Raw genomic sequence first — 1,153,433 nt, 5'->3', positions numbered from 1 at the left:
CCTATTCAAATGGAACAGACTATATAGCTCAAGACAATACGAGGTGGGAGTGTGAAAATGTCATTAAGAGGGAAGTGACTTGAAGACTGAGGCAAGAGGCATTATGCTCCATTTCACACAAATTTGTGCTTTAAATTACACATTCAGCTTCCCACCCAAGAACATGTTTAAACAAAATATTTCAATGAGAAATTTAGACAAGTTCATAGACAATATAAACTCTTAGCTGTATTAGTTTGTGTATAAAGCAAGGAATGGGAGAGGATCTCTCCTTGAGCTCACAGCTCAGTGTGGGTAATTTGCTGGGGGATGACTTTTGGCACCTAATTCAGGTCTTTTGATTAGAGAGGCAGGGTCAGCAGAAGTTCATCATTTATATTCAGCACATACATCATGGGTTGTTCCCCCACTTGTAAGTCTATAGGGCAATGTCTGTGATCCACTGAATCATCATCTTGGTGTCAAAAGAATAGATCCTGATAGTCTTAAAAATGTAGTGTTCTTAAAAAATCACTTTTCTGTTTACATTGACTTTCCAATGAGAGGAACACAGGGCTGTGACCATGATGAGGTCTGGGAAAGAAACTGAGTGTTAAAGAGAAAGTGAAAATGTCTCAGTGAAAACTGAAGAAATGCCATTTCAGAGCTTTACGTGGCAGATACCATAGCAGAATGGAAGGAGGACAGGTTTTAGAGTAAGACCTATTCAAGTTCAAATGCTATGTGACCTTGGGTGTATTATTATACCTCTCAGAGTCAGTTTCCTCATCAATATGATAGGGTATTAACACCAACCTCAGAGAGACACACACAATGCCACATATGTATTTTCATAATGATGATAGATATTATTGTTGTTGTTGTTACTATCTCTACCAACTTGCTGAAAAGCTAGGAGCTATAGAAGTGTGATCCTTCTCTCAGTAGTTATTTCAGAAAATGGAACTGATCCAGTGCTCCTTAACCCTTTTGCCCTCAGGCTAACTTGTGGCTGAGTGCTTCCTGCAACAGAATGTCCATACCAAAATAGCTACCCTTGACAGAATGCTCCCTGAACCAAGTCTGAGCTTGGCCCTGGAGGATTGGAGAGGATTGAGACTCATGGGGCTCACAGTAACTCAGGGAGGGACAGGAAACAGGTCACTTACTGTAACATGTGGGTAAGGGTACCAAATACAGCCAGGGTGTACCCAGAGGGGATGCCTGAGGGGTAAGAGAGTGCTTTCTGGAAAAGCATCAGTCAGAAGAGCATGCCTGTCTAAAGCATAGCATCAGCTCCCTTGTGCCTCAGGGCCCCAGCAGAACCCTCTATGCAGCTCCTGCAGTCGAGTCACCTCCCCAGCCTCTTCCTCATTGTAGGAGGGTCTTCATCAGAAGACCCACGTCATCTAGAGCTCATCATGCCTTCAAGAGTCTTGCTCACAGAATATTTACAAATTAGGTGAAAACTTGGGATGATTGAAACCTAGGGTATCCTAGTAAAGAGGAGTAGTGCTGCAGACTTGGGTGACTTAGCACTGAGAGTCACTTGCCTTATAGGCTTTCTTGATCTGCCACACAGTGACTTGGGTACCTATCAATTGCTGTAGCAGATCATGAACTCGGTCCTCTAGCTCTGGGTCAGGAGGAGGCAATAGATTACCTTAAAGAGAAAGCCCCCCTACCTCCATGGAGCCCTTGACTTGGTGGGTTTTGCCTGGAAGAATATTTACAGTGACTAGGTCAGGCGCCACTTATGCAAATTCTACAGGGACTCCCTCAGAAATTCATTCCCTTCTCAGCTAGATCTTAGACATCTCCACATGCTGTTTCCAGAGAGGGGCCTCGCCTCCGTCCCTCCCTCCTCTTTATACCCCTACTACTGCTCCTCAGTTGGAGAGCAGGGCCTCAGAATAGCCAGGGCTTCTCCAATTCCAGGCCACTGCTGCCTGTTCATGGAAGGAGTGTCTTGATGCACCCACATTTCTTATGGTTCTTGGCCACCTCTTTGCCCAGAATCTTGCTCTTTGTATGTTTCCCATCTCTGGGATTCTGGCAGCCCTCATGGCGAGTGAGTGGTTTTATGCCACCCAGTGACTGGGAAATGAATCTTTGCCCTATCTTTGGGTGTGGGAAGAAGTGCACCAGGGCTGGGGATATAGCAGAAATTCCATTACTGAGTCCAGGGGCAAAAATTGCCCCCTCTGCACACCCTCAACATAGTCACATTGGTCACATATTATAAAATGATAGACTACAACATGGTTGAATACATCACTGATTTGCCAATAATTGGTATTGGTGTATAACTCTAACAGGCGGTGCAGTGGCCTGTGGTATTGATTTTACTGTCTAATAGTTGAAAGAGATGTTATCTTGATTAATTATAAGTCAAGAACAAATACATCTTCTATTAGATCTCTTGTGGCATTCACCTGAAAAAAATTCTATGTGTGTCTCAAAAATATTAGAAACCTAAAAGGATAGGGTGAGGAGGGAACAAACCACCCCCTCTGCCACCTGTCCTGAGTGAAGATAATGTCTGTGAGTACTGGGCAAGTTGATGTGAGTTTATAGACCAAAAGGGAAGGGAGGTGCCCATCTTTATCTTCTTTTCAACTGCGGCCTTAAATTCAGAAATTAAAAAGAGAAAGCACCACTGAATATAGAGATTTCCCTGGAGTTAAGTACTGCAGCCTTTGTGATCTCGGCTGGATGTAAACGTTCCACTTGCCTGCTATCCCAAAGACTGGTAAATGGTCGAGTATGGGATTTACTCAGCGAGGGGCATTTTGGAAGCACCCAGAGAATAATTTCCAGAAGCCATGGCTAGAGTGCTAAATAATGTTACGCTTAAAGATAAAAGACATAGGCATATCATCTGTGCAATTGCTAAATTTTGGTCAAAGTATACTTGTACAGAAAATTCAAAAGAGTTTAAGAAAGGGAAATACTACTTGGGTATTTAGTGAACTTGAAAAAAATTATTTACTGACATTAAAACATCAACCCATACAGTATGGTAAGCCATAATATACCACAAAGCTATAATGAGAGTTGATTTCCTTTTGGATTTATGAGCTGTGAAACATATGTACATTGGGTTGCTGTTTTTCTATATTTTTCTTTGTGATCTAGAACTTTCTCCTTTCTTCAACTTGAACACTACCTGTATCAATGAAGCTGAAGGTGCATTACCTGCCATTGCGGATGTAGCAAGAGGCTGAGTTATTAACATACATGGAAAACATTCTGAGCTGCCTGTGCTGAAATGTAACTATTCGGCCACTTATGAGCCATTTGACATTGGGAAAGGGATAGGGCATTTCTAAGCCTTAGTGTCCTATTTGCTGTCACTGATTTATTCAGCAACGATTTATTGAAATGAGGCGAATAGAGTGTAAAGAAAAGATGCCTGGTCCCTGCCCACATTGGAGCTTAAATTATGGTTGTGCCATTCTAAATGGGAGAATGTATGTAAGAGGACTTTGGAGTCTTGATCTGTTTACTAACTATGAGATACTATTGATATTTTTATTGCAATTGCTAGATGATTTCTGTCTTTATTAGGGCTAAGCATAAGCTATCCTACGTCGTGTTGTAAAATGTCTACTTAGAAATCTAAGCTACAGATTTGAAAGACTATTTGGCAAGTTCACTTAATTTTTTTAAGGACATTTTCCCAGCTAGGAGAGAAGGTTTTACCTGCAGAGTTAAGACTAGAGAACAGACACCACGGTCAAGGTCACCTTGCTGAGGGCCCCAGGAGGCAGCTGTCCCCTACAGCTTGACAGAGAGTCTATTTTTCTTTCCAAGTGCCAGCATGTTATTCTTTCCCTAAATGCTTCCCCAATTTCCTTGACATTCCTTAATTTCCACATTAGCCAGATCAAATCAAATCAGATCTTGGCTTGAATTTAATGTGTCCATTCAACTGACAGTTCCTGAGTTCCCACTTGGGCCAGGCTCTGCACTGTGAGTCAGTGGCAAGGTGGCAGACTCTTCCACCCTCGTGGGGCTCAATGAGTTAGCTGAAGGTCCTCAGAGAAGTCCTAATCTCCTCCTTTTCTGGCAATTTTGAGGGAGAAGCACAGCAATGAACCCTTGGCTGCCTGGGAAGGGGGTGAGGACTTGCGTAATAATCTTCCTCCTGATCCACCTATTTCAGCAGCTCTGCGCACTCAGTGAAAAGAATGGCCTAAGAAAGCTGCCCTCAGCACCACACAATTTATAGGTAGAGAGTTGTTTAAAGGAGCCAATTTTTAAAGCTTCATGTTAAATTTATGTGCGTTTTTCCAAGAAGTTTACGAGGAGAAAAAAATATCTATGGTGTAAAATGTCCACAGTTTAGCTATTCAATTATCCCCTTCCTCCTAGTGGGGAAGAGACTTCATAAAAGGAAACTCCTTTTCTCTGACCCACTGAAATCATTCACTGAAAATAAGAAGAACAAATTCCTCCTAAAGAGGTGCACACATGCATCAGACGTGCTCCTGGGCAGGCCTAATTGGCACCCCATCATCTGTTCAAGTCTTCACATCTACATCCATTTAATTAATGGGCAGTGACTATAGCAACCAGGGGAACCTACATTTTTCCTCCAATTCTTGTGGGATATTTGTGTGTGGCCATGGCTAAGAGCACATGGCTTTTGATACTTACGTGTTCATCTTCTTGGGCATATTCAATCATATACACATAATTCCCTCGTAAGAATCGTTCAGATGAACTCGTTTATCTCATGGGAGAAGAAATTGAGGCCTGGTGATGAAAAGAATTTTCCCAAGGTCAGTAAGGAGATAGAAGGGCCCATGATAGGCGTTATTTCTCTGTGTCCATTGGAACCTCACTTATTCTTCAACACCCGATTCAAATCCCACCTCTTCCAAGATACAATCTCTGAGCCCTGTTCTTTCCCTGTGTGGGCTGTGCTTTCTCCTACTTTTTATCCGGCTGGCTCCTTCTCCTCCTTCAGGACTCATCCTCAAATTCATCAGAGAACTTCTCTGATTATGCAACCAGAATTAGATCTTCCCCAGAATTTTCTCTGAGGGTACTCAATTATTTTCTCTCATAATACTCGTATTTTTTTTTGTTTGTTTGTGTTTTGATTCTCCCACAGATTGATCCTCCCCATGAGGTGGGAACAACTGTCCGATTTGTTCACCAAATTAAACCTGGCACTGAGCCCAGAGCTGCCCCAGAGCAGGTACTCTGCTGAGTGAATGAATACAAGAACCTCCTGCCCTCATGTTGTAGCTCCCTGTAGACTCTGTGGTACATGCTTTCATCATCACTTAATGCTCATTATTTCATCACAGGTGGAGTTTTTCTTATATTGTTTATATTCACATGATACTTTTTCTGATAATATTATTTGCTATTATTAGTAACTATATATTCAGTGTTTATTATTTTTCAAGAACTTCAGTAAGTGTCTTACATATATTACAACAATTTACCCTGGGACACACTGTTTTAGAGTTGAGGAACCAGACTTGGAGAGACCAAAAGCGTTATAATGCTGGGCTGGCTAACTCTTATGGCAAGAAAGTTGTCTTATACTTAGATTAATCAACCATCATCACAGTTTGCCCAGGACTGTGCTATGCCATGGATCAGTAACTTACGTTTATATAATATTAACCCTATGCATGAAAACAAGGTCCATTTTCTAGCTACACAAGTGTCTGGCGTTCTGGAGTCAAAATATCAGGTGGTGTCCAGATATTTGGGGTTATAAAGATAGACCTCAAATCTCACACAATTTTCCTTCTCTCATTTGCCTTACACTTACACGAAAATCAAATCTTGTGAGGCACATTGATGTCCATGTCTTTATGGACACAGTAGCTGATGCCATCTCTCCACATACTGAGGAATTCTTTACTGGAATCTTTCTCCTCTAGGGTTCCTGGTTCTTACACCAACTGGACAATGAGTAATCCTGAGGATATGTGTGTATATATATAATCCTGAGGATATGTGGAGAAAGATGTATATATTTTTTTATACTAGATATTTTATGCTGGTTCTAGGGCCTGAAATCCATAGCAGACAGCCAAGAAAGAAAGGCAGATGTGAAGTGGGTAAATCAAGGACAAGCTGGAACCTCCAAGGCTGAGCTCAAGAGGTCAGTCTGGAATTTGTGTTGATCTCTTACCTCCTATATGCCACAAGCTTTGATGAGGGAGTGGGCTGCAGGAGAAGCTGGCCCCATTTTTCAGGCTGGCACCTGTTCCAGGAGTTGGAAAAGCTGAAGCAGAAGACCCAGCAGGAGCTGGAGGAGCTGAGAGCCTCACTTTTGTCCCACACCAATCTGATGAGCCAGCAGATAAGTGGCAAGGCATGAGCTGCCTCCACTGACCTTCCAAGAGCAAAAAAATGTGGCCACATCTCCATCGCTCCTTTCCAAATCTCAAACAAAATGTCTCGTGTGGTCCACATTAACTAGGACCTATGCAAGGAAGGGAATTCTGGGAACTGTTACAATTTAGCTAAGCTAATACTGTACAAATCTACCACAGTCCAGCCCGTGTTGACTTGGCTTCCATAAACAGCCCTTCCAGCACTAAAGAAAGACCATGGCAAAATTACGTGAAGGATCCCAATACACCTAACACTGCACTAGTGACCCCACAGTCTCAAAGGCCTTCTAAGACCTTTCTCAAAAGAAGCCGTATCCAATGACTTTCCTGCTCCAAAGCCCATATTTCCCCATTGTTCTCATCACTATGCTTTGCAGCTATATTGCAGAGTTCTTCTTTATTCAGTGTTTTTATAATTTTCCCAAATTTATTCCTGCCAAACCTTGTCTGGGAGGCAAGCTGGGGTTATTCAATTCATGTTACAGTGCTTGGGTCATGCTCAAGGCCCAAGTGCAGGGACTTTAATTCTAGCCTCCTGACTTTCCTCCCAACTGAGTAACAATACACAGCTGAGCCTTTCTTTTCTGAAGTGTCTTTATCTTTTAAAAGATAATTCATTTGACAACTTATCTTAGAGAGCACAAAATAGAGCAAAAATACCCGTGGAAGAGAATAAACCAGGTGGTATTTTCAAAGGAGAGTTGCTTCTTTTTGTTACACTTTCCATCATTCCTGTAAATATGTGACTTTCGTGTGTATACCTAACGCTTTCAGAAAGGACTCTTCATGCCTATATGGGCATGTCTTGTCTTCCAAACTAGACTACAAGCTCCTAAAGCAAAAGAATCACATCATTTCTTCTCTTGTGCCTCCTTCCAGTGCTTCACATACAAGTGTGCCCACATTTCAAAGCAATGCCTGATGGAGAAGGTGCTGTGCCTCCAAAAATTGCATGCAAAATAAACCTTAAACACAAGAACAGTTTACACAATTAAATCACAAAGGGGCTTTTGGATAAAAAGTGGCCGGGGAAACTATCCACCTTGCCTCCCTTAAATGGTCCCCTGCAGTGAGCATCCCCAAAATGACCCCTATAGCATCTGCACAAAGCACAGGAGGCATTTCCACTACCTCCATATCATCACCTGAGTAGGACGCGGTTGACAGTTAAGAAGAGCTTGGCTAATTCAGTAGGCTTGGCTCTCTCTGCCCTGTTCTGACTGACAGGCCAGGCCCCTGCTCATCCCTGAAAACCAGCATCAGGGAATGACATACAGTTTGATAACATAAGATGCTTAGGTTTTTTTGCTCAAGTGAGATGTTCAGAGCTAATAGCCCTGTGAGCTGAGTTTTAGCTGTGATCTGCACCTTGAGATATCCGTTATGTCTGGCTCAGGAAAAAGGGAAAAGAATGAGAGCTTATTTCTAGAAAGGTTTCCGATGAGCAGCATTTGTCATTGAAGGGGAAGATGGGTATAATTAGCTTGTCAGTCTAGTTTGGGCTGAGCAGGCTGTCTCTGCTAAGAAAGATGGACTAACTGCCAGAGCCACTGACAGGCAGTCGATAGCGCAGCAATTAATGTCATAAATAATTCCAGAACCAATTACATCAAAATGGACTCAGAGCTTTAAAAAGGTACAGAATTCTCTTATTCTTCCTGCTAACAGCAAGAAACAGCTTTCATTTTTCTCAGTAATTACTTTTCATTGTATATAGCAATACAGCTGAGCTTTTCTGTCCATATTTAAGCCTTGTCTTTCTCCCAGCCTCTTCCCCCACTGCCAGCCTCCTTCCTTCACCCCACAGGACAAGGCTGTTAAAGTCGATCTTCCCTGCCAGAGCAGTGGGGTGAATGTATAATCTTTTAGCTTGGCTGTTTCTGGAGAACTCCTGCTATACCTAAATGATTAAGAGCCAAGTTTTTGAAAATGTCATGGACAATGACAGCAGAGTGCCCCAAACAATGGCATTTGGAAATGAAGACATTTGTGAAATAAATGGATTTGTCTTATTATTTTAAAGGTTGCTGTGACTTTGCTTACACTGAATTTATTGATTTTTTTCCCTTCTCCCTCTTCTTCTTCGTCTTCCCTCCTCCTTCTATACAGTTGCAAGCATAGAAGCCAGGCTAAACTATTCCCTCTACACTGCAAACACAATTCAATACTGCCTGTGTGTACGAATGGGCATTTTTTTTAGAAGGATGATCAGTCTTTTTAGCATAACATTTTACTTAAAAGCTAGTCTCTTGAGCTGTCTCAACTCTTCAGTTCTCTATGCATTATAGTACATATGTAGATAACACAAAGGCTATTATACCCATAATAGCAACGATATAGCAGATATCACTGGTGCTAATAGTTTTTTTTTTTTTTTTTTCGCTCTAGTCCCTCAGTGGCTTCTGTCGCTGGTTTAGAGAAAGGAAGGGATTGTGGGGGAAAGCAAATTATTGTAGTATTCATTCACAGCTTTGTTCTGGGCCTGACAAACATTACCAACTTTTCAACCATGGTGGCATTTACTCCAGAGGGACCAGGGAAAATGGCTTATGAAGCTCCCACTGCTTCAAAACCAGAAAGAGCTGCTGGTGTTGCTTGCCGTTTCCGGAGTGTGCTCTGCCTTTGAGCTCCTGCAGCTGATGGCTCTCCTTTTAGCAGTAGGTGTCACTGTGGTGAGTGGTAATTACAGCGGAAAATTTTAGAGGACACAGGATAATTAGGCCTGCCCGTGCAAGCATAAACACTGACATTTACCATATTGAAAACTGAAGATGTTGGCATTTTCCTCCCTTCCAAGACCACAGCAATAGCAACCTCACCAACACAGACAAGTTTTCAAGAGAGCAAAATGTCTTTGCATTTGGGTGCCTGGTGCTTGGCGGTTGGTCCTGAACGGGTTCTGCTGATCCCTTGGGAAAGGATCTGGTGAGGATACGTGGCTCGTGCTCTGTACTCATGCTCTTTACCCTTGGACCTGCAGAATGCCACATCCTGGGTTTGAATGGTAGAGGGGGTGGTAGAGTATGATAAATGATACCATGCAGAGAGCGCCACTCCTCTTCTACTTCAGGCTAGACACAGGTACTCTCTCAATACCCCCTTCACATGTACCTGGGTGATTCCATGGTAATAACACCAGGTATATTTTGTGTTTCTTTGGCAAGTGACAGTCAGGCAGTAGGAAGGTAGGTGACCTCAAACTCTAGTCCTATAAATCCAAACCACTCCTCTAAGAGCTGAAGCTGTGGAGATGTCCCTCAACTTCCGTCCCAAATAGAAATGGAACAAATGCCTGAAGAAAAGTTCAATAATACCTAGGCTACAGATGAATTCTCAGTAAGGGAACTCCTTCAGAAGGATACCAGCCTGTTTCAAGTGCAATGCTGTCGAACCAGATGCTTCTGGGTTTGAATCCCAGCTTGGTCACTTTCCTATTAAAGGGACTTAGATAACTCAGACTTGCAGTTTTCCCATCTACAAAATGAGAAAATAAAACTATGTAGCTCAGAGGTTATTGTAAGGATAAAATAAATACATACATTTAAAGCACTGAGCACATAGGAAGAGTCTGGTAAAATGATAGATAAAATGGTAGGAAGAGGGCCACCCGGTGGCGCAGGGGTTAAGTTTGCATGTTCCGCTTCGAGGGCCCCGGGGTTCCCCAGTTCGGATCCCGGGTGCGGACATGGCACCGCTGGGCAAGCCATGCTGTGGTACGTGTCCCACAGACAAAGTAGAGGAAGATGAGCATGGATGTTAGCTCAGGGCCGGTCTTCCTCAGCAACAAGAGGAGGATTGGCGGCAGATGTTAGCTCAAGGCTAATTTTCCTCAAAAAAAAAAAAAAATGATAGGAAGCTTTTGATAAAATAGTAATTTTGGTTTTTTTTTAAGGAAGATTAGCCCTGAGTTAACTGCTACCAATCCTTCTCTTTTTGCTGAGGAAGACTGGACCTGAGCTACCATCCGTGCCCATCTTCCTCTACCTTGTATGTGGGACGCCTACCACAGCATGGCTTGCCAAGCTGTGCCATGTCCGCACCCTAGATCAGAACCGGTGTACCCCCGGCCGCCGAAGCAGAATGTGCGCACTTAACCACTGCACTACGGCACTAGCCCCCTGAAATTCTTTATGATTGCAAAAGTTCATTTGCCTCAAATAGGGAACTGTGTTTGAAGTTGATTTCCCCAAAGAAGAAAGAAGGCTCAAGTCCAAGTTTTCTATGCTTGGGAGACATGGCAGTGATGAAGCAAGGAACCCTGGGTCCTCTCTGAATGCAATACCTGTGAGATATCTGTGCCAGAAAATGAAGTGGTGTGAATCGGTTTTCACATTTGCTCCCTCACGACTCTGCAGATGTAGGGAGGGCTTTATTTAGGCTGAGACTACAAGCTAGCCTTTTGGATAGGAACTTCTCAATATGGTCAGGGCTTAAAAACATACTCCTAAACCTGGAGGCCTTCAGAGTCTACCCAAATTTTACTTCTCTATATGAGAATGGAGGGCATGCATCCCTTGAAGTGGGTTGTGGGGGATGGGAGCATGGAGACTTGTGGTCTTAGAGAGAAAGGTTGTGTGGACCCATGGAAAGAGCTGAAAGCCTTGTTCTTGGTGACTATGTGCCAACCCTGGGAAAATTACTTCAACCATCTGAAATTGAATTTCCTCACTTACAAATGAAAGAAAATAATTCACCTCCACCCACAAGTGCTGTGAGATGAGTAAATGAGCCAGCTCAGGTAAAACACTTGCCTACCAGATACTAGATCCCTGCCCCTTCCTTTGTGTATTCCCTTTCTCATCTGTAAGACACCTGGTCTTCCTCACAAGGAGTTTGTGAGGATCTGATGTCAAATGGTATATAAATATAAGGTACTTCCTTGTTATTATTATTCATGGTACTCTGAGGAGCTTTCTGGATGTGACTACTCCCCTCTTCAGGTTGTTAGGCTCTGAGTTCCTTGTTCTGACTCAGGCAGCAATAAAACCTTTCTGCAGGGTCAGCTGCAACAGGTGCTAGCAAGCTGAACCGGAGATGGGTCTTCTTCTCTCAGCTATATTTTCCAAACTAAAAATAAGCCCAATAAATTTATTTCAACTATTTCTAGGCATAAGAGTCAATGTAAGAGTGTTATAGAGCATAACAATCAGAATTTCTAGAGTATTTCAGTGACTAGTAAAAGAGTAGGACCACATATTTTATATGGTAACTATCTTGGACAATTTGGTCCCACTAGGGATATGCATCCGCACAGCAGAACTGAGAGGATGGTCCACCAGTGATCTACACTAAGCAAAAGCTGGTTTGCACCAGGAAGGTCTAGACAAAATTATGAGCTGGCTTCAGGCCCGGGGTGGTCTTTTTGGATGGTTATCTGAGATGGTCCCGGAGACATGCTCCCTCTGGTCCTCCTTGCTCTGCTAAGACTTTTTTGTACTCTTTAGGATCTTAAGCAACCATTCTTCTCTCTCTCTTTTCCTTGGGTCTGAAGGAGCTAGATTCTTGCCCACCCTATAGGACTATGGATTATTGGACAAGCACATAGGCTTTGAAATCAAACAAACCTGGATTCAAATTCTAGTCCCACTACGTCTTGGCTAGACAACATTGGACAAACTATTTAGTAGATATTAGTTTTACTTTTTCTTTTTCTTTTTTCCTTTCTTGTGTGTTCCTGTTGGTATAATGGGTATAGTAATATCTATGTCATAAGGTTTTATGGTGAATTATATAACACCCAACAAGGTAATTGTGATAGTATTTATAGTGGTAGTAAAAGTAATAGTCGTAGAGTAGCAGTAATAGTAATACTAATAGAAGATCCTGTATTTTACCCTCTTACTCAAGTCACAGCTGAAAGTTATCATAGCTAGAATTTCAATCCATTTTCTGACTTTAAAGCCACTTTTGAAAACACTTTAGAACATGCTCAAAGCACCTGGCGCATGGTAATATACGATTCTTGGTTTCCTTATTATTTGAATTGGATAACAGTCCTAGGTCCTCTGATTGAATTTGGATTCATTTGAGACATTTGGATCATCTTTTGGACTCTTATTCCTCCTAGGGCCCTTCCATGGGGACAGATGACCTCTCAACACCACTGCCAACGTCAGGCTCTCTCTGCTTGGAGGATTAGGAAGTGGGTTTGGTGGAGAAGCTGGCTGTGATGTTCCTCAAGATGCATAGAGGTGGGTGGAAAATTCCAGGCCTGGGGTGAAAGATGCTATAGAGTGTTGGACATTTACGAAATCCTTCAATTTGTTTTATTTTCTGTGCAATTCAGAAAGTTACCAAAGCCTATTCCCACCCCCACCCCAACCAGGATCTCTCTCATTTTCTTCAACTTCCAGGTCTGTCCTCTCTTAATTTCCCTGCTAGTGGAGGTGGGTACCCCTTGGTATGTTCCAAAGTCACTTATTTCCACTTGATTGTAAGCCAGAGAAAAGTAGGAACTTCTACAAATTTTGTTTGTCACTGTATCTCTACCTCCTGGAATAGTAAATGGAACATGGAAACCACTCAGTGAACATTTGTTGAATGAATGATTGACTTTGATTTAATTACAGTCCTTTGAAATTTCCAATGCTCAAAGAACCTCTTTTCTCAGAATGAGGAAAACCAAATTTTCCAAGAGAAAACAAACCCCAACCTCTAAAATTTCAGGTTAAATTCTTTGAAATCACCAAGCTTTATTCTTATCAGAAGCAATTCAAGTGCTTCTACCAGTAAGGCCTGCTAGAAGCCCAGACTTCTGGTGGCTGACTTACAACTCCTTATTTGGGGGGATCAAAAGAAAGGGTAAGAAAAGGAGGAGCTTAATACTCCATTTCCTTTGTGTTATTTTGAAACTCATTTTCCTACATTGTATGTCATATGTATTCTGAATTTTGAGGACTAATGGAAAAAGCATTGTAGATCTCCCCTCAAATGTAGATTCCTTCATCCAAAGTTTGTGTCATCTACAGATTTGATGGGTATGTCTTCATTGTCATCATTCAAGTTTTCATACAAGAAAAATAATATCAACAAAAAAATTTTGAAAAGTTGTATTTTTCTATCATCCAAGATATAATATTTATACATATAATTATGTTAAATATAAATATTAACTACTACCTACATATATTTCCTGTGCTTCTTAACTGGGCAAAAATCCAATTCTGTGGGGTTATTATATTTTTTTAGTTGGTAACTTCCTTCTTCTCACCATTACCATCCATAAATAATCTCATAATAGTCAAGCATAAATAAATTTCTTTCTTTCTCTTCTAACAGAGTCAATTCTCTGAATGGATACCCTAGAGGGACACTTGAGTCTATTAACAAACGAAAATATCATCAGGAGCAGCACCCAAGAACAGGAGCTAGGATCTCAATGGGTGATGCATCTCATGAATGTATGCATGGTAAAGGAGGGACTCAATCCCTTTTGAGTCTATCATTTATAAACAGAATGCAGAGTTGAATTCTGGGCTTTCCAGCAATTTATTCACCAACTTCTTACTTGACTTGACTGTGCTACTGCTCTTGCATTTCAGCCTGATTTAGACATATATTTTCAAGACTTAAGAAGACATCTCAAAAATCAAATTTAGAAATTCTGTATTTCTTGCACTGAACAAACTGTGTCCAAGTTTGAAGAGTAATGAAGAAGCATTTATCTGGAAACTCTGTAAAAAGGAATATAGATGTAGGTAGATCAAACTCTGGTCTTGTAGTGGGCAGATATTTTAGATTCCTCATGACGTCATAAGAGCCCTTATCCCAGAAGTGTCACTTGTGAGCCAATAAATGGACTCTAACTGATTTCTGTCTCTTATAGGTGAAAAAGACCTAACACAGTATCAAATGGTTCCCTTTTCCATTTAACTCAGATCGTCTTTCCTACTTCTTTTCTCTTTCTTTTCTCAACTCAAGGAATATTGCACTCTTTTATACACTTAGGAAATTTGCTATCTCATTTATCACCATTTCATATTTTATAATATTGATTTTTTAATGTACATCCTTGATTTTTATCAATAAATTGCAAGTTCATGGAAAGTAACATTAAATACTTTGAATAACACCTAGTATAATTTCCTTGCACACAGTAGGTACTCAGTTAGCATTTGAAAATGAGGATTAATGGCAGATTCATGGAAAATTCCACATGCCAGAGGATTAATGAGGTCTTCATTCATTAGTTTGTTCATCAAATATTTACTAGATATTTACTATATGTTTGATATTGTGATAATGAAATTATCCCGACGATTCATGTGTTCTTCTTCAGAATTGTCACAGATTCTTGGCATGATTGAGGGAGCAAGTAGGAGAAGCAGACTTTGGAAGAACCACTTCTTGATATCATTTCACATTCAGATACAACATACAGCTCTGCCTATTGGAGAAAATTCAGATGAGAATTCCCTGTGTTTAACATCTGTTATTAAAATGACAGCAATAAAACCTAAAACTCAAAAAGGGAAAATAGCTGGGTCCTTATAGATTGTCACAGCCAAGAACAATAAAAACTAAATCCATCACAGATCATAGCAATAGATAATTTAGCTAGTTCTGGAAATTAAATGAAAGGACATTTCCAGTACTCAGCCCCCATTGCGAGAGGATGAACGTGCCCTCAGCATTCAGATGGGCTCATTGAACAGTCTAGGGTCAAGATAGGGGGAAAAAGGGAAAGTTATTTAAATGAGATTTAAATTGCTTTGTTTCCTTATTCCTCCAAAGGTTGCCTTTGTTATTACATTGCAATATTTAGCCATCAACATTTCTGATACACATGGGTTTCTTGGCATTCCCACCTTTGTTCAAGGGGAGGAAAGGTGGCTTTCCTGAGAATGGGCGTGTAGTCTGAGCAGCTAAATCCCAGTCATCAGCTTATTGCTAGGGCCAGTTTTGGAGAAAGGATTTTTGGAACAGAGGCAAATGTAGAGAGGGGCAAAGAGGAGCCAGAAGATCTCTGTTTCAGGCTTATTTCTGCCACTATCAATCACAGATTGACAAATCTGGGCTTCACAGTTCTCACTGGCAAAGGGGAAAGATCTCACTCAATGACCCCTCAGATCTTGTCTAGTGCTAGGGCTAGTGATGCTATTATGAATGATCAGTATGAAGAGCAGAGTCCTAGTATTATGGCCTTGACCTTGAGGAGTTTGGCTACTAGACTGAGTGAATGCCTTGAATGTAGAAATTCTTCCTCCCCACCCTCCAGCAAACATATCTAGAATTAATGGATAAATGAATGACCAACAGGCGGTCTTCCATTCTTTGTGGATTAGATCCAGTTCACTGTAGTGTTCCCAGTGAGGGACAATTTTTATTTCAAATACAATATTGCCTGTTCCTTTGGACTGATGTAAGGGGAATCTCTGGATCCATTTCCAATGTTTGCTTTCTCTGAAGAAAACTGCCTGTGTTTAATTTCAGGTTAGGGAATTTCCATTGGATGTTAAGCCACCTTTCCTGACCCCTGTCCGATATGGGCTATTTTCTTAGTATAACAACATGTGGGAAAGAGAGTTTATGCCACTTTCAGGAGAAGTGGATGGGGCTCAGGGGTATTACAACTACCCATATAGACACCAAAGGCAATATTTTAAGGAACAAAACACCTGCCCCCTCCCATTGGCATGAATAGTTAAATCTGGATGAATGAACTTAGATGTAATGTGTTACCTGTAAGGTGGGAAGTCCAGGTAGTAGTGGACTGTGCTAAGAATAAGGAAGGGAAAGGACAGATTAGAGGAGTGATTGGGAAGGCTCTTTGGAGCATATCAACTGATTGCTGAATTTTAAAACCATGTTCAAGGCAATTCTAAAGGCCTGAACATATTTCTTTGGATTTGAAAGTGAACGATATTTAGCGAACCATTTATAAAGGGACACTGATAGCCTCTTTGAAGCACTGTAGGGAAGGAGCGCAGATTGAGAATAGCAAACAAGTTATGCTCTCACACACTCTGATGTTCATTTCCAGCTCCAGGGTTGGGACATGTTTCTGGCACCCACAGGCTTTCTGTTCTTTCAGGACTCTTATTTTCTCCACCAAAGTACTTTATTTCTTTTTACCTTTTTGTGTGTGTGAGGAAGATTGTCCCTGAGTTAACATCTGTGTCAATCTTCCTCTATTTTTTGTATGTGGGATGACACCACAGCATGGCTTGACAAGCGGTGTGTAGGTCTAAGCCTGGGAGCCGAACCTGTGAACCCTGGGATGCTGAAGCAGAGCACACTAACTCAACCACTATGCCACCAGGCTGGCCTCACTCTTTTTCCTTTTTGACTCTCATGTCAAGTCCCTTCTCAGACATAAAGACTTGCCAGCTGTTGTCAGCAATCTCTTCACCATCTATTTATAGAACTTAGCATAACAGCAGACACTTGGTAAGTGCACCAGCCCCTGTGGTAGGCACAGTTCATGTATTACCTCAACTGGCCCTCTCAACATCACAAAGAGGAAGAAGGCCCACTTACTAAACTCATTTTAAAAACGATAAAGCTGAGGCTTTAAAGAAGTTAAGCCAACTTGCCTAGTGAGATGGGCCTCAAACTCATGCATCCTAAATCCGGGCCCATGCCTTGAACCCACTACACTGTACTACATTATCTCTACAGTAATAGTTAGGACTCGGCCCTTCAGAAATAATTATGCATTGTTTGCTTTTGACATAGTTTTTATTTCTGTGTCACTGTAATGCTATTTAGATCTCTTCTGCCAACCTGGCCCTGAGCTCTAAAGACTCAGGCTCATGTCTCTTCCTTCTTTGCTCCATCCCTCCTCTGCCACCTCCAGCCTGCAACCCCAGCACAATGATACCAGCATGGCGGATCCCTCCAAGCCCACTCTCCCCTTGGGACCCTGACTAATTGCTCATCTCAGACTAGTTTCCTTCCGAATTGTCCTGTTGTCCGCCTCCTTCTCTCTGCCAAGCTGCACGAAGCCCTGGGGGCAATGTGAAGTCCCCATGTGTACGTACAGCCACAGCACAGCTGGGCTGCACAGCCAGTTTATTATCTTAAGGAGAGGATCTAGTTTAGCCTGAGTTTACATCTCATCTGCGTTCCATCCATTAGGTGGGCTCTGGGGCTCAGTTTACATTGAGTGAACTCAGCTGGTATGTATACAATGCCAGCAACATGGAGGAGGCTAACGTGTTGAATACATCTACTGCATCTTAGGTCTCTGAAGGTCACTCACTAAAGTAATATATGGTGCTAGTCTTGGTGGCTGAAGGTCAAGTCATCTTGCTTTTCATAATGCATAAACCTGAAACTCACTCAGACACCAATCATATGACCTAAACCTTGGAACAAATATTTTACTAAGTAAATCAGTGAGCATGCTGGCATTTCTATTAACCTTCAATGCACTGCTGACAAAAAATGAATAATGATAAATAATAACTCAAGCCTGTAAATCATGCTTAACATCAGAAGCAAGAAAAAAATGCTCGTGTGTGCTACCATCTGTTAGGCGGAGAGCAGCAGGGACTTCAGGAGCGAGGTGGGAGAAGGGAGAACAGGCTGCTGTTGGGTGGGGTGAGCACCTTTTGGATTCAATAAACTGACTGAGAAAGGGTAAGCCACTTCTAAGCAGGATTGATGGAATAAGGAAAACCCCTTTTCCTCCTGTCTTCTGTTTGACGGGCATCAGTTTCTGACTTTGATCTGCTACCCTTGGGTGTTTCCTCTTTTCCCCACCTTTTGCCTCATTAAATCTGTTTCTGCTTTACTCACTGGGTTTTGGAGTCATTTATAAATGGGTCCTCTAACTCTAACTACCAAGCCCTCTTGGGGACATTCCTCTTCTTCCCTCAAATGTCTACTTGTAGCACTTGGTTCTCATTGTCCCATGGGCAGGGGTAGGAGTTAGATGGCTGCCCTGAAGTTGCTACCCTTCTTCATAAACGTCTCTGCAGAGGGAGGTCCCAGACAGAAGGGCCTCCACCCTTCCAACATAGAAAAATTCACTATGATTCCAAGCAGTTTCACACAGCTGAAACTGACCTCCAGATCTCCGAGGTGAGTGAGACAGTGAGGGCTCCATTGAAACATTCCCCTTAAAGGGAAACCCTTAGGTCACTTGGGTGGGGAGTTTCTAGAAGTTAATGCTTGACATCCAAGAGCATCTCTTCCTGGAGTTGTAGGGGTACATTTGGTCTTCTCTCCTTTCTCTCCTCTTTCTTTCAGTGGGGCAAACATTTGCCAAGTTGGCATTCACTTCAGATGCATTCTAGCCAAGAAACAGACAAAGGACGTTCTATGGTCAGATTTATTGGAATAAAAATCCATCTATACCATTTTTTTGCAGATTCTGTGAGCCCCCAAGTGCCATGGCAGCTCTGGCCCCAGATTCATGAGAAGTCTGACTCAAGGTCACACAGACCCTTCCTCCTTCCAGATGACCCCAGCCTACCCAGACAAGAGGTTTCTGGAAAAGAAGCCAGGACTGTCAACAGACTTTTCATCTCAGACCCCGTATCTGTTTCTCCACGAGAAATGGGGAGCAACCGTCCCTGCAAAGGTGCCAGATCATTGGGTTGAAAGGGATATTGCTGATTAGAATGTGGCCCCTGGAGCTCTATCCATGCTGGCTACTTTGTGAGTTAAATGTATTCTTCTCCTTGGGAATTATATAGTCAAAGGGACAATGCATTCCTTTTATTGTTTGAAACATGAGTCTTCTCTGAACGCCAGTAATTTAAAATCATTCTGTACCCCTTGAGATCAGAGTTATGCTAAGTGATGACAAACCAGATAGTGCAAATGGAAGAAAAGTAGTTCTAGCTGCCCACAGAAAATTTGGTTTTGGCCTTTCCTTTATTTGCTATTGGATCCATTTCCCCATTTAGATTTGGAGTCTCATCAAAGAATTGGCAGGGAAATCCAGCCAAAGAGCATTGAGTTTACAGTGGGAAACTTACTGTGACATCCCCAATAAACTGAGAACTGTGGACATCTCCCTCTGGGCCTCAGTTTCCCCTCCCATAAAACTGTCTAACATTGTGAATTCACATGGTAGGGTTTCTCCTCATCAGCTTTTCCCCTCCCTTTCTCCTTATTTCTCTATCTTTCCCATTTTTCTAATTAGAAGGGAAAACAGATGAAAGAAAAGGATAAAATGAAAAGCATGAAATTAGCATTTTCTCGGCTGCACATTTCAGTTATTAATATTGCAAGCTGAGGTAATGAAATTCACAAAATGCAAAAGGTTTAAGGCTTGCCTGGTGAGGTGGACCCCATCCCATGGTATATGGCTTGAATTTCAAGGTGAGGTTCATTATGCAGAATGCACAGTGTAGGCAAGCTAACAATGCCATAAACCCTTCACTTTTGCATTTCTTGACTTTAATGTTGCATTAGTGTAGGTTTGAGGTTTTAATATGCTGTAAAAATATGGAATACATATTTGTAAGTACAGGCACCATGAAAGGGAGGATTTTTCTGTTTTAAATCTCAGGCTTTAAAAGCCCAACTCTGTTTGCTCTCTGGTTGACTTTGTTAGAAAGCAGGTGGGAAGAAGTAAGGCAGGGTGAGTTACCTAGAAACAATCCTCTTTTATGCCCAAATCCATTATAAAAGGCAGAGTCTTGCTTTTTGTCCTCACTGCAATTTGCAGAGGATTTAGTAATGGAGACCGAAGGCCTCTGCGTCGGGAAGCATCAGGATAAAGGAAAGATTTTGCTTGGCTCGTCCCTGGCACCTGCCCAGGCCAGCCCTTCCTCTGGCTCTGCTGATGGTCAGTGCCAGCTCCCTCCCTTGTTATCTCTCCGATTAATCATGTTGCGCACACCGAGCAGTGAGGTGGAAGCTCTGAGCAACAGAAAAGACGAGAGTAGCTGCACAGTTTATCTCTAGGAGAGGACGTGGCAAATGCCCTGTACATAATATAGACAGTCAGTGAGCATGGGATGGATGCTCATAGTGGGTAATGTTGAGCCCTCACTGCCAAGGACTTTCCTGGCCCCCAGCCTGTAGGTGCTGTCTATTGTCAGAGGCAGCAAAGAGACCACTCTTTTCTCCCTTAGGAGGCATTGTTGTCAGCCTCAGCACTCATGGTTATCTGATGGGAGACCCCTTGTCCAATGGCTGGGCTCCCAAAAGTCTTCCCATTGGGTGTGGACTGAGATGGGAAAGGGCTTGATATTGCAGGAGAGACGAATATTGTTGAAGAAGCAGGTTTTAGGAAGAAAAACAAAAACCAACTTCTAGAACTGAAAGAGAAGATGCTTTATGCCCTAGGACTTCATTTGTGAGCCCTTATGCAGGTGTCCTCAGCACCATTCTGATCCATGCTGTGCCCCTTTGGTGACAGTATCTCTGCATCTCAGAATCACACATGCTTAGAGCCAAGGGAGGCCCTCAAGGTAACACAACTCTTCTCAGTTCTTTCCTTAACTAAACTGGTGTAACCTTTAAGACATGCACCTCTGCTAAGGGGCCTGGCACTTTCTACTTTGCCTTGAAACTACTGGTATAATCTTCTATCTCCTCTACTTTCCTAGATAAGGGAAATGTCATGTTTCCCATGTCATATTGAATCAACTCAGCATTTATTGAGGACCTACCATGTGCCAGGCCCTATGATATCTATGATATCCATTTAATAATACATAGGCAACGGTCCCTGTCCTCAAGGTGGTCACAGCATGGTGAGGTAGGATATTGCATGAATAAACAGTGCTCATTCATTGGGATGAGGACTAGATCCAGAGGCCCAGAGGATCTATTTCTGAAGAAAGTCTTCATAAGACCAAACTTGGGCCTTCTAGCATCTGGAACCAACCCAGGGCATCCATACTGCAGTCAGTAGCGTTATTTGGGTCCTCTGTGGTCTACATGCTGCATTTGGAAGAGTGCACAAAGTTTCCCCTTTCCTGAAATACTTTTCCATGAGTTTATCTTAAAATGCAACATTTCTGGGGTCTGGTCACATGGCTGAGTGTTTAAAGTTTCCTCACTCTGCTTTGGCAGGCTGGGTTCGCAGGTTTGGAATGCTGGGTGTGGACCTCCACTACTCATCAGCTATGCTGTGGAGCCATCCCACATACAAAAAATAGAGGAAGATTGGTTCAGATGTTAGCTCAGGGCAAATCTTCCTCACCAAAAACAAAACAAAATGCAACATTTCCACCATTAGTGTTATTCATGTGGGTTCAGGTATGGTGTCCTAAAGGTATATATTAAACTTTAAATATTTTACTTGGTAAAGAGAAGATGCTCTGATGTATTTGTCATGAAAAACTAGGACCTCATCTGGACAACTGCCACCACCACGAACCTACCAGATTACAAACAGGCATGTATCTCAGGGCATCTGGTGCAACTAGAAGATACTAAGTCCATGATAACATGGAGGAAGCCCTCTTGGAGGGGCAGAAAGGTGGTTCTAGAAGCAAAGATTGCTATCTGTCCTGGCCTAGAACATCCTAGGTTCTCTCAGAGATCTTCTTCCCCAAATCAGTACTGGAGACCTTCACTAAACCACCCTGGGGAATGTGTTTGTGTGTACGTGTGCTAATAGGAAGGGAATTACACACTCAATGCTGGGAAACAGAGGCAATAGCTGATACAGTAACATCCTGATCTGACATGGCTGTCTGAGAAATTATCAGTGACCCAGAAGGGGCCACACTAAAGGTGATTTATCCTCTTACTTGGCTTAGACTGAGCTCTCCCCATGGAAGGCCATACCAATTAAGTAAAGAATAAAACAAATGTGTGTGTTGTGGTGACTGGTGTTGACTGTTCCCTCAGAGAAACCTACAAATTAATTTTCTCATTGTATGCTTATTCTGTAACCAGTTCCAAAATGGAAACCTCAGCAGTTTATCTCCTCAATCTCTTAGTCCCTTCTTCATCCACTTTTTTCAAAACAAAATAACAAAATTAAATCATTTAGCCACAATTTTAATAAGCACTAAAAAGTGTAATGAACCAGATAATGAAGAAGAACACATATTATTCTCTTTATCTACTTTGTACTTAACTTATTTTGCATGTTTCCTTTGCATGGCTCTTCCCTGAGAGTGTTTTAAACAACATTAGGATTGTAGGTAAATGTTTCATTTAGTTCCACTGAAACCTGGTAAAGATCCTGATTTAAATGCTGTATATAATCCTGTCCAGACCACTCAGGAGAGGATCTCAAACTCATTCCCAGGACAAGGCAACTCCTTTTGGGACTTGATGTCACTCAGTCTCCAGTGAATTCCCTCCCAAGCCTCAAGCCAAATGGGTCCCACCTGGGTCTAAGGATGATGCCATGCTGGTTTCCACTTCGAGTGTAGAGTACATAATAGGAAGTATGGCCCATGCTAGACTGGACTTCTCCTTGTCTGTGGTTATGATACTTGGGTATTGGGGGCCCAGACTAGAGTGTGGCTGAAGCAACAGGATCCAAAGTCTCAAGTCCAGGCACTCATGCCTCCAGGAGTTCTTTCATGTGGCTGGGCACCATTCATCCATTCTCTGTAAGATACTCATAATTATTCCATGGCCTGTAAAGCATGTAGATTGGGTAGGAGGAGTTAGCCAGGTATTCCTTCATGAACTCCTTCAGTGGCTCCCCATAGCAATGGTCCAGTGCCAGGATGAGCAGAGTGAACAGATAACTGGAAGAGTACTGCTCTAGTAGACACTGTGTCCACATTCTTTACAGCTTATGGTGTGAGGTAGGCTAAACAGCCTGGGGAGTTTAGGCAGGGTGTATACTAGAGAGCAAGCGCAAAAGCCATTTTGCCTTTTCCCCCAAATACGTAGTATTTCTGCTTCAATAAAAGGAAAATACAAGTATGTATTTTAAACTCAGATCCCAGATTAAAAAAAAATTTGAAGGAAGGGAACAGGGAAAAAAGCAATAAGGGAGGGAGGAGGGGAGGGAGAGAGGAAGGAAGGAAGATTAGAGAGGAGGGAGGGAAGATAATTCACTTATTTAATTATTTATCAGGGCAAGGAAAAACACATTAAATGGCTGCAAATATGACCCTACTTGAATTATCCTTGAGGTTGGGATCAAGGGTGAGGTTCCCAGCTACTGCAGGATCATTGATGTCTTTGGAATAAGTGCAAAAGGAAAGGGGATGAAAGGTGGCAGAGATTTGCCTCCCAGATAAGCAATTTGGGGTATGTCTGAGAGGAGAAACCTAGAATCTGTACAATAGGAGGCACCCTAAGCTTCTGGAACCTAAAAACAAGTGCAGACTGAATTGTAGAGACACATTACTCAGCTCTCTCCAGGGTCCTCTGTGGAAGCCCTGGGTAGAGCAGAATGAGCTGTACAACCTGGCTGGAATTCTGGCTTGGACAATTCCTGGCTAGGAATCCTGGCTCTGCCTTTATTGCCATGCTAATTAATTTCTCAGGGCCTCAGTTTCCTCATCTGCACAACAGGCATGAAAAAATTACACCTATCACATGTGGTTGTTATGAGTATTACATGAGATTAAAACCGTAACCCAAGACCATCAATGCCGGTAGGTGTCTGGGTGCTTCCTATTGCTCTGAGGCTGTCCCTCTCCCCCAGTCCTCTTGCTTTTTGAAAGCTCCCTCCTTCCCCTGAAAACTTCTGATGTCCTCAGCTCTGTGCTAACGAGGGGTTTCGAGCAGAGATTGATTAAAATGTAGTGGCATACCCTCATTTTGCGTCACTGTGTGTGTGACTAATAGCCATGGAATTCGTGCCACAGATAAATAATTGGCCCTTCAGCCATCTTCCATGTCTTCAGAGACGCGCAACCATGATCTATCACAGCCGCAGACATCTCAATGAGCATCATCTCTAGATCATAATAGATCATGTTACATTTGTATATGCTCAGGAACATAATTTACTATTAAACGGGGCCAAGATCAGCACCAAAGAAATTATCTTTCTGCGGAGGCGGACTCTTCAATTGCATTATATGCACGCTGTGGTTTTTAAAATATTAATTATATTGTAAACTAAAGGTTTACTTTATGTACCATAAATCTGAGTGTCTCTTCTTTCTGTGTGCCCAATAAATATACTTCTCATCAACTTTTAATTATGCTGTTTGCATTATTCTGTCCTGAGGATGAGAGTGCATGCTAAATCATGGCCTTCTAATGTGGACTACAGCATAAGTTTACTTAATTAAACCATACATTTTATTAGTTCTTGCACCTCCATCTTGTAAAACCATGCGTTATTATGCTGAAGTCGGGGAGGGCATAAAATAACATAGCAAAGCTGTTTTATTATTATTGTTATTATTTATTCCGGAGATTCAGATAATTTAGGTAAAGTTGAATTGTTTTATCTCTGTGTGGTTCTGCTGCCCTCTGGACTCTGGGCACACTATCTCTCCAAAAGCAGGGAAGGGATGGACATGTTATCAATGGGCCAGGCCAGTTTTGAGACCAGTTCCAGAGCTGATGATGGAAACTCAAGCATGTGGCAGGTTCCAAGCTCTCTTCCAAGCAAAGAGCAGCAACCCAGGCAGACCCATAAAACCCAGTTCTTTTCCTCCTTTACTTGTGCCTTTGGACAAACGGCCTTTGGTCTTTATGACCATTTCTCTGCTCTTTATGTCAGGTGCAAAATAGCAGGGGCTTCGGGATATAATTCTTCTTCCAGGTTTTAAAGCAGTTGGGCATAGGTTCTAGAATGCTAGTCTGAGCCATCCCTGAAGACAGGCAGCTTGAGAAGGGGACGAATCAAGGGAGAGATTCGAAGCCTGATTGGGTGACATTGCAGGTCTGCCCCTGCATTGCAGGTCACATGGCCCCGACAAGTAGAAGCTTAGGAGCCAAAGGAAATTGAGTTGGAACCTTGTTTTGCCACTTACTAGCCATGTAACCAAGAAGAGATCTACAGTGGCGCCAGCCTTGCTTTCCTCATCTAAAAATCGGGTACATAAAACTACACCTTCAAACTAATGTGATGATTGAGATATAATGTAAGTCAAATGCTTGATACAGTGTTGATATACAATAAATGTGTAATAATTGGCGTACCTGTTGCTGCTACTCTTACTGTTTACATTCTCAGGATCTAGCAGGTCCCACAAGGGGATATACAGCACTGACCTGCAGGCCTGGGGGCCCAAATGTGTGGGGTCAGTCAATGGCTGTACCACAGGACAGCTTGACCCAAGCCACTCTTGAGTGAACCAGACTGTCACTAATAGCTAAAACTATTGTTTCTGGCAAGTTCCCTATGTTCTCTCTTGTCCTTGTTGACCACTGATTGCACTGTCCTGTAGGTCCCAACTGCTCCCTTAACCCACACCTTGGCATCATCTGTAGTCATTCCCTGGCTTTCCCATCTGGACAAGCATCCCTGGATGTACAATACCCCATGCCTCACAGCTCTTCTCCACACAGGCAGAGGGCAGCCTTGCACACAGTTGCTGGTGACTGCATCCCATTCAACAGCAAGAGGGTCCTTAAGACACACGGGACACTTTCAGTGCCTGCTCCTTTATAAAGGACTCCAAAGGAATGTGCTGGCTTTATCAGCTCCCTCATTCTCCTCCCCTTCCCCCCAACCAAAAAAATAAATAGAGAGCAGAGGCAAGATCTGTTTTGTTTCAACTTTTAAAGCCTTTGAAAGCACAGCTATTTGAGAACCAAAAAAAAAAAAGCATTTTGTTTCTTTGCTGCTCAGGTGGTGAAGCCCCTCTTGTCCTTCACAGGGAGAGGAGGGAGGGGCGGTTGTGTTTCATGGTTGGCTCAGGCCCTTCTCCTGCATCCTCTCAGCGAGCTCTCCAATTGCGCTGCCCTCAAGGACAGAGTCAGACGCAGAGTTTGCAATGAACAAAGACAATGAGTCCCAGAAACATGACCAGAGTTGACTGAAAGAGCCTTTGCTTGCAGTCTCCCCTGCGGGAATGTGGGCGGGGACCAGCGGGAAGGAACCCCCAGAGGAAATCTTCTTGCCTGTAATGGATCCCATATGCCAAGGGCTGAGTTCTGATATTCTCCAGTCCCGAAGCACCTAGGCTTTGATTTTTTATTTTATTTTGGATGAGTGGAGGAATAGAATCAGTATGCTTGGGCCTCAGATCTCAAGTTGACAGTTCAGCGTTAAATAGAGCATTAAACTCAAACATGAGGTTTTTTTTTTTTTCCCAGTGTGCCTGTGTGTGGTCTTACCTCCCCCTTCTGCCCTATGGCTCTCTACTTCCTTTCCTTAAGACTTTCTTTATCTACCAGTTTTAAAAATTACCAAGAGGTTTATCCTCTTACCTTTGAGAACATCATTTGTCTCCGCCTAATCTGAGGTACTGAAAGGAGGCCGAAACTTTTCATAATTATCTCCCGGCGGACGGAGTAAAGCTGGAAAACGTAGAGGGACGGAAGGGAAGGGACTTCAACAGAGGTCGCATACACAGGTGTCAACATTGCCAGTCCAATTGAGCAGTTGACAGCATGAAAATCTAATTTTGGAATTTTCTGTGCCTTGAACTAAACGGTACCTAGGCTCCTCCCTTTTCTGTTGCTAGTTTGTAGATAGAAAAGCAAAGAAAGTTTCGGCAAGATCTAGCCTGTTGACAAATAGGAATCCTCAACTATGTTCTAGAAGTCTGTAACTCCTACTCCAAGCAAGGGCTCTCCTGGCTCTATTTTCACACTCTAATTTCAAACTCACACCCCTTTGTAAGACTAAGGAATTTTATTAATCAACGGCTAAAGGCAGAGAACTTTTGAGAGAACGTAAGCTTGAACCACCGTAGGCAGATAAGCCCCCCACAATCCATGATGAATCCAAGAGGACCCGGATGGAGAAGAGACAGGAGCATTGCGCGTTTGATCTGATGGGCTCCGCGTCTCCTCCAGGACACTGGGGCTTTTCAGGACAGCAGAAAGCAAACTGAATTCCAGATGGAAAGGAAATCCACTGTCACCCTGGGATGCTGATGTTCTGGTTTAGTCATTATGAATGCCACAGCTAACAGAACGCTTCAATCTGAGCCGTTAAGAATTTACTAGTTTTGTCTCTCAACCCCTACTGCGGGAGACCCCTGAACCTTTATTTTCCTTCAAGGCTGTCCTGAGTTTTCTTCTTTAACAGTGTCCCTGATTTATGGTATGTCCACATTTCCCTGGATAGTACCATCTTTTGAGTTATACATCATCAGAGTGACTCATTCTGATGATGTATGGCCCCAATACATCATCAAAGCTCCTTGCTCTGCCGTTGCACTAATGATATGTTAGTGTAATACATCACTAGGCTGAGCTGCAGCCGTGATGGATGGTGCTGAATGTGATGGGAGCCCATGGAGAGGGAAGCTGAGGAGCAGGCTCTGAGTAGGAACAGGAGGAAAATCAGTCAATCCCAAGTCTACCTCCCTTTCTGGTACAAATGCCCAGGTTAAATTAGTACTGTGGCATGCATCTGGAAACCTTAAAGAAACACAGAAGCATGTATTATCCCCACAAAGGAGTGTGAGCTCAGAGCTCATGCACCTTAGAGGTACCTTAAAGGTTAGGTAGATACCTGAGATCATAGATTTCTTACAGGTTATATATATGACTATAATTAAGAGGTAGTAGGAGTCCACTGAATTGAACTGGGACAAAGAGGAGCAAAAAAAGAGGGTAGTCTCTGGACCAAAGACTTCTTTGGCAGGAAAGAAGTGAATGCTCACAGAAGAAGGCAGGGATCAGCTGTCTACTACCCATCCTCACAGCTCCCCACAGGGTTGGGAGGGGAGAGCTCCGTGGTTTCTCAGTGGCTTTTCTCTCAGACCACCCTTCTGTCAGTGCTTAGAGCTTCTGAACAGCTGTGAATGTTCACCTTAAGGGAACTTTAATCTATGGGTGTTTGTTGGTAGACAGATCCAAGTGCTAGACTGAACCCCTGTCGCCCATTAAGTAGCTGGGACTCAGTTTCCTTATCTGTAAATGGGGATAATAATGTAACCTACCTCACAGAGTTGCTATGAGGATTGTTGGAGTTAGCTATAATGTGCCTAGAACAGAATAAGAAGCAAACACTCATTAATATTAGCTGTTACCACAACAGCAGCTACTACTATACTACTACTAGCATCACGCGGCTCTCTTTAAAGTCGGACTTCCCAATACCACTCCCCTCCCCCCCAATACCACTCCTCTACCCCCAGCGTCCTGTGTGCTCTCTCTCACTTGGAAGGCAACAGTGTACATTGTATATTAAAACAGCTGAGGGATTCTGCAGTTAAACAAACAAAATGCTACTTCTAATTCCAGTGTATAATGGACTGGGTACACTGACGCATCTACCTGCTAAAATACACTGAGAACTGGTAAAATTACCATAAATAATTTTCTATTGAGCTGAAATTTACATTACATAAACTTAACCATTTTATAGTATAATTTAGTGGCATTTAGTATATTTCCAATGTTGTGCAACCACCACCTCTGTCTAGTTCCAGACTTTCATCATCCCAAAAGAAAACCATGCACTCATTAAACAGTCATTCTCCATTCTCCTCTACCCCATCTGCTGGCCACAACTAATCTTCTTTCTGTCCCTATGGGTTTAACTATTCCGGATGTTTCATATAAATGAAATCGTACAATGGGTGACCTTTTGTGTCTGGCTTCTTTCACTTAGCATAATATTTCGAGGTTCATCCATGTTGTAGCATATATCAGTTCTTTTTCCTTTTTATGGCTGAGTAATTATGTATATATCACGTTTTGTTTATCTGTTAGTCCACTGATGAACACTTAAGCTATTTCCACCTTTCGGCTATTGTGAATAGTGCTGCTATGAACATTCATGTTCAAGTATTTGTTTGAATACCTGTTCTCAATTCTTTGAGGTATATGCCTAGGAATAGAATTGCTGGTCATTTGATGTTTAACTTTTTCAGAGCCGTCAGTTCTTTGAGTGAACGTTTGTTGATGGAAGTTGTCTGGCAATCTCTCTCTTTCATTTTCATTCTGGAAAAGTGGTTTTTCTGGTTACACAACTAAGCACTTATATGTATTATCCATCATCTGTTGACTTTAATTATTGCTATAGCTTTAATCTCATATCATTTTTAAGTGTCTGATTTTTCTCTCTTGCTGTTTTTAGGATCTTTTGTCTTTGGTGTGATATAGATTTATTTTATTATTAACTATTTTTGCTATTGTTATGTGTTTGTGGATTTCCTACTATTTAATAGCATATGTGTTCCTATATCTGTGAATTCCATTAAAAATATTAAATATATAATTATTAGAGAGAAAATACTTGATTATGTCAATAGTTACAGAAAAATCTTTTGATAAAATTAAACAACTATTAACAAAGAGGAAACAAAACAAAATGAGAAAACAAAAAAATCTTAAGAATAGAAGTGTCTTTCCTTAATTTAAAAAAAGGTATTTAACAAAAAAAACCCTACAGCAAATAGTATTCTTAACAAAAAAATTTAGAGGGGAGTTATTCCCTAAAATGTCAGGGGCATAAAGGAGTCCCAAATTACCACTTCTATTAAATATTGCAGTGGAGAGCCTAGCTGATGCAGTAAGAAAAGGGTGAAAACTAAAAGGCATAAAGATGGAAATGAAGAAGTATTATCAACACAGAGAATATAATTGACTACATTGAAAACTCAAAAGACTCTAAAGATAAGTTATAAAAATTAAAGAGCACTTTCCAAGGTGGCTGGATATAAGATCTATGCAAAAAAAATCTATTGCATCTCCTATGGCAAAAATAAACATTAGAAGTTGTAATTTAAATAAAAGTACATCATTTATAATAAATAACAAAAAATAAGTACCTATGAATAAATTTAACAAAAGACCTGCAATTCCTTGATATAGAAACATTAAAAATATATATTGAAATACATTAAAGAAACTTAAATAAATGGAGAGTATTCCTTGTTTATGAATTGAAAGACTCAAAATCCTAAAGATGACATTTCTTCTAATTCTATGTGTAGATTCAATTCAATTCCAATAAAAATTCCAATTGAGTTTTTTTTAAGGAAGTTGGTAAGCTGTTTCTAAAATGTATAGGAGAGAGCCCCCAGATAGCTAAAGAAGATAAATAGTATGAGGGGACATTCCTTACCAGATATCGGGATTCGTTTCAAAGCCAAATAATTAAGGTGCTTTTGCTATTGTGTAGAGAAAGTTAATATGGAACAAAATAAAGAGCCCAGACAGAATTTCACGCATAAATAAACACTTGATATGTGCCAGAGGAAACATGTCATATGACTAAGGGACTAGTAAATAACAGATACAGAGACAGAAGTTTTTACTTATGAAAAAATGAAATAAAATTATATACTTACCTGATACCACACAATCAACTCCAGATGAATTACGTGCTTAAATAGAAATTAAACAATTAAAATTTGGAAGGATATTTAAGAGAACATCTTCATAAAATTGAGCTAGGAAATGATTTCTTAAATAAAACAGTAAAACTCAAAGAGTGCCAACCAAAAGAGCTAAATTCAACTACATTAAAATAAGGGGTTTTTTTCCCTCTAAGGACACCATAAGGAGAAAGAAAGACAAGCCATAATACTGGGAAAAGTATTTTTGTTGCATATCGCCAATAAAAGATTAGTATCTGAAAAGCATAATGAACTTCTCCAAATTAAAAAAAAAGACATTTTAAAAAAATGGTTAAAGGATATCCTACAGATTCTATGAAAAAAAGACTTAGAACTAAGAAACAAATTCAGTAAAGTTGCAAGATATGAAACCAACATGCAAAAGTAAGTTTCATTTCTATACACTGACAATGAACCATCTGAGAAGAAAGGAAGAAATAATTTCATTTAAAATAGCATCAAAAAGAATAAATACTTAGGAATAAACTTAACAAGGTGGCAAAAGACTTTTACAGTGAATACTACAAAGTGTTGCCGAAAGAAATTAAGACAAGACAAACAAATGGAAGGATATCTATGTTTATAGATTGGAAAGTTTAATATTTTATGTCAGTACTACCCAAGTGATTTACAGAATTGACACAATCCCTATCAAAATCGCACTGGCATTTTTTGCAGAAATAGAAAAATTTATCCTAAAATTCAGATGGAATCTCAAGGGACCCTGACTAACCAAAGCAATCTTGAAAAAGAATAAATTTGGGTCTCAGTCTTCATTATTTCAAAACTGATTAAAAAGCTACAGTAATCAACAAAGTGTGGTACTGGCATAAAGACAGACATATAGACCAATGGAATAGAATAGAGAGCCTAGAAGTAAAACCGTTTGGTCAAACAGTTTTCCACACGAGTGTCAAGATCATCAAAGGGGGAAGGGACGGTCTTTTTACACACTGGTTTTTAAGACAATTGTTTGTCTTTTCAACAAATCCACTTGAGAAAACTGGATATACACATGTGAAAGAATGAAGTTGGACCCTTATCTTACACTATATACAAAAATTAACTCAAAATTGATCAAAGAAAGACCTAAAACTATAAAACTCCTAGAAGACAACATAGAGTAAAAGCTTTATGACATTGGATTTGGGAATGATTTCTTGGCTATGACACCAAAAGCATAGGTAATAAAGTGAAAATAGATAAGTTTGACTACATCAAAATTAATCAATATTAAAAACTTCTGTGCATCAAAGGACACAAAAGGCAATCTACAAAATGGGAGAAAGTGTTTGCACATCATATATCTGGTGAGGGGTTAATATCCAGAACATGTGAAGAGGAACTTGTACAACTCAACAACAATAACAACAGTAAAAAAAACCATATTAAAAAATACGCAAAGGACTTGAATAGACATTCTTCAAAGAAGACATGCAAATGACCAACAAGCATATAAAAGACAGTCAACATCACTAATTGTTAGGGTAATGCAAAGCAAACCACAATGAGATACCACCTCACATCTATTAGGATGGCTATTATAAAATAAATAAGTTGGCAAGGATTTGGAGAAATAGGAACCCTGTGCACTGTTTGTGGGAATGTAAAATGCTGCAGCCACTATGGAAAATAGGATGATGGCTCCTCAAAAACTTAAAAGTGGATATGATCCAGAAAATCCACTTTTGGGTATATATCTAAAAGAATCAAAAGCAAGGTCTTGAAGAGATATTGCACACCCATATTTATAGAAGCTTTATTCACAATAGTCAAAAGGTGGAAGCAATTCAAATGTCATTTGACAGATGAATGGATAAACAGAATGTGATCTATACATACAATGGAATATTATTCATCCTTTAAAAGGAAGGAAGTTCTGACACATGTTACAACATGGATGAACCTTGAGGACACTGCTAACTGAAATAAGTTAGTCACAAAAAGACAATATTGTATGATTTCACTTATGTGAGATAGCTAAAGTAGTTTAATTCATTTTAGCAGAAAGCAGAATAGTAACTTATAGGGGCTAGGGGACGGGGAAAATGAGGAGTTGTTGTTTAATAGGTATAGAGTTTCAGTTTTGCAAGAGAAAAAGTTCTGGAGATTGGTTGTACAATGAAGTATATGAATATACTTGACAGTACTGAACTGTACACTTAAGAAATATTTAAGACAGTAAATATTATACTATGTGTATTTTACCACAATTTTAAAATAATAAAGGACCTGAGAAAGTATTTCACAGAAAAATTCTTGTAATGGCAAATAAAAATATGAAAAAATGATCAAATTAACTAGTAATCAGGGATAAGCAAATTACGACCACAATAAGATGCCATTTCACACCTGCTAGGTTGCAAAATTAAGAAGTTTGACAGTACTAAGTGGTGATGGGATTGTAGAATACTGAGAACTCTTCACATGACTCCTCCTAGAGTGTGTGGGCTTATAAGCAAATATATTTTTCAGGGGCCGTATCTATATAAACAATTAGAATCACCTCAAATCAGCTTGTCAGCACTATTCTGGCAGCCCAATCTCACACGACCCTGCGAAAGAAATACTGCCTCAGCCAGCAGAAGCCGTGTGCTAGCCAGGCCAATCCCTGGAACATAGAGCCCACCTCAAGGTCAGGACAGCCCCACAGATGGGAGCCTGGGAACTTCTCATTTGTGGATGGGGCAAGTGGGTTGGGTGGGAGTTTAGAAGGTCAGAGAGAACCCTAGAGAGGCTAAATAAGGCCTAGAATGCCCTACCCAGACACTGCTCCTGGTTCAAGCCAGTATTAGGCCTGGAGGGAATTTAGAAAATGTTCAGGAAGGCAGTCCAAAGTGCACAGTCCTCTGTGGTATAGGCCTGGGCAGAGACTTCTCACCTGGGTATAAAGGTTGTACTGTTCTTATGCACTGCTGGTAGGGACTGCATCAATATAATCACTTTGGAAAGCAATCTGCTTTTATCTTATTAAGTTAAACATGCACATTACTTATGACTCGGGAGTTCTACTCCTAGGTGTATATACTAGACAACTTCTTGCATATTTGTCATAGGAGTCATTTATAAGGCTATTCATTCCATCATTACTCACAATAGCTAAAAACTGGAAACAACGAAAATGTCCATCTACTATAGTACAGAAAAATAAACAGTAGGATTTTCACATCATAGAATGTTAACAGTTCCATAGTCTACAGTTGTGTACAACAACATGGTTGAATCTTAGACATATAACGATGAAAGACAAAACTCAAGTCATTTAAGACTATGTACAGTATGATTCAATTTTTATAAAATTACAAAAAAATAAAATTATATAATGTCTGATGTGTGTATATACGTATGTGTGTCAAGGGGCAGTTAAAGGAAGCAGGAAGGAATTCACAAGTAGATTCAGAGATATTGGCAATGTTTTCTTATTTAATTTGATTAGAGGCTCATGGATATTTATTTTACCATTAAGCGTCATAACTTATAAACACCATATATTCTTTTTACATATCAAATATCACATAATTATTTATATGATTTTTAAAAAGAAAATAAATAAAGTTAAAAAAACCTTTAACCAAGAATTTCCAAAACATGTTTGAGAGCAGGACATTCGTTCTACGGGACCTTCATTAATATGCAGAACTAGTGCCCTTGGAATGCTTTCAGTGCTAACTTGAGAGTAAACTGAGCTTTATTAATGTGGTTTCCCAAGAGAGCAGACTGGGATGAAGTGTGGTTTTGTGTCTCCTCATTTCAATAACAATGTCACCCAAGAGAGGACCATATTCAACCTGGTACTGATCCAAAAATGGGAGAAGAGATTACCTGGGACTATGACAAATAATCCCAGCCTGACTGGCCTTGGCACATGACTCCTTTGCTTTTCCTTCCTTGTGAGTATAAATTATTTTCTATTCAGAGAAGCGTTAGTTCACTCTGAAACAATAAGCATTTTTAGTGGCTGTCTGCCTAAATCTAATCCATCATGGCCTTGCCCACAGCCTATCTCTTCTCTCAAACCTAAACTGTGAGTGAGAAATTATGTGTCAGCTGCCCACCACACCTTCGTGGTGAGTAGTGCTGTTGTCTGAAGACCCAGAGATATGAACCTAGTCCTGGATAAGGAGGCATTTTAGCCCTTTGATCAAAATGTAACTTAAGAAACTGGTTATGCACAATCATACTTTTGCCCTACATGAGAGAAGACGACCCCCAGGGTATGTGGCACTCGTGACCTCTTGGCTGAACAGACTCAGAAATTTGGTTCTTAGCCATGTAACCAATGCTTACTCATTCCTAATTTAAGTAAACAAATATTTGTTGAGATTTATTGAGGGTTGGTTACAATTCCTGAACTGTGTGGAAGATGAAAAAGATGATTTTTAAATTATCCCCTGACCTCAAGGAGATCAAATGAGAGACAATGTTGAAAAGGAAAGAAGCCCTGATCCTCTTCTCAGCTCTGCTGTTAACTTGCTGGGTGGGACCAGATAACTCACTATATCTGTCTGGGGCTTTGTTATCTCTTTCATAAATTAAAGAGTTGGGACTGGATAATTTTGAAAGTTTCTTCCCAGGTTAAAAATTGATGTTTGTGTGAAAACTGGTTGAATAGAGAAGACTAATCAGAGAATTTTATGATTGCAAGCCATAAAGGTCATCTAGTGATCCAGTTCCTTAGGTTTGCAAATGTGGAAGTCCAGGCCTGGAAAGATAATGGGACTTACTCAAGGTCACCTAGCTACAATATAGGAAAGTACTGGGTGTCTGTGTGTGTGTGTGGTGGGGGGTGTAACTGGGTGTTCTGGGCGCACTGAAGTCTTTGTTTAGGTTGGAATAGAGTCTGTGGGCTGTGTCAGAAGGCAAGTGGACAACAGGAGATAGCTGACTTTCTTCCCTCAGGTATTTCTGCTATAGAAAGAGAGAGAAAATTAACTCTGTAGATAAAGGAGTTACATGACGAATTGTGTCTAAAGGACCATGTTGCCAGAGAGAGTTTGCTTTTAATACAATGAAAGATCCTAAGTAGAATTAAAACAGAGAATGGATAGATATCAAAGCACATACTTTCCCATCGACCGTAGCCAGTGTACCTGCCCCTCTTTTTGGTCTTAGTAACTCAAAAGCACTTATATACTATTATCATCTCACTTTCTTTCTGCTAATGTCCTCTCCTGATATTAACCTGAGTTAATAGAAGCCTTTCCTTCCCGTGAATCTTGCCTACAGTAATTTAAGAACAGTAATTGTTGGACATGGGGCAAAGCAGGTCAGGTGAACTCACCACAGGACACTTATAGGACAATTCTGGAAGAAGGATCTATGGAGTTATCCCCAAGATTTATGTGCAGGGGACAGATATAGAGAAAATTTCTCAGAGACTGGCGTTCAGGCCATGTCTGTATTGATAAGAATATCAGATCCCAAGGATCCTTGTGGAGATTTTAGAGCAGGCCAGCAATCTCTCCTTAAGTATCGGGAGCTGGAGCAGTTAACTATTGCTATGTAACAAACTATCCCAAATTCAGTGGTTTAAAACTACAATCATTTATTATTATAGGGTACATATCTGTGGGTCAGCTGGGTGTTCCTGATAAAGACTAACTTTAGTTTGTCTCAGTCTCAGTTGGGCTTGCTCGTGTGTGTGAGGGTTGTCTGGGGTCTTTCCTTTAAGCTGAGCTTAGCTGAGGCATGTGGGTTGTGGCAGCTCAGAATTCATCATCCTCTTCTTAGGATCTGCAGGTCGGTCCAGGCATGTCTTTCCTATGGTGATGGCAGTAGCCTAAGAAACCAAGCAGAAACACGCAAGGTCTCTTAAGGCCTTAACCTGGAAATGGCATACTAAATATCTTCCTCATTCTGTTGGAGAAAGCAAATCACAGGACTGAGCCCAGATTCAAGGAATAGGAATATAGCAAGAACTGCACAATCATGTGGTCAAAATGTGGGTGGAGGGAAAGGTGAAGGATTTGAGTCATTAACAGAATCTACCATAGGAGCCTGGAAAGAGTAATACTTTTAAAACATTTTTGAAAATCAATAGATCATTTTGAGAGTCAAATAAAAAAGAATGTAGCTTCTCCCAAGACAAATCCGTGGTATGTAAAATGTTCTTATATTAATGCATGAAGTCTACCTGTAAACGTCAAATTAAAATCCCTGGCCAAGAAGGTCAAGATGGCTGACTAAGGGGTGGCACCACATTTCTATTATAGAGAGAAGAATACCTGCCGGTAAGTGAGTCCAGGAGGATGTTCCGGTATGAGATGTGCTAATCTATTGAGAATAGGAATTTTTCTATCACAGGGTTAAAAGTCTTGAGATCAACAAGTATGAGACCCAGTGCCAAAGACTGTACAAAAGGAAGAAATCTGTATGGGTGGCTATTCTAGAATGCACCCCACTGAAATACCATCTTGGCAGTATTTTCATTAAATACAATACTTTATGAATTCCAACGTTATTGCTTCATTAGCATAGTGACAGGAAGTTATATTTCACTTTTTAAAATAAGATTATTTGTCTCCCATTAATGGCCTACTGCTTCTGGAGAGGACATATGCAGTGAAAGGCAGTTGAGGCTGCAAAAGAGGTGGCAGAGCTGGTTCTTCAGAAACAGGACTTCTGCAGGCAGAGGTCCCCTGGCTCCCTGACCCCTCTCCAGCCAAGAGAAGGTGGGCAGGCCCAGTGACCTGCCAATCATGCCGCTGTGTACAGTTGACAAAGGCAGCTTGAGCAATTCCAAATGAACTTGTAAGGATAACTGGTGAATGAATAGCTCTCCAATAAACGCACATTAGTTTGTTTATTTTCAGTGAATTGACCCTCTGGAAAAGTAAATAAAATAATATCCATTTGATTTATTCACCTTTTCTTGGTTAACTACGTCAGAACAGATGGATTATTCATGAAAATGCGATCTTAAAAAGCAGGGACCCTCTAAAAACCAACTGAGAAAAACAAAATAGGAAAGGCTAAGTGGCAATATTCCGTTGTTTACCATCTTATATTGGAATTGCTTTATCTACAAACCAGAACTCCAGGTAGGAATATTTGCTCCTTGCGGCACTTATCACGTTCACAATTCTTCTTTTACGGCTGCGTGCTTCCCTGAACCGTGAGCACCAGAGAGGGTTGAACCTGCACCTGCTTTTACTCCCTGTTGTATTTCTAGCACCTACCACAGTGTCTAGCACACAGTGGGTACTCAATAAACTTGTCAAATGAACAAAAAGAATACTACCAAAGCACTTGAAACAGTTCCTTCCACCACAGTAGGCACAATATTGACTATTAGCCATTTAAAACACGAATGAACCTGTATCTGTAACTAACTAAGATTATTCTCCTTGGGTTTTGCTGTATTTTCAGGATTCCTTGGGGAGGAATAAGAACATGAAAACTTTGGTATTATAATAGTATAATTTTGAGTCAAAAATCTTTTAATGAAGCTGAATTCGACCAAGGATTTGAAATGCAAAATTTAAAAGCTGTTTTCCCACACAGGTTTTATATGATGAAGACGTTTTTAAGGAAGTTTTTTCTTTTAACTCAGTGTTTACTCAGGAAATTTTAACATGTTCTATTTTACATGAAAAGTTGAGCATATTATTAAGAACAGGAATATTAATTGATAGTCACTGTGAACTATAATACTGTCTAGCCTTTGGGGTGAGCAATTAATTATCATCACTTTTTTGTTTTTATTTTAATTAAGCACTTATGTAACACTTTACATATTTGATGTATCTTATAACCATTAATTACCAAATTAATGCAAAAACATAAATTACACATGTTCAGAAGAAAGAATCATCTTTAAATTACAAATAAAGGAGCTGTTAAGTTTGCATAGTTTTTCTCTTTGGGGAGAAAATTCTGCCCATATATAATAGGAGTGTCAAAAAACATTTTCCTATAAAGAATGACAGGAATAGTAAATGTTAACTAATAGTTTATAAGATTGACTTGTAGCAGATATTTAAAAAATGGATATTGTTTAACTCTTAAAAAATACCTGCTGTTTTAAGGAACACACATTTTTAGGCGCCTATTAGTGGATACATGTGCCTGTTCCCCTTGTGCAGCTGGGTCCCTACAGGAGGAGGAGTTTTGTATTTTTCCTCCCTAACGGAGGATTTAAGGAAGGAGAATAAAGACATCCTTTCAGAGGAGGTGCCCTGTGCCTTCAGAAGCAGAGGAAAAGCATGAGTTTGGGATGCAGAGGCTTTGTGAGGGTTTTGAGTTTGAAACAGAGAGGCAGAGCTAAGGGTCTCTGAGTTGGGGTGTATCTGTCATGAGCCCATGCAGCCTGCTCCGTGGGCCCTGGAAGATCTCAGAAGGGACTGTGCTGAGGAGGGACTGGCTTTAGCTGGCTGGAACTAACTCTTCCTGAGCTAATAAAAACATTGTGAGAGGGAAAGTGAGGTCTCCAGAACAAGACTGTTGGGGTTTGGTTATCTGAACAACTTTGGGCAAGTTCCTCCACCCTCAAAACCTCAGTTTCCTCATTTATGAATTGGGGACAATAATTATATGTACCTCGTGGGGTTGGTGTGAAGATGAAATGAGTTAATTCATGTGAAGCACTTTAAACAGTAGCTGGTATACAGTAAATTCTCAATCAATGTTAGTCATTTTTATTTGTTAGTACTTGTAGCAAAACTAGGAAATGGCTTAGAAAAGAGGCCCCTGTCATTACAATGCTTCCTTGAGGAAGATGATGGTCCTACTCTAACAGGTATCAGAGCAGGTTCGAAATTGGTCTACTGCCTCCAGATATCTAAGGAAATAGAATTGGTGCACGACCCCAGGCAGCAGATCTGGAAGATCTGTGTATATGGAAACGCACAACCCAGTAATTGGATTGGATTTGATAAAGAACTAAATATACGTAGGTTGAATGGAGAAATGAATAAATTAGAAAATAAATTTGCATGAGAAGGAAATTTCTAACAGTATCACCGAAAGAAAGTGAGCCCCTGTCACTGGAGGCAGGCAAAAAAATAGTCTGGGAGAGAACAGTGAATAATACCTGGATTCTTTGGAGTCAGGTGGACCCGGCTAAAATTTGGGCACTGCCACTTAAAAGCTACATGACCCTGGGAATTTTACCTAACCCTTCTCAGCTACAGCTCCTGTATCTGTAAAATGTATACATTAACTGTACCAATCTCATAGGGTTTCAGTGGCGGTTAAATGAGATAATGCATGCACCATAAGAGTCCAATAAACCATAATCATAAATAGCAGTAAAAGTAGTTATTATCATCATCAGGATGGGTAAATACAGGTCAAAGACATTATAAGTGGGCCTGTGGGGTCAGTTCAGAGATGGGACTGAATGACTTCTCGGTTTCCTTTCAAATTTCTTGTCCTGTGCTTCTATTTTCAGCAATTCTATACTCTTTCTTAGAAACTTTTGAGAGTAGTAAGTGTGTATTATATATTAAAGAGAGAGGGAGAAATCTGCCTGGTAACAGTAAGGAGTGTAGTCTGTAGCCAGGGAAAGGAATAACAACAATAGGTGCATCTGAAGAGGGATTACTTCTGAGACCTTGATTTTATTGGCCTATATTCTAATCACCAAGTTAAGCAGCCACAGAACTAGCCATGAGAGACCAGAGGTAAAAAGAAGTGAACTAACTGTGGTCTCCGAGCAGTCATGAGCTCACCCGGCAAGCTCTGGGTCTCTCAGAGTATGGTCATTCTCCCTGGTCTCTCTATTTCTAGCACAGGATCAACAGGAAACTCTTTCATTCTTGTATTTATTTGCTCGCTCAGTTCTCTTTGGTATTAGTGTTAGACTTCAAGCTGAAGCTTCTACTTCTGGAAGGAATCCCTTGTAAGACAGATCCAACCTGTTCTAGGTGGTCCTAGATGGCAGAACCCAAGTCCAGGCTGTGACGACAAAGCAAGGTGGTGTCAGGAAAAACTTACTCATAGCCGTATCAGGGCCACCATGTTGCGTAATTCAAGGAAGTGCCATTAACATTGTGGTTATGTGCTGCAGCATTCTGGATCAGCACGGAGATCTCCAAAGTTACTAGATGCATTGTCATAAGAGATGGCCCAATGGAGACTGGGAGACCTGGAAGTTATGATGATTAGATGGAATGTTGGCTCTCATCAAACCAGAACTTTTGGATGCTAAAACATTTTAAGATATAGCTCTTTCCTGCCTTCTGTGAACTGACATTCTCTCTAGGGAAAGGATTGAGTTAAGACACAGTGTAGCTATTGGTTATCTATGTTTGAATGCCATCACAGTCGCACAGGGAGTGCATTATGTATTATCTCATTTGAAATAAAATGTTATTTTCCTAATCTGGCCAAGGCAGGAAAGAGAGAGTTTACCAATAATACTGAAGTTTGTTTGGAGAGAAAAATGCTTATTAACAAAATCCTATCCACGAAAAGAGAGAGAGAAAGAGAGTTTGTCTTTCCACATTTAAATATATGCCTTTTAAATACAGATTGATAAAACTTGAACAAGAACAATCTGGTACACACAACCTTCTGGTCAGAATCTAAGGTGTTGGGTAAAAGATAAGAGGAAAGATAAGATGAGTTTGTCTACTTTGGCATATGGTAGCCTGGAGAGCCAGATTTGGGAGCAGAGCCCCAGTATATAAGAGGGCTGTGACCTCTAACACAGTGGAGTTTATTTTAGAGACCCTTTGAGGATTTCAGTAAACTATGGATTTTTCTCCTCCCCCCAAAAAAGACATATATGTCTGTATTTCTGCACGTGTAAATATCTCACACACATGCATGCATGCACTATTACATACAGAATCCCATTTGTGGACCCTGGAATTCCTGGATTCCACATAAAGAACTCATGTGTAGAATAGCGTTTGTTGCTTGGCAGGTATGCTCCTGCTGTTTGTAGGGTGAAGATTTTGCTTCTACAGCCCTTCTGGAACCTCCCCAGGAGTAGGAACCTCGTTTTCCTTTCTACCACATCAGTGCCTAGTGCAATGCCAAATGTAAGGGTAAGCGTTTAATAACTTCGTCAAATGAATAAATGTTGAAAGGCTGATTCCCAAGTTAGAGCCAGAACTAGACTTTTCCCCAACCATCCCAAACTGAAAGAAAAATCATGTTTTGATATGCTTTTCTCCTCTCGCAGAAAGTACTCACTGGACAAGCAAGACTTTTCAACACCTCTTCTTGAAGGAGGACAGAAATTTCCTCATTCTAAAAAGAATCTAAAACCTGGGTCCAAAAAGGAATTTTCTAACCAGGGAGAAACAGCCAGAAACATGCAAACAAACATCATAAAACATTCAAATAAAATGGCATGAAAGGGTGAGTGACATGCGAGGAGTGCCAGGGAGCTTAACAAAGCAGCCTTGGGGAGGCCTTTAAGGAACACCTCCCACTGAGTTCCCTGCAGTGCCCTGGTCACTTGGGCTAGATTTTGGAAATGTGTCTGCCTCCTTGTTCTTGTCCAACCATCCCCTCAGCCAAAACCAACTAGGACACAAGGAATGTGTTCTGAGGGAGTGTGAATGCTACAACTGGCCCCTTTATGAGCCTTCCTGGAAGCCCCATGGTGCTCCAGCCCCACGGCTGGGATTCACAAGCTGGGATGAGCCTTTAACATGAACCTGGAGGCTCCTCCAGGCCATGGCTCAGCCCCTGGAAAATGCCATTGAGACAGTTGGGAGCAGTTCAGAGAGGACTGAGTAGGAGTGCTGCAGTGGGCCAGACCCCGTCTGAAGAAGGAAAGGCACGGGGTCACTCATTTGACATGAAATAAGAGAAAAGATGCCTACTGACTAGTTTTTCTGAACAACAACGGGCCTCTTGTGGTGGAGAGAAGTGAGGGGAATTCAGCTTCCTAGCTGCCAGATCTGCCCTTTTGGGTCTGAGCCCAGTAAGACTTAAGCCATCCTGGCCCGAGATGCTGACTTACTCATTGGCATTTCTGCCAACATTGGGCTCTTGATCAACCACTTATAAGGCATATTTGTGATTACTTGCGTTCTCAGAGTTTGGAAGACCAGGGTTTTGTGGCCCACGTTAAGCATGAGGCTTTGGGCAAAGAATCCACTTAGCAATATGGTTTATTTACCATTTGTGAATTCAATCATAATTTATTTAACATTGGCTTTGAACAAAAATGAATAAAACTCAATTATTTTCCTTTAGATATGCACAGTCTGAGAGAGGAGATGAATATGGATCTAAGCAATTGCAATGGCAGAAAATGATGATATACATACAAAGACCAATGGAGGACACAGAGGAAAGGGTTCAAATTTCAATTATAAAAATCAAGAAAGTTTCATGGAGGAAGAGGTGTTTGAACTGAGATGCAAATAGGATTATGTGAGACAGAAATAGATGGTACATGCTCCAGCCCACCTTCAGAGGCTCTAAGAATAAAGATACATGTGATTAAGTAGTTAAAGTGCTGAGATTTACTTGGAAGAAAACATTTGTACGCTTAAGACCTTGGTGGTTGATAATCATTTACTGTAATGGCCTCTCAATAATGTTGTGTTAGCCACTGGTAAGGTGCCGGCTGAAGCCTGACAAACACTGCATTGGCCCTAAAATGGGAGATATGAAGGTGAGAGTTAAGGTGGCGACACTGTCTTTCACACAGAAAGCTTCCACAGATTTGGGTCAAGTTCACATCTTCAATATCCTTAAAACAGAATGTTTTGCAGTGGGATAGTCAGTCTGACTTAAGTTGGAATCCTGGTTCTGCCAATGCTACATGTTTGACCTGGGGCAGGCTACTTAGATTCTCTGAACCTGAATTTTCTCAACTAGGAAATAGTAGCAAATTTACTCACCACACAGGGTTCTTCTTTTTCTTTTCTTTTAGTGAGCAAGACTGGCCCTGAGCTAACATCTGTGCCAATCTACCTCTATTTTGTGTGTGGGACCTCTCTACAGCATGGCTTGATGAGCAGTGTGTAGGTCTGCACCAGGGATCCAAACCCATGGACCCCAGGGCTGCAGAAGCAGAGTGTGTGAATTTAACCACTACACCACTGGGCTGGCCCCCCTTTATTTTTTTAGTGAGGAAGATTCACCCTGAGCTAACATCTGTGCCAGTCTTCTTCTAGTTCATATATGGGATGCCTCCACAGCATGGCTGATGAATGGAGTAGGTCCAAGTCCGGGATCTGAACCCACGAACCCAGGCCACCAAAGCGGAGTGCAGGGAACTTGTAACCACTCAGCCACAGGGCTGGCCCCCCAGGATTGTTCTTAAGAGTAAAAGCAATGATGCTTCTAAAACACCAGCACCTATCAGGTCCCCAGTAGAGGTTAGCACCCCTCCTAAGGTGTCATAGAATTATGACACTTGATAGGGCTAATTCAAACTATCTGTCATGATCCTCAATCTGTAGTGATATTTCTCTTACCTCTTACCCCAACTTCCACTTGTATTGAGTATAAATCAAACTTCCTGGACTTGTGTAAGTTTCAGGTAAGCCTTGGACTTAAAGCTAACTGAGTTACAAGTGACCACATAGAGGCTGCAACCACTAGGCCCATCATTAGCCCACCCCTTCATTCTCTCCCTTGGCAATTTCCCACTGAGTTCTCCTTAAGATATTCCCTCCAGAAAGGGCTTTAATTTGGTCAATATAATACATTTTTACTACCTCTAATAAGCCAAATTTGAGTGTAAAGAGAGCCAATGGGGGCCAAAGCTTTTGATTTTCATAGGCTTAAATCAAGCTATGAGAAAGACCAGAATTTTTTTGGTATTGGGATAGTCTACTCTCAGATAGTTGGCCCGATAGTGCCTGCATCTACCCACGTCACCCTGTGAATAAATTTTTTAGTGCAGACACTGCTGCCAAGAAACAGAGACGTGCTGGAGATGACCTGACAGAGGGGATCCTTGATTCTTGAAGTGTGGACTATGAACACCTTTTTATCAAGCATGAAGAATCACTTGTGCTACTTGATAAAAAGCAGATTCAAGGGACTCACTGCAGACTTAATGGATAGGATAGTGAATTGGCATGCTTGACATGTTCTCCTGTTGATTCTGATTCCCACTATAGTTTGGTATTTACCAAACTGATGGGTATAACAGGGGCCTTCCACCAGCATCAAAGGATGGCCATCAACAGGCTTCCAATCCATGGAAAGATGCTGTGGCTGGAACTGAGGTAAGCTAGAGGGGCTGGTGAGGTCATGGTTAGGGTGGAGCCAGAGTTCTGGAAGAGATGAGTAGTCTGGACTGTATTATGTTTGGTGTCATAGGAAGGCAGGTACCAAATGTCAAAACAAGATAAGAGGTCAGAATCAATGCTGAGGAGACACAGCTGAGGAAACAAAGGGCCAGAGTAAGCAGCAGTAAGATAGGTAGTCAGATAGGAGCAAGAAAACTATAATGTCATTTCCAGAGATGTCATGGGTCCTATGAGGATTCTCAAAGGTTCTTGTCCCAGCTTCTAAAGGAAAAGAAGGTAAGATATCAGATGCTTAATTAGAGAAGAATAAGATCATCTTTGTCATTTGTTTACAAAATTCTGCAAGCAATCCTGAATCCCAGTGTCCAGCTCCTGTCTGTCACTTAGCTCTGATCATGGGACATTAAACACCAGCCATGGGTCACATTGGTGTGAGGAGCAGAGCCATACATCAGACAGTGTCCTGCACATTTTGGATATTAATCCTGACAGGAAAATCTTTAGCATTGCGTGGATTAGTCAATGTAAATTCATTAACTACTTGTCATGACTGTAATATAATCTGGCCTGACCGTAAAGACTCAACAGCACAGCGGTAATCAAATCTATGCAGAAAACAACACATTTCTGTTTAGACTCAATGACTGCTACTTTTGCTAGATCAGAGGCTGGGGCTTTAAAGAGAATAAAAAGGTACTCTTATGCACATCCCTGGGAGGGGCCTTCCTGTCTGAAGGAGAGTAGCGCAAGCCACGGCAATTTGAAGTTACCTTCTGTTTCTGGCAAACCTCACACCCTCCACATAATAGAAATCTGTCAATCTCTAGACCCCATCAGCAAGAAGTTCACAGATGATAAAGCAGAATGTCTTCTGCAGAGTTGAACATTTCCTCCCAGGATGAGTCATTAACGGGTTTTAATCATGCTCATTAGCCAGCCATTAAAGTCATGTCCAGCTTTTCACCGCCAGAAAGGAGAGGAGACAATGATTGTGGTGGGGGGACACCTCACCATCTGTCCCCAGTTGGAACTCCTGGTATGAAGCGCCTTGATTTATGGCTCCAGCACTCTTAGATCACCAGCACTGACTCTACTTATTTCTCTACGTTGAGCCAGGCCCGAGCCCACCAGAACTGGAAACAGTACGAATTGAATATTCACTAAAATCAGAGGCAAGCCAGTGCCAACTGACCAATCATGAGGTCTCCATTTCGGTAAAACATGCATGTTAATTGCTGTAGCTTTGATGCATTAAAGAGCCAGTAAGAGTGTGGCTTTGGAACAAAAGAGTGCAACGGAAATTACTATGAATTTGTTTCTGTTCTTTTCTGGAAGCAACTGCTACTAAGTAAAGCAACATGGACCTTATAAATGCAGAAAGAGTGAATATTTAAGATTTTTAATATCTCGCTATTTACCTATCATTCTCTGTCTCTTCCAAATTTTTTTTTTAAAGATTTTATTTTTTTTTCCTTTTTCTCCCCAAAGCCCCCCGGTACATAGTTGTATATTCTTCATTGTGGGTTCTTCTAGTTGTGCCATGTGGGACGCTGCCTCAGCGTGGTTTGATGAGCAGTGCCATGTCCGCGCCCAGGATTCAATCCAACGAAACACAGGGCTGCCTGCAGTGGAGTGCGCGAACTTAACCACTCGGACACGGGGCCAGCCCCTGTCTCTTCCAAATTTTACTTGGTCTCTGAACTGTTCTGTGTTCTTTTATCTTTATACAAATCTGTACTATATTTGAACAGAGTAACTGATGAAGGGCTTCATAAACAGTAGGTGTTTTATAAAGTTTTTTTAAATGATGGAATAGCACATGTGTATTTTCTTAGCTAAGAATTATGAATACAAAGTGATTTCATTCATTTGCAGCATAAGAGTTTTTCTTTTTGTGCCTCTGTCTAGTGCCCCAAAACAATCTGCTTATAGTAACCTATTTCCCTGTCTGAGCCTTTTCATTTATAACCTGCTCATTTAGATGGTTTTTTTTAAAGATTTTATTTATTGCCTTTTTCTCTTCAAAGCCCCCCAGTACATAGTTGTATATTCTTCGTTGTGGGTCCTTCTAGTTGTGGTATGTGGGACACTGCCTCAGCATGGCTTGATGAGCAGTGCCATGTCCACGCCCAGGATTCGAACCAACGAAACACTGGGCCGCCTGCAGCAGAGCGCGTGAACTTAACCACTCGGCCATGGGGCCAGCCCCTCATTTAGATTTTTTTTGAGGAAGATTAGCCCTGAGCTAACATCTGTGCCTATTTTCTTCCACTGTATATGTGGGTCACCACCACAGCATGGCTCAGGAGTGGTATAGGTCCATGCCCGGGATCTGAACCTATGAACCTGGGCTGCCAAAGCAGAGCATGCTGAACTTCACCACTGCACATTGGGGCCCACCCCTCATTTAGAATTTTATCTCTACTGTAGAGCAGTTCAGTTTTTAAGTTAAGTTTTTTTTTTCCTTTCCCTCCTTGTTGCAGTAGCTATAAAATCTCTCCTTCGTCTCTTCCCTAGACTCAGATTCTAGTCCACATTAATTTCTGTGGTAAATTTTCCTGCCTTTCCTCCTTGCTCCTCACTTAATTGCCTGTAGTGCTCAAACGTGGTATGATGGGGCAACTAGGCAAGCCCTTGACCTCTAACTTCATGGCCTCACCTTCCAGTGCAGGAAGTCCAGGCAGGCGGTGAAACAGAGCGTCCTAAAGAGCATAGCATCCAGGATGGTCCAGGGAAGAGTTTGTATATTCCTGCGGGTGAACAGGTGGACTTTGCTAATGAGAAGTAAAGGAAGAGCCAAATAATGAACCAGCAAAGTAGACCCCCTGAGTGGAGAGCAGCCACAAGAAACAACGCTATACATGCAGCGCTGGGGGCATCCTAGCAAAACTAGAATATGGCCACAGTTCCAAAAGAACTTGATATTAAAGCAAGACCAGGTCCTTGAAACCAGACATTTGGCCTCAGGAATGAGCTAACTAGAACTTCAAACCTCATGCTCAGAGCCAGCGTACTCTCTGAGCATCAAGTTTGAACTCATAGTTACCTCCTACCTAGGACAGGAGTGAGTTGAGAGCTCAAGTAGATGGTGGACAAGTGGCCCCAGCAGTGGGAAGAAGCTTGCTGTAAAGATAAACAGAAGGTAGGTCAGGATGGTCCTGGACAGTTAAAATCCATTAACTGACTTACAACAAATTCACCTGAGAAGAGCTCGGTGATTTAGCAATCGTTCTATGCAAATGTGGGTGACTGGGCCCTTGTCCAACAATTCCCAAGAGAATCATGTTAGTGTTAAAATTAAAAATTAGACCACAACTAGCATTGAATTATGAGAGACGAGCAATAACCTGTTATAAATCAACATTTAACTGCTATCCTTAAGGAAGTGTCAATTATGAAGGACAATAAATCTGAATTACATGAAAACAAATGATGTTGGTACACTGTGGGTCCTATTTGATTTAAGCATTTCTCACCAAGCCCTTCACTCCTAATATAGGCATAGGATAGAAGGAAGATGATAGGAACTTCTGCTAGAGTTGCCCTGTTCTCCCTGTCTATCAGCACAATTATTCTGCCCAGTGCTACCTATCCCTACCTCCTCACCTCCAGGCAGGACTTTCAGTGGAATCTTGAATTATTTTGGAAGCTGTTAAGGGAGATGGGGAGAAGGCTGTGGAAGATCATCCAATTTAGGTGTTGGATTCTCTAATGATGTCTTAATCTATTTCTTTACTGATGTTTCATTCATATTAGTGACAGAATCATGATGTTATAGAATGCTGAGGCCCTTTCTTTTGCTCATAAGGAAACCAAGACACAAAGAAGGGAAGTATCTTTTTGCGACTGAATAGCCAGTGAGATACAGAGGTAAGACCAGAACCCAGGTTTTCTGGCTCCTGCTCTGAACCCTTTTCCCAGCTGTTTTTGTAAAGTGTGTAGGCCTCCGAGGACAGGCCCTGGGTGGTACTTTCTCTTCAGGGTTCAGCACAGCCCCAGGCTCACAGAGATGCTAGGTCAGACCTTGTCGTTCAATTAGATATTTGACTGGGCCTCTGCAATGATGTTTTCTCCATTTACCGCCCCCCCCCCCCATCCAACCGCCAGCCAGGCTGCTCAAGATAGGTCCTCATCTCAGCTGTGTGGCTTCCATTATAGCACAATCCTTGCCACCATTGCAGACCTGGTCTCCCTTTTTGTGACTTCTTTCCCACAAGCTTGTCTTGCTTCTAATGGTTGGGCAGTATCAGATGGTGGCTAAGAGCTTTAGAATCAAGCTCACCTGGATTCAAATCTCACAATTTAGCTCTGAGACCTCAGGTGCATTATCAACCTGCTCTCAGTCTTGGTTTCTTCATTTGTAAAAGGGAGGTAATCATAACTATGTGTTCATGGTGGGAGTGAGAATTACGTTAGATGAGGTATTACATTAGATTAAGTATGAGGAGTGCCTGGCTCGTGATAAGTGCCCAAAATCTGGTAGCTATTAATTATAACGTGCATCCACATTAGAGGTGGAGGCAGAAGCTGGTGGAATTCAGTGCCAGAAGGCTATGTTTGAAGATGCCCCACTCTTTTTCTAATTCTATTTCCTGATATCTAGTATTACATGTTTCCTATTGCATTTTCTCAAATCATGTTGAGCTCAGGAATGGAGATGTATCCTTCATTTATTCCACATTTGTCAAGCACCTGCTCTATCAGTCAAGCTGACAGACAGCAAACACCCTGCCCCCAGCCCTGCATTCCTTGCAAAGTTGGGTTTGCTAGATGGAGGGTAGCTTACAGATTCTATGACCTGAGGGTTCTAGGGGTGAGATGTGACATTTTTCAGTCATATGGGAGGTATAGCATTCAGAAATGGAGTGTATCTGGAGGCCTGCCCCCTGAGGACTCCCTGGGCTCCCTTTGTCTCCTGGAGGGAATCTCAACCCAGACAACAATGTCTTTACACCTCCTTAGATATAGAGACCCTCGTGCTTTTTAATGGCAAAAAGAAAAAAGCCCTCTTTTTGCTGACCCTGAATTGCCATCCCAACACTCCAGTCCTTCGATAGGTTATCTCCAGCTTGTCCAGTTGAGAGTCACTCCCATTCTCTAGTCAGGCCCTGGGGCTGGAGCCTCCACTAGCTGCAAAGCCCAGGTGATTGTGGCAGCCCTAATCAGAATAGTAAAGAAATATCAATTGGAAGACATCTCTACACCTATAAAATAAACCCATTCCAAAAAATAGTGACTTTTGCACTTCTGTGACTTTGCGTTTCCACTAGAATAATGTGAGCTCCATGAGAAAAAAGATCACCCTCATCTTCTATTGCATTTCCATCCACAGTGTCTCACACAGTGCCAGGTATAGTAGGTATTTGGTAAAAATTTGTTGAGTGAATGATCCCCAGTGTATAGAGATAATCTTCCAAAACTAAAGGGCTTATTATATGCCAGATGCTGTATGCACACACTGTACACACCTTACACCTTATTATATACTAGATACTGTTCACACACTGTACACACCTTACACGAAGTAACCTCTCTATGCCTCAGTTTCCTCATCTGTAAAATGGACATAGTATTAGGAATGATACTTACTATCACATGGTAAGTATGTGATAAGTATGAGTTTAAGTAACATGTGTGAGGTCACATGGCTGAGAAATGATGAAGCCAAGGCCGGAAATCAAGCAATCAGGATCTTGAGTCTAGGGTCTTGGCTAACAAGGCTGCAGAGCCATCTTAGTGGAGAAGTGGAGTCTGGGCCAACTGCCCTCATAAGTGCTCGTGTCTCCCAACACCCACACAATGTGTTCTGATAAAGTAACATTAAAATAACTGTTTCTACTAGCTTAATGGAGAAAGAGTGTGGACCAAATTGCAAGCTTGAAGGAGGAAGTTAGTACTACCCTCTGCCATGTGGTAGTCCTATGGAAAACTCTGGATTTGAAGTATTCCAGGGCTCCTCTCTTCTCCTAAGCACACTTCTCTTATCCCTGTCATATGTATAAGTCATGAGCTAGGCTGAGCTTGATGAGCACAGGGACCAAATCTACGCCATCATCCTATAGCTTTGTTGCCCAGCACAGTGCCTGACAATAGGAGGGTCCAAAAACAAATCTGTTGAATAAATGAAATGAGTGAATGAGGAGATTACCATGTGATGGGTGGGGATTTTTTAAAAAGAAAGAGTGTTGAGTGTAACTGTTCACGGTTCAGGGAGAAAAAGCCAATAGACATCATTTTCTTTTATTGGGACTCAAGTTTTGAATCAAATCCCAGAACCCAGATTTCAGAAGAGACAACAAAAATAATTATCTTTAAAATTCTCTTTGAGTAGTGTGACTTTTCTTTGGAAATTTTCAGTACATAATTTTGAGGATGCCAGTTGGGAGGGAGGATTTTTTTTTCCTGATAAAACTGTACAGACCACTTCAATTATCCCTGGGAAAAGGGACCTTTGTTTTCCCTCCTCCGGTCTTTCATTGAACCATGCCTGTCCCATGAGGAACTATGGGAAAGAAGATGATGTGTCTGCTTGTCTCTTTTTCTCTAATAAAGTTTGTCATTTACTGAAAACTAAAATGCTATCCTCTTCCCTGCATGATTAATGCCCAGACAGCCTCTCCAAGCTTTAGACTGCTGAGCCACAGTGAAGAATGGAGCCCCATTGCCTTCCCTTCCCCTGGAGCCTGCCGCACATGACACATGTGCAACCAGGCACACACAATGCACATGCATGCGAGAGCACACCACACACAAACACGCCAATCTGCTCCATGTTTGTATCAACCTGGGCCAACATGCTCAGCCAAGGGAGAAGAGTTTTGCTTTACTTCTTACAGGGACTCCAGGTTGTGTTCTTGCTCTCTGCAGGTGGCGAAAAATGAGATCAGAGTTGGCCTTTCTCTCCTTGGGGAATCTAGTGAAGTATAGAACACGTTAGAGCTAGGCGTCAGCCAGCCTGCCTGAAAGGACATGAGGAAGTGGCTGTCCAATCTTCTTGCTGAAACATGGACAGCATCCCTGGTAAGCTACCAGCACGTAAGCTCCACAAGGACAGGGCTCCTTGTCTGCTTTGTTTACTGATGTACCCTAAGTCCCTACAAGTGTGCCTGGTACCTAGTAGGTGCTCAATAAATAGATTTTGAATAGTGGTTGAAAGAATGAGTAACTGGATAGTTTTTAGAAAAATACATCATCTTTCCTGGAATATATCACCTGGAACATCCTTCCCTCTTCTACCCCTTCCCAAGGCAAAGTCCCTCTATATTTCAAGGGCAGCTCAATGTCACCTCCTCTCTGCTGTTTGTGTAGAGTCTCCACTCCAGATATAGGTATTACTCTATCTTCCTAGCCTTCACAGTACTTTACACACTTCACTTAGAAAAATGGGCATATTGAGTTGCAATTATGTAGTTACATGTTTTTGTCTTCCACTAGTAGATCAGTTTTCTAATTAGACACCCCAATTGTTCATTTCTGTGCCCCTGGAATCTACTAAGATTATTACAAGTCACTATAGCACAGTGACTAAAAGGCTGTCTCTAGAGCCAGACCATTTTGGTTTGAATCCCAGCTCTGTTATTTGCTAACCATGCAGATATGCTCAGTTTCTGACTTTGTGTCTTCCTTTCAATTTTTTGTATTCATTTTTTCTGACATTAACAGTATCTCATAATAGTTGTGAAGGCTTTAATGAATTAATGTATGGAAAGCACTTAGACTCTGCTTTGCTTTGTGCAAATTAAGCACTCAGTAAATATTCACTTTTATTTTTTATTTAGAGTGGTGCTTATAATTGACATTTCTTTTTAAAAATGTACTTGTCTTCTGGTGTTTTAGTATTCAAGCAAATCTTTTACCAATAGTAACCCCTGATTTTTGTTTGGGAACTCATCTCACCCTAACTGCTAAATCTCAGTCTCTGTGGTTTCCCAGAGCTCATTCTCCTCTCTCCAGTGCAGCAGGCTTCTGAATCAGGTCTAGCCAATCATTTCCCTGGTCCAATGATTGGGTCATAGATGGATACATGAGTCCATCACAGCCAGGAAGGTAGTGTGAAGTTTTTATCGGGATTCCTGGCACAAAGGAGAATGCCATTTCCACACTGGACTGAATGTGGAAAGATTTGAGTCACTTCCTCCAGCTGTCTTGCCTCCAGGAGGGCAGAACTTATCTGAGAAGAGTCAAGAAGGAGGAGATCTGGACCTAGAGATAGACAGGGAAAACTAGATCTCTCATGACAATGTTTGAGCCCCTGATCAATGTGCCAGGAGCCAGCAATGCTCCTGGACATTTCCTTTTATGAGCACTGTTCCCATGATGGGAACAATTACATAACAATTACTCTTCAATATAGTGGCTTTAGACAATGTCAAAATGTATTTTGCTCTCAAATCTATAAATTGGGCAGGGTTCAGCAGAGATAGCTCACATCTCCTCTATTATGTGTCAAAGGTGATGGCCCGAGGGCTGGAAGCTGGGATCTTTTGAAGGTTCGGTGGTTGATGCTGACTGTCAGCTAGGGGCACCAATTCCTCTCCACGTAGGTGTCTTTAGGTGGCCTTTCCTCATGGGCTAATTGGACTTCATCACATCATGGTGGCCACTTTTCCTTGAGTGAGCATCCCACTCCCACCCCTAGTAAAACAGAGAGCCAGGCAGAAATTGCACCCTTTTTAAGGAAAGTCACTCTGCACCAGTTCTTGACTAGTTGGAACACTCACAAATCAGCTTAGATTCAAGAGGAGGGGAAAGGTAATGCTCTGGAAGAGGATGTGGTACTGGAAATTGGACTGTGCCTCAAATCCTTTTCGACAAAGTCAGTCTGGGTTAGACTTTCTATCACTCATCACAGAAAGAATCCTAACTATACCAAGGTTGATAGACATTTGTTGAATAGATAACTTCATTGTTGAAAATCTGCCTTGCCTAACCTTATAGAGTTTGCTGTTTCCCCTTCAATCAAACCATAACTTTTATAATCTTTCATTCTGCTATACATTTTGTTCAGGAAAAAAAACTCTCACATTGTAGGAAAGCCTAACAAACAGTGGAAACTAAATAGATTTATTCAACTAATTAGTCTTGTCAATCAGGGCAAGCTCACTTCTGCAAGGCTTCAGCCTCATGGTACCTGGAGTATGTATTTGTGAAAACATTCTAAGCTTCTCAAAACAGTTTTATGCTCATATACACTGGGGAATGTCAGGGTAAACCAAAATGAAAGAAGATTTTTTAAAATTTTAGTCCAGGACTTTCAAAATTCTTAATGTGTCACTCACCAACAGGGTCTACAGAGCACAGACTATTCTGAGCAAATTGGACCACAGAACATTTTCTTCTAAGACCCTCTTGCTCAGCTCCGGTGTTCTGAGAAACACGGTTTGAGAAATAATGACATTCCTAAAATAGATCTCGGTGGCAACCATAAACTTTTTGCATTTTTTTCTCTACTTGCCTGTTTTTAAAGTTTTTAAAATTATTTTCTCTAGCCTATTAAATTTCATATTTATTGTATAAACATTCTACAAATGGTGTCCATATGAGTATGACCTTCTCTGATTCATTTGGGGGAGTAACTGCTATCTTCCTGGGTGGGATAATATCTTTCATCTACAGAATGTGAGCCTGTATGGTGTGTGGTAACATTGACACGCCATGGAGTAAGATAAGTCTTCCTGCCACCAAGAGACGTGCCTTTTCCCAATTTAGAGGGGCTCTAATTCTTTCTGACAGTCTCATGGGTGCACTATGTCTGGCATATATTTCCTAGCTCTGGAAACTGGATCCAATCCTTCAAACCAAGACTTCCTTTCAAAAGCAATGCCATGAACCAACAAACAAATGGAGGGTATTCACTTTCTTCACTAACCATGTTGCTTTGCTAATATTCATTTGTTATGTTTCTTTAGTTATAGTTTGCTTGGAACTTGGCCATTTTGGATCGGTTATTCTAAGCAGAAATGGGAGTGAAGCAGCTCTAGAAATGTTGGCTTCCTCTCAACTGTCTTAATTTCCCAATTAAGTGCTCTGGTACTTGCTGCCTGCTAAGCATTCTTTTCAGGAAACTCCTCTATGGTTTCACATGGTAGCTGGTACCTATTGTTGTTGAATATTTACCAGCTGCCAGAACTCAATAGTTGACACCGAACAGACCCACACTGGACTGAGCATCTACCCGGCAATTTACCATCCTTTTCTTGTGGGTTTCTGATGGAGAGAATATCACAAACAGCAGGAGGAAATTTTATCCACCAGAGAAATGACACACAAGGCTCACTCTCTTCCAAATATCTCTGTCTTTAAGAGAAAATTCAGCCCAATCATACAGAGGTCATTGGAAACAAGACTGTGACTCTTCTTTAGATCATGTAGGAAATGATAAGATAAAAGGGCCAGGACATAAACAGTGGGCTGAAAGGGCTCATGTTTGACTTGAACGTTGCTCAAAGTATTTTCCAATTAACATCTGTTATGCAGAATATTGACAGTTATTGAAAAAAGGGATAGATTATTTAGTCAGATAAATTTAGAAAACCTGTGGTTAAGAACTTTTTTATTACAGGACTTATCAGAGCCTTTAATACATTAATGTGTTTTGTACATCTCCAAAAGGGACATGTTCCAAAAGGAAAATTATCTGGACACTTCACATGAGTTAACTTATTTTAATCCTCATGATTCCATGAAGTAGATAGGATTCCTACCCTTGTTTTACAAATGGGAAAGTCAAGGCACAAAGACATGACATTTCTTGTCCAAAGTCACTCAGCAAATAGGTGGTGGAATCAGAAATTAAACCCAGGCTATCTGGTTCCAGGACTTTTGCTTTGATCCATGATAGTGTACTGACTTGATAAATATTGACAGAAGTGTAAATGTACCATGGGAATCATTACAGGGAAATGGAACGGCACTGCCCGTAAGTGGTTTTACAGTATGTTTAGAGTAGAGAATCTCTGATGGAAAGAATTTTGTGCTTTTTCATGTGAGAATCATATTCGTAACTCTTTCTAATGACACCAGTTTCTCCCATTGTATTATACCCTTAAGCATGCAATGCACAGCATATGGGAAGACACTGTGAATCATAGGGTTGTGTCTGGTGGCTCCTTCTTGAACTTGGAAAACTAATACTTTGGCTTTCTTGTTGCTTAAAATGTTCTTAAATTATATTCCAAAATTTCACGTGCTTTTTTAAAATTGAGACTATTTTTTAAAGCAGTTTTAGTTTTACAGAAAAGTTTAGCAGAAAGTACTGACAGTTCCTACATGCCCCCTTCCCACTCCCACAGTTTTCCTTTTTATTAATATCTTGCATTGTGATAATTTGTTACAATTGATGAAGAAATATTGAAAGGTTACTATTAACTAAAGTCCATAGTTTACATGAGGATTCACGTTTTGGTGTTGTACAGTTCTATAGGTTCGTACAAATGCATAATTTCATGTATCCACCAGTATAGTATCACACAGAATAGTTTCACCCTAAAAATCCCCTGTGCTCCAATTATTAACCCATCTATCACTAGCCCCAAACACTGGCAACTACCTTTTCCAGAATGTTATATAGTTGGAACCATAGAGTATGCAGCCTTTGCAGATTGACTTTTTTCACTTAGCAATATAAATTTAAGGTTCTTTCAAGTCTTTCACAGTGTGATAGTTCATTTCCTTTTACCACCAAATAATATTCCATTTTATGGACATACCATGGTTTGTTGATCCAATCACCTTTTGAAAAACATCTTGTTGCTTCCAAGTTTTGTCCATTATGAATATGGCTGCTATCAACATTCATGTGCAGGCTTTTCTGTGGAAGTAAATTTTCAACTAATCTGAGTAAACACCTAGGAGCACAATTGCTGAACCATACAGAAAGAGTATGTTTAGGTTTGTTAAGAAACTGCCGGACTGTCTTCCAAAGTGGCTGCTGTACTATTCTGCATTTCCAGCAGTAATGGTTAAGTGTTCCTATTGCTCCACATCCTCATCAGCATTTGAGGTTGTCAGTGTTTTAGATCTTAGCTATTCCAGTAGGTGGGTAGTGGTAGCTCATTGTTGTTTTCATATGCAATTTTCTAATGATTTATGATGTTGAGCATCTTTTCATATGCTAGTTTGTCATCTGTATATCTTCTTTTCTGAGGTCTGTTCAGCCTGTTTACCCATTTTTAAATTGGGCTATCTGCTTTCTTATTGAGTTTTAAAAGTTCTTTGTATATTTTGGATACAAGTCCTTTATCACATACGTGTTTTGAAAATATTCTCCCAGTCTGTGGCTTGCCTTTTTATTCTCTTAACAGTAGTCTTTCAAAGAGAAGACGTTTTTAAGTTTAATGAAGTCCAACTTAACCAATTTTTTCTTTCATGAATCATGCTTCTGGTGTTATATCTAAAAAGTCATTGACAAACCCAAGGCCACCTAGATTGTCTCCCGTATTATCTTATAGGAGTCTTATATGTTTGCATTTTACATTTAGGTCTATGATCCATTTTGAGTTAATTTTTGTGAAAGATATAGTGTCTGTGTACAGATTAATTTTTTTTAACGTGGAAGTTCCAGTTGTTCAAACACCATTTGTTGAAAAGACTGTACTTTTTACATTGAATTGCCTGTGCTCCTTTGTCAAAGGTCAATTGACTACAGTAGTCCCCCCTTATCTAAGGGGGATACATTCTAAGACCCCCAGTGGATGCCTGAAACCACAGATGGTACCAAACCCTACAAACATTATGTTTCTTCCTATACATACATACCTATGATAAAGTTTAATTTACAAATATTAGGCACAGTAAGAGATTAATGACAATAACTTCTCTTGTGCATATCCAAATTGCCAGCATCACTACTCCTAAGCTTTGCAGCCATTATTAAGTAAATTAAAGGTTACTTGAACACAAGCACTGCAACATTGCAACAGTCAATCTGATAACTAAGAAGGTGACTAATGGGTGGGTAGCATACACAGTGTGGATATGCTGGACAAAGGGATGATTCACATCTGGGGCAAGACAGAGAGGAACAGCTTGAAATTGCATCGTGATATTCAGAACAGCGCTCACTTTAAAACTTAAGAATTGTTTACTTCTGGAATTTTCCATTTAATATTCTCGGACCATGGTTGACTGGGATAACTGAAACCACAGAAAGTGAAACCACAGGTAAGGGGGGACTACTGTATATTTATAGGGTTCTACTTCTGGGCTCTCTACTCTGTTCCATTGATCTGTTTGTCTCTTCTTTTGCCAATATCACACTGTTTGATTACTGCAGCTTTACAGCAAGTCTTGAAATTGAGTAATGTGAGTCTTTCAAATTTGTTCTTCTTTGACAATATTGTGTAAACTATTCTGGTCTATAGCCTTTCCATGTAAATTTTATACTCAGTTTGTCAATTCCACAAAATAACTGTGGAGATTTTAATTGGGATGGCATTGAATCGAAGATCAAGTTGAGAAAAACTGCCAGCTCAACAGTATTAGGTCTTCTTGTCCTTGAACATGGAATGTCTCTCCATTTATTTAGATCTTCTGTTTTTCATCAGTATTTGGTAGTTTTCTTCATATATTTTTTGTATTATTTGTGTGAGTGTGTGTGTGTGTGTATACACAGATACATTATATATATTATATAATGTATATATCTTGTTAGATTTATACCTAGGTATTTCTCTCTTTTTTTGGTGCCAATGTAAATGATGCTGTGTTTATCAATTAAAATTCCGGTTGTTCATTGATGGTATATAGGAAAACAATTAACTTTTTTATGTTAACCTTGTATCTTGCAAACTTGCTATAATCATTTATTATTTCCAATTTTTTTTGATTCTTTGGATTTTCTACATATACATAATGTCAGCTACAAACAAAGACAGTTTTATTTCTTCCTTCCCAATTGTATACCTTTTATCCCCTTTCCTTGTCTCATTGTATTAACTAGGACTTCCAGTTCAGTGTTAAACAGGGCTGGTTGAGGGGACATCCTTGTCTTATTTCTGATATTATGGGGAAAGCTTTTAGTTTCTCCCCATTAAGTGTGATGTTAGCTATAGGTTTTCTGTAAATGTGCATCAAGTTGTGGAAGTTCCCCTCCAATCTTATTTTGCTGAGAGATTTTTATCATGAATGAATGTTGGATTTTGTCAAATACTTTTTCTGCATCTATTGATATGGTCATCTGATTTTATATTTTAGCCCGTTGATGTGATGGATTATGCTAATTGATTTTTGAATGTTGAACTAGCCTTGCATACCTGGGATAAATCTCACTTGGTTGTGCTGTGTAATTCTTTTTATATATTGTTGGATTCGATTTACTAATATTTTGTAGAGGTTTTCTGCATCTATGTTCATGAGAGATACTTGTCTCTAGTTTTTGTTTTTTTATAATGTCTTTGCCTAGTTCTGATATTAGGATAATGCTGACCTCAAGAAAAGTGATAGGAAATGTTCCCTCTAATTATATTTTTCTGGGCAAAATTGTGGATAAGTGTCATAATTTCTTCCTTAAATGTTTGGTAGAATTCATCAGTGAAACCGTTTGGGCCAGGTGTTTTCTGTTTTGGAAGGTTATTCATTTCTTTTGGAATGGTGACCACCATTATCATTTCATCCACCCACCGCCACTCCCCTGCTGTCTGGCAACCACCAATCTGTTCTCTGTATCTATGAGTGCAGTTTTGTTTTTGTTTTTTTAGAATCCATGTACAAGTGAGATCATACAATATTTGTCTGTCTCTGCCTGACTTTTTCAATTAGCCTAATGTCCTCAAGGTACATCCATGTTGTTGTAAATGGTAGGATTTCTTTCTTTTTATGGCTGAAAAATATTCCATTGTATATATATATATATACACCCTGTTTTCTTCATCAGCTCATCTGTCGATGGATACTTAGCTTGGGTATTATAAATAATACTGCAATAAATAAGGGGTGCAGATATCTTTTCGAGATAGTGATTTTGTTTCCTTCAGATAAATGGAAGTGGAATTACTGGATCTTCTGGTAGTTCTATTTTTAATTTTTTGAGGAATCTCCATACTGTTTTCCATAAAGGCACATCAATTTACATTTCCACCAACAGTGCACAGGGTTTCCTTTTCTCCACATCCTCACCTTTCCCTGCATGTCCCATTATTTGTTATTGATTCAATTTCTTTAATAGCCATAGGCCTACTCAGGTTAGCCATTCCTCCTTGTGTGAGTTTTGGCAAATTTGTGTCATTTGAGGAATTGGTCCATTTCATCTTGGTTATCAAATTTGTGGGTATAGAGTTTTTAATAACGTTCTCTTGCTATCTTCTTAATGTCCACGGGATCAGTAATGATGGCACCTTTCATTTCTGATGTTAGTTATTTGGGTCTTCTCTCTTTTTTTCTGGGTTAGCCTGACTAGATGGTTATCAATTCTATTGATATTTGAAAAAGAACTAGCTTTTGTTTTCATTGATTTTCTCTACTGATTTCCTTATTTCAATTTCATCTCTAACTTTTATTTTTTCTTCTTTTTTTCTTACTTTAGATCTAAGTTCCTCTTTTTTTCTAGTTTCCTAAGGTGGAAGCTATGGTTATTCACTTTGGTCTTTCATCTTTTTTCATATGTGCACTCAATGCTATAAATTTCCCTCCAAGCACTGTTTTGCTGCATCCCACATACTTTGATAAGTTGTATTTTCATTTTCATTTGGTTCAAGATATTTTAAAATTTCCCTTGGCAAATTTTTTTGACCCAGGTGCTATTTAAAAGTGTGTTGTTTAATTTCCAAGTACTTTGGATTTTCCAGCTGTCTTTCTGTTATTTCTAGTTTAATTCCATTGTGGTCTGAGAAACTACTTTCTATGATTTCTATTCTTTTAAATATGTGATGGTATGTTTTATGGCCAAGAATGTGGTTGATTTTGATAAATGTTCTATGTGTGCTATAGGAAAATATGTATTCAGCTGTTGTTGGGTGAAATGTTCTGTAAATATCATCTAGATTCAGTCAATTGATGGTGCTGTTCTGTTCAACTATCCTCATATATAGTTGACTGCTGGATCTGTCAATTACTGTTAGTGGGGTGTTGAAATCTCCAACTATAGTATTGAATTTGTCTCTTTCTCCTTGGAGGTTTGTCAGGTTTTGTCACATGTGTTTTAATGCTCTGTTGCTAGACACATACACATTAAGGTTTCTTATTTCTTCTTGGAGAATTGGCCCCTTTATAATTATTTATCTAAATAAATTATCTAGATAAATCTCTACTTATCCTGAACATTTTCCTTGCTCCAAAGTTTGCTTTGTCTTAGTTTTTGCATAGTAATTTTCTCCATCCCTCTACTTTTAAAATATCAGTATCTTCTTATTTAAAGAGAGCTTCTTGTAGACAACATAAGGTTGGTCGTTGTTTTTTTTAATCCAGTCTCCCAGTCTATCTTTTAATTGGTATATTTAGATCATTCCCATTTAAAGTGACTGTTGATATAGTTAGCTTGTATCCACCACATTTGTAACTATCTTCAATCCATTGATCTTGTTCTTTGTTTCTTTTCTTGTCTTCCACTCTTTTTCTGCCTTCTCTGGTTTTAATTGAACATTTTATATGATTTCATTTTCTTTCCACTCATCATATCAATTATAAAAGTTTTTAATGGTTTCACTAGCATTTTTAATATACATTTACAGTTAATCTAAGTCCACTTTCAAATAACACTTTAATGCTTCATGGCTAGTACAGGTACTTTGTAACAGAGTTTTCCCATTTTGTCCTCCCCATCCCTTATAACATTGTTGTCATTCATTTCACTTATCCATAAGTGACAATCACTGAATACATTGTTGCTATTGTTATTTTAAAGAAACTGCCATCCGTTGGATCAATTAGAAATAAGAAAAATTAAAAATTTAATTTTACTCTCATTTATTCCTTTTCTAGCACTCTTCCTTTGTATAGATCTGAGTTTCTCCCTTATGTCATTATTCTTTTCTCTAAAAAGCTTCTTTTAAAACTTCTTTCAAGGCAGGTCTACTGGAGATAAGTTTTCTTAATTTTTGTTTGAGAGTCTTTAGTTATCTCTCACTTTTGAAGAAAAATTTTGCAGGATATAGAATTCTAGGTTGAGGGGGGACTTTTTTTATCCTTTCAACACTTTAAATTTTCCACTCTGATGTTTTCTTTTTCTTTTCTTTTTTAGATTGGCCCTGAGCTAACATCTGTTGCCAATCTTCTTTTTTTCTCCCCCAAACCCCAGTAAATATTTGTATATCCTAATAGTAAGTCCTTCTAGTTCTTCTGTGTGTGATGCCACCACAGCATGGCTTGATGAGTAGTGTGTAGGTCTGTGCCCGGGATCTGAACCGATGAACCCTGGGCTGCCGAAGCAGAGCACGCAAACGTAACCACTATGCCACCCAGCTGGCCCCCTTCTCCACTGTTTTCTTGCTTGCATGGTTTCTGTAATTTTTAACCTCGTTTCTCTATATGTAAGGTGACCCCACCCTTCTCTTTCTTTCAAGATTATCAGTTTTTCTTTGATTTTTTGCAGTTTAAATATGATATGCCTATGTGTAGGTTTTCTAGTATTTATCCTTTTTGGTATTTTTTAAGCTTTCTGGATCTGAGGTTTTTGTCTGTCATTAATTTTGGAAATTTCTTGGCCATTATTACTCCAAATATTTCTTCTGCTCCTTTTTCACTCACTTCTCCTCTGGTATTCCCATTATGCACATGTTACATCTTCTTTAACTCTCTTGCAGTTCTTGGATATTCTGTTCCTTTTTACTTACATCCATTCCTTTTTCTCTTTATTTTCAGTTTGCGAAGTTTCTGTGGATATATTTTCAAGTTCACTTATTCTCTCCTCAGTTGTGTCCAGTCTACACATGAGCCCTTCAAAGGCATTCTTAATTTCTATTACAGTGTTTTTGAATTTTCACATTTCCTTTTGATTCTTTCTTAGAGTTTCTATCTCTCTGCTTACATTAGCCATCTTTTCTGTAGTTCACCTGTTCCATTAGAGCCTTAGCATATTAATCAAATTAATTTTTAAATTCCTGGTCTGATAATTCTAAATCTGTGCCATAGCTGAGTCTGGTTCCAATGCTTGCTTTCTCTCTTAAAACTGCATTTTTCCCTCTTAATATGCCTGTAACTTTTTGTTTAAAGTCAGATGTGATATATTGGGTTAAAGAGACTGAGGTAAACAGGCCCTTAGTGTGGGTTTTTATGTTTATCTGGCTAGGAGTTGGGCTGCATTTACTGTTTGCTGTTGCTGTAGGTATTGGAGACTAAAATTTCCTCTAGCATTTTTTATTTTGCCTGCCCTGTTGTCTTTGAGTTTCCCTAGAGATTTCTTAAATAGAGTCTGGCCCTTGATGTTCTTTTACCTTTTATGCACTGTTATTATGAAGGAGCCTGATTGACATGGTGGTAAATGTGGAAGGAGTGGAAGTGTTCCATAGTCCAGCAATTAGTTCTCACTGTTTTGGTGAGCTCATGACCTGGGCTGTAACCTTCAGAAGTGATACTCAGCTTTTTTACCACTTAGGTGAGACAGGAAGCCTAGAGGGGGCTGCACATTGGCATTTCCCATCTTTATGTTGAAGGCTAGAGGGGCCTGAAGTTGGGTATTTTCCTTCCTCCAGGCTAGTTAGTCTCTGGTAAAACCCAAGTTATTAGGCTCTGACAAAATAGTTTCCTTTTTTTTTTTTTACACAGTTATTTATTTATTTATTAAGGTATAATTGACACATAACATTATATTAGTTTCAGGTGTACAACACAATGATTCAATATATGTGTATACTGCAAAATGATCACCACAATGTCTAGTTAACATCTGTCACCGTACATAGCGATTTCTATGTACCACCATTCATAGGGGTACATAAAATGGTTTCTTTTGAGGGACATACTTTGTTAAGGAGAATGGACTATCTAGGAGTATTTCAAAATGATTACTTCCCCAATCCCCTTACCCGCCACCAGAAACACAAGGTGGTTTTTCTCCAGTGTACACCCTGAGAACCTAGTGGGTCTCCTGGAGGTAAAGCTCACAAAAGTGCATGGTCCCCCTAAGACTTTGTCTCTCAAACTAGTTCACACTGAGCCTCTAGAAAATTTCGGATTACAGTTTAATTGTTCCTACCAGAACAGGCTCCAGGGGCAGCCTCTGCTCCTGGGCTTCTGCTCTCAATAAACTATGATTCTTTGAATCCAGTTATTTCTCCAGCTTTCAAGACAGTGGCTTACCCTATGATCTCAATTCTCTGATGACCCAAGAAGAACTGTTGATTTTCACTTTGGTAGGTTTCTTATTGTTGTAAAGATGGGACTGACAACTTTCAAGTTCTTTACACGCCAGATCAGAAACTAGAAGTCAATTTCATATGCTTTTTTTTGACTGGTAAACTTTAATGTAATTCATTATTGATTAAATGATTCAGTAAATTCAATAATAACTAAAATAATAATTTCTGAGTTGGTTGGTATAATTAGGTTGACCAGTTCATGCATACTTTCCATTAAAGAATTGTCTTCTTGGAATACCAAATCATTATCATGCATAATGCCCAGAATACTGCTTGATTCATTCCTTTCCCTATTAAAAAGTGTACTTTGGAAACAAATAAAACCAGAAGATGTAGCCGTGAAGATTTCTATATTAGTTTTCTTTGCCGCCAAAACAAGTTACCACAGATTCAGCAGCTAAAAACAGTACCCATTTATTACCTCACAGAAGTCCAAGTACACCATAGTTCAGCTGAGTCCTTGGCTTAAGTCTCAGAGGGCTAAAATCAAAGTGTTGGTCAATGTGGGCTCTTATCTGGAGACTCTGGGGAAAACACTGCTTCCAAGCCCATTCAGGCCGGTGGCAGAATTCAGTTCCTTGAGGTTGGTTGGCTGATGTCTCTGATTCCTTGCTGGCTGTCAGCCAGGAGCCTCTTTCAGCTCTTCAAGGCTGCCTGCATTCCTCATCACATTGTCGCTATCTTCAAACCAGGAGTGACAAAAGTCGTTTTCATGCTTCAAACCTCTCTGGCTTCTTTTGCCAAATCACCTCTAACCCCAGCTGGAGAAAGTTCTCTGCTTTTAAAGGCTAATGTGATTAGATTGGGACCACCTGAATTGTCTAGGTAAATCTCTCTATATTTTTAAAATTCAGGTCATAATAGTTGACAGCATTGTAAAATTTCAGTTGTACATTATTGTTTGTCAGTCACCATATAAGTTCTCCCCTTCACCCTTTCTGCCCACCCTTCAGCCCCCTTCACCCTGGTAACCACTAATCTGTTCTCTTTGTGTGTTTGTTTATCTTCCACATATGAATAAAGTCCTATAGTGTTTGTCTTTCTCTGTTCAGCTTATTTCACTTAACAGGATACCCTCAAGATCTATCCATGTTCTTGCGAATGGCACAATTTTGTCTTTTTTTATTGCTAAGTAGTATTCCATGTATATATATACCACATCTTGTATACATATACCAATCATCGGTAGATGGGCACTTGGGATGCTTCGACATCTTGGCTATATGAACATAGAGGTGCATAAATCTCTTTGAACTGTTGATTTCAAGTTCTTTGGATAGATACCCAGTAGTGGGATGGCTAGGTCATATGGTATTTCTATTCTTAACTTTTTGAGAAATCTCCATACTGTTTTCCATAGTGACAGCACCAGTTTGCATTCCCACCCACAGTGTATAAGGGTTCCCTTTTCTCCACAGCCTCTCCAACATTTATTATTTTTTGTCTTAGTGATTATAGCCCTTCTAATTGGTGTAAGGTGATATCTTAGCGTGGTTTTGATTTGCATTTCCCTGATGATCAGTGATGATGAACATCTCTTTATGTGCCTATTGGCCATCTGTACATCTTCTTTGGAGAAATGTCTGTTCATCTCCTCTGCCCATTTTTTGACTGGGTTGTTTTATTGTTGTTGTTCAGTTGTGTGAGTTCCTTATATATTATGGAGATTAACCCCTTGTTGTATATATGATTTGCAAATGTTTTCTCCCAATAGTGGGTTGTCTTTTTGTTTTGATCCTGGTTCCCTTTGCCTTGCAGAAGCTCTTTAGTCTGATGAATTCCCACATGTTTATTTTTTCTTTTGTTTCCCTTTTCCAAGAAGACATGGGATTTGAAAATATCCTTTTAAGACCGATGCCAAAGAGACTACTATCTATATTTTCTTCTAGAAGTTTTATGGTTTCAGGTCTTACCTTTAAGTCTTTGATCCATTTTGAGTTTATTTTTGTGTATGGCAAAAGATAATGGTCTACTTTCATTGTTTTGCATGTGGCTGTCCAGTTTTGAAACACCATCTATTGAAGAGACTTTCCTTTCTCCACTGTATGTTCTTAGCAGCTTTGTTGAAGATTAGTTGTCCATAGAGATGTGGTTTTATTTCTGGGCTTTCAATTCTGTTCCATAGATCTGTGTGTCTGTTTTTGTGCCAATACCAAGCTGTTTTGATTACCATAGCTTTGTATACATTTTGAAGTTGGGGATTGTGACACCTCCAGCTTTGTTCTTCTATTCTCAGAATTGGTTCAGCTATTCGGGGTCTTTTGTTGTCCCATATGAATTTTAGGATTATTTGTTCTATATTCATGAAGAATGTCATTGGGATCCTGATTGGGATTGCATTGAATCTGTAGATTACTTTGGGTAGTATGGACATTTTAACCATGTTTATTCTTCTGATCCATATATATGCAGTATCTTTCCATTTCTTTATGTCATCATTGATTTCTTTCAGTAATGCCTTATAGTTTTCATTGTATAGGTCTTTCACATCCTTGGTTAAATTTATTCCTAGATATTTTATTCTTTTTGTTGCAATTGTAAATGGGATTATATTCTTGAGTTCCCTTCTGTTAGTTCATTAATAAAGCATAGAAATACAACTGATTTTTATAAGTTGATTTTGTACCCTGCCGTGTTACTGTAGTTGTTATTTCTAATAGTTTTCCGATGGATTGTTTAGGGTTTTCTATGTATAAAATCATGTTATCTGCAAACAGTAAGAGTTTCCCTTCTTCATTTCCTATTTGGATTCCTTTTTCTTGTCTAATTGCTCTGGTCAAAACCTCCAGTACTACACTGAATAAGAGTGGTGAGAGTGGGCACCCTTGTCTTATTCCTGTTCTCATAAGGACGGCATTCAGTTTTTCCCCATTAAGCATGATGTTGGCTGCGGGTTTGTCATATATGGCCTTTATTATGTTGAGGTACTTTCCTTCTACTCCCAGTTTGTTGAGTTTTTTTTTTATCGTAAATTGCCATTGGATGTTATCAAATGCTTTCTCTTCATCTATTGAGATGACGATGTGGTTTTTATTCCTCATTTTGTTAATGTGGTCTATCTCATTGATTGATTTGCTGATGTTGAACCATCCTTGTGTCCCTGGTATAAATCCCAGTTGGCCATGGTGTAAGATCTTTTTGATGTATTGCTGTATTCAGGTTGCCAATATTTTGTTGAGGATTTTTGCATCTATGTTCATCAGCAGTGTTGGCCTGTAGTTTTCCTTTTTGTGTTGTCCTTGTCAGGCTTTGGTATCAGGGTGATGTTGGCCTTGTATAATGTGTTAGGAAGTTTTCTGTCTTCCCTGATTTTTTGGAGTAGTTTGAGAAGGATAGGTATTAAATCTTTGAATCTTTGGTAGAATTCTCCAGGGAAGCCACCTGGTCCTGGACTTTTATTTTTCAGGGGGGGTTTTGATTACTGTTTCAATCTCTTTGCTTGTGATTTATCTATTCAGATTCTCTATTTCTTCTTGATTCATTTTGAGAGGTTGTAAGAGTCCAATAATTTATCCATTTCTTCTAGATTGTCCAATTTATTGGCCTATAATATTTCATAGTATTCTCTTATAATCTTTTGTATTTCTGTGGTATCTGTTGCAATTTCTCCTCTTTCAGTTCTAATTCTACTTATTTGAACTTTTGCTCTTTTTTTCTTTGTGAATCTAGCTAAGGGTTTGTCAGTTTTGTTTATCTTCTCAGTTAAACAGCTCTTTGTTTCATTGATCCTTTCTACTGTGTTTTTGTTTCAATTTCATTTATTTCTGCTCTGATTTTTATTATTTCCCTCCTTCTTCTGACTTTGGACTTTGTTCTTCTTTTTCTAATTCAATTAGGTGTAGTTTGAGATTGCTTATTTTGGATTTTTCTTGTTTCTTAAGGTGATCATGTATGGTGATGAATTTCCCTCTTTGGACTGCTTTTTCTGCATCCTATATGAGTTGGGATGGTATGTTTTCATTTTCATTTGTTTCCAGATATTTTTTGATTTCTCCTTTAATTTCTTCAATGATCCATTGGTTGGTTAGTAGCATGTTGTTTAGTCTCCACAAACTTGTCCCTTTCTTGGCTTTTTTCTTGTATTTAATTTCTAGTTTCATGGCATTATGATCAGAAAAGATACTTGTTGCTGTTTCAATCTTCTTAAATTTATTTAGGCTTGCCTTGTTTCCCAAAATATAGTCTATCTTTGAGAATGTTCCTTGTGCCCTTGAGAAGAATGCGTGTTCTGCTGTTTTTGGATAGAGTGTTCTCTAGATATCTATTAAGTACATCTGGTCTAGTTATTCATTTAATTTCAATGTTTCCTTGTTGAGTTTCTGTCTGGATGATCTATCCATTGATGTGAGTGGAGTGTTAAGATCACCTACTATTATTGTGTTGTTGTCAATATCTCCTTTCACGTTTGTCAATAGTTGCTTTACGTACTTTGCTGCTCCTGTGTTGGGTTCATAGATATTGATAGTGTTATGTCTGCTTGTAGAGTGTCCTTTTGATTATTATATACTGCCCCGCTTTGTCTCTCTTTGTCTTATCTTGACGTCTACTTTGTCTGATACAAGTATGGCAACACTTGCTTTATTTTGTTTTCCATTAGCTTGGAGTATCATCTTTGATCCTTTCACTCTAAGCCTGTGTTTGTTGTTAGAGCTGAGATGTGTTTCCTGGAGGCAGTACATTGTTAGGTCTTGTTTTTTAATCCATCCCACCACTCTGTGTCTTTTTTGGAGAATTCAGTCCATTTCCATTTAGAGTGATTATTGATATATGAGGGCTTAATGCTGCCATTTTATTGCGTGTTTTCCAGTTCTCCTGCATTTCCTTTGTTTCTCATCTTGTGTATTTCAGAATTCCAATTTGGTTAAGTAGGTTTCTGTGCAGGTTTTCTTAATATCCGCTTTATTTATTATTTGTATCTCTTCTTTACTTATTTGTTTAGTGGTTACCATGAGATTTGTATGAAAACTCTCTTAGAAGAGGTAGTTCATTTTCTGATAACCTCTTATTTCCTTAGACTAAGCCGATTGCATTCCTTTCCTCTTCCCCCTCTAAGTTGTTTTTGTCACATCTTATTCCATCTTGTGTTGTGAGTTTGTGGCAAGAATGACAAAATTATATTTATTTTTGGTGTTTTCCTTCCCTTTCTCTTTAATGTTGTATTTGAGTGTTTGATAACCAGTTCTGATGGATAGCTACAATTTTCTGATTTTGTCTACCTATTTAACTCCTTACTCAGGGCTTTGTAACCACTTTCTTCTTTATTTTTTTCAGGTATGAGGGTTTTCTTGAGGATTTCTTGTGTGTGGGAGGGTCTTTTGGCAATGAACTCCCTTAGCTTTGGTGTATCTGGCAAAGTTTTTATTTCTCCATCATATCTGAAGGATGTTTTTGCTGCATAGAGTATTCTTGGCTGACAGTTTTTGTCTTTCAGCTATTTGACTATGTCATTCGCCTTTCTCATAGCCTGTAAGGCATCTGCTGAGAAATCCGCTGTAAGCCTGATAAGGGTTCCTTTGTAAGTTATTTTCTTCTCCCTTGCTGCCCTTAGTATTTTTTTCTTCATCATTTACTTTTACCAGCTTCACTACTGTATGCCTTGGGGAAGATAATCAGCATTCACAGATTCTCTTGTTTTTGACTGCTCCTTGCAAGATCTCAGGAGACCCTCAGGTAGAAAGGAATGACATCAATTCCTATGTTGTTTTATCTCCTCCCAGGAACTAGGCAATCTACTGATATAATTAGGTGATCTATTGACTTCTTTCACTTCATTTCCAGCTCCTTCTGCAGGTTTGGGACGTTCTCCACAATTATTTCTTTAAACAAGCTTTCTGCTCCATTTTCCTTCTTTTCTCCCTCTGGAGTACCTATAGTTCTTACATTGCTTTTCCTAATTGACTTTGATATTTCTGGAGAATTTCTTCATTTATTTTCAGTCTTAGTTCTCTCTCCTCCTGCATCTGAAGCATTTCTATATTTCTGTCCTCAATATTGCTGATTCATTCCTCCATAATATCAGCTCTATTGTTCAGGGAATCCATATTCTTGTTTATCTCATCCAATGTGTTTGTCATTTCCAATATTTCTGACTGGTTCTTATTTAGTTTCAATCTCTTTGTGAAGTAGCCCTTGAATTCATTGAACTTTCTATCAGAATTGTCTTGTAATTCTTTGAGTATTTTATGATAGCTATTTTGAGTTCTCTGTCATTTATTTTATGTTTCTTTTTAGCTTTTGGACGTACATCATAATATATTTCCAACTCTGTGCAGATTACATCATATTCACCACCCAAAAACTAAGTATATCCCATCCCCTCACATGTAAGCCTAATCACCCCTTTTCCCCTACCTCCTTTTCCTATGGTAACCACCAATCCAATCTCCAATGCTATGTGTTTGTTTGTTGTTGTTTTTATCTTCTACTTATGAGTGAGATCATACGGTATTTGACTTTCTCTCTCTGACTTATTTCACTCAGCATAATACCCTCAAGGTCCATCCATGTTGTCACAAATGGCCAGACTTCATCATTTCTTATGGCTGAATAGTAGTCCATCATGTATAAATACTACATCTTCTTTATCCATTCGTCCCTTGATGGGCACCTAGGTTGCTCCCAAGTCTTGGCTATTGTCTATAATGCTGCACCGAATATAGGGGTACAAGTATCTTTATGCCTTTGCGTTTTCAAGTTCTTTGGATAAATACCCAGCTGTAGGATAGCTGGATCATATGGTAGATGTATCCTTAACTTTCTGAGGATACTCCATACTCCTTTCCATAGTGGTTGCATCAGTTTACACTCTCACCAGCAGTATACAAGTGTTCCCTTCTCTCCACATCCTCTCCAACATTTGTTGTTTCCTGTCTTGTTAATTATAGCCATTCTGACTGGAGTGAGGTGATACCTCATCGTAGTTTTGATTTGCATTTCCCTGATAGCTAATGATGTCGAGCATCTTTTCATATGCCTGTTGGCCATCTGTATATCTTCTTTGGAGAAATCTCTGTTCAGAACCTTTGCCCGTTTTTCAATTGGATTGTTGTTTTTCTCGTTGTTGAGCTGTATGAGTTCTTTGTATATTTTGGATATTAACCCCTTATCTGATATATGGTTTGCAAATATCTTCTCCCAATTGTTAGGTTGTCTTTTCATTTTGTTGATGGTTTCCTTTATTGTGAAAAAGCTTTTTAGTTTGATGTAGTCCCATTTGTTCATTTTTTCTTACATTTCCCTTGCCTGGTCAGACATGGTACTTGAAAATATGCTGCTCAGACTGATGTCAAAGAGCATACTGCCTGTGTTTTCTTCTAAAATTTTCATGGTTTTGGGTCTTACATTCGTCTTTAATCCATTTTGAGTTTATTTTTGTGCATGGTGTAAGGAAATGGTCTACTTTCATTCTTTTGCATGTGACTGTCCAGTTTTCCCAACACCGTTTATTGAAGAGACTCTCCTTTCTCCATCGTATGCTCTTGGCTGCCTTGTCAAATACTAGCTCTCCATAAATGTGTGGGTTTCCTTCTGGGCTCTCGATTCTGTTCCATTGTTGAGTGTGTCTGTTTTTCTGCCAGTACCATGCTGTTATGCTTAGTATGGCTTTGCAGTATACTTTGAAATCAGGGAATGTAATACCTCCAGCTTTGTTCTTTTTTCTCAGGAATCCTTTGGCTATTTGGGGTCTTTTGTTTTTCCGTATAAATTTTAGGATTCTTTGTTCTATTTCTGTGAAAAATGTTGGAACTTTGATAGGCATTGTGTTGAATCTACACATTACTTTAGGAAGTATGGACATTTTAATGTTAATTCTTCCAATCCAAGAGCACGGAATATCTTTCCATTTCTTTGTGCCTTCTTCGATTTCTCTCAACAATGTTTTATAGTTTTTGGCATACAGATATTTCACCTATTTGGTTAAATTTATTGCTAGGTATTTTATTATTTTTGTTGCAATTGTAAATGGGATTGTATTCTTAATTTCTATTTCTGCTACTTCATTGTTGGTGTATAGAAACACAATTGATTTTTGTACATTGATTTTGTATCCTGCAACTTGGCTATATTCCTTTATTGTTTCTAAAAGTTCTTTAGTGGATTCTTTAGGGTTTTCTATATAGAAAATCATGTCGTCTGCAAAGAGTGACAGTTTCACCTCTTCTTTTCCAATATGGATCCCATTTATTTCTTTTTCTTGCCTGTTTTCTCTGGTTAGGACTTCCAATACTATGTTAAATAAGAGTGGTGACAGTGGGCATCCTTGTCTGGTTCCTGTTCTTAGAGGGATAGCCTTCAGTTTTTCTCCATTGAGAATGATATTTGCTGTGGATTTGTCATATATGGCCTTTATTATGTTGAGGTATTTTCCTTCTACACCCATTTTATTTAGAGTTTTTATCATAAATGGATGCTGTATGTTGTCAAATGCTTTCTCTGCATCTATTGAGAGGATCATGTGATTTTTATTCTTCATTTTGTTAATGGGGTGTATCACGTTGATAGATTTACAGATGTTGAACCATCCCTGCATCCCTGGAGTGAAACCCACTTGATCATGATGTATGATCTTTTTAATGTATTATTGTACTCGATTTGCTAGCATTTTGTTGAGGATTTTTGCATCGATGTTCGTCAGTGATATTGGCCTGTAATTTTCTTTTTCTCTGTTATTCTTGTCTGGTTTTGGTATCAGGATAACGTTGGCTTCATAGAATGAGTTGGAAGCCTCCCCTCCTCTTCAATTCTTTTGGAAGAGTTTGAGAAGGATAATTATTAAGTATTCTTTGAATGTATGGTAGAATTCAGCAGGGAAGCCATCTGGTCCTGGACTTTTATTTTTTGGGAGTTTTTTGATTGCTGTTTGATCTTCTTACTGGTGATCGTCTACTTCTTCTTGGTCCAGTTTTGGAAGGTTGTATGTTTCTAAGAATTTATCCATTTCTTCTAGATTATCCAATTTGTTGGCCTATAGCTTTTCACAGTATTCTCTTATTATCTTTTGTATTTCTGAGGTGTCCATTGTAATCTCTCCTCTTTCATTTCTGATTTTCTTTATTTGAGCCTTCTTTCTTTTTTTCTTAGTGAGTCTAGCTAAGGGTTTGTCATTTTTGTTTATCTTTTCAAAGAATCAGCTCTTGGTTTCCTTATTTTTTTCTATTTTTTTAGACTCTATTTCATTTATTTCTGCTCTGATTTTTATTATTTCCTTCCATCTGCTGATTTTGAGCTTTGTTTGCTGTTCTTTTTCCAGTACCTTTAGATGGGCTTTTAGATTGTTTATTTGGGATTTTTCTTCTTTGTTGAGGTAGGCCTGAATTGCTATCAACTTCCCTCTTAGAATCGCTTTTGCTGTATCCCACAGATTTTGGCATGTCATGTTTTCATTTTCATTTTTCTCCGGGAATTTTTTATTTCTCCTTGGATTTCTTCATTGACCCAATCGTTGTGCAGTAGCATTTTGTTTAATCTCCACATTTTTGCGGCTTTTCTGGTTTACTTCCTGTAGTTGATTTCTAATTTCATACTTTTGTGGTCAGAAGTGCTGTATGGTATTATTTCGATCTTCTTAAATTTATTGAGACTTGTTTTTTGCCCTAATATGTGATCAATCCTGGAGAATGTTCCATGTGCATTTGAAAAGAATGTGTATTCTGTGGTTTTTGGATGGAATGTTCTGTATATATCTACTGAGTCCATCTGGTCTAATGTGTCCTTTAAGGCCAGTGTTTCCTTACTGATCTTCTGTTTGGATGATCTATTCACTGGTGTAAGTGGAGTGTTAAAATCCCCTACTATTATTGCATTACCGTCTATTACTCCTTTCATGTCCGTTAATAATTGCTTTATATATTTAGGTGCTCCTACGTTGGGTGCATAGATATTTACAAGTGTTATATTTTCTTGTTGGATTGTTCTCTTTATCATCATGTAGGGCCCTTCTTTGTCTCTTGTTACAGTTTTTGTTTTAAAGTCTATTTTGTCTGATATAAGTATTGCTACCCCTGCTTTCTTTTCTTTGCCATTTGCATGGAATATCTTTTCCCATCCTTTCACTTTCAGTTTGTGAGTGTCTTTAGGTCTGAAATGTGTTTCTTGTATGCAGCATATACATGGGTCTTGTTTTTTGTCCAATTGGCCACCCTATGGCATTTGATTGGAGCATTTAGTCCATTGACGTTTAAAGTATCTATTGATAAATTCCTATTTATTGCCATTTTGTTACTTTTTTTCTGGATGTTTTAGTAGTTCTTCTCAGTTCCTTTCTTTTTCTCTTGCTCTCTTCCCTTGCGGTTTGATAGCTATCTTTAGTAATCTGTTTGATTTCTTTTGTCTTATTTTTTTCTTGCTTATTATAGGTTTCTGATTTGTGATTACCATGAGTATCCTATATAATATTCTATGTATATAACAGTCTATATCGAGTTGATAGACTCTTTAGCTCAACCTCTTTTTAAAACTTCTACTTTTTCACTCCCCTCCTCCCACATTATATGTTTTTCATATCATATATAGTCTCTTGTTTAGTGTGTGTCTATCCATTACCCTCTTGTCATTGAAATAGGTGATTTTAGTACATTTGTCTTTTAACCTTCATATTATCTTCCCAGGTAGTTGATCAGCTACCTTTATTATATTTTCACCTTTACAAGTGATTTTATTGCCTGTTTTTTTGTTGCTGTTGTTTTTAATTTTTGATAATTTTTTTTATCTCTATTTGTGGTCATTGCTGTTCCACTTAAATAATTCTCTTCCACATTTCTTGTAGAACTGGTTTCTTGGTGATAAACTCCTTTAATTTTTGCTTGTCTAGGAAGCTGTTCGTCTCTCCTTCCATTCTGAATGACAACCTTGATGGATAGAGTATTCTTGGATGTATGGTTTTTCCTCTTAGCACTTTAAATATGTATTACCATTCTCTTCTCACCCGTAGGGTCTCAGCTGAGAAATCTGCTGATAGCCTGATGGGTTTCCCTTTGTATGTCACTTGTGGCCTTTCTCTTGCCATGTTTAGGATTCTCTCTTTATCTGTAATTTTGGACATTTAAATTATCATATGTCTTGGTGTGGGCCTCTTTGGGCTTATCTTGTTTGGAGCTCTCTGTGCTTCTTGAACTTGGATATCTATTTCCTTCCTCAGGTTAGGAAAATTTTCATCTATTATTTCTTCAAATAAGTGTTTCTGCCCCTTTGTCTCTCTCTTCTCCTTCTGGGACACCTGTAATCCGAATATTAGCACACTTGATATTGTCCCAGAGTTCCCTTAGACTGTTCTCATTCTGTTCTGCTTGGGTGATTTCCCCTAGTCTTTATCCTAGCTCTCTGATCCATTCTTCTGCATCCTCTACTTTGCTACTGAGTCCCTCTAGTGAATTTTTCACTTCCAGTATTGTATTCTTCATTTCTGATTTTTTTTTATATCTTCCAGTTCTCTGCTGATGAGTTCACTGTGTTCATTCAGTCTTCTCCCAATATCTGTGAGCATTCTCATGATATTTTGTTTGAACTCTTTGTCAAGTAGGTCACTTGTTTCAGTTTCATTTAGTCCTTTTTCTTTGGTTTTGTCCTGTCCCCTTGCTTGGAAAGTATTCTTTTGTCTCCTCATTATTCCTCTTTCTCTGTGCTTATTTCTATGTGTTAGGTGAGTTGGCTATGTCTCCTGATCTTGGAGAAGTGGGCTGCATATGAGATGCCTTATGAGGCCCAGCAGTGTGCTTCCCTCTTGTCACCAGTCCAGAAGATCCAGAAGTGACCCCTTTCTGGGCTAATTGTGTCCTTCTTCTATGGCAGGGTTGCTCCCACTGCAGGTACCCAGGGAGTCTAGTCTTTCCTTCACTGGCCAGCTGTTTGTAAATCCGGGCTTATGAAACTTGAATTCATATCTGTTACCATTTATTTTTATTTCTAGGATTTCCATATGGATTTTTCTTATAGTTTCTTTCTTTCTTCAAAAATTCCCCACCTGTTTATTGTTTATGATCATTGTCTACCAGTTTTACTGGAGCCTTTAACATGTTAATCATAGTTATGTTTAATTTCCTCTCTAATGTTTACAACATCTGGTTCACCTTTGCTTCTGATTCTGCTGATTACTTTGTCTTTTGCCAGTGGGTGCATTTTTGCTTTTTAACATCTTATCACTTTTGATTGAGTGGCAGACATTATGTATAAACCAGTAGCCACTGAGATAAATAGTATTTATACCTAGAAATGGGCAAATTTTTCTGCGGGGCCATTAGTGTGAGGATTTAGTCAGTGGAGTTAGGACTTGAGGTGGTTTGGGTTTTATTGTTTCTGATGTTACCTGCAATGTATTCTCACTTTAAATTTCCTAGCATTACCTTGTGTTTAAGTTGGGGGCTCTGGATGGGATAGGGCTTCTCAGTGCTCCTGTTCCACCTTCAACTGTCGCTTTCCCCAAGCTCCTGTGACACAGGATGATGCCTCTCCATGCTCTTACCCATTCTCTACTTACGCTGTTGTTCTCTTCCTTGCACTCTTCTAATTTATTTTCTTATAACCTCTCTCGCTCTCTCTTTCTTCTTTTTTTTTTTTTTTTTGCTGAGGAAGTTTGTCCCAAGCTAACATCTGTGCCAGTCTTCTTCTGCTTTGTGTATGGGACGCCACCACAGCATGTTTGATGAGTGGTGTAGGTCCACGCCTGAGATCTGAACCCACGAACCCAGGCTGCTGAAGTGGAGCATACCAAATTTAACCAATATGCCACAGGGCCGGCCTCTAACTTTTCCATATTTTTGTTGAGCTGAATATGTAATTTACTTACCCCCATTGTTTCATTTTTATTAAAGGAGTATTTATGGCTATGCAGTTTACTTAAATCATTGCTGTAAATATATTCATAGATTCTAATTATTGGTGATGCCATTATCATTAATTTTTACAAATTCTACATTTTCAATTTGTATTCTCCCTTTATATGAGATTGTTTTTCAATTAAGGTAGAAGTGCTTTTGGGTTTTTTAGTTTTCTTAATGGTATCTAGGTGCGTTTTTGTGTCTGCATAGTGATCAGACAGTATTATTTATATTTCTACTTCAAGAAACTTAACTGCCTATTTCTTTGTGACTTAATATAGAATTAATTATGTGATGATCCGTAAGTTTTTTAGAGGAAGGTATATTCTCTGTTATCAGTGTGTTGTGTGTGTGTTTGTCTACTTGAAGCCTCAGGATTTTTTCCTTTATCTTCAAAGTCCAATAGTTTTATATAATACGTTTCAGTGTTGATCATCCTGGGTTAATTTTCCAAGAATTTGACAGGCCCTTTCAATATATAGATTTAAGTTTTCTTTTATTTCTGGAAAATAGTATTGAATTAAAGTTTTAAATATTAGCTCTGTTCTATTATTTTACTTTTCTTGTTGTGGGCCTCCAATTATATGCATGTTATTTCTGCTTTGCCTGTCTTCCATTACCAACATTTTTTCTCTGACTTCTTCCTTTTTTCTTTACCTCTTTTACATTCTCTTGGCTATTTCCAAACTTTATTCAGTACCATTTATTAAATTTTCATTTGGATCTATTTTCTCCTCACTTTCTTGTAATTTAGTCTTCATTCCTAAAGTAATTTTGATTATTTTTTCTTTTCTTTCCTTGGTTCAGAGAACTATATTTTCATTTTTTCCTGATTTTTATTTATTTATGGTTTTGTTTTTGGAATTTCTGATTCAAGATGATTTTTCATGTTTCCAAATGTTTGCTTGTGTATATATTTAACTACGGTGTTGTCTTGCAGGTTTTTTCTGTTTCATGGTTATTTTTTTGAGAGAGAATTTTCATCAACTGAAATGTGTTTTCTTGTTTTCTGATGTTTTATAACTTTGAATAGACTTTTTTATCAGCTTCCATTGATTTTTTTTAAAAGATTTGTTGATATTTACAAGATGTCTAATTCAATGCCACCCTCTTCTGCCAGTGTGACAAAGTCCAGTTCTTTAGTGGATTTTGTGTCTGTGTGTGTGTGATGTGGGGGAGACTGTCCAAGGCCTCTATTTTGGGGGTAGTTTTTCGCTTGTTTTCTTGCAGAACCCTGAAATCTTCCATTTTGCTTCTTTTCTCTTTCACTATTCAATGGTAAAAGGAGTCCTCACTCTTCCCTCTTCCTGAAGCCATGATTTTCAGAAAATCCTCTTTCAAATCATGTATACTTTTAAGGCCTTTCAAGGACCTTTCTTGTCATTAATGATCTCATCTGTTAATAGACTTTTTTAGTATTTTCACACCTAAAGTAAACTTTGCCTTTCTGACTATTGTTTTAGAAAAATATTTTGTTTTTCATGTGGTTTCTGCAAGCTGCTTTTGTCCATATTAAATAGCTTTTGGTGGAAGCATGAGTGACAGCTCACTGGGATTTGGTAAATGTTATTTCTGCCGTTATTTTTAGGTTTGATACTTCTTTATTCTGGCTATGCTGAGAAAATGGGTTTTATGTAGTTTTATTTGTTCTTCTTGTTGTTCTCTATTATTTTTATAGGCTATATGGAAAGTGTAGACCTGGGTAGCTGCTATTATTTTCAACTACCCAGAAGTCTCCTATGTACCATTGTAGTACAACACTCCAATTTTATATTCAAAGGTAAAAATTTTGAGGTTGTATGGGTAGTATACTCAAAGTCATGCAGCTTGTCAGTGACAGAAGCTGAGAACAATAGAGTATAGTGCTAAAAGCCCAAACTATAGGGTAAGATAAATGTGGTTTTAAATACTGATTTTCTAGCTGTGTGATTATGCATGACATTTAACTACTCTAATCCCTCCATATCCTCGCCCAACAACGAGGGATTATAGTACTTACCTCATGGTTCTTTAGTGAAAATTAAATGAGATAAACTAAAAAGAACTCTATAGTACATCTCTAACATGATATGCCTCAATAGACATAAATGGAAGCCCCCTTCACTAAAAAAATGTTTTCTTCACAACTTTTTTTCAGAGCTCTACAATATCCTGCAGCCTATCTAGTCAGAAAGAGCTTCAACCAATCCAATCTTGGCTTACTGCAAGGAAGAGTTAAGTTCATCCTAACATGAGAGTATTAAATGTAGCCCAAATATTTTCAAAACATCATAAATAATATCTCAGAGTCAGAAGGGAACATGAGAGTCTAATCTATTAGATGTTTAAATCCCTCCACAAGATCTTCAGCAGTTGGTTATTCATGTCATCTTGTAGGTTTCCCGTCACAAACAAAAAATCACTATTTCCTAAGCAGCCTATTTTTTGTTTATATTTTTGGTATCTGTGGTTGTACAGATGCCTTTTCTTAGGCATGGGTTAACCTGACATCTCCTTCCCTTCTAGTTCCATCCACTGGATCCAGTGTAGCCAACTAAAAGTCACTATAATAATTCTACTTCCCAGCGCCCTGAGGGCCTCAGAAATACGTCTGGCTCACTGGAGTTGTTATTTGAAACCTAGTGCTCCAGTAAGCCTGTCTTCCTTGATTGTGGAGCTTTCCTTGTTTTGGTGGTTGATTCTGCTCTATTTGCAGAAATAACTAGGCTTCTGCATGATTGTCCCGAACATAGGTTGCAGGATATTTTTCCAAGTTTTCTAAGTATACCAGATCCCTCTCAGAAATGCTCGTTTTGGATCTTCTCTAGAATCCAGCCCTTCCATACAGCAGAGCATCTATGGCAGTGATTTCTTTTTCTGCATCTTAGAGGGCATTAGTTAGTTATAGGATATAGACATGTGCCCAGGAGGGCTCAGGACTAGTAACAAAAGCTATTGTTTCTGATTTTCTCTCACACTTTCTCTCATTCACATTGTTTTGAAATGGATTCTCTTATTCTCATTCTCACTCTTCCCATTCCTGGCAGTATTTTGTTCTATTTGATTGAGTAGATCAATAATATAAACTGATGAGTTGCATAGACACGTGATTCAAATACACAGGCAGCTTTCATCAAACAAGTTTGGAATGGCCCCAAGTTTTAAAAATAGTTACAAATAGATTTGTCATGGAACCCCATTTTAGCAGCAATCATGTCAACAAAATAGTCAGAACATCGTCTAGTAGACTTAGGTTACCTGTATAGCTACTGTACTCATCAGTCTGCTATAATGCCCCTGATTTCAAATATAATATTTTTCACCACTTCAAGCCAAATCATGAATTTTTCATTCAGTCAACACAATCACCAAACCCACAAAGCAAATGATATTCTTGTTTTCCCAAAGCAGTGATTATCGTCCACAAAGTTGTGGTATTGTTAATAGCCGTAGTAATAATAATAATGACAGATAGATAGCTTTTATTAAGTACTGTGTGCCCACTGGGCTAAATACTTTATGCTCGTTATTTAATTTAACCATCACAACAACCCTATACATAACCCATAGGCCATGCCTTTTCCTAAATTTACCACAAAATATCTCTTTCTCTTCACCAAACTTCTTGAAAGAGTCTCTACTTCATGACTTTCCCCAGCAACCCATTGGAATTTGGCTACTGCCCTCACCACTATTGAAACTGATCACCAACAATCATCTTATTGACCACTTCAAAGACTTCTCCTTATTTCTTATCCCACTGGACCTTTTCTGAAGCCTTCAACATTGTTGACCGTTCACTTGTTCATGCAATTTTCTAATGATTATTATTATCCCCATTTGACAGATGAAAACGTTGAGGATTCCAGGGGTTGAAGAACTTGCTCAAGCTTACACAGCTGTTAAGTGAAAGAACCAGGTTTGCCAAATTTAGAGTTCAAGCTCTTTACCCCACTAGGCAATCTCATATCCCCAAACTGAAACTTCATACTCCTTAACCAATTCTACTCCAAAGATATTCACTCTCACTCCATCTGGGAAAGCCATCCCTGTGGCTATACTGTGTGGACTTGAGGTTCCAAGATCATAAACTAAAATCATGACTTACTAATCACAACAGTCCCCATGTAACCATGCCTCCTTCTTGGATGATGTTAGTACAGTTCTCTCCAATTCCCTCAGTTGTCTTCTCCCTGGTCACATTGCTGCATTTTTCCCTGTCAACCCCAGAACCAGATAGAGACAGACCTAGTTACTCTATTTATGAATAATTCTCCTCTGTTGCAAAAGAGTATCATTTTAGCAACATCTTTAGTGTTCTTACATTTCATATTCCTGTCCATTCCATTTACCTCTTTCCGTAAGTTCAACACTCCACTTCTGCTTCTTCACTCTCAACAGATGATGGAGGCTTTTACTTCTTTAATAGAAGCCATGGGAGTATGAAATAAGTATATTTTCCTCCCTACTTATTTCTACTCATCCTCATCTTTCCACATCTACATCTCAAACGTAGCTACATTTAGAATCCCATCATAAAAATTATAAAATTCTCAATATCCAGGCAGAACTCTATACCAATTAAATTAGCATCTCTTGGGGGTGGGATCCAGGCATGGATATATTTTTAAACCTCCTCAGTTGTTTCCAATGAACAGTCATATTCATGGACCATTGCTCTAATTGCAAATATTTCTAGAGCAACTTCCTAAACTATCTGATTAAAAGAATCACCTGGGATGTTTACTAGACATTCAGATCCCCAGGTCCCTGAGGTGGAAACAGAGGGAAAGGCCTGTATTGGGGCCCAGGAATATATTTAACAAGTACCCACACGTAATTCTTCTTTACAGGTTAATGTAGGAAACACTATCCTAGACTTTTCTGTAGCTCCTCTCTAATATTTTCACACTCTATTGGCTTCTCTTCTGATCTCAAATATCTTTAAGTATTTCTCATTCTTAAATCATCTTCCCTCTCTATATACCTTCTAGAGTTACCAACATATCTCTCATCCCTTTTTATCATCAAAAGTCTTGATCGTGCCTCCCATTTAGTCCTCACCCTAACCTCACCAGGTTAATCTGGTTTCTATTCACATTACTCTTCTAACCCGGAATTGCCAACAATTAGCCCAAAGGCTTTTCTGTTCTGTTTGGTGCTTAACTAAATTCATTTCCCCATAGCACTTGTTGTTAACCATCCCTTCACTTCAGAACTGTTATTCTCCCTTGACTTTCCTCCAGCTTCTCTGAGTAATCCTTCTCTGTCTCTTACAGGGAGTCAGCTCTCTCTGTCCTCTCCATAAGAATCTTTCATAAGATTCTGTTTTTCTCCCAGTTTTCCTCAGACAACTGCTTTTTGGGTGTTCTCATCCATTCCCATGACTTCAGCCACAGCTACATATTGATCAGTCTCAAAGTGTTATGTCTAATTCTAAGCTCTACCTCATTACATTCAACAAGCCACCAGTTAACATGTAGGTGATTTCAATTCATCATGCCCCAAAGTAAACTCAGTATCACTGCCTACATCACCTTCTGTTTTCCCCACCTCTGTTAAAATCACCCTGCTTTGAATTGCCCAGCTAGAATTCTTGGAATAATTCCTGGTGTTATTGATTATATCTGAGTTTATATGAGCCCTTATATTAATAACCTCCTTACACTGGCACCACACCAAAGTGAGGAACCATCTCCTGCTCACCTGGCCTGAACGATTTGTCCAACTATGTATGCAGCCCTGCTTTCTGACCTCCACCAACACTGATGAGCTTCCCACCTCAGTAATCCAATACCTCACTCCTACCTTTGGACCTTCTTTCATGGTGATATTCTTGGCTACCCTCTTAGACTACGTGTCTCCCTTGACTGTGCTGCCTTAGTTAGCCCTGTGAAAATTCTTCTCAAGGTCATACACTCCTCCAAGACTAACTTTCTTGGAACAGTTGCCAAGGTAACCCTTCAGCCATGTTTGCCCTATCCCACAGAGTAGGCTCTTGATAGATCCTGTTTATAAACTGTTTCTCACATTTTTGTCCTTCTTTCTATTCCCTGATCGACCCTAATCCAGGATTTTATTCTTTTTTCCTGGGACTATTATAACAGGCTCTGCCTAGTCTTTCCTTATCTCCACACAGCCATGTGATTGCACTATTTCCTGCTTAAAGTCATTAATTGCTTTTTATTACCTTTAGTTGAATAAATCTGAATTCCTTAGCTTGTCATACAAATCCCTTTATCTGTTCCCCAAGTACCTCTCTAGTCTTTTCGGTAGCTAGTTTGTCTCCCAAAGTCTTCTTCCCTTTGCCTTGGCCCTCTTATTTCACTTGTCTGTTTCCGGATCTCCCTCTGTCCCTCCCTTCTCTCTCTCACCACACACACCCCCTCCTTTCTCTCTCTCATCATGCACACACACATGCACACACACACTATAAACCCTGACCACACTGAATCTGTAATGCCCTTATCCACTCAGAGTTTCTTGAATGTGTAGCCCCCAAATCTCCTGTTTTCAGTCATTGTCTCTGACCTCTTTTGCCCTAGGAAGAATCTATTACTTTCATGTGCGTGTGTGTGTTTTTAAACTACGGCACCTAATGTATTGTATTATAGTCATGCACACAAATAGCTGTCTTCTCCACACACTGCACGTTCTTCACATGCAGGGACTGGGCCTGTGCCATCTTTTTTCTCTAACAGCTAGTCCTATACCTGACAAATAGAAAGCACTCCATGAATGTTAGTTGGTTGAACAGAATTGATACAATCTTTTTGGTCAGGGGTCTGAAAACTGCAGTCAGCAGGCCAAACTCAGTCCACACCCTGTTATTGTAAATAAAGGTTTTCTTGGAATACAACCACTCCTACTCGTTTACGTATTGTCTGTGACTCTTTTCATGCTACAATGGTAGAGTTCGGTAGTTGCAACAGAGATGATAAGGTCCACAAATCCTAAAATATTTACTATCTTACTCTTTACAGAAAAAGATTTGATGACCCCTGCTTTTGGTCATTGAAGAGTATCCTTAGTAAATGTTAAGTGTAATTTTACATATAAAAGTAAAATTTTCATTCTTTTATTTTTCTTGAGGAAGATTAGCCCTGAGCTAACATCTACTGCCAATCCTCCTCTTTGGCCCTGAGCTATCATCTGTGTACATCTTCCTCTATTTTGTACGTGGGTTGTTGCCACAGCATGGCTTGATAAGTAGTGCATAAGTCGATGCCCAAGATCCAAAACACCAATGCCCGGCTGCAGAAGCTGAGTGCACGAACTTAACCACTATGCCACCTGGCTGGCCCCTAAGATTTTCATTCTTGATGTCATTGTTCTAATTTGTTCATGCCAGATCCCATACCTTTAATTGTGTCAAGGATAGAATGTTCCAGTAAGAGAGAAAAAAAATTTCTGTCCACGAATCTCTGAACTGCTCATTTTCTTCCTTGGGAATTTTGTTCTCCTGCCATGAGGCACTTCCCTTATTTTGCTGAACCATCGATGGTTTGGAAAACATTGCTGTGGAATCATGGGCTTAGAAGATTTAAAATAAGGTAAAATATTTCTCCAGGGAAATATATTAAAAACTCTGTGTATTTATGGCTTTCCTGAGCCCAGGTTCATAAGCCTACAATAATCAGCTAGAGCCACTGGGGAGAGTAGCCTTCCCAGCTGATATGGGGAGGGGCACGTTCAGTGAATGCCTTGTATCCTTACATGTTGCCTTGGCAGGGTGTTAATGGGATTACCCACGCTTCATTTGGAGAAGGCTTGGCCCAGAATATATATCTGGATTGTACCTGAATATGAAAGGAAAGCTTCCTCCATCATAAACATCCCTAACATAGATGTTAAAACCTTGGGTGCCTTTGTTATGGTCCTTAATTCTGTTAATCGCCCTGGGTAAAGATTAGCTGCTCTTGTCAATTTAATTCAGCTTCAAACAAAGCAACAAGGTCACTATTTTTTTCCCTGCTCTCTCTCTCTCTCCCTCTCTCTCTTTGCCAGTAAATAGGATTGAGTTGTCATGTAGCTCTAATAAGCAGCGCAGGGAATCGTTAGTCCACCTCAACGCCCTGACTGATGGGCACTTCACTTCAATCATCTGCCTGAGCAGTAGTGGCCCAGTACTATTGACACTGTGTCAGCTGCGAGCAAAGATGCCTTAATCGGCCTCGACACGCTCTGCATTGATTTGACAAGTTGCTGTAATGACCTTCTTGTTTTTCTGAAGGATTACTGTTTACTCGGGAGGTGCTGCTGACTAAATGTACTGCATTGTCATGGAAACGCTGATAGTGGAGGCTGCCTCCCCACTAGGCCTGGGTGGAGGGTGACATTGATAGGAGGCTCTGAATATTTCAATGAACTGGCTGGTCCCAATAGCGATAATTCCAGCCCATTAATCAGACCTACTCTGAAAAGCCAACTGGAATTAGGGCCCAGCCTTGTCAGGTCCCTTGTAAAAGACAGTTTGCTACAAAACTCATTAATTTCCCCAAAATTCATATTTAGGTTTCCATTGTAGTGAGAAAGTGCTGTTCATTGTGACCAACTCCTGAGTGCACTTGGAACTTAGTACCATTTACATGTCATTGAAGGAGGCTGTGTCTTCCCTCACAGACACCCCTTGCATTAGAAAAAGGGATCAGAACAGAAGGAAAGGAAACACCACTTTGAGCACCTACCACGTAACTGGCAATGTGTTAGCACTGTTACATTTATGAATTAAAGTAAGAATTGCTCTATAAATGTTAGCTTCCATTATTATCTTATTTCATTGATTCTAGGGTACACCATTTGCCCATCTTAACATTTCTGAAATCAGGTACATCTTATAAATCAATCCCAGTGTACGTTTGTTGTCAGCCAGATAGCAGTTGTGACATAGTTGAGAGAAAACGTTCTGTTGACATCTTCTAGTAAGAACAAAAAACAACAGCATCAGAGTCTTAGATTCAATATTGCAGATTTTTCCAATGAGTGCTTTATACAGATTACTTCTTGGATCCTTCAAAAATCTTGTACAATTACATATTGCATTTGGCTGCAAGTAACAGAGACCCAATTACAGAGGACTAGACACAAAAGGATTTATTGTTTTCTCAAATAACAGGAAGTCTAGATATAAGAGGCTGCTAGCATTATTTCAACAGCTCAAGGATGTCAGAGCCAGTGTCTCAGTAATTCTCTTTTGTCTTTTCCTCATGAACTCAAAATGGCTGCTGAAGCTGAAGACATCACATGCTAATTGCAGATAGAAAGAAGAAATAAAGGTAAAAGAGTATAGCTCTCAGCTGCATCAGCCCCCTTGAAGAGGATTTCTCTACATCACTCTTAAGAATTTCCACTAATAGCTCATGGACCACACATATCTGCAAGGAAAGCTGGGTATTTTTAAAATCATAGCATATTGCCACCCCTACCGAAGCTTGGATTATGTTACTAAGGAAGATGAGCAGAATGGATATTGAGCAGACAACTCTGACTAACCCTATGAGCAAGGTATTACTATACGCCCATTGTTCAGATGATAAAATTGAAGCTAAAAGAGGTTAAGAGGTTAAACTCTCACAACTGTCTCATGAAGTAAATATTCCTATTCCTATGTTAGAAATAAAGGATAAAGCAAGCTTACAGAGATTAGGTAACTTGCCCTCATTGTCATAAGTCTATCTTACTCTAGAATTTTAGCACCATGTACGACACCACAAGTCACTCTACAGAGGGCTTCTATTCGATGGCAAGATAATTTAGGGATGGAAAGAGGAACTGGGCTAGGAAACACAACTGAGAGTATGTTTTTCTTCTTCTTCCAGGGATCTAGCCAGTCATGAGAAGAACCCATTTTCATGGGTGCCTGTGATTTGTTTGATGTTTATTAAGTGTGCACAGAACATCTGGCTGTTTTTCCAAGACTTCTGAATGGAGACCATCTGCCCATCTTTCACTGCCTATTTTAAGGCTTATTGGCCATGCAAGTATTTTATCTCTTTGGCTCTTGTTGACTCATGACTTCCCTGGGAAAGTCCTGCATGACTTCAGCTGTGATTTAGAGAATGCTTAGGAAAAACAGTAGTTGAGGCCTAGCTGGAGGGTAAGGGATTGGAAAGTCTCAAGTGTGGTAAAATAGGGAGAGATGATTATGTCAGGTGATCTGAGTCAAGGTACTTGGGTAGCTAAGGTGGGGTGAGGGTTTCTACTTCCATTTCCCCTTTTCTATGGCAGTTGCCCTCCCCAATCTACCCCCAACAACACACATACCCTTCCATGTGGTTCTGATGGAAGTGTTAATCATGGAACCCCATTTAGTCCCTTGGCCCTAAGCTGAGCTCAAGTGACCAGGCTAGACCCAATGTGTAAGCAGGTGCAGTGATCAGTCCAGTGATCTGGGATGTGATCAAGTAGGGCCAGTTAGAAACCTCCCTGAGAGCCTACATTTTGGCACTGAAAGAATATTTCTCCTCCTTTTAGATCATGAGCCATTAGTATAAAGGCCTGGGGATGTTAACAACCATCTTTCTCACCACCTGGAAAGAGCTTATCTGAGAATGAGACATCATACGGTGGGAAGTGAATTCAGACATGGCAAGATAGCCAGAGCCTCAAAAATATTATTTGAGCAGCTGGATCTAGCAATGCCTAAAGCTACATATCCTATAACCCATTTCAAACTAGGTCAAACAAAGCAACAGCAACAAAACATAACAACAAAGGAAATCATTGTCTGGTGTAACTGGAAAGTCATTAGCACTTTTGATAAAAATGATCTGGACTAATACTCTAGGAATGAAGCACCATTGCTAAATAAAGCCAAGGCATAGCCAACTGAAAGGTTTGAAGGAACATAAACAGGGCAGTTATCCAAGACCGCCTGAAGGACAAGTAAGGAATGAGCTGAGAAGAATGATTCAGAACCGAGTTTGAGAACGTGGAAGATGAGATATAACTTTCCTTCACACAGTGACTATATATATGTACACACACACATATTTTATGTATATTCAAACATACACACATATATATTGTATAATCTCATGGATGTGTGTGTGCTTGTGCGTGTATGTGTATATATATATACACCGTTACTTTTTAGATCTATTTGTGTGCTGTTGTGATTGAATTAGTAGTGCTTGTACACAAATTTGAATTTTCTTATGGGTCTTTTTTTATCATTTTCTAAAGCAACACATAAGAAAAAAGTTCCCACCATAATCACAAAAAGGTCAATGAATTTTTTGGCTGTGGTCTGGTGGCTAACTGAAAACTCTCCCCATCTCTTCTCCCAGAAGAGAGCCTCAGAAACGTAAAACTCACGCAGAGTCTCCAGTTCTTAAACTTCCTTCTTTAGACTGTTTCTTGTAATGAGCTCACAAATTCAATAATAATATGCACATTGGAGTAGAATCAATTGTGTCATCCTTGTGTAAATTTTTCACTATTAACATCATATATTTATAAATATTCTCATGGGAGGACAAGTGCATATTTCATACACCATGCTAGATGTGCTTTCTACACAGGTTGTCAGAAGACAAAATACAGTCATATATGAAATGTCCAATTAGATCATAAGTGACTCAGTTAAATAAATACTAAGATGACAGACTCTAACAGTAATTCACTGTAAAGTTGCTAATGGACTGTATGTTGTCTGTTACACCCATATTGTGTTACTACTACTCAAATTAAAGGTTGAAGAAGTTAAATTTGTGTGTCCCTTTAAATTGAAGGATGGTTGAGCATAATAAAAGAATACCTATACACCAGTATATGGTGGCATGGTAATATATAAAGACAAGTTAAATGGGGTAGTCACCTGAATCAGCAACTAATGATGGCCAAATCTGTGGTTAACAAGACAGGATCCTGAAATGTATCAGGTTTAGAGAGACAGGGAGAAAACATTAACAGTCCTGCTGATCAACATCTGATGAGGATTAAAAAAAAGTTCATTGGATCTTGCTAACTCACACCTAAAAGGAAGTGTCACTTTTTTGTATTAGCAGTGGTTGCAATGTTTGGGAGAATTAGAACTCCTTATCCACATTCCTTATGCCACATCCCCACCTATGTCATCCCAGGATAACTGACAGATGCCCTTTTTTTTTTTTTTTTGAGGAAGATTAGCCCTGAGCTAACATCTGCTGCCAATCCTCCTCTTTTTGCTGAGGAGGACTGGCCCTGAGCTAACATCTGTGCCCATCTTCCTCTGCTTTAGATGTGGGACGCCTACCACAGCATGGCTTGCCAAGCAGTGCCATGTCCTTACCTGGGATCCGAACCCATTAACCCTGGGCCGTCAAAGCAGAATGTGTGCATTTAACTGCTGCGCCACTGGGCCAGCCCCTGCCAGATGCTTTAAGGTACTCTATAAAGCATACTTCCTGGCAGAAGGAGAGAAAACTGAAACTATAATTGACATTTCAGAGCTTAAATGATGGGTTGAGGGGTGTTTTTTGTTTCGGGGTTTTTCTTTTAGTTTCTATCTTGAAAGATTTGTGCTAGTCCACCATTCCAGTCCAGAATTGTATCTCATTTAGAGAGCAAGATAGTAATATCATGCCTCTGCTGAGCCTACAACCAACTCACTGACCTATGTAAATTCAGCCCACTCCTTCCCCAACAGAATCTTAAGCCACGAGCCTCATAGACCGGAGTTTTGCATTTGGTACCCAGGGCTGCCCCAACTATTCTCTTCTCTGTCCCTCTCTCTCCCAGTCCACTTTGAGTTTACTCCACTCCTCTCTTTCTCTTTATGCTGTATTTTTACACATTCCTAATGACCACCCACTTAGGTACCCACTGTCACCTTCTACCCCTAAGATATGGCTCCTAAAATTTTGATGTCTATTTGTTATTGGGGCAGTAAAACGGTTCTGGAGAGAATGTATGTGTCTACCTATATGAACCCTGAGGCAACCATCACATGGACTGAAATGAACTTGTCAATGAATATCAAATTGGATGTGTGTACAGATGCTCCTGGACACAGCTGTGTGTACATATGTCTGTCACAGTCTGGTGATTATAAATAGCAGTGACTTCTATGCAGGAGGAGACATCTATCAGGGAATAGACCCCAGGGTTGAGATAGACCCCTCTACTCCCCCTACCCCAGCCCAGGCCATGGATAACAAGTAGACATCCTGATAAACTCCTCTCTATGACTGTATTCAAGAGGATTATGACAGTAATAAATTACCTTTCCTGCATACATATTTGCATATTAATAGGAGCCACTTGGTGATCCAATAGATTAAAAGGAATGCCACAATAGTTGGATTTGGAACCTCTTGAGCAAACAGTGGGACCTTCCAGTTCATCTCAAAACCACCTGCAGAAGCAGTCACCTATGTGATCACCGTAAAGAGCTGGATTTTGTCACAGACAAAGCCACATCATTGACTTGTGCATGTTTACTATTCTCAGTAGCAACTGAAGCATGAGGTCTGTCCAGCCCAGGCAAATTCTCCAAGAGAAGATGGAGGAAGGACATGTAAGTGATTGGAAATCTGACTTGCCTTTCATATCAAAAGATGACTTCACTTTTTGGAAGCAACAAACCCTATGTGGTACCTCAGTGGGATTTTTAGTGAGGAGTAGACCCTCTCCCGGATTGGGTGAGAGCTCTGTGAAATTTACCCAGCCCCTGAGTTGCCTCTTCGGCACCATCTCCTTTCCCTCACTAGCAGTTACCATTCATTGTGTGGTCTCACCCATCAGACTAGTTGTCCTTCAGAGCAGAGAATGAGCCTGTTGTTGCTTATATCCTTTGTGCCCAGGATGTGTTATTGGGGAAGTTTCAAGCCTGATTGACTGATGCCTAGTAGGGGCTCAATAAATATCTATTGAATGACGGGGCCAGCCCCGTGGCCAGGTGGTTAAGTTCACACGCACCACTTCAGCGGCCCAGGGTTTTGCTAGTTTGGATCCTGGGTGCGCTCATGGCACCGCTCATTAGGCCATGTTGAGGTGGCGTCCCACATGGTACAACTAGAAGGACCCACAACTAAAATATACAACTGTGTACTGGGGGGTTTTGGGGAGAAGAAGAAGAAGAAGAAGAAAAAAAAAAAGATTGGCAACAGACATTAGTGCAGGTGCCAATCTTAATAAATAAATAAATATCTATTGAATGAATGAATGATTCAAATGTGATTGAGAGGCTGGGTTATAAGGTGGTCAAATGCCAAGACTCTGGAGCCAGACTGTACAGGATCAAATCCTGGCTATGTGGCCCTAGCTACTCAGTCTTTATGCTTCCTGGAAAAACAGGCATGGTAATGGCCCCAATTTCTTAGGCTTGGCAGGTGGATTCCATATGTTAACACTGGTAAAGTACTTTGAACAATCCACGGTATCTAGTAAACAGCCACTATTAAGCATAAAAAAGGACTTTAATTCTGACGTATTCGTGTTGACAGAAGGATTTCGTTAGACTTCCCCAAAGGATATGTGGAATTAGAATCTGGAATGTGTGTGCGTGTGTGTATATATGTGTATATATATATATATATATATATGTGTGTGTGTGTGTGTGTATATATATATATATATACAGACATATACAGATAATCTCCTGATTCTATTTCTTGGAACTTTTTAGCACAGTGTCTTGAGAAGAGCTTCTTTTGATGATGTTGTTTTCCACCTAATTAACAGTGTTTATGAATTTGGAGCAGAGTCGATGAGAGCAGGGATTTGCTGAACAGTCTCTCTCTCACCCTCCCCTTCTCACCTCTCCCTTCTTTCAGCCCCCTTCTTCTTTTCTCTCTCTTTTTCCTTTTATTTACTGTGTCCCTCTTTCCCCTCTTTTCTTTCTTACTGCCTTTTTATCCATCTCTGCCCACCATTCTGTCCACTCCCACACTAAGGACTTCCTCTTTCTCTTCCTATCTCTCCCCCAGAAGCTCTGGATCTATCACAACTGGTTTCTGGCAAAACTTTTAAATGCTACAAAGAATTTGAGATATACAAGATTTATAAATGACTCTTAACTGCCCACAGTTTTTAGCCCAAATTAACATGCTAGGAAAGTGTCAGGGGAAAAGAAAAATTAATGTAAACAAAGCCCTCAAAGTTATTTTCGTTCACCAAACCTGAAACCGAGCTTCTTTTCCATACTTTCAGCTGAGGGCATCTTGTTACAAAGCTGTCCACCAAGCAAAGGCAGGAGGGGCCGCCCGGGTGCCATCTTTGGTGTTCCCGGTGTCTGAAACCACCAGCAGAATGCCAATCTCACAGGGCACGCAAAGCAGACAGACTGCAGTTAGCTAAGCTGCTGTCTTGCATCACGTGTTTCAACCACCCAAGCAGCATAGTGGAGACCTATAATGGAAAGAGCTAGTGATTTCCCTGTGTCTGGAGACTAAGTCAGCCCCCCGCATGTACTGCAGAGATGATTCTGATGTTAGGTGGGAGATTAGACAAGATTCCTTCAACGTGGAATTTCTATGATTATGTTAATTCTTGACTCCAAACTCTTGTTGGAGGGAACTGAATTTCTGCTGTACTTTAGGTTAACCCACCTAACCCCTCTAACCACGGATGTCTTTCTTAATGGTCAGCATCCTCTCAGTCCTCTGGCAGACAAACACACTTCCTCTGGGTTCTACCTTAGCCTTGTACTCTTTCTCAAGCATAAACAATAAGCCAAATACCTCCCTCTAAAGAGGCCAAGAAGATTGCCCACCAAAGCCAGCTGATGGTGGCTTATAGGCTCAGATGGGAGTATGGCTCGACATAAGAAGGAAGTTATGGTGAAATGGACCATATCCTTCTTTCCTCCCCTCTCAGCAGAGAATCCCTCTGCTCCTCCCAGGGATGCATCCTCCTCCCCCCTTAAAAGCCAAACCAAATTTATGCCCCCCTCTATCTGCCAGCCAAACAGGTGACTCCTGCCAGGTCAGAAAGAGAAAAAGGGCATTGTGTGCTTCTACCTCTGGCTCCCCTTCATTTCATTGAGCTCACGCATTCCCTCTTCATGTCACTGAAAATGTTATTTATCGATCCTGCTGACAGCGGCAGTAAATAGAGCCCGGCTGTTTTACATCGCTGATGAGAAGGCAGGTTCCATAACTCATCAGGCCCAATCTTATTCCACATCACTCCTCTTCCCCTTTTTTCTCCTCTGTATCTCATTACAGAAACAGGAATTAATACACATGGACAGAAGAGAAATGAGTTCAGCTGCTCTTAGGGCTTTTGTGGGAAGGCAAACATCCTCAGTGGCTCCTTAAGAAAAATTGATGGATGGGTCAGCCTGGTTGCTGTCTGCAGGCATACCCTCATCGAAGCCCATTAGCTGTGCCTTGATGATAATAGACTGTGGGGTCATCACACCATTCAGGCTTAAGCTGAGATTTGGGGATTACTGTAGAGATAGAGAGCCCCGCAAACATTCTGCTGAATCTCGGTACAGCTGCGGGCCATGGGTTCCCTGAACCATAAGATAAAATGATACCTTTTCTTGGAATGCTTATTTTACTTCAAGATTTAAGGAGTAAATGTGTATTAAAATAAGCACATATATTTTAATGTGGAATTGACTCAACTGGATGTGAATTTTAATAGGGAACTTCAAAGAAATTTCACTCGTGATGAGCCTCTTGGAGCTACGCTTCCGACCCTTGGTGACAGGCAATCGTCTTACTCTGACTTTGGGGCCTTCTCAAATAAAATACTTTCAGAAGTGAGCCAACCTATTTATCCTACTCTTCTGAATACACCACCCTTAAATAGAGACCTCACTTTATGAGATTCACCCCACAAAAACAGACAGTGAGTCTACATTGAGAGACAGGGTACTGAGAGGAATCCTTGGGGATGTAGGAAGGGAAACCTGAGATTATTTTCCAGGCCCACCCCCTTGTTACTGGACTTCTGGCACATAGCTCCCTTTTCCCCAAAACTCATTCTGCCATTCTCTTAAATGGGAATGGTGGTATCTGCCTGCCTGTGTTCTTGTGAGCACTAACTGAGACAAAGAGGGGGATTTTGGTGTTAATGTTCTTGTAAATGGAATTTTTCTGCAGTATTAAAACACAGAATCAGCATGGATTTCTGATGGCAGGTACATCATCATCATAGGGACACATGGAAAAACTGCAGATTATAAGTTGTCCCACTGGTAAAACAAAATTTGTATCATTATTGAGCACCTGCTAATTGAATTAAGGCCTAGCACTGCGGGATACTAAATGAGACTAAAATATAACTCTGATCTAAGGAATTCCACGTCTAACTGAGAAAATTAGACAAATGTCACCAATGTGGGACAACTAGCAAGCTATAGAAAGAATGTCCAGGTGGGCTGTGTTCAAACTTCATTATAAAAACAAGACAATCACAGAGAACCTTTATGGAGGTCTACCATATGCCAGGCATTGTCGTACAGGCTTTACCTGTAGTTCGCTTCTAAACCTCCGAACGCACATCCAAAATTTATCTTCATTTTATAATTGAAGAATTTAGACTTAACAAGATGAACGGGCTTGCCCATGATCCTATAGTGTTGCACCCAGATCTGTTTGACTTCAAAGCCCCTGACTAAGATTTTTTCCCAGGGATCTGTGGTCACGTGGGAGGGGGTGCAGGAAAGTTGCTGAGAAAACCCAATTTTCTCCACTTCTCATCCCTTGGACACTAAGGATCCCAGCCCCCTCATTGTGCCTCAGTTTCTTCATTTGCAAAATAAAGGGATTGACTTATATGATCTCAATTTTGAGATTCCAGAAACACTTATGAAAAGGGAAACTAGGAAAATCCAACCTCAGTCTACAGAAGCTTCTGGTAGGTTTTAAAGTCTTTATTCTAAATAGAATGAAGAAGGTCACGATACAACCCTAAACCTGGGCTCATTTATCTCTCAAGAGATGATGTCTTTTATTTTGGGAAAATACAGGTGGGAAAAAATCCCCACGTCTCATCCATTCCTTTGAAATAAATTTTGCTTATATGTGTGTGTATATATACATATATATTCAAATATAAGGTACAGATATTCATATATATTATATATGGTATATACATATATAAGTCTATGTATCTGCATACAAACGTTTACCATTATTATCACTATAATTTTTATTAATCTACTGGAATTTTAAGCTGACTCTCCCTGTCCTATACTCAGAGTATACTCCTATACTTGAGCCCTGAATATTGAGACATCTGAAAATCCCAGCTCTTATTCCTGTCTTCACCATCCTTAGAAGTTGCTGCAGCTTGTTTTCCAGATATTTCATAGTTCCTAACTTTGCTTAAAAGCATTTCTAATTCCTCACATTGAAAAGCAGATTGCAAATGAAATTTAACATGGAATATTTTGTACCAAGAAAACTAATGCCCCATTCTCCCCCCCTAATGAATGCCCAAATCATCACAGACTCAAGACTCATGAATAATGTATATCGTCCAATTAAGTGCAAATGCTGTTCAGTTCTTGCAACTGGTATGTGATGCCAGTTCTGGCCTTAGAATGGGCACTGAGGTGGTTGGGGATGGGAGAAGGGGTTGGGGAGGATGTGTGGCTGTGAGCATGTGGGTGTGTGTCTGACAACTAAGCCCCCACAATTTGTAGCATGCTCATTATGTCCTGGAAGTTAAACTTCCCATGCTGGAGTCCACAGAGAGATGTTTTTTACAACCATAAATAGAACTCATCTTAAATTTCTAAAAACTCAATCCTTAATAGCTAGGAGCTTTTGCCTGGTCATGCTGTCCTCCGCCTGTAAAACCATCAACTCTAATTGGCCAGCAGACCTCTCTCCCCAAGCTGGACTGCTTCAGAAGGTCAGCCTCTGGAGGCCTCCTCTCCAAGGAAGCCACAGCCATGACTCTGTGGGTAGCTCATTTTATTCTTTTGGCTCCTGATCAAAATGTCCTTTATCACTAAGAGATCCTGGCAGCCCTTTGAGGCAGCTGAATTGGGTGTGTTCCTGATCTTCCTCCACCAAAAACAGATCCAGGAAGACATGATATCAAGTCACCACCCTCACACACCCAGTGAAGGTGGTCATTTCACATATCTGAGCCTCAGTTTCCTCATCAAAAATAGAAGATAGTAAACAACAACTGTTGTATCCCCAGGTGGGTGTAAAAGCAGTGTTATCTGTAAATCCTGAAGCCTCATGCAAAGGTTTGTAATTACCCTCTTTGCTTTGAGTGTATAGACATCCTCACTTACAGCTTCACCACTAGACATGACAAATCTCCAGGACTTGGGCTGGCCCAAGCCTGACTAATGTTATTCATAAAAATATTCATCCATCAGGGTTTCCATTTGTAGCATTTAGTTGTGCCAAATAACAGAGACAGCCAGTGGTTTCTTAGAATTACGTTGTCTAATAATGAATGCTGGAGACAGAATTTTTTTTCAGCCTGAAATCTCTTCTTATAACTCAGGGCTGATGAAGGCTGCCCTACATTTCTCGATGGATCCAATTTAACACCAGACGAAGCAGTGACTCAGACTAACTTAAATATCTCAAGACAAGTTTCACCTTTTCCTCTGAGGCCGTATCAGTTCAATTGCATAAGTGCAAATTTATTGAAAGTGGTTTGGTGCTTAGCTTTTCTCTATTGGCAGTAATGGAGTTTAAATTTATAGCAGCTGATGAATTTCAGATAAGAGAACCATTACCTTACAACAACATTAAGGAAAAATATATAACTCTGATTGCTGAACCTCAAATGCATATTGTTTGAATGAGGGGAGATGGATGAGGTAGGCTGACATTTGCAAATGCAATTCCTTTTCATCCTCATGGTGCTAGCCCAGGAGTTTGAAAGCATGGCAAATTCCAGAAAGGGCTTGCGATAGTAAAGCACTACAAGTGTATTATAACAAAATAGCAGAAGTAGGATGTAATGTAGAGGTTAGAGATTTTTCCTTCTGTTTAGTAATATAATTGGAGGTGTCTTTTGGCAATGCACCAGGGCTGGCACAGGACTTAGGTCGTTCATTGGGTCCTTCTAATGTGCCTCCCCCAGATGTTATGTTCCTTTTACTACAGGGTGGGACTGTGACACTGTGGAGACTGAAATGAAGGATGCACAGTACAAAAGTGCAAGGCCATGAGAGGTTGAAAGAGGCCTGGGCTTCTCCATTTTTTAAGGCTCTTGGTATATGAAAAAAAATGAAGAAACACTGAAACAGAGTTATAAAAATCATGTTATATTTTTAAACGGTTATGCCAAACAAATAAACTCTTTAAGTTAAAAAAATAAAATAAAATGTGGGGCCAGCCCAGTGGCATAGTGGTTAAGTTAGCATGTTCCGCTTTGGCAGCCTGGGGTTTGTGGATTCAGATCCCAGGTGCAGACCTACACACTGCCCATCAAGCCATGCTGTGACTGCATCCCACATACAAAATAGAGGAAGATTGACACAGATGTCAGCTCAGGGACAATCTTCGTCACCAAAAAAAAAACCAATATTGCTGTCCTACACCTAAGATAATCACAGAATTGATAAAAATAGGGGTTATGGACAATATTTTTCCATCATGGTACACAGCTTCTGGTTGCATGATGAACTTTATTTTTTCTCCAATTCTGTCAGACACCTTACCAACTGTGTGAATAACCTCATTTCAAGATAAAGTTAGAGTCTACACGTGAAATCCTTTGTGTGTTGTGTGTCAAATGGGCTTTCTCCTTTCCCATTTCCATCCCATTCTCCTATAGGGCATAGCTTTCCAAAAAGCTTCATTCTTGGGCAACTTACTTATTTTTTCTGGCTCTTGTTCTCCTCATCTATAAAGTGCATGTGTGTCTGGCAAGGATAGAGATGGGGTTTCTCAGTGCTGCAGTAGTCCAGGGTGAGACCTCAAACCCAAAGGTCTCTAGCCCCTTTCCTCAGGATGAAAGCCAGTCTATTGCTGCAGTTACAGAGAAGAGCATCTTCAGCCAGCCTCCAAGGAAACCACTTTCGGGGCGGTTTCTCTGTTAGGCCGCCCTCAGTCTGAGGCTTCTTCTCTGCGGTTTGTGCTGTGCAGGGCGAACCAGCCATGACTCTCCCTGAGGATGAGAAGAAATGGAGGAAAAGAATGCTTCATTTCTATGAATCCCTCTCACCTTCCTGAGAAGGGAGTGGCTGAGGGATGAAGCCAGGAAAACTACCTCTGTCACTTTAGACACCACACCTCTGGCCTTTGTCCCGGCCCTGCAGGCAGGGGATGGAAGCCTACTCGAACTGCACGTGTAGGTTCCTTCTGTCTGGCTCGCAGCCTCTGTCCTAGAACACCAGAGGCAGCCCAGCACTAAAAATGCAGGGAGGTCTACAAGAAAGACCTCAGTTTTCTGTAAATAATACAGAGGATTTGTGTGGAATGAGACATTCGTTTTGTAGTTGGACACACAGCAAATTTGAAAGAAAAAGGGCTGAATTTGGTTGACTAGTTGTTTATTTTGAAAAGAACTAGCTGTTCACTGGACTCAGCAAAGTTTGAATGAAATTAAATAGGCAAACAACTTGATGTTTTGCCAGCAGTTTTCTCAGCCAACAAACAGCTTTTGGTGTGGCCCAATCTTGGAAAGGTTGATACTGTCATTCTGGGCTGAAGCAATCAACTGTGGACTCTTGTTATAATAGCACAATAGAAAAGACCCAGACTAATGTGGCCTTTAGTGGAAAACAGTACTTCAAATGCAAATTGCAAAACAGCATCCAATGCTGCTCCAAGAACATCAACTATAATTTTAATCTGAAGTCTTTGAGGGTCTATCAATAACTACAAGTTGTTTGTTTGTTTGTTTGTTTTTTAATGGAAGGACGATGGCACATCAAAATAATAAAAATAAAAAGTAACAATAATAATCATATTGCATTTTGATTCACAGATAAACGTAATTTTGAGTTAGAGAAAAATGGGAAATGATTTACTTCAATTTTTTAATTTTATTGATGAAGAAGTTGAGGCCTATAGAAATGACCGCAGTGCCTTCCCTGAGGTAGCGAGGCCAGCACCATGCCCTCTTCTTAGCGTCTTGGTTTACAGAAATCGACATCATGGAGCTTCTGAATCAGGATGGATAGACTACTCTGTTGGTACCATTTTAATTTTTCTCAAAACTCATAAAATATCATTAGAGTGCTTTTTAATTTTTTCTGAAAAGCAGGAAATCGTAAGAGTGATAAATAGTTTAATGTGAACCTGATGGCTTGATTAATTAATCACCAAGCTAAGGAACCACTACAATTCATATGTCAATTCAGACTATTTTCGGGAAATGATTTGAATCAATTGCTAATGAAATTGAGGAATTTAGGAGCCGCTTTCTGACTTCCAAATGACAGGGCTCATATTTAACTCAAGAGACGTGACAGTTAATGACAACATAAAAAGTGCCATGAATTATTTTCCGGATCATGGGAAAATTACAGCATCTCCTCCATTGAAACAGCTCACAGCTCATCAGCATGAAAATAAACAGCCTTCATCACATGCTGAGAAATCTTTGATGCTGTTTAAAATCTAGGTTCTTTTTGAAATAAACAAAGACCATCCTCAGGAATAATTGTAATATTTCATAACCTCTTCCTTAATACAGAGTGATAGATGCACCTAGTAACCGATATTACAGCTGAAACCCTATGAATCGTCATTCATAGATCTAATTACTTTAAACTCTTAAAGTAGGTAGAGTTTAATTTTCCCTCTCTGCTTTAATTAACAGGCTAAGCTTTCCAATCCTGTTTATGTTTAAAAGGACTTGCTTTGTATATCTTTCCATAACTTTTCGTTTATTGTCAGACTCTTTAATTAATTTAAAGTTACATTCTAGATATAACAAGACGGTTATTGTGTGTTAATGAAATATCAACAGAAAGTGCACTGATCAATATTTAATCTAATTAAGGTGTATACAAAGCAATATTATTATGTAATTAACCTAAAACAGCATAAGTAATACATGCATGTTTAAATTTTTATTAATATATTTGTTAAGAATTTTTAGATCATGCTGTTTTATGAGCTTACTTGAGAGATATAAAATTAAAATGTTTGTCAAGATACTACTGGAGCAACTATTTAATGTGGCTCTTAATCATCTTAACAGTCCTTAAGGTTCTCGTGCAGTTCTAATAGTCTCACTAAGGATGAAAGATGATTTTGCCGCAAACAAGAGTCCACATGTAAAACCTTTCTGGAATGGTCTTTCAATTTCTTTTTTCAGTCCCCATGCTAATTTGAAAGAATGATGTATAACAGGGCTGGTACATGCAAGAAAGTTTGAAACATGTTCAATATTTTTAAGAACACTATTTAAAGAGCTATATGTTGCTGGAGAGAAAAATATATTGAACAGTAAATATCACTGGATTACTCTACATGTATCTTAAGGGATTTTAATACCACAGGTTCACAAATTCCTGTAGAAATTCAACATAGCAGATGAAATTTGGTGGGACAGTGATTATCTCATACAGAGACCGGAACTGATTGTTATGATTTCCGGAACTGATTGTTATGATTTTCAGAGCTCCAAATATACAAAGTTACAATATGGGAACACATTTAAATAAGAATCTTGAAGCCAAATCCAGGAACAGGCCATTGTGCATAGAATTAACATGGGTCATGTTGTAGAATGTACATTTTTGCTGAGTAAGGTGAAGAACAACTTCAAGGTTACAAAGTTGAAGCTCTTTTTTAGGGTTATTGCTCAGAAAGTTTGCAGTGTCTCATGGTTCCCTAAATCCCACAAACAAATCTAGTTCTCATATCAGAGAACTATCTACTTGAATCTGCCCATTCCAGGTACAAGTAGATGTGTTTAGAGACTCTGGTTCCTGTAGATGCTGGAATACCCAAAACACTGGGAGACTTTTTTCTTCCCCAAATAAGTATAAAAATTGAATTTGATGAAACAGTGATTTTATTCCAAAGGCTTCCATTGCTTCCCTTAATCCTACTATTTTTATTGTGGAAAGAATATAGGAGTCACTGGGACAATTTATTGTCCTCTGCCATTCCTAGTATGTATATCTTGCCTAAATGTTGAGACGGCATTTCTGTGTTTTTATCTCTGTGAATGAAGGAGTGAGGGATAACTCATACCTTATGATTCTCTCTCTCTCCTATGAGTGATGATAACAATAGGGTTGAGTCTTCATATATTATATACACAACATAATTTTCTTCCTCTCTCTTGAGAATGGCTGCAAATGCTGAAGATGACAGTTATGGGAGATGAAAAAGCTGTATAAGGTATGGGATAAAGATGTTCCAAGTAGAAGTAAACTTTTAAATACTTCTGTGTGACTGAGTTGGTAATGAAGCCATTGATAGGTGCATGGTAAGTTAACAAGAATGGCTGAAAATGATTACCATCACCTCTGGGTTTTTTTTGTTTGTTTGTTTACCATAGTCAGAAATATCTTGAGTCTACAATTCCTGTTGTGTTACAAATCTTTTATAGCGAGACAGTTCCTAGGCCTAAGCAGCTGTTAAGGCAAGTAAGGGAAAGATTCACAAAGCTCTTCATTCTGCAGGCTATGTCTGAACCCAGACTGATGGTCGGGGCTAATGGTTCTCCAATCAGTCTTGGAGCTGCAGGTAACATGTTCCCGGGTGTTTGTGGAGGGACAGGAGGTAGGGGCTGGTGGGGGGCTGGGGAGGACTTTACCAGCCCAACGACAAACTCTCCCTCTCCCGTTCTGTCTCTTCAGAAATGAGGAAATGAGAATACTGGCGTTTGTTTTCTCTTTTCATACCAAAACTGAAATTTTAAAGGTTCTTTGCCAATGAAGTAAAAATTAACCTTTAATCTCAAGAAAAAGGAAACAAAAGAAACTGGAAAGAAACGAGAACTTTGGTCTGGAGCAAAAAACACAGCTAGATTCTTTTGGAGAGTTTCCTCATGCTGTCACTTCTGATTTTGGTGAAATTAAAATATTCTAACTGGTCTGTTATAATACCCTCAGCTTTTTCTTCCAAAGAAAAATGGTTCTTTATTTCCTCTGTGATTTCTGAGACTTTCTTTTTTTGTTATCAGCTTTATTGAGGTAAACTTTACATACAAAGAAATCATCAATTTTAAATGTACAAGTCTATCAGTTTGGCAAGTATATATAGTCATGTAACAGCAACAACAATCAAGGTATAGAATAATTCCATCAGCCCCACAAGTTCCTTTCCGCCCCTTTGCAGTCAACTTCCTCCCATGCCAGCCATAGGTAATCACTGAATTGCTTGTTTTTGTTATGGTTTTGCCTTTTTTCGAATTTTATTCCAGTGGAATCATACAATATGCAGTCTCTTGTAACAGGCTTCTTTTAGTTAGCATAGCACTTTTGAGATTCATCGTGTCATTGATTATTTCAATAGTTTGTACTTTTGTACTGCTGAGTAGTGTGCCTTGAACGGATATGCCCAGTATATTTATTCATTCACCAATCACCAATTCACCAAAAACCTTTGGCTTTTTCCAGTTTTTAATTATCAAGAATAAAGCTGACATGAACATTTGAGTACAGATCTTTTGACAGATGTATGTTTTCATTTTCCTTGAATAAATACTCAGAAGTGGGATTGCTGCTTGAATGGTAAAGATGTTTAACTTTAATAGAAACTGTCGAGATTTTTTTAAAGTGGCTGTATAACTTTGTGTTCACACCAGCAATATATGAGAGGTCTAGCTGCTTCATATTCTCACCAAAACTTAGGTTGTTGGTCTTTTTGTTTTAGACATTCTGCTGGATGTGTAACAGTTTTTCATCTGGTTTTAACTTCCATTTCAATTTTTTACAGATGTTTAGCATCTTTGCATTTCTTATCTAGTTATATACACTCTTTGGTGAAGTATCTGTTCAAATCATTTGGCCCTTTTAAAATTTCATGGTAAGAGTTCTTTATTTATTATGAATACAAGTCCTTTATCAGATATGTTTGCAAATTTTCTCCCAGTGTGTAACTTGCTTTTTCATTTTCAAAACCATGTACTCCTTAATGTTGATGAAGTCACTTCATTTCTTTTTCTCCTTATGATTCATGTTTATTGTGTCCTATCAAGAAAGCTTTGCTTAACTCAAGGTCACAAAGATTTTCTCCATTAAATTTTTCTAGAAATTGTGTGGTTTTAGCTGTTCACTTCAGTTCTATGATCCATGATGAGTTATTTATTATATATAATGTGAGATAAGGGTTGAGGTTCATTTCTTCTATACGAGATCCATTTGTTTCAGCACTATTTGTTGAAAATAATTTTCTTTATCCCACTGAATTACCTTGGCAGATTTGTTGAAAATCAATTAACCATATAGGTTTGAGATATTTCTAGAGTGTCTACTCTATTCCATTAAACTATATGTTTATGACACTGTTTTAATTACTGTAGCTTAACAGTTAGTCTGGCTAACAGGTAACATGCTCCAATGATCTTCACTTTCAAAATAGTCTTGACTATTCTGGCCTTTGCATTTCCATAAATAGAATGAAATTGTCAATCTCTTTAAAAATCCTGCTGGAATTTTGATTGAGATTGAGATTACCTCGAATCTCAAGATTAATTTTGTAAAATCTGGCACTACAACATTATTCAGTCTCCAGATATATAAACACTGTATAACTTTTCTCAGTAATATTTTGCAGTTTTCAACATACAGCTCTTGTACAGATTGTATTATATTTATCTGTACATATTTCATGTTTATGATATTGCCAATATTATTATTTTTAATTGCAATTTCTAATTGTTGATTTTTAGTGTATAGAAACACAGTTATGTTTATTGACATCATATCCTGCCATCTTACTAAAATCATTTATTAGTTTCTAGAGCTTTTTATGTATTTCTTGGATTTTCTACTTAGAGGATCATGTTTTCTGCAAATAAGCATCGTCTTCCTTATTCTTTTTAAATGTTTTATGTCTATTCACTTTTACCTCTTTTTCTTGCCTTTTTTCACTAGTTAAGTTCTCTCACACAACGTTAAGTAGAGATGATGACAGCAGACATCCTTGTCTGTTCTCTATCGTAGGCATAAAGCATTCAGTCCTATATATAATCTCAGCTGTAGGTTTTTCACTAGGTTGATGAATCTTCCTTCCTACAGCTGAAAGAAATTTAAGAATACATAAGTAATTGGAGAGGTATATTATATTCATGGATCTGAAGATTCAGTATCATTTTGATATCAATTCTTCCCAAATTGAACTATAGACTCAATGCAATTCCAACCAAATTTGTGGAAGGCTTTTCAGTAGATATTGAAAAGCTATTTCTGAAATTCCTATGACGATGGAAAGGACCTAGGAATGATAAACAACTTTGAAAAATTTTTTTTGAAAAGTTGGAGGAATTAAACCATCTGACTTCAAGATTTATTATAAAGCTACAGTTATCAAAAAAGTGTGATATTTGATTCAAGATAGGTGAGCAACATAACAGAATAGAGAAATTAGAAGTAGACCTCACAGATATGTTTAGTTGACTTTCAACATAGAAGGAAAAGTTGTTTGGTAGAGAATAAAGTACCATCTCCATAAATGATACTGGAAAAAGTTGACATCAATATGCAAAAGAAAAGAACTTTAATTCATATCTTGCAATATTTACAAAAATTAACTCAAAGTGGATTATGGACCTAAATATAACACCTAAAACTATAAAATTTCTAGGAGAAAAGCTTTCTTAGATATAATATTAAAAGGAGAAATCATAAAAAATGATTTTCTCCAAATTAAGGACTTCTGCTCCTTGAATGATACTGTTAAGAGAATAAAGAGACAGACCACAGATTGGGAGAAAATATTTGCAAAGTGTATATCTGATAAAGGAGCTGTATACAGAATATATAAAGAACTTCAAATATTTCATTATAAGAAGCAAACAATCCAATTTTAAATAAAGATCTTCTATTCACAATGGAGTTACATCCCAATAAACACATCATAAGTTGAAAATGTATTTCATACATCTACCTACTGAACATCACAGCTTGGCCTAACCTACCTTAAACCGTGCTCAGAATACTTATATTAGCCTACAGTTGGGCAAAATCATATAACACAAATCCTATTTTACAATAAAATGTTTACAGTAAAATGTTGACTACCTCATGTAATTTATTGAGTACTGTACTGAACGTGAAAAAGAGAATGGTTGTATGGGTACCAGAATAGTAGTAAGTATACTGGTTGTTCACCCCTGTGATCTCATGGCTGACTGTGAGCTGTGGCTGGCGGTGCTGCCCAGAATCACAGGAGAATATCATAGGGCATATCGTTAACCAGGGAAAGGATCAAAATTCAAAATTTGAAGTACGATTTCTACTGAATGTGTTTCGCTTTTGCACCATTGTAAAGCCGAAAATTGTCAGTCAGGGCCCATCTGTATGTACACACTATTATCACAGGGATAGAACAGAGTCCCAATACATATGTAACAGATGTTTTGGAGGGAAGAATAGAGAGAATGAATGGAAAGCAATATTTCAAATAATAACTGATAATTTGTAAGAACAAAAAGACATACATTCTTAAATTGAAAGAGATGACAGAGCAGTACTAAAATGCACACAACAACAACAGCACTAATATTGATGTAAATACACTTCAGGGCATTAACAGCAAAGAGAAAATCTGCTTATTCTCATATCTTTGCCTCAGAACCTGCTTCAAGAATTGAGGTGACATTATATTTGTCATCAACAGTATTGGATACAAGAAGACAGGCAGCACTTGAAAGTGCTGAGAAAATACTTTGATTCTAGGAGTCCATACCCACACACACTGTGATTTAAGGGTATGTTTGGACACAGAAGATCTATGACTTATAAACCGTGTCTGAAAATAACTATTTAAAGGATGGACTACATCAGGAAAGAAAGTGAATCCAGAAAGAAGCAGGAGTACGTGTGAAGAAATAGTTCATGGAGAAGTGAGAACCACTTGTTATTAAATCTAATTAAGTATTTATTATGAGAAGAAAAGAATTTTAACAATAATATTAACTAAAATTCCTGGCGGTTTCCACAAGGGCATTGGTGGAGGCTAGGGGGAAAACTGAGGAAAATTAAAATTTCCTATGGTTTTTACATTGCTCTCGAGGAAACATAGTTACTAATTAACAGATTTTAAAAGAAATAAAAATAATAACTAATTACAGAATTACCTCACATATGGACTACTCAGTTAATGACGTTTTGCCATAACAGCTCTTGAAAAAGTATACCACTTTTTGAACACAGTTCCTTTTTTTTTCTTTTGGTATAATGACTTTTCACCTACAAACACACTAAGTAAATATATTCTAAGATGTAGTATTTCAACATTACATTTTCAAGCAAAGACATGTTCACCAATTTACTAGACACACTTTCTAGTCAGAAAATATCATATGGAACAAATTTAAACTGCAGGTCATGGTTCAATGAAGCAAAACATTTTTATTTGTGACTATTTGCCAAGTGAGAAAGATAAAGAGGAGCTGCTGCTTCATCTCTCCAGTCTATTGAGTATGTGTGATTTTCCCATATGTTTCAATGTGCTTTTGGATTTAGTCTTTATTTTTTTAGATGTTTTTCTGTTCTTTGATTTTATTTATAAGAGTTTGAGTGCAAGAACTCCAAAATGTTAAGAAATATGTGCAGAATCATGAAAAAAACAATAGGTTTTTAAATTATTGCTTATATCTTATATAAAGTAGTTTAATTGTCCAACCTACATATCTTTCCATTTGTGCGAATTGTGTGGGTCTCTAGGGTTGAAATGGAACACCTTTAATTTTTCCCATTAAAGTTAATAGACACGGGTTTATCCATCTCAGCTCTGACACGTAAGGAGCTTGCAAGTCATCGCTCCTGTCATTACAAGAAAAAGCCTGGCAAAGTGAAAATCAACAACTGTTCTTAAACCCAGCAGAGAATGGAGGTCACAAGGCAAAGTGCCACTCCAAAATCTGGGAAGGCTGGTGAATCCAGAGAGATATAGCTCTAGAGATCTGCTTACCAGGAGCTGAAGTCGCTGGAAGCCATAAGTTGTAAAACAACTTCCTTTACCAATTGCTATAGGCTGAGTGCTAACTAGTTTGATCATGACAAATTCCCAGAGACTGCGTTCAAAAGAGAGCCTCCACACTTTTCTGAGCTTTCCTTTCAGAAATCCCACAAGTTCTCACAGTAAGGATCCAAGAAAAATCTCCTGTGGCTCTGACAAGGTGAGGCGAAAAGCAGCAAGTATAACTGTCTCATTTACTTTTCTATAACAAAGGCTTGTTTAATCTCTAAGGATAAGTACTTTGCTATAGAGCAATACTGAAACCTTATCTCACCTGGGGAAAGAGATTTCCTTCTCCTTCAGTCCTTTCTAGCAGTGTATTTCACCTAAGAGGGGAAAGAAAAAGTTAATAGGGGACAGAGCTTAAAGAAAATATATTGGGAACTTAGTACAAGGAAGATGGGGGGAGCTATGTGCCTTGAGGAGGGACAGAAACGCTTGTGAAGGCCACACCCTGAGTTAGAGGTCCACTAAAAGACTGAGACTTCTTCCCTTCCCCCCACCCAGTCACCACACCAACAAACCTTCAGTTTATTTCACATCATAAAACAGAATTACAACTGAAGAAGCTATAAGACATAGAGTCCTTATGAGAAGTAGTACAAAAAGAAGACTGAAAGCCAAGAGAAGAAACAGAAACAATGACCCCTAGAAGAATTTGGAGTCTCTACTACCTATAGCTACATGAAACATTAAACACAGCCCAACATTTAATCACATAAACATAAATTCTCTCCTCCAAAAGTCTATCTACTTCAGTACCTACTATTGATCCAACATGGTGACTTTCAATAAAAAATTAAAAGGCACCACCAAAAGGCAAATAAAAACATAATTAGAAGAGAAAAACAATCATCATAACCACACTCAGATATGTGAATTAACAGAGGAAGAATTTAAAATAACTATGACTAATATGTTAAGAGTTCTAAAGAAAAAGAATAGACAACATGCAAGATCATTGAGCAATGTCAGAAGAATGGCAGAAACTATAAAAAAAAGGAAAGGAAATATTAGAAATCAAAAACAGGAAATAAAGAATATCTTCAGCAGACTTAAAAGAAGACCTGACACAGCCAAGGAAAGAATAAGTGAACTTGAAGATAGATCAATAGAAACTTCCCAAACTGAAGCACAAACAGAAAAATATAACAGGATAGAATACCCAAGAAGTATGGGGAGATTTTATATATATATGTATGCAATGTTTAAAGAACAGTTAAAAAGATGGTAGATTTTAATCCAACTATGTCAATAATCACTTTAAATGTAAATGGTCTAAACACAACAATTAAAAGTCAGAGATTGTCAGATTGGAGAAAGAAACATAATTAAGTGCCATCTAGAAGAAAGCCACTTTAAATACAAAGACGCTGGCTAAAATGAAGGATGGAAAAGGATATAACATGCTAACATTAATCAAAATAAAGCTGGAGTAACTATATTGATTTCAGGCAAAGCAAACTTCAGAACAAGAAAAGATTATTAGGTATAAAGAGGGATGTTACATAATGATTGAGGGAAGTCAATTCCTAAGAATACATTAAAAAATTATAAACATGTATGTACCTAACAAAAGAGCATCAAAATACATGAGGCAAAAACTAATGGAACAGAAAGAAAAATAGACAAGTCTACTATCATATTTGGAGACTTCAACAGATCCCTGTCAGTAATTGATAGATAGAGCAGGCCAAATATCAACAAAGATTTAAGTGACTTGAACAGTGCTATAAGTCAGTTTGACCAAGTTGACATATATAGAAGACTCCCTCAAAGAACAGCAGGATACTCATCCTTCTCAAGCGCAGGTGGAATGTTCACTGAGATGGAAGATAACTGGGCCATGAAATGCACCTTAAAAATCTTTAAAGAATAGAAGTCATACAAAGTATGTTATCAGATTACCACAGACTTAAACAGAAAGATAGCTGGAAAATGCCCAAATATTTGGAGACTAAACAACATACTTCTACATAACCACTAGGTCAAATAAAAAGTTTCAAAAAAAATTAAAAATACTTTAACTAAGTGAAAATATAACATCAAAATTTGCACAGTACAGAAAAAGCAGTGCTTAGAGGGAAATTTATAGCATTAAATACATATATTAGAAAAGTAGAAAGATTTAAAGTCAATAATCTAAACATCCATCTAAGAAAACTAGAGAAAGAAGGACAAATTAAAAGTCAAGCAAGCAGAGGAAAGGAAATTATAAAAACTAGAACAGAAATCAACAAAAGTTAAACCAAGAAAAGTACAGAAAATAAATGAAACATAAAAGTGGTTTTTTTTTTGAAAAGATTAATAAAAATTGATAAGCCTCTAAACAGGCTAAACCTGAAAAAAAGAAATCTACAAATTATAAACATCAGGAATAAGAGAGGGGTTGTTATTGCTACTCCCAAGTACATTGAAAGGATAACAAGGAAGTACTATGAACGACTCTATGCCCACAAATATGATAATTTAGAAGAAATACACCAATGTCTTGAATTACATAAACTACTGTAACTCACTTAAGGAAAAATAGATAATCTGAATAATACCACAACTATTAAAGAAATTAAGTTCATCATTTACAACCTTCCAAAAATGAAATCACCAAATCCAGGTGGTTTTACTAGTGAATTCTACCAAACATTTAAGGAAGAAATGATGCCAATTCTCCACAATCTCTTCAAGAAAATTTCTTCATGAAAGAAGAGGGAACACATCCGAACTCATTTTATGAGGCCAGCATTACCCTAATACAAAAACCAAGTAAAGACGTTACAAGAAAGGAAACTATAGGCCAATATATCTCATAAACATGGACAATATATTTTTAAAAAGATATGAGTAAATTGACTCCAGCAATATATAAAAAGATAATACAGCACTACTAAGTGGGGTTCATTTCAGAAAGTCAAGGATGGTTCAATATCATAAATCAATCAATGTAACTCACTATGTTAACAGACTGAATAAGAAAACCCATATGCTCATATTAATAAATGTGGAAATTTAACAAAATTCAACACCATTTAGAATTTTTAAAAACTAGAATAAAGAGAATTTCCTTAACCTAGTAAAGGATACATTAAAGAACCTCTACAGCTAACAGCAGGAGAAACTGAACTCTTTCTCCCTAAGTTTGGGGATAAAACAAAGATGTCTTCTCTCACTACATGTATTCAACATTATAATGGAAATCCTAGGAAGTGCAATAAGATAAGAAAAAAATAAAAGTTACGCAGATTGGAAATCTGTATAGACATCACAGATGACATGATATCTATGGAGAAAACCTCAACAATTCTACAAAAAACAAATAAGCAAGCAAACTCTTGGAACTAACAAGCAAGTATAGCAAGATCACAGGATACAGGGTCAATATGCAAAAGTCAATTACTTTCCTATATAAAAGCAAATAAACAATTGGAATTTAAAGTTTTAAAAATACCATTTACAATAGCACCAAAAAAAAGAAATACTTAGCTATAAATCAACAAAATATGTACAAAATCTGTATGTAGGACACTGCGAAACACTGATAAGAGAAATGAAAAAAGATCTAACTAAATCAAGAGATGTTCCATATCCATGCATTAGAAGTCTCATAATTGCTAAGATGTCAGTTCTTTCCCAACTTGATCTAAAGAGTCAATGCAATCCCAATCAAAGTGGCAGCAAGGTTTTTTTGGTAACCGATTCTAAAATTTACATAGAAAAGCAAAAAACTTAGAATAGCCACACAATACTGAATCAAGAAGAACAAAGTTGGAGGGCTCACATTACCCAATTTCAAGACATAGTATACTTTATACTTCCATTAGAGACACTGTTATTGGTGAAAGAATAAACACACAGATCAATGGAAGAAAATAAAGATAACACATAAATATAGTCAACATACTTTTGACAAAGGTGCAAAGGCAACTCGATGGATAAATATTGTCTTTCCAACATATAATGTTGGAACAAGTGGACATCCATATGATATATATGTATATATAGACGCAGGCCTCACAATTTCACAAAAATTAACTCAAAATGGATATATACCTAAATGCTAATTGCAAAACTATAAAACTCTAGAAGCAAACCAGTATGACATTGGGTTTGGTGACAGCCTTTAGATACAAAACCAAAAGCATGATCTATGAAAGAAACACAACAGGTTAGTTGGATGTTATTAAAATTAAAAACTTGTTCTGCAAAATACATTGTTAAGAGAATGAAAAGACAAGCCACAAACTGGGAGAAAATATTTGCAAATCCCATATCTGATAAAAGTCTTGTATTCAGACTGTACAAAGAACTCTTAAAACTCAGCATCAAGAAAACAAAAAACCCAATCAAAAAAGAAGCAAATTATCAAATACATCAGCAAAGGGGATCTCCAGATAGCAAATGAACATATGAAATGATACTCAACAACCATATGTAGTTAGGGAAATGCATATCAAAACAACAATGAGATATCACTACACACCTGTTAGGATAGGTAAAAACGAAAACGAGAAAACAAACTGACAACTAAATGCTGTTTAGGATGTGGAGCAACGGGAACTCTCATTTATCACTGGTGGGAATGCAAAAAGGTACAACCACTTTGGAAACAAGTTGGCAAGTTTTTTTCTTTTGATAAAATGTTTTTAAATTCCGGTAAAATATACATTACATAAAATTTACTATCTTAGTCATTTTTCAGTTTATAGTTTAGTGGCATTAAGTGCATTCACATTATTGTATAACCATCACTACTATCCATCTCCAGAACTTTTTTCATCTTCCAAAACTGAAACTCTTACCCACTAAAAAATAACTCCTTATTCCTCCCTCCCTTAAATACCATTCTCCAATAAAAGAAACGAGGGCTTCTGGAAGAACTGTTTCCAGGGCTGAGGCAAGGACATACAGGATGATCCTGGAGCATCTTGTAGTGTCAGAAAAAGTAACGAAGTGCTAAAAAAAACAAACAAACAATAGGGTTACATCAGAGGGACACAGGAGCCAACTGAAAGAGCACCCACTGGCCAAAGCTGGAACAATTGGAGCAAGAAAATAAATAATATGTATTGGAATATAACCCAATGTATAAATATAAATATCTATGAGTCTATACTGATATAAATAAAAGATTGAATTAATCAGTTAATAAAAATAGATGTATCCCCCATACATAAGAATTACAAGTAATATATGTAATTACTCTTCCCTCGAGGAGGCAGATAATAATTCCCCACTCCCTTAAGTGTGGGAGGGACTGACTTTCCTCTAAAGAGTATAATATGGAAAGTGAGGGTAGGAAGAGAGTAACTTTACAATGGAGAAACTTGACAAACACTACTTCAGCCATGTGATCAAGTTTAACATCATCAGTGATAAATCACATCAATAGAATGTACACTTAATATGCTGTAATAACAATGACACTTTAGAAACTCTGTGGTCTTCCAGGAGCCCCCAACTCTAGTTTAATTGTGAGAAGAAACATCAGACAAGCCCAAATTGAGAGACATGCTACTGAACACCTGTTAGTATTTTTCTAAAGTGTCAGAGTAATCAAAAGCAAGGAATATTTAAGAAATTTTCATAGTCTAGAAGGCTCTAAGGAGGATGATAGCCAAAGGTAATATTCTATTCTAGGTGGAATCCTGGAACAGAAATAAGACGTTAAGTAAAAACTAAGTAAATCTGTTTAAAGTTTGGACATTAGTTACCAATAATGACTCAATACTGGTTAATTAGTTTTCTCAAATATATCATACTAATGTAAGATCTCTGTTTATCTCTGCCACAGAACATGAATGATTTATTAAGGTCTATGAAAACATGATTTATTAACAATAAACCCCTATATTCCACTCCTCAGAAGTTTGATAAATGAACTATCAAAAAATATATGACCTCTTCTTTCTTTCAGAGTCCCATCTCTCATTTCTTCATGGTCCAATCCTCACAAGGCAAGACTATTCAAGAACACCTCAAACTCATAATAATTTGCATTGTGACCCAGTTAAGCTGAGCTATTGTTTCTCAGACAAGTTTTCTTTCTGTAGATCCATTGAAAATTTAAGCAACACCCTTTGTGAAATGTCTCTGGTCCTTCACTCTCTCTGTCCTTGCTCAAAGAAGGAGATTCAGTGCTGGAGCTGATTCTAAAATCCATTTCAAAAATAAGGGAAGAGAGAGAGAAAATGACTCCAAGCAAAATATCCCTGAGGTTTCTTCAGGGCACACTCCCTAAAGGGGGGAAGGGATACTCATTCCCAAGAGGATATTTTTATCATAAGAAGGAATCATAGATTATTGGAGTTGGAAAAAGCCATGGACACGATCCCTGGCCAAGATGTGGAGACCAAGCCCCAGAGAGATTAAATGACTTCCTCAAGGTCATAGTTTATTAGTCTCTGAGAAAAAATAATACATCTTTCTAAAATAGCATGCTTCTCACATTTTAGTCATTTACCTCTTCAGCAAATTTAACCTTTGTTATACAGCTGTTGAGATAACCTTCTGCCGTACAAGCTAAATCAACACAAAGGACATATCTCAGAAAATGCCCCAAACTGCCTCCCTTTTCATTATTGAAAACCCCAAGATGAAAGTCTTTAATAACTCACCGCACAAGAGGACCATTACTGTCAGCGTAACCACTCAGCCATATATTACAGCTTTTTACTTCTCTACACAAAATGGCTTTGAAATTTACATTTGCTAGAAAGGATTCAAGTTTATCACTAACAATTTTCTTCTACAAATTGTTTTTAATTATTGCCTCTTTCCACCTAGAAAGAAATCCCTCTTGTACCCCTGTCTCCACATAGCTCTCAAGAAGAGTTTCCTTGGCATGAATCTTTGATGGTGATTTCATCTCCCTTATTTGCCTTTCCTTGTCAAGCTCACACAACCTACTTAGAGATCTGGAAATGAACAGTTTGCCTGACTCCGCATTTCCTGCACACACATGAAATCTGGTCTCCCTAAGCAGGGAAAAAAAGGTAACATTTTTCAGCTTTAGCCTATGGACAATTAGGCTAGAAACATTCCATTTTAAGATTCAAAGCACCGAGAAGAGCCAAGATGGCGCCGTGAGTAGTCCTCTTTGTCTCTCGCCCTTCGAGTCTACAATTATTTGGACACTTATCGCTTGACAAAGGATATCCAGACAGCATCTCAGGACGTCTGAGACACCCACGCGACTATACATCGGAAGGCGGATGGACTTTCCTCTGGGAGGATGTGGAAATAGGTGAAAACTCTCCGACCCCGACGGGCAGCCTAGTACCCGCAAGCGGCTTTCTTCCAACGGACGCCCCCAGAGGATCCACACACATCTAGGGCAGGAGCGAGAACACAACAGAGGAGCGACGGTGGAAACAGGTGACCAGAACCCTACCTAAACCCCCTGCAATTACTCCTAAAGGCAGAGGGAAACTTTGGAGTTGCACACCTGAGCCCGCGGGGAGAGTCTCTCCCCGCCATTGGCGGGGAGACCCAGCCTGGTGCTCGGGGCGCCCGGAGGGTCCCAGAGAGAGACACAGAGGGCACGGAGATCTCCCAGCTGCCGTTGCCCGCCCCGTGGGACTAGGGATTGCCGGAGATCTCGGAGAGGACCGGGGCGGGGGGAACTTTCAAAGGCCGGTCCTGCGACCCGGAGGGGAAGCGCCGGAGCTCCGCCTGGGCAGCAGACAAAACTCTCTGTCTGCCGTTAGCAGAGGGGCCATGCTGAACATTCACGGCTCCGGCAGAGGCCCGGAGAGAAGCCCTGAGGGCGGGGCGACCCCCAGCTGCCGTTGCCCGCCCCGTGGGGCTAGGGATTGCCAGAGATCTCAGAGAGGACCGGGGCGGGGGAACTTTCAAAGGCCGGTTCTGCGACCCGGAGGGGAAGCGCCGGAGCTCCGCCCGGGCAGCAGACAAAACTCTCTGTCTGCCGTTAGCAGAGGAGCCACGCTGAGCATTCACGGCTCCGGGAGAGGCCCGGAGAGAATCCCAGAGGGCGGGGCGACCCCCAGCTGCCGTTGCCCACCCCGTGAGGCTAGGGATTGCCGGAGATCTCAGAGAGGACTGGGGCTGGAGAGAGTTCCAGAGACCCAGCTTAGTAGCCTAGGGGGAAACCCTACAGGCTCACAGCAGCCTTAGGGAAAGCCTCTGCACAGCACCAGTAGAAGGCACCCAGCCGCCAGCCACAAGGCTGGAAGACCCCAGGGCAAAAGCAGCATAGCTAGGTGTACTAACCACAGACTGTAGAAGATGCCAATAGCTCTCCTGCGACCCATAGAGGACAAGTGAGATTTGGTGGGTGCCGACAGCAACGGAGTGACAAATATAAGTGATCCCACCCCTGGCCGCTGGAAAAGCCCATAACACCGTTGCAGACCCCAAGGAGAGAGCACATCTAGGTGGGCTGCAACAGTAGGCACCTGCAGCCTGAAGCCCCCCTGTGACGGCCCCCATGGCAGAGGAGGGAATCCAAAGGGCCACTGTGGCTACGAAGAGGGGCCCAGGCCCAGTTAGCAACTACGGACAGGGTTCCTGGTTGGTGAAATATAAACAGCTGCTCCTCCCACTGCAGCAGCTGAAACAAGTGAAAGGAGCAACTAAACTCTATCACCATGCGGAGGCACAAATCAACAACATCAAGCAATATGAAAAAATACATTAAATCTCCAGAACAGAAAGAAAGCAACAAATACACAGAAAACAATCCCAAAGAAAATGAGATATATAACCTAAATGACGATGACTTCAAAACAGCCATCATTAAGATTCTCAATGAGTTAAGAGAGAATTCTGACTGACAACTCAACGAGTTCAGGAGCTATGTCACAAAAGAGTTTGATACAATAAAGAAGAACCAAACAGAAATATTGGAAATGAAGAACACAATAGAGGAGATTAAGAAAAATCTAGATGCTCTGAACAGTAGGGCCGATAATATGGAGGAAAGAATTAGCAATTTGGAAGATGGCAATATAGAATTGTTGCAGGCAGAGGAGGAGAGAGAAGCAAGATTTAAAAGAAATGAAGAAACTCTCCGAGAATTATCAGACACAATTAGGAGATGCAACGTAAGGATTATAGGTATACCAGAGGGAGAAGAGAAGGAGAAAGGGGCAGAAAACCTATTCAAAGAAATAATGGCTGAGAACTTCCCAAATCTGGTGAGGGAGATGGATCTTCAGGTGACAGAAACCAATAGATCTCCAAATTTTATCAATGCAAGAAGACCAACTCCACGGCATATAGTAGTGAAGCTAGCAAAATTCAACGACAAGGAGAAAATATTAAGGACAGCCAGGCAAAAGAAACTAACCTACAAAGGAACCCCCATCAGGCTATCAGCAGATTTCTCAGCAGAAACTTTACAGGCTAGAAGAGAGTGGAATGATATATTCAAAAATCTGAAGGACAAAAATCTACAGCCGAGAATTCTCTACCCAGCGAAAATATCCTTCAAATATGATGGAGAAATAAAAACTTTCCCAGATAAACAAAAATTAAGGGAGTTCATTGCCACAAAACCTCCTCTTCAGGAAATCCTCAGGAAAACCCTCATTCCTGAAAAATCCAAAAAAGGAAAGGGGCTACAAAACCAAGAGCAGAGGAGATAAGTAGAAGGACAACAACAGAGAGTAGCAGCTCTACATCAGAACAGATTAAACCATGGGACGAGAAACAAAGGAAACTGAAGAAAACCGGAAAACAAGACACAAAATGGGAGTGGTAGGCCCCCATGTCTCAATAATCACTCTAAATGTAAATGGATTGAACTCCCCAATCAAAAGACACAGAGTGGCAGGATGGATCAAAGAACAAGATCCAATAATATGCTGCCTCCAGGAAACACACCTCAGCCCCAAAGACAAACACAGACTCAGAGTGAAGGGATGGAGAACAATACTCCAAGCTAATAATGAACAAAAGAAAGCAGGTGTCGCTATACTAATATCAGACAAGGTAGATTTCAAAGCAAAACAGATAAAGAAAGATAAAGAGGGACAGTATATAATGATAAAAGGGACTCTCCACCAAGAAGACATAACACTTATAAATATATACGCACCCAACACAGGAGCACCAAAATTTGTAAAGCAACTCTTAATAGAACTAAAAGAAGACATCAACAACAATACAATAATAGTAGGGGACCTCAACACACCATTAACACCAATGGACAGAACATCCAGACAGAAAATCAACAAGGAAATAATAGAATTAAATGAAAAATTAGACCAGATGGACTTAATAGATATATATAGAACACTTCATCCAAAAACAGCAGGTTACACATTCTTCTCAAGTGCACATGGAACATTCTCAAGGATTGACCATATTTTGGGAACCAAAGCAAACATCAATAAATACAAGAGAGTTGAAATAATATCAAGCATCTTTTCTGATCATAACGCTATTAAACTAGAAATCAACTACAAGAAAAAAGCAGAGAAAGGTGCAAAAATGTGGAGACTAAACAACACGCTTCTCAACAAACAATGGATCATTGAAGAAATTAAAGAAGAAATCAAATATTATCTGGAGACAAATGAAAATGAGAACACGACATACCAAATCATTTGGGATGCAGCAAAAGCAGTCCTAAGAGGGAAATTCATCGCAATACAGGCTCACCTCACTAAACAAGAAAAAGCTCACGTAAGCAACCTCAAACGACACCTAACGGAACTAGAAAAAGAAGAACAAACAAAGCCCAGAGTCAGTAGAAGGAGGGAAATAATAAAAATAAGAGCAGAAATAAACGATATTGAAACAAAAAAGACAATAGAAAGGATCAATGAAACAAAGAGTTGGTTCTTCGAAAGAATTAACAAAATTGACAAACCCCTAGCCAGACTCACCAAGAAAAGAAGAGAGAAAGCTCAAATTAATAAAATCAGGAATGACAGAGGAGAAATCACAACAGATACCAATGAAATACAAGAGATCATAAGAGAATACTATGAAAAACTATATGCCAACAAATTGAACAACTTGGAAGAAATGGACAAATTCCTAGACTCCTACAATCTCTCCAAACTGAATCAGGAAGAAATGGAGAATCTGAATAGACCAATCACAAGTAAGGAAATAGAAACGGTAATCAAAAACCTCCCCAAAAACAAGAGTCCAGGACCAGACGGCTTCTCTGGAGAATTCTACCAAACATTCAAAGAAGACTTAATACCTATTCTCCTCAAACTGTTCCAGAAAATTGAGAAAGATGGAGAACTCCCTAACACATTCTATGAAGCCAACATCACTCTGATCCCCAAACCTGACAAGGACAACACAAAGAAGGAGAACTACAGGCCGATATCACTGATGAACATAGATGCAAAAATCCTCAACAAAATTTTGGCAAACCGATTACAGCAATACATCAAAAAGATTATACACCATGATCAAGTGGGATTTATACCAGGGACACAGGGATGGTTCAACATCCGCAAGTCAATCAACGTGATACACTACATCAACAAAATGAAAAACAAAAACCACATGATCATCTCAATAGACGCAGAGAAAGCATTCGACAAGATCCAACACCCATTTATGATAAAAACCCTCAGTAAAATGGGTATAGAAGGAAAGTACCTCAACATAATAAAGGCCATATATGATAGACCCACAGCCAACATCATACTCAATGGACAAAAGCTGAAAGCCATCCCTCTGAGGACAGGAACAAGACAAGGGTGCCCACTTTCACCACTCCTATTCAACATAGTACTGGAGGTGCTGGCCAGAGCAATTCGGCAGGAAAAAAAAATAAAAGGAATCCAAATAGGTAACGAAGAAGTAAAACTCGCGTTGTTTGCAGACGACATGATCTTATACATAGAAAACCCCAAAGAATCCACAGAAAAACTATTAGAAATAATCAACAACTACAGCAAAGTAGCAGGGTATAAAATTAACGTGCATAAATCAGTAGCATTTCTATACACTAACAATAAACTAACAGAAAAAGAACTCAAGAACTCTATCCCATTCACAATCGCAACGAAAAGAATAAAATACCTTGGGATAAACTTAACCAAGGAAGTGAAGGATCTATACAATGAAAACTACAAGACTTTCTTGAAAGAAATAGGCGATGACATAAAGAGATGGAAAAACATTCCTTGCACATGGATTGGAAGAATAAACATAGTTAAAATGTCCATACTACCTAAAGCAATATACAGATTCAATGCTATCCCAATCAGAATCCCAAGAACATTCTTCACAGAAATTGAACAAACAATCCTAAAATTCATATGGGGGAACAAAAGACCACGAATTGCTAAAGCAATCTTGAGCAAGAAAAACAAAGCCGGCGGAATCACAATCCCCGATTTCAAAACATACTACAAAGCTACAGTGATCAAAACAGCATGGTACTGGTACAAAAACAGGTCCACAGATCAATGGAACAGAATTGAAAGCCCAGAGATAAAACCACACATCTATGGACAGCTAATCTTCGACAAAGGAGCAGAGGGCCTACAATGGAGAAAAGAAAGTCTCTTCAACAAATGGTGCTGGGAAAACTGGACAGCCACATGCAAAAGATTGAAAATCGACCACTCTTTTTCACCACACACCAAAATAAACTCAAAATGGATCAAAGACCTAAAGATTAGGCCTGAGACAATAAGTCTTTTGGAAGAGAATATAGGCAGTACACTCTTTGACATCAGTTTCAAAAGAATCTTTTCGGACACTGTAACTCCTCAGTTGAGGGAAACAATAGAAAGAATAAACAAATGGGACTTCATCAGACTAAAGAGCTTCTTCAAGGCAAGGGAAAACAGGATTGAAACAAAAAAACAGCTCACTAATTGTGAAAAAATATTTACAAGCCACTTATCCGACACAGGGTTAATCTCCATAATATACAAAGAACTCACACGGCTTAACAACAAAAAAACAAACAACCCGATCAAAAAATGGGCAGAGGACATGAACAGACATTTCTCAAAAGAAGATATGAATATGGCCAATAGACACATGAAAAGATGTTCATCATCGCTAATCATCAGGGAAATGCAAATCAAAACTACACTAAGATATCACCTTACCCCCGTTAGATTGGCAAAAACATCCAAAACCAAGAACGACAAATGTTGGAGAGGTTGTGGAGAAAGAGGAACCCTCATACACTGTTGGTGGGAATGCAAACTGGTACAGCCACTATGGAAAACAGTATGGAGATTTCTCAAAAAGTTAAAAATAGAAATACCCTATGACCCAGCCATCCCATTACTGGGTATCTATCCTAAGAACCTGATATCAGATATCTCAAGAGTCCGTTGCACCCCTATGTTCATCGCAGCATTATTTACAATAGCCAAGACGTGGAACCAGCCTACATGCCCAGAAACTGATGATTGGATAAAGAAGATGTGGTATATATACACAATGGAATACTACTCAGCCATAAAAAAAGACGAAATTGGCCCATTCACAACAATGTGGATGGACCTCGAGGGCATTATGTTAAGCGAAATAAGTCAGTCAGAGAAAGACGAACTCTATATGACTCCACTCATAGGTGGAAATTAGTATATTGAGAAGGAGATCTGATCGGTGGTTACCAGGGAAAAGGGGGGGTGGGGGGAGGGTACGGAGGGGGAAGTGGTGTACCCACAACATGACTAACAAAAATGTACAACTGAAATTTCACAAGGTTGTAATCCATCATAACATTAATAAAAAAAAAAAAAAAAGATTCAAAGCACCTTTGAAAGTCCATCCATGATTGATTGCTTAAAAGTTCATACTCTACATATACTAAAGAAACTTCTTGGAGATTCAGCTATGTTTCCAATGCTCCAAGAATCATCTTTATTCTCTCACTCAATTTTAGATGAAATTAACTTTAAAAAAAAAAGAAAGAGAAATCCAAAAGTATATTTTGTTATTATATATTTAATTCCTATGCTTCCTTACTACATGATATCATATAAATAGCATGGCGTTTGGAGTGAGAAACATCAGCAGTCACACCATAACTCTATCAGAAACTTGGGCAACTTCAGGCAAATCACTGTCTCTGATATCCTGTTCTCTCAACCTTAAACATACAGCTATTTTAAGTTTAACTAAGATTAGCATGTGTTATGCTTGACAAATTCAAGGAATTCACATGTTCATTGTCTTCTCCTTCCATGTTCAATAAAGGAATAATTTGTCTAAAATCTTTTGTCTGCAACTGATCAAAACTCAACTCAAACTAGCTTAAGCAAAAACGGAATTTGCTAATTCACATAACTAGGAAGTCTTGGCATGTCTCTGGCCTTAGATATAGCTGGATTTCGCTCCCCAAACAATGTTGTCTTGGCTCTTGGCTCCTGGCTCTGTTTGTCCCTGCTTGGAGTTGTTTTGAACATAAGCCCTAATCAAATGCCTGGCAGAATAGCCAGTGTAAGTTATAGACCTTCAGCCCCTCTCTAAGCAGTCCCTCAGTCATGAAACCTGACTCCTACCACCTGTATATCAAGTTCAGGGAAGAGTCTAATTGCACTTGCTTAACTTTTGCACCTGCCTCTAATCCAATCACTGTGACCATGGAAAAGGGACTACTCAGTTTGGCCAATCTGGGTAAGGATCTACCATTGTGGTAGAAAGCAAAATACCATGATTTATATTCTTATGAGGATTATATAGAGTGAGAGATCCTGAAGAAATCAGAAGAGTGACTCTTGGAAATAATACTGAGTGGAAAAAATTAAAAATAAATAAAAACTCTAAGTGCCACTGTGAATTGTTGTCAATCAACAAATAAGTATTCAGCTTCATTTTTCATAACCTAGTTTTCTTTTTCTCCCTCTCAGTGGTCTTGTCTAGGAATCTGTAGTCTATGTCAAGGGTCAGCAAACTACAGCCTACAGACCAAATGTAGCCCACTGCCTATTTTGTAAGTAAAGTTTCATTGAAGCACAGCCACGCTCATTTCTTAATGTAGTGTCTATGGTTTTTTCACACTACGACATCAGGATTTAGTAGTTTCAATAAGGTTCACTTAGACAGCAAAGCCTGAAATATTTACTATCTGGCTCTTTTCAGAAAAAGTTTGCCAACCTCTGATCTATGTTACAACAAAGATAATGAGAGAGACAGAAAAAAATACTTACTTAGAATATTTACTTGAAATAAAATAGAAATGTTGATGACAATTAAATCTTTATGTAATTTGCATCCACGATCTGTTAGTAGTAAAAGTAATTTAGGAGTTAGAAAAGTATATCTTGCCAAAAAAGAGTCATCCACACTGTAGATGCTCAGTAAAATACAATGTTTAATGTATACTTAACAGCACCACCATCCACTAAACTCAGTCAAGCTTCCAAATTAGGAAGCATCCTTGATTTATCTGTTCCCCTCACACTCCACTTCATCCATACCTTCAAATTCTTTTAGCTCTACCTTCAAAGTATATCCTGAACACCTTTACTTCTCATCTTTCAGCTTCCTCCCTAGTACAAGCCACCATCATTTCTTGTCTAGACTGATGTAATAATTTTCTAACTGGTCTCCCCACTTCTATTTTTACTCATCTATGCTCCATGATGCCCTCAACAGCCAAGAGAGGACCTTTCAAACACAAATCAGGTAATATTGCCTCCTTCCCTAAAATCATCCAATGGCTTCCCACTTTGCTTAGACTGAAATCCAACTTCTTGTCCTTGGACTGCAAGTCACTACTTGAACTGGCCCCTGTCCAACTCTCAACCTCAATAATTGGCTCTAAACCCTTCACTCGACTCCAGCTGCGAAAGGCTTCTTTGGTTCCTAAAATATAACATGTTCATTCCCAATTTAGGACTTTTCCCCTCTCTCTCCCTGCCTAGAACTTTCTGCTCCTATCCCCACATGGCTGGCTGATTTTCCCTAGTAATTCAGGAATCAATTTAAAGGTCACTTCTTCATTAGATTAAAAGATATTTTCCATAATTTTTATAGACTATATAATATTATGGCATTAAAAGTGATATTCTATTTTCTATCTGGTTACCACATGCATTATGAGATTTACATTATACATAAGTACAAAGTAATTGACATCCATAATCTTATTGTTTGTGACTTACCATCTACTTGTTAATAGCCTGACTTCCTAACGTGGTCTAGTTGGTGACTGGAGTGATATGAACACAATGATATATGCTAGGTGAATGACTCTTTTAATGTTATGTACCAATAGAATATTCCTATATTTTTTATTTTAATTTTTAAATTTTTTTTAAAGATTGGCACCTGAGCTAACATCTATTGCCAATCTCCTTTTATTATTTGTTTTCTTCTCCTTCTCCCCAAAGCCCCCCAGTACATGGTTTACATAGTTGTATATTCTAGTTGTGAGTGCCTCTGGTTGTGCTATGTGGGATACCACCTCAGCACAGCCTGATGAGAGATGCCACGTCCACACCCAGGATCTGAAGCAGTGAAACCCTGGGCCACCAAAGAGGAGCATGTGAACTTAACCGCTCGGCCACCGGGCTGGTCCCCATATTTTTATCTTCACAGACTTTGACTAATTGTTTCATAATTATCTCCAACTCATCTACTTCCTTCAATTACTGAAGAGTTTTTTGGGCTTGTTGTTGAAGTTAACAATCATTGGCTGAAATAGATTTGACACTGATGTGTACTATGAAAATAAGAAACTCTACACACTGTTTACATAACTCAGTGAGGCTATATATTTCGACCCAGGAGCTGTTGACTTCAGGCAACTCAGACAAAAAATATCATTATCATTAAAACATCAGAGGTCTTGTCAAGATGGTGGCATAGGTGGACTCTGAATTCACCTCCTCCCAAAAGCGCAACCAGGTTACAACTATTCTTGGAAGAATCACACCTTAGAGAAAACTGAAAACTGGATAAAAAGAACCCCCACAACAAGAGACAGTCCGGACTGAGGCGGAAGAGACAGAAATTCCTTCTGGGAGAAAAAACCCACCTTCAAGAGCAGTGGAGCTTCACAGCTAGCTGAGTGGGAGCCATCCTAAGGTACGCAGCCTTCCCTGGAGAAGTGAGGACTTGATCCGGGGCACATTACTGCTATAAGCATCCTTCAGGCTCAGCACAAGTGAGATGAGTGTCCTACTATCTGGTTTCACTGGCTACTGACTACAACAGGGAATCTGCCAGAAAAGCTATGGACATAAGTAGAATAAAGCCAGCTCTTAAAGTGCCCATGCACAAATTCACTCATCTCAGAGAGCAACCTAAAATCACCGGAAAGAAAGGTGCACAGTACTTTGGAGAAAAGAGACTCACCTGGTAGGCTCTGGATGCATCTCAGTGAGAAGTGAGACATCTCCGGAGAATGAGACATTGGTGGCAGCCATTGTTATGACCTAGTACATGCATCCTGCCACAGACACTGGAAGACACCATTGGAGTTCTCCCCCTGGCCTGTTAACCCGGGGGTCTGCCACACCCATGAGAGTGCAGATTTAATACAGTTCAGCCAGGGCAGGCAGCCTACCCCAGGGACTTGCCCCACCCAATAGAAAGCCCTCAGGCTACTTGTTGGCCTTCATAGACTGTGTGCCTCAATCCACTACAGGCAGGTAAGTGTGTCCACCTCTGTGGAACATGGCCTGTGTGAGGACAAGGTGAGCTGTGGGGCACATTGGTAGGGAGGTGGGGGCCTCTACAGTGGGGGGACTGGGTGCACTCCAGGGGTTCAGGAAGTGTGCATGGGCCAGGACTGTGTTGATGGTGTGTGTGGACCTGTGGTAGGTGGGGCTTACTGGTAGTGGAAGACCTGTGCTTCACAAACAGCCACAAAGGGGATTGGCTCCACTTTCCAAAGCCTGAAACAATTGGGTGCTCCCATGCCTGGGGCCAGGCCCACTCAGCTGCAATCCTAAGAGAGCTGACAACAGCCTTGTAGGCCTGAGGCCTACAACAACTGCAAGCCCCTGAGTTTAGCAAACAGCTACACTCGGTGCCTACTTATGTAACAGGAAAACTGCAACAGGAGTGTGCTATTATACCTTGTAGTAAATGGTGCTGTGGCTTCCCAAACAAGATTTACAAATAGTCGGCTAGGGAAGGAAAGACTAGACTCACTGGGTGCCTGTAGTAAGAGCAACCTTGCCACAGCAGAAGGACTCAAGTAGTCCACACAGTGGTCACTCATGGAACATTTGGTCTGGTGACAAGAGGGAAGCATACTGCTGGGCCTCAAAGGGCATCTCTGATATAAGACCACATCTCCAAGATCAGGAGACATAGCTGAGTCACCTAATACACAGATATAAGCACAGAGAAAGAGCCATAGTGAGGAGGCAAAGGAATATATTCCAAGCAAGGGAACAAGACAAAACCCAGAAAAAGAACTAAGTGAAACAGAAATAAGCAATCTACCTGACAAAGAGTGCAAACAGAAACTCATAAGGATGGTCACAGATATTGGGAGAAGACGAGAGGAACACAGTGAGAATGACAACAAAGAATTGTAAAATATAAAAAGGAACCAATCAGAAATGAAGAATACAATACTGGAAATGAAGCATTCACTAGAGGGACTCAATAGCAGAGTAGAGGATAAAAAAGAACGAATCAGCAAGCTGGACTAAAGACTAGAAGAAATCACCCAAGCTGATCAGATAAAAGAAAAAAGAATTTGAAAGACTGAGAACAGTCTAAGGGCACTCTGGGACAATATCAAGTGTACTAACATTTGTATTATAGATGTCCCAGAAGGAGAAGAGAGAGACAGAAGGGCAGAGGCTCGATTTGAAGAAATAATAGCTGAAAACTTTCCTAACCTAAGGAAGTAAACAGACATACAAATACAGGAAGCACAGAGGACACCAAACAAGATAAGCCCAAAGAGGCCCACACCAAGACACATTATAATTAAAAGGTCCAAAATTAAAGATAGAGAGAATCCTAAGAGCAGCAAGAGAAAGGCAACAAGTGGCATACTTAGGAAAGCCCATAAGGCTATCAGTGGACTTCTTAGCCAAAATCCTACAGGCTAGAAGAGAGTGGCACAACTTATTTAAAGTGCTGAAAGGAAAAAACCTACAGCCAAGAATACTCTATCTGACAAGGTTATCATTCAGAATGGAAGGAGAGATAAAGAGTTTCCTAGACAAGCAAAAATTAAAGGAGTTTATCACCAAGAAATGAGTTCTACAAGAAATGCTGAGGGACTTATTTAAGTGGCAAAGAGAAGACCACAAATAGGCATAAGAAAATTATCAAAAAAACTACAACCAGGCAATAAAAACACTGGTAAAGGCAAAAATACAGTAAAGGTAGCAGATCAATTACCTATGAAGATAATATGAAGGTTAAAAGACAAAAGTACTAAAATTATCTATTTCAGTGATAAGAGGGTAATGGACAGACACACAAAAAACAAGAGATTAGGTATGATTTCAAAAACAGAAAAGGTGGGAGGAGAGGAGTAAAAGAGTACAGCTTTTAGAAAGAGTTCAAACTAAAGAGACTATCAACTCAATTTAGATTGCTATATATGCAGAATATTGTATTGAACCTCATGCTAATCTTAAACCAGAAACTTGTAATAAATAAACAAACAAGTAAGAGGAAAGAAATCAAACATATTACTAAGAAAAGCTATCAAGGGAAGAGCACAAGAAGAAAGGATCAGAGGAGAGTTACAAAAACACCCATAAGAAAAAAGTGACAAAATGGCAATAAATATAAATTTATCAATAGCTACTTTAATTGTCAATGGACTAAATGCTCCAATCAAAAAGCACAGGGTGGATAACTAGAAAAAAAAACCAGACCCATATATACACTGCATATAAGAGACACACTTCAGACCTAAAGACACTCACAAACTGAAAGTGAAAGGATGGAAAAAGATATTCCACACAAATGGCACAGAAAAGAAAGCAGGTCTAGAAATACTTATATCAGATAAAATAGACTTTAAAACAAAAACTGTAGCAAGAGGCAAAGAAGGGTCCTACATAATGATAATGGGAACAATACAACAAGAGGATACAACACTTGTAAATATCTATGTTCCCAACATAGGAACACCTAAATATGTAAAACAATTATTAATAGACAAAAAAGGAGAAATAGATAGTAACACAATAATAGTAGGGGATCTTAACACTCCATTTACACCAATAGATCATCCAAAAGGAAGATCAATAAGGAAGCATTGACCTTAAACAACACATTAGACCAGATGGTCTTAGTAGATGTATATAGAACATTCCACTCAAAAACTGCAGAATACACATTCTTTTCAAATGCACAGGCAATTCTCCAGGATTGATCACATATTAGGTCACAAAACAAGTCTCAATAAATTTAAGAATATCAAAATACTATCAAGCATCTTTTCTCTGCCTGCTGAAGTATGAAACTAGAAATCAACTACAGGAAGAAAATCATAAAAGCCACAAAAATGTGGAGATTAAACAAAATGCTAATGAATAACGATGGGGTCAACGAAGAAATCAAAGGAGAAATAAAAAAAATACTTGGAGACAAATGAAAATGAAAATACAACATGCCAAAATCAATGGGATACCGCAAAAGCAGTTCTAAGAGGAAAGCTTATAGCAATTCAGCTCTACTTTGACAAACAAGAAAAATCCCAAGTAAATAATTGAACGGTGCACCTAAAAGGACTGGAAAAAGAACAAACAAAGCCAAAAATCAGGAGAAGGAGGGAAATAATAAAAATCAGAGCAGAAATACATGAAATAGAGACTAAAAAAAAAAATTTAAAAATTGATGAAACCAAGAGCTGCTTCTTTGAAAAGATAATCAAAATCAACAAACCTTTAGCTAGACTCACCAAGAAAAAAGAGAGAAGGCTCAAATAAATAAAATCAGAAATCAAAGAGGAGAAATTACAATGGACACCTAAGAAATATGGAAGATTATAAAAGAATACTATGAAAAGCTATATGCCAACAAACTGGATAATCTAGAAGAAATGCATAAATTCTTAGAATCATATGACCTTCCAAAACTGAATCAAGAAGAAGTAGGGAATTTGAATAGACCAATCACCAGTAAGGAGATCAAAACAGTAATCAAAAACCTCCCAAAAAATAAAAGTCCAGGACCAGACAGCTTCCCTGGTGAATTCTACACAACATTCAAAGAAGACTTAATACCTATCCTTCTCAAACTATTCCAAAATTTGAAGAAGAGGAGAAGTTTCTTAAGTCATTCTACAAAGCTGACGTTATCCTGATACCAAAGCCACACAAGGACAACACAAAAAAAGAAAATTACAGACCAATATCACTGATGAACATCAATGCAAAAATCCTCAATAAAATACTAGCAAATCAAATACAACAATACATTAAAAGGTCATACACCATGCTCAAGGGGGATTTATTCCAGGGATGTAGGGATGGTTCAACATCTGCAAATCTATCAACGTGAAACACCACATTAACAAAATGAAGAATAAAAATCACAGGATCATCTCAATAGATGCTGAGAAAGCATTTGACAAGATAAAGCATCCATTTATGATAAAAGCTCTAAATAAAATGGGTATAGAAGGACAATACCTCAACATAATAAAGGCCATATATGACAAACCCACAGCTAATATCATTCTCAAAGGAGAAAATCTGAAAGCTATCCCTCTAAGAACAGGAACCAGTCAAGGATGCCCACTGTCACCACTCTTATTTAACATAGTATTGGAAGTCCTAGTCAGAACAATCAGGCAAGAAAAAGAAATAAAAGGGTTCCAAATTGGAAAAGAAGAAGTGAAACTGTCACTATTTGCATACAAGATGAGTTAATATATAGAAAACCCTAAAGAATCCATTAAAAAAGTTTTAACAATAATAAATAAATACAGACAAATTGCAGGATATGAAATCAACATACAAAAATCAGTTGCGGTTCTATACACTAACAACGAAGTAGCAGAAAGAGAAATTAACAATACAATCCCATTTCCAAGTGCAACAAAAACAATAAAATACCTAGGAATAAACTTAACCAAAGAGGTGAAAGATCTGTACACGGAAAACTATAAAACATATTGAAAGAAATCGAAGAAGACACAAAAAAATGGAAAGCTGTTCTTGCTCTTGGATTGGAAGAATTAACATAGTTAAAATGTCCATACTTCCTAAAGCAATCTATAAATTCAATGCAATCCCTATCAAAGTTCCAATTTTTCACAGAAATAGAAAAAAGAACCCTAAAATTTATGTGGAACAACAAAAGACCCCGAATAGCCAAAGGAATCCTGAGGAGAAAGAACAAAGCTGGAGGTATTATAGTCCCTGATTTCAAAATATACTACAAAGCTGTAGTGATCAAAACAGCATGGTACTACCACAAAAACAGACATACAGATCAATGGAACAGAATCGAGAGCCCAGAAATGAGCTCACACATATATGGACAGCTAATATTCGACAGGGGAGCCAAGAGCACATGACTGAGAAAGGAGAGTCTCTTCAATAAATGGTGTTGGGAAAACTGGACAGGCACATGCAAAACGATGAAAACAAACCATTATCTTACACCATGCACAAAAATCAACTGAAGTGGATTAAAGGCTTGAACCACTCCTGAAACCATGAAACGTCTAGAAGAAAACGTAGGCAGTATGCTCTTTGACATCAGTCTTAGCAGCATTTTTTCAAATACCATGACTGACCAGGCAAGAGAAACAATAGAAAAAATACACCTATGGGACTACATCAAAGTAAAAAGCTTCTGCACAGCAAAGGAATCAACAAAACTGAAAGACAACCTATCAACTCGGAGAAGATATTTGCAAACCATATATCAGATAAGGGATTAATATCCAAAATATATAAAGAATTCATACATCTCAACAACAAAAAACCAACAACCCAGTTAAAAAAAAATGGGCAAAAGATCTGTACAGAGATTTCCCCCAAAGAAAGTACATAGATGGCCAACAGGCACATCAAAAGATGTTTAATATCACTAGCTATCAGGGAAATGCAAATCAAAACTACAATGAGATATCACCTCACTCTGGTCAGAATGGCTATAATTAACAAGACAGGAATCAATAAGTGTTGGAGAGGATGTGGAGAGAAGGCAACTAGTGTACACTGCTGGTGGGAGTGCAAACTGGTACAGCCACTATGGGAAACAGTATGGAGTTTCCTCAGAAAATCAAGAATACATTTACCATATGATCCAGCTATTTCACTGTTGGGTATTTATCCAAAGAACTTGCAAACAGAAGTGCATAAAGACACATGCATCCTTATGTTCATCTCAGCATTATTCATAATAGCGAAGACTTGGAAGCCACCTAGGTGCCCATCAAGGGAAGAATGGATAAAGAAGATGTGGTATTTATACACAATGGTATACTTCTCAGCCATAAGAAATGATGAAATCCAGCCATTTAAGACAACATAGATGGATCTTGAGGGTATTATGCTAAGGGAAATAAGTCAGAGAGAGAAAGTGAAATTCCATGTGATCTCACTCATAAGTAGAAGATAAAAACAACAACAAACAAACACATAGCAACAGAGTTTAGATTAGTGCTTACCAGAGGGGAAGTGGGGAGGGAGGAGGGCAAAAAGGGTCATTAGCCACGTGTGTGTGGTGATGGACTATAATTAGTCTTTGGGTGGTGAACAGGATGTAATCTACACAGAATTTGAAATACATTATGATGTACATCTGAAAGCTATATAGTGTTATAATCCAATGTTGCTGCAATAAAATAATAAATAAAACATCAAATCTCATGATTTTTTAAAAGATTGTGAGACAGGAAGCATTTACTGATTTTCTGTTGCAAGACATACAGAGTTTTAACTGATTCTGAATACAATCTTGGTCCATCAGGGTCTTATATATAATGTAAGCTTTTATTGCACTATGACTGACCTTTGCTAGTTTATAGTTATTCTGATATCCGCAAGTTGAATTGAATATATTAATAGAGGTTGAAACTAATATATTAATCCATACCCTTTGGGTATAATCCTTCAGCCAAGTACTAGCCACCTTACTGAGTATGTCAACCCCATATTTGTCCACAAAGATATTTTGAGGACTTGGTCAAATGCTATAAAAAAAAAAAATTCCAAGTACAACGTATACAGATGCTTGATTTACAAACAACATCAAAAACAGGAAATGGGGCTTGTCATGATTTTTTCTGAATGACCCCAACTTAGGTCTTGATGGGAACTGCTTTTTCTCCTCAGCACTCATAAAGCAGCTTGTATTTTTTTATTAATGTTATGATAGATTACAACCTTGTGAGATTTCAGTTGTACATTTTTGTTAGTCATGTTGTGGGTACACCACATCCCCCTTTGTGCCCTCCCCCACCCCCCCTTTTCCCTGGTAACCACCGATCAGATCTCCTTGTCAATATACTAACTTCCACCTATGAGTGGAGTCATATAGAGTTCGTCTTTCTCTGACTGGCTTATTTCGCTTAACATAATACCCTCGAGGTCCATCCACGTTGCTGCGAATGGGCCAATTTTGTCTTTTTTTATGGCTGAGTAGATTCCATTGTGTATATATACCATATCTTCTTTATCCAATCATCAGTTTCTGGGCATGTAGGTTGGTTCCACGTCTTGGCTATTGTAAATAATGCTGCGATGAACATAGGGGTGCAAGGGACTCTTGGGATTTCTAATTTCAGGTTCTTAGGATAGATACCCAGTAATGGGATGGCTGGGTCATAGGGTATTTCTATTTTTAACTTTTTGAGAAATCTCCATACTGTTTTCCATAGTGGCTGTACCAGTTTGCATTCCCACCAACAATGTATGAGGGTTCCTTTTTCTCCACAACCTCTCCAACATTTGTCGTTCTTGGTTTTGGATGTTTTTGCCAATCTAACGGGGGTAAGGTGATATCTTAGCGTAGTTTTGATTTGCATTTCCCTGATGATTAGCGATGATGAACATCTTTTCATCAGTCTATTGGCCATATTCATATCTTCTTTTGAGAAATGTCTGTTCATGTCCTCTGCCCATTTTTTGATCGGGTTGTTTGTTTTTTTGTTGTTAAGCCGTGTGAGTTCTTTGTATATTATGGAGATTAACCCTTTGTCGGATAAGTGGCTTGTAAATATTTTTTCCCAATTAGTGAGCTGTTTTTCTGTTTCAATTCTGTTTTCCCTTGCCTTGAAGAAGCTCTTTAGTCTGATGAAGTCCCATTTGTTTATTCTTTCTATTGTTTCCCTCAACTGAGGAGGTATAGTGTCCAAAAAGATTCTTTTGAAACTGATGTCAAAGAGTGTACTGCCTATATTCTCTTCTAGAAGACTTATTGTCTCAGGCCTAATCTTTAGGTCTTTGATCCATTTTGAGTTTATTTTGGTGTGTGGTGAAAAAGAGTGGTCAATTTTCAATCTTTTGCATGTGGCTGTCCAGTTTTCCCAGCACCATTTGTTGAAGAGACTTTCTTTTCTCCATTGTAGGCCCTCTGCCCCTTTGTCGAAGATTAGCTGTCCATAGATGTGTGGTTTTATCTCTGGGCTTTCAATTCTGTTCCATTGATCTGTGGACCTGTTTTTGTACCAGTACCATGCTGTTTTGATCACTGTAGCTTTGTAGTATGTTTGAAATTGGGGATTTTGATTTCGCCGGCTTTGTTTGTCTTGCTCAGGATTGCTTTAGCAATTCACGGTCTTTTGTAAGCAGCTTGTATTTTTGATCAAAAATATCTCAGATGTATAGTTTGTCGTGCCTTTCCTTTTTGGAAAACCAAATGTTGTCTCTCTCTCTTGTTGTCTAGCACTTCTGTTAATGTTAGGGATCTTATCTTGAAGCTGTCTTCATACCTTGGGATAAAAGTCCAGCCATTAATGAGCTATGCACTCAGGTAGGACCACAACTCACTCTCTTACAATCTTCCTAACTATCTAGGGACTTAGTTACCATACACTCAGTACCACAGATTTCAGTACCAAAAAACATGTTCTGGGGGCTGGCCCTGTGGCCAAGTGGTTAAGTTCCTGGGCTCCCCTTTGGCAGCCCATGGTTTCGCCAGTTTGGATCCTGGACTCAGACTTGGCACCACTCATCAAGCCATGCTGAGGTGGTATCCCACATAGCAGAACTAGAAGGACCTACCACTAAAATATACAACTATGTACTGGGGCGTTTTGGGGAGAAGAAGAAGGAAAAAAAAAGATTGGTGACAGATATTAGCTCAGGGCCAATCTTCAGAAAAAAAGAAAAACTGGAAGACCAAAGGAAACATGACTTTATTTTGAATATTACATGCATTGTTATGATAAGGAAGAGTCAGTGAAAGAGCTCTAGATATTCCGAAAAAAACCTTAGCCTTGTCACTACATGGAATGTGTAGCATTTTCCCCATCTTGCAGTCTCATCAGGCAATTGTTACTCTGACATGAGCTGAGATCCATATGTGTCTCACTCACTGATTAACTGTAGAGACAGAGCTTTAACTGCAGGCTTTCCTGGAGCTTGAGTCATTTGTGTGTGTGTCTTAGAAACATGTGATCAGTTTTGGGCAGAGAAGAGGAGAATCCATCAACAGATATTGAATATGGTTTCCATAAATGGATCAAAAGCAAAATTGAGAAATCCTTGGCATTTTTTCCACATCACCTCTCCTTTATAAGTTTTAGCTCTTCTTTTTTCCCAAGGGCTGGATCATCTTGCCTCTTAATGGCTGCCCCAATTTCCCAAAGTGACATTTCCAAAACCTGTACTAAAACTTTGTGTTCCTGATTTTCTTTTTAAGATAGACTCTTAGAAATGAACTACTACAAAAAATTGTAAAAACGTTTTTAAGGACCTTAATATATATTGCCAAAATGGCTTTCCATTTATTTGTCTTAGAACTGAGACCTCCTGCAGCCACATAGCTTAACTCTCAGGAGGGAGAACTGAGGCCGGCTATATCAATATGATTTTACTTTTTCTTCCAGGGCACTGTTGCCAGTTAAGATAAGGTTGTAAAAAAATAACTCACTGTTAGCTTCATAAATTTTCTGAAAACTAAGCTATATGAATAATTAATTTTTTCATCTGGATAAACAGATTCCTTGTGAAAAGAAGAGATTGCTCAGGGGGGTGAACAGGCCACATATCAAATTATTATTATTTAGAAGACTTGTTTAAAGATCCTTATCTTACTGTATTCACCCATCTTAAACTATTATGTGATAAACTTTGGCCATTCCTATCAGATCTTTACACTAAAGACCTGCCTTAAACCACTTGCACCCAGATTCCCAAACCCCTATAAATTTGTACCCATGATCTCTTCTGAGACATGACTGAGACTCTGTCAAGGTAGATTTTCCCTTAGTGCAGTAGGTTTAATAAAGTTAGCTTTGCTTCAGCCTCAGTTTATTCTAGTGGTCTTTTGGAAATTCAGCAGTCAAAACATCCAATAAATATGTATCAACCCTCTTATTTTCTGGCACCTTGCTATACACTGGACATTCAATGGTGACTAAACGTTACACAGTCCATGTAATTCTGGGAGAGAGAAACATATTAATCAAAAAATTACAAATATATAAGTTCCAATTGTGATTAGTGTTATAAGGGAAAATTGCAAGGTGTTACCAGAACAAATCACCAGACAATGAGACACTTTTAGGGACAATAAGGAGTCTACATTGAGTAAGTAATGTTTGATCTGAAATTTCAAGGATGAGTAAGTCTTAACTAGAAGAAGGTGGAGAGGAAGGGGAAGAGGAAGAGAAAGAATGGAAAGGAAAATGGAGGAGGGGGCAGGGCCCCTGAGGAGGAGGGAAAGGGGGAAGAAGAGGGGAATGAAAAGGAAGAGGAGGAAGTGAGATGAGGGAAGAGAAGGGAAGTCTGAGAGCTTTCTAGGCATATGGAAAACCTGTGTGACAACAACTGGAAAGAAAATCTCCTTATCCTGGAATAGAGAGCAAAGGAGAAAGCAATATGAGATAAGACCAGAGAGGTCAGGAGGGACAACATACAGCCATGTAGACCGCAAAAGTTGGACAATTTAACCTTCATCCATAAGCATATGAGAGTGTCTTGTTTTATCAAATTATTGCTGACATTAAGTAGTATCATATTTTCATCTTTACTGACTTGATAAATGAAAAATAGCTCATTACTCAATTTTTAATACTTTGTTTACTGGCGAACTGACAAAGAAATGTAACGTAACACTTTTATTTTCTCCATTGTAATTTCTCTCTTCACCTCCTTGACCTCAGTGTATCCTTTAAGATTCCTGTTTTCTTATTTATATGAACAAGATTTTATATACTGTGATATTAGCCCTTCAGCATAATTTTTACAAGTATTTCTCCTAGTTTGTTGTTGACCTTTAATCTTTGCATTGTTTTGTAGATATACAGAAGTTTATTTTTGTGCATTAAATCCACCAATATTTTCATCTGTAATTTTTCCTTTGCTTTTTTGCTTAGAGAGGCTTTCATAATCTAAAGACTTAAATGACCACCTGAAGGTTTGAAGACTTGTGATTTGGATTTATGCATTTAAATATTGAAATGTTTGGCATTTATTTTGGAGCACAACACCTGTTAAGGATCTAAATATAATTTTTCCTCTTAATACTTTTATAATTTTTGCAGAGCCATTTGTTGACTAATCTTACCCATCCCCTCTCTACACGTTTTTGATACCTCTTTTATCATACTTCACTTTTTCAAATACTAGAGTCTGTTACAAAGCCACCTATTCTACTTTGTCTGTTCGTCCATCCCTGGGGCCACCCGATTCAATTATTGGAGCTTTACACTAAATTTTCATATCCGGTTGCAGCCTGTCCTAGCTCTCACCTGGTTATTCCTCCAGTAGCACTTTAGAATAACAGTATTCAGTTCTGAAGAAACAAATCCTTTTTGAAGTGTTAGCTTGGAGTTTGCTAACAGATTCACCACCTTAGATTGGAATGCCATTCCAGACACTTCATAGAGCACGTATATTGTTTAGCCTGCCAATTCAGACTTCCAGAGCTGTAACTAGAAATTCAAAAATCCGAAGACCTGCGTTTGAGGTCAGGTTTCACAACTTCCAGAATCTATTCAAGGATGTCTTTAATTTCTGCTTTCCCATGTATAAGATGGTGCTCCCTGTGCAGCCCATGAAGTTATGGCAAGGACAAGGTGATAGATGAAAACCTTTCATGGGCAAGAGGCCAAGATGGGTCCTAGAGTCTGGTGCAGGGCTAGGCCTTCCTGCTGGTGGCCATCACTGGGCCACAGTCACACCAGGCTGTCCCATTTTATCTTCATTGCCCTCCACACCTTAGATGGCCTCTTCAGCCTAAAACCTCGCAATTTTCAGGATCAAGTTTTGTAATCAATACTGTAAAAGCAAATACCTCAATGCTTAAAAGATACCACAATATAATCCTGCTATAAAGTGAAGAATATTAAAGACAAGCAAACTAATGGCCTTCCTCAATCCCAAAGAGCTTGGATTTGAGGATCCTGAGTTTTTGTCAAGAGCAGAGGGAGAAAAAATGATGGTTCCCTGTGTGTTCATCCTCTGTGGAGAAAGGAAGAGAGATCAGTCTGCCATGGGGTCGAGCAAATAGCTAACAGAAAAAAAATTAAAGAGAAACAGGAGTGCACCCTTTAAAATTCAGCTAGCTCCCTCACTAGAGTGGGGGAGATAAATTTCAATGAGGAGGAAAATCCCCACACTTTCCTAGATGAGACTCTTTTCCTCCAGCCAGAGTGCTTTTTGCCTAGGTCCAGCCTTATAGGAAAGGAAATCCCACAGAGGCCTCCCTGAAGGCACAGCCACCCTCCCTTCCTCTTAGGCTGGGCTCCAGGTAGTCACACATCCCAGCAAACTCCAACAAGTTAATTTGTAATCTTAGGGGGAAAATGATGGTCACACAGCATCTGTCACTGAGTGCTCTCCTTGCCAGTTTAAACAGCTGATTAGTTAGCACCACTGGAATCGATCCGCATCAGTTCCACCTACATGCACCCAGCAGGAACCACTTTATTGTAAATAAATCATTCTGAAAACATCTCACAAAGGGGCCAGGCTTTGCTAACAAGCCATCAATTCCCTGTGCATGTTGGCAGCACGCAGCAAATGAGGAGTGGAACCAACATTTATTCAAAAATTATCTCTTCAGGTTCTTTGGAGCCTGGGCAGGGGGTGGAGAAGCAGAGATGGATTGGGGCTTCCTAATGCATGCACAGGCACAAGGTTGCAGATTTGTCTCCTTGTAATGAGGGCTAAGGTTTGACAAGACCCTACCTTAAAAAAAAAAAAATGGGCAAAAGATTTGAATAGACATTGCACAAAAGAAGATATATGAATGGACATAAGCATGTGAAAAAGTGTTCAACATCATTAGTCATCTTGGAAATGTAACTTAACACCTCAGTGAGATACCTACATCACCACCACAATGACTAAAATTAAAAAGACTGACAACACTCAATGTTGGTGAGAAGATAGAGCAAACTGAACTTTCAAACATTGGCAAGAGTGTAAAATGAGATAACTACTTTGGAAAAAACATTTGCAATTTCTTGTAAAACTAAACATACACTTACCCTATCACCAGCAATTCTACTCTTACATATTTACCTGAAAATGAAAACGTACGTGTACACAAAGACTTGTACACGAATATTCACAGCAGCTTTATTCACAATAGCTAAAATCTGGAAACAGCCCAGGTGTTCAACAGCAGGTGATGGATAAACAAAGTATGATCTATCCATCCACAGGGAATACTACTCAGCAATAAAAAAGAATGAATTGCTAATACATGCAGCAACATGGTTGAACCTCAAAGACATTATGCTCAGCGAGGAAATTTACACAAAAGAGTACTTACTCTATGATTCCATATATACGACACTCTAGAGCAGACAAAACTAATCTATGGTGGGCAAAATAATCATAATAGTGGCTGCCTCTGGGGAGGTGAGTTGAGGATTGACTGAGATATGGCATGAGGGAACTTTCTGAAGCAATGGCCATATTTTATATCTCGGTAGGGGTTTGTATTACACAGGTGTATACATATGTCAAACTCAGCGGAGGGTCCACTTAAGTTTTCTACATTATATTGCATGCAAACTCTACTTCAAAACTCAAAAGTAAGAAGAAGTATAATTAAATATTAAAATTAATTAATGATATGTGTGCTGAAGTATTTGGGGTAAAGTGTATCAAAGTCTGTAACTTACATTAAAATGCACTTTTAATATAAGTTGGATTAATATGTGGATAAAGGAATGGACAGGTGGATAGTTTTGGCATAAAGCAAATATAATAAAACCTAGGTTGTGGAGGGAGGGTCAATGTAAAATCCTTTCAACTTTTCTGTATGTTGGAAATTTTTCATAACACAAAGTTGGGAGGAAAAAGAGAGTTGAGATGGAAGGTCTTCTTTACCTGGTCAGCATTAACAGAACACAGGGGCTTTGTATGCTCAGAATCCCATGAGTTTCTAAATCAATTTTTACCTTTGTCTATTGACTAGAGAAAATGATTGAATTTTGACTATCTGGGAGACAAACCCGCCCAATAACACGAGGAACACACTCCTTGGTGAAAAGGTATGTAGGAAATATTATAATTGATTTCCAAAAGCCTTCTATGAAATATATGCAATCTTTTTAGTTAAAGAGATGGGACAAAGGCAGCTTTTCTTAAGAGATTTTCCCCCTACCTTTGTAGTTTCTGTCTGAATCTCAGTTTGTGCCCAGGAAAGCCGAAGAAAACTGTGCTCCCATTCTGGGTAATGGAGAGCTCTACTGTTTGTGTTTGGTTAGAAGGCACGAAGGTAATAACCTGATTTTGCCAATTATGGTCCAGACAGCCTCATGCAGGAACCACTCAGCTCATTTGCTGACAGATGGTGGCATTGTCAGCGCTGCATGGTTGAGAGCAATTGTGTGATCATGACTTCCTTACAAACCTGGCATCAGGAGTCAAAACTGCAGCAGTAGTTTGAGCAGTGGGGAGGAATAGAATTGGACTGCAAGGGAGAGCAGCTGAATGCCTGTGGCCCACCGACTTCAATGGGGGTTTGTGGAGGCACAGATGGGAGAATCAGCTTAGAGTCACTGGGGAGACAGTTATGGTAATGAGACATCACAAGGTAATGGTTACAGGATAACCTGCTTAGAAGGAACCTTGGATTGATTAGGACTTAGCAACTGAGGTGGAGCAGGATTTAAGTAGGCAGCAAGTGTGTTGAAACTACTGGTACTGGTATAAGAGTTAAGCACCCAGCTGCTAAATTTAGCTTTGCTGGGTTCAAGTCCCAGCTGGTCACTTACTATCTCTGTGATCACAGGCAAATTGCTCCACCTCTCTAGACCTCTGTTTTACCATATCTGGAAAATGATTTAAATAATTGTGGCCCACATATGGTTGTTGTGAGGATTGTGAGCAAGGTGAAAAGCTGAGAATAACGCTGGGTGTGTGATGGCATCACACAAATATTCACTGTGACTTGAGGCAAATCGCCCTTCCTCTGGGCCTTGGGTGGGGGTCCTGAGCTACAGTAACACAGCGTTAGGCTGCAAATATTACTCTGTTGCTTCGCTACAATCTGCCCTCCATTCAGGGTGGATATTCTTGTTTTGGGCATAACCTGTTACAGGAAGTAGTATAAATGCAAGATACGAGCAAGGCTGTTCTAGGATGAGCAAGTACTTCTTGAGGATTCTTTCAGAGAATTAAGGCACAGGGTGCCTACCCTTCTAGGGGGTTATCTAACATTTCTAGGGCTTAGCTTCCTCTTCTTAGTAGGGATAATTATGCTAGCTTTTGCAGGGTTATTGTGATGCTGAAATCAATACATGTAAAGTGCCTGTCACCATACTTGGCACTTGGTAGTTGCTTAATAAATTATATATGTTATCATATATATGTATGTATATACACACATGTGTATATACATATGTGCATATATATACATATAGCTATAATAATAACCATATACATAGTTATAGTTATAGTAATAATTATAATTCTAAAAACTATAACCAGATGAATGAGGGTTTCAGGTGAATATTTATTTAGATATATGAGTACCCTTTTCTTTCAGCCCTAGGCAACTTGGAAAGCAAAGATCCATCCAGCTGTGTTTGGTGAATTCTATTTAATTCTACCTTACTCTTTTTAAAAACTATATATGTTAGAGTAATAAAACTTGTGAGATATTTAATACCCCCTGTAGAACAAAGATTAAAAGGAAAAATTTTCTATGAAGTACTTATTAATAGTGATAGATTGGTAGTGGTATTAGTGATGGTGATGGTAACACAAAACATGCAAAGTATTTTCCAGTTTAACAATTTATATTCATTCAAATCCTTCTCCTCCTGAACACTTGAAAACCACCAAGCAAGATAACATGTATCTTAACTCTCCATATGTTGGATGAGCAAATTGAAAACTCGAGAAAATGCATTACTTCACTCATTATTTCATTAAACAAGTTTGATAATCTATCGTATGCTCAGCATAGTGCTCTATGTTTTGGGAACAAAGAGGACTAAGACATTATAACTGTGTACAGGGGTTTCAAATCTAGGTAAAGGAGTGTTTTTCAAGGTCCCACCAGATTGCCCGAAAAATGAAAGTTTCTGGTTCAACAAAAACGTGTGCATTTTAACCTCCTTCTTATTCCCCTGGTGGAGATGTGCACTGCACCTGGGTATACTAAATGTTTTAGGAAGTCCTAGGAAAACCTCTCTATTTAATTCTGCACTTCAACAATTATTTGACCACAGAATCTTTTTGCCAGCAAAACATGTATTCGTATTATTTGAGAAATCTGTAGTAGGAGGGGATGACATGCAAACACATGCAATGGCCTGTAACAAAGTCTGGGACAGCTTGATGGCCTGAGCAGCCTGAGAACAGGGCGCACAGAGGGGTCAGATCTGCCTCTGCATTAGCCAAGGGGTCAAGAAGGGCTCCGCCATCTAAGCCAAGATTACATAGCCAAATGACGGAAATACTGGGATCATCCCAGAGCACCTTGAACTAGACCACAGTGCTTCCAGCAAGAAAATATTTTCCACATTTACTCTTCCCAACCAAGAGAGATGCTCCAAGAAGTATGATATCTTTAAGGTTTTTGCTCTCTTTTGGAAGTTCAGCATTGGTTTTTCAACATGTAAACCACGGAGATTGAACTTGGTCATTTACAGCTGCCTGCTGGGGTTTCATGATTCTGTGCTTTAAACAGGCAGTCAGCATGGTTTTATTAAGGGCCATTGGCCCACAGGCCAGCACAATAGGACATTTCTGTGGCAGTCACAACCCCAGTCCAGCTAAAACACAAAGCTCTTTACAAGGAGGTTTATCTAATTAATGGTGAAATGTATTGATTGAAGCTGGAGAGGGTTATAGACTGCATCATAACAGTTACCATGAGAAAGAAGCTTCCAGGTTAGATTTGACTGTAATATAGAAATTGGAATTCAGAAAGCCATAGGATAATCACTTTGAAACTTTTGTTTATCAAGGACATAATCATACCAATGGGCAACTCTAGGTTACTCTAGAACCCAGAGTTCTGTCCAATGGAAATACAAAGAAGAAGTGCACATATGAGTGACCACCTTATAGCTCCACCTCTGTAGGCAGTGCTCCCATGCAACAACCCTCTTATATAGTCTTCACAGAGACTATAAGCTCAAACTGGTGTCTCTAACTCCATGCATCTGAATACATATTCTCAGGAGTTCATACATTTAGAAGGTGATGAAAAAAAGATGACAGAGTCCAGGAATATTTTAGAGATATATTTGCTTAGTTAAAGGATGAGGAGAAAGAGATAGAAATCATAAATGAGCTCCCAATTTCTGACTTGAGCAACTTTGTGATTTAGAGAAAAATTTCATGCAGGTTTCACTAATAATGATGTTCACATTATCTTTAATCAAAATTGCTGTTCAGGACTGCCCACTAGTAAAGTATTGATAAAGAAGGAGGTCTGGTTGTCCTGACCTAGCGAACAAAGTCTTGATGGTACTTGTAGTATTCTGAAAAGCTTATTTTGCAGGCAGACTTCCTCTGCATTAATATTATTAAAGTCAAAATACAGGAAAAATTCACTGTATAGCTAGATCTTAGGCTAAATCTTTCTATAATTAATGACAACTTCTATGATTCAGTTTCAGCAAAAACAATATTATCTATCATAGTGAATTAACGTAAATTTGAATTTTATTGGTTTTATAGTTTGCTTGAACTTAATTTTCTATTCTTTTGCTTTATAGCTGATAGTTTCAAACTGCTCTATTTTATAGTTGAGTAACAGCTATATGCATAAAGATTTCATTCTTAGTTTTATATTTATAAAGCATTTTATTTAATACTTATATAACACCTATTAGATGACAGGCATCTGTTTTAAGTGCTTTTCAAATATTAACTCATTTAATTCTCATAATATTATAAATGTAGGTATTGTTATTACCCCCATTTTATAGTTGAAGAGACTGAGGCAAGGGAAAGTTTAGTGATTTGGCCAGCGTCACATAACCAGTAAATGCCAGATCTGAGATTCAAACCCAGGCAGTGTGGCTCCTGAATCTATGTTCTTAAATAATATTAATAATTTAAGCTAACATTAGGAAGATCTGTGATTTTTTCTTCCTTTGGACATATTACTCAAATTTGAGAAACACTGTCATAGTCCATTTGATTTCTTGAGCAGAACTTAGCAAAGATTCAGTGTAACATTCTTCTTTTTATGTAGGAAGACACTAGGTCAGAGGGAAAGAGGCAAGTATTTTCTGGAATCATTCATTTGTTGCTTTGTAATATTATTCCCATTATTTCAAATATATCTGATCTCCCTATTCAGACTGTGAGGGGACAGAGTTAGTCTTTTCTATCCTCCAGGGACCCTAGGACGGCACTGCATACAGAGTAAAGACCTACAAAATTCACCATGGCTCAAATGGGCTCAGATGAGATTTAGACCAGTTAGGGATCTAGTTGGCTAAGGACAGCTGGTCACATTTCTCTCCTCCAAGTATCACAGAAGGTCCTTAATATGAGACAGCACTGACCTGCATGGCCTGATGGTTTGACCCTGTTGACGAAAATAATCCATAACCAATCTACAAATGAAAATTTGGGTGAGTTTATTCTGAGTTTAAATCTTAGGATTATAACCCAGGAGAGTCTTTCCACAAAGGAACAGAGCACTCCAAAGAAGTGGGGGTACACAGGGTGGTTATATACCCTCAAAGAGGGTGTTTCACATATGATTGAAATGCCCCTCCCACAATAGTCACAAGATTGCCCTGTCAGCACAGCACTTGATGGACACAGCAGGTAGTGGGTCTGCTATCTTGGTCGGCGTAGCAGGAGGCAAGTCTATTGTCTCTAGCTGGGCGGTCACAGGTGAGCGCAGCAATCAGTTTCTAGCCTAAGGAAAGATACTTAATCCTTAAGGAGATGCCAACATTGGGAGGGGGAGGGAAGTTGCACCTTTATCTCAAGGACCTTTGCTCTTGCCATAGGGAATCTCTAAAGCAGATATACAATGCATGCTCAATGGCCTCGGTCAGGCACTTTTGGAAAGACAAGGTCAGGCCAAATTAGGTTTACACCAAATGGCTTCCTCATGTACTCCTATTGCTTGTCATTTTTATTTGTCAACCCTAAATACCTACCCTTATAAAATGTCTATACCTTTCCTCACCCTTCCTCGATGGCCTGGAGAGCACCTACTAAACCGCAGGACCCTGTATAGATACTGTCTCCTTCTGGAGATCTTCTGTGATCCAGTCAAGCAACTTGCTTACTTTTCCTCTGTGCCTTCACTGTACTCAGTATCTGCCTCTTTTGCTTCACTTCTTACACTGGGGTGTAACCAACTTTAGTTCTGTCTCAATGACTGGATCCTTGAGGGGCAGGGACAATGCTCCATTTATTTTTGTTGCAATAGTGCCTAGTGTTATGTCCTGAATTGTATCCCCCCACAAATTCTCATATTGAAGTCCCAACCCCTAGTGCCTCAGAATGTAACCATATTTGGAGATTAGGTCATTAAAGAGGTGATTAAGTTGAAATGAGGCAGTTATAAGAAGAGCAAGAGACACCAGGGATGAGTGCACACAGAGGAAAAGTCACATGAGAACACAGCCAGAAGGCAGCCATCTACAAGAAAAGGAGAGAGGCCTCAGGAGAAACCAAACCTGCCACACCTTGGTCTTGGACTTCTGCCCTCCTGAACTGTGAAAAAATTAATGTCTGTTAGTTAAGCCACCCAGTCTATGATATTTTGTTTTGGCAACTCTAGTGTGGGGGACTGGAATTGGCCATCCCAAGATAGTCTCTTTCGCATGAGGATTATTTTGGGCTGGTTACTTTTTAAAACTGCAGACATGGAGTAACTCTGAAAAGTAGAATTTAACCCTTTGTAAAGAGACATTTACATTTGTAAAGGAAATCTCCATCTGTAAAGGTGTCTCCCTCTCTGTACCAGGAAGAAGGGAGGAAAATCTTATCTCTAGAAACTCTTATCAATGCAGAAGACAAAGACTGAAATCTGCATAATAACCTTACTCTTGTTTACTGTGCTTTTCTGGTGATCTCCCATAACTGACTCTCCTCACCCCCAACATCCTCCTTTGTCTTTAGTTGAGGATGGTATTTAAGGTGAGAGGTTCCACCATTTTGGTGAGTTACTCAGTTTTTCTGGGAGTCTCTCCTATGTATACATGTTATAAATCTTTGCTTAATTTTCTTCTGTTATTCTGTCTCATGTGAATTTAATTTACTGTCTGGCCAGAGGGACCCAGAGCTGGTGGAGGAAATGTCTTCCTCCCCTACACTAGCAAACCAATACAACTAGTACAAAGAATTCACCTGTAGTTGGCGCTAAAGATATAGGTAGATAAATATTTGCATTTATAACTTTATTTACATTTATGCTTATATTTTAAAATAAAAATGACTTGTCCAAGGGCACAGAGCAAATTGGTGAGAAAGTATGATTAGAAAAACAGCTCTCTATTCATCTAGATCTCAACCCTATTTCAACCCGAATTTATGTGATTGTGTGATTCAATTTATATGATTTTCAGTTTATGTGAGGACCCTCCAAGAGGTACAACATGTTGGCTTTGACACCATAAACCACACAAACAAATTCTTACATTTTGAAAGAAGGTGCCTGATTGACTTGACTATATTAGGATCAATTAAAGTAAAGAATAAGGCAACAAATGTAAAGTGTGTGTGCGTGCTCATGTGCCCAAGCATGCACAAATGTGTGTGTTTGTGCATGTATACAATCACACACATGATTAAATTTGTCAGAATACTTATGGGCTTTTTTTGGAACCATGATCTCATTCATACTTTTAGAATTTTCCCAAATAAATGCCTGTGCTTTAAGCAGGAACTGCAGACAGGAGATGGGGAAGGATATGAATCCTATAAGAACAGGTAAGAGATGGAAAATCAGCAAAGGTACACATCCAGGTTCCTGTCTGAAGGCTAGGGCTAGAATAACTGAATGTCTGAGACTGGACTCATATGAAGCATCATGGAGAGAAAGGGGCAAAGAGAGAGATGGTGGGAGACATCAAAGCACATCAGGGATCTTCCCCACTAAGTGCCCCTGGCTAAGTTTTGTGCTGCCCTTTCTCGGACTGCAAATGCCTTCTAAGCTCTCCTCTGTGACTGTTGAGGCTCGATAAGTATGTGTTGAATGGATTAATGAATCAAAGGAGCTGATTTACCTGGGAGCACACTTTTTCTTGCTCATAGAAAAAGAAGGTGAGTTCCCAAACTAGTGCACAGTAGAGAAAGTGATTCAATTACCAGCACTAACGGACAATAAACTCAGGCTAAAACACAGCAATTTTATGAGATTCTCAGCTGAGGCAACCTCACTTTTCTTTTCCTAGTTTCTCCTTTACTTTCCCTCCCGCTGACTATTTATAAGCACCACAGCACAGAATCCCGGCTTTTTTATTTTTTCCTGAATCTCCTCATCACTGTGTGGGCTCCAGGAAGCCTAAGTTGGTTGATTAGTCATTTGTTTTTCTTTTTCCTTCCCATACAGTTGGATAACTCATATAGCCTACAGGCTGAGGAATTTGGCATGTGCAGACAGTGCACACACAATGAACGAGAATCTTTTTTGTTTAGAACTGGGATATAGATTCAGGCAGAGTTTTAAAACACTGAAAAGACCAGAATTTGTCCTGACTCCCTGATGGTTGAGTAGATCAGAGGATAATTGTAACCTTGAGATTTCTGGGTCTCCGCAAACAGGGCAAAGGTATTCAGACCAGGGGATTAGCTAGTCTGTTAGTTAACACATGAAAATGCCGTCACAGTTTTCCCTGTAGGAGTTTGGAGTAGGCATAGGGAAGAGGGATTAGTTGGGAGGAAAAAGAATCCTGAGGAAAGAAGGATGCTGATTTTTGGAAGCCGAGAGGACAAAGTCAGACGCCCATTGGAATCTGTCTTTGGATGACTGAGGGTAGGATAGGATTTGATCTATATTTAGTTCCTCAAGCTCAGAGCTTCACAGTCACCTTTGTTATGCCAGAGAGCCTCATGTTGGACCCCAGAACAAAGGCAAGAGAGGACTGCGGGAAAGAAGAATTACAGAAGAGGGATAAGGGCACACAAGGGGGGGTCACTGCAGTGGGGGAAAGGGAGCACTCTCTTCCCCTCCTTTGTGAATATCCAGACAGGTCCATCAAGCCCGTGGCAGGCTGCAGTGATGAGAAAGATACATAATATGATAAAGCTTGGTAGCAGGCATGTGTGATTGAACAGACCAATGAAGAGATAACATTTGAAAGCTTTACTGCTTGGAAAGCTGTTAGCAAGCTGGTGTCCCCTTCATCATGTTTAATTTTACTTTTACTACCCTTCATTTGCTTTGACGGGTTGATGTTGCCATGGTGCGGTTGGAATTCTCATAAAAGTGCTGTTACCCTTTCAAGATGGCCATTTTTTTCTAGGGTTTATACCACATTTTATAGTTATGTCAGAAGGTTTACTTGGTTTATGAATTCTCCAAGCTCTAAGATTGCTCTCGAAAAACTCTGGATTGCCTTCGGTTTTTGCTGTTTAATTTGTGATCTTTTAACAATAGTCACATCTTTGGGTGCTGTCCCTACATAATTAGAAATGCGTCTTTTGATTCATGCAAGTAAACAATGGACACAGAGAGAAACCAAGCCCACTTTTCATTGGTTATAAGCTCCTGAATATATGTAACTGTCTCTATGCTTCTGAATATTGCAGTTGATGCATAAAATGGTAATAAATAAAATAACTATGACCAACCACAAAATCTAATGATTAATATGTAACCATTTAACTTGATGACTCCTTTATTTCCTCTCTAACAATTCAAGTCTGGTAAACTGTGTAAAAGGAAAACACTCTTTATTTAATCCCTACTGAGAAGCCCGGGAGGTAGGTTATGAATAAGCCTTTGAGTAGGTCTTCAACTTCATCAATTTCTATAGCCTATTCTCTTATTCAAAGAGATTTAATTACTCACCAGATCTGTTCCAACAATTTTAAGAAAGCAGAGGAATTCAAGGCACTATGTACCACCCCATTTGAGAGGTAACCCAGACTGAGATAGCCAAAAGCAGTGTATAATTGCAAGACACTGTGCTAAGATCTGTCATATGATATAATTTCAATGAGTGGAAATGTGTTTTTATGGTAAGATTTGAGGTGAGACATCAGAAATATATTCCAAGTTTATTTTCCAGGTTTATCCTGGTCAATAAAATATGTAAGTCCATTCCTCCACCTTTAATCTGTTCCTCACTGCCTTGCAAGATCTGACAAGAGTGAGCTTCTCACTGTATTAGTTTCCAATAGTTGATCTAACCAATTACAACAAACTTGGTGGCTTAAACAATAGAAATTTATTAACTTAGCGTTCTGAAGGCATAGTCCCAAATGGGTCTGACAGGGCTAAAATCAGAGTCAGCAGGACAGTGTTTCTCTGAGAGCTTAAGGGAGAATCTGTTTCTTCACCTTTCCCAGCTTCTGTGGACTGCCTGTAATTCCTTGGCTTGTAACCCCTTTCCTTCATCTTCAAAGCCAACAGTGTCCCATGTCTCCGGCCATTCTTTCATAGTCACAACTCCCTTTGACTCTCTTCTTCTTTCTACTTTCACTTTTAAGGACCCTTAAAAGTGGTCCTTAATCCACTAGGCCCACCCAAATAATCCAGGAAAATCTCCCTATTTTAAGGTCAGCTAATTAGCAACTTCAATCCCGCCTGCAACCTTAATTCTCTTTGCCGTATAAAATAACATATTTACAGGTTCATTGGAATAAAGATGTAGACATCTTTGAGGGGTCTTCATTCTGCCTATCACAATATCTATTGGGGGAAGCAAGCACGTCAGAGGACCTCTTGGAGCAGTATATAGAAGACTCTCACTTAAATGAGAGTTGGACTAAATGACCAGAGGTCAATTTGCCAGCATAGAGATTATATGACACTTTAACATTGTACCAGGAGCTGAGTCTTTATAACTTTAGCTTCCCTACTGGTATAATGAGTGTGGTAACATTTTACTACCAACAAGCAAGAGTTTTAAAAGCCACAGAGAATTTAATTATATATACATAAAGTGCTTATTTAACCTTTCTCTGGCGATTTTACATTTTAATAGCTTTGAATTTTGCTATTAAAAATAACACTGCAATAAGCATCCCTATGTAGCTGTGATTATTTTCCTATGATAATTTCTAATACTGGATCCAATGGTGTGAACATCTCTAAGGATCTTGATACTTTCCCCAAAAAAGGCAGCATAGGTGCAAGTATATATCCTGGTGGGAGCACAAGACAGGACAAAACAAGCTACTCACGCTCAGTCCTTCTCGGTTCCTGAGGCCTGTCGTGAAATGTTTAATGATGGACATTTTTATACACTGTGGCCACTAAGTACAAAGGAATCACTTTTTATCTATCATGCTCAACAAAAAAAACTTCAGAAAGAAAAAAATTTATTGTAGTTATTATGTGGAAAAATGGTCTAGAATGTCAAAGTTCAGTGTGGCTTACAAAGTCCTCCATGATATTCATCATGTGATAATTTTTATGAGACACAGCTCTCCTTTACAAATTCACTTTGGAATCTAACCTCTGTGTGAGATATGGTTCACTTATACAAATGTACATTTGTGCCAACAATGTGCATTCAATCCAGTTACTTAACCACTATTTATTGAGGGTCAACTATGTGCCATGCCTTGTCCTAGGCACTTGTGATGCATCAGCAAACCAAAGATTCCTGTCCTCATGGAGTTTCCATTCTAATGGAATAGATGCGGCTACTGTTAAGTACTACTGATTGATGATGGCATTCTTAGAACAAAGCTAATTTGACTAACCTTGTTATTTTCTGTGGCCTAACTTGACCCATAAATAAGGCTGGAGAACCTAGGTAGATAACATATTCCTAAATTGTCTCCCACAAAGTCCATTGTCCCAGCCACCCTTTTGACTGAAAGTAGTGATGTCAATTGTTTTAATCTATTCAACATCACATCTTTTAGGGAAATACTCCTCCCTCATCATATGTGGCTCTGGTGAGATTGGCAATCATAAGACTCTTCCCCTTGACCACAGAGGTAAGATGATAATCCATGTGAAGATAAGCAGAATCTCTCTCCTATGGATTTAAATATTGGCCTAATCAGAGAGGACATACTGGGATGTAAGATATTTGGTGCCATACTGCAATATGGAGGGGCCCCAGAGAGATGGACCCATTGCTGCAAGCGCTGGGGGTGCTTTGCTTTCTTTCCTTCTCTGTGGCCCAGTTATTTTACTGCTCCTTTTGTTTGTGAGCCCCTATTATTCTTCCAATAAACTCCCTCCTCCCTCAAACCATTGTTTTGAGCTTGAGCTGGGCAGAGTCACTTCCTGTTGCTTAAAACAGAGAACGCTACAGATAGACATCAGATACAATCAGCTGGCTATATCTGCCATAAGAAATTCAGCAAGGTTTTGATTGCAGTTCTTTCAATGGACTCAAAATAAAACCATAAAATGACAAAGCTGTAGGGAGTTTAGTCACCATCTAATGCAAACTTCTTGCTTTTCGGGTAAGGAAATTAAGGCCCAAAGTGGGGAAAGGATGTATTGGTGCATTAGAACAGTTTTATATGCTTAGGTCACACTAGTATTAACAGCAACCAAACTAAAAGAGTTACTGTTGTGGATTCTAAGAGAAACAATACAACAGTGTAATTTTAACTACTATATACAAAAAGATTCTGTTTGTAAGTAGTAGCTATGAAGATTACACATGTGCAGGTAGTAGTGGAAATGAGGGGGCACCTATAACTGATGATTATATTCTTCCTAGAACAATAATTTTGCTGTAAATATTGGGAAAGAGGCTAATTGATTAGACCCAGCCTCTAATTATCATATGAGGATTGGTCAAGTCTTGGATCCCCATTTGTCCTTGTGGTCAGTGACTTTTAAGATGACTCCCAATGATTGTCAGGTCCTGGTATTCACACCCTTGTGTAATCTTCTTATCTTGAGCATCAAATGAGTGACTTAGCAACTTAGTTCTAATTAATAAGATATGTTAAGGTGATGTGATGTCAATTCTATGATTAATTTAGCAAAGATTGTGACTTTCTCTTGCTAGCAGACTCTCTGGCTGGCTAGCCGGGATAAAACAAGCTCCAATAATGGAGAGGCCATGTGGCAAATAACTGAGGGTGGCCTCCAGTCAATAGCCAGCAAGGAACTGAGGGCTTCAGTTCAACAGTCCTCAAGGCATTGAAGACTGACAGCAACCACTGAATGAATTAGAAAGCAGATGCCCCTTCAGTTAAATCTTGATTGCAGTCTAATGAGATACCCTCAGCTCAATGACCCAGCTAAGCTAGGCCCAAATTTCTGGCCCAAAAAACAGTGAGATAATAATTCTTTTTTTTTTATTTCCAGCCATGTACACAGCAATAGGTTACAAATACAGCCCTTGATGGGGTAGAGGGTTTTTTTTTTTTTTTGCCTTCTTGGGAGATTAAGGCTTTCTTCTCGTGGTTACATCAGAAAGTAAGTTGGGCTCTAAGTTTTGAACACTCTCTGGCTAATGGTCCCTGTACAAAGTGGCAGGAAGTGCATTATGTCCTTCAGGGCCAACCAGTTCTAGAGCACCTAAAGGTTGTGCAGTGGGGAATTGGGATTTGCAGCCTTTCTACTACCCCATGCAGAGTTTACTACAACTTAGAAGAAACTTCTGCAAGAAAGAAAAGTAAGAATCAAGCGGCAAAAGCAGGAGAGAGAGTTTTTTGAGATATTGTTGGTCTGACTGGTGTCCTTAATTGCACATTTTTAGTTAGTTTTAGCCAACTGGCAGTTAAACACCATTTTAATTATGTTAGCACTGGAAAAAGAAGAGTATTTAGGTTGAGTTTCTTGTTCCAACTTCCTTTCTTAATTGCCTTTTCATTCAAGCCAAAGACTTATGGTGGCAGCCACAGCCCAGTTGAAAAACAATTTATTGTATCAGTGAGTGAACCTCATAACAGAGCACCTTAATAAGACCAAGTTCTGTACTTCCTGACTCCCCAAGATGGATTATGTTCATAGTCCATTATTTGAACAAGGGGATCTGACTTATGGCAAATCTATCTCAAGCAGCATTGTAGAACTGTATTTTATCTTTAAGAAATGTATTTTATAAAAGTAAGATATTTACTTCTGTTGCAGGAAGGAATTTAAGCAGAAAAATTTCTCTCTAATGTTTGTTGAATCATACAAGAATGATGAGGGCGAACAAGGTAATACATCAACCAACTAACTTGAAAACCTCAGTTGTATTTTTATTTCGGGAACAAAGGCTGAACTAAGGGTGCCCTATAGTATTGCATGAAATACCTTTTTTCTTTTTCCAAATCATGCATATCACCCAGGAATTCACAAGGGTAGCATCTCTGTTCTCTATTACTTAAATTTGCACAAGTATGTGACCAATTCTTCTTTCCTTTCCTTCCTCTTAAGGGCTTGTGAAAGAAGCTGAAATTCATAGCCTTTGAGGGTGGCAATCTTTGCTATATAGACCATAAGAACTAGACGGTACCTCCGAGATTATCTGGTCCAACCCACTCATTTTACAAGTGAGATAACCAAGGCCGTGTAGTGAGAGAGCCTATCTGTGACTGATGCTATTAATGACACCTGGAGCCTTGAACCAAAGGATACCAGGGTGAGGTTTCACAGAGAGCAAGGAAATCATGCACACAGGTAAGGAAGTGTAATCTAATTTCATTTTATTTTCTTCTTATTTGAAGGAAGTTAGAGCAAGAATAGAGTGTCAAAGGTACACAGACTGTGGTGGCAGAGCCCTGGATTCTCAGCGTGGCTCACCAACTCCCTAACTCTGTGGCCTTGGAAAAGTCACTTAATATGTCAATTTATGCATTGCTAAACATGGAGAAAAACAACAGGACCAGCCACTTGGGTTGTGGTAAGGATGACATGAGCAATTGCATGTAAAGCTCTTAGTGCAGGGCCTGACTCTTAGCAAGAGCTCATGAATGTTTGTAGTCATTGTTATTGGCTCCTATAACATTATACCATCCTTACTCTGCTGATCCTTGCCAATAGCAAATCGTTACACCTTTCGGGCCTCAGTTTGAGCATATGTAAATTGAAGGAATTTTAGCACTAAGACTCTTTTGATTTTGGGTCCTACTATCCTACTGATCTCAATTTAGAAGCTGTCTCCTCTGCCTTGAATGTCGTCTTCCATCAGCTCCCACCCTGGCTGTCTCTCCACCACTAGACAAGAAGAGCCTTGAGGGTAAAGCTCACGGTTGATCCTTCCATGTTTTTCCCTAGAGCCTAACACAGTGTCTTCAGCTAATAGGTCCTCATATTAAATCACCCCTTTGCTATTGAATTTTTATTGCTTCTAGAGATGAGGCAAGCTTGTTGGGTTCATACAGAAGTAGAAGAGAAGCTCCTGAATTATATAACAGCTGAAGATATACCCTAAACGTCTCTGGAGAGCTCATGATCAGTGCCAATAGCTCAGGGAACAGTTGGCTAGCCATGCATAGGAGTCTGTGGGAAAGCTGGGAGGAGGAATATGAAACAAGAATTGGATTGAGACATCAACTAAGAGTTGGAGTTGAATAGAAAGATCAGTTTTAATGGAGGGGGAAGCAAAGTGATAGTGGGGGGTTAGGCTAGAGGAGGAGAGGATAGACAAATATTTATTAGTTATTTTTAGTCAGTTAACTTGAGGCAAAAGAAGAAATGGTGCCTCAGTTGATTTTTAAAAAGTGCTTGAGTTGTAGTTTTAAGCATGAAGCTCTGTAGTTCCCAGCACAGTGTGCTCTAGGGAGTGGCCCTGGAGTTATTTTTTGTCCTTCTTTTTGGCCTTCCGCAGAGCTTCTATGACAAGCAAAGGCTTGGGAGAAAACAAAGTGCGGTGCTTGGCTCACTCAAATGGACGGTCCCCTGTTGTCAGGGCTTACGTTTTAAATCATTCTGGCCACTCAGTGTGGAACCCAGCAAAGAATCTTTGTCAGGGAAAGGTCAGATGCAGTTATTAACACAGAGTGACAACTATACTTCAGAAAACAATTGCCCTCTCCGGTCCCTGCAACCTTCACAGAAGTCTTCGCTGACAGCCTCTTCATTCCTATACGGTGTCAGCCAAGATATTGCACAGCACCTGTCGTCCATCTTGGTTCTCTCAGAAGTGTGGGCTGATCGAGTGCAGTGTAACTAGGGAGAATAAAGGCTAGAAAGAACATTTTCATCTCTGGCCAAGTCAATTCAATGCCACAGCAGTGAACATTTAACTTTTTTTTTTTTGGCTAGCAGGATTGAGGCAACTCTGCATCACAACCATGGAGTTTTAGAGCTGGGAAGAGTTCTAACCACCTCCCAGGAACCCTAAAGAATCCCAGGATTCTTTGACCCTGTGGCCAATATTGTGCTCTATATGGGGTCTATTATCCATCATTCTATCTGCTTGAGGTCTTGAACACTAGAGGAAGCTGTTGGCTTCTAGTGACCTCAGGCCAAGTCAACCCACATGCTGCTGTGACTTCTCAATGCTTTGCATCCTGGCACTGCTTGACGTTCTCCATCATTATGAAGTTTAATCACACCTATACTAAATGGATAATTTAATGCATTTCTCTAGACTTTCAGGATCAGGTCAAAATGAGCAAAGCCAAGAGGATATTTTGTTTAATAGATGATGGGGAAGTGACAGGGTTAACCCTTTCTGAACAATCCAGGTGTAGGAGAAAGGCAGTAATGCACAATCTTGCAGCCTTTCATGATGATAAAAGTTATGCAACTTGACCTAGCTAAGAAGAAATTTTAAAAGCAGAGTGGCAAACTGTGTTGACAACCTGCCTTCTACATGTGTGTTCGTGTGTGTACGTTTATGCACATGTGCATATGAGCATGCTCATATTTCCAAAGCCCATCATAGCTATGCATGTGGAGGGATGAAGAAGACTGAAAGCAATGTAAGGAGGAATGACATGTGGGCTGTTGGCAGCCGATGTTGTTTCACTTAAGTACCCAAAACAAGTAATCACCATGAATTGCCAATTGCTGGTCTAAATGCTGGTATGAGTCAAGCTACTGGCCTCATGTCGGGGCAGGACCTCTGTATCTCTCTGTTTTCTCAGTATGCAACTACTTTAGATGCCTGAACCAGGCCAGCCCTATCCTAGGCAGATTTTACTAGAGGGCTCTTTCCCCAGAATGGGTTGTGCCTGTGGAGGAAAGGCAATCTGCTCTGGAGAATGTGTTGAGACTGAGAGAAGCTGTGACATGTGACAAAATGATGGGCTCCCCAGGGAAATCTCCACAGGCTTGGCACTGGCTCTGTGATTAGTCTTGTCCTCATTGGGGCATGCATGTTGCCTTTTTCCAGCCTCTTGGAAGGAATAGTATATGATCTGGATATTACTCTGCTATTGACATGCTGGCATCTATGCTTTAAGAATTTTTAAAGAAAGAAGTAGGAGTTTACAGTGCTGAGTACTTAATAATCCTGGAAGACAGCTGAGGCTGGTTGTATGAATGCATATTACATTTTTCCCAGTCTTCCTTAGGCCATTAAATATACCCTGAGCTCCACGTATAGGGATTGGCACCCTATCTACATTCAGAAAATAATTGTTGATGAGGTGGATTTTCAATAGGTGGGGTTAGAGATTTCAAATCAAAATCCCCCACCTCCTTTTTCCTCCTAACGTTTAGAACTTTTTTATTGCTCTAGTGTTATGTACACGGCTGATCTGTTTCATAGTGTTTCGGTGTCAGGGACTGTAATTGAGCTGTTTTTTTCCAGATCTGTACAATAACAAGTCTTGCCAAAAATGGGTTCACCTCTGTTCTATCCATTTGAGTGTAGGCAGACACCACGGGCAGAGCTCATAGTTTTTAAGCCACTTTTTGAAGATGTCATCAATCATTACCTCTAATAATGTTCTCATTGTCTAAATGAGTCTCCACCACTTCAGGTCAATGACATGAGTTTGTTTTCATTTCCATTGTGAAGGAGTGCTGAATGAAAAAAAAACAACCAAGTTGAGGTAGAATAGAAAAGTTTGCAGCTAGATTAAAGAGAGATTTTCTTGTTTACAGTAACGTTTTGGTATTGTGATAGGATCATTTTTAATTTGACTTTTTAAAAAAACAAACTTGTTCATGTTTATGAAGTTTAAAGTCTTACTTCTTACACACTAATGATTATTTGTTTGCTTTTGTTAGGCATAAATCCTGAGACCCAAAAAAAAAATCTTACAAGGAGATCCATATAGGATAGAAGATACAGAGCAAACCAGCACAATGATCCATTGGTCTCTACACTTTACATGTGGCATAGCTGTCTTTGTGGGGCTCGGTCTGAAGTGTTATAAGTTAATGTTTCAAAGGAAGGTCCTCAGATTCCTAAAGGGAACCCATTCATGGGCAGTCACATGGGTGGGAAAGGAATGGGATGCTCAAAGGAGATGCCTATGTGTATATGACTCGGCTTCCTAGAAGAAAGAGACAGGACAAGCTTAGCTGATGATTTACCTCAGGGCTAGGACCCTGAACAGGAGAGGAGAAGATGAGAGGATGGAAAAATATTGTGTGCACACAACTGTTGTGGGCCGAATTGTGTCAGTTCTAAATTCATATGTTGAAGTCCTAATCCCCTACCTCAGAATGTGACTACATTTAGAATTAGGGCCTTTAAGGAGGTAATTAAGGTTAAATACTGTGATTAGGGTGGGCTCTAATCCAATATTATCCAATATAATCCAATCCCTCGTTCCCTCATAAGAAGAGATTAGAGCACGGGCATTCTCAGAGGAAAGACTATTTGAAAATATAGGGAAACGATGGCCATCTACAAGCCAAGGAGAGAGGCCTCAGAAGAAAAAATTCTGCCAACAGCTTGATCTCTGACTTTTAGATTCCAGAACTATGTGAAAATAAATTTTTGTTGTTTAAGCTAGTAGCTTAAACAATAGTCTGTGGTGTTTGCAATGGCAACCTTAGCATATTTATACACACACATATGCATACACACAGAGTCACTTTTTTAAAATTTTAAAGAAAAGTGGATGAGTATAAAGTTTTGCAATTCACTTTCGTTTTTCATATTTTTTGTTATTATGAAGATTTCAAACATTCAGAAAAGTAGAAAGAATAATATAATGAACAATTATGTACCTACTATCAAGATTTAGCCAATCTTAACATTTTTCTATTTTTGCTTTGAATCATTTTGAAGGGAATAAAACATTACAGGTACAATTGAAATCCCTTTGGTACTCCACCCAAATCTTAGCCTTTCATTACCAACCTGGAGATTACACTATCAGGAAGGGTTGTTTTTTGTTTCTTTAATACTTTTTGGTGAGGAAGATTGGCCCTGAGCTAACATCTGTTGCCAGTCTTCCTCAAAGCCCCAGTACACAGTTGTATATCCCAGTTGCAAGTTATTCTAGTTCCTCTTTGTGAGATGGCGCCACAGCATGGCCTGATGAGCCATGTGTAGGTCCGCATCCAGGATCCGAACCTGCGAACCCCTGGCCACCAAAGTGGAGCATATGAACTTAACCACTTGGCCACGGGGCCGGCCCCTGTCAGGAAGTTTTATATGTCTGTCTCATGTATATTTTTGAAATTTTAATGCATATATATGTATCCATAAAATTCATGCTACTGTTTATGTGTTTTAAATCTTTATATTAACGGCGTCCCACTATATGGATAATTCTGTAACCTGTCTTTTAACTAGGCACCCACTTTTACAGTTTACTCATATTGACACATCTGGCTGTAGTTGGTTCATTCCATCTGCTGTATAATGTTCTGTTGCAGGAATATGCCAACTTTATTCCTATTTACCTATTAATGGACTTTTAGGAAATTTTTAATTTGTTCTTATTAAAAACAATGCTTCAACGATTATTCTTGACCATGTCACCTTGTGTATATATGTGAGTTTATCTGGTGAGTATACTTATAAGTGAAATTTCCAGATACTTTTCAAAATCATTAAACTAATCTGGCTCCCACAAGCTGTATACAAGAATTATTTTTCTTTTACTTCTTGCCAACACTTCATTTTTTCAGACTTCTAAGTGTGATGATTGTGAAATATCTCAATTTTAAAATTTACATTTTCTTCATTATTCATAAGATTCCTTTCTTTTCATAGGTACTGGTCACCCTGTTTCCTCCTCTGTAAGTTGCCTATTGTCACCTTGATAGGGTTGAGCAGCTTTTTCTTATTCATGTGTAGGGGTCCTTTGTCTATTCTGAATTCTAAAATTTTGTCGATTGTGTATGTTGCAAGTATCTTCTTCCTGTTTGTGGCTTGTCTTTTCACTTTTTTTTGAAGACTTTGGTTAAACACAAGAATTTAATGTGGTTAAATGTATCAGTCTTGTTCTTTATGATCTGTGCTTTGTGTGTCTTATTTGGGATATCCTTCCACAATCATGTAAAGATATTCTTCTATTCTTTCATCTAAAATTTTAAAGTTTTGATTTTCACGCATTTAATTTTCTGAAAAAAAATCTAACGTGCGAGGTGAGGACCTGATTTTATTTGTTTCCACGTGGCTAAACCGTTACCTCAACTTCATTTACTTAGTGAGTCCTTTCCCCACTCATCTGTATTGGCACACCTGTCAGACAAGAGATTCCTACATTTATTTATGGCTCTAATGCTGGCTGCTCTGACCTACCAGTTAATTTTTCTATCCATGCACAAATACGACAGTGTCTTAACAAGTATCGCTTTAATAAGACATTACTCAATAGGCAAGTTCCCCTCATTTTATTTTCAAAATTGGCCTTATTTTTGTTATATTTTTTACCTTTTCATATGAATTTTAGAAGCACCTTCCTAAGTTCCACAAAATGTCACTGCTGCTATTTTGCATTCTTTCAGATGGGTTATAGGTGGAGGGAGGAAGGGAGACCATACACAGGTGCTGTAAGTTCCTGATTTGTTTACACAAAAATAGAAACTCGACAGAAGTTAGACGGATGTCAGCATACATCAATGTGACTACCGCTAACCCAACGGCTCTGAGAAAGTGTGCAATTTTGGGTGCTGCCAAATCCAAAAACTGCTAAATCCTTGTTGCACTACTATTCCTTTATACTTGAAGATGTATGCTCCATGAAAACTCAATGCTTCCATCCAAGCAGTATTTGTTGACACTGGTCTGTCTTGGCACTTGAAAGCAAGTTCACAGCAAGCAATCTTGAACATTTTATTTGCCATCTGCTTTCTAGCATCCATAGAAGCTGTTTTCCCTCACATGTTTTGATTGAAATTGCCTGCAATTTATACGTAAATTTAGACAAAATGAAAAATTTGGGAATATTGAAACTTCTCAGAAATAAACACAGTATATCTCTCCTTTTATCTATGCATTTTTCATGTCTATCAATAAAATGTATTTCTTTTATCCTTGATGTTCTAAAAGATTTGTTGCTGTTGGGAATTATGTTTTTTAAATTATATCTTTCAATTGGCTATTATCAGCACATAGAAATATTACTAATTTTTTCATTTTGATCTTTTATTCAACAATCTTATTATTCCTAATACTTTCTACTAGATTCTCTTGGAGTTTTTACTGTAAATGATATTCTCGTGACAGAATTTGCCCCTTTCTTTCCAATACTTATACTTTTTGTTTCTTTTCCTTCTCCTATGTTGGTTAGGAACTCCAATAAAATGTTAAATAGAAGCAGTGATAGCAGGAATCCTAAATTTGTATCAACTTTAAAGGTTTCTAAAGTTGTGCCGCTAAGTAAGCTGTTTTCAGTAGGTTTATGAGAAATAATATTTTATCAGATTAAGGAAGGATTCCTTCATTTTGTGTTTTGATAAGATCTTTCCCTTTTTTAAAAGTGACAATAAGCATTGAATTTTATTAAATTCCTTTTCTGTTTATCAAAATGACCAGATTTCCTTCTCTTTACTCTTTTAATCTCATGATTTACAGGAGAGATTTCCTGATATGGAGCAATCCTTCCTTTGTCTAATACACATACAGATATAGATTTCTTAATATACGTATTGATTTTATTTAATAAGTATATCATCATATATTATATATTTAATACCCAAATATAATATTTATATACTTAATATATTTGATGGTAATATGATAGAATACGCAGAGTTTTCTTCATAATAAACTATGCTTGCATGGTTTTCATAAGTAAATAAGAAGTTAAACCATATACATTCATATACATGCATACAACCATATAGATCTGCCAATTTTCTATATAAATATATAGTCATACTACTGTATTTAATATAAATATTTGATATTATATATTTAATACAATGCTCACATACAATTAATAACTTTATATATAGAATTCTTGCATCTATGTTTATAGGTAAAACCAGTCTATCACTTTATTTTCTTGACCTATCCATGTCTGATTATACTATCCAAGTTATACTAACCTAAACCAATGAGCGGGACATTTTTCCCGCTTTTATCATCTAAAACAATTTATAAAATACACGTTTTTTGAAGGATAGCAAATTTCCTATAAAACTATTTTGTTGTTGCTGTTGTTTGGGGAAGAAAGGATTTTAAAAATTGATTTGATTTTTGATGGTTATTGATTTATCCAGGTCTTCAAGTTTTTTTAAGACAACTGTAGCAATCTGTAATGTCCTAGTCTGTTGTCCATTTTATCTACATTTGTCAAATTTATTGTCATAATTATTCATCATGCTTTTAAATGATTTTTTATTTCCAGAGTATCTAGATTCAGCCTTCTTTTTCTTTATTTTCTTTATATTGTTTGTTTTGTCTCCCTGATCTATATAACCTAGGATTTGTCTATGTTATCAATCTGTTTTTAAAAAAAGTTTTTCCGTTTATTGTGATTACTGGTACTTCTTTGTTCTTTATTTTATTTTCTGCTTTTAACTTTATTTTGTTCTTCATTTCATTCACTTTGATGTACACTCATAATTTGTTTTGTTTTGTTTTGTCCTTTCTTACATAGTTGCAAGTTTACCTCTTTTATTTTCAGTATCTTTTTCTTTCAGTTTGTCTTTATATATGGACATAAATTTACCTCTGAGTAATATTTCATCTGCATCTCACAAACTTTTACATACAATATTCCTATTGTGATTCTAAATGTGTCATAAACTTCTTTGTGGTTTCTTCTCTAATTTGAGTGTTAAAGACAGGAATGTTCATTTCAAACTTATGTTTGTTCTTTATTGTCTTTTATTTTTTGTTTCTAACTTTATTTTATTGTGATTATAAAAGGTGGTTTGCATAGTAGAGATCATTGTAAATGTGTCGAATTTTTCTGTGTGTAACTGTTCTATTGGATCAAACTGTGAGTTTGAGAGGAGATGGGGAGGTGAACATGTCAACCGATAGTTAAAGCATGATGATTCACTTCTATATTCAGGGGATAGTTCTAAAAATAATTCTTAAAATGTTAAAAACAAATATACATAATAATAATTTTTTAATAATCTGTAATTTTCAGTGAGGCAAGAAGGATGAACAGAAGGCAAGGAACAATGTAAACAAAATTCAAGAAAAAGAGATGGAAAAAAGAAAGACAAAATAGGATGGAAAACATGAGAGCAAATACTTCAGGAGTCAAGACAAAGAGAGACAGACTATACTCATTTAAAAAGACTGACTATCTGACTGAATTAAAAAAAACCACCCAATTATAAGCTAATGCCATAAAAAATGATGCAAAAAAGTTAGATACAACAATTTGGAAAAAAAGATAATCAAGAAAGCATCACCAAAAGGAAATTAGCGTGACTTTGCCAATAAAAACAACATACAATTTAACATAAAAAATATCATTAGAAATACAATGACTACAGATAGAAGTAGCAATTAATCAAGACATATATAAATCACCAACTCATGTATCCAACTACAACACACACAGACAATTATAGTGAAAGGTTTCACACAGTTTTCTCATAAATTATCAGATAAAGAAGACAAAAAATGTAAGATATCTTGAACATTTTCTTATGTCATTTGATCTTTAATTTCGTTCTTAATGCCTTTATAGTTTTTGTTGAATAGCTGCACCATAAAATTTAATGACCTCTTTTTGTCTGCCATTTAGGATATGTCCAATTTTTTGCTTTTGTAAAGAGCATTGCAATAGGTATACATCTTACACTGTCTTGTTTCAGAGTCCTTTAGATTTGAATTTCCATCTGGTATCATTTTCCTTCAGTCTGAAGAGCGTCCTTTAGCATCTCTTATAGCGCAGGTCTGCTGTTGACAAATTCTTTCAGGTTTTGTTTGTCCAACAATTTTATCCTCATTTTTGAAAGATATTTTCACTGCATTTGCATTTCTTGATTTCAGCACTTTAAAGATGACTTTCTATTGTTTTCTGGCCTTCATTGTTTCTAAGAAGTCAATGTTAACTCATGTTATTATTTCCCTGTATGTGAAGATATAAAGTGTGTTTTTCTCTTTATGTTTTCAAAATTTCGCTTGAAATTTTACTCAGCAATTTTACTATGTTGTGCTTAGGGGTGTGTGTGTATGTCTATATCTATCCTGCTTGAGGTTTTCTGAGTTTCTTGAATCTCAGAAAGATATATGTTTTTTAAATCATATTTGGGAAACATTGGCTATTATTCCTTCAAAATATTTTTCTGTCTCGTCTTCACTCTTTCCTCTTTCTGAGATTCCTATTACACATATTTTCTGCCATACAACATTATCCCACATGTCCTTGATGTACTGTTCACTTTTCCTCAACTCTTTTTTCCTGTTTTTAAGTTGGGATAATTTCTATTCATCTATCTTCTTTGCCTCTTTCTTCTGTCATCTGAAATTGGCTGTTAAGTACATTCATTTTTTTCCATTTCAGTATTTTGTTTCAGATCTAGAGTTTCCATTTGCTTTTCCTCTATAGTTTCCAGTTATCTGAAAGATTTCCTATCTATTCCTTTAAAAAGACAATATTTTCCTTTAATTCCTTGAACATATATTCCTTAGTTCTTTGAATATATTTGTAATAGCAGCTTCAAAGTTTCTGTCTTGCTAATTCTAACATCTGGGCCTACTTGGATCTGTTTCCTGACTATGGACCATATTTTTCTTATTTCCTTCCAGGTCTAGTAGATTTTTGTTTTTCACTAGATATTGTTGATGATACATTTTAGAGACTCTAGATTTTATTACATTCTTCTGCAGAAAGTTGATTTTTATTCAAGTGTATACTTCCATTATGAGTTGATCAAATTAAATTTGTGTAGGCTTGATTTTATGCTTTCTTAAGGAAGACCTGTGAAAATCCTAAAGTTTTCTTAATTAAAAAATTTTGTTTTACCATGGAAGGACTCACCTTCACTTGGAAGGACTCACCTTCACTTGGAAGGACTCTGCCCTCTCTATAGAATTTGTCAAGTATCGGTTTTAGGCTTTATTATGGAGGCTCTAAAGTAGGCTTTCTAGAGCAGGTCCCTATTCTGAAGGTTTGGCCTTTTGGGTATCTCAGTTGGATGCCTGAGATGTCAACAAGAAGTTAATGAAACCTCTCCACTCCAGCTAGGCTGGACTTCCATTCTTCCCTGGCACTGCTTGACCTCTCATTTCTCTGATATGCTCTCATCTCTGATGAACCTACCCTTTGGCAATCCTTAGCTTACCTTGTCCTGTGCATATATAGCCCAGCTCTTAGTCACAGCCTTCCAGAGAATTGTCACACGTACTTCTGGAGCCTCATCTCTGCACAGCTTTCTCCTTTCTCAAGTTCCATTCACAGATTCCAGACTCTTTAGCTGCCCTAAACTCTGATCTCTACCTTCTCAGTTTAGCAAGACCCTTGAACTCTGTTTGGACTCTAGCTTGCTGCATAATGATCTAAAATTTGTCCTCAGGCAGAAATCTAGGGCAATCATTCTGAAGTGGGGCCTATTTCTTCAGTTTCTCTTCTTCAGGGATTACAGTCCCATGCTCCTGATTGCCCAATGCTTTATAAACTTTTGTGGGGTTTGCATTTATTAATAGTAGGAGGGCTAGCTTAGTACGAGTTTCATCATCATAACTAGAAGCTAAATCCAGATATTGTGTTTTTTTAAATCTAGACATTTTATTTGATCTTTTTAATTTATTTGATCTCCCAGTCACTAGTCCCCTACAAGTAACCATTATTATGATTTTCCATCTCTACAAATCAGTTTTTATGCTTCATGTAAATGAAACAACGTTATATACTCTTTTGTGTCTAACATCCTTCACTTTACGATAGATTCATCCATGTTGTCCTGTGTATCCCGTAGTTTGTGCTTTTTCTCATTGTGTGTATTATTCCATTGTCTGAATTTACACACATTGTTTACTATTCTATTCTTGATAGACACAGAGGCTGCTTCCTGACGGGGGTATTTAAATATAGTTGCTATGAATACTCTTTTACATGACTTCTGATATATTTAGCTCTCATTTCTGTTGGGTACATATCAAAGGGTGGAGTTATTGGGTTATGGCTTACATAGATATTTAGCTTTAGAAGGTATTTCCAAATAACTTACCAGATACTTTGCTCTCATCTCCATAGAACCTGCTCTTTGGAAACCTTCAAATAATCTTGTCTTGAGCAAGTACAGCCCAACTCTTAGTCACAGTCCTTCTGGGAATCCCCAAACATAAGATATTCCAGTTGTTCTACATCCTCTCCAACACCTCATTTTAGCCATGATGGGTATATAATAGTATCTCATAATGGTTTTATTTTGCATCTCTCTGATGACTAATGGTAGTAAGCACCTTTTTATGAGTTCATGGGCTCTAACAATTTATTTATTTTATAAATATATTTTTAAAATGTAGAGATGTGAGCTGATACTTCTTCTGAAGAAAGGTTCCCCTTCACCAGGCAGTAGAGGGGAGTTTAAACTGACGATTTCTCTTGCAGGTGTTTTTTGGGCTCCTCTGACTGTAATCCTGTGATATGAGAAGTGTACATTCTCCAGGCTTTTCTCCAGCTTTAGTTTGTTGGAGAACTCCTCTTCCTAAACCTCTCTCTCTTAGAACCCTATCACTCCTCTAGGTGGTACTCAACAGTAAAATTCTTAAATTACCCCAGGCTCACTCTTTTCCCTGGTATGGCCTGCCTTTGGTCCATAGGAAACACTCAATGCCATGCTTCAGTGAGTGCACGGTTATTTTCAAATGCAGACATTTACTTTCTCTTAGCCCTGCTGTTCAGGTCAGCAGCCACAGCCCTTTTCTCTGAGATTCCTCAGACATGGCCTGACAGCAGTCAAACTCCAGGGGACAGGTATTTCCCAGGAGTCATAAAGTGAGGAAGTAGGTGCTTCCTTTCTTGTCCTTTTGAGAAGGACTTACAGCCCAGCTTTCACCAAAGAAATCCTCCTCTCATAATCCACTCTTGATAACGCTATGCCTGGCAAGTGGCTGAGGGGTTTTAAGAGTCATGAAACCAGCTCAGTTAATTGCCTTGAAATTTTGCATGTTGGTGTGTCAGCTCACTTTGGAATTTTATATCTGTAGTATTGTGGTAGGCTGAATAATGGGTCTGCAAATATGTCCACATCCTAATTTCCAGAATTTTTTAATATGTTACTTTACCCGGTAAAAAGGACTTTGCTAACGTGATTAAGTAAGGATCTCGAGATGAGGAGATTATCCTGGATTATCTGAGTAGGCCCAATAAAATCACTATGCTCCTTATAAGAGGAAGGCAGGAGGGTCAGAGTCAGCATTGGAGCTGTGATGACAGAAACAAGAGGTTGGAGTGATGTGAAGAAGGGGCCATGAGCCAAGGAATGCAGGTAGGCTCTAGAACCTGAAAAGAGCAAGGAAACAGATTCTCCCTTGGGGCCTCCAGAAGGAATCAGCCCTGCCAACACCTTGACTTTAGCACAGTGAGACTGATTGTAGACTTCTGATCTCCAGAACTATAAGATAATAAATTTGTGTTGTTTTAAACTACAAAGTTTGGGGTAAGTTGTTGCTGTAGCAATAGGAATCTAATACAGGTATCATGGTGCCTCAGGTAAAATTTCAAAATTTATATCTTGTTACCCAGGCACAAAATGCCCTTAGATAATTGCGTTATATGAATAGTTGCACATGTTGCTTGTCACAACAGGACAGATTTGAAGTACTTGGAGGGCTCCTAAATTCCAAGTCTTATTCCCCCGTGGGTGGTGCTGGAACACATTGTGTTAAGATTGATCACCACTTTTGTGTTATACCTGGATGCAGATACCAACTCTCCCATTTAGCCAAGTGACTTTGGGAAAATGACTCTACCTATTTTTATTTATCTATAAATATATGTATACATATTTTTATATACATATTTTTATCTATATAAAGGGATAACATTATCTTCCTTTCCAGATTTGTCTGAGGATGAATGAAATTATGTAAAATTTGGAAACTTTTAGTCAGTACCTGCCATGCTGCAACTAATTTTAAAAGTATAGCCATTAAACAGTTAATAGTTAAATAATTGATGACAAAATTGGTGACATTTAAATTCACACTGAAGTCAATTTGGAAGTGTTTATTGAGCATTTACTCAGTGCTCAGGACAATCTGAGGTGCTGTAGTGGGTTTAGAAATATGTACCCTTAAAGTAGTTACAGGGGAGCTACCTTGGAACTTCTGTAGATTAGTACTGGGCCAGTCAGTGCCAGCCCAGTGAGGTGAGATGTCTCCCTGATTCCAGAGACAGTGTCCCAGTGGAGGGTAGTTACCTTTGAAACATCAGTTTCCTTGTCTGGTAAATATAAGTGCTTGCAGCATACAAAATATATTTAGCAGTTCTATTGATGATGAATAAATCATAAAAGATGCACACTTAAAAGGTTAATATTGACATCCTGTAAGACATAACTTTATATGCAGCACAACTATTGATCTAGCTGTGGTGGTGGATTGGGAAGTTCCAGTGTGGATCTTTTACAGGAAGGGCAAGGTGAGTGCTCAGAGGGCTCAGGCATTTTGAGAATGGGAGACTTTCTCTAAATACACATTTTGGAATTTCCAGTCCAGCCCATGAGTGGATTAGTTTGCCCGGTGCAACAACGAGAACAATAACAACTCCTCATGTAGAAGAAGAATATTTGCTGACCGTATGCGTTTGGTTAACTATGACCCTCCCATGTGCCCAGATAAAGAGTCAACAGGAAGCTCCCAAGTGCCTGAATAAAACTTTTGAAGGGAACCATGTGTTTGCCTTGTTCAACCCACAAAAAACAAGTTTTTTGGCGATATCTTGAGCTCTTACTAATTTCTTTCTGGCTAGCAAACATCAATGAGATCACTATTAAAAGAAGATTCTCCATTTAAAAGTAATTTTAATTTCATTAATAAATGGGAGGGGGTGAATCGCTGAATGGCCAATAATTATCTTGGATAGAGGGTAAGACGAATATATTTAGTTTGGCAAGCTGAATGTCCAAAGGGTACTTTACATATTTCTTTCTAACTGCTGTATCAAGAGAACACTGAAGGAAGCAGTGGCTAAATCTCTCTGTTTCTTGCATAATTACATAAAGAAAAAGAAAAAAAATGCTGTTGTATACATCATTGAAGCATATGCCACTATACAAAAAAGGGAAATTTGATTATTAGAAGTTTGTTTCTTTAATTTTTCATTTCAAAATATTCTCAAATTTATAAAAGTGTTGCAAAAACAGTGCAAAGAATTCCTTTGTGAAATTCACCCAGATTTTTCAAATGTCAACAATACAATTACCCAAATCAGGAAATTAGTATTGATACAATAGTATTACCTAAACTATAAGCCTTATTAAAATTTCATCAATTGGCCCACTAATGTCCATTTCCTGGTCCAGGGTCCAATCCAGTATCACACGTTACATTTAATTATGTCTCCTTAGTAACCACTAATCGGAAACAGTTCCTCAGTCTTTGTCTTTCATGATTTGACCTGTTTAAAGAGCATTAGTCATTTTGTAGAATGTCCTTGATTTGGGGTTTGTCTCCATATATTTTTTGATTTCTTCTTTAATTTCTTCAATGATCCATTGCTTGTTCAATAGCATGTTGTTTAGTCTCCACATCTTTGTCCCTTTCTTAGCTTTTTTCTTGTAATTAATTTCTAGCTTCATAGCATTGTGATTCGAGAAGATGCTTGTTATTATTTCAATCTTCTTAAATTTATTGAGGCTTGCCTTCTTTCCCAACATATGGTCTATCCTTGAGAATGTTCTGTGTACACTTGGGAAGAACGTGTATTCTGCTGTTTTTGGATGGAGTGTTCTATATATGTCTACTAAGTTAAACTGTTTTAGCTTTTCATTTAATTCCACTGTTTCTTTGTTGATTTTCTGTCTGGATGTGAGTGGGGTGTTCAGGTCTCCTACTATTATTGTGTTATTTTTAATATCTTCTTTTAGGTTTGTTAATAGTTGCTTTATGAACTTTGGTGCTCCTGTGTTGGGTACATAGACATTTATAAGCATTATTTCTTCTTGATGGAGTGTCCCTTTGATCATTATATATTGGCCCTCTATGTTTCTCTTTACCTGCCTTATCTTGAAGTCTGTTTTGTCTGATATAAGTATTGCAACACCTGCTTTCTCTTGCTTGCCATTATCTTGGAGTATGGTCTTCCACCCCTTCACTCTGAGCCTGTGTTTGTCCTTGGGGCTGAGGTGTGTTTCCTGGAGGCAACAAATTGTTGGATCTTGTTCTTTAATCCATTTTGCCATTCTGTGTCTTTTTATTGGGGAGTTCACTCTGTTTACATTGAGGGTGAGTATTGATGTGTGAGGGCTTAATGCTGTCATTCTGTTGCTCGTTTTCCGGTTTTCCTGTGTTTGCTTTGTTTCTTGTCCTGTGTGTTTTAGCCTACCCATTGACTTCTGCAATTTCTTATGCTGGGTTTCTTAGATTTTTCCTTATTTATGTTTTGTGTCTCTGTTCTGTTTTTTAGTTTAGTGGCTACCCTGCAGTTTGTATTCAGAATCTCATGTATAACATAGGCCAGTTTCTAGTGGTCTCTTACTTCCTTAGCCTGGACTGTTTCAGTCCCTTTCTTCCGCCCTTCCTAAATTATTATTTTCATGTCTTATTCCAACTTGTGTTGTGAGTTTGTGGTTAGAGTGATAAGATTGTCTTTGCTTTGGTGATTTCCTTCCCTTTATCCTAATGCTATAGTTGAATATTTGCTATCCTATTCAGATTCTATTTGTCTCCCTGCTCTATGTTTTGTGACCCCTTACTCCCTTTTTTCTTTTTTCAGGTATGAGAGCCTTCTTGAGGATTTCTTGTAGTGGAGGTCTTGTGACTACAAAGTCCCTTAGCTTTTGTTTGTCTGGAAAAGATTTAATTTCTCCCTCATATCTGAAGGATATTTTTGCTGGATAAAGTATTCTTGGCGGAAGATTTTTATCCTTTAAAGTTTTGAATATGTCACTCCAATCTCTCCTAGCTCATAAGGTTTCTCTAGAGAAATCCACTGAAAGTCTGATGGGGGTTCCTTTGTAGGTTATTTTCCTCTGCCTTGCTGCCCTGAGTGTTCTTTCTTTGTCATTCATTTTTGCCATTTTTACTACTATATGCCTTGCAGTAGGTCTTTTTACATTGACAAATCTAGGAGATCTGAAAGCTTCCTCCACACACATTTCTCTCTCAAGCCCTAGATTTTGGCAGTTCTCTTCTATTATTTTGTTGAGCACACTTTCTGCTACATTTTCCTTTTCCACACCCTCAGGAATTCCAATGATTCTTAAGTTGCATTTTCTCATTGAGTCAGCTATTTCCTGAGATTTTCTTCAGTTTTTTAAATTCTTAGTTCTCTTTTTTCCTCTGTCTGGAGCCATTCAGCCTGTCTATCTTCGATTATGCTAATTTGCTCCTCCATGGTGTCTACACAGGCACTCAGGGAATCTGTATTCTGTTTTATCTGATCCATTGTATTTTTCATCGCTAGTATTTCTAATTGATTTTTCTTTATAATTTCAATCTCTTTTGTGAAGTAACTCCAGAACTTGTTGACTTGTTTCTGTATATTTTCCTTTCCCTCATTGAATATTTTGATGATAGCTATTTTGAAGTCATCTTCACTTAGTTTACCCATTTCCAAGCCCTCAGGACCTAGTTCTGTATTTTTATTGTTTTCCTTTTGGACTGGAGCTTTTATAAATTGCTGGATGGTAGAGAGCAGTTTTTGCGCATGATGCTATTATCCGGTTGCAGTTACAGCCTGTTGTCACTAGATGGGGGTCAACAGCCTTGCGTTCTGAGCCCTCTGTCTTCAGCCGAGATGGCAGCATGCAGCGTGGGTTGAGGGAGGAGGGGCACTTTCACTCACACTGACCTGGATTGGATCAGCTCTCGCTTTCTGGCCTCCCGGGCCTGGCTTGCTGGAGTTCCCCCACACAAAAGCTTTCCCCCGTTAGAGGGTTTCCGCTGTATGGCGTGGGAGTCCTGGATGATCCCTGGACACACAGCCCCTCCCCCGCTCCTTCCTGAACCCGTGGCAGCAATCTCCTTCTCTAGGGGAGGGAGAGAAGGTATCTCCTACCCCATTCCAGCTCCTCTGAGTGTGACTCCAGACTCTATGCCTTCTGTAGTTTGGCTGCTATGGGTCTCTGAAGATTTCTGTTATTAGGATTTTTTTTTTTTGGTTGGAAAGCAGTTGCTCTTTTTAGTCGTAATTTGGAGGGGAAAGAGTCCTGGGTGAGCTCACATGGCCATGTTGCTGACATCACCCCCCTTCCTTCATTCCTTCTTCCCTTCCTCCCTCCTTTATATTGTAAGATCTGAAATTTCAAGTACTGCCTTGACAGCTTTGAGCTTCACAGGACACCAAAGGCATAGTTGTGAGTTTCCCTGTTCTTGAAGATCTGCCCCCAACCCAGCAGGAAAGGCTCCTTCCTTGATAAGTTCCCCTATCAGTTGGAACAGCTGCACCCTACCAACTAATGGGTTTCGCCTCCATGTCAGATTGTGAAATTATTCAAACATGCCAATCACATCCTCCCATGTGGATTAAGGGTCATTTCATTCTCTTGTCACCACAAAGCCCCAGCTGGTCCACTCTGCCCCCAAGTGGAATCCTTGTGTGGTCCTGCATGGCCTGTGGTGTCCTCCTCCCCTGGGCTGTATTTATGGCTGATCAACTGCTGTCAGTTTCACTGTACGATGTCTGCTGTTGTGTGTTGGGCTATCTCAAATTTTTTAGGGGAGATGATCCTTTCCACACCAATGGGCTGCATAGTTGGTGATCAGAATACCCTTCAAACATCCTTCTTCTTTCTTCTTTCCTGCCTAACTGCTAACATGCCAGCCACTTCTCCAGGCACTGGCACTACAACAATGAACAAGGTTACACTCAGGCTTTGCCCTCAGGTGGTTACCATCTAGTCAGAAAGATATTTGATTGTATTGAGTGTCTGCTTCTCCAGGTACTGGGGTAGAGTGCTGTGGGAGCACATGACAGGAACAACAAATCCAACATGGAGTGTGTGTGTGTGTGTGTGTGTGTCTGTGTGTGTGCGTGCCTACATCAGAGAAATCTGGGGTGATAAGCAGTTACCTAGGCAGAGGGACTAAAAGAATGAGAGAGGGGATTTTAAGTTCAGTGTAGCTGAAGCTGAGAGTTTGAGGAGCTGAGAACTTTGTAGAGAGGGTTCAGTAGAAAAGAGCTGGCTGAAGGAGAGGCTAGAGAGGAACACAGAGGCCCAATCATAGAAGGCCTTCTCAGCAAAGTGAAAAAGTTCAGACTTTCCTGAGTGAGCACTGGAATGTTCCCTTCAGGAGGCATGTATGGATGAATGTTTGCTTTTAGAAAGACCTGTATGACTTCAGTGTGGAGGATGGGAGGCCACCACAAGCGAGAACAGAAGAAGATCAGGGAGGTTGTGGCAGTGGTCCAGGAAGATGAAGATCATGCTCTGTACCAGCAGTGTCAAAGCTATGGGGAGATGTGGACAGAGGGTCTATGAAGTCATGGACCAGTTGAGGGAGAGAAATCCATGGCCTCCAAGTGACTTTACACTCAAGGGTTTCAGTTTCTACCATCTGCATAAGGGGCAGGAAAGTAAAAGTTACATGCTCACTCAGGACAAGGGTTCAATCACCCATGGTATAGCTTTATACCAGAATTTTCTGCGAGTAAAAGAAAATACAACTCTAGTGGCTTATATAAATTTGGACCTATTCTTACAGAAAAGGGTGGTAGTCAAAAGACATCAGAACATGAAAAGACAACCTAACAATTGGGAGAAGATATTTGCAAACCATATATCAGATAAGGAGTTAATATCCAAAATATACAAAGAACTCATACAGCTCAACAACAACAAAAAAAACCAACAACCCAATTAAAAAATGGGCAAAAGACCTGAACAAAGATTTCTCCAAAGAAGATATATGGATGGCCGATAGACATATAAAAAGATGCTCAACATCATTAGCTATCAGGGAAATGCAAATCAAAACTACAATGAGATATCACCTCACTCCCATCAGAATGGCTGTAATTAACAAGACAGGAAACAAGTGTTGGAGAGGATGTGGAGAGAAGGGAACCTCATACACTGCTGGGGGGAGTGCAAAGTGGTGCAGCCACTATGGAAAACAGTATGGAGTATCCTCAGAAAATTAAGAATAGATCTACCATATGATCCAGCTATCCCATTGCTGGGTATTTATCCAAAGAACATGAAAACACAGATGCATAAAGATACATGCACCCCTATGTTCACTGCAGCATTATACACAATAGCCAAGATTTAGAAGCAACCCAGGTGCCCATTGAGGGATGAATGGATAAAGAAGAGGTGGTATATATACACAATGGAATATTGCTCAGCCATAAGAAATTATGAAATCCAGCCATTTGTGACAACATGGATGGTCCTTGAGGGTATTATGCTGAATGAAATAAGTCAGAGGGAGAAAGTCAAATACCATATGATCTCACTCATAAGTAGAAGAAAAAGCAATGACAAACAAACACATAGCAGTGGAGATTGGATTGGTGTCTATCATAGGGGAAGGGGGGAGGGCAAAAGGGGTGATTAGGGTCACATGTGAGGAGATGGACTATAATTAGTTTTTGGGTGGTGAACATGGTGTAATCTACACAGAATTTGAAATATATTATGATGTATATCTGAAAGCTATATATTGTTATAATCCAATATTACTGCAATTAAAAATAATAATAATAAAAAAAGAAAATGTGGGAAAAAAAGAACAGCTATCACTTTTAGAGTTTCCCTCATTGTCATAAGATGGCTGCTGCAGCTCCATCCACTATGCATTCAAGGCAGTAGAAAAAGTAATTGGGAAAGGCTTCGTCAGCTTCATGTGCCCTTATATCAGGAAAGATAAATATTTTACAAAAGACCTTTCCCAGAAGACTTCTGCTCAAGTAAACTGGCTGCCCTTAGCTGCACAGGAAGCTAGGATGGCAAGCACTGGTTTTAGGACTATATAGGAGGCAGAAAGAGAGAAGGGGGCTGAGAATGGCTGTTCAGCAACCAATCAACAGTGTTTTCCACAAGTACATTATAAGTTTGGGTTGTATTTGACAGGGAAGTGGGAGCTATAGAGGCAAGAATGTAGCAGAGGTCAGTCACAGTCATGAATTTTATGAAAGGTTTTCTGGGAAACTACATTTAAGAAAATATATATGGTGACTATGATTCCCCTGACAGCAAGACTGAGTGATTTGCAATGTATTTGCATTTCATGGCCCTCGTTCCAAGTACTGTCACTCGCTTTCACGTCAGGCACTTGAGTTGTTTCAAATTCACAAGGCTGAGCCACTATTAAATTACATACACGTGCACACTCATAGACTCTTTAGGAGTCCCCAGTGTATGGTGAGAAGTGTGGTTGCTCTTCTGATGGCTGTGGCATCAACGCTATTGATTTGTTTGGGAAAATAGGCTTCTTTGCAAGACTGGAACCCCAGGAAGATTAAAACTGCCCTCTGCCCCAGGTCTCTTGCCAAAGGTCTGGAGTCTAAATTCATTTAAATCAGTTTTACACTCATGGTATCATTTGATTCTCATGGCAATCCTGCAAAGCAGGCTTTGGTCACCATTTTAGAAGGAGAAACTGGCCCAAAGAAATGAAATGATTGTCTTAAGGTCATCTAGTAGAGTGTGGAGGTCAGCAGCCCTGCTCTGAAGGAAGTCTTCTTGGGTTCAAATCCCAGCTCCTTCTCATCTGGATGACTCAAAAGACATTCATGGAGCAGCAAAGCAGGGCCACTGGAAAATGAGTGATTTCACTGATGAACAGTAATTTTAGTTTAGGGCAATCAGAAAAGGAGCTGTTCTGTTTGTCTATGTGCTAACAAAGCACCCCAGAACTTAGTCTCATAAAACACCGACTGTTTTAATATACTTATGGATTCTGTGGTTCGAGAACTCAGACAGATGACAGTGGGGATGGTCTGTCTGCTCCATGATGTCTGGGGCTTCAGCTGGGAAGAGTTAAATGCCTGTGGTTTACTTCGTGGCTGGGAGCTGGAATCATCTGAAGACTTTCACTCACGTGTCTGGATCCTGGGCTAGGATGACTCTAAGGCTGGGGTCAGATGGGACTATTGCATTAAGCACCTTTGCATGGCCTGTCTATGTGGCTTTGACTTCCTCACAACAAAGCAATCTCAGGATAATTGGGCATTTTATATGGCAGCTCAAAGTTCTAGGAGATTGTGTTCCAGTGAAGAAAGCAAAAGCTGAGTGGCCCTTTATGGCCTAGCCTTGGAAGTCACATAATGACAATTTCACCATAATCTATTGGTTTAAGCAGTCTCAAAGCCACCTATATTCAAGATGAGGGGATTCCTCTTCATGGGAATTGTGTCAGAGTATTAGCAGCCATGTTTTAAAACCAGTACAGAAGCCAATCTGAATTCGTGACCTTTATTTGAATTGAAATTGGGTAGGAGAAATGTATTATATTTTCTTTTCAGAGCTTTTTAATCTCTAAATGTATTTATCTGGCCCTAATGCTATCACTTACTAGATGTATGACGAGAAGAATTTTGCCTGGTTTCTCTGAATCCCACTTCCCATGTCTTTAAAATGGAGATAATACTTATACCTACCTCACTGGACTTCCACGTGAAGGAAATGAGATAATGTATGTAAAGTGCTTTTCAAGAACCTATTCCATATTTATTCAATACACATATCTAGCTCATACCATGTGTCAAGCTCTACTCTAAGGGTTTCACAAAGATTATCTCATTTAATCCTAATTTACCCCTAGGACATAGACACTGTTATTATTCCTATTTTAAGGATGAGGAAAGAGAGGTGCAGAGAGGGTAGTGACTTGTTCATGGTCACAAAGCATGTAAGTGGCAGACCAGGACTTGAACCAAGCAATCTGGCCCCAGAGGCCATACTCTCCATCACTCTGCTGTGCTGCCTTTCAGTAAAGAGTATAGCTGTGAATACATTCATTCATGTATAATTTCTTGAGCATCCACAAGTAGCAGTGTGAGCCCAGGACTTTGGTTTATGCAAAGACTCTGTTCATCTAGAACAGGGGTCTGCAAACTATGACTGTAGCCCAAATCCAGCCACTCCCATTCTTTGTGTATTACCTATGGCTGCTTCCATGTTACAACAGCAGACTTGAATAGCTGTGACAGAGACAGTATGGCCTGCAAAGCTGAAAATATTTATTATTTCGCCCTGTATGGAGAGGCCAAGCCCTATTCTAGATCTTACTGGAAATAGTCTTTTAGCATGGATTTCTTGGAATTTCAAACATGTGGAACCTTGTCTTGATGAATTCCTTCATTTAACATGTGTTTAGTGAGTACCTAATATAAGCAGCCATTGTTCTAGATCTTGGAGCTACTTGGTGAATAAGGGAGACGTGCTCCTTGCCTTCAAGAAGTTTGTGTTCTGGCAGAGGGAAATTAAAAAAAAAACAGTTAGCGAAACCCAAATTGATGTAGGCTGTAATAACTGATATTAAAAAAAAGAAACAGGATAACAAATAACTGAGTTAGTAAGTGGATTTCTTATAAATAGAAGCCATTTTAGTTGGCAACTCTATTGCTGAAGCTAAAAACATCCTAATAAGAAAGTAAGTGGAGAGGATAAATTATGAAATTGTCAGCTCTGAGAGAAGAAGAGACTAGCAAGTATGGAAGGATGGCTTCTCAGTGCAGAGAACTTGCCACAGGATGTGAGAGTGAATTGAAAGTGAAGCTGGTAAGTCTGATTGTATGGTTTTTCTCTTCTGCAATCTGAAGCAACTTGGATACAAACATGGGGAAAGCAGATAGTAAGTTTAACAAAAGTTGAAGTCTGAGAGATCAGCAATCAATGGAAATAAGGTGGGAGGTGAATGGACAAATTTAGCCTGGAGGCAGATTTTGTTTGGCTTGCACATTGTATTAAAACTACACATTTGAATGCCATTAGATGGAGCACAGTTTGATACGCCACGTCCCTACATGCTCTTGCTGTGTTCTGTCTTGCCTGTTTCACTTGTTTGTCTCCTGCCTCACTTTGTAAGCTTTTGAGATTGCAAGCCCTGAATTATAGTGATAGATGATGGGCTCTTACCTGCGTGAGAAGGAATGAGAAGAGAGAGAAAACCAAAGGATGATGAGAGAGTGGTAGGATTAATGAATCAAAGACAAGTTTTGATGAGGTCAGATGAGAGCTAAAGAACTATTAAAGACAGAACTGTAAATATAGGAAGATCTCTTAAGAACAGAATATTAGAGATCAAGATTCTGAAGGTAGTAGATCAATGTTTACAAGTTAAAGAGTGTGACACTGAGAATGGTGGCTGAGGTAAGGAAATGTAAAATATTACATATATTTATATACATGCACACATATGTATATAGAATGTGGGCATATAGCATGCATATATACATATATGTAAATTCATACACACACATGCTTTGAAGTGATTTTAAGAGGCTACCTGGCATTGAGATCTAAGAACATATCTCCAAAGAAGATGTACTTTTTAAATGGTTTTTCTAGACATGTGATGAAAAGAGTCATTAGGAAACAGCCCAAATTCAATCAGCCAAGGGCAAGCCTAAGCCAGAATACAAGGAATCCTTTTTCTGACAAAACAACTTTTATTTTTCTACAGAAAAACCAGGACAATGGAATTATTAAAAACTACCTAGGAGGAGTGACATCAGCATCATGGAATAGTGAGCTTGCTGGGGACTCTCTCCCCTCCAACATACAACAAAAAGGAGTCACCGTAGTCCAACAGAAAATACCTTAATAGCACAGGAATCCTCGGAGAGTCATGGCAGCCAAAGGACGGAGGGCAGAGAGGCTGGAGACCCCCTCGGAGGAGCTGGAACAGGGTAAGAGAGATCTTCGGTTCCTCTCCTAAAGACTGGGACTGCTGCTGCCGGAGGCTCTGTGATGGAAGGAGCGGTGGAGGGGTTGTGCATCCGAGGGATTTCCCAGGACACCCTAGGGCCCTTGCAACCTAAAGGGAAGGCCTCCAACAAGGTGAAAGCTTTCACGCGGGGTGACCTCAGCAAGCCAAGACCCCAGGAGACCAGATAGCTAGAACTGATCGGGAAACCCGGGACTGCATGCAGGAGAAAGCACCCCCCGCCAGCACCACGCCATGCCACTCTGCACCACACCATCTCAGCTGAAGTTGGAGGGCTCAGAATAAGCGGCTTTCGACTCCCATCCAGTGGTGATAGTCTATAACTGCAACCGAATAATATCACAATGGGAAAACCCCGTTCTTCCAGCATCAGACAGTTCATCAAATCTCCAGAACAGAGAGAAAATAAATACCCAGAATTCAGTCCTGAGGACTCAGAAATAAGTAAACTAAGTGACAATGAATTCAAAATATCTATCGTCAAAAAACTCAATGAGGTAAAAGAGAATATAGAGAAACAATTCAACAAGTTCAGGAGCTACTTCACAAAAGAGATTGAAACTATAAAGAAGAATCAATCAGAAATACTAGAGATGAAAGACACAATGGAAGAGGTAAAACAAAATATGGATTCCCTGAATGCTCGTGTGGACACCATAGAGGAGCAAATCAGCATAATCAAAGATAGACATGTTGAATTGCTCCAGACAGAGGAGAAGAGAGAACTGAGACTAAAAAGAAATGAAAAAGTCTCCAAGAAATATCTGACTCTATGAGGAAATGCAAAATAAGAATTACAGGTATTCAAGAAGGTGAAGAGAAGAAGAATGGAGCAGAAAGTATACTCAAAGAAATAATAGCAGAGAACTTCCCAAATCTAGGGAATGAGAGGGAAATGTGTGTGGAGGAAGATTTCAGATCTCCTAGATTTTTCAACATAAAAAGACCTACTGCAAGGCATATAGTAGTAAAACTGGAAAAAATGAATGACAAAGAGAGAATACTCAGGGCAACAAGGCAGAAGAAAAAAACCTACAAAGGAACCTCTACCAGACTTTCATCAGATTTCTCCACAGAAACCTTACAAGCTAGGAAAGAATGGAATGACATACTTAAAACTTTAAAAGATAAAAATCTTCAGCCAAGAATACTCTATTCAGCAAAAATATCCTTCAGATATTAAGGAAAAATTAAATCTTTCCCAGACAAACAAAAGCTAAGGGACTTCATAGACATGAGACCTCTCCCTACAAGAAACCCTCAAGAAGGCCCTCATACCTGAAAATAGTAAAAAGGGAGAAAGGGGTCACAAAACACAGAGTAAGGTGATAAATAGGTAGACAGAATCAGAATAGGATAGCAAATATTCAACTATAGCATTAGGCTAAAGGGAAGGAAAACAGCCAAAACAAAGGCAATCTTGTCACTTTAACCACAAACTCACAACACAAGTTGGAATAACATATGAGAATAATAACTTAGCAGGGGAGGAGGAAAGGGACTGAAACAGTTTAGACTGAGGAAATAAGAGGCCACCAGGAAATGGACTATTTTATGCATGAAATTCTGAATACAAACTTCAGGGTAGCCACTAAACTAAAAAACAGAACAGAGACACAAAACATAAATAAGGAAAAACTAAGAAACAGAGCATAAAAACTGCATAACTCAATGGGTAGATCAAAACACACAGTACGAGAAACAAAGGAATGCAGGAAAACGAATGATATAATGACAGCATTAAGCCCTCATAAATCAATAATCACCCTCAATGTAAATGGATTGAGCTCTCCAATAAAAAGACACAGAGTGGCAAAATGGATTAAAGAACAAGATCCAACAATTTGTTGCCTCCAGGAAACACACCTCAGCTCCAAGGACAAACACAGGCTCAGAGTGAAGGGGTGGAAGACCATACTCCAAGATAATGGCAAGCAAGAGAAAGCAGGTGTTGCAATACTTATATCAGACAAAACAGACTTCAAGATAAGGCAGGTAAAGAGAGACATAGAGGGCCAATATATAACGATCAAAGGGATACTTCATCAAGAAGAAATAATGCTTATAAATATCTATGAACCCAACACAGGAGCACCAAAGTTCATAAAGCAACTATTAACAAACCTAAAAGAAGGTATCAAAAATAAGACAATAATAGTAGGGGACCTCAACACCCCACTCACATCGACGGACAGATCATCCAGACAGAAAATCAACAGAGAAACAGTGGAGCTAAACAAAAAGCTAAAATAGTTGGACTTAATAGACATATGTAGAACACTCCATCCAAAAACAGCAGAATACACATTCTTCTCAAGCATGCATGGGACATTCTCAAGGATAAACCATATGTTGGGAAACAAGGCAAGCCTCAATAAATTTAAGAAGATTGAAATAATAACAAGCATCTTCTCCGATCATAATGCTATAAAGCTAGAAATTATTACAGGAAAAAAGCTGAGAAAGGCACAAGGATATGGAGACTAAACAATATGATATTGAACAAGCAATGGATCATTGAAGAAATTAAAGAAGAAATCAAAAAAATACCTGGAGACAAATGAAAATGATAACATGCCATACCAACGCATATGGGATGCAGCAAAAGCTGTATTAAGAGGAAAATTCATCGCAATTCAGGCACATCTTAACAAACAAGAAAAAACCCAAATCAGCAATCTTAAACTACTCCTAACTGAATTAGAGAAAGAAGAACAAACAAAGCCCAAAGTCAGCAGAAGGAGAGAAATAATAAAAATCAGAGCAGAAATAAATACTATTGAAACAAAAAAGGCAGTAGAAAGGATCAATGAAACAAAGAGCTGGTTCTTTGAGAAGATAAATAAAATTGACAAACCCCTGCCAAAATTACAAAGAAAAAAGAGAGAAAGCTCAAATAAACAAAATCAGAAATGAAAGAGGAGTAATAACAACAGACTCCGCAGAAATATAACAGATTATAAGAGAATACTATGAAAAACTATATGCCAGCAAAATGGATAATCTAGAGGAAATGGATAAATTCTTGGACTCCTACAATCTCCCAAAGCTCACTCAAGAAGAAGCAGACAATTTGAACAGACCAATCACAAGGAAAGAGATTGAAATAGCCATCAAAAGCATCCCAAAGACTAAAACCCCAGGACCAGATGGCTTTCCTGGGGAATTCTACCAAACTTTCAGAGAGGCTTTAATACCTATCCTTTTCAAGCTATTCCAAAAAAATTAGGGAGGATGGAACACTTCCTAACACATTCTACGAGGTCAACATTACGCTGATACCAAAGCCTGACAAGGACAGCATGAAAAAAGAGAACTACAGGCCAATATCGCTGATGAACATTGATGCAAAAATTCTCCACAAAATTTTGGCAACCCGAGTACAGAAATTCATCAAAAGGATCATACATCATGATCCAGTTGGATTCATACCAGGGACACAGGGATGGTTCAACATCCACAAATCAATCAACGTGATACACCACATCAACAAACTGAGGAATAAAAACCACATGATCATCTCAATAGATGCAGAGAAAGCATTTGACAAGATCCAACAGCCATTTATGATAAAAACTCTGAACAAAATAGGGATAGAAGGGAACAACCTCAACATAATAAAGGCCATATATGACACACACACAGCCAACATCATACTCAATGGGCAAAAACTCAGTGACATCCCCCTGAGAACAGGAGCGAGACAAAGATGCCTTCTATCACCACTCTTATTTAACATAGTACTGGACGTCCTGGCCAGAGCAATCAGACAAGAAAAAGGAATAAAAGGAATCCAAATAGGGCGGGAAGAAGTGAAACTCTTGCTGTTTGCAGACGACATGATCTTATATATAGAAAACCCCAAGGAATCCGTTGGAAAACTTTTAGAAGTGATCAACAACTACAGCAAAGTTGCAGGGTATATAATCAATTTACATAAATCAGTAGCATTTCTATATTCTAACAACGAACTAACAGAAAAAGAACTCAAGAACACAATACCATTCACAATGGCAACAAGAAGAATAAAATACCTCAGGGTGAATTTAAGGAAGTGAAAGACCTATACAATGAAAATTACAAGGCTTTCTGAAAGAAATGGATGACGACATAAAGAGATGGAAAGACATTCCATGCACATGGATTGGAAGAATAACCATAGTTAAAATGTCCGTTCTACCTAAAGCAATCTACAGATTCAATGACATCCAAATCAGAATCCCAATGACATTCTTTACAGAATTAGAACAAAGAATCCTAAAATTCATATGGGGCTACAAAAGACCCCGAATTGCTAAAGAAATCCTGAGAAAAAAGAACACAGCTAGAGGCATCACAATCCCTGACTTCAAAACATACTACAAAGCTACAGTAATCAAAACAGCATGGTACTGGTACAAAAACAGGTGCACAGATCAATGGAACAGAATTGAACGCCCAGAAATAAAACCACACGTCTATGGACAGCTAATCTTTGACAAAGGAGCTGAGGGTGTACAATAGAGAAAAGAAAGTCTTTTCAACAAATGGTTTTGGGAAAACTGGAAAGTCACATATAAAAGAATGAAAATTGACCATGCTTTCTCACCATTCATCAAAATAAACTCAAAATGGATCAAAGACCTAAAGCTGAGACCTGACACCATAAGGCTTCTAGAAGAAAATGTAGGCAACACACTCTTTGACATCAGTATTAAAAGGATATTTTCAGACACCATGTCTTCTCAGACAGGGGAAACAATAGAAAGAATGAACAAATGGGACTTCATCAGACTAAAGAGCTTCTTCAAGGCAAGGGAAAACAGGATTGAAACAACAAAACAACCCACTAACTGGGAAAAAATATTTGCAAGTAACACATCCGACAAAGGCTTAATATCCATAATATATAAAGAACTCACGCAACTCAACAACAAAAAATTAAACAACCCGATCAAAACATGGGCAGGAGACATGAACAGACATTTCTCCAAAGAAGATATACAGATGACCAATAGGCACATGAAAAGATGTTCATCATCGATGATCATCAGGGAAATGCAAATTGAAACTACACTAAGATATCACCTTACACCCATTAGAATGATGAAAATAACTAAAACAAATAGTAAGAAATGTTGGCAAGGTTGTGGAGAAAAAGGAACCCTCATACACTTCTGGTGGGAATGCAAACTGGTGCAGCCACTATGGAAAACAGTATGGAGATGCCTCAAAAAATTAAAAATAGAACTACCATACGATTCAGCTATCCCACTACTGGGTGTCTATCCAAAGAGCTTGAAGTCAGCAATTCCAAAAGTCCCATGCGCCCCAATGTTCATTGCAGCATTATTTACAATAGCAAAGATGTGGAAGCAACCTAAGTGCCCATCAACAGATGTTTGGATAAAAACGATGTGGTATATATATATACAATGGAATACTGCTCAGCCATAAAAAAGAACAAAAGCGTCCCATTTGCAACAACATGGATGGACCTTGAGGGAATTATGTTAAGCGAAATAAGCCAGATAGAGAAGGACAATTTCTGTATGACTCCACTCATATGAGGAATTTAAACATGTGGACAAAGAGAACAGATTGGTGGCTACCAGGGGAAAGGAGGGGTGGGGGGTGGGCACAAAGGGTGAAGTGGTGCCCCTACAACACGGCTGACAGACAATAATGTACAACTGAAATTTCACAAGATTGTAACCTATCATTAACTCAATAAAAAATTTTTTTAAAAAAAGAAAGAAAGGAAGGAAGGAAGAAAATTTCTCTTTATATTCTGATCTTACTCAATTCAGTAGTTACTGTGATAGACTATTCCAAGCCCAGAACTTTTCATTTACCACCTGGGGCACTTATCAATTGACTGACTCAAACCCCATTCCCAAGCTTCTTTTCTTTATGTATTTTCCATCCAGGCCTTGTCATGTATCAAAGTGCTGGACAAAGGGATATAGATAGAATTGTGCCTTGGGATTTTGGGGAAAGCTTTTGCTTCTTGATTTAGGTAATATCCTTTTCTCCTTATTCCTCCTACCTGCTGGAATGTAGACTTGATGGTTAGTGCTGCAGCAGCCACCTTGTAACTGTCAGAAATAACCAGGAGAAACATAAAGATTTGCAATATCTCAAATAATTTGTTTTTTATTCATCACTTCTCATGAAGCTTTGTATAATTTGGTTTTACATTTTTTTCACTTAAGATTAAATCATAAATGTTTTTCATATGCCATTAAATATTATTCATTAGTATCAGTTAAATTGTCCACATACCATTACCTTGAATGAATATACCATAATATATTTAACCATTTTCCTATTGCTGTGAATATGTTTTTTTCAATTTCTGTATTATTTCCATTTGAGGAATTGAGAGCTATAGGCAGCTGTGTACTGTGATGGGCTGCCATTGTGGGTTGGTGTTGGGATGGGCTGATATGAATACCCTCTGGGTTTCAGAAGACATAATGAATGGATGTGGAGCTTGAAGGGCTTATATCTACACAGTGGTCATATTTCCTAATGCATGGTGGATATCCAAATCTGCCTATAGAGCTCAGGACTCAAGTGAGCCTGTGGACATTGTACCTGTATAATAGGAGTCGGGCCTGGAGAGGGCTGGGGCTGGACTGAATTGTAAAAAGCATTATCCAAGGAGATCTGGGGCAGCATAGCTGGCATGGAGAAACAGAATCACCCTTGAGAAAAATCATAGTAGTTACCAGAAACTACATAAATAAAATAATATTGACATAGAAAGAATGAAAACAGGAAATGAGAAATGGAGTCATCAGCTGGGAAATCAATGCAGCATATAGTCTATTGCACGATTGTGGTCCAGGACTGTAGCCTCAGACACTGAGTAGATGCCAGGCACCCTGTTATAAGAGGCAGGCCTGCAATGTGGAGGTGGATATAAAGCTAAAGGACTCACTTTAGCTAGATAATCCTACTCTTCATTTGTCTGATTATTCTTCCAACTTTTTATAGAGTGAAACTATTTCTATATGAAAAAACAAGTTAAAAAAGAATTGCTCTTACTGAAGTGGGGGAGGCGGAGGCTGACCCTATATTCTCTGTCCTTCTTTTCCTGCCCCTGGTGGCAGGCTTTGAAGAGTATTCAGTGGATGTCAAGGGAGTATACACTGTCCCATGTCATTCCTCCAAGCACAGCAGGGGAGGGGCAATTCACAGTCCTCTTTGAGAATCTGATGAAATCTACCGACCCTCTTCTTAGAGAAAAAAAAATGCTCACATATATACACTCATAAAACTTTGCTCACAATTTCAGAGTATTAAGAATCCCACTTTAAAATCAGTAACACTGAGCTTAAGGGACCATAACTGCCTCTTTCTCACCTCTCTGCTACTAATCAGTCCATTCTTTGGAATTATGATCCTGGATCCCAGCCCATGACTGGGCATCCAGATGTGCCAAGGAGCTCAGGAGGTGCAGAGGTAAAGTCACTTTGGGGCACTCTCTTCCTACCAATGAAACTAAAGTTGCTTATAACCAACAAGAGTTAAAGATTAGGGATGAAGAAATAGGGTAAACATGACTGTTGATGGCCCCTAACTATGTTGAGTGCCCCATAATTCATTTTGGAAATCTTCTATTTCCCCATCCAGGTTCTGTGAACCACTGTCCTCATACAACTTCCCCCACAGAATCCCTATGCTCTAGGGGACTCCTCACACTACAGAATATGCCCCACTCTCTCTGACATAGGCATCAGGCACTCATCTGTTCCTCTCCTTTCTGAGCCCTGTCCTGCTTTTCTGTTCATCCTATGAGCAGTCTATTCATTCTCCCTCCAGCCTTGCTCTGCCTCTATGAAGACGAGCTTTTTCCTGCACTGATCTTCATCTGGACTGAGTCCCCAGCACATAATTTACTCATAGCCTGGGCTGCTTTGAGATTGTGCTTCTCCATGAGCAAAGCCAAAGAAAGAGACTCAGGAAATAGGCCAAGGAGGAAATACTACCAAATGAATTAAAAAGTCAAGAGCTAAACTTGATAGAACAGACAGCAAATATTAGTTGAGTTCAGAGGAAGATAAAATTAACAAGGGCTTTGAAAGGCAGGGTAGGGGTCACAGTGATGCTGGATGCAAGTGGGGCCTTAAAGCCACTACATTTATGGAGTTACCATGTGTTAAGCTCTGTTCTAAATACCTCACTGTACAAGCTCTTTTAATCCTCATGATAACCCAAGGGAGGTATTATTATTATGTTCATCTTGTGGATGAGGAAACTGAAGCTCAGAGACATTAAGGAACTTACTCAAATCACAGAGCCAGGATTTGAACCCAGATCCATCTGATGCCAAAGCTTTTACCAGATTCCAAAACATGTGATTAACAGTGCCCAGCACATGGTAACTGCTCTATCAACATTTGTTAAATGAATATTTATCATAAATGAACAAACGAATGAATGAATAAATGAATGAATGAAGCAGTGATGAGAGAATGAGGAGGTTCATATATCCTGTAATGTGGATGTTACATCCATGCTGGAGAGGCCAGGCTTAAATGGAGGAGGCGACTGTGCAGCTGCTGAATCACTGATATTTATTGAGCGCTTGCTATGTGCTAAGTGCTTTAACGCTTCAGCACTATCCTCTTAGAGTCAACAGAAATATACTGAGCACTAGACACTCTGGCTGGCTTTGTACTGGGCCCTCACAATGGCAAATTGTCCACAAGCTTTCACAGCCCAAATGCAGAAGAAAGACCTGTAAATGTACTCCACACCATGGATAGGGCTATCGGGGGTTTAATTTACCTGCTCTTGACTCACCCTCTACACCCATGAACAATTCATCGGGAGTTAGATTTCTTTGGCTCTGGGGATTTGAGAGTGATTGATGGGCTCTGAATATAGTAGGAATCCAGCCCCCTTTCCTAGTTCTCACAAACTCCTCCTAATAGACTCCCATAGAGTGCGAGCAATTTACAGTATAATGAATTTGCTTTATTCTGGTTCAGTCTGGGCACTGCAGCCCCCGCCTGCCTTCCTGTTGTTTTATTTACTCCTCAGCCATTCTCATTTTTGTAGCTATTCCCTTTAGCTCTCCTTTTCTGTAAGGTCATTCTAAGGACAGGATGTTGCAATAACCAAGATGAGTTGTGAACAAGTGCAAGCCAGGTGTGTCTTGGTGGTTCTCTCTCTTCTTTTGGACTCTCTGAAATCTTGCTCATAAAGAAAAATATCACATGCTCAAGATTTAGAACTCAAATTCTGATTTTGAGGTTAGTGTCATTCAGATGAATGCCCCTGAGCCGGGCACAACAGAGCAGTTACTGGAAGAGATAAGGTGATTCAGTGTCATACCTTAGTGAGCTGTAACTCTCGAGGGGTGGGGTGAGACTTTTTTGTAACCACTAAAATGTGTAAGGCCAGCCTAAGCCCTATATATTGCTGTTTTCCAGGATGGCTGTTTCCTGGAAAATCCATCTCTTTCACCACGGGGTGCTAGGGGCATTGAAAATTGGTCAGTTTGCTATACTAGCCTTGTTAATGCTTGTGGTAGGACATTAATGCAGGATAATAGTAATCACATTGGTGTTAAATATTTGCAGTGTTCAAGCAATACCTCTGAATCTCAACCCGCTGCTTTGATTAATAGCAACAGTGATGCTGGCATAAGGGAAGATGGACTCCCCAGCCTTCTTGTTTAGACAGTAGAAACACCCCAGTGATAAATGCTCTGTTTATTTATGAATGCAATTAAGATTAGCTTCTAATTATTTCTGGCACATGCTCTTTAATGCCAGAGCCTTAAATAACAGTGGCCAAAGGGTAATGCATTGTAATAGGCTACAACATCCCCAAGGATTTCTCGATTGACATAAAAATATCTTTTTCCTCCAACTGATTGGCTCTATGGCAAGTGTGAAGTGATGGTTAAGCTTCTAGCTGTCCATTAAAAGATCTTAAATCAAGGAGGACGTGGCTTCAATAATTAGCTTCTACATTTGGGTGTTGAGATCAGCTGGACTGTGGATAGTGTTCTTTTGGGGGCTAAGGTGCTTCAAGATGGATAATTTTTAAGTTGAGTCTCTCAGTGTAAATAACTTGAGAAATTGATTCCAAAATTTCTGGAATGTCTTTTGTTTTTTTCTGGGAGAACAAAAATGGAAACCAAAGATTTATAGTGAGGCAACAGGATGAACTCTAGCTAGAGTAGGAAATTTGCCAATGAGAAGAGTTTGTCTTTATCTTTGCAGAAACCTGTGCTAACAGGTGAAAAATGTGTTTACCTTCAAAAATTGGACCATGTATTTCAACTATTCATTGAGAGAAGGAGCAGATGTTGTGTCTCAAGAACTAGAATGCACCATTAACCAAATGAGTATGCTGGAGATGGGTTGCAGAATGGGCATCCCACTGTGTTCTAAAGCTCTGTGTGCCAGGAGAACAAGACTGACTTGATCTGCCCCAACTGATCTCTCATACTCCTGCTGCTTGCTCTATATCACTGCTTTGGTTTGGACAGAGTGTCTTCAAATGCATGTTTGTTCACTGGAGTGTTAGAAGTTTCGGAGGCAAGAAAACCATGGATTTGTAATGTGCTGTCCACTCAGGAGCTCCTGGGGAACAAGGACCTGGATTTTCCTTCTGTCTGAGTGAACCAATAGGTGGAAGGAAGTATTATTAGGTAAAGGTGCGTCTAACGTCCTGGATAGGCAAACTGTCATGTTTTCGCTTAAAAACAATAAAACCCAAGCATACTGTTCAATGTGTTTGGTTGGGTTAACAGCTCTTAATCTTCTTGCCTTCAAGTTCTCCACCCAGCTAAACTAAATGAAAACTCAGAGTGTCTGTTGTGCAAGTTGATGGTAGAATCAAAAGAAGAAAACAAGCTTTTCAAGAAACTCACTTTGTAGGGTGAGAATAAGAGATAATACATATACTAAATAGTGAAATCCATAGTGCTGAAATACTTGGAAAAGGCAGTCACAAAGTGATGTGGAAAGACAAAGAAGGAAACAATTTCACTGGGAAGGGAGAAATAACCTACAGTGTCGACAAAGGCTTAACACAGCAGTTCATATTTAAGTTGAGCTTGAAAACAAGTATGATTGAGCCAAGCGGGAAACACAGTGGCTTGATTTGGAAAAGGGAATTCCCAGCAGCAGCGTCTAAGGGATTAGCATCATGTGCGCTCCACCCAGTAGGAGCAACCCAGCAAGGTGGAGAGGAGGGCAGCAGCAAAGCCTCCCAGGCGCATTCATTTAGTCAGGAACTGTGTGTTGATGGTCGACTGTGTTCCAAGCCCTAAATGATGTGATACGCACCATGATGATACAGATGGGGAACTAACATTTAGCTTTTTTTCCCCCTTTTTCTTTTTTTTTTTAATTCTGTTACAAATGTGACAGTATTGGGGCCAGCTGGTGGCACAGTGGTTAAGTTTGCACATTCCACTTCGGCGGCCCAGGGTTCGCTGGTTCGGATCCCAGGTGCAGACTTGCACACTGCTTGTCAAGCCATGCTGTGGCAGGGGTCTCACACATAAAGTAGAGGAAGATGGGCACAGATGTTAGCTCAGGGCCAGTCTTCCTCAGCAAAAAGAGGAGGATTGACAGTGGATGTTAGCTCAGGGCTAATCTTCCTGGGGGGGGGGGGGAAGGAAAAATAAATAAATTCAATATCATTATAGGAACTCATTACTCTATACATAATTTAAATACTATATATTATATAATACATGCTGTTACATAAACAAGAAAGTAACTTACAAGAAAATAAGTTAAAAGAATTCATATTTTCCAGTAATTTTTGTTGTTGCCAAGTAGAAAAAGTCTGCTGGAGCGAGGGAAGGAAAGAATCGAGGTCTTTTAAAAGCAATTATATATATGAATATTTATAATAAATAATAAGTTATATAAATATATAATTTATATATAATATGTATATTATATATAGTACAATATGTACCTTTTCAAACCTCTAATTTTTAAGTAGAGATAAAGTTCTTGTGTCACGTCACAGTTAGTCATCCCATCAAGTTTATTTTTCTGACACCAGCGCTGAGCATTGATTTGAGGTGTGGATGAAAGACAAAGGACGAGAAAAAGAAGAGAGGATTAAAAATCACCATGAAGATTGACACTGGGTGCAGTTCCAGGCAAGATGAGTGTGAGGTGTCTGTGGATTATAAAAAGTAGGACGTTCTGAGAGATAAACACATAGCAATTTAGGAGCCACTAGATTTTAAAGAAAAGATAGCGAAAGAATAGCCATTGAGGAAAAGACAGACGGCCAGAAGGGTAGGAGGAACTAAGAGAAGGGAACTAATATTTATCTAGTATCTGTTTTAAATCAGACGCTGTTATGAGATTAAGCTGTGTTAGTCCATTGAATCCTCATAATAGGCCTAAAAATAATCTCATCCCACTTTATACACGTGGTTGAGATGTTTTGAAATATTAACTGACATTTTTCCTGCAGTCTCTGTGTACCCATTAGCCTTTTCCCATGTGACACCCATTAATTCATAGAACGAATGTTACAAAAGAAAGTAGGAGAAAAAGTCTTTTGATTTTAAGGAGCCTAGGACTTAATTTTCAAAAATAAAAAGCTTTAGGCAATTTGAAAACGAAGAGATTCGTGTCTCTAATTCTCAGAGCCCTAGGAAGCAGAAAGGCCTGGGGCAGATATGGCACCCTGATGTGTCCTGCATTATGGGCCATAGGCAGCTTCACAGAGTTCCTGGTGTCCCAGCAAGGTGTAAGGGCAGCAGAAGGATTCAAGTTGAGAGTGGCATGGAAGTGGAGAAGGATCTTAAAGAGCCCCTCTGAGTCTCTTACAGCCCGACAAAGCCAGGGAGAAGACTGGCTCCCGTACACTCACATGAAGGGCATGAAACTAGCTCAGATTGGGGTGGGCCTGCCGAAGCCTTAGGTTCCCGAATGAGGCATGACTCAGGGGCAACCTGCATGGACTGACAACGAAAGACCGGGTGGGAGTGGGCATCTCAGCAGATGTCAGTGTGGATGGATCCTGACTAATCCAGGATCAGAAATCCTCAACCTAGACCTTAGAACTGTATGAGTCCTGGAGAACAAGGAAATCCTTGAAATGATTGAGTATTTGCTCCTCTAGCCAAATAGGAGCCTTAAACACTGGAGAAAAATAAAGGAAGTTATATTTCTTGCACTGCTAAATTTGTGGTCACAGAATCACATCTGCAATAGTCAGTAAAATTGCATCTAGGAGAAGAGGTTAAGGTGATTTCCAAAGGCCATGCAGGTAGGCCATGATGGAAGTTGTATATAGCGTTAGACCTGCCTGGCTCCAGAATTCTTGCTCTTGCTACTATGCTGTTTGTAAGGCATATTCCTATTTTGTAGAGTCAAGACAAAAAAGGCTGGCTGTGTCAGACTTTTAAGTCTGGCCAGGAGGAGGTCCCTAACCTTTCCTGCTTTTATTTCCCTGCAGTGCTCAGGGCAGATGATGGAGTAAGTCAGCCAAGGACCAGACCCGGGTCTTCATCTGTAAACCTCCCATTGTCCCATCTGCTTCAAGAAGCTAGCAACAAAGTCACACCTTCTTCCTTTGACACATGAAGGGAAAGGTTAGAGTTGGGTAAAAACATAAGTTTAGGGAGGCAAGAAAGTAAGTTAATAGAGTCTCTATTTTACAGTCATTCTTGTTGTTGCCAGGTAGAAGAAATCGGCTAAAGTAGGAAAAGGAAAGATTGAGCTCTTTTAAAGCAATTATATAATGGAAATTTACTATAGGCCAGGAACTGTATGTTAGTGCCACTGAAAGTGGAGCCCCTGTTCCAATATCATTAATGTCACCTCGAAGCTTGTTAGAGCTACAAGTTTTACTGCAGATCTTGAATCTATTGTAGATCTATTGAATCAGAATCTCTTGAAATGGGGCCCAGAAATATGTTTTTAAAATCCCCTTAATTGGCTATTATGCATGCTGAACTTTGTGAAGAGCTGCTTTAGAAATATGAAAAGCAAATTGCCCAGAGATGAGAAAATGGATTTGGAGAAATACAGGCCCAGGTGAGAATAGAAATTGTAAGCATGTGAAGTAGCTCGTCATCATGGTTATCAGCATCTCAGCGTGAACTCTGGGTAGTCGGCTGGGAGATAGATTCAAAGAGAAGGGAGGGATACGGTGATCCAGAATACATGAAATTTGAAGGATACATAAGGAAGATATCAAGAAGATGAAACCAACAAGTCTAAGAGAATGTAGTTGATTTGATTAAACCAAAGTAACCACACAGGTAGGGTGGAAATAATCCCAGGATGGAGACGACTGATGGGGAGGCTTATCCAAGGTTAAGGGATTTAAGGATGCCATGATGTCTAAATGTCACTTTTCTGCAGTGAATGACAGGAGTTGGTCAGAAAAAGGCGTGGTGGTACAAGTAGTTTGCTGAAGTTGAATGGAGGTAAAAGACAATGGAAGCCTTTGCCCTCTTATTCACAATTGATTTCAGGCTTTTTCTGATATCACAAGGAGTCCTGGTCACCAGCAATATGGGAACAAACTCCTGGGAAAATCAGAAAAATAATCTTCTTTCTCTCATCTCTATATCGGCTTTTTTCCTCCACGCCTCGTCTCCCCTTGCCTTCCTCAGAGTCTAGCATTTCCTGAGGGTAACTACATCTGCAATCCAGCTCCGTCTCCCCCACCTGTGAATTAAAATGAAGCACCTACCATGTGCACATACACGCCTTGCTTCTCCATCAGAGATTTTTTTCTTTTGCCTATCTAGAGAAATCACTTGACTTCTGTGTGTTGCGTTATACCACTGTCATTATCAACAATGGTGTCATTTTGATGCGCTCTGTGAGGCAATGGATGCTTTGAAGGTGAAAGAATAGACATGGATAAATAAAACTCTGAGTAGACTTCTATTGATCATCACTGCCAGCAATTACTTCACCAAGTGACACGTCTGATAAAACTTCAGCAACCTTCCTCCAGAAGCATCTCAGTAGCTGCAACTAGGAATTTCTGCCTGTTTTCTTTTTTTTCAAGTGGACAGAAGCTTGTTAATTCTCTGGCTGGAGACTTGTGCTTCCTCCCTGGTTGGTTCTGTCTCCGTTTCTGTGAATGGGGGTCAAGGTTTTAGATACTGACTTCATGGGAGCTAGCCCAGGTTCAAGGCTGTTTCCTGGGATGAGCTACATAGTGGCCTTTTGATTGGTTCTTTCCAGGTTTCCTTTTTTTGCCCAATTTCTCCTCAGCCTGTCATTATTCTTGACAGTTTTCCTTTTCTGGTCTTGGAAATACAGATATGGCTTCTTAGAAAGTGAGCAGCTATGTCTAAAGAAGACTTTTAGCATTTGATGGGTTGTTGTTTTAATCATCACATACAGCACTAACTGTGTGCATGGCGTTGTCTTAAGCACGGCTACCAACATTAACTCGCTCGTCTTCATAGTAATGATTGTAAGCACTGTTATTATCATCTCTGTTTTTTCAAACAGTGAAACTGAGGAACAGAGATGAAACAGAGGCCACACAGCTAATGGTTAGCAGAGTAGGATTCAAACCCAGGCAGTTTGACTGTAGAAGCCACCCACCTCCAGTCCTGGCTTGCTGTGCTATGTGGAGGATGTGCCTGGCATCAGTGTTGGGTTGGGGGTGATATCATGTACACAGTGCTAGGTTAGAGGGGATGGAGGTGAGCTTTCTGAGGTTTACACTAACATTTGTCCCTCTTTCTTGTTCTGGGAGGATAGTTGCAAGTACCTAACAAGGACACTGGTTGCTTGAATAGTGACTTCCAATAACGTAGGACCCCCTGTGTTTGGGGCCACTACAGCTAGAACTGGGAGAACTAGCTTCTGGCTAGAAAATTGTTCATGGGAAGGACTAGATGCACCCATTGATGGGGAGGTAGCTCCAATGCCAGTGATGGAGTAATGGCCCACATGTAAATGGGCCTGCGCAACTGAGAGATGCTCAGGAACATAGGAGATAGGAGGTAGGGCTTGGAGCGGTGGTGTCAGGGGTTGGGAAGACTGTTGCTGGCAGACATTCTTTGCAGTTGACTGCCTAATGGTTGGTCCTGTAGCTCTAATTTTAGTCTGGTTCAGTCAAAGGGGAAAGTTTTCTGAAATCTCTGCATCTCTGTATCCAAATTTGATGTCAGAGAACTTGTCTGGGCAGTCCATATGTGTGTGCATTTTCTTTTTTCCCCCACAAAACTTACTATTTAGGTAGATTTCCTGCTTTAAGCAAGGATATCAGGACCTAGAAGTCTTGCCCATGCCTGATTCCCTAGTGTGACTTAAAGACTGTGTGGTCGAATCAGACGCCACACTGATGACAATAACTAAGGCTGTTACCTAGAAGTGAGCAAGTGAGTAGGCAGCTTTTCACCGTAAATGTGGAAGAATATTGTTACCACTTCACCTTCGTCTTTCCTTTCCTCATTCCTACTCCTAGTTGGGAATTGGGCTTTGGTAAAACTGGATAAAGAGGCACATTACCATCCTAAGACGTTTTAATTATGTTGAAAATAGACAAGGCAAAGATTTATTTGTCTTGTAGGTGTTCCAAATGTCAGTTAGTTGTTGGTTTTATTCTTTGCCATAACTCCCACTAATTTCCAATGTGGACAGAAAAGGAAAAATCTAAAGAATTGAATTTTCAAAAGTGTTGTTGAGAAACCAAAGCAAAAAAGCCATTGAGTTACAAGGAGATGGCAAATGTGAATTCAAAGTTATGTACTGAAATCAAAACAGAGGCAATCCGAACACATGGTGCACTCAAAAGTGGACAGGCTAAATAGGAAGTTCAGAAGAACGTATTACAGCCAAGGAGCGAGGAGAGTCAGTTTATCTTCAGCCTTGGGATATGAGGCAGGGGTGGGAGTAAAGGTGAAATAGCTATTGGGTGAGCAAAAGCAGTGTCTGCCATCGAGTGTTTAGGGGACATCTGAATCCATTCTTCCTTCATGTGCAACAATCTTGTAATTTTACTACACTTTTGGGCCCTGTTTTCTAAGGAGGTATAATACCCACCCCCAGATCCAAGGGTTGACAGTTTATCCAAGCCAGGAAAAGAAATATATATCCTCAGACTTTTCCTGCAACAATCATGAATAGGAGGTTGCACAGCTGCTCAGTTATAAGCCTGGAGCTGCTGTTGGCCATCTTTACCACCACAATGAGAGAGCTTACCTGAGAATGATTTCAACACAGAGGAAAGCAGAGTAAAGGGACATGAAGACTAATTCTTATGATATCATTTGAGCACCTGGATCATGCTGCACCTGAAGCCATAATTCTGAATTTTTTAGACTCGTAAGCAAATAATTCACTCCTTTTGCTTAAGAGGGTTTTAGTTGTATTTCTATCCTTTGCAACTAATATAAAACTGCATCTACTCCCTTGAGGCCATAGGAAGTTTTATAACTAAAAGTGGGTTTTTTGCTTCTGAACCAGATCAGTAAGATACACCCAGAATTACTAGGAAACAAACATTTAAATTTCCAAAAGCCAGCAAACTTTTTCTCAGAGTGCCAGATAGTAAATATGTTAGGCTTTGTGGACTAAGAGGTAAAACTGAGTGTAGTATGTAGACACTTATATAACCATTTAATATGCAACCATTTAGAAAATGCAACAACCATCCTTAGCACTTGGGCTGAAAGAGGGTAAAGAAAATCAGCTGCCTCAATTTAGCCTGAAGACCTGACAAAAAAAGCGACAGATCTTACTTTGAACATTCATTGTATTTCTGCCTCTTAGAAGAAAGTGCTCATTTCCTTTTCGTCCTTCAAGACTCAGCACATGTGTCTCCTTCCATGGAGCTTCCTGCAAGTGCCCGGGTTGGCCCTATGTCCCCTCTTTTGTGCTCATACTTCGCCTCGCTCACAACTTTAATTTTATTCCTTCACACATTTTGACATTTTAAAATTGTGAAACTTCAGATATAAAAAATGAAATAAAATATTGAAACAAACACTTGTGTAACGTGTGTAAACTAAAGCATGACCGTTAAGGCATTATTTAATACATTGGAAGCCCATTTTGGACCCTTCCCAAAACACATTTCCTTCCTCCTCTGCAGGTTCCCATTACCTGGGATCCGGCACCTGTCATTCTTCTGCATTTCATTACAATTTTACACCATCTACCTTTATTCTTATAAATGTGAGTATAACATGGTTAAATATGTTTAAAACTTTACACAAAACATATAGAGTCTTCTAAAATTTGCTTTTTTCCTTTCCCTTTTTCTCATCTCCGGACTGTGTCTGTGAGAGTCATTGAAGATGATTTATATTGCTATAGTTCATTAACTTTTACTGCTCTATTGAAATACATTTGATGAATATACCACAATCTGTCTATTTTCCTGTTGATGGACAGCTAGGGTGCTTCTAATTTTTTTCACATGCAAAAATATGCTGCTCTGAAAATATTTTGCCTGCCTGCTTGTGCACATCTGTGAGAGTACCTCTACAGTTTATATGAGGGAGCAGAATTGGTTGGTTGTAGGTTATGCACATCTTCAAATATATTAGAGATTCCTATATTTCTACCCCAAAGTGAACCACTTTCCCCTCTTACCTGCAGTCTGTAAGAGTACTAGTTGCTTCAAATCCTTTCTAAAACTTAGTGTTGTCAAAAACTTTGAAGTTTTTTTATGGAGAATTTCAAACACATGAAAAATAGAATACTATAATAGATCCTATGTAGCCATCACCCACTTTCAAGAGTTATCATCTCACAGCCAATCTTGTTTCATTTGTGCTTCTACCCACTCCCTCCATCGTATGTTATTTTTAAACAAACCTCTGGCATATGTATCATCATTTAATCTGTAAATATTTTATTATGTCAAAACTATAAGAAGTCTCCCAAAAAATGACCATAATACCATTACCACACCTTAAAAATAATTTCCTAATAGCATATTTCCAATAGCGTCATCATCATAAAAATGTTTAATAGTTTTTTTAACTAGTATCAAATAAAATCCACATATCACAGTTGGTTTATGTGTCTCTTACATCTTTTAGTCTATAGATTCCCTTTCCATTTTACCCTTTATTTATTTGTTAAAGAATCAGATATTTTGTCCCACAGAGTGCCCCACAGACCAGATGCTGCTGACACACCTGGAAATAGCTAGTTTGTTCTACGCCTACCGGGTTGGTGGCCTATTTTTCCTTCATGATGTCTGGTTGTCTCATTTCCTTTGATTTTAGCAGTTGGATAAAGATGATTCATTCCATTTATTTATCAGTTCTTGAAAAAATAACTTGGTTTACAACCACCCTTCAATGACAAACAATAAATTTATTTTTTTATCTTGAATTCATAGTGATAAGAAAATTTATCAAAGCTCATGAATTCAGATATATTTAATGAGCTTCAATCCTCTCTAGTTCTTGTTCTTTCTGATGCACAGATTTCTCAACTTTGTCTTGAGAAACAAACTTTGTCTTGGAACTTCCTTGAATTGGATCCCGAGTCCCTTTGACAGTTTTGTTGTCTTCCTTGCTATCTACTTTGACAGGATAGGCCATGCTCATCCTGTATTTATCCTTTCCCAGAACTGGAATCAGCCACTTCCCCAAGGAGTCCTGGTTTCTTTTAGAGGGAAATGGCATTTTGGAGTGCACAATCTGGGCACTCAGGGTTGTTCACAAGGTATTTAAATTCTTGTTAATCTGATGAGTGTGTAATGGCATAAATGTATAAAATCCCACTGTGGTTTTCATTTGCGTTACCTAGATAATTACTTAGGTTGAGTGTTTGTATGAATATTTTGACCATTTGAGTTTCTGCTCCCATATATTGTTAATTCATTTTAATTGTTCATTTTCTTCCATTTGATTATGGTCTTTCTTATCACCTTTGAGGAGTTCTTTACATATTCTACATACCTATTCCTGGTTTTATACGTTTTATTTTTTCAGAAAACTTCTTCCAATATGTGACCTATCTTTTTACTGTTGCTGTACTCTCTTTTAATTAAGAGAATTTCTTAATTTTTTTTTTTTTGTGAGGAAGATTCTCCCTGAGCTAACATCTGTTGCCAATCTTCCTCTTTTTTTTGCTTGAGGAAGATTGGCCCTGAGCTAACCAACATCTGTGCCAATCTTCTTCTATGTTGTGTGTGGGTCACCACCACAGCATGGCTGATGAATGGTTTAGATCCACACCTGGGATCCAAACCCGTGAACCTAGGCCACTGAAGTGGAGGGTGCCAAACTAAACCACTATGCCATGGGGCTGGCCCTAGAATTTCTTAATTTTAATGCAGTTTAAGTATTTTTCTGTCTCTTGTGGTTTATATTACTTTATGTTTTGAAAAAGACCTTCCTGAAGAAGATAATGTCCAAAATGGTGGTGTGACCTATGCAGAACCTCTCCTGAGTAGAATAACTATAACTGGTAAAATTTATAAAAAGAACAGACATTTAAAGTCTCTGGAATTTGTCCTAGGGGTATACAGTAGATGAAGAAACATTTATTGAAGAAGATCGACTAGATCTCGGTAAGAACAGTGGGAGGCTGTTTTACTAGAGCCATGAGTCTCTCCCTCCCCTTTCCCAGCTCCGCATGATGGAAGCACTACTCTGAGTGAGTTTGATCCAAGAGATGAGGCTCCCTCTCCAACCAGCCCCCAGTCGTCAAGGAATACTGTATCTCTCTCTGAGAGGCAGGCCACCAGCATTTCTCATCCCCCTTCTAGCTCCATGTTGCAGAGGCTAAATTCCAGGTGGGTGTGACCAAGAGGTCAGGGGCTCCCTGACTCTAACCAGGCCTGACTTGTAGGGCAGAGGCTCTAGATCCTGTGTAGCAGACTAAGAATACTGGGGCCCTGATTGCCTTGCCTGAGCACAGTTGTAAGGCAAAAGTTCCATGTCTGGGGAGGTAATAAAATGCCAGAGACTGCTGTGCCTGTGGCATTCAACATGTGCTCATAAAGCAAGGGTGTCACTCAACAGAAGCATGCCACTGTCCCCACCCCTAGCTCCACAGCAGCTGCTAAAAAATTTTTCTCAGGAGAAGAAGTAGGGCATAAAGAATAGAGAGGTAGCTCCAAAGTTCTCCCCAAGGAAACTTACTTTATTTGGAACAGAGTATGGGAAAGTTCAAGCTTAAGAGCACTCTTGAAAATAATGGAGATTTTGATGGTAGGCAATTAAGAGGAGACTGGTATTTCCATGACCATATCAGCTGAACTGTAGACCAGCTAGTTTACTTTTCTAGGAACCAGGGAAAGAGGCAGCTAAGAAGAGCTCTCCTGGAGTCAAAACAAGCCTCAACAACTTGCTTCAAAAACTACTCCTTAGAAAGGGAGTAATTTAATTGGATCAAACTTGCAACAATTTATGCCCCAGGGTATTGTCAAAAAACAATAGAGCAATCAGCCTGCACTGCATGGAGCCTAAACAGCTGGGTGTGACACCAAGAGAGAGAGAGTTTAACAGAGAAGCAAAGCAAGAGATAGTCATAGAGCCCTGCCAAACCACTTAATCCCAGCATGACTATCCCCATGCCTTAGGTCAGACCCCTAAGGAGTGACATCAGAGGCTTCATGCTGTAGGGAGAAATAAAATTTACTAAAATAGTCCAGGTGAGTCAGTAAACAAATTAACAAGCAAACAGCAACAAAAACTGTCTAAGAAGAAGATGTACTGATAAGATTAGTATTAAAAAAAACCTCTTAACAAAGTAGGTATAGAAGGAACTTGCCTTAACACAATAAAGGCCATACATGAAAAATCCATACCTGGAGGCATCTTACTTCTTGAGTTCAAAATTTATTACAAAGCTAAAGTAATAAAAACTGTTTGATACTGGAATAAAAACAGACTTATAGACCAATAGAACAGAATAGGGAGCTCGCAAACAAATCCAGGCAATGTAGTCAACTGATCTTCAGCAAGGGTGCCAAGAATACATAATGGGGAGAGGATAGTCTCTTCAAGCAATGGTGCTGAGAAAGTGGATATTCACGTGCAAAAGAATGAAATTGGACCCTTAGCTCACACCATACACACAAAATCAAGTCAAAGTGGATTAAAAACTTAAATGTAAGACCTGAAATCCTAAGACTCCTAGAAGAAAACGTAAGGGAAAAGCTTTTTGACATTGACTTTGGCAATAATTTCCTGAATATGACACCAGAAGCACAGGTAACAAAGGAAAAATAGATAAGTGAGATTACGTCAAACTAAAAAACTTCTGCACAGCAAAGGAAACAATCAACAAAATGAAAAGGCAACCTACATAATGGGAGAAAATATTTGCAAACCATATATGTGATAAAGGGTTTGTATCCAAAATATGTAAGGTACTCCTACAACTCAATAGCGAAAAACCAAATAACCCAATTTTAAAATGGGTAAAAGACCTGAATAGACATTTCCCCAAAGAAGATATACAAATATCCAAAAGTTACATGAGAAGGTGCTCAGTATCACTAATCATCAGGGGAATCCAAATCAAAACCACAATGAGATATCATCTCACATCTGTTAGGCTGGCAATCAGCAAAAAAAGAAAAAATAACAAGTGTTGGTGAGGATATGAAGAAAAAAAGAACCCTTGTACACTACTGATGGCAATGTGAATTGGTGCAGCCACTATGGAAAACAGCATGGAAGCTCCTCAAAAAATTAAAAATAGAACTGCCATATGATCCAGTAATTCCACTTCTGGTTGTGTACCCAAAAGAATTGAAATCAGGATCTCAAAGAGATATCTGAACTCTCATGTTCATTGCAGCATTATTCACATAGCCAAGATATAAGAGCAGCTTAAATGCCTATCGCAGATGAACGGATAAAGAAAATACAGCATGCACATACAATGGAATGTTATTCAGCCTTTAAAAAGAAGGAAATCCTACCACTTGTGACAATATGGGTGAACCTGGAGAACGTTACACTAAGTGAAGTAAGCTAGACACAGAAGGACAAACACTGCATGATACCACTTATTTGAGGACTCTAAAATAGTCAAACTCATAGAAGCAGAGAGTAGAATGCTGGTTACCAATAGCTTGGCACAGGAGGAAATTAGGAGGTATCAGTCAAAGAGACAAAGTTTCAGTTATATAAGATGAAATAGTCCTAGAAATATGCTACACAGCATAGTGTCTATAGTTGATATTGTATTATATACTTAAAAATTAGCTAAGAGAGTAGATCTGATGTTAAGTATTTTTATCACAAAAATAATAAATAACTATATAGGGCAGGAGGAAAATTGTGGAGGTGATAGATATGTTTATGGCATAGCTTGTGGTAATGGTTTCATGCATGTATACTTATCTCCGAACTCATCAAGCTGTAAACAATAAATAGATACAGCTTTCTGTATGTCAATCATATCTCAATAAAGTGGTTAAAAGAGAAGTAGTCTCCAAGCACAAAAAACTTCATCGGTGAATTCTTCGAATAGTTAAGGTGGGGAAACCAACGAATTTCACACAAACTCTTCCAGAGAATAGAAAAAGTAGAAACACTTTCCAACTCATTTTTATCGGGCCAGGATAATCTTGACACCAACACCTGACAATGAATAGAAAACCTTTCCAAAGAGTGAAAAGTTACAGGATATTTCTCTCATGGACGTAGAAAAAATTCTTAACACTTAACAAATCAAATCAAGAGACAAAAAATAATATACCAGAGTTGACAATAGGAATACAAGGTGGTTATCATTCAAAAGCCAATGACTGTACTCTACTTAATGAGGTAAATAAAGGAGAAAAATCATAAGATCATCTCCAATGGCTTAAGGGGGAAAAAGATTTTATAAGATTCAATATTCATTTATGTGAGAATGCAAAATTCAATAAACTAAGAAGAGAAGAGGATTTCTTTAATCTGATAATGAGTAACTACAGCAAACATCATACTTAATGCTAAAATATTGAAAACTTACTCCCTGGTATCAGGAACAACACAAGTATGCTCACTACACCACTTCTATTAAACACTGTACTGGAGGTCTTAGCTGGAGCAATAAGCCAAAAAGGTAAATAGAAGTATTATGATTGAAAATGAAGAATAGCACTACCATTATTGGCATACGTAATTATGTATGCAGGATATACAAAGGAATAAAGCCAAGTTATTAGAATTGAGAGGTAAATTTGAGAAAGTCACTGTATTTATAGTCAACATACAAAAATCTATATGAATGTCTATGTGTGAGAAACATAAAAAATATGAAATTCTAAAAATTAATCCACTAAAGTTCATGAAAAAGCATTAAATATCTGGTAATAATTCTTGACCTTTTAACTCTTCATGCCTTTTTAGCTTGCCAATGCCTTTAGAAGACATTTTGTCTTTTAAAAAAATTTTATAGCTTTCCTGGTTGCTCTCAGTGGAACATTTAGAACAATTTACCAGCTTGTGATGATCAGAAATAGAAATATCATCTTTGTCCTTTTTGTTTCCTTTTTATTTTATTTTATTTCTTTATGTTGAGGAAGATTAGCCCTGAGCTAACATCTATGCCTATCTTCCTGTACTTTATATGTAGGATGCCTGCCACAGCATGGCCTGACAAATAGTGCATAGGTCCACACCCAGGATCCGAACAGTGAACCCTGGGCTGCCAAAGCAGAACATGCGAAGTTAACTGCTGTGCCACAGCGCCGGCTCCCCATCTTTGTCTTTTGACAAATGAATTTAGGATATTATATGTGATATTTAATTATTTTTTGATAAGAACACTTTAAAAATCATAGCTATTTACAGCAGTGTTTCACTTATGCCTTTTGAATGTTGTGTCATAGTTAGAATACTTTTCCCACTCTGAGATTTACTTTTTATATCTGGTATGTTTTCTTCTATTACTTTTTCTTTTTAATCCTTCATTTATTTATTTAGTTAGTTTTATCTTATTGTATTAAGAACACAACATGAGATCTACCCTTTTAATAGATTTTTAAGTGTGTAATACAATATTGTTAACGATAGGCACAATATTGTCCTGCAGATCTAGAACTTACTCATCTTGCAAGTAATTTATTTTGTGCATAAGGAGTTAGATAAGCCTTGTATCAGTTTCCTAGGTCCATAATAAAGTAACACTAACTGGATGACAAAACAGCAAAATTTATTCTCTCCCAGTTCTGAAGGCTAGAAGTCCTAAATCTTGGTATCAGCAGGTCCAGGCTCCCTCTGAGACTCTGAGTATAATCATTCCTTGACTCTTCCCAGCTTCCGGTGGTGCCCAACAATCCTTCATGTTTCTTGACTTATAGATTCTTCATTCCAACCTCTGCCTCCATCATCCCATGGCCTTCTTTCATCTGTGTCTCTGTCTCCTCTTATAAGGACACCAGTCATATTGGATTAAGGGCCCATCCTATTCAGGTGTGACCTCTTCTTAATTAATTGTTTGCAATGATACTATTTCTAAATGAAGTCACACTCTGAGGTATTAGGAATTAGAACTTCAATACATCTTTTTGGGGGACACAATTTAACTCATAGAAGGCATGAAATTTTATTTTCCCCTATGAGTGCTCTATTATCTCAATGTCATTTGAATTACCACATTTTCTCCACTGATAAGTATTGCCATCTTTATCATAATCTAAATTACCAGATATTTGGGAGACATTTCTGGTCTCTCTATTTCTTTAATCAGTCTGCCAAGTTATACATCAGTACTACAGTTTTGGTTATTGTCTCTTTATAATATGTCTCTTGTTTTTTAGTCAACTTTATCGAGGTACGGTTTACATGCCATAAAGTGGACTGATTTTAACTATGTATTTGATTAATTATGACAAATTTATACAACCACATAACCATCACTACAATTAAGACCTAGAAAATTTCCATCACTCCCAGATTTTCCTCATATCACATCTCAGTCAATCCTCTCCTCCTATACCTGTCCTCAGGCAACCACATATATGCTTTTTGTCACTATAGAAGTGTTTTTTTCTAGGGTTTCATGGAAGTGAAATCATATAGCATGTATCTTTTTCGTGTTTCTTCGTTGGTTCAGCATCATATTTTTGAAATTCACCCATTTTCTTGTATATATCACTAGTGCATTCTTTTTTGTTATTGTGTAGCAATTCATTGCATGAATATATTATGATTCTTTTATACACTCACCTGTTGATGGATTTAGTGTTGTTTCCAGTTTGAGGTTCTTATGAATAAAGCTGCTATGTATTTTATTTCTAGAAGTGGGATTGCTGGGTTTCACTGAAAGTGTGTGTATAACGTTACTAGGCACTGTCAAACTTTTTTCCAAAGTAGCATTCCCACCAGCAATGTATGCGAGTTCTAGCTGCTCCACATCCTCACAGCCCTTGGTATTATCAGTCTTTTAGACTTTAGGCGTCCTAGCGGATGTGAACTGGCATCTCATTCTGGTTTTAGTTTGCATTTCCCTGATAGTAATGGTATTGAGTGAGCATGTGTACATGGACCATTTCTTTTAAGCTTACTATTAATATTTTAAAATATTTTTTACATTATATTTTTACATTTATATGTTTTGTGATTGAATTTAGGAAAGCTATTGACTTCTGTGGTTCAATTTTTTACCCAGCCACCTTATTTAACTCTTTTGTAATTTGTCAATGTTTTCCAGTTGATTCTATTGGGTTTTTCATAGACATAATCATAATCTGAAAATTATAAAAACCGTACCTCCATTCCAAATTTGAAGACATTTTACTTATTCTTATTATCTGTTAAAATAAGCCAGGCATAATAAACAAAGTTAAATAATATTAGACTTTTTTTCTTGAATTGCTCCTTGAATGGGAAGACTTTTAGAGTATCTTCATCATGTGTAATGCTGGGTTTTAAATGTAATTTATCTTATTTATAATATTAAGAATATAATCATTGATATCTATTTTATTATAAGTTTTGATCAAGAATAGAAGTTGTGAGTGACATCAGCATCGTGGCAGAGTGAGCTCTTCCCTTAGTCTCTCCCCACTAAGGTACAATGCACAGGACACTCATAAACCAACAGAGGACATTCACACAGCACAATAGATGTTGGAGAGATCCACACAGCCATGTGTCTGAAGGTGAGGGTCCTGGACACATCCAGGAGGCAGTGGAAGGAGATACAGGGATCTCCTCTCCCTTCCAAGCAGCAGCAATCTAGGGTTAAGGACCTCACATGGTGGCCGACATGCAACTCTGAGAGGGGAATGGAGAAAGGCTATCCCTTTGGTGGAACACTCTTGCTCTCAGAGTTTTTCCATGGCTCATATAGTAGAGGATCCCCAACAGAGTGCCTGTGCTTATGTGTGTGGAGCAGTGGTGACCAGTGGGCAAGCACAGATGGGTCCTGTCAGCACAGCTTTCAAAGGACAGGCACATCTGCCAGGGTTCACAGTGGGTATAGAAAACAAATCTCCTACCCTCCCCAGAAGACAACAGGTGGAATCTGCAAAAAATTACCACCACTATGTGATGGCAAAAGTCAACCACATAAAACAGCATGAAGAGGTATATTAACACTCCAGACCAGAAGGAAAATGACAAGTACCCAGAAATCAATCCTGAAGTCACAGAATTTTACAATCTAAATGACAAAGAATTCAAAATAGTCATCATAAAGAAACTCAATGAGTTACAACAAAACTCATAAATACAGTTCAATGAACTCAGGAACAAAATTAATGAACAGAGGGAATTCTTCACAAAAGAGATTGAAACTATAAAAAAATTAGAAATGTTGGAGATAAGAAAACAATGAATGAGATAAAAGAAAATCTGAAATCTGTACAAAATAGAGCTGATATTATGGAGGACAGAATTAGCAGTGTAGAGGACAGAAATATAGAAATGTCAGATGGAGGAGGAGAGAGAACTAAAACTAAAAATAGATGAAGAAATTCTGCAAGAAATATCCGACTCAATTAGGAAATGCAAAACAAGGATGATAGGTATTCCAGTGGGGAAAAAGAAGGAGAAAGGAGCAGAGAGCTTGTTGAAAGTAATGGCTGAGAACTTCCCAAACCTGGGGAAGAAGCTGAAATTACATGTAAATGAAGACAATGGAACTCCTAATTACATCAATGTGAAAAGACCTTCTCCAAGGCATATATTAATAAAACTGGGAAAAGTCAATGACAAAGAAAAAATATTAAGACCAGTAAGTCAGAAGAAAATAACCTACAAAGGAACCCCTTATCAGCTTTTCAGCATATTTCACAGCAGAAAACTGACCGGCGAGGAGACAGTGGAATGATGTATTCAAAACTCTGAAAGACCAAAGCTTTAAGCTATAAATAGTCTATCCAGTGAAACTATTCTGCAGATTCAATGGAGAAATAAAAACTTTCCCAGATAAACAAAAGCTGATGTAGTTCACTGCCCCAAGGTCCCCCCTACAAGAAATGATCAAGAAGGCCCTCATACCTGAAAAAAAAAGCAAGGGTTTACAAAGCCCAGAGCAACGTGATACATAGACAAAACCAGAAAATTGCAGCTCTCTATCAGAACAGGTTAGCAAATGCTTAATTATAACATTAAAGATAAAGAGCAGGAAAGCATCAAAACAACTATAATCACTTTGTTTTAATCACAAACTCACAATACAAAATGGAATAAATTGTGACAACAAAAACTTAGATGGGGAAGAGGAAAGGGATAAAACCTGCTTAGACTAAGGAAATAAGAGGTAATCAGAAAATGGACTATCTTGTCAATGAGATCTTTTATACAAACTTCATGGTAACCACTAAACAAAATATCAGAACAGCGACACTAATGATAAATAAAGAGAAAACTGAGGAAACCATCATAGAGAATAACCAACATGAATGGGCACTCCGAAATACATGGAACAAGAAATAAGGGAAGTACATAACAACTAGAAAAAAAGTAATAAAATGGCAGCATTAAGCCTTCATATATCAATAATCACTCTAAATGGAAATGGATTGAATTCTCCAATAGAAAGACACTAAGGAGCTGGATGGATGAAAAAACAAGACCCAAGAATATGCTGCCTCCAGGAAACACATCTCAGCTCTAAAAACAAACACAGGCTCAAAGTGAAGGGATGGAAGATGATACTCCAAGCAAACAAAAGAAAGCAGATGTTACCAAACTTATATCAGACAAAGTAGACTTCAAGATAAAACTAGTAAAGAGAAACAGAGAGTGACAGTATATAATGATAAAAGGAACATTCCACCAGGAGTACATAATACTTGTAAATACATATGCCCCTAACACAGGAGCACCAAAGTATATAAAGCAACTGTTAACAGACCTAAAAGGGGAAATTAACAGTAATAATTGTATAAATTGCTACTATTGAGTAGCAGAGGACCTCAACACCCCACTTCCATCAATAGATAGATCAGAGAGACAAAAGTCAAAAAAGAAATAGTGGACCTAAGCGAAAGACTAGACCAGATGGACTTGGTAGATATATAAAAAATATTTCATCCAAAATCAGATGAATTCACATTCTTCTCAAGTGCAGGTGGAACATTCTCAAAGATAGACCATATATTGGGAAACAAGGCAAGCCTCGACAAATTTAAGAAGACTGAAATCATATCAAGCATCTTTTCTGACCATAACCCTATGAAACTGGAAATCAACTACAAGAAAAAAGCTGGCAAAGTGACAAATATATGGACACTAAACAGCATGCTACTGAGTAACTAATTGATCAGTGAAGAAGCTAGAGGAGAAATCAAAAAACATCTGGAGACAAATGAAAATACACCGTACAAATTTATATGGGATGCAGCAAAAGTAGCCCTAAAAGGGAAATTCGTAGCAATACAGGCCCACTTTAACAAAGAAGAGAAATCTCAAATAAGTAATCTTAACCTACACCTAAAAGAACTAGAAAAAGAACAGATTCCAAAGTCAGCAGAAGGAGGGAAATAATAAAAATCAGAGCAGAATTAAATGAAATAGAAAGCAAAAGAACAGTAGAAAGGATTGATGAAATTAAGAGCTGGTTCTCTAAGAAGATAAACTAAATTGACAAACCCTTAGCCAGACTCTCTAAGAAATAAAGAAAGAAGACTCAAATAAATAAAACAAGAAATGAAAGAGTAGAAATTACAATGAACACCACAGAAATACAAAGGATTATAAGAGAATATTATGAAAAACTATATACCAACAAATTGGATAACCCAGAAAAAACAAAGTCTTAGGCTCACACAACCTCCCAAAACTGAATCAATAAGAAATAGAGAATCTGAATAGACCAATCATAAGTAAAGAGATTGAAACACTAATTAAAAACCTCTCAAAAATAAAAGTCCAAGATTAGAATGGCTTCTCTGGAGAATTCTACTAAACAGTCAAAGAAGATTAATACCTATCCTTCTCAAACTATTCCAAAAAAATTGAAGAAGATGGAATGCTTCCTAACTCATTCTACAAGGTCAACATCACCCTGATCTCAAAGCCAGACAAGGACAACACAAAGAAGGAAAATTACAGGCCAACGTTGCCGATGAACATAGGTGCAAAAATCCTGAACAAAGCATTGGCAAACTGAATACAGCAATGCATTAAAAGGATCATACACTATGATCAAGTGGAATTTATACCAAGGACACAGTGATAGTTTACATCTGCAAATCAATCAATATGATGCACTACACTAACCAAATGAGGAATAAAAACTAGATGATCATCTCAATTGATGCAGAGAAAACATTTAACAAGATCCAACATTCATTTATGATAAACACTCTCAATAAAATGGGTATGGAAGGAAACTACCTCAACATAATAAAGGACATATATGACAAACCCACTGCCAACATCATTCTCAATGGTGAAAAACTGAAACCCATCCCTCTGAGAACAGGAACAAGACAAGGGTGCCCACTCCCACCACTTTTATTCAACATAGTATGGGGGGATTTGGCCAGAGCAATTAGGCAAGAAAAAGAAATAAAAGGTATCCAAATTGGCAAAGAAGAAGTGAAACTCTCACCGTTTGCAGACAACATGATTTTGTATATAGAAAACCTTAAAGAATCCATTGGAAAACTATTAGAAATGATCAACAACTACAGCAAAGTGGCAAAGTACAAAATCAACTTAAAAAAATGTTACATTTCTATGCTCTATTAATGAAACAACAGAAAGAGAACTCAAGAATACAATTCCATTTACAATTGCAACAAAAAGAAGAAAATATCTAGGAATAAATTTAACCAAGGAGGTGAAAGACCTACACAATGAAAACTCTAAGACATTATTGAAAGAAATCAATGATGACATAAAGAAATGGAAAGATATTCCATGCACATGGATTAGAAGAATAAACATAATTGAAATGTCCATACCATCCAAAGCAACCTACAGATTCAATGCATTTCCAATCAGAATCCCAAAGACATTCTTCACAGAAATAGAACAAAGAATCCTAAAATTCATTTGGGGCAACAAAAGACCCTGAAGAGCTAAAGTAATCCTGAGACAAAAAGAACAAAGCTGGAGGCATCACAATCCCTGATTTCAAAATATACTACCAGGCAATTGTAATCAAAACAGCTTGGTACTGGTACAAAAACAGACACACAGATCAATGGAACAGAATTGAAAGCCCAGAAATAAAACTACACATCTACACACAGCTGATCTTCGACTAAAGAGCCAAGAGCATACAAAGGAGAAAGGAAAGTCTCTTCAGTAAACGGTGTTGGGAAAACTGGACAACCACTTGCAAAACAATGAAAGAAGACCATTATCTTATACCATACACAAAAAATAACTCAAAGTGGATTAAAGGCTTGAATGTGAGACCTAAAACCATAAAAATCCTAGAATAAAATGTAGGCAGCAGCAGAGACCTTGGCAGAATGGTTAAAGATCCATGCGCTCTACTGCGGTGGCCCAGGTTTGCAGGTTCGGATCCCAGGTGTGGACATACTCCACCCATCAACCGTGCTGTGGATGCATCCCACATACAAAATAGAGGAAGACTGACACAGATCTTACCTCAGGGCTAATCTTCCTCAAGCCAAAAAAAAGAGCAATATTGGCAATAGATGTTAGCTTAGGGCGAAACTTCCTCAATAAAAAGAAAAGAAAAAAAAATGTAGGCAGTATGCTCTTTGATGTTGGTCTTAGAAGCATCTTTTTGAATACCATGTCTAGTTGGGCAATGGAAACAGAAGAAAAAATAAACAAATGGGACTACGTCAGACTGAAGAGCTTCTGCAAGACAAAGGAAACCAGGAACAAAATGAAAAGACAACCCACCAACTGTGAGAAAATATTTGCAAATCATATATCCCACGGAGGTTAATCTCCAAAATACATAAAGAACTCATACAACTCAACAGCAAAAAGCCAAATAACTCAACCAAAAAATGGGCAGAAGGTGTGAACGGACATTTTTCCAAAGAAGGTATGCAGATGCCAAACAGGCATATGAAACGATGTTCAACATCACTAATCATTAGGAAAATGCAAATCAAAATTACAGTGCGATATCGTGTTACACCCACTAGAATGGCTATAATTACCAAGACAAAAAATAACAAATGTTGGAGAGGATGGGGAGAAAAGGGAACTCTCACACACTGCTGGTGGGAATGCAAAGTTGTGTAGCTGCTATGGAAAAACAGTAAGGAGATTTCTCAAAAAATTAAAAATAGAAATACAGTACGACCCAGCTATCCCACTACTGAGTATTTATCCAAAGAACTTGAAATCAACAATTCAAAAAGACTTATGAACCCCTATGTTCATTGCAGCATTATTCACAATAGCCAAGACATGAAAGCAACCCAAGTGCCCATCAACTGAGGAATAGATAAAGAAGATGTGGTATACATATACAGTGGAATACTACTTAGCCATAAAAAGACAAAATTGTCCCATTTGCAACAACGTGAATGGATCTTGAGGGTATTATGTTAAGTGAAATAAGCCAGACAGAGAAAGACAAACACCACGTGATTTCACTCATATGTGAAAGATAAACAAATGCATGGACAAAGAGAACAGATTAGAGGTTACCAGGAGGGAGCACGGTTGGAGGTGGGCATAAGAGGTAAAGAGGCACATATATATGATGACTGAAAAACAATAATATGCAACTGGAATTTCATGTTATAAATTATTATAACCCTAATAAAATTTAAAAAAAGAATAGATGTTGGATTTTATCAAATCTCTTTCACTGTATATGGAAATGATATGATGATTTTTGCCTCAGATATAGTGGTATGAAGAATTATATTATTATAATTCCTAATATTGAAAGATTCATTTTGTATATATGCTCAGGGTTCATTTTATAATGTTTACTATATTTGAATCAATATTTATAAGTCAAATTGGTCTAAAATTTTTTATATAATTGGCAGGTTTTATAAGCAATGATTTGAACATTTCATAAAATAATTGGGAGCAATAATTCTTTTTCTATGCTCTGGAATAACATTGGAAATTTCTATTCTTCCAATTTTTGGTAGAATTTACCTGCAAAACTACATAGGCCTAACAAGTTTTGTATTACAGGTCATTGTACTTCAAAAATTTTGCTATTTTTTTATGGAAATTGGTTAATTTCTATTTATATCTCTTCTAGCACTAGTTTATATTTTCCTAAGATTTTTCTTTCATTCAAATTTTCAAATTTACTTTAACAGAATTGAACACACTTGAGATTTGTATTATTTGTATTTGTATTTTTCCATTCATATTTTTACTTTATGAACTTGTGCTTTCTCCTTTGTTCTTTCATTTTTTGTTCTCGTTATTTAATTCTCTTTCATATGCATTAGTTCAACAACTTTTTTGTTGTCTAATTCATTAACATCCACAGAAATCTTTTTATATTTAATTTCTTTTATTTCTTTAAAGTTGATTTAATTTATTTTCTTTCTAACTCCTTGTATTATACACTGAATTTATTTTATTTCTTGCATATAAATATATATATAAGATTATGAATTTTCCTTTGAGCAGTGTTTAGCAGCATTCCATAGATGTTGCATGTAGTATTTTTGTTATTGTCATTTTCTAGATAATCTCTCAATTTGGTTTTTGCTTTAAAAAATTATTTAATTTCTTCTTAGTAGGTTTATTTTTACTTTCTGGTATTGTTATTAGCTATTAATTTTCTTGCATTAAATAATGCATATAATTTCTATTTGTGGCATTCATCAGCTTTTTGTGTAGTAATACATGGTATATTTTTGAGAATGTTTCATGGGAATCTAAAAATGGCGTGTATTCTCTGTTTTTAGTATATATATGTGTGTGTACATAAATATGAATATCTGTACATGTATGTGAAACTTACAGAGTGTATACTTTATTGATAATGTCCATTAATTCTTTTATAAACTTGCTTTTTTGTCCACTTGATAATACATGGAATAAGAGAAATGAGCTAATTTCTCTTACTCCTAATTTGCCTCTAAAGATTTATACTTACATTTCATGTATTTTCACTTTATGAAATGTAATAATGTGACTTTCAACTCTGACAACTGTGATTGTTAGACCTTGGTCTAACATTGCATTGTCATTGTACCTTTATCATAAAAAAAACACAAGGATTTTTCTCATTTAATGATTTTTGTCCTGATGTTGCACATTGTCTAGTATTAAGAATCCGCTTAAAAAAAATGTTATTGCCCAAAATGCCTTTGCACATGCTTGAACTTTATTCTAAGTCCCTTTTTTGTTAATGTATTTTTTGTTTTTTGTGATTTTTTTGGTGAGGAAGATTAGCCCTGAGATAACATCTGTTGCCAATCTTCTTTTTGCTTGAGGAAGATTACTGCTGAGCTAACACCCGCGCCAATCCTACTGTATTTTGTATGTGGGATGCTGCCACAGCATAGCTTGATAAGCAGTATATAGGTCCACGCCTGGGATCTTGGCCCACAAATCCCAGGCCAAAGCAGAACAAGCAAACTTAACCACTATGCCACTGGGCTGGCCCCTGTTAATGTTTTTATACAGCATAATTTTAGGTTTTACTTTTCCATCATATGTCTTTTTAAAAAACAAAGTCATCTCATTTTTATTTTTTTTATATAATATGTCCAGTCTTAAATTTGCCATTGTATTTTCTATTTTTTGTCACCTCTTTTATCTTTCACAATATGCCTATGTTAGTTTTGCTTTGTGTAGTGTTTTAGTTCTGAAATTTCAGAATGTGTATATTCCACTTTTTGAGTATTACTATGCAAGAGCTGTTGGGGTTTTGGTGACCAAGGGGAAAACTCTAATCTACAGACCATGATCCTTAAGACTCTTCACTTCAGCTGCACCCTCAATTGCACCCACTTTTTCACCTATGTCTCTTCAGGAGAGCATCACCCCTGCTCTCTCAGAGACTAGGAAGCTCCAGAGGTGGGGAAAGAAAGGAAACAGCCTGAATGTCATAAAAAATAAGTGGCTTTTTCCAGCAAGAGAAAGATAATCTGTGTATGACTCCACTCATATGAGGAATTTAAAACTATGGACCAAGAACAGTTTAGTGGATACCAGGGGAAAGGTGGGGTGGGGGGTGGGCACAAAGGGTGAAGTGGTGCACCTACAACATGACTGACAAACATTAATGTACAACTGAAATTTCACAAGATTGTAGCCTATCAATAACTCAATAAAAAAAAACTGAAAAAAAAAATAAGTGGCTTTTTAACTTAGGTATATACATAATACAACATAGTAAATTTCAGTATCTTTTTATTGTTGCAATTTAATATGTAAAAGAATAAGCTAAATTTATATCTATTATTCTGGAGGGAATATATTTACATATTTTTAGTTAAGAAAAGCAAATTGCACGTTCATATTTACAGTATGAGCCTTTTTATTCAAAAAAATTGTTAAATATTTCTCCACATATTTTTACATATTTGCATGTCTTAACGTTGATTTCACAGTTGAGGGGCTTGAGAGAATAAAGTCAGTGTGGGGAGATTACTTCTTTATCATCTCATTGTTTGTGGTGAGCATGTGCTGCATTTGAAATTTTAAAGAGAAATTTAATGTACAAATTAAAGAAATGTATAATTTTAAAATAAGTTTAACAAGAAAAATTATAAAGGGAAAAATTGGCACTAAAAATATGAAAAAGCGCTTTGTTCACAATTTAAAAGTTTAAGTGACAATGAAAGTCCATTTTGCAACTCCCAGAATGGTCTGCTATTTGGTGGCTGCTCTGTGACCACTTCTTCTTTTTCTGTTTGCTTGGTCCCCAACCCACGTAACGGGAGAGGTGATCACACCTCCAAGACTAACATGGATGAAGCAGGAATGCTGAAAGTCTAAACCAAACACAATTATCAGATCCTTTTCTGGTTATTATTTTGAGTGTGGTCACAGGACCCCATCTGAGCCGATGGCACCTGAGGGAAGTGTTCTGGGTACCTCTAGAAAACTCTTTTTATTATAAATGAGTCTCATGAGAGAAAATATCCTCTACTTCACAGGACGTTGTTGTGTCTCGTGTGACTGCTGAAATAACTGAAGCCATCGTCTGTCTGTGAGCACAGACATTGTCAATATGCTGACGGCAACAGGGCACAAAAATGGAAAGTGCTGGGACTCTTGGTAAAGACGGTGCGTTCTTGCATCTACCAACCCTGTGACCAAGTCATCTCTGGACTTTTCACTTTATCAGACGATAAACATTTAATGTGTTAGCCACTTTTATCTTCCGTTACTTGCAGTCAAAAGCACCCTGGTTAATATAATATCCTACTTTGAAGAAGGTATGGAAAACCAGGGAGTCAGTGGTAGATGGACAAACCATGCTATAAGACACTCTCCTTTGGGGATAATTTGGCAATATCAAATACAATTAAAATGTTTTTTAAATGGCAGAGCAATCCCAGTTCTAGGAAGTTATCCTACTGTCATACTCACGTCTGTGCACAGAGATATATGCACAGGATGTTCATTGAAGCTGTGGGTGAAATAGAAACAGACTGAAAACAACCTAAATGTTAGTCAGTGGGAGAAATGCTAAATAAATTACTTTTTAAACAGAATACTATGTAGCCCTTTGAAAGATTGATGGATGGATTAAAAAACAACCTATATGTTATATTGTTTTTAAAAAGCTATATAGGGTGTAAATAAAGTGCATAACATGCCATGCTTGGATTATGCTTGTATATGCATAAACTATTTCTGGAAGGATAAAGAAGAAAGTACTAACCGTGATTGCCTGTAAGGAGGGAGCTGGGTGACTCAAAAATGAGAGGGAGGCTTTCACTGTTTACTTATTCTATACCTTTAAGATGTGTGCGACTAGTATGCACGATTATAATTAATTAATTAATTTTTCTTTTAATTAGTTAATGGATAAAAGATCCTTAAAAGGCATATCCTTTCTTGGGACTGTGCCTTGATAAAAAAGACTGTGCAAAACAGAATAAGGCCATAATCCAGACTGGTGTTGCCAAGTTGAGGCCTGTGCAAGAGTGCAGCCTTGGAGCTCGGAGTGAGGCAGCTCAGTCCTGCAGCCCACTCCTGCGGGTGTGTGGAGGGTGCTGTGTCCAGTGTGCAGAGGGTGCTGTGTTGGTGCTGAGTATGCAATTACAGGAAGAACAGTTTGTGGTGGAATAAGACACATGCTTGCTAGCCTGGCAGGACCAGAGCTCAGCAAGTGCAATATACTCACAATGGTAGGGAAAATGTCACAGTGTCTCAGGCTTGCTTGCTGTATATTGGACACTTGGAAATAGGAAACTATGGGATGCAGAGCCCTAGAATGGTCTATGGAGGGAGAAGAACTTCATTCCCATATTGGTAAAGCCACTTACATCCTTTGTGGCCTTAGGCCACAAATTTGTTTATTTTTCCTAAAAAGAAATATCTTAAAACTTCTCCTGGTGATTATTATGCATATTTAATCTATATAAGCCTAAATAAAACCAAAATGTATAAAATGAAAAACAAAATCCCTCATACATCGCTTAATTTTCTCCTCCACCTCCTGCCTTACCTTGACAATCACTGTTTATTTCCTTCCAATTTTAATGAATGTATAAATATACCTAATCATTTAGCATAAATGGAATTCTACTACACATTATATTTTCTCCCTGTATGAAATATAGGCTAGGAGTCAGCAAACTTTTTCTGTAAAAGGTAAGATAGTAAATATTCTAGGCTTCACATGCCATACAGTCTATGTTGCAATTACTCATCTCTGCTGTTACAGCAGGAAATCAGCCGTATATGATACACAATGAATGGATATAGCTGTGCTCCAATAAAACTTTATTTACAAAACAGGCAGCAGACCACATTTGGCCTATGAGACCAAGTTTCCCAACTAAGTTTGCCTGATACACGTAAATCTACCTCATCTTTTTCACTGGGTGCCTAGTACTCCATTGAACGAATAAAGAAATTCACTTAACTCATCCCTCGTTAATAGGTATCTACAATCACTTCCATTAGAAGCCGTCTTAACCAAACACTACTTATTGACTAGCTGGGTTAGGTGATGCTCTCTTTCCATCCCCTTGTGTACGTGCTCACTGCTTTCCATGGTGCACTGACGTTGCATGCCTCGCAGGCTGCTCTTCACTCCAGCTGTCTTCTTGTGCTTTCACCAGCAGTCCCAGGCTTGTTTAAACATTTGCACTTGTTATTGTAGTAGGAAATTTAATTAAATAGTACGTTGACCAAGAAAGCGATTGTTGCTTCTACAAAAACAAAGTTGGTTATTCTTGGAAAGACCTGATTAAGGTTAATTGCTTAAAAAGAAATCTGTCAAGTTAGATTTGGATGAGGTAACTACAACAGAGTGAAAACAAAAGAGCAGGAAGTGGGCAGTGGACGTGAAGGCCTCCACGTTAGCTCTTTGGAAACAGCAGGCCAAGCTGTGAGGGTGTGTCCGGGCCTAGACACTGCCCTCCTTCCTTGGCAGTTTTCATAGGCTGAACTGAGCAGGGGAATTGCCTTCTGCCTGAAGACACCCTAGGCTCCCACCTTGCCCAATCATCCTTTCCAGGTCTTGGGGGACGTCTTATCCCTGGTTTTTAGCCTACATTTTCAGAGTCTGAATATGAAAGGTTAGTAAGCAGGAGATTGTGTTTCTTCTCTCAAAGGCCTGGTCCATTACCATTTAAAATGGCAATAAGCCCGCATTTACATTTTGATGTTGTTCATGCTTTCTTTCCTTTGCACACTGTCTATTCTGTGGCCCCTAGTTTTTCTTGCAGGCAGAATCTATCTTATCTGACATCGCAAAGCAGTTAACATTGATTCTGGTGAATGGTCTACTTTGATTTTTGCTACAGGGAGATTTTAGTACAAATTCACATATATTGTTTCCTCAGCAAATAGAAAAATATGTCCCACATTCATTGTGTTGGGAATGCCGAGCCTGCTATTTTGTAACTCACCGTCTCATCTCTTTTATTTGCTTTCTCTGTCACTGTCGATCTTTTCCTAATATTTCATTCGTTATGCAGACTTCTTTCTCAGAGCCGAGTTTGGCAGTGGAGTTTGCCTAACTAATGGGGACCATATGCTCTGCAATTATATTCCCCAACAATGTTCAGAGTTGTTAGCAACCATTAAGAAGGCAAGTTGAGAAACTAGAGTGCAAAGATTGTCAGGAATTGGCACATTGTGATAGGTAAACCTGCTTTTTGCTGACTCCTATGTATGAGTTCTGGTTTGGGCTGGTATTGGTTTAGGAAGAACAGGGATTTGTTTTTGAAAGTATAAGCAATTGGTATATTTTTCTTCAAATGTGTTTTGTTGAGATTCTTCTCTCTCATGTGTTCCCAATGGCATACTGTACTTATTCCTATAGAATATTTTTTAACACATGACTATTACCTGTTTATTTGTTGGTTGCATCCCTCTCCAGACTGTAAGCTGAGATCATGAAGATACACCCTGTTGTATCCCTAGCTCCCAGTAGAGGAATGCAAACATAATAGCTATTTGGTCAATATTTGGCTGATGAACAAATGAGACAATCTCTAGAATACTTTTCTCCACAGTTTATCTCCCTCCCGTCCTCCAGGCTAGACCAGCCTTAACCTTGGGAGTCCAGCCTTCCCAAAAGAGTTCAAAGCACGAGTTCTGAAGATTTAAACCATGGCTCTGAAATCACAGCACTAATTTTTTGGAGGCCTTTTTTTTTTTGCCTTGAGTTAAAGTTTCACCTATCACCTTATTAGGGGAGAGTGTGGGGCAGGATGAGTCAAACCTTTAGAAAGTTGTCCTGAGTTTTGATCAGTTAAACGCAGGAGAAAAGAACATTGCTTCACTGTGCAGATGTCAAGAAAGGGTAACTAGCTTAGGAACAGGTGGCTGAGGAAAGAAACGTTCTAACTTTCCATGGCCAATCTGAGGACTGCTTGTTTCTTCAGAGGTCTGTATGCTGGGGCCTTCTGCAGGAGCATGTAGTCCTCTGGCCATGATGTGGCCCTGTGTGGATTCGCAGGTGCTGCATCTAATGACGGCAGCTCTCCCTCTCCTCCACTGTCCATTGCAGCCTTGGGCTGGCACCCAATGATGGTCTCCTTGGAGGTCTAGGGATCTGTTTGCACTTGAAGCTGGAAAGGCAAGCCCATGGCTTCTATAAGTCCACAACTTGGCTAAAGCAGCCTGACAGGAACTCAGGGACTTTGCCACCCACCCCCCTATGGCCATGTGGGCGCCACAGAGACACAGAGAACACTCGTTGTTTTAGAACACAAATACATAAATTTTTATTCTGAGAAAAATACAAAATGAAACCATGTACAAGTTATGTACAAACCCTTTTTACAAGACAAGAGAGTTATCACTGGTTGTTACAGATGACAGAGGTGGGTAGATCATTTCAGAGCACCAGCATTCCTTCTTTCCTCCACTTCCTGTTAGGTCATAGTAATTAATCATAACGTAATGCCAGCAATCAATGATTTGGAAGATAGATGAATAAGCCATGCTCTTTTCCTTAATGACCATGTAGGCTGACGTCTGTGTAAGTGTACTTTTTTTCTTCCTCTCCTGAAGAAATGTTGAGTGCAGGTTTTGGTGTTAAGTGGGGGAAGGGTTCTTTTCAGCATCTGGGTGGTAGGTTGTGGGCCAGAAGTTTTAGGCAGGATGTGATTGTGCCACCTGGGAATGGAACATTTTAATTAGTGTTTCTAAGCAGATCTTGGTTTATGTTTGAAATGTTGCAGTTCTGGTCAAACATGTCTCAGGCTGTCCTCAGTGGAAGGAAGGAAGAGGAGCAGGCCACTCTGGGGCGGCTGGGGCTTTGGTTTAGTGTGGAAGTGGGGCTCCCTCATCTGCTCACTGCTTTCTCACACTGACCTTGAATCCCCTTGTGAGGAAAGCTCTGGTTTGCTCTGGCAGGCATGTGTCAGTGCCGTTTGTACATTTCTGTCTAAGATTCTGAACAGTGGGCCCAGTAATGCTTCCTAACGCAGGCACACTGGAGAGCTTTCACGTCACTTTCATCCTTGTTCTGCTGAATAGCAAGGTGGAGGAGAAGAAACACAGAAGTCCTCAAGGGGATAAACAGACCAAAGGAAATCTTTTTAAATTTAAAATCAACCTAGAGATTAAGGTCGGTTTTCACTAGGCCAAAAAAACCTCTCTCCTCACGCTGCCTGTCCAGAAAAGCCACCAACGCAAGGTGATGATCAAATTTATTTTAGGAACCATAAAGTCAAAGCTGCCAATATGTGTGCTGTTTGGTGGAGGATGAGGTACAATGAGCAACATGAACAGGAAGGTGGAATAAGAGGCCACCTCAAGATCTCTCTCTTTTGAGTCCGTCTCCAGGAAGAATGCCAGTGACCTAGAAATCCTGTCCAAACTCCATTACCTATGGCATCCAAAGTAACACATAGTGGCCTACTGACTGCCCACCCTGAGCGAGACCTCATGACAAGCTCTGGAGAGAAAGACAAATAAGCACAGCCCCTGCCCTTGTCAAGTGAGTTCTTTTACTTCTGAGTCACTATCTCCAATGCCCTTTATCTCCGACCTCATAGACGACCCACCCTCTCTATCTTAAAGTCCCCCTCTCTTGTTTCCCACTTTCCTGCTTCTGGAGTACCCTCAATCTCCTATCTCAAGAATGTCTACTTATTTTGGTTTTTTGAGCCCCTAAAAATGTGGTTGTAGGGGCTGGTCCTGTGGCGTAGTGGTTAAGTTCAGCATTCTCCATTTTGGCAGCCATGGCCCATTAAGCTCCCCCTCCCTGGAAATCCATTATACTCCACATTTCTCTAGCCATCTATTTCCTATTGAAATACCTCCAAAGCCCATCAAGCATCATATTCCTCTGCACTCTTCCCAATGGATTATAGTTCAATGTAATCTCTTTCTCCTTTCAATACAAAGCACTAACTCTGAACACCACATACATGCTCCTGGTTGATGGTGTCTTAAAATACTTTTTATATCCTTTTGTTTTTGTTCTTTCTTCCCACCTTTTTGATATATGTCCTGAGTTTGGCCTGTCGTTAGATGCAGAAGTGTCAGGCCCGTTTTCACACCAGAAAATGAGGCAAAAAGGAAGTCTGGTACAGATAGTCTAACACACAACTCCTCCCCTAGTCTAATCCTGTGGGGCTGTGATATCATGGTGCCTCCAACCATTGGCTAAAGGGCTACTGCCTTTGGACACACGGGCTCCTTTCTCTTCGTACCTGTTCCAAACAAATTTACCATAGGAATGGCAAATTAGGTTCTGTAATTCCTTGGGAAATAAAATTAAAGATAAAAGTATTCTCTGAATTGTCTTATTTTACGGAAATCTTGAAAATATTAACAACTGGCATTATGTGGGCAACAACCAACCAGAACAGATTTCACTTAAACAGATTTCGCCAATAAGGCACCACTAGTACAAACTGGCTGGAAACGGTTTCTAATGACTACTCTCTCATAAATAAACCCAAAGGACCACATCATCTCCTCAAAAGATCATGGGATTTAAATGTCAAATCATCTCTACTGGATAGAAAAATAATGCCCTTTGGGGACATTGGGTGAGTAGAGGAGGGGCAGAAATGTAATTTATCAGGGAAGTTGTAAGTGAATTCTCAGTTCCTTCTGCTTTTTACAGAGGATGAGTCAAGCCCTAAATAGCAAAGGCCCTTTCAAGGGCCACAGTGATTGGTGATCTCACCACCATTCCAAAGCAGCAAAGAGGAACAGAATAGAAAATAGACGCTGGGGACAGAATGGAAAGTGGACAGATTCTGCTCTGGAACTTCTATCCACATTGAATGGATTTGCTTTGTTTCCTATGAGCAAGGCAGTTCATGTCGCAGTCAATTGATGTGATATTCTTTTTTTCTCTCTCTTCCTCCTTTTGTCCTTTCCTTCCTTTTTTCCTTCACTGAGATTCTCTTTGACAATAAAAAATGATTGATCAAAATTAGCCTTATGAATGTATGTAGCAAGGAGATAGTATACTAACGAGAAAAAGAAAATCAAATAAACAGAGGATAGGAAATGAAGTAAGATTGGTTACTCCCAAAGCCCAGATCCACATGCAGAAATAAAAATGAGGAAAATTGCAGGAATCTAGGGGTCATGAGGCTCTAACTACATTTTGGAAATTGTAGCTATGGGTTAGAGATGCAGGGACAGACTTACACTGTGCCTTAAACCAAGAACAAAGGCAGACAGGGATGAGATGGAGAAGAAAACCTTAGGAACATGCAGGAAACTCTGATCAACACGATTCAGGTGGATTCGAATTTTTAAATTTGTATTTTGACTCTAAAGAGACTTCAAAGTGTAAAGCAGAGGAATGAAGCTAACTCCTATATGTCCAGAGCAGAAAATATACATTACCCTCTGGAGTATTGCTTGGGTGATGCAGTAAGAAGGATCGTTATTCTAGGACAGGACAAGACTGTCTCCAAGGGCTTGGCTTGTTCGCATTCTCCCACTCCTAACTTAGGTCAGGTCCTCTCAGATCTGAAAGGGACCTTAGACTCATCTAGATGAACCACTTTCATTTACAAATGAGCTCACTGAGACTTGGAGAGTCTAAAGAACACTTTCGAAGTGCATAGCTAGTTATTTGTAGATGTAGCTGTTGAACCCTCACATGAAAACTTAAGTAGGAAAGTTGGACTCTCTTGCCTTTCGACATGAAAATATCCCCAATTTTCTTATGTATTCTCACTTTCCTCCTTCCCAACCCTAACCAAACAGTTCTAATTCCCTGTTTATTTAAATTCTTCAATTAAATTTTTACAAAGTGCATCATAAGATGCTCCAACCTTTGGAAGGATAGAGCTTCTAGGTGTCATCAACTTGCCTTAGTCACAATCATTTTTATCTAAGGTGTCCTATCTTGGTTCAAAGTGACATTTTAAAATGTAAAATTGCTCAGACAAAAGTTAAAGTTTTCTTAATGAGAAAGATGATGATGGTGATGATGTCTTTGTTAAGTAGGTGCTTTCTGCATTTTAAATAGCCTGTTTGTGAGTCTTTGATTCTCAAAGGATGCAAGAGTCATTAGTGAGGGAAAAATGGCTTTTCTGGAACCCTAAACTGGAATAGGAGATCAGAACCTTATAACACAGACTGTCCCAATGATGACCATCATTGGTCTATGCTGACTTTAGCCAGAAAGACGGCTCTTTTCACAGGGAGATGGGATGAGGTCTCCTTCAAAGCCAGAGAGTTCAACAAATAGAGACAAATCAGGGAAACTCTGGCATGCTTTTGAGCCCTTGAGTGGTCTTACAGTCTAGTTTCTGTTTTGATTTCACTTTCAACCTACCAGGCACCAGTTTTTGCCAAAGGAGTTACCAACCAGTCATTTTGCATGCTCCTTTAAAAAAAAATGCCTGATTTTATTTTCTGGCCCAGAACAATTCATTATTACAAAGGCAAAATAGCATGAGCTTGCTTCTCTACCTTAGAAGAAAGTGGATTCCTGCCAATTGGTTTTTGGGGTGAAGTCTTTTGCCATAGGAAATCATCTTAGCCATTTTGGTTAAAAAAAAAGTAAAGAAGTTTAGATTCAGATCTCTAGCCATGATGGACATGGAGTTTTCACTTCTGCTTCCAGACTGCCTTGGTATGGAGAGATGGGGAAGAGAGGGCATCAGGCATGGGACACTGTGGCTTAATGGAAGATCTTCCTCTAACGGAAGATCATTTAGGTGGCCACCGGTGCCTGCCAGAGGAGACCAAATAGTTACAACAAATTCAGAAATGGTTATCAGGTTATTAGGATTCATGAAGGGGGTTCATGAAGGAAAGAAGAGCGTGGACTGATGTGAATGTACTAAGGTGACCCAAATGCAAAATTGTCATATAGAAGAAGGCCTAGCTTTCAGGAAAGTTGTAAAATCCTAGCAAGAGATTTGCCCCAGAAACCTGTTTTACTTCTGTTGGAAACCAGAAAATGTTTATAAGCCTGAATGTAGACTGCTGAAGTCATTTTCGTCTTCTGAATAGACTAGTGATTGGTTATAAGTAGTTTTTAAACCATCCAATTAGACATACATTATATTCACAATACTTTTATAGAACTAATGCTACAAAATGTGACGACACGGTAGCCACAGTCTGACAAGTCACTTTAGGATGGCGCTTATAAGGTGGGAGCACAACTACACTGGTTCTGCAGGGAGTGGACAGAGGTGGAAGCTCATTTTGCCTACGTTGACAATTGGAGTACTTAGTGGACATATGTTTTCATGGTGATTTCATTGCTTGGCTCTGATCTGATTTGCACTAACATACTAGGTACCACAGGGTCATGGCATAAAGAATTAATGGACTAGATATCATGGGACTTTAGGGGATATTTTGGTTGGTTTTGTTTCTCCAAGTGTTCACAATTTACATTTTTAAGAAAATAAAAATCACTGTCACAGCCATGCTTCTCCAGAGACCCTGATGATTGCATCAAAGATTGATAATTTTGAAGTTGAAAGACTTGCTAAATTGTTTGGAACATAACAGTTGCCTGGACAACTGTACATGGAGCATGCAAGTGACCACAGAGCTCGGAGACATCATAATTTGTGACTGATGGCTAGAAAAATCTTTTGATCACAGTTTAAAGTGGCTGATAGATTTAATTTCATTACTGGTAATTTTCAAAGGCCTTTTCTAATAGTCTATACTAAGTGCATTCATTGCTTTCCTTTTGTTGTTATTGTTTTTTATGTAGTTGTACCAAGTTTGTATGTTTTATCCCAGCAACTAAAGGGAAGTCTGCAAAATTAAAATCTGGGCAAAAGTCATCTCCTTGAAAATTTTCTGGCTTTTACACAAAACCTCAGTGAAAAGAATGAATGTATTATCATATCCTATTGTTAAGTAAAACTATTCATTGGTGTTTACAAATTTTCAGGCTAAAAGCTCTGAGACCTAGGGAGTGGGGAGAAAGTCCGCCAGACTCTTGCAAAGTTGAGATTACTTGCTTGAGTGATTTGGAGACACAAAACAAAAAGCATAATAGCATGTAGGAGTCCCCATCATTAGAACAACAAATAGAGCAGTATCTTGTATGTGTCTGATCCTCAACACCCGCGTCTTAGGCATGCTCACAACCCTCCAGGTATCCATAGCTGGCCGGGTAAGTCTAATCTGGCAATTACAGAAAAGCTGCAAGAAGGTCTTCCCTTTAAACACATGAACAGAGGGATGAGAAATACAGAAGGAAAACTAAAACTACAAAAATATGACTTTCAACTGTGAAAATAAATGTGTCCATTTATTAAGAGCTGGTGTCAATGCAGCCAAAATATACACCCATCCAGGAAATTCACCTGCTCCCTTTTGTCTTCGTTTGTGAATTTACTAAAATATATGTTTACATCACTGGACCACTTTTAAATTGTTTTAAAAACCCATTTCCCTTAATTGCAATTAATTCTGGTGGTAACCATCATTCTCCTTGAAGAAAAAGAGATAAATAAGAGAAATTGCATTAAAGAGCCTGGCCACAGAGTAAGTCATTTTGATTTTGCATTGTTAGATGAAGGGAAGATATTTGACAATGAAAAAAAAAAGAAAAAATATATTTTCTTTCTAATAAATAAAAATAATTTAAAATGCTAGAGGCTATACATGACTATTTTAGTATGTTCATTTATAAATGAAATCATTTTCTTTTCCAAAATACATGGAAGCAATATTCAAGGCAGACAAAGAGAAAGATCTCTCTACTTTATTGTTCTTGCTATTCCTGCTTATCCTAACGTTTCCACCAGTGATTCAGCATGTAAGAGGAAGAAAAGTCACATCACCATTTATGAAGTTTGTCAGGCTTTAAAAAAATAGTTCTGGTCTCCTGGGAGTCAACATTCATCTTCAACTTCTCTGATTGGTGGAATCAAGCTGCTTGTGGATTTATATTGATTGATCTGGTTAGCCATGGGCTTGATTTGAATGTTTCTGGGATAGGCATTATCCGGTTCATCTGTAAACCATTTCTTTTCTGCTAAAGGACAAAATGGATAAAGAACAAAAAGGAGAAATGAGAAGCTTAATTAGTCCTAGGGTAAAGATGTTGGAAAGCTCATTGAAAACTGCAAAAAGGTAATTGATAGAAGCTTACGGTGAGTAATTGCTCAGAGACAGTGCAGTATAGGGAGAACCCCAGAACCTGAAACACACCTCTGCTGCCTGTAGCAAGTGATGAACCAATGGAACACTGGGACTTGGAGGCACCGTGGGTGGACTTCAGAGAATAAAGAGGGTTGGAAGATAAACTCTGGCAATGTTCCCTGGGGTTCCTCTAGTGGCCTGAAAAACTTTGGTGAGGAGGAGATGCTGAGGACATCAAATAATGGATATGGACATTGTGGCTGAGGAAAGAATTGTGCATCCACCAATTTGAGTGGAATAAGTTTCTAGATCTTATTCCATTGTCCCTGCCGCAGAGTGAGTGGCCTAGAATCTTATGCAGGATCTCCTCCTCCCAGCCTTTACTTGGCTTTGCTTGTAACAAGCATACTTAAAGGTATATCTCAATTAGACCTCTCTTCTGCTTCTTTTGCAGCCAGTTTTGGGGATCTTAAAGTAAGGCCACAGATTTTTCTGGCAAATGACAGCGAAAATCAGAATAGCACCCAATGTTTTAGAAGGATTTTGAGATGGCTTTTATTTCAAAAAGAAAACTCTGTGTTGGTGTAAAGTTATAAAAAGAATTCATAGTGGCAATATCTTAAACAACTATAATAACCCAAGCTGTCGACAGAAGAACTCCACACAGTCTTGGCATTTCATTTCCACCCTAAATACAGAGAGGGCTGAGAGAGAATGCTGAGTCAGGGCATCCGGGGCTGGGATGAGAACGGAAACAGCCTAACATCCTTGTAGCTGTTCAGTGCTCTTTCACAAGACTTGGTCCTCATCCCCACTGCCTTCCAGGATCAAAAATTTCTACAAAATCACCCAGGTGTGTAGATATGAAGAGATTGGGAGAATAGGACGTTCTAACTTGGGAATTACATGCCTCATTTTAGTTGCTTAGTAAAAGGAAAGAAAGAGGGAAAAAGCTTTCAAGCACACCCACTGCTATAGACAATGGCCTCTCTGGTCTCCTTTTCAGCCTATGAGAACAATTCCAAACTGCCTTGTTAGGGGTCCTGGATTGATAACGTTGACAGAAATTGCTCACCTGGCTTGACAGAGGATCACGTGTGTGTGTGTATGTGTTTCTCCCTGTTTGACTAATGATTCATAAATTCAGCATCGATGATGAGCTCACGATCACTCTGCTTCTATTCTCCTTGGTCCATACTTTCTCTTGCTGTGTCAAATGCCCTGAGCCCTCAATGTAAACACTGTCACTGGAGTGGGGTGTGCCCTGATGAAAGCCCACTCACTACCTTTTATTCAGCAGCTCAGTTTACCCCCAGGAAACTTACTGCCTCTTGGATCATTCTCCACTGCCCTTTCTCCTGTGCTGGCTCTCTCACCTATTATAATTAAGTTCACTTTGATTTGAACAGATTGGACGATAGGAATTCATAATGCTACATCCTCACAGTGAAGCTAACTGATTAAGTGCTTTAAATTATTCCCCCTGACAGAATGATAAAGTTACAATCTGTTCTGAGATGATCTACAGCTTGCCAGACTCCTACAGCTTCTTTCTACATTCATTTATCTTTTTGTCAAGCAGAGTTTTTTTTTTCCCCTAAGCTTCAATTCCATAGATCTTTTAAAGTCATCAGCACATCTGAATTATTAATGAGGCTTTAGAGGCAAGGTTCCTGATGGGCTGGTTAAAAAAGATTGTATAGAAATCCAGGACTGTGTACACATCAAAATAATTTCAGCTCCATTTAAAAAACCATTTAGTTCAAGTGTGACATAGATGAACCATTATGCATTTGTGGAAACCAATTTTTTGTGATCTACTATTAAACTAACCCTTCAGAGAGAAGTAAAGTGTGGTGGTTATCATGTTTTAAAAGCATTGCCAGGCTGCTGAAACAATTTCAAACCATGACTTTTTCCAACAGTTTATACGTAAAGATGATTTTCAGAAGAGCCCAGATCTGTGCTGTTTGTCTGAGCCGCCCTTGGTTTCGGCCAGCCATTATGTGGACTGATTTTGCAAAGGGATTTTGTACTAGGTTGGACATGCCAGGTTGGAAGGGAGAGTGAACTCTGCTGATGGAAACAAGTAGGTCTTCAGGGTGAAAGACCTAAGACAGCTGCAATTTGCTGAAATTTTGTAACTGCTGCAGAGAATAATTGTTCAGAATTTAGTCTTTACAGTTCAATTCAAAGTCGGCATTTTGACCTTTCACAGTAGAGAGAATATCAATTTCCTTCTGCTGTCTGTAAGAAAGAGAACATTATTTCCCCATTTAAGCTTCTTTCTCTCTTTCTTTTTAAATTTCTTGCCATAAAAAAAAATCTAACCAGAGTAACACTGTGTTTTGCTTAGTCAGCTTCAACACAACAAGGAGTTGTGTTAAAGCACACCCTGGTGATGAGGTGAGGTTTTCATTGTGCCTGAGAAATAGGCTTTTTAATTCAGCATCTTGTAAGTTATAAATATATGTGTTGTTGGAGACTTGGTTAGTTTAGATAAATGGCGAGGAAATAGAAATATATTAATGTTCTGAGATTGTACTAAAATGTCTTGGGGCGAAGGTGTTTTTATGAAGAAATTCTCCCAAAGGGCTTCAGAGGGACGCACACTTCATCGATCGGCAGCCACTCCACTGCAATGAAGAGTGCTTCGATACGACAAGGACATTTTGGTCCATCGATTCTTGCCTTCCAGAGAAGAAACTGCACCAATGAGTGACTCCAAAAGGAGCCAGCAGGAAGAGTACTCAGAGAAGGAATTCAAATGAGTGCTGAAGTGGTCCAGGATAAATCCAGTCCCTGAGTTTATCTCCTTTCCCTGCCTCATTCTACATGCTGGAAAGATTTCCGGGAGCTTTATTTTTATCCCTAAAATGAGAAGGGCAATGGATCTGGTTGTGACAGTCTCCTCACTGTGAGAGAAAAATAGCTCCATTTGTTAATAAGCTTCTTGAGGATGCAACACATGATGTCATCACTGTGAGTACAATGTGTGACCTCCCTGGAGGGAGGGAAGGAGAGGATTTCACAGCCTGTGGCAAGCGGACTAGTAGAATATAACTACAGAGAGACGCTGGTAAAAAAAAAAACAAAACAAAAAAACCCAAAAAAAACTGCTATTGGGAGATGTCACTTGTCAAGACCAGCCATCCTGTGAGCTGTCCACCATGAATAAACAATGAGGCATAGGCCAAGGAGGTGGCGTTAAGGCACTTGGTTAAGGTCCAATGGATCTGGCTCTCTCACAAATTTCTGAGCATGCAGAAGGCAACCTTCTCAATGTTGATGTTTCGATAAAAAGGGCTAGTGCCCATGAAGCACTTACCACAGGTCCAGATACATAGTACATACATGTGAGCTGTTAAGACTATCAGTATTATTAGTAGTATTAGCAGGCAATAGAGCAGAGTGGCAAAGTTCATAGACTTTAGTTTTAAATTCCACTCTGCCACTTCTTGGCTGGGTGACTTTGAACAAATCTGTTCCTCAGATCCCGCATCTTTCAAATGGAGATACTACCGGCATCTCCATCTGAGGTTGTCGTGAGGACTGGATGAGTTAAGATACGTAGAGAGCTTAGAAGAGTGTCTTGCCCATGGTAAGCACTAAGGTGTTAGCTTTTAGTATAAGGTTAGCATTAATATGAGTACTCTCAGTACTAAAGGACTACATAAGGATGGGTAGTACCTTTTGGTGTGATTGAAAATGGCTGGAGGTGGGGAACTGAGGTGTATAAATTGGGGTGCTAGTCTGAAGAATGGGGATTGTGGCAGTAGAGATGACAGGAGGCTTTGGTTGGGTAGTCTTCATTTGGAAGGTGAAGAGAGGAAGGGATGGCCCAATGCTCTGTCTGGGGAGTTCAGGGCTGCTACCCTCCTGTGGTACCTGTGTCTTTGAAATGTTGGCTTTCACTTGACAGGTGTTCTACCCCATCTTCAAACCATCTGTGTCTTCCATTTCTACGTTCATCACTGAACTGAAAGGGTCCAGAATAAGAGTCACGACTTCCTCCAAAGGAGTGGGCTATGGTGGGGAAGGGCCCCAGACCTGGGCTCATATAACTGCCTGGTTACTCAGCAGCAGAGAAACAGACTGCCCTGTGAAAACTGAGCCTCCTTGTTGGTTCCGTGGGTTGTAAGTGCTGAGGGATTTAGTTTTTTCACATAACTACTTCCCAGAGAAGAGTGCATTAAAGGGGAGATGATGATACAGCAAAGGCATTTAGAATAATTGGCCCCGTTCTCACCCAACACAAGCTGAGGTTTAAAGAGAAAGGACTAGAAAGGAAAAAGTTCCATTTGGATAGAGACAATAGTTGAGAACAGTAAGAGCCAACAAGGAGCTCATGCCTTCAAGAGTAATGCTGCGTGGTTTTGCATCTCACATTTCTGAGAGGCAGTCTGGTATTCATCCTCTGCTGGGCAGAACCCAATGTCCCCAGTGGATCTGACCCATCTACACTGCCACCTTTCCTCTCCATGGGCAAAGTATGGCTATTTCATAGAAATGAAAATCATAGTATCAGAACCAGAGTAGTTTCTGTTTATGAATCTGTCTCACTTCTTTGCAACATGTCCACCATGACTGAAAGTCAAATGCTGCCATTCACTGAGCAGAGCTAACTGTACCCTCCTGGCCTCTTTTGTGGCCCTTGGTCCAGCTGACACCTCAAGGGCAGACTTTTCACTCCTCACTTTCAGGTGGCAGGGGATAATCCCTCTCACCTCCCTATGCAATGAATGTGCAACCTCCTGGTGGGAGATAGTCAACCAATATGGTGACAGGTGCTCACAGCTACTTTTTTATCATGTTATGACAAAGGAAGGATGGGCTGAAAGAAGTGATTGAGACATTGATTTTTACCCTGTCTTGACTTTCACAAGCCCTGAAGTTTCTGCGCTCTCCTCTTTCTCCTTCAGCAGCCTGTTGCTATAGGAACCTGGCAGGTTGATTTAATTGTCTCTATTGGGACGCAGACACCTTTAGGCTTTTCCCATGTTGAGGAAGAGCCAGTCAAAAGGTTTTTCTGGTCATCTGGGATCTTGACAATGCTGGCAGGAAGCACAGTCAGTCTCTCCACTCACTGAACTTACAAGGCTGTCCTCCTTTTTCAGAAGCTGTGTACTTAGCTGGAGAAAGTGCCGACAGCACAGCAGCTTTCTGAAGCACCTAAAGGCGTCCGGTGTATTTTTTTAAACGATAAGCTGAGGAGGTAAAGATAATTTATAAGATGATGAAAGGTATAAAAGTGTTGAAGGTCAACTTATTTCAAAACAGTCATTGATTACCTATTGTGAGTAAGGTTCTGGGTCATAACCTTTAATATTTATCACAGAATTTAAAACTTCTCTCACTTGTGGTAAATTTAACTATATGTATAAGGGTCCAGCTTTTTCCTCCTCCATTTGAACTGGTTTCTAGAAGGACACTGGGTAGCAGTCATTAGGGATGTTGATTTCATGATCATCTGAGCGTTGGGGCTGAGAAGTCTTCACTGCGCCTTCTGGTCTACCCACTTACTTAAGGCTCAACCCCTCAAAGCCTAAAGCAAATTGGACTGAATGGTTGACAAATTGCTTCTCTTCTAGAATGGTGCAGATAATTGAGATTCTGGCAGTTGTTCTTTCTAAATGCACATACTTTCTCTTCAAATAACTCTTTCACTTTCTATCCTTATCTACTTGTTTCCTTTTTTTGGTGGGGAGGGGGAAGAGGAGAGACCTAATATAAGAGCCTTATATACTTTCTTCCAAAGAGAACCTGAAAGAGGAATGGGAAGTTTGGGGTCACATGGAAAACAATGGAGGAGACTCTTTGTTCTATTGAGGAAAGTATAATATAGTAGTTTTGGCTAATAAAATAGGAGTAATAATGACACTTTTTTCATCATTGAATATATCATTACCCAAGTACAGTCACCTCTTAGTTGTGTGGCCAAAGTCCGGGGAAAATCCCAAAATTTCACCTCATGTCACAGTCTGTTCCCACTCCATTCCCATCACAAATAATCTCATCAGAGTTGCTAACAGATTGTATATAAAATGCATTTCGGATTTACTTCTCTCTATCTGCCCAATCTCTGGTTGGGATTTAACAAATGTCTGAAAGACAGGTGGCAGGAGAGACCTGGGTAATAAAGAGACTGAATCGTCAGTGCCCCGATAACTGGGTGTGGGCTATTGAGTTGATAGATACAGCTAAACAGCTTTAATTCGAGGTCACACTGTTCAAACATAAAGGAGACCAGTGCTTTTGCCATTAATAACCCTCCTGGTTTAAACCAAAAGGAGGATAAAATATTAACTGAGAAGCAGGTTTGCCAAATGGAATTGCTCCAAATGTTTTCCAGGAAAGTTTATCACCTGGCATCATCACTTGATTTAGTAGGTCTTGCCAAGATAAACACAGAGATGTGGACAGACTGATGGGGGACTGGGTTGGGGTGGTGGTAATGGGGGGAAGTGGAGGAAGCTGGGTTTCTTGATGGGAAAATGCTTTTGGACTTGGAGCAAGGTACCAAGGTGGGCAGGGAGGCCACGTGCAGATTTAAAGGCAAGCCAGATGGAGAGAAGTTCCCCCCAAATTACCCAACCCCATACCCAGGAACACCAAAACAAACTCTAAGGGATCTAGCAGTAGCAGCAGCACAGCCTCATTGCGCTGAGCAATTTAGAAAGTGGAGGAAGGAGGAAGAGGAGAAGGAAGGGAAAAGGAGGGGAAATGGGGAGGAAGAAAGCAAAACAAAATAAATAAAACCACAAACAGAATAATATAAATAAAAATAAACAAACCAATAACAGAATAAAATTTTAACTCCTTTTTTTTTTTTAATTTCACAAAAGTTTTCACAAGGACAACGTTATAGAAGAAAACCCCCAGCAGTGGCTAGGTCATGCAGAACCATTAATTGTCATACCTTGGCCCATTCTATTCATCCTTGTTGCACTTTAGAGAGAGAAGTAAGCTATGTGAGTTTTACAATGCTTTTAAACTGTCATATTTCCTGTTGAGCACTTTAACTGGCACATTCTTATAGTTATAAATGTTCTGAGGGCATAAATTTATGAAAGCATAACATATAGAACTCCTTTGCAAAGAATGCATGAAGAGCTCTTCATGGTCCAAAACTAGGGGATATGTGTGTGTGTGTATATATATATATGTAGTTATTATATATAAAAAGATACATAATATATAAATCAATATATAGGGACAGAAATAATTTGAAAAGAATCTTGCACTCGTAGGGCGTTTTGATATCCACGTATACAATTATTCCCCACCCCATTACTGGTTTGAATACTGCACTGCCCTGTCTTTGGTGTGGGGGCGGAGGTTTTGACTGAGCCTCACCATTTTGTCAGTAAAAGTGCTTGTCAATCCACACAGCAAGCAAATCTCCAAAACTATCATGCTTGGGGGGACAAGGGATCCAAAATCTAAACCCAAAACATTCACCATAAAAACACCTTTTTAGAGAGGTACAGCTGTGACAGTTTTCTCCTCCCATAGACCCCTATTCTGTTTGGTGGAATTTTTTAAAGTAAACATTTCACATATGTGTATACCAGGCCAGGGCCAGTCCATTCATCCCAGAATTTGGTTACGGTGGAGTTGGTTGATTTTTAAGAACTACTGCACTGCATAAAGCATGATTTGTGTGCATAAAACATCTGACAACTGTATATGGAAAAAAGGTTATTTTTCTACCTTTCCAATCATGCTTACTGTTAAAGAAAGAAAACAAAAGAAAAAATAATTAAACCAAAATGTGTTTGGCTCACTGTTGTACTCATCTTCTTCTCCCCATCTCATAATGACAAGGAGCAGTTCTCCATTTGTCATTCACCTGCCTAAGTGAATTGGCTGTGTTAAAGAACTTGCCGAGGAGCAATGTCTCCCACCAGCTTTCTGCTTTGGGACAGCCTACACCATGCAGCTGTGCCAGCAGTTTAAGGTGGTAGCTGGCTTTTGTGTTTGTTGCGTGAACTGTGGCTTGATCCTCCTACATTCTGATTTATTTAGCATGTCGGCTCCTAGAAAAACATGATCTGCTGCTGGGTTTATCTTCCTCTCCCGGACCATGGCCCTCACCCTGGCTCCTGCCTGGTGTTGGGGCCCGAGCTAATCAAACAAAGGGGAGTAAAAAGGTCCCCTGAGAATGCGTGGAAAAATACTTGCTCTTTCCTGAGCGTTATTTATTCTGTACATAAGGTAAGTGATTCACCTTTTAAAGGATGTAAAAGTCCCAGGAAGGCAGTTTTTAATGACTCACATCTGATATTTATGATACATATGGCTTTTCATCCCAAATGTCAAAAGTGAAAGAAAAAAACAGCTATTCATATGGCAGCATAAGGAGACAAAATAACAATATGCAATCAAAGCTCTTTTCACTTAAATTAAATGACTAGAATTTGATACATCCACGAATGGATCTACTCTCACTCTATAGTAAGAGTAGAAATGTTCATAGGAACTCCTAAAGGAAGCTAGCTCTGGGACAAAAGGCCTTGGTAAGTAACTAAAAAATCTCTAATGTTCTCTTATAACAAGCAGATACTTACTAATCATCTACACAAATGGCAAAAGCCTCTCAAATGCTTCTCGATACTTCAGCCCAGAGAGCGGAAACAATTTATATGGTTTCATTGCTTTTTGGTTGCTTATTTCAGATAAACGTGTGTGTATATATTACTGTGTATGTATAAAAAAGAAAGAAAGGACGACAACAACAAAATCAAAACCCAAAGCACCCTGATAATCCTGATAAATCAGAATAAACTTTTCTTCTACATGAACTAAACTTGCTTTGCATAACTGACGTTGATCGCACATGCTCTCTTCTAATCTGTGAACTCGTTCCTGCAGTGAGCTATTTATGTCGGGAGCATGCCTTCGGGTTATTTCTCCCCTAGAATCATAAATAACTTTTGGTCCTTCTGCTTATTTGCTGTTGTGCTCAAGGGTTTTATGGTGGTGAAATAAAAATGACAATCACATGCACACTATCATACATATGCAAATATGTGTAAAAAAAAGGGGGGACTACAGGGGAAAATGGGGAAAGTTACTGTTGGGAACACCCACTGGGGAAATGAGTGGCAGATACAGTTTCACACACGGTGGCAGTGGATACACATATCAAAGCCGCTCTTCCTGCACGTACTTCTGTTTGTCTCGGGACTCCCGGGACTTGGGCCGGTTCTGTCGGTTTGCTGTGGATGGGATGGAGTGAACGGAGGAACTCTTCTTGCTGGAGGACTGCGATGAGTGGGAGGAATGGGAGAGGCTGGCTCGGGACTGGCCGGCGTTGTGGTCAAACTGCATTAAGCAGAAGATCAGGTCCGTCGGCACAAGTTCAAACTCATATGGGGGGTTGGTGATGACGTACCTGGACGGGAAAGCAAAGAGGTCACAGCCTGGGGATAACTGGGTAGAGAATTCACTCCTGTCTGAACCAGAAGGAACTGCCTGGTTCCTCAGGTCTGCCAGAGGATCTGGATGATGGACTTCTAGCTGATCCAAGGCCTTAAAAATTATCTTCCAATCTGAACTAAATCTTCCTCTGTTTAAGACAACAGAAGAGGCCAACCATGAGCCCTGGCAGGGATGCTTAATTAGTGCCAATAATGGGAGAACCAAGCTGTGCTTCCTATGGTCTGCGTGCCCTTTCAATACAATGTCAAGTTCACTGCTGAGCTTGAGTAGCCCAACTGCATGAAGGAGGTTTCATGAACTGCACTGTGACTTTCATTCTAGAATGTTCTGACAAGCCCAGACACATGTCACAGGATCTTTGTTTACCATGACTTAGCATCCTGTTAGTCCTTCCTCATTCTTTACGTTTTAAAATTTGGTGGGATTTTTATGAAATGAAAGACTATCAAGCACACCCCTGCCTATTTGTCAGTCCTACTTTAACTGTTCTCAATATGATCAGGCTTTCTCTGGTTAATATCAGACATGACTGAAAAATCACTATGTTTCATGTACAGTGGTGGATCTCAAAGTGCAGTCCTCAGGTCAGACATATCAGCATCACCTGGGAACTTCTTAAAAATGCAAATTCTTAACCAACCCCACCCCAGACCTACTGAATCAACCACTGTGGATGTGGAGCCCAGCAATTTGCATGTTAATAGGCTCTGCAGGTGATTCTCAAACTTACTAAACTTTGAGAACACACTGGTCTACAGTAGTTACTCTCAACTCTAGGTATACACTGTAATCTCTGGGCATTAAAAAATTATATATATTTTCATTCCAGAACAGTTAAGTCAGAGTAATCAGAGTATTTTTTAAAAAGCACCCCTGGTCATTCTAATATGCGAGCAGGACTGAGAAAACTCACTTCTATAGCATTGTTTCCCAGGGCATATTATGCACAGGCACTGATTTTGGTAATTCTAGCAGGTAGTTTCAATTCGGGGCTGCTATGAATTTATTTTAATGCACATTAGAAAAATATAACTAGCACACAAAAACTTATTTTTTCTTCTGCTTAAGATGATAATATATAATTTTCTTAAAATATATAAAAGTAAAAAAGTGAGTCAATTAAAAACTGTATTAAATAAAAATATAGGTGTCTAAGACATGGCAAAGGAACTATTTATCTTAAACACTAGCAATATGCAATATCTCTATATTAAGTACCAACAGAATTATCCCAGTAGCTAGAGTTTGAAGGAGATGCTTCTATTCAGACTTTTGTAATTAGATGATAAAATTATTCTATAAAACTTGGCTTCTTCGCATAATGCCGTTACATCTGCTATGAGTAATTAAAGAAAAAAAAGCTTCCCAAAGGGAAAAATCCTGCAAACTCAGTGTTGGCTGTAATCACGGCAGGGTAATTTGCACACTGAGAGCCTGTATTTAGACCTTTGCCTTCACAGTGGGGGACAGGAGAGGGCATTTGTGTCTCAGCTCTGGAATGAGAGAGCAGAGTGGAAACACACTCACCTTTTTGTGCATTGGCTAGGGGTGCTAAGGTGAGCATCTCTCAGCCGGTAAATTCCAAAACAAAGCATGTTATACGTTTTCAGAGCTTTGCAGAACAGATCACCATAACAACCACCATCCTGGGAGTCAACAAAAGAACAGAGAGAAACATCATCTTTATTTGCCTGAAAGCAGAGGTCCTGGGAGAAAAGGGCCTTTTCATGAAAGCTTGTTTTGGTATCTCCTGAGTTAGAGGGTCTGTACTGATGGATTGTGGCTGAAGAAGTCAATGTAGTTAACAGCCTACACCCAACACTGGTGATTTTTAGGGATCAGATAATAATGAGGTTTTCCTCTGGCTTTCTGCAGTTTACCATCTGTAGCAATAAGAGCTCTGAGGAAACTGTACCTCTCCCTCACAGTCAGGGCATAAAGCTTCAAAATCTCGGATGTATGCTCACTGAGGAGAAGAAACCAGCTCTGCAAAATGGTGATTGCGTTTAGCCCTAGCTCAGCTGTAATCACTGCGATCTGACTGTGTTGTCAAAACTGCTTGAGTGATAATTAATATCACTGCAAGGAGAAAAGACCCCACCAGGTACTATGGTGACAGACTCTTTCAGGGAAGGACTGTGCGAAAAGCACAATTTACAGACCTCAGAAATGGCAAGGGTGGAAGAGAATGTGTTTCCCCAGGAGCTGAAGGTCTGCAGGCTGAATAACTGGGATTCACAGTTCTAATCAGTTCACAATCACCTTCCAAGGGTCTGGGGCCTGATGTGGAAGGTGAAAGCAAATTCATTCACTTGGAAATGCTGGCTTCATGCAGCCAGGTGGCTTCAGGTAGGAGTTATTATAGGAAGGGCACTGAAGAATGACTTCAGTGGGAATAAAGTGACTGCATTTGTCCTTCCTGTCATTGGAATTTCCATGGGGCATCTTATTAGAGGACACAAACAGAACCAAATGTTACCATTATTTAAAGTTTTTGTCCTTTTAAAATGTATCATTAAGTAAATGACAGACGAAAAGAGCCACTAGCTATGGAAGCTGCCTTTCAAAAAAGCCCAGTCTAACATAGGTCCCTGCCTATAAGCAAATTATAATACGGTACAAGTCGGCATCAGGGTTTCAGAAGAAATGGAGAAAGCGATGCTTTCCTTGGGTGACACTATTGTTTGTACAATGGGTCTACTGGTTCCCACGGCTTGTGACTCCACCCCTTGAACACTTCCATGGAGTAGGCTTGGAATAAGGATCAAGGCTGCACACTTCTGCCAAAGTGCTTGAATCAGGCTGGTGCGTAGAACCCAAAGGGAGGCATTGGTCCCTCTGCGGCAGGGAGGGCATGGGAAAGAGCAACTGGGTCCAGCCCAGAAATCAGAAGATCTAGGTCTGGAAGTGGAGACATTAAAGGATCTGCATGAGATGCTGTTTGTCTGGCCAGTGGTTCTGGATGCACATGATTTCCAGTGGTGTTTTGAAAACCACCAGTGCCTGGGTCATACTCAGATACAAAAATTCAGAATCCTGGAGGCAGCGCACATCCATCAGTGGTTTTTAAACACTCCTCATGGCTATTAATGTGCAGTTGGGGTTAAGTAGCTCTGAGCTTTGCTAAACCCTATAGAAAGGGTCCCCAGAATTGGCTACCTGTTGGAATTACCTGCTGCCTCCTATCTCATGGTCCAAGATACCTGAGGTGAGTAAGTCCACTGGCTCTGAAGCCAGGGTTCCTGGTGCGAATTTCTGAGAGGGCTGGTCCTCAGTCTCTCTGAGCCTTAGTTTCCTTAGAGTGTCTGATAATAGAACCTACATCAAAGTGTCACCACGAGGATAAAAATGAATGACTGTGTAAAGTACAGTTCCGCAGACACAGTAAACCATCAACATCACCTCTTACTGTTATATACCATACAAGGTAGAAAAGACAGATGCCTAGCTTGTCACTGTCTGGCACCCAGTTCATTTGGACCAAGCTGTTCCCAAACAGCAGGCCTAGCTGACCTCTGTGCCATGAACTTACCCCCAAGTCTGCAAAGGGCCCATCCAGCAGTGCTAACTGGGCTACGCGGCAGCGGTCCCTGTTGGCCAGCGTCTGGGGGGTGCTATAGCCCCCTCGAAGTGCATTCTCCTCAGCAATCAGAGCCTCGAGCTCCGGTGTAGCTCCTCCGGTCACCAGGGTCCGGATCAGGGTAAGGATATTGTCATTGAAGTATGTCTGGGAAGAGAGAGGGAGATGGGGGAAGAGTCCTTTAAGCAAACACCCTAAAGTCACAACAACTGATGTCCAAATTACAACTTTTCTTCGTATCTTCTGTTTAAAGTTCTGGCCTGTCTCTTCAAATAATTTTATGTGGGAAGTGACAAGACAGCAGCCTCCAATTATTCTAATCTTTTCTCTCCTACTTGGTTCTGCCACAGGAGCCTGACTTTTAAAAAACAATTCATGGGAGATTTTTCTTTTTTCTTTCTTTCTTTCTTTCTTTCTTTTTTTTTTTGGTGAGGAAGATTGTTCCTGAGCTAACATCTGTGTCAATTTCCTCTATTTTGTTTGTTTTTGGGACACCATCACAGCATGGCTTGATGAGCGGTATGTAGGTTCATGCCCGGGATCCAAACCTGTGAACCCTGGGCTGCTGAAGAGGAGCACACAAAATTAACCACTACACTACCAGGCCAGCTCCTCATGGGATTTTTATTAAAGGGCTAAAGTCTAGATGGTTGGTGTTTACCATAATTGGTGTTAGTAGGGATATAAATACTGCTTCCCTTCTTCGAGTCCCATGTGTCTACAAGAGACTTTGGAGGTGTGTAATAAAATGCAGCCTGCCCAGGCTGTTAACCCAAGCAGGACTGCCTCTCAGGTCCTGTCACCCATCTGCTAGGAAGCCACCTCCCCTCAACAAAGGCAAAACTTCTGTCTGTGTTGGAATGAGATGCTAGAGCATCTTAAGTCCACACACTTAACAATTTATCACATGCTTTGATAACAGTCTAACCCAGAAGTCTCTATCAATTAAATACGATAGACAAATTTATGATGAGGTGAATGTCCTGGTGTGTGCACTTTTGGTTTTATTTCTTAAATAACCTCAATAGTGTGAGGCAAAAATAGCTTATTGGAGAAGTTTTCCTCTATGTATATTTTTGTCTCACATCTGAAACATAATAGGTCTGTTAGGAACAAAACAATGGGAGTTTAAAAAAATTAGTAAGATGTCAAATAAAAGAGCTCCAAAAGACATTTGTCACCCAGTCTAACTCGAGAAAATCTCGGTTAAGGGCTGCATTCCATTTTCCGGTGTATGAGGAAGTCCAACAGGCTAAATAAAATCAAACCAGATTTCACCTGTGGCTTCTGAGTACATATGGCCCTTTGGAAGAGGTTAGAAAAGACAGGTGCATTTTTACTTCAGCAGTCTCTTAGACAGTTTACCTGGAAAAACATAGTGGGGAAAGAGGCAGGTAAGGATGAGTTCTCGTGCTTTGCCATCACTCTGTCTGTGTCTTCGGGGAGGCTGCCTAATCATTCTGGGTTTCAATTTTCTCATCCATAAAATAAGCACAGCTATTAAGTTCAAGTTTATATGCAAAGAATTCCATGAGGACTTCTGAGTTAAGATGATAGCTGCTAGTGGGGGCTGGGTTCACTTTCCTCAGTGAAATGCTTGCAAAAACACCCAAAGTGATGCAAAATTCTAACAGCAAAGGAGACTGGGAATGTTATTCAAAACCTGCTGGAGGGTGAGGAGAGTGTATCGTCCACCAGAGCTCAGATGTGTCCAGGGCAGAGAAGCAGAACACGGACAAGTAGGATGAAATGTTGCTGGAGTGGTTAAGGATGAGAGTCAGGCTGGGGGTTAATGCTGACTTCACCGCTCAGAAGCTGCAGGACCTTGGAAAGTTACCTTACACTTTTGTGCCTCAGTTTCTTGATCTGTAAAATGTCATAATAGAGTGGTTATGAGGACTGTACAACCTAATACATGTAAAACACTTGGACAAGTGCTTGGCGCAAAGGAAGCACCAATCAACACGTTGGGCCTGATATGAGAGAGGTGGGGTCTTTGCTGACAAAAGGAACAGTCAGCTCATTCCCAACCTTCCCTTTAAAAAAAATTTTTTTTTTTCCAGGAGTGTGGGCAAACCAAGGCTGTTCATTTTACCCTTGAATCCACACTTCTCAGTCTGCTTCCATTCTAAGACCCCAGTGAGGGTCACAGGGGACCGCATCTTGGGATGGGACAGCAGCGGGACAGGCCACCAGAGGGGGACTCTAGTGGTTTGGGGCACACATACAAACATTTCCCAAAGTTTTCAGAAGTAACTCCTCTTCCCTACAGTCCAATAACCCACCCTTAGAAGCAGGAGGCCCCTCTGCAGCCCTGTAGCACACTAAATGAGTGAGTGCGAGACACAGAACTTTGACAAGGCCTTTGGGCTCTAATTACCCTTCTAGATCAAGACCGAGAAGAGTTCAGCAGCACCCAAGGTGGACAGCAAATCATTCAAGACCTCATATACTGAAAACCAGACCCCTCCTTGCTCAAAGGTAGTGAGACAAAAGAAAAGTCAATATAAGTATTTTTTAAAAAGGAATGACGGCGTTTAAGACAGAAAAGCACCCTTTTAACTGGCTAAATAGTTACTGGAAGAAGTAAAAGAAAAATTTAGGAAGCATGTGTTTTGGAATCAAAATGAAAACTTTAAAATAGAGTATAACAAGTAAAAGATCAGATAATAAGAAAATTGAATTCATACAACTATCCAATTATTTTTATGTTAGATATTGAAATTAAAAGGGATGTAATAAGAAACAGTTAAAAGAATCCAATACACTTTCTTGATAATCACACTCAACAAACTAGGAATAGAAAGAAATATCCTCAGCTTGATAAAGGGCATGTATCAAAAACCCACAGCTAACACCAGCCTTATTGGTGAAAGACTAGATGCTTCCCCTTTAAGACCAGGAACAAGACAAGGAAGTCAGATCTCACCACTTCTATTCAACATAGCACTGGAGGTTCTAGCCAGGGCTAGAAAGAAACAAAGGTATCCGTATCAGAAAGGAAGAAGTAAAATTGTCTCTATTCACAGAGAACATGATCTAATATATAGAAAATCATAAGGGATCCACTAAAATGCTATTATAGGTAACAAGTGAGTTCAGCAAGGTTTCCAGATACAAAGTCAACATGCCACTATCATTTGTGTATCTATGCACTTGCAATGAACAACACAAAAATGGAATTAAGAAAACAATTCCACTTACAACAGCATCATAAAGAATAAAATAGTTAGGAATAAATTTAACCAAGGAGGTGAAAGACTGGTACACTGAAAACTACAAAATATTGTTGCAAGAAATCAAAGAAAATCTAAATAAGTGGAAAGACATCCTATGTTCATGGACTGGAAGACTTGCTATTATTAAAATGGCAATAATCCCCGCACGATCTACAGATTCAATGCAATCTTTATCAAAATCCCCATGATCACTTTTACAGAAATGAAAAAGTTGATTCTAAAATTCATATGAAATTGCAAGCAATCCCAAATAACCAATCTTGAAAAAGAAAAAAAAAAGTTGGAGGGCTCACACTTGCTGATTTAAAAATGCACTGCAAAGCTACTGTAATCAAGACAGTGTGGAATGAACACCTAGGGAAATCTCATCAAGATGGCGGCATAAGCAGACTCTGAACTCATCTCCTCCCACAAACACAACCAGGTTACAACTATTTTTGGAAAAATTACCCTGGATAAAAAACTGAAAACAGGATAAAAAGAACCCCCACAACAAGGGACAGTCCTGACTAAGGCAGATGAGGCAGATATTCCTGCTGGAGAGAAAAAAGTCACCTTTGGGAGCAGTGGAGTTTCTCAGGTAGCCAGGTGGGAGCCACCATAAGGTACGCAGCCCTCCCTGGAGGAGTGAGGTCTGGAGCAGGGACCAATACTGCTATAAGCATCCTTCAGCCTCACCACAACTGAGACGAGGGTCTTACTATCTGGCTTCTCTGGCTATTAACTGCAGTGTGGAATACCCCCAGAAAAGCAACTGGATGAGAGCTGTAAAGACCCGGGTCTTAAAGTGCCCACACACAAACTCACCCGTCTCAGCAAGCTAAAATCATCAGAGAGAAGGCTGACAGTCCCTTGGTGAAAAGAGACTCACCTGCTGGGCTCTGGGGGCATCTCGGAGAGAGGAGGGACCTCTCCAGAGACTGAGACATTGGTGGGGGCCATTGTTCTAACCTGGTCCTGGTGTGCTGACACAGACCCCAGCAGATGCCATTGAGGTTCTTCCCCTGGCCTGTCAGCCCAGGGATCTGCCACACCCACTAGAGCTCAGATTTAATCCAGTTCAGCCAGGGCAGGCAGCCACCCTAGGGACCCATCCCACCCAACAGCAAGCCCTCAGGCTACTTGTTGGCCTGCATTGACTGGGTGTCTTGATCCTCTACAGGCAGGCAAGTGTGTCCACCTCTGTGGGGCAGGGCCTGTGTGAGGACCAGGTGAACTGTGGGGGGCATTAGTGGAGAGGTGGGGGCCTCTACAGTGGGATATCAGGGTACACTGCAGGGGGCTGGGCAGTGTGAATGGACCAGGACTGTTTGATGGTGTGTGTGGTCCTGTGGGGGGTGAGGCTTATCAGCAGCAGAAGACCTGTGCTTCACAAATAGCCATAAAAATGATCAACCTCACCTTCCAAAGCCCGAAACAATTGAGTCCTCCTATGCCTAGGGCCAGCCCCACTCAGCTGCACTCTTAAGAGAACTGACAACAGCCTTATAGGCCTCAGGCCTATAGCAACTGTATGCCACTGAGCCTAGCAACCAGCTACACTGGGTACCTACCCAATTAAAAGGAAAACTGCAACAGGAGTGTGCTGTTACACCTTGTAGCCAATGGTGCTGAGGCTCCCCAAACCAGATTTACAAACAGCTGGGCAGGGAAGGAAAGACTAGACTCCCTGGGTACCTGCATTAAGAGCAACCCTGCCACAGAAGAAGGACACAAAGAGCCCACAAAGGGGTCACTCCTGGATCTTTGGGACTGGTGATGAGAGGCAAGCATACTGCTGGGCCTCAAAAGGCATCTCTTACGTAAGGTGACTTCTCCAAGATCAGGAGACATAGCCATCTCACCTAATACATAGAAATAAGTACAGAAAAAGAGGCATAATGAGGAGACAAAGGAATACATTCCAAGCAAGGGAACAGGACAAAACCCCAGAAAAAGGACTAAATAAAGCATAAATAAGCGACCTACCTGAGAAAGAGTTCAAACAAAATCTCATAAGGATGCTCACAGATATTAGGAGAAGGATGGATGAACTCAGTGAGCTCATTAACAAAGAACTGGAAAAGATGAAAAAGAACCAATCAGAAATGAAGACTACCATACTGGAAATGAAAAATTCACTAGAGGGACTCAATAGTAGAGTAGAGGGTACAGAAGAACAGATCAGTGAGCTAGACGAGGACTAGAGGAAATAACCCAGGTTCAACAGATAAAAAGAAAAAAGAATTAGACAGAATGAGAAAAGTCTAAGGGAGTTCTGGGACAATAGCAAGTGCATTAACATTCATATAATAGGTGTCCCAGAAGGAGAAGAGAGAGCCAAAGGGGCAGAAAATTTATTTGAAGAAATAATAGATGAAAATTGTTCTAATCTAAGGAAGGAAACAGACATTCAAGTACAGGAAGCACAGAGAGCTCGAAACAAGATAAGCCCAAAGAGGCCCACACCAAGACACATTATAATTAAAATGTGCAAAATTAAATATAAAGAGAGAATCCTAAAAGCGGCAAGAGAAAGGCAACAAGTGACATACAAACCCATAAGGCTATCAGTGGACTTCTCAGCTGACACCCTACAGGCGAGAAGAGAATGGCATGACATACTTAAAGTGCTAAAAGGAAAAAACCTACAGCCAAGAATACACTATCCATCAAGGTTGTCATTCAGAATGGAAGGAGAGATAAAGAGCTTCCCAGACAAGCAAAAATTAAAGGAGTTTATCACCAAGAAATCAGTTCTACAAGAAATGTTGAAGGGATTTATTTAAGTGGGAACATGATGACCACAAATAGGGATAAAAAAACTATCAAAAAAAAAAAAAAACCTCAAAAAAACCCCACCAGGCAATAAAATCACTGATAAAGGTAAAAACACAGTAAAGCTAGCAGACCAACCACCTGTGAAGAAAAGATGAAGGTTAAAAGACTAAAGTACTAAAATTATCTATTTCAATGATAAGAGGGAAATGGATAGACACACACAAAACAAGAGATCATATATGATTTCAAAAACAGAAAATGTGGGAGGAGGGGAGTGAAAAACTGGAGCTTTTAGAAAGAGGTTAAGCTAAAGAGTCTGTCCACTTGATATAGACTGTTATATACATAGAATATTATATAGGTTCCTCATGGTAATCACAAATCAGAAACCTAAAATAAGTAAGCAAATAAGATAAAGAAATCAAACATATTACTAAAGAAAGCCAGAAACCGCAAGGGAAGAGACCAAGAGAAAAAGAAAGGAACAGAGAAGAACTACTAAAACAGTCAGAAAAGAAAAGTAACAAAATGGCAATAAATACATATTTATCAATAGCTACTTTAAGTGTCAATGGACTAAATGCTCCAATCCAAAGTCATAGGGTGGCCAAATGGATAAAAAAAACAAGACTTATATATATGCTGCATACATGAGACACACTTCAGACCTAAAGACACTCACAAACTGAAAGTGAAAGGATGGAAAAAGATATTCCACGCAAATCGCAAAGAAAAGAAAGCAGGGGTAGCAATACTTATATCAGACGAAATAGACTTTAAAACAAAAACTGTAACAAGAGACAAAGAAGGGCACTACATAATGATAAAGGGAACAATCCAACAAGAAGATGTAACACTTGTAAATATCTACGCACCCAACATAGGAGCACCTAAATATATAAAGCAATTATTACCAGACATAAAAGGAGAAATAGACAGTAACACAATAATAGTAGGGGACTTTAACACTCCACTTACACCAATGGATAGATCATCCAAACAGAAGATCAATAAGGAAACACTGGCCTTAAATGAGACATTTGAAGAGATTGACTTAGTGGATATATATAGAACAACCCATCCAAAAACCACAGAATACACATTCTTTTCAAATGTACATGGAACATTCTCCAGGATTGATCACATATTAGGCCACAAAATAAGTCTCAATAAATTTAAGAATATCGAAATAACACCATGCATCTTTTCTGACCACAAAAGTATGAAGACTAGAAATCAACTACAGGAAGAAAACTAGAAAAGCTGCAAAAATGTGGAGATTAAACAAAATGCTACTGAACAACGATTGGGTCAATGAAGAAATCAAAGGAGAAATGAAAAAATTCCTGGAGACAAATGAAAATGAAAATATTACATGTCAAAATCTATGGGATACAGCAAAAGCGGTTCTAAGAGGGAGGTTTATAGCAATTCAGGCCTACTTCAACAAAGAAGAAAAATCCCAAATAAACAATCTAACAGCATATCTAAGTGTCCTGGAAAAAGAAGAACAAACAAAGCCCCAAATCAGCAGAAGGAAGGAAATAATAAAAATCAGAGCAGAAATAAATGAAATAGAAACTAAAAAAACAATAGAAAAAATTGATGAAACGAAGAGCTGGTTCTTTGAAAAGAAAAACAAAATTGACAAACCCTTAGCTAGACTCACTAAGAAAAAAAGAAAGAAGGCTCAAATAAATAAAATCAGAAATGAAAGAGGAGAAATTACAAGGGACACCTCAGAAATACAAAAGATAATAAGAGAATACTATGAAAAGCTATAGGCCAACAAATTGGATAATCTAGAAGAAATGGATAAATTCTTAGAAACATACAACCTTCCAAAACTGGACCAAGAAGAAGTAGAGAATTTGAATAGATCACTCACCAGTAAGGAGATCGAAATGGCAATCAAAAACCTCCCAAAAAATAAAAGTCCAGGACCAGATGGCTTCCCTGGTGAATTCTATCAAACATTCAAAGAAGACTTAATCCCTATCCTTCTGAAACTCTTCCAAAAGAATTGAAGAGGAGGGGAGGCTTCCTAACTCATTCCATGAAGCCAACATTATCCTGATACCAAAGCCAGACAAGGACAACACACAAAAAAGAAAATTTCAGGCCAATATCACTGATGAACATTGATGCAAAAATCCTCAGCAAAATACTAGCAAGTCAAATACAACAATACATTAGAAAGATCATACATCATGATCAAGTGGGCTTCATTCCAGGGATGCAGGGATGGTTCAACATCCGCAAATCTATCAACGTGATACACCCCATTAACAAAATGAAGAATAAAAACCACATGATCATCTCAATAGATGCAGAGGAAGCATTTGACAACATACAGCACCCATTTATGATAAAAACTCTAAATAAAATGGGTATAGAAGGAAAATACCTCAAAATAATAAAGGGCATATGTGACAAACCCACAGCAAATATCATTCTCAATGGAGAAAAACTGAAAGCTATCCCTCTAAGAACAGGAACCAGTCAAGGATGTCCACTGTCACCACTCTTATTTAACAGAGTATTGAAAGTCCTAGCCAGAGCAATCAGGCAAGAAAAAGAAATAAAAGGGATCCAAATTGGAAAAGAAGAAGTGAAACTGTCACTCTTTGCAGATGACATGCTTTTATATATAGAAAACACTAAAGAATCCACTAATAAACTTTTAGAAATAATGAATGAATAGTCAAGTTGCAGGATAGAAAATCAACATACAAAAATTGGTTGCGTTTCTATACACTAACAATGAAGTAGCAGAAATAGAAATTAAGAATACAATCCCAATTACAAATGCAAGAAAAAGAACAAAATACTTAGGAATAAACTTAACCAAAGAGGTGAAAGATCTGTGCATGGAAAACTATAAAACATTGCTGAAAGAAATCGAAGACGACACAAAGAAATAGAAAGATATTCTGTGCTCTTGGATTGGAAGAATTAACATAGTTAAAATGTCCATACTTCCGAAAGCAATCTACAGATTCAAGGCAATCCCTATCAAAGTTCCAACAACATTTTTCACAGAAATAGAATAAAGAACCCTAAAATTTATGTGGAAGAACAAAAGACCCCAAATAGCCAAAGGATTCCTAAGAACAAAGAACAAAGCTGGAGGTATCACACTCCCTGATTTCAAAATATACTACAAAGCCATAGTAACCAAAACAGCATAGTACTGGCACAAAAACGGACACACAGATCAACGGAACAGAATCAAGAACCCAGAAATAAACCCACACATTTATGGACAGCTAATATTTGGTAAGGGAGCCAAGAGCATACAATGGAGAAAGGAGAGTCTCTTCAACAAATGGTGTTGGGAAAACTGGACAGCCACATGCAAAAGAATGAAAGTAGACTATTACCTTACACCATGCACAAAAATTGACTCAAAATGGATTAAAGACTTGAATGTAAGACCCGAAATCATGAAACCTCTAGAAGAAAACATAGGCAGTATGCTCTTTTACATCTGTCTGAGCAGCATATTTTCAAGTACCATGTCTGACCAGGCAAGGGAAACAAAAGAAAAAATGAACAAATGGGACTACATCAAACTAAAAAGCTTCTGCACAGCAAAGGAAACCAGCAACAAAACAAAAAGACAACCTAACAACTGAGAGAAGATATTTGCAAACCATATATCAGATAAGGGGTTAGTATCCAAAATATACAAAGAACTCATACAGCTCAACAACAAAAAAAACCAACAACCCAATTATAAAATGGGCAAAAGATCTGAACAGAGATTTCTCCAAAGAAGATGCACAGATGGCCAACAGGCATATGAAAAGATGCTCAACATCATTAGCTATCAGGGAAATGCAAATCAAAACCACAATGAAGTATCACCTCACTCTAGTCAGAGTGGCTATAATTAACATGGCAGGAAACAAGAAGTGTTGGAGAGGATGTGGAGAGAAAGGAAGCCTCCTACACTGCTGGTGGAGTGCAAACTGGTGCAGCCACTATGGAAAGCAGTATGGAGTATCCTCAGAAAATTAAGAATAGATGTACCATATGATCCAGTTATCCCACTGCTGGGTATTTATCCAAAGAACTTGAAAACACAAATGCATAAAGATACATGCACCCTTATGTTCATGGCAGCACTAATCAGAATAGCCACGACTTGGAAGCAACCTAGGTGCCCATCGAGGGATGAATAGATATAGAAGATGTGGTATATATACACAATGGAATACTACTCAGCCATAAGAAATGATGAAATCCGGCCATTTGTGACATCATGGATGGACCTCGAGGGTATTATGTGAAGGGAAATAAGTGAGAGGGAGAAAGTCAAATACTGTATGATCTCACTCATAAGCAGAAGATAAAAACAACAACAAACAAATACATAGCAACGGAGATTGGATTGCTGGTTACCATAGGGGAAGGAGGAAAGGGGGATGGCAAAAGTGGTAATTAGGCTCACATGTGAGGTGATGGACTATAATTAGTTTTTGGGTGGTGAACATGATGTAATCTACCCAGAATTTGACATATATTACGATGTACATCTGAACGCTAAAAAAAAAAAAGTGTGGTATTGACATAAGAAGAGACATGTGGACCATTGGAATCAAATTGAAGGACAGAAATAAACTCACACACTTTTGGTCAACTGATTTTCAACAAGACTGCCAAGACCATTCTATGGAGAAAGAATATAGTCTCTTAAACAACTGGTGTTACAACAACTAGGTGTCCACATTCAGAAGAATAAAGTTGGACCCCTCCCTCACACCATATACAAAAATTCATTCAAAATGGATCAAAGACCTAAATGTAAAAGCTAAAACTATAAAACACTTAGGGAGGGGCCAGCCCAGTGTCTCAGTGGTTAGGTGCGCTCGTTCCGCTTCGGCGGCCCGGGATTTGCTAGTTCGGATCCCGAGTGTGGACATGGCACCACTGGGAAAGCCATGCTGTGGCAGGCATCCCACATATAAACTAGAGGAAGATGGGCACAGATGTTAGCTCAGGGCCAGTCTTCCTCAGTAAAACGAGGAGGATTGGCAGCAGTTAGCGCAGGGCTAATCTTTCTCAAAAGAAAACAACAACAACAACAAAAAACACTTAGGAAAAAAACATAGGGGTAAATCATCAAGACTTTTGATTTGAAAATTGATTCTTAGATATAACACCCAAAACACAGGCAACATAAGAAAGAAATAGATAAGTTGAACTTCATCAAAATTAAGCAAATTTTGTGCATCAAAGAATACTATCTAAAAAGTGAAAAGAAAACCTACAGAATGAGAGAAAATGTTTGCAAATCATATATCCAACACAGGTCTAGTATCTATAATATATTAAAAAAATCTTATAGCTCTATAACGTAAATACAAATAACCCAATTTTTAAAATGGACAAAAAAATTTGACTAAAAATTTCTCCAAAAAAGATAACAAATGGTCAACAAACAAATGAAAAGATGCTCAACATCGCTAATAATAAGGGAATTGCAAATGAAAACCACAATGAGATACCTCTTCATACCCACCAGGGTAGTTATAATCAAAAACTTAGATCATAACAAGAGTTGGTGAGGATGTGGAGAAACTGAAACCCTAACACACTGCTGGTGGGAATATAAAATGATACAGCCACTTTGGGAAGCAGTTTGTCAGTTCCTCACATGGTTAAACATAGAGTTACCATATAACTCAGTGATTCTAATCCTATGTATACATTCAAAAGAAATGAAAAAAATATGTTCATATGAAAACTTGCACATAGATGTTTATAGCAGCACTATTCATAATAGCCAAAAAGTGGAAACAATCCAAATGTCCATCTCCTAATGAATGCATGTACAAAATGTGTTATATCCATGCATGAATAAATATTATTTCGCCATAAAAAGGTATAAAGTACTAATACACGCTCCAACATGGATGAAACTTGAGAACATTATGCTAAGTGAAAGAAAGCAGTCACAAAACACTACATATATGATTCAATTTAGATGAAATGTCCAGAAGAGGCAAATCTACAGAGATAGGTAATAGATTAGTGGTTCCTTAGGGCTGGGGTGGGAGAGGAAGAGGCAGTGGGCATAGTTAAAGTGTATGGAGTTTCTTTTTGAGGAATGAAAATGTTCTAAATTTGACTGTGGTGATGGGTGTACATATCTGTGATTATACTAAAAACCATGGACTTGTACACTTTAAATGGGGGAATTGCTTGATGTTAAATTATATCTCAACAAAGACGTTAAAAAAAATAAATAGCTAAAAGGTAGCTAAACTTCTGATAGTCAAGTTTTTATCTGTTATACTGTATTACATACTGAAAAATTTGTTAAGTGGGTGATCTCATGTTAACTATTCTTATTACAATAAAGAAAAGAAGCAGCAATAAGTTGTAAAACTAAAAATCACACACACACACACACAAATCAGTGATGTGGAAGTAAAACTAAGAAGTTTGCCTAAAGTACATAGAGAAATGTGTAGATTTTCTTTCTTCTTTTTTTTTCAATGAGAATGCTGGTAGATACTGATGAAAGACAACAGAGGTCAAATTGATAAATAGCAAGCGTCCACAAGTTAAAGCTGTAAACAAATTCAAGCAAGTAAAAATGAGCAAGCAAGGAAACAAATGAATACAACCTGTCCTGCGTTGAAGAATGAACTGAGGATGAGGACCAGAATGTTCACCAAGTAAACGTGGCCAACACTTAGACCTGTACTAGGTGAATGTTTGAATTTAAAATGTTAAATGAAGGAAAAAATGTGACCTAACACAATATTATGAGAAAAAAAAATACAAGATCAGGTTAGCCAGAGACTGCTCTAGAAAACTTAAGAGCAATGTCAACTGAGTTTTGAAAGGACACATTTATTCCAAGAATTCTACATGCAGCTAAATTGTCAATAGAAGTCAATAAAAGTATTTTTGAATCTCTGAGTACCTAAGCATTTATTGATTTATATTCATTAAAAAAATACTCAAAAACAAAAGTCATCTTCCTTCAAGAATATTTAAAACTTTTAAAAATTAAAAAATGAGCATATTTGACTTTAAAATACTAGTGAAGCATACTGAAACATGGAATACAAAAGCTGCTGTATACATTATTTCAAAAGTGAATGCAAATGTCAAAAGTAATTCTTGAAAGAAAAGAACAGGACAAATTAATACAGTAATATTAAATTATTTTTAAAAGTCAGAAAAATGAGGTAGGAGAAGGATGGACATAAAGGTATGTAAATTCCCTGATATAGAGGAAGGAATCAAGAGCTACCAAATTTTTCTAGATAATAATACTTAGAAAATATAGTTTCAAGTATATTTACAGAACATCTGGTAACCACTAACTACAGTTAAAAACAGAAGGAATAGCTACACACCACTAGAGAAAATAAGCATACAAAATATAGTTCATATACCCAAAGACAGAGACTAAAAGACACACTTATAGAAGCAAGTGCAAAGCATAATGCAAAATTATAGCATTATATGTCATCTAACTAAACATAAATGAGCTTAGTGATTTGATAAAATGGCAAAGATTCTCAGATTTGTTCAAAACCAAAATCAAAATCAAACTCTATCTTCAGAGACCAACAGGAAAAAAACAAAACAGTCAGAGAAAAGAATATTTAAAGGGAAAATTTTAAAGTAGTACACTGAGTTAACTTTATATTGATAGTTAAAATTTACAATAAAGATATAACTTATCTATTGACAAAATAACATAACTGAAATATAGAAAGCAAAACTAACAATTACAGTAAAATAAACATGGATTGAGAGCGACATGTGAAAGTGATATGTGATATATCGCTGTGTTTCTAACTTTCACAGCTCTAACAGACCAAAATATAAGAAAATTAAGGATATAATAAGAGTGATTTAGTAGATTTGTGCTAAACTTTGTAACATTTTTAGACAGCTTCCAAACAATAATTACAAAAAAAGATCAATGGCCCAAAATAGAAAACTTCAATATATATAATAAATTATAAGCTATACAATCTACACTTTAAAAATTAATATAATAGTGGAAACAAAAGTAAATATCTCAACACTTCCAAGTTTAAAAAAAAAGAATCCTCAATAACTGTAGGTCAAGATGGAAGTCAAACTTAGAACATAGAGTACTTCAAAATTAAAGACCATTTGAAAATGACATGTAAAAATTTTATGGATAAAGGCCAAAGCTACAGAGACAAATACAGAGCCTTAAATGCTTTTATTATTAAACAAGAAAGAATTACAATAAATAATGTTAAGCATTAAAATAATTGTCTTTTATTGTTCTTTTTTATCTAAGAAAAGCAGCAAGATGAAATAAAGCGTCAATTAATGAAATAGCAAGAGGATATTTATTTAGTGAATTGATAAATTCAAGAAATAATTCTTTGAGATGTGGTATTTATACACAATGGAATACTACTCAGCCATAAGAAATTATGAAATCCAGCCAATTGTGACAACATGGATGGTCCTTGAGGGTATTACACTGCGTGAAATTAGTCAGAGGGAGAAAGTCAAATACTGTATGATCTCACTCATAAGTAGAAGATAAAAACAATGACAAACACACCGCAATGGAGATTGGATTGGTGGTTACCATAGGGGAAGGAGGGAGGGCAAAAGGGGCGATTAGGCTCACATGTGAGGGGATGGATAGTTTTTTGGTGGTGAACATGATGTAATCTACACAGAATTCAAAATATATAATGATATACATATGAAAGCTACATAATGTTATAACCCTATGTTACTGCAATTAAAAAAATTTTAAAAAAGAAATAATTCTTTGAAAAAATAAAATAAACAAACATGACAAATATAATCAAAAAACCCCACAAAACCTTAGAAATAGGAAAGAGAACACAGTGTCGTACATGTTTGAAAATTAAGACTATTATTCTGGAAGCTCTCTTTAATACCACAGTCACTGGACATGAGCAAGAAGAAGAGCTATCATTTTTCAGCAGAAAGCAAAATAATGCTCATCTACAGAGAGAGAAGATTATTTTTTAAAAAAGAAATTCCATGTTCCTTAACACGTAAACTGGACATTATAATGTCATATTTTTCTAGTAAAATTTTTAAGGTTGATATATGCCTAATTATAGATTCACCTGGATGTTTTTTAAACTTGATACAATTATGCTAAATTTCCACTGAAAATAGTTTATGAAATTGTCCTCCCAGGTATTATAATAAATATTAAAGATTTCATAACTAAACATTTTGAACAATACTAAAAATTAGAAGATTAATCAACCAGAACAGATTAATGAGAACCATAGTCTAGTAGTTATAAGATTATAAGATCTTTGCCAACAGGAGTTGGCAAATCACGCCCTTGGGCCAAATCTGGCCTGACATTTGTTTTTGTAAATAAAGTTTTTTTGCGACCCAGACATGCCCATTTGTTTACGAATGGGCTTTTGTTCCATAGTGGCAGAGTTGAGTAGTTTCAACTCAAGTATGGCTCTCAAAAACCTAAAATCTTTACCATCAGGCCCTTTACAAAAACATGTTTGCTGATCCATTCCTTAATATGATAAGGAAAGGCTCACACACCATGGGGAAGGAATGTTTATTCATCAAATGATTTAAGGGAAACTGGCTATCTGGAAAAAAATTTCGAAAATATGGTAAAGATTCAATAAATAATGATACACTTACATGATTTGTATTGTACAGATACTAATATGCTTTCAGAGAATATTTAATAGCGTGCTAACAATAATATGATATAATATTACAACATTCAAAAAGGCAGGATCCCAAAACACCATCATCAAAAATTCACGTTAAAAGTACAGACCTGAATTGATAAATTTATATTTATTTAAAAATAACTATACTCAGGGCTGACCCAGTGACATAGTGGTTAACTTCACATGCTCTGCTTTGGCAGCCGAGGGTTCATGGGTTTGGATCCTGGGCATGGACCTAGCACTGCTTGTCGAGCCATATTGTGGCAGCATCCCACATAAAATAGAGGAAGATTGGCACAGATGTTAGCTCAGTGACGATCTTCCTCAAGAAAAAAGAAGAAGACTGGCAACAGATGTTAGGCCACGGACAATCTTCCCCACAAAAAACCAAACAAATAAATAACTATACTCAGTACCTTCAAATTTTATTTGGTGATTAATTCTTGTTGATAGAGTTCTGATTTTTATTTTTTCCTATAATTTTATTTATTTTATATATTTTCTACTGTGAAAATGTATTTATTTTAAACTTCTAAAAAAGGAAGTAAATGGAATTCATACAACTCAATAGCAAAAAAACAAAAATTCTAATTAAAAAATGGGCAAAAGAATTGAATAGACATTTTCCCAAAGAAGATATTTAAATCACCAATATGTACATGTAAAAGTGCTCACTCAACATCACTAATCATTAGAGAAATGCAAATCAAAATGTTAATGAGATATCACCTCACACCTGTTAGAACGACAAAAAGAAAAGAAATAAAAAGTGTTGGTGATGATATGGGGAAAAGGAAACCATTGTACATTGTTGGTGGAAATGTAAATTGGTGCATATGGAAACAGTACACTGGTTTCTCAAAAAATTACAAATAGATTACCATGTGATCCAGCAATTCCACTTCTGGGTATATATCCAAAGGAAAGGAAATCACTATCTCAAAGAGATATCTTCTGCCTCCCAGTCCATTGCAGCATTACTTACAATAGCCAAGACGTGGAAACAACCTAAGTGTCCACTGATGGACGAATGGGTAAAGAAAATGTGGCATATGTATATACAACGGAATATGATTTAGCCATAAAAAGAAGGAAATCCTGCCATTTGCAACAACATGGTTGAATCCTGAGAGCATTATGCTAAGTGAAATAAGTTAGACAGAGAAATACAAACACTGTATAATCTCACTTACGTGGAATCTAAAAAACAGCTGATCTCATAAAAACAGATAATAGATTGGTGGTTGTTGTGGGTGGGAGGTAGGAGGTGGGGGAAATGGGTGAAGGGGGTCAAAAGATGTAAACTTCCAGCTATCAGATGGATAAGGTCTGGGGATGTAATGTACAGCACAGTGACTACAGCTAATAATACCGTATCATATATGTGACAATTGCTAAGAGAGGAGATTTTAAAAATTCTCATACACAATAAAATTGTAATTCTGTGAGGTGATGAATGTATTAAATAACCTTACTGTGGTAATCATTTTGCAACATATACACATATCAAATCATTACATTGTACAACTTAAATTTACATCATGTTATAAGTAAATTATATCTCAATAAAGCTGAGGGAAAAAAAGGAAGTAAATATTATAAAATAGTTAAATACAAAAAATGTAGCCACAAACAACCTGATGAAAATAGAGCTGAATACTTAACTGATCTCAGGATACCTGATAGTCCTCTTGTTGGGCAAGAACTTTTTAAGCATAAAAATTATAGAATTCACAAAAGACAACATGATTTATATGACTCCACACAAATTTAAATTTTATATGCTTCAAAACTATCATAAACACAATTAAATGTATAAGATGGCATTTACACACCAGAGATGTAGTGCGAATTGGGAAAATTGTTTCTGAGAGATAATATGGCAACATATATAAAGAACTTTAAAAATGTTTATATTTGTTGAAAATCCAGTCCCATGAAGTCCTGTAGAGGCTTTGCAAATCATGATACCCAAGAATATGACATGTTTAAAATGCTCTGGATAAAACACTAACTGTGAAAAGAAGAACCAAGACATAAAACTGGATGATTCCATATTTATGTACACATCTGGAAGTAAATATACAAAAATATTAACCATGCTTATCTTTGGGTTTTGTGAATACGGTTAATTTAAATTTTCTTCTTTATATGTTTCTGTGCTTTCCAAATTTCCACACTGAGCATGAATAACTTTTCTAATGAAAACACAGTCAATGATTTTTAAACAAAGAACATTCTAAGTTCTGCTTTGCAATGATAATTTTAGAAGATCAACATGAAAGTTTATTGTTTTACAGGTCTTTAGGATTTGACCTTCTTATGTTTCCCCTTCGGTGCTGAAATCAGTTACACTGAAACAGCAGAATCTTTTTGATCAATGAATCGCTGACATTTATTGAGCACCTACTAATCTCTGGCTCTTGGTTTGGCCTGAAATTGTATGCTTTTTAAAGAGAGTGTCACTTTCAAAATTGCCCATCAAAGGGTATAATTTGAGGGTGGGTCACAGGCTGTCAAAGGTGCCTGAATAACTCTGGCATCAGTCACAACTCTGAACACAATTCTTTACCCTCTGAGCTGGCACTGTATCCCAGATGTCTTTCCTTGATTTGTCCATGCAGGCATCAAGGAGCAGCGCTGTGGGCAGCAGTATCTGCTGTGACAGACAAGGATGACGTCTTTCTGTCAGTAGAGCACTCTTGCTCACATTTTAATGTCTCAATATTCAGCCGCAGAGAAGTACCTTGAGCATTGCATATGGGTGTGCTCTGAGTTTGTATCAAGGTCTTTTTGTGATCTGAGTAGCTTGGTGAAAAGAAATGACTTTCCTTGAAAAGAGATATAGTCAGTCATATTAGAGGGCACAAATTTCTTTATGTCATCGGAGTACTGCTCACAGAGCATATGGCAGTCTGCAATTAAGTATCATATCCAGGGCTTTCTGCACAGGAAGTGGCTGTTTCAGTATCATGTGGCAAACCTGGTGTTAGGACTTCAAATGCCAAGGATCAGAGACCATTTCTGCAGATGATGTACCAGCTAGAACAAACCTCTCTACAACTGACCTGACCCAGAAGGCACAATTCTTTTCTGGATTAACAGAAACACCAAAAGCGAAGAAAGAAAATTCTGATGGAAGGATTGTAATAAGTAGGTGTGATCCTTTGCCTCCTAAGCTTTTGTACTGCTAGTCCTTTCTGTGCCTTACCACAGCCCATGTTCAGTACACCTGTGCTAGAAGTCTTGTGAAGAACTCTTCCATAGAACTTCTAACCCTGGCAGGACTCGTTTCAAGGGATGTTTTGGGCAGAGGCTTTTGCTATGGCTGTGTCTGTGTCACATGGGCATTGGGGAGGTTATGAGAACTGAGTTAGAGTCCTGCTCAGCCTGGAAACAGACCTGTGTAGTCTAAGGCATATGTCAGTCCCTCCTCCCACTGCCAAGGTCAGGGTTCCACACCTGGTCAGGGAAGCTTTTCCTCTAAGTAAGGCAACACAGCACCCCAGTTACATGTACAGACTTCAGAATACAGCTAGTATGGTTTTAAATCTCTCTTTTGTCATTCAACAATGGGAAAGTTGCCTAACTTTTCTATGCATCGGAATCCTCATCCATATAAGAGGGATTAAAAAAACAAAACAAAACAGCTCATAGGGTAGTGTTAAATGAGATACATCGTGAACTTCTAATGTACAACAAATACTCAATAAATAGTAGTTTATAAAAAGATCAACCAACTAGCCATGCAACCAAGTTAGAAAATTCCCTTCTCGCTGTGCCTCTGTGTTCTGAGCTCTAATATCAGAGAGCTGGCCCAGATCACATGGGTGAGCCCCCCTTGGCCTCTAAACTGATGATTCTCAGATCCTGTAAGTAGATAGAGTAACAGGCATGGAAGGAAACCAAGAAATGCTGGGGAAGGACCACTGATTGCAACAGGGAAATCTGAGCCCACAGCGCCATCTAGCCTGCTCTGTGGACGCCTTCTGAGTGTGTTTCCAACACGCTGGAGCGTCTTCCTCTTTTTATTTTTTTAAAGTATAATTACCAGAGCTTATGTTTCACAGTTAATGCTGTCAAGCCTTTTAAACTAATTGGTCTTTTATAGAAAATTTAACTGAAAATTAACACATCTTTTAATAACATTGCCTTAACTTTAATGGCACTCTGCCTTTCGTTTATAATTGCTCTAAAATTGTCATTTTCCATGTCATAGCTGCCATTTTTTATATTTGCTAGTTTTCATGGTGTAGATTTTTATTTTTAGTATTTTTCTTTCACGAGGGATGAAAACTATTTGAGATTTTTTTTCAATCCAGGCCTGCCTGGCCTGATGTGACAGCCAGTGGTACATTCTGAGTCCAACAGAACACACTATTGTTTGCCATGCTGACACTGGGCTAGCTCATCTGCCTCAAGACTGCCCATGAATGGTGTCTCTCCTGGTGAACACTAGAAATGGAGGCTCTGGAGTACAGTGTAAGGAACAGGGCCATGGAGGAGTAACTTGTTTATGTAACTTACTTCACACGGCACCGGGTTAGTTTGGGTTGACCAAGAACTTGGTCTTCTCCATAACACACTTCAGGGGTTTGGCCCTAGATGCAAGTACAGTTAGGAAAATAAATCAAGTGAGTTCATCTTCTAGATGGTCACCTTCTCCAGTCTTACCAACATTAAGTTCAGTTATTTCTGGCAAACAGAGGCCAACTCTCTGATATTAGAAAATAGAAAATAAAAATAGAACAGAGAAACATTATATGTATATATGTGTGTGTGTATATGAGTGTGAGAGTGTGAGTGCACACACATATACATATGCATACATATACATAGACACACACATGTATATAATAAACCTACTTCTTTGGAGTTACATTTGATCTTGAGAGATATTTGTCTGCTCTGTGAAAGATTTTCATATAACTTTGTCCTTACCTGATTACTTTACAGTGGGGAGGGGTTGTTAATATCATTCCTGTTAACAGTTGGACCCAACTGAGTCCCAGATAGTGGAAAAGACATGGGGCTGTTGGTGAGCTGGGACCAGAAATCTATAAGCCCTAACCTATGGCCCAGTGCCACATTGTTCCTCCTCCAAGTCATTGCCTTTGTTGTGAAATACTAATTTATTGGACAGGCTGTGCCGTAGTGGGCAAAGCAAAGACACACCTGACATAATGCTTATATTGAAGCTTCTCTTGGGTTCCTGGGAGATTTGGCAGCAAGGATCCCTCAAGGATGAAGTCCTCTATTGTGCCTATAATGTTTCCTAGAGTGCACTGGCAAAGGGGGCCTCTGGATTTTCTCTACCCTTTCTCTTTACACTGTTAGGGTATGTATTTTTCTTTATTTTTTCCAGATTAGGTAGACCCTACAAATCTGAAACTTCATGAAATCTTATTTTCTAAAAAAGTGACCACACGACCAAGCTGTGTGCACTGAAATTCATTAGCTCTTATAGTAGGTTGCTCCTTTTTCTCCCCAGAAGGGGTTGTCTTCTCACTGCTCCTTCAATACTGGTGGTTCAGTGTGGTTTACATCTGTTTGGGAAAGGTCAAGGGCTCAAGGAAAATGGACATCATGTGCTCAACCTTCTGACTCAGAGGACAGTGAATGGCCAGAAGATCGAGGATGCTGACTGATGACAGACATTGTAACATAGGCTCACAAAATTAGAAGCAGGAGGCTGGTAAGGCACATTCAGTGAAATGGACAAGGCCGGGACCAGTGGGATGAATGAAGCAGGCCTGGTGGTATGTAATAGGGCACAGTGTGGACTGTGGCTAAAGGGAGCACTGCTCAGCTCTAGCCAATTGTTTTGTGGGAATCTGGGAATCTACCTTATGACTACAATCAAAAGAAGCTGGAAATCCATATTTTATGTAAAATCTTGTAATTTAAAAATATTGTCAATAAATTCCATTTGAAAATTAAAACTTTGGGAAATGTAGAAGTCTATGGGATGGGTATCTCCTACAATGTGCTATTTTGAGAATTCTATGATAAATCATTTATTAGAAGCAAGATATCAAACCAGGTACTCACAGTAACATATTGTTCTGTTTCTCTTCCTTTCTTCTCCTAAAATAAGTGGACAAGGATGGGGTGTTGGATGGGAAAATAACCAGGGGTTACACTTCAGGAATCAACTCAGTGACGGGTTTGTCCTCCCAGTCAGTACACAGGGGAAACAGTGGCATTATGTGGATGCTGGTGGTATCCAAAAGAAAGTGCATCCTCTAACCAAGACTGAAGGGTCTAACCCCAGACCACGAACTGCACTGGATGTGGTCTTTTGTACTCAGAACACTCACAGTGTGGCTGATGGCCATGCCCGTCTGACTGCTTCTTGTATATTTCTCTCCCACATCTACCATATTCCAACCATGACGGGCTGCAACCATTGCCTCAGATGAACCAAACCCAGGACATCACCACTTCTCAGTCTTTGTTTTTACTTTCCCTTCTGCCTAGGAAAGCTAGTCACTTTCACCCCTAGGTGCCCTCTTCTTCTGATTTTTCAGTGTCAGCTTCAAAGCTGCCTCCTAAGACAGCTTGAATCTGACCACTATGGCTAAAACAGGTCTCCACACCCATTCCAACTATTTCGTGTTCTTCAAATCAGTTACCCATCTAACATTGTTCACTTACTCACTTACAAAGTTACGGCCCACTAGAGTGAAGGTTCAAACAACATGAGAGCAGGGTCTTCACCTTTCTTCTTCACTGTTGAATCCCCAGCTGGTAAATAGTGCTTGGCATTTAGCAAGTGCCCAATAAATATATTGATTAATAACAACAAATACATACAGAGCTTGTCATATGCTCAGCACTACACTAATCCCTTTATGACCTAAACTCATTGAATCATCTCAACAATCCTATAATATCTATGAGGTATTATCTCCATTTTAAATACGAGAAAACTGAGGCACAGAGAGGTTCAGGTCACACAGCCAGTAAATGATGGTGCTGGGATTCACATTCAAGCAGCCTGGCTCTCATGTCCATGACCTATCTTTTCTTTCTAGCGAGGGTCCAGGTGGAACCCCTAAGCGGGATGAGGGTAGGGGGAAGTGGTGGCTGTGTGGAAAAGAAATCTGAATACTCATGTACCAGTTTCAGCTCTAAATAGACAGGCTTCTTTTCATCTTTTGTGTGTGTGTATGTGAGCAGCAAGCTGGTATCAATCTGAAAAATACATTTCTTAGTTACGATCTTCTTCTTAGAGGCATATACCCATAAGAATAATTATTCCCTCTCATCATGTGCTTCAGCTGTTGATTTGCAGGAGAAAGCCATAAGGCCATGTCTGTAACATCCCTATCTGTTCTAGGAATGCCTGTGAAGAATCAAAACATTGTTCTTTTAACAAATGAAGCAGTAAGCAGCAGGAGTTGAGTTATGAAGGACAATATTCAGGGAATGTTTAGACACATGATTAAATGGCAATTTTTGGAGGAGTGCTAGAAAAAGAAGATCGTCGACATCTACAGAGATGTGTGTGTGGATGTCGTGATGTTGCATATAAAAGAATGCCTGAGATGGAAGCTGACCTCTGGCTCCTGCTGTTTGGAGGAACCTCACTTTCTCAATTTATATTCCTGCCAACCCTTTCAGTTCCTTCTAGTTATTGCCTCGGTACTTGACTGATCTCCTATTTTTTTTAATAAATTAGGGTTGGGTGGAATGCAAAGAAATCCCAGGTAACATTTTATCAGACAGTCTAGATCCAACTGAGTCTGTTGAACCAGATCCAATTCAAGACCTCATTGTGGAATTTGTTCATCCCAGACAATGAAAACAAGACCTGGAATAATTGGATAGGCATTTGATTAATGATTTGGAAAGTCACCATCAGTAGATCAGTGAAATATGTCTTGCTTCAACACTTAAACCAGGTTTATTCATATTATTGTACAAAAGATCAGATGCTGTGGCTGAAGTGCTTCACATAGTTCTGAGCCTCAATGCACGCTGCTGCTGCTGCTAATTACAATGACAGTTACTAGATTCCTGACGCCCTCTTTTCCCAGGCTGGAATTCAGAAGAAACGCTGCTCACAGACTATTGTATCTATACAATAATGCCTTAGTTACCCTCTCCCAAACATTTTCGTTTGCATTTCAAAGGAGATTAGAGGTAACTTTTTTTTTTTACTTAAAACCAATCTACTTTGATTTCTCATCTGAGTTTCTAAAAACTGACTCCCTAGTGATGCTGAGACAGACAGCTGTGCAATTCAAATTCAGATGTGTCCACCACCCCCACCCTATGGCCACCATGCACCCCTTTGGCTATATAAAGGTAAAGTTCTTTGGTGCTTAAAACCAGTTTTATTCCTTGGAACCAAGGTTGGCTTCATGGGTGTGTGGCCTGTGCAGTCACCCAGGGCCCATGATCAGAAGGTCTTTTACTTGGTTTAATGTTCTTCTGTCACCTATTTTGAAATTCTTAATAATATATGAAAAAGTAGCCTTGCAAATGATGTAGCAAGTCCTGCCTGGAATATACCAAATGGTCGATATGTAGAAACATAAATAATTTTATAAATTTGGATTTCAAAAAATTTTAATAAAGTATTTTGTAGTTCTGAAAAAAAACTATTGTAAAGAGTTTAATCATCTCTTAGTGAGAATAGTCTTCTGAAATCTCTCGAATTAGGATCAGAAGTAAAATGAAATTTCTAAACAGATGAATTATAGAAATCTGTTGAAACCGAATTTGGAGAATATGAGCACTATTACAGACAACATGGCCCTGTAAATGAGCACATCCTGTAGCTTCTCTCATTCCTTCCAGCCTGCTTTAGGCGTTTGCCCAATCTGAGCTCAACATCACTAGCAGGTAGAAGGGTTAAACTCAGTATCCTCAGGCCATCAGAAGATCCTGAGCCCTGGGAAACCAAGAAAGTCCTTCTCTAGGGACCATTTTCTCTCCTTCTTGGCTTGGAAAGCAATGGTATGGCATGCAGCCTAGTCAACCTTAATTCAGATGAATGTTGTTTCATAATTGTTTTTAAATCCATAATTCTGATTTTTAACCAAGATATGCTTGCAGTTGGACCACATTAAGGAATATAGAGTAAACTAAATTAGTCTTAAAATGCTTTATGTTTTCTTCTTTCTTCAAATAGAGGTCCTTCTGGGATTAGCTTTAATGAATAGATGAGAATAATGCATAATTAGCACATCAGTTGTTTAACACATTCAGGAGAATAGCCTTCTTAAGCACTTTAAGAAATGTATGTGTATGAAAACTCTCTGAGCTATGTTTATGGCTTTAATGTGTTCAATAAAACTTTTCTTCATGGATTCTCCAAAGGTCAATTTTTAGCCAGCCTATGTCTGTATTTTCACAAACCGTAAATTTGAGAATTCCAGAATAAAGAGGCTTTTCTATATAATAAATAAACACACTCAGTGGGAACACTTCACAATTCCCTGGTTATGACCCATTCTAATGTCTGCTTGCCTTTGCAGTTCAAGATGGTTCCGTTAAAGTGGGACCTACTTTTTACTGGTTATTTGTTTTCGGTCTCAAAAGTGAGAGAACAACCGGCTTGATTGTTTGATGCATATTGAGTTATAAAAGAAACCAAAGATGCTTTTGATCCCTCGTGCAGCCCACCCTTCTCTCTGCCACCACTCCATCCCTTCCCTGCAGCAGAGAACTGGCCAACCCTGGCCCTCATGCCTGGTGCTCTCCTAGGACTCTGTCTCAGTGACTGGCAGTGACCTAGGAGTCACCTCTGACACTTTGTCCTTCCCCCTTCTGCTCATATTCAATCTATTCCCAAGGCCTGTTGATTTTACTGACAAACTCCACTCAAATCCATCCACTGCCCTCCAGTTCTGCCAGCTCCAGCCTAGTCTAGGCTATGAGAGCCTCTCACTGAGACTTCCTGCGGCCATCTTGCCTCCTGAGCCTTTCTCCACACACTAGCTGAGGCAATCCTTTGAAAACATAAACCTGATCACATCACTTGCCAGCTTAAAACCCTTCAATACCTCCTCATTGCTCTTAAGAAAAAGACCAAAACTATGAAAATGGGTTCAAGGTCTTGGGGTCCACACTTGCCTCACCCTCCCCTTTCCCTCTCTCACTGTGGTCCAGCAACACTGGCTTCTTTGGCTTCCTTGAGATTGGTGTTCCCCCATGCTGAGGGAGGGTCTTGCCTTGATATTGATGGCTGCTGACTGATCAGGGAGGTGGTTGCTGAAGGCTGGGATGGCTGCAGCAATTTCTTAAAATAAGCCAACTATAAAGTTTACCACATCAATTGACTCTTCCTTTCATGAACGATTTCTCTGTAGCATAGGATGCTGTTTGATAGCATTTTACCCACAGTAGAACTTCTTTCAAAATTGGAATCAATCCTCTCAAAGACTGCTGATGCTTTATCAACTAAGTTTATAGAATATTCTAAATCTTTTGTTGCCATTTCAGCAATCTTCACAGCGTCTTCACCAGGTGTAGATTCCATCTCAAGAAACCACTTTCTTTGCTCATCCATAAGAAGCAACTCCTCATCTGTTAAAGTTTTATCATGAGGTTGCAGCAATTCAGTCCCATCTTCAGGCTCCACCTCTGATTCTAGTTCTCTTGCTGTTTGCATCACATCTGCAGTTACTTCCTCCACTAAAATCGTGAACCCCTCAAAATCATCCATGAGGGTTGGAATAAACTTCTACCAAACTCCTATTAATGTTGATATTTTGACCTCTTCCCATGAATCACAAATGTTCTTAATGGCATGTAGAATGGTGAATCCTTTCCAGAAGGTTTTCAACTTACTTTGCCCAGATCCATCAGAGGACTCATTGTCTAAGGCAGCTACAGCCTTATGAAATGTACTTCCTAAATAATAAGACTTGAAAGTCAAAATTACTCCTTGATCCATGGGCTGCAGTATGGATGTTAGCAGGCATGAAAACAACATTAATCTCATTGTACATCTCCATCAGAGCTCTTAAGTGACAAGGTGCTTTGTCAATGGGCAGTAATATTTTGAAAGGAATCTTTTTTCTGAGCATTGGGGCTCAGAAGTGGGCTTAAAATATTCAACAAACCACCTTGTAAACAGGTGTGCTGTCATCCAGGCTTTGTTGTTCCATTTATAGCACACAGGCAGAGTAGATTTAGCATAATTCTTAAGGGCCCTAGGATTTTCAGAATAGTAAATGAGCATTGGCTTCAACTGAAAGTCACCAGCTGCATTAGCCCCTAACAAGAGAATCAGCCAGGCACTGACTTCTCCTCTGTAGCTATGAAAGTCCTAGATGGCATCTTCTTTCAGTATAAGGCTATTTTGTCTACATTGAAAATTTGTCATTTAGTGTAGCCAAGTTCACTGATTATCTTAGCTAGATCTTCTAGATAACTTGCTGCAGCTTCTATATCACTTTGCAGTTTTATGTTACGGAGACGGCTTCTTTCCTTAAACCTCATGGACCAACCTCTGCTGGCTTTAAACTTTTCTTCTGCAGCTTCCTTATCTCTCTCAGCCTTCGTAGAATGGAAGAGAGTTAAGGCCTTGCTCCAGATTAGGCTTTGGCTTATGGGAATGTTGTGGCTGGTTTGATCTTTTGTCCAGACCACTAAAACTTTCTCCATATCAGCAATAAGGCTGTTTCACTTTCTTATCATTTGTGCGTTCACTGGAGTGGCACTTTTAATTTCGTTCAAGAACTTTTCCTTTGCATTCACAACTTGGCTATCTGGTGCAAGAGGGCTAGCTTTCAGCTTATCTTGGCTTTCACTAGATCCTGATATGCCTTCCTCACTAAACTTAATCATTTCTAGCTTTTGATTTAAAGTGAGAGACTTGCAACTCTTCCTTTCACTTGAACACTTAGAGGCCATTGTAGGGTTATTAATTGACCTAATTCCAATATTCTTGATTCTCAGGGAATAGGAAGGCCCAAGGAGAGGAAGACACATGAGAGGACAGCTGGTCGTTGGAGCAGTCAGAACACACACAACATTTATCAATTAAGTTTGCAGACTCATATGCGTCCATTTTGTGGTACCCCAGACAATTACAACAGTAACATCAAAGATCACTGATCATAGATCACCATAACAAATATAGTAATAATGAAAAAGTTTGAAATATTATGAGAATTTCCAAAACATGACACAGAGACTCGAAGTGAGCAAATGCTGTTGGAATAATGGTACCGATAGACTTGCTTGATGCAGGGTTGCCACACACCTGCCATTTGTAAAACAAGCAATACCTGTGGAGCGCAATAAAGTGAAGTGCAATGAAAGAGGTATGCCTGTAGTTTGATTAACCTTGGTAACCCCTTACAAACTGCAAGCTTTTTTGGTGGTTTTGATCTCCACTGTAGCTCAAGCTCCAGCCCAGAGCCTCTCATGTTGGAGGTTGGAGGTGTTCAACTCCCACACCCCCACCCACTCACCGCGCTCATGAGTGAGTCCAGGACGCTGACGGCAAATGCTGTCCCACATGCAAATGGCTGTGTGAGGTACAGTTCTGTGTCAGGGTCATCATCATCGTCTTGGTCCAAAAACTGAACATTAGTATCATTCACTAGAAAAAGCGTAAAATAAGAATTAACTCAAAAGTCACATACAGGCAGCTGAGCCAGAGAGAGAGCAGGCTAGTGGTTTAGAAACACTGAAGTCACTGAAAAGGAAAGAAAAGCATGGGAGAAGCCGGGGATGGATCTTAGGGTGGGGGTCAGTGGGACTCAATGGACTGCTCCTACTTGATTGTTCAAGTTTCCAGGGCCTAGAGAGCAATGAGTTCAAGCAGATTTGCTCCATGGCCAGCTGCTGGAGGACTAGTGACAGTAGTGGTCAATCCTTTGGTATAGTTTTAGAATCATGACTGAAAAACACCTTGAAGCGTTTTTTGGTAGCCAAGTCCTTTGAGAGATGGACATATTTCAATGATGAGTAGCCATGCTGGGATGGTAAGTTTAGCCACAAGGAAAAGAAAGCAACTTTTTGAGAGTGAAGAGCAATAGACTGAGAACACAGCAAAGGTAAACAGCAAGGAATTCACCAGCAGGCACAACCCACAGCCTGCCTGGGGATCTGCCTGAGTAGTGCCTGGTGTCCCTGGCCCTGAATACAGGCGCGCACCCAACAGGCCCTGTTTGGTACAAAGGTGATCCCAGGTGGGATAGATTCCTGGCTGTCTCCAGCTGCCTGCTGACAAGGACTTGCTCTGCATTCTGAGTTGCATGGAGATGCCCACGTGCTCCCTTTCCCCTTCTAAACAGCTGGATCTTTCATGTGCTCTAACTCAAGCAAATGCAGCATTTGATGCTGTATTTCATTTCCATCTGAGGATTCCTCAAGGACTCCTCCGGCATGCATGTGTAGACTGATTGGTTGTGTCACTGAGATGTCTTTAACTTATTAAAAATTAAATGACAAATTAATTTCCATTCCCATCTTGGCTTCAGAAATTATCAGTTTTGAAGAGCAAGTAATAGGAGAGAAAGTGTGTGGCTGGGGAAGAGATGAGCACTCATGATTTCTGGAATAATTATCGTGCTTTTAGGAAAAGAATAGATAGGTTTCCTTTTTCTGATTTCTTTCTAAAGGTATCAGCAGCTAATTCTCTTTCTCAGAGTTATTGTTGCAATTTTTTTCCAAAAGTAACTTTTTGGATAACTTTTCCCCTTTTTTAACATTTGTTTGTTTATTATATGAGGTAGAATAAATGATAATAGGATAAAGGCTAGACATGGAATTATTTTTAAATGACACCATTTTGTTTCCCTAGAGAAAGATCCTAATGGGGGAAATCTTTGCTCTGTTCTTCCACTTTATCACATCTGAGCCCCCCGCTGTCTCAGCAGCTCTTGAATCACAGACTAATGGGTGAAAATGCAAAATGCAGGATCTGACAACTAGGCTTTGAATCCAGGCTCTGCACTAACTCCATTGGGCAAAGTGTTTCGTCAGTTTACATCTTAATTTCTCTTTTTGTAAAATGGGAGACATAATAGCAGCTTTCATGAAGTTGTCAGGAGACTCCTATAAGATTGTGCTTGGTGAACCTGGCCTGGCTCCTTGATAAATGTTAGCTGCTCTCATGATCCATGTTCTGTCCACCCACTAAGTTGGTAAAATTCTCAGCTTCCCTGCCTCCCTTCAGAAGTATGTAATGACTTGCTCAGCGATCCTACCAGGGTCAAGTCATAGCCTTTCTTCCCCTTCCTCCATTTACCCAAAAGCATGTTGTGGGCCACAGTTTATTTAGTCTTCCTGCTTTGTGAATCAGAAAATGCGAACTCAGGACAACATACAGAGGAATGTGGTTTTAATTACTTGTGATAGGCAAGAGGGCATGTGCATCACACACCAAAAGAAGCAGTGTCTGTTACCCCTCCTCAGGATGATGGGGAAGTCTTGGGACTAGACTTGGAAGGGAAGTGGCCACAAGTAGGGAGAGATGACTCCAGATTTTCAGGGAGCTGGGGATTTGAGTCATTGGGAAAGAACTCCAAGGCATGAGCCAGGGTTCAGTGAAAATCCTCCGTATTGTTCTGGGTTACCCAGTCTGAGAGGGAGAGCCGCCAGTATTGCCTAAAGCCACTTTCACAGAACAGTAATTATATGGGTGCTAAGAGATGATTAAAACAATCATTGCCAAATGTATGTGGTCAAATACAGCTAGGAAACAGGTTAAACAGCTTTAAACAAATTTCCTCCTTGGGAACTCCTAGGAGCCTTTGACCCACTAAGATGAAATGAGACTCTCCAAGTGGCTGAAGACTGGAATATACTATAGAGCTCAAAAAACTTGCTTGACCTTGGCATCCTCTGTGTCTTGAAAAAGGCATTTTACTAGTTTGATGTAAGGCAGAACACATCTCAGAACATGCAGCTCAATAGTAAATATTTGTGGGGCTGCGGAGAGGTGAAGTGGTCAGACAATGACGGTATGATTGTCAAAGGTGGTATGACCACTAGAAAAACAGGGCTTAAGGCAGAAGGTAAGGGTGATGTGAACAAATGGAAGGTTCTCTGAGCTCATAGAAGAAATCTGGTGCCAGACAAAGGCTTCAGGAGATTCAGTTACACTATTCGAATGCCTGAACTGTTGCCTCAGTTTTGGCGCACCAGGCTTTCTCTTTTCTTTCTTCTTTTTTTTTCTGCTTTTTTCTCCCCAAAGACTCCTAGCACATAGTTGTATATTTTTAGTTGTCAGTCTGTCTAGTTGTGGACTGTGGGATGCTGCCTCAGCGTGGCCTGATGAGCGGTGCCATGTCCGTGCCCAGGATCTGAACCAGCGAAACCCTGGGCCGCCGCAGCGGAGCACGCGAACTTAACCACTCGGCCACGGGGCCAAGCCCTCTTTTCTTTTTCACTAATCACAAATCAAGATATTCTAATTAGTTGGCAGCACATGAATTCCAAATAGAAAAAGAAATTTCCAGCAGTGATGATTTTGAAACCCTCTTGAAGGTTTCTGAGATGGAGATGTTTGGATGAATTTTCCAACCAGAGGTCTGGGCCACACAAGCTCCCTGGGTCTCTCACAACCCTAAGGTTCTGAGAAGAGCAATCCAGAAACCCAGGCTTTTAGCCCACTTCTCTAAACATGACAAAGACACCTCTTCTACTGTTGGAAATAGAAAATAGTGTGATACTCCTTGACCTGAGAGAATCTGTCCTGATAAATAGCTGTGTCCACAATAATGCAGTGCTGAATGGTGAACAATTTAGTCCTTAGTTTCTAGACACTTCACAAGCAAGATTACTGTGTTAAAAGTCTGATCTCTTATTTTGAAACATATTTTGGGGCCAAGAAAATGGCATGTTAGTTTCATTTGTGAGTCATTTGAAGGCAGGAGCCCCCTACCTCTTTATCCACCCTCCACCAAGCAGCACTTTTGCTGTCTCTATTTAGATCAATCCCCAGTTCTGGGACCTTCTGCTGATGGGTGCCCTTCATAGAATCATTAACCAAGTCATGGGGAATCATGGAAGGGCTTGACAAATGCAGTCATGACCGAAGCCCTTCACCTTCCTGATAAGTCCTCTCTGAATCTCCCAGAGAGGGCTCTGGGCCAGTGGGGTGGGGGTCAGAGTGCTGGGCTGTGCCTCAGTGACTGCTAACCTCCTTCTTGGCATCCTTCTTGAAATCTGGCTTTAGTGAGAAAATGTCCCCTAGGAGCTGGCTGCTTTTATGGCTTCAGAACCCGAGCTTCTGAGAAGGGGTCTAGTAGGAGAAAAAAGGCAAATGAAGTCAGAATAAAGGAAAATAAACAGCTGGAGGGAAGGCATCGTCTCAGGTTTCTTATCTTAAAATTTTTATACTTCTCCTTTGACTTCCTCTGAGATCTGTGAAGACATGTCAGTCAAACTGACAGTGTGTTGGAAGAGGAATCTAAGGGAGAAGGCGAGAGAGCAGGGGGAACACGGAAAAGAAAAAAAGGCCCAGGCCAAAGAAAATGAATTAGAGCAAAGATGCTTTGGACACAACTGCCAGGTCAGATGGGTGTGATCAAAGGTTTAGTGATGCTGTGTGGGGAAAAAAATCATTAAGAAAGGCCAGAACAAGACAGTCGATTCCAACCAGAGCCACAAATAAAACACATTCAAAGCAGTGCCATGGGGTAGCCTTTCTGTTACAGCCGGTAAAATAAAAAACAAGCTGATGATAGTTGGAAACACCAACAACAGAACAAAAGGAGATACTGATGTGAAGAAAAACAGTGCTTCTTACCCAGTTCAGTTATCATTAGAATGTGCGTCCCACTGTTTTTTTCCTGATTGACTGATACCAAAGGCAACTTGCCAGGTTTAGCTAATTGGATACAGCATTTAAGGGTTGGGGAAAGGGAGTGGAGGAAAGTACAGAAAAAGAAAAGAGTGAGGGAATAACAGAGGAAACATTCTCAAGTAAAGGGACCCAGGACCATAGGTAGGTAGTATTTGTCTTGGGGGAAAAAGACCACTCAGCAGTTTTGCAAATTCACAAATGGCAGCAAGGAGTGTCACGCCCCATTTAAAAGTTGGATTCCACTGGCCAATGATCATGGCCCTCAAGACCCCATTATGTTTTGGACCAGAGTGGCATTCACTGAAAATGGCCTTTGGCTGAGAAATTCAACTAGGATAGATCAAATGTAGTTATTACACATTAGCCCAGTGCTTCCACCCAGTTCTCAAAATGGGTTTGGCTTAGACCTGAGGCTTTGCACCTCAGTGGATGGTTCAGATAGTAGAAGCTGTCTTGAGGTGCTTCCAATGAAAATCACCAGAAGAATCCATGGTCTCTGCCTTTCTTTTCTTCCTTCTCCCTCCCTAGTTTATGACCCAATCTCAAATCCGTCATCTCAGGCTCCTTTGAAAACAGGGACCAGCATGAAGGAAACTGTCTATTCATCTTAGAGGAAAGACAGATCAGTTTTCCCTTTGATAATCTGTCATACTGTCACCCATACCTCTTTCCAACCTCCCCCAAAACAAACCTCACTAGAGCCTACTACGCTAAAGGAGCTAAGAAACAGGCCAACCTCTTCATATCCTACATGGTTGGAAGAGAGGACAAAAAAATTCATCCAAAGCTGACATTCACCCCTACCTAGTTCAGTGATGATGGGGATATTGACCCCAGTCGTGATGGATGGCTGGCGTAACATCCCGTGCACTGGGCTGTTATCTGGAGAGGATCTGTCCATTCCTGGAGGTGTGAACCCTAGTGGGAAGGAAAGAGAGAAGGGAGAAAAATCAGAGACGTGGAAATTTGAAAATAATGAAAGTATAGTGTACATATACAATCCCCCCCGCAAAAAATGTAGCTTATGTATTATTTACAGGTCAAAAATTAGCACTCGCAGGACAAACTGTGATGCGTTGCTTTTTAGGAGAACAAAATAGGAGACCATTCTAAATAATTCCAACCCACTTTGATAGTTCTCTAAAAGCCAGTCTCCACACCAATTAGTGATCTTGCTCACAGATTTTTGTTCCCCTCTCCCTCCAGGTATAATCCACAAGGATTGTACCTCTGTGCCTCCTTGAAGTTAGATATGGCCATGTGACATGGGAAATGCTCTGGCCCATGAAAAGTGAGCAGAACAATGCACATCATCACTTCTGGTACAAGTATTTGACTCTCTGCCTCTCTCCCCTGGTCTCGTCAGCCATGGGAACACGGGTTACTATGGAAATGAAGGCCGGGCAGCAGCCCTGGACAGTAGCCCGGACCCACCAAGCATTCTGAGTGAAAAAGCAATCTGTGTTGTGCTTAAGCCACTGAGACTTATTTAGTTGTTGTTGTTACCACAGCATAACCTAACCTATCCTGACTTTTATCTTAAACGAATTGATTGCTTATTCTCTTGCAGTGAGTGACTTAAGCCTGGGTTTTTGACACAGTTCTAGTCAAGGAGAAGTGGGAGGAAATCTGCTTGGGGGCTTTTAGGAAGTGTTTCCTTGCTCTTAAAAAGAATCACATAGGAAGAGATTCTCTTTTAATCCACTGGGCATAGCTTTTTGGCCTGTAGTGCTTGGAACTGCGGCAGCCATCTTGCAACTAGGATGAGCACCAGCTGAGGACAAAGCCAGCTTAATGATACTGGCTAAACTGAATGATAGAAAGATTGAATGACAGAAAGAACTGCCCATGAGTTCCTGAATTAAACAGCCCCAGAACCAAACCAACTGACCTCAGGATTTCCTACTACAGGAGATTTTATATATATACACATATATACACACACACACACACATATATATAAAATGAGGTTATAATATACAATATGAAATTATATATATAATAATGATAGATACACACACATATGTACATAATTTCTTACAGTAAAAAATCCTAAGGTGGGATAATTTTATATATCTATAAATGTATATATATATATAGAGAGAGAGAGAGAGAGAGAGAGAGAGAGTGTGTGTGTGTGTGTGTTTGTATTTCCCTTTGTTTAAGTCAATTGTGGAGTTTTTACTCGCACCTGAAGTCACCCCAACTGCCATGTGCGCCATCTACCACAGTGGACCCTTGAACCTCCCAGTGTGTGCCTAACAAAGACCTCATGAGGCAGGTAAGAAGGCAACTTGGTTTTGATTTTTCCAGTTTGGGCTTCTTTGAGTCTCAGAACCAAATCCCAAGTACATATTAGAATGAGCTTGGTGCAACTACAACTTCAAGTTTACTGAGGGTGAGAAATCGTTTACTGAATGGCTGCCTCTTTAAGGATGTTCATAGAGACATGTAAACATGAGACATGTATTTACCTCATACATTCATTTGGTGAAAATTAATTTTACCAGGTGAGGCACATGACAAGGGGTACCACCAGCTCCACGCTGGCTGCAAGGCCCAGTGTGCCCCCACCTCAGAGGATGGGCAGACGGACATTCACACTCACTTGGGTTTCTCCTCTTTGCCCTCAGTGGATGGCTATGCGGGCTTATCGATAAATTAGGGAATTACAGATAAAAAATCACTTGCTAAGTTTTCAAGGACAAAATTCCAAATAGATTGTGTGACCAGATTTCTGACTTACTCTCCAGTAATGTGACAAGATTGGGTTGATTCTAGTATTATGATATGTGTGAAGCTTTATCTCTCAGAAATGAAATGACAGGCGTTCAATAATTGCCTGTTGTTTTGGAGGTACATAATGCATGAAATGCCAGAAAAATATAAAGGGTTTTCCTATTTTCTGCTCTCCCCTGTATAAATTTCATACTATTGAGTGCCATACTTTCAGAAAGAAAAAGAAGTTTTATTTACTATTCATTCCCTGATTGCACATAAGCTTTCTCTATATATTGAAATACTGTGCACAGGGTAAGCAATTGTGAATGACAGTGTAGTGTCCATCTTTCCAGACTTTGGAATGTGTGCTTTTCAGCCAATCACATAACCAAGAACATGCATTTTAAATGCTACCTGTTTTCTTCCCCTAGAATAGTAGAGGGGAAAATTAAACTGTTTTCATCAGAAGTTTCACTCAAAAGCATGAAAAACTGCAAGTGACAGCTGTGCAGATTCAGTGGATGTGACGTTTTTGAATTTCTTCAACTTGACAAGTAAACACCTTAAATCGGTAATGCTATATGCATAATACATGGCCTGTATTTTGACATCCATCATCAAATGCTGACTTGAGAAAATACGAGCTTGTACATCAAGGAATAGCACCCGTAAAACAGGGAGAAATGCAGGTCACACGGTATTAGGAAAACTATATTTCATTACAGAATCTGCAACAAGCCAAAGCATCATTTTATTTCATCTTATTTAAAGACTCCATTTTCAGCTGTGAAAAGACTCAATTCCTTTGCATGAAACCTTCATTTAGAAATGACATGCCTGCCTCATAGGCCTCTCATTTTCCTTTCATATTTCATTTTCTCCTTCAGTCACCAAGCCTGGTTCCATTAGCATCTGCAAATGACAAACTAAGGTGGGTGTCCAAAGACATCTCTCCATTAAAGGTCTTCCTCTCTCCTACACATGACCCCAAGAACAGGGCACTTTTGTTGGCAAGAAAACTTCAGCAATGATAATGTCTCTTTCTATTTGGCTACTTCTCTAGCCACACATCTTTAAAAACAAAAGGCAAAGAAAAGAAATAGGTTCAATTTTTTCCCCTTTGTGTAGAGTTGTGTTAAAGATGAAGAGAATTTATTAGCACTGTTTTTTTCTTCAGAGGTCCTAATATGGGAAAATTATGGTTTGGAATGGCAGCGCTAACCCAGATTCCCTAAGTGAGCTTGCAGAGAATAGAAATTCAGGCACCTTTCTTCTGAAAGGAGGAGGCAATCCAGCCTTTGATGCCATTTGATGCCACCTACCCCATTCATCAAAGCAGCCATTGATAGAGGGGCAGGTGTAATTGGGTCCAGGTCTCTGATTGTCTTGCTCCCCATCCCATTATTGTCTGCTGCACTGGATATATTTGTGGTTGAACTTTAAGTCTCTCTACATAAAACAGGGCTCTACTTCTGCATGTGAAAGTGCTGACACATGGAACATATCCCAGGGATCCTAATCTATAGCGAGAAAATAGTGAAACTGGGAAATACTCCCTTTAGTAGTTAAGCTAACACTTGGGAAATTAATTTTAGAAACAACCACTTTTTTGACAGAAGAGATGACTGAGAATGTTGTCTTTAGAGAGATGGAATGAGAAGGAAAAGATTCAAGTCATCTATACCCCAAGCTCTTACCGAGATGGCCTCCTGAATCTTCAGATGTGTCTGCATTGCTCTCTATTGAGCATGGATGTGGGGGGGAAGTTTGGGACTAAAAACGACTTCTAAAGACTACCGGACCTCCTTCCAATCCTCGGGGGCAGAGGTAATGGGTTTATGTTACCAGTTCTATTCCTTTGGCATCAGGCATAATTGGGCCCAACATTGCCCCATCAAGCATGCTCACTCCATATGCTGTATGAGAACTTTAGGCCAAAGACTGGGTTTTCTATTTCTCTAAACTCCTCAGATTGTCTGCAGAATGCCTGGCCCGTAGAGAAGAAACAGAGTGCAATAATTAAGAGCATGGACTTTGAAGTCAGTAGTCTTGGGTTCAAACTCTGGCTCACCAAATTATTAGCCATGTAACTGTGAGCATAGCACAAACTCTCTCCAAGTGTCTGATTCATTGTCTATAAACTGAAAGTATCTCCTACATAGGGCAGTTTTGAAGATAAAATTAAATAGTGTATTCAAAACGTTTAGTACAATGCCTCGTATGAAGCAAGTACTCAAAAATGTTGACTACTGATGTTAATATTTTACTAGGTACACAATAAATATTTGCAGACAGGCACAGCATCCATCACCACCCCTTCTCTATGGGTAAAGAACTGAAGTGGCTTTTGGTAGATTTTAAAAGGAATTTTCATATAGAGAAAATCCTGGAAAATTAATGGGAAGGCAATTAGAAGTGTGAATATATTTTGGTAGAAATAATCAGACTAACCCAGTGATAAAAATATAGCCCAAAATATTTAAGGAAGGAAGATTCAGGATATGGGGATAACTAGGATTTTCTTTAGGTACGTGAAAAACTGGTGACCAATCTTCATGTATGAAAGTTTCCTAATTCCTTCTAGCATCTGGAGAATCTCTCTGTAGTCTTTTGTTTTCTAGACTTGATCTCCCATTTCCCTTAATTATTTAGGGGCATAAACTTTCCTCTTTTGTTTCTCAGGTTCCTTTTAAAATGGTTTTCACTACTCTCTACTTTCTCTTCCAGCATTCGTGTTCTTGACCGCTACTGGGCTCAAGTGAACAAAACCAGCAGGGTCTGATATTCTCTTCATGATGAAGATGCCCTTGGCTAAGCAGCACTCCGTCTCTGCCACAGAAGTTACTGAAGGTTAAGTGACCTTTAGTTAAATTAGACAAGGATGTTTCAGTTAGGATGGATTGGAATTAAAGAATTTAATAAAAATCCTTGGCCTATTCCTAAGAAGTGCAAGGAGAAGAGACACTGAATAACAAGAAGACAACAGGAAGATTGCCAAGGTTTCATTTTTTTCAGTTAATTGTTTGGGGTACCTGCTGCACGTATGCATACATGCACAGGATCGAAGAGGCACCATGTAGTTACAAGAAGAAAGACTGTGGGACTCAGACAAGATCTACCAGAGGGAAAGGCTATAAAAGGGTTCCAGGGTAAAGAAGACATGAATGCATTAGAAAACGAGAAAGACTCAATGGGATGGTCCCTGTGGAACTTAAAGCAAAGGCAAGGATGTTCTCAATCTAGACTAATTAAGATAATTGAGAATGAAGAAGATAGGCATAAACAGAACCTCAAGAAAAAAAAATAGCCAATATTTATTGAGTGCTTACTATACACCAAACTCTGCTCATGTAATAAGGTTTAGTTCTAAAACCTTCCTATGTAGATTCTACCATCTTACAGATGAGGAAACTGAAGCACAGAGAAGGTGAGCAATTAGCCCCAGAGCATACATCTAGGAATTAGCAGACCTCAGATTTAAACCCAGGTACATTGGCTCCAGAGTCTCCTCTAAACCAGCACACCATATGGCTTCTTATCACGTGCCAAAGCTGTACTGAGGGGTTTTTCACAGGCCACCTCCTTTCCTCCTCATAACAACCCTATGAGTGTAGGGACTGTTGCTATTCCCATTTTGTAGATGAGGAAAATAAGATTCAGAGCAGCCAAATAACTCCCTCAAGCATACACAGTTGCTAAACAGATGTGAGAGCTGTAGCCAGGCACTCTGACTTCAGAGCCCAGGGACCACCGTGCCCTCTGCTGCCTCCCTCTGCAGGTGATGTTCTCTCCTCCTCATGTGCCGACCTCAGCAGGTAAGTCTGAGGCCCGAGCCAGTCTTACTCTTTTATTGTTTTCACTTTTAAACAATAGCAGATGACAACTGGGAGCCATTGTGGTTATGCTTAACTTGCTTTGGTATGGTAGCATGCACAGCTCAGTACCTATAACAAATGCTTTATTACAGCACTTTTCCATGGGGGAAAACACAAAGTACTTTCTAAATCTCCCCTAGTTAAATCCCTAAGCCTTTCCATGGAGAGAGGGAGACAGAAATTCTTATCAATCACCTCCCCTAGAATAGATGGAGAAATGAAGGTAAGTGCCTCCACCACCCCCATAGATTTAACATAAAGGAATTGGTTTGAATGGTGGGCCAAATTATCTTTTATTGTGTGCATATAAATGATAGTTAGAAATCCATATGCTACGTTAAACTAGGGAAATAAATTAGGCAGAGTCATCTCGGTTTGCTGAGACAGGTATTCAATATGAAGTTGTAAAAGGAAAAGATCACCATTAAAAATGATCTATAAAGACATGTTAAAATCAAGAGAAACATCTCATATTACATCATCTATGAGATGAATTAAATTTCCTGTTAATGCCAGGGAAAAAAATTCCCAAAGCCAAATGTCAAATGAAGTGAAGATCAATAAAAATATTTTGATAAGTAAACGCAACAATGCTATTTAACACATGATTGGCAACTGCTGAAACATAAATTATCCAAATTTCCCATTGCTGCTTATGGGAAAATTATGCAGATTAGAACTTGATTAGGCTTATATCATGAGACTCAATTTGGACTTTTAATCTATTAAGCTCCAATAAATGAGGCATCTGAATAGCTCCCCTGAGCAAATGCAGTAATAGCCACAGCAGTCATTTTTTTGCAGTATGTATTCCAACAAATTCTTTAGCAGCCGAAGTACAGAAAATTTCATGTATAGATGCACAATCGCTTTCTACCTTGTGGGGGGAAAATCCACATGAACAGGCTTGATTTGGGAAATAGGGGTTTGGAAAACTCTGTAAGAGAGATCTGTCAAAGACAAAACCTCAGTTTAACCTTGTAATATTTTTTACAGTAGTTTTCAGTGGCTTTCCACAAAGTTGGAGTCTTGAGTCCTGGAGGCCAGGCAGCTGACCAGTGTTGACTTAATGAAAAAGGATTATTTACCAAGGCAGTAGCTTCTCCTGACACTGCGCAAAGGCTACTCCAGCTGACCACTTTCCACTTAGGAGCCCAAGGGGGCACTGGCCCCAACAGGGTGCTGGAGGTCAATGTCGGGGAGGCATGGGGGGAAATGCCCCTGACAGTTTCCACTGTGTTGTTATCTGCTTTAGTCTACATAACGCGTGTGCTTGGAGCTGATAACTGCCCCTACCCAGAGGCTAAAAACAGAACTTAGAAACAGTATAAATAGAGAATTCTGAGAAACCTAAACCACACTATTGGGTCTCTTTTGCCTTTTTACCAATCACTCAATGTAAGAGATTCAAGGACTCTGGAAGCCCTCTAATCAATCCCTCTATTTTACAGATGAAAAAACTGAGGCTCAGAGCAGAGAAGTTATTATATCCAAGGTCACAGAACCAGTTGGTAGCAGAGCCAGGATAGTTGATATCTGCTGTCATCTGCTCCTCTTCAACTCCTTCTCCACCTAAGGAACCCATTCCACAGTGTTTAGTGGTAGTGGTGGGTAGGGGCAGCCCTGTCCCCACTGTGGCCACAGGAGAGGCAACATGAAGACAGGAAATCTGACTTCACAGAGTCAGCAACATGATTTCCCATCATCCTGGACACATGGATGGTTTAAGATTGCCTGTTCCCCAAGCTGGGACCAATCCCTGTTCTCCCTAGGACCTGACATAAAAGATGTTAAAGATGCTGTGGTTGCAAAGCCAGAAAGATGTAAGTATGGGACCACTGGTGACCATTTAGCCCATGATGGGGCAAATGTATCAAGAGGTGAAGAGAACGAGGCACAGCTCCGACAGCACCATTCAAGCTCCTGGGCCCAAATGTGCCTAAAGCCACAGGTACCCCAGTTACATGACTCCCTTTTTGTTTAAGCCTTTTTGAGTTGGATTTCTATCTCTTGCAACCAAAGTGCCCCAAATAGTACAGTAATTGAGAAAAATCTCTGTTCTTTACTTAGTGAAATGGTTCATGTATGTCTGAATTTCTATCAAAACAAGTGACTGTATCTTCATTCAAGGTTTCTTCTTCCTTTCTAGTGACCAGGGACGAGAACTGGGTCAATACTCACCTCTATTTCCTCTATTTGCAATAAGTACAAATGATATTTTTAACAGTACTTTTTCTAGAGACTGTATTTGATGAAGGCCTTAGGAAGTTGGTCCTAGCCACTGTGTAAAGTACCTCGTCTTTTTTAGAGTCTGTGTTTTGGGTCTGAACTAAACCAAAGCAAACTAAACCAACCAACCAACCAACCAACCAACCAACCAAAGTTCTCTATTGCTATTTGCTCATCAAGCTTCATAAGATCTATTCAGCACTTAGATAAGTCTTACACACATGAAGCAAATATATTTGCAAGAGTTGTCTCTCCAAGCAGACAGTCTCTTTCCTTAAAGTTAGCTTAAAGAGCTTACTGTTCCTAATATCCATCTCTCAGAAGGGCTGATAGAAAGGCGGAAGGGTGGGAGGGAGGGAGGGAGGGAAGAACCAAACTAGTCATAACTCAAACACAACTTTACCACAGATTTGGAAAGAAACCTAATTATTCACCTGGTCTAATGTCTGCATTTGCCCAAGCACTCACAGTGTCATAGTGAATTTTCCACTTTTCAATTGCTTTTTACCCACCTCTAATTCATCTTACAACTTAAAAGCAAGATATACTTTGGCGATATGAATCAACTGACTTAAAACTTCACTTATCCTTTAGCCTAATCATTTTCACTCCTAAAAATATGTATACAGCCATAATTTCCTTATATTAAAGATTTGGTTACAACGTTCTTCCTTTGTAGTTATTAAGCAATAATGTTAAATTGAAAACAATGTGAATGTTCAGTTTTAGGAAACTGATTATGTTAAGTATGCATCCACTAAAACTATGCAGAAAAACATTTAATGACATGGAAAAATGGCCATGATAGAATATGTGTGGGAAAATACAGGTCTATACTAATACATATGATCTATTTTTGAAGAGAAAGTATTTATATCTACAGAAATGACACTAACGTGTCCACTTTCTTATATCTGCATGGTAAACCTATAGGGAGTGCATAATGTCTTCCTTCTGCTTATACGTAGCTGCTAAATTTTCTAAAATTAATACGTTTTATTTGTGCAGGGAGAAAAAAATTGCCCAAATCATAAACTAATAAAAGAAAAGAACGTGACACTTTGAAACCTTGTGTGATTTTTACAGGCTGAGACTAGCTGGTTGACATAGTGGATGGACTCAACTTGTTGAGCTGTGAGGATCCTAAAGGGCATTTTGAGAACCCACTTGCTTTGGAAGTTTGGGAAACTGAGGCTCTAGGATGGAAGTGACCAGTTGAAGGTTACAGATTAAGGGGCTTTAGAAGAACAGGGCCAAGAAAGAGTTTTTAGGGTTCCTGGATCTCTTCCATTTCAACTTCCCACCATTTTATAATAGCCACTCAATCTTACAGCAAAGGATCCTGAGTGTTCATGTGGCTCTAAAGAGCCCATGGAAACCCACAGAGTTCCATGAACATGGCTGAGGGGAGGAGCAGTTACAGCTGGTTTCCAACACAGAAGAGTGGCACTTGCTGATTCTCATCCTTGCTCCCACCAAGGCTTACCCAGTTCAGAAATCCATCCCCTGGCATCTCCCAACCCAGCTCCTACCCCTCCTTCACCTCCTCCAGGAAGTCTGCCTTGACTAACTTCTCTCCCCCATTTACTTACTTCATGAAGACATTTTCTTCTGCACTTTTTTATTCCCTTTATTTACTATTTTAAACTGTGCTAATTACTACATGCTAATGTTTATATGTTTTGGGCATCTTTAATGTTCTCTTTGTTTTATCTTCATACCTGTTGAATTCTTCATTTCAATATGGCATAGACTATGCATGGACTCTTTGCTGCCACTGCAAGAGGACAAAGGCTGTTTTGCCACTAAGACAGGATCTCTGCTTTCATGCTGGATTGCATTTCCAATAAACTAAAGGCATACTGTGCCAGAGAAAAGGTAGATAGATACATTGCAAGCCAGTGATATAAAGTGGATACTAATAAACACACAGAAACCTCCTTGTGCTGCCAAGACTATATACCATTTTGTTTCCATTACATCAATTTTTTCTCCCCCTTTTATGAGCATTAATCAAAGAAATGCAAAGCGCTCATTAAAGTGATAGATTGACTGAAAATGTAGCCATCTTCACATTGTAAACAGTTTCTTTACATTCTCAGGGCTATGGGCTTTGTTTTTTCAGCATTTGTCATGTAGTTCAAATGTCCTTTTACATTTAAAACACCAAATGCCAAATGGGCCCAGTTGTTTGGTTTAGTGTGAACCAATAGCCAGCGTAGCAAAACCCAGAGCTACGAAATCACAAGCAAACTAAAACATCCGTATCTTCAGTGCACAGAAAATTAAGTAGCTGTAAAAGATAGATTGGCAAAGTGATCCAAAGTATCGCCATGCAATTCAGAAAAGGCAGAATGCCATCACAGAACCTTTCCGCCAGCTGTCTCTGACAGGTTCTGCAGACACGGCACCTGGCCTGAGATAGTGGCCAAGGGGCCAAACATTTGATAGTCCTTTAAAAGAAAGCACTGTAAATGTTTTCTTTTGAGTTTTAAAGGCTTTCCTGCATATATGTTTACGCTAGCAGATGAATATACAACCAGGATCTTGGATCTTTGGCGTCAGGCATTCCTACACACACACACACACACAAAACCTTCACTAAAGAAGAGATTGATTGGTGCTAGTCTGATTTTGAGCAACTCTTTTTACACCATGGTCAATATCCTTTGACCACAACCTGAAATGAGCCATAACGTTGTGGTTAAGAACTTGAATTGTGGAGTTAGACTGCCCGAGTTTGAGTACTGCCTCATTTGGGTTCTAGTTTTGTGATCTGGGGCAATTTACTTAAATTCTCTGTCTTAGTCTCCTCATCTGTAAAACGGAACAGTAATACGTCAAAAAGATTAAATGAGTTAAGTAATACAGATACACTACTTACAACAGTTCCTGGCATAGAGTAAGCACTTTATAAGTACTAACTTACTTATTATTACTATTATTAAATTATTTCAATATAATAATGGTAATGCTGACAGAGAAATGGACAGAATCCAAAGACATGGTTTTGGCCCCAGGTCCATTACCAACTCCTTGTGAGAACTGAGAGGGATTCAATGTCTTACCCAAACTCAAGGCAATGCCCCAACCCCTTCTGGCTCTCAAAAACCTATTATACTAGTTCTGGGGTATTGTATACAATATTGGAACCATGATAACTTTGGGTTTAATCACTCAATATTCAGGAATGACTGCAGGGTTGGTTTTTAAGGAAGTAGAAGATACAAGCCCTCTTTTCCAGCATCCTAGCACATAGTCTGTATCAACAAACACACCAATATATGCATACAAGAGACACAGACTAAATGCACTGTACCATGACAACCATGTGGCTTGCACATCCCAACTCTAGGCATGACATCATATCTTCTCTCAGGAGTAACCCAGAAGGCGTGATCTTCCTTCCAGGAGCCCTGCATCCACCCCACTCACTAACAGACAATACAGGTTCATCACCTGCTGTGTGATCATAGTCACGGCAACTGCTCTGGTCCTCAGTCTATTCATCTGTAAAATGGGGATGAGTCTGAGGTCCCTTTCAGCTCCAACGTTTCTGTCTCTTTCATCAGATCAAATTTAAAAAATAAGCTCACACAAAATAAACGAGCAAGAATCAAGAGACTCTTACAGAGGCTCTTCCCAGCTCTAGTGGTGATCCTGCCTTTCAATTCAATTTTATACCTTTGACCAAATAAAATTTCAGTGCCCAAACCAATGAGAAGGATGTACTTTCTCCAAAGTTGTTATAATGGCTGAAAAGCCCATAAATAACCATTTACTAAACAAACAGTATGGGCTAAAGGAAGAGAAATTGCTGCAATTAGGCTCCCAGAGTCCGCAGGCATGGTACATAACAGTGCGGCTTTCTCCTAATCCTCACAATATGCCACCAGTTTTTCCATTTTCTTGAAGTTATCTTCATATTCAAGATGCTATCCCCAGCCATTGTGGGCTTTAGAACTACTTTTAATTTTAATTTAAAGAGCAATTAAAGAAAGACAATGAATACTTTGGATAATAAAGTAAGTGATTAGCAGCATGCAAATGACAAAGGCTTAATGATAATACAGTTCTAGTCTCCAAAGGGCTTGTCTTCTTGAGAGAAAGCCCTTTCTACATGTGGTTGTTCAGCTAATGTGTCTCAACCCACAATTACAACATCGCTGACACCATTAACCAGTGAAACAACATCACTTCGCAAAATCCTTGTTGTCTCATTAAAATGGAAAGGGTCAGGTAATTCACCAGCATTGTATGTCTAGTTTTGTTGTTGGTAATTAGCAAACATTACCCAGCATGGACTCCTGCAAGGAGCTAGAGAAAACTTTGTGAAATATTAAAGAGGAAAGTCTTTATATTTCACTGGAAAATTGAAGAGGTGCAGTAATATTCTCCTAATATTCTCCCTGTCACTCCCTTCCATTTAGGAAAAGGAAGGAGCAAGCTGAGAGTCTAACTTGGGGAGAAATGTTAAGAATGCATTGGGAAGTCACTGTCCAAATCAATACCCTGAGTTGGGCTGTGTATGGGCAAAGAGAGTCTGTGTCTCTATTTGCAAAAGGCAATGTGGTGGGGAGGACAGGAAAACTGCAGACTATATCTTTATTACTCTTACTTAGGTCTTTTTGAATTAATCTCCTTGAAATAGAGGAAAGGAACTATAAAAAGTTTTCTCTTTGGAACACTTTATCATTTAAATAAGCACCAGAATTGTTTATTCAAAAAGTTATTTATATATATTTTTAAACGTAGAGATTGAGGAAATATATCCCAAGGCCCCGACTTCCTGCCTCCCTGCTTCCTAATGAAAACCTCTGTAGACACTGGAACTGAGACCCCGCCCAAAACACCAGCCAGCACTTGGTGTGTTGTCAGGAAGCAGAATGGTATCTTATTCTTTAAATGGAACTTTTGGAACATAAAATACATTCCAATAAATGTGAACAGAAAATTATGAATTCATTAAACTACTTTGGTATCTTGTGCTATATATAATATTTATATTCCAACTACTGTAAAATATGCTTTAATATCTTTAGGCAACTATAAGGACTTAAATATTTATAAAATAGCTAAAGATAAAGTATGGCCCTCTTATTCCTACATACAGATGATGTAAGACGTGCAATCAAAGACAATAACACTGTCTGCCCATTTGTCATCTTAAAAGAGCCGATCAATGCGCCGTCCCTCGTGTGCCATCTACTTAAGAGTTGTTGCCGACACAGGCAACTCCAGAGGAGTTTGTGCCTTAAAAACTACCTAGAGTGCTATACTTCACAGAAAACAGGGCTTTCTGAAAATGGAGACAAAACAATAAATTTGCAGGCAAAACAGCTCCAAGAGGGGCTTCAAAATACTGCTGTATTTATCTCTGGGACATCTGGGAATGGGAAGCATTTTGATTTAATATTTCATAACACAGAGGCAATTGCTTCCTTGCACGGTATATAATTAATGCTCATAAAAAGAGGGTTTTTAAAAAAAATTCCTCAGTATCCTAAAGGCAAATAAATAAATAAATAAATAAATCAGAAATAGACACACGTGGACTTCCTTTAGAAATGTAGAACGGCCTCATATAATCCAGTGAAAAGGAAGCGGCCATGAATTTATAATCACCTGGGGCCTATTAAAAGTAAGTTTATAGATTAAGTGTGGAACATCAACCCTGACATTCTCATTATTTACCATCCTTCCTTGTCGTTAGACCCAGGGTCTGATTGATTTTCAAAATTCTTCATTTCCTAACTGATTAGGCGTTCTGAGAACTACCTGCATCCACCGGCCTTGATCTCTCCCAGGCACACTTTCTGGGTTTATTTTCCCTGCTCTTTCTGGTTCAGGATGGTATAAGGCTGGGAACCACCTGGAAGTCCACGAGTCAGGGTCATTCCTCACATACCTTGCATTTTCATAATGTTCCTTATACCTTCCAAACTCTCGCAGTCACCCTTAGGAGGCTGCCAGTTCTATGGAGATGCAAGCTTGTTGAGTCAGCAGCCCTGGGGAGAGGATCACTGATGGTTACCTTGGGTAAAGAAGGGACTAGGCCTGTGCTTCTCAACTGGGGCAACACCATGGTTCTGCATCCTATGCTTGCAATCTGATGCCTGCATCCTATGCCTAGAGTCTGAGTTAATTGCTCTGGGATGTGCCCTGAGCACGGCATGGTTTAAAAGTTCCCTGGTTGATTATAATATGCCCCTAAGGTGGAAAAATCACCGGACTAAGTAAACTTCCTGAATTGGTATGCAAATGTTTCAGCATACATCTTTAGGGACAGAGAGAAGATCCATCATTCTATTAGATATTTAAAGAGATCCAAGACCCCTTCCCTAATTAAGAACTAATAATCCCCTAGGTCTCCAGGCTGAGGGCCAAAATTACTTTTTTAAGGGAAAAAGAGGGAAGCCAGGTGCCACTTACCATCTAGCTGAAGTAGCACGGGCCCTATTCTGCCAGTAGCAACTTCAGATTGGTGTCATTTCACCCAATCATTAGGACTCCTGCCACAACCAAATGCCATAGAGCGGATGTGAATGAGGTCTTCTGTCAGCGAAGCTGTCTGAGGCCTAGCCTCTCTGCCTCATAGAGAAGCTCCGTTGTGAGGTGCCACCCTAGCCTGTCTACAGAGGAAAATCCCAGTGGCTGCCCCAGTTCTTCCTCAACTCTTCTGTAGGCTTTTGTAAGCCTACCTTACCTGGACTGCTCACGTCCCACAGCTGTCTTGGTTTCCATGTGTATCTACTGAGAAGCAGAATCAACAGGAATTCTGCCTGCTGGGTGCAAAGAGATAACCCCACCTTGCTATATGTTATTTTGGTGGAACAAATAAAAGAAAATGATAAAAATATCAAATAATAATAATAACAAAAATAGCTAATGTTGCTTGATCTCTATGTACATCCCAGGCACTAAGTGCTTTACATCCATTCACTCAGGGCTGCCATGTATGGTTGTGAACGTCGGGCACGGGACAATAGCTCATCAAAGTGGCCGCTACTCATATCATGGACATGCTATATTTGCATTTATTAAATCTTTTTTCCTAGAACATGGTAGTAAAGTGTATTGTTCAAACATAATCAGTATATTATGAGAATTTTGCAACAGACGGAAGTAAAGCGTCTTGAGAAAGGAGTGACTTTTTCTGACTCATGTAAAGGTACCACATGGACTAGAGAAAGCCCCAATTCTCACTTATTTCTCACAGCAATTTGATGACTCAGGTGCAGTTAGTGTTCTCAGCAAGAAAATGAGGCACAGAGAGGTTAAATAGTTTGCCCAGATCTAGTAGATGGCAGAGCTGGCATTCAAACCCAAGCTGTCTGTTCCAGAGCCCACATATGCCATGGTTAAACTTGACTGCAAAGTGCTATTTCTATAGACCCTGATGTTTTGTAAAACCCTTCTGCAGCCATCACCTCTTTGGATTCACACATTATCCCTTAGGGTATTTAGATGGGGCCACTTTAACAAACTCCACTTTACAGATGAAGAAATAAAATCATGGAGTGTTTATACAAAGTCAAATAACACATGATTGACGTAACGGGGAATTAAAACCTGGTACCTTGACCCTACGTGATTGTGTCATCACTCCTACAGCCCTGTTTGTGATTCACCATCATAAACTACAGCAACAAAACCCATCTGCTGAATTCCTCCTGCCAAGGTGCTAGAACACCATTTGCCAGTCTGCTGCTGAGAGGAAGGTCCATCTCCATGTGGCCAGGAAAGCCCTCAGGAACCATTCAAAGCTCCCTGGAGCAGAAAGTAGAGACATTTTCTGCCCTTTATTGAACTTTAGAGGTCTTAATCCTACAGCTTCCTCAGGCCTTGGGCTGGTACTGTGTAACCGTACCTGCAATGAGGCCAGTAAAAAGTGGACGATCAGGAGCTACTAGCAAAAGTTAAAGAAATGGGATGATTTATACTAGAGCTTGGACAAGTCTGACCACAGCTCCTACCAACAAGTCCAACATCTTCCATCTTTGTAAGCCTTGCCTAGCGCCCGGCTGTCAAATGAATGAAGAGTGACTTAAGCCTGGAAGGAAAGGATGTGGTGTTTAATAAAGATATTGAGCTGTTTCATCTCATTGGAGAGCAAACTAAGACAGAGCATCCTGCAAACAACAGATATTGGGCTTAAATCATTTACCTGCTCACACAAACCTCTACTAAGTGACCACTTTGTATGAGGTGCCCCGTAAGCATTTAAATATATTTCTTACTGTTGGTGGGAGTGGGGAGGTCATTAAGATGATAGAACAGGCCATTCTTCTGAGGGCCTGTCCAAGTAAACAGTGACTCACCTACAATCATTTCCTTTGACACTGTGAAACCTTTAAGCCCCCTCAGTTACATCATTAGAAGACACACAGCCAAGTGCCCTTTCATGAACGCACTTGGCCTTTCCTGCTTATGTGCCTTCTCTCACTCAGCCTTGATCCCTTTTATCTTCCCAAAGTCCTTTCACTTATGATAATTATATCTATTTTCAAATTCAACTCCGCTTACTCTGGAGTCCCCTCTCTGATCATCGCACCCAAAGCAACTTCTGCATTCACATAACACATTGTATGGTACCATCCATGGACTTAGAATATCTGGTAGAAAATCTTTACAGGACATATCTAAGAGGATGCTCAATAACTACTACACTGCTCTTCTAGAATTTGGGGAATAATTTCCCCCCAAATCTTCCTTGAAGTATAATTGAAGTACTTAAGGACCATTCATATCCTTAAATATTCTATAAACCCAGAACTGAAGTCATTTATAAATCAGTTGGCTTCTTTGCAGGGCCTTTCTGAGCTAATGCCCATGCCGATCTTCCTCTACTTTTTAGTATGTGAGCTGCCAGCACAGTATGGCCACTAACAGAGTGGTGTAGGTCCACACCCAGAAACTAAACCCGGGCTGCCAAAGCAGAGTGCACTGAACTTAACCATTAGGGCACTGGGACTGGGTCAGCAGGGCCATTTTTTAAGAAAAGAAATAAACGTTTTAGGATTACACATAAGTTTTTTCCTATAAGAGAATGAGTAAAGACAAAAATGCATTGGATGGTTGGCTGGGGTCATTTGCTAGCTTGAGGCGTGCATGCTATCTTCACAGTATGTGGATTAAATTCATGCCCCAGAAAATTACAAATGACTCACACCATGCATTTTGCAAGGTACTCTGGAATATTCCAAATCCCATATTGTTAAATATGTGCATTAAAGTTGTTCCATACAACTTATTTTATATGTCTATGTCACTTCTGCCTATAGATCCCATTAGCATCACGAGAGCATCATGGAAAGAGCAAGGACACTAACCTCAGGCATAGGATATAAACCAAATTGATGCTCAGGAAAAGAACTATTGGTTGATCCATCTTTGTCCAGAGTCTCAACAGGGGCCTTAGAGAGTCCATGGGATGACAAGACTTCTTTTACCTTTCTCTGATTATACAACTGCACTTTCCTCCTACAGGACAATTTGTCTGGACCATTTTCTGAGCATAACATACCACCTGAAACCCTAGGCTTTGGGAGCTAGAGTGGTCTGTTCACTCTCATCTTCTCCCTTCTATGGAAACTTTTACCCAGAGACTGGGATGAGTAGATAAAACCTGGAATTATTTTGTAAGTTTCTGGACAAAAGAAAGCAATATTTGGGTCTCAAACTTTCCACCCTCTTTCTGACAGCTCCAAAATCAAATCTTTTTTCCTGTTTATACAGGAAAAAAAAAAAAGCTCCAACAATTATACTGTTTGAGGAGGTAGGCTAACCAGAACTCTTCATACTTCTCCCAACTCCATTCATTTGTCTGGTTGTTGTAGTGAGGCAGACTGGGAGCAAGAGAATCCTAGAGTCTCTGATTGTTGAGAGGGGGGTAGCCAGAGACCCACAAAATTGAGATACACAGAGACAGGAACATGCAAACAAACTCCAGCCCTTAGGTGCAAGGAGCAGTTTAGGAGAGGAGCTGGCACATGTCTTGAGTGCTTTCATTTTCCTGAATGTTTGTTCCCAGGGATGTTTCCATGGCCCTTAAAAGCAGATGTACAGATTCAGGCCTGTTCTCATCAGAATAACACTTGTTTTCTTTTATGGGGCAGATTGATGTGGTGAGAAAAGCCCAGGCTTTGGAATCAGACAGTTTGGGGATCAACTCCATCTGCTCTTGTCTAGCTAAGAGACTTGGACAAGTTGCTGAGTTTTCTTGAGCCTCAGTTTTCTCATCTGTAAAATGGAGATTATCAGGAAGATCAAGCAAGATATTGTATATGAATGTGCCTGGTGCATCACTCAGCTGAAAAATAAAGGAATTCTAATTTTTAACAAGGAGCATTAACTAGGCACACAAGTTTTGAGGAGTAAAGAAGCTTCTGAAAGCCCGATGCTAGGGCGATGAGTTCAACTCAAGCCCAACACCACCCCACATCTGTTTTCTGTCACTGAAGCTAAGATTTCCTTTCACTGCAATTGTCCCAGGCTGAGCACAGCCTGAGCAAGGAAGCGAATGTGCTCTGCATGCAGTTAGGAGGAAAAGGTCATTTTGTCTGTTGTTCCTTTTTCTTCCCCACATCCACTCCTCAAAGAAGACCTTCATTTATGAAGGGCCTAAAAACCTCCACAGGTTCAGAAAGTAGTCCAGCTTTCTCGATCTCTTGTTACAGCTACCGTTGTTTTCCTTGTTTCCTTCACTAGGAATTTATTATCGGAACAGTAAACAACAGTCTTAAGAGGATCTCTCATGTGGTGAAAAATGCTATGTAGGAAAAATTCTCCCAAGTTGAACTCATTTAGAAAACAGCTCCAATGGTTGCGTTGCTGAAATACATCTGCACCGCTGGGCTGAGATTCGTCTTGTGATGTCCACGGAAGAAATGCAACAGGGCAGGCCCCTTTCTGTACTGGAGACCTGCTCGGAGCCCTAAGCCAGATTTTCTTTATTGTTCAGTAAGCTCTTTTAATGAAATGTACTACTCTTATTATAGAGGACTCAAAATAAGATCTAAATCACAAACCAATAAAAGAAAATTATTGGGCTGGGTATCTAAAGTTACTACCTAGAGGCTACTCCAGTGTAGTATTTATAAATCTCTAAACAGTTAAGTATAATTGTCTTTCTGGTTTTTGGGAAGGAAGCCAACAGCAGTTTCAGTTACAACTGAAGAAAAATATTTTAGCACTGAGCTTTGTTCATTTGGTGGGTATAAAGAGAAATGGCTTCTCCCCCACAACCATTTCAGAACTGAGAGAGAACACTGTGGTCATGAAATGTTATATAGGAGCAGCTGAAAAAATGCTTCTCTGATTTCAGGGAGGGAGAATGTGTGTGAGGACATGTGTATAGGTATGTTTGCAAGTGAGAGGGGGCAACCTGTGTGCAGGGGCAAGGCTTGGAGGAATAGAAGAGGAGAAAAGTGGGAAGGGTGGGTGTTGAAGAGGGTGACATGGGAGTTGAAGATGGGAGTGGTGTGTTAGATTAATGGAAAAGCCAGATGTGCAGCTGTTCACCCCATTGCAGGCTGCTCCCCATCTTAGACACAAAGACAGTGCCATTCTGGAAGGCTGTGAAAGCTTCCACTAAAAGACCCTTTATGACCCCAATCCTGCCAAACAGCACAGCTCTCTCTCTGGAGTAAGAATGTAAATCATCTAAAACACAGATCTCTATGTCATAAAAATCAAGAAAATACCAGAGACCCTCAGTTATAAAGAACCACAGAACTCATCTCATCCAATTTCTCTCCCATCACAAAGACCACATCAGTAACTTTCCTTTGGCAAAGGGACATGCGAAGATAGGATGCTCACTACATTTTTAGGCAGCCCATTCTGTTCTGGCAATGTCTTCTTCTGTAGAGCTAAAATCTTATTCTCTTTAATCATTAGCCATTGGTCCTGGTTTTGTCCAACGGAGCAGAAGATAAAATGGCCTTCTCGGTCCACTAGCCCCATTCTCTTAACTGCTTGGCAAGAGACATGTCGTCCAAGCATTTCCCCATTCTGGTCATCCCCTTGGCAACATTCTCATGTTTGTCAATTCCTCCCTTCAAATCTTCATAGCTCTTGACACACTCACTCTCAGACTGACCAGGATGAAACTACCACTGTTCAAAATAAATTATGCTTCTATCAATGAGGTCTATCCAGGCTGTCTTTAGTGATTATTTGAAACAATACTCAATGGTCTTCATTACCTTCCATCCTATGGGTTTTGCCCCAAGGTTTCAGTTTAGGAAGATCATTTTGAATCCTGACTCCTCATATCCAATAATTTAGAGACCCTAATCCACATGGTCTTCCCCAAACATAAGATAGAAGTCACACTTTCTTCTCTGGAACAGTAAAATCTTTCTTAGACCTTAGGATTTTCCCTATGCCCCCAATTAATGCTGCCTTTTCAAGGACCACGGTCACACTTCCAAAAATAATGGCATTTCCAACTTGAGGCTCTTAACCTATGTTGAAATGCAGACAAAGAAAAGCATCCGCTTATATGTGGATATAACTTAGTGTAACTGTGGCTGAGGGCCATGGAAGGTTCCAGGAACCATGTGTGTGCGCATGCACATGCACATGAGTGCATTGTGAACATGCACACATACTTGTATGCCTGTTGGTGTGTTTGTGTAAGTCCACTATAATTTTTTTTAACTTGGTGGTTATAAAGAGGCATAGAATATGGAAAAATAATTTAGAGGAAGTGAGGAAAACCAGGCAGGGGACATTCGTCCTGGGTTTGGGACATATTCTCCTCCCCACTGGGGACATTGGGAGCCCAGCTCAGTTTGTGGTTTCGCTGCTTCTACCAATAGTTCTCTCTGCCCTTTCTAAGACATTCTTCAGACTTCTGTCTTTCACCTGTCTTTCCTCATCCTTTCCTCTGTTCCTAGAGCATGAGCAACGGGGCAGATCTCTAGCTGTGAACCTCTCCTGGATTCAGGACTTCATTTCCACCCATCTGCTTTTCATGCCCACCTGGATTTTCCACCAAGCCCACGTGGAAATGAACCATCACTAAAACACAATGTTACCAATACCACTTTCTCCTGCGGTCAGCCCCTTCTCTCCACAGGCCTCTTCGCAGGAGTGTGTCACCATCCTCCCTCACTGGAAGGGAAGACCACTTTCATGCAGTCTGTTTTACATCTACTATGTTTCACACTAGAACTTCCTGTTCTTCGTCCATTCAAGGTTCCTGCTCTCCTTCTGGATAAGCATAGTTCCTACCCACTGTCCCTGTATCCTCTTCTTTTCAACTCTAAACAATGCTTCCCAGGGCTGCCAGATCAATCTCCCTAAATCTCAGGTCCAATCCCATGAATCTCTTGCATTGAAACCTTCCATAGCTCCCGAGTGCCTACTGAATTATTTATAGCTTCCTAACTCATAAACTGATAAAAAAATTATTTACGGCTTCTTAACCAAAGAAAAAATCCTCAACGCCCAACCCACACTTCAGCCTCATGCCTCCCTGCTGTCTTATATACATCCTGTATTTCTGCCAAATTGTACTCATTGCTGTCCCCCAAACATGTCCCCATGTACCTCTGCCCTTTCACTTCTGTTCTTCTCTCTGATTGCAGCCAACTCTATCTGTTTCTACTTACTGAAATCCTATGCATTTTTTTCAGAATGTCTCTTAAACCCAGCCTCTTCCTCTTCCTGTCTCTAATATTAGCCTCCATGGATTGTAATTCTCTCACAGTGATAAACCAGCATTCTGAACAGTTATACTTTTGCATCAGTAGTTGCAAGAATCAGGAATGTGTTTTATGACCCTGTCTTCCCAGCAATACATGCCATGCACAGTCTGGGCACATGACAGGTGCTTAGTAAGTGTCTATAGAATTAGATTAACACCCTCAGGACAGGCAGCATGAACCGAATGAATGCAGAGCATATAACAGGAAAGGGAACAATAGAGGAACGTTAACACCAACATCCAAATTTAGCCCAGACATTGACATTCACATGCTCCATCTTCTTAAAGAGACCCAGGCTCTAAGGGGAGCCTGGCTGCTGGCTTTGGAGGTGAGCAACATTGCTCTTCAATAGCATTATATTGCTAGATCTCAGCTCTGCTGCTTTTACAAAGTTGTGGTAAGGAAGACAGCCTGTCTACTGAGCAACTAATATCCTTACTTATCACCTTGAGACATGCGGCAGAGACAAGACTGACAAACACAGCCAGTTAGGCAGAAAGCAGTTAGAGTCTAATGTCTCTACCACATGCCCTCATCCCTCTTTCTCCACTTAGGGCTTTTCCTTCTTGGGAGAGCTAATGACTATCAAAAAAATATGAAAGGTAGAAGGCAGACCAACAAGTTGAGCCAAGAATTGTCCTGAAGAAGCAAAATGGTTTAAAGTTTAGGATTCCCAGGAGGTCAGGAGACCCAGGTTTAAATCATTACTCAATCTCTGCATGCCTCAGTGTCTTACTCTTTACAATCAAAATAGTAACCTCCTTCCCTCACACACCTTTTCTGAGTGCCATCTAGAACAGTGGGTCTCAACCCTGGCTCTACAGGGGAATCACCTGAGAGCTTATGAAACTCCTGATGCCCAGGCTGTACCCTAGACCAGTTAAATCACAAGTGCTTAGGTGCAACCCAGGCATCCATATTTATTAAAGTTTCTCAGGTGATTAAATGTGTGGCCAAGGGTGAAAAACAGTGATCTAAGAAATGCACATTGTCTTGGTTGGCAAAATTCCTGCCACAAAATGGCAGCAAATGTTCACAAAGCATTAGCATTATTATCATGGTTGTTGTTGGTGGTGTTGGCTTTTCGTCATGGTTCATTTCCACATGGACTTAGTGGAAAATCCAGGTGGGCATGAAAAGCAGATGGGTGGAAATGAAGTCCTGAATCCAGGTGAGGGTGACAGCTAGAGATCTACTAGGAGCAGAGGAGAGCCTCAGGGGAGAAGATGAGGTGGTGGTAGCAGTGATGGCAGTATTCAGATGGGCTTTGATTTGGGTGTGGAATTCTCATGGAGAAAAATTGTTTTCAGTGTAATACCACCAAGTTCTGTTCTGGCTCTGCAAGGAATATTTCATTCTCTGAGGTCATCACATATTCCTCTCTCTGATCAAACTTCCCACCCTTTGGCTCTCCCACCCCTTACTTCACACCCCTGTTCTTTGACCTCATAGGGATTTATTTCTTGCTTGTTTTCTGGCCTCTTTGTCAATAAGTCTCAACTCTGATTTATCTCCACCTACCATCTTAGACCCGGCAGCTGCTCATTTTAATACTCTCTTAACAGCACCATGGAATCCTTTGCCTCCTCCAAATGTGCATCCCAACCTAAAGCCAATTTCCACTTTTTCTGCTCTTTCTGACAAGCACTGCAGAGAAAACTGCAGCACTGTGCTGACTGGGTTCATTACACCTTCTCAGTGCCAACCTCAGCTGGTTCTCACCAGTGCTCACTCATGCTTTCCCCTAACTCCAGTCATTTCCCTTACCTGTTTCTCATGATATCTGCTCTAAGCCTTTATCACCATCAGTTCCCTGTCTCAACTGTCCTGTTCCCTAAACTCCTCAAGGAAAGCAAAACTGGCTGCTTCCTGAAGAAAGTAGAAGCCATGGGACTGAGCTTCCTCCAGCTTCTCTTCCCATCCAGCCTTCTGCATCAGAGGAATGAGTATCAATCCTTCTGAGTTTTAAAGCCACATTACCTCCCGCTTCTCTCTATCATTTAACAACTCTCTCCTATAGCTTCAAACTTTCCCTCTCTTTGTGAGTCTACTCACCTTTGTCTACTGCAGCCAGCAAATATGCTGTATTTCTGCCCATTCTAAAAACAAAAAGGAAATCTTTTCTTTGATGAGATCCTCAAAACATCCTATTTCTCTCCCTATCGGCACTTAAAGAGTAATATATGGTCTCCAATTCTCATCTCCCCTTAAGGCTTCAGACCCCTGAATATGGGCTTCTACAGGCAACAAGCTACTCATCAACAACTTCCTGAGCATCAAATGCAGCGCTGCCTCTTTTCGGCCCTCATCTACTTGACTCTTTTGCAGTATCTGATAGCACTAATCATCGCTTCCTTTCAAATCAGTTCAGCTCAACAAATTTTTACGGCATACCAACTCTATGTCAGATCCTGTGATAGAGGCACTTGGGGACATGAAGATGAGCAAGACAAGGAATAGTCCTTGTCTCTCAAAGAGCTCACAGGCTACTCAAGAAAGACACATATCAACAACAATTAGGATATATTCTAAGTTGCTATCTGGAATTTATTCAGCTCTCTTCTCCTTTGTCTTTCACAGCACCCATTCCTACTTCCCTAAATCTTTGCCCTCAGCCCCTTTCACGGGATTCCTTTCTTCTGTCTGTCCCTTCAATATTGATGCTTCCCAAGGTTCCACGTTAAATTCTTTTCTCTTAGTTGCTCTGCCTGTCTCCCTGGGAAAAACCCACTTTCAAGGCCTATATACTGTCCATTACCGATGATTTCCAAGTCTATAGCTTCAAATCTAACTTCACCCCTACAGCTGTACGCTCTTATTTCTTGCTGGATGCTCTACAGATACTTCCAACTCAAATGGACCAGGACCAAATTCTTTACTTTCTGCCCCAAGCCTGTTTCTCCTCCTGGTTCCTCTGCTTACTTAATCACTTTTACATCTCCCCAGAAGCCAACCTCGAAACTCATTCCTCACTTCTCATTTTTGTTCACCCACACCTCTTTTCCATCCAACCAGCCTTCATTGGCTATCTTTTCTGTTTCAAATCCATCTGAATTTCTGTCTCACCTTTGTGACTGCCATCACTAAAGATGTACGTCAGCCGTCATCCCACCCCTTCTAGTCCATTGTAATAGTTTTCTTGCATAGCTCAGGCCATTTTCTCTTTTTTACCTCTAAACTGTGTTCATATTTTTGCCTGTTATCTTTTTAAAAGATGGATTTAATAATCATCTTCCTATAAACCCGAACCCTTAGCAAGGCAACAAGCCTATGCTCTAGACCTGGGCTGTCCAATATGGTACACATTAGCCACATGCCACTTTTTAAATTTAAATTTGTTAAAATCAAATAAAAGGAAAAATTCAGTTCCTCAGTCACACTAGCCACATTTCAGTGCTCAATAGCCATCTACAAATGTCACTTCTTCTTGGAAGCCTTCTCGACTCCTTGAAATATATAAAATAAGGAGCTCTCTGTGCTCCTGTACTTCTAGCCTGGTCCTGTCTCATTGCACTGTAATTATTTATGGAGGTGCCTCCTCCACTCACCTGAGGATGGTGAGTGGCTGAATCCTAGTCATCTTTGTGTCCTGGGCCTTTATAGCACCTGATGCACAGCAGGAACTCATTTATTCCTCTTTCTTTCCCTTAAGAGTTACCCTTACTGGGAGAATAAGCAGGAAGAAACTATAAGATGCTCATTTCACAACTCGACATAAAGTATAATGGGAAACTCAACCACAGACTCCCTCTTTCCAGGTACTTACTCAAGCGGCTCTGAGAATAGACTTTTCCTCCCTCTGCTCACACTCCCTTCCAAAATCAGACTCAGTTCTTGTCTTTTAGAACCATAGGGAAACAGTCTGGCAAGAGCAACTGTTGTACCAGCTGATTTAAATTGAAATGTTTTCCCCAGATAAATGCATGCTAAATAATACACCAGCTCTCCAGCCAAAGGGAAGTGACAGGCGTTCTGTAAATAAAGGCACTTAGTTGCTGGTAAAGAGCTCTGAAGTGGTTCTGAGCTGACGTTTGCTGACCAGCAAGAAGTGGCTTCACCTGCTTTAGATAATTGTCACAGCAGTCTTGCCTGCTGTATATTAAAACTGCATCTCATAGACCCAACTGTCACATCGGATACACCATCCAGCATGGGGTATGCACCTTTCTCTGTAATTGTTTTTGACAAGCAGCCATCACATCTCAGATCTTTTCAGAAACTGTCTGGTCCAGAATCCCTAGGCTTGGTCGGTTCTGACCACCATGTGGGCTAGAACAGTGACACCAGCAGAGAATGTAAAAAGAGAAGAGGGAAAAGAGGTTTTATTAGTCTAGGAGAGCAGGTAACACGCAGTGGCAAGTGTCCAAACACAAATCCCAATGAAGACTCTGCCTCCTCAATGTTAAGACACATTTTTGATGTTATATCTATTATGTTAGAAAAACTTTCCATAAGGATATAAGGATGTGTGAATACTCTGGTCCAAGAGCACACACATTTGTCCTGAGTCCACATTTCTATCCTGCTGTGTTCTGGAGAGGTGATAATGTAGCTCTCAGGACAAAGGATGGGGTTTCATAAGAACTCCAGAATAAATACCGATGAAAACCAGGCAGGAGCGGCCAAAAATCTATGTAGTTATCACTCAGGTTGGAAGTTAGATTTGTTTCCCAAAATGAAAAGAGTAACATAAAATCCACTTTGTACTCTGTAATTCCAATCCACTTGGAGCACGATCGTGCCAAATGTCCAGATGAAGGGTAACAAAAGTATCTGAAGCCAATGAGCATTTCAGTTGGTCAGAAGGGTCTCAAGAAGGGACAGTGGCAGGGAAATTTAGCTCGTCCATCTGGCTCCACAGGCCAGGATGAGTCTGAAGAGTGAGCTGCACAGGAGCAGCCAGAGATGAACATACAGCACCCGCCTGTCAGGGAGGAAGCTACTTCCCATGTTGATGGCCACCACTGGACTACTGCCTTTTGGAAGGTCACAGTGTCACCAGAGAAGAGCGTTAGAAACCAAGGACAAGAGAAAAGCAGATGGAGTAAGAAGACGTGGGGAATTATGGGCTTGGTGGGCTATAGCTTCGACAGTCTCTCACTGAGAGAAGAACAGACGGCTGGCTACTGTGGGGCATATATGCCACTCCACTGCTGACGAGGAGTCTACGAAAATTGCCACTGGCCAAAGGCACATCCTCTGTCTTCTTTTGGGGAGTGTGTGTGTGTGTGTGTGTGTGTGTGTACAAAATAAGGAGTGCCCTTCTCTTTTTTTGCAGGAGAAATGAGCTCCCTTTGCTTTTCTTCCCATCTCCCACCAAAACCTACTTTTCTTACTTATCCCTATGCTAAAAACAGTAAAGAAGGCTTTTGAAAATTGGGTGAATATCATGTGGTGGGGCGAGGAAGCATTTTTACCAGTTTTTCCATCATACAGGATCCGAGAGGCTGGGATAAAGTTTATGAGAGCTGGAAGGAACACCTATGTCAGATCCATACTAAATTATACATTGTATAATTGTGTAACTAAATTATACATTGATATTTTGATCTATGGACTGAAAAACATAATTAGTGGATTGGGAGGAGACAGGCACATTGGGGAAAGGGAGTGTTTTCCTGCCTCTCCTGCTTAGTTCCATCTCCTTCCGAAGGGAGCACTTCTCCAGCTTCCATTTCTTTCCATTCCCCTTACTAGTTCCAACCAGAAGAGGAGCGAGCATCTACTCGAGTTGGTCAGCTTGTTCACTGGACCTGGTTTTGTTAGTGTGAAGATTTATTGTGCCTTAAAGCAGTGCACTTGAGTCACCTGGGAACCCTGTTACAATGCAGATTCTGGCCCAGAAGGTCTGGGGTGGACTTGAGATTCTGCATTTCTAACAAAGTCCCCGGGTGATGTCCTTGTAGGAGTGGGGGAAGGAGGAACCACATTGGAGAACAAGTACTTAAAAGCAGGAACCAAATGCTAGCTTGCCTCTTGCAGTTCCCAGAAGGCCAGCTTACTGTCTTCTCACATCCTTTGTCACCTCTACTCCCTGAGTAGGCGTGCAGGAGGCAGGCCCTGCCTCCCCAGTATGCACCTGGGTAGATAAGAGTTCTCTCTTAGAGCCTTGACATGTTGCTCTGCCCTGTGGGTACGGCTGAGCAAGTGGATACCAAGAGCTAGATTTGGGGGAGAGGTGGAGGAGGATGGAAGGGAGAGGTCAAAACTAGGCTTCAGGCTGTATCAGGCAGAGTTACGTCAAGAATAGAAGCCACTCTATTCCAACTGTGGAGAAAATTACAATTGACACAACCATTGCAAGGACTGTAGCAGCACAAGTCAAAGAAGCCATCATTAGCCATTTCACCTGCAACACCAAGTGGAAGGTTCTCCTGAACTTCACCAGAAGGTGCTGTGAATCTCAAGACCCTCGAAGAAGCCCACAGCCCTTTTGTCAGTCCCTAGCAGCAAAGCCAGGGGTTCTCAGAAAGCTCCCCTGAGAGTTTCTCTGAAGCTTGCATCTGCTCAGTGTCTGCATGCAGCTGCCTCCAAAGAATCAAGACTTCTTTATCCCTTCTAATGTCCAGATCTTACCCCTGTGCTCCTCTCTCATTGGCAGACTCCAGCCTAGAACCATGCAAGGAAGAAGATTCTAGGGACTCTTCTTCCTGGCTTTGCTGCAATGTTGAGCAGATATTAGAAGGAGGTGTGGTGATGCTGAGTCAACAGAAGATAATCCAGCACACAGGTCCAGGCTGCATGATCAAGCTGAGCTTTATCATATCAATAAGATGGCACTTCACATCCTAGCAGCCATAGTTCTCATGGGCTGTGCTCTCTCTACCTTTGATACTGGAAAGATGGGATTCAGGCCCCCATCAGGAACCCAATGCCACCCATTCAGTAGCCTACACACAGTTCATGGCAAGCCTACACTGAGGCATTATTTGGAGGAAAATGCTTCACATCCTATCCTGCCAGGCCCTGATGAGTGAAGTTGTTTGTTGTGGGGTTTTTGCTGTGCTGCCTCTCTAAGACCCATAGATGACATCTTTACTTGTAATTAGCTTGCTCCGGATCCTGGAGAAAATGACAGGGAAGACCGGGGCAAAGCAGAGAAGGCAGAGGTGCATCATTTCACGCTGTTTTATCTCCTATAGAGAATGTGTGGACTGATGAGCATCACCACTTGCTAAATGACTTTTAACGTCCATATAGACATCACTCTCCAGAGATCACCATCCCTTGGTCAGCAGATCACAATGTAAAGCTTAACACCTCCATGCAGCTATAACAATAGCAAATCTTAATAGGTCAAACGGAAATATATATACTGGGGAGAAACATTGGGAATTGTTCAGCCAGCATCTTTTCTGTGCTCTGACCATTTAGCTGATGACTCTGATCATTAAGCCACAGTTTGGAATGGCTGGGTGGGTGGTGATTTAAAGGTTGATTTAATCTCTGGGAAGGCAGCCTATTCTGAATGCAGGAGTTCAGGTCTCAAGCCTGCTTCTCGGGACAGCAAGAAGAGGCAGCAGATGCCCTTTTGAAAACCATCACAGCGACCATAGGTTTCACTGCCAGGCAGGCTGATGTGAGCGTCTTTGAATTACTGAGTGAAGGATATCCCTTTTGCCAGCCCCTGTCCCCTGTAGGCACAGCAGAGAAGTATTACAGGCTGTCCTTACCTTGGGAATTAGCCTGCAAGACCCCGATGCTGTCATCAAACTGCATAGATTTGATGTTGAGTGACGCCAAGATGCATTCCTTGTCCTGCAGCGAAGTATCATCAATATTATTCTGATTGGCTGACAGGATAACGCACATGTCACAGAGGTTGATGTTGACGGCCCTTAAATCAGCCCGACTCAATGGCGTACCCTTCGGCATAGAAGAAAGAAGAAAAAGGAGAAGCAAAAGTGAGACTGAGGGACGAGAGGGAAAGAGGAAAAAATAATAACAAATTAAAGATTGAGCTGGAGCTTTGGGAAATTATTTAACAAGTATCTTTTTTATGCCTTGACATTAAGCTGGCCTAACTGCATTCACGGGACTAGGAGCCGTGTGCTAATCTAAAGGGTAGTCGGTGCTGATGGCAGCATTTTAGGCTTGTTCTCAAAACTCAATCAAGCCATTACTAACAAACAAGGGAGAGGAATAAGGCCAGGGCTCTACATCTTCTTCCTGCCTGGCAATCGTCTTGATTTCAGTAACTGTCCTGTGGCAACCTCTGGCTTTCAGAACATAACAAGGGGGTGGGTTTCAAATGCCTGTTTATTTAATAGCAGGTCACTTCTGCCTCAGGCAAAAGACAGCAGCTCCAACTAAAATTTCCAAGGCAGCCAAGGGGAAATAGACAGTGAGGAGAGTGTGTTGGGGGGCGCTGAAACTGCTGCTCAATTTGGAGGATATGGGAGGGAGTGGAATTAATGTGCCTCTTGCAAAGGGGAGACGAAAAGGAGTTAAGCTTCAGGTCATATAATTTTTTTCATATTTTCAGCAAGAAAAAACAAGGAAATTGGCTAATTGTCCAACAACATAGGAATGGTTAAACACACCACGGGACATATATACAACAGAAGTCTATGCAGCAGGTGAAGGGACTGACACAGCTGTCATGCAGGTGTCGCCTTGGAAGGATCTCTAAAATAGATAAGCGAAAAAAAGTTCTAAACAACTCAAAAGGATGATTTCATTTATGTAAAAAGAAACTCACAAAATAAAACTATTCATTTATGTAGCTATTAACTATGTATTTATAAGTGTATGTACATTCAGAGAGAAAGTTCAGGAAAAATTCACACTAAACTAATAACAGTAATTACCTCTGGGGAGGAGAATAAGATCAAGGGTGAAGGGAAAAGGTTTTTTTTGACTTTATATACTTCTGTACTGTTTGAATATTTTATAACAAGAATGTATTTGTATATTACTGGAGTAATTAAAAATAAATAAGCCAGTAAACAGATTTTTCAAACATCTCATAACAGCAAAAAACAGTGGGAAAAAACCCAGATCAAGGAGGTAATGACGAAGAGGCTGAGAATGCAAACACAGGTAAAAGAGAAGAGTGGCACGACCTCCACATGCTCTGTGTCCTCATGAGGGGTCACAGCAGAACTAATCAGGCCATCCCATATCAGAGCTCCCCAGGGCCATGTGGCATCGTTTTGGAGTTCACAGCCAGCCACCAGCCTTCTTAGTCCTCCAGCCTGAATCCAGCTTCTACATGGAGCCTCAAGTCACCTTCAACTCACTGACTGTGTAGAGGCCAGGTCTGCCAATTGCCATATATCTCTGGAGGCCTTCCTCTCGTTCTCCTTCCAGGAGAAGGGACTTTTGAGAAGATGGGAATTGGCTGCAGAGATCGAAACCATCAACTCCCTTTTATAACTCAGTGACAGTCATGACTCTATTCTCAGCCCCCAAAATATTGCTGCAAAGTGGAATTATCAAGGAAGAGGCATTTAGTGCTACGGGGCTTAGAAGCTACTAGTTCCAGGCTCCAGAGCAGTATCTTGTGAGGGAAGGAGAAGAATCCCCTCTTTTCCTGGGATCTCTTCATACAAAATAAGTCTGACCAACTTTCTGAAACATTTCACCAGTGCATAAGTCTCAATTGCCTACATCAATATTCTTTTCATTTTCACTTTGTATGGAATCCAGCAGTAATTGTGATATAAGACAATCCCTGCTTAGTCGTGTACACATGATTTTAAAACTCAAGGAATACAAATGACATACATAGAAACACCTTGTGTTTGTCTAGGCTGGCCCTAAATGTAGGGCACTGTTTAAACGATGAAATATGTGGAGACGTAGGTGAAGGCCCATTTTGTACAAATATGCTGTGCTTGAGTGTGCTGAATTTTGGAGGGTTTGAAAAGGACCCACAAATATGGCAGCTCATTTATATATATATGCAGGCAGGTGAGTGAATGTGTACAAGGGCACATAGAGGAAACATGCACACACACAACATGCACACATGCATACCAAACAAAATATACACACACCACCCAACAATACACACACACAAATGCATACCAAACATCACATACACACACCCAACACTACACACACACACATACACAAATACAAACCAAACATCATACACACACACCCAACACTCCACACATATACACACACACACATACACGCAGACTCACATAGCCCAGCAAAATAATAAGCTCTTTACAAGATACTTTTAGATCCTAGTCCATGTGTTCCCAGGGTACCATGTGGAAGCACACATGTAGGAAGATCACGCAAATATATAATCAAATCTATCATGTCTGAAATTACCAAGGTCTGTATCTGTTTATGCTCTTCTCTGTGTATGACAATTTGTTTTTCTGCAGGTGACTATTTTTACCTATATGCGTTTATTAAGTCAGTAAGTTTTTGGCCCAGCATTGAAAAGATATCTGTCTATATTTTTCTCACTTCTTTAAACATTTGTTGAGTACCTTGGTGCCAGGCATATGTAAGGTCAAATGGTGGCTTCTAATGAATATTACTTATGGGTAGATTCTTATGCATTCTTTATTGAACTATATTACTCGACTCTTTTTTTCCATTTCTGAGGTTCCAGCAGCTGATAATCGAAATAATGAATTTCAGCTCTGTAAGTGGGAAATAACCCAGATCTCTTGAAATGTAGCATCAAATTTGTGTTGCTCAATTTTAGGAATGTGAACTTCCAAGAAAAACGTGTTGAGAATAAGTGACATGTGCATGGATTTGTGACATGGAGAACTATATCAAATGTTGAAATGTAAAATACAATTTTTGGAAAGCTTATGGAAAATATATTGATTAGTGATTAACAAGTAGTTAGTTACATGACTCCCAGATCATGTATCCCATGTCCTTACACTAAATTGTGGTGTTCCAAACTGTTCTTTCAGATTTGGGTACTAGTGTTTTTTAGTCAAGAATCACAAGCACATATGTGCACGCACACACACAAACCCATGAAAACATTGCTGGGTTTCTAAACTAATGGGAGGTAGGGGTTGACCAGCAGAAGAAGTTGGCCTTCTGTACAGCAGAAATAAATAAAGAACTTTGTTAAATACATTTGGTTAAAAATAGAACATGGTACAATCAAGATTTGCCAAGCATTAATAACGTCATAAAATAAAATGATCTACATAGTTCCATAAGTAAATTGCGCTACAAGCATCATAATATCTCAAAGCATTAGGTTTGGATAGGCAAGAGAGAGAGTGTTTAGACACCAATATGGTTAATACATTTGAGACCAGAGAAACTTCATGCCTGATGAGCAGCTGAACTTGGCTGCAAATTCCTTTTAATAAGGTCTCCCAGGGTTTGGATATTCCTAGAGAGCACAGGGGAAGGGCTGAGTCCTCAGGCCCAAAACCAGATGAAGAAGCAGAGGCATGATCAAAGCTACAAGCATTATATTCACCTGGGATTTTCTTTCGCGAATGAAAAGAAAAAAACATCAATAACGTGACCTTGGACTTACAGGCAATATGGACACTTTGGGGAAGTTATGAAGTGTCTCCCATTCCCGCTTGAGGTACTCAATGGAGCCCACAAAGACGATGTGCTTGAGCTCATGGTAATGAAAATTGCTGGCACGGAGTGGCATCACCAGGTTCCGGAGGCCGATCAGGGCTGAGCTGACATCGCCAAAGATGCAGACCACGACATGGCCACTCAGGACAGTCATGGCGGCTTCACTTCGAGTCTGCAACAGGGAGAAGTGCACAAGGATTGGCGAAAAGACCTCACAGGGTTGCAGTAAAGACTAAAAGAACCATTTGTATAAAGGATCATGTAAACATTTGTTGAGTGTGTACTATGTGCTATTGTGTGCTATTATTTTTATTTCATTAATGTTATATATGTGCCATATATATTTATAATTTATAATTCATACTACACCATATGTGTATATATATTATATCGGTGTAATAAACATATGAAACATATATCCACACATATCACTACCTTTTTTGATAAAAGATTTAAGAAAGATAGGCATATGAGTAAGAGTCCTTTAATACTGATCTTCAGGTGGTAAAATAAGAAGAAATAGCAATATTTATGACATTTGGAAAGAGATGTCTTAGTTTCCATGAAATTGTTGATAAAATGAGCTGCCTTTTCCATGTCTCCTGCTGAGATGATGATAAAATGGTCAGATCCTATGTTGGTCTCAGCTTGAGAAATTTGAGTTTTGAGTTCTAGGCTCAGCAGTGGGATTTCACAGTACATCATTGCATCAGGGGATAGAACATGCTGTCCTAAGCCAGGTGCTGGCAAACTATGGCCCACGGGCAAAATCTCATCTACTACCTGCTTTTCTATGGCCATGGCCAGTGGGCTGAGATTGGTTTTCAAGTTTTAAAATGGTTGAAAAAATTTGAAAGGAGAATATTTCATAATATGTGAAAATTATGTGAAATTCGGATTTCAAAAAAATTTTACTGCAACATAGTCAACCTTATTCGTTTAGGTATTGCCTATGGCTGTTTTTACATTACGATGGCAGAGTTCATTAGCTGTGACAGAGACCGTATGGCCAGCAAAACTTAAACTATCTATTATATGACCCTTTACAGAAAGAGTTTGCTGACCGTTGTCCACTGCTGCCTTGGAGTTTCCAGGGGAATGTCTGGAGTGGCCCACCTGTGCAGACTGTGTAGAGGAAGATTCCCAAATAATAATTAAAAGGATCCAAAGATAGATCAGGAAGAGCAACAAGCCCACGTCTTCCCCCAACCCCAGGCCTGTATCCACAAAAAAAACAAATTAAAGAATAAAATCACCCCAGTTAAAGGAGGACCCCAGCTTCCCAGGAAATGAAAATGGTTAGCTGCTGCCGGCCCTTTTGCTTACTGCGTTAGTGAAGAGAACAACACAAGGAGGCCAGTTGTGGGCCTTTCTCTGCCTCTTCTAGTCCAATCCCTCTCATCTTGCCTTCCTCCCTCCCTGTCTACCCACGGCATGCCTGGATGGCCCCATGTGGCTTACAATGATTTGGGGGAGGCATATTAATGTCCACTGCACATATCAAACTCTGCTCGATTTAATCCCTAGAATTGAGCAGTGTATTGACTGTTTAAATGCCAATATTGCAATTCATGACAATGTCACGGTTATTATAGTAACCCCCAAGGAGAGGAAGAAGCTAGCTTTCACTCCCTAATCATTAGAATAAAGCAAGGGCTGTCACCGTTATTGGTTTCCCTCTGCAACAGTACAGGGACAAGTAAGACAGGGGCATTTATAAGAAATGTCTTATAAATGGTGACCAAGGAGGACACACTGGGGAGTCACATCCCACATCACCACTTCAGTGAAGAAGACCTGGAGTTAGTTATCTTGGCTGCATGGAAGTGTGAGTGCCTGGGTACCACCAGCATAGGGTCAACCAGTCTGTAATATGCTGTGATGGAGCTCCTAATTATTTTTAACTGTCCAGGTCACCTGGGAGGCTAGCTCTCTTTGGCAAGCCCAAGGAATACAAACTGGGTCTAGAGTGGAGGATAGAATTCTAGAATAGGGAGATAGGGAAGGCATGAGTTAGCAGAGTGGCCGAGGCACAGATGCTGACCCCATTAGCTTAGATCTGGGGACCAAGACACCAATCCTTAGACTGGCTACAGCAACAATACCAGGAGAACCTTGAAAAGGTCCCAATTCCTGGGCCTCAACACTGGAGAGTATGATTCTGCCAGGTTTAAGACTCACTAGAGAAACTACTCATGCGTGCATCTTGAGTTTCCTATGCAGCCTTCAAGGTCTAACCCAAGCTGGGCCTTAATGGCCTTAAATCCGTTGAAGCACAATCTGTTTGTGTCCAATAAGACTTTCTGGCCACTTAAATGCACACTAGTCTTCTCCCTTAAATTTGAACAGCACTTTGAGTCTCGTTAACACTTAGCTTCAAATATATTATATCATGGTTACATTTTATGACTTCTCTCTAATGAGATGATCATTTCCTCAAGATTGAGGCCATCTCCTATTTCCTCACACCCAAAGTAGTTAGCATCCTGAACCCAGTGGGTACTCACAATCCCAAAACTTCACATAGCTGGCTCTTACAAGCATTCTCCTTTTGTGCTCTGATGTTACGTTAGAGAAAGCTTTTTGGACCACACCAGCTAAACAGCACCTCCCAGTCCCTTTCTAGCCCAGGACCCTATTTTATTTTCCTCATAGCACTTTATCAATATCTGAAATGTTATTACATATTCATTTGTCTATTTGGAGGTCTTCTCTTTGCCCCTCTGGAATACAAACTTTATGAGAGAGGTCAATGTCAGGGGCTGTGCCCCCTGCAATGAGAATGGTGCCTAACACATAGAAGGCTTGTTATAAATGTTCATTAAATGATACTATTCTTCAGATGAGAGAAGTAGTAACTTGCCTCCTTAAACTCTTTCATGCCGAAAGGGAACTTTGATTGGACGTCAGTTAGCCATTTACTCCTCAGGAATATGTAGGCAAGCTGTTAAAACCCTTGATTCCAGAGAGGGCACCAAGCTTTGCACCTGCCACAGGTAGGTAACGCTAGGCTGAGTTTAGATCACCAGAGCAAAAGTGCAGTGGACACAACATCAGGATGTAAATATATGGAGCAGCTTTGTGATTAGAACCATTTGCACTCCTGGTAAGTTGGATAATAGCTGTTTCCTGACAAATGTGACTTTCTGTGCTTTTGTCTGTGACTTTCACACCTCCGAGACAACTTCCAGCACAATGCTGTATTGGCTTTGAATGCTCGATTATAATTAGAGAAAACACGCACACTCACATTCAGATAAAACACAGGGAAAAATCTAGTGGATTAGAATACAAAACCTTTCTGAGGAACTGGAACAGTCCTTTTTTAGGAAGGGAAGCCATGACATCAGAAATGATAGGATTTTCCTGGCTGATATAAAGGAGCAGGCCACAGCAATCCAGGGATTAGAAGGCACAAGGGAGAAAGAACTCTTCCATTTGACTTCCTGATTATTAATGCATTTTTCATGGATTAGCAAGACAAGACACTGTAGGAGAGTCCATGTAGGCATTAAAACCTAAAGCTGTTAAGACGCCAACTCTAAAGAGTAGAATGGACTGTTATCTATGCTGACATTCCTGGGACAGACCAGAAGAAGCCTGCTGCTGCTACTGAGATGAGCCAACCACAAAATAAAACTCTGAGCACCTACTCCCAGAGGTGGAACTGTGGCTCATCACTGTCATCATCAGCAAATGCATTCTGCCTGTCTACATTGTATGCTAAGAAGGATCACAAATACACAAGGCTCTTATCTAGAAGGAAACAAGACGTTGTTACAAACAAGTAACAATACAGACAGCATTCAGATTTCTTCATGGCATTTAATAATAACAAACAATACTAATAACATGTAAGTTTATTGAGTCGTATGTTGGGTTTTAATCTTCACTACAACCTACGAGTTAGGGTCATTCTCATCTCATCTTCTTACAGATAAGAGAACTGAAGTGTGAAAAGGTCACGTGACTTGTCCAAGGCTGTGCAGCTACTAAATGGCGCAGGCAGGCTCTGGCTCCAGAGCCACGTCCGCAGGAGTTATGATACATACTGCCTCCTATGATGCCTTTCATACAGCATGTGATCACTCCCTACTGTAATGAGTCAATAAATATTCAGAGTTTGAAAATACCACTCTCAGTTCATGTTCTGATGAGAATTCTAGCTTCTTCAATATGTGTCCCGAATTTCAATTATCAAAAATAATTAGGACCAGAGATTGAATCATCCCACCATCCAGTTAGGAAAACTTCACTCCAAGCAAATGTAGTTTGGGACAGTAGTGGATGGCATCGATTCCACCGTCCATCACTCACCAGGATGACTTTCTCTATCTCTTTAGGTGCGCACCAGTGAAACATCCCAGTGGAGTCATATTTCTTCACATTGGAGTCCATGTTGTCAATCTGATCATTGCCAGGAATTAACAAGGGGTCATGCCTGAGGAGAAAGGGACAGGAAAACCTAAGTAGAAAATGTGATAAATTATAAATGGAAAGCATCCCCTGAGTTACATCTCAGAGGAGATGACAGGTGCAGAGAAAGTGGTTGCTACTGAAGGCCATTCTTTTGCTTGCAGAACCCATTCATCCTTTAAAAGACAACTGTCCCAAACACCACCACCACCTGGAAGTACAGGTGACCTTTGTCAGCTAATAATTCTGTCTCTCTCTCCTGTTTCTCTTTTTCTAAAATGGCCTTCACATCATTTTGTGGATTTAGTCTCCCTTTTTATGGATCTCTAACTTCTCCTTCTCTCATTTTACCAGCTATCTAGCACACACACATACACACCACAAACACACACACACACACACACACACACACCCCCCCAAAGGGTTGTTATTAGCAGTGGCAATGAAGAGGAAGGAATAGGAACAGAGCCTCGTGCTGACTGACTGGCATGAGGATGGAAAGCCAATTACTCGCTCTTTCTGACTACAACTTCTGACATGATGCTCTTCGCAGTAAAAGCTTTAACAGGCTGCACTTTAAATATTTTAGCAATTTGCCCAATCAGATTTTGCTCTCCCCGGCTGAAGCCCTTTAAAGATTCAGCAGCATGTCACTTCAGAGCAGACTGACTACCAATTGGCCACATCTGGAATACATGATTTCAATATTAAACACCACCCTCTCTCCTTGCCTTGACAACTGTATCTGCACTAACTGTCCGATGATTGTCTCCCCCTCCCCCATCTTCATCTTGCAACTGCAGCACTCCTTGGATGAGAGCCTCGAGCTCAGATGCATCTTAATAACTTGTCTTGAATTCTCAGGGCTACATTTACCCTCTCTTGCCTTTTTTACTAGTGGAAAAGGAAGATGCTTCTACAGAGGCCTCCCTTCCAGGGGCCTGGCAGAGTCTCACATACAAACTTAAGAATTTCAATAGAATCAGGCAGGTCTGACAAGCTTACAGCATAAGAAATACACTCCTGCATCTTGGACCATATTCACTGTCCACATTTTCTCTCTGATAGTGATTCTCTACCTCAGTTTTGAGGGAGGTCACTTGAGTTTCTACAACAATGACCGCATATAATTAGGCAATGTCCCAGGAATAGCTAACTGCCTGTGCAGTCGAGTTATTTTCTCTGAATAACATTGTCAACTCAAGAGAGAAAATATAAAAAGCTTCAAATTCCAAATATTTACTATAAACTGATTTTATCTTTTAAAAGATCTATTCCAAGCATCAAAGGGTGAACTCGGTTTAGTTTTTAGCATTTCTCCCTCTGAAATTTATCTGATATTTCTCATTTATATATCCATAACACAGAGAGTGGGACAGCAATCCCACTACATGGTTCACAGACGTAGAATTAGGCTTTCGGGATATCGACCATGACCCTCCCAACACGTCTCCCACCCCGACTTAAGACAGGAAAACTCTCGCCACATTTATTTATTACTGAAAATTTGATTTAAGCCTACACCAAATGACAAATATCATATGAAGCAATCCTGCAAAGCTATCTTTAACGAACATGTTAGATTACTATATGAACTGTTACATATGATCTTAAAAGGAGAACAATCCACCTCTGAACTGCATCGCAGTAGCTGAGTTGTTGGGAAGTCTTGAGGGTGTTGTAAACCACCAGGCCACCTTTCAAATACTGAACTTGGTAAAAAATGCTAAAATTAAAAGGCAGTTACTGATAAGAACTGGTCACAGATCAGAACAAGAACAAATTTTGATTTTTTTTGTCCTTGACGAAACTTTAATAGTTCTATAGATATCCATCTGAGATAGGTGGGTGGACAGAAATGACTATAAAGAAGACATTTGAGAAAATGAACAGAATGAACTCTTCCAGCCCCAGAACATATTTTAGTTACAAGAGGATCTTAATAAATGTGCTCTGAAGATATACAGCTAGATTCAAATGTCCTTGCCCTGTTTATTGTTTGGAGAGGAAGATTATCTCAGGAAGGGCTAAGACCTGACTCTAATGCATTCAGGCTTTAAAAGACATCCAGGACTTCATTCGCATAACATCAGCAAGCAAGCAAATTATACAGCAAGCTGGACAAAATTCTTTTTAGAAAATACATCCCTCGGAAGAGAGAACATACATTTTGGTTCCCCACCTTTTTGGGGAGGAATCATTCCTTGGTAATAAGGGCCTCCAACCCTCACCTTAGAAAACTAAATAAACAAGCCTGATGATGAATCTCCCCTCAAAGAAAGGGAGAAAAGACAGCTTTTCAATGGGGTACAGGTTTGGGGAAACTAGACATAATTTGACACTAGGGATGCAGGCCATGATTTGCACTGGAATTCCAGAAGCATCTGAGAAGTCTCAGCGGTATGCCATGCTGCACTCTGTACTCCCCAAAAGTCTCTTGGCCTGCACTGGAGAATTTAAATATATGTCTTCCAAAATTTTCCTCAAAGGGTCTGATCTAAACACCATCAAAAATCTCCCACAAAAAAGAAATTTCCCTTTCTGACCAGTTATGGTACCTTGAATTTGAACTTTGGTTTCCTGAATCAGCAAAGCATCCAATAAACGTGAATCCACTTCGAAGCCAGGAACGGGGCACACCGTAATGATTAAGGTTAAGACACAGTCCCTAGTCAAAGAGAGCTTCATAACATAGCAAGAGAGAAAATGTCAATCAATGGTTGTGATACACTGTAGTAAGCGTTATAGCAAAGTCATGTACTAGGTGGTATGAGAATGTCAAGAAAGAAGCTGTTAATTGCCTGATATTTGAGTAACATCAAGGAAGGCTTCAACAGGAAGTGACATTTGATCTGAGCCCTGAAAGGTGAGGAGTAATCTCAGCATATTTCAGCATTGATCCACTAGTAGCCATTAGGACCCACTCAGACAATTGAGGCCCAGATAAAAAGAGCCAAAAAATGGCACCCAAAACTTTGGTTGGAAATGTCAGTTATGGTAGTGCCTAACCTAAGGTATACAAGACTCAGGCGAGGCACACTAGCTGTCCTTAAATATGCAGTGGCAGTCAAGTGGAAGATGGAGTCAACTGATTGAGTATGACTCATAGAGATCAAGTTAGTAATGATGTGTGGGATTTAGATGGAACAAAAATCAAGTTTCCAAAAAGAAAGAACGTTATAAAAATTGAAGGTTTTTCAAAAATGACATGAGTTGTTTCCCAAGGCAGTGGATTTCTCATCATTTGAAATGTTTCAGAAGAGCTAGGGATATGGAGAGGATTTCATTATAAATGTTTGGTGAGCCTAGAAGACCTTTAAGGTTTGAAGCAGTGTGCTGTCATTGAGGGAGAGATGGCTAAAAGAATTTGGGAAGTATTGGACCACTGTTGGGCATCAAAAGGCCAGAGGGTACCGAGTAAGTGAAGAAAAGTTGTTGTTGGAACAAAGATGGGAGACAAGAAGAACTGAAGACTGATTACTTTCTAGTTCCATTAAGGCTAAAACTGTTCCTCATTCACTGGATTCTACTGTCTGGGAGGAAGCTTGGAACATGATTCATTCTAGCAACACAGGAGTCTGTAACTACTTTGGGCCAGACAGGGTAAATTTCTTTACCCTGTCTCTTCCTACAGTAATTTCAAGTGCCTTAGGTTGGCTTAGGAGACATCTCTGACACAGGTGAAGAGTGAAGACTCAGTTTTCCATAGGAACTTATGTCTCTAAATTGAGGTTTTTGGAGTTTATATTAATAGAAGAAAGTCCAAGCATTTGCCACTGAGCACAACAACCAACATTGCTGTGTGTCAGGGGAGGCCTAGGAGAAGAATTAGGCAGTTTGTTGTCCATGGCAAGAAGGACCATCAGAAACCTCCCTGAACAAAGCATCCGACATTATCAGTTTCCAAATGATGGAGAACCACTTCCACAGGCTCTTAGACAACTCCTCAAAGACTACTTAGTTGGAACTGAAGAGCAATACTGGATATTGTCTTTCACATCTCAATTATTTTACGTATTCCCTCAACTCACAAAGTAATCCCAACCCCCCTAAAATGCACCCTAATTAATTCAGGGTTTGTTTGTCACTTAGCTCTTAGCCAATGTACAATGTACATAGAGTAATAGAAGCTCTATGAGATGAGGTGTATCTGCTGTATAGTTGATATAGGCCACATTTTGTCCCCCATGAAGTCTGTATGTTGAAGTCCTCATCCCCAGTACCTCGTAATGTGACTATATTTTGAGATTCATTCTTTAAAGAGGTAATTAAGTTAAAATGAGATCATTAGGGTGGGACCTAATCTAATATGACTGGTGTCCTTATAAGAAGAGGAAATTTGGACACAGATATGTACAGAGGGAAGAAAATGCAAAGACATAGCGATAAGACAGCCATCTATAAGTCAAGGAGAGAGGCCTGGAACAGATCCTTCTTTCACAGCCTCAGAAGGAACAAACCCGGCTGACACCTTGATCTCGGACTTCCAACTCCCAGAACTGTGAGAAAATAAATATCTGTTGCTTATTACACCTAGTGTATGGTACTTGGTTATGGAAACCCTAATAAACTAATATAATAGTCCACCTTGAATAAAAATGAACACATTATATCATATATCACTCCTCTGAAGACCCCTGCTGACCTTCTTGCACTTTAGTCTCACCTGTTCCTTTACAGGAGAAAAGCATCCTGCCACCAGTTTAGGAATACATGGAAATATACCTTATCTTCACAATACACAATATATTCTTTAAAGAGTTTGAGCCAATGTCCCTCCCTTCCCCAACACCATCCCCCATGCCCAACATACCTACACAATTAGACTTGCTCTGCCCCAGAAGGAACTTCTCTCTGGTCTTTAACTCTCACCTGCATTTGAGGATTAATACCTATGATGGCCCAACCCAAAGGAAAGAGGAAGCCTGGACACTGGCCAATTCATTTGTCCAAAAGTCTTTTTCCAAAGGGAGAGTTTTAGAGTGGATACTACTGAGGGCAGAAAACAACCTATTTCCTTAGTGACAATATAGCACAATGGCTCCTGAGCCAAAATGACTGTCTTCAAGTCCTGGCTCATCTATTCCTTGCTACGTTGTGCCTTGCCTCAGTTTCTTCATCTGTAAAAGGGGAGTGTTAATCATCATCATTATTTAATGGATTCAACTTGAGAATTACATGAGTAAAGTCCTGTTACACATTTAGCATAGAACCTGACACATAGCATGCCTTCAATAAGTGTTAATTACTATTATTATGATCATTCTTTATACTTTGCTTAGAACCCACTCATATAATTATAGCTCTTATAATGGTAAAAGGAGATAGCAAAGGTAGAGCAGTTCAAAAATAAACATGTGGGGTTACTATTACCACTACTGTTGCTGCTATGATGGATAGCTGCCATGAGTTGAACTGTTAAAAATGTTTCTGTGTTAAAACTTTTACATACATTTTACCCATCACAACAACAGCTGTAGCTAATTTCTGTTATTATTACCCATATGTATGGATGGGAAACAGAGTGGATAGGTGACAGGGCTAACGTGGCACAGCTAGTGAGAGGAGAGGGAAGGCTTTGAACAGAGAGGTCTTTTGACTAGAAGCCACTGCTGCTTGGCCCCCATCCCATGCTCTCCCACTTGCAAGAGGCAGCTGGATCTTGATTATTCTCCACTGCAGTGCCCCAAGCCACAGTGCCCTAAGCTGCACAGACAGGGAGACCAGCATGGCGGGCATTTATGAAATGCACCGCTGATGTGAATAATCAAGAGAATCCCCTTGAGCCCTTGTCAGGACAGCATGCTAAGGAGAGCCTCAACAATCAATCAAGCCTGGCTGAACTTCTGCCTTCTCCCAATATCTGAAGGCTCCATTTAGGAGCACCCACATTTCAATAACAACCGAGGAGCTCCAGTGAGTTAAATCTTTCATATCTATGCTCCTTGAATCTCAGCTCTCGCCTCCAGAGTCCACAGCTAGAAATCAAGCATGCCTGACTTCAAGTAAAGAATAAAAGATCATTGTTTTGAGGGTTTGCAAAATAAGGAATGCCACTTGCCATCAATTAATCTCAGGAAGTGAACTAAATGCCCTGCTACAGCAGAGACACAAAAAGCTTGCCTTGAAGACAACAGCCTCAAGCAAAACCACAAACCCCTTTTCCAGCAAACCTGCTCTTAGGAAGCCAGCATTATAGTTTAAAGAGCACAGTTCCCCTTACAGGCAAATACACCAAATCCCAGTTTTTCCTGTGGCAGTGGGTACAATGCTGGACTTCAGAAATTTCCATTAAAATACAAGGAAACAAACCTAAAAAAATGTTACAAAAGAGGGAAGTTACAAAATGGTGTTAAAACTGCATCCTTTTCCTTGCTCAATTTTCAAGACCTCATTTCTCATCACAGAAGGTCTCTCCCATCATTATTAGCCCCCTTTTAGGTTGAGGTGTACCCTGAATGGTTTCCCTGGGAAGCGGAGACTTGATAAAATGCAAACAAATTTCTATCCCTTTGCAGACTTTTCACCCAAGTGGTAAATACCAATTTTGTTGAGTACCTATGAGTTCAGGCCTCAACACAGGGGTACCAGGACATTTCTGAGGTCTCAAAGTTTGCTTCCAATGTCGCTCTCTAAGCTGTCCTCCTTGATGACACAGAGACAGAAGTCATTTTCCCTTCTTAGAAGCCCCTACAAAAGTCAGAGATGCTCTTTCAGAGATAATAATTTGCATGTCTGTGTCGTCCATTAGATGTGAGCTGCTTGAGGGGAGGGAAGTCCTATTTTACTCTTTGGTGTACTTCCAGAACCCAGCAGAGGACACAGTAGATACTCAATAAACCACTGACTAACAAGAGGAGCTGACCAATGATCTCTAGTCTCTGAACACTCTCAAACCAGTCAACAGAAACTCACCAGACCTTTTATGGAGGCCAGAAAATGTGCCGAGTGTGAGCCCATTATCTTTGCTACCTTGTGACAATTTGTTTGGGGAATAAGCAAGGCTCTTGCACTGTTTTTCACTTTATAGGGACTGTATTTGAAGTAGGGCATCATGATCTGAAGGGAGACTCTGAAATAAGTCTTTAACCAGTCAGGCTGCCTGAAATGTGCCTGGAGCCAGCTGCAGTAACTGATCAGCAGGGAGGACTCATGTTTGATGGCAACAGTGGACAGGACAGGTGTTCTTAATTAAGCAACTATTCAGTGCTCCAATGACAAGTCTGAACACTTCTGCGAGGAGGGCCCCTATCACGTCGAGCTTCCCTCACTGCTCTAATTTGTGTAAGAGTGATTCTCGAAGTGAGCCCCACACCGGCTGCAGCAGTATCATCTGGGAGTTTGACAGACACGCAGATTCTCCAGCCCATCCCAGACCTACTGAATCAGGCTCTGTTTTAACAGGTGCTCTAGATAATTCTGATGCATGTTAACATTTTAGAACTATTGTTATAAAGCTTTTCCCAGATAGAGAAACTGTGAGGTTTGAGTCAATTCTATTCAAGTTAGCAAGTGTTTTCAACATACTGACTGGAAGGCTGTGGTTCTACTCAGCAAGGCGAGGACTAGAGTGGGGCAAGCCAGGGGCCCACATACAAGATATAAGAAGGCACCTCACATGCCTTACCCTAATCCTGGCCATGCTATTCAAATGAGAAGCACAGAACTAGTGACAGGTCGCCTACCCTGACTCTCTCTGTGACTCTGGAACTTGAGGAGTTGTGTCAACACTTGATGGGGATTCCTAACCTAGATGCCACACTGACTCTCTCTTGCTGACCTCTATTTTCATAAGCTAGTCAGAAAATAAAGAAACATGAAAAACAAGTTAAATCTTAGTTCTTGTAAAGTGCAATACTTATAACTCAGTTTTTTTACCCTCCTTTCTCCCCACTGCTTCTTCCACTCCGTAGACGACAACATGGCAGTTAGTAACTAAGTCCCTAAATGCAACGTTCAAGAGTGTCAGGCCACACGAGTGAGTGCCTGGTGGTGCCGGTCACAGGATACCGGAGAGAGTCTCAGATGGTCTCCTCAAAAGGGCTCATATTCACCATAAATGGTTCCCACTGGATCTGCCTCATTCTAGGGGTCATTTTATGGCTAGGTGAATACTAGTTCCTGTTGTATGTTACAAGGAGCCTGACTTTTAGATTCTGTCTCCTGCCTCAGCTCATCTTTCAACACTGTCTCTAGCCTCCTGTGTAATGATCATCTCTCCTGAGACACAGCTGGCCCCTACCCCTGCCCCCATCTCCCACCAGATGGCCATCCCTAGATCCACCTTGACAAAACCTTCAGGCCTGGCCCTAGCTACTCTGGCAAAATTATCCTTTTCAACTTCTCTGTAACTATCTACTTACATTTTTTTTTCTGCCTAACAAGTAAACAGTCAGTAACTACTGCCACCTAATACATCATTTCTTGTTAGGCAGCCACCACTCTCAGAGGAAGAAAGAAATTACTGCCTTTATGTTTGGGAGACAACACAGGAGAACTGACATGTTCCAGTCCAAGAGAAGAGTGTACAAGATGCTCCTGAAACAAGAGGACAGGATAATGACCCTCTGCTGAGCATGCATCTTGTTCAGGGACATTGTATCAAGTCCACCCAAGCCTTGGTATGATGAGACCCACTATTTCTTTCCTCTCTGGTCCCATGGGGGCCTGCCATTTGCTATTTGTTTGTGCATTAAGAGGTGAATTTACTTAGCTAAGCTGTCCCTGCCTTCCTTCTTTCTTCTGCCCAGTGGAAGGAACAGTGAGAGTGGCATTCTGTCCCCGAGTCTGAGTGGGCTCAGGCCATTTTGCCATTTTCTATTACAAAACCTTTCAAGCTGACAGTCCTGACAAACACTCCATGAAAGGTATGAATCAAAAGAGAGGGAATGGGACTTAACAAGCAGATGAGTTTATTTCACTTAATGATCAGTTAATGCCCAAGAGGGTAATCTCTTTTCCTCAAATCATATTCAGGAAACCAACATCTAACATTTCCTGGGTCTCATGACACAAAGCTCCTTTTATAGTGTTCAATTGCTGCTTTTGGTGTCATCAGTTATCCTTGCTAGCCCGGCTGGGGGCTATCTCTTTGTGTAAATTGTCTACCTGATGTATCCTGCATCAATCCTCATGGCCCATGTTACTCTATCTTACTCCAAGGCCCCTAGATTCTGGACAAATAGGCGTAACATGGACTGATGTCAGGAATGCTGTGTGTCCTTCCTGGGAAGACTGTTTAGCCCACTTCTGGTCCACGGTTCTACAGTAGATCCTGAGTAGTCTGGGACCCAGAGGACTTGGCAGAGGCTGGGGCTGGGCTGGGCCTTCTCTTCCCACCTCTGTATTTACATTAGCTGTTTCTCTGGAAGGCTCTGAGAAAGGGTTCTACTTCCTTCTACTGCCATCAGTGATCTTCCTAAAACACCAGTTAGGGCACTGCCTCCTCAAAAACCTGAAAGGGTTCTCCAATGTCTCCAACAGGTCAAGGCCTTCAGGAGTGGATGCCAGAATACCTTCATATTTTCAACTCCGGTCATCCTACTCTAAGGATGCTCCACCTACGCCAAGTCACCTTCTGAGGCCTGAGCACTTTCCCTATTTCTTCCATTGAGCAGAATAGTGAAAGAGTTAATAACCCGGGCTTGGTAGCTAAATTATCTGGGTTCAGATCTTCTTAATTAAGTAAGACTTACTAGATTTACCAGATTTCACATCTCTGGGACTCAGCTTCCTCATCTGTAAATGGGGGAAAGAGTAATACATACTCATGGAGTTGTAGTTAGGATTCAATGAGTTCAGAGGCATAACACGCTTAGAATGATGCCTGGCACCCGGGTAACGATGAACAAGGGTAGGTAATATCACACATCATAGCTCATCCTACACAGCTAGGTTAAATGAAACCTCCTTCACAAACCAGGCTCAGCCTCCCAAACCAGAGGTAATGACAGCTCTCTTTGCTCTCACAGCCCATGCTAGTAGATCTCTAAGCTGTTCCTCTTCTATTTTGCTGTACATGCCTGCCTGTCTCCTACATCAAACTGTAAGCATTTTGAAGATAGGGACCAACTCTAGTACATCTTACTTTACACCCCTCAAAGACCTCCCCAAACACCATGAATACAGTGCCATGAATACAGTAGGCTCTCACTAAACATTTCCTGGATCGGAATTAGTCTGAGAAAAGAAATAGAAGCAAGCAGCTGACATGCACAGTCTTTTCGGATTGCATTTGAGAATAAAGTGTGAGAGCCCACGCACTTACTCCATATCATCTACCCACTGGAGAAATATTCTCGGCATCCAAAAAGCATTTGTGAATGCAACTACTTGAAGGGGACTGTGGAATGAATTGAGTGTGATTGTAACCAGGGCAGCAATTTAGGGAATTCATGAATCTGCTCCACCTGTAGTCAAAACTGTGTCCATTGTACTTTTTTTTCTAGAGAGCTTTCATTGAATATTCAATGCCGTCTGTGAGGCCCCCAAATTAAGAACGCCTGACTTAGTTATTTAGAGACAAAGTTCTTGCCCTCTAGGGCCTTTCAACTGAGGGAAGACACAGTTATCTTTACAAGGCAAAAACCCACCAAGTAGGGAGAATTACAAACAGGTGCTTGGTGATTTTAGAAGAAAACTAAGAAAAGCTCCTTGAATAATTCCATGTTAGGAGACCAACAAGGAAGGCAAATAACAGGGCCCTGGTAACCTCCATGGCTTGTCCTCCTCAGGGTGTGAAGCCAATGGTTATCTATCATGACACATGCATCCCTGGCTTCGAGCACAGACATTTGCCATTTGGCTCAGTATGGCTGTGAGGGTTGTCTTCTGTCAGGGTGACTGAAAAACATACTGCTTCAGCACCCAGACACACAAAACAAGGCTGTTCACCTAATGATCGTGCAGAGAGTTAAGTGACTCTTAAAAACCAGGGTAAGTCTGACAGAGACCATTAGTGCAGAGTCTCAGTAGCATTTCATGCTGGCAGATGGTTTGCAAGGGACCCTCACACAGGAACCTGTTTTATTTGCAGAAGCCACAGTGGTAAATTAAAGCCCATCCTAGCCCATTCTGGGCTCTCCAGTTTCTTTTGGAGCTATTCCTACCACTGCCCATAGGCTACTAAAACCTGCCCACATTCAGAGTGATTGATTCTGCTCAAACAGTAAGCCACAAACTCATGTCAAAACACCCACTTCAAATAAGTCATTAGTTTCTTTTATGGATGTTTCAGGTCATAAGGAATAGAACCTGGGAGTACTGGGAGAACCTGGGAACCTGGGAGAAGATATCTGTAAAGTATAAAGGGAGTGTCTGAAGATGTGAGGGGGACCTGGTGAAGCCACAAGGTCCAGAGGCATGAGCCCCTCTGTTTTCTGTCAATCAACAAGAGGGATCTAGTAAAATAGGTCCTGGCAACCGCATCGCCAGTGCCAAATATTCAAACCAAAGCAAGCTGCCCATGGGTTCTTCATTCATCCCCTGGAAATGAAGGCAAATAGAGAGAGGGCTCAGCACCCTGTCTTTGCTCCCACATCAGATAGAGCATGGAGAGCACCTGGAACACGGAAAGTCATGATAAAGGAGGAATGTCTAAGACTTTCTGACTTATCATGGGACAGCTCACCTATTCTGGCTGAGCTGCAACTGAGACCATTGTGGGCTGGTGGGATAAAATAGTAGCCACGCTGTAGCAGCCAAAGGCACCAATACCAGAAACCCAAGATCTGCAGCTTGGCAAGTTTCAGCTCACTGCCTGACCCACGTTTAGCAATTCTGATGTAGCACAGAGTAGACAGCTCCAGCCCAGGATGACTGCCTCCCTCAGCCCCTCTCCGACAGGCAGTGAAAGCAAGACCCACTTTGAAAATTCTCCCCCATCATGCAAACTGACAAAGGCATGCTTTTCAAAAACCCACAGCCAATCTGTTGATCATTACTTATTTACAAAGGCCTTCGGGCAGAAAGTCCTGTAAAAACCATACTTGATACGGTATACACTAGCTTTTTCTGCTTGTGGAAAAGAAGTCCCCCCAAGGCTACCTCAAACCATCACTTTCTATTGCACGTAAAATGTAGCATGTAACACTAAAGTATTTAATATATATGGTATAATATATCTACAGGAGAGGCATTTGTGTAGAAGTATGTTACCCTGGATTTGGTAATTTGATGTTTTGCTGAAGGCTACGACTTAAAAAAGCTTCCACCTCGTACAGAAGACCTGTCATCTTAGTACCCAAGAGCCAACAGAATAAAGAAGTACCCTTAAGCAGCAAAACTTTGACACAGCTTTGAAGCATATGAAAACAGTATAACTCCTCAGAATTATTATTACTCAAGATCAAAGAAATGAGCCATACTTTACATAGCAAACAGGGACAGGGAATTGCTCCAAAGGTTTCAGATTTTTCAGATTTCTCTTTATTTATTTATTTGCTTCTCTATTTAGGCAAAAGGAAGCACATGGGCTTTTCTCTACTTTAAATGGATAAAACTATTAGCATTAGATAAGACGATTACCTAAAGGTGAATAAATAGGAAATGGATGCTAGCATGACAACTGGAGTCATAAAAAGAAGCTTGGCAGTTGGCGCATTTTATTCCTCCTCATAAACTGTAAACAAGCATGTAAATCAGCAACAGTCAAGCAGGACTGAGCCAAGGAGCAGACAGAGAACTGTTAAGGAAACATTTAACAGGAAGAGATGCTCATAATGGAAAAGGCCATGAGTCTGGGTGAGTCTTCCACTGGAACCTGTGTCCTCAACTGCATGAAGAAGGGCTGCCCGCGTCTACATCCTAGAAAGGTGGTTGTGGAGGGCCAGGAAGATGCAAATGTGATGGAGAAGTGGGGAAGGAGGAGAAATCACCATTATTGAATTTCAATAATCATAGAGAGGAGAGTGGCCAATGGCAATGAAAAGAAGAAAGTAATGTCAAGATGGCAGGTGTTTCCATGGCAGTAACCATTTAGAGGAAGCAGTGCAAATCTGAAATCATTCTTGTTTCATTGAGGTGCTAGAGAGTTAGGATATTGGAAGAAATAAGCACTGAGCTTGGGAGATGGATTGAAGACAAAAAAGGGAGATGAAAGATGAAGAGGCTGAGAAGAGGGCCTTGCAGAGCTCTATTGAAATTTGCTTTCACTTGCCATTTCCTAGAGAAAGCCGTAGTCAAGACAGAAAGAAGGGAAGGAAAGAAGGAAGGAAGGAAGGGAGAAAAGGAGGAAGAAGAGAGAGAGAAAGAAAGAGTGCACACACACTGTATTTCATAATTAATATTCCTTTTAGCCTGAGCAGAACTGGATTACTTTTGAACTTTACTTTGGCAAGTCCACAGATTATTAGACTTTTTTATCAGTCAAAATCAATTAACAGAAATTTGATTTCAATCGACAGGATAAAAGGAAGGTAATCTTCAGGTTCATTTTTGATTGTGATGATACATCTCACATATGGCCTTAAGTACAGAAAACAGTCCTCGGAGGGACTCCAGCAGAAAGAGACTTGCCAGAGGCAAACTAACCACACGAGTGCCTCTGATTGGTTGCTGCCGTCATTAGTGCCACTGCTGTTTAGGAACTACACATAGACAGGACATGGTGACAGCTAAGACTTTAAAGCCTATGTATTTTTCAAACAGCTTTTCAAACTGTTTTTCATGACAGAATTTTTTCAGCTCTATCATTAACTGCTGACAAGCTGACAGAATAAATACTCCAGCCTTTAAGAAGCCATCTAATGATCCCGTCCCCTCCCCCACCTTATGCTGGCTGGGGAGGGGAGGCTCTGGGCCTGGGCAGGCTAGGGAGGAGCGAGGAGAGGAAGAGAAGGAGCTAGGGGGGACCCCCGCGGCTGAGGCCCCTCTCCTTACCTCATCAGCTTGGGCGAGGAGCTCGGTGAGTTCCGCATGCCTCCGTTGCGTTGCTTCTTTTTTGGTGACAGTGTTGACGGCTGCTCATCTTCAACTGGAAATACAGGCAGCTCATGAGATTATGAACAGTTTGAAGGCAGACTGAAATACAGGTAAGATATCAAAGGACACACACTCACGGCTCAGTCACTCACTAGGAATTCATGGCTGTCTTTTAGGACCCAACGACAAAGACCAAATGTGTTAGTTAAAGAGGCCGGCTTAGAAAAGGTGGGAGCATCGCCTCTTCACACGCCAGCATTTGAACGTGCACTTTATACAGACTAAAACAGTTTGTAAACGCCCTGCCATAAGAAAGAATAGAAAGCATGATTTATCTGTATACAAAATATATATGTATATGGGAAGACTCAATCATTATTCTTAGAGCTAATTTTGGTTACTTTGCTTTCCTGGGCAATCAAATGGGTTTCCTTGTAACCAAAATCAGATATAAAGTTGTATTTGAAATAGCCACATAATAGCTGCCAGCCTGCTGCTTCTGCAAATGAACCAACTTAACTGGTTCCTAATCCTTGCACATCAGAGGAAGCCTTGGAGAGGCAAGGATTTGAGGCCTCAGGAGCCAATGTTTCAGTCAGTCAGGACTAGGAGGATGGGTGCATGCTGGCTCAAGAATCCCCAGCCCAACCCAGCTCTTGTCCCTCCCTTCACCGCCCAAGAGGGAGGGCACGTGGGACCATGCACGTGGGATCCTTTCTTAACTCATTAAGACAGGAGGACCAGGCTGTGAGTTTGCAGAACTGGGCTGCAGAAGAGCATCAAATGAAGGAGGAGGTTGCCATTGAATGATTCTCTGATGCTGTGGTTGGGGGCAGGGAGGGAAGGCAGCACAGGGGGTTGGAAACCAAAGGCTGTTTTCCAAATGTCTAAACCAGGCAGATCGCTAAGCAATGTGAAGCTCTGCTCACAAACAACACAGCGCACTCTATTGCTTTTGCCCAAAGACACCCACTAATAAGCTCTAGTAGATGTATTAGCCTGCATCATGCTTCTTTTTAAGAAAGCCGCTTGATAATTAGCAGATGCATACCCAGCCTGTCACCCAAGGGCATCAGCGGCAAAATTCTAGTCCTCCTCTCCCCACCCCCACGATCATGCCAAAGCTGTAATGTCAAGAGGGAAAAATAGGATCCTTGGATTCTTATAGTTGACTGCAACACAGACTGGGAGGAAGCACCCCTGAAACCCAGAATGCACAGCAGTTACCTTAAAGCTAAGAAGAGAAATATTAGCAGTGACAACATTAAAAGAAGCTTGACATATGTTAATGGTATACAAGTCTTAGGAGGGGGAGAAAATGCCATCTCAGCTACTTGATCCTATCCAGGAAGACCCACATCAGGACATGCATTATATGGCATATCCATGAAAACTCTAAATAAATTTAGTATGTTATGATGCACGGTTCCAAAGGGATTATAATAATCAAACTAACCTCCAAACTTGCTGCAAAGTATCACACTTGGCACAAAGCCCCTGTTCTACGGGCAGTTAGGGATTGTCTAAATTCTGGCCAACACAGGGGAAGAGAACAAGCATGTGGTTCTAGGCGAGAGCAATACCAGAAGAAATGAAGGCCAGAAAGCACCTGCAAATGCCCACAGTCGACTCATTCTACCACCTGCTCCCCCCGTGCTGCCCACCAGAGGCCCGGGCTCAGGCTTCGACCATATCAGTCACTTAGGGCTCCAAGCAGAAATTGTAACTGGGAGGATATCGCATCTTATCAGAAATGAGTATCCACAGCAAATCACACAGAGACTAAACAGCACTTAAAAGATTAAAGGAAATAAATACAAGCCACATAAATGGTATTGAAAAAAATCACTTAGAGTTGATATGCATCTCTCAGCAAGCAAACAGGCACTCTGAGCTTGACCTGAATTCATCTTCCTTTCACAGGACAGAGGGCCAGGCATCCCAGGCAATAATGGGTAGAAACGCAGTTATATTAAGAGAGAGAGAGAGAGAATGTGTGTGTGTATAGGTATACTTTTGCACTTTCCCCATTTTAGGATGGGGGAGAAAGTCTTGCATTGACTCCACCCGTAATACAAGGTCATCCCTTTTAGTAGGGACCATTGTAATTGTATTGTGTTCAGGGTGGCCTAGATTAGTTGAGTAGCATGATGGACTAAATAACGTGTGCCTATCAGTGGGTCTCGTGAGGGTGAAACTACTTTTCTTCTCTATCACATAAGCCTTCTTATGATTAGAATGAAATATCCAAAAAGGTCTTTTACATAACCTAGTCTACTAGGGCTAGCTTTATTCAGGGCCACCCGACGTTGCCGCAGTTCTGTCCAATCACACAATGAGTCTATATTAGCTGAGATCTGCACAAGAGTCACCCGCACTGGCATTTCTGTTGGATTCTTTGCACTGTGCCTACAATAAATAACCCTCTTCAGGTAAGCGTCCATTATCCTTGCACCTTGTCACTGTTTGATTACGTGTGGCAATCTTCAAATGGAAGACTTGCAAGTTAATACCTGTTACCCAGCTCCAGGGAGACACCTTGTTCTGGTGCTAAATTATGCCTCCTTCTATGCAAGGAAACTATTTTCACTGCAACTCAGAAAGATCATCCAGCATAATCATACTGCACTTAAACTGGGATTTGTTCTTTTAAAGGAAACTCGTGTTCAAAGGTTTCATTCTGTACTCATAGCCTGGAAATGCAGATCTGTTCCCTGAAGAGATGGGGGAAAATGTCTCCAGCTTAAATATATGAACGTTGTGTAATGGAGACCATTACATACGGCTTAGATCCCACAAGAGAAGCTGTGATAACTTCTTTCTCATAAGTAGGATATAAACCACATTTAATTATTATCCTTTATATGGATTCTATCAATTTCTGCATAGTTAGAGAAAGTAGATCTAGGAAAACTTTTAGTAAAGCCATAAAATACAATTTTCATTTCATTGCTTCTGTGACTACATGAGAGGAATAAAAATTGAATTAAAAGGGAGACAAATTTACTTAATTTCACGAAAGACAAATGTATTGAAGTAACGGGCCACTATCTCATGTCGACGCACACTTAACAGGTTCATATTTAACCTGCTTTTTGGCTAATTACAAAACACTTCTGTCTCCAGCATTTTCACTTGTATCGTGCTGTGGAAGCTGCATGAAGATATGGTCTTTTAAAAGAAGCTGACTTACCAGCTTCTTTAAAACACAAACAAGTTCAGGAATCCACTGTGGAATTTTTATAGGAGCTGAATTCAATCCAGTCTCCAAGCACTCATAAAATGCAAGGGCTTGTTTCTGCATAGCCCTAAGCATAACACCTAATGTGCTGTGGTAACTTCCCGGTACTCGCTTGTCTAATAGGCACTGAAGCTAACACTTCTACAGTTTGGGAAGACAGTGCTAGAAAAATGTCAGGCAAGTCTAATGGGGCTCCAGATCCCTTGGTTTGCACTAGAGTTTAATTTAAAGTTACAATGATGTTTTAACATGTTTGCTTATACTTGACTAAAGAGGATTCATTATTTCAATGACATAACCTCCAGACAATGTTCTGGGAATTGATTTTAAGATGTGGTGGTAATTCCAACAGCCTTAATGCACAGCTGAACATCTGTAACAACATTTTACTCGACTTTTCATTGGCATTCTGTTTTCAAACGAAAGCAAGGCAACATCTTCCAGAAACACTGGCCAGAACTCTGGACTTACTTCAAGATGATCATCTATTTCACTGGATTTTTTTAAAAAAGAAATCTCTTTCTTTATTGGCCTAGCCAGCTTGAAAACACTGTGTCAGTGTTCACCAATGCCTCTTTGTGGGCCCTTCCAGTAAAATGGAGCAACAGAAAACTTTCAGCTTTCCCAACTAGTCTAAAGCTGACATGTGATAGATCTGATGCTCAATTCCAGCCTGGGGGCACAATCCTTCTTCCCTGTTTCCTCATTAGTGTTTAGAGGGATAAAGTCCTTTGAGACTTACAGGTGAATTTGTTGGCTGGAGTTAAAAAATAGTTCAAAGCAAATAAATTCGGAAACGTAATAAAAGACAAACAACCCATAAACATGAGTCGACTGGCTATCTCCATTACGTTATTAATCACCACATCTGGAGAAACCCACATCTGCACACACTTAGCAGGTCGTTAGTAACGTCATATTCACACTGGAGCCACTCTGAGTAAGAGGCATGCACAGTGGCTTGACTGCAAAGGCTTCTAGCTAAAAGGCTTCCGACTGGAGTCTTGAGCAAGCTACTAATTTGGGGGTAAGGTAGCTTTAATTATTAATTGTTTTTTATGGTTTTGCTGTTTGGTATTTTGCCATCCAACAAGCTAAATGCATGCTGACATCCACAGCAGTGCATCTTTCTCCTTAACTGAACTCAGCATGTTAAGGTAGAACATTGAGGGGTGCAGTTATTACAAATTGGGATGGGCTCCAGACAGAACTCCTTCACCTGGCTCAGTCACAAGCTGAAAATTGTGAGTTGTGTTCTTGAACACAAATGGATCTTTGGGATAGCGGGATCTAGCTTGAATCTTGACTGCCAAATAATAACGAGAGAAGAAAATGCGAATTAATCCTTTGTGCATTTTTTCGTTAGAAATGTTCCAAACCAGTCTTAACAATGAATAGAAATATAGTTTTAAATTAAAATGGAAGTTTCTCCCTCACAACTGAATTCAAGTGTTTTTTTTCTTTTCTTTTACCCTGATGACTTCTTGAAATTCTTTTTGCTGTGTTATTTTCATCGACATCAGATGGGATAATATGCAGAAGACAATCTTGTGTGTGCAATAATTTCCAAAAACATACAGGGTCCCCCTCTCCTCTACAATATACAATAGACACAGAAAACTCAGTTTAGCAGCAAGACCAGACCATTATCTCCTGAAACCTGCTAAAATGCATCCTACTGAATAAGCATTATATTCTAAGTCATCAACTCTCAATGTTAAACTATCATTTTCATCTCAAACTGCTGGCTTGGTCAGACCTCTTGGTTGTGATATTGCTGCCTAAATTGCATTTAATGCCATGGGTTTGCCACTCTTAAGAAAAGGGGATGTGTAGCATCTCCTTGTATCATGAGTGACGTCAGTAAAACTTGGGTGTACGCTTTCAGTCTTTCAGGATGCAAACATCATTTTACTAAAACTGAGGGTAAGGAGAGAGGGAAAATTGCTGGATTCGGGATCTAACAGTGTGCTTCCTATTTTCTGTGGGCTTACCAAACTTTCCTCCCAAGAAAAATCATGTAAGTCATAGTATTACAGTCATTTTGCAATATGTAATTCAAAATGAACAAAACTCCCAAGTTGACCCGACCTCTCTCTAATATGACTGCCTTAGAACTTCACTGTAAAATCTGGGCTAGTTAACTATCAAGGTCTTACAATGTGACCATGAAAGAGCAGTCCCTGGATTGGAGCACAGAATGGTGCCTGCTTTCCAGATCAACATTTCCTGTCTTGTAATCATAGACTACCAGAAATCTGGCTGCCTGTCACATAAACCAGACTAGTGGGAAGGTATGGACATTTCCATAAGCAATGAAGAAAAAACAACAACAAGATCAACAAATGCCAGATAAATAACCCATACTGTGAGTTTGGTCCTATAACTACCATAAAGGAGCACTGGACTGTTATTTTAGGATGAAGCCCGTGGTGGGGAAGGCCATGTGCCCATCAGTGAGGTTGAGCAGCTAAGCACAGCTAGGAAGGTAAGACAGCCGTTGGAGCCAAGTTCTATGCCTAGAGGGTGAGGGGCAGCTCAATATCAGAACATGGGGGAGTTAAAGTGGGTGATATCCTTGGAATGAGAGTTTCTGGTCTAACGACCTTGGGACAACATCTATCGCCAAAAAGTTTGGTGAACATTTTGCAGTATTATTGATAAGATCAATCCATAAAGCTATGTTTTTGAAAGATCTTGGTGAATATTAATACACAGATAATGAAAAGATGAAGGATGCTGCCTCTCAAAAGCAATGCCAACAATAATATCTCCGACATATATATAACTCTCTACAGTTGAACAATCACTTTATCACATACATTATCAGGCAGAATAATGTCACAACTTCTAGCTGAGAAATAGGAAATACATTTATTTGGGAAACCTAGATGATGTAGGTTGAAAACAACAACAACCTGTCATTTTGTAAAATGAGGACAGAAAGCATCTCCCAGTGGCCCGCCCTGCCCTGGCACAGGCACAGGGAGCACCCACCCCGAGGGAGGCTGAGGTGGCAGGGAACGGGAGGCTTGCTGGAGCTTTTTCATTTCTGGCTTTTGTGGTGCTAACAGGAGAATGGGCAGGGAGACTTTAAGGAATAATAGGTTATGTAGAAGTTAATCACAGGGTATATTTCTGGCTCTATTCACTGCCTAGGAAAGCTGAATTGTGTAAGTTTGAGTCCATCAACATGAGTAATGAAAGAATTCACCTCCTACATGGGAGACAGAAAAAATACTATATAAATATATTAATGGAATCCACATAACCTGAATTGCGATGTTCTCTACATATACACGGCGGGCCTAATGGATCCTCTAGAACCAAATTTGGTGGATTTTAGATGTATCTGCTGTACTTGCCCCCCATCTCAAACCATAAGCCTCAGGTTCCATATGTATCCTGGTAAGAGTCCCACATTCATCAGTGTCCCCTGTGCCTAGAGTCTCAGTTCACACATCTTCACTAAAATCTTGACTTGCTATAGTAACTTGCCCAGTGCTCTGCTCTCCTCAGGATTTGGTAAAAAAAATTCCTTCTAGAGATCTGGTTGCCTTTGGCTCTCCTCTTTCCTTTTTTCTTGGAACAGACTGCTTCTATCACCTCAAGGGCCAAGAAAAGACTCAGGCAAAGATCACTAGATATTAGCTTCTCAGAGATGAGACACAGAGATGAACAATGGAATTCTAGGACCAAATACACAACTGAAAGGAGAAATGTAAAAATTTCCTTGAATTATTGTAATGGAGTTTGGTGATTGGGAAGGTAGTAGAAGATAAAAGATAACTTTTACTTTGAATTAAACTGGAAAAAAAATGTACTGGAGTACAGCAAAAATAGCTTCTTCTTGGGCTGGCCCTGTGGTGTAGTGGTTAACCTTGGTGTGTTCCACTTCAGCAGCTCAGGTTCACGGGTTCACCTCTCAGGCACAGACCTACACTGCTCATCAGCCACACCCTAGCGGTCACCCACATATAAAGTAGAGGAAGACTGGCACAGGTGATAGCTCAGGGCTAATCTTCCTCAGGGGAAAAAAAAAAAAAAGCTTCTTCTCAACTTTCCTCCTTCTCTCTCTACTCCCTACTGTCACCACCAATGGTAAAGGCTTTGAGGCCAAAAAGAGTACGAGACTCCTTTACATAGCCCTGGCATGTGCAGTACATGTTTGTGGGGGACAAGTCTTTGAATAGGGATGAAACCTGCCAAGTCCCTGGCACAAACAACTACCTTCTTTCTTCTATTTCTCAAGTTGAGAGGCTAGCAAACTGTAGTCTGGAACACGCTTTTGTACGGCCCATGAGCTAAAAATGGTTTTTATATTTTTAAATGGTTGGGGGGGTAATATAAGAAGAAGAGTATTTCTTAAAACATTAAAATGATATGAAATTAAAATTGCAGTGACTATCATAAAGTTTTTTCGAAACATGGCCATGGTCATTTGTTTATCTACTGTCTATGGTTATTTTCGCTCCACAACAACAGAGCTAAGTAGTTGCAATAAAGAGGTATGGCCCAAAAAGCCTAAGATATTCACCAGCTGGCCCTTGCTGATCCCTGCTCTCATTTATCTTCTCACATTTTCCTAGCTTTCCAGTTTTCAAAAAGGACGCTATCAATCCCAAACTGCCAAGACAGCCAAACAACGAAAGAAACACATATGGAGCCCACTTCAAGTGCACAGATTTGGGGAAGTCAGGCTGGACAGAGGTAGTTTAGTGACTCTAGTGTCCCTGCCACCCAACCTGCTGCTAGTCCTGAGGGTCTCCTTGCATTTAGGGATATGAGTTAGGTGAAAGTCCCATTTTCCAACTCAAGCTAAGTTAGAGTCATCCTATCCGTACTCTGAGAATTAAGGCAAACCACGTGTACCGTGAGCAATTCCTCGCAGCTGTCAGTGTGCGCTGCAAGTCCGCCCTGCAAGAGCCTGCACGAGACAACAGATTAACCATTAGGCCAGATATGCTGCAAATATACAGCCTCAACCTTTCCCCAGCTAGCTCACAGCCATATATAGATGATTATTTCAACCGTCAGCTGCCGCATAGATTTAAAGCCCTGCACAATAACTCCTGGATTCATCTGCCCCTTGTCAAACTTGCACAGCTTTAGTTGGAGGATACATGGTGTGGCAGTTTCACTGTGAATTCAGGATGATCCAGACGGCTGCTGTCTCTTTGTTAACAGGAAGCCAAACTGATGAGTTTGTAATGCATTTCTTATCAAAGGTAGTTTCAGAAAAGAAAATGTGCCACATCAGTTTGGCTGGAATTTCACATATGCTAGATTATGGGCTTAATCAGAACATCTCTGCTATTTTCGTGAGGAAATAGATAATTCTGCAATCATTCCATTAAAATCACTTTATTCCAAGGAATTATGTATTTATGAATTTATAATTATCCTTGATTTTTTTCCCCTCCTGCAGTATATTTAATAAAATCATCAGCTAGAGCCTACAAAGCAATAATGCTTAACAGATACAACCATGCTAATATATTTTTTTAAGTTAATGCTGGTATTTTTGAGCTGAGTGTCTAAAATCATCATTGTGAATAAAGGGATCATAATCTGCAACTCATACATTTAACAAAGACAAAATGGACTGTAATGGGATTTGTGGAGCCTATAAAGGAACTCTTTTTCTAATACGGTTTATTACCAAATAGATTTGGATTTCCTGGAGGGAAATCTGGTCCCTCTGAAATACATCAAGAGAAAATGCCTGTAAGGTATTGCACACTGTTCCTGGCACACGGGAAGTGCGCACAGAAATGGACGCAGCTGTCAGTTTTCTGTTGTGCTTGTTGTTATAAGCCATACTGATTTGTGAAATTCAGTACTTAAATGCAGCATTAAAATGGCCATTTATTCTGTCTGTGTTTAAAATTCTGACCATTTCGTTCAGCATGGACTTTCTTTTTTGCATTTTGATTTTTCAAAAAATATTGCTTTAAACTATATTTATCTTGATTACTGAGGTTTTTGGTGCCCAAGGCAAATGCCCGCTCTCTTCACTCTACTCCTGGCCCTGCCCTGGCCCTTTCTCAAGGGGGTTCTAGGCGTTGGTTCTGCTGCCCTTCCTGTCATTACAAACAAGTTATCTTAGTTTGTATCTGCCTGTGTGTCTAACTGCTCCCTTGTTCAGCACTGGACAAAGCAAGGTTTTTCTGCTGATCACTTCACGCTGTTTGCATGAGATTGTTAAGGAAGAGCCTTGTGAGAAAGGCTTTCTTATGGATTTACAAATTGTCAGATACCCAAAGGAGTGGAGAAAAGATCATGCTGCCTCAGGAATCTGAGATTTGCCACCTGCCCAGGCTGAGAAGCAGAAAACAGAAAGGGTCCGGTCTCTCATGGACCCGATTTCACACAACACATCACATTCCCCCGGTTAACACACTGTTGATCTACATTTCCACTTTGGGGTAAAAGTTTTTATTTGCTTCTATGTTTTGACTCGGATATTGACTTCCTTCTCTTTTTGTTTTTCCTCCCCTAAGTAGCTTCAAGGAAACATGACTGGCAGAAAATGTCAATCATATTTTCACTTTTCTATTTACATTTTTAAAATTAATGCTTGCCCCAATGATTCTATTTGAAGCCCAGCCTAGAATCTAAGTGTATATGTGAAATTGTTTTCTAAACCATAAAACGCTATACAGATAAAGACTATTATTATTATTAATATCATTATTATTATTTGCTCATCCATAAACACCATATCTTCCATTGAGCCAGTTTTGTCAAGAGCCTCCTAGAATTCTAATATGTATTCTAGATGGTTGCACTTTCTCTGAAACTCAGATAAAGATAAAATGCATGGGTTTTTAGTGCAACCCAGGTGCAAAGCATGGCCTGATGAGGAATGTTCTGCCAGAATACTTTAGAAAGACTGTTTGCTTTTAACCTTGGGAGGTAAGGACCAATCTGTATTGTGATTTTACACTAAACACAGCATTTAGTATATTTCTTAAGGGCATAGTCACCTTCTAAAGATGTTCTTGAACTATAAAATCATTGTCTGTATTCTACTATAATTTATCCTCAGATATATCCCATGCAACATTTTAAAATGCTAGTGCATGGTGGGCCCTGTTCTGATCAACAGAGTTAGAGAACAAGGTATGGAATGCAGGAGCAGGGCTGGAAAGGGCATAGGGATGTTCTGGCCTCGCTTTCTTTTGGCTCAAGGCTACACTAAAATGCAGACCTAGAACCAGGACCAAGGTCTGCTGATTTCTAATCCAGATCATTGCTGTCAGAATTCTGCACATGAGAAGAGTCTGAGGATATGAGCTTCTAGAGTCAGGCCCCCTGCCCAAGTTCCAGCTCTGACCCTCGTCAGAGCTGTGATCTCAGACAAGTTACTCAACACCTCAGCGTCACAAGATCTCTTGTTATCCCCTCTGGACAGATGAAGACGCCAAGATTTGGAGACGCTGTGGGGTTAAATGAGATAACCAAAGGCCACATACACTGACAGCTTGAGGACCAAAATACTGTCTCGGTGTGCTCTGCTTTAAGTCTGAAGATTGTCCATAAAAATATGGATTTCTAACCTCTGCTTTAAAATCTTGCAGAGGACTGGGCTCCTATTCCGGGAAGATAACTGTCTCATGGTGCATGAGGTCACCAGCTGGTCAACTGCCCCAAGGCTGCCCGGTATCCCCACCCTATGGCGGCACCCCGCCGTTACATCTCTGGCCCTGGCGCCAGCCACACTCGTGTGCTATCCCTGAGAAAAGAACTGTAAGGCATAGAAGATCCCTCTACAAATGGCAACTCAAACTGAGCTTTAATATGAATAAGAAAGATAATGATTAATTAGGCACAAAGTCCTCAAAGCTACCCTGCTGGGTCCAAACCGGGGTATTTGACAAATTATCTAACTTCAATTTTCTCATCCATAAAATGGGAATAATCAGAGTACCTTCCTCATAAGGTTGTTGTGAGAATGGACTGAAGACATGAAAAGTGCTTAGAAGAGTTCCTGGTAAGCTCTTCATAAATGTTACCTATCACCATTATCTTGACTTTGAGAAATCAAAGCAATTAGAGCTCTCAAGCACAGGGTCCTTCACAATGCCCATGTGCTATCTTTCAACTCTCATCTACTTAAATGGGTTCACACTCTCTCTTCTGCCCCAAGCAATTGATCTGGTATTCAACCTCAAGAATGAGGTGAGATGTACCACCCCCACGCCCATCTTCTGCATCTTGTTCGACTGTCACCTTTGTCCCATATTTCTTGTGGCCCTAATGAACTGCTCAGGTCAACATAATTAGGTTATGCCAAGTGTCATAAAAACAAGAAAAGCCAGAAAATGTTTAAACAGGATTCAATTGGAGAAGTCTGGGGCCATTCAGAGCAATAACAAATGAAAATCAGATGGAGACATGGAGAAACCCCCACCATTCCCTCTAAATTAAAGGAAATCGTGCTGCTTGATTGTGAGGGGCTCCGTCCCTGGAATTTCTTTGGGAGGTCATGGGATTGGGCGTGCATGTGGGAGATGGTGGGAGCGGCAGGGGAAAGAAGGACTAGAGCCGCGACTCCTTCACTATTCCTTCCCACCAGGTCTTCTTTCACCTACCTACTCTACCCACTCTTCAAGAAACAGGTTAGCCTACATCCTCCAGGAAGCCTTCCCTGATGACTGTAACGAGGTAGAATCTCTCCTTTCTTTAAACACCCCTTGGCACTTCTCATCTCACACCCCTCTGACGTCTCCTTACTTTTTGCATTATAATTTGTTTTCCGTTTCAATGTGTCCTGCTCCCCAACTGGGACTTATAAGCACCCGTATGGTAGTTTACAAATCTCCGAATCTCTCGTAGTGCTGAGCCCCTAGTGAGGTTCCTAATAAATAGCTCCTAGTTGCCAGGGAGGCGGCATTGCAGAGAGGAGAAGCACAGACTAATGGTGAGGAGCCTGGGTTCTAGTCTCAGCTTGGATCAACTGCGTGTCTTTGGCAAAATACTTCCACTCCTGGAGGATCAGTATTAGGTATAAGGACCTTTACAGCTCTGACTTGTAATGGTTCTGGGCTTAATGCTCTCTTATGTCACTTGATGGATATCACAGGAGCCAGCCATGGACTGACAGCCTCATAACTCTCCTGCCACAAATAATTATCCAGCACTTCCTACCAGACTCAACCCAGAAGCACTACAGAATAGGACAAACAGGATTCCTGGTCCAAGGAAAGTGCGGTCTAGCTCAGTGGTTCCCAACCCTGCTTTTCAATACAATGAAATGAAGAACTTTACAGAACACTGATGCTTGAGTCCCATGTCAGACCAACTCAACAAAAATCTGAGGGTGGGGGCTGGGCTTTGCTTTTTCTTTTTTCCAAAAATCTTTTTAAAGATGCACAATAAGAGAGAATCACAAGTCTAGCTGGAGAAATGAGACAATTGCATTAAATACATATGCATATTTGCAACTTATATGAAATAACAGTACAAAAGATGCATGATAATGGCAGCTGAGGGCTAAATGAAATGCTTTAGACAATAATTGCTAGAAAGATCTGGGGTGGTCAGGGGAAAAAAGCAAAACTTGAAACAAGAGTGGGATGAATAGAGATGTCAGCCTTGCTCACCTGCATATCCCCAGAACCAAATACAGGCCTGGCACACTGGGGGCACTTAAGCCATGATGCTAAATAAACTAGGGGTTGGCAGCAAAGGGTGGGAAGGGCATGCTAGGCAGAGGGGACAGCTTGAACAAAGGCAAGGAGGTAGCAAAGTACTAAGCTAGGGAACCATGAGAAAATCAGCTTGGTTGGAGCAGAAGATTCATTTGAGGGCATAGTCGGGAATATAAGGGGCAGATAGTGTAGAGCTTTAAATTCCAAATGACAGAATTTTGATAATATTGGGTAATAATCTGAATCCTCTGAAAGTTATTTTTCCTTCAATTTAAATACTCAAATTCAAAGAGGGCAGTGGGTGATTTGCAGCTTGGCAAAGGCTATCAAAACTCCTTAACTCAGCCTATTTTCTTTCTGGCCACTTGAAAGTTATAAGGGTCCACGATAAGACACACACATACGTGCGTGAAACTAAAGACAAGGAGGCCCCTGGCAATGGTCCAGTTCCACTGGAGGTCTTGCTTTTATTCTGGAGAGTGTATTTGATAGGAAAATAAAGTTATTTAATGCCTTGGAAAGGGGTCCTGTGAAACTCACAAGGCTGTTTCCTCAGAGCCAGGCAGGTGAATCCAACCTGTACCCTGGGATGATTACTTCCTGTCTCCAACTACTCAGGTTGATCCGTCCCCTATAAAAGAGAACTAGAAGGAACGTTAAAGAGAAACTGGTTGCAATCAACATTCCAAAAACATCTTCAACAAAACCAGTGCTTTCGAGCAGATTCACTGAGAAGGAAACGTTTCCCCAATCCTCTCCTCCTTGGTTCCACCTAATCAACAATGCTTCAGGATTTTCCATGCCAAATGCACATGAGTGAACAAAATAAGAGCGTACCTTATGTTATCTGGATCCTTGACCTGGCCCCCCAATCTAGTATACCTAAAAAGCATTTAAAAATTCAAAAGAGAGAATTCCTATTGGAGTCTCAAAATGAATGGTTTCAAATTTTTAAATTACAAAAAGAGTAAAATACTTGCATTCAAAGTTCTTTATGATATGATAGGTAACACTTAAAAATGAAGAATATAAACAAATATATGAGTCATCCTGGGATGTATTTTAATTCTCCCCCTCCATAACCTCAATAAATCCATTGTCTCCTGTACAGGCCCCTGTTTACACCCAAATATCATGTATAAAAGGAATAGTATAGGTTTAAAAGAAAAATAAAGCTAGTAAAAAGACATAGCAGTGTCTTTAAAAAATTTTTTTGAGAAATAGGCTATGTGTAGACTAAACAACCAAAAGAAAATAAATGTTTTGCTTGTACATCTTTTTTTTTTTTTTTTTGCTTCCTTGAGGCCCACATGGACAAGCTGATCCGCCTCTGTATGTACGATCTTATTAAGAAAAAAAAAAATCTCTGATCCTGTTATCAGAAATTTAGTTCTGGCCAAGTAAGAAAAGCAACATTCTTTGGTTACTTGGATTTTGAAGTAATTCTCAGTGAAAGAGCATCACATTAAAATTATTTCTATACAGCACATTAATCTGGTACGTAGGCCACATTTATAAAAATGTTCCTCATTACCCTGGTCTGGAATGCAGCCTAGAGAATTTGTTTGTATAAATAATTATTAGATAAAAATGGAGACTTGCCCCATAACAATAATCAGATGGTGGAGGTAATCCGTTTTAGGGGTGAGAATCTGGCATTGTGTAGTTACCGTTTAAAAACATGGTAACTAGAACTTGTTCCAAACGAGCATTACATCGAACACGTTGGATTTAAAGAAATCTCAGCAATTGAGAGGTGTTGTCTGAGTGGTGGTATATCTCCTCAACAAACAAACAAGCAAACACAGTTTTAGAAATTCATTTGAGAGAAATAAAGGGGCATTTGGAAACGAAAAAGCAGAAAGTTAGGGGGTGGCGAGTACCTAGATACAGCCAGGTAGAGGGTTTCATTTATAGAAAAGCAGCGCCACCTGCTGGTAGATGTGTTTCAAGCCACTCTGCAGTTTGCCCGCCATCATCTGTCTTGCAATCTATGCATAAATATACAGCAGTATTTCTCAGCTGCCGTTATACATAAGAATTTTATTACTAGTCGGCAGATTTCTAACACACTGGTTGCAGTTTAATAATCCTCTATTACCTGAAGCATGGGTTATATAAAAACCTAGAATGTTAATTGTTGACAAACCAATTCTAATATGTAAAGCACTGTAAGTCACCCAGTAAATATGCAAATAAATCAAAAGGGATAGCTCTTTTTCCTCTAACAACGTGTTATTAAACACCACAACTTGATCACTTACATAAAAATAATGTCCATACATTTCGATGTACTAAGAAATCAGGAAAAGTGTATTATAATCTTACTGAGAGCTTTTCCCTCATTTACAATTTAGAGGAAAATGTTTTTGCAGAGAATATTTTCCCTTTCTTTAAAAAATGTACCTAAACCAAAATGTCACTTAGGAGATTTTCTCATCTAACAAAATCTGAGTTATAAATAATCTAAGATTACATCTATAAAATGTTATATTTTTTAAATGGCAATAGAGTAGTCATGGAGAATATAAGTCACAGATACAGGAAGCAGAGAAACACTACCTGTCATTTTTCAGAAAAAGATCACACAAACACGATAGCAAAGGAACATAATAAAAGGAAGAAACAGGAATGTGATAGCTGACTCTGATTATATCTGCAGAGGAAACTGTGAAATAAATTAACACCCAAGCACCCACGAAAGGCATATTGTAGCTTCTACAAGTGATCGTTATGCAACAGAGAAGGCTGGTGATTTTGTAAGAATAGCAATAAAGTGTAGGTTGAGAAATCTGATGGCGATAACTAATGACCACACTGCTTACCACTCTGATTTGATCTCTAACAGAAAAAACTAAGAGTCTTCTACAGGATAGATGTATGCAGGAGGGACTGTATTTTTCACTTGAAACAAATAAACCCCAAATGGGATCAAAGGGCCCCAGTAAATGAAAAATGACAGTTCCTATGGTGCCCTGATTTGATCTCAAGCAAGACCACTATGCTGCGAACATTCCAGAGCTTAGGAGGGAGGCAGCCTGCTCTTGGATTGTTCTGAGAGGAGGCTGAGTGCCACTGCCCATTCCGTTGGTGGGAAGCCCACTCTAATTTCAAAAAGTTATTGAGATTTAATCTTTAACAACTACAACAAAAAAGATTGCTTATGCAGCAACCAAAAGGGTACCCCTTAAAACACGTCCACAAACAATTTTGTTCCTTCCGCCGGGAGCTGTGGAACCCCTCGACATTCAGTTCTTCCATCTGTCTGAGTTGGGTAAAGCATACATGTAAAGAGAATCAAATGTCAAAGTGCTTCCTTTGAGCCCAAAGTATCTCCGGTTACCTATTACAGGGAACTTGAATAGAAGGGTCACAGGCGTAGGAGAGAGCATCTCATCTCCCACCTCCACTGGTTACCACTAGCTGTGGAGAGACGGGGTTGCCAGGAGCCATTTCACGCAGATGTGGAGCGTGCAGGGGAATCTGGTGGATATTAGGGCTGTCAGGATTTAAGCTGGGGGCTTACGCTGCCTGGACATAACTCCTAGTGTCTCAGCCAGTGTATCAGCAAAGCCAGAGAAGGTCCCCACAGCCAGCTGGAGCCTGAGTGATTTAAGGTACAAGCCCTGGCTTCAGAACACTTAGGGTAAATTCAAATCAATGGGGAATCATAGATGGATGAAAAGAGCTTATCTGAGTTAGAAACGTGTTGCAGACCTGAAGGGCAGAGTGAGGTCACTCAGGGAGTAGTGAAGCAATAGGTTTGCCATGCATTCCCGATGTGCACCTCTATCCATCCAGACTCAATACCCAGTGGCGTATGGAAGGGGAATACGTCAGCATCCTCAGATCCACTAGAGTCCAAACACTGTGCCTGTCAGCAAAGCAGTGGAAAAAATATCACCTTCAAAAGAAACAGTGATCAATTGTAGTTCAAGTTATTCAAGAGTGCTCCAGCACTCAAAGAAGCAGCTGTTCAGAAATATGTTTTGTTCAGGATGGTACAAGGTAACAAGAAGCAAGGCCTCTAAGTGCAAGGTCCTCCTTTCTCTTGAGAAAAGTGCCTAATAAACTATGGGAACATAGTCCCAACACAGTTTATAAGTTACTCAGCAAACACTTGTTGAATTTGTACTGTGTGCCTTGGCTGCTGCGTGCAATATGCTGAGAATGTGAAGACCAGTGAAAGTTGTTGTTTCTTGTTGTTGACTTCTAAAACACTCAACACAAAAACTACTCTAAATGGGGTTTATATGAAGTGTTACAGGATTACAGGAGAAAGATTCATTAATTCTGATCTGAGGTGGGGGGTAGGGCAGTCAGGAAGTTTTCAGAGATGCGGATATTTGAGCTGTGTGTTTAGAGCAAGAGTCAGCAAACTTTTTCTGTAAAGATCAGGTAGTAACTATTTTGGGCTTTGTGAACCATATGCTTTCTGTTGCAATTACTCAACTCTGTTGCTTTCACTTGAAAGGAGCCATGGACAATATGCAAATGAGTGACCATGGCTGTGTTACAATAAAACTTTATTTACTAAAACAGGTGATGGGCCAGATTTGGCCCATGGGCCATAATTTGCTGACCCTGCTTTAAAGGACGGGTAAGCTTCCATCAGCTAGAAAAGCAAGAGGAAAGAATCACAGGTACAGGAAAAAGTTATAAAAATATGTTAAGTAACAAAAATAAAAAATTTTTAGACAATGGTTAGACGAAGGATACTTACATGGAGGATAGAATTAGAAAAATAGGTTGAGGCCAAACTTTTTCCTCTTTAAAATGGGATGACAAGATCAAACCTTCGCTTTAACATAATAAAAGTGGTGGTGGTTTAGTGATAAAGGAGGCTAATTCATTGAAGGGCAGTGGTGGTAGGCCAGGTGAGAAAAAAAATGAGTGTCTAAACTTGGCAGTGCCACTGAGAATGAGGAGAGAAGATCTGAAATGTAATCCATAGATCAAATCACAGAACTCAGCCATCAGCAGGATGCAGGAGAGAGCAGGATAATGGAATCCTTAGGATTTCAAAATGTGTATTGATACTCACTCAACCAGCTTCTAGACCCATCCTCATATCAGGTCTGCTCAAAGAAAGGGGCAATGTCAAGGCATAGGGAAAGGACTTGGCCTCGGTCCTTGCATTAATCTCATCAATGAGAAAATCAACAACAAGCAGAGCCCAACTACTCATAAAGCAATTCAGGAAAGGTGATGCTGTCAAGTCTCAACACCAAACTCAAAGATGAGTTGAGATCAAGACCGTCATCAAGAAAAGAAATTTTAATAGAATTTGAAAGGAAAGAAATGTCATCTCTCTCCACCATCTGTTCCCCTCTTGTTTGCTCTCCAATCTTCCTTCCATCTTCCAAGAACACACTGAATTCGCTATCTCCCTGTCCATTTTAAAGACAGAAAAGTTATAAAGGCAGTTTCAGTAAAAGGAGGGATGATGAGAACCAAAGCCATAGTTGCTCCATGAGATAGGGCCCATTATTATGTCCATTTTACAGATGGGCAAATTAAGGAATAGAGAAGTTCTGAAATTTGCCCAAAGTCCCACAGTAGTAAGGGAGGATGCCTATTCTGAGTTTGCTGAGATGAAATGAGATGATGTTGGTGCCTTGAGAAGCATAAAGACTCATGGAAATGGAAAGCATTACTCTTACAGCAATCGGCAACCACTGAGCATTCATTTGGTGAACATATCAAAACATGATTGCACCAGGACTGATTTCCAAAGTCCCCAGAAAACACACAAATCTCACGCCTCATCTCCTTTTCCTGCTGTGAGGCTCCCTAGAATTTCAGGCTTTAATTGCCAAGGAAATGACTTAGCTCACCGCACATTGAGGAGAATGGCTTAGGAATCCCCTAATATACAGCAGAGAAAAGACAGCAGATGTCTGCTTAACAGATATCTATGTCGATCTTCATTGAAGAAATCTGTGGAGGAGTGGCTCTTCCAACAACAAGCCCCCTGCACATTTCACATCCACATCCCAAGACTTCCAGGCCACATGACCTGATGCCCTCCTCCTCCCCATCTACATTCCTAGCAAGTTTCATTCTGTCGTTTTCACCAGCGTCTCTCCTCTCTGCAGGTCATTGACTTCCTTTCTCAGTACCACCTGTTTAGGGCTTTGGCTTTGAAGCATCCCTGCTGGACATGTTCTCTCAGTTGGATATATTACAGGCCATATGTGGAAATTTACTCATCTGCGCTGAAGAAATGGCCACATCAACCTTGACAAAACGCAGAGAGCAATTCAAAGCCACTCAAAGGTAAGAGAAGCCTTGGTGCAGCCTGAGAGGGCTCTGCAAGCAATCAAAAAAGCCCCCTGCCCCCTCCTTGTCTAGAGCAGAATAAACAGAATAATGATACTTAACAGAAGAGATCCATGAGGTACTCAGCCTTTGGACACCTTGAGGTGGGAGGAATTATCACTTGGGTGCTGTTGGATTCAATCTGCCCAGCTCAAGTCCGAGGCAATGATCCTAATAGGTATGACTGGCCCTAAATGTTGCTTCACATTTGGACAGGCAGACGTGGCCATGTGCAGATGGTGACAGCTCTCTACAAATGGGCCCCTTTCCTCATGTTGCCCCTACTTGATGCATTAATATTTTTGTGTCACCCTCACTCACAGGAAAATGATCAGGTTCATCAAAATTAGTAAAACTGAATCATATGTCCTCTATTTTCTAGGACAAATGCTCTACATATACGTGTATCTTTTGTGGGGTAATATCCCTCTCTCTCCTCACTTGAAACATTGGTGGATTTTTGCCTACTGTGATTTTTTGTCTTTGTTTCTAGATCGTCTTTCTTTCCCAATAGTTAACCTTCAGAAAGAATGTGGATTGTACCTACTAGTTGATGATTTTCAAGACCGTTTAGTTATGTCCTTTTTTTCTTGCTAGATTTCCCTCTTAATCTTCTTGTATCCCAGTTCTTAGCTGCTTAGAAAGTTTTAGGAAACTTCATGGATCCAGGGATATCCTGCTTCTCGCGTACCCCTATTCCTTTAACTGACAATTGAGAATCGCTTAATTTATTCATTCTTTTACTCATCAAACATTTACTGAACTGGAATCCTTCAGGCCATTTCCTACTCAGGGATTCTTGCCAACATCTGAAGCCCAGTCAAGGATGCCAGCATGTTATATTTCTGACCTTGGAAGGAAGGAAGGCAGCCCCTAGGTCCTTTCTTGACTGAGTGCAATCCAAGAGGCTCCAGCCCCAAAAGCTGGCATCAGCCAAAATGGAAATCACTGTGACGCAAGCAGTCAGCTCCACTCCCAGAAGAGGGCCCCACTCTGTGGTCTACAAATGCCCCTCTATGCACTGTCTGTACATCCTGCATGGCTCCAGCTCCAGGGAGCAGTCTTGCTCACTGCATTTAAAGCTTTCTTAGTGCAGTTGATCACCCCTGATGCAAATCTTCTTCAAAAGCTTCCACTTTGAGTTTGCATAGGGTTTCTCTGTAGCTCAGGAATATTTGGTGCTACTCACCCTGCCATATTGAAAGGCATAGAATGAGGGCTTCCAGGTTTACCAGAAGAGGCCAGGGGAGTTTTTCTCTTGCTGTTTCCCTTCCTTGTGGGAGGACAGCTCCTCATGAGGATGACTGAATGAGATGGTCAGAGAAGAATGGTCACTTTGGAATCTGCAGACTGTTCACCCAGCTTGTGTGAGCTGGACATCAGAAGATTATCCCCTCAGAACAAGAATCTGTGAGCATGTCTAGAATCTCCCTCCAAACTAGGCACTATTTACAAAATGATTTTTAATGCCCTCTCAGATTTCAAATGTGTGGGCCTGACAAGGCTGGACTTTTAGAGTCCTCTTGGGAAAATCATTGTCTGGGTAAGCAAATCGTTGCTCTTGTAAGCAAATGTGGGGACGGAAGACTCGCTAATTATCTAATGATAATTCAACACGGTGGTTTGGGAGAAAGCCCCCAAGAGAAGAAAGACAACACATAGCCAATTGAGTGGGTACATTTTGCCTTATTCCACTTCCAGAAGTTGGCATTCTCAGCATTCACACTCTAACACTGTGAGAGAACCCAGGACTCAAGTGCTTTTCTGTGCTGTTTTAACAATCCTATAGGGTCGACGGTGTGTACAAATCCTACAGTCATGGATGCTGACATACAGATACAATGACTGCAGGCAAAGGCCTTGTACACAAAGAAATAAAAGGGAAAAGAAAATAGTGCCATGGTACTTAGATGCCACATGACTTCCTCGTATTTTGTGTGGCAGTACTTCACAGAAAATGTGTTTTGTATTTCCACTGCAGTAGGATAAGTGGTTGAAAACTACAGTGGATTTTCAGTGAATGGGATGTGAAGCACTTTATTATTTTTTTTCCTCCATAGATGTAAGGGGACGTGCTGTCTCCCTGAGAAAGATGGGAGGAGAAAAGTCTCATTGCCATACACAGGGATTTAAAAAATAATTCCCAGGAGCTCTAACCAAAGCTACTGCATGCAGCTTGAGCCAAGACCCTCAGGGCTGGTCTCATGTCCCACATAGTGGCTTTGATTTGCTTTCTTTCTGCCCCCCAGCCTGGGCCAATGCCATCATGCCAGCAACTGAGAGCTGCCTGCCCTGTTACCTTCAACACACACAAGATGTGAGTCTTACTGGAAATAGGGAGAAATGATGAGGGAAGAAGAAGAAATATTGGTCAGAAAAAGGAAAGAGAAAGAATAGACCCCCAAGACCAGGGGTAGTCGATGCAGCCCTGTAGGTCTCCAGTCCTGGTCAAGACTTTAGTAAATTCTCCTCCAGTAAGAAGAAAACACCAGTGAGCCTAAGTAGGAATTGCGATGGGTGCCGGGTCAGCTGGGGAGAATTGTGCTCAAGAAACTTAACTAATAGAAGTCAACTGCTTCAGCGCCATTAATTAAACTTTCTTTTCAAAAGATTTTAATTCTTTTGATTTGCATTTGGGTAATGTGCTTCAGCTGTGGAGTCCTGGAGGCTGGCGATCCCACCTTCCTTCCTAAGACTTCTCAGAACAGCTCTGTGCTGCTTTTGCCTTCCACAGCCTCCGCAGCTCCAGCCCCTTCTTCCACATGGCCAGAGACATCTTCCCAAAACAAAGCCTCTGTAGCCATTTCCCTGATCAAACACCTTGAATACTTTCTATTGTATTACAGATTAAGAACAGAATCCCATCACCTGGCCCCTACCAAGGGTGGCCCTATTTATCCTTCAGGGCTCTCTCCCCGCACTCCCCTGAACAGGTCTTAAGCTCCAGCCAAACTGGGTGACCAGCTGTTGAGCAGGAGGCTCCAGGCGTCTCCACTGCGACGCCTTTTCTTATGCTGTTAGGCAGAACACCCTTTCTCTCTCATTCTTCAAGGCACTTCCGAAATGCCACATCCCATGGGACCTTTCCTCACTGACCAACAGGAGGTGAAATTTGCATTGTGAAGCACTTCGAACCTCTCTCTTACGGCACTCCCCATGCTGTCTCGAGTTTTCATTACTAGAATCTTTATCTTTTCTCCTTCCTTGGAGACGGACTGACCTATTAATCTTCTTCAACTGTGTAAGTAACTGAGAACTCAACTGACTCCACAGACTGTGGAGCCACCCAGTTTGTTTTCCAATCCCAGCACTGTCACTGATTTGCTGTGCGACTCCTGGCAAGTCATTTAACCTCTTTGCACCTTCCTTGCCTCATCTGTAAATGGCACAGTTGACAGAGGCCTCAGTTTATAGTGCCTCAACTGTGAATAACAGTTACTACCTCATAATAAGGATTAAATTAATTAATACTCATAAAGGACATAGAACAGTGCCTGCAATGACGCAAATGCCATGTGAGTGTTAAATTTAACAACAACATACACACATGCATACACACACACACACACACACCCTTCACGTGTTGGCAGAGTACCTTGCATATAGTAAGATTAGAGACTGCACTAAGTTTAGTCTTAATGTGAATCCAAATTAAGCAATTGGCCATTTCCTAGAACCATCACATTAACAGCTATTAATGGGTAATGGAAGACACCTACAATGAGAGTAAATCTGTCTGGGGAGTGGGCTTATGCTCAGATAAGACAAAAACATCAACCTAGCCTCAAAAGGGGAAAGCAATTTTTCAGCAAATCTTGGTAGGCCTCACTCTCCTTGTCTCTCCACCACTGAGAATGATCTGTTTATAATCTCCACATCCACTCCACTCTGAAAATGGTTCCCATTACGCTGTTCTGTGCTCATTGCTTCTAGACTTAAACGCAAGTCAAAGATCACAAACACTAAGATCTTCCCCACAGGCATGCTGGCATATGTCCTAAGTTTGTTGGGCCAGATGACAAACGCCCATCTCAGATGAAGGAAGCATCCAACTGAAATGATGGGCACCATATGAGAAGGGAGGATCCTAAGGCATGATTGAGAGCAGAGGTGCTGAGATCAACTGCTCGTTTCCGTCTGGATGGGATTTGAAGGCAGAATGTAGTGGAGCCTGTGCTGTCCCACAGGCCTCTCTCCAGTGGCTTTACACCATTATTGGTCTGATACTAATTTGAGACAATGGCCAATCACAGTACAACAAATTAGCCACAGACACGTGATAGCAGTCAACTCAGGGGGCTATCCTGAACGCGGGCTGGGGGATTCCCTGTCTCCATGAGCCACACGTTCCCACAGATGTTTCTAAAAGCCTCTTCCCAGAGGCCCATTTAGAGAGAAATCAAATGCAACTTCGACTTAATTAACGTTTTAAATGATAATGAATACAATGTAGATTCATAGGAGGCATTTACATTGTGTTGTAAAATTGATAAAAATTTAATAACTCTTTGTTAATAAGTTATGTCTCTCCAGACCCATAAAGCCTAAGGCGATGCAAACTCCAGACTGGTGCAGGTGGAGGCGGGAGGCAGAGATGGACTTGACATTTGCTCCAAGCCTGCTCTAATTCAAACCTCTGCTTGTTCATCAGTACTTTATTTCATACAGTAAAGGTCAGGATTTGGGCTCAAGGCAGAGCCTTGACAAGAAAGCTCAAGTGAAAGGCGGGCTGGCCCTGACATCTGTCGCCCGAGATAGCAGAGAAGAGGGAGACGAAGAGCTAACTGGCCTCATCTGTCCTCCACCATGGAGGCAAGATGGAGAATGTGCTGCCTGGTGGTAGGAGCTGTCAGGGTGAGTATCGTGACAACTGGCACTGTCTTGAATAAAAATGCAAACATAATTTCCATGTCACCTTGCATAAGGACCTCTGCTCAGCTTACTTGTGGCACGCCAACGTCTTTTCTAGTTTGTCCTTGAAGAGCCCAGTCACCTATTAAAGCATCATATCCCTGGGAAGGGAGGTGTCCAAGCAATGGGGTAAACACAGGGACCCTTTCATCTTTCCTCATTCTGACCTTTCTACTGCTCGTCTCCCAACTCTGTTGCAAAAGATTTCTTTTGAAAAGTTGACTGCCTTTTGCCTACTGTTCTATTCTCTTTCATCTATATGTGGTGCCTCTTCATAGCGTATTTACCTTAAAGAATTTAACAATACTTTTTTGGGGACAAGAGGAGAGCAGAATGAAGATCCCAAATGAAAGCCAACTGCTTCCCCTGACACTAAACTGAAAAAAACCAGCTGTTTCCTACGTATGAAAACCTAGTTTGTTTGGAGCTCTTTAGAGATGGGTAATTTAAGGGATTTTTGTCAAAGGAAATTTTGCCCAGGCATGATTTTTGCCTTGCAATGCTGATTGAATGAGCTGACCACTGCGTAAGCACGTAGGAAGGCGTATTTCCAGTCAACCATTGCTAAATATGGCTACCACAAAATCAAGTGAGAAGCATTGGCTTCTGTAGCCTTGCCCATTACCAGAGCAAGTGCCATAAGAAGCCCACCCAGGGACATTATTAGTCTCAAGGAATGACTAAGTGGCTGCCTAGCCCTATTGTCCTCCTGTTTTCACTTCCTGCAATGAAGTGCAGATCACCGAATCAGCACTCATGGGCCAGGGATAGCGAAAGAGCTAGAATTCAACGGCAGCTTTAGTGTTTGGTGTCATGAATATTGAGAGAGGGAGAGAGGAGAGAACCATACCAACGTGCATGAGGAAATGAGAGAAACTGCAGACCCAGAATGAATGGGCTTAAAAAAATGCATGGAAAACTATGACGGAATTGATTTGGGCTGAGCTTCCTCTGGCTCTCATTTTTCGTATCTTTCTATCACTGATGGGTGATGGTAGGAAGGGAGAATCTTTGGTTTCAGGGCCCAGAAGTAAAATAAACAAATAAAATTTAGGATTGAGGAGCTTGAGGGAGTCACCCAAAACTATACATAAAAGGAATGAGATAATTCTAGGCTGTTGATTTGTAAATGAAGCTTATTAAATTGTCTCCCTTTAGCAGGCATTGGAGACTGTCGGCAGAGAGTGTGTCCTATTTTAGACATTTTCCTAGAGCTAGCTGCACCCCGCCTCGTATCTGATTTTACGTACTCCACAATGCCGTCAGTTCATGGAGTGACTTTAGTTCTATTGGCAATGTTAATTCTCTGCCTGTAGAAACTAAAGGCTACTCGGCATAAGGTGATTTTTGTTTATTATCTGAAAAGATTCAAGATTACACTAAACTGATTTTGGTATGGCTCCCTTCAACCTAATCGTATCGGACTTCTCTCAACTTAACCAATAGAGTCGAATGCCTCCCTGTATTATATTTCTGTTCAAAATAAAAGTCATGCACAATTTAAAATTAGCTCCAGTAGTTTGCAAAGGTTGCAACTGTACAGGTTTAAACTATCAGCAAATTGAAAGGTTGATGTGAGTGATCACGCATGTACTTTAGCTAGAACTATTTCCAAGTGCAAGTCTAAAGATCTGTCTCTCTTCCAGCACATGATTAATTTGTTCATGCCAGGGTTACTGACGGTTTGTGGCCAGCCTCATGTCAGGCAGCTCTCAGCAGGCGTGAATCAATAGGGTCCTATGTTGTCACTATATCATAATTTTAATTGTCCCTTTTTATTAGACTTAGCAATCAGATATCAAGCAAGACTGAAATAACAAGAATAGATGCTGAACAGAGAAAAAGGACCATTTTACAAAATTATATTGAGGGGAAATGAGATTGATATTTATCTGGGTGTGTATGTTGCTACACACACACATATGCTTTTTTATTGAAGTATAATTGACATACAATATCCTATTAGTTTCAGGTGTACATCATAGCAATTCAGGAGCCCTCGTACACTGTTGGTGGGAATGTAAATTGGTGCAGCCACTATGGAAAACAGTATGAAGGTTCTTCAAAAAATTAAAAGTAGACTACCATACAACCCAGCAATTCCACTTCTGGGTATTCATCTGAAAAAACAAAAACACTAATTCAAAGAGATGTATGCACCCCTATGTTCATTGCAGCATTATTCACAATAACCTAGACATATATTTCTTATATTTGATAGTACTAGAATACAGCTACTTCTGTAAAGTCTGGGGCTCATACCATCCTAGCGTCTTTTAAGAGAGCTAGTACCCCTGCCCAGGACCACACGAAGTGGAAACAAAATTGGGATGATCAGAAAATGGTGCTATGTACACGTATTCTAGCCTACCATATTGAACAATTCAATCTTGCCAAAAATAGAATTATCTTGTGATGCATCATCATAGGTCACTCATTGCTTTTACTTTTCTGACACTGTTCTTTAAATCTTTTGTAAATGAGCCCTTCTTCTCTGCAGATATTTTTGTCAGCACAGTCTGGCCTTACACCTCCTGAGTTCAACAGAAGGAGACAACTGTTAGAACAGCACGTGACTTCACAACCGCCAAAGCAAGGTGATAGGCCACGCCTCCAAGGAGAGGTGCTTGGAGCGGGCAGCGCCTGCTGTTAGAAGGCAGACTTCTAAAACTGTGTGAACACTTTTAATGTATTACCACTCCCCTGGGAATTGGCTACTTCTCTTCCCACTTCAGAAAATGCATAATGGGACTTTGTGTTTCAATTTAAAGCCCCTTGAAAACGGAAATCTTTCCCCTTACGAGAGAAAAAATAGTAAGAAGGCAAGAGAGAAATGAATTAGGCAGTCTCCAAAGCACACTGGCTCAACTGGGAAACTGCGACCAAAGCAAGCACCGTAATAATATAATGACCTTTAATGAGTGTCTTGGGAAACAATACAGCCCTTGCAGAAAAGACAAAGGGCAAAACCCATCATGGCTCTGCTGACACTAATTCAACATGATTTTCAGAACAACTAAAGAATGTATGAGAAGTAATCTGATCCACCCATCTGACCTCACTTTGATTCAAGGGCCCTTCTCCTGCCATTTCTAATTGACAAACCCTCTACATTTCACATCTGCTCATATTTAATGAAAAGCCCACTCTCACCACTGCTCTTTGAGTCAACTAGCTCTGTCAAATGGGCACCACCCAACCCCACCACCAGTGAGGGAAGCCCAGGGATTGCTCTTGGAGCTCTGCCAGTGGAATTCCACAGAAAGAGAGACATTTTTTAATTGGAGAAAAAGGGCTTATGTGGGCACACGAAGGGGCTCAAATTGAAATGGATTTTTCTAACTTATTATTAATGGTCAAAGGTGAGTGGTCTCACCCACAGATGGATGAAATCTGCTTTTGTTTGGTGGAGTGATGACAGCAGGGAGACTGATGAAACAGAGGAGGCGAACCCCCCTGAGCTGTCAGTACCAGTTAAGTCTTCAATATACAACCCAAAGCCCCATGTTTTCCACAGTAAGGCTGATTTCAGAAGGGTAGGAAGGAGAGCAACCTCATGCACAGGATGTTTCTGAGAGGACAGGACAATCCCACCTCAAGTTTTTCTTCTCCTGGCCTCTATCAATGCTTGGATTAATTTGCAGAGCTGAATAATCCCTCCAGTTATGGTTTCTCACGGATAAAATGGAAATTACACACACTGGGTATCATGGGCCTCCTGCAGAGGACACAGATTTTTCTGTGATTGGTATGGGTGACCAGTGCCAAGACATGACCGCAGGGCCCTAGTTTAGAGCCTGAGTGGCTCCTTCCTTTTCTCCACTGAATCTCTGGCCAAGGTTTTAGAGCCTAGTGATTATCTGAAAACAGAAGATGAGCCTTAGGGCAGAAGGATAACCCAGGTGACTGGTGGTTACATGTGCCACAATCAAAGAGATGTGGCCAAACTGTGCCACCAGAGCTCACCCCTTTGCCTTTCCTCTGCAGCTCCTAGTGCCTTTCCACACACTGTAGACAAATTCTTTGTGTGGTTGTGACCTCATCCACCTCGGTAGTGTCATATGGACTAGAGAGAACTCTTAGGGTAAGGATAAAAGGGTAAGGGTTCATACTGTGGCATTTGTAAGAAAGATGTTAAAGGAAACTTCCTTTCTAAAAAGTTTGTTTTTAAGCCAATGTGGTTGGGACAGTCCAAAATCCCTCTCAATACATCCTCCATAAGGTATCACTTTTACAAACAAATGTCTCTTGGCACTGTCTGGAGGGGCAGTGAGTCATGAATCAGAAGATGAGTCTCTGGTCCCAGATGGAACTTCTCCAAATGCCTCTAAGACAGCTCAATGCACAGATCATGCCTCAGACCTGAACTGCAGGCACAAACATCACACCTGGCATGGCACAACACTCTGCTGCACGCAGCGAAGTTAGGGCTCCCTCAACCCTGGAAGCCTCTATGGATCACCATCAAACAAGCACACCCCGCAGGGACCACCTTCAACACCAGTACATGTGAGTTGAGCAAGTAATACTCAAGAATTTAGTGCTCTTCTCCATCCTTGTTGCCAGTGTGAATTAACTCCTGTTGGTGAAAGTTTAGTTCAACCAGCTCTGGGCACTTAACGAGAGAGAATGGGTGTCAATACATGTGTTGGGTGCTTCAAGAGGAGGGATGAAGCACAGAAGGAAGAACTTTCTTCTATCTCCTGTGCTGCGAAAATGTGAAAATAAGGTTACAGCCACACTTTAAGGCATCCCTAGTCCTCCCGTGGAACCACAACCCCTTCGGCCCTTAGATGAGGACCCAGGTCCCAGCATCTCAGTGTATGAGCTGGAGCTTTCAGTAACATCACCTACAAACTATGTCAATAAAACACAAGCAAAGTCCACGGTGAATACCAGTGTGAGGGAGGTCTCAGGAATCTGGTGTATCTCAGCTTTGTCAGCTACCAGCTGCAAGATCTTGACAACTTCATTAACATCTCTGAGCGCGTGGGTGATAAAGACGACTGACCTCAAAGGCCTGTGCAATGTACTTAGGGAAATCATGGAGGTTCATGGCATACAGTTTTTGTTGTTATTTTGCTAAAATTGCTACAAGATATCTTAGTTAAACAGGGGGTTATATTTTTGGAAAAATAAAAGATATTAATGGAATGATCTTTTGAATTAGTCATCTTTCTGAGGGGAAGCTGTGGAATCCAGCAGTCTATATAGGTTGGCAGATTTAGAAGACTCTTTTTCAGAACAGAGGACACAATCTGGCGCTGGAGGAATGAGACACAGGGTTAGGGAGACACACTAAAAAATATCTATCTGCATCGAAACCTTGTTGTATTTTGGAAGCCATCTAAGCTCACTAAAAGCAACTTAATGCTGGAGTTGGCTTGCTGTCTCTACACCCTTTTCCTCCCTCCCTCTGACCCAATCCAATGTCTATCCTTTCCCCAAATATTAAGATATACATTTCCACACATCTCTCTATTAACGTAGTATTTGATTAGCTGTCACGTTAGTTTCCATCGATATTTACTTAAAGGAGAGAGGGAGAATATCACCAGACTGTACTATCACAGTCCTGCATGCTATTACAAGAAGCATGAGTTAACAGAGTGGGAAAGGAGGCCTTCCCCAGCATGTACACAGTGACACAGGCAACTGGGGAAACACATCACCACACACGAGGTCACACGGGGAAGAAAACATCAGTCCGACGGACTCACAGAACCCACAGGGCAGGACACAAGATGGGGATGATACCACAGACAGCACAGACATGGAAGTGCATGTGTTGGGGTTAAACTTACAGGCACGGAAACTGGTGGAGCAATCATTAACAGAGACAGAAGAAAGTGGGAAGGTTCTCTCAAGGGTGTCCATGTTACCACGCACACGGCCTGACATGCACGAGCAGTCACGCTCAGAACGTCCGCAATCAAAACAACATGCCCGTCGCATTCTCTTGTAGATGGACATCTTGGCTATAACCATGTGGTTGGATGAGAGGAGAGGAAGAGCGGTAGTTAATGGCAAGGTCACACACAGCGAGGCAGCCGGAAGGGAGCTAAAGGGATTTAACACAGGTCTTAGTTCACGTTAACAGTCTTGACCCAGAAAAAAATGCAGAGTGACTTTTGGGAACAGTTTGGTTGTACATCAAAAAAAGCAGCAAAAATATAAATTGCTTTTATAGTCTCCCAAAGCTATTGCATATTATTTTTCTCCCTTAGGTAAAGTGGGAGACCACAAGAAAAGAGCATAGCTGATTACAGTCAGGTTCTTGGATGAGAATAAGATCACATTATAGACAGCAAAAATGTAACCAACATTTTTCCCCTGGCACAATTAATACAGGAGGACAACATACACACACAGCCAATCCATCAATTGCTTATTTGGTACCATAAATGGTTTTTGCAGATGCAAAAACATCTAATATGTAGGCTTCCTAATTTCCATCCATTTCTGAGCATTAGGCAGAGGCTGGGACAAGCTTTCATCAAATTAGATGTAAAACGATTACATGTTAATATAGAATCTGAGGATGCCTCTGTTGAACTTCCCCAGAGTGAGTTTACATGATGCCTACAGGAATTTAAATTTACTCTTGACAGAACAAATATCCAAATCTGTCCATATAAGAAATGCAGCTACTCAAGGCTAATGCTGCGTATTTGACATTAAAGGCAGTTCACAAATAAGAAATCACCAAAAGCATAAGAGATGTTGGTCTATTGGAATGCATTTAGCTACTCATGGGTGTATTTTCAGCTTAAAGCTTAAGAGAATCTGAAAATCGCATCTGCTCTTCTCTTTCCACCCACCAAAAAGTCAGAAAGCAATTGGGCTATTGGTTAATCATAATTTTTTCTTATACAGAAAACATTGATTAAAATAGATTAAAAATTACAAAGCATGAAATAAGAGAATAGATCCCATTTAAAATATCTTATTGAGATTTGCATACAGCAATGATAGTTCTAAAGCTAGTATCAGAGGTTCTGTGCTGCCTGGGGATCCATTGCGGGTGCTAACCTACAAAAGTTGGTGGACATCACTGTAGCAGTTCTCAAGGCCCTTGACCTTTACCCTTCAGGTCAATTTATATTCCAGTACAACAAGAAGCTTTTTGTACCTCATTTTGATGCTACAACAGGCAAACATGTTTGCTTTCACTTAGCATGAACTGGCTTGCTTCTTTCACAGAATGGGAGAAGAATTCATATTTATTCCACGGATCACAGTCAAATTGCAACCTGAACTGGAGAGGTGTTATTCCCTGGGCCCCCACCTTCCATTTGGAAAGCCATTTTTCCCCCTCTTTCTTTTTCTTTGTGGAGAATGGTTGCACTTTTACTTTAAAATATGGCTTGTGGTTTTGCCCTCTTTGAGTGTTACAGTCACCACGAAGAAGGGTTTAAATCTCTCGAATGGGTCAAGTCCTGTTCTAAGACCTTTATGACTTGCCATACAGTATATTTGTCAAGCAAGGGTAACGTTATGATTGTGAAGAACAGGCACGGGGGGGATGAATGAGAGATCTCTTCAGCAGCAACTCCATTCCTGTAAACTTGGCTCACGTCTTAGTGGCACGTTCTTTCAGCATCCTAGCTAGTCAGTTGTTCAGATCATCATCATGCAGCCCTAGCCCCGTTCAATGCGTGGAACATCATTCCTGAGCTCAGCATTTACAAAAAAAAAAAAAGTTCCACTATAGCATTTGAATCAGAAGAATTGAGAAGGTATGGTGTGAATGCCCAGACACCCTAAACAGCAGCTGTTGAAGTCAAGAAACGGGAAAAAAGTCTTCAGTTGAAGACATGAAAATAAAGTTATTTTAAATGCATCCAGATCTGGTGTACGACTTGGGGAGAAATCGCTTGTTTTTTCTTTCTTAGTTCTTTTACTAGAAATATTGATTTGTTATTTACACAGAGGAGGGAAACGAAGATGATTTTTTTGTTTCACTGCAGATAAATTGTTTTGAAAAAAATTTTAATCAAATGCTGTAGTAGAAGAGAAGCCCATCAAACTCTGAAATGCTATGCTTCTCATTAGCAACAGTCCCTGGTTTTCATTTCCATACTGCCATTTTGTGTTCATATACAATAACAGAATCTGACACATTTATAGCAAAAGAAACTTCTTATATACTATTTTTAAGGACAAGGGGAGGGAGGTTGGAGTGAAATAACTTTTGAAATGATTTTGTGAGAGGTAAGCCTATCATAGTGGATGATTTAAACCTCCTACTTGATAAGAGTCCAGGAGGAAACACACTTCAAACCAGTGCCTCTCAGGGACTGTTTGCAACTGTTAATGTTGGCTGTTGTGGAGACCATGCATTGTTCTAAAATTTCATATTGTTAGCATGCAGGAACAGGCTGAAACTGGTAATCGAAGCAGCAAAAAACCATTTGCTATAAGAAGATTAAATGTTAATTATAAGCAGTCACATTCCAAAGCAGCTTGTGCATAAAAAGGAAAACATGCTATTACTCGTCATTCCTTCCCAGTCAGCATGTTTACACTCACACCAAATACAAAATAGAAATCTCAGAAGACAAACAAGCACCGCCACAAAAAGTCAGCAAGAATGATCAATGAGAGGCTCAAAGACAAGACAGAAACGGTGAAAAAATGATTGAGCCCCAAACATTCACAAACCTTCGTGAAAAACAATGCCTAGACCAAGGTGCCACCGACTGGGTGAGTGGCTCTTTTGCTCTACTTCTGGAATACTTTATTTTCATTGGCCCCCTGTCAGGTGTCTTCACCTATATACTTCCAGGTCGACTTTCTTAAAAGGTAAGGCCCATTCTGAGCTCCCATCTGGTGGAGTGATCCGTCAGACTTGAAGGATGTCTCCCAACCAGGAAAAGCCTTCCTCTGGGCTGTGATATGAGTCACAAACAAGCTCTTTAACTAAAAGCAGATGAGGATCTGTCCCCCTGGTGGTAGCTGTTCCAAAGGTGTGGACACTCTGTGTGTAACATTCTACTCTCAAGTTGTAAAATAAAATTATATCAAAATTAAGTTGTGGACCTCCTGATTTGGAAAATACCACCCCTCGTCTCCCTCAACTCTCCCTCTGGCTTCCTGATCCTTTGATTTTGCTTTAGGGAACCATGAATATTCAGAACCACTGGTATTTTACTTCCATTTCTCCGTCATTGTTTCCTTGTCTAGAGCTCACGTAGGTTAGCTGGTTAATTTCAGATAGCAGAGTACCACTTAAAACTCCCAAGGTTGGGTTTCAAAGAGCAACTTTGAAAGTTTCAGTATTTATTTAAAACAGAAGTAAATTTCATAGCTCTACTCCGTGGCCACATGAAGTGCTCTCTTTCCTTCGTTGTTTGCTGATCTTTTTTACATAGTCATCTGAGGCTCTCTTCCTAAATCCCAAACCTCAGGAAAGGCAGTTTTCCCCAGGGTTTCAATGGTAAAACAAAGTAGACCTATGAGGACATCTAGTGGATCTGTGTGGAAGAGCAGCTTTAACGGACCACCTGAACCAGCTAGCCTTTCTTTGAAAGGGAGTAGAAATAGGACGGTGTGTGTCTCTAGGAAGTGAAATGTGTGCAGTGTCATCTCAGTTCACTGGCTTCTCACAATCTACAGCAGATGTTTAGGGGGCAGCGGGACAAAGGGGTGAGAGGTTCAAGGAGGTGGTGCTAGAGTGTTCAAAAGTGGCAACTGGCGAGCACATGGGCTCTGTAGCCATGGCCAAAAGAGTAGGACTGCTTCAGTACCAGCTAGCTGGGTCTCCAAGCCCTACTGCAGCTTCCTGAGACGGGAGACAGACGGAAGCCAGCCTCCGGTAGGTGTGAATGCTGCAGCTACTTGTCATTCCCTCTTAGGGCTCTTGGGACGTTATGTTCAATCAATTGCCCCATAGGCTGGTGTAACTCCAGGAAAGCAGAAAAAAAAGCCTCCAGGGACTCAGTTTTCTCTTTGGCCCACACCATAAGGTTCTTTTTCTTGGACCAGTGCCACAGATTCAAAGAGGTTATGTGGTTGCCAAAAATTAGACCCTGGGTCTCTCCTCCCAAGATCTCTGTCCTAGCAGTTTTACGATTTGCCAAAAAGCTTTTACGTGCTTTCCTTCACCACAATGAAGTGGATATTCAACCAGCATTTCCATATGACTTCCTAGTGCTATTTCTAGAGACAAAAATAAAAGAATTTCCCTAATGGACATCATCAAAGATATCTGTTTACTTTTAAGTGTTTAAAACTGGAAGATTTCTCAGACATACCCTTGGACAACTTTTCCTATATTTTCAAAAGTGGTGATCACAAGAAAGGAAACCTGTGGAGAAATGGCTGCTGTCGATGTGGCTTAGTTACTGCTCTTTCCTTGCGTCAAACTGACAATCAGCTGTCAAACGCAGGTTCTCTGCTGGTTAGCCCTTCCCAGCCAAGCCTGCAATGGAAGAGGGAGTTGGATTCCATCCTGTTCTCAGCACCATCTGCCTCCCACATCAGCAACAAAATTTTCAGCCAATTTCCAATTGCAGAATCTTAATTTCCAGGGTGGATTGGAAGGGGCAGGAAAAGCAGCACTGGACTGTGAGGCTCAGGTGGAGTCTTCCAACAGCTGGGGAGAGTATTTTAGGTTTCAAATGGAGCAATTTAGGGGAAGACTGGTGTGGAAGAAAAAAAAAATCTGCCATTCAGTTCACAGACACCATCAGATCACAACCTCATGTTTAAAATCAGTCCAGTGAAGGGCTGATTATTTCAAAGCCAGAACCCTGGAGCTGCTCTTTACATGCCCAGCAGGAACTAAAATGATAAGTAAAAATATGCATGGGAGAGAAAGTCCACCAAGGTGTAAAGCTAAGGCATTTGTCTGATGTGACACTGGGAATCAGAGAGCACTCTTTCACGTCCTATAAATGAGGAATGATGTCTTCACTTTGCAAAATTCCTCCTATTAGCTTCTGGAGGGAGAAGAGAGATCTTCCAGGTGGTTTTCCAAGAACAGAAAGAACGGAAAGAAAACACTAGTTAATGTCAGCAGCAAGAGCACACAGAGCTAGTTGATCCTGCCCTCAACATCATATTGTGGCTGGGGTGGGCAGAAGAAGTTGGCACTAGAGTTGTTTGTTGATTGACATCACGTTTTCCCTCCAATTCTGAAGGACTGTTGGATACAGAAGGCAGCTCTGTAGGTATGAAAGTGGTTCATGCGCTCATGCCATCCTTAAAGGTGTTCTGCAGATAAAGGGAACCACGGAGTCAATTTTGGCAGAATTGTGCATCAAACTGAAGAAGGTCATTGTTTTGTGTTGTTTGTACATGGAACATTCTATACCCTCAAACTCTGAAGACTAGCCAAGATCAGACATCCAACTTGACTCTTCTGCTGCAAAGGAATATGAAAGGACTGAGTTGCTGGGACATCTTCTTCAAATTTGAGGGTCGTTGGACTGAACTGGTCTGCAGGTTGCTTCTAGTTCTCAGTGGAGTCTTTTGTACATGAGTAAAGACCTGATGCTCATTGCTGGTGCCACTGAAAGCAGCATTGCTCTAAGTCACACACAAAACTACTGGCCTTAAAATTGCCGCATCTTGTCGGCTGAGAGGGATCCTACCCTTGAATCAGTTAGAGGCTTGAAGACTTACATTTACTCGTCCAGACTTCTCCATAGCTCACTAATGAAATGGAACGTTCTCCTTGAGCCATATTTTCCACCTTAAACAAGTAAATGGATTTTCCAAGATGCCTATATTCCTAATACCCATAGAGATAGAGGAAGTGAGTATATCCTAGTGGGTACTGATTGAAAAAGAAACTTTATTTTAAAGCAAGGAAACTTCATAGACTGTAGGAAATAATTACCACTGTGGAAAGACTTGTCTCCAGTAACATGGTTTAAATACTCGCAGTCCCAAAACTGGGCAGCCAGTTAATCCTCTAGCAAGCACTTTCTCGTATAGAGAGGCACAGATATTGTGATAAATATGTCACTCTCTATGAAATATCTCTATGCTTATATATAAAAATATATACATTTTTACATATAAAGTATTGGTACATATCATATATATATCACAACACAGGAATATATATGTAGCATATATGTTTCCTTCAGGATAGGAACTCAAGCTCAATAGCAGAGGAGATCAAGTATAATTTATCAAAGGCAAGCATGACAATGACCCTCAATTGACGAGGCATCTAGAGCTAGAGTGGTAATTACCTCAGCCCACTCAGTGTCCCCTAAAGGTCACTGAGACAAGGCCTTCAAAAGGAACACTGTTGTCAAGGTCTTATTTTCAAATGGAAAAATAAGACAGCACCAGAAGCTGGCAAGAGGCTGGGAGTGGGTGGATGAACGGAGGCGTGCCCTGCTCTCAGGGTTCTCCGGCTCCAGGCTACTCTGCGGACGGCGCTGGATGAGGGAGCTGGGGCAGGATGTCACTGCTACATGCAACACAAATACCAAAAGAAAAGAGGAACTGAAACTGTACAGAAAATAAAAGAAGTATCTCTTCTAGAAAAAGACAGGGGAACTGGACTCTGGGCTTCTGGGAACCCGTTTTACTCACAATATATCACTACCAGTGTGCAGTTAAAATAGAGTAGGGCCCGTATTCCAAGGCAGCAAAGAGGAAAAAAAATAAATCAAAAATATGTCAATGATTAGAAGTTAAAGAAATTCCTTCAAACACATTAATTTAGGCATGACTTGTCCCCTAGGAGTCCACCCTTTGGCAAACTTTTAGAGGCTATGGAGGAGAAAATGTAAATCATTAGACCAGCTTTGTTACACAGAGAAAGAAAATCAGTGAGTAGTGGACTCTGAGAGCTTGCTCCTTGGCCAGAAAGCTGAATTTGACTCTCTTCCTTGATGGAGAGCTATGAAGAAATGGAAAGAAATGCACAAGTTAAACTATACTACCACAGAATTTTCAGAAATGGAATGCCCACATTCAGTAGTTCTCCAGATAGTATGACACGAAGCATTTAAGGTTACTGAATGAAAGCGAACAGGGAGGTGGGGGAAGGGTTAGAAGCGGAAGAGCTAGGTTGGGAAGGGAGGGTTAGGAAGTTGTAGATAAAGACCAGTGACTGTCAGCAGCTCGGCCCTCATGGAGGTGTATCATTCCAGAGTGAATTATTAATACCTGGCCTAACAGGTTTGGAGAAATGACTATGTGAGTCAACTGCCCTCTCCAACTCAGGGCACCAGGCAATGTGCATTCAAAGGCACAGGAACTCCCCCAAAGCACTATTAACAATTCTAGCTCCTTCTAATGAAAGTTTCTTTGCAACCAAAACCTATCTTCCCCAATTTCCTCACTTTCCTGGTATGCATGGGGAGATTCATGCTTAATAATTCATTTTATTCTAACCACCCCTTACACGTACACATCTGCATCCTGCCCTCTGTAACACAGGCTGCTATGGCCTTTTAATTAGGAAGAACCATGTCTGGACAATTTGATTGTTATGAAATATTAACCTCACAGCTGAGGGTGTCTATGAAATGAAGAGCCCAAGGCAGGCATGGGGTGCAGAGAGAAGGGAGCGAGACCCTTGTCACACCGGCTTGGCTTTGGGGAGGTGGTCCTTTTGTAGCATCTGTGCCGAGCATGATGGGGGATCATACGCTTCATTAGCTGAACCAACTTTAAGGGAAATGAAGAGAATAAAATTATTCCAAACACTTATGTGCCTCTCTCTCCAGGATGAAGTTAAAGTCAGCTTCTGTTTGCTTGCCTGGAACCATGATGGAAAATTATCCTAGAGGCCAAATCCTCATTTCTAGAGACTTAATAAACTGTGTGCTGGGTTCCACTACAGTGCCCTGTGAGGAACATTCCAGTACCAGAGTGGAAGTCAAAATGCTCTCTCTTCATCCTTCCACTTCCACTCTTGCCTCCCTAGAATCTGTTCTCTGTCCAGTCACCAGGAAGATTCTTTAAAATAGGAATTGATGATGTCATTTCCTTGCTTAAAATCTTCCAATGGATATATTTATTATAGGACTAAAACCCAAGTTTCTTACCACAGCCCCGCCTTCCTCTCTGATCTCTTCTTGTACCACGCTCTCCCCAATCCCACCAGCCCCACTCGCCTTCTTCCTTCCCTCAAACACTACAGACTTATTCCCACCTCTTGGCCTTTGCCCTTGCTCTTCTGCCTACCTGGACCGGGTCTCAGTGTCACCTCCCAAGGGAGGCCTTCCAGACCTTTCAGCTAAAGCAGCATCCCTACAAGGTTCTTCACTCTCTCGGGCGGTCTCCTCTCTCTTCATAGCACCTGTCTCCATCTGAATGGATTTAATGGTTTCTATGATCACTGTTTGTCTACATTCATTAGAGTGAAGACTTCAGGAGGGCAGGGACACTTGTTCCCTAGTACTAAAAATAGCACCTAGCACAAAGAAGGTACTCAAAAATATGTGAATGATTAATCAATAAGTGAATTTCACTGATACCCCCATGGACCTAGGTTCTCTGGCAAACATGCTGTCATGGGTTATTGGCCTCAACACTCTCCTGGGCTTCCCAACCACCTCCACTACAAGAGTGTCCTTACAAAGGAGTTCACCCTCTTGCATTTGTTCCTCTCTGTTTACTTCCACCTTGCTGTGTGCCTTCTGATGGAAATAATCTGGGACACGCCTGCTCAGCTGAGCTGTGCTTCTGTGTTCACAACCAGCCCCGAGCAGAGTGGGGTGCACTGCCTCGTGAGAAGGGCCTTTTGTGTGTCATGGAGTTGGGGGGATTGGTGGGGAGTGGGTTTGTTTTGTACCTTACATGCCCTTAGACGCTCTTCCTGGTAGGTTGTCAGAATCAGAGAATTCTTAGGCCCCAAGAAGTTCAAGGCTCTTGTTCTGAGACATCAATAAATACTCATCTTGGTGAGATGTCAGAATTGAGTGAAGGCTGTGTGTTGTCAGTGGAGAAAAGGGGAACAAAACTGTGGGCCTAAGCTGCCCCAAACTTGGGAATCAGCCTGAGAGAATTTCTCCAGAAACTGCTCTAGACCAGGAGTGGTCCCCATGGGTATTTTCCTAAGAGAATGTCTTCTCCATGCTCCAGCAGAGTGATACTTATATCTCATTGGTTGTGTGTTTACTGTACCCCCCTTTGGGAGGGCAGTGAAAAAAGCCCTTGCTTCAGTTGGTGTATTTCAGGAATGGTGCTCTTCTGTCTGGTTTCTACTTGTGAAAAGTATTTTACGGGATGATCTTTCACAACTGGGTTCTTACTAATCAGACCCAAGGTCACTCACTTGTTCTTCTCTCCTGCAAAAAAAGATGAGGGCATTGAGAGCACAGTACCAACGGGCCTGAACGCCAGCCTGTTGGGTCTGTGTGACTCTCAGCAATCTCACCCTCACACTAAACTTAAAGCCTTGGTGTCCTCTTTTTGTAAAACAGAATTAGTAACACCCCTGCTGCCAATTACACAGGGTTACGGTGAGGATCAAAGAAAATAATGATCCTAAGAAGCTTTGAAAAGACCAAATCACCATAGGAAGGAAGGCATCATTACTACTGTTGTCTTTAGGGCTGTGAACAATTTCTATTAGGCAATGCAACGTAATTAACTGCAAAAGGCACAGGCTTCTCAAGGAAACGCCCACTTTAAGCCCCGGTTTCTCAGGGGCTCACAATCCAACATTCCTGACTGACCATATCTTTTTTAAGAGGCCCCACTGGCAAGCTGCTTTGGAAGGGATTTGAGAGAGGATATGCAGGAGGCTGCTGAGCCCAATCTAGTCCACCCCAAAGGGCATGTGTTTGAGGCTGGTCACTGGGACAATGGCAAAGCCCATTGGTGATGGCCAAGTTCTTTTCTTAGGCTAGTCTAGGGGTATCACAATTGAAAACTCCAGTCTTTGGTACCAAAACCTGCAGCAATCCCAAATGGAAAGAGAGTGAGCTCCCATTTGGGAGACCAAGTCCTCAGACTCAGTTTCCCTCTCAGCCCTAGAACGGCCATCTTTACACTTAGTCCCCCATCTGCTGGAGATCTCTACGCAAAAATATTCCCTCCTTCACATCCTGAGCTGTCCTCCTTTTCACACACTGTACTTACTTCGTTGGACTGGATGCATCTACCTGGGCATCCCTTTAGAGTCAAGAAGTGGGGATTAGGTACTAGCTTCACTCCTGGGTGCTGATGGTGGTGATTTCTCATCCTCTGCTTTAATAAAGCGAGGACAGATATTTATTTCCTATCTCTTTAAACTGCTGGGTGAAACACAAACATATGCAAGAAATCTCTTGATGTTTAGTGTTTCTTTAATAGGAAAAGGAGAAGGGAAAGGACTTTGGGGAAAGGGAAGGAGAGAGGGAGGGAAGGGGGAAAGAAACACTACTTACGCCGTTTGCAGCCACATTTTTTTATTCTTTTGGGATCTGTGATGTCATCATGACAGGCCTTGCAGTAAAAAAATGCCCTGGAGAAAGAAAATGGAAAAACTGACACGTTTCATAATCCACCCAAATGAAACGAGTACCACATTTCCTCCACTGTGGTGCCAAATTAATGAAACACGCCAGCACTAATTTCCTTTAATCTTTTGAAACGTTTAGACATTTACAGACGGAAATGTTTGTTCCAAGACCATTTATTTCAAACACAGGACTCTGGAATTTGAGTTAGTGCTTCTTTTAATAAACTTTCATTTGAAAAGGAATGGGGGAAAGGTTGTTGATGTGACACAATGCGTCTGCTTGCTCATCTTTCATTTTTGAGAAGAGCATTCAATGCAGTTCATCAGGACATGTGGGCAACACCTGGATCCTAGGTGGGGAAGTTAAATATATGTCCGAAATTCTCACGATCTAGTCAAATACATTAAAGGGGAAGGATGATGTTCCTCAGTCAAATGAAAATATTAGCCTTGTCACTCTGAATGCACCATTTCTTTTCAAAGTGAGAGAGGTTGAGGAGAAGGTGGAGAGGAAAAAACAAAAGTGATGCATCAAGCGAGTCTTCTGTCAAAATCCTTCTGGGATTTCACAGCCATATTGACTCCCAAACCGGAAGGACCAATTCCCATACTCTCCAGCCCTGAAACATGTAATAAATGAAGGTTTTCTTCTCCCTATGGGGCACAGCGCAGTTGACCATTGGACTGGGGTGGGCAGGGGGTATTATAGGGTTGGGGTGGATAGAAGGGCACTCACAGAAAGTAATCAAAGAGAAAATCCCCTCCTCCACCTTAAGCATCAATCTGCGATTACAAAGTACATTGGCTGTGTCAAAGTATTCTCGGTGAGACAAAATAAGATCATTCAAGGACTGTTTAAAAGGCACAGGGGCCAGCCCCATGGCCGAGTGGTTAAGTTCATGTGCTCCGCTGTAGGCGGCCCAGTATTTTGTTGGTTCGAATCCTGGGCACAGACTTGGCACTGCTCATGAAACCACGCTGAGGCGGCATCCCACATGCCACAACTAGAAAGGCCCACAATGAAGAATATACAACTATGTACCAGGGGGCTTTGGGGAGAAAAAGAAAAAAAAAAATCTTTAAAAAATAAAATAAAATAAAATAAAATGCACAGGGCCTAGAAGAAGGGCACTGGAGGCCTACATCCTTTCAGTACTGGGGAGTACAGTGATAAAATTCATTGGAACAACCTTACAAACTTCTGGATATGGGGACTAACAAAATCCCTGGCTTAACACTTTGACTACTCCCCATGTGAAATTGGATGCCCAGGATAAACATGGTCTTTCCTTGACCAGGGCTATAAAGAAATAAACACAACTCTTAACCCTTTTCTTCCTGGATCCCTGTCCATGTTTTCACAGGACTTGCATTTGTGATGGGCACTGACTGGAAGTCAATGTTAAGACTTTTGGATCTGGAAGAGGTCTTGGAGATAAGCAGCCAAAGTCCCTGGGACTCAGTGTCCTCATCCGTAAATTGAGGAGGTCATCATGACCTGCCCACAGCCATCCGGTGCTGGAATCTGGCTGGCCGAAGGACTTCTAAATCCAAGCCCAACGCTCCTTCCAACCTAGCAGCTCATCCACTATTTCATTTTTTTTTTTTTTTTAAAGATTGGCACCTAGGCTAACAACTGTTGCTAATCTTCCTTTTTTTCTGAGGGGGGGGGGGGTGCTAACAACTGTTGCCAATCTTTTTTTTTTTTTTTCTGCTTTATTTCCCGAACCCCCCTGGTACATAGTTGTATATCTTAGTTGCAGGTCCTTCTAGTTGTGGGATGTGGGACGCCGCCTCAACGTGGCCTGACGAGCAGTGCCATATCCGAGCCCAGGATCCCAACCCTGGGCCGCTGTAGCAGAGCGCGTGAACTTAACCACTCGGCCATGGAGCTGGCCCCCACTATTTCTTTAAATGCCAGTTCTCATGCATGTTGCAAAAAAAGAAAAGGTAGCTGACTGTTTGCCTGGAGGGGCAATGTGGCTAAGAACCCAATCAGTGGTGACCTGCCTTGAAAGGGGAAGGACAGGAAAGGAGGAAGCAATTTTGCTTCCACTTCCTTTGGCCATTTTCTGTTCCATTTGATGCTCCTACACATAATAATAATGACAAGAAAAATAATAGCTAACATTTATAGAGCACAGACTATAGGCCAGGCACTAAGCATTTTATGTGTTAATGAATTTGATCCTCAAACAATCCTTTGAAGGAGGTATGATTGTTATCTCTGTTTCATGGATAAGAAAACTGAAGCACAGAGAGGTTAAGTGACCTGCCCAAGGTCACACAGCTAAAAGTGGCAGAGCCAGGATCCAAATCCACGTAGTCTAGTCCCAGAGCCCAAGGTCTTAAACACATCTCTACTAAAGAGGTGATGAAATGATGATGAGTCTGAATAGACTGTTGAAAACATGAAGTGTGATTTCTTCACGAATTAAAGCTAGATTCTGAAATGAAATAACCACAGGGGCCAGACAGGTAATGAGTGAAATGGAGCAGGGGTGAGGGTCTGTGGTGAGCTGGAGGGGGCAGAGTATCTAAGCTCCAGCTGACTTTTGCCGAGTGGCACTTCTTTGCAAGCACCATTCTCTGCCTCTCACCTGCTCACCTGGCAAAGCCCCCGCCTTACAGCACACCTGCACTGAGCAGCTGAGTGTTGCTGGGGAAAGGAAACACAACTGTCCTGACTGATCTCATTTGAAATCCATGGCTGTGGATTTCAGGGGCCTTCCCACACTCCTCAAGATCTGCTCTCTGCCTCCTCCTCCAGTCTCACTTCTCTCTGCTCTCCTTTCCACTTCCTCTCCTGCTCATGTCACCCTTTGCCCAGGCAGCCTTTAGCTGGTGATCTTGACACACGCATCATCAAGAAGACCAGATCCACATCCTAAGAGGCTGGTCTTTAGGGTCTCCTTGTCCTCTGGTTTCTGTTGTGTTTGGCCAGTGGGAGAAGCCAGCAGGAGACTGGAGGGTGAGAAGAGATGAGTTCCTCCCTGCCAGGTCATGAAATGGTAGTGACAACAATTCTCTCCTGAAGGACACAGCTCCTACCAGGCAGCCTTTCCCACACTCTGACCTCTCTCTCCAGGTTCTGACAGCCCTCCTGTCCCTTGACTCTGCACATCCAGGGTTGAGAGTGGCTCCCCTCTGCTGCTAGCTCTGGGGTGCTCTGCCATCCCTTGTTGACTTTCCTTAACTCTCTGCCCACAGCTTTATACAGACCCTTCATAAAACCCTCCTCCCTATTCGCATTTAAGTGTGTCATCTGTTTCTTCTCGGGACCCTTACTGATACAGCGCCCAAACTTACATCTCCATCCCTCACCTTTCCCTGGAACTCTAGAATCTTAGATCCAACTGCCTTTATGACATCTCCACGTGTATGTTTAGTAGATGTCTCTGAATTAATATAATCCAAATAGAATTCTTAATTTCCTACCACATAAACTTTCTCCTCCTCCAGTTTTCCCCATCTCAGTAAGATGGAGCCATCATCCACCCAACTGTATAAGTTCCAAACCTAGGCTCTATTCTAGAGTACTCTTTTTTCCCCTCACTTCTTACATCCACTTCATCAGTGAGTCCCACAGACTCTCTAACATCTTCTGAAGTGGTCTCATTTCTCTCCACCTCCACTTACCAGTCTAGCCCAAGCTATCCTCTATCACCTAAACTCTGCAGCCGTCTCCACGTCTCTCAGCCTCCTTTCCCGCTCCACTACCTCCCATTCTCCACAACGTAGGTAGAAAGGCCTTTTAATAATAATCAGACTACATCACTCCCAGCTTAAAACCATCAATGACTGCATTGTATAACATATCCAACCACTCTATAAAGACTTATGGGAACCATCCTTCCTTTTTTCTCCAGCCTCATCTCGCCACTCCACTCCCCAGACACACTTTCTTTCCCTCGGCTCCCTAAACACAAGAAAACTGTTCCCACCATGTCTCCTCTTCCCTTCTGATCTTGGTATGATGGATTCTTTCCTATCACCTCCATCTCTGCTCAGGTGTCACTCCCTCAGAGTAGCCTTCACTAATACCCAATCTCAATCAGTGACCCAGCTGCATTAATTCTTTGCACCATGAATAAACAAAACTACAACTCTCTCCTCCCTAGAGTGTGAGCCCATGGGAACAGGGACTTCCCGCCGTTGTTCACCACTATTTCCCCAGCACCTAGTATAGAATATTCTAGAAAGTGACTGACCTACAGAGATGAATGAATGAATGAGTGTGAGAGTGCTGCTCAGTAATGCTGGATCTGCAGTTTTTCAGGAAAAACCAGTAAGGATTTTTATATAAAGATATGACTTCTTCATCTTGGCAACTAATTTATTTTTTAAAATTGTGACTCACATGAATTATGTCTGTAAGCCAAGGTGAGTCAATGAGGCACCATTTTGTGACTCTTACATTAAAGAATATGTTCCAAGGTTATTTAAAAAGGAAACTATTTAGTGGCAAGAACTAAAGGACAAGTGCCCAAATGCTCATCCCAAAGTGAGCTTTCTAAGACTGGAAATGGATGGTTTCACTCCTCTTTTCCTAAAACACCGCATCTGAAACTTGCTACAAGGTAGAATCCATTCACTTCTTTGGTTGTTTTTTGCAGTGGAGGGTGCAAATTCAATACTAGATCATCATAATCTACTTTTCCATTTCTACAAAACTTGTTTAGTTTCATTCAAATCTCAAATGTCCAATCTGTGGTTTTTCTGCAGTCTTCATCTATTTGAAATCCCCTAACTGACAGCATTTGCTCTGACACATCACATACCATGGAAAATTACAGGCTGGTGTGGTAGCTGATTGTGTCAGCATGTATTTGTGAATACCATAAAGCAGTGAAATGAGACATACTGCACTCCCTAATATAGGAGGTAATTTGTTTTTTGGACTGCCTGGTATTTGTGACATTCATTAGTGAGAGATGCAATAGGAAATGGAATTACACAAATGGGAGCTTCATGTTATATTTGCTATCTGAGAGACACATGTGATCTGCGGTGCCGCTGTATTCCCCAGCCCCCGGACGTGGTGCTCAGATGCTGCTTTCAGCTTTTGTATCTCACAGTCTGGACGTGGGCACAACTTTCTCTTCCAGAGGTTGGGGGGGCTTCAGTCCCATTCACCCTCACTTTCTTCTCTCAGGTGAACACTGTTCTTGGGATACTCCATGAAATGGATAAGGAGGTTTTCCTCTCCCACATCTGAATAATGGCAATCCTTTCCCAATTTGCAGAAGTAAATTTAAGTGATCAGAGAGCTCACTTTTAAGGATTTTTTTTTTTGCTTCTCCATCCCATTTTTTTTTCCCTAAAAGCTTCTATACCTGGTATGGCTAGTTTGCATAGAGTGAAGAGGAAGAAAATAATAAGCATCAGTTGTCAAATATTATAGTTCTGTGCTCAGCATGCCAGGCTCACCTCTTGGAAAATAATTAAGAACACAAGCTCTGGAACTGAACCTCCTGGTTTTGAAACCAGGCTTTACTGCTCACTCACAGTGTGGCTTTGGGCAAGTTAACCATGAGTGCTTCAGCTTCCTCACATGTAAAACTGGAATAGTAATGCCCCAAGCTCCTAAGGTTGTTGAGAGGGTTAAATGAGGTCAGCAATACCTGGCACCTGCTATTTAGGACAGTACTGGCACACATTAAACTCTATGCAAGAATTTGCTAGTATTACTAAATTTGGTAGAATGTGTGGATTTTCGAAAAGGAAAGACCAATTCCAATCTGGGCTCTGCCACTTCCTTATCTGCTGCATGGCCTTGCACAATTCATTTATCTCAGTTTTACAGATGAGAAAACCAAAGCCCTGAGTGTTTTAGAAAACTTACCTTACAAGGTTATTTTGAGAAGCAGCAATAAAATATGTCGAACACCTAGCACAGGCCTGGCTTTGAGTAGGAACTCATTAAATGAAAACAATAGGCTTATATAAATAATTACAGACTTTTATAATTTATTTAATATTTATTTAAAATATTTTATGTGATATTATTGTTGAGCTGAGTGACCTGTCTGACCATGTGAGTCACATTTTCTGCTAATTTTTTTTCTAGTTCATAGGATAGAATCAAATATAACAATATTCCATGGTGTTCTGCAAAGAGCTCTGTGATTTCCTAAGCTGCTTAAACAGGTTCAAGGGTACTAATAAAAGTGTCATAAAACATTGAGGCCAGTGAAATCCTGGGCTGTACCTGCAGATACTTAAGAATTGAACCTGACAACTTCAGCCGCTTACCTAGAAGACCACAAATAGAAATATAGCCAGCTTAGTATTTCATCTGAAGTTAATACAAACTCTTTGAGATTCCATTCAGCATTCAAGGTAGAAAATCGATGATTCTCAAGTAAATTTGCATGCATGATATTAAATAAAGAGTATAGACAAGGAGCCAGTTGTCCTATGTTGTATTGTTCTGGTCATTAAGAATCAGGATGATTCTCTTTGGGACTCACTTTCCTCATCTGGGAAATGAAGGAGCAGGTAACTAGGCCCTCCTAGTTCTAAAATGCTATTATTCTAAGTCCAAGATGTGGAATTGATTATGTGAAGAGGAGTCCCTGGAAGCATTTGAAAGCACACTCTCTTTTTCCTAAGACTAGCACCTTTTGATGCCCATAGACATGTCAGGAAGTTTTGGGGTTAGGGCCTTGTGCATAGTGGAAGCATGCCCCAGCTCAGTGAATCAAGATGCCTATAGCTGGGCCAGAAAGAAAGGCAGGTGAAAATAAACTCTTACCTTTTAACTTCTTTGGCATCACTTGCGATGAAAAATCCTAAAGTACCTTCTTGGATCTTAAGATGGTTTCCAGGATTAATTAATATACTGCTCAACGAACAAAAACAAACAAAGAAGACACATTTGTGAGGTCACACTCTGAGTAAAACTTTGAAGGCACACTGTGCTGTTAATTTTATAGGGGGCCCACCATTCTTTCCCCAAAGATTTTTGTCTAGAGCCTGATGTCCACTGTCCCACACGTTTAGTTGAATAATGCCATCATAAAGCTCTACTGCTTAAGTTCCAGGCTGGCATTCTCCCAAATGCAGAAATCAAAGCAAATCTAGGTTTTAAGGCTGGGTTTGTATAATGAGGGTGCCATGATGGGCTTCTGACTTAAAGCAAAGTTCTAATAATGTTTCCCCTTGGAAACTGCTAATGGATGGTCAACATTGAGTGTTATTGGTCTAATAAAGCTACTGCCACACCAATTTCTCATTACATGACAGAGCATTAATGGGACCCCTATATGTATACAGACACATATATGTATACATACCACGTGTTACTGCAGGGAATGGTACAAGACACCTGTGACCAATGCAGAAGCAAACAGAACAGCTGCATGACACTGAGAAGAACATGGAAGTAGATTCCATGTGCAGCCTATGTAGAAAGAATTAGGTCTACCAGAAAAGTGAAAAATGAAAATGTCAGCAGTTGGAAATACCTAATGATTCCAGTCTGCTGTTTACAAACATGGATGGGAGTGCTTGAATGAGGTGCATGTGTTGTACATCCTGATTGGGGCAAACTGATTAGAAAACAAATGCAAATTACCCCTAAGAAAGCTTTCCCTGCAGGGAACTATGAACCTAGAATTACCCTGTCCTATTTCAGAGTGGTAGAAATAGATTAGCTGACAAAGTTGTGTTTGGACTGACAGAAGAGATAAATGTATACTAGTCTAATAAATGGGTGAAATAAACAAGTTTAATTTTATGCAGATCAAAAACAGAATACAGGAATGTTTTACACAGAGACTGAGATGAGGCTCTGGGCTGAATGGACAGGCAAGTTGGGTCACTAAATGCAGCAGTATATACAACAGAGAGATTCTTTGATCTGAAAAGCTGGTATTTCAGGTAATAAATGTTTGGAATCAGGCTAAAGGAAGTCCTCAACAGTCTAAAACAATCAAAATGGAGGAGGACAATTAACATGTAATCTTTTTCTGCTGGTAAAACCATTCCAGAAACGTGCTGTAGCCAATGCAGTGATGTAGCAACACAGGAAGGACTCAGGTGAACTTTTCTTCTGTTGGGACAACTCAGAGTAGATGATTGTCGCAAAATAATTGTCATCATAAGAATATCCACTCTTACCCATAACAAGAGCTAACAGAAGGTGACCAATCCCGTGTCATCGCTGTTTTTAACGCTAAATAACAGCAAGAGTCCATGAAGATTTGACTGTTCTGCCCGAGAACCACAGGCAACAACGAGAATCCTCACAAATCAGGAAGCAGCAGGCCACACTGACAGCACAGCTTGCAATGGGCAGCAGCATTGTACAGGCACCGACTAATTACCCTCCACCCACTCTTCACGCTGGTCTATTAGCCCTCTGACGTTTCAAGATCACGAGAAAAGATTCAGACCTTATACAGTTTAGATGGATTCTTTTTTCAAAGCCAATTAAATATGTTGTTTTAGAAGGCAGAATTCTGGATTTTACACATTTTCTTACCCTCTTTCCTGCAAGGCAGTTCTTATATGCCCTGGCTCTGTAATTAGAAATTGGCTCCAAATTCCAGCCTTGCTATTTAGTAGCTGTCTGATTTTGGTGGGTTACTAAACCTCCCTAAAACTCAATTTCCTCATCTACAAGTTAGGGATGATGATAATCACGGTCTTTCTTCAGAGAATTAAGGGAGATAATGCCCAGAAGGCTAAATGCATGTTGGTTCCTGTTACTTTTATTATTTATTATTGTAAAAAAAGCCAAAAGTATATTTCATTTCCAACGGAATTTTCAGATTTTCTTTAGCTGGCTCCATGGAACGGAACACAGGACTTCATATCAAAATATCCTGTCTACAATGAGATGAAGTTACAGGGTGAAGAACTGTACAGTCCAGAATATTGTACAAGGACACACAAAAAATTCCAGGTACTTCTGGGGTCTAAAGGAGTTAATTCCTAAAGTAGGAAAAGTCTACTTTCTAATATGTATTCATATAAGAGTATAAAAAAAAGCTTCTGAGTGAAAAAAACCCTATCATGATTTCAACAACACAATTCAAAAGGAGAAACTGGACACTCATCAGTGTCTGGGTGATACATATGTGTAAAACAAGCCTCGCACAGAACCATTTCCCATTTGTACATTATGTGCTTCAGCAGCTGCACTCCCATGATCCATCCCACTGTGTCATGGTGCGAATACAATGATGGCAAGGCTCCTATCAATGGAAAGTTTCTTTTCATTTCCTCTGTCCTTTATCAACAGTGAACAAGAAGTGGCCTCCAGTGAGCATTTGGGATTGGCATTCCAGAGACTGCAGGTTGAAAGAATTTATTATAGCCTTCAAGCTTGCTTTAGTCAAGAGGTGGAAAGGAACGATTTGGGGCACAGATGTAAGGCAGATTTTTTTCAAGTCCCAGGTTTTCTGCCAATGTTGGTTAAACAAGCAGGTGCAGTTGTCAGGCCTTACAAGTTCAGGTTCTGGCCCTGGGCATGTGGATGCAGCTAAGCCTCACTCTCCTCGTCTGTAAAACGGGGTGAATAATCACTAGCTTACAGTGTCACTAAGAGAATTAAAGTACATACTATGTGCTGAGTGACTGTCACATAGTAGATCCCTAATACATGGTCACTATTAATGGTAAGAAAGGTGATTACAGCAACTAAATGAGAAGTAAATAATCTCTCACAGCATCACAGCTCTCCATTTTGTTCTTGGGTGCTAATAAACTACCCAGGAGGTACCCATTGTCATTGAAAGACCTTTTTACTGACTGCAGTATCCAAAACATCTTATTGCTGCATAACATCTGGAGATGGGGTAATTTGGACCGGCTTTTGGCTGCACAGTGGAGTGTCTCTGTTCCTTAAACCTTATGGCTGATTGTGTAAGGCACCAAAGAACCTCCAAACGACATGACTGACCAAGCTACTCCAGGATGCCCTCTTGTTCTCTATGACGGGGTGAGAGGGCTTAAGTCATCTCTGCATGAGGTCTGAGGCTGTATCATTCACAGCTATCCGGATTAGGCTAAGGCAGACTTCTGGGTGGAAATCAAAAGGATGAGCCCAGCTCTTGAGAATAACGAAGGAGAGAAGTCTAGATACACAAAGATGCCCATTGTGCTGGATTCCACTCATATATTTAAGGGTTTGGCAAAGAATCATGTGTCCCTGATTCCAGGGGACCACTACTATAGTACTCCCTGTGTAAAGGTACAAAGTTTCAAAGACTTTGGGGAAATATATTAGCCTTTTCAATATTTTAGACATTAAGTCTTCTGTGCACATTCCAAATCTATAAAGTTTAAATAAAGTTTAATCTTTCTCTTTCAAAAATATAAAAAGATAAGGATCCTAGACGGAAGTAACTTTTTTTCCCGGCAAAGTGCCTACTACTCTTAGAATTTGTTATTGACCTTCTAATGGGAATACACAAATCTTTCCAAAGATCTTTGATCTCCTAAAAGAATATCCAATGTCAAGTTTGTTTTGTTCTTATGACTGCCAAAGGTCTCCCTCCCTGTGCATCACTTGAAATTAATCTCTGGCTCCAACTTTGTCTAATTCACTAGTTTATCAGAGATAAACTTTGAGATGTGTCATGTGGAGAATCAAGAAAATCTCTAAGAAAAATACCCACAGATCAATTAGCAGAATTCCATTAGGGACATCTTGGCAAGGGCAAGCTTTCTCTCATTTCAAGGAACCTATAAATGATCCCCATTCTTGTATGACCTTGTTCATTTCCAGTGAAAACATTCAGTGGCAGCTGGAGGCGAAAGGCTGGTGTGGTCTCTTCCCCAAGGATTCTTGATCTCTCTTTTTCTTTTGCTCTTAGGCTGGTTTTACAGATTTTATTTTTTTTCCTTTTTCTCCCCAAAGCCCCCCAGTACATAGTTGTATATTCTTCATTGTGGGTCCTTCTAGTTGTGGCATGTGGGACACTGCCTCAGTGTGGTTTGATGAACAGTGCCATGTCCGCACCCAGGTTTCGAAGCAACGAAACACTGAGCTGCCTGCAGCGGAGCGCGTGAACTTAACCACTCGGCCACGGGGCCAGCCCCCTTTAGGCTGGTTTTGAATCTAGACTTAGTCTCTGATTCCTCACCCACTGTATGGAGCAAATACATATTTTGTGTAAGGAACTCACAGTTGGGTAAAGGAGTGAAAGGTCTGATCACGTTTTATTTACTTTTGTAAATATGTTTCTCTTAGTATCAAGCTTTGAGCCCTGCATGCAATAGGCACTTTTCAACTGTTTACTGAATGAACGAAAAACATAAATCATTGGCCTCAGTTCCAAAAGCGTTCCTTTCCCTCTCTAGTAAGACCAAGCTACAATCTCATCGCTCATGCCAACCAAAGGAGGGATCACACTTCTTCTAGGAGGTGGGCAGATGAGCTAACAATCTCCTAGATGCAGAAAGTATAAATATGTAAATATAGAAACAGTTGGTAATTCAACTGAAACAGATATTTTTTAAAGGAAACTTTTATCCATTATGGATAAATATGACAGGTGTGTATTTCTCTCCTCCCCATTCCATTTTTGGTAGGTGTAATGTACCATTCCCCAAGCAAGTGCAAAAATATCACTCACGTGAGAATATAGTTTGTACTTGATACATGGTAATCATATGTGTCTAGCAAGCTAATGGGACTTCATTAACAAGAGCAAGAGAATTAGAACCATCAAGGCCTTCAGTTCATGCTGTGCCCAGATGAATCACGCCCCTGGGAAGTTGCCTCTCTGACCACACAAGGTCATAGACAATAGCTATTGGGTGGGGCTTTGAACCAATTGTTTCGCCTCTCAGGGAGCACAACTGCCCTCTGGTTGTGGGCTGTGTTAGGACACAGCCTACAGAAACCCCAAATCTCAAATCTTATTGCCTTTTTGGAACTTTTCATTTCTTCTGGGCTTTAAAATACATGCTGCTAGAGTCCCACACAACTAGACACACACACTTTTACTAATAAAATATATTTAGGAGACACAGTTGTGTATTCCATGCTTCAGTATACTTAAGCCCAGTTCACTTACACAGAGACAGCATAATAAAGATTGCTCCCAGTTGGTCAGACTTGAATGACCACCACTGCGGTCTGCCAATGATACAGGCAAAGACTTGCTTAGCATAAATCAATCTCAATAATTTTAGAAATGGTATTTTAAAATATACTTTGCACATAAGGAAAAAAAGCAGCCATATGAGATGGGGAAGAGGTAGTTCCTTTGGGAAGGACAATGCTGGATATTTGGTTCTGGGAGCAAGCCATGTCACTTTCTGGTACACTTTAGGACAAGTCATGCCTACATCACAACATGCCTTCACCACAAGATAAAAAGACTCAAAGGCCAAAAGCCAACAGTAGAGGTGCAACCACTGTGGACCTCTGAAGATGCAAAGTGTTGCAGTAACTTCTTGCAGTTGGATCATATCAATAATACCAAACTGACAGGAAGCCACCTCTATTTTCACACATCTACTCAAAAAATCATATAAGAATCTGACTTTGGAAAGAATTTCAGATACACACACGCACACACATGCACACACACAAGTACAAACATAAATATGACAGTGATGACAACTATGAAGAAAAACAACTCTTGAGAAGATGAACTAGTAGGCATCTCAATGGTATGTTTTCAACAATACTGTCTTAGAGAACACATTATTGAAAAACTACAGTAAAAATGTTAACCCCCAAATTAAAAAAAAACAGTCAATGAAGATTTAGTCATGCTTCATGCAACATAAAACAGCAGCAAAACAGGGTGAGGTCACATGGTGAAAGTTGAGATGCTTCATATTAAGAAATATGCCCAAACACATTAGGAAAAAGATAAAGCCATGAGTTCATCTCAATAAACAGTACTCATTTAGTAAATCAAAAGTGATAATCTAGCAATTTAGTAGCAGTGTTCTAAGTCTGTACTGAGTACTGCCTGAGAAATAAAAAATACAAAATATTATCATCAAAATAAGTGTAAGGAAAGAGAGTTAAGTGTAAGGGCTTGGTCTCTGTTTTGTGGATAAAAGAACACAAATTCTGCTCTACAAATTCGAACTAGACACAGGGAGGAGGAGGTCACTGGGAATGTGGATGTGGTATGCAGACAAATGGCACCACAGAGTCTGGCGGACACCAAGACACATCAGGACAGGACAGAAACAGACACCAAGGGCTGGAGAGAGACACCCTCCTTTTCAACTTTAATAACATTTGTTCCCATCATTGGTGCCAGGACTGAAAACGGGATCGTGCCTTTCATTTTTTTTAGATTTCCTGCAAAGAAGTTAGTGCGTCATCCAAAAGAATCAACAAATCCAACAAGAAAAGCAATATGCTACTTTCAATTTTTATGTACTCTAGTTGGAGAGGTGTTTATATAAAAATATACATATATATAAAAATATATATATATACTAGACAAGGGAATGAGATTATATATACATATACACATATATATAATCTCTATCTTCCTGAATTCTTGGCAAATGGTTAGTCCTGTGGTTAGAAGTGAAGACAGAGGGTGAACAGTGGAAGGAAAGTTAACGAAGAGTGCATACCGCTTTCGGCTTCTGCAAAACGACAAGAAAAGAGTTTAAAATCAAACAACTTGATAATAAATTGACTGACACCAGAAGGAAAGAAGGAATAAAACCTTTGTTTCGAATTATTTGAAGGATGTATGGGAAAAAAAGGTTTTTCAGCAAAGCATGGAAACAGTATCATGGGGTGAAACAACCACAAAGGAGGTAGTTAAACACAGGTTGGAGGCAGGGGCGGGCAGGAGAAGCGGGGTTGTCTGAATTTTAACATCTGGTCACTGAGAAAACGTGAGAGGAAAAAAAATGCGAAATCTTTAAATGAAGAAAAAACTCAAAATTATTATCTCAGGAAGGGTCAAATCTTGATCCATCTTAACATGGATACTGTGTTTGAGAAGTCCTGTGTTTTCTCAAAGACATGATCCACATTCCCTCAAACACACCTTTTTCCACAAGAACCAACGTGCTTCCACACTGAGACCAAGCCACTTTTGAGGATTAAAGCTAGTAACCGCACACAGAAAGCCAAAACAAAGCCAAACAAGTTCTTTCTGCCCTTTTCTGAAAAAAAAAAAAATCTAAAAAACTATCAACAAAGCTTTGTTGAAAACATCAGACTTGTGAATTAACTGGAGGGCCCATCAAAGAAAAGACTTTGTCTTCAGGGAGAGCTCTGAGTTATTTTCTTAGACTGGTGACAGCAGATTCACACTGAATCATTAACAGCCTTTCACCCTCCCTCCTTGTGACCAAATGGTGGCAGGTGGGAGATGACTGGTCAAGGTTCAGGGTGCAGTCTTCTGCCATGAAATTATTCTGGAATGGCCGAGAAACACTACTAAGCATCAGCATCACCCACATCATCACACTTTTTTGAGAGATGCACAAAAGTGATGAAGAGAGAACGCTGAATTACACAAAGATTTACTAACTTGGCAACATGAAGAATATCATTTACAAAAACCCAGGATACACATTTTCCCCAAGACAGGTACAAGTCAGTATTGGCAACAACATGGGCAAGCAGCAATCCCAGAGACATCCACCTTATCTGTTGAACAGCAAATATCCAGGGCTCTAAGGTTTTGCAAATAATGTTCTTCATTTTGCCAACAAAGAAAAGAAGAATGTATATCTGTATACATATTTGTTAACTGCTATGGCCATGTTCTACATGTGGCCACCAAATCTACCATTTTTTTTTTGAGGAAGTTTAGCCCTGAGCTAACTGCTGCCAATCCTCCTCTTTTTGCTGAGGAAGACCGGCCCTGAGCTAACATCCATGCCCATCTTCCTCTACTTTATACATGGGACGCCTACCACAGCATGGCTTGCCAAGCAGTGCCATGTCCACACCCTGGATCCGAACTAGCGGACCCCGGGCTGCTGAAGCGGAACGTGTGAACTTAACCACTGCACCACCGGGCTGGCCCCCCATTTTTTCTTTGTGCTGGTTGATTTGGATTTTCAAAATAGCTTAACATTTGATCAGATTGAGTTTGTGAGCAATCTGATCTGGAGATTAAGGTAACAGAGAACATTCGATCGACTTGCTTACAATCCAGTGTTTTTGTCATAGAGACACAGACTGCACATTTGGAAGGCTGGCTTTATTAAGTCATTCATCCAGATAATGAAAACTCCTTAAATGACGATAGTAGGAAACTTCTAGTCTTGCCCTGCACTCTGCTGAGTTATTAAGGCCTATGTTGGAGTGCATCTGTACTCCACACTTGGGCATGTACAGGATGACTAATTTTCTATAGGTGGGAGCAAACCATGAATGTCATTTCAGAGGACAAAAGCCCGGGCATCTCTCAATGAGCTCTCTTTCCCCCAAAACTATTGCTAAGAAGTGGGAAGCAAAAACCATCTGTATTTCATCTGTAATGCGTACAGTACTCCATCAACAAAACTCCTTGTTTATGTGAGGCTTCCTTCTTCCAGCATGAACTCATATATTGACTGGGGTGTTATCTATTCCAACCAGACCCAGGTCCTCATCAGTCTGATTTGCACATAATTAAGTGCAAAATAAATAAATAAAGAGGGCTCCTGCCTCTGAGCCCTGCCCTCCTGGCTAATTTACTTGAGGCTGATATTACGCCACCTGGATTTCAGTAGCACCGGGAGAAGCACATATGGTACACAACAGGCTGCTTGTAATTTGGCTATCAAGAGAGCTGGTATCTACCATCACAACTCTACCCCATGCTTGCTGTGAAGGAGACCAGAGTCCACCTGCTTTTTGCTCACAGCAGTAAAAAAAATGGGTTTAGGACAGGGTCTGTCCCCTTGTTTCATGCTGAGGGGTGAAAAGTACAAGTTGACATGATTGGGTGGAGACTGAGATGCCTCATCACTTTCCCCTGGAGAAACTCTCTGTGAATGCCCAGTGGGCTTGGGACGCCAGGCAGCTCTGAGATAGAAGCGGCAGTATTTAGTTGAGCATGCCTTGAAATGTGCCCTAGGGTCAGAGAGGTATTGCATCAGGGCTGCAAGCAAAGAAATAATGTGTAAAAAAGGAGAAGTGGACTGAGCGTTCTGTGCGCATTCTCACCATCATAATGTCAGCTGGCTGCTGGGTCATGCCAAACTTACCGGCTCTCTCGATTGGCGGACTTGTACTCAATGGCTATCATTAGGAGCTTGAGCTTCACAAAACACAGCCTGCAATGAAATGGAGAAACCTCCTAGTCAGTGCTTCTGAACAACCAGAGCCACATAACAAACACTGTTGCAACCTTTCCATCTCCTAATGCAGTCATTATGCAAGAGACCCTCATTCCACAGTCACTGTGCCAAAGGTAGGGGGGTGGGAGCGACACCTCCCCATCTTCCCCATTAAACCTGATTTCTTGCAAGTGATAAGGCGCTGAATGTTCCAAGTGCAAATTGCGCTCAGGTCTGGATGTCTAGACACAGACCCCAAGCAGGGATTTATGCCTGGGGATTCATGCCTGGCCAGATTCATTAGCTACTTAGTTGGGTAGTAAAATGTTAACTGCAGGGGGAGGGAGGTATTTGGAGCAGCTGGACCTGTTATTTGGATTCCATTTTGTCTTTTGTACAAATAGCTCATATTGTTGTTCCAAGCAGACCCCTGTGCGCTCGGAAGGATGGTAATAATCTTTAGCCTCCGTGTAACTGCCCAGCACATGTCTGCAGCACTCTCACTCCTGGCTTCATCCAAGCTGTCTTACCTCATCTGCCCAGTGCTCATGCCCGCAGCCCAGACAGCTTTGAGGCTAGCTCATTCCTGCCTCCAGGCCTTCACTGATGCTGTTCCTACCCCCCGGGAATGTCTTCTCCTTGCCTCTCCACCAGACCCATCCTTCCAGGCCCATGTCAAATCTAGCCTTCTGTGTAGGTCTTCTCCAGCTGCTGCCAGCCTCTGATTTTCTATTCTCAGAACTCCTCCAGCACCTTCTCTGCAGCCACATCATTTAGCCCTTCGTCAATTTTATACTGACTGTGGCTACTCCTGATGTTTCATGTGTCTGAACTTTCTCTCCTCAACCAGCATAACTTCTTTAAGAGTTTGGGGCTTGTTTAAAATTCCCCATAGTGCCATATATGGAACCACTGATATAGAGAAGCTCAACAAATGAATGATTTCGACTTAGTGGGGTTCAATTCTTAGAAAATAATAAAAGGTCCAGTAAAATATTTATACACAAAGATGTTCAAGGTAGTAATGTTTATACAGAGTAAAAAAAAATTGAAAGCAACCTAAATGTCCAATAATGAGGCAATGGTTAAGTAAAGTATGGTACAATATAGTAATAGCATTCAAAATAACTTTCTGAAGAATATTTCAAGGTAAAAGGTCAACAAATAATATTATATGGATATGAACATGTGAATAACATGATACAATTTGATGAAAATATATATTTATATGCTCATAGAAATAAAAGCTCACACCAACAAAAAAAGAATTATATATTATATTACAAGTTTCTACTATGAGCATTATCACTTACGTTTTATGGACATTTTGGATAATAAAACATTAGTTGACTGCTAGATTAAGAAATGAGCTGATGGTTATTTAGTTCCAGCATTCTAAGGGGGAGGAGAGGCTGGGGCACAGGTCAGGGCCTTTCTTGGTGGTCTCAATCCCCATGATATCCCAAAGAGGGAGATACTACCCTCGCTATTCACACTTCTATTTATATCTCTATTTTACGGGTAATGAAACTAAGGCTCAGAAAGCCATGTAACTTGTCCAAGGTCTCCAGCTAGTGCCTGGCAAGATATACAACATCTTCATCCTCAGTGAAGCCTATTTTGTCTTGGGAGAGATAGGCAATAGGCAAATATATAAGTGAATAAGGAATAAATTTCCAGATGAGGACAAGTACTATGCAGAAAATAAAACAACCTAACAGGATAAAGAGGAACTTGGAAGGTATGTTATTTGCAATGGTCCAGGAGGATCATTTTGAGGAAGTGAGCCTAGAGCACAGAGCACAGGAGCATGAGGAGAAGAGGCAGGCAATGAAAGGATCCAGAGAAAGAGCTTTCTGGGGAGTGGAAACAGCGAGTGCATGGGCCCTGAGGCAGGAAGAAACTCAGGGTTTTTGAGGATCAGCAATAAAGACAGAGAGACTCCAGCTGATTGAGAAAAGTCTAGAGTGATATGTCTAGGGGCTAGGCAGGAGCAAGATCATGAAGCCTTCGCTGACCACGGCAAGGAATCTGCAGCTTATTCTAAGTGGAATGGGAGGCTTTGTGTCAGTTTTAAATTGAAAAGCAACATAATCAGATGTGTTGGCCTTGTGGATGTGTCGCTTGCAGGTAAGGTACTGGTGAAGGCCCCATGCTCTCCACTGAGAATAAGAGCAACTGCTCATTCTTTCATGTGAAGTCACGGTCCCCGATATTGCTCTGAACAGACAGTCAGATTTCAAAGGACCACTTTCATCCAGGCATATTTGGGCCCTCCCAGTGATTTGCAGGTTTTCTGATTCCTGTCAGACTCTAATGACCTGGGCTTTGTGCTGATCATTCAGTTGGCTTAAGCACCAAGCCATGTATCCAACTACAGCTGGGAAAATGTTCTTCTTAATTTGTCCCATAGAGCACCGTCAACATGCACCATTGACGGGGCTGTTACTTCTGGAGCTTAAGTTGTTTTAAGTATCAGATGGCTTATGCAGTATTTGTTGAACCAAATTACCAGATTAAGTAATCACTTTCTAATGTAAATAGCACCTAAATGCCAAAAACTCAAAGAAAAGACTGGTCTTAACTTAGCATGGATTATGAAGAGGCCACTCAGCCGTTATTCTATGAGCAACGGCCACACCAGTTTGGGAGTCTGGCAGTTCATGGGATCAAGGATCTTAATTGCTGTAATGACCTGATCCTACTGGTGAGAAGGGAAGAAACAATTCATAGTAATGGTGAAGTATGTCTTCCTAGCTACTATGATACCATTTACCAACTAGATTTAAAAGAAAGGAGCTTTCTAATGCAGAAAAGTCAATAAAATCTATGTGGCCTTGTGCACATTCCTTAATCTAGCAAGGAGTGGGCCAGCAGATCTCTGAGTCCTCTTTCACAACTTTCAAATACATATCTTGGATGATTCTATATTGCCTTATGGAAGTCTCTTTTTAAGAAGCCCTCTGGCCCAAAACAAACCTTTGCTCACTAGCCGAAGACGCAAAGAGGAAAGGGACAGAGTGATATAAACCAGGTGATCATATGCAAATAGTGCCACAGCTGCAGATTTTCAGACTCAGGCTCCCAAGGTTGGCTGGGCCTGTCCTTCTTATACAGATGACCAACTGAGGTCAAAAGAGGGGAAAGAGACTTGCCCAAAGTCAAATGGCCTTTACGTAGAAAAACAAAAGTGGAAATCAAGCAACTTGTTCAAGGCTAAACAACTTTTATGTAGAAATGTCAAAGTAGAAATCAAGTCTCAGTGCAGTGTGCTACACAGACGCTTCTCATCAAAGCAGAGGAAATGAAGTGGGGGCCAGAAGCCCAAAAAGCAGACTTGCTCTATTTGCTCAGTGCAGTGTTTTTAAAAAACTGGAATTAGATACCAACAGGTGATTTCATATAAAAATTAGCTTTTCAGCTTTCCTTGATAAATCAGATATGGCCACCCTGGAGCCACATTTTGTATGGCTAAAAGGGACCAGAGCTTCGAAGCACTTAACCCTCTGAATGGGACATGTGCTCTCCAATGAGCCACAGTCCCCACCGCTCCCTGTGTCTCAGATCTCCTCTCTCTTCCACTCTTTGTTGCTAATGGCCTGCCCCCTACAGGCATCTAAGCTTTTAATCTCTGCTGTAATGAGTATCGTCTGGAAGTTTGCAAAATACAAATCTTGAGTAAGTTACAATTTACATTGGAAACACAACTATGTCTCCCCCTGTTAAAATGACAGTTTTTTGTTAGATTCTGCCACAAAGAGTTGCCAACGTCAGGGTCCTGGGCTTAAGGCTGCAGCAGAGGTGCAGCCTCTGTTGAGGTGCCAGTGGAGAAGAGCAGATCAAGGCAAGTAAACAGGAGACTGGGTGTTGGATTTGTGGTCATCACTTGTTTACTCATCTCTCTGCCCTCAAGACTGAGCTGCTTCAGTGCAAGACATGGCTTTGTCTCCCTGGTATTTTGCAAAGAGCAGAGAGTAAGCTTTGACTAAATGCTGATTAAATACATGTATGAAAGACTGGGGAGCAGAACGTCATGAGTTGCTGGAATGACACAGAGGAGATAAAGTGGTAAACTAGGAAAGGCTAGTTTAGGCAGAGAAGGCTTGGAAGTGGCTACAGAATCCTGAAACAAGATGCTTCTTAACTTGTCTTGCTCCTTAGAAGCAGACAGATTGGAAAAGAAGGCCGTAGAAGGAAGTAACAGTGACATGCTCTGGGGATCTAATTTTTGCCTTCAATCCACTATGCCATGATGTAAGTACAATTCTAAAATATAGACAGCAATTTCTCCTTGGGACTGTCTACAGATCCTGTTCCAAGGGGTTCATTCTCAGGAATGGGCCTTCAGACTACCTGGAACTGATGTCCTGAGATTACATATTTACTTGCATTATTCAATATCATTTTTTTGGTGAAGCAAAATGGGCTTTGCTCAACCAAGCTCTATAGTCATTCTATGGCTTTACTCAGTCTATGGTGTTTTAACACATACAGGACTAGGGTAGGTGAGAAAAAAGGCTTAGGGTGAGGTAGGGTATTAGAAAGAAGCAAGAAAGCTTTCACAATGTGATAAACAGGAAGAAATTAGCCTTAAGATAGCCAGAATTTATCTCTTGGTTTCTAAAATAAAATGTCTCAATATGTCCAATGCAGAAAGTTGTCACCGGTTGCAAAAATAATTACAGGGGAATAGAAATGCCTTCTTTAAAAAAAAAAAATGCCACGTCACAAAATGGTCTTAAACCAGCAATCTGCAATAAAACTGTTGTAATAAAAAGTTAGATTGCTTTCTTGATAATTATTAAGTAGAGGTCTACCAAATTTGACAACGACATTATACAAAGCCTTCTTTTTTTTACTGCCAACATCATCTGTTAACTACAGTAGTTTCAACCCAGATGTTCCTGAACAAAGGCTCTTAAGAATTAGAGTCCAACTGTTTCTACCTACCCGGAGGGAAATAAAATGTTCTTGCCATTAAATCAGTCCCCTTGACTAGAAAGATTGCTTGCTAGTGTGAATTAAGCATAGAAACTTGCGGTAAGGATTGCACCTTCTAATGTGCTCAGGAAGAGTACGCAAAGACGTGGTTTGGGGCTGCTGAAGATGGCTCCCCCAGGAGCGAGCTGGGCGAGGACAAAAGAGGCAGCTCTCACTGTGCCCTCCAAACCCAATTCCACCCAGAAGCACAGGCTCCTCTTCAGTTATCCAGAGGGACCCTGGGAATGTCAGGCTGACACATGCAATCAGAGTAGATGCAGATGGAAATCCTGGACATTGGGAAACCAGATCTTTAGGATCTAGGGGCTAGAATGAAAAAGACTTACATATAAAAGCTTTGATTTAAATGATAGGCTCTTGAAATGGAAACATCTAGCTAAAGAAAATTTGAAACGGTGTGATTTGTAAAACTCAGAACCAAGAAAACAGAAGTGATTTAAAATGATGTTTAGACTCCATTTCCAAATGACTTTGATAGAGGTGGAATGGGAAGCTTTGGAACACCCCCACCCTCAAACACACACACACACACACACACTCACCTTATCTCCACTAGCACACCTATGACACTTGAATTTAAAAATAATTACATTCTTTGATACAGACAATTAGAATTTTCCTAAAATGTGAATAAATGCACTTTTAGAAGGCTTTGCTATTATTATTAATCAGAAACATAACATGTAAACTGTGTGTTTGTTATGCATACCCAGCATCAAGTCAAGCCCCTAGCATTCATCCCATTTCCAATTGGACTGCATCCCTGACCCCTCCTGTAGAGACTTCTAGACCTGCCATTGCCTCTGTAGCCTTTGATAAAGGGTTTTAATGGATTAAAGGTGATAATAGATTTTGGTTTGTTCACTAGCATGTAGAAGGGTAATTGGTCCTTTTCTGGGTCCCTGCAGCAGAAATAATCATATATACTGTATTACTGTTTTCCTATATGCTCAGCCCTATGTATAAGACCCCCAAAATAATTGGATGAATAGGGCTAGTTTTTTGAGGAAAAATATTTTTTAAATATGAGACTTGAGCCTCTCCACAAATTCTCATAAAATGCTCATTTCTGCAGCCTGGCTAAATAAATCGATCATATAATATTCGGGTCTGCCAGTTTCTTTATGCTCCATGTTCAAATTCAAATGTCTTTCTCTAAAAACTAATGATTTCACAGAACTCAAGTTAAACTAGCTGTAGCTTTCATTGGGCAGGAGACCCAGCTTTCTCTAGGTAGCTAGTCTTAAGTTTTGCTTTCTCAAGTGGCTTCACTAGAAAGACCTGTCCATGAAAACAACAAAGGATGAGAGCATGATTTTCTGAATGTTTAGGGGCCCTGAATGCAGGTGGATGAGAGGATAGAGAACCGCCCTCCACCAGGCCCCACACTCTTAAGCCAGCACAAGAGCATCCACACTTCCATCTGGGCTTGAGGGCAGAACTCCTGCCCTTTAGCACAGCAAAGATCTGATCAGAGTTCCCCAAGTTACCCAGGCATTAAATACTCCACATCAAATCTGAATTTTAACTGCTCCATCATCTGCAGGGGACAAAGAGGGACACCTTATTTTAAATACATCCTTTGTCCTAATCCCCTCTGAGTTGTAAAACCTGATACAATTAAGATTTTATATTTTGCAGGTGATGACTGACTGGCTAATGCGCTCACTGTGAGATTCAGAACCTGGAACATAGTGTTCTTGCTCTTAGAGTAGCCCAACCTCTGAACCTGTGGTTTCCTTCAGTTCCTCCTTCCCTCGCTCCCTCCCTCCTCTCCCCTCTGCCTTCACTTTCTTACCTTGAGGCAGCGGGGTGCATCCTCACCTTTTCTAGCTCTCATCATAAAAACACTATCGCTGTTTCCCCCTGAAAACATCACATGTCAAAAGAAATCTGATTTTTCTTCTTCTCTCATCTAAAGGGGAAACCAATTGGCTGTTATTGGAAAATCTCAAAGAGACATGGGTGTTAAGATGGTTCTGTTTGGTACTGTGTACTCCCAGCCTCCTGATTCCCTACCACTTAGAATTCCCTTTTCCCTCTTTAGTTCCTCTCTGAATCCAACTGCCTTACAAGGCACAGCTCAAATGTCATTTCTTCCAAGAACCCTCTCCTGGTCACCTCCAGCCTACAGGGAGCTCTCTCTCCCTGTAACTCTTAGCATCCGTCCTCCAGTTGTATATATTCATCAAACACTTATCAATGGGTGTTTAGCTCTCCCTGAGGATGGGTATTATGTTCCTTGGCCAGACTGCAAACTCTCAGAAGGCAGCTGCTGTAGGGAAACAGATCCTTTACCTGGCATTCACAAGTACTGGTATTAATCTTTTAATGTGCATATATTTGACCAAATCTAATTGCAGGTTCCTCTAGGGATGGCACCATGCCTGGCATACTGGCACACATATACCAAGTTCATTAAATATCTAATTGATTGACTGGCTGGTAACTGATGGCAGAATTTTCTAAAAGGTAAGAGTAAATATAACCTGGAATGCCACAATGTATTTCTTTCTTTCTCAATGCTTACATTATATTCCATGGGACAAGATAGAGAGGGGGTGGGAGGAAGAGAGGTAGGAGAGTGGAAAAGGATATTAACTACTACTGAGAGATAAGTAACATCATTCTTGTTTCAGAAATGAGGAAACTGGAGGGCAGCTGGTACCTAGCAAAGGAAGGAGGTATGCAGAAATCAAATACCTTGTCCCAAATCACATATCCAGCAAGTGGCTGATCTAGGGGTTTGACCCCAGGCCTTTGTGACTCCATAGCTCATACTCCATGACATCACACAGCATCTTATTATTGGAACTGCTCATAGTGTCAAACATGGCCTCATACCCCAGCCCCTCACTTCTGCCAGGTGTGAGCTAGCCATCTGCACCCTCCACAGTTGCCTGCTGAGGAAGGAAAGGAGTGGGAGGAAAAAGGAAGCAGGTAGTTTTCTGGTGTTCAGAGAACAATGGGTGGCACTCTCTCCTTCATATCCCAAAGCTCCTTGCCTTGATCTTACAGCCACACAGACCCAGGGGTAAGCCAGCCATGCAAAACCCAGGGGAGATGCTCAGGAGTTGCTGGAGCTTAAAGGGGCATCCTGGGGAAGGTCCAGAACATGTCTACCATGATCTCCAACAAGGCCAAGAGGCATCTTTGAGGGTTGCATCCTGAACTGCCCTTGTTTCCTCTGTACTTCTTTGCATTTTAGCACTTATCAGTTCTCCCACCCTTAAAGTGTTGTTACTATCCTTAGTGAAAACCTGGTGGAGAGCATTAAGGGGCTCAGTGCCCCCAGATCCTTTCTCTATACTGAATTGGATGAGGTCTGGGGAGTAGGGAGAGCAGTCAGAGGTTTACTTGGCATGGTAGAGTGCAGATTTATTCCTGGAGATTGTAGAATAGCCTAAGTGAAGAAGGAATGATGGCGAGCAAGCTCACACAAAGGCTCCAATCGCAAAAACATTAGCTTGCAAGATGTGGCCCACCTACGATTCTATGACTTGGCTACAATCAAAGAAAAACATTCCAGTCACTGAGCCCAAAGTGGGGAATAAGAAGAGGTTATTCCAGCCTGTGGTGTGGAGAGATGGAGTCAGTTGGGGCTCCCAGTCATCAGACTTTGAATCAGAATCACCCGACTTGCATGTAAAAGATTCAGATTTTTTAGAACTTATCCCATACGTTAAAATCTGGAAATGGTGCCTAGAAACCTCTCCACTTAATAAGCTCCCTAGGAGTTTCTTAATTAGCCAGCCTCATCTAGCAGCTACTCCAAGCTGCTCCCAATTGCAAGAGGCCCCAGCATCGAAATCCTGGTTCTATAACTTGTCGGCTAGGTGGCTTTGGAAGGGGCACCAACGTCCTCTGAGTCACAGCGTCCTCATTTATAAACAGAGACAGTGATATTAATATAAACCTTACAGGATTGTTGTGAGGATTAAATGAGAAAACATAAATGAAATATTTAGAAATGATATTGCATTTTGCCTAAATTAGTTACTGTTTTTGGAACAAAGCTGCATCTTCTAGTGATATACATGGTGAAGCCAAAAGGCTGGTGCAGAGAAGTCAAAATGTATAACTGGCATGAGTCTCACCTGGACAGGAGAGCATCTCTCTGCTTGAAATTTTTAAAAAGCTTGCCTCAGGGTGTCTTTGGCCCCTCTTGCCTCTCTTCCTCCCCCATTCTGTTCTCTTTGGAAACAACTTCAAATTTCACCCCTTTCTCCTTCCCCTTTATCTTTTCATAGAATGACTCTCCCAGCTTCTGAGAAAACGCCAACCTCTCCCGTGTGATGACTCCACTCTTCAAGGGGGCTCTGCCAGCTCAGGGCAAGAGCAAATTTATTTCTTTTCATGCTTTAAGACGTTATTGGCTGCATATTGTTTTAATGCAGCACGTAATTACAGAAACTGCTCTGAAAATCTGTATATTTTATCTGTGCTTTATTATACCCAGAATAATCCCCAATTCTTTTTCTTCTACATGAACCAGCTTAAAATATATTTTGGCGTCCTTTATGTCATCTTGAAATTGAATAGCCAATTCTTACTGTAATGAAAATACTTCTGCACCAGCCTGGTGATATACAACACTACACTCTAATTACGGCTGTGCTTTAATTAACCTGAATTGAAGAGTGTTATCATTAAACTGCTGGTAACTTTGAGTTATGGCTTTTCTTTAATTTAAAGTAGAAAGCACAGATAATTAAGCCTCCAGATAATCAAATGCTTGAGGAGAGCTTCAATGTTTTGGGAGGTTCCTAAATCTCATTAAATGTCCTTTCTTTATTGATTATTTCTACCTCTGCTGTATCATTGTGTTAAACGAATAATAGCACTAAGTTGAACACATTCTCACTCACATCAGAAGTTTCTTTGTATTGCAGACGCTGTACTGAACAAATACTAAATTCTCTGACAAGAAGGTGTGTCTGAGGCATTTTCTCCTCCTTGGCGACTGTTCTAAACTTGGAAATCTATCAAGGGAAATATTTTCAGCAGCCACTAGTGTCCAGCACTTTAGCTGGCTCCAAAGGACAGTGAAGTTTCACACCACACAGTGGGTCAGAGTTGGCAAACTGACAGGTCTACAGGGCCAGGCCTGGGATGTAAATGCAAATTTGGTCTGGTTTAAGACATCAGGGAGGGGAAGGCCTACACTAAACCCTTTCTTACAGCAGACTGGAGCCAGTGAGCATTTGGCAGAAATGCAACTCCTGTGTTGGCTCCTCAGATTTTCAAGAGAGGCCAGAAATCCAGTTTTTATGTGAAATACAACTCTTTTGAAATATTGGCAACTAACTTTTAGGAAATTAAATACTGTATAGGGCAAAAACATGAGTCAAATTTACCCTGTAGGTATCACAGTTGCAGCCCCTAGGGGTAGCAGTCCTAATCCTCTAGGTTAACACTCTTAAGCTTGGTTCCAAGGAGCAGAGTAAGAGAAGCAGTGGGAGAGTCCCGAGGGAAAACTTATGTTAGACATAAACACCGGTCAAGCCAGGGAAAATCAACAGCCAAGGAAGGGGGCTTCGCATGCTCCCCTGCTAATGCCCCCAATGCCAGAGGACATCTCCAGGCCCCGGCAGCTCTGCTGTGTGCTCAGACTATCCCTGCCTTAGCTATAGGGGGCCTCGATTGCCTTTTTATAAAGCCAGCTTCTATTGTAAGTCCTGAATTCTCCTGGGCTTTCTATCCTAGGCAGGCCAAGCTCCAAGGTGGAAATGATCCCCTGGGACAGCTTCAGTGTTCCAGGACCCAATGTCTCTGAATGGTTAACTTCTTTGTGTGGCAGAAAGAGAAATAGCTCTCAAATAAAGGAACACGTGGGAGTTCCAACAGGGCATCCATTTTCAGAAAATAACTCCTTCCGAATCAATTACCTATTCACTTTTCCAGTGCATTGAGCATTTAGACTTTCCCTTAGAGACAGGGTGGGAAATGTCAGTAAACAGCCAAACCATTTTGGACTGCTTCAGGTCTGGGCCAGGGACGGAGAGAGTGCGCCTGCTGTGCTCACTGACAGGAGGCTCCAGGCAAACACCAGACTCCTAGGCACTCTGTCCCCTCTCCACTGCACACCGACAGGAATCCGTGAGACAGAGGAGCCCGAGAGCCCCCAGGACTAGCCTCTTCAGATCTCCCTTTCCAGAAGGCAGGTTTGGTGTGTAGACAGGCAGACAGCACAAGAGAGCAGCTTTGCTTCCTCAGCCCAATGGGTTCCCAGATTCCCATTTCTTCCTAGTTTTTATCAGTGAGACTGAGCTTATCAAATCCTTTGCTAAGGTGTTGGTAATCAGGCTTAATGTTTCAGCATTCCCAGGAAAATTGTGTTTTCACAGGGGACAGAGCCCCTGTTTGACTTAAACCCAACATCTGAGATTCTAAGTGGGGAATCGGAGGCAGTGTCATTAAGGAAGTTTCTTGGGGACCAAGACACCTGGAGCTTCTGAGATTATACCCCTTAGGTATTCCCTGTTCTACCTCGAGGGGCCATGACAGGCTGGGACTGGTCCTGCTTAGATCCATCCTGCTGAGCCAGTATAAGGACAAGTTAAGCCTTCTTCTTTTTTTTAGTGAAGAAGACTGGTCCTGAGCTAACATCAGTTGCCAATCTTCCTCTTTTTGCTTTAGGAAGATTGTTGCTGAGCTAACACCTGTGCCAATCTTCCTCTATTTTCTATGGGGGATGCTGCCCCAGCAAGGCTTGATGAGCGGTGTGTAGGTATGTGCCCAGGTTCTGAACCAGCAAACTCCAGGCCACCAAAGCGAAGTGGGCGAACTTAACCACTACGCCACTGGGCCAGCCTCAAGCCTTCTTGTTGTAACACGGTGGTTGTCCATGTTGGGCCAAATTGCTAAGGACTTTTCCAAGGCCTCCTTCTGTACATTTGGTTCCACATTTTCTCAGCAAATTGAGGACACACTTTGAACAGTGGCTTCTCTGATGTCTCTATGATCTGATTTAATTGAAAAAGAGATTAAAATCCCTTTCATCAAGGAGTTAGCAAGATTGGTTTGGCCTGGTAAAATCAGAAAGTCATGGGTTCATGCCACCCTTCACAAATGAGTCTCTGTCGCAGGAGAATAATTCAAGACAAGCAGGAAAACTGCAGTTCATAATTTCGTACAAATGATACGTCCAAGCCTGAGATTCTCAGGACTGGAGGGAAATGTAGGGCCAGCAGAAATCCCCAAGGCAGGGACCATGTAATGACCCACTTTCCCACTCATCGTACAAGGCTGAGCACACAGGATACCCTCAGTAACTGTTGAGTGCCCCAACTGTGCTGGGCAGAGGTGGGATGTCTGTCCTACAAGGGGCACATTAAATATCCCTGAGAGCCAAAGAGCGTATGGTTAATGGTCACTTACTCACAAACAGTAGGGAAGGACAGACCCACAAAGGCACTGGAGAGATATTCTGTGTACATTTCATTTGAGACTCCTTCCAAGTAGTACTTCTGCCACGTGTCTTCCTCAATCTAAAAGAGAACACAAGAGGAGGGTTTAAGATATGACAGTAGGATGGAAAAGGGAAACTTGAGTTATACCATTTAGTAAACAAATGAATGCACTGGTTATGTGATGGTGACCTTCTTTAGCAACCAGGCACACAATTACACAGCCCACATGAAGCTTTCCATGACCCTAAACTCATAGACTACAAGTATGTCCCCCCTAAGGCACCACCTCTTTTTAACCTGTGTGTTTCCCAAGGGTGTGGAGGCATGGGCGCTCACTCACAATGCTGGTGGGCAGGTAAATAGATACAATTTTTTGGAAAGAAATTTTACAATTGTTATCAAAATTTATAAAAGTACATAGTCTTTTACACAACAATTCCATTTTAAGCGTTCATAGCAAAGAAACAAGCAGACAAGTATAAAAGACATGTATAAGAATATCCCTTCTATTCATGCAAAATTGGAAATAACCACAAATGGTATGTTTATTCAATGGAATAGAGAAAAGCAATTAAAAATTATGATGAAAATGTGTACCTGTTCATATGGAAATTACGTAAAAAGGTACAGTACTAGTAGGTATAGTCTGATCCTATTCTTTTAAAACATACTATAATTACCTGAATGTTGGTAAAGCCATAGAAAAATCTAGAAAGCTTTATACCAAAATACTAATAGTCGTTATCTCTGAGATGTAAAATGACATTTTTTTCTCTATAGATTTCTTCATTGTTTGATATTACAGTGAAACAATACATCTATTTCTAGTTTGGAAAAAAAATAGTAGATTTTTCCAACTCCACCTTGAATATCACAAAAGGTAAAATATAGTTTCAGAGTTATCTTACCCCAAATATCATTAAAATGCTTTTTTTTTTCTAATCAATTAAGTTCAACTGGTTTTCCCAACACTCTTCTTCCTGGTAGTCATTTCTGGAAGGATTTTACATTAGAATCAATCTTTAAAAATTAAAAAGTGAGGGGGCCAGCCCGTGGTTGAGTGGTTAAGTTCACACACTCCACCTGGGCAGCCCAGGGTTTGCCAATTTGGATCCTGGGTGCCGACCTACACACTGCTCACTAAGCCATGATGTGGCAGCATCCCACATAGAAGAAATAAAATAACCTACAACTAGGATATACAACTACTGGGGCTTTGGGGAGAAAAAAAAAAGAAGAAGACTTGGCAACAGATGTTAGCTCAGGGCCAATCATCTTCACCAAAAAATAAAAAGAAAGAAAGAAAGAAAAAAGGAAGAAGAAGTTTCTTCTCCACAAAACAAGAAAAAAAAAGAATTCACCAATGACAGGAAATTTCAAATAACATTAGAAAAAAATTATAAAGTGAATAAGAACAAGAATGCTGATGATCTCAGGTATTCCCAAGACAGGCGGGCAGGCTGTGTGGTCCTGGGGTTTCTGCAAGCTGCTGCCTCCCACGTTCACCTCTACTGAGGTTAGCGAGAAGATGATAGGCAGTTTCCCAGCCAAGAGAAAGTGTCTCTTTACAATTTTTTGTGCTGATATTGAATTAAAAGTCATCTTGCCTGTGGCTCAATAGCCAATGAGGGGAAATGCAACGTGTGAAGTTGAGAGAGTTGGAAACACTGGGAAATGCACACCTACCATCTACTTGGTGACATTCTGCAATACAAAAGCCAGGAATAATTTAGAAATAAATTGAATGCTCCCTGCTTCTATGCTATTTGTCTGCTTTGTGCTCAGTCTGGGGGATTAGATTATGTGGGTTAACTTCGTTAGCTTGAGCTGCTTCTAACCTACTCCCACCCGTTAGACATTAGCTATGCACTGCTGCTGGGTATGGGTTGTTTATCTACAAATTGGTCTTCCCCAGAGTGCGGTATTTAAAAAAAAAGGCACTCAACCATTTCTATTGTTAAACTGTATGATTTTAAAAATTAACTGCAATGTGTTTAGCTAAGCACAAACTTCTTAATTTCCTTGAATCATAAGATGTCAACTTTTTTCAAATAAAAGATATTCTTGACTTTATAAGCAAAAGTCATTAATTCTAACTAATTTGAAAAAATCCTAGTCTACATTAGTAAATAACTGAAAATATTTGTTTTACCAGTGAATAGGATACTATATGAGCAACCGCCAATTATAAATCCTTATAGTAGATATTTATGGGCAAGTAGTATTCTTGAAGTGGAAGAATTTAGCCTATTCTTTTAGCAAAGACATTCTTTTTATAATGTGTTATTTAAATATTACACTTGATTTTCAAAAATAATGAAAATATGAACCTTTATCTCCATTATTATTGATTTTGGTGGTATTCCTCAATTAATATGGTTCTTTTAGTTATGGTCATATTTTCATGTCTCTATGTGCTAATGGAATTACTCTTTAGATCAAATTTTATTAATTACTAAAGTTAATCATTAAACTTTTTAAGTAGAAACAGATTTTTTGTAGGATAACAATATTATTCATGTTCATTTTGAATTAGCAAAAATTGTTTCATTCATTCATTCATTCATTCAGCAAATACTTATACTCATTCAGCAAATACTTCTGTATCTTAGGACCTGTTCTAATTACCAATTAAATCTTATTTAAACTGGTATTTATTTTCCCATATTTTTCTCTTTGCCAGAAAAAGCACCAGCCAGACATATCTGGCTAAGATATATCTGACTAGATATATGTGACTTTCACTGATTTTTCCCATATTTCTTTTTCTGCAAGTTTGCCTTTGAGGCTGATCTGAAATGCTTGAGGACTGAAAGTCAACAAACTGGAAAAAATATACAGAACTTTTCTAGAAAGCCAAATTCCTCTTCACATCCATATGCAGATTCCCAGTTGGTGTCTACAGTGCTAGATACAGTAGCACTGAATGCGCTGTATACATGCTGAGGAGTTTAAATTCAGCAGCAGAACCCTTTAAGATTTCCACATCTTTAACAGTATTTCTGAAGAAAACACTTAAAAATGGTTAAGATGTTAAATTTTATGTTACATGTATTTTACCACAATCAAAAAAAATCTTTAAACCCATATCTATAACAGAAGAATCAATAATCATAATTGCACTGAAACTCTTTAATCCGTAAGGTCAAGAATGACAAGTTGTAATAGAACAAGCATAGGAACAGGCCGTCACACCAGGAGAGTCAGGGAGCGGACAGCCAGCCTTCTGACACTGGAGGACGTCACAAACTTAGGCAACAGGCCGTCAACCTTCATCCCAAGGCGAGTGCTTAAATGATCACTTCCTGTCAAGGTTTACCCTTCTAAATTTCAACCTTGACAACTTTGACTGACTTTGGAAAAGCAAAAACAAAAGTGCACCTTTCTCACTTTTACCTTTGTCCGCAGTAATGAAATGCATTCTTAGGAAAGGAAAAATAAGTGTAAAATATGTTGAGTTTAAAACATTTGTGCCTTAACATGGAGAAAATGACAGTAAACAAAGAGATCTAGAGAGGGTGGAGCAAGTTGTTGTCATTATGACTGCTCTTTAACAGATGATAAAACAGAGGCACAGAGAGGTTAGGTAACCCACTGAAGGTCACAAAGCCACTTAGCGGTACAGACAGGATCCAGAGTTCACGTTCTTTACCACCCACCATAATACCTCTTGCTAGAGATGACAAGGTAAATATATAGGGTAGTGGTGTGCTAGGATTTTAGCGGGCAGCGAGGGTTTGCTGTATATAAGTACCTAAGGGGAAAATATCAGAACAGAAGCCCCTCAATGACTCAAAATCTTAAACCCTGGAGCCCATGACTTTGTAAGAGTTCACTGAGAAGTAATACGGATTTTGAGTAGAGCTGAAAGGAGAGTTCAGGCTCCCTCTCAGAGCATGACAGCATCATTCCTATCCTATGAAATGGAACCATCCAAGCCTACAACTTCTTTCCTAAAATAGTACATGCTGTTCTCCACATTTGTGTTGTCAACGTATTTTTAGCTGTAATGCAAATACACACATCCCAGCAGAAAAATGAAAGAATGGGACCAAAATGACTTAGGGAAAGGCGCCAAAATTAATTTGCCAGCCATTCAACAATCAGTCAAAGGCGAAGCATTTCCTGAGGCAGCAATTTCTCCCTTGGCTGTCAGATCAAACTCCGGCTGCTTTAGAAGAGCGTCCAGCAAAGATGTGCAGGTGGTGTGCTGTAAGTCCTTATTCATCAAATACTCACAGAACCTTCAGTGCGAAAAGAGAATTGAGCCATTGGGCTAGCTCGTTTACACTTCTCATGGTCTTATTTATCTACCTTTCATTATCTAATTTTTCAACCAGTCTAGTTCAACCCCCAAAGTAAATGGTTCATACCAATCCATCAAAGACTCCTTCCAACCAGAAACATCAGCTTTGGCTCCCAGGAAAGTAACACCTTCTTGATCCCAGATTCTGCATGTGTTACTAGTGGTAGGTTGATAACGACACCCTTTATTTTTTATGCTTTCTCTGATTAGAGTGAAACTGTGTTTCTCTAATGCTAACAGCCCTGTGAATGTAAAAAATCAACCATCTTGGCTGGGATATGTTACAACCACCATCTTCTGTTCCCAGCAAAGAGTCTGAATAACTGTATTGATTACAGCCAAATAATTTCGCAAAAGTCCATCCCTACCTCTGGAGTCATGTAAATAATTCCAAAGATTAGCATATAACAATCCTTATTCAATTGAAAACAAGCACACTGTTTTAATCAAAATATATGTCATATTATGCACATGAAAAATAATGAACTAAAAGGAAATTATAAAAACCAATAACCATTATGCTAATAGCTGCAATAAGAAAAGGTGAGTTGTGATATACACACTAACATTGTCCCAAACTGGTAGTAAGAGGCTACTGTATTATCAGGTATTTATTGCATTTACTAATTTTTAAAAACGTATCCAAATTCTCAGTTAACATGCTTCTTCTAAAGAACGCACGGTTTTATATCATAAAACTGCTTAATAAGAATTAATTGGCCACATCTGAATGAACATTTGTACATATAAATTACACAGTACATTGTCACTATCCTTTATAATGTGACAGTCTAAAACAGAATGCAGTGACATGAACTGATCAACATACCTCAGATCCCATAAAAACATTAAATATGTTCCTACAAAAAAGACAGAATACCCACAGGAAGTGTCGAGCCCTTGACTACAATAATAAACACGGAATCAGCATTTATGGGCTCTAGGTTGAAGAGCGTAGAGGCTGGTTACTAAAATGTATGGGGTCATTTATCCCCATTTCTCAATCGCATGGGGAAAATCTGATTTAATGTCGCATCTAATTGTTTCTTGCTGGAAAGAACAATGTTAAGGACAATTGAGTATAATTGGGCTTCCTGGACTCTCTCCCCCTTTATCTCCCTCTATGGTCCAGTGCTAACAAACTTGCCCAATGGCATGTGGCTATCTCTTCCTCCCTCCCTTTCTCACCTCAACATTATTCAGTTTAGTTACAAATCCTAAAATCAATTCACGGAATTCAAAAACGAAGCGCCTGCATCTTGTTTGTGTAAGTCCTCACAGGTGCCAGAACAGAGAATGTCTCACTGCACAGATTTCCAGGGGTGGAGCAAACTGGTGATAAAGTTAGTTGAAACCAAGGGAGGAGACAGAAAAGACGGGGAACAAATGGTGATTTGCACCTTTTCAGAATATATTTCTTCTCTGTGCCAAATTGCATATCAACACTGGACTTCTTGGATGTGGACTCAGGTCAGCTGCCCTTTCGGGAGCAGCAATGGATTTCAGGAGCTCCGTTACGATTTGGCATTCCACAATTATGGCCTATTTCAGATTGCATTTTCCAGAATGTGAGAATGGACGAAAGGATCTCAGACTTTTCCAAAGGCTTCAGGACAATGTCCATTAAAACAAATCAGTTGGGATTTGAGGGAATGCCAGATAACTGGTTGCTTCAGCTCTGAATGAATAAACAAACAACTCCAAAGATTAATTTTGGGTGGACTTGAGCCAAATCTCTTATTCCAGACTAGTGGGCTGCAGACTATCAAATGAGATTTCTTCCATCAGATTTCTTCCATTTCCATTATGAAAAAAAAAATTAGCCCACATGAGATGTACAAAGAGAGATTAACAGACCTGCAAAAGTGTTAGAATACGAGTCATTTTCCTCACTACTTTACCCCAAACCAGATTATTTCTGAAGAGACAGAGTGCCAGAGAAACCAAGGTTAAAGGAAGGATTAGCAGAAAGAGTGATAGGAGAACTTTTAAAAATAATTATTATTTAGAAATTATCTAAGAAAGTGTTGCCTATGTGGCAGGAAATTGGTATTTTTTTCAACACGTAGAAGGTTTTCTATCCTCTCCTTATTTTTCTCTCCAACATGGAAGAGGTATTTATGCTCAAGATGTCAGACCTTTCAAAAGATTGGCCTAGTCCCTACCTGTCCAAATAGGACTTCAGTTTTGCAATCTTGCTAATAGTTAAGAACATTCTCATTTGTGCTTCAAATAGTAAGGTCCTTAAAGTACCACTAAAAATAATTCTAATCTGGGCAGAGCAAGCAGGAAGTAAATGTCCTCAAGCAGACATCTGCCGAGCAATCCTCATGAGGACAATTCAGCCCCCAGCATGCAGAATTTTCTAGGACAGAGCTTCTCAGCCTATTGGAAGTGAAGGACCAGGGTTTCGTTTTTATTTCTAATATCCATTCTTTTGCAGGCTCAAACTTCTACAAAATCTAACAGAAATGAATTCCAAAAAGAGAAATAAAAAGACAAGACACACAAAGTATAAGTCTCAAATGTTTACCATCAGAGTCAACCAAGATAAAATTAATCTTTCAAATTGCTATAAAAGCGTCTAAGCACTTACTCTCATTGTCTGTACTTATCTCTTCATGGATAACTAACAAACAGTTCCTTGCAACTAACCACGGACTGAACTTGAAGTTGTGCTGGTCCCACTGTATTTTACAAACCTTACTTCCCACAATTAGCCCCAAGTTTCAGTAGATAAGAATTATCCTCAACTAAGATTTCCCAAAATAAGCTTGAGAGAACTTACTAACAGGTGTTATCTTGCACATAAGAGAGTAGAGAGGTGGTTTTATGGGTTATTTTGAAGGCAGAAAATTTTATCTGAATCTCTAGTGCCTGGAACAATGCACAGTACATAGTAGTGGCTCAATAATATTTATCGAAAGGAATAAGTAAATTTGGGAAGCACTGGATTTAACGAAGCCAAATTGGGGATTTTTTAGGGCGATGCTTAGAGCATTTAACATGTTAATATGAACTGTAAATTTCCAAGGGGGAAACATGGTACTTAGTCTCAGAATCCTGTATTTCCAGGAGCAGCTGCTCCAACATGGAGATGGACAATGTTAATCTAAAAACCTCCTCTCCCTTCCACTGCCTTATTCCCCTTGATTCTTCTGTAGAAACATATCTTTCTATGGCCATTTCCGGTTGTCAAAATCCAACTCTTCCTATAAAGTTCACATCATATGCCACTTCCTCGTGAGACCTTCCCTCATTTTCCCAACTTGATGTGTTCTGCCTTGCCTCACTGGGAACACTAATTGTGCCCACCTCCAGGAAGGTTGGGAGGGGTAAAGGAGATGATCAATATAGGATGCTGAGAACACAACCTGGCCCATAGTAAGCACCCAGTACATGTTAGTTATCGTTAGCTACCATCACAGCATCTGAGTCTTCTAGCCATCTGATGAGAACTACAATAAAGTGGAGTTTGGAACATGAGCCCCTCCCTTGATGTGCTCAACTTTGTATCTTCTAGAACAAGCAGGATATTACTTTATAAGGTAATTATAGTTATTAATAATTAATATTTGTTGAATTTAACTGAGCAAGACAAAACTGGAGAAGAGACACAAAGAAACAAACACAATTTCTCCAGGCATCTAATCGTAAGTGAGCATTGATAACTTCATAGCATTTAATGTCAGACCATGAAATGAACCAACTTCTGCCTGCAAATACTGAAAAACTCTGCTTTCTTGGGATCTAATAGGGAGCATATATAATTGGGTCATTTTTAAACTTCCCAGAAAACTTCTTATTATGAGCAATATTTTTCTGGAAGATGTTGTTATCACAGAACATCTTGGGCTACTTAGCAAGCAGCTTATGCTTTTCTAAATTCTAAATCCCATAACTTAGAAGCCTGCATTTGAAAGAAATAACTCTCAGAAACTAGTGTATCACCACCAATCTAACTGAAGTCCTTCCAACTACGAACTAGGAGTCCCATCACCAGCCCTGCGGAAAGGAGCCCCTTTTCTCCCTTGTTTCGTGACTCTCCTGTCTTCCCCATGAGACTTAGCCCTGTCTTCTGCTTATCTTCACTTTTTGGATTCCAATGTAGAGGTGAACAACAATTCAACAGGAAATAGACTGAGCACAGCAAAGGCTATATTTGGCAATTCCATCACTCCTAAATTCTAAAATTGAGGTCAGAAACAATGATTGGTTATCTATCTATCTATCTATCTACCTACCTATTTAGAACTGGCAGAAGAGGAAATGAGTTAGAAAGAAAAGTATTTGAATCAGCACAGGAATTATGAACTTGCTTTTGAGGAAATAAACCACTAGAAATTTGCCTATGCCTTTATAGAATCTTCAACATTTTAGACAGTTTAGTGAGAATCCCACCACATCCACTGATGTTAACACTCTGGATAATTTCTCACCAAGGGGTGTGTCTGAGGGCTTACTTAACAAACGTCCTTTCAAGCTCTGAGTCCAACATGTCCCAAACACTAATGTGCATGTGAATCACCCAATGGTCTTAGTAAAATGTGGTTTGTGATGCTGGTAGTCCTGGTGGGGAGCAGGGGCAAGGTGGGGTGTCTAAGATTCTGCATTTGTAACAAGCTCCCAGACAACACTGATGCTGCCCGAACATGGACCACTCTTTGAGTAGCAAAGAGCTATTCCAAAAGACAGAGAAGAACAAGAAACAAGTATTCTCCATCATGCCTTTGAGGACCCAAGATTAAAGGGAATCAATTGCAGTCCAAAGGATTTGAGTTAAAGATGAAAAAGAATGCTTTCCATGAGTATCCCTAAATATTGGAGCCACTTACAGAGAAAGCTTGGAGATAATTAAGCACAAGATGGGTATCAAAGTGTTTGGGTTGCTGTGGTAATTAGTCTAAATAATATTTCAGGGGTCCAGATTTATCTACTCAGTCTCTCTCCATTGATCAAGTGACCTCAATGATAGCTTAGTCTCCAGTTCAGCGTGGGCTTGTAAAGAGAGAACAAGAACGTGGCTATATTTAATTCGCCTAAAAATAAAGTTTCAGAAAATGGCCCTGATTTGTATCCCTAATTTCTATTCAACTTTCCCATTTTAGGACACAGTGTTGAGTGTGAGGATGAAAATGCTTGCCAACTCAGTTCTGTTTTAGTGACAGCAGATTCTGGATACTTATGTCTCCTATCGCTGTACAATACGGCCTAATAAAGTCGAGCCAAAGAGACTAGATTTCATTTCAGAGCAAAGGGTTCAGCCATAAACTTTTGCTTTCTGGCTGAACAGAACCATTCCAGCCATGAGCATAAATTCTGCTAGTTTTAGGTATCAGGGTGATTGGGAAGCCAAATGGGTTATTTGTGAGCCAGGTATCCAAGGCTGAGCCACCCACTTTATTGTGTATTCATTGTTATCTGGAAAATCTCTTGCCAGCTAGAGAATATTTTCACAGGAAGTTAGAAATGACTTCAGAAATTTCCCTCTGCGGCTTCCTAGAATGGATTTTAGGCCTCATCAAAAAGACATTTGGTTCAGAGATTGAAAGTGGGTAGCCTATAAATTGCTGAGGTGTTTAGCTAGGCTGAGCAGTTTCCTTTTAAGGGGTGCCATGATCCTGAGGTGCAGTAGCAGTGTAAGAAGTACTGAAGCACATGCAAGCTTGGGTTCAAATCTCAGCTTCACCGAGTGCCCCTGGGCCAAGTTGTATAACCTCTCCAAGGCCTCATTCCCATCACCTGCAAAATGACAACAACAATAGTACCTCCCTCCTAGGAAGGCAGTGAAATGAGATGATGTATATAAAGTGCTTAACATAGTGCCTGGCAAATAGCTAATGTTTGCTGTGTGCTTCCTATGTGTCAGGTGCCCTTGTGGTTTAATCATACTAAAAGATAGCATTTATTGAGCATGTACTGTGCAGATGTTCTATAAATGTTAGCTATCATTATAAGTAATGAGTGATGATCATGGTGACAGTGATGGTGATAATGGTGTTGGTGATGATAATGGTGATAATAATGATGATGGTGGTGATCATGGTGATGGTGATGATGAATGATGATGATGGTGATGACGGTGATGGTGACGATGAAGACATCTTTACTGCTAATACAAAGCAACATAGGCCAGTTAGATGTTGGGCCTGTAATTCATGGCTTCCTATTGCTTAGCTGCTGCTAGAAAAGCATGGAATATCACTGATCATCAAATGATCCTCTGTGCTGAAGCGAAAAACTAAGCAGCTTGAGTTTGTCCCCACAAGATAACAGTGTTCTCTGGAGGTTCTCCTTACTCACCTCCTTTCCCAGTGGCCAGCAAGTTCACTCTGAACAGATATGATGATAAGAGAAAAGTTAAGTATTTGGAAGAAATGATGGTCTCCCAAAATAGGAGAAGGGTCATGTGTGGACAGTACCTTTAAGTGAATATAGGAAGACCCAGCCTGGCCTTCTGAAGGGAGCCCTGAGGCAGCAACACCCTGATGAGTAGACAGGATTAGCATCTTCTGGTTCTTGGACTTGACTTTTGTCCACATTCCTCAGCTGGGGACTCCCTACACTTTACTCTTACCTCTCATCCTCCTTCCTAGCAAATGGCTTTCCTTCTTGTTTCCAGCCTTGCCTCCAAGACTGATTTTGAGCTGACACCTGGCACATCTTTGGTCCACAGGATAGATGTGCAAATAAACTGGTGCTTGTTCAAACATTATTTTTTTTTTTTAAAGATTTTATTTTTTCCTTTTTCTCCCCAAAGCCCCCCGGTACATAGTTGTATATTCTTCGTTGTGGGTTCTTCTAGTTGTGGCATGTGGGACGCTGCCTCAGCGTGGTCTGATGAGCAGTGCCATGTCCGCGCCCAGGATTCGAACTAACGAAACACTGGGCCGCCTGCAGCGGAGCGCGCGAACTTAACCACTCAGCCACGGGGCCAGCCCCTCAAACATTATTTTTAAAAATACTTCTTCATTTTGTATTTGGAGGAGAGGCTGAGCACTGGTTGGGGAGAAAAAAGAGAAGAATGACCACTGGTCAGAGCCCTCAGCCTCTCCTGCCCTCAGCAATTCAATCTGGCCCCAATTTTGAATACTCCCCTCAGTAAAAGCAAAGCCTTGCAGTTAAGTGGACTCACCCTCTTTAGAAGGCAAGTTATAAAACATCTGTTGTGGGGCCGGGACGGTGGTGCAGTGGTTAAGTGCGCATGTTCTGCTTTGGTGGCCCGGGGTTCACCGGTTCGGATCCCGGGTACGGACATGGCACCACTTGGCAAGCCATGCTATGGTAGGCGTCCCACATATAAAGTAGAGGAAGATGGGCATGGATGTTAGCTCAGGGCCAGGCTTCCTGAGCAAAAAGAGGAGGATTGGCAGCAGATGTTAGCTCAGAGCTAATCTTCCTCAAAAAAAAAAGAAAAGAAAAGAAAACATCTGTTGTTACTTGAACATACCTCTTGGGAAAAACTAACTCGTCCCTCCCACACCAAATAGTTTACCAAAGCATTCATTCCAACCATGGACTTTAAGGCCCCTGAGAAGAGCTCTAGGAGGCACATTTCTCTCCTTGTTGCACTTCTAGGAAGATTTTAGCACTCACTATAGTTCAATGTTCCCAGAAAACTGCCAGGCTGGCCCTCACCCTGCAGTTGGTCTGAGATGAGAAGAAGGAGAGGATTTGTGATGATCCTGTTTGGGTAGGGAGACATCTCTCTGTCCCTCTCCTCACTGGTCCCATGAGCAAGTTCAAGTCAATAGCACATTTCAATCCTGGGAAGGCCCCAGGAGTTTGCTACTGTCTTTGAGTCCTCCACAGGTGTTCACTCCAGCACACAGCCATTCATCCTTCCAGTCACTGCCACTGCAGGGCTCTGTCCTGGGCGCGGCTGCATTTGCTCATTGGGCTTTCATTACACATGAGAAAGAACAGTCATCCATTCACTGCAGAGGTCCAGGAAAAGCCAGACAGATGCACTCAGCTTTCACCTGTATGTGCAGATAAAATCTTCTAGCTCTGGGGGTAGGAGGTGGATTTTTGAGAGAAATTTTGAAGGGGCAGAGGGAACCAGTGTCATTTAGGCTGATGAACAATGCTGCTGCCCAAGAAAACACATCCAGGCCGAAAATTCTGCCAGCTCTGTATCTCACCACAAAGTATTCCAGGGACTTCCCCCAAAATCAGTTATTTACAAAGATGTTGGCAACACAAAATTGCAAGCAATATAGGGAGGGATGCATTTATGCCATCCTATAGGATGGTTTTATATTAAGCCCATCGCTCTACCTTCTCCCACCAGTGACGCAATCCTAACCCAGTCTCAAGTCTCATCAAAAATAGAAACTCAAACAGTACCACCCACTCCTGAGAGGGAAGAAGGGGTTAGGTGCTATCATACACTGGTAATCTTTCCAACGGCCCTCTAGGCTCTTCCAATTTTTACAGTGGGTGAACATGAAGCTCAGGAAAATTGAGTAGGCAGTCCAAGTTCTTACAACAAATCATGTCCTACATCAGAGTCTTAGAACTCGTCCCCTACCCTATCCTTCTGCCCGCTGCACAGCTACACAACTTCCTTCACATTTCACAAATGTGAAGAGTGAGGGCTGTGCTGACAAATTTGGATAACATAGTGGTCCGTGGATATATCTAGATAGGGAGACACCATCCAAGATCTTCCAACAATCAAGTCTAATACCTAATCCAATTCTGAAACAGGCACTACATATTCCCCTCTCACTAGTCTTTCCTCACTCATCTATTCACGGAGAAGAAAAAATACCCATCCACTGAAAGAAATGGCCTTCTCACTGCAAAACTTTAACTAAAACAAGAAACCAACAGAAACTCCGTAAAAAATGATGTTTATTTTGTCATAGTCTAGAAAAAGGAGAAACTGATTAAATCCATTGTCCTAAAAAGCAGCACCATAAATAGGGAGGCTAGGAATAAACACAGATTTCTCTTGGCAGACTGACAATAAAGTGTGCAACCTTGCACACCAAGGTCAGTGGGCACAGAGATGTATGTTACTTCTCAGTGGGCAGAGATCCCCTTCCTACTGACACGGTATGGGGAAAAGGGAAGAAGTGCTATCTCTCACTCATATAGGTCAATTAAGTCCATCCACTTCCCATCCTACTTCTCATCCCCTAGTGTACACAAAGCACAGCACTGAGGCAGGAAATCTGTATTTCTTTGAACTTGAAACCCTAACCAGTGGGCCTGCATCACTCTTCTTACTGTGAAATACATGTGGCAGTTAATGATAAAAACTACAAAAATTATACCCAGTTGACAGGTTTTGTCGCATGTCATTTTTCAGGATGGCAGATGGATGCCTAAATTGATCTCAGCATCATTTTACTGGTGTCCCAAAGTTTCTCTAAATCAGCCAAATGAGTGTGAAGTTGAAACAGCCACCTCACATTGTTCTACCAGGAGAGGCAAAGGATTCCACTGTAACCCGGCTTCCCATATTATGTTATTCATAGCCTCTGATGAAAAGGTGGATTATCTCAAACTCCCCCCAAAGAGAAATGATTATTGAATATGCTAAAAGGACACGATGATGATGACACTGCCTTGGAGGCAATATTCTCCCTAGTCCTGCTATAAAGGACAAACATAGAAAATGGCTTCTAAAATCGTATCTGGGTTTCTGGTTCTGGATAAGACAGCATAAGCACACTACCCCATATCTTTCGTCTATTAAACATGCATCTATTAAACATGGACAGAATGCATGGAGCAGCAATTTGAAGACTGAGAAGTAAATAGTAGCAGGCACACTGGGGAACATGACCAGAATTGGAAGCACCACCAAATCAGCAGTGAGCTTGCCATTGTTTTTCCTCTTGTATCCTCTAGCTTGACCTTAGGGCATCCCAGACCTGTAAATAAGGACCAGGGTGTAGACAGAGAAAGCTCCAAGAGAAGCTCTCGTTCTGGCTCAAAGACCGGTAGGGTGAATTCCTAGCACTTAAACAGAATGGGGGGAAATCATAGTTTTTCTCTTTTCTCTTTTATTCTCTATTCTTTTCTTGTACCCTCGCTCCTAAGGCATCCAGTGGTAGCAGTAGCAGCAGTGGCAAAGGGAGGTGGAAGGAGATCAAAGGAGGTGAAAGAACCTTCTCTGGCTAGAGAATCTGAGGCACCAAGAGAATGGGGCAAGGCCCTGCTGCTTTTTATCTCTCCTTGTCCTCCCACTGGTTTGCCCCAGGTAAAGGCACAGTATCAGGAAGTGTACAGCAAAGCAGGGTAACTAAAGCCCCAGCTTTCTGTTCAGAGGATAAAAAGGAAGGTCCCACGGAAACTGAAAGTTCCCTGAAGATCACAGAGAAAGAAGACTTGGGAAAGTAGCTCCTTACAATTGTCTGTGAATCCCTGGGCTCACCCTGAGTTGTCCATGGAGAGAAGTGACCCTACACAGCATATATAGATTTCAGAACTAAACTATAATATAGACTACCACCCAGTCTCGGGCTGATGTGGGACAGATCCAAACAGCACTGCCAATACTTTGAAAACTGAACTACCATTCGAATCACAATCCACAGAAGCTTTGTCAGAACTTGCAGCCTAAAATCAAACAGGCCAGTTACATGCCAAAATAAAATTATTAACATTTTTGTAAGATTTAAACAAGGTCCAGACTTTCGTAATAAAATAATCAAAATGTCAAGGATACAATAAAACATTACTTGACATATAAATAACAAGAAAAATCTCAACTTGTATCCAATGCCTAGATGGCACAAATATTAGAATTATCTAACAAGGGCCTAAATCAGCTATTATAAAATGTTCCAATAACTAAGGAATAGCACTTTTGTAAAGAATTGAAAGGCAGAAAGCCCTAGTGAAAAAAAACAAGATAAAAAAAAGACTGGGGCTGACCCAGTAGCATAGCGGTTAAGTTCTCGTGCTCTGCTTCAGCAGCCCGGGGTTCACAGGTTCGGATCTGGGGTGTGCACCTGGCACTGCTCATCAAGCCATGCTGTGGCAGCATCCCACATAAAATAGAGGAAGATTGGTACAGATGTTAGCTCAGCAACAATCTTCCTCAAGCAAAAAAAAGAAAAAAAGAGGAAGATTGACAACAAATGTTAGCTTAGGGCCAATCTTCCTCACAAAAAAAAAATAAATAAAAATAAAACTCATATGGAAATTCTAGAATTGAAAAATACACTAATTAACACACTCAGTGGATGGGCTCAATGCAGAATGGAGATGATAGAAGAAAGAGTTAATGAACTTGAAGTTAGATCAATATAAATTGTGCAATTTGAACAACAGAGAGGGAACAAAAAGATTGAAAAAACAACATAACTAGAGCCTTAGGGTCCTGTGGTGCATTAGACAAAGGCCCAACATTTGTGTCATAGGAATCCCAGAAAGAGAGCACAAAGTGTATGGTGCAGAAAAAATAATGAATGAAAACTTCCCAAATTCCATGAAAGAGAAACCTAGAGATTCAAGAATCTCAGTGATCCCTGGCAGAAAAAACAAAAGAAATAATGCTCAAACACATTGTAATCAAATGACAGAGAACTAAAGACAAAAAGAACAATCTTGAAAGCAACCAGAGAATAATGCCTCATTACTTACAGTTAACAACAATTCAAATGGCTATAGATTTCTCATCAGAAGCAATGGAGGCAAGAAGGAAGTGAAACATTTTTATAGTACCAAAAGAAAAGAATTGTCAACCTAGAATTCTATATCCACTAAAAATGTCCTTCAGGAATGAAGGTGAAATAAAAACATTGTCAGATGAGGAAAAATAATATTTGTTTCCAGGAGACTACTCTGAAGGAATTGCTAAGGGAAATTTTACAGTCAGAATGGAAAGGATGCCAAAGGGAAAATTAGAACATCAGAAATGAAGAAAAAACAATAGAAATGGGAAATAGGACAAATACAAAAAGACAATACTTCTATTGAGTTCTTTAAAAAAAATGTTTGATGGTTGAAACCAAAAACTTATAACATTGTCTGATGGAGTTTTCAATGTATAGATGTAATATATAACACAACTGTAACATAAAACATGGAAAATAAAGAAAGCTATAGGTTGGTAAGATTTCTACACTACACTTGAAGAGGTAAGTAGACTTGAAAAGTTAAGTATGTAGATTACAGTGCCAAGAGAAACCAGTTAAAAAACTATATAAAGAAACACTGTAAATAAAAGGGAATACTACAAACATTCAAATAACCCAAAATCATAAAGGAAAGAGGAGAACTAAAACAGAGGCAAGAAAATATTAGATCTAAATCCAAACATATCAATAATTACACTACAGACAAATAGTCTAGCACACCTTTTGACAAACAGAGATTCAGTGAATGGGTTTTTTAAAAATGACCCAACAACAAGCTGTCTACATGAAAATCACTTAAAATTTAAAGTTATAGTTTGGTTCAAACAAAAAATGATGAGAAACGATATAATTTTTCTATGAAAACACTAATCAAAAAGAAAGCTTGAGTGGGTCTATTAATATCAGATCTGGAGTCTACTAGACTTCAGGACAAAGAGAATTACCAAGGATATTAAAGACAATATATAACAATAAAAAGGTCAATTCACCAAGAAATACAACAATCCAAATGTATATATACTTAACAGAGTTTCAAAATACACAAGGCAAAACCTGACAGAAGTAAAATAGACAAATCCACAATTACAGTTGGAGACTTCAGCACTTTTCTCATTGTAATGGGTAGAACTAGTAGACATAAAATCAGCAAGGGTATAGGAGAAGTGAACACCATCATCAACCGACGGGCTCTAATTGACATTTATAGAACACTCTGCCCAACAACAGCACAACCCACATTCTTTCCAAGCTCACATAGAACATTCACCAACATAGATCACATACAACACACTTGAACAAATTTAAAAGAATTGAAGTCATACAAAGTAGGTTCCCTAACTAGAATGGAATCAGACCACAAATCAATAAAAGAAAGATGAAAGGAATATCTCCAAATACTTGGAAATTAAGCAACACACATTTAAATAATCCATGGGTCAAAGAAGAAGTCTCAAGTGAAATTATAAAATATTTTTAACTGAATGAAAATGAAAATACAACATATCAAAATTTGCAGAATGCAGCTAATGCAGTTAAAGCGTGCTTAGAAGGAAATATGCAGCATTAAATGCTTATGTTAAAAAAGAAGAGTCTCAAATAAATAACCTAAGCTTCATCTTAAGAAGCTAGAAGAGGAAACTAACCCCACCATATTAACAGTCTAAAGAAGAAAACCAACATGCTTATATCAACTGATGCACAAAAAGCATTTGGAAAAATTCAACATCCACTCATGAGAAAAACTCTCATCAAATTATTAACAGAAAAGAACTTCCTCAAGCTCAAAAGAAGGCCATCTACAGCTAACATTATACTTAATGGTGAAACACTGAATATCTTCCCCCAAGAGTGGGAACAAATTAAAGATGTCTTCTCTCACTACTCCTAGTCAATACCTTGCAAGAAGTGCTAGCCAGTGCAGTGTGGTTGCATGATAAAAGGTCAACATAGAAAAATAATGTGTATTTCTACGTACCACCAATGAACTGAACAATTGGTAACTGAATTTTTTTAAGATGCCATTTACAATAGCTCAAAAAAATGTAATATTTACATATAAATCTAACAGAAATATACTGAATCTGTTTGCTGAAAACTATGAAACACTGATGAAAGTTAAAGATTATCTAAATAAATAGAGAGTCAATGTTCATGGATTGGAATCCACGTTCATGAATGCCAATGCCCCCTAATTTGGTCTGTAGGTTTAACATAATTCCAACCAAAATATTAGTAGGATTTTTTGTAGATATAGACAAGCTGATCCTAAAATTTATATGGAAAGGCCAAAACATTAGAATAGCCGAAGCAATTCTAAAAAAGAATACATTTGGAGGAATCACATTATCTAATGCCAATTTGAAGCCACAGGAGATTATTCCCAGATCTTGAAACCTAAAGGAATTTTTTTGATTAGATTTTGAAGGTACTTGGGGGCGGTAGCTCTTTTCTTCCTTCTATTTTCCCCCCTTTGGATTGGGAATGCCTATAACTGTTATCCTATGGCTGCCCTACCACTGTATTTTGGAGGCGGAATACTTGTTTTCTAGTTTTTCAGATCTACAAATGGAAAGGAATTTTGCCCCAGTATGGATCATACCCAGAGTCTTACCCATAACTGATTTAGATAATTTAGATGATGAAATTTGGGACTTTTGAGTTCATGATATTTAGATGAAGCTTTGAACTTGAATTGGTACTTCAGGGTTGAGACTTCTAAGGATGTTAGGATGAGTGAATACATTTTGCATGTGGGATGAATGTGGATCTTTGAGGGCCAGAGAGCAGATTATGGTAGACTGAATAATGGCTCCCAAAGATATCCATGCCCTACATCTCTGGAACCTGTGAATGTTACCTTGTATGGCAAAAAGGACTTTGCAGATATAATTAAGTTAAAGATGTTGGGATGGGAGATTATTCTGTATTATCCAAGAGGGCCCTAATTGTAATCTCAAGTGTTCTTATAAGAAGGAGGCAGGTGAAGATTTGACTAAAAAGAGGAAATAGGAGATGTGACTTAGGAGGCAAAAGCTCAGAAGGATGTGAGGAAGGAGTCATGAGCCAAGGAATGCAGGCAGCCTCCATACACTAGAGAAGGCAAGGAAACCGATTCTCCCCGAGCACCTCCAGCAGGAACCAGCCCTGCCAACACCTTGACTTCAGGCCAGCGAGACTCATTTCAGACTTTTGGCCTCCAGAAAAGGAAGAGAAAAACTTGTGCTGTTTTAAGCAACTAAGTTTGTGGTAATGTATTATAGCAGCCATGGGAAATTAATACATATGGTATTAATACATCGGTATCTTGGGTAAATACCTAAGAGTGGAATTATTAGGTTACATGGAAACTCTATATTTAACATTTGAGACAACCTTCCAAATTTTAAAATTTAAAAAGTTTTATCCAGAAAAGGCAGTGTTAAGAAAATGAAAACACAAGCTACAAACTGGGAGAAAAAATTTCCAAATCCCATACCCAACAAGATATCCAGAATATATAAGGAAATTTTAAACTCAACAGTAAAAAACAAACAAGCCAATTTAAAAATAAGCCAAACACTGATTACATCAAATGCCAGCAAGGATTCCCACCACCAAATTGCTGGTGGGAATGCAAATAGTACAGTCACTTTGGAAGACAGTTTGGTGATTTCTTGAAAAACTAAACATACTCTTACCATATGATCTAGCAATTGCACATCTTGGTATTCAACCAAAGAAGCTGAAAACATATCCACACAAAAACCTGCACCAAATGTTTGCAGCAGCTTCATTCATAATTGCCAAAATTTGGAATCAACCAAGATGTCCTTCAGTAGGTGGATGGATAAATAAACTGTGGTACATCCAGACAATGGAATATTATTCAGTGCTAAAGAGAAATGAGCTACCAAGTCATGAAAAGACATGGAGGAAACTTAGAAGCATATTACTAAGTAAAAGAAGCTAATCCAAAAAGGCTGCAAACTGTATGACTTCAAGCACCTGACACTCTGGAAAAGGCGGAACTCTGGAGAGAGTAAAAAGATCAGCGTTTGCCAGAGACGAGAGTGGAGGAAGGTTTATCAACTGTAGCGAATGTACCACTCTGGTGAAAGATGTTGACGATGGGGAGGCTCCGCATGTGCAGGGGCAGGGAGTATATGGGAATTCTCTGTATCTTCACTCAATTTTCCTGTGAACCTAAAAGTGCTTTAAAAAACAAAGCCTATTAAAAATAATAGGCCAAACACTTCACCAAAAAGGAGATACAGATGACAAATTAGCATATGAAGATACGTTAAACATCATTAGCCATTAGGGAAATATATATTAAAACCACAATGAGATACCACTACATACCCATTAGAAAGGACAAAATAAAAAATACCAGTAATACCAAGTGCTAGCAAGGATACAGAGTAACGAGAACTCTCATACATTGCTGGTGGGAATAATAAATGGTACAGCCATTCTGGAAAACACTTTGGCAGTTTCTTTTAAACATACACTTACCCTATAATCCAGCAATCCTACTTCTAGGTATCTACCCTAGAGAAATTAAAACTTACGTCCACACAAACTTCTACACAAATGTTTCTATCAGTTCTATTCATAATCATCCCAAACTGGAAACAACCTAAATGCCACTGAGGGAAAGAATGGATAAACAAACCAGGCACATCCATAAAAGCCATACTATTCAGCAATAGAAAAGAATGAAATATTGATATACACAATAACCTGGATGGATCTCAAGGGACTTGTACTGAGTGAAAAAAGTTGGTCTCAAAAGGTTACACACTGTATGATTTCATTTACAAGACATTCTCAAAAAGACAAAACAATAGTGATGGAGAATAAATCAGTGGTTGCCGGGGGCTAGGGGGCTGGGGGTACAGGGATAACATGACTGCAAAGTGAGGGAATTTGGGGGGTATTGAAACTGTTCTGTAACCTGACTTTAGTGGTGACTGCACGACTCTACATATGTGTTAAAAGGCAAAGAGCTACAGACACACAGACACACAATCAATTTTACTGTAAATTGATTTAAAAACAATTAAAGGAGATATCCGGACAATAATTGAAATTACTTCTGACTCAGTGGGACCACATACTGTGAGCATGTTCCTATAACGGAAAACGGCCAGAAGTAAACACAACTAGGTTTCTCTACTAATCTACAGGACATCCCAATTCAAAGCTCTACCACGTGTGCCCAAGTTGTTTGAGTTACGTGAATGTTTTATTATGATCAGAGGGAGCCTGCCAGGATTAGGATCAGCCATTCTTCTTCCCCTTACACATGTTCATTCCTTCCTTCCTTTGATCAGCGCTGCCTAACCCTTCGGCATCACTCCCTGCTCATGTTGGAAATCCGCCATACTGTATTCTGACCCACTCAATCCTTCCTTAAGCTTTTTAGCTTTCTTACATCGCCCTGAGCAAGTGGGTCATCATCTCTCTGCCCTGTTCAACTGCAAGACGACGTGAGCAACAAATTCCTGCCCATGACAAGGCATTACGGTCTAGGAAGACAGCACTGCCTCGGTCTTTTTCAGACTAAGGCACCATGGAGGGAATGTGGCAGATATCTGTACTTCCTACCTTTGAAAAATATATTAATTTTTATATCACAGAGTTTGCTACAGCTGGGGAAACCTAGGATGCTACTTTTACAAATATTGCGAAGTGATTTCTATTCTTAGAAGCTATTGATTTGAATACAAAACCAAGCAGTGTTTACATTTGAGACATTTCTCTAGCAGAAGCAACGTTTAATGGTGGGGAAAGGATAGAGCTAAAAACTCAATGATCTAGTGGAGTTCTGGCCCTCACTCTCCCATTTCCCATCCAGCTGTGCAACCAGAAGCCAATCAGCTTCCTATTTCCCTTCCTCCTATTTCTTCCAACTCTACAAATGAGGAAGAGTGAGAGATGGCAGCTACTCTGAATTAGGCATGTTTCCCAAGTGATATTCAATAAAATGCTTGTGTATCTGGTCAAATAGAAAATAATATAGGTAAAAATTTATGTCTTATAAACTGTAAAGTACCATGCAAATTTAGGGTACTATTATAATTTTAAAGTCCCTGACAAAATATCCACTGTATTGAATCAATGGTGGCTCCCTGCTTTGCACCCCCTAGATATGCAGAATAGTCCCCTCAAAGTCCCAGGTTCCTCATCATTGCTCTGGGCATAGATTTACATTTGGTATCACTCTAGGGCAGTGACAACCAATAGGTTCAATAAGGGAGTCAGAGATTTTATTACTAATGGTTTAATAACATTTTCAGATTTTTGCTTGAAAAATCACCAATGGTGGGTGGCACCCATAAAACCTAAGTTTGAAAACTGGAAGGAGGGCTAGGCCAGGAGGACTCAGCCTGTGGATGCCCAGATGGACTCAGAAGTGCACACAATTAAAGGCCAATAATCTCTGAAATGGCTCATTTTTATGTTTGACCAGAGGCTCGGTCAAGAGGGCCTCATTTCACATTAGTGACAATGTCTTGCCAGCTGATAAGGACCAGGGTGAATGGCAGTTTATCCTGGTTTTCATATTGAGTCTTGGCCATTGCAGCTTCTGTGGCTCCATCCACACTGGGCACAGGGCTCTGTTTGTACGTTACATAATCTTTTTCTGTGCTGCCTTCTTCTTTGTTCAGTCCATGCCAAGAGCCAAATAAAAGAATCCATATGTGATTACAGCTATAAAACCAAAAGGAAAATATTAGAGAAAAATATAACATTTTGGGATTTCTAAGTTTGTTTTACCTTTAATGTTAGGCAGACAGTTTACACAAATCATTTTGCTGCAAAGTAAAGAATGAGTTAAATGTGTTCCCTGTCACCATCAATCATGTATGTTTGCCTTTGATTGAGCAAACATATAAGACACACGAAATGACTTTCTAATCATGCTATGGGAAGGGAGGGAGAAGAGGAGAAAATGGGGAGGTGGAGTTTCAATTTCTTTTATTTTATTCAGAAATTTCACTGACATTTTCTGGCAATCTTCTAACATGCTGTATGGGCTTCTCTCTGCTAATAATGTTTGCCTAGAGAATTTGTAAAGGTCTGAGAACTCCTTAATTCAATGTTCTAGAAATTACCAGGGCCAGAGGGGAATGGAATCCTTGTTAATACTTCATGGATTAATTCTCTCTCCATTTGAAATTGTTTTCAGGGAAGTTGCTCTACTTTCAGGTGGGAGTTGCTCATCTTGGGCAGGGTGAACAGCATTAGGAGAGGCAGGCAGAGCTGCTAGCTAATGAGATTTGAATAAGAAAAAAAAGGATGGACAATGACATTGACCCAAATGGCACACTGAGGTTTAGCAAATTCATTTCAATTCATGAGTATTTATTTTGATTTGTGAATTTAAACAACACATTGACTGGATTTTCTGGCAGTCCAAATGGTTTATAACCAAATCTAACCAGCCTCCACGCATCCTCGCCAAGGATTACAAAGCTTTGCATTTCAAGTTTCTACATGGAGTCAAAGCTCTTTAATTTGGCAAGGGAACCATGTACAGTAGCAAAGGAAGTTTTCAGCACCAAAATCACCCCAAATCATAAGTTCTTGCTGGTCCTGGCCCCACCGAGCTGTCTGTAACAGAGGCTGGCCAGGCTAGGCTGAGGCCAATTTATTAATTCATTTATTCAACACACATTTATCGAGGACCTGTTATGAGTCAGGTGCTATTCTAGGCACTGGGGATTCAGCAAGTAGACCTAAGCTTCACAGTGCTTACACTGTTTCAGGGAAAAGTGGCAAGAAACAACACCACGGAGAAAAACAAAGCCAGGAGGGTAGATAAGGACATAAGGATGTGGATGTACGGGGTGTGGAGGAGAGAGTGATGCAAATTTTTAAAATGCAATTCTGATGTTTTTTCACCTGGAAACTTTATTCACCCCATGAAGCCAAGGAGAACATCTAGATCGTTCCTAGAGAACATGGTCAAGTAGGACATCTACTCCCTGCAGGGACTTTCAGAAGCCCCAGAGAAATTTATGAGCTTACTCACTTTCTTCTTGACTTTCCTGCATTTGCCAGGAAAATTGCTGAATCATAAAGCATCCTTTCACGAGAGATATCTCATATTCATAGATTGGAGAAGTCAACATTGTGGAAATGTCAATACTCCCCAAGGGAACCCAGAAACACACCCACACATATGCTGTTACATGACATAAAAAAACAGGGGCTCCCGGGGTACAGACAATGTACTGTTTCTTAATCTGGGTCCTGGTTACATGGGGGTGTTAAGTTTGTGAATATTTAACAAGCTGTCCATTTACTGGATGCGCACTTTTACGTTTGTATATTACACTTCAACTAAAAGTTTGTTTCTAATCTCTTTTTAAAAATACAGTTCTAATGTTTTAGAGAAAGGTCTCACTGAGAAATTAACACTGAGCAAAGACATGAAGGATCTGATGGAGGGACTTCATGCAGCCAAAGGGAAGAGCACTTTGGCCAGAGGGAACAGTAAGCACAAAACCCCTATAGCTAAAAAGAGTGTGGCTGACATTAAGGAGCAGAGGAGCACTTACAAGATGAGGTAGTGAGGTCACAGGAACCTGATTGCTTGGGAGCTACAGACCTTTGTAAGAACTTTATTCTGATGAGACTGGACATCATGGAGAGATTTTTGCAGAGGGGTGACAGGGATCTGATTCATGCTTGAGAAGACTGTTCAGGATAGATGTTTTTGAGGATAGGTTAGAGTGGAAGAGGAAAAGAGCAGGGTGGCGACATCAGTTAGGAGGCTAGTGTAATACTCTAGGAGATAGATGATGGTGGTTTGGATCTGGTAGGAAGAATAGAAGTGATAAGAAGTGCTCTGATTCTGGGCGTATTTTGAAAATTGAACCAAGAGGAAGCTTCCTGCTGAATTGCACGTGGTACATGAGAAAAAGAAAGGAGCTGAGGTTGACTCCAAAGATTTTAGTCTGACCAGTGGGAAGGATGGCATTGCCAACAGTGCAATGGTGGAAGACGTGGTTTAAGAACATAGAATATATTCAATTCTGGAAACGTTAGGTCTCAGATGAGATGAGACATTCAAATAGAGATGCTGACTAGCAATTAAATAGATGATACTAGGTTCAGAGGAGAGATTCTGGATGGAGATACAAATCTGGGAGTCATCTGTGTATGCAGAAGTTATGAGAATAAATGAGATTACTGAGAAAGTGAATACACTTTCATTGGGAGGTGCTGTCCTCTGGTAAAGGGTATCTGCAGAAGTCCACTGTCACGACACCATATGTAATTAGGGTGACATTGCCCATGGGTATGGAATAAGCAATAGTTTGCATCTCACTACCTATACACTATGTGGGTTTACTTTGCCTGACAAACCCTCTACTTTGGCACAATTAGCATTCTCTCCTGGAAGTAGGAAAGCCACCTTGATCCCAGCCACATCAGTTGGAGCCCTGGCCCCATTTCAGAGACCTTGTCACCTACCTCTCTCGCACTCCACACAGGGTCAAGCCCCGCTTCTAGGCCTCCCTAGCCTGGAGGAACAGCCCCGTCTACAGAGCTTACACGCGTCAGCCAGTAAGGGTTGCTTGTTATCTCCCAGAAGCATCAACCTGAGCCAATTAGCTTTACCGCCCGAGAAAAGCAGTGTGTAATGTCATTTCCCTCTTGAAAGTCTAGTTCATTTCCTCACCCTGACTCATCCCAGCCTAGGCTAACCCCTCATCTGTCTTGATGTAGCAGCCTCTGCCCTTGCAGAGTTGGCCAGAGATAAAGGCCAAGAAGACCCACAGGATGGGGCTGTGCCTACCCATCCCAGTGAGAACAGAAGCTTCCTGAAGCTTATAAGTGCCTCTTAGCCTTTAGGATGACAGAGTGATTAGCACACTGCCTGGAATATGGTAAGTGCTCAGGGAATCTCTATTGAATCAATAGTTTCTATAAAATAAACTATAGAAAGCTAAGATGATGGCACTAGCTAAGGTTCCCTCTTGTCATCTCCCATATTTCCTCTTGGTATACTCAGGACAAACCTAGAACTAGTTTACCCAGTTTGACACGTGAGTTTGTCGATTCTAGGCTTTACGTCCTCACACAGATTGCTGAACTTCTCCTAACCCACAGTGTCTGCCACTGGAAAGTGGGGATAATAGTAGTGCCAAGTTTGGGTAGGGTCATTGTGGGAATTAAACACGATGATACCTATAAAGCACTTAGCATAGGGCTTCACACAGTTAGAACTCAGTATATCTTAGCTATTATTAAAGATCCTTGTTTATATTTCTAGCTCCCAAACCATAATGTTTTTATACATGCATATATAAAAACACACATATGCACATAAACATAACCCAACATAAAGGTATTAAAAATGATTCCCTTGGCTACAATTAGTGCTAGGACTATATATTGCTGAACGTTTATCTCAGTATGGTAAAAATAATAATGAACAAGTGATTTTCATGTCCAGCAAAGTCTACTCAGCCAAGATACAGTCTGAATAACATGGGCCTGATTTAACAATTCCTCATTCAGAAAATGTGATAGAGGAGACTGTGTTGTGATGAATATTAAGTAACATCTCACTCACAAATTCCAAATCTTGTAAAATAGGGGAAAAAATTACAAGAAGTGCATCACATTCTTTCTCCAATTTCATAATTGATTTATTCAACCAAGAACGCATGCCATGTTTCAGGCTGTGTGAATGTGAGTGTGTGTGTGTGTGTGTGTGTGTGTGTGTGTGTCAAATGGTAGATTAGCAGAGTTAAAATAGTTGGCAACCCTGTGAATGATTTCAATGTGCTAAATCTGAAGATTCAGAGTAGACTGAAAAGAAATGTTAAGATTTAATCACTCTCTAAACACACACACCCCGTCACATATACAATTTATCATGTCCAAGGACAGCTAATCCCAGTAAGAATAACAGCACAATTTGCAAAGATGGCAGGTCAAGCTCCAACTTGAAACCAGATACGTTGAAGAGAAAATTAAGTATTACATGGTAAAACTCTAAAACCAAACAAAAAAAGAATCAGTGGATCTTAAATTATATCCAAGTGAGGAAGCCAAGTAGAGGATAAGTGGCTACTTATTCAGGGAGGAGGTGACAGCAGATAGGCTAAGTCAGTTCATTGTCCTGGTCTTTACAGCAGACATTAGGAAGATTGTGACTTGAACCTGACAAGGGCATGATAGGAGATCAGATAGTGGTAAATGAGCAAGATGTTCCAGGCCTGGAAGATAATGTAGATGCTGATAAGGCACAGGAACCAGGACATTCACCTGCGCTCCTTAAAGGAACTCAAGGGCAAAAACTGGGTGTTGCTGTATAAAATGCTTAACCTATCATTAGCAGCATGCCAGAGGACTCCTGAGTGGCCAACCTGACCTCTTTCATAAAGGTATTGGCTACAAAGTTAGCATGGAATTGTTAAATAAATCTCAGCACAACAGAAACTGTAGAGAGCATGCCTTGAAGGTTAAGTGGAGCAAATCAGGGACAAATAGCCAGAAAAAAGTCTTTAATTGTAGTTAGCAAACTTAAGGAATTCATTACCCCTGGAGATGTGGGCTAAAAATAGAAATAGATTCCTAAAAAGTGTAGATCGATTTAGAGATAACACACTCAAAATGGAAACTAGGCTTTCAGGGCCAAAGACTTGGATCCTTGAAAGTGACATTGCTGAGGGCATAAACAAGTGACAAATAAAAATGGCAAGCAGTAGGATACGTTGGAGTATATGAGGAAGCCATTTGGTATAAACCTTGGCCTGACTTTGTTTTTCCCAAAAGGGCCTAACTGTGGCTATTGAGCACTCATTGTATATCTGCTTTAAAACACTTCCTATGGCAAGAACAAATGGCCTTAGGATAAAGGTGCAACTTCCCCCCACATTGGCATTTCCTTAGGGACAAGCATCTTTCCTTAGGCTAGGAACTGATTGCTGCACTCACCTTTGACCACCCAGCTCACCTGCCACCACCCAGTTCCACCCTGCTGTGTTCACCGAGACAGCAGACATACCTGCTGTTTCCATCAATCGCTGTGCCAACAGAGCAGTCTCGTGACTATTGTAAAAGGGACATTTCAGTCATATGTGAAACATCCTGTTTGGGGTATATAACCACTCTGTGCACCCCACTTCTTCAGTGCCCTTTCTTCCTTTGGGAAGAAAGGCCCTGGGCCATGGTCCTCAGATTTCAGCTCAGAATAAACTCTCCCAAATTTTCATTTATAGATTGGTTATGGATTATTTTCGTCAACACAAGTGCTCCCGTAACACTTCCTGGTACCTTTGGGCTGCGTCTCTTTTGTAACTCCTATATACCAACCATCTCTCTCTCTCTCTTTTGTTGAGCTGTATCACTCTCACTTTCAGTCTTGGTTTTTGGTCTCTTGGTCTCACACATACTAAAAGCCTGGTGGATAGTCACTGTGCTTCTGCCTGTGACATAGTATCACTGTTTTGGTCTTGTTTCTCTCTCTTCTTCTTTCAGCAGGAGCAGAGTACAACGCATTCTGCAGAACCAAGAAACAGACACTGTACCTGCCCGGGGCAAGGCAGCAGGTAGGCTCACATTCTACCTTTGGCTTCCAGAAACGCTAAGTGTTCTCAAGAGAGCAAACGCTGCTAAAACCTCATTCCATCTCCCTCCATCCTAATAGGCCCACCTGTCCCCAGGGAAGCGCTGATGAATTCTTTCTGGTAGGACATTAACGGACACTGAGGAAGGAAGCCATTCCTGTAAACAATAATCCATTTATAGATTCCCTTTTTTCCATCTGCCCCCAAACAAAAATCAGTGAAGCTTTTGTGACCCCTGGAATAGGAGATAATATATAAGACTTCTCAAGGGGAGCATCATTATGTTTTTATTATGACCTAAAAGAGACAAGGATCTGGGATTTGGAGAGTAAGTGCACAAAGAGGACACTACAGAATGGGGAGCACATACTGCCCCTATCCTAAATGAAAAAAATATATGAAGGGAGGCCTTGTTATTTCCAGGTCATGTGCCTTAGCAAATTCCAACACAAAGACCATCTCGATGTAAAAAGGCTGTATTCAGAGAGCTACCTCCAAATTCAGAGGAGTTGGCCTCCAACACAAATTACATAACCCAAGAGGGAAATGTGTTTTCAGTTATATCAGGACTGAACAGGCGTCTCCCACAGGATCTTTCTAAATAGGAACTTGGCAATGAGATTTAGTTAGGCCGGAGGGGATGTCTTTGGCTGCAGAGTTGAAGCCCTTCAGGGTCTTGAGGAAAGTTGGACAGAAGTTCTTTCTCCCTGCTGGTAACAACACTGAAGAATCAGCGTCACATTCATTTTATTAATTTTCTTGACAGGCAGCTCTAGTTTCCGTGCAGGCACCACAAAATCAAAACACACGCATGTCAAATGCCCCACGTGTGGTGAGGCTCTGCCAAGGCCATGTTACATCAACATGAGGAAGCAGAGCCCAGGTCCTCAGACTCTGTGCCTGGTCCTGTAGGCAATTCCTGCTGGAAGAAACCACCAGAACTTGGATCAACAAGCCAGAGGAACTCTCTTAGTGACAGTCCTTATCCTGGGTCTGGGCTCCTTGTGTTAAATATAAAAGCCCTGGGAGACACAAGGCTACATCTGGCTTTTGGGCTTGTTTCTAAGTCCAGCCACACAGACCTCCCTGTTATGCCCATTTTGCCTGCATTCAGCTTCATCCAGGGAGGGGAACAGCAGTCTGGATAAAAGAAGCCATTTAAAGGAATGCAATGCCCTTATTTGTGAGCTGGGTCTGAGCCAGGAGTTCTGTGGAGTTGAGGTCTTGGGGCACATAGTGAGTGGGAGGATTTTTAAATCAAAGCATCCATTGCTAATGTGATTGAAGGGACTCTCAAACAATTTGTTCTTTTACGTAAAGTAATACTAACTACAAATTGGCTAAATAATGTAAACTAGATGGGTATGGAGGGTAAAGAACCAGAAAAAAACCCTGTTCTAAGTCACACAACTTGTGGATGCCCGGGATGAACATTAACATAGAGTTATTCCATCACCTGCATCCGCATCCTTCCCACCCATCCCTCTCATTGCATCCAGGGCTATTTCCTCAACTCCTTCGAATAACTTATTGCCGGTGGTTACAGCACAATGGCAGCAAAAGGCTGGAGAGCTCACACCTTTGATTTCAGAGCTTCTAGCCTGCTTTGAGGGACCTCCTGGTGACTCACTAATTTCCTACCACAACCACTACTAATTCAGGGAAAGGAATGTAAATCAATGAATAACAGGGAGGGAAATCTAAGCCCAGATCCTGAGCGAATGGCCAAATCAGAAAGGCCCAAACTAGACAGGCTTTACTGCACTGGTTTGCCATCTTGACTGTCTAGCTGAAGAATAATCCAAGGATAAGGACTGGTGTTATCATTCTCCTGCACTCCTAAAGCCCTCTACTAGAGGCCAGGAACCTCAACGTAATGTCCTGGAAACACTCCTGGCCTGGCTATGAGGACAGAGTTGGGTCTTTCTTTGTCTGAGTTGATCCAGCAGGCAGGGGCCACTTTGGGAACTTCGGAGCGGCTGCCCAGTCAGCTCTGTGGGGTGAACCGGCTGACAAGGAGATGAGCGTAACCAGACTGCCTGTCTCATGGTGTAAAGGGCGCCGCCACTGAGGACTCAGTTCATCGTTTAACTCTTCATTCAAATAACCATGGCATGTCAGCCCTGCTGGCTTCCTTGATTGTGCAGAAATAAATAAATGAATTATGTTGTTGGGGTTTGGGCTTCAGCACAAACACATGGTCTGCATTTATCTGCACAGTGAGAGGTCCACCAGCCACTTGATGTAAGAGAGCAAAATGATAATTCTTTTCTTTAGGCGCTCTGGAGCCATATGGAATGGATATAAATCATATTTTTGTTTTAACAGCGGAGGCTTTGTTGATAGATAAACATGTGGTTTATCTAAAAAGAGAGAGGATTGTGCTTTGAACAATCATTTAATGGCCGTGGATGTGCCAAATAAAAATAAAAACATAATTTTGAAAGAAGTTGGCCTCATGCCCAAATCTGTAACAAGGAATTTCTCCTTAACCAAAGTGGTTAAAGCCTGTCGATCTGTTTTGAGTTTAAGCTGTGCTCTCTACTCAACCCCACGACAAACTGAATCCGGGGCTAATGTGCTCTAATAGGACAAGACGTTACCTTTATGAATGACCTCATGGAGAAGAGGTTGGCGAGCATGGTGGAGAGGCCTTGAGCCAGGCAGCTCTGGGCTATGAACCCCAGCTTCAGCTCTGCGAGGCAGATTGCATCATCACCCTCTTTCCAATTCCAGCTTGGGATGTTTAGCAGATGGGCCTGTAGAAACAAAAACAGGTACGAGACCTTACTGTGTTAAATGTTCAATTGTTTAAAATCTCCTCTGAGAAATGCAGCATTGCCCAATGTTCAGAGTCATCCAGACTCCTTTCTTTCTCTTCCTGTGTCTGGTGTTTGGTGTTTTATTCAACTTTTATATTGATCAGACTTCAGTCTCTCTGGAACATTGCTTCTGCACCTACCAAGACCAAGTCCTCCCCTAGGGTCTGTCATTCGGCCAGATAGAGTCCAGAGGGAATTTCATCTTGTAACAGACACATCAGCGCATGCTACTAAGGTGTCTGGCTGGCTAGGTTACTCTAAACTGGATCCTCAAACAGACTCTAAGACTGCCAAATGTTTGTGTATTTTAGATTTCTTTTTTATCTGCCTTCCCAATTCTCCAGATCAGTGGCTCCCAAAGTGGAGTGGGCATCAGAATCACCTGGAAGGTTTATGCAACAAATACATATTGCTGGCCCCTCTCCCACAGTTTCTGATTCAGTGGGCAGGGGGTAAGGCTGGAAAATTTGCATTTCTAACAAGTTCAAGGTGATGCTGAGCGCTGATCTGGGGACCAAACTTTGAGAAGCACTGCCCTAAATCATCAGGGACACACCCAGCATAGACATGCTACAATCTCTTGCTCTCTTGCAGACAGACTGATCTTATTCGACAGCTAGGTCAGACCCTAAGATAAGGACCAAAAGGCACACTTATCCAATTATTTTTAAGGGGCATGAAGCAGAGAGTCAGAGATGATACATTGGATAAAATAATCAAGATTCAAAAAGTTCTCCAGAGTTGAAAAAAATGGGCAAAAAACCAACCAGAAAAGATTTAAAAGATCTTACTGTGAAGTACAGCATTTAGATTAAAAAAAAAAAAAAGTCAATTATATCAATTCAAAATGAGAAGAATTAACTTGGCAGCAGACATGAGGGGAAAGAAAAGAAAAACTTGAGTGTATGGGTAACTAAAACCCCAAAGAGAGGCCAACTGTGTGACAGATTATAGAGAAAGCCAAGGCTCGCTTGTTAGAAATGGTCTCTGGATCAAGGGAAAGGACTGTTTCATTCTGCTGGGAACCGGTCAGGCTAGTTCCAGAGTGCTTGACCCAGTTGTAACAGTCAGATTTAAAAAGGGAAGCTGATAAATTGAATAACTTCCAGGGAAAAATGACAAACACAAGGAGAGGTATGGGTTCTGGAAACTATCTTTTGAGGAACAGTGAAGAGAGCCAGCAGCGCTTGGCTGAAGAAGGGCCGCGCCATCGTGGAGACAGGATGGTCACCTTGCAACACCCTGTGCTGCTGTGAGGAAGGGAGATTAGGCTTGTCTTGCTTTGTTCCAGGGCCCAGAAGTAGGACTGACAAGTGTATACAACAAGAAAGCAGTTGTTTGGCTTGTTTTATAAGAGACCTTTCTAAGGATGTAATTTGTCTAATAAATGTAGATGGCTGCCTCCAAAAGTACAAGGTCTTTGTCCTTAAAACTCGGTAACTGCTTCTCCAAGTTGCAGTGGAAGGACTTCTTGCTTTGCATGGGAGGTTGAATCCGAGAGCCCTTCTGGGTGCCTGCTAATGCCAAGACTCTATGGCCCTGAAATGACTATTTCTCTCCAAGTATCCACAAACTCAAAGAGCACCAAGGAGGCTTCCCTTCAGTTTCAGGACAACATACAATAGTTGTACTAGAAGGAGATGGAAGACTCCACTGTGGAAACAAAGAGCAAGTCCAATGGCTCTGTGCTCTGCTTTCGGAAATACCACTCTTGTGAAATTCCTTCTTGCAAAATTCAGTTCTATAACAATATCGTGAGTCCTAACTCAGCAGTGTTTATTCCTGGGAGAGATGATTTATCCTCCCTGACGAGAGCGCAGTTAAAATAGTCCCATGTGTGGGCCGTAGCAGATGGTAATTTCTATCAAGTTGAGTATGAGACCTTCCCACATCCTATACTCAATTCCAGCAAGTAGGCCTGCCCTTTACCCCATTTCTCTACCTACTCTTCACTAGCTTCAGAAGGCCACTTTTCCCCTTACTTCTCTGTCATCATAGAGAATAATACATTAGTCTAAGTGAAGAAATACGCATTTGCATTAACATCAACTGAGAAAAATGAGGAGAAATTAAATCTAAGTAATGAACAAATAAATCATCAAGTATGAAAGGAGATTTGGGTGGTCCAAGACCCAGTTAGACACCACATAACCTTCATGGCACCTCCAAACAAACCAAACCTTTTCATGTGCCATCCCCATATGCCATCCATGGGATGATGTCCAGGCTTTTAGGCTTTGGGTCCTTCATGTTCCCATCTGGTTTGTGTTCCTTAGACATATTTTACATGTTATTACACAAAGAAAGTCAAGTTTGTTTCATTTCTCAGACTTCCACAGCCTCCTTTTCTTGCCACCATATTTTCTCCAATTGTAGGGCAGGGAGCCATAACGGATGTGCCAAAGGCTGAGAGGGAAGTCTATGTGCATGAAACAAAAGAGAGATTGACCCAGGAATTCAAATTCTTTGCTTCTGGCAACATTATCCTTTTTCATTTGAAGGAAATTTTGGTCTGGTGAAAAGTGCCAGCATTACTGCACGGGAGTCTAGAGGCAAATCCTCTCTAATCTACAGAAATAGACCTGCTGAAGCAGGTCTAGCAAGACCAGGGCTTCCCTCTGTTTCTGCAACTGGACCACGCCTCATCTCAAGAAGAAGGAATGTAAAAGTAAGCTGTCCTGGGAAACCAGCAGAGATGAATTCCAGTCCCAGTTCCACCTCTCACTACACATGCAACTTTGGGGGAGCCACCCCGAAGAACAAAGAAGGTTATTTCAGTGAAAACACTTAACACTCCTGCCCAAGTATAAGGGTTTATACGGAGAAAGCTCAGAGAACTTGCCTGTCCACTGGGCCATTGGGACTTGGCTTCTAGGTCAGAGACAAAGACCTCTTTCTCTAGAGTCTGCTGGGACAATTAAAAAAATTCACTAAAAGCTAAATCACCAGGAGTGATACTTTTCCAAAATGTCATAAACCATTCTTTCCTTGAAGAGCTCCAAGCCATTTACACTCAAGCCAGAAAATGCCCTGCACCATCTTCTATTGGTGTCCAGAGATGGCTAGGCTGAGTGTTCTTCTTCAAGAATTCCAGCAATATTAAACAGATCCACTTGGAGAACATCAGCCCTTCTAGAAGGCCTACTCTGAGGAACCACAGTTTGGTTCATTGGGCTGTGGCCCTATTTAAAGAGCAGGTGGTATTTGGCAGTTCTGTCTGCCAAGTGACTGTGAGTTGTACCCATCAGAGCTGCTGTGTCTGAGACACAGCTTAGACCCCGCTCAGGAGTCACATTGGGATGCTAAAATGCACAGATGGTCAAATGAGGACTAAATGAGATAATGTATGTCAAAGCTCTTTTAAAACCATAAAATATGACACAAATGTCTGAGATTACTATGATGACAAACTCAGGACCAGTTTTACATGGAGAGAAAGTAGGCAGCTTCCCTAAATGCTACTAGGCCCTAGGATACCACCATCACTAGATCATAGGGGATTGAAATTCTTTGCATTTTAAATCAGGTATCAATTGTGAAATTAACTATCTCTTGGAACATGTCAACAGTGACATAAGCTTACACACATGTACCAGGTTCTTTCTGGAAAGCAAGTTTTAATGGTGGAGATCGCTGGACATCTAGTCACAGGTGAAGAGAAAGTGCCAATAGAGAAAGAAAAATAATATTGTAAGGGAATAGGAAAAAAACATATTGAAAGGGAAGGTGGAGCATCTTAGGAAACAGAGCAAAATTGTAAAGCAGCATGAAGAATGCACATGAAGGAATGATATGACAAACAATGACCAGCGGACTTTCTGTTCTTTCTCTAGAAGAGAGAAATGAAATGATAGAGAAAATCCCCTGTATCAAAGTCACTATGTCACTTGCACCCTTACTAATCTTATAGGGGCAAAGTCTCATAAGTGAGTTTGCCTAACTCTGAAACCCAAATAGATTGGCGTGGTTCTAAACAAAATGTGTTTTCTGCAAATAATCACGGATCGGTTGATGTCTTCGTCATTGTTTCTGAATAATTACATGGCAGAGGTTTGTAAAAGACATTCCGCATGCTATGATCATGTGAATACTGACCAGGTGCCATCTGGATCCTAGGTCTATTGAGATACTTTGAGTTTGGCAAGAACCACATAGCTGAAATCCTCCTTAATTTCTTGAAGACACTGCATCAGCACTCATTAGAAGGAGAAAAAAAGGAACTGCCCTCCCTTCCTAAACATACAACATTAATTTTCCTATTCAATCTAAATGCAGCCAAAAATCCAAACACCAGCTTAAAGCACACCCACACTAAATGAAATTTCAAATCACAAATGAAAGAAGGAGAGTTCGTTGCCTCAGGAGCTGTCACCAGCCGCAGCCTTGCTAATAAAATTCACCTCCACCTACAGAAGTTGCTGTCAAAAACTTCTCCAGACCGATGCATATGAGTTACCAATTATCCTCACTTTATTTCTTCAGTCCTTGGTTTTTCCAGAGACAGACAGGAAAATGTGACCTTGGGTGCCCACCACCAAACCAACTGGCTGGAGTGCAACATGTTCTGCAACAGAAGCACCTGCCGAGGGCTGGGCAATGGTTGGCACTGGGCAGCAGCCCCGGGTGACAGGCCAGTCACTGACAGCAGGCTCCACTCAACGACAGCCTCTGATGGGCCTCAACACAGCAAAATGGGGCAGCTCTTGCCAGCAATTAAGGAATAATGGCATGGCACTGGTGCATTTGGCAGAACAGGCTCTTCTCTGGGTCACCTGACTGCCTATTTCGTAGGGAATATGGCCTATAAGATGGGACACACGCTCACTCATAACCGAGCAGGGAGTTATTCTCTTCATACAGGACACCTGGTTCCAGGTGGTGAGCAGCCTCCAGTTTCTGAGCCTCATTAAGGGCATAACCGGTTCCATATCAGAGAGAAAGGTGCCACTTTCCCTCCCCGAAAGCTGTCTTCCTAGGAGTTTAATGACAGTCCAAGTGAAGAAGCCTTGCCTCTGAATGAGAGACTGGACTCTGGTTTACTGAGAAGTAATCACAAGTCTATATCACACCACAGACTCCAACATTTGTTTTCTTTCCAGTCCCCCTTATAAACTGCAAAACTAGGAAAATTCCACTATGTTTAATCTCTGGATAGCCAACTATCTTCCTGAATTCAACCATGCAAATTCTGATCTTGAATTTGGGAATTCCATGTTCCATATTCTCCACCCAGCGCGCGTTCCATTCCTCCTAGCTCACCTGGTCTCAGGTAGAAAAGTCCTACCACTTGTTTGGGACACTCTCTATGCCTTGACTGCTAAATTTCTGAGGGCACAAAAAGGGACTTCTCCTTCAGTTTTATCCCTGGAGGCTGAGAAGGGTCAAGTAGAGTGTTGACCACACAGGTATTCAATAAATGCTGACTGAAGAAATGAGAGCAGCACATAAAAATGGAAGCTGTTGCAATGGGATCTAAGAATGCATCAATATTTCTAAACCTAGGGGTTCAACAGAAGCTTCCTGAATGAATGATCAGTACATGAAGGAGCTTCCTTCTAGTCACCAACTGTAATCGAGGTGTTTGGACTGAAGAACTGTCCCATGGAGGTTTTTACCCATATCCCTCTTTATCCAGGTGTTTGCATTGCATCAGTGGGTTGCAGCTGTATGGTGAGGGAGAAGAGCCTGGACTCACACATGCATCTTTGAGCCCCGGACCGGCTCTCACTATCCTACCTTGTTGTGATACTGCAGCATCTGAGTGATGATTCTTATCTTCGGATGGTAGTTCTTTATAGAGATTACTCTGAAAAAGAAAGAGCCAAAGTGAGGGAGGGTCAAGTTTACAATTTGAATCTGATGAGTAGATTAATTTGATTACATCCTTTATGGAGTGAATCTGGGGCCAGCAGCCAGGGCCACCCAGAGGGGTTGCAGGCATTGGGCCAAGTTAAACCCTGTTTCCACCACTGTATCCTGTGGTAGTGTGAAAAAGAAATCACAAAATGGCCACAGACTGTGTCCTGGCCATAAAAGAAGAGAGAGGTCCTGTGGTGCCCTGGTGATGGTGTGCGAGGATGTGTGTACTGGGGCTGGGGGTTCCGGAGCAGGGGTCACGAGCTTACTGCCTATGCAGGCATCTAAATAAAGCAAGCTCAACTCCTGGGGCCAACAGAGGTTTGCAATCTTACATACCCTAGGGACCAGCCTAGAAACAATTTGTTCTGGGTCCAATTCAACAAGATAACAATTTGAGACAATAATGAGAAATCAAACAAGCAGCCTAACAAATGATTCTAATTATCAGACACACATGACCACTCTGACAAAAATGATTTCTAAGCAGGGCTCTTAGGATGGGTTCAATGCTAATAGCATCTAAACGATGACTTTAAGGCTACTTAGAGATAAGCATCAAGGCCTTGTGGGGGTTGTAACCAGGTAGAAAATTCCCTCCAAACTGCCCTCAGTCCATACTCAGGATTAACCACTGCCTGCCTCCACCAGAATCCTCATTTCTGCTCCCTGTGACAATCACTGAGCTCAATGGGGAGTGGCAGGGAGCAAAGGAACAGAAACACCTGGATTCCAGTCCCAGCTATTGTACTAAGGAACTGGGTGATCTTCAGGAAATTCCTGGCCTCTCTGTGACTGTTTCCTCATCAGGACATTGGGAGCAACAGCACCTGCTTTATTTATTTCACAGGCTTGGTATGAAGAGCAAATGAAAGACCAGATGTGAAAATACTTTGAAATCATTAAAAGCTCTCTCCACGCGTAAGTTATGGTTTTTGTCATTACCGACTCTGTCAGAGGTGACATTGTACATTTCCTTCTGTGACAAGGAAGTCTAAAGAATGGAATTCCACAGAAAGGCCCACCTCCTAAGCCTAATCAGAAATGCAAGTACATTTATTGTGACCACCAGGAAACACTCTACGCTTCGTCCCTTTTTGTGCAAAGATGGAAAGAAGGGAGCCAGGGAGCAGCTTTGCTTGAAAAGCCACAACTTGTGAATTTAGGAAATGGATCATGCATAAGCCTTTCCCTGCACAAATTCACCCTGGGCTTCTGCACTTGAAGGATTTCATTTTATTTTAAAAAATGTGTTGTGTTGGCCTGTGCTTATAACTCAAGGACTTTGAGGCTCTGTCAGCCCTCTGAATTCAGTTCACAGCATCAGCCAGTTTTCTGCATTAGCTCATTTCAAATGGATCTTTGACATTTTAATTTCAAAAGGGGCAGACTGGTTTCATTAGACTAAGGAGAAAGGAGGATTATACAAATAAGGGAAAGACAGAGCCCATTTTTTAACCCTGAACTTTCCCTTTTCCTTTGCTGCCTGGGCCTCAGTTCTGATTCTGGTTAACGCATGGCTTAATTACATTTCTGACACCACCTTTGCTGTTATTTTTATGCCTTGGCATCATGCCAATCACCCTGATAACCTATATGTCTTCATATTAACCCTATTGCAGTCAGGGTTAAGAAAATACTGTGTTTAAGAGAAATGCCCATTTCAAAGCTATTATTCATTTCAGTTATTCACTTTTGAAAAACAAAACAGGGCTAGCCCCAAACTTCTATGTGGGATCAAAATGTTAAACTTCATCCTCTTTTGGTTTTTTATTTGCAAATTTGAAGATACTGAAGCCTAGTTCCTTAAAGGCTACATTTTTATCATTTAAAATGACACAAAAACGTGGTGAAGGATGGAAATCCTTGTTCAAGGAAAGGGCCAACTGACCCTAAGCTGAAGCTGTTGCAGTCACTTTCCAGCTGTGACTAGTGAGAGGGTGGACTAGGTGTGGAAGCATGTCCCTGCACCACCATCTCCCTGCAGCCTGGCAAGCCCAATGCTTACAAGAGTTTACACATCAACTTCCTTAAAATGAGATCACTAAGCCTATTGCCAAAGAAAAGCAAGTGGAAAGAGAACATTGTGCCAGATGTCGCTTGCCAGACACAAGGACCAGATGCTGAGGGAAGGCCTTGCTCATCCAAAACGTGCCAGAGGAATTCCCCCACCCCGATGGGAAAGATCGTGTCACTTGAGGCCACTGATTAAAAGCAAAGAAACGGAGATGCGAGCATTATAATGATGTAAAGGCAACCTCGCAGCTCTCCACTTCAGGTAAACTCCCAGGACACAGTAAACCAAGCTGCAGAGAGAGGGGAATCTTTGTCTGGACTGAAAGGATGGCTGTTCACAATCAGGCAAGAGTTCCTGGGAATACAGTGGGAGTGAATTGTTTTCTCTTAGTTCATCTTTTCTCTAGAAGGTTCTCTTTATTATTCCCTCCCAGCTCTCTTAACTATTCTGCAATTTATGCTGAAGGAGAAATAATCCAAAAGGGCTTCAAGTATCTGGAGCAAAATATCTTAACTTTTTGGTCACGTCATAGTCACAAGATGTCTAGAATATGGGTCTATGAAAAGAACAAAAATGGCACGATTTTCTTCTGAAATGAGAAAAGAATGAGGAGTAGGAGTTGAGCGGAGAATGGCTGTAGATGGGTCAGGCATTTGCAGAAAAGGCATTGGGCAGTGTTTTCCAAAGCGTGCTCCCCCAGGAGATGTTCTGTAGAAATTGGGGGCATGGGTTGTGACCAAATAGGCTTGATAAATTCTCTGTAGAATATTATTGTAGAAATTCCTGTCAGTATTAAAAGCACTGAGAAGGCTTTCAGTGAACAAAACTATTTCATTTTGGGAAACTATTTCATAATCGGTCAACAAACTCCTCTTTGTGGGGAATATTCATCAATGTGCTATAGACACACTTGGAAAGTTCTAATGTGGGGCTCTCAACCTTGGCTCTAGTGACATTGTGGGCCACAGAATTCTCTGCTGTGAGGGATTCTCCCATGCATTGTAGGATGTTGAGCAGCATCCGTAATCTCTACCCACTAGACATGAGTTATCCCCTAGTTATGACACTATCCCCTAGTTATGACAACCAAGAACATCTCCAGATATTTCAAAATGTCCCCAGGGAGACAAAACTGGCCACAGTTAAGATATCTCAGGCCCACTCCTCCTTAGGAAACATAGTACCTTATTTCAGGCCTGCACTCATTTAAATCTGTCTCTCCTTTTCTAGTCCTGTCTGAAGTATCTCAAACCAAGACAGATGGTAAGCCCCAGAGCTCCCACCTGCTAAGGATGAGCTTTCTGTTGACGACGGCTTGCATCCTTGCCCCACAGCCACCATAGCCTTAATTTCCCCAAGACCTATGCTTGTGGCAAGTTGTGGGGTGGCCTATGGGGGAAAGAGGGTCCCACAGAGATGGTGCTCTGCAGAGGACACAAAAGGGCTGCAGAGTGCCAAGCCCAGAGCCTTCCCGGCCTCCCTACAGTTACCTCATGATGTTGGAGGCATCTTCCGCATCTGGGTCAGCACAGTACTTATTGGCAAGGATTAGGCACGCATCTGCTGACTCTATCTAAGACACCAAAAGGAAAATCACAGAACAGAAACATATAAATAGCCATGCTTGGTTGTAGTTTCTCTCTGTTGACAGCTCTTAGGGAACCCAGCACTTTGCAAGGAAAGAAAAAAATAATCCTGAGAGATTACAGTTTTTGTCAAAAGTGTAGGTTGCAAGTTCTTGTTACGGTATAAACATTTCATCTGGTTGCTGTTGGAGGGTCCAACATGTACCTTGGTAATTATACTTTTCATTTTGCATAGTCTCTTACATGTAAGCTTTCCAGATTTCTTTAAATAACAATTAATTAAGCCTCAGTCCCTTCCTTGCCTCCTTTCCCCACCATCTGCACCATCATCTTAATTTTTCCAGTCAGGAAATGAGGTTAGGTGGGCTAACCCCCTTCTCTCGGGTTACCAAGTCAACTGAGTAGTTGACGATTCAGAAATTTAGACTCCAAAGTCCTTCGTCTAACCTTTTTCACATCTTCATTAACTGCAGAAGAAGAGGAAATGAGAGCCCTAAATCAGATAACAGCCCAGGGCTGTTTAGTATTCAGTTAGCATTCAGATATTCAAAAGACAACAAATCTACGTGTATGAAATGATGTGTTACAGATGAGCTCAAAATACAACCTACTGACTCATCTAAACATGAGCCAAAAAAAATTTACTCCTTTGAGGGGATGATGAGTTGTGCTAATAATTGTTTGCATCTAAATTAGGTCCATGAACAATAAGTATTTTCTCCAAGTTCTATAAGAGTTCACATTAGCTACAACTTGGATCATGTCTGGATAATATTAAGATTAACTGGACTCTAGAAGCATAAGAATTCTCATGCTAGCTCAGATCTGCAATCTGTCCTACTTGGTATGTCGTACTTAACAGGCCATTCCTGCAGTTGGTGGGAGGGCATGGTTTCTTCCATGGTATGTTACAAATTGTCTCTACTTTTCTTTAATAATCCAAAGAATTTACCCAAATCCTCTTGGGCTTACTCATGTTTGCCAGTTATATCATTTACTGAATTATGTGGTGATCACAGTTAGCATTTAGAAATCAGTGGATTCACAATATTAATCTATACCCACTCACATGCAAATATTGGACATGCTTACAAAACCTGTATAAAATGAGTAAAGTAGCAGATGCCCCTTCCTGTATAAGGTGTGCTTTATAAGAAGATTCTAACTTAGCAGGTTCTGGAAAGAAAGATTAGCCCATTCTCAAGTGATATCAGATACCTGCATATTTAGTTTTGCACCTTTAGTCTTTGGCAGGGGAAAAGAAGAAATTCAAAATGTTTATGGCTTGGTAAATTTTTATTTTACACTTTATCCTTAATGTTCCTTTCTGATGCAAATAATAGATTTCAGAGCTACGATGAGTTCAATTTAAGTATTCAAGATGGGATTACTCGATTATTATGTTGTAGATGAGACTACTGAGTCCATACAACTGGTCTGCTTCCTTTGGCAATGCTGATATTGAGGGAACTAGCAAAGTAAATTTCACATTATAACTAGTCCAAGTGTGGAACACTTATAGGTGGTCTAGCATGTGCCAGCAGAATGAGGTCCCGGGACCAGTGCAAGCGTGATGTCAAGGCTGGTGGTATCTGACAACTCATTAGGGGTTTGGAAGTGACTCTTGGCCATCCTGGGAGGCATGTTCCCTTACCACAGAGTCAGACTATCCTCACAGATGGAGTAAAAGCAGAAGTCACCTCTTCCTTCTTACCTTGACTCTTGCAAGATCATGTGGATTGAGGACTGAACCCTGATAAAATTCCACCTGAGTAAAATGTCGTTTGAACAGAGCTTCAAGCTCCAGGTTAGGAGAAATGCTGTAGAGAAAGAAGAAACAGGCATTAATATAACAGACTCAGGCATTTCAGCCTCCATGGCCTCCCTTCTCTTGGATTTCCACAGAGGAAGACCTTGGAAAGGCTTTCACCTTCAAAGCAGCCCCCTTTCTTGCCATAAATAAAAGGCTCACACTCAAGAGAAGTAAAACTCCAGCCCGACAGAAAACCAAAACCAGCACCAAGCTCAAATAAAGAGGCTCCCAACCTTTACAAAGTCTGAGGTCTCTGGGGAGAAATGTCTTTGACTTCATTATGAATGGAATCCCTATTTTAGAATACAGAAACTGAGGTTGTGACATCAGGATTGGCAGAAGGGCCCCCTGGCAGAGCCTCCTGCCCCTCCCTCCATCAAAAGCCTCTTCTCTGCTTCTCTACCTCATGGACTTCTCCCAGGGCCTGATTCAAAAACATCACCCCAGAGCAGCCACATGTAGAGTTAATTTACTCTCAGTACTGCTCTTGAGTCACACATGTGAACTCCCACTGGAGGACAAGAAGTAAAACACTGATTGACCTATTCATTAATTTGCTAATTCTGCAGGGATGGAAAATATCTACTCTCTCTATAGGGTAAACTGCTAGGCCCAAGGAGACAATATTTAGTTAGAATCTACTAGGTGCCAAGGACTGTGTTAATCAACACTTGTCTAACATTTGTTAAGTACTTAGTAATAATAATAATTGGTAATGTTTTTGAGCATTTACTATGTGGCAGACACCATTCTAAGCACTTGACAAGTATTAACTCATTTAAACTTCAAAACAACCCTAGAGAAAGGCATGTTATCAACCCAAAGCTTTGAGAGCTTAATTAACTGGGCCATCTTCCACAATGCTGACACTGATAGATGCAGGGGACACAAAGATGAATCCTAACAATTGAAGCATCAGCAGCCAGCTTGTTGATCGAGACTAAAGCAGTAGGTAAGAGAAAAGCACCTGCCTGTGCAAATGCAACCCGTCTTCCAGGTCCATTACAAGTTAGGCCTCTTTTAGGAAGCCTGCCCTGGTAATGCAAGAATTGACGGTCTCTCCCTAATACATACGTCCCATGCAATTCTGCCTCTTGATTAAGCAGACTTCAGTCTGTTAATAAATGATCAATGTTGTGGTCTAATATCTTGAAATGTGTGACCACTACAAGGGCAGAACTCACACATTATACTTCTCTTGAACCTTCTAAACGCTCAGCAGAGGACGGGCTCTACAGCTGGTAATCAGTGGCTAAGCACTGTTGGATCTGTAGGTTCTGCTCCTATGCCTATGGCCTAGCTGGTCTTTTCAGAACTTAGAGAAGTCAGTGCTGAGAGGAAAAATGTTGGTGCTCAAACATGGTGGCCAGTTTGGTATTCTGTGAACAAATGCCAAAATGAAGGAGAAGCACAGAATGGAGCTTGTAGGGAAGTCAGCCTCAGTGAGCTCTCAGAGCAGGACTGAGTTCTGGTCAGTCAACCCCATATCAAACCAACACCAATATGTGAGCTTTTGTCCCCTGGCAACTTGGGGCTAGAGCTGGCTCCATGAGTGCCTTGTCCCCATAAAAAAAGATGGTGTCACCGTCAACATGCCTGAGCCCTCCAGCACATCCCTGTGGCACACTACCTTTTACCTAAAAGGCAAAGCTTAAAAATCTCAAAACATTCAGTGGATGGAAGCTATCTCGCTTTCCTCACCTGTAAAACAAACATGGTAAGAGCTACCTCCTAAGTTGACAATACAGCCTAATATATTTTATCTTTCACATAATAGCTAACATTCATTGAGCACTTACTGTGTGTCTGATTCTGCTCTGCATGCTTTATATAGATTACTTCTGTTCATGTCACAACAGCCCAAGGAGGTAGATAGAAACCGTTATGATCTCCCCACCTTATGGATGTGGAAACCGAGGCTCAGGGAAGCTAAGTAACTTGTTCAGCAAGTAATTGGTTGAGTCAGGATTCGGATAGAGGATGCTGAGTCCAGAGCATGTACTCTATTGATTAAAGGAAGACAGTGCGCATGGTGTCCAGCAGTGTCCCACACTGAAGGGCTCTAGGAACGGCAGTTGTTATTGTTATTATTACCTTATCCTCTGCTTCCTCTTGTATTTGCATCTTGCTTGGTCATTATGTCACTCCTGCAGTCATAAAGCGTCCACACCACATAGCTAATAATTCCACACCAGACCCTGTGGACACACCTGGATCGCACAGATCCAGACAGCTGAGGGGACAGTATGACGTGTTTGACCCATAATGAACTCTACTGTTATTTGCCAGAATTGCCTCCACACAGGCAGGTGCTGCTGTCATCACTGAACTAACGTGTTGCTTCCCTTTCCATTGGTTCCATATCGTCTTCTCCTATGAGGGCGGTAGAGATGGTGCTGATTCAACTCTGCCCTTTCCACAACGGTGCCCCACTCACCACCTACAGACACTCAGAGAGGCCCCTCAGGGTGCCTGGTTGGGTAGAGGGTCTCAAAACAGCAGGGGGTGGGCTGGCCCAGTGGCGCAGTGGTTAAGTGCGCACGTTTACTTCAGCAGCCTGGGATTCACAGGTTCAGATGCCAGGTGCAGACATGGCACTGCTCATCAAGCCATGCTGTGGCAGGCGTCCCACATATAAAGTGGAGGAAGATGGGCATGGATGTTAGCTCAGGGCCAGTCTTCCTCAGCCAAAGGAGGAGGATTGGCTGCAGATATTAGCTCAGGGCTGGTCTTCCTCAAAAAAAAAAAAAAAAAAAAAAACAGCAGGGGCAGCAGGGGCCTCTTACTTGTGAAGAAAGACAATCTCCACGTTGACATCATCCCGGTCCTTGTGTAGAAAGTCCTTCAGGAAGTTGGAAACACTCTCCAGAGTGATGTGTCCACAAACCACAATGTGCCTGAATGGGAGAGGCCAGTTAGTGGAGGCCAACCCAGTGACGACCAGGCACCCACACCCAGCAAGACAGAGGAAGCAAGCAGCTGCAGGGAAGCAGTCATCTCCCCCCAGGCCTCAATAAAAGCCCAGCTCCCATCCCCAGAGGGCTGTGAGGCAAAGCTGCGGTGCTGGCAGGTGCTCAGAGACTCCTCGACAGAAAAGGCATATGGCTTCTCACCTGATGCTGCACAAAATCCTATTAAAAGCCCAACCGTTTGGCCAAGTGGTTTTATGCATTTAACAATAAGTGACATAATGCTTGTGCTTAAATGCTGCATTATCAAGTCTCTTGAAGATTCATATCTCTCCCTTTCTGCCCACAAAGCGTCCTCCCGGGAGATTTACCGAATGAGTCTTGGTTTATGACATAGAGCTTATCAGGTAATGAGATAACAAATCTTGCTGAAACGATGATTTTGTGTGTAAGAAAGCGGACTTTTATCAGGGTGGCTAATGTGCGGCTTGACACATTATGGGCTTTGCTGGCCATAAGCAGTAAAAAGGAAACTTTGCATTTTTCTGCCATAACTCCTCCGACAATGGGGGCATGTAACACTTTACAGTAAGTGAGCATTACTCAGGGCTAAATGAAGATGGGATGCCTATGGAATGGGAGATCGTGCTGCAGGCTGCGTGTCCCCAGACAGCTGATTCCTTAGGGTGCCTAGGACTTCCACAAGAGCCAAAGGAATTCACCTCAAGATGAGGAGAAGCTAAGAAGGGAGGAGGCTGAAATTGTTTGCCCTGTTCCAGGGTGGTTTGGACTTCTGTTTCTGGAGATGGTAGCTCCCCTTGAGGAAATGAGCCTTTCTTCCAGAACTGCTGAAACAACAATCTCCCCAATATCTTTGCACTCCTGGACTGATTTGACTTTGACACCGGGCTGTACTGTGGCTGCTTATGTTCGATACACGATGCTCAATTGAGAGTAAGCACTTTGGTGCAAGAGTCAGCCCCATGACCAAAAGCTGGGGACTGACCTTGGAGATGAAACCCACTGGCTTCTAGTAAAGAGACTGTAGCAAAGGGCAACCCAGGTCCCTGCACCTCTCAGGCTGAGAGTGATATAGGCTGAATCCCTGGCTGGGCAAGTGGCAAACAGGAAGCACGTAATTTCGTGGGAAAAATTTAGAATGGCCAGGCCCCTTGCACTTCATAATTGCTCTGTACACATTCCAATAAGGCAGAAACTCATTGGCTGGAGACTGCTCATAATAGGAGGCAGTGATGATCACTTACGCAATGTTCCTTTAGATGCCATTACAAGAGCCTGCCCTTTCATTGTAATTTGGTGCTTGACTAAGTATGTGAAAATAAGGCAGCAAACTCATTGGTGAAAGGATAATGATGCAGAACAAAGAGTAAATCAATAATATGCACGATGCAGTTAATAATATCACCATTATGGACTGTTATTTTTACGGCGCTGCCTTAGCAAATGGGCAAGCAGAGGCCATCATGGGGAGGGAAGAATGTCAATGAGCTACCTCAGAAGAGAGGTTTTACCATGATAACTTTGCTCTCTAGCCAGTACCAGGTAGGTTGAGCAAGATCCCTTGGTCACCCATTCAAATTTTATGCCCAAAACCCATATGGCTAACTTCCTCCTGAAACACACAGTATGTCAGAATATACAACGTAAATTGAACACTTGGATTATATACATTTTTATCATGTCATATCTTATCATATCTTAAAATATTTCTTGTGGTATATGTGCATTTATATGGACAAAACAGGCTGAAAATGAATTTTCATGTTCTGAATAAGATTTCTGACGCTGCATTTGCCAAGTGTGTTCAGAAAGTGACCAAGAAACAGAATCTCTTGATTTGACCTCTCCACAAATGACGGTGAGGGTGCTGGGAGCAATTCTAACATTTTCCGCACTTTCTAACACTTTCTAAGTTTCTAACACAAACTTCCATGATTAGAACAAAGCCAGCATAAATCCAACTATGGGCCCCTCTACAGGACAGTTAAGTGGTTGGGGCTCTGCCCCTCACCTGGATGTGAAAGTAAGCCAGATTTGGTTCGTACTTTGCCACCAAGGGTGTGTGTGATCTTGGGCAAGCGACTTATGCCCATTCAGTAGATGAAGGAGCCGAGAGGTTAATACCACCCAGCCAGCCTCCTGCACCAGGCATTGCAAAACTCAAAGTTCTGTACCAGCATAAGCCTGGTTATTATTCAAAACTGGACTCAAATCAATGATAAGTCCAGGGAAATGCCTGAACATCCATCCTTTCTATTCTCTATGAAAAGAAGTGAATGAACATCTGCCAGCATTCCCTCTTCCTCTTCTGAGATCATTCATCTCTAGGCCAGAGGTGTGAGAAGTGAAAGGGAAGGAGATGAGCTCACCCTCCCACCCTTGAATCAAAGGCTCGGCCAGCTGATTTATTCAGCCTTAGAAAGAGTCAGGGTTCTCTTAGTTGAAAATGTGCTGGGTCCATATAAAATATATTCCACTGCAATCAATATTATCCCTTAAGCCTTTAATTAGCTTTCACTTCTCTTAAGAAGTAGACAAATGCTGGCAGGAGAGAGAAGAAAAAAAGGATTGACCTTTCTCATTTGGTGCTAGCTGTCCAATACCATTCTAGACAATTGAAAATATATATCTTTTAGCTACAGCATGATTTCTGGGGTGGAGAACAGTCTTTATCAAAAAGGGAGGAAAAAATCTTCCTTCAACATAATCGGTATTTTTGCTCAGAAAAAGCGAGATTGATTGAAAGCAGATTGCCTTCTTGCCCCAGGAGAGTTATTAGGTACATTATCACGGCACCCTTGGAGAACCCATATTGTTCCAATCTGTCCTATATCTGATTTGAAGATTTATGGCTTCCTCCTTTTGTGCCAATAATCATTTCCGTCCATTTTGTTTTCCATACAGTGAAAGTTATCAAGGAGCCCACATATTGAAAATGTTTGAATGCAGTTAGAGTTGATGGATGAGGAGAAGTCGCCTCTCTAACTCAGCATCTGCATTAGAAGATCTGCTCCTACCAGCCTGTGTCTGTGTCTAGGCATGCTGAGGGCCTACAGGGGCCTGAGGGATGGATGGTGAAAGGGGAAAATTTATTTTCCAGAAATATCCTCAGGACACTTGAACTTTCCAGGGGCAGAAGTTTTGGGAAGGATACTATTTCAGGGAGAAGAGAAATAGAATTTCTTGTATCTCCAATGACTGAAAATATTCTAAGACTGAGAGCAGGGTATGCCCACCTTGGAAACAGTCATGGTTGTTTGTGGTGCATGATTTGAAGAATGCCAAAAAGATCCTCATCCAGAATTATCTCTGTCGGGTTCCATGACACCTACAAATCTACTGTGTAAGATTCATACTTTGATAGCCCTGTGTTAGCTCAGGTCAGACACTAAATAACTAAATAGTCTTGGGCTAGGTACCAATTCTGCATCTTACAACTATAAAGTTAGAGTCTCTGAGGGGCTGGAGCTAGTAGCTGATTCATGAAGTTATCTTGAGGATTTATTTAAATAGATAATACACGTGAAGGGCATGGTGAAGGGTCTGGCTCATTGTAAGTATTATTAAATGGCAGGATTCATGAGATATCTGTAAATCAGTGTGTAACAGACATTAAGTGCTCTGTGACCTTTAGATTCTCACCTAATCCTCAAACAACCTTGTGTTCCTGCTATCTGCATCTTTTCAGATAACTTCTCTGAACTTCAATTTTCTTAAGTCACATGTTTGGCATCTCACAACAAGTAAAAGCCACTTGCCCAGGATGAGATCCAGGTTGCTGACTCTAATTCTCACTAAGACAAAGGTGATATAGAGAGAGCAAAGGCTTGAGTATTTCAGCTTCTGCTCTTTCATGACAGGCCAGGCTGGGTCAACAAGAGATTCTCTCGGACACGTGGTGGAGGGGCTGTTGAAGGGGTCCTCAGTGGGCCAGGAGAGAGGCTTAGCCTGCGGACTGAGGTGGACAGAGATGCACCTCACTTAAAGCATCACAGCACTGCGGCATCACTAGATTCTGACTACACCTAGTCAGCTGGACCAGTGGATTCAAGACAGCAAAGGCTGAGTGACAGTGGAAACTCTACACCAAGTTTTTAACTTAAGCCACACAATTTGGCAAGCCAAGGGGCTACAACATGATGCAAATGTCCATTTTAGATATTATATGCCATGTCCAGCTTAGGACTTCCTCATCAGCCCAAGGATCCAGAAGATAACAGAAAGCTAAATGATCCGTTTACAGTGGAGAATAATTAGGAAAGTTATGCCATGAAGGTAGCTAAAATTGTTTCCATCTGTGGCTCTGAATTTGAATTTTTTAGATTGCTAGCAATCTTAATGACTGATTTCTAGAGGGCCTGGCAACCTGGTTTGTGAAGATGGCCAACAAACCTAAATCAATAACTATTTCTGTTCTGACAGATCAAAGTTTGATTAAAATCAAAGTTTGATTAAAGTTTGTCTAGTTCTGTGAACACGTCTTTCTTGGGATAAAATAATATTAACGGCTTGCATTAAAAGATCCATCTCAGGGGCCGGCCCAGTGGCGCAGTGGTCAAGTTTGCATGTTCTGCTTCTCAGTGGCCCGGAGTTCGCCACTTTGGATCCCGGGTGCTGCCATGGCACCGCTTGGCACGCCATGCTGTGGTAGGCATCCCACATATAAAAGTAGAGGAAGATGGGCATGGATGTTAGCTCAGGGCCAGTCTTCCTCAGTGAAAAGAGGAGGACTGGCAGTAGTTAGCTCAGGGCTAAACTTCCTCAAAAAAAAGAAAAATCCATCTCAAACCCACAAGGAAGCATCTTAAATGTCAAAATTGTAGCAGATGGCATTTTACGGGAACAAGTAACTTTTCCAGTGTAAGCAAGCATGTCCGTTTTGGGGTAAGAGCTCCATAAACACAGGCTAGATTGAAGTAGGGATGGGTAACACTGGGTCATGGAACAAGCATAGCATCAAGTGGCTGAGTGTGACTTAATCAGAGTAAGAATAATGCTTAACGCTTATGAACTCTATCAGGGCTCACAAGAAAAGTGTCAATTGCTTATTTCACGGGTGCATCTTCACTGTATAATGGTGTACCTCTCCCATTAGGAAGCCTCTCCACCTCCAGAATGAAATCCTGGCCATCCTGCTCAATCACTCTGCTCCCTTCTTGGATATGGACCAGGAAAGCTGGAAGGCCCCACTTGAGTTGGAACCTCAGTTTTAGAGCTCAATTCCACTGATGCCTTTCAGAATGGAAAACTTAGGAGAACTGACTTATGGCAGGAAGCATAAGAGGAGGATAGAGAGGAGGCCACCAGATAAAGCTTTTCAAGACTCCAGGGAATGAGGCATCCAGAGATCCACTGAGGTTGAGTTTAGCTCAATGAAAAATAAAATCTACACACTTTTAAAAATACTCAGGTAGTGTTTCTTAGAGCCAGTAGCCCTTTAAAAAGGGAGCTGTGATAGTGATGTGCTCCCTTCCGTGCTCTCATGTTTATCAGAATGACCCTTGGGGAATGGTTAGTCTAGTGCCTGCATTATTTTGATGTGGAAACTGAGGTCCAGAGACTCAGTGCAAGGTGAATGCCAGAGCAAGGGCAGACCTACCCCCACAGTGTGATGCCTTCTAAATAGAGGAAGCAGCTGGTATGGCTGAAAGGAGCCTGGGCTGGGAATCAGGAGACTTGGATGCCAGTCCCGTGTGACCTGGGGCTGGTCACTATAAAACAAAGAGGCCTAGACTGAATGGGCTGCACCCACAGACACTGATGAATCTTCCCACACGGTTCCAGTTCTCTGCTCCCACCATACTTCGCGCCATCATCCTATCTTGTCTAGATGGCTGCAATAGCTTCCTAATTCAGTTGCCTGTTTACTCTCCTCACAACTCCCAACCCCTCCAAAAGCTAAAGAGTGAAGACTGAGCAAATGCAACTGCATCAGATCCCACAAGGACAGGGGGGTCTTAGCTCTCTCTTTAGCAGAGCCTCACTCTAGGAAGACAATATAAAATGCACAGCTCCGGGCTGTTTATTTTTAAAGATACTATATCCATTTTTACTGGAACAAATATAAATAACTTTAAAAACCCATAGCTATCCTGTCACAATAAATCATACAGAGTAAATTGAAAATCCTATACAGCTTTCCCTGAATACATCGTGCTCACTTTGTCAAAGAGGTAGAGGAAATGTGGCATATATTGATCTAGATGTCTCTGTAAAACTATAATATTTATATCAGATACACAGGCTAGAATCTCTTCTGTCTTTCTGCTAAGCCTTCTCATCATGCATTCCTCGTCCCAACTCCTCCCCAATGCCTCCAACCATTGGTAGCCACTGACTGGATGGGAATGAATTTTAAGAAGGACTTGTAAAGGGAACTCAGCAGCATTTTATCATATAGAAAGCAGTGGGGGGAGACAAGAGACCCCACCATCCAAATCACACAGTGGTCAGGACTCAAAGTATCGTCCAAAGGGAGAAGGCTAATCCAACTCCTGCCTTCCCACCTTCCCCTGTACTGAGAGCATGTCCCAAAGGCTTCCATGCCAGGGAGATCATCAGGCAAAAAAAATGCAAATCCAGGCTGTCTGGGCCCCATCCTTCCCCCTGCATCCCAAGGCCTAGCTCAGGACACCGAGACTTGCTGGGCTTATAAGAACTATCTGTTGACCACTGAACTGGTTGGCGAAGTGTGCTTGCCTTGGACACCCTATGCTATCGTAAGCGGAGAAGAAATCTAACAGTTAACAGCAAGCCTGTCTGATGATTGGCTGATTCTGCCTCATCAGATCTATTACCATATTTAAAGTTTCTGGGAGAACAGTACATGTGAGGGTCACAAAAAACAAAATAAAACAATTGCAAGCACATATGATGCCCCCAGTCTCAAACCCTGCCTTTAACTATTTCCTAAGAAAACACAAAAACAAGCAAACAAAAAAAAATCCAAGGAGGTTGGAGATAAGATAATTTCCTACTCAGGGCAACATCTAGTGCTTTGCTATCACAAAGCAAGGAAATACTTTCTCCCTCCCAGTGAGGAAGAAAATAAAGTAACCATCTTACCCAGCTGTCAATAGAGCTCTTCTGAGGGAGACAGGCTATTTTGCTCTTTCCCTAAATGGGGGCAGAAGGCTGAGAAAATCCCAACAGGGCAGCAAAAGCACCTCTGTAAGACAGAGCCCAAGGTCAGAGGACAGACTAATGGCCCCCCCGTAGAGAATACTGAGATGTCCTGACCAGATCAGAACTTTCTGCATGAAGGGGGTGCATCTTATCATATGCTAACGGTCAGGAGATCACCACCCTAGAGGGATGTGAGTCTGCACCTCCACCATCCCAAATCACAGTTACACCTCCATAATTACACCATGCCCATGAGGAATGATCACACATTTTTTATAGCTTGTTGCCTAAAGGGATTCTCAGTCTAAGACTTAAAACTAAATTCTGAGAACCTCAGTGTAGGAGACATTGGTTGTTTCTGCCTGTCCAGCACGTACCCTCCCTTCTGTCAATAGCACCTCATTTTTAATTTGGGGAACCACCCCTCCCTAATCACATACAGTCTTGGGACGTTTAATGAAGGTTCCCTGTCCAAGCTAAGCCAATTAGTGCTTCTCAGCCTCAAATGGAGAGACACTAGTTCAGGTTGGGAGCTGATTCATCCTGATGGCAAAACCCTGTAATGACTGCCCCTGAGTTTCTCTTGCTGGATCCAGAGCTGCTTCTCTGGCTCACCCCTATCCTTTCTGGAAACTTGCTTTTCAGCTTTCTTCTGAATTCCATAAGGTACTCTAACCTTCAAAAACAAAAAAAATTCCTTTTCTGCTTAAGTCAGCAAGACTCAGTTTCTGTTGCCTGTAATCAAAGAACTCTAACTGGTTGATTTGTTTACCTTAACTTTAGTTTCTCATTTAAGTCTCACAATAACCCAGTATGCAGATATTATCACCAGCATTTTGGTTTCTTTCTCTCTCTTCTTTCTTTCCTTCCTTCCTGGAAGAGGAGTTATATAGCCTTCTTAAGTAAGCAATTCCATAATTGCCCAACTCTCACAAATTGCACTGGTTCTTGCTTGTGTCTCTCCCCAACACCTTCGTTCCTCTGCATTTTATTCATCTCATTACTGCAAGCTTGGTGACTTTTGGCCATTTTTTTTTTTATTAAGATTTTATTTTTTCCTTTTTCTCCCCAACGCCCCCCGGTACATAGTTGTGTATTCTTCGTTGTGGGTTCTTCTAGTTGTGGCATGTGGGACGCTGCCTCAGCGTGGTCTGATGAGCAGTGCCATGTCTGTGCCCAGGATTCGAACCAACGAAACACTGGGCCGCCTGCAGTGGAGCGCGAGAACTTAACCACTCGGCCACGGGGCCAGCCCCGACTTTTGGCCATTTTTAAGTAAGCCACTCTTTCCTTGACCTGACTCTTCCAATCCTAGACGGTTCTTTCCTCTTACAGATTAATTAGGGCACCACCGAACAGCACTTTCCTCTATTCAGATCAAAGCAGAGTTGCCTATCTCCACATGGTAATTCTGCTTCTGAACAGGAGGGACCAAGAGAAGAGAAGATTAAGGCAGAGGTCAGCCACTCCCTTTGGGGATGAAAGTGGAATAGAGGGAGAATGAGTCCCAAGCAAAGAAATGGTTCTTAATTTTGCCATGGAGAGGGGAGGCATGTAGCTTTGACTTGCAAATTGAGCCCCACCTTCCTGCCTAAGACTTCTGGTAACTCATGCATCCTAGCCTTAGAGTACATGATGTTGGTATTGACCCTCCCATAATGACAATCAAATTGACACATCCTGGCCTTGTTCCCCAGCGAGACCCAAGGGTGTTGCCCCAGCTAGCATATGCTGCTAGCCACCACTCTGAGTAAACTCAACACATTTGCAAAGGCCTCATCAGGCCTCCAGGATCCGTTACGCACACAAGACCTGGAAGGAGTTCACAGGTTCCAGGGCTTGCTGAGGCATCATACACCACAGAGGGACAGGTGTACAGTATAGAAAGGAGCAGAACTCAAGATAGCATCAGCAGCTCCCCACCCTGCAACTATCTCTGCACCTCTCTTTTACTGGGTCCATCACGAGATCCATAGGTTTTCAGGTGTGCAAGTCACCCTGCTGTTACCTCTCCCCTAAACTACTCCAGTGGGTACATTTAACAACGTGAACTGTCAAATGCTTTTAGGAGCATTCCTTCTGAAATGCTTACAGCCTCCATGATTGTTTCATACCTTAAATGATTTTATTGAATGAAATTCCTGACAAAAGAGCATTTCACTGGGACAATGCTCCTATGTAATCAAGCTTCTGTTTAGCTGCCACTGGCTTCTTGCATGATTCTGATTGGTCAAAGTCTTGGATAAGCTCCAGGAGAGCAAGAAACACATTTCTTGGTTATTCCTTTAACCACAGCACCCGGTACAGTGCCTGGAACATGGCAGGGGCTCAAATAACTGTTGGTTGAGCAAATATGTTGGGACGGGAGCTTTCCCAAAGCTGTTCTATATACTAGCTGACATTTGCCTTTGGGGTCTGTGGCTAAAGGTCATAAAAACTCTCACAGAGATGAGCACGCATCTATCTCTGAACTGCCTCCATGTCCTCTTTTTGAGAAGGTATACGGAGGAGAGATAAGATTGCTTTTACTGACAATTGGTACCCACACTTGGAGCAGTCACTGTGGTTCTGGGAGTTAGAGCAGGCCATTATTATGCGACACCAGTACTAACTGTGGAGGCTCCAACTCTGAGAGCCAGAGAATCAGGGTTCCATGAGTCTCACGTTGCATCAGCCTCTACAGTTATTTTAGTAAAAAGAGACACTGGACTTGGCCACTTAGAAAGTTTCCTGGTGCATTTTCAATGTGCTATGGCAGCATCAGTGGTATGAACCTTAAATCTGCTAGGAACCACTTTGCACAGCTATGGAAAGACTTCTATCAGAACAAATGACATAGCAGGAAGAGAGAACACAGTGCAACTTAGTCTCGGATGGTTGGGTTTCTTCTATATTCAGAATCTACCCAGCAAGGATTCACCCAATCAAATGTGAAGTTGAGCAGAAAGAATCTTCAGGGGTTATAAATAGAAAAGTCATACTCAGAGGTATTTTAATGGAAGAAAGAATATTTGAAGGCAAAAGTCTAGGCTTGAATATGACTTTTTGTTTTTTTAGGTACACAGTTCATCTCCCACCTACATTTCTATTCTTGTTTTCAGAACAATAGCTGGAACATTTTGATAAGTGTGTGGAAGGGAAGAGAGACAGCAGTAAAGTGCTGAGGGGTGGGGAACAAGTCTTCATTCCATTAGGATTATCAGGAAACTGATTTACTATGCATCCAAGTCTCTTTAAATAGAGCTTCAAGTTTGAAAGGGACTGAAGACGTGGCTTGCAAGAATCCAAAGCAGAGGCAGAGAAAGAAGTGCCCACGTCCACACCCACCAAGACCTCTCTCACCGGAAAGGAATACCTGGCATACTACATTATACAATACGGCATCTAATGACACTTGCTTTTGGTATCTGCCCCTCAGTACTGAATTTCAGAAGTAGACAAGGGGTCATTTTTCCAAAGTATTAGGGCAATCTTATTTTTTTTCTTCCTCAAAAATTTAATGCTAATCAAAGCAGAATGCCTAATCCATCCAAGATGGCCTGTCAACTTGAATTATCTGTTTGTCTTCCTATTTACCGTATCTGTCTGTCTACAGTTCTTCATATCTTTGTGAAGATCAGTTATTGGGGCCTGTGTTTCCGTCTGACTAGAATGGCTACCAGATGATCCTTCCTGGTGATATGTTGATGATTTGCTAATTTGTGGCTTTTAAAATCTAGGAATCTGAAGACGTTGCTGGGGAGTTCAGGCTGGGGGTCACGTGGGCGACGCAACAAAAGGGCTGAATGGCTTACTTGTCAAGGGATCAAAGTTTGTATAAAATGCGGAGCTTCAGTCACATTTCAACCAGAGTGATGTCTGTGACACAGAAATTTTAAGTGCCTTCTTATAGGGAACATCCCTCACAGGGGCAGTCCCTCCTTGCAGGTTGTGATGAAGGGAGAGTGAGTGTCACCCAAGCCACATATAGACGGGAAAGGAAAGGATGCCCAAGACAATCAGCCCAAGACAACCCCAGGTAAATTAACACTGCATCCTATTCCCAAGCCCTGGGGTCAGGCCTCCTCAAAAATAATAGAGATGGAAATATTGTTTAGGAAGGCTGTCACCTCTGGGAGCCAACACGGGAGATTTAAATAAGCTCTGAGTTTGAACTCCCCAACCACTCTGGTGGCCAAATAATATAACGTGAAGTTCAAGAGAGATGTGGAGTATGTGGAGACTTTTACAAGTGTGTAGAAACACATCTATCCCCAGTGCTGGCATGTAGCAAGCACTCAATAAACACACGTGAAACAGATGAAGATGAAGGCATGACTCATGTTAGTTCTCTTGTAGGTGGGGGTGGAATATGGGGGGAAGATTAAATGAGTCTTTGCAAAGAAATAATCCATATTCTGGCATCTCAAATCATTTAAAACTCTAATTCTCTGAAGGAAAAAAAAAAAAAAAAAGACCTACAAGCATGGTGGGCAAAACCTGAGTGTGGCAGAGAAAATGGAGTGGAATTTCATGCTATACGAGACAGCCAGGCAGAAGGGACTAGAAAGTGGTCTCAGAAAGGAATCCTATTTTTAATAAGAGGAAAGACTCAGAGTAAAATAAGGACCCAATAAGAAGGAGCCAGGAAAGGTATGCAGGATGCCCTCTCCTGCTAGGTCATGGGGAGCACTGTTCAGGCAAACTAGAGCCAGAGAGAGAAATCAGGTTTTAAGACTTAGTCTCATGGAGGCAGAACTAAAGACTGATGATTGCGACAGGGGTTCAGGTAATCAGAATTTTAAAACCTAGAGTGTTAGCTCCCCTCAGCATATGAGGTGACAAAAGCTGGGTTAAGAAGTCATTGAACAGGCTGTAACTTCCGTTCCTCTGAGGTGTCACGTGTCAGGACCACTTTATCAAGGGTAAATAATCCCTGTTTTGCTCCATAACAGAAACTTAGTTGTTTTGCTTTCATTTTTGCTGCACGTATTAAAATTTGTATTTGGTATTTCCTTAGTTATATCCTTGCTCATTGCCTGTAACCTCCTGGAGACTGTATCTCCATGAGGACAGGTTCCATGGGTAGCTTGCTCACCACCAAATCCCTGGCACCAACACGACCCAGCACTGTGCCTGGCACAGAGGTACTCAGTGAACGCCCAAGGACTGAATGAATGAACCAACAGAGATGAGAAGAGGAATGGATAGTGAGGCAGGTAACTAACTGTGCCTAGAAACTCTTAGTTCTTGAAATTTTGTTCTAGATTACTGACTACTCTTTAAAATATGAGCATTCACATAAAAGAACAAATTAAAACACTCTATTTTCATTTTTAAGTGGAAAAACAAGATAAATTCTGCCCCCCTCTGTGGCTTTAAGGCTCCTTCTTACAACTCTGAGGATACGTCTGGGGTTGAAGGCAGACTCCCCAACTCCCTCCAGGAGGATGCAGCCCCATGAGGGCTAACAGTCCAACTCAAAGCTGGGAAATAAACCCAGAGAGTGCACCCTGCAGAGGATTTCCCAGGAGAGCTCAGCTACTCTGATTCTCACCAACAATTAAGAAGTCACCCTTGGAGCAGTCCTCTGAGCTGTGCTGCAGACCAACCAAGGAATGGAAGGGACAGTACGACAGGTCTGCCAGGGCACAGGACGCTCCTCCTAAGGTGGGATGCAGTGAGGCTCTGCCCAGGAACAAGAGTCCACCTCTGGCAGATCATGGCCCCAGAAGGGATGGAGCCGGGAAAGGGTTGAATGTGTTAAAACCCACAAATAAGTCACACATCTCATTTGGGGCGATGGTGTGTCTGCCCATCCCTGAGAGCCCTTCATTGCTACAAGTGTTCAGGAGGTAAATACATTTTTAGTCTAACCAAATGAGATAAATCATGGAAAAAAGGGTTTAGTCTCCTCCCCACCTTTCTGTCCTTGACCCCAGGGCCAAGATCCTTACAGGTAACAGGTGAGCAGAAGGAGGAGACACTGATACTCATGCCATTCTCTTCTTCCCCATCATGGGCACGGTGAAGGAAAACATACGATAGGATCGAGTTTAGGGCGGAAAGGGGTCTCAAGAGATGATCTAGAGTGGCCACATGGCCCAACGGAGCAGACTGCCCCTGGGTTCAAATCCAAAATCTACCCTTTACTAGCTGTGTGATGTCAGACAATTCACTTAACCTCTCTGTTCTTCAGTTTCCTCACCCATTCCAAATGAAGATGATGATAATACCTCCCTCACAAGGTTCCTGTGAGAATTAAGAAATACGCAAGTGTTTGTAGGTATTATTACCGTCATAGGCCTTTGGGCTGTATTGATCCACGTTCTCATTGCCAGAAGTGTGTGGCACTCTTCTGTCTATATGAAGAAGACTTCTAAAAGAAGCCATAGCACTTAAATTTCACAGATGAGTTGAAGCTAAAGCTAGGTTAGTCTGTGACAACTATTCCCCCAACCAGAAGTGGGGCCCAGCTGCCTCATCCAGCCAGGACCCTTCCTCCAGTTAATCACACTCACTCTCCTGTCCTTTTTTGCCTACTCGTTGTCGTCTGTTATTCATTCTTCTCTTTGTGTCCTCTCAGCATTTGGCTACCAAGAATCAGTACAATCATCCATACCCATCCCATTCTCCTGTCCCAAACATCTGGCCTAGGACTGCCTCAGTTTCAGGCCCCAGAAGCCCATCATGGGAAGTACAAGGTCTTGAGGGCTCCCCGGCCCAACCACCTCTAACAAGGAAGTTACAGCAGATGGATTCCTCTCTGTGGTCGACTATTTTCCATGGCCCTTAGCCATGTGACCTCGGACCATGATCTTGTCAGTTCTCATAAACTAACCAGGAGTGGGCTGAGTCACACGCAGAGAGGAAACCTCTGGGGGAAACAGCGGGAGCTGTGGGAGGAAGGAGAGCAGGCTGGGATCCCAAAGGCCATGGGAGCCTCAACCCACCTCTGAGCTGCTTTGACCTTACATGAAGGGAAGGAGGAGGAGGCAGTGGACTCCGGAGGCAGGCTGGGCTCTATGAGGGCTACTCTTTTGAATAAGATTTGGGGACTCCACCCAAGAGACTAATTGTCCCCAAGACCTCCCACTCAGAGATACCGCCTGTGTTGGCCACTCATCGAACCCTTGGTTGTTAACACCCAAGTCTCTATTTTTAGGAGCCTGATATCATCATAATGAGATAAACCAGCTGACACTCACACACATGCACATGTCCCCACACCCAATGCTAGCTCTCGACATCCTGCGGGAGGTCAGGTGAGGAATACTGGTGAGAGCATTGAAGTAAGCCACTATAGGCTCTTGGTACCAGGTTGATGGTAAAGATATTCTGCGGATGCTTCTGAAGTGTTTACATTATGCCAAACGCAGATTAAACTGAAAATGAGGTGCCAATGAAATCTTCATATTCCCCAATATCCTGAAATTGGGTGTTGCATAAACAAAACTCTGAGTTTCTCTGTCTAATTTTTCTTTACTTTAAACACTCTTTGAATTTCAAAGTTGTGTGTCTCCGTAGCTTTGGTCAAGAGTTACCTTGAGTTCTCTGACAAGTTAATGCATTGTTAGAGAGGTGATTACTGAGTAAAATACACACATGTAAACAAATCCTTTAACTATGTATATGCTGTAATTACTTTCTGGACATTCATTCTACTAAATCTTAGGGAGAAGCATATATGTACATGTGTCCAAGAGTACAGCACACACATTTATGCATACACAAAAACATGGGCACAGCATTCTATTTTAAGAGTCTGAAGTCTATCTTTCAACAAAGTTTAGCTGCTTTCCTTTTGCAAATGCATTTAATTTTATCTGGAAACTTTTTGACGTTAGAAATAGAACAACTGTAGTTTCTCATTATGTTTGCTGCCAGAATCCATGCTTGGTTGCTCAACTAAAGACCTTATATTGCTAATTACTACCACATGCCCATATCCCAAGCGAAAGAAAACTTATTGATTCTGACAGCCCATTCTCTCAACACTGAATTCCAAATGAAAACTCAAATTTTGGCCAAACATAACATTTCATCAATCTTGTTCTACTGACTGGAAAAACAACATCAAACAAAGGGAGCTAATGGCCCTTTATTACCGTTCCTTTCCCAAGCTTATATTTTCTGATGAAAGATCTAAGTGACCAAAAGGCTTCTTTAAACTACTTAGTAATTAGCTTTGAACCAGGAAACAATGCCTAAAGTGAACAGTCCCAGTGTTGATGACAGAACCGACTCGCTGTCCACAGGGTTGGGGGACACTGGAGACCCAAAGAGAAGATTAAAAGCAAAGTGTGCATTTTCATAAAGAGAGAAGAAAAAAAGAGAGAGAAAAAACCAGGCTAAAAGCGGTGATAAAAGATTACAGAGATGGACCCAGAACAAAAGTTGAGGGAAGTCTATGATCTGAAGTCAGCAGCACGTGGCACTTTGAGTGGAAGCGTCAAGGCAAAAAGATGACTGAATCAGACCAGGGGCCATGAGCAAGCACTAGTCAGAGGGCCTTCTCTGGATCACGCGTCAACAAGAGCTTCCAGCCACCAGGCCCACCCACATTTGACTAGAGAAAGTATTTTGGGGGAAAAAATTTTACTTGGAATGAGAGTCAAAAAATATTTTCAATATAGACTCCCGGGAAACTGATTTTATTGACTTCTTCAGGGCCAGTGATAAGAAAATGCTGGCTAAGACAGTGGGTAGGAAGGCCATAAAGAGCCCAGCCCTCAGAATGCCTTCTGCTTTATGGCAACCTGTCCACACCTTAAAGGCAAAATGAACAGAGAAGCTGTTTTCCTCTTGGCATGGAACAAATGACCAATGGGAATCTCTGGACCTATTTGGCCTTTTGGATCCAACCAATGGCCCAGAACTCAGAACAGCTTGGTTCTAATCTCATGCAGGGCTGTTAAGATAATAGGAAGAGGAGGGCTCCATTAGAGGGAAGGTGGAGGAACGTGCTGCCTCCATGGGAAAGATGCCAACTGGCCTCCTCTCACCCACTGTCCTCTGTTCCTTTGAAAGGAAACTGCTGTCCTGTGGGTAGTTCAAGAAAACGAGGGTTTTTTCCACCTCCTCATTTTCTGAACGGAGGACTGGACACCTGAGCTCAGGATGCACTGGAATTACCGACAGGAGGGGAGGTTCGCTCCATCTAACATGACTGTCAGGCAAAGGAGGAACGGTGATGGAGAGAAATGTGATGCTACTGGTTTTATTCTCTCTTAAAAAATACAATAGACTATCCAAGAGTTCATTTGAAAATGAATGGGGGAAAAAATAACTAGTTCCCTGTATGGAGTGTCCATGACTGGGAAGGGGCATGAGTGATAAAAATATTCTACATCGTGATCTGGTGGTAGTTACTGGGTGCGTACATAGGTATATATTCCTCAAGCTGCACATTAAAGATGTATATATCTTACTCTATGGCAGTTAAAACAAAAATTCAAAGTCAAAAACCAAAAACCTCAAAAACAAAAACAAAGCTGAGTGCACAAGAAGAAACTTTGAAAAAAAGGTCAAGCATGGTTGCTGCCAGCCCTGCCTCCCTCCAGCACTCTCCTCGCAAGATGGCGCTCTAGCAGAGAGGGCAGAGCGGTAAGATCCTGCCGTTTACTTAGGAGTAAAACTTCTGGTTGATAATGGACCCACATATTGATATTAACAGTGATAAAGCGATCTGAGCACAAATTAAATAGTCCCCAAGAAGAAAGCATTCATGTATGGGGAGCCAAATAAAGACTCATCAAGAAGAATGTGTAGTGCCCTGACATCCCATAAATGTGCTATTTCTTGCCCAGAAGGGATTTCAACTAACTAATAGTCTCTGTGAGGACAGGCTGAGTGTCTCCTGGCTAAAGAGAACTGGTTTCCTGTGGCCACAATGCCTTACAGTTGGCAAGATGACCTTGATCTCGCCTTCCCCAGGACTTCCCTGCTGGAGTATGAGCCCATGTTGGTGCTGCACAAAAACCCCAAAGGATGTCATTACATTAGTCTGAGGGACCAGAACGTAACATTCGTAACAACAGCCACTTGGTGTGAAGAATGAATCAGCTTGGTTTAGGGATCAGAACAGAAAATATGGGCCCAGTGACATACGGACCCCTTCAAGGATAAATCCATTATGTCTCTTGGAAAGATGGGTGGGGAAGAAAGCTGTGAATGGGAACAGGCCTAAGGAGTTGACCCATGTGTGACAACTTCCTAGGTAACTTCTGACCTCACACCCCATGCAGAATGTGGCCCTTCCCTCACAGAAGCAGCGAGTGGGGCGGGAGAAAGGCAGGATTCAGGTATCATCACCAGAGGGACTCTTGAAAGTCACTCAACCACATCTTGTCTGATGCAACTGACTTACTTTCTGCCTCCATGTTTGTTAAAAGTCCCGCCGAATTTATTCCGATTCAGGATGAGAGCAGCAATTTCGGGCACGTAGCGGGCAAACATTGCCTACATGCATGAAACAAAGAAACAAGAGCCAAAAAAAAAATGGCATGCAGAGAGGATTCTACCACAGGGGAGGCAGCAAAACCTCTTGGCATACTTACTTTCTTCCACTAACCGCACTATAGGAGCCCCCGTATTTCTTGCGGTTGCCTATTAACTCTATGATTTCAGGGACGTAGCTGGCAAACATGGCCTGAGGAGAAGATAGGAGACAGAAGAGAGACTAAAAAGACAGGCCAAAGAAAGGGGGAGACCTTTTCAGAAGGGGGGATACTAAGATCTGAAAACACAAGAGGATTAGAACTGCAAAGGTATACATTAATATGTTGAATTATAAAAAATTAAAGCACAGAAAGGTCAAGCTCCTGAAAATACACAGGACAAAACAAACATCAGCCAACCTAGACAACTGAAAAAAATCACAGTTGAGAAAACTACAAGGGAGACAGAAATAAATAAGCTGACATCTACTTCTGCCTGAAGAGAAATAAGTGAAGGGGGTGCATGCTGAAATCACACACACACACATCAGTACAAGAGGAGACCTTTCTTTCTAGTTAAAACTCAAAGGAAAGTCAATGCCTTTATGAGTGATTAAAGACAACAAACACCAAAAGGAGATTAAAAAAATATTAAACTTTTCCATTTAAAAAAAATCGCTAAAAAGCACTAGAGGTAAATCTAGGAAACCACATAGGAGGAAGGGACAGCGAGGAGAAACACAAACCTGCCATGTTTCGTCCAACAGACATTGTGCTCGTGGCGGATAAATGGGTCTCCTTATCTACAAGGACCTCATAGATGCTGAGAAAATGTTTGCCTTAATGTACATATGCACATGGACATTTATATACATTTTCAAATGTATATGTCATATGCATACAAAGAAGAGACGTGTATGCATAATATAAATGCTTGTGCAGTGTACATACGTGAAAGCTGTGCATGAATCAGGATTTTAATCACTTACCTCACACACAGCAAAAATCTAAACTTAAAATGAGCTACTTTGAAAGATAAAATGCAGCAACTGCCAATGTGTTGCCAGAAGTCCCCCTTGAAAATTAAACCATAACAGACCATGATGATCTGCATAGACCAGAAAAGCAAATAGCAAAACTCTGTGACTTAGAATGGGGGAGGAAAAATATCTCACGTGTTGCTGCATATGGAGTTTGCCAGCTGTTTACAAACGCGTCCTCAGCTCATGTGGTGACTATCTTCTGACGCGGGACTCGAATCTTGAGGGCAGGCTTCAGCCACAGTGTTTGTTGGAAGTTTGGGGAGGACCATGAAGGGGCTGTGGGAGCTCTTAAAACCGCAAACTGTCTACAGAATATGGGCAGCATCTATCAGGTCAGGTGACAGCCACTGCTCTTGCAGAATATCAGATGCTGAGTTACATTACTAAGGGACAGACACTCTCACTTAATAAGCAAGCATCACTTCCTTAAGACAATTAGATTTTCTCTTGGCTAAATGGCTGTCCCTGACAGGGGCAATCTGCCTAAGTCTCTGGGAAACAATTTAATACACTAAAGACATATGCAGAAAAGTCACCATCGCATTTGGATCCACTTGACTTGATTGTAACACTAAGGCAATCACTTGCTTCCAATGCAGAAACACAATACGAAAATTCAGAGTTTTCAGGAAATGAATAATAGAAAATATTAACGACCATGAAATCAAGAGCATAATAAAGAGTTTTTACCAGTCCCCCGAGGATGAAGAAGACCATGAAGAGGCGCCCAAGTGTGGTTTTTGCATAAACATCCCCATAACCAACAGTGGACATTGTGACCATGAGTAAATAGACACATTCCCAGTATGTGAGAGCCTGGTTGTTTTGGAAATTTTCCCATGGGTCCCCTGAATTCTCCACCTAAAGCAAGGAGAAAGGGAGAAAAAGGAAAATGTTATATATACAATAAACCAGGAACAGAAAAGCTCAGGACACGCAGCCCCCTCAACACAAGGGGTCTGCTGCCTGGGCCAAGTCCTGTAAGTGACGGCTCAGAACCCCCAGCAGGTCAGAGAGAGTGGAGTGGTCAGAACACAGACAAGCCTGCCTCGCTGTCTCGGGCAGAGAGGGAAGGAATGGAGGGAGACATCCTCGACTGTTTTTCTTCTCATGAAAATTTTGAGGCCAGCTGAATTTTAGGGCATTGCCTCTGGCCATGTTTTACAGCCTTCTCTTCACAGAAAGAGCCTGAGAGCCCTGCCCCGCCCTTTCTCTGAGACTTCCTGCTCCATATCTAAAGGCCGAGGTCAGGGGCTCCCAGAGAAATCCTAGACCCTCCCACAGAGGGCCCCTGTCTTTCATCATTTTGACCAAGGAGACGCCTGGTGGGCCTCGCTCCTTCAGATCTCATGGCCGAACCCCAAACAGCACCTCCTGGAGTCTGACTCTGCTCTCCCTGCTTTGCAGAATGTCCACAATGATTCTATCCTGCACACCGCAGGAATTTCCCCGGGGAGCAGGAAAAGTAAGCTCATGAGAACAGTTTGCGTTTGCATAGTCTTTAGACTGAGGGCCACCAAGCTTTTTCTGTAAAAGGCCAGACAGTAAATATTTTCAGCTTTGTGGCCCATAGTTTCTGATCTCTGTAACAACAACTCAAGGCTGCAGTTGTAGCATGAGATCAGCCAGAGTCAATACTTAAAGGATGGGCGTGGTCAGGTTTGAGGAGCCTCAGCCCCAGGGTTGTAGTTGGCCCATCTCTGCTTTAGACTTTACGAAACACTTCCTTTCCTCTCATCACACTTGACCTGCCAACAAAGCTGTGAGGCACGTAGGAGAGGTACTTTAGCCACTCTCAGGAGAGAGCGGGAGACGGGGGCTGGATCTCCAGGTCTACCCCAGATCACAGCCCTACGATATACCAGATGGCCAAGGCCTATGATCCCCGAGCACGGCCCCAGGCCCCCAGGCCTACAGCTCTGCCTCTGCAGAAAGTTTCCAGGACCCGGCCTGTTCCACACATCAGTATTTGTCCTCACCATGCCATTTTCGTAGAGATTTCCTGGTGAAGCAGAAGGTACTTTACCAGGGGAAGTACCAGGTGGGGTCACTGGGCTAGTGAATACAACTAAGCCCTCTCTATCTGTGATTTGCACACTTGACAGAATTAGGGCGATTATCTAAGGGTGATTTCAGCCAAGAATCCCGCTAGCAGAAAGTGGGGCGAGGACGACCATCAGATCCAGTGACTGAATGTGAGCCCCGGCTTCCAACCCAGGCTATCTTCCTTTGGATGATAACTACATAAATCCCAGGGGTAGGTAACTAAATGCATCCTCTAAGCCTTAAGCAGAGAGAGGCTCGGCAAGGGAAGGGTACCTTTACTCAAAGCTTCAGAGTTAGCTGAGGCTCCTTCCAGTTGTAACAGTTTGTGTTTGGATGAAATGTGCTTCCGACAATCGCTATGTTCCCTAAAAGCAGAAAGAAAATCTGCCTTGGGAGGTTAAGAACAGCTTGACTTAATGATATAAGGCTTTCAAAGAGTTATTAATTTAAAGGAATTAATATTTTTGAGATACAAAATAACTTGACAAGTAATCAAGCAAAAGGATCAAAGGTAGCTTTTCGTAAGGAGAGAAACTGAAGGATGTGAATTTGTTGTTTACTGAGAGATGTGGGTCAAACTTCCAACCTCGTCCCCAGGCCTTTTCAGGTGTTTGCTGAGGAAGCACTGCCATCTTGTGGCTCATTGGGGTTATTGCAGACAGAATGAAAAATCTACCAAAGCCCCAGGGGCAATACCAGTGCACTGACAAACGCAGGTTAACAGTGTGAACATTGCTCACCATTTGGAACTAGTTTGGGGTAAAAGGGTTGGAAACCCAGACAATTGTGCAATTGCTTCTCCTTTTCCTACATTCTACAGCTGGGCTGAAGTTTCTCTCCGGGGAGAAAAATTTCAGGTAATAAAATGACTGAGAGAGGGGTTTGTTCCAGAAAAGCCAGAGCTAAAGCATCTGCAAAGACACTTACCAAATGGATGAACCCGGCTGCTGTTAGCCACGTGCTGATAAATATGGAGAGCAGATTCACCAGCTTGATGGAATTACTGTGCAAAAGAGACAACAAGCAAAATCCCCAAGTTACACAAGACCGTGGCGGGGCTGCTTCCACAGTGACGATGCCCCCTAGGGGAGAGGCAATCCCCCCTCACTCTGCAGTGTTTTCTCCATTGTAGGGGGATACCCAGAAGGCCAGAGCCTAGAGGAAGAGTACATCTGGGCTACTGAAAATTCTCCCTAAATTAACCCCTCCAATTGTGCGTAGATTTTTTTTTAATTAACTTTTATTTAAAAATTTTTTAAATCTACAGAAGTATTGAAAGAACAGTGTAATGAACACTTATATGCCCCTCACCTAGATTGATCAACATTTTGCCATATTTGCTTTATCTCTATTCTTTTTCTTTTTTGTTTTTTGAGGAAGATTAGCCCTGAGCTAACATCTGCTGCCAATCTTCCTCTTTTTGCTGAGGAAGACTGGCCCTGGGCTAACATCCACGCCCATCTTCCTCTACTTTATATGTGGGACACCTGCTACAGCATGGCTTGCCAAGCGGTGCTGTGTCCACACCCGGGATCCGAACTGGTGAACCTTGGGCCAACGAAGCAGAACATGTGAACTTTGCTGCACCACCGGGCCAGCCCCTATTCTTTTTCTTTCATTTTATCTTTTTCTAGTCTTTCTCTTCTTTTGGCTGACCCATTTACAGTACAAGTACGTTGCAAACTACATGAGACACCCCCTCAATACTTCAGCATTCAACACCTAAGAAGGACACTGTGCAACACGATCACATATGATTGTCACACCTAAGAAAGTGAACATGAATTCCATAATGTCATCTAACAAGCACTCTTTATTTAAATGTCTTCAGTTGCCCTGAAATTATGTGTATTGGTGTTTTCATTTCTTCACCCTGATCCAGGAACTAATCGAGGTTCATGTATTGCATTTGGTTATGATGCTGCTTTAGTCCAGGGGTAAAGGACAGATAGTAAATATTTTAGGCTTAGCAGGTCATAGGGTCTGTTACAATTACTCAACTCTGACACTGTAGCATGAAAACAGCCTTAGAGCACATGTAAAGGAATGGGTGTGGCTGTGTTCCAATAAAGGTTTACCTAGAAAAACAGGCAGTGGGCTAGATTATTCATGGGCTGTGTAATTCGCCAATCCCTGCTTTATTTCCCTTAATCTATAATCCGCCCCCTGCTCTTTTTGTTCTTTTTTAATGACATTTACGTTTCTGTGCACCCAGGTCAGCTGTCTTATAGAAGGTCCCAGATTCTGGATTTGTCTGATCATTCCCCCATGATTAGATTCTGTATAAATTCTTCTGTTATGAACATCTGGCTAGGATGGCGTCACATCTGAAAACCCTAACTCAGTTGCTTGATTCAGGTAGGAACATCAGATTTTGCCACTGAAAGGCATCCATTTCCCTTCATAATTAATGTGTCATCCGTGCAGTGACACTCTGAGACTATATGAATATTTTGTTCCCCAACAACCTTATATCTAATAATTTCAGTATCCACCCGTGTTCCTTGAGTGGCTCAGTTGGAACTCACTAAATTTTCAGCACCCTGAAAGCAGGGGCCTTGTCTGTCTGTATCCTGGGAGCAGTGAGTCCCTGGTGCATAGTAGGGCCTCTATGAAAATGTACTGATGCTAACTGGTCTCCTCCTTGGTACTCTTCCCACTAAACTTCACCCTGTTCACCCCGACTGGGGTATAGCTCCTTGAATGCTACTGTCAGCAGGTCACTTCCCCATCGAAAGGCTCTCTTACACCTAAATCTTATGTCCAAACTCTCTCCTTTCATCTTCAACACCCACTGAGGTCCCAGGCTCACCTACCATAAGCTCTTGGAACTCTCATCACAGCCAAACTTATTTACTATGTCTACATTTATGCTATTACTCAGCTGGAAAGCCCTGTCCATTTATCCAAATAGTTCCCTCTCTTCAAAGCCTGGTTCAATCCCCACCTCCTCCTTCAAGTGGTTCCACCCACCTGCCATACAGAGTGACTTCTCCTCATGGCTCTGACCTGCAGGTACTCATTGGTAATGGATCCCACTGTTTTAAGACATCTTTCGTAACGTTGTTTTAGATTGCTGTTTGACTCTTGTGTCCCTAACTGCATCTTGCAGACAAGAACTCTGGGTTCTACCTCTTTCAGTCTCCCCAGAGTGGCCTAACAGCCCACAGTGGGGTGCAGCCCGTCATCATTGATTGATTGATCTCTGCCCTCTCCCACTTCCCTCTCAAGAGGAACCAATGACGTGAATTCTAAGAGTCTATGCTCACAGTAATAGGAAGGGCTAACACTTTTACGGTTCTTTTACAGTGCTTGCCATATGCACCACAGTGCTAAGTGCTTCATGCATATTAACTCTTCTAACCTTCACAACCTCTCTATGAGGTCATCCAGAGGTTAAGAAATTGACCCAAGTTCACACAGAAAGCAGCAGAGTTGGCATCTGAACCCAGGCAGTTTGGCAGCAGAGTCTGCCGTCTGGGCCACCACACTGCAGAACAACAGTCACAGACCGGCATCCGTCAGAAAGTCTTTCTTGATTGTGAAAGCAAAGCTGCGCCTCCCCCACAGTCTGCGCACAGGATGTCAAAAAGGTCAGAAAGCGCTGCTCCAAGGAGGAGGGAGACAATCTCGACATATTGATCACCCTTTTGAACTGCCACAGAAAAGAACGGAAAGGAAAAACTCTGCTAACTACGTCTCTACGGGGGCCACATGTGGAGGAATGCAGGAAGAGGCTGTAGTGGGCCAGGCAGCCCAGGGGTTGGAGGAGGACCCCTCAGAGGAGGTCAGGGTCAATGGTTCCAGGACAGGCACGATGCCAGAGCCCAGCTTTCCTTTCTCTTCAATCTTTTTTCTCTTAGTAACTGAGCAGAGGAACCCACGGTCTTAGTCTCCCAGAGTTGGTTCTGACAGTCCAGGGAAAGAAGAAGCAGGTATTCTCAGTTTTGTGGGTGAGACTGATCTTTTGAAATGTGTGGAAAAACCTCCTTCTGGTTCAAAAACAGACTAGAAAAACAACAAAGATGTCCATTCTGTCTTTCTTGGTCATTTCTAGAGTTTCCAGATTATAATAATTGTCAATATTTATCAAGCTCTTGTTATCCTTTAGGCACTGTGTTGAGTTCTTCATTTTCTTCAGAGTTTTACCATTTATCCTTGGATATAGATACATCATTGGTCCCACCAACTAGATAAGGAAACTGAGGCTTAGTGTGCTTAAGAAGCTTCCCAAGGACACATGGTTGGTAAGTGGTGGGGTCAATATTCAAACCTGAGAGCATCTGATCCAAAGGCTGCTCACCTAAAGCCTTTGGAGAGGCAGTACAGAGGAGCCATGTGGACCACTGTTTCTATCACTCTTTCTACAGCTCTTCCTCAAGGACAGCCCTGTGGATGCGTTGGGTGTCAATCAAAGGTCCCCACCTCTCCCTCCACCCAAGTGGCCTGAGCCACGCTGGCCAGTGGAGGAACTCCCAGCTCTGAAGAGTTCCGAGGTAGGGCTTATCAGAGACATTTTTCAGAAACTGAATGGGAGAGAGAGATTTGGGTGTAAAAAAACAGAAGCCTGGAATGCTAGAGGGCCACCTGCCCTGGAGAAAGCCTGCCTGAGAGGGAAGCTCCAAAGAGACAGAGAGAGAGACAGAATCCGGATGAGAGAATCTGAACCCCTTGATCTAGACACGCCCAGTTCCCCCTTGGACCTCCAGTCATTACCAAGGCTAGCTTGAGGTGGACTTATCACTTGCAATTAAAAGTCATCTGCTTATAATGGAAGGGACTGATATCCAAAATGCTCTCTGAGAACCTAACAAGGGATCAGGTCTATGAAGTAGATCTGGGACTCTCTCCATCTGAGTAAGGAGGGCAGATCCTGTACGACCCACTATTGTGCAATTAGTTCTGTGGCTCTGGAAGCTCTGCTATGAATCTGGCATTTACAAAGGAAAGCACACATCTGGCAAACCCTGGCCTTGGTCTCCTTTTCCAGACACTACCATGGGCCATGTTAGCACCACCTCACCTCTAAATGTTTTCTATAGCTGTGAATGGAGATCACCAACTGACAAAATAATGTTTAAAGTCTTCCATCTAAGCCTCTCCTTAGAGCTGAAAGATACCGTAACTCTTGCCTTTCTGTTCCCTGGAGCAGCTGACCAGCCCTGGAGGCCTAATCAATGGCCTTCTAGGGTCTTTTTGTTTGGAAGGACACCCCCCCACAACCAGAGATTGGAAGAATAGAAGTAAGACACATAGATATAAGGCATCCACCAAACGAGCTGTATCAGGTGAAGCAACCCTGGCAATCGATAAGCTGAACATTGTTGTGGCTACATCCCCACCACATCCTGTCGCCAACTAGTTCTCAATGGGGAGTCAAAATAGAGTGAAATCCTCTTGCCTCTACCTGCTAAGCCCTCCACGGTGTGCTCCAACACAAATGATGAGGAGCAGGTGGCTGGTGGCAAATGGAGAAATCTCAGGGAAGCATGTAGTGTTCACTTTCTCAGACGATAATTAAGTACCAGGTTGCTTCACTTATATACTCCCAGATCCTTGGGGCCTAAACAAAGCAGTGTCCCAACAATAACCATGTGGAGCCCTCTTGAGAGATGAAAACTATTGGAGTCTCTGAGCCTCTTGGTGCTTTGGAAAAATGACCTAAATACGGTGGTGGTTATTAATCTCTAAATGATTGTCACAGTGCTGGTAATAGTGCTTAAGGGAGCTCTTGCTGTGCGTAGAACATTTAATCATGGTTGCTGAAAGGGTCCATATTCAGCACTGAAATCTGATTACTTGTATGGCATCGGCATCATTATGGAACCCCAGTATTAGGAATTTGCTTTCCAAATTAAACTCTACGACCAGGCAATCATCTAAAAGCTCTGTGCAAAAGATGCAAGATTAAGTCTTGGGGGACTTTCTCCATACTCTGAAATTCGATCCTCATCAGGTTGCGTAGGGGTCTTTGAAAGGAGGAGGGGCAGGGCTGTGTGTTTTGCAGGCAAAAGAGGCCACTGGAGACAGTCATAGGCTTCATGGCCAAGCCCAGGGGTCTGAGCCAAACTAAGTTCCCAATGGTTAGAATGATTGGAACTCTTTAGATTCTAGCCCCCTTCCCATGCCTTGAGGGAGGGATGGATTGTGACCTTATCATGAGAACCTAACTCATCTAAAGAAAATCATTTTCAAGTTTTCCATTGTTGTTTCTGGGTCCCTATCTTGTGAGTTCTTACCAGCCATTAGAGAAATGTGCATGAGTGGATGCAGTGAATCATCCAAGGGCAGGCACAAGAAACTTTTCTGTTCTTGTGGATCAGAGACCTTTTCCAGGGCTTCATAGATCCTAGGAGACACAGTCTGTCTCCATAGATACTGGAAGAATGAGAGTCTGTCTCCAGAGACACTGGGAAAATGAGAGTCTATTTCTTTCTGAGATGATAGCTGTAAACCCAGAGCCAGTGGGGGACATCTTTCTTCAGTGTAGTCAACAAGATATGTTTTGGTTAATATTGAAAATATCATCCATTTTCAACAAAAAAGTGTAAATTTGTCCCTATTCTACCAGTCCACTATTTTCCTCTTTATTTATGGCTGAGGGTACAGCCAGGTACCAACAGCCTTAATTTGGTTTATGCTCCCTTTGCTGGACAGATGTGAAATACCCACCCTGAAAAGTCGACTGGACTGTACCACACTGAGATAAACCGTCTGAACTATATGATACGGAATGAAGCAAAATTGAGTTCTGTCAATTCTACCCCTTAAATATCTCTAGATCCCTCCTCCTCTGCTCCCCCTGACTCACACTGCCTGAGACCATTCCCCAATACCACTTTCCTGGACAATTGCCCCAACTGGTCTCTTGGTCAATGACCTTAGACACTTCAAATGCACTCTCTAAACAATTGGTGAAATAGTGGATCTTTCTAAAACGTAAATCTGACCTTGTCCGTCTCCTGTTAAACACTTCAACAACTCTCTCTCTCCCTCTGAGTCCAATCCATGACATGTCAGGGCCTTCATGAGGTGGCTTCTACCTACACCTCCCCTTACAGTCTCCACATCAAATATTCTTTTTTAAGACCTTAGCCTTGGAGCTATTTCTGAGGTCATATAGGTAGTACAGTGATTTTAGTTCCCAAAATGCCCCCCCAAAAATGTGTTTTTTAGGTAAATGATGATACATACATATCATGGAATGGAATGCTATGTGAGAAATAAAAGTGACACGGTAGAATATCAGTAATGGTTATCTCAACCATTGGTGGTGGTGGGGAAATTTTACTTTATCTTTGATTTTTTCCATATTGTTGACATGCTTACAATGAGCACATTATACTTTAATAATTAGAGGAAACAGTAATGCAATTTCCACTTTAAAAACATCACTAGGTGATATCATGTTTTCGTTAACAATATCTACTACATTAAATGAGAATTGGAATGATGGCCTTTACACAGAGCTGTTTACTCTGCTCTGATGGTAGAATAAGTGTCTGGTCACCTGTAAGTCTGCTCGCCAGTTTGCAGGGCAACAGAGGAACCTCCAGAAGTTCAGACAATGACACGGAGTCTCCCAGTGCCCCCCTTAAAAAGTCATTTTCAGGATACAGGGTATTTTAGGCCCTTCTGTTGGCAGGCCCTGATGCTGTCCCATAACTGTGATTTGTCTCTTCCATCTATGTTTTTCCTGTCATCCTAGTTATCTGGTTTCCTTTTGCTGCTTCTTAATTCCTTCTCTCTTGTTCTCATTCTCTCCTCTCCAGCTACCCTCAACCCATATAACTCTCTGCTTTGTTTCTTCCAGCTCTTGGCCAAGCGAGGCAGCCAAAGAACAGAAAATGAAACTGCAATTTCAAATCATTGTTTCAAATCATGTCTGCGATGTCTCCATCCCTACCTGTGCCACAGATTGGTGGGGACTGGCCACCAGAGAAAATCCAGACAAAACCCCCCTAAAGATTACGGGGCTCCACCCACCCTCCTGGACAGTCCCCATGAGAGTAGCAGAGTACAGACAAGTCACCAGGAAATCGCTCAAAGTCTGAAGCCCTACAAAAATCAAGGCTTCCATTTCTCTGTGGCAGAGCCTGTGGGATCTGTGCTTGTGCTTGGTGTACAGAAGGAAGGAGCCAAGATTAGCCAGGCACCTGGAGAGAGAACGGGCTCAGAGAGTTGTTCTAAAGCTCTCGACTTCTTACAATTAAATGAAGTTTTAACCTGTGCCTGGTGATCTGGCCTCTTTACCTGCCCTCCTAACCTCATCTTGCTTTTTTCCACCACAGAACCCCTAGTCTCCAGGAGCAGAGAATCACTCAAAGTTCTCCCAAGGGCCATGTTCGCTCACCTGTGTGCTTTCTGCAGCTTCCTTGCTTGGAAGTCAGCCTCACCTTCCCTATCTCTCACATGCAACCCCAGCCTCAACAGCATAACACCTAGCTTTCCACAAGGCTTACCTAAGATACCCCTTTTGCCTTGAAAGGATCATTGACTGCCCCACACTCATGCCAAGCCTTGCTAAATTACCCTCCTCCGTGCCTCACACCCCTGGGTGTACCTGTATCTCAGAGCAACCACACTGCCAGTAAGTCTGGCTCTCCCGCCCCCAATGAGCTCTATAATAGCAGGACAATATCCTAGTACCCACCTTGCTGCTGGCACAAAAGGGTGCTGAATTCAAGCTTGTTGAATGGACTCAATCACCTGATAGTGACCATTAGCAACAGGGACTGGGAAATCCAGGTTGTGGGGTTGTGATGAAAAGCACCCTCTGACAATAGAAGGAGTTTAATTCCAGGGGGCAGGTGGTGCTGGGGAAATGCAGACTGCCCAGCAGCCTGCCACCCCATGACTCTTCCCGAGGGCCACTCTCTCTCAATTTATAGCCACCTCTTTCCCTAGCTGGCTGCTCAGCTTTCTCCCCTCTGCCCTGGGAGAATGAACCACCCATGACTGTAGAGTTAGCAGGTGGACTGTTCAGCAGGATGCCAGAGCTACTTCCTGCATCCAAAAGAAAGACATCTTCTCCAAGGAATGGGAAGCCCCTGGGTCTCTCAGCAAAAGTCCAGAAAAAGCTATTTTATTCAGATGGCTCATCATTCTCCCAAGTCCAGAAAGGATCCACACAGAATACAAGGAAGGTGAGAACACAGTTCTCTTCACATTATTCATCAGAGTAATGGCACCTTCCTAAAACGCTGGTGTCAGAGAAGCAAAATTCCCCTAATTTATGAGGTAAATGCAAAACAGGGAGACAGAGGCATTATACCCGGTTAGAGTGTGGATGATTACACATAAAACTGTCCCTAGTAGAAAAAACAAAAACAAGTGTCTCTTAAGGACAGCCCCTGTACTCACCGATTCTACCTTTCAAGATATCTAGTGGAGCAAATACAATATGGGCAAACATTGGAGATTGTTAGCTTTGTTGATAATTTTAATTTCAAGAGTACCATGAGTTCATTGCACCGAAGAGCCATAAAAAGGCAGAATCAAGATTATTGTCACTAAAAGGAAATTGGAAGAATAACAATATTCACTCTATATCAATGATATTGATTATTGTTATGTGCCATCCAGTTGGCTCCAACTCCTGCTGAACCTATGAATGCATGATGCCCACAATGTCCTGTCCTCAACAGCCCTACTCAGCTCCTGTAGACTCATGCCTACGGTTTCGTTTTTGGAGTCAATCCATCTCACATTTGGTCTTCCTCTTCTCCTGCGGCTTTCTACTTTTCCCAGCATTACTATCTTTTCCAAAGAATCCTGCCTTCTCATGACACGCCCAAGGTAGGACAGCTTCAGTTTTATCATTTTATATTACATACTATTAAATAGAGGACAGATAAATTCTGACTCCAAGATAATGAAAGTGAAGGGTGGTAGGACATACTACAGAAGACTTCTATGACATTAGACGCTCATTTTCTTTTTAACTTGGCTATTAGAAAATGAATTGACCCCACATCCACATAGACCAATAGTTGGGGAGGGGAAACCAATTTGGATTAAAACAAACCAAAATAAACAAATAAAAAACACTAAGACCCAAAGAGGAAGACCAAGATCCAGTTTCATTTATTGGTTGTGACAAAGTCGGGAAGCCGAGTCCCAGCTCAGTTATTGGGAAAACGGCGCTGAATCCAAAGCCCCCAAAATGCAGGTACATTAATTATAAATCACAAAATACAGAGGTGCCCTGTTTTTAATCACTTATCAAACATGTTAAAGCCAACCAAAGAGGAAATGGAACATTAGCAGTGAGCTTCGTAAAGTGTAATTTCCTATAAGAGAAATTTATGACCTGTACTTATTCTCCATTAGAGCACATCTAACCTCTTTTATTAGTTTATTCATCAAGGCAGTCCTGGGTTCGGGCCAACTCTGTGAAACCACAGGTCATCAGGAAAGGGATCTCTGGGGGATTTTTCCTCCTGGTCCAGTAGTGTTTTCCAGATCACAACACAGTTAACAGAAGTAGCCATGGTGCATTCGGCAGGAGGTTTTTAGGTATTCCCCAAAAGGCAATTCACAGAGCAAGCCCCAGGGGCTACACTAGCTGTAAAGTGAACAACTAAAATGTACTTTGAAATGAAATGATTTTCTGTTTGCCGTATGAGGTTTGTGATTGCCTCTCAAAGAGTATTGCCTCTATTGCTTTTACAGCCAGGTGCAGTTCTTATTTAGTGATGTAATAAAGAGGCGATTTAGAACCTGGGAGCAAGGACTTCCCAGTCAATGAGCAGATTTATCCCTCACCCACTGCGCACCTCTCCCCAGGATGTTAGGCTGATTTCCAAGCAACCCCACACAGTCCCCCAAAACTGTCTCTACTTCCCCACATGCATGGCTGTTTCTCTCTCTTTACCATACAGACCCCAGCCCTGCAAAAGAGAGCAAGCCAACCCCTATTCTGGGCTTTCTCCACATCTCTGTGTTAAACCACTCTTTCTGTGAATGACAGAACTTCAACTTTATTGTGATGAAAGCAAAGACATTTGATATTTACAACTTGGCATTGGGGACTAGAATGAGGGAAAAATATGAAAAATAACATCTTACCTTGTTTTAAGGATATTCAGAAACTGCAAAATTTCTGAAAACTGGATCAGTCTGAGAGCTCTTAAAAATCTCAAACCTGGAAAGAGAAATGAAATAGAGATGCTTTATTTACAATGTGTGGTTTTAGCTGTTTGATTTACAGCTGCCAGGGGTGAAGGGAGATGAAGTTCTTGCAGAAGATTGAACCATCTGGTGCCTTGGACTTAGTCCTTCCTTTTGATTCTTGACTGGTTTAATCTCAGCTGGTAAACTGACCTCATTACGGGAGGCCTGTGAGAGCCGCTGTAGAGGAAGGTCTGGTGGGGAGAGCCCAGTTCAGTGAGCTTTCTCATTTGTCCATCTCTGATTTAAAGCACTGTTTCTAAGTTACCTCGTTGTCTGAGAGGATTTTGTCTCTGAAAAATACTGGGAATAGCTCAGGGTAACCCTTGTGCTAATAGTAGATTAGGAAAAAATCAGATAACCTTATGTCCTTGACGGACTTTATTAATCTTTATCTTTAGTCCTGATAAAATGAAAAGCATAGCCCACAGTGTTATCTGTTTTCTACAAGGTTCCATATTTTTCTCCCAATCAAAAAAAAAAAAAAAATCAGATCAGTAAGATCTCACACCCCATAACTTTAGGATTCAAAACTTATATATAATTCTACTTTAGTAAGTGTCAAGATAAATGTTTGTCCTTTCTAAATCAGCAACCTCTCATGAATGGAGAAGAGCCAGTGTTCTAGGTGGTAGAAGAGAGAGGGAGATGGGGAAGGAAGACACAACTAAGGATCAAAGGAAATATACAATATTGTTGTGTTCTTATAGCCCAGGGTAAAATATATTTCTGTTGAGATCAAATTCATCAGTCAAAAACATTCTGAGTCACTCATGGGGCTTTGATGCTTGGCCATCATGCAAGAGAATTGCTTACAAAATACTGATTAGCACAGCTTGGAGGTACTTTCAATATCACGTCCTCTCCAGAGGGGATCTTCTTTTGCAGATTTTCTGAAAGCATTTTATTAAGTGTCTCCACATGCCAGGGTGGGCTAAAGTGCTGACAGGCAGGTCAAAGTCAACAGGTGAGACTTTATTCTGCCCCCAAAAGTGAAGCAGAAAGGGGAGTAGAATGCACAGTGGTGGGAAGAAGCAGTAGGGATTCACTAGAGATCCAGGAAGGATCAAGGAAAGGAAACAGACTGAAGTGTTTCCCAAACAGCTCCACTGTGGGCCCAGTCGATTACTTCTTCTTTAGCATAAGGTAACAAGGAAAAACCAACCTAAAGCCCATGGGGGGAAATCCCCACTGCACAAGAGGGAGAAAGGATAACGACTCAAGAGGAAAATTTCTCATCTGAAAAGGATTTGCCTTCATGAAGAGAAGATTTTTTCAGAAAGCACTGGCCTCTAGCCTAAATGATATTTATATTCCTTTTATTAAACAAGAAAGTGCAGAGATGAGAAGGGATGTTGATGAACTGAAAAGGCTCAGGAGCCAAAACACAGTCCTAACCAAACTAAAGAAAGGTTGACGTAACACTGCTGAAAAGTGAACTGGAAGCAGAGTGCAAAATGGGGAAGTCACCTCAGACAGACGGGACACAGAGTGCAAAATGGGGAAGTAACCTCAGACCACAGAGAAAATAAGAAAAGAGAGAAAAAAAGATGAAAGATGAAACTTCCAAAGATAGAAGTGGATATCACAGAGATCCAGCCTATGAATAAAATGTGTTCCCAAGGAAAGTACAAATCACACGACACGTAGATCATAAGTAATGGCCAGGACATGATAGGAAAGAACTTTCTAGATATGAAATAGTCACTCGAGATTAAAAGGTAAAATGAATGACCAGCTCTTAGAGACCAATGCCAAAAAGTATCTGACCTTTTTTCTTCAAATTTCAAGCATTAAAATAAATGAAAAAAATAAAAACAGGGATGATGTATCAGGGTGGGGAGAGAGTCACCATTAACACAACTAAGATCATATCATATACACAGCAGGTGATAAACAGCAACTGGGCAACATGCAGAATGTTAAGACAAGGAGAGTCCAACCCAAGATTTTTATACCAGTCAAGTAAGTTGTTCAACAGTAAACACAATTGAAAAAATATTCTCAAATATCCAAGGTCTCAGAAAATACATTGTTTGCGCAAAACATCTTCAAAGAAGTTCTCAAGCCTTATTCAATCAGAATGAACAGCGGGGACTGGAAGGCGCATGCTAAACAAACTACTTTTTGTCCTAAGCATCCAGCACACCAGATACAGCTGATCTCACTCCATCACCATCATCACACACTACGGAAGATAAAATAACAATTTAGAAACTTGAGGCAGAAAAAGACTGGCTGCACTGAAACCAGTCAAGGACTTACGAATGCTTTAGTAATGAATTACCCACCAATGGTTTTATCCTGAAAATCTTGTTTGTGCATATTTTTTTTCCATTTATGGAAACAAAAATAGAATACAAATGACCCGAACTTTGAACTGATTTCTTTCTTTTTATCATTAAGTGATGTCTATTTGCTTGTAGCTTGCCATTGTTTTAAAGTGACTCACAAAAATATAATAGAATAAAAGCTTTCCTTTTAATTGAGATGTATGAAAATAAAGGTGGGGAAAAAAATGAATGCAGTGGCCACAGGTCCTGTACACTTGCTAGAGGTAAAGTGTAGATCTAGCCCCGAGTACTATGTCAACAAAGGCAAGCAGGGAGACACTATAAGATTAATAAGCTATTAAAAAGAAAAACAATGGGGCCAGCCCAGTGGTGTAGTGGTTAAGTTCCCACACTCTGCTTTGACAGCCTGGGGTTCACGGGTTGGATCCTGGGCGTGGACCTCCACACCGCTCATCAAGCCATGCTGTGGCAGTGTCCGACATGCAAAATAGAGGAAGATTGGCACAGATGTTAGCTCTGCAACACTCTTCCGCAAGTGAAAAAGAGGAAGATTGGAAACAGATGTTAGCTCAGGGCAAATCTTTCTCACCAAAAAAACAAACAAACAAAAAAGAAGCCAGTTCTCAGGAGAGCAGTTTTTCCCAGGATGAAGACCAGAGAGAAATGTCTCCCTGCAAAAGGAACTCAGGATCAACAGGAGCAACATGCTCATGGGCTCAACACAGATGGGCTTTCCGTATTTGATTGCTTTGTGTTGGTCATTTTCAAGGCATTGGGTTTCATTAACGTGAAGGAGTAAACAAAGTTCTACATGGATTAAAAAAATCAGTCTACATTTTATCCTTAGATCAAGCCAAGCTATCTGGAGAAAAGGTGGGTCTGAAGTATGTATCCTTCAGCCTGCAGTTCACAACAGCTCCCTAACTGCTTTCTGTCTGGGACCCACTGAGGATTATTCTCGGCACAGCAGCCAGAGTGAGCCTGGTAAAAGGTAAAATGGATCACGCTACCCCCTGCTCAGAATCCTCCCACGTCCCCTAGTTCACAAATAGTAAAAGTCAAAGTCCGTCAAGGACCTGCAGCAACTCCACCTACCGCTTCCTTTTGGAGCTGACAGCCTCCTCTTTCTACTACATTTCCTCTGATCTGCTATCTTCCTCAGTGATTCTTGACTGTACAGGCATGCTCTGCCTCATGGCCTTTGCAAATGCTGTTCTCTCTGCTTGGAATGGTCTTTCCCAGATGACCACATGATGCACTCCCTCACCTCCTTCAGGTGTTTACTCAATGTCACTATCTCAGTGAGACCTTCCCTGGCTGCCCTAACCAAAACTGCAACGCCCCCTCACCACCCTCCAAAACTCTTTACTCCTCTTGTCTGCTTCACTTTTCTCCACAGCATGAAGCACTAGCATTTTATGTACTTATGTTATTTCCTTTCTGTCCTCTTATTTCTAGTGTCAGGTCTGTGAGAGGAGGGGCTGCTGTCAGCTTTGCACATGGCTTCACTTCACGTACCTAAAACAGTGGCTGGCATGGTGGAAATGCAGTAAATACTTGCTTGAATTGAATGAGTGAATCAAACTTTTGAGAAAGAATTAGATGGCGGAGAGCTAAAGGTTAGATACTCTGAATTCAGAACTCTGAGACCACACACTGCTTACTGAAAGGAAAAGCCACAAGCTCTGAAGGTTCACCTGACAGAGGTCAGGGCTGACGCTCTCAGGAAATATAAAGAAGCCCAATTAGGGAAGAGCCTTCACCAGTGGTCACTCTGCTGCATCCAGAGAGGTTCTCAGGAGCATGGACAGCAACCTCAGGTTACAGAAGGAGGCCAAGGAAAGGGAGCGGGGGATGGGCAATGCCTAAGTGACGAATTATTCATCTTCTTTGCTTTATACTACTATATTCGTATTATTTATTCCATACAACTTAAAATCTCTGAAATAAAATGATTTTCTAAGGAAATAGGAAATGGCTATAAGAGTTGTGAGCAATAAAATGTGTGTGTACCAAAAAACACAAATTATGCCACCCCCCCCCCCACAAAGGTACCAGGTCCAGATGGTTTTACAAGTGAGTTCCTGTAAACTCACTTGAAAATGGAATTTTCTCCCTTGTTCTGTGCTCTGTATTGGTTTAGAAAGCTGGCATTACCTAGAAACAGGTACCCGACACATTTTTTAAAAATTGGCAAGCTCATCACATGAATGACTAACCACAAGAATCCTACATAAAACACTAACATATCATATCATATATCAAGTGAAAAACACACATGAGTTGTAGTGGGTGTTGTGGGGTGCAGCCCATATCCCTTCCTTCTTCAGGGATCTTGATTCATCCCTGGCTCCTGGGAATTGACCTTACCCAAGGCATGGGAATTTTTTATAACTCCCCAGATGATTCCATCGTGCAGACAAGTTTGGGAACCACCAGTTTAGAGTATCTTTTCTTTACTTCTTTTAACATTTAACTTGTTAATCCATCTTGATGTGTTTATTTATTTTTGGTTAATAGTGTACCAAAGGGACCAAGTTTTATTTTTTCCCCTAAACAGTTAGCAAATTTCCCTCTACCTGAGTAATCACTTGAAAATCTAAAACTGGTAATATACCCACTAAACCTGCTGCCTCTTTACTTAAAGTAATTTTAAAGAACATGCTGGCTAACTATAAGTTAGAAGAAATCAATAGTATAATAAGAAACTAATTATAAAATAGTGCATTCAGCTTAAGATCTTAGAGAAAAAGTAGTCTTAATATCAAGACGTAGATAATTTCTACTTTAGTGTTTATAATCAAATAATGAGAAAACCAACGAAGATTAAAAGTGATAAAATGTTCCAAATTATTTTATGGTGGCAAACAATAACAATAATATTATAGACAAAATAATATAAAGTACTGGCTGATCCAATAAAGAAGCAAATAGAAAAAATGTCGTGCACAATTAATTCCTAATAAAACTTGAAAATCTCAAAGAGGGGACGACTTTCTGAAAAATGTAAACTTTAAAGTTGACACACACTCACAAAAAAATTTTAGAATAATAATTGAGATATAACTTGAGAAATTTATTAACAGTTTCCTCTCAGAGAATTTGTACACATATAATTTATTATTAAATTCTTAAAAATGTTTACATTTTACTGGAATACTAAACTATTCCATAACACAAAAAAAGATGGAAAGCTACATAAACCTGGTACCAAAAACTGACTTTCAAAGCACAAAAGTAAAATAATCTCACTAAGATTAGAGATGCTAATATCATAAAATATCAATAGAGAAAATTCATTAAAATAATAATCCAGAGCATTCTGGTTAAACATAGCAGATTGAACCGATTAGTTTATCTCTGCCTCCTCTCAAAACCTCACTAAATAATACTAAAGGGGGAAAAAAACAGTATAATCTCGCAAGGACAAAAAGAAGGAAAAAGAGATTAAAGCATATAAGAGAAAACGATAACACGTTGGTAAATGAAAAGTGGATTTTCTGTTGGAAAACCTAACTTCACATTTGTACAACATATATAGTAAGAATATATATATATATATTCTTCTATATATATTCTATCATATGTATTCTAAGAAAAAATATATTATCCATAATAATAACATAATATCAGAAATGTCCTTGGTAAATAAATTTCGATGAGGAATTCCACAAAGACTGAGACAGAGATGGGGGGTGGGGGGATCATAGTGAAGAAAAAAAAACTGTTCAAAAGATGAAATGAGGTGACTGAGACTGGAAAGAGGGAAGCTGCGACAATGACACTGACTGGGGCACAAACAAGATCACCCAGTACACAGTATAAGCGTGGGCATTTTAGTTGTTAAAGCAATATCCTGAGTGAACTGGAACTCCTAGAAAAAAGAGGTTTTGTCCACAGCTGTAAAACCAGCTATTGGACCAAAACGCACTGCTGCACACTCCAGCACTCCCCAGACAAGTTGCAACAAGCAAAGACAGCATTCACATACAGCCCAGTAGAAAATCTCAAATGCAAAGAGGAGCATCAAATCAAGAATCACCAAACATCTGAGTAAAGTCAAGCCTTCTTTGAAGAAAGGCACAGATTCTAGCAAATTGACACCTTGAGGATACAATATTGACAAAGCAACAACTTTAGAAAAAGTTTAATTGGAACACATAAAGAGTTGTGAGATAATACGTCAACTCAACAAAAATCAACTAAATATCTTAGAAATTAAAATCTTGAGTATTAAAAATTGAAAAGACTAACTAAACAGAAGAATGGACATAGCTACATACAAACCAGAGGACTGGACTATCTAACAGAGGTCTCCTCATACAAAGAGACAAAAGCATGAAAAGTACAAAAGAAAAATTAAGAGACATGGAAGACAGGGGTTCATTCCAGAAGGAGTAAAGGCAATAGAAAGCAGGAAAAATTCAAAATAATATTAGAAGAAAGTTTCCCAGACCAAAAAAGCAGTCTGCATCCTCAGATTGGAAAGGTCTGCTAAGTATCCAGCAGGTTAAAATTTAAAAGACTCAAATCTAAGCATAGTATGGTCAAATTTTAGAACATCTGTGTGAAGATATAAACCCCTCAAAGCAGTGAGAATCAATCTATTGTCACAATTTTCCTGGCTGCACTAGATGCAAGAAAACAAAGGAAAGATATCTTCATAATTCTCAGGATAAACTATTTTGAGCCAAGAAAGACATACTTAGCTGGCTGGTAGAAAAATAAATCCAAAAAGAAGTGATAAACAAGAAGCAATGTGGGAAAAGAGTAAAAGAAACTGATTACTTTATGTGTTGACTGAATATTATAAAAAATAATAAATAACAATAATGATCTAAAAGTAAAACCTCCAGATGACACTATATGGAAGATGGAGGTATGAAGGAGAAAGGGCAGTGAAGGTAAGAAAAGTGTGCTAAAGTTCTTGTCTTGCTTCAGGAGAAGATACTATTGATTATTAATAGAAAATTAATACTGATATTAATTAGACATCAATATTGATACTAATATCAATATTGATATTAATAGAAAAATTTACATTTAAGTACATGTATCAAAAACTTAAGAATATATTTGGAATTATAAGTTCCAAATCTTAGAGAGGAAAACAGAACAAAAGAATTTGATCAATTCAAATAAAGGAAAAGAATTGTGAAAAAGGAAACTAAAAAAAGCATATTAATTAGAAAATACTACTGCAACAGCAAAAAGAGCCTAATTATATTAGTAGTCACAACAAAACTGAATGAGTTAAATTCATCTGTTAATAGACAAAGACTCTCAGATAGTATAAAATCAGCAATAACACATTCCAGGTGCACGCTATTTGTAAGAGATACACTGAGAACAAATTTATAGGAAACTTAGAAATGAAAGGCTGAAAGATATGTAGACAAATGCTGACAAAAAATGAGGCAAACAAAGCAACAACAATATCAAATAAAGTGGCAGCTGCTGTGGAAACGTATAAAAGAAATAAAGAATAATACTTTATATTGATAAAAGGAACAATCCACCAAGAATATGTGACAGTGAAGAAACTTTATACACCTAAGAATATACCTTTGAGATACATACAGAACAAAACCTGACAAAAATGCATCAAACAACAAAAAATTGACAATGACACATCACAGTGGGAAACTCTAATCTCCATTTTTCAGAAACTATCCAAAAAGTAAGCAAAAATACAGAATATTTGCAAAATATAGAATTCCTTGGGATTTATTCATATATATCTATCTGAATGGATGGACAGACAGAACATCTGTATATTCTTCAGTAAACGAGGATCATACATTCTTAAGTAACAACCACTGAACAGTCACAAAAACTAACCATGTATTAGACCACAGAGAAATTTCACCAAATTCCAAAATTCAGAAATCATATAGGCCACATTTAGCACAAAACAACAGAATAAGAAAATCACAAAAGGATAGGGCAAATAGATTATATTATATAGAGAAGAATTTAATATATGATAAAGAAGTCATAACAAACCAAAGGGAGACAAGCACTATGCAAGAATAAAGGAACAATTGCTTCAACCTAACCCATTCGATCAATTTAAACAGCCACCTCATATCACAATGGCAATTAATTTGAGAAGAACTAAAGTTAAATATAAATAATAAGCCATGTAAAAACTGAAGAAAATGTAATTATATATTTATTAGTTCTCTGAAGACATGAAGGATTTCTAAACTCAGAAGTGAAAGGAATCATAAAAATTTTTAAATATCAGATCAGCCATCATAAAAACATCAAAATTCTACATGTCAAAAAAAAGTAAGGAAGATAAAATGATAACCTACTAGAAAAATAACTTAATCAAATATGATATAATATGGATAAATTCTTTGTAATGTCAAAAGCATGTATGTAAAATACTAGTTCACTAGTTCATGAATAGGCAAAAAAAATCATAAACAGGTACCTCACGAAATCGGAAATACAACTAGTAAGCAACCATTAAAATTATTACACTTGGCTGAAATAAAAGAAATGCAAATTAAACAAAAATACAGTAACATCGTGTTTATTATACTTAACTAGCAATAAATTTGAGTTTCACCTACTAGAGACGACTCTGCAATGAAACTCTTATAATTTGATGGTGGAATTGTAAATTGATACAGCATTTTCAAGTAACTCCGCATTCTGAGACAAACTGACTCCATCTCTGGGAATATAGCCTAAGAAAATATAACAAAATATGGGAAAATGCTACAGAAACAAAGATGTCCATTGCAAAATTATTCATTAAAGAAGAAAAATAGACAGCAGCTTAATATCTAAAAATAGGTCTGCTTAAACTTAGTCCATCTTCTTCCCGGGATATTATATAAGTTCAAAAAATAATGTAACAACGAGGAAAATGCTTATGATATAATGTTAAATTGAAGAAGTAGGCTATAGAAGATACAGAAAGTAGAATGGTGGTTACCAGAGGCTGGGGCAGGACGGGAGGCGGGGCGTGGGCAGCAGGGGGAAGAGTAACTGTTTAAGGGACACAGTTTCAGATTTGCAAGATGAAAAGATCCTGGAGATCTGTTTCACAACAATGTGAATGCACTTAACACTACTCAACTGTACGCTTAGAAACAGTTAAGATGGAAAATTTTACGTTCTGTGTTTTTTACCACAATAAAAAAAAATAGCAAACTGGAAACACTGAAGAAAAAAAGTAAAATATAACATGCATGTTCTCTATGATAAAACTATGAAAACTATAGGTATGCAAAAAATAAAAACTAGAAGAATAAATAAAATGATGAAAGTAGTTGTGTTACAGAGGGAAGATTTTTGGATTTCTCTAATTTTCTATAATATTTATAGAAAATTTCTGTTTTTATTTGTAATGTTTTGTTGCTGTTGTAATAAACTCAGAGGCAAGTCAGGACTGAGCGCAGGTCTTCTGGCTTTGAGCCCTGTGCCCATAGCAAAGATTTAACTTGAGGCCAGCAGCTCCAGGTGGGGAGGACCCCCAGCCACTGCTGTCCCTTCAGAGGGTCCAACTCAGTCCAATTCAGTCTGAGACTTGAATAACCAGGTTAGGGTCGTCCTGTGAACTATTGCCATGGAATTTTTCACTGGCCAACTAAGGTTAAGAGATTTAAAACCCCTTTCTCAGATCAAAGCTGGATGGAATACTGACAGATTGACGGACACGCAGGTAATGAAAAATCATCCACCATTCAGGGTTCCCATTATCCCAGGAGAGAAGGGACTCAGGAGTCTCCTACAAGCAAGGTTCCTTTAGAGTACAAGACTGAGAAAACACAAAAGCAAACTCAACCCAGCCCATGGTGGAAAGCCTGCTGGGGGTTTTCCAATTTGCTATTTTCCATTCCCTTTAACTCCTTAATCTTTAAATCCAGAAAGCAGAAACATTCACATAAACCTCTATCCTTTCCAATCCCTCCACCCCCAGGCAAATCCTGAAGAGTAATTATTTTTGTGGTGTCTGACAAGGTCACAGCCATCTGGCCTTGGAGCTCAAGAGAGCTCTAAACGAGGAGAGGAGTTATCAGGGTAAAGAAGGAGAGACACAAGCACAGGGAGGCTTCCCCAGGGTGGGCCCCCGCACCCTGCTGCCATCACCAGGCCTCAGCTCCAGCTCTGCCAGGCCCACGTGCTCCTCAACCCCAGCCCAGAGTGAATCAGAGCCTCTCCTTCCCAGCTAGAGGGAGAGGACTGTCTTGTTCTCAGACGCCCCTGGGCTTTTGTTCCCCTAGTCAGAGAGCATGTTTCATAAACAGTACTTGCTTGTCTGACCTTTTCAGATCTTTTCCCTGGGTAATTGCCCAGGCTGTTTTGTTCCCTACCTTATACCAGTCCTGCTTCCTGTCTCTCAGATACTAAGCATCAGTTGATAGTCAAATTGCGATTGTCACCTAGTCATTCATTCATTCATTGATCCCATACATGTGCAGTGAGTCCCTGCTCTGTGCCAGTCACTCACTGCTCCAGATTCTGAAGGCCCAGGAGTGAAGCTCCTGTTTCAGGAGTCTTCTATTTGAATAGGGGAGCCAGAGAGCAGACATAAATTATTTTTAAAGGCGACCAACAAGTCTTATTGATTTTACCTCTTAAATATATAAGAAATTACTCATCTGTTCCCTCTCCACTGCCAGAACCATGGTCCAAGCCACTGTTGCCTCTAGCTTGGCCAACAGCCCCCAAGCTGGTCTTTTGGCTTCATTTTTATTCCCTCAAGCCTGTCGTGCCCCACTGTCCCTTCTCCAGAAAGCAGCCAGTATGACCTTTTCAGATGTCAATCAGATCACATCACTCCCAAATAAAAGCCCTCAAATGCCTTCCATCTCACCAAAAATAAAGTTCAGATTCCTCACCTTGCTCTGGGAGGCTTTACATGATCTCATTTCTACTCTCCCCATTCTCATACCCTCCACACTGCACCTCTGCTCCTCAAACGTACTCCAGTTCATTCTCAGCTCAGGGCCTTCTCTTCCATTCCTTTCTGGAATGTTCTTCCTCTAGATCATCGTAAGGCTGGCTCAACTGACACTGCTTCAGAGAGGTCTTTTCTGGCCAGCAAATCTGGAGCCCCACCCCAATTACTCTATTCTTCTTGAAAGTATGTATCTCTATCTACAATGATCTCATGTGCCCCCCATCACTCTGTTCTTCTTTAGAGTATCTATCACTATCTACCATCATCTCACTGGCTTGTTTATTTACGTATCTCCCTCAGTAGAAGTCAGCTTCACTACAACACGCACCTCATAAACCTGTTCACCACTGTGTCCATCATCTTCTAGAACAGTGATGGCTGACACATAGTAAGCACTCAACTACTGAAAATGAATGAATGAATTTATAAGAAACCCTTTCAAAGGAAAAGTAAGAAGAAGGTTGAATATTAAGTTAAACCTGTGGTTTTACTCAGTTACAACTCTTTCTCAGGAAATGGTCTGTTTCCTCTCATCTTAATAATCCCATCATTCATGCTCCTCTCTCTAGCTGCTTTAATATCGTCCCTCACCAATGCTGGATGTTATAAAGCATAAAGCAGCTCTTTCCTGAAGTGAAGGGAAAGGGAAGATAATAACCTGGTCAGCAGATCCGGGGTCATAGACATGGGGCATGAATATTAGATTCCAGATGAAGTCCAAGCAGATGCTTCAGACCAGGGAAGACTTTCATGCCAGTTTCTAATGAAAAGGACTGACTAGGAATCACCGATCTCCTGCTTGCTAATTAGAATTTTGCCATACATAATTATATAATGCAGAGGTAGTTCGAGCCATGCCTATCCACATCAGAATCCTAAGTGGGGTTCCAACGGGAATATACATCATTTTAAAGAAGCTCCTGGTACCACTAACCTTTCTGGAAATAAAAGAAATCTCTTCCTAAGACTGGGATTTTAGGTCCAGAAATGTAAATTTAAGCCATTTATTTCAAACTCTTATACATTATGGATGCCCAAATAAAACCAAATCCCTGTCGGAAAGCAGTTGAGACAAGAAAATCTGCCCAGAGTACATCTCTTATGATCTCTGCCGGGTGAGAATAATGAAGTGCCACCCAAGACAGGCAAGAAAGCACTCCTATGGCCCAATGTGAGGACAGAAGAAAACATACCGCAATGGCACTGTTGGCCCTGAAAAGAAATATTGTCGATACCTTCAAACGCCTCTTGTGAACACGCTGACTCACTGGAAATTATTACCACTTAATAAATAAGAAGGAGGCTGTTCCCGTCATTTGCCAAGCTTTCCCCAGCATTTCTGAAATATATTCTTTAATAGCTCAGAAACATTCAGAAGCACTACAGGGCAGTTAAATTCATCTAAAAAGGAAGGACAGGATTTCTGCCTGGCTCAGCACATCTGAGTTCATGGGGTATGCCAAGCAAAGGGAAATGGAGAAGGTTATCACCCGTCCATGGGACAGTACACCAAATCCAGTCATTAGGGAGGGCACTTCTTTCCTGGGCAGCTTCCAGGCATATGGGATACTTTGCAGGGGATAAATGCCGGGGTTGGGAGGGACCTTACCCCAAGAGGTGCAAACCCTGCAGCAAGACACCAACGACTGCCAGAAGTCCTGCGATTCCTCCTTCTCAGGAGTGGCGGGCCCGGACCTCACCCGGTAGCCATTATGAAACAAATCCCCCAGGGACTTTTTGCGGCGCCTGGTGGGTCTATAAACCTCTGTGCTGGTGCTGTTGGGTTGGTGATGGTAGGCCAGAATCTTACTGGGGATCATTGTAGAGGAAGAGAGCTGGGCTGGGGTCCAGTTCCCTTCGATTCACTTCTTGCACAAGCTGATGCTCTGGAAGGACCTGGAGGAGCCTGTGTTCCCCTGACACAGGCTGCTGCAAACAGGTCCTCCTGTCCAGCACGGTACGGCTCTCCAGCATTTATGTTCTCATGGAGCACACAGAGACACTCCCTTCCTTCTCTCATCAGCGCACTTGCAAGAACCCCAGCATGCTCTGGGCATTAGCTGCACGAAGCCACCTCAGAAAGGCGGCTGGGAAGGGAGGGGGAAGTACTCTGATCCATTATGTTCTACAAGCTGATCAATCAGCTTCACTCTGGAAATTACTACATAAGCTCCTTTGGACATGCTTTAGGGGGATGGAAGGAGAAAAGGCTATAATTTTCAAATCAGGGAATATGAAATAGGGTGGGGGGGAGGCTGCAGTTTGGGGCCCACTGGGCCATTTCTTTTATTTTAAGGATCTTGTCTGATGATTGAGGATTCACAGGGAGGACTTCCTTATAGGATGTGATGCCCAACTAGAGAGAAAAATCGAATGGCCCCATTCCTTACGTCCCACCTCCCACCACCAACATAACCCAAATACGTAAATCCTCTGCTAATCCTACGTGTAGGACTGAGGCAGAGGAAAGGCTCTGGGCTTCCCAGAGGAAGACAAGAGGAGACACTCTTGTGAGAGCTCCTGGTCCCCTACACTCCCCTATCCTGTAGTTTTCAGCATATCCTCTCATTACCAACACCATCCCCTTTCCCCCAGGGCACTGAGCATAAACAAAAATATAGCAGGGATAGAGACAGAGAAAATATTAAAAATACAAACAGAGAAATAGCTAGATTCCATAAGTTGTTAGTCAAGCCTCCCCACAATCTGTCCCCGTCCTCTTTTCCAGTCTTCACACTGCTTTCTAGCAAAGCTAACATTATCAGAAGGAATTTTCATAAAAAATAACTTATTTCTCCTCAATGTAGATTCTTTCATCCACTCGAGCATGTCATATTGAGCATCAATCATATGCCAAGCATGGTGCTGGGAACCAGGTACTCAGCACTCCCCTGGAACAATGCAAGTCCAGCCTTGATGGAGTTTATAGTGTAGTAGGCAAGAGAAGCAATGTAAAGGTTCTATCATAATTTTAATTAATTAATAATTTTAGTAAAGTGCTGCAAAGGAAAAGCACAAATAGCTATCTATGTGAGTGTGGGTGTGTGTATGGTATGCATATGTCTATCTGGATGCATACGTGGGTGGAAAATGTTGCGATGTATGTATCAGAAAGGGCTTCACATTAATTGTGAATACTAACAGTTGAGTAGCAGGTAGCCAGGTGAAAAGAAACAAAGGTTGTAGCGAGGGGAATTTTTTTAGGCTGAGGAAAGAGCATGACAAATATCCTGAAGAGGGAAGAAAATGGCCTGTTCCTGACTTGAAGTGAACTCAATGTGTCTAAAATGAAACAATTGAAAGGAGACTAACTTTTTTACACTGTAGGCTCTCTAGAAATGATAGATGTAACTATAGGTCCTACAGGCATTAACAAGACAATGAAGAAATATCATAAACAATATTATGTGTACAAATCTGAAAACTAAATGAAACAAATTTTGTTAAAAATACAACTTTTTCAAAATGACACAAGAAGAAATAGAAAATCTAAACAGCCTTATATCTGCTAAAGAAAACGAAACTTCAATTAAAAACATCATCACAAAGGAAATTCCAGGTAAGGTGGTTTCCACTGGAGAATTCTACCAAACATTTAAGAAGGAAACAATACTAACCTCACACAAACTTTTTTTTAGAGAATAGAGGAAGAGGAAACACTTCCAAAATTGTTTTATGATGTCAGCCTAACCATGACACCAAAACCTGACAAGGGCATTACCAAAAAAGAAAAGAAATTACAGACCCGTATACCTCATCAAATAGGCACAACAATCCTTAAATACATACTATTACAATTAATCTGGAAGAATATAAAAAGGATAATACATCATAACCAAGTAGAGTTTATCCCAGGAATACAAGATTAGTTTAACAAATGAAAACCAATAATGTAATTCACCACGTTAACAAACTAAAAGAGAAAAATCAGATGGCCATTTTAATAGTTGCCAGAAAAAAAACCTTGACAAAATACAACATATAAAGCTATATACAATAAGTGTTTAAGACAGTGTGTTATGGCCTAAACAAAGACAAGTTGATTAACAAAACAGAATAGAATCCAGAAACAGACCCACAGATACAGTCAATCAACGTACAGCAAAAGCACCAATGTAATTCCATGGGGAAGGGCAGAGTCCTCAGCAAATGCTGCTGGGAGTACTGGGTGTCTGTAAAGGGAAAGGAATGCTCCTCAGCTCTTATCTAACACCACATACAAAATCAGTTTGGGATGGATCACAGACTTAAGTGTAAAAGCTAAATATAAAGCTTCTAAAAAGCAGCGTTGGAGAGTATCTTGAGAACGCAGGAGTAGGTAAAGATTTCTCAGGCCACAAAAGGCACTGACTGTTAAAAAAAAGGACTGATAAGTTAAATATCGTTAAAGTTAAAAACTTCTCATCAAAAGACACCTAAGAACATTAAAAGATAAGCCACAGACTGGGAGAAAATATTTGCAAAACACTTACCTGACAAAGAACTCAAGGAAATGCAAAGTAAAACTTCAGTAAAATAGCACCACAAATCCAGTAAAAAGGTGAAAATTAAAAAGTTGGCAATACCAGTTGTTAGTGGGGAAACCAAGCAGTTGCCACTCTCATACATTAATGGCACGGGTATAAAATAGTGTAACCTCTGGAAAATTGTTTGGCAGTTTCTCATAAAGTTAATCATACATCTATCCTATGACCCATTTCCAATTGGTCCAATTTCCAATTGGAAATTCCATTTCCAAGTATTTATTCAAGAAAAATCAAAACATGCCCACTAAATCACTTGTACAGGATGTTCATAACAATTGTATTCAAAATAACCAAGGTCAGAAACAACCTACATGTCCCTCAACAGGCGACTGGATAAATACATTGCGGCATATCCACATAATAGGACAGTATTAATGATAGAAAGGAACAATCTACTGATATATACAGCAACATGTACAAATCTCAAAAACTTTACTTTGACTGAAAGGAGCTAGAGACAAAAAGGAATACCCTGTCAGATTCCATTTATATGAAGTTCAGAAGCAGGAAATACTAGTTTATAGTGATAGAAAGCAGGACGATGACTGCCTGTGGTTGAGGGAAGAGGGCAGCTATTGACTAGAAGCACGAGGAAACTTCGCAGGATAAGGGAAGCGTCCTGCATCTTGATACGGGTGACAGACGATTTCACAGAGGTGCATACATCTGTCAAACTCACTGAACTGCAACACTAAAATCTAGGCATTTTATTGTATGTCTAATACACCTCACTAAAAATATTGAGATGGGCTGCCTCCTGAGACAGTGATCCCCTGGTCACTAGAGGTATTCAAACAGAGGCTGCTTGTACCAACTGGGGGAACGGTGAAGTTGACCTTGATGTCTCGCACAGAGATCATCTGTTGTAACCCTATAAATTCCCTCCCAACTTTGAGGGGACAGCAGGGTCATGAAACCCCAGCAACTCAGAGAGATGGCTGGTTGAACGGAAAGAGCAAAGGACTTGAATTTAGGCTCTGCCATCATAGCTGTGGGCTGAACAAAATATGCGACCCCTAGCCTCAGTTTCCCTGTCTCTCAAATAGTGATTTTAATATCTACCTCACAGACAACTATCCAGATTTATAATGTGTGTGACGCCCCGCAAAGGAGCTGACACAAGGTCACACGCAGCAGATTCTCCTCCATCGATTATCAAAGTTCTGAGGCCTGGCCAAACTGGTCTGTCTTTGGTTCATGGAATGCCCCAGCATTCATGGGCAACCTGGCTTCCTAGTGTCGAAACTAAAATCCCTTCCTATGTCCACACAGCAGGGCTGCCAGCTCCTACATAACACCCCACTGGTGTGGTCCTGAGAAGTGTGGCTTCTGCAGCCAGACTGTTAGGATTTGGTCCGGGCATCTCCATTTATGAACCACGTGCTCCTGGGAAAGTTATTCAAACCCTGCCTCAAGTCATTGATTTTTAAAATGGGAAAAACTTCTCAAAATAAATCTGTTCACCACGATAAAGCATTTCTTACAATAATTTTTAAAAATTTAAAAAGAATTCTATGCAAACATCTGCACACTCTCAGATGAATTGGGGCTCATTTCTCTGCACATGTGTGTATTGCAAAGAAGTGTCCTCAACTGTATCCACATTTTATACCCACCTCAGTGCGTCCCACAGTTGCTACCCTGTGTCATCTGCCCTAAGTCATTCTATGAGAGTTTTATTTGTCCCTGAAGGCCCAGTGTTGCCAACACGGAATACTGTCCTTCCTCTACAGTCACTGTGTGAAAACACCCTGCTTCTTCTCCTCGGCACCGGGCTTGTTTCTCACTGGGGGGAAGGGAGAGGGTCAAGAAAGAAGAACATGAGAATATTAATCCATTCCTTTAAAAATATTGACCAAGCAATTAACCCTGACACAATTGACCTCTTCAGTGAAATCAATAGATATCCAGTTCCCTAGATCCTGTACAAATTGGTAGTATATTTATCCAACTACAAATTTTAATTAAACACCTATTTAGAAGAGAGGCAAGCTTCTGGACCCAGAATGATGAGATTCAAATCCCTGCTCTGCCATTACTTGGGAGTGAACATTGGCAAGTTCCTTCAACTCACAATATCTCAGTATCTCCAAGTATAAAATGAGAATAGAAACATTAACGCCCCTCACAGGGTGGTTGTAAGGAATAAATCATGTATCTAGAATAGTTAAAATTGTCCTAGGCACATAGTATCAATGAATGTTTTCTATTATTGTCACAATCTTCCTTTGCTATCCTTGGGGGATTGGTTCCACGACCCCCAAGGATAGCAAAATCTGCAGATGCTCAAGTCCCTTTTATAAAATGGCATAATATTTGCATATAACCTATGCACACCCTCCTGTATACTTTAAATCATCTCTAGATTACTTATAATACCTAATACAATGTAAATGCCATGTAAATAGTTGTTATACTATATTGTTTAGGGAATAATGACAAGAAAAACAAGTCTGTACATGTTCAGTACAGATGCAACCATGATAGGCCTTTCCATCTGAGGCTGGCTGAATCCTCGGACAGGAACCCGCAGATACGGAGGGCCGCCTGCACTGCAAGTCAGATACTCAGCCAGGCACACTGGGGAAACAAACATGCTGAGCTATAAATCCATCCACAAGGAATTTATAGTCTTGTGGAGCAGCTTAAATATACAGTTGTACTTAATTAGACAGGAAAAGCAACTACCTACCTCATTTTATTTCAGGGGAAGACCCCAAAATTAACACCTTCCCTCACTCATTCGTTGATGCCTGAATCTCATCCGTAGAGAAGCACCATTACTTAGTAAGACACACCCGTGCTTCTGGCTTCAGATGGATGTGGGCTTGAACCTGGCTCCCTTCCTTATGCACTGTGAGAACCTGGGCAGGTTATATGAAACCTGAAAGCCTATTACTGCACACAAAAAATGAAGATAATAGAGGCCGGCCCAGTGGCATAGCGGTAAAGTTTGCTTTGGCAACCAGGCGTTCGCCAGTCAGGATCCTGGGTGTGGACCTACACACCACTCATCAAGCCATGCTGCGGCAGGCGTCCCACATATAAAGTAGAGGAAGATGGGCACAGATGTTAGCTCAGGGCCAGTCTTCCTCAGCAGAAAAAAGAGGAGGATTGGCAGCAGATGTTAGCTAAGGCCAACCTTCCTCAAATAAATAAATAAATATAATAATTATGCCTCTAAGGGGTTGTGAAAATAAGTTAACAGATGTTTTAAAATACCTAACACACAGAATGTGCTGCATATTGCTCACTCCTGGTCTCTTGTGAAGCCTCTGCACACTTCCTAGGCTCTAGTGGTCTCGTCCCTCTTAACCTGCACATCAGCCTAGGAGTCATTTATCCCTCAGGTAGAGAGAAGAGGTTGATAGGGGTGGGAGACAAACTATAAAGCCATCAGCCATGGGGGAGGGGAGCAGGTGCAGAGGATGGGGTAGAAAGGGGAGACTGTGAAGCAAACCATGAGCTAAACCCACTCCACTTGTGGGCAAGCCATGGCCCTCTTTTCAGCTGACAAGAGTCATCCAACGTCTGTGATTTGAATACAGACAACACATGTCAAGGCTGAATCTATGATCAGGCACATATTACTTGTACTATAAGTTATTCCTCAAATCCCAGACCATTTGAATGAAGTGCCTCCAGGTCACCTCCTCACACTCTTACTCTTTTTAAAATTGGAGCCCCGAAGCCTGCAGCGTTTGCACAGGCCTCAAGTGACAAGGGAAAAGAATGCGTCACTTTGGTCCCTGGTTTGTCTAGCTCAGAAAATGTCACTGAATCTCCAGTCAATCTGCCTCCCCCACCTCACACCATCTTCCTCCGTCTCTCCCTTATGTTTCCTTCTTTCCTTCCTCCCTTCATCCTTCCCTTCCATCCTTCCTTCCTCCTGAGAATTAACCATGTGACGGGCAGAGCAGTCTATAATTCAGCCCATTCTCCCCTCCGCATTCTCCCCCTCATTGCTAGCTAGCAGTGCATATCACCAACTTCTTGGTGCCTGTACTTTCCTCTCATTTCCAAATAACAGCCTCTGTCTGTCCTAGCACACCACATGTGAGGCTGGAGATGCATCCAATATCCCCTCCTCTTCCTCAGGATGAAAATCTCAGCTCAATGAAGAGAACTGGAATAATCCTCCCCAATCCCACTTCCCATGGTAAACCCAGCTGGGAAGCTGACACACGGCCCTGAGCTTCCCTCCTACCTGACATTTGGAACAACAGGGGACAGATGGCAGTCTCCGGTCACTGAAGTGCCCACAAGTTTGATTTTTGAGATTGGTACTCCCATCTACTGAAGGGAGGACCTGAATCAGTTTACATTGTCAGAAAAAAAACCCAAACAAATCCATGTATAGGGATAAACCAGGACAGCTCCCTAGCCATCTGGAAGTAGAAGAGATGGATGTTACCAGGAACCTAACAGCATCAGGATAAAAGAGAGGCACTTAAGGCACAAAATTTAAGGAGGTACCCCTTTTTAAGGCCAATCCTGCCTTTGCATTGCCCTGGGAGTGAGTGCCTCCTTAAATCTTGCACCTTACATCCCTCTCTTGCCTCACCCTAGTCCCAGTACTGGCACCTGCAACAGGTCTACTACTACGTTCGGCTGTGAAATTGGCTCAGAATTTCCTGTCACCTATGGCAAGAGGGAAACATACTAGGTTATGGTTGTTGTGAACTGGGAAAACCTATAAAGTCAATTCAGAGATCAACATTATCCTAAAATTAAATTCAAGCAGAATTTTTGTGCCAGCAGCTTTGAATAAAGACTGAGGAACACAGTGAATTATATCTTCAAGTACAGTTTGCAAAGAACAGAGGTATTCCTTCCAAATGGGTGCTCTTGATTTAGCTATCTATAACAGTAGGAAACAGAATGCTGAATCTCCGGTCAGGAAAAACATTTTCACAAGGGCCTCAGGTGCCATGAGATTTAGCTATGTCTAATTCTGGTACTTAAAATCAATTTAAGGTAAACTCAGAGGATGAAAATGAAGTTTGTTTTAGGGAGATTCATTTGCCACCCAGGTATACCTCAGCTATGTTTTGTTCTGATGCTCTAAATTAACACAAGGATGAACCTGGATAATCGAAATCAGGAGTCAGCACAATTTTTTCTGTAAAAGACCAATAACAAATACCTCAGGGTTGTGAGCCATATAATTTCTGTTGAAGCTACTCAACTTGGCCATTGTAGTGTGAAAACGAGCCATAGACATGTAAGAAAATGAACTTGGAGTCACGTCAGCATCTTGGCAGAGTGAGCTTGTCCCTTGCACTCTCCGTTCTAAGATACAACTAAAAGGACATTCATACACCAACAGAGGACATATACACATCACAAAAGATGTTTGGGAGACCCTTGCAGCCATCCGCCTGAAGGTGGTGGTGGGGCTGGATCCTCCAGAGGAAGTGGCAGCTGATCTGCAGGAGCTCTGTGGTGAGAGAAGGGCCACGGAGGTGGGAAGGCACAGGTGAGAAGGGTGCCTCATCCCCACCCAGCACTCCAGCCCCAGAACCATCTGGAGCACGGCGCAGAGAGTGTGGCAGTGGCAGCAGAGAAAGGGAAAGTGCACAGTCTTGCAATCGCCCAGAGCTCCAAACAGAGAGATAATCAGGGGCTGGGGGAAGCACTGGGGAAGGATTGTATCCCTCCCCCTGCCCAGTGCTCCAGATCTGCCATGGATCAGTTGCTCAGAGAGAAAAGCAGTCAGTGGCCAGAGCTGGGGAGGCCCTGCTCGTGCCAGACCCAGAATACACAGTGCCTAATCCCCACCCTGTGGTGGTACATGGCAGCTGTGACCAGATAAGAGCACCATGAGGAAGCAAAAATCCACTCCATCAAGCAGTATGAGTAGATATACTAAATCTCCAGACCAGAAGGAAAGTGACAAGTACCCAGAAACCAGCCCTCAAGGGAGAGAAATCCATAACCTAAATGACAAAGAATTCAAAAGAGCTATCATTAAAAAACCTCAACTAGTTATAAGAAAACACAGAAAGACAAATTAACAAATTCAGGAGCTTCTTCACAAAGAAGATTGAAACCACAAAGAAGAACCAATCAGAATTGTTGGAGATGAAAACCACAATGGATGAAATAAAGAAAAATCTGGATTCCCTAAACAACAGAGCTGACAGCATGGAGGAGAGAATCAGCCAGTTAGAGGACAGTGCTATAGAAATGCTTCAGAGGGAGGAAAAGAGAGAACTAAGACTAAAAAGAAACGAGGAAGCTCTCAGAGAAATATCTGACTCAATCGGGAAATGCAACATAAGGATTATAGGTATTCCAGAGGGGGAAGAGGAGAATGGAGCAGAGACCTTGTTCAAAGAAATAATAGCTAAGAACTTCCCAAACCTGGGCAGGGAGCTGGAAATCCATGTGAAAGTAGCCTCCAGATCTCCTAACATTGTCAATGTAAAAAGACCCACTCCAAGGCATATAGTAGTGCAGCTAGCAAAAGTCAGGGACAAAGAAAATATTTTCTTCAGCAAGGCAGAAGAAAATAACTTACAAAGGATCCCTTATCAGGCTTTCAGTGGATTTCTCAGCAGAAACCTTACAGGCTAGGAGAGAGTTGAATGATATATTCAAAATCCTGAAAGACAAAAATTTTCAGCCAACAATACTCTATCCAGCGAAAATCTCCTTCAGATATGATGGAGAAATAAAAACTTTTCCAGATAAACAAAAACTAAGGGAGTTCACTGTCACAAGATGCCCCCTACAAGAAATCCTCAAGAAGGCCCTCATACCTGAAAAAAAATAGGAGAGGGTCTACAAAGCACCGAGCAAGGAGACGAATAAGTAGGCAATAATCAGAAAACAGTAGCTCTGTATCAAATCAGGTTAGTAAACACTTAATTTTAACATCAAGGATAAACCAAAGGAAAACACCAAGACAAAAATGATCTCATCTTTTTAACCACAAACTCACAACACAAGATGGAAAAAGATATGACAAAAATAACTTAGAAGGGGACAAGGAAAGGGATGGAATTAGTATAGTCTAAGGAAACAAGAGGCTATCAGAAAATGAACTATCTCAACTATGAGATTTTTTTATACAAACCTAAGGGTAACCACTAAACAAATAATTAGAACAGAGACATTTACGATAAACAAGGAGAAAAAGAAGAAAACCAACATAGAAAACTACCTAAATCAAAGTGGTAGTCCAAAATACATGGGACGAGAAACAAAGGAAGTGCAGAAGAACCAGGAAACATGCAACAAGATGGCAGTATAAAGCCTCATATATCAATAATCACTCTAAATGTAAATGAACTGAACTCTCCAATCAAAAGACAGAGTGGCAGGATGGATTAAAGAACAAGATCCAATAATATGCTCCCTCTAGGAAACACATCTCAACTCTAGGGACAAACATAGGTTCAGAGTGAAGGGATGGAAGACAATACTCCAAGCTAATGACAAAGAAAGCAGATGTTGCCATACTTATATGAGACAAAGTAGACTTCAAGATAAAACTGGTAAAGAGAGACACAGAAGGGCAGTATATAATGATGAAAGGGACTCTCCCTCACAAAGACATAACACATAAATATGTACGCACCCACAACAGGAGCACCAAAATACATAAAGCAACTATTAACAAACCTGAAAGGAGATATCAACGACAACACAGTAATAGTAGGGGACCTCAACACCCGACTTACATCAATGGATAGATCATCCACACAAAAAGTCAACAAGGAGATCGTGGACTTAAACGAAAAACTAGACCAGATAAACTTAATAGATATATAGAGAGAGCACTCCATCCCCAAACAGCAGAATACACATTCTTCTCAAGTGCACAAGGAATATTCTCAAGGATAGCCCATATATTGGAAAACAAGGCAAAACTCAGTAAATTTAAGAAGATTGAAATCATATCTACTATCTTTTCCAACCACAATGCCGTGAAACTAGAAATCAACCACAAGAAAAAAGCTGGAAAAGGAATAAAATGTAGAGACTGAACAACATGCTGCTGAACAACCAATGGGTCATCAAAGAAATAAAGGGAGAACTCAAAAAATTCCAACAAACGAGAACAAAAACACACCATACCAAATCTTAGGGGATGCAGCAAAAGTGGTCCTAAGTGGGAAATTTATAGCAATAGAGGCCCATGTTAACAAACAAGGAAAAGTTCAAATACACAATCTTAAACTACAACCTAAAAGAATTAGAAAAAGAACAAAGCCCAAACTCAGCAGAAGGAGGGAAATAGTAGAAATTAGAGCAGAAATAAATTAAATTGAAACAAAAAAGACTGTAAAAAGGATCAATGAAACAAGGAGCTGGTTCTTTGAGAGGAGAAACAAAACTGACAAACCCTTAGCCAGACTCACTAAGAAAAAAAAAGAGAAGGCTCAAGGTAATAAAATTAGAACTGAAAGAGGAGAAATTACAAAGGATACTGCAAAGATACAAAAGATTATAAGGGAATATTATGAAAAACTAGACAGTCTAGAAGAAATGGATAAATTCTTAGACTCTTACAACCTCCCCAGAATGAATCAAGAAGAAATAAAGAATCTAAACAGACCAATCACAAGTAAAGAGATTGAGACAGTAACAAAAAACCTCCCCCAAAATAAAAGTCCAGGACCACATGGCTTCTCAGGAGAATTCTACCAAATATTTAAAGATAATTTATTACCTGTTATTCTCAAAATATTCCAAAACCTTGAGGAAGATGGAAATATTCCTAAGACATTCTACAAGGCCAACATTGCCCTGATCCCAAAACCAGACAAGGACAACACAAAGAAGACAAATTACAGGTCAATATCACTGATGAACATAAATGCAAAAATCCTCAACAAAATATTGGCAAACTGGATACAGCAGTACGTTAAAAACATTATACACCATGATCAAGTGAGATTCATACCAGGAACACAGGGATGGTTCAACATCTGCAAATCAGTCAATGTGATACACCATATTAACAAAAAGAGGAATAAAAACCACATGGTCATCTCCATAGACACAGAGAAAGCATTTGACAAGATGCAACATCTGTTCATGATAAAAACTCTCAATAAAATGGGTATAGAAGGAAAATACCTCAATATAATAAAGGCCCTTTATGACAAACCCACAGCCAACATCATACTCAGTGAGGAAAAACTGAAAGCCATCCTGCTGAGAATAGGACAAGACAAGGGTGCCCACTATCACCTCTCTTCTTCAACATAGTACTAGAGGGTTTGGCCAGAGCCATCAGGCAGGATAAAGAAATAAAAGGAATCCATATAGGCACTGAAGAAGTGAAACTCTTACTCTTTGCAAACGACATGATTTTATATATAGGAAATCCTAAAGAATCCATCAGAAATCTATTAGAAATAATCGACAACTACAGCAAAGTTGCAGGATACAAAGTCAACATACAAAAATCACTGGCATTTCTATACTCTAATAACAGACTAACAGAACAAGAACTCAGGAATACAACCCCATTTACAATCACAACAAAAAGAATAAAATATCTAGGAATAAATTTAACCAAGGAGATGAAAGACCTATACAAGGAAAACTATGGGATATCACTGAACAAAATCGATAATGACATAAAGAAATGGAAAGATATTCCACATACATGGACTGGAAGAATAAACATAGTTAAAATGGCCATACTACCTAAAGCAATCTACAGATTCAATGCAATCCCGATCAGAATCCCAATGACAGTCTTCACAGAAATAGAATAAAGAATCTTAAAATTCATATGGGGCAACAAAAAAACCCTCAAATAGCCAAAGCAATCCTGAGAAACAAGGACAAAGCTGGTGGCATCTCAATCCCTGACTTCAAAATATATTACAAAACTATAGTAATCAAAACAGCATGGTACTGGTACAAAAACAGACACACAGGTCAATGGAACAGAACTGAAAGCCCAGAAGTAAAACCACACATCTATAGACAACTAATCTGCAACAAAGGAGCCAAGAATATACCATGGAGAAAGGAAAGCCTCTTCAATAAGTGGTGCTGGGAAAACTGGACAGCCAGGTGCCAAAGAAAGTAGATCATTATCTTTCTCCACACACAAAAACAGACTCAAAATCGACCAAAGACTTGATGGTAAGACTGGAAACCATAAAACTTCTGGAAGAAAATATAGGCAGCGTACTCTGACATGAACCTTAAAAGGATCTTTACAAATGCAATGTCCACTCAGAAAAGGGAAATAAAAGAAAAAAAATGAGTGGGACTTCATCAAACTAAAGAGCTTCTGGAAGGCAAAGTAAACCAAGATCAAAATGAAAAAACAGGGGCAGGCCCGATGGTGCAGTGGTTAAGTGTGCACGTTCCACTTTGGCTGCCTGAGGTTCACCAGTTTGGACCCCAGGTGTGGACATGGCACTGCTTGGCAAGCCATGCTGTAGTAGGCATCCCACATATAAAGTAGAGGAAGATGGGCACAAATGTTAGCTCAGGGCCAGTCTTCCTCAGCAAAAAGAGGAGGATTGGCAGTAGATGTTGGCTCAGGGCTAATGCTCCTCAAAAAAAAAAAAAGCAAACACAACCCAACAACTAGGAGAAAATATTTGCAAATCATATATCTGATAAGGGGTTAATCTCCATAATATATAAAGAGCTCCCACAACTGAACTACAAAAAAATAAACAATCCCATCAAAAAGTGGGCAGAGGATATGAACATTTTTCTAAAGAAGATATACAGATGGCCAATAGGTACATAAAAAGATGCTTAACATCACTAATCATCAGGGAGATGCAAATCAAAACTACACTTAGATATCATCTTATGCCCATTAGAATGGCTATAATCACCAAGACAAAGTATAATAAATGTTGGAGAGGTTGTGGAGAAAAGGGAACCCTCATCCACCGCTGGTGGGAATGCAGACTGGTGCAGCCACTCTGGAAAAACTGTATGGAGGTTTCTCAAAAAACTAAAAATAGAATTATCACATGACCCAGCTATCCCACTACTGGGTATTTATCCGAAGATCTTGAAATCAACAATACAAAGAGACTTACGCACCCCTATGTTCATTGCAGCATTATTCACAATAGCCAAGACTTAGATGCAACACAAGTGCCCATCAACTGATGAATGGATAAAGAAGACGTGGTATATATATATACAATGGAATACTACTCAGCCATAAAAAAGACATAATCGTCCCATTCGCAACCACATGGATGGACCTTGAGGGCATCATGTTAAGCAAAATAAGCCAGACAGAGAAAGACAAACACTGTATGATTTCACTCATATGTGGAATATAAACAAACACGCACAAAGAGAACAAGTTAGTGGTTACCAGGGGGAAGGTGGGCACAAGGGGTGCAGGGGCACATTTATATGGTGTTTGACAAATAGTAATGTACAACTGAAATTTCACAACGTTATAAACTATTTAGACCACAATTTAAAAAATTTTTTAAAAAAGAAAATGAGCTTGGCTATGTTCCAATAAAAGTTTATTTCCAAAAATAGGTGGGGGATCAGATTCAGCCTGCAGGCCTTACCATGCCAGCCTTTGATCTACTGATGTTTTGGAGAGAGGAATGAATAGTTAATTCGCCAACAGGTACTTTTGCAAGTTAGATTTCCGTTACTAGCAACACTTGGCATTTCTTCTGCTTTCTGTAACACTCATTTCAGCACCTAAAATCATGCTGTCTTTATTTTCCTAACTCAATTCCAGCACATATAAACCATTTCAGACTACGAAATCCTCGAGTCAGGGTCTCTGTTCCTTTTCTTTGTGTATAATCTTTAATGCCTAACAAGCCCAGCATGTTGCACTTGCTTAAAATGACTTCTTCTCTTGCTGAAGGACAGTGATACACATCTCTGGTTTTGATATGTGAGGACTTGGAGATCTTTTTAACCTCAGAGGAGAAAGAGTTTCACCAAAGGATGGATTGTCATGCCCCCTCCCCACGTGCATCATGCTTCTAATAAGTCCTGAATAAAACTATGTTAAAGGCACCAACCAATTTGTTCTGACAAAAACCAAGTTAGCAAATCCCACTTTGTGATTTCAAAGTCCTTGGCTCATGTGTTTATTTCAGCATTTTTTCCTATAAATAAATGGCTATATAATTTCTGTCTCCTTCTGCCATATTCCCCAATGTCCAGCATAAGGTAGCATTCAATAAATATCTGTTGAAGGGATGAGGAAATGAATATAAGTTGGGCTTAGCTCATAAACCCTTTATTATGCTGAAGACCTTTGCCAATGTCTCAGATACATTGTTATCAGATACATAGTTACAACACTCTGTTGGGCAAGACCTTGTGCTGTTGGGCTGCTTAGTTCAAACCCAAATTTAGCACTACCTAATGAAATAATCCCCCTCCAATCTCAGCCTGCATTCTTAACCCCATTTGGTGCCCAAGTACTAGAAGGTCACTGATCTGGGTTTGAACAGCAGGCTTCATTGACCTGCCAGTTCTGTTGGCCTCACCCATTTCTGCATCCAAATCTGAGTGACAGGGGATGAAGACTGAAATCTCCATCATTTCACAGAACCAGTGCGGGAGGCATAAAACCGTCTGCTTAATGGTCACATGGCAACAGATAATGTCTGGAAAGTCCTTACAGCATATTACTTCACTGATGAAGATGCATCACACTTAAGCACTGATTCTTGATCTCTACAAAGTAGCTCATACACAACAGGAAACATCTCACAGATAAGACGAACAAACTGCCTCGAGCTGGTCTCGGACTCCGAGAACTCCTGCTGAGACATGAGTTATGTGAAAATAAGTAAGGTAAGTCACTGCTTTATCATTAGCAATAAGTGGATTCTTGCTTACTGCCACAGATGAACTGAGGATGTAAATAAACAACACACTTGTGTTATTACTTATGCTGTTTTTCTTCACCAATTGCCTGAGGTGTGGGTTTGCAAATAAAATCAAGCCACCATTATTCTGCACTGATGATTTAATTAGGGGGTAAAATAGGCCAGCCCTTTCCTCTTCTTCCATCAGTTGCCTTCCTTGTGGCCACTGCACTGGGTGCGTGAGAGAACAAGAGAGGAAATAAATGGGCACAACTCTCAAACCCAGTAAACAAACAGGAAGAATATAGATAAAAGAAATGAATTAATCAGCAATAAGTCACTGCATCCCCAATACATGTTTGGTCCTTTTCTGGGAGCTTTTAGGGCCAAAAACACTTTAAGTCATGGTCTCTATTCTAAAGAAGCACAAACAATAACAAAAAATAAAATCAAAACTGAAAAATCACAAATAGATAATCATAACCATTTATTGGAACAGACTATGAAGATTTTAAGAGTGTGGACAGCATGGTCCAGAAGGCAGAAATTCATGGATAAGGCAAAAGCTTACGTTGGTCGACAAAGGAAACTTCCCTTCATGATAATTATTATGTCAGAACTGCTGAGAGAGATAAAGAAGACAATTTTTTTAAAAACTTAACATTTTTGGTGACTCTGGAAAGAATATGTATGAGAGTTTGAAGAACTAAGTGGGTTCTAGTTTCAGAGTGCTCCAGCATACCGTGTTAACTTAGACAAGTCATTTCCCTCTTTATGATTTAGGTTTCTCATCAGAAGGAAGGAGCAAGGGATGGAAGGAAGGAAGGAACTGGGACTGTTAGTAGTAGATAATTCCACTTTCAAATCAAATTTCTATAATTATGTGGCTCTCTGCTTCTAGAGATCACTCATGAGCAAAGAGATAATACTTTAAAAATAGCCAAAAGAGGAAAAATACAACTCATTTTCATAAATCTGTGATTTCTGTAACTACTTTGTAACCACGAGCAAATGCTCCTGTATATGGAGCAGACTCACTCCTGTATAACATCCCGTGCCTGGTGCAGACCCTGTCCTCCCAGCTGGACCAGATGCATTTGAATGCTGGAGCACCAGGCTTATTAAGATGCCTAATTTCTGAATGATCCCATTCACACCAGGAGGACAGCTTTGGAACAAGATGTTACATCTCAGTGGCCTCACCTCGTAAAACGATTTCTTTTTCTGAATGCTAATTACAACTCATTAATTAAGAGAGATGTTACACTGGGCAGGAAAATCAGTGAGTCAGCAAATCTTACCATTTTCTCCAGCATTTATCATGAACCAAAAGCCTTGATCTGATGCATTTTTGTGTGGCTTAAAGGGCAGTGTAGGAGCCAAACATCACAGCTTCTAACTCAGAGGTCACCATGGGTCTGGTACGGAAAGGGTCTCCCAGGTTAGAAGGGGTCTAGCATCCATCCTGGGTAAATTGGTAGAGGACTGCGGTTAAGGGCAGAGACTGGGAAGAAAGACAGGCCTGGACTAATTCATTTCTGTCTATTGCGCAAGACAGAGGGTTCTTTTCCATCTTCTCATCTCAGCATCTAGGATAGTGCCCGGCACATAGTAGGTGCTCAATAAATGTGTTATTAAATTAAAATCTTGGCTTCACTATTCATAAGAAGAAGATATGCAAGGAAACCTCACCTGGGGGGAGGACACTACACTTTAAAATACTTAATTAAGACTAAATAAAAATGAGTACTCTAGTTCCAGAAGAGAATGTTATAAAACCTTGACAAAATGAAAATAACAACATAACTAACTAGGGAGGGGGAAAAAATGTGGGAGGAAATGTAAATATGGTAATTTTCTCTCCTTTCATAGCAGAAAGTTCATCTGTATTACATCACATTAAAAGATAGAGTTGAAAGAAAACATGACTGCACTGGCATTATTTTTCCTAATTGTTTTCCCAAAATCATACCAGCATGTCTTGGGAACAAAAAGTTACCAAAGTTTAGCAATTCCTTCAATTTTCTTTTCCTGTTATGTTCACATAAACTTAAATTTAACATTTTTATTTTAAAAATAGTATATATAGTATGAACTCATTTTATATAAATTTCTATTTATCTAACATTCATTTACCTAATGTATAGAAAGATGTCTAAAATGATCTTCATCTAGTTATCAAAATTTTTATATTGTTTGTTTTAGCTTGACATATTCTTTGTAATTTCTGTGTTGCTTCCATTTCTTTCAAATGACAATGTATCATTTTTATAAAAATTACAAAGGAATTACTTTGAAAATATAAAATTAAGATGTCCAGACTTCATTTACTCAATCCCATGAGATAAAATCTTCTTCGTGTTAGGATAAAATAAGAGCTTCCTTCTCTTGGAGGATTTTGAAGCATTTTTATGATTTCTGGGATGCAATCTACCAACCAAAAAACAAAGCCCCTCATCCTGCCTTGAGCTAGGCCAGGTTCCCCAGTGAGGGCCCCAGTCTGGGAGGTTCTGAGCATGACGCTGCAGTGCCCTCCAAGCTCCACTGCTTTTAATGGGAACAGAGTCCTGTCACCTTCTTGGGGACCAGTGCAGTGAGCTCTGGCCTCTGATCACCTGCATCCCAAATGCCCCAGCAAGTTCCTTCTGCTCAGTGATGAGCTGACTTCCTTCTCCTTGCTTCTGGTGCCCCGTGGGTTGGGGGCAGGCAGGAAATGAGCCAGAAGAATCAAGGGTCTGATCTAGAGAAGCTGGTGGTCACGTCAAAGAAGGAGTGTGAGCAGGTCCTACCCAGGGAAATGATCAGATTTCCAACAAGCTCAGAGAAAACAATCAGGAATAACTGGAAAGACAAAAATGAGACCGAACAGAAGAAAATACGTTTAGAGAGAAGGAAGTCTGAGTCAGGTCATCATCCTCAAAATCTTCTTTGAGGTAAAAGGGCTGCACGAAATAAGAGGAAAATGAAACAGGCAGAGCAAGAGGAAAATAATGACCCTAGTCATTGGTTTAGGATTAAAAGATATATTTCCTTTGATTTTCACAATAACTCCCTTAGGTAGCAAAGGCAAGAGCTCAGCTCCTTTTTACAGGGGAGTTGTTCAAGGTCAACCAGAGTGACTGAGTCTAGCCTGGGCCACAGCTGGGTCTCTGGACTCATGTCCAGGCTTTGCTCACCTGATCACTGGGATGTGGGGTGTCCTCTCTCTCTCCCTCCACCTTCTCACAGAAGTGAGAGTTTTACAACTCTGATCTTCCCCACGGTCCCTGTTCCAGGGGTCCTAGCCTGCTCCTAGCTCCTTCCCTTACTAGTTCCATCACAGGGCTCAAAACCATACTGATTTGAAAAGCTTGGTGGAAATCCCATTTATGACTTCCTAATAGGCTGCCCTGCAGAACCCCTTTTTTCCTAGGGAGGAAGGATTCCCAGGGGAGGTTAAGTTTCTTGATTGGGTTTAATGCTAGTCAAGGTCAAGCTCTCGTAGATGCTCAGGTATCATTTCAAGGGAAGAAGGGGTTCAAGGTGACAGCTCTCTTTGGGGAAGAGAGAGGAGTAGGATTGCACATCTGGATGTTGCATCCTGGCCACCCAATGTGTAAATGTAATAAGTAATCCTCACCCCCTCACCCCTGCCTGCAGGAGCTATGCCAATAACCTTGACCAAGAACACCCCCTGCCCCCTCGCCGCCTGTCAATACAGGTTTAGGTGAAACATATTACACATTAAAAATAACAACACTTTATAAACTTTCTGTTGTGTGAGTTTTTTCTTCATTCTTTTTCAAAGCAACTGGCTTGGTATATAAATCACACTGTGGGCTACAGAATTTATGACACAGGTGTGAATTACAAGCTCATAATTTTACCAGCAATTTTAGATGCTGCCATAAACCATCCAAAGTCTGAAGAGAGCTCCAATACATTTTGATTTTTTCCTAAGCCTAAAGAATGGCATTCTATTAAAAGGTACATCATTTCTTGCTTTTGTTTTTGGAAAAAAATTGTCCAGTATCACCATTCCCTCCCTTCTTTCTTTTCTTCTATGTTGTGTCATTGCCTTTTCTCTTTCTTCCTAAATGACTGGGCATCTAGCCTTAGACAGCTGTTCCTTCAGCCCTCTTGTCAGAAATATGAGCTCAGTTTTGGGATCTGAATCAGAAAACTTCTGAGAGCAGTACCATTCTTGCCCAGGGCCTGCCTAACGGGATGTAGACATGACCTTGGGCCAAGTGGTCCTGTTCTGTCTGACATGGAAGCATTTTCCTGCATCTTCTGCCATTACCTTCCTCCCCACTTCAGCTTGAGTTACACCTACTTTCTTGCTTTTCCACAAATTTTGAGACCTTTGTTCATTGGCAAACAGTAACTCAATGTCACCTGCCTATCCTCCCCTTCTATAGCTAGCAAAATCCTGCTTTTGACTCCAAGAACCAACCAAAACATGATTTCTTTTGGGAAGCCTTTCCTGGGCTTCTCTTGTCTGTCTGTTCTCAGAGCACTACACTGCCATACTAAGCTCCACACACTAGAATTCTTATTTACTTCTCTCTTCCCTATGAAAGAGCTCCTCAGCCTGTGTCCCACTTCCCACAGGAAAGGTTCTCCTCCAGTTCCCCAATCTTCCCCAAAGTCTTCAACCAGGCTGCCTTCCCTGGAGTAAATCCACTTCAGTTATTTTCACCACCACTGCAGATCCAGTGGCTACCCCCCACTCCCACAAATACTGAAATATCCACCCTTAGTGTACTTACTGGCTCCCCAAAGCAGCAGGCACCTTCCTCCCCCTGCTTTCTTCTCCACTCCATTTAGTCAAACTCTACCCATGCTGTAAGACTCAAGTCCCACACCCCGAGCCAGGCCCCATGGAACAGGCCCATCTCCCTGCTTTCAGCTCACAGCACTGTGTACACCATACATTTGTCTCCTAAGCAGATGATAACTTACCCATCTGAACATATGCCTAAACCAGCTGCTCAGCACTGAGAAGGCAGGGACACACCATAGCTCTCACATGATAGTGGGAACGTGACTGGTGAAAAGAATGCTCATTCTAGCCCTGGCCATGCCACGTCCTAGTTGTGGAGTATTGGACCAATCGCACACCTCTTGGAACATCCTTGTCCACATCTGCCAAACTGGGGAGAACAATAACACCTACCTCACAGAACTGATTAAATACAACAGTATTCACAAAATGTTGAACAGCTGCAGAAATGTTGTATGTCTCATAAATACACGTAAATAAACTCAAGCAGTCCTGATAGGCCCTGGTTTCTGTTAGTCATTGAGGCCACACTTTTCCTATTTGTACTCCCCTAGCACTGAGCTTCCTTTCAAATTAAGAATTGAATATTTGAGCAGGAGACCCAACAACTCATAGTTTAGGTCTGCTTTCATTTCCCCCATGAACTACACACAGGGAGCTGACACCCGCTCTGGACTTGCAAGCCGATTTTCCTGGGCGGCCCAGTCCCTCCAAGGCTCTTTCCTCCACTCAGCATGGTCAGCCACAGGCTTGGCCAGCTGATGGAAACATTGCCTGCTCCATGGTCCTCGCCCATGTGATGGCCTTCAAGGACAGATGTGAGGTAGGGAAATAAATAACAGTCATTTCTCTGATGCCTGTATTCATTCATTCAGGGCAAGGTGAAGACAGAGACTTTCCATTTGCACTCACTGACATAGTCACTGGTTTAATACCAGTTACTGCATTGTGCCAACAAGATACCTGATCTGAGAAAGTCAGGCACACTAGAGTCCATCAGTTAATTACTATCCTACTTGGTTGAACCCAATTATGTGTGTGTATAGATATGTGTGTGTCTCATGTAATCAGCACATGGATAATATGTGAATTATTTCCAAAGTAAAAAGGACATTTGCATGCATTTCAAGGCATACCTTCTTATGGTTACTCTTGTATTATTATTTAACTTTTATTCATTTCTCTGTTATATTTACTCACCAAAGACTTTAAAATCCTGTTGTAGACAAGATATTTTGAACTCCCAAATCCATAACTAGATTAAGATACTCTAATCTGAAATTGTATCTTACATTTCACAGTATACCCTGCATAACAAGCAGAGTGCTATGATCAATACACTATCTGTCAAATGAGTCATTTTCAAATCCTGCTCTTTCCTCTCTTTCTCTTTTTTTTCCAGACCTTGAGAGGCACATTGATTGTACTCAATTGTTATTACTTTGGAGCACCCAAAATTGGCACCCTGGGTGGCCCCATTCCAAGCATCTTTTTATGTAAAAAGAACTGTAATCCTTTGAGCAAGAACTGTAAAGCTGACTGCAGCTAATGGAATTATTCCCCATGCAGACAACGCTGGGGACCTAATAGTTCTAGTAAGCAAACAAAATCTCTCAGACAATTAAGTTCCTGTTGAAGGTCATTTGCTCTGGAATCCCCAAAAGGATTCTGAAATCTTGCAAAATTGTTGGTGATGGAGAAATAAACTACTAGCTGGGGTATAACAGATCACTGAATTAAGAGAGGCCAGAAAGAGATAAATGAGAAAAGTATTATACAAAACCTCTTAAGGGCCTGATCTCACCTTCTATTTTTACTAGTATTTTTCTGGACAACTTTCCATTTTCAGGAAATAAAATAGACAGGGAGTTTTACTGTTTTGGGGCTACAATTCAGAGATACATCTTTGCCTCCAGTTTTAACCAGGATGAAGAATGGGAAGATCCAAGCCAAAGGACAGGAGCTTGGAATGCTTTTCTCTAAATCTCTCTCTCTAATCTCTAAGGAAGTTATCTAGAAATCCACTGGCAGTCTCCAATGGCAAAGAAAAGAGAATGAGCAGAAAGCTTTTGAGCACTAGACAGGCAAATGGACTTAGAGATAGTGGGACAATCACTTCATCTACATTGATTTTTCCAACCTGTAAACAGGGAATGTTCGAAAGATGCTTGTGATGTTTGGGAGGTGTGGTCTATAAATCCCTAATTAATTTTAGAGTGCTTCACATATATTCATTAAATGGACTGTGAGGTTTTTATTTACTACATGATCATGACTCATCCTTCAAAGTCTGACCTGCTGAGGATAATGATCTTATCTTTATACCAGTGGCTAATCATCATTATGACTGCCACCAGAGGCTGGTCATACCAATTCTGTTTCCCAAAAGAAGTACAGAAATAATTATACACAGATATAGGAATGAAATTTCATGAGGAGAACTCTTCAAAACTCACCAAAGAAGGAATCACCAGAGATGCAATCAGCCTCTCCCAAAACATGCCCCCGCTTCACTATTTTCTGTGTGGATGATGTCTCCCCATCAATGGGAAGACAAGCTGGTCAAAAACCAGTCATTCTAGATTTTTCCTACTCCCTCATCCTCCACATACCTATCAGCCACAAAATCTATTGGAGTCTTCCTCCTTAATGTTCCTCTTGATTTTCCCCTCCTCTCCATAACTCTTGCTACTGCCTTAATGAACACAGGCCCTTAGGACTTCTTCCCTAGATTCTGAACTGGTGGCAAGTAGTCCCCTATCTCCAACCTAACACCCCACAGGGTGTTCTCCACACTCTTTCCTGTAGGCTATAGCATTCCAAAAGATTTTCAGAGAGACGCAGTCAAGATCAGACTTGCACATTTCAAACTCCCTCACATGATACTCAAGGTCCTGGCAGATAGGACCCCTGCCTCCCACAGCTGCCTATTTAGGGTTTTGTCCTCGTCACATCTACCTATAGGAGAGCGATTAGGGTCCCATAAAAGACACTTTTCCTCATGTGGCTCCTTCCCTGTCTATTCCTCACCATCACTTACTCATCATTCAGACCTTGATGCAGGCAACGTCGTCTCCATGAGGTTCTCCTTTCCTTCTAGAATAGAACTGACCACTCCCTCCCTATGTCAAGCTAAGGTCACTCCACTATATGTTTATTGCCCTTATTTTTTTTACATGCATTTTCTTTAATTAGATGCTAAACCATCTGAGGACAGATTCTATGTCTTATTTCTGGTCCTGGTACAGAGCCTGGGATAGAGCAGCTGCTTGACAAAAGCTTGAATGGATGAATGAATGAATAAATCAAAAATTTCATACAACCTGGGGCCAGCCCCATGGCCTAGCAGTTAAGTTTGGCGCACTCAGCTTCAGTGGTCCGAGTTCAGTTCCCAGGCATGGACCCACACCACTCATCAGTGGCCATGCTGTGGCGGTGACCCATACACAAAAAATAGAGGAAGACTGGCACAGATGTTAGCTCAGGGCAAATCTTCCTCAAGCAAAAAGAGGAAGATTAGCAACAGATGTTAGCTCAGGGCAAATATTCCTCAGCAAAAAAATAAATAAATATATAAAAATAACAAAAATTTCATACAACCTTTACTCTAACCATTCATCTACTCCTATAGCAGAGGTTGGTAAGCTACAGCCTGTGGGCCAAGTCTGACCTGTCACCTCTTTCTGTACAGCCTCAAGCTAAGAATTTTTTTCCTACATTTTTAAATAATTGAAAAAATATTACAATAATATTTCATGGGTGTGAAAATTGGATGAATTAAAATTTCAGGGCCCATGTGTAAAGGCTCACTGGGATACAGCCAGACCTGTTCTTTCATATACTGTCTGTGGCTACTTTCCTACTACAAAGGCAGCATTGAATAGTTGGGACAGAGGCTCTACAGTCCCCAAAGCCTCAAAGGTTTACTTTCTGGCTCTTTCCAAAAGTGTGCTGACCCCTGTCCCACAGAATGGAACCTGAGCACCCTGATTGTTTTATCATTCATTCTCTTGTTCACTGAATGGAGATCTACCACATGTCAAGTGTTCTGCCAGGTTCTGTGGATAAAATACAGAGCCAAGAAAGGTACTGGCACAATGAAACTCACAGTCTGGAGCAGGAGAAAGAAACCAATCAAATAATCTTACAGGAACTTTCGCAATTACAACTCTAATGCTTGCTATGAAATACTGCAGGGGGGGACTTTCCTTATACAGTGGTAGTCACCAAAGTTATTTAAGATTGTCAAATAAGTGCCCAAACTATATAGCACTAAGATGGCTCTCTTTTTCTGCCCTAAGACTCTTGCTTCTCAACAGAGTTTCTCTTTTAGATTGACTCGTGACAAGCTTCTGCTCCTTGTGTGACATTCATCCTACCTACAAGAAAGCCTGACACACAGGAGACACTCGGGCATTACTGCTGAATAAACGAAAGAATTCATCAATTAATGGAAGATATGTGGGCAAACTCCTTGGCATCCCTGGGCCTCAGTTTTCTAAGTAAAATAAAGGACGTGATGTTCCCAAGTCTTTCCAGTTTTGTGCTATGTGATTCCTCATGTCCTTAGAGCTGGCCCCCATCTGGCTTTCTGGTTCCTCATTTCCGTGGACATAAGGCAGCCTCCTTCTGCCTCTGCAGCCCGATTCATTGTCTCCTGAATGACGTGTGAACTCTGCCCAAGGCAACGCAGCCCACACCAATCCACTCCACAGATGGCTGCTGACAGTGAGCAGGGAGCACACCTTGGGGCTTTAGCCAAGGTCTGCTCAAGGTCTTTGGCAGAAAGTGTGGCCAGGCTGAACACACACCAGCAGAGAAGAGAGATGACACTGGCTTCATAAATTGTACCATTAGAGCTAAGAATCATGGTTTTCTTTCCACAACCATTTTTAAATTGCAACTTCAAGATGGGTGGCTATTTTAAAACACACAAACACACACAAATCACCCCCTTTGTCCCCATGCACAACACACACACACACACACACACACACACACACACACTACTGGTTGTTTTTTAAAGATCCTGGAACATAAGGAGCTCTGAAAACCTGATTTCAGGATTACTTTGTAGCTCTTTCTTCCTTCAGAAGCAGTTGGTTTTCTTTGCAATCCAGAACCCATGGAAGTGGTTTGGACAAAAGCACACTTGCACCATGGGTCATTTGTTTTTCTTGCCCTGTTAATTAACTGCCTGGGTCTACAGCCACCATAGCCAGATAACTGGGGTGTCCCTTGCCCAGCCACAAATGCTTCCAGGATTCCTGTTAGCCCTGGAATAACAGAACCCATTGCGTGAATGTGTTTCCTCCTTGAAAACCCTGAACTATCCATATGGCTACAGGGCATCCAGAGTTCTGTTTCTCCTTGTGTCATGGCTTACACTCCTCTTCAAGTTTCTTCCCATTTTGTTCCTATCTATCTAAAATATATTTTTTTCAGCTTTTCTGAGATCAAGTCCAGCCAGAGTGTCAAAGGAAACGACAGAAACGTCATAACAGAAAAAAGCCAGGCTTTCACTTCCCTAAAAATGAGTTGATACAAGGAATGACAACTCAGGATAAAAATATTCACCACATTTTTTGGCCTCTTTTCATATTATGCCACATCTTCTAGGTGGCTGAATGCATATCATATGAAAAGCTCTATCATCTTCCACAGAAATGACCTTTGGGACCCACCCAGTGGTAGTCAATGGTAATATTATGCTAACTCGCCTCCCAGGAAGAGAGTATTAAATAATAACACTTAAGACACTAACAGAGGGCAGTCCTCACTTCAGTGCTGGAGTTCTGGTTCAGACCTCAGTGCCGCTTTATTGGGGTACACATATCATGACTACATTCGAGTTTATTCATACAGTTCCTATTTCTGTTCAGGTTTAATAAACGTATCTTTCAGAATCTGTGCATTCTTTCATTTCTTGAAGATGATAGCTTGACATGCAAAAAGGAAAGTGACAGATCACCTCAATATTTTTTCAAATCCAAAATCAATTCAGTCAGAAGACATAAGGAAAGTATCTTATTGGGATTAGAAACATTACATAAACAATTGAAGATGGTCCTTCATTTTAGTGGAACAGGTCACGTCTTCACTCTGGAGTCGGGCTAGAATTCCTCCCTCCCACCTGCCTTGGAAGTCCAGTGAGATTTGGTTTTGTAAGGGGAGTGGTTTCAGTGCTTGCTTAGCCTGAAGACATATGCGTACTTTTCAAATCCTAGCTATTGGCCTGACATTTGTCCTTTTCAGGCTTCTCCACATAGTCTTGGGCCCCTTTGAGGAATGTGTTATCTTCTAGGAGTCAACAACTTAGGGGTTGATTTCAGCTGAGGTTAATTAACCAGGATTCAAGGAGAGAGAATTCCGAGAACAGCCACTATGCTTTACATTCCACTTTCTCTCACTAGGTGGCAGAAGTGCACAACAAATCTTTTCAGAACAGTGGCCTGGGAAACCAGCTGTGCCGAGGTGGGAGACTAGGGAGAGCCTCCGAGGGCTGCGGGAAGACGGCAGACCCTGGGGGCAGGTGAGCGCAGAGAAAAGCCTGTGACATCTGCATTTCCCACAAGTTCCCTTGTGCTCACAATGGAGCCTGGGACCTTCCTCCTCACCAGACTAGAAGCAATTTTACTGATGGGAGGGAAGTAAAGGCGATTGCCTAAGATGAATAAAAAGCCAAAAATGGGAATAATAAATCCTCAGAGCTCTTTGTTCCAAATGCCATAACATCTGAAAAAGGATTTCTGACTCAGTTTGCAAAATCAAGTTATAGTGTTCTAAGTTTCCTAAGATATTCACCTACCACACTAAGAATTATTTGTCAATTTGCTGTAAACTGGTGTTGTCAGCAGATGTCAAGTTTCATACAAAGAGAGGCTTTGTAATGATACTGGACAATAGGTGGGGTAAGAAGGAAAACAGTCTAAGACGACCATTTCCTACAGAGAAGAAATCAGAATTGCCTGGGTCCCAAGCAGAGAAATAACGCTGCAACCTACACCAGTTTCCAAAGGGGAAGTCACTATGGCCAAAAATAATTCATCGTTGGGGGTGGGGGCAGGGAGGAAGGTGGGGTCAGGAGGAGAAGGTACTACTGGACATTAAGAAGGTGTCAATATATGGCAAGAATCGCCAAAAGTGATCAACAGCTGCCCTTTAAGAGGGGTTTTCACTCTCCCACTAGAAACAGCCTCCACCTGGCATGCTTCACTCACTTGTTATCTTCCTGTCCCTGTAAACATCTGGGTTTGCAACCTGGGGTTTATAGACTTGTCTTTCCCACAGTAGGGGAAAGATGTCTTACGGTTTAAACTCCAAGCTCAGCACAGTAACTGACACATTACACTTGTTTCACAGTTTGTTTAGTGAATGCATAAATGAAGATGATAATAATAATAACAGTGGCAATAGTTAATAGAGTTTCTTAACCAAGGCCAAGATTAGGGTAAAGTGAGCGAGGTGCACAGGGAACACAGGCTCAGGAAGTACTCACTTCCAGGGCACTGCCTCTTCCTGGTTCCCTTTACAACATACACCAATTTTGTTTACAGGCCTTATCTCATTGATAGGGTTTCTGAATATTTCTGTCTCTGATCACATGTAAGGGTTAGCATACCTAAGCCTCTCTAAGTCCCAGGTTCTTCTACCTATCTTATAGGGCTGTTAGAGATTAAATGAGATAGGCATATAAAGAGCTTATCCAATGCCTGCCACATAATACATGGTAGCTAGAATACTAACATCAATAACAACAGCAAAAATAATGCTTTATTTTATTACCATTACATTTCTAATTGATTCCAGAGAAAAGTTCATGCCCAGTTTATCAAAACTGATTAGTAGCTACTATGTGCAAAACACAGTGCCAGACATTTAGAGGAATGCAACAATATATAAGGTAACTACTAATCTAGAGCAAGAATCAGATCAGAAACTTTTTGTAAAAAGCCAGATAGTAAATATTTTAGGCTTTGTGGGCTGTAGGCCTCTGTCTCATTGCCATAGACAATATGTAAATGAATGAGTATGGCTGTGTTCTAATAAAACTTTATTTATAAAAACAAGCAGTGGACCAGATTTGTCAATTCCTGATCTAGTTGATGAGCCAGGATATGTACATATTACTTATAAAAATACAGCCAACATGAGAAGACCACCATAAGTGATTCAGATGATAATTGTCTTAGAAGAGGCAAGATCATAACTGGTTGAGTTCAGGTGAGTAGAGAGGATGGGTCAGCACCTGCTAGACAGAGGAACTATCAAATTCATGGAGATGGAATATATTTGGGGTAGGAGAGTCTGGTAAACAGGCTGGTTGGAGAAGGAATTCAAAGAGAAGCAGACAACAGGGGTGGAAAAGGAGGCTGGGTGAGAATATAAAAGACAAAGACAATAAGAGTGAGTTTCTACAAAAACGAAGAGTTTGTTTACTGTGCCCCAATCTGTCAGGGGGCAGTTTTGTAATCCACCTGGGAAATAAGAAGTTAATGGTACCCTTTATGAGGTGGGTTGCTAAATTCTTATCTGGCCTTAAAGAGAGAAGTTTAATTTAGTGATTGTGACATGGAAGCAAAGTCGCACCACATTGGTATTTGGTATTTATTTAGAGTAATATGATGTACTCCATTAAAAACGGAGCTCTTCTCATCACTAGCATCTGCCTTTTCTTTTGCAAGCAGTCCCAGGTCCAGGCCTGGGCATCTCAGTGTCTCCAGGCAGAATGATTAGGAAAGAATGTCTGTTAAAATAAATTATCTTGGGGGTGGAGGGGGTCAGGTCCTAAGAGAATCCTTCCCTGGAGGAGGGAGCTGAAGGGCTCTATCTCTGGGGAGGGAGGAGGTCAGGCTTGAAGGAAGGAATGACAATTGGGCGTGGGATCTGCCTCCTCCCCTCTCCTTCCCAACTCTCTTCCTATTTTCCCTAATGAGCCAACTCTATCCCAGTTCCAGGGAGTTTAGGAGGAGATAACCCAGACTGGCTCTAGAGGAAATATTAGTGACTAATAAACACAAGCAAAGGTCGTCGCTCTCACTAGCAACCCAGGATTTGGAACACCTTGGAAGAGGATCACATATGGGAGACCAGAAGTCTTTCTAAAGAGAGTTCCTCTGTTCAAGTTGAATTCATAATGTGGAATATAATATACGGGGTATACCTGAAGATGTAAATGATTCAGACATTAATTTAAAAAACATACTGAAATAAGGGATTGCATCAATAAAGATACTGATATTTTCCTGCACAAAAATGGCAAGGTTTACTGGAATGCAAGAATCCTGGAAACTGGTATAGCAGCCTTTACTAGAATTCAAGTTCATCCTCATGTCTGGCTAGACCAGTGGTGCTCAAAGTGTGACCCCAGACCAGCAGTATCAGCCATCATTTGGGAACTTGGTAGCAATGCAAGTCCATGGGCCACACCCCAGATGTACTGAATCAGAAACTCTGAGAATGGGGCCCAGCAGCCTGTGTTTTAACCAGCCCTCCAGGTGATTCTGATGCAGGCTGAAGCTTGAGAACCATTGGTCTATTGAGAGTATGTAGTGTCCATGTTCTAATGCAACTGTCTGTAATCACGACCAGAGAGTCTGACTCAACAGAGCTGGGAAGGGGCTTAAATGTTGTGTTTTTGGGTTTTAAGCTTCTCGGGTATACAGGTGCATTCCAGATTTAAGAACCACCACCATGCAGGGCTTTTCAACTCTGGCTGCATGACGGAATTACCCCAGGGAACTTTCAAACATTCCAATAGCTGAGTTCCAAGCCAGCTGTTCTCATGTACTTGGTCTGAAGTATAGCCTGGCTGGGGGAAATTTCAAAGCTCCTCAGGTGACTCTAATATACTGCTAAGGTCACTTGAGCCTGTGTAAGAATTGTGTGGATAATATATTAAACCGATTCCTCAGCGCCACCCCCCAAAGAGTCTATAGGTTTGGGGTTGGGCCCAAGAATTTTCATTTCTAGTGCGCTCCCAGGTGATGTGCTGGGCTGCAGAACACACCTTAGTAGCATTGCTCTAGGAGGAAGACGCTTGCTTGTTAGAGATCTGAAATCTATTCTGGGCTGGGATGGCCAACTTTCCTCCCTCTGATTCTCCTCTGAATTCCTATACATTTATTGTTCTTCCTTATAAAGTACCTACTCAACTAAATTATGAACATCTTAAGGGCAAAGCCTATGTTTTCCCCACCTTTGGGGCACTCCTAGGCATCAGTACCTTGCCCATAGTAGGTGTTCAAGTGAATAAGTGCGGTAGTGTCTCAGAGCTACTTTCCCGCGTTCATCTTCTCCCTACCTGATCTGCTAGCCAGGTGAATCCCTTACCGCCCTGATCTCTTTGAGGAGAATCAAGGTATTTGTTTTTTTTAAGGTGATGCAAAGGTAAATATACGTCCAATCCTAGAGATTTAGGTTGTTCGAGAAGGCTGTTCCAATAACACTCCAGATAAAGTAGAGCCATCTGGAGAAGGTTTGGCATCTATGAAAACCTACTGCTGACTTTGTTCCTTGAAGACATTCATTTTAGGATGCTATTTCCAATTTGGCATATAGCAGAGTTGTGCGAGTCAATGAGGATTTAGAATCTCTGCTACCTACAGAGGGAATCTTATTTAAAGCATGTTCCTGACAAAGCAATATAAAGGGAACAAAATTAGAAATCTCTTACAGGGGAATAATTTTTCTAGAAGCTGTTTCAGCTACAGCAGCTACCGGAACAGCAATCAGCTTCCTGAAAAACACCTAAACTTTAGTATTCCACTTTGCCAGGCTGCCTTCTTCAGAGCCCAACCACAGCAACAGAAGTTAATGAGTTCATTTCTCTTGCCCCACTACAGGAATTCAGTCTCAATGCTATTCCCAAGATGCATGCTGCCATTGAGGGCCCCCCACACAAAATAAGCACAAGCAAAGAGTAGAGCCCATAATCTCTAATATGACACTATTTCAAGATAGTCTAACAGTCTAAAAAACATGGGCATTTTTACTTGTCTGGCTACTTGTATAGAATAAACCAAGAAGCTCAGAAGTGGGGCCTGGTAAAAAGGAAACAATACTTTTTTAAAGAGGGAAAAAGAGTAGTGTGGAGGCTGGTGAGCTGAAAGGGTTGCATTAACTCAATTTTTCCAAAAACTGGACTGAGTTACTTTTCTTCTTAATTTCCTTTCTCACCTGGGAGTACCAGTGACATTCTGTTAGGGAGTCTCTCTGCCTTTTGTCAGGGAGCTGGAGTGCAGAAGCAGCAGCATCCAGTACTTGATCTGATTGGACAAAACCATTAGACTGATTTTTTTAAGTGTAACTATTATGGCTGGGTAAGGTTATAGTTTGGGAGCCAGCATAATACAGTATCGAGGGCCATGGAGCTCAGAGGGAGACTGCCTGGGTCCGGGCTCTGCCACTTCCTCTCTGTGAGACTCTCAGCAAGTGACTGAACCTCTCTAGGCCTTGGTTTCCCTATCTGTGAAATGGGCTAAAAATGACACCTATTTCATAGTATTGTTTGGAAGAGTACCTGAAATAATTACATTGTATCTGCATATGCACACAAACACACAAACATACACACACACACACACACACACACACACGTATGTATAATATGAGCACATCCAACACTACTCTGGCTATAGAAGTATTGCCTCTTTTAGAGCTCTGTCTCTCCCTCTCCCTGTCCCCAAAGACATTTGGCCCCCCAAAAAGAAGCCATGCCTTTTCTTTTCTTTATTTTATTATTATTATTTTAAATAAAACCACTGACTATATAGAGGAATTTGCTTAGAAGGCTTTGGGCTGGGGGCAGGCCTGGTGGCGCAGCAGTTAAGTGCTCACGTTTCCCTTCAGCGGCCCAGGGTTCGCTGGTTCGGATCCCAGGTGCGGACATGGCACTGCTTGGCAAGCCATGCTGTGGTAGGCATCCCACATATAAAAAGTAGAGGAAGATGGGCACGGATGTGAGCTCAGGGCCAGTCTTCCTCAGCAAAAAGAGGAGGATTGCCAGCAGATGTTAGCTCAGGGCTCATCTTCCTCAAAAAAAAAGGTGGCTTTGGGCTTTAGAGGATCTAGATGTCTGACTCAGGTTACGGAGCAGGTGACCTTCCTTCCAGACCTTGGGCACAATGACCCAGAACCCCCTTGAAGTGGGAAAATGGGGAGTTCATGGTCATAGTGGTTGAGTCAAGTCATGAGAGGCCAAAGACCTTATGGGAGTGCAAAGTGAGCCTACCCCTACCTCTGCTAGCCACAGACTGCTCATTTGAGTGTGAGCTAATTTGTCACCCTTCCCTCCTCCAGCCTACTTAATCTCACACTAATCCAGCAAACTCCGGGACAGTCCTGTAGGGGGAACCAGAGACCTTTCCTTTCAGAGCCCAAAAGGTCATTTCAGCTGCAGTAAGAGAGTCCTGGGGAAGAAGTCTGGGCTCCGGCCAGGCCCAAGTCTTCTGTGCTTTTGTGCTCAGCAGGGCGTTAAGTCCATTTAATTTAATTTTAGATAGGGTGGTGGTGGGGTTTCATTCTGACAGTGTACTAATGCTCTATCACGCATCCAAGAAAGTTATTTACTTCTTTTAGATATAGATTTTTTACCACTGGTCCTTTCACTAAAAATCACCTCAATAAACATTTGTTAAGCTTCCACTGTGTGCAAGAGTGTCCTGGAGTTACAAAAAGTAAAACTTCCTGGTGCTCTCTATCACAAGACTCCCATTCCAGAGAGCATGGCCTAATAGAGCTTTCTACAATGATGGAGATGTTCTGTATCTGTGCTGTCCAACACCATAGCCACTAGCCACATGGGGCCACTGAGTACTTGGAATGTGGCTAGTACGAGCGAGAAACTGAGATTTTCTCTTATTTCATTTCATTAATCTACATTTACAAAGACAAATGTGACTAGTGGCTGCTCTATTGGACAGCACAGTCCAGACTGGAGAGTCTTGCTACTTAAAATATGTTCCCTGGACCAGAAGCACCAGCATCACCTGGGAGTTTTTAGAAATGCAGAACCTCCGATTCCACTCCACACCTCCTAAATCAGAAGTTGCGTTCTAACAAGAGCTCTCGGTGCTTCCTATGCACACTGAAATTTAGAAAGCCCTCTTCTAGGGAGGAATTAACTCAGCATTCACAGTTAGAAGATATATACAAGTGGTTCTCATCCTTATTTCACTTTAGACGTAACTGGGGAGAGTTAAAAACTGCTGAGCCTAGGTGAACCCCCTCCAGACCAGAGACTCTGATTTAACTGGTCGGAGGTTTGGCCTGATCATGATGAATTTTAAGAGCTCTCCAGGGGACTGCAATGCACGGCCAAATGTGATAACCATCCCAGCAGAGCCTAGGACAGCGGTTCTCAAAATTGGGTGAAGATCGGGATCACCAGGAGGGCTTGTTAAAACCCAGATTGCTGGATCCAACACTGAGTTTCCGATTCAATGAGACTGGGTTGGGTTCTGAGAATCTTCATTTCTACTCAGTTTTCAGGAGATGCTTATGCTATTGGTCTGGGAACCACACTTTGAGAACCACCAGCCTTATAATTTTCAAAATATGAGCTCCAGATTCAAACTGACCTCGGCTGAGTTCTGAATCCACCATTTACTACCTGGGAAATTACCTAACCCCAAACCTCAGCCTCTTAAATTGAAAAATTGGACTAAAAGCATTTACCCATTGAGTTGCCATGAATATTAACTGAGATAATGCCTGTGAGTTGCTGAGCCCAGTGTCTGCTCTTAATAAGCAATCATAAATGTCCATTACTATTTTATTGTACAGAGACTCACTCATTTACCTGGCTTGGCACTTTAAAATTCCGTTTTCTCTCTACTCTCTTAAGTAAACTCCAAAAAAGCAGGAAGGAATGAGTTACAAGAAAAGAGGGCAGGGGCCGGCCCTGTGGCGCAGCAGTTAAGTTCACACTTTCTGCTTCTCGGCGGCTCGGGGTTCACTGGTTCGGATCCCGGGTGCGGACATGGCACCGCTTGGCACGCCATGCTGTGGTAGGCATCCCACGTATAAAGTAGAGGGAGATGGGCACGATGTTAGCTCAGGGCCAGGCTTCCTCAGCAAAAAAGAGGAGGACTGGCAGTAGTTAGCTTAGGGCTAATCTTCCTCAAAAAAAAAAAAAAGAAAGAAAGAAAGGAGGGCTTTTAAGCAGGGGATATGCAGAACTAACCCGTTCCCCTCAGAGCTGCAGCCTCGCAGGAAGGGGTGCCCAGACCTCAGTGTAACTTGCTTAACAACAATGGATAATAGGCATGTCAGTCTAGTAATTCACCTGTTTCCAAGGGGGAAAATAACTACATGGAAGTAAGGAGAAGGGAAGGTCTCAGGCCCCAAACAAGATCTCCCCAAGGGTCTCCCCCCATGACAGGCTGGAAAAGTATGAGGCACAGACACAAACAGTCTGAGTGCCTGCTAGGGCTTGCGGGCTCCCAAAGGCTGTGCAGAACCACTGGCGGGTCTGAACAAGGGCATGGGTCCCAGCTCTTAACTTTTCCTGGCTCTCTGACTTTGGGCAAGTTACTTAACTCCTCTGGGCCTCAGTTTCCTCTTTGGCAAAATGTGAATAATAATATCTCTTTTGGTGGGCAGAATAATGGCCCTGCAAATGTTCACTGTAGTCCTCAGACCCTGTGAATATTGTAACTTATATGATAAAAGGTAATCAATGTAGGAGACAAATTAATGTTGCTAATCAGCTGACCTTAATATGGGGAGATTAGCCTGGATTATCCAGGTGGGCCCCCAATGTAATCACAAGGGTCCTTAAAAACAGAAGAGGGAGGCAGAAAAAAGAATAAGAGAGAGGTGATGATAGAGAGCAAGATCAGTGAGACGCAATACAAGAAGGACTCAACCCACTATTGCCAGCTTTGAAGATGGAGGAAGGGGCTGTGAGCCAAGGAATGTGGGCGGCCTCTGGAAGCTGGAAAAGGCAACAAAATGGAGTCTTCCTTAGAGCTTCCAGAAAGGAGTACAGCCGTGAAACACTTTACCTTAGCCCAGAAAGACCCATGTTGGCTTCTAACCTATGGAACTGTAACACGATAAATTTGTATTGTTTTAAGACACTATGTTTGTGGCAATCCATTACTGCAGCAAGAGGAAACATACACCCATCTTACAGGGTTGTGAGGCTCATGCCTGGCACACAAAAAAGATGCTTCCTTATCTAGGAGGGTATTATCATTCATGGGCACTTGTCATCCTGTCTCCCTTCAGAAATGCTTCTCTTCCCCCAGAAATGTTCACAACTTCCCTCTCTGCTTCTCACACCCATCACCTCAAACCTCGGCTGAGTCCCAGCCTCTGGCAGAAGCCTCCTCACCTCCCTCCACCCACGTGAGCTCTTTCTCCTCCGAACTCCCACAGCTCTTACAGCCTGTGCCTTGCAATTTTGGACTTAATTATACAGCGGGTAGTGTTACCTGCTGTTGATGCATGTGTGTTTATTCTGGTTCCAAATCTAGATTGAAACCTTGGTCTCAAACAGAAACTATTCTGTCCTTTTGTTGTTATTGTCTTGAAGGACCTGTACTTTTTTTTATAAGCCTGTTTTTATCATTTTTGACACAAAAAGGGACTGCCCAGGCATACAGTTATAAGCAGATATCCTAAATCATTTTAATTGCCCTGTGGCTGGGCACTAACTCGTTTTTCTATTTTTTGGAAGAGTTTTCTATTTTCTAGTAAAGTTTGCTGAAGGGTCTAAGGTGCAAGGCCAGGTCTAACACGGGGTAGAGAACGAGTTTTGCAGTTTTTCAACCAGAGTTCCAGTGACTGCAGCTCCTTACCATACCCTGATTTCATCAGTCAGAGAAGAGGGGACAATGTTGGAAGTCATAGTAAAACTAGGAAAGGTTTTCTAGGGGGACTCAGCCGAGGTTTGCGGTGATGGGTGTGAGAAAAACTAGGAAAGGTGGCTATGCATGTGTTCCTCTCATGCCAGTGCTGAGTACACAGTATGTGCTCAATAAAACCAGTTAGCTGACTGGCCAGGGAGGGCATTATTATTTCTTCTCTGCTCTCTTCCTTTCACCACACAAGGTAGCCCTCAACAAAAACATATAAATAAATATACAAAGGAGGCACAGACCACTGACTACCTTGGGGATACAGTTCCCAAAAGGATGAGACAAACAAAGGAGTTCTCCCCAGAAAGTGTTCAAGTCTCAAAATAAGACACATCTCTCATGTCAAGGCCCATTTATTTTAGTGAGGTAGGATAAGGATTTGTGAGAAACAAAAATGAATAAGCTGGTATGTGGCAACGGGAATTAAAATAAGCAGTGACTTGCTGCCTGCCAATATGGATGTCCTCACATCTCACTGCTTATTTTTGGTTCTATTCTGGTTTGTTTTCTTCCCTAGCACTTTAAAATATGATAGGTTAGAAAGAAAGGCCAGGGGTAATGATTGTGTCCAATGCACATGGTACTTGACTCAGGTTACCTCACTGAATCCCCACTACCACCCTAGGAGGTGAGTACTATAATTACCCCCATTGCACAGGTGAGAGAGCTGAGTTTAAGACAGGTAAAATGACCTTGCTCAAAGTAGCAAGTGGCTTAGCAAGTGGCTGAGCAAGATGTGAATTGAGGTGGTTGAGCCCAAAGCTTGACTCTGGACCACCGTGCTCTATTGATGGAGGACATGGAGCAGGCCCAGTCCCCACGCTGCTGAGTCTCCTGGCACTCAGGAGACACCATCCTAGCTCTACGTCTTTGTCTGATCCTGGTGGCAACTCTAGAAACTGAAGGTGGGCAAGGAGGAGTGGGAAGGCGAAGAAGAGACATGAGGATGTGTGTTCTTAAAAAAGATCTCTTCCCTTCCCTTCCTGCCTGAAGTGACACCCTCTATGAGTAAGAAGAGATGGAAGGGTGCCAACATAAAGCATCAAAATCAGCTCAGTCATGTCCAACCAGTCCTCAAAACCCAAAAGCTCTCAAGGGTAAGGACAGAGGCAGAAGAACAGCATGAATATGGACATAGTCAGACCAAACCTGGGCAAATCATCCCTTCCATCACTCCCAGGCTCTGTGACCTTGGACAGAGAGTTATCGTTAATCTCTGAGCCTCAGTTTCCATATCTGCAAAATGGAGAAAATAATTCCTAGCTCACAGGTTTGCTCTGAAGATTAAGCGAGTTCATGTATGTAAGGGGCTTTTCAGGGTGCCCCACACATAGTAGAAACAGAATAAATACTGGCTGTTATTATTAATACACTGTCAAATGCACTAAGATGATACATGCGATAAAGTAACTAAATACTATACTAGATAATATGCAACGACATACTAACAATAAGAAATCAAATGTGGTGTGGGCTGTGCTCTGGGAAAGGTATGGGCGGGGGTTGTGGCATTCATTCTGTTTTTTTCTCCACCAAGGAGCCTGCTATAACACTGCCCTCTGCTCACAGCACTGCTCCGGCCGTATGTGCAAGATAGATTCAGTTTCCTGCATTTTATCCCAAACTTCAGCCAGTGAAGGCGGCACCTTTTCATTCTCCTAGAGGAGGGCAGCACTTCCTGAAATGCCCCTTTTAATGGGATTACTCCTTCTACTATAAGCCATACCTCACGGGAATGTTCATTTTATCTCTGGCATCATCATCAGTACAATAATTGTCTCACAATGTAATAGCCTGTGTATTAAATCAGACATGGGAACCTCCTTGAAATATTATGCTGAATTTTCCTCCATAACAGGCAAACTAGGTTTACTTTTCACCCAAGAGGACTTAGTTACCAAAGAACCAAAAGTATTTCATTAAAGGTGCCTTCTCCTACAGAGGAGAAAGGTTATTTTTGTTGTTATTTTTGCTATTATTATTATTACTATTTCATGACCCCAAAAGTTATGTTTTGAGTTTCCATAGCACTTACGCTTTCTAACATACTACATAATGTACTTATTTATTAGGTTCTTTTTTTTCCTGTTCCCCTCGCTGCCACCACTGCAATGTCAGAGGGCAGGATGCTGTGTATTTTAATCACTGTTGTTTTCTAATCATCTGGAATAGGGCCTGGCACATAGTAGGTTCTTAATAAATCTCGTTCAATTAATGAACAAATTGAAGCACATTTTAGAGGATATTTCTTTTGAAGAGCAACCACAGCTGATGCAAAGGTGTATCTCATTACTCTTTCCTTTTCCTTTTTGTTCTGTTTCTTCCCTTTTGACTGTTTGCTTTGATAAATTTTCACTAAATCAGAACACATCTCCAAAAATCAGGATTAAATCATCCACAAAGAGGCATGGATTTAAAAACATTCAGGTTCTCCTGACCCTAAGATGCTTTAGGGGATATTTCCCTCCCAACAAGGAGACTCGGCTCCACACTCTCACCCGGGGCGAGATCTGCTCGCACAGAGGAGGGATGTCTCCACCACAAGCATGAGGGCATCCCCTCAATCATCTAGGATCACAAGGAGCCAAGAGAGAATGGACCCAGACATAAAATTCAGATCCACGAAGTGTGAAGACTGAGGTAATTTAGTCTAGACTTTCTGAGCTTCAGCTCAGAACCTTTCAAGAACCTTTGCGATCACGTAGCCTAGCCTTTATCTTATAGATGAAAAGCAACAGGCTAAGTGCAGAAAAACGAGTTCCCCAAATCACAAAGCCAGTTACCAGCTAAGCTGAGGCAGCCAGGAGCCTTGGGACCTGAGCACAGTTAGGTCATACTCAGGATGTTTCTGAGACTGGTGTGCGGCTCTAATGGTCTCATCATGCTGGCTAGAAAACCCAATCAAAGCAAGCACGTCTCACCTCAAGGGTGAAAACTTCTCCACTGAGCAAGTGAATATAATTCTAATAACCAGTAGAAATTAGAAACCTTAAAGGATGCACACACACACATAGAGGTACACACATATATGTGTATAGGTGATCATTGCATACATTATATATAAAGTATGCTCGCTTTCCTAAATACTTGCTACTGGGTATATAATAAATTCACAGTGATAGCAAGAACATCAAAACATATTGCTAGTGGAAGCATATCTTGACACATTTTTGGCAAGTTGTCCAACGATATCCGTATAGACTAAAATACACATATTCTTTGATCCAGCAAGTCTTCTTCCAGGAACCTGGAACTATCAGTAGAAATAGAATTGTATATATATGGGGATGAGGGTGTTTATGAAACCATGCTTTAGAGTGGAAGAAAAAGGCAAAAGAAAACAACCAGGTGGCCCAACATTAGGGTTATGGCTGAATAAACTGTGGTACAACAATTTATAGAACCTCGCGCTACTGTTACAAAGTGAATTATTACAGAGCTGAAGGGATGTCCATCATTTATTAATTAGCAGGAAAACTAAATTGCAGTGCAATGTGATTGATACGATTGTTTGGTACAAAGACCACCAGCTGTATAACACTATTATAGGTGCACATCCATGTTGATTTGTGTTGGAATGAGCATAAAAGATACGGAAACTGTTGACACTGAACATCCCAGGGAGAAAGCAGTGATGGGTGTAGGGGGAAGAGATGATTAATATTTTCTTTATATATCTTTGAATGTTTATATTGACTCAATACATATATATTACTTTGAAAAATATTAGGTTAAGAAAATAAATTTAAAAAAAAAGAAAGACAGAAGGAACCCACAAATAGTCCTCCAAGACCTGTTTCAACCTCCCTTCTTCCCCAGTGGTCTATGTGGCAGCAGGAACATTTTTAGAAAAGTATTCAGCATAGCAAAGAGAACGTTTGAAGCTGTCTCTCTGAGCCTTTGGCTGCCACAGCCATCCTCTGAGCTAGCAGTTACTTTTCCCACCAAAGTGTCCTAGTCCTGATACAGGAAGTGACATGCCAAGTAGATATAGGAAGTGAGATGTGAATACAGCACCAGCAAAAGCTCTTCCTTTAACACAGGAAGGGAGCTCAACCTCCTTCAAGACGAGAGGTGACTGAAGATGCTTTACCTTAGCCTGTCCAACAAAGGAATTCATAACATAAACAAAGCATGCTGGACCCACTCTTCAGAAAACTAAGAAGCAGACAGAAGCTAACTTTGGCATGGAGGCCTTTGGGACACCTGAACCAGCTACTTGGAAAGTTGGTTTTGTCCCTGTGGGCTTCTTTGTCTAGTCCTAATTCCATGTTCCTGAATGAAAATTGACAGAAGCATGAACATAGAGGTCCTGGCTGTGACAGTGATGACCACTAGTCTTCAACAATGACAAAACTGCATTACGTGAAGCACTAACTGTGCAAATCCTTCTGGGCTAGTGCTTGAAAGAGAACTGTCACCATCAACTTTGAAAACTCTAAGAGCTGTTCACAGTAATACAGAAAACTTTCTTTCTGTGGGGACAGCCCAACCCTCTGATCCACCCTAGATTCTATATTTCAGCCATGGCTCAGGACAAAGAAAAGAGATGGACTTACCGAGCCAACTTCTGTTTAAGTACACAGACACAAACACTGGGGGGACCGTGAAGAAATCTACCACAGAGTTCACTTCCAGCCAGAACCACAGCTTATCATTGGCTGCAATAAACTGAGGGTAAGAAAAAAAAGAAAGAGAGAAAAATGAGAAGCACGGTGCCAGCATTCAAACTATACTCTTTTGCCAAAGGGTATCTTTAGGTTTTTCATGGGTTCCAGAGGGAAATGTTACGCTCTACTCATATCTACACAACTCACATGCTATTTTTGTCCTAGAATTCCAATACACAGCCTTTTTCAGAGCGTGACTATATGCTCTGTTAGCTTTAGAGACAGATCAGGTAGTATATTTTTACGTGGTTTTCAACAGCGCCATAGGGAAGGCTGAGTGATCTCACCTTCATTAGACTCTCTAAAGTAAACATAACTGTAAATAAAGCATACATGTAGGCATTCCTTCACACGCATACACACATGGCATGCACGGAAGCATACACACGCACACCTCTATAATCTACATTCTGAACAGCTCCCTTCATAACCAGAGTCTAGTATAAGTCCCCAAATCTGCCAATTTACCCCCTTCATTTCACCCTCACAACTGTTCTCTCAGGATTCAGCCAAGTGAGCACTGATAAACATAATTTTAAAAATAGAAAGCTTTTTTTTCTATTTAAAGAAACAATGCACTCATGTTTGAATAGAGGGAAGAGAAACAGTCAACCAGTAGAGGTATACGGTGATTTCAATCCCTATTTCTCCTCCTGGGAACAAAACTAACATGTACTTCAGAGAATGCTGAGCTAAAGAAGGGGCTCTCTCATAGCCTGAAAATCAGAATGCGGGTCTGCTGTCTCCCCTGGAAACACTGGGCTTCATCTGCCCTGCGAGAGCAGACGCTGACGGGGAATCGTCCCTGCGGACAAGACTTGCATGCCCCATTGCAACACCGAGCGGGGTTGCGCAAACTTACCCGCAAGCCAAAGTAGAGAAGGAAGAATACGTTGAAAGCCATGTCGATCTGTAATGTGAAATCTTTGTAGAAATTCTGGCAGGATTCTATTGGGCTATTAGACAGGAAGAAGAAAAAACAAGAGGTAAATGGAAAGCATCATCAAGTCTTCCACAAGGCTGTGCAGTGCTGGTGCTCAGGGTAGAGGACAAAATGAATGTCCATAGAATCAAACATTTGGTCTTTCTACCCCCTGTGATAATCAAGCAAGCATTGCCAAGGGATCTTTCCATTCAACCATTCAGTCTTTTGTTCTTTTATTTGTTTTCGTAATTTTATATATATATATTATTTTTTATTATCATTCAACAGTTGAGCTAAGAATCTAAAGAGGATCATGCAGACACCCTGGAAGAAGGACAAGCAGGAGAGACCAACAAATCCCTTAATTTCATATTAACCCTTAAAGAACTGACTTCTTTCTTTTAAAGGACACAGACCAAAGCTAAAAACAGTCCCTCACACCCTCCAGCACGTTGGAAGTGGAGCCCATTGTCAATCAAACACAGTGGCTATATTTTGGACATTTCTAAAGCCATTAGTTGATTAATGAAAAAGGACCCAGGAGCATCTCAGGAAAGCTGTAGAGGAGAAGATCCTGGCTGGTGTTCTGACTAGACTGTGTGGACATTATGTACAGCTCTCTGATCCGAGGAAAGAAGCATTGCCCAACTGGTGACAGTGAAGACCACAAAACAAAATGCTGAAGCAGTACTCTAAGGGTTAATTGCTTTTCTTTTTTCGGCATGCAGGTTAATTGGCTCTGTGGGTGTCAAGCAGCCAACGCAAACCCCCAGCACACTCTACTTTGTTTAAGAGTAGGCGGGTCAAAAGGGTACTACTATACAAACTGGTACGTGGCTTCTGCGTGCTTTCCCACATCAAACTGATCAGAGGATCAGTGTGTGAAAAGTCCCAAGTTTGGGGCTGGGTGGGGAGCAGGAAAGCCTCATAAGCATCTCAAAGCTGTGAATGAAAATTCATAGTATACTGTTATTGGTAAGCAAATGATAACAGGCCAGGGACATAAAGAAGGTGAGGTGAGAGAAGGGGGCAGGGGGAGAGGGAGAAGCAAAATACTTTCCCCAGTGGGGAAGCAACATGGACCTCTGGGCCAGGAGAGGGCTAGCTTGAGAAATGGAGGATGGAGGATTTCCTAGTATCACCACTTTGGAAATTGCTGTATGCAATACCAGTTAGTATAGTTGTACTTCTATAAGGATAATGCTTGGTTTTTCAACAGGCAGGAATCTGTGCAGTACGGGAATGCAGGGCTCACTTAGAGGCATGGTGGGTGAGTCCGTGGGACTCTCTGATCATATTACATGCACTGAATTGATCCATTCTTCATCTCCATTACAAGTCAAACATGCCCTTTGTAATCTCACAAATCACAAATACACGGAAAAACCTTCAGACAAGCATTAAGAGGAATCTATGTTTGCATTTACAAACTAAGCAGACTGAACAAAAAACACACTGAAAAATAGTTCTTTTACAAAAAAAAAAAAAGACAACTGCTGGATTTTCACTAAAGTAGGGAAGTGGGCAGAAAGACAGCACGAATTTGCCTAGTCCAATGCTGAAAGGAGACAGGAGCAAAAGAAGCTAAAACATCACAGCCTACCACTGCTCTTTGCCTGCTCTCCTATATAGGTGTTAATTTGAATGAAAAAAGGAAAATACAGATCTAGAGTTAATACAGGACACTTCTGCAACTCCCAAGCCATGAGAGAGTTCTGTTTAACTCAAGAACAAGACCCAAAAGGCCCACAGGTGTCAGAGTTCTTAGCCACTCTAGTTGCAGTGAAAAGAAGTACATGAACTAGGTTGTCCAGAAACCCACTATAGATTCCAACGGATGAAGACATAATGCATCTCTGTGCTATGTAAGCCACTGCTATGATGTGCTACTGAAGAATAAATGGGGTGTGTGGGTAAGAAAGTAAGCAAGAGAGTGAGAATGGAGAGCTCTGTTGGTAAACATTGCACTCACGTCTTCACTCTTGCCTGCAGTGACTAAGCTGTGAATTCTAAATTTGTATTCATCAAGATTGATGTGTACACAGTAAGGGGACAGAAGGAAAGTCTTGGTTCCCAAGACTATTATGGAAAACCCAATATCACATCATCAAAGCCAAACAATAACCTTTGATTGCCATAGTTATTGGTGGCATATTTGGGGTTCCTGTGAGTTCCAAAGCTTCTATTAATTCCATGGCCTCTGTGGTTAATTTGGTAGTAACACTGAAATACATCTCTTAGGGAAAGTATTTGCTAGGCTATGGAAGAGAATGGAATAGTAGGGGGAGAGATGTTAGCTGAATGCCATTGAGGATATTTTGGTTCAACATAAGTGGAAGCAGATGTTCTAGAGTATAAGGAAGCAGGCTGTAGCAGCTTCTTTCCATTGTTTCTTGCCTTCCTTGTCATTTCTGCTGCTCCCTCTTATATTGCCCATACCCAAAGGCAACAATGAGAGGGCTGGATGCTAAAGCACACTGTGCTGAAAAATATTTCTCAACAGTACCCCTGATTTACAGAGACCAATGCCAAAACTATAATAGACCTTTTCTCTAGTCTTTCTTTCAAAAATTTAGAACTGATTTAATCATTGTTTTATATCATGCCTTGAGTCCTAGACTTTGAGCTGAAATAATAAAGGGAGTAAATTACATTGCTGGTGCCAGCAGCTTTTCCTCTGGCTGAAGTTCACCAATAATATGAGCACACTCTGCTGAGATGAAGCAGGGAGAGACGCAGGAAGCTCTGGGACAAGAGAGCCAAGCCCTAGGACCCAGCTATGACCAGAGTGATCAGGGAGTTTGTTTTCTATCCCTTTAGCTCTTTCCTGCTAGCCATAACAGTCCAAGGAGAAATGTCTTGCCTAGTTTTCTCAAGTGTCAACACAATTGTTTATTAGGATCCCCTCCAAGATAAATCCTCCGAGTGCCTTTAGTACAGTAGCTTACCCAATCAGAGACCACGGAGTGAGATTATAAAGCTCCATCATTTCATTATCCAAATGGAAACAACCCATGGAGAAGTTCATTGATCTTATAAAAAGAAAATACATAATTCAACAACAAAAGGGTTGGCTATATCAGCTAGGGTTTATTTCCCTCCTAAAGAGACTTCATCTTAATGATTAATGCTCATTGTAGGATGGAGAATGAAATAGAAATTCCTCTTCCTTTTTGTGTAAAATAGAGTTCCTTGTCTAGATACACAGAACTTTCAAAAACTACAAGAGAAATCACTTTTTTTAAACTATAAAGCAAAGTGACTCTGGATTACTCACAAATTTGGATTGCCATTCTGACAAGGTATGCCCACATCAGAATAGACTTTATATGGGCATACGTTGCCAAAAGGAAAAAAAAGAGGAGTTTTAAAAGCTAAAATATGGATGGAAGTTCTGATCCTAGTAGTAGCAAACTGATTTTCCCTAAATTGTTCTTGATTAACTAATGACTTACTAATTAGAGGACACAGGATACTTGCTAAGCTGATGGACTATTCATTCCTAGGCTCTCACAGTCCACAGATCTAGTGTGATACTAAAACCTTAGACCAGTTTAGTGTTTTGCCCAGGACTCTATGATTGGGGCACCTTCAAAAGAACCTCAGTGGAGAGCTTCCTCTCACGGGATAAATGTTCAGTGTAGGATGGAGGTTGAAAGACGAACTCCTAATTCCTCTTGACCATCATGTAAGCACATCCGGTATTTAGATGTCTCTATAGAGGAAAATAAGACTCATCCAAAGTAGGAAGTATACTTTTTCTTCATCCATTTAACAATATAATGTCCAATGAAAACCCTTGAGCAGGAAGATCCAACAGTCCTTCCCGAAGACTGACTTAAGAACTTGTCTTTCTAAAGCTCGAGACAAGCAATGGCTACTCAGGTTTACTTTCAAAGGGCAGGTAGCTAAGGACAAAAATCCCACTTCTCACGGTTGATCCTCTAGACGTCTGCATCATCTCCAAGAGGGAAGTAATTGCCCTCTCTTCTCAGCCTCTAAACTTTCCTGCTGTTTTCTGGGTCTGTTTTCCTACCTCCTTGAGTCTGGTTGCCCAACCCTGTGAAGACACTTCTCCAGGACATGATTCTCAAACTTCAGCATGCACCTGGAGGGCTTGTTAAAATGTTGCTGGGCCCCAGCTCCCAGAGCTTCTGATTTAGTAGGTCTGGGATGAAGTCCTAAGAATTTGCATTTCTAACAATTTCTCAGATGCTGCTGCTCTTCTGGGGACCACACTTTGAGAACCACTGCTCAGAAGAACTTTCTTGCAACTATACACTAAGCACAAGTGTTACTGTTTGAGAAGATCCCCATTCAGACCTGAATAGAGATGATTAAGCATTTGAGCCCACCCCCCAGATAACCAGCTGCATACCACTTAACTAATTGCTGAGATCAAGGTGTTGAACAGATATTTTCAGTTTCAGATGTGAACAAGGGGGAAAAAATTAAGACGATACAGGGAAGTAATTACAACACCAGCATGCAAGCTTCACCAATGACATCCAATTAACAATGAGAGAGTGCCTGAGGAGCACATTTTTAGTTTAAGATTAAAAGGAAAATGGCAAAATATAGATGGGGAGAGGCTATGGAGACCACCATTTATAGGGGATAAAGAAATGTTAAACAGCTTAGGAACAACAACAATAGCAAACATCCAACGTGATTTAATAAATAACCACGTGAGAGCCAAGGGGCTAGCTGAGGAACAAAACAGCACTTTGTGAAATAATTTCCAACATGTAAATTATCCTCACTCTTGTGGCTAGTCTCTTTTTAAATTGGATGGAGGCTTCTCGATTCCCACCAGGATTATGGACCACCAGAGTTCAGGCCCCCATCACTGAAGACACGGATCAATACAATAAGCTTAGTGATTCCAGACCCTTCTCCTAGTCTCAGCTCTGCAATGTTGCCAGATTAATTTAATTAAAAGATATCCTTCAGCCACCATCCTGGCTCTCTCCTGCCTCGTACATCAACTCTAAGCCTGGCTGTGAAGAACCTCTAACACCTAGCCTCACTCCACCTCCCATTTTATTTTCTACTGTGCTTTTTGCTACCATGAGCTGGTGTCTTCATGATTTCATGAATGTGACCCACACATTCCTATATTCCTAATTCTAAATCTATGCTTTTGCTCTTCAAATGCTCTTCCCTCTTTGTGTTCAAACCTTAGGTAGCCTTCAAGGCCAACGTAAAGGCGTGGCTTGGCAAATTACTTGTGCTCTCACTGACCTCCCCCATCTCTGAAATCCTATGGTATGAGGAGCAAGGAATTCTAAACTGCCTCATAATGTTGGTTCGTATTGAATTCAATATAATAATACCTGGCAATTGTACAGCGTTTACACATATTATTCTGTTTGGTCCTCACAGCTTGGCAAAACAAAGTAAATATTTTGTCATCATCTCCATTTCACAGACAGAGAAGCAGAGGCTCAGAAACCTAACCAAGATCATGTAGCTAAGTGGTGGAGGTGGGACAGAGACCCAATATCCCTTCTCTCATACCAACTCACTTCTCCTGTTGAATTGCAACAGGAAGAGGCACAAGACATGGTATCTGCTATCCACAGAGCCTGGCATGGAGCTCATGCAAAAACAATGGGGGTTGATGGATTTATCGAGGAAGTCAAACTGCCCTAGAAAAAATTCATGCATTTGTCAAAAGGCCTGGGAAAATTCAGAGGAAGTTGACCTGTACAAACTGTATCTAACTCCGCTCTGTAAAGACTGTCTTGTGGGACATTATTAATTCCCAGAAGTCCTTCTTAGGACCCTGAATGGTAGTGGCATCATAGAGCCTGACCCCCTCTGCTGAGGGAAAGTTTCTCTGCTTATAGAGGAATAACTCCTAGTTATCCATCTGCTTAAAGATGGATGATCCTCAAGGTTCCTCAGTTTTCTCTCACCCTCTCTTATTTTAGAAGAACAAGAATGAACATAGTGATGGATTATAATATTTAGATACTTTGAATACTTTTAACTATAGACTAGACAATTAATAAGCTTCATATCCCATTCCATTCAATCGAAATAAAGAAAAATGATGACATCATATAGTCATGGATACTATGGAAGGTAGCTGGAACCAAGAGTGAGTAAATCTAAGTGATTTGAGATTTTCCTAGTAATGTCTGGATATACTGGATAAGCAAAATGTCTCAGTTTTCCTGCCTACAAAATAGGAACAAAAGCACCTAGCTAATCTGATTATGAGGCAAAGAAATTATAAAATTAGAAAAAATTATAAAATATATAAAATTATATAAAATTATAAAAAATGTACTTCAAATTAGAAATCAATACTATTATTTACATAATTTTAGGTCTCAGAAAAATATCTTGCAAGCTAATAACAATAGTGGATTTAGTGTGAATGTCATGATATCAATTAATCATTGAGAAAGCAATAATCTTTATGTAGCAGACTGCCCTCTAAACTGGCCAGCACCCACGGACTGCTCAGATCCTGAAAGGATCAAAGTTGAAGGCTTTCTATCTTTTTGCTTTTCTTAGTGCCCCAATTTTAATCACCTTCTCAGAGCTACGTATTTAAGAGCTTATCTTTCCAACATTGGTGCTTTTAGTGTTTACACGGGGTGGGGCATGTATTCAATGAGTTGTGTAGTTTTTAATAGTTTTAACAAATAGAAGCAAGGCTTTTCTGTTGACTATCATCGTGACTTTATCCCAGAACAACCTGGAGTAGTTATCTTCTAAGATGTTGTTATCATTGATGGGTAAGTTTGTGTTTCAATCATTAATCAATACTAATGACAACAACATCAAAATGGTCCCTTTGTTTTATCTCAAAACACTTTTCTTAGACCGTGCAATGATTCTAATGTGAAGAGAAAACACTTTTTGTTACTTGCGATATTGATCTATCACAATCCCAAGCCACTGGTTAAATGGCTTTGTTGAGAAATCTTCAGTTATGAGTTTGTATCAATAGATCTATTAATCTTTCTGACAGCAGCAGGCTTCTAATTTGTTCCTCTCCTCAACTGATGAGATGTGATCCAATAGCCACAATCACGTGCCTCACAAGTGTCATGTAGAAATGAATTGGAACAAAAGGAGAGGTCGTATGTAAACCCTCACTACTCTTCAGAATTCTATGTGCTCTGTCTTCCTGAGCTTTGAGTGATGTGGAGAATTCTGGAACAATGATAGCGGTAGACCTCAGAGCAGTTGTATGGCTCAGGGTGTCTACCTGAATAGTCCTAATAATTATGTATTCTTCTAGGAGACAAAGAAAATGACAGAAATCGCTGATGGAGAGAATAAAATATGTCAGTTTCTTACACATTGGATTTCTCAATGAAACATAGATAATTTGTTTTCATGAAACTCAGATGGTGAAATCTCTGTCACTTTCTCATGGAGCTCTTCTAAATTTTCTTACAAGATTTCAGTAAACTATCTGAGCTTAGGTTCTCCTTCTCATCCTCATTCCACATCTTTGCAGCCACAAATGCACCCAAATAAATAAATCAAAAGCAAAATGTGAGCATTACAAGTTGACCTAAAGAGGAGTAGCCGTTAGGTAGTTTTGAAGTTCTATGGAAGAGTTAAAATCCCACCTCCATCGCTTGCTAGCTAAATGACAGTAGGCAAATAATTTGACCTCTCTAAGCCTTGGTTTTCTCATCTGTAAACTGGAGATAAGGATACAAACCTCGAGGGCTGTTGTGAGGATGAAATCAAATGAGTAAAGACTAAGCACTGAACAAGTGATAGTTATTCTAGAAACTAGGGTAATAACTACAGTGGTCATAAGAACTATTTAGAGAAGAACTCCAAAAAAGGCAATCATCCAAATGAACAAAAACTGATAGAATCAATTACTTCACACCTTATTTTTCCATTTGTATCCGCATTATGGCCTCCTTCTCAGGGGTTGCAATACAATTCAAATGCTCGATAAGGTGTGCAATGAGCTAACATCTGATGTGATTCTATCATTTAGAGCATCAACTTTGGGTAATATTAAAGAAGAAACACCAGTAAAATTCTGTTTCCATGAAGGCAGCCACACAGTCTCATAAATACTAAATAATTAACCAAGCTTTCCTGACAGAGAAAGGCATGAGTCACCTTAACAGGTGGCCACAGGAGATTGTGCACTCTCCTTTTCCCAAGTCGTTAGCCATGGAGGCAGTTTCATTTGCCTGGTTGGCTTAGCGTGGATCTGGAGGAGAGGCAGGGGGAGGAACCACTCACATGTCTTCTGAATGTCTCTTCCAGTTCTAGGTCTGTAAGATTATGTATTTCTTCCCTGTTGGACTCTCAGAATGATATCCAAGACAACCTACCCACTAAGGATTGTTTTCTCCAGCTTGTCTACAGACTACAATTATTTCAATCACAGTTGTTACCAGAGTAGAATTAGTGTTCATATTTGCCAGCAACTTTTATCTAATAAATCACAATTAAGCTACTACATAAAACAGAGACTTGACAAATGAATGCTGCTTTAGTTTTCACTGAACTGTCTGAGAAGTCATAACTGACTGATTCTCACTCTCTCATTTCCCTACCTCCACTGACTCTAGCTGTTTCTTCATTAATATATTCTTGTTTATCTATTAGAAGGACATGATGCAGTAGATGATTCAAATAGTAATTAATGTATACACACTCACATACAAATACTACAAAACAGACTGAGAATTCTTCAAGGGAAGGGTCAGTGAGCCATGTATAGTTGTGGGGTGGTACAAGTGGGTGGGCACACACTCATATACACACACATTCATATATCCAAAGCCTTCCAGCACAAATGCATGTTCTCTACCCAGCCCCAAACCACTCTGGGACCATACACAAAACATGACAGTCTGGGTGAGATAAATAGAAATGGAGAGAAGAAGCGGGAAGAGAGGAAGTCCCAGGTCTGAATGGAAAGCAGGGAATCCAGACACAATGCCTGAAACCATACTCCTCTCATGCCTACTAAAACTTATACCTGAGGAAGCAAGAATAGAGCATTCATCGTACCACTAGGTTCAGCCTCCAATGCCTTTTTTCTGGATATTAAATGTTGCCACACATGTATGAAGAGGCCCATAAACAATCATCTCTAGCCAGTAATAACTGATAGTCATCTCCCAGACATTGGGGGCCAATTGCCTGGTGTCACCGTCCCTTAAGGAGAGAGTAAGCATGAGGAAGCAGCCTGAGGGCACAGTTTCAAGGCATTTTGTCCTCAAGTCTTCCCAAATAAGAAGCTCTCATAATCGCATAGAGAATGGTAAGGGTGCCTAAGAAAAAGCAAGAGCCCTCTATTCACAAAGGCTGGCCAGTCAGGGCAAGATTGAGTAGGTAGGTTGGGATTCCCACAGCACAACAGGCTTTCAGATCATTGTGGCACCTCTTTGGGTGGCTACTGAGTGCAGATCTCAAAATTCTTCTGTTTGAGCCTTCTTCTCCAGATGTTTGTCTTGGATTCTTCTGGGCATTCCCTGGTCAGCTCACTAGTCTCCTACCTAGCTTATGCCCTATGCTCCCATCCCTGGCCTCCTCCTTGGCTTTGATGTAATCCTGACTCACATTGGCAATGCCTCCTTGCTATAGATCTACTTGCAAGGACTTAGAGTGGGGAAGCCGAAATTGTTCATGCTATAGCCAGGCCCACCCAGACTAGTGGTCTAATCAGATGGAGATACTGAGGATGCGTGAGACAGATCCCTTTCCTAGTCTCTTCAAGGAACTCCAATATTCTGCCAGTAGCCTAAGACCTAGTACAGTTTCACCTTTGCCACCTCCCAGCCACTTCTAGACCCAAGCAGAATGGCAAAAAATCCCTTGAGTGGTCTCAATCAAAGAGCTACAATGACAAAGAGTGCCAACACTGAAGACCTGCCTGGCACTGATTTTAGGAGGCCCAAGAGCATTTGGGGAAAAATAATTATGTAAAGAAATTGTTGTTTCATTTATCTGTTGCTTCACTTTGAAGAATAGAAAATGCTGTCACATGTGATATTCACCACTACGACACTAGTGTTTCTTAAAAGTTACACATAAATTTATATGTGGTGCTAAAAGATAATTATGCTATTTCTGACATCCTGAGGTTGTTTTTCAGCTGAGAATTTTTTTCAAGAAGATACAGAGAAAGACCCAGTACAAGTCTTTCTGACATCTGGCATAGAAAACAGTTATACCTTTATTACACAAGGCAATAAAATAGCTGTGTCTTAGCTCTGTCTTTGGCTGACAGCTGAGGCATGGAAGTTTTGTAAGTATTCCTATTTAGGAGATTTGTGGAGAGCCCAGCAGCCTCACAGCCAAAAAGGAGAGTCTGAGATGTTGCTGATTAGAAGTCATGAGTCTGCTCAGTACAAAGCAGTAGTCACTCCTTAGGAATGCCATAAAGCAACCTGGGTAGTGGAGACCAACAGAAAATCAGATGTGACAAGTTATCTTTGGAAACAAATTGTCATCATTAACAGAGAAATTATAATATCTCATTAAATTCTATGATTATACAATATACATACCTGCAAGTATATACTCTTTTAATTTCCTTCTTAACTACTTCATGAAAATAACTTCTTATCTCCTGGAACATTTCTTCCCTTCATTTTTTCCTTTCCTGCTTGCTTCTGGTTAGCATTGGAAATCACTTATTTATCAAAATTTTCCTGCTCATGCCTCAGAAATAATAGCTCTTTTCACCATACCAATGGTGTCCACTTGACTTTGGATCCAAATTTAGAAAGGAATAGCATGAATGACATGCTCTCAGGGTAAGGTTTCCTTTTCCTTGCTTTCTCTTGCAGTTTCCCGGTTTAGTTCTATTGCCGTATCTCTGATTTTCTCTAGAGTTGTTCTTCCCATCACAGTAAAAACATCCCTGTGAGGGACCCAGGATGCCCCTAGGAAGCTGATTTCTTATGATTTTCTCCTTTGCCTTCATGAATGGATCCGCTTACCCTCACCCTATGCTGGGTGTTGGAAATCCTTTCATCTTATCTGCAAGCACTGTGTTTTTCTGAGAAAGAGGAGTGGGTCTCCTTACTGAAGGACATCACAAAGGAGAACCAGTTGTTTCCTTTACCAAACCCCTAGAGGAGAGCTCTGGTGAAGTGAGAGCATGTCAGTGAGCTGTTCAGGATTACCTGCTCTGCACAGGTCTGCACTGTAACTCCGCCTAAGCTCCTTTCAAAAAGAGAATGCTCCCAATTCACAGGACCTTTATACTGGTTACCACAAGAACATGTTATGAAATTCTAAGCAAAGTCTCTTTCTATAGGGTGAATAGGATATGTTTAAAAGAATCAGGGAAAAAAGCAGTGTGGAAAGAGCTTCAATTTACTCAATCCCCCAGATATGAGGAAATCACGACTCAGGAGGAAAAATAAAAACAAGATACAAAGCCTTCAATTTTGTGCCATTATGACTGTGTAGTGTGTAGTTTTAATGTAAGAGGCTCTAGCAAGCCAGTACCACTGGGAATTCTCTGGGAACTCCTATTTCTACCCTAGGATTATCAAAGCTTGGTAACACCCATCAGTCATCTTTCTCAATTTACAGTCAAGTTACGTCTAAAATATAAAGCATCTACTTCTATGAAATAACAAAAAAATCCAGTAAGAAAACAGATCTTGACAATAATGTTTTAAAAAAGTCCATTCTGCAAATAAAAGGGAGAAAAAACAAGGGACAAAAACACATGTTAAAAAAAGAAAAGCAGTTTTAGAGAAAGTCATTAGACAGGCCTAAGGCAAAAATATATTTCAAAGAGAGAAAATGATCACAATTACTAATCAATAATGCAACGCCAACATGCTTCAACGAATATGGTATTCCTTTATAGCACGGCCATCTCATGTCTTTTGAGGTTAAATTAGTGTCACTCTTGTCTACACAATAAACTAAGACAAAGGCCAATTATTGTACTTCCCAGAGCATTTAGCTTAAGAGGTGTTAATTTTAAGTGTATACATTTAGATATTTATTAGATCTAAGCAAAACCAAACTAGATAACAGTGTTCAGAAAGATGTGATAAGGTATCATAATACTGGTCACTTTAGGCACACCCAGCAGAGTTTGGAATTTGTAAGACTGATCATCAGGTAAGCTGTTACTTGGAAAACTGACCCTCTCTTCTAAATTCCTTATCATTAGCCTTTGCTCAGCATACACCTAAAAACAGGAGATTTATTTCTCTCTTTCCCAATGTTCTAGTCTTGAGTTTTTAAGGGAGATAGTGGCCTTTGTGGTATCACAGCAAATTGGGGGCCCACAAGGATATCCAAAGAGAATGCCAAATCCCAGTGCTTCAGACTATTGGAGCGCTCTCTGCTTCAATCCATGCATGTACCCAGTGCTCACCACATTCAGGTCCGGGCCCTGGGAGAAAGCACGCGACATGCATGGGCAATGCAGGAAAAGGATCTGGTTAACCTGGAGGCGACAACCAAAAGGGTGAAGTTGCATCATGCAATGAAAACCACAGCTTGGCCTTAGCTGCCATGCAGAAAAGACCTACATCAAAGAGTCTGCAGTGCGGCTCCTGGGTAAGAGTCGATATGAGAGAGGTGAGTTACTTCAGCAATGAAAGACATGGGCAGAAAAACGTTCAAACCACTATAAACAGAACACTGTACAGAGCACTGGCATTACACGTGAGAAGAGGAAGCTTTGGGGACGAGGAGGGAAGAAACAGAGGAGGGAGGGTAAGGACGGAACTGGTTGTTACTCTGATGAGATGGTTTCCCTGGCCATCCTTTCATGTGCATGTCTTTTTATAATATATATTGCTTCAACAAATAACCTCATTAGAGTCTTTAACATCAACCATCATTTTTAAGATGTTGTGAAAATTCAGGAGAAGCAACGCATCAGTTACATAAAGATACACACCATGATTTCCTGTGGTTAGAGTTCATTATAGAAGCAGAGCTAAGCTGGTCAGATAAATAAGAGACAGTTAAGTGCCAACATCCTCAACACCTTGGTTATAGAGCTCATGGTGACTCCCGAGGCATAACATGGCATTGAAGGAACCCAACAGTCATGAAAGCTTGGGATGGTGCAAGGGTGGGTGACTCTATGCAACTACAACCCCCAGGAGCCACCTATGACCCTGAATTTAAACCCACTCCCAGGGGGAACCATCTTTCCTTCATCTCGGCGCGCATGGCATCAAAAGTGAGTTCACCACATATACCTTGGCCATTTCACAGGACTTTAGTTATAGGTGAGATTCCGCAAAGGTATTGTTATCAAAATCAATTGATCAGCAAAAACAAACAAACAAAAAAACAAAAAACCATTTAAAGTTCTCCTTAAAGAAATAAAAATACTACTGATTCAGCCGGGGCCCCTCAAGCTCCCCTCTGATATCAAGGTTACATGGGATGTCTGAGAAATGCTTTCTTGTAAACTGCCTACTAAACACAAGATCTGTTTTCTTTTTTCCTCCCCTTTTGCCTCATGTGATCTCTAACACATTCCCCTGACTCACAATTTCTCCCTCCTGGTTCTGACCGGAAATAGTGGGAAGGAAGCAGCTTCTTCTCTTAAAACGTTCTCCTGGAGCTCAGCCTTCTCATCCCCTGCATGTGTGATTACAGCCATGAGGGTGAACCCAGGCCCCGTGTGAATGAGCAGGGACTATCTCAACCTTCCGTGCTCAGTGAGAGCTGAACATCCAGCAGGACTTGAGCACAGTGGAACATGTGAGTGAATGCAGGCAGAGATGACACACAGGATGCCTCCCAGCTCCACCTTCCTCATGCCGCAAGATGCAGCTGTTTCCACTTGATCACAATTTATTCCCTCTTATCAATTAAACACTTAAAAGCTTAAGTTGAATGGCATGTTTTCAAAAAGATTATAGTTTTGAACGAAAACATAATAGTCTGTACATTCATTCAACAAATTTCCCCAAGCTTCTTCTTCTGTGACAGGCACTATACTAGTTTTAGGGACATAAAATTCAATCAAACATGACACCTACTCTTGAGGAGCTTTCCATTTCGTAGAGGAATCCACCCAGATTTTAATTTCTGGAAGCAAATATGCAAGAGTGCCTTGCTGAGAAATTCTATATGACCTTGGGCATGTTGCTTAATCTCTCTGTACCTCAGTCTCCTCATGTATAAAATGAAATAATACCTACCTCCTCAAATCATGGAGAAGAATAAATGAATTAGTAAATGTTAAATGTTTCATTAGTGGCTGGCTGGTAAATGCAATGTCACTTTTAGATAATATGATCATTAGTACTTAAATACAAGTAAGAAACAAAGGACTCTGAAAGTAAAAGAGGCCTGTGCCTAACTTTGAGATGGGTCTTGAGCGATGAGCAGAAATTTGTCAGGGAGAGAAGGCAAGATAAGGCATTGAAGCAGAGGGTTAAGCATGGGCAGAAACTCGCAGGCACGAGAGGACACAGTGCACTCTGGGAATGTAAGGAGGCACCATATGAGTGGAGCCTAAGTAGACTTTAGGATTGGCAAGAGAGGAGGCTGGATAGGAGACTGTGGAGCACGTGTGTGCCTCTGCAGCATGTCTAGTCTTTATCCTACAGGGAAAAGGAAGTTGATAGAAGTTTAAATGCAGGAGAATATGCCACTGTCTTTCCTTTGCAGGAAGTGAACTCTGGTGATGATATGGAGAAGGAATTGGAAGCAGGAGAAAGTGGAGGCAAAGAGGTCAACGAGTCAAATAAAATTCCAAAGGAAAAAGTCACCTCTGCAAATGCTAAGATGGAAACTGTTGTTGCAGCACAATTAAAGTACCCTAAAAGTCCTGGGAAATGCCCCTTCTTCAGGGCAGGAGCTACCAGGGGTTCTTTAGGAAGAAGGATTATGCTCACACTATTACTGAAGCAGTTACCGAAATCGCACGGTTATTTCTCCTACACCATAATCTGCTTCCATATCTACTGCAATCTTTGTGTCACAAAGTATGTGTTTCCCTTTCTTTTGAAAGGACCCCCCTTGTTAAGAGCTACTCTCTCTGCTCTTTGGAGAGCAGCCTCTAAATTAGAGACAGAATCTACATGCAATGGAAAAGTTTCAGTACCTTGAATGAGGGGCACCTGTACATGCCGACAATTATAGACAAATTACATGTGAACACACAGAGGCGTGTAGAAGAAAGTTACAGCTAACACTTTCTCTGCCTCCACCTTCTCTGCTCTTTTTCTAAAGAACTTGGTTAGCAATGCCACCAAGCTGTCATACTCAAGCACTTTTGAAACGTTCATCAAACCCTATATACATCTAGGCTTCTGTGAGCATAATGAATTGGTTTTCCTTCACAGAGTCATGTTCTTCAGGAGGTTTAGATTTCCTCAGACCCCAGAGGGTTACCTGAGAATATGAATCCTGAGGGATATAGCTTTCTTTTGGTTGGAGTCAAGACAGCGAGAGGAAAAGGCCATTTCTGATAACGTGCTTTCTCTTTTTAAAAGTTACCAAGTGTGTTGGATGCTCACTTAGCCCAACTTTCAAGCAGAAGCATGGTAGGAACTCTGTACCTTCAGCTGGTGAAGCAGAAACAGGAAATTTTGGTTTATATACTGCTGTGACCATGTGATCATACTTACTTGGTGGATTTTCATTTGTCCCAAGTCCATCCTAATTTGTAGTTTCCATGAAGCCGGGACAACAGTACGAATGCTGACATGGGGGAAAAATAAACCTTCTGCACTTGCACTTGTAAAGAAGAAAACATGATGAACGGAACTCTTGGTGGGAATATAGACTGATATTCTTTAAAGTGACTGCTGCTGTGTTATTAGCAGACACTCGAGGAAATGGTCAGGCTCAACAAGAAGGTATCCTTATGGGGCAGTCACCAGCATGTTCCCTCATTTCAAAGGAGAGTGTACTAGGTTGTAACTGAAGCTGAAAAGAAAACATCCAATCCAGGTGGCTACTATCTCTGAAGAATGGAGGAAGGGATAGGTTTATCTTGTCTGGGAATATTGTGAATTATTCTCAGCTACCTAATGCCTCTCCCTTTCTCTCCCAACTGGGTAAAAAGACAGATACCTGACAAAGCAGCTTTCTCCCTAATGCTGCCCCAGCAGATGAACGAATATACATGCAGAGAATTCCAAAGAGGTCACAATATAAAGTAGCATCAGGCCTCATCACCTCTCCCAGGTTACTCTCCTGGTATTTATCAAATGGAAACCAACAGAAAAAAGGCAAGAGCTGAGAGCTCTTGTCCATGTTCCCCAATGTCTTTGTCAGCAACTCAGTAAGCAGGTCTGCTTCACCGGCTCCCACCAAAATCTGTGCTCTGGCCAAGAAACAGGGATGACTGTGTGCACCTTCGTATGTATGCATCTGGGTGTGACTTTAGATGAGCATGACAAAGTGAGAATAACTTTCAGCAGATGGCAAGTTTACATTTTGATCAAAAGAACTGGCCAAAGTTCTAGGATGGTTTTCTTTGCAGAGACTAAAAAAAGAAAACCAATGATTTTTTCAAACGCACACATACTGTATTTACAAGTAGTCAACTGAATAACAATTGGTTTTTAGTTGATTTTAAACCTCAATCTAAGTGATTTTGAAATTAATACCATTTTGAAATTCATCAATGTGACCTTATTAAAATTTGGCAGCATGTTGTTCAATTTGTTTATTTCACTTTGAAAAATTTAGTTTCTCACATAGGAGTGTCTTTGTGCTGATGGAAAAGTTCTGTATTCTGATTGGGGAAGAAAAAACACAAATCTACATGTGATAAAATGTCCTCTAACCATAAAGGAAAAAAAGTGCTTCTAAAAACTGGCAAAAACTCAAAAAAGGTCTGTATCTGAGTACAGTATGGTGGCAATGTCAATTTTCTGATTATGGCTGTGTAACATACAGTACCATCATTGGGGGAAGGGTACACGGAAACTCTACTACTTTTGCAACTTCTGGAGAATCTTAAATTATTTCAAAATAAAGTTATAATAACAAAACAATCAGTTATTTTGCCTGCTTGGTTTTACATTAGCCAGGTGTCAGGCTAGTATTCTATTTGTGGTGATATGAACCTGAAAAAAATATGTCAACTGATTTATTTAAAAAGCATTTATTTGGCACCTCTTGTATGTGTAGTAATGTATTCAATTCCAAAAGATACAAAACAGGTATAAGACAGACTGGCAATACCAATCAGTATTAACTATCTTACTCCCTTTCTCAGAGGAACGCTAATTGAGGCAGAGATGTTGTTTATCTACTATGCAAATTCCCATAGACAATCTCTCAAGACAGAACCCCTGTCAGTAAATAGAGGTTGTTCATGTGATGAGGAAGCTTGTGGAATTAACCCACAGTAGTCTCCTCAGGTAACCAGATGTCAGGTAACAAGCTGCCTTGAATAATGCTACTGATGTTACGGTGACCTCCCCACTGCACATAAAGCTGGGCCTGGACTAAGCTCTCCTTTTGCTTGTTGTTCAGTCTCTCTTCCCTTTTTCAGGCTCAGCGCTTGCCAGAGTAAGGAGCCAATAACGGATACCTGCTTCATTAAGGTAAAAGGTGACACCAAGAGCTACTGAGGTTTTTAAAAACAACCAGGAAGGCTTCAAGAGGAAATTTCTAATTGTAGAATTTCCAGTAATTTCCAAGTTACAAGGAGGGATATTTTGGAGTATAGGGGTCTTTGCAGCACCCCCAAAATCACCCAAGGGTGGCCATCCACTCTACCTACTAAAATAATGCTTGTCCTGGGCAATTCTATCAGAAGTCAAGTCAAGGCCAAAATGAGGCAGTAAGGAAGGATCCTTAGAGTGTCCAAGACTTTACAAGGAACATGTCCACCGATTTATCTTTTAAGAAGCTTTCTCTAATAGGAATGAAAGAAAAATGGAGAAATGTGCAAAGAATAAAATCTTCTGAATTGAAGCCTCACAAATGAATATCCAGGAAGAGCCAATTCAACCCTTCATGAAATAGAAGATGTGGCCCTGCCATTCACCTGACACTGTTATTACAGCAGGTGGCCTGGGCCTATAAGGAGTCTGGAGCGGGCACCTTTCTCTAGCTGTTTAAAAGATAAACAGCCAGAACAGCTCGAACTGGAAACTGAGTTCTTCAAACCCTTCCCTCACGGCTGGGAAACTCCTCCTCTGAACAAAGATCCTATCCTAATTGCAATAATTTTTTTATGAATTTCTTAACCAGCGGAAGACAGAAGATGCACAGAAATATCTAGCATCTCTAAGAATGAACAACAGCTAAGAAAGAATAGGCTGCTAAACTCACCCTTCTGTTTCACCCTCATACTATACCTTCGCAAACTCTACTCATTTACCTGTGAACAACCAGCTCAGTGGTTACCTCTTCCAGGAAGGCTTCCTCGATCCTCCCCTCACCCTGCGGTAACTGAGCCCTTCCTTTGCTGGGTTTTCCCTCCCTTCTTGGGCACTTCTACGGAGGCACTCATCATTCATGCAGCGCTCATTTATGTGTTTGTTCATCTCTCTCCCTTCTCTGCTAGACAGTGAGCTCCACAAGGAGAGGGTCTTTGTTTTTTGTGTCTGTGTCCTCACCAGCACAGTGCCCACGCAGGCCCTCGGCAAATGTTTAAGAAAGAGGAGAAAAACACAATGACAGAGTGAGAAAATGAAAGGGCCTGGGGAAAACTGATGAGGTGCCAAGCCTGCTAGGGACATGTCACCTTCCGACTTGACTTTAAATGGCCTCAGGATCCTGTACGGATTCAGAACTTAAATGGTATGACAGGAACATCAGCTATGACATTACTACAATCTCTAGAGGATGCAGTGTCCTCAAAGGACTGATTCCTAACTCCTCCCCTCTCCCAGGAGTTACAGGTTACCTCACCTAAGATGTGTAAAGAGAAAAGTCTAAGCCTTAGAAGGGGAATGGTCTTGGAGACAGCAGGATTCACCACTCAGCAAAGCCATCTGACCTATTACCATGAAATGCCACAGCCAGGAGAGGGTTATGGGAGATTTTATCCTACAGTAGGAAGAGTGCCCCCAGGGCATTTGGTTTCTCTGTGTCATTAAGCATCACAAAACTAAATACTTAAAACCAATTAAAACTCACTTCTCTTAAACTCATGGATATGTATTTTTCTCTTTAAATGAGGATTATCCTCTGTCGCGGGGAGGCCTAGATGGAAATAATACATAAGGATGACTGGAGTCTCAATTCATTCTTCAAATGATATATTTTTTTCTGCTCTGGATCAAGAAGCTCCATCCAAACTTGACATTAAGTGTATTAACGATGCAAGCTAAAAATCTAGATATGTCTGCAGATCAGATGTTAGGAAATCAACTCAAGTCTCTCTTGCTGATCCACTTCTCCAGGAATCCAACCCAAAGAATCAAGTGTTGAAGTAACAATGGAAAGAGACAAATTAAAGGGTCCCATAAAAACACATGGAGTGGGGGTTTAGATGAGAATTTGAACCTAACAGGTCTGCTTGCAAACAGACTAGTCTTAGTAGATATGAACCAACATGCTCTATTGTTCAAGTAATGCTGAATATAATACATTCTAACATTCAAGAAATACAGTAACATTTAATGCAGTCTCACACAGATGAAGAGGGTCCTAATCACAGCCTTTACTCTGTGCTGCACATGTGATGAAGGCTCCATTAGAAACTGCCTCTGAACCAAGTATTTAAATCATCTAACAGTGACTTTCCCGTTAATTAGTCCTCTCAAATCAGCATATTTTGATGGACAGCTCCTTCTAGTCATCACCCTCCCTAAATATTAAGTGGATACAAAAATCAGGATTATTTTCTTAAATTGCATAAAATTGTAAAAATTTTTAAAGTTGTCACTAGCTTCTGAAACACCATGCTCTGTGTAAGCTATTGTAAAAAGACTATGCGAAGTTATTTGTGAGCTAACTAATAGTAAAGAAGCAAAGATGTAATAATATTTGTTTATTTTGAGTAGTAACGAAATTGTATAAAGGAAAACACCACTTTTCCTCAGAAGAAACTATGAGCAACATATCGTAGTGGCAACAGAGCAAAATAAAGCCATTCAGCGGACTCACTTGCAAATGGGCCAGTTTCACCATAAGTAGAGAGAACACCAGTTTAAAGCTTAAAAACCATCCCGTTAAATATGAAATACTTTTCCTCAGTTAAAAATTATCTCGGGGCTGCTCAGTGGCATAGTGGTTAAGTTAGAGTGCTCTGCTTTAGTGGCACAGAATTCGCAGGTTTGGATCCTGGGCACAGACCTACACAGTGCTCATTAAGCCATTCTGCAATAGCATCCCACCTACAAAATAGAGGAAGACTGACACAGATGTTAGCTCAGGGACAATCTTCCTCAAGCGAAAAAAGGAAGATGTGTTAGCTCACGGCAAAAGTCTTCCTCACCAAAAAACAAAACAAAACAAAACAATCTATTAGTGCTAAGGCAATTAAATCAGAACAGTACCTTCACTGTTAAAAAATATAATTAATGTTGTGTCCTAAGCCACTGTTAAGTCAATAAAAATTTTTAGAATTATTAATCTGACATTGACTTCACTATTTTTCAATTTAGTAGAGATGTTTCAAAATTCATTGAGTGGAGTTGTGACGTTTAAAAGAGTTAAAATATAGCAGGTGCTTAGACAGACACTGGCACCCAGTAAGGGCTCATTAACTGTTACTTGTTGATGTTGTACAATGTAAAGCCACAGACCAAGCTGCTGCCTGCTCTTGGGCAGGCCTCACTGCAAACGACCTCTTTTGCTTTTATGCGAGGTTCTACACCTCACAGTACAGCGGACTCTCCCTCTTGCCTGCTAAGCTCCAACTACATTCACCTTCTTTCTGTTCCTCCAAACTCCCCAAGTTTTTGTCCACCTCCACCGAAATACAAGCTCCATGAAAGCAGAAAACTTACTTTCTTGTTCACTGTCTCCCCAGAGCCAACACTAGTGCCTGGAACATGGTGGGTACTCAACAAACTTTGCTAAATAAATAAAAAAATAAATGGAGGACAGAAGGAATAAAAGAAAGGGAGGGAGGGGGATTAAAGTCCTAGCTCAACCTCTCTAAGATTCAGTCTATGGTCAATAATAGTTTGCTAGTGTTGCCCATGTCAAACCATCAGTATTAGCATGAGGTTGCACCCTCCTCAGTTCCTATGTATGTATGACTTTTGTACCAACATGAAAGGATTTTCATTTCTCTCATTCCAACGTAAGGAGTCTCTTGATAATTTAATATTCTATAATATATGCACCTGGAAAGATGTTTAACATTTAATTTTTGACTTAACACTTAACCACATACTTCCAATCTCATTTGAAGGCAAAACAGAACATTTCCTTGTCACTTGCTCTTCTAGGATATGTGAAGAAGAAATTGACAGCCTATCCCATGTCAATCCAAAGCTCTTCTTATTAGGTACATTTAATAGAGAAGTACCCTTAAATAAATTTTAGCCCACTTATGCAAATCTCCCACACTTAAAGTGAGCTTACAATGATGAAATTGTCCAGGGTTCCTTAGATATTGGCATATTACAAGTATATAATTTTGGAATTAAGAACAAAAACTCTGGATTCAGACCAGGGGTTCAAATTTTGCTGCTAATTAGTACCATGTGACCTCAGGCAAGTTATTTAATCTTTCTCAGGCTCCCTTTCTTCATCAGTCAAATGAAGAAAATCACAGGGGTGCTACTGAATAGAACAATAAGTTCGTAAAGGGCTTATCTTTGCACATAGTCAGTTTTCAATAAATACAGAAACTGCTTACAGGCCTAAAGAGAGCAAATCAGAACTAAAGCCAGAATCTCTTAATGAGAGCTAGCTAAGCCAGTGTGTGACTTCATGAACATCTGATCAATACTGGCCAAATGAATTGCTGCTTCATAGTGACTGGCCCCATGATGGCCCTCCCCTCCTTTCTTTGCTGATGTCTGTTCAGGTTGTATGGTGCTTCCTACACTTATGCAATGCAATTCATAGAATCTCTTTCCTTGAGCCTATTATAGCCAGAATTGCATGCATACCATCATATATGCTTAATTAGGGAAGTGCCTCTGGAAGACTCTGATGCTAGCTCCTGCTCATACCTTCATACGCCAGAGCACTCCACTTTAATCTCTACATTGGCATTTCTGTTTAGAAGAGCTAACCAGGAATGACCAGCTCTGGGCTGAGAATCTGGAATGCAGATTACAAGAGCTCAGTGAGCTGACTTGTTTGTGCAAACTGCTTATGCTTTTATCGCTCTCATTTAGAAAATAGCTTTGGCTGCTTAATATTAGCACATCTTCCTTTTCACACACTTCTCATTTCTTTTCTTTCTTTTTTTTTTTAAAGATTTTATTTTTCCTTTTTCTCCCAAAGCCCGCCGCTACATAGCTGTGTATTTTTAGTTGTGGCATGTGTGATGCCGCCCCAGCATGGCTTGAGGAGGAGTGCCATGTCCGCGCCCGGGATTTGAACCGGTGAAACCCTGGGCCACCGAAGCAGAGTGCGGGAACTTAACCACTCTGCCATGGGGCCAGTCCCTGCTTCTAGTTTCTGACAAGAAAAGCAGAGAGTGGAATGCCACACTGTTGCAAACTTGCTGATAACCATCGACTTAACCTTATTTGATCTGGTGGATTTTTGGAGAGGAGAAGAGAGAGATTTGGGCAGCAAAATTCCAGCCAGACTGCCCCACCTTAGTTCCAACTTCACAGGATTTGCTTGCTCAAATTTCTAACATCACAGTACTAAACTATCTGGGTGCCACCTTCCACAACTGCAGGTTGACCTCAACAGGCATTAAAATTCATGCAGAAATGAATGCCCATCATAGACAGCAAAAAATGAAATGCAATTCTGGAGCTATGAAGAAACCAGAGGACAGACGAATATGTCTAGATCAAGATCCCTTAGCTTCCACTGTCTACATCAGGGGCTTCCATAGACAAACCCATAGAAAAGACAATGCATTAACATGCCTTTAGTTTAAATTTAAAGGCGTATTTTACCCCTCATTTGTGTTATTGCAGCTAGGCAGTTTGTTCATTTTTAACACAGGCAAGAGCTAACCAAGTACACTGAACCACCAATCTGATCCTCAATAGCATTGAGACTTATTTTTATAGCAGTGTGAAGTACATGCACCAGCCATTACGTGTACTTTTGAAGTAATCCTCATCCTGTCAACCATTGTAAGATCCCGGTGCAGATGCTGAGCAATCCTGGTGCTCAGTAACTATGTGTACCCAGCCGAGCCCAGTGGGTAATTTTCCCTAAGTATATACGTGCTTAAATGGCACCTACCAATTATATCTCTTTGTCAGAGTGCAAATGTGCCGGGTGCTCTCCCAGATGAGTGCATGCTCCCATCCCCACAGAGTCCTCTCTGCCTCCCCTCTCTAGAAGCACTGGAGTAGTCTTTTTCCCAGGCACAGAAGAAGCTCAGAAAACTGTAATGAGTGCAGTTATCACTGTTCCACATTCTGGCTCTGAGACTTGAGCCAGAAAAAACCCACTCTCAAGGAGACCACCCCTCTGGGATATCTCCATAGAAAAAACCGGTCACCTGCGAGATAGCCCCTGGCCCTAAAGTGAAACTTGTTCTATTCTTTCCCTCTCCTTTCCCTCCCCCTCCTTTCTACCTCTCCCTCTCTCCGCCCTGTCCCTCCCTCCCTCTCATCAACTTGTCTTGCTCTTTTCTCTCTCTTGCTCTCTTCCCTTCCCTCTTCCCTTATTAGGGAAATAAGAGTAATCTGCTCTTCCAGGCATGGCAAAGGCAGATCAGTATTCTTGACTTCAGCATCCTCAGTTCTTACCACCACACTCTGTGGGAGGAAAAAATGACAGGAAACTTCCAGACAAGGTGATTCCCTGACATGATCCTTAAAGATCTGTCCAGATCACACCCTTCCTTCACTTGCTAATTGCTTTCATAAGCCTTCTTTCTTTTCTTGTTTTCTATTCTTGTTTTCAGGGAAATTGCTGACATATGCACAGTTCTGGATTTTATTTTAAGTAATTTGTAGTTGACTATCGTTTATTTGTGCAATTGGTGTAATTAAATCTAATTACATAATTGGTGAAAGACTGAGTAATCACATAATTAGAATGTTCAATAACGCCTCTTAAAATCCCATTGTTATGACGTGCAATGATACAATTATGATGGGCAACAATGTGGTATAATTCACAGAGTACCCTGCAAAGAGCAAACAGCTCTAGTCCTAAATGTGTGGAATGCAGCTAAGCTTGGAGACCTGGGAAGTAGCTGTCAGCATCTAGACGAACATCCTATTCATCTTTATCACATTAATCTAACCCTCAATGTCTATACTCTGTGCAAATCAAAGGCAGCAGCAGAGGAGGCATAAAGAAGACATTTGTGAGGGCAGAAGCACCCACATCTCCAAGGACCAGGTCACCAAAACAACCATCCTTAGAGCATAAAGCAGGAACTGCAAGGGAAGGACTTGGGTTTGTGAAATTTTCATTCCTGCATGTCAATTGTAAGTTCAAAATTATAATCAGGGCACAAGACTCACGCAGACAATTACAAGCGGCCTAACGATCATGACTGGGGACGCAGCTCCTGGCTCAGAGTCCTCCCCATCCACTCCACCTCCTGTCATCTTCTTGATAACTGTGACATGGATGAGACACTGGAAATGCTGGCCTCTCAGTTTCTTGCTCTGCTAATTGTCCGTGACCTTTCCTTTCACTGCACGCCACCCACCCACTTCTATAGTCATGCTTTGGACTGGTCAGCAGCAGCAACTGCAACACATCTATCACGACCACAAACACCCCATTCTTCAGCCACAGGCTCTTAGCCCTTGGGCTCACCTGCTCAAGAGTTCCCCACTGGCATGATTCTTCAAACTCAGGGAACACTCCAAATCCCACCTCCCACCACCATCCACCTCTACCCCCTCAGACAGCCATTAGCTCCCTGCCTCACCTCACAACCCTCCTTGTCCAGCCTAATTTCCACAGTCCAGCATTATCATCGCCCCTCTGCAGCCACCCTCCATCCCTAACAAGAGTCCCCCCCACGATAGACTTAACTCTTCCTCTGCTCCACCTGGGCTCCTGAGCAGCTGAAAATTCCTGGATGAAACCACACAACTGACACAATTGGTTTCGTTTTAAACTCATGTTCTCACTCTGCAAATTGACACTCAATACTGACTGGCAAACTGCCGTTTTTCTGAATTGGTTTGCTTTCCAATTTCCCAAGGCTGCCACCTCAGAGTTTCTCTCTCACCTCTAACCTCCCATGTCCTTTTCTGCACCATCACGCTCAGCTGATGGCCTTGCTTCATGTCATTAAAAATAATATGCGAAATCAGATTCAAGTTTTGCTCTTTATCCTACCAGCAGCCCCCCAAGCCTGTGCTCTCAGACAACCAGTCCCTCCTCTTATCTCCTCCCACCAAAGTTTCCCTCCTCCCACCAAAGGCCGAGGCTTCATGGATGCTCTTTCAGCTTTGTTCTGTCTATGCTGCTCTTGTCATCTCTCCCTCACTACTGCAGTCGTGGCATCAAAATATAAACTTGCTCAGCTATCTTCCATTGTATGAAACAAAACCTTCCTTGATCCCATATCCCACTCTCAGCTCTTATTATCTTTATAGACAGCAGATTTCCAAAAGAGCTCCATCCCTCAGTCCACCTTACTGTGGTCCCCTCTACCACCTGCAAAGTCTGAACTCACCAAGGACACCAACAATGCCCAAGTAACAAACTCTCTAGACTCTGGGCCCAGGTCTTTCCTGACGTCTCAGCAGCTTTTTGCCTTGGACCACTTCCTCCTCCTTGAAATGCTCTCTTCCTCAGGCTTCTACCATCCCACTCTCTCAGGTTACGTTCTTTCTCAGTTCCCCATCCAGGCCATTCCTGATTTACCCAACCTCTAAATGTTGGGGACACTCCTCCCTCCACCCAGGACCACTTTCTCCTCTCTCCCCTAGAGGTTCTCATCCATTCCCGTAAGTTCAAAATCATCTTTATATTTCCCAAAAGTATAACTCCATCCCAGACTCTCTTCCAAGTTCTGAATTCTCATATCTAACTTCCTACTTGACATCTCCTCTTCCATGTCTTGCAGACTTCTCAAATTTAACATATCCATGACATAAATCCTGATTTCTCCCCCAAACAACTTACCCCCAATGCAGCCCTTCGCTTCTCAGTAAATGGCACTACCATTGACCACCTGTCATTCAAGTCAAACACTGAGAAGTATCCCCGATTCGTCCTTTCATTCACTCCACATCCACCCCATCAGTCACTGCTGTCCAAGATGTCTTTTTTCTCCTCTTTAACTTCTCTGCTTTACCACCTACCTAGGTCAAGCCACTGCCACCTTCTGTTTGACCGGTCTCCTTTTTTATCTTCAGAGCATGATTGAAATTGTTTTTTTATCTTTGTTTGTTTGTTTGTTATTTTTTGGCCTGTCTCCCCCACTAGATTATAAGTGATCCCTGATTATGTTTACCAGCTTGCTAATTTACAGCATCCAGCACAGATCAGGTAAGTTTCCACTGAATGAACAAATGAATGACCATGGTGTTGGCATCAGTAAGCTGCAGATTATGTACCTCATAGTAAACTCATAGGGGTCACAATAAAAGCTGGGGTCAAAACAGAGCCAATAATAAAAGAAGCTAAAAGTTCTTCAAGAAGTTAAACATAGAGAGATCATATGCTACAAACAGAATTGTGTCTCCCCAAAATTCATATGTTGAAGGCCTAACTCCAATGTGATGGTATTTGGAGATGGGGCCTTTGGGGGATAATTAGGTTTAGATGAGGTCATGAGGGTGGGGCCGTCACAATGGGATTAGTGCCCTTACAAAAAGACACACAAGAGGGAATGCTTGCTCCCTCTCTCTGCCATGCGACAATGCAGGGAGAAGGTGGCTGTCTGCAAGCCGAGCAGAGGGACGCCACCAGAGGCCCACCACGCTGGCACCTTGGTCTTGGACTTCCCAACCTCCAGAAGTAGAAGAAATACGTCTCATTGTTTAACCGCCCAGTATAAGGTATTTTGTTATGGCAGCCCAAGCTGACTAAGACATCATATGACTCAGTAAATCCACTTCTAGGTATATGCTCAAGAGAAATGACAACATTCATCCACACAAAAACCTGTACACAAATGTTCATAGAAGCACTATTTGTAATAGAAAAAAAGTGGAATCAACTTAAATGTCCATCAGCTGATGAATGGAGAAACAAAATTTGGCATATCCATACAACGGAATATTATTTGGGTGAGGTACTAATACACACTATGACATGGATGAACTTTGAAAATATGTTAAGTGAAAGATGCCAGTCACAAAAGGCCATGTATTATAAGATTCTATTTATGTGAAATACCATAACAGGAAAATCTATAAAGAAAGTAGATTAGTGGTTGTCTAGGGTTGGGAAGATTGGGGGCAGGGGAGTCACTCCCACTCCTCTCAAAAGAGTGAGGATAATGGGGTGACTGATAACAGATACAGGGTTTCTTTTTGGGGTGTTGAAAATGTTCTAGTATTAGATTGTGGTGATGGTTGCACAACTCTGTGAATATACTAAAAACCACTGAACCATTTTAAATGGGTAAATTTTATCATATATGAGATGTATCTCAATAAAGTTGTTAATAAGAAGAAAAAGAAAGAAGAGGAAGGAGGAGGAGGAAGAGGAGAAGGAGAAGTGATACATTACGAATGCAATCGATAGCTTACAGGCTCACCTTTAAAATTACAAATACTCAATTTCATTGAAACTAAATTGCCATCAGTAAGATGGACCACTATTTTATGTACCACCAAGAAGGAAATTATAGCCTTTAAGGCTATAATTATATTATATTATACTATATTATATTATATTATATTATATAATTATAGCCTGCCAATTATAGCCTTAAGAAGCCATCAATTTTAAAGACACTTCTTGATTTTGGAAATGTTAAAATAGTTTTTAAAATTGTATGTCTTAGAATGAAATATGGTAGCTTTCCTCAGTTCTAAGCCTCAGTTTCTGATGCCTTCTAAATAGAAATTACTTTTTTGAAGGAATTCCTTAACCATGAATTCATTCATAAGAAAAAAAGAACTAACATTTATCAAATGAGTACTATAAGCTGGACATTAGCTTTGCATGTGACTTTGACTTTGAATACATCATTCATTTAATCCTCAACAACTATCCTTCAAGACAAGTATTATGCTCCCAATTTACCCACAAGGAAATGGGCTGCAGAAATGTCCCATAGTAAGTAGCATAGCCAGGATTCTAAGCCACATCTCTAAGTCTCTACTCTGCCACAAGATTATGAATGAAAAGCTCAAATGAGAAAACTTGGTGAGCAGAGGCTTTCAGTATGGGTTTTTTTAATGAACCCTATTTTTTCCTATATCAGCTCTAGAGATATAGACGCCACATCAATCCCTATCATCTCATCCCCCACTTTTTCTTGGTCACCTCCTCCCAACATCAATTGGTATATAGTATAGGAATAGGAATTATGATGTATTTGTGGAGAGTGTTTTTGGCCATCTGTGGACTCCCTACCTTCAATATGTAGGTTTGCAATTACGTCCCCAAGAGCTGCAAGAATGAAAACACAGAGATACTTAAAGAAGACACAGACAGAACAAAGCGGAAAATGAAAAACAAAATGAGAAAAAACTGGTCCGAAGTGCAAGTCCACCTCAATTTATGCTGCAGATGTTTTCTGGAAAATTGTGTATAGATCAAATTAACTTATAAACTAAATCCTATTGTAAATTCAACAAGAACACTGTGATGGAAGCTTTTATAATGAGAAGGATCCTTTCCTCTGAGAACAGTCAATTCCTGATTTCTGTTTTGAATTCAGTTTTCGTTTTTCTTTTTAAGTGGGGCCCACCTATAAATAAATATCCCATAACCCCATTCGGACCTTGGTAGGCAGGAATGTCATGAGACTAAAAGATTTTTAAAACACTTTAAAAACATGCCTATCTACACTAATTATAACAGTCATTTCCATAAGGCTTTAACTATGTATTTCAATACAATGGGAGGGCTGAAGGGATGCTTCCCAGAAGAGCATGAGGAAGCGGAAGCCCTGTAATGGAATTCCAGGACCACCATTGGAGGCGGGGTGGGGGCATGCATAGAGGAGAAGAGTATCTCCCTCAGGTTCGCAGAAGCTGTGAGCCCTTTTCTCTTGACAGCTGATGGGGTGGCCAAAGTTGAAGGAGTCCAGCACCCCATTGCCACATGACCCCTATGACCTCCTTACACAAAGAAAGCAACTAGCTTCCTGGTCTTCTTCTATAGTCAAAGTTTGCAAAATGGCCACCCACATAGTTTTTAAAATCAGAAGTGCTACATTAAAAAAAACACACAAACTGCATTTCCAGAATCACCTGAATAAATAGAAGACCTGAAAAACTTATATCATGTTCCTACTGGGGAATAATTCACTAGGCTGAGTAGGTGTCCCCTGTAGACAGGTCTCTCCAGTCCCCACTACTCCTTCTTCCAGCCTGACTCCTGTGGGCCTCTTCATTTTAATCCCCGAAGAAGGCCGTTTGGAGCTAAGCCACAGCACGTGGTTCAACCACTTCAGCTCAGGGCAGTTCAGCTTTACCCAACCCCACCAAGAGCCCGCAAACATCCATGATCTCCTCTGATCATGAAGTGCCTGCCTGGCTCTCTTCGTCTAGTGACATCACTGCTGTCCCCAGTGTCAACATTGGAGTCATACCCCCGGAGCTTCTGCTTCACAGACATGCTTAATAAATTAATTTCACCCTTTGAGGCCACAAGGCCTAGAAAGGAGCATTGACTTATGTTCTACTTTCCATCAGCACAGTGTAATCTTGAAGTCATTCTTCTAAGAAGAACCTAATACATTCATTTCTTTTAAGCACTATTACCAGTGAGCTGGCACCAGAAACTTCATATACAAAGGCACACGCACTCAGGTTCCCTGTGCTCAAACTGGGGGCTATGACAAAGATGCAAATCCCACCCCTGGCAGGCCTGATATGTCAGCTGCCAAGAGGTGTGATTTGGCACTGACTGAAGCTACCGAGGACATGGGAGGTAAAGACTAGCATTTTCAGGGCTCTTACTGACTATAAGGTTTCCCAGCAACTGCAACTCTTAATCCACGCAGGAACTGTCGAGGTCCCCCCTTGTCTGTTTCTTGTGCCTACAGTTACGACCTGGGACTGCCAAACTCTGATTGAGCATGAGTGCTCTGCCTCCACTGTTTGAAGCCCATTTGCTGCATTATCTCACTATCCTCACAACAGCTCCATTATTATCAGCTCTATTCTATAAAGTGGAGAACCTGAAACTGAGAAGAAGAATAACTAAGATTCCTTAAGGGCTCTCTAACCCTCTAAACATGTCAGGCACTGTTCTAAGTGCTTTCATATGTTGATTCAATCAATCCTCATAACAACCTATTTGTCTTATGACTGATGTTATTACCTTTGTGTTACGGGGGAGGAAACTGAGGCAGAGAGAGAAGGTTAAGTAACATGCCCAAGTTCACCAAGTTCTCGAGTGATTAGGCAGAGTTTGAACACAAGCAGTTTGACACCAAAGCTGTGCTTTAACTTCGAGGCTGCCTTGTCAAGATCATACCACTGGTCAGGACTACAGTTGCAAGTTGACCCGTATGGTGGGAATTGAGAGTCTCAGGAGTAGCTGTGCACTCTGGGACCTCTCTAGATCACTGTGGAGTCAAGTCTCCTCTGCAGTATCTCCAAAGACTGGCCCACAGGGGCTGGGCCTTCCTCAGAGCTGGGCTGGAAAAATGTTGCCTTGTCTTATTTATTTCTGAAATCTCAGGAGATTGAAAACTCCCAGCAGAGGAGATAAGCCCTATGAAGGAATTCTGGGTCATTCTTGTGCATATAAAGAGGGCACTCTGATAGTGGCCCCAAGGTGTCTTCTCTAAAGACAAGGAGAAGGAACTTGTATCAGGTATCCTTCCAGGTGGGTCCAAAATACTTTCTAGTTTTGAAATCTAAAAATCCCCAAGCTCTTGGATCTGATCCTCCTTACTCCCTTAGCCATATATTCTAGTTTCTTTTAAAAAGTCTGCCTGAAGACATAAATGACACTCAGACTCCTGAGGCCACCTGTGTTCTCTTTCCATAGGGGCTCTCTTTCTGGGGCTCTGAGAAGTCTCTGCAGTTACTGACCCAGCCACCATCATCTGGGTTTACTAACAATGGCCCTGCAGAACTCAACATCATCAATCGAGTACCCCCACTGATCTTAACAGAGAGAGGATAGGTGGAAGGTTTATAAATCAAGATGAGTCATTTGTTTCACCAAGGGAAAAGATAAATGAACCAACACTCCAATTAATTTTAACCTGAAAAGAAAGTGCTTGTGAATGGTGCTTTAGCCAAGTCCATAGGGTCTGAACAACCTTAATTATTCACAATCCAAATTGCTTTTACTGCTTGCTGGATAATTCCTTAATGCTGTCCATCCTGCTTCCTCTTTCCTTTACTCATTTCCTATCCATCCTCCCATCTCCTTATCCCTGTTCTTTATTCTTGAAGAGCCCAAAGAAAATTTCTGGAAATGGTCTTCCAATCACCCAATCTTTTTCTTTAAAAAATTTTAATGAACCTATTACTTTTAATGAACCTTCCTAAGACCCTAATTAGCTTAACCTGGGATCCAGGGACTCCTCTAGGCCTAAATAATCCAGAAATGGGCTTCAGGAGCCACAAGGACTCCCAGAAACTGTATGCAAAATTGTGGAGTAGGGTGTTTCCTGACTGCCTGCCCACCCAGAGGTCTAGTTTTCCTAAAATTCTCAAGGAGGTCTACATCGGCTACCACTCACCAAAAAAGAGTATTAAGTATTAAAGAACTAATTCATACTTACCTCACCGCTGCATCACAAGTCCAGGGAGAGCCTGGACTTTGGACTAGACAGACTCAGGTTCAAATCCCAGCTCTGTCACTTACAGGCTGTATGAATGTACACAAGTTTCTTAACTTCCCTGAGCCTCCATTTCCTCATCTGTACAATGATGATCATTACAACATTTTCATTACAGGATTTTTGGGTGATTAAACAAAATGATACATGAAAGCATACAGCATTCATATACAGAAGAAACAAAATCAAAATCCTCTCTACATGAGAGAGAAAAAGGTAGATTTGGGCTCATTAGCAATGAACTTGCTCTCCTGTCTTTGAGAGGCACACCCCAAGCTTTGTTACAATGAAAGTCACTGTTCTACAAAGACAATCAGATAGGCATGGTCCCTGGGAAATCTAACAAAAACCAGATAACAGGAGTACTCTTTTTTTAGCATCATATTAGATTATAATGCTTTTTATGGATCTCACAGTGAAATGCCCAGACTGAATTAAAATAAACCTCCAACCCTCTGCTTTCCCACCCACTCTACCCACTAGCCCCTCGCCCCCAACATAATATGATATGCAAGGTCTAAATATTTCAGTCACGTAAACTGTGAAGTTGCATCACTGTAAGTGTACCAAAATTACCTGAAGGAGCCTGCACAGCCAGCCACCAGGGGTTCTGCTGCAAGATCCACATCTTCTCCATCCCTGGTTCTACCTGGGCCAGTTGGCTGCTCTGGGTTAAACACCAAAGGGATGATTCTAGATCCTTTGGTTGTGGGTGCTTCTGGGACAACAGCAATGATTCCAAGAACATCCTGATTAGATGGCTCCCATTTTATTGGGCAGATTCCAGACTCCAGGGAGATAAAGATAAAAGAACAGTGGAGACAAGAGGACCTCACCCTCCACATTTCTGCTTCCCAAGGCGAAGTAGCCCCAACCACCAGAAAAAAAGAACTTTAGCCTAACTGGCTAAAACTAGGCCAGAGATTGAAGCTAATTGCCATTCTCTAGATCTCTGATTTTACATTACGAATTGGAGTGTGGGATGTGTTACTGCAGGGTTGAACTGCATTTAAACAATTATGCTATTTCTCTTTGGCTTTAAAGAACTATAATTTGGAAGCCATTTATAGTGGTCATAGTTTTTCTCAGCAGACCATGTTGTAGCAGAGAATGTGTTGATTTTTTGGATGACACTGACCCAGCCACTTGCTCATTTTGGTACTTCTCAGGTGATTCTGGTCCATCTGTGCTATCATCTTTAAAATCCTTATTCTCATCCTCACTCCCCAGTTAGAGAAGTTATCTGACCCAAAAACAAGTTTAAAAGAAAGTGCAGGAGAGTTAGGATGTGCCCAGGTTGAATCAAAGATGAGAACCACATAACCGTGGTGGCATCTTAGGATACCTTCTTGACTGGACATGCAGACATGGTGGCAGGAAACCCAGAAGGCAGGAAGATCAGGCTGAAGGCTCTAAGAGCCACTGCCAGGGCCAATGACACTCACTAGGCCACAAGTCCATTTTCTCAAACACAGGTGTTTTGCCTTCTCTCCTGGCTCTCACTGGTTGCCATGCCTCCTTTCCTGCCTCATTTTGCAGGGGTGGTCCCCTAAGCGAGGACGCTTTCTCTAGGCAGCACAGTTTCAGATAGCACAGTGTCAAGGAGGGTGAGCTTAGGCCAAGAATGTAGCCACCTGACAGTGGTCACGGGCGAAGTGAAGAGGGAGGTAGAAAGTCTTGATGGTGCTGGTTCACTTGCAGAGCCAAACAGTTCAACGAGCCAGAGATCTATGGCACTAAGTAAGTGTGTGGGAGTCTTCCCTACTTGAAACACTGCCTGACGTCAGAGGATTCCCGAATAGAGGAGTCCTTGAACAACCTGACTGTGACTCTCCCAGCACAAACCTGGTGGCTACAGAAGGGTTTGCACTGATTTCCTCGCCACACCTCTGCTATTGGCCTGCTGCTGACATCGGGGTAGAGAAAAAGGAGTGCTTTCCATGAGTCAGCTGATCTCAATCTCAGCCTCTGTCTCTCTCCTTTTGCCATCTTTGCTGAATATCTGGGATGTCACACGACTCAGACACACCTGGGGTTCAATTGATCTAATTAGCCCTAGGTGTTTCTGATCCCAAAATGAAGAGTCAATTGTCCTAATTTCTGTACTAACCAACAAGGCATGGCATAGGCCATGGCTCATAACCCAAGATTTGGAGAAGCACCATTCCTTCTGAATGGCTCCTAAAGGCTTTCGTGACTTTGAAAGTTGTGTTCTAAAGACAGAGCTGAGCACATAGATATACATATCTTCTCCTCTTCGCATACAGTTCCCAAATCCTTGGATCCAATTGAAGAACATTGGTGAACTTGTCTCCTTTGTGAAAGTCCTCACACTATAAGCAAAGGCTATGAAGCAATCCCAGCACCTAGAGCTCAAGTCCAGAGGATCAGGAAAGCAGAGCTGCTTCCTATCAACACCGAAGACCAGGATGTCTTGGGAGGACTCAGGACCCAACTCAAACATCAGCTCTCTAGAGCAGCTTTTCCTTACCCCATTAAGGTGCTGACCACTCTCTCCCCTTACAGCCACCCTGCCCTAGACTCACCTTCACTGGAGCACCAATTTAGAGCATCTATCCCTGGAGCTGGAGTTCCCCGGATTCAGATCTTGGTGGTGCTGCCTACTACCTATGTGACTCTGAACCCTAGTCTCCTCATCTATAAAATGAGGATGACGATAGTGGTAAGGCTCAGATGAGTTAATAAGAAGGAGCTTAGAACATAGACTGGAGAACACAGCAATCACTCTCTATACTTCTGTTGCTGTTGCTGTCGTCACCACTACTACCACTTGTCAGATTCCATGTGAGACTCTGAGCCCCTTGAGGGCAGGAAACTTTTTCTATTTCCTTCTGTGGCCCCAGCACACAGTGTGTATAATAAGGGTACATAATAAGGTTCAATAAATGTTTGATGGATGAGTGAATGATGTCAGTCCAGGAGGCAGTGCTAGTCCACCTGCAGTATGCTGAGAGACGAGAGATTGTCACTGGGCACACTAGGCAAAGAGGATCTGAGTGAGGTGAGAACAGACAAAAGGGAATGGATGTTGCAGCAAAACAGACTAGCAGTGAAGTTGACCAGCTGGGTGGTCTTGGGCACATCTAATTGTGCATTTAAACAGAGGCTGAAACTATTAGGAAGAAGAGGCATTATTTCAGGAAGAACCAGGTGGGGAGAGAGAAAGACCCATTTTTCTCCACCTGCCCCAGGAGACTCCATCATCAATAACCAACATTAGAAAAACCAGCAAGCTCTCAATAAGCCCTGCTTCTGAAGTGACACTAGAATGCAACTGGCATCCCCAGTAATTCTCCAGGGTGTCTTTGCCCCCCACCCACCTGGGAGCCAGTTCCTCCTTAGCACAGGCGCTTGGAGTGTGGCATCCCCCCATGTCTCCCCTCTGAACCCATGCAGCAGGAAGCTTGTGACTCTCCTGCAGCTCACAGGGCTGGCCTGGGTTGTTGCCCACTGTGTAAGTGTCACTGCAAAGGCATTTGTGGCCTTCTTCTTGTGGTCTCAGGAGGAAGCAGGGACTGGGACCTGGCAGGCAGCCAAGGAGCCATGGAGGCCATGGGTCCAAATGGACAAGAATAACAACCCCCTTTGAAACTTGAACTGCTGGGGTCCCAACTGAGCTCAGACATCACTGTGGCCCCCTACTGCCGGATCATTATCTCAACCAGGCCCTGACTAAATGACCCAGTGATGCTGCAGACTGAGACTCCAGATTCTAGCTCTAGAGGTATCTTCCTGCCGTTGCCCTGGGGGCCTCTGTTGCCAAGTGGCAAGTGACTGTCACGCAGGAGGCCCCTACTCTTCAGAAATCTATGGGAGAAAGGGGGCTGTATACAGCTAGGAAAGGCATGCTCTGACAGTCCTTGCAATTTTAGACATGGTATTTAATCTCTTCTGAAATGCCAAATAATATTACAGGAGAACATGCTATTTTTATGACTTTTCAGGAAAGGCCATCGACTAAGAGGTTGAGAACGTCACCTAGAGGGTTTCTACCCTGTTGTGTGTATATATCACTGTTCTATTTATAACCAGCATTAGTCGTCTCCCTCCTAATAGTTATATACCAAAATGACATAATAATCCAGAATTAACAAGTGTATACATCCCTTACCTTCTTCTTCTCTCAGATCTGGAATATTCTAGATTTTCAGAAGCCATAAATAGGTTTTTAGCAGCAGCAGAAAAGAACTGACCAAATGCACAGTCCAGAAACAAAGATCTCTGTTCCTCTTTGTCTTCATCCAAGAGATACCTTATTTGCTCCATCCCGGCTTGAGATCCCAGCCTCCACTCCCCCAAGCATGAGACAGCAGCAGAAGGCCCCTGCAGCTACAAACGTTTGTCAGGGTGATTTGATGAGGTTCCGCACTGAAAGCAATTTCTTACTCAGAAAATCATTTATCATGGATAGTCTGTCGAAAACAATCTCATTTCAAACCCTTCCCAGGGAGAAAAGAACGGACAACTGGCACTAAGTAATCTACAACACGGCCACTGGGAGTCATTTATCTCTCCCTCGCCCAGCCCAGGACTTGATCCTTTCAGGAGAGAAGAGGAATAATTCATATCAGCTCTGAGGAAACCTGTTCGCCTCATAAGGAGGGGCTTCAGATAGAAGGGGGTCCTACTAGGACAGTCACACACCCCATGTGTGTAACTGGAGATTTTTTATGATCTCCATTTTACTAACGGCCAACATCCAGAAGAATAATTTCAGTATTCTGGGAGGTGTACCTCCCTCATTACAAAATACGCTTTTTTGTACCTTTAGTTCATCTTAAAAGCCAGAATTCTAATTCTTTGGGACTAATTAAGGAATGGCTTATTGCTTTTTTATATAACCAGACTTCTCCTTTGCCTGGGGCAGTATTTCCTTTGCCAGACTATAGCATGGAGTTTATGGCATATTAGATAATTATTCTGTGCATGCCATTTCCACTGACGTCAACACCCTAGAAACAGCCAGAATATCAAGCAATATAAAGGTCCTTGGAAAAAAGCAGAAGACGGAAAATTTTTCCTGTTAAGTTCCCAGTATTTTTTTGCAGTGAGTTACAGATAGGAAAAGCAATCGATCACTTTGCTTCCTGAGCGTCTGATTAAACCCAGGTTCTGCTTCTGAGGTTCACCAGGCCCCAGAAGACGCCTGCAAATTTCAGAGTTCCATCATTCTAAAGCTTTGGTATTAGTCAGTGATTTGGTAGGTACTGCCAAACGCTAATTATGACATTAATGCTATACTTCCTGGGAACCAAATTAAAACAGAACTGCCTTATAGACAGGTAGCTCCTACCTGTTCTCAGAAAGACCTATGTTACGGATACTTCTACTTCATGATTATAACAATTTTGATTCTGAAATAAATCAGTAGGGTTGGTACATGTGATGTTTTAGGATCAAATTGTCCCCAAACTGCTTTCATGTTGCTGCCATTATCAGGGGTCAGAAATCCTGACTTTGAAGTAAATAATATGTGATTTTGCCCAAGACCAATGTAGGGATTAATGTTAAAGGTCTGGATTCAAATCCTCCCTCTGCCATGTCCCAGCTGTCACTTTGAACAAGCCTCTTTAACCTCTCTGTGCCTTGGTTTCCTCACCTGTACAATGGAGAGAACACTAGTACCTACCTATAGGCTGTTGTGAGGATTAAATGAGGTGATACTTACAAAGGCTTAGCACAATGCCTGCCACAGAGTAAGCATTTAATTAAAAATTTTCTAGAAAACTCTCGGCCAGAGATGTATTGGCATGGGCCAACTGGTCAGTTGCCTGGAGAGTCAATCTATTAGATGCTCAAGAGATCACTGGAAAAGGAACAAGATGGAAAAATGGGATTTTTAGCAAGAGTACTTACTACCCATGATTAGGAAGAATACTTGGAAAAGCACCCTGTGAGGAGCTAAGACTCCATAAGGACAAATTCAAAGATCAGAGGGTCTCTGAACGGCTAAGCCAGCTGGCCAAGGCCTCAGAGGCACTTCTGTAATAGTGGTCTTCCTCCACATCTTTCTCTTCCCCCGACAAAGCTCAGTCTCTCAACTAAATAAATATCTAATACATATGTAGAGTATCGATTTGAAGGCATGCAAAATTATTAGCCTGTCCAGGCATCTCCTTGGTCTGCCGTGCTCTGAGCTAACTGGACATTGGGCCTGAACATTCTCACTGCTTTTCTCATTTTCTTCCATTATTCAACCACTTCCAGTGATCAGGAATTCCAACACAGACCACCTATAGTCACGTAGCACCTCCCTCCTCACGAGGCACCAGTCCAAAACCCTCACCCCTATCAGAGCCAAACCCCAAGGAAGGGGTAGCTCTCAGCTGTGTGAGGACTTACAGTGCTTGGGAAGAAGAAAAGAATAATCTACAATGGAAACTATATCACTGGGACTTATCAGTGGGTATTACTTGGGAGATGTGGCTAAAACTTTTATGTAGAGATGCATATTTACATCATAAGCAATATAAGTAGTTGTTGACTCCTCCAAAATTAATGAAGCAGTTGGTGGCCAACAGTTTTCATTTTTTTTAGAATGGATAAGAATGCCATGTTCTAGAAGGAACACAGAGATCAATAACCACTCCAAGTCCATCCTGAAACATGGACACAATGGAAAGTAAACAAGGGTGGATCATCCACCTGAGAGATCTCAGGGTCAAGAGTTAGCCCAGGGCCAACCCGGTGGCACAGCGGTTAAGTTCACATGCCTCGTTTCAGCTGCCTGGGGTTCACCAAATTGGATCCCAGGTGCGGACCTATGCACTGCTTGTTAAGCCATGCTGTGCCAGGCGTCTCATGTATAAAGTAGAGGAAGATAGGCACGGATGTTAGTTCAAGGCCAGTCTTCCTCAGCAAAAAGAGGAGGATTGGTGGCAGATGTTAGCTCAGGGTTAATCTTCCTAAAAAAAAGAAAAGAGTTAGCCCAGTTTATCTTCCTGATTTTGTCATGCAGATTGTCTCCCTCACTCCCACCATCTGGTATACACATAGAGAATAAAACATTAAAATTTTAATATTAATTTAATCAAGCATCATTTGGCAAGAAACCCACTGCAAAGAAGACATTTTATGACAAAAGTTCTAATACCAAAAATATGAAGAAGAATTTAAAAGCAAAATGTTTAAAATCCATCTCTTTCGCTATGCTGGTATTCATTATTGAGAAGAAAGAGCATTTAGTCAGCCTACTCTCTACCCGGCATGTGCTAGGAAGTTATTCATATCTTTGCCCCAGTGTTAAGGAAGGTGGCATCACGGCCATTGTACAGGTGAAATTACAAGATTTGCAGAGATTATAATTTGCCCAAGGTTACACTCCTAGAAAGAGGCATACCCGAATTTAAATCCCAACTCTGTCTGAGCCCAAAGTCTGTGCTCTTCCTACATGGCCCTGCTGGCCCATTCCTGAAGCTGTCACGGTAGGTGGAACACACTCCCTGAGATGAAACAGAGTGGGAATCAAATGCTGACCGTGAGCTGCTTTTACTCTAGAAATCACAAACAAAGAGTAGTGGCTATAAACAAAATAAAAAAATAGACAATAACAAATGTTGGCAAGGATGTGGACAGACTGCAATCCTCATACGTTGTTGGTGGGAATGTAAAATGGTACAGTTACAGCAGAAGACAGTTTAGTGATTCCTCAGAAAGTTAAAGTTAAAGTTATCAGACAACCCAGCAATTCCACTCCTAGATCTGTAAGAATTGAAAACAGGAATTCAAACAAGTACTCCTGCACAAACGTTCATAGCAGCATTATTCACAAGAGTGAAAAGGTAGAAACAACCCAAATGCCCATCAACTGACGAATGAATAAACAAAATGTGATATATCCATACAATGGAATGTTAATCAGTCATAAAAAGGAATGAAGAAAAAATACATGCTACAGCACAGATGAACCTTGAAGATATGCTCAGTGAAAGAAGCCAGACATAAAAGGTCACATATGTATCATTCCTTTTATAGGAAACATCCAGAAGAGGCAAAATCCATAGACACAAAAAGCATTTGGTGGTCGCCAGGAGCAGGGAGAATGGGAGAACAGGAAGTGACTGCTTAATGGGTACAAGGTTTCCTTTTGGTGTGATGAAAATGTCTTGGAACTAGATAGAGGTGATGGTTGGATAACACTGGGAATGCAGTAAATGCCACTAAATACACTCTAATATGGGTAATGGTGAATTTTATGCTACGTGAATTTCTCCTCAATTTTAAAAACGAACCAAGTGGGGCCAGCCCAATAGCATAGTGGTTGAGTTCATGCACCCCACTTTGGCGGCCCAGGGTTCACAGGTTCAGATCCTGGGCACGGACTTAGCACCACTTGTCAAGCCACACTGTGGTGGTATCCCACATAAAATAGAGGAAAATTGGCACAGATGTTATCTCAGGGCCAATCTTCCTCTCTCTCACACACACACACATGCACAACCACTGAGTGGTAAAGAGCAGAAGATGACTTCTCAAGTTTTCTATTCCACCATCTCCTCCGTGGATGAGGAAAGTAAGCCAGGTATGTCTAACTGTCTAACCTGGAGTTATACAGTTAAAGTTCCGCTGGTGCAGACAGGATTAGAAATGACCCTTCTGTCAATTAATTTAACAGAGCTGGACATCTTGGCTCCCAAGGGACACCAGAGGAACAGGAGAAAAATATTGAGGGAAATACAACTTCCTCAAGCATAAGTGAGTGGGTCCCAACTCCTGCCTCTCTGGCTCAAGGCTATGGTTCTCGGGAAGGCTTCCTCCACCTGGATCCCAGGGAAAATGGCCTTCTATTTTATGTGAACACAGGCATGGAGAATTGAGCACCAAGCAACACCTTTGACTCCCCTCAACAGAGCAATTTACATGTTCAGGAAGAGTCTGTTTCATTTTCTTCTGCTTGAGGTGAAGCAGATAACCTCAATTAACAATCTGATTACTTCTTTAATTTCCAGAGTTCATTCACTACTGAAGCCACGCTGCCTCTAGAGAAGGACCCTAAATAACTCGGATTTTAACATGTCTGGACTGACAATTTACTTAGCCTGGGCTTTAGTTGGTACCAAATGACTGGAGAAATCATGGTTATTTTATCCATTATTTTGCTGACTTTATCCAAATCCTGCAATATTTAAGGCCCTGAAATAATATTTTCCTCTCTTTTACTATTTGAACATGTGACTGGGAGAAAATGATGCTTGATGGACATGTTTAAGATACATAAATTCTTGAATAGATTCTTTCCTACATGCTCTGATCACTGATCTCTTTCCACTGAACAAGTTTAGCATCATCATGAGAAATCATGAGGCTGTGGGTTCATTCTTTCTCCCCTGGCTTGGTTTTCTCAAGTGTGTAGTTTTTATGTTGTTGCTTTGTATGCATGAATGTTCATTTGAATATGCATGTGATTGTGTGCATATGCATGTGCATAATGAATATTTTTCCCTTGTTAAAATGTACAATGAAATTGATGATGATAATACCTGTAACCCAACTCTCCAAGGAGTTTGCAGTGTTTAGGTCTACCACTAATCCTCTCAACGTTTCTACAGATCGTAACTGAAACTCAGGTCTTCTAAGAGGAAAATACCAGTAATTAAAGTCAACAACCTAGAAATCATCCTTGATTTCTCTCTGTTCTCAACTAAACAGCACATTCTGTCCATGATACCTCCAGCATATGTTCACCACCTCGACTGCCTCCATCCCAGCCTAAGACATCATCCTCTCAACTGAGACTAATGAAACAGCTTCCCAAATATTCTCCTTGCTTTTTTCTTGCACGTTACACTCTATGATCCACATCAAGATGAGAATGACTGTTTTTGGTAACAGCTTTATTGAGTTATAATTCATATACCACACAATTCACCCATTTAAAGTGTACAAGTCAAAGGTTTTTAGTATATTCACAGAGTTGTGCAACCATCACCACAATCAATTTTAGAACATATTCATCACCTCAAAAAGAAACCCTGCATCCTTTAGTTATCAATCCCCAATCTTCTCACCCTAGAAGCCCTAAGCAACCACTAATCTATTCCCCATCTCTATATATTTGCCTATTGTGGACATTTAATATAAGTGTAATCATAATATGTGGTCTTTTGTGACTGACTTCTTTCACTTAGCATGTTTTTAAGGTTCATCCATGTTGTGGCTATTATCAGTACTTCATTCCTGTATATGGCCAAATAATATTCCATTGTATGACTAATACCACATTTTGTTAGTCCAGTTGTCTACTGATTATTAGAAATAATGCTGCTATAAACATTCAGGGACAAGTTTTATGTGGACATATGTTTTCATTTCTCTTGCTTATATACCTAGGAGTAGAATAGCCCTGTCTTATGGTAACTCTATGTTTAACTTTTTGAGGAATTGCCACACTGCTTTCCAGAGCTGTTGCAGCATTTTACATTCCCACCAGCAATGTACAAGGGTTGCAATTTGTCCACATCCTCAACCTCACCAACACTTGTTATTCGCTATCTTTGATTAGAGCTATATCAGTGAGTGAGAAGTGGTATTTCATTGTGATTTTGGTTTTCACTTCTGTGTTGATGAATGTCTATCCTTTGCTCATTTTTTAATTGGGTTGTCTTTTTATTCCTGAGTTGTAAGAGTTCTTTATATAGTCTAGATACAATTCTCTTACCAGATAGATGATATGCAAATATTTTCTCCCATCTTATGGGTTGTCTTTTCACTTGTTGGTAGTGTCCTTTTAAAGACAAAAGTTTTACATTTTGATGAGGTCCAATTCATCTATTTTTTCTTTTGTTGCTTATGCTTTTGATAGCATATCTAAGAATTAATTGACAAATCCAATATCACAAAGGTTTATCCCTATGTTTTCTCCTAAAAGTTTAATAGTTTCTGCTCTTACATTTAGGTCTTTGATCCATTTTGAGTTAATTTTGTATATGGTGTGAGGTAAGGGTCCAACTTCATTCTTCTACATGTGGCTATCCATTTGTCCCAGCACCATTTTTGGAAAATACTCTTCTTTCTCCATTGAATGATCTTGGCATTCTTGCCGAAAATCTGTCAACTATAGTATATGTGGGTTTAATTCTGGACTCTCCATTTTATTCCATTAATCCATATGTACAGAATGGCTTTTTAAAAGCAGAAATTACATTAGTCATCTCTCAGTAAAACAGCTTAACCTCTAGCACAAGTCATTCTATTCCAAGAGTTCTTACCCAGGGCACAGAGTCCCAAGAAGTCTTTGGATAATAATCAGGGAGTCCATGAACTTGTATGAGAAAACTTACATCTTTATTTTTATTAACCTCTAACTCAAGTTTAGCATTTCCTTTAATTATAAATGTGGACAATAAACTAGAAAAGCATTAATGATACTAATGACTCTGTTAGCAATAAAAATCCCAGATATTTGCATAGAAGATTATAATTGTTGCAGATATCTCAAAATATCATTTACATTAATCCTACCTTAAAATTATAGAGCATGTTAGAACTGTTGCACTTGGTCTTGATAATAATGCCCTAATCAAGAAACATACATGCTCTATCATGAATTTGTTTTTTATAGTCTAATAACTGTATTCAGTATAATTGGTTTTCCTTATAGTCCAATGTTTTATATTATGCATTTATAACTATTTTGAAAAGGAGCTCATGGTCTTCACTAAACTGCCAAATGAGTCCTCAGCACAAAAAATGTTAAGAAACTCTGCTTTTCCCATTAGCAGTTTTATTTTCTTCCCAGCACTGATTGTCAACTGAAATTGTCTTATTTATTTACTTGTCGACATGTTTGTTGTCTGTCTTCATCTGACACTACAATTGGTAAGTGCCTAGTGCTTAAAATAGTGCCTAACGCCTAATAGCCATTCAATAAATATTTATTGAGTTAATTACTGAGTCATCAGTCATATTCTAAACAAGAGCTAAATGATAAGCTTAATGAAAATAACAACTATTGATATCAAGATAGTGATGTATAATTCATACTGAAAATAATTTCATATTTATATCGTCATCATCAGATTAAATAAACGCCAGTCTGTCCTACGTTCCGTACTAAGCGCTTTGTGTACAGCATCTTATTTTCTGTTCTCAGTACTAAGGAGAAGAATTATTATTATCCATATTTACCATTGCAGAAGCTAAGGCTCAGAGAGGTGAATTTCTTCCCAAGGTCACACAGCTAGTAGGTGACAGAGTCAAGATTTGTAACAAGGTCTACCTACCTCCAGAACATCAGTTTTTAACTACAACAAAACACTTCCAGGGGATGGGGCCAGCCCGGCGGCTCAGTGGTTAAATTCTCATGTTCTGCTTCCGCAGCCCGGGTTTCACCTGTTCGGATCCCAGGTGTGGACATGGCACCACTTGGCAAGCCATGCTGTGCCACATATAAAGTAGAGGAAGATGGGCAAGGATGTTAGTTCAGGGCCAGTGTTCCTCAGCAAAAAGAGGAGGATTGGTGGCAGATGTTCACTCAGGGCTAATCTTCGGCCCCCCCCCCAAAAAAAAAAACCACTTCTAGGGGAAAAAATAAGAATTTCAAATAATGAGAGGAGGATTTTTCTTATTATTCAATTGAGAGAGCTGAGATCCTGTGAAGTTAAGAAATATGCCCTGGGACGTAGAGTTCAGCAAAGATTTCCAGTAAAATGTTCTTTCCACTGTCCTGTTTATGAGCCACAGCAGGAAGACCCCTTAGCAAAAATACAGCATAACTGGGTGCTAATGGATTGCCTCATATGAGAGGATGAATTTCTGAAAAGGTTTACTTTGCAAGCGCAATTAATACTAACAGACATTAATTGAAATCTGTTCTTTCCTTTCTTGAGGTCCAGCTTGTTTCTCTAAATATTACAGCTCAGCCTCATTCAGGACATTAAGCACTTCATTAAGCTGAAATCCAAGTTAATTTGATTGCACAATTACAAACTGTCCCTAGCTGGAGATTGTCTCATTTGTCAGGGGGCAAGGGGGCAGCATGGCCTAATGACATGCTGGATCTGCCTTTTATCCCCAGCTTGAGGTTTCAGTGTTTTCCGGTTTTGACCTCATCAAGCCTTACAGTAAGGAAGTAAAACTGGAGCAGAGAGACAGATGTTCCCCTTACCAAAGCAGCTGAAGGCACCTAGAGCCCCATCCACTGGATCTGCAAAGGAACAGGGTGCAGGAAGAGTCCTGGTCACCTGGAGATGGCAGCAAATGCAGTCAAACCAAAGGCCCACGGTGCCCAGGGCAGCTCACCCACATGCGGAGCATGTATCCAAGCAGCCCCTTTCCTAACCCCTGGGCCCAGTTTTACTGTACCAGCCACAGGCTCACCTGATAACTCATTCAGCATGGTGTACACAGCAGTCAAGGGGATGGATAAATCACATTGTTTTCAACAGTGATCTTGCTGACATTACCAGACCCTGGAAACACCAGACTTTTTGAAGCAGCATTTCTCTTTTCTCTGCCATTCCTGCATGTGACCAAAGAACTCACTCCCAGTCCTCTCCAGGAGAGAGTCCTCTTCCAGCCAGCCCAGTTCCCTCACTGAGTCTGCTGTAAAGATGTTAACCTTGCCCAAAGAGAGGTCTGGCCTTGGCCCTCAGCTTCTGGGACACAATCTCTAAGCCCTTGGTATGTCGTGCCTGATAAAATTTTTTGCCTGAGTGTCTTGGGTCAGCTAGATGGTGACAACGTGATTGCGGAGGGAAGGAGAGTGGTTAACCACACCAGAAAGTCTAACCATGTAATATATGGTGGGGGCTTTGGGTCATATTGGTATTTGTCAACCTCCAAAACAGCTGGAGCCTGAGGTCGGCCACATGGGCAGTCGCCCAAATTTATGTGATCAAACTCCAGTAAAAATTCTGAACAATGAGGCTAGATGAGCTTCCCCCGTTGGCACTACTCCTTGTATGTTGTCTCACACAGATGCTGAAAGTAGCACTGTCCATGACTCCACAGGGAGAGAACGATGGAAGCTTCGCGTTTGGCGCTTTCCCAGGTCTGCCTCGGGTGCCTTTCCCCTCGGCTGATTTTAACCCCTATCTTTTCCCTGTAGCAAACTGTATGCGAGTATAACAGCTTTCAATGAGCTCTGTGGTCCTTCTAGTGAATTGTCAAAGCTGAAGGTAGTTTGGTGAACTCCCTGAACTTGCAGTTAGTGTCAGAAGTGAGGGGGTCTTGTGGACTGCTCACCCTCTCCTCTTCTTATGCGTTATCTAAGTTCTAGCCATGCCTGGAGACCCAGTTCTTGTCTCCCTTCCTCCCTGAAGGAATTACTGCAGCCCAGAGAGCACACTGTCTTCTGGACTCAAAGCCAGTGTTTCTCAAACCACTTTTTAGCAAAACCCACAGTAAGAAATATATTTTAAATCACGAATCAGTACACACATATGTTTATACAGTATATATGGATCTCTGTATATAACTGAAACAAAAGTTTCATGTAATCACATTGAGCTTCCAGAGCAGTAATTTTCTCTAAAACTGTTCAATCTAATCTTTTTAAAATGCTCATTGTGACCCACTCTATTGCTTTCACAAATCATCAATGAGTCGAGATTCGCAGTTTAAAGCAGCTCAGGTCTTGTCCACCACCTCGCTAATTAACCACAGCACTGCCTTGCAATACATCTTGTTTTGTTTCTTAACTTTAATGTATCCACATCTTGTCTCTCTAAAAACCTGATTAAAAGCTTCAAAACAAACCTCCAAAGGAAAACAACAATAACATGTAACACTTTTTTGGCCACTTTCATGCTAGGCATTGTACTAAGAGCTTTTCCATACATCATCTCATTCTTTCCACACACTACTACAAAGTAGGTGTTACTGTCATCCTTCATCATCATTTTCACCCCATTTCACAAAGTAAAGACCCTATAACTGGCTCGCCCAAGGGCACACGGCCATAAAGAGGGAGAGCAGGATCAAGCCCAGGAAATTCTCATTCTGAATCCTGACGCTAACCACCAGACAGCTCTACCTTTCCTTTTCACCCATTCTCAATCTGGGCCACAGCCTCCCAGCCGACCTCTGTCCCTCAGTGGGCAGGGGACTGACAATACACAGGAACACATGATACTGGCCCAGGTGCTTGGGGAGGAGGAAGCTGGCGAACATTTCCTCTTCAGCCAGTGCTCTTTCCAAACAAGGGTCAGCGACCTGCCCGTACAGCACACTCTCAGGCCTCTCTGTCATGGTTCCCTTCACTCATCTCTGGGGAGTCTCCCTCTTGCAGAACGCCAGTCACCAGTGCCTGCTTCTCCTTGCCCTGCCTCCCCTACACCAATTAAACTGCCACGGTTGGCTGGCTTGGAGAAAGGTGCAGGCAGGAAGAAATCAGAAGGAAGCAGAGAATTCAGGGGAGGTGGGGCTCCTCTCAGAAGCCACTCTTCCGTCAAACTGGTCTGAAGACTGGTCAGCCCACCGAGGTCCCCAGGGACTCTCCAGTGGTGGGTAAGAGACACAGCTGCTTGCATCCGTTTGGGCACCCCAGCAGTGCCTAGGTCCTGGTGTCCCGGCACTGGGTCTCAGAAGAAATGATTTTGGCTGGTGAGTATTTGCATTCCTGAATTACAGCCCAAGGGGGAAATTTTCCCCCCAAAACAGGTGCTAACCCATGATGTATAAGAGAAGCAGAAAACAAAGAGGGCTTAGGCTCTGTGCTGTGGACTCACCCCACCTCATAGACTGCTCTCAGTGTTGCCTGGTATTAAAAGAATAGCTAGGAAGCCTAGGGCCTCCCTTCCCCAGTTTCAATAGCATTGCCCCTACATTTTCCAGATTTCAAATGCACTCGGGGAAGCGGGATGCTTGTTCAAAAAGAAAGAACACTGTAGAGAGACCCGCACTCAGACATGTTTTGTATGTCAGGAGAAGGAGGGCTCCTGATCAATCTCTGCTTGACCTTTGGGTAGGAGGACTGCCCTCTGTCTGCCATGTGATCTTCAGAGCAGAAGAAAGAGGAGTAAGTGAGCAGATGAACCAATCCTACAGGCAAAAATCCTTAGCTTGGGGTCCAGGGACCAACTTTAGGGTTCCTGGTAAGCAAAATATCTACAGCATTCACCAAATTCCCAAAGGGGTACTTGGCTCACAAAATACCACCACCAGTCTACATGGTAATCTGTACACATTGTCTTCTATAATTTCAATTGCTGTAGCTACCAACTCTTATTCATCCACGCCTTCTCCAAGCATATGTACATGCGTGCACACAGACACAGAGCCACTAAATGCACCCTCCTGGTCTACTCCCAAGCTCACCACATACTTGACAACAGATTGTGCTCAAAGGCCCTGACAGGTGGTATGGCTGCCTGGAGCACATCTCAATTATTAATGCTGCTCTTTATAGACCTTGCCTTATTATCCCTGTTCATGCTATTATGAAGAGGGCAAAATCTCTAATGCACTCCTTGCCCACTTCCTCCTGCTGTTAGAGGAAAAGCAAATGCCAGGTAGAGTCATCTAATAGCATCCATGGTCTTCACCTTTCTCCATCTCCTGTCCCTGCAGTTTCCTCTAGGGATCAAGACCAAGTGTATCTCAAACTGGGCATGGGTTCATTTTCTGGGGTGGGGGAGGGGAGGTGAAAATACCAGCTCTCAAAGGAAGAGATGGGGGTTCTCTGCCTGGCTGTGAACAGGAACATGGGACAGAGAAGGACAAATGCCTTCCAGTAGATTCCAACATCTAGCAAGTAGGCTTGGAGTCCTACCTAGAGTTTCCTCCTGACAGAATCATGATAGGTGAAAGGTAATGCAAGTATTTTCCATTTGGAAACCAGGCTGATAAATTAATGTTGTCATAATGGAGCAGCCATCTTTTTCTCAGCTCTGAAAGCATCTGAGCTCTGGGCTGTCTATTCAAGCAGAACCTAATACTACCCTAACATTAACAGTCAAGTTTCCACTTGAAAAGTGAAAGGTCGGAAGGTGGCGATATAGCTCAGACTTGGGACCATGTGTGGGAAGAAAGGTCCAGTGATGCTCCTAATTTTTCCAATTTATCTATATTAACCCACGCCCTCATATCCATATATGTTAGAAATTAAACGAAGTTTCATATAACGTGCCCATTTAGCCAACTAAGTCAGAAAATAGTCTCAAACAATTATCAACACGCACATGCTTAGTATAATCAACTCTGCTTTGGTCAAGTTAATACACTGGCAGAACAGACAGATTTGGGCCTCTTTTCTCATAAAGAATCTGACAATTTAAGGGGTTATGTTTGCTTCCATTTATGTCCTGGAAAATACACTCTTGTGACTTAGCAACCATGTTTAAAAAGCTTTCGCATTTCTTAAACAAACAGAGTGTATGTTTATGAGGTCTGAAGGACGTTATTTTCAGGGATGACGTAAAGTCAGTGATATGTAGCTCTGGGGCTTTACAGTAAGTTGTGGGTGATTTATTGCTGTGACATACAGTATTCGCCTGGAGAAATGTGGACATTTACTTTAGCAGTGTTTGAAAACGTGTTAAGTGGGAAACAAGCCAGAATGCCTAGGGACCAAAGACACCTCCCTTGGAGAGGGAAGGAGCCCTTTGGGTGATGGAAGACCAAGAGTTAAGAACATTTTCTGGCACTCAGGGAGCAGAGCTAATTCAAGACCAGAAAGAGGGACAGTTTATAACAGAGAGTGAAATCGGGAGGCCCAAAGCTGACCTGCAGAGCTATCTGGTTTGGCCTGCAGAGGACAGGAAAAGTTTTGGAGTCGTGGGCAAGATTTTAAAACTGGAGATTCAACATAAAAGCCCAGTTTCCTCTCCTCTCTTTGAAAGCTGGGAAGATCTGGCCGTACAGTCTGCACTCCTGGTTGGGGCCCACCAGCCAGAGTTAGGAAGTCTCTTGAGGGGAGGCTCAGGCTCTCGGCTCACCCTGTCCTCACCAGATCGGCTTCCCAGGTCTCTAACACCCTCCCGCCGGTGTGGGAAACGTGACTTTTTTACTGTGGCGCTCTCAGCAAACAGATCTCCTAACTGCCGAGACGCCTTTTCAGACAGAAGGACGGACAGAGCACATGTTTCTCCAAAACTCAAGAAAAGCAAGATTATTATGTTTTCTTAAAATTTTTGACATATTCACAGGTGTCATTTTTTTTTTAATGCTGGATTACTGAAGTTAATATTTCCCAAAGCCAAGTCAGAAGACATGGTTTGAAATGGAATGTTTATTTTTATTTTCTCATCTGAAACAATTAGATGACACTGGGAGGGGTATGGTTGAAGGCATCTGTCTCTGGGCATGTTTTCTTATTTGTGAAAAGGAAGGGCTGACAAGAAGGAAGGAAATAGGGCCAACTTCTCCACTAGGCACAGCAGACAGCACCTATGGCCTACCATACTTCTTGCAATCCACAAAAATATCTTCATTTTAATTTCTTTAAAATCAGAATAAAAATAAATATAGTAATAATGAATATGTAATAATGAATCCAGCCTGGATTATATTCATCTTTATATAAACACAGTAGTAAAATATCACTTTTAATAATCTTTATGGAGAAGGCATAAGTACCTAGGGCCCATGAACATCACACTGCATCCTCGGGCAAACACTGGTCTCCAGAAAGATCTCGGGTCATGCTGTGGTCAGTTTGCCAGTAGCACAGCCTCACTTTCCTCCCCACCACATCCCTGGATGGTCTGCATGTGGCACGTACATAAACGAGGCCCCTGCAAGGCACATTACACCTTGACCTTGGTTTCAAAAAGCTGGAGTGGATGCCTTTCAGTCCACAACTTGCGGAAATTTCCAAACAGAAGTTTCCAAAGGTTTTCATCATGTGCAATTGGAGAATAGGTATTACTGCCACCAGAGACAGTCTGATTTTCTGATTCCATTATGCCATCCTTGAAGCATTCTCAACCCTTAATTTCAGTGGCTGATTTCAAGGCAGGGCCTCGCCAGACTCAGCACACACTGAAAATAAAAGCCAAGAAGCCAAAGTGCAGGTCATGATGAGAGTCCCATCTTGTGGATTCCTAGAGTTGGTGGGAGCCTGAGTTTTCTGTATCTGCAACTCAAAACTTGCCCCCAAAATTCCATAAGATCCAGCTATCTTGCCAGCTCTTCATCCTTAGCACTTATTGTTAGCAATGTTCATATTAGTAATTGATAATATATTGCTTCATGATATCTCACTTGTTATCTTATTTTGTTACCCCATTTTTCCTATATTATAGCTGGACTTCCTGACCCTTGGTAAAAACATATATAATTTAAGCATATTAATGAAAAAGATCTAGCCTTATGCATAGTTTTTGAAATCCTGCAGTACCTAGTAAAATGTCTTGCACACAGTCGTTACTTAATAGAGCTCTACTACCTGACTGATACCTTTAAGGGCACAGATACATGGCTCTCAGTCTCGTCTCCATTATTACAATGAGACTGGTGGCCAATCCTCCCATGGTATGCTTTCTCATCAATTTATAGGTGGGACAGGAACATCCCCTACACACATGCACGTGCGCGCGTGCACACACACACACACACACACACACACTCGCTTCTCTCAAATTCTGTGAATAGTGACGTGTATCAAAAAGCCCCAAGGACATCCTTGCTGCCAAGGGATTCTATTTTTAAACCACAGATGACTCATCACTGACCAGGGTCTCCCCAAAGCTACAATTTGTCAGGCTGTCAGGAAGAAGGACAGGGGAATAAAAGCAAAGACAGAAGTCACATCCCCATGCCCATCTGCCGCCCATAAACCCCGTGACGAAACTGTGACAGTCAACACTACAGCTCAACACAACCATGGTTGTGTTAAGCACGAGTTCTTCCCTTGTGTTTGGATTAAACTGTTCCCAGCTCTAACCTTGCCTTCCAGCTGGCTCCTACCCTGATTCTTGGCAGTTTCTGCCTGCATGTCTGGCCATGACTTTAGGTAGAGGACCAGTGTTGTGCAATGAGGAGAACATAGAGCCCTCTGTGGTATAAACACATGCTAATTGCAGAAGATATAAATAACTAACCGGGCCTAAAAGGGAATGCATTTTCTTCAATTTGCCCTGAAATAATCATTCTTTTAAAAGAAGCAAGAGGGCTAAGACAGTGTCAGATAATCCAAAGCTTTCTTTTTTAAATTCTGGAGAGTGGTAAGAAGAGAAGAAATCATTTATCCTAATTTTGGAGGGTAGAGTAGACGTGAATTTACAGACATAGTTATCAGATAGTGTTTGCATGGGAGAAACAAATGAGCAATTGGGCAAAATGCCCTCAAAAGTTATGCACAATAAATTCCAAACAGCTCAAACCAATGCGTTCAGTCTTGTTAACCCTCCACAACAGAGTTAAACTCTTACCTCCCACATGATAGTACAAAAAAAAGAAAAAAACAGCAGCAGGATCATAAAATCAAGGATTTCAAGGCCTCTTGCCAAAGGAGGTGAAATAAACGATTCCCAAGCACCCACCTGGCTGGGCTTGATCTTTTCTACCTGGTACTTTATCTTTTCCATGGCCCTGAAGTTTCCCCCATGATGACAGCCTGAAACTCCAAAATTGGAGTAAAAAGTCACTATTTGCTTCACTATTCAACGGACGATATTTGCTATCACATCTTTGTTCATTTTTTCTTTAGCAGAAAGAACCCAACAGATCAAGCAGAAAAGGGCCTGGATTGAGAGGGAAGAGCTCTGGCCACTGACTGCTCCTGGCTAGTTGGGTGACCTTGAGCAGGTCACTTAACCCTTCTTCTCAGGAGAGGATGCTGAGGCACAGGGAAGGTGCAGAGGTCACATCAAGTAGATTCTGAAGCCTCCTCAGATCTAATATTATATTCTGAAGTCACCTTCTGTAGAAAACTTGGAAGATATAGCTCCATCCTCCCTCCCACTCCTAACAGAGTCCCTGATGTTTTCCAAGGAAATCCCAAAGGTGAGCAGTTCTCTTGATGCTTTTAGATGCTGTCACATGTGGTACCTATGTATCACCCACACAACGAGAGACAAGCAAGGAAGCTGAGACCACTCACCAATGTGGACGGTGGAAGGAGGAAGAGTGCTTACCCTCTTGGTAATCCTCCACCTGTCTTCTCTATCAGGTTTATAACCAATTGATGAAGGAATGGCAATTTGGAAAACTAGATGAGGTAGAATGGCTGAGTTAGGGTTGCTCCCATGTCAGAGAATTGACTGTTGTCTTTAAAGGTTAAATTCTAAGAGGAAACAAGGACTTCCCATTGGGAGTTATTTAGGGCCTCTTTGCCCCAAAGGCATCTCCTCTTACCCCACCCCTTAGTGGGCTCTGCTCCTCCACCATCTGACATTCCATTCTTTCAACAGCTGCTGGCTCTCCCCGTTGTGTTCTCTTCACAGATGTGCAGTGCTGTTCTGAACATCCTGCCCTTGAACTTTCCCTACCCATAATTTTCCAAACCAAAGCCTGGCAGTAAAAATGTCAGTGAAGGATGGAGAAAATTGGGGGAAGTATTTAAAAAGGAAAAAAACAATTAGGGAGACGCTTTACATACACAGTGATTTGTGTTGACTTCCTCAACAAAGCTTAAATGCATGCCATGACTTCTCAAAAAGGGCATAAAGGCAGAGAGCTGGAGCAAATTTCCCAGAACACTCCCTAGAAAGACTGAGTTCCATAAAGGAGCTGAGCACAGAGGGAGATGCTGAGCTTTATTCTCTATGCCAGGGGCTGCACAGCTGTTCTTGCTGCAGGGCAGAGCATGTGCTAATGGTGATAATGAAAGTAGCATTTCAGTACTTTACAGTTTACAATGCACTGTCATGGATGTGATCTATGCTGTCCTCATAGCTCCACTAGGTACCTACCTGCTCGAGGCACGTGGGAGACGCTGGGTCAACACCTGTGTGCACAGTAAGACCAAGAATGGAGGAGGAGGTCAGATATCTTAATTGTTTTAAAGACTTCCATAGAAACCTCTTTTGGACCAAATTTTCCTCAAGTCCATCGGTTTGATAATACTAACCCTCTAGGCACACAATGAAAAACTATACAAATTACCTCTAAAGAGATAAAGACTCTATCTCATGGGGAAGCAAGGCCTCTGTCATTATTGACTTTGGTATGTCAAATAACAGGCACAGAGAACTAGGTAAGGAGGGGAGGGCAAAGAGTCTTTCTACTGGGAAAGAATCCTTAAGTGGGAGGAGCCCTGCGGAAACAATCAACTTTCCTTGTTCTTTGCTAACTTGACCCTATTCCATCATGAAATCCTGCCACTTCACGGAGATAAAAGAGAGTCATATTAAGCCATAATTTAGGTGGAAATGAAATAAGGCCCAAATAGACATCAGATAGCACATGTCCATGTCCTAAGGAGAAAGCTGTGATAGGACCCTCGTAAGCACTGCTGACTTACAGACTTGGCCCCAAAGGTGAGAAATGGGCATCGAGAGATGGAGAACAAAAGAGAAAACAAGACAGACGAGTGGGTAAGATGAGAATAAGCCACTTCTCATTCTTGCAACATCTCACTCAAACCATTTAGCCACTTCCACAATTGGTACTTTCACTTCTTAACATTCAGAAGAGAGCAATGCCTTTAGATACCCTGGATTCAAATCCTGGCTCCATGGCTTATTAGCTATGTGGTTTTGGGCAGATGTTGCAGCCTGAGCCTCCTCATGTGGAAAGTGGGAAAGGTAACAATACCTACCCTGTCAAGCTGTTAGGAGACATCAATAAGATTGCATGTTATATTTATTTTAAAGTGCTCAGCACTATACCTCGCAGACAGCACATGATCAGTGAGTGTTAGGTCCTTCCAACCACCTGCCCCTCTCTTCTCTTTTGAGGAGAATTTCTAGGCTGAGGGACTAGAGGCCTGGCTGTGTAAAGACTCAGGTGGGTAAAATAATTGAGTGACTGGCCGGTTCTGCTAAAGCTCTGGATATCCCCATTACATCAATGGTGCCAGTTTTATTTTCAGAGGCTACGAAAACAATCTGGTCAATTTCTATTGCAATCTTAAAGATAGTTTTCCTTAACCATAGCTAACTATAAGCTATTTTACCAAATGGAAAATATTCAGCATTATCACATGAAGGTGTCTCGAATGAATGAATGAATACAAAATGAATGAATCAGTGAATACAAATGTAAAATTTTAAAGACAGGGGAAGCCCGTTTTCACATCATAACACCACTTTTACCCTAGAATCCAGCCCTTGGATTAACGGCTCTCCACAATTTGTACTGCTATTCCGTCTCCCTTCCTGATGTCCATATCCTCAAAACAGCACTGCTGATACCAGAAGCCAAGAGCAAAGACTGGAGAAATCAGCAGGTGCCCCCACTGTGCACGAGCCGTTTTGGAGGAGATAAAGTCATTAAGAAAAATTTGAACAATGTATAACCTTTCAGCTTTACTCTGCTAACAGCAGGTAGCTTGCCCTTCAGAGACATGAGCCTGCATTGAAGTCACCAGTAAGCAGGACTTGACCTTCATTTTCAGTACACGCAGCATTAAATATTCATAATTCACGTAACTGTAGCATAAGAAATAGCAGCGTTTAAACATGAATCAAAGGAATAAATATCTTCACACAGGTGAGTCACCCTTTCCCAGAATGCCTCTGGAAAAAATGCAAATAACCAAGATCTGGAGCCTCTCTCTTTCCCAAGGGTCTCTTGAAATTCTAGAAGCAGCAGAAACTGCTGTGTTATGCAGTCCCTGAATCCTGCCCTCACACTGACATCACTGGGTCTCTTTTTTTTTCTTATCTGTTAGAAAAGAATTACTGTTCCTATGTCAAAGGGAGAAAATAGACAAAGATGGAACAGCAATGGTGACATTATCACCCACCGGGCATCTAGGGGTACTTTTGACTTGGTTGGACAATTTTTTAAAAATCTTTGCTTCACAGAGCATCAGAGAATTTGGGAGGAAAGGGTTGGCATAGGCATGGAGAGACATCAGAATTAGGAGCTGGAGTGCCATGTACCTTACACTGGGCCCAATGCCTTTAAAAAGAATAAAAAGGAAATGGAGTTCTTTTGGACAATATCTGCCATGCATGGCTAATTTAATATCTTTTGGGGGATGGGATTACTGTGTGTGGCAGGCTTAATACTTCTCTCAGTCTGTCAAGAAATTGACATTTGTATCAATCCAGACACTGGGTGGAATGTCTCCCTCTGCTTGGGTGTTTCTAGAGTCTACTCCTGGGATGATAAAGCATCACTTTAACAGTTTAATGTAATTCTTTTTGGCTTTCAACTCCAGGAGCTCTGAGCACAATCCATCTTAGCTAGGTAGTAATCACTTGAGGCTGCACAAGTGATCCTTCTGTGGCAATCACTCCAAGAAAATTAAGACCCAAAGACAGGCTTCTCAAACTCCTGAATGAAAAAGATCTACTCAGGGATATATCTGGGCCCAATAAAGGAAAAGGAAAGATGTGTAGGAGAGGACATCTTTGGAAATGACTTATCAACTGCCTCTTGATAGTAAGATAAGATTTGAAAGGTTAAAAAGATCATAAACCCACCCATTATGACATTTATCTGAACTGCCCTGCCCACCTGCTGCTGCACAGAAGCAGAACAAGCACCAGGCCTGCCTGTCTGCTCACCCAAGCTGAACTGGCCTGCCTTGACACTGAGCGAGCAGAGCAGACCAGGAGAGCCTGTTTTATACACGAATCTGCATTCTCCCTCTTCTCAAAAGGTTGGGTGCAGAGAACCTCACATCCTGAACTTGTGCTGCTGGGGCATTCCCACCATTTGGGGGGAGGCCAGCTCTGGTTAAAATTCACTGGGACAAGCCATTTCATGGACAATGTCTGCCCAATTAGGTTCATGCAAACGAAAGCCTATGTATTGTCTTTTGACTTATTTATTTGAAGCATATACAGTCACATGTCACTTAACAACAGGGATATGTTCTGAGAAATGCACTGTTAGGCAATTTTGTTGTTGTGTGAACATCATAGAGTGTACTCACAGAAACCTAGATGGTATAGCCTACTACACAGCTAGGCTACATGGCAGTAATCTTGGGGGACCACCATTGTATATATGGTCTATCATTGACTGAAATGTCATTATAAGGTACATGACTATACTAACTAAAGCTCATCTGAAAAATATTGGGTACTCTTTTACAGGGTGATGACTTAGCATAACTTCCAAGAAAAGTTTACAGCTCTCTTTCCAAGCTGCTTGGGTGGCCAGCCAACCACGAGTGTATAAAACCAGCAACAGTTTTGAATGAAAAGGATTGATTTTAAGAATTTACATCCTGATTTCCGTTTGCATCCTATATGTGGATAGAACTTTTTATCTTGTTTACTATGCTTAATTCTGATGGGTTATTTTTTTTATTCCTGAGAATCTCTGGATTATCATAAAGGTTATTTTAGAGATTCTACTTTAATCCTCCCCTTTAGTTAAAGTGAGCATGCTTGCTGGCTTTCCCCAGGAAGAGGGTAGCCTCCTTGGTTTGAGTCTGCTGATCAGGTCACCCACAGAATAGAACCTTGGGATACGGCTTCAGAACTAAATGTAATTCAAATGAAAAGTAGAAAGAGCTACATAAATAAACATAAGGTCATCTTATAAACAAAGTTTCACTATGCCAAACCACACAGTTTAGTGACAAAAAAGAAAGACTGAGGTTAGGACAAGGCTAGGACAGTCCTCAGGGAAAGTGAGGTCAGCCTTGGTTCTAAGATTATTGGTATTTTTGCTGAGCAAAGCTGAGAATAGGCCGAAGGTCCATCCTTGGGATTAACTCTTTGCAAGTCCATAAAAGAAAGCACAGCCAGAGAGGATTCTCAATGCCAGCTTTCCCAAGGCTTAGCAGAATTATAACTAAATCCAAAGGACACTGAAGTGGTGCAGGGCTCCAGGGAAGTGGGTCTTCCTTGGGGAATTCCATCCCTTTCCATCCTCTCACATGGAGCCGAGAACACCCAGATCTACAGAGCAAAAGACTGCCTTATAGTAGACACCATAAAAAAGGACACAATTCAAATCCATCTAGCAAGAGCATTTTATTGATGAGAAATACAGAGGAGTAAAAAGAGACAGAAAGGGAAAGAAGGCACCGAGGCAGCAGTCCATCTGAGCAATCAACACATTCACCTCCATGTAAGGGTTTGCTCTGTCTGGGGCACATAGACTACATACTTGAACCTATTTCCTGAGCCTGGCAGGTAGTTGGCAGGGTATGCACTCCATGGCTCTGAGAACACTCCTCACTCCTAGCGAGAGAATGGAGAAAAAAGACCAGGGGCTTTAGAAGATCTTGGTTCAATTCAAATATGATCCAAAATTATTAAGAGGAGATATTGAAAAGAGGCTTACCTTCGGTAACATATCGCTTGGAGTTTCCAAACTTAAAAAGCTCTTCTTTTTCTTGGTCAGGAAGAGCTGATGAAGGAGCTTGTAGAATCTCGTCTTCTGGAGGACTTTTAAAGGACCCTCCAACTGAGATGGGCAAGGGCAGACCAGCTTTGTATGGGGGCATAGGCTGAAGAATCTCTAACATTCTCAGACGCGGCTGATTCCCAGAGACAGGTGATTAGAGAAGATGTTTTCTTTATTTTCCCTGCCAAGACGTTTTGGCCTTGGCACCCAAATGCACAAAATCCTTTTGCTGGTGACCAGATCACTCTGAGAAATTCAGAGTTTGGGAGTGCATGAAACTATCACCATCCTGAGCCACAGGAAAAGAACTCTAAGCTCAGAATTCAGGTACACCAGGGTCTAAGCCAACAACAACACCAAGCAGGTTTCCTTGGATCAAACTCCAGCATCTAGCCATATCAGGAATAGAGTTCAAGGAGTTAAAAACACTCTCACAATGGACAACGCAGGCAAAGAGCTCAAGGCCACTGTCCAGTTGTCAAGTTCAAGTCACCACAGAAAGGCGAGTCAGATGACTCAACTCTAGTTTCCCAGATGTGGACAGCTTCAAGCTTGCAATAGAATAGTTGGAACAAATGATGCACCCAGGGTAACACCTGCATGAACCAGGGCAGAACTGGCCACCACCTAGCAGCTCTGCTCAGTGACCTGTTCTGTCTCCTACAAAGCCTTTACTATCTGTTGCACAGACTCCACCCCAGGCTGGAGCACCAGTTTACTCAACCGGACCCCAGGGACCTGCACGAGTGCCCACCATAGGAATTCTCAGATGGCCACGGGCCTCCACCTCTGGGAGTCATCATGAACTCCTCTATCCCATCTCCTTACCTTCAGAAGTCAGGAAGCACCAGTGAGTAATACTTCTGCTGAATATTCGGTTGGCAGGTGCAAAGGATAGCATCATGCTTTCTAACTAGACCTCCAATAAGGTTAAAGCATAGGAAACCCTAATAAGAAAAGGACCCTACCACCGTGACAAGAATGGTTCATTCTTGTAACTCTACCAGAGGTTGTCAATTCACATGAAAGCCCTCTTAACCTCTTGACACCTTCAGTGCAAATACTTGATGATCAGGAAACAGCTATTTAAAAATAAATAATAACCAGCAAAAAGGTTTGACTTCAGCTGCCTCTCTCTCCCTCCTAGGCCAGCATAATCAAAGTGGCCTTCCTCATGAAAGCTTGTTTTCCCACTCAGAAAATCAGCACAAACAGCCCTGCCTTCCTCTAAAAGTCATCCCCACTCAGGAGGCTCTTGCAAAGGTTGGTGTTAAAGTAAATCAATTGATCAATGTAAAGAAAAGAGGACAAGACAGCATATTTGAATACTCACTTTGACGAATCTATGAAGTATATTACAAGTGCACCAATGCTGAGAGCAAAGACTAAGACAACCTGCAAAGGAAGAGAAAACGCCATCACTTCAGAGCTGAACACTGGGGTTTCATTGATTTATTATTTGACAAATGCAGCAGCAGCGCCGAAGCCTGGTGTCCATTGCTTTCTGGGGCCTGCCTGGAAAGTTCATCCCTTTGGGGCCCCCACATACCACCCTGACGTTGGCTCTTTACTTTGCAGTGGGCAGCAACCTCGCTGCTGGCCAACAGGGGTCAGGTCAGACTTTTGTATGGCATGGCCCTAGGTTTTTATCTGGCCCTGTTATCTCAGGGTCCAGCTTCTCCACAACTGAAGGCAATACACTTCAGCGGGAAAAAAGCAGGTAAAAAACTGAGATGATACAATTTTTCATATTATGTATAATCTAGGCCCAAAGGAACTCAAATACAGGAATATCAATTTTTAACAGCTTTACTGAGGTATAATTTACATACCATAAAATTCATCCATTTTATGTGTACAATTCAATGACTTTGAATAAATTTACTAAGTTGTGCAATCATCACCATAATATAGTTTAATCATCCCAGTAAGATCCCTCATGCCCGTTAACAGTTAATCCCTGTTCCTACCTGCAGCCCTAGACAACCACTAATTCACTAATTTACTTTCTGTTTGTATGCAAGAAATATCAATCAAAAAGTACAAATTTCCACATATGTGGGTACGTACGCTGCTTGGACAAATGTCCATATATGTGTGTACCTGTATGTGTGTGTGTGTGTATACATATATATATATTCACCCCATATATACAAAGTATGTGTGTGTGTGCATGCACACTCATGTGTATGTGTGTGTGTGGTTATAGTACATCTGAAGGATTTTGAAAACCGTTTAGGTGCAGGAAGTCAACTTAGGTAACACATTAGTCCAGTTAAAGGACAATCCTTGTTCTTCTTTAAACTTGTCACTCAAAATTAATCACCATTGATATAAAAGGCTGTTTTGGCATCTCCTTCGAAGGATGCCTGTCACACTAAAGTCCGTCAAATGAACATGCGGCCGATTAGGCCGATACTGACACTTCTATCCTCACTCAACATTCCAATTTGTTTCTTTAATCTTCCGCAGAGGAGACTAGTAATGCCACTAAAAGGATGTCCAAAAATAAAAAAAGACGCCAGAGACAACAATTAAGCTTCAGAACAAAAGGTAAACACCACCACCACACACAATGCCAGGGATCAACAAAGACCTTTCAGACGTGCTAGTATCCTGTAGAGACTGCAGACTGAAAGGTATTAGAAGTGTCAGTCTCCTCAGAGTACCCCCATATTGACATCCCTCTGACATTGGCTGGTGGAGAGAAACGATCCCAACTGATGTAAAGACTAGGCGTGATCGAGCTGTGTGTGTGTGTGTGTGAGAGAGAGAATCATGCACACACATCTGTGTACGCATACACATCTGTATTGTGTGTGCGTGTGCCAAAGTGGCTGATAGAAAAGGAAATCTATATGAGATACTCATTTAAAACATTACAAACTCCATGAGGCTACTGGGGAGGGATGGGGGTTACAAAGTAAAGAACTAACACTTAAAACAACTGGACACTGTAAGAGGAATATGCAATTTCACAGCACCTGATAAATGCTCCTTATGAAAGGTAGTGTTAAAACAATACACCACTGGGGCTTGTTTTATTCTTCTATTTCATTTTAAAAACTAAAACATGCTTTGGTGGAAGCCAAGGAAACTCCTGCAGTCCGTCAGTAACTGCCATAGACCAGCGCTCGTCCCCCAGGCTCACCTCAGTCTCTCCCCTGACACACATTCATTCACGCATTCCTTGCAAAGGTACGCACAAAACCAAACAAAACATAACAAGGCCTCTGCTTTTCCCTCTCTTATCTGAATGAGACAGCAAAACAAATAGCTTAAGATTAATGTTGATCTGTGCTGCTATTTCTGAGACATAAGCAGTTCGATCCTAGCCCTGACCTCATTCTCAAAATGCTGCAGAGAAGGGGTGTGGCCAGAATGGAGAGGAGGCCCTCTTCTTCATTCATAAACAGCTGATCCAAGACTAATCTCTTCAATTTGGCTGTGTGTGCTTGTGTCTGTGAATGCTGAGCTTCTGTCAGTGCTGGCTACTCACGCCTATTCCATTAAAGCTGGAGAGAAGATGAGAGAGGCTGGGAGGGGAGGGGAGGAGGGGAGGAGAGAAAGGAAAGAGGAAAGGAAAAGGAAAGAAGTTCTTACAAATAGCATGGACATCATTCTGAAATGAACTCAAAATCTAAGCTCTCCTGCAACGGTGATGATTCCCCAGCCTTGGGGTGGCCAGACGAAGTAGCTGACACTAATTTGTCCCAGCTGCCTCCGCTTGGCCTCTGTGATGGGGAATAATGTGCAGCATATTTAAGCAAATCACCCACCAATGAGAGGGAAAGAATCCTGCTATCCTCTTAAGATGCAAACTCATGTATCAGCATCTCTCTGAGTGGGTAAGGGAGAAAGAAGGCCAGGAGGAAAAGGACCTGCAAAGCCCCAGGAAGTAAAGGTTCTGACGAGTGGACCTGTGCTCAGGCTCAGCCAGAAGGATTTCTCTAAATGAGGTGCATGGGGGCCAACTACCCCCCGCACCCCCCGCACTCCCACCCAGCCTCCAGGCAGGAACAATCAAGGGGAGAGGACCTGCTTCTCAGCATTGGGGCAACTGTGCCTGTGATTTTTAAACTTGCTAAATGGCTCTTTATCATGTCAGGCTTGAATACACTGTCAACCTGGATCCAAGTGCTGCAGAAAATGAATCAACCCTTTGGATTTGGCCATGAAAACAGGAATCCAGCAGAGATGCATCTTCTACAGAGCCCTAGCAAAGGACCAGTTCTCTCTCCCTCTCTATCTCTCTGTCTCGATCTCTCTATCTCTCCATCTCTTATTTTTATCTCTCTGATAAATACCCCATTGTCTGAAAACCCTACTCTAAATATGAAAAAATTCAGTCCAAGTACACAAAACAATTAGATTTTAGCCTAAATGGTAATGTTTATGTGATAGAGTACCTCCAAATAATCATCTAAGTACTTAGTTCATATCATCTATGCCCCTAGGAAAAACAAGAGAATGACGTCCACTTGGAGTCATAAAATATACTCCCTTATAGAGGAATCCTTACATACACGTATCTCTGATATTATGCAATTAGTGCTCACTTGTACAGTATAGGTCTAGTCAGTATATAATAAGCTATTAACTAGGTGGAACATACATAAATGGAGAAGGAGTTCAGGAAGGGTAGGAACCACAGGGGCTCTTGTCTCAATATCATCTTCGTTCTCAAAGTGTCCCTTCTTCCCCCATGTTATGGCCACTCTAACACCCCTTATGTAAGAGGGAGGGCCACTGGGAATCCTGCCATGTGCTTCTATAGTCCCAGGGATGAGGGACACTGAAGCCCGAGGGACATGGTAAGATGAGGCCAAGAAAAGCATAATACACGAGACAAGGTAGCACTTGCCCTCCAGCAGCTGAGTCACGGAATATCCCTCACAACGACCAAGCACCTTACAAAGCACTGTTACAAACAAGAGCTTGTGAACACACTGTGACACACGGGATAGGAGAGCACTCCTTCTCTGGGCACACCTGTGCTAACCTTCACTAGAGCTTGTCCAGCCTTTCTAACTTTTCATAGTCTGGGTTCACCAGAGCGCCTCAGCTACCTTGCATGGTGCTCACTGCCATATTCTTAGGTTTACTGAAAACACTCATAGGCTGTGTGGTGATACTGAATATACTGAGTACTGAGTGATATTTACAGAGAGCCAGATTCCTAAATACAAAAGCAATTTGATAAATGTCATTGGAACAATGGTGCCCATGAGTCATCTATTTTCAAAACTCCAAGATCAAACAGGACGTGTGTTTGCACAGAAGAATGCCAGGAACACAGACACACACAGAGTGTACTAAAAGAATGTCTGTGCCTCACACCTGACACCAGGAGTCTGATGATAAATGGAGAACAGAGAGGAGAAATGCACAGCCATCTTCGTGACGGAAATTCCAACAGGCCCTGAAGATCTTCCAAATGTCTCCGAAAGTTCGTAAAAATGGAAAACAATATGGCAAAGCACCGAGTATCCTCCCTCAGTTCACTAGAGCGCCTCAAGGAAGAGACAGGTCCAGAGATGTGAATACAGAGGCAAATGAATCAGGAGAGTTGGCTCTTCAGAGATATTGCCTGTTCTAGGACCTGGTTTCCAGTTGTCGGATTTAGGCCTAAATGCTTTCAATCAGCACATGAGGCTACACGGGCCTTCAGACATGGATTTGGAGCAGAGGCCCACAGAGGTGGCTACCGCCAGAATCCTAAAAAGCCAAGAGGTCCTTGTCCTGCTCTGGGACCAGAGAATCGGGAGCTTGGGAACGGGGAGGCTGGGCATCTCTATTTTTAACAAGCCCCTCCAGTGAATCTGATGTGTGGCCAACAACTGCAGTTACTGAATTAGAAGAAACCACTTAGCTCAAGTCAGAGATTAATTTACAAATGTCACCTTAACAATTAGCCCATTAGAACACATGTATGCGGCCTGCAGGCTTTGAGAATCATGCTAGGAGCGCTCTAAAAAAGTACAGAGACGAGGAGGAATTAATTCTCTCTTGAGCAGGTTTTACACATTCTGCTCAGCTCACAGCAGAACAAATGACCCTAATTAATGATTCTGCATGTTTGATGGGGACCTAGCCATCTACTGGCGGCTGCGACCCCTCAGATAATGGACAGCTTTCTACCTATGATCCCGAAGGTACATGACTTTTTTTTTAATTGAGGTATAATTTATATATAATAAGATTACCTATGTATAAAAAATAGACATAAGAACTCCCAGGGCAAAACCATCTGGGGACATTTTGTTTATGAGAGATAACTTAATTCCAACATCCAAATTATAAGGTTTGGTCTGGTGAATTTAACACTTCCGACAAACATTTATTGAACTCTTATGCACAAGGTCCAGAGGGAGAGAGAGGGAAAGAGAAAATGAAAACAGCTAAATCAGCCCTGGTCTTTGCCCTCAATGCTGCATGGGATCCAGAAGTTTAAATTACTGAGCAGTCCCTTGTGAATTTAGTGAATGCTACACATATAAACAGACACCTCTGGGATGTCTAAGTAGGGAGGGGCATAGAAGTAACACAACCACCGCAGCAAACTCCCAAAGGGGAAGTGGAAGGAGAGAATAGAAAACCAAGGAAGAGGAGAGGAGAATTCCTGACACTTCACAGCCACCTGGCTATTCCAGAGAAGGGCAGACGCCAGGTGCATCATAGGCCTGACACATGACGGGTGGAGCGCAGGATTCCAGTCAGGAGGCTGGCCTGAGTTTGAATCTCGACTCTGCCCCAATAAGCAGTATGCCCTTGAGCACATCACTTAATGTCTCTGGGACTCAGTTTCCCAATCTGTGAAATGGTGGGATTGGAACAGAGTATTATCAGAGGTACCTTTATAGGTTACTACATACAGGGAAAGGACTAAAAATTTCTGGTCTGAAAAGGCGGCACTCTTTTATGCCACCTCTATGCCATTTAAAACACAACCTAGAGGGGCCATTGACTGGCTCTTTCCTGGGTCTGTGCTGAACTCTGCCAGTGCTACAGGGAGCTGAGTGGTGGTCTGGCCCAGCCCCCTCTCCTGCCTCTGTGATTCTTTGAAAAGTCCATGTTTCTGTTGGTTTTACCCCAAGAAGCTCACCCACTTTGTCCCAGCGTTTTCTTAAGGGAAATAGGGAAGGCTGTTTTTTTCCTTCACAATCTGGCAAGTATAGTAATATGTTTTTCTCGTCCTAAACCATTAGTGGTTCTCAATGGAAGAAGATATAAAAGGTATTTTTGTTATCATAAATAACAAAAGGTTTGTAAAGTATAAAACCAGTATTTTGATAGTGCCATTTAAACACCCAAACGTCCCCTAAGTTCCCAATCTAACGTAGGGCACATGACACGACTTCTGGCAGTGCTTACACAAAATGCTGTAAACTGACTCCCTGGAAACAGTCAGTTTGACTCCAAACAATGGTCTAGGCATAGACGTATTCAAGATGAAAGGAAAGAGGAAGAAAGAAGGGCTTTCATAGTTGGTATTTAGAATAATAGCATTAAAATAGAATACATGGGACTTTCAGATAAGAGTAAAACCACTTTATTCAAAAGTAAAGAAGCCTGGTCAAAATGCCTGTGATTTTGTGGGCATTTAAATCTGGGGCTTCCAAAAATGCAATACTATAAAGCCATACTCCATGTAGAATGGACTTGATGTTTAGGAAACATGATATAAACTGGAGACGGCCCCCCTTCAATTGCTTCAAATGACTTCCATGGATTTAGTATAAAGCAAAAAACTTCCTGACACAGCTTACAAGACCCCGAAAACTCTGGCCCTTTTCCTCCTTTCTGGCTTTATCTCACACTCTCTCCCTCTCTAGACTCAAGTTAAGGGAAATTTGTGTTCTTCTTATTCACCATGTGCTCCCCCCTCTGCCTGACTACCACAGGGCCTTTGCACAAGCACTTTCTTCCTCCTAGAAAACTTACCTCCTCCCCCTCAAAGACTATTCATCCTTCAGATCTCAGCTTGACTGCCACTTCTCTGCCCACTTAATGTAGGAAGGTCCCTTGCGAGTGTAGTCTGTACTCTGTAGCACTTATCACAGCAGCAATTTTACATTTCCTTGTGCAATCATTTGGTTAGTTCCGCTCTCCTCTGCTGGACTGCAAGTTCTATAAAGACAGGGTGCATGTCCATTTTCACTCATTGCTAAATTCCCAGAAGCTAACAAAGTGTCTCAATGCATATTTGTTAAATAAATGAGTATTTGGGGAATAAGTTTAGAAACTGGGTACAGTGAAAGCAAAAAATTTCTGGAAGGATTTGGAATCTCACTGAATAAGACTTCGGAGTTTCAAATCTCAGACAGCGGTGAGGAGTAGTTCCCTGTGATGGCAAGATATAAGGGACATCTGGCTGAAGCTCATCATAGTTGAGGAGGTCAAGGATCTGGGATGCACAGGGGTGGCTGGGAGATTCACATGCACAGACTTGAAGGTGATGGCTGGAGATGAGGTTGAAAGCAGAAAGAGTCAAGGATGGAAGCCATCACTGAGTAGTGGAGGGGCTTGGGGGTGGACAGAGGACAGCAGCAGGGAGAGGAGACAGAGTGAGGATTTAGCTGGATGGCAGGAGCCTCAAGAGAAAAGGTTTTGCACAAGGATGGAAGAGGCAACAGAGGGCCAGAGTGTCCAGTGGTACCTGGGCTATGAAGAAATAAGCAACCTCCACAGAGAGAAGTGAGGTAAACCATGTCTCTAGGAAAAAGAGGCTCAGTTAAGGTGGTGGATGTCAGGAGTGGTAGGTGAAGAAGTTGAGAATTTAGAGTGGGATCAGGGCTAGGAATCTGTGAAAACCAAGTGAAGCACATGTCCTGAGGAGGTGAGACACAAAATAATATACGTATAAATATATAAATAAAACATGAATGTAAACGTACGTATGTATACACACACATACACCCTGCAAAGGACAGAGAGATAAACCGATACTCCACTAACCAATCAATACTTATCTATCAATATTTACTGATCAACTACATTTGCAGCAATGTGTCTCTGTCCATTTTCAAATTAGGTAATTTTGGAATTACCAAAGATACAAAGGAAGCCCTGGAAAACAACAGGGCTCCTTCTTAGTGTAAGCTGCAAAGGGTGAGTTTATGATAAGTCACACATCTGCTGGCATATAAACAAAATTAAGTACAAGAAGAGGCTTTTTGGAGAGGACAGAGGAGAATTTGGCTAATACAGATAGACAAAGAGGGTCTGGATTCTTGGATTATTTTATGTTTCCCAGAGAAGGATCTGGGCATAAATTATAAGCCATTTACCTAATCTTTTCCTTTCTGAGAATCCATGTTGATGTAACTCTAGGGCGTGAGCTGGGTGAGCTTCTGCAAGTGAATGTTGGCCAGCCATCACGGGAGTGTCACCTCTCTTACATCCTGGATTTTGTTGACCACGCTCATCTCATTTTGCATAACTTAAAATACAGAAGACTTAAATGTGCTCCTCTAAGGCCTCAATTTATTATAACCGAAATAAGAAACTGAAATGATGGACAGCAATTGTAGCATTGTCAGAAAATTTTCCCTAAAATCTGTGTCCTTCCTGAGAGTCAAGGTTTAATGACACTGAAATCTGACATCGTTGCATCATAAAGTTTAAAAGGTTGATTTTTGCATATTTTTACCAAGGGTATTAAAACAAATGCATTAGCAAGCAAGATAAAATCTCCCATTTGAGGTCTAAAGTTTGAAAGACCTTTTCTAATTACTGAAAAATCTAGAGAAAAAGTTCCATCTGCTGATAGAGCTCCCAAGTTTGCAGCTAATGAGCTTTTTGAGAAATTGTCTGGCTTAAGTGCACGTGGGTTTGGCCAACTGGATTTTTAATTTAATTAGGTTTATAAGACAAGAAAACTTTGGTAGCACTGTCAGATCACCAGTTGCCAGTTATTGTCACCAAGGACTAAATTTATGGCCATCTTTGTCCTACTTTCTAAAATCTTGGATGTTCTTCTAGTATATTAAAGACAAAAATGGAATTGAATGCAAGGACTAAACAGATACTTGTATACCCAAGTTCACAGCAGCTTTGCTCATAATAGCCAAGAGGTGGAAGCAACCCAAGTGTCCATTGACGGATGTATGTGATATATACATCCAATAGAATATTACTCAGCCTTAAAAAGGAAGGAAAGCCTGACACATGCTACAACATGGATGAACCTTGAAGAGATTATGCTAAGTGAAATAAGTCAGACACAAAAGTACAAATATTGCATGATTTCACTTCTCTGAGGTACCTAGAGTGTCAAGTTCATGGAGACAAAGTAGAATGGTGGTTGTCAGGCGGGAGAAGGAGATGGGGAGTAATTGTTTAATGTGCATAGAGTTTTTGTTTAGGCTGATGAAAAATGTCTGGAAATGGATAGTGGTGATGATTGTACAACGTTGTGAATGTACTTAAGCCACTGAATTGTACACATACATATGGCTAAAATGGTAAATCTTATATATGTATATGTCATCACAATACAAAAAATGGAAGGAAAATTCTGAGAACCTGCAAGTAGAACCCAGCAGTATATTTACATTTCAAAACTCAAACATAATCACCTTCTCAGAGGTATACTAATATCTCTCCTTTCAATGGCAGTGGGTATCTCTAAGAAACTTGTGTTACATACAAGTGACTCTTGCCTCTCTGGGATGTTTGATCTGATCTCTTAGTAAGCTAGACTTTTCCCTTTAGTTTCCAGAGTCTACCCCACTCAGCCACAGAGACCTTATGTGGATCTCTACCTTCTCCTCCCATTCCCATCCTCGTCTATTACCTATACACAAAGTGAGCTATGAGTTTCCTAGGGATCGGGCATTCTCACTGGAGCCAGAACCTACTTGTCTTTTGGTAACTGTAGCTAAAATCCCAGATGTAGTTGGGAGTTTTAAAAGGGTGTGCCTTTTACCACAGTAAGAAAAAAAGAGTGTGCCCTTAGCTTATAACTACTTTAAAAAACACATAATTTCCTCTAGAAGACAACGGAATAGACACAGGGCATTTTTTAAAAAGGATTGTCAATGTACCCTAGAAAAAAGTGCCACCAAAGCCCCTCAGCATCAAGAAAGTTAGCCAAAGACGATAAACAACCACTCACTGACAATACGACATTGACACTGACACTGACCAAGCTTCAAAATTAGTCATCCACGCCATGCTGGGCTTGAGCAGGGATGTGAACATTCACACACTTGGTTCCAAAAGCATTACACTCCATTTTCTCCTCTGTAGCACCAACTGCTGACCATTACAAAGGGGCTGGCCTTGGCAAGTGCCATCTGGGATAAGAAGGAAACTAGCAAGCCCCTTTCATTAAGGTTTACAGATGGAAACAAAGCCAGGTCTCCAAAGAGAAGGCACTGGCTTGCCCACTTCTGACATCTCTCCCCTCTCCCCTCACCTCAGGGAAAATAATTTTGTTTGTATGGTATTTACTATTGACTTCTTCCAGATAAGCTACCCTTCCTGAAGGAAGTAGAAAGCTTCTCAAGACAACACTCCTCATGCTTACAAATTCTCACTCCCACAGCCTGGAAAATCAGAAGGCAGGGTCAATCGGCAGCACAGTCCTCAACACATGTAATGATGGTTGCCCTGAGCAATGCTTGACGCCCCACCAAACACTGCATCATTTCTAATTTAGAAAGGTTGGGCCATAGCCCCAGCTGCCACCCCACTTCCTGCAACGTCTCACCAATCTCCCTGTCACCCAGTGAGGATCAGATACTAATAATGCTGCACAGGGTAACTGGAGCTCCGGCTTACTAGAGACCAACAGTCAGAAAGCCACAAGCTCCACTTTCATGTGACACATATTAGGGGGTAGGGAATGTGAACATGGTCAGGTAACTCAAGCTTTCCTGCCTGTCTCAGCCTTACACTTATTTTGGAAACAAAAAAGGAGAAAAGAAGACTGTAGAATACCACTTGTTGTCTTTTCAAGGCCATTTAAAAAGAGGAACAACATGTGTCTGATTTTTAGGTCTGCTTCATACTTCAGCATCTCTGACAGGCAGACCAGGCACATGGTTAGCACTTCAGCAAGGCAGGGAAATGTGCCAAAAAATGGGGGAAGAATTTTTTATTTCCTATTTTTAAGAGCTTCAATGTAGTTATCGAGGAGAAATCAGAACTGAGGTGGATGTCCTTCAGCCTTTTGTATGGGTTTTCCAAGTTTTCAATTTCTATGTGGGGGAGAACCACCACCTTCTTGGGATTTAGGGGCTCTATTGTCATAGTCTACCATCACCAAACTCCCCTCCCCATCCATCCCATTAAAAGATCTTTATGCACATTCCTCTGAATGCCCTACACCATTCTACAGTATCCTTTCATTCATTCATTCAGTGCACACAGTGACTCAGTGTCCACTATGGACTCAGCTGTCAGGGGATAGAGTTGGAGAAGAATGCTCCTGCTTTAGAGAGCTTGAACTCTAGTATTCATTCTTGTGCAAAGCAGGATGACAGATGCCAAGATGAGATTCTGAGCATCAAAAGCCTTTCAAGACGTTTACACCCTAGCCTAACAGTGGTTCTCAAACTTGAGAGTGCATCAGAATTATCAGTAGGGCCTATGAAAACATGGACTGCTGAACCCATCCCAGAGACTCTGATGCTGGAGGTCTGAGGGAGCCAGAGAAGCTGCATCTTTAATAAGTTCCAGGTGATACTAATGCTGCTGGATCAGGGACCATATTTTGAGAACCACTGCTTTAAACCATCAAAAGATAAGAAAATATCCTTTCAAGATATTCTTTCTTTTTTGAACATGGGTGTAAAAACATTTTAAATTGGTTATTTTAGGTATGTGCTACTTGGACAAAATTCTCTTAAAATATCTATAAAGAGATACTTCAAAGTCTTCTGAAAGGGAAAAATTTGGCTATAACTCTTTATCTTGAAATATTATTCAAAATCATTCTCATACTCTAGTTTGATGAGCTAGACAAGGCAAGCAAGATGTTTTTGGTTTTTAATTAAGTCGATATATCTTCTCCACAGAAAGCTATCTCGTGAATTTAGATAGGATGCTCCTCCTGCTAAGAAAACTATTAAAACTCCCAGTTCCAATCCATAGGCTTAGACTTCTGGAGACATACTTCCACTCAGGATTATAAGACTTATAAAAGGTGTGGCTGAGCAGACTTCAGTTTCCAAAGGAAGTAATCAGAAAGTACCACAAACGGAAAATGGGAGCTCATCAAGAAACTATTGCCTTTGTTGTTGGAGAGGAACAGTGTTACAGAAGAACAGTTGGCCACGTGGCTTCCCAAAACAAAAGAAGCAAAGGTCATGCCTCTGCCACCTTCCCTAGACATGTCTAAGACAGAGAGAGAACAGATCAACACTCTTTGTTTACGCTCCACCCCTGCAAGAACTTTCTGGAAGTAATTTGGCTTCCCTGTGTCCTCTGTGCTGACAGACCTTCATGAGAACACAGTCTGCTTGGAACGTTCTCTCCAGTAGCAGCCATGTGTGTCATTTTAAGTTGCCAGTCTAGATTTTGTTTTAAATGCTCATTCAACTACATAGAGTGGTTGGATTATTTTTGACTTGTTTCTTTTTCTTCTTTTTTTTTTTGGTTTGTTTCTTCTATTGAAGAAACAAAATCAAGCCATTCAGACGTAGATGAAATGACAACTCTTAGCCTTCCCTAACTACCTTTCATGTGCTGCTCCACTGAGAGGGCCTCCTGAAAGACCCTGGAAGACTTGAATCAAAGCACTTTTCACATTCTCTACTGTAGTCACCAGTTTTCTTCTCAGCGTCTTGTCTGTGATGTCCTTCAGGGTAGAACATGTGTCATTCATGTCTGTGCCCCCACCATTCACTTATTCATTCCACAAACATTTATTGAGTGACTATTGCATACCAAGCTTTGTGGTAGACTTGGATATACAGCAGAGAACCAAAGAGGTCCCTGCCCTCATGGACCTTACGATCTAGAGGAAAGACAGACACTCAACCAATGGTCACACTAATGTGGAGAGAGCTTTGTCTACTGTGGGGCCGAAAGAAGCTGCCAGAGGAAGAAGCATGAGAAGGAGTTAACTAGAATAAGACGAAGTGTTTCACACACAGAAAACAGCACTTCCAAAGGTTCTTAATCACTGTCCCATTGATGTTTGCTGAGTGAATGAAGGGACCACGATGTTCTGCACTCATCATGACAGGATGGGATAAGGGCAGGGTGAATCACTGGCTAAATTGAATTGAATGACAACCTACTGTCCTCAAGAAGTTAGAGGTACCTCCATTCTGAGAGTGGGGAAACTGAGGCACAGGGAGTTCTGCAATAGGCAGAGCTGGGCCTCAAATCCAAGTTTGCCTCCCTGCCTTTGTTCTTTTAATCCATGACACCAAAGCCACTTCCTGAATTTGGAGTTATGATACCCACAATGTTCCAGAAACCCTCTTCATCACACTTTCCTTGGTGGAACTTTATGGAGTTCCATCAGCTTTCTCTGAGCTCCACGGTGAAGAAGCCTCAAGGCTGGAAGGTTTTCTTGGATGGCCATGATGGTAGACCCCCAAAAATGGAGACACAAAAGGTAGACATTGATTCCATTTGTCCCCCAAACCATAAGCAACCCTTTCTCTCATTTCTAAGGAAATTGTAGGTTTACTGCATTACTGTATGTATTATTAGCATATTTTCCAGTCTTATACCCATACTGGAAAATTCTTCTATTAAATCTTAATCTAACAATGAGAATCATCCAACAATGGAATGACCTGCTGCATGTGGTACTGAGCTTTCTGTCCCCAGGGATATTCAAGTAGATGCAGGAGATCACCTTCCAGGAATACCATGGAAGTAATTTGCTTATTATATCAGCTTCTCATCCCACCTTAATTAGCCAAGACTAGAAGTTTCTTAACAGTAGAGACTGTGTCAAGTCTGTATGAGCATGGTGACTATACTTCCTAGTCTGCCTGATATCCTGGAATAATTATTACGAGCGCCCCCTTTTCACTCTCAAGTGACAAAGAATATGATCATCTGATTTAAGACACACTTGGACCCTTGGAAAGGCTAAATGCACTGGCTGCTAAATATCCAGAAGAAGATGGGAAAGGACTATTAAGAACTTGTAGTGTTCTCATAGCCTCATCAGAAGAACTTCTTGTTCTCTGTTTAATAACCTGATATACCTGACATACCAATAGGTGAATGATGATATCTAAAACTTCTATTATTTCTGACAAATGCTTTCTCACTTGTGCACATGTGCACACACACAGACACTCATATAGTTTGCATAGTGCAGGAAAGGCAGAGGCTGGTAGCCTTTCTATGAAACCTGTGGGACCTGGATGAATGAAATTTTTTTAAAGGTCTTTGCTGGCGTTGAACATGACTAATAAATTGCTGGAGATGATGGGGACTGATTCACTTCAACTGAATCATTGGATGCTGAGAAGGAGGAAAATGGATCTTGAAATTTCAGATCAAAAGCAGACCATGAAAGCCAGTTCTTGAAGCCATAAGAAGTGGTATCTGCAGGCTAGAGGAGCATCTAACACAATTTGCTCTCAAAATTCGTTCTTAGTGAAAAGAACACTCCAGCTTCTGATCCCACATTGAACTCCAACCTATGGAGGGGTCTGGGCCTGGTCACATGCTCTTTGAACAAAATAATAAAGTGGGAAGTGGTGGGAACAAATTGTTCAAGGCTACTACTTTGTTTCTTTTTTTTAAAGCTTTATTGAGGCATAATTGGCAAATAAAAATTGTATATATTTAAGGTGTACAACGTGATGATTTGATATATGTATATACTATGGAATGATTACCTCAATCAAGCTAATTAACACATCCATTACCTCATATAGTTACCATTTGTGTGTGTGTGGTGAGAACACTTAAGTTCAACTCCACAGGCAAATTTCAAGTATACAATAGAGTATTATCAACTATAGTTACCAAGTTGTTTGTTAGGTCCCCAGAAGCTATTTATCTTATATCTGAAAGTCTGTACCTTTTGGCCAACATCTCTTCATCCCCACCCATGACCCAGCCCCTGGCAACCACCATTCTACTCTCTGCTTTTCTGAGTTCGGCTTTTCTAGATTACACATATAAGTGATCAGGCAATGTTTGTCTTTCTTTATCTGGCCTATTTCACTTATCATAATATCCTCCAGACTCAAACGTGTTACCACAAATGACAGGATTTCCTTCTTTTTACGGGTGAATAATAGTCCATCGTAGATATATATATTTTACATTTTCTTTATCCTTTCATCCATCAATGGACACATAGGCTGTTTCCATGTCTTGGCTCTTCCAAATAATGCCACAATGAACACGGACGTGCAGGTACCTTTTTGAGATATTGATTTCATTACCTTTGGATATATACCCAGAAATAAAATTACTGGATCATATGGTAGCTCTATTTTTAAATTTTTGAAGAAGCTCCATACTGTTTTCTATAATGGCTGTAGCAATTTACATTCCCACCAACAATGCACAGGGCTTCCTTTTTCTTCACACCCTTAACAACACTTGTTATTGCTTGTTTTTTTTATTATAGCCATTCTAATAGGTATGAGTTGATATCTCATTGTGATTTTGACTTGCATTTCCCAAATGATTAGTGATGTTGAGCATCTTTTCAACTATCTGTTGGCCATTTGTATGTCTTCTTTGGAAAAATGTCTATTTGGGTCCTTTGCCCATTTTTTAATTGGGTTGCTTTTTTTCTATTGGGTTGTATGAGATCCTCATATATTTGGGATATTAACTCCTTATCAGATGGATGGTTTGCAAACACTTTCTCCCATTCTTTGTAAGTCCCTTTTCATTTTGCTGATTGTTATCTTGCTGTGCAGAGCTTTCTAGTATGATATAGTCCCACTTTATTTTTGCTTTTGTGCCTGTGCTTTTGGTGTCACATTCAAAAAATCATTGCCAAGACCAACGTCAGGGAGCTTTCTCCCTACAGGAGACAGTTTTCTTTTAGGAGTTTTATGGTTTTAGGCCTTAACAGTTAAGTCTTTAATGCATTGGGAATTAATTTTTATGCATGGTGTAAGGTAAGGGTCCAATTTAGTTCTTTTACATGTGGATATCCAGTTTTCCCAACACCATTTATTGAAGAGACTATCCTTTCCCCATTGTATATTCTCGGTGCCCTTGTCAAAGATTAGTTGACCACATATGCATGGGTTTATTCTGGGCTGTCTATTCTGTTCCATAATACAAAACAATAGGGGACTTCAATATCCCACTTCCAATGATGAATTGATCCTCCAGACAGAAAAACAATAAGAAAATAGCACACTTGAATGACACTATTCACCAGAGGATCTAACAAGCATATATAGAACATTCCTTCCAATAGCAGCAGAATAGACATTCTTCTCAATTTAACACAGAACATTCTCCAGGATAGATCATATGTTGGCCACAAAACAAGGCTTAACAAATTTAAGAAGACTGAAATCGTATCAAAATTCTTTTCCTATCACAATGGTATGAAACTAGAAATCAATAAGAGGAAAATTAGAAAATTCACAAATATGTGTAAACTAAATGACACACTCATGAACGACTAATGAGTCAAAGAAGAAATCAAAAGGGAAATAAAAAAGTATCTGAGAGAAATGAAAATGGAAACACAACACACCAAAACTTATGGGATGCAGCCAAAGCAGTCCCAAGAGGGATGTCTGTAGTGATAAATGCCTTCATTAAGAAAAAAGAGGGGCCGGCCCGGCAGTTCAGCGGTTAAGTTCGCACGTTCTGCTTCTTGGCGCCTCAGGGTTCACAATTGGATCCTGGATGCGGACATGGCATCGCTTGGCAAAAGTCATGCTGTGGTAGGAATCCCATATATAAAGTAGAGGAAGATGGGCAAGAATGTTAGCTCAAGGCCAGTCTTCCTCAGCAAAAAGAGGAGGATTGGCAGCAGTTAGTTCAGGGCTAATCTTCCTCAAAAAAAAAAGGAAAAGAAAAAAGAAAGATTTCACATAAACAACCTAAGTTTACACTTCAAGGAGCTAGAAAAAGAACAACTAAGCCCAGAGTTAGCAGAAGGAAGGAAATAATAAGAATTAGAACAGAAATAAATTAAACAAAGACTAGAAAGACAATAGAAAAGATCAACAAAACTAAGAGGTTTTTTTAAAAGATAAAATTGACAAACCTTTAGTTAGACTAACCAAGAAAAAAGAGAAAGAGGATTCAAATGAATAAAATTATAAATGAAAGAGGAGACTGGTATGAACAATTATACACCAACAAATTGGATAACCTAGAATAAATGGACAAATTCTTAAAAACATACAACTATCAAGATTGAATCATGAAGAAATAGAAAATCTGGACAGACCAATAACATGTAAGGAGATTGAAGCAGTAATTTAACACTTCCCAACACAGAAAAACTCAGGACCAGATGGCTTCACTGGTGAATTCTACCAAACATTTAAAGAAGACTTAACACCAATCCTTCTCAACCTCTTCCCAAAAACTGAAGAGGAGGGAACACTTCCAAACTAATTTTATGAGGCCAGCATTACCCTGATATCAAAGGCAGATGAGGACACTACAGGAAAAGAAAATTGCAGGCCAATATTCTTGAGGAACATAGTTGCAAAAATACTCAACAAAATACCAGCAAATTGCATTCAACAGTGGCTACTATTTCTAAAGAAAATGTTAGACTGCACAGAATGGGCTGGAACACAATGCCACATACGGTTGGCTCAATTTTGGCAGAGGGTGACTCTGAATTGCTGCCATGTAAGCAGAGTGATTCACTGAACACAAGCCCCAATATAACTAAACATAAAGCGATCCCCAGGAGACATTGCACCAATATACAGAAACATAACCCAAGCATTTCATGGCAGAAGATCCCGGAAATCCTCAGCTTGCAAAGAAGAGAACGACTCAAGGAGGCTTGGCCAAGCCAAGACATAGGCTGCTTTCCCACTGCACAGTCATTGCCCTCCACCACGAATGACTCATTGAAACACTGCCCCAGTTCTAGCTTAAGGAATGGGTGATCACCTCTACATCATCACTTCAGGAGCTTCTGGAAGAGCCCCCTCATCCCCAAAAAGATCTCCTCATCAACAATTGTGAAATTTTACCATTAGAGATTACTTCCTTTGAGTTTTACATTAACCCTCTTTCTTGGCCCTCTTAATAAGCACGGGGGTTAACAAACAAATCCCCACTAAGCTGTCAGTGATTGAATATAGTGATGCTGAAATCATGGTGTGCCTGTGATCCACTGAGGCTGTGGGTCAAAAATGCATTTTCACATATTCTGATTCCAATGGTATGAGAAAGAACTCAGAATGCATGTTCAACAAGCACGCCGTACCCCTGTAATTCTGACAATTCTGAGAAAGGTCTGTTTAATGCATCAGTTCCTCTCTGGGAAGAAGAACTCAAGAATTTTTAAAACCCAGATCACCAAGTTACACCCCAGAGCAATGACATCAGCATCTCTGGGGAAAAAGACCAGGCATCAGTATTTTTCTTATGTATCTGAAAATAAAGCTCCCCAGGTAATTCAAACGTGCAGCCTGCACTAAGAACCACTAATTACATGTATTTAAAAACCGTGATCACCTGAGCAGTGATTGGGAGGAACCTTAAGGCAGAGGGAAATAGAATATGCAACGACAGTCAGGGGCCTGCGGAAATGAAAGCCCAGCACAGAGGGTCAGGTCTCTGTTGACAAAGTAGGGGTCTACCTGGTCTCCAATGTTTCCACTTGAGAGGCCCTGTAAGAGTGGTCCTCAGTTAACTCAGTCATTGAGGAGCCTCGCCTCTCCCACACATACCCACACCCGTCTTTGAAATCAAGGCCAACAGGGAGGCTGCTGCACAGCAGACCTCTAGGGTGACAGGGATGACATGTGAAGGCTAGCACTGAGCCAGAGTCTGGCATTGATTGAGCCATTGATGCCGCCTGAGTTTCAGCAGCCTCAGTTGTTTTGGTAGGCTGTTCCCTGGCTCTGCAGGGTCCCTTGAGCAAGCACAGCCATCTCACTCCCTGCTCCGTGGCAACCCTGGGGCCAGATTCAGGGTTTGGTCCTCAAGCATCAGGATGGGTGGACAGCTGCTTCTTGCCAGTGGTAATACAGGCGTCAGCCCTTGACAAGAAATAGGCAAGAGCAGAAGGTAGGAATGGGATCTGGTTCAGAGACTCTCCCAAACTCCAATGAATTCCACAGCTTTTTGAGCAAAACAAGGGTCATATGCAATCTACAAGTTTCCGCAAACCTTTATCTTGTGGCACTCCATCTGCAAAACCTGAGTAACAGCAGCATATGTTGGTCCCTGGGAACTGGGGACTGCAATGAGGAGAGTGAGGACCCCAGGGTCCATGGAGAACTGGCCATCAGGATGATGGCACAATGTCCACCAAAAACACAATAGGAATTGTTTCCTCTTTGCTCAAGCACTCTTTCTAGTGGAATAAGGGTGAACTTTAGGCCAGCGTCATCCAACAGCAACGGATTTCAAACCACATTTGCAATTTTAAATTTCCTAGTTTGTTGTTGTTAGTGCTGCCCAGTTGATTCTGACTCCTAGCACCCCTGTGGACAGCAGAGTGAACCCTGCCTGGTCTTTGTGCGCCGTCCTCTCCCCTTTCGGCACTGTATCAATGCTCCACTGCTCTTCATAGGGTTTTCATGGCCAATATTTCGGAAGTCAGTGGCCAAATCCTTTTTCCTAGTCTCTCTTAGTCTGGAAGCTCCATTGAAATCTGTCCACCATGGGTGACCCTGCTAGTACTTGAAATACCAGTGGCATAGCTTTCAGCATCACAGCAACATGCAGCCACCACAGTATGACAACCGACAGAGGGGTGCTGTTGTTCCCTGACTGGGAAACAAACCCAGATGGCAGCAGTGAGAGCACCAAATCTTCACCACTAGACCATCAGTAAATTCCTAGTAGTCACATTTAAAAAAATAAAATAAAATAAACAAGTGATATTAATTTTAAAATATTTCATATTTAACCCAATACATCCAAAATATTTTTATTTCAACATGTAATTAATACTGAAAATTATTAATGAGTTGCTAGAAACAGTCTGTGAGCTCAACACACTCAGTATATTACGCCGTATGTAATGCAACAGTTGTTGCATTTAGTGGGAATTATTCCTACTGAAACAACAAAGTTGTTTTTAACAGAAAATATTTTCAATTGCTTCAGTTTTTTGTCTTTGTTTTTTTGATGAGGAAAACCAGCCCTGAGCTAACATCTGTTGCCGATCTTCCTCTTTTTGCTAAGGAAGATTAGCCCTTAGCTAACATCTGTGCCCATTTTCTATTTTGTATGTGGGACATCTGCCACAGCATGGCTTGATGAGCGATGAATAGGTCCACACCAGGGATCCGAACCTGCAAACCCCAGGCTGCCAAAGCGAGGTACGTGAACTTAACCACTACACCACTAGGCTAGCCCCTTGATTGCTTCAGTTTTGAGATTTACATTGAAATTAACTAAAGTTAAATAAAACTTGAAAACTCGGTCCTCTGGAGCATCTGACATTTCAGATGCCCGATAGACACACGTGGCTAGTGGCTAAGATACTGGACAGCACAGATAGAGAATGTTTTCACCCTCGTAGAAAGTACTTTTGGGCAGCACCACTCTAGACCCCTTATCCAATGGAAAAGGTCCCTATTCTCTTTCTACTGGTCCGGGATAAGGATGGTCAGAAATGTCCTGAGTGACGTGGGCATTCCCTCCTTTCATGGAAAGGAATCACAATGGTTAAAGGCTTGCACTATGCACCCAGACACTTACCAGCCATGTGACCTTAACAGATCACTCTCCTCTGAGCCTGTTTCCCACATCTGTCAGAAGGGAGTAAAAAGAGCATCGACCTCAGAGTTATAAGGATTAAATAAGTTAATATTTGTAAAGCACTCAAAACAGTGTCTGCCATGTAGTAAGTGCTCTATAAGTAAATGTAAAATAAATAAATTTCTAGCATGATGGCTGCCAATTGGGCACTGAGCACACTAATATATTTCATTCCAGAATGATCTTACTGGAAGATATAAAAAAAAATATCTCACCTGTAAACAGCTACCAACCTTCTGGCTGCCAGTATCATTCACTGATTCATTCGAGAAATATTTACTGATTCTTACTTTATGTAAAGCACTGTGACCCTATGCCTTGGGGGAAAGGAGCTCAGATAGTCTGAAATGTTTCAGAATGTCTGTCCCTTTCCCATCCTCCAAATCATATCTTTCTGGTCTTCCAAGGCAAGGATGAAAAGCCGTCCCTTCTGTAGGCTCCCTTTCCTTATTCAGGCCTGAGCTCAGGCCAGCTCCTCCACAGAAGCCTTTCCACAGAAGCCTATCCTTTCTAAAGCCATGTCATGTGTGTGCGAGTGAGCATGCACATGTACACAGGTGCACAGCACTGGCCTGTCCCATCACACTGTTTCAATCCCTGAAATCACTTCATTTATTTACTTCTTTATTTGTTTATGGTTTGTCTAACCTCAAGAGAAGATAAACTCTATAAGGACAGAGACCAGGTCTGTTTTGTCCTTGCTGTAACCCCAACACCCAGATCAGTGGCTAGAACACAGCAGGGGTTTTATATAGAATTGCTAAATGAATGAATGAATGTCCTCCTTGATGAATGGATTCCCCTGCTTTTCCTTGTTTGATATTCCAAAGCACATTTCATTTTTCACATTTTGAGGACACTCCATTCCATACTGCTTGATATATATGGTTAACTATTTTTGTGCATATGTCTTGTGTCCCCAACTAGACTACAAGCCCCTTGAGTTTGTGTCCTGAATGTTACATTCCTCTTGTGGCTCTGTTAATGCCCAGCATAAGTCACGTTCTCAGTGAATACTTCCTGATGAATGAATGAGAAGGATAAAGCACAGTCCCTAAATTAATTTTTCTGTCACATATAGTGGACTATTTCTGCAAATAATAACTTGCCAAATGAAGTAAATATATATATACACATACATATATACGTGTGTGTTTATGTTTCTCATTCTAATTCAATGAAGCTATTTTTGCAACTATTTTCCAGTCCAAGAGTACAACTGTAAAGGATAATGTCAAATGTTAGATCATTAAGTTGGTTTCCTTTAATTATTAATTATTAATTATTCTTCAGAAAAGCTTTGAGTCATCTTTAAAATTCTTTGCCAGGGGTACAGCACACTACATTTAAAATGGCACTTATCTTAGAAGACATATTTCTATTGCAAATAATTTGTTCCAATAAAGCAATTCCTTGGCAAAAAGCTGCCATATCTTCTAAACCCCCTACCAAGAAGAGATACATGGAAACATTATAAGCGCCAGGGATGAGAAGCTTGAAAAGTTCCCTTTATCAGAAATCACCAAGATACACTCCCTAAAGCAGAAGAAGCATCAATCTCTCTACCCTCTCTTCTCCGATTTCAAATCCTATGGCACTTACTTTTTGTAAGTATTTTCTATAAGATAGTTGTAAGTCAGTCCTCAAAACCTATAATAAAGTAAGCTATGGGCATGAATATACACCTATATTTTCTTTCTCTTTCTTTCGTTCTCTTTTGTCCTGCCTCCCCTTATGCTTCTTCTCTTTCTGTCTTTCTAAAACAAAAATCACAAAGTTGGTCGCATGCAAATATAAATTCAGTTTCTATGGAAAGCTGAGTTCTTAAGCAATTAAGCATACAGACCAGTCATTTGAAACGGGGAAAAAATATCCCATTAAGGCTAAATTATTTTCTGATGTACTTATTACATGAAGGGTCTGTTATGATAAGCTATTACACTTGCAAATGAATTGAATTCACATTTATACAACTCATCTATTCCTAGAGCAATGCAGATAAAAATGCTATAGCAACCTGCAAAGTTTTGTGGAATGGATATAAAAAAGATCAATACTATAACATTTTAATGTCAAATTGAGACAACAGAAAAGATGGTTCAACGCAAGGACTCAATTTCCAATTAAAAAAAGGTAGAGTTGCTCATGTGAGCAGAGGGGAGAATAGTCATTCAGGCGGGTGCAGTCGGGGAAGGAACCGGTGGAAGTGTGGTTAAAGTGGGAAGGAATAAGGGTAGAATTTGGAGGGTGGAAAATAGTCCACTGATAATTTCATTTATTTACACATATTTATTGATCTCCTACTATATGTTGGGCAACCTTCCCAGCATGAGGAATATTGCAGAGGACAAGGGACAAAGACCCCTTACGCAGCTGATCTTCCGATGGGGAGAGGACCCTTTCCAGAAATTAGTTATGACAAGACACGCATGACTGAGTGGTTGATTTCACGTCCTCCACTTGGACAGCCCAGGGTTCACCGGTTTGGATCCTGGGCGCGGACATGGCACCACTCATCAAGCCTCGCTGAGGCGGCATCCCACATAGAAGAACTAGAATGACTTACAACTACAATACACAACTATGTGCTGGGCCTTTGGGGAGGAAAAAAAAGAGGAAGATTGGCCACAGATGTTAGCTCAGGGCCAATCTTCCTCACCAAAAAAAGCATACCTCTGAAAAAAAAATGACACACACAATGTGATGTTTACATGTACATACAGGAAAGGGAGGGATTTATTTTTTCTTTTCTGTTCCTTTTTCTTCAGTCTCGAAGGTTTTCCTTTATGATGACATCTAGAATTTCTCTGGGCTTTGAGATTTGCATTGCAAACAAGGAGCAACCTCTCACAGAGTCTGTCCTTTCCTTTCTCCTTCCCTCTCACCATTATTAACCATAGGATGGAGTTAATGACTATGACAAATCATAAAAGATTTCTCTAACACCTTCAAGTGTGACTATCCTGATTATAGCCTGCAGGTACAGCCAGCCATGAACCACACACTATTTATAGGCTTAAAACCCATGCAGAATTTGTATCACACATGATGAAAATGCAAGCCTCTCCCAGGACCCAAAATCCTAAACAAATCTCCTCCTCTTCCCCAAATCTCCCAGAAGCAGCAACAATTGACCACACACCTCCTCCCAGGGATGTATTTAATCAGGATCCCCTCCCCCACCCACAATCAAGGAAGCTACACAATTACTGAGCTAATCATTTAAATGACACTACTGAGAAACAAAGCCATTTTCCTTGTTAAAAATGTACTTGCTGTTGTATCCATTTATCTCTTTCCTTGGCAGTGCTCTGTATTAATTTATTGCCCAATAAAGCACAGACACTAGCAGAGCTGCCGAGCCACGCCTAGTGGAAGGCCCACTATTTCATCCTTAGCAAAGGCAGTCCGTGAGCCAAAAGTACAAACACAAGTGCACCGGGCATCACAAACCTTGGCTAGTTAAACCCTGGCTCCATTTGCTGTACCAGAGACACAAAAGGGAGGCAGGTAGACAGCTTTTGGAAGAAAGGAGGTGCTTAATAATTATCAATTGTCAGAGGAAATGGAGTCAGTTTGGTCTGTTAGCCAAGTGCTCTTGGGTTTCCTTTCTGTTGGATGGTAAACCTCACTGCCACAAGTGATCTCGTGGTAAGCTTTGGAGGGAGAGAAGCTGAGAAAGGAAGTAATAAAAATGGAGATGGGCATGGGACTCAGCTTGCCACAGCGTCCACCATCCCAGGAGATTTTTCTCCCTCTAGATGGAAGAGTGATGCTTGTTGCTTCCTTTGCAGTTCACACCCAGTGATTAATCATAAGGTCCCTGTTCAGATCTGTGCTTCAGTGCAAAACCTTGGCAATGATTATCTTGTGTATGGAAAGGCTTATCATCTGAGAATCTCTTGCACAGATGGTCACTGGATGATCACAGATGGTCAACTGCACAGACGGCAGGTTCTTCCTATCTGGAAGGCTTTGATCGCAGACCTCAGACCTTTACCAATTAAAAGTTCATGAGCAGGGATAGCCCTGGTAGCCTTGTGGTTAAGCTTAGCACTATTCTGCTTTCATGGCCTGGGTTCGGTTCCTGGGTACAGATCTATACCACTTGTCGGTGGCCATGCTGTGGTGGTGGCCCAGATACAAAATAAAGGAAGATTAGAAACAGATGTTAGCTCAGGATGAATCTTCCTCAGCAAAAAAAAGTTCATGAGCAAAAGATTGAGGGAATGGCCCTAGGCATCAGGATTCCCTTCTTGACATCTTGACTAGCTCCAGTCTAGAAGGAGGTTCAAAGGGAATGAACCCAGGAAGTCTGGGCCCTTGCTGGAGTACCTAACAGCAAAGGAGGAAGTACTTTCAAAGCCAAGAGAACCGCACACCAAGGATGGTTCCAAGGATTCCAAAAAGTCATTGAATGTTACACTGAGAAGGAATCATCAAGGTCATCTAGGCCGGGGCCTGCATTTTAGAAGAGAAAATTGGGACCCAGTGAGAAATTGATTTGTCCAAGGTCCTACTGTGAGTCAGAGGCAAAGGCAATATTAGGAGGATGGATGACAAAGAAGGAAGGGAAAAGCCCAGAGGGTCTGCCTTCAACTTTCCATAGTCCTAGTGGTTGTTCCCGCAGAGAGGGCACCCCTGGTCAATCTACTCACAAGCACAAGACTTACAAACCCACAGCAAAGCACACAAAACAGATGGGCACCTTTCACTTCTGCAGGACGTTGTCAGTGTGCTACCCTGGTCTACCATCACCTCTCAGCAGAAGGGCAAGAGGGAGATAAGAGGAGCATGCAACACTGTCAACAGGAAAAAGAGGATGACAAGGGAGGCCCCAGACATTTAGGTCCACATGAGGTCCAACTCATTTATTGCAATACCTTTCTTCCACTCCTCTTGCCAAATGGGGAGCTTACACCACCTTCCAACTCTCCTCCAAGGGTCCCCTTGGTGAAAGCAGAGGAAAGCAATGTGAAAAAGCCACTGATTTTGCAGGAAAAGTCTTCAGTTCACTGGAGAGAGTGAGGAAATATGCCAAGGGACAGTCCTCATCATCACTGTTGGACGCCATTATTTCTTTCACTTCTGAACCTTTCTTCAAATGGTGTCCCCACGTGCACTGCCCTAACTCCTCTTCTCCACATTCATAAATTTTCCCAGTCTGTGGAGCTCTATTCATGAAGCTTCTCATAGTGACTCCTGGCCCCCAGAACATCATCTTTCCCTGAGCATGGACAACATGTATGTCACGGACTTCACCAGTTAAATGGGCTGCTTCTCAGAGCGGCCATAGCAGACATGCACAGAATTAGTGCCTCTATGCACCTTTTTTAAATTTGGTGATCACCTCCATCATGAGACCCCCTCAGGAGCTGAGGCCATCCTTTGAATAGCTCCCACCAATGTGCCTGGAGTATGCTCTGAGGCCGCCTGCACTGGAAGCTCCCAGAGGTGCCTGCTAACATGCAGAAACCTAGGCTTAACACGAGACTTGCAAACTCAGGATCTTAATGCAGGTTGAGAATAACTGCCTCCGAGTGCCTTGCATAGCACCGGATGCAGAGTGGCCACGAGGACACACATGCTGACCCGACACTGTAAATGCTGGTCATGGAGAGGGGCCTGGGCTGGCAGTCAGGGGACCTGATTTTAAGCCTCTTCATGAGGCCCATGGAAGTTTCTTAACCCTCTTGGCTTCAGCTTCTTCACCTCTAAAACAGACACTGCAGGTTCGTGGCTCATGGATGTGGAGTTTCCTACAATAGATCTGTGCATAGTAGGTACTCAATTTGAAGTGTGTGTATTAGGACTGAGGTCTGCCAGGATTCACACAGGCTGACCAAGTAACTGACCTGAACCAAATCAACAGGGGGTAGGTATCAAAGGGCTAGCAATTGGGCCTGGCTTGGGAGCATACCAACAGCATAATAACTATATAATAATATTATAAATATATAACATATTATATAATAAATTAATAATATAATATTAATAGCAGCAAACACGTATATGGTAATTATTTTGTGCCAGGCACTATTCTAAATGTTTTACTTATATTTACCCATTTAATCCCCACAAAACATTCTAGGAGACAAGTATTATTACTCTTCTCCCCATCTTATAGCTGAGGAAAGTGAGGCCTAGGGCTGTGGGTCATTTGCCCAACATCCCACAGCAGCAAATGGCAGAGTTTGGATTCTTAGAAGCGCCCCTCCTTCCTGAGACGTCTGCTGGCTGCAGGGTTCATCCCTTCTCTTTGTTGTCTCTGCCCTGGGATCTGCTGAGATGTGCTCAGCAAGCAGTCCTGCCTTCGAGACAGCTTTACTTTCCCCCGGAAAAAGCCTTCCTTCCCCCAGGGGAAGAGAGGAGGAGGTGAGGCGCTGTCAATATGCCTGTGCCAGCCACTGGCAGCGTTTGCAGGGCAGTGCCTGGATCTCCATTCTGAGGGGCTTGAATTCTGGGATCTTCACAATAAAGAGGTGGACTAATGCAAATGCAGAGGCTGCACCCTAACAGCTTTTCCATGACGTGGCTAGGTTCAGGTTGGGAGGACTGTCCAGCCAGCTGACACATTTTTAAAACTTCTGAATGGTTGATGCTGCCTCTCTAGAGAGAGGAATTAGCCAAGAGGATCGCACAGTCTACATGCCAACTCACCAGAGAAGCTGGGACGGACAACAACACAGACACCAGCACCCAAGATCTGCCTCTGGCAACTCACCTATAGAGACAGGGAGCATCTCCACAGTGAGAGTGGCATTTCTCCTGGGCCTCATTCTCTGGACTTCTGGAATCACTAAAAGGGCCCCGATCATTTGTCCATGTAACTAACCGGCTCTGCCTTCTAAATAGCTTCAGCAGATCACACTTCTCACCACTCCCATTGCACCAAACTGAGTCCAAGGCCCCATCGCCTTTCACCACATCATTCCACTGGCCTCCTAACTGGTCTCCCTGCTTCCACCCCTGGCCCAGCGCCAGCTTGATGGGAGGGTGCTGCCGGTAAAAGCCGCCGCAGACGTCTGCAGTTATCCCCATGGAAACGGGCTATGGAGATCTCTCAGTTTCTAATAGCTCATCCAAGAAGAAGAAGAACGCTCGAGATGTTTCCTTTCCACCCAAACAACTAACCAATGCCAAGAGCTGCCCATTCAGCTAAATCGCTCCATGCCCACTCCCTTCAGAACTGAGCATGGCTTACTTCCCAAGTCACTCCTGCTGATTCTGTGCATACAACGAGTGTGCTCTGTTGTAGACCTTTGTGACGATCTACGTGCCTTAGTGCAGGAGTAGCCAATGGCATTTGCATTCAGGAAACTGAAACGCATTTGCTCAGCACCTATGGTGACTCTGGTCACCTGCTAGGTGCTACAGAGGACAAAAGAGAAATATAAACTGATTCTCTCTTTTAACAAATATATACGTCCCATGGGGAGACAAAATGAATACCCAACAAACACACTGATGATCATACCACATTGTATGGTTAAATGAAACTTTCACTAGGAAAGATGATAAAAACCTTGGGAATTGAGAAGCAGATAATCAGTGTGGCTGGAATAACTGGGAAAATAATCTATCAAAAGTAGGTAAAGTGATAAATGTGTAGAGCGTAATGGAGCCCCAGCACTGCGTCCGAAAAGCAACAAATATTTAGTGCACTGGACTAACATGCTGCTGTTGGTCCTCCCTCCTGCCTCTGTCTGGAAATAACACAGCCGTCTCCAAACTCCAGCCTCATCTGAGGCCCATGGAAATTTGTCCTGATGGTGAAGACAAAAATATTTCCCCTGCCACATCGGGTCACCCAAAGCAACGCATCAATCGAAGTCAGGTATATAAGATTTGGTGTGGTAAAAGTTAAGAATCACATGACTTAATTTGTAAAGAATATTACCTCAGCCCAAGAGGAAAACTGAGGCACAGGAAAGTCATTGCAGCAGCACACCTAAAAGGAAACATACGTCTTCCAGTCCCCATTAGCCATCCCACTGCTAGTCAGTTTTGTGAAATAAGCTGACTGAGTAGATACACAGCATATTACATGGCAAATATTACAGACCTTCCTACATAAATGGCTTTTTCTCAAAAAGTGAAAATATACCTGAAGACTCCCTCATAATAGGAACAGAGTCAATTCTAGACCTGTAGATCTCGGAAGCATTCCCACACTTTTTTTTTTTCGGAAAGCTCCAGCATTTTCCTTTCCACCACCTGCAACACTCAGCCAGTAGGGCCGTGCCTGGCAGAGCCGAAGAATCGCACTAAGCTTTGACATGACTACTTTTGAATTTATAGCAAGTTTTATAAGACAACATGATACTCTACTATGTTTGGAATAACTATTCCATCAGCTAATTATTTAAACATTTTAGAGCAAAGCAAAGAAATTTGGGTGGAGGTTTTAGGCTTTTTTATAACTGGTTTTTTGAGAATAACCAGAGAAATGCCAAAGCAGCTATTGAAAATACTTAATCCCATGGTGGGACCCCACCTGCTACAGTGGAAATTAATGGAGGCAAGAGAGAAGCAATAGAAGACAAATCTACCCAGGGTGTCAAAATCGAGCAGGAATACAAAGGGCAAGGCTGAGCAAATTAATAATACCACTCTGCAGTTAACTGGTACCTTTCATCAGGGCACCTCAACACACTTTACAAAGAATACTTATTTTCCTGTCTCCAAGAGGCAGGGAGATAAATGGCAAGTCCAAAGGTCACACAGGAAGTGTGGATGGTTTCAAGAATAAAAGCCAGACCTTATTCCCCGTCTCTGGTTTCACAGGTTCCTCCCTCCAAGCCCGCCAGTGCATCTCACTCTTGTTCTTTCAATCAACCCTAGTGTCTTTGAAAACATCCAGATTCGTGTTCTCTGATGGAGAACATCACACAGCAAAGTTTGTCAGTGGTGCACTCCCTAAGCAGCTAGAAGAAAGTTTAAGATGCTTACCACTCCCTCAAGGCTGTTTCTCAGAGCTATGCCAAGAAGAGGTACCAGTGTCAACCAGCCAGAACCTGATCGAGCCCCACTGCAAGGGCAGCGCCTGTGCAGATGGCCCGAAGATGAGCAGAAAACACCCTTTTTCAAGGAGCATCCTAGGACTTATTAGCATAACAAGCGATGCATGCTAGAGTGTTTTCAGACTGTGCCTGTGCCAGCTAATACTCACCTTTATATGTGATGACAAAACTCCCTTCTAAATATTCATTTCCCACCCAAAATAAGAGGCACCTGCTTCCCTTTGGGGGGGGCGTCACAATTTTGGAAATGATTCTGTGTGGTCTGTATGCTACAGATATACTTTACTTTGTGTGACAACTACTTGTGGTGGAGAGGCTGATTTCAACTCACCAGGGAGCAAACTCATTTTGGTTCAGTAGCAAGATAACATGGAACCAGAAGGAAATCTTGGCCTCGTCCTGAAATCTCCATTGGAACGACACAATCTTACCTAAGTTGGCTAATGTGCTAGAGACACCACAAATACCCATGTAGGGGAAATGTGTGATTTCATGGAAAAAGACCACATTGTTAGACTAGAGAATAGCCCTGAGTTATCTGATTCTGATCGAGTAGAAGCGACTTTGCAATTCTGTAAACTGTAGACAAATGATAGCAATGCAAGTAATTATTGTCTAATAGACATGTAAATTCTGTCCTGCCCCAGAGACCTCAATTGACTTCTCCCTCCCCTTGTGGAAAAAAAACAGCTTTCCCTCCATTTGCACATTCCTTCCAATATTCCTGATCTATAGGTGTCTGTTCTTTTCAATCAGTTATAACATTTGCCTGGTTAACTCATTGATTAGGAAGTAGAATAAAATCTGTAACACATATTCATTTTGATATACGACAGTCAGGACTTTAAGCTTTTCATGAAAATTATTTTTTAACACTAATTCAGCCTCAGAAATGCTCTAACCCAAAGTTAGAAACACAGATGGGAACAGCAAGAGATGTTAGAACTCAGAAGAAAACTGATGGAGAAAATAGAGAGGTTGAAAATTTCCCTTGCCCATGGTAGAGTTGTAGATTTCTGAACGTTTCTCTTATAGCAAGAAATCCATAAATTAGGAAGTATCTGTAATTTTATCCTGTTACTTGTCACTACCTAAATCTTTTTAACTCAAATATAATGCATGTTAACTGGGCCTAAGACCTCAGCTCTCACAAGTGCCAAAGACAGGGCAGCATGCCATGCAAAGAACTGCCAGAAGCCCTGGTAAAGCTTCGTGTGAGTTAGAAAAAGAAGACCTCCTCTGGTTGGAAATAACCCCATTCTGGGACTTGTGGCTTGTGATGAATAAATGAAAAGCAATAGGACATATTGGAGTATATGAGGAAACCATTTGGTTTAAAACTAATTCCGCCTGAACTTATTTTCCCAGAAAGGCCTGACATGGCCTGTTGAGCATGCATTGTACATCTGCTTTAAATGTTTTCAATGTCCCAAAGACAAGAATGACGTCCTTAAAGATAAGGATATAGCTTTCTCCCCACATCAGCATTTCTTTAAGGATAAGTATCTCTTCCTAGAAACTAAGAATTAATTTCTGGCCTGCTGTGTTCACCTTGTGACCACTGACCTGCTCACCACCGACCTGTTGTGCTCACCTTGTGACCACTGACTTGCTGTGCCAGCTAAGTACCTCGCGACAGGAGTAAAAGAGATGTTCCTGGCATATGTGATATATGCTTCTTTGCTCCAAGATGATATATAACCACTCTGTATGCCTCACTTCTTTGGTGTGCTTCCTTCCTTGGGGAAGGAAGGCCCCAGGCTATAGTCCTCAGACCTGGCTCATATAATAAACTCGCCCCAATTTTGATTTATAGACTGATTATGGATTATTGGCATCAACATTTGGGAAGAGGGATGCAGATTGTATTTGAGCCCTTTCTTGTGCCTTCAGCTGGGTACCCTTGGGCAGTGCTCAACCTATACAACTGTACATGGTGACCCTGGTTGGAAGGAACACTCATAGCCCAAGACCCAGAACCATAACAAGAACGTACAGCTAGAAAATAGTTGTTACTCAGCAAGGCAAGAGAGAAACCGAGAGGCCTGTGCCCAGGTTGACCTGTGTAGGGGAGGAAGACTTTTCCTCAATCCAATGAGGGTTCGTCTGGCTGGAGAACGAATTAAATTCACATGAGACAGAATAGCAAGAGAAAATTAAACAAAACTTTATGAGGACCCATGGCCCGGGGCCTCTCTTCCCGAAGGAAGAAAGGGCACCGAAGAAGTGGGGTGCACACAGTGGTTATGTACCCCCAAACAGGATATTTCACATATGATTGAAATGTCCCTCCCACAATAGTCACAAGATTGCCCTGTGGCACAGCGCTTGATGGACACAGCAGATAGTGGGTCTGCTATCTCGGTGGGCATAGCAGGAGGCAATTCTGTTGTCTCGAGCTGGGTGGTCACAGGTGAGTGCAGCAATCAGTTCCTAGCCTAAGGAAAGATGCTTAAACCTGAAGGAAATGCCACCGTTGGGAGGCGGAGGGAAGTCAGTTACAGGAGGTTACCAGACTAGCACAATAAAATGCAGATTTAAGTCCTTGCCTTCCCCATTGATTAAGAGTTTCTAGAGATATCTTTACAGATGGAGAGTTCCTTTACAATGTAAATGTCTCTAACAAAGGGTAAGTAAATTCTACTTTTCAGTTTCTTTCCTGTCTGCAAAGTAACTACCCTCAAATAATCCTCATGCCAAAGAGACATATCTTGGGGTGGCCAATTCCAGTCCCCACACCTGATTTAGACCACTGAGATCCAAAAGGATTGAAAACAATCACTAACTCTGTGGCACTCTGCTCCAACCAGACATGAGAACTAGTGACTGCCCCATGATTGAATGCTTTTCTCAGGGGTCAAGAAGTACCTGAGCATCAATAAAAAGGAATGAAGCACTGATACCTGCTATGACATGGATCAACCTTGAAATCAGTACGCTAAGTGAAAGAAGCCAGACACAAAAGATGGCGAATGATATGATTCAATTTATATTAAATGTCCAGAATAGGCAGATCTAAAGAAACAGAAAACAGATTAGTGGTTGCCTAGGGCTAGGGTCTGGTGCAGATGGTCGAAGGAGTTTCCCCAAGACACCCCAGCTGTGTCCCTGGATGTTATGCTACTGTTGATGACGAAGAGTCCAGGAGTTCAGGGAACAGTGACCTCAGGATAGGTTAACTCATTGTTAGGCTTTATTCTCCCAACCCTCACTACTGGCTAGTTCTGCCACTATCCTTAAAATATGCTCTTAGAACCCTTATTTTCAGTTACGATCATAGTCCTTCTCACCAGCTTTTTCACACCATCACTTAGATCCTACCCCTTATCCCCTGTATTCTTTTCCTGACAGGATGGCAAGAGAACAATATCGGTACAGACTTGGTCCTTCTCACTGCCCTGATATCTGGCATCAGGCTCCCTACCCTCTACAAGCCCCGGCCACACTGGCCTTTCCTCAGTGACTCAGTGTGCCTTCCTCCATCCCCCTCTAGGCCTTTGCAAACGCCATTCACTCGTCCTTTCCCACCCTCTTCCATCCACACCACTTCCACCAGATAACACTTATTCCTTCAGAGCTCAAGCCAAGTCTTGCTCTGGAAAGCCTTTCCTGATGTTTAATCCATTGGCTCTCACAGCAACACTTTTCACGTATGTGTGTCCATGCACAGGGCAGATGTATTTGAATTCTATAAGTTAAATTCACATATTGTAGGACTCTGTTGACTAGATGGTGCCCCAGGAATCAGAGGCAGACAGACTTCTTCTATGGAATAGTGTTTCATCCATTCTCTCTTTTTTTTTTTTCCCACTGCGGTAACATTAGTTTATAACATTGTATAAATTTCAGGTGTACATCATTATATTTCGATTTCTGTGTAGACTACATCATGCCTACCACCCAAAGACTAATTACCACCCATCATTGTAAACATGTGCCCTATCACCCTGTGGGGATCTGGAATTGGCCACCCCAAGATATGTCTCTTTGGCATCAGGATTATTTGAGGCTGATTGCTTTTGATAAACTGGGACAGGGAAGGAGGCTCTGAGGAATGGAACTTGCCCTTTGTTAGGACACATTTTCATTTGTAAGGTAAATCTCTATCTGTAAAGGTGCCTCCCTCTCTGTACCAGGAATAAGAAAGGAGATGACCTTCTCTCTAGAAACTCTTAATCAATGGGGAAGGCAAGGACTTAAATCTGCATTTTATTGTGCTTGTCTGGTAACCTCCTGTAACTGACTTCCCTCCCCCTCCCAACGCTGGATTTCTTTAAGGATTAAGCATCTTTCCTTAGGCAAGGAACTGATTGCTGCGCTCACCTGTGACCACCCAGCTCCAGACAATAGACTTGCCTCCTGCTACACCCTCTGAGATAGCAGACCACTACCTGCTGTGTCCATCAAGCACTGTGCTGACAGGGCAATCTTGTGACTATTGTGGGAGGGACATTTCAATCACATGTGAAACACCCCATTTGGGGGTATATAACCACTGTGTGCACCCCACTTCTTCGGTGCCTTTTCTTTCTTCGGGAAGACAGGCCCCGGCCATGGTTCCTCATAAAGCTTTGTTTAATTTTCTCTTGCTATTCTGTGTCATGTGAATTTAATTCGTTCTCCAGCCAGACGAACCCCCATTTGGGAAGAGGAAATATCTTCCTCCCCTACAACGCCTTTCACACTCCTCCCTTCCCTCTTCCCCTCTGGTAACCACCAATGTAATTTCTGTTTCTACGTGTTTGTTTGTTGCTGTTGTTGTTTTTATCTTCTATTTATGAGCGAAATCATACGGTATTTGACTTTCTCCCTCTGACTAATTTCTCTTAGCATAATACCCTCAAGGTCCATCCATGTTGTCACAAATGGCAAGATTTCACCTTTTTTTTTATAGCTCAGTACTATTCCATTGTGTGTGTGTGTGTGTATATATATACCACATCTTCTTTATCCATTCATCCATTGATGGGCATTTACATTGTTTCCAAGTCTTAGCTATTGTGAGTAATGCTGCAATGAATGTAGGGGTGCATATATGTCTAAACATTCGTGTTTTTGTGTTCTTTGGATAAATACCCAGCAGTGGAATAGCTGGATCATATGGTAGTTCTATTCTTAACTTTTTGAGGAATCTCCATACTGCTTTCCATAGTGGCTGCACCAGTTTAAATTCCTACCAACAGTGTAGGAGAGTTCCCTTCTCTCCACATCTTCTTCAACACTTGTTATTTCTTGTCCTCTTAACTATAGCCATTCTGACAGGAGTGAGGTGATACCTCATTGTAGTTTTGATTTGCATTTCCCTCATAATTAGTGATGTTGAACATCTTTTTGTGTGCCTGTTGGCCATCTGTATGTCATCTTTGGAAAAGTGTCTGTTCATATCTTTTGCCCATTTTTTAATTGGGTTGCTAGTTTTTTTATTGTTGAGATGTATGAGTTCTTTATATATTTTGGATATTAACCCCTTATCAGATATGTGGTTGGCAAATATCTTCTCCCAATTGTTAGGTCGGCTTTTCATTTCGTTAATGGTCATCCATTCTGCCCTTCTAGCGATCATGGTCATGATCATCAGCCTAAGAAACACAAGCTGCCCCAGGGCCCAAGCCCCTGAAGCCAAATACATCCCACCTCTGTAGTATGCGCTTCCGTGCTGTTGGAGTTGGACCAGAAAGGGTGGAGGTGCCTTTGTGGACGCATGTTGTAGTGGAAAACACAGGCTTTGGAGCCAAACAGGCCTCGGTTTAAATACCAACACTTTCCCTCTTTATTAGCTTACTAATGGGTGACAATAGCTGAATGAAAGGAGGTCATTGGTGCATGTCCTAGCCCAGCACTGGCTTCATGGTGAGTAGTCAGTAAATATCCATTTTCTTTCTTCACCTGCAGCATCTTCTTTCTTTATCAATAATTTCAATAAGACTTTATATTTTCTCTTCTGCCAATCTCTGGACTCTCTAAATAGAACCTAAAACCACCTCCCTCTGACTCGAGGAGGCGTGTGGAAGAGGCAGGGTTTCCTCTCCAAATCAGTCAGTCCATTGCACCCGGTCAGCCTGTGGCCCAGAAAGAAACCCCAGTGGTCCGACAGCTAGCCAGGATGGTGCTTACCAGGATAGTGACACACAGATGTACAGACTGATAGCTCAACAGAGACAGCCACTCTCCCCATCAGGTTCTTGAGAAATTACAGCAAATGCCAGGAATTCTCTGGGCCCTTCACATACTCATCGTGTGAGGTCAAAATCAGAGGCAGTGTCAGTGAGAATTCAAGGAGAGGATGGTAGAGACCTGAGTTCCTTGGCATTGTGGGGAGAGTGGCAGAACATGGAGGGAGGCTGGCAAACACCTCTATTCACTTACATATTCCACAAATACTTAATTGAGTGCTTATCATGTACTGGGCACAGAGTCAGATGCTGGGGATGGCTATAACCGTAGCAAAACCTAGACTTTAGCTACTTTCAGGGAACTTAATTTATCAAGGAAGGTAGACGCTCATCCAATAGTCACCCCCAATGACAGGTGAACTCAAACTGAGATAAAAGTATAAAAGAACAGAATGCAATTCTAGGAGAGCTGCTGCAACAAAGGCACAGAGTGAAGGAAAGCTTCCCAAGAAAGGAGCACTTGAGGTGACATCTGAAGGGTAAGCAGGTACTGTCCAAGTGAAAGGTGTGCGTTGTAGTGGAAGGGAGAGGAGAAGAGGAGAAGGAATTCTCCAAGCAGAGGGAGCAGAGTGACGAAGCCCACTGACAAGAAAGGGTACGGTACTTTGGAAAATTGGGCAAAGCCAACATGATTGGAGCCCAAACTCTGAGGAGAGGGAAATAGAGGTCTTGGGAAGAGGAGGACCATTCGAAATGGTTCAGGGGCAGGACTGGGTTACACGGCGTGCGTAGAAGAAGGGGGTACACTGTCAAACTCTGTGATGGAAATACAGCCTGCACAGTTAGCATCTGGAACAAAAGTGCCAGAACAAAATCCTGCAGAGCAGGGCAAAATGCAATTGAACGGAGGATGAGACTGACCAGTGATAATTTTTATTTCTTAAAATGGGCAAAGTTGTGATACAGCCATATTAAAATGTTAAAATTAGAGCAGAATCAACTCAAATGTATCTTTGACTGATGCCACATGGTTTTGCAATCCTCTTTCAGGAGAGACTCTGTTAAGCTGAAAACAATGAACTAAATGGCAGTGTTATTTCTCTGTAAATACATGTAATTGCCTTTTAAAGAATTCTCAAATGAAGGTTTTAACAGCTAGTGATAAACAGTCATTTATTTCTCACAATATCAGAGAACGGGACCAGCATTAACACACTGCCGTTTCCTGTTTTCTCATGAAACGGTCTTAAATGTTCTCATTTATCGTGAGTTTCTATAAGCATTAACAAGTTGTAAAATGAGTTAATTATGTTCTTGGAGGCTTAATAAAATCTATCAACTTAAGTAATATCCTGATAGTCTTGAAATTTATCCGGAAAACTTACAAAAAAGGAGTAAGTGCATTCAGCTGAGCTGAACATCGTGTATATTTATAGGCAGCATATATTATTCTACAATGGCTGTGCTAAATATGTAAGAATACTGCTGATGGACTCTAAATCAAGTCTAGCTGCGAAATGATTCCTCCTTTAAAGTTTCAAAAACCTTCAGATCAATGTATAAATATTGGCATATAGCCAAGCCAGGCATTCCAAATCCAAAGGCTTTAGTGATCCCGACTTTGAGAAAAGAATAATAAAATCCAATTGTTAATGAGCAAAGTAGGGATTTCAAGAACATTCATCAATCTTCAGTAGTGACCAGCATGAGGAAAACAGAATGGACGGGGAAACAGAGGTAAAACTAAGGTGTCACATAGGGACCGCATATGGATCTCAACTGTGTAAGTTTAGGTTGGTGTTTTCTCTCTCTCTCTCTTTTTTTAAAATGTGTTTTTCTTTTCCCTCACTGTAAATTCAACTTGCCAAGAGGGAGTAAACTGGAATCACTAGAATCTTTTCTTTTTCCATTTCCCAGGTCAGTTGCCTGGGGTGTTAGTAGGTGTGAAATGGGATATGGCGTAAGAGTGCAACTCCAGGCTCCGGAGTCACATTGCCTGTGTTCAAGCGCTGGCTCTGCCCCTTCCTAGGCCTGTGTCCTTAGAAATATCAGTCACCACCTCTAAGCTCCAGCTTCCATGTCTTTAAAACAAGAGAATTATAATAATACACATCACATAAGTTTGTTTGAATGACTAAATGAGATATACAAAAGGTACTTGCTTAGCCTCTGTACAGGTTAGAGATGAGCATTCCTCTGCTGGAAATGGTGGCAGTGTTTACAAGGTGAAGGAGGAGCCCATCCCTCCTGCTTCACCCCCGATCAGAGCACTCATCATCCCCATTCCAGGGTCTCCTAACCTGTCCTGTCCTGAAACATTGCGCAATTAATTATGCAATATTTTTCTAGTTAAATTGCATCCTTCTAATTTTATTGCTTAAATGGAACTTTCTATTACTACCAGAAATGGAAAGCCCATCTCACTTACTATAACTAGAAAGTAACCCTGAATATATAGGAAAAAAGAAAACCCATATAATTTAGATTCTACCTTGATACTGTTATCTCAGCTAAGACTCAGAGCCTGAGGCTTGAGGCTGATTAGAGAGGTGTTAAAGATGGAGTAGAACCAAGCAGAGACTTTCTCCCTGTGGTAAACAGAAGGTAAAGGGAAACAACCCTCTCACCACAGGAGTCTGTACTATATGTTGCTGGGTCAGTCTATCATCTAAAATCCTAGTAATACCCATCTCTCACAAAGTCATCTAGAGTGACTTCTGTTGCAATTTGTAATGTTTCATTGATAAACAAACAGTGTTTCATGGCAGCCAAGAATACTGCCAATATTCCCTTGGAAGGAAGACTTCCAATTAATTCTAGCCCATTCATTTCTAAAATTGCAGAGTGAGACATTAGAATTCATGAAATTTACAGACCTGTGAATTCCCCTGGCAAGCAGTAATGTTATTAGCTTATCAGTGAGTCTTTGCAAATTTGAGCAGGGATGGTGTGTATACATACATATATATGCATACATATATATACATGTATTTATATGTATGCATATATATGTATGCGGGGTGGGGAGCAATTCAGACTTTATGATCCTCAGTCAGATACTCATTTCTGATACCTTCCATCTCTGTCTATAAATGCTTTTGACCCAAATATTATGAGTCCACCAATACACATGTCCTTTAAAACACCACAAGTGGAAAGCGTTGCCTGTTGAGAATTAGAGTAGACATGTAATCACGTTTCATACTGAGCCACGGCCTTCATCCAATACAAATGCCACATTCACTTAGGAAGGGTGTCTGTACACCGTAAACAGCAGGGGAATCAAGGACAGCTTCCTGAATTGGCCTGCTCAGCAAATCTGAACTCATTCAGCCACAGGCCCAGTTAATTCTTGCTTCAGGATTTGCACCACTCTAATAAGATGAATGGAAAGGCAAAGACATACACGTGGAGGAAGTCCCTTCCCTGTGTGTACAATCACCTTCTGCTTCCTCACGCTCCGAGTGGCAAATGTATTGCACAGGTAACTCAGAAGCACTCCACAAACAATCCTCATAGTCACGGATCCTACACCAGGCAAGCCCTATCTACCTGCACAGAGAGGCTCTCAATCGGTGTTAGCTCCTCCTCTCTGCCTGTCACCTTCACTTTAGCAAGGTTAGATGATGCCGCCTAGTCCAGAAAGTCGATCGGCGACAGGAAATCCCAATCTGGGATTCTAAATTTTACTACAGATCGTTCATATGGACAATGGGAGTTATCTGATTTGTGGACTGAGCAAAAGCCTAAACTCTGAACACCTTCTGTGCATCTAAGAAAATGTATTTCTAAGCCAAAGGCATTTATTTTTTAGATGGGAGTTATTTTTAGATGGGAGTTTAGATGAGTATTGTCTACAAGGAGAGAGAGAGGTTTCCTGGAAGGGGTGGAGTGCTGGCCAGCTAAGTGCTGAGCCTGGGGACACATGTGCAAGCTGAAGGCACACCAAGTGCTTTTCCCCATTCCCAGAAACTCACCTGTCAGCTCAGAGGGCTGACAGGTCCCTGGATCACTCAACAGGCAGGCAGCAAACTCTCAGCAAAGGGAGTTAACACTGCCTTATCTTGAGCTCCACTGTTAACAAACTTGTCATCACTGAACCAGGCTGTTAGTCACTGGAACGATTGATGGAAGGGGTGAACACCAGAGAGAAACAAGTTGACCCAGATGGGCTGACCAAGGGGATCAAGAGGCCATCAACTGTCACCTCTCCTGGTCAGCAAAAAAACGGTTCTTGCTCCGAAGCAAACATTCGGTTCACTCTGAACTACTGCATGTACCATAGATGGTGGTCATTATGCAGATAAATAAGCAGGCAAAAATATGCTTCACAAGAGAACTGCACTGAAGCAAGGGACAACCTTCTCCAGTGACTTGGGTTTGTTTATCTGCAAATCAATTACTACTGTCTTGACAAGGCATGACCGCCCAAGTTATAAGAGATTTCCAGTTAACAAAGTGCCCAAGAACAGTTTATATAGATCATCAGTTTTCTGCGTCACGGTGTGAAGAAAGGGATTAAGAGTCAAGGGACATCTCCAGTCCTGTTTCTGCCCCTGGGCACATCACCGAGCCTTCACAGACCTCAGCTTTCTTCTCTGCAAAGTGAGACTATTAGACTGAGCAGCAGTTCTCAACCTGAACATGGCAACACACTAGTGGAAGAGTCCAGATACAAAGGCCTCAAAATTAATTTATAATGAAAGGCTGGTATTTGTCAGGTGCTTTATCTGTATTGACTAATTTAATCATCACACTGATCCTGTGAAGGAGGTATTATTGTCACCCCCATTTTACAGATGGAGAAACCAAGACTCAGAAAGGTCGACAACTTGCCCAGGGGTCACCCAGCCAGCCAGAGGCTGAGGTGGGACTTGGAACACATGTGGTTTTGATGTGGATTAAGGCTGCCCCAGGTAGAGAAGCCCAAGGTGACCTGGCCTACATGCCAATCTATAGGACCAGATTCATATCTAAAGTTATACAACCGCACAATAACCAGACCCCATCTACACTGAAATCATTTAATGACTTTTTATATCATCTTTTCTTTTTCCAGTAAAAATAAGTCACGTACCCATGCCTTATAAATTTAGCCCTAACCCTCAACTCAGGGCAGCAGCAGGAGCTCTGACTGCCCATGGGTCCTGTGCCCATGCAGCAGCAGCAGCTCTTCACTGCCCATGGGTCCTGTCCCCATGCCTACAGCTCTTCACTGCCCGTGGGTCCTGTCCCCATGCAGCAGCTCTTTACTGCCCATGGGTCCTGTCCCCATGCTATTCCGCACTATTCTCTAAATAAAAGAGCATCACTGCCAGACCTTAAGAGTCCAAGAAATCTTTCTTTCGACTCTTCGGCTCGCCGTCCCTGCATCATTTCGGCTCCAGGGCCCTGCTCTTAACTACTCTACTATAATGTCCCTCAATAATGGTTAATAACAACCATCGGTTATTGCCATCAATTGACAGATTGTCAATTAGAGGAGATGTGAGGCTTAAGATAAAAGGCTATTCTCACCCACATTTCAACATGTTTTCTTTGAGAGACAGGGATGGATTTATAACACAAGCTGAACCTTGTATCTCTAAAGTGAATACCATCCACTCTCTAGACCAAAAGAAAGGTTGATTGGCATCTGCTGACCAGACGACATGATTGGTTCCACCGAGCTTAGCCATGGGGTCTGTGATTCCTTGGCGCTGCTGCAACTTTCTTGCTCCCTTTTTGGGAAGACCAAAGCCCTGCCTTGCAGCAGTGATAGTCCTGGGCCTGAAACAGCAGGAAGGGTCCTGACATCTCCTCTTGCTCCCTGAGAAATCTCCTGTTGGCTGTCAGATGGAGAGCTCCAAACCGATTCTCCCAATTACCTCCTTGGCTAGGGACCACAAGGAAGCCGTTCCTTTACCACCTTGAGCCCAGCAACCTCTTGCCCTCTATGCAGACAGCCCCACTCTCCTGGCAGAGGCCAGTCCCAGAGGCACGGGGCTCCCCAGGGCATTAATGTGACTCCTGCCGCCACCACAACCATATGTCATCAGTGTTTGAGAGGGCCCCGTGGCTCCAGCACCCTTGGCTAAGAGGATGATGTTCCAGTTATCAGCAGGCGTCTGGGATTCCAGCCGGCCTCCCTCCAGGAGCACAACCCACACCTGCACTTTTGTAAGAGAAACAGATAGGAGCTAGAAGTTAGCAAGGGCCCACTAGGTGTCAGTGTCTGGGACAGAAGTTAGGGTCTCAAAGCCACTCTTTAGTCCCTGGCACCAATTTCCTGAGTAAGTTCTCTTTTAGCCTTTCAAACGCTTCCAAGCTTGTATAAAAGGAGTAAGTAATGAAATGATACAGATGACCCCAAAGGATGAGCGTCTGCTTCAACCAAAAAAGACCCATAAGAGAAGCCAGTCTCTAAAGGTCACATACTGCGAATTCTCCTTATCTGACATTCTATGAAAGACAAAACGATAGTGATGGGAAATAGACCAACGGGTGCCAGGGGTTATGGGTGGAGGACAGGAGCTTTATGGGGTAAAAGAACAGTTCCACATCCTGATTATGAGGTGGATACATGCATCTTCACCTGTCCTAAAATTCACACAACTGTACACAAAAGGAAAAAAAATCCAATTCACTGTATGATCATTTGCAAAATAAAAATGTTTAAATGGCCCATGAACAGATTGTTCTCCAGAAGATGATTTTTCTTCATATTTTTTTGTAAATTGGATCATATTTAGAATACTATTGATTATCTAATAAGAACTTTAAGTGGATATAGTTGCAATGGAGATTAAATAAAATAACATTAAAATGCTTTTAAAATAAAAAAGACATGCAAGATGTAATGGGAATTGTAGTGTTTGGAGAAAGAAATCGAATTAGGCTTTGCAAGCTCCCATTAAAGCTCGGAGGGCATGGATCCCCCCCACCCACCCATGGCCCCGGCCCCTTAGAACTTCCCTCTCCTCATTTGTAAAGCAGGCACTTGAGGGGAGATGGTTTCTTCGTGTCCTTAAATTCTATTTCACTCTTATTTAAATGCACAGACCCATAATTGGAAGTTAGCTGTTTTCCTTCAACATTCAAAGTAGGGCAAATTTGTCCTTTAAAACTGAAAGTACTAAGGTCATGAATGAAGGCTGCTGAAATTCTGGCCCTGTGGGAAATTCCACTTTCTGACAGCCCTGACGGTGCCTCTGAAAAAGAAAAACACAATGACTCTGCTTTTGAAGAGACAAAAAGACTTAACCAGTACTTTTGAAAGCGAGGAAAATTCTGTGTCATCACAAGCTTGACTCAGCCCAGTTCTGTGAATTGATAGGGGAGAGGTTAACTGTTTGGAAAGCTGCAGCCTATTTTCCATCAGCGTCTCATAAGCCGAGGAGTGGCTGTGGAAAGCAGACCGGGAGATTCAATCTACATGATGTTTACCAGATGTACAGTGTTCTTTAAAAGGCGCCCTTCACCTACTGTCATACTAGCAATTCAGACTGAAATCTTGCAAAGTTAACGCACACATACCCCTGACACCATACTCTCCAGAACCACAGCTTCCCTGCATTTCCGTCTCAAGAATTCAGTGCTAGCCCCCGAGGGCTGTTACCTCCCTTTCTGCAATTCAATGGAAGTAACTTCCAGAAATGCCTTAATTACAGGTCATCGTCACTGTTACATTGGAGGCTTAAATAAAAGCCCCTGAATTCAAACCCGCTGAGATTTCCTGTAACGAAAGGTACTTACAGAACTTTGATAAAACACCAGTCAACCCTAACATTTAAACGGAAAAAACAGCTGCAGCTCAAAATTTAACCGTCATGCAAAACTCCAGGGACGAGGCAGCAAAGGCAAGAAAAAGAGAAAAAAAAGAAAAACACGCACTTCATAAATTACCCACATAAATCAGTTCAGGCAGACTACAATTTTTTTTTAACACAGAAAACCCTTAAAGAAAAATTCATGGAAAACACACAACTACTCCTTTAGCAGGGCAAAATGTCACAACGAAAAGGAGATGTGTTAATGAGTGGCTAACCGTCGCCTTTGCTCCAGCCAAATTCTTCCCTGGAAGATAATCAGAGGACGAAAGCTGAAAGTCAATGCAGAGGCTGCAATGAGCCATGGGTGGGACCTGGAAGAGGGGACGCTGGAGCCGCCTCCCAGTGTTTGGCGGAAAGGAATCCAACATCATCAAGTGCCTCCTTAGTGCTAGTGCTCTGCTTGGGTTGTTTATTTCACTATTTCACGCTCCCTCCAAAGTGCTCTTAACTCCACTTCGCAGACAAATAGAGATGCCCCTACAGGGAATCAGTTCCCCAGGATCACCACAGAGAGATCAAGAGGAAGTGAAATTCACCTCCAGTCCCTTCACACCCTGAAGCCACGAATAAACCCAGGGCTCTGGGAAGCGCCCCAAAGGTTGCAAAGTTTAAAACTGCAGGAAGGAATGAAAGTTTGAAATTGTCTTCAAAGGAATTCCTCAAGTAATATGACCCTGCACTTATTAAAGCGTCAGCAGGCTCAGATTAAAGGGCTCATGAATGAGTGTTATTTCCAGAAAGGAGAATCTTTCTCACTCTCCGAGGAGAAGGCAACAGAGAGAGAAGACACACTGGGCTCAGAACCTCTCAGGGCCACAGGGAGTGACTGCCAAGCCCAGGCCTCAGAGCTCCTCCGGCTCAGGTTCTGGCACTTTTAACAGGGATCAGCCCCATTAGAGCTGACACTGCAACTGATTCATGTGGAATGGTGTGTTCCATTCCCTCATCCCTTCAACAACTACTTATTGAGGACCTACTATGTGCCAAAGACTGGCCGGGCATAGGGCAAGTCACTCGTCATTGGCTTGTTCTCAGACCTACTCCCTGCCTTTCTCCTGCTCTGTTCTTGGTTACAGGTGCGAACCCCACAGACTGAGTTTTCCTGGTGGTACCCTACCCAGCTGGTTCACTGGTGGGTTCAGCCAATGGGAGCACAGCAGGAGCCTGGACATGGGCGGAAGGAGAAGCGGGACTGTGCCAGCTCCTCTCTTCTTCTCCCTCCCCCGTCCGTCTCCCTCTTCCTCCCCACTTCCTCTCCTCCTCCTCCTCCTCCTCCTCCTCCTCTCCCTCTGCCTTAGGTGGTGCCTCCAGCAGTGATGGGATCGCCTCCATATCACCAGCTCCTCCTTTGGTCCCTCCAGGTCCAGGTTCCCTTCTCTTCCTAACCTCTGGGTTGCCCTCTAGTGGCCTATTTGGCTTCTCTGCTCTTCCTAAACCCTGGTACCTAGTTCCCCACATTAAATTCCCTCTCTTGAGCCATCTTGTGTTCTTGACTGGACTCTGACCCCTAAAGGCATGGCAGACACCTGACCAGATCCCTGCCCTCTTAGAACTTACATTCTAGTGGGGTGAAACCCAAAGGGCCAGAAAACCGTCAAATAAATGAATAAATAATAGTTCCTGGTGATTTGAAGGAAATTAGTAGCAAGATGGCAGGAGCCAGGGGCACAGGCTATGTCAGATGGTGAGGGGACATCTCCCCCAAGGTCGAGGGCATGCAGTGGAATCCGCCTATGAGAGGCCAGGGGAAGGGCACTCAGGCAGAGGAGACAGCCTGACAAAGATCATGATGCAAAAACTAGCTTGTGTGTTTAAAGAGCCACAATCACTTTGGCCAACGTATAGGGAATTTTCCTTGTTATCCAGAGAGACAGAGAGATTCTTAAATCCCCTGCCCCCAAAATGCTTCCATATCCAGATATATTACCCCATCTAAGAGACAACTAACCACCCCCCTAATCAACTGGCACAAAGAGGGAGACAGGGGACAACCACAGCTCCTGAAGCATGGTTTTTAGGGAGTTATCTTGGTTCCCTTGATAACGCCTCCACCATGTTCTAAGACCACATGAGAGGAGGGGTAACCTCTGGTGTGCATGACGGTCTGTCACTCAAAGGCCCTGGTGGTCCCCTCCTCAAGCATTCTGGAAGATTCCTGGTGGAAGGACTGGTACACACCAGCATAGCCTTGCATTCCAAGGTGGCCCACTGGACCGTCCAGACTTTCCTTTCAGGACTCTCGTTGTCAGTAGCTCTCAACCGCCCCTGGGACTACCAGAGAGCTGCAAGTTTCCACACTTTGCTTTGCTTTCCAGTTCTTTCTCTGTTACATCAGCCAGCCTCTTTCTTATTTGCTCAAAGTGACAAATGTATGCTGCCAAGCAAAGCTGAGGGAAAAGAGAAAGTAGAAACACAGTCCCCATCGTGCATTCTTCCCCGAAATGCTACTGATCTGGCATTTAGGTTGTTTGCTCCTTTAATCAGAATGCCATTAAGAAATCTCTGCCGGATTTCTGTACACAGTTTTTCTCTGATGAAGCATCAAATCTCTTTCACAAACAATAGCCGTGTCATATCCACGCACTCTCGCCCCAGCCAGCACGGCTGCAAATCTGGCAAATGCAGTGCATCTGTCAGGTCTGGTTCTCCCAGAACAGCCCACCACTGTGGTACTCAAGTCAAAGTCTTGACACTGTCTGGCTCCAGTGACTGGGAGAGACAAAAGGAATTGGTGGTTTTCAAGGAGACACAATATTGTGTCTCCAGCATTTGATACAGTATCTGGGAATGCGATGCTTCATGAATATCCCTTTGAGCGCCCATGTCCATCCTGGCTGCAACTCGGTCCAGGCCTGCAGTGGCTCATCCAGTGGGGCGGGGGTTGTAATCCTGGACTTATTCTTCATATAAGGTGGGTGGACGTGGTCAGAGGCAGGGCTCTGATGTGGTGCCCCAGGGGTGGCCAGTGAGCCCTGCTGAGCACTGCATTTGGCCATGCCCACTTGCCAGGGTCTCCAAGTGCATGGTGACATATTCCTCTTGGAAGGCAATGTGGCAATAACTATCAAAGTTTAAGATGCACATAACCTGGGACCTGATAATGACACTCATAGGAGCTCACCCCATAAATATACTGGCACAAATGTGCAAAGACAAATGTAAGAAGGTCTTTATTGTTACAGCAAAATATTAGAAACAAAAATAAGGTGTATGAATAAGGAGCTGGTTACATATATTCTGACACATCAATGTAATGGAAAATTATGTAGGTGTTAAAAAGGGCAGGTATATAAATCCTGATATGAACAGATCACTAACATAGTAGCGTGGAAAGGAGCTATCATTTGTTTTAAAAGATGGGAGAGTTATACATAGACACACATATTTGTATATACATGTATAATGTATGCATGGATTGCTTGTATATGCACAGATTCCTACTGGAAGGATACACTAGAAATTGTTAATGAATGCGTTTCCACCTCTGGGCAGGGGAAAAGGAGAACTAGAAACCAGAGGTGAAGAGACATTTTTAAGTATATCCATTTCTGTACTTTATTTTTTGCAAGTGCATATTTTATCTCTCAAAAATAATTTTTTAAAAGAGCAAATGCAATTTGCTCCTGAGGATTTGGTGAATAAAACAGAGAAATCACTGATTGGCTGTTGTGGTAGACAGAATAGTGGTCCCCCGAAGATGTCCACATCTTAACCCCTAGAACCTGTGAATGTATCACCTTACACAGAAAAAGGCACTTTGCTGATGGCATTAAGTTAAGGATCTTGAGATGAAAGATTGTCCTAGATTATTCAGGTGGGCCCTTCACGTAATCACAGGGTCCTTATAAAAGGAAAGCAGGAGGGCAGCGTCAGAGGAGAAGTGACAATGGAAGCAGAGGTCAGAGTGATGTGAGGAAGAAGCCCCGAGTCACGAAATGCTGGCAGCCTCTACAAGCTGGTAAAGGCAAGGGAATGGATTCTCCCCTAGAGCCTTTCGTCCTGTGGATGCCCTGACTTTAACTCAGTGAGACTAATTCTAGACCTCCAAGTTCCAGAATAGCAAGAAAATAAGTCTGTGTTGCGTTAAGCCTCTAAGTTTGCAGTAGTTTGTTACAGCAGGAATCAGAAACTAACACCGGAGTACACCTTTAAAACAGTCTCATTCATGTGTCAGAAGGGAGACAGGCAGACAGGATTGCCCCAAATGGCAGCTCATCAGCCATGACTGATCCTTTGCTGGAGAGGCAACAGGTTTTCCAGAACATTGTCAGTTACAGTAAAGTCTGACGAATGACAAACATCTCCCTTAGTCAGTCTGGTACACCTGCCATCCCCAGCCCCACACTAGGGTGAACTCAACATCCATCTGGCCTAACTGCTACTCTCTTAAAAGAATGGCATCTCTACCCTAGCATGTGTCAGTCCCATTTGTCACGCAGGCGACATGCCAATAGACAGGAAACAGATGAGATGCCCTACCCGCCAACCTTTTTGATGGGGTTACAAAACGTAAGAGGAATGTCTAGGTGGTGAATGTGGAGAGAAACAAAGCTCTTCCTGGGCCTCTGGAGAAGCCCATTGTGAGCCTGAACTTCCCCTGCCTTTGACCCATTCACCTGGTTGCACTCAAGACATCCAAGGAGGATGTAGACTTGTCTCACTGCTCTAGAACTGAAGCCCACCCCTCACTATGAAGACCAAAGACCTGGTCCCTCTGAAGAAGGCTTTGCTGAGACACAAAGGAAATTGGGAGTTGTGAGGCTTATAATCATAGCCTTCCTCTGGCTTCAAGAGAACTACAAACAAAGACAGAGTCCCACTGTCTCTTTTCTGAAGAATACAGCCATACCAGGCGGCCCTGTCTCACCCAACGTTATGCAAGGTGGAGCCCAATCAGTTGTCTTAACCCACATTTCGTTTACAGAGGGTTGTTCCCAAAATTCTTAGAGAACTTAAACAGGAGATTATTAAAGAGCTAAAGATATAATAGCAAGAACCTCAATGGAAAGTTTAGAGCTATTTTCTTTTTCTGCTTAGGGAACACAGCCTTAATCACTGTCTTGCATTCAGGTGACAGCTTCACCTAAGCTCCGAGGTTGTCATGCATGGTGCACGGCGCTGCTTTGGTGATTTATAACCCACTGAATCATCACCTTGCTAAGTCAAAGGAGATTGGTATGTGAACCCATTGTGTAAACTGAGGCACTATACACACATTTGATGCAAGGCTAGTAAAGCTCTAACTACACATATAATTAATTTTCAGCGCTCTAAGCCAGAAGGTACAAAAGAGACAGTTTTCACCTATGAGAGGAAGGGGAGGAAAAAAAAAACCACACTTCTTTCTTCAGCCAGGTTATATCTGCTCTCCATTCCTCAGCCTCTTTATTCCCAAGATCTGAACATCACAGCTGTGGAGAAATGGAGATGCACTTCACTCCCTGGTTAATCTCTCCTGCCTGGATTCCAAGAGGGAAACCCAAATGAAGAGATCTGTGCATTAACTGGCCCCCACATGAGTGTCCCAGTAGCCACACCAAACAGCGCTAACCCTCAGGGCAGCAATTGGTATCCATCCCAAAAGCCTTCAGCTTACTATTTCCTTCCAAGGCAGGCCCTTAAAGTTGTCAAGAGATAACCTCTTTTGTGTATCCAAACCAGCTTCAGGAATTGTATCATAAGAATGCAACAATAATTGTAACCTAGCGTGCTCTGCTAAACCAGAAAAAGCTTGTCACAAGGAGAACTGAGTGGCCACAAATGCCCCTCTAAGAGTCATGCAGAAGGAGTTTATCAGAGGGGCTCCCCGAACCACCAGATAGAATTGAGAAGCTTATTCAAAACGGATGTCCGGGCTCCACTGCAGACTGCTTTAATGGGGAAGAGGGGTATCCTCTACTAAAAAAATCTCCAGATGATTCTAATACCCAGCTGAGTTTAGGCCCTACCACATCAGGTGACCTCCCAAAGGTCCCCTCATTTAAGGTCCCCTGTCACTGCCTGCCTGAGAGCCAGCAAGTCCAGAGAGGAATGGCCCTCAGAATCCAGTGGTGTTTTTCCCAATGTCCACCTCAGTGATGGCCACCGAACCCACAGCCAGACTGGGCTCCTGCTGTGTGCAGGGCAGGGAGGAGAGCGTGTAGGAGGTCTTCACTGTGGGCAGCTGGGGCAGGGGCTGGTCTGGGCAGAGCTGATCCTGGACGCCCACCCTACAGCCACCCTAGAAATCTGCCCCCCAGAAAGTCAGATGGGCCTCCCCTTTAAGGAATACTAAGTCAGTGTGTGGGACAACTGTTTCTGCATTCAAACCCATTCACCAGCACTGGCTCTACAATCACGCGGTCTCACTGCACAGGGGAGCTTGGGGTCTTCTTAACATGCATTTACAGAGCCAGCACACTATTTTAATTTAGACTGTATGCTGAAATAGAGTTGATTTTTGGAATGGGATAGAGCTGGAGAGAGTTAACAACGACATCCTCTAACATTCCCACCCACCTCACGCACCCCTGACTTCCTGCTGCCCCCATGTCCTTCCACCACTCTAATAAACAACCCTCATTCTAATGCCAGTGAAACACCACGTGTACTGGTTAAACATTCCCTCCCATCGGAAATTCTCCCCACAGAGCAACATTTTAAGGCTTGTAGTGAGGGTCCTAAGGATGCTGCTGCTTTGACAGCCCAAATGAGCAGCAAAAAGGACCTCATTCAGCAGGCCATCGTCTGGATTTCCCATCTGGCCCACGCCCGGAGCTGCGTAACCCCTGGCCCTCCTCCAGGAAGCTGTGAAATGTTATTTCATATTCTGGGTCCAAATGGATGCTTTCTGAGAAGTCAGTGTAAGCATCACAGCTTTGGAGACAAGTGTAAGTTGTTCTTGCACTTTCCATTACCAGGTTACTCTGGAATGCAGCTCCTAAGAGATGCAGCTGCCCTTCCCGTCAGGAGCTTGAGAGAAGGAAAAAACAAAGGAGGCGAAACCTGCACAAGAAGGACTGGGGTCAGGAACGCAGAGCTGGTGGTCCTGCGGTTCCTGCTCAGCCCATCAGCCCCACTTCCACTTTCACCACGCTCGTTAGAGTGAACTGCCATGGAAAGCAGAGACTTGGTTCTGAAAGCACAGCGTCGAGGGCCCCAGGGCTAGAAGGACCTCAAATTCCTTCTCCCTCATCCTCCACCATCAACAGGGCCACCACAGTGATTCTGCCCGAAGCGGTGCATGAGAGGTGAAAGCCACCAGGAAGTGCAGGGAGGCCCTGCGCACCACTCAGTGCTCTCTCCTGGGCCCAGTCACGTGGGCTGCTCTCCCGCAGGCAGGGTTCCACTGGCTCACGCTAAGCCCTTGCGGAATTAGAAGAAGAAACCCGTTGAGTTCAGGGCCTAGTGAGGGACCTCAAGTTGGATTTCATTCCCATTCATTCCCTCAACCAGGCACCCATCTGCAGTGCACAACAGGAGCAACTGTACAGGATGCTCCTACTGTTGAGGGATATAGGGCCCTGGTTATGGGGAAAGCCACCTCCCTGGGCTCTGGAGAAGGGAGGAAAACTAAGAAAGTGCAGCCTTGGCTCTCACTACATTTTCTATGCTATCTCTGAAAACTAAATTCCACTTCCATTACTAAGCAGCTCTGTGACATTGGACAGATTATTCAACCTCTCTGTGCCTTAAATTCCTCCCCCATAAAATAGAGACAATGGTAGCCCTTGTTTCATACGGTTGTTGTGAGGATTAAATGAGCATATTTATGTAAAGCACTATATCATTATGTTATTAGATCAATTCTGAGTCACATTTTACAACATATGATTGTGAAGTTGAGATATATTTTATAATCAATGGATATTTTAGTACATATTTAGTATACAGTTTTCTCCTATCCCTATCTTCCAAAAGAGCAGTTATTAAATCAATGGTGTATCTGACTAACGATATATTTTAGAATCAAGGAAATATAGTCTTTTAATTACCATTTCATGTATACCAACAAATGCAGTGTTCGAGAATCCCCTTTTCTTGGAGAACTTTGCAACTTAGTCTCTACTAACACCCCTTGGGGTACACGTGCCATTCAGCATCCTTCCCCTTGCCGGGCCCCCAGCCTCCAGACTCCTTCCAGTGCTCTCAAAGCCAAACTCCGAGGAGCCTTGCGGGAGGATCTGAGACCCTGGGGAGCTGGGCCGTGCCAGAGTCTTGCTTTATTTAGTGGAAGTGAGGCCTGGGCCTCAGGAGTTTTGAAAGCTCGGCGACGACTCTAATTGCAGCCGAGATGGAGAACTGCTGCTCTAGTCCGTCCGCCACCTGCCAGATGTCTGAGCCCCCTAAGCCCAGCAGCTGGCAAGTAGTCGGCCAGCCTATTGAGTCCCAGGAGACTCACAGCCCTCAGGAGCTGAGGTTGCAGAACACTGGAACAAAGGAGAAGCTCTTCCTCACACAGGGCCTCTGTTGTTTGCTATGGGGAGAAGACCTTGAAGACGATTTTAAGCTGAGAAATGAAGAAATCTACCTTAAAATGATCCCTTCTTCCTAGCCAGCTAAGTGCAGATACCTGGATATCAACCTATTTTGAATTTTGTAGAAATCTTTTGACTTACAAATGATCTAATTCTCTAAACCAGTCATGCTGAGGATGCAAGACAACTTTTTTGCTGGCTGATTCCATCAGAAATGGTGAGGCCAGGATAATCATCAGAAGCAAGTTTCTTCTCACATTTGAGGTCAGCCTATTCCGGGTAAACAAGATCCTCTTCTGAGGGATCTTTTCCCTTTCCTTCTCCTCTTGCCTCCATGCCAGGCTTTTCCCTTTATGGCAGATCTTGTTTCCCCTCCATCCTCTACTTTCAGAAATACACTCCAGCAAATTATAAACATTCCTCATTTCAGCAACCACAAAGACGCTCCGTCGCATCGATCAATTAGTGTGAGTCGGCTTCAACTGCACTTTAATTGACCCCCTAGAGAGAGTGCACAGATTTCCACGTGTATTCAGTATTGGAAGCTATCTGATTGGGCACTAAATGTTTAATTCTCTGGGAAATAGGCAATCCGGTGCGTAGCTCCACTAGGCATCCAGGATGCTTTTAAATCACAATAATGGGAACATCTCACAACAGATTAATGTTTTCAACCCATCCAGAAGCAGAGTCGCTGCTAGCCTAGGAAACAATGTGGCAAATCAAAGCCAATTAAAGCTGGGCAGGGTGACGTCTCACCCCAGATTCCAGGGCCCGGGAGCAGAGTCGCGCTGGGCCAAGTGGAGAAGAGCTACCAAATACTGAGGGGACACTGGGCGCCCGGAGTTGGGCTGGGTCCTTCACATGGACTACTTCATTTAACTTCCTTCTCACAGGGCCGGGAGGCAGGGATTCAATTCCGGCTGCCACAGGTCACAGAGATAATGAACAGCAGACCTGGGCGATTCAGCCCTGGTCCCTCTGACTTCCACGGATCTTTCCACCAAAACGGGGAAGAACTTGCTCCCACCCCATGAGCCCAGAGCTGGAGAATGGGGTGCTCTCCTGAATTCCAGAAGCTCTCGGTGGAGAACTCTGTTTTTGCATTTGTATTCTCCCCCTCTACACTGCTCCTTAAGGACTTATCTAATGCTGTACTGTGACCAACTGTGGGTTCAAACCCCCATTCTGTCAATTACAAACTGTGTAGACTTGAGCAAGTTACCTAACCTCTCTGGCCTCAGTTTATTTACCCTTGAAATGGAAATAACACCTATTATGCTATGAATATTAAATGAGTTCATTTATGATGACCTTTGGAAGAGTGAACAAGAATTGGCTGCTCATTCTCACCACTATGAGTATGTCTCCAGCAGCACAGGTTCACGCAGCTCTGTTACCCACCTTTTCAAGGGTGTGGTCTCATATATCCCTTCAGGGTGGGTCTTGTTTTTGCTTTATCCCCTCAGGGCCTAGCTCGCTGTAGGTGCCTAATGGTCAGTGTCTCAGAATGGATTCTGAAGCCCATTCAGGACATTTGTCTCAACTGAAGGGGCTTCCAGCAGACTCCTACTACTTAACCCAGCCATCCTGTTCTCCGCCTGTAACTCCCATTTCAGAAAAATCCACAGGTGCTGTAAGTGAAGCTAAATCTCATGTTGCCCCTGGGCCTCCGCAGCCTTCACGTGTGGCCCACAGACAGCGCATTCCCTCCCGCCCTGTGCTCTGACCCCGCTGCTCCGTGTGGCCTGAGACCAATAGCACCAGCACCCTGGGAGCTGGCTCAAAATGCCAGCTCTTGGACCCCAATCTACAGAATCAGAATAGCTGGGGCGGAGGTCCAGAAGCTGTTTTAACGAGATTACAAGATAATTTTTGTAAGACTTGTGAAGCTGTGACCACTATTTTGACACTCTGGCTGCACATTAGAATCATCTGGGAGAAATTTAAAAAATGCTAAAGAGTTGGCCCCACTTACAGAGACTGATTTAGTTGCTATGGAGGGAGGGATGGGCCAGGCGCTGGGGTTTTAGGAAGTTCCCTGAGTGCTCTAATGTGCACTGATGGAGATCTTTGTCACCAGGCCTCCTTGGTCCTCACCGCCCCATCCAAACGTTTTGGTCACATCACTTACATCTAAGTGACAGGCTCCTCAAAATCTCTGTGGTCCTGGGAAAATGCACATTTCTAGTTTTAGGTCTTCAAAGACCAGCAGTGCACCCTTAGGCAAAAGAAATTTTAGCAAACACTTAAGTAGTGCCTATTCTGTTCCAGGCACTGTTCTCAGTGTATGTTAACACAAGAGCTTTATCCACTAAAATTTTTATCTTATATTTATCCAAATATAAGTACTAATATTGTCCATATTTTATATATGAGGAAACTAAGGAACAAAGAGGATGAGTAACTTGTCCAATCCAGAAAATTCCAGAATTTGAGCCCATGGAGTCCTGCTCTAGGGTCTGCTCTCTGAACCATTACACCACACAGTTTTTCTCTCTCAGCAACCAAGCCGAGGATTAGACTCATTGCAAGGTACTCATTGCCAGCCCCAAACTGACTATGGACTCTAAAACAATTTCAGCTTTTCACATTAAATTAGTTAATCACCTCTTATTTTCTATATCAGAGAAGAGACTGGCATTTTGACAGATGTCTGTATGCTTTGACCCAAAGGAAGAAGAAATACAAACATTTCAGGCCAATGATAAGGAATCAATGGGACACCTGGATGGGCCACAGGTCCATAATGGGTACCTCAAACCACAGCCCAGCCTCCTGATTTTCCTACTCACGGAGCTGAACTTCCTTCTGCCCCCACCCCTGCCCTGAAATATATGAAGGGAGAAATGATAGAAGGAAAAATGGCAAAGAGAAAGAATGAGGCCGCAGTCCTCACCTTATAGGCATCTTCTGCAACTGTGGAGGTCTTTGAGAAATAATTGAATGCTATTAGCAAGGGATTGGAAAAATAATATTATCTTGCCATCTGTTACTACTTAGCAATAGCCAATAATCATGTCTTCAAGAATCTGAAGAGATGATCCCCTTCAAATTCCCCATCCACTGTGAGTCACACCTCTTGTCTTCATCTCCACAGGAGAGAGACCCTCAGTACCAGGGTCTCCACAAACTCCCTGCCCTGGGCCTTCAGGCCAGTCCCCGAGGCCAGGAGCAGGGAGTCCTGACAGCCAACTGGAGGAGGACCCTCTTCCTGTTTGCTTCCTGTTTCTGGAGAATGGGTATTCCAGGGCCAACATGTGCTGAGATGGTTAAATGACTTGGGGAGATCATTTTGGGGTGAATGGTCAAAGAAATATTTGCTTTTGTCTTAAGCCACCCAGAGGTGAGTTATTGGTCACCAGTTGCATGATCTCAGCCTTTCCCGAGTGACTCAGTACTGGGGTCCTGTGCAGCCCTGAGCAACCAGTTAACGCCTGTGCAAAGGGCAGGACTGACTCCAGCTGCTTCAAGATGCTGCTCCTGTTCTTCTGGCTCTGAAACATGTGGTGGGATAATTTCCAGAAACACCAATTTACGTTTTTCCTCCCTGTAGACTGCTCACATACAGCGGGTGGTCTCACCCGGGGGATTTCTGCAGACAAGAAAACATAGGTGGCTTGACGACAAGGGCTCTTCTTCTGCTTCATACAACGGGGTTCACAGAAGAGATGGGTGCCAGGGAAAGCCTTTAAGGGCAGCCAAAGGAGAGAGGGAGAGAATTTCTCCAAACTAAAGAGAAGTAGGAGGTGGGGGCTTATGAGTAAGAGATTCTCAACCTCCTGGTGGCAGCGAGAGGAGAAGACCTTGCGTGGGGTGGGGGTGGCATGGGACCCTGAGGAGGAGGTACTGCCAGCGCAGGTTTCCAGCCTGACTGGAGACTCCCACGCTCCGTGTGCAGCACAAATGCAGCAGGACCCCAAACCCAGAGGGACTCGGCTGTCACGACATGCACCTAGCAGGGACCAGGTGCACTAGTGGCCAGGAGCCTGTGACCGGGTGCTTTCTTAGGCCCAACAGCTTTGCACAACCCTGAGTAGGAGAAAATCCCCCCAACAAACATGTAGGTGAAAACATGGAATCAGATTTCAGTTGATTAGAAGATAAAAAGTAAAGATGATGTAGTCTGCACACCTAAGTTTGTGAATTGAGCTGCTCACTACAGGTGCTATGGTTATGGATTACCCAATCGCCCCGTGTCCGCCTGGATCTTTGTCCAGGTGTTTTTCTCCCTCAAAAAGCCCATGCATTGGTCTTCTCATCCTCAGGTCCAGCTGCAGTGCCGTGTCCTCCACGAAGCCCTGCCTCATCCCCAGGTCTCAAGGCCCTCTCCTCCTCTCACTTCCGCCTGTGCACTCAAGTCATAAATTACATTCCACCTTGTGTGAACAGTGGCATTTTTCCTGTGATTTAGATTCACCTTGGCAACTAGAGAGCAAACTCATGGAAGGCAGAAGCAATGGCATCATTTTCTCTCTCCCTCTGCTTAGCAGAGGGCTGGACTCACCGCTGACGCTTACTAAGCCCTAGGTCGACAGAAAGAACAGACCACTGCTCAGACTGTGGACCCCAAACTTGAACTCGGAAGATGCTTTTTAGAAGGTGAGCTAGGACAAGGCGGCCCTGACAGTCACGCTCCTTTCCCCAAGAGAAGCGGGGCTCTTGAGGACCCCAGATACTGGTAGGACTGCTGCAACTCCAATGCGGCACTAGGGGACAGGGCCTTGCCTTCCTCCTCTGGTTGGCCAGCAAGTTACACCACAGGCAGACGTCATCTGCAGATAGTCAGGTTGAGGGCAAGGCCAAGTGCAATTCCCACATTAAATATTTAAAGCACCTTCTCAAAGACAAACCCAATCAATACTATTCTAAAGGACCTGCCCTTCCTTCCCCAGCCGCTCCGTAGCTCCAGTCTCCGGGCTGCTGCAAAGACTCCAGGTGCACCTAATGCACTGATGCACCCAGTTGAGGCTCCAAAAAAACCTCCAAGACAGAACATGTGCAGCCAGTGAATAAAGACTTCAAAAAAGACCTGCTCAAAGCAGAGGCTGCAGAGGACACAGGTGCCTTGGCTCACCTCCACATCAGTTTTTTGACGGATACCTCCAATGATGGCCCAAACCACGGATTGGGAGCCCTCTAGTTTGAGGGCACAGCAGTCAGTCAGCCTATCAGGAAGCAGGTATATCTGCCACCGGCACCTAGTGCTGTCCAGGCAAGGCCTCCTCCTTATCTCTGAGGGGTCTAGCAGCCTAACTCCTGGGAATAAATCTCAGAAACAGCACGAGAACGATCAACGGGGTTGAAGTCCACAACATACTCTGCAACTGTCTTGGTAAGTTGTTGATTAGCAATCATGATTGGCTTTCTCATGTTTATTTCATCAAATCCCACAACCAGCCCAGGACTCAGAGAAAGTGGGCACAGTGAGGGCCCTCTGCTTTCCTCACGACACAGGGCCTGGCCCAGTGTCAGTACTTAATAGACACTCAATAAACACCAGCAGAAAAATAAACATTCCCATTTTAGAAATGAGGAAATTTTGCCTCTCTAAGTGTAAATGACTTGTCCAAGGTCACAGAGCAAATTAGGAAACGTGAGTTCTGGTCCCTTATCTTCCATCCCACTCAAAGTCCTACGTGGTTATATTTGTGGAGCCGTGAGGAGGAGGAGGAAGAGGACACTAATGGCAACTCAGTACTGATTCTGCGCAGGTCCTATGGGCACTCTTCTCACGTAACTCACATAATCCCCACAACGACCCTATAATATAGGTGCAAGTTATAGATGAGGAAAATGGGTTGAATAACTTGACCCAGGAAGAGGCAGTGGCCATACCACTGAGAGGGAACCAAGCGGTGGCTGCACAGACAGCCTCTTGCATCAGGCTGCCAGGGTTCAAACCTCAACTAGGATTGGATTTAGGTTCCTGTGCTCTTTCTCCTACTCCATTCTGTTCCTCCTCTTGCCAAAGGCCGCTGTGGTTGAAGACCCCAAAGAAGAAGGCTCCAGGGGGGACTGCTGCTTGGGGAGCCAACATTAGACATGAATTTAGGGCCATGGACATGACATGTTAGAGCCAGAAGTTAACATAGAGCCTGAGAATCTTCATTACTAATAAATCCCCAGGTGATGCTGGCCCATAGACCACACTTTGAGCAGCACCATCTTCGAGATAATTTGAGCCAAATCTCTCATTTCATTTCAATCTGGGACCAGAGAGGCTGATTAATTTGCCCAAGATCACCCAGCATGTCAGTGACAGAGTTGGGACCAAGTGTCCTGACTCTTAGTGTTCACTTTGTTCCCACTGTACCAGGCTTACTGTAAAATAGCAATCACCATAATAATTTTATTACCTACAGCTCTTTTTGAGTACCAAGGGCTTTTCCTATTTCATCTCCTTTGTCTTTACAATCACCCTTTGAGGTTGGGGACAGTGATCACCATTAATAGAGTAAGAAAAGGAGAATCAAAAAATTAACAACAACAAAAACTGGCTCGAGATCATCAGCTAAGGGGCAGAGCCGGATTCCACACAGTTCTGTCCGACCCAACGCCACTCCTCCTCAGGCCTCCTCAAGCTCTCAGAAAGTTAGCTCTCTCTGCCCAGTGTTGAATGCAGAATCCCACATCACCACTTAGCTTACAGGAAGGAGGGGGAATTGATAAACAGTGAACAAATATTTTAAAAAATTATGTCCAGGAGGAGAGTTAGAGGAAAGGACCCTGAGCCCCAATCACACAAAGACTGCTTCTCCTTCTCTTCCCAAAACCGTTCAGCATTGAAGGCCTGGATCCACACGGCTGACACCACAGCCCTATAAATTCTGTCCCCAAGAGTCCTGGCTTTCCACAAACAAAATTAATAGCCTGCAAACTCTAAATGGGTGATTACAATCTATAAAGTAGCTCATAAAATGACATCATGGGGGATTCATATTTATTCTCTCCCACTGATTTCCACTATAAATTTGCTCAGTTTATGAGTCCAAATAGTTTCTTTTGCTATGCACCTGGGCATAAAGCTCATCTCAAGATGGAAACATCTGCCTGAGCTGGCTGGTGCTCGTGTCACCCCCACAGATCCCTGGTCAGTAGAACACATGGCAGGAACCCCTGCGGAAGCTCTGGAAGCCCAAAGGATCCACTGCCTCTATGAACATGTCCTCACTCCTGCTGAGCTGCAGGCTCTGTGCTGGGTCCTGAGCAGTAGCCAATAAGACAGCAGTGGTTCCTGTCCTCGGGAACCTTGTGAGTGGTTGGAAGGAGGAGAGGAGAGGAAAAATAGACATGCAGCATCAAACAGACAAAAAACTACACAGACAACATATGGTAATTCACGAGTTGCTACAAAGGAAAAGTTCAGCACGCTGTGACGTAGGAGAACAGCCATCCTGGTCTGGTAAGGGATGATGTCCATGAAGGATGGATAGGAGGGAGCGAGGCAAAAGGGGGGGAGGGCAGCAGAGAGGGGAGGCATTCCTAGTGGAGGGATCCATGGGGATGGGGCCAGTTGTTGTTTGTTTCTAAGTTACATTATGAGTAGCACATAGAGAATGAGACAAGTTCAGGAGCCAAGAACCTATGATAAGGACACTGGATTTTCTTCTAAGCACAACGGGGACAAGTGAAGAGTTTTTTAAAGGGAATTAACAGGATCAGAAAAACATTTTAGAAAGATCCCATTGGTCATTGTTGGACGAATGGATTTGATGGGGAAGGAGTGGCCAGGAGGGAATGCCAGTGGATTTTTAGGACACAATTACAGCTGCCTACACAAGAAGTGATGGTGGCATGAGCCAGGGGAGAAGCGAATGGACCACAGCAACACCTGGGAGGCTGGACTGACTGGAGCTGTCAGCCTCGGCATGGGCTTTGTTGGTGCTCAGCACATCACAGGGCAGGGCTCTGAGGAGGTGCACCAGAGCTAAATGCAATCTTTCACTGACAGCATCTGCAACGTGCTTTGAATCCAATCTCACTAGCCAAGGTCACAGCTAGAAGCCACTCAGCAGCCAGTATTAGTACTAACTTAAGTGACCCCCTATCCAGGCCACCAGCGCAGATGTATGGCAACCTCAAGCAGTCCCCAAGCCAGAAAGAAGCCTTAGCTTGCAAGAGGACACATGAGGCAGAACTTTCTTCCTTCTGTTTAACTCAGACTCTGCTATTGCCTCAGGCTCAAAGTTCATCAAATGCAGGGTCAGCAGAGGGGGCATGGCCCCTGAAGATGGTGCATTTCCAAATAAGCTGTACAGGGCTCTGGTTTTATATGGCTCACCCCAAAACATTCTCTGCCAGCCTTGAGAAGTTTCTTCCTCTTCTGAGCTCCAAGGGCATTTATATCAACCCTATACATAACTATCCTGCTTAGATTCAATTTACAACCATAATTTATACGGTCTTCATTCTTCATTCTAATTGTACATTCATTAGTCATAGTTCCCAAAAAGACTTTAAACCACTAGAAGACAGGCACAGTACACCCAGCAGTGTGACGCCACAGGGTAGCACCAACTAAATATTAGGAAATGGAATTGATTGATTAGAGAGAAGAACATCTGGGCTTGAAAGAGAGGGAGACACCTAATGGGACTCTTATGATGCCAGATAAACAGGGAAGAGTGAGTAGGGGGATGGGCTCAGGGCACTGTGCTGTTCACAGTTGTCCTCATGTACTGGCTGTCACTCCCCCAGGTGCCTGGAGACGGTGGCCTCCTTGAGCATTTGCTCTGAAAAGAGGTCTCCCAATCAGATCCATTCATTCATTTCACACACTATCCGACCTCCGTCATATGTTGAGTACAACCCAGATGAAATTACTGCTCATACTTGCAGCACAGTCACAGGCCTGTGCTTTTTGTGTTTCACCCACTACAGAAGGAAAGAGCCTGCTCTCATACTCTCAAACATTAGCTTGGCTTACAGAAATGCATTCCCATTTCTCAATGTCCGCTGTGATTCCAGGATATTCCTCTAAGTGCGCCATGAAATCCCGGCAGCTGTTCAGACGTCAGCAAAGAAGACTCCAGGCGCTGCCCTGTCAGGACGCAGGGAATGAAGCAGGCCAGCTGGCAGTTTCCGAACAGGGACATGTGGCCAAAATGGCAGCGCAAGGGGTCACTTTATGTGTGGGTCTCTCCACCACCATATTTACCTTTTCCTGACCTGAGTCCACTCTGATGTCTAAGGCTGGAAGACTCAAAACTATGAGCCATTTTCCCCTGAGATACTCAGCTGTGTTTATCCTTGAAAGCCCCAAGAAAAAGAACCTGGAATTTACACTGAGCCCCTACACACAAAGCAGGCTCAAGGGTTGGAGAGGTGCCTAAGGACACTCAGCTGAGGGCAGCAAAGTCAGGATCTGAACTCCAGTCCTGTGAGCTCCAACGTGCCATGCTTCCCTATCCTATACTGTCCCCTGTGCTCCAGGAGCCACTCTACGTCCCTGACCCAAAGGATCCTGGCCATCTCAACAGTACTTTCCCCATCTGGGGCCAACCATGTTCAACTCAGTGCACAAATACCATTTTTATGACCAACCGTGTATTTCCTGAATGGATCCAACATCAGCATCTTTGTACCTGCTACTTTCCTTAGGAAAGATTTTTCCATGACGCAATGACAGAATTTGAAGCCAGCAAAAGGGATCTGACACACATGCACACACAAACACACAAATGTCTACCTCATGGCCTCTTAGCCTGAATAACCCCCTCCAGATGTTTCTATAACCCAGGTGCTTCAGAGACTGGCCAGCAATTCCCTGACAGTAGAACAAGTCTGTCTAAGAATTTCCATTTAAAAGCAAATCCTAGAAAAGCTAAGCCAAGGAAGATATCTAATCAACAGTAAAACTGCCACCATCCCAGTATATGTCTTAAAAATACCCCTGCCTCACCAGATGGGTAAGAAAGATGCCAGTGCTTTTCATCTCCCCAGCACCCAAACCCTGGTGTGAGTGTTGGAGTGCGAACCCAGATGGAAGACCTCACCCATACTGAATGCCTGGCTTCAGGTTTCCTCACTGGTGCCTTCATTCTCCAAAAAAATGTGAGTTCTTCCCCCTACTGGCCTCCCCTCCCAGTGACTCAGCAAGAATGTGCAGGGGTAGTAGAGGTGCTATGCAGGGTCAGGGCTGACTCTGTCCTAATTCCAGGCTTGAAGAACAGCCTCAGTAAAGGAGTACTGAATAAGAAGCCTAGGCAGCAAGTCAGGAGACTAAAGTTCTAGACCTTGTTGTTGATGAGTGGGGCGAGTCCCTGCCCTGCTCTGGCCTTGGTTTTCTCATCTATGATTCTCGGGCTGAATGCTTTCAGAGGCTCTGCAATGACTTGACTCAGCCAGTGGCTCCACCAGCCGTGCAGGGACAACCTGTCCTCCTCTTTCTTCCCTCCCAGATAAAGAATGCAAAGCATGAGGTTTATGGGTTTGAAGCTGAGGCATATTGATGTTTGAGGCTGGACTTGAGTTTGGTCTTCATTGACGGGTGGGTGGGATTCACAAAGGCAGTCAAAGCATGGGGGTGCAAGTGGCACAGACAAGGACTTGGAGGTAGAGATTTGCTTGGCATCTTTGAAAGGACCACCAAGGCTGATACTTTAGACAGTATGTGCTGGTACAGCCAAACAGGCCCCTAAAATAGAGAAACCTTTTGTACTGGTTGGCAAACAGCCCATGGTCAAGCCCCATGAGTGCCCTCAGTTGCCCCTACTGCTCCAGTCCCCCATTCCCCATCAACCCTATAATCCAACAACCAAAGGGTTAATGCCTAAGGTCCTGATCCAATAGGTGCCCAGACAGTGGCATGCCCCCGCCAACCCAGAGCAACGTGACGCATTTGTTGAGCATCACAAAATGTCAGGCCCCATGTTAAGCACATGCACATGTATTACTTCCTATAACCTTCACAATGACCTTCCCAGATTAAGAAACTGAGGCTTGGAACAGTTAAGTGACTTGTCCAAGGTCATTTATTCTATGAGTGGAAAGGGTAGGACTTGAATGTCAATGATAATTCCAAGTCCATGCTCATTTCATAAAATCCCAGCTGCCTCTGAGCAGCCTCGGCCCGGAGACAGACCAGCTTTGGAGGCAGCAGCAGGAATCTGGCCTTGCTATAAGTGAGATGGTTTCAAGATCAAGGCTTGTTAGACAGTGGAACAAATTATTGTGGAGTTTATGAAATCACCATCTCCAGGGAGTCTTATAAACATGAGGGAGTAGACCAGGCCTGGAGGCAGAGGGATGGATGAGATGACACAGTAAGTCCCTTCCCAACCCCCGAACTCTTCAGTCCCAGGTGAACAGGAAAGTCTATTGATTTTTATGGCCCCAATTTAACTCCTGGAGGATTTAGGAGACTGAAATACATCTGAAAACAAAACAGATTTCCTCCTTCTCTCTTTCCCTCAACTCCATTTCTTCATTTTAGATTTTCTTCTGGCGGGTCTGACAAACAGAACCTTTTCAGCAAGAGCTGCTGTCAGTTCAAAAGTTTAGTTCTGGCATCTGAACACCAAAGTCAGCTGAAGGCTGATTCTTTCTAAAAATGATTCTTAAATCCTGTTAGCATTCTCTGGCAGAGGAGAAACTGGTGTAAGAAAGCAAAAACTCGGCCACAACGCACACTCAGGCCCACTGTGCTAAGCCTGTCAATTTATGTTAGAAGATGTCTGTTGTTCATCCAGCTTTCTCTCTTGACAAATATGGTGACTGGTCCCATTGCCTCCACCAAGACTCAGCAACAGAATCAGCAATAGCCCCTGTCAGCAGAGCTAGAGTCAGTGGGGAGAGCAGCCTACCCGTGCTGTGGGCTGGTTTCCATGGCAATAGATGCTCCTTCCTCCCTGTCTCTTGGCTCCTGGGAAAGACAAAGACACCCAAGAGAAGACAGTGGCAACTGGGGGAGGAGAAGTAGCAACAAGCCTCCTTTCCTTGCAGCCCAGGCCGCTACCACCCCACATGTTGGTGGTTATAGCTCTCATTGACCTTGGGCGAGTCATGCCCCAGCTCTGCACCTCAGCTCGTTCATCTGTAAAAGGAGAGGGTTGAGCTAGAGATGATCCAGCAAAACCTTTGCAACTCCAATGTCCCAGAATCCAATCGCTTGTCTAACCAGGCTAGTCATTAGGAATGGCCCTGTCTTGTCTTGCAGCCCTCAGTATGAAAGACATAAATAAGCATGACACTCTGCAGGACTAGAATCTATTTGCCTCATTCAGAGACCTGAGCCTTATCTATCTGCCAAGCCACACTGCCTCCCTTACAGTGGTCTGCTCTCAAGGAGATCATCTCAGTGGGCCCATCACACACATTCCCGAGGGTGCCTGGGTCTCCTGGAGCTCACCCAAGCCACAGTATGGCAGGCAAGCCAGAACGTCATGGTACCCACCCAGCCAGTTGCACCTCACCTTGTTGATGTCATTGGGTTCAACTTTCAAATTCAGGTGTGCATAGCCCACTAGGTGCTGACCCCTGTTATACTGCTCAAGTGAAGAAACTCAAGAGAGAACACCAAAAGAGGTCATTCTGTTCGGTGTGGAGAGTGCTGGGGTGAGGTGATTGCAGGGAGAGAGAAGCAGACTAGCAGGCAAAGGGTAAACCATGAGCAGAAGCAGGGGACTGTGAACTCCAACAGTCTCTTGAGTTTGGGGAGGTATTTGTAATTCTGCCTGATTGGTCTAAAGTGGAATTAGGGGTGCAGCATGAGATGAGGGCAGAGAGGTAGGACAGAAGCATGGATGAAATGTCAGGAGGTTCACTGACATGCTGATATTTCCCGGCCTGGATTGAGGGAAGCAATGGGAGTTATTGGGTTGGAGGTGCAAGCCATGTGGCCAGTGCCGGCTTTCCAGGCAGTGGCGGGGGACTAGAGGGAGAGCCTGCTGGGCAGCATACTTGTTCCCATTTTATGCATGAAAAAGGAGCACCTCAGAGCCATGGAGTGACTGGACAAGTCAGCCAGCTACTCCTTTCCAGGAGTATAAAATCTAGCTGGGGAGAAAAATAAACAAGCAAGAAAAAATCGGCAAATGATTCTAAACCAACATGTGGCTGCCCTCCCCACTGCCCTCAGAAGTCCTAAGGCTCAGGAAGGGCCAACATCGAATGGGACATCTGAGGAGAGATTCTCACTGTGGGAGAGCCTTAGGGAATGTCTGGGCCTGCTCTTCACAACCCCAGGCACAGTTTACCTCTGACCCGTCTGGGGAATGGTTAAACAGAGCATTTCCCGGACTCAGTCAAGAGCTCCCTTAAGCCCCAGCATAAAGCAGATCTAAACATAAGAAATCTAATTAGCCCCAAACACTGAGCAATCTCATTTATTAGTCCCTGCGAGTCAGTCCACAGGATGAGTGGTCTATATAGGAAACTTATCAATACACAGCAACTAATTAGGGCTCCTGATACCTGTGAGAGAGCCCAAGAGGAGACGGGGCCTCCACAGCTCCACTGGCCTTATTTTCTAGCATATGTTCATTCTGAGTTTTCTGTTTATTAACTGCAGCATGTTAAATTCTCTGCTGTTGGACCAAGACTTTAGAGCCAACTTTAGGTTGCTCGGACCCTCACAACCCCAGGAAACCTAATTAGTGTCCCTATAACCATGAACTCTTTGAGGGCAGGGGCCCCATGTTTGATTGACTGTACGTCACACCATGGCCTAGCACAGGACCTGGTACATGGTAAATAATGAGTGGAATGAATGAGCGAGTGAATCAATGAGTGATTAATAATAGATGGTTTTCAGTCAACAACTTTATCTGGGACCGTTCCGCACATACAAATTTACACCCTCATATCATGGTGGTAATTTACACTGCATTCACAGAATTTTGGGATTGAAAGGGAATTTGAATGTAACCTAATCAGGTGTTTTTTAAATTGCAACCCATTAGTAGATCATGAAATTGATCTACCTAATGAGTCCTGACTATCATTCTATAGATGAAATGAGAATGGAATAGAAAAGGATAGAATAGATCAGAGAACATCACACGTGGTAAAGATAAGTATAGATGAATCAGACTTGTGTTGTGGGGTAAGGGTGTGTGTACTGAGTGTACCCTGTCTTAACAAGTCCAGAAGCCACTGACGAATCCAACATTCACCCAGCAATTTCACTACCTTAGAGACTACATCCGGGACAAATAATTTTCCAGCCCTTCTGGACTCCTCTTATTATAGGAAACAAATTTCATCTCGAAGCAGTCTGTTCCATTTACAAACTGTCTGGCTGTGGGAACTGCAACATGGTTCGGAACACACCACATCACACAGACACACACACATACACATACACACATACAAACCAAGATACAGTTTCATGAAGCAATACTCTTCCCTACTATATATAAAAAGAGATGTACTATGATATTTCATTTTATTCTATTTCATTTTTAATGATGTTGGTGATGACCCAACACAAGCTACTAATGCATCATGGCCCAGAGTGACACTGGACTAGATGGTGTCTCATACCCTGAAAATGGCAGGATGGGGTTCTGGGAAGAATTTCACATCAATCTCATTTCTTTTTATTATGTTCAGCTGCATGCCTACCTTTGGCTGTGTGTAAAGAAAGATAACCACCTGGTAAGCTGGAGCCTGGCTGGTCTGGTAGCTCACAAAGGAGTGGTCGCAATCTCCTGCCTATCTCTTATTGACCCTGTGGGCAAGCTCATTGAGAGAAGACTGTGTGAGTCTTGTTCAGAGCATGTGAATAGCTATTGTAAAAAAGGATTATTCTTGGTTCTCTTGCTGATAACAACATGGCGGCCATCGTGTGTTTCCTCTGAAGATTTAAGAGCAAAAGCATTTCCAAGATTAAAAGTTAGGAGCAAAATTCAAATGGTCATCTTTTTCCCCAACCCAACTTGGAAGAATTTGTCTTTGGAGAACCAACCTAATCAAATAGAGTAGAATCAATTTACTGGAGACATACTCAACTTGCATAATTGTCCTGGCTAGTTTACACCACAGCTGTTCACAACGACATGGTTCATTAAATAATGAAGTCTTCATCAGACTCTGCTTCACCAGGCTGCAGTTGTCTTACCCCACACCATCAAAGAGTGCTGCCTTCACTAGTATGGAGGGTCACTGATCACCAAAGAGGTAATCAGGGGATTTATTTTTAAGACACTCTATTAACGAGATATCATTAATTGCATTAACCAAAAGCCACTGTATTCTCCCCAATGAAGAATCCCATCACTAACTAATCGAACTAGACTGTGGATTCCCTGTGGGCAGGGACCACATCCCTTCATCTTTCTATTCCCTGACCTAAGCAAAGTGCCTGGCATTTGGTGGGTGCAAGATAAGTCTGTTCAGTCAAGAAGAAAACCTCTCCAGTGTGGGATTCCTAACAGCTTCACAAGAGCAATGCTTAGAAGTATGACAGCGCCCTGGTTGCAATGAACATTTGGTCTCAAATCATGTCCCCTTCCTTTCTGGTTTGTTAATTTTCCACTTGACTGACCAAATTGTCCAAGTTCATATGAAAGTAGACAGAACTCTCAAAATCCCCTCTGGCAAACAGAAGGTTGAGCAATGCCAATTTTGCTGTCTTCAAGCTCAGACACACACTTACCCCTCTGGGTGGCAGAGACCCTGTGCCAATCTCAGGCTTCCTGAAGAATCTCATTGTTAAAGGGGCTACTGGAAGCTGGGCTGCTGAGAGACAGCAATGACCTTGTAAATTTCCTGAGCTGTGAGAAGTGAGCAATTTGGTTTACAAAAGAAGACCCACTATAAAACCAGCGGATTTGTGGCCTAAATGGTTTAGACCAACTCAAACTTATTCAAACACAGATGGCTAGCCCCACCTCCAGAGTTTCTGATTCAGGAATTTGCATCTCTAACAAGTTCCCAGGTTGATGCTGCTCCTCCAGGCACCCCACTTTGAGAAGCACTGGTTTAGATTGCTGATTATAAGCAACGCTCTGGAGCCAGCTGACTAGATTGGAGCCCTGAATCCACCACTTACTAGTCTGGAACTTTAGGAAAGTCACTTAAACTCTCCCAGCCCCGTGACGCCAAGTGTCAACAAAGGCACCAAGAACATCTTTCTGAGAAGGTTGTTGTGAGGGTCAATGGAGAACATCCATTGCTTAGCAGAGTGCTTGGCAAGTAGAAAGGGTTCAATTAAAGGTAATCACATAAGGGAAAAAAAAAGGGATGTGATCTTGTGGAAAGACTGCTGGACAGGGAAGCTAGACATCCAATCTAGTTCTAGCCCTGCTACCACTGCTGTGTGATCCTGGGCAAATGGCTTCCCTTCTCTGGGCTTCACGTCCTCATTAATAAAATGAGGGAATTAGACATTTTATAATAGACTGAAGGTGCCTTCAAGCTAGAAGCTTCCAAAGCCATTTGCTCCTCCAACTACCACTCAGCCCTATATACCAGCACAGCCTCCCCAAACACTCCCTGCCACCTCAGGCTTCCCACTGCCAGCAGGACAACTCAAGACTGCCTTGGAATCATGGGTCTGATTCTTCTGCCCTGGAGGGTCCTTAGATTGGCTGTACCCTACCTGACTCAGCTAACGTAGGCTAAGGGGCCCACTTCCTCAGCAGCTCAAGCCGGGATCCTTCTTGCTGAAGCCCTACTGCATGCCGCCATGATTTTCTTCTCTCATTTGCAGCCATGCTCCACTTATACCACTCATCGATATTCTTTTGTGGTTGCACTCTAGGCTGGAAGATAAGTGGAATGCATGGAAGTGTTCAGAGGGGACAAGTATGGTTTCATTGGGAGTGTTGTGTTCAGATGCGTATTGGAGGATAAGGCACACAATCTCAGAGGGAGATGCAGTTCTGAAATTTATTTTCACAGCCCAGTTTGGGGAAGTGAGGCCTCTGGAGGAGGTTGGAAGTCCAAATTCCACACTAAAGATACAAAACTCATTTCCCCGTTATATTTTCATTAGCCCCATCGCAGCCCGCTGCACCAGCTGTCTGCTAACAGCTGATGACAGGGAAAGGGCTCTTGTTGGCACAAGGCCACTGTGCATTTTGCTTTTATCAGATGCTGGCAAAATTTCCCCATCGAAGAAGATAAATTCGAGGTGATATTAATAAACCTCTGAATGTGGAGATCAGATCTGGCTGGCGCTCTTAATGATCCCATCAGCACCGAGTCATTTCCAGCCTGGAGAGTCCAGGAGTTTACGATTCTGAATCTGAAGGCTGGAATCTCCCTGCCTGGCTCCTTAGAGACTCTTGAGCCCAACTGGGGCTCCAACCAGGGGGCTTCTCCAGGCACCCAGGTGAGGCAGGAGCTGAGAGAGGAGGGACACTGACCAAAAAGAGGCCCAAGTAAATGGCACCCGTCATTATGTTGTACCCAGAAAGTGCTAATAAGTGTTTTGTACCAATCATCTCATTTAATTATCATAAACTCAGTAGAGGAGGCACTATTTTTAGGCGAGGACACTCAACTTGAAGAGGCTATCATTAGCAATATCGGCATCATCACATTGGCTGACACTTACTGGGTGCTTTCTAGGTAACTGAGCTTAGGGTTCGCCTGTATTTTCACAATAGCCCTATCAGTTGAACACTATTACTATCCGCATTTTCAAAGTTAGAACTTGAGGCTTAGAGAGGTGAAACATGTTGCCCAAGGTCACGCAACAAAGTTGCTCAGCCGGTATTGGAATTCATGTCTATTGGATTCTGATGCCAGTGCTGCCATTTGCTGCCCTTGTTACAGAGGTGTTGCAGGGGACGTCACCAGAGAGGACCCTCTGGCCTCTGTCATACCACCCACTGCTCCATGAATCTTCTGTGGTTCTGCCTTCCCGTAAGAAAGTTGTGTGAAGTTACGGGCCCCGTCTCACTGGAGGTTGCAGTGCCAGCTTTTGGTACAGGTCCTGGCACCTAGTAGGCATCTTTAAAGGTTTTATACACAAATGAACTGATGGGGAGTTCCCACTCATGTCCTAGAAGACTTGACAAATGTGCGCCGCTCCACTCTCCTTTGGGAGAGCTGAGATTAGGCTTAGGAAAAAGTGAGTTGCGAAGTTCTCTAAGAGGGCTTGGAGCAGAGCAGTGGGGACACTAAAGAAAAGAACCCAGAAAATCCTGTGGAGGGGAGAGCAGGACACAGAGGTGGCCATCTGCATGGGGCTTGTAATAATAGTAAAAGCAAACACTTCCTTACATAGCATGGGCACAGCTAAGTCTGTAAGTCCTCTACAGATGCTAACATATTTAATATTCACAGCAACCCACTTTACAGATAGAGAAAGTGAGGCACAGCAAGGTTGAAGTACTTGCTCAAGAGCCTACAGGCTATGAGTTGTAGAGCTGGGATTCGAACCCAAGCCATGCAGCACCAGAGCCCGAGCTCTGGATCCCTCCATTCATGGCTGCCCAGGTGCTGGCTGTGGGCAGGGCTAGGGAGGCTCCCCGGGGCCAGAGGGAGCCCCCGGAGAATCCAGCACACCAGGCCTCAGGCTCAGGTCGAGGAGAAACTCCACCAAGGCAGCAGCTGGAGGTTAAATTCTGAGTAATTAACATGTTTATCCATCAGAGCAGAATTGTTCCCCGGAGAATTCAAGTGTCATTTCACTGTGCCTTTAATTCAGGGACGCTTTTACTGTGTCTTGCCAACAAAACTAAGTGGACAAGGGGTTGGCAGCTCCTTGACAAAAAAAGGAGGGAGTGGAGCTTGTGCCTGAACCAGGCAGAGTCTCACTGCCCGGACTGTTCCCAAGGATATCACGCTAGGGACGTGGGGGCAACTCGGGTCTGCTTTTGGGGACCCAAGACTTGGAGCAAACAGCCTGCAGCACCTGAGTTAAAAATCAGAGTCCGAAGGAGAGAAGGGGCTGCAAGTCAGTAGAGGCTGGGCTCTGTCCTGGCTGCACCGCTTACCAGCTGTGGCACCTTGACTAGTTACTTCTTTTACTATACATATAAAATGGGGAGAATAACGTGAGTCTTCGGTTGAGTTCCTCCTAAAGCAGGTCTGAGGGCTAAGGCCTGGTACAAGTAATTTATTGGGAAGATGATCCAGGGAAACACAATGACAGGTAGGAAAGTGAGACGGGGAAAGGAGGACACCAATAACGGGTGCGTTGACAAACGGGTTATTCCCGCTGTGGGCAACTAGGGCTCAGTCCCACCAGGGGCTTTCACTGAGGGTGAGGAAATTGGGTTATCTATTCCACCCACCCACTCGACATTACTAGAGGGTCACTGCTGGGTGACTAACTCCCTGGCACTTCAGGCCTGCCCCCTACAGAGATAGAACATCCTCAGGCAGGAGATGCAGGGAGCCATCTGTGTGGATGAGGTCCATCCTCAGGGGACCATCTTCAGGACTCACCTTCCAGCGACCTCTGGGATTGGCATGGGGATATGGGCAAGGCACTGGGAACTTCTGCTTCGATACAGGTAAACTTTTTGAAACAGACCTGGTAAGACGGGAACACTCCATCCTAGGTGCTATTTGCTGTCATCATGATGACAATGATCAGTATGACTACTGCTGGCCTCAGGAAGATGAGAAGGAAGACTGGAACCATCAGAGGATAATGAAGGCAATAGCTGATGGAATGACTCCCTCTCCCAGCAGCTCAGCCACACTCTCATCCAGTTCCCGCAACAACTCAAGAGGAGTCCTGCTGAAGACAGACCTGCCTCCCTTCTGTGCCCTGGCGCAGGCTCAGAGGAAAGGCCAACAGCTGAAGGTCAGTGATGGGATGACATTCAGTAGATGGTGAGTTGGGGGTATACAAGGATTTCTAGGCTGTTGGCCTCCTCAAAGCCCCATGTGAGAGTTTGGGGACCTGAAAGTTAGAGGTCAGTTCCTACATAAAACCATGTGAAGTCCAATGACACTGATGAAAGAATATTGATTGGCTCATTGGACAACATTCACACACCATGTGTCTTCCCAGCAGTGTGCTGGGCACTGTGAGTGCAGGGGTGAATCAGATGCTGCACATAGCTGGGAGACAGAGAGAAACAGGGAGGAGTGAGGGACAGGAATGATGAAGGAAACTAAATGTCTCCTTGGGAAAGGACATCCAAGTGGGCTCTTGTCCACACACAATCTTTCAGGACTATTCAGGGCTCTCTTCTATTTGGCTGGCCACACCTTCCAAGACGGATCCTCCAACCCTCCTCTTTTATTCATGTATTGATATAACAAACCTGTATGTAGTGGTTGTTTGTATGTAGTGGTTAGCCCCATAATGTTCCAGGAGTTTCACAAAATATTAACTCACACAAGCCTTTTGAGGTTTTACAGAGGAGGAAAAGGAGCACAGAGAGGTTAGGTAACTTGTGCACAGTCACAAAGCTAGTATAGAGTAGAGCAGTCTGCAGTTCCAATCCATCCTGCCACATTTCACCCTTGTCCCACCCCCCGAGATCCATCCCTGCCCCTGGTCCTTGCCAGAGCGTGAAGCTGCCAGGAGCACCCCCTCCCCCGGGGTCTGACAGCCGGACCACACAGCCCTTGGGGCCCTCACAGAGCCCTCTTCATGGTGTTTCATATTCCATGTGTGTGTGTTTTGTCTCACACTAGTTTTTCACCTACCTGAGGAGTGAGACCATGTTGTCAATTTCTATGGATTCCCATAACATCATAAATACTTCAAAGTAATAATAATAACTCCCGCCCATCCACGTGAATGCAAGCTCCACAAAAGCAGAGACCTTGGTCTGTCTGTTTGTTCTCTGCTATGCCCCAGGCTCCGGTGGAGCGCCTGGTACAAAAGAGGCACTCAAAAGACACTGCTGATGAAGGAATGAGCCACACACATTTCCCTGGCTCTCATTCTGTGCCAGGCACCATATCAGGAGCTCTGTGTACACGATCCTGTTTTATCATTGTGGATAACAGAGGGAATGAATGAAGTCACAAATAAAAGAGTGAAGGAGTGAGTGAGCAAATGAGTGAGCGGGCAAGTGAAGGAAGGTATTCCAAGGCCAGCGTCCCATCCATCACCCACAACACCTATCCCTCACTCCTCACAGGTGTTTTGCTCCCCTGCCTGCCGGCCCCTGACCACTTCCTAGTCCAGGGCTCCTACACTGACGTCCACCTCTTGGCAGAATGGTGCAGCCACTCTCCAGAGCCAAATATCCATCAGCACAAGAACAGTTGAGGAAGCTTCCTATATCCCACTCTGAGAGCAGTTGAGCCTTCATTCCTGTAACAGGCTTAGAAGTCAAGGCTGGATGCAGGGTGAGGAGAGTTGCTTTTCTGAGCCTAGAGAGCTCTGGCAACACATGTCCCTCCCTGGCCACCGGCCCACAGCAAGGCTTCCAAGCACAAAGGAAAGAGGCAGAAATGCACTCACTCATTTATTCATTCACCCACAAACACGCTTCAAGCAACTGAGCACCTACTGCATCCAAAGTAGTCCTGTGCTCTGCAGAGGACATACATGTAAATAAGAAGCAGTCCTTGACCCAGAGAAATTTATGATCTAGGAGGAAAATAACAGATTAACTCAGATGTCAGCCATCTCTGGCTTATCCAGTGCCTGACTCCAGCCTCTGGTTTTCCCTGAATGACTTACAACTGAATGTGGCACTTGTTTGACACCTCCACCCCATGCTCCCAGACACCAGCGATAAGAAATAGCACAGACTTGAAGATTTCACAGGTAAGCTGGCGAAGGGATTTAAATCATACACCTCATGGCAAATGGGTCTAGTAGGAGATTTTGAGTTCACCTCAATTCTTCTAGGCCATGGCACAACCAAGGATTCCTTCCCTGACCCTTCCCCATGCAGCCCCTCCAGATAGAAATGGCCCTGAGAACCCTAAGTCCCTCACTCTCCCTCCAAATGCCCCTTGACCCTCACCCTCCCTCTAGCGTGGGCTTCACCCTATGGACATCATCAGGAATATTCACAAACATTCCAATTCTTTCCTCTTCCTGAGCAATTGGTAGGATACTTTCCAGTCTCCTTTGAAATTAAATTTGGCCAAGTGGTTTGCTCTAGCCAGTAAATCATGAACCAAGTGATGTGTGCCATTTCCAGATGGAAGCTTTCAGGCATTTCAGGCAGAGTGGTGCACCACTTCCTTGGGCCAGGATGATGTTCAAAGCAAATGCCAAGATGGAGCGTCCATCACTTTGGTTCACTGAGTGACTTTAATGAAGAGCCTCACCCTTTCTCCCCACCGCCCTCCATGACTGATACTACATATGTATTGAGTATGAAATAAACCTTTCTTGTGTTACACCGCTGTCGGGGGGTTGTTACTGTAGCATAGCATGGCCTAACCTGACTGATACAGCCTCTGTGATGCGGAACCATTCAGCTCTGCCTTGATCTACATGCACACTGTCACACTCAACTAATTCTGGTGCTCACCAAACAAAAAAAGATCCTGCAGGTAATAGAATCCACACTATGCAAAAGGTAGTTTACGGCATCTTTTTATAGTTGATGACTCTCTTTGAGGTCTCACCCCTCGCCCTCAAGAGACTCATCAACATATTTTTTCTAAACAAAATGGTGGAGACTCCAAGAAGAATTCTGGAGAAGGAACTTCTAAGTGGCACAAAAGAAACATGTTCTGGTAAGTGCCATGAAAAAGGTAGGTGTCAACATAGTGGGGGCACCAGAAATAGTAGGATTAATTTGGATTTAAGATGCCTTCAGGAGGGAGGTGATATCCTCCAAACCCTCACGAAAGCTCTTCTGTGAGCAAGGAAGGGAATAATTCCCTAAGAATCTAATTTGAAGGGGGCTCTGAACTCTAAAGCTGAGGTTGGAAGCGCTGGCAAACTTGAAGAAGGAAGAAGGAGCTCTGTGGTGCTCGGCCCTCTGTGTCACCGGGCCAAACCTTCTAGGTGTGCTGGTGCCAGAGCCTTGGCAGACCTCCCCAATCCTGTCCCCTCCCAGCCCACTCCCCAGACCAGCATGCACAAAGATCAGTTCTTCCTGATTTCACCCCTGCCTCACTTCTCTCTCCCTCTTACCTGCCAGCCCCACCACATCTGAGGATAGCAGACAGATCACTTGACCAATATATGTTATGACATGACTCCAGCCTAGGAGTTACAGGAAAAACCCCTACACAGTTCTGAGACGTTCAGGAAGCCTGTATGTAATGTACAAGAAATCAACCCTACAGGACCTTTATGACACACCAAGGCAAGCACTCATGGCCGACCCTTAAAAACAGATCTGTCATCGCCCAAAACCACTTCATCATCCACATCTAGGGCCAGAGCTCTCGGGCTGCCCAGCCTCCACTACAGCATCCTGCTCATGCTTGCCCTACTATACTCTGTCCTAAGTGGCTCATCTCCCTATTTCACATCCCACATCAAAACCTATCTGACCTGTGTCCCGTTGTCTCAAGGATTTTACAAGGAAATTTCCATTTTATGCTGTTAACGGCTCACTAGGAAGATACTTATATTTAACCAAACCACTTCTGGGGATGCTATATCTTTATATCTTCTTTTTTTTTTTTTAATCTTTTTTGGTGTGGAAGATTCGCTCTGAGCTAACATCTGCTGCCAATCTTCCTCTTTTCTTTTTTGCTTGAGGAAGATTAGCTCTGCGTTAACATCCATGCCAATCTTCCTCTATTTTACACATGGGTCACCACCACAGCATGGCTTGACAAGTGGTGTAGGTTCACGCCTGGAATCCAAATCTGCGAACCCAGTCCACCGAAGCCAAGCATGCCAGACTTAACCACTATGCCATGGGGCCAGCCCCTATATCTTTATATTTTTAATGTAAAGACATGCATTACTCGTAGAGGAATTTTTCGGTTTGCAATGGGTCACAATAGACAGAAGACCCTTTTGATGTCATGATGGACAAAAGACCTTTTCTTGAGTACCTCACCCTTCATGTCATTCTATATATCACATATGCCAAATAAGACCCTTACACACAACTCTGAAAATACCACGTAAGTATCCATTCTCAAATAAACAACTTTACCATTGCTAGAGGGAAAAGGGTCAGATTAGATAACTCTGCTGAGTGGTAAAATTCCCCTAAAGAGGAAATCACTTCTCTCAAAGACAGAAAAGCAGCTCTAAGAAGCCCAAGTCCTGAGGATATTGTCAGTGAAAACACACATAGGCTATAGCTCGTTATTAATCAATTAATTCTCAGCTAACTTTGTCCCAAATCGTCCAGCAGATGGAATAAGAAGAGATTTATAAGCTGCGTGCATTTAAATTAATATTTTTAAATGGCATGAGTGTGTAATTTATACTTTCAAAGAAGACATCCACACCAGATCAGGCAGAGTTGTTGTTTTTTCCCCTTCTATATGCCTCTATTTTTAATTCCTTTCTGGGGGAAGACAACAGTTCTAAGTTTGTTTTGTTTTGTTCTTCTGTGGCTCAAATTAACCGTGTTCTTTCTGCTTCAGTAAATCATTACTGCAGCTTGAAAGGGTTCCTGGAAAGTTCTAGTTCCATTCAGTCTTTTGGAGGAGAAGTAACCCACAAATGTGAAGAACTAGAAGCTTCATCCACAAGGAAGTCTGCTTCAGGAAGACATCAACTGTATTAATCAGGATAGGCAAGGTTATGCTGCAGTAACAAGGAAACCCAAAAATTCCAAAGACTTCACATTTCATCATTTATTTCTCACTTATACAAAGTCACTTTGGGTCTGGCAGCTCTCCAAAGTAGCTTCTTTTAAAGAGATGACTCAGGGATCCAGGCTGGTTTTATCTCATGCTTCTACCTCTGCAATTGCCATAAGAGGGCAAAGGAGAGCATGGGGAAGCAGGCAAGGTTTTCTCACCAACTCAGGCTGGAAGTGACACACATAATTTCTGTAGAGTCCACCCAACTGCAAGGGGCCATGGAAGCATGGTAGAGTCCATGGTTACCTGGTAATCATTAAATGTCTTTCCACATTGGTTATCACTTTACAGTGTTGGGACTCTTTATTATGTTGTTACCTACTTAGCAACTCTTGAATACCAGCCTTTAAAGTTTGTGCTCCAAGTTCACCATGAAATCATGACCAGAGGTGACAAGTGGATACAGAACACTCTGCAGCTCACCAAGTATGTGGTGCAGGTGTGTTTATCAGAACTCAAAGGTTCCCTCTCCTCTCTTTGTCCTCTGAGTATCCCAGGAGTACCACATGGAACTACTTCCTGTGCTTTGAGAAGAGAAGAATGGACTAGAGGAGGGTCACCCTGAGCTTCTGATGAGAGACCTGCTCCTCAGAAGCAGAATAAAACTCATCAGGGTTGGGGAACAAGTGAGGACTGGCCAAGAGCACCCACGCTTGGAGAATTTCATTGCAAATCTTCCTCTGCCTGGGACCTGGCAGATAAATGAGACCATTATTCCCAAACACCAGAAGGAGGACTGACTGTTAAAAATATATATAGACTCTAGAAATTCTAAGTCAGTCAATGTAGTATGGAGCCAGGAATGTGCATATTAATAAACACCCCCAGGTAATCCTAATATACAACCATGTTTGGCCGCCATTGCACTGGAGGAAAATACAAGGTCCCCACTAGTACTAGGATTGACTTATTCAGTTTTAAAATGAGAGCCTGGGGCCGGCCCCATGGCCGAGTAGTTAAGTTCGCTCACTCTGCTTCGGCAGCCCAGGGTTTTGCTGGTTCAGATCCTGGGTGTAGACATGGCACCACTCACCAGGCCATGCTGAGGCAGCATCCCACATAGCACAACCAGAGGCACTCACAACTAGAATATACAACTATGTACTGGGGGGATTCGGGCAGAAGAAGAAAAAGAACAGATTGGCAACAGATGTTAGTGCAGGTGCCAATCTTAAAATAAAATAAAATAAGAGCCAAAGCCAAGTAATTGATTTGAACCAAACCAAGATCAGCAGACCACTGAGCTCTCATCAACATATGGTGGAGGGCAAAGGGGCTGAGACTGGTCTTCATATTGACAACAGACTAGCACATCACATAAGTGACTGGTCCCCTCGTTTGGAAACCAAGTCTCCTAAACGGAAGCCGTGGTTGCATTTTCCCTTTAGTGACAAGTGGAACTCCCTTGAAGGATGTTTATAGGCTTGGAACAATGAGTTTGAGGTGGGAACAAATTCTAATGAACAAAATCTTTGCTAATGGTAAGTACTACTGGCTTTTCCATTCCATGCCAGATTGGGAATCCACTTGGGACACAGGCACATGGATGGGTCTAAAAGAACAGGACTTCACTCTGGACCTGTGGGTTTGCTTCTTGTCTCCTCCACAACTGTGGTTAGGCCCATCACTTTACAAGAGCACAGCTTTGTGGCAAGAGATTTATCATACCTATTGAGCTATGAGAGGGGTGATATGAATGTGTGGATAGCTTGGGAGAGCTGAGAATGCTAATTTAGAGATTGAAGAAAAGTTGCATAACATATAGTAGAACATGGTCAGTGCTCCGTATCTGCGGGTTCCACATCTGCGAACTCAACCAACCATGATGCAAATGCCTATGATGGTTGTTATGTCTGTACTGAAAATGTACAGATTTGTTTTTCTTGTCATTATTCCCTAAACAATACAGTATAACAACTATTCACATAACATTTACATTGTACTAGATATTATAAGTAATCTAAGATGATTTAAAGTATACAGGAGGATATACGTAGGTTATAGGCAAATACTATGCCATTTTATATAAGGAACTTTAGCATCTGCAGATTTTGGTATCCGTGGAGAGCCCTAGAACCAATCCCCCATGGATATCGAGGGACAACTGTATGTGTTTTCCACTTCTCACTCCTGCCTCACATATCACTGTAAACCCTAGAGGTCAAGTATCATGTCAGGCCTTGGGATCTTCCTCTTGGGGCAGAGTGATTGAGGGGTAAGAGTGTTCCAGAGTTGAGACTGGGCTCAAAGCAGTAGAGCCATCCACTAGCCTAGGGTTGTCATGGGTGAGGTTTGGAGGAAATTTCTGGAGGGAATATTTTATGAGCTTCTGAGTGGTTCTGACGTAGATATTCAGATGCTGAGTTACCAGATCAAGTTTCAGCAAGAAAAGAGGGTAAGAAGCAATGTTTGCTCTGGTTATTCTGGGGACAGGATGGATGTTGAAGCAAAAGGAATGTTGCCACCTCCTCCAGAATACCCACCCCTCCATCATGGACCACTGCAGGCTACTGGAGTGACTGAGGACCAGAAAGCGTAGCACCCACTGGATACTACCCACTCTCCAGATTGACCCATGCCCCCTGCGGCAATGGGGTGGCAGCTTTCAGGGTCATGGAGATATAGTGTCCTTCCCAGCTCTGCCACTTCCAAGCTGAGAAAATTCTCAAACTCTTCCAGTCTCCTCACCTATAAAATGGGACAACTAGACCCACCCCACTGGGTCCTGGTGAGAATTAAATAATGTAATGCAGTTAAAGAACTCAGTACTGAGCCTAGGTAAGTATCCAAGAGCCTAGGTCTTAGCTTCCTCACCTAGAATGGCACCTGCCCTACCCATCTCCCAGAGCCACTGGGGGATGATGAAAGGGCAAAAGTCCTGTAAATACTAAAATCCTGTGTGGCTCTGTAGGTGATTTTTGTCATGTTCTCAGCATTCCTGAATGTATACAGCATGAGTTCAATCCATGCTCCATCCTGTGTGGAAATGGTTTTTGCTAGTAGCTGGAAAGCCAGGCCAGGATGGAGGTATTTCAAAACATCCAAGTGATTTGGGCTAGAGCACCAACTTTAGGAATATCAAGGAGGGAACCAGGGAGAAGCAGACTTCTGAACAACCAGTATAGCTCTGTGGACTCTGTGTGTGTCTGTGTATGTGTGAGAGAGAGTTAAGAGACAGAGAGAGAGAGACTGCCTTTGGACTGACTAGGAGACTTCCCTTCATCACCATGCTGATTTAAACTGCCAAGACTGCAGCCTGGCCAGACCCCTGAGGAGGAAAGACAAGAGGAAAACAGAAGGCGACTCAGGATGCAAACACTTCATTGTTGCAGCGCAATAAATGGATTCACTCTTTTGCTAAATGTCAAGTTAATATTTCTCCTGGCACCAGCTGCGTCCCTCCCCTCTGCCCCCCACCATAAGCCTGGTCTCCCAGAAGCCTGCCCTTCAGCAGCTGCCCAGCCTCAGCACTGGGAACTGAGGAGGCAGGAGTGGCTGGCACAGCAAACGCAAACACGCCCAGCCCAGCCACAGAGGGGAAACAGTCTTTGTGTGGAGTGAGATCTTCTGACAGCCCTGAGCTCGAGCTGTGGGGAGCTCCAGGCTTCAGGCTGAAGCTCTGGCACCTGACCATGCCAGGGAGTGGCACTAACAGAAGCTCTCCCTGTCCTGCTCACAGGCAGGGAATAGGCAGGCAGGGAGAGAGGACAACCTTCAAGGCTAGTTACCAGCTGGGACCTTGTGTTCACCTGCACTGCCCCAACAGGTCTCCTTGTCCCCAGGCCATCCTTCACAGTATCAGCAGTGTCTCCCCAAATGGATGACCTGCCCAGGTCACACTCTCACTCTGAATCCTTCCCAAGCTCCTCTAGCTTTCAATAGAAAGCCCAAACCCTTAGCAAGCCACTGAGGATTGAGTTTGACCCCATTCCTCTGAACGCACATGGCCCCTTAAGTTTCCCCCTTGCCCAGCCCTTATCATACAGAATAATGGTTGTCTATTTTGGGATCTTCTCCTCAATTCTTTAGTGCAGGGTTTGCATGCCCAGTGCCACCTTGCACCCTTGCACAGGGTCTGGGTGAGTGAATGTGCTCAGCAGTGACCGAAAGGTCATTCATTCATTACTCAGACCACTGTACACATTGTTCCCTGGTCTAACTTTCAGCTTTCTTCACTCCAAAAACCATTAAGATAGTCCCTCTCTCTAGAGTGTCCTCTCCATCCTGTTCATTTTCACTGTCCTAATCACACTTTGCAGCTTAGCTCAAGGTCCCCTGCAAGACTCACCTTCTCCCTGAAGCCTCTAAACTGTTCGACTTTTTCTAAGCTTCTATCATACCCGATTAACTGCATCCCCCACGTGGAACTTCATAAGGGAAGGCTTTGTAATAGTTATTAACCTAACCTGTAAGCATGGTTAATAATAGGTTTGCCACAAGTTTTAAATTAAGACACAACATAAATAAAGCATGTTGCACAGTTCTTGGCACATAGTAAGTGCTCAAAATAGGTTTCTTCGATGGTGATGGTGGTGACGATGATGGTGATAACTCTTGTTTTATATCTCAAATTGTCAATCCTCTCGTTAAGGGGAAGAACCACTACTTACTTTGCATTGACAAGCTTCAAAGCATATAGTCTAATGCTTTATCCTTAGTGGGAGCTTACTGATAATATTAATACTATTGATAATGTTTTATATTACTGATATTAATCATGCTTGCAGGTTTGACAGCATAGAATCATGGAGAGAGCATTGGATTAGAGGTCAAATACTGACTTTTACTCCTGCTTTTAGTCAGCTTCCTCTGCTACATAAAAATGAGTTTTCTAGAAGGATCTGAGGTTCCATCTAGTGATGATATTGCAATTCTGTGGTTATTAATGAGACTAGCTGACACCAAAGTGCGCTGGCTCTCCATCCAGATGGGTCATCCCTGCCCTGTATGCCTTGGAACACAAATGCAAGCACACCACTGGGGAAATGGCCGAAACTGGGATTTATGGTTTCAACCAACCAACAGAACACCAGCCTCACTGCAACACGCAAATGTTTTCTGTTTTAAAGGTTACTCCAGGCAGCACCATGGTTGACATTCCCTCTCCCAGCAGTGGGTTAGCAGCAGCAGTTACAGCAAAATGATCCAGATAGGCGGTGCTTATTATCCCTTCTGCATGGCACATCCATTTCTGCTTCTGGACCCACGCTTTATGCCTCTTAATGCAACTACACCTGCCATCTCTGGCTTCCAGAGTATCACTACCCTCTTAACTGGACAAGCTTGGATCATAAGCAGAACAAGAAACTGAGCATCAAATCCTATCCAATACCAACCACGTCTCCTACAGCTGCTTGGAAAAGTTCATCCCTCCCTTTCTCCCCTGAGGACTCCATGGGAGTGGACACAGGATGATACTGAGGTTCAGAGTGTGGGCTCTACTCCACTGCTTACTGCCTAACTGGGTTCTCTTGAGCAATTTACCTAGTCTCTCTGTGTCTCATTTTCTTCATCTATAAACATGTGATAGTTACCCATATTGCCTAGGACCATCATGGTTGTGGAGATTAAATAAAAGAATACATGCAAAGCACTCAGGGCAGAGCCTGGCTCTTATTTATTTCTTTGATTTTGGCACTAACCACACTGGAAAACCAAAATCTCAGGCAAGCAGGCCATACTATAAAGCAAAGAGTCAAACCTAACAAGTCCCAATAAGGCCAGAGAAAGCAGAAAAGAGCCACTTACTGACCTTGAAGATTATCCTTTAAAAATGTCTAAAGCATGTCAGCATGTGTGTACTCAGACAGTGCTAGTGTGACTTCCTACAAGGTTTAGAAAAATGTCCTATGGAAGATAAACTGAGCTAAAAACACAGGCGCAGTTTAAATAAAATGTTCACCCACTCCAACGCCCAGGCTCCTGTCCATGGTCCTGAAAAAGAGAAGAGGCCAAAGACTGATAGGAAGCCATGACTTCTGAGAGATTGCCACGGAGGAAAGAGAGAGACTCTTTGAAATCATGTTTATGTAAACACACTTATTGAGAACAAATGTGATTTGGCTTAGCAACTTGGCTTCCCCACCTATTGTGCTCCCAGTTCTAAACTTATCATCAAAAAGAACCTCATAATGCATACCAGAGCTAACATAAACTACTTGAGGAATCATTGGCTCCCCTCTGTTGGCTTGGACAATAAGAAATTGAAAAACATGGGTCTCTTATCCTGAAATTAGTTAATTCTTCTATTCTCTAATTTACCTACTTCAAAGAGGTGGCAGAGAACACTTATTAAGTGCGAGGCTCTGGAGTCAAACTACCTGGATTCCAATCCTAACTCCTCACTTATCAAGAGGCAACTTTGGGCAAGTTCCTTCACGTCTTCATGTCTCAGTTCATTCATCTATAAAAACAATCATAAAAATAGTACTCAGTTTGGGGCCGGCCCGGTGGTGCAGTGGTTAAGTTTGCACGCTCCACTTCAGCGGCCTGGGGTTCACAGGTTCAGATCCCAGGCGTGAACCTAGCACTACTCGTTAGGCCACACTATGGCAGTATCCCACATAAAATAGAGGAAGATTGGCCACAGATGTTAGCTCAGGGCCAATCTTCCTCACACACACACACACAAAATAGTACTCAGTTCATAAGGTTATTTTAAAAATTAAACAGGATAATGCACCTAAATCTCTCAGAAAGTGCATGTATCATAGTAAGAACTCAGTAGGTATAAGTGTTAAGTTATTAATATTATAATTGTCTTTGTTGTTATCATTATTCCAAATCAGACTTAACCAAGACAAAACTTTCTTTTTCTCTCCTACATCTTGGTTTGCATGGATGCCCTTCCTTCTCTCTGCTCCGATTGTCTGCTCCCTTCTAGCGCTCTCCTAAGCAAACTGTGGAGACTCATCAAGTAAGACATGAGGAGAGTTTGTTTACTCACCCACCCACTGAGTTCAACATAAAAAGAACTCAGGAATTTCTTAAAATGTGAGAGAGTAAAAACACAAAGGCCACAATTCCCCTAAGAGCCATGGATAGCTTAAGTGCCCGCAGTCCACAGCACAACAGAGCCACTCTCCACCCCTTGCTCAGTCACGCTTGAGGCCACCCCCCATGTGCTTCTCCATCACTCTGTCAGCCTCCAGAGGAGCCCAGTAGGCTCACAAGGCTGACATAATCTGTGCAGATCCCCAAAGCCAAGGCCTCAACTGCTTGGCTCCTTTGAAGAAAGCTCAATATTAGCTCAGCGTTCCCAGTCTGTGACCCAGAAAATTCAGCAGTCAGGATGGAAGACAAGCAAAGATAATGACCCCATCTAATCCTGAACTCACGATACCTAAACACTGCCATGCACCTTAGTTCACTCAATCTTCTTAGCATCTCTCCAAAGCAGGCAATGAGTGTCCTCCTCATTATACAGAAAAGGTAGCTGAGGCCCAGAGATTGATATGACTTGCTAAAAGTCACACTGCTACCACTGAATGGCAAATTCAGGACAACCCAGGCTGGCTCTTTAGGCAGCAAGATTTAGTGGGAAAAACATGGAAAAGCAGCCAAGGAGAACTCTGAATCCCAGTTCCACTTACCAGCTGCGTGATTTTTGGAAAGTGACCTAACTTATGAACACTCACTTTCCTCATCTGAAAAATGGAAATACAGAGTATTTTCCACTCAGGATGTGGGAGGGTGAACAATAATGCCAGCAAAGCACTGAGCCTACCATCTGACACAGAGATGAGGTTAAATAAAAAGACACTATTGTCATTATTGTCACTGTCAAGCCAGCTCAGTTCTATTTCCAATGTGCAAAGACACACAGAATCTAGACTAAAGGAGGCAGTGACATACACTGGCTTCAAACAAATGCAGTGTCCTACTGTACCCTCCCCTCCCCCTCTGATGTACCTGCCAGTCACATACCTGGACTGCAGGGAGCTCAGTTATCACATGTGGCTTATCTGTTGAACTTTTCAATCTCATTCTGGCCTGGCTCACCCGACTTGGCATACTCTCAGACTCCTAACACTGACTGGTAGCAGGTTTGAACATGAAGAATATAATAGCTAATAACTTAGGAAACCCTGCTCATCCTCACATTCAATTTATACAATAGTCCTTTATGATATACGGCATCATGGCAATGGTAGGTCAATGAAACATCTATTTCTATAAGCAATCTTTCCTGCCTTGACTAAGTAGAACAAATAAGGATGAAATGATGCCAAAAAGGGAGGCAGTGAAAAACATTTTATAATTATTGATATTCAAACCACCAAAATCCTCATTTTTATTTAACAAATGTAGCAACGATCAAGAAGATAGATAATCTTTCCCCTTCCTCAAATTGCCCGATGGAGCACTACTAAGCCTTAAAGAAATAAATTTGAGATTATCTGCTCTTCTGGCTTTTCCAGCCTGCTACTTCCTTTCACTTAGTGGATAATCTAGAGATGTCTGTAATTAACTAAATGATACCATGCACATAGATGAGATCCACTCAAGGCTACAAATATTCACAGTGCCAGGTATACTTTTCAGTATACCTGGGTCCTGGAAATACAATGAAAGACAAGACATGGTCCCAGCCACCAAGGAAGTCACCACCGAGTGTGGGAAAGAGACTATAGAGGCAACTACAAAGCACTGTGGTGGGCCAAGTGCTTTGGGCTGGGGAAGCACAGAGGAGGGGCACTTTACCTGAACTCAGGAGATTCAGCTCAAAGAGTTGGCCAGAGAGGGAGAGGGGGAAAATAAGAGGAATTTGCTCTGGATCAAGAACACTTGGGCAAAAACCCATTTATCACAGAGCTTGAGGACCTCAGTGTAGTCACTGCAAAGATGTGAGGCGGTGAGCAGCAACTGAGGATCCACAAATACAGCAACTCCCAGTCACCTACCCAGCATTGCTCCTTGCTTGCTTAAGAGCTGAGGCAGCCCCCAGCTGCTGCCACCTTCCGCTGGCAGTGCTAGTTCCAGGTGAGCTTCTCTGCCCCAGGGCTGTGGATGATTTGATGTCTCCTTCAAGCTCAGCCCTGAAGCCCTGCCTCCCCACCCGCTGCTGTAACCCTAGGTACCCCTCCACCTGCCTCCTTGGGTGGCAGAATGAACAGCCCTGCCATCTGCTTCCCTCCCCAAAGCACCAGATATGAAACACTGGGGATTTATGGGGTCACCAGGTAGAGCTAGCAGCGTTTTAAAGTGACAAGAAACTAGCAGTCTACTTGAACACATTGGCAGGATGGCAGCAAGAAAGCCAGAAGAAGATAGATTAGGGACTGAAAGAAAAGAAATGGAAACCACAGAAGCACATACCTCTCAGAAGAAAGTCATTTAATCAGCCTCATCCAGGTTCCAAATTTCAGACTAACTCAGAGAGATACTGGATTATTTTAGCTGTGAGTGTGTGTTAATCTAGTTAAAGACAATTTTTCTAGTTTCAAAGGTGAAATTAACAAAGAAGAGATCCTTCTCTCTTTAACCAATAGGGCCGTTACACAGAGAATGCAGACTCACCAGCTATGAGTTAAACAAACACATGTTGTCATTCTGCTTCCTGCCTGTAGTTCCAGGATGGCCTCATATGGTCAAGTTGGATCTTGATTCTGCCAGTCAGTTCCAAAGGTAAAAAAAGCAATGGCATAGATGGTATAGAGCAGAATGTGAGCTCTACTACCTTGGACTGCCCTGGACAGAGGGCCTATTGGCTCCACTCTTAATGGACTAAGTGAGTGAGACACAGCGTCCATCAAGAATGGCTTGGAAAATAACCCACAGTCTTCTTAAACCACATTACCACAAACTAATCAGATGCTTATAATTCCAAAATAACCTTTGTGCCTAAATTCAAACTACCAGACTGCAATGAAATTGCAGCATTGTTAGCCCTCAACTCATTTTTGGCTCAAAAGGATAACCAGAGCCTCAGAGCGTTTGCTCACAGGATCCATGCACCTTGAGAGGTCTCTCCCCAGACAACAGCTCCAGTGCATCCCGCATCAGAGGACATCTCAGATGAGATGCACTTGTGTTACCTGAGAATACTACAGAGTATATATACCACTACAGAGGCTGAAGTGTTGCCTAATTGAGGATCTTCCTTAAAGAGGATGTGAGTGTGATGTACATAATTGGTGCATTTTTCACGCTTCTGAGACTAAGCTGTGAGCTCCTTGCGGGGTGGAAGCCACTTCCTCACCTCATTATTGCTTGAAGCATGTAAAAAGATTTCAACACATTATTCGTGGAATAAATCAATGAATGAAAGAAACATATTAGGTGAATTACAGAAATAATAAGATAAAGCGAGCCCTGAGAGATTTCCTCATCGTCTTCAGCCATTTGGTTAACTGTCATTAATTTGATGACACCCCTATGGAAAATTCACAAGTCACTCACCTGACTCCACTGCACCCGTCTCCTTTGCCTTGTTTTACTTTTCTCCAGGCTGCGTATTACACCATCTGACTTAGAAACATTTTACGTGGAAATGCGTTGATGTTCATATATTGTGCAAGCCAAAGAGCAGGGATTTTATCTCATTTGTTCACTGCTCTGGCAAACCTAGTACTGGCCCCTAGCAACAGTTCACTAAACTTTTTCGGAGAGCTTTAAACATGAGACTTTTTAAAAACTGCTGCATCTCTAAATAGAAACAACTGAAGATGTTTCTGATCCATGTACCAAAGATTTTTATACGTGTAAATTAATCAATTAAGACGTATGTGAGGACTCCTATTCTAAAAAAAGTAACCATTTCATTTTCATGTTTTTTTCAAAAATTTTGCAACTTGGCCCCAATATACCATTTGAGCTTTATTACATTATCATCATCTTCTTCATCACCATAACCACTTACACCACCACCATCAGCAGCAATTACAGAAAACATTTACCACTGCCTGTTGAGTACAATGTGTTTTGATGATAGGTGTTTGGGGGACATAAAACAAATGAGATGCTAAGGTCCCTGTCCTCAAACTGCCCGTCCAATGGAAGTGTGAAGACATACACATGAAACATGTACTGACTGTCAAATGAGAGGTTAAACCAGGGCTATCTGATACAAATAAAACAATGTGAGCTACCTAGGAAATTTAAATTTTTCTAGTAGCCACATTAAAAATTTAAAAGAAACACAGCCCAATATATCCAAGATATTATCATTTCAACATGTACCCAATATTTTAAAAATTTTGTCAATGAGATATTTTACATTCTTTTTTGTACTTATTCTTTTTTATTTAGTCTTTATATATGTATAGGACACAGCACATCTCAATTCAGACCAGCCATACTTCATGTGTCTAATAGCCATGTGTGGTTAGTGGCCACCTCAACTCATACTGGACAGCTCAAGGTTAGACCAAAGGGTTTTCAGAGTATAGAGGAGACGAGTACCTTAGTGGTCAACAGAGTCTGGAGAAGACCCCATGAGAGTCACCCCTCCTCCCTCCTTTCTTCTTCCTCTTTCCTTCCCTCCCTTCCCCCTCCACCCACCATTTGGAAGCAAGGGTGATGGTTGCAGGAATGCACAGGCATCCCAAGAAAGAAACAAAGGGAGTGCCTAGTCCCACCCACTGAGAACTCCTGCTCCACCCCACCTCTTCTCTCAGTCAGAAAAGGTGAAATTCCATGCCAGTGCCAATGAGAGACCTGGGTCTTTGCCCACAAGCACTATAATCAGATTCCTCTGATCTCAAAAGAAAAGCATATTCAGGCTTTAGGCAACCCTAGGGACTCAGACGTGTTCTCAACCCTTGCATGCATCAGACTTACCTGGGAAGAATTTTTAAAGTTAAGATGCCACAAACATACACCCCCAGATTCTGATTTAATTGGTCTAGAGTGAAGCCTGGGGATTCTGGCATCTTTTAAAGGTTCGTAGGTGAGTCCAATGCATGCCTAAGACGGAAAACCACTGGGCTAGGGTAGGATCCACAGGGTGGAGGAGAGGAAGGAATGGCCTGTTAGTTATAGATGCCACAGTTATCCACAGTGTTTTATGTACATTTTCTCATTTGATCCATACCATAATCCTCTGAGATAGGTGTCACTAACCCAATTTTACAGGGAGGAAACTGAGGCTCTGAGAGACTAAGTGACTTTTCCAGGGTCACACAGTTAGCAATTGCCAAAGAAAGAAATTCAAACCAGGTCTGACTCCAAAACCCACACTCATCCCTCCTTATCAGCCCTTGTCCCTCCTCATTATCAATTCTGTCTCTATCTCCCCCACCCCAATTCTTGGTCCAAGGTGAGAAACTGGGATGGGAATGAGAGGATGAAGATAACCAGGTAGGAAGGGGTTCTGCGTTGGCGGGGGGAGGGGGGTGGTGGGGGGGGCGGTTTTGGGGTTGGAATGGAGTTAGGAAAGAACAATAGTAGTGGATGCATCAGGGAGGGAGAAGCATCCTTCACCAAAGGCCAGCCTTTCCTGGCAGACTTTTGCCAATGCTGAAGAGACTAAGCATTGAAAGAGCACATGCGCAAAGGGCACCAATGTTGATCGCTAAACTTGTTTGGTATCAAAACAAAGAGGTAGTGAGGAGAAAAGATGCCCCAGAAAAAAATACCATTATCTATCTCCCACAGAGGAGCCAGCCTTCTCTCCTCAGTGGATAGACTGGAAAGAAGGCCAGAGAGGAGAAGAGGAAGAAGAAAAGGGCTGTGAGCAAAGACAGAGTCTCTTTCTTAGAGTTCTCACCCTGGAAAATCACCAAGTAGTGAAAAATTAACTTAATACAAAGATAAAGGAAGAAAAAAACAGAGGAAGGAAAGAAGGAGGGAAGGAAGGAAGGATCTGGTAATACTGGAAGAGAAATCAGTCTTGCCTGACAGTATTTAAATTGAATGTCTGTGAGCAGGGCTCATAATTTTTAGTGAAAGTAGAAGCTATTAAAAAGTCGATGCACAAGATTAAAATTTAGAATGCTATTTTAATAATACTGAATTCTACTCAATTTCAAATGGCTGTCATTTTTAAGCTCCATCAATTTGGGAACGTTTGATTGATGGCGTTGGAAGCTGAGTGATGGGAAGTTTGAACTTGGCAGCTCCAGCTCAGCAGACACAGCCAGAGATGAGATCAGCTCTCATCCTCAAGGAAGTAAGCCGACCAGGTTAACGGGCCAACTCTGAGACTGTTCACCTGTCAAATGGGGCTAATAATATCTGCTGTACTTAAAGGAACAAGTGGCATAAGAGGATGAATGAACCAATGCCAAAAGCAAAGTACTATGAAGGTCAAGAATTCATCATACAGAGCCAGCCCTGATGACCTACTGGCTAAAGCTCAGTGTGCTCCTCTTTGGCAGCCAGGGTTGGGTTCCCAGGTGCAGAACCACACCACTCATCTGTGAGTGACCATGCTGCGGCGGCAGCTCACATAGAAGAACCAGAAGAACTTACAACTATACACAACTATGTACTGGGGCTTTGAGGGGGAAAAAGGAAGAAAAAAGGAGGAAGACTGGCAATAGATGTTAGCTTAGGGCGAATCTTCCCCTGAAAAAAAAAAAAAAAAGAATGCATCATACACCTATCATGTGGGGACTTTGCTAGGTCACTGGTTCACAGACCATCTTCTTCTGGAAGCTCCCTCCACCCCACTTCTCATTTCTAACTCAGAGAGTCAGTCAACAAGCAGTTGGACTAGTTAGTGCTAGGATAGAGCTATTCTCAGGCTGTTCTGGAAGTCAGAGGAAACTCATCTGTTACCTTCATTAGACCTATCACCCTGAGAGACTGGGATTTTGTTCTGTGTAACAGCACTGTGCCTGGTATATAGTGTGTTGGACCTAAATAAATATTTGTAGGTCTCTCATTCAACACACTCCTTTGCCCTCATGAGTTTTGGCTATAGTTGGGGCAATAAATAAACATTTACCAAATAGCATAATACGAGCACTAACGGAGAAACAGAGTGCTAGCAGTGAGAACAGAGAAAAAAAGATTTCTACTTGATCTTGAAAAATCAATTTAATATCTTCATTTTTTATTATCATTGTGATCATCTTTAGTGTTGTTCGCAAATATCTCCTGCTCTTCACATCCGGAGCACACGGTAGGATTACATTTCCCTGCTCCCTTTGAAGTTAGGCTAAGCCATGTAACCTACGTTGGCCAATGAAATGTCCACAGAAGTGGCATGAGTCACGTCTTGGCAGAAACTTCAGAAGCCGTGCATGATTCTCCATGTTCTCTCCCCGACTGCAGAGACAGCGAAAGCGCATGTGAAAATAAACGCTCTGGGGGAAAAATGTAATCCAGAAGCCTGTTCCAGTAGAAAGCATGAGGAGCATGAAACATGAGTGGTAAGCACAGTTTTGCTGCACTGCCCTACGAGATTTGGGGTGGTTTGTTACTGAAGTCTCTCCTCACGGATCTAGTCACGTCCAGAAGAGCTCCAGCGAAGTCCCCGTAAGGGAGTGGGTGAGAGAGCCAGAGGGTCTTGGGAGTGAAAAGGAAACAAGATTCTAGTCTCTCCTTGGTCACACACACTGTACTTTTTTCCACAGGGACACTCTGAAAAGACCACTCAGTTTCCAAAAGCCCCTGAGTTAGGAAGCCTAGACTCCTGCCTTTTATGTCTCCACCTCCTGCCCTCACCCACAGCAAGAATGCATTGGTGCCTTACGGCAGTCATGCTAAGTATGGGGCAGGATCCCTAGCTCCGGAGCCGGTAGAATAAACAGGCCACCCGTGGCTGCTGCTTCTTGCCTTGGATGGCTCCACCTCAGTTTCCCTCAGCCCCACAGGGAGAATCCTCAGTTTCAGTCAGGGTTCCCTACAGACCCTAAGCCTCCTAAGCTCCTGTTGTCCCCACTGCCTCCTGCTTCTTATTTCTGGGCCTTCAAAGCCTGTTCCCATTCATCTCCTCCAGAAAGAGCCACACGAACTCCAGCCCATTCTGTTCTTATCCTACCAGCTCTGATGAACCATTTGACACCCAACCATACCTTGTCACAGGAATAATGTTACCTCGTTCACCTGGGCAAGTTTGGTCTCTTCAAAGGAGGGGTGAACCTCTAAATCTTGATGCCCTCATTTGTGAACTGGGGTCACAGCTCTGCCCACCCGTTGGGTGAGATGATATATCCAAAGCACCTGTCTTGGGGCCTGGCATATAACAGGTGCTCCATAAATGCAAGTCTCCTCCCAGTTCCCGTTCTCCACACAAAGGTCTGAGCTTAGAGGGGTGGGGGGGGAGCAGGGGATAGCTCTTCCCCGCCCCAAGGAAGCCCGGATGTGCCCCAGAGATGTGTCTAATGCATGTATTCTCAATGGGGGCAATATCTCCTCCCAGGAAGCAAAAACTGGCATTTGGGGTGCAAAAAAATCTTACACCTCTTATGTACAAGCACAGATATACATACAGTACATAAATAGATATACAGTATCTCTGTGACATTAAAATTTCATTGGTGGAGGGGAGATGATTAGGAAAAATTGTTTTGAAAGTCTCCATAGGTGGGCAGTAATGAAAAATAGGTTGAGAAACACTGGTCTGATGTTACCTCCAACCTAAAACCGGGCAGCCTCTCTCATGCCCATCTCAGTTGAGCCTCTTATCACCTGTCTCTTACATTTCCTCTCTTGTGTAGCTTCCAAATCAATAATATGACATTTTCAAAAATTCTGTGAAATCCACATTCATTCCTCCTCCTCGTGCTTCTTGGCCTCTCTGCTCCTTCACTGATCTAATCTGCTGCCTCTCCTGGGATGTGAGCCGTGCAGTTGGCTGCGGAGACAGCAGGCACTGGAGAGCTGAGAGACTCTAGTGTTGGTTTTCCAGACAGACAGATGTGACTGTGTTCATACCCGCCTCCAGCAGCAGCAGGGCAGGAAGGAGCTGAGCGCTTCTGTCGCCCCTGCACTCGGCCACCCAGCTCCACTCAGAATGGCTTGCCTGCAACTTTCATGAGAACTAAATGAGCCGCCTCCCCCCACCCAAGAGCTGACGGTTACCCACTGTTAGGGCTTCAGTTGCTTTGCTGGAAAATGGCAGACACCGTAGTTTGGCTCACCCAAGATGGATTCCCAGCCTGCCTATCCCAGAGGATAAATAAATAATCCCCTTATAGCCTCTCTTGCAGCTATGGGTGGCCATGTCATATACTCTGCGGGGGAGGAAGTCTAAGAAGGAGGAGGAAACAGCTCAACCTGATGTTGCTGTTCCTCTTTCTTCCTACCTTGAAGTACGCACCAAGTCTGAAACTGCCCATTGGTCTTGAAACCATAAGGGAAAAGCCAAGAGAATCTTGACATTCTAGAGAGGTCAACCTTGACACAATATAGCAGCTGAACTAGTACCAGCAACCACCTCTGGCAAGACCTCTTTTTGTGTAGAAAAATTCTTTTCTTTGTTGTTTCCCAAAAGCATTCTGAGTAACACAGGGTCAGGGGTGAGATGCAGAATACTCACCCATCTGCTTCCCTGAAGTCTCTTTACAAACACACCTCTACTACAAAAGAGAAAAGAGAATGCCTTATGCCTCTCAACGTCTGGGCATGCAGGGGGGCTCAGGGAGGCTCTGCCACACTGATCCCCACTTCTGGGGTCACAGCCTCTCTGCAAGAGCGTAAGCACATGAGCTTTAAAGTCAAGTGGACCTGCGTCCTAGTCCTGACTCCTTATCAAAACCTGTGTGACCTTGATAAGGTACCTGACCTTTCTGAATGTCCATTCTTTTTACTGTAAAATGAAATTGAGGACAGTACTTACACCATAGTGTTGTTGCAAAGATTAAATGAATTAGAACATGCAAAGTGTGTATCTCAGTCCCCGGTACACGCTACGTTGTCAATACTTGATAGCTATCATGATGATTTTCTGCCTTCCCTTCTGTGAGTTTGTCTCATTTCCCGACTCATTTTCTAAGTGTTTTCTCATTTCCTGGTCTCACTCTACTTCTCTCCGTCTCCATCTCTGCAGGTGTCTCTGTCTCTATCTGGCTTTTCCTCCCTTCTCCCCCACCCCCATTCATTTTCACAGTGGAGGGACACAGCAATTTGCCTAGATGGCCCAAGTTTCTGAAGATCTCATCCCTTGCCGGCACAGCACCAGGTCTCCATACATGGCAGACCCACCTATTTTTACTAAAAAAAAAAAATCTTTTTAATAAAAGAAACTTTTCAATAAAAGAAAAACTTACGTAGCATTTACTATATGCCAACCACCGTTATTAGTGCTTTTCATATATTAGCTCATTTAATCTCACACCAACCCTGTAGATAACTACTATTATTACTCTCATTTTACAAATGGAAGTGGAGGCCCAGGGAGGGTCAGTAATTTACCCAAGGCCTCAGCGATTCAAGGCCCAGGAGTGTGACTCCTGGGCTCTGCTCACTGCAGCCCTGTTCCCTATGAGCCCTGAGGCAGTCACCCCTGCGAGGAAGCAGTTCCAGCCACCTGCAGGCTTGAACACGCAGGCCACTAAGGACTGGCCACCAAACGGCCATTTCCTCCTTGGTCTCACAGTATGTAAAAAGTGCTATTATCACAGAAGCTGAGGCTGCTTGCAAACTACAGAGGTGACACGAGGTAAATTCATTTCCTTCCTGTCAAGAGAAACTTGACAAGGGTATAATCAGAAGCTAATGTGTGTGCCTGTGATTGGGCTCATCACAGGGTGGCACATAATTGAACAAGTTCTCTGTGCCCAGAGGAGCAGAGCACAGCCCCATCACTGGAAAGTGTCACTCATCTGGCCAGCACATGTCAGTTTTTAATAACATTACGGAAATATTCCTGAAGGGATGAGGAAAGGACAGAGCCTTGAGGACAGCATCTCACTGAGCCTCGGAGAACAACCTTGAGAGAAGGACCGTCTGTCCTCTTCCAGGTTGGCCATTTTTCTCAGGGTCTCCTCCTCTAGGCTGGCTCGGTCCATGCCTCCTGGGCTTACAGGCTGGAGTTCACTGTGACTGTATCTTCTTGCTGAATGGACCCCGGGGGCCCCAGGTGAGCAGTGAGGCCAGGTCTCCAGGTGACTGAAGGGGGTTGCCAGATAGGGGACAGGCCCCCTCCTCCCTCAACAATTGGTGACAGTGGTAATACTTACATGCCCTTATTATCAGTCAGGCACTTTTCTAGTGTTTTGCATATAATAACTTATTTAATCTGAAAAACAATCTTAGGCGATAGATAGGTACTGCTACTATCCTGATTTTATAGATAAGGAAACTGAGGCACAAGATGAACTTGCACAAGGTCGCACAGGTGGTATGCTGGATTTCAGCCATCGTCCTAACCGTACGTTCTCCTGCTTCAGGAGTCCACACAGCCAAGCCCTGAAGTAAGGGAGGGAGGATGGGAGACATGACAGGGTAGGCATTGGCTCACTCTCATTTTTATCAGGCACCTTCTTTGCATCAGATATTATTCTAGGCACTGAGGAGATGGTGGAGCATAAAGAGACAGGAGATTATAGTCTAATGAGAGGACACAGATAATACATAAACATACAAATAAGACAATGTCATAGAATGGCAAATATAATAAAGAAAACAAAACAGGGAAGTTAGATAGAGTGACCAGGCAGGAAGAGGTTTAGAAGTTGTTTCAAGAGGGAAAAAGTTAAGAATCAGAGAAAACTATTTAGAAGCAGGCCTAGCCAAGGCTGATAATTCATTGGTAGAGGTTTCTGAATGCCTTCAAAATGCAGGGAGTAACCAGTCCTTGAGGCCCTTGAGAAGCCAGAAGTTAGAGACCCATGAAGACAAAGGAAGCAGCCTCAGCTCTACTACCCTCTCGGGGCCGGCCCAGGCTCACGGGGCTCTGCCATCTTCATGGCCCCATCAGCAGCACCCCATCTCCTCAGGTGCCATTGCGAGGAAAGGGAGTGACAGCAGCACCCCACACAGAGATTCCCCACCTAGCCCAGAGGTGACCCCTGTCTCCTAGGTTCCCATGTCCCCCCAACCATAGAGGATGGAAATGTACAGGAGCAAATGGAATATTCACGGGCATTACTGCCTCGGCCCCAGGCCCAAAAGGGCCACTAATGGAGACAGCAGAGATGCACAAGGTCTCACACCCTGAGAGGTGGAATCCAGCCAGGCTGAGTGGAAAGGGAGCCATCTAGGAGCAGGGACTGAAAAGGGTTTTCCAAATGAATGGCTCTTAATTTCAGTTCAATGAGACATGAAAATCAGGTGAAGGAAGCCAGGTGAAAGAAGGATTAATCCATCTATCAAGGACCTTTGCTACTGAAAACATGAAAAGATAAGTTTATTTGTGAGCCATAATGATTCACTACCAGGAGAAATAATTATCTTGAAGCCTGTTTGGCCCCAGAATCAATCTTTATTTAACTGTATTTATTTTGGGCTGCTCATCCAGCTTGCCTCTCTTGGAAACTCAAGGAGTGCTTTCTCTCGCTTCTCTGTCTCTCTCTGTCTCCCTCTCTCTCTCTCTGTCTCTCTCTCTGGTAAATTCCAAAGACTTGCTTATTTCCTCTTTTTCAATAGAATGGTCTTTGTGTGGAGCCTGCTTCCCGGCCTCTCTATGTCCTTTTGGTCCTTACCCCAATCACTCACTTCCCAGTATCCTCTCGTTGCCTTCAGAGCACTTATCATGACCTGAAAATATATTATTTGTCGGTTTATTTGCTTTTTTGATAATCTGGCTCTTCCACTGGAATATAAGACGAGTAAAAGCAGGGACCTTGCCTGTCCCCACAGACTAGATCCCAACCCCTGACCAATGAACAGCCATTGAAGAGATGAACAAAAAGATAATGATAACAACAAAAAGATACTAATAGCAAATGCATGCACCTCTTAGTCTTTTTTAGTCCTCATAACAACCTCCATTTTTTGTTACTGATTATTCCCATTTTACAAATAAAGAAACTGAGGCACAGAGAATAATTAAGTAACTTGCTCAAGATTATAAAGATAATAAATAAAACAGCAAGAATTTGAACCCAGGCAGTCTGGCTCCAGAATCCACGCCCTTTTGACTTTGGTATTTAAAAACATCTGTCAATTAAATGAATGAATATGGAATGAATGGCTACCTTGGGTTTCCTGCTTTCCTTCCCAGGACTATTTCTTTTCAACTTTTATTGAAGCCCCTACATGCCAGGCATGGTCCTACATTCTCTCCATGTATTATTCAGTTGAACTCTCACCTCTAGCCTGTTCTCCCTGGCCTCGACCCCAAGTCTGGTACTCATTGTCCAGCTCAGGTCTCCCAGCTCCCCTTTTGCCAGGGGGTGCTGCCTTGATCTCAAATGACAGACTCAGTTCCTTCAGAAAACAAATCCAAACCAAAGATTCACGAGAAGCACAGGGCTACCTTAGTGGGTCCAGAAGACCCTGGCCTCCCTCCTTCTGTCCAGAAACTGAATCCCAGAGAGATGAAGTTACGAGTTTCATATCTGTGTCCACCTTTCAGCCTGAGGGACAAGGGCAAAATAAATATCCCAGAGTACCAGTTGCTAGGTGGGAGGAAGGAGAGGAAGAAAGTAAAGTGCTTTTCCTACTAAGTTGGCTCTGAGAGTGGAAAAGAAGAATGAGGATGGGTTATTAAGGAAGCATTGTCATACAACACATCTGTGACCCCCAGTCAAGCACTCCCTCCCCTCTACCACGCTGCTCCCATGGCTCACTCTGTCTGTGAGGTGACTCTGTGGAGTTCTGCTTGACCTCATCTACCACGGATTTACACTCGTGCCTTGAACAATGCCTGATACACAGTGGGTACTCAGTAAATGCTGACTGGATCAATGACTGAAGGATCCCCATTCCCCCCTGCCTTGGCTTTGCCTTCATCCTCCTCTTCCACAACAGCCCAATTGTACCCGGTTCCATCCCCTTGGACCCACGTCTTGGACACATTCATGTACTGACTAACCTTGGATGTGTACTCCCCTCCCCCAGAAGGATCCTTTAGGACCCTGAGCCAAGAAACATAAAATAAGAAAATCCTGGGAAAATGTGCTTTAATTGAGCCCTGGAATCTGCTGCTCCCACGACCAACCTTGAAATTCAAAAGTGATGTTCTTCCCAAACTATGGCACTTCACAGACTCAGGCCAGTGCCAAGTGATGCTCTGCTGAGGAATTTAAAACCCAATCATGCAAAGCCAAGTGTGCTATCTTGTCTGGGAAACAAAAACATTCCATCCTCTCAGCACATCCAAATCAATGCTCCCTTAATAACCCAACTTGGGTCTTCCCCTGGATTCAGAGAGCCAACTGCACAGGAAAAGCATGGTAGTCATCTTGGACTCTCCCTTGCATTCCTTCCCTCCCTCCTATTCCAGTGTCTTGCATCTGGTACCTTGGGTCATTTGTTTTGCTCTTGTCCCTCAGGCTGAAGGGCATCCACAGTTTTGAAATCATTAACTTGAGTTTATCTGGAGAATTCAGATTATGAATTTGTTCAAATTCTCATTGCCCTGCAACGCATTGAGTTTCTTCCCCTAATCAGCTGGAAGACTGCCTGGGTACTTCTTCAGTTCGTCTTGCAACAAAGTGTCTCTTCTGGTCACCTGGACTGTTAAATAGGTAAATAGACCCAGGGGATTGCTGGGTCCTGTGCTGGGGGCACAGATGCTAACCCCAGCCAAGCATGCACCTATGAATGGACCATCAGCACTGACAGAACCGGTGGACCCAAGACTGGAGATGGTGAATCCCTCCTGGCAAACAGCACTCAACTGCTGCCTCACTATCCTGCCTCAGGAACATTGTCCTCAAGTCCAAATGACAGTACTGTCCCACAAAGAAATGACAAAAATGGTCATTGCCCGACTGTCCTGCTGACCAAGGAATGTGGTCATGCACAAACCCTGCATACAGGCACATGGCTCTAAAGAAGAGGAATGGGAAAGGTATTTCCATGGAGTAAGGCTGCCAGGTTTGAACCTCAACTTCACAATCCATGGCTTTATGACCTTCAGCAAGTCACTTAATCGCACAGTCTCCATTTCCCCATCTGAAAAATGAAGAATACAGATCTCCCTCAGGTGGTGTTGTAAGGATTACATGATATCATGCATGTTAAGCAGCCTAGCACAAAGCCTGATGCAGAATATCATTATGAGCTAAGACTTATTGAGCACTAACTATATGCCAGGTCTTGTGCTGGACCCTTGCACACATTGTATGTCATTAGCCTCATTGTGCCCATAAGACATCGGTATTACTATCTCTATTTTACAGCAGAGAAAACTGAAGATCAGAGAAGTCAAATAACCTGCATAAAGGCAAGGAACCGGGGAGGGGTGAAATTAGGATTTGAACCCAGGTTTCCCTTCACCATGTGAGGAGGATCCATGTGGAGCTGACACCAGGCTCATGTCTCCAGGTGCCCATCAGGGGCTGGTTGACAGGCAGCTCTACAGAGATGCTTGGGGATCGTGGACTTGGAGCCAGCAAGGCTGACCTTGAGTCCTCTGTGCTGTGGGACTAAGGACTAGTCTCTACTGCTCAGGTGTGTATACTTCACCTTCCTCCGCTAGGAGACAGACAACTGCAATTTCCTTGTAAGTCTGTTGTGAGGCTTAAACAAAACAACGGTGCTTGCAATCCTTCCCAAAGGTAGGATTCTTATACTATCCCATGCTCTACAACACAAAGAGAAGGCATTGACAACACTTAGCACAATGGTAAAAGCTTTCAGTAAACAATAATTAATACATTAATAATAATAATAGCTAACACATATAGGACATATTATATTTCAGGAATTGTGCTAAGAACCTAACTAAAGCACTTAATTCTTTTTCTTTTTTAAAGATCAGCTCTGAGCTAACATCTGGTGCCAATCTTTCTCTTTTTTTTTTCTTCTCCCCAAGGCCCCCAGTACTTAGTTATATATTCTAGTTGTAGGTCCTTCTAGCGCTGCTATGTGGGACACTGCCACAGCATGACCTGATGAGTGGTGCTAGGTCCACACCCAGGATCTGAACCAGCAAAACCCTGGGCTGCTGAAGTGGAGTGCACAAACTTAACCACTCGGCCATGGGGCCTGCCCCAGCACTTAATTCTTATGACAATGAAGTAGGTATGAAGCTATGAAGTAGCTATGAAGTATGTACTTCCCCTTTTACAGATGAGGAAACTGAGGTATGTAACAGTTAGGTAACTTACTCAAGGGCACAAAATCAGATGCCAAAAACTTAGTCTTGATAGTCACCTGATTGCATCCAAACTTTATTCACAGGATGAGTCAGTGCAGGAAGCAGCACATCTACACTGTGCCTTGTAGAACAGCAGCAGCCTGGTCTCGTAGGGACTGCTGGCACTAACAGAGGAAAGCTTGTCCAGGTCACTGTACTGCAGGACTTCCATGGTCCTTAATACGTAAATAAGTATGTAAATCATCAAGAGGCTGATAGAGTATGCAGAATATGAAATATCATTTCAGAAATACCATATCTGAGTTGTTTACTCTGCATAGAACAGACTCCCATCAGCCGTTGGAGACATTAAGTTCAAGGCAAAAGGAGAGAGAAGGGAAAAGTGAACAGCCCAATGTCCTTCCTCCCATGTCTTCTGTCCTCCAGTCCAGAGCTGTAGAAGAAGTGTATCTGCCTGCAGACCTGGACATCCACAAGCCACACGCTAAATGGATGACCCACAGAGGACCCAGCAAGGGGTGAGCCCAAGGAAAGGAGGTCAGTTTGGCACAGTCCTGGGAAGTGGAGGCCCTGGTTGGAGCCTGCTGGGAATCAATGGCTCTTTTACCACAGATGTGACATTCACCTGGGCTGTTGGGACCCATCTGGTGGGAAAGAAGGAGGTTTTTATATCCTTGTTCTTAACCCCAGCACGCTCCAGAAATATATTGCTGTAATTCCCTTAGCTGACAAGTATGAACAAGAGAATATTGAATATTCCAATAGGAATGTGACAGAAGAGGGTTACATTCATTAGGTGCTGAATTTCCCAATGACTCCTAGAAATTGCCACAATTAGACCAAATTAAGTACTTCCACTCCAAGTATAGGCTGTCGCTGTTCTTTGGGGTATATCTCTGCATTGCTGGCCTTGCAAAGGAAGACACTGGAATTCCAGACAAAAGCAGCATCTCCTTTCCTCTCCCTCACTCTCTGAACAAATCTAAAATCTGGTGCCAAATTCCTTGCAGCTACTTCTAAAACTAGGAAGGCTTTTCATAAGCTTACTAAGATTTTATTGGCCTCTGAGGAGGAGTTCCTTTGCTCTGCAACTCACTTTCTTAATGCAATCCTTGGAATTCTCCACATCTTCCCATTGGCTGGGCAAAAGGGTAACATCACCCCCATCTCTATGGTGGATATGGAGATTCAGAAAGTTGTTCCCAATCCATTGGGTGAGTCAGCAGGGAAAGGGAGTTTGGAAAATAAGCTCAGATCCTTTCCTTCCCATCCTCTGCTTTCCCCTATAAGAAAGTGCTCAGCACAGAGAGTCCCTCTGAAAACAATTAGCAAAGGTTAGACAAGAAGCCACAGCTTTGGTTCCTTTGGTTTCAGGTTCAGAATAAGAACAGCAATGATATTTCATAGAGCATGGTGGTAACTGTCTCTGAGATAGAGGCCAGCCATTCTAACTTTCTGGGCCTACAATCAACACTTATTTGGGAAAATTTGCTGTTAGATAATTTTTCTTTAGGAGCTTTAATCTCCAGTGAGTCTTACATAGATTTATTTATATGCTCATTTCACAGGCAAAAATACTGAGGCATTGGGTACATCACACACTACAGAGACAAGAGTCCCTGGAGGACAACTTTCTTTCATCCTTGTGCAAAAACCAAATGCACCCAAGGACAATATGACTGCAGCTGTGGCATTTCTGGTGACAGTGTAAGAGGCCAAATGAGCACGGTGGATCTTATGAGCCTCGGTGGAGACTACAGCAGGAGCTTCCAGGTGCTCATGCCTGAGTTTGCAAATCCAGAGGAACTGGAGCAGCCTAGAGTTCAAGATAGGTTGAAAAATTTCCTAAGGGTCTTAGCAGCAGAACCCTTGAGTGGAGCCCACAGCCGCTGTGAAGACAGGTTCCATGGAGGCCAGTGCTCAAAAACTCTAACTTTGCTTAGGAAAGTGAGTCAAGTTCTATTAGAACGTGCTCTACTCTAGAAAAGAGCCTACGGGGAATCTAGTCCCTACCCGACCAGTGACCTTGGACAAGTCCCTTCCCCTGCATTCCTATCACTACAGATCTGCCTTGAATTGAGCCAAGCAGGGTGGGGGCCACTCTCTCCTCTTCAGCTGCCTCCCTAATTCTAGGGCAGCACTGTGTCGCTGTGATGACCAGAGGACACGATACCCTCCCTGGTGACTGAGGACTCAGTGGGTGGTGCTCTGATATTGCTCAGTGGAGACGCAGGAGCTGACTCAAAGGCTAGGGGAGGGTCTTGGGGGCCAGAGGTTCAGTGATCTGGGCTCTACCCTTTCTCTGCCTTCAGTTACAGTGCCACTTTTATCTGTACTATATTGGGTTCTAGCCAAAGTGCCATTTGAACAAAAATTTTGAAGGACCCAAAAAAAAGTTTGAAACCCACTAGGATAATGTTTCCGGGGGGTTTTATTCAAAAGCCTGCAAAAATGTAAAGAGATATTATTACATTTATTAATGTGATATGTTTACAGTATTATAAATCTTTCTATCAGTGACAAGAGTCAAGAAATTCTCATCTTAATGTCACCAGTCAACTCTGAGGAGACTAAAGGTCAAAGGGCACCAAAAAGATGACCCTTAACATGGGTTGAAATTCCCAGGATGCTACAAGTAGCTCAAGATAAAGAGGATATTTGGGGAAGATCAACTTCTTGTCCTGAGAGTTCTGGTTTCTGGAAAATTCGACAGATATTCTCCACCAGATTCCAGCCTATTTGGTAAGCTGGCCACAGACGATTTGGAACACCATGACCCCAATACTCACCAGAGGCTCTGGGCACTGCTTGGATGAGCCCACTTCAGGCAGCTACATGAGCACTTCCCTGCAGCATAGACCCTCCCTGCTTTCATGTTAGCCCAGACAGCCAATGTCACCCTCTGCTTTTCCTTCCTTCCAAGGACAGAAGGATTCAGAACCCTTGTCTGAGTATGTGAATTAAATTCTGCAAACTGATTAAAATAGTCATTCCCAAAACCAGGTCTGGAGGATCCCCAAGAGGTCCGCAGATTTTTTACAATGTTCGTGCAATGATGCTCATCTCTTTGGATCTGGTACTATTGAGTAATCTACTGATAGTAACAAAACAACAGCAAACACCAACCTGATATTATTCAAAGCAGTCTGTTCTTCCAGTCATTCCATGTGTGCTTTTTGGAAACAAATTAGTAGACTGGGTTGTCCACAAGCAGATGTGCCCACCACAGTGGTCCACAGCCAGAAATTTTAAAGTTCAGACTGTAGAGGAATATTGAAAAGTGTTTGACCGGTGCTCGATTTGTCAGGCAATGTCCACAAACAGTCTTCCTGAACCTCCCCTCTCTAATATAAGCAAGGCTCTACACTGCTTTCTGGTCACACAAGGCCAGCCACCACAGAATGAAACATATGAAATATGTTGTCCAAGTTCATTGTTCACATTAGGTAACAAAATATGCATTTATATCTCTCTACAACATAAAAAAAAATCCTATTTTCATTGAATGCTTGTGTTAGATCAGGGAACAATAGTCTCTTATTTCTCCTGACATATGGGTCCTTGGAAATTGCAGGGCAAATATACGCAAAGAGTTATGAAAGAGGAATACTTAATATTTGTTGGTCTGCAGTGCCATGTAGCTAAACCCTGACACTCATGTGCCAGGCCCCTCTCCCTTTCTCCTTTATGGAAAACCTCTCCAACACAACTTTCTCCACTGATGGAAATGTTCTCTATCTGTGCTATCCAATATGGTTGCCACTAGCCACATCTGGCTTTTGAGCACTAATGAGACTGAGGAGCTGAACTTGTGATTTCATTTAAATTTAAATAGCTACACATGGCTAGTTACCATATTCAACAGTGAATTAATCTATAAGTCAAGACTTGGGAGTGTGTGTCTGTGTGTGTGTGTGTTTTAACAAAACAAACACTGCTCTTTCTGTAGTAAACACTGATCTGTGGTCAGGGTCTAAGGAATATGCACAGGGTGGGTGACTGGAAGTTCTAGGCTTCTTGCTGCTCTAAGGTCTTATCCAAAGGAATTTCCTTAGCACCTCCCTCTGGGCAATATAGCTCAACATCCATTAGGAGGAAGAGCACTTGCAGACAGAGAACAACAAAAAATACAGACACATTAGAGGCAAAATATAGACACAACTTTGTAAACTGGTTGATAATTCAGAAGGCAACAGATCACCCCGACTTAGCTGGAAAACCAAACACCAAATGGGAAACATCAGTCTCTTCACGTCCACAGAAAACAATCCCCTGAATGCAAAATTAGGACTTGGTGACTATTTCCTGATCTGGCCCTTTGTATTTTTCATGAAGCTTAAAGGAGATTAATGGGACAATCAGGATATTACAGATGAGAACCACATGCATTTCAAACGAGCCTATGACAAATGGCTTGGAAGCCCCAGGGATTAAGGAAGGGGGGTGTGAAACGAGCCCTGGCCTGGGAAGCCTCTCCCCGTGAGTTCTGTCCTGGTCCTGATAGTGACCACCTGGCCATGACGCCCTGGAAAGGCACTCAACCGTCCCCTGAGAGCCACTGGACAGGAGAAGGAACCCCATCATTGAGCAGTGGTGAGGTCCAGGGGGCAAATTTGGCAGCAAGCACTCCAGAAATGACAAAGCTCTATTTAGATGACTCACGTTATTATTAAGCACTTGATCAACATAATTATAATTATAATGGCTAACATTTATCAGGTGTCTGCTATATGCCAGACAATATATATCCAATGTCTCTAAGGCTTACAGCAACCCTACAAGATCTGCACTGTTAGTGCCTGCTAGATGCTTTTCCAAGTGTTTTCCGCATATTAACTCATTTAATCCTGACAACAACCCTATAATGTGGATATTATTCATATCCATATTTTACGGATGAAACAATTACAGCCAAGGAGGTCAGGTGACAGTCATCACCCTCCCAACTAAATTGGAAGGCCAAATGACGAGAGGAAACCTCAGAACCATCCCCTGAATGGAAGATTCAGACTTGATGACCGTTTCCTGATCCAGGTGTAGTAAATGGTAGAGCTGGGACTGAACCCAGGCACAGCTCATAAGCAGTAGAGCTAGGACTTAGATACAAATCATCTGACTACAGTCTGTATTCTTCGCCCCCATGGCATTCTGCCTCTTAAAAAGTGACAGAACCAGGACTTGAAATCCAGGTCTGCCTGCCTCCAACTACTCAGCCTTTCCTAGAGCCACCTTACTTCAGTTAGATCCACATAGGATTTGCCACCTCTGGCTAATGGCCTTGCATATTTCTTCCTCTCATCCTGCAAAACATCTTGGGAAGTCCCTTTTTTTGCTATTCCATGACTGAGAATACATTTAGCTAAAGTAGTGGTCTTGGTGATTAGAAAGAGTTTTAGAAAATGCCGTGTCAGATTTTTACCCTCTTTGAAGAAAGCAGCTCTGTGAAAGGCCTAAGAAATTAGTTGCTATAAAGTTTTAGACCATTCTGAGTGATATTTATGTCATTGTGCCCAGAGCACCCTTGTCTGTCCACAAAATTCATCATATACTAACAGAGAGTGGGTGTCCGTAAGCAAAGTCAAAGCAAGCTTGTCCAAAGGACAAACTAGGAAGAGACGACACAGAGAAAAAAGGTAATTCAATGGCTGGACTGCCCAAGGTCAAGCCTAGAGTTTGAGGTACCACAGACTGAGCATCAAAGGTTATGTGCACTGAGTGTATACCACCTTTACACTCAAAAGAGAGAATATACAAACTTGAGTGCTGTAATAAACATTTCTTCGGTGCCTTCTCAGCATCCATTGTCCAGTTCCTCCTTCCATCAGTCCTCAAAAATTCCATTTGGGAAAAAAGAAAAAAAAAATTCCATTTGGGAATCCATGTGGTTCTAGGGAAACTGACTCCATCAATGTACTCTGTCCCCTGGCAACAAGGGTTGAGCCTGTGACTAAGCCATTCCAATCAGAGTGACTCTCAGGTCTTTGGCTGGGAATGCTGGGACAAAACCACCTATCCTTCCTTATGGGCATGACAAAAGAAGCATATAGCCCCAGGAGCTCTGTCAGCCATCTTAGGGCTCTAAAAGGAGCCAGGCTTTGATGAAAACACCACAGCAAAAGACAGAACAGAGAGAGGGAAAGAAGCCAGACCCTTGGTGATATTATTGAGCCAACGGATCAAGCCTCGCCCTAAGCCAGCCCTAATTTTGTGCTTTTAAATTAGATGAGACAATAAATCCCCTTTATTGTTTAAGCCAGCTCGTGTTGGAGTTTCTGTTCTTTGCAAATTAAAGCATCTGAACTAATACAAATACATATCACTTAGGCCATACAGTAAAATGAGAAGGCAGAGCCCAAGGTGATACTACATCCCCTGAGACTGGCAGCTCCCTCTTATACAGAACTCATGCATTACTCAGCTAAAGAACAAATTCCCTCTGCACTATAGCCATGTGGGAAACTCCTACTCACTCATCAAAGGCTAGCTCAAATGTCCCTTCCTTCCTTCTAGACTGCACTCAGGCAAAATTAATCATTTCCTTCTGTTCTATTTTTTATTCCAGTAGAAGTATATTACTCATTGTTTTATGTAACTATAAACACACAGCAATTACACACTGCTCAAGGGCACAGAACATGTCTTATGCATCCCTATATGTATCAAACCCAGCACAAACACATAAGCACACAGGATGCTCCAGGCTGCACAGCCTCTGACAAGTCACGTAACACTCTGACCCTGTTTCCTCTCCTGTAAAATACGGCTAATCATGTATCTCATGGGGTTGTTGTCAAAATAGGACTTAACATTATAAGGCATGTAACTTCTTGGTACAGAGTAAGTACTCAATAACAGGCAGCTGAGGTATTTCATAAAAATTTGTTCAATTGATAAAATTAAGTCAGTCAGATAGTAAAATTAAATAGATAGAAAGATAGATATATAGGTAATTTTTTAAATCTCCAACAGCCATCAGCTTTCAATTGATGGCCAAAAATTAACATTAAGCCTAGAGGATAGAAGTGGTTTCTTTACTCTGTAATCGGGAAGGAAGTGTGAGCACAGAGTTTGCCTTGCCTTCTAGATCAGATCGAAGTTGGTAAATTAGGCTTTGCGTGACATTTCAGCATGTAGGATCAGGATGGCAGGAATACCATGCCAACAACTGAGGTACTTTGCAGGAAATCAAACAGGAAGAAATCACCAAACAGTATCAGTTGACAAACATGGGTCACCCCAGGCCTGGCCCCTCAAATCTACCTGAGCAACATATAACAGTGAATAGCTATTGTCTTTACCTGCCTAGCATCCACTGACCCTTCTGATAACAAAACTCTTCCTCACTCTCAATCTTAGAAAGGCCCCACCTCTGCCTTCCAGCTCCAGGAATGGGTATCCACCAGGTTTGCCCATTAAGAGCACCAGGCTCATCTTCACAGCCATGATGACTGGTTCAGGCATGAGCATGTGAACAAACCTGTTCCGATGAGAGTCAGCTCTGGGACTTTTGCTGGAACTTCTTATCTAAAAGACAAGTTGTCTTTCCACTGAGAGCTAAGGGTTAGAAGCGAATATAATACGTATTTTATTCTGTTGTGGGACCCCACAAGGAGGAAGCCTGCTGAAGTATAAAACCAACACAGAAGCAGACATGTGAGAGGGAAGGAGAAATGGAGGGAGCCAGGCATGATGAGACTTAAAGACATCATTCAAGTGCCTGGAGTTAGCTAAGTCGGAAGCCAAACCTAACTCCCTGGGCTTTTCAGTTCCCAGCATCATCCGATCCCTCCCCACTCTTCCTCTGTTTGTGTTTTGCCTTTGTTTGCACTTAAGCCGCTTGAACCAGATTTCTCTCATTTGTATACAAAAAAATCCCGGATGATACAGGCTCTCACCCTGGTGAGGCTTTCCATCCCTTAACCGATCCTGGCTTTACCCCTGACACTCCTGAGCTCTGGGAGTATTCCGGCAGCCTCCTCTGCTAAAGCCAGGACAGGGAGGGCCCAGGAGAGGCTATGCCTGGGGAGAATCCACTGAGAAGGACAGATGATACATTCAGTCTCAATCTCAAAATATGGTCTTATAGATTCCATTCAGACTTTTTCCCTTCCTCTATTCCCCTGGTGCCTCTCTAGCTGAATAAAGAATCTTTCTTTTTTTTTTTTTTAATGTTATGATAGATTACAACCTTGTGAGATTTCAGTTGTACATTTTTGTTAGTCATGTTGTGGGTACACCACTTCCCCCTTTGTGCCCTCCCCCCACCCCCCCTTTTCCCTGATAACCACCGATCAGATCTCCTTATCAATATACTAACTTCCACCTATGAGTGGAGTCATACAGAGTTCGTCTTTCTCTGACTGGCTTATTTCGCTTAACATAATACCCTCGAGGTCCATCCACGTTGTTGTGAATGGGCCAATTTTGTCTTTTTTTTTATGGCTGAGTAGTATTCCATTGTGTATATATACCACATCTTCTTTATCCAATCATCAGTTTCTGGGCATGTAGGTTGGTTCCACGTCTTGGCTATTGTAAATAATGCTGCGATGAACATAGGGGTGCAACGGACTCTTGAGATTTCTGATTTCAGGTTCTTAGGATAGATACCCAGTAATGGGATGGCTGGGTCATAGGGTATTTCTATTTTTAACTTTTTGAGAAATCTCCATACTGTTTTCCATAGTGGCTGTACCAGTTTGCATTCCCACCAACAGTGTATGAGGGTTCCTTTTTCTCCACAACCTCTCCAACATTTGTCGCTCTTGGTTTTGGAAGTTTTTGCCAATCTAACGGGTGTAAGGTGATATCTTAGTGTAGTTTTGATTTGCATTTCCCTGATGATTAGCGATGATGAACATCTTTTCATGTGTCTCTTGGCCATATTCATATCTTCTTTTGAGAAATGTCTGTTCATGTCCTCTGCCCATTTTTTGATCGGGTTGTTTGTTTTTTTGTTGTTAAGCAGAATAAAGAATCATTTTTTAAGCACACATCTTCATTGTTTATCTAGCAGAGTTTTCCTCTTTATTGGAATATGTGACTTATTTTAAAAATTACATTTCCCATGAGATGCAGTCACTTAAATTAAGAGAAAAGCTAGTATTTCTTAAACTGTAGTTTCCTGTATATAAACTGATGTTTTATAGATTCCAGAAACTTCCATAGTTATAAAGAAGGCTTTCAGTTTTACTGCCAGATTCAGATTCTCTTCATTACTTAAAACAATGTGAAGAGGATTAGTCACAAATATAATTTGGGGAAATGTAGAAAGAACAACCTAGGGATTCAAATGTCAGCTTAAGAAAGAAAGAGGAGCTTAAAAATAAAAAGCAAGATAAGGTGAAGCGGGCTGGGGTCTTTGGGACACCAAGTCACAAAACCAGCTTAGAGTCAGAGGGAGCTTGCAGATAATCTGATCCAGGATATAAAGAAACATTTTAGCTCCTGATGACTTTTTCCAAAGAAAATATTTAAGCACAAGCAAAATATAAGAAAAATATATAAGTCGAAGGGCTCTGTGAAAGAGGAGGGTTTAAGGAGGAACAGTTGAAGATCAGCTGAGAATCTGAGTCCCTCCAGGATTCCACCAGTCTTCTTCAACTAGTGGTCTTTTATAAGCATTCATAGTAAACAGTAGGACTTATCAACTTATCTGTAGTAGAACTGGTTAAATATATTTAACAGTCTCCTTCCCCCATTTCCCATGCCCAACCACCAGAGCAGGATGTTATCTATGGGTTGATATCTCCCCCACCCTCCCATCTGGGACAGGACACCAGGACACTGCCTAGGACCTAACAAATGATTGTCCCCGCGACGCCTGGACTCACCTCTTCCTTTTTCTCTCAAAGGCCCCAGGGACCTGGCCCTCCAGCATCTTCCCCCAGGCTACCCTCTCCCTCCAGGAGCCTGCCAAGGAGGAAGATATTCCCTACTCTCCCTACACTCAACCCAACCTTTTCCATAACAAGTCCACAAACTTGTTTCAGGATTATTACTGCTAGGATAGGGAGGGAGTGATAAAGTATCAAAAACTAGGATGATTTTATGCTTTAGAAGTCATCCTCAGTCAAGCCTTCCCTCTCTTATAATACAGGCAGAGCATCCTCAGTTTCCCCTTAACACTAAAAGTGAGCTCCATTTTTTGTGTGTCCATACCATTTCCCCAAGCTCTCTCTCCCAAAGAGAACAGGGCCAAGTGAAGCCCTTCCCATAGGAAGACCCACTCATATCCCAAAGGAGCTAACGTCCTGTCTGCTTTTCCCATGTGCTCCAATTAACCATCCAAATCCTGCTCCAGCTCAGAGAAGCGGGGCTGTGCTCACTGCCCAGCAGGCACTTACAATCTACAATTCTGCAGTGGGACACTCCTTTGCATCTCATAGGCTCAAACCCTCTTGCTCAAGTCTGCTGAGTGTCATAGCACACACAGGTACTGTTGGTTCTGTACCTGCAGAGTGGAAACACAGGTTGGCAGGGAAGTGCAGGAAGTTGTGCCCAGCAGGAGGAAGGGCAGGCCACAGGATGGGAAAACAAGGGTGCAGTGTCTGAGCCAGGGTGGCAATAACAGAGCTACTGCTGCTGTGTGTGTGTTTAAACGGATGCCACTTACTTGAATGTGGCATCTGTCAAGTCTCAGCAAGGATGACAGATGTCTCTCTGCTCCAGGAACAAATAACGCAGCCCTGTGGGGGTGACAAAAACAGCCCTAGCTAAACCAGATCGGAGAGGTGCAGTTCTCTGGGAATAATCAGAAGACAGCCACGTAGGAGTCCAGAATCTACTACACACCTGCTCCCCTAAAAAAAGCATGTTCTCATTATGAAACCTTAGAAGGAGGCTCCAACTCCAGGAACAAGTGTGTAAGCCTGGGTGCCCTCATTCATTACCAGATGAACTACTCATTCAAGATAAACTTGAGGCTTGTCCAGGAAATGGTCCCCAATTACTTAACCCACAAAGGGAACTCCCACAGGGATGTCAGCTCCAGAAGTGACATTGTTGAGCCAACAGATCAAGCCTCACCCCAAGCTGGCCCTAATTCTGTACTTTCAATTGCATGAGCTAATCAATATTTTGTTCACTTCTGTACTCCCAGCACCTAAAACAGTGTCTGACAGATAGTGGGTGCTCAATGACTATTTGCTGAAAAAACAGATACAGGCCAATGAGGGAAAGGCAGCGAGAAGCAAAGCTGTAAAAAAGAAACAACTAGGCAGAGCAAAGTGAGAATAAGAATAATTAATAGCAACTACAAAGAAAGGGAGGATAAACTGATCTAAACATACAAGAGGAGAAACTCATTGTGTATGTTAAATTATGCCACTGGTATTTTTTTTTTTTAAAGATTGGCACCTGAGCTAACAACTGTTGCCAATCTTCTTCTTTTTCGTTTTTTTTCTTCTTCTTCTTCCCCGCAAAGCCCCCCAGTATATAGTTGTATATTCTAGTTGTAGGTCCCTCTGGCTGTGCTATGTGGGATGCCACTTCAGCATGGCCTGATGAGAGGTGCCATATCTGCTCCCAGGAGCCAAACCAGAGAAACCCCAGGCCACCGAAGCAGAGCACACAAACGTAACCACTGGGCCACAGGGCCCACCCTGACAGCAATATTTTAAATATTTCATGGAACTGAGTATGCACAGAAAAAGAGACCATCCCAGGCTCAAAAGAGTTCATGGTCTTGTCTTGGAGAAAAGGAAGAAAAGTATATAAAGTGGTAAGTAGACTACAACGCAATAGATGTTCTAGAATGAGGTCTGGAGCCATGATTCTGGGGCAGCCAGGGAAGGCTTCCCAGAGCAGGTGACGAGTGGGCCTTCAAGGAAGGATAAGAGCCTAGGGAGAAGCAGGAGAGCCAATGCAGATAGAGGGACGGCTTCCAAGAACTGTCTACTCTGTGGGCCCAGGGGCCAGAGAGCTGCTGGGCTTCCCAGCCCTCCCAGGGATGGGGTGGCCTGGCCCCTGGTGGAGTGTGAGGCTATGTCCAGCCTGGGGAAGCCCTCCTTGTTCTGGTCTCTGGTTGTCTCAGCAAAGTAGAGAGTCAAGGCTAGCAGAGTCTCACTCCCCTTTGACCTGTGTGGTGCCAGGGGGTGCAATCCCTCCTCAGGGCACTCTGAAGCTAAGTGCTTCCCTGAGCACCTGGGGAGATGAACATCCTCTGCACATCCAAGGTCTTCTGTCTTCTTGTTCCAGTTTTACTCACTTCTCCTCTTCCCATCCACTTCCGAGAGGTGTTTCTCAGGCCTCCAAAAGGAAACTCAGGGGAGAAGCTGAGTCAAGCCGCTTTGAGTTTCCTTCACTGCCCGGGACTTTCCAAAGCATCCAGCCTAGCGAAGACTTGCTCAGATAGCTGGGCTCTCTGCAAGTCGCATGGAGGGCAGGAGGCAGGAACTAAGGAGCCAGGGCACAGCATCATCACTGCCAGGGTGAGGGAGCTGGAATGATCTGGAGCCCCACCAGCTCTGGCGGGGCCTCTGAGTAAGTGATCCTGGGGCTCTCTGAAGTCACGTGTCAGAGTGTGTCAGTGAACAGAGTTAGGCTTTATAGTCATGGAGATATGGGTGCAAAGCTCAGTTTAGTAATCTTCCAGTTGTTTACCTCTGGGCAAGTCATTTAACCTCTCTGGGCATTAATTTTCTTATCTGTAAAACAACTAAAATGCCTGTCTTTCAGAAATGTTGTTAGGATTAAATGTAATGAGGTCTATTTCTCTGGCACTAAATAGGCCATTGGTGAAAGATAGCTATTTTAACTAAAATATTAAGTATTAAGTAATATTAAGTATTAAGTATTGCTATCATCATCATCATTATCATCATGAAAGTTAGATAGATCTCAGACCAGGCCCCAGGCCTGAATTCCCAATTCTGAATCCAGAGCCCTTTGCTCTGGCAGACAAGAATGAGAAGGGGGGCCCTGAAGTATAACAGGCCTAGAGGAGTCCCAGTGTGTGCTCCCAAACATGAGACTTTCCTCCCAGGGAGGCCACTGTGCCACTTGCCTGGGGTTCCATTTTCCCCCCAGCAACAAGGTGACTGGCTGGTGTCTGGATGTGCTTTTAGCAAAGAACAGACAGACAGGGCAGGAGAGCACTAGAACCAACGAGATTCCGAGAGCTCCAAGATTGGAGGCAATAGGAAGCATGTTTCCACCTAACTGCTCCACAACCTCCCACTGCAACTGCAGAGTAATTGCAAGGAGGAGGTGAGAGCAGAAGTAGGAGGAGAGCTGGGGAGGGGTGGTGGTCCAGGTCATTGGCTGCCAACAGGAGTACTGACTCCAGCTGGGAGTAGCCCAAGGGCCTTTCTGGCTAGTCTGCGTCGTCCATCTTGTGAGTCAAGAGCTGCCCCTGGCTAGTGCTGGGCTCTAAGACAAGGGATGAGTGTGTCTACACCCACAGCCAGGCAGGGAGAAGTACACCCAGGCACTTCCTCGGCCATTCAAATGGAAGCTGGTAATGTGGCTCAGGAAATACTGTTTCTGACCCAGCCAAGGCAAACCATGGCCCAATTCTCCATCCTCTCAGAACTGAGTTGATCCAGGCCCAGGGTCTCCCTCAGCAGGCAGCTGCAGTCCTGGCTGCCCATTAACACCTTGGCCTCCTCTCCTGCACTCTGTCCTCCCAAGACATTTCACATCCACTATCTCACTCAGGCTCACAGCAGGCTGGCAGAGGGCAGGCCAGCAAGGCAGGCACACTGACCCTGCCTCACAGAGGAGGAAATGATTGCCAGCCGACCGTCCAGAGCCAACACTGGGACCCTCCGAAGCCAGTGCCCCTTCATTGCTGCCCCCCTAAAGACAATGGCTTAGCTCTAGGACACATGCTTGAGAGGAGAACATCACTGACCCTCTCCCTCACACACACACACACACACACACACACACACACACACGGAGGAAATTGGGATAGGCTGTGAGACAATGCGGACAGAGCCAGAAAGATTTGCATTCAAATCCAGTCCTACCCATGTTTTAGTCCATTTGGGCTGTGATGACAAAAATACCATAGATTGGGTGGCTTAAACAACACACATTTATTTCTCACAGTTCTGGAGGCTGTGGAGTCCGAGATCAAGGCCCCGGCAGATTCAGTGTCTGGTGAGAACCCGCCTCCTTGTTCATAGATGGCTGTCTTCTCCCCATGTCCTCACATGATAGAAGGGGTGAGGGAGCTGTCTGAGACCTTTTAGAAGGGCACTGATCCCATGACAGCTGCGCCTTCATGACCTAATCACCTCCCAAAGGTCCCACTTCCAAATACCATCATATTAGAGATTAGGTTTCAACGTATGAATTTGGGGGTGACAGAAAAATTCAGTCTATATCAACCTCTTCTTGCCCTTATGCCTTTGGGCACTGTACGTAACCACTCCAAGCCTCACTGGCTCCATCTAAAAAGCAGAGCATCACTAGGAAGAGTAAACAGGATGGTATGAGGAATGGGCAGAGCCCCAAAGGTAGTGGGTTCTCAATAAATGCAAGATGCTCTTTGGGTGGACCTTGCCTGATGCCCTGCCTCAGACCTGACTACCCAGCTTACAGGGCAGCTGCAGCCTTGCAGGACGTGGGAGCTGCAGCCTGTCTTCCTGAGTTTCCCTTATCTTGCTCTGCCATAGCCTCTTCCTAGAAGGGACTCTCCCCTGCAGGGTTAGCTTATAAAAAGACACGCATCAGTCAAAGGGACCTCTGATGAATCTCTCCCAAGACTCTTGCTTGTATAAAGAGGAGGAACACTGGAAAGGGTCCCTGCTGCTCTCTAGACCAGGCCACTCCACAGATGAGGCTGAAGAGGGGACTTTCAAAGTGCTTAGGGTCCTCTGGTAGGTGGAAGGAGAGAGACACGGCTGGCTTAGCATGAACCATCTCCCAATGGGGAGTTTGAGTTTCTTAAGAATTTTTTTTCTGAAAAATACATGGTGTGCCTCCTCAACCCAGTTTATTTCAGCTGACATCACAGCTTCACTATTCTTCTTCCAATCAATAGTGGAATTAAATCATCAAGTTGGAGTTCCAGTTCAGGCCACGCAGCTGACGTTTTCTGGATTCCCACTCCTGGGGATTCTCAGAACTAAAGGTGTAATAGGCCCAGGTCATGGGAAAGTCTACAGCTTCAGACGAGCAGAACCTCATGGACCCCAGAGGCTGCAGCATCTATGAGCCTGTCCCCAGCTCCACAGCAGGGACCAGAGTCAGGAAGAACCAAAGACAATCATCAACAGCAACCTTGCTTTATGCCAGAACCTCAGGGCTGAGTGCACAGCTCTTCCCATAAAAATGGCATTTGTACTCTTAGTAATCTTTTATTCAATTCAACTTCATCTGGTCCTAATAAATAGAATTACATTATGTCCTTGCTTAAAACCCTTTGATGGCTTTTGGTGGTGCCCAGGATAAGATGCAAAATACCTCCTATGGCCTGCAAGGCTCACATGCTCTTGCCTGTCTCTCCAGCCTCCTTTCTGTCAGACCCCTCCTTGCTCACCATACTTCAGCCTCCTTGGCCTTATTTTTCCTTCCTTGCATATGTGTAGCTGTTTCTTGCCTTAGGAGTGGATAGATGCTCTTCCTCCTCTCTGCTCAGTTAATCCCCACCCCCCTTTCTGGTCTCAGCTCAAATGCTGCCTGCTCAAAGATAACTCCCCTGACTACTCCCCTAGGCAAGTTATTCCCACCCCTTTCTCCCTTCCAGGTCTTTTAAAACCAGACTTAATATGCGTGATTATACATTTCTGTATTCACTGTCCTCTCCTTCCCCATCATGTAAGCTCTGTGAAACCAAGGACAATAATTTTCTCCACCAGCTTGTATACTGTCTCACGCCTAGCAGATTCTCAGCAAATTGTTGCTGAACAAATGTGTTCATTTCTTCATTCAACTCTCCAATGTCAGACTTCATTCATTCAAAGAGCTTCCACAAACCATGAATTAAGAAACCACTGCCTACCAAACACTGTGCTGGAGGCTTACATTAGCTCTTTTATATTTGTAGTTAGTAATACTGTCATTTTACAATGAGTAAATCCTGACTCCAAGAAGCTAAGTAACTTTTCCAAGTCATGGTGCCAGCAAGCAGCCAAACCAGAATAGGAACCTTTGGCTCATAACTTCTTACTTTTCCCACCAAATGACATAAGTGGCAATAACCTGGGCACCCAGAACTGAATGGGGAGCAGGACTTAACTGTGTTGGTCCCCAATCCACTGGCAGCCAGGACCAGACCCAACATGGCATCATTCCTTCACCACAGCAGAGAAGGCTGCTTAGGTAATAAAATGGAATTGGCAGGTTTACCTGCCTCGGATTAAACAGAATTTTCACTTTGACAGCAGTTGCAGAAATAACTTGGGCTATAAATAAATAGGAACTGGGCTAAAATCTGAACCTGCTTTCAAAGCTGACTCCTTTTCCAACCGAGCTGCAGAAAATCCAATCTGCTCAGAGGGAACAAGAGGAACAAGGGCAAACAGCCTTTCAGTCTCTTGGCATTTTAACTAAGGAAGGATTAATTGAGGTTGTATGCAGCAATGAGGGTCCTGTTGAGGAGTAACTGTCAAGAAAATTGAGGCGCAAGACCCATCTGCACAGAAGAATCAACTGAGGTTATTAACTAAAGCACAACTGAGGACAGTGGCTCTTGGAGCAAATGAGAGAGGCATCACAACTTCACACCTCAAACCCCAACCTACAAAATAGTGCACCTTGCCCTGGAGGTCCCCTGGCTCCTCTTGCTGCCTCACTCAAAAGCACCACAACCCACTCCAGGGCAGACAATGGTAATTGTCCATGGACATCTTCCACTCCCAAACCTAGAGCAACCCAGATACCCTTTCCAGGGACCTTCCGGAGGCATTAATTGATTGTTCAAGAAGCCTCAACAAGGTAGCTGTCAGCTGAAGCAGGACTGAAGCCCAGATATTCTGATTCTAAAGAGCCTACCATTCAACCCTGGAACTTTCATGCCCAACCTCCATTGGTTGGAGGCAGAGGAAAAGTAATTAGGAGGAGGTATGGCTTCCCGCAGACTCGCCATTTGTCAAAGGTGCGCACCCTCGGTCCTTCACTATATATTTGAACCTGCACTTGACAGCCACATTTTGCTTCTGCTCTTCTTTTCCTCCCTCCTGCTCTTTACTCTACTTCCATCCAGCCTCTTATACTGCTATCTTCACCCTCATGTGTGAGCTTGCAGCAGACTCCCTACAAGAATCCTGAGAACCTATTCCCTGTGCTTTGTGCTCCGTGCTGGTTCAGGCCACTCAACATGCCTTCAGCAGGCTCCTGGGCACTCTGGTGGGTAAGATACCAACTTCCTCCTTGCTCTTTCACTAACAGTCCTCTATAACTTTAACTTACCAGGGTCTCAGTGATACTGCCTGAAGATGCAGAGAAGAATCCTTACCGAGCATCCCACATAAATGTAGAATGTCTGAAGAGAATAATACATAATAGCTTTGAGAAAAGAATAAAACTCTGAAAGACTGTGCTGAGGTGAATAATTCCAGGTATCTTCCTTAGGATTCTCCTAACTTGTGGAGTTAGTTACAAGGGAGCACTTTGCCAACTGTCAGACACTGACAGTTGATGAAGTATTTGTTCAAGTCTTTTGCCCATTTTTGAATTGGGCTGTTTTCTTACTATTGAATTTTGATAGTTTTTCATATATCCTAGCTATACAAAGTCCCCTGTGAGATGTGTGATTTTCAAATATTTTCTCGAGGTATGTAGCATGCCTTTTCATTCTCAAAGTAGTGTCTTTCACAGAGCAAAAGTTTTTAACTCTGATGAAGTCCAATTGATGCATTATTCTTTCATGGATCGTCTTTGTGGTATTGCGTCTAAGAACTCTTTGCCTCACCATGGGTCACAAAGATTTTCTCCTACATTTTCTTCTAAAAGTTTTATAGTTTTACATTTATATCTGCGGTCCATTTTGAGTAAACTTTTGTATGAGTGTGAAGTTTAGGTACAGGTGAGGGTTTTTTTGCCTTTGGATGTTCAATTGTTTCAACTCCATTTGTGGAAAAAATTGTCTTTTCTTCATTCAGTTACTTTTGCACCTCGGTCAAAAAGCAATTGCCATATTTGTTGTGGGTCTATTTCTGGACTCTATTCTGCTCTATTGACCTCTGTGTCTATTTCTTTGCCAATACCACATTCTCTTGACTACTATAGCTTATAAGTCTTAAAATCAGGTAACGTGATTCCTCCAAATATACTCTTTTTCAAAAATTATTTTAGCTGTTGTAGCTACTTTGCCTTTCTACATAAATTTTAAAAATTGGCTTATTTATATCTACAAGAAGTCCTGCTTAGATCTTGATTGGAAATACATTAAATCTACAGAGAAACTTGGGGAGAACTGACACCTTTACTGATGAGTCTTCCAGTCCATGAACATGATACATCTTGCCATTTATTCAGGTCTTCAGAATCTTCATTCTAACAAGATCCCCACTAACTCTTCTGCACGTTACAGTTTGAGAGGCACACCGTTCTAGAGTGGAAATCACAGTGAAGTCATCTGGGAAAAGTTAAAAAATATGGATGTTTGTGTCCCACCTAGACCAACTGAATAAGAATCTTAGGCACTAGAATCTTCCAAGTTCTCCAGGTGATTCTAAGTGGCAGCTAGGTGTGAAACCCTAGGCTAGACTCAGACAAGGGCTTATGAGAATCTGGGCTCCATGGCTCTGGCCCCATGCTCATTAAGTCAGTCTGATTAAGGCCCCCAGTTCATTGCTTCTCAACCCCATTGCACATTAGAATCACCTAAGGACAAGAGTTACCTCACTGAGAATTTTTAAGGAGCAATTTTGATACACAGATTTACCAAACTCCCTCTGTTGCTCCAAGACATCTCCTATACTTGAAGATTTCCTTTCCCCAGCCAATCCAGGAACTGATGCAAGATTCCAGAAGCCCATCTTCTGGCTGCCTCTGTCTTCAGAAGTCTCTCTGGAAATTATTGAGGCAGTAGGAGATAGGGGAGAGAGAGAACGTGTGTGCACAAGAGAAATGTCCAATTGCATAAGTCTAATCAATAAGATCCACGACCCAAAATACTTGTTTCATGGCAAGAGGACATCTTTTGCCTTCATATCCACCTCATTCCCCTGCTGAGTCAGAGAAACAGCTCCACATTTAAAAGAAAAACCATCCTCTAATCTCTAAGGGCAAGTGCAAGTTTTCCTGTGTTTTTTTCTGTGGCTCCGTGGAAATGTTAAATGCATGTCTCAGCTATGGCGAGGTGAGGCATGACATATTGGCCCCCAAAATATGAACCAACTGAATGTTGCCTGAAGACAGCTCTGTTTCTATTTTTTAAGGGATTTGGGGGAGAGAGTAGCTGATATAGATAAAATGGATGTAAAACTTAATGCTTTCATTTTGGATGTGCACCAACCCCAGCCAGCCAAAAATAGACTCAACACATCAAAAATATTTCTCTTTGAAGCTGCAGGTCCTCTGCGGGGTTTGTGAACATTCACAGAGGACAGAAGGGCAGAAAGATATGAAAACAGCAAAAGCTGCATTCTAAGCCCCTAGGTTGGAGCCTCAGTGACCGCCGTTCTGGAATGCCTATTTTTTAGACATCCATGTACCTATTTCCTACAAAAAGCCCTTCTGAGAATGATGAGAACACATCCTTTCCTGCAGGTCTGCCAAGTTCATTCTCAACACTGCCACCACTGCCTATCTGAGGATGACACATCTCTGAATCCTAGCTCCTTGTTTAAAGCTGAACATTCAAGACCTTTAGATCATAAAGTCCCAACAAACAAATGCCTCAATTACAGAATCACAGCATGCTGAGGTTGGACCAGGCAAGCCCTGTGGTTTCCTCTCTTGCTCTTCAGTGAGAAGGTGGAAGTGACCAACCAAGGTGACACGGTGCTGGACATGGAGCATGGGGAGGGACTCAGCACGAGCCAGAGCAGTAGTAGGGTCCACGGGGAAGGACCTGGCCTTTGGATCTAACTGACTTGAATTCCAATACTAGCCTTGCCATTGATCAGCTCTGTGACTTTGACCTTGAACAAGTACAGTCAGTGTTCTCTACTTCACAGGGAAGCTTAGGGAATTAGGAGAATTAGTGAGAAGATGCACCGAGTACCCGACACACAGTGGATACTCAGTAAACAGCAATGACTTCCATAAGCCTGATCTCCCGACTCCCAGTCCAGTGCTCTCTTTACAGTGCCACTATAAGAAGACATTGAGCCATTCCAATAAGCCCACCTGGTTTAAGGGTGCCCTTCTCACAAGTACAGACCAGCGCTACCCAGGCTTCTCTAAAGACAGCAAGGAAAAAAACTGGATTCATGCTGTTCACTCAGCCCTGAACCAGACACCTTGTTCCCTTTCCTTTGGTTTCCCTCTGTTCTGAGTCTGTGGTTCTTGGTCAGGGTGAGCCCTGCTCAGTATTAATTGTGACCCCTGGCCACAACTGCACATGGCCCTGACCGTGATGCTGCTGCTCCCTGCTTAGTTCTTTTGGTCAGCACCTCCATCTTCCCTCCACCATCTGCCCTGTGGCACCAAGCCTGTAAGGACCTTCAGTGACCACATTGTCTATAGAGAAGTCATAGGCCGGAGCCCCACAGATCACATATCTATTTCTTGATCCAGAGAATGATTTTAATTTTTTTTTTTCACTTAGTTGACAACATGTAAAAAGCCAGAAAACTTCACAAGAACTCAGATTTCTAACTTCCCCTGAAAAATCACAAACTAGCCAAATGGCCACAGTCAGCCAGAGCTCCAAGGCTGCTGGGAAGTCTCTCACTTTGCTGATCAAGACCCCCAGTTCCCTCATTGCATGACTTTCCTAGCCCCTATCAGCATCTGAGTTTTCAATCCCTAATACAATACCGACTTTCCATTCACCAACTGGACACTCAAGGTGTTCACCACTGGGCCCGCCAGACCTGTTCAAACTCTTCTCGCAGGAACCCTGGAAAATCTTCCCGCTTCCAGCCCTCTGCCAGGAGCTGTTATCCTGCCTAGAATGCCCTCTCTGCTCTTGTTTACCCAACTCAATCTAGAACACCCCCTCTCCAGAAATTCTTCCTGACCACCCAAGCCACAAAGAGCTCCCCATCCCCCAGAGCTTCGAGCAACCAGTTATCTCACCCACCATCGCACAATGTTAGCTTTCCCTGTGAGTGTGTCCTGTTTCCCCAGCCTGAGAGCTTCACCACGTGCCTACACTCATTTGCCTCCCCCAGAGGGCAGACACAGGCTTTGCACAGAGAAAGTTCTGGACTAAGATGAATTGTTTGGTCAAGGGTTATCATCTGTATCACCACTCAGCTAAAGGCTGGGCTCTCCCGTCTCTCCAGCTTCCTTTGTCTCTACTCCACTCCATCTCCCTTCCATCCTCCCAGATGCACCCAAGACCCCAGTGTCCTGGAATACTCCTAAAGGACTAAGACTTGTTTTCCTCCTCACTGATGAGTCTCCCCTTCTCTTCCACTCCCTACAGACATCCCAGGGTCAAACACAGAACTTAGCACACGATAGAAGCTCAAGAAATACACACTAAATAAAAAGCACCTTACTTTTTATTCGCTACACCTTTGCATATGCTGTTCACCTGGCCAAGCATGTCTCTACTCCTTTTCACCCACCTCCAGATCTATGGGGCTTGGAAACTCCATATCTAACATTCGTGTCTCGGCCCTTTCTCTTCCCTTACCCTGCCAGGTCACCCCTCTCTCTGGGCTCCCACAGTACTTCACTCTTGCCTGTCATAGCCATTGCTAAATGGTTGTGCAATTATCTGCACAAGTTGGCTTCTCTAAGTGCTGTCAAGTTCCTGCAGTGCCGGGACTGTGTGACCCTCTGCCCTGCCACTGCCCAGTGCCAAGCCATAAATGAGCAAAACCAGCCCACAAGGGAGGTACTACGATCCTCATTTTAACAATGATGAAATGGAAGCAAGGACCCCAGCTCTATGTACGTATGGGGAGAGCAGAAAGAGGAAGGAAAGGGAGTGGGTTTGGTGAGAAGACTTGGTTCTATTATCAGGATTAAAGCACAGGAAGGGCAGCATGTCCTTTCAATGTCATATTTGGGGACTTGCTTAACATCCCACCCAAAGAATATTTAATTACCTCCGGGAAAGCCCCTCTGTTTGACTTGTTGTTTACTATCATTAAAGATTCAGAGTCCATGAAGTCGCATGCTCACATGTGGGGTTTTGCCGAGTAGAAATTCAAATGATTTCTGTTCAGTAGAGAAGATAATCCCAAAGTTTATGCTTTTACTGCCCTGTAAGGCATCAACTAGTTTTGTCTCTAATCTAGCAATCTTATTTCAATGTTCTTTCTCCAGCACCTGTATAATTACACTTTGCTATCCTGTTGACTCCCTCATTAAGGAGCTAAATGCACTTTTTGACATGTGCACATTTGATGCTTGTACGAGTCATTGTTTCTAACTTTTGGAAAATTGTGCTTTGACACCACGCCTGCCTCCACCTCTGAGAGTGTAGGCAAGTCTCACCCTTCCTCTTTTGGACTCAGTTTCCTCATCAGCAACATGAAGGAGTGGGTCTAGATGGGGAAATGCAAGCCCAAGGAATCTTTGAATTTTAATATAGAATCTTAAAAAGGATAATTTCTTCATACGGTTGAACATGTTATGGAGTTATTTCCAAAAACAACAATAACAATAGCTAACACTTATCCAACCCCAGGCATCAAGCACTTCCAATTTAATTCTCACAGAATGAGATAGGTGCTATTGTTACTAGTCCTATTTACAGATGAGGTTAAGAAAGCTGAAATCTAGTGTTTTTCAGTCAGAAGACACTACGTTCATCCCTCTATCCATGTTTCCTTCCATTCATTTCTTCACCTGTCTACTCATCCATCTTTCCACCCATCCAGCCAACTAATACAAAACAAAGATGGTTCCCACTTTCACTCTGGATCTATCAAATTGACTTACGTGGCATTTAGAAGAGATTGTGATTGTTTCTAGCTGGCAGGTCCAGGAAGAGATGCCATTTTGAGCTTGCCCCCTGAAGGTTTAAGCAGGACTATTTAGAGAGAGGTCACATGAGCATCCTCCACTGAAGGAACCGTGGGTGACAGAAAGGACTGGAGGCAGCAGGGGAGGGGGACATGCAGAGTGACCAGGGAGCAATTGTGGCTGGCTGCTGAGAAGTCTTGTGGGAAGGGTGGATAACAGCAGATGGAGATGGAAAGAGAGATTGATTGGTCTGGATGTATGTCAATACCTGATTGAGAATCATAAGTTTCCTTGATCTGATCCTTCTCCACACTTGCCCAGACGGGAGTACCATACGTGGTGGTAAATTAGCAGAGACAAACGCTTCCCCAGGTGCCCTGATCTGGCCTAGGCTGGATACTGCCACTACTACAGTCCTGAACGCTTGGAAGTAGAGCTGAAAACAACCATGGAGGGAGTCTACTCCAACCTCTAGCTTCCTTTTCCAAACATGCAGCCCTGAGCTAATTTAAGCTAGTCTGAGCTTACTTTGCAAGCAGTTGTCACAAGGTGCTACATCAAAAGACTCCCAAGGCCCAAATATTTAACAATCAGAGTACTCCCTCCATCCATCAGTTTGGTAATTCTACCCAAGGGAAAAAAAAAGCTATGGGGGTTTCTTTTCTGGCCTGCTCATTTCTTATAAACATGCCAGGGCCATTTACAGCTCACAACTCACTGCTCTCTAAACATTTACACATTTCTCCCACTTAACATGTCCTTGGTCATTTGATTAAGTGGTAGGTCACAGGGGCTAGATGTCAAGGCCTTGGAACCTTTAGGTTTTGTCTAAACCTACTTTCAAATGGCTTCAATGTTAGCCCCCTCCTTCAGTAAACATGGGGATTACTGGACTACTTCAGACCTGCTGATGCCCTGGTCTGTCCTCCACCTCCTCTCACAGGTACATGAGGTCAAAGAAGACAGACCCCTCAAGAAGGACATTTGACATGAGGACATTTGACCAGTTGGCCTTCCAGTGGGCATGCTCGTGGGTTCCCCATGACCCCCGAGGTTGAGTGGGTGCCAGAGTTTCACAACACCCTGATTCCCAGAGAGGAGAGTTAGAGAAGTAGTTTTGTTGGGGGAAGGAAGCAGCTCACACCAAACTTCCTAGGCTATGAGCACAGGAATCTCCCACCAAGCCTAGCTCAGCACATATACAACACTCCTGCCTTTTGGAAGTGTGCAGGCTTATAGCATTAGTGGGACTTTTCCAGTGCAGCGACAAGAGAACATAATTACGGCCAGCTGAGAAAAGTCGAGGTGAGGAAGAAGCCATGTGGGCTGGAGAAGGGGGGAAGGTTTTGTGGAGGAAGCGTGGAGAGACGGCATCACAGGCAGGGGTATGGCTCCAGCCAGGGCCCCGATGTAAGACTGGGCATGGGCAGGGGTAGCAGAGGGGCGGCTTCCGAGCTCCCACAGTTGCATCTTTCTTGTTGGCCCTGCCTCCTGTTTCAGAGGCAATTTTGAATAAGAGAAAGCACACAGCCTTCAGAGTCAGACCTCAATCTGAACCCTGGTGCTTCCCCTACCAGCTGTCTGACCCCTGCAAGTTACTCAACATCTCAGAGCCTCATTATCCTCATCAGCAAAATGAGGTGCTGGCAATATACCTCATAAGGGTGCCAAGGTGGGTAACAAGGCCGTGGAGGACCAGGTATGTGCCCTCCATGCCAGCATCCGTCACACTGGAGTCTGAGCCACAAGATTGCAGGCACTTTCAGGGCAGAGACTCAGCCTTTCGCCTCTGCCTGCAGTGCCTTAACACAGTGCCACAGCCATGAGAAAACCCTGACAGACACGGACCCCCTCTTCCAGGCCAGACTTGCCACCCAGCTGTAGGGAGGTCTGTCGGCAACCTCTTCAGGACTTGCTCAGAAGCAGAGAGCTGCCTGGCCCAAGGTCATGCCATTCAGGGGCAGCCCACCTCCTATGACTGACTGAGGCAAGGGGATAGAGGCCCATTTCAGCTCCTCCCTGGACAATGCTGGCAGACCATCTTAGTTCCAGCTCTCTCCACCCAGTTGGCTGAGGCTACAGCAGGCCTGCATCACAGCTCAACCTCTGTGAAATCCTGCCTCTTTCCCCTCCTCCCATGGGCACTGGGCCCATAGACACTCCCTAATAAACATCCTGCACACTCAACTCTGCCTCAGAACCTGCTTACTAAGAACTCTACCTGCAACAAACCCTGGATTTGTTGATTGAATAAATCCTGGAAACAAGACTCCCTGCCTGCTAAATCCAGGGCATTACCCAGGCCCATGTGCACAGCCAGGCTGTGGTCCTGGCCCCTCTAGGTCATAGGTGCTCTTGCTGTTGGCATGGCCAAGAGACCAGGGTAAGCGAAATGGCACGTGGGGGGGCTGTGGCCACCCAGAGGGCCGCACTTCCACATGGGTAATGACCGCATCAGGGAAAATCAGTTATCTAGTTGTCAGGGGCTAGGAAATTTCAGGTATAGGCTGGGCTCTGTAGACATTCTCCACCACAAAAGCCACCAGGTTCAATGTCCCCATGTAGCTAGAAGGGTCAGTCCTGGGCAGGGAGATGAATGAAGCAATGGAACACACAAGAGGGAAACCCGCAATGGGACAGAGCCCACTTCTTTACCCCAGGAGTCACTGAGGGCCTTGAATGGCTCAGATAACAGAAATTGTGAAGGATAGTCACCTCAGGGCATTATTTGGAAAGTCACCTGAAGGAGGAAGAAGCGCCTACCAATATCAGAAGAACCAGAAAAACTTTTTTCTAGAAGATAAATGACTAATTTCAAAATAATTATTTTATCAACTGTGGCTTTTTTTTTTTTGGTAACTCAAAGAAACACGAAATGCTTCCCTTTTTAAACAAAGAGTTGGAACATTTAGATTTAAAATGCCGTTAAGTTCTTTTTTTGGCAGTGAGGTAAGGAAGCAAGGGAGCTGGCAGAGCCCGCCTGCCCTCAGGCCTGGGCAGAGCCGGCTCCCACAGAGTGGGCAGCTGGGGAAGAAGGGGGCATAGTGGGATCTAGGCAGGTCTGCCCACAGCACACTGCGGAGCAGCCTCCTTGGCTCACCTTGCCTTAGAAGTCTCAGCTCACTTTTCAGCAACCTCCAGCCACCACGGGAGAATGGCATTTTCTACCTCACCCCTCCCCAACCTGCGCTTTCCCCCCAAACCAGGGGCTTGCTGAGAAGGACCGCCATCTCCTGCACTCACATCTATGTCTTCACAAACAAGGCCTGCTCCCTTTCCCACTCCCAAGGACCAAGAGGACACCTCTGCGACTCCTGGCGGCTGGTTTGCCAAAGGAAGAAGGCCAAGGAGACAGCTGCTGGCTCTTCCCTGCCTAGAGGATGGGACTCCTGATTTTACAGGAGGGAAGCAAAGGCTCAACAGGCAGCACTGATTGCAGTGGGTCCCTACAGGGTGTGGTGGAAACGTACCCCTCTTCAAAGTAGACAGGCTCCCAGAAAAGGGAGCTCTAGCCTCCCCCAACTCTAGCCCTGTAACCAAAGCACATATGTTTTTGTCAGTTTACACAGAGCTCTGGGCCTGGAAGAGTGTGAAAGCCACTGCTCTAGAGGACCTCCCTTGCTGGAGATCCTGGGGAGCAGAGGCCCAAAGTCAGACCACTTAGTGGCTGTACAGCCCTCAGCAAGTCATTCAACCACCCTGAGCCAGGGGTTCTTTTTGTGTAAAACGCTGATTATAACAGTGCGTACCTCCTGGTCTGGGTGTGAGGGTTAAATGAGGAAAGGCCCACTCAGTGCTTCCTGCCTGGCTCAGAGTGACTCCTCAACAAATGTGAGAAGCCACTGGCAGAACACGATATATTCTTTAAGTGAGCATTTGCCCTTTTCAGTGTCTGGAGTAGAAGATGCACTTCCAATCTTAGGGATACAAAGGCAGGGGCCTTATTTCTTTTACTGAGTTCAAAGAAGTCTAGCGTTTAAATTGCTTAAAACCTGAGAAAATAAGGCCTAGTTCTGAAAGTGCTCTGTCCTTGTCCCTCTGAAGCAACACTGGTTCCCACAGCCCCGGGCGCCCCTGGAGCCAACGGATGGCTGATACAATGCGCTGACTCAGGCCTGCAGGGGAAGGGTTTCAGCAAGGCAGTGAGGCTGTCGCCTTCATGTGGGTTTGCAGCTCCTCACTGTCCCACCCCCGTCTCACAAGGGCCTAAGGTTTGGGGCAAAGGATTAGCTGGGAAAAGTGTACGCCGTTTGTTCTTGTCTTGGCTTTTCAGGAAGAGGAAGGAGACTCTGTCTCTTGCTAAGGTGAGGGCCACAAAGCTGGTGAGCTGACTGCCCAGTTCTCCATCCCCCACCTTCAGCATATGCATAGAGTGATGTCGTCCTCCCACCATAGGCATTCAGGAAACAACCTTGGCTCTGGAGTCTGGAGACCTGGATTAGGTCAACTGTCACCACCGACCTGCTGTATGTCATAAGGCAAGTGACGCAACCTCTCTGATCCCCAGCTTCCACAACGCAAAGAGAGATTTTAGTTCCAGGTCTCCTTATTTTCAGTACACTTGAGATTTTCAAAGGCCGAATAAGGTAGTGTATGAGAGAGCAACTTGATGAGCAAGAAGTACTATATGCACACATAAAGCAGTATTATCTTCATGTTAAACCAACTAACCTATAGTGATCACTTGGCAGGAAGAATGTAAGGAAGTCATTTCAAGACAGAATTATTATTCATTATACGACTGTTCGTGCGATGCTGTAAGCGACAGCTCTTCACCCAGCGTCTGATCCAAGTTAAAAGCTGCATCCACAGCCCTCCATGTACATTCGTTTTCATCGTTCAGTTACAAACACCAACACGAGATGCGGATGACACCCCAGGCAACTGTCTGGTTTCTATTCAGAAGTTCTTGGTTTTCGAGCATTGTTTCATTTGATGTTTGGGAAATAACAAGGCCTTCCCCTGACACTGTAGAAAACAGTGTTTGCTTAATAATTTCTGTTAAATCAAGTAATAACTAACAAGGAGAAACAACAGCTCAAACAGGAACTTCCTGACACGACTGTTAACAGAGAACTGCAACCTGTCCCCCATCAAAGACCCCTGCCCAACAGGGAATCAGTATTTTTCGGATACTAATTAAGTAAAAAACCAGCTTAACATTGTTATATTTTAAAGAGAGAAGTATTAAAATCATCAACAATTTTAACATTGAAGCATAAAACTGTCTTCTATTCAACAAGCAATGAGAACATACTTGAATTTTTTTTCACGGGCATTTAAGGGATGCTGATAGTACAGAGAAAAGGGAAAAGTTAAAAAAAAAACAAGACAGCTGGATAAATATATAGGAGGAGAAAACAAGAGTGATGGAAAAGAAACAGAGGGAAGTGGTTGAGAAAAACCTCTAGGATGCAGACAGAAAGAAAAAATCAGACCAGGTAAGCAGAAAAGACAATAATCAACCAACCGAACAACAACAATAAAATGAGAAATAAAGAGAAACTGTCATAAAGCACCCTCTAATTTTGGAAGATTATCACTAAAAGCTTTTAAAGCTACGTGACAGATTTACAATTATAGGAGTTAAAGCGTAGGTAACCTCTTAGTAAATGCTTACTCAGTGGCACAAAGTGGCATCAAGACTGCATCCAGCTCCCAGGCCAGCAGCTCCTCATCTCTGGCCCACAGTGCCATGCTGTATTATTTTTCAATGTGAAACATTTGGTGTCTAAATGGGCCAGCATTTCCATCGGGGCTGCCACTTACTAAGGGAAGTTACATAGCCTCCTCACACCAGATTCCTCACCTACAGGGTCCATAGAGTGGGGATGCACATGTCCTACCTCAGATAGGGATGTGAGGATTAAAGAGAGAACATAGACCTGGCACCAGACCAGACGTGGCACTCAGTAAACCCTTAATAAATATTCGAATTTGCTAAAGAATGAATGTGTGTATAGAGACTAAACAAAAATATTTTGGAAATTTTCTATCATCACCCTGAAGTTCTTCCTTAGGTTGAGGCCGTCCTACTCAGCAGCATCCTCCTCTCATACCCAACATTAAGAACATTCTTCAGTTTCTACCAAAGACTTGCATTGCCTTCCTGCCTCTGTCTGGGTTTTCACACTGAGCCCTCCAGATCGGTGGGTCCCCCTGCCCATGAGTGTTCTCTAGGAAGCCGAGCCGGACTCTAATTTTGAGAAGCATTTCCCTTATTTCAGGTCTTCATTCAGCCTGTGGTTCAACCACAGAATCACTTCTGTTTCCTTCCTTCATTTCCCTCACAAAGGAACCCTTTCATCTAGAGCTCCTAGCACAGTTCCTTTGACTCTTCCTGCCTTTCTTTCTTGCTCAGCCTACATCAGGGAAGAATGAAGGCAGATTTCAGGAACCTGGCAGAAAATGTTAATCCTTCTCTCCCTCAGTGTCCTAGTCATGAACCCTTATTCCCTCAAGTGCACCCATAAAGAACCCACAGATCCACATCCAGCCCAGAGCCCAGCACAGGAGAGGTGCCCAGATGAAGGTTCACTGAATGGAGGAGCGCGCCTGCCTTCACAGCTTTGCTTCCAGCAGTCCCTTCATTTGGAACACCTGCTCCCTTCCCCTTAGCCTAGTAAAACCCTGCCGGTACTTCATAGGAAAGATGCCTTCCATTTTGAAGGAATGATGCCCCAAGTATCCACCCTCTCTACTGTTTATTTCAAGCAGCATAGTGGGCATGATGATGTGAAATGACTTTTCTACCTCAAAAGAGGAAAGTACAACGTCCCAAAACTTATGACCTCTTAGAAAGTCAATATTTACAGCTCTGTCCTAGGCAAATCTATGTCTTTCTGACCTTAGAGTCCCAATTAAGTTGGAAATGGCTTTCTTATTTCTTTCCAAGAGAGTCTGAATTAGATGGATCAATGAGACCCATTAGTCTCTCATTGACTCATTCAACAGATTCATTCATTCAGCACATACCATATTCCAGGAACTAGATGCTAACGATACAGCAGTGATCCAAATGGACAAAAATCCCTGCTCTTAAGGAGCTAGTATGGATTCGGGGGGAGGAGAATGACAAGAGAAGATAGATGACAAATACAATAAATAAGTAAGTATATACTATACTAGAGAATTATGAGTGTTATAAAGAAAAATGAAAGGTGCTAAGCCAGGAAATAGAAGTAATTTAAAATAGGGGGAAGTTACAAAAAAAAATTGAAAGTTACAAAAATATAAGGAAAACTCCTTCAGCAAAAGGTGATGCTTGACACTAATTTGCTGTGTAAACACATACACATCCCCTACTGATGCGGGGTGGGTGAGCCAAGGAGTCGAAAGAAAGATTTCTTAGATTCTTAAGATCTGGCAGTAGTGCTCTTTTATTTAGAGAATAGTATGGAATAGCATGGGGACAGGACCCAAGGGCAGTCAGAGATGCTGCTGGCATGGGGAGCTGCTGCTGCCGCTGCTGGCATGGGGACAGGACCCATGGGCAGGCAGAGCTGCTGCCCGCATGTTGCTGCTGCCACCGCTTCTGCTGCAAAGTTGGGTGGAGAGTAAGGCTAAATTTAAGGCATAGGTATGTGAGTTATCTCTTTACAAGACAAAGGAAAGAATATGTAAAAAAGTTAAAATGGTATCAGTGCCCCGTATGGTCCGGCCATTTGGCGGTCCCACAACTTTTAGATAAGAATCAAACCGGATTGAGTAAATGGCAGAAGTCACCGCTTAAATATTATCCTCAGCTAAAGACAAAGGAGGATTTGGGGGGTGGGGGGGTCAGTTACATGAGGTTGCCAGACAGTAAACAACTTAAGTTCTTGCCTCTGGCATTGATCAAGAGTTTCTAGAGATAAGGCCCTCCCCCTTCTTCCTGGCACAGAGAGGGAGGCATCTTCACAGACAGAGGCTTCCCTTAGAAATGTAAATGTTTCCCAACAAAGGGACAAGCAAATTCCACTCCCCGGAGCCTGCTTCTCATCTGTAGTTTTAAAATTAACCAACCTAAAAATCCTCATCACTACTCCCTCCAAGCCTCAGTTTCCTCTCTGCTGTACTCTCCATGGTACCTTCCAGCACTGAAATTCTATTTCTCTAGGTAATAAGTAGCAATTTGAGTTGAGACTAGAGTTTGTCAAAATCTAATGATTGCAGTCTAAGCTTCAATGACATAAAGAACGTCCCCATTCCCTGGAGATCCCACCAAATCCTCCATGTGTGCCCTTGGTCCCAAATAATTGTGAGAGCAATCACAAATTCACTTGTGATTTTATTTTCTTCAATTGTTGACTTGGAAACAACTTTAAACCTTTAAACCTTCTTCCCCTGAGACACCATCAAGATACCTTCCTGATAGGCATGAACCCCTAAAAAGAGTCATAAAGTGGGACTCTGGCAGCAAGGACACTGGCCAACCTGGCTTTAAATGCCTGCTTATCCTGGAGACACGCAAGTGAGCACAGCAGCTCGAATTCAGTTAATTCAGAGCTGCCCTGATGAGATAGCACCCCAAAACAGTTTCCTTTTGTGGATCTTTTTTCCTCTCTGTATTTTCCACAAAGCTGACACAAGGCTCAGGAAGAAGCCCTTCACCTATGAAGAGTCAGCTTGGGACCATCCAGAGGAGGAAAGCCATCCATCAAGCACTCATCACCGCATCTGATTAAAACTCCCTTTGGGGTGATTCCTCTGCATCTCGGATTCAGCTCTGCCTGCAGGAGGAGCTGTGGCGTACAGGTTAGGGAAGGCATGGAGGCTCTGGTAAGAGCCACTAGTCCCCATGCAGCTGTCATGAGAGCTGAGCTTCCTTCGGTTTTTCCTACATGCCAGACACGGTTCTAAGTACTTTACGTGTATGAACTCAACTCACAACCCTATGAAGCAGGTGTTATCATTCTTCCCATGTAATGGATGAAGCAAATGAGACAAAGTAAAGCAGCTTCTCTGAGGTCACAGAGTTTGCAAATGGGAGATAATAGCCCAGACCCTGCATTTAACCACTAATGGTACAGAGCAGCACTGTCAAAAGAAATATAATGCAACTATGTATGGAATTTTAAATTTTCTAACACTTATCTCTAACATATTTTTAACACTTAACTGATTTACTTACAACTACAGACAGATTTAAAGACAGTAATATTCTGAGCGAGGGGAGGACTTTTTCAAATTGTTTTCATCTGAAGCTCACATACATTGATTTTCTTGTATGTTTCCCTTTAAGATCACAGTATTGGCTGCCATTTTTCCCTGTCTTCCATCCTCAGAGAGTCCTAGTTTTGTTCAGGGAGGCAAGTAACGCACAGCAGAGACCCTGGTCTCACTCCTAAATAGGTAGACCTATTTAGTCAGAGCCAGCCAGGCAGTCTCATCTCTTTACCAGCAATTAGTTTAGGACCAAGCATGTGATTCAGTCCTGGCCCCTAAGATAAACAGGAGGTGTCCTGGGGGCATCTGGGAAAGTGGTCCAGACGCCTGAGAAAGAGGCCTGGAAGAGATGGCTCCTTTCCCATCAAACATTTTCTTCTTTTCGCTTTCTTTCAATTATGGTAAAAAATACAAAATGTAAGATTTACCATTTTAACCATTTTTAAGTAACAGTTCAGTGGCATTAACTACATTTACATTGTACAGTCATCACCACTATCCATTTAGGAGGTACATTTTTAAAAAGTAAAAAGAAACAGGTGAAATTAATTTTAATAAGAAACGTAATTTAATCTGGATTAGGTTTTTGATACATTATCTGAAATATCATTTCAAGGTGTAATCAACATAAAAATTATTAATAACATATTTTGCGGTCTTCTTTCTGTACTAAATTTTTGTGCTAAATTTTACACTTAGAGTACAACTTATTTGGACTGACCATATTTCAAATGCTCAACAGCCACCTGGGGTTGGTGACTCCTGTGTTGGACAGCCAGGTCTAGAGTTTCTCAGACGCATGCACACTCAGCCAGCTCACAGGCATCCCCAGGAGCACGTAACAAGCCGTCCATTTATGAAAGGTAGGTGCATCACCATCAGCCCCCAGGGCAGTTTGTGATTCACCCTAGGACCCTTCATGGTGTCTGACTAATGGTTCTAGATCAGCATCTCTAATGCCCCCCACCCCTGGGATCACCATCATCATGCTTATAATAGCAGAAGGTCTGGGGCCTAAAGGAGAGCTTCTCTTACTAGGACAAATCTTGTGCCTCTGGCCACCCATCTGAGGGTCCACCTCCAAACTGAGAGAGTGACTCAGCAGTAGAGGGGGCGATGGCACCTCTGTAGCCACTCCGGCACACCCAGGCTGAGGCAATAATAAATAAACACATGCCTCCATGGAAAGAGGGAAGCATGTGCAGGGTTGAGGCAAGCAGCGGTTGACATGGAAACCAGCCAGCCTCACTCCAGTCTTTCCCCTGATGCCTTGATCATTTGGTGGCTGAAGAACCCCAGTGGAGAGGCATTGTCCCTGTACCTATGGAAACCTTACAAACGGGGCCATTACAATGAAAGGAGATGAAAGAGGGAATGATTACATACCTTTTCCATCCATCATCACATCCACCTTTTGTCCTGGGTTACCCAACAGAGAAGAAAATAAAGCCACCTTTGCCTCAGAGAGAAATGGCTGGAGGACATCAAGGTATGACAATTGAGGTGAGGTGGCCCCAAAAAGAGAAGCAATGAAACTGCCCCAACTGTCCACCATAGCAAATGCTTACTGGACAAATGATTATCGCTTCAGGTGTTTACTACCTGCCCAACCTGACTTAGAACTCATCCTCTACGGCAAATCTCTGGTTTGATCTCCTCTTCCTAGAGCCATGTGTCTTTGGGACCTTCTAATTCGTTCTTTCATACATTCATTCATTCCTTCAGTCTTTCTTCAATGAGAAGCACCATGACACAGCGGAAAGAGTCTGGACCATCAAGTCACTGGAACCCAGGTCTAAATTCCAATTCTGATGCTTATTGGACAGTCTTCCCTAAGTTATTAAAAAATCTCTGTGCTTTGGTTTCCTTATCTGTAACATGGGAGTGAGAACAGAATAATGTTTGCCATTTGTCTTCCATACAGTTATAGTCAACGTGTTTAGACACTGATTTATATCTCTGGCTTTTCCCCTAGACTGAGCTCCTTGAACACCAAAACCATACCTCACTCCATTTTGAGCATCAACAACTACCTAGCAGAGAGGCTGGTACTTCTAGACACTCAACAATATCACTTGAATGAAGAAGTAACAAAGTGCTTTCACATGTTTTCTCTCTCTTGCTTTTCAATTCATTGTCATGGCAATTGGGTTCAGGACTATTTTAGCTCAGTACAAGACAAAGGGGATTATACTACTAAAATACATGTTTCCTATTCCCATGGAATTTACAGTTTACTATATTTGTTTAACAAACAATTTATATAATGTTTAGTCTGTGCCAGCTACTGTTCTAAGCACTTTGTAAATATTAGCTCATTTAATTTTCATAATAATCCAATGAAGTAGGTACTATCTGTAGGACTGTCACTGGCCCAAGGTTACATTAATACATGGCAGAGCAAAAGTCAAACTCAGCCAGGCTGGCTCTACAACCAGTGTCCTTAACCATTCAGTTTTTGCCTTTAATGAGGCACATATGTCACCTGCACAAATGTATATGAAGAGTGTCCAAGAGAATTGGGTTACAGAAGAGGGGAAGAGCCTATGCTGCATCTTACAGACCAGTAGGATTTGCAGACACAAGAGCATTGGAGGAGAAGAGAGGGAAGATTGTCTGGGAAGAGAGTGGGGGTCAGATGATGGTAAGCCCTGACCATCTGCATAAGCAGTTTGGACTTTAGGCCACGGGATGCCACTGAAAGTCTCTGAGCCATGGGGGAACCTAAGCACAGCTGGCTTTGGGGAAAATTCATCTGGCAATAGCATGCAAGGTGGACTAAAAGGATGAGATGGGGCAACTTGGGAGAGTGACACAGCAGCCATTCTATTGAGCGAAGGAAGAGGTCATGGGGTCTAAACCAGGACAATGGAGGCAGGAACATGGAGGGCAAATCCACAGGATTTGGCTATGGCCAGGATGTAAGATGTCTATATCAGTTTCAAATCACTCCTATCAGAAACAAGTTCCAGGGAGCATTCACTGAGCACTTTCCTGGCCATCCAGAGTGGCACCTGGGCTCCCCGCAGCACTGGCTTCCAGAGAAGGTGAAGCATGAGGCTCTCTTGAGCAGTGCATGGAAGTGTAGGCTGAGCTTTTCCCATCTGTATGCAGCTGGTTACTGAAGCCAAGATGGCAATTCAGTCCTGACGAAGAATCCCAGCCACCTCAAACGTGAAAGATAGCCTGGTCCATCAAACGGCAGTCCTGTCTGTTACATTGCCCTATCAATCACAACCCAGGAATCTGAGCCCAGCCTGGGTCTTCCAGCTAGTGGAGCTTTCTATTCCAATTCCCATTAAGCTGGAAGGGAGGATCAAGAATTGAGGAATGGATGAGGAGTTTGGGAGTGAGTTATGGCCCAAGAACATGATTTGTCAGCCTTCTTCCAAGCTCTACCAATTGTCTAAAATATTCTATTCAGCCCCAGTTTTGCATCAATTCCTGAAGAAGGTTCTGTCTGACATCAGAATGAAATAGATGCCAGGAAACAGACACAACAGGTAGACTCATAAAACTGATGAAGATAATTTTGTTTACAAAAGCAGGAGTTTTCCTTATTATTTATCTCTCACATTTGAAGCCTTGGAATCCCATTTTCATTTTGATGGAAGCAATAAAATCTTAGCAAATTTTTATGGCTCCAGGATGAAGCTGAGGACTCTACCCCTGCTCCCACCTGCAACTCTCGCAGCCTTTTCAGTTCAAGTCAGGGCAGAAACTGCTTTTGGTCAGAGGCAAAATGTATTTATCTTTGAAAGCATAGCCATTAAGATATGAGCATAAATACCTGAAGAGAGAAAACATTAAGGGAGAAAATAGGAGGAAACAGAAAGTGAGGCTTCTTCAGAAGAAGAGGAAACAATGACGCATCAACCCCCACGGAAAGCTTTTCATGGTGTGGTGCCAGGGGAGTGGGGCATGGGGAAAGGCATCTGCAGAGATTGGGAGAATGGAACCCCAGGAGCTGGCCAAGGAGAAAGCTTTGCAGTGGGAGGGCCATGATCAATGTGTGCTCTGTGCTAAAAGAGTGTTGAGAGTGGACCTAACAAGTGGGAAAATTGTGCTTGCATTTCTGTTTGTAGAATCACTGTGAATCTGAAGTCCACCCCCTCCACTTCTCCAGACACTAAAGAAAGTCTCCAGATGGTAAAATATGAAGTCAGGCTGCAATATGAAAAAAAAAAGAAAAGGAAAGGAAAAAAGGCTCACATAGGAAGCTGACAACTTTCTGCTCCTCTGAGATCTAACCTATGGAGCTGGAGTATCAAATACTAGACAGAGTCAGGAAACATGAGTTTTTGTCCATTTGCTGCTTGGGACTGACTGTGTGACCTTGGACAAGCCTCACTTAAATCACACATAAAGCAAATTTGGGGGAAAATGATCTAGAACAGAGATAGCCAAGGCACAAAAAGGCATAAATAACACTGGTACTGCCACCCTCCAAGCCATGGCTCATGGCAGACATCACTAATCAATCACAGCATTCTGTACAGCAGAGCCCCAAGTACTCTGTTGCTGAGCTTTGAATCTCGGGCAAAGCATTCTCAGTAACCACTACCAATTAATCAGAACAGGCCTCGGAGTTGAAACTTGTTCACTGTCCCCGGACTAGATCTCTTCTAATCCTTGAACACCAAAGCTATAAAATGCTACATGTCACATGTGTTCTCATTGCAAATACCCTTAACTAAGTTCCATCTCTCTTTTCTCCTCTCCTTGGTATTTTTCCCAAGTCTTAGCAGCCAAGGCTATGAAGACAAAACCAGCTTGAAGGCCATTCACTCAACTCCATGTCCGAACCTCCAAAAGTGACCTTGTACATTTTTCCTGACCCTCTTTACCTTAGGTTCCCCCGTTCTGCTATAAAGTTCCTCCTGAGGCCAAGGTCCCCTCTACCCTCTTAAAAATTTCATCAAGGTAGAGAATTCCTTTCCTTTTCAAATGCTTTGAGATTATGGAAAAGAAGACAGCCTGGGGAAGTTCAAATAAATTTAATTATTACCCTCAGTTCTTCTGAAAATTACTAAAGAGCCCAGAATTAGAAATTCAGATTCCCAAGAACAAACATCTCACTTGTAAATGAGTTAACATGTCTGTTTAACGTACACAAAATTATCTTTCAGGAAAGCGGATTGTTTTTCATGTCATATTGCATCTCTAAAATATACTACCTATGGCAGAGGATTGGGATTCAAGGTCTGACAAAATCTACAGCAGAAATAATTAGCACCAGAGGCTGTGTTTGAAAGAGTTAGGAAAGAGAATCTGGTTACTTATTTATTTCTGTTCTATCTGGATCTCTCCATCACAACCCAGGGAGGAGGAATTGTATCTTTTGGCACTGGAAGGGCGGCCTGCCAAACTGCCTCTACAAGCTTTGCTTGCTGGAGATGACCCTGAGCCCCCACACAGCAACTCCCTCTGGGCCAAGACGCCATGGAAACCTGCTTCAGCGCTGAAACTTTCTGGGAAAAACCATCAGATAAATGCGCTGGTTTGCAAAGTGAACACAGGTCAGAGTAACAGTGAGGTTTTGTAATTTGGCATCCCGAGAAGGGCTCAGTCCTCACTCCCAAGGATACGGACAGTCTTTGCTTCAACTGTGTTTTTAAACTGGAAACATTTGAAACTGTCAGCCAATTGAGGGTTTGTTGTGGTTGTTTTTTAAGTTCATTTAAGAAGTTCACCTAAAATGAATCTTCATTTGGAGAATCCCTACAACACCAAAGCCATTAGTAACCCTCTACATTCGCGTCCTTGCTATAAATGTAGGGGTTAGCCTGGCAGCTCCCGCCAGCTCCAGAAATAAAAAATGACTTTTGCAATGGTGATGTTTCCTCACTCCCCAGCCCCTCCTGGATGCTTCTGCCGGTCATTATTTTAAATAAATGTGCCTCTTATGAAATGTTTACAGGCACCAAGAGATGGAGCTGCTTCTGCCTCCAGAAGAGGAACGGACTTTCAGGAACAATGACTGCCTCAGCAGCTGTTCTGTCAAAGCAAAGCAAAGAGCACAGGACAGAGGCTGTATCTCACCCAGAGTCTCCCCAAGCAGAGACTGCTCAATGGGAAAAAGGCTCTTTTGACAGTGGTGGGAATTGGAACGTCATCCTCTCAGAGGTTTCCCACTGTTTGAAGACAGCTCAAGGAGGGGGATTCAAGACTGAAATGGCTTCAAAGAAGGCAACTTCTCTGGGAAGGACCTGGCCCTTGGGGATGTGATCCCTCCTCCCAAGGCATCCTTCCTCCTGCTCAACTCCACAGTCACAAGCCATGCTCGCTCTGCTGGATGCTTCCCTTCTCTGCATATTGAGATCCACCTGGAAAGGAATCTAGAAGGAAAACAATTGTAGGAGACTAGTGAGAGGCACAGACCTTATCACACAGACGGAGTTTCAGGATTTATTTTTAATGAAATGCAAAGCCAGGAGAGGGCCACACAGGGACGCCCCTGGGCTATATCCTGCTTCTCTCTGGCTGCTCCAGCAGCTGAGAAGAGGACTAACCTTCTTTCTCCTTCTGCAGCTCTCCCAGTGCCTAGCACATTGCCAAGTGCATTACAGTTCTGAGGTAAACCCTTGCTGCCTTGGCTGATTGAAGGGCAGTAGAGGAAATGAGAAAACATAGAAACATTTTGGGCTACAAGTCATAGATGCTTGCTACCCACTCACACTATCCATGGAGGCACCGAGACCTTGAAAGGGAATTGACTTGTCCAAGGTCACCAGAGAGGTTACCACAGAGCCAGGATAAGAACCCAGTTTTCTGCTGATCACAGTTCCTCAGATGAAAGTGATTGTCACCTCTACTCTCAGATCCCAAATTGATCTCAAACACAGTCATCAAGCCCCAAGGCCCAGAGAGACAACACGGGATGAACCTAGGTGAGTAAACTCTTCCTTCTTTCTGATGATCTAAGCTTTCTTCCTGGAGAGGTCTAAGGTGGCAAGAAACCAAGTTGCCCCCTTCATGGCTCAGAGGGAGACAAGGGCCTCATGGCAGCTTCCCTGGGAGCCCACGCAGGTACCAGTGGGATTAAGCAGCTCCTGAAAACAGCTGCTTTCCTTCGCAGGAAGTTATTTTTCAGCCCCAGGGCACAGGCCCAGGCAGAAGGCTCTGTGAGTGCCCAGCTGGTATAATTAGCTCCAGAGAGCTCTAGCAGACACATAAGGAAGATGGTCTGGAGCCCTCCCAATGAGATGGCAAACCCCACGCCTTCCTGTGCAAGTTGGGGCCCGGAGGCCAACTAACGCAGCAGGCTGGTGTGGAGCCAGCAGCCTCTGCTCTCTGAAATGCCACCTTTTTGTGATTCAGCCTCTGTTTCAAGCTATTTTTACTGTAAACAAAGCCTGAATTTGAGGGAGGGTAGTGTGGAAACAGGGTCTTTTCTTCCTCTCTCCTTTCCAAAGACCTGTTCCCCGTTTCCCTTAGTCACTCCACCAACAGCCACAAAAAGGAAAGGAAAAAAAAAGACTAAAAAGAGAAATGGGGAAAAGGTCAAAATTCAGCCTCTTTGCTAGGGCAGTCGGGGAACAGCTCTAGGAAGGTCATGCTTTCTCAAGCCTTCAGACTAATCTGTTGGAGCCTAAATTCTCCACAGGTGCAAGAAACCAGTATGCCCAGTCCATTTACTTTCTGGATTAACCCACCTCCAACAAACAAGGAAGGCTCCGAGGTCTGCTGCCCAGGAAAGAGGCACAAACAGTCAACAGGTAACCTTCCACGCCCTCGGGAAAGATCTGTGCCCCCGCAGGCTAGTGAACTGGGAACCGAGCTTCCACTCCGACAGGCCCCTGGCTTCACAGTTTCTTTGTGCCGTCCATGTCAGCACCAAGCCAATTTCATGAACTAAAATTAACTGGATGAGCAAAACGATAGCCCTGGCGCGTAAGACGCCTGGTGCATTTAATTGAGTTTTCAAGTGCCCTAATTCCTTAGGAAAGACAAAGAAGCAACTGTCCTGTCCTAGTTCCCTCACTACTCAAACACTAGCCAATATTTTTTGAAATAAAATTTTTAGGGAAAATGGTGGATTTCTGTTGTCATTCCCCTGAAGTAGTTGTTTTTCTGGAAAAAGCCTCACTCTGGATCTAGACCCTAAAAATGGGGCTTCTAGTGCACCAAATTGGGATGTTTGGGGCCTGGAAGCACACGTCAGTCTGCCTCCTCCTAAACATAGCTCAGTAAACTAAACTTGGAAGCATCAGCTTGCGTATGGTCCCGAGTGTGACTTTCCAAGCACGTGCTCCCCCACAATGACAATGGCTGGCAACTTTATCATCATCATCTCTATTTTTGAGCATCCCTGCTGAACAAACTTCCTCGCAGCTGAAATGGAGGCTCTAAAGAGAGTCTCAGTCCACCAGCATATTTTTCTGGTAAATAGGGGCTGCTACACCATAGGCATCCTCTGAAGGCCCTGGGGGAAAAGCTGGGTGAGAAACCGAAGATGGTGGGCTCCAAAAACAGGCGCTCCATTTCCAGGGGGCGCCAGCTTTTACTGATTGGGAAGGAAGGAAAGAAGGATGGAAGGAAGGGAGGAGGGGAGGAAGGAGTTAGTTTCATATTAGTCATAGAAACACATTTGTTGAGGCCCCTTGGGTCCAGCAGCAGGAAGCCACAGGATGTGAGATCAAGATTAGAAGAGTCAGGCTCCCAGGCCTGTCCAAGGACTGATGCACAGATCACAGGCTCTGATTTATCACCAAACTACTTCACAAACCTTTCCACCCAAAAGCATTGTAGCAAAAGGCAGGCATCACATTTTCACTTTCAGTACTTTGGATGATTTCACTCTGCAGATTTTGCTAGAGGAACCAACATGTGTCCAGACACCTAGTAGGCGCTCCAGGAAATTTGAAGAAATGGATGAATAGCTCAGAGGAGATGCCTTGTGGGTACAGTAGAATCTGTGTCCTTACTGTCTAGTGCCTTAACACACTTTCCTGCCTCCTTCCAATGGATTTGTGGTTGTTGCCCACCAAAATGGATGTTAAAGACAGCTCCCCACATACTGATGCTGTTGTGCCCTCTGAAACCAGCCCCATATCTGTCAGCCTCATCCTGCATCCAGGGAGGACTAGATATGGGGACCACAGTGAACGCACTTGACCCTCTTTCCAGAAGACTCATCTGTCATCCTGCCAAGGCGTTTCCTGTGACACACGTACCAAAAACGCCCACCTCCCAGGGAGAGCCCAGTCCACCCTTGGCCCCAGCCCAGCTTAGGGCGGCTATAGGAAGTGAGAATTTCCTGGCTGACTTGACAATGGTGAGTCAGGCTACATGAGCCAGCTTCAGAAATGACAGGGCCTGAATTGTGTGCATGGAGCAAACATCATCAGCTGGTTGGACCCAAACCAGGGTCCATCAAGTGGCCATGCCAGAGCTAGCTCAGCACTCTAAGAGGACGGCTGAGTTTGGTGAGGTCTGAGGGCTGCTCCATCTCTGTCACAGGAAAGGATTTATACTCCACTCCCTACCCTGTGTGTCTCCACACCAGCCCATTTCCTCCATGACATAGTGACTGGGCTCACACAACAATAACACAATAATAATACTAATGCTTATTAAGCACTAACCATGTAATAAGCACTATTCCGAACATTCCACATGCATTAATGCATCAAATCCTCACAACAACATTAAGAGACAGGAACTATTATTATGCCCATTGAACAGATGAGGAAACTGAGGCACCAAAAGATGAAGTGACTAGCTGAGGGTAAAAGCCCTAGGGAGGGGTGAAGCTGGAACTCAGCAGAGTGACTATAGAGGCTGGGTTCCTAACCACCCTACTGCACCACACATAGCAGCCTTCCACGTTCCAAGGGCCTCAGCACCCCTTCCCACGGAAGCATGTTCCAGGGAGAGAGAAGCATGAGCTGGAGATCTGGGGATGCTAAGTGCTCCACCTATCCTCCTTGATGGTTCCAATCAAATGAGAAAGAGAAACAAGGAGCCAGATGGAGATCAAAAGAGAGCAGGAGCCCCAGTTCAGATAATGCTGGAACAGCAAAGGGGCAGGGCTCCTATCTCCAGTCCTGACAGAGAAGCTGAAACAGAGAGAACAGAGGCACAGGTGACTGGCAAGGGAAGGCGCCGGAGTGCCCTGCCTTAGTCATTAGGTACCCACTGACTGGGCGCTACCCTCAATTTTCTGTGCCAGCGAACACCTTAAAGGCATGTGGACTGGATAGATGGATGAATGGATATAGATGGATGAACGCACAGACAGATGAGGTGGGAGGACAAAGGAGGCACTCACTCCCCCCAGAAACTCCAGAGGAGAGAGCCAACAGTAGCATAAGCAATTGCCATGGGAGCCCAGAGGCCCTGGGAGCCGTAGATGAATAGCCGGGATGAAGCAGGCTCCTCCTGGGCCAGGAAGATTTTCCTCTCTCCAGAGTTGAAGATTGATTTCTGAACCTCTCCTTCATTTTCCCAGGGGAGATCAGAGGAGCCAACAAACCAGCTAGTAAAATTAACAGCTGCTCTTTACAGAATGCACGGGAGAGGCTGGCACACAGAGCATGTGGCCTGCAGACCAGCTGTGCAGACCAGCAGCCAGGGCGGCTGAGGCGCCTGGCCTGCAGGCCTGAACCAGGGGTGCCCTCATGGTAGGGACTAGACTCTGGGCTACTGGGCGGGGCCTAGAGAGTGCTGACTGCAAGGGACACAGTCAGGTGGAGGGAAGACTTCGGGAGTGACCCTGCTACAGAATTCCCAGACACATTCCACTGACATTGGGAACAGGAAATCCATATTTTGAGCCAGTTGAGAACCTGCTATGGAACTTGGGGGCCCAGCTGGCTCTGGCCTCTGTCTCCCCATCTCTACTGCATTATTGAGTTGAGCCAGTGAAAGTAAATGTAGTGGGTCTCTATGAGAACAGGATAGATGGTATATCTTACCCATCACTTTGTGCCATAGGGAAGTGTGGAGCAAGTCCCATTGGCTACTTAGGAATATTCACAGTCATGGATGTCATAGATGATCTAGTCCAGAGGTTGGCACAATTTTTCTGTACAGGGCCAGACAATAACTATTTTAGGCTGGCAGGTATTTCGGACTCTGTGGATACTACTCAATTCTGCTACTGTAGCACATTGCAAAAGCAGCCACAGACAATACGTAAATGAGTGAGCATGGCTGCGTCCCAATAAAACGGTGTTTACGAACACTGATATTTGAATTTCATATAATTTTCACGTCACAAAATATTCTTCTTTTGATTTTTTAAAAAACCGTTTAAAAATGTAAAAACCATCCTTAGCTTGTGAGCCATACAAAACAGGCAGTGAGCCAGCTCTGCCCACAGGTCACAGTTTGCCCATCCCTAGGCAGTTACATGTTTCCCAGAGTGTGTGCTTTGTGATGCCCACAGGTGCTTAATGGGGAAAAAGTTCCATGCTGAAAGAGGAATGGGAAATGGTGGGCAAAACAAAGTCCTTCTGCTTTCTTACTGCAAGATGTCTTTGCGCCTTACATGTTGATAAGCATGGCCATCTCGAAAAGGGGATGAGAAATGAAATCTGTCCAAGTTCCATTTTTATCCTGGAGCATCTCCTAGATCTAGTTTTCTGTAAACCTAATTAAAGCTATGAGGATGAAGTCTGACCAACCATCAGCAACAGTGCCGCCAAGCGTGATCCTTTTGAACATTTTCAGTGGCAGGCAGCTCACTATCTATCGTGGGCGCCTGCTGGATTAAGTGACTCCTCTGACTCATGTTTTCCCATTTGGTGATGCTAGGTCACAAGTAACAAGTCTAGTGCAATGTAGTGCATCTTTCATCAGACGAAGACAAAAGTTCATGTTTAATAATATAAAGAAAGTGTACCTTCGACTTATTGATTCATCCCCAAAATATAACTCTATTTATGCACAGGATAAAACAAAGAGGGGAATGAAGTCCTGGAGGGGAATTACCATGTGGTTCCTTGAGAAGAAACCTTACTTAGGGGACTTAAAAAAAAAAAACTCAAACAAAATCTCAATTTACTCCCAATTGCACAGAGAGAAGGACCTACCTGTTTGCTAGGGGGCATTCTTACTAAAAGTACAGGCCTGTGAAACCTCTGGTCTTTACATAGGGCATCTGCAGGTGAATATATAGAATTTTATATAGATTTACCTAAAATGTAAAAAAAAAAAAAAAATAAGCGGGGCAGGGAGTATGAGCTTAGATGAGAGGAAGAAAGAGTGAGATGGAAATGTGAACCAGGTGTGAAGCTGCCACCAGGGACCACTGAAAAAGAAAAGTGGAGGATGCTGAGGAGAAATGTCATCAGCAGCATGAGCCACCCAAAGAGAGGAATGAAGGCCATGAATGTCACATATTTGGTTAAGTGTACACCCACGTGCACCTCCATTTTGTTCAACTGGTCCAAATTCATGTGCAAACAGCACAGCAGGGAATGCACCTATTTGCCTCTATTAAACCAATAGGATTATTTGTATTTGAAAGGCGTATTTGATACACATTTTCTTTTGGGCCCTAGGAGATAAGGATAGAATGGTCCAGCTTATGTTAATGTAACATGCCACACATGCGATATATTTAAGAAGATAAAGGGAAAGGTCTGTGTTTTTCTTTCTCCGGACTTCAATAGATCGTGCCCCTGACATTAAAGCAAGTAGCACATATTTTCAGTTCATAGATTAGATGTGCATGTTTCCTGGAGCCATATTCAAAAGTAGTAGCATGGAAATAGGGGGGAAATCAACCAAAAGAGTAATTCTCAGGGCTCTATCTTTCCTCAAGGAGCTGATGGCTATATTGGCAAGACCTGTCTTTGAAGAGCAGCACAAAACACTGAATTTGTTAAGGGGTTGAGGTACAGCCTAAGCAGCGTAAACACTGCTTACTCCTTGAGGTGAGGCCATGCTTGGCCCCAAGACATAGTTTTCCCAGGGAGATAGTCACTCTGAGGTCAAGGTGGAAATTATATCAATATTCAGAAACAAGGTGCTAATAGACATGGCATGCATGTGTGTGCCTACGTTTATCTGTGTGTGTCTCTGTGTGTCTATAACTTTTCCCACTATAAATGGGTTCTCTGATACTGTCATTGTTGTGCTATATTATCTTAAGAAATTCCTCCCTAAGGAAGTTCTGCCTTTCAATTTCTTTATTTATAAAATAAGGGGTTGAACAAGATCGAAGAGTCAGCAAACAATGGCCCATGAAACAAATCTTGCCCACATCTGTTTTTGTAAATTAAGTTTTATTGGAACACAGTGACACTCCTGTATTGTCTGTGTCTGCCTTCAAACGACAATGGCACAGTTGACTAGTTGTAACAGAGTCCCTATGGTCTGCAAAGTCTGAAATATTTACTATCTGGTCCTTTACAGAAAAACTTACCAATCCTGAGTTAGACTATCTCCAATATTGATTTTGGCCTACAATTCTATAAAGTACAACCAAACAATACAAAAGTCTACTGTGTGTTTCTTGCCCTCTTTATTTATATATATCCTGCCTTACTCTTCAAAGGATTAATTTGGCTCACAAAACTGTTTGGAGCACATAACCACAAACTTACATGTAAAGTTCCAATAAGAGAGTGAGGAAATGAGGGCAAGGAGAAAATGACAGAAGAGATGTGGAGACAAAGCCAGGGAGATGTAAATACATAGAATAAAAACTCTGAGATGCTGTGTATTTTCACTGGGCCACGAACTTGGCTCCAAGTGGCCTCTACAAAAAGAGGGCCACAGTCCCCCCCTCCCCTTCTTGTTTTCAAGCTCAAGAATGTTTTTATTTTTTTATTTTTTATATCATCTCTATCATAAAGCATGTGTTCAATTCATCTTGAAACAGAGGTTTCAGCTTAAAGGCTTTCCTCCCTAGCAAGGCTTTCATGATCCCCTATACTTCCCGTAGACTCGGCCACCCCCCATACGCACACACACACACAATGCTTGTACCCATAGTATTTCTCCTCCGGACATTCCTTCAAAAACTTCCACCCATGGTACAATGAAATCAGGATCATTCTTGTTTTCCACACGCCTGAAAAAAATCACCTGGCCCAGAGTAAGTGCTTGGTAGCTTTCGGTTAATGCTGACAAAGATAATTAGAACTGTTGACAACGGCCACATGGAAGTAGCAGGTGTTATTTGTGTAACCAAACGGTCAGCTGTTCATCATCTATCATCACCACCATCCGTATAGAATGCAGTGCCGCCATTTCATCCCACATGAATGCCCAGACCCAGAATTCAGTGTCTTTAAGTTTCCCATATAGAATCCACTCATATACAAGCACAAAAGAGCAATGGAAACTTTACTGAAGAATCAGGAGGGCAGACAGGATGGTGGTTACAAAGCACAGTCCAGAATAAGCCACCCTCAATGCCTCATTAGACACTCAGTGCTGCCCAGTCTCTCCTGGGCCCCACCAACCCAGATCGTCCCCTCTCTGTCTTCCTCATGCAGCACCTGGCCTCACCAGTTTCTCTTTCCTCCTCCGCCAAAACCCCAACTTTAAATTTCTCCCCTTTCTATTATGCCACCAATTGATATCAGCCAGGGCTTCATATCTGGACTCTTCAGAAGGCTCAGCTCAGGACTGGTCCCTCAGTTAACAGAACCCTGTCCTCTTTAAAGCCTGCTTGGCCATCACCTTTGTCACTCAAGCATGGCATTCAGTGTCTTACTTTTTCCTTCAAGCCATTTGTGAGGTATTTATCCCAAACATAACGTAGAGTTCTCCCCAAGAAGGATTCTGATGGTGAAATTTTCACTACCTCCCTACAGCTACTATCATCTCCTCACTGAGTTTTTGCCACAAAACGTTGAGGGCGCTGACATCTATTTTCCAGCATCTCTGCCTGATCTTCGATCCTCCCAGCCATCAGGGCACCCCCATTCATTCTATCTATGAGCCAAATGACTCTTGACTGAGCCCCAGCTTCAGGCCCAGGAAGGGCAGCCCATACAAAACAGCTTCCAGAATCATAACAAGAAATCATTTTGAATGTTACATCCTTCTCAGGGAAACTCCTGACCCAAAGCAGGCCAAAGAAAGCTGGTGGGCATGGCTACCCCAGGGAAGAGCCCACATATGGCAGGAGTACAGCCAGTTCAGAGTGAACAATTCATGCCTGTTTGCCTAGTCTTTGCACTGAAAGACCAATGTCCCAGGTACTCTTCAGTCCCAGGCAAACTGGGATGGTTGGTCATTCTATGCTTGTCCCACCCTCAATACTTGCCAAGAACCAGAAGCTCACTCATGGTCTCAACCAGCCAGTGAAGCCAAGCTCTATACAAGCAGATCAGAGAGAATGCAGGAGATGCACAGAGAAGGAGGAGGATGAGTGCTGGCTGTAGATGGAGCTAGGAGACAGCCTCATCAGAAATAAAGTCATATGGGCAATGCACCAAATGGGGCAAGGCGGCTGCAGGTAGGCTGCCAACAAGTTTCACCACCAGCATGACTGAGGATTTCCACTGTGGGCAAGATCCAGGTCACATAGGGCAGGAGATTAGGAAACTGCCCCCAAAAGAGGCTCTCTGCATGATGGCCAGAGGACCACAGTAGCATCCTCAGAAGGCTAGCAAACGCACACACACACACACACACACTCAGAACTCCCTGGCTCCCTCCCCAAAAGACCTTCTCTCCCTGGACCTGGCCCACTCTCTGCAAATCCTTCCAAAAACCACTGGGTTAGATGTGCATGAAGAACCCAGACTGTCCTCCATGACCATATATAAGCACTTCCTGCTCACCCCCACCTCCCAATAGCCAGTGGCCTGGAGAAGACTCAGTGAAACACCACGTCCCTATAAACAAAGCAATCAAGGACCAGAGAGCAGGACCAATGTGAAGAGGGAGTTGGGGACTCACCAGGACTCTGCCAGTCAGTGTCTGGGCAGATATCATCACCCCCGCCCAGTCCTTCACGGAGGTCATCCAGCCGACCTCAGCAGCCACCGCCTCCTCTTTTTCATCCACTGGCTTGAGAGTGCCATCCGCCTGGCTTGAGCCATTATTAATCTTCTGGGCCTCCTGGCAACAGAGAGAACAAAGGTTGAGACATAGGGACCAACTGGATTTAAAAAACACAGCCCCACCCAAAGAACCAAACTGGAAGGGTCCAGGCTGAGGTGGGCACTGGCTTGAAGGCACAGGTGTAGCGCAGAAGGGATGGATATGGCTTTGATCTTTTTAAAGTCATTTTTAAAAGAATCTTCTCTTTATTTCCTCTTAAAATATCTTTGTGAAAGAAAGAAGAAGGAGATTATTCTCTTCCTGCTTTAAAGAAAAAAAATCACACAGCTCAGAAGGCGAAGCGTCCTGCAGGGGTCACAGAGTGGCTGGGAGGAACGTGGGTTGGCATGCTGTGTTCTGCCTGCTCAGCCTTCATGCCCTTCCCACAGGAACACATTTCCTGAGGAAATCTCCATCTCGTCATCTCAGTCTGTGTGATTCTAAAGGGACTAATAGGCTCACGCTGGCTCCAAGAATGAAGACGGGTCAATTGGACCATTCCACGTCCCTGGCAACAGTGATTGGGCCAGGGATGGCCATGCGACCCATGCCAACCCAATATGACTCAAGCACAAGACTTGTGCTGGGAAGAGTAGGAAGGGCAATCCTTCCCTGAGAATGAAGCAGCAGAGAGGAAAGTAGAAGTGAGAGAATACTGATGTCATCATTTGAACACCAGAATCCAGCTGTGCCTGAAATCCGAACTTTTCAGTTATAGGAGACAATACATTCCCTTTCATGGCTTAAAATGTGCTTGAGGAAACAAGACTGAACTCATCAGATGACTGAACCCCATATGGGACCCTAAACTGTCCATTTCTACATGCAGTGTGCCCTCTGCCTGGAATACTCTTCTCCCACAGAGAGCATGGTTTGCTGCCTCACAGCTCTCAAGTCTACTCAGATATTACCTTTTCAATTAGGTCTTCTGTGGCTACTCTTTTAAAGTTGCAACTCTGCCTTCTGACAGTACCACCTTTCTGCTTTATTCTTCCCCATAGCATTTAAAACCTCTAATACACTCTATAATTCACTCACTTATTTCCTTTACAGTCTGCCTCCCCCAACAGCTGTATCCTGAGTGCCTAAAAGAGCACCTGGCTCAACAAACCTAAATGAATGAATAAAAAGGGTTATGAGTATAAGCCCCTCACTGACCACAGAGCCCAGGCTTAGGGTGGCCCAGTAAAATACAGGATACCCAGAGAAATGCAAATTTCACATAAACAGCAGATACCTTTTTAGTGTAAGTATGCTTCAAATATCACATGGTACTCATAATAAAAACTTATTCATTATATATCCAAAATTTAAATTTAACTGGGCCCCCTACTCAAATACCCACTGACTATTTTTGCAGATATAGATGTTCAAAAAGATATCAGCAAAGTATGTTCATCATTGAAAACGCTAGAATTAATTTCCAAAGCAAATCGACACTGGAAATCACTGTGATTTAGAGTAGGGGGTGGGGTAACCTACGGCAGAGGTGAAAACCCCTGTCTGAAGCAGCAGCGGGCAAGGGGTGAGGCAGAGTGGAGAGAGGGGAGCTGGGAGGTGCTGGGTGAGTCATCTTCTTGGAGACTTGCAGGCAGGCCGGAAGCTGCTCCTGACGCCTCCGCCTTCAGCCTCCCCTGGCTTGGAGAAGCTGGGAAGAGAGAAACAACACCAGAGCTCATGTTTTATTTCCAAGCATATTGGGCCCCACAGGACTAGAACAGTCCAAGAGGAAACTGGGCAGGGGGTGGGGGAGCACAGGTTGGGCATATTTGGGGGCTGCCTGCTGACATCCATGGAGCGTTCTGCCCAAGGCTAAGGACAGTCTCAGTGGCCTGTTAGGACCCCAAGTCTTGGCCATGTGAAGACTCTGCACAGGTGCGTGTTGTGGAAGACATGGAGGCCCAGACCCAGGGCAGCCTTAGTAATTGAAGATGTAGAATCAGTTCCTCCACCCCTGTGGGCCCTTCCCTATAAGACAGGGACTATATTGCCTGCCCCATGGGTTTTTCTGGGATTAACCAGTGCCCAAAGCACATAATACATGTTCGATTAATTAGTCCCCCCACCTTCCACTTCTCCTTGAGCATTGACACTCTAGGAGTGGTTCTCAAACTTCAGCGGGCATCAGAAGCACCCGGAGGGCTGGTTAAAGCACCGAGTGCTGCACCCCTCCTCAAACCAGCATTTCTAACGAGTTCCCAGGTAATGCTGATGCTGCTGGCCTGGGAATCCCACTTTGAGAACTATTGCTCTTACTTATTCTGGCATGGCTTGATCATCCCTGCCCTGAACTGAAATGGGACACACATATTAACCCCAGCTCTTTCCTGGCCTCGCCCTTCACCCAAGCACAGAAACAGAGAATGTGGGGTGGACTGGGAAGAGATCAGGGAAGGGAGAAGGCCCACAAATCAGAGGCTCTTATGTTTCCTTTTGAGTAGTGTCCCTTAGGGACATTTCTGAACTGGTCCATGGCCACAGCCTGGAGGCCTGGAGGGCTAGCTCACTGCTCCTCAACCCTCCGGGCTCAGGCTCCACAGCCACCTGGCTGACCCTGGAGGAGAGAATGGCATGAAGAGGGCTGGGAGGCAGGGAGTTCTCTCCATCACAGTGGTTTCCATGCTTCAGTACTTCACGGCGCAAGAGGTATATGGCAGATAACGCTCTCGCCAGTTCTCTTACAGATTGTTTAACAAGGCATTCGTTATTTTAATTACTTTATGAAAGGCAAAGAAACACACAGACTAAAGGGACATAATGCCCTTGTTATTATTTGCTTACACTAGATGTTGTGTGCTTAATTATCACGTGTGCGAGGCAGGACTGGGGGAGTGGCGGGGGTGGGGGAATGAAGAGGAGGTGGGAGCTCTGCAAAGCCGGATGCCAGTGGCCAGGTTAGGGCTCCTTGGCCTGACGGGAAAGGCCCTGTCCATCTCTAACCTACTATGGCCAAAGCACCCCTCACCGGGAGCAGGTATAATCCACACCCCAGAGGAAAGACGGCAGAGGCCCAGAGAGGTTTTGGGCTTGTTGAGGACACATGAGGGAGGTGGGGGTGGTGCAAAGGGGCAGAGTCTATAGTGATTGACCACCATTTATCAAGCCAGAACTGGGTGCCAGCAGCTAAAAATGAAGTGCTTTCTATGCATCATCTCACTTAGAGCTTATCCTAAATCCAACAGGCAGGTGGAATTATCCCCATTTTACAGGCAGAGCAACTGAGAGCAGGCATTTCTCAGGGGGAGGCACAGAGTCTGAGAGCTTGGGCTCGAGGCAGAGGGCCCACCTGGGCTTAGGTCTGCTCCACCGCTTACAAGCTGACTACCACGGGCATGTCAGCTCACGAGCCTCAGCCTCCTCCACGTGAAACAGGGGTAGGCATGCCAACCCCATCAAGGTGGTGGCAAAGCTGACGTGAGATAAGTGATGCACAGCGCTTGGCATGGTGCCTGGCATACAGCAGTTATAGCTGCTGAGGCAGAGCACCCACCCATTAATGGGACTGGCTACCTCCAAGGATGTTCAGTTAAAGCTGCACCACTTCATCAATTGGTGGCCCAGGGAGGGACACTTGGTCAAAGTGAAACCTTAATAAATAATTAAAGAATGGAGGGGCCAGCCCTGGTGGCCTAGTGGTTAAGTTCAGCATGCTCCACTTCAGTGGCCCAGGTTCAGTTCCCAGGCGCAGATCTATACCACTCATCTGTCAGTGGCCGTGCTGTGGTGACAGCTCACATACAAAAAGAGGAAGATGGGCAGCAGATGTTAGCTCAGGCAAATCTTCCTCGGCAAAAACAAAAACAAACAAACAAAAAGAATTACAGAATGGAGGATAACCAAGTTTAGGTTCTAACGGCTATGATCCTTCATACAGGTAATGGGCGCCTGGGAGCTCAGGTGCCTCAACTTCTGGAGGGGTTCCAGCAGGAGCTGTGTGGCACTCTCCCAAGGACAGCTAGGGCAGGGATTCCTACACAGAGTGAGCCCTGGACCAGATGACTCCTAGATCTCTCCTGACTCTAAACTCCATCAGATCAACGTCCCATTTGAGATGAGACTGAGGCCCCTAGAGAGGTTGACTCCTGGGTCCCCGCACACTGCTCTCTCCTGTGCCCCGCAGAGTGCTGCCTCAGGGGGAAGAGGTGCTTTGGTCTGAATAGCACAGTGGGCATCATCAAGCCCCACATCTTCCACTTCCCACTGCAGGGAAGGACCCAGCCCCTGTGCAGGGAGGACTCCTGAGCAAGGTCAGACAGGCTCCCCCATGTCAGGAAAGACCTGGTCCTGATCCCCGCTCATCCTCTAGAAAATCACTGTGTGTGTGTGCACATGCATGTGTGTGTAAAAGAGAGAAACCCCACCAGCTGCAGGCTCTGGCTACCCGGGCCACAGACAGGCCACCGGAAATTCTCTGAAATGGAGAAAAGGATTCCTAGTAGGGAAGAGGAACATGGAGGAGGGAGGAGCAGAGAAAAGCTGGGACTGGGTGGGGCAGGGGGGTATCCTGGAAGGTGGAGGTCCCGCTGTAGCCATCCCCTTGAGAAAGCGGCTCGGTGTTGCCTTGGAGGCCATTCTTCCCTCCAGCCCTGACCACTCCCCGACCAGAGTCTTGTGTAAAACAAGCCACAGCTGCCTCCTGGGGACAATGCCAAGACCAGAGGGTGAGGAGGGCTGCAGGGTACAGGTATCTGGGGGGGACACTGGAGAACAGGGTGGCCAGCAGTCCCCTCCTACTGCCTGCCCACATGAGCAGCCTCTCACAGGCTCATGGCCTCATCCCTTTTTTGCCTTCTTCCCATTCCTTTTACCAGCATTCTGTTCAGTGGCTTTCTGTTGACATGGCCACAGAAAGCCTCATACCTCCTATGTCACCTGTGGCCTACGGCCCAACAGTACCACAATCCCCAGTACCCACTATACAGAGCACGTATCTCAAAGCCTGAGAAGGGACCTCAGCAATCCCTTCAGATGCCCAACCCCTCACTGTAGAGATGAGAACACTGAGGACCTGGGGGGAAGCCACATGCCCAGTGTCACCCAGCCCAGCCAGGCAACCACCGAGCCAAGACATAAACTCCTGGCTGGCTTTATTTCTCGCATTCTTGTTGCCTCCCTGACAAGATGATTCCTCCAAATCTAGCTCAAGGCAAGCCATCACTCCCAAGCAGTTCCCTCTGCCTCACCAGCCTGCAACCTGGAGTCTGGGTGTTCCTAGGACCAGCAGAAGCCTCCACCTGGCCTCTTTCGGGCAGGTTTGGGTGTCGGGGCCCCACAGGGCAGCCCTTCTTAGCTTCAAAGGCCCAGCCTTCCCCAGAAGTGGGAGCTGCCCTGGCCCAGTGCTGGGGAGCAAGGCTGTCCTAATCCCAGGACCCCACAACCCCCAATCATCAGATCCGGGCTGTCTCTCCGTCTCTCATCCTTCCTGAATTGGACCCAGTATACTGGGAACATTGAGTCTGTGATGTGGTAGGATGATCTCCGAGGATGGAAAGATACCCAAGTCCAAGTCCAGCTCTTCTGGATAGCCTTGGACAAGTCATTTCATTTCTCAAAGACTCTTCTGTAAATAGAGACGAGTCCTGCCTTGTAATCTGGTAAGGGGGAAACACAGCACTTTCTGAAAGGACCAATTGCTTTATGAAAGGTGCGCAAGGATAGCATTGCTGCCCTCTGATTCTGAGCAGGAAGCAGTGCTGCTGTGGAGAAAGGAGTCCTGGACTCCAAAGCCAGCCCTCGCAGAACATGTGGCTCAACTCTCAGATCCCCACCCAACTGCGCCTTGTCAGGCAGGGCCCTGGTTATCTGCCTGCACCCCAACAGGATGTTGGAACTGCCAAGTCCTGCCATGAGGCCGGCCATGCTGGCCACACCCGTCCTGTGAGGCACTGCCACACCTGCTCCCGCCCGACTGAGTTTGCTCACCCCTGGGCACACTTGCACCAACACCTGTCAGGCTGAGCCAGGTGCCAAGGGCCACCCTGGGCACCACACCTGCCAGGTGACTGGACTGGGGATGGGGAGGCCAGCCACCAGGAGCGTTCCAGAGTCCACTCACTGCTCCATGCTGGGACTGCCCCTAGTCCTGAAACTCCAAGTCTGTCTCGGGTTTAATTATGTCTCAATTCTTTGGACACTGGCTCCTCATCCCAGATCTGGGAAGCTGTTGAAGTAGTGATCATCTGGGAGGAAAACTACTCTTAAAAATATAATTCAGATCCTGTCCCTGCCAGGCCGACACCCACCCCTTAGCTTCTCGTCCTACTCAGAGGACAAGTCATACTTTACATGGTCCAACTCACCCATCTGTCCCGCTCCTGCCCGTCACCCTACGAGTCTCCCACTCACTCACTCACACACTGTAGGCTCATCAGCCTCCTTATGCTGCCTGAATGTTCCAGGCCCACCCCCATCTCGGGCTGATTGCACTGGCTGCTCCCCGACCCAAGATATCCACATAGCTGCTCTGGCGTCTCGCTCAGGTCTTTGTTCAAATCCTTACCTTACTGATGAATGCTTCCCTGCCACCCCACCTCACCCTGATCACTCCCCATCCATGCTCTATACCTCCTCGGAGCATTTATACCACCATCTGGTAACCTGCGTACTGTAAGCTCCATAAGGGAAAGAATTTCATCTCTTTTGCTCACTGCTGGATCCTCAACAAGGAAACATTAGAAGCTCAGAGTAAGCACTTGACACATCTTGGTGAAAGGTACGAAGGAAGGGTGGAGGAAGGGAAGGAGTAGAGGAAGGAGAAAGGAGAGCTGCAGCAAATGGGAAGTCGATTCTTGGCAAGCACAATATCTAGAACAGATAATACTACTAATCAGTGGTGATGATAACACTGGCTACCGTTTTTGAGCATCGTCCCAGTAACTCTATGATGTGGGTACGAATGCACTCATTTGTAGACAAGGGGTCAAGGAGCTGTTCCAGGAAGACACAGTTGAGATTTAAACCCAGCTGTCTGACACCAGAAAGAGAAAAGAACCTGTCCTAACGTCCTCCCAGAGGCAGCATGAGTAGCTGTGCATGCACAAGGATTATTGGCTGTTGCAAAGTACCAGCGAAAGGTTTATCATCATCATGAGCACTCAATTCACCCCACGTCTGGGTACTGTGTGGGCCTCAGACACCCTTCTTCTAGGTCCCTGTGCCTTGAGAGGGCGGTTAAATCAAGGACAGAGGGACACGGGTCCTTTCTCAGCCAAGAACCAGCTTGGAACCATAAATCATCCTTCATGGAGCAGAGCATCGAATTGGAAATGGACATGGCAGAGCTGACAGGCTGTGAAAACCTCCTGCTAAGCACCACGGTTCTCTAGGCAGATGCCACCAAAGGAGAAGATTCAGCCTCCCTCGGCGCCATCAGCATCCTCAGAGGGCCTTAATGCCTGCCTGCTCTGCCCAGTGGCCCTAGGCACTCCAACACCCTGGGAGGCAATCTTGGCCGAGTCCTGCAGGGAGGGTCTGAGGCACCCGGGGGGCAGGGAGTCTGATAGAGAACTGCCTCCCCTAATCCCTCTGGTATCAGAGTAGGGGCCAGGAGCACCTTCCATCCCTGGATGTCCATGCCTGGACCCTCTGCCCAGGGCCTTGGCACCACAGGGCATTTCCTCTGTGCTCCACTTCCAGAGGCTGCAGGGCAAAGAAGGACCTAGAAGCCACCACCTGTCCTCTCCTCATGTCTCACAGGCCTACTTTGTCCTCAAGTTTCTCTGGTCGACATCAGAAAGCCATTTCTCCCGAACTGGCACTGACAGATTCTGCTTCTGAGTTATTCCTTCCATCTGCCTGGAGCCCCCATCCTCGCTCCATCCCCAGCAACCTCCCCTGGCTCTCCCTGCCCCCTCTCATCCACCAAAACTGACCCAGCAGCCCCGTATGCAGCCACCCTCCGCTGAGCACAGAGCGGCAGTCCTTCTCTCCTGTTAGGCAGATGGTGGCAGGGTGAAGAGCTCTGTGCCGAAAGTTAGGAAGCTTGCATTCTAGCCCCGCCTCTGCCAGGGACAGGCTGTGTGACCTTGGCCAGTCACTTAACCTCTCCAAGCAAAGTCGTCATCTGAGAAACAGGGCGAGCAGTGGGTTTAACCCACAGTTTTCTGCTCTTTGGAGCCCAGTGTTGTGCATTCTGTTAGATGCCTTAGGGGGTTAGCAAAGGAAGACAAAGGAGGCAAGGTCCCCCGGCCCCCAGGAAAATCAAGGCCTTTCTACACTAAGTAGTTTTCACCTTTAAAGTTCTGTGCTAGATTGCATCCGAGTGAAGGGGCTTTCTGCAGAAAAAAAATTTGAAATCCACTGAGTAAAAGTCCACAGACCCGTTTTAGCTTTATTTCATGGCAATGATTATGACATTCTGTGGCACAGTTTGGCCTAAGACCCAGAAATGCCTGAACTTCAAAACCTACAATACCTCCATGTGGGCCTCTCTCCTGGCTCCTCTGCCCAGGTCTAAATGCTGGGGAAGGGTCCTCCAGCTACCTCCACTCCTGCCAAAGAAGCTAAGAGGGAACTCCCCCGGCAGCCTCTTCCCCATCCTGGGCAGGTGGCCCGGCTGTGGGATTCTCCTAGGTACCAATAATCCTGCATATTAGGGATTAGGCCGATTACCTAAAGCAGCTCAAGCAAATAAAGCGTAATGTGGGCACCACCAGCTGGAATTTTCATGGCAAGAGTTCTGCAAAGGGAGAGGAGAGGGGAGGCGGTTGCTCTAATATTCATGGGCAGGGGAGAGAGGGCGGCAGAGGACCCAGGCCCCACCCAGAGCTGGTGGGAGGGAGTGGCATGGTGAGTTTCTGCCCTTGGGAAGGTCCACTTACCCAGCCCCTCCCTGGAAGGTCAGAGGCCCCCTTGCACCTTGCAGCCTCCTGATCCATCCCCTGGGACCACATTTGTCTCAGATGAACCCATGTGCTAACTGCAGGCTACACATCCAGGAAAGAGGCACAGATTCAGGCCACTGGAGCTTAAAAAGAAGCTTGGATAAAGTGATTGTTCTGGGATGTTGGGAAATCATCCGAGTTTACTGGGTCTCACAAGATATTTCACCATCATAGGCATTTTTAGCTATTGCTTCCTGTGTGCGCCGTCCAGATTCTCACTCTGAGGAGCACCCCTGTGCTGTGTGTGAACAAGCGCTCTTCACAGGTCTTTGTGGGGCTGTGTGACCTTCAACAAGTTGCTTACCATCTTTGTGCCTCAGGCTTCTTTGTCTCAATTTCAAAGAGGCTGTGTAAACGCTCCCCAAGGTTCTGTCTGGCTCTGAAACTGTGACCTTGAGGTCTGGATTGTAAATCCCTCACTTACACATGTCCAGTGGTGTGAAATTCTGGGGGAGGATGGAGGTCCTTTCGGGCTCTTCTCTGGGCCACACTCTAAGCTGCTCACCAGTCTCCTGAGCACTCAGGGGGTCAGCTGGCCCTCAGGAAATGCTTGATTCCCTCTTGCATCTACGTGTCGTGTTCTCTCCTTGGTGGTTCTACAGCATCTTATTCAATCCTCACAACAAGCCTGCGAGGTAGGAATGTTATGAGGCTCAGAGAGATTGGGTAATTTCCAAGATCACTCATCTTGTAAGTGGCAGAGCTGAAATTTAAATCTAGCCTATTCTAAGACTAAAGGCCATGTTTTTCTTCTAGTCCTTGCTGCCTCAGGATAGACAAACATACAAAGAAGAGATGGAATCTCCTTATGAAATGCTGTTTATTACTACTACTGAAACAATCCTCTTAGACCCTATGGCTTCTAAATAACAACATTTTGTAATACAGACATCTAAATCTGGTTCTAAGCAGCCATGGATGGATAGGGAGTTGGAGAAATGGCCTAGGGGAGTGGTTTCTAACCTGGGAAGAGAATGACACATTAGACATAATGTCCTGTGCTGAGATGTGTTCTCAAATGGCCACATTTGCTACTTGAAATTAATGTCAACCCCAAACTTTCAGGACTAATGCAAACATCTTGGCCAATATACCACATTTGCAAAATAATGATCTCCTTCTCCTTCAATTAGCTTCATAACATGGAACATATGAGTGACAATCCAGAGTCCACTCTCTGAGCATCCAAGACATGGAACTGGATTAGCAGAGTCCTCAGCTCTGCTCCCTCAGCCTCAGCGACTGGGGAGAACTGCTCAGGAATCACCCAGCCAAGAAAACCGGCCGAGGGGCCCAGTCTGAAGACAAGAATCACATTCGTTTTCCAGTTGAGGAATAACTTATAATCACACCAGGCAAGGCTGAGGCAGGGCCAGAAGTTCAGGAGGATTAATAATGAATCCAATTTTCTGAATGTCTCGTGTTAGCTCAGTTAATCCTGTTAATATCGCAAGTTAGGCATTATTACACATTTGAAAGATGGACAACTGAGGCACTGGGGCTCTCTGAAGGTCTATGGTTAGCACAGTGGCCTTGCAAATCCCACTGAGGCCCAGTGAGCTCGATACAAATCCCTTTTCCATGTAGGAAGAATCTTGCATTTTATGAGAAGGCAATCTAGCATGACTTCTCGTTTCAAGGAGATCACTCAAATCCCTTAGAAAGTGCTTTGTTGTTGTTTTTTTTTTTTTTGGAAAATGAAATGACTCTCAAAGTCACAAAGCTGTAGAGGTCAGAGCTGCAAGGGACCTTAGAATTTGTGGGGTCTGGTTCCCTTCCTTTAGAAAGGAAGAGCCTGTGGTCATAGAAGGGCGGGAGCCTTTTCGAGGAAATACACCTTGTTCGTACAAGAGGCTGTGGCACGAGAAGTGTGGGAGGCACAGGCATCATTGTCTGAGAGTCTGAGTCTGATTCCTGGCTTCCCCTCTTCCCAGCTACGTGACTCAATGCAAGTCACTCCACCTCATCCTAGCCTCGGTTTCCTCACTGGAAAAGTAGGCTTCCAAATACCTTCCTCAGAGAGTACCTGTGAGGGTCAACCATGATGACGAATGCAAAGCACATGGTGAGGGCTCAGTAAATAGCAGTTACTATTAATAGCTAAGTGTCCGACTATGCACTTGTATGACCTTGGACAATGATCTGCCTAAGGTCCCACAGCTAACAAACAGTTCATCAAGATGTGAATCCATATTTTCCAGACAGTAAATCTCATCTGTCCACTTCACCAAAGCAGAGGCCAAATTTGGTTTCTAGTCAAGCAGCCTGGATATGGATAACTAAGACCTACGGAAAATCCAAACCCCTCATTTTCACAAAAGAAGGGGAAAATCTCCATACCATGGCCATAGTAACTTTTATAACTCAAGGTATTGGGGGAGGGGCAAATAAAGTCTAAAGAAGCATGTGACCATGGTTGGAGAACAACTGAATGCCACCCAAAGACAAGGAGCTTAGATGTTCGAGGGACCAGCACCTTTGGTCAGTGAGGTCACAGGCTCTTCCCCTCTTTCAGCTTCTCCTAGCTCCCAAAAGGCAGCCTAGGACAATCGGGGATGTCCCCACTTCTGGAGAGGAATTACTGAGAGAAAGAGACACTGGAACGGTCAAGAAGGGAGAAGCACAAGAAGGAAGGGAGCATATCGCCATCTGTGGATTGGGAAGAAGACCTGACCCAGGTGGGGTCTTGCCTTCCATAGCGAAGGATCCTGGGAGGTTGGCTCACAGGCCCTCTGGGCCGCAGTCCATGCGTGTTAGGCCATGGAACAGCACTGCTCCAGAATGGAGTTTGGAGATGAAAAGCAGCAGCATGATGTAACGTATGCATGTCAGTGAAAGACAGCTGAAACATTCTCCAGGGAAGAACTGTCCTTTTCTTTGACATTATGTCATCACTCCTTTGTTGGGTATTAACATGCCCTTTTAATGAAATGACAATGATGGCAGAGCTGGCATTTGACAGTTTCTTTTTTATGCCTTTGCTTGTCAAAATAAAACGCTGGCAACCCTGTGATATTCCCTATGTTTTTTAAAGTTTAATTGACTGTCCCATGGAAAGTCTAGGAACCATTCACCTAGTTCTCATTCTACAGAGGGCAGATTAAGACCCAGAGAGGTCACTCTCATAGTGGCCAGGCCAACTACGTGGAGCTGAGGGTGTGCCTGTCACATCAGTCAGGGGCAGACTCAGGCCAGCAAAAAGTAGGGCCTGAGGAATAGAAGCAAGGTCCCTCAGGCTCCAACAGCTCAGCTAGCACTGGCCCAGAGAGCAGGGAGAAGGGAACGCGTTGGCTGTCAGGGGTCAGGGCCGAACCAAAGAGCTTGAGTTCCCATCTTCACTGCTGAGTTTGGAAGCCCTCACTACCTCTTCAGTGGGAAACACACAGAACTAAAACAACCTCCCTGGAAACCCTGCAATTGTTGCCATGGCTCAAACTACTCGGGGGACAAGTGGGGAGAATTTACCAACAGATAGCAAGTGGGATAAATTGCTTGTGGTTGAACGTTGCCCTCCAAGTCAACAGACAGAAGCAACACAAAGTAAAAAGCTGAGTAACTCATGAACAATCTAAACAAGAGCCTCATGCCCCAGAGGAGACAGATAGCTTTCATCCCCTTGGCTTGTGCACTTTTCCTCACAATACTCACCACTACCCAACCTCCGACACGGCACACTTATTCCCCATCAACCTCCATGGCGGGGTAAGCTCCAGGAGGGCAAGGTCTTGGCCTGATTTTCTCCCTCCACATCCTCAGAGCCTGGAACAGTGCCTGGCACATAGTGGGCACTTAATAAGGTATTAAAAGAATGATTAATCAAATTCTGTTTTTTTGTTTTGTTCTGCTTTGCTTTCATTATGTTCATATTTTCTGGAATCTCAAAATCTCCCCCACTCCTCACTGCCCATAGGACAGAACTCAAAGCCCTAACAGGCTAGTCTTCAGGCCTGCCTGCTGCCCTCCCTGCTCCCACTGAGCCTGCTCTCCCACCAGATATCTCTGATCTGATTTGGTCCTCCTTAGCTGCACACCTTTGTGCCCACCGTTCCCACTCCTAGGACGCCCTCTCCATTGCTCTCCGCCCATCTTCATCCCCCCTCAATCAAATCCCAGGGGTCTGGTGAAGCCCTCTCCCTGGCTACAGCACCCTAAAGCTCTCCCTGCCCTAACTCCCATGCCAACACCCCAGTCCCCTCACTCAACACCAGACAGGCACTGGCTGGCAGCCTCAGCTGTCTTTTTATTCATGCATGTCATATTGCCCCAATTAGTCTGAAAGCTCCTTGAAGTCAAGGTCCATTTTTTTCATACCCAGAGTGTTTGGCATACAGCAAGTGATTAATAGATATGTACTGATTGAGTAAATTAAAACTCTGTTCAGTAAGCACTGGAGAAGCAAGCCCTTTCCCAGGCAGCACTGACATCCTAGCTAAACCAGGCCAGTTTCCATGATTCAAGCTCAAACTGAGTGCTGGCTCCCAAATCGCTGTTCCTCAGTGCAGCTACATTTTCAAATACAAACACCAAATCCCAACAAGATCAGATGTCACGGGGCTTCTGAAAGGCACATGCCTCACCAGGCACGTCAGTCAAAGAAAGATGAATGTTCTTGTTTACAAAAGGATTTGTCCCGTTCCAGGAAAATTTCCACCGTGATTTAGGACCTAATCCAGTACGCGCCTATAGCCCTCACCAAATGAACATTTTTCTGCCTCATCCATTTGCTAAACTTGGATTGGGTTTCACTTCAGGTCAAAAGAGCTGTCGCAATTAGGTCATTCCACTGCCTTTCCCAATGACCCCCACTCAGGAAACTAAAGCCTAGCAAGTGAGAGAGACCTTGAGAAGTAGAAAGATGGCCAGGTTACCAGGCATACAGATGCACTCAGGACCAAGTAATGCTAACAGCTGCCCAGCGTGGGGCCCCAGGCTCAGACTTCCAGGCCCCAAAGAGCTGCCTGTCTTCCTGCGCTCTGATTCTGCACCCCCTCGGGAGGCCTGGTTGGGTTCCGAAACCTCAGCCTCCTATGCTCCTGGCTTCCCACAATCCTAGTCTCCATCTAGGTTTCCAATCCAGCAGCCAAATACAAGAGAGTCTGGGCTGGCTGTTAATGTGAAATAATAACAATAATTCAACAGCCGGGAGAGAGGGGAGAGGACTTCTATCTCTATCAGGTTCAGGCAGCTACTTCTTCTCCTTCTTGCTCCCTGATGGGAGTTAGGAATGGCAAGCACCCCGGCACTGCGAAGCCTCAGCTCACCACTTGGCACCCCTGGACCCATCAATCTCCTCCCTGTGGCCTGGGACCCCTCCAACCCTGGACGTCGGCGAGAGGCTCAGCAGCTGTGAGAACCTTCTTTCTCGAAGAAGGTTTTTCCAAAATTATATCAGGTTTCCTTCTACCCCAGCTTGTCAGCAGGGGACTCTTTTGCCTAACATGGTTGAGGAATGTCTTAGAAACTGGTGTGATTCAGTCTGGCTTCAGATGAGGTTTTCCACCCAGACAGAGCACACCAAGTGTCTGGACCTCGGCTTGCTACCCCCAGGGGCACCCACACCCTTTCCTGGTCTCCAGACCTCCGTCAGGAGGGCCACAATTGACAAAGTGGCAGGTCCACTCCAAAGATGAGGTCAGAGAGAGAACACCAGCCAACAGGAAGCCAAAAGGTCTTGCCCACACGCGTGCATACACAGGGGTCTCCTTCCCTACAGCATCCCTCTCTCCCCCAAATTTTCTGAATGTGCAAATCTGGTGTCAATGCACCCAGTATAAATATTGGAGAGTTACTGGGGCAAGCAATGAAATCACGAGAAGAACATACTTTCTTCTGCAAGAGAAGGCAAAGCTTTTCAGCCTTCTCTTCTGATGGAAATCGTCTTTCTCCTCCTGCCTGTTCAGACTAGCCTCCTTCCACAAATACAGACTCGAACCAGAAGGGAACCAAAGACAATTGCTAGAAAATGCAGTTTGCAAAAATGGCCTTAACCTGAATGTCAGGCTTACAAGTGAGTTATTACTGAACTGTTGTTGGTTCTGCCACATTCTCACCTGAGGACCCAGAACCTCCCCTGGACAATCCCCCTAGAGGGAGAAGCCCACCACGACAAAGGTAACACGAAATGGGAAGCTTCTTTTAAATCTCAGAAGTCTCTTCTTAAGAGGATCTAAGAACTGCACTGAGGACAGGGTTCCCTGTCTGAGCAGTGTGGTCATCACCTGAGAACGGCAGCCTGAGAGCCCCTGTGGCCATAACATCTGTGAGTCCAGCCCCTAGAACACATGGAGAAGGGACCACCTTTACGTGGGCTGCTCTGGAAGAATGGTCAGATTCTTGCCTGGATCCCAAGTCTCTGTGTTTCTTCTTCTGAAGCTACTTTTCTGACCGAAAGCTAGACAGAGATCATTTTTACTCAGATTTCTTAGACTTGCTACATCAAAGGTAAGAAGCCAGCCAAGGAGAAGGGACACATGGAGAAGCTTCTGGGGAGACTGGAAATATTCTACGTCTTGACCCAGTTGGTGGTTACACAGATTTTCTCATGATTATTCACTATTTTGTACTTTTATGTTTTATATGCTTTTCTGGATGTTTGTTTTATTTCACTATTTTTAAAAGGACTTTTAAAAATCAATCAGCCAAACTATTCTTAAGGGACCCATCATCATCGCCCACATTTATTAAGTATCTTCTGGCACAGGACAGAAATAACTGCATCACAGCCCTGGACAGTAGGACCAAGAACCAGAAAATTGGTCTTGGGGCACAGCCAGGGGCCAACCACCATCCAGAAGGAGAAAGTTGGAAGCAGAGGTCAAAGGCAATTAAAGTCATAGGATGGATGGAAAGAAACCCAAAGAGGACTTGTTGATACAACAGTCTGCTGTTGGCCCAGGTTGAGGGCTGTGCCTATAAACAAGGTCATGGGGAGGTGGATGTGTTTCATGGTTTGTACCTGCCTTGGGAGGCCATGAAATGAGGGAGGCAGGGCCCTGACCATCAGAGAAAGGGTGAGCATTCTGCTGCCCTGTTGATCCACTCCTGAGATTTAGTCATAGCCTCAGCACAGCCTGATGGCTGATGGATTAAGGTGGCAAGAACATGGAGCAAACAGCAGTTTGGGTCAAGTTTCCAAACCAGATAGGGAGCCCCAGGACCACCTCTTTGCCCTCCATAAGCCTCTACTTATCACTCATTCCAGCTGTTCCCCTAGTCCCCTAGTCCGTCCCTGCCCATACCTCACACTGTCACAAATCCATCACTGGGCTCGTTAGATTAATTACCTCTCCCCTCCTGTCCAAATCCTACACATTCTTTAAGATACAGTTTAAAAGCTGCCTCTGTCATGAAGTCTCTCCAGATTTCTTAATTAGAATTAACATCTCCCAGTAGTGTTAGCTCAACACTTCCTCTGTGTCCCCTCAGAGTATTACTTGTTCCTCTGGTTATTAGCTCTCATTACATTCAAGGACTATGGACACATCCATCATTCCCCCAACTAAGAACCTTGAGGTCAGAAACCGGGTCTTATTAATTTTTATATCTATAGAATATATGTACACATTTTATAGAATAAATAAATAAATCAATATTCTTATATCTACGTCTAGCACTGTGCCTAAGGATAGGCAATAGGCATGCAATAAGCAATCAATGTTTATTAATAAATCAGGGTCCAAAAGGATGCAGGCCTAGCACCCAGGCAACAAGATTCTTTTCGTTTTCAAGGAACACATAGGGCCCAGGAGGTTGGGTGAGCATCACAGGGAGCCTTTACACCTCAAATCCACTCACTTCTCTCCATCCCTACCTTCTCTCCCCTGGTTGACTGCTAAGCTTCATAATTATTTGCCGAGTCTCCATTCCTGCTCCAGTCTCCCATCCATTCTCCACACTGAAGCCAGGGAGACCTCACAAAGTTTAGACCACTCATATCATTCCTGTACTGAAACTCTTCAGTGACTCTCCACTGCTCTTAGGGTAAAGTCTAAAATCCTCAACATGGCCTTCAAAGGTGCTCTTGCATGTCTGCCTTTGCCTGGCAGCTGGTCACATATCAAACTACTATTGGCCTCACCTTCCATATGCTCTGCCATACAGGACTTTCTTCCACCCCTTCAATGAGTGATCCTCTTTTCTGACTCATGGATTTGCACATACCATTTCCTTTCCCTGTAAAAACCTTCTCCATTCAGTCACATTGCAGACTTTCTACTCATCCTTAAGATCTGTCACCAGAAAGCCTTTCCTAACACCCCCTCCCCCTCCCCCCCTACCACCACCACCACCACCATCAGTAAATAAAGCCCTGCAATCATGTGGTCCTTGCACTCCTCCTCCACAACATTCAAGGCACCTGCAAAAACTTGTGCAGCACCTCTTTGCTTCACTAGACCAGGGGTCGGCAGACTATTTCTGTGAAGGGTCAGACAGTAAACATTTTAGGCTCTGTGGGCTATACACCATATGGTCTCTACAGCAACTACTCAACTCTGTCATCGTAGAGCAAAAGTGGCCACAGACAATATGCAAACAAATGAGAGTGGTCACATCCCAATAAAATTTTACTTAGGGACACTGAAATTTGAATTTCATACAATTTTCACATTTCATGAAATAGCCTTCATTTAAAATTTTTTTCAACTATTTAAAAAATGTAAAAACCATTCTTAGCTAACAGGCCATACAAAAACAGATGGCAAGCCAGACTTGGCCCATGGCCTATATTTTGCCAGCTCCTGCACTAGACTGTAAGATCCATGGAGAGAGAAGCTATGTCTTGTTCACTGATGTATTCCCCCAGCACAGGGCCTGGTTCTTAGAAGGCGATTCAAAAAAACGTGGTGACTGTCTTGATATGCAGACTAGAGCAGTATTTCCCAGTGTGTGCTCTGCAGAACACCAGTCCAATGGGATACTCCACACAAAAATGACAGTCTCTTTATCAATGAAATCTGGAAATGCTACTGTTCTCCTTCCTGGAAATTTTCAGCATTCAGTCCTTAAAGCATATCAAAAGCTCAGAACTACCCTTCAGTCAAGGAACTTCTTTGACTTAGACCAATACAGTGCTTCCCAAACTCATTTGACCAAGGAACTTTCTACTTTAACCCAAAACATTTACCAATATCCACAGGCAACCCCATTAGAAAGGGCTGCAGTGAGGATAAAAGGCAAGAACTTAGAGGAATGGTTCTCAAACTTTAGCGTGCATCAGAATCACCTGGAAAACTTGTTAAACCAGAGACTGCTGAGCCCTATCCCCAAGTTTCTGATTCAGTAGGTCTGGGATGGGGCCTAAGAATTTACATTTCTCACAAGTTCCCAGCTGATACTGATGCTGCTAGTCTGAGGACCCCTTTGAGAAACACTGAGCTAAAAAACAAGGACCTTCAAGGCTTAAGTCCTCCCCCTGAGGTTTCCTCCTCCTTCCAAGGACCTGATTCCCAGGAAAGCCCCAAGTGGCAGAAGAAACCCTGACCCATCTCTCCAGCATCAGGGCAAGGTACCTGTAATGGGTTGTGTTGTGTCCCCCCAGAAGATATGTATAAGTCCTAACCCTCAGTACCTGAAGGTGACTTTATTTGGAAATAAGGTCTTTGCCAATGTAATCAAGTGTGCCCTTAATCCAATATGACTGGTGTCCTCAGAAGAGGAGGTGAAGGAGAGACACAGGGAGAAGAATTCCATGTGAAGACAGAGACACAGGAAGAAGGCCATGTGGTGGCAGAAGCAGAGAGTGGTGTGACACAGCTGCAAATCAAGGAACTCCAAGGATGGACAGCCAATGCCAGAGGTTAGGAAGAGGCAAGGAAGGATTCTCCCCTCAGTGTCAGAGGAAGCCTGGTCCTGCAGACCCTTTATCTTGGACATCCGGCCTCCAGAATTGTGAAAGAATACATTTCTGTTGTTCTAAGCACCCAGTTTGTAAGATCCTTTCCCCAGACTGAGTGTTTCTCACCATCACAGATACAAAAGTCTCACATATACACACACAATCCTCAAACATTCTAATCTGAGGACAGATGAAGCTCCGGCCAAGCCTTAACCTTGGTGGGTGTTCATGCCAATTTTAAGGGAACGACAGGCCCCAGCTCTCTGAGCCTTTTCTCATCTCTGCATCAGTGCTAGCTGGTGAGTGTTTGAGCTAGGGTCTCTCTTTGGAAATTAGATTAACTAACTAATGTGATGTTTTGTTGGATTCTTGCCCCAGGGCTGGTTTTGGCAAAAAGCATGTGATTATTTTTCAGTCTAAAAAGAAAGTCAATGAATAAATTAAGGAGATTTGGCTTTTCCCCATCGTGGCTCTACTGGTCCTGCTCTCACCAGGAGACACTCCCAAGGGGCTTCTCAGTGAGAGAGAAAGTTTCTTCTCCTCTGGGTCTGAGCTAGAAACACCTTCTCTAATTGACATGGAAATGGCTAAACAGGAGATATTTTCGCAGTCTGAGCACCCTCGTTTTAGTCATAAATTATACCCCTCTCCTTTTGGAAAAATAAGGGGTATAATTTTTATTCTCAAAAGAGGCAGACATAGTTATGTGCCCAATACCTTAGGAAGGAGCCAAGAAGAGAATGTGACAGAGCTTGTCATTGCTGATGGAGAGAAAAGAGACACCAAGGGTAGGGAATCTATATTCTCAAGCTCAGAGGCCACAGAATGAAAAATCAAAACCAACCAATTGCCCTCCTTGCCTCTTCAGTCCATGCCAACCAGGCTGGCTACTCACACAGAGTCGGTGTGAACTGAAAACGTTCAGGGGTTTCACAAGTGGGATAAGGCCATGCTTGCTGCCACAGCAGAGCATGATCTTTCAGGATGCCATCTCCATCCCAAGGCCCTTGAAAGATAAGAGAGGAGTCTGATTCTTTGAGATGGGCAGAGCAGAGACCCGCCTCCCAGAAGTTAAGTATTCCCTCCCTCATCCCTTCCAAGGCCAGCATCTAATCTCAAATGCCCAGCCCATCCATGAACAGCACATTAGTCTGTGGCCAGGAGAGGGGACTTTGGAACATCCACGTCTCAGCCTCCCACTCCGGAGTCGAGAATTAAGCTGGTCATAGGGATGGTATGCTCTCATAAGGGATAAACAGTCCTGGGTTTGCAGGGTTTCCTCATTTTATGTTTGTTTATTTTGTAGTAAATGCTAATTTGCTGAGCAGGTAGTAAACCCTTTGAAACCTCAGGTTTCTGAGCTATAAGATAAAAATAATAACAAATGCTTTGCAAGGGGTTTGTGGGGATTTTGTGAGATATTGAATGTGTCTGATTCATTACTGCTCACTTGTCAAGCACTTACTATGTGCCAAGTACGAATCTAAGCAACACACATGCACTCACCCTTTTCATCCTCACAACTATTACTAACACCTCGCATTCTGCAGAGAAGGACTCAGAGGCACAGAAAGGTCAAAGCACTTGCCCATGGTCACACAGCCAGTAAGCAACTGAGATAAGCCCAGGCAACCTGGCTGTGGAACCTGTGCTCTCAGCACAGGGATCTGCCACATTCCCATAGGGTACCTCTAGGGTTAGGAAAGAAAGCCTATATTCATTCCTTCATTCAACAACAATTTACCTGTGCACCGCTCACAGAGGGAATACTCGTAGCAGGTTCTCAGACAATAAAATACGGCCTCTCCTTCCAGGAGTTGAAGATCTATCAGGGCAAATAAAACAAGTGCCCGAAACTAAATAAAAGTAGAATACGACACCAGAGAAGAAGACAGAGCAGGGCAGAGGCCTGTGAAGTGGAAGGAGATGGCCTGTGGGGAGCAGGCTGACTTCACAAAGGAGGGGGGATCTCTGCAGAGCTCAAAGGACAGGCATGGTTCTGACAGATGCACACAGCATGGCTCAGCCTAAATTAGGGCCCCTTTGTTCTTCTTTCTCACAGCAACCCATTTGTTTCCTCTGTCAGACTCTCTGTATCTGAATTTCACATACATTTGCAGATTTATTTAATGTTGATGTCCCTCACTAGACCATGAGCCCAGAGGGAGAGGCAGTGTGCTACTGTGTTCACCACGGTTCCCCCAGGGCCTGGGTCAGAGCAGGCACATAGGAGATATTTGTTGAATGAATGAATGAATGAGGTAAGTGTTGGAGGGCTGGTGGTTGCTTCCAGAAGGAGTGAATGTTATATGTAAAGACACTGCCCAGATCTACCATCGTAGTAATTCCACATCCTTCATTACCCTTGCCTGAGTTCTCTCCTGTGGGAAGTTCTTCACGACCCTGCAGCCCCGTGTCCCACCCCCAGGCTCCCACTGTGCTCGGTTTAGGCTCGTGAGCAGGTGTCTCCCCAGCCCTGCCTTCTCCTTCCTGTTTGTCCACCATGCTTGGGGGAGGCCGGGGCCTCCACTGGCTGTTGAGTGGAAGTCTACTGACGGGGTGTAGCTGAGGGGCCCACCTTCACGCTGACCTCATTTGTTCCCGTCAGTCAGCTGCCAATCAGCCCACACCCACCTGGAAGCATGACAGCAGGACTTCTGCTGAGAATAGAGGCAAAATCCTCAATTCCCCGGTGCTGAGCCAGATGACTAAGAGCCCTAACGATTCCAGCCGTTTTCTAGGACCTTTCTCCAAAGGCAGGAGGGCATTTAAAATGCATGGGCTTCTGCTGGGCTGAGCATCCTGTTTGGAAGCCTCTTATCACAGCACTGCAAATAGGGACCTGCGTCTGTCACAGGCTCTCTGTCCAGGCAGGGCCTTAGCTTCTGAGATTGAGAGAGGATGAACCAGGCATGAGGCAGAGTGGGCTGTTGACACATCTCAGACCTCGGCGCTACAAGGCCATCTGGGGGGCCGAACAACCAGGGGAGCCATCAGGAAACCAGGTCTCCATAGCGGACGTCTGAATGCTCCCTCAGGGTGGGCCTGGGGCACTCTGCAGAACCCATGGGCTTCAAAACCCTCCCTCTGCCCCATGGAGAGGCCAGCACCCTTTCTCAGGACCGGGAAAAGACCAAAGTGGCCACATCTTCAAAGGAAGCCGTGGCGGCAGGCCAAGGACAGAATGAATCCTCTGGTTCAAGAGCACAGCCTTCAGAGCCAGACCCACCGGGGGTCTAGGGACTGACTCGGCCCCTTTAAACATTCATTTCTCATCTGTAAAATGGGCATAATGATTCCCACTTCACTGGACATATGTGGAAGACTGCATAGTGTCTGAAATATATTTATACTAAGAGTTGTTATGGATGATCATGATAGGAAGAAGAATAAGAAATGGAGTAATCTTCAAGACCTGCTTCAAGTCTTGCCTTGGTAAAGCTGTCTCTTAGGCACTCAAATAAAGCTCCTATAACTCACTCTTATATAACAAACGCAAATCTATGGTGGCTCTGTGCCAGGCATTGTTCTCAGCATTCTGTAAATACTAACTCGATTCTCATAACAACTTTATGCAGTGTGTACCATTATTATGCCCATTTTAGACATGAGGAAACTGAGGCACAGAGAAGTTAGGTGATCTACCCAAGGTCACAGAGCTATAAGAAGTTGAAGTGAGCTGAGATTTAAACCCAGGCAGGCTGCTCTGGAGTTCCTGCTCTTAACCACGGCTACGTTGCACTGCTCAATTATTATTCTTGCAGTTGTTGCCCGGCTACATCCTGTAGTCTTGGGCAGAGCTGCTCTCTCTAACTGGAAACGAGGAGCTTAAGGACTGGCAGAGGCCTCCTCTCTAACGTCTCTGAAGCGCCCAAAGCCCCTCACAGAGTCCAGCATGGAGTGGACTCTCAGCCAACCCTTGCTGTCCGACCTACCAAGACCTGCTGTGCCCTCTGCCTCCTTCAACCCACACCCTAGCAGAGATTCAAAGAGCAACACTACACGCCTCTCTTGGGAGAGTCTGCTGCCTGCCCATCTTCCCTCTAGGGCTGTGCTTTCAAACTTGTGACCTTCACCGAAAGTAAGAAATATGTATTACATCATGACGCATACACATCTAGTATATAAGTAATGACAACAAGGGACTACCTACGAAACAATACCTAACCTTATTACAACAGACATACTTTCATATCTTCTTTTTTTTAGCATTGGTTGTGACCCACTAAATTGATTTTATAATCCACTTATTCGTTGCGGCTACAGCCTAAAAAAATTCTTCTTAGAGGAGTTGAGCTCTAACATGGTCGTACAATTTCTGGGTGTAGTGCACAGCTGTCCTTCCCAAGGAGGAGCTAGACAGCCTTGCCTACTACTGCATGTGAGCATCAGGGGCTGTCACGGCCCAGACGGTCACTCAGACCCTCCTCCAGAGCCCCGAGCCAGGCTCAAGCCTGAGGCCACGGAGACCGGGTACAAGCTGGGAGCTAAGGACCCAGATTCAAGTCAGCACTCATGGGAGGCACAGAATTAAGATCATGGCTTTAGAGTCTGCTGGAAATGAGTTCAAGTCCTGGCTCTGCTAGTTACTAATTTGAGTGGGTTCTTAACCTCCCATGAGCCTCCATTCCCTCACCTGGAAATGGGAGTTGTTAGTATCCACCACAGAGGGTATCGGTGAGAATTAGCTGAGACACAGAAAACAGTAGGCAAACTGCCAGGGCTGCACTGGTGCTGACTGGTGGTGGTGGAGGTCTTTGATGTCCCCTCTTAAGCCTGACCAAAACCTTACAAGAGCCTTCCCACCTCTTCTCTATGTCTCCATATTTACAGATTCTGCAACCTGCAGAAGAAATAGCAGCACTCCCTAGCCCGTGGTTAACACTCCATAATATCTGAACCAATTAAGCTGGAGCCTGGAGTTGCACCCAATAAGTCATCCATCACTGAGTGCCCTTTTGAAAAAGGTGTTTCAGACAATCCCCTCCAGGGCCAGTGGCCAACAATGTTTGTTGCATAAATTTCAGCATTCTCATCTGATATCTCTGGACAAAGAACACTGCTCCCCTCTCTACAGATGGGAAAGACAGAGATGGCAAATCCCAACATGGTTTCCCCAAGGGCCTCCTAAGTCACTATTGGTGACAGAGCTGGGCTTGCTGAGCCTGCTGATCATTGCGTACGCTGCCTTCCAAGGGAGAAGCAAGTTTCTCAGTAAACGGCTCATATCCCTAAAGATAATGAGGCTCCCTGTGATGAGAATAAGCACAGGATTGATGGGGTGGAGGCTGGGCAGGAAGTGAGTTTCCATCTTGGGTTGGACTGTTCCCCTGACCCCATGGAGGCAGAGAATCCTTAGAGAGATCGTACCTCTGAAGCTTAGAGAAGGAAGGGAAGCTAACAAAGAGTGTACCCCGAGATGTGGGAGGCTGATGTGCCTGAAGTTGTCCATAGGAAAATGCATTTCTGTGAGAGGCTAATTAGTCATGACAGTACCTTGTTCGCATAAAATTGCACCGATCCCCTTCAGGTCTCTGTGGGTCAGCCTGTGATGGAATTTCCATTACATGTTGTGTTTTGGTTACTGGAGAAAAATTTACGTTTGTGGAAGGTGAGGGGTGGGGGCATCAACAGGAAGCATGAAAAGCTGGAATACCTTGAGCATCCACAAAAACCATCTGTGATTCTAAAACTTCATAAAGATGATGAATCTCTGTGAGCTAGAGATTCTTCTTGAGTCCCAGCTCCATCTGTGGGAATGGCTCCTGGCCGGCTGTGGGCTTTGAAATCCAAGGTTCTTAGGCAACAGAGCAAAGTGAGCTCCCCTAGCTTGGCCACTGAGGGTGGAAACAAGACCTAGGAAAGTGAGACTTCGTGTTCTTCCCACCTAGATACTAGTCCTTGAACTGCCAGAAAGCCAGGACCATGGCTCCTGAATATATGGATCTACAGATACATGGCTCTTGAGCCAAGAGTATGCAAGTATCTACAAGGAGGAGGCAGAATGGCCTCACCTCTCCCGCTTTCTTGAGAGAAACGACGTTCAAGGACCAGAGATCCCTCAAGGTGGACTGCTGTGCCAAGTGGAGGAGTGTCACCAAACCACCCAATCCCCCAAGTGTTAGAGCTGGAAAGAGGGTGGGGGCTTCAGGGACCACTTCATCCAGGGTCTCTCAATCTTGGCACTGTTGACATTTTGGCTGGATAAACCTTTGCTGTGGGCCTCTGTCCTGTGCATTGTAGGATGGTTAGCAGCATCCCCAACCTCTATTCACTGGATGCTAATAGCACCCGCTCCCCTCCCCAGTTGTGATAACTAAGATGTCTCCAGACATTGCCAAATGTCCCCTAGGGGGCAAAATTGACACCAGTTGAGAACCACTGCTCTAGACTATCAATTCTCAAAGTAGATGACAAGGAACATTAGTTCAGTAAGCTCCTCTACAACACAGGTATTCCACGGTCAACTAAGTTTGGGAATCACTGCATACTGTAACCCCTGTGATGATTCCCCATATTAGTATATGAAAGGCCCTGAAAAGTTTTGCAGTAAGAAGAAACCTGTTTAATAATTTTGGTTAACCTAGTATTTTGCAAATTTTCTCAAACAAAATCCCTTTACTATCTATTTACCTCTTTCAGAGCTAATGTTCAAAAGAATACATTGTGAGATTTTCATATATGTGTGTGCATGCACAAAATACCAGGCAACCCAGCCTCTCCATTGACCAGATGAACTGAAGCAATAAGCCAATCATGTTTCTAAGTCCTGTTAACAGATGTGTGGGAAGCCATGTCTAGAAGCCTGGTGTCCTGATTCCCAGTCTACTTCTTGCTGTACAAATTATTTGGATGTTATCCACAACAAAAGAGAAATCCATCCTCCCACAGCCATGCCACAATTTGGTTCCAGCACCATCCAGAACATTCACCAGGGAAGCTAAAGCTAGTGAACTATCAGCATGAATATTCCCCAGGAGAGCCAACAAAGCAGGTGCTTTCTGCAAGCAGTCAAGGAGGAGCTCACAATGGGGACACTCATAACCACGGGAGGATGCAGAGAGGTGCCGTTCACTCAACGTTACGTCCATGCACACCTCACCAGCCTACCTCAGCGCAGTTCCTGCCACAGTCACTCAACCTAACTCATCTTGCTATGGATACAATGCACCTTTGTATCGTGGCTGGCACAAAGTGGGCCTCAGTGAAGTTTGGTGGAAGGAATATGTCAGCCAACAAAGTCTGAGGCCTTGACTATCAACGTGCCTTGATTAAAATTCACAGATCATCCCTAACACAACAAAGCCCTTCCACTCCTCTCTGTCTTCTTCCCAATTTTCTTGGGTCACATTCCACCCTGGTCTTTCAAGGCTGCAGAGAACCGCTCTCTTTAGGGACAGCAGCTGCCCCTTCCCTCAAAGTGTCCACTGTCCATCTCTGCACTTGCACCAGTTCCTAGAGATAAAAGATTAATTTCCAGCTCAGATCAGCTAGTCCCATGTCTCTCCTGAAAGCAGCATATCAAGGCACCAGTTTCCTGTTACTCTAGGCCAGACCACACGCAGTGACTGATCATTTGCTTACCTGAAGGTCTCAGTTGTCGAGACCAAGCGCTGAAGGGGCCAGAGACTCGCTCCCATTCTCAGATTGCAAAACTATCAAAATATTCTCAAAAGGGAAACTGTTCATGGTGTGACAATCTACAATCTTGCATGAGGATTAAAATATAATCGTATCTCGAGGCCCCTGGTATGCCAGAGACACTCTTTCGGCCCTGGGGAGCAGAAGAGGATCCTAGGGATTGCATCAGGCCCTTTGTGACTATCGAAGCAGAAGGGCATAAGGACCTGGGGATGAGGAAGGTTCTGAGCTGGAGGGCAGGCCTGGGACCCCTCTCCTAGTTTACTTTGGCTCCAGCCAGTCTGAAGAATACAGAGGTGACCACAGGCCACTGAGCGGAAGCTGAGGGCTCGGCCTCAGGGTAGCTGCAGCCAACAGGTGTCTCAATAGCTACAATCTGAATGTAGCAGCTTCTGCTGGATATTTGCAGCCTCCCCTTGGAGTCTGTGCAATTAGAAAACTAAGCAAGGGGCTCCGAGGCTGGGACCCTCCGGACTGGAAAAACTCTCACATGTGCAGGATTCCAGACTCAGAGAGCCACATTTTCACTCTTCCTTTCTCCTTCTCTTTCCCCTTGCTGGCACATTTGGGTTACTGGGGTAGGATGATACTTAAGGAGAGGCCAAAGAGACTTTGCCTCCTTGAGGCTTATTTATTGCTTTGCACAAAACACACAATCACCAAGTGTTGTTTCATTCAACCAGCCCATTTTATTGGCACTATTCTAGGCATCTGGCATATGGTGGTGAACAAGACAGAGAAGGCCCTGCTCATTTGTTGATCTTATTCTCTTACGATGCCTTTCTCATAAAATCCATGTAGAACAAGGAGTTGTCCTCATTTTACTTCCTCATTTCACAACTGTGGGACTCAAGTACAGCCATTCAGTGTCAGACTCATGGAACTTTAAAATGGGAAGGGGCCTTGGAGATTAGCTTTGGCGTCACTGTCACACCTAGGAGCAGACTGACATCCAGAAATAACAAGACTCACTCATCTGGCCCAAACCCCTTCAACAGCCAGTGAGAAAACGGGGTCCCAGGAAAATGAAAGGCCCCAGGTATCAGCACACCGGGAAGTGGCGTCGAGCCAGGCCCAGAAGGCAGAGAACTCAAAGACCCTCACTTTCAACCCAGCACTCTCCTTACAGTCATTTAAAGCCGGGACATTCTGGTACAACTTAAAAAACAAAGGCTTAAACTTTCAACTTTTTTAAATTATCAAGCAAGATGCAAAACTGACTTTGCCCTCCTCTACCTGGGTGGGAGAGACTTACAGAGGGACCAGGGGTGGGATGGGGAGAAAGGTGTGGGTCAAGAATGGTAGGTGTGAGGTAAGGGAGTGAGCGAGGGCCATGGAGGGGTCAAGGTCAGGGATGGAGCAGGGTCAGGGGTGAGGAAAGATCACCAAAGTCTGTTCAGAGTAAGAAAGAAGAAATGACTCCATATCTCAGAATTGAGAAACGTCAGGGGCTCAGGAATCAGGCAACGATCATGACATCTGCTTTAATTTTTCACAAAAAAGTCATTTCATTTTTTGACAGATCATTTTGTCATCACCAATCCACATGGTGGCACCAGGCCTGTGTGTATCAAAATGTCCTAATCATCCCAAGCCTGGATCCCAGGCTACAAAGGTAACTGCGATGCAATCAGAGCCACATCTGGGCCACAGAATGCCTCCCCTTTGAGGAGCTCAGCTAAACTTTACGGCACCAACATGCCGTCACCTCAAAGATATCCCTCCCTTGCCCAACACAGGACTTTTATCCCCACCATGCCCAGTTAGCTTCCAGCTTCCTTCTGCTTTCCCAACCGTACAACCATAGCACCTGCCTCTTTGAAGTAACACACAAAGGCTAGCCTCAGAGCTGCACGGATCACTGAGGGGGTGGGGCGGAGGCTTAAGCACACTCTCTGACATCTGCAGCAGGGCCTGTCTCTCACCTTCATAGCCATTTTCCCCACGGAAGAACCAACTGCTGGGAAATTGGACTGCACTGGAACAAGTATCCTTCCTGCCATGTTGGGGGAGAATGACAGGCTCCTGGGGAAGGATCATGGTTCTGGACAGTGTGGAAGAGAGCTGGAGGTGACCAGAACCAGGAGATATGGTGTTCTGGAGAAGCAGCCATTACCGAGAACCCCCTCCCCATACCTCGAGATGGCAGCATAGCCCTTACCTCAGTGAGAGCCCGACCTGATTGTGTGACGAGTGTTTGGGATCATTATGAATCTAGTGTTAATTCTTTCACATAAAGACATTCCACATTCAACACAGCATCTACCAGTGTCCTCATAGCCCCGAGAGCCTGACGCGTGTTGGCTCTCACTCTCGGATCCTCAGGCCCAGCACAAAGCTGCTGAAAAGCAGGTGGCTCATAGATATGTGAGTTAAAAAGATGAACAATAATATGCCGAGGTCCCTGTGCAGGGTGCAGGATGACAAGGATGAAAAAGATGCTACCCCAACTTCAATGAACTTTCTGGCTGGTGGAAGTTGCCCCGATGTTATTTGTCAATGGTGAGGTCACAAATGGAGTCAAGGTCAGCTGCTCTTGGACTAATCCAGAAGAAGGACTCAAGCAGTGGCTCCTAAAGGTGCTGTTCACACACCCCATCACAGCCTCTGCCCTATCTGCATGCCACCTACACTTTTAACTACTGAAGCTTTTTCCTTAAGCAGACTCGTATTTTTTTAATTAAGTAGAGATATTTTTTTCTTCTTCTCCCCAAAGCCCCCTAGTACATAGTTGTATATGCTAGTTGTAGGTCCTTCTAGTTCTGCTGTGTGGGACGCCACCTCAGCATGGCTTGATGAGCAGTGCTAGGTCTGCACCCAGGATCTGAACCTGCAAACCCTGGGCCGCCAAAGCGGATGCACAAACTTAACCACTCTGTCCTGGAGCCCGCCCCAAGTAGATATATTTTAATGAAACCCTGTAACACTACCATATGTGAAAAACTGGTATTCCTTGTGAAAAAACCAGAAGATAACTTTCAAAATAAACAATGCAAAACAAAACCGGGTCACAAAATTCCAGCAGGCTGTCACTGCTGGCAAAGGCTCCTGGCAGGAGGCTGGCTGTGCCTTCGTTCAAAAGGGACACAGGCAAGCGAGCATTGCGAGGTGTTCAAAACACCAAACGGAAACTTTCTCCTTGAGATAGTTGGGAGGACTAGAAGAAAACTAAAAAGGGACTCTCTTCCTCCTGGTGATTCCAGGGCTTGTCCATATATCACCGGAAGGGCCCTGGCATATTTCCCATGGGGTGCTTCTCGCACGCAGGGAAACCCTAAAAGCCTAAACAAACTCTAAGTTTCTGTCCATGGCCAGATTCTCTAACGTGGTAAGTACACGACTAAATGTCTGAGAAATCAGGCACCAGGAAGACAGACAATGCTCACACAACACTGGGCTGCTGCATGAATTAGGTTTCCAAATTTTCCAGCCCCTCCAGGGTTAAATATATCCACGGTCTTCAGGTTACAAATGAGCACACAAAAGACCAGCGAGGAGAGAGACTTGCTCAGTTCACCGGCTGGCAGTGACAGGGCGAAGAGTTCTCAGTCTTTGACTGTACCACGGGACCCAGAACCCAGAAGAGGAGGAGGGTTTTTAAAATGCTTTCGTTCCCCATCTTAGACCATGAGTGGAATTCAGACAAATGACACCCAAAAAGTGGAAGCAGTGAAGCAGTCTCGGCAGGTGCAGACGTGTCTGAATCGGGAGGGGAAGATGAAACGGGATCCCCAGATGTTCCTAAGAGTGGCCGTAGGTGGCTTGTACAACAGGCCCAATCCAAGCCCCTTCCTAAGGAAATCAAGACCCAAGCACAGCCGGCCTCCATGGGTCACGGGCCCTGGCCCTGCTTCTCAGTGGAGACCCAGCGGGGACTGAGTCCCAGAATCCCAGCTAGAGCTTAACAGGTTAAACTAGAGGCTTAGAAAGTTCAAAACTTAAATTGGAGTTGACTATTTACATTACAAGAAGATTCTTCACTCTCCAAAAGCAATCCTTTGTAGTCTGAGCTTCCCTGGAACACTTAAGTGTTTGTTAACAGCTTATTAACTCCTTGGCAGTTTCACAAGCTCTAAAGAAAAGTTTTCAGGAAAGGAAGAAGGAGGGGACTGCTATCCCTGCTCTGCTATTTGCCAGGCTTTCTGCTCAGGGCTTTACACACAGCATCTCATTCGACTAATGCGCCAAGCGTGGTTAGGAGTGATCACCTCCATTTTACAGAGAAGGAAACTGAGCATAGAGAAGTAAAGTAATGTACCCAAGGTCACACAGCTACTACGGCACCAAAAGCATGGGCTGTTTCCAGCAGCACAGGGCATGGCCTTCCCAGGGAAGTGCCATTTGCATTTTGTTATCACATGTACTGAAATATGCCCCTCTGGCACACAATTCAATAACTGTCTAAAATGAACATACGTAAGTGCTAAGAAAGCCATATGCAGTAAAGATGACTATATAGAGCTTAAAACTTACTACAGGTCAGAGGCACCAAAAGAAAATTATCTGAATGTATCAGGCTAGAAAGTGAGGGGGTTCCTGGTGCCTAAAACTATTCCAGTCCTATTTCTTTACACACACACACACACACACACACACACACATACACACCATCCTTCAGCCAAAATGCTCCACTTGAGTGGATGGAAGAGTAAGGGCTAAGGAGGCATTTCCAGCTTCTCCCTGCTGCCTAGCTTTCCCCTTGGCCTTGTAGCATCTGGAACTTATGTGGCCGCCAGACGGCAGAGCAAAGAGCTCCAAGAGTGAGCCAGGGCTGCTTTCTGAGTGGGATCTGGCGACTGCATCCTCCTTCAGGAGATAAACTCTGGACAGAGGGTGGAAGCATCATGTTACCCAGAGGTTATCAGGTGGGAAGGATGGAAGGAAAGGGAAAGAAAGGACGGGAAGGCAGGAAGTGCCGTTAAAATATACTGTCATTGGCACAGGATAAAAATAAGAATAGTTTTTTCAGGGATTTAAAGTATTTTTAAAAATGAAAGATAGGGACAGCTGTCGTGCTATGCTGGTGGAATTATGACTGATTTTTTAAATGTCTTTTAAAGTGCTTATTCTATAGTTTTTACAACAGGTGAGAATTTGGAGTGAAAAGGTATAAGAGCTGCCCTCAATAGGGCAGCACATGAAAAGAAAGGCCTTGTGGCCCCTGGAGCACTGCAATCTCAGCCCTGCCACCTTAGGCCCTCTGCTACTTCCTGCTGTGTGACCTTCAGAAACCCTCCTACCCTCTCTGAGTCAGAGCTTTCTCATCTGTACAAATGAGTCTACACCAGATGAAAAGAACAAGCAGGTCTAGCCTGTGTACTGCGTCCAGGGTGGTGGGCTGTGGCCGGGTGGAGGGGAAGTGGGCATATAAGGATCTTGGCAAACACTATCAAGCCCTGTTCTAAGCCCTTTCTTTGCACATATTAACTCACTGAATCCTTACAACTCTAAGAGATGGGTGCAATTTTTATCCACAGTTTATAGCTGGGGAAACTGAGGCACAAAGAAGTTAAAACTTTCCTAAGATTCCACGGTTAGTAAAAGGCAGAGCGAGGATGAGACGCGTCAGCAGGCTCTGGAGACCGCGTGGGCGACCACCACACATCACTGCCCACTGGAGAAGCAAGGACCCTGTCTCTGTTCTCCAGCAGACTCAGTCCAGCTGAGGTGGCAGGACAAACATGAAGACTAAATGCTGATGAAATATTTAAATAACTCTTTGAGATAATAGTGGGGAAAATACTGCCAGGCAGAACATGATTAATTGCCAAATGAAAGCGCTCAGACAGAATTGCTCTAAAGGTCCAGAAAAAAAAAAAAGACATCATTCTGAGATTGTAGGAAGCCCAGGAGATTGAATGCGAACTGGATTTTGCAGGGTGAGCAGGATTTGAACAGGCAAAGAGGAAGTGAGAGAGCATTCCAGGGAGAGTCAAACTTCTAAGAGGCAGCCCCCGTATCCGGAAGGGTGGGGCGGCCCGAGTGACTGAAGATGGCCTAGGAGAGTAAGGTACAGAGCTGGAAAGGTGGGCTGAGCCCAAGCCTCAGCGGCCTTGGACACTAGTTTAAGGAGTTGGATCTTTACCCTCTAAGTAATAGTGAGCCATGGAGGGATTGGAGTGAGGGTAGAGAAGTCTTATGATATACTGGATGCACTAGAGGGTGGCAAGGAGAGAATATGATGAACTATCACAGGAGTTGGCCAAGAAGCCCTTGGTTCTTGACAAAAGCAAACAAGAAGTTACGGTCATGGTACACCTCAGAAACCGACCAAGAAAGGGGACACCTGGAGTCTTCAGCTGGGCTTCTTCCTATGGCTGTTTAGAATTTAGCACACTGTGTCACCAGGGAAGCAAGTAAATATGATCCAAAGAGCCCTCCAGGGTCATATCCAGCGAGCAGAATTTTTTTTTTTTAAATGCTATTTTTAATCCTTCTGTTGATCAAAAACACACTGGGAAGAAATGAAGCATGAACATCAACAAGAGGCTCTCCAAACTCTCCTCTCTCCTCCTATTAGCCACTTGGTGACCCTGCAGACTCACCATATGGCCCACCAGCCGGGTGGCCCCTACTGATCCTGGACAGGTTGATCTGCTTAATTATTTGGTGGCTGTAAATAGAAGTGTTGGACAATAGGCTGAGATTTTTTTCTGTCTTGCAAACAAAGATAGGGTCCCCAGGTGGCAGAATGAGGAACATGGGGGTTTCACTCACTTGATCCAGGCCACTGTAGCCTAAGGAAAGCTTCAGAAACTCCCTGGGTCTATGGGGACCACCCTTCTCCCACCTGAGCCAGCAGTGGAGACTGCTTGGCCACTCACAGTTCTTAGAGGAGGGTGGGGGTCAGGAAAGTGATCGGCCAGGAGACGGGAAAGGTCCATTTGCTTTGAGTGTCTCCTTGCTCACGGAGTCAAGACCTAGCTCCAGCCACCCAAGGCCTTTCCTACCTGACCACCCACTGTGTCCCTGTTCAGCCATCACTCCCACCCCACCATATTCCCAGGCTATACCAGCCACCCCAAGGGGTCGATTCTCCTGACCTCGAACCGGGAGGTGAGTTAAATGAACATCCAAGGGCAGGAGCACCAGTCCTAGATTCCCCATGACTGCAAAAGGAAGCCTGGAACCGAGGGCTCCTCTCCCCATGCCACCTGGACATATGCCACCTCTCCAACTCCATCACTGCTGTCACTCCTGCCCCACTGGTGTCCTCACCCTCCCAGATGGGATTTTTGCACCTTACACGTTAGCCCTCTCTTGCCCCGGCTCCTATGCTGCCCTCCAGGCCCTGCAACCCCAGTGGGGACCCAGGTTTGACGTCAGATGAGCCTGGCCTTGCCTTCTGGATCTGCTACTTTACCAGTTGTAAGACCTTGCGCAAGTGCCTTAGTCACTCAGTGCCTTAGTTTCCTCAACTATCCAATGGGCACAATAAAGGTACTGACCTCCTGGGATTGCTGACGAGGACCAGTGAGAGAGAAATCTCTCCTGGAGCCTGGCACATGGCAATGCTCCCTAAAGAGTGTCACTGGCAGCTTTTATCTACATCTGGCCCCGACTCCCCATGTGCACTGGACTTAGTATGCAAGTGGCTGGTTTCTCCCCCTCCCGCTTACCTCTTCAGCCCCCAGCGGAAGGCAAGGTGGCAACAGGAGTCTGCACATTCGACTTCTGTACTTGGGGCTGCTGATCCTGTTCAGTGTGAATCTGAATACATTTCCCTAAGTGTCTGACACCTGCTGTTTACCCTGTCATCTTTCCTCCTCCCATCCTGGCTCAGGAGTCCTCGCTCTGCACAGGTCACCAAGGTGCAGGGAGAGCCCTCCTTCCTGGCATGTGTTTGCTTTTCAGCTAATGTGTTGACCCAGCAACACAGATACCATGGTGATGGCCCGAGATCACCCAGGATGCAGGAGCGGATGGGTACACACATACAGATGGGCAACTGGGTGAGAGAAAAGCCCCTGGGGAACACCAGTCTCCCACTGAGAGGCCAGACTGTCTCCTCATGCATGTTTTCCCATAGGAAAATTCTTCTCAGTGGTCCCAGCAGGCTTCTGGGATGCTCCAGCCGACAGGGGCTGCCACAGACACCTGCCTCCTTTGGATCCATCACTAAATCCCCTCATGGGCATTTTCAGAGTCACTTATTGGTGGTGGTCATGGCTTGCAAAATCCTTCTTAGGGGAGTTCATCTAGGCTGGGCTTCATGGGGGCCATGGAGGACAGGATGAGATAACTGCCCAATGGAGAGAATGACAGTCCTCATGAAGTGCAGAGACCTCAGCACACAAGGAATCAGGCCTGCCTGGCCCTGCATTGGCTCTCAGGTGGAACATGAAGGGATCAGCCTTTGGAATCAGAGACCAAGGTCAAATCTTAGCTATGCCACTTCCTAGCTAGGTGAACGTTGGTGATCCATTTAATTTTCTGAGCCTCAATCTCCTCATCTGAGAAATGGGGATTAAAAAATGCCTCCCACAAAGGGCTGTTTTGAGAATACAAGGATATAATTTAGAAAGGTGGTAAGCACATAGTAGGAACTTGCTTAATGGGGCTGAGACTTCCAAGCATATGGAATTATTGTGGTGAGTTGTCTAGACTCCTTCTGCTCTGGCAAAGACTCAGTCCTGAGAATCACCCAGTATTTCACCAGAGTAAATTCTCCAAGGATGAGCAGCAGCGAAGAGAAAGAGACCTTTTCTCCCTCTTCTTCAAAAGCTGCAGGCAGCCAGATGAAGTATGGTGTAGGGGGCCAAGCAGACAGATCCTTAAATAGTAACTAATGACTTTGATTGAAATTAATAATGAAACAGCACTGTAAGCTTAATTTGCCACATGGCAATTACACTCACCATCCCATTAGCTGGTTCTCGAGATGTAAAATGCCACATGAAATGCCTCAGTTGTCTCCAGGTTTAGGGGGAGGCTGCCCCAGGGAGGCTATCAGCCTTAGTGTTCCCAACCACTCTAGAGGTTATCCTGGTGCCTCCCAGGCATTCCCAAGTGCCCGAGGACACCCTGCCCCAGTGAGCGCTGCGGAGCCTGGAGGGGCAGCTGGGCAGCCTGTCTAAAGGTGAAGGCTCCCCCGAGCAAGGGAAAAACACACCTCAAGAATTCCTGACCCCCTGCGGTGGTCGCCATGGTTGGGGCCTTGCAAAGCCTTGCTGGATGGCACAGGGAATTCCCCACTGGGGCTGTGAGCAAGGGTGTCACTGTCACTGTTACTCCCCAGGCCGGGGCGGCACATGGAGAACTAAAGAGGCCCCATGCCGCACAGTGACATCTGGTTCCTATAGCAACCCAACTACAGCTGCGGAACACCTATGAGATGCCCAAAGCTTGCCCCAGATAGGCCCAAATGCTGGAATCCCAACAGCAAAAACCAGCCAGCAGTATTTAGAGATGGAAAACAAGCTTTGCTCAGGTTCAGAAAACCCAGGGAAGCCACAAGAAAAAAATGTGGCTAGTATGTCAGCTTTCTATCAAGGCAAGTTCCAAGAATATCTCGTGTGCTGAGCTGACGCAAGCCCCATTTAAAGGGAAACAACCCATTCAGGATCTTCCACAGAAAGATTCCCTCTCTCTCTCTCTCTCTCTCTTTCTCTCTCTCTCCCTCTCTCTCTCTCTCATAGATACACACACAATGCTAGCACATATGGGAAAATAAAAAGATATAAATGTCCCTACGGTTGATTTGTAGATCAGAAAAATATAAACGAATGACCAATTTCAACAAGATCCTTTAATGAAAATTCCTAATTAACTTTACCTTCTGACACTTCTATTACTATACTTATAAGTAATTGCTATTTTTAGGTATGCAATATTCCTAATAGAACTCAGTAGTGAGTGGGCAGGAGGGACCTGAAACCCAAACTCCACACCAGGTACAAGCGAGCAGAATTAGCAGCCAAGCGGTCTGGCTTCTTGACTGTTGATACGGATAACTCAGGAAACTCAGTCACACAGGGCTGCGCTGGGACCTGCTTACTATCCACAGATGTCACCACAGTCATCAGTTAAGGCCAAGGGAGGTTAGCCACAAACAGGCCAAGGGGCCACTCTATCTCTCCTCCTTTGTCAAAGCCTAAAATACCACCACAACACCCAAGCCAGGGCCTCTGAGGACAGTCAGGAGGAAATCCTACTTCATGCAATGAGGACTCATGGTGTGGCCCTTGTCGGTCACGTGATAGCATGGACTAGAGAGCCAGAGGAAGGCAGGAGGCTGGGAGAGGAACAGGGAGCATGTGAGAGGAAGGCACTGAGTGGGGAAGGCAGGTGCCAGGAGGGAGCTGGCTGGACCTGGTAACCTGCCTCCTTGGGATATGACTTCTGTTTCCATGTTCTTTTCTTTGATGCCTCAAGCACCTGGCTAAGGAGATTCCCAGACCACCAGTGAAGCTGAACAGAGTCACTGCCTACAAAATTCCCTTCAGCTCGGGGGCTTTCTCAGGAATCAAAACAGACAAGCCATCAGGCCAAAGACCAGTCTTTCTTCATCTGAGGGGCTATGAGATGCCCAGCAATCTGGCTGTCTGGCAGGCAGCTTCACCCAGATGTGGGTCAGAGGGCGAGGGCAGCCCTACCAAGCTTGGGAGTTGGAGAGTTCTATCCAGATCCCCTGTGCCCACCTCAGAAGAGCCTGTGAACTGAAATGGGTGCCCAGGTTCAATGAGATTCTCAAGGCCCTGGTCAGCTGCCCCAGGGGTCACCGCCACCTCTATGAAGGATGAGCCCTGAAAACCCAGGCTCTGTGCAGGAAGAAGCAGACAATCTCCCCAGGTGCCCAAGGGGCACTGGCTGGAGGACACAGAGCAAAGGCCACTCCAGGTCACTTGCGAAGATGCATCACCAGGTTTGCCTGTCTTCCGTAAAGGTGATGGGAGTTACAGGCTTCAGAGAATAGCTGCACAGCAAACAACAGGAAAGATCACATAAGAGGTGACCCGTTTCTCAATGGTGACAGGATCTCTGCCTAGACCTCCAAGCTGCAATGATTTTCATACTCTCTCTGCCTTGTGATGTGCTATTTTCTTACCTCCATACCTTCACTCACACTGTCCTCCTCACCTGGAAGCTCTCCCTGTTCCTTTGTGACTCCCAGAGCCCGAGGTGTCCTTCAAGGTTCCTGTGGAACTCATACGCCCTCCCTCATCAGCCGTGCCTGCCTGTGGAGACACCCTGGCCCGATGCACCTTCAGGGAAAGACGTGTGGCTCAGCTAAAGGAGGTGGGGTCAGCAGACAGCCTGCAGCTCCATCAGGATCTGCCTCAGCTACAAAGTAGCTTGACCCAAGGTTACACCCTTCCTGGAATAGTCAGCATCTGGCGACTGCATGAGAGGTGAGTATAGAGGTCCAGCCCTTCCGGCCCAAAGGGATCAACTCTGTCGGGCAATATTCAGTCTGAGCTTCCTGCAGGGCTGGCTGAGGCGTGGGGGGTCCTGCATCAGCCCTCCACTTGTCCCTCTGATCCTGCCTCTGCCCCTCCTTTCACAGGCATTGACGCCTAATAAACATCCTTCGCCAAACTCAGTATCAGTTTCCAGAGAACCCAGTCTGCAGCAGTGCTCATCCCCCTTGGTATCAAGGGTTTCCTCTTATTATTATAATCTGGGTTTCTCCCAGAGAAGATGCTCAATAAACATTTGACAGATGGAATTATATAAGTTTCTACCTGGTGACTGAGCTCTCACAGGGCCTGCCCCTCTTCCAGGCACACTCAGAGTAGCTGTTGATCAGGTAGATTAAATGATGCTGAGGCCACTAAAATAGAAACACCTTACAAAAAACTGCCTTCCTCTGGCTCCCTTGGAATCACACAGCGGACTTGCTCTTTCATCTCGCACCTGCAGCCTGAAGACCACACGGGAGATGCTTGATCTGGGATGTTTTGGATCCTGGGATCCAGAGCAGTGGCTCATTGGGTCCTCAGTATTCTAAATGATGGCTCAGCCTTTTTTTCCTGGAGGTCAGTTTAGTGGCACCTTCTCATTAGCAATGCTGCCACTAGGTGCAAACAGCTTTACTCACTACGGCACTTTAATCAGGATGGCATGAGAGCACGAGAAACGTTAAAAAGGTTATAATTAGAGATGCTGTTAAAACAACCCAGCGCTTAGTGTTACTAAAGATATTTGCAGAATTTAGTGCAATATAAATAGCAGGGTATATGGTGTCATGCCTACAATTTTGAGCAGGCTGACATTCCAAGGGGACACTCGCTGGGACTTCTCTTGCCTGATTCTTCTCTCCTTACTGTCAGAGTTCTCAGGAAGAATAAGGCAGGGTGTGTCCATCCTAATAAAAGAGCGATGATATCCTCTTAGTCGAACGGCCTAGACAACCACACCAGGACACAAGCTGAAGCTCAGTGGAACAGCTGCAGCTCCCCACGCTGCTGGGAATGCTGTCTCCTACTTGGGGAGCTCACAGCATTGTGATTCTATCAGCTCAGACTGAAAGCAATCTCACAGAGAAGGACCGGCATTCATCAGAATGAGGGTATTGCTTTCTAGCACGATTTCAGCCTGAGTCTGTGGATTACACCTCACACAGAGAACAGCAGTCAGTCATTCAACAAAGACCACAATAGTAATAGTGCCGACTGTTGGCCAGGCCCTCTGCATACACCCACCTCATCCTCACACAATCTGACAAGGCGAGGGTTGGCACATTCATTTTACAGATGGGAGACCAAATCCCAGCAACTGCTTAACCAACCCACCACCACACAGCTAATCAATGGCAACATCCGCGCTCCAACCCAGGTCTGTCCGATTCCTGGTTCGGCTCCACCAGGCCTTATTTCAGAGGAGAGGTGAGATGGTGACGAGGGTTGCCTTTTACTTTTCATTCCACAAACTTCTGTACCATTGGAACTTGTTATAAAGAACAGGTCTTCTTGTATTACTTTTTTAATCTTCAAAATATCAAAAAGAATTTATGGGAAAAAGAAATGGTCCTATTTCTACAGAAAAATATATATCATAATTTGACAGTATCTACCAACAGCCATACAAGTTCCTGTCCTTTGCTAAAATAATTCCATTTCTGGAAATCTGTCCAGAAAAAATAAGCAGAGGCAGGAAAAATTATATGTAAAAGATGTTTTTATTATGAAGTGTTACTTTTAGTAACAAATAAACTGGAAAGAAACTAAATGTCCAACAACAGAGTAAACAGTCATGACAGAGTGAGGTGGTGCCATTAAAAATATATTAGAAATAGCAGAAGAAAATGCTCATTTCCTATTTCTAAGTTTAAAAAGTAAGAAAAAAGCTTAACGACTCACACACAGAAAACCCAGTGAATGCACACCCCTCCATGGAGGGTACAAGAGGCTCTCTGAGAGTAGATACCTTTAGAGAGGGGTGTCAGGGACGGTGGTGGGGGGGAGTAAGACTTTTCCTTTTCATTTTATACTTTATGAATTATTTGAATGTTTATCATATGTGTTAATTCTATTTTTAAAAATAACTATATTTTGAAGCTTTACATACATTATGATCCAATCATGTTTTCAGAATAACATTTCATTATAATAATAAAATACACCAAAATATGATGGCTGCATTGTAGAATTACAGTTGAACTTGCTTTCTCCTTATAATTTTTTTGTATTTCTCAAGTTTTCTACCATAGACACATGATTTTATCATAAAAAGCCTCTTTTTTAAACTTTAAGATATTCTATGAGGAAGAGGATGTACTGCCCCTCATACAGACGTTCGAGATTTCAGGGTTTCAGCCGTCATGTCCTGCCACAGACCCACCCAAAGGCCGCACTGTCCTGAGTCCAGGTGAGGGGGAGGGCCACGTGAGACCCACTACAAGAGGCCAGCTAATGCAGCAGACCAAAACTCTTATTGGCTTAGCTTCAAATCTCAGCTGAAGCCATTCTCCATCAGCTCTGAGCCCCTGAAATACAAGGGCAGCCGGACCCAGAGGCTCCCAGAATACAGGGGAGGAACCACCCTCTTATTTTCACCCTGAGCAACACATTGGCTGGAGGACATTGGGGAGAAAGAAAAAGGAACCTCTTAACCCGAAGGTGACCTGTCCACCAAGGAGAGGTCACAAAGATGACCCAGACCTGGACCCTGTCCTCAAAGGAGGGTACAGTCCAGGTAAGGAGGTAAAAAGGTATGTAACCGACTCAAATCTCAGGCAGAGAGTGTCCAGAGCCCTAATAGCACAGATATGGATGAAGCGCAACGGGGTTCAGAGGAGGAAAGCTCACTTCTAGCCTGGGCTACAAGGACAGGCTCCAGAAGAGGTAACCTGTAAACTGGGTTGGCAGCCTGGTGTACTCAAACAGAGGCCAGATGTTCACCCGCCCAGGTGTGGGCAGTCTCTGTAGCATGTGGACCACATGTTCTAGTGACTGCCCCTCCTGCTTACAGGCCAGGCTACCAGCCATTGCCATGTCAGGGCACCTGTATTTACAGAGACCTACATGCCTGGGTTTTTCTACCCAAAGCATATAGCTCAATTATAACCCTGCAGTAAACAAAAGTTTGCAGATATTCACCAAACATTTTTTTTTAATTTCACGAGTCTTTTCACCACAGAAAACTATGTCTCACAAGCATTTTACGTGGGAAAACCCCTGGCTCTGACTCAACTCCCCACTTGATGTCTCCTTCCCACCAAAACTTTGCTAAAAGCGTGACAATAAAAGCACAAATCCTATATTTCCTCGCTGCTCTGGACATGAGCTGGCATTCCAAGACAGCAAAGTGCTCTTTTAATAAAACTCAGCAAGACTCTCCCCTTCCCCCCACTGCCCTACCCGGCCCCTGGAAGGAGGAAGTTACCAGACTGTGATCTTCTCCTCACCTGCCCCTGCTCTCCCTCAGTCCAGGTCAGGTCCCCCACACAATAGAGTAAGACTGGTGATGCCTTGTGTGGTTACCCAGACCACATGCGTGACCCCAGATCAGGCATGATGGTCACGCAGAGGGAGTTACACTCACAGGACAGAGGGAAGCGGGTGCCCAGGAGAGCAAGGCATAATTGACATCTAACCAGGGTTCTTCTCCAGATGGAGTCAAGGGGGTTAACTTTCAGAAAAGTTTATTAGAGAAAGAAGTAAGTGAGCTAATTTAATTGGAGCGTGAAAGACATTTTGATGGTGATGAGGAGGCGAGGTGATGATTTATTTATAATCGACAAAGTTGTATCCACCAGCTACTCGGATAATTATACAATTTAGAAATGTACAAGGAAAAGTCCCTCCATACAACGGAGATTGGGACCACGAGGAGAAAGTCCTGCCAGGGAAGCTTCCTGTCTGCCCATGAGTGTGACACGAACTCAGGAGCTATTGGCTGCTGGCCACCACTAACCCCAGCTGTAAGTTGGGAACTGAATAAGCCCTACGTTCCCTTTCAAAAAGGAGGCCTTTTCCAGGACTAAGTATTTAGCTTCCATCTGCTTCTGGGGATGTTTTCTTCTCTCAATGCAGGGACAAAGAAGGACCCTTCATCTCGTGTCTGATCTGTTGCTTCTGTTTTGCTGATTTGAGTTGAAGTTCCAGCTCTTGGATCTTCCCTAATCAAGATGCTGATGAAGATGCTGGACAATGTAGCATCTCATTTAAGGGCCGGGAGAACTGAGTTCAAACCCTAGATTTGGGAAATTTCCTTAATCTCTCTGTAGTTTCCTCATATGGAAAACAGGGATGACAGCAACTGACTGACAGAGATACTGTAGGGACAAAACCTGGCACAGAGGAAATCCTGGTACATAGTAAAACTCACTCCTGTGACTTTAGGTTAACTCATGGTAAAGGAAGCCCTACAGGTTGAGATGTGTTCCTTAATAATTGGTGGTTCTAGCTTGGCCTGTGTGTATGGAGCCCAGGTTGGCTCCTAAGACCACCACTTGCATCTTTAAGAGCTCACAAGCACTCAGCTTAACAATCCAATCAAAAATTATTCCCAGGGATAAACCACATCATTAGAATGAAGATTCCAGAACCCATCTTCTAACACTCACTGAGAAATACTAGCAAGAATGAGAAGTTCCAGAACACTAGAGGTGTTTCCCACTACTCAAAGACCCTCCAGAGGAAGCAGCAGGGACCTGATTTACCCCCCTCATGAAACAACTGCAAAGTAAGACTTGACATTTGAAACAAGGGGTTGCAGACAGTGGAGCTCAGGCAGGGCAGGAGAGCAATTCCTGAGAATTCCTGAGAGAAACAAAGGAGGGGAGCCCACGAATGCCCCAGCCTCCAGCCTTGGCCTCCCTGGAATCCCAGCTCCATCTCCTCAACTCAGCAAGACCCCTGGGCTCCACCTGGGGCCCCCTTCACTGTGCTGTGGCCTGGACACTCTCCGGGCTGGAGGCTGGGCACCAAAGAGAAGAGCCCAGGCAACACTCTGGAGATCAGCCGAGGGGCCCCCATGAGTCTTTAGCTAAGCGTTGATCAGCACAGGTGTGTGAGAGAACTGCCCAAGGCAGGGGGAGAAACGCCTTGAAGGAGCACAGAGAACAGCCCCCGGAGCTCACATGGGCTGGGAACAGGTCATGTCCCACCAGTCAGAGCAGGAAGTCTCAAATTCACAGGGCACCAGGTGGGGTACTATTATGAGCTGAATTGTGCCCCCTCAAAAGTCCTATGTTGAAGTCCTAACCCCCCAGTGCCTCCAAATGTGACTGTATTTGGAAATAAGGTCCTTAAAGAGGTAAATGAATTAAAATAGAGTCATTAGAGCCGGCTCTAATCCAATACGACTGGCGTCCTCATAAGAGGAGGTCAGGACACAGACATGCAGACAGAGGAACAACCATGTGAAGACACAGCAGAAGACCCGCATCTGTAAGCCCAGGAGAGCTGCCTCAGACAGAGCCACCCAGCCAACACCTTCATCTCGGACTTCTGGCCTCCAGCTTCTTCAGTGAGAAGACTAATTTCTGTGTTAAGCCACCCAAGCTGGGTGTTTTGTTGTGGGATCAAAGACCCTCCAAAGGAAGTAGCAGAGACCTGATTGTTAGGTTGTCTTTTCATTTCGTTGATGGTTTCCTTTGCTGTGCAGAAGCTTTTTAGTTCGATGTAGTCCCATTCGTTCATTTTCTCTTTTGTTTCCCTTGCCCCGTCAGACATGGCATTTGAAAATACGCTGCTCAGACCGATGTCAAAGAGCGTACTGCCTATGTTTTCTTCTAGAAGTTTCATGGTTTTCGGTCTTACATTCAAGTCTTTAATCCATTTTGAGTTGATTTTTGTGCACGGTGTAAGGGAATGGTCTACTTTCATTCTATTGCATGTGGCTGTGCAGTTTTCCCAACACCATTTATTGAAGAGACTCTCCTTTCTCCATCCTGTGCTCTTGGCTCCCTTGTCAAATATCAGCTGTCCATAGATATGTGGGTTTATTTCTGGGCTCTCACTTCTGTTCCATTGATCTGTGTGTCTGTTTTTGTGCCAGTACCATGCTGTTTTGGTTACTATGGCTTTGTAGTATATTTTGAAATCAGGGAGTGTGATACCTCCAGCTTTGTTCTTTTTTCTCAGGATTCCTTTGGCTTTTCGGGGTCTTTTGTTGTTCCTAGCTCTATCTTTTAGAAAAACAATTCTAGGTGGAGAATATAGAGAGAAAACACAGAAATGCTCACTTTCTGTTTTGTCCCTCTGTCTGCTAACAGAGTCACCTGTCCTGAGTAGTGATATCATCCTGGCTCATTCATCTTCTAACTCTGGGCCTATTATTTTACAAAGGTCTGTGGCTATCTTTAGCCATTTTTACTAGTTTTGGTTTATCCTGTGTTTCAGCCTTCCTGAACCTCTTTTGACCAGCCCTAAGTTAGAGAAGTCTTCATTCCTCATTCATAAGGGCCTGTCACAATCAGAGTTTGTCGGCGATCACTACATATGAACGTGTCCTGTTTTTTTGATGCCTTCACTCTTTCCTTCCTCATTTGGGGATCAATGATGTAATTATTTAATTAGTGGAGCACACTCAAAATGCCATAGTTAGAGCCTTCCACCACTCTTGGGCTCTATTCTCCTTTAAGGTCCTCACATGAACAGCTGTCTAAAAGCAATCTAGAGGAACAAGAAATCCATAAACAGACCCAAGCACCCCAGGGTTGTGCTTCCCAGGTACCCATCCTGCGTGAGCAGGACAAGCTACAATTTGTCCAGAGACTGATCTTCCTGCAGCGAGGGCTCCTGAAAGAGCTGACCAAGCCCCTGGGGCGGCGGACCTCCATGGGTCCTTTGCAACCGTCTGCCTTAACTTCCTCCCTGTCACTACCATATTAATCGTCATTCCTTACAGTTGTAAAGTTCTAGAATAATATACCAGCTTTGGTCTCTTTCACTTATTCATGCATTCTTTCATTTAAGCAACCCAGTATTTACTGAGTACCTACTATGTGCCCGGCAGCACATTCAAGCCCTGTGTCCCTTTGGAACCTCACACCAACCCTGAAAGGTAAAACAAACAGATATCATTACCCCCATTTTAGAGGTAAGGGAGCTGAGGCCTCTAAAAGAGACAGAGTGATCTTATCAACGGCACACAGCTAATGAAATGTGGACCAGGAACATGAACCCACAACTCCCAGAACCAAGCTTCTCATGGGCACATCTTGCTCACTGTGACCACAGCACTAATTAGTTATTCCAGCAATTAGTTGGAATGTCCCCTGCCCTCACTGCCCAGCCCACTCACGGCCTCCTCAGAATTCCCCGTTTTGAATGCTCTTTTGCAGTCCAGAAGAGCAGTGGTTTCTTCTCCCCAGTTCATTCACATTTGACGGCTTCATAAAAAAATTAAAGTGACCTTCACTACATCTACACCTGCCCTCACTGCTAGGGTGAGGGGGTAATGTCAGGCAGACCTGAAGGATCAGACAGTGCACGAGGCTGCTGCACACCATGAGCCTCCGCCCCTCCTCCCGAGCTACCTTCAAGGGCACTTGCATCAAGCCTGACTTACACAGAGGGCCGTCCCCCATGAAAGGGCAGGCTGGAGAAGTGACTGGCCCCTGGGCCAGCGCAGAGAGAACTGGAATGCAATTCCCTCCCCCATCACTGCTCTGCTGGGTGGAAACTGGGTCAGAGCTGGCCAGCCCATTCATTTAATCCAAACTCCCCCCGCTCCATTCAGCTTTTAGTCTTCAGAGCTTTCAGTCCAAGGAAGCACTATTTCCTCTGCAAAATAAACAAAATAAATTAAGCCCATGCTCTTTGATCTCAGGGCTTTTGTGAGACTGATGGACTGAACAGAAACAATCTGCCGTCCTCCTGGCATCTTGGAGACACCAAAAATGTTCACCATTGTTTTGGGAGGAAGAGAGCCAGCTTCTAGCCACCTGCCAGACACCCTGCTGAGAACGGAGCATGGCTAAGAAAGGGGCACTTTGCAGCCCATTCACGCACTAAAGAAGAGTCTGCATGAGGCGAGGCAGGGCCAGTCTGAAGATTCAAGGACTGTAAGGCAAGAGCTCTCATTTGGCTTTAATCGCATAGGCCTGTTTTGGGGGGTTTGTTTTGTTTTTGTCCTCATTCTCAGGGCCTTTGCACAGGCTCTTGTCCTCATCTGATATGCTTTCTCTCCAGATCTTGGAAAGCCGACTCCTCACCCCTCACATCTCAGCTTAAAAATGACCTCCTAGGAGAGGGCTTTCTCATCAAAAGTAACTCCCATACTCCACACTCAATACTCTATTCCGTCACCCTGTTCTGTTATCTTCTCAGCATTTATCATGATTAGAAATGATCTTGTTTGTGTTTTTGCTGTCTTATTTTCTGACTCTACCCCTGCCTCTGTGACAGCAGGGACATCATCTATCTTGATCAGCATTGTCTGCCCAGCAAGTAGCAAAAGGCCTGGCACATGGTAGGTGCAAGGCACATGTTTTTTAAAGGAGGGAAATGAATGAAGGCGAACTGACTTCTATTTCCAGGGCCAGCTCTGCCTGCCTCACACACTGTGCGGTGCACCTGGACCAGATCGATGGCACGGCTGCCATGGGCGGTAGGAGCATGGTGGAGGCAGCTGGTCTGTGTGCTTGAATTCAGGAAGGCTGCCCGGGAGGAGAAGATACACACCTGGCTCTGGAGACGCAGAGAGCAGAGTGAGGACTTTCCTAACAGGCTCACTCGGGATAATTGAAGGACAACAGCCACTTAGCAGAGTTTCTATTATAGATAAAGATACAGGTATAATATAGGCACCTATGGTTGTTTCTCTGCACCCTCAGATTTCCCATGCATAAGACGAGGTGTTTGGACTATTGATTATGCTGAAACTGAAACTTTTGGTGGGTACAGGCCAATTTGAGAATCTGAAGAAAGATACTGACTCTCTTTCTAGTGAAAGGCACAAGCAGACATAGAGACAAAATAGCGCCTACATTTCCCAGAGGTACACAGACTCCCAGAAGCTCACCCCCAGGCCCCAGGGGGAGAACATCTCATCTAAAGGCTCTCTCTCAGGTCCTCATACTGGTCATTTGCCTGCTTGCCCTCAGACTCGCCCTGCTCCCTTCTTTTGCCTTCTAGTAGGCCTGGCCAGTAGGAAGACAGGCAGAAGACTGTATTCTGCCTGTAAGGAGGAGGAGAGAAGGGTATTTCTCCCTCTCTCTCTGCTTTGGGTGGTATGTCCACAGGGCCTCTCCACCTCACATCTCCTGCTCTCCCCAGAGAGTCCTTCCCCTGTGGCAGTCCTGCCCCACTCAGCAGGCCTCCCAAAGTCCCAGCATCCCCAGGTGCTGCTGGAGCCTGGGTCCAGGAAACTAAACTGCCTCCTCCCTGTGCCTCCAGCCCGAGGGACGCAAGCAGCCTCCTACCACTGCTCCTTCCTGCTTGCCTCTCCATCACCTGCTTGACTTTTGACCTCTTCCAACACCTTTATACCTAAGCTCCCCATATAAACTCCTGCTACACTTGTTGGCATGAGCTCGGGTTTCCTGAATGGTCTGATGGACCAGCAGCCTCCCTCCAGCATGGGCATTCTAGGATGCTCTCAGCTCTGGGAAAGGCCAGCCTGAGCTGAAGAAACAAACCCCTAGGAAGTTCACGAAGATGGAGGGGCTAGGAAAATCCACAGGGTTGAGGTGCATTGCCCCATCCTGTCCAATTCCATTCCGGGAAAAAGCCAAAAATGAAAAACCTCACCGTCACCTCCTAGTTAGACTGTTTGCTGACTTTTTGTGGACGAGGGAAATAAATGTGAGGCCCTGAGCAGCCATCCGTTAAATAGTGCTCCTGCTCTGATCAAATGGCAGCCAGGCTGAGTTTTCCCAGCATTCCTGCTCAGGAGCTCATGCTAGCTGCTAAGTGCTCCCTGCCAAAAAGACCCAAATATGCAAAGACAGCTTTAGGGTACTCACATCCAGCAGCCTGGGGCAGGCGAGAATGCCAGTTCTGTAGCATCAAAGATACACACCGTTTGGATTCCATCAGCCATGAATGGGCATCCTTCCACCCAGAGAGAATACAGCTGGGACACTGCAGCTGGGAACGGCCCCACACAGGAGGGTACCTTACGTTCTCACTGGACTCACTTCCTTTAATGAATAGTCCCACCCATGAGCTCCCTTGTTCCTTCTAAACATTCTGCAAGGCAGGCAGGGCAGGCACCAAGCCAGGGGTACAGGCAGGATTATCGTTACTGAGGACAGAGGCACAGAAAGGGTCAGTGGCTTGCCCAAGGCCACAAAGCCACTTTGAGGCACAATGGGGATTAGAACCCAGCCAGAGCAGCGAATGACCTCAACCCCCTCCCACGGCTTGCACACAAGAACCAACACAAACCTCAACACCCCGTGAGGCTGGGTTCCCCCAGGCACAGACCCAAAGCATAGATGTCAGCGCCAAACTCAGTCATATGAGAGTACAGCCATTCAACCATTTTCTGACCTAAAAAATGGTGATTTCATATGACTTGCACGAATAGTTTCTTTGGGTGGCAGTTCCAGGGAAGAAACAAGCAGGGAGCAGGGAAGCAGAGGCATTTGACGCAGGGTTTGATAACGGTCAGGACACTGCTATGGACGGGGGCGGCTCAGTCCCACTGCGGACCTCTGGGAAGCAGGGCACAACTGCCCTGATCAACGTGGCAGGCACCAGCTACACCTGGCTACTTACATTTAAATTACTTAAAATTAAAAAATCAGTTCCTCAGTCTTACTAGCCACATTTCAAGAGCTCAATAGCCACATGTGCCTGGTAGACGTCATATTAGATAGCACTGATACAGAATGTTTCCATCATCACAGAAAGTTCTATGGGCAGCGCTGGCATAGAACACGCCTCAGAACATGCTACCCGAGGGGCTGGAGTCTGGGGTACTTATACTCCCTTCGGGGTCTATGGTTGGGGTTGCTCCTGGGGGTGTTGACTCTGGGTACTTCCAGCTGTCCTGGCTCACTTTGGCTTCAGGAAGTGGGGGGCAGGAGGAGCTGACAGGAGGAGCAGCTGGGTGGGATAGGAATGGAGAGTGCTGGGGGACATGCGCAGGGCACTGACAGCATCTGCTACCATCACTGGTCACTCCTGTACGTAACTCTGCTCGTGTTGAAGCCCCTCTGGGTACAGGCATTTTGACAGCTCCTTCCCGATAGGATAGTGGCCTTGGAATCCTCTGACCTGATGAGAAGCCATTCTCCCTTGGACAACATACCAAGAAAGACATAACCCAGGTCTTCCAATCATTTACAATCCAAGGCAGGCAACTAGGACACACACCACAGCACATGGCAACTGAATAAACACTGACTAATAAACTAAATTAGGAAGTCTTTATGGAGAAGCCCTTGTGAACAGCACCTGGGTGATACACGCAGGTGCTGCCTCCAAGAACTATCTAGAGCCTGAGAGAGAGAGTTTGGAGACTGGGCACCCCCATTAGGCAGGCTGGCCCCTGAATATCCATGCTATGGCAATTTCCAAAACAGAGCTCTGAGACATCACTGCCCTGGTCAAAAGCCTAGCAAGGTCAAAGTAGTGTTCTGAAGACCAGCGCTCAAAAACTTCCGTCTGTCTTCCCTCCACAGGGAGCTGCTCTCAGCACAGCACAGGAGCCAGAGCTCAGGCCCTCTGGAGCCCAAGAGCCTGGGTCATGCCCCATCTCCTCCTTCCTAACTGTGTGGAGTCAGGCACATTATCTGATATCTCTGAGCTTGAATTTCTTCATCTGTAACATGAGCGCAATAATACTTTCTCAAACTGTGAGGACTGAATGAGTCCACGTTTGTAAAGGACTTAGAATGGGGCGGCACACATTTTCCATAAAGGGCCCAGTAGTAAGTATTTTAGGCTTTGCGCCCATGTAGTCTCTTGCAACTTCTCAACTCTGCCCTGGAGCCCAAAGCAGCCACAGGCAATAGGTAAACAAATGGGCATGGATATTCCAATAAAACTTTATTTATAAAGCAGGGGTGGGGGCCAGATTGCCCTGCAGGCCATATCTTAGAACAATGCCAACCCCTATCTTAGAACAATGCCTGCTTTACGTAAGTGCTTTATGAATGTTTGCTAAATGAATCAAATATGCTGTGCCATCCTGTGCCTCTCAGATTCTTCTTGCATTCTTTTCTCTGTCTCCCCCTACACACTCATCCTTCAAGTCCAAGTTCAAGGAGCCTTTCTAGACTCTCCCTCTTTTCTAGCCTTATTCCCAGAGCACTGTGCTTTCTCTTCTATTGTGACACTTGTCCAGACTGCCACTTGTGCAGTGACTTGTTCAGTTACAGAATTTAATGGTTCCTATAAGATGAGGAGATGATCCAGTGTCTTCATTTTACAGGTAGGGAAGTGAGGCCCAGAGAGGTCAAGTGACTTTCTCAAAGTCACACAGTAAGGGTCAGGACCAGACATGGATGTGCTGGGTCTCAACTCTGTAGTCTTAAGCTTAACGAAGCTACAATATTGGAGGGGGGAGGGGGCAGATTGCCCAGCAGTGGAAGCTCGACTCCCAACCACCTTACTGTCCATTTCCAGGGGCCATTCCAGTCTCAATTTAAGGCTGGGCTACACTGCCCCCTCCCCCAGAGGCTCTTTACTTCCTGCCTCAGCTTCCGTCTGCGCAGAGCACAGGAGACAGGTCTGGTGCACCCCAGGTCTGCTGTGCATGCAGTGTGGGACCAGGCACATGCTGAATCAAGTGAAGTCGGTCCTATTTGCTTTTTCTTCTTCTCCTTTCACCTGTAAGTACTGCCCAGTGTATTCTGTGCAGCGGGGACATCTAGGATGGACCCAAACAGAGACATTCCACAGGGAACGTGTCCTTGTCTCATCCGCTATCCAAGGTATCAAGGGCCAACTCCAGAGCAGCGTGGACCTGGGGCTGTTTTGGTGCCTCCCACTGAGGGTGGACTTCAAACAGCCACAGCCCAAAGCATGCTTGCAGACACACAAACTCAGACACATCCACACAGGTGCATGCACACACACACTTGCACATAGACATACACATACCTGCACATAGAGACAGAGAAACACAGACACATGCACAAACTGGCATAAGCACAGAGGCTCACATATTCACACAGACATATGCACACACAAACACACATATAAACACTGACACTGACGGACAACACAGAACATCCATACACGTGAGCACACAGGCACACAGACACATACAGACACATGCACACAGAGACACATAAACACACACTGTAACAGACATATTCACACACATAAACACAAATATGTGCACTCAGACACATAGACACACGCTCACACGTACACCTATACATGCCCACATACTCCCACAGACCCATACACACAAGCACACACAGGCACACACTGCCTGATGCTTTTAGCCTTTACTTTCACAGATATACACAGCACGCTTTCCCAGGACGACATCTCAAGTCCCTGAGAAAGAAACTGTCCTGTTCACGTCCTGCCCCACCCCGAGCCCTGTAACACCGACAGCATCCCACCTGGTGCCTTAAACACAGCTGACGCTCACATTTAATGGGTGGAAGAATAAACGAAGCTGTCACATCCACGGGCCTTAGGTCCAGGACAGAGCTTGGTTAAGAAGTGCTGGCCACTGACCACATCACCCCCGAGTTTCAGAGCACCTCCCTCCCCACAACCCAGAGAGGCCTCCCCAGCCCAGCCCAGCTTGGGAGCTAGTCTGCCTCTTGCAGCCTCCTGGCTGAGTGCTGCTCATCTGCACCTCTGCCAGATGGGGAGACACTGGGGTGAAACTCAAACAGAGGCATTTGGCCACTTGTCTCCGGCTGGAGTCAACGGTCTCCGTGGGGTGGGGAGGGTGTAGCAGAAACCACTGGCTTAAGTGGCCCTGACCCCATTCTCCCAGCATGTGGATTTTTCCAGCTGAACTTTATAAATAAAAACCAGAGCCAGGAGCTCACTCTACCTGCAGGTGACATGGGACACGGCCCCCACCTGGCTTCCCTTCAGACCGCCATCTCATCTGGCTCAGAGAGAGCCCTTGACCCTGCTTGGCCAGGGACGATGTCCCTTTTCCATGACCTCTGCCCAGTGGGGAGGTGAAGGGCTTTGGAGCCCTGCTTCTCGGCCGTGTCACACTGTGCTGCCCAAGCCTGACCTGTCACTCACTCTGGGCCTCAGTGTTTCCACCACATCTACCAAATGGGGTGAATAAACTCTCCATCCTAAATGCTAAGGATACTGCACCAAGGAAAAAGGACTCTGAGCTCATGAGAGACGGGAACAAGGAGGGAGGTAGCTGGAGAAAGCCTGAGGAAGAACACTCCTTGCTGGCACCTCCCCAACGAGCAGAGAGGAGCTGCTCTGCAAGTTAAGCAATCGATGGAGCACACTCTAAAAATACAAACTAGGTTAGCACTCAGGGTGGTTGCTGCTCCAAGAGGAGGTCATTCCAGCGTTCAGATCTCCGTGGAACGGGGACTGAGCACCTAGACCAGCAGGCTTGCAAGAAACTGGCTGAGACGTGACGTTTACTCCAACACTGAGCAAGATGAAACTGGAGTCAGCGGGCCAGGGAAGCAGTCGGGCAGGAGCCCAGGCCCTCACAGCACAGGGAAAGAAGCCTCGGGAGCGAGCCAGGGGCACACAAATCAGTAAAGGGGGGGCTGAGGTTTCACACAGGCAGAGGGTTCACTCCTGCTTGATCAGGCTTCAAAGACCCCAGCCTCCTGGCTTCAGTGGGCCCCTTGCTACTCCAAGTGAGGTCCCCAGACCAGCAGCATCAATATCATCTTGGCCCTTGTCAGAAATACCAAATCTCAGGCTCCAGCCCAGATCTCCTGAGCTGCATTTTCACAAGATCCTCAGGAGATTCCTGTGCAAACTAAAGTTTGATAAGCACTGGATCGGGAGTCAAAACCCCTGAGTTCTGCCCCAGCTATTGCCTTCAAATTGCTGTGTGATTTTGTGAAAATCACTTGACCTCTCTGGGTGCTGGCATGTCCTCATCTGGGCTACCAGGTAAGTGAGCCTTGTTCCTCTCTCACCCGTTCTGGGAGGCTCAAGTCAAATCCTCCATCTGCAAGCCCTTGGAGAAGTGGGAAGGCCTTTACAAGTAAATTATTCCATTCCTACCAGGCTGCTCCCTTCCCCCTTCTTGAGGTCATCATTGCACAGAGAGAAAGGTGAGGAGATGATCCATGAAGGACACAGAGACTGGAAAGATGGTCTCCTAATTTCATTTCAAATCTTAATAGCTCTCAATCCGCCGCCCACAAAGCCTCTTGCTAATGGGGAAGCAGCAAATCTGAGGTATGCCATAGAGCATTCCACTTGCAATCGCAGTCTAGCACTGTCCCTTCCTTTGGGCAATTCAGGTATCGCTACTGAATTCCCATTTGAGAAATGAGTCTTCCCAGGCTCAGAGAGGTTAAGTGGGTGTGTCAAAGTCACACAACCAGTGAGACGTAGGGGCAGGACAAGGACCAGGCTCCCTGCCTTCTAAGGCAAACTCTCTTCAGGGCTTCAGGGTACTCGTGTTCTTGACAGCCAACCCAGACTGGTGTGCAGACAGGAAGGGGAAAGCCATTCTCATACTGGTCTGAGTTGAACAGAATTGAGGAGGTAAATCTGCCGTGGGAGAAAATTATATCATAGAACTTAGACAGAACGTTCTAAATTATTGCTTATCTTGTTACATCAAAGTCGTTGCTTCCCTCCATTAGCCCCAGGGGCTGAGATGGCCGAGCACCTGTCTTCTACACAGGACTGTGGTTGTGTGTAAATCGGCAGGGGCAGGCAAGAAAGAGATATGACACAAATTCTAAACCAAAAATAGATGAGAGACTGAAGCACACCCAAAATGGAACTCACGAAAAGGCCAGCCCACCTGAGGCCCAAACACAGTCTCTGACGATGCTGGGGGCAGCAGAGAGGCCTCAGCAGAAGCCAGGCTCCTTGCTCACAGCTGGCTTCAGAGAGCAAGCGCTGAGAGCAACTGGTTGGCCTTCTCCGGCTCTGGGAAGGGCTCGGAGGCTGGAGATCCACGGGCCCAGGCACACCAGGCAGCCTGCAGCCACAAGGGCATTTTAGTGCGAGTGGAAAGAGGGAGTCCTGGCGTCCCGGCTGGGCCTCCCTGCTGGCCCCAGGACAGGACCTCCGGTCTCCTGGGTTCTCCCAGGTCTTAGGAGGGACGGTGGTATCATGGAAATACTTGTGGGGTCAGAGTGGGAGGAGTCTGAGTTTGAATCTGGACTCTGCTACTTACTGGCTTTGCCCACCTTGAGTGAGCCACTGAAAAACACTGAACCTCAGCCTTCTCATCTGTAAAATGGGGATAACAACAGTATCAGCCTCAGAGGGCAGTAGGGAGGATTAAATACAATACCACATGCAAAGCCTTCTTGGCACCTGGCAAACAGCAGGCATCTAATGAGTGTTGGCTCCTTCCCCCACTGTAAAGCAAATGCTGTTCAGGGGTGGGCCCTTCCTGCAAATGATCGCTTCCCTCATATATTCAGAGAGTGTGCCAGTCCCTGCCAGTCCCTGTCCCATCCCTCAGCCACTGCACAGGGACAGAGGGTGCTGCCTACATCACAGTCTTGATGTCCGGTGGCCCCTAGGGCTGCGCAGTCCACACCCTGCCCAGCCTATGGAGGTGTCCATGGGATGCTGGGAGGAAAAGGACAGACCCAAATCCGCCCTGGCAGGGAACAGGAGCACCCCAGAAAAGTGTTCCTGGCAGGGGCTCAGCCAGCAGGAGGTGAGAAGTCCTGCAAAGTCACACCCTTGGCAAGAACATCGGGAGCCAACTGCAGCTGCTGAAGGTGGAGGCAAAGACAGGCCATGTGGCTCAGGGGTGACCCACTCATCTGTGGCCCAGAGCTCCCTGCCCCTCTGAAGCCTGGCTGCCCATGCCTCCCCTCACTCTGCCTAGCATGGGCTCCTTGCACAGCTCTCCCCTTCCTTCCCTCGGTCTCCCCAACTAGACAGTAAGCTCCCCATGGGCAGGGGAGTGGCTGGTGCCGCTGTGGTCCCTTTGAATGGAGTGCACTGAGAGAGCCCAGGTCTGTGTCATCTGCTGCCTAGCAGGGGTGCTTTGGGCAAGCCACCTAGCTATCTGAACCTGTTTCTTCAGCTCCAAAGAAGACTGGTTTACCCTCCCACCCACCTCACACACTCACTCAACAAACACACTTTGAGAACCTACTGTAAGCCACATCCTGTGCTAAGCTCTGGGAGGGCAACAGTGAAAAAGGCAGACAGGGTCCCTGTCCTCAAAGAGCCATACTCTAGTGAGAGACAAAGGCCAGCCAAGCATACAACTGTATTATGTATATTATATACGTGTTAAATTGTGATGACTTCTAAGAAAGGAGTCACTGTTATTTTATAATCAATCATTGAAGGCATCAATAGTCAGAGAAAGAGTCACAGATGAGACGGGCTGAATCTAGCTCCACCAAGATAGTAAGGGGCCAGAAAGATAAGAGAGAAGGGAGAACAGGAGCAAATAACCCTTCTATGCGAGAGAGTTCTGTACGCTTCGACACTCATTCGCAGAGCTGAGGACGCGCGTGTTATGTCACATGGAATGGTGACGCCCACAAGGGAGACAAGTTGTCACCTTTAATTTGAAAGCCCTGGAGAGAGTGAAGCCTAAATCACATAAACAGTACTCAAAAGAAAAAAGAGAGGAAGGAAGGAGAGAGGGATGGGGGAGAGAGGAAGAAAGGAAAGGAATGAAAAGGAAGAGGAGGGGAAAAAGTAAAGAAAGAAAAAAGATAGAAACTGTGAAGGGGAAAACCCAGCTGGAAGAACACGGAGCCTTTCCCAAGATCTCACAGTGACCTCTAGCCAGACACCATGAAGGACACCATATTATAAAGCTATTGCCACCTCTCTCTGACATGCAGCATCACCTTCAGTGGCTCCTGGTCTTATATATCCATCCGTTAAAACAAATCTTGGGTTGCAGAGGCTATTGCTACACTGTTGGTAGGAAAGGACAGACTTCACATCAAACAACTACACTTTAACCATCCCCTCTTTATTGATGGTATTTTTTCATGATGGAAAGTTCGTCTCCCATGCGGTTGTCTGGAATGATGTTGGCTGAGCAGCATTCAGCAGATAAAATGCTGGGCGATTAGAAGACCCCAAAGATTCTGGGTGCCATCCAGGACAATCCAATAGAGTCCCAGACCTTGCAGTTTAGTTTGGCTTAATAAGCAGCCCAGAATCAGGTGGCAGAGCTCTCAGTCACGGCATCAGAGTCATGGGGACATTTGGAGCTGCAGAGCCCAGAAGGGTCACCTTTTACCCAACACCTCCATTTGCAGACAGGGAAGGTAACCGTGAGGCATTTGACCTTCCCAAGGTCACTGCTGCTTCTTGATAGAGTAGAGACCAGAACCCAAGTTTCTAGACTTTGGAGGAAGCAGAGCACAGTGGTTCAAGACCAAAAACTGGGGAGTCCCAAAGTTTCAGAAAGGATTCCCCAAGGGGGCAGGGAGGCGCAGGAGGCCACTAGCCAAGTTCTACAGAGAGCCTCAAATTTAGAGCCTGAAGCTATCCCTGATGAGGGTGTACACACATCCACGCACATGCGCTCATGGGATGGGGAAGAGATACCATCGCCTGTCAAGCTTAGGCTTCTATCCTGTACCAGATTTTATCCCTGGTGGTACACTAAGAATTAATATTGTTTACATATTAACTAATTGTCCTCTGATAGCGTAGTCATATTGTATTCAACTTTTTTCTTTTTAAAAGACCTCCTTTTTAAATTAATTAAAAGACATTAAACATTTAAAATAGACCATAATTTGCATAACCCTGCTTTGGCATTTTCTCATTTTTGTATGCACAGAATCAGGGGATTCTGGAGTCAGACTGCCTGGCTTCTAATCCTGTAGCTGTGTGACCTCAAGCAAGTTACCTAGCCTGTCTGTGCCTGTTATGGAACTGTTAAGGAACTGTGTCCCCTTCAAAAAAATGATGTTGAAGTCCTAACCTCCAGTACCTCAGAATGTGACTATACTTGGAGATAAGGTTGTTAAGGAGGTGATTAAGTTAAATGAGGTCATTAGAGTGGGCACTAATCCAAAAGGACGGTATCCTTCTAATAAGAGGAAATTGGAGACAGGTGAAGGGAAGTACAGAAGGGACGACAACGTGAAGACACAGGGAGAAGATGGCCGTCCACAAGCCAAGGAGAGAGGCCTAGAACAGGGCCTTCCCTCACGGCCCAAGAAGGAACCATCCCTGCTGACATCTTGATCTCAGAGTTCTGGCCTCCAGAACTGAAAGATAATGCATTTCTGTTGTTTGAGCCACCCAGTCTGTGGTATTTGTTGCAGCAGCCTCGCAAACTAATACAGCTGCTTACTTTTCTCATCAGGAAAATGCAGATAATAATGGTCCCTTCCTCACAGAGCTGTGTTGAGTCTCCAAGTCCTGGCACTCAGCAAGTGCCCAGTAAATGCTTCTCACACTTCTTATTACTAACAAGGAAACTTAACCCAACCTGGTCTTGGCAAACCACTTTATCTTACTCTTCTGTGTGAGCAAAGAGGCTTACAATTAAAGCTGAGAACAACAAATTCTTCGGGTTAGCCAAACTCTTCACCGTTCTGCCTCTCCCCCAACAACCCCTTCGCCCCAAGTACCTCAAAGCACAAGGGTCTGAATTCCCACCCTGCACTCACAGGACTTCCTTCTGCTCCTCCCACCCATCTGGCCGTCACTCCCACAGATCACTGCTTTAGGGCCTGCCTGCCAATCCCCACCTCCTCCCCACCAACACCTTCGGAGGTCCAATAGGAACTCTGATTCTCCTCCAGTTTATCAAAGTCAGACAACGTAGAATGCAGCTCCAGAAAATAGAGGTGAAAGAAAAACATCTGCAGGCCACCAAAGCCCGGAATTATGGAAATCGGAAGCCTCCCCTTTCAGTTTATTGGAGAGGGAGGATTTCTGGTCAAGATAGTTCACTTTGAAATGAGCTGGGGAGTTGCCATGACGCTGGACAGCTCTCTCAGCCAACCAAGGATAACTCAGCCTGTTGGGGGCAGCTTGAGAACTGAGTCTCACTTGTTCTCAATGTGTCTTTCAAAAGGCTCCTAAAGGTAGTAACAGTCTCCAGAGGGGACTCCTGAGGGGCTAGAATACCTTAACCCCAGGTGGTGGAAAACTTCCCATGACTGTGTGAACTTTTAAAAAGTGACCTGAGAAACTGTTTGGGACAGGCCAATAAAGGAAGGAGCGCAAAGACCTTCGGAAACCAACAAGACGTTCAGAGGGATCACCACGAGCCCAGAAGCTTGGCCAAACTGTGGAAACCCCAGCATTCTGGTATCTCAACAAATAACAAGAGTTTCAGCGACTGTGGATGCTTCCAAACCTGTATGGCATTGGTGATTAAAATTAAGGTCACTTAAGAAAAAGTCACCCAGAAACTAAAGCCGTTCTGACTCTGGGGGGAATTTTAATTTGTTAATGGATTTTCCCACTGATGGTGGGGGGAAAGATAACAATTCACAATGGGTTTGAGGCCAAAAATAGGACCACAGGAGCCAGGAAGTAGCTGATATAACTCCTTAGTCTTTCTTCAACTGCATCAAGAACAGGCTGTCCGGGAATGCAGATTTTTTTTTTTGTAATTTCAATTAGCTAATAGCAGATGAAGACCTAAGGATGCTGCCAACACTATACTAATTCCATCAGTCATGGTGAACAAGGAGGCAACGGTCAGATGCCTACTTGTGCCTCTAGCTCTCCATTCTCTGAGCCTCTTTTGGATGGACGTAGGATTTGGGAGCTGGGGGAGAAACCCAGAGCCATCTTCTCCAACGCTCACTGACTGGAGGGATCTAGGAAAGAGACACAGGTGTAATTCTCTGCTCCCTGTGTCAATTCTGGGGAGGGCTTTGGAAAATGGAAATATATTCACTTATCCCACAAATGATTATGGACTGTCTACACTATGCCGTGGATACAATGAAAATTAAGATGGACCCAGTCTCTGCCCTCATGGAATTTATGGTCCAGCAACGATTCTGGTTAAGCAAACCAAGGTGATGCCACAGAATCTTGTCATTAAAGTCCCTCACTGGTCACTGCAAAGGGAACACCTGGAGTGTGTAATATTGTGATTTATAATAAGCAATACCTATTTAGTCTTTAACCCCTTTCCTGGCACAGAGCTCCTAAATTCCTTAAATTTTCCTAAATGCTGAGCACCCTATAAAGGTGTCTTTTGTTACATTAATGAGATGACTTTTGGACCATCCCTGAGTCACCCAAGGATGGGGCTAGCTACCAGAGGAAGCAGCAATCTGATTAGAGGACTGGAACTTCCACCCCTACCCCCGGTTCTGAGGAGGGGAGAGGGGCTGGAGGTTGAATTTAATCACCAACGGCCAACGACTTAATCAATGGTGCCTGTGTAATGGAGTCTCCATGAAAACCCAAAAGGACAGGCTTTGGAGAGCTTCAGGGTCGGAGACACGTGGAGATTGGGGTGCTGGGAGAGAGCATGTAAGCTCCACGCCCGTTCCCCATACCTTGCCCTACATATCTCTTCCATCTGGCTGTTCCTGAGTTATATCCTTTTATAATACACTGGTAATCTGGTGGGTAAGATGCTTCTGTGAGTTATGTGAGCCTAGTCTTGTGGGACTGAGCCCTTAACCTGTGGGATCTGACACTATCTCTAGGTAAATAGAGTCAGAATTGAGTTGAACTGTAGGACACCCAGCTGGTGTCCAAGAGTTGCTTGTTGGTAGGAAAAAACCCCACACATTGTAACTGGTGACTAGAATCTTACTTGGTAATCAGGATTGGGATTGGTGTCACAATTGTAGGACGGCATCCAGATGGAGTCTACCCTTGGAAGAAGGGCACGTCAGAAGAGCTTCACCCCAGCAACGTAAACCAAAGGCTGCACACCTTATCCTGAGCGCCAAGAGCTGCAGAAAGACTCGGTCACTGTGCAAGGCCTCTGAGGAGGGACTCTTCTTGGGAACAGTGCCAGCACTCACAGAGGTTGCTCTTTGGTGAAGACAGAAAGAAAAATCTAATACCTGAATCTTATTTTTAGCTGCAAGCCAGGCAGAAGAGTAGAAATAAGCCACTGGACTATAATCCTGGTCATACTGACAACTACTGTAATCGTTTTTAAAAGCGTGCCCACAGGATCTGCAGCCTTGCTTGGGTCTAACTTGGGAAAATCTCATCTTACTTCAGCGACAAGGGTTTCTCCAGAAGAGCCACCAAAAGCTATTTCCCTGAGAAGTGTAATTTCTAGGCATTTGTTCGTCCTGAAACTTGGATTCTCCTGTTGTGATCCTTCAGGTAATGTAAGCACAACTATGCCAGCCAAGGAGGAGAGGAGGAAACCGGGGTGGGGTGTGGGAGTGGGTATGAGGGCTTTCCTGCCCAGAGAAACATCCCCGGTTTGTCCAAAGAATAAATTCACACTACACACCACACACATCCACATACACACCACACACCACACATACACACACCACACACTCTATATGCACATTACATATACGTACACACATACCACACACATCCACATACACACCACACACCACACATCCACACACATTCTACATACAAGCACTACATACACACGCACACACCACACACTACGCACACACACAACACATACTGCATACACACACATACACACAGGCACACACACACATATCCACACAGATACATACACATAGTTTGTTTTCTTGTTTTTAATAGAAAATAGAGAATTTTTAAAGGGAATAGAGAAAAATTGGTGTTTGGACAATTAGGCCAACCCCACTACAACAGTTCCTATAAAGCATCTTCTGAAGTCTGATTTTCCCACAGGTGAAAACTAATTTCTTTCTTTCTGTTCTGTTCTTGTTATTAGGCACTGAAATATAAATACCTGTGCACGCAGAGGCAGCTTCCTAATCTTCCATCTGTGACATGTGTGGAGAACTTCAGAGCTTGTGTTTATGACAGGCATCATGGCATCTCATCCTTAGAACAACAAAGGAGGCAGGGAGAGCCTGAAGGCACAAGAAGTGAGGACACGCTCAAGTTCCCACGAGGGGTAGCTCAGCTGCAGAGTGGGGGCTTGAGTGCACGAAAGCCATTCAGTGTGACACTGAAGGCATGCCACTGTGACCTGGGGAGACAGCCATGCACAAGATGCACCCCAGGCTCTCCCTGTCAGGGGCACCGACAGAGACTGAGACTCCACTGTTCTCAGGCTGGGCAGGCTTGGAGTGCAAAGCAAAGCTCTCCAAACACTCATTTCCCGGAAGGACTACCCGTCGTTGGCGTGCTGTGGCTTATCCCCCCCGCCCCGTGCTGTAGCCAGACCTGGGTCCCCGCACGTGCATGGTGCTGGCCCTCACATGGGGAAATGCCCCTCTATCAACACTCAGGCTTTGTCTTTCTCCTCGCCGAACCTACAGCACAGGTACCTGTGGAGGGATTTCTTTTTAGAAGTAGCCTGTTTTCCCCAAACTTCCTCAACAAAAGTCAGTTTACTACAACTGGCAAAGTGGATAGAATTTCAGCTGTCCCAATGAGGCAAGTCATTGGAGGAGATCCTGGACCCCATAACTGAACATTCATATCTCTCAAAAAAACAGGGTGCAACTATATCCTGAGAGGAACTGCTGAAGGATAAACTGGGGCCCTTAGCCTGAAGCAGGGAAGGCCAAGAAGACCTTTAGCTCGGTCTTCAAGATCTCTGAAGAGGCTGCCAAATAGTTAGACATATTCCGTCCTCCCAAAGGTGGAACCACAAGCGGCAGCTGAATGATGTAGAAAGAAGAAAGTTCCTTCTGACTTTCCTAGGAAGGATGGCCCTTCTTGGATGGAAAGAGCTCCCTGGCACTAGAGGCATTTAAGAGGAGCTTGGGTGGTCCCTTGATGGGGACACTGGAGCAGTGATACAAGCATCACGTGGAAGGATGGGTTGACAGGACCTTTCAATTTCTTCCAACCTTGAGAGCCTCAAATTCAACGGAATGAACCCACAGCCACTGGAGACCTCCTGGTCACCTACCTGAAAAACTCTCCTCTAGGCCTAAAAATAAGATTCCCAGAGTCTCGATCCAAATTAGATCCTTAATAACATGTCACCATGGCTATAAATATATCTCTCTGAGGGCCAGTAAATATGATTGTTTTAATCAGCCACGCACCCTTGAAGGACAACCAGCTCCCTCCTCAGTACTGACCGTGTTCTGAGCAGACTCCATCCTCCCATCCTCACTCCAAGCAGGTCCATGGAGCAGTCACTGTGGGATGAAGATGGGGGTGACCACAGGCAGCCCCTGCTGCTTCCCGCTCTCTATCATCCCTGGGACATTCATTCCATTCTGGGGGTCTCTCCTGATCATCCACCAAGACTCCCAGTAGATGATAGGGTTGAAAATGCAAATGCCCACAAGGGTCACACAAACAGCCAGAGGTGTAAATCCAACACGAGAATGTGAGAGGGAGTTTTAGGGGGCTGATCTGCGCTCACAAAATCCGTATGTTGAAGCCCTAACCTGCAGTACCTCAGAATGGGACTGGATTTGGAGACAGAGTCTTTAAAGAGGTGATTAAGTTAAGATGAGGTCATTAAGGTGGGCCTTAAGCCAATATGAGCTGATATGGCAACCCTATAAGAAGAGGAGATCAGGACACAGACACACAGAGGGGAGACCATGTGAGGACAGAGAGAGAAGACAGCCATCTAAAAGTCAAGGAGAGAGGCCTCAGAAGAAACCAACCTGGCCAGCACCTTGATCTTGGACTTCTAGCCTCCAGAACTGAGACGAAAAGCATCTGTTGTCTAGCCACCCCGTCTGAGGTATTTGTTATAGCAGCCCAAGCTGACTGATATGGGGAGTGTGGTGCATGTCATGTCTGGAGGCTTTAAATACTTTTTTTTCCTCTCTCTCAAAGATCAGCCAAACAAAACAGAGCCCTGGACCTTGCTTTCACCAGTTTCTGACTCCTTGATGGAATTCCAAGGGAAGAAAGGCAATAGAGTGTGGGAGAAAGGGCAATGGCCCCCTGGTCAGTAGAGCTGGTAACCCCAGGCTCTTTCAACAAGCTATGAGGTCATGGAACTACTCCATCATTTTAGCCCCTACTCCAGCATCGGTTGACTGAAACAGTTGGACCAAATGACATCTAAGGGTCCCTCCAACACTAACACTCTCTCCTTTCAAATTCTAAGGCTTGAGGACCTTACCTAGAAAGGGACAGTTTTAGGGCACAAGCCCAGACCGAGAGGCCTGGAGGGGATATTGGGACAACCACAAGAGAAGCATATAGAGGTGGGGAGTGACACAATGGGGCTGTTGGGCTGTTTCTTGGAGCTAGAAACTTCAGTTCCTGTCCTGTCCCTGTCTTGTTCCCCAGTTCACTAGCTACATGGGCCTTGGGCACCTCCCTCCCCCACTTAGCATCTATAAATATGATAACGACAGCTTATGGGCTGTGTACCAGTAAAACATCCTTGAATGCCACACATTCTCGCCATTAAATGCACAAGAAAGTGCGGATGCCCAGTGGTTCTCAGGACTGACGTCCACGTCCATCAGAGTCCCCACAAGGCAACTCCCCCACAAAGCAGGGTGAGTCTTCAGTCAGAGTTGGCCCTGGAGCATCCATCTTCTCCCCACCAGAATCCTGGGCACCCAACTGCTACAAGGCCCTAAAGATGCTTTAGGATTGTGGCCCTATGTGGAATGAGGCAGTGAAGAAAGTGTCACATGCCTCTTCCAAAGGATCAGTGCAAGCCCAGAGTGATAGTATGAAGATGCCTTCAGCATGCTTAGGGCTCTGTACCTTATACAGAGCTTCACCGAGACTGTCTCCCAAGGATCATCATTCCCATTTCACAGACGAAGAAATCAAGGCTGGGGAGGTTAAGCAAGACAATGTGTTAGGGTGGAAAAAAACACAGGGCTTGGACTCTTACTTTGACCTTGAACAAAGTTATTTAATATCTTGTTATCAAATTACATGCAAATGAAGTCACGGAGCTAGCCCTGGAAGAGTCACTCCATCATCTGAGGGCTTCAACTCAGAATACACTATGACCACATTTCACAGATTCAAGTATCTTGGAACTGGAACAGCCCCGGACAATCCGAGATCTGACTCCCTAGGTCTAAAGGCAAGGACACTGAGGTTCAAAGAGTCCCTTGCCCAGCGCCCCACAGTGAGGCTCTGGCCAGGCCAGGACCAGAACCCGGGTCTATTCCTGAGACCACCTGCCCCATCCATTTGCCTTGAAAACATTCCACTTTAAAAATAACAAACCACAAAGAGAAGGTCTTCTGGGACATTTGTATTGGGTTGCAAGAAGTTTCCATGCCTAATCCCCAAATCTGGATCTTTCCTCCAGCCTGCGTGCCCCTGGCCTCCTGCAGTGACTTTGAGCAGGACAGCAAATGTGTCAAGTGTTCCTCTCTCAGGATCAGGCTGCTGGGAGCAGCGCAGAGGACTGGAATTAGAAATTCTAATTATTAGAACTCTCAAAATGCACCAAAAGACAATTTATAATTAGCACATGTCAAAAGGCCATCCCCTAAGGGGACGCATTCTAAATCAGAAAACAAAGATGGTCCAGGGAGGGACTGGGGAGCTTGGCTATTTGGCCTCCCATCCTTCTCGACAGCCCTAAATCCAATCTACTCCACACCCACTCCCTCCTGGTGCTGGTCTGACCTGCTGCCTTGCCCTGAGTGCCCGGCATGGGAGTCCCTGGTCCTCAAGGCTTTGCAATGAAGGCACCGCCACTCTCCTGGAAGTCCTACAGAGGGACCCCTCCATTCAGGACCCAAGCAGCTCTAAACCCTGTTCTTGGGGCTGTTCTCCTGCTGTCAGGGGCTACAAATAAGGATTTAATGACTAGCCTCTTTGTGGGGAAGAAAGCCTCCAGTGAAGTGATAATGTCATTATCTGCTACTCCGGTGCCTGTGCCAAGGCAGCCTCACAGCCCGACTGCTCTTGTGACTAAACCTCAGCACACTCCCCCCTAGAAGGGACTGGAAAAGGCCAGCATGGATGGGAGGGAGCATCCCCGTTTCTTACCTGAATGAATGAATCTTCTGCTGACTTATATGCTATAAATACTTTCTTGAGCACTTCCTGTGTGTTAGTCACAGTACTTCCGATTGGGGAGGAAAAGTAGTCAAAGATACAGAAATAAGTAAGACATGACCCTACCCTAGGGGAATTCACATTAGCACAAACTCGACAGCTTAAAACAATTTAAATATTTTTAAAAAGGAGCCCCAAGAGAACTTGCACCTGGAGGCAGGCACACCTGGTTTCCAGGAAAAGCTCCTGGTTGTGAGACTTGCTGCGTGCGGGTCACATCCTCCTTGAGCCTCCATCATCTGCCCCGTGGAGATAACACCGACCTGGCCAAGCCCTCAGGTGTTGCTATGGAGGACGCATGAGAAATCGCAGCGACGAGCCCTTTGGGAAGTGCCCATAACAGAACTCCTTATCATAACAGGGACAAACTTCATTCTGGTGACTGGTAATAAAAAGAATATTTGTATTTTTCCACATTCGCTGGCCTTACTTAAGACAGCACCCACTTCCATGGAAAACATCACAAGAGGAGAGAAAGGCAATTTATCAGGCCACCATATGTCTGTGTTTACCAAGGAACCTTCTAGATGGTGACTTATTTTTCCATATGGTGTCGCCCATAGAAGAAATAACGCATCTACGTGTGGGAATGACAAACAGGTTTTACTCCAGGAGCAAATTAACTCCATTTGTTTGGCAATGGCTGCTTAGAGCACTGTATCAAGAAGGATTCTGAGTCTGCATCTTGGCTTGGCTGAAAGGAGTGTCCTGATAAATTAAGGATGTCTGCTATGAGTATGGCATAGGAGGTGGCACTTTGTCATTTATGACAGATGATACTCCCACTCAACCACACTCTTTGTTGCATTCCTTTGTGGTTGTATCCTCCAGTCATGCCAGAGTAAGCTGAGTATTGGCCAATTTCCTGATCCTGATTCCTTCTGTGTGAATTGTTAACACTAAGTTCTTTGAGCTAGCAAAGCTACAGGCGTGATCCCAGCAGGAAACTATGATCTCTAATAAAGTAGCTAGTCTCTCAGTTTCTGTTTAAATGTGCTAGCTTGTCTCAATCATGTTATTTACAAACCAAGAACAATATCTCATAAATTTGCGTGCCATAATCTGGGGTCTGTGGAACGTGGGCCCTGCCACACAAAAATCACTCAGCTAACGTACATTGCAGGTACCAGACATCCTCTGGCCTTTAATTCCATGGCACCTTTTAAAAGTCAGGGCTTTCAACACTTCTCAGGACAATACGTCCTCTAAGTTTATCATGGACTTAAGGCAGCAGGGCTTCCTCCCATTTGTCCAAGATTTACCCTGTTCAAGGTTTAAAGGGGACTTCTCTCTTGGCATGTCAGCATTTGGTGAAGAGTCTTACTTCTTTGGTTGCTCTGCTCACAATTTTACAAAACTCCATTCTATCTGTGCTAATTCCCAATGGACTGGGTTGCAGTCAAGCCCTGAACTATTTACACAAAAGATGAGCTGAGCAAATGAACACCATGATCATGACCAAGAGAAGAAGAGAGCAGGCTGTGTCCCGGCCCAGCAGCAGCAGCATCTGTGCACCAGGAACACTACAGACATAAATAGCCTCAGGCAGGCATCAGGAAAGAGGGACCCTTGAGTGATCTTACATGTGTAGTTGGAACCACAGACTATTGGAGGCAGGGAGCAGCTTTGAACCCATCTAGTGACTATAGATGTAGAAACTGAGGCCCAGAACAATTAACCTGCCCACGGTCCTATCACAAGCCTGGAACAGTGGCTATCAATAACAGCATCACAAAACCGTGCATATTCTTAACTAATTCATATATGTGCCTTTTTGCCATTTCCTCCGAAGGTTTCCTCCCAAGTTGTCCCGCAACATTTTCAATACCCAACTCTGTGTCCAAAGGCCCTTTCCCTCTCAGGGCTGAAAGTTCCCTGTCTTGCACACTGCAGATACTCCAAGTTTTTTAAATAAATGAACAGATGAGATAATGTATATAAATCTGCAGGAAGATACTAAGCGCAATTCTACCTAAAATAGCCCAAAAAAGAGGAAAAACTAAAGGGCAAATATAAGGAAAAGGAGTAAGTCTCCATATCATAGCATAATAGTCATTTAAAAATATGTTTATAGTGTCCCCAAGACATGTGGAAATGCTGACAGTATGATGATATTAAGGGAAAAAGCAAAACCCTAAACTGCACGTACTCTGTGATCTCAGCATTATAAAGAAAACCGCATAGTACTACCGTTGGGAGAAAATAAAGCAAAATGTGAAGAGTCGTCAATGTTTCTGACATGACTATGGGTGATTCTACTTCTGCTTCTTTGCACTCTTCTGTTCTTTGCAAATATTTACAATGTGCCCATAAGACTTCCATAAGCAGTGGGAGGAGACTAGGAAATAGAAAAGGATGTCCAAATATTATTCATCCTTGTTGGGATTTGGAAAGAGACAGACACAGATGCTGCCCAAGGAGGCGGGCTCTCCGCTCCGTGCCCAGCCGGTCATTCCCTGCTCTGGACTTGTGTAGCACTGAGCAGATCCCGCCTTAGGACGTCTCCTGGATTATTGCTCGTAGTTCTTATCTTTGAGGCTAGTATAAGTTGTTTAACCTTTCACATGTGTCTCTTTCTTGCTTCCCTTGATGGGACTGGGAGCTCCTTGGGTGGAGGACGGGGTCCCTACATTATAATATCTGTGTCCCCTGCAGAGCCAAACCTAGAGATTTTTTCCAATACTTGACACCTCAGGACTCAGGAAATACTTGCTCATCGACTGACTGATTGAATAGGCTAAAGAGGAGAATGGTCCCATGGGGCACCTCGACCTTCAACCAAGAAAGAAGCCGGATGTAGCTCCCTCGGGACATGCTGACCTCGCCAATCAGGACACCAATGTATGGCAACCAAGAAGTTGGCGTTTGTTCCCTAAGGGACTGAGCTACCGGCCAATAAATCACAGGGCACTCAGACATCAGGACGTGTCCCTCACTTCCCACCAAACCTGGGCTGGCTATAGGCCAGTGACAGGGAAGGGCTGGCCCTGCCCGCCTCCCATCTGGCTGCAGAGATCTAGTTCAAGCTTCTGCCCTGTGGTTGGGTCTGGCACAATGACCCAGGGCTCCAGTAGGCAAATCCAAGTCATAAAACTCTGGTCTGACGTGAACTGATACACGATGCCCCCTCCTAAATTGCAGCAGAGCAGATCTTCCAGCTGAGCCAAAGGTACTCAGACAGGGCCATGTTTACTTTTACCACACCAGTAAAGCACCCAGGCAAATAAGGAAGCAGTCCCCCTTTCCCAGAGCAGGAAATTCAGCAAATAAAGGCCTGGGGAAGAAGATTTGTATTTACAATTGCATCCTTTAGGCCTAGGCTTGCCCCAAGGGTGCTGCACATTTGGAGACAGTGGGCTGTGTCTCCACACTCTGAATTCTTTTGAAACCACAGGGTCTGCTGCAGGCTTCTCCAAAGTGCTGGACCCACACCTTGCCCTCACAGGTCTCAGCTTCCAGTAAAGCCCTCCCTGATACCCCTACCTATAGTAATCCCAACTTCTACGACCCTTTCTTTTCCCTGTATGATGAACATATTAAGACACACACACATACATATATACATAGTGTATACATGTTATTTCTCCAGTGAAAGCATATTTTACTTAAAAGCAGGAGTCCAGTCACTTATACTTCCTGCATCTAGCTAAAGAATGGATCCAACAGCCTTGAACTAGCGAACAAATGAAGACGTGGGCTTGTTAATGGACGGGTCAGTTGATAACTCCAAGGAACTGCGAGCAGCAGCCTGGATAAGCACATCCTCCTCCAAAATTATGCTTTTCCAAAATACAAGGAGATAATCAACCCAATCATGGTATTGTAGAAACAAAGCAATAATGATAGTAATAATTTCCTAGCACCTACTCGGTGCTAGGTATGAGGCATTTGATATTTATCTGACACAATAATCCTATAAGTAAAGTATTATTATTGTTCTCATTTTATAGGTAAGGAAAATGAAGATCAGAGGGTTATCCAAGGCTGAGAACAATGGAGTTGGGATCTGTTGAGATAATGCTTTATAAAGGGCTGCTGCCTTAGAACTGGCCTTCTTGACCACAACCCGGGCAAAGTCCAAACCTCTGGAGCAGAGAGAGGCAGCAATGACACACGGGCAGGTGCATTCTGCAGGACTCCAGCTGTTAACCAAGACCACACTGTGGGCAGAAAGTAACTGTTCTGACCCACCTTTGGCTAAAGTGCTGAGAAGACAACTCCCATCCTTCAATTTTATTTAATCAAAGCAAAGAATTCATAAGAATCTGCAAGCCTTTCTTCTTCGGGCAAATTAAATATTCGGTAACCTTGCAGTTTAATTTTTTATGGCTCAGTGTGTGGCGGGAACTGCTCCCAAAGAGGGAGCACTGTCCCTGGGACACAGCAGGAGCTGGCCAAGGCAACCAGAAACAGAGGCATGACAGGGCTCTGCTCCCTGCCTGCTCATCTGCCCTGACCACGAGGAGACATTCCTTCTGGATTCTCGGGCCAAAGGATCACAGCTGCCATTTTCCAAGTTCTTAAAGAGAATTTACAAAAAGGAAATAGACATTGTGGGGAAGCAGACTGAGGACCTCACAAGGTCAGGGAGGAACTGAAGTGACCCAAAATGCCCAGGAAGGAGAGGCAGCCTCCTCCTTCTGTCTCTCCGAGGTCACCTGACCACATAGTGGAAAAAGCTTCCAGACAAATGTGTGACACTGCATAAGGGCAAAGTCATCCCATCTATCTCCCTGCCAACTAATAGCACCATGGGGCCATTCTGGACCTTTCACTTGCCCTTTCCAGCAACACTCTCACAGTCACAAAAGTCTTCCTTATAGCTCATTTTATCCTTCACAAGGCTTGAGAGTCTATAGAGAAAAAGAAGAATTTAGAGGCAAGAGTGCTTCACAGCCTCAAACTGTTTTCTCCAGGGCTAGAGAAGGTCTCTCTCCCAGTCCCTTGATTATCTTCAAGATGAAATCTCAGCAGATTTGTCTCCTCTACCCTTAAATGCTTTCAATCCCTGAACGGCCCCCAAGATGCCCCCATCCCCCCTGAGCCCTCCCACCTCCATACACTCCTTCTTCCTCTCTGCCCACCACAGAAAGAAGAACTGGTATCTAAGAATTTGGCTGATACCCGGTCAATATCCATCCGATTAATTTGTTCAAGTGTTCAGAGGGGCCAGGACGAGCCTTTGCATTTCAGCAGCCAGAAGAGATTTTAATTTCTTTTTAATTGGCTGAGCCACTAACAGCATATCAGAAATCTCTCTACTCCAACCCTTCCCCTCTCCTCCATTCCCTTCAGCTCTTACAGGAGAACGACATCCTGGCAGTTTGCTGGAAAAGTAGAGAAATGCCACCGCAGAGCCCAACTCATTTTTCCTGCTGTCCTTATTCATCATCAGCCTAATGAGGAGTCATGGTTGTGACACAGCTCTCACTTCATCAACTTGTGGCTCATTGAGGCAGGCAACGAGGAGGAAAGTGACGTGCCTCTCCTCCTGGAGGGAAGAGCTATTGCCTCCTGATGGGAAATACCAGGGTGGAGGGCTCTCTTCGCCCAGATCTCCGCTCTATCCCTGCTCTGCAGACACCCTCACAGGCCCTCAGTATTCTTGGGGGAAGACAGGAACCTTCTCACAGCCCGTGCTGGCAGACTCAGGGTGGCTCTGGTGATAGATGTGTTGTCATTGGACATTGTCATGGAAAAAGTGGGAGTGTGTGGGGAAGGGAAAGCTGTTTGCCCATTTTCCTCATTTAAGAATCTGGTGAAATTATGAGCAAAGCCTATCTCCACACTGGGGCAATTCACGTTGCAAAAACAGCATGGAGACATTTAAGGGGAGGAGGCAATTTATTTGCTGTCTTGGCACAGCCACCCAAGCAATTATCGTAATGACAAAAGGGCAAGCTGGATAGTCACCACCACCCTCCCTCCTCCAGGAAACCAGACAGAGTTTTCATGACTTGCAGCTGACATTTTAATGAAGGATCAACATCAGACCACGGGGGTAACGAGTTGAGGACAGGATCTGGCGGGTAGGATCATGGTGGGAGGGAACAGAAGTGGCACAGAGAGAAAACAAAGTGATTCTTGGGGTGAAAAGGCCTCTGTGGTGCAACCTGCAGGTCCAGCAAGCAGAGGTTCCTGACTGTCTTTTATTATTTGGGAGGAGGGGCAGTATTTTCCAAGAGGACAGAGTATGAGCCTCCTCAGTGAATAACTACCTAGACATTTCTCATATCTGATTGGTATTTTACAAATTACAAAGTACTTTAGGCACCTTCTCTCATTTGATCCTGTTAGATGGATGTTGTTCTCCCCAACGGATTGACAACGAGACAAACCTGCCCAAGGTCACAGAGGTGGTGAGTGAAGGAACTGGGAATCAGACGTTTCTGCGCCTCCTTCTTACAGAAAGGTACTACCACCTCATTGCAATCCAGTTAATGAGGAAAACAATAGCTTATGCTGATATCAAGCACCTCTTACATGTTCTGCATGGTGCTACACACTTTGCATCAATTATCTCCTATTTTAATCCTCATATTAAAGTTGGGAGAGAGGTGTGACAACTCCTGTTAGTCGGATGGGAAAACCAAGCCTCAGGGCCATTAGTAACCTGCCCAATGCCACATAACCAGCAGAACCCAGACTCACACTCCCAGCTCCTGCCAGTGTATCTTAATGGTTCTCAATTTCCCCCATGCATCAGAATCACCCGGAGGGTGGATTAAAGCAAAGCATGCTGGGCAAATGGGGGCAAGAGTCTCTGATTCTGGGGGTCTGAGGTGAAGCCTAAGAATTTACATTTCCAACAAGTTCCAAGGTAATACTCATGCTGCTCATCCAAGGAACCCACTTTAAGAACCACTGCTCTATTTAATGCTGCCTCCTGTCACCCATCAACTACCACATTCATCCTGTTAGGGAGGTGATGAAACAAGGTGTGCAAAATGTGACTGCAGGAAGCTACCTCCCCGGTGCACAGAACCACTCTCTTGAGACTTGTTGCCATAAATAGATTACACATCATCCACAGAAACACTTAAGCACCATCTGCATCAGTCAAACATCAACTGAGGGATGTTCTAAGCCAATTTACTCTAAAACTGACTCTGTTTGTTCTTCATCCAGACCTCCCCCTGCTGAAAGAGATTCTAACGTCTATCCTCCAGCCAGGAAATCTCATTGTCATTAAAGTACTTCTACTTTGGAATCATGCAGGACTCCTGGATGAGCAGCCCCCATCAGTGTACACCCTTATGTGTGTGCCTGTATGTGCATCAGACACCATACTGTGCTAATATTGCATACATTACAAATATACACGGAAACGGTCATTTAAAAGGATGGTAAAAGAAATGGAAGTCTTACTATTTTCTTCCCATATGCCAAAGGACAGCTTTGTTCAGATTCCTGCAGCCTCAGTATTCTTTTCTTTAAAATGGGGCCAATTATACAACTACTTCTGTGGGTTGTTTTAAAGATTAAATGAGTAACACAGGCAGAGTGCTTCAGACCTGTGTCTGAGAGCATGTACTCCATTAATATTGACCATTCCTAACCTCTCTTGACCCTTTTTAATCTGTTATGAATCTAAAGTTATTTGTAAAGAACAGTGCTCCGCACAAAGTAAGTGCTCCGCGAGTGTGAGCTGTTACGAATACTTTTGTTATTCATGATGGCACATCAGGCTTAGTTCTTCTCCTGTCTGCCACTCCTGAAGCTAGAGAGAAGAGCAGAGGTGGGTGGAGGAAAAGCCACAGGGAAGCCAGCCCTGGCCCTGGGCAAAGCCGGGGGTTTCTCCTGGCCCTGGTCAGAACAAGCAGCAGGCTTTTTCTTTCTCATTTCCAGTCGTAGCCCCAAGCAGTCACCATGGAGGGGGTTCGCTCCCTCCTCAGTCCCCAGGTTCTGAGGAAAGAAAGTTACCCAGGCCTCCTCCTCCTGCTCGGGCCATAAGGCTCTTGGAAAGGAGCCTGCTAAGAGCACAGCAGGTTTCAAGAATCCCTGAAGGTGAGATGTCAACAGCATTCGCCATAAACTCAGGTAGAGAGCTGATGCTGGGGACCAGGGAGGTGCCCTCCTGCTTACGCTGGCCTCCATCCAGGTCAGCACCAGAAGTAGGCATATATAATAGAATCCAAATCAGTAAGCCCCCACAAACACCTGGGCTTGAAATTGCACCATTAGGGATTCACTTCTTTGCCACTGACATCTTTTCTTTGGGCAATGCATTTTTTGGTTGCCTCCTATGCCCCCAGAACTAAAACACACTTGGCAAAAGAAGACCAAAATTCACCTTAGCCTCTGCCCTTAGGGATTTCACAGGTCAACTAGAGAGACAAGCCACACAGAAGTACAACACACAGAGCGAGAGAGAGCATCACACTCGCCTTCAAAGGGATGCCCCCATGCCCCTTCTACACTCCCAGGGCACTTCTGACAACACATCCCAGGAAAAGCAATTAGATTAGTCGGTGAGTGTTTTCAATGTGCAGTTCCCTCACTGTCCTGTGAGTTCCTTGAGGCCACTTTTCTTTTATCCCCCAAACTTGGTGCATGGGACACAGCAGATATTCAATATAGATTTGTCTAATTGGTTAATTAATGAATATTTTAAGAAAAATAAAATTAAAATGCAAAGCATTTGAGAAGGGTAGTAATTTAAGGCAGTGGTTCTCCAAGTGTGGCCCTGGACCAGCAGCATCACCTAGGAACACGTTAGAAATGCGAGTCTTAGTCCCTACCCCAGACCTCTGGAGCCAGGAATCCTGAGGTTGGGGCCGGTCTCTGTCTTAGCAAGGCCTTGATGCTGACAGCCACTCACGGCTGAGAACATTTATCATCAGACACCTTCTGCAAATGCAGTTCCTGTGCTCTTCTCTTTCATGTATTTGCTCAACATGCACTTATTAAGCACCTACACAGCAAAGGCCAGATGCACCTGTTGGTCCTCAAGTGACCATGGATGTCCACAAAATGGCCGGCAATCTGGTAAATCCCCTAAGCAGTGACCCCTAAAGACCCTTGAAGGCTGTTCTCAGTCAACATGAAGAAAGGCCACCATGCTGAGGCCATGGCCAGCTGAGTGTCCTTCAGGAACGGCTAGGGGGATGAGCTTCCCTAGCAGGAAGCCATAGGAGAGGGAAACGGCAGCATCCTGACACCCAGGAGCAGCAAGCCTGGACCTTAGGTCAGGAGGCGGAGGGGATGCTCTGGGACAGCAACCGACCCATCTACCCCCACTACTGGCTGTCAGCACCTCACCTCTACCAGCTTTGGAGCCCAGTGTCTGGGCTAGCAAAGAAGCAGGGCCAATAGAGAAGGCAGGACAGGGTGAGGTTGAGAGGGTGGGGCGGCCAGGCCAGCACCCCTACTCACCCAGCCTGTTGACAGCCTCCACAACTAGGCCTCTTCCAAACAAGGGGGCCAGGGCCTAGGAGCTGGCAATGGCCAGGCCCACCAGCTCAGACGCAGCTCTGTGGGTGCATGTGCCTGCACCCATCTCTCCCCCTGCACTGACTGCAGCTGCCTGGCTTTGGCCCTGGGGGCAGGCCCAGAGCGCATGGACCATGCAGAGACAGCACCTCAGGCCTGGAAGACGCCTTGGCCCAGCTGCAGCTCACACGTTCCTTGGTCCCAGGTGGCAGTGTTCTCTGGAAGCCAGTGGAATGAAGAGGACACTCTGCTCCTGGTTCAGGAGCAAAGTAGCCACGACTTCCCCAGACCTGATGTTCCAGGGACACAGCTCACTTGCTGATGCTTCACTTGAACTATTCTCCAGTTATAAAAAGGGACAGCTTGCCCCCCCCTCTCAGCTTACAGGCCATATCCCTTTAGCCCGGTGTGGATGGCCAGTCCCTCCCAAACACCTGAGGGGCAGGAGCTAGGGATGCGTGCTCACCTCTCAGGGCTACCCATCCCTTTCCACCTTCCCATCCAGGCGGAGGGACCTACAGGTAAGGATGGAAGCCTCATGAAGGGGCGGAGAGGTCCCCCGGCCTGCATGTGATCTCAGTTCACAGAGTTGCCACGTCAAAGATAGGATGCCCAGTGACATTTGAATTTCAGATAAACAAAAAGTAACTTATTAATATAGTATGCCCAAATATTGCAGAAGACATACTTAAACTAAAAACTTACATCCTGTTTATCTGAAATTTAAATGTCACTAGGCATCTAGTATTTTCATTTCCTAAATCTAGCAACCTGATTCTATCAGCAAGCCCAAATAGGAAGACTGGATTTCCCCAAACAGGACTCAGCATATCACGAGAGAATGTCTCTTGAACGTGATGAAGTGTAGACTAAGGCCCCAGGAGTACGATCCAGTTGATGATTTGCTTCGCACAATGAGATGAAGGCACCAAGGCGCCTTAGGAAACCACCTGGCCTCTGGTCAGCCAACTCAGTACTGGGTCCCAGCTCAGGCTCAGACAGGCTGGACAACCTCAGCAAGTCACCTCCCCTCATCAGGGGTTGGTTCTCTCATCTTCAGGTTCGGGCAGGGCTTCTCAACCCTGGCACTAGTGACATTTTGGTCCAGATAGTTCTTTATTGTTGGGGGCTATCTTGGGCATTGTAGGATGTTTAGCAGCATCCCTGGCTTCTTCCCATCAGACACCAGAAACATCCCACCTAAGTTGTACCAAATGTCCCCGGGGCGGGGTGGGGCGGGGCGGGGGCAGGTACAAAATCATGCCTGGTGGAGAATCACTGGGTTAGAGGACCATTTGCTCTGATGTTTAAAGTTGGTCCCTGCCAACTTTAAGAGTCAACAATTTCTGGCTTATACATAGGTTTGTGGAAAAGATTCCTCTTAAATATCCAGCTCCCATAATGAATCTGACATAGGTGGTGATTCACCAAGATTTGATTACATGTAAACTTTAAAAAATGTACCCCATCTCACTCTGACTCTAACTTTCAGAAATGAACCTAACCAGTCTCCAGTAAGTAACTCAAGCTTTTTGAGGTCCTTACAGACAGCAATGACTTGATAATACTCAAAAATGAAATTATCATCACCCTGAATGAAGGCGATGATTATTGGAACTTCTCTGGCAAACACACAGTTTTGATCAGTTTAATACTAATATGACTATGACTGCTAATATCTATAATATGTGAAATGCCTGCTACACACCAGGCCCGTGCTTGGCACTTTGGATCTGTTATGTCATTTAATCCTTACAACAGCCCTTAGAGGGCGGTGCTATGCTGATTCACATTTAGCAGTTGAAAAAACAGGTTCAGAGAGGTTAAGCAATTTGCCTAAGGTCACACAGTCCCCCTGACTCCAGAGCCTGTGCTCTTTCCACTATAAAAACATTCCCACAAGGAACCGGAAATTGACTTCTCCCTGGGCCTCCACTGTGGGTAAAATGCTCATAGGACCCAAATCTCTAGGGACCATTCAAGGCCAGCAGCACGGTGATGCAGCCGGCCCGTCCAGGATGCATTTCTCACCTTGGACAATGCAGAACCCCAGGCCCTATGGGGCTGCCACACACTCACGCACACTGGCTTGTAAATGCTTCTTGCCCTCATTCTCACTTTGACCCAGTCTCTGTAACTCAGTGCCTACCACAGAGCCAGGCCCACACAGGTACTCAATAAATGCTGGATCACTAAATGTTCCTCTGTTTCAAAAAAGGGCACATTGAGGCCTACCTCCTTCGATGAAAGTCATTAGCTCTGGGAAAACCAGCCACTGGCCCTCAGCTTCTGTTTGTCCTGCATCCAAACGTCCCCACCGTGCTGACTCACTTTGTTTTGTCACTGCTCTCAGGATACCCACGTTCCATTTCGGATTATGAGTGAATGGAGAGCAGAGTGGACCTGAGTGGCCTGGCTGCCTGGGGGCCCAAAGGACTGAAGAATTTCGGAGCCTTGGCCTGGAACGATGGCCTGAACAGCATGTGTCCACGCCCTCAGTTACGAGGGCACCTTGAGTGGGGCTGCCTCACTGCTCCGTGGCCCACTTCCCCCCCTGGACAGCGTGCTGAGTGAGATTCCCCCACGGCGTGCTATTATTACCTGGCGCATTGAGGAATGAGGCCACTGCTACAATGAGGCCACCCCGCCCCCCAAGATTCTTCAAAATTCTGCTCCTGGGGCAGGACACCCAGGCAATGTAGGGCAGCAGCTGTTCCAACCTGCCGAGGGCTGGAGGGTGGAAGAAGACATCTCAAGATGAGCCAGTAAACACACTCAGAACACCCAGCGATGGCAGGAGGAACCACAGAACAAAAGGGCACAAACTGTGGGCCTCACCCTGGGGGAAATGGGTTTAAAAATCTCACACACACACTCTCCAGGGAGTCTAATTTTAGTAGCCATTCGCCTCAGCAAAGCACTTTGCAAGCAGTTATTTTGAGAAATGCTATTAGCCACTGGGTTATTTTTAATGCCCCTGGTGGGACAGGCATTTGTGACACAAACAGCAGCTGAAAAGCAATAAACTTGCAGCCTTGGATGTGTCCAGGGTCTGGGCCAGGCCCTTGGGACAGCAGGTGGAGGGAACCTGCGAGCACCCTATGTGCCCTGCTGGTCCCTGCCTTTGTGACTACCGCTCTGCTCACCAGGGATAGGTGACCAATTCAAATGAACGAGAAGTCCCTCCCGTCCATGACAGCCAACCTGTGAACAGGCCAGAAGACTCTGAAATGATCCCACGAGCATGACAAGCCTCAGTGCCTCCCCACGGCCCACAGGTCACAATCCACACTGAAAGTCCCCAGCTAACTTCCCAAACCCTCATGGCACCCCAGCCTCTGTGTTCTGCTTTCCCACCTCCACCCTGTTGCCCAACTAATGCTCATTTGGAACGCCCTCCCCATCTCTCCTAGTCCAGCCCATGCTGAGCTCCACACTCTAAACACCTGTAATGAAAGAGCTGTTTCACCTTGCTGGCATTCTGTATGTCATCATTTGCACCTTTGTTCACCTGTGCACATGTGCTCCTTACTGAATGACCTGCTGCCCTTTACTAAGTGCTTATGATGTGCCAGCATCCTGTAAGCCCTTTACAAAGCTCCAGGAATTCTCCCAAGGCTCATCCCAATTATAAAGATGAGGAAACCGAGGGATAGGGAAGTTGTCCAAGGTCTCAAAGGTGGATCTAAGCAAGGCCACATAGCATGGTGGTGAAGGTGCAATTCGGGGCTGGACTGCCTGTGTCCAACCCTGGTCCGCACCTTGGAGTCGTAGACAGTTCCTAATAACCAGTCTGTGCCTCAGTCTTCCCCTGACCTCCTGTGAGGATGAAATGAGTTAACGCTTATAAAGCCCTTTTAAAGGGCCCTACACACAGCAGGCACTGTCGACAGGTCAGCTGTCATCACTGCAGGGGAGGTACAGACGCCAGTGTTTTAAGCTGACATTTACTGGGTACCTGCAATGTGCCATGTGCTATGCTAATGCTCACGAAAACCTTGTGAAAGTTTACAAAGAAATTAAGAGACATGAAATCATTCGCTTAAGGTCAAAGCTAGTAAATGTGGATCTGAACCAGTAGTTGAACACAAGTCTGACTTTTAACTAGAATTCTCTGCTGGTTGTCTTGTCTCTCTGGAAACAGTGATTGTGTTTTCACATTCCCCACAGTTCCTGGCACTGGGTCGTACCCTTTAAACAGACTCAATAACAACTCTAAGTTTCTGGCAAGGTTTTCTAACTGGGGGGCCCTAGCTGCGGATAAGGAGCCCAGCCCCCTCCCTGGCACCCTGGCTTCTCACCCTCTTCCACACCCACCACCAGGCAGGCACCGTGCTTCGAAAGCAGAGGAAGGCATCAGGACACTTAGAGGAGACTCACTGAGGGCCAGAGCCCAGCGTTCAGATGGCAGTACACTGCCCACAGGGACCCAAGGCCTAAAGGTCAGGAATTTGGGACAGGCCAGCCATGCCACCATGTGCTGGAGGAGGAGTCCAGACTTGTAAGGCATCAAGCGTGAGCTGGAGGCAGGATGGCAGAGCGAATGTAAGCCCGACTGAGCAGATACATGTGAGTGAATTATGTGTGTGGTTCCATTTCAGGCACCAGGCAGATCTGTAAAGCTCATCACCCTCCTAGAGTTGCCTGCAAAAGGCCACACGTTTCACACCGCCCCCATCAATCAGCACAGGAGGGGAACATGTCCAAGCAGGGCTGGGTGTCCTGGGGCTGCAGAGATCTTATCCCTGTCCCCGGTGGTTCATGGTCTTAGCCGAGGACACAAGATTGGCACCAGTGGAACAATGGAGGGCATGATTAAACACAGAACTTCAATATGGTGCCAATCAAGTTACCCTATTTCTTATGATCCTACTATGTGCCAGGGGACTCCTGTGTCTAGTTCTGCTAGACAAAAATCACTCCAGCCCTGGAGTCTTGTTTCCTCCCGTGCACAATGAGGATGACACTGATAAAACATCCCAGGCAGGCCTGCTGACTGAGGCCGAAGGAGGCAAGCCCAGGGCAAATGTCGGCTGCCCCTGTGCAACAGTGAACAAGATAGCGAGAGTCTTTGCCCTCCAAGAGCTTGTAAGTAATATAAAGGCGATGCAACCAAACATTGAAAAGTCGACAACCACAATACAGGGCAGACGGGATAAACACACAAGCCACTGTGCCACTCAGGAGAATGAGATAACCATGGCAGAGGACTTTGAATGTCAAAGAAACTCACCACATTGCACTTGACTTCGAAAGATAGCCTCTGTTTAGTCTGCGTGTCTCATCAACCAGCCTGTGGGGGCCCCAAACATGAGGTCCCAGTCTTCATTATCCAGCCCCTCCTTAGTTTAGGGTCAAGGGCAAGAGAGGCACTGAGGGAATTCCTAAGGAGGGCTGTGCAGAAGGAGGGTGGCCCAGCTGCCTGGTTGGGCTCAGCACACACATTCGGTGGCAGGGGCAGCTCCACCTGCTGGCAGACCCCACGGGGGTTTTGGAGGGGCTGGTCAGGCGGGTACAGGGGGAGGAAAGGGAGGAAGGAGGAAAGGCCCCAGGAACTGGCAGCCTCTGCCCATAGGAGCCGCCTGGATTCCCTGTGGCTCAGAGAGCAGCCTCTGCCACCCAATGAGGAGGGCTTATCATCGTGAACTCCTCAGGGTCAGGGAGTCAGACACGTGATCGTTTGACATCAGTGGAAGCAAGTTTCCAAGGAGTGGAAAAATAGGACCTGGAAAGCTTAGTGTACTGATCTGCCAAGGGCTGCGGTAAGAAAGTCCCACAGACTAGGTGGCTCAAACAACAGAAATTTATTGTCTCGCAGTTCTGGGGGCCAGAAGTCTGAGATCAAGGTATCAACAGGGCTCTGAGGGAGAATCTGTTCCAGGCCTCTCCCCTGGCTTCTGGGGCTGTGCTGGCAATCTCTGGCGTTCCCTAGCTTACAGATGCATCACCCCCATCTCTGCCTTCCTCTCCACACGACATTCTCCCTGTGTGTGTGTGTCTGTGTCCAAACTTCCCTTTTCTACAAGGACACCAGTCATCTTGGATTAGGGTTCACCCTAATGACCTCATCTTAACTTAACTCCCAACTTGTAAGTTAATTCATAACTCGCAAGTTAACTCTTAACTCATCATCTGCAAAGACTCTATTTCCAAATTAAGTCACATTCACAGGTACTGGGGGGCGGCCTAGGACTTCAATATCTTTGGGGGGACATAATTCAATTTATAACACTTGGGTTCCCCAAAAGAAAAACAGTTTTTAAAAAAATCCAAGTTGGAATTCCTAACATTACTAGTATACCGGGGCAGAGTCCCAAGAAGCAGGCTAGAAGTCCAAAATGCCTTCCTGGCTCTGGCCCCTGCCTTCGTGGCCTGGTGCTGGCATCACCGTGACGGATGCCTTGCTGGCTGCTCTGACTTTGGTCTGTCTCTTTCCCACACCCTCCAGCATCAGGCTGCCCAACCTTGAATCTTACCATCAAGTCCCATCTCTGTCATGCCACTGTCCTGCTCTACAGCCCCCAACGGCTCCCCACAGCTAGAGGATAGGACATGGCCTGCCCATTTCCTTCTGCACATATCCCTGGAGATACATGCCAACAAGAACATTAGCCAATGAGTGCCCTTAACTTCTCAGTGCCCTGTATTCTCATTTGTGAAAAGGAGAAAAAGCAAATTCTCCATGCATCCACTCCCAGAATGTCCCCCTGAGAAACCACGAGGAAGTGCGCTAGGAGCCCGAGTCCAGGCTGCTGCCTCAGATACTGGCACAGGCAGTCACAGGTGGCCGTGCTCTGGCCTCAGCCTAAGGTGTGAGCAAAGAAGGGAAGCAGCCCCACGCCATGCAGAGGCAGACCAGAGACAGACATCTCCTTTCCCTGAGGAGGAAGCAGAGGACTACTGAGCCACCTCTACCTGCTCCCTGTGGTTTCTCACTGAAGGCTGCCAGTCTCTGGAAATCTTCCTGCCTGGGAAGCTCGCTGGCAGCAAGGCTGGCCGAGACCATCTGCCAGAGATTCTCAGCAAGCAACAGTCTGCTAAAGAAGCAGAGCCCTCCTTGGAGGCCTAGAAGCCCCAACCTCGGAAGTAGGCAGAAGGCTCATCTGGGTACGGATGGTCTTGGAGAGCACCTAATCTCCAACAAGGTTTGCCTGAGGACTCTCCTGCCCACCTCTTCTTCCCTGGCCCCAGGGCCCCTGAATCATCTGTGATGCAGCTGTAGCCACCTGACCACATAGCCTGGCCAGCCTGCAGTACCATCCTAGACTCCAGAACCTTCCCTACCACCCCACTGACAAAATCCTATGTCTGTCACCCTTCTACTCAAAATCCTCCTCACCAGGGGACAGGCCCTCCAGATAAGAGAACACTTCATGGCTGTCTTATTTCCTGGAATATTCTAGAAAAAGCACTCTTCAAGGAAGAAGTTTTCAGCACCCTGTCAGACCAGTAGCAACAAATGATGATAAACAAATATCGTGTGGTTTCTCGTGATAATTAAACATCATGTTGATGAGAATGTAAATTATAATTGCTATAAACTTTCTGAAAGACAATTGGGGAATATTAATTAACTTTAAATTGACTCACCCAATTATGTGCACCTGAGGTCTAAGATTTGTTTATAATTTCTAATAAAAGTTGAGTCCATTTATTCCAATATATGCATAAGTAAATTCATCTTTGCATCCTCCTCCTAGGAACTGCATAAATGACATAAATATGTATGTATGTATGTATGCACACAAACACACTTGGTGGTGCTGTTTATATCATCTAATATAAACCCAAAGCAACACCAGGTTTGTTGACTTACTTGATTTCACAGCAGCACTGGGAGAGAGCTATGAACACTCCTATTTTATAGGTAAGGTAACTGAAGTTCAAAAGCCTTAAGTGAGTTTCCCAAAACAAAGAGCTAAATAGGACCCTGATGACACCCTCTGCACCACCATGGACCTATTTTCCTCACTCCTGCTATCTACTGGCTGTCTTTACCTAGTGTCCCGTGGGCACCTCAAACTCAGCCTCTCCAAAGTTCAACTCATTGTCTTCCTCCCCTCGAGCTTCCTGCTCCCCTTCCTCACCAGCCCCCTGCCCTCCAACCTTGCTCTTGTACTCTTTCTCCTCACTAGGTCATCACCATCTACTCTTCTAACAAGGCAAACCAAAAGACCAGTGTCTCCCAGAGGCCAATGCATGTCAGCAAGCAACATCTCAGAAAGCAAACTTCAAACTCATCTGGGGAGTTAATCACTGATCTTAATGTGTCCTTTTGCTTTTCTGTCCTAGCTTTCACTGGAAAATCCCTGCAACCTTGCTTAATGAATTTTCTGAAGCAGCCAGTGCTTTATTATCAACCATCACTTATGAATAATCAAAGTCCAAGGAGGAAAGATCATCCTTTCTCAGCCTGGGAGCAAAAGCCACTTGCATATCACATTTGATGCTTCTGGAATATCAGGTACCTTGGTTGAAATGACTGTCCAGCAACTAAACCTCAAGGATGTGACTATGCCTGGAATGTATTTGGAAGTGATACACCAAGTCCATTCCCATTGAGAGCAACTGAGCTTATACATTCAGTCTATTCCTGACACTGCTGCTGCTCTCACCTCCCAACAGTGAACCAATGCTGCATTACTGCACCTACCTCTGAGTTCCAGAAACCACCAGACAGGCTTCTAAAACCCAAGTCCCTAATCTGAGACCATGTGATGTACAAGGAGAGCTGGCAGAGGACTCACTCTTTATTATAAAGTCTCTTGGTCTCCTAAAAGAAAGCTTAGTTCAGCCTGACTTCGATCACCAGGACAAGTGCTGTCACAGAGTCATAGAATCTGAGGCTTCAGTGGCCTCAATGTCAAATCTGGAGGCCCCAGTCCTCTCCTGCCAAGACTTGAGAGCTGAGGTGGGGAGAAAGGGAGAAGGTGGAAGATGCAAGTAGTAGGTGAGTAGAGAAGTCAGGAGGAAGTAGGAACTTGTCCCCGGGCACTACACTCAAGAGCACGGGCAGTGGAGGGAGAAAGGCTATCCAACCAGCTTCACAGGGAACAGTCCATTTATGAGTCACTTCGGCAACATAAGCACAGGTGGGCAACGCCTTCCTGCCCAGAGTCCTGTTGACATAACCAAACAAGTACAGCAAGCCTGGAAAACCTGCACAGCTCAGGAAACTAGGAATAGGTGCCATCCCTGTGCCAGAAACCTAAAAGAATCTCTGAAAAAGAAAGTGATGAAGAAAGAGAGAAGGCAGTGAGTCCCCTTGGGCAGGCTTGCCTTGTGAGAAGTGGCAGAATGGTTGTGCAACAGGAGTGGAGGCGTTGAAGAACTGCACATCAGAGCTGCCTAGATGGGGAGGACTGACTGGGATGGTGAGCCACGCACGGGGCAGAGAAGCTGCATGCACTAGGCTCTCTCTTCTCACTGAGGATCTGCAGCAGCATGTGTCAGCAGCAGCCCTGGGAAGCCCCAGGAATCACATGGCAGGTAAGCCAAGCAGAAAACTGGCTGGGGCTAGGACTTGTCCCTGATATGGCAGGTGGCAGCTCCAGGAAGGAGGACAAGTTCAAGCACAGTTTGTACCCAGCATGGTGGCCAGGTCAAACAACAAACCAGATGCAAACAGTTGGCTCATGGTGCAATGGGTTCACCAAAGTCAGAGAAGAAATATCACAGGGATTAAGTTTCCCTTCTGGGACTACTCATGACTTGAGCTCACCTGCCCTGCCTTACAGTTTGCTGGATCATATAAGACTTCATTTCATCAACCAGTGCTCTAGTGTAAGAGCTGAAAGGACACCTCACTGGTATATCAGCAGTGAGGTGGACAGCAAAGGGACCCAGGAGAACTGACCCTCCCTATTTATAAGCAAACACTGTCCACATTCATGGGTGGAAAACACAAAAACCTCCCAGCAGACCTGTTAAAGTATTCTTAAACACAAAAAGCAGAGAACGTAGCATTCCAAGTGAAGAAAGAAGAGATGTGAAAAAGAATTAGTGGTTAGAAAAGCATTACATATCATCATGGCCAAGAGCAGAGGTTCTATCATGAAACCAGCTGGCCCCGAATGCTGGCCCCAGCACTTATGGCTGCCCAGGTGAGCCTGAGTGGGGTTCAACCTCTCTGAGCACCTGTTTCCCCAATCTATAGAGTGAGGAACTCAGAGTGCATGCCTCTCAGACTTGTCCCAAGCATTATAGGGGGTAATGCACGCAAAACGCTTAGCACAGCGCCTAGAGCACAGAGGTGCTCGGTGAAGGATAACTCTTAGGATAACTGAAGCATTCAGAAACCATATCTACTCCATGTCTGCAATAAAAGTCAAGAGAATTTATCTCTGAAACAAGATGTGCTGTGAAGGACAAATTATAAAAGCACTCCCAAAAAGAAGGAGAAGAAAGATATAGGCAGAAATACTGTGAACTCTAAGACAGCAGGTTACACAAAAATATGACAGATACAGAGGACAGATACAGAATGAACTGAATTGAAAAATTATGAAAATATAAGAAAATGTTCCAACACTGAAGATGGACCTAGGTCTGAAGGTCAAAAGGCTCACTGACCACTAGGGACATATATATATATGTCCCTACATGCATATGTATATGTGTGTGTGTGTGTGTATATATCTATATATATATGTATTGTATATATACAATATTGTGTGTATCTGTGCATGTATACATACACACATATATATATGTATTTCATGATGAAAAAGTATAAGCATACAAAGAGAAAATGGCAGATTACCCATGAAAGAAAGAAAACTCTGGCTGGTATCTGACTTGTCTCCTGCAAAACTCAACAAAAGGGCCAAGTTGTCACTCATATTGAAAGACACAAAGGGCAATAAATCAGAACAAATTTTTTCAGGAAGCTTATGTAGATGTTAAGCTTTTCATATTTACGACAAAGACATTAATCCAAATGAGGAATTCAATAATAGGGGATGCAATGGTAATAAAGATCCCACAGTGAACATTAAGATCCATTAGGTGTAAATAATTGCTATAACTGTGTAGATCACACATCACAAAGAAAATCAGAAAACTTCTTTAAAGAGAAGATAGTGTAAAAACGTAAAATATAATAATAATGCAATAGAGATTTAAAATACCAGATTATATAATAAAAGCAGGAATGTTACATTATTGGGGGGGAGAATGAAAAGAAGGAAACTTACTGTTGTTTACTGTACACAGTAGGGAGCCAGGAGATGCTGTCTCACACTGCACTAACCATCGGCAAACACGGTGGAAGAGTAACTATAAATATATGAGAAGCAACGAATGTAGAGCCAACATTTCAATTTACTAGAGAAAAGCATAAAATAAAATTAAAAATGGTTCATTATAGCAAGACAAAAGAGATGGCAAAGAAACACAAAAAAATAGAAGAAAGTCAGAAGGCCAAAACATAGTCACTTTTAGAATAAAATATAGAGAGAGAATAAAATCTATACATGTCACATATATGTGTGTCATATACATATACACACGTACACACAAACATACATACACTATAAAATATACAACATATGATGAATAAATGTATAAAGTTATATACTTTTTATAAGAAATATACCCTACACAAAGTGATAAAATAAAGTTAAAAGTAAAAGAACAGACCAAAATACGTCAGCAAAAATCAAGTAAAAGGAATGATACCAGGCTGGAGGCAATGGTATCTGGAGCAAGACAAGAGACATTGAATCAGACAATACAAGAGGTTTTATATTGATAAAGGGTATAATCCAAAGTGAACTCCTGGAAGTTCAGGACCTTAGGTGAAGTAAGAAAGGGTCAAAACATGTAACAGCAAACTGTCAACAATGAAAGGAGACAAGTGACGGAAACACAGTGGCAGTAGGAGAGTTTATGAAACTGCTGTTGCTCTTTCATAAATTAGATTGGCCAAAACAAAATGTAATTATAAATGATTAGAAGGATGGCATTCATGGAGGAGACTCCAGCCCTCTCATTTCACAGGTGTGGAGACTGGGATGGGGAGGATGAGTAGAGTATACAATAGTGGTTCTCAAAGTGTGGTCCCTGATCCACAGCATCAGCATCACCTGCAAACTTACTAGAAATGCACATTCTCGGGCCCATCCCAGGCCAAATCAGAATCAGACACCACGGCATGGGGCCCAGGCCTTCAGGTGGTTCTGATGCAGGTTCCAGGCTGAGAATCACTGATGCAGCAATTAAGCCCATAGGTTCCCAAGGCCAAGAGCAATCCAGACCTGTTTAGTCATTGCTGGGTGACTTCAGACGAGAAGCTTAACCTCTCTGTGCCTCAGAGTCATCATCCACAAACTGAGAAGAATAATAGTGCCTCCCTCCAGGTATGGCAATGAGGAGGGGATGAGATCACTTTTGTAAGCACTCATGGTGCCTGCAGTGTGAGCACCAATGGACGGCTCTCGCTCCCATTCATGGGTGCACAGCAAAGCCCACCTCCAAGCCCTCTGCTCTCCTGCCTCCTAGGCCAGTGAACCTTCTTCCGCGCCCGCTCCTCCATGCCTGTACCCAGGGAGGATGTGCCACCCCCGACAATGAATTGATGCCATCTCATGGTTGGTTCCTTGCCTGCTGCATGAGGCAGTGCCATCAACCCCTCCGTGACTCTCTCCAGCTGGAGCAGACACTGAGTGACTCACTGAGCTTGTCATTTCAGGCCTGCTTCCCCCACCCACATTGCCCTCCATCCTTGCCTCCTGGCCCCATTCCTCCTCCCCCTGGCGAGTCTGCAGAGCTGGGCATCAGCAGACCCAGACCCCAGGCCCTAGTCTCTGCAGAGGAGAGAAAGCCAGCACATATGGGGCCCCAGGCATGTCCCAGGACACTGCCTTCAAGTACCAAACCCCAAACAGGCACTGCTCTCATGGGGAAAGGGAGCAGGGGCGGGCACATGCCTCGGCCCCCTTGGCAAATGCTCCAAGACTGTAAGCAGACCAGGGTCAGGTGTGTCCTAGTTAAATGCAAATGTCCCAGGAGGCAGGAGACAATTTTTCCACTCAAAAAGATGTAATTCAAATTTGAGATGTGGCAGGGATTTCACAGTTGCTGACTGTGTGTCATCACAATTAGATCATCCACTTGAGCATTTGAGAGCGACAAGTGCCCAAGGGAATCTCCCGGGGTAACCCCTCATCCGGCAGGTGAGCCGCACAAAGCAGAGTCTCTGGGCAGTCCCGCTGACCCACAGCAGGGAGCCCTAGCAGCGAAGACCGAAACACACATCTGAGACTCCCAAAGTAGCTTCTCTCTACTACTTCCTGGTGCCATGAGACACAACAGCTGCCTGGGATGAAAGAGAAAGTCACGAAAAGAGACGTTTCTACCTGGCACTCCCACTGATGATCATGCTCCTGACACTGGGAATGCCCTTCCTTTCTTGATAACACTTTTCTTACTTGGAGAAAATGGCTCCTGTATTGCTTCATTCATAGTTAAACATGCCTAGGAAGACAGGGAGACTGAGGCCAGAACACTTGAGCATGCTGCCTCTGAATCCTTTCTCAGGTTACCGCCTGCATGCAAACACCTGCCCCTCCTCCTACCTGTCCAGAAGCTCCCAGCCCTTACAGAGCCTCTCCTCCAGGAAGCCCTCTCTGCAAACTTCATCTTACTCTGCGCTTTTCCACCAGGATCCCCTAGAGGAATGAGAGCTCAGGTTTAACCATATACCATCTGGATTGTCCTCAGACTGCCTGCTGTGTCTGATCTGGAAGGAAAGAGCATGGTGCCCACCTCTCTGACATCACATGGACACCAAGAGAAGGACCAGGTCTGTGGAGGGCAAAGCCCAACTTCTCACCTAGTCGAGTTCAAATTTCACTCACCCCTTGTGTAACTGGGGAAACTACTTAAACTCTCTGAGCCTCAGTTTTCCCATCTAGAAATCGGCAGTAACAATACCTTCTTTCCACGTTGTTGTGAGGATTAAATGAGATTATATGTGTAAAGCTCCAAGCACCCCCAATAGATACCGAATACAAGTCGTTATAATAAAAATGACAATGACAATGATGATAGTAAATATCGCGTGTATAATACAAACTTTTCCATTTGTTTTGATTTGTCCAAGACCACTTGGCCACTCCAAGAAGCGTAGAAAGGTAAGACCCTTTTTTGTAGAGAGGTAAGACCCTTTTTGGCTAGAATATTGCAGATTCATCAACTCCAAACCCTCTAGGTCAAGGAAGAAGATGGGATGGTAACAGACTTTTTGGTTTAAAAATGTAATAATAAAATCCATCTCGCAAACAAAACCTAACCTCACCACCTCACGAATCTCAGTGAAGTAGACAAAGGGTAGTTCAAAGGTGAAACTCTCACCTCTTCACCATAGGGATCAACGTCTTTCTTTCCTTTTCTTTTTTTTTTTTTGAGTGATGAATATATATGGTACATAAAGGCACAAAAGCCACATCATATCCTGGGTGTTAAGTTTTTTGGAGAAGGAGGCCCAACTCATGTAAGTAAAATATACCAAAGGCAAGATACAATTGAGTGTGGCAGTGATTTCCTAGAGACAGTTGATGACCTCATGACTCAGATAAACACGGCCCAGGTAAAGCAGTCTACCTGGGGGAGCATCACGGCGGCCTCTGCAAAGGCTGATTCTTGATCTCCTCAAACACTGTTTTAATATATGTCAAGATTTTTTTCTCTTTCCTCCAAGGCTCAGACAGTCAGTTCAATCCCTTAAAAAGAGAGCACGCTGACTTCTCCCCCCAGGACCAGTGGCTTGGAGAGAGAGGTCACTTCACTTGGTATTCTATACACATCTACATGAAGGGACTCCCACCGAGCCACCCAGCTGGGGGACTGCATGAGACCCAGAGTTTAGTTCTAGGCTCCTAAAGAAAGATCCAGAAAAGCCTGGTAGCTTTATTTCAAATTGAAGAGGTCATTAAATTCACAACATTTTAGTAAACAACTTTCTCAGAGATTCTGAGCACATCCTCTGGTGCCTGGCTGCCTTGTGTGTTCACAGATCTACTTCCTGCCTCTGGCCATCTAACGTTGGTCCAGCACCTACTAAGCCCCAGGCACTGTTCCAGCAGGTAGGGATATGGGGATGAATCAGGCAAGTCCCTGCCTGAGTGGAGCTGGCATTCTTTAAACTGTTTCTCTAGAAACCCAAGGGAGCAAACAACTGGTCAATTCCCCTGTTTGAACTGCAAAGGTGCTGTGGGATTCTCCAGTACAGGGAGGGGCCCGTGCCATATTAATCACAAGGCATCAAGCACAAAAAAACTTATGTGAATTGTCATTACAAGAACCTTCTGCATCAGGTGTTTACTCATTTAACAAGCCAGACACTGAGGGAGAGAGCATGTGAGCCAATGTTCAGTGAGACTGAAAGGTGGGAGGGGTTCTAGGAGGGGGAGCAGCACACGCTGCTGGGATGTGGCACTGGAGGGTCTCTCCACGACCGGCACAGCTGAGCAGCAGCAGCAGCTGAAGTGCCCCAGTTGTCCCTCTTTTGGGTCATGCTCCTGCCTGAAAAGAGTGTGTTTCTTACACTGAGCCCCATGGGCTTATTACACTTCACCAGCTATGTAAGTTCTGCCACATGTACCTTTCACAGTCTCATCGTGTTTCCAGCATTCACACCTCTCCTCTGGAAAGACAGAGCATGAGGGACCCTCCCCCATCATGCTCTGGATATAGCATCTGTCCATCAGGAGAGATTCGGACCCAGCTCTGTGCAGGCTCCAAGTCCAATCTCTAGTCACGGTCTACACCCTGCTGAAGACTGGCCATGGGGTGGGGAGGCAGTGATGGGGCAACTAGCAACCAGGTCAGGGGGTGGGTGAACTAGCCCAGATCCTTGCAAACTTTTCCATCACAGCCCCTGAAGGCAAGAAGAATGAACACCTCCTACCTGGGGGAGCCTAGGCTGAAATCTAAAGCAAGCCTTCCACAGGCAGGAGGCTTCTGTAAAGTGTTACATTTCATCTTTTAAAATGCATGCATATTTGCATTCCTCCCCATGACAACTGGGATTGAATATTAAAGAATATTTATTCCAAAACCTTCAAGAAGAACTAGTTCCCCAAGAAAACGTTCCATGTTTATACTGAGGCTTCCAGCACTCCTGCATGAGGCCCTGGGCTGTGTACTTCTAAAGCTGGGAAGTACCGATCCAGAAGACCCAGGCCCCCTGAGATTCCATAACTGTCTGTTCATTCATACCATCGCTCTTGAGTCACAGCCCAAAGGAGCCCCAGGTTAGTGGCTGGCGGCTGAGTCACCAGCTCTTGAGGTGACCACCTTTTCCACCTACTCATGAATCCCTAACCTGCTGCCCCTTGCTGCATGCCTGGAAATTCCCCAGCATGCTTAAGTGAAGTGGTACCTGGGCAGCACGTTGCTTGCCAGTAGGAACCAGTCCAAGTGAGGTCTGGGCAAACCACAGGACCCCCTTGGTCATTTGTGCACTTAGTCATCAAATACTATTGCATATTTGCCACATGCAAGGCACGTACTCTGACAATGGGGCACTCAATGGTGAATCAGAGCTTTACATAGTTCCAGGAGGTGAGACTAGTGTCCAGAAAACTTTAATAGAAGGCACAAAAGATCAGTGCTTTAAGAGAGGGAATTGAGGGGAGGGGTGCTGGTTAGAGGAGGGAGCGATTACTCCTAGTTTGGAGCATTTTAGAAGATCTAGATTTGGCTCTGGACTAGGAAGAATTAGTGGGATTTAGAGTGCACAGACAAGGAAGCAGAAAGGATAGAATGAACTACCACGGGAGGAAGGAAATAGAGGTGCACAAACAGGAAGGAGTTTGGCGGGCTGGTGCCAGGGACATATAGGGGAAGGAAGACAGGCAGGAACTATGGAGATCTTTGAACACAGAGAAAAGATGTTTGGATTTTTCATTTTCCTTTGGCTAATGAGGAGCCATGAAAAAGTATTTGATGAGAAAAGTGAAATAATCAGCTAATGTTTAGAAACTTTAATTGGGTACTCAGATGTATCAATAATCAAACACAAGAGAGTCATAAGGCCAGCTGGAAGAATACTGCAATAGTCCAAGCAAGCAGCGTTGGTAGCCTGAACTAGACAAGAGGCAGCGGCAATGGAGAGGAGGAATGCACGCAGGGAATGGCTAAGGGAGAACGACTAGGATTTAGCAACAGACTAGAAAAGGTACCAGGGGATATCAATCGCTGAAACCATGCTACTCGGGAGACACAGACTCTGTTTGCCATGTCCTTTTAGGGACCTGTAGCATGGCTTCCCCATCCCTCTTTGGTGAATTTAATCCCACTGGCTCACGCATAAAGCTAATTAGACTTTCTTCTGAAAGTTCTCAAACCACCGACAGTGAGCTTTCTCAGAGGAACCCTAATCGTTAGGTCCATGACTCATCCTGTTTCCTCGAATCATTTCCACATCCAAGGGATACAGATCAAGGGAGCCCCACTCCCCTGGGCATGATTGAAACTGGCCGGAGACACGTCCTTTCCAGAACAATCCAAAATCGAAAGCAATTTTCAGGGAGCCTTGTTGGACTTCCAACACTCAGAAAGAAACCAAGGACACAGTCAAAGCTGATGCTGCCAAGTCCCAAATGTGTGTGTGTGTGTGTGTGTGTGTGTGTGTGTAAAAGAGAGAGAGAAAGGGAACTTTTAAACGTGGAGAGACAGAAAAAGGGAGAGGGAGAGAGAAAGAGAGATGCAGATAAAGAGCTTTTCTTCTGACGCCTTCAGGTCCCGGCCACCTCCCAGGCTAGATCTCTAAGTCCCTCCCAGCGCCCATCACAGAGCTTAATTCCAAAGGAATAGGCCATTCATTCCAGACCAATGTTTATGCTGCTGGCTCAGAATAAAGAGCAGCATGCTATGGCCCAAATTGGCTGGGGCAAACAAACATTTGCTTCTACAATCCGCAAAAAAATTTAAAAATTTAAAAAACAGAAAATGCTTTCCAGCCTCCCAATTCATTTTTTTCATTCAAAAGGTAAATGGCTATCTAGAACACTACAGGAAAACATACATTCTTGCAACTTAGTTTAGCTCCTTGTTGAATAGAAGACTGTCCATGAGAGAGCAGGCGCTATTTTCTCCCTCCTTAAAACGTCCCACCAGGGAATACTGGAGAAAAGCAGCTCAGAGGCGGCTTTCAAGCCTTCCCCCGGAAATGAGACCTGAGGGCTGATTCAGGAGGCTCAGTGAACTACGCCTGACCAGCTGGGCAGACTGCCCGGCACCGCCCCAGCCCAGAGCTGGACTGGCAATCGGCCCTGATACAAATCTCTAGACTGGAACCACAGCGCCAATACCAAGGGATTATCCCTGAACTGGCTGTTCTTTCCCGCAGGCGGGCTCCGAACCCCTGGCCACTCAGCTAATCAGCCCAGACCTGGCTCGCTAGCCAGGCGCCCACTCACTGCCCAAGAGGAAAGTGCACAGGCCGAGCCTCAGCCCTGAGGGCTGAGGTGACCAGGCTGCCCTTCTGTTTTTTCCTCTGCACCCTCTAGGCTCCCTTTCAGGAAGCAAGGAAAGGTAATTAGAAAAGACACTCTTTCTCACACACTTTTGGTGAGATTGCCTGAAAGCTGCACGACCTTTCTGGAAAGCAACTTGGCAATGCACAGAAGAATCTTAAAAACATGCACATTCTGGCCCAGTGAACTCCACTTCTCAGAGTCTAGCCCAAGGAAACAATCTGCAATGCGAACATAAATGAACATATACAGACCTCATCTACAGCACAGCCTACAACAGTGCAGAACTGAAACTACCTTACAGGACCAACAACAGGGAGATGGCTAAACATTTTAACCATCTGTTTTATTTGATTGCAGCACATCTACTTGAGAAACTAATATGCATCATTAAAAAGGATATTTTCAAAGCATTGCTGATGAAATGGGAAAAGATCTATAAGTGCATCTAAATGCATAGAGAAAAGAGTGACATGAAATATACCCAAATATTAACAGCAATCATCTCTGGGATGTAACAGTTGCTTTCATTTTTATAGTTTTTAAAAATTGTGGTAAAATATACATAACATAAAATTTATGATTTTAACTATTTTTAAGTGTACAATCTGTGGCATTAAGTATATTCACATTGTCATACAACCATCACCACTACCCATCTCAAGAACTTTCATCTGCCCCAACCTGTTAAACACTAACTCCACCTCCCCCCACCACCACCCCAGACAACCCTTCTACTTTCTGTCTCTAAGAACGTGACTAGTCTAGGAATCTCATACAAGTAGAATCATACAGCACTGTGCTTTTGTGACTGGCTTATTTCCCTTAGTATAATATCTTCAAGGGTCATCCATGTTATAGCACGTGTCAGAATTTCTTTCCTTTTTAAAGCTGAATAATATTCCAGTGTATGTATGTACCACATTTTGTTTATCCACTCTTCTGTCAATGGACACTTGGGTTGCTTCCACCTTTCAGCTATTCTGAATAATGTTGCTATGAACGTGGATGTACAAATATGTTTGAGTCCTTGTTTCCACCTCTTTTGGGTATATACCCAATAGTGGAATTGTGGAGTCCTATGATAATCCTATCTTTAATTTTTTGAGCAACCGCCATACTGTTTACCACAGCAGCTATTCCCTCCAGCAATGCACAACAGTTCCAACTTCTCTACCTCCTCAACAACACATATTTTCTGGTTTTTTGATAATAGCCATCTTAACAGGTATGCATTTTTAAACTTTTATGTATTTTCAGAGTTTCCTACCAGGAGCATGAATTATGTGTATAATCAGAAAAATAACTAATGTTGTTTTTTAAAACTGTGCTGAGGAATGGCTCATCGAATGCGCCTACCTCATCTATCAATGCTGCCAGGCTGACTCAAGTCCTCCTTCAGCCCTCAGCACTGCACAGCATAATCTCTCAGCTGCCACTTGGGGGTTTGGTCCTCTGCTCCATGAGTGGCTCCTGTCTCCCTCTCCAAGCTCCATGAGGTGATACAGAGAGAGAAAGGGAAGAGACTGGGGCTCACACAGTCCTCGAGTGCACCCCAGCTCCACCACTTACCAGCTATAAGACACGCAATTTCACCTCTCTGTGCCTTGGTTTTCTCATCTGCTAATTGGGGCCGATGGTATCAACCCCTTAAGGTAATAGGGCCTTGCACCCAGCCTGCCATAGAGTAGGTGTTTGATAAATAATGATCCTTATTCATTTCTGGAACTGTTCATAGCTTCTGACGCAGGAAGGAACACAGCATACCCCCCAGGAAATACTGCTTAATTGATTGACTGAAACTCATCACTGTGAGGATCTCAATCCAATCATTTGTATCTCCCCGATGCCTCTATGGAGTGTAATGTTTCACAAAAATTAGTCTTATCATTTGCTTCCCCAAAAAGGGAGTGGTGGCAAATAAGTTCAAGAAATACAAATATCAGGATCTCCAAAAAGAGCAAAAGAAGAATCAATATATTAAAGATCTGCAATAAAGAAACCCACGTTTCTCAAACATATTGACCACAGACATCTTTCTGGCGTAACACCTACTAACATCACATGGAACTGACTTTGAGAGATGCTGCTCTAGTCCTCATCCCACCTGCCTTGAAATCTGGTTCTTCAAGGATATCCAGCCATGGATTTCCAAATGCAAACTCCTGCTAGTATGTTGGGGTTGACATGGACCAGTAGTCTCAAAATTCAGCAAGCATGAGAATCACCTGAAAGGTTTGTTAAACCACAGAGTGCTAGATCCATCCTAGCCTCAGTTTCTGATTCAGTAGACCTGGAGTAGGGCCTGGGAATTTGCATTTCTAACAAATTCTGAAATTCTCAGATGCTGATGCTGCTAATCCAGGGACCCCACTTTGAGAACCACTGGTGTAGCCAGGAAAAAACTCCTCACGTACAAACTTAACACTGGACATAGATGAAATCTGTCTACTTTCTGCAACACCAAAGAAATCAAGTCTAATTCAGAACTTGAAACATCCATTCTCTTTGGGACAAGTTCTTAAAGGAAGCATTTCATAGTAGTTCAATAAACAGGCTCTTGTATCCGAAAAGAGCAGAGGTGCAAATCCCTGCCCCAGCACCACCTGGCCGAGGAGCACGGGCAAGTCACTAACACTGTACAAGCGGCAGTTCCCTCGTCTCTGAAATGAGGAGGATGATAATGATAACATCTAGCTCCTAGAATCTCTGTGATGTCAAAATAGAGCACGCGGGATGCTGGGGAGAGTGCCTGCTACTTACTAAGTGCACGAGAAACACTGGTTATTCCTTTTGATAACTTTGTTATTTAACCACCTGATCCGGCGAACAGCTCATCGTCTGTGCGCTGCCAGGTGACACTTTGTAAAGTCAGTTGTTATGAGAGATACTGTAGTTCATTCCTTCTTCCACTCACCTCCTCGCACAAACAAAGTGCACCGCCCTCTTTGTGGACCCCATCTTCCCTCCCACACTTGTGGCAATGGGGCTGGACTCTTGCACATGGCCACCATAAATGTCTGTTAGCACTGGCCGGTCATCGTCCTGGAGACAAACCAAGTGTGGGCCCCGAGTGTTGAAAGGAAAGCAGCCCCACGTGTAGACTCCACGCTGCCCACCAAGCTGGCTCTGTGAAGAAAGAGGCCGTGAAGGGCTGAACTGTGTCCCCTCAAATTCCTCTGTTGAAGTCCTAACCCTCAGTCCCTCAGAACGTGACTGTGTGTTGAGACGGGACTTTAAAGAGGTGATCAAGTTAAAACGAGGTCATTACAGTGAGCCCTAATGTAATCTGACTGGTGTCTTCAGATGAGATGAGGACACAGACACGTACAGAGGGGAGGCCACATGCAGACAGGGAGAAGGCAGCCATCCACAAGCCAAGGAGAGAGGCTTCAGAAGGAACCAGCCCTGCCGACACCTTGAGCTCAGACTCCTAACCTGCAGAATTGTGAGACAATAAAATTTTGTTGTCTAAGTCACTGTTGGAGGAGGTCGTCAAGAGGACGTGACCATCAGTTGACCTGTGAGTGGGACCCAGGCAACCAGAGGCTCCTCACCCCTGCCCCTGTCCCTGAAATGTATATTCTGCCCGCTGGTCCCACAGTGGAGCTTTTCCAAGGACGCAGCCTTGAGAGGGTAAGGTGTTGCTGAGACCATCTGAACTGAACGAACAGGGGCCTGAACCCAGTTAAGTCCTCTATACAAACTTCTAAGATTCTGGCGGGCGGGTGCAGAGATCTCATTTTGAGGCCGCCCAAAACAAGCCTCATAAGTAAGTCCCCTTGCTTGTTAAACCTGCCACCTACCAATCTGGAGAGGTCTCCTCTTTATCCAGTCTCTCCTTGCCCTCTGCGTCGGGGGCCGCTTTGTGAAGTAACAGCCACCCAGTCAGTGGTATTTGTTATGGCAGGCCGGAGCAAACTAACACAGGACTCACAGGGAGCCCCTCAGCTCACAGCTCAGCATCACGTCGTGCAAGGCAGGAGGCCAAGACACAAGAGCTGAGGTCAGGAGAGTGTGGAAGTCCTTAAACCAGGGCTCTGGGTGCGAGTTTAGTGCTGCTGCTTACTGGCCATGGGACAAGTCATTGGTACTCTTTGAAGCTCTGTTTCTTCCTCTCTCTCTAGTGGGGCTGCCCTAAGGATGGAGACAGTAAATTTGCATTGAGCCTTAGAGTCTACGCTACAGTTGCATCATTGACTCTCAGCAAGATACACACAGTAGCCTCCTTCTAGGTCCTTCAGCTTCTACTCCCACCTGCACTTCCTGGCCTCATGCTACAAGAGCAAGCTTTTAAAAATGTTAATCAGGTCACACGCACAGCTACTTAAACCCCTCCAATAATACCCCATCACACTGGGAAGGAAATCCAGACTCTGCACCACCACCTACACAGCCCTACAGAAATGGCCCCTGCCAACCTTCTTGCATAGTATTTTCCCCCCAACATGCCCCAAACTCCATTCAGATTGGCTTTTTTGCTGTCTCTAAAACAATCCAGCTTATTCCTACCTCAGGGCCTTTGCACTAGCTGTTCCCACTGCCTAGAATGCTTTTCCCCCCAATTTCCACCTGGCTGGCTTCCTCTCAGATCAAATGTCTCCTCCTCAGAGAGGCCTTTCCCACCTATCACAAAGAAACACTCAGTATCATTTCTTTCTGTTGTCTTCCTAGATGTTAGCAATAGCTTATCATCGCATTCCCAAGAGCAAGCACCACGTCTGTCTATATGCTGCTGCTTCTCCAGCACCTATCTAGCACCTAGAAGGACCACAGTAAATACGTGTTGCCTGAAAGGACCTTGCAAACTGTAAAGCACTGCATAAATACAAATGAATATCCCAAGTACCCAAAAGAGCCAATTCAGGGAAAATAGGGAAAAGAGTAATTCAGGGAAAATAGGGAAAAAAGAAGGGGAGGATGGACAATTCAGGATGAATGCGGAAGGACTTCAAATGGAAATTTAAGAAATAAACCAAGCAACCCATCTTCTTAAATATGTGAGGCTTTCTGGCCTGAGAAGTACAAATGGCAATGACAATTCATTTATTCTTTTCAGGCTTTATCTGCTCCACTCAGCCATAGGAACCACATAATTTACAGGCGGCTGCAGTCTCCCCGGACCAGGCAGCAGAACCCTCTCCTTGGGGGTGGCCCAGGAGGAGATCCTGGCCTGGCAAGAAGGCTGACTCACCCTCGTTGCACTAGCCCTCCCTCCCGCATCTGGGCCCCTCTCCTTGCAGCACTGCCCGCCCAGGGCCCGTGCTGCCCAGATGGTCCGTCATTCCTGGTGCCAGCAGAACACCACTCAAGCCTATCTTTAGAAGTTCTGAAGGCTGAGAAACCAACTTACTTGCCTGGACCCAAGCCTGGAACCTCCCTGCTAACATCAGTGGCAGGCGGCATGTGCTCCCCCACCTGCCCTAGTACAGCAGGCCTTGCTCTAGCTCCAGAGCACCTGGCAGTGCCACCTTACAGACCTCTGAGCCCAAGGGTGATCTGCCCTTAGAGTGAGGCCAGGCCTCTCCAGAAGCTGCAGGCAAACCCCACACCTTGGAAAGGACTGGGTTGGGGGGGGGGCGGGGCGGGAAGCAAATCCCTCTGTGTCCTGGCTGCCGAATTAGCACATTCCCCAGGTAGTCATCTGATGCCTGCTCCACGTGTGGTCCCATCAGAGAAGCTTACCCAGGGAGTATGAGCTCGGTCCCCTCCTCTGAGCATGGGCCAGAGGTGAGAGAACAGAACACGATTCCCCACTTCAGCGAAGACGCAAGAGGCAAATTCCCAGTGCAGTGCCTCCTCCCAGTCCACTCTCAGGCTTCCCACTTATTGGAAATGACCACATGTGAATCCTAGAAGCCAGCGGGAACCCTGTGCTATGGGTATAGTGGAGGGGTAACCAGCTCGTTAGACCCGTTGCCATATCAGCCATGTCTTCTTTCTTCCTATAAAGATTCACTGAGGACCTGGCTTAGTGAGTAGACCTGCATGAGAGAAAAGTTGAGGAGTTAGAGAGAAGAAAAGGAGACCCTGGCTGTGCCCCCACTCTCGGCCCCTGTGAGCTCTCTGCGCTCAGCCTTTGAGATTTCCAAGACCTCTGACCTTCTACCTCTTCATCCACATCTAGACACCAGTTTTACAGAAGTTGGCAGATGTGGCCTGTATCTGGAGCCCTGCCCACTCCCACTCCCCCCCCCCACAATTATCTCTGATATACAGTGAAACCCAGCTCTCCTGCAGCAAATGAAAACAGAGAGGGGGCTCCCACCCACTGGCTTCTAGCTGAGAAATGAGAATGACCTGGAAGAGTTTAGGGGCTCAAAAGCCATCCCTGAGAACTTGCAGAAGCACGATTCTAAGCGTTTGATTCCTGAATGCAAAAAAAGGGTCCAAGCCCATGTGTCTACAGGGCCAGGCTGCCACGGTAGGCAAGGGGCCCTGCGTGAGAGGGCTGTAACTATTCTCTCAGCAATCCTCACCACAAGGGGACACGGCCAGCAAATGCCCATCTTCAATCTTGTTTTCAAGAAAAGTTAGAAATTCAATTTTTTTAAGAAAAACTTCTTGCTTTGTAAATGTAGGCAATTAACTCAAAAACAAATCTATGATACCCTGAAGGCCAAACCAAATGCACTTGCAGACCACCAGTCATTCCCTCTGAAAGGGAGCATGGGGTCACTGGATTCTGGGGGGCACACTCAGAGGCCTCCATCATACTCAGCTTATCCCTAGGGAGGCCTTCCTGGCCTGTCTCTCAAACAGCAGCATGGGCCAGAAGGCCAGAGGGGACCCGTAAGCCAGGAAATTTGACTCCCAGCACTTGGGGGAGGGAACTAGGATGATGAGCAGGAGGGACAGGGCACGGCGCGACTCAGGTGTTCCATGCGTTCCCAGTCCCAGGGGTTAGGGAGGGAGGACAGGGAGCTGCAGGGCTTGGCCCATGGCAGCAGCAGCTCGCCAGGTGAAGTACTAGGGGCCTGTCTTGCTCCCTCCTTTGCGCAGCACAAACAGAGCAGGAATGCAAGAGTAGACAGAACTGCTGGAGCCCCCAACTGCTGGGAGCCCCCACCGCACACTGTGTGGGTGTCATTCTCAGCTCCTTGTGAGTCAGCCCTCTGCCTGCAGTGGCTCCTTCCTCTTCCTTCCCCCATTCAATGCCAATTTCTCTCCTTCCTGAAGATTCTGGTCAAGTATCAGCTCCTCCAAAGAGTTGACCCCTGTGTAGTGCCCTCCTGCCAGCCCTGGGTCCACCAGTCTCAGCACATCCCTCTCGGGGCACTCAAAAGTCACTCATCCTTGAGTATGTCCTTAGCTGGGAGCTTCTCGAGGGACGAGCTAGGTCTTTCCATCCCATCATCTCCAAAGCCAGCCTCACAAATATCTCAGAACACAGAAGCAGCTCCGTGTAGAACTGAACCAGACAGAGCGTCAAGGAGCAAATGTGATCTGAGCATCAACGGGTGCCAGGTGCCACACGAGGGGCACATAAGGCCACTGAGATGAGTCCCATTCATCCAGGGGCTTCAAGGGATCACAGTCATTTGAGGGTAACAGATGTTTAAGAAACCCTCATCAAGGGGACCTTCCTCCTGCCACCTGGGGCCCCCACCCAAGGGTGCCGTGGTCCTGGCCTTTGCCTACTGCAGCCCCTTCCATTCCCCCATCCACTCCACACCCAGCACTTGCTGCCCCTTCTCCTGCAATGCTCTCCCCACAGCTGCTAACAGCTCGCCTTCCCAAAGAGCTGGTCTGGCCCTGTCTACTAAGCGCCTCCTCATCGCTAGGGCCCCCTTTCCTCCTTTATTTGTCCATTTGCCCCTATCACCATCCGACTTACTCTGTTTACCTAATTATCCCACCACCAGAACAGAAACCCACGAGGGCAGGGCCCACGTGTGCCTCGTTCTCTGGCATATCCCCAGTGCCTAGGACAGTGCCTGACACACGGTGGGGCATAATAAATGCTGGCTGAAGAGTACATTTCAGAAGGAGAAAGTAAGATCCTTCCCAAAAGCACTGCCTGAAGCCAAGGCCTCTAAGTCCCCATGTGCCCGAGAAGCAGCTGGGACCCTGCACCCTCCTGCTCTTATGGTATCAGTGAGCAGGACACCTGCAGAACTTTCCGCTTCTCATGCCTCATCACATTTCTGCAGCTCAGGTGCCCCAAAGCAGGTCAAGAACCCCTCTGTGTACGTGTAAAAGGATATGATGGGGGTGCCCATGTGAGGGGAGCTGGTGTGGGGTGAGCATCTGAGTGCATGGAGGTGGACCGATGGAGGCGGACCGATGGAGGCATGTTTGGGGAGCTGCAGGCGTGTGAGCAAATGTACACAATCGGGCAATGGGTGTGTGTGGGCACACGAGTGAGGGGGTGAGGGGCAAGGGTGTTGTGGACATGAGGATGTGCATTTAAAAAAGCAAGGGTCGGGGCCGGTTCCATGGCATAGTTGTTAAGTTCGTGCACTCCACTTTGGTGGCCCGGGGTTCGCAGATTCGCACAAAACTACACACTGCTCATCAAACCATGCAGTGGTGGCATCCCATATACAAAAGAGAGGAAGCCTGGCACAGATGGTAGCTCAGGGACAATCCTCCTCACCAAAAACAAAACAAAAAGAAAGGCGAGGGTGAGGGGGAGCAGGCATGCATGCGTGCGTGCGCAGGCGTGTGCGAATGCAGGGGAGGCGTGTTGGGGGGAGAAGGTGCTAGTGCTTCCTCTCCCTGCTGCAAACTCTGGCTGGAGAGACAAAGATGAGGAGGACAGACTGCCCTTGGGTCCTCAGCAAGAATTCCGCCCTGTTTCCAGCTGCCTGACTTATATCAAACCATATCAGAAGGAAACCCAGGCCTCCTGCGTTAAAGAACCGGAAGGCAAATACACAGCTACAAGCAGGCAGTCCAAACAGCCCCTGGAAAACACAGGCCAACACCAAGCATGGGGGCCGCAGGCTCCCTGGGCGTGGGGTCACTGCGTTCCTCAGAGGCAGCCCAGGCTCCTAGAGATTTTGCATCAGGGCTAAACACACAGAACTGGATTCCCTGGAGATTCCAGAAAGCAACAGAGGCATTAGTGCAGTTAGGTGAGCGCTTTATTATGAGCTATGCATCTAATGAACATCACAGTCTGTGGGAACAGCAGGGCTCAGAGGTACGACGACCTGCTGGTCTTTTTGCTGGGCTGGGGCTCACAGGGCAAGAAGCCCTCTTCCCTGCCAGCCCCTCCCCGAGGGGCTGAGACAAGGAGACAAATACCTACGGGGTGTTCTCAGCCCACCCCCTTGCCCCTCTGCGGAGGGGGAAAAAAGCCCAGGACTGCCTTCCAGAGCACAGGACTGGACAGGAGGAGACGTGGGCACCAGTCCCAGCTCCGTCCTCAACTTCTGGGTAACTCACTAAGCAGCCGTTTCTTCATGACATTGCTGAAAGGGAGCTCTGTGGTCACCTAAGGCTTGGGGATTCCGGGGGAAGGGGGGTCAAATAGGAGATTAGACAAATTTAGCTGCCTCCCCACTTTGCCATCAAGAACAACAGGTTGGTGGTCTGACAGTGACAGAAACAAAATGGGGAAAATCCAACATTGGTGGGAAGGCACGTGCACTTGTATTAATGCACATTCGGTGAAGATCATCTCCCCGTTGCTAAGCACCAGCTGTACACACACAGTTACTATTAGAAAGTTAATCATGGAAAATGCTGAGGTCTCTTTCCCCAGCCCGGCATCTCTCAGCTCCATGCTACAATTTCATCTTCTGTATAATGTTACGGGACAGTGCCATTGGCTCCGTGCATTCCCTTGTCTCAGGCCTTTATGACCTTTCCATTCCCTTCAAGCTGCACGCCACGTCAGCCCTACAGAGCTCTAAGACATGCTGGCCTCAACCTGCGCCTGGCCCAGACCAGCACGCCGACATTTTCCATGCAGCTGCACCAGCCAGCAAAATGCTCAGGGGTGATTAAGATAACTTGCTCCATCACCCACATTGCTTTAGGAAAGAGAAAAACAGTACTAGCCCCACCTGGCTGCTGATGCTATCCACACACCATCTCTACCCAGAGATGAAAGGCCAGAGCAAAAGCTGCTTCTCCATCCCTGACTTGCAAAGTATGGATTATTTTCCACCTTGCACATTTGAAGACCCCCTCATAAAAGGTTTAGTACGTACTCGTCAGTCAACACCCCAGGGAGCAGATAATTGATTTTTTTTGTTTTATGATTATTTGGGAGCACTGGTTCCCATTCCATTAGCCTGAATAATCAAGAGGAGGCTGCAAAAGAGTATTAATATCCCAGCCAAGGTCACCCAGCTCCCTCCTGCTGCCTCTCTAACCCAACGCCTGAGTTATTGTAGTTTTTATTAATAGCAAGAAGAATAAATACCATGAGTGCTTATAAAGCAAATTAATTCTTCTATTACCTCAACAGTTAAGGCCTTCCCTGGTGAAACACAGAATGGAAAATTTTTTCTAAGGTTCAAGCTAGAAATCTGTTGACAAGGTAAGTGCCTTCTGTTTCACACTAAAAGTGAGAAGAGGGATGTGTTTGAGGGTACAGAGTGTGAGGTCTGGGGCTGGTTTGGGCTGGGTTCCTAGCTCCACTGGCTGTGTGACCTTGGGCAAGTCACTTCACCTGGCAGGTTCCCACATCACACAGGAGCCAGTGAAGACTCCACGGAAGGATGTACTTAAAGGTCCTGGCGCGGTTTCCGGCATGCAGCAGCACTCCCTAAACGTTAGCTACCATTATAACAGTTATTAAGCATAATAACATCTCAAGTACGATGATGTGATCTCTTTGGTCCCCATGCCAACCCAGGAATGCAGACTAGAATGGTGTGTCCTCTGCTGTCCCTCAGCCTGCCCTCTGTGCAGCACTCACCCCAGCGGGGTCCACCAGCCAGCCCACACCATACAGTCCTTGTTCCTGGAGCAGCTCACCCCATGCCTGCTCCCTCACCCTGCCTCCTCACCTAACGAGAGAGGAAAGGGCGCTACTAGCCCCACTTTAAAGAGACAGCCTCTGAGGCGTCCAGGAGACTTTCTCAAGGACTCCCTGGAGGGAAAGGCACAGATTAGAGCTCGGGTGACGTCCTGTGTTGGGATGGGCACCATTTCTCCCAACAACCCTGGCCTTTGGAAGGCATCGAAATCTCAAAAAGCTCAGCTACAGAAAATTCTTTCAAACTTCTCAATATAGCTATTCCCCAAAGTCCAAGAGCATTACTTGTCATTTGTTTATTTAACAATTACTGGGCATCTGCTGCATACCAGGCTCTCAACTGGGCACTTGGGACACAGAGTGACCAAGACAGCCAAGGTCCCTGTCCTCATGGGACCTCACTGGAGGTTAGCATACAAGGATCAAGCCAAAACAAAGCAAATAATGACAAATCATGATAAGGGCTTTAAAAGAAGCAAACAGGATGCTGAAATAGAGAATAACAGAATCACACACTATAAAATCTTACTTACATGTTGTGTTTATTATGTATTTTCTATCTCCCCCCCAGTAGAATTAAGCTCTTTAAGGGCACTGATTTGTTTCTGTTCAATACTATGTGCCCTATACCTAGAATAATGTGTATGAATGCACAATAAATATTTGTTGAATCAGTGTGATTGGAGGATCAGGAAAGCTTCTCTGTCCCAGTGGCTAAGAGTGACAGATGAGAAGGAGCCAGCATACAAAAAGCAGGCAGAACAATGATTCTAGCCACCTGAAAACAGCACATGCAAAGGCCCTGAGGTACACAATAGCGAGGCATGTTCTTCGTAGACAGGATTCTAGGGGCAGACAATATCCAGGACAGACTGGCACTTTTGTGACACCCCTCATCCAAAAGCAACCTTTAAAAAGCCACAGGATGCACCATCTTCAATTCAGCAAATCTCTCTGAGCCTCATCTCCCATCTTCCACTACCACATTCTTGCCCTCATCTGGTTTCCTTAGTTTCCATCCTGGTGCCTAATTCCTGGTGGCAGCAAAGTGCAAGGTTAGAGGCAGGCACACTAATGCTAGGAAGCCAGGATTTCAACTCCAGCTCTACCACTCACTGCTTCAGTGATGTGGTTACTTAACCTCTCTGTGCCTCAGTTCCCACATCTCTAAACCATGGATAACAGAGAACCAATTCTGAGAGCTGCTGGAAGTATTAGCGAAGTTAAAATATGTGAAGCTCTTAGTTCAGTCCCTAACACATAGGTGGTACCCAGTAAATGTGAGCATTATCTGTATCTATTTTAAGCATTATCATTTTTTTTTAAAGATTTTATTTTTTCCTTTTTCTCCCCAAAGCCCCCCAGTACATAGTTGTATATTTCTCGTTGTGGGTTCTTCTAGTTGTGGTGTGTGGGACGCTGCCTCAGCATGGTCTGACGAGCAGTGCCATGTCCGCGCCCAGGATTCGAACCAACGAAACACTGGGACGCCTGCAGCGGAGCGCGCGAACTTAACCACTCGGCCACGGGGCCAGCCCCATAAGCATTATCATTTTTATTATTAGAGTTCCCTTTTCCACCTGGTCCCTTGGGAGTGATGACTGGGTAGATGAATGATACCCACCTCAATACCTCATCTAGATTCCCAAACACCCAACCCCTCTCTGCCTTGGGGGTGGTTATCAGTCAGATGTGCCCATCCCAAATCTTCACTCAGTACAGTGCTGTCCAGGGACCCAAAGAGGACTCAGGACCTCCTATATGTTCCCACAAGCCATTTCCAACTGGCTCCTCGAGGCCACCGCTAGCACCTTGGGGCAGAATAGAGGGGTTCTGTCATCCCACAGGGGGGTTCTGCAACCATGCTGAGACTTGCATTCCTGCAGCTGACATTCTTTCCTTTATTTAACTTCTTAAAAAACACCCCCAAATGTTTTGCCTTTTCAATTTGCCTCTCCTCCCCCTCAACACCCCCCACATGCCCCCAAATCCCCAGTAGTTTCAAAATGGAATAACTTTTGGGAAGTGCATTTAAAGATGCTAATTTAAACACACACGTCAGACAAGGCAAGCTGGAATCAGCGTTTTCTTAGCAACAGCCCCTCACCCACACCTCCCAGCTGCTGCTGCCCAGGAGCAGGGCTTGAGCAAGCTGGCAGGGCAGCGGGGTATGGAGGGAGCAGAGTTGGGGGCCCTAGCTTAAGGCCTGCCTCTGGCCTCTACCCTCGGAGGGTGACCTGCAAAGTCTCAAACTCTGCTGACCTGCCAACTGTACGAGCAATGGATCTCAGGGCAGCCACCTGGTGAAGTACACCTGGGGATCACATTGGGAACTTATAGAGCTGCTAACACAGAGAGCTCTAATTTCCTTCAATAAACCCAAAATCTTCCCTTTGAGTAAGCTTCATGCATTAAATAGCAGCACGTACTATCAAAGCATAATAAGACTCCTTTCCCTGTTGTTCACATCATAACGGGAAGCACAGGTCCCATCGAGGGGCAGAGTCATGTCTCCACGTGGCAGTGTAAAAGGTGCCCCCCTTCACACAGTCCTCCTGAATCTCCCTCCCCATCCTCAGATGGGGATATTTTTTTCCTCCCCCAATTCTCTCACAGCAGCTCTCCCCGCTCTCACTCATGTAGCAAGATCACAGTCAAGCCAGTGCAAATCTTGTCTCCTCCCAGACTGGCACATCCTTGAGAACAGAAACCATGTCTTACTCAACCCTGGATCTTCCTCCACTGCACTCACATCACAGATACATGCACACAGTCTCTGCCAGAACGCCTGGCACACAGTAGGTGCTTAATAGTTATGGCTTGTTAAGGTGAATCACTTTATAAATGCAAGAGAGGAGCTCATCCATTTGAGGGAACAGTGAAAAAGAAAGCAACACTGGTGTTAAATAAGACAGCTCCCAGTTGGTTTCATTGGTAAATTTGGCTTTTCATATGTTGGGTTTGCTTAAAATGGAGGTATATGAATACTCATACAAAAAGACAAAGACAGACGCTCAGACACAGGAAACGCAAGCCGGGTACCCCCATGCAGGAGAGAAATTCCCACACTGGTGATGTGTAGTCAGGACGGTGTCAGAGAGGAGAGGCTGGAGTACAGAAGTGCTACTGAAAGAACATACATGTGCCTTGTATCTCTAAGTGTTTATTTCAAGACATTATGAAGATATTCTGTTTCTTGATTTGGGTGTTGGTGACGTGGGTATGTTGAGTTTATGTAGACGCATAGACTTTGTGGTGTGTTCACCTCTCAGTATCATATTACAGTTCAATTAAAAAGTAGAAAAGAAATGATTAAACAATATTTCCCCCACGGGAATGTATCTGCGCTGTCCAAGTGAAGTCAATGCAAGAACAGAATTTGTTTTACAAAAATTCCCTCTACAGAGAACTCAGGTGCTGACACCTAGAAAGTGAGAGGAGTCTCCACTGCGCAAAGGCCGGCAGTGGGAGTGCGCGCCGTGGAGAGGGAGCACAGGGCACGCGATCAATACCACAGGCGCAGAGAACTGCCCCTCAGGCAGCAAGAGGAGCAGCTTGGACGGAGTCTGCTCTTCATCCCCGATCGACCGAGCTCAAGAATCCAAATGTCCAGGAAGCCAAGAATGTGCAAACTACACACTCTCGGAATAAGAAGAAGGCTGTGACTTGCTCCTCCGGGCATCTTCAAATGCCTTAGAGTTTCTGACGCTCTCGAGATCACACAGGAACCCGATCCTGATTTTAGAAACCTTGGCATGGTGGTGTGTGCGTGCAGTGTTCTGAGTTCTGAATGATCTACAGCCCTGGCGACTCAGTTCTAGAGGAGAAAAGGAAAATGCCAGGCACACTGATGCAGCTCTGGGTTGCTTTTTTGCTTTATTTAGGGTAGCACCTAGAGACTGAGGGGTCTGAGCCTAGTTATCCATGAGCCACTCTCCACCCACATCTTCTGCAATTGATGTCAGATCATAATGGACAACCAGAGGCACTTGACAGCGAGAGATGGCTCTGAGGAGGGCCTGAGGGTCAGGTAGGAGGCGAGAGGAGGACACATTTCCTCTAGAAACTGGGGTCAAGGGCAGTCACAGATGCTGCACAGACACGAGCTCCAGCCTCCCTCGGTACCAGCCGGCTGCACCACCATCACTGCCCGATTCCCCAACCAAGTCAATACCTAACCACCAAGGTCTCAGCCCCCAAGGGAGGCCAGACAGGGTCACTTTCAGGAAGGCAAGGGGGTTAACAGTTTTCTTTGGACAAGCTTGTCTAGAGAATCATTACCAGAACTTAATTTTATAGCCACCTTGTACAGGCTAAAATAAGATGAAATCAACATTTCCTGGGCCTCATGCAGTTGTAATTGATGCAATTTGACATGCATTTATGGAGCACCAGTTGTGTTCCAGACATTGTAGTAAGTCCTTGGAATCAGGTAGCGAGAATATGAAAAACAAAAACTCTCTCCAGAAGAGAACACATACCCAGTTTCGGCTACACCATCATGGTCGGAGCATATTTTCCTGTGGATCCCTTAAGGCTCCCTGACTGTGCTTTTCCTGCAGCATCCAGAGGGGGCAGGGTTAGAGACTCGGTGGTTCATCACTAAATCTACTGAATGAAAATGACAGGCCTTACAAATACTTTCTAGAAGCCCTGCCATCATTCGCCCACCCAGGTCTGGTACTTTTCCACAAGCTGTGTAACATCAGTCAGTATAAGCTCGACTGCCTGGTCACATCCACACAATGGGACCTTGGGTTCCAGGGTGGATCCAGTGAGTCTGGTCAAGTCACCTCCACTCTTGGGGCTCAGTTTCTTCATCTGTAAAGTGAAGAGATTGACACTGTCTCTAATTTTCCTTCCAAGTTCTGGCATTCCATGATGCCTTGTGCATCCCAGGTAAATGGGAGTTGCCTTCCGCTATTCATCGATGCAAAAGAAGTCAGACATTACCCCTCCTCTTTTCTAGCATGGCTCCTTTTTGTTCAGGTTCCCACCTCTTCTCTACACTGCCTTGGGCCTCAGGTAGGCTGAGCCCATTCCCTCGCCAGCTGATGGGTGCTGTCTAGTCTACATCAATGGGCATTCCAATTCCACCTGCCACTGACTGTGTTAGGGGTGGGCAATTGGCTGAGTTCCAGTCAATGAGATAGATGGAGAACTTGTTGGGGAGCTTTCCCAGAAAGGTTTCCTCTCTATAGAAAGCCCTCCAGAAGAGATGGTCCCTGCCCTGCTTCAGCACTGCCATGACCGATGTGATGACCTGGAACTGCTGCAGCCATTTTGCAGCCATGAAAGCAAACAGACTTAAGATGAAGCTGTCACTAAGGACAGCAGAGCAGAGAAACAAAAGGATCCAGGGCTTCAACCACATCACTCAGCCACTGAGCCATCTACACAGGAGGGCCCCCACCCCCACCCCTGTCACTTCTCTCTACTTATGAAACATACACTTCCTTACTATTTAAGCCAATTTGAGTCAGTGTTTCCCATTACTTGCAGCCAAAAGCATCCTAACTACTATAGTGGACCACCAATTTGAAAAGAATAAAAGTATTCTAAAACATGAAACACTCAACACTAAAACTATACTATACACAGCTGAATCTTCCTTTAATGTCTAGGAAAATGTTGTAGGACACCATCTGCATAGAGGTTACCCTTTCAAATAGATCACTCACACCCCTTTCGTTTTTTCCTCATAAGCCAGTAGCATCCAGATATTTACACTATGCAGTTGCTAGGTTTCTGGACAAGTGCAAGTGGCCCGAATAGTCCAACAAGAAACAGCACTGACTTGCCCTTCCCTGTGGTAACAATAGGCACAGCCATGAACTCAAGTACAAGAGCAGAAGAGTAGAAATCGGCACCTTGAACGTAGAACTCTCGGTTATGTTGGTGGGTCTGAGCTTTCAAAGTGTTATCCGTCCTGTTCTACCCGTGAGTGAGACCTAGCCTTCTCAATCTGCTTACCAACTGAAAGAGTTCAGCAAAATACCAGACAGAAACATAGGCTTCCTCCTCTTCTCTCTTCTCTCTCTCATTCTCCCCCTCCTCATCAAGGTAACAAAAGAAAAAATAATTAAGTCAATGACATTAAACGGTGCTACCATGTGCAATAAAAAACACCTCCCAAGTCTTCCATTGCCATTTCCTTTTTTGTGCACATATAGTAAACAGCATTAGAGGGAAATAATGCTGCACATACTTCTGGGAACACGTCATGTCCCTTTAAGACAAGGCCCACTGTTCAGTTCCATTCTAGGCCAGGGCTCCAGTTTCAAGCCCAAGGTCCCCTTACTGCCTCATGCAGTATTAATACAGCCCTGGCATGCTCCCAAATTTGCACTGTAAACCATAATCGGGGTCAGCTCCCACAGGACAAACTTGTTTGGGGCTCCCTCTTCACTTCCCAGGAGGGCCCGCCCCCTCTCCAAGGCTAGGCCACCCCTTCCCCACAGTTCCCCACCTGCAGCCTCAGCCAGGGGAGCACACATGGGCTCTTCAACAAGCCGTTAATAGCCCCAGCATGGAGTGTCCTCTGTGGGCACTGCTTACAACAGCAGATGAAGGCGACAGTTCTGTGGGCAGTCACAAGGCGGGGCGCACTCAGACATCAGAGCCCCAGCCCAACTCAGGGTCACCTCTGCAGCAGGCCTGGATGCACCATGAAAACCCCCAGGCTGGGTGGTCTCGTGGGTCCTCCCCAGATGTGCTGAAAGAGCTCACGTGCTCTCTCTCTCTTTCTCGCTCTCTCTCTCCCTCTCCAGATAACCAAGGCAGGGTCTTTCTATGGTGTTTTTCTAGAAGAGCCCATAAACCATCTCCATTTATTAAAGAGACAGAGAAGTGAGGCTGGCAGGGGTGGGAGAGGAGAGGCAAGGCAAAAAAAAGAACAAAAAGATGGTGGTACAGCTGAGTGGGTCCCACAGCAGCCCTCAAACCCATGGACTTGAGTGGCTCCGTGCTGCACAGAGAGCCTCCCATCGCAAGTCAGGAGGCCTCCCAGGCTCAGCCCGTGATGTCATCTGCGGATACTCCCATCTCTAAGGTATCATGTGGTGTGTCGGGGAAAGACCAGGCTCTGGACACAATCTGTCTGAGTTCAAATCCCAGATCCACTACTCAGGAGCTGCATGACTGACCTTGGGTATGATGTTTAAATACTACGTACCTGAGTCTCCTCATCTGAAAATTGGGAACAAGAATAGTGCCCACCTCCTGGGGTTGCTAGTGAGGATGCAACGCCGTGCCTGCACATGGTAATTGTTCAGCCCCTTTCTCAGAGCTTGCCCCTAATTGTGCACATGAGAAGGGCTCAGCTCTAAGTAGAGAGTAGAGCTGAAATGTTCCCTCCAAAATCCAGCAATTCCTCACTACATTAAACACAGAATTACCTTTATGATCCAGTAATTTCACTCCTAGGCATATAACCAAAAGAATTAAAAACAAGTGTTCAAACAAAACCTTGTACACAAAGTTTCATAGCAGCATTATTCATGATAGCCAAAGGTGGAAACACCCCAATGTCCATCACAGAGGAATGACTGAACAAGATGTGGTAGATCCATACGACAGAGTATTACTGAGCCACGGAAAGGAAGGGAGACCTGATACATGTTATAACATAGGTGAACCTTGAAAACAGGATGCTGAAAGAAAGAAGCCAGATACAAAGGCCATATCTTGTAGGCTTCCATATATTGGATGATCCATAGAAGCAGAAAGTAGGTCCATGGATCCAGGGGCCAAGGGAAGGAGGACATGCGGGGTCATTGCTAACAGATAGGGGGTTTCTATTTGGGGTGTTGAAAAAGTTCTGGCATAGACAGCAGTAATGACTACACAACATTGTGATTGTATATTTTAAAATGGCTAAAACAGTCCATTTTATGGTATGTATACTTTGACACACACACACAAAAGAACTCAGAAAAGGCGTAGCACTCGGACCCTTCTCCCCTGAGACCTCCTGCATGACGGGGGAACGGCGGACAGAGGGACCAGTGTTCGGGGTTGGGGGACTGCTGTTATGCACTGAGCTCCACTCCTGCGCCCATGCCTGCCCCCTCCTTCCCCGCCCACACCGCCTGTAGTTTCTCTCCTATGCCATGTAGGTTGTCCCCTCTGGGCCTTTCTTGTGTTATTCCCTCCACCAGGAGTGCACCCCCTGCCACTCCAAGCACCCTGCCCACTCCCCTCATGCCCCAGGACCCAGCTCAAGCACTGCCTGCTTTGTAAGCCTTTCCCTTGAGCTGCCTTTTCCCAAGTTGGGTTGGGTGGCCTCCTCTGGGCTACCACCTTGGCACCCCCACTTACCCTTATCAAAACACTGCGTTCTGTGCATTTCCCACAGAGCCCCCTCACCCGACTGCAAGTTCTCCCAAGCAAAGGCTCCATCTAATTCCCCCGGTATCCCTACAACCTAGCACAGAATAATCACATAAATGAAGGGACGAGGTAAAATTACAGACTATTATCTAGAAATCATGAGAAAGGAAGTAGAAAGTAGTATAAATAATGGAGATTTGATTCCGAGATCATCTAACCCCAACCCCAACCCCCATGCCAGAAGCCACCCAGAAAAAAGGACCTTGAGACTCCAAGCAGGCAGTGACCAGGCCAATTCAAAGTGCCAGAATGAGCCCCTATCAGAAAAGTCGGGGGCTGGGGAGTGGAAAGGTCCTGAGCTCACGTTAGAGCACACAGTCTGGCCTCAGATTCAGTCTCAACTACATGGATCAAGGGAGCCAGGCACTAGGTCTTTCCCATCTCTTATCCCATTCAAACCTGCAAAAGTCAAACCATCCCACAGAGGTGGAAACTCAGGCTCCAGGAGGCAAGCAGCAGGCCCAGGTCACTTAGCTAGTATGCAACACTGCAGGCACAAAAAGCCAAAACTTGTGATTTTAAAATTCCTTTCCTCTTCTTCCCACAGAGTCCAAACAGTTGGCTCTCCACTCCTCTCACCAACAGGAGAAACACAGGCACTGCTGAAGAGTAGATCCTCATGGTACTGGACTTACACATCGGAGGCCAGGGTGGTTCTGTTCTGAGAAGGCACTTCAAACAATGAAGCTACTGCCCATGATGAGAAGCAGGACAGAGGAAAGAAAGATCTTCAGGGAAAGACACCTCAAGACTGGTCCCAGCCACTTCACTATTTGTGTGTCTTTGAATAAGTCTATACCTCTCTGGGTTCTCCTTTTGTAAAACAACTGTTTTTAAAAAGTAACCTAAGTCTAGTATGAAACGGAGTAGATGGTCTCCAGGATCACTTCTAGCTCCAGGGCTCTAATTCTGTAACGACTAACACTTGTCCTGGAAGGATCTGGAAAAGTGGCCATCTTGCCCATAATCACTTAGCAAACTCATGGCTGGGAACAAACAGCGTCGCCCATCAGGGTGACATGATATGCAAAGCTGAGATACCAGCAACCTTTCTCCTTGAGCTTCTTACACCTGCTCCCCACACCTCTCCTGCCCCAGGAGTGGACAAGAAAGCAAAGACACATTGATGCTACTCCTACCGTGTGTCCTATATGAGATTTTCAGTATAACATAGCTTGGAGTACCCAAAATTCTGTCCTATTCACCCACTGTTTGGTTTCTGCCATATCTGTATGCCCTACACTAAAATTCACTGCACATTATTCTTTAAATCAACTTTAAATTCTCTCGCTTCTTTAAAATTAGCATTGTCCTGAGCAATAATGTCTACGAAATCACGAGCTCTGATGTGCTAGTTCTATTTTTTCATACATGAATTCAAAAACACGACTATAATAAGAAATTTCGTCTGTGTCCCACCAGTGTGGGGATGCTGCAAAACATAGCATTCGCTCACTTAGTCTTCATCAGCAAACCTCTCAGGTCAATGCTATTTTCCACCATTTAGAGAAGGTAAACTGAGGCTCAGGGAGGCCAGTGTTTAAGGCAACACAGCAAAAGCAGCACTGCTGGGCTTCAAATGCGGGTGTGCCTGATTCCAAATCCCAAGATTCTGCCATTCTTGTAAGCATCCAACTTGTCTACAGGTTACAGGGGTGAATAAAAGTCAAGAGACTGTAAATAACGCTGACGACCTTTATCACCTATTCTACTTAATCCTGTCGTAAGAACCTGACAGCAAGATTTTCCATGATAATCTGAAACAAGAGTAATTCATCTAAGCATAAGCAACGCTGACAGCCAGAGTAGCGGAATGGAGAAGAGATCGCTGTCTGAGCCCAGATGGGTTAGCTCCATGGGCAGGTCTCCCTCCCCGACACTGGCAAGGTCACAGTTTATTCCTCATCCAGGCAACAGTAGGTTCAGGCTGTCCCAGTCCAAAGGCTGCACCACTGGCCCTGCCAGCCCTCCCGAAAATGCACAGCTTAGTCACAAGGGCCTCTGACTGTGCCTGTGTGTGACTCAGCACACATCCCTCAGGCCTCCTGGGAAAACAATGGCAAGAACTCATGGGGTCAGCGGTGTCATCCGTGAATGCAGGAATGCCCAAGCCTTCACACGCCAAACTACCAAACAAAAGGGCTTCCATCTCAGCCCGGAAAATGGGAGAACTGGGAGGGCTGCCGCCCAAAGCCACCTCGTCTGACCACTGGTAGGAGAGCATAGGAAAACTAGAGCCAGGGAAGAGGCACTAAGGGACTTGCTCAAGGGTACTTAGCTGTGTCAACCCCGGGCTGGATAGAAGTGCCCTCATCTCAGGCAAGAGCCTTGGTCCTAGAGTCACATGGTTTCTGGCAAAGTCAGCATCCACAGGTATAATACTTCTTTCTGCCCACATTGCATGGAGGAAATTGTCAATTACAGAGCCATCCCCTAAATTCAGGAATCAATAAAGTGTAAGTGGAGAGCCCAGTCACCCATATGAATTCAACGACAACAATAACAAAGAAAAATGAAAAGGAAAACTATCCAGCTCATTATCCCTCTGAAGTGTTTTGCAGTACCAAGTCAATATGCATCAGAAATAATCTCCTACAAAAAGCAGCAACTGGGAGGGAAACGCACTGAATAGACGTTCCCAGAGAGAAGACACTTGCCATGCATTTCAGCGTGATGTGAAACCCCACCATGTGTCATGCAATGTGTCGACTGCGGAAGGATCTCCCCAAGCAGGCACGTGCTAAGATGTCATTTGACTCCAACACAAGATGACTTTGAGGCTCTCCACGATGTGTACAAAAGGGGCAGATTTTCTCCTGCAGAGCAGTGGGCTCTCTGGACCATCTGACCAAATAGGGAGGGCAAGAGGCTGGCAGCAGATAAGGGACTGATCGGCAAATGAAAAGAGAAATGTGTCCCCTACCAAGCACACTCCCATTGGGTAGGAAGGAGCTGGGGTCATTATATTTCTTCCCAGATCTTTTCTTTACTCACTTAAGCCTGGAAAACATCTCCCTCCCTCCAAGTTTTACCCACCAGGAACCAGTCAATGGTCAAATCCCACTCAAAAGAGAAAACACAGGGAGCTGGCCCCATGGCCTATTGGTTAAGTTCAGTGTGCTCTGTTTTGGTGGCCTGGGTTCGGTTCCCTGGCACAGACCTATACCACTTGTTGGTGGCCATACAAAATAGAGGAAGACTGGTACAGATGTTAGCTCAGAGAGAGTCTTCCTAAGCAAAAAAAGAAAAAAAGAGAGAGAGAGAGAGAACACTAAAATATTGCATGTACTGAATATTTTTAAGGCAGGGTTAAGAGTTCCTGGGTATGTTTCCATTGGGGAGGTAAGGGGGAGGTAATGGGGTAGTTAAATGATTTACAGCAGGATTTTAAAATGTCTTCATTCAAGTAATCTCTTGCTTATAGATAAAGCAAATGAGATGTAAAGAAGCAAATGCTTTTTTGAAAGTAATCTGGCTAGTCAACAGTAGAGCCAAAAACCAGAGTCCAAGTGGAAAAATCTAGTTATTTTAATGAAACTCTCCCCTTAGCACTATGAGACCCTGAATTCTGAGCCCAGGACATCTGGTGATCCTGAAAGGTGGCCCCAAATACAGCCAGGCCGTTCTGCATATATTCTCTTGGCACCTGGAAACACTCTTCCTTGGCTCTTCTACCATCTGTAATTAATTAATTCTATAACTCTTGTTGATGACTTTCTCCTCCGCAGAAATAGAAGTTCTCTTTTATGCTCAGGATAGACATAGTAAGTGCTTAAAATTATTTGTAGAATGAAGGAATGCACGTGTGTTTCTGATGAAGAACACTCATGCATTCCCCAAACATGGGCTGACCATCTGCCCCATGATAGGCCCTTGCCTTCTTCACCCTGGGAAACCACCCAGTGTTGCTAACATGCCCATAGTGTCCTCACAAGGTCATGTCACACATGTAGGGGATTCAACAAGGTAAGACACAACCCTGACGCAAGGGCACCAGGCAAGCTGGAGCTCTCTGGTCCAGTTTCCTGTCCCCATTCAATGACTACATGGCTTTGGACAAATAACTTCTCTAGGACTTGACTGCTTCATATGCAAAAACAAGCTAAACAAGAAGAAGAAAGGCATCCCAGGATGGGGAACATCCAGGGCTGGAAGGACTCCTGAGGATCATAACCTCCTTGAGTGCAGGGGCCAGTCTTTCTTCCATATCCCACCCTCCACCCTTCTTTGCGCCAGGCTCTGCCCCTCCCTCTCCTCTCCTGTGCCCTCCCTGCAAGATTCACCCACCCCTATGAAAGCGTCACTCTTCCAGCCACTGACCTTCAAAGATCCCTCTGATCAGCATCAACTAGGTTTTCCCAAACTCTGACAAAGGAGGGAAAATTGCCCCTGCTTAGGCTTTGGCTGTGAGAGAGAATCATCTGTCACTTATTGACAACTTATAGCAGAAATGTGAGAGGGACATGTTGTGGGGTGGTTCCAAATGTGTGGCTATTCCTTCCAACCCTGGGCCTACCTCTACTGGCTCTCTAATGCAAATCTCTGATAGGCATCCATTTTCCTTAGCTCTGTGCCTGAATACCCTACTACTGTCTAAAGGAGAGAGAACCTTCCCCTCTATTGATCCATCTACCCAAGGGCTGGCCCACTGTACTCCCCAGTGCTGGCCTCCTGACCAGCAGCCCCTGCCAAGGGCACACTTGAGCCAGGCAGCCATGTAACCCCAGGCCAGGCTTCCCCATCAAAGAGTAACCAGGCCTTCCCCAGCCTCTCCTAGGTGTGACAACACCCAGCCCCACACTCCCCCTGGAAACCTAAAGACATCATTAAGAAAAGCTTTAGCACAAAGATGATTGTTGTTATCTTAGCTATAAAGCCAAACAGTATAAACAGCCTAAATATCCCACACTAGACAAAGTCTGAAAAAGGGTGGTACAGCCACACCGAGAAGCAAGCAGTCATTAAAAATGTTTACAGATTTACAGCAGCACAGGGAATGTTAGAGCATCTGGGGATGGGGGAAAGGCAGCATACAAAATTGGATAAAGAGTACCATCATAGCTAAGGAAAAGGAAATAATTTAAACATCTGTACAAAATAAAAAGGCTTGAAGGAAATGCATCAAAAGGTAACCAATGGGTGTCTCTATGTAGAGAGACCAGAGATAAGGTCCCTCTTCTAGCCACATTTATGTATATTTATAACAGCAAAATATAAACATTACCTTTGAAATACATCTCATTTCTCATGGAGAAACATATACTCAGAAAGATCAAGGATGTTTGCATCAAAAGATCTGAGTTTTAGGTCCGGGTCTGTCTACTCCCAAAGCTATGTGACCTTGAGATGTGAAAGGCCTCTTGCTTCTATTTCTCAGCTACAATCTATACCTACAACCCACATCTACAACCTATAACCTACCAACTACACCCACACCTACAATCTACAAATACAACCTAAATCTATAACCTATGCCTCTACCTACAACCTAAATCTACAAGCTAGAGAGTTCTTATAAGGGTGTGGGGATCACCCCGGGGGGCCAATCTTTACATGAAGATGTTATGTGAAGGTGAGGCAGGAAATTACTATGATTTCTTGAGATCTACACACACATACACACTCCAATACCAAAAACATCAGTTTACTCCGTGGATCTTGATTCCAGAAGGAAAAGCTAACCTTCTAGAAGGTCCCTACCAGGGTTCAAAAGTCAAAATGGCCACCATGTGACTCCTCTTCATCTACCCGACAGTTCCCAGGACCTCTCAGGTTTGGTTCAAGAAGTTTATCACTCTTCTTTTGAAAAATACAGATACAAGACTTAAGTTAGTTTTTTTTTTAAAAAAAAAGACAAAGAAAAGGAAAACACATGATGGCAGGCGCTTTATGTGTGATTATTCAAATTGGCAACTACTCTTTCTCTAGAGATTAGGGTTTAGAATTTGCCCTCAGGTGAGGGCATTGTAGTCGGCATCTCAGAGCAGAAGGAAGCCAGCACACCTTCTTGTTAAAATCAGCAAGCAAGGGCTTTCCCAGAGGGCTTACATCCCGCCATGGTCTTTCCAGCGTTGTTCCAATAGCACTGAAGGAGTTGCCACTGAGACTCAGAGTCCCCAAAGACAAAAAGCCTCTCCTTTCTCTAACAGAAAACACTGCAAAAGCCAAGGTTGGGGTGTGGCTTCCCTCTGAAGGAGGATTTGAAATCCACCTCTACCAGGTGTTGGTAAATGACCATGGGCCAGTTACCTCACCTCACCAAGCTTAAATCTCCTCATTGATAACAGTAATATCAATATTTTTTAGCACTTAGAATGTGCTAAATACTAAAGCTAAGTCTCTTACATTCAAGAACTCATCTATTCCTCTCAACAACCAGATTATGAGAATAGCAACAGTACTGCTGTTATCACCCCCATTTTAGAGATGAGGAAGTAGAGGCACAGGAGGTGAGGAACTCCGCCAGGGTCCTCCGGCTAACTGGCAGTAGGCTGGGACTGAACAAGGCAGTCTGTCTCCCATGCTCTTACCATTACACTCTAACACATCTGTCAGCTGGAGGGTAAAAAAGCCCATTGGACAGGGTCATCATCTGGACTTCAAAAGCCAACTATCTAAAATGCCACAGTAGGTCCTCAATAAACAGTAGTAGTATTACTAGTTTCCTCCCAACAGAAGCCAAACTCTGTACATTTCTTTCAACAGTCATCTTGACAATATTTTCTGTTGGATACAAGGAGGATGCATAATTCACCATAGCCAATGACTGGGAAAACAAACAAAAATCAGACTTTACTGTACAGAGCCTGAGGTCCTAGAGGCAAATGCCATGTCTGATTCTTTTCTGAGCAATTTGCTTGACCTGGTATCATGCCTGGCATAGAAGAGGAAATCATAGCTTATTGACCCTCACTTATTTCCTTCAAAGGGGCCCCTTGTTATTTTGTGTTCATGTTTATTTCCCAGAAACAGCCCTAAACACTGGCTATCACTAATTCTAAAATCTCCAAGGGAACACAGAGCCCCAGAGTTGAGGGAACCATGTCACCTAACCCTCAACTCACAAGATCTTTGAATTCTCTCTAAATCCAAGCTTGTCCTCTCCATCGCCTTTCCTTTCACTTTCAATTTCAGTGACAAGAAATGCCTTCCTTTTGCTCCATCGTATGCCATGCCTCACCAGGACCACTCACTCAACAGAATCTAATTGAGTCTGCAATGCCCAAGCCTTGTTACAGGAGAAATCTCATCCTCACCAGTTCCCCATTGGCTCACCTTCCCCAAACCACAGACACACCAGAATGAGGGCTGAGAAGGGCTCTGCCACAGTCAAAGACATGTGACTTTGCTTAGAAAGTATATTCCATATCGAAACCCTCCCATGACTGCAAAAACAAATAAAAATCGCCCAGAATTCTCTTTCTTCTGACTTAGAGCCTCAGAATTTACTCGATGATGTCTGAAATCTCTCAGTCTCTCTTGCTCTCTGTCTCCCACTCTTCCTCCTTCTGTTCTGCCTTTAAAAGAAGAAATAATATTTTAAAAAACCTATTTAGCACTGAGAAACTGAGAACATTCTGTTATTTAGAATATAACAGCTCCTAAGGAGTCATTAAGACTCTCGGTGGCAATGCAGGCCCCACTGTCACCCAAATCATCACAATGGGTCATTCAGACCATAAAATGCTGCCTGCTCCTCGGTAGGCATGCACATTCTTTACGCCTCTCCCTCACTCTAATTTTTTGGCAGGGTTCAGCGGGAAGGGAATGGGCTTCGGTTATGACGATGGATGAGCACGCTGCTGGCAGAGTGGAGCCTCTGAGGAGCACTCTATACACACACACACACACACACTCACACAGACACAATCCCCACCCTACACACACACTCAAGCACACACAATCCCCACCCTACACACACACTCACACAGACACAATCCCCACCCTACACACACACAGAATCTCCACCCTACACACACATTCTGTACACAAGTTACACCCTACAGCCTCCTCACACACACTCACACATACTCACACTCTCACTCTTGGCCATCAGCACACAAGAATACCAACTGTGGTCTTGTGGGCCAGGATTCCCCACCGGGCTCTTTGGCCACTGAAGCACCCCTGTCGCTACTTTTCTCTGACCTCTTCCAATTCTGGAGCCATTATTGGTATCAGTATCCCCACATACACTCCTTAGTTAGCCAGATTTGAGTTCAAATCCCAGCTCCACTGCTTATTAGCCGTGTGGCCTTGGCAAAGTCACTTAAGCTCTCTGAACCTCAATTTCCTCATGTGTGTCTTGGAGGATGCCAGTACCAAAGTCCAGGGCTAATCTGAAGCCAGTCCTCATTGGCCCAGCTAGACCATGAAGTCCTGAGTCTATGAATCCCCAAACACCCCCCTACCCTGGTCCTTCCTCTGTGGACCCCCTGGATCGTCCCACAACCTATGACCAAAGTATTAAGCCTGACTTAACAGGGGGCCTGTAGGATCCTGTTCCAGCTCCACAAAAAGCATCTAATCTGATTGACCCATGCCTGTGAGGGGCTGGTTGTTAAGATACTGATCTAGTGGGATGCTGCATGGGAACTGGTTAGCACAGGGCCTGGCATAGAGCCCCGCTTAGTACAAGTCACCTCTAAGGCTGGGCTGCTTTCTGAGCACGTCCCTCCTCCCTCTGAGCAGTGACCTGTCTCCTTTGTGCTACCAGTCATGGCCCTGCATCTATCCATGGAGCTGAAGAGATGCCAGTACAGACTGGTTGGTCCAGGAGAACCTCTGGGAAGAGGCTGGGGACTCTGAGACCTACACCACCCATCTACCAGCTCCCCCAACGCTAGCTAAGAAGCACATGTCCCTGAGGAACTCTCTTATCTCTAATTCTCTTTCAGCTCCAGAACCTACAAAGTCATTCTCTCACTTGCCCTTCTGTTTCCCTGGGAGGGAGCAAGGGCAGGTGTTGTTATTTTGCATTTTACAGATACTGAAGCACCCGAGTCAGGAGGCTTGTCCAAGAACATGCAGTGATGGAGGTGGAATTAAAGCCTAGATCTCGTCTCCTGACCCCTAATCCACTAAATTACCTGCAATTCTCATTATACAGGTTAGGGAATAGACACCCAGATGGGATAAGTGAGTGGCCTAGGACTTCCCAGACAATGTATTGTGGAGGTGAGGCAGAACTGAGACTTGGGGACCAGAACTCTGTCCTCTCAAGGGTAGATCTGGGAGACAACTACAAGGAGAGGACCCAGGTCTGGCAGGGTCCCTCGTCCCCAGACATTCAGGCTCACCCTACTTCTAGCCCCTTCTATTTTCAGGGTCCATCAGAGATGGGTAACCCAGGCACTAGGGAGCCATGGGTTGGATCCCCAGCCATACTTCTCTGTTCTGAGCTCAGTCTGTGGGCACCAGGCATGGCAACACCCCATCTCAGAGTATCTGCACCACCTACCTCTGGGAACACTATAGCCACCGAGGGAAAACAGAGCAAAGCTCACTGCCAGCCCAGCCCTACTTAGTAATCTGCCCTTTGCATTGCCGGGGGAGCAGTGGGAATACAGCTGCAGTACCTGATGGTACATCTAAAAAAAGCCAGCTGAGGGGGCCCACAGACTCCCACCTGTCCGCTCCCACCCACCACTCCAGGAGAGGGGTGAGGAGCTGCTGCTTCTTTTTTCTCCCACCCCAAGAAGATCAATATGCTATGCAAAAACAACTTCATCTAGCAAAGTTCTGCTTTACACCTACCTCCATCTGGGCCATCCATCGTAGCATTCCGCTAATTCACCAATAATTCCTCCTAGAATCATCATGATTGATTTCACAGCACTGGGTTGCCTCCCACCCGGCTGTGCCCCAGCCAAGTGAAGCTGAGTGGTCGCAGCCATGCTTAGCCCACAGGAGCTTTGGGTCAGGGGGTCAGAGCCAGAGGGACACACACTAAGAACTGGCTTTTAGGGGAACAGGGGAAGGTAATGAGTTAAGTCTGTGATCTTTGAAAAGGGAAGTTCAGCTTGGTATCAATAAAACAGCTACCAATTATGGAACACCTACTATGTGCTAAGCACTTTGCAACATTTATCTCATTGATTACTCAATGTAACATTTTACAAATGAGAAGACTCATGTGAAAAGATGTTGTCATAAGCCCAGGGACAAAATTCACCAGGACACAGAGCTATCTTTCCTAACAGGCCCTCCTTTGGGAAAAACTGTCACTATTCAGACTGAAATTCCTTCTGAATTATTTTCATAATGTTCAGCTTCTTGATAATGTACTCATGGATAAAAATAATGCTTAGCAGCTCTTTGGGTAAAATGATGATACTAATGTTAATTGTAGTGTTGGCAGTAGTAAGGCAGCACTAGTAACTGGAAATTATTATGCATTTTAATGGCTTTTGGGCACTGTTCTGGATCCTTTATATACAGTATTTTATTAATAATACTGTATCACTTTCAATGTTTCTAAAAAGATTTTTGGCTAAGTATGCATATTAAAAATTTAAGAGTAATCACCAAGAGAATAGAAAATGATCTATAGTTTTTGAACCAGCAAAGGAAAAAAGGAGGGGATGTCCTCATGTCCCGTCAACATGAGACAAGAAAGAAAAGAAGAGCAAAGGAAAGGACTGGTAAACAGAAACGCAAAATAAAACAGTAGGAAAAACTCAGAAATTATATCAGTAATTATAATAAACATAAATGGATTAAATTTACCTATTAAAAGATAGAGATTATCAGACTGGATTACAAAGTTAACAAAATTCAATTAAGTGATGATTACAAAAGACATATCTAAAGCAAAATCTTATTGAAAGGCTGAGAATAAAGAGACAGAAAAGAATACACCAGGAAAACACTAACCAAAATAAGACTAGTATAATATGTAATGATTGTCATTCAAAACTAATTTAAGTCCTTAAAACTAATTTGGGTCCTCAAAACAGTGCCAGGTAGATCTGAAATCCCTATTTTACATAAAGAGGCTAAAGAATCTAACACAGGTTAGGCTACTTGCCAAGGTCACACAGGCAGCAGGGGCGAAAAGAGGATCCACACTCAGCTTTCTCTTACTCCAAAGCCCATGTTCTCAACCACAACACTCTATTGTTCTAAGTAACATTACCCTGGGAGATATTTAGTGGGTGGAAAATACATGTGCCATAACCAAGGCCTGGAGTATGAGTAGGGGAAATGGAGAAAGGGTCATGAGTCACTAAAGAAATAAGAAAGAACAATCTACTGATTCTCAATCCTGGAAGAAGATTAGTTAGAACACCTAGGGGAGCTCTAAGAAAAGGTCAGTGATTTGGGCCCCAGACTAATAATGAACACAGCATCTCTAGGGGTAAGGCCCAGGCAACTATTTTTAGAGCCCCAAAGTGATCCTAACATACATGCAGGGTGGAGAACAATTTATCAGTACACAAACTCAAGGGCAAGTCTGCTAAAAGATACAGGGTACTTTTAGGTCGCTGTGGAAAGCAGGAATTAGATGACCCTCCAACCTCTGCCCTCCTACCTACAGCTGGAAAAAGAAATAATTAGAATGAGGGGAGATATGTCACGCCTCTCCCACACAGCAAGAAGAAACCAAGGGAACATCTGGGAGAAGAGCTGGCAGGAACCCTGTGCTAACACCCCCTCCCTGCTTCTTCAAGAGAACAGAATGAATGGCAGAATCCTGGTGGTGCAGAGAATCTTACAGGAAACTTACAATGGACACTAGACTTGGTTGAGTTAGAACTACCTCGGAAACTCTGTAAAAATATTCATCTTCTATCATATTCTTGGAACCAGGGACAGAGTGTCATGCCTTGAAGCTAGGACCCGTCATTTATGAGTCAGGTAGAGAAAGATAGATTTAATTAATCATTCCCATTTTTTAGATGAATAAGGCAACCCAGAGGCTTTCCCAAGGTTACAAAGGCCTTAAATTTCAGGGACAGAAATCAGGGTTTATAAAATATTGATTATTGTGTGTCTGCAAGTTAAATTTCCTCTCTCTGCTATATGGCCTGTACCCTTGCCCAGGAGGGGAATCTGATTCTATGTATCGGGCCCAAGCCTGGGAAATGGCATTTTTTAAAAGGTACTCAGAGAGGCTTTTGGAGAAAGATGGCAGGGTGTAGCCAGATCACAGTAACTCCATGCCCGAATACATAATTAAACAAAAAAAAAAAAGGACAAGAAAAACCAGCAGCGATCAAACAAAGAATGCTATCAACATTCATCCAGCAGGGAGGAGAACTGGGGTGAGGGTAGGGGAACAGGATTTGGCATGACTTTCGAGGCTGCTGTCCCCACCCCACCCCCAGAAGCATTACTGCTGAGACCAAAATCCTGAGATACTTCGCTAGTTGTAACATTTGGAAAAAAGCAGACTTTGGCTGTATGCAAGCAGGATGATCGTATCATTTTTTTTCCCTTTTCTGACTTGATAGGGAGAGAGATGAAGAGAGAAATTGGAAACAACTGTAAAACAGTGTGAAGAATTAGGGGTCCCTCTCTGTCACAGAAGCATGGGCTCCAGGGTTCAATGTTTAATTAAGGAGATCATGTAAATGTTAAAGGCATCCCCTCATGGAAGACGGTACATCCTCCATGAGTGGAACGAACCTTGGAACAGGACATCTAACAAAATCTCAGGAAAGCAGCGTGCAGTCCTACCCAAAAGAACACAGAGCTCTGAGCTCTTACCCTCCCTCGTCTCCACGTTCCCCTACCGTGCTCTCGGGCATCAGAAATCATCTCAAACTTCAGCTCAGACACCAAGGCAGAGATTTTAGATCAATTACAAAAGGAGTCATAAAGCACCTGCCCAGAGTATCAGAGCTATTGGAAGGACTAGACACAGCTACAGGAGTTCAGCATAAGCAAGGTAAAAACAATATGGCATTTGTATACACATACTACAGGGGAAAAACAAGGAACAAAGCACCAAGAAGATGAAGAACCCCATTTAGAAGAAAACAGAAAAAGAAATAGAAGAAATTTCCTACGAATGCTTAACGCATAGAAGAAATTAATCAGAATATATATTCAATAAAACAAGAAAAGTTAGACTACAGATCAAAGAAAACAAACTGAAGGCGAAAATAACACCATTTCAGATTGCTGGATAAATTAGAGACAGAGAGAATACAAGTGAAAATTGAATGCCTGCATTAGGGAAAGGCTTGACACTAAACAACTCTGGGATTTATTAAATATTATCAACTTTAACAATGTAAAAACAATGCTATTACCAAAATAAGGCAGAGGCAGGAGCAGGAGAAGGTATGTGAATGCTAATCTCTTTTTTGTCTTTTATAGTATGGACTCAAAAGACTAAAATTGAAAGTAGTTGATAATGGAAAGTAATGACTCCAACTTCTTAATATTTTTCATAACCTTAGTGAGATCTTTTAAAAACCAACTGTTTCAATGAAGAAATATTTATACAGAGTTCAGCACTTCCTTCAGATGTTCCACCTCAGAAATTTAAGCAAAGTAAGTTAATACTCTGTTAAAATTAGGATGTAGAGTGTGATCCTATTATTCTAAAATTATTTCTGTCAATCTATGATTTATGTATCCTTCCAGCTGTATATATCCATAGAAAGATTCTTCAGTGACTTTCTCTTGCTGTTCAAGATGGTTATTTCTAGGTGGTGAGATTCTGAATTATTTTAAAAATTTCTCTCTGAACATTGCTGTTGCTTGAATTATTTGTAGCGAATATTTTCTAAAACAATTGTTATTATTTTTAAGAGGAAAAAACTCCCCAGAGGTTGAGATAGTCACAGCCAAGTTTGAAGATCACTAAATCCAGTCCAAGAATTTGATTTCTGAATCTCCTCCAGAAATCTCCATGCAGCACCGCTACGAAGAAGCCAGCCAGCTGTTGCCAAAATCTCCAGGGACAAAGAGGCATTCACTGTCAGCCAATCATCCCATCTCACTGCAAGGCAACTTTAAATATATAGTATACCTAATTTTCTTACTACTGCTAGCAACGCTATATCTTCCATCAACAATGCCTACTTTTATTGAATTGGCCTAACTATGAGTTAATTGTATTCCTCTACATTCTCCTTTAATCCTCAGAGCAATCCTACGAGTTTACGAGGTTTCATTACCATTTTATCCACCTTCCTGTTGAAGAAACTGAGACCCAGAGAAGTGAATTTCCCCAAGGCCTCACAGCTAGTAAGTGGTAGATCTGGACGTCAAACCACTTTCCAGTTGACTCTCAAATCCATGTTTTTAACCAAAATGCTTTGCTGGAAAGAGATCCCTTGTATTGATCCAAGATCCACCTTTCTATAACCTCTAACCAATGGCACTTAATCTGCTCTCTGGGGACACACCAAAAAAGTCTACTCTCTTTCCATACGGAATTGCCTTCCAGCATAGAAAGACAAGCATCCCATGATCCTCACTGCCAGACTCCTTCCTCCTCCTGTGCCACACCAGGTGCAAAAGGTGCCAAAAAGAGATTGCATTTTTTTCTGACCCATGATGAAGTCATTGAAAGACAAATTTAAATGTAATCATGAGGGTTCCAAGATGCTCTAATCTATGTGCTATCATTTAAGTTCTGCTTTTAAGGAGTTCCTAGGAGCTGGGTTCCCTGGGAAAATCTCCCAAGAGAGTTTCATGCCGCAGACAACTCCCAAGTCTCCAGGTTAATGGGTGGGTGTAGTGGTTTAGATAAAAGTAATTTATATCTGGCATGTAAGCATATTATATGCATTTTTCAATTTATCTCCCTAATTATATTATTTCATAAACTCATATTGAAATGAGTTTCTACTCCCCTAACACACTGACTGGCAGTGACGGGAGGGAGAGCAGGCTGAAAATGTTGAGCAGATTTTCCAGCAAGTGTGAATCCTCCCTACAGCATCACTGAGCGCTCTCTGGGGGAGGTAGGGCCTCAGGGTTGGGCTGGGGGAGTCTGTCTGGTTTATAATCTCCCCAAGTTTGATTTTCACACACACACGCAACAGCCTGTCCAGCCAGCTATGCATATGGCCTGGCATCTCCCGTGCCAGGAGCCACAAGGCAGCTGGGCACAGGGGCGCCCCAGGACTTGCCTGGAACACATTCTCCCAGGACTGCATACTTCCCAGCCGGGTATTAGTCCAAGCAAAGATTCCACTGCCTGGTTTTGTACAGAGGTCGGCAGGCCTCCACCAAAATGTACACCTGTGTTGGCAGTGGGGCCAGGGAACAGGGCCTGGAAAACATGGCTTCGTGCCTCGGCGTAGGAACAGAGACCCAATATAGCTCAGCCCAGACTGAGTCAGGCTGATGACCCCACTACCTTGTCCCTAAATCCTCTGCAATATCCTTGATGTTACCTCCACGTCCCCAAATCCAAGCCCCCCAGGCCTCCTGGGCACATGCATTACTCTCCACTTCCTCCTCAGGCTGTTCCCCAGGAGACATCCAAACTCACTTATCCTGGCTGGACGGCTGGCCGCTGCAGGGGAAGGACGATACCCAACACCACAGCCCAGAAGGAACCTCTGCAGGGAATCAGACAAAAAAGCCAGACACTAAAATTACATTTTCTCATTCCTTTCTCATTTGGAGAAAAGTCTGCACGGGGCTGGCTGAGATCACATTCTCTGCGGTGAGCGAGCGCCATCTCAGCTGCCTCCTTCTCCTCCTTTGTCTTCTCCTCGTCCTGTCCTGTCCCCTCTCCATGCCTTCAAGGCCTCCCTCCTACACTCATTCCCAGCTTACTGCCTCCCACTGGCTCACTGTGTGCTAGGGGCACCCAGCTCGATGGAGAACCTGCAGAAAGCTTTGGTCCACCTGCCAGGAAAAGGGTGAGCAGGACCACCGCCTGCACAGATATATGGGACACAGGAAGCAGGGGAAGTAGGTTGTGTTTGGACAAAAGGTGCCTCATGTAGGGCAACAATAAAAGAACATTTCGGCCTCCAAGAATCTACAAAAGCACCCGTAATAGAAGAGGGGCAAGACAAGATCTTCAAAGCAGGTATCCTGAAATATCCAGAGCCCCAGGCCACTCCTGTCCCCTTCTTCTGGAAAAGTGCACACAAAAAGGTTATTTCCCAAGATTCTCAGACTAGACCCCTTCCCCTGGTGTTTCTGGCTCCCATCCTAGCTGAATGTTTCCAATGGGGAAAGGAAGGAACAGGCCGACTCTCAAAAGTGCCTGTTCCTCACATAGTGGCCACTTCTTTCAGGCCTCCTTCACATCTTAAAACATTACTGCTGGGGGGTTACTTGTTAGGGAAGCATATAGACAACCTCAAAGATGTTGAGCCAGACCTGGATATTACACTTGAATTTTTCTTTTCTTTTGCAGGGTACCTACTATGTGTCAGGCACTCTGCTCAGTGCTTCGTATATCAACTTTCATTCAGTCCTCTCCAGAAACAGTAGGGACAGTGCCACCAGCACCTCATGCAGGTGAAGTCTGAAGCTCAGAGAGGTTAAGGAACTTGCCTGAGGCCATTACAAGTAATGGCACATGGCCAAGACATAAATCTCATCCCAGAAACCATGATCTTCCTACCACACCAAATGTTTCCCCTAAAGACTGCCCGTAACTCCACACAGGAACCCAGCCCAGCCTGGATAATCCATCAGAGCAGAGGAAGAAAACTCCTCTGTCAAAAGGAAAGATGCTAATAGCAAGGGTGTTTAGTTGGGAGTGGTCAAATTTCCATAAAAATCTCCTTGTGCAAAGATGAGCTGCAAAATAGTGCCAAATCTGCTCTCAGAAGGCAGTAGCTCCTGAGATCCAGACATCTATCCCAAGCCTGCTGAGGCTCCCCACTGGCTCCCCACCAATCTGCAATCCCCACCATGAATGTCTCAGGAATCAGGCGGGCTTGGCTGAAGGAGCAGACTGGTCACTTATATTTCATCCTACCCACTAAACCTTAAATATTTTGCCCAAGTTCAGACAGCCCTTGCCTTTCATTTTTCTTGGCTTTAGGAAGGCTGGGAGGGGCTATGGAGCCAGGAACTCACGGGTCTGAGCATTTACAGTAATCCGGCCCCACCCAAGACTAGGCACCCCATCTAGGCCCACCTCTGTGTGGCTTTTCCAGATCAACTGGAATTTGGAGAGACAGCCAGCCTTTCCACACACAGCAAGTCTTCTGCATTGAGGCACATGTTTCCAGAACCTCTCAGGCCCTCTCCTGAACAGGTATTCTCTGAGAAGGGTTTTGAAGCAGAGGCTGAAAATTCGACATGGAACTGCCTTCCCCTTGGATGATCTGACTCCAGCAGTACCCAGGACCAGCAAGACCAAAGGAAAGGAGCTGACCCCAAAGATGATCATCTAGAATAAAGGTTGGCAAACAAACAGAACCTGAGCTAAATCTGGCCCCATGTTTGTTTCTGTAAATAAAGTTTTATTGGAACACACCCATGCTCATCCCTTATGGATGGTCTATAGCTGATTCCATGCTACACATGCGCAGTTGAGTAGTTGCAACAGCACGATCCGCAAGGCCTAAAAAATTTACCATCTGGCTCTTTACAGAAAAAAAAATTTGCAACCTTCAATTTAGAAAAATTTTCAGAAGTGGTTGGGCCTATTTCTTGCACCTTTTAAAGGACAACTAATATCTCTAAACTATATCTGGTACAATCTTGCATGGAGGGAAAAAAGATTTAAAAAATGGCCCTGGAGGACGCTTCCAGCCCCACAGGAAGCTGAAAAAGGGACAAGGGGTGCCTGGTACCCAGTACCTCAGGTAACAGATATCCTATTCACAGAAGGGCAATCTGTGCACCACCATCAGGAAACCAAACCAACCTGCCTGGTGCACCCTCACCTTGCACCCACATCCAGACCTGGAAGCCTAATGCAGGCAATGCCTGCTTCAGGAGGGCATGCAGCAATCTGCTCCACCCCACTCAGCAAGGGGGTGGAAGAAGCCTGGCCCGAAGCTGTCCCCTGGGAGGATTTCATGCAGCAGACACCACTGGTTGACAAGCTCCAGAGCCTCCAACTCGCAGCATACACACGTAAGTGCACACAGAGAGACCCAGGGCAGCAGGGCGGATGGGGTGCAGGAAGCTGACCTGAGAGCAGCCCACCTTTTATCTAGGCCCTGCTACAGCCTACCCAAGGGCAAGACTCTTGATAGAGAAAACAGCACATTGGGGCAGGAGCACTGGACCAGGTCTCCTGAGTCCTCCTCCTGAGCGAGACCCCAGGTCTCCTCCGGCTCTGTTGCTGACTCCTCATGCAACCTTAGGAGAGTCACTTCATGTCTCTGGACCTCAGCTTCTTCTTCTGTCACACGGGTTAATACTACCTGCTATACCTAACCCACAGAGCTCAGTCATTCAACAAGTAATTATTGAGCATCTACTACTGGTCAGACATTGTTCCAAGCACTTGAGATACAGTGGCAAACAAGATGGGCAAAAGTCCCACCTCACAGAGCTTACATGCTAGGGTTGGATGGAACCTAATAAGGAACACACGCAGGAACACTCTGAGAAACCAGGCTGTGCTACATTGCATCATGGTGGTAACTTCCCACTCTGGGCCCTTTATGGGCTAGACTCACACACAGAGCAGACCTGCTGGGAATAAATCACCAACAATAGTCATTGACCAGGAACTGTTCTAAATGCCTTGTGTGTATTAACCCCACAATCACAAGCTGCCCTCAACACTGAGGGAGACACTATAATACACACACTTGACAAACAAGCAAGCTGGGGCCCAGAGCAGCAAAGCCATTTTCCCAAGATAATACAACTAGTCAAAGGCAGAGACAGGATTACGACCCCAGGAGGGACAGTAGGGCACACGTCTCTAACCACTACGTTATCCTGCTTCTACTAAGAAGGAAATGTAAGTGCCGCACCCCTTTTGATATCTCCTATGCTGGCCAGAGGTGTTGAACTTACTGTGTTGAAATCGTCCATCATGATCTTGAGGAGTAAGGTCACACCCCTCCAGACTGGGAGGAAGTCTCCCAGAATGAGGAAAGGCAGCTCTCATTCCCTGTTTCAGGCATTGCAGAAGAGGATGGCTTCCAACAGGAGAGCTGTACCCAGAAGACAGGCCTAAAACTGCCCAGGAGATGGTCCTTGCATCTCCCTCTCTGGGCTGCACTCTCCTGGTGGGGATTTCTGGAGGGCTGACATCTAGTTGTGGGCTGCAGAGACACCAGTGACCCCAGCCCATGGAGACAGGCCAAAAACTAGGACGCTGACAGGGGGCTTGTGAGCTAAGAGGGATATGTTATGCCCTGTAAGGCAGTTATCTGCCTCTGTTACCCTCTGTTCAGTTCCCTTTTGCTATCCCCAAGTTTTCAGTAAAGTCCTATTTAAATGCTAGGCCAGATTCTCAACACAACAGAAGGGATAAGGAAAAGGTTGGAAAGCCATGCACCCAAGCTTGGGCCACCATGGTTAGAGGAAAATGGCACCCCCTTAAAACTAGTATCTTGGTGGTAGTACTAGACATAAGTAAAATCAGAGAGAGTCAGGGACATTCAGCTACCTTTGCCCACATAGAGTATTTTTCTCCATTGCCAATGTTGAAGGATGAAAGTGCTAGTTTATTTAGGGAGATAACAGCTTCCTTTTCAGAAGAGGAGGACGTTAAGAGGGAGGGAGAATGGAGCGCAGAGAAGTGTAAGATTCAGGGGCTTTGCAGGGACCCCACCCTAGCCATCCAAAAGACTCTCTGGAGCCAGGCAATGATGCTCATGCCTGGTATGCTTACCACCAAAGCCAGTGCAGAGCAAAGGAGAAAGGAAAAGAAGGCAGAGATGGAACTTGCCTCCTGGGAAGTCCTGGTGCATCCGGTTACAAGGGTGGAGTGTCAGAGAAGACAGAGGACTGTCCCTGCTCCCAGGCCACATCGGATCATCGCTCCCCGGAGGGTCCCATCTGATATTGGTTCTGGCTGGGGCTGCCTCTCTCTCAATGCCTGCAGTGTAGACTTGAGCATGTTTGGTCCCCAGAGGTGCCACGGCATCCAGAGTTGTCTTCGTTCTGTTGCTGGAAGCAATGGGAAGTCTCTGGGGCCTCGAGCTCCCTCTGGGATTTCACACTGTTCTCTCTTGCTTTGCTTTCTCTTTTATCTCTTGGATTAACATATTGCTGTGCCATCTACACAGTTGTCAGCGTGCCTGTCTTAGCTTTGTGACCTCACGTAGACCCACAGAAAGAAGAGCTGGAAGGGGCCTTGGAAAATATTCCTGAGCAAACATCTCAGATCTGGGCATGCCTCTCCCCAGGGAACCAGGCTGTGTCTAGGCAGAAGCAAGCAAGGCTGGGGAGTGGCAAGGGCTGGATGTGCTCCTTCTGAGCACATTTCAAGAGTGAAGCATTCTTAAGATAAGATGTTGACATAATCGATAAGTCTGTGAAGGAAAGATGCTAGAGCAGTGTTAGAATAAGACCCCGAAACAAGCAGAAAAGGAGAAAAGCACGAGTCCACATGGGTTATTTTTTGTATGCTGCCCCCCAAACCCAAGCATGGCACAGGCCCTGCTCCCTAACCTTTGTCTCCCAAAGGTAAGGCCTCAACCAAGATTCTGGGTGTCAGTGGTATGCAAAGCCACTCAGAGAACATACTCATGGAGAATAAAATTGATTCAAAGATGTAGGGAAAATACTGTTTTTATACTGAATAAAACACAAACATCATGCAGTGACAGGAACAACCTGCACAAGTTTATTAAGTAAATGTTGTACACACAGTGGGTGATTTTGGATTTTGCTCCTATATTTTGAGGGAAGAGATGGAGGAATGGGATCATTCACTTTATTCTTCTCTCTCCTTTAAGAACTTCTGTAGAAAATTCTCAAAAGCACCAAGTTTCTTTTTTTCTCCAGCTTTATTGAGATGTAATTGACAGATAACATCGTGTAAGTTTAAGATGTCATGTTGTGCACTGTTTCTCATTTTACAGATGAGAAAACTGAGATCAGAGAAAGAGAAGAGCAGATGCAGACTGGATTCCACGCCCCTGAGTTCCATGATCAATGCTCTTTCCAGGAAACTATCACTCAGCCTTAGGGAGCCCCCCAAGAGGCCAGGAACTGTTTCCAATTTAACTTGTCTGCCCAGTGTCTGGGACAATGCGCTACTAAGATGCATTCCTAGTTAAATAATTCTGATGAGCACAGTGATGCTTTGAGATTTCGGCCAGGGTTTAGCTGATGCTGCAGTCTTGATCGTGCAAGGAAGACCCTCTCTTCCCCAAGCATGATGTGTGTGAAGCACCGACAGAGGACCAGAACCCTACCGTCCAGCCTGGCCAGCACGTCTACTCCAGCCATCACTCAGATGGCAGATGTGCACCTAGAAGTCACACTCTCCTTCCCAGGATGACTCTGGGAAGTCAATTTCCACAACGAGGACACAACACTTCTAAGCATAGAGATGCCTGCATAGTCCAGCCCCAGTGAAAGGCCAGAAGTAGCAAGGAGGAGGTCAATGTCAGCAACAGAGGCACAGACCTTCCTGAGCCACGGTGGGAAAACACTCCCTGGACAAATCTGCAATTTCCAGGCATTTCTGAAACCTAGAGGGTTAAGGAAAGGGTTTGGATGCAGAAGGCTAGGAAGACTATATGCAAAGAGACGGGGAGATGCCTAGGAGCAGAGAGCCCTGCCAGTACAAAGGGTGGCAGGAAAGCAGAAGGTGTCATACGGGGTGGGACTGCCCTGAACCAGGCTATCCTCTGCTTCATGAAACACAGTGCTGCGCAGCAGCTAAACCCAAGGCCTCCAGTGGTTCAAATCCCTGACCAGGTTTAAAACCTAACTCCTCCATTTACCAGCTGTGTGACCTTAAGAAGGGTATTTAATTCTCTGCATCTGTTTCCTCATCTGAAAGCAGGGATGGTAACTGCGTACATACATTGTTGGGGTGTGGGGAGGACTACAAGTGTTAAGACAGGTCAAGCACTTAGCACTTCCTAGGTGGTAGCCATCATAAACACCCAAGGAGGCACTTGTCTACCAGGTGGGTAGGCAGCCCATATATCCATGTTCTACATTTGGAATTTCAAGTATTGGGGATTTGTTTTTAGAAATATACACATATATTTATGAAATATGAAATCTAAATCTGTTTTCACTTTTTGCCCCCTTGGGTCTCCATAAAATTACTTTAGTTATGAATTTTTGAAAATGCGGCCCAAAGATCTTTTCAATGTTCCTGAATTGGCCCTCATGAATAAATGGTGCTTCGCCATCGCCCGAGCCTCCCTCTCCCCCTGCAACACAGAAAGGGGCACTTGGGAGATGAGAGGACAGAGGGCAGGGGCAGGCGGCACTCCTTGGGTGAGATGTAAGCTCCCCACCTCTGGGCCCACAGTGAGCACTAGTCCAGAAGAATGCCAGTCTCCCACTGGGCAGTCACCCAGCACCCCTGCACCATGAACCAAGCTGCTCATCCATGATGCAACCTAGCCAGGGCCTGGGCGCCTCTGTGGGCCAGGAGGACCCGCTGAATTGCTCAGCAGTGAGCCCATCTGCAATGCGTCAGGAGCATCCCACTCACAGAAAGCTGCTTCTATCTCAGGGCTGTGCCCAGGGAAATGCGCCTACCGGAGCCTAGAGTATTCTACTGACCCCCCAACCTCCCAGGCTCAATGTCAACAGCAGGCTATTTCTAGTGCCATGAAGGTGAACAGCCAGAAGCTGAGCTCCAGGAGACCGAAAGGACACAAGGACCCACCTGAGTGTCATCTCACCCCTCTTCCTGCCTTCTCCCACTGCCTAGTCGATGAGTAAAGAGTCCAAGGGTTCTCAGGCCTGGAAAAGCAACAGAATCCCCTGTAGAGTAGGTTTAAATGGTACAGATTTCACATTCCTCTCCTGGATATTCCAATTCAGTCGGTCTGGGGTGGAAGTTGATTTCTTTTTTCCAGGTTCCAACAACAGGTGACTCTTGTGGCCGTGACTGGGAAGCACTGGCCTAGGCCACTTGCTACAGATAATGGAAGGAGAAGCCACAGGCCCCTCAGCAGGGCAATACAAGCTCTTCAAAGCAGGCTGTGCAATTACCTTGGTGCGAGGTCAGAGCCAGATTTTCCACATCTGAGGCAAGCCTGCTGTTTCTTGAACCCTCTGACAGCCCAGTTTATGCCATAGGGCCCAGCAGAGAAACTGTCAAAGGCTCCCTGAAGACATTCCCTGAGAACAAAGTCCTCTCTGATGAGGTGAGGAAGATTCTGCGGAAATTGCTTTTACAATTTGGAAATGACGAAGACCAAGAAAGCATCCAAAAGAACCTTTGCCTCTAGCTAATGAGCTCAAATGCTTTCCAAGGCCTTCCTGTTTCTGGAAACGTTGCCATCTGCAAAGACTCCTTGCACTTGGAAGGCCCTGACTTCATGGTCATGGCAAAAAGCCTATGGAGTCAATCATCACTGTGCATCCTCTTGGACTAGGCAATTCCTGAGGGAGTCAGAGAAGATGGGAAACAAGGAAGATGCAGGAACAATCAGTCACAAAGGGAGTGTGGTGGGGTTGGCATAGACATCTTACTAACTTCTCCCTTCATGTGAAAGTGTCTCTTCCGCAAAAAAACCATTCCCCAATGAGAACTCTACCTACAATACCTCTTCCCTCACCATCTCTTCCCTCTGACACACATATTTGCACACATACATGTGCACATGGGTGTGTACCACAGAAACATGTATCAGACAAAGAATTCCCCCTGACTGAGAAGAGGAGGGCATTCATCCTAGGGAAGTGAGCTGGATGGCTAGGGAAACAGCGAGATGGGGAGATGTGGCTGATGGACTCCACAGGGCCCTTCCTCACAGGCCACAGTCACTATTGACAACGTCACAAGGCCTTTGGTGCCTCTTAAGACTTGATTTGAACCCAAATAAAACTCTATGGATCAAGGGTCATTTCAGACTATTACAAGTAATGAGTATCCAGGACTGAAGACCCTATGGGTCAGGAAAAAAAACCAGAAATGTGGATCTTGGAGAAATAACCTGAAAATTAGAATCAAACAATAACCAACCTCCCTTCTAACAGGAAAAAAAATCATTCACTAAAATACACTTCAGTGTCACCTGTTTTTTCAAGCTTGTCTTTCTGAACCGAACACAAAAAACAATTGTAAAACTGTAAGTTCTGCTAGTTCAGCTAACTTCACAACAAAAAAAAATCCAAAAACTTCTCATAGCTTTAAGCAGAGTCCTGTGCTAAGTATCTTAAAGTGTTCCAAGATCCCAGCCCCCAAGCAGGAGTTAAAAATGATGTATGAAGCAATATAAAAACATCATTTTCCATTTGGCACAGAAAACGTGGTATAAGACTTTGGAGGTTAAACTAAACAGATGAAAAGGGAACAGAGCAGAGATCCAAACTTAGCTTCCCCACGCCTCTTGCACACACACTCTTCAAGAGGACAGCATCTACGGATGGACTTAATGCCAGAGAAGCCAGGCATCTTGGTGTTTTGGGCCTCTGGCTCTGTGCTAGAATCAACTAGGTAAATCCCAATGAACTATTATATTCTTGATAATCACTACCTAAGAACTAACTTAGGCAAACACTGACATTCTATAAAGGAGCAATAGCAAAATTCATCTTTTCAAAAGCATTCCGAGCTCTTCTCAAAGAGGACTGGACAAGAATCCAGAGTGGATACACAGTGTGGCCAGAGAGAAAGAGCTTAAGCTTCAAGATTGAGGTTCAAAGCCACTTTGTACCACCTACCATCTGGGGGACTTTCGGCAAGTCCCCTAACCTCACTGAACCTGTTTCCTCACCTTTAAAAATGGGATTACAGTTTTCAAAGTGATTGGGAGGAATGGAAAGTCATATTTCAGGTGACAGATCTCTGTCACCTCTAAAGTGCTCCTATGGAAGTGTCCGTGTTGTTGATGACGATGAAGACAGTGAAAAAATAAGGCCACTCCTCACTCGTCTTGAAGCTATGATCATGCGGCCTCAGGTGGAGCCCAGGACCTTGGAGATATGGATCAGATCCATCCAGAACTGAGGATCAAGATGAGCATGGATCCCTGGGTCATGAACACACCCAGCCAAGTGCCTCATACCCAACACCAAGGAACCATCTTCCATCAACACCCAATGGTCATGCCACAACAATGCACACCTGTGAGCCAAAAACACCTGTAAGTCTAAGAAAATATAACCACTGGGGCATTTCCCCAGCTCCAGCCTCTGACCCATTGATCATATGCACAACCATACCCCAATCCCTCAACCCATCTCCTGTGGGCCCTTCAAGGGCCCAGACTGAAAGTCACTAAGGCAATTGAGCATGTGTTCTATTTGACGGGTCTCTAGTTGCAATAGTTGGCTGGTTGTAGACTAATATAAATAACTCACTCAGATAATTCTGGCAATTAAGTCTGGCAAAAGAGTAGGAAATGGACATGAACGGAATGAGCGAAGAGAAGCACAAGAAGCAGTTTTTCGAAAGGTAGAGAGAGCCATGCAAGGAGATTGACCCCAGAGTGGTTTGCGGGGAATCAGGGCCTCTGGGTTCATTATTTCAATCTTGGCAGCTGTCAATAACTGCCAAAAGGAAGTTTAGTCTTGCCCCAAAGCTTTCAGGAACACTGAATCAAGGCCCACAATTAGCGCTTCAATGTAGAGTTCCTGAGTTACAGGCAATCTCTAGCTGGGAGGACACAAGCTTCACCTATACAGTGTGTGCCCTGGACATAAAGGATAAATACAAACACCCAGCCAGCCAGAGGTGACAGAAACAGGTCTATAATGTTAGCCCAACTGGATTTATGAGAAACAAGTGTGCAGCTCAGTACTGTTTATATGGTTCTTGGGCAGTGACATAGAATATAATTCTCATCCTTTTTAAGATTTCCGGAGATGAACAGGAGATGGAGAAAACACAGTAATAATGTGCTGGTAGAAGAGGGGCTGGGTGATTCTGGACCCCTCTCCCCCATGTTTACAAAAACATTTAAGCCATCTGGCCAAGTTAAGAAATCGAGATTGTTCGGAAAGTGATTTTTTTCTCTTTATACTATTCTGTAAGCAAGTAAGCCAACATCCCAGCCCGGAATCACAGAAAGATTGCACCAAATAAGGTATTTGGATATGCAAATTATAAGAAATGCTAAATAAGGGCAATACTAATGAATGACAGTAAACTCCTTTCTTTCACCTAGAGCTGAATCATTTGCCGAGCTTTTTCATGTTCTCTGTCTTGTTTGATCTTCAAACTGTGAAATGGGTATTCTTATCCCCACTGTATGGATAAGGAAAAAGGCTCAGAAAGTGGGCTCTCACTTCTCCAGATTCCAGTTGACTCCTGGAATGTTTGTAACTCTGGTCTTACAAAAATAAGAACACAAATGACAGGACATGCCTCTTGAGTCAAGTGCTACCCAGTGGCACCTCCCTCAGAGCAGAGACTTGCAGAGGGATGTGCTGAGCACCACTCCTCGCCAAGCCGTGAGGAGAGAGCAAGTTCATCAGCTCCATTTGATCACGATTCTGCTGGAACAGGGGGACAATCAAGGCCCTGGAAGGGAGTAACCGAGAACTCGGACCCATGGTTCACCAGCTTAAAGACAGTGCCAGAAAGTGCCTTAGATGGCAGGTGACCTAAGGAAGAAGAGGCTCGGCTTCCAACCAGGTCCAAGGATTCCTACAATAAAGTAGACCTGCCCCTGCCAGTCAGGGACATTGCTTCGTCTCAAGAGAGGCCTCAACAGCAGTCCTGGAATTCCAAATAAGATCTCTGCCCGTCCAGATGGAAGACGACAGAAGGCACAAAATAAACCCAAGAAACAGAGGCTCGGAAGTAAGCCAGGTGTCTAGACATAGAAGTCCTGGCACAGTCCCCATCTGCTGGGCCTCGGGGCCTCCCCAAGCAATACACTTTCTAATGAGTCTTTCTTTAAAGTGGTTGCAGCCTATAAGCCTTAGGTGGAGAGCTGCTGAAACAACTTCATCATAATACAGCGGTGTATGTTTAGGCTCCAACGCTGCCCTGGGATTGTGAGTGACTGACTTCTGGACACACACTTGAAAAGACCTATTGGGTTATTCTGCCTGAGGGCTTCAGCTCCAAAAGTCTAGTCACTCTCCATGCCCTTGGTCAGCACAGCCTTTGTCACCTGACAACACTCAGTACATGCTCAGACCACCCTCAGCTGGTCCACACTAGGTGAGGTCTAATGGTGGCCTCTTTGGGACAATCTAAGGCAACAGGGCATAGCCCAGGGCTGAGAATGGGATGTACACTGTGATGCAGCTCTACCAGTGTTAAAATAATGAAATACTTTGTACATGTTAATAAGTAAGTGCTGCACTGAACTCCTGCGTCCCCGCCACCATCACCCTGGCCCCTAACCTGCAACCCCAGACCTCCTCAGGATCATGCAACTCAAGAGCTAGCAGCTGGTGCAGTAGGTGGACCTGATCCAGGGCTGCATCAGTACCTGGGCTGCGCAATTGTCAGACATCTGAATATCCTCCCCGCATGCGCTCAGTCCGTGGGGCTGCAGCTTGACCCACAGCGCCACACTGATGGGAAGGCTGAAGGGCCCAGCCACGCTGGGGACCAGTTGAGATCACACTACCTATTGTTCCCCACAGGGTGAGAGGGGCTCGCCCCAGGGCTCCTCTTCGGCTGGGGATCCCCCCCCCCTTCATTCCCACTGTAACTGGGGAATACTGGAGGAGGAGCTCGAGCTCCACACGATTGTATCCAGACCTTTGAGTCTATGCAGCTCTGTAAAGACCCTTTTGTTTTTGAGGCAAAAAAAGAAAGCAGCATCAGCAGCTCCTGGCTCCACCCCCGGAATTAAAAACCTGCTTGGTATAAAACACTAGACATTTCATCCAGTCTCTGGCCCAAAAGAGAGAAGCCACTGCTCCCTCCACTGCTGTCCTGGCAGAATCACAGCATAACGGTGCTCAAGGGCCCCCAACTATTATTCAGCCTGGTGTTTTTAAACTGCAGGTTATGATCCACTAGCAGGTCACAGAATCAATTTAATAGTTTAGCATTTTTCAACTGAAATGAAAATCACAGAACAGCACAGAAAATGCAAAGTACTGCATATAGGAAGGTGCTGCTGTGTGACACTTTCGTTTAATTATATACATGGATGTGTGTGCTGGGTGGAGGAAAAAAGTGTATCTCTTGTTGTGGGTCTCAAGGAAAACAATAAACTTTGAAAGCCCCTCATCTAGCTAATTCCACCCTATGCCTGATGAGGAAACTGAGCCTCAGAGAAGCAGCCTGACCTGTGCGAGGCCACTAGAGAGAGGGTGGAGCAGGGTTTACGATCCATGTGGCCTGGGGCCTTCACCTCTCTTCTAAGAGGCTCTGGCTCTGGACACAGGTATTGGGCTTCCTGGATGCTAAGTAGCTGACTCTTCAGCCCCCAAGAGCTGCACTCAAATGGTCTGTAGTGTGGTTGGTCTTACCGCACCAGCAGACTAAACCTTAGCACCTGACCTCCTGACCCTGGCCAGGGGGCCGCGAGAGAGACACGCTTGTTGGGGCCTCCATTCCCACAGCCAGGCTGAGGATAGCGCAGTTTGGGCCAGGCCTCCACCTCAAGTACCCTCCTCTGCCACTTCCAAAGTCCCTACAGACACCAGCAAGCCATGAGGCCACTGGGCCCAAGGGGGCCTTCCTCAAGCTGAGATGTAGCAAGGAACTAGAGCTTTAGCCAGCCTTCCTGTTTCCACAGATGGCCCACCCCTGGGGCCACTGGAAAAATGAGGATAGTGTGTGCTTTGTGAGAGCCTGGGACAGGTGAAATCTCCTTCCGATAACGTTATCTCACTTGCTATCTAACAAAGCCCTATGACACAGGTGCTATATTAACACCATGCACACACAGAGCTATCATTTCTACCATGCTTATCTAGTCGAAGCATTTCACATGCATTATTCAATCTCATCATCAGCTCGATAAACTAAGTGCTAGTATAATCCCCATTTTGCAGGCAATAAGTTGAGGTAAGAAAGGCTACATGACTTGCCCAAGATCACTCAGCTAATAGGTGGCAGAGCCAAGACTTGAACCTCGGCAGTCCAGCTTCAGAGCCCACCCTTCTTACGACTTCCACTCTACTGCTTATGATCAGCTCCATTTTCAGGTGCAGAAACAGAGACTCAAAAATGTTACATCATCTATGTCAACTCCACCCAGAGACAGTACTCGTAAGTCAGGGGGATGGTCAACATATTTAACAATGGGAAAGGCAGAGCCATGACCATCAGGATAGACAGGGGCCTAGGCTGAAGACCCCTGCAGTGCCAGACCGTGAGCCTTCAGTATCTGCCTCACAGGAGGTCCAGAGGCTTTCAGGGAAGGAGTCAGAATGATGAGATCCTCACAGAGCTTAGGGCAATGGCTATTTTAACCAGAGGGGAAGTTTTTCACTATGTTATCAATTTTGACCACTACAAACAGCCCAGATAAGAGACAGCTAAAGTTCCTACTTGAATCTTTGAATTCTGGTTTGTTAATTACAGAGTTGGGGATCTGGAAAGGACCCTTGAGCATATATGACTCAACACCCTCATTTTACAGATGAAGAAACCAAGGCTGCAACTGGAAGCCTCAAGCCCAAGGTCACACAGCCAGTATATGACAGAGTAAGATGAAAACTCAGGGCGCCTGGATTGGTGCAAACTGGAGGGTTTGTCCATGGTGGTTCGTCTTTTCTCCATCCATGCTGATTCTGCTCATTAAGTATTTGTTGATGCACATGTCTAAAGCCGGTCCACAGCTGGTATGCCACACCCTGACAATCCTGGGATCCTAAGAGAGAAGCTCAGCTGCTTAAATTTTCATCAGTGACTGTGCCAGCCTCATGGGTATCCAGACTTTTTCAGTAAGCACCTGAATGTTGTGTAACTGATTTTGGCATCCATTGGCAGCTTCTAAATTTAGAATTAACATCCGAGGCAATCTGTTGCACAAATGTATACTTTCTCAGAAGATGTTGTCAGAAACAGTAAAATTAACATACATAAAACAGTTTCTTCACATCTTAACAATATTAAACTATAAAAAGAAAGTACACTAAAACCCCCCCCTATCCACGGGGGATATTCCACAACCCCCAGCAGATGCCTGAATCCATGGATAGTACCAAAACCTACAGTAGTCCCTGCTTATCTGCGGTTTTGCTCTCCTCCTTACCCGCGGTTTCGAGTTCCGAGATTTCCGTCACCCGCAGAAACCTTTGTTTCCCAGGAAACTGCAGAAAAGGAAACCATGGCTAAGGGGGTGCCTACAATATCTCAGACAAACAAAGCTTTAACCATAATATCCTTCAAAATTAACTACAGTAGTCAAGGACTGTCCAGATTTTTGTTTAATGAAAACTCAAGTGTCCCCATCCTTATTCTCACTTGCCAGTGCAATTCCTTAGGCCTGGCAGTTACCTCTAGACATTGGTCACTAACTAATCTAGAGCTTTGGTAATTGATCCTTTGGGATACTAACCTGCACTTTATGTACTGAAACTGCCTTTGTAGGAGCTGAAGCTTCCATTAATTTTAATCATCTCCTCCTTTGCCCATCCAGCTGGCTGCTTACACTCAGTCGCAGTCTCCCTGAGCTCCGCGCGTCCAGTTGTGCCAGGCGGAGGGAGGGGGCCGCTCAGCGAGGGCACCTTAACCAAGCAGGCACTGCACGCCAGTGACGGACTGGGACACACACCCACCATTTACACACAACCTCCCATCAAAACGTCTTATCGTCCCTTGCCAGGACAGATGGAAAAAAATTACTCTTGTGCCCTAAAATTTTCCATTCTTGGTCTCAGCCCAAAGGTGACCTTTTTATTTTTAAACTTGAGCAAAAAAAAAAAGTTCAACTATTTTTGATTCACAGCCAGGCTAAAGAAACACATTTTGTTCTTGTTAAAGTAAGGTAAGATTTTTTTTTTTTTTTTAACACATAGATAGCTCAAACAGCTGAGCTTCAAAAGCCCAACCATTCCAGCTAGCTAGTATTCACCATGGCCGGCAGCACCTCCGCTGTAAATGCACAGCCAAACCTCAACAGCAGGGCCGAGACGGAGCTGGGTTCCACTTTCTGCATACCTTGTCCCCAGTTCCACTGAACACTTTAAAGAACCCCGAAGAATTCTGAAATTCTTAAACTGGGTGGGCCTGAAGCTTTTCCTCCTCTCTTGGTGATAAGGAAACCCGAGGGCCCATCCCAGTACAGGGAGAAGTAACAGGTCACCTGACTGCCTCTGGCCCTAGGCGTTGTTCGCTGGCTCTTGGCTCATCCATCCTATCCCACTCCTGCCCCGCCTCCACCCCTTTATCCCTTCAACTCGCTGCATGCAGCCATTCCCAGTCTCCACAGAGGAAGAGAAGGAGTGGAGTGCCTAGATAAGAATAATTAGGGGTACAAATCACGCATTACCTAACCAGCCCCGACCCCGCTGTGTACCTCTCCGCTCCGTAATGAACCCCCTGTATTTCAGCCACGAGATTCTGCTCTCCACTCTCTCATCCCACCCTTAGCAAACGCCCTGCAGGCCCAGGGTAGAGTCCACAGTGACAGGACTGCCTCCATCCACCTCTCTGTGGGGCTGTGTGGCACACACATGCAAGACCCCAGGCCCTAGTCCTGGCTCTACCACATATGAACTGTGTGACTAGGAGCAAGTCACTAATAGCTCTGCATACTGGGGCCAATCACATCTGTCCTGCCTGTCCCACAGTGTTGTTATGAGAATCACGGAGAATCACAGATATGAACATATGTGCTTTGTAATAAGACCTCAATAGAAACTCGTATTCCTATTAATAAGCACGTGGTGCAGTGCAGTATGATATGTTCCTTTAGGATTAAGTCCAAGAGAAACTGGCAATAAATGAAAGTGAATAACACCAGGCAGAAAACAAGGCACTAAAAGAGAACAGGGACTGGGATCTATCTGTGGGGCTCCAGCAAAGGGCAAGTTCACAGTGACAGAGCAATCAGTGACGGCTTCCTGTAAGTGGAGGCTTTGTACACGACCTGGAGTGGCTCTCACTATGTTGATCAAAGGTGCTTTCACACATGCCCCTACCCTACACGGAGAGCTCTTCAAGGGCAAGAGACCTGTCTTTACATCTAGGCTCTCCCGGCCTCTTTCTGGCACCAAGTCGCCTCATGAGAGATGAGTATTGAGTGAATGAAAGAATGAACTAAGCCCTGAATGAACAGGGAACTTGGACACGTTGCAGAGGAGGAGAGAATCCCAGATAAGAACAAGTATGTCAGTCGTGAGGGCTTGTTGAGGACGCACTGCAGACCAGTCTGGGTCGGGTGGGGTTCATGGAGGGCAGACGAAGAAGGGGAGGTCGGAAAGGCAAGCCAGGGTCTCAGGGCAGAGGCCTGGACTTCAGGGTAGAGGAGTTCAGGCTTCTGGCACAGAGAGGAGTAAAAGGAGTTCAGAGTGACATCATGACATCGGTATTTGGGGAGATGAATCTGGCAGCTGCATGCAGGACAGCCTGGAGAAGGGAGTGAAGCAAACCTGGCAGAGCAGTCAGGAGGCAGCCGCAATAGCTCAGGCAGGTGGTGAGAAGGCCAGGATGCCATCACCTCCCCAGCCGAATCACGCTTCTGGCAGCATCCATCTCTACGACGGTGGGAGCGCCATCAAGGGCCACACCGGGAACTGTCCTCATTAGACTGGACCCCAAGTGTCCTCTAGTCTCCCGCACTACACTCAGCACTGGCTTCCTGCACGTGGTCACCTCCCCCTCCTGAATCCATCTCGAGCTGAGCTGGTCCATTTTTAGATGACAACTGCCATAGTACGCGCTCCCTGAAAGGAGACGAACAGTGACGAGGCAGAGGAGGAGGGACAGAGCTTTCACTGGGAAGCACATTTTCCCAAAGTGGTATCTTCTCAACAGTTTTATAAGGTAATATGTTAACATGACAGTTAAGACTACGGTAAAAAGAAGTAGAGAAGAAAGCGTGAAAAGAAGGACCGGTGGGTTGAACCCACATTAAAAGAACACGGAGCAGTAAGTCCTGGTGGTTAAGAGCTGGGAGGAGGGGGGCACTGATGTCAGCCTGCCTCAGTCCCAGTTCAGCCCCTGCCACTTACTAGCCTGTGACCTTGGGCAACCGGACTCTTTGTGAGTCAACCTCCCCCATCTGTAATATGAAGTTAATTGAGAGCTCCCACCCAACAGGGCAGTCATGAGATTAAATAAGGTGATCAGTACAGCCCTTAGCACTAAAGTGGCCAGTAACTGGTGTCTATTCGAGGCACCATGCTGGCGGCTATCTCCGAAAGCATAAAGGGTCTCTAACACTTGAGGCTCACGAGCAAGCCCCCTACACCGTGGCTGTCCCACAGCAGGTGCAAGATGTGAGCTCCCCACCCCAACTGGAATTCCAAGACGAAATGTGCCTCCCCACAGCCTGAATTCCCTTATCAGGGGACACACAGAATCAGCTAATGCCTCTTTCCCATTACAGACCTTCAGACACGGGAAGGCAGCTGCTGCATCTCCACAAAACTCGCTTCTCTAAAATCCTTCTTTGTGTTTCTCTCTCCCTTCACTTCTGTTATGTTCACCTGCTGCACAGAGAAGATTAGGCAGCAGAGATAGGTAAATAAAAAGAAAATATTTTTTAAATGGAATAACCAAAAAGGGCCTTGAAAATTATTGCCTAGGAATGATCCCATGGCTCTGGAGGCCTATTCAAATGGAATCCCACTGACATGAAGCTGCGGCCCTCCGGGCAGTGTCCACGCGTCCCGCCCCGCAGGAGCCCTGCTCCGGGAAGGACGGAGGTTGCCTTCAGGGACCCTGGTCTCCCAGGTGCCCTGCTCAGGGCAGCCACCTGAGAAGTCCCACAGCAGAGGCACTTCTCTACACATCAATGCTGTGGGAAGCATGTGAAAATAAAGTTTCCAATTACTGCTGGCGTTTCTGGAGTGTCCGGGTGCTGGCTGCAGCTGTCCCGGGAAGGTCAGTGATGTCATCTGCAGGCCTGACCATGGTGAGTTCCAAGACTGGGCCGCGCCCGTGTCACTGGGGAGTGGGAACCTGCCATTTCCTCCTGGAGGCCGGCGCTGCTCAGGTTTGCTGCTTCTCTTCCTGGGTAGAATTCTACTGTCATGACTTAGACACACACCAGGAAGATCCAGAAGCTATTCCAAGGTCCAGGACAACCCCAGTGTATAGAAGTAAAGCTTCTAAAACTTTACTATGTGCCAAGCATTGTCCTGGGTCCAGGCAAGCCCAGATGAGACCCACCCCTTAAGTTCTCATTGTACTCCTTTCCCGGAATGAAAAACAAATGCTCTGGCATTCCTCTGCTAAGAGAGAGAGAAAGTAAGGGAGATAAAAGAGGAAAGAGAAAAAGGAGAGAAAGTAAAAGAGGAATGGCTGGAAAGAAAGTGAAAAGAGGAAAAAGCGGGGAAGGGGGAAGGAAGGAGGGAGAAAGTGGGGAAGAAAATCTGGAGACAAGGCTGTTTTTGCCACTGAGCACCCCTACTCAGGGACCTCCCATCCTCTGTCCTCACCGTTCAGGGCCTGGGCCCTGGGACGTCCTCTGCCAGAGCTGACCAAGAGGCCAGGGGACAGGATGCCTGCAGGGCCATGTAACAGATTGGGCCTGAGCCCTAAAGTAGAGTTCAAGCTCAATGCGCAGTTCAGATTTCCCAAGAGTTGGGATTAGATTAATTGGGGATAGGATTTGCAGGCTGTGTCTGACCAAGACCCGTTATCTGTCACCATATTAACCACATTCAGGCCCCTTTCAAAGTCAGAACCCTGCCGTCCATCACCACCCCAGGATGGGAGGCCTGGCCAGAGCCACGCTCCCCGGGCCTGGCCTCTCTGGCCAGCAGCCGACCTTTCAGGCCTCCTGGCGCTCTCCTCATAGAGCCACCAGGCTCCCCCACTAGCTTCCAGATGAAAATGTGTAACTCTTGAGCATATACAAGGCCCTGGAGGAACTAACGGCAATTACGAATAGAGTCCCTTTATTTGTCCGAGGAGCTAATTTAATTAAACAAGAAATTGCAGGACCCTTCCCAAGGGAGAAGGAGGTGGAAACTATGTAGTCTCCAGAATCAAGGGAAGTGAAGGGAAAAGTGAAATCAAGACTCTTTCAAAAACTATCTAATTGAACCTTCAGAGCAAACTTGTGGGGTCAGACTACACAAGCGGAAGTTGAGAATCAGAGAGGTTAAGAAGTAACCCCAGGTTATACAGACATTAAATGAAAGCCTGCCTGGATCCCACAACTGGTTTCTTTCTAACACATTATAATGCATCCTGCAAAACTGTGCAAATTGATATTTTTCATGTTGTTTTTGAGGTATCCTTATTTAGAATTGCTATCTTAATGTTTCTAATAAAAAGAACCTATAAAAGTGCATGCTTGATGCTGAAGAAGGTATTTTCAAATTCAATTTCAGTCATTATACTTTTCATTTCTGGAAGTTCTATTTGTTTTTCTTCAAACATCCATAGATTTTTTAAATTAGTATAGTGTTTCTTGCTCATTTTTTACAACTTACTTTATTCTATTAACATTTTAAATACATTATACAGGCATACCTTGTTTTATTCCGTTTCACTTTACTGTGTTTCACAGATATTACATTTTTTACACCCTGCACCAGCAAAAAGATTATGACTTGCTGAAGGCTTAAATGATGGTTAGCATTTTTTTTTAACGATTGGCCCTTGAGCAGTGTCAATCTTCTTTTTTTTCTCCTCCCCAAAGCCCCCAGTACATAGTTGTATATTTCACTTGTGGGTCCTTCTAGTTGTGGCATGTGGGACAGGGCCTCAGTGTGGCTTGATGAGTGGTGCCATGTCCGCGCCCAGGATCCAAACCGGCGAAACCCTGGACACCAAAGCAGAGCACATGAACTTAACCACAGGGCCGGCCCCGTGGTTGGCATTTTTTAGCAATAAAGTATCTTTTAATTAAGGTATGTACATTGTTTTCTTAGACATAATGCTATTGGACACTTACTAAACTACAGTATAGTGTAAATATAACTTTTATATGTACTGGGAAACAAAAAATTCGTGTGACTCGCTTTATCGCGATATTCACTTTATAGTGATGGTCTGGAACCGAACCCGCACTATCTCTGTATAGCCAATTAGTCTTATATCTGAAACACTTGGGGGTCTGATTCTGCTATTTGCTGTTTCTGCTGACTTTCACTTATGGTGACTTGTTTCCTCGTCTGTTTTGTAATTTGAAGGAAAAAGCTCATGTTTGAATGGCTAGGTTTTACCTACAGGAAACTTTCAAAGCTTGAGCGATGAGAATATCCCTCCAGAGAGGATTTTCATTCGATTCTGAGAGACACTATGGGGTACTACCAACCCAAACTTACATCAGATTAATTTCACAGCTTGGGGCTCCTGGGTCACGCAGGTAGTATACATGAACCTGTAATCAGGCAGATCTGACTACAAATTCTCACAGGAGACACTGTTCCATCCTCCCACCACCAAGCCAAAGTCAAAACAGGTAAGTTCCTGTCTGCTCCCTTTGCCCTCTGGTGGATGTTTGCTGGACCACCTGTTCCCTGAGGATACAGCCCCCTGGAGAGGCTGGCTTTATGCAGGAATCTCACATCCAGCTTCCCACCTGGCAAGGGCCCCAGGTCTGGTCTCCAAGGCCTTCATAAAGGCCACACTTTCAATCCTGGCTTCAAATCTGATGCTCCCTTAGCCTGATTTCCTGGATCTGTGCTCTTTCCTGTACCTCACTGAAAGCTGGATATGCACTTCTTTAGTCTCAGGAGCCCAGAGTTCCCAGGACCTTCTAAGGCAGAAGCTTTAAAAACTTTGAAATCTCAAAGCCTTTATTGGGAACAAAACAAACCAGCAAGAGTGAGGTTTTAATGACCTACAAGGCTAATAGTAATGAAGAAAAGCACATTCCAGTGTGTAGTCAGCAGCTTCTATTAAGGGGTCTCTGAAATATTATAAAGAAGAAAGAACAAAGAGGAAGAAGGAAATATTAGAGCAGAGTAGATGTGAACAGAATCTACAAAGAATGCAGAGACATTCCTCTCTGTCTTTTTGTTCAGCTTAGTTATTCCTCATCTGTGACACAGCAAAATAAAAGTGACACCTTTTCAGCACACACACACTCACACACGACACATACTCACACACACGACGCAGGGCTTTGTTAAAGTTGGAAAAGAGTGCATCATTAGAGACTACAGTTCAGTCTTCCAAAAAAACCAGACCACACCAAACACCTGCTATAGGTACAGACTGTTACAGTTTGCGAAGTGCTTTCACAGGCATCACTCGCTCCATCCTCACAGAGCCCAGCAGGGTTCATTTTATAGCCTTAACAGTCGACCTTCTGATTACTGGTCCTCTACCATCTACCAATCTTTCCTCTCAAAAAACATTCATTGAGGGCCGGCCCGGTGGCGCAGCGGTTAAGTGCACACGTTCTGCTTTGGCAGCCCAGGGTTCTCCAGTTCAGATCCCGGGTGCGGACATGGCACCACTTGGCAAGCCATCCTGTGGTAGGTGTCCCACATATAAAGTAGAGGAAGGTGGACACAGATGTTAGCTCAGGGCCAGTCTTCCTCAGCAACAAGAGGAGGATTGGCAGCAGATGTTAGCTCAGGGCTAATCATCCTCAAAAAAAAAAATTTTTTTTTAATTCATTGATTAATCAATAACACACTGACACACACTTCAAATATATCTACAGGTCCACAATTCCTTACTCAAAACCCTGGGGCCAGATGTGTTTTAGAATTCCAACGATTTCCGATTTTAGAAAATTAATCAGTGGGGTTTGGGCTACTCACCACAGTCACACACACCACCATTTCTGCATGAGATGTACGACCATTCGGACTTAGCTGGATGAATAAAGACCAGCAACAGCCTCACATCAGTTCAGGGCAGGTTTGCACCCACATGAATTACATAAAAACCCTCACTTTTCAGAGCTTTAAGGATGTCAGAATTGTGAACAAGGGGTTGTGGACTTGGATAAATGAGTTCTCTCTCAGAATACCTCACACTTAAATCCACCAACCCAAAACTCCTCGGGACTCAGTCTCAAAATCCACGCTCTGATTCTTAAAAGGGGAGCCAAGGAACAGTGGCCAGGAGAGGAGCGAAGCACTGGGATGGGCGATGCCAGACAGGGCCTGGCCAGGCTACTGCAGTGTACTCGTAAGAGGAGAAAAGCATGGGCACAAAGCACAGAGCATGTTAGCAAGTGGCCCCAAAATGTTCTTAGCGAAGTCTCAGGCGCAATGGCAGGGTTGGCAAGGGTGGTAATGGCGATCAGTGAAGCTGGATCCTAGTCTCTGATTTGTGACTGAGAAATACGTAATGTGAGGCAAAGCTTCAGCTCCCTCTTACGCAATGGGAGAGAGCTGGGCCACGCCAGTAATTTGCAAATGGCAGGATTTAGCCTATTGGGTGAGCATGAAATCTACTTACTGGATTATGAGCAATATTTTTCTTAATAAAAAAGAATAGAACAGAAACATCAAGTTGGCCCATGTGGTAAGAACAGCTACTATTTCATTAACTTTTGTTTCTGTGAGATATACATATGTAGATAGGTAGAGATACAGATATATACATACACACACTACATATAATCCAAAATAGTACATACAAATATATGTATACATATGCATGTGTGTACATATATACATGTATATATAATATACACATATAAACACATATACACACAACGTACAATATGTTTCTTACTGTGAGACATGGTCTAAAAAGTTTCAACTTTACTGGCTAGATGATTTCTTGTGAATCTTTTCAGGACAAATATCCTGCGAACTATTTTTTCTGGTGTTACATAATCCAGGCACTGTGTATTAAAGTCATCCCAGACTGAAAACCAAGAAGAGGTTTCGCTAAACCCTTTGGTTTTCAAGACGTGCTTTAAGGATTGGGACTTGACTTCTAATCACGTCTCTGCTGCTTGCTCACTATGACTCCTAGGGCACGTACCGCACCTCCGTGTCTCACTTTCCTCATTTGTGAAATGCAGAGGGCTGACCATCACAGACTCCCCAGAAGCAACTGCTCATGTAAAATGGGGGAAAGGATGACACGTGGCTCATGGGGTGGTTGTGAGGATCATGTGAGGTGATACTTAGAACGGTGCCTCTGGTAAGTACCATGTAACGTCGTTTCTAATATTAAATTATGGTTACTTTCCACATCTGGTATTTCATGACGCTTTTGAATCCAGCATTTATGATGCCCATGCAGCTTGCCCCTTGTCGTCGGAGCTAACGGCTACTTTCAGGAGCCCCCAGACCCTGGCCACTGCAGGGCATGGGCCTGGGCCTGGAGACCATAACCACCGCCCTTCTTCCTGCCTCGTCCCAGCCCTTGGAAGGCTCAGCCCATCGCCTCAATAAATTACGAGCAGAACCCTGTGTTTGTTATCTAGCTTCCTGGGAGACCAGCAGTGGCATAGCAGAGGGATTACTTTGGGTAAATATTTCTCTAAACCTCATTCTTGCCACCACCAGTGCTCAGAGTGAGGGGGCCCAGCTCCCCCAACAGCCACACCATTCTAATCCAAGGGAGCGTGGGAGGGCGCAGAATTCATCATCTCCCCAACATAACGGCAAGCCCCAGAATTAGGCCCTGGTGGCAGAGGGTGGGCAGCACAGGAGAAGGAAGCCTGCACTGGGCTCTCAAGGAACTAGCGAGCTCCTTCTCTGGAGCAGAGCACTGCATCAAGCAGGGTATCACCTGTATAGCATTTAGTACAGCCAGCCACCACATGACAATCCCCCCCGAGGCGGGAGCAGTATCCAGTCCAGCCTCCCCCAGCACAGGAATCTTGGCTGCACCTTTCCTGACAGAGGGAAACCCGCGTCCCTGTGTGATTTTCCAGGTCCCATTGTTCTAAATGAAAGGCTCCCAAGGCACTGTCACTATGCTGCCAGGCACAGGGGTCATTCCACTCAACTCTACCCAATTTACAGCTGAGGAAACTGAGGCTTATTTCATGGGCCTAAAGCATTGGTTCTCAAGCCTAGCTGCGCATTAGAATCACCTAGGTAGCTTCTGACATTCCTGGTGCCCCTGCCACACCAGATGCTCTTTGGTGACCCATGCACTTCCTTTGTTCATCTTCCCAAGTGATTCCAGCACACAGCGGGCAGAGGAGCAGTGCTCTTGCTCCCGCTCCCAGGTATCAAGCTCACTCATGCTTTAGAGCCACCTGGAGCGCTGGTTGCAACAGCCCCACCCCACCCTAGAGGTTCTGACTCACTGGCTCTGGGGTGGGGCCTGAGAATTTCCATTTCTAACAAGCTCCCAGGTGCGGCTGATGCTGCTACTCGAGGAAAACAGTCGATGCTCCCTGGCGGCCCAGGGACAGAAACAGAACTTTGAGCACCAGTGCTCATGGCCCATGTAACAGCCTCAGTTTTCTCAGCTGTGGGTTGGGCAGAATGACTCCTGGCTTCAGAAGCACTGGTCTAGAGTAGTGTTCCTCGGACTTCCGTGTGCACATCTGGGCATCTTAAAATTCAGAGTGGGGCTCAGCAGGTCTGGAGAGGGACTCATGCTACTGGTCCTCTCTCCATGCTTGGAGTTGGAAGGCTTGGACTAGCTAGGTACCTAATCCCAGAGAACTCGCCCTTTCCCTGACAGATTGCTTCCTTGACACTCCACTCTGACCTCCTTGCTCGAGGGCGCAGGATAAAGTGAATGTGTCCTTCTTCCAGGAGAGCTCCCAGGTATCTTGTCCCTTCCTCCACCCCTTGGCCTCTCTCCATACAGAACAAATGATTCCCACTCCTTTAATTCTTCTTCCTTTGTCACAACAAACACAACTGTCCACTGGGGACGCATCTCCCAAGTGGCTGCCACATGCTGTGTCCGGGACAAGGCACTCAGAACCCAGCTTGGACGCAAGGACATAGAAACGGCATTGGAAGAGAAGGTTCCATGGGGCCTAAGAGGAGGGACACTAACAGCTAAAAGCTGGAACAGCGGACTGGAAAGGAAGGAGACTCAGCCTCCCATCATCAGGCCCAGGCGTCTCAAGACTGCTGCCCTCTGCCGTCTAAGGTACTGGCCCCTTTCTCCAGGTGACATAACTCCATCAGACTGGAGATGCCGCCTGACCTACCAAAGTGAGATGAGAAGAGGAGTATTAACAATGACTACATCATTTAGCAGTTACTACGTGCTAGGCACTATGTTAAGTGTTCTACAAATATTGTCTCATTCACTCCTACCAAAACCCCATGATTGCTCATTACCGTGGCGCCCCATTTCAATGACAAAGAATGGACACTTACAGATGGCAAGTTATATGCCCAAAAGGAAGTAACAGAGCTAAAACTTAACCCCAGGTTGAAAAACCTACACTCTTAACTGCAACACATTACTGTCTCCTCAAAGGCTGGGAGGGGCCTCAACTCAGCACTCTTCCAAGATCAAGGTTTCCAAGCAAGACGGTCACTCCTGGACAGGTTGCACCTGGAGCTGTACTTAGGCCATTTCATATAATAATAAATTAACAAACAATTTCATTACCCTTAAGATACCAGGCTATTCTAAATAATATACACATTTATATATAAATATATAATTATATTACAGAATGGAATAATTACATATAATAATAATTATATAACTATACCATATAAATGAATATATAAAATATAATTTACATATATATACATTCATTTAATCTTACAACATCCTTGTAATGTAGATATTAAGACCTGCATTTTGCATGAGAAAATTGAAGGACAGAGAGTTTTGGTAACTTTCCCAAGGTCTCAAAGCTGTGAAAAGCCAGGGTTTGAACTCTGACAGCCTGGTTCCCAAGTCATGGTCTTGACCTCCTACTCCACTGTTCACATTGACTTCTCCGACTAAACTATAAATTAAGAGCACAGTTTACGGCTTCCAGATGCCTACTGTGCCCACACAATGCTTAGCCCAGTGGCTGAACCCTTTGGAGGTACCTTGATAAATGCCTACTAATGATCAAACAGGTGCCTCCCCTCACTACTTACAGCTCCCAGCATGGTCAGCCGGCTATAATTAGCACAGCCTCCCTCAGGACTGGAGCTAAATTAAACCAGTGGGATTAGAGGCCATTAGCTTTGGACAGTGCCCCTGGACACTTCCATCAAAGAGCGCTGGTGACACTTAGGAGGAGTCTCAGCCAGTGGGCCTTCTTCTCTTGGGTGGTGCATTGATCCAAAGCGTTTCTCAATGGCCTCTAATGGCCTTATCTCAATCCTGGCATCCCCCAATAAAATAAAAAAATGAGTGATCTGTTTCTCTGAGGGCCAGGAGACCAGGATCTGGTCCTGGTTCTGCCACTGATTAGCCCAATGACCAAGGCACTCAACTTCTGTGGGCTTCAGTTTGCCTCTTGAAATAAAGAGTCAGACAGGTCCATTGCTTGAAGTCCCTCCAAGCCATTTCACAGGTCTCAAAAAGGGGCTGCTGTTTAAATACTGGGTTTGGGACAAAAATGCCAGGAGGCTCTAGAGAAGAGCCTGAGAGAAGGTACAGCCCACCCATGAGGGAAGGCTCTGACTTGAGAGCCTGGTGTGACCTCTCAGGCTGCTGGTGCTGTGGGCCTGGGGAGAAGAGAAAGAAGAGGACTGCCTCTCACCATCCCCTCAGGGCTGAGGAGGAAATGGGAAGAGACAGCTTTAGGAGAGCTCAACTTTCCCTCTAGCTCCAGAGCTTTCGGCTCTCTGGTGTTCTACCTTCCTGGCCTCCTTAACTAGACAACACACCCTCCCATCACCCCCACCTCCTTTCCAGAGCACTTGCAAGGAGTGGCAGCTCTTTCTCACACATTTGTTAACGTATGTGTTAATCATCTGTCTTCCTTAGAGACAAGGCCCAAGTCTGTGGTCTCCACCTCTAGACTATGGGACATGTACCAGCCTCTCCATCCACATCTGCTGACTGGGTGAGCCATTTCTGCCCCAGGCCCTGGTTCCCCTGTGCTGAGCACTCAGAGCCTCTGGCCTTCTCTCTCTTTTTCCTATCCAAACAGTGAGTTCCAGAGCAGGGAGCTGGAAAAGACCCGAGCAAAGGAAATGAGACATAGAGACTCCTCCTGGAAGTGGTTGTCATTCTAACCCACTGGGGCAATTAGGCAGGTGTCCAGGGATCTTTCTTACCAAAATTATGAGCCACTGCCTTCTATGGATAGCAACTAAATTAAATATAAACAAGCTTACAGAGTTTGAATTTGCATAACAGCCCTTCACCCCAGCAAATCTACACTAATCACTTTACCTCCCCACATACACCCAGCTAAACTTTCCATGAAATGCTGTTTAAAAGAAAAGAAAACCTTGATGTCTACAATAATGTTATTGTGCATATATAAGAAAATATCCTTATTTTTCAGAAAGGCGGAGTCAAATCTTTAAGGTTGAAATGCTGTGACATTAGTAATTGACTTTAACATACTTCAGCAAATAAAAAATGAATGCAGCAACAACAGCAGCCATCTCTGCTGACCCTCCTCCAGTCCTCGGCAGGGGACAGCAGGGCCCAGCCTGAGTACAAGTAGGAAGACTCTTGCTCCCTCAGAGGAAGCACCCATGCTTTGCAAAGAAGGTGAAAGTCCCAAGTCACAGCAGACAAGGGCAGAGAACAAAGCCCAGAACTGTTCCTTACACTGAGTCATTCCTGAGGGTCCCTTCACTCTACCAGTCCTTTACCAATGGTGCAAAAAGAGGCTGTAAATCTCTGACATTGTGCTCATAAGAGCTAACATTTATCAAGCCCTTACCACGTGGCCTAAGGCTTTGTGTGCATTATCGTCTTTTGTAAACCTCACAACAAGCCCATGAGGGATATATTACTATTAGCTGCATTTTGCAGATGAGAAACTGAGGCTTCAAGTACAACCTATACAGTCATACAGGTCCCCACACTCAGAAAGGCCCCACTGTCACCATCTTCAAATACTTAATAATTTTTGAACAAGGAGCTTCGCATTTTCACTTTGCCCCAGCCCCTGCAAGTTAGGCAGCTGTCTGCTTAGAGTAAAGAGGCTCAGGTCACATGGCTCACTAGTGAACTCAGGCTATCGGACCCCAGCACACGCCTGCCTGACCACGACACAGCTAGAAATCACAATTGTGAAGTGCCTCCTTGATTCTAGGCTCCTAAGAGGCAAAGCCAGGACAGGCACTAGGATCTGTCTGACACCCACATCTGGACTTTTAACCCAGGCAAGACAAAGACTTGGTGGCCGGGGCTAATCAGTCCCTGAGCCCAATCGCCTCCTCCTACCACTCTCTCCCTCCCTGCGAAACGGCCCACGTGGCCGTCCCCATGTACTCCACAGCAGCCTGGGCTGGTGACTGGAAAGCTGCCCAGGGGCCGGCCTTGGAAGGACTGCCCACCCTGCCGTGTCCAGCCCTGCTCTCTGGCTCTCACTACAGAGGTACACACCTCTTGACAGGTAAAGGGAGGCCTTCAAAGAGCATTTGAGTTTTAGGAGGGGGGGAAGAGAGCCAGGACAGAGGCCAGTTCTGTAAGCCATCATAGGTCTCCCATATCCTGGCAAGAAGGCCTGCCATAAAAAGGAAAGTAAAATCTCTTTTTTAAAAATTCAGCAAACCAAGAGACGTACCCTCGGGATACAGCTCTGAGGTTCCACTTCCCAAATTGCCACGAGCTAAGATTGTCAATTTCTCCAGCAAGATCAAATGCATCTCAACCCAGCCCCACCGAGGCACAAGTGGAGTCCATCCCCAAGGTCGTGGACACCGTCACTGACACTGAGCCCAGCACGCGGCTCTGGAGCTGCTCAGGCCTGGGGTTGAATCCCTGGCCCTGACACTCACTGGCTAATTGGCCTTGGCAAGTCACTTAACCTCCTTGTACCTCGGCTTCTGCCTCTGTAAAACAGAAAAAACAATGCCTGCCATACAGGGTTGTTATGAGGAGTAAATGTGTTAATACGTGTGGAATAAGCTTAACAATTGCTAGCAATTAGTATTAATATCATCTTCAAGCTGGAATTTAGGAACCTGAAGAAATGCTCACTCACCAGGAAGCAGCCTCTGCTTTGCCATGCCCTGAATCTCTCCCCTTTGGGTTCCCTAAGACAAGCAAGTCATTTGCCCTCTCTTGACCAACTGCAAGGGAGCGCCTGCCCCCGCCAGGACACCCACAAGAGCAGCAAACAGAGCCGTGCCCATCTAGAGGCCTTCTTGACCTGAGCGGTGGAGACCTTGGCAGACACCCAGGTGTTTGGTTCCATATTAGCTTCCAGATGAGACTTTCAGATGACTTTATTTAATAGACATGTGGCTGCTTAGCCATGGGCATGGCCCCAAAGCATGGGGCAAGCAGCCAGCCAGGGAGGCCCCATTTTCTGTGCAATTTGTCTGCACCCATGACTGGCTACCAGCCACATCTGCCAATTTGCGGGGCAAAGCTGACTCTCCGAGGTGAGAGAATTCTAGCGTCTCCATCCCTTCCTGCTCTAGTCAGCAGCATTGTGGGCCTCCAGTCTTCTTTTGGCTACAAATATCACTCACAGGTCCAGGACTGTCATGGCTAATGGGCACCTCTGTGCCAAACTCACAAGCAGGGCTGCTCTTGCCAACCTCTGACCACTCAGCCTGACCCCCATGGCTCTGCCCATTCCTCCTTGACCCTGACTCTGCTTCTGCTCCCTGGACTCCTAGGCTGGGCTTCTTCCTGGTCAGCCCTATCCTGGCCTGACCACAGTGAATTCTACTCTGAGAAGCTGAAGATCATCAGAAATCAGGTCAATGTATCACTGGCCCAGTTTGAGAGAAAGAAGGATGGGGACACAAATGGCTACTCGAATCCAGATCCTGGCAAACACAGGCTTAACAAAGCCTGAGTGGGTATCATTTCTCACACAGGGACACCAGTTCAGAAGGCAGTGTCTCCAGGGACTAGTCCTAACACCTGGAGAGTCTAATCCCAAAAAAGAAATGATTATAAAATGTTTGGCCTTTGGAGCCTGTGGTGCTATAATTTTCCAAAATCTGAAAATTTTAGAGAGTAATACAATAATCAGCTTTATGACAAAAAGCCCATCCTTGAGGGAGACTGGTCCATCCTTCTCTGATGAATGACTTAACTCTCCACACAAGCAGAGCAGGATCGAGGTTAGTCCTGGGCTTTGAGGCAGAAGAGATACGGAGAAGATGGGGTGTTGACTCTTTACGGCTTTGGGACTCTCCCAGAGACAGCCCATCCTTGTCAGCCTCAGTGCTGGCTTCCAAGTTCAGCCTCAGTGCTGGCTCAACAGGAGAGGCAACCACATCCAACTCCACTTCCTGAAGACCTGGTCTCCCACCCCAAGTCGTGACCATAAGGAGACACTAAGGAGGTATAACCCTGTGTCAATTTAACAGGAGCTTCCCATTTCTGAAGAGTAAAGTCTCATTCATAAATGACACAGATTGCAGAGGGCTTGATTTATGGGGTAGGATAATCAACTTGCATCCTTTTTCATATGTTATCCTTTATCATACTTTACTAAGGACCTGATTTAGTGACAATTTGTTGATTTCTTCAATTGCTTAGCTCAGTTACAAAGACCCAGAGAGCAGGACATGGGTATTCCACCAATCAGCAACTCGGGTCAGAGAACAGCGTCCATCTACAGTGCTGGTTCTTTCTAAGCCCAGGCTGTCTTGGGCTGGACCTTGGGCCTCACCACCCAGATAGTCTTCTCCCAGCAACGAGCACCAACAAGCCAACATACAGATAAGAGCATTAGGCTGTGAGCAACCCTTATTTGTCTCTCCAGCCACAGATTGTGGTACATTTAAGTTGTTCAATAAATGTTTCTAACCAAGGAAATGCTCCCTGGAATCCAGCCCATGGGTCATTCAGTCCCAAACTCTATCTCTGGTACATACACAAAGCATGATTGGGAGAAGGCCTGGCCATCTGATATCAACTCAGAGGTCGGAGGTTTGACCCAATCCTTCAGACCCTGAGAAGCCAGCACTCCCGAGCATTTCAGCATGACCCACCACAGCATGGCCTGCACCTCCCTCCCCAGCATCATCTCCAGCTCCCTATGTGCACCCCACACTCCTGCCCAAGGGACACTAGGATCCTTCATTCTCTTCACAGTCCTCGCACTTACCCACTTGGGCTCTTTGCTTATGTTCTTCTCTCACCCTGAAATGCCCTCCCTAACCTTCTCCAAGCTGTCCCTCGAAACCCAGAAGATGTGATCACTCCCTCCTTAAAATCTCCATAGCAAATCTTTTGTACTTGATGTACGCTTCCTGAACTCAGACCACGTGCTGGACAGTGTCCTGGATGATAGGGACCCGAGAAGAGTGAACGAGTTCCTGCTCTCAAGCTGCTCACACTCTGCTAGGGAGGTGAGCAGAGCAAGACACACTGCAGCTCAGGGTGAGAAGTGGCAGTGCACGGTGCCACAGCCGACAGCACAAGCTTCAGGGTGGGACTAGCAGGACCAAGTCTCTACTTAGCAGACTAGCTGCATGACCTCAAGCAAGTCACTTAACTACAAGCATCTCAGTTTGCTCTTCTATAACATGAGAACAATTACAGTGCTTACTTCCTCATGTTGTTGTCACAACTAAACTAACTGATACAGTTAAAGATATTATTATAGTCAATAATTTCCTAAGGAGTGAAGATAAGTGCAAGGTATATTGCTCAGGTTTGAATCAAGTACTTTTCTGATCTCTTTCAATGGATTGGAGCTCCACGCACAGAATAGGCTCCCAAAAAATATTCCTTAACCTCCCTTGAAAGTGCTCTGCACATTATCACCTTTTTCTCTTCCCTTTACCTATTCCATCTGTTCCTTATTCCTCAAGGATAAGCTCAAAGGCCACCTCCTGTAGGAAAGCTCACATGCCTGTGAGCCCCCAGATGCACAGCTTTCCTGCCTTATTTGTGGATTTCTTCGGCATCCAAGAGCACAGGTCCTCACCACCTTTAGTCACACACAGCACAGGTGTCCTGTATGCCCTATCAGACTGCACGCTCCTTGAGGACAAAGACTGATCCTACTCCTGCTTTTCTTCTTCAGTGTCAAGCCTCTATGATGGAATGATTATAGCCATGCTACTTCTGCGAGGGAATACACCAAAACTCCTTTCTAAAAACTCTTTCTCCTAAGTGCATAAGCCAGAATGGCCTTCTGGGATCTCATTTTTACCAAAAATAGAAGCCAATTTGACCAAGCACAATTTATACCACAATGAAATTGAATGTCCAAGTCAAACAATGTGTTTATCTAAACACACATTTTCTATCCCCTCTACATAATAAAGGGCCTCAATTTTCAACGGACATTTTCCTGAAATCAGGATGTCACACCCTCCACTTTGACTGAACTCAGTCAGCTTCAGAGTTATCACTAGAGAGTCTCTAGGGCAGATTTTGTCTCCGTTTGTCACACAAGACCACACAGGCACTCCGCTGAGCTATTCCCACCCATGTTCTTGATTCTGGGGATGGTGGAATAAAACTGATTCTAGCATTTAGACACAGATTGCATTGTCTCATGTTGGATGGTCTCTTCTCGTGCTCCATGTGAAATGTGTCCTGGATCCTGCACAGGCCACCCTCCACTATCCACATACATAGAAGCACAGGCAACAAGTCCAGTTTCTGGTAGGTAATGTTCCATTTTGTTTGTTCCATTTCAGAAACAACACAGAGATATAGTAATAAATTAAATGATTTGAGGCCTCATCAGTAGATAGTAAATGCTATTGTTTATTAAAAAGCTAATAATCCATTCAGTTTTTTAAATTAAGCAATAAGCCTCTAACATAGTAAATCGGAATAATTAAGCCCAGTATTAATGGAGTGAAATCATGAGGGAGGAGGAAAGGAAGTTCTAGAACTTACTTTTTTTCCCACACAGAAAACGCACTGATAATGAAACAATAGCAGAAAGAAGTTTTCCTCTCTATGATTTGCCAAAGCTAAGACACATACATACTCAGACGGCTGTACCCTTCTCAGGAAGTACACAGAATTCTAACTCAGCCCTCACTCCGGCTCCTAGCCCTATTTTTATTTTATCTGTTTTTATTGTTTTATCTCTTTCCAATAAAGACAAAGAATTTCCAGTCCCGTTACAGAGAGCTCTGACTCCGTCCCAGGTTCACAACCTTGATGGGTGGTCCCCGCAAGGCTCTCTTCTCCCCGCTTGTGTTCTACATAACCTTGAGCAATGACTCCAAACAAAGCGCTGTTTGAAATTATTTTTTCTGCAATATAACCTTCCTGCCACATAACTGGAAAGAAGACGTGAGGCCTGAGTGCCATGTCTGCTTGGAGACTCCACACAAAGTTGTGCTGTCACACCCTGAGGAAGGCGAGGAACCCTTGCTGAGGCCGCAGAGCACAGGCCTGTGTAAACACACAGTATAACTCTCGAGGCAGAGATGAAACATTTGCACTTCTCTCCGGGAATTTTAAGTGGGAAAGCAAAACTCATTACACAAGCTAAACCCTCTTCTACATTCTTAAGTGTCCAAACAAAGTTTTCCCGGCAGCATGCACTTCTATGGCTTTGCATTATTGGGATAAGCCCAAAGGAGAGGGAAAAAAGGAGCCTTTTGCATAAGCCTAGGGAGATCAAAGTATCGAGAACAGAGCTACAGAGGCCCACGGGATTCTGCTTGGTGAGCGTTTCTCAGGGGCTGCCTCTCTGTGTTGGGGCTGCAGAGTCCCCGGAGATCTGAGGATGTCCTCAGCAGCATCCATAGAAGACACACGTAGGCCTGCGCCGATAACAAACCCCTGCTTTGCAGAGCCTGTTTTGCTTTCCCAAGCACTTTCATATCTTGTATCGATCAAGAAGCAAATTTACTGAGCGCCTACCAGATGCAGGCCCGATGTAGGGGATAATCTCACGGACAAATCATCCCACAGCCCTCATCTTCACACATGTATGTGCTCCTCTGGATAAGGTGAGACCCAGGTCTGGCCTTAGACATTTCTAGTCTATTTGAAGAGACAAGAAAGAGTCCCACGAGAGGATAAATACTACTGTAAAGCACTCTATTTTCATGTAGCACTCCTCAAACTGTGGTCAGAATCAGAACCACATGAGGTGGTTGTTAAAAACAAATAAGCGGGCTGAGTCCCCAGTGGAGACTCTACTTCCCCGGGTCTGGGGTCTGGGCTCCTGTTTTTTTAACAAGCATCCACAAGAATTAAAATATAACAACAGAAACACTACACTGAGTGGCAAATGAGACAGTCACTCATGCTGGCCAAAGTCATAGGACTCTAGCAAGGTCAGCACAAGGGGGACCTGCAAGCACAGACAGCAGAGAAGCACAAGAGGGAAGGTCGGGTGGGAGGTAGGGTCCCAGGGAAAGGTGCAATAAATATATAGGGGACACCATGCAGAAGATTCTGGATGCAGCAGAAGGTTATACTGGAGAAGTGAAAAATCAAGACAGACAAGTAGATTGGGCCAAAGTAAGGAGGGTCATGAATGACAGCCCAATGAGTACTCTAGCCTGTAGGCAAAAGGGAGCTTCTGAGAGGGTGGTAGCAGGAGAGCAAGACAGTCTGAGAAAGAGAAATCCAGTGCCAATCTGAGCTAGAATGGTCAGGAAGATCCGAAGCCAGGCCTGCGGTTCTAATTAGATATTTTAATATCCTGTTCTATACTCACCACACACCAATGAACTCAGCAGGGCAGACAATATTATCTTTTTTATATAGAGGGAAAACTGGGGCACACAGTGGGGTGAAAGCTGGGGAAGCCAGGACAGCCAAGTGGTGGCTCCAGCCCTGCACACTCAATCTTTGACAAATCAATCCACTGCATTTCAAGCCTAGTCAACACACATTTATTGAGCACCTACTATGAGCAAGGAATGGAAGATGAAAAGATAAATGAAACTCCATTCCTGCCCTCAGGATGCTCACCTTCTAGTGCAAGGACCAGCAAACTTCTTCTGTAAAGGGTCAGATAATCAATATTTTAAGCTGCGCAGGTCATTGGGTCTCTGCAGCAAATACTCACCTCTGCCACTGTAGTGCAAAAGCAGCCATGTCCAGTACATAAACAAATGAGCACAGCTGCGTTCTAATAAAACTTTATCTAAAAAAACAGGCAGTGAATCAGGGCTAGAATGCTATTGTCTTCATGTGCTTTTAAATGCCAAGCGTTTTAGAAAGTTAGATACACTTGGGCTTGAACTGTGCAATATTCAATTATGCTGTTAGTGGTGTCTACCATTGGATTCTCTATATTAGGGAAAGTTTAACACCCGAGGCACAATTGTATCAAATGTGTTTTTGACAATTTTTGATGATTTAATTGAACAAACATTTACTGACCACCAACTGTCTGTTAGGTGCTTATGTGTAATTATAAATGTTATGTAACATTGCATATTGGTAGAAATAAAAAGAATTTTGCCTAGCTTTTTTTATTTAAAAAAAAAAAAAAAAAAACAGGCAGTGGGCCAGATTGGACTGGCAGCCTGTAATTTGCTGACCCCTGCTTTAGTGGATAAAACAAACCTGTACGTGACTACTTATAAAACAAAAGAGGTCTGTTATAAATAAAACAACTTTGGAGCACAGAGGAAAGAGAGAACAATTTGGTCTGGCCTGGGAGAGTTGAGGGGGGCACATTTGAGCAGGGCAAGTCACTTAGCCTTTCAAGGTCTCAGTTAAAAAGATGGGGTTGAACCAGAAGCACACCGATGACCCTCTTATTCCAACATTGTGTGATCTGGATGACACACCGCCTTCCTGTCCAGAGTCTTCCAACCACACAAACAACATGACCTCTCCCAAGCTTCCTGATGCCTCCCTTCACGTCTAACATCAATTTTTGAATGTCACTTAAAGGAACAAAAATTCCCAAATGATTCTGGAAGTTTAAACACACACGCACACATGTGAACACTCCTATCATCAGTGTGTCTAGTCCAAACATAATTTCATTATTTATCTCCCTAAAGGCTTTCTCCCTCCTTCACAAAATTTCTCTCTCCTGAAAAGAACCCATTTGCTTCCATGGCAGATACTCTGGTGAGACGCAAATGCTCTATTTTACTAAGTGCCGGCCTCCAAAAGAACATGGAGCCAGGAAGAAAGGAAGGGTGGCCACACACCTTGTCTGTCTCCACCAAGCTGGTGCCAGACAGGAAAACAGAAACAGAGCCCCAGAGCCCGGCAGCAACACCTCCAACAGCGCCAACAGGTAGCAAGGGAGGCCAGGCAAATAAACACATTTTGAAAGCCTGTGCCATAAGGGTCACGTCCCGGCCTCAGAATGACTTCATGCAAGCCAGCCAAGGTCAACTCCCATCAAAAGGTCAGTCAGCCTCCTCCTCTGGGGCTCGGACTCCCCTGGCCAAGACTGCTCATGGTACCAAGAAGGTTGGACAGGGCCACAGTGAGGCCAGAGGCCAACAGGACAAAGGCAGGCAAAAGGCACCCACAGACTGCATGTGGTGGCAGCAAGACAGCTGTGTGTGATTCAAGTCCCACCCAACCTGTGTAAATCCTATCCCACTCAAGCCTGACCTCCTCCTCCATGAAGCCTTCCTGGTTTTTGCTAACTGACAGGGGCATGTTTCTCCTTCTAACATCTAGAACAGTGGTTCTCAAAGCAGGGTCACCGGACCTGCAGCGTCATCACCTGGGAACTTGGAAATGCAAATTCTCGGGCCCTACCCCAGACAAAGTGAATCAGAAACTCTGTGGGTGAGAGCCAGTAAACTGTTATAACAAGTCAGCTGGGTGATCCCGAAGCAAGCTGGAACTTTGGAACCACTGATCTAGAGTCAAGATTCTAGACCACTAAGTCTGCAGCATGCCCACTGGCCCTTCCCATGCATTTCCCTGGGCTCTTGGCACACAGGGAATATAAATCCACTCCAGAGCGCAGCTCCCAGATGCCCATGAGTGCCCCACCTTGCCCAGCACAGGCTCTACAGCAAGCACATGTTCAGCTAACACCTGTGGAATTTCATGAACTTGAGCTCATATACCACCACTGGGTTATAAAACCACAGAATCTGAATGTTGGAAGAGACTTCAGGGCCCGTCCAGCGCAGCTGCCTGCCGAGGCTCTGCCAGGCCCCAGCTGCTCTGGTTTCTCTCACTCCAGCTCAGAGGCTCTGCTGACGCCGTGGAGCTCACCCCCTCGTCTTTTCACCAGGCCAATATTGACTGAGCACAGGTGCCAGGCACTCCAGTAGAGGCTGGGGTACATCAGTGAACCAGACAGGCAAGTCTGCTTGCTCTGAGGGAGCCCACAATCCAGTTCAGGAAGAGACCCAACAAACAGTAAAGAAAATCAATGCATACTAACTATAAGAAGACATCAGACAAACCCAAATTGAGGGCCATTCTGCAAAAAAACTAAACAGTGCTCTTCACAAATGTCAGTCATGAAAGATGAAGTCATGTCACAGATTGGAGAAGACTAAGGAGACATGACAGAAAAATGTAATGTGGGCTCCTGTTTATTGGATCCTGCAAAAGAAAAAGGACATTAGTGGAAAAACTGGTGACGTTCTAAGAAGGTCTATGAATGACGTTCAGTGAATGGTATTATACCAATGTTAAATGTGTGGGCTCCAGTAGTGCTCTGTCTGTGGTCATCTAAGATGTGAACATTAGGGGAAGCTGGGAGAAGGCTAGACAGGATATCTCTGTGCCAATGTGCAACTTTTCTGTATATTTTGGATGGTGAACCCAGTCCAGAAAGAGACCCAAGTGTGGGGGGTGTGAGTCACATGTTTAAATAGAGGGGATCCTGTAGGCCTCTAGAAGGTGACATGTGAACAAGACCTGAAGACAGTAAAGGGATCTATCGGGGTGGTTGTGAATGAATAGGAAGCCAAAATCAGACTAGTCAGAACTTCCACCCAGTGGTCTTTATTCCTCTGTCTAGACTCAGCCTGACTGCTCTCTGAACACTTCAAGCATCACTGGTGCCTCCCCAGTCTTCTCTCCAGGGGGGCCTCGCAATCCGACAGCTGCACTTCCTGCGTGTGCCCTGGTAGCCAGCACCCCCTGAAGAGGCAATTAGAGAGCACAGAAGGAGGAGCGAGGCCTGACAAGGACTAAGGTCAGAAGCAGGGGCACCTCTGTCTTCCTTGTTCTGCAACTGCCCTGATCTTCTTTTCTTGCTGGCAAACCACTTCAGTTCCTACGCCCCTCTCTTTTGGACCCTGTGCCCAACTCTCTCAGCATCTGAGCTTCTCCTATGAGCACTGTCCAAATTTGCCCAGAGCTTCGAACAGTGGAGCTCGGAGTGGGGTCAGTGTGAGCAAGCAGACATGAGTCAGAGGTGCAACTCCACCTAATGATTAAGGAAAAATGTCCCACCCAAAGCTCCCAGTTTCCAGCCTCTTCAGAAAGCACAAGGTATCAGAACCCAAAAAGCAAAACACCCCCTCTGCAGAACTGAGAGTCTGAAGACCCAGGTTCCAGAGACCACAGGTAAGTCTCTTCCCTCCAGGTCAATTTCACCATCTACAAAGTGATAGAGTTGGATTAGTTAATCTCCAAGATTCTCTCCAGTACTAACATTCCATGATCATTAAGAATCAAATTAAATTGCATATGATAATTGCAGCTTTGAAGCACAATGAGGGGTAATAACAGTAGCAGTGGTAAGATCCATGGTCTCCTACCCCAGATGAATCACCAGGATTGCAAATGACAGTTGTTGCTATTAATATAATAATTTATATTGCAAAGGGGTTTTCATTTTACAAGGCACTTTTATACATATTATCTTGTGTGGTCCTCATAAGAACCCAGTGAGAGTAGTTGGAAAGATCTAATTTCTTTTGTACAGATGAGAAAACCAAGCCCAGTGGCCATTCAATTAAGACTAACAGTGCTGAGCCCTGACCATCAGTATTTTGATGGCTCCTCTTCTTTCTATTGCTTGGTGCTGTCTTTGCTACCATGACCATCCATGCAACCACCTGTGATTCTGTTTCTATAGGCTTTGACCAGGTTAGTTCAAGGTGTTCACACTACAAGGAAACCCAGGCATCCACTCTGGAGGTGAAAGCATCCAAAGCGTACCCAGAGCTGCCTTGGCTCAGTCCATCCAATGGGCTCTTGGAGACACAGTCCTTACTCAGAAGGGAGGCCACAGCATCCCACATTTGTTTCCCTGCTGCTAGAAATAGAACAGATGAGCTAGCGCAGCTCACATGTTGATCGCACTACAGCATCAGATGTTTTAAAATAACTAATTAAAAGGAAATGGGAGTGTGAAGAAGAAAGCCCTAATTTCAATGCTCATGTCCCATGGAAATGATGAGAAAGAGATCATGGCCAAAGTCAAGATGAAGGAAAGCTCCCCTGGAGGCACCAGGTTTGCAGTGATTCTGTCCTACATGGGACACCTCGGCCAAGCCTTCCTACCAGAAGAAGTACTGTCACACCTCGCCATTTGGCTGCTATTTTACAAAGGGTGAAAGACATCTTCCGCTCTTGCCACACACCAGGGTAGAGGATGTGCTCCGGCCAACCTCCCCTGTCCCCTAACCAAAAAGCCCTGTTCTCCCATGCACAGAGGTTGGCCCAGCCATGCCCAGAGTGGATGATTGCTCTTGTGTCATGTTAGTAAGGGCCAGCCAGGTGAGAGCTTTGTTCTCCAGCCTAGTCTACATGCACCTTGTGTCCATACTTAAGTGCCTCGCCTTGCGTAGGATACTTACCTCCCTGGGCCTTCTTGGCTCCAAACAGATGTTATAAGCACCCATCTTGCCCCCATCACAGAGCTGTCGAAGGACGGAGATCACACTTGAGAAAACACTTTGAAAACTTACAAGTCCCACACAGTGCTAAGATATCATGGCACATGAAGCACCTGGGCTCAGGACTGACCACCTCGGGCACGGCCTCCACTGCCCAGCCTCCCTCTGGTTAGATGGGACACAAGATTGATTTCTGGCCAGTGGAGTGTAGGCAGAGCGTCTGGCCCACAAAACCCTCCCACTCATGATCGTCTTCTCCCTTTTCCCCTCTGCCAGCTGAGGACACAGAGGAGCCCTCTGGGGACCTAGATAGAGCTGAGCCACAGACAGGAGGAGCCTGGATCCTTGACCAGACCCTGGGGTGGGGGGGCTGCCCCATCAGGAACACCCACGTTGGTGTTATAACACATATCTTGAAGGCGGGCAATCCCCTTTTATTGTGTTACTGAAGTTGGGAGTTGTTTGCAGTAGCAGTTAGGCCACCTGGACTAGCAGAATGACCCAGTGGAGTCGTTGACTCGACAGCTCCCACAATGGGGTTGTAAATTTGAGCAAATGGAGAAAAAAGCCACAGTAGCAAACAGCCACATTTCCTCATATTTCCTCAAACCAGTGACAGGATAAAAATGAGACCATATAAAAGATGTTCCCAGGCTGACGGGCTCTGGAGTCCCAACAGCTCTCCATGACATCTGCATTTAACCTGTCTGAGGAACAGTCGGTACAACACACTTGTCAGAAGACAGCCGTGATCTACAGCTTGTTGCTGAGACATGCTTCCTCTTCTCCAACGCCTAGATTTTCACTCCTGACAATAAAGCATGGACCGACCTCTAACTAGTCACACAGGTTAGGTTATCTGATCGCAGTGTCAAATGTTCTTATAATGTGGACAGACCATGCTGGAAGGGGCCAGAGAAGGAACTAATAATCCACCAGAAAAATACAACAGGGCAAAGGATTTGAAAGGCAGTTCACCAACACAAAACAGAAATAGCTCTTGAACATCTGAAGAGGTGTTCGCCCTTACGAGAAATAAACATAAAATGAAACGACAACGGGATACGACATCTCACCCATCAGACTGGCAAAAATAAAAATGTGTGACAAGACCCTATGCTGCAGAGGGTTTGAGGAGAAAGCACTCTTTTGCACTGCCTGTGGATGAGGACACTAGTCCCTCTTGGAGGAAAGTCAATTTTGCAATATCTATCAACATGTAAGTGGCAAATTTCTTTTGCTTCAGTGGCTCCACTCCTAGAAATCTACCCGACAGACACCCTCACACATGTGTGAAAAGACTCATCACAAGATTATTCCTTGTTTGAACTGTGACAGATGGGAAACAGCCTGAATGTCCAACAGTACAAATCACACAAGTACATACAGCTATTAAACAGATAAGTCGGCTTCAAACTTTATAAGCTCCCGCTCCAGAATGTCCCGGGGAGCGGAAGGGGTCAAGCAAGCGCACGCCCATCGCCGCTCCACCAGCATTCACACGCTCACAGACAGAACGGGGCGCAATGAGGAAGCTCATCCTTAAGATGCTACAGGAACATGGTCCAGCATTGGACAAGGTGTGAATCAGTGTCCGTGCAGCTCCTCCCTGTTGTGCTTATTTTAAGCATATGGAAAATTAGCCATAAAGCAAACAACACAGCAACAGCTGTGTTTTCATCTTCTTGGCTATCTTGACGTCACAACCATCAAACACAAGCTCCAAAAAAGAAGCAAATGATATTGTTACCATCAGTACACTTCAAAAGGCCACGCACCTTCCCACCAGATGGAGGGTTCCAGAGCTGTTCTTTTCTGAGGTGTGAGCTCCCCTCTCTGCAGATGAGCTATTTAGCAACTTGGGGACAAAGCTAGTCATCTAAAACACAAGAACAGTTCCATCAGAAAAAGCGGCTACAACCTTTCTAGAGAGAAATCTAACAACATCTATTAAAAATAAATACACACACACCCCTTGATCTGGAAATCCTACACTCTAACATATAAAAAGCACCAGAATGGAAGGTAACATATACAAGGATATTTATTACAGCACTGCCATAGTGGAGAAAGAAAGAACCTCAACATAACCTGAAAGTCCATCAAAAGAGAATAGCTGAATCAATTATGGTACATGAATATTTAGTAATTATTTTTAAAAATGAGATCTCTATCTATGGACCTGGAGGGGTGGCCATAATGTACTATTAAATGAGAAAATTAAGTTGCAAGGAAAAAGAGTATAATAAGATTCCCTTTTCATTACACAATGAGACAGCCCTACACAAAGCCCACAAGGCCCTACACCATCTTCCCTCCTCCAATTCCTTCCCCCTCCCTCTATGACTTCATTTCCTTCCTCTCTTCCCGTCACATGTTCTGCTCCACTTGACAGAATGCACTACCAGGCACAATCCCGCCCCAGGGCCTTTGCACTCACCCTCAATGCTCCTCCCCAGAGATCTGCATGGCTTTCTCCCACGTCTTCTAGGTCTCTGTACAAACTTCACCTTCTCAGTAAATTCCACCCTGACCGCCTCATTCAAAATTACAAAGGGGGAGGGGAGTTCCTCCTGTATTTTTTCCATAGCCCTTATCACTGGCTGGCACTTTAGACACTTCACTATCAGATATTTCACCCCCAGACTGTAAGCTCCACAAGAGCAGGGATTTTTCTCTCCTATTCACTGCAGTAACCCCAGCATCTAGACAGTGCCCGTCAACCCTCCCAGAATGAATGGGAAACCTGTCTGCACGTTTTGACGTGCACCTGGAGACAAGAATGGAAGTGTCCGTATTAGGCTCCTACCACTGGTGAGTGAAGCTGAGAGCTGTCAAAGAAGGAATAAAGAAGACTACCTTTTCTTTATATTATTATTCCACCAGTTACAGTGAACACATGCTATTGTTATAAGTGTTGAAGAGGAGTTTAATAAAACAAAAAAGCAAAGATGTAAACCAGACTAAGAGGAAGCAGAGTGGAGGGCACACAAGCCAAAATTAAAAGAGGGAACCCAGACCATGCCCCAAAACTGCTTGACCTGTCTTCCTCCTCCCATCTCAGGCTGGGCATCCTCAGAAGAAAGCCACCCCTCCCAGCATCACACACACAAGCATACTAGGAAGGACAAGCTGTTGCTTATAAAAGAAATCATAGAGCACATTCTAACCCAAATATAAAGGCTTCTGGACCATGCCTCCCATTGAGTTCTGCCACTACTGGAGATGAATAACAAAGAATTGACAGGACAAGACCAACTGCTGGGGACAGTAAGATCTGAAGCAGGAGTGGAGAGCAGCAAAGAGGAAGGTGTGCTGAGCTGGGAGGCTAGGTCCCAGCTCTGCCTCCTATTCACAGAGGGATCTTGAGCAAGGTCACTTTAACCTCTCTGAGCCACAGGTTCCTCCTCTGTAAAAATCAAAACAAAGATATCTGTCTTGCCCCAGTGGGCTGGCTGTGCGTGACAGTGCTTTACTGCACTGTATAAATATAAGTTAGGAGACAATCACCACCACGGATGCCACATGGGATAATGTCAATGTCTCGCACTACACAGAACCTTGATTTCCTTGACCTGGTTTTCCAATTAGTTGCTATTGGTGTATTAGAAAGCCATGCATTTTTGTACTTGGCCTTTGGCCACCTGGCTGAACTCCATTGATTCTAATAATTTATAAATTCAGAGTCTAGGATTTCCTCTGGCCAGACAATCAGATTACCGGCAAATAATGACACTTTTATCTCTTTCTGTCTGCTGCTTATGTCTCTCTTGCCCTTTTCTTGTCTTATTGCATTGGCTAGGACCTACAGTTCAATGTCAAATAAGAGAGGTGACAGTGGGTATTCCTGTTGTATCCTGAACTTGAAGGGAATGCATCTCACATTTATCTATTAAGAATAATAACATTTGCTATAGATTCTAGTAACTATCCATCATCAAATTAAGAAAATTCCTTTCTATGCCAAGTTTGCCACGTTCTCTCACAAAGTGCCCACTGGATTATATTAAATGCCCCTTTCGCAATTAGAGAGATCATCACACAGTTGTCCCCCCTTAATCTGCTTTAAGAGAGGACTGCACAGCACTGGACACCCCTAACCCAATGCTGACTTTAGAGGTCAGGCACAACAAGGGCTGTGACCCTGGACATAATGATGTCATGCTACCTCAGCTGCCAGAGCTCTCCTGATGGCAACCTCCTCTCTTCAACCCTATCATTCCCTGGGCAAATCTCCACCTTTATCCTGAATGCTCAGTAGTCCCTAAAATGCCACGGGCCTTCATCTATATGCAGGGGACATCAAGTCAAGATAGAGTTCACTGCCAACCCATCTCCATGTAATGAAAAATCATCCCAAGCCTGTACTGTGGGAAGCGGGCTGAGCATATCACTTTTTCAAGATGAACAGCTCATTACTGTGATGTAAATACATCACCATCCACCTCAGCATACTGGAAGATTTCTGTGAAGCTATTCCAAAATGAACAGGATGCCTCAGAGTGTAGTAAGCTCCCTCTCCCCCAGGGGTATTCAAACAGAGGTGGGAATGACCCCCACCCCCGATATTGTTACAGAAGGTATTCCTAACTAGATAAAGAGTGACCCAGGTCTCCTCATCTGTAAAATGAGGGTCGCAGACCAACCAAAAGAAGGAGGAGAAGGAGGAGGCCTGGAGGGTGGAGCAAGCAGTAGGATTTATTGATCATGTCCAAGCACTTCACACGTAGTTCTCACTGAGCCCTCACAATCGTTCTTTTAGGTATTAGGACACATAGAGAAGTTACTATGAAATACACAAGGTATAGTGTAACAGGTAACACAGTCACAAGGTAACAGAATCAGTAGGTTACAGAGCCTAGGTATGCACCAATGGCCTCTGCTCCAGTCCTCGGGTCCCCTCCACTATGCCACTCTGCCTCCCACTACAGGGCATGAAATTGCTTGTTAAACTGCCTAACACAGTGACAGCCACATGATGATTCTCCCCATATGGAGATGGTCAAAGGTTCCTCCCACTGAACAAAGGCCATTTTCTCATCTGTGAAGCAAAGGAAAGACTGCATCCTGGCCCTTCACGCACAGGAAGATCTGACTGTGTGGTATGGCTAGCACCTTTCACCTTTTCAAAATACATTCAGAAACATGATCTCATCTGAGCTTTACACCCCTGGGAGTCAGAGACTTGACAGAGAAGGTTACTGAGGCTCACAAGTAAAGATTCTGCCCAAGGTCCCACAGCTGGACCAGCACACTCTTGTCCAGGGACACAAGGGCCCATTGTGATCTCCAACCCAACCAAAGCCTCACAGGTGGAAAGAAAGTACAACCTCAAACATTTCATTAAAAAGCAGAGCTACAAGGAAACCTATATTCAAACCCAAACTTGTGATGTTGATTAGTGTGTGTTGGTGATATGAATGAGGAGGGAGTCAATCCATGATTTGGTCAATCAAGCACAAATAGTGCCATTGCCTTAGACTCGGACCATATGACCTTTATACCCATGGCGTGTGCATTTGCTCCCCTTTCATAATCTAGGAACCAAAATATTGGCAGCTCACTCCCACCAGTCACAGGACGGTTAGATCCTGTGTTTGGTTCCAACACAGAAGGCTCAGGCTTTTGGAGGCCACAGTCTTGTTCTAATGGTCAGATGAACCTATCATCAGAGGTCAGATGCTCAACCCTTGCTCCTTTGTTTACAAGAGGATCCAGGCCACCTAAGAAACTAACTTTGCTTCTCACCAAAAGTATACTGTACTAAAGGGCACTGAGAATGAGGCAGCCCTTTACACATTTCACCATGCCCGTTGGCAGGAGGGGCCTTCTGAATTTACTCCACCTGGAAAGGCACACAAAATTTACCAATGCTTGACAGCAAAATTTGATAGTAGACATGCCAGGTGTCCCATCTCCACCCAGACACTGAAGCCTGAGTTGGGAGAGAGAGAGAGATGCCCTCATGGTGGTACCTTGTCCAGTTCTGATGACTCCTGTGTCTACTGCAGACAAAAGTGCTTAGAGAAAGGATAGAGGCTCACTCGTGTGGCGTGACCTGGAGACCAGAGAAGCCAAATATGGTGTGATCTGAATTATAGGACAGTCTGACCAGAAGAGGCAAATCGTAGAGGCTGAGCGCAGTCTAGTGGCTGCCAGGGCTGCGGGCTGAAGGGAATGGGGAGTGACTGCTCAGGGGCAAAGTGTTTCTTTCTGGGGTGATGAAAATGTTCTGGAATTAGACTATGGTGACGGTGGCACAATTTCGTGAATATACTAAAAACCATTTTAAAAGGGTAAACTTTATGGTATGTGAGTGATATCTCAATAAAACTGCTATTTTTAAAAAAACTTTGATGATGGAGAGAAAGAATAAGAGTTAGGAGATGCCTCCCTGCCCCACATCTTACCACCTGTCACCCCTGCCCACGTACTCACATCCTTGGTGCTCCTAGCAGTCCTACACTGGTGGGACTAGCACCCAACACATTGTCCTCCAATTGTCCAGCCCTCAGCAGACCCCTCCTTTGAAGCAGCTGTCCTTATCCCTCCCACAGACTCGAGACTTCTAAGCAATAAGGGCAGGCGTGGGAACATTCTCAGAACATTCCCAGGAAACATCTCTGGGAATATTCATTCATCTGACGGAGAAGCTGACTGCTTTTACCCAAGCCCAGGATGGGGAAGCATACAAAACCAGAGACAGCTACTTTCTTTCTTGGAGAAGCTGGAGCTGGTAGGAAGGGAGTCTGTGAGCCCAACAGTTGACGCCATCATCATCGATCTGTGTTCCTCCAAGCTGTGTCTAAGGAAAAGCACAATTTGGGGCTGCAGGTACGACAGACTTCAGAGGAAAACAAACAAGGCATAAAAGCTGCTGGAGGTTCCATTAGCAAGATAGAGCAAAAAATAGGATTCCCACATCCCCCTGTTGCCCTCAGGGCCCCTCATACTGCTAAAAATAAAGCAACAGGCCCTGGCATCTGTGATGCTGGAGTTCTCAGGAGTCTCTGCAGGGCCAGCCTCACTCTGGGCTTCCTTCGATTTTTCTTGCCTCCCCTTCCCCATCACTTAGGCATGGATTTCTGTAGCACAAGGTGGGGCAGCAAGGAGTGCAGGACTGACAGAAATGTTTCTACGGACCACGGGGCTGGGATAGACTGCCTTCTGATGTCCCACTTCAAGGACGTAGTTCGGGGCTTGAGAAATAAACATGCAGACAAGTGCTCTGTCCCTTCAGAACAGTGTCTGAGCATCTGTGTTGGCGGGGGTCGGGGTAGGGAGCAGTACAGATCCATTCAATGATGGGACACCCCACCCTCAACTCTCTGGGGTCCTGGTCAGTGTTTAGGGGAAGGAGTCAAAATGTGGGGGTGGGGGTGAGGCGGAACAGCTCGGGCAATATGTCAGCCTGAGTTCACACCCATCACCTCCCATTACACAGCAGGAAGTGCCACCTCCTGCTCCTTCCACAGACCCCCACCCCTAGGCCTGCCCAATACTCATGCAGAACCATGGTCTTTTGGAGAAAGAACAGCTTCAGGAGCAATATAGCTTGATGATCATGAGTCTAGACCTGGCGTCAGCTGCCTGGGTTCTAATTCTGGCTCTACCACTTACCAGCGGTGTGAACTCGGACAAGTTACTCAAGCTCAGTTCTCCCCCTCTAAAATGAGGATAATAATGTTTCCTACCTCACAGGGTTAATCCGAAGCTCTTACAACAGTGCCTGACACAAGAAGGGAATGCAATAAATGCCAGGTATTGTTGGGGACCTGCTAATAACGTCTCTCCAGGGAAGCTACTGGCACCGGGGGCCAGGCAACTCCTGACTGTCCAGGGCTGCCCCATACACAGCGGATGCTGACTCTCCCAGGCCTCTGGGAAGTACATGCTTGCAGTGCTCCCCTAGTCCAGTGACAATCCAAACAATCGAGCAGTGAGGACAGGATTCAAACCAAGATTTGTCTGACCTGAACCCCGTGCCTCTCACTACTATACCAAACTGCCTCCTATAACACCCACAGTGAGCACAAAAAGGCTTTCTTATCAGGGACAGCAAGGAAGAGGGAAATAGGAACCAAACAATAAAATAAAATAAGCCTCTTCAAAAAAAAAATCAGCAGGCATGGCATTTATTAGTTTTTAAAAGTTACCAAATTCTCCTCTTCAGGTCCTTTGAGATTAACTTAGGTCAGAGTACAGAGAGCAGATTGTCATTCCCTTCCCAAAGATTAGCAAATGGCTCTCATCAGAAGGGGGCTCCTGGAAATGCAACACTTTTCTGTGAGGGCCTTGGGGTCACTGGAAACCCTAGGTCCTCGTCTGGTGACCTCGCTCCCCCCACTGGCCCCTTCCTTTCACGGGCAGCTGGCTGTGGCTACCATATGCCACTGTAGCCCATAGAGGCTCTGGGACATCTCAAAGGCCTGGCTCCATCTGAGGTGTGGCTCCAAGAACACAGAGACCCATAAAACAGCCTGGAGGCTGAGCACAAGGGAACAGCCATAAAACCCACAGTTCTAACAGCAGACACTCCAGCGGCTGGAGCAAAGAAGCCAGCTGCTGGGCTCCCCATGAACTGCAGAGGGATGTTCCTCCCTAGAACCCCACCCGATCCTGCAGCCACAGGATTGCAAGGTCCTCAGAGGCCACCTGTAAGAAGAGGCGCTTTGGGCTGGCCGGGTGGTGCAGCAGTTAAGTGTACACATTCCGCTTCGTAGGCCCGGGGTTCACTGGTTCGGATCCCAGGTGCGGACGTGGCACCGCCTGGCAAGCCATACTGTGGTAGGCATCCCACATATAAAGTAGAGAAAGATGGGCACGGATATTAGCTCAGGGCCAGTCTTCCTCAGCAAAAAGAGGAGGAATGGCAGCAGTTAGCTCAGGGCTAATCTTCCTCAAAAAAAGAAAAAAGAAGAGGCGCTTCACTGAGTCCTCGCTAGCACTCACACCAGGGACTGCCTCAGATGCCTGCCTTGAAGGAGGTCAAGTAGAAAGAGTTGGCACTGTGCCTGCAGCCAGGAAGGACTCCACGAATGGTACCCTCCATCTTTCCTAAGCCTAAAAGCACCCCAACAAGGTGGGCATGATTCTTATCTTTCAGATGGAGAAACTGAGGTTCTGAGAAGTTGCACAACTAGGAAGTGACTGAACTGAGCTTCAAGCCAGGTCTGTCTGTCTCCAAACATGAGCTTTGACCACTTCCCTCCTTCTCAATTGCTCTCGGAGAGGCCAGGTGGCAGGCCATCAGGGATGCTAGACGGGGCTTGGCAGCCTCTCAGCCCTCTGCTAAGTGCCCTCCCGACCCAGGGCATGTCAGCTTCCAGGGCAGCCTCCTGAATCTGCTGGGACAGTCCCCAGTGGTGTCCCAGGGGAGCGAGCCCCAGGAAGCCTCCCCACACTCTACCATGGCTGGGGGAGGGGCGGCCTCCATCGCTTACTCCCCTTTCTAGAAAGGTTTTCCATGTTCCAGGCCATACCCTGCAGGCCTTCCGGCCAGCTGACACTTGGTAATGACAACAGAAGTGGCTCACATTTAGTGCTTCCTAAATACCCCGCACTTTACCACTACTAACTCACTGCATCGCCACAAACACTCTATGAGGGAGGTGCCCATTTTCCAGAAAACTGAGATTTATGAAGAATATGCAATTTGCCCAAGACCCCACAGCTACAAATGGCAGAGCTGGGACTGAATCCGCCCCTGCTGCCACACCATTCTAACCCCTGGGGCCACACCCATAGACAGGCCCACTGGGCCGCCATCATCTCAGCCATGTGAAAAACTGCAGCCCGGGCAGTCTCCTCAGGCTCTGCCTTCCACCTCTCACTCAGACGCCCTGCCTGCCTGGGCCCCTCTGTGTTAGTCCCTTTGCAGGCAAAGCTGCTGAAAGTCTAGGCTGGCTCCAAGTTTAGGGTCACCCAGCCCTGCCCCAAGTCTGGAAGGAAGGAGATGGAACAGTCAGGTACAAGCACCTCTTCCAGAGAAACATCCAGACCCAGAGCAGCAAGTGTCAAGAACCCACGGAAAGGCATTTCTCCCTAGAGGCAAGAAAGATATGCCAGATTGCATCTGGCACTTCCCTTCTTCCTAAGCCCTTTCTTGGGGCCCCGAGCAGAGCAGGCAGCATCACTCCATCACAAGGCCTCCCTTGGTGCGTGGAGCACTCCCTTCCTGAAGCAGGCAGAGCCATCAGGGGTTGACGGTGTTCAGCCAACAATCTCTTGCAAAAAGCTGTGTTAGTCACCCCGTGCCACCTTGGGCACCTTGACCAGCGACAAGCCATCTGGGAAGCTGACCTGCCCAGAGACTCCCCCACTGGCAGCAGGCCCTTGGCAGTGGCCTTGCTGGATTTTCCCTTCCCAGGACTGTCTACCTCCAATAAATCACACTGGCCTGGCCCCAAATTCTGACTCCCCTAACCCAACAGGGCAGGGGTGAGGTGAGTGACGCCAGACTTGGGGCGTCTCTAGGGCAAGATCTTTAGGCAACCTTTTGGCAAATACAGGGATTTATCAGATAGAAAGGGAAACAAGACAGGAAGAAGAACCACGGGGCAGGAAAGGAGCTAAACGTCAGGAAAGGATGTGAGTGGGATGCTTCTGAGACTCTGAGGACACCAACTCGCCTCACTCAGTGGTAAGAGGGGATCAGGAGCAGCTACAGATGAAGGGCAGCACTGCAGAGTCAGGCCAGTCAAGTCAAGTGAAGGACTGGTTTTCATCACCTGTTTTCAAGGGGCTGCTCCCCTGCTGAGCGTGCTTCTTAGACTCCCTACCCTCCCTCTCCCTTAAATACATTACCCATTTGCACACTGTGGTGGGCTGAAGAAGGCCCCCAACGAAGTCCATGTCCTAATCCCCAGAACATGCAAATGTTCCTTATATGGCAAAGGGGGCTCTGCAGATGTGACTAAGTGAAGGAGCTGGAGATGGGGAAAGAATCCTGGATTATCCCTAAATGTAGTCACAAGGGTCCTGATAAGAGGGAGGCAGTGGGAGCTCTGACTACAGAAGAGAACGTAAGAGATGTGATGGTGGAAATAGACTGCACGGATGTGCTGTGAAAATGGAATAGGGGGCGCAAGACAGGAAACACAGGCAGCCACTGGACACTGCAAAAGGCAAGCACAGGATTCTCCCCTCAGAGGCCCCAGAAGGAGCCAGCCCTGTGGACACCCTGACTTTAGCCCAGTGAAACAGATTACAAACTTTTGACCTTCAGAACTGTAGGAGAATAATTTATGGTGTCTTAAGCCACTAAGTTTGGGGTCATTTGTCACAGCAGCAGTAAGAAACTAAGACACACTCAGTCCCCCTGAGAAGTTCAGTGCCTTCTCCACACTCAGCACTGTGCCAGCCACTAGAGGTTGAGCGAGGAGCAAAAGAGACCTATCTCTCCCCTCCTAGAGGTTAGAGTTATTCTCTCTCTCCCTCCGTCTTCTTGCCGAGGGTCTCTGTGGCCTGGAATATGCTGCCATCCGCCCCTCTAAGTCCTCTCTGTCTTTCCAGCTTGCAGCCCACTCCCTCCAAGAAGCTTCACTGGAGCCATGGAGACTTCAAACGTGCTGATCCTTCTGCATATTCTTCGCCCACCTGGGCCTGGCTAGCACCTCCTCTCCTTTAGGTCCCACTTCTGCAGAGGCGCCTCCCCTGAGCCCCGCAGCAGATGAGGATGGACCCTGCCATGCTCCATGGTCTTTCATCAGTCTCTAGACTTCTGTGTGTGCATGTGTGTAAGAAGGAGATTATCTGCTCAACTCAGGCCCTGACAAACTGACCACTTGGCCCTGAAGGCAGGGATTGTGGACATCTTGTTCACTCCTGAATCCATTCCCACTGTGGTGGGCATTTTCAGTGATGCCCTCTGCCTGGAACTGCTTCATTAGCACCCCCACCAAAACAAGCCATTCCATTGCTGCTGTGGTGTGGGTTGTATGGTGTGTGCTAGGTCTTTCCTCTCCACTACAGAACATCCCTGAAGGCAAGAACCTCATCTTCTTGCCCATCTCCACTCCCTGACACGGTGGACTCAACAAACACTAGCCTCCGTAGCTCCCATCGGAGCGCCTGGACCAGGCCCTAAAGTCCCTGAAATCTGGCTGACCCAACGCTGAAAGAGAAAGAGCATGAAGGCCTTTGAACAACCAAACTTTTCTTTAAAAAAAAACAAAAACGAAAAGACAGCTAATCAGCACCCTCAGGCCTGAGTCAGAAACAGGAGGAAGTCTGGGCTTAAGTTTCAAAAAAAAACAGGACATAAAGCCCCAAGCAGCCTCCTAAGCCTTCAGGGATGAACCTCACCACAACCTTTGGGCAGCGGCCAATGCCTCTGGGGCAGAGGCTGCCGTAAAAGAAGGTCCTGATGAAGGCGGAGCCATTTGGGAAAAGCAGAAACAAGGTGGCAGTCACCATCATCTCTGATTAGCTGGAACACCGCCCAGTTCCCACTCTCAGGCCCCACACTGGCAGTTCCTCAGTCCCGGCCCAGGGCCCTGCCCGGAATCCTCAACCGCCTCTCTCCTCAGGCAGGTCTCAGCCCCAAGACCACTTACTCAGAAAAGCCCTTCCTGACCACCCACTGAGGTGGCCCCCTCAAACACCATCAATCCCATCACCCTCTTCATTTTGCTCCATTGTGCCACTAGAAATTATCCCATTCAGTTATTGATTATGGATTATCTGCCCCATCCACCCCTACTCCCAACCAGCCCTCTTCCTTGTTGTTCTCCCAAGGCTTCAAACAGCACCTGGCCCATGCAGATGCCAGAGAATGCAGAATAAACCCTTGCCATGCATATCTGGACGACACAGGGGTACAGAGACAAAGGTTCCGCCCCACCCTCACAGAACCCCAGCCTGGTGGCTCCCCAGAAAGTAAAGAGAGAGCCTGTCCACGGAGCATCTCTCTCTCAATAGCAGAGAATCTCTTTCTTCCCCAGCCCACCAGCAGCACTGTCCTTTTCATGATGGGAAAGACTGGAATGGAGAATCCTTGGGGTCAAGCATAGCAAATCCCAGTCACAAACAACTCACTGGCTAAGTGAAAGAAGCCAGACACAAAGGCCACATGCTATGTGATCCCATTTACATGAAATGTCCAGATTAGGCACATGTGCAGAGAAAGAAAGTAGATTATTCAGGGGCTGGGACAAGGGGAAATGGGGAGTGACTACTTAATGGGTACAAGGCTTCCTTTTGGAGTGACGAAAATGTTCGAAAATTAGTGGTGATCATTGCACAACTTTGTAAATACACTAAAAACTACTGAGCTATACATTTTAAAAGGATAAATTGTATCTCAATTTAAAAAAAAGACAAGACTCATTGAAACATGCCGTGGAGTAGTCAGAATTGCAGGCTCTGGAGTCAGACTGTCTAGCCTCAACTCCTGGCTCGAGTCATGAGCTGCAGGAACTCAGAAAAATTACAACTTGGCCTCTCGGTACCTCAGTCTCCCTATCTGTAAATGGTGGTAATAGTCATGCCAACCTCGCAAAGGTGTTGGGAGGATTAAATGCAGCCATCCATGTGTAGAGGACTTTGGTTGACTGGTTTCCAAACATTCATCTTCCCACATCCTTGCAAACTCTGTTTTCCATTTGGGGATCTTTAAGGTTCTGGGGACACTGACCACACCCCCTGACCTCAGCCTGTCCAATTACTGTGACGCTCAGGACCTGTGCAAGGAATGCTGGAACAAAGGTGTTTTATTTCCTGCCAAGTATAAACATAACAGCAAGTGCCCTCCGGAGCTGTAGCAGCCATCCTGGAACCCAGAGGCAAAGCAGCCTCAGCATGAGGCCACCTGTAAGGAAACTAGATTGGAGAGACAGAAAGAAACTGGGTCCTTGGAGACATCATTGAGCCACTGGATCAAGCCTCACCTGAAATCACACACCTTTTCAATTATATGAGCCAATGAAGTCCTTTTAATGTTTAATGTTTAAGCCAATTAAAGTCAGCACTTATGCTACTTGCCACCAAAAAGCACCATAAGTGATTCAGCTACATAAAGTCCTTCACTCTGGGCCGTAAAAGAAGGTCCTGATGAAGGCGGAGCCATTTGGGAAAAGCAGAAACAAGGTGGCAGTCACCATCATCTCAATAAGTGTGAGCTATTGCAATTTGTGTGGGTGTGTGTGTGAGGAAGATTGGCCCTGGGCTAACATCTGTTGCCAATCTTCCTCTTTTTGCTTAAGGAAGATTGTCTGTGCCAATCTTCCTCTATTTTACGTAGGATGCCGCCAGAGTGTGGCCCAAGGAGCCATGCTAGGTCTGCACCCAGGGTCTGAACCCAGGAACCCCGGGCCACTGAAGTGGAGCATGCGAATTCAACCACTATGCCACTGGGCTGGCCCCGTGACATCGTGATTTTTTTTCCAAATTCCTCCTATGCTATTCACCACGGTCAATGTTCACCCAGATGTCTAGAAATGAGCACTGTTGGCTTACAATCAGATATTGGCTTATAACCTGATAATCCAGTTCCATATCCCTGTGATGGCAAGGCAGGGACAACTTCACCAAAGACCCCAACAGAGCACACAACAAGGTGGGTGATCTACTGGGTGTGCTCAGACAAGACGAGGCAAGGCAGGGGGAAGGCTGTATGGGAAGAACATGGCACTGTGATTATGAACTGAGAGAGGAGTTTATGATCCAACCTGCAAGGCAAGACGACCAAGGTCCACCAAATAGTAAAGCATACATTTGCTCGTTACATAATGGAAGCAATTCGACAGCAAAAGCTAAGAGCCCAAAGAAGAAAGAGCTGGGAGTTCTGGTGGCTGTCTGGTTTCTCCTGGCTCTCTGCTCCCAAACATGGGCCTACCCAGATCCAAATACACTTCCCCCACAAAGCCCAAAGAAAATGTACACATTCCAGGGACCAGAGACCCAGACACGTTCCAGAGCACTCACACAAAGCTGGCTAAACTATTCAGGGAATCCAGGCATTTTTCTCTTTCCCTCAGTTTCTTTTCTTCTCCCCTCTTTTCCTCCCAATGCAGTAGGAATATGATGCGTGAAACAATTATTTTTCAGAACCCATTGGCAGGTGGGGAACTTCAAATCCAGAGAAAGCAAAATGTAAACGATGCAAAAAGAGATCAAGATACATGAATATTCATCGTCTTTTCCCTTATGATGGAAAGCAGATTTGGGGAGGGTCGCTGAGCTCTGTTTCCTCTTGGTTCCTCCGAGCACGCCCAGTCCGCAGCTCATCATTCTGCCTGAACACACAACACAAGACAGGATTCTTGCCTCCAAGAACTGGCAGTTACACAGGGGCACACCTCTGTAAAAATTCACCAACCTGGATATTTAAGATGCATGCCCAGTATGTATTTAGACCTCAATTTACAAAATGAAAGTCAAAAGATTGGCAGATTCCTTCTCATCATTCAAAGCATGTGACTTTATCGAGGGAGCTGCTTCTCTTCACCGACAAAAACGAGTCCCTACTTTCTCATCTTGTCATACATCCTTGACACCGCTCCTGACCCCAAAACAAAGCAATGAAGGTAAAGAGTCCCCTCGAGGCTATTTGCTCCCAGGAAGACAAAGCTAGGGCTGATTCATTTCTGGATCACTTGCACTGTGCAGAGGCATACAATAGGTGCCCAATAATTGTTTATTGTGGGAATATACTACAAAGGTCTGGAATTTGTGCCCACACAATAAGGTTGTAAGTTCTCAAGGTCTGCGTCTTCCACCTCTTGGGATGTCTGTGTGACCCTAGGGCAATTACTTAACCTCTCTGAGTCTCAGCTCCTGAAGAACACCTGCCCTTCAAGCTTGCTATGAGAATTTCACCAGTTAAGATGCAAAGTGACCAGTTCATAATATAACACATTGTAAGCTCTCAGTAAATGGCAGCTCCCCTGCCCTAACCTTCCCCCAGTCACAGCACTGGGTTTAAAACTCCCCAGGAGCCCAATAAACCCTGGTTGACTGGAATTGACCAGTCCCACCCCTAGCTGCTGTGTACCTCTCTCCAGCACACTCTGTGCCTCGTTAAGGAACTTAATGCCATCTGGCCCCAAAACAATGCTTTTGTCTCAAATCAGACCCAGTAGGGGTAACAAGTAAAGCAAGAAGCCCATGGGGGCATCTGGGCCAACTGAGTTTGGCTTCCAAGGGTCCTTCCTTAGAGAAGGCAGTTCAGGCTGCAGGCCGGCTCACACCGCAATGCGAGTGTGCACTGTGGGGTTAATTAGCATGAAGCAGATGCCAAGATTCACCTCTGTGCTGATACCCCCCGTGTGCAGCAAAAACCATCATCACTCTGTTCTCTGACAGGATGTTTGCTTTCAAGCTAAGATTGCCTCCTCCGTCCCACTTGCAGCAATTCGGCTGAGCAGTGTGACGAGAAACTTGGCTCCTCTCACAATGGCTGGTGGCTGGCCTGACAGAGGCCCCTTCACATGGGGATGAAAAAAGGAGACAGGGTGAGGTGGGGAAGAAAAGAGCAAATTCGTCACTTTATCAAACACAGCCAAAGACTGTCTGTAGGCAGGAAGCTGCTGTTCCACACACACAGAGCATATAAATACCCTTTCTTCTGGGGAAGCTGGGCGTGAGGCGCTTCAGGACCCCGTGCCAAACCACGGGCACAGGGAATGGGGAGAGGTTACCTTTGCAGGCCCACCCCCAGGCATCCACACCCTGCCACTGCCCAGGCCTGGATGGACATCTCATCTCCCTGGAGCCCAAAACTTGGTGAAGGTGAACTGAAAGGCTCAACCTCAGCCTCCAGAGATAATTAAATACTCTCAGAGCTCAAGAAACCACAGACAAGAAAGAGATTCAGTGCCCAAAATATAAACTTACCCAGTGTGGAATATGAGTCAACCCATCAGCAAGAGTTTGTTGAATGCCCATCTGTTCATTCATTCACCAGTGTCTTCCAAGTGCTTACCCTGTGTCATACTGCATGCTTGGTTCTGGGGATACAGAGGAAAAGGAAGCCCACAGCCCAGAGTGTGTGGAATCCTGAAGGACCAGAGTTAGGAGCTCACAATCTAGCTGGAGAGCTGGGCAAGTGAAGCAATACGGACTTCTCCAGGGTTCGTCTCCACCACAACTAACACAGCACTTTGTGTAAGGCAGGCTTAACTGGGGGCTTGAAGATATCTACTTCTGCTAAATGGCATCATTCCACCTGGATCCATAATAAAAACGGTGGCCACTATCTTATTGAGTATGTCTCATGGGCTAGGTAGAATCTTCTCTGTGATCTGCTACAACAGGCAAAGGCAGCTAAGGCTTGGGGAAGATAGACAACTTGCCCAAGACCACACAGCCCATCTGCAGGGAAGGCACAAGCTGAGCCCAGGTCCTTGAGCCCCAAATCCCATGCCCCTTCCACCTCACTGCACCAGCAGAGGAAGGAGCCCCCACGTCTATCCCTCACCCAGCCCGAGCTCCACTGTGGGCTCCCCCAAGGAAGCACCACCATGACTGAAGCCCTGGGACCTCTTCACAGCCTAATCTGGTTTGAGACAAGTTGCTGATGAGCAAAATATTTGCTTAACTAATGACTGTGGCAGAATAAACTTGAGATAAGAGGAAGTAGGAGGTGGGAAAGAAAGATGATCCAGAAGTCTTTCTGGAGTTCAGTGTATAGAAAGATGTTTTTGGTGCCTCAGAACACATAATCCCCAGTAGAGGAAAAAGTCTGAGGACAAATAACACATATTATGTAAACCTTAAAACAGGCACCTGGCCTACCTCCAGTATCCGAGAAACACTTTTTCCTAAATGGGAGAAATTGTCAAATAAGAAACGAGCCACACAGGTGGGGAGGCTGAGGTTCGAGAAGCCCTTTCCTCTTCACCCTTACAGCCCCAAAGGTCCTCTGGTCCATTCACAGCTCAGTAGGCCCCTGCGGGCATTCACAGGACAGGAAGGCTGCCCAAGACAGAAGACAGACGGGCCCACCTGACTCAAAAGCCTCTTCACAGACCCTGGAAGCAGCGCTTTCCAGGCCCTCCATAACTTGCCATCCCTTTTGTCTCCATCTGCCTGAGGTTGTGGAAGGTGAGTGGCACAGGGCAGAAGACTTAGGAACAAACTTCAAATTTTTACAAAAACAGAGGGGTTGCAAGAGACCCTTGGAATTGCCTCATCCAAGCCTCATTTTGCAGGTGGGCAAACTGAGGCCCCCTCACTTTTAAAGTGAAGTCTCTCATACTCCAAACTTCTTCCGTTCCCCTCCCCTCATTTTCCCCCTTCCTCCTCTTTCCTATAGTGGGCTGGGGATGGAGGGTGATGTTGAGGCAGAAGGTAGGAAGCATTTCTGGCTCCACTTTTCTCTTGCTCTAAGCTCTGCCTCCACATGGAGTGTCCCAAGGAAAAGTCACCTCCTCACTATTGGCCCATCTTGGTACTCACTGCTGATCCCACTACCATGTTCCCTCCAGCAGCCTCCTCTTCCTCATCCTGGCACCCTCACCATGGCCACTGAAGGAGGAGAGTGGTCTAAAATAAGTCAACCTCATCAGAACAGGAGCCATCTATTGAGCCCCCAAGAGATGTTAAGTGCTCAGGGTGACCACCTCATTTAATCTGCACACAGACCCTATGTGGCAGGTATTTTTAGTATTCACGTTTTACTGATAAAGAACGTAAGTTTGGCAAGATGAAGTAAATTGTCCAAAGCTATTGAGCTAGTACAAGATGGAGCTGGATTCCAGCCCACATTTATCCAACTCTAAGGCTATGCTATTAAGTTCACAAGCTTGAATTTAAGAGACTGAAGTTAACATTAAAATGAGTGCTGCCCCTCTGCAGTGGGGAGGAGGGAGAAGAAATTACACATTTATTCCAGTGCTGCTAAAACTCAAAGCACCTCTGGAACCTTTCTTTGGAAATCGCCTACAGAGGTAATCTATACGCCACCCAGAACCTTCAGATTCGATACATCATAATTACACATTTGGGGGACCAGAAATACCTTACCCATGTTGGTTTCTTCTCTCATTCCTTATACTTGCCTGCGAACTACCCCACATGGTTCCCTAAAATCAAATTGACTCTCAAATGCTGAGAGATGTCACCCCAGCAACATTCTAAAGACCACACCAATGCTATCACAAACCTGTTCCCAAGGAGAGATCCTCATTTTCCAAGTATGGATGAAACCATTCATTCTTTCAGTCCTGCATTTATTCAAAAAGCATTTTGTGAGGCTGGACCCTGTTTTAGGTTGCTAAGGAAACAGAGATAAACATAACAAGGTCCCCGTCCTCTTGGACCCCTTAACATGGGGACAATACTTCAACTTCTGCAGAGGACCTCAACAGCCCCAAGCACTGCAGATGTAAAGAAGGATACCCACAGTCCCAGACTTCAGGAATGCTACATTCCAGCAGGGGCACAGGCATGCCAGCCATCCCTCTGGAGCTGGGGGGACTAGAGTGGAGAGTTCTGGAAGATAAAGCAACCACCTAGGATATTACTGTCACGTTCCATGTTAGGCAAAAGTCAGTCTCCCAACGACGACCAAAGTGAATTAACAAGAATACCTGACACTTACATAGCCCTTAATACGTATCAGGTGCTACTCTATGCAATTAACACATATTATCCCCCCCAACAACCCCCGGAAGTGGTTACTATTATTAATCCCACTTTCCAGGTGAGTAAACTGAGGCCTGGAGAGGTGAAGCAACTTGCCAAAGGTCTAAAAGTCAGCAAAGTAGCAGAACTATGATTTGAACCCAAGCAGTCTAGCTCCAGAGGACACGCTCTTGGGAACTACACTGAACCAACTAGAATGAGCGATGTTGCTCATTCGGACATATACGTTCTCCACTGGGCTTCAGAAAAGCAGCCACATTACTCATGTTATTACTCACCTTCAATCCCCTATTGTCTCAGCAGTGAACTCTTGAAGTCGCTCAGCTAGCATGTGAAATTTGAACTGGGTGGAACAGGCTAAAGTGAAGTGACATTTCCCAGGGGGAAGCACTTCACCACAGGGAGGAAGAGGAGAGGGATCCGGGACCCAGCCTGTGCCATCCTTCTCCCTTATGCTCTCCATGTTCCAGGCAAAGAGCCACTCACGGTAATATTCAAAGCGGGAGAGAGCTGAGGGGCAGAGGATGTTTTCAAACCATAGGGACTAGCACAGGCAACCACTGTCAATTCACCACCGCTCACCAGGACGAATCAGGGGCAATGTCATCCGGCCACAGCTGAGACACCTTTGTTCTCTTTGGAATGTGGAGAGAGGAGGCAGTTAAGCCCCTTGGTCCCTTTGTTCCTGAAGGTGTTTAAGAAGCAGAGTAGCTTATAAGCTGAAAGCAGGGACAAGAAGGGGGAGAGTTGAGGAACACCAGAGCATCACAGGAAGCAGCTAAGAGTTAACACTCTGGAGCTAGAAAACCCTGGGTTCAGATGGAGTCCCCTGTCACTATTAACTGACACCCTTTGGGCAAGTGCTATCACCACTGCAAGCCTCAGTTTTTGCTCAACTGTAAAATGGGGATGACAATAATAATGCCTACATCATAGGCTTATTGAGAGGATTAAGTCAGATGAAACGTGTAGAGTGCTTACCACCACATCTGACACCTAGCAGCACCCAGTAAACAGTCAGTATTATTATTGCATCACGGTAATCGTTAATTATGGCAGAGCCAGCTACTGACAGCAGAAGCCCTCACTGCAGTTCTCTCCCAGCATGGCATTCTGGAGCCCCTTCTGCAGTCTGGGTGTTCTCCAAATCCATTTACTACTCCTCCTGGGCACACTACTACATTTCCCAGGATCCCTTGCAGTTAAGGTACCACGTGACTGAGTTCTGGCCAATGAACTGTGTGGCGGAAGTGATGGGAATGATTCCAGGACTACTCCCACAAAAACCACACCTCATGATCCCTACTTCTCATTCCCCATCTGTCAGATGGATGCAGAGGACCCAGCAGAGACCTTCAGGGCCCCCTAGAAGATGGCAAGTCCACAGGTGTAAGAAGCCAAGTTCCCTGAATGACTGCATGAACAAGTCCCCACACCTCCCCATACACACACACCCCATCAATGGTACCTTATATGAGTAATACATAAACTCCTACTGTATTAAATCCCTGGCATATCTGGGTTTCTTGTTACAGCAGCTGGCCTACCCTGACTGATACACACAGTTAATCAAGCCTCAAAATGGACTCACGGGTCCCTGTTGGCTCCCTGCTTTCCATAACCACTACCTGAACCAGAGTCTAGATAACATAATATGGCTCCAAGAGAGAAACGAGCCGCTGTGACTCGTTAGGTAGGTAAGTGTGAAGAAGATGCAGCAGCAACTCAAGAGAAGCAATGGAAGGACCACTACTCTAGAAGTAGGACAACCCAACATTACTACACAGCAATATTTCCTGTGCTCAGGGTCAGCTGCCGGTTCTTCATGAGAACAGCACAGTACAGGGGAATGAGCATGGTCTTCACAGACCAGAATCCATATCTGCTTGTGATCTACCTAGGAAAGTAAGTGAACCTCTCTGAGCTTCAGTTCCCACATCTGAAAAATGTGGAAAATAATACCTCCCTCCGGGTTCCGTGACATCATGTTGGTATCTTGAAATTGGCCACGAGGGGAGTACTTACACCACAGAAATTGACAAAGGCTACAAATAGGGGCTTTTTTCTTGGAGATCCAGTTGTTAAACATTTCCCAGCATATCACCAGATAAATAGGAGTCAGCTAAGCCGAATAGGAGAGGAGGGACAAGGAAAGAAAAGTCCAGGTAGAGTGGACAGCATGTTTGAAGGCCTGGAGGTATAAAAACAAAAAGTTTAATGAAATGAAGGAAGTCCTATATGGCTAGGTACAGAGAGCTTGGGAAGAGAGGCCAACGGGAACCTAGAGAGAGGGCAAGAGCTGGATCTTGTGGAAGGACCACTCTAAACAGTAGTTACTTGCTCTAGTCATCTGCTGCTGTGTAAAAAATCACCTCACAATGTAGTGGCTTAAAACATTTTATTTTGTTCACGCTTTTTAAGTCAGGAATTCAGGAAGGAATGAGCTGGCTGGTTCATCTCTGATTTATGTCAGCTGGGGCTAGAGGATCCACTTCCAAGATGGGGTCTTCCTCCCATGTCTGGTGCCTTGGTGCTCCTTGGAGAATCTCTCTCTCTCTCCCTACATGTGGCATCTCATCCTCCAGGGCCTTTCCACGTGGCCTGGACATCTCTCAACAACACTGCCTGTGCTCAGAGCTCTCAGACTCAGGGTCTCAGAATAGTCAGACTTCTTATATACTGTGGCTGGCTTCCCAAAAGCCAGTGTTCCAAGAGACCAAGAGAAAGGTGCAGGGTCCTTCTGACGGAGCCTCAGAAGTCACAGTGTCACTCCCACCATGTTCTATTGGTTATGAGCAAGTCCCAGAGCCATCCCTGATTCAAAGGAGAGAACCACACAAGAGCAAGAATACCAGGAGTTGTGGTTCATCGAGGGCCTTCTTTGAAGACTGCTCCCACACTGGTGTTGATCAGCCAACACTCACTGCCTGCTCTCCAGGACCATCTGCCAGGCACAGGACGAGTTCAAAATAGGAAAACTACCAGACCTGTCCACAAGGAGCATCAGATGGATGATCTCCACATGAGATGGAAAAGACAAACAGTGGGGAGTATCAGGGGAGAGAGCAAGATCTGACTCAGGTGGGTTTCCCAGGAAGGTGACATTCCCAGCAAGTGAGCTGAGCCTTGAAGGATGGGGGAGGCAAAGTGGAGGGTGGAAGAGAAGGAGTGGGCCATTTCTTAGGTCACGCCCAGCCTTCCACCACATCTGGACTACTTGTGGACCAGGCCAGGCCATCTCCACACTTCCCAGTACAGGTATGTCACTCAGGCCTGGGCACTCTGCAGCAATGGTCAGGCAGCTCGGAGCAAAAGCAGCTCCTGACTGTGCCAGCTTGTTGCTGGGCCCGTGAGCCAATCCAATGCACCAGGGCTCGGGAGGGGCAGTGGACTGTGGACCTGTTTGCTCTGGCTCAACCTCCTCACCCAGAACCAGCAGGCACCACGACCAGCAGAAAGGCCAGTTATGCAACGACCCTCACAGCAGCCTGCCAGGCTCAGAGACTCAGCCTGGTCACCAGGCCTGGTAGTGAGACTACTGTGGCCTACTAGGCAGGCCTGGGCTCTGACTGCCATTTTCCACATAGGCAGACACAGGATGCTCTGCTGACAAACACCTGGGGACAGCCAGGGCCGTGAGAGGGACCTAAAAATAGCACAGCTGACAACAGAGAAGCTTTTTCCAAATCCTTGGGGTCCTGTTATATCTCATCTACAGGCCTTAGGGACACACACGGGCTGGCACCCAAGCATTCACCCATCTCACAGGCTCGTGCTCAAAACAAGTATGGGGACCTGGGAGGCTTCCAATGTCACATCAGGAGCCACTTAGTGGTCAGAGTCATGGAAACAGTCTGTCCTCGGGGCTGGGCCTAGGGATGACCAGGCTGGGTCTGCCTTCACAACCCCATTCCCCATTGGGCTCTCTCTAGCCACCCCCTCTGACCAATTCTCAGTGTTCTCCACCTTTTCTGAATTTCAAGTTCTTAGTGCTTCTCTTACTCATTTGGCCGTTAAGAATTATGGGCCTTGCACCGTGTTTTTAATTTCTCATGTGAGTATATTATATCAACCCAGCTAGATGCCTAGAAAAACCACGATATGGACATGTGGGCTGTGCACTGCACAATTCCAGGGAATTCGTTCATGACTATGGAGTGAATGGTGCCCCTGGACTCATGTGATGTGGCTACTGGCATTGCCAGAGAGGAAACGATGTCTTACACGACTCTGCATCCCTGGGCAAGGCACAGCCACCCTTCCAAAGCTGTGCGGACCGACTGACCCAGCTCCTGCTGCCCAAACGATCCGGCATGAGGCTTGGCACACACAAGGCCTCAATGCCCAACGGTCTGGGAGGAAATCCGTGTTGTGATACAATAACGTATTTCCAGGCTGTGGAGGTGGAGAGGAGCAACGAACCAACCTTCCTAAGGCAAGGGGAGATTCATAACCAGCAAAGGAGTTACTACCACCTCTTCTGAGGGTGCAGACTGAATTCTGTGTCCCACCCACACCCTAAATGCACTTTATGTACAACAGATCAGGGAATTCAGATATATTTATCTGCTTTTCATAGAATTCCCATTCTTTTATTAACAGTTTCAGAGTTTGAGATATGAGCAAACAGCATGTGAAGACTAAGGCATCATCGTTCCACATCAGGATGTGTAGCTCCATACTTTAATAAGAAGACTTTGCTGGTGGATGTCAAACTTTTCCACGTCTCTATGCTTTCCTGCATGTGTGCGCCCATGTGTGCGTGCACACACACACCCCTCTCTCAAGTTTTTAAAAATATGCTTGAATTCTGCATCCTGCTCCTAATATCTGCCATGTATGTAATAATGGAAGATATAATGTATGGAAGATATAATAATGGAAGAATAATGTAATAATGGAACTAAAATAATTTACTATTTTATAATAAAAATAGTGTTTTTATCCAAAACTTCAAGGAAGACTGATACTCAGAAAAATGCCCCAATATTTATTCTGTGCCTCCACATACATGTGGTACATGTGCCATCGTTCATAAAGTATAGTTAGGTATTATCTGATGTGAATCTCATCTTATAGGAGCCCTAGAGTTGTGCAGTGAGCAACCTGCACAACTGCACACAGCACATCTGACTATCAGATAGAGAAAAAGTGATTATCCCATTTTCCAGCAAGGAATACCAGGACTTAGAGACGTTAAAAGGACTAGATAACCCTTAATGTTCGTTTCTATCCTGATAGTACAGAATTCTTTGAACTTGTTCAAAGAATCTCACATCTCATCCAGGCATGGTACATGAGTCTCAATACACCACCTCCTCTTTTCTGTCCTATCTATGTTCTCAAAGTTTCCCTCGCTCCATGGCAGGGATGAGCTGAGCAGAGCTGACTTACCACTACAGGAGGTGTAACTATAGATGCACAGTGCAGGGGTTAGACACATGGGCTCCAACGCCTGCCTGCCTGCACTGAAACCTGGCTCTGCCCCTCACTACTGGGTGACCCTGGGGGAGTTACTCACCCTCTCGTGCCTCAGCATCCTAATCTATAAAGTGAGGGTGATAATACCACCTATTCACTGGGCTGTTGTGAGGATCAAATAAGATAATACATAGAAATACTACCAGACACATAGTAAGCACTCAAACTTTGTTATCCAAAAAAATATATATATTTATTCTCTATGCCTCAGTCCTCTAATTTATAAAATGGAGATTACAAAACTGTTTACTCCAGAGGATTGTTTTGAGGATTGAATAACATAATAAACATGAGGAGCTTAAAACAATGCTTAATGCTTAGTAACTACTCGAAAAAGTTTATTATTAATTTTTTTCCTAAGAAGCCAGTTACTCCAGGTCACACAGAAAGAGTCACCCAAACAAAAGCACCACCAAGTGTGGAGGTCAGCGCAGCGCCTGCGGAGGGAGACAGAGAGGCTAGGAGAGTGTTCGAGAATCAACTGCTGTTTTCTAAAACGGGTGGCGGACAGGCTATAGTAGAGATCAGAGGTCTTTGTTCTAAATTCGTACTTTCTGAGGTCCGGAGGTAAAGAGGCGCATAAGTGAAGAGGCGCCCATGAGGTAGGGAGGAAAGAACAGGACCGGCCTGACTTGCTGGTTTCTCTTCTCACGACTAAAATCATTTTAAAGCCCTGCCTGGCGTGTAAACAGGATCATCCCAGAGGAAGCCACTGCAGTTTCATTACACTCTGTGTTCATGGAGCACAAACAGAAACCTCCACAATTTTATTAGTTTCCATACAACTCAGGAGAGATTTGCATGCTAACATTTCAGCTCCTGACTTAAAAAAGGGACCAATTAAAAATACAGTGCTTGCATTGCCTGCCACTGGAAAGTGAAAAGATGCCCTGAGTTTTAAAAGTCCCTGTCATATCTGGTTCATGGCCGTACACCAACTATTCAGTACTGCAGATACAAAAACTACTGCCTAAATTTTTAGTTTATTTTGCAAGAAATATTTGCAGGCTGTCTGCAGCCCCCCAATAAAAGTTAAACTACGATTAGAAAAATCTAACAAATATTTTTGTCTGGGCTTTGTCAAGTCCTACACAATCACCAATTCACTCAATAACACCAAAAAGCTACCTGGTACACTACGGATATGTGAACTGTTAATGTAATGTATTTGTGACAAGTTAAAATTTAATACACAGCCCCAGTAGCATCAGCTAATTGATGTTATGTAACCTAAGAGACTCTTCCGTAAGTTCTGATGTACTGGCTGCTCTTGATTTGGGGGAAATTGTATTTCAGAAGTTATTAAGTGTGTGGGGATCATTCCTTCAGACGCTCGCTCCTTTGTCACAGAAGCTCCGGTCATCTTACCCCTGCTTTCGGCGGCTGGAACACTCCATGCAGCAGAGCTGAGAAGCTCCGTCTCACTCCAGGCTTGCCTTCTGAGGCGAGTTAAGGAAAAGCATCAAAGTTGACTTGCACGACCTCCCTTTTTACCAAATGTTTCTTTTTATGCCCAGCCTCAACAAAGCCAGCCTATCATATGACACTATTTATAGTCTATAATCAAAGAGGTTTTTAACCTTTCCCCCACAGCAAAAATTAAAATTAAAACCTCAACAGTGATGTGGCTGTCATTAGAAGTAACAGTAGAGTCACAAAAACCTATTTCTGAGAATTTTTTTAAGTGACAATTTAAATGATGATATTTCCAATGGGGCCTGTGTCCTGAGAATGTAATACTTAAATACGCCACCTCATCGAAGTCAATATTGAATTTCTGGGGACATGTCAATCAAACTTCACTCTTGCGGTTTATAGTGGAACCAGCACTGCTCCCTTGGCCATCGCCTTGAATAAGTTAGTCTTGGGTTCTTTATCGGATAAAAATGGTAGCTTTGAAATCTGATTTAAGACATGGTTGTAAACTGAAATCACTGACGCAGAGAGCATGTTACATATGTGAGAACTGGGGCCCAGAGACAATGACATGCCTAAGATACCACAGCTACTCATACATCAAATCAAAAATCCAGTAGTCCTTTAACTTCACTCTAAGAATAGATGCCATTAAACCAGACTCTATGCGCAGAAAGAGGGTTGTTCTGTCTGTTCTTCTGCTCTCAGTGTGGATTCCATCTAAACCAAACAGGGCCAGCCTGGGAACTTCTCATGGGAGTGCCACTTACCAGTCCTTGGACGACGAATATTAACTGCCCCACCAACCAGTGAGAGGACCATGGTGAAGAGTGTGTCTTGGGAAGAAAACGTGCCCAAGGATGATGGTCATCTCCCAGAAGTAGGATTTGGAGGGACTTTTTTCCACTTTCTTTTTTTTTAAGTGTGGAAAAACAGACATAAAATTACCATCTTAACTATTTTTAAGTGTCCAGTTCAGTAGTGTTAAGTATATTCACATAGTTGTGCATTTTTTCATCTCGCAAAACTGAAACCCTATGCCTATTAAACAGCAACTCCCCATTCCCCACCCCCTAGCCCCTGGCAACCACCCTTCTACTTCTCTTTCTATGAATGTGACCACTCTAGGTGCCTCACATGAGTAGAATCATACAGTATTCCTTTTGTGTCTGGCTTAATTTAGTTAGCATAATGTCTTCAAGATTCATCCATGTTGTGGCCCATGTCAGAATTTCCTTCATTTTTCAAGATGAATAATATTCCATTGCATGTATATATCACATTTTGTTTATCCATTCTTCCATTGATGGACATTTGGGCTGCTTCCACCTTTTGGCTACTATGAATAATGCTGCTATGAACACGGGTGTGCAAATATCTTCTTCTGGATATGTAAACAGAAGTGGAAGGGCTGGATCATATGCTAATTCTGTTTGTAATTTTTTGAGGAACCTCCATACCATTTTCCAAAGTGGCTGCATCATTTTACATTCCCATTAACAGTGCACAAGGTTCCTGTTTCTCCACATCCTCGCCCACACTTGTTGTTTTCTGGGTTTTTGTGGAAAAAAAGCACCTGGTGGGTGTGAGGTGTCTTTTTTTTAACCTCGCTCTATTGCCTTCATTTTGTTCAATGAACACATAGTGCACTTAAGATGAAGGCCAAAAGTGTAAAACACTGAAATTGAAAAAGAAATATTATGAGGAAAATAGGGTTGCGTATGAACTTAAGAAATGGATTTCTTTTTTAAGACTGAAGCAAATCATTGATATCTGTGGTTTCAGCTAGAGACACCATTCCTATACCATTCAGGAATCTTACCACCTGACCAGCTGTGGTTGCCACAATCCAGGGGAGAAGTGGCTGTAATTCACGTGTAGCTAAAACAACTCCTCTGAGCACTGTAAGGAAAGTGCTCCCAGACACACAAAGAAGAAAAGCAATGTATACGGCTGCTGCCAGCTCATGCTAGTCCTGAAAAACCCCAGCACTAGGATAAACCTTTCATCTTCTGAACCTTTCTTACAAGCCTCAGAGCCCCCAGCTCTGAGTTCTCCATTTGATGCTCGTGGGGTGCCCACTTTTTCCCCTTCCAGAACCACAAAAGGTCTACTTTCCAAAGTCTTGCAAAGGAAGAATTCTGCTCCCCATATAACACGCACGTAAACAAGACCCCACAAAGCCTTACAACTCCTAGCATCAGGGCCACAGAGCCACACAGGCCACCATTAGCAATTAATTAGATAGAACTTCTCACTTGGAAAGCTAAAATCTTCAAAAGTGAAATCACTCTTTCCACTGGTCTTTGTATAATGCTTCACTCCTTGGGGGTGAGGTCATTTGTCATGATTTACTCATTAAGACAAAGATGAACAGACTAAAAACAAAATCCATCAAATTATATATTTATCCAACCTCTAGCCCCCAGAAAAGAGATTCTATTTTTCTTTGTGTGAACATCTCCCTCACCTTATTCTCTTGTATGTTCTTTTCTTTTCTGGTTTCTTTCTGCTCAACAAAATAGAGGAAATGTCAGCAGTGATATAGAGAAGCCTAGAAGAGCAGAGACAGATGAGCGGTGGGGAGGGACAACCTCAATTCTAGGAAGCAGCTGTCTTTAAGTGATGCAGATAGAGGCCCAAGATCGCTACATCTTCTTCCTCTTTTGGGGAGAGCCAACACCTAGAAAGCAGAGTCCAACTCCAGCATCCTAACAAAGGATCACACTCCACATCTGGGTTCTTGGCATGGCCCCAAAATCACATCTGCTCTCAGCCAAGCCCAGCACTAAACTGTGAAGGAAGCAAAACTCTGGAAACCCGGGGCACATGCCAGTGAAGAAGAGGTGACATGACGGCCCGGGGGCAGTCAAAACCTCCACCCACAGCTTCTGACGAGACCCAACAGCTCTCAGAGGGCAGACTACCAGAAACAACCACCAAAATGGGCCATTTTCCAAACTTCAGGGAATGGGGCAAGAGAAAACCTCACCACCTAAGGACAAGGAGGACACTGGAAGTCGTGAGACAGGAAACAAAAGTGGCCTGCACGGGAGCAATTAAATTAAGGGCTTCTACGTCTCAACAACATTGCCAACATCTAAACACTACCCAGCTCTGGGCCTTCCTTGGCCGCATTTAGAATTTGAAATCTATCATTCATCAAGATTTGTTCTGTGTGTCCTGGAAACAGACCAGAAGCAAAGAGGTGCTAGTGCAAGGAGAAAGTTTTTCTGTTTATTCTAAGGCGGATTTGTCTCCAATGGAATGGTGACCTCAGGAGATGATGAACACCCTCGTCGCCTCTGGCAATGGAGCAGAGGGCTCCCAGCACTGGCTCTGGGGAGGAAGTAGGACCCAGGCCCCAAAGCTCCCTTCCACCACCATGACTTTGTAACTCCATGTGCTTATCAACTTGTAAGATCCAGACCCTATCCATTAACCTGCAAACTTCAGTCCCTCTGCTCCTGGACTTGGCAGGACTCACTAGGGAATAATGGAAGGAATGGAAAAGATGAAGAGCAGAAGGAAGGGGAGAAGAAAGGAACACAGGCTTCCCTGCTAACTACCTTTGAAATGCCAGAGTCAACAGGAAGCAGTCCCTGAGAAAATCTGGTGGGGAGGCCAAAGAAACAGCACAAAGAGTACAAAGTAAATGAGATGTTTTAAATAATTTGGCTTTGGGCCATGTAAAGAAGCATTAGTCACACAGGTACTAAGATCTTAGAGGGAGATGATTCGGAGGCTGGATTGACAATGTGAAGTATATCCACTCCTGACCTGGAGTGAGACTCACATTTCCAAATTGGCAATTAGACATAATGTCCCAAAGACAATCACCAAATCACGCAGAAAACAAGGCAAATTCCATTTTCAAGCAGCCATTCTTTCGAAGCTACCCTTCCTTCCCCTGCCTGACTCATTCACCTCACCAGCTTGTCATGAACTAAATCCTTGTTATCCACTGGTCAAGAGAGACCTGAGCGGTGTGAATAATTAAAACCCAGGAATGACTCAAATATCGTTTTGTCACCAAATCAAGCCCATCCCTTTCACCTAGAGTTTCTCCATAGCTTCTAACAAATTACCGCAAAAAGCACCAAAATGTGTTTGCACTAACTACATTCCCACCCAGCCCCTCAGCCAAGCACTATGGAAAGGGTCCTCCCAACATACATGTGCACTTGTGTTTCTGTGACTCAGCTGCCGCCTCCACTCAGACACCAGACATGTGCACACCTATGAGAAGATAACTGTTTCTTTCCCTCCCACCCTGTCAAATAAAAGTCAGAACTGGGTCTATTGTTTTCCTAGCTCAGTTTTATTTTTCACCTAGCTCTGTTTCCGGCACACAGTATGTACTTACTATGTAATAAAAGCAAAACAACAACGATAACAATAACCATAGGATTTATTTGAGAACCCATCTTGTTCTGGGCATTATGCTAAGTCCTTCTTCATTGTGGCTGCTGAAGATGCTAATGGCTGAAGTTTATTCCAAGTTCTCCTCTTTGATGACGGAACAACATAAAAAGCACATCTCAAGGAAAGAGTCCTCGGCAGTATGAACTGTGAAAAACCTTGCTATGGCGAGAAAAGAAGCTACTTTCAATTTCAATCTGCTGGAATTCTTGAGAAGTACAACCGGAGGGTTGCACAGCACAGGGCCACACGTCTCTCCCCACTCAGTGAAGAAGTCTGGGGCCTGAGCCTTTCAAGTTGAACCCTCCCTTTGGGAAGGCCCGCCCAGGTCCCTATGGAAACTCAGGCTGGCAGTTTCGCTGCCTGCTGACTTCAAACACTCCAGAGGGAGTGGCCAGCAGCTGGCTTCCTGGAGCATCACCACAGTGCAACCCTGGCTACACCGCGAGCCTTTAATTTTGCAAGAAGGTGGTTTGGCTGAGTTGCCATTTGGACTTCGGAAAGCCTCACCCCTTGCAGCAGGACCAATGGCGCGCGAGAGAGCCCACATGTTGATTGGCAAGACAGACCACACTCTGTACATCCACAAAATGCTGCACTGGCCACCACAGCCCAACTCCAAACCTACAGTGCTCGTGGGTTCCTTGGGAGCAGGCGCCAGAACAATGAGCTTTAGCAATATGCGTCCAGACTGAACCGCACAGGAGAGGCCTGAGCAGTTTTCTTGACCTGGCTGACCCAGCACATCCGCCTCCTGCTAACGAGCTGGGAATTTCCATATTTAAAAATAGGCACGTCTTCCAGGAGGGACTGCCTGGAGACTGAGGAATGGACCGGCTCCTTGCTACTCAAAACGTGGCCTACACAGCCTCGGCATCACCTGTGTCTTTGTCAGAAATGCAGAATCTCAGGCCCCAGCCTGGACCTTCTGAATCAGAATCTGCATTTTAATAACTCCCCAAGTGATTCATGTGCATGTTGAGGTGTGAGAAGCCCCAGGACTAGACGAACTAGATGCTCTCTCCAGCCCTTAGAGGTAGAGGCTGATACCCTAATTGACATTCCTGAGCCCTAGGCCCAGAGTGCTAAGACAACCCTAACTCTGACGTGGGGGCCCCAAGTTTCCTTCCTCGTGTGCCCAGAGCCAGCATTCCAGCTACTCAAAAAGCATTTCAAAAACAGAGACTCTCTTGATCCACTCCTTGCTGTGCACAAAAAGGCTGTGGAATTTCAAAGGTCTTGAGGGAGGCGTGATCTTGCGGGACCCCCAGGCACATCTCCATGAGGACCAGTGTTCTCTGCAGGGCCCCAAGAGCTGCGGCATCACAGCACACACACAGTCCTTTTCACCAGAACCACAGAGGTGTTCCTCCAGGGGCTCCCCGGCCCTGAAGTCCCAGGAAGGTGGTGTTGGCTGCTGTGATTCTCAGGTTCACACGACCACTGCCACTGTGAGCTGGGACACCCCTGCTGCCCACTCTGGGAAGGATGTCCTGGCACTGCAATCCAATCCTGCTTGCTTCAGCACCAGGCTTCTCTTGCCCTGGTAAGAGAGAGAGGCTCAAAGCAAGCACTTACTCCCTGCAACCAGGCACCCAGAGAACGTCCCCTTCCAGGGAGGAAGACTCTAGTGCAGTGCCTCCTTGGCCTTGCCCTTCGGAATCCCTTCTCCCCTAGGCCAAACACCAAGGCACCTCTTCCTTTCTTCCTGATGCATGTGTGGAAAGGCCCCTGGGTACCTAGAGCAGGGCCAGCCCATGGCTTGCGGTCATCCAGTGTCCTCCCAGGAAATGCTACGTGATGGGGTTAATGAGAGTACCTAGCGCTAGGGCTGTGTTCTATTACAATCCCCAATTTTCAGACGAGGAGACTGAGGCATAAAACAGTGAAGCCCTGGCCCAAGGTCACAGGCTGACTCTTGGGTAGTGCATGCGCAGCAGGCTTGACATCTAGGCAAGGCTGCTCACAGTGAACACAGTCACGAGCAGTTAAACCAATTTCTCTACCGCAGGACTTCTCCAAGCCTCTGATGGGACCCTCCAAGGGGACACTCAGGTATGCCATGACTCTCAATTTTTTTTCACAAGGTAACTTCAAGGGCAACTGCTCCACAGAACACACTTTGGGAAACATTGCTCTGGGGGCGGTCAAGGTAAAGCTGGTCCAGGTAGAGAGCATCCTGGCCAAGAAACTGTTACATTACTGGGGACATGTCTAGGAGCTCTGGGCCAGGGATAAGAGGGATGGAATTTGTCCTTTCTCAAGGGACCCTTGACAGCTACATTTGCCCACGAAGCCTTTCATTTCTGCTAGGTCTACAGCTCCTGGAGCCCCACAACATCAATGCTTGTCCACTGACTTCCCTACCATCACAATACTAGCCATCCTGCCAGGCCCTCATCCACGGACCCTTCCTTGGCTGTCCTCCCCAATCTTCTGGCTTTGCAAGAGCCAAAGGCCATGAGCCCAAATCTCAGTCTGACCCTAACTGGTTGTTTGACCCAAGGACAGTAGACTTCAGGGTCTAGAGGTTCTTATTGGCTCAAAAGTTCTATCTGTTGTAGTCTGTGCCCTACTGATACCAAGAGTTCAAGGAATCAAAGAGACAATAAACTCATCACCTTGTGGACCTATTGTAGCTCCCATTTACAGGAGACCTACTAAGTGCCAGGCATTTGCTGGGTGCTATATACCCATTATTGTCACTCCTTATAAGAATCCTACAAAGTAAGCATCATCATGCTCTTTTTATAGATGAAGAGATCGAGGCTTGAAGTGGCTGCCAGCCAAAGACGCTCTGCTAATAAGTGTGAGGTGCACGATTTGCACTTGGGTCTGTCTGACTGCAGGGACTCTACTAAAAGTGTGCATCTCAATGAAGAGAGCCAGGAATGAGAAGCAAAAGCTCTCTGGTCAAGGGCAGGTGAGTTCAAGCTCCCCTGAGACTGAGACCTGAGAACTTCTCCAAGGCCACCCTAAGTGATCTGATCAAAAAGGATTATCTGAAGGTCGTCCAATGTAGCCAATTTCCCAGAACAAGATAAGGCCCCAGGGCCAACCTGGAATCAAGAATTCTGAGACACTGAAGCACCAGCCCTGATTGGATGTATCAGGCCAGACCCTGGGTAACTTCCAAGACGTACTGGGATCTGATATTTATATTAGTCACAAACCTGACAGAGAAAATGTGTTGTTTTCTCAGACACAGCCATGGAGATAATACCTCAAGAATTCATCACATGCAGACCAGCCTCGATCAAGCCCAAACCTATACAAGGAGGACAGCTCAAATTGAGAGCAGGAGTGAGTCCATGCCCAGTCACAGGCAGGCCCCTTAGCAAACCACAGCTCCATCAGAAAGCTGGCCTCAGTCTCCCCAGAGATTTAAATAGAAGCAGACTGTGTGCTAGAAGGAGAGGAGAAGATGGGAATAAAGACACATAGGCATTGCGAGGCTGAATTCCTACAGGAATTGCAAAACACGTTTTGAGCTAGAAACTTTACCCATACTTCCTCAACTCCTTCCACTCTCCTACACTAAACCATAGAGCAGGAAGGGACCTTAAAACTCACAGAATTCAATCGCAACATTTTAAACACAGGGAAAGAGAGACCAAAAGGTTAAATGACTTCTTCAAGGTCATGGCCTTATTCAAGCTGCCAGAGTAGCTCCCTGTTAACTACAGCCTGTGACTGGATTGGACCTCAAACATCACGGCCAAGTGAATAAAGAGCTCTGATGAAACCCAACAGAGAAAAAAAGAGGAACGTGAAAAAGTACACTTGAAGAACACAGTACTGGAATGATTGTGCCCAGTTCCCAACAGGTGGGAAATGTGATTATTTTGCTTCTTTATTTCCTAAAAAAATCCACACACCATTCTTTTTAAAATAGGAAAGTCATTCACCATTTGAGATTTGGAGCCGAAAGGTCCTAATGATGAGATGCCTCATCATGCACACCCCCAGTTCCGGGTGCCTGTGATCAAACAGGACGGTGCAGTCTCAGCGGCTGAACACTTGTGAATCCAGAGCTCCCTGCTGAAACTCACCTCCCATGGAATCTCAGATGCTAAAAAGACCAGCCATCCTCCCAGCCAGACCATTTTAGGGCTGAAGGAGGATGAGGGTGAACGCATCTGAGGTAGAATTCAGGGGAGAAGCAGCTAGGTTTGCCTGGGAAACCCAGCACTAAAACAATTATTCCAAACAAGCCAAGTGCATTCTTCCATACGGAGTCTTTACAATTATCAAATACTTGGAAAGCAAAAAGAATGAAGGACACAAAACTATGACTGCAGTAAAAATACAGACCTCAATGGTAGAAAAAAAGCTTATAAAAAGCCTAAGTTACTATTATTGGGTATAATGAGCTGGCTACACACAGTTTAATGAGGCAAATCAAAGGGCAGGTTTTAAGAGATCCTGGGTGTGTTTTAAAATGGACACTAAGGGTATCAAAAGTGACCTGATCTTATTCTCCATTGGCCTCACATCTTCCCAACCACCTGCAAGCATCTCTCGTTCCACGTAGATTCTTTGTTGAAACTTCCAGTTACGTCAACTCAGCAGGTCTTGTAGCTACAAAATATAGGCAAATATTTAGGGATTGTTTTTTCTGATGATCATTGCCAAAAACCTACTTTCTTGAGAAAACTGACAGAAGTTGTGCTTGGTCACCATTTAGGAAAGAGATTCTTTATGGGAACGATCAGATTTGCATTTCATCATCACAGGCACTGCAGCAGCACTGATGTACCCTCTAGAGTAGAAAGACTTCAGTAGCTGCGCTGAAAACCCGAGTCACAAACACCAAAACTGGCTCACTGAAAAAAGTTTTCATTATGATCCAGATTGCCCAGTTCCTTAAGGATAAGGAGGCAGTTAAAAAGTTCACCAAGATCACTTAGTCTAGAGAACATCTGAGGTGCACCCAACTCTGAGCCACCTTTCGCCTCAGGGCAGGCTGAATCTCAGTAAAGGGAAAGACTCCCAGGGCTGAAGAGTGTCGGGAGGTAGGGGGCAGGGGAAGTGCCAGTAAGAAGGCTCTGTGAATCAGCGCTTGTTAGGATGAGCACTGGGCGAGGGGCATGGTCTCGGGGCCTCACAGTTAGGATTTTGCTTAGTCGGAGGGCTTCTCTGGAATGTGGGTTTTCCACCTTGTCAAGTAAGGAGAAACCTCTATGGCTGGGAAGGGAACTGCAAAGAAAGCTGGCTGGTCAACATCTAGAGAAGGAGGAAGAAGGGGAGGAAGAGAATGATGGCTTTTATTTTTCTCCCTTATTTCCAACACACCAGTATTTTCCAAAACACAAATGTGCTACCACAAAACACAGCTGAGCTCCAGCACCCAACAGAATGTATAATTAATGATCAGGAGAGAGCTTCAGTTCACCCCGGTCTTTCACTCATAGTCCCTTGCTTTCCTTTTCTTCCCATAGCAACTAAGGAGGCTGGTACAAGTTGCTGTACCCCGTAGAAGTTTGAGGGGTCCTCTGGATTAACTTTACTAGAAAAGGCATGAACACTCGGAGGTGCACTGTTGCCCTCTTCCCCTTGACCACCCCTCCCTCTGAAAACGTTGGCGCTGGGAAGTCCCCTGGGATGGGAATTATTCAAACAGAAAGCAGCTTGGCCACTCTTTTTTCCAGTTCTTTCTTTTTCATTCTGCAGTTTTCAATGAAAAACTGCCCCCATCCCTCACCTTCAGCCAGTGGGGGGGGGGGGGGGGGCCCCCAGGACATCTCTAGGGAGACAGGGACAGACCAGGCAGTCAGCCTAGCAACTATACATGAAGTGTAGTGAGCCTTGGTGCTGGTGGGCGTCTCTGTGCCAGGAATAGCTTAAGCCCACATCCAGCCACCTCAAAAGCGTCAGGGAGGAGGCTCTGCGTGAAACCGCGGTCTCTGCCAGCTTTCGGGCGGATCTCCCGCTCCAGCTCAGCGTTGCTGGTGGCATTTCCGGGGACCTAAAGGGGATGCCCAGGAGCGAGAATACACAGAACGAAAAACTTGGGGTGGGAGAATATTCCACGAGAAAATCTAAGGGATGGAGGAGGAGGTGACATCAGGTTTGTGACCTGGCTACATTCCTAAACTGGCAGCCTCCATGGGTTGCCTCCAAAACTGGGCTGGATCTCCCCAACTTTCTCTAGCCCCTCCAAGATCCCTCACTTCCTCTGGCCATATTCCTCTCCCGGGATTCCTTAGTCCAAAAGACTTTCTCCCTTGCCCAAAGGATTTTCTCTTCCGACTCCACAAACTCATCTCACCAACAGGTTTCTAAAGCGCGGGCTGTGTGCTCCCCCTTGCCCACCTCAAGGAGCCGAGCCGCGGCAGGTGAGCCGTGCGGAACACGCACCTAGCGGCCCCGAGCTTCCTCCCTGCCCGTGGGGTTGACTCTCCCTACCCCGCACCAAGGCACTCAAGCAGCGCGCGCCCCCGACCCCGGCCCCGGCCCCGGCCCCGGCCCAGCCGCAAACAACCCTACAATAAACAAGGGGACAGGATTGGGGGTCCGCGTCCCGGAGCGCACCGGTTGGGGGCAACTCTTCACCCCCGGCGCGCCACCCGCTGCCCCAATCCAGGGCGCAGGGAGCGCGGAGGGAAGGGAAGGCGGCGAGAGAAAAGCAGGCAGGGATGGAGGGAGGCACGGCGCCGTGTGGAGCTAGGAGATGGGCTGCAGGGAACACCGAGAAGCCGCGGGGCTGGCGCAGGGGGCGGACGCCCGGGCCGCGCGGTTACCTTCGTCTTGCCCCCGCAGTGGCAGCAAACGGTCCACAGGTACTTGAGCGTCCGCCAGAGCAAGATAATGAAGAGGCCCCCGAAGAAAGTCACCATGGAGGAGGCCAGGAAAGCCCACCACATGCGTTGGCCCCGGCTGTCGCACGGCACCTCCATGGTCACCGGGATGATGAGCGCATCCATCTTGGGCTCGTGGACCGAAGACGAGGAGGAAGAAGAAGAGGAGGAAGAGGAGGAGGAGGACGCGTCTAGGCTGAGATGGTTGGCGTGGATATTGCTACTCATTCTAAGACTGCTGCTGCCGCCGCCGCCGCCGCCGCCGCTGCTGCTGCCGCCGCCGCCGCCGCCACCATTTGCCATAGCTAGCAACGGGCAGCCGGCGCAGGGGCTCGGGGGAGCTCCTCCCGCGGCCAGCGCCACCCCGAACACCCATCAACAGCCATATTGCTGCTACTGCTGCCGCCGCTGCCGCCGCGGAGCGCGGGGAGGGGGGCAGGGAGGCAGGGAGGCGCCTGGGCTCGGGGTGCTGTGCGCGGCCTGGCGGGGTGCGCGGAGATATATACAGCGAGCCTCTGCCGCCCGCCCTCCCCCTGGCCGCCGGCCCGCCCGCCCGGGGCGGGGGGGGAGGGGGATGGAGCGCGCGGGCAGCTCCCCCTCCGCGGTCCGCGCCCCGCTCTCCCGGGGCCGCGCTGGCCCAGAGCGCCAAGAGCGAGGGGGAGCCGCAGGCCGCCCGCGTCCAGGGGTCCGCGCCGCCCCCGGGCCCGCCCCGGCTCTTCGCTCGGGCTCCGGTGCCCTAGGCGCCGCGCCGCTCGCGTGTGCCCTGCGCTCCAGCTGGGGACACCCCCCTCCCCGCGCACCGCCCTCTCGGCTCGCGCCGCTAAAGAGCCGCTCTTTGCTTATTAGGCGGTAACTCGTTAATAATGTATAATCAGCCCTCTCCGCCCGGACGCCCCCGCACCAGGCTTCCTCCCTCGGCTACGCCCGGCTCCGGCTCGCCGCCCCTCTGTGCGCGCCGGGCCGCGGCAGGTTCACCGCGTCCAGCTCCCGGGCCGCCGCCGCCGCTGCCAGCCCATGCTCCCAGGATCTCTGAGCTGCGTCGCCACGCCGCTGAGCCTCCTCGGCCTCCGCTCTCGTTCTTCCTCCTCGCCTCCTCCGGCTCCTCCTCGTCCTGGTCCTCGCCGCCCAAGCCTCTTCGGCGCGCGCCCTACGATCCCCACAGCCGCCAGCAGCTGCAGCTGCAGCAACTGGAGCGGGCGCGGGCTCAGGCCGCCCGGGCGGGAAGGGAGGAGGCTCGCCACGCTGGCTCGCCTCGCCTCGGGGCTGGGCAGGGAGCAAGCAGACCCCTCGGCGGCGGCCTGGCACACACCCTTGAGCCCCAGTGCGCAAGGTAGAGCGCCCCAAACCCAAGCGCGGGACCGGCACCTCTCTCCAAGGTGCTGTGCGCCCCAGCCGAGCGCCCTGAGGGACCCGAAAAGGATAGCGGGGCACCCCTGGTAGGCCATTTTTCCCAAAGGAGTCCCCAGTGGGTAAGGGAGAAGTGCCCGGCTGTGGACTCGATTCCACTGGCCGGACACCCCAAGATTCTCGGGCTTCCTGAGTGGGAAGGACCGTTCTTCAGGATACACACCTTAGTTCGGCCCCTACTGACCCCTAATTCGCTCTTGCCTCTCCCCTTCCCAGTTGCCCGAGTGCCCCTTGCATGGCTGGAAGACAGGACCACCCGGGAGGCTGGCAAGTGGTCTGTGACCTTTGACAGCAGCCGGTGGCTTTTCTTCCTTTTCCTTATGAAGCACAGAGACTGCCTAAGAGAATAGGCGGAGGTAGGCAGGAGGGACCTGGCCTCAGGAACAGACCTGAGAGTTCCCTAAAGTCTTCCTCTTTTTTTTTTTTTTAAGATTTTATTTTTTCCTTCTTCTCCCCAAAGCCCCCCAGTACATAGTTGTATATTCTTCATTGTGGGTCCTTCTAGTTGTGGCATGTGGGACGCTGCCTCAGCGTGGCCCGATGAGCAGTGCCATGTCGGCGCCCGGAATCCACCGGTGAAACCCTGGGCTGGGGAAGTGGAGTGCATGAACTTAACCACTTGGCCACCGGCCGGCCCCTAAAGTCTTCCTCTTTTATCTAGCCTCTGACTCCATTGTGTGAGGAGGGCAGCTGGGAGAAGGGGTGCTCTACGTTCCATTCAAGCCCACTTTTCCCCATTTAGGGTCTTCCCTCCTCCCCCCTTAAAGATGAAGAAGGAGTCTGGGTTTGCTCAGCAGCCTCTGTCCCTACACCACCAAGGGAATCTCCCTTCTGATACTCTCAGAAACTTTGCTCCCTCTGGACACTGTCCATCCTCCTGCTACCAGCTGGACCACAAGCTTTTCCAGTGCTAATTAAAAGGAAAATGCGTACCCTATCCCCTCATTGCCCACAGTGGTTTCCCCAAAGTTTCCAGCTCATTAGTTTAAGCCCAACTGGAATTCTGAGGCTCCTCGCAGCCCTTCCAGTGATGACGGCCAAGTTAGCATCCTTCACTGTATAGACCAGTGCTCTTTCTGCCTGAGCCAGAGCTCAGCCCTTCCCCTCACCCTCAGAGGCCCTAGGATGCAGGGGAGGACCAGGCAAGGGAGGCAGAGCTGGGCAGAGAGGCTGAGGGGGATGTTTGCAGCTTCTCCTGCTTGATTTCAGAATTCCTTCATTGGGCTTAAGACACATATCCATTAGAAAAGAGTTAAAGCCAAGGTCAAAGGGGAAAATGGAATAAGGGAAGAGTTCCTTAAGTATTTGGTACTCAAAAAGCAGCACGTAAAAGAGAGCTACAGACAGTATTTTCCAGAAAGTGAAACTGTCTATCTCTAGGGTGGTAGCTCCTGCCTCTGTCTCCCGTGTTCAACAGCCACTCTGAAGACCTCCCTGACGCATCAGTCCCATGTGTGCAAAGGCCCTGGGTCCTTTCAGTGGTCTTGAGGTTCCCTGAATTATTAGCCTTCTAAATGGCTGTATTTTGCTACCTTTGGGCCTCCGCCTCTGCCAGGAAAGTTAAGGACTTTCCTTAAATCAAGTCCAAGATCTGAAATTTAAAAACAAAACAACCATAACATACAAAGAGCAGCAAAGGATAGTACCATCTCTCCAGTAGAGGAGACAGTGAACCCCCAGAATAGATTCTCTGCCCCACAAAACTGAGCTTTGCAAACCAATGAATCCCCTCTAGGCCTTCCTGGACCTCCCCCACTGCCTCGGTTCCTCTAAAATGCCAGTCTGGGGCTATTAGCAAGAGGCCACTGGTTGCTGTGACTTCACTCACCTCGACTACAGAATCCTCAGCTGTGTTTCTCGTCCACCATCAGCTTCATTATCTCATCATCCTTCCAGAGGGTGCTGGGCGGCCCCTAGACATCATCTCCTCTTATCTTCTTTATCTCCCCTGCCTTTGCTAATTGAAGCTTTTAGTAACTTTTTTGTTTTAAAGGTTGACACCTGCACTAACATCTGTTGCCAATCTTGTTTTTTCTTCTTCTTCTCCCCAAGGCCCCCAAGTACATAGTTGTATATTCCAGTTGTGAGTGCCTCTGGTTATGCTGTGTGGGACGCTGCCTCAGCATGGCCTGATGAGTGGTGCTGTTCCGCACCTGGGATCCAAACCAGCAAGACCCTCGGCCCCCGAAGCAGAGCGTGCGAACTTAACCACTCGGCCACAGGGCCGGCCCCAGCAACTTCTATGTTATCCCAAACCTAGGCTTAGTTGGGATTCATCAGAGACCCTTACCATCAAAGTCAAGAGCCTACCATTCCTACAATCCCCAGTCCCTCACCTCCCCAAATGGCCTGACTGGTTGACACTGAACAAAACAGTGCCGCCATCCACCACCATCCGCCAGAAGTAGGTTTCATCAGGCCTTGCCCAACTCTCTCCCGGTACTTCCTTATCATCCACAAACTTCTGTGTCAGGTTCAGAAAACCCGGCAGCTGGCCTCACCAATTGAAGAAGAGGTTCTACTCAAACAGGACAGAACCTCAAACTTAAAAGGAACCCTAAGTATCTTTCATTCATTGTGTTTCTTCACTTGTAAATTGGAATAAAAACAGGAATTTCCCTGCCTGCCTCAAATGGTTATTTGTAAGGATGAAAAAGAAGACATACAGACCTTGTCTGTAATTACTCTGACCCAAAAGCAGACAGCCGAACCAGGACCAGATCTTCTGACCCGCAAGCCACTACTCAAGTGTGTGCATGCACCATGCCATGAAAGAGGTGAGCACAAGCAGAATTGTTTCTCCCTGTCCCCACTTTGCTGATCTGCACCCCACAAAGACCCTTCATTGGGATAAGAACAGAGGCGAGTTGCCCCTGCCCTCTGCTGCAGCCATTACACCACGTTACACTACAGCCCACAGCCAGCCAGGTGTGGACAGTCTCCAGGGCCTGGCAGAGCCACTCCAGCCTGAATGGGCTCTCTCACCCCTGACATGCGTGCCCACTCATTGCCTCTCTGGGACAGCCTCGGAAGTGTAAAGAGTACAGAGAAGCACCTATGAATAGCCCAGTGCTTTTCACTTCCTGTTGGTGTGTCTGCAGGCTGGGAATTGAGGGCCACTACACGAGAATGGAAAGCCTCAACAAAAATAGAAATTTCACCCTCCTGTGTTCTGAAAACAATACGGCCCACTTATTTATTTCTAAATACATTTACAAGCTTCTCAGAGAGGAGAGCTTCTCAGAGAGTCTCTTTACCATATGAACCCGTGCCTGTGGCAGCTTTCAAAGCCAATCAGGGTTTCAAGTTTCTAAAGAATTCTAATCTGAACAATCTCTACTGATTTAAGAGAAATAGATAAAAGAAAGTGCATAAACATGCAAACCAAAAAAGTAGAGGGACTAAAGTAATAGCCAAGGAGATCAATTAAACTTACTTACTTAAATGTTGGCCCAACATCATAATTAATGTACACTAGATTTCATTTTTCTGGGGCCTGGACCCAGTTCCAATACTTGACATAATCTTGGTGATTTTGCTGTGGAGCCAGGTGGATTCTGTCAGTGATCTAGCACCCTCTGGTGACTCTTCCTGGCACATAACATTATTTTGTGACTGTCCGGAAAGGGGGCATATTAAAATGGTCAGAAATTTGAGATATGAAAATTCCAAAGAGAAAACTTGTGCTGTAAAAACAGCCAACCACAATAATATTAACTATCCAGTTGCCACTCCTACCAGCTATTGTGATAAAGGCAGCTGACAGGGTTCATATTGTTACCATGATTTCATGTCAGATCTTGCAAGCTATAACTACTGTTAGTAACTTACCACTCCTTAAATTACCGTATGTTCTCTTCTAAATGGCTAATGGTACTTTCTCCTTCCTTATTTTTTTTTGTATTTATATGTGATCTCATTGTTTTGTAAGAAAGGGCAGTAGCTATTCTCCCACTTTCAGATAAGGAAGCTGAGGCTTGGATCTGCTGAGTTACATGGCATGACAAGAGACCCACTATGGTTGGAGTAGCTTACCTCTTTGTGATTTAGAGTGAAGGAGAAAGACCACAGCAGCCCACTCCTTGAAATCATCCCCAGGGGCCTTTGAGTACCAGGTGGAACACTGATCTCCAGGATGGAGAAGGGACTCCAAAAAAGCTTTAAGGGTTTACTATAAATATTTCTTTTATATTTATTTCTGTATAAGAATAATTCGGACTCAGAAAGAATTTAGAAAAGTTTCAGAATAGAATATAAAATCTCACCACTCACAGATAACCATTATTAATATTTTAACAGATTTCTTCCACAGTTTTTTCTTAGGTATGTTTGCAAAATTAGGGCTAGATTAAATATCTAATTTTTATCCTATTTTCCTTTTATGTTAAATGGTAAGCATTTTTCTCCATGTCATTAAGTATCATGAAAAACACTTTTTAAAAAATAATTGAATAATACTCCATTAGATGGTGTAGTGCTGATATTTAGGTTATTCGGAAATTTATCATGTTTTAAATAAGTCCTAAAATTGTGTGTAAATGATTCATAGTAGTCACAAAGATGTCCTGAGGAAGACTTCCACTGATATCTGACATCCTAGAGCCAGGCCTGTCTTCTAGGGAGGGAGCCTGGCTGTGGGCTACTCCCCAGCCTTTCTTGCATCACTGGCCTCATGTCAGACAATTCCGAGTGAAGAATTTGCGGGCCAGGACAAGGCACCTACAGAAAAATTCTCTCCTTTTCCAACACATTAAAGCCAGTGCCTTTGGGGAAAATGATATCTTCCGCCATCATTGTCCCCAGTGCCAGCCAAGATACCAACTTGCAGGAACATAGTCTCCATTCCCCTAAACTGCATCTGTGGCTGGGTCAAAAGAGACCAGCTCCCAGACCATGCCTCGTTAGAACTCATCTTCCACTTCTATTCTGCAGGGCTTCCAGAATAACAGTTCTGCAGATTCCCATCTCCCTCTCTTCTCTGTGATCAATGTGGTCCCATCAGAACAGCAGTACTGTGGCCCTTCCCGGGAGATAGGTGGGGCAAAAATGAGTCCACTCATCTTTACTGATGGGAAGAGAAGGCACTAGAGAGAAAGAGATTCTATCCAGTACTCCCTACTTGTTCTTCTGACTTCCAGACCAATAGACCTTCTAATCCTTTTCTTAGAGGGTCCCTGGTTTGATGTTTGCAAGAACTCTGGTTCAAGATCTGGGCAGTCTAGGGCTCAACTCCTCCCTCATGCTCCAAGGTGCTCTAATGACTCCATCATAAAAGACACTGCAGACAAGTCAAAATCCTGCCCCTGCTTAGTAGCTCTTGCCACATTTGCAAATAAAGACAATGCTGAGACCATCCTTCCCACTTATAAACCCACTGGAGAATAAGAAGAGATGAGTCAAAAGTCCGCCGTCTTTGTGCGTTTCATTGACTTCTGACCCCAGCTTGCTCCCTTGGTGTCTGCTTTGGCAGAATGTTATCTGAAGCAGGATCCCTTCGTTTCACACTGACAGCTGGCCTCTCTGAAGTCATCTCCCTTCTTCAATTTTAATATCTATTCCCACAGTTGCCAAGCTTCCTGCTTCCCAAAGATGAGGTAATAATTTAATGGCTTAAAAAATTATAAACCATGATATTCTTATGAGAGGTAAAGCTCTCCATGTGAAACCAAGAAATCCTGCTTTTTTCAATGTTTTTGCAGAAACAAACAAGACAAACCCCAATTTGGCAATGTCCTGGGAGTTGCAGAGGAATAAGCCGTAAAGGAAACATGGCCCAATAAACTGGCCGCCAAGTTCAAGAGGAAAGTTCATTAAAAGCTTTTAAGGAAGGGGCTTGCCATGTTTGAGCAGAAGATCGCTATTAGATTTCCAGAATGTGTGAAACACCATTCTAGGAATACTGCCTGAGGACAAGAAGGAGAGAGAGATCCTCACCATTGGCCAGGACCTGAGTCCTTGAGTCTGCCACCAAGGGAGTTTTTCCTTGTGGACTTTGCATGGCTGTCCTACCAATCCACAAGGAGAGCTGTGGCAATTGCCTGACCATTTTAGGAAGTCCAAACACAGAGAAGAGTGACCTCTGGTTTCTCCACAGGTGCTAAAGCCACTGCTGTTTGGGGGCATCCACCGAGTACCTCACCAGCTCTTCGTCCCTGGGAACCTCTGACATGGGCTTATGTGAGCACAAACCCCAGATACGGTTGACACTTCTAGAAAGACACCTTGCACTACACAGCTGGGACAGAGCACACTGTTAGAGGCAGACACTGTGGGGCATGTGGCTGAGTCTTCACTTCCAGAAATCCCCCAGAAGCACCCAGATACTGTGTAAAATGCATTTTCTGCAAGGTGGTAGGCTGGATTGGAGGCTTGCAAAAACCTCCTCTTGGTTATCTATAAATCTCACTTTGTTCTTCCCTCCTTATAACAAAATTGAAAGCTGTAAGTTGAACAAAGTAACCCACAAGCTGCCCTTAACAGACCTGGGAACTCCCTGGTGATGGATAGTCATGGACTGAAAGCTTGTATTTGACTTGCTCTTGGCTCTTCTGTCAAGATCTGTCTTGGTGACACTATACTGAGATAGATTGGTTGGTATGCATAAGTGGCTTTTATTTCAGCTGGAAATACATATTCCGTTTAAAATACAGTGGCTCAGATGGGAATTCCAGCCCCTTTATCATTAGTGTAGAAATTCAGTGGTTCATAATGTGGCAGTCATTGCGATGACTTTCCATTAAATTCAATGGGGGAGACCTCTGGAGTCAGAACCAATCTAAAGACTGAACAGAACTGATCCCCACATCACACTGCCCAGAGGGCTTTCTCTACTCTCTCATCCCTGGATCTTCCAGGGAGACTGCTGGCATGAGCACTACCTGGGAGCAGAAGTGACAGGCGGAGAACGGCATGCGGGCAGTACGTGCCCTTCCTTCTAGGGCAGATATAGTCATGATTATCCACTGAAGATGTCAGGGACCCTGGGGGCATTTTACATGTCCCCAACTTGAATGCAAACATTTCCCCAATTCTTAGATTGCCTTCACTGTTTTTACCAGATCGTCATGCTGCCTTTACTGTTACTTACTTAATATTTGTCTCCAATTGGTTCCTTTTATTTACTCAAATTTATTTCAAAAGGAAATTTGGTAACATTACCTTCATGGAAAACCAGCATCACCATAAATAGAAGGTAAATGATAATAAATAAAATTAACATAAATGAGATAATATAAATAAATAATAACTAGAAGGGCAGTGTAAAAATAGACAGAATGAATAAAAACGATGTTATCAAGTCAGAGCTTGGTGTTGTCAACTGAGGGCCCTTACCCCGCGGCCTGCACTCTCTTTGCTAAAAGGAGAAATTGGCAAGTGTTACAGAGGTGTTAGAAGTGCACCAGCTATCCCCACGGCAGTCAGGGTGGAGAAAGAATTGCACAGGGCACAACTTTCTCAGTGAGTGTCTGGATCAAGCATGGCACACATCCTTTGTGCCACCAGGGGCCTCGCAGCTCATCCTTTAGGAAACACTGTACTTTGCTATTTGGTTCAGTTCTCACAAGATCCCATAAAGTAAGTCTTACCTTCACTAGACAGATTTGGAAACTGAGGCTCAGATAGGTCGAGTATCCCATCCAAAGTCACACAAAGAGCTAGTGTTTGTTCTAAGGCTTTTCCCCAGGCTGGTGGACAGCAGTCGCCAACCTCTGCCGCCTCCCTGGACCATCATAATTCTAGAGCCGGAAGGAATTCAGAGAACACTTTGTTCGACTTTTTCTCTTGAGAGGGGAGGGAGGTGAGGTTTAGAGATAATAAGTAACCTGCCCAGACTCTTTTCTTATCAGTGACTGAGCTGAAGTTGGAATCCACCACTCCCTCTTCCTTATCTGGTGCCTTTTCTGCCCTCTCAAATGCCATCTTGTCAGCAGATGGGCTTGTTGGGAGCCTGGGGGTGGTGAACTTTCCTCAACTTCGTGCTTCCTGTTCCCAGCAGGTCTCAGAAATACTTTCTTGCTGACCTTTCTTTAAAATGCTAATCAGGGTCTCTGAGCCCCATGGGGCCCATTGCCCCATTGGAAGCCCACTACCAGGTGAGGCCTTGCTGTAGGTCACACAGAGGACCTCAGAATTCCCCTGGGCTGATAACAGGCACCCAGGGAGTTTGCCTCCACAGCATCTGGGCCTCTGTGCATCCTGCACTCTGTGCCACCCACCTCAGTCCAGGAAATGCTCCTTCGGAGGGACTTTAAACTCAGCAGGTGCATCTGGCAGCCCAGCTCCTTGGCCTCTCCCTGGAACCCAGACGCAGCCTGAGGCCAGGATAGGAGCTTTGAAGAACCTCTGTGGGATGAGCCCTGGGGTTGCAGGCAAGCCAGGACCTTTTCAGGCCTGGTGGGGGTAAGGGAGAATGGCAGGACTGGGTGTCATGCTGCACCCTTGGAGAGAAGGAAGGCATTGGGAGGTGAATGGAGCTATGGAAAAGTTCACAGAGACAAAAGTGTGAGGCATGGGAGAGGAACTGGGAGAGCAGGGAAGGAGAGGGAAGAAAGGCAATGAAAAGTTAAGGGAAGGGGAGAGAGAGAGAGAGAGAGAGAGGGAGGGAGAGGGAGGGATGGAGAGGGAGGGAGAGGGAGGGAGGGAAGAAGACAGAGAGAGGGAGAGAGAAAGAAAGAAAGGAGACTCAAGACAGAAGGAAGACAAAGAAACACAGAGCTGCCCCAGTTGGTGGCCTCTTCTGGGTGCTCCACTTCCCTGGTAAACATAGACAGGTTGCAGCTGTACTGTAAGGAGGTTTAAAGCTTCAGCAGTAGGAAACAAGGCACTTCTCTTATAAAGGAAAGATATAGAATCATGGTGGCAAACTCCCGGCAGATGAACCGTCCCACCGCTCCCCATCCCCCCAGACTCCTGTCACTCTGGGCTGTCTCCTTTCCCAGGGAGAACAGATACTTGAGATGCTGGGTCTGCCTGCACAGCACAGATCGAGGGAGACCCCACAGCATGGGCATTCCAGCCCTACAACGTCTTGAAGTTTGCACTGGCTGGGGGTGAGCCTGGGCTGTGTGTGCAGAAGGTGGGACAAGGGAGGAATCCCTTCATTATGTGTTCTATCCTCATCACCAAGGTGAGGATTGACAATAATAGGGCTCAGCAGGATCAGTATCTAGAAATTGCCCCCCAGCCAGGAGAGGGTCAAACAGCCAGCCAGTGACTCCCAGTCACTGTTATCAGCCTGCAGTGTGGCGTGCCTCTTGAGAATCCCACCCAGCCCGGCCTCCTTGCCAGGGGAAGCGATCAGGACACTGGTCTCTCCAGCTGACTCTGCAGTTCTTTAAACCCAAGGGAAGAACAGGGAGGAAAATCCTAAAATGTCCTATTCCACTTCTCCAGGCCTCAGCTCCTCAAATATACAAAGGAAAAAACATTATTTATTTATTAGGCAAATATTTATTAAGCGCCCACCATGTGCTTTGTGCTGTTAATAATTTCAATACATGGGGTCTTCCCATCCACAGCAGCTCTCCCCACCACCACGTGAGGGATCCCTGGAGAACTACCACACATATTAAAGGATTTTACATTATAACCCAGTGGAAGTGCTAGTTCAGCCCTGAATCGGCTACACGTTCCTGCTCTGGAGTTAACAGAGCTGGGTTCAAATTTCAGCTTTACTTCTCTCTCTGGCTGTGGAGTGTGGGTTAAGTTCCTTAGCTTCTCAAATTTCAGTTTCCTCATCTGTATATTAGAGAGAATGAAAGTGTCTCCTCAATGAGTTGTTATGAGGGTCAAACGAAAGAATCCGAATAAAGCTCTTACCACAGTACCTGGCACAGGGTAAGTCTTGGCCTTTTGTTGTCCTTTGCTATTATTAATAAAAGCAGAAAAGTGGTTATAAACACCTATTTCCACTTTCTTGGAGTCTCCATCCTCTGAAGCATACAATGAGATACCTCCCTCCACCTCTTTGGTCCATCACCATGTTATTCCTGTCTTTGCTCCCCTATCTCAACCCGGGAATGATAGCATTCTTATTTACTCATCTTTGTTTGCTGTTTAATATTGTTATTCCTCCTGTGACTGAAGGATTATTCCATTCGCTTTTCCTCCTTTCCAGAAACTTTGCTCGCTTCTCTTCTCCCAAAGTCAGCTGCATTCTCTTGTTCCAAGAACGTATGTCTCAACAACAATGAAAATCTCACAGTGTTAAGCAAAAATGCTTAGAGGGAATGTGGTGGAGAGATAGGTCCCCTTCCACTAAGGGGGGTAAGGAGATTTAGCTATCTTTTTGTAGGTTGTCCATATCATCAACAAAGACAAGAGTGTATTGGACATCTAAGGTGCACATGAAAGTATGTTAAATGCCAAGAATAAAAAACCTTGAAAGAAGATACCATCCTCAACTCAAGATAGGAAGGATTCCCAAAGATAAAGCCTCATTGAATATGAATGAATAATCCCAAATTTAAAAACTGGTGAAAAACAATCACATCATGCAGAAAGGTCAATAGATAGAAGGAAACCAAGATCAGACAAGACTGCCAAGAACTTCAGGTAAGTGAATAATATGAGCAAGAACATTAAATTAGTAACTTTAAATTATTAAAGGTATAAAAGAAGGAAATAGAAAAATTGGAAAAAACCCACAATAGAACAAAAAACAAACAGATTTGCGAAAGAACCAAAAATAACTTACGGAAAAAAATGTTTTGTATCCACTGAAAATGTAAAACTCAGTGAGTAGAATAAATAGCAGATTAGACTTGATTGGACTATAAGAATTAGGTAAATAAAAGTAGATCTGAGAGAGGCTGGCCCAGTGGTGCAGCAGTTAAGTGCCCACACTCCGCTTCGGCAGCCCAGCGTTCACCAGTTCGGATCCCAGGTGTGGACCTAGACTCCACTTGTCAAGCCATGCTGTGGCAGGCATCCCACATAAAACAGAGGAAGATGGGCACAGATGTTAGCTCAGGGCCAGTCTTCCTCAGCAAAAAGAGGAGGATTGGCGGCAGATGTTAGCTCAAGGCTAATCTCCCTCAAAAAAGAAACAGATTTGAGAAAAATGCCCAGAATGTAATATACAAAAGGTAAAACGAATAAGAGCACTGACATGGAGGTGCAGCAGATAAAATGAGAATGACTATCATATAGTATATCTAATGAGAGTTCCAATAAAAGATCACAAGCAATGGGGAGAGAGAATATTCAAAGAGATAATGGCTGAGAATTGGTGAGAAACAAGAATTCATAAATTCAGGAAGCACTAGTTCTAAGCAGAATAAATAAAAATCCACCTCTGCTTTGTAGAAAAACTGGAATTCACCAAAGTCAAAGAGTGAAATGTTAAAAGCAACAAGAGAGGAAAGAGAAAGTACCTATGGGGGAAAGACAATTAGCAGACTTCTCAACAGCAAAACTGAAACCAGGGACGCTGGAACAGTATCTTCAAAGGACTGAATGAAATGACTGTCGACCTAGAATTCTGTGCTGAGCTGCATTGTGACTCACTGAGAGGCCGAAGTGAAATGTTTTTAGACAAATAAAAACTGAGAGAATCTGTCGCCAACCAACTCCCTGAAAGACTTTCTGGAGGATGAACTTCAGAGGGTAAGAAAGTGAACCTAGAAGGGAGTCAGGAAGAAGCACTGATGAGCAAAGATAACTGTTACCAGATGGGTAATACAAAATGAGCACTGATTTCTGAAAAAACGGCAATAATATTAATGATAAATTTGGACAGTATCAAACAAGATGGAACCAAAATACTAGACACACTAACGTGTTAGAGACAGCGCATCAGGACACATCAAGATTCTTCGTTTGTAAGAGATATGAATTAACTTGAGATTGTTAAGTCAAGTAAACATGTTAAAATTTTAGGGGTAACCACTGAAAGAATTAAAGTGGAATGGATAGCTCCCAAATCAAAGAGGGATTAAAAGGGAAATAAAGATGCAAGAAAAGAGGAGGGCAGGGGCAAGCTGCGTAAAGTAAACAGAGATAATAAAAGAAAATGGCAGAATGTACTCAAACATATCTAAAATTGTGGTGAGTATAAATAGATTCAACCTACCAGTTAAAAGAAAGAAGTACCTATTGGATTTAACTTGTTTAGGAATGTGCAATTTCCCAGAAACACATCTATAATTTAAGAAGCTAGAAAAGTTGAAAGTAAAGACTGGGGAAAGATGCACCAGACAAATGTAACCCAAAAAAAAGCTGTTTAGCTGTTTCATTATCGGGCAAAATAGACTTTAGCATAAGAATAAGCAGAACTGACATAGTGTGATGGCCAGTGCAGAGGGGAGCCATTGCAAGCAGAGAGATCTGCACGAGCAAAGACACAAAGGGAGGGTGTGCCTAACACATTTCAGCAGCCCAAATTCAAATATGGGGTAAATAGAAATTCTTCTTAATTGCAACACTTTGTTCTGTTATTTTTTAAAATGTATGTTTTTAAGCATCTAGGTGCCAGGTACCACACTAACTATTCTATATACATTATTTCTACTTCTTCAGTAAATGTCCAGTGTAGGTGCTTTGCTAGTCAGTACGATTTTGGTTGCAGAAAATAGCCCCAATTTAAATCAGTCTAACCTAAAAGTCAGGACAGAGATGGATCTCCCATTTAAAAAATCCCATGGAAGGACTTTGACTGGCCAAGTTTGAATCCCAGCCCCACTGCCAGCCCTTCAGTGAGCCCAGGAGGATAGGCCATTTTGATTGGACAAACCCACATCAAATGTCTCTCCAGCCTGGGGCGTGGGGCATTATAGTCAACATCCCACCCGGAGCCTCTGATGGAGGTGGGGAAGGAGCACGTCTCCAGCTGAAGGGAACAGACAAAACAACCCACTCGCAAGAGACTTTACTGTCATTGTTTCACAAATGAGGTTCTGAGGCTCAGAGGCTGAGTGACTTGTCCAAGCCTCAACCTTCTACAGGGCAGAGCTGTTGGGAAACCAGGCTGTTTGTCCTCTAAAGGCTGCTCTTTTTCTCCAAACAATGGACATAGAACTTTGGATAGAGCAGGTTCTCAAGATAGATACGAATGGATTTTAAAGAAGCTATAGTATATAGTGACAAGTGACCACTTTTCTTCGTAGTCACTAAAAGTTTTGGACCAAAGAACCTGAGAGCCAAAAACCCTAAAGCCCTCCCAGGGGTCCTCCACAGGTACCAGTGAAGCTGGCACCGTAACTGATCCTCCATTTAGAACCCCTCTGCACTGATCACTTGTGCCGTGCAGTCCAGCCCTGAAATTATCTTTACTTGTTTCATAGCTGGTCTGAGTCTAGCGCCTCCCTGTCTCCCCGCAGCACTCAGCTAAGCCAGCAGTTGGTGTTTAGATTGTTGGCCCTAGGTTATTCGGCTAAAGCAATTATTCTTAACAGCTTTTAACTCACGGATCCATTGGGAAAACTGATGAAACCTGGGGGATCCCACCCCCAGGGGGAAAGAAATCAATGCCTGTTTGCACATATACAAAAAACTTTCAGCAAATTTGCAGACCGCCTGAAGTGCATCCAAGAATCCCTGGGGGTTAAGAACTGCCTCAGCGAGAGTAGAAGAGAACTTACTACCCCCAATAGATAGTACTGGCAGGCTATTTAAGCAACTTGAAAAGATTGAGGCCAATTCATGCGTGACCATCTTAAGTGGCCAGGATGTGCCAACCCTCTAGAGAGGATACACCCCACAGTTTGCTATTGGCTACATGGATCCCATTCAGCTGAGCGCTGTCCAGGTACCAGGTACTCTACAGTCTAGAGTAAGATCCTGTCCTGGATCCCTAGGAGCTCAAGGGAGATGCATAAGCAATGACCACTCCAACATGGTCAAAGCTAGGGCAGAGCCGTGCAGAGATCCAGTGGGAACACTGGCAGGAGGGGGAGGTAAGGGAAGCTTTCCCGGGAGAGAAAGTCTCAGTGGAAAGAGGATCAGGTGTTTGCTGGCAAGGAACTGGGGAGGAGGGAAGCATCCCTGATGGTAGGAACATGAGCAAAGTTCAAACCGCCTGTGGCGTGATATGTGCAGGGAACTCTAAGCAGGTTGGTATCATTAGAGCAGTGGTTCTCCACCAGAGTGATTTTGCCACCCCACTTACAAACCTCCCCCCCAACAAGAGACATTTGGCAACGTCTGGAGACATTTTTGGTTGTCACATCTAGGGGAGGAGGGTATTGCTACTGGCGTCTATTAGGTGGAACCCAGGACTGCTGCTACAAATGCTTCAGTGCACAGAACAGCCTCCAACAACAAAGAACTGTCTGGTCCAAATGCCCATAGTGTTGAGAAAGCCTGCGTTAGAGGATCGAGTGTGAATGGTGGAGTGGTTGCCTATGTGGGAAACCAACATTCCTGTGTCCGTGGAGCTGCTCCCATCAGGCCCTGCCTTCCCTGAAGCAGGGATGCAAGACCCGCGCCACTTCAGCAGCAGCAGAGCGGGAGACGACTGCCTGTGTACAGTGAAAATATAAACGGATTCTTGGAGGCAGCTGGACGTCTCCACTCATACCTCACTTGTGTTTGTTGAACAAGACTCTGCTGTACCTGACCCTAAGTGAAAATAACCTAGGGGTCATGTTGGAGATGATTTGCATGCCCATCCCAAGGAGCAGGGGGAACTCCGGTTATCCATGGGATTTCGTTTGCCTGGTTAGCCCACAATGGGACACAGGAAGGAGAATTTGGACCTGTCACCAATGGCCACCTGAGGTCAGAGGCAACCACCAAGGACTAGTGAATTCTCTCTGCAATCCCAGGAGCATTTTCTTATGGAGTAAGAAGCTCCAGGTGTAACTGTGTCTCTACAGTGACTTCCCAACTCTAGGAAGATGGGAACAATTTCCTTAAAAGGGCTGCCAGGAAGCAGGCTGAGAACTCTAAAGCAAGATACAAAATCGCAGGAGCAGCATCTTGCTGGGGGCTCGCTGAAGCTTGCTACAGGAAAGAGAAACTACCCACAGCATAGGCAAATAACTACATTGAGCAGCCACTACCAAATGTGTCACTAACTGGAGGGGACCTCCAGGCTCACTGACCGCCAGATGCTCCAGCAGCATCTGAGACCTGCACAGGAGCCAGTGCTCCCAAAGCTGGAAACCCCCAGTGAGATGGTCAGACAGTGTCTAGTTTCAGGGACTTGTTTATCAGTCCTCTCTCCCCATCGTAGTACGTGCCACCCTTGACATCTTTGCAGAAAGCATCACTGGTTTTCAACATATCCATAGCTGGGAGGAAATGTCAGTTCCCCACCAATAAACTCTACCAGGAAGAAGTCTAGAAACCCAGAAAGGAAACTTGATTTAGCCAGGGAGACTGCAACTGTAACCTCGTGCTCAGATCCCGGGTGGAGGAGAAGGCCTGAGTGAAGATGATATTCTGGGATACCTTGCCTGCAGGTTATGGCAAAAAACAGACACACACTACTTTTTCTTCTCCCTACCCCAATGCTACACCCAAATGCACTAGGCTGGCTGTGGGAAATCAGCTGAGATAAGAAAAACAGAACACAAAATGGCCATTTATCCTGAAACAAACTGGTCCTTCAGCTCCCATAAGACATCCCATAACTCATCCCTCCAGGGAAGCACTTGCACGTCAGTTGCCTCACTCTCTGGGCACAGAGCACCACTAACTTAAAAAATGTATCAGCTGTCCTGGGAGAGACAAGTCGTTAAGCATGGTGCTGGGAAATGGTGGTTTGGGCTCTATTTGTGGAAACACTGTGCACTGGCAGGCTGCAAACTTCCCCAATGGAATCTTTTGAAAAGCCTTCTCCTTCCATCTGGCGATCCCACTAGCAGCAGACAATGGAAAATGTAGCCTGGAATTTCAATCTGCAAAATACCAGCACGTTTGCGTCTCGACTTTGGATCCCTTCTCTGGAGTCAGATGAAGATGGAGCCGGCACCTCTACCTCTGGACTCTATTTTTAAATATCCTGCAATCCAATTATTTTTACAACTAAATTTTTGTTTGACTGTTGGGCCTCCTCTGGGACCATGTAATTACCTGGCCCTATTTGCAGGTTTAAGTGCACAGTTCTGAGGTTGTCTGAACACAGGAAACGATTTTGTTGTGCATACGTGTGCATATTGCCTTTGTTGCCAAGTTTTTCCTAAATCGTTAACCAGCTTAAAGACGTGTTCCATAAAAACCTTCTTCTGGGCTCCATCCAAGGCGGTGGAGTCAGCATGGTCCTGAATGGATATTTCAGGAAGGCTAGGAGCAACCGCAAGGAAGCATGGTGTCTAATCATGGCAGTTGCCAGGATATTGTAGGAAAATTGAGACCAAAAATACCTCCTGAAGACAGAATGACCACACGGCCTAAGGCAGACTGACAGTGTCAAGGTGTTTGGTTTTTTCCAAGAATGGCACATGGAAGAAGACTACTAAAGAGTTGAGCTTTCCTTGGCAAATGGCCATGTCAATGGCAAGGGACGCTCTGGCAGTGTGGAAAATAAAGAAAGCTCCCTGTGTAATAAAATCTACCATAGGGCAAGGGCATGAAGGGAAGAGTGGCACAGATCAAGAGCCACGTGTGGCAGCAAACAGATCTGGGTTCAAATCCCAGCTCCATGCCTTTCTAGAAGTGTGGCTTTGGACAGTCTAATTAACTCCTCTGATTGACAGTTCTCCCATCTAGAAAAATGAAGATCATTATGTCCATAAGGTTTTGTAAGGATCAGAGAAGATGACAGAAATAAAGTATTTAGCAAGCATCTGGTACTTGAGAAATGGTAGCAATTAGAGTATTATTATTATCGTTATTGTTCTCTTACTGTTAACTCCTTGTATCTGTACAGTGTGTTAGAATTTGCAAAGGGTCCTCCTAGTCATTCTTTTGTTGTTTTTTAAAGAAAATCTGACTAGAGCCAGCCCTGATGGCCTAGTGGTTAAGGGTCGGTGCACTCTGCTTTGGGCTGCTCTGGTTCGGTTCCCAGGCACAGAACCACACCACTTATCTGTCAGTAGCCATGCTCTGGCAGCATCTCACAAAGAAGAACTAGAAGGACTCACAACTAAAATATACAACTATGTACTGGGGCTTTGGGGAGGAAAAAAAAAAGAGAGAGAAATATTGGCAAGAGATGTTAATTCAGAGCAAATCTTAAAGAAAACAAAGAAAAACTCTCTTTAAAAAAAAGAAAATCTGACTAGGTAATTTATTCATACAGTTAAAAAATCAAAACAATATACAAATATACAATAAGAGTCCAGCTCCCACCCCTGTCTCTGCCTACTCACTCCCTTCCTCACGGCTGCCCCCTCAGGCAGCCACATTTTTTAGTTTCTTATGTATCCTCCAGTGTTCTTTTATGCATATACAGTTTGCATATATTCAGATTTTCACCTCTTTTCCTACACAAAGGCAGCATTCTATTTACACGATTCTGTTCTTTGATATTTTTACCTTGTAATAAATCTTTACCATGGACAGATCCTCCTGGAGACGCTTCCACATTAGTATTTAGGAAGCTTGCTCTCTCGCTCGCTCTCTCACACACACACACAGATCTACACTGCATTCCACGGTGTGGCTCCATCATAGTTTCTTTAACCAGCCCCCTCTGAGTAGACACCGGGCTGTTTCCAATGTCAGTCTTCTATTGTTCCTGACGCCGTTTCAGTGAAGACCCTCGTCTGTCGCGATTTTGTCTAAGAGCAGGCACACTCCTAGAATGAATTCCCAGTAATGAGATCCTTGACTCCAAAGGAGTGAGCACCTGTGATTCTGATCCATATTGCAAATTGCTCCCTTTTGGGCTTTACCATTTTGCACCCCCTCCGCCAGCAATGTACAAGAGGAACCAATCCATTTTAATTCTTTTCATTGTTTCTTTTGCTAGCTACCACCCACGTCTCCAAACATTATGCCTAGCCACTGTTTCCTTTCTTTTCTTTGACCATTTTAACTATTTTTAAGTGTACAATTCAATGGCATTAAGTACATGCACAATATTGTGCAACCATCACCACTAACCATCTCTAGAATTTTTTCATCATTGCAAACTTAAGCTCTGTACCCATTAAACACAAACTCCACATCCCCCTTCTGTCCATCCTTATCTGTCCCTGTAGCATGGCTAGAGGGGAACCAAGCCACCTGCCAAGCCCCCTGAAATACTCCCACTTACTCTCAGAACCGTAACATTCTTTTAATAATAAGGAAACAAAACTTTCATTGTACTATGAGAGATCAGCTCTAGTAGAAAAAATTGCCCTGGAAAAGGAAAACAAAATCTTTAAATTTCACTTAAACTTGTGGATCACTCATTTCTCTATGCACTTTCCACACAGGGTAGAATGGGGAGTGGTTATGGTATATCTCATGCCGCTTGAGGTGAAGGGGCTCAGAAAGGGAAGGCTGGGCCAAGTGGTACATTTATCTGTTTACTTGACTAAGGGTGAGACTTAGTTGTCAGATACACGAGGGCGAATCTATTTCTGCATCTGGCGAGGACTTTGTTTTCTACGCCCTGCAGTTTTGTAGGCGCCTCCCTACTCGACCTACCCTCTCCCCAGACTTTCCATCTTTGTCGAGACTGCTGGTCTCGTGCTCCAAACCTTATGAGGACCAGAGCCAGGGGGGTTAGGGGATAGAGAGGATGAGCCTCCGAGAGAAAGGACTGTGGCAGTAAGTAGAAGGCACACTAACAGATCGTGCAGGTAAAGTGCTTAGCAGAGGGCCTGGTGCCCAGCAAGTGCTCAGTAAATAGTGATGATGATGAAAACGATGATAATGTTGATAACAGATAAACTTCCTGCAGTATCAGCTGCTTGAATGGTGGCTCAGTTCCTATTAGAGCTGCTAACTTCCTTACACTGACCTGGAATCTGCCCCTCTCTAGCTCCCATCCATGGATCTTAATTCTACCTCTGGGGCCACCCCAAATCTGATTAGTCTTCCAGATATACACACACGTAACGGTGGGTTGAAGAGAGTGATGATAGTTCTTTCTGGCATTTCATCTTCTCCAATCTAAATATCCCATCATTCTTCAGGCATCTTTCATAAACCTTGGTTTCTAGAATCTCATCAAGTATTTTGACAGATTGAAACAAGAGAGGCAAGGAGAGAGCAGTTACTGTCCCATGAAAGGGAGATGCAATGCAGCCGAGGAGCAGGTAGAACTTGATGGACCCAGAGACTGAGGGAACAGGATGAAAAATGAGGGGCATCTTGGATCAGAGGCTCAAAGAAATGGTTCCTCACATCTCACTGCAGAGTGGAGATCGGTGAGGACACCAGTTCTGGACTATCGGCTGGGTTAGCTCTGGCCAAGGATGCCAAGGATTTGATAGAGCTCCATGGCTGAATCCCTGGAGATTTTGTTATTTAATTAGTATTTCTGAGGTTTACCTCATGTGAGCCCATCTCAGTAGGGTATTAGGGAGGCTCACCACACCCTCTCCAAGTCACCCTCTCTATCTAGGTGAAGAATTAAGCTGGGGGATGACAACTTTGAGCTCTGCGTTCCAGGGGCCAAGTCCCACCTTGACCAGAAGATCTCTCTCTCACTTCCCTGTGATAACCTGGTTGCAGTGCAGGACAGAGTGGAGGGGCAAAGTGCTGTAAAACAGGGAGGAGACACTGAGGACGACAGTACTGTCTTCCCCCGGAAATCCCTGCAGACTCCTGTGGGGGAGCTTTGGCATCAACATCAAGATCTACTGGTGGATTGTGGTTACTAGGTTGGCAGATCCCTGGTGTAGAAGCCCCATTCGATTATATGTATGTGCGCAATTTTTTGCGCTATGTGATTTTTCAGCTCAAATTATCCAGTACTGTGTTCACTGCTGCAACTCAACAGCTTAATTTCCTAAACATTCATTCATTCCTTTCCATTGATAAAACCTCCTCCATCCCTTATCCTTCCTCCTCACATCACTCTTTACTTCTAGAAACCTCCCCGGAGCAAATACCATATCAACATTCCCTTCTCTATCAAGCCCAGCAGCAATTTCAAGGACAAAGGCAGAAGGGGTCTTTGATATACAGAACACAACACCAAGAAAGAAAGTTCATGGCCACTGGTGTCCCCTCTAAGGGTGTCACCACATAACCGTGAGCAGAATAGCAATCGTTGGCTCCCTGCTTCTGCCGGTTCACTGATCACAGGGCCACGCAGCCAGTTGCAAGATGCCTGGTCAGTGTGAACAGTGTTAGATCACCAGACTGGTTACTTCTCGAGACCAGGACAGATGGGACCTGGGAGGATTCACCTTCACAGCGCGTGGATGTGGAGGTCAAGGTCAGGCTCCATTTCTTGCCTTGGCCCCAGCTGGAGGATATGTGTGGCTGCACGTAGCCAGCCTTGTCCCCTCCCAGGCTGTGGCTGAAAGTTCTTCCCAGTAAAGTACCATCTTCGCTGATGCTGCCCAATTTCCTCCTCATCCACCTTCTCTTTTCTTTTTTGGATGGTAACGACTGCCTGAGTTGGCTCTTATGAGTCAATTCCACCTACTTTTGGTCAAACTCCATTCCTCGCTTGGTAATCTTCCAAGACAAATGCAGAAGCCACAGGGGGCTGGAGAGTTGCCCTCGCAGAGAGTTGCCCAACAGAACCTCAATTAATTTCTCAGATTGCCATCAGGACCTCCAACATGGAAGCTGGGCTCAGTGTCCTAGCCTGGCAGGGCACTTGGCTGGCATCCTGTGTAGACATTTAGGATGTTGAGGCCTCTGTACCTCTGCCTTTCAATATGAGAACCAGTTCCTGATTCCAACACTCACACACACACAATAGAGACAAAGCTTCTGAATTCCACATATTTCCTGAAGTCAAGAGTCAGAATGAAAGGAAGGCAAGAGAAGCAGTGAGGCAGGCAGAGACCAAAGCATAGAGAAAGCTCAGCAAGGCTGATGCAGAAGTAGAGAGAAGAATGTTCCACGTCTAGCTCTGGTCCCTCTCTCACACTCAGACCTTTAACTGTGCCCACCCCACATCTTTAAACTCACACCCTCCTTGTCCCCACACACGCAGTCGCTATAGAATTTTTATGTAAGAGGTTGATAATTTGGTTGGAAGAGGGGCTGGTGAACTCGTTTTGAGGCTGCAGTTGCGTATTAAGCACACTGTTTTGATTTAGAATAAATACTTATTTGGGGTGACTGATGGGAATTATCAGGGTGTTCCCACTGCCCAGCGCAATCTCTGTTGCAGTCAGTGAGTCATTCTCTTTCCCCTCAACTCATGATGTCCAGTAGCTTTGCCTACCTTTGCTCCTCTCCCTTCCTTACTCTTCCCCAGAGGAAAACTGCACAGCCCTTCCCAGTCTCAGCTTCTCAATGAGAACCAATTAAACCCCATTCAGTGAATATTGCTCACTTACTTGGCAACTGGGTATGGTATCTGGATGGATGCCAGGCACTGCCTAACAAGCCCTGAATCTATCCAAAACTTTACAGTTTGCAAAGCTTTCCCATCTAGTATCTCACTGAATTCTTACCGCAACTGCTTACGGCAGTCAGGAGACAAAGGGTCATCTTAAAGTTGAGGACACATCCAGGCATGGCAGCATATACACAGATTTGAGACACACAGACCTGAACTGAAAGTCCGCCTCTAATAGCTATTGCTTTGTGTGAGCTGGGACAGGTGTGAGTCTCAGTTTTCTCATCTATAAAATGGGACTATAGTTACCCCCCTTGCAAGACTTTTGTTAGATTTAGGGATAACGTATTTAAGATGCCTAGCAAAGTATGTGGAATGGAATATAAACTCCTAAATGGTAGCAATTTTGATGGTGATGATGATGATGGTGGTGTGGATGATGATGGCTATACTAACCAGGATGTTGGTAGTGATTTTGTTGTTTATATTTTCCAATTTTTCTACAGATAGTTATGACTAGTATCATTTAAGAAAAAAAAAATGATTCAAGTCCTCTCAAATACTCCAGATGAGTGCTTTATTCCTCTACTCTGGAACCACACGTTAGTTCTATAGAAAACCCATTAAGAAGGCAGCAGCCACGGGCAGGTGCTATCTGCATGCCTAGCCAATGTCTCGTTGCCTTCCATTGGTCTCACTTACCACATATTCCAGTCCAGGTAATTGTTCTCAACAGCCACTGGTTCCCATGTAATTGTCCTCCAGTTGCTCCAGTGGCCTTTATGTGCAGGAGCTTTTCACAATTAGTCGTTGCATCAAGATGTTAAAAGACAAGTGATTATTTGGAGGAATTACATGTCAGCAAGAAGATGCAGTTCCAAGAAGACATAATAGAGACTGCGTGTTAATTACAATCTGCAAGATGCTATCACATCATTTCTTAATCCACAGCTCATTAGGTATTCCAGCCTCAGCTCCCTGTCATTACTGAGGGCTTGTTGCAATGTACGAAGGAAAAAGCATCTCAAATGAGGACAATTTAAGGACTGTTGGGACGCATCCATATGCAGGTGGTCAGCAAGCATCTTCTTAATGAGCCTAATTTTGGATCCAAAGCACCACATGTGTACCTATAAGGGCAAGCACACCCACATATACACACATGTGCACATACACAGAAGGAGGCACAGTTAGAATATCTTGCGAAAAATATCCAAATGCTTCCTGATTATATTTCTTCTACTTCATCTTCTTTGTTTTTTTTAAAAAAAACAACTAGGAATTATTCGTTGAGATTAGAAACCAAAATTCTCAATCAATTATTCAGTATTTCCTGAGGGCCTGCTGCTTACCAAGCCTGTGGTAGGCACAGGGGGTAATAGAGGAGGAGACGTCCTCATGGAGTTTGTAATCAAGTTAGGAAGAAAGGCTCAATGCCCGTAAAACAAGGAGCTGAAACAGTGACAGGAGAAGCAAAGGAGGGTATAGTCGTGTTCTAAATGCTCCTGCGTTCTGAGAAGAGAAGGACATGCGCATCAGAGGAGCCCTGGGGCAAAAGAAGATGCCAGGCTTAGGCTGGAGGGAGGAGGCCCCTTGCGCAGGGAGGGAGGGCTTTCGTGAGGAGAGGGAAAGTCTGTTTTACCCCCAGAGGTTAGGAAGATAATGATGCCCTTGACCTCAGGAAAGTTTCAGAGGGATTGACTCCCACAACTTGTTGTATAGCTCATAACCCCGTCGTCCAATTTGGCAGGACCCTTGCACATCCATATTATCCTTGACTAAGGATTTTTCATGCTGGCTGAGGGCGTACATATTTGTGGTTTACTTGTTACCTACAGTTCAAGGGACCCAAATTCCTAAGGGCAGTGCCTCAGATTTAGTGTCTCATTGTCCATCCCATAAGTATGAGCCTCCACTTTCATTCCATCCCACCTCCCAAGCCAAGTCATGTTAGGATCTAGCCACAGGGCGCCAGTGTGGAGTCAGCTCTGAGCACTGGGCAGGAAGCTTACAGGGATTCAGGCGAGATGGGGGACGCCAGATTTGGTTTCAAAGTGATATTCACCAGGATATTGGATTGCATTTTAAGAAGCCACTAATGGAGATAGGGGTGGGCGGTGGCCAGCCCTTTGGAAAATAATAACCCCTGAAGATTTGCCATCCTGATAGTGAAATCGAGTCGCCTATCTGCGGACTGCCACTCAGGATTGTTGCTCCTCTTTGCTTATTTAAAGAGAGTCAATGACACTGGAAGGCCTTGTACCAGGGCCAGGGAAGGGAAAAGCCACCAGCAGTACTCTCTCTGAGTTAGCATCAAGACCGGAAAAGTCGTTTACTGAGCTCCCCAACTTCCTGAGCCAGTGGACCACTAGGGTACGCTTGGGAGCAGGCAAAGCACAGTCCCCCAGACAGTAAGGGGTGCCAGGAGATCCTCCTGCAGCCTGTACACCGCCCAAATGCCCATGGTGGCAATTCCTTCTCCACAGATAGCCCAGAAGGCTTTCAGGTCTCCGAGAATCCCTTAAGTGGAGTAAATATCCACAGAAGCACAGGACTGAAGCTTGACATGGAGTGGGGGAGACAGAGAGCTGACATGTAGCTGACAGAAGGGGCTCATAGGATCAGCTGCCAATCTGCGCTCAGGGAGGGGGGTGGAAAAGTAACTAAACTTTATTGATATCACCATTTTGCCAAGGTCAGCCACTCAGGGGAACGTGAGCTTCAGTATTGCTGACTCAGAGGTTATCCTTTAACGCGGAGCTTGGGTTTAATCCCTCTCGTGTCTCCTTACTGCGAGACCAAACTGTTTACCCATCCCTCTTAGAGCCTGTTGCCTTCCCTGGGGGCCATTCACACGCCTCCTCCAATTCACCTTCCAGGCAGCCTCGGGCTCCTGCGCTGCCACCCTAGATTTCCCCATGTGCGTTAGACCTCGCGTTCCTGTGGGAAGGCGGCAAGATACAATAGAAAGAACGTGGGCACTGCAGACCTGGGGTTGGAATTCCAGCTCTCACTCTGGTGAGTAGGGAGACTTTGTGACCCTCACTCTCTGAGACTGTTTATGGACATCATTGAGCTCCCTCTTGAGTTGTGGTGAGGACTAAGTGAAATATGATGCGTGTGAGGTGGCCTGCATCCGGCCTGGCACATAGTAGGTGTTAAATTATCTCTGTCCCTTCAGAACGTGGACCCCTGAGGGTGAAGTGCCCCTTTTCTCTCCTTTGAGCTGTCCCAAAGTGGCTAGAATAGGATTGTGTGTGCAGGGAGGGCCACAAAGTACCAGAGGTCTGTGTTATCCTCCACAGGACCACCAACCAAGAGGCCCAGACTTAGCCGCAAGGGGCCAATGTTACATCACTGTTCCCAGGGGCTCCAAGACACTGCAGCTTAGACCTGTTCATCCAGATAATGAGTTGAGGAATGTCTAGGCTGCCACCCCTCTCTCACTCACCCCCAAAGACCCACAGCCCTACCCCACCTTCCCAGAGTCCCACACAAAGCTACCTTTGCTGGCAGGGACAAAATCAACAGCAACTTCTGGGGGCACACCTTCCTTCCCTCACTCCCTTCTTCCCCCTGAGTGATAGCTTTTCAAAAAAGTCACATGGCATTATCAAGGTAGAAAATCTTCAGATCTACTTCCCAAAGGATGGTCAACTAAACAGCAGTACAGCCCAATGGAAAGAACCGGAAGGCTATGAAGGAATCCCACTCTGCCATTTATTAGTTGAGCAACCTTGAGCCAGTCACTGAACATCTCTCAACCTCTTTTTCCATATCTGTAAAAGGAGAATTAAGAAGGAAAAATTTGCAGGCTTTTGATGAGAGGGTCAAGCAAGATAATGTCTATGAAAGGGCTTTGTTACCAGAAAGGGCTATAGAAATGTGAGGGGCAATTATTGGGAAGGACATTTTTGATAGGAGACAGCCTAAGGCTATCAGTGCTTGTCCCATTTCGTTGACCACATATGGTTTGCATGTCTCCTATGTGACAGGCACAGCACTAGGCTGGAGGGAACAGCAGTGAACAAAAGGACCTGTTTCTGCCCTGGAAGAGCTTATATTCCCATGGGGGAGACAGTGTTTCCTGAGCCACGTCATCAGTGCTCAGAGGGGTTGAAGGTGGAGGTGAGGAGGCTGAGCTGGCAGGGTGACTATTGCGTAGAGTGTGGTCATGGAGGGCCTGTCTAGCGAGGACTGCCTGTCCTTAGAGGGCTCTCATGGCAAACTGCCCCCCTTTCCTGAGAGAGTTTGGTGGCAGCCAACAGATGACAAAAGAGCGCCTCCTGTTGGTGGCACAAATCTGCCACCAACATCATGGTTGAATATTTTTCTGGAAGTGTAAGCCAAGACGATTAGATAAGGAGAAAAACAAGAAGTAAATATATTATAAAGGAGGAAGCAGGTTGAATAAGATTTGCAGAGGATATGATTATAAATTCAAATCATCTGAAAAACTTTAGAAACAAAACCAGAGTTGCATTGGGTGGTTTCTTCTTAGACAAGCAACAGCCAGTTAGAGAATATACTGGAAGAAAAGATCCCATTTATAATAAGAAGAAAAAAGATAAAGTACCTAAGAATAAATTTCACAAGAACTGTGCAGGATCTGTATGAAAAAAGCTTTAACTCTCTGCTGAGGAATTTTAATAATATTTTGAATAAATTAAGTGACATATGTTCTTTAACACAAATTTCAGTCTTGTAAAAATTTCACTTTTCCTCATTGAAAGCAAAAGTATCCCAGCAAAAGTATCCACATAATTTCTTTTGACTACACAAATTCTTTCTAAAGTTTATCTGGAGAAACAAATATAGGAAAATGATGGGGAACAAATGAAGACAGAGGGGCTGGCCCAGTGGCAAAGTAGTTAAGTGAGCGTACTCTGGTTTGGCGACCCAGGGTTCATGGGTTCAGATCCCAGGAGCAGACCTACACACTGCTCATCAAGCCATGCTGTGGCAGTGTCCCACATATGAAGTAGAAGAAGATTGGCATGGATGTTAGCTCAAAGACAATCTTCCTCAAGCAAAAAGAGGAAGATTGACAACAGATGTTAGCCCAGGGCCACTCTTCCTCAAAAGAAAGGAAGGAAGGAAGAAATAGGGAGACAGAGAGAGAAAGAAAGAAAGAAAAAAGAAAGAAAGACAGACTTTCTTACTAGATATTTTAAAGTATTTATTGTAAATGTACATTAATTAAAACACTTTGGCATAGTGCATTAATAGACAAACAAACTGGCAAACAGGAGAGAGTCTATATAAAAACCCAAATGCATGTTTGAATTTGGTATATGATAAACATGTAATTCAAATCAGTGATTAAAAAAAAGATTATTCAATAAATGGAATGGTGACAACTGCCTAACCATTTAGGGAAAGAAAAAAAACTAAGCTGGAAACCCACTTTATACCTTACCCTGCACTCAACTACAGATGGAGCAAAAATTTTAATGAAAAATGTAAACCTTAAAACTTCTAGGTGACTTAAAAAATAATCTTGAGGTAGAGAGAGTCTCTCCAAGTACAACACAAAACCCAAGTAATTTTTTTAAAAATGACCATATAAAACTTTTAAAAAATCTGTATGGTTAAAAAATAAATAGCATGGAAAATGTAAAAAAATAAATACTACACATATTTAATATGGAAGTTAGACTAGATTACTTGTTAGGTATTTTGTGTACGAGTTAGTGGAGGCTAACTACTGTTTAAAAATAGAGAGACCCTAAAACGCACAATGGTTCAAGCCCAATAGTTTCAACTGACGGGCAGCACAGGGCAGCTCTACTCCTCTAAATCATCCAGAGACCAAGCTGACAGCGGGCTTGCCGGCCGAGACCCTCAGCATCAAGGAGGAGAGCTGCTGGAAGTTCTAATGGGCTAAGGTTGGCAGTAGCATATCATCCACGCTGTAGCCATTGGCTGGAACTCAGTCACACGGCCCCACCCACCCTAAAATGGGCTTGGAAGTGAAGTCCCCAGCTGGCAACCTCCCAGGGACAACTCCACACAACGGGAGGGAGAGCGAATATTTCTGATGAAGGTCAGTGATCTCAGCCTCCTTGCGAATTTATGTCACATATAGAAAAGCAAAGGGCCAATATTGTTAAACTAAATGGAGTTTCACAAATCTATTTTAAAAGATCAGCACAGCAAAGGATATGAACTCGTAGTTCATAGAAAAATAGGTGCAAATATCCATTAAACACGTGAAAAATGTTAAAACTCATTCAAAATTAAAGAAATTTAAATAGAAACAACAGTAAGATATCACTTTTTATTTATCAGACTGGTAAGGATGAAAAAGTTTGGTAATGATTGGTGAGTGGGTGTGCAATACACACTTTTAAATACTGTTAGTGGGATTATAAATTAGTGCAACAATTTTGGAGAACAATTTTCAATGTCAATAAAAAATTTAAATACATATATCTTTTGTTTGACCCAGCAATTCCACACTAAGAAATATATGCTGCCGATATATACCGGTTAAAGTACATCCACGTATATGAGACAGGAGGCTCAGGGGCCCGCCCGGTGGTGCAGCCGTTAAGTTCGCACATTCTGCTTCGGTGGCCCGGGGTTCCCCGATTCAGATCCCAGGTACAGATACGGCACTGCTTGTCAAGCCATGCTGTGGTAGGCATCCCATGTATAAAGTAGAGGAAGATGGGCATGGATGTTAGCTCAGGGCTAATCTTCCTCAAAAAAAAAAAAAAGGAAGAAAGAAAGGAGGCTCAGTAGAACATTTTATATATTGGCAAAAAGCAAAATGAACAGACAGAAACTAGAAACAATTTCTATGTCTACCAATAAGAAACATATAGGGTAAGACATATGGCATGTCTATGCAATAGATGCTATGCAATATATGAAAAGAATGATGTGGAGCCATTTGCGCTAATAAAAAAGACTCCCAAAATACCCGGAAGAAGCTCATTTATTCAGTCTCCACCTAACAGACTTACAAAATCATTTGATGCTCTTAGTTTCTCCATAAAACACACCATGGGCTGACCCGCCCTCCAGTATTCCAAGGCCCTTCTGCAAGTACTTGAGTGGGATCCTTAGCAGGAATTAGTTGTGTTTATTCCCAAATCTATTTATGCCAGCTGTATTTGTTACTATTGACTCACAACTAAGTATTATGAAAAACTAACTAAGTATGAGTACAAAAATGAGCGTCATTTCTGTGAAAGCTAAGGTAAATGCTTTGGAAATGTACAATGAAAGTGAGTTTCTTAAAAAAACCAAAATGATGTCAAAATAGGTGTGAGCGAGACAACTATAAAAGATGATGGAGGAGAGTAATAACCACCTGGGAGAATCCTGTTCTCATTTCTTCAAAAATATCTTTAAATTCTCATTCCATGTTAAAAACTCTAACTGCACATTGCGGATTGTGCCTTACGGATGTGGTTTTCACTGAAAGGCAACACAGGGCTCCAATGAGCTGCTGCACGCCCAAGAGAAGAGCCTGAGCCCCACGCCTCAAGTTCACCTGCTGATATCTGAGGAAATGAAGGAGTCAGTGATACGTTCTTTAGGGACAATCATGTTATTGTTACTATGTTTGTTTGTTTTAAAGAATCTTTATCTTTGAGAGATGCTCTATTTGCGCGCATGGGCTGCCATAGCAAAATGCCACAGACCAGGCGGCTTAAACAACAGGCATTCATTTCTCACAGTTCAGGAGACTGGAAGCCCACAGTCAAGGTGCAGCGAGGTTGGTCCCTGACAAGGGCTCTCTTCTTTGGTTGGAGATGGACACTTTCTCACTGTGTCCTCCTGCGGCCTTTCCTCGGTGTGTGTGGGTGGGACCAGAGGAAGCCAGCTTTCTGGTGTCTCTTCTTATGAATCTCCAAACCTCCAAACACCATCACATATGAATTTTGGAGGAACACAGTTCAGTCCATAGCAGATGCAGACTGAAATATACAGGATGAAGTAAAAATACATCTGAAATTTGCTTCAAAGTAATAATGGGTTGGGGGGACAGATACAGAAACAAGCTTGGCTCTGATTCAATAACTTTTTTTTTCTTCTGAGGAAGATTAGCCCTGAGCTAACATCTGTCACCAATATTCCTCTATTTTGTATGTGAGTCGCCACCACGGAATTGATGACGAGTGGTGTATGTCCGCGCCCAGGATCTAAACCTGTGAACCCAGGCTGCCAAAGCAGAGTGTGCCAAACTTAACCACCACACCACCAGGTTAGCCCCATGATTCAATAATTTTTGATGCTGGATGATGGGTACATGATGGTTCATTATACTATTCTATTATGTATACATTAAAAATTTTCCATAATAAAGAGTAAAAAAAAAGCCAAATTAATATGTACTCATGTATTTTAAATTAGAATAAAATGTTTAAAGTATGTAAACATAATTTTTATAATTACTCTCTTCACCTACTCTTTAACCAGCAATGACAGCATCGAGGCTTCAGCTATATCATTAAAGGAAACATAAAACGGTATGGATCCATATTGTTCTATTACACTGAAGTATGCTAGTAATATACATCTATAGCAAATTTACATTTTATCCCAACACTCACACACAAGAAACATTACTTTCTTTAGCACTTTTCTGAAACCAAACTTAATCTGTCCTGAGTCCCCATCCTACAACGGTTAATCTCAGCCATTCTGGGACTCTTCTCATCCCGTCTAGTGGACATCCAATTAAGATAATTATCCTTGCCATCCTCCTCTCCACCTGTCAAGATGGTGATGAGACGCTGCAACACTCTCATAGTAGCAGACCCTACTCCCTTACCTGGTGTCAGACGTCACCAGTGTCCTTCCTCCATTCAAACTCCCCAGTAGCAGCCTCCACTGCCCATTTCTCCCATCCCTCGCCTCCATGCAGAGCACATCAGGGCATACTGAGCCCCAAGAGGTTGACATGGGCAGGCCAGGGCTTCCTGGTCAGCTGCTACACAGGAATCCCAGACCTCATTCTCCCTGCACAGGTGGCTGGCCCTGCTACAGAGAGAGGCAGCCAGAAAAAGATGCAGTGACACTTGCCCTAGTCTTTAAGGAGTCTGTAAGGCTCTTCAGGGACTACCTAGGGGAAGTCCCTTGGCCCCTACCTGTGTCTCCCAATTACTTTTTTTTTTTTTTTTACCAAATTTTGTTTATCACTGATAGTTTAGAAAAGCTCCTTTCAACTTCACAGCTTATTATTGGTAATGTCATGTATATCTTCAGAATTGTTACCAAATTTGGGAAAACCTCTATCAAGTTTCTTTCATATATCAGCTTCAAAATGTCAGGACATTTCAATTTTTCTGATGTGTACAAGTCAGTGGTTATTTTTATGTTCTCAATTACCTTTTGAAATACTTTTTTGAGCCTCCAGACTGTAATTTCTGAGCCATCAGTTAAAATGCTGATTCCTTTGGGAAAAGGATGCAAGGCCCTGATCTTTCTTGGAAGTAGCCATTGGTTTGCAGGTAGGAGAGAAAAGAGAATTAACAATTGCTTACTGCCTACTATGTTGCGTGTTATGGATTTGAGATCCTTTCCATCCCGCATGTTTTATCCTCTCTACAATGCTGGAGGTGGGTATTCTCATCCACTTTTAGAAAGTGAATGGTTGCACGTGGTGGGCTGGGAATGGAACCCAAGACCTTGTGACTATGTATCTTGTGCTGTGGGCTGCAGGCCTCAGGACTGTGGGCAGCCCACAATTCAGGTAGCAGGAGCTTGGCCAAACCCTCTGCTGGCCTGAGCACAAGACCCCTGAGCATCTGTCTGGGGTACCTGGGCCCACCCATATTTTTTTCCATTCTGTTTAGAATTCCATCATTTGCTTTGTTTTAAGCAGCGACCAGGGCCATCTGACCACAGGCAATAACATATTTTAGGACTGTTGAAGAATTAAAAATGATGTGTGTAAAGAGGCCCGTTCACAGTGCCTGGCTCGCAGTAGGTCTTCAATAAGTCAAAGCCATTACTATCAATGTCATTATTCCCTTTTTCCCACTCCTCTTCCTTCTCCTCCTCCCATGAAGGCCCTTCAAACTGCAAGGGTTACCCGGCTCCTCCCTGCCTCCTGCCTCTTCAATTTGGGCTGCTAATGAGCAGATGTTCCTGGAGATCAGAGAGAGTCGCTGGAGAGGAGAGGCAGGGACTCGGTGCATGGACTCCCTCTAGGAGAAGCACCCGCAGACCTCAGCCACCTGGTGCCATAGAAAGAACACCTCTTCTAAAGTGCACAGCCAGAGGCCTGGCCTGGTCCTCTGTGTCTCCTCTTTGTTAGTTATAAATAGAGGCTTAGCTGAGCCACTTCTCCGAGCTGGGCCTCAGTTTCCTGAGAAGATTGGACTACATAGGATTTACTTTCCTTTTCAGCCCTTTCATTCAACAGATATTCCCCTGAGTGCCTACTCGGCACGGCCCTGGCCTAGGCAGTGGAGTGTAGCCATGAACAAGACTCGGCAGCCCCACCGCTCGCTGCTTAGCAGAAAGCTCCTGTGGCCTAGCTTCTTGGATTCTCAGGGTCCTTGGCATGTTTCTCCACCCCATGACTCCTGCTCAGAGACACTTCGAAAGTCCTTTTTTTTAAGGAAGATTAGCCCTGAGCTAACAGCTGCCGCCAATCCTCCTCTTTTTGCTGAGGAAGACTGGCCCTGAGCTAACATCTGTGCCTATCTTCCTCTACTTTATACATGGGACGCCTACCACAGCATGGCGTGCCAAGCAGTGCCATGTCCGCACCTGGGATCCGAACCGGCGAACCCCAGGCCACCAAAGCAGAATGTGCACACTTAGCCACTGCACCACCGGGCTGGCCCCCAAAAGTCCATTTTAAGTAACAGAACCAAAGGTGCTGAGACCAACCTTTGATGGACCACCCCACCCTCTATAGGGAGAGACCCAGAGGACATTCACAGGCCACCCGGGTTAGGGAGAAAATGTGCACAGACCCCACTTAGTCCCCTGCTCCCTGCCTTCCTCCCTCCCACAGCTTCTGGAAGGCTCTCTGCCCTGCCTGGGGACGCTGACCAGGCCCGGCACAGGAAGTAAGGTTCCTGACTCTTAAGCCCTTGCCACAGCCATGAGGTCACACAGTGACTGCCAGGAATGGGTGCAGATTCTTGCTAGGACTCTTGCTAGAAGAGCAGCATAGGCACTAGAAGGAGCAAACTCTGGGAGGGTCAGTTTCAAGGGCATGAGGTCATGGACCACACAGCCTGACGACAGCCATAGGGGAACAGATAGATGATAGAGTGGGTCCTTGCCTCCACTCTGATGACCTGGCTAGCTTGCCACCAACCCAAATATCCCGGGCCTGTGCCAAGCAGATTGGATCCAATGAATAAAAACTGTGGCAAGCAGGCCTCAGAGCACAGAAAGCCAACTCAGACCAAGTTCATGCCTGCTTCCTGTCCATTGAGAGGGGCCGGAGCATAAAGGTCAAGCACGCAAGCACTGTGGCCACGTGCCTCCATTCAAATCCTGTCTTTCCCACTTACTGTACGGTCCTGGGCAAGTTACTTAACCTCTCTGTGCCTCAGTTTTCTCAACTATAAAGTGGATATGGTAATAATAACTTCTATTTCATAAGGTTGTTGTGAGAATTAAATGGATTTTTACATATTTTTGTGCATATATGTATGAAATGTATATAAAATTCCATTTAGTCCTCATACATGATTCTTATATATATTATATATAATGCTCATATTATATAATACATACATATATGTATGCATATAGTTTAGAACAGTGACTGGCACATAGTCAATGCCACTCCATAGCTGCTATGTTTAGTATCGTTGCCATTTCTTCATGAATATGCTCCTTTATTTCATGTAGCGTGTAAAGCTTACAAGTTCCCTTTGCATTCATTGTCTCCAACACAAATTTGTAAACTTTATTCTTTCATCCACTAGAAAGTAAGTCTCAAGAGAACAGGAATTTTTAGTTGCTTTATTCACTGCTGTATCCCCGAAGCCTAGAACAGTGCCTGACGCAAAGTAGATGCTGAATAAATATTTGTTGGATGGATGGATGAATTCAACAAACATTTACCAAAACCTACTATATGCCAGACACTGAGGATTCGAAGGCTAAAAACTATGATTATTGCCCTTTGAAAAAGACTTAAATTACTGATAATTCACTTGTAAAGTGATGAAATTCATGACCCTGTGAAATATCAGCCACAAGAGAAGTGGTTCTCAGTGCTAATTTTGCCCCAGCATCCCTGAGGGACCAGCCTGAGCAGAGATGGCGGCAGCCTGCGGGAGAGTTGGAGGGAGGGAGGGCGTGGTGGGCGCACACCGTTAAGAATCCCTGTGCTTGTTGACTCTGTTGGCAGCACAGACTTGGGTTCAAATCCCAGGTGTGCATCAGGGAAATGCAAGTCAAAACCACAAGGAGATACTGCTTCACACCCACGAGGACGGCTTGAACAACAGGACGGACAATGACGAGTGTTGGTGAGGCTATGGGGCAACCAGAACTCTCACCCATTACTGGTGGGAAGGTAAAATGGTGCAGCTGCCACAGAAAACAGTCTGGCAGTTTCTCAAAAATTAAACACAGAGTTACCATATGGTTCAGCAATTCTACTCACAGGAGTATACCAAGAGAAGATGAAAACATATGTCCACACAGAAACCTGTCTGCAAATGTTCATAGCAGCATTATTGACAATAGCCAAAGAGTGGAAACAATCCACATGTCAATCAGCTGATGAGTAGATGAATAAAAGTTGGTATAGCCACACAATGGAGGATTATTATTCAGCCATAAAAAGGAATGAAATTCTGACACACGCTACAACATGGATGGACCTTGAAAACATGATGCTAAGTGAAAGAAGCCAGACACAAAAAGCCACATGTTATATGATTTCATTTTTGTGAAATGCCCAGAATATGCAAATCCATAGAGACAGAAAGGAGATTAGCAGTTTACAGGAGGAAATTAATCCCCAAAAGGCATCTGGTTGAAACATGGTCGTCTTATTAAGTCCTTACCACACTCTGGGAAGAAATAGAATTTTATTTAAAAGTCACCAGGGATTGCCTGTTTAAAGGATTCCTTATAGAAATCCTTCTTGTGTAAAGTGCATAATTACCCACTAATTTACCTTTCCTTCCTCCGGCCTAACTTTCACTTGGTGAACTTGCTTCAAGCTAGGTGCCGCGGTATCCTGGCATAGATGTTCTGCTTAACCTGGCATCACCCTGCAGACCACCCACTGGTGAAGATATTTCAAAGCATTTTTCCAAGTTATAAAGGAAACCCCAAAAGAAACCTGCTTCTCTATCTCTCTCTCAGAGATAAATAGGCTCCCCCACCCCCTTCTTTAGAAAGTGCCCCTGAACCAAATCAAATAAGGACAGGCTCCATCTTAGAGGCCTGAGCAAGGAGGCAGACAATAATCTTCTAATGGAATCCTATTTTTCAAACTGACATTTAGCCTACATGAAGCTCTCAATGCTGTCAGACTCCAAGCGGGGAGGATGGTGGGGGGAGGGGGGGCCGGGGGGTGGTACAGAGAGGCTCTGAGGAGAGTTTGGAGACAGAAACATGCTTTTCCCGTGGGGCTAGCAGCTGCTTATGGTGCATCCCTGACCCCGTCTCCCTCCCTGGACATCAGCTGGTTATAGCCCACCTGAGAAATCATACAGGAATGGAAGAATCCTAGAAGAGGAAAGTTGGAAGGAATGTTAGAGCTGCACAGGACCCTAGCAATTGTCCTGTAATCAAACCCTTCGTTTTTCAGATGGCAGAATGGAAGTGAGGGGTATCTCCCTAGGCTGTAGTGGGAAGGAAAGAACCAAGGGGCAGTTGGAGGTGGTGCTGGAGCTGGCGTTAGATGGAATTCCCCAGGGAGGAAGCTGTTCGTTTCTCTGATCATTCCCAATCCTTCTGACGATCCGTAGGAGAAAGCCTTATTTGGAGCGCATCTCTCTTCATCTTCTCTCCAACACTTGCTGTTGCCTTTTTGACCTAGATAATGGGGCAGGCAACAGTAGGATTTGATAACAGCCAGCTAGGATTTGATAACACTGTTTCAGTTTGTGGTGGTGGTGGTGGTGGTGGCAATTTTAAGAGCTATCCTCTATTTATAATACACGATTCTGGCTTTCCTTTATGGTGTTGATTTCCACCCATCCTTCCTTCTCTTTCCTTCCTCCCTTCCCTTTTTCCTTCCTTCCTTCTTTCTATCCCTTCCATCCCTTCCATCTGAGTGGTGGGCAGCAAGTAAGGTGTAGGCATAAAACACATAGACTCCGGAGTCAGACAGCCAGGATTTGAATTCTGATTTACCAGGCATATGAATTTGTAACATGGTACATTTTAACCTCTCTGTGCCTCAGTTTCCCAACTGGTAAAATAGGAATAAGAATAATACTTGCCTTACTTGGATGTCATGAGAATTAAATGAAATAAACCACACAAAATCGTCATTATTATGATGATTATTACTACTACTATTGTTTATTGAGGATTGTAGATGGCAATGCTGGCGCTGGAGTGGAGGTCAGGAGTGAATTCAGAAGCCCACAGGAAGGCAGAGTCCTGATGACTCAGAGCTGAACTGGAGCCATCCAGACTCCACAGGAGGGGAGGGTGGAGGTATCAGGATACTCTCTCCCCTCCCAAAGTGAACGCCTGAGCTCCCTTCTGCCCTGGCGTGGAGGCGTTTCCCCTTAGAGACAGATTACCTTTTGCTCGTGAATCTCCTTTCCAAAAACTGTCTCCTTTCTGACCAACTGGGGTGAATAACCCCCAGGACCATCACCACCGTGTTTAATGATCCATCTCTTGCTGCCCAGCAAGCAGTGTGCCGGCCCCTTCTCTCTGGAGCCTGCAGTCAAGAAGGGAGATTGATAGGATCAAACTAAGGCAGCGAAAGGGATTTCTGGACTCTCCTATCTTCCCATCAGCCTGTCAGGGTGGGAAGATGGAAAAACCAATCGCTAGTAAACTGTGCGTTTGTGTGTGTGTGTGTGTGTGTGTGTGTGTGAGAGAGAGAGAGAGAGAGAGAGAAAGCCTTTACATTTACAGAGCATCACACTTAGGAGCTAATTCGATCCTTGATCTAAAAGGGCAGGTATTATTTATTCCCATTTTTTGAGATATGAATTGAGTCAGAGGGGGGCTAAATGGCCCACCCAGGATCAGCTGTATCAAATCTCACTATGTGTTATTAGCATCCCACCAGTTATTACACGTCTGGAAAGTTCCCTGGAAAGGCACCACCTTTAATCAGCAAGGACATTGCTGAAGTCACAGCCAGGTATCTGTCCAATAGGGTCCTCCTTGCTTCATTGTCCTTGGCCCCATACCCAGGCATTGCCATTATGCCATCCCTCTGGAACAACTTCCCCCAGCTGGTGAATGGCACATTCAGTTCTGGTGAGCAGATCATTATGGAGAACACTGTGCTAAGCTCTGTGCCTGGGGCAGGAAGGGGGCCGGGGGGTGGGATACAGAGTTGTACCAGATGCAGACGCTGGCTTCGTGAAGGTAATAGGCATTTAGGAGCTTAGGCACCAGGGCTCCAAAGTGAGCTATGATTCATGTCCACAACTGGGGAGAACAATTTGTTGATATTTTGGTTGCAAAGATAATGCTTTGTAAGTCTCAGTGAGATTCTGTGTCTTAATTGTGGTCATAGCTATCACTATGGAGCAGCTCCTGTTTGCCAGGCCCTGGGCTAAGTGCCCTCTGTAACACGGCCTCAATTAAGCCTCATCTTAATGGACAGATACCTTGTGAAACAGACACTGCTATCATCACCGTCTTACACAGGAGGAAGCTGCTGCTTGCCAACAGGCCCCCAGCCCAGCCAATCAGTGGTGGAACCAGGATTTGATCTCAGGCAGTGTGATTCCAAGCCTCAAGCCAAGTCATCAGTGTGGATCTCACACTAGCAAGACTCTTTCCTGAGCCCATGTACAGAAATTCAAGTGTGTTTCAGAGGCAGTACACAACAAGCAGAATATGTCCTTTAAAACCCATATGAAAGCTTTAGCCACAAAGGTATAAATAAAGTTTCTCTTCATTCAGTTTCCTAATCCCCCAGCCACCCCAGCTGAAGACTTTGGCACGCTTTTGTCCACAGCGTGACACAAACCAGATAAAACACACCCCTGCCCACCTGAGAGCACAGGGGTCCCAGGCTGACCTCTGGGTCCTCAACTTGATTGTTGTATTTTTTGCAGTTCACAGGGCCCCTGCGCTGGAGGTGACAATGTGCCCAGGACATATTACCTTGGGTAGAGGGCACCGGGGCTTGAAATAGGGCTCTATCCTTTAGCAGCCACATGTCCTGGGATAGTCTCTTCACCTCCCTGAAGCCTCGTCTGATCTGTCAAATAAACTCTAGAACCCTGCCCAGCCCAGCACAGCAGAAATGACACCGTAACAGACAACTCCATCACCGACTGATCACCCGCCGTGGGCCAGGCACCACTCCTGCCTTTTCTAGCTTGAGCCACACAACAACCCTAGAAGGGAGGTACCATCACAACTTGCATTTTACAGATGAGGAAGCTGAGGCTCAGAGAGACAAATGATTTGTGCAGGGTCAGAAGACTAGTTAGTGGCATGCCCACGTTCATTCTATGCAAGGCCTTGCTTTTGAGCCACCCTCGGGTCCACAGGTGCCCTGCAGACTGCAGAACCCTACAGAAGGTGAGGGCCCAGCAGATGAGCAGAAACGCATCCCAGCTCCTGGCACCTGGTCTCACTGGTCTCACTGGGCATCCTGGGTTCCTGCCTAATCCTGTTCTCTTGGTCTTGCATAATGATGGGGATGGTTCTGAGAAAAACATCATTAGGCGATTTTCTCATTGTGTGAACGTGATGGAGTGTACTTACAAAACCTGGATAGTATAGCCTATTACACACCTAGGCTATATGGTACTAATCTTATGGGACCACTGCAGTAGATGTGGTCCATAGTTGACCAAAATGTCATTATGTGGCACGACTGTAGTTGTCTCAGCTCCTTCTTGACCCCTACCCCATTCTGCTGTGTCTGTCTTCCTCAGGTGAGAATCACTACGTCTAATGAGAGCTGTTATTCATGAGAGAGTGTTATGCACGTGAACAGTCTAGAGGCAAGAAAAGGGGTTGAGACCAGTGTGTGAAGGGGCACCTTAGCTGGTTAGTATTTAGTTGGAGCCTTAATGGTCCCTTGCACACGCTGCAGCATTTCAGAGAGATCTCATACTCACTTTCTTAATGAGTTCTTGACCAACCCAGTGAAAAATTCAGGCAGATGACGATAAAACCAAGACAAACCACAATTAGCTTAAATTGACAAGGTAATAGATGGCATTAAGGAATTAGTGTTAGTATTGTTGAGTGTGATGATTTTGTGGTTATGCTTTTAAAAAGTCCATATGTGTTAGAGAAATATACTACTGTCTTGGATTTGCTTTAAATTACTCCACTGAAGAAGGAGAAAGAAGAGGAAGAGAAAGAGGAGGAGGAGGAGGAAGAAGCAGGAGGAGGAGGAGAAGGAAGAAGAGAGGAAGAATACAGACAGCAGCAGGAGGGGACAATATATCTTGTAAAAGAATGAAAGAATATTGATATTTATTGAAGAAGAACAATGAGTACATGGGAAATCATTATACTATTTTTTCCACTCTATGTATGTTTGATATGCAGATCCATATATACACTAATGTCTGTAATAAAGTTTTCTTTTTAATCTGTGCTTACTATGTTCAAGGACATAAAAGAAAAAAAAACTATGTTGACAAAAAAAAGCCCTGGAAACTCTACAAAAAAGACATACCAGACTTGAAAAAGAAACAAATGGGAATTCTATAATTTAAAAATGCAACAACTAAAAGTAATAATTCAATGGGTGGGTCAATATACCTAAACAGGAATCAGTGAATTAGAAAATTAGTTAGAAAAAATTGTCCAGAATGAAGCACAGAGAGGAAAATACGTATGGGAATGTACAAAGAAAGGGTTAGAGACTTAGATAAAACACCAAGAAGGTCCAAAATATTTGTAACTAGAGTCTCAGAAAAAATAGAGAGGAAATGGAATAAAAGCAATATTTAAACTCATAGCAACCAAGAGTGCTCCCATATTGATGAAAGACATAAAGTCACAGATTTAAGTGTTCCCTACAACCCCCAAGCAAGATTTATTAAGGGGTAGGGGAGAAAACACCTAGGCACATCATAGTAAAACTGTAGAGAATGAAGGACAAAAAGAAAATCTTAAAAGCAGATAAGTAAAGAAAAACACAACAGATTACCTTTGAAGAAACAGCAATTAGACAAACAACTGACTTCTCAAAAGAAACAAGAGAGGAGCCAGCCCCCTGGCCTAGTGGTTAAGTTTGGCATGCTCCACTTGCACAGCCTGGGTTCTGCTCCCTGGTGTGGACCTACACCACTCATCAGCAGCCACACTGTGATGGTGACCCACATACAAAATAGAGAAAGATTGGCACAGATATTAGCTCAGGGCAAATCTTCCTTAAACAAAAAGAGGAAGATTGGCAACATATGTTAGCTCAGGGTGAATCTTCCTCAGAGAAATGAAAAGAAAAAAAAGAAAAAGAAACAAGAGAGACTAAGGGTTAACGGAATGATATCTTTAAAGAACTGAAAGAAAATACCTGCAACCTAGACTTCTATGCTTAGCAAAAAATAACTTTCAAAATGAAAATAAGGATATTTTCAGACAATCTGAGGAAAATTTTTAGTAGCAAATCAGCAAAAGGGAGTACTAAAGGGCGTTCTTCCAATAGAAGAAGAGTAATTCCAGACTGAAGGTTTGGAGATGCAGGGAGGAATAAAGAGCGATGAAGATGATGAAAATGTGGGTAAATGCAAATGGCCATGGGTGATTAAACAAGAATAATAATGTATTGCTGAGTTTAAAATATTAAGAAATTTAAATATATGCCAGCAACGGAAACATAAGTTAAGAAGGGGATGAAGGGACTTAAAATGTTCTGACAACCTTCCTTTGTCCAGAAAGATGGTAATGTTACTAATCACTAGTAGATGTTTCATAAGTCAAGGATGAATGTTGTAATTTCTAGGGTGAACACCAAAAGAATATTTGTACAATGTATGTATAACTCCCAAGCTAATAATGTCAAAGGTGTAATATACTCAATAAATCAAACAGAAAGCAAGAAAGGAAGAATTGGGGAACTATAATAGGCAAGAAAAATAGAAAGATCCTAGTAAAATGGTAAATTTAAACTCAAATATATCAGTAACTACATTAAATAATTAACATATTACTAATGTATTATTAATATAGTGTTTATATACTATTGGTATTCAAATTTATACTGCCTAACTAATATAAAACTACTATATTAAAATTATGCATTTAAGCCTATGCATTTCCCTATAAGCATAGCTTTAGCTATAACCTACGTATTTTGGTATATAGCATTTTTATTATCATTCAGTTTAAAATAATTTACAATTTTCATTGTGATTACTTCTTTGGCTTATGTTATTTGAAAGCAAATTTTAGATTTCCAAATGTTTGTAAATTTTTTACTTATCTTTTTCTAATTTTCAAATTGAATTCTAACTGAATGACATTTTGGGGGTATAAAGCCTCTGTATTTTTTTCATCTTTTGACATTTTTTTGACACTTGCTTTATGGCCCAGAACATGGTCAAGGTTTTGTAAATGTTCTATGTAAGCTTGAAAAGAATGTGCGCTCTGCAGTTATTGGGTTCTGTGTTCCATATTGTTATTGGGCCTGGTTTGCTAACTGTGTTGTTGAAATCTTTTTTATTTGTCAGTTACAGAGAGAAGAATGTTAAAATCTGATCATGATTTTGTCAATTTTTTCTTTTAGTTTGTCAATTTTTACTTTATATATTTGAGGCTGTGTTATTAAGTGCATATGAATTTGAGTTGTTTTAATTTTCTGGTTCATATGCCTTCTGCATGGAGTTTAACTAAACATTTAAAGAGAAAATGCCAATCTTTACAAATTTTTCCAGATATTAGAAGAAGAAGAAATACAATCCAAGTCATATTATGAGGCCTACAGAATATTGATATTAAAACTGCCAAAAAACACTAGGAGAAAGGAAGACTACAGGCCAAATCTTGTTCTTGAGATTTAATTAGTGCAAAATTCATTAACGAAATATTAGCAAGTTAATTTCAACAGTCTATAAAATTGATAATACACCATGACTACATTGGGTTTATTCCAAGAATACAAAGAAGGTTTAACATTGTGCCATATACCACATTAATGAAATAAAGAATAAAAATCATGTTATGATCTCAATAGATTCATAAAAAGCACTTGATAAAACTCAACATTGATTCACACTTTTTTAAAAAACTCAGCTAGGGCCAGCCCAGTTGCGCAGTGGTTAAGTGCGCACGTTCTGCTTCAGCTGCACAGGGTTCGCCAGTTCAGATCCTGGCCACAGACATGGCACCCCTTGGCATGCCATGCTGTGGTAGGTGTCCCACATATAAAAGTAGAGGAAGATGGGCATGATGCTAGCTCAGAGCCAGTCTTCCTCAGCAAAAAGAGAAAGATTGGCGGCAGTTAGCCCAGGGCTAATCTTCCTCAAAACAAAAAAAACTCAGCTAAATAGAAATAGAAGGAAAATTCCTTATCTGATAAAGGCAAACTAAATAAAAATGTACATTAAACTTCAATTGTTCTGGAGACCCAACCGAAAGCAGACAGCACCCTCAGATGGGGTGATTTGAAAAGAATTTAATATGGGCATTTTTATGAAGGTGGGGTAGAGTTTAAAGAAACTAACAACGGATAATGTAGTATCCTAAGGCTAATAATTGGTAGAAAGACCTGAAGAGGCAAGAGAAGGAAGGAATTACTATAAGAAGGAAAGAGTGGCTATATGGACAGGGCTACATGACATAAGCTGTGGCCTTTGGTAGAAGGACACATCTAATCTATGTGACATGGCAGTGTGGTAGACTGGGGAATATATACCCCAATTTAATTTTCCTCCCTACTCTATCTCATATCAGTGCCTTTATTTGGCCATAACCAATCTAAAGCAAAAGGGGAATGGAGCCCATTGATTCAGTCCCTGCAAGTTGCCTCCTGGAGCACAGTGCAGGTGGAAAAGTGTGGAGAATGGATCAGGGGAAGTAAACAAAAAGTATACACCATAATCCAATTTACTAGTAAAACAGGGGAAATTTGCCTCTTGAGATTTGGACCAAGACAAATATGTCCACTTCTATTCAACATTGTACAAGAAGTAGGCAGTACAATAAGGCAAGGAAAATAAATATAAGGCATAAGGATTAGAAAGAAAGAAATAAAACAATTAGTAACAGATTATTCTATTGTGTACAGAGAAAATCCAAATGACGTGCAAATAAATTGTCAGAATTAATAATGAGTTTAGCAAGGTTGCTCTATAGAAGGTCAATATACAAGAATCAATTGCATTTGTATTGTGGGGGATTGGAACTGGCCACCCCAAAATGAGTCTCTTTGGCATAAGGATTATTTTGGGCTGGTTACTTTTAAAAACTGCAGACATGAGAGAAACTCTGGAAAGTAGAATTTACCTACCCTTTGTGAGAGACATTTACATTTGTAAGGGAAATCTCCATCTGTAAATGTGTCTCCCTCTCTGTACCAGGAAGAAGGGGGGATGACCTTATCTCTAGAAACTCTTATCAATGCAGAAGGCAAGGACTTAAATCTCCGGAATAACCTTACTCTTGTTTACTGTGCTTTTCTGGTGATCTCACATAACTGACTCTCCCCACCCCCAAAATTTTACTTTGTCTTTAGCTGAAGATGGTACTTAATGAGAGACTCTGCCATTTTGGCAAGTTGCTCAGTTTTCCTGAGTCTCTTCCACGTATACATGTTATAAAGCTTTGTTTGATATTCTCCTGTTATTCTATCTCATGTCAATTTAATTCCTAGGCAAGCCAGAAGGACCTAGAGTGGGTGGAAGAAGTGTCTTCCTCCCCTACAGTGTACACTAGCAACAAACAACAAAAAGTATGAAATACATAGGAATTAATTCAACGAACAGTAAGACCTTGCAGAAAGCAATGAAACGCCGTGAATAGAAATAAAAGAAGATGCAACTAAACAAAGCTGCGTGCCAGTTTCATGGATTGGGTGACCTATATTTTAAAGATAACAATTCTTCCCAAACCAATCTGTAGATTGAATGTAATCTTGATCAGATCCCAACAGGAAAGTTTATAGAAGCTGTTCTCTAAACTTGTGTGGAGACGAAGATCTGCCCACAACAAGGTGTAGACTGTGACAGTCAGGAGCATGAGACTTGAAGACCTCCAACTACAGGGAGAGTAAATGACCAAGGGCCCCAGTTACTGTGCTTTGAGATTCATCACCAAATTTGTACTGAGGCCACACCTTTCATGGGCTGCTCCCAGCCAATGACAATGCACTTAGGATACTAAGGCAGACCTGTTCTTGGGAGACACAAGACCCTTCTGATAGCCAGCTTTGTCTCTAGGAATCACCAATAACTTTGCCAAGCCTTCCTTTGACTGCACAGCAGCCTAGATTGATCATACCCAATTTTCTCTTCTCCGCTTCACTTGGAATCAGACTTACATTACAGTCTGACAGCTCTCCCAGTCTTAGCAAGCTCCCTCCCTTATTTTCTCTCACATAAGTATTTCCCTTAATAAAATTTACTTGTTAATTTTTAATGTCACCTTGGGGTCTGCTTCTTGGAGGACCCAGACTACCATAATAGCCAAGACATTCAAGAAGAAGAAGTTGGGGGAACACACTCTACTTAATATCAAGATTTGTTATAAAAGCACAATATTTAAAACAGTGTTGTTTTGACACATTGTTGGACAAATAGAGCAAAAGAATAGAAAAGACCCCAGAAACCTTGCAATGCAACACAATACACACGCTCACACACACATGCACACACATGCACGATATATAACAAGTGTGGCTCTACACAAGAGTGGGAAAGGGACGATATTTTAATAAATAAAGCTGGAATACTGAATATCTGTAGAGGGGGAAGAATAAAACAACCCCTACTTCACACAAAAATCAATTCCAGGTGTTTTGTAAACCTGAGTGTAAAAGCAAACAATAAAGCTTCTAGAAGATAGTATGTGAAACTATCTTCATGGCCCCAGAGTAGGAAAAAAACATTCTAATCAGAATACCAAAAGCACCAACCAATAAGGAAAAGATTGTTATTCAGATTCATTAAATTAACAACGTCTTATTCATCAAAAACAACCATTTAAAGGTTGGATAGACAAACCACAGAGCGGGAGATCTTTGCAACATATATAACTGATGATGGGATCACATACAAAACAGCAAGGAGCAAACATTCCAATAGAAGAATGGCAAGTCTTGAACAAAGAATTCACAGGAGGAACTCAGCCCCATTCATTAACAGAGAAATGCAAATTAAAATCACAGTGCAGTATCAGTATATACCTACCAAAACTGACAAAAGTACAAAGACTGCCAGATACACAGGAGTTACAAAGAATGTATGAATGCACAGTGTTTGAACTGATGAATCCCAGTGTGGGTGAGGATGAGAAGCAATGGGAACTCTCATATCAAGAGTAGGAGTGTAATTTTGGTATGACCACTTTGGAAAACAGGTTGGCACTATATACTATAATTGAAGATAAGCATACCCTAGAATTCAGCAACTCTACTTCTAGGTGGAACAAAATGCACATTCATAGCAACATGATTCATGATCCCAAACTGGAAATTACTCGAATGTCCATTAATAGCAGAATGGATAAACATTTTGTGGTAATTTCATATGATGGACAACTGTATCAAAATGAAAACGTTAGCACACTACTACTAGATATACACATACATGTGAATTTCTCAAACATAATGTTGACACGTTTCAGAAAAACACACAGTAAGATTCTATTTATAAAAATTCAAAATTAAGCAAAACTGTATTGCTTAGGGATGAGTATATACATGGCAAAATTATAAGGAAGAAAAGTGTGGTTACCATAAAAGTCAGGAAAGTGGTACCCTCCAGGAGAAAGGGAGGGCAGGATGTGTGGAGAGGGCCTCCAGGTGGGCTTCCGGCAGAGGCGATGATCACTCGGTTTTCCTTTTTCGTTTATTGACCCATAAATGTTTGCCTAGTGAACTTTCTGAATGTGCATCACATTTCAAAATAAGTAAACTTGACTTGGGCAATTAGTTTGGCAATGAGAACAAACTTTGCCATCCAGGATATTTGGTGGACATTTTCAAAGGTTTGGATGAAAATATATTTAAAGCTTGCAATGAGACAAAAGCATTTCATCAAAAATGTTATGTGGATAAGGGTAAATTGAAATTTATGTTTGGATTTTTCCCAACTCTTTTTGTGACTATCAGTTTAAACAAATGTCCCTCTGTAAAGGAATGAGAGGATAATTAGCAGTCATTTGATAGGTCTTGGTACATAGACTTTTCAACACACTTCCCAGAAATTGAGAACGTGAATTAACTCTAATGATTGAGTTGCAAATCCTTTGCAAATCAATAGTTTCTAATTCTTTGCCTTCAACAAAACTAAAGGAAGACTTAGTCAAACTATTAGCTGATAGAATGTTAAAAATGGTTTTTAGTGATATTATGTGATTTTTAGCATATAACTCATAAAAAGCTCAAAGAATTGAATTACGATGCTGTAAAAAAATTCCATTCCTACTTACTTGTTTACGTGAACAAAGTTTCCTACTGCTTACCTCTATAAGAACAATCAATAGGAACAGAAATTAGCTGAACTCTGTCTCATTCTAGCAGTAAGTAATATTCAACCATGGAAAAATGAAACAATTTTTAAAATGCTCAATTTGTGTTATTAAGAAATGGATTTCCGTATATTTTACTTTTATATTTATTATTTATAAAATATTTTATTTACTTATATTGTTTTGTTCAATTGTGCATTCATTAAGATATTAATATAACTCAATCCAGGACAAATTTTTGATCTTTGGAGACATATGGTCACAAGAAATTTTTAAAAATTTAATGTGTGTATATGTACGTGTGTGTACGTGTGTGTGACTTTATTGCAGAGACACAAGATAGAGTAATCTGTAAAAGACTTTTAAGCATAAAAAATATGTTCAGATGAAATTCTGTAAGATACATGGAATGGAAATAAGAGTTCAAGAAGAAAGATGACTGATCTATAATTTGACTGTTATTTTGTTCATTTATTTTCAAATACATGATGGTATAAGTTTACTAGGAAATTTACATTTCCTTAAATACATTTTTTTTCAGGAAGGTTAGCCCTGAGCTAACATCTGCCAATCCTCCTCTTTGTCCTGAGGAAGACTGTCCCTGAGCTAGCATCCATGCCCATCTTCCTCTATTTTATATGTGGGACGCCTGCCACAGCATGGTTTGCCAAGCAGTGCCATGTCCGCACCCAGGACTCAAACGGGTGTACCCCAGGCTGCCAAAGCAGAACGTGCACACTTAACCACTGAGCCACCAGGCCAGCCCCTAAATACATTTTAAAGTGATGTGACAGCTTTACCATGTTAACAGTTTCAATAAGTCAGAATTATATGCTTTGCAACTATGTAAACTTATAAAATATTTTAGATGTCAACTTAAAAATGCACATAGGAACACATAGTTTTTAAAGGCCAATGGCTTAAACAGACTAATGGTTTATTCTCTTAACACAAAAGAAGTTAGAGACAGACAGTTCAAGCTGATGTGGCAGTGCCTTGAAATCATCAGAGGCTCAGGATCCTTCAGTCCTACTGTTCTGCCATTCTTGGAAGGTGGCTTCTGCTCTCAAGGCCACAATACGACTACTGGCTTCAGCCATCGGTTCCCATGATCTGAGAATCCCAGAGAAGGGCCACAACAGCTTTGCCAGGAGCCTTGCTAAGCCACATCCATTCAGTGGCCACTCCCAACTGCCATGGAGCCTGGAAAAGGGAATGTTTCAACTGGGCATGTTGCCCAGATTCCTGTTACCAATGGAGAAAATGAGAAGATATATTTGGCAGCAATCATCAGTCTTGGTTACATGGAGTATGACCCCATGCCCATTAAATTATGTGCATACATGTGTATTTACGCATTGTTATATCTGGAAGGATATATAGCAGCGTATTAATGGTTTATCACTGGTGATGTGTGGATTTCAGGTTATTTTTATTTACTTCTTAGCACTTTCATATATTGAATTTTCTTTACAATAAACATGGTAATTCTTACAAAAACATAACATCATAAGTTAAAAAGGGGCAAGCTTGGAAAGAGAAAGAAAGAATCAGAGACTTTAGAGTCAACAGATCTGAGTTTAAATTCCACTTTGCAGTATGATTTAAGACTATACATATATTTGTGTGTGTGTGTGTGTGTGTGAGGAAGAGTGGCTCTGAGCTCACATCTGTGCCAATCTTCCTCTATTTTGTATGGGATGCTGCCACAGCATGGCTTGATGAGCAGTGTGTAGGTCCACACCTGGGATCTGAACTTGTGAACTCTGGGTCACTGAAGTGGAATACATGAGCTTAACCACTACACCACCAAGCCAGCAATATCTTAATTTCTATGAGACACAATTTCTTGGTTAGATTTTTCCGTTATCTTCTGGCTTGCATTGTTTCTGATAAGAAGTCAATAATCATTTTTATTTTCATTCTACTATATGTAATTTTTTCCTCAGGCTGCTTTTAAGAATTGTCTCTTTATCATTAGTTTTCAGCAATTCTCTGATGTGCCTGGTATGGTTTTCTTTGTGTTTCTTCTGTAGTTTGTTGAAATTCCCACATCTGTATATTCAGCCTATTTGCAAAAATTTCGGTCATTATTTCTTCAAATATTTTTTCTGCTTCCATCATCTTTCTGGTAAGCCAATTACATGTATGTTAGTTCAGTTGATATTTTTCCACAGGCAGTGAGGCTCTGTTAACTTTTTCCAATGTTTTTTTTTTTCTCTATATACCTCCATTTGTGTAGTTTATATTTCCTGGTTGAAATTCACTGGTCTTTCCATCTACAGTGCATACTCTAATCTGCTGTTACGTGTGTACAGGAAATTTCACATTTCAGATATTCTATCTTTCACTATACAAGCTCTATTTTGTTATTTTTATTTTCCATCTATCTTATTATTAAGTTCATGTTTTCCTTTAAGTCCTTTACATATTTTTTAAAACTCATTCAAAAGTCTATGTTTGCTAGTTCTATCATCTCTGTCATTTCTAGGTCTGTTTCTAACAATTGAATTTTTCCTGGTTTTTTTTTTTTAAAGATTGGCACCTGAGGGGCTGGCCTGGTGGTGCAGTGGTTAAGTTAACACGTTCTGCTTCTCGGTGGCCTGGGGTTCGCCAGTTCCATCCCGGGTGCAGACACGGCACCGCTTGGCATGCCATGCTGTGGTAGGCATCCCACATATAAAGTAGAGGAAGATGGGCACGGATATTAGCTCAGGGCCAGGCTTCCTCAGCATAAAGAGGAGGATTGGCAGCAGATGTTAGCTCAGGGCTAATCTTCCTCAAAAAAAAAAAAATTGAATAAGGATTGGCACCTGAGCTAACATCTGTTGCCAATCTTCTTCTTTTTTTTCGTTCTTCTTCTTCTCCCCAAAGATCCCCCAGTACATAGTTGTATATTCCAGTTGTGAGTGCCTCTGGTTGTGCTTGGTGAGACACCGCCTCAGCATGGCTTGATGAGCGGTGCCATGTCCATGCCCAGGAAATGAACTGGAAAAACCCTGGGCCACCGAAGCAGAAAGCATAAACTTAACTACTTGGCCATGGGGCTGGCCCCCTCTTTTTTCTGATTTACAAAAATTGTTATTAGATGCTGGACATTATGAATGATATGTTTTTGAGTATTGGAATGTGTTGTTTTCCTTAAAAATAAATGTATTTTGTTCTGACAGTTAAGTTACTTGTGGATCTGCCTGCTACTTTCAAGGCAATTTTTTAGCAGTTTTTGTTAAAGTATATCTAGAATAGCCTTCTTTAGGGCTAGTTTAACCCTTTCTCTAACGTGAGGTCGTCTGAAGTCACTGCTAAATGCTCCCAGCCGAGATTTCCCTGTTCTGGTTGGTCAGAACTCAAAAGTCTTCCAACCTTGAGCATCATGGTGGAGTGAACTTGCCCAGGACTTTCTCCCCTCCAACATATAACAAAAAGGGACATCCATACTCCAACAGAAGACACCCTAACAACACAAAAACCTCAGAGAGACATGCAGCCACCTGACAGAGGATGGAGAGGCTGGAGCCCCCATCAGAGGAGCTGGAATGGGGTAAGAGAGATCTTCACTCCTTCCCCTAAAGACTGCCAGCATGACCCCAGGAGGATCCGTGAGGGAAGGAGCAGGGGAGGGGCCGCTTGATCACGGGATCACCAAGGACACCCTAGGGCCCTTGCAGCCTAGAAGAAAGCCCTTGAACGGGGGGAAAGCTTTTGCAGGGGGGGACCTCATCAAGCCAAGACCCCAGGAGACCAGATAATGAGACCTGATTGAGAAATCCTGCAGTGCATGCAGGAGAAAGAGCTCCTCCCCTCCACGCACCCTGTGCTGTTCCACTGCCTGGGATTTCGGCTGAAGGCAGAGGGCCCAGAATACACAGCTCTCGACCCCTACCCGTGGCGATAGGCAGCAACTGCAACCGAATAATATCAGAATGAGAAAGACCCAATCTTCCAACATCAGACGTTACATCAAATTTCCAGACCAGAGAGAAAACAACAAGCACCCAGAAGTCAGTCCTGAGAACACAGAAATATGTAACCTAAATGACAATGAATTCAAAATAGCTATCATCAAAAAACTCAGTGAGGTAAAACAGAATGTAGAGAAACAATTCAACGAGTTCAGGAGCTACTTCACAAAAGAGATTGAAACTATAAAGAAGAATCAATCAGAAATATTAGAGATGAAAGACACAATGGAAGAGATAAACAAAATACAGATTCCCTGAACGCTCATGTGGACATCACAGATAAGCGTATCAGCATAATCGAAGACAGAAATGTTGAAATGCTCCAGACAGAGGAGGAGAGAGAACTAAGACTAAAAAGAAATGAAGAAAGTCCCCAAGAAACGTCCAATTTAATAAGGAAATGCAACATAAGAATTATAGGTATTCTAGAAGATGAAGAGAAGGAGAATGGAGCATAAAGTGTGTTCAAAGAAATAATAGCAGAGAACTTCCCAAATCTAGGAAATAAGAGGGAAATATGTGTGGAGGAAGTTTTCAGATCTCCTAGATTTGTCAATGTAAAAAGACCTACTGCAAGGCAAATAGTAGTAAAACTGGCAAAAATGAATGACAAAGAAAGAATACTCAGGGCAGCAAGGCAGAAGTAAGTAACCTACAAAAGAACCCCTATCAGGCTTTCACTGGATTTCTCTGCAGAAAACTTACAAGCTAGTAGAGAATGGAATGACATATTCAAATCTTTGCAAGACAAGAGTCTTCAGCCAAGAATACTCTATCCATTAAAAAATATCCTTCAGATATGAGGGAGAAATTAAATCTTTCCCAGACAAACAAAAGCTAAGGGACTTTGTAGCCATGAGATGCCCCCTACAAGAAATCCTAAAGAAGGCCTTCATACCTCAAAAAAGAAAAAAATAGACAAAGGGGTCACAAAACACAGAGTAAGGTGATAAATAGGTAGACAGAATCAGAATAGGACAGCAAATATTCAACTATAGCATTAGGCTAAAGGGAAGAAAAACACCAAAAACAAAGACGATCTTGTCACTTTAACCACAAACTCACAACATAAGTCAGAATAAGATATGAGAAAAACAGCTTAGGAGGGGAGGAGGAAAGGGACTGAATTGATTTAGACTAAGTAAATAAGAGGCCATCAGAAAATGGACTATGTTATACACAAGATTCTGAATACAAACCTCAGGGTAACCACTAAACAAAAAAGCAGAACAGAGACACAAAAAATAAATAAGGAAAAAACAAATAAACACATGATAGAAAACTACATAATTCAATGGGTAGACCAAAACACACAGGACGAGATAACAAAGGAAATGCAGGAAAACCAGAAAATGAGTGATAAAATGATAGCATTAAGCCCTCATACATCAATAATCACCCTAAATGTAAATGGATTGAACTCTCCAATAAAAAGACACAGAGTGGTGAAAAGGATTAAAGAACAAGACCCAACAATTTGCTGCCTCCAGGAAACACATCTCAGCTCCAATGACAAACACAGGCTCAGAGTGAAGGGGGGGGAAGACAATGCTCCAAGCTAATGGCAAACAAAAGAAAGCAGGTGTCACAATACTTATATCAGACAAAGTAGACTTCAAGATAAGACAGGTAAAGAGAGACACAGAGGGTCAGTTTATAATGATCAAAGGGACATTCCATCAAGAAGAAACAACACATATAAATATCTATGCACCCAACACAGGAGCACCAAAGTTCATAAAGCAACCATTAACAAACCTAAAAGAAGATATTAATAATAACACAATAATAGTAGAGGACCTCAACACCCCACTCACGTCAATAGATAGATCATCCAGACAGAAAATCAACAAGGAAACAGTGGAATTAAATGAAAAGCTAGACCAGTTGGACTTAGACATATATAAAACACTCCATCCAAAAACAACAGAATACACATTCTCCAAGTGCACGGAACATTCTCAAGGATAGACTATGTTGGGAAATAAGGAAAGATTCAATAAATTTAAGAAAATTGAAATAATAACAAGCATCTTTTCTGATCATAATGCTATAAAGCTAGAAATTAATTACAAGAAAAAAGCTGAGAAAGGGACAAAGATATGGAGACTAAACAATATGCTATTGAACAAGCAATGGATTATTCAAAAAATTAAAGGAGAAATCAAAAAATATCTGGAGACAAATGAAAATGATAACATACCATACCAACTCATATGGGATGCAGCAAAAACCAGATTAAGAGGGAAATTCATCACAATACAGGCACACCTTAACAAACAAGAAAAATCCCAAATAAGGAATCTCGAATTACACCTAACTGAAATTAAAAAAAAACAAAAACAAACAGGGGCTGGCCCCGTGGCCAAGTGTTTAAGTTTGAGCGCTCTGCTGCAGGCAGCCCAGTGTTTCGTTGGTTCGAATCCTGGGTGCGGACATGGCACTGCTCATCAGGCCACGCTGAGGCAGCGTCCCACATGCCACAACTAGAAGGACCCACAACGAAGAATATACAACTATGTACTGGGGGGCTTTGGGGAGAAAAAGGAAAAAATAAAATCTTTAAAAAAAAAACAAAACAAAGCCTAAAGTCAGCAGAAGGAGAGAAATAATAAAAATCAGAGCAGAAATAAATGCTATTGAAACAAAAGAGACAGTAGAAAGGATCAATGAAACAAACAGCTGGGTCTTTGAGAAGATAAATAAAATTGACAAACTCCTAGCCAGATTAACACAGGAAAAAAGAGAGAAAGCTCAGATAAACAAAATCAAAAATGAAAGAGGAGAAATAACAACAGACTTCACAGAAATACAATGGATTATAAGAGAATACTATGAAAAACTATATGCCAACAAAATGGACAATCTAGAGGTTGGTGAATACACCAATCACAAGAAAAGAGATTGAAACAGTAATCAAAAGCATCCCAAAGAATAAAATGCCAGGACTAGATGGCTTTCCTGGCGAATTTTACCAAACTTACAGAGCGGATTTAATACCTATCCTTCTCAAGCTATTCCAAAAGATTAGGGAAGATGGAACACTTCCTAACACATTCTACAAGGCCAACATCACTCTGATACCAAAGCCTGACAAGGACAGCACAAAAAAGGAAATCTACAGGTCAATGTCACTGATGAACATACATGCAAAAATCCTCAACAAATTTTTGCAACCTGAATTCAGCAATACATGAAAAGGATCACACATCATGATCAAGTGGAATTCACACCAGGGACACAGGGATGGTTCAACATCTGCCAATCAATCAACGTGATACACCACATCAACAAATTCAGGAATAAAAACTACAGGATCATCTCAATAGATGCAGAGAAATCATTTCACAAGATCCAACAGCCATTTATGATAAAAACTCTTAACAAAAATAGAAGGAATTACCTCAACATAATAAAGGCCATATATGAGAAACCCACAGCCAACGTCATACTCAATGGGCAAAAACTAAAAGCCGTCCCCCTCAGAACAGGAATAAGACAAGGATGCCCACTATCACCACTCTTATGCAACATGGTACTGGAGGTTTGTGCCAGAGCAATCAGGCAAGAGAAAGGAATAAAAGGAATCCAAATAGGGAGGGAAGAAGTGAAACTCCTGCTGTTTGCAGATGACATGATCTTATATATAGAAAACCCCAAAGAATCCATTGGAAAACTAATAGCACAGCATGGTTAGCACCCCAGCCTTCTCACTCCAAGCCCCAAAACTCCTTTTGCTCCAAGCTGCTGTCTCCCACCATCCTCTGGTCTGGGACACAGACCCATAGAGGATGAGATCCTGGTCTGGCAGTGATGACTGTGAATCTCTGCTGTTAAGACTCGTCTTCATCCTCAGCACTCTGCCAAAGTGAGCTGCCAGCCCTTAAACGAACAGTGGGACAGAGAGCCAGGACAGTCCCGAGTGGCCTGGAAATGTGAGCACTGGGAACCCATCCTGCTGAGTCCCTGAATGAAGAAGGCAGGGACGCCGGTCCAGCCAGGCCCAACTCACCCCGCCCTGGCGGAAAACCAGTTGGGCCCATCGCATTTTGCAAGTGGTGTTTCAGCAGGCATCATGTGGGCACTTACTGTGAGCCAAGAATGGGGCTTGTCTGTCTCATCAAAAACAGAAGTGTACCCCGTAGGGGAATAGGCCCACTCCAGGAGAGCCGTGCCAGTGGGGAGCACGGAGAGAAGCCTGAGCAGAGCCCCTCCTCAGGAAGGGAGGCACTTCCCAGAGGGGAGCACAGCTCCACCTCTTCTGCCTCTAATCCATGGGTTCTCAACCCAGGCTCCTCTGTACACCTGCAGAATCCCTGTAGTTGTGGGTATAACTAAGGAGGACTCATACAGATATGCTTTTCCTGTGGAGAGGGTTGCTAGCTTGTCTCAGATTCTCAATCCTTCTTTGCAGGACACTGCAGTGCCCATGGACAGATGGAAATAGATTTCTTGCCTCCCCAGGTCATAGGTCCCTGCAATGAGAGGGACCAAGAAGGGAGGGGATAGAGCCAGGCCCTCCCCACCGTGAACAAGGAGTCTTTGAGGTCCAATGTCCAGCTCTACCGCTCCCTTCTCAAGCTAACTCTCCCTCACCTTAGGTTCTTCTTCCTCCAGGAAGCCCTTCTTGATCTTCCATGTGTACTTCCCCCACTGGGGCACTTCTCATCCCTTTTGGCAGTTGCCTTCTCAATTGTCTGTTTCCTCCAATAAACCTCAGATCCCCCTGAAGCAGTGGGCGGTGTCTGTTGGGTTCTCAGCCCTGTCTCCAGCCCACTGCCAGGGTGCCTGGCACAGAGGTACCCAGTCCATGCCGAATGAGTGAATGAATGAATGAATAGTAGTCCTAAATTAGGTGGCTTTCAGGTGCCCTACATCTGTAAGGAGGGTTCTACATTTTATTTTATTTTATTTTTTTTTATTTTTTTTTTTAAAGATTTCATTTTTTCCCTTTTCTCCCCAAAGCCCCCCGGTACATAGCTGCGTACTCTTCGCTGTGGGTTCCTCTAGTTGTGGCATGCGGGACGCTGCCCCAGCGCGGCCCGATGAGCAGCGCCATGTCCGCGCCCAGGACTCGAACCAACGAAACACTGGGCCGCCTGCAGGGGAGCGCGCGAACTCAACCACTCGGCCACGGGGCCAGCCCCTCTACATTTTATTTTTTAAGAAAATAGAGCTAGAGGGGAACCTGGAGTCCCCAGTTTGCTCCTGCCAGCTTAACAGGTGAGGGAAGAAGCTGCAGTCAGAGGGAAGACCAGTGGAGCAAGTGCCCAAGGCCCTGCTTTCCTTTTGCAGAATGAGGGGGAGGCAGGAGGCACTCCCACCACCAGGCTCTGCGCACTGGGGTGGGCCCAGGCCTCCTCCGTTTTCTGAGGGCCCTGGCATACAAAAAGGAGGAAATGCAATACCTGGCTTACAGAAATGATGGTCCATCTTAAATGGTCACATTGAACAATGAAGTTGTTTTGGCCTTTGTCCTGTACGCTGGCAGGGGCTCTCCCTCAACGTACCCAAGCTCTGATTTGGAGATTACGTCCCCAATCTAAATTTGAGGCCTTTTGTGATTTGGGCCTGGGTCTGAGGGCCCTCTTGGTACCCCCGGACCTCCACCCTGGGCTGTGATAGGCCTCAGCTATTATTTCTTACTGTCCACGTCAGGGTGCAGGTCATGCTCAGAGCATCTCAGGCTCAGAAAAGTCCCAATGGCCAGCCCAGGGTGGCCCAGCTTCGTCAGTGCTGCAGGGCTGGGGCTGCACAGCCACCCTGGCTGTCCCAAGGAAAGCTGGAACCCTGAGCACTCGGTCCACTTTAGGGCTGGGCTCGCAAATGGCCACACCCTGCTCCAGTCTTCCTGGTCCCCTGGGCCTCTCTCCTTGCCACCCATCCCCCGGAGAATGCCAGTAACTGGTGCTTCTCTGGCTGGGGGCCCCCGAGGCGCCTCGAGGCTGCGTTGTCTGCTCTGAGCCAGCGCCAGCCACTCAGGGAGCCTGGCCTGGCCTGCGGACTGGCGCCACTGTCTGGTGGGGAGGGGGCCTGATATGCTCCTTCTCATCCCTCTTCGCCACCCAAATCTCCAGTCAGGGGGCTTTTCCAGAGTGCTGGCTGCGCCCTCTGCCCTCAGGGCAGGGTGTGAGGGGCACAGATACTTCAGGCACAACGTCCACCACACAGAGCTTATCATCTAGTCGGGGAAATGGTCAGGCCAAAGGAGCACAAAGGTGAAGAAGACCAAACGCCAGTGGGCCGAGGATAAGCTTGTAGGTAAACTGGCCCCCCTGACTCAGGGAGGAGGCGAGGCAGACGGGAAGGCCTGGCTGGGGCCTCCAGGATGCCCAGGCTCAGCCTCCAGCAGAAGCTGCCTCCAAGACAGGGGTCAAGCGTACCTGCTTTGGAGCTGGACAAGCTGGTTTGAATCTCGGCTCCTCCATGAGCCCAGTGTGTGACCTCTAGAAAGTTGCTGTTCCTCTCCCGGGGAGCCGCGTCCCCTGAGTGTGTAAGAGAGCGGTGAGAACGCTTGCCTTGCTGTGTTGTTGTGACAATTAAACTAAATCATGGATGTGAAGCACTTGACACAGTGCTCAGAATAGAATCTATTCTTGAAAGCAGTCCATTAATAATAGGGAAACTAGGCTCTGGAATGATTACTTTAAAAAATATAAATTAGAGCAGATTCCAGTTCATTCCTATCAGAACATCCCTCTTAGTTCTTACTGGTGTTCTTGAGCAGCAGAGAAAGGCGGAGAGTGGCCACCAGCTGAGGAGGGAATGGCCCACAGTTCACAAGCCAGCACTGCTCCGTGCTCCTTAGGCACAACCCATTTAATCCTCACAACGCCCTCATCAGTAAGTGTTATTATTATCCCTACATAGGAGATGAGGAAGCGGGGCACCCAGAGACGGGGGGCCTGCCGAGGGTGCTCTGCTTCCAGGGACTGGGACTGCAATTGGGCAGTCTGGCCCCAGAGTCTCTACTCTCAACCACTAGGTGACGACTGCCTCTCTGATCTGGGAACTTTGTCCCGATTTCTCAGATGAGAAAACAGCTGTTCAGGGAGGTGAAGTAACTTTTGTAAGGTCACACAGTAGTCACTGGCAGAGCTAGGACAGTCATGATTTTGAGCTGTGATTTTTAGTCACTTGAGTTTTTTTCTTTAGTTCAGCTTGGGAACGACCCAGAAAGTAAAAGTCAGCCTCTCTCCAGTAGTGGGAATTGCAAAGGGTGAACTGAGGGCCCTGTTGGCAGCCATGTTTCCCACCACGTGGCAGAGGTGGTCTCTGGGGAGAGACACACAGAGAGAAGCAAAGGCGAGACAGCTGGCAGATGTGAGCCCTGGCTCCAGCCCTTCTGATGGCCAGCTGCACCCTTCCTTTTGAAGATTTGGTTGTTTAAATTCAAGATTTGATTCCACGAACCAATAAAGTCCCCCTGTGTCCCCAAGTTGTTATGAGTTAGGTATCAGTCATTTGCAATCAAAATGGGTTCTTGTAGAGAAGGAGGCATGCAGAAACAAGAAGCTGAAACCCAGAGGACTGGAGGACCAGGAAGAAGCGCAGAGGGGCAAAGGGATGGCGAGGGAGGCAGACAGACCATCAAAGGGCACAAAGCGTGAGAGCGTCATTAGCTCATCCTCCCAAACTGCAGCACTGTCTGGTTCCTGAGCTTGCTTCTCCTGCCCCAAAACAGCCATGAAAACATCGTGAGCCAGTGCTTTTGAACACTTCCTGTTCTAAATGTATGTGAGTTTCACAGCCCCTCTGAATTCCAGGTAGACACTCATTTATACCAATTTCTCCTTAGAAAATGCTCACTTCCGATAAATCCTCATACCAGCTGGCAAAGCTCTCCATCCTTCAGAACCCCTGTGTACTCTCCCTAAATGCCTGCTGTTCCTGCCCCTCCGTCCCCCGCCCCACCCGGCCCTACTCCAGCAGGGCGCTGCTGGGAAGGCAGATGGTATTAGCTCAGAGCTGACCCCCAGTGCCGCCCTCAGGAAGGCAGGGCTGTTGGTGAGTCAGCAGGGTCTGCACCGAAGCATCTGGCCCAAATTACCAAGATGAAGACTTCTTCAGCAGATTGCTCACAACCCAACAGGCAGCACTCTGTGCAGGCCACCCCATGGCTGCTGTTAGTCATGCATGCATCTTAATTTAGCTACAAAAGAGGAAAGAATGAAGAGCACAGAATAATCCTCTCCTTCAGAGAGAGAAAACGGGGACCTGGGGAGGTTGCATGACTTCCCTAAGGTCACCAGCCAGTCAACAAAGAAGCTGTGCTGGGGCAGGTTTCCTGGGACTTGTTCTAATCCTGGTCTGGGCAGAACTCTAGTCATTCTGCCTGGAATCAATATCAAGAATCAAGACGTGGTTCCTTACCTTCCCCCTGCCCCCTAATTTTACCTTCTCTTGGAGCTCAAACTAGAGGAGATCCAGTTTCATTCCGTCAATGGCATTTATTGACACATTCATTCAGAGTGTGGTGGGCTGGAACAGACCGTATGGGTTACCTCACCAAATCCATCCCATCTAGTGTCAGTTGGGCTCTTTGATTCTAAGAAATAGAAATTGACTCTAGCTAACTGAAGCAAAATTAAAAAAAAAAAAAAAAAGACTTAATTGGAGAAGATGGGGAAACTCATAGAATTGAAGAAAAGCTGAAGACTTGGGTCCCTGACAGGACAGGCTCCAGGAATCTCGGGAGCAAGAATGCCTCACCAGTCTCTTGAGAGTCACACAGCCCATCTCCCCACCTCACCCCTACTCCTGGCCAGCAGACATTAGGTACAGAGTGTTTTCAATGTTTTGGTAGAATCAAGAGTCAAACCCTCAGATAATGCTGAGACCCCCTTTAACATCAGAATGCCCTGGAGGGCTTGCTAAAACAAGCTGGGCCACATCCCCAAAGCTTCTGATTCCGAGATAGGATTCAAGGATTTTGCATTTCTAACAAGTTCTTAGGCAAGGCTAGTGCTGCCGGTCCAGGGCCTGTCCTGTGAGAGCCGCCACTCTAGGGAAACCTAGTTTGGATCACGTGCCACCCAGCCAGGGAGCCTCGGGCACCTGAGAAATAGTCCCACCAAGGCTGTACTCATGGGATCAGCAGGTCCCACAGGGCCGTACTCAATGGAATTTCCAAAGTAAAATCAGGATACGGTGACTAAATGGGGGAATGGTTGTTAGTCAGGTAGGAGAAAACACAGATGTGCATTATTCCACTACTTGAGGAAGACTCTCAGGCTTCTCCGGGTTGGTTGGGTTAAATATTCCCCAGTTACTTCTGCTACTCTCCACAAGGTGCACTGATGACCCTCCCTGCAGTCTGGAAGGAGGACAAGATCTCCCTCTGTTAGATAGGTAACACGTTTATTGCAAGTCCGCTATCTGACAATGTGTTTACTGGCAATAGAGTAACAAAAAAAGCAAACTTTGTCCCAACTCTCATGAAGCTTTAGAGGTAATCAAAATGAAACTTAGTTCTAGAGGTGAGGTCTCTACAGCATGCATCAGTGAGGCTATCACCTTCCTCATTCTAGTTAACATGCAGCCTGAGATGATATTAAGTTTTCCAGGAGCCACATGATTTATTACCTACCACTGATTTATTACCATTTTTCAAAAATACTTAGTGAACATTTACAGTGCACCCAGCCCTATGCTACACATCACACAGGCGTAAGAGAAGCAAGAGGCTGGTCTCAGGCTCCTAAGAGCTGTCTTAGTCCTGCTGAAATGTTGGCTAACTGGCAACTGGACAAGATCTCCAGACCCCAAATTGGACACCCAAGGAGTCATCATCACCTATCCCATTGGGAACATTTGGATCCTTTGCATCAGCAGAGCCCATGTTGGGAGGTAGGACGCACAGGCTGAGCAGTCTGGCATCGTATCTCTATGGTATGATGTGTATCCTGGCCCTCTTGAGCCTCGCCCAGATGCAGCAGACGGGGCACCCCTGCCACTCCCTTTAGGGGGTTTACGAATGATCAGTTCTGAGTCAGGAGTGGGGAGAGGAGCTGAAGCATGAAAGAATTCTGAGTTAGAAGGATCCTTAGCAATCACCTTAGTCCAATCATCTCATTTAACAGAAGACCCTGGGCCCCAACACGTGAAAGGATTGCTCAAGTTCACACAGTTGATAGATGATAGGAGGGATCCAGAACCCAGAGATCTCTCTACTATACCACCAGAAGCAGAGGGGATTGAGGCAAGGGAAAGAGATACGGGGTCACATTTTGCTCATGAACTAGTCCAGCCAGGAGACACTAATGGAAAAGTACTAGAAAATGCACTCTATGTATCATTAAGTGATTGCTGCGATTTAAGCAATATATCAGGGGAAAACCTTCTGTGCCTATAATGGAAGGGCCCAAGAAAGAACATTCTTCAGTACAGCCAGGCAACAGAAACAGTGGGCAGACATAACTCAAAGCTCAGAATGCTTTTTGTTTTTAAACTTTCAACGCCAAGGGAGTGAAGCAAGGGGGCTGCTTCTTGAGGAGACAGGGCACTGGGGCTGAACGCATTCAGGTCATCTATCGCTCAGATGGTCCAGGTTCGGTTACTCTGAGAGGAAAGATGGCTTGTTAACCTGTTCTGTGGGAGAGAGGAGATGGGGCCTGCCTGTTTTCAAAGCCAGAGCTACACCTAGTGTATGCAAAAGAACCGCAGAGATGGTGAGCACAGGGGTGTGGGGCATCTAGGGGTTGAAAGGAAGCAAGACCCTCCTCCCCTGGAGCCCTTGATTTTATGGTGCTCAGTTTTCAGAAGAATAGGACTGAGCTTCCTGCGTTGATAATAACAAGAGCTAACCCAGGCGTGGTGCTTACCACTTGCCAGACACTGTTCGAAGCACTCTGTAGGCAGGAACTCCTCACAATAACACCATGAGGGAAGCATGCTACCACTACTCCTATTTCACGTATGAGTAAACTTTGTCACAGAGAGGCTGAGGAGGTTGTCCAAGGTCACACAGCTAGTGCAGCTCAGGTAGGGTTGAATCCGGGGAGTCCGGTTAACAGCACCAAACCTCTCCACTGTCTCACCATTGATCAGAAGAATTGGGGAGATACTGTTGATGCCCCCAACATGCCCATAGAAACCTTCAGAGTACCCCAGGACTCTGGCTTCTCACCTGCCATCTGGGACCTGTCGAAGCTTTCCAACTCGAGCTGTTGCTCACTGCTATCAGCACAAAATTCTTCAATAAATTCTGGCAATAATAATTTGTTTCTTTTGTTTGTTGATTAGAGAGCTCTTAGGTATAGCTAAACCGCAGTGCTTTAGCTTTCTTAAAAGACATATAATTGGTGCATCAATATAGTGTATAATGGCCATTTATGTTCTTCCCATCTGCTTCATACTACCCGTGATGCAATGAGGCGTTGCATTTGACCCTAAACTCAAGGAGTGACCACCTCTGTATGCTAAGTGAGCCCACAGGATGATCTGTCCCGTTCTTCAACACTGCCTAGCCTGGCACTGTGCTAGTCACCAAGGGGATACCAGTGGATTAGATACAATCTCTGCCTTCAATGAACTGACAGTTCAATGAACTGACAATGAGAGACTGAGCGCAAACAACCGTCACAACACCACATGATGACTGACACTGTAGAAGTGTTCAGATGCTTTGGGAACAGAAGGAAAGAGCACCTGGCTCCTGGGAGAAGGGATGGGGGAGAGGCTCAGCAGGAGCCTGGGGTCCGACTGTACACAGCTAAGCAGGCCGGACAGTCTCAGAGGAGGTGAGGAGACCCTGGGAGGCTCAAGGGGGAGGTATATTTCAGGAAGATCAGTCTTCCAGATGCATGGAGAAGGGCTAGGATGAGGAAGACCAGTTAGGAGTTGACTGCAGAGTCCAGGCGGGAGATGAGGTGTAAACTGAGGCAGAGGCACGGAAGAGGGAAAAGAGGCGACAAGATTTGAGGGAGAAAATCAGAGGTGATATAAATAGGGCTTTTTTTCTCCTGTAGGGTTCCCTTGGGCTTCACATTCATTTGCCATAAAAATAGCTTTGCATCTGACTCTGATCATGGCTGAAGAATCATGGAGATCTGGTTTTTAGGTTAATTTCAAGCTTCTGGGAAATGTAAGTCAGATCAGAAGACCAGAGTTCAAATCATGCCTGTGTGCTCTGAAACTTGGTGGCAACATTTGCAAAGTGAGAATCACTCCAGCTACCCCTGAGCTTGTTCCAGCATCAGCTAACTTGGTGCCAATACTGTCTCATTTCACTTTATCTTTTCTAACAACAATAACAACATGAGCCTCCATCGTTTACTGAGCACTTACTGGGTGCCAGGCATTATTCTACCATGCATTAACTCATTTAATCCTCACAACAACCTTAGGAGATAGGTAGTATTATTATCATCATTCTGCAGATATAGTAACTGAGACATAAAGAGATGCAGTAACTTGCCAACCTCTCACAGATCATGGCAGAGCAAGGATGTGAACTCAGTGGAGCCACCTCTCACAAGCATCCGCCTACCGTTACGTACAGGAAGCCCAGGCTCTCCCTCTTGAGCCCTCCCTCCTCCCCTGCATAGTCCAAGAATCGTAATTCTTCAGTCCAGTTTCCTGGCACCAGATGGACGAAGAACAAGCTCAGCCCTCTGCTGCCATTGCTAGATGCTGCCACAAGGTGTCACTATTGAAAGCCAAGCTGCAAGGTTGGTTCCGGTTGTCCGTTGACAGATTCTTGCTGGTTCAGCTTCCTGTCCCAGCTAAAGTGAGGTCCAATGCTGGGGCTCCGAGACTTCACTTCTTCTATAGTTCGCACCCACATGCTTAGATATTGTTCCTCAAATCACGCTGGAGTAGGGGGCTCTGAATCCATCGGGGCTTCTAGCCCCTCGTTGGTTCTGGACCATCAACACAGACTCCTCTTTCCTTTCTGGTGGATCCCTTTTGGGTCCTTGGGGTTCTTTCCTACCACAATCCTGTGGGCATGGCCATGCTAATCAACCTCACCAGGTCCCCTAACTTCAAGTTTCAGGAGAAACTGAAATTGTAGTCAAAGTGTCTTTGCACACAGGAGACCCTCCCGGGCAACTTGCGCAAATTGGTTCGCCCCCTCTGAAACTGACTACTAAAGGGAAAAGCAGCATTTTCTAAACACATGCACACACTCAAAGAAACCCAAGATGCCCTGCTGTAACTTTTCCAAGGATAATGCGTGTCAACTCCTCTTACCTGTGCATAACTTACAAGGGTTCAGTGACTACAGTCTGAACAAAAGCTGACTCTAGAGAGCACAGTTCTGCTCACTGACATGTAGAAGTGCTGGAAGATTCTTCTTCTCACTATGTCCAAAGGGGCTATCACATACTTTATGGGCATTCAGACCCCTCACCTACACCAGCGAAAGGTTCCCACACAGACGATAGGATGGCCAAGGAGCACCAAGACCTTATGGAGTGCTGTGAAAGATTCTTTCTGGACTTATTTCAGAGGGTTGATGAATGTCCTTTTCTGTCCCAGGCAGAGAGAATCTGAGGCTGAAATCTATTATAAACACAAAATTTTCATAAAACGGAGAGTCCCAATACCAATCCTTGGCTAAAGCAGGGGAATACCCCAGAAAATCAGAAATACCTTACCATACATAATGAGGAAAAATTATAATTCCTGCAAAAATCAAACAATAGGACAATGGCTAAACAAAATTTTGATACACTTATGTTGAGATATTACAAAGCCAACAAAACCATTTTTTCACAAAATATTTAACTATGGGTGAAAATGTTGGCAATATGATTTTAAGAAATAGAAGCAGGATATAAAAATGTATATGCATTAGAATTCTTTTAGTTAAATACACAGAGAAACAAGAGTAAAATTAAATACACCACAACGTCAACAAATATTAATCTCTGCCTGGTGGTATTCCTAGAGCAGATATTTCCTCATCTTTGTTTTTTTGTTTTAGTTTTCAAAATTCAATACAGTGAATGGGTATAACTTTCATAGCTAGGGAAATCAATATTTCTTTAATTTAGTAAAAATATTTCTTTTAAGAACAGATTAGTGGTTACCAGGGGAAAGGGGGGCTGGGGGGTGAGCACAAAGGGTGAAGGGGTGCACCTACAACACGACTGACAGACAATAATGTACAACTGAAATTTCACAAGGTTGTAAACTATCATAATCTTAATAAAAACTAAAAAAAGAGAGAAAAAATTTCTTTTAAATATCAGTGTTAAATTTTCAAGACTCTCAATAGCAAACTAGGTGATTTAGACAAACTCTTACTGAATAAAGCTATAAAGGTTGGACAAAATACAAAAAAATAAGTATGTTCTTAAAAGCATCACACAGCTCAAAAGATAGTAAAAAATTGTCTGGCCAAGAGCCCAGAGAGGCCTGGAACGTAGAGAGGATGTGAGGTACTTGGGCCTCTATTGCCCTAAGTTGAGCTGCAGTTTTAGGCTTTTGGGGGCCTCAAGGGCCTATGGGAAAAAATGTTGCAGTCCAGGTCCCTCCAAGTGTGGGATCAGGATGCAACCTCTGGCTGTGGGCTGTGAGCCCCAAAGGCTGAACACTACAAGTAAGAGTAAGCAGAAATAAGCTGGCCTCACAAAGATGAGATAAAATCTGTCTTCAGAGTATTCAGGAGACTGAGGAATAACACGGCCTGAATTTGGAGCAAGTGATTCTGGATTGAAAGAGCTCCCAGTCACCTGGCAAAAGCAGTAGAAAACTCACTTTCAGAAAGATGAGGACATATCCTAGACTTTAAATTAGTTTTCCCAACACAATGTCCAGCATACAAAGATAACCAGTCATATGTGAAGATAAGATCCTATGAATGAGAATGAGCAGAAAAAACAAAGAAACAGACCCACAGGGACTTTAAATAATGGAATTGTCACCTCAGGCTATAAAATAAATAGGTTTACTATGTTCCAGGAGATAAAAAGCCAGTCTAAACCATTTGGGCAGAAAACTAGAAACTATAAAAAGTGACATAACAGATGTGTAAGGGAACCAAATAGAATTTGTAGAACTGCAAAATACAATATGTGAAAATTAAAAATCCAATGAAATTTTTTCTGCCCTATCTTCTGCTTTATCTTTTTACTTTATACTTTTTATTGAGGTATAATTTACATACAATAAAATCCATCTATTAAAAGTGCATACTTTGATGAACTATGGACGTGCAACCACCACTAGGATAAAAAGATAAAACATTTCCCCCAACATTTCAATAATCACTCTAAATGTAAATGGATTGAACTCTCCAATCAAAAGACACAGAGTGGCAGGATGGATCAAAGAACAAGACCCAACAATATGCTGCCTCCAGGAAACACACCGCAGCCCCAATGACAAACACAGACTCAGAGTGAAGGGATGGAAGACAATACTCCAAGCTAATAATGAACAAAAGCAGGTGTCACCATACTTATATCAGACAAAGTAGACTTCGAAGAAAAACAGATAAGAAAGGCAAAGAGGGGCAATTTATAATGATAAAAGGGACACTCCACCAAGATGACATAACACTTATAAATATATAGACACCCAACACAGGAGCACCAAAATTTGTAAAGCAACTCTTAACAAAACTAAAAGGAGACATCAACAACAATACAATAATAGTAGGGGACCTCAACACCCCATTAACACCATTGGATAGATCATCCAGACAGAAAGTCAACAAGGAAATTATAGAATTAAATGAAAAATTAGACCAGATGGACTTATTAGATATATATCGAACACTTCATCCAAAAACAGCAGGTTACACATTCTTCTCAAGCACACACGGAACATTCTCAAGGATAGACCACATCTTGGGAAACAAAGCAAGCATCAATAAATTCAAGAGGGTTGAAATAATATCGAGCATCTTTTCTGATCACAATGCTATGAAACTAGAAATCAACTACAAGAATAAAGCTGGGAAAGGGGCAAAAATGTGGAGACTAAACAACATGCTACTGAACAAACAATGGATTATTGAAGAAATTAAAGAAGAAATCAAATATTATCTGGAGACAAATGAAAATGAAAACACGTCATACCAACTCATTTGGGACACAGCAAAAGCAATCCTAAGAGGGAAATTCATTGCAATACAGGCTCACCTCAATAAACAAGAAAAATCTCACATAAGCAACTTCAAACGACACCTAACAGAATTAGAAAAAGAAGAAAAACAAAGCCCAAAGTCAGTAGAAGGAGGGAAATAATAAAAATTAGAGCAGAAATAAACGATATTGAAACAAAAATGACAGTAGAAAGGATCAATGAAACAAAGAGTTAGTTCTTCGAAAAAATTAACAAAATCGACAAACCCTTAGCCAGACTCACTAAGAAAAAAAGAGAGAAGACTCAAATAAATAAAATTAGAAATGAGAGAGGAGAAATCACAATGGATACTGCAGAAATACAAAGGATCATAAGAGGATACTATGAAAAACTATACACCAACAAATTGGACAACCTAGAAGAAATGGATAAATTCCTAGACTCTTACAACCTCCCAAAACTGAAGCAGGAAGAAATAGAGAATCTGAATAGACCAATCACAAGTAAAGAAATAGAAACAGTAATCAAAAACCTCCCCAAAAATAAAAGTCCAGGACCAGACGGCTTCTCTGGAGAATTCTACCAAACATTCAAAGAAGATTTAATACCTATCCTTCTCAAACTATTCCAGAAATTGAGGAAGCTGGAACACTCCCTAACACATTCTATGAAGCCAACATCACCCTGATCCCCAAACCTGACAAGGACAACACAAAGAAGGAAAACTACAGGCCAATATCACTGATGAACATAGATGCAAAAATCCTCAACAAAATTTTGGCAAACCAAATACAGCAATACATCAAAAGGTCATACACCACGATCAAGTGGGATTTATACCAGGGACACAGGGATGGTTCAACATCTGCAAGTCAATCAACATGATACACTACATTAACAAAATGAGAAACAAAAGCCACATGATCATCTCAATAGATGCAGAGAAAGCATTTGACAAGATCCAACATCCATTTATGATAAAAACCCCCAATAAAATGGGTGTAGAAGAAAAGCACCTCAACATAATAAAGGCCATATACAATAAACCCACAGCCAACATCATACTCAATGGACAAAAACTGAAAGCCATCCCTCTGAAAACAGGAACAAGACAAGCATGCCCACTTTCACCACTCTTACTCAACATAGTACTGGAGGTGTTGGCCAGAGCAATTCAGCAGGAAAAAGAAATAAAAGGAATCCAAATAGGCAATGAAGAAGTAAAACTCTCACTGTTTGCAGATGATATGATTGTATATATAGAAAACCCCAAAGAATCCATAGGAAAACTTTTAGAAATAATAAACAGCTACAGCAAAGTTTCAGGGTATAAAATCAACATACATAAATCAGTAGCATTTCTATACGCTAACAACGAACTAACAGAAAAAGAACTCAAGAACTCAATCCCACTCACAATCGCAACAAAAAGAACAAAATACCTTGGGATAAATTTAACCAAGGAAGTGAAAGATCTATACAACGAAAATTACAATACTTTCCTGAAAGAAATTGATGACGACATAAAGAGATGGAAAGACATTCCATGCACATGGATTGGAAGAATAAAGATAGTTAAAATGTCCATACTACCTAAAGCAATCTACAGATTCAACACTATCCCAATCAAAGTCCCAATGAGATTCTTTAGAGAAATTGAACAAAGAATCCTAAAATTCAGATGGGGCAACAAAAGACCCCGAATTGCTAAAGCAATCCTGAGAAAGAAGAACAAAGCCGGAGGCATCACAATCCCTGACTTTAAAGCATGCTACAAAGCTACAGTAATCAAAACAGCATGGTACTGGTACAAAAACAGGTGCACAGATCAATGGAACAGAATTGAAAGCCCAGAAATAGAACCACACATCTATGGAAAGATAATCTTCGACAAAGGAGCTGAGGGCATACAATGGAGAAAAGAAAGTCTCTTCAACAAATGGTGCTGGGGAAACTGGAAAGCCACATGTAAAAGAATGAAAATCAACCATTCTTTTTCACCATTCACAAAAATAAACTCAAAATGGATCAAAGACCTAAAGATTAGACCTGAAACAATAAGTCTTCTAGAAGAGAATATAGACAGTACACTCTTTGACATGAGTATCAAAAGGATCTTTTTGGACACCATAACTCCTCAGATGAGAGAAACAATAGAAAGAATAAACAAATGGGACTTCATCAGACTAAAGAGCTTCTTCAAGGCAAGGGAAAACAGGATTGAAACAAAAAACCAACCCATTAGTTGCAAAAAAATATTTACAAGTTATTTATCTGACAAAGGGTTAATCTCCATAATGTATAAAAAACTCACACAGCTCAACAACAAAAAATCAAACGACCCGATCAAAAAATGGGCAGGGGACATGAACAGACATTTCTTGAAAGAAGATATACAGATGGCCAATAGGCACATGAAAAGATGCTCACCATCACTCATCATCGGGGAAATGCAAATCAAAACTACACTAAGATATCACCTTACACCTGTTAGAATGGCAAAAATATCCAAAACAAAAAGTGACAAATGTTGGAGAGGCTGTGGAGAAAAAGGAACCCTCATACACTGTTGGTGGGAATGCAAACTGGTGCAGCCACTATGGAAAACAGTATGGAGATTTCTCAAAAAATTAAAAATAGAAATACCTTATAACCCAGCCATCCCACTACTGGGTATCTATCCTAAGAACTTGAAATCAGCAATTCCAAAAGTCCCATGCACCCCTGTGTTCATCGCAGCATTATTCACAATAGCCAAGACGTGGAAGCAACCTAAGTGCCCATCAACAGATGACTGGATAAAGAAGATATGGTATATATATATACAATGGAATACTACTCAGCCATAAAAAAGGATAAAATCGTCCCATTCACAACAACATGGATGGACCTTGAGGGTATTATGTTAAGTGAAATAAGCCAGATGGAGAAAGACGAATTCTGTATGACTCCACTCATAGGTGGAAGTTAAACGTAGAGACAAAGAGAACTGATTGGTGGTTACCAAGGGAAAGGAGCATGGGGGGAGGGCACAAAGGGTGAAGGGGTGCACCTACAACATGACTAACAATAATGTACAACTGAAATTTCACAAGGTTGTAAACTATCATAATCTTAATAAAAAGTTCAAAAAAAAAACCCCATAAAACATTTCTATTACCAAAAGCTATTTCAATGGATGGTTTAATGGTAGATTACAAAATCGAAGAGAGAATTTGTGAACTAAAATGAAGAAATTAAAACCAGAAGAGACTATTCGGAGAATAATCAAGACAAGAAGACAGAAAATAAAGAAGAAAGACTAAGTGATAAGTTTTAAATATCTCTATTTTGCCTGTTATCCTGAATGAAAACATGAGGTTTTGGAATAAGGCAGATTATAATTTACATCAATAACTATATCAGTTCCCTGTGCTTAATTTCTTCCACCTTCAGGGTGACACAATAAAGGCCATGTGGTTAGGTCTGTATGTGCAAAGAGTTTTTTGCGCTACAGGAGAGAAATCCTGAAATTATGAGGCTGGCAGTTTATATAAGCTACATGATGCCCAGCTACCACCTCCTCTTTCTAAGAGAGCGGGGGAGATGGGGTGAAACATCGGCTCTCCAGTCATTTACTATCCTTCCGAACGTAAACAATTGGCTCCATGTTCCAGGTTTCGTTCCCCTGTGAAATGTAAAGGAATTATCTCAGGAAGTAAGGTAGGGAAGTCACCAATCCAGAATGCAAGCATTTGGCTTGGAGAGACAGGGAGTTTGGTGAAGATAAGTTTTGTTACTTTTTGAATGAGAGAAGATGGCTTCAGTCCTAACACTCTTTAACTTCCTTTAACTAAGTTATCAATAACATTTGCTCAGAAAGTCCTAACTATGCAGATACGTGGAAATATTTACTTCCTGATAGACAAAGACATAGAGGACATAGTGAGAAGGTCTAACAGATGAGAGAATGGGCACAGAGGCAATGTGAACAAATGATGACTGAGAATTGTTCAAAACCAATAACAGAGGCTGCTACAGTCTGAATGTGCCCCCCCCCCATCCATATGTTGAAATCTTAACCCTCAAAGATGATAGTATTAGGAGGTGGAGACTTTGGTGCCTACACCATGAGGGTGGATCCCTCATGAGTGGAATTAGTGCCTTATAAAGAGGCTCCAGAGACACCTCTAGCCTCTTCTGTCATGTAAGGACACAGCAAGAAGGCGCTGGCTATTAACAGTAAGAGAGCCCTTACCCAACCAGGCTAGTCCATGGTCCTTGACTTCCAGCCTCCAGAACTGTGAGAAATAAATTTCTCTTGTTTTTAAGCCACCCAGTCCATGGTATCTTGTTATAGCAGCCTGAACAGACTAAGGCAGATGCCAAATCATATGTTTAAGAAGCCAACTAAATTCCAGGCAGAAAATTTTAAAAACAAAGCCACATCTACACACATTGCAGTGAAACTGCAAAAAATCAAAGATAAAGAGAAAACCTGGGTGGGCCCCGTGGCCAAGTGGTTAAGTTCGAGCACTCTGCTTTGGTGGCCCAGGTTGTCGCCAGTTTGGATCCTGGGCGCAGACGTGGCACCACTCATTGGGCCACGCGGAGGTGGGTGGCCCACATAGCACAATCAGAGGCAGTCACAAGTAGAATATACAACTATGTACTGGAGGGCTTGTAAAAATTTTATTCTATTGCAGTAACATTGGATTATAACATTATATGGCTTTCAGATGTATATCGCGATATAGTTCGAATTCTGTGATTACATCATGTTCACCACCTAAAAACTAATTATAGCCCATCACTTCTCATGTGAGCCTAATCACGCCTTTTGCCCTCCCTCCTCCTCTCTTCCCCTGTGGTAACCACCAATCCAATCTCTGTTGCTATGTGTTTGTCATTGTTTTTATCTTCTACTTATGAGTGAGATCATACGGTATTTGACTTTCTCCCTCTGACTTATTTCACTCAGCATAATACCCTCAAGGTCCATCCATGTTGTCACAAATGGCCGGATTTCGTCATTTCTTATGGCTGAGTAGTAGTCCATCGTGTATAAATACCACATCTTCTTTATCCATTCGTCCCTTGTTGGGCACCTAGGTTGCTTCCAAGTCTTGGCTATTGTGAATAATGCTGCAGTGAACATAGGGGTGCAGGTATCTTTATGCCTTTGTGTTTTCAACTTCTTTGGATAAATGCCCAGCAGTGGGATAGCTGGATCATATGGTAGATCTATTCTTAATTTTCTGAGGATACTCCATGCTGCTTTCCATAGTGGCTGCACCAGTTTTCACTCCACGAGTAGTGTACAAGGGTTCCTTTCTCTCCATGTCCTCTCCAACACTTCTGGCTTCCTGTCTTGTCCATTCTGACTAGAGTGGGATGATACCTCATTTTAGTTTTGATTTGCATTTCCGTGATACCTAAGGATGTTGAGCATCTTTTCATATGCCTGTTGGCCATCTGTATATCTTCTTTGGAGAAATCTCTCTTCAGATCTTTTGCCCATTTTTTTAATTGGGTTATTGGGTTTTTTGTTGTTGAGATGTATGAGTTCTTTGTATATTTTGGATATTAACCCCTTAACTGATATATGGTTTGCAAACATCTTCTTTCAATTGTTAGGTTGTCTTTTCATTTTGTTGATGGTTTCCTTTGCTGTGCAGAAGATTTTTAGTTTGATGTAGTCCCATTTGCTCATTTTTTCTTTTGTTTTCCTTGCCCAGTCAGACATGGGACTTGAAAATATGCTGCTAAGACCGATGTCAAAGAGCATACTGCCTATATTTTCTTCTAGAAGTTTCATGGTTTCAGGTCTTATATTCAAGTCTTTAATCCATTTTGAGTCGATTTTTGTGCGTGGTGTAAGAGAAAGGTCTACTTTCATTCTTTTGCTTGTGGCTGTCCAGTTTTCCCAACACCATTTATTGAAGAGACTCTCCTTTCTCCAGTGTAGGCCCTCAGCATCTTTGTCGAAGATTAGCTGTCCATAGATATGTGGTATTATTTCTGGGCTTTTAATTCTGTTCCATTGGTCTGGTACCTGTTTTTGTACCAGTACCATGCTGTTTTGATTACTGTAGCTTTGTAATATGTTTTGAAGTCAGGGATTGTGATGCCTCCACCTTTCTTTTTTCTCAGGATTGCTTTAGCAATTCGGGGTCTTTTGTTGCCCCATACGAATTTTAGGATTCTTTGTTCTATTTCTGTAAAGAATGTTATTGGGATTCTGATTGGGATGGCATTGAATCTGTAGATTGCTTTAGGTAGTATGGACATTTTAACTATGTTAATTCTTCCAATCCAAGAGCAGGGAATACCTTTCCATTTATTTGTGTCTTTGATTTCTCTCAACAATGTATTATAGTTTTCTGTGTACAGATCTTTCACTCTTTAGTTTATTCCTAGGTATTTTATTCTTTTTGTTACAATTGTAAATGGGATTGTATTCTTACTTTCTTTTTCTGCTACTTTGTTGTTAGTGTATAGAAACACAACGGATTTTTGTATATTGATTTTGTATCCTGCGACTTGACTGTATTCGTTTATTATCCTAAAAGTTTTTTAGTGGATTCTTTAGGGTTTTCTATATATAAAAGCATGTCATCTGCAAAGAGTGACAGTTTCACTTCTTCTTTTCCAATATGGATCCCTTTTACTTCTTTTTCTTGCCTGCTTGCTCTGGCTAGAACTTTCAATAATCTGTTAAATAAGAGTGGTGACAGTGGGCATCCTTGTCTGTTTCCTGTTCTTAGAGGGATAGCTTTCAGTTTTTCTCCATTGAGAATGATATTTACTGAGGGTTTGTCATATATGGTATTTTCCTTCTATACTCATTTTATTTAGAGTTTTTATCATAAATGGATGCAGTATCTTGTCAAATGCTTTCTCTGCATCTATTGAGAAGATCATGTGGTTTTTATTGTTCATTTTGTTAATGTGGTGTATCACGTTGATAGATTTGTGGATGTTGAACCATCCCTGCATCCCTGGAATGAAACCCACTTGATCATGATGTATGATCATTTTAATATATTGTATTCATTTGCTAGTATTTTGTTGAGGATTTTTGCATCGATGTTCATCACTGATATTGGCCTGTAATTTTCTTTTTTTGTGTTGCCCTTGTCTGGTTTGGGTATCGGGATAATGTTGGCTTCGTAGAATGATTTAGGAAGCCTCCCCTCCTCTTCAATTTTTTGGAAGAGTTTTAGAAGGATAGGTATTAAGTCTTTGAATCTTTGGTAGAATTCACCAGGGAAGCCATCTGGTCCTGGACTTTTATTTTTTGGGAGGTTTTTGATTGCTGTTTCCATCTCCTTACTGGTGATTGGTCTATTCAAATTCTCTACTTCTTCTTGGTCCAGTTTTGGAATGTTGTATGTTTCTAAGAATTTATCCATTTCTTCTAGATTATCCAATTTGTTGGTGTATAGTTTTTCATAGTATCTCTTATTATCTTTTGTATTTCTGAGGTATCCTTTGTAATTTCTCCTCTTTCATTTCTGATTTTATTTATTTAAGCCTTCTCTCTTTTTTCTTGGTGAGTCTAGCTAAGCGTTTGTCAATTTTGTTTATCTTTTCAAAGAACCAGCTCTTGGTTTCATTAATATTTTCTATTGTTTTTTAGTCTCTATTTTGTTTATTTCTTCTCTGATTTTTATTATTTCCTTCCTTCTGCTGATTTTGGGATTTGTTTGTTCTTCCTTTTCCAGGACCATAGATGTGCTGTTAGATTGTTTATTTTGGATTTTTCTTCTTTGTTGAGGTAGGCCTGAATTGCTATAAACTTCCCTCTTAGAACCACTTTTGCTGTATCCCATAGATTTTGGTATGTCGTATTTTCATTTTCATTTGTCTCCAGGAATTTTTTTGATTTCTCCTTTGATTTCTTCATTGACCCAATCGTTGTTCGGCAGCATTTTGTTTAATCTCCACATTTTTGTGGGTTTTCTGGTTTTCTTCCTGTAGTTGATTTCTAGTTTCATACCTTTGTGGTCAGAAAAGATGCATGGTATTATTTCAATCTTCTTAAATTTATTGAGACTTGTTTTGTAGCCTAATATGTGATCAATCCTGGAGAATGTTCCATGTGCATTTGAAAAGAATGTATATTCTGTGGTTTTGGGATAGAATGTTCTATGTATATCCACTAAGTCCATCTGGTCAAATGTGTCATTTAAGGCCAGTGTTTCCTTATTGGTCTTCTGTTTGGATGATCTATCCATTGGTGTAAGTGGAGTGTTAAAGTCCCCTACTATTATTGTGTTACTGTCTATTTCTCCTTTTATGTCTGTTAACAATTGCTTTATATATTTAGGTGCTCCTATGTCGGGTACATAGATATCCACAAGTGTTATATCTTCTTGTTGGATTGTTCCCTTTATCATTATGTAGTGCCCTTCTTTGCCTCTTGTTACAGTTTTTGTTTTAAAGTCTGTTTTGTCTGATATAAGTATTGCTACCCCTGCTTTATTTTCTTTGCCATTTGCATGGAATATCTTTTTCCATCCTTTCACTTTCAGTTTGTGACTGTCTTTGGGTCTGAAGTGTGTCTCTTTTATGCAGCATAAATATGGGTCTTATTTTTTATCCAGGTGGCCACCTGTGCCTTTTGATTGGAGCATTTAGTCCATTGACATCTAAAGTAGCTATTGATAAATATGTATTTATAGACTTTTTGTTACTTTTTTTTCTGGGTGTTTTAGTAGTTCTCTGTTCCTTTCTTTTTCTCTTGCTCTCTTCCCGTGTGGTTTGATGGCTTTCTTTAGCCATATGTTTGATATCTTTTGTGTTACTTACTTGCTTACTTATTACAGGTTTCTGATTTGTGATGACCATGAGGAACCTATATAATAGTCTATGTATATAACAGTCTATATTGAGTTGATAGACTCTTTAGCTTAACCTCTTTCTAAAAGTTCTTTTTCACTCCCCTCCTCCCTCATTTTACATTTTTGAAATCATATATAATCTCTTGTTTTCTGTGCTCCTATCCATTACCCTCTTATCATTGAAATAGTTAATTTTAGTACATTTGTCTTTTAACCTTCATCTTATCTTCACAGCTGGTTGATCTGCTACCTTTACTATATTTTTACCTTTACCAGTGATTTTATTGCCTGTTTTTGTTGGGGGGGGGAGGTTTGATTTTTTTTTTTATCCCTATTTGTGGTCATCACTTTCCCACTTAAATAAGTCCCTTCAGCATGTCTTGTAGAACTGGTTGCTTGGTGATAAACTCCTTTAATTTTTGCTTGTCTGGGAAGTTCTTTATCTCTCCTTCCATTGTGAATGACAACCTTGATGGATAGAATATTCTTGGCTGTAAGTTTTTTCCTTTTAGCACTTTAAATATGTCATGCCATTCTCTTCTCACCTGTAGGGTTTTGGCTGAGAAGTCCACTGATAGCCTTATGGGCTTTGTATGTCATTTATGGGCTTTCTCTTGCCACTTTTAGGACTCTCTGTTTATCTTTAACTTTGGACATTTTAATTATAATGTGTCTTGGTGTGGGCCTCTTTGGGCTTATCTTGTTTGGAACTCTCTGTGCTTCCTGTACTTGAATGTCTGTTTCCTTTCTTAGATTAGGAAAATTTTCATCTATTATTTCTTCAAATAAATTTTCTGCCCCTTTGGCTCTCTCTTCTCCCTCTGGAATGCCTATAATACATATGTTAGTGTGCTTGATATTGTCCCAGAGTTCCCTTAGACTGTTCTTATTCTGTCTAATTCTTTTTTCTGTTCTGCTTTGGTGATTTCCTCTAGTCTTTACACTAACTCGCTGTTCTGTTCTTCTGTATCCTCTAGTCTGCTACTGAGTCCCTCTAGTGAAATTTTCATTTCCAGTGTTGTATTCTTCATTTCTGATTGGTTCATTTTTATATTTTCCAGTTCTTTGTTGATGAGCTCACTGTGTTCATCCAGTCTTCTCCTAATATCTGTAAGCATCCTTATGAGATTTTGTTTGAGCTGTTTGTCGGGTAAGTCACTTATTTCTGTTTCATTTACTCCTTTTTCTGGGATTTTGTCCTGTTCCCTTGCTTGGAATGTATTCCTTTGCCTCCTCATTATGCCTCTTTCTCTGTGCTTATTTCTATGTATTAGGTGAGTCAGCTATGTCTCCTGATCTTGGAGAAGTGGCCTTATGTAAGAGATGCCTTTTGAGGCCCAGCAGTGTGCTTCCCTCTCATCACCAATCCCAAAGATCCAGGAGTGACTCCTTTGTGGGCTACTTGTGTCCTGCTGCTGTGGCAGGGTTGCTCCCACTGCAGGTACCCAGGGAGTCTAGTCTTTCCTTCCCTGGCCAGCTGTTTGTAAATCCGGTTTGGGGAGCTTCAGCACCATTGGCTACAAGGTCTAACTGCACACTCCTGTTACAGTTTTCCTGTTAATTGGGTAGGTACCCAGTGTAGCTGGTTGCTAGGCTCAGGGGCTTACAGCTGCTATAGGCCTCAGGCCTACAAGGCTGTTATCAGTTCTCTTAGGAGTGCAGCTGAGTGGGGCTGGCCCTAGGCAGGGAGCACTCAATTGTTTCAGGCTTTGGAAGGTGGGGCTGATACTTTTTATGGCTATTTGTGAAGCACAGATCTTCTGCCACTGATAAGCCTCATCCCCCACAGGACCACACACACCATCAAACAGTCCTGGTCCATGCACACTGCCCAACCCCCTGTAGTGTACACCGATGTCCCACTGTAGAGGCCCCCACCTCTCCACCAATGCCCTCCACAGTTCACCTGGTCCTCACACAGGCCCTGCCTCACAGAGGCAGACACACTTGCCTGCCTGTAGAGGATCAAGGCATCCAGTCAATGCAGGCCAACAAGTAGCCTGAGGGCTTGCTGTTGGGTGGGGTGGGTCCCTAGGGCAGGCTGCCTGCCCTGGCTGAACTGGATTAAATCTGTGCTCTAGTGGGTGTGGTAAGCCCCTGGGCTAACAGGCCAGGGGAAGAACCTCAATGGCGTCTGCCTGGGTCTGTGTCAGCATGCCTGGACCAGGTCAGAACAATGGCCCCTACCAACGTCTCAGTCTCCAGAGAGGTCCCTCCTCTCACCAAGATGCCCCCCAACCCACCAGGTGAGTCTCGTTTCACCAAAGGACTGTCAGCCTTCTCTCTGGTGATTTTATTTTGCTGAGACAGGTGAGTTTGTGCATGGGCCCTTTAAGACCTGGGTCTTTTCAGCTTTTGTCCAATAGCTTTTCTGGGGGTATCCCCACTGCAGTTAATAGCCAGTGAAGCCAGATAGTAAGACCCTCATCTCTGTTGTGCTGAGTCTGAAGGATGCTTATAGCAGTATTGCCTCCCCCTCTGGACCTCAATCCTCCAGGGAGGGCTGTGTACCTTAGGGTGGCTTCCGCCTGGCTGGCTGAGAAACTCTGTTTCTCCTGAAGGTGACTTTTTTCTCTCCGGCAGGAATTTCTGCCCCTTCTGCCTTAGTCAGGACTGTCCCTTGTTGTGGGGGTTCTTTTTATGCAGTTTTCAGTATTCTATCCAGGGTAATTTTTCCAAAAATAGTTGTAACCTGGTTGTGTTCATGGGAGGAGATGAGTTCAGAGTCTGCTTATGCTGCCATCTTGACGAGATCTCTGGAGGGCTTTGGAGAGAATAAGAAGGAAGGAGAAAAAAAGAAGAAGATTGGCAACAGTTGTTACTCGTTGCCAATCTTAAAAAAAAAAAGAGAGAGAGAGAGAAAACCTTAAAAGAAATCTTTAGAGATGCAGCATTTAGACTGATAGCTGAATTCTCAGAAGACACAATGGAATCCAGAAGACAATGGAATGACCATCTCAGTGTGCTGAAAGAAAATAACCGCCAACATAAAAATTTTTTACCTGGAAAAAAAAATTAACAATTGATATGAACTAAAGATAAATTCAACAAACAAAATCTGAGAGAGTTCACCACCAGTATACCAGTATTCATGCTTTAATATGAAGTAAAGACAGTGTTACATATACGGGTAAATCTAAATACCCCTTGAGCAAATAAAACAATAATAATTACATCCTGATGCCCATGCACACAGGTGCACACACACACATCTTCAAACTTCTTTACTCTTTCCAGTGTTCCTCCTTCATACAGATCCAGGTTTCATCTGGAATCATTTTCCTTTTGCCTGAAGAACTTCTTTTTATGATTTCTTATACTGAAATTCTACTAGTGCTGAGTTCTCTCAGCTTCTTTCTGCCTGAAAATGTCTTCATTTTTCTTTCATCTTTGAAGTAAGTATTTTGAATGATTTTTTCTTTCAGCATTTTAAAGAAATCATCCCACTGTCTTCTGGATTCTATTGTTTTTGATGAGAAGTCAGCTGTCATTCTTATTATTGTATCCTTACAATACATATCCTTTTTCTCTGACTGTGCTTAAGACATTCTTTTTAATTTTGCTTTTCAGCAATTTGACTATAATGTGCCTTAGTATGATTTTCTTTGTATTTATTCTGCTTCAGTTTTCCTGAGATTCTCAGATCTGTGAATTGATATTTTCCATTAATTTTTTAAAATTCTCAAGCATAAACCCTTCAAATATTCCCTCTGCCCCATTTTCTTTCTCCTCTATTTTAGAGACTCCAAGTATACATATGTTACAATGTTTGATATTGACCTACAGTTCTCTGAAAGTTTGTTGTAACTTTTTCATTTATTTAAATTTTATTTAATTTTTCTCTCCATATGCATCAGTTTGGATACATTTTATTAACCAATCTTAATGTTCACTGATCTTTTCTTCTGTTATATGTAGTGTGCTGTTAAGTCCTTCAAATGAAATTTTCATTTCGTTTCTAGAATTTCCATTTTATTCTTTCATAGAGATTCATATTCTCTCCTGGAATTTCCCATCTGTTCACTAATTTTGCCCATCTTTTCCACTGAACACTTTAACAGAGTTACAATACTTATTTTAAAGTTTTTGTGTGCTAATTCCAACATCTAGGTCATTCCTTCCTGTTTTTATTGGCTATTTTTTCCTCTTGATTATGGGGTGCATCTTCCTTCTTATTTATATATCTTCTCAATTTGCTTATGTGCTCATTTGGAAAGAACTAGTGGGCAGGTGTGCCTCAAGGTAGTCTCTCTATCCTCCTTCCCTGTCCTCACTGCTACTATGGACTCAGTGAAGACTTGGAAAGAATTGATGGGTGAGTCTTCCTAGGCAGTCTCCCTCCACATTCATCACCCGGTCTTGACCTTCACCAGGCCAGGGCCACGCAGTTGGTGAGGCCCTATGGGTGAGGACTGGCAGGTGGATACCACTTTATGTTTAGGTCGTCTCAGGATTTTACTACATCATGTCAGCTCATGTGAATTTCAGCCAGCTCAGCTAGTTTCTCAGTGAGTCTTCAAAAATTCCCCATCTATGGTGGGTTTGCTCTTCCATCCACCATACCCCTTTGATGAAAGCAGCCTCATGTCTTACTCCCCTAAAAAGGACTCTTTTCTCTCTGGAATTTAGTTCATTTTAAATTCTTTGCATCCTCAGCTCTGTGATGAATTTTTTACAACTATGATTTTGTGGCTTTTCCAGCTTACTCTCATTGTTCCAGGGAGAGTAATGGTCTCTTGCAACTTTTTATGTCCTAACTGGAAGTGGAAGCTGAAATGTTTTTCAAAAAGACTTATAAATTGAAAATACAGAGAGAAAGGGTGATAAGAAAGTTTCTGATGTTAGTAGACTCTGAGATTATCCATCTCCTCTCCGTTTCTCCATCTCCTTCACATTTAATGCTAACTTAACTCAGGGAAAATACCTTAGGTGTCTTAGCCAGGCCTTGTATCCCTGCTGAGAAAGCCCAGGAAGGCTACTGCATCCAGTGCCCATCACAAAAAAAGTCTGTCTTTAAAAGGTCATCTCTTTTAAAATGGAATTTCAGGAAATGAAATAAAAAAGAATTTACTCTTATTTCACCAAATAGGATCTCTGATATAATTTTAAGTGCCTTTATCCTCATTTCAATATATTTCCATTTCTTGGTCCATACTGGACTAGAACCAAATCTGGAAGCCTGTTTCTCTAACAAATCCACTGAGTCTGAAGAGATAGTTTAACTTTCTGCTCACCAAAAACTTGGGTATAACTAGAGTTCATGCGATTTCACATGAAGAAAAATAGGAGAAAAGGAGGCTGACATAAGAGGCCCTTTGCAGCAACAATTCTTCTGAAGCAGGAGAGAGAGAATACAAAATCTGAAACACATCTCTTCTTCCCCGAGAACATTCAGTCAACTGCTCTAGGTCTTATTATGTAGAAAGATACTATGTCGATTCAGGAGGAAATTACCTAAAAACCCATACTTAATTGGTTTTAAATATCTAGAACTTTATGGTCACAAAACTCCTTTTAAAATCTGAGGAGGAGTCACAATGCAGGAGGCTGCAGCTGCATGGACTGAGAAACTCACCAGTGCCCTCCCAGGATCAGACACACCAATCAGGACTGAAAAAGAAAAAAAGACATTTGTAGAATAGATGAGGCAATGCTTAGAAGGAAGACAGAAGGTCTAAAAGCAATCATCTAAGCTCCCAGATTAAGAAAGTAGGAAGAAAAGTGCAGCTTAAACCAAAAATAAATAGAAGACAGTGGAAAATGAAGGCAGGAATAAGAATGATGAAATAGAAAATGGACAAAGAGCAGAGACAAACTAATTAAGCCAAAAGTTGTATCATTTAAATATGTAATAAAATTGGTAAATCTCTAGACTTAGCAAGAAACAGCACAAATTACCAACATCAGGAGTTAAAGAGGAGACGTAACTAGATGTCCTAACAACACTAAAATGATAGAAAGGAATTACATAAACAAATTTATGCCGATATATTCATCAACGTAATGAAATTACCTATTCCTTAAAAGAGGCAAATTACAAAAACTGGCATAAGAAGAGAGATAATCTAAGTGATACTGTATCTATGAAAGAAATTGAATTCATAATAATTTTAAAAAACCCTTTTCACAAAGAAAGCACCAGTCCAGACAGCTTCACTGGTGAAGTATACCAAACATTTAGGGAGGAAATAATAGTTTCAAAAAACGGGTGGAAGGAGCACTTCTCCTATCATTATACGATGCCGGCATTATCCTGATAAGAAAAACAGGTTCTTGCAAGAAAGGAAAACTGTAGACTAATATCTCTCATGAACAGAAATTCTTAACAAAATATTAGCAAATTGAATCCAGCAATATATATAAAAAGATAATACTTAGTGGGGTTTATCTCAGGAATACAGAGTTTGTTTAACATTTGAAAAATCAATGTAATTCACGACATTAACAGAATAAAAGAGAGAGATCATGATGATCATAAGAGACATAGAAAAAACAACAAAATTAAACAACTATTTATGATTTTAAAAACTCTCAGCAAAATATTGAAATAGAAGGGGACTTTCTCAATCTAATAAAAGGTATCTATGAAAAACCTATAGCTTCCACATATGAACAGAAAAATAAGCTGAGGAAGGAGAGTTGCCTAAAACAGGAACAGGACAGTCCAAAAAAAGAGTAATACTAGTCCCACAGGAAACCAAAAATATCTTACGATCACAAAGTCATTTATGGTACTAAATGCTCAAGTGAAGAGACAAAGTCTGCAGATAAATATCATTGGAAGGATCATGAGAAGCACGTATGAGAAGCAAGGAACAACACAGAACCAAGTGGTAAGTTATTTTGTATTCTTAACCCACTAGACACACAGATTCAAAAAAGAGCAGATTAATGGGCAAATTGACAAGAATATCATCCAGCCTAAACCCCAGTTAAGCCACTCCTCTCCATCTTCCCACTCAACTAGAGAAACTGATGAAGAAGAAGAGAAACTGGTTCAAACCAGATTATAAGGAAGGTAAGAGTGACAGTAATGTATCTGTAAAAAACGAGGAAATATCAGGAAAAATGTCTAAGGAACTGAACAATAAAGTGATGGAGGAAGCAAAAGAGCCTGGACACAGCAGCAGGGGCCAGACGGGCTCAGCGAGAGCCAGCAGCAGAGCAGTTCCAGCGCAGTCCAATGTGGTAGACCTGTGATTTCCATGAGCATGAACTTATTGCTGTACTTCATGTGCTAAGGTGGAATACCATCGTGGTGAAGAAGATATTCTGTCAGTGCAAGGATAATAGTTTTGGAAGAAGGATGGCAGTCAGGAAAAATAAACCCATACCAAGAATAAGTGTCACTATGTTGTACACCTGAAACTAATATAATATTGTATGTCAACTATACCTCAATTAAAAAAAAAAAAAGAGTGTCTATGTCAGTGAAATCAAAATACTATCCCTTACATGTTGAAAGTGGCTCACTGATTCTCCCAAAGGATGGTGCTATACAGGGGGCACAGTGTTGGTCTCTGCTGTTGGCAGTTTGGCCACTCAGCAGGGCTATAGGCAGATAGGCTTTAGTAAGTGGATGGTCCATGTTTTTGAGCCTAAGCACAATCTCCATCACTGTTGCCTTGGCCACTTTGATCATGAGGTCTTAGGGCAAGGACAGAGGTGACTGGGGAAAGAAGCTGACTGACACTCAGAGAACAGATTATTTAATCCACCTGATTATCAAAATCTTCCTCTGCTATAGTTACTCTTAGATGACTATTGGGCTGCAGGTGTTCACATTCTGTGGTCATCAGAGAGGTTTATCCACACACCTCTTCCCAGAATACCTCATGATCATTTAATTGTGTCCTTTCCAAGTCCCTCACCAGCCAGCCAAACCTTTAGCCACTGCCCATGAATCACACCTCTAGTCATCTCTTCTTTGCAATGAACAGCCAGTTGCACTGTTTGAAGCTCTGCCCAGGGGAAGTATTTTCCTCCACTACTCTCCTTCAGGGCCACAACAGAATGGCCTCTTGTTCAGACCTCAATACAAACAAGCCAACTGCAAAAAGACATTCATGAGAGATTGTAAATGGAATGTGTATTGATATTAGATTTTATTAAGACAAAAGTAATAATTTGTTGGATATGATAAAGTTGTGGCACATCATGTTTTTAAAAATCGTTATCTGTTGTAAATATGTTCTGAAGTGTTTCAAGGTAAAACCATAAGATGTATGGGGAATTTTCTTTAAAGTTTTTCAACAGAAAAAACTAGAGGGATAACAAAGAAGAACAGAAGAATGATGTTTGTTGAAGCTGGGTGATGAGTTCATGGGGGTCAGTAAACTGTTCCTCTGCTTTAGTCTGTGTTTAAAACTTCACATTATAAAAAGCCTTAAAAAAATTCTAGTGAAAGCTATAGACAACCTCCCCTTGTAAATGTACCTAAAAATGTAACTTAAATGTCACCTGGTCTCACCAGCCTGTGCCCTCAAAATAGGGCCAAATTTCTATTTAGACCCAACTTACAATGACTGTAAGCCACACCCACCCATCCGACGCCCCAGAAGCATATGCTCACCCTCTCCAGAATAAGTCCTCAAAAGGGTTCCACATATTAGACCACTGGCTAGGCTGAAGCTGGTAACCAGCCCCAGTGTTTCCCATCCTCTGGATCACCTGTTCCAGCTCCCACCTGCCTACATCTACTGCCTCAGAAGCCACTTAAAGGGGCTTAATCATTGCTGCTGTTGACAAAAAGATAAAGAAAGGCAAAGGAACCATTCCAAATTATAGGAGACTAAAATACATGACAACTAAATGCAACATGTGATCCTGAGATGGGTCCCAGACGGGGGAAAAAAATGGCTATTAAGTCATTATTGAGACAGCTGAAATTTCAGTATGGACTGTGGATTAGGTGACAGTATATTAATGTTAAATTTCCAGATTTTGACCATTGCATGGTGGTTATGTTAGAGAATGTCCACACACTTAGGAAATACACACTAAATTATTTAGGGGTGTAAGAATAAAGTCCATCGGAAATATGTTATAAAGTTCCCCCCTCAACCCAGTCTTTCAGCCACATGGTTTCCCTTCCAACAGGCAACAAATGTTATCTTATTCTTGGATATATCTTCCCGGAGATATTTCTTGCTTTTGCAAGCCAACACATGTTCTAACGTCTCGTTTGTACCAAAAACGGGAGCATTCTCTACACTCTGTTCTGCACTTGGCTCTTTCTCAATATGCCTTGGAGGTCATTCCATATCAAGACATGAAGTGCCTCCTCATTATTTTTTAAGACTGTGTAGTATTCCACGGGCAATGTATCATAATTTATTAAAGCAGTCTCCATTTTATGGATATTCAGCTCATTTCCAATCTTTGGTTGTCCTTTATTAAGACCTGCAGGATATCAATCTTCAAGGGACCCAGGAAGATTTGGGAACAGAAGCATACAACACAAATATGATATTAATATGTCAATAATTTTGCCAGGGATTGTATTTTAAATGGCTACTAATGAGTGCAATGTTTTATGTTATTAACCAGAAAGTAGACTTGAGAATGAATGATTGGTGGGTATGAAAAAACAAGAGTGTATGTGGGGACATCAGTGTTAAAAGCTCTCTGTCTTAACCATTAAATCTGTCTGAAAAAGCATTTTAACACAATGGGATTTTTTTTTTCAGAACTCTATCAGATACTGAACCCAATAAATGACAATCAGGAGTAGTAGTAGAGCCACTGATGATGTTGTTATTATTGCGTCATTAATGAAAGTATTGACTGAAAAAGAGTAGGACTTTGGGTTCATTAATAAAACACCTGAAGAAATGTAATATCTTAGAGTTAAAACAACAAATAAGGTTACCTTTCACTTCACTCTGCCAAACAAAGTCATACTGGAAGGAGAAGAAATTAACTACGCACTAAGAGTCAAGAGTAGGCATAAGTGTGTATATCCACATCTACACATACACTGAGTGTATGTGTTTTGGGGTTGTAGGATTTTTTGTTGTTGCTAATAAATATAAATTCTGTGTCCACTTTTATCTTCAATATTTTTCCTTAGTTTCTTGAATTGCAACAGATGGCAACTTAACTTGACATAGATTTAGAAAATATACCAGGAACCCGAGGACACATATATCAATTATCTTGACCTAAAACCCTCTCTTCTTCCAGGAATCAGAGTCCAGTGTCTCTCTTTCCTTGCACACTCACCACTTTCTCTTCCATTACAATGTCCTTTTATGGGTTTTCATTCCTCCAACTTGACAGTTAGCCCTTTGAGGGTAGAAACCATAATTTAGTCATCTAGGTTGTGTAGAATCCATTCAAGCAATGGTGGTGCCAGCCCCTGCTCTCCAGAGGCAGCCCAGTAGAGTCTCTATCCACAGTGTCTGCTGTCCACCATTGCAGTGATGGTAGTGTAAGTTGCTGTATCTGTGTTTGCAGGAGTAGCGTTGATGTCCCCATGGAAGCAGTTGGCACATGATTTAGGGCATTGTATCTGAGCATGGAGCCATCAAACCTAGTTTTTTGGCTTCATTGGTCAGAATAGCCCAGGCCATTCCACGAAACAAATAAACCCTGACATCTCAGCACCTAACCATAACCAGGTTTATTTCCCAGTCACAGGCAGGTCCACACAGGTTGGACAGCTCACCTGGGCAGTACTAATCCAGGCAGTGACTTGGGGCCTGAGCTGCTTCTGTAGTGTGGCTTCACTGTCTCAGATTCCTTCTCTTTCACAGGAGAGTGAAAGCCAAAGATCTGGCAAGAAATTTTAGGGCCAGGCCTGGAAGTGCTATACATCATTCCCCCACTCTCCATTGCCCTAACTGGAAGGTGAGAAATATCATCTTCCTATGTGGTTAGAAACATGAAATGGGATTGGGGAGCATCCAGCCAGAATCCACCCTCTCAGAGATTCCATGGTCCACTTCTTATCCTTCAGAAACCCATTTCTGATTACACCAGCCCAGGTTGGTTTCTCTATCTGTGCCTAACCTCCCTGACTGATACACAAATTGGAGGCACAATAGAATGCAGAGGTCAAGAGCACACACCTGTGCTCCAACTCCAGGCTCTTGCCCTGCTAAATGGCATGCTTCGGCAGGTGACCGGGTCTGCTCTTCCATAAACTCCAGACAATAGAGTCTCTAGCTCATGAAGTTGTTGTTAAGCGTTAAGTAAATAATGTGAGGGCAGTGCCTAGAACAGTGCCCGCGCTGCACTCAGCGCTCAGTGATGTTACCTATCATCCATCCTCCCCACAGGATCCAACCCTGAGACTTCTTGAGAGGGGGTACTCAGAAAGACTTGAATGAGTGAAAAAATTTATGATTGTAGAAGAGGACTGGACAAAGGAAGGGACCTTAAAGGAAAATGAGTTTCTCCAGGCAGGACAGCTGTGTTTTCTTTAATTAACACATGCTGAGCCCCATAGAAAGGGCCCCTGGGACCTGAGCATCACTGTCGTGTGCTCCAGGGAGCCTCCTTGCCTGAGTCCAGACAAGCTTCTCCTTTTAAAGTCCTACCTTTAGGAGTTTGATGTGCAGCCAGCAGGCCCAGGTGTCTGTGCCCAGGCTGTCTTCCAGCTCTGGGGCAGGTGTGGAGGTTGGCAAGCCCATGGGAGCCATGCCTGTGTGGAGAGAGCAATGCCACTGGCCAACCCCTGCCAGGCAGGGCCCGGGCTTGGGCTTAGCATGTGCAGAGGGGAAACGGCTGTTGTGAAATCCCAGGTACAGGCTGAAGACCCTCCTCTAAGTGCAAGGGCATTGGGCTCACAGGATATTTGTAGCACAGCAGCAGTGAGCAGGCCTGCATTGGCTCCAGCATTTGCCAAGTCACTTGCTGAGGCTGTGAAAATCCCATCCCTTGTTTCTCCACCAACATCTCCTCTGTTTGTGCAAGGACCACTCTGCAAAAGAGGCAGTCTCCTGTGCCAGAGCCCAACAGGCCCAGACCCCCATCCTCAGTGTGCTCCCATGGAGGACACAGCAGTGGTGGGGAAGGTCTCTTTGTGGGACAGTTATAAAATTGCTGGGTGATAAGCCCTCCCTCTGGAATGTGGCCCTTCTTGCCAAGAACAGCTCCAGTATGTTGAAAAATGAGTATGTTTCAGGCTGAGCCTTCTTTCGCTGGAGAAATGTTTTCCAAATATGAAAGGATAAAGCTTCCTATTTTGAGCATCTCTTCTTAAAGGGTGACAGCCCAAGTTCTCACTAAAACAACAGTAGCATGCAGCAGAAAAAAGTGCAGGAAGTGGGGAGAAGAAGTGGAGGCATGGATGTGGTGGACTGGATGACATGGCCAAGGCAACAGACATTGACACTTTCAGCATCAGGCATTCATTCAACAGGCTGGGCCCATCTACTACTGGGGGTCAGGGTGCTGAAGCAGCAATGGGCCAGCACTGGGAGTCTAGATCTGATTTTGTCACTTACTAGTTGTGGAGCCTTGGTCCACGTTAACTGTCTGAGCCTCGGTTTCTTCCTTTGCCAACTAGAGAGAAAACTCCTTACTCAGACTGCTTCACAGGATTCTGACGAATTAAAAAGAAAAAGCCCATGAAAGCACTTCATAACCCAGAAACAGTTGTTTTCAGACAAAGCATTGTTATCATTGTGGTTGTTAAGATAAATCTTAGCTCTCCAGGAACCACAAGCCAGTGGCAGAAATAAAGTACCCAAAACAGTTAAAGTGGCAGTCTATACTCAGCACAAATAGTGTCATCAAAATTACATGGAGTAAGTTTTCTGAAGAAAGAGAGGTAAAGAATGAATCATATAGAACAAATTTCATGGAAGTGGTAGGAAGAATTGAAATGGGCCCTGGAAAAAGAAAACGTTGTGGAGACATTGGAAGTAAACCATTAATAGTGTGTGTATGCGTGCATGTGTGTTTTAAGCAGAAAAGCTCATCCAGGACATGCACCATGCCAGGCTAGAGACACACGCTCAAAATATGGAGGGTGAGGAAGGGGTATAAAGCAGGGGTTGGTAAACTGTAGCCCCACAAGCCAGCTTTGGTATGGCATACAAGCTAAGAATGGTTTTACGGTTTTAAATGCTACACACCTGTCAGAATGGCCAAAATCAAGAACAGTGACAGCACCAAGTGCTGATGAGGAGGTGGAGCAACAGGAACTCTCATTCACTGAGGGTGGGAACACAAAATGGTACAGCCACTTTGGAAGACAGTTTGGCAGTTTCTAACAAAACTAATCATACTTTTACCATATGATCAAGCAATCACACTCCTAACTAAAGGAGTTGAAAACTTATGTCTACACAGAAACCTGCACATGGATGCTTATAGCAGCTTTATTCATAATTGCCAAAACCTGGAAGCAAACAAGTTGTCCCCAGGTAGGCAAATGGATTTTTTAAAAAACCTGTGTTTTTTTTAACATTCCAGAAGATGGAATGCTAGTTAGCATGAAAAAGAAATGAACTATCAAGCCATGAAATGACATAGACCAATCTTAGATATATATTAGTTATTGAAAGACACCAAAGTGAAAAGGCTACATACTGTATGATTCCAACTATATGACACTCTGGAAAAGGCAAAGCCATGGAGACAATAAAATATCAGTGTTTGTCAGGGGTTGGGGAGAGAGAAGGATGAATAGGTGGAACACAGAGGACTTTTAGAGCAGTGAAAATATGCTGTATACTATAATGGTGGATACATGTCATTATACATTTGTCCAAACCCATAGAATGTACAACACCAAGAGTGAACCCTCATGTAAACTATGATTCTGAGTGATAATGATATGTCAATATAGGCTCATCAATTGTAACAAATACACCACTCTGCTGGGGGGTGTTGATAATGGTGGGGGAGGGGGGGCCGGGCCTGTGCTTGTGTAGGGGCAGAGAATATATGGGAAATTTCTTTACCTTCCCCTGAATTTTGCTGTGAACCTAAAACTGTTCTTAATAAATAAAGTCTATTGAAAAAATGTTATAAGGAAGAAGAAAAAAGAAAAGGAAGAGTGACATAGAACTTAGAAGTCACACAAAGCCTAAGGTACTTACTATCTGGCCCTTTACCAAGAAGGTTTACTGACCCCTGGTCCAAAGGATGAACACCTAGGCTGAATGACAATGGAAATACAACACAACCAAATTTATGTGATGCAGCCAAGCCGTGCTGATAGGAAAATTCATGGCACCAAATTAAATGCTTACATTTAGGAAAAGGCTCAAATCAACAGTCCAATATCACACAAAAAGAAATTAGAAGAAGAGCAAACTAAACCAAAAGCAAGCAGAAGGAAAGAAATAATAATGATAATAGCAGAAATAAATGAAATCGAAAACAGAAAAATATAGAAAATCAACAAAACAAAAACTGTTTCTTCAACAAGAACAGTAAAATTGACAAACTTCTAGTAATACTGATAAAGAAAAAAAGAGAGAAGACACAAATTACCAATATCGAGAATGAAACAGAGGATATCACTACAGACCCTGCAGACATCAAAAGGGTAATATGGGAATACTACAAGCAACTCAATACACATTAATTTGACAAGTTAGATGAAATGGACCAGTTCCTTGAAAAGCACAGATTTCCACAAATCATCTAATACAGCATGGATAATCTAAATAGCCCTATAAAACTATTAAGAAAATTGAACTCATAGTTTTAAAACTTCCAAAAAAGAAATTTCTAGGCACAAATGACTTCAGCACTAAATTCTACCAAACACTAAAAGAATTAACACTAGTTCTATAGAATCTCTTCCAGAAAATAGAAGATGGCAGAACTTGCCAGTTCATTTTTTCCAGCTTTATTGAGGTATAATTAACAAATAAAAATTGCATATATCTAATGTGTACAAGGTGATGATTTGATATATGTACATATTGTGAAATGATTATCACAATCAAGTTAATTAACATATTCATCACTTCACATAGTCACCACTTTGTGTGTGTGTGGCAAGAATACTTAATTAAGATCTACTCTCTTAGCAAATTTCAAGTATACAATACAGTATTATTAACTATAGTTACCATGCTGTATATTAGATCCCCAGAACTTATCCATTTTATATCTGAAAGTTGGTACCTTTTCACCAACATCTCCTCATTTCTCGCAGCCCCCAGCCCCTGTCAACCACCATTCTATGCTCTGCATCCATGTGTTCTACTTTCTTAAAGTTCACATGTAAATGAGATCATGCAATCTTTGTCTTTTGGGGTCTAACTGATTTCACTTAGAGTAACATCCTCCAGGTTGATCCATGTTGTTGCCAATGGCAGGATTTCTTTCTTTTTTATGGTGGAATAATATTCCATTGTATATATGCAATGGAATATTTTTTATCCATTCATCTGTCAATGGACAATTAGTTGTTTCCACATCTTGGCTATTGTGAATAATGCTGCCATGAACATGGGGTGCAGATATCTTTTCAAGATTAATTTTACAAAGCCAGTATTACTCTGATGCCAAAAACAGACAAATACATTCAAAACACAAAAACAAAAAAATCCCAAGAAACAAAAAACCAGATCAATATCCCTCAAAAATCCTTAATGAAGTATTAGTAAAGAGAATTCAACAATATATTAAAAGAATTATACACCATGATCAAGTAGGGCTATTCCAGGAATGCAGAGCTGATTCAATAATTGAAAAATCAATCAATGCAATCTACCATATTGACAAGTTAAAGAAGAAAACCCACATGATCATATGAATTGATGAAGAAAAAGCATTCGACAAAATTCAACACTCATTCATGATAAAAATTCTCGGAGTACTACTAATAAAGAATTTCCTCAACTTAATAAAAAACTGGTTTTTTTGAAATGATAAACAAAATTGACAAGCTTTAGCTAGACTAAGAAAAAAAGAGAGAAGACATAAATAAATAAAATCAAAAGTGAAAGAGGAGCCATTGTAACTAATACCACAGAAACACAAAGATTCAAAACAGACTACCATGAACAATCATGTATCAACAAATGGGAAAACCTAGAAGAAATGGCATAATTCCTAGAAATATACAACCTTCCACGACTAAATCATGAAGAAATGGAAAATATGAACAGACCAATAATGAGTAAGAAGCTTGAATTAGTAATCAAAAATCTCCCAACAAAGAAAAGCCAAGGACCAGATGGCTTCCCTGTGAATTGTACCAACATTTAAAGAAGAATTAAGGTCAATCCTTCTCAAACTCCTGCAAAAAAACTGAAGAGGAGGGAACACTCCTAACTCAGTTTAAGAGGCCAGAATTAACCTGATAGCAAAGCCAGAAAAAAACTACAGACCAATATTCCTGATGAATTATAGATGGCAAACTTCTCAACAAAATAATAGCAAATTGAATTCAGTATCACATTAAAAGGGTCACACACCATGATCAAGCTGGAATTATCCCTGGGATGCAAGGATGGCCTATAACATACTCACATCAATAAATGTGCTACATCAAATTAACAGAATGAAAGATAAAAATCATATGACCATCTCAATAGATGCAGAAAAAGCATCTGAAAAAGTTCAACATCATTTCATGGTAAAAACCCTCAACAAATTGGGTATAGAAGGAATATACTTCAACATAATAAAGGCCATATATCGCAAGCCCACAGCTAACATCACACTCAACGGTGAAAAGTTGAAAGCTTTTCCTCTAAGATCAGGGACAAGACAAGGGGGCCCACTCTCACCACTCCTACTCAACATAGTACTGGAAGTCCTAGCCAGAGAAATTAGGCAAAAAAAAGAAATAAAAGGCATCCAAATCAGAAAAGAGGAAGTAAAGTTGTCTCTGTTTGTAGATGACATGATCTTACATAGAGAAAATCCTACAGACACCACCAAACACTCTTAGAACTAATAAACAAATTCAGTAAAGTTGCAGGAGATAAAATCAACATAAAGAAATTAGTTGTGTTTCTCTGTACTAACAGCGTAATATCTGAGAAAGAAATAAAGAAAACAATTCCATCAGTAGCATCAAAAACAGTAAAATACTTAGAAATATACTCAACAAAGGAAGTGAAAGATTTGTACGCTGAAAACAAAATTTTGATGAAAGAAATTGAAGAAGACACAAACAAGTGGAAAGATATCCAGTGTTCATGGGTTGGAAGAATTAGTATTGTTAAAATGTTCATACTACCCAAAGCTGTCTATAGATTCAGTGCAATCCAAAATTCCAGAGGCATTTTTCACAGAAATAGAGAAAACAATCCTATGATTTGTGAGACCACAAAAGGTCCCAAATAGCCAAAGTAATCTTAAGAAAGAAGAACAAAGCTGGAGGCATCACACTTCCTAATTTCAGACTATATTACAAAGCTATAGTGATCAGAACAGTATCTTACTGGCATAAAAATAGACATATAGACAAATGGAACAGAAACAAGAACCAGAAATAAACCCTCACATATATGGTCAACTAATATTTGACAAGAGCCTCAGGATACCAAATGGGAACAGGAGAGTCCCTTCAATAAATGGTGTTGGAAAAACTGGATTAACCACACAGAAGAATGCAATTGGGCCCCTATCTTGCATCACTCACAAAAATTAACTTGAAAAGGATTAAAGATTTAAACATAAGACCTGAAACCTTAAAACTAGAAAAAAAAAACATAGTGAAAATCTCAAATTCCTTGACATTGGTCTTGGCAATGATATTTTGGATATCACACCAAAAGCACAAGCAATAAAAATGAAAAGGCAACCTACAGAATGGGAGAAAGTATTTGCAAATCATATATCTGATAAGGGATTAATAACCAAAGTATATAAAGAACTTGTAAACTCAATAGCAAAAAAAAAAAAAACCCAAACAATACAATTTAAAAATGGGCAGAGGATATTTTTCCAAAGAAGACATAAATTGGTCAACAGATACATGAAAAGATGTTCAACATCGCTAATCATCAGGGAAAAGCAATTCAAAATCACAATGAGATATCACCTCACACCTGTCAGGATGGCTTTTATCAAAAAGACAAGAGATAAGTGTTGGCAAGGATGTGGAAAAAAGGGAACCCTTGTACTCTGTCAGTAGGAATGTGAACTGGTACAGCCATTCTGGCTAACGGTATGGAAGCTCCTCAAAAAATTAACCTATCATATGATCCAGCAATCTCCTACCTCCAGGTCGATATCTGAAGAAAACAAAATCAGTATTGTGAAGAGATGTCTGCACTCCCATGTTCGTTGCAGCATTATTCACAATAGCCAAGATATGGAAACAACTTAAATATCTGTTGACAGAAGAACGAGTAAAGAGGATGTGGTATGTCTATATATGATGGAAATTTATTCAGCCATGAGAAAGAAGGGAATCTTTCCATTTGCAACAACGTGGATGAACCTAGAGGACATTATGTGCCAGAGGAAGACAAATACTGTATAATCTCACTTATATGTAGCATCTAAAAAAAAAAGTTGAACTCAGAAGAATAGAGTAGAATGGCGGTTACCAGGGCCTTGGGGCAGGGGAAATGGAGGGACGCTGCTCAAAGGGTACAAGCCTTCAGTTATAAGATGAATGAGCTCTGGGGAATCTAACAAACAGTATGGTGACTAAAGTTAACAATACTGCACTGTGTACTTAAACTGATACAAGAGTAGACTTTTAGCATTCTCACAAGAACAACAATAGCAAAAGTAACTGTGAGGTGACAGATGTATTAAGTTGATTGTGGTAATCATTTCACAATGTATATGTATGCTAAATCATCACATCCTACACTTTAAATATACATAATTTTACCTATCAATTATACCTCAATAAAGCTGGAAAAAAATAAGGGACACCTATAAAAAATCTACAGCTAACATCTTACTTAATGGCAAAAGATCAAACGTTTTCCCCGTAAGATCAGGTACAAGATAAGGATTTCTTCTCTGACCACTGCTAGTTAACATAGTGCTGAAAGTTCTAGCTAGTGAAATAACATAAGAAAAGGAAATAAAAGCATAAAGACCAGAAAAGAAGACGTAAGATTGTCCCATTTGCAGATGACATGATAATCTACATAGAAACCCCAGGGAATATACCAAAACAAAACAATCAAAAAAGAACACCCAACTCCTGGAACTAGTGGTAAGATTGTAAGATACAAGTTTAACATACAAAAATCTATTGTAATACTATATACCCATGGAAACTGAAATTTTAAATACTTACCATTTACAATTGTTAAAATTTTTTTACATACTTAGGTGTAAATATAACAAAACGTATACTGGACTGAATGCAAAACATGACAAAATGCCAATAAAAAAATTAAGAATGTTCTAAATAAATAGAGAGACATAGCATGTTCATTGATTAGTATGCTCAACATAGTATTGGAATATGTATATATTTGGAAATAAGGAATAAAGTGGGAGGAATAGCTCTACCCCATTTCAAGACATTATATAGCTACAGTAATCAAGACTGTGTGATATTGGTGGAGTGATAGAGAGACATATAGATCAATGGAACAGAGTAGAGAACCCAGTAATAGCCTCAGACAAGTACAGCCAAATGATTTTTTTTTAATGTGCAAAAGCTATCCAACGCAGGAAGAACGGTACTTTCAATAAATGGTGGTTGATGGGACCAGCCCGGTGGCATAGTAGTTATGGTCCCATGCTCCGCTTAAGTGGCCCAGGATTCATAGGTTTGGATCCTGGGCATGGTCCCAGCTCCACTCATCAGGCCATGCTGTGGCATCATCCCACATAAAATAAAGGAAGATTGGCACAGATGTTAGCTCAAGGCCAATCTTCCTCAAAAGAAGAAAACAAATGGTGTTTGAGAAACTAGACATCTTTAGGCAAAAAAGTTAAACTTGACTTAAACATCAAATCTTATATGAAAATTAACTCAAAATGGGTCATTGATTTAAATGTAAAACTCAAAGACTTCTAGAAGAAAACATAGGAGAAAATCTTCAGCACTTAGGGCTTGGTAAAGAATTCTTAGACATGACACCAAAAAAAGGAGTTCTTAGACATGACAATCCATAAAAGAAAAAAATTGATAAATAGGACTTCATCAAAACGAAGAGCTTTTGTTTTGTAAAAGACCTTGTTAAGAGAATGAAAAGGCAAGCTATAGACTGGGAGAAAATATTTAGAAATCTTATATCTAACTGAGGACTCATGTCTAGAATATATAAAGAGTGCTTAAAATTCAACAGTAAAAAAAAAATACAAAGAATCCCATTGGGAAATGGGCAAAAGACATGAAGAAATACTGCAGCAAAGATGACATACAGATGACAATAAGCTCATGAAAAGACGTTCAACATGAGTAGCCATCAAAGAAATGCAGATTAAAACCATGATGAGCTGTCACTACATGGGGAGGCTGAAGTAGTTAGAATTTGCAAGGCAGAGTACTGGAGAGGAGGGAGCTCCACAGAGAACGAGCCCCAGAAATCTGCACAGGGGTGCACTTGAATCTTTAGCTAAACATGAATGTGTGCATGCACAGGGTCAAACTCAGTGAAGCTGGACGGGAACAACTCCTAGGGCAAGAGCACTTTCCAGGGAGCTCTAAGCCAGACAGCTCTGAGAGCTCACACAGGGCTGGGGATCATCTCAATTCCTACAAGCCAGCGTGGAGCCACTTTGTTGAATACATACGGGCTTTAGTAGAAATCCCAGAGAGCCATGTCTTAATAGTATGGCTAAGCAACTCTAGAGCAGGATAATCTAGAACTGCCCTTTAAAAGTTTGAAAAATAATCTTCAAAAGGATTGAGATGAACCATGAGTATCTTAACAGCCTGCCACAACAAAACCAAACACTCTTTAATGCAACAAAAGACAGCACTGATAAACATAAGATTAAAAATGCGCAATAAAAATTACCAGGTCGATGAAGAAGAAAGAAAGTGCTACCTGTAACCAGAGGGGAAATCACTTAATGGATAAAAAATCCAATCACATATATGATGGGAGAACAGCAAGGTAACAGGAGCCAACTGAAAAGAGCACCCAACAACCAGGCCTGGGACAACTTAAACACGAAAACATAGTAATAGTAACGGATTATAACCCATAGAATAAAATAAATATCCGAGAGTCCACACTGATATAAATAATGAATAAATGGAGGAGAAGAGATAGCTCTTCCTTTGAGTAAAATTCGATTTATACATGTAGAAGGAATGATGAAAATAGAAAATCACCATTTGGGAAATACTCTGTTAATAATTATTGCTGGCAAGAATCTTCAATGGATACTAAAATTAGTGGCAAAAGTATGAAAAAAAGGAGATATTCGGTCTCAAACTATATCCCCAGAAAGATATTTATTATAAAAGGGAAATCGTAACTTTACAGTGGACAAATCTGGTGACACCACCTTAAGCAAATGCTGAAAGTTAACAACACAAGTAATAAAACACACTGACGTCTTGTATCTCTTGATAAAACGCACTAAGAGGGCACAGCATGACTTCTGCAGTGTTCCGGCCAAAACTGCGAACCTCAACCTAATCAGGAGAGAGTATCAGACAAAGCCAAATTGAGGAACATTGTGCAAAAGGATGCTATACAAAAGTGTCAAAGTCATGAGCTGCCTCGAATTTGTAGGAGACTGAGGAAATGCAAAGTGGGGTCCAGGATTGGATTGTGGGCCAGAAAAATCACATTAGAAGGCAACTGGCAAAATCTGAATAAGGTATGCAGATTTGTTAATAGTATTGAATCTATGTTAATTTCCTGGTTCAGATCATTGTACTATGGTTATGTGAGATGTTACAAAAATTACAGTAGGGGCCAGCCCCGTGGCTGAGTGGTTAAGTTCACTCGCTCCACTTTGGTGGCCCAGGGTTTCGCCGTTCGGACGTGGCACCTATGCGTGGACATGGCCCTGCTCATCAGGCCATGCTGAGGCAGCGTCCCACATGGCACAACCGGAGGCACTCACAACTAGAATATACAACTAGGTACTGGGGAGCTCTGGGGAGAAGAAGGAAAAAAAAGAAGATTGGCAACAGTTATTAGGTCAGGTGCCAATCTTCAAAAAAAAAAAAGAATCCTACAGTCATCATCACACAGAATAATGAAAAATCAAATTCTTTCTCCCCTAAGATCAGGAAAATGTTCTTACCAGTTTTATTCAATATTTTACTGAAGACTCTATCCATTACAATAGGGCAACGAGAGAGAAATAAAAAGATATACAGATTAGAAAAGAAGTAAAATTGTCTTTATTCACCACTGACATGATTACGTATGTAGAAAATCCTTAAGAATATATCACAAAGCTAAGAGAATAAGAGTTTAGCAAAGTTGCAGGATACAAGGCCAATATATGAAAATCAATTGTATTTCCATATACTACATACTAGCAACAAACAGTTGGAAAAATGACACAAGAGCAGCCAAAAATATGAAATATTTGGGAATAAATTAAAATACATGCAAGATCTGTACATTAAAAGCCTACAAAACATTTCTAAAATTTAAAAAGATTTGACTAGATATACCATATTTATTGACTAAAAGTCTCAATATTGTTAAGATGTCAATTTTTCCCAAATTGATCTACAGATTCTACATAATCCTTATCAATATCCCAGCAGCCTTTTTGTAGAAATCAATAAACTGACTCTAATATTTATATGGAACGCAAAGAATATGTAATAGAATTTTGGGGACTCGCACTACCTGATTTTAACTTTTACTCTAAAGCTATAGTAATTAGCAAAATGGGGAATTAGCTTGGAGGTAGCCATGTAGATTGATGGAGTTATAAAGGCCAGAAATGGACTCCACACATATATGGCCAGTTGACTTTCAATAAAGGTGCCAAGATAATTCAGTGGGGGAAAGAAGAGTCTTTTCAATAAATGGTGCTGGAACAACTAGATACCATTATTAGTCTGGGGGGAAAAAAAGCATCTCAACTCTTACCTCACGCCAAACAGAAAAATTAACTTTGGTTGCACTGCAGAATGTTTATAACAACTTTATTCATAATAGCCAAAATTTGGACACAACCCAAACCAAAACAAGTGAATGGATAATCCAAGTCTTGTATATCCAAACAATAGACTATCGTTCAGCAATAAAAAGGAACCAAGTATTGATAAGTGCAACAACATGCATCTCGAAAACATTATGCTGAGAAGTCAGACACAAAAGAGGACATACTGTATAATTCTATTTATATGAAATTCTAGAAAGGTAAAGCTAATTTGTTGTACTAGAAAGCAAATCAGTGGGTTTGGAGCTGGATTGGGGGTCGGGGTGAGGGTGGGGACTGACCTCAAATGGACGTAAAGGAAATGTCCTTTATCTGGATTGTGATGATGGTTACAAAGTATAAACATTTGTCAAAGCTCTTCAAACCGTACATTTTATTGTATGTAAATTAAACCTCAATAAAGTTGCTTTTTAAAAATGAACTATAAATATTATAATTTTCTGCTCATGCCTTCATATCTCTATATGTAGATACATCATCTCCTATATCTGTGGTCCTCAAAACGTCAGTCAACTGGGAGGCTTGTTAAAAACTCATCTTCCCGAGGCCCTCCCCAGGAGTAGGAGGGGGACCTGGCACTTGGCATTTGAAACAAGTAACCTAAACGGTACTGAACTCAGACCACACTTCGGAAAACTTGCCCTAAGTGGACTTTGGCGTTAGATTTTTTCTCCTAGATCAGAATTATCTGGTAAGAACATCTTTGAGATGCCCTCAGGTGCAGCATTTCCAGTTTAGGGCTGTAGGTGACACTGGAGCTATTGTGGCAGACTGTGAAATGCAGTTAAATAGCCGTTGCCTATTCAACCTTTCTAGCTGTTGAGGACCAACAGAAAGTTATTGAGTAACTGTCATCGGCAATTGGTAGGCTTAGCCCCACCCACGTTGCCAGGGCAACCAGGCCTGCCAAGACTGGGGCAGCCTCCCAGGTCCAAGTTTCCAGGGCAACTAGGTCCAGTGAAGAGAGGAGGGCAGGGAGGAAGAGCCCACAAAGAAGCACTCGGGGGCGCTGCTCCACTCCCTGAGGCCGGAAAGACGCTTAGGGATGGGGAGAAAGGGAAACAGGTAGTCCCTACAAGGGTTTAGAGAGCCAGGGCCTATGGGACCCTAACATGGGTCCCATAAATGCAGGAGCCTTCTGAAGCTGTCTTTCAGAAGCTGGGTTAGAAGGAGGCCTCAGAGCTGTTGCCAGGTCTGGGAGGAGCCGCCATCAGAAGCCACTGCTGAGGAGAAAGTCCTTCTGCTCAGTCCTGAAGGGAAGAAAACTGTGCTATCATGAGTCCCAGCTCAGGGTGGCCCAGGTTTCTCATACAGGGAATAGATGAAATGGAGGATTCAGCTAAAGCTTCAAACTGACCTATGTAAATACATTAAAATATAATAGAACCAAAGCTCGTTAACACAAAAAGTAGGGGGAGGCGGGGATGCAGGCAGTGGAGAAGGGGGGAGAAATGTAATCCCAAAGAATTAGCCTCAGGAGGCTGGTAACTAACTGCACAAAATGTAGCTCTGAGCTTCTTGCCAGCAAAAGCAGAGAAGGGAGTAGGTGGGTGACATGAGCTTCTTTGACTAGTAGAAGGAAGCATCAGTACCAATTTTCAGGAAAGGAAATTGACTTCCTGATATCTGAGCAAGACAGCAAGCCACAGCTTCTCTGTTTTTCTTTATACTTGAAACAGGGTTTTGGCATCCATAGCACAGGGAGCTCTTACCTCAAAGAAATGACAGAGAGGAGTACCAAATCAAGGAGAATGAAGAGTTTAGCTCAAAAGGAAGAACAAGGTTGACCAGAAGCTATTGCCTTGAAGCTAATGAAGACCCCACACTTGCAGGGCCTCTCCTCAAGTTCTCTGCCCTTTTTCTGTCCACCCAGGGCAAATTGTATAGACTTAGTTTTTGCTTTCATTGATTTTATAAATTCAAAAAGATTCATGGACACAGAAAGGGATTTAGAAACAAAAGGAAAAGTAGTGAGTGCTCTCCTCAAAGCTTCGCCCTTTGGAAAGCTAGCCTGGGAAGCACTTCAACCTCTTTTCAGACCACAGGTTGCTGGGGAAGCCGGGAAAGAGCTGGCCGGCAGGATCAGGAGCATAGGGAATGGCTCGTCAGCTGCTGTGGATGGGTCCAGTGGGAGAGGGTGGTGGGCTAGGCACCAGGAAGAAATTCAGACTCCCCTTGTCCCCTCACTGTCAGTCTTGAGGCTTGGCTGATGTTCTCTCCCCTCCCAGCATACTCAGAATGCCCTGCTGGGATGTGGGAACACTGTGGGTAAAAAGCCTGTCTGGGAACACTCTGTTTGTACTTCTCTTAGGGTACTTACTTTACCTGCCTCCTTTCACAGCCATTTGTACTTAATCCTCCCAAAGATATGTCCCTTGATGCCAAGTGCAAAATCTTCCCTTCCTCTGCTCCATCCAGGAGCTCTTAAGTTTTGCACAAAATACATATCAACATACTCTTGGGGATTTGATCCAAATGGAAGTAAAAGAAGTAGGAGACAGTGTAGCTCTGAGCATGTTTCCAATCCTATTGTAACAAGAAATTTGTAAGCAAACTCAGCCCCACAGATCAGTTAAACAGCAAATGAGTTGCCATGGTCAGGAGCCGAGAGGGGTGCAGGTTTTATGTGGGCTGGAAGTTTATAAAATCAGGAGATCTTCTTTAAGAAAAATAATGCAAGATTACAAATACGAAATAAGGCCCAGAGCTTGTGAGTGTGGGGCACTGAAGGTTAAGCTTCAAGAACTTCAAGGGCAAATAGCCTGTGGTCTTCATAAGCAGCTGGCGAGGGTGTCAAAGAGATGGGACTTGAGCCTGGTGAGCCTTGAAGAACAGACAGGATTTGCAAAGACCAAAAAAATGGGCTGTGGAGCAGGGTGAAAAAAGAGATTTAAGAATGCCAGAGTCCTGCTGGGGAGCCACTGAGCAATCAGCTGGACAGGAACTTTGCAAAGTACAGGTGAAAAAAGGAAGGCTAAGAATCTGCTAGTCAGATTGGGGAGGCCTTGAGTGCAGGCTAAATCATCTGAGTAGTATTTCACCGGTTACAGGAACCACGGACATTTTTATTTGTTAAATGTTGACTGACTCGAATAAAGAAATGTTTTAGGAAGGTTAGCCTGGTTGTAGAAGGCAATGAAGCAGAAGTCTTTTCACAAGAGTCCAGGTTTGGGTGACAAAGGCCTAAAACTAGGTTGTCGCTGTGTGGAGGTGAAAAGAAACAACCAGCTCAACGATGATTTCGGGATGAAGAGGGGAAGGATTCCAAGATGACTGAGCTTTCTGCTGAGGTGTAGAAAATGACTGTACCATTAGAAGAAATGGGAAGGTCAAGAAGGAGGGCAGATTTTAAGGAGAAAATAGAAGAGATGATTTTAGACATTGGGACTTGAGGTGATGGAAGAACTATGGACTCTGAGTTGCTCATCTGGTGCCTAGGAATTTAGGAATGGAGAAGTCTCATTTGGTTATCGGAGCATTCATTTATTCATTCATTCAACATACATTTGTTGATACCCTATGGCACAGTCAGCCCTGTGTTAGGTGACAAAGGGATGCAAAAGATGAAGTGTTTCTTCCCTTTGAAGAATTAAATTTAGGATCTCAAGAGAGAAGAGACAGAGGTGGAACTAGCTGAGTAAGGCAGGGTCTGTAGGGTATAGAATGAGCAACCCGAAAGTGGGGCAGTTGGCTGTGCCATCAGTCATCCTATTGTTTCCCAGGAAGTATCAGACTCAACTCACTTACCATGTGGATATCCCTTTACTTCTCCCCTATTCCACTTGTGTTCCTCCCCAAATGGTAGACTTGTCTAAAGAGAACAGTGTTCCCAGAGGCCACGACTGTACTCTGGTCAAGGGCCCTTGAGTAAAATGAGTGGTATAGACAACAAAAGTGATGCCAGTTCTCAGAATGGAGAAATCTCTGAGAGGAGGGACAGTTAGGGCAATGCTCCTGGATCCTGGAAGAGGCGGGACTGGATCTGAATCCTAAGTGGAGTGGAAGAGGAAGGCAGACCTGTCCCTAAGAGATAATAGCCAAACTGCATCTACTAGAAGGTACCTGATATTGGGCAAATCCTCTTCAATCTTAAAACCTCAGCTACTAGGAGGAGGAAGCAGCCTTCCCAATGGCAGCTGTGTTAAAAGGGGAGATGTCCCCTAGGAAGGTAATGTGAGTCCCTGGGGAAACTCACCTGACTTTTTTTGTGCTGCCCCATCCGTCTGGAATGGCTTCACCAAGAAGCAAGTATCAAAAACTAAAGAAGGGGAAACAAGGAGGAGAGCAGAGTTGGGCAGACAGAAGGATAGACAGGTCCCCAGGAGAAACGGGCAACAACTCCAAGATATTCATGTGACTCTAAACTCCTCGACTCTAACTTGAAGATGTTTTCTTGGCCAGAACTGTTTTTGCAGTACCTTAAAATTAACAGAAGTGATCTCGTGTATTTTTTTTAACTTCTATCAGTGTGTATTCCAACCTCCTTGTTTCATCATACCCTTTCTTGAACTTTTTATGTGAATGTGTAAAATATATATATTTTCTAATGCAACACGCTATTTTAGGCATTTCAGATCGAAACAGACACTGTTGAGGGCAGCCTGAAATCCACAAGGACTGATTTTCCTCTTAATTGCCAATGAAGCAGTGTGCCCTCATGCTGTTAAGCAAAAACTTTTCACCAAAAACCTTCAAAGCATACCTCTGAGATGGTCGTGGTCCTGTAGATGCTGTATCTGAACTATCCTTACTCTCAGTGTCTCCTTGGCTGCCTGCTGTCTCTTTATGAGTTTTCTTTACCTACTTGAGTAAACTGAAGACAGGAAGGCTCAGAAGAAGGAAGAAGTAGCAATCATAGTAGTTTTGCCACTTATTCCCACTTGGCCACCAGGGTACAATATGATGCTGAGGCTGCGAGTAGGATGAGGATTTGTAGTCATTTCCGTAAATGGCCACACCCCATACAGATGGACAGATAGTCCATCCGGCAAGAAGAGTTGGTAACTTCTTGGTGAATGGAATGGGACTCACTGTGCCCAGTGCTGAATAAGCTCATACTCATCCAGCCTGGGGTAGAGGGTCAAAGCCCTAGAGGCTTTGCCTGTAACTTCTATTACCCTGTATCCATGAAGCCAAACTTCTTATCCCAACCCCTGAAAAGTTTTCACACCAAAGAATCCTATCCTCTCTCTGAAACTCGCTCACACACTTAAAGCTACTCCTAGTTGGAAACAGAAAGGGACATTAGATATGAAGCAGGACCCCTTTGTTTTTTATGAAATATTTCAACAAACTGAAAAATATTCAGGATGAATGCCCATATACCCGCTACCCAGCTCTAGCAAATGCGGTTCAGATAGTTTTTCAAAAAGTAAAATGCTGCTGATGCCCGTGAGTCTTCTGTTCTGGCATGAGGGCAGGCAGGATGACCTGAAGAGTTTCCATGCAACAAAACACCTAGAAAATACTGGGTAAAACTTCTAACATAATTTTGGTGCAGAGCTGAGCTTGCAAGAGGGTAAGGAAATGCCCTGCTGCCAGAACACCAAGGGAACAGAACTCCAGAGCATTAAGCATCAGCAGCTGCTCTAGCTGCCTACGGTGGGAGAGGGTGGTAGGATGGGGCTGTATTTTAGGAAACTTTGCCTTCAATGCCCACACAGGGAGAGGGGACAGAAGCCCCTGGCCTTGCTAAGGTGTTGGAACTAAGACACTCCTCACACAGACACATAAAACTGAGACTCTGTAAAAGTAATATTTGCTCTCAGATGTAGGGGAAATTAGAAAAGTTCACACAGGAAGACAAGGGAATCTATCTTAGCTTGGGTTCTGGGTAAGAAAGTCTCCCCAAAGAATTCTTAACCAAGGTATAGGACTCAAAGGCTTTGGAGTTTAAATATACAATACCAACATATTTGGGGAACTCAAAAAATTGACGCTGATCTCCCTAGGTTACCTGGCATAAGCAAATGAAATAACTCTGTAAGGGGCCCACCCACAAGCCAGGCCTCACAGGGGTCTCACAGATAAAACTCTGCTAAAGACGAGCTCATAGCCCAAGAGGTAATACAGTTAAAGAAACAATACACCCCTGGGCTTAGATATTTCCCCACTCTTTCAGCTACAAGATACCCCTGCTGCATGAAAACAACTGCTCCTATCATGCAGCAGAATTAGTCCCTAAGAACTGTGCGCCCCTCTCCTATCCTATTCCTTCCCTCCCTGAAAGTAACCACTGAATCCTTGACAATTCCCATGCATCATTTTATACCTAAACCACACTGAATGATTCCATAAATCACATGCACAGTTGTTTGCAATCTCAAACTTACAGATGATGAAAATGATGCTCAGTACAAAAGCCTGTGAGTCGGCTCATGTCAGAATCAAGACTAGAATACAGGTCCGCAGACTTCTGGGCTCTGACTCTCCATTATTTTGCTTCTCTCTTTCTTACAGCCAATATTTGCAACATTAAAATTAGTCTCACTTCTCTGAGAATACAGCAACAATATTTGTGATAAAGCATCTGAGAAGTCGGTTTTTTAAAACTATGACTAATTCCCAAGACAAATGATCTCTGAATGGATAGTTGTCACTTGACTGTGTGTAGAGGATTGGGGAGGGGGGTGTGTCGGGGTTACGTTCTGAAGTCCATTCCTGGGGAGAAAAGCCACTTATGGTCAAGAATGATTAATGAGGATCTCTGAAAGACCTGGAGGGGGGGGGGGGGGGGGTAGTAGAAGGATTAAGGGGAAGATGACAGCATAAGTAAAGAACTCTGTGTTTTGCTGGGAGCTAAATGAAGTGCACATTCCACAGTCTTTGACAGAGGCTGAGTGCTCCCCATGATTGTGTGAAGTGACAGATCCTCCTAGCATCAGCATCACCAGGTAGCTGCTAGCATCTCAAGGGCAGGGCCCATGTCTGATTCAATGTCCTTGTATATTGAGCACTCAGAAAAGAATATGGGGGGGCCGGCCCCATGACTGAGTGGTTAAGTACATGCGCTCCGCTTCGGCGGCCCAGGGTTTCGCTAGTTCAAATCCTGGGCGCTGACATGGCACCACTCATCAGGCCACACTGAGGCAGAGTCCCACATGCCACAACTAGAAGGGACCCACAACTAAAAATACACAACTATGTACCAGGGGGCTTTGGGAGAAAAAGCAAAAATAAAACATTTTTAAAAAAAGAAAAGAATCTGGTACACTGTCAATGCTCCATCAAAAAGTCAGTTGGATGGTGCATTACCCAAGCAACATAGCTGGGTCAGTCCAGAGGCAATGGAGTGACACCCACTCCCCTGGTCCAGTATAACCTGTAAATCCCCAATTCTGTGAGTGCAGGTTCAAGGTATACAGGCGGGAGAAGAAGAGAGAGACCCGAGGTGGGGAGGCTCTGAATCCTCCACCCACAGCTACAGGGCTAGCCGCTCACTTGGAGACCCTGGAATGGGTGTCACACTGTTGGCAGCGCCCTTCTCATGGCTCACACATCCCCACCCCTCAGCTCACATTTTCTCCCCACTCTTTCCAGCTACAAGTTACCCCTGCTGTATGATGCCAACTGCTCCTCTTGTGCATATTTTTTCTTGCCCTGATCCACTGCGGTTTCCATGAAGGTTTTTGCCATGACTGAGCTGATCGTCATCATGTGCTTGGAGAGCTGAGCCCAGAGCATAGGGGCTTAAGAGGAAAGAGAAGGCCTACAGGAGCTGAGACGCAGCGGGGCAGTGCCGGCGTGGGCTCGGGGGCCTCTTCCTACTCCAAATGCTGATGACAGAATGACTATCCTGGCTGGGGACCCACTGCCCCAAACTAGGTGAGTCACCACAGGCCTCACCTCTTCTGCCACCATCATGCCTTGTCCACCACTGAGTCTCTGTGAGGTGATTGTCCTCCTGCCATTGGACTTGGCCCTCCAACCCAAACAGCGCACCGTGGTCCTTCAAAACAATGTTTACTGATCTTGAGGCCAGAGAGAGAAGGCAGGAAAATGGGGAGGTGAGGGTAGGAGCACTTTTGAGTTCTGAACTAGACAAGCTGAAACATTAGCTCTATGCTGGCATGAGCTTTTCTGAAACACAAATTTGTATAAGTCCCCTCATCATTGTAAAATCCTTAGACTCGCTTCTAGGGAAAAAGCCACATGTCTGTTAACCATGAATTATGCTGATTTCTCCCTTCTACATCCTATAGTCCCACCATCTTTAAGAGCTGGGCTCCTTCCTGATCCCACCCGTGGCCTGGCCTTCCTGGCTTCTCTACCTGTACTGTTCCCCCTCACCAGCCCTCCCACCCAGTCCCCCTTGTCTGTGCAGCAAAGCCTTCCCACTCATCCTGTTCATATCCAGGAAGGTTTTTAGCTCCCCTGTGAAAACTTCCAAAATTGGCTCAGACAGACTGAAGTAATTGTCTGTCACCACAGTCAGCATCCCCTTTTGATGCTTCTTGCCTTTTGGAGACCCTGAAGTGAGCTAAAAAAGAAAAGAAACGACACAAGCCAAAAAGGCTGGTGAGCCCTTGGGCACCAAGACTACTCCGCCAGAGCATCAAAGCAGACAGCCCTGTCTCAAAGGCCTGCGTGTGACCAAGACTTACCCAGCTCACAGGGATCCCTTTTCCACAGCCAAACAATTGACTATGTCACCCCATTTCTCTGTTCTCCCAACTACCATTGAACACTACTGTGTTCTACCATCACCTCAAATGGTGCTGGCAAAGAGGGACTCTCTCCGCACAGCTGGGCTATAACACTTGCTCACTGCCATATTGGTCCTTTGTTCCAGAGCTGCCCCTCATCTTATGCTTGTGAGCTCATCGTGTAACAGCCACTCTGCCCAGAAGCACTCAGGGATCCTAACTGTATGAGCCACCCTGGCCCTTGATCCTGGCCCCACATCCAACATAACCAGGACAGCAAGAAAATCCCAGAATTTGAATGATCTTCCATGCTCACAGAGGAAAGGGAAAAAGCACTCTAAACCCAGGGAGTGGTGGCCACACAGAAGGACAGTGGTACGCAGAGAAGGCAGGGAGCGGCCTCGACAGACTCTCCCGCAGCGCTCAGCCATCGATGCACAGCCGCTTGGCATGCCTGTCTCCCCACAAGTCTGTGAGCTCCTCAGGACGGGACCGTGTCTTATTCACCTCTGTTCCCCTGCGCCTAGCACATGCAGGTGTTCGATGAAGAACAGCAATGAATGGCACTTGAAAGGTGTAGTTAGGAGCCCATGAGGGTGGGACAAAGAAAGAATGACCTCTCTAATCCAAATCTCCACATCAACTAGGAGTGAGTTGGCTCTCTGGACTCAGGAGCTGATGGAGGTCTAGGCAATAAATAACAGCCCTGTCCACCCAGCCCAATAGGAAGATGGGCTTCCTAAGAGACTGAACAGAGGGAACTGGGCTTCTGATGTTACCACCCAGAGACTGCCTCTCACTTCCTCTCCTCTTAGCAGAGCTCTGCCCATAGGTCAGGGCCTATTTCAAAAACACTTTTGCTGAGAAGCCCACTGGAGTTCCCATCGCATCACTCTCTACCTCACAAAAGGAGCTCACCTTTGTCTGACCTCCCAGAGCCTGGTGCCCAGATGGCCCACTCAGGTGTGGAGCCAGGACAGACGTCAGGAAACAAAGCAAACAAAACAACAACAGTTAAATAACCCAGGAATACTGTGACCCCCTTGTGATTTTCTATTTGAGTGTCTTGTTTCCACAGCTAAACTAGAAGCTTCTGAGATTAAGACCGTGGTCTTCTTTTTCCTTATCTGATGCACTGCTTCTAGCACTGGACAGGGCACATGCAGCCTACGAAGGCTGCCTGAGCCACTGCCTGAGCATAGAGCCCCCCAGGCCTCTGTCTCCATTGCTTTGGCCCATATGGGAGCCTCTCATGTGCAAAGGGACCCACTATAAATCCCCACTCCCTGTTTCAGGAAGAGACATCTTCTGGTTTCTCCTTCTTCCAAAAGACAGCGTTGCTTAACAGACCTGCTTGTGAAGGGCAGTGTAAAGAAGGTGGGCTCCATAACTTCCAATTCTAGCTTTACCACTTTCTGTATTTGTGATCTAGGGCCAAATTATTTATAGTCATCGTGGGTTTCCTCATTTATTAAGTGAAAGTAAGAAGCAGTTATTTTTCAATGTCATTTTGAGGATACAAATGATACATGTAAAATATTTGGCACATGATAGGCCCTGAATAGATCAAGTACAGTCATCATCAGCTCATCATTAGAGCAAATAGAACCAGCCACATGCTCGCTGGCCGACAAAGCTCCAGACTTCTGCTGCCCGAGCCTGATTTCCCTGCTGGCGCCCCCTCATGTGGAGGGGTAAGGCAGCACTGCTTGGAAAGTGGCAGGGGCTCTCCAGATATGATAGACAGATGGCCTGAGTTGTTGTTTCCTCTTTAGTGATTTTTCTGTCTATTGTCTTCTTGTTAAGCTTAGTATATCTGCCCAAAACAATCCTCTCCAACCTCTAGTTCAATTTTCTGTCAATTAAAAAACACAGATAATAAAATGTATTAACGCTAAGAACCAAAATATGCCCCAATATGTTCGTTGTCCAAACAAGGAAGGGTTGTTTGTTTTTTTTTTTTTAATGCAGTGTTGTGAATTCTAGCGCATGGTCTTTGTGGCATCTATTCTCACTGTTCTGATGTCTTTTTTTAATTTTCCTTTTGACCACTTCAGATAACTGAGGTTGCAAGGTAAAAGAACCTCTACACAAATGAGGTGTTGCTAAGTATTCTCAACTATGACATAAATTAGGGATCCTAAACTTTTTGTAAAAAAATTAAAATAATGGTATAGAAAAGTTCAAACAGATCTGAACCTATTGATAGCTTTTATAGAGATAAAGTGTGAGGTGCTCTGGGAGTAGTATAAAGAGGAAGATGCTCCGAGCAGGGAGGGCATCCTTCCAGCTCTAGGCCATCAGAGAATGTGACCTGGAGGCTCTGTGCTAGACCAGCAAAGTTTATAAGGGAAATGGCCAGGAGGGCACTGCAAGAGGTATGGTAAAGACAGCAGATGGAGGTTTAGGACATGGAAGGGGAAGTCACACACAAAAATAATCCATTAAATTAAAATTTCTCTTTTTTTCTATATCAGAGGCATATACAATTGCAGCTTTGTTGATAAAATATTTGAAAAACACATCTACTCCATCAGGCAACCAACTATATGTCTATTTCTAGCAGTTCCTTCTAGTTAAATTCTAAAAATATTTTCTTGAAAATAATTCCTTAAAAGGATTTTTAAGGAGTCTACCACTCTCATAGTCAATGGTGTCCATCCTGGAAATGGATTACCTCCACGTCCTAATGACCTCTAGAGGGGATAGGGGCGTGGCAGGGAAGAGGGTGTCATGCTTGACTTGTTCCAAAAGCTAACAGACTCTTGTGAGACAACATTTTAAGTCATTCTCCTAAGTGAACAGATCCTCTGTCTGCACATTGGGCCACAATTACTAGCGCATGGGGTCTCAATGTAGTACAGGGTTCCGCACCCCTCTCTGGCCCTTCCCTAATGGCTGATGCCCATCCTGCCTTCATCTTGGAAGTGAGCAAGGCTTGCAATCTCAGGCCTCCAGCCACACCTTCAGCCAGCCAGCCCAGAAACTTCCCTGAGGGCTTACATGCCTTCTGGGCAGGGCATAAGGAGGCTGGAGAGGCAGCTGTCCCTGCCCTAAGGATGTCACACTGCTCAGCTGTGCTTGATGTCTCCACAGAGGAGAGGTTCCAGGTCCTGCTTGGTTCCCCTTTCTTCTGGCTCCCATTTCCCTTGGCAAAGCTATGTCCTTTGCTGGATCAGCACACCTGCCCACTCCTCCAGACACAGGTCCATCTCCTAGGGCTGGCCCAGTGCCCCAGGTCTGGGTTTGGGAGGGCCACTTCTCAACCCCCTGGCAGGCATTCCAGGAGAGGAGTTAAGAGCACAGACTCTGGCACTGCCACTGATTAGTTGTTATGACCTTAAGCAAGTTTCACAACTTCTCTGTGCCTCAGTTTCTCCATCTGTAAATGTTGCAAGTTAATACATATGAAATAGTTAGGGAAGCACCTGGCACATAGCAAGAATCATATGACTGTCATCATTACTATTATCACTGCTTCCTCAGGACATCACAGGTCTTCACTTCCTCTGATGGCCCATGATTGGCCCATACAACTAGTTGAGAAACTCTGATTCAACACCTACAGACCAGAGAGACACTCTCACCCTTACCAAGGATTCCACCTCTCTTACACTTCTTTCTGTCTTGGGGTAGAAGTGTTGACAAGGGATAGAGAGGCTGCACCTGGCCACAAGAGGTGCACAGGCCACCCTACTAACCCTGCAGTCACACTGATGTCAGGGAGGCAGAGAGACCACATCTCCTGAGCAGAAGCAGAAGCCCTTCAAGGACTCTGAGACCCTGGGCAAGTCACTTTCCATAAAATTTCCATAAATGTAACACCCATGTTACAAGGTTTCCTTATTCCTAATTTGTAAGGCTGAAACCAGATAATCTCCAGTTTTCTTTCCTTTAAGTACTGACATTTTAGGATCTTGCTTATTCTAAAAGGTCCCTGGAGTTACCTATGGATCTTTATAATCCACAGAACCTAAATTCAGGGACCGTGGAACACGCCTGGTAGAAGAAGAAACCCTCAGCAGATAGCAGGGCTTAAAATCTGAATTAATTAAAATCAGAATCATAAAATGACGTTCTTCACATAAATGGGCTGGTTTTCCAGATGACCGCCCCTCACTTTTGTAAAGCACCAAAGCTTAGAACTCAAGACCACAGAACAGTAGAAAAGAAAACAGCTGTAGAGTTTTCAGCTACCTCCTCATCCTCTTTAAAGGCAAATTTTCAGGAAAACCAAATCACAAACTGAATTTTAAAAAGTGGTAAATGGTGGGAGAGAGCAAACTTAGGTGGTAGAGATACTAAGGAAAGCACAGAAGCAACTGCTCTGACGTCAGGCTGCAGGTTCCCTTCTTGAGGGCTTCCACGTGCCCACGGAGGGGACTGCAGGGGCCCCGGGGACAGGGCTGGCTCTCCACCAGAGTGCTGGTTACACGGATGCTTGCTGTACGATTATTGTCTATAGTCATAACTTAGTACATTGTGTACGTGTGTCATATTTCCCAGTAATAAGGAATTCAAAAGAGTAGCAAACGGGTTACTTGGGCAGTTTTAATAACCACTGTTTGCTATACAATACGCCTCGTCCGCAAAGAAACATGGCTCGAAAGTCACCCTTCATTTTATCAACATGTTGTGCTGGCCAGGAGGATGTACCCCTCGATCTCCTTCAGAACCTGCTGTTAGCACAGAGTTCCTCACAGACTGACAGCTTTTAGCTACTGCCCCCGTGAGCCCAAGGCCACAGTTTCCCTGGGTTGCTTCCAGAAAGCGATTGAGCACAGCAGAGGTGGCAGTGCTGGCCCACTGCTGCCCAACGTGGGACTCTTCTAAAGAGCAGTCTTTGCTCAGGGCCTTTGGCCTGGTGAAGATTTTCTCAGAACTGCACTGCAGTCTGAGGCTCTTCCTACTCAGTCCCTCCTTCCCTCTTTCTTCACAGGAGTCAGAGCTGCTCTAGTCTGAAGGCTTCTCTGCACACTCGATGCCCTCCCCCTTTATCTTCACAGGCGTTTTCCCCAGTAAACCTCTCGTACATCTAATCCCCATGTTGGCATCTGCTTCTCAGAGGACCCAAATGGACACCCATGTTACAAGGCTTTTTCCCTATGCATCATTTTAAAAACTGAGACCATCTTCAGTGTAGGGTTTTGTATATTTTTTCATATAACGTATTTTGAGCATTTTTCCATGCTACTAAATTTTCTTCAAAATAGGCTTATAAAATGGCTGCATGATGTTATTACATGTTATGAATTATTTATCTTATCTGAAGACATTTAGATTCATGGTGTACATTTTTTATGCTTGAAGCTACCCAGCATCTTTTGAATAGTCCTTCCTCCATTTGGGAAATTCCCCACATAAGTGGGTCCTGCCTCTCCAAGCTAGAAACCCAAATTTGCTTTCTCAGGCTCCTTTGCAGCTAGGATACAGGCAGATGACTCTATCAGACACACTTGCAGGAAAGCTGAATCAGAAAGAGAGCAGCGCATGGCGTGGGACACATTTTCCATCGATGGTGGTGAGTGAACTCTTTGGCTTTCTGGGCAGTGGTTGCTGCTTGTTCCTCACCCTTCAATGACATTATGTTATTGGTTATAAGAAAGCAGCAGCCCCATTTATACAAAAGGAAACTAAATCAGAGGTTATTGTTTAAAGTGACCCGTCCATTGTTAGATCCAAAATGGTGGTTGAAGTATTTTGACTCTTGATCAAGTGCCCCCAAATTATACACCAGGTGACAGATCCCTCTCTGAGAGGCCAAAGATAAATCAGTTCCAAAATGGGGGTGCTAGAGGGAGCACTGGTATTATGAGCCCTGTTTCCAGGGCCCTGGAAACAACACGAACTTAGCCTCAAAGCCTGGTTTTCTTACTCGGCTGTGTGTCTTGGGGCAAGCATTCAGCCCGGTTCCATTAACACCTCCTTCACTGTTTCTTTGAGAGTAGGATTAGATAATCCTTTTAACAGTAGAAAAGCTTATAAAATACTAAGTCATCTATATTAAATAATGGTTTATTCATCCAATTACTCTGTGTGTAGTTGTAAAAGGAATGACACAGATACACATGTTCTGATAAGGAAAATTCTCCATCCCATTGGATGGGGGGAAATCAAGTAGGTAGGTTATGATTTTCACTAGGTAAAAATAGGAAGGGGGAATGCAAGTCTTTTTCCTCTGTAGGCATAACGAGAAATGGTAATTCCTTGAAGTAAGTAGAACTGAGGATAGATCAAAGTAGGCTCCTTTCAAAGCATTATTATAAGTTCAAACAGACTAGTCTGCTTTTCTGTGATGAAAACCCATGTACCCACCATCCAGATCTCAAATTGCAACATGGTGCCACATTGTGTCACCTTCCCTTTGCTGGACCATTTCAAAAGAAATTACATTAGACATCACATCTCTGAAGAGTTAAGCTTGCATTGCCATACATAGTCCCCTACATAATGCCACCAGCACCCTAACATCATTAACAATTACCTAACATCAGTTAATTCTGAAACCATATTCGAATCTCAATTGTTTCCCAAATCTTCCTCATTTTTTTTCTTGTATTTGGTTACATATGTCTCTTAAGTCTCTTTTAATCTAAAATAGTCCCCTCACCCATCCAACCCCCCCCCCACCACGCACACCTTTTTTTTATGCATACCATTGAAGAGACTGGGTCATTGTCTTGTAGAATATTCCTTATGGTAGATTTGCCTGATTGTTTCTTCATTCCCTAAACTTCCTCTAAACTGGCAGCTGGATTTAACAGCTAGTCCAGGAAGCCAAACTACTGTAACAATCGGCCCCAAACAGCCAAGATTTGATCAACACCTGCCAACTTCCCTAATTTTTGACCTGGCTTCCAGCTTAGAAGGACCACCCAAAGAAAGCTAAATATGAACTCCTAACCCATGGCATAGGATGCCCCACTGCTAGTTAGCCCGCCTCCAGCTTCCCCATGCCAACAGCTGAAGACTTCCCTTTCCCACTACAAAGCTTTCTCACTCCCCTGCCTGCCTCTGAGTCTCTCCCAAGGCACGTGAGGGTGGCTGACCCCCTTGCTATAGCAAGCTGGGAATAAATAGCCTTTGCTTGTTCTCATTTGATTTTTTTTTTCTCATTTGATTTTTTCATGTATTTCCACAATGATTACTGATGCTAAGTGTGATCACAGTTAAGGTGGTTATTACCAGACCTCTCCCACTGTCAGACGATGGAATCTGACTTCTTGTTCATGCCCTGCTATATCGTTTGCCTGTTTTGCCATGTGCTTATATTAATATTTGCAATAAAAAGAGGTTTAATTTTTCATCTAGAATTTATTTTAATCTTAAGTGCTTTCAAGCATGTGATTTTAAGTCAAGCTTTGCATATCTGATTAATAAATCCATGTTTTGTTTTAAAATGACAGGGTTTGGCCCTCTTTTCATTAGACATGTAGTTAAATTGGTCTCATAAAAATGAGATTAATTTTGATTTCGATAAAAGAATGCTACAATTAAATATTGACCATTAAAAAAAAAATTTAACCCTGGGAAAATGTCAAGTGTAGAGCCTATGAAGGACACCTAGTATAACATATGGCACACAGTAGGTGTTTTGCAATTATTAGGGCCCATTCCCATGGCGGTGCACACAGCACAAGATCGCTGGGGGCCAGCCCTTTTTTCTTCCAGGTTATGTTCAGTCATGACCTGCAGTGCATCCTAATAGCATTGCCACCCCCACAGCATGGTGGCATTACTAGAGGACCACGACTCCTCCTAGCGCTTAGCGGAAACTGCACTGCCATTTTCCTCTGTGGGCAGCCATTACACTCTCTTTCCTTCACTTCCCAGGACCCCTGAAAAATAACACTTGGTGTCCCCTTCTCCAAGCTCCTCCCTTCATGTATCAAGGTCTCAGCCAACACACCAAGCTCAAAAATTATATAGTGATTAAAAGGGGGATGCAAGGGGGGCAATCTTACTTTTCCATTCCAGCAAAAAATCTCCACCTCTCGTAACACCAGGGTCTGCAAGGCTATTCCACATATAGAAATTACTACCCACACACCCCAAAGCAGGGCCCGAGTCTTCTCTTGCCCCCTTACCTCAAAGTGTGAGCACAAAGCAGGGCTTCCAGTCTGGCTCAACATAAAACATCTTTAAAACCTTTTTGTTTCCATTTTCTATAAACCACGTTCCCTGTTCTGAACTTGCCTAAGAAAAACAGGGAATGATAGCAGCTCAAGTAGCCCCAGGGATGCCCAGCTCCCCATGTACACCCACCCACCCCTAGACACCGTCCCCATCTCTGCCTTCCCCGAGGGGCTGGGCAGCATTTTCACAGCGCCTGCGTTGTCAGGGAAACAGGCTCCACGTGATGGGATTTGAAGCGGTGTCCTCCTGACCTGGCTTGCGTTCTCCTGCCTCCAGGCTCTTTGCCTGGTGCCTCTGCACTCTCAGCTCCATTTGCCACCACAGCAGTTGAGTTGAACACAGAGCAAAAGGCTAATCCAGTATTTTGGGTTACGTGAGAAAAGTAAGACAAAGAACACTGCATATGCTCCTCCTGGGTGAGAACGGGAGGGATTCCTCTTTGATTTCGCTGGTGTCTGCATCAACAACCAGTAGGGATAAACTGACAAAAATGTGCTATATGTCTGGGATGAAGGCTGCAGTGAGACTGGGATGAGACACCTCAGTGTACGTTATTTTTCTATCTTTTCTACTTTCAAAGCAACAAAAGAAAAAAATAACACTTCAGGAAGATCTGATCACCAAATCCTTCCAGAGAGAGGCCTTCTAAGCCCAGGAGGCGCTTTCAGTGTCCCTCCCCCCTGACCCCCAACAAGGAAATCCTGAAGACCTTTCTTCTCCCACCCCCACCCCTTCACTGACGCGTTTCATGCCACGTCCCTTCACGCAACAGACAGGCCTCCATAGGGTCCGAGAGGGTCATGTGAGGCCTGCAGTGGGGAAACCACAACAAAGACTCCAAGAAGACTTTTCCCCCAGCACTTCCCACACATAGGTGGGCTCCCAACCAGGGGACATGCACCTCCCCCATTGTAGGCCTCTGGCTTTTCATCCTCACATTTCTTTTTCCCATAGATTTGTTCAGTTGTCACGTCCGACTATCTCAACTAGCGTGAGGACACTGAGTGCATCCTGGGGGATGTCTTCACCGCCAGAGAAACACACTGGATCCTGTCAGCTGATCTGGGTATTGTCACTATAGCTCCTGGTATCCTTTCCAGGGCTCTGAACCTGGCACATGGTGGTGTGTGCTTCTCTGTTCCACCAACTGACTGCGGTGGAGACATCAGGATACCTTTTGGGTGAGAGTTTAATCCCTGTGGGATAACTGATGGTGCTTGCTTATGGGCCCTCTTAACCTCTTTTGCTGCAGCCAGGATGGCTGAATCTCTGCTACCAGTTGGAGGACTGCAACTGTCTCACTCCTACCTTGGTCTTGGTACCCTCCCACCTGAGTTAGCTGCTGTCATCTGGGCACATTCAGCCACATCTTGACTTGCTCAGCTAGTTCCTCCTCTGGGAAGTGGAATGATTTTGTGATGTTACTTGGGGCTGAGCTGTAAGCGACCAGATGCTGACTCAGTTCCTGCTTGTGGATAGATACATAAAGGCCTTCAACTTCTTCGAATGTGATCAGCCCTTGCAATTATCCTCTCTGTGGATCTGACATAACGCTGAAGAGTGTTATCAGGAAGACATGTATGTACTGGCACAACTTCAATGGCAGTAGCCTGTCATCCTGAGCTCTCTTCCTGGGCAGTGGCTGTGGCACCAACTTTTGCTGACTGGGTAGTTGGATGGTTAGCAGTAACGCTTGACCTCTTGTGAATACCAGCAGTGTCGAGAGCGTCATATAATCCACCCATTACACAGCCTAGGAAATCAAGCCTGCTGTTACAGGATTGAAAGATGGGCTCCAGTCAGGACGAAGCTTTGGCATGGAGGCCAGTACTCTCCCACTCCCCAACACCTGGGCCCTCCACCAGGGACTGCTGGGGAAACAAGTGCACAGCCTGTGAGGGACCCAGAGAAGTTCTCCTGATGGGCTTCCATCCCAGGTTCTTGTGCATTTGTTGACATTTTGATTAGTCCCGTCCCTGCATTTTTAAGGGCCAGTTACCTGGGCTTTGATGGGAAATAAGGAACTTGCCTTCTGATCTTCAAGGATATGCACATGGACACACACCTTTCAGACTCAACTCTGAGATTTTTTGTTTTAAACAAACAAGTGTATTCCCCATAGATGAAGACGACCTCAAGCAGCAGACTCCTAGAGAATCACCTGCTTAGTCTAGACATGTAATATGTAGAAACACAGTCACGTGTCACTTAACGATGGTATACATTCTGAGAAATGCGTTGTTAGGTGACTTTGTCATGATGCGAACATCACAGAGTCAACTTACACAAACCTACATGGTAAAACACACCTAGGCTGTATGGAGTCCGTGTTATGGGCCAGCATTGTCCACATGGTCAGTTACCGACCGAAATGTCAGTATGCAGCATGTGCCTGTAACAGAGTATTCAGGATGTCATAAAAAACGTAATTTAAAAAAATACATCGGCGTTTAAGAACAAAGGGAAGGTTATATAATGGAATACGACTCAGCCGTCAAAAGATGAAATCTTGCCATTTGCAACAACATGGATAGACCTTGAGGGTATTATACGAAGTGACAGACAGACAGAAAAGGACAAATACCATATGATTTCACTCATATGTGGAAGAAGAAAAAACAACAACAAACAAACACATATATACAAAGAATAGATTGATGGTTACCAGAGGGGAAGGGGGTTGGGGGAGGGCGAAAGGGGTAAATGGGGACATTTGTATGGTGACAGATGAAAACTAGACTTTTGGTAGTGAACACAATGTAGCCTATACAGAAGTCAAAATATAATGATGTACACCTGAATTTTATATAATGTTATAAACCAATGCTACCTCAATAAAAAATTAAAGAAAAATAGCAAAGGGAATTATTTAGAAATTATAAAATCTTATCAAAAGTAAGTATCTGATATATGTCAAACACAAAAATGTAAAAACAAGTTTCTGTACTTCAAGGAAAATGTAAACTTGTATAATGCAGAAGTTAAACATATATTATCTTCATTCTATTAGCAGATACACCTCAATAAAAATAAACTGTCAAAGAGTCACTGCCATTTCCAAAAAAAGGTTGCAATTTTCAATTTATCATTTTTATTACTTCCACAGAGAACCAACGCCAGCACGCACTGTCACTGAACTGGAAGTAGCTTTTGATTCCGTTCTTTATTGTCACGTGTTTTGAGATGCATACCATATGCCAGCCACATCCCACGATGTGCTTGGGGGCAGCCTGGCCTCCTGAACTTCAGTCTGCACGTGGGCACCCAGGGCCTTGCCAGTCTCTCTTCTTATTCTCACAGTTGCTTAGTTCTTAGCATCTATGTCTACCTTTAACTGACTCAAATAGTAGCTTAGATGGTTAACTTCCTCAGAGTAGGTAGCATCTATGAGACATTAAAGAGAGCAACTCCAGAATAAGCACAAGTTTGCTTTTATCCTAAAGGTAACAAGGCATAAGGAAAGAGCTTAGGCAATTTACTGTAACTGCCTGAAGCCTTGACGTCCTTATCTATAAGCTATAAACTCAGCATAAAAGTTTCTATGAAGATAAAGTTAAATAAGTCTATAAACCCAACAACCACCATCTTAAGCTGAATGCCCATTTGTTGGGAACTGGCTAAGTTAGTTACTGGTAAAGCCACTGTGATGGTTTTCTGATGTGTCAGCTCGGCCAGGCTACAGTCCCCAGTTATTCAGTTAAACACGAAGCTTGGTGTTGTTGTGAAGGGATTTTGCAGAATGTGATTAAACCCCCTAAACAGTCGACATGAAGAGTAAGGGAGCATCCTGGATAACCTGGGTGGGACTGATTTAATCACTTGGAAGGCCTTAGAAGCAGAAGCCTTAAAATGTCTTAAAAACTGAAATTTCCCTGAAAAGAACAAAAAGAGAAAAAATTCCACCAGTGGAAAGCAGCTTCAGCTGTACCTGTGGAGTTGAACCTGTTGCTACTCTTCCCTTCCTGCCTTGCCTCACAGCCCTACAGAGCTCAGGCTTGCTGAATCAGCACCCACGATCATATAAGCTAAGTCCTTGTGACAAATTTATACATTTACATTTATATATTGTACCGACTCCTACTGGTTTTGCCTCTCTGGTTGAAGTCTGACTGACAGACCCATGAACTGGAAGGGGATGCTGTTGTTAAAAGGAATGAGGTATACAATTTAGGTCCTTCCAAGACCCTAGTGAGAATAAAATAACAGTAAAGGAATACAAAAAGGTATAAAACTTGCTTCTGGGTTAAGAAAGGAGGTTGATACATAAGCTTAATTTTGCTCCTCTATTAAAACCTCATTAAAACAAAGTAAATATAGTGAAAAGATTTCTTTAAAAAGACATAAGTCCAGAAATACGGGGAGAGCAGAGAGGCAACAAGCACAAAATCATTTTAGAAGCTAGACCAGTGGCAAATTACTTAACAGACAGACCTGAGCATGCCAAATCCTAAACTAAGAGGAAAAAGCGAAGAATCTTCAAACACAAAGAAGTGTGGCATAGTTGCTTCTAGAACTTGAGGTGGAGAGGATGGCTTAAACACGGAATCCGGGAAAGCCAGTAAGAAAGAGATTCCTGGATTTCAGGCTACAGGTACTGCGTTTCCCCCAACTCGGCAGGAGCAGGCAGGCTTCTTCCCTGGAGAGTGTAAGAGAGGGCCTGTGGACTCAGGGACACCAGGCGCAGATGGGAGAACTGGTGGCCTACACAGACAAAAGGAGCAAGCGACCGCGTGCAGCCACAGTGAGTGCTGAAGGCAGAGGGCCCAGCCTTCCCCCAGCAGGCTCACAGATGCTGCCAGGCTGACCCTTCCCGTCAGGAGAAGGACACCTTTGGGGAATCTGATCAACTCTCACAGACCTAAGGAGACCATCAGTGAGAGTCCCCAGTGAGCCGCCCAGCCAGGCCCCCCTACAGAGAAACTCAAAGGCTACACTCCTACCCATTTGTTCTAGACTTCAAATCCCCATGATTAATCATTAGCAGACACGCAAGGATTACCAGACACCTGAGGTCAAAGTTTCTAATGTGCAAGATTGAGACCAGGACAAATAGGGAAAAAAATTCTCACATAATTAGAATTATATGAGAAGAAAAAAAATCTATATTATCTTCAGATATGAGAAGATACCATATGCATGAAACAAGTACAGGATGATATAAAAAAGGACATTGAGGGGCCAGCCCCGTGGCTGAGTGGTTAAGTTCGTGTGCTCTGCTTCAGCGGCCCAGGGTTTCGCTGGTTCGGATCCTGGGCATGGCCACTGTACCGCTCATCAGGCCATGCTGACGCAGTATCCCACGCGCCACAACTAGAAGAAGGACCCAAAACTAAAAATATACAACTATGTACCAGGGGGCTTATGGGGAGAAAAAGGAAAAACAAAAAATGGACATTGAGAAAATAAGAGTTCTTAGAAATTGAAAACATGATAGCAAAGCTGAAAAACTCAATAGAAAGGATTAAAAGACAAAAGTTGAGTGAATCTCTGTCAAACAATAGCAAAATGACAAAGTGACACCGACAGGAGATTACAAATTGAGGGACCAAGGACAGTACGTCCAACACAGAGTAACTGGAGCCCCAGAAAGGAGGAGCAGGAAGCAGCCCGCAGCACTTGCCACCACAGCCACTGCTCTTGGGACTTACGCGTCCATGCCCAGGCCTCCCAACCCAGACGGACAATCAGAAGACGATGGTGAATACAGACTTGGCTACTTTTTTCTTAATCCAGAACTCTTCTAGAAAACAGTGCTCGAAGAGGGTAAATCCAGCCACCTTTCTCTGAAGAAAGAATTCGGGTCAGGGGTTAACCCTTTTTTCTTCACAAGTGGCAAAGGAAACAGGAGATCCATCAAAGGACAGAAGAAGAGGAGAGCCAAAGAAAGAAATCAAGAAAACCCCAGGAAATCCTCCGGGAAGTAGAGGAGAGGTACCAGGATGAGAGCTGGATCTAGAGGACGAGTCTGGTTTGGAGCAGGGATCCAAGAGAGAAATGTTAAAGCTGTCAGCATGAAGATCACTGCTGACTTCATGAGGCTTAGCTAAAAACAGAACGTAAAGGTGATCCTGGACCAGATTCTTATTTCTACTAGGCTTGTCTTGATGTGAGATGAACTTCCTGCTCTCTAGATCAGCCAGAGAAATCAGCATCTCACCCCACAGAAGCCTTCAGCTTTGCCTTACTGCTGAAATCCAGAGGACAGCTGTGGTGAGTGCGAAAACAGAAAACCACAGCCCAAACCACAGAGGATATTTCTGCCAGACAATGAGGACCTAGCCTGTGGATGGCACTGTCACATGCCCTGACTGCAGTGGCCCCGCCCCTCCCATTACTCACTGAAGTCCTTGCTCACTGACTTCCCCAGAAGGGGCCCTTGTAAATTCCCAGAGAAGCTGAGGTTCACTCTGGCCCAGAGATCACATTACTTTTTCAGGTGACTTCATCTAATAGTGGCAACATTGTTCTTTCCCCATACAGCTAAGTTTGTGCTTGATGCCCAGTGTTTCTAACACTGAACACTACCTTGTTTCACGGTATCTCCATCAGGGGTAAAAATATACAGAAAAGCAAGCAAATGATTAAACCACAAGTCAGTACAGTGCTTACTTTAGTGGAAAAGGTGGAGAATCCAACTGGGTTGGGTATCAGACGGCTTCTAAGGTAGTGGTAGTGTTCTGTTCCTTAAAGACGAACACACTGTCTGCCTTATTATTCTTTAGACTGTATATTTATATTGTATATGTTCTTCTCTATGTATGACACATTTCACAGTTGAAAAAAAGATATAAACTCCTAAGGGCAAGGAGTGAAGGGGGAACCATCAAGAGACCAGATCCTATAATCTGGAAGTTACAAGCAGATGAAAGAGCATGGACAGGTGAAATCAGGTCAAGGAAACCTGCAGGCTAGAACGCCAGTGGAAAGGAGTAGTGGAGAAGGCCTGGCTGACCAGGATGTGGCCTTGGATCTCCCTCCCCTGTGAGAGGATGATCATTCCAATGCCAGCCATGGTCCCCAATTGTGAGTTTATGCTTGCTCTGTGCCCCAGCCTGCACTTCAGTGTATTTCTCTCTGTCTTTGGCATCCGTGACCCAGGTTGCCCTCTGCCCTGTCAACCTCAATGGGGGCAGCAGCTCAGCTTGCCAAAGCCAAATGCCAGTTGGCCAGATGCTTTGGTCAGCCTCAGATCTCTGTCTCAGCTGAGAGGCCTGAGGCTTTGGGCCAGTGCTTGGCTCCTAGTCCAGGCTCCTTCAGTTTCTGCACCAAAGCATTAGATGTCAAGGGTCTCTTTCAGCCTCCGAAAAGTCATGTATGTCAAAGCTTCTGGGGACCGGCCCCGTGGCCGAGTGGTTAAGTTCGTGTGCTCTGCTTTGGCGGCCCAGGGTTTCGCCAGTTTGGATCCTGGGTGCGGCCATGGCACCGCTCGTCAGGCCACACTGGGGCGGCATCCCATATGCCACAACTAGAAGGACCCACAACTAAAATAGACAACTATGTACTGAGGGGATTTGGGGGGAAAAAAAAGATTGACAACAGTTGTTAGCTCAGGTGCCAATCTTTAAAAAAAAAAAAAAAAGTTTTTCAAAAAAAAAAAGAAAAAAGCTTCTGGCTCTGTGAGACCAGGAGTGAAGTCTTGTTCTCCACCCACATCACAGATGTCAGTGCAGGAAGGGGCCTTAGAGATGATCAGGTCTGCATAATCTTTGGAGGCTCAGATGCTGAGGCCACGAGAGCATGCTCTGTCCAAGTCCTCATGGCTGGAGTTGAAAGTCAACTCTGCCTTTCCAGAATGACCTGGGCCTGCATGAGATAGACAACAACTTGGGGCAGAGCCTCATTTGTCTGGGTCCCCCCCCAGCCTTGGTCTCAGACTGGTGAGAGACAAGCACAAATCCTCTCTTGGAGCTGCCTGGAGGTGGACCCTGGGGGCTGCCCCACAAGGCCTCAGTGCATCCAGAAACTAACAGTTTGTGACCTCAGGGACTTAACCGGTCCTCCATTTTAAAAAGGCATAGTGGTTTTTTCCTTGTAATTATAAAAGAAAACTAAGTCCCCTATAGAAAATTTGGAAAATACAAAAAAGTCTAAAGAAAATAAAATCACTCATAATGCCACAAGTGCAAACTGTGAAGATTTTGGTATCATAATTGAGTTCTTTAAAAGAAACTATTCCTAAAACAAGCAGCCGCTGTACCATTTGCCGAGTGGGTAACAAAATCTATGCAGCAGCTGCCCCCGTCTGAGGACGGCACTGAGTCTGGGCTGTCAAGGAGGTGTGGGCAGCTCTGTGGACGGGTACACATGGCAGAGGGGTGTGCCCTGGGTCCCAGAGAGCTGCACCAGTCCCAGCTCCTCTCAACTGCCACAGCCCCACACAGCTCTGTGACTCCTGTGGCCAAAGGTGAAGCCAAGGCTGCAGGTCCATGGTGGAACTTTACCCAGCAGGAAAGAACCAGGGAGGCACCAATAACAAGACTACCCTTGTTGGCCCAGCGAATGGCAGCATGAGGCTTTTCCAGAACATTCTGCTCTCAAGCTCCTCCAAGCAAAAAGAACAGAGTAGGTGGGCTCTGCTCTGACCCAGGCCTCAGGTTGTTTAATGAGGCCAGCCCTGGCTTCCTGGCCACTTTTCCCAGTTTCCCTGCCACTCTGGAACATGGACTTTAAGGCCCAAGCAGGCTGCTCTGGAGAGCCCTGCATGCTGGGTGGTACCACAATGCAGCCCCATGCCAGGCTGGGCCCTCCTCACCTGGTCTGGCCCTTGACCCCTTGCAGACAGGGTCCTGACTGAGAATATTAGGGGATCCTGGTGTCCTTCAAATCTCCTTTGCTTTTCACAACCCATCCCAAACTTGCAGACCTGAATGTGAGCACCCAGGGGCAGGATCTGAGTCTTAAGCAAATCAGCCATCTGGCCGCAACCAGTACCTACGCTGTGCTGGACGGATGGACGAACACGTGGGAGAGGAGGACGGAGTCAGAGCAAAGCTGATGCAGCAGGTGAAAGGGGCTCCTGATTATCACGAGAGCTAGAAAGAACCTCACACATCAGCCAATCCTGGCCACATGCAGAGGGAGAAAAGGTGTGTCAAGTTAGGAATAAAGAAAAGCTGAGGGAGCAGGAAAAGACAGAAACAAGTGAAACACAGGTGTCTTCACCACAACCAGTTACAGAAACTGACCTTTATTATTATACTAAAGTCTGTGTAACTTTTGATACAAAGTAAGGTTTTAGTACAGAAAATCCCAGTCTGTCAGAACAGTACCTGCGCACACTGTACCATCACAGTCCCACTCTGTCTGCAACTCAGAGGAACAGCCCCAAGGGCATGCGAGTAAGACCTGGAGACAGCCTATGGTTGTCTTAGTTGTCTGAGCTAGAAAACTTGTACCTGTAAAACAAAGGGCAGCATTGAGGACTGAAACATGTCTCTTTTTGAACAATTGTGCAAGAAAATATATCCCTTTTTAAAAAATGTCAGTATGACTAAACTACAATCTAGTGTCTAGAATTACAAAGAATAATATGAAATCAAAGATTTCCTGCTAGTAAAATGAAATGTTAGGAACAGTATTAAAATATAGATCATACCCCAGTGACACTTACATGGAGCCCAGTACAGTACCTATTATTAACAAGACGCACAGTTTAAGGAGGGACCACATCAAATCTTCAGCCAGAGACATCCAGCGTCAGAAGTGCAAAAAAAAACCCCAAACGAAGAATGAAGACATCTTCATGGAGTACTGTTCATGCCGTGAGTGCTGTAGCCAAGACTAAAAAGATCCCAGTTTCTCTTTTTAGATTTTTGACAGTGATAACACTAATCATTACGCTTCCCCCAAGAGCTCTCAATGCAAAGTTTGAAACACGAATGTTTTCATATCAAAAAGAGCACTGTGCCTGCCCACTCGATAGAGTTTAAGAATTACCCTGCAAAAACTGCACTGATAAAGGCTGTCACTATTTACAGAACCTAAAAAGGACCCAGTGGCATGCATCAGCCCTAGCTTAACGCCCTGCCTGGAACGAGCTGTGTCATCATGAACCTATGACGCTCCAACGGACCAGACAGAATGCTGAAACAACAAATGCAGACGAAGGAGAAGACATGGAAGGCAGGAGAGAAGGTCTGAGAGATGAGTGTGTAAGACTGCCAAAAGTCACCTTCCCTGGTGCAGGTGGGGAGAACACTGCCCCTGGCGAGTGAGCCCCACAAAGGCACTGGTTCTGCCACCACAGATGTCTAAGCATCTGCAGTCGCGAGGTCCTTCCAGGAGAGGTGCCACCGAGGAGCAGGAAGTTTGTCAAAGCTCTGGTCCCACCGACAAGAACCTCCCAAAGCAAGCAGCCCCTGGTGAGGTTCCAGAGTTGTTTGGCTGAAAACAGGAACAAAATCAACACGAAAGCAACACGGGGAGTTGGGTTGATAGAGGGGCAGGGCTGGGCACCGACCACACGGAGCCATTCAAGTAAACATAAACAACCAAATACTTAGAAAAGGCTTGTAAACTGTGATCTGAAAGGTTCTCTTTGCAGCATCTCTGATCAGCTGGCTAAAGAAAGGCTGGTGTCAAACCCCTCTAATTGAAAGTCTTTTGTGGTTTTTGTTTTGTCTTAAAGCACAGGTGTAAGAGGAACAGTCCGCCAGCCCTCTGTATACAAAGGAGGTGCTTCTGGAGTCCTTGTTCATGGATCCTTCCCCTTCATGTTTATATACACATAGACTTCTATGTCTCATCACTAACGAAGAGCTGAGCCAGGGGTTCACAGTGGCAGACGAGGTGCAGTCACTCCCCAACACAGTGATCTTCTACAGTGGGCAGGCTGGAATCCACAGGACCTTATCTTGCTCTTGATTGACCATTGCCAAGATCTGAGTGCAAATGCTCGACAGGGCTCCTCCCTGGACGATGCCTGCAAAAGAGCCCCAAACACACACATCACTGAGCTCAGAGTAAGACCTCAGGTTTGAGGCAAATAAATACATCTTTTCCTCTTTCTCTTCTCCTGCCTATTCTGAGCTACTTGACCCTTCTGCCCTACTCCCACCTGACTCTCATCCATCAGCAAGGAATTAGGGAAGAAAAAGAAAATTGAGAGTTGAGTGCAAATCCCTTTGGCTTCGTATCTGTCCCTCTGGTCAACTGTTCAGTAGGATGCTGAAAATACAGGCCCCAAATGAAGGTGGGTGTCAAATTCTGCCAGGCTTTCCCAGCGTCTGGAACATGAATGGCTAGGATTTGACCGCTCGCATAAACTGCTCACCCCCACTGCATGCCCTGGCTTGGGTCTGCCCAATCTTGCAGTGGGGACTCCAGTAGATTGGAAGGCAGTTTGGGCGTGTGCTGTGATGGTCTGATAGGCAGTAGGATTCTATAGGAAGCAAGGACGGGTGTCAGGAGCCAGTACCCCATGGCCCAGAGAAGACGACACATCTCCAGCTGGGGCCCAGGCCTGTTATTCAGGCTTTTAACACCAAACCTCAGAAGACACAAGACCATGGCTCTCAGTGTGCTCCACCAAACAGCGCCAGTAGACAACCCAGGCCCCGGCTGCTTGCCACGAGGTACGTACAGAAATTGACAGGGAGCATTTAGAAACTGCTATGGAAATGTGACAGAGTAATTTTATGTCTGCTGAATCTAATAAAAAGCCAAGGCTTGTGTTTTGTAAGTTTTGGAGTTTTAAATTTTCATGTCTCTAGTAATTGTTAATGTCTGCGATGGACTAGAAGTTAAAAAACACAAACATATATATAGACAGAAGGATGAAGATTGGTTTTTGAGACCAATTGTTGCATGAGAAGCACCAAATTAGATCATAGCACTCTCTACAAGTTAATTAAAATCACTGTCCCAGCCTCTCTGTGACTACAATGTCACTAACCCCCCTACAAACGACTGATTCTATGGAAGAGGTTGAAAGACACAAAGCAAAATGGCAGCTAAAATTGGAGCCATGCCTCTTTTGGTTTGTTTTGTCTCAAAGACCAGAGATGTAAGGACACCGCTTTTCTTGACCAAACCTCATGGCAAAACTGGACTGCCCTGGAAGGTGTGAAGGACAGATGGCTACAGCCACCACCAAGTGCTGCCTTGCCAGGGAACACTGGAGCTATGCTATGTAACACGTTTAAAAATCCCAGAGGAAAAGGCCAGACCAGGACCTGAGGCCAAAATTAGTGAACTTTATCTTTCAACATGTAAAATTCCTGACGTTGCCCGGTGCCTGCAATCAGAACATTTGTAATAAAAGTGTTTACCGTGGCATTCACCAGGCACCCAGAAGTGTGGGCTATTACCGCTTTCCAGAACCATGTCTTTGGAAATCCTGTTTCCATCCCCACTCCCTGCTCTGCCTCTCCAGCTCAGATGCACCACCTACCTGTGAAGTACCTACTGTACTCCTGTTCAATCTTCTGAGCCGTCTCAAATTGCTCTTTGGAATGCCTCTGAGTCACCTTGTCCTTCAGGTAGATGGGGTCTCTCTGCTCCCTGTCAGGACATCCGGAGAACCAAGCTGAGCCTCTCGCCTCCCCAGGCCCTCCTCTTTCCATCACACAGGGGCCCCATGAGCTCCCCTCGTAAAGCACAGCAGTAGCCTGCAGCCCATGGGGAGCTCTGGGCAGAGGGGGGAAAGGTGGGTGCCCCAGTGCATGCGCACAGGGAGCAGGCCCTCGAGTGCAGGTACCAGAAGCTTCAAAGCACAGAAAGGCAAAGTGGAGGGGGACCTTGATGAACTGTTAGCCCAACCAGTTTGGAAACTGAAGCTCAGTGAAAGTAAAGGTTCACCCAAGCCACAAGCCAGCTCCTTGCAAGCTGGACTTAGCCCAGGTCACCCAGTTCCTGCATCCCTGTGAGCACCAAGCTGAGAGACAGGAGAAGGGAAAGGGGGATGGGGCAGGAGGGGAGCTATGCAAAGCTGGACATACTCAAGGAACTGTGGCAGCACCCAGCAGGGCGAAGGGTGGTAGGCACGGAGGGCCGTGCTTGGTTAACACTGCGTGACTCTGAACATGAGGTGGGGGCTTTAGGGGGAAGGCTCATTCCTATACATGCCACCTACTTCAAAGCCAACAGCCCTGCTGCCTTGGCTGTTTAAGCCAGCAGCCCCATCCCGGCAAGGCCCCAGGCTCAGCTCCGAGGAGCTGGTCACCTACTTGATGTGTTTGGCGCTCTTGTAGTGGATGAAGATGACGATGGGGTAGATGTGCATGTGGTGCAGCCGCTCGATGGCGTGGGGAGCAATGTCCAGGAGACAGTGCCGGTTCTGAGAGGGACGTGGGGAGAGTGAACACATACAGTTCTACCCATGAACAAGGCAGCAAGACCAGTCTCTCAGGAAGACCACACATGATGAACCGTGGGGAAACCTTATCCTGGAAAATCTCTCCCCACAAGCTATCAGCTCTGATGGTGGTCGAGGCTGGGAGCCAGGGCCGAGTAGGGTCTGGACAGACCAACTCCAAACTTCCCTTCCTGCCTTTGCCCAGATATGGGGACCTTCTTAAAGCTCCACCCCTGCCCGGCTTAGAAACCTTCCTTCCGCCAGACGGAGCAAACGAAGACTCAAAGACTCTCAGCAGGGCCTGCGGCGGGGAAAGGTCACGCGTGTCTTTGCATGGCTGTGGCTGAAATGCGTCCTGGGGTCCCCTGAGCCTCCAGGTCAAGTGTGAGCCAAACGAAGGCCATGGCACTCTGCCTATCACTCCCCCCAGCCCCTGAAAGCTCCAGTGAGGGGGCCCAACTGTTGGCAGGCTTTCTAACTTCCGGGACACCCCTGACTGGAGCTCGTCCACCTCAACTGGGCAACCGACACTTAGAGCTGTAAGAAGCCAACTCCTTCACGTAACAAGAAAACCAAAGCCCAACGAGGTGAGCTGACCTGCTGAGAAGGACCGAGCCCAAGGAGTGCCCACGCTCTCGGGGGTGGCCTTTCCAACACACTGCAGAGTTCCCTGTGCCTCCTCATGCTACCTGGGAAACGGGCCTGAAGACAGACAGCACCACCTGTAACCCTTTCAAGGACAGGGGCCCTGGTGGAAGCTGTGCATCGTCCCCAGGATAAGGCACACACAAAGTTCTGCACACAAGCCCAACAGAGGAATGCCAGGACCCTGTTGTAGAATTCCCTGTGAGAGGGCTTTCCTAGAATTCAAAGCTCTTGTGAGATCTCCTCAGAGGGGGAGAGTTGACACATACAGATGGAGACTCCTACATGCCTGCCCAAGGCTAGCTTCCTACTGATGAAAGCGGAAGCACTCAGAAGTAACAGGGGAGCCCTGAGTAGGTTAATCTGCCCTAACAGGACACAGGTGAGCTCACTGGCCTGAGAGACACAGAAGGCCAAGGTCCAAAGGCACAGGGGGTCCACTCAATGCTTCAACAGTCACCTAAGCCTTGGTCTGAAGCAACAGGTACCTTTTCTGTGATCTCCTTTATGGAAGCCACTGTGGTCACGTCAAAATGGCCACTCCTCCGCTTGTAGTCGACAAACAGGCAGTCTTTGACGCCCCGCTCAATGGCCTGCTGGGAGGCCTTCATCACCTCTGCAAAGCACACACATGGGAATCAGGATGCCCCCCGGCACAGTGAGCTGTCACAGCACGTTGTGGGGAAGAACACTGTGCAGAAGAGCTGTTAGGAACCTGGTCCTGCTGTCCACTCTTCCAGAGAAAGAACCGGAAGCCAAGAATCTGACCCAAATCAGGAGGGCTGTGAAACACCAGAGGATCTGGCCCCAGGAGACAGGTGGACTGGACACAGGTGGACTGGACACAGGGACAGACACAGCCCAGAAGGCCCAGGGGGGAACCCCTTACCAAGGGGGCATCTGCAGAACTTGCCGGGCGCCTCGTTCACCAGCATCTCCTTCACCACGTCCAGCAAAGGCCCAAGAATCAGGACGGGCCTCAGGGAGCTGCAGTCTACTCTCTGGACTCGCTGATAGGCAAGGCTCACGGAATCTGAGGGGAGAGGGGCAGTGTCATGGGCACCAGCCTGGAGCAGACGGGGAGGGGCTGGGAGCCCACAGCTCACCTGAGCTTGCTCACCCAGCTAGGCCCACACCCTTCACTCCACAAATTCATAGCCAGGTAGGGTGACCATCTCACCCCAGTTTGCTGGGACTTGCGCGGTTTCAGCACTGAGAGTCCCACGTGCCGGGCACACCAGGGCATGCTCACTCCTGGAGTCCAGCAAAAGTGTCCCCTGCTCCATGAACACTTAAGGCAGTCAGTCTTTAACAGTCATTTCAGCACTTTCTTCTGCTCAAATTCTCCCGCATGTGCCTTAGGCCTGCTCCCCTCAACCCCAGTATCCATTCTCCGCTCTCTAGAGATACATCCTCTGAGGTTTAGCAGGTATAATCTCTCCTGCAGGAAGGCATGGTCAGGTGACCCAGACCTCCCCAGTGTGGTGAGCAGAGGCAAAGCCTGTACTTCCTCACCCCCTTCCTATGGGCTGAAACACAGGACCAGGTGCTGTGAGCCACCTCTGACTCCGCAGATGAGGACAACCCTTAGAAGACGGCATGCTACAAGATAGAAGGGACCTGGGTCCCTGGGTGATTCCCCAGAACAGAGCTGCCTCCCTGGGACCACCTGCCAGCTCAGACTTTTACATGGCGGAGAAATAAGCTTCCTATCATGCTTCGGCCACTGTCATTTGGTCTCAGTTACAACAGTCAACTCTTGTCCTAGTTGATATGTGCATCCTCTCCCTCCAAATGAATAAAAAGTCCCTGTGGAAAGAGAGGTCTAAAAACCAGCACACAACTCTTTTCTTGGCATCTTCCTGGTATCACTGTGCTGGCATCTCGGAAACACTTTAAAAAGAATATAAAGCACAGCCCTTGCCATTAAAGTCAAGCTCACATTCTAACCAGCATCACATGTCTAGGACAGCAACACATGAAAAGCAAGACAACCATACAAGAGCTGCCCAAGAGCTCCAGGCAGCAGAACAGGAGAGCCCGGGGAGCGGCAGAAGCGAGAGGAACACTATGTGGATCAGAGGATGCAGAGACCAGAAGGCCAGGTGGGATGGGCGCTGCGCCCAGGCACGGCATGGCAGGACGGTGGGTGATGGCGACAGGGACGGGCAGAGCTGAGGTGAGGGTAGGCTAAGGTGGATTTGTGAGGAAAGGTCAATGAGAGGGTCAGCCTGGAAGGCCTATGCACAACTATACAGCGAGGCTTAACTAGGAGATGAGGAAGGAGGGGCCAGAAAGCAGAGCTGTAAGTGAACACACAGCACAGTGCTGGGTACAGCCTCAGCTCCCTAAGAACCGAGCGCGTGAGCAGAATCGAGGGGGAAGTGAACACTCCCCCCTTCCCTCATCCACACCTCCACATGTATTTTCTAGGACTGGTGATTATCCACGTACATATAGATGGCTTTCTGTACAGCATGTCTCAACCTGGTGTCTCATCTGCTAACAAGGCAGGGGGAGGTTTTGGTGACCACATTCGCTGTCCAAGAACCCCACGCATTTTGGACCAAACACTCTGAAGAGCCTCAGGGCAAGAGATGAACACATCCTCTCTTTTAAAAATTAGAATACTACAGATAAAGCCAAACATCCTCTTCGATGTCTTTTCTCCAATCCTGGTCCCCACCAGCTTCCTCAGAAGTAACCACTATCATGAGCTGGACGTATACCCTTCCAGATGCTTCCCTATTCTTACATGTTGATTTTTATATGCTCAAAAAGACTAGAAAATATGTTGTGTATGTGTGTGTTCCAACAAAAATGGCATGATACTGTAAAATCTGCAACTCCTTCTTTCACTCAGTGTTATGTTTCTGGAAGGCATCCGTGTTGACTCATCTTGATCTCTTTTATTCCTCTTGAACATCCCACACATGGATACACTACATCTATTTTTCCATTTCCCTGTTTATGGTCATTAAGTCACTGTTCTTCTCAACTTACTTGAAAAAGAATCAGGTAATGACTGTTAACATTCCACACTGTGAGGTACCAATTAGAAGATTCTGTTCCTCCCTGAATAATCTGCTTCACTGAAGTCCTCCTAATTACAGAATCATAAGGCTAGACAGTATCTCAGCAGTCAATGAATCCAACCAGAGTAAGCAGCCCAGAGAAAATGCAAAACTCCCAGGTAAGGGTAAATATACAGACAGACAGAGAATCTGAAGTAATGTGATATAGATGCATAAATCACTTTTAAATCTGGTATAGATATTAAAAACCAAAAGCTAAAACTAACTATGTCTATGCTAATAAATACACATTATAAAAAGAGGTAATTGGTGCCATCAACAACATAAAGTGGGGGGACACAAAAATATAATTTTATATGAGATTGTAATTATCAGTTTAAAATGGACTGTTATAACTTTAAGATGTTTTACATAATTGCAATGGCAAGCACAAAGAAAATATCTATAAAATATACATGAAGTAAAATGAGAAGGGAATCAAAACGTTATTACAAAAAAATTAATGAAACACAAAGGAAGGCAGCAAGGGGGGAAAAGATGGACAAAATAGCTAAAAGACATACAGAAAACAACAAAATGGCAATAATAAGTCCTTTCATATCAGTAATACGTTATATGTAAGTAGATTAAAAGCCCCAATCAAAAGACACAGATTGGCTGAATGGATAAAAAACAAGACCCCACCATACGCTGTCTACAAAAGACTCACTTTAGACCTAAGGACACACATAGGGTAAAAGTCAAAGGATAAGAAAAAGATATTTCCTGAAAATTGGAACTTAAAAGGAACAGGGCTGGCCATAGCTATATCATGCAAAATAGATTTTAAGACAAAAATTATCACAAGAGACAGAAAAGGACACTATATAACAATCAAAAAGTCAGTTCTACAGAAAGATACAACAATTATAAATATATCTGCATCTAACATTAGAGCTTCCAAATATGCAAAGCTCAAGCTGACAGAAGTGGAGGGAGAAACAGATAGTAACATAATATTAGTAGGGACTTCAATGCCCCACTTCAGTTACAAATAGAACCACCAGAAAGAAGATCAGTAAGGAAACAGAGCACTTGAATAACACCATAGACCTAATAGGTACACACAGAACACTCCACCCAACAACAGAACACACATTGCTCTCTAATGCACATGAACGTTCTCTAAAATAGATCACATTAGGCCACAAAACAAGTCTTAACAAATTTAAGACTGCAATTATACAAAGTATCTTCTCTGACCATAACGGAATGAAACAAGAAATCAACAGCAGCAGGAAAGTCTACAAATGTGTAGAAATTAAAACAACTCACCCTTAAACAACCAATGGGTCAAAAAAATAATCACAAGGGAATTCAGAAAATGTCTGGAGACAAATGAAAATACATAACACACGAAAAAGTATGGGATGCAGCAAAAGCAGTTCTAAGAGGGAAGTTTACAGTGATAAATGCTGACACTGAAAAAGAAGGATCTCAAATCAACAACCTAAGTTTACACTTTACAGAACCAGAAAAAGAACACACTAAACCCAAAATCAGCAAAAGGAAGGACATAATAAAGATAAGAACAGAGATAAATGAAATAGAAAATAGAAAAACAATTAGAAAAAAAAATCAATGAAACCAAAAGTTGGTTTTTTGAAAAGACTGAAAGACATTTTTAAGACAAACTTTAAGGTCTTTAAGACCTTTTAAGACAAACTCTTAGCCAGACTAATGAAGAAAAAAGCAGAGAAGACAAATAACTAAAATTAGAAATGAGACAGTACATTTCACAAATTTAAAAAATTATAAGAAATTACCAATTACATGTCAACAAATTGGTAAGTGATAAGAAATGATAAATGACTAGAAACACACAACCTAGCAAGACTAAATCATGAAGAAATAAAAAATCTAAACAAACCTTAACAAGTAAGGAGATTGGAACAGGAACCAAGAAACTTCTCAACAAAGAAAAGCCCAGGACTAGACGGCTTCACCAGAGAACTCAAGCAAACATTTAAAGAAGAATTAACACCAGACCTCTTCAAACTTTTCCAAAGAACTGAAGAGAGAAAACTTCCAAGCTCATGCTATGAGGTCAGCATTACTCTGACACCCAAACCAGCTAAAGACACAAGAAAAGAACACTACAGACCAATACCATTGATAAATACTGATGCAAAAATCCTTACCAAAATATTAGCAAACTGAATTCAACAGCATATTAAAGCGATTATAAACTATGACCAAGTGGGATTCATACATGGAAAGCAAAGATAGTTCGATAATCAAAAACCAATCAATGTGATACACCACATTAACAAAATGAAAGACAAAAACCACATGATGATCTCAATTGATGCAGAAAAAACATTTGACAAAACCAACACCCTTTCACGATTAAAAAAAGAAAACACTCAACAAACTAGGAATAGAAGGAAACTACCTCAACATAACAAAAGCCATATATAAAAAGCCCATGCTAACATCACACTCCACGGCAAAAGACTGAAAGCTCATGCTTTCGGTTTGAGATCAGGAACAAGGCCAGGAGGCTACTCTCGCCACTACTATCCAACATAGTACTGGAAATCTTAGCCAGAGAAATGAGACAAGATAAAGAAATTCACAATAGGCATCCAAATTGAAAAACAAGAAGTAAAATTATCTGTTTGCAGATGACATGATCTTTTATGTAGAAAACCCTAAAGAATCCATTAAAAAACTGGTACAACTAATAAGTGATTTCAGCAAAGTTTCAGGGCACAAAATCAAAACACAAAAATTAGTTGCATTTCTTAATACTAACAATGACCAATCTGAAAAAGAAATTAAGAAAACAATCCCATTTACTATAGCCTCAAAAAGGATAAAATATTTAGGAATAAACCAAACCAAGGAGGTAAAAGACTTGTATGCTGAAAACTACAAAAAACTACAAAACATGGCAAAAAGAAATCAAAGATATAATAAATGGAAAGATATTCTGTGCTCGCGAATTGGAAGACTCATTATCATTAAAATGTCCATACTACCCAAATCAATCTATACAGATTCAGTGCAATCCGTATCAAAATCCCAATGGCATTTTTTTGTAGAAACAGAAAAAAAAATGCGAAAATTCATACAGAATCTCAGAGGACCTGGAATAGCCAAAACAATCTTAAAAAGAACAAAGTTGAAGGTCTCATACTTCCTGATTTTGAAAAATACTGCAAAGCAACAGTAATCAAGACAGTGTGGTAGTGGCATAAAGACATATATTTAGAGACCAATGGAACAGAATAGAGAGCCTAGAAATAAATGCTTGTATATAAGGCAAAATGATTTTTTTTCCTGCTTTTTTCTCCACAAATCCCTCCAGTACATAGTTGTATATTTTAGTTGTGGATCCTTCTAGTTGTGGCACGTGGGACGCCACCTCAACATGGCCTAATGAGTGGTGCCATGTCTGCACCCAGGATCCAAACCCTAGGCTGCCGAAGCAAATCACAGGAACTTAACCACTCGGCCATGGGGATCGGCCCCCATAAGGCAAGCTGATTTTTGATAAGGGTGCCAAGACTACACAATGGGGAAATGAAGTCTCTTCAACGAACAGTGTTGTGAAAACTGATGTCCACATGAAAAAGAGTGAAGGTGGACCCTTATCTCACACCATATACCAAAATTAAACCCAAATAGATTAAAGACCTAAACATAAGGCCTGAAACTATAAAACTCCTAGAAGAAAACATAGAGGAAGAGTTTCATGACATTGGTGTGGGCAATGATTACTTGAATAGGGACAAGAAAAGCACAGGCAAGAAAATCAAAATAGACAAATAGGACCACATTGAATTTTAAAACTTCTGTGCATCACAGTAAACAAACAACAGAATGAAAAGACAACCTACGGAAGAAGACAAAATATCTGCAAATGATGTACGTGTGTGTGTGTGTGTGTGTATCTGAAAGGTTTATATCCAGAATTTATAAGAAAGTTCTAGAACTCAACAAAACAAATAATTTGATTAAAAATGGGTGAAGGATTTGAACAGACAATTCTCCAAAGAAGATATACAAATGGCCATCAATCATATGAAAAAGATGCTCAACATCACTAATTAAGAGAAACGCAAATCAAAACATTGAGATACCACCTCACACCCATTAGGATGGCCACTATCAAAAGAAACGAGCAAACGGAAGATAACGGGTGTTGGCAAGAATGTGGAGAAATTGGAACCCTTGTGCACTGCTGTTGGGAATATGAAATGATACAGCTACTATGGAAAAGAGTATGGTGGTTCCTCAAAAAATTTAAAAATAGAATTAACATATGATCCAGCAATCCCACTTCTGTGTATATAGCCAAAAGAATTCACAGCAGGATCTCCAAGAGACATTTGTACACCCGTGTTCATCCAGCATTATTGACAATAGCCAAGAGGCAGAAGCAATCCAAATGTCCATTGACAAGTGAATGGATAAAGAAAATGTGGTAGATACATACAATGAAATACTATGCAGCCGTAAATAAAGAAGGAAACTTGTCACATGCTACGATATGGATGAACCTCAAGGATATTTTGCTAAGTGAAATAAGCTAATCACAAAAGGATAAATACTGTATTATTCCACTCATATGAAGTATCTAAAGTATTCAAAATCATAGAAATAGAAAAGGTGGTGTGGCTGTAAAGGGTTGGGGCAAGAGGGGAGGCGGAATTAGTGTTCAGTGGGTACAGAATTTCAATTTTGCTAGATAAAAAAGTTCTAGAGATCTGCTGCACAACAATGCAAATATACTTAACACCACTGAATTGTACACTTAAAAATGGTTAAGATAGTAGATTTAATGTGTTTTTTACCACAAAAATATCAAACAGAAACTAGAACTGAAAAATGCAATTTCTGAAATAACATTGGACACAACAGAAGAGTGGAGTAATGAAGAGGGAAAGTTCAGTGGAAAATATCTGAGCTATCCAAGTTGAAACACGGAGACAAAAAAACCAAAAAGACAGAAAATAGAGGGGGAAAAGAAGGTGTAAAACACATATGGACATGGTCAAAGAGCTAAGATGCAGGAGAGGAAAGACAAGCACAGAAGTAGTTTTAAAGAAACACTGGCCAGGCATTGTCCAAAAGTGACACTGTTCTGTACACACATTATACTTCAATAAAATGAAAAAAAGAGATTGTCACTGTGGGTTGAAAAAACCCACATGCTGCTTATAGGAAACATTTAAATATAAAGCTACAGAGGGGCCAGCCTGGTGGCCAAGTGGTTGGGTTCGCGCACTCTGCTTCGGCAGCCCAGGGTTTCGCCAGTTCAAATCCTCGGTGCAGACATGGCAGTACTCATCAAGCCATGCTGGGGCGGTGTCCCACATGCCACAACTAGAAGGACCCACAACTAAAAATACACAACTAAGTACCGGGGGTCTTTGGGAGAAAAAGGAAAAATAAAATCTTTAAAAAAATACATATATATAAAGCTACAGAAAGTTTAAAATAAAAGGATGAAAAAAGATGAACTATGCAAATGCTAACCAAAGGAAAACTGGTACAACAATAACAATATCACACAAAACAGAGTTCAAGGCAAGAGACGTGACTAGAGATAAAGAAGGACATTTCATGATGACAAAAGGGTCAACTTACCAGGAAGATATAACAATTCAAAAGGTGCGTGCTCTTAAAGACAACTTCAAAAAATATAATGCAAAAAAAACCCTGAAGAACTAAAAGAAGAGTAGACAAAAGGCTATTTTTCAAAGACAAACATATCTATTGGACATCCACTGACTACTCCAGAGATGGTGTCTATGGGAGAAAAGGGAGGGGGGATATGAAAGCGGAGGTCAAAGAAATGAAAGGAGAAAAAACAAAAGCAATCTAAGAGAGAAACCATGCCTTGAGTAAGGGGTCGGCAGACTTCTTCTGTAAAGGGCAAGAGAGTAAATATTTTAGGCTTTGAAGGCCAAAAGGCAAAATCAAGCAACTATTATTGCCCAGTGACTAATACAGTCTTCACACATTTTAAAGTCTAAGAACCCATTCTTAGCTTGCAGGCCATACAAAAACAGGCAGTGGGCTAGATTTGGCTCATGGGCTGTGGCGTGTCAAGCCCTGTCCTGACTGACAGTGACAGTGGGCCATGAACATAGGTAGGATTCACTCAACTTGCTGTGCCTAAGGCCTTAATTTAAAAAATTAAGAAAGAAGGAGGGAAAGAGGGGAGGGAGCAAGGAAAGGAGGGAAGAAGGAAACCTGCTATCCTACCTTCTGTTGCTCAAGGCCACCTCCCCACCCTGCCTGCCCAGGAGGGCGCATGTTCTAGAACAATGGACGTACATGCGGGGTCCCAGGAGCAGCATTCATGAGAGCCTCCTGCTTTACAGGAGAAATACACCCTTTCCACAAAGGTGACCTCACAGGGGATCTGATACTCCCTAATATGCAACTCTGGGCCTACATCAGCACCCGGGCCTGGGAGGATCTTGTAAGAATCATTAACAGACACAGGGAGTGAGGCCAGAAAAGGCCAAAGATCTGCAGAGACTGGTGGTCAGTGGTCACCACCGAGCAGCCTGTAATAACCCAAAACAAACTACAAGCAATATATTGAACAAAAACTGCTTTTTGCCCGCTTAATACCTCTCCTTCCTTTCTTCCTTACTAACAGAACCTGCATTACTGAGGCCAGCAATGCTCCAGCCAAAAACCTGCCTTTTCAGCCTCCCTTGCCCATGCAAGTGGCCAATGAGATGTAAGTAGAAATCAAAGGGTGGGGCTTCCAGGGAAGCTATTTAAAGAGGTACACTAAACTGAGGCACACTTTTGCCTTGCCCCTTCCTCCTTCCTGCTGCCTGAACATGGACGTGATGGATGGAGCTACAATGAAATGTGGTGACCACGGGGAAACGTTAAGGATGGAAGCCATGCCCTATGGATAGTAGACTCTGAAGACACCAGCACCACCATCCCAACCTAGATGCCTACCTCCAGACTACTTCTGTGTGAAAGTAGGCAAATCTCTATCTTGTTTAAGTCACTGTTGTGAGGCTTCTGTGGTTAACAGCAAATCTAATCCTGAGAGCCTGTTAAAAAAGCAAGCTCAGCCACTTGCCTTCAAAGAGTGGAATGGAATCATTGGAAAAGGTGTCCAAGGCAAGAAGGTCTTTCCCATCTTTGGACCCACTGCGTTTGTGCTTATGTTTTCTTCGAAAGAAGGATCTGCGTGCAGCCGCCGACAGCGTCTTTGCAGTGGCGTTGTCGTCTTTGACTTCAGACATGCTGAGCCTCCTGGAGAATTCTTGGTCCATCCTGCAGTCACAGGGAATGGCAGTGCTGGGTGGGACCACAGGGACCATCTCCTGCCCATCCTGCCCATGAGGAGAGCGAGAGCTGGGACTACAGGCTCCTCCAACACTCCTCTGCAGGTTTCACGGCAACTTCACCCACCCATGCCGAGGACCCCTGTACCACTGCTGTGGGGTTGACACAAGCACCAGAGCTGGGGGCAAGCTCTTAGAGAAGACCAATATCTATATTCAGATGAGTGTCAAAGGAATTGCTAGACAGCCTTCACTTGGTGACATTACAAGTTACATTTCCTGCCAGAAAAAGGAATGAGGCACTGAAACACACTGCAACATGGACAGACCTTGAAAATACAATGCTAAGTGAAAGAAGACAGTCACAAAAGACCATATACTATATGATTCCATCCACATGAAAGCCCAGAACAGGGAGATCTACAGACACAGAAAGTAGATGAGTGGTTGCCCGGGGCTGGGGGGAGGGGGTGAGAGACAAATGATGAGGGGCAATAGCGAAAGGGGACAGGGCTTCTTTCTGAAGTGAGGAAAATGTTCTGAAATGGACTGTGGTGATGGTTGTACCTATCTGTGAATAGAATAAAAGCCACTGACTTGTACACTTTCGGTAAATTGATTGGTACATGAATTATATCTCAATACATCTGTTAAAAAAATTATGTCTCCTAAGTTGCGACTGTGCTTCCGTATAGCACCGACTCAAGTACAGCTTTCTGGACAAGCAATTTCAGCAAAAAGTATAGACCAGAAGCTGAGATGAGCAGCAGAATGAGTCTTCCAGCATCCCCGGCCCTGGCCCTCATCTTGTGGGAAAGCTCCATGGATGCTACCCCCACCCCACTCCCAAGGTCAGACATGGAGAACACTTACACATATTTGCTGGGGATCTGCCCACGCTGGATCTTCTGGGCGTTCTCGTCCAGCTGCCAGGCCATCCAGGACCCAAATGTGCCCTGGGGCAAGGTGTCATCAACGTAGAGGATGTCGTCTTTCTTAAAGCTGAGCTCATGCTCCACCTCTGCCAGCCGGTCGTACAGGGCCCTAGACGAAGTGACAAAGGGAAGAGGATCAGGAGACTTCTGGCTGCTGCAGGACAAGTCACACATCGTGGCAGCCAGACTCCTGGGGCCACTCTCCTGCTCTGAGCTTTCCCAAGACCATGATCAGGACCCACCTTTTCCCATCCTGGTGGCAGTTCCCAAAGGAGGGAACCCGGACTTTACATACAGGACAAAGAAGGTGCCTTTCCTCCTCTGAAGTCAGAGGCTCCCTGGTGATAAGAGCTGCCTCACGCCTATCAGATAAAGAACTTCTGGCCAAGGCCCAAGGCCATACCCCCTCTTCCAAATGGGCCTTTCCCAATTGCCTTTCTCCCCCGAGTCAAGGCTCATGGCTCCTACAGATTGGAAACCCCCCAGGATGCAAACATGTCATTTCCCACCCAGGAGGGGGTCCTAGAAACAGGGACCCGTACCTCATGGTATACAGTTGATCAATGTTTTTATTCTTTTTGTGGCCTCAGATTTTAGGTAATGTGAAGCAAGCTCTGAGGCCCTCCTAGAAAATGCCTGATGCCTGCCACCTCACACATTTCATACAGCACTTCAGGGCACTGTGGCTACCTCAACATCTACACACCTGCAGAGGGATCTGCAGACCCTGGTCAGGGGGAGACCAAGAGAGGAATGCAGCCCACATGAAAACGGGGCTCTGCAGCCTCAAAATTCCCCAGGCCCCAAACCCTAAAGAGGTTCTCAGCCTTCCATCTGGGCCTGTAAGCCCTTGAGGTTTTATCTAAGTCACAAGCAACTTGCCGTGAGCTTGCGGTTTGGGGCCCAAGTAATGATGATTACAGTGCCACCCTTTGGGGGCAAGAAACACAGAGATGCTCACCGGGAACAGTTTCCACTGAAAGGCCCTCCCCTGGCCACTGATACCTGATATAGAAGCTGTCGCCAGGCAGGCCCTTGACCTTGGCGAACTCCTCAGGGCGGAACTGCACCTTCAGGCGGACGCCATCCTTGGGCTTCAGCATCTCCACGTAGACCTCCTCCACCGTCTTGTTGCGCACGTCCAGACTGCCATACTGCCCAGGGATAGGGGACTGGGGTCAGAAGGCAGAAGGCAGAAGCCAGCGGTGTCTTGGGCACCCATGAGGGGCTGGTTGTGGGAGGCGATTCAACTTCCCCTTAACTGGGAATCTGCCTGCCTCCTCTGCCGAGTGTCTGCTCTGTCCCCCACACCTTCTCCCAGGAGAAACCCTGTTCCAGCCCCGCAGCAAGTAAGGGCTATTCAGAAAGCAGCACTTCATCTTGCTTATGCTACTGTATCTTTCAATATCTACGAACCACCTCTTTCATCAAACAGGAGACCCAGTGAGAAGGAGATGACACTCCCCATCAAATGAGAGTCCTGCTGCTGACAAGGGCAGAGCATCTTCCCTCTAGATGCCAGGGGCGAAGCTGGCATCTTGCTCACTTTCCGGTGATCTACCCACAGGGTCTTGGCAGCACTCAACACTGGCAAGGGCTGCCAGGTGAGAGGCTCTGCTCCTCAGTCTCCTGTGTCACCTGAGACCATAGGAAGCCTGAAATGCAAACGGAGGGTGGCCTGGCCCGCTGCTCAGCAGCTCAGAACTCACCTCGAGGATGAGATCTCCCGGCACCAGGCCGTCGGGACCCTTGGCAGGACTGTCATCCTCCACCTCAGCCACAAACACCCCGTGCAGGTTCCCCCCACATAAATGCAGTCCAAGCTCCAGCTGGGACTTTTTGATGAAGACAACACGTGGCTCTGGGGTCTTCTTATTGGCATCTCCCACCATCCTTTCAGGAAGGAAAATGCAGTTCCTCAATCATGCACAGGGAGGGAGTAGGACATGTAAATGACAAACAGTGGCTAATGCCCCATTTTCTGCTTGTTCCATGGGGTCTCAGAACCACAGGGAGTTGAAAGAGATCCCACCCCGGGCTCTAGTCCTAGTGACTTAGTTTTTAGGCAGGAGGCTGAGGCTTGGTAGAGGGGAAACCATGGCCCCAGCTCACCAAGCCAGTTGGGAAAGAGCGGAAATCAATGCTCCTGTCAATCACATGCTGCAGCCTGTGTCCCTCCCACGTGGATTATACTTGTTTTCCTGAACTTGTTCAGTCTGAGAAAGGCAGAGCTGGTCTCACCATTCAGAGCACAAGAACTCATCCAGCTTTTCCCGAGCTCTGTGTTAAAGCACGGAAAGGTGTCCCTGCCATCAAAGACCTCACGACGGAGTGAGGGAGATAAATGCTAGCCAACTGAGTGAAAGGAACAGGGCAGCAAGGGAGATTGATGAGGGGGATCTCAGGGGAGAAGCCAGCCAGTGATCATAATTTTGCTGCAGTAAGTTCCAATGTAACTGATCCTGAACGCAGAGCTGGCCACATTCTGGGTGAGGCCGGGGAAGCAGCTCCGTCCAGGACCGTTGAATGGCTACTGCATGCCCCGGCCCAGGTGGCCCTCTCCCCATCTTCTCTCCAGCTTCCCTGTGTGCCCTGCCTCCTCCTGATCTCTCCACACCCACCCCTGCCTGGCTAACCCCTGCTCATCCTGAACGTTTGACTTGGCTGTCACCACTCCCTGCCACACTCCTCCTAACTGCTCCATCGTGCCTGGACCCCTCCCAGCACGTCAGCTATGCCACACACACCTGGGCACTTGCCTTTCACCCTCTAAACCCAGTGCCCCTTGGAGGTGACATTGCTGTTGACACCAGAGCCCAGGGCCTAGCTGGGTGATGACTGTGTAATTCTGTCTACAGACAGACTCAGAAAATGAGTGAATGAGGAAAGGAGAGAAAGAAAAGAGGCAGAGCCAAGAACAAGTCAATGAGAAAACGAGAAAAAAAAAAAAAGAGGGGCCGGCCCCATGGCCGAGTGGTTAAGTTCGTGGGCTCTGCTTTGACAGGCCAGGGTTTCGCCGGTTCGAATCCTGGGTGCGGACATGGAACCGCTCATCAAGCCATGCTGAGGGGGCATCCCACATGCCACAACTAGGAGGACCCACAACTAAAAACACACAACTATGTAGCGGGGGGCTTTGGGAGAAAAAAAAAGGGAAAATAAAATCTTTTAAAAAAAAAAAGAAAGAAAGGGCAGGAGGGAGGGAGACAAAAAGGAAGGGTGTGCTTCCCACCCGACATCCTGACAACCCAGTGTGCAGTCTAGCTGTCCAATACCCACGTCCTTCAGGAGATGTGCTCGGACCACAATAAAGACCCCCTGACCCGCCCCACTGGGCCAAGGTGTACAGATGGCAGGCTCACAGCATGTCTCTGCTGACCTGGAACTGGGAGTGCTCTGCTTGGCCAGGGGGGTGCCTGGGCCCTCATCCTGCTCCATCAGCGGGTCAATGACAGAGGGATGCTCCGGGGTGGTGGCACCGCTGCCCTGGAGAGTGGAGTGGATATTGGCAGGGTCCAGGTGGGAGCTAGGGATGGAGAACAGGAAGAATAAGGAGCAGCACAAAGCCCTCAGCCACCCAGAGTTACCCTCTCTCCGGCAGTGACCAGGGCTAGGCTGTGAACAGGGACCAGCTCACATGGCTCTACACCCTGAACCCTGAGAAGAGCAGATGCCTCAAGAGAATGGACTCAGGTGGTCCACCCTGCAGGATACGCCTGTCCTTTCCTCCCTACCCATCCTCAACTGAGGGATCTTCTCCGCAAATGTTGACACGGGGACACATGAATTCAGTCCCTTTTCCTGTTTGTGCATCTCAGCCCCGCTCTTTCGCTGAGCTGAGCGAAGCTGCATGACAAGAGCGTGTCTTCCCCATCTCTCTTCTGCCCTGCAACCCACAGCACAAGGGCAGATACAAGCAGCGTCTGCTTGTGGACAAGGGGCCGAACCACTTTGTGCAAGAATCCTAGTCCCCAGGCTTCAGCTCCTGGCTACCACACACCCATGTGCGGGGCTTCCTGCTGCACAGGGGACCCAGTCATCTGTTTCCGCATCCTACTTCACTACTCCAGGAAGAGACATCCTCCCTCCATATGTCCTTTTGCAAACTCCAGGGCTGGTCAACTCTCCTCTTATGGCAGCAGAATGCTCAGAATTTGCAGCTGGCACCCTGGGTCTCCCCACAGTGAGCTATGCACCTGCCACACCCATCTCTCCTCCCCCAGCCCAGACAGTCCCAGGCCCAGAGGCCCAGGTCCTACCTGGACCGGGAGTGGCTGCTGAGCTGGTGCATGTGTGGGTTGTACTGGGCCAGGATGGTGATGGTGTCACACTGCTGCCCGATGATGAGCCGGGCCTGCTGCTCCGTGGCACTCCGCAGGTTTATGCCATTGAACTAGGAAAGACCCAGAGCAGGCTCAGTGACTGGGGAGGGGGAATGATAACGAGACCTAGGATGACGACTTGGGGGCTACTGCTTTTCCAAGGAAGGGAGGAGGGAGAGAAGAATGCACTGCAGAAGGGCAGCTCCCGCTTACCTCAAGTAACTGGTCTCCATACTCCAGGCCAGCCTGGTATGCAATGCTCCCCCCAGTCACCTTGGAGACGTAGACACCGCCCTTCTCTCCACTCACGATAGAGATGCCCAGTGGCTCGGAGCCCTTCTGTAGCTTGACATGGCGCGGCTCCTCCACGTAGGGCCTTGGAAGAGAGCCAACAGTTTTGGGGACCAAGACGAAAAGGAAAGGTATGGAGATCTGAGGTCAAGCATGCAATCAGCTATGCAAATAGAGCCAGGGAACACTGGGGGCTCCTATTATGACACAGCTGGATGAGGACATGATGACCCCACCTTTGTATGACAGTGATACACATTCCCACCAATTCATGCAAGATAAACATCACACCCCCAAAAGGACATGGAAGTACCTGGTCCCAAAACCACAAAGAGTGGTCCATGTGAATTATAAACACTGACATACACGGGGGAAAAGCACAAAGATTTTCATAATGCTAGAGAGTTGCCTCACAATGTGCAATTTATAAACCCCAGTGGGGTCTCAAGATGCCCTGAGAGGAAAAGAAATGGCTTTTGGGATGACATTCACTCAAGAAGAAACGATAAAAAGGACCAGTTTTTATATTTACCAGTACACAGGTGATGTACAATGATCATGGAAATTAAGCTGCTGCAAACCCAAGCCGTTAAAAAGGGAGCAAACGGGGAGGCTAGGAGCAAGGTGGCAACTATGCACTTGCTGGCCAGAGGGAGCCATCCATCACGCCAGAGCAAGAAGAGGCACAAGGGGGCCTCATGACAGGCCAACCTCAGATTCCTCAGGGAAGAGGCCCTGGGCCTGGTGGCCACAGGCAATCTCAAGAGGAATTGGTGGTGGAGACATCTGGAAGGTGCAAAAGGTTAGAAAGAAAAGACAGATGCTCGGAGAAGGAAGACAACCAGAGACACCTGGAATGTAACAGACAGAAAGACAGCCAAGTGAGGCTGAGCCAGCCATCAGGACTGCACTTCACACTGCCCTGGGCTTTCCTTTCAGGACAAAATCGCAGTCAAGGGCCACAGGAGGAATCAACGGGAACACCATCTCCTTGGGATCCCCTCCAGAGAACATGGTACAGGACAGGCAGCTGGAGGGCAGGCGCCTGAATCACCCACCCCTGCCACCCAGAGGCACAGGAGTCTCTTGGGCTCAGCAGGCCTCAGGCTGGATCCCTACCACTCAGGGCCCAGTCCCCTGGCAATGCTGAGATTAAAATCCTTCTTGACTTGTGCCTTCTCCTCTCCCATCTTCCAAGGTGTTCTCCCCTTCCCAAACTCACCCGCTCTGCAACGCCTTCCTCGACCCTCCAGCTCAGATGGATCAGTCCTGGCCTGCACCCTCAGTCACTTGAAGACTCAACACACATTAGAGCACCAGGCAGTTTACAGTTGTAAGAACTCTTAGTGAGCAGCCACCCCAACACCATCCTCATGCCTCCAGCCCAGGAGGACAGCACAGAGGCCCAGAGACGGGAGGAAGCTGCCTCCCAGGGCAGCTACAGGTGTGGGCAGAGCTACTTTGCTGTCCAGGGCTCCTCATTCCTCACTGTATACTCTTCCCTTTGATCTAACTCCAAACAATACATCTATCTCAATACAGGAGCAGGCAACCAAATCATAATAATAGCCATACAACAGAAGCCATGAAGCCGTTAAAAATTATATAATCCGCATTTACTGACATGGAAAGACATGGAAAGGACACACTGTCATGAGAAGACAGGTCAGCATAATTCCATTTATATAAATCTGTACAGATCTTTATGTGTCCATTCATGCATAAGAGATTTCCATGGAGGACCTTACCAAAATGTTAACAATGGCATCTCTAGGGGATGGGAATCCTTCCTTTTTAATCTCGTGAATGATCTAAATTCCTTATAGTATGCACAAGACTTTTTCTCAGAACATTAAGGCTGCTTTGTAAAAGAGGTTTGTAAAGTATATTTCATAATATTACAAATAGCTTAAGACATAATGTGAAGGAAGAAGTGTTTATGTATATAAAATAATATAAATAAAACATGCATTTAAACTATATATATATATATATGTCTCAGAAGGTTAACAGCAATTGAATCCTGATGAGATTATTTGTGACTTTTCATCTTTCTACTTTTCTAATTTTCCCAATTTTCTATACATAGTCCCTCCCTTATCCAAGGTTTCACTTTCCATGGTTTCAGTTACCCACAGTCAACAGGGGTCCAAAAATATTAAATGGAAAATTCCAGAAATAAACAATTCACAAGTTTTAAATTGTGCGCTGTTCTGAGTAACATGATGAAACCTCATGCTGTCCCGTTATGCCCCACCCAGGCTATAAATTATCCCTTTGTCCAGCATATTCAAACTGTATACACTATCCATCCATTAGTCATTTACTAGCTGTTTCGGGCATGACAGTGCTTATGTTCAAGTAACCCTTGTTTTACTTAACGATGGCACCAAAGTGCAAGAGCAGTGATGCTGGCAATTCGGATATGCCAAAGAGAAGCCATCAAATGCTTCCTTTAAATGAAAAGGTGAAAGTTCTCATCTTAATAAGGAAAGGAAAAAAATCGTAAGCTGAGGTTACTAAGATCTATGCTAAGAATGAATCTTGGGGCCAGCCTGGTGGCACAGCGGTTAAGTGCCCACGTCCCACTTTGGCGGCCCGGGGTTCGCCAGTTTGGATCCCGGGTGCAGACATGGCAGTGCTTGGCAAGCCATGCTGTGGTAGGCGTCCCACATATAAAGTAGAGGAAGATGGGCACAGACGTTAGCTCAGGGCCAGTCTTCCTCAGCAAAAAGAGGAGGACTGGCAGTAGTTAGCTCAGGGCTAATCTTCCTCAAAAAAAAAATGAATGAATCTTCTATCTGTGAATATGTGAAGAAAGAAAAAGAAATTCATGCTGGTTTTGTTGTTGCATTTCAAATACGTACGTATAGGAAAAAACACAGCATATATAGGGTTTGGTGCTATCTGTGGTTCCATGCATCCACGGGGGCTCTTGGAACAAATGCCCCCAGGGGTAAGAGAGGACTGCTGTACTGAGCAGTTGTATGAAAATGTACTTTAGAATGCGGGAAAAAGGGGCTACTTTTAGTAAGTAATCCGTTCTTTAGTCAGATCACACACGTTAAATGTTATGCCTCTAATCTGATCCTAAGCACTGTGAGGGCAGGAGTCATTGACACTGTTCTCTCCCCTGGCACGGTTCCTGGTTCTCTGTACACTGTAGGAAGCTAAGGGGATGCCTGACCACATGTGACAAGGCCTTTTCTGTTTCTTAGGAAGCCGCTTCATTTGGGGAAGATCTTGTTTCTCAATGACCTCTCCTGGGGGAGTAAAACCACCCCCCGATGCACTACTCACTGCAGGTCTGTGCTCCTGTCTGTACCACACAGGTGAGAATGTCACAAGTGTTTCCACAGGAATCACACCTGATTCCCCCATGGGCCTGGCATGCTAACGTATACTTCAGTTCCCTCTCAGGTTCTCTCTAGCTAATACTTGTTAGGTTTGTTGTCTTACAAGTTCAGATTTCCAAGTCAAATGAGATTTTCTCAATGAAGGGCCTGCCCAGCAGAGTCCCTCCCATGGCTCACAGCTACAAGGACCCTCAGCTTTTTGGATTTGAGTCGATAAGAGTAACCCTGTTACCCTTAAAGGATTAAATAAAGACAAGTTCAAGTTTAATCAGACCTCCTAAAGACCTACATTTAGATAGAACCTCTTAAACATAAATGTGATCTAGCAAATTCCACTTTGAAGGATAACAGGGGTGCATGAGGCGTGCGCAGAGCTTGTGGGGGGAGTGATGGACATCTCAGAGGGGGCGTGTCTGGACTGACATCAGCCTAAGTTAACCTAAAACCTCAGCAGAGATCAGCCTGCATTTCAAAAGGAACCAACAAATGGCTGAGCTGTGCGTTTGTGCTTCACATACTTCTTTTGTATGTGTATTTTATTTCACAATAAAAAGCTTGAGGGAGGTGGGGACAAACAACGTTGCTATGTTCTGGGGCCAAAAAGCAAAGGGTAAGAATGAGTCCTGACAGAGAAAGACAAACACCGTACGATTCCACTCCTACGTGAAAGAGGAATAAACACATGGGTAAGGAGGACAGGTTAGTGGTTACGGGGGCGGGGGGTGTTAAAGGGGCAAAGGGCACATCCGTACGGTGACAGATAAGATAGACTATTGGTGGTGAGCACAATCTGGTCTATATGGAAACTGATATATAATAGTGTACACCTGAGATTTACACAGTTATGAGCCAATATGACTTCAATAAGATAATTTACAAAAAAATAAAAAGAATTAGTCCTGATTTGAATTAGGGTGGGCCAGTTACCAACCATGTGACCACAGACAGATCATTCCAACTCTCTGGCCTGTTTCCTCATCTATAAAACAGAGCCAATAATAACGATGATGATGATGATGCTCACGTTGTGAGGGTTTCATGACTTAATACATGGAAAGTACTTAATCAAGGGCCTGGGAAGCAGTGAACAGTGCCACCACATCGTCATCACCGTCAGGCTGTCTCCAGCATCATTTGCTGTAGCCCACCCCCTCCTCTGGACACACAGTGGAAGAAGCCCACTCTGTTTCTGAGCTTGCCGTCTACTTAGGCCCCTCCTCCTGCATCACGTGCCCACAGAACTTACCAGTGACATGCTGGGGCAACACAGCAGCGAATGCTATGTGACCCAAACCAGAAGGCCTCACCCTGGGATCACCTCAGTCAGAACTCTCCAACTCCTGCTACTGCTTCTTCCAACAAGCCCCTTCCCTCGACCGAGCCTGGCCCACTGTGGGGACGCACTGTCCACCACCGTGCCCGTGCACAGATGACAACATTACGCTCACCTGTCCTTTCTTCGCTCCCCGAGGGCCGCAGGGTTGATGGCAATTCTGGGCAATGTGGAGGCTGAGGCCTGGGACTGGCTGCATGAGGACAGGGTGTCAATGTTCAGGGGTGACTGTGGAGGCGTGCTGCATTCCGAATGCGACAAGGAACCTGTCAAGAGAGGTGGAGGGTAATGCGGGCCACAGTCCTGCATCTCAGTTCTCCAGCACCTAAGACGAAGAGGGAGCTGCGATCCAGACCCCTGGCTCCCTGCCGTGGCCACACCACACAGCCTTGACTTCACAAGCTGGGCTTTGTGGTCTTTCTATCCCCTCACATCACCAGGCCTGAGGCTGGGCTCAACCAGTGTTTCCTGACTGGCTGAGATGACGAGGAACTTATAAGCTGTGCCCAGATACCCCATCATGAGGACAGAGTGACACAGGAGGCAGGGAGGGGGTCCTGAGAAGGTCTCACCTCTGTCAGAGCCCACAACAGACCGGGGATATCTTGGCGTTGACGGGATTTTAATGCGTTCTGCCTTGAACTGCAAGTTGCTCGAAGATCCTATGGTTCCATAAGGGGACAGAACTTTAGGCCTGTGATTAAACACCACCCCTCACTCCCTCACCACCACTTTGGTAGTCAGGAAAGACACTTGGTCATGACAAAATGCAAGGCGAGGCCCTACCATTTATCCCGGATGGGGCCTAAATGTGGAACAGTCAAGAAAAGTAGATATTTAATGCCCAGTGTCGAATAAACCGTGTAGGCCTAGTCTGTTCCAGAACAGGATCACACAAATCTCACTCCTAGGCCTGGAACAGGGACAGTAACCCAAGTGACAGAGGTGACTGCTCGCCTTCCCTCCACAATGCTGCAAGCAGCGCCACCAGTCTGTTTATGAGGTAACTGCTAGAATCTACCCTGGGTTGCATTTCCCATAAGCGAACAGCAATACTAAATCCCCAGAAAGACAGACAAGCTCAGGGACAGGGAGCATCTGGAACAACCACATGACCACTAGGGAAAGCAGAAAGGACATAGAAGAAGCCAAAGGAAATGGCTCTGAGCGCAGCACGGAGCTGACCTTGGCCCCAACAGGGGAGAGAGGCCTGTGAGGGCAGGCCACCAAGAGGTCTGGGCGTGAGGACCCAGGCAAAGATGAAAAAAGGCCAGCTCCCACCACAGCAAGGTTCTAGTGGTGCAGTTACCAAGGCGGGCGCTGGAGGGCAGTGAGTTGGACCCATGAGAGGCTCTCATCTCAGAGTAGTCGCTGCAGGCCCTGTGGCTGAGGTCCAGGCTCAGACGGCCCTGGTGCTGGACACTGCGAGAGAATCAGACAGATGAGGGGCTTGGGAAGAAGACCAGGACCACACGAGGCCACTAGGAAAAAACACAAGTGATGGGCCTGGGCCAAGGCCTCCCTGAGCTGGGGGAAGGGAGATCCAGGAGCCACTTGCTGTCAGCCGAGGACAGCGACTGTCCACAGGATGCTTGGAGACGGTATCTAAAAAGAGCTCTGGGGGCTGGCTCTGTGGCAAGTGGTTAAGTTTGCACGCTCCGCTGCGGCAGCCCAGGGTTTGGATCCTGGGTGCGGACATGGCACTGCTTGTCAGGCCACGTTGAGGCGGCATCCCACATGCCACAACTAGAAGGAACTGCAACTAAGATATACAACTGTGTACAGGGTGGGGTTGGGGAGATAAAACAGAAAAAGAACAACAACAACAAAAAAGCTTGGCAACAGTTGTTAGCCCAGGTGCCAATCCTTAAAAAAAAAAAAGAAGATTGGCAACAGTTGTTAGCCCAGGTGCCAATCCTTAAAAAAAAAGAAGAAGATTGGCAACAGTTGTTAGCCCAGGTGCCAATCTTAAAAAAATAAACAAAAAGAGCTCTGCATGCAGTAGAAAGGGCCACGCCAATGGAGAGATGGCACATCCACTTCAGCCCTGGGCTGGGATCAGGCTCTCTGTGAGGAAGGGCCTTCTGCAGGGAAAACAGAGGCTCTGAATCCTCAGTGGGTCCAGAGAAGTAGAGCCTCTCCTCAGGGGTGGGCAGAGAGAGGCTAGACGGGCACTGAGGCCCTTGGAGAAGGACCTGCGTGCCTCGCTCAGGTGAGCACGCCGAGGAAACCGGAGGGGAGAGAGCCCAGGCATCGCCATGCCAGGCTGGCAGGCAGGCAGGCCCAGCGATGTCCTTCTCTAGCTGTGCAGGGAGACTACATCTCTGCCCTGGCTAACCCTACAGTGGTCTCTGCTGCACTCAGAACGCAGTCCAACGTCTGCACGCTGGCTGCAGTCCCACAGGATTCCTGCCCTATGCCCTGTGCTCTCCTCCTGACTCACCATACCTTTGCCAAACTCTCTCACTCTGTCCCAACAGCTCCCTGCACTGTTCCTAGGTGCCTGGGCCGCAGCACCCACAGCCCTTCTTCTTGGGGACTCCACCCCAGGTCTTGTACAGCTGGCCTCTTCACAGTCTTTTGGCCATGGCAGCATTCCCCCCACCATGGGGCCCTCCCCACCACCGAATCTCACTCTCCACCCTCTTCAAGTCACAGCCTAGCTTGTTGCCCTGTGTTACAATCTTCAGAGCTACCCAGTACCATCTGGTATCAATCACTATGTTCATTTTTTTCTGTCTGCCTCCCACACTTGAACACAAATGTCACATGAAGAAGCTTGGCTACTTAGTTCTCCACTGTATCCCTTTGGAACTAAAACAGTCCATGGTAGGTAGTAGATGCTCAATAAAAACCTGTCAAATAATTGAATGAATGAATGAATGAATGAGTGAGTGACCTTGAACCAGTCCATTCACTTTTTAAGGCTCAATTTCCTCATCTGTAAAACTGAGACAATAGCAGTCCTTGGCTCCCAAATTTGCTGTGGTGATTCAATGAGATGATGTTTATGAAAGTCTGAGCACAGGGCCTGGCATGTGAGCACTCAAGCCTCAGCTGCCTTCACTATTACCTTTCTTTCAATACCCTTTCAAGCTCCATGTTGGGGAATAAAGAGCATCCTTAAAGTTCCCTGGGGTCCCAGCACTGCTCTAACCAGCCCCTTTTCAGTGAGGCAAGGAAGCTTCTCTGCCCATGAGCCTCTTCATGCACCAGTGGCTCTATGTCCAGGTGGGCTTGGATGGCTGGGGTGCAGGGAGGTGTGGGGTGACTTCACATACCTGGCATGCAAACCCTGGGGGCCGACCTCTCTGGGGACAGGCGGAGAGCTGCAAGGGCCAACCCTGTGGCTACGCACAGTGTAGATGGGGTTCCTCAGGATGGAGCTCACAGTGGTGCTCGGGGTCATGCTCCGGGGAACGGTGCCTAGAAATGGGCTGGGTGAGAACAATCGCCCCAAAGCACCAGCCAGCCCCGGACCTGTGCGAGCTACTGGCCTTGCTCCATCTGTAAAATGGGAGAACTCTCTTTAATGCTTCCTATTTCCCAGGCTGCTATGGGAAGAAAACACTCTGAAAAGCTAAGAGATGTCAGTGATACAAGATTAAACATCCCAGATGGGGCAGCAATTGCTAGTTCTTTGAACCTCTGGGCTGAGGACACACAGCTGCTCCTTGAAATGTCTGCCTCTACTCTCCCCGGGACTGGGAAGCCCTGTGAGCCCACACTGAGCCTCCTCCCCAGCCCTGCCCAACTGACTCACCCACAGATGCTCTGCTGGGGTAGGGTGGGGGGTTGCTGTGCCGGCTAGAGTGCCCTGGCGAGTAAGGGGACCACTCCTGGAGCTCTGGGGAGAGTTCGCCACTGGCTGGCATGCTCTTCTGCTCCTGCAAAACCAAGACGCGGTGGCTGGAAACAGGGAAATGTGCAGGCTTTTGCAAGTGATTTCTTCTCCTGTGCACTAGCTCCTCCCACTCGGACACACGAAGTGACGGTCAGGAGAAGTCATTGTTCATTCATGTTGACTTACAACACCTGGAAGGGAAGCCCTTCCTTCAAAAATACTCTGGAAGAAAACCGCAGAGAAAGAATCCATTCTTTCAAATACACAGAGATTACGTGTGTAGAAGGTGGAATGCACATATGCATTAAGCACACATAAGTAACAATGCCACACAACTTGCACAGCTGTGTAGAGCCCTTTGTCTACAGAGAGCATGGATTTGTTCTCCAGCTCACAGCCATCTCTTCCTTCTGGAAACGACTACAGTACCCACAAAAACAAGCCAGCCTTTCCTACTGCCGGCTAGCAGACTCATGTGTGCTATCCTGTCTCCCTAAACCCTTCAAAGCAGGTCATGTCACCTGGTTTTGTCCAAAATCTTCTTGTTGTATAAGCAAATCAAACACTATGCCCAAGAAAGGGTTCCTCTCTTAGCATCACAGACCCACCGACTGCACACCCCACGTTACTTTCCAATCTCCTGAGGGCGCTACTTCCCACTGGCCTCCCCTGCCACCCCCTTCCCTTGGGTAGGTGCCAAGAGCAAGGGCAGAGGAGCCAAGGTTGATGGTGAGCCTGGGGACCGTGCAGGGCCACTCTGGGACCTTCTCAGGTCAACCACTCCTCACCCTGCCTCCACCTCCTACCCGGGTGCCGGTCTCTACCTCCAGAAACTGAGTGGGAATCACGACTGGAGCAAGCTTGGGCCGAAAACTGGGAGCAGACTTTGGCCGGCGGCGCTTCTGCCCCAGCTCATCCATCTTCTGGGAGGTGAGGTCCTCGTCACAGGACTTCTTGGCAGGCAGGTAGGAGGAATCCCCATCCCCTTCAGGGTAGTAGCTGGAAGCAATGCGGACCCTGGCCTTGCGAGGGGGCGAGGCGTGCATGGGTTCCCCAGGGTCCACATCAACGGGTAGGGCACTCGGGGGGCTGGTGGATGGGGAGCTGCCCACCAGAGTGGCCTCTGACTCAGAACTGGTTTCCAGCCTGTGCTGGAACTTAATAGAGTCGCTCCTCCTGGGAGGTTTTGGGGGTGTCAGAGGCCCCACCCTCTTGGAGGGTTGGGGGGAGTGAGCAGGCCCAGGGCCTGAGAGCAGGTAGTCTATTTTCGGGGGTGTCTGGGGGCGTTTGAAAGTGTTAGGGTCAAAGATAGACTTTCTTTGCTTTGGCTTCTTGTAAACAGAGAGCTTCTCGGGCCCTGCTGTGGAGCTGAGCATGGCCTTAGGCCAGGTCCCACCACTGTTGGCATTCTCAGACTCTGCCTTACCCAGGGGGGCCTCAGTCACCCCACAAGGGCCTGCCTCATTCTCAAAGGGCAGTAGTAGCCGCCGGCTGCGCACGTCCACCAGCCCATAGCCACGCTCCCCAGAGGGGTCTGAGCGGAAGGAGCTCAGGCTGCGCTCAGAGGTGCTGGGACAGGCCTGGGGAGAGACTGGGAAAGCTCCCCCAGGGAATGGCTTGTGCAGGAAGGAGCTGCTGCCTCCTGGGGGGCCCAACTCCTTCTTGTCCTCCAGCCTGTCTGCGTGGAAGATGTCCGTCTGCGTGGAGTTATTGTGTTGCATCAAGTTCCGTTTATTCTGAGCCTGGACCTCTGGGCCATGGGCTCGGAAACTCAACATCTTATCAGAGTCCTTGATGTTTTCAAAGATGTTCTGGCCACTCCACGAGGAGCTCTGAGGGAACACCTAAGTAGGGATCGCAGAGGAGTGAGAAAGAGATCAGGTGAGACCACAGGACCTGGAGCTGCCACTGAAAAATGTCCCTGGAGGTAGAGTGATGGTCAGGAATGCGCCACAACCCCCCCCCCAAAAGACAGACAGACACGCACACACACATCCACGCATGTACACCTCTCCCTGACAGGTGAGGCTTTCTCATGAACGTGGCCACTGTGAATCCACAGAGAACCATAAAGTTCTCTTGGCTCTAAGCCCTTTCTGAATCACCTGTACAGTGCCCTGCATATTTTTAAAAAGTTAAACGTAAAAGTAAAAAATTCATTATTACAAATACATGTCACATAGTACACTCACAGTGGATTATTATTCAGTGGTAAAAAGAAATAGCAGTCAAGCCATGAAACGACATAGAGGAAACTTAAACACATTACTAAGTGGAAGAAGCCAATCTGAAAAGGATACAAACCGTATGATTCCAGCTATATGATGTTTTGGAAAAGGCAAAACTATGGAAACTGTAAAAAGATCAGTGGTTGCCAGGAGTTAGGAGAGGGAGGGATGAAAAGGTGAAGCCCAGAGGAATTTTAGGGTGGTGAAATTATTCTGTATGATAGTGTAATAATGGATATACGTCATCATACATGTGTTCAAACCCATAGAATGTACAACACCAAGAATGGATCCTCATGTGAACTATGGACTTCACTTAATACTAATGTATTATTACTGGCTCATCAACTGCAGCGAACGTGCCCTGCTAATGAAGATATTAATGGAGGAAGCGGGAGACTACGAGAAGGCTCTGCACTAGATCCACCTTTCTATAAACCCAACACTGCTCCCAAAAAAGCATGTTAACCTTAAAATAATTTTTAAAAACACCTCTTAGTGAATTTTTTCCAACATTCTATTATCTTCTCAACTATGTAGAAAAGGTGATAGAAAAGTACAATAAACCCATAAACCCACCATTTAGATTCTACAATATTTTGCCAAATTGTCTCTAACTATCTGCATTCCAGAACATCCGAAGGTTACAGATATTATGACAATTCACCCCTAACAACTTTAGCATATACTGCCCCCCAAATAAGGCCATTCTCCTATATAACCCCATACCATCATTATACTCAGGAAAATTAACAATTCCCTAAGGTCATCTAATTATCCACTCTAGATTCACATGCACCAACTGTGCCCAAAATATCCTTCATAACTATTTTTCCTTTTTGTTTTAAACCAGGACCCTGTCAGGCCTCATGCATATCCTGCACTTTGTAAATCAGTACCCTTTTTCAAGGATCCCAGTGACGTGAAAAAGTAGCTCCAGTATATGGAGCTGAGGCTTCGCCAGCCCTAAGGACAGTGAGAGCAGAGCTAGGGCGGGGCGGGGGCCCTTACCTTCAGGAGGGACAGGGTCAGGGAGTCCTGGCAGCTACGCAGCAGAGATTCACACTCATTCAGAGATTTGTTGTCCAATGCAATGCCATTGATCTAGGGCCGAAGAGAGAGCCTATCAGGCCCACAGCCAGGATAGGAGCTTTGTCCACCTGCCAACCTGTGTTGGACAGTGGGCCTGGTTCTGTAACGTACCCAAATCCGGAGTCGTCAAAGGAGAGAAAGCCTCTTCCCAGTAACGCCCATGGAGTCCAGTTAAGGGGCTTCTGGGGCAAATGAAACACACAGCCTCAAAATCACTCTAGGGGAAGATGTTTGTCTGTCTAGGACCAGAACACCAAGGGTCCCAGGGAACATCCCGGCCCTGCCACTTCCTGCTGTGTGATGCTGGACCACGGCTCAGAACTCCTTCATGCACTAAATGGAAGACAAACACCTACACCCCCAAAGGGCAGGAGCAGACTGAAACCAAGATCATGGTGTAAAAGGTCATGGATGTACCACGTGAGATGGAAGTATCATCAATGTTCACAGAGACTCTCCCTTATGCCTAAATCTCTGTCCGCATCCCTCAGATATGTTCCAATCTTTTTAAAAAGTGTATGTGCAATAGGTGAAAGGTTAGACTGGGATGAATCCACACCATGGAATACTACCCAGCAATGAGAAGGCACACACTATAGGTACACCCAACCATGTGACAGATCTCATGGCACGATGCTGAATGAGAAAAGCCATCTCAAAAGGTCACATACTTGGAATATAAACAAACACATGGACAAAGAAAACAGTTCAATGGTTACCAGGGGAAGGGGGGTCGGGGGTGGGCACAGGGGGTGAAGGGGAGCACTTATGTGGTGACAGACAAGAAATAATGTACAATGGAAATTTCACAATAAGGTAAATTATTACCAACTCAATAACAAAAAAAAGGTCACAGACTATTTGATTCTACTTAGATAATATTCTCCAACTGACAAAATGATAGAGCTGGAGAACAAATCAGTTGCCGGGGATTATGAGTAGGGGTACAGGGCTGTGGGCGTTAAAGGGGTACTACGAAGGAGATCTCTGTGGTGATGGCACAGTTCTGTATCTTGATTTTTTCTGGTTACCTAAAATGTGATAAAATGACACAGAACTATACACACACACACTATACCAATGTCTACTGCCGGTTTTGATGGTATAGTTATGTAAGATGTAAGCATTAGGGAAAACTGGGTGAAGGGTACATAGGACCTCCCTGTATTATCTTTGCAACTTTATTTATTATTATTTAACATTATAACTGAATTATAAGTATTTCTGTACTTATTTGAAAATCAAAGGGTAAAAAACATATATGCAGAGTGATTATCTTGGAGTGGTGGAATCATTTGGTTGTTTTTTTCTTTATAACTTTTCCACATCTTAAACTTTCTCATGATGGACACATATTGCTTTCAAACTCCAGCTCCCCTCAAAATCTGAAAAACATTGGCAAAGATGTGAAGCCAGGAGTGCCCCCACACACTGCAGGTGGGATTGAAGAGGCCACAATCTCTCTGGGGCACAATGGAAAGATCTTATCAAACGTTAAATGCTTATACCCACTGATCCAGCAATTCCCCCGTCCCAGGAATTCACCCACGGCACACTCCCACGAGTCCCCATGGAAGGATGGAGCAGTGACTGTGCAGCACTACTGGTCAAGGCAAAGATACCCTGACTGTCCATCAGGGGGACTCACTCAACAGCTTGTATTGCTGCCACTAAGGAACATGGAGCTACCGAAATGACCTAGACAGATGCAAAGATGTGAATTGCAAGAACCTCAGGGTGCACTGTTAAAAACAAAGATTAGCAGCAGTGTATATTATGATCCCATCTAGGTATAAAAAAAGAAAAGTGGGAGATATACATGTTTTGAACGTTTCTGAGAGAAAACACAATAAATCATTAAAAAGAGTAGCCGTCAGGGTGGGAACTGGTAGATGAGGAGTCTAGAATTGAAGGAAGAATTATTGTCACTGTGTGCCTTTTGCACAACTGGAATTCTGCATGTGTGCCGTGAACAAGTGTATGACATGTTCAATTTTAAAAAAGTTAGAAGTATTAAACATGCATGCCTACAACTCAGCAATCTCACAGCATTTCAGGGGTTTGGTCCCCAAGGATGCCATCAGGTGTCCCCAGTGTGGCTATGCACACAGGTAAAGTTCATGGCAGGGCTGTTTGCAATTGCAGAAACTGAAAACAACTTATATGTCCATCAGTGGGGGCAGGATTCAAACTATAAATAATCAAACAACAGAACACCATGAGGTGGATAAAAACAATAAGGATCAACTTGGAAAGATATCCACAATGTAGGATGCAAATTGTAGAATATGATAGGATAATTCCATTATGGTATTTTACAAAGCAAACAAAACCCAGAAAACCTACATCTGGGTATACAGATTTGTATGAGCACTTATGGTCTGGCTGGGAGCACATGTTCCAAATGGGGGCAGTGATTATCTCTAGGAGCAGGATTAAAGGGAAAAGGGGGGCTACCACTTTCTATACATTTTTGTATTGCTTGAATATTTTACAGCAAACAAGTCTTACTTTGGTAATAAAAAAGAAATTTAAAAATAAATGGATATAATTTTTAGTAAAAAAGATTTTTAAAAAGTCATATAAAAATGATACCTATTTTTTTTAAACTGACTTAAATATACATTGACGTGTGGAATAAAGGCTGTAGAAAAATACGTGAAAAATGTTAATAAAGCTTATCTATAGGTGGTAGTAACATGAAGGATTCTTATTTCCTTCCCATACTTGTTCTGTATTTCCTAATTTTTAACAGTAAACAGAAACATACCATCAGAAGAAAAAAATCAGGTTTAAATATTCACATTTAAAGAACAAGGTGAATATAAAAACTCCACTCATTATTTCTTGTTCAAACCTCCCAAACGTAATCCAGCTCTCTGCGGTGGCAGAAGGCCCCGGCTCTGTCCCCGAGACTTACTGCCACAATCCTGTCTCCCACAGCAAGGGACCCCTCCTTGGCAGCTGGGCTTCCAGGCACCACGGCGGCAGCATACACTCCATTCTCCAGGCTGATGCCGCTGTCTGCGAACCACAGTGGCCCTGGTTAATCCCTGCCCGGGTCACATTGCCCTCTGGTTGTCTCATCTCGTCTTTGTGAGATAAACTTATAAAGGGGTTGGCAGACTACGACCTGTCCATCTCAGCATCCCAGCCAGGTCAGACCACCTAGGGGCTCAGCCACATAAGGTCTGGTGAATCAAACACTCAGAGACAAGCAAGACCCAGGACCCAGCTGGCCCCCTGCCAGGGAAGCACATGCACTGCATTTAAGCGGCAGCAACACCTCATCCCTGGTAATGAGGTGCTCCTGAAGACACATGCATCCTCTCTGCACAAGAAAGGGGTGCTCTGCCCACTCCCACGGGCCTGCTACCTTTCTGTCCACTCAGGTTGATGTGCAGCGGCGTGACCACCTTCCCTCCCAGGGACTTCCTCCGACGCACGACCATGTTGATGGCCCCCTCCCCATGGAGGAGAGCTTTGATGGCCTGCTTCTTGTCCTTGTTGATGAGGTCCACGTCGTTGATCCTCAGCAGCCAGTCATTGACCCTGGGGAGGGGCACAGCCAGCTCAGTGCTCATGCAGGCCTTGAGACCAGGGGGCAGACCCTGCCACTCCCATTTGGGGAGCTGAATGCCAGAAAGCAGGTGCCCCAGATACACATTCAGAAGGACTTCCTCTTCCAAGAGGGTCGAATGATTAAACTCTTAGATACTGAAGCCAGACTGCCTGGGTTCAAGTCCTGGCTCTACCACTTACTAGCTGTGTGACCTAGCCCCTCTGGGCCTCAGGGTCCTCATACGTAAAATGGGGGCAAAACAGCACCTACCTCACAGGACTGTAAAGATTAATGAACTAATTACATAAAGTGCTTAAACCGATGCTTAACAAATAGTAAGCACTATTTTATGTCATTGCTATTTCAAGGAGCAAGCAAGCAATGCACATTCTACACTTTCATACGCACCGCCTGAGCCCCTTCCTACCCAGAGCAGCAAAGGCAGCACCTGGCGACTGGAGAAAAGACCAGACTCAGAGGCAACTGTGAGACAGAGAGTCCTTTAAGAACGACACTGGCAGTTGAGCCTGCGGGCCTCAGGCAGACTGGGAGTCCCTCGACCCTGGGCTACATTCGTTTAACTGCCATCGGCTCTCAGGTCCTTTGCATTGGGTTGGAGGGCCCCACCTTCCCTCTAGAACATGGGTCTCCTCAATTCTTACCGTAAGCGGCCATCAGCAATGCTTCCTTTGTCTACTTTAGTGACAAATATGCCACAGTCACCTGGCAAACAAGGCTCATTCACACCTTCTGCCATATCGAACCCCAGCGCCTTCAAGTCAATGTCCTCCTGTTAAGACAGCAGCAGCAGCACACTTTACAGAGCAGTGACGAGAAACATTTGGCCCTTAAACCCCAAGTCACTCACTCCAACATGGGGACTGCCCCTTCACAATGTCTGATGGGGCACTGGGTCCCCAGGATGAAGCCTATGAGTGATTGAAATCTGCCCCTTTCAGCGACGGCAGACACACGTCCCTGCCAGCATCACCCCTAGGAGCTCTGCTCTTCCCTCTGCCTTCCAGGCACTGGGCCAGTGTCCACTGCTGGAGAGGACAGAGGAGGCCAACCTGCTGCAACCCAGCAGGGACATGTGCAAGGAAAGGATGCATTCATGTCCTCCAAAAGTTGTACCTCCTGTATCTGGGAGGAAAAGTCGTACCTCCAAACTAGCAGCTGTGAAACTGGGGACACTGCAAGAGGGCCATCCTCCCCCTCCCCCACCCAAAGTCTTTGTGTCCAGAGAGCAGGGAAGAAAAGCCATGAGGGCAGCTCACCGTCTCTCTTTCAAACTCTACAACTTCCGTTTCCCACTCCATGGAGTCCGTGTCAATGGCCGAGTCATGGGAACTGTGGGCCATCAGCTGCCGGAACCGGGCCTCCTTTTCCAACTGCGACTCCATCTGCTCCCTGTGAAGAGAGAGCCATGGGGACAGCCCTCTGGGAGGCAAAACAGCCCACCCAAGTCACAGCTCGGAAACAAGGCGGACCACTCATGGAAGCTGAGTGGGGCTCCTTTCCCCCTCATACTTCATGCCAGCTTCCCAATAAATCCAGAGGGGTCAGGTCAAGGCTTCTCGAACATCAATGGGTTTTCATAGTGGTTTTTAAACAAAGACTCAGAAATTCTTCCCAAATTTATCTAGAGGTTTAATGCAACGCCCATGGAAACACCAGCAAGACCTTGTAGACACAAACAAGACTAACCTAAAATTTCTAGAGAAAGGCAAAGGGATTAGAACGGTTAAAACAATTTTGAAAATGAGTTAAGTAGGAGGAACCACTCAATTTTAAGACTTTTTTTTTTTGAGGAGGAGGATTAGCCCTGAGCTAACTACTGCCAATATTCCTCTTTTTGCTGAGGAAGACTGGCCCTGAGCTAATATCCATGCCCATCTTACTCCACCTTATATGTGGGACACCTACCACAGCATGGCTTTTGCCAAGCGGTGCCACATCCGCACCTGGGATCCGAACCGGCAAACCCTGGGCCGCCGAGAAGCAGAACGTGTGAACTTAACCACTGTGCCACCGGGCCGGTCCCATTAAGACTTTTTATATAGCTACAGTAATCAAGACTGTGGAATTGCCGGGAAGACAGACACAGAGATCAATGGAAGAGAAGAAAGGATCCAGAAATAGCTCCACAAAGTATAATAGGTGTAAAAGCAACTCAACAGAGGAGGACAGTCTTCAACCAATGATGCTGGAGACACTGGACATCAGGGCAACGGATCTCAACCTAAACACCAAACCTTACATAAAAATTAACTCAAAATGTATCATCAATTTAAATGTAAAAATATAAAACTTTTAGAAAGAAAATACTGGAGAAGATCTCTGAGATCCAGGGCTAGGCTAGCGGTTCTTAGACACAACACAACACATTAAAAATTAAAAATAAAAATCAATAGAAAATTTGAGGCGGGACCAAGATGGCGGAGTGAGAGGTCTTCTTTGTCTCTCCCCCGTCAAATCTACAACTAATTGGACATTCACCGATTAACAAAAGATATCCAGATAGCATCTCAAGACGTCTAAAAGTCTCATGCTACTCCACATCGGAACGCGGACAGACTTCCCCCCCGGGAGGAGGTGGAAATAGGTGAAAGCTCTCCCACCCCCGACCCCCGACCCCCGACCCCTGGACAGCCTAGTTCCTGCAGGAGGCTCTCTTCCAACGGACTCCACCATAGCATCGCCAGACACCAAGGACAGGAGTGTGCACTCACCAGCGGAGCAACGGTGGAAACAGGGGACAACACCACTACCCAAGCCCCCCCCCGCGATCGCACCTAGGCCCAGGGGGAATTCCCCAGGGTCCTGCACCCACCGGCAGGGAAGGCTTCTGCTCGCCATTAGCAGGGAGGCCCCGCCCAGAAACCAGAACAAAGAGAAGCTCCTGGCAGGCCCGGCACGGCACCAGACCGCAAGCTGCCACTGAGCTCACGGTCTCTGGCGCACGGCTCAGTACAGGGGGCACCCTAACTTCCCGCAGAAGTGCTTGGGGACACGTTTGGAGCTCCAGCGCCTGGCTCTGCAGCGCGGGGGAAGGCTTCAGGGTCCCACACTTTCCCAGCAGGGAAAGCCTCTGCTTGCCATTAGCAGGGAAGCCACGCCCAGAAGCCAGGAAAAAGGGAGGCTCCCAGTGGGCAGATCCCCTGGGGCGGCTCCAGACTGCAAGCTGCCGCTGGGCTCACAGTCCCTGGCACAGAGCTCAGTGCAGGGGGTGCCCAGACTTCCCGTAGACGTGCTTGGGGACACGGTTGGAGCTCCAGTGCCTGGCTCTGTGGCATGGGGGAAGGCTTCAGGGTCCCGCATCTCCCGGGCAGGGAAAGCCTCTGCTCACCATTAGCAGAGAGGCCCCGCCCAGAAGCCAGAACAAAGAGAAGCTCCTGGCAGGCCCGGCACGGCATCAAACTGCAAGCTGCCACTGAGCTCACGGTCTCCGGCGCACGGCTCGGTACAGGGGGCACCCTGACTTCCTCTAGATGTGCTTGGGGACATGTTTGGAGCTCCAGTGCCTGGCTCTGTGGCGCGGGGGAAGGCTCCGGGGTCCCACATCTCCCCAGCAGGGAAAGCCTCTGCTCGCCATCAGCAGAGAGGCCACGCCCAGAATCCAGGAAAAAGGAAAGCTCCTGGTGGGCGGATCCCCCGGGGCGGCTCCAGGCTGCAAGCTGCTGCTGGGCTCCTGGTCTCCTGCACATGGGTCAGTACAGGGGGTGCCTGGACTTCCCGTGGACGCGCCTGGGGACTGGGTGGAGCTCCAACACCCGGCTCTGTGGCCCGGGGGGTTGCTCCAGGATCCCACACCCCCCCAGCAGGGAGGGCCTCTGCTTGCCATTGGCAGGGAGGCCCCACACAGCATTCAGAACCCCAGGAAGCTCCCTAGAGCAGAATTCCCCAGAAGGCAGCAGCTTACAAGCCACCGCCAGGCCTAAGGACTCTGGCCGTGTCCCAGATTAGGCAAGGGGCTCCCAGAGATCCCATGAGAGTAAAGTGGGGCAGAGTAGAGCTCCAGTGAAACGATTACGTAGCCCACAGGGGAACTCCAGGTTCTTACAGCAGCCTCAGTGAAAGCCTCTGCACAGCACTAGTGGAGAGGTCCTGACTGGCAATCACAAGGCAGGAAGGCCCTGGGACGAAAGCAGCACAGCTAAGAGAGCTAATGACAGACTGCAAAAGATACCCATAGCTCTGCTGGGACTTATAGTGGACAAGTGTGATCTGGTGGGCTCTGTTAGGGACAAATCAGAGATTATAGGTGATCCTGCTCCTGGTTGATGGGAAAGCCCACAACACTGCTGCAGACCACAAGGAGGGAGCACGTCTAGGTGGGCTGCAGCAGTAGGCACCAGCAGCCTGAGGCCCCCTTGCGATTGCCCCCACAATTGACAAGGGACCCCACAGGACCACTGTGACTACGAGGAGGGGTCCAGACCCAGTCAGTAACAGCCGACAGGGGTCCTGGTTGGGGCAGTCTAAACAGCTGCCACCCCACACACACCAGTCGCAACAAGTGGAAGCAGCGACTAAACTCTATCTCTATGCGAAGGCACAAACCCACACCATCAAGCAGTATGAAAAAATATATTAAATCTCCAGAACAGAAGGAAAATGATAAGCATCCAGAAAACAATCCCAAAGACAATGAAATCTACAACCTAAATGACGATGATTTCAAAACTGCCATTATGAAAACACTCAACAACCTAAAAGAGAATTCAGATAGACAACTCAACGAGTTCAGGAGCTATGTCACAAAAGAGCTTGACACCATAAAGAAGAACCAATTAGAAATACTGGAGATGAAGAACACAATGGAGGAGATTAAGAAAAATCTGGACTCTCTGAACAGTAGGGTCGATAATATGGAGGACAGAATTAGCAATTTGGAGGATAGGAATATAGAAATGCTGCAGGCAGAGGAGGAGAGAGAATTAAGACTAAAAAGAAATGAAGAAACTCTCCGAGAATTATCCGACTCAATTAGGAGATGCAACATAGGGATTATAGGTATACAAGAGGGAGAAGAGAAGGAGAAGGGGGCAGAAGGCCTGTTCAAAGAAATAATAGCTGGGAACTTTCCAAACTTGGGAAGAGAGATGGAACTTCATGTCACAGAAGCCAATAGATCTCCAAGCTTTATTAACGCAATAAGACCAACCCCAAGACATATAGTAGTGAAACTAGCAAAAGTCAATGACAAAGAGAAAATACTAAGGGCAGCCAGGCAGAAGAAAATAACTTACAAAGGAAACCCCATAAGGCTATCAGCAGATTTCTCAGGAGAGACCTTACAGTCTAGAAGAGATTGGAATGAAATATTCAAAACTCTGAAGGATAAAAACTTGCAGCCAAGAATACTCTACCCAGCAAAAATATCCTTCAAATACGATGGAGAAATAAAAACTTTCCCAGATAAACAAAAGTTAAGGGAGTTCATCACACAAAACCTCTTCAAGAATTGCTCAGGAAGAAACTCATTCCTGAAAAGTCAAAAAAAGGAAAGGGGTTACAAAATCCAGAACAAAGGAGATAAGCAGAAGGAATAATACAAAGTAACAGCTCTCCATCAGGACAAAATGCAAAAGAACTGGAAAGCAAGTGATAAAATTGCAACAGTAGGCCCCCACATTTCAATAATCACACTAAATGTGAATGGATTGAACTCTCCAATCAAAAGGCACAGAGTGGCACGATGGATCAAACAACAAGATCCAACAATATGCTGCCTCCAGGAAACACACCTCAGCCCCAAAGATAAACACAGACTCAGAGTGAAGGGGTGGAAGACAATACTCCAAGCCAATAATGAACAAAAGAAAGCAGGTGTTGCCATACTTATATCAGACAAAGTAGACTTCAAAGCAAAACAGGTAACGAAAGACAAAGAGGGGCAGTACATAATGATAAAAGGGGTGCTCCACCAAGATGACATAACAGTCATAAATATATATGCACCTAACACAGGAGCACCAAAATTCGTGAAGAAACTCTTAACAAAACTAAAAGGAGACATCAACAGTAATACAATAATAGTAGGGGACCTCAACACCCCATTAACACCAATGGACAGATCATCCAGACAGAAAATCAACAAGGAAATTATAGAATTAAATGAAAAATTAGACTAGATGGACCTAATAGATATATATAGGACACTTCATCCAAAAACAGCAGGTTACACATTCTTCTCAAGCGCGCATGGAACATTCTCAAGGATAGACCATATCTTGGGAAACAAAGCAAGCATCAATAAGTTCAAGAGGGTTGAAATAATATCAAGCATCTTTTCTGATCACAATGCTATGAAACTAGAAATCAACTACAAGAATAAAGCTGGGAAAGGGCCAAAAATGTGGAGACTAAACAACATGCTACTGAACAAACAATGGATTATTGAAGAAATTAAAGAAGAAATCAAATATTACCAGGAGACAAACGAAAATGAAAACACACCGTACCAAATTATTTGAGACGCAGCAAAGGCAGTCCTAAGAGGAAAATTCATTGCAATACAGGCTCACCTCAATAAGCAAGAAAAATCTTACATAAACAACCTCAAACGACTCCTAACGGAATTAGAAAAAGAAGAACAAACAAAGCCCAAAGTCAGTAGAAGGAGGGAAATAAGAAGTAGAGCAGAAATAAATGATATTGAAACAAAAAAGACAGCAGAAAGGATCAATGAAACAAAGAGTTGGTTCTTCGAAAAAATTAACAAAATCGACAAACCCTTAGCCAGACTCACTAAGAAAAAAAGAGGGAAGACTCAAATAAATAAAATTAGAAACGAGAGAGGAGAAATCACAACAGATACTGAAGAAATACAAAGGATCATAAGAGAATACTATGAAAAACTATATGCCAACAAATTGAACAACCTAGAAGAAATGGATAAATTCCTAGACTCATACAACCTACCCAAACTGAATCAGGAAGAAATAGAGAATCTGAATAGACCAATCACAAGTAAAGAAATAGAAACAGTAATCAAAAACCTCCCCAAAAATAAGAGTCCAGGACCAGACGGCTTCTCTGGAGAATTCTACCAAACATTCAAAGAAGATTTAATACCTATCCTTCGCAAACTGTTCCAGAAAATAGAGGAAGCTGGAGCACTCCCTAATACATTCTATGAAGCTAACATCACCCTGATCCCCAAACCTGACAAGGACAACACAAAGAAGGAAAACTACAGGCCAATATCACTGATGAATATAGATGCAAAAATCCTCAACAAAATTTTGGCAAACCGAATACAGCAATATATCAAAAAGATTATACACCATGATCAAGTGGGATTTATACCAGGGACACAGGGATGGTTCAACATCCACAAGTCAATCAACATGATTCACTACATTAACAATATGAGAAACAAAAGCCACATGATCATCTCAATAGATGCAGAGAAAGCATTTGACAAGATCCAACATCCATTTATGATAAAAACCCTCAATAAAATAGGTGTAGAAGGAAAGTACCTCAACATAATAAAGGCCATATATGACAAACCCACAGCCAACATCATACTCAATGGACAAAAATTGAAACACATCCCTCTCAGAACAGGAACAAGACAAGGGTGCCCACTTTCACCACTCCTATTCAACATAGTACTGGAGGTGTTGGCCAGAGCTATTAGGCAGGAAAAAGAAATAAAAGGAATCCAAATAGGCAACGAAGAAGTAAAACTCTCGCTGTTTGCAGACGACATGATCTTATATATAGAAAACGCCAAAGAATCCATACAAAAACTATTAGAAACAATCAACAACTACAGCAAAGTTGCAGGGTATAAAATCAACATACATAAATCAGTAGCATTTCTATATGCTAACAATGAACTAACAGAAAAAGATCTCAAGAACTCAATCCCATTCACGACTGCAACAAAAAGAATAAAATACCTTGGGATAAATTTAACCAAGGAAGTGAAAGATCTATACAACGAAAACTACAAGACCTTCTTGAAAGAAATCGACGACGACATAAAGAGATGGAAAGACATTCCATGTACATGGATTGGAAGAATAAACATAGTTAAAATGTCCATACTACCTAAAGCAATCTACAGATTCAACGCTATCCCAATCAGAATTCCAATGTCATTCTCTACAGAAATCGAACAAAGAATCCAAAAATTCATATGGGGCAACAAAAGACCCCGAATTGCTAAAGCAATCCTGAGAAAGAAGAACAAAGCTGGAGGCATCACAACCCCTGACTTCAAAACATACTACAAAGCCACACTAATCAAAACAGCATGGTACTGGTACAAAAACAGATCCACAGATCAATGGAACAGAATTGAAAGCCCAGAAATAAAACCACACATCTATGGACAGCTAATCTTTGACAAAGGAGCTGAGGGCCTACAATGGAGGAAAGAAAGTCTCTTCAACAAATGGTGCTGGGAAAACTGGACAGCCACATGTAAAAGAATGAAAATCAACCATTCTTTTTCACCATTTACTAAAATAAACTCAAAATGGATCAAAGACCTAAAGATTAGGCCTGAAACAATAAGTCTTCTAGCAGAGAATATCGGCAGCACACTCTTTGACATCAGCTTCAAAAGAATTTTTTCGGACACCATAACCGCTCACATGAGGCAAACAATAGAAAGAATAAACAAATGGGACTTCATCAGGCTAAAGAGCTTCTTCAAGGCAAGGGAAAACAGGATTGAAACAAAAAAAACAGCCCACTAATTGGGAAAAAATATTCAAAAGTTATTTATCCGACAAAGGGTTAATCTCTATAATATGCAAAGAACTCACACAACTCAACAATAAAACATCAAATAGCCCAATTACAAAATGGGCAGGGGACATGAACAGACATTTCTCCAAAGAAGATATACGGATGGCCAATAGACACATGAAAAGGTGCTCATCATCACTAATCATCAGGGAAATGCAAATCAAAACTACACTAAGATATCACCTTACACTTGTTAGAATAGCAAAAATATCCAAAACCAAGAGTGACAAATGTTGGAGAGGCTGTGGAGAAAAGGGAACCCTCATACACTGTTGGTTGGAATGCAAACTGGTGCAGCCACTATGGAAAACAGTATGGAGATTCCTCAAAAAGTTAAGAATAGAAACACTTTATGACCCAGCCATCCCACTACTGGGTATCTATCCTAAGAACCTGAAATCAGCAATTTCAGAAGCTCTATGCACCCCCATCTTCATTGCAGCATTATTCACAATAGCCAAGTCATGGAACCAACCTAAGTGCCCAGCAACTGATGATTGGATAAAGAAGTTGTGGTATATATATATATATATATATATATATACACACAATGGAATACTACTCAGCCATAACAAAGGACAAAGTTGTCCCATTCACAACAACATGGATAGACCTTGAGAGTATTATGTTGAGTGAAATAAGCCAGACAGAGAAAGACGAACTTGGTATGACTCCACTTATAGGTGGTAGTTAACGTAGGGACAAAGAGAACTGATCGGTGGTTGTCAGGGGAAAGGGGGGTGGGGGGAGGGCACTAGGGGTGAAGTGGTGTACCTACAACATGACTAATAATGATGTACAACTGTAATTTCACAAGGATGTTAACTTTTATAACCTTAATAAAAAAATAAATTAAAAAAAATAAAAAAATAAAAATCAATAAATTAGACAAACAAAATTAAAAACTTAAGCTCTCAGAAAGACCGAGTTAAGAGGGTGGAAAAAGACTCAGAAACCTTGTACTATCTGCAGTGACTTGCATATAAACCTTCTCCCTAAAACCTGGGCCCAGATGACCTTTCCAATTCATCAGTGCTGCCCTTGGGCTCCTGGCACACTCGTGACCTACTTTGCATCCTGCTCAAGTAGACACACTCCCAGGTCCGTGCCTGTGTCTGGGCTGTGCTCTCACTGGCCGGCTCTAGAATGCTACCCAGCCTCCGAGGCAGAGCTCCAAAGCCTCCTCCTGGGCCCCAGCCCCCAGCCCCAGCCCACCCCTGTGCAGCCTGAAGCTCTGTGCCTAATGCTTGCTGTGCTCCTCTCCTCTCTCACCCACCAGGGCATGTGTGCTGCTTCTGCACACTGGGGGCTTCCTGGGCAGCAACACCGACTCCCTCATCAGCATCCAGCTGGTTGGAGAATTCAGCAGAGAGGAGGTGCAAATTCAAATATGCTGAATGAACAAACAAACGGAACTCGACTTTCTTAGAAGTTCCAGGCAACTCCAGCTCAATTAAAATGCAAACCCTCCTCCCAAGCTCAAGACTCCAAGGGCCCGGGCTTTGCCTCAGTTTGATTCCATCACTTGCAAGACCCAAGGTGGGTCCCGGGAGAGAGTCCATCACTTTGCCTCTTAAACCCTGAGAGCTTCCTTACAGCATTCAAGCCCCAGAGGTTCTGGGGTTCTATTTAATAAATGAAGCTATTTGTTTTATGTTAGGAGATGTTACTGAATGGGGAGGAAGGGGAAGCTATCATTCCCTTCTGAAAGGTGTTGCTCGAGTGTGCAAGGCTTGCAGACTCACGAGCCTCTCACTGACCCTTCACCACTCCAACAGCTTATGAAGTTTCAAGGATGGACAGGGAGCCACTATTTCTCAACTAGGGTCTGGTTCTGGACTGCAGAGATGGCTGTCTGGCTCTGCCAATTTCTCTTTTTAAACTTTGACCTTTGTATTTTCAATCCAATGCTTAGGATCACCAAATCTGAAATGACACCCCTGGGAGCAGGGCTGTAACCAACGGAGGTTGTCTGACACCCCAACCAGTCTCCTCCAAATGGACATCCAGATAACACAGGCCGAGAGGTCTGCCGAGGGGTAGTCAGAACTGCCTTCAAAACGCGGCATCAGTCTGCCATCACTTTGTTTACTGACACACTTGTCTCTCTGATGGACCTGCCTTTGGTCTGTCTCCTCCTGTGTGCTGTGAGCCCCACAGGGCAACTTGTTCAGCTGTTTCCCCGGTGCCTACCATGGGCCTGGCCCATACAGAGCAGACACTCAGTAAATCCTTGTTGAGTTGGTGAATGAATGAAGGAGGAGGGAAAGAATGGGCAATACCTGCTTGCCTGTGCCCAAAGGGACCGCCTGAGAGCAGAACCTTCCTTCCCATGTGCTTTCGCACACGGTGCCTACCCACCTTCATGTGCTCAGCAAAGGGCTGCTGCCCCTTCTGTGCTGGTCTAAGAATTTCTTTTCGTTTTTTTGGTGAGGAAGATTCACCATGAGCTAACATCTGTTACCAATCTTCCTCTATTTTCTATGTGGGTCACAACTACAGTGTGGCCGCCGCCGAGGTCCATGCCCAGCATCCAAACCGGCAAACCCAGGCCACTGAAGCTGAATGCATCGAACTCTACCACTAGGCCACAGGGCCAGACCCAAGAATTTCTAATTAACTCTCAGCATGGAGGCAGCATTTGGACCCATTCTACTGAATGAGAAAGTCAGGCAGAGTGAAGGGACCGACAGGCAGGCCTGGACGTGGTACTGCCTTGCCCTGGGGGCAGGGGGGACCACTCCCAGGGCTCACCACAGGCAGGGGCCACCCGCACCCCCACCAGCGTACTTCAGCTCCTTCAGCTCCCGGCTGACATCATTCTTCTGTTTCCGAGTGTCATCCAGGCTGCGCAGGGCCTCAGCCAGCTCGCTCACTGCCCGGTCCCGCTCCCGCCTCAGGTTGTCACAGAGGGTCCTGGCAGAGGGGGCAGAAGACAAGGTCACTGAGAGGGACAGGTGACAGAGGACTTACAGCCTGCAGTGGACAGTCCTGCAGCCCCAATTCCCAAACACCCCAGGTGCCTGCCTCATCCCCACATGCACAGAAGGAGTGCTTTAGAGTCTAGAGATGAGACCACCCAGGCCAACCCCACTGAGGGTCAGAGGGGACACTGAGGACCTGGGAGAAGAGACACCCCCACAGTTACCAGGCAAGAAGCATCGGCTTCCAAATGTCCAATGCTTGTCCCACTGCTTCACCCTCAATATGCCTAGGGTTAATGACCACCCTCCCACTCCCAGCCCACCTGGCAGGCCCCTGCGCATCCGCCACATGCCTTGTAACTACCCACACATGGACCTTTCGAGGGCTATCGCCTATCCCACAACTAGACTGAGCCCCCACTCCAACAAGCATCATGCCTCATGCATCTCTGCAGCCCTGAGCTCTGTGCAGGTGCAAAGTGCAGGCTTGACAACTCTCTACTAAAGGATATGTGGCTTCTGGGACCCCAGGACCACTGCAGCCATTCAGAGAGGAGGTGGGGATAGGTGACCTGGCAGCAGCGGAGTCTGTGCTCTGTGTCACCTCTAGAATTGCATCCTGTCACTCGCTGGTCCCCGAGAGCTGGTCCCTACCTCTCCATGATCCCAAATCCCCCACCACCCTGAACCCTCATCTCCTGACCAGCCCAAGAGGACATCAGTCTTTCCTTCCAAAGGCCACAAGGAATCTTTCAGAAACTCTCAACGACCAAGTCCTTACTCACCACCACCACCACAGCCTCTCCTGGCTCCAGCCCAGCCAAGGATCAAGTCTATGCTCCTGGGCTTCCCTTTCGAAGCCTTTACAACCTGCCCTCCAGAACCCTGTCAGCCGCCTCTCCCATGACTCCCTAAATGCACGACCTGCTCCGGCCACTCCATGTCTGCGCCCTTCCCTGAGCACACCACACACCTTTCCTCATGATGTTCCCTCAGGCTGCAACTCCTGCCCCCTTTCTCCACCTGGAAAAATCCCACTCATGCTTAAGTTCTACCCTGAATACTATGCCTTTAGGGGAGACCTCCCTACCCATCCTCCCTAGTGCCATGCATGTCCCCATCACAGCTCTGACCCTGGCCCTGGAATTCACCATCCACGCATCCCCCTTCCCCACTGCCCTGCCCAATGAAGCTGCCTGCGGCCCCCACAGCACCAGCTCCTCACAGACATCAACCTGCCTGGCAGCCTGGGAGGCTGTTTCTCTCCCAGGGTCTCCTTGCTAAAGGGACCTAAGGTTCTGGTACATAGTAGGCACCCAATGAATATTGGCTGACAGTATGCACATCTGATGTGTTGGTTTCATCACAAGCCCCTCAAGAAAAAAGCCTGCCCTTGTTGCACCTCATGGGCTCTCACGTGGGCACAGAGCATGCTTGGATACCCAGGTGCAGTGAATTGGGAAGAGACACAATGGAAAATTCTAACGCTATGAGACAAGGCTAGGGCATCACCTAGGGTGAGTTGGGAGGCACCTAGGTCACTCCCACCTTACCTGGACATGTAGCAATGATTCTGACCCTCCCCACAGACTCAGCGCTTCATGGAAAGACCTGAGCCAGAGCACCCCGTACCGGATGCTGTCCCGCTCTGCCACGATCTTGTCCCGTTCCTGGAAGGCCCAGTCCCGCCGGCACTTGGCCACGTCCGCCTCCTGGAGGGCTTCCTTCAGCTCCTGGCACAGAGCCTTGCACTGCTTTCGAAGGATTTCAGCCTCCTTGTTGGCTCTCCCAGCGTCCATTGTCACCGTGTCTTTGATCTGGTGGGGGTGAGGGGCACGCAGAAGGGGAGGTTTCTGGGCCTCCTGGGCTGGAAGTGCCCTCCCACCAGTGCAAGGGCCGGGGCTGAGCCCTTGGGAGTTGGGTGGAGGGAAACACTGGGATCCCAGCCAGAGCCCATCCCAGCAGACCCCTGCACTCCCCACCCCTACGACTACACGCCTCACGGCTATGCTCAGACTCCTGGTAACACCAGGCTAGGGTCCAGTCCAAACTCTAATTGTCCCACGGAGCCTGGGCCAGAATCCCAGCCATGGTGTCAGTGGCCCCGGCAGAATGTCTGCGCTGGAGTGCTTGTTGCAGGATCTGCCCTGCCAGTGAAGTGGTTGATATCTTACAGAGAGCCCACCGTGTCTGTTGAAAGAGCTCTCATGACAAAATGTAGTGAGGGGAGTCCAACTGCAGTGAAGGGTACAGACACTGCTCATGATAATTCCCAACCCTCTGTGTCGGCAATGCCGGTTTTTATAACCTGGCATACGGAGTATAAAAAAAAAAGTATTTTTTTTAAAGATTTTATTTTTTTCCTTTTGCTCCCCAAAGCATACATAGTTGTATATTTTTAGTTGTGGGTCCTTCTAGTTGTGGCCTGTGAAATGCTGCCTCAGCACAGCTTGATAAGCGGTGCCATGTCTGCGCCCAGGATCCAAACCGGTGAAACCCTGGGCCGCTGAAGCAGAACACACAAACTTAACCACTTGGCCGCGGGGCCAGCTCCAAGTTACTTTTAAATCTGAAAATACACCAGTATTTTTCTGGGGACATCCTGTGTATCTCAGTTCATCTAAAAAGCTGAAATCCGAAGCATTTGCACCTTGACAACTCCCCAAAGCACCACATGCTCCATTAAAATTTCAAATCAAACTCTTAAAAGCACTCAGAAAGCTCCCTCTGTGCCTCTATACTCCTTAGAGAACACGGGGAAAACGACAAATGACATCGTGAGTGTCTACTGCAAGAGTCATTCCTACTCTAACTCAAAGGCTTTCTCAAGAAGCAAAATCCAAACAAGACATGAGAGGAACAGATACTGCTGTCTCTGGACCGGGTATCTCTCCCTCTGAGTGATTAAGAATAAGGAAGACAAACACACCAAGAATGCTTCCACGGACTCCACAGCTCACTCCACAGAGTCAGAGAAGCCACCCCTGCTAAACACACTCAAAAAGACCTTAGTGGATCAACCGAGAGACCAGAGACAAGGACGAGGGATGCAGAGGAAAATACGTGGAGTCAGCTTACAATTACCCTTCACCTCTCAAATATAGAGTCAGAAAGAGTTGAAAAAAAACCGGAACAAAAAATACACCTAACTCAAGAGTGACACAGTGGCACACTCTGCTCAGACCTCACATTTCCCAATCGATTCAAATTATTTGTTTTGATTTTTTTCCTGCTTTTATGCAGTCTTGAATGTTTGTTTAGTTTGCTATTTTTTAAAAATGATTTTTATTAATTCTGTCAATAATTTATTATAAGTAATAGGTTTAACAATAACTTTTTTACATTTTACTTGGTGTTGTACATTAATACAGTTTTATATTCAAAATGTGTTAACATACGGTTTCACTGAAAGGTTTTCCATCTTGCTCTGGATAATCATCTGAAGCTGAGGGCCACAGACGGAGACACTACGAGAGGCCAGCACTGAGGAATCAGGCAGCTCTCCCCTCTCCCCCATCTCTCCTTCCTTCCCACTGGGCCCCCATCATTGCTGGTCTCCAAGATGAATCCACCCCCAAAACACTGTTTCTTTATGAGAAACACAAGAAGTACATACTTAGTTTTATTGGGAGAGAACAGTAGGAATGAGGTATCTTAAACGGGGTGGTAGAATTTGGGAGCTGGGGCCTCCCGATTTACTCTGAGGAACCGCAGAGTCTAGGAAGTGACTACCCCAGGTCCCACCCACTGGGGAGAGCTGAACCCAGATCCCAGGTCTTCAGACTCTCACTCCACTGCTCCTTACTCTATACTGTACTGTCCCCAAACATCAGCCCTTAGTCTGCAAAAGCACCAAGATCTGCCCACTCTGGGTGATCTTGGGGCCAGGCTCAGGAAGACATGGGCTGGTTTTCAAGAGACACTTGCCCAGCCCAGGCCTGAGGCCAACAAGAAAGGCCTATGGGCTGCAACTCAGCCCCCTGCAGGGGTAAAGCCCACGCCAGGGACCCAGGGACACCTGTCTCTTCCATTCGGACAACATCTCCCAGCCTCTAAGTTCTTGAAATGCTACCCTGGTCCTCTGCCTTGTCTTCTGTCACACTGTTCCCTATAGCACTTCCTCCTCTCACACGTGTTGACTCTCTGTCCACCAGTGCCAAGCTCAGCTCCTCAAGCAGGACTGAAGTCGGAGATGCAAGTGCACTCAGGGGCAGCAGGAAGGTAGGGACACGGGAAGCCACTGCCAGCAGGAGTGACCGAGCTGCGCTTTCTATGGGACACGGACTCGAGTAGAGGGGCCTGTCCTGGGAAGCGACTTGTTATCTGGAAGCTGCTCTGTTACAGGCAGCAGGGCCCACAGCATCCCAGTGACAGAGATCAGCTGCCCCAGGCAGTTCCTCCATCCTCCTGAAGGCAGTGAGCCTTTACCAGACCCAGTCAGGCGACACCAGAGGCTGGGACAGTGGCCCTTGGGAGGGAAGCTCCCGTGGACACGCCCACTCTGGGAGGCGGGAAGCAGGAGAGAGAGCTGAGCTGACCTGGTCTCCAGAGTAAGGCAAAGACCCTGATAGGTCCCCTGACCGCCCTCTCTTTGTTACAATCCACTCTGGAGAAGAGAGTAGAAAGAGAGGACGACAGTGAGAGAGGAGAAGGGGCACCAAGAGGGAGGTACACAGAGAAGGGAAGAGAGCGTAGGTAAGGCACAGCTCGTGAGAAAGAAAAAGAACCCCTCCCTCAGCTGAGCAGAATGGAGACAGTTCTGAGACCAGGGGCCGTGTCCCTTGCACTGCCAGCACTTAGCACTGCCTGGGCATAAGGAGGCACCACAGTCTGCAGAAAGGCTCACAGGCCCTGCCTCCCCCTTGGGCATCAGCCCTGCCTCATGCTCAGTCCAGAGGGCTCTGGCTACAACAGTTCAACACTCACCATCCCTTGCCAATTTGCCCGACCTTTAATACCTTGCTTTTCGCTTCTCACAGACCAATGTTAATGCCTGCACTCTCACTGACCTGCACAGAAAAGCAGAATGGAGAGGCATGAACAGAGAACTAAGTCAATGGGAAAAAAAGTCTATTCTGATCAAGTTCATAGCCTAAAGAGAGCCACAACACCAACCAACAGGATGGAAGGGAATCCCAAATAGGGGGAGTCCACGGGCCCATCCAAGGCACACCTGGACTTGGGGTTGAGACGTGTCAGCCATGAGGCTGAGGTAGGACAGATGCAGAGAATCCAAGGAGCCAAGCCCATTTCCAGTGCCTCCTGACCTTGGAGACATGACCCCAGGGAACAAGGCTTTAGCATGGCCTCAGGCTCAGACTCGTTTACCATCTTCCCAGTAGGGGCCTGACTGCCCCTTTAAAAAGTAGACTCCTCAGATGTTGAGAGAAAAGAACCCCTGAGGGTGCTCCTCCAGACTAGAAGGCCAAAGGTGCCTATGGCTGTGGGAACTTGGTCTTGGGGTCTTGCTTCTTAATGAGCAAGTTCTTGAGACACCCACTGACCTTCAGCACAAGACTGACCTACAATTACTGAACTACAGGTGTGAGTGTGACATTGTGCATGGAGCACACACGTCTGTGCGTCTCATCTGACTTTCTTCCTACACTGTAAGCTCTGGATGCTCAGGACCACAGCTGGACCTCCCCTTGCGTCCCCTGTAGCCCAGACTACAGCTGGGCACTGAGCGTGAGCTTAGCAGTTACCTGGGCAGTGGCTGATAACCCAGTCAGCAAGCAGGCATAAGATGAGAAGCTCTTCGCTCCGACTCAGAAGGACACTGCTGTTTTGGACACCAAGGGCTCTGCAGCCCTTCCCCCCTCGCGGCTTTCCCAGAGCTGGGAGGCCGGCTGCCCAGCTGCCTACCTGTCGCAACACCTCCATCTCCTCACTGGCCGCCGCCTTCTCAGACGTGCTGCTCTTGAGCTTGGATTCGGCCAGCTCCACCTCGGTCTGCAGCTTGTCTAACTCAGAGATGACTTGGTCGCGCTCGCTCATGATGAGCTTGTACTCGCTGTACACCGCGTCCCGCTCCTCCTTGTACTTCTCTGACTCCTTTGCAGTCTTCACCTGTGTGGTCCTCAGCTCCGTCAGCTCTGACTGCAGCAGCTCCATCTCCCACTGCAGGTCTTTGTTCTGGGCCGTGGCCTTGTTCAGCTCATGGTGTATTGCCTCGAACCTGGGGGAGAAAGGCAGCCGGGACACAGGGAGGTGGGGACCTGCCCGGTCAGCTCCACTGTGCTGGACAGTCAAGCATGAAGTTTCAAGTGAGGTCATTCTCTGCACTCCCGAGAGAAAAGTCATGGAGTACCAGTTCCCCGGACCTGGAATTTTACTCAGCCTTTCCAGAGTTGAACTGAGGACTTCATGCCCTCTGCTCTACTAGAAATAACAGCGTATTTCTTCCACAGTCAAGCTACATTATTCAAAAAAATAAAAACAAAACGATGTTAGAATCACAGCATATGAGAGACAAAAGTAGCCTTAACGGTCATTTAGTCCAACCACCTCCTTTACAGATAGAGGTGACAAGGCTTTGAGACATAGGCGACTTGCCCAAAGCCACCAGGTTAGGGCGAGAGCACACAGCTCCCTCCAGGCCAGGAGGCACCTTCCACACAGGCAACCCTGCACATTAGAGCCTGCAGCTCTCGAGCAGCACCTCTGAGAGGGTGTTCCCGAGAACGTCTATCCTGCACAGAGCTCCCTTAAGATGGTGTTCTCAGATGACTGAGGTTCGGGACACACTGCATGCTGTGCCACCCTCTTGGAGAGTCTGGGGCACGGTGTCTGAGTGAAGGTTCTGAAAAGTCTCACAGGGCAGACACCTGTCTGTGTGCACCCTGGCAGTTCCCAAACCTTTCTATATCCAGAAAACACTTTTCATATGAAACCGATGAGTGCTCCAGAACTGGTGTTTTGCAGGAATGTACTTTATAAAACACTATTTGAGGGCAGGGGTCACACCCTACAAATTACATACCTTAATAAAAAATGAAACTTTAGAAGAAACAATGCCTAGGACAAGTGACTAACAAAGAGAGGAGAGGCTTGTGGGGAGACCTAGGAAACAGAGTCTGTGAGAACACACCAGAGCTGTGCAGATGGAGAAAGCACAATTCCCAAGACACATTGAGTGTCAAGAAAACGTTTGCTAGAGATAAGTATTTTCTGACTGAAAAAGCAAAATTACTTGTGCTGTTTCTACCCACCCCACCCCCACCAAACGGCTGGGAGGCTTCTAGATACCCACAAGCCCACAATGGAGAGTGGCCCCAGGGCAGAGAAGACCCATTTGGCCCTCTGGTGATTATGGAGCCGGAGACAGGCTGGCTCTGCTCCTTCCCACTGCAGCCTCAGCTCCTACCTCCGCAAGGAGAGAGCACATTGGTGCTGCAGCTGGATGGCTGTGTCCCTCTGTTGGGTCAGCATTTCCGTCTGCTTCAGCAGGCGCTGGTTCTCTTCCTCCAACTGTTCCAGGCGGCTCAAGTCTGAGTTGTGGATGGCGACTTTCTCACTGTACCTCTTCCGAAGGGCATCATAGTCCTTCTTGACCACCTCCAGTTTGTCCATGGCGGTGTCGTACAGCTTGTTGAGAATTTCTGATGACCCATTGTGCTTCAACACCTGGGGACCAGAGGGTCACACTTACCAAGGGAAGGAGAGACTCATCACTCTCACCTCCATCTGTCTGGAGGTGCTATTGTTGGTAAGGGAGGGGAGGCCACACCCTCTGGCCTTCGGGAGTCTCAGGCTGATTCCACAGGCCCTGCAGACACACTTGGTCCATTCATTCATTCACAGATATTTCTTAAGTAGTGTGCAGAAGAGTTGCCAAACAGACCTGAGACTTCTATCCTTAGAAGGGCCTGTTTGCAAGCTGACCCTTGGCTGGCGTCTGGGAACCTGAATGACAAACAGTTGCACACACTGATAGAAAACTTCCCCACAGGGATAAGAGGGCTTCCCAGGGCCTGACCTGGACAGTGTGGCTTAGGCTGAGTACCTGCTTTCTTCTGGGGGTCTGACATTTCAGTACACGCTAGGCAGAGGGAGCCTACGTGGCCAGCCCCCAGCAAAAACCCTGGGCAGGAAGTATCTCAAGGGCTTCCCTGGCAATGACACTTCAAGCATGTTGTCATGATTCAGTGCTGGGGAACTAAGCGTCTTATGTGACTCCATAGGGGAGGACATCTGGAAACGTACACCTGGTCTCCTCTGGACTTCACCCCACACACCTCTTCCCTTTGCTGATTTCACTTTGTGTCCCTTCACTGAAACAAATTTTAGCCATGAATATGATCATATGCTGAACTTTGTGAGTCCTCCTAACAAATCCCCGAACCTGGGGGTGGTGTCGAGGACCTCCAACACAAGTCCCTACTATGTCCAGTACAGCTCTAGATGCTGGTGATGCTGGACAGGACACACAAAGACCTTTTATCCTAATGGAAGGATACAACTTACATAGACAGACAGAGATAGGTAGGGAGGGAGAGAGGTAGATAGATCAAATAAAATAACTTCAGAGCATAATAAGGGCTATCAAGAAATTAAAAAATAAAACAGGATAATGAGCAGCAGAGTAGAAGGCCGTGAGAGAGGCTAACACCTAAGGAGGTTCTCTGAGAAGGTGACTTCTAAGCTTGGATGCAAATGAAGAGCAGCAGCCCAGAGCACACGCAGCAGAGGGGAGAACAAGTGCAAAGGTCCCAGGGTAGGAATCCCCAGCCATATTCCAGGCACAAAGAGAAGGGCAGGGCAGAGCCACCGGAGCCCAGTGAATATGGAGGAGGGGGGTCAAAAGGAGGCATAGCTTCAAGGCTCACGGTGAAGCACGCCTCCTGAAATGGGAGCCGTAGGAGGGTTCTAAGCAAGGAAGCGTTCAACTCTGAATTACAGGAACTAAGCGCTCTGGGGTGCTGCTCCAGAGAGTAAACAACAAGTTAAGAGGCTGTCAGGGGCCTGCTGACTTCTGCTGAGCACCTCAGGGGATCTGAGCCTTTGGGAGGGTCAGTCCACATCTCTGGGTTTCAGTTTCCTTATTCCTCAATAACAGGACTGAACCAGAAAAGCTTGCTTAGCCGTTCCAGCTCCCACAGTCCAGGAATCACCTGGCTTGTTCAGCAGAGACCTGAGTTATCAGATCTTTTCAGCCTAGAGAACCAGAACCCAGGGCTGCTGCATATTCCCTTCAGAGGGAGGGTTAGCCATCAATAAACACAATTAACGGGAAAAGCCAAAGAAGAGCTAATTAAAAAATCAGATTCACGGAAACAAGGAAAGTGAGTGGCTCATCTAAGAGCTAAGCACCAGCTCCTAGGGCTGCAGGCTGCAGGAGCGTCTCAGAAATCAGCTTCCTCAGGGCTTTCAGTCTTCCTCCTTTTTCTTTTTTTCTTTCTTTCTCTTTTTTTTAAAGCAAAACTCTTTCCTTCAAAGGAAATCTTAACAAGGACACCAAAATACAAAACATTTTAAGAAACAGTATAGGTTCCTCGGGCAATTAAAATCTTCACTGTTTTGTAAAAATGCCTCACTGCTGCAGATCATGACTGCACACTGAGAAACCGGAGAAAACCACCGACTGAGCCCTACTCTGTCATTTAAAGTCTTTGTTCTTTTAAAAGGAATATCTTCAAACATACAGAAAAGCATAGCAAATAATGTAACAAAATTTTAAGTACCCACCACTTAGCTCTAATCTTGGTATCTTGTCACATGTCTCAAATTGCTTTTCAAAGAAATAAAACATTACAGGTGTTTCTAAAGCCCCCCAAATACCCTTCTCTTATCCAATAGGCCTCTCCTCCCCCCCAGAATTAATCTCTTCCCTAAATTTGCTGCTGACCATCTGCGTGCATAACATTTTATTTACACTATCTATGTATTTAATGAAAGTCTCTAAAGGCCTCACACTACATGCACTTCTTTCTCTTCAATGCTGCTTCTGAGGTTTGGTCAAGCGATGCAGGCAGTATGTCACTGTGTGAACACGTCACACCACCTCCTTTTTCCAGCGGATGGACGTTTACACTGTCTCCATGTTTCTGCTGTACACCTGTCCTCTCCCACACCTGGGAGAGTCTTCTCTAGGGGGACACCAAGAAGCAGAGCAGCTAAGTGGCAGGATAAGGACTTTTTCACACGTACTGGACAATATCAAATTGCTCTCCAAAGTGGCCGTACTGATTCATATCCCACCAGCTGTGGGCAGGAGTTCTGAGAGTTACTGTCATCAACGATCCTCACCAAGATCTCACACAGTCCGATAATTCTTTTAATTTTGAATTGTGGTGAAATACACATAACATAAAACCGTCTTAACCATTTTTAAAATATCTAAACGTATGTTTCAGTAGTGTTACATATATTCACACTGTTGTGCAACCAATCTCCAGAACTTTTTCATCTTACAAAACTGAAACTCTATCCATTAACAACTCCCCATTCCTCCTCCCCCCAACCCCTGGCACCACCCTTCTACTTTCTTTTCTTTTCTTAAAAATATTTTATTTTTCCTTTTTTTCCCCAAAGCCCCCTGGTACATAGTTGTGTATTTTTAGTTGTAGGTCCTTCTAGTTGTAGCATGTGGGATGCCGCCCCGGCATGGCCCGATGAGCAGTGCCATGTCGGTGCCCAGAACTCGAACCGGCAAAACCCTGGGCCGCCAAAGCGGAGCACACGAACTTAACCACTCGGCCACAGGGCTGGCCCTACCACCCTTCTACTTTCCGTTTCTATCAATCTGACTACTCTAAGCACCTCACATAAATGGAATCATATGGTATTTATCTTTTTGTGACTGACATTTCATTTAGTATAATGTCCTCAAGGTTCATCTACTTTGCAGTATGCGATAAGATTTCCTTCCTTTTGAAGGGTGAAAATATCCCACTGTATGTATGTTCCACAATTGTGTGTGTCCATTCATTCACTGAAGGACATTCCTGTTGTTTCTATTCTTGGTTACTGTGAAATGGTCAGATTGTTTTAAAGTATTACCAATCGCATGGACCAAAAATAAGGTCTTTTTAACTTGCATTCCCGATTACTAGAAAAATGGAGCAACTCTCCTTATGTTTACTGACTACAGACACTTTCTCTTCTATGAATCTCCTGTCCACAGCTTTCACTTCCCCACCCCTCCCTGCCTCCTTCCCCTCCTGCTGTTCTCTCTCTCTTCCTTTCTTCCTGTAGGATTTATTTTTAAATTCCAGGTGCTAATCCTTTCCTAGTCATATTTATTACAAATATCTTCTCCCAATATATGGCTTTTAAATTTTCTTGCAGTGTCTTTTGTTAAACTGAAGTTTCACATTTTAATACAGTAAAATCTATCAATCATTTCTTTTATGGCTTGGGCTTTGGTTGTTTTATTTAAGAAGTTCTTTTCTTCCTACTCTGAGATCATGAAAATAGTCTCCTATTATCTTTTCTAAAAAGTGTTCGTTTTACTTTTCACATTTAAATATTTGAATGACTTGGAATATATTTCTGTGTATGGTGTGAGACAGAGATACAACACTGTTCTTTTCTGTAAGTCACCAGACAAAAGAGAGTTGGGTTCCTGAGTGCAGGACAGAGTGAAGACGCCTGAATTTGTCCAGATGCATTCAGTGGGGCTGAGGACACCAAGGACACCACTGATGCCGCGCCCAGCACTGAGAGCTGGGAAGGAACATGTGCCCGCACATACCCAGGACACAGAGCCAATGGAGAGCTCTCTGGACCTGGGTCAACCAGTGCCTTCCACTTACATCTGGAAAAATTCCAGCTTCTACACTGGATTGCCCTGATTTGTGGGCAGTACCTCAGATACTCCAACTACAAATCATCTTGAGGCCGGCCCAGTGGCGCAGTGGTTAAGTTTGCACGTTCCACTTCAGGAGCCCAGGGTTGGCCAATTCAGATCCCAGATGCGGACCTACACACTGCTTGTCAAGCCATGCTGTGGCGGTATGCCATATATAAAGTAGAGGAAGATGGGCACGGATTCACCTCACCTCAAATGTTTTCCTCTCTAAACATCCCCTAAGCCAGGTGAGAACCACAGTGTCTGCAAATGACTCGAGCGGTTATTGCAGAACAAAAGCACTGCTGCCATTCCCTGAGTTTCCCACAAGGTGGCAACCCTGAGTAGACCAACCAAAAGTGCTCTACTATTGTCGTGCCTTCTAAGTTTCATCAAGAAACAAATTTTAAAGGCGGCCTTAAAATGATGCAAACAAAGACCTAGTTCTGGTCATCCTGGTCCCTTGCTGGCCCAGCAGAGCCCGTGTTCACCAGCCCACAACAGAATCTTGAGTTTACACCATGGCTTGGTCTTTCTTCATTGAGAATAGTCCCCAAAATGCCCTAACCGTGGGAGCTTGGGTTAGCACCTGCGTGACAACCCAGGGACAATTCAGGGCAGAGTGACCAGCTGCCAGGGTGGGTCACGAGTTCCCGGTGAGATGGGGCTGGTCAGGGAAAATCCCAGGGCAGACCCAAGGATCCCTTCTGATGTTCAATCCAGCTCTGATAGCATGACGGGATCCTGGTCAGAAGGGAGCTGGGGAGATCAGGCTGACACCCTCTGCTGTTTGGGCCATGACTCCGCCCATTCCACAGGTGAAACTCTGCACAAGAAGCTCTTGCTTATTATGAGCTCCTCAACTTCCAACCTCTCCTTTTCATTCGGCCCTAGAGTCACACAGAATAATCCTTTCCTACAGCACAGGGTCCAGATAGCCAAAGAGGCTCGGAGGCCCCCAACACTTCTCAGCTTTTCTCTACAAACAGGGCTGTGCTTGTAGAACAATCATGTTTGTGCTAATGTAATCAAAAGCCTCTGAAGAAATGTGGGAAGTTTAACCCTCTAGAGATAAGTCCAGAGAATTTGAAAAACTATCCTATCTTTTAGTCTAGAATATTTTGTTTATATCATTAGAAGATTATGTGCTTAGCAGGTAGTTACACACACACAGTCAAATGTTTAGCTTCCCAGCTAAGGCTAGTGGAAGTCCAAGTGAGAAAGAGAATATTTAAATTTGGCCCATAATTCTAAAACGAGAAAGGCAGTCAACTTCTCGGCTCAGGCAGGCTGCAGTCTTTAGAGATGACTCCCCTCCGGCCCATCAGGAGGGGGCGGAACTGGCCCAGAGGAGGCACAGAGCCAGGGTCTGGTCCCATCCCCAAAGGGCCTGAGCTGCGTCCCGCAGGGAGGCTGACGAGAAAGCTGCCCTCATCTCTAGTCCACACCAGCCAGAAACACTCCTCCTCTCTGGGCTCCTCCGGGGGCATGCCCTTCCACGACTGAGAAACCCCTTTCCTGAGACACCTGGAAAAAGAAGTCAACTTTCATGAATCACCAAAGAAAAAAGTATATTTAAAGACAGGGGACAGGGCCAGAAGGAGGAGAGAGAAGTCTCCTGGGGCCTTATAAGTTTCCCAAATAAATTGGCAGAACCTATAGAAAAAGAAAAGCATCGCTTTGAACCTGGCAAATGTACCTCTAAGAATCAAACTTTGAAAAACCTCCACAACGGAACATAAGGACATATGTAAGTATACCCACCAAAACCTATCTGTAATAGGAAAACGGGCAGACAACCAAGATTCCCAACACACACAGAATGGAGTGAATAAATTAACTGACAGCTAAACCAAGAAATATCTTGTTGGATGTTCCAAATGTACAGAAAATATAAGGAGACTCACGATATAGGGTAAAAAAAAGAAAGGCAGGTGGCAGAAAATAAAACACAACTGTGTGTGTTGAGTCTGACATTAAACACACGTCTACAAGGGTATATCCCAAGTGGGTCAGAGGGGTCAGTCATCTCCAGGGAGTGACACTGGGCTGAAGTGGGGGTGGGTACCTCCATGTTGTTTGAAAGTTTTTTCTTTTTTCACCAAAGAATATGCATTATTGTAGTAAAGAAAGAAGATGCAAAATTATCCTCTACGTGGCTCCCCCAACCAAGGCTTGACAATCTCTGCCCAGGATCTCCTGGGCATTTCTGATGCAACCCAGAAAAATCCAGATGGTGCCTTCCAACTGAGGTACCCTGGAGACGGAACCACCATGCTGCAACCCTCCCCACACACAGATGCATGCAAAGCACCTATGTGCTGCTCTCCAGGCGAGAGGGCCCAGGCCTGGGCCCCCCTCCCACCCAGGGCTGCCTCATTTCCTCAGAGATAAATCATGCAGAGGGCTGGGGAGCCCCACAAATCCCTCAAGCAAACACTCAAGTCAAACAGCACCATTTACCCTGTGAGGGCCTCTTCAGTTAACAAGGCGTGGGAGGAACCAGGCAACAAAACCGGCCTTGTCCAAGGAGGCCAACCTTTGCCCTCAGGCCCTGTGGGGAGGAAACCTGCGGCCACCCCCGGCTCCCCTGCTTCCTCTACTGCTGGCCTACCCAAGACTGAGGCTGTCCACAGCCCAGCCACCTACCCTAGATCTGGGGAAGGCGAGAAGTCCCCAGCCCAGGAAAGCAGGTAGCCCTGGCAGCTCAGAGATGCACCCTTCACCCACTCACCCCCAACTCCGCAGCAGCCGGGCCTCCTCTCCTGGGGGAGTCCCAAGGTAATAACACTCGCTAAGGGGCATCAGTCCAGCTGCACAGAATTGGGGAAACTCACTGGCCACTGTAATAAACTACCCCCTCAAAGGGTCACAGCTGTAGGAAAAGAAAGGAGACAAGGAATGTGATGGTGGGGTGTGGGGGACAGCTTCCCATGTCATTTGTGGAGAGAACGAGAAAAGGGGGTGGGAGGGGATAACCTCAGTCTGGATGTTTGTAAAAGCTGTGGAAGTTCTAAGGGAAGTCAGAGAATGGGAGGCAATGAACTTCATGCCTCAAGAGGGAAGAATTTTTTTTTATGACAAGGTGATAACCAGAGTCTTTTTTTTGAGATATAATTCACATACCATAAATTCAACCTTCACAGAGCAGAATTCAGTGTTTTTTGTCATATTCTCAAGGCTGTGAATCCACAGACTGTGCAACAACTACGACTATTTAATTCCACAATATTTTCATCACCACAAAAAAACTAGGACCCATGAGCATCACTCTCCAACCTTCCATCCCCCTGCTCCAGGCAACCACTCATCTACTTTCTGCCTCTACAGATTTTCCTGTTCTGGACATTTCATATAAATGGAATTATATAATATGAGGTCTTTTGCGTCTGGCTTCTTTCATTTAGCATAATGTTTTCAAGTTTCATCCTCATTGTAGCAGGTATCAGTACTTCATTCCTTTTCACACTGAGCAATATTCCATTGTATAGAACATACCACATTTTATATATCCATTCATCAGTTGATGGACATTTAGGTTATTTCCACTTTTTGGCTGTTATGAATAATGCCGCTACGAACATTCACATGACAAGTTTTTGTGTGGATAAATCTTTTCAATTCTCTTGGGTATAAACCTAGGAGTTTTTGCTGGGTCATCTGGTCCAATGTTTAACAATTTGAGAAACTGCCAGACTGTTTTCCAAACTGACTGTACCATTTACACTCCCACCAGCAGAGTATGAGGGCTGTGTCTACTCTAATTAAAGTCTAATCAGACTTTAATTCAGCCTTGATAGGACTAGAATAAAGACAATAATGACAACAATCAGGTACGGAGCACTTCACACATGCCGGCACACAGTGCCACTGCTTTATATACAGGACCCTTCAACCTCCAGGACAACCAGAGAGACCAGCTCTGCTCCACCTAGAAAGCCCCATTCTGCCCCTTTCTAGCAAGGCTGTGGAACTTCCCTTACACTAAGATGGAACCACAAGCACATTTGAAATTATGAAATGCTCAAAGAAAAATAAAATCTAAACTAAACCCCAAGGTAAAAGGTTAACTACGCCAAGTTTAAACCAGGGTGAAAAAAGCGTCAGCAAAAAAAAGAGCAAGGAAACAAAGTGGGGTGAAGGTAACAATGGGAAGGGGTACCTGCCCTCAGATGGGGGCAGCCACCACTCACAGCCCCATGCAGAGAAGTGGGGCAAACAGACAGCTGTGGCTGCCCCTGCCTCTTGGGCAGCCCCACGCGCCCCGCCTCACCACAGCAGCTCATCCTTAGCTGCCTCACACTCTGGATTCTTCCAAGGGGTTTCTTTTGGGGTAAAAATGGTTTGCCTTTAAAAAAACTGAAAACCCTCAGTCCTAACTGTTTGCTCTAGGAAGCTCTGTGGACATGCAGGAGGAAGGATCTCTGCAGGGGGAATTCAATGCGTTCAACATGGTACTAACCATACAACCATACAACACTTTCTCCTTGGTGTCTCATTTCGTCCCAAAGCAACACCCCCAGAGCACCACCCACCCCAGTCCTGAACAGAACTGTTAAAGAGATGCAGGACGCGGAGACTGCTGAAGCGGCTTCTCTGAGATCATGCCACCGCAGGTCAGTGATGGAGTCCCCTCTCCCCTCTCCCTTCCCTCTCCTCCTGCTGTACTGCAAGGCTTTCTGCCCACAGGTGGACTCTTGCTGCCCTGGCCTGCACTTCCCTCCCCTTCCAAGAACCCTTCCCATTACCAAGATTTGGTCAAAGCCTATCACCTCTGCCCCCAGACCTGACCCCACACAACCACATCCCCTAATCAGAGGGCTCACAAAAGAGACATCAGATCTCTCCAGGTATATCCATCTTAAGGTCTCTCCCTGAGCCTGCAGTGGGTGTTCCACATAAGACCACAATAAATATCAGCGAAAGAAAATAAACTTCAGAAGCCAATTTTTCAATAGAACATAGCTTATAACGGGAAAATGCTGAAAATAGCCCAAGGATCAGGAGACTGGTTGAATCAATTATGGTACTTCCATGTAACTCAATACTCTGCAGAAGTTAAAAACAAGGAAGTGAATTTGTACTGAAACAGAAAGATGCACATGATGTATTCAGCAAAAAACAATGTGAGCAACAAAATGAGTGGTATGATTCCATTTTGTGAAATAAATTAACAGGATATAAAGGTTTCTATGTGCACAGATAAAAATCTCAAACTTTTCACTGGTAGTGCCCTCATGGTAGTTGTTTCTGAGGAGTGAGACTATAAAAGAATTCTTTTTATTTTTAAAATGTCTCTATCGTTTGATTCTTTTATGTTACAAAAAGCATATTAATTTTATAATAAAAAATAATAATATAAAATAAAAAATAAACTTCTGCCTTCACCTTTCTGAACAAATTAAATTTAACCTCATGGCCATCAAGTGAGGCAGAGCAGGACAGAGGGCTGTAGTCCCCGAGTGGGCATCAGAGTCTGCAGGGCCGAGGAGGGGCAGTGCAGAGGTGGAGCCTGAGGGAGGGAAGGCATGGAGCAGGAGGGCCCACAGAGGACGGGAAGAGGATGGGGTGGGGAAGAGGGCTGCAGCAGGATGGGAGGCAGGTACACGGGGGCTGACCAAGGAAACAGAGTAAGAATAATAGGGACCGGCTTCCTCTTTGCTGTGAAAGACAGTTACAGAAATGGAAAGGGGAAAAGCTAGAACGAAGGCTGTGCTACAGCAGTGTTGGACTGGAACTGGAAATGTTAGTGTGAACACATGGTTTTCAATATATATTACACTTTGAAGATTTAGATATAGATATAGAAGAGGGAGGGAAAGAGACGGACATGGAAATAGAGATGTGTGTATGTGTGTGGCATGTCCTCAGAATTCCCTACTCAGTCCACTGAGAGGGCTTAGGAGCAGTAACACCCCAGTAGCTATGAGCACACTCAGCATTCAGATCTTGCTTCTAAGTATCATTCTCCACTAAAAGGAAGGAGAACTCCTTGGAGAAACGGCTGATTTCCAGGGCTAGGGCAGGGAAATTAAAAAATGAGCCTGGAACATCCTCTTGTGCCAAAGAGCAAGGAAGTGCTCAAAGAGTGAGGAGGACATGTCAAAAAGACAGAGAAGCTAGCTTGAAGGGGCTCCTACTGGCCACTATGGATTATAACTCACAGAATAGGACAGGAAACCACGAGTCCATATAGAGACAGACAGATAAGCAAAGGGAAAACAGGTAACTTTACAGTGGAGAAGCTGGAGACCCCACCTTAGTCAACTGACCAAAGTGAACAGCATCGTAACCAGTCATATCAAATCAAGTCCCAATCAACAGGATGCAATGAGAAGAAGGCAGCACCACTTCTGTGATAGTCCTGCCTAAGACGCATAAACAGAATCAAACCATGAGGATCAGACAGATGCACGCTGAGGGACAGCCTACAACATAACAGGCCTATAACCTTCCAAAGCATCAGGTCACACCTGAGGAACTGTTCCAAAGACCAAAGAGACGTGACAACTAAATGCAATGCTTTATTCTGAATGAGATCCTTTTCCTATTAAAGACACTACTGAGACAACTGGAGAAACGTGAGAAGGGTCTGATGATGAGATGGTAGTATGTATCAATGTTATCTTCCTTATGTTGATGCTTATGCTACTGTTACAGAGGAGAACATCCCTGTTTCTAAGAAGTACACTTTAGAGTGTTCAGCCACTAAGGGTACCTGATGGAGCATCAGGTTGACAACCTACTCTTAAAATGATACCTGGAGAAAAAAATTCCATGCCCTGTACTTGCAACTCTTCTGTAAGTTTGAAGCAGTTTCACAATTTTTAATTGTAAATGAAAATAAAGCAATGAAGATAATGTCATGCTAAATCATCAGATGAGTTCAGACTACTACATACCAGCTTTGTGTCAAGCAAACCCCAACAGTCCTGCTTTAACTCAGAGAACCATAAACGACTCTGATGGAGGGCTTCTCTGATTAATTAGATCTATGGTACAGGGCTCAGAGGACACTCTGCCTCTTCCTGGGGTTGCCTTCCAACCCCAAACATCTAACCGCCTGTAGACACAGAACATGTCTTGAGCCCCTTCCATATCCCTGGGCAGCTCAGATAGTTCCAGACTGTAAGCTACAAGAGGAGAAGTAGTGGCCAACACCACTCACAGCAAGCCAGTGTTCTGACTGCCCTGATCCGCATGCCTTTGTCAATGTGAAATAAGAGAGGAGCAAACCTAAGAAACTCACTTGGATGAACAGAGCAGTAAGAGCAAGAGGCCACACTCCAACCCAAATAATGATGATAATGCTCCATCTCATAGTGGCCCAGCGCTTTAATATTTCCAAGCTTCTCTCCATCTGATTTCTCACAATCCATACAAAGAAGCTATAGACCCCCAAGCCCCCAGATTAAGTAGAATTCCTGTGACATACTGCACAGCGCCTCCTCCATGGTAGCCCTTGAAACATTCCTAATGACACAGAGATATGTGTGATTGTTTGATTAACGTCTGTCTCCCCAACTGGATGGCAGAGTACAGAAAAGCAAGGGTTGAGTGTCTGCTCACAGATATCCCAGTGCCTCACATGAGGCGGACACTCCAGAAATACCTGATCAGGTGGATGGTGAGTGGATGGTGGGTGGGTGGGTAGATGACCAACCTTGGTCTGCCCCCAGCTGCCCAGCCCGGCTCTACCTGCTGCTGCTGGGCTCGGAGGTCACCAATCTCCTTCTGGTCCTCCTCATGGAGCCGCTTCATGTCCTCCCACGACTGCTGTAGCAGATTACGTTCCCGCAGCAGCTGTCCGTTCTCCCGCCTTAGCATGTCGACATCATCCTTCAGCTGGGTCTGGTCGCTGAGGAGCCGGCTATGGAGTGTGCTGAAATCCCACACACACAGTGAGTCCCAGCTAGTCCCCAACCCCCACCCCAAATCATCACCAGCCCCTCCAGGTCCCAATACTCCCAATACACCAGACAGGAGCCAAGAGCAGCCAGGTCAGCAACACTCAGAGGCAGGCCAAAGCCTGCTATCAGATAAATGCCAGAAGGATGCAAACCATTTTTTAAAAACTTGACACCAAAAGAGGTATATATACCAAAAAAGGAAAAAAAGAGATATGCCCCTACCTGGTATAGACTTGGCACCTCCAAGTACTGAGGCCTGGGCAAACATCAGCGGCTGGGCAGGCATATACCCTCAGAGGGACACAAGGAGACCAAAAGGGAACAGGCCCCATCTGCCTCCCCCATGGCCAGAAGCTGCAGCAAAGCCCCCGGACAGTGACCGAGAAGCCCAGTGACCTGCCTGGCCTACCACCTCATGTTTTCAAACACTCTGTTACCTACCACGCTCCTAAAGCCTGCAGCCAATGGCGTGAAGGGTTAATAGCCTCACTGTGCACTTAGGAAAATGAGGCCCAAAAACATCCCACTTGCTGAAGCCCAGTACTTGCTGTGTGGCAGTGGCAGGACTAGAACCAGAACCCCTGGCTCCAAGTCCAGATATAAAGGAGGGAGGGCAAGAGGCAGCCATTCAGTGGATGCTGGGAGCCCGTGCCAGGCAGGCCCCACTCACTGGTAGAAGTCAGTCTCCTTGGCCACCTCCTCACACCTCTTCAAGGCATTGGTGTGCTGGTTCTGCAGGCTCTGCAGGTCCGACATGGCCCGCACACACTGGATCTTCAGCCTCTCATAGTCGGGATTCAGCCTGTGGTAGGGCCTGGCCCAGACAGCAAACAGCCCCATAAACACAGGCCCCAGGATCACACTGACAAGGAACATCTCTCTCCTGAGAAGCCATATCCTGGGTCACTCCCGCCCAGTGGTCTCCTATGCACCACAACCACCTGGGGGCTTGTTAAGTTCAGGTGTCCTAGCTGTACCCAGACCAACAGAGTCAGAATCCCCAGGACGGAAAGAGCCTTGGTTGCCCAAGCTCCCTGCATGGGCCTGGACAGCTGAGAAGGTGCCGTCTTGTTCTCTAGGAGCTTCTGGGAGATCATGTGACAGGCCTGCACACATATTACAGGCACCAAAAACCTGTGAGGATGCTTCTCCTCTCCTGAGAACAGTGATCTCAATCATGGGCACACATTAGAACACCGAGGCCCAGAGCAATTACATCAGCCATCCCTAAGGCGAGGACTCAGACATCAGGATTTTTCCTTTTAAACTCCCCACGGGATCCCAATGTGCAGCCAAGGTTGAGAACAGTGGCCAGCAGCAGTGGTTCTCAAAGTGGAGTTCCCAGACCTGCAGCATCAGTATCACCTGGGAACTTGTTAGGCCCCAGCCCTCTTGATTCAGGACTTGGGAAGGAGGTAGGGCTAACTAGCAATCTGTGCTTCAAAAACAAGCCCTCAGGGTGATTCCAGTATGTGCTTGAGTTTGAGAACCCCTGCTCCAAAGCAGGTATCAGCAACCTTTGTAAAGGGCCAGAGAGTAAACACCTTAAGCTCTGCCAGCCATTCAGTCTCTGTGCAACCACCCACTCTGCCTTGGCAGCATGAAAGCAGCCATGAACAATATGCACTCTAGTGCACCACATCTTCACTGGCCCTGCCTTCGTGCTGTCTGACTGAGGGGCATATCCTCAGAAAGGTAACCTCAAGAAACAGGCTTTGCAGCCCTGACATCACCCCCAGAGGAAACTTTCTTGGGAAAAGGTGCACACCCCTGATGCTTCTAAAGGAAAGAGGTTAAATCAATTTCCCTCCCCTCAGGAACCCTACTAGCATCTCCCAGAAGGATAAACTTCTCTGTGTCCCTCCTCCACCTCCTCCATGAAGCCCTCTTGGACTATGCAAGTGGGTAAAGGCTCTCCCTCTGCCCCACCCCATGGGCCACCCTTCCCTGGTATCTACCTCTAAATTCCAATAAAAGAAGAAATCAAAGATTTTCTCCAAAACAACAAAGAAGCCAGGTAGACTACACCCTTCCTAAAATGCATATATGGCAGGGTTCAATTAATGTGTTTACAAACTGCATAAAGATCCACCCAACGGGAGGCAGGCTGGGGTCTTCTGGGAGACAGTGGTGCACACAGGCATACAGACAGATCCCCATGCAGACGCACACACAGAGACAGGCACACACACATGTGGACCCACCAAGGGGATGACTATGTCTATTAGGGCATGGCATGGGGTGCACACAGCAGCAGACAAGGGATTAAGAAGGAAGCATACTGTCTTGGCACCAGAAAGCAGAGGCGTAGAAGAGGACAGTGACAAGCTCAAGGCCATCCAACCAACCAGTGAGGAGGCGCCAAAGTGGGAGCAGGCCCCTCAGCTGCTGCCAACACCACCCACCAAATAATCACCTGCAAGGCCAACAGAAAGGCTAGGAGGCTGGCCCCAGGCTCTTCTGCCACACACACACAGACACACACAGACACACATGAGCACACCACTGTCAGGTGCCAAATGTTTGATGAACACACACCCCAACTCCACTGAATCCCTGAGTTGTGAGATTCAGGTCATGGGCTCTGATTTTCATCTGGAGGAAGCAGAATAAGACTGTGACCTTCCCCCTAGGCCCACAGGGAGAGCGTTTCACTGTGACAACGTGGGGGCAAGGGGACACCCTGGCAGTGCAGCATTGACCCCGGGAAACTCAGGAGCCCCTGGGGGGCAGGGGATGGTGATGGCATCAGGATAACCCGGGCCGACTGGCAAGGTGGTGAGTGCTGGGCAGGGTGTGGGCCGACCACTACCTCTTGTCAAAGGTCGTCCCGTGAGTCGCAAAGGCCAGGCGTTTGCGCAGTTCATTCCTCTCTCGGGTCATGAGCCGCAGCTGGATGGAGAGGTTCTCCACCTTCTCGTTCACTTGCCGGTCAGTGAGGAGGGGTGGCGGAGACGGTGCCTTCCCGGTGGTACCTGGAAGGAAGAAGGTAATACAGTGAGCTTGTATGTACACAGCACTCACCAGGTGCAGGCACTGTTCTGAGCGCTTGGCTTGCATAAGCTACTCCCAACAATCCTAGCAGGAGGTCCTGTTAGCATCCCTCTTTCGCAGATGATAACACTGAGTCAGAGAGTAAGAGGTGGAAGTGAGACCTGAGCCCAAGCAGTCTGGCTTCAGCATCCAGGCAGTTACCCACCCACTCTCCTGGCCCTGGCTGAGCACCTCCACTCTCGTCGCAACCCGGCTTTGACACCTCCAGGATGAACTGTTGTGGTCCTAGTCTGGAAATACTGGCTATCACCCACCCCTGGGCATGGGGAGGCCAACCTGAGCCCCAAGCATACTGGAAGATACGGCCTGAGGAGAAAGGGACAATCGGAACCCAAAGAAGTTCCTGAGGATGGAGGCAGTTGGCTCCAAAGCAGCTCTGACAAGATCAAAATCTGTTTCTAAGAAGAAAGCACTTCATTCAAATGCCCAGGAAAAAGAGATGACTCCATGGTGCTTTGATATTTGACTGTTCATATATTCACCTGAGATCTCTAACCCTCAGAGATCCTCAGTGGGGTCACAGGAACCCACAGCAGACATCCCATCTTACAGATGTGATCTGGAAGGCTGACTCACCCCAAGGACACAGTGTTGTCTCCTCAGTCGCCCTAGAATGTGCAAAGGGCAAGAGGCACGACTTCTGACTCTGTGCCACTCCAACTGCCACCCCCTAGCTGATCTCTAATGGCTGACTGCTCGTACAAACCAAGTGTCCTCGAAGACAGGCACTGAGGTGCGGCCTTGTGTCATCCAGAAGTGCTGGGAGAATGGGGAGTTTGACACTGTGGGTGAGAAGCTAGACTGTGGTATGAGGCAGGTGCCTCAAGCCCTCAGCTCAGCATTTTTCCAGACTTGGTACCCCAACCATATGAACCAGCACCCCTGAAGTACATGGTATTGTAAAACCACCACCACAACCAGGGTTCCTGGGCTCCAGGCCAGACCTCTGGGGTCAGAACGTTCTCTAAGGTGGAAATGCCGGGACCAGCATTTCCATGAGCATCTCCCCTCCCCACGTGGTTCTACTACACAGCCTGAGAAGCCTTCCCCGAAAAGACCCCATATCCTCACCCCTGTCCCCTGGAGTTCTGAAAAACAGGCTGGTTACAGCTCTGTGTGGGCTGGGTCACTTCTTCCTCCTCTGGCAAATGAAGTCACTTCTATGAGCTTTAGCCCAGGGCCAGTTCCACACTGTCATCTGATTTGCAGTAACTGACCCAGCTCCGACAAGTAGGGTTTCCTCCGGACATGTGTCTGATGCCCGTTCTGGAGATGCTATGACTCACCTTCTAACCAACTCCAGGGGGGAAATTACCTGTGGAAGAGTGACAAATCCAAGACAGTGGGATGAAAAGACTCAAAGAGCACCCGTAAAAGGGGAATTTCAACGTTCATGTTCATGAGCAACCCACACAACAGCAGCCAACACAGATGTCTCAGGCATTAATTTAATCGTCCCAACAACTCCACAGGTGGGTACGAATGTTATCATCTCCTTCTCACAGGTGAGGAAACTGAGGCCCAGCAAGGTTAGGCAATGGCCTCAAATATGCACAAATGGCAAGCGGTGCCCTGGGAGGACAGCCCAGGTGCCTGGATCCAAAGCACAGGCTCTTGGCCACGGTGCCTTGCTGCCTCCCAAATGACAACACTGACTTCATGCCCAGCAGTTTCTGAAATGCTTTTCATATATTACCCCATATGAATCTCCTTAAGGAAGACACCGCTGTTATCCCCATGTTACGGATCAGGAAACAAAACCTTACCAAGGTCAAACAACGTGTCCAGGTCACAGAGCCAGAGAATGACAGCACTGAGATGTGACCCTCCCTCCACCTCCGCGTTCCACCTACCCGACCCCAGAGCCCAAGGTCTCAGGTTCACATTAACCTAAAAGCTCACAAACTTTTTCATCTTAGGACCTCTTCAGACTCTTAAAAATGACTGAGGACTCCAAAGAGCTTTTGTTTATTTGGGTATATCTATCTAACAATACCTACCAGATTAGAAAGTAAAACTAAAAAGAATTTTTAAATATCTACTAATTTTAAAACAACCAAAAACCCGTTACATATTCACAGAAGATGTTTTTTATGAAAAATTAACTACCGTTTCCATTACAAAACAAAAAATGCAATGAGAAGAGTGGTATTGCTTTGCATCTTTATAATGCTGTCTGACGTCTGCCTTAATATAGAGAGCTAGAGTCTCCTGTCTGTGCAACATCACATACCATGGATGGAACTTCAGAAAACACCACTCTACAGTGGAGTCTGCATGAGGACAACAGTGGAAAAGGCAAGTGACATCTTAGCATCATTCTGGAAACAGTCTGACCTCACCACCCTGAAAGGACCGCAGGGGCAGCAGACCAAGCTTTGAGAACGGCTGCTCTGCGCTATAATCAAGTCAAAGCAGTATCAGAAAAATAGCAAATCTCGAGTTTCAGAACTGAAAAGCACCACAAGGCCTAGCAACCTACCTCCAGGGACATAAGGAATTTTCACCCAATTTTACAAATGAGGCAACAGAAAGATGCTTCCCTTGGCTTTCAAGGAAGCTGGAGAGAGGAGCAGAAGCAAGACAGAAGTACAGGTTATGAGACTTGTCAGCACCCCAGCCACGGCCTCCTGTCTCAGTCTCCAGTGGGATGAGGCCACAGGCTGTGCAGCCGTGACGATCTGGGGGCAACCAATGAGGTGAATGCCGACATTTGCCCAGCACAAGCCAGGAGCTGGGTTCTGTGCTAAATGCACTCCATCTTCACCTCATTAATCCCACGGCACCCTTCCAGGTACCTGCTATGATCACCCCATGAAAAACTGATGTCCAGAAAACGGTGGACCCCCTTGCAAACTCAGCTCTAACTCCAGAGCTGGGGCCTCAACCACTTTGCTACATGGCCTCCCAACAGGAGTGGTCTCCAGTTGCCCTTCCCTAGCCCCAAAGGTTTGAGCACACGTGAAACATACAAGTGAGGCCACCCCAATCCATCACTGGCAGGCTCTCTGGCTTAAGGGAAAATGCTGCCTAGGTGCCTCTACTTTCACAAGGAGGAAGGCGGAGAGTGGAGGAGGGCTGCAGGGGACCTCAAGAAGAATCCCAAGATGTGCTAAGCCAGGAAGTTCCAAACTAACAGCAAATCCTCTCCATCCCCATTCAACTAAAAATACAGTTGTTCTCTTTTTACTTGCATCTCAGGTTGAAAGACGTTTTGAAGATGATGCAGTCCACCCATCCAAACAGTTGCCAGAATCCCTTAAATAGCCACCAAGACTGTTTGAACTCCTCTGCAGTGAAGGAGTTCACTATGCAGCAAAGCCTGTCTAATCTCTCCCCAGAAAATTATTCTGTGTACTGATTTAAAATCTGTCTCTTCAACTTCCCCACTGACCCTAGATGCACCTGCCTAATGGCCATAAGGTACAACTGTAATTCCTCTTCCACACAACAGACCTGCAAGTGTTTAAAGACAATTACCAAGTCCCATTATCACTACCAGAATAGCTAAAAAGTGACACCACCAAATGCTGGCACGGATGCAGAAAAATTAAAATTCTCAAACATTGCTGGTAGAAATACAAAATGATACACCACTGTAGAAAATACTTTGGCAGTCTTTTATAAAGTTAAACATGCATGTACCATACCACCCATTAATCCCACTCCTAGGTATTTACATAAGAGAAATAAAACTTTATGTTCACATAAAAACCAGGATACAACTGTTTCTAAGAGCTGGTGAATGGATAAACCACACTGTTACATTCATACAACAGAATACTACTCAGCAATGAAAAGGAATGAACTACTAGTAACAACTTACCAACATATACAAGAGCACAGGGGACTTTTGAATGCCTTATGCTAACCGGAAGCCTGACTCAAAGGCTACATACTTACTGATTCTATTTATAAGACATTTGGGCAGAGACAAAACTACAGGGACAGAAAAGAGATCAATGGTTGCCAGGGACTGAGGGTGGAGGGAAGAAAGACTGCAAAGTTGCAGAAGGAAATTTTGGGGCATGAAGGAACTGTTCTGTATCTTAATGGTGGCAGTGGCTAAATGACCATAAGTGTTTGTTAAAACTCACTGAACTATATACTAAAAAGGCTAAATTTTATTGTATGCAATTTATACCTTAATGAATATGACTTCTAAATTTTTTTTTAAGTTAAAAAAACCTGTGGTGCGCTAAACTGAAGCCACCATCCCAGGAGCAGTGTGAGTGGTGAAAAGATATGGATTGCCAACCCCCTCAACAGTCACTGCAGTTACAGGAAACATTTTAAATGATAAGCAAAATAAAAACTAACATCAAGTGAATTGTCCACAAAAATGTCAGATGCCTTTCCTTCAGTTCTCCTACCCTCCGCAGCTATTCTTTTGGATTCAAATGCAAACCTGTCCACTCTCCCCAAGTTCACTCCTTCCTCTTTCCAAATCTGGAACCCACTTGAAAAGAGGGCAGATTTCCTCTTTCCTTTTGATGTCCAGGATGGGATCCAGAGAGTAAGGGACTTCGATTGGACTAAAATGACCCCAAAAGGGGTGCTGGAAGATGCCAGGAGAGCTGGCGCAAACCCTGGATTTTGGACAAAGAGCCATCGCTCATCTGGGCCTTGGTGTGAGAGGGAGAGTGGGAGCAGAACAGGTGCAGAGTCCCTCTCACCACCACAAGAGTCCTGGCTCCTCCTCCCAGTCACCCTGGGTGGGTGCAGCCACCTCCACAGACCATTGAGGCACAGTGAGCAGCCTGGCAGCTGGGTGGTCTTCTTGGCCATAAGCCCCTTTGTCCTTAGCTCCCTCTTAACCATGCTCCAGCTGGCCCTGAAGGCCAGCCTCTCGACTTTATTTACAGCTGGACAGGTTGCAACTCTGCTTCAGAGCCCTGTGGGCCCATCGTGCCAGAAGCCAAGGAGAAAATTGGCACTGGCCAAAAGTGATCAGGTGGTGTGGGGATGGCCGCCTAATGGCTGTGGCTGTCGGGGCAGAAGCAACATAGCAGCAGAACACGGTCGTCACGGGCAGCGAGCAAACTAAGCCATGCCCACTCCAGCCTGGGAGAGGAGAGCCGTCAGGAGAGAGACGACCCACATCCTGAACCAGTGCTGCTGGAAGCGCCTCCGCTTCAGGAGAGAACTTGTGAGAAATGTAGCCATCAGGCCCCAGCCAGACCTACTGAATCAGAAACCCTGGGGGTGAAGCTGGCACTCTCCTCCAGGCGACTCTGATGTCTGATAAAGTTAGAGAACCTCTGGCCTAGACCAAAGTTGCATTTGCTGGTCAGAGTGACTTTTTTTCCCTTGTTTCATTAGCTGTCCAATAGCCATGTCATTGATGAAGTGCAGGAAGGGCTCTTTCTTCTAACTATGGAAACCAGGGGGACACCCTCCTTCGTCAGTATAGGCCTGCAGCTCAGCTCCTCCCAGGACTTAAAGTGAAAGGAGGTTAGATTCCAAGACAGCAGCTACGGCCTTGCCAGCTCCCAGATCTCCTCTCAGATACACTACTTGCTCTTGAATCCTTGACTAAGGGTCTGCTTTGCAAAAACCCAAACCAAGACATGCAGTGACAGCCTATTGCTTCTTGGCTCCTCCTGCATCTGGAGTACCATTCCTGGAAGGCCCAACTCAAGGGCCACATTCTCCCCAAAACTTACTCTGACCTCCCCCATCAGAAATAACTGCTCCTTCCCCTGAGCTATTTGTTTCTTTCTGTTTTACACAAGGCAGAAGGGCCAGTCACTTTCCTCTCTGGTGCTATGGTCTGAATGTTTGTGTCCCCCAAAATTCCTATGTTGAAATCCTAACCCCCAGGGTGTGGTATTGGAAGGTGGCGCCTTTGGGGGGTGATGAGGTCATGAGGGTGGAGCCCTCATGAAAAGGACTAATGCCCTTATAACAGGGACCCCAGAGAGCTCTCTCCCTTCTTCTGCCATGTGAGGTTACAGCAGGAAGATGCCATCTATGAATCAGGAACTGGGCCCTAGCAGACTCAGAATCTGCCTTGATCTTGGACATCCCAGCCTCCAGAACTATGAGAAACACATTTTTGTTTCTAAGCTGCCCAGACTGTGTGGTAATGTAGCAGCCTGGACGGACTCTAAGATCAGGAGCCAGGCCTCTATGTGATCCCTTGAGCACTGAGCATGTGCTCCAAGAGCAGACGGTGCTCCCATTCGTCTGATGAACTGAGAGAAAACAGCCCCCTGACCCAAAAGGAGCAGAGAAGGAAGGATCTGAGGGTACAGGGAGTCAGGGTGCAGCATGCCTCCAGAAGACTCGCTCCACCTTCCTCTATCAACCAGAAGCTGCACTTTCAAGGAACCTTCACTGGAATACAAAGGAAGCCCTCCAACTCCTTCTCCTGCCAACAAGCCAAGAGACCTCTCTGCTTAATGAGAAATCTCTCCTGGTATTTCAATTTGCATCAAATTTAAGGCTTATTTTATAAAGGCCGCCAAAGAATATCTCTTCTTCTTAAAACTTCCCATTTATCCAGGATGAGAAATAAAAGGCACCTGAGAAATTAGGTCAGGATAAATGGGGATGAAAAACTTTCAATTGCCTGAAACGAGCATGCATTTCCTGGGCAGATCCATGGGGCCTCCCCATGGGGCAGGTTACTTAATAACAGGCCGCAGTGGGTGGGGGAAGGCCTCAAAGAAGCCACATGCACTTAGCTGATGAAAACTGTCTGGAAAGGCCTTGGCAGAAAGACTCTGAAACCTTTAAGACTGTTAGTTAGCAAAGGTGTGGTGAGTTGCTAGTAGAGTCAAGCTGGAGAGCTGAAAAGGGGCAGACTACCTGGAGATCTAATGCCAACCAAGGGAGCCGGCCAGGCACCACTGTTGCTGAAAAAATGCTACATACCCAAGGCTTCATCTACCAGTCTTCTCGTATGTTAAATATAACTTGCTGTTGTTTTCCCTAATGTTCTCTGCTAGAGAGATACAAGTGAGAAAGCAGAGGTGATATTTTTATAATAAGACCTTGCTCTTACCTTTCCGTAAGTTCATGGAGAAAGACCATGAATAAACAAACACAGCTAGTCTCCATCTGACTTAGCAGCCTCCCTCTGCCAGGGCTATGAGGCACCAGTCAAGGCCAGGAAAGCAGAGCTGTGCCTGTCATTAGGTGAGGCTGAGCCAGGAGGAATTCTCCAGGAGGCGCTGCAGTGGTCCCGTGGCTGACCCCACCATTCACCAACTCCAGGGCTGGTCCACGCCAGCCACACACCTTCCAGTTCTCTTGCCAGGGGTTAGGTTAGGTCAGCCCACCTCAAACCTGGAGGGTTGTTAACTGTGGATGCTGGGCTCCACACTCAGAGCTTCTGATGTAGCTTGGGAACCTGCATTTCTAACAAGTGCCTGAGTGCTCCTGGCCCAGGAACCACACTGCATGAGCCACAAGTAGCGAGCCAGTTGTGATCAGTGAGAGGAGACTGTGCCAAAGGACTTCTGGGGAAGGCTTCTTTGCTTCTAAGGACACTAGAGCAGACGACCGTCTTCATCCTCTGGACCACTTGTGATGATGGAGATGTTCTTTAATCTCCTCTGTCTAATATGGTACCCACTAGCCATAGGTGGCTATGGAGCACTTGAAATGTGGCTAGTGTGACTGCTGAAACCAGTGATTTAAATCTTATTTCATTTTAATTCGTTTGAATTTAAATAACCACCTGTGGCTGGTGGCTCCCATAATGGACACTGCAGCCCTGGACACTGTCAGCTCTAGATGTGGTGGCTGAACTGCTACTAGATCCCCTACCATCAGCCTGAGAGGAGGACACCACACAGAGGATCGCAGAGCCACATCCTGGGTTCTCGGCCTAGCCTCAGCGCTTCCTGCTGTGTGAGACCACACATGTCTTTGCTGTTTAAGGCAGTGTGAGCAGGTATTCCCTACTGCTGCAGCCAAAAGCCTTCTGGCCAATACAGCCAGAGAACATTCAAGTAAGCCTGCAGAAAAATGGGGTTGCTCACCCCAAGGGCAATGTCAACTGCAAGCAGAAGAGCAAGAGAAGCAAAACGTGGCTCCCAATGACTTGAAGAGGGTTTGGCCTGAAGGGATGCACCCAGGTCTTTCAGCCTTTGAGATCTGGGCACAGATACTGAGGCTCGGCCTGCTACAGGAAGCACAGCAGAACTCTGTCCTCTGCCTGCTGACAAGTATCTGGGGACACTGTTGGCCCTGCCGTCTCAGGGGCCCAACCAGCTTCAGAAGTGTAGAGAATCAAATGGTAGGTCACTGACATGATGCTTCCTCCAGAGTAGGTAAAGGTACAGCTGCACAAAAAAATATCTTCCTACTGGGGCTTGAAATTCCACATTAACAATCCTCACTGTGGTTTAAGCAACACCCCTCTGTGGAGTCACCTTTGAAAATGGAAATACTCCTAGGAAAGGTACCGCTGTAAGCCTTGAAGCGTCACTGTAAATGAATTTGTCAGGTATCAGTTAGATTAGTGTACCTTGTTTGCAAGAGGCACAGGGAGCCGGAAAGGGTGAGGCACGAGAGAGGCAAGAGGTGCACTCAGGGCTCAACCAGGTCACTGTTTTACAAAGTCCCACCTTGCTGCTCTCCTTATCCTGACTGCCCCACCCCTACGCTTCCTGAAAGCTAGTCCCAAGTTCAAAATTTGGACAATCCCACCATTGAACAGATGTGTCTCACCGACCCAAAACAGAAAAGACGAAGTAATAAAGACTGTCAGGCGCTCTGAATCGTGGTTCCCGAAGAGTCCTCCCTGAACCCTAGATAGGATGAGGACTTTGTCCCCCAAAAAGATGTTGAAGTCCTAATCCCCAGTAAATGTGAATGTGACCTTATTTGGAAATACGGTCTTTACAGATGATCAAGTTAAGATGGGGTCACACTGGAGTAGGGTGGGCCCCTAAATCAATATGACTGGTGGCCTTTGTAAAAGGGGAAATTTGGAAACAGACACACAGGAAGAACATTATGTGAACACGGAGGCAGAGATATGAGTGATGCATCTATAAGACTGCCAGCACACCACCAGAAGCCTTCAGAGGAGGTGTGGCCTTGCCAACACCTGGATCTCAGACTTCTGGCCTCCAGAACTGTGAGAAAATAAATTTCTGTGATGTAAGCCACTCAGTTTGTGGTAGTTTGTTATGGTAGCCCTAGCCAATGAATGTGGTAGCCCCTACTGGTACCCATCTTCCCTTCTCATCACTCATCACTTCATTTACTGTGCTTACTCATTTAACCGTCTCCCCCATAGGCCCTAAGATCCACAAGCCCAGGGACCGCATCTGCCTATTCACCACTAAGTCCCAAAACCACTTCTGGCACACCAGAGGTGTTCTGTAAGTGTTAGTCAAATTAACACAGGAAAGGTCTGCCTCTGGCTAGTTCTGGAATCTCTGGCATGAGACTCCCCTCTCTGGCTGTCAATTTCCCCATCTGTCTATATGGAGGAAAACAAAACAATTGGACCAGATGACCTCTGTGAGCGCTCCTGACTCACAAACTCCTGGACTCACACTGAAGGTGTATCCATCCAACAAGGTGAGGTCAGGACATCAGAAACTGCACTAGGGGTGTTAAATAGAGGGCACAGAACACAGCGGGTGGGCCACAGAGGTGTGGGAAGGCTGGAAGTCTCTGACAACCTTTCTGCTGGGACGTCTTTAGTGAATGAAAGAAGGGCCAGCCTCACACTACAAACTTCTGGAAACATCCATTTCAGCATGAGCTGGCTACTCCTGTCCTCAAGGCAACACACTGCCCAGTGGGCTGTTCCTACTTACAAAGGACAGTCCCAAAAGGGGCCAGTCTCATGGACGAGTACTATAAGGCCTTGGGTTGGGGGCAATAGGCTCACTGAGAAGTCCTATGTCCTGAAAAGGTAAAGAAACAGCAAAACACGTGCCTCCCCAGCACCCACCTCCCTTCTAACCCAGAGCCAGATTTCTGCCTCCTCCGTTAAGAGGATCTATTGCCGATGAGAGAAAATGTGAATGGAATCAACAAAAGATGACCCCATGGGGCTGGCTAGCAACTGGAAGAGAGAACAAGGCAAACTTCTGTGTGCCAGCAATGCTCTCTTTCTTGACTTGGTTAGGATTTCATGAGTGTTTCCAGTTTATGAAAATTTATAAAGTGGCACACATGATAGGTGGCCTTTTGTGCATGTATGCTATACTTTAATAAAAAGTTAAAAAAATAAATAAATAAATAATAATAATTAAAAAAAAGATGACCCCATGAACGATCTGACAGGTGAGGCCAACTTCCCATCCCACAAACCCAGGGCTGCCCCAGCTCACACCCAGAGCCTGACCTGCCCACTGTCCTCCAGTAAGGAGAGTGCCCGGGAAGGTGGTACTCACCCACACTGCTGAGGGAGCTGCTGCTTTCTGAGTCTGACGGCATGATGGACAAGACACTGTAGGTGGAGCCTGGGGACAGAAGGGGAGATCATTTATTACTAACCCAAAAGGGCACTCTTGTGTATACCCCAAACCACGGCAGACCAACTGATCTTCAGTCAACAGCAGGCTGAGAGCCCATATCACACCAGGGCCTAGAAATCCAATCCCAGGGGCCAGGCTGGGGAGGTGCAGTCAGCAGGGTCTAGGCTGTGGTGTGTCTGCCTCCTGACCTTTCCGACCCCCTCTTGCTCTGGAGACTGATTGACCTAAAGGCAGAGGGGAACCTGGAGTGAGCCAGCTGGCTTCTGGCTGGGACACCTGGGGCAAGGCTCAGCAAAAGAGCAACAGGCCCAGGTTAAAACGAGGTCTGGGGATTTCCTATAGACATTTGTCAATATGATCCTGGCTTCCATGCAGAGATGGGTGTCAACAGGGGAGAGGGAGAGGAGGAGGGAAACTGATGGTGGGGGAGACCATCAGGGGGACAGTAGAGACCCTGAGGGGAAGGGGAAGACTTCGGGGGAGGAGATGGAGATCACACATGGAGGGAAGAGAGCCAGTGTGCAAGTAACCTAGCAGTGTGCCCACCAAAAAAGAGATGAAAGGAGAGAGAAAACAAGAAAAAAGGAACTTTGGTAATGGCAAGAACTAGGACAGCGGCCAGGAAGAACCGGTGGCCTCATTATGGAATTTTCTGAGGCTGTGAAGAGCCTGCGGGTGTTTAGTGTGGATTGAAGAGGGTGACCAGGGAAGCCGGCAGGGGTTTCGTCTTCAAATAGGACTGTCAGAAGGGATTCAATTTGTCTGACATGGCCTCCTCCAGCAGCAGAACTGGAAACAGCAGGTAGATGCTGAACATGCCGCAGCTCTAAACAGGTCAGGAGGGCCCAAGAGACGTGGGGGGAGTGGGGGGGCAACACACGCATTCACCTCCATGCACACCTGGCAGGGACATCACAGGGGGGACAGGCACATCATTTGAAAGGATACAAAACCAGAAAACCCCATTCAGCCCCGAAATTCCTTGATCCTACTCAAAAATAAATAAGCAATGTTCAGTGAAATACCTCCCGTATTTCAAGATCAACCCACATGATTCATTTTGCTGTCCAACATCTCTGCACTTTTGTCTCAACGAAAGAAGGAGCATCACAAATTTCTCAAATCATCTCTCTTCCCACATCATAAATGTTAAGTGTTGGTTAAAGATCTGTGAAAAACTCAGATGCAATTCAGACAAATCCATTGATATCTTCAAAAGACACGAACACAACACAGTGCCTATTTTCTGAACTCAATCACCATTTTCTTAAGTTTTTTTTCCCTTTATAGGGGCAAGGAAGGCTAGCCGGCTGGTATGTGGATGGACTATTTTCAAAAGACACCTACTCAGAAAAGCAGGCACAAATAAACTCTCCCACTCACATCTTCGAAATCTCTGAGCTCAACCCAAGCTTGCTTCCAACACTGCAGCCTGTGTCCGGGAGACGCTCCCTGCAGGACCGCCTTGCTTGTTTCTCATGGGCATCAGCAGCGCCCCATCTTCCAGTAAACGGTACCTCCCCTTCACATCATTTCTCCTCCCCCAGGGCGAGTTTCCACTGTTAATTACACTCGGCAGAAAGCCCTCTCTCTCTCCACCACCTCCCTCCCCAGCTAGGGGAGTCAACTGGCCAACCAACATTCTGTTCCTCTTCCCCGTCCCAGAAGTCCTGCCAGGGCTCTGGGGCCTGACCCAGGGGCGGCATGACATCTTTATCTGCATCTCTGGGCATCATCACCCCCCAAGTCGGCTGGCAGAGCTCCTGGGACCTGGGGATGGGGGCTGGGAGGGAGCAATTAAAACTGGACAGGGCCCAGTTTTTACCACGTTCCCAGGGCCTTAGACATCATTCAGGGGGAAAAAAGTCCTCAAGACGACATTGTCGTGGTCATGCTTTGTCTCTGCAGCTATTGTTGTCTTAAAAAGCCTGTGTGGTCAAGACTGTCAGGAAAAGGCAAAAGGAGTCGCTCTCCTCCAAGTCACGCGGCATCCTGTCAAAGCTGGTGTACGGCATCATCTACCTCTGGGGTTTCACAATCGAACCTGGAGGCCAACAGGAGTAGAGTCTCACCAGTGCACACTTCCCGGCCCCTCCCAGCCCCTCACTCTTGGCCACATTGGAGATGTTTCCACAGGAGCTCCCCTGAAGGCACCTGTACCCACCTGCCCTGAAACCTAAGGCACACCCTCTACTTCAGAGAGGGCCCAGGACTAACAAAGGCTAACAGATCAGCCTGGCTCCCCCACCAGACGCACCCCCTGGGCACTGCCCCCATTCCCTCCCCGTCCACGCCCCCCACCACAGGGCAGCAGGGCACTGGAGGCTCAAGATGCTCCCCACAAACTCAGGAAAGCCTGTGCAGAGCTCCTGAGAGGACCTGGAGAAAGCTGGATGATCTGGAAACACTTCCAGAAAAGGAGTGCAGAGAATAAGACCAGGTTTTCGTGGACGTGTGGACTGGAGAGAGACACACAGCAATTATCCAGGGATCTGGTCAAAGTGCAGGCTCTGACTGGGAAGACTGGGGGGCCTGAGACTCTGCATTTCTACCAAGCACCCAGGGCATGTGGTCCACAGGGATGCAAACAGAAGCTATGGGAGAAGCCTGGGAGAGAACCAGCAGACTCTCCGGGCATAGTCTCTGGGACCAGCCTGGGCCACACATTGTCTTGCGTCCTTCCCGAGAGCCCGGCGGGTCCTTCCCGAGAGCCGGGCGGGCCCTGCTAATTGTGTTTACCCTGTGACTCAGCCCCACTGGGTCACAGAGACCACTTCAAAAGAACTTCCAGTAAAATCACCCAAGCAGTAACGGAATGCCCCAGCCCTCCCAAGGCCCCCTTCCACAGCCTGTGGGGACAAGAGAGATAGAAGCATGTCCCCTAACACATCCCTCCATTCACCTGGAGCTTGTAAAGGCCCGAGTGACTCACACTTCCTCCCCATGAAACCCACACGCTAGAGGGGCTTGTTCCAGCCTTGAGCCAGCATGCAGAGTCCTCCCTGTGCTCCAGGAGGGCTAGGAGGCCGGCTCTTGCACTGCCCTGAGACAGCTCTGGAGACCTGAGACAGCTTTGGCTGTAGGAGGTCATGCCCCCCCCAGTACCTGGGAATGGGGAGGAAGGCGGCAAGCTGTATTCCCTGAGGGCTCTGGCAGGGAGGTGCTGCCTGGCCTAGCCAGAAGGCAGCACCAGGGCACCTGCCAGACCCTGGTCCCCTCTCCTAGCTCACAGCTGAGGAACACGGGGTTTGTACTTGTACTCACAGGTGGGCATCAGGTTCCCATGGCGCACCTGAGCCCCGCATAGCACTGAACCAGGTCTGGTAGAAAGCAGGCAAGCCAAGGCTGAGGAGGGTGCTCACCTACTGTGAGACTCCTTGAGGTCCCTTCCCCTCCCTGAGCCTGAGGCCCTCATCTGTAAAACGAGGCAGTAGTGACTAGAATATCGACAGTGCACCCACCTGCCCAGGTTCAACTCCCAACTCTGCCACTAAGCAGCTGTGTGCCCTCAGGTAAGTCACTCAGCCTCCCCCTGCCTCCCCTGCTTATCTGTAAAACGGGCTAAAGAGGAATACTTAGCTCCTAGAGGATCAACTCTGAGTTAATAGGAAAGGGGCCTGAAGCAGCACTTGGCCCGGCCAGCTCTAAGTGTTAGCTGCTGCTATTATGGTCACCAGACCTTCCAACCTGTCGCTCTCAATCTTTGATTACCTAAATTGAAGACTAGACTAGAGTGATGAAGTTTAACAGTCCACGATGACAAAGTGCTGGAGAGGATACTCAACAGGCAATGCGAGCTGAGCCAGGCATGGAGACTAAAGTTGGGAGGCAGAGACGGCTTCACATGAAGTCATGGCTTCACAGCCCTGACATGCGCTGCTGTTTCCCACCCACCCCAACACCCATGCCCGTGCTGGAGCACAGGCAGGTCCCTGAGCGTGGGCGCCCTCACTCAAGGGCCCTTGACTCCATGAGCTGCAGAGACGAGGAAGGAGGCAGGAGAGCGAAAAGTGCTGTGCCCTGGCCACCTCTTGCCAAGCCACCTCCCCTGCTTCTATGACCTCGGGAGATGCTGGGAGGGTGGGCTCCTTTGGCTGCTAAGAAGCCCTCTTGCAGAACCACGGTTCTGTGCAGCCATGCCCCTCCCTAGAGCCTCAGCCTCCTTCCCTTTAAAAGCATGGCCCAAGGCTGTGGACACTGAGACCCAAACTTGGAGGCTGACAAGCCCCACCATTTCAGGGAGTTATGGGGTGACCGTGGCCTGGGAATGGGACAGCCAAAGCTGGATGCATCAATCAAGGAAGTCTTGCTTTGTGCCCCCTACACACCCACCTCAGAGTGGGAAAATCACTTTCCCCCTAACATGCACAGGGAGGCTGGTGACACAGAGGAGGCCTGCTGCTCACTTAGGGGCAGGTGAAGATTCTCCTGAGTGTGCACAGTCCACCTCCCCCTCACCCTACATACCAGGTTTGAAAGTTAAGACTTAAGATTAGTTTTCCCCAACTGAGATACAGCTGTAGTACTCTGCAAAGTTTTAGAACAAGAATAATGAACCTGCGAAAGCATCACAGTAATGATGCTCATTCCCCCTTTTTGGGGTCATGATAAGAACCAGTGGTCCATCTTTCAAAGGTGAGCAGGGTGTTCATTTCCCAGGTAGCTGGAGCATCAACCTGCAAGGAGGCACACGCGGAAGGCCAACCGGCGGAACGTCCTCGCGGGCTCTGGGGTCGACTGTAAAACCGAGTCCCTGAGCAAACCCTCAGCTGCCAGTGTTGTCATCTGCGATCCACCCCACCTCCAGCCAAAAATACCCCAAGGCAAAATGTGGGAAGGGAGGGGAAATAAAACACACACACCCAGAATTAATCATTCAGCATCTTTAAAGTAAAGAGCCCTCTTTCACTAACTGTTGGACTGTTTTGGTTTTCCTCCCCCCTGCCACGTGAAGAAGGGAAGATGGAGGTTTGTTGAATTTCCAGAGATAAAAAGTGTCAGCAGTCAGAAAGCATGCTTTCCCCATCAGCTGAGAAAGGCTCCTGGACGCTCTTGGTAGGCACAAAGCTGCATCTGGTGAGAGCTGCCCTCTTTGTTCTGTCTCCCTGTCAGAGTGCTGGGCTCTAGGACGGGGAGAACAGCATGGGAACCACAGCCATCAGTCCCACAGGCCAGGTAGGAACACCCCTCAGCTCTAGCTGTCCATCACCAAAAATAGGCCCTGCTTTCCACTGTCAGCTCTGTCAGCTCCAGACAGGGCGGGGTGACAGTTTTGCACCTGGAAGGCACAGGAGGATGCCCAAAGCAGTGTCTGGTGGGCTCCCCAGGAGGGAGTCTCGGCTACCATTTATGCCCTGGAGGGACTGGGGACAAGACTGGGACGCTTAGAGTCTCTACTAAAACGCAATGATATAGGGGGGCATGTTCATCATCAGTGAACACGGCCAAGCCTGAGGGCACTCCCAAGACAGGAACACAGATGAGGGAGTGCAGGCGGGGACAGCTGCAGTGTCACTGCCCTGCTGCCCTCACCAGAGCTCATGCCCCTGGCATAGCAGCAAAGAGGACACACCAAGACGGCACAGGAAACCAGGGCAGCACAGGGCAACCAGCCTCCACAAGGCTGCAGCCGGACTCTCACAGTGGGCTTGTCTGCTCTGGAATAAAGTGACCAGCACCAGCAGCCACGATGGGCAGGAAGCAGCTCTCTGCAGGGTACCTGGCGCCGCAGGCTCCCTCCTGCTCTCCAGTGGGCTCCCTCTCCACTACTCAGCACACGGAGAAGAGGCCGCCGCCTCTACTGGACTGCGACCCGGAGGAGTGTGCTGCCCGCCCCAGTGGAGGGGGTTGGCACAAGTGCAGGCTCTGGGCAGACCACCTGGGCTCAGGTCTGCCACTGACCCGCTGTGTGACCTTGAGCAAGTTGTTTCTACTTTCTGTACCTCATTTCCTCATTTATAAAACAGGAAGAACGATGGGTTGTGAGGACTAAATGAGTAAGGACAGGTAAAGCCACGAGGACAGAGCCAGGCACATGGACACTAGCTCTCACTGTCACCTGACCGACCAATGTGAGTGTCCCCCCACCATCTGAGCATGGCCCTGTGTCTTTGTCTCCTTCACCTTGAGGGTAAGGAAGCCTCCTCTCCCCTTCCACCATTCTGCCCGGCCATGGCCCATTCAAGCCGTCCCCAAGCTTCCTCGTGGATCTCTTGTTCTCTGATTCAAACAGAACAAGCCAGAGTGCTCACTGTGTGCTCAGCATCACAAAGGCCCCGCTCTGACCTTCTCATAGTCTCACCACCACCTACACATGGGCACCGATCAGCCCACTGCAAGAGATGGAGTGACCGTGCTCCACACAAGACACCGCCCCTTGGTGAGCATGTCTGCCCGAGGCAACACAGAGCCCATGCACACACCAAAGGCTTAGTGAGCACTGTGCCAGGAGGTCCTGGAGATGCAGCAGGGAGCAAGACAGAGTCCTTGCCCTCGTGGAGCTCACATGAGTGGAGGAGAGGAGTGGAGGGGGATAAACCAATAAAGAAATGCAAATTGCATCAGGTAATAAATGCCATGAAGAAAAATACATCAGAGTTCAATGGAGGGTGACTAGGGTGGGGTGGAGAGGTGGCTACTGTGGTACAATGGTCAGGGGAGGTCTCTTGGAGAAGGTCACATTTGAACAAAGACCTGAAGGAAGTACAGAGTGCTAGACAAAGATTGTTCCAGGTAGAGGAACAGCAAATGCAAAGGCCCTGGGGTCAGACTTTGCAAGGAGGGCTGTGGCCCAGGTGGAGTGACCTGCAGGAAGATGCAGATGAGGTCAGAGGGGTAGCAGGGCTGACTCAGGCAGGACTTTGTGGGCCATACAGAGGATGCTGAGTTTACTGAGTGAGATGGAAACCTCTGGAACGTTTTGAGTAGAGGACAGATGTGGTCTGACTAACATTTTAATAGGATCACTGGCTGCTACACTGAGTACCGTCCACAGGTAAGGAAGGATGCAAGCAGGAAAACCAGTCAGACAGCAAACGCAATAACCCAAGAGAGCTATGCTGGTAGCTTGGACTGGGGTGATAAGAATGGAGCTGGTGGGGCTGGGCCCATGGCTGAGTGGTTGGGTTTGCATGCTCCGCTGCAGGCGGCCCAGAGTTTCGTTGGTTCGGGTCCTGGGCACGCACATGGCACTGCTCATTGAGCCACGCTGAGGCAGCGTCCTGCATGCCACAACTGGAAGGACCCACAACGAAGAATGTGCAACTATGTACTGGGGGGCTTTGGGGAGAAAAAAGGAAAAAATAAAATATTTAAAAAAAAAAAAATGGAGCTAGTGATAAGGCTGGGTTTGGAGGATGTTCTGGAGGCAGAACTGAAAGATCTGCTGACAGACTAAAGGGGAAATGGGAAAGAAAGAGATGTAAAGGATGACTCCGGGGTTCTCTGCCTGGAAACCGGAAGGATGGAGTGGTCGCTACTGAGACAGGAAGGCTGCAGGAGGAACAGCTGCAGGGGGGAAGGTGAGGGGTCATGAGCTCACGTTTGGCCGACCTGTTTGAGGTCCCCACAGACACCCAAGCGGAGATGGCAGATAGGCAGCCGGATACGTGGTCTGAAGTTCAGCGGTAACATTGGGGCACACATATAATTTGGGAATTGTCAGCATACGCTTAGTATTTAAAGCAACGAGACTGGATGGGATAACCCAGGAGGGAGTGTGGACAAGGAAGGCAGCAGAGAGGCCCAAGAAACAAACCTTGGGCATTCAAGGCTAAGGGGTGTAAAGAGGAGTCAACAAAGAAGACAGAGGAGCAGCAAGCAGTGAGCTAGGAGGAGAGCCAACAGGTCAAGTAAAGGAACTGAAAACACAAAGGCACATGGTCAGGGGCTGAGAGATGGCCTGATTTGCCCAGGCTGCTTAATGGTGAAGCTAAGACGGACACACAACCCTCCTAATTCCGGATCAAACTGTACCTGCAATCCACCTACTCCCTGAACTTCTTGGGTATCAAAGAGACTGACAGAAATGAGTACACTTAGATATTTGGGCTCAAGTTTTTCTTGAATGTAGTATCACACTCTGACTACTCACAGAAGCTAATATTTATTGAGTACTTGTTGCAGGAAAGACACTATTTATTTACGTGGATTATTTCAGTTAATCCCCCTAACACCACTATGAGAAAACAACCCATTTTCTAGATGGCAAAATATAGGCTCAGAGAGGCCAAGTAACTTGCCCAAGGCCACAAAGCTAGAAAGTGTCCAGATTCAAATACAACTCTTTCCCACTAACCCTGTACTACTGCCTTTCCAATAAGATCAGAAAAACCGAAACTCACCAGTTCCTCGTCCCAGCAGACAGCAGAGGATGCGAGCAGCCATTCCCCTGCTCAGTGACAATGCTCAGGTGAGGAGAGACATCTAGGAGTCACAACGGTGGGTCAGTAACTCTGACAAGGAGCTGTGCAAGGAAGTGGCTTATGGGCCAGCATTCGGCACTGTGGCCAAGGTTATCTTTTCCACCAGTGGGAAGGAAGAAAGGGAAGCATGAGAAAGATGGCTGCCAGTCATTTCTGCTGTGCCTCAGCTTCCAGCCTTGTCCTCTGTCCTGGCTCTGACTCCTCCAACCTTGTCACTCCTCCAGCCATCAGCTAATCCTGGTCCACCCAGGGGAGACTAGTACAGTCTCTGGAATAAGCTTATCAATCCTGGCTAAGAAGGCAGCAGGAAAAAGAATGAACCAACGGGGTTTGGGGAACTTGTTCATGATTCAGATGCTCGGACTGAATGCAGAAGAAGTGCACCAGCCATTTCTCACCCACTGTCCACATCATCCCCCGAACGGCCGTTCTCCACTAATCTCAAGTCAGGGTAAGTGAGGGATCAGCCAGAGGAGATCATGGCTCTGGGAACCGCCCAACTCTCATGGCGTGAGGTGGAGAGCAGGCAAGGTCATGACACTCCAGGCTGGACAGGTCAGGGACGTTCAGTCCACAAAGGCCATAGAGGGTAGCTGCAAAGGAAAGGTCTTGTCTTCATCAGCAGTGAGCTGCTGTTTCTGCCCCCCTTCCTTCAACGGCAGCAATACCACCCTCCTTATCTGCTTGATGTGCTGCCTTGAAAAATCACTGACCACCAAGGCAACTGAGCAGGGTCCCCAGGACTCCGAGATCATGGAGAACCGCTGACCTTCCCTGCACCACAATACTCCTGCTGAGTCTGAACCCACCAAGACCCCTGCCACAGGGGGAGGTACAAAGTGACTCTGCAGAGTGGAAAGGAGACAGGATCAGGAGCTGGATGGACCCAGGCTCCCCCAGGTTTGGCCATCAACTCATGCCTGACCAGGGGCAAATAATTTTTCTGAGCCTAAGTTTCCTCATCTGTACAATGGGCTATAAAAAGTCTTCATCTGTATTTCAGAAACCGTTGTGCTGACCAAATAAAATAACAGATGTTGGAAGTGCTTTGTAACTATAAAGGAACTGCTCCCAAATGGAGACCCAGGTCTCTTGATGCTCCCTGACTCCACTGTGAATCTTTCCCAATCTCCTTCATTCCTCTCCTCTGTGCTGCTAGCCTCTTTTCTTCCAGAAATGCCTCCTTTTTTTCTACTCTTATTCAAAACACAAAACAGTGACAACAAACATAAAGAAATGAATAAAAAAGCAAGGGATTTGTTAAGATGCCAATATTACCCAAAGCGATCCAACACTCAGTGTGATCTCTATCAAAGCCCAAGGACATTTTTTGCAGAAATAGAGAAACTTATCCTAAAATTAATACGAAATCCCAAGGAACCCTAAAGAGCCAAAACAATCTTGGAAAAGAAGAAGAAAGCTGGAGGATTCACACTTCCTGATTTCAAAACTTACTACAAAGCTACAGTTATCAAAGCAGTGTTGGAACTGACCCAAAGACAGACACACAGACCAACGGAACAGAACAGAGAGCCCAGTTATAAGCCTTCACATAGATGGCCAATAATTTTTCACAGGTACCAGACCATTCAATGAGGAAAACATAGTTTTTTCAAGAAATTATGCTGGGAAAATTTGATATCCACAGGCAAAAGAATAAATTTGGACCCTTATCTAACATTACATAAAAACATCAACTCTAAATGAATCAAAATTCTAAAGGTAAGAGCAAAAACTACAAAACTCTTAGAAGAAAATATAAGGCAAAAGCTTCATGACACTGGATTTGGCAATGATTTCTTGGATATGACACCAAAGGCACATGCAACCAAAGAAAAAACAGACATCCCGGGCTTCACGAAAATTTAAAAATTTTGTGCATCAAAAGACACTACCAACAGAGTAAAAAGGCCACCCACAGAATGGGAGAAAATATTTGCAAATCACATATGTGACAAGGAAGTAAGATCAGAATATATAGAGAACTCCTAAAACTCAACAACAAAAAAACAAACAGCCTGATTCAAAAATAGGGAAATGACTTGAATAGACATTTCTCCAAAGAAGATATACAAATAGCCAATAAGCACATGAAAAGATGTTCAACATGACTAGTCATTAGAGAAATGCAAATCAAAACCACGAGATACTACCTCACACCCCTTAAGATGGCTACTATCAAAAAACCAGAAAATAACAAGTATTGGTAAGGATGTGGAGAAATTAGAACTCTTTTTGCTGGGAAAGT

At 43.4% G+C, this 1,153,433-nt stretch overlaps 2 protein-coding genes across 9 annotated transcripts in view; both read right to left on the bottom strand.

Moving 5' to 3' along the window:
• Positions 1–224,012: 224,012 nt before the first annotated feature.
• KCNMA1 (potassium calcium-activated channel subfamily M alpha 1) lies at positions 224,013–937,607 on the bottom strand. Of its 7 annotated transcripts, none has more exons than XM_046653011.1 (29): positions 936,456–937,607; positions 730,745–730,906; positions 583,086–583,147; positions 523,393–523,486; positions 522,420–522,531; positions 468,585–468,660; positions 458,442–458,517; positions 456,159–456,329; positions 454,546–454,637; positions 436,739–436,849; positions 433,854–433,959; positions 432,044–432,126; positions 428,417–428,486; positions 422,462–422,617; positions 391,346–391,455; positions 378,893–378,961; positions 369,501–369,587; positions 362,670–362,746; positions 326,655–326,741; positions 322,153–322,246; positions 308,176–308,299; positions 303,806–304,030; positions 299,997–300,189; positions 270,585–270,698; positions 265,435–265,565; positions 237,244–237,438; positions 235,239–235,357; positions 233,440–233,664; positions 224,013–224,157 (listed from the first exon to the last, which is right to left on the bottom strand). In XM_046653011.1, exons 1-29 carry the CDS (start codon positions 936,813–936,815, stop codon positions 224,136–224,138), a joined length of 3,603 nt encoding a protein of 1,200 aa, XP_046508967.1. In that variant the 5' UTR covers positions 936,816–937,607; the 3' UTR covers positions 224,013–224,135. The 7 variants fall into 7 exon arrangements, with proteins under 7 accessions (XP_046508967.1, XP_046508970.1, XP_046508966.1 ...); XM_046653010.1 differs by having other exon boundaries at positions 224,014–224,160; XM_046653014.1 differs by lacking the exon at positions 326,655–326,741.
• A 124,170-nt stretch (positions 937,608–1,061,777) lies between these two features.
• The window catches only part of DLG5 (discs large MAGUK scaffold protein 5), a 129,028-nt gene continuing 37,372 nt past the window's right edge, over positions 1,061,778–1,153,433 (bottom strand). The window contains exons 2-32 of one of the 2 annotated variants that reach the window (XM_046655504.1): positions 1,142,679–1,142,747; positions 1,132,070–1,132,232; positions 1,129,928–1,130,071; positions 1,129,046–1,129,229; positions 1,116,923–1,117,182; positions 1,115,422–1,115,734; positions 1,111,189–1,111,373; positions 1,109,423–1,109,548; positions 1,099,138–1,099,270; positions 1,098,523–1,098,650; positions 1,097,675–1,097,850; positions 1,097,219–1,097,322; positions 1,094,218–1,094,310; positions 1,091,803–1,092,822; positions 1,090,898–1,091,021; positions 1,090,416–1,090,641; positions 1,088,444–1,088,556; positions 1,087,707–1,087,796; positions 1,087,250–1,087,400; positions 1,082,368–1,082,530; positions 1,082,092–1,082,225; positions 1,081,212–1,081,358; positions 1,079,542–1,079,725; positions 1,078,838–1,078,986; positions 1,077,771–1,077,941; positions 1,076,690–1,076,886; positions 1,067,439–1,067,582; positions 1,067,038–1,067,165; positions 1,065,777–1,065,886; positions 1,065,002–1,065,111; positions 1,061,778–1,063,531 (exon numbers count right to left, since the gene is read on the bottom strand). In XM_046655504.1, coding sequence (XP_046511460.1) covers positions 1,063,428–1,063,531; positions 1,065,002–1,065,111; positions 1,065,777–1,065,886; positions 1,067,038–1,067,165; positions 1,067,439–1,067,582; positions 1,076,690–1,076,886; positions 1,077,771–1,077,941; positions 1,078,838–1,078,986; positions 1,079,542–1,079,725; positions 1,081,212–1,081,358; positions 1,082,092–1,082,225; positions 1,082,368–1,082,530; positions 1,087,250–1,087,400; positions 1,087,707–1,087,796; positions 1,088,444–1,088,556; positions 1,090,416–1,090,641; positions 1,090,898–1,091,021; positions 1,091,803–1,092,822; positions 1,094,218–1,094,310; positions 1,097,219–1,097,322; positions 1,097,675–1,097,850; positions 1,098,523–1,098,650; positions 1,099,138–1,099,270; positions 1,109,423–1,109,548; positions 1,111,189–1,111,373; positions 1,115,422–1,115,734; positions 1,116,923–1,117,182; positions 1,129,046–1,129,229; positions 1,129,928–1,130,071; positions 1,132,070–1,132,232; positions 1,142,679–1,142,747 — 5,543 coding nt within the window. In that variant the 3' untranslated portion in view covers positions 1,061,778–1,063,427. The remainder of the gene's footprint in view (positions 1,063,532–1,065,001; positions 1,065,112–1,065,776; positions 1,065,887–1,067,037; positions 1,067,166–1,067,438; positions 1,067,583–1,076,689; positions 1,076,887–1,077,770; positions 1,077,942–1,078,837; positions 1,078,987–1,079,541; positions 1,079,726–1,081,211; positions 1,081,359–1,082,091; positions 1,082,226–1,082,367; positions 1,082,531–1,087,249; positions 1,087,401–1,087,706; positions 1,087,797–1,088,443; positions 1,088,557–1,090,415; positions 1,090,642–1,090,897; positions 1,091,022–1,091,802; positions 1,092,823–1,094,217; positions 1,094,311–1,097,218; positions 1,097,323–1,097,674; positions 1,097,851–1,098,522; positions 1,098,651–1,099,137; positions 1,099,271–1,109,422; positions 1,109,549–1,111,188; positions 1,111,374–1,115,421; positions 1,115,735–1,116,922; positions 1,117,183–1,129,045; positions 1,129,230–1,129,927; positions 1,130,072–1,132,069; positions 1,132,233–1,142,678; positions 1,142,748–1,153,433) is intronic. The other variant, XM_046655505.1, reaches the window with a different exon arrangement.

This window comes from Equus quagga, chromosome 2 (genome assembly GCF_021613505.1).
Source record: "Equus quagga isolate Etosha38 chromosome 2, UCLA_HA_Equagga_1.0, whole genome shotgun sequence".
Lineage (NCBI taxonomy): Eukaryota > Metazoa > Chordata > Mammalia > Perissodactyla > Equidae > Equus > Equus quagga.
The sequence above is the reverse complement of the archived record's forward strand: the minus strand, read 5'-3'. Positions and strand labels throughout refer to the sequence as shown.

Coding starts and splice junctions, on each gene's coding strand:
- KCNMA1 (XM_046653010.1), bottom strand. CDS start 936,815: ATGGCAAATGGTGGCGGCGGCGGCGGCGGCAGCAGCAGCGGCGGCGGC. Junction 458,518..468,584: donor CTGAATATCCTTAAAACAAG/GTAAGATGTTAT, acceptor TCTTTTGCACAG/TAATTCCATCAAGCTGGTGA. Junction 224,161..233,439: donor GAGTCCCGAGACAAACAGAA/GTACGTGCAGGA, acceptor TTTGTCCTTTAG/CAGAAAAGAAATGGTTTACA.